The following is a 1,153,433-nucleotide window of genomic DNA, read 5'->3' on the forward strand; positions in this document are numbered from 1 at the left end:
ATGGTGTTCCAGACAGGTAGGAACTGTAATAATCTTCCCCCGACCGGAGTAGAATGGTCCGGGGGAGTGAAGGGAAGTCCTTGTTTTGAGGTGGAGGCAGTTCAAGTATTGGTTGTTTTACCTCTACCTTTGTTGTTATTGCCCCTGTAGCCTCCTCTGTAATAACCTCTGGTAGAGGTCTGTGTGGGACTCTTATAGGAGGTTTAGGTGTTATTAGTGGCAAAGCCTCTAGAGGCGCCCCTGTAAGAGGAGCGACAAAAGGAACTACTGAGAGTTTGCGGCTGCAAAGCTCCCATTGATTTGGCGGTATCTGTATCTTTTTTCATTTTTTCTAATGATGAATCTACACTAGGCCCAAATAAATGTTCCTGGTCAAAGGGCTGGTTTAGTATGGTAGTATGAACCTCGGGCTTGAACCCTGAAATACATAGCCAGGCATGTCTGCGTAAAAGAACACTGGTATAAATAGCTCGGGAGGCTGTGTCTGCAGCATCCAGAACACATCGAATGGAGGTATTGGGTATAAGTTTCCCTTCCTGGATGAGATCATTGGCCTTTGTTTTATATTGATCTGGAAGGTGTTGTTGTAGGGTCTCTAGTTCGTCATAGTGCGCCCTATCGTACCTAGCCAGCAAAGCCTGTGTGTTGGCAATTCTCCGTATGTTAGCTGCTTGGGGCGCTGATCTTTTACCAGATACGTCCAACAGTTTTGATTCCTTATTAGGGGGTGGAGCATATTCTGAGGTCTGAGAATTAGCCCTTTTCCTGACTACCAAGGAATGTAAGGGAAGCTGCCCTTTAATGTAAACAGGGTCAGCTGATGAAGACTTGTTTTTCTTTTCCACTCTGGGGTTAATGACTCCAGCCCTCACAGGATCTTTAAAGACTTCAGGTGCGTGTTTGATTACCCCTTTTAACAATGGGAGAACGGAAGTGGACCTTTGAGATGGTGCAAAAGTGTTCATGAGGAAATCTTCTTCTATAGGGTCTGTTTGTAAATGTACACCGTGGTACTCTGCATCTCCGTGTATACGCTGAGTGAATCCTATAGTGTCCTCTAGAGAGGATGGTCTAGATGGGTAGATATCCTCTTATGGTATATTAGGAACATCTGGAATGCCAAAATTTCCCCATGGGTCATTTGGGATACAAGGATGACTAGGTTCACCTAAAGTGTCATCATCCCCTTCCTCCCCAGAGGTGTCCTCATCATCCTGAGGTGGAGGAGATTGTGAGGGTACTGGAGATGGGATAGGAGCGATGTGATGTGGAGAAGGAATCCTTAAAGAAGAAGTAGCAATGTCTATTTTCGTTAAAGGGAGTGAAGAAGGTGCAGGTTTGTCCATTTTCCTTTTATTGGAAGGACTCATTATGAGGTGACCTGTTTCTGGATCTATTTCTAGAGTTTTTTGGGTTGGATCAGGTCGAAAAAGCTCCTCATCTGGAGTGTGTTGCTTCGGTGCCGATTTTTTCGGGTCCGGCTGCTTGTGTGGCACAACTTTTGGAGTTGTTTTATGCTCCCTAGGTTTCGAATCAGGAGTTTTCCTGGGTTCCGAAGGTTTAGCTGGGGTCTTTGGAATTGGTTGTTTGCTTGTGTTGGAACTGGGGTCACCAGTCCCCTAGGGTAGCATGGCACGAGCGGGTAGGCATCAGAAAGCATATGTGTTAAGCAACCATGCAGCACACGCAACCACTGAGTCAGAAACATGGGCACGCAATTAGGGACACCACTCCAGTGAGCTTATGTAAAAACTCAAGTTAACTTTATTAAGATAGAGCAGGATCAGGGTATTAGGAATTCATCATAAAATTAGCTTATTAGCTTTCCACTAAAATACATGTGTGAGAACACTTGGCAATAAATACTGGATGAATAAATAATAAATATTAAATATTAAATAACCACAGGCCCGACCTTGGCCTGGTTTCTCATCATCACCTGTAAGAAATACATTATAAGGTCATGAATACAACACTGCGTTAAGTAATGAGAAAACGTTTCACTAAAGGTGTAACATCCTATTAACCTCAGCATTAGACTCCTCCTCCCCTATTAGGGGTAAAACTTATGAATGCATAAAGGATGTATCATAAATAACTTTAGGCTTCGACAAATATAACACTCAAGAGGCAAAACATTTCATTATAAATAAATGACCTCTTGTGTAGGTTAAACCATCTCCCTATTTGGGAATACAAACACCTCACTGGGGAAAACCAGCATTTCATTTAGGCATTTCAACATAGTATACATAAAACATTCCCTTAAAGGCAGAGCATTTCTCTATGTAACATTCTTTGTTAGAAGTTAGGCCCTTCCACCTTACATGAGTGATAATCAGCTGCTCAATAAAGACTCAGGAATAACCTTCCGGTTTACCCCCTTGGAGGTAAGTAATCAACTTTTACTTGCAAAACACACTCCTGCAGGAATAACGTTTTCTTAGATAGCTGAAAGGCATCGCACTAGGCAGAGTTAGACATTTAACTACCCAGTACCAAATATTCCTATAGGGCTTTCCATCTTAATATGCAACAGTGCATTTCATCTATTAGCAGTGCACCCCTCATTATTCAGGTCTAAACATTCCATTAATTAGGAATATGCATTTCATGCAACAAGGATGGCATCCCTTTAAGTAAACACCTCATTATGTAGACATCCCATTAGTTCTAACTAAACATGGCATTAGGCAGGAATGTAGAACACTTCCTAACAGATCAAGCCACATCACATTTATCAGAAAGTCAATAAAGGCACTTTCAAAGTATCAATTTACCACACTAAACAGTATTAGTAGTACATCTCATTAGCTCTGTAGTGCAATTATCATACTTTGCTTACTCAAATGCATCCCCCATCACAACATTACTTTAACTATTGGCAAGCTCAGCCCTTATTTTAGCTCAGGTAACCAGTGTCCTTTGAATGAACAACTTTGCAATTCTTCTACTTATCTTATCAAAGGTGACATTGGTAAATAGCACTTAATTCCGCTTCCCATAAAACCTGGCCAGGGATTCCTCATGGACGTTGTACTCAAGGGGGCCAGAATCTCAATTTATGGCACCAATTTATGGAGTAGAAGTCACTCCCCCATGTCTCTCCCTCCTTACTTGTTACTGGAAGTTGGGATCGTCCTGCTTCAGGCTCACCAGGGGAACAGCCAACGAAGGGGGTCAGGGATTTACCACTGAAGAGGCCCTCAGAGCTCGGGCCGGCTCCTCAGTAGGGCTCCCAAGCGGAGGCCAACCGGGGCAAATTGCTCAATGCTTCACCAGCCCCTCTCGGGCCTCCCAACACTCCCTCCCTGCTCGCGCCAGATCCGCAGTGTGGCGCTCGAGCAGGAGGGAATAGCAGATCACTCGGCGCTCCCTGGAGACCTGTGGCGCCTTTCCTCAGCGTCGGACTTCCAGAACGCTTCCTCTGCGGGCATGCGCAGTAGCGCTAGGCTGGCGCCGCCTCAGTCTGCGCTCGTTCGTAGAGCAGACACTCTACTCCTGGGCCTGCTCACTCCTCTGCCCCTCCTTCCGGGGAAAAACAGCCACAACCAGGCATGCGCGAAGGCGCCAATTAGAAGTGTCTCACCGGCTTTCCTCAGACCACCGGTTGTCCCTCGGCCATACACGGAAGCGCGGAAAGCGCCCCCGGGGTCCCGCTCACGAGAGGAAGCCTCGCAAGGTTCCTCAGCCTCAGTGGATCCCGGGGTGGACTAGACTAATGCGCGAATGGTGCCCCAGGGGTCCCAGTCACAATCCGGCGCCAATCTCTCCTGGCCACAGCTCACAGCAGATGAGAGGTAACTCTCGACGGGGGTAATTGGGTGAAGGGACAGTCAATAAAAACCAGGGCAGTAATCCTGGGCACAGAAGCGCTTCGCTGATGTAGTGCTGGTACCTAATGTCAGCTACCAGATGTACAGCGCCTCACAACTTCACAGCGCTTCGCAGGGGCATACAAGATAGCGCTTAGAGGCACTAATACAGAGCTTCTCCAGATGAGGGAAACAATACAGTGCTTACTATAGGCAGTCAATAGCGCTTACACTAATAGACTATAGCGCTTTCAGGGCACAGCAGATGACAGCCTTAGCGCTGGGGCCAAATTCAGGCAGTTCTGGAGGCTAGCGCTTCAGCAGTAGTTGCTTAAAAATAGAGACAGCTCACAGGACAAGCCACACAGCAGTGGCAGGTTAGCGCAGGAACCCCAGGTGGCGTCAGGGGGCACAGGGAGCGACACAGCGCCAATACCTGTTGGGTTCCTCAAAAGTCCTGTGGTGATTTGGTTTTCTTCTTGGCGGGATGTTTCTTGCGCCCTTAGTTTCTTGGTTACTGGTTCCTTAATTTCTTCTTGGCGCAGCTGTTTCTCGCGCCCTTGTAAATAGCAGTTGGTTTCTTGTTTCCTTGAAGGGGGTTAAGTTGGTGGCTGGTGTTGGATCTCCTCACCCAATCCCCTCAAGTGGTCCCTGGGGGTTCCCTGCCGCGGGGCTAGGTCAGTGGGGGGGGGGGAGAACAGGATACCTCAACACTTGTAAAGCAGCACACTAGGCCCTGTCACTCCAGCACCATAAGACCCTGCCCTGACCCCCACTGCCTATCCTCCTGCGTAGGTACTTCCCCAGGTCTTCCCCTCAGCTTCTCTCCTTCTTCTTCTCAGGAAAATTCCCTCCCTTTCCTTTTATAGTGCCAGTTGACAGTTGGTAGTGTCAGTTGGTGTCACCTCACCTCTCCCAGAAGGTTCCAGAGGCTTCCGGAGGTTCCACCATTCTACCTGTGGACAGGCTGGCAGGCTAAGATGGATACATTGCCTGAGGGTTCCAGCCAGCCCCTGGCTACTAGAATGCGCCCACTAAACCACGCTGCTGCAGCAGTGGTCTGTGGCGGCCATGTTAGGGGTAGGAAGTACCTGTACTTTAACACTAGTTTTACACTACACAGGCCCTTCTCCACCACACAAGGCCTACACACTGTTGTTTCAATAGGGGCATTCTAAATTAACAGGGGATAAAAAGCGAAACATTTTGGGGAAAGGGCCAAGTCTCACAGCTTGGTTCCGATGTTTTTTTCGGATCTGAAGGTTCAGTGCCAGTGGTCTTCGGAACCGGTTGTTTCCTTGGTTCCGATGATTTTTTTCTGATCCAAAGGTTTAGTGTCAGTGGATTTCGGTGCTGAGTGCACCGATGTGGAACCAGGCTTCGTTGCGGATGAAGACAAGGGTTTCTCTTGGGTTTGTCTTTTGTTTTCGGTGATGAGGATGGGGTTTTGGAACAGACGGCAGGCTGGCTCAATCCAGAGTAGCTTGAAAGCTTATGTGTTGACTTCTTTGCTGGGCCAGAAGGCGGGGGGTGGGAAGTTTTGTCCCGTTGTGCATCTAGGCCCGAAGGTGAAGGTGTTACCAAAGTCTTTTTAGGAATGGGTTGGGGGGGAGGGGTCAAGGTCAATACTTACGACCCGCTGCTCTGGAGTGATGACTTCGACTTCAGAGTCGTCAGCCTCGGAGGTGCTGATGTTGCCCTCTTCGATCTGCTCCTGCTCCACTACATTGATGCCTTCTTGGAAGATATGGTCCGGTATCGATGTTGATGATCGAGCCATGCTTCTACAAGCCTGACGATCCCGTATGGTTTTCTTGGAGTGGAAAGAGGCACAAGCTGGACAGTCTTTGGCCTCGTGTTCGGGTGAAAGGCAGATGTTACGCATCTCATGAAGATCGGCGTGTGGAAACTTGGATCCACATTAAGGACACTTTTCAAAAGGAGTTCTTTCCACGAGCCAAAAGGACTGATGGCGCAGATAGGCCCGAAAGCCTGCGTCGATGACCGGAACAGAAGAATTCAAGTTTGTAGAGATGCGCGTCGAATGGAAAACGCGATCGAACACAATACCGAAGAAAGGGTGAAGGATTGCACGCTGAAAAGTAGAACGGTAACGACACCAAACTGGAACGCGCCGAACACATCCAAGACCGATGTCTGAAAAAATCAATCTGAAGATGGAGTTGATGTCCATGCGCACTATTGTCCAAAGGAGGAGTCACCTATCTCGTGACTTCCAAAGACTTGTTTCAAGACAATAACAAACTGCAAACATCCGGGCCCAACACCAGATGGCGGTCTATGCATAGTGTGTTATCAGCAGCTCATATGCCTCGAACAGAGGTTATTATGTAGGAGGCAAGAACTGTTCAAGTGTTGTCATCCCAAACACATTGGGTTGTAATGGATTACATTTTAGACTTTAAACTATGAACTCAGTTGTGGACTGCAAAAGAAATAGTAAAAAAGACTATGATACACCTGAGAGATTATTGGTTTCTTTGATTTTAGCTGTTCAAATCGACATTAGTATACTATTTCAATATAGTTTTCAAAGAGGTAACTGATCGGGAGGACCCCTCATGCACATAAAGGACGAGAAGGAGCCACCTTGGATCCAAGAACGGATATACCTGGTGATATCATTTTCTGCTTCCCCCCCCCCTTTTTTTTTCTTAAATTCTCTTATTTCTTGTTTCGCAGAACCAATTGGGGTTTCTTTCTGAAAAGGGTTTTTTTTGTTATCACTGTGGCGCTGATCCTTACCTGTGGAGGCTTATAGTTGGAACCACAGGTGGGTTATTCTGAGAGTCGGGCCTTGTATGTTGCAAAGGCCATACAATCTCCCTTCTCTTTCTAAAATTAGCCTTTACGACATACTGGTTGTTTTCTTTCCCCCTTGTGTATACTGGACATCCGGATAATTATGTTTCGGTCTGTTTTCTAACCACCTTTAGAGCATGGGACCAGTGTGACACCACATGCAGCCTATTCACAGTTATCACTAGCGCGATGGAACGGAACTTGATATTTTAATTTTACAGGTTCATCTGAGATAATGCTGTCCATACACAGACATGTTATCTCTCTCGCTGTTTGGTCACTTTGCTGCTCATTTTTCTCTTTTTTTAACTTTCCCCTTTCTCTTTGTGCCCTTATGCTATACCAATCATGACCTTTTGGATGACGACAGGCTTTATTATTACACATCGTTCCGTCTATAATTGATATAGTGACATCATCTTCCATACTTACTGTTTTGGGAACTACGTACTGACCGATTGCTATCTTTCGCGGTAAGCAGTCATGCCATGACATTTATGGGTTGGGGGTATATAGATCTTCCTGCATCTGGTCCGGCCCATGGGTGGAATAAGAGGAACACCCCTTTTTTATATATAAAAAAACATTCTATAGTAGTCTCTTCTGTTATTTGTTATCATTCTTATTTCCTCTTCTTGGCCCCTCTTTTGAACTTTCGCTTTTTTCCTCTGTGCTTATTTTTCTTATGACCTTTCTCCCTGCTAGTGTGTTCTTTTTGCCCCCCTTTCTTTAAAACACTGGCAGGGGCTTGGAGTCTTGAGAGATGCCAATATTCTTTAAAATGTTCGTTGACAAAATGGGTCCTAAGTGTCCTCGTTAGAATTCAACTGCCACCCAATGGGCCCTTTGTTGCTTTTTTTGAAGTTGTGGCTAATGTCTAAAAATGTGTGTGCGTTGTGTTCTCTGTTTTCACAAGCGAACATCTAACACACTGTTCGCTTGTGTCAGTATTTGAATATATTGTGATGATTTTTTTCTTGTTCGTTGTGCTTTGTGCCATTCTTTTGTTTATGCACTTTGTCTATGTGCGTTTGCGATGTTTTTATACATGTTACTTATACATTTTTATGTTTTATCTTTGGTTTCAGCCCTGAGGTAGCTCTCAGTGTGGGAGCGAAACGCGTTGGCTGATACTGTGATCTGATTGATTTTATAAGCAAAACAATTGTTCCAATAAAGAAGTGACTTTTCCACATTACTTTGGTCTACTGGACTGAGTTGTGCACCCCCAAAGTAGTCTAAAGAACGGATAGAGTTGAACTTGTACCAGCCTGGCGTACAAGTATTCACAAAAAGCGGGTAAGCAACTTATGTATTATATAGTATTGATGTTTTTTGTCTGTAAATATATTGCTCCCACTGTCGTTTTTCTAGACCCAGGTTACACCTATTAGGTAATCATCTGAAGATAGACTGCTGGTCTGAAATGGATCGAGAAAGGAAAAACTATGTAAATATGGTGGAAACTATGAATTACATTGGTGGGTCACATATGAATCTCAATGTGTTATGTATAAATGATTTGTACAAGAATTACGAAAAGTATTCTTAACAGATTTGAAAAAAAATAGGAAATAAAATGATAAAGAATAATGGAACAATCAAAGAATCATAATGAGTAACATGGCTCCCAAGCATTTGGGAGCATATTAATAGCACTGAGAAACACATGAAACGTAGGAATTAAGCAACGACGTTTAAGAAAAGGAAAAAAAAATCAATAAAATTTGGACATTTTCTGCAAGTATCTATTTGATATTTTAATAAACAAGTTAAAATAACTGCATTGGAAAGGAACCACTTCACACCATGTGTAGGCTACTGGGTAAACGGTCCCATTTTTGCAAAGGAGATACTGGATGTTCTCAAATAATTCTGTGATGGGTGCAGAGACCGCTACAGGCTCGGATCTTGTTGTGGCAAAATGCAGGTTCTTTGGTAAGAAGAATCATGGCTGAATATGTACAGATAAGTAAAGCTTTTTACTGGGTGTCCTGTTCAATCATATTAATGGAATAATCTGAAACTGTAAATCTACATGCTTCTAGATCTTGATCTTCGATATGTACAAACTAAATAGCTAACTAAGATAGCTCATCTTCCCCTCAACCCCACTCACACACAAAAGGCGATTACCTGAAAACTTTGAAGGATCTGCAATAATATATGTATTCTAGAGAAATGTTCCTTCTGTGGTCATAAGTATCAAGTAAGCAATATACATCCAATAATTGAGAATGGTGACAGAATTGAATAACAGTGTTTACTTCATCATAGTTTTTATTTTCATTTAATGTATTTTTTCATTTCACCTTTTTTTATATAAAAAGACATGATTCATCATAAGTACATTTAACAGACTTATATTTTTTACTTTCAAGAACACACATAATTATAAAGCATCAGTGATAGAAAAATTCATACAAGATTATAATACACAATTAATTTTGAAACAGCCACCTGATATTAAAAACTCAACTCAATTCACTAACATACACACATACATACCACAACCATACTACCAAAAGATTACACCATTGAGGGCATCATCAGTCATTAAAAGTTTTTAAGTGACTCCCTGGAGAACTATCTCTGAACAGGTTGAAGTAATCGCGCCCTGTCCCGCAAAGAAAACTGGTGCCTCTTACAAGTATCCGGTACTAAAAAACATAGAAACTGAATAGCAAAGGAACATAAATCTGTCTGTCCTTTACCGTCCCCTGATATTTCTTGTTCCACAAGAGAAAAAAAGGTCCTGAGGAAGGTGGTTCACCCACCGAAACGCGCGTCGACCTATCATGTGCGGGGGTCTCGAATTCTCCAGAGACCCTAGAATTTGACAACTTGTATACTTGTCAATCAACATCTAGTCCCTCCTTTTTTCCCCTTTTGGTAGTATGGTTGTGGTATGTATGTGTGTATGTTAGTGAATTGAGTTGAGTTTTTAATATCAGGTGGCTGTTTCAAAATTAATTGTGTATTATAATCTTGTATGAATTTTTCTATCACTGATGCTTTATAATTATGTGTGTTCTTGAAAGTAACAAATATAAGTCTGTTAAATGTACTTATGATGAATCATGTCTTTTTATATAAAAAAAAAGGTGAAATGAAAAAATACATTAAATGAAAATAAAAACTATGATGAAGTAAACACTGTTATTCAATTCTGTCACCATTCTCAATTATTGGATGTATATTGCTTACTTGATACTTATGACCACAGAAGGAACATTTCTCTAGAATAAATTTCCTGTTTCCCCTCTGTTCCTTGGTCGCAACTAATCTTTTTGAGGGGGTCCCATTCTCCATGCTGTCTGCAATAATATATGGCCAGAGCACTGGACTTAAATGTTTTTGTGGTCACATTGCCCTGATACTGGGAAAATAGCACACAAATCCCCAACTTGGAACAGAAAAACACACAACACTAAGAACCCGACCAAATAAGCAGCAATGAAAAAATGAAAACAAACAGAACGGTGGACTGAAAAATAATTTGATTTTTACTAAGGCTCACAGCTTTCTGTTTTAACCGATTTAAAAACCAATACAAACAAAAAACAATGAGCTTCAAACCTGAATTTATTATACGAGAAATTAAGAAAGTAACTCTTCCTCATAAATGCCAATAAAGTTGATTATCAAAAATAAAAGAAAGTAACTCTTCCTCTGAGTGACTCTGCATGCTGTCAATTATGACTTTGCGGCCAATAACTGTTTATAATAACAGCATTAGAAGATAAAAAGTGATGACACTTCTTTAAGGAGCTGCATATGTGCAAGCACATGTACTCTAGAGTTGAATGTTTTCACAACAGTATATTGTGTTATACTTATCTGTGTATTGTCCTCAAACCCAAAATGCCGCTTATTGGGTCAAAATACACTGGTTGCAACATAATTCTTTCAAAGAACACTAAATAAAAATGGATAAAAAATGAAAAGAAATTTGGATAAATACAGTTATTTGCCTATTTATTGTTTATAGAAAATCACAGAAAATTAAACACCACATTATGATCAGAAGCAACAAAGTGTTATACATTGACTTAAAGACTGGCTACTCAACATACATAGCGAAGAGGAGGGATATAAAATAAAATGGAAAGAAAAAAAGGGGGGAGAGAATCGAATACCTTTTTTTAAAACTTCGCATAGATTTTATATTATAAAGTGCAGATGAGCTAAAGTGCTATTGAGAGAAGTGGCAAAAATAAATACACTCATAAGTGAAAGTGCAATGGAATTTAACTAGCTATCCCTCCCTACCTCCCCCTTCACTTCTCTTTGCCTTTTACCCCTTGCTAAGTTATTTAGTTCGATGGACTTAAGCATCGGTCATCTTCCTAATATAATGAGGACCTAGCGAGGGCCTAGGGAAACAAAAAAGTGCAGTACTTATCTACTGAATACAATTATTGAGACCTCGTTTACTAGTCTATTGCTAGTGCTGGAAACCCTTTATTGAAAACATAATTTACCCCTACAAACTGTTGTGTTAATCTGGGGCGACGAGCCTCCCAAAAATAGTTGCTCACATCCTTCCCTGCTTAGTGTCAATGTTGCCAGATGTTGTTAAATGTATTCAAAGTCCCTACACGTTTAGCATAAGCCTCTTCGAAATTTATGATGCAGGATATTTTATTCCTCCATTGAGCTAACAAAAAAAATCTTTCCAGATTTCCAATTCTGAAGAATAAGGGAGCGGGCAATGGATAGAGCTATTGAAACAAAAGATTGCTGGGCTTTTGTTAAGGATTGGCTTGCTTTAGAAGCACCCAAAAAAAACTAATGTTGCTTCAGGCTGAATAGGATGGTTAATAGCATTACTAATAGCTGTAAATAATTTACTCCATAAATTTGTTAAGTGCGCACAATTAAAAAACTTATGAAGCCAACCACCTTAGCCTGCATGATGGCAGCGAAAGCAATTATTTGGTAACATGGGATTCATCTTATGGAGATGTTCGGGTGTATAACACGATAGCCATCTTGAAAGGAATGCCATTCTTTTATAGTTGGCCGCCCGAATGGATTTATTTCCGATGTAAATGTAAATGTAAATGTAATGTAAATGTATTGGCATTTATATAGCGCACTGCTTACCCGTAGGGTCCCAAGGCGCTTCGACCGCTGCGAAACCCTTCCTGGCTTCCCTGAGAGATGGTCCCTTAATGGGTATCTCCAGGGTGAGACCAGGCATCCCCGGCGGTCTGGTGGGGCCGTTAGTGAAGATGAGGCAAGCTAATGCCCAGAGTTGCCGAGTGTGATTGCTGATCAGAGTGGGCACCGAGGCGAGAGAATTATCGAGTCCGCTGACCCTGGTCCAGAAACCTGCCGCGCCGGGAATCGAACCCTGGTCCCGGGCCGTCCTCTGCTCTCGGGTCTGCCGCCTCTAACCAGTGAGCCACACTACTTCATCTCTGAAATTACTTGCTAGTCGCTTTCTGAGACACTGCATTGGGTTTTTTCAAATACCCTAGGGGGCAAACTCATATCTTTACTCACCTGAAGCTGGACGAGGGAAGCATTAAAAGGAGTTTCACTTACTTTCCCCAGTGCATTCATTCGGCCACCAATATCTCAAAGAACTTGTACCAGTTTTTTTTGGTCGTTTTGCTGTTTATATAAAAACTGGTAAACTCTGCTTCTTGCATCATTCCCTCTAAAAAGAACTTGTCTACCGGATTGGCCCGATTTAAATAGGATGACAGTACAATGAGTAATGCTGCCTGATAGTAAATACAAATATTGGGACATGCCAATCCACCTTCCGATTTATCAAGTTGTAAAATCGATATCCTTAGACTTGCCGATTTTTTTATTCCAATTAAAGCCCTTCACTACTGAATCTAGTGCCTGAAAAAAACTATTAGGAACTTTTATCGGAACATTAGAAAAACGTATAACAGTAGAATTGACATTTTAAGCATTGATATACGTCCTGTTATACTCAAGGGGAGGAGAGCCTATTTATCTAGCAAACCCTTGATTTTATATAACATATGAGTGTAATTTAACTGGAAAAGGTTAGGGGAGTCCTTTGTAACAAATATACCAAGATATCTGATTGGGAGCCGAGCCTTAGCGCAGGACTATAATGATGGCGGGAGAGCATCTAATGCAACGTTAAAAAGCAAAATTTCCGTTTGGTCTGATTGATTTTATACCCTCCAATCAGTAAAATCTGCAATAATCTGAAAGGTGCATTCTATATTATCTTTTTCGGGATCAAGATAGAGAATCATATCATCTGCCAATAGTTTTAATTTTGCCATCCCCATCAATGGCGAATTTAAATTTGCCCTTCTACGAATTTGTATTGTAGGTGGCTCAATAAAAAAAGGTAAATAAAAGTGGGGAAAGGAGATACCCCTGACGTGTGCCTCTTTTGATCTTAATTAGACCTGCTACCCTGGAATTAACCACCAGCTTTGCTTGGGCGCCGTTATATAAGTTGCTTAGCATTGAAATCACATGTGGGGGAAAACCAAAGTTTCCTAAACAGAAAAATAAGCGTCCCAATTTACTAGATCGAATGCCTTCTCGGCATCGATCATCATCACTAGGGCTTTTACTTGATTTACTGAAAAATAATCTATGGCCTGAATCAAAAAATGGGTATTGGAAGTCATTGAACGCCTTGCAACAAACCTGATCTGATCTTTATGTATTAATTGTTGTGTTGCTGGAGTGACACGGATCGCCCAAAGCTTCATTAGTATTTTTTAGTCTGAATTAAGCAGGCTAAATCGGCCTGTAAGAGAGCAGAGCTTTTGGGTTTTTATCCTTTATAAGAAATTAAATTATTATTGCTTCTGAAAAGGTTGAGGGGATCTTGCCCCCACTTTTAATAAAAATAAATAAATCAACTAGAAATGGAAGAAGTTCATTTGAAAATGTTTTGAAAAATTCTGTATGTAACCCATCATTACGGCAAGCTTTTGCGTTGGGCATTAACATTAAAGCTTTTTGAATCTCCACGATAGTTACTGGCCTCAACATCGCCTGATAATTCAATTCAGATAGAATAGGCAAAGTCAATGAAGTGTAGTACTGGATGATAAGGCTCTCTAGTACCATATATTGACTCTGGTAAATTTGAGAATAATGTTGAAAAAAAGTTTTTGAATTTCTTCCTGGTCAGTGACCTTCTGGCCTGTGATTGAATGTTCTCTTTCTTTAGTCTAGTTGACCAGGCATGAAACTTGCCGATGTGTTGATACTCCTCATATTTTTTGTGGGTACATGCAAGATTTTTTTATTTCTTCAAGCGTAAAGAAGTCCTTAAGATTTTGTTTTGCAGGGGCTATTGAACCTGGCTCTAGCTCGTACCCATTGTGTTGTTCCCCGATTCTAATAGCATTTTCTAGAGTGGCCTGTAGGTTTGCTATCTGTTTGATATGTTGCTTATGTTTTCTTGCTTTTAATGCTCTGTTCCTTTACCCTTAAGGTCGCTTTGAATGCCTGTGATGTTGAAGCTGTTGTGACTTGGTTTGGCACTTAGGTTGACACATTCACTGTGACCGCCATAACTTGATTTGCAGCCACAAAAAAAAGCTGTTTTACTCATCCTCATCCCAACCCAGGGCCCCCCTGATTGCAGTCTCAGTTTTTGTTGGAGGATCTCTTTCGCCTCTTGCATAAAAGTACTGGACTCATCACCTTTTATGTGTTGACAGGCACCAGATACCCCTAATGTCAGACACATTTTTAACCAGAATTCCTTTATTTGCCATGCTTGATATAAACTAACTGTATACACAAAACAGCATCAGGTGGTTGTAAGATTTAAAAACATCGTTACTTCTGCATGAGGTAAATTTTACTCAATAATCATGACCTCAAATTTGGTTTAGTAATGATTTAACAAAAAAGTTTAACTTTCATATTTGGTGCGATAAAAGAAAGGACAATCCACATTCAACTTGATGGATAGACCGTGAAAAATATTTGAAAAACGTATGAAATATGGAAAGATAAATCAAATATACATTGGGATGGTAGATTAGCGATAGTACCAAACATAGCACCCGCAGTATGGGAAGCCCACTTTGGAACCGTGTATGCAATTTCGGCCAATGATGAATTAGCACCTTCAACTTTAGGCCTCCCTCATGAGTATCGATTGGGGGGGTACAGGAGATCACTATCGTTGAAGTTGAATCTGCTATCGCCAAATTATTACCCAACAAGGCGCCCGGTCTTGATAAGCTTCCAGGGGACCTATTTTGGTCAGAACCAAAAATATGGGCCCCATATCTCTGTGTCTTGTTTAATTCCATCTTAATGGGAACGGACCCGCCAGACACCTGGCGAGGTGCAGAGATAGTTCTTATTCATAAAAAAGGTTGCCCCCTACTACAGTCCAATTACAGGCCTATCAGCCTGATAGACATTACCCAGAAGCTGATGGGATGAACAAAGAGTTCAGACCTGCGTTGAGGAAAACAAGATCTTGAGTACCCTGCAGGCCGGCTTTAGGAAGAGCACGTCAACTATTGACCAGATATTCTGACTTCAGGTCCTATAGTGGAAAACGGGGAGTGTGGAGGGAGGCAGCCTCTACCTCATTTTTGTGGACCGGAGGTCTGCATTTAATCTGGTCCCTAGGGAAAAACTTTGGAGTGTACTTTTAGATCTTGGCATCCCAATATACCTCCTGGATGTGTTAATAAGACTCCATACAGAAACCTATGCCCAAGTCAGATGCGGGAAGCATGGTGAACTGTCCGCCCGCTTCCCGGTCAAAAAGGGGGTGCCCCAGGGGTGTGTTCTGGCCCCTACCCTTTTTAGTTTATACATAAACGGGCTTATAGATCACCTATTAGGAATAAAGGACATTGATGCCCCAAGGCTAGCTTCAGGTCGGGTACCCGCATTGATGTTTGCGGACGACACTTTGTTGTTGTCCAAAACATCAATGGGTATCCAACGTACCTTGGATGGATTCGCCGATTTCTGTGCATTAAGAGGCCTGGAGATAAATCTATCCAAAACTAAATGTAGGATTTTCAACCCACCCAGGCAGACCCGCCCAAATCCAGTATTAGACGGCATACCTTTGGAATGAATAAAAACCTTTGAGTATCTGGGCATCGTCCCTGTGGAACATCTGGAATGGGATGCCAAGTAGCAAAGGCTGCCCTAAAGTTGACTCAAATGGTGGGTGGGATATCTATGTACATGCCTGCTGCTCCAGTTATAGAAATCTACAAAGTACAAGCAAGAGCGGCATCTATGTACGGGGCGGAGCTCTGGGGGCACTATAGGTCCACTAGCCTTACAAGGGTTGAACACTCATTTATGAGGAATTTGTTGGGACTGCCAGTTAGCACCCCGTTAGTACCTCTCCGGCTGGACCTAGGGCTACTCCCCATTGAGGAGGAAATGGCCTTAAGACCACTTACCTACTAGAGAAGACTATGGTCAGTTCCTGAACTGGCTCCTTTCAGGAGCAAGTTCAGGGATGTGTGGGCTGAAATCAGAACTAAGAAAATCCTGTAATTAATTTATATCAAGGAACTCTGTAGTAGGATTGGCTTACGCGATTTATGGGATATACCGGAAGTAGCGTGCCCGGCAATATCTAGGGCAGATCTGGTATACCATTATAGGCACCACAATTTATTGTCCCTTCACGTGAGCTCCACAGTTGGTAGACTGACATCTCAGTTCCTCCAAGTAAAAGAGGATTACAAAAAGGAAGACTTCCGTGACCTGATTTTTCCAGCCTCGTCAAGGAAACTGTACATGCAATTTAGGATGGGTAGTCTTCCGCTTATGTCATTTACTAGTAAATGGGACTCGAATAAAAATACTGAGTGCCCAGAGTGCAAATACCATCTTGAAAATGAGATTCACGTCCTTTTCTTTTGTCCCAAATACCAGACTGTACGCAATCGCTGGGTGAAACCTATCTGTAGGAACCTTGGCTTCAGAGAATGTTATAAGGCCTTCAGAGTACTAAAATATGATACGCACCCTCCTATCGTTTTTGCCGGCTCTCGCTTTTTAAACGGGATGTGGCTTAAACGTAGGAATTTCTTAATGAAATAATTTGTTGATTTATATATTTGCAGGAAATTCTAATGTACATTCCCGATAACTAACTTCAATGGTTTAAATAGATTTTAATATGTATCAGTTTTAAAATTGTAATTTCGGTGTATATATATATGACTGTGATTGTCCTTGTTTGTATCATGTTATTTATTCTCTGTTATATAATGTTTGTGTGCATTTTACTCTGTACTTTTATGGTGCGTTGTGACCGAAATAAATTTATCGAAGAAGAATATACATTGTGATAACGCAAAATGTATACATGAACTAGGCTAAAATTGCATCTTCACCAAACCAAGATTTTACAAGACCAGAGCATTACATTCACAGAAAGTGCTCTTAGTACTGGAACGTTTAAAGGGTCCAAAGGTATCTAATATGGGCTTCCAACACTTTCTTTAGACAAATTAATTTATATGTCCATATTGACACTGGTTGAACTAGGATCCCGGTCTACTTGTTTCGAACCCACACTTTCTTTGGGGTTCTCTTCAGGACAAGGGTTTGGTGAATTCTTAGGGGGCACGACAAAACGTTTTGATTCAGACTTATCAGTTGGCAAGGTTATTAGGGATTTGTATTCGTGTACCAAATCAAAGGAAGCGGAGAGGCTTTTCTGGATTGTTCATGTTGTTCTGTGACTCTGTAATTTTTATTTGTTTAGGCGTGGATTTTGGGGCCCAGGGCGATTCCTTTACAAAAGCTCGTTAGGACTCCGTCTGGATCACATCGTTCTCCTGCCACATGGATATGTGACAGGAGGTCATGATTATGGAGTAAAATGTAGCTCATGCATAAGTAAAGATGTAGTTAAATCTGACAACCACCTGGTGTTGCTTTGTGTATAAAATTGTCTAAGCCCCAAGGCGGTTGCAGGTAAGGGCCACACCCCCCAATTCACACTAATATAAACTAACGGCAGAAAGTACAGCTATACTAAAGGCACCAACGTTCCCATATTGATACCTCATGGCCTCCTAATCACCATGAAAACATTACGCTGAATGTTGGCGTTTTGGTTCTTCAACATTTGTCCCTGTACCTGGAACTATACTTCCATTTCTAAGCAGATACATTAATACGCGGGAACATTTATATACTTAGCCACAATAAACATGTGTATATCAGACCATGTAAATATTGCTGTTTCAGTCCAAATAGGGGCTTATGCCTGGGACTAAAATGTGACTGTGTCATGTGTATATATGTTTGCATGCATATCACTATATATTTAGATGTGTTGGTATTCATCTATACATGCATATGTTAATTCCACTAATTTGTTACAAAATACAAAAAAAACTATTCCCTACAACCTTTGTCCCATACCTCCTCCCCCTTCTGACTCAACCCAAAACTTCGACTAATATGAACTTCCAAACATCCTATTCATATTTCACCTTATCATTCCTTTTTAGCCAATTTACAAAACTAAATGGTACACATGTCCACTACTCGAACTAACACTCAAATTCCCTTTTCTAATCCAGTCAGTCAAACCACTTTATTCGGCTAACAAAAGCCATAAAAGTACACCACAAATAACAATTATCATACAAAGAATACATACAGTCATTTAAGTACATTTTGGGTTCAGTAGAATATGCCAAATACAAACAATAAAAAATACTGATTAAAAAGTGTCTTATAAATCATTGATCAGGCAATAAAAACAGTCATATCAATATACAAAATCAGACAACATTTCAAGGTTTCAAGCACCCTTTCTTCCTATCTCGAACTGCTGCAACCAAGAAATTTGCCACATTAAAAATCTCCCAGGAGTTATGTAACAACTGCAAATATAATAATGCAGGTCTAACTTGCACAAAACCCCTCCCCTTTAAAATAGGACTTAAAAACGTTCTCCTCATGGAGCTTAAATGCTCGCAAAACATATAAAATGAATGGTGTCCTGTGTTGAAAAATTGTCACATGTACCGGGGCCTAAGTCATTTACCCTACTCCACCCCTGTACATCTGTGAAAAGACAGTGAATCTGCTTAAAGCACAGTGAATAAGATTAAAACTAAACCTGGTTAAAAGAAATCGGTGAAAAGGCTTTGTAACAATTGTCAGGTACAATTCTATACATGGGACTGTTTTTAACATGAAATGAGCTTTCACTGTAGGTTTCACAATCTCCAGCGCCTCTCTCTCCGCAGATCTCATGTTAAAAAATTGTACTTTAACCCATACCAGGTCCTCCTTCACTATCTTTTCTGGGGTGGAAAAAAGTTCAGTTCATCCCAATTTACCTAACACTGACTTGACATATTGTATCCATTGTATTTTATTTACATTGTCCAGCGCTACACAGTCCCTGACAATTTCTCTGTTCAGTGTCAGTTCTGTATTAATCCATGTCTTGAGACAACAAATCACAGGACCCAACCAAATTAGGTCTTTGACAAAACCACTACCCAACTCTTGATGAATAGCATAGGTAGGGGTAGATTGGGGAACTGCCAGAAGATATCTCATTAATTTATTTTCAACTAGCCGAAGTTCTACTACTGATTTATATCCCCAAATCGCAGACCCATACCTTGCTATAGCAATACTTTTAGATCTACAGATTTTGGGCAGAGCTTCAAGGGGCTTTGCACCTAGTCGAGATATAAAACCTTGTATAGCAGCTATGGACCTAGACATTGCGTGTTTTTTTGCTCTTAATTTTGGATTCCAGGAGCCTCTCCTATCGAATAAAACTCCCAAATAAGAGAAAGCGGACACCCTTGACAACTCAGCCCCTTCACAAAAAAAAGGATTTGAATCTTTTCGGCTTTTGCCCCATTATCATTGAGTGCGATTTGGTTTTTATTAACAATAAGGTCCAAACATTGCATAAAGGACCCAAACAGATCCAAAAGTCTCTGCAATCCAACTGCAGTGCGGGCCAAAAGAACTGCATCATCCGCATACAAGAGAGCAGGAATAACCCTGCCTCCTATATGTGGACTATCTAAAGTGGCAGTGCTAAGGAAAGTAATTAAATTATTTATATATAATCTAAAAAGAAAAGGGGCTAAAATACACCCCTGTCGTACACCTTTATTAAGTTTAAAGTGCTTAGTGCAGTTACCATCTTGGGTAACTCTAACCCTAACATAAAGATCCTTATGAAGCTCTGCTAAGAAATAGACTAAGCAACAGTTCATCCGCATACCTATCAATATTGTCCATAACTTTGAACTATTTACCAGATCAACAGCTGAGGATAGATCCATGAAAGCCGGCTGTAACGTACCTTGTTTTGCCACTGTGCATTCCTCAGCCAAAAGGTGCAAATTTAGACACTGATCTACAGTGCTTCTACCTTTTCTGAAACCATATTTACAATCTGATAAAATTCCAGTATCGTCCAACCAGTCAGAAAGTTTATTTAAAATGACTCTACCAAAAGCCTTAACCACAGAATCAATCAGGGAGATAGGTCTACAACACCCTGGATCACATCTCTGCCCCTTTTTAAAAACTGGAATAATGGTAGAGAGAGACCAAGATAACGGCTGTATTTAAGAGTTTGGTTATCATTTATTTTTTTGTAAAACAATTTTTATTATTTTCCAGAGTAACAAACATACACGTTGACATTCAATACGACCACAGTACTATGCAAATTTAGATACACAGGTGCATATGCACGAAGTTCCAAATTACATTACCATGCGTGATATATCGCTGTTCATTTTACCGGGGTCATTAGCCCCTCAATTCCTATCTTATTCCCCATCTTCTTCATCGTCCGTGCTTGTGACGTCATCCTCCGGCAACGGGTCACATATTTCCCCTCTAAATACATTCCAAGAAGTCCATACTTTGTTCCATTTGCGAGGGCAGGCCCTAGTTACATACACCGCCCGTTCTGTCAACATTAGTATGTCCATGTTCCTGCTCCACTGTTCTAAGGTGAGTAATTCTGATGCGCCCCATTTTTGTGATATATCTCTCTTTGCCACCATGATGGCCAACGTGCCCCATATTTGCCCATATCTGGATAAGTCATTCGGATCCCAAATATTCAAAATACATTTACGTGGCTCTGGTGTCAGGGAGGCCTTAAGTGTTTGTGAAATAGTGCGCATCACTTGTCGCCAGTATGCAGTTATGAATGGGCAGTCCCAGAGGGTATGGAATAGTGTACCTTCTTCACCTTAGCCACGAAGACAATAGGGATGCGGTGCTCTTTGCAGTTTGTGTAGCGTGGTTCTAGTATAATATATCCGATGTAGGATTTTAAGCTGTACTAATCTGAACTTGGCCGAAATTCCCACCTCCCTAGGGGACGCCAGTGCCGCATTCCTTTCCGTATCATCCATGTCACCCAGCTCCTCTACCCACCTCTCTCGAAATTTCAGTGTAGGATCCGACAGGTTATTGATCAGCTCACGGTAGGTAAGCGAGGTTGCACTACGCTGCATGTAGTCAGTGAGTAATCTATCTTCTAACTGTGAGGATTCCGGGACATCGGTGTCTATTGGTAGTGCCTGCAATAAAGCGTGTCTGATCTGCACGTATCTGTAGGTTTAATTCAGTCCCAGGTCATATTGCTGTTGGAGCAGGGTGAACGGGATCACGGTCCCTTTATCCCATAAGTCTCCCACTGTGGATATTCCGATGCTATCCCATTGTGTAAACCCCTTACTCCGTCTCAGTTGCCCCAGTGCCTTAGTGTCCCAGAGTGGGGTGAGCTTAGTGATCGTTCCTTTCCACCCCAATTTCGCCTGCGCCGTGTGCCATATCGCGGCCATGTTTCGTGGGTCCTACCAATTTTGCCGCCTGGCTTCTGTTGTAGAGCACTTATAGCATGCTGTCTGTGCCTAATTGTGCCCTGTCGGTCCTGTAGGCCGGGTCATCTCGAGGTGTATGAATCCATTGGTTCACAATTTTGAGTTGTGCAGCCCAATAGTTCATTTGCAGGTTCGGCAGCGCAATCCCCCCGTACCAACTTCTGTTTAGTTTGATATGGGCAATGCGTGCCGGATGGTTACTCCACAACAGATTGGAAACCAGTGCGGTTACCTGCTGAAAGTATCGTGGCAAGACCGGGTATGGGGTGTTTTCTAGGGCATACAGAAACCTTGGAAGAGCCATCATTTTGTAGAGCGCTGCTCCACCAAGGAGAGTTAGTGGCAATGACGCCCAGTGTTTCACCTCATTCCGCAGACGTTCCAGGGGAGGTTTCAGATTTTTTTCAAAGAACTCCGTCGAGCTGTCGAAGATATATATTCCAAGGTATTTGAAGGAGCCCGAGGCCAGCATCAGTGGGCATTTCGCAGCTAGTGAGGGCTCAGGCCCCCTCAGAACGTATATTACGGATTTTGACCAATTTAGTGTGTAGCCCGATGTTTTCCCGTGGGCATCACAGAGTGCGAGGAGTGCTGGAATGCTCCTGTCCGGATCCATTAAATACACCAACATAGTCGGCGTAGAGCGATACACGATCCTCCCACCCCTCCTTCCAGCTAATCCCTTTCAGCAATGGCGTTGCTCTAATCAGTGTCGCCAGCGGTTCTAAGACCAGGGCCAATAGTAAGGGTGATAGGGGACAGCCCCGACGGGTCCCCCTTGCCAGCTAGATTGTGTGCGAGATGTGGTCGTTAGCAGTAATCTGAGCGACTGGATTGGTGTATAGGAGGCGTATCCAAGCCATGTACTTAGGGCCAAGTCCTATATGGGACAGGACAGCCAGTAGGTGACCCGCTCTACCATCTCGAACGCCATTCTGGCATCCAAGGAAAGAATCACCACCGGTTCTAATAACGACGGAGCTCGTGCCAGGACCCCATGCACACGCCCGAGATTGAGAGCTGTGCTCCTATTAGGCATGAAGCCTGATTGATCTGGGTGTATCAACAGCGGGAGATGGGTCATTAGCCTACTGGCCAACAATTTCGTGAGAATTTTCGCTTCTGCATTGAGGAGGGATATCGGACGGTAAGATGAGCAGTCTACCGGTGGTTTACCGGCCTTCGGGATTGCTCCTATAGTAGCGGTACGCTGATCCAGCGGGAGTTCCGCGTTCGCCAAACTCTCCGTGTACATTGCCAGCAGTGGCGGGCTAAGCGTGTCAGACATGAGCTTGTACCATTCTATGGGGATCCCGTTTGGGCCTAGGGCTTTCCTGGATTGTATCGCATGTATCGCCAGCTGTATTTCATCGACCGTGAGATCTGCTTCTAGGTCTTGGGATGCTGCCGGTGGAAGTGGCCTGACTACTATGTGGCTAAGGGATTCTAATGCTTCACTTTCTGTGACTTCTCTCTCTGGGGTATAAACTGTTTGGAAGTGATCTGCCAGTGTGTGCACAATCTCGTCTGGGTGTGTCTGTAGTATTTCCTCTCTTGTGTGTAACTGCTGTTTGCCTCTGTTGCCTCCCCCCTCTTGTCCAACCAGGCTAGCATTTTCCCGGCTTTGTCCCCCACATCGTAAACTCTGTGGGCTTTAGCCGAGATATTGTCGACTACCTGTAGCCTAAGATGTTCCCTGTATTGCTGCTGGCGTAACTGCAGAGTGTGTGCAGAATCTGCCGTGGGATCCGTCATATGGGCCACGTTCGCCGTGTGTAATGATAGTTTTAACTCCGAAAGCTCCTGTTAGTGTGACTTTTTGTGCCCAGTAATTGAAGCTATTGCTTGTCCTCAAAGGACCGTCTTGTATGCCTCCCACAGAACCGAGGGAGAGGATACCGACATTTCGTTTTCATCAAAGTAGTACTTAGTTGCTTTTTTTAGGTCTTTTTTAATTTTGGGGACCTTCAGATAAGTAGGGTATATGGGGTATATCCTTTTACGAGTCTTTTCCCAGCTGGAGAGAAAAATACCATCGGAGAATGGTCCGATATTCCCCTGGGCAGTATATCTATGGTATCTACGTCGCTCATTCCATTGCCAAGCAGCAAGAAATAGTCTAAATGGGATAAACTGTTGTGTACCGGCGAGTGATAGGTGTATTGCTTCATAGTGGGGTGTTTGTGCCTCCAAATATCTGCCATGCCCATTGCTGCTAGGAATCCCTGGAAATTGAAAGAATCTGACGTATGTGCCCGTATCGGGAACTTGTCTAATACTGGGTCTACCACTGAGTTAAAGTCCCCCCCAATGATGGTATCTCCAGTTGGGAGATTCAGTAGAAATTCTCCCAGTGCCGGCAATGCTACCGTTTGAAGGGCTGGTGGTATATAGACTGACACTACGTTTAGCAGCCGGCCCTCCCACTGTCCATGGACCGCCGCAAAATGTCCTTGATCATCCACCCTGTGCTGTAAAGGAATGAACGGCGAGGTCTTCTTTACCAGGATGCCTGTCCCCCTTGAGCCCGAGATAAACTGAGTGTGCAGCCATTCTGTAGCCCCGCCTGTCTAGCGCCTGGCATGCCCTCCCTGTGAGATGCGTTTCTTGTAATAGAACCAATGCTGGGCCTTGACGCTTGATAGCTTGCAGTACTAGTCCCCTCTTGATTTTGTCCCCCAGTCCTCTCACGTTCCAAGTTCGTAGGGGTGTAACCACGGTTTGCTGCATTATGCCACTATGGGCGGCAGATTGTGAGTGTTGTGACATAGTGAGGTGCTTTGAATGCCCCCATCCAGTTCTCCATCGTCAGTGCGATATATCTGCTGTCCTGTTGAGTGGTGTGTGTGTGTGCTTATCGTCGTAACTTGCAGCAACGTGTGTAAACCGAACAACAATAATTGAACCCCCCCCAACCCACCTCCCTGCCTCCCTGCTCCACGGACCGCCCGCCTCCCCAACTTACCAGAGGGCTTTTCCCAGTCCCAAACCATTGAACTTGCTTGCGGGGGTAAGGAGTCTCATGGTGGCAGCGGCCCCATCCGCCCTCCTTAGCTTGCCCCGTCTAGAGTCCAAGGGCAGTACGTCCGTCATAGAAGATGACAGCCGGTATGTCTAACAGCCGGCTCCTCAGGAGCCCGGCCGCTGTTCGCCGTCTTCGGAACCCAGTTCCGACAGGTTCTCCAGATTGTCCCGTCCCGACGTCTGTCTCCTCGAGGACTTCGATCTGCTGGTTCCGTTGGCCTCTGTTGGTGCGGCGAGGTGCTCCTACTTGTCGCCAACCCTCCAACCAGTCCTGTGTGGCCTCAGGCGCGTCAAAAAACCATGTCTTGTTGTTATCAACTACTCTTAGTCTTGCCGGGAACAGCATCGAGTAAGGCAGTTCTTTTGCTCTCAATGCTTTCTTGACCTCTGTGAAGGTTTTCCGACGACGGGCCACTTCCGCCGTGTAGTCCGGGAAAAAGGCCAGTGTTGAGTTTTGAATCTTGATTGGCGGTGAAACCCTTGCTGCTTGGAGTATTGCATCCCTATTTCTGAGATTGAACAATCTGGCCAGCACCGGTCGTGGCGCAGCACCCGGCTTCGGTGCTCTGCCGGGCACTCTATGTGCTCTTTCTACTGAGAAGAAATGCGACAGTCCTTTGGGCTGCAACTTGGTCTTAATTAGTTCCTCGACATAGAGGTCCATCGCTCGTTTGCCTTCTGATTCCGGCACTCCTAAAATTCATACGTTATTCCGTCTTGAGCGCCCCATCTGATTATCCAGTTTCTCTTGAAGTTGTTTGTTCACGGCTTCCATACGTTCCATCGCCAACTGCAGCTCCGAGGTGTCTTCCACCAGGGACTTCGCGACCACTTCCACTTGTGCAACCCGTTCCTCCATTTTGTGAAAGTCTGCTCGCAATAGGTTCACATCCGTGGAGATCGACCCCACCATCGTCTGTACTTTGGACAGTGCTCTCATTATGTCCTCCAACGTTACTTTCTTGGCCCCCTATCCCTCCAGGCTTTTCCCCGTGGGGGTGCGTCCCTCTGTCTATGGCAGGTTGTTTTTATCATAGGCGTATTTGTCCAGCTTGGATTGCGTCGCAGTATTTCTAGGCCCCCTGCCCGCCATGGTGTTCGTCCTCACGGAGTCGCAGGGCGTGGGCCACTCCTCACCAGCACTCGTACTGTTCTCAGCTCTCCGTGCTCCGAGTCGCTGTGACTATCACTGTGCAGGGGGGCCCTTCAATGAGGTGCTTTTACCTCCGTATATAGCACACTGCTACTGTATTTCGGGTCTCCAGAGACTTGCCAGCCCGTCGTCTTCAGTGGTTGCTGGTATGTGTTTGTCGTAGGGAGGCACTCTCCCTTTATCGTCTCTTTCACTGGAAATATTATGCCTACTGTGCCTGATTCAGCATATATGCCACGTTTTACCCTGGACCTCATGCACTGTCTCGTCTCCATCTTCCTAAGAGCCCACAATGTCAATGTTGTCCCCGAGCCCCTCTGTTGACCTCTTCGAACTGCCGCACGAGCCGTCGCCCCACCCGGGCTCCTCGTACCTTTCCTGCGGCCTGGCTGTGGAGTGCAGGCCTGGATCGCCCGGAGCTATCAGCCAGATGGGTATTCCTTCAACTCTGCGAGGCCCCTGCGCCCACCGGGCCTCCTGCGTGCTTCCAGTCAGCGGCAGCGCTGCGTCTGCTTACCGGCTGTTTTTCGAGGGGGGGGGAGGGACCGATATGTGCGGCGGTTGTCTCACAACGAGGGATCAATTGCGGTGCCGCTCCCCACTGTGCGGTCCGACAGTCTAAATTGCGACGGCGGGGTGTGCTCTATGCCTCCGTCGCCTCCCGATGGTCCAGCGTCAGTTGGATGTCTCGGTCTCTTCCTGCGCCCTCTGTGCTGATATCGTGCCCCTGTTGCCACTCCGTTCGACTCGTACCTCCTAGAACATCTTCCTCGCCACCGGAGTCCGGGCTGGCTGCCGGTCGCTACCCCCGTCCTTCCTTCACTTCTGCTCGGGCAGACGGTTACCTGGGACCGGTGCTGCTGGATTGCGGGTAGGCCTCTACCGGATACTGTACGTCTTCTCTGGTTCCCGTCAACGGATTTTCACCAGTGTTGCGCCGGACGGTGCCGCTCTGTCTCCGACCTCGGGATCTGCCTCCAGAGGCTAACTTGTGCCGGATTAATGTGCGGATTAATGGGATGGGGCCGCTTTGCTTACAGAGCTCCTCCGCTACACGGCCACCATGTTTGGCTGCTAGCCACGCCCCCCCCCCTGGTTATAATTTTTGCCCAGAGATGCGGTGTTTGTTTATATAGATCAACCGGAACACAATCAGGACCACGGGTCTTATTACTAGTTGTTTGAGTAATAGCCTTCTCCACTTCAGTTTCTGTAAAATTCAATGAAGTGTTGCCCCAATTTCGACCCGTAGCACAGGAGGGCTCCTTCCTACCTGAAATATTCCATAAATAGTATTAAAATGGGGAGGGGGGGGGTTGGCGTGGGTTGGACGCCGGAGGAAATGGCGGCTTAGAGCTTCACCTCCTCCCGTGGGGACCAGTTCCTTATGCATTTGGAACGCCTAAACTGAAGCAACGTTATTAATGGTGACGGATTCAGTGGTCGGAAGGTTTTGACTCACTCGTGGTTGATTTTGACAGCGCTACGGGGTTCCGGCGCGGAGAACTTTGAGAGCCCCGGCACCGGGAGGAACACTGCCAGCAATGAGAGACCTGCGGGGCTCCCGCAGCTGCTGAGCCCGAGGTAGCTGAACGCCTACGTGCATCTACAGGCACCCGCTACGTAGAGGAGCCCCCAAACAACAACAAAGTCAGTAAGTGGGGATCTGAGAAGTGCGCTGTTCACTGCTTTCCACCGCTCGTTATACTTAACGAGACCAGACATTAACCGTGCTCACTGCGATCGCTCCACACAAAATGGCGGACGTGCCTAAAACTTATGTAAACAATGGGGCCTCACAGTGTGTGTTAAGGACCTATAAGCCGCCACACAACCGATCGCTTAGTCTGAGCTAATGATCAGATACCCGCGCTGCCACCTGGCTCCACACTGAGGCTTTCCCTGTGTCCCCGGTGCTGTTTCACAGACACGTTTGCGGAGGACCTCGTGAACCTAAAAACGGCGGGCGCGCTAACAGTCTACAAGCGGCTCCACCGAGGTAATAATGGCGATTGAAAGTAGCACTTGAAGGGGGCATTCGCGATTTTCCCACACTAAGACGCAACATCTTATGAAACACGAGCACAAAAGCCCAAATTACTGAACTTGCCGAACATGTTTCATGCCGATAGGGCATGAAACATGTTGACCAGACTATGGGCGAGGGTCGAACGAGGCCAAACTACATTGTTTTTTTTTAATCCTGGTACCCCTCCCTTCACCATTTTAACAAGGCAGTTAGCTACATGAATAAAGTTGTCTTAGTGGACTATACTAACCTTTTTTAAAACACTCCTTCACGCTCACTACTTCACCCCTTAGGCCCCTCACACGCACTCAACCAACGGCCAGGAACAAAAGAACTCCACAAAAGTGTAGCACTTAGTGCTACCCGTCAGGCATTGCAGCGCCGGCTTGACGTTGGAGCAGGAAGCCGATGATGAGACAAGACAACCATCTGGCAGGATGACATTAGTCATCAAGCTAATTAGTTGTGTGAGGCATCCTAAGTTCCGACAAGGGATCCCCTTGATTCCCTGACGATTTTTCACACATCCATTCAGAGAGAGAGAGAGAGACTACTCAGCCATACAAACATTATTCCTTGGGGAACTTTGTACATCACTTGGTTACAGGTTCATAGGACACGTACACTGGACCCCCATAAATATTGTCCTTTTTAGGTCCCTCTTTGTTGTTTACTTTCTTTCTTGGAGTCATGGTTATCGCAAGCAACTAACCTCACTTTACACCAGCCGCTTGAATTCGACAGGGCGCACAGAGTTCCCAGCAGAATCATTCAGAATCAAAAAGGTCCCAGGCCAATCGTCTGCAAACCCCTAAGATATCAACATGTGGAACAAATTTTATCTTTTGTACGTAAAAATAACCACATGCTGTGGAAATCCAGCAAGCATTTCACAGGATTAAAGCAAGGAGACTGTTGATGTGAGAAAGGTCTTTCTTGCTATTCGTCCGAAGCTGTGTTCGTTGGGCCACCAATTTGGATTCATAGGTCCAGCAAAGTTTTGTGTGGTCATTCAAGGTGCTACTCAGATCTTTACTGATCCACAGAGACTCAAAAGACTCCTGGACGGCCCAGATGATCTCCATATGGACACAACGACGCCGGAGCCCGCTGCCGCTTCTAAATGTGTATCCTTTTCATTATATGGGTTCCTAATCTCATGTGTTAAAAAGAGTTTATCTACACTCCAGCCGCCTGTTGTCTACGATATATTTCATATGCCTATTCCACATGATTACTATGAACACTACTCTGTTATTAAGTCAATCTGTCACTGACATAGGTTCACGGGTTTGTGATTAATGATGGCGTGGGTGGAGGATGCCCTGCCTCACTTGTTCCATGTTATTTCCGTCAGAATACACTAGCCTATGATCACACCTTAATCTGCACTAAATGTTAATGGTATAGCCTATCCAGATAGCTATGACATAGCTTGTTGTTATTATAATCACTAGTCTATGTTCAGAGTAAAGTAATAGAAGATCGTATTAGAGAACACAAGCTATTGCATGTGTGCCACGAACTGCTGTGCTCGCCCCATACCTTACTTGTACCATGTTACTCTTGTTAGAATGCATTAGCTTTTGATCACACCTTCATCTGGACTAAATGTAAATGGCATAGCTTATTGTCATTATACTTATAGCCCATGGGTCTGAGTTCAGAGATGAAATTATAGAAGAATGTAGTAGAGAAAACACACTGTCTCAAGTATGCCACGAATTGCCGTGCTTACAGCACGAGTGAATCTCTTTAAAGTGTAATGGTTTATGATTGCGCTATTTCAAGCACCGAATGTTTTACAATGTTTTACTTGTTGGTTCAGTTTCCAATTTTCACTATGGTTTCTGTTCATTCCCATGGGAGGGACGCTGTTTTCCCTCGTCACCATGCCTACTACTTTCATTCGGGGTGGGATTCGGGGTGGGATGGTTGGGGAGGGGGGTTGAGGGAAGGGTGGGGCGGGGTAAGAGTTTGAATTTTCTTTTGTTTCTTCTGTATGTCACCATTATTTGCTGCCTACCAAGGTCCGACTGTCCATATTGTCAAAACTCAAGAGACGCTTCTTATTGCTCCACAAGTAATATTTATCTCATGCCTTTTGATCTTCTGCTTTTGCAGGTCCATGTGTTGTTATTAGCACTATACAAACACTTCTACATATTGCTCTGTATTTACCGCAGGTCCTCTGGTCACTCCAATTATCCCTCGCCATTGGAAGGGTCCATAGTTGTAATCCACTGGGTTTCCTGTCTCTCAATTGTCCTACCATTTCCCAGGACACGTATTATTATTATTATGTCCGATATGACAGGCAAGTTCTTGTATATGATTGATCTTCCATTGTTTCCCTATGTCACACCCCACAATTAACACATCGCTTTGCATAGCCAAGGTGGACAACTTAAAAATACTTTCACTTAATGTCAAAGGTCTTAATCAACCAGTTATTCGTCAGAAGATCCTAGATTTCCTCAGTAGACAAAGAGGAGATATTGTCCTACTACAGGAATCTAAAATCGATGCTAAACAATGTAATACACTTAGGAACAAATTCTACGTTGAAGTGGCACGGTCTGTGGCAATTGGCAAGAAAAATGGCGTTTTAACACTGATAGCAAAAAAAACAAATGTTGATTTGCTCTCCTTTATGGCTGATACTAATGGGAGGTGGGTCACAACTAAGTTGCTCAAAGATGACACAGAATTTTATGTTACGAATGTTTATGCTCCTAATACCTGTGAATTAAGTTTCTGGACAGACCTCACTAAACAAATTGAACCTATTCATGACTCAGCTGTGCATATCCTCGCAGGTGATTTTAATTTACCCCTTGTTCCAAATCTTGATAGGGATTCCTGATGTACCTTCCGCAGCAATAAGTCTCGCAAAGCATTTACTAACCTCTATACTCGTTTTAACTTAGTGGACTCATGGCGGTTGCAAAACCCTGATGGGAGTGACTACACATTTTACTCACCTCCACACGATTCGTATTCCCGTATCGATTATCTGCTCATCACAAAAAATGGCATTCCCAGAATAGAGGAGACAACAATAGAGCCAAGGGTTTTATCTGACAACTCATGCATCTCATTGTCCATCTCTAACGTGAAACCATCTACCCGTCAATCTATTTGGCGGTTGAATGAGGAGGTACTTGAGAAGGAGCAACATCGTCTGCCATTGAATCAGCCATCAAAATGTACCTGGAACATAATAAGAGGGGGGACACTACTGACCTGACCCGCTGGGAAACCTTGAAAAGTACTGTCAAAGGGGTTATCATCAAAATCAGATCAGCCATAAACAGGGATAACAATAAGGCCCTAGAGGAATTAGAAAGAGATGTATCTGCCCTAGAGAACAGTCACCTGTTTCATAGGAGCGAGGCTACACTGAATACGTTGGCCAACAAGAAATACGAATACAATAAAATTGTAAGTGAAAGAGCAGGGGTCTGGCTAGATAGGAGGAAACAATTTAAACTCTGTGAATCGAACAAGGCGGGCAAGAGCCTGGCTGCATACCTAAAATTTAAGGTGCAGAAAAACACGATTAACTCCATTAAAGATCAAACTGGAGTGGCCCACTCGGATCCTGACAAGATCGCAGACATATTTAAAAACTTTTATGAACGTCTTTATGCAAAGAACAAAGAGGTGGAAGAATCCAAAATCCAGGATTACTAAGGGCAATGCGACCTGCCGTCTCTCTCCCTTGACGACCAAGCTGACCTTAATAGTCCAATCTCGATCTTGGAGATAGAAAAAGCTATCAAATCATTAAAATGCGGAAAGGCCCCCGGCCCTGAGGGGATTAGTGCTAAATTCTATAAGTGCTTCTCTTCTATCTGATCACATCCACTCCTACACCTGTTCCAGGAACTCAACGACACGGGGGAAGTAAAGGGCACACTATCTGAAGCTATCATTGCAGTCCTGCCTAAGGGTGGGAAAGACCCAACACTCCCTAAAAATTATAGGCCTATCTCCCTTATCAACCTCGATTGTAAGCTTTTAGCCATGATCCTGGCCAACCGTCTACAGAAAGTTCTACCCAAACTTATCTACCCCTCTCAAGCAGGTTTTTTGAAACATAGGCTATCAAGTGACAATACCAGGACATTAGCACATGTACTCGAAAAAGCGAAGCTCATTACCACCCCCACAGCAGCAATTACGCTTGATGCCGAAAAGGCTATCGATAAAGTAGATTGGAAATATCTGGAGGAAGTGCTAAATAAATTTATTCTGGGAACGTCCTTTACAAGGATGGTAATGTCCCTTTATTCCTGCCCCTCGGCTAGAGTTAGAGCGGGGGGCTTGTTCTCCACATCATTCCGACTACAGCAAGGAGCCAGACAAGGATGACTCTTCTCCCCTTCATTATTCCTACTAGCAATCAAACCATTCCTTCATCACATACAGAATAATGATGGTATTTCGGGAATCCTCTTTAATGACTGTACGATAAAGCTAACTGCCTATGCCTATGCGGATGACGTTCTGGTTGTTTCGGAAAAAGCTGAGGAGGCTATACCTGCCCTCATGTCTACATTTAGCGAGTTCTCACGGGTATCGGGGTATAAATTAAACAAAGATAAAACAGAAGTTAAACTGTTAAATAATCTGGGCAATAAGGATGTATTGGGGAACTCCAGCCTAACTTGGCAGCCGAACTGCTTCAGGTATCTGGAGTTGGACTTGGACAAGGACTTAATCTCTATGTTACACATTAACGAAAATCTGACACAAAAAAATATCCACACTGCTAGATGGGTGGTCTCCTAAATACCTCTCATGGTGGGGTAGGGCCGAAACCCTGAAAATGATGGTGACTCCACTGGTAAATTACCTGGCAAGTATGCTACCGATTACTTTTTCGGAAGACTTTTTAAACCGGGTCGACAAACTTTTTGGTACTTTCCTGTGGCAGGGGAAGAAACCCAGGATATCAATGACGAAGCTAAAGAAAAAGGCGGCCTGGGTCTCCCCAGCTTCAGAAATTATCAAACAGCGTTCCTATGTAAACAGGGCGGACACTGGCTGATTGAAGACTCGGCATACATCCCGCTGTGGTTGGACATTGAGAAATCGCTCATCGATAATGTTCCCCTTCCTGCCCTACTCACTATGGATCTCTCCCACCTTTCTCACTCTAAATACATTCTATTAAACACAAGACGTGCTCTCTTAAGGCTAGACCAGTCCCACAAATCAGACTGAAAAATTAAAAAATCTACCTTGGAGCCTTGTGGCGGAACCCCTCCCTTAAGATTGAGGGGGACCCCCTCGACTGGAAATATTGGTCCAAGAAAGGCGTCAATTTAGTGAGTGACCTATATGATGGGACACACCCCCTACCGTTCTCCTCGCTCCAGTCTCTACATAATCTCGCACCAATAGATTTTTATGACTTCTTGAAACTGAAAGTCCACCTCTCGACGCGCCCCCTTAAACCCTATAACCCCTGGCTTAAGACTCATATACCACGCATCATGGCGATTGGACACTTTGTCTCGAAGGTGTATAAACTCCTCCTCCCTCTACCTAGGAAGGCCCATAGGCAGAATGAACTTAAATGGGAGTCAGAACCCAACTCTACGGGCTTGGCGTTTGACTGGGAAGCAATTCATAACACTGCTTTGTCGAACAAAATCTCTCCAATCCTGTCCCAAACCAAGTACATGCTACTTAACAGAACATACTGGACACCGGATAGGCTTTTTAAACTCAATCTGAGAGATAGCCCTAAGTGCTGGAACTGGAACTCAGTTGTAGGGGATTTGGCCCATATGCTTTTTAACTGTCCCTCCCTAAAACTATACTGGGAGAAAATCTTTGACTGCATAGAACATATTTTTAGTTTCAAACCTGCAAGGGAAATCACTTATGCCCTACTGGGTGTCCTGGATCCGAACCTAGTTAACGCATACAACCGCCAATTGCTTGACCTATTGCTCACTTTGGCCTGTAAAGTAGTTTTATGTAAATGGAAGAGCGCCTCGGAGGGGTCCTTTAAAATCTGGCAAGAATGGTTATCCTTTTTAAGGGGAGCTGACAATCCTGCGTTGCATTCCTCCCCATGGCGCACATCCCATAAGAAGCTTTGGAAATCTCTTGATGCATCCTCATTTTCATTTGATCCTCCGTGATGTGATATGGTTATGTGCACTATTTTGTGGTAAAGTGGATTTTATGTATTTTGTATTGTAAATTGGCATGGTAAATGGGGGAACCCCCCCCCCCCCCCCCCCCCAATGAAACTCACTGTTGCATGTTTACACAGATTGTTGGACCTAATTGAAGATTGGAGATCCAAAGACCTGGACAAGGACATTGTATATGTAGCATTCACTTTATATTTTTATATTCGGACCTAATGTTATGCGTCTATATGTAACGCCACAAGACTGTATTACTCTGCCTTAATTATTTTTTTTATTATGATTTTGTTATGATCTTGTATGTAACTCCTTTCATGTATTAGGTGATTTTGTGTCTATTACTTTGTATTTTTCTTCCTTTCTTATTTTTCAATAAAAATGATTTGAATTCACAAATAGTATTACAATGGGAGCACCACTGATCCTCCGTAATATGACATTCAAATGGCGTATTCTTTAGTCCTGTGAAAAAAGGTTTATCTATAGACCAAAATCTAGCACTATCCCTATGATCCTCAACCGAAAGCAGCTCGTTCCAGGCCTCATCTTTGATTTCCTATTTACAGTGATTGATCGTACATTTATAGGACTACCTCAGTTGGCGCTGCGAGGCCTCCGGGCAGTTATGCGCTATATAAGTGGAATTTTTTCATTTTTTTTTTTCATTGGTTATAAGAACTCGATCTCTTGGGACCCGCTTCAGAGCAGAAATAAGCTTTTGGTGAGCTTTCGAGTAATCCTTATCAAACCATTTCTCACCAACTTTAGTATAGCTTCTACTAGGAGTTGTTAAACCAGACGCCACCTGTGCACAAATCTCTTCAAATGCCAATAAAACCTGTACTCCATCATTTGCAGAACTAAGACATATGTTAAAACTCTTATCAGCTTTATGCATTAAATCTTGAAGGAAAAGCTCTGGAATTACACTAGTCCACTTTAACCTTCGTCCCTGATCTGTGGTCTTTAAACATATACAGGTGGGATGTCGTCTCTGGCTCTCTTTGAGGCCGATTGCCCTGCTTAACTCAAGAGTAACAGGATTATGATCACTAAATACGGACCATATGGCACCATAATTGATCACTTAAGAAAGTGATAACTGAGAGATAAAAATATAATCAATTGTAGATTCCAGCCCTCTTGCCTTAAAAGTAGGGATCCTCTTCCCCACAATTTTAGTATTGGGCTGGCATAGATCAGCTACAGCCAGGAGGTCCTCCGGCATTCTCCTTGAAGGCTGTGCTCAAAGTGACAATTAAGGGAATCCTCTGGGCCTAGATAATCTACAACATGGCAATCCTTCATACACAAATGAACATTAAAAGCTCTCAAAATGATAATGAAATAAGAGGTGGTTTACTTAAGTCTATAATCATTTAAAAAACCTTTTAAAATACATAAATGATCATTTGGGGATTTAAATTTAGGTGAATTATAGAAATTTACAATTAACAGTTTCATAGAAGTGACGTTGGTAATTTCTATAGCTAAACAATTGGTAGAGCCTGTATTCACAGTGCAGTGTTTTCCCAACAATTTTAAAGATATTAAAATTAAAAAGTCCCCCCTTTGCTCTCCCTGCGGCCGAGGGCCGTGCCGGCTCAAAATTTGCCTTATAGCCATCCAACCAGAAATTTTCTGCTCTATCCCACATCTCTTGTAATCCCACTACATTATGGGTTTTAAGGAAGTTAATCCATCGGAGTTCCACACTTTTTGTTCTAAGCCCTGCTATATTCTAGCTTAAGATCTTATAATTCAAGTTATTCTCCACCTTTTCCATAAGGACCCCTTCTCCCCCCTCCTCTCCCACTAAAACAGGGGACTTCAGTCAGTCATTTTCATCCAAACGGCTTAATGGTAAAAACCTGTTAGAACACACGAAACGGCTCCCCATTGCCTCCTCCCCAGGGGGTTTAAACAACGATTTCATGAGAAATGGGCCTGAATTTTGGGTCAAACTACCAAACCGGGCCTTCCTAGGGCCTAGCCTCAGCGATTGATCTGCCTTCGTTTTTACAAGTGAGGAATTCCCCCACGAGCTCCTACACAGAAACTGTCCACCCTCTTTGGGTGGATAAAATAAATCCCAATGGTAGGGCCCTAATGCCCCCTGGGCCTGAAGTGGGACCTCCCTGGAAGAGCCTTCCCGCTATCCCTATTTGATCAAAATTGATGACAATACAGTTGCCTTCTTCTTTGGCCCTCGGTCCTACCCAACCAAATCGTCTGGCCATTTTGATATGGACTGGGGTCCGCGCCCCATTTGCTGAGTGTTGTTTACACCAAAACGTGGTTTTACGTAGGAGATCCTCAGTGGATTCCACTCCATTCGTTTTAAGTTGGGGTACTCCCGTAAGGACTGCAACAAGGGGGGTGGCCTCAGGTGGAAGATTGAGTCTACAACTAGTATATCTATTACGATCCCCTCTGGTCTCATGACACTCACTTAAGTCTTTAGGATGTTTATTCACAGGCGGGGTATAGTCATGTTGCCTACCCCCATCACCCTCCCTTGAATTCTGGGTGAAAGTTGCCCCGGATGGTATACCACCCCACCCCCCGAAATGGGATCAGAGTGTGAGATTACATTACTGCCCCTTGAATTGTCCACCACAACATCCGCACATTTTTGCTTTTCCCGAAGCAAAGAAAAATTCCTGTCTATTAATTTTCTAATCCATTTTCATTATTTTATCTCTAATCACAACACTACGAACCACATGAGAACTCCAGAGCACAAACTTTAACAAACCTACCACAACTAATCTACAAGGTAAAAAGGAAGGATATATTACTTATCTACTAACTATTTAACGCTAATGTTGGGTTCTGGAGTAGAGTACTACTCGCCTCAAAGAGCTTCAACACCTTGTCAGGGCTAGTAGGCACTATACCAGTACAATTTACAATTACGTTAGAGCAGGGTTCTTCAAACTGTGGGGCGCGCCCCCCTGGGGGGGGCGCGTGCTCCACTCCGATCTTCCCTTTGTGCCCGTTCCTTTGTCTGGGTGATTCTCCCAGGAGGGGGCCAATTCATGGAGTCGACAGCTTCGGCTGCAGTGCAGGCAAGGAGTCTTCTCTGCTAAAAACGAAAGCAAACAAACAGACACGCTTTCAGCTTTAGCAGAGGAGACCCCTTACCTCCCACTGCAGCTGAAGCTGTCGACTCCATGAATTGGCCCCCTCCTGGGAGAGTTAGCTCTTCCCAGAAGGGAGAGAAGGTTTTCGGAGAGGGTTTGAGGCACGGGCGGGGTGGGCTCTGGCCCAGGGCCCCAGCCATTCAAGGCGGGTGGGAGTGAGGGGGAGGGGGAGGGGGCGGGGCGGGAGTCCTTCAGTTATTTTGGGAAAGGAGGGAGAGGTTGTAATCCGGGTTTGGGCCATGAATCGGGACGGTGGGCTCTGGTCTGCGGTCATCAACTCATGAGGATCTTTGTGTGGGGCACCTAAGTGTCTGTGTTCAGGGATGTTGGTCTGCAGATTCGAATTTGAATCATCAAATGTGTGAGGGATGTCGGGTGGTGCCGGCCACCAGACGTCCGTTATGTTGCCATGTGGGTGAATAGATGTATGGGTGGAGTGGTGGATGTATGGGTGGAGTGGTGGATGTATGGGTGGAATGGTGGATGTGTGGGTGACATGGTGGATGTATGGGTGGGGGGTGGATGGATGAGTGAGGGGATGGATGGATGGATGGGTAAAGGGATGGATGGATGGGTAAAGGGGTGGATGGATGGTGGGAGAGAGGATGGATGCATGAGTGGAGGGATGGATGGGAGTGAATGGATGTGTGTATGGTTGGAAAGGTAGATGGATGGGTGGAGGGATGGATGGATCAGTGAAATGGTGGATGGATCGATGGGGGGGTGGATGGTGGACGAGTCGGTGGGTGGATGGATGAGAGGTGATGGATGGATTGATGTATTGATGGGTGAAGGGATGAATGAATGAATGGATGGATGAGTGAAATGGTGGATGTGGGGATGGATGGGTGATTTAGGAGGGTGGATGGACGGGGGATGGATGGAGGAGTGAAGGGGTGGATGAGAGGTCAATGGATGGATTCATGAGTGGATGGATGAGTGAGTGGATGGATGAGTGGGTGGATGGGTGAAGGGTGGATGGAGGGATGGGTGGCTAGGTGAGGGGGGAATAGAGAGAGAGGGGGAGGATGGATGGATGGATGGATGAGTGAGGGCATGGATGAATGATTGGCAGAGTGGATGGGCAGGTGTGTGCATGGATGGGTGAGGAGAGGAGCATGGAGATGGATGGGTCAGAGAGTGCATGCATGAGTGGGGGGAGGGTGGAGAGCGGGAGGGATGGGTGGGTGGATGGATGAGTGGGGGGTTGAGTGGGTGGACGGATGAGTGACTGGGTGGATGGATGAGTGGGTGGGGGGATGGCTGGATGAGTGAGTGAATGGATAGGTGGAGGAGTGGATGGGTGGAAGAGTGGGTGGATGAATGGAGGAGTGGATGGATGAGTGGGAGGATAGCTTGGGTGAAAGGGTGAGTGGTTAAATGGATGAGTGGGTGGATGGATGGGTGGAAGAGTGGATGGATTGGTGAGGGGATGGATTGGGTGAAGGGGTGGATGGATGGGTGAGGGGGTGGATGGATGGGTGAGATGATGGATGGAGGGATGGATGGTGGATGGGTTTGCAAGTGGTTTGGATGTGGATGGGGCACAGATGGAGGGACGGAATGAATGGTGGGGGAGTTGGTGGATGACAAGGTGTACATGATGGATGGGGAGGGTTGTGAGGACTTCCTTTTTACTTGGAGGATTGTGTTTTGAGCTGTGTGGTACGCCTCTGTCATTTCGCCACACCCACTCACAGGCCTGCAGTTTGCTAGGCACTCTTGTTGTGTTGAGCATTGTTTGCCCGATATGGCTCATGGTGTGCGCGTTGCAGTCGATCATGTGGTTTGCCGGATTCCCGAGGTTTCGGTCGGGTGGTGGGGGGGGCCCAACATCTGGGGGAATTCAGCTGGGGGGGGGGCTCAACCTGGAAAAGTTTGAATACCTCTGCATTAGAGATACAATGATTTGCTCACTGAGTACTTGTTTAAATCTTACTGTCAATTTGTATGTGTCTTCTTTTTTATTTTTAGTAGTGTTGCTTCTATAACTTATTTTCAAGTACGTCTCTTGCTTGTTATTATCATTGTTAGTGTTAATAAACCTCATTGAAAGGTTTCAACAAACAAATTAAAACACCAACGTTTGATTGATACATCTGCCTGTGGATTCCTCATCTTTTGAATTGCCCTTGTGCCAGCATTCCACGGAAACTTTTCTTTAGCTCTCCCACGTCGATGAGGACATCACAATAGCGGGACTCCGTATGACGTCATCATAGCCATAATAAGACCTCGTCGGCGGGTTGACATCAGTTTCATTTTTTCCGTGCCGTCAGCGCGGATTGTTTTTTTCTAGGTTTCTCCATTTCTTTGTAGTCATACTTTGTTGCAGTTATTCAGAAACTGTTTCTTTGATAATGGCTGCTCAGAAGAAGCCAGGCTTTAAACCCTGTATGGAATGTAGGGGGGGCCATATGTCGGTTACAGACCCCCACGAAGGCTGCGTTTGGTGTTGGACCACTGTGTCGGAGAGTGTTCTTCGTTGCGTCGGATGAATCCGAAGGCACTTAAGGAAAGGCAGGCGAAGTTGTTCATGGCCCGAGAGAAGAAGGAGAAGAGGGGTCAAAAAAAGGACGAAGTCGAGGTCAAAGTCGCCGACTCAAAAACTTCTCCAAAATACTTTATATGTCACATGCAATAAGTCTACAATATACAGAAAGCCATGAATCAGAGCAGCCCAGATTTTTTCTGTCATTTATTCATCTAGTACAAAATTATATATTTATAATTTATAGTACAAAAAGATTGTGTTTGTTAAATAATAGACAGCAAAATAAGGTAGAAGTGGAATAGCTGTTTATTATCTCAAGCACCAGCTGTCAACTCACTGTCACCTACATTCCAGGGTGAGCTTCACACACAACATTCTATTGCCGGGGAAACCATGATACAGGATAAGGGCGGGGGGAACGGAAGGTACCAACTATATGTACTGCTACATGTGAAAACATAAGATTACAACAGTTTTTATGTAAATCATTTTTTATAAAGACACAGAAAATTATTCATACAATAATGTAGTTGTGAGCTCCCACAAGTACGAACAATCAATCTGTATTAAAAATATAATACTGCACAAGCATGAAGAATAAACACAATCACAATACAATAATAACAGAAACAACAATTATCAAAAGAAACTATACAAAACACTAGACTAAAACAATAATTACCTCACAAACAATGAGAAAAGTCACAATAAATCGGAACTGTTACTCAGTGTGTAAATATTAATAACATTGTGAATGTTTGCAGGCTCTCCTAATGCACACACAACACTCCACCCAACAGCTGCGAGAAAAGTGGGTGACGGATCGGGGGAGGGTATGGACGGACAAAGAGCGGGCAATGATACTGACTGGCCCAGTTAATGTCCCTCGCAACTCCCGCTTCAAAACTATACAATTTTATATATTACACCGCGCATACCTGTCGCCGGATAAAATCAATCAATACTTCTCGATCACCACCACAGCATGCCCACGATGCTCCCTGGTCGATGCGAAAATACTACACATGCTCTGGGCCTGCCCCAACATAGACATGTACTGGATTACAGTGACTGCCCTACTACGACAGAGCGCTGGCGAAGACCTGCCGCACACATGGGAGGCTTGCATCTTGGGACTCTATAAGAGGACGAAGCTCAATAGGGTGCCGGCTAGATTCTGGGACTTGGGCCTTGTCATAGCCAAACGCTTACTCACCAAACGCTGGAAGAAGAGCGAGCCCCCGCTAGCGAAACACTGGTATACCTCTTTTGACAACTGGGCAAGAGCGGAGAGTGCCGTACTGCACAGGGAGGAGACGACGGGGCACAGGAGACTCCCCATTGCGCAACTCTTGGACGATACTCTGAAATCCTTCCAAAAGGCGAGTTTAGATCAGGGAATCACTTAGTTTATTCCTCCCCTCAGGGCGGCCGTGGCCGGTAGCTGGGACAGACAACCTCATGCCCCCATCGACACCCCGCCATATTAGATGAGTGAATGTCATAACCGATACCCACGCTAAGAGGCACCGCTGCAGTGACGCAACATCACCGCCGCCCAAGACCCCTGCCCCTACAGCACTGCTATTTAGATACCTGCTGGGCACCTTTGGGCCGCTCTCCCCCTCCTTACCCCCCCCTCCTCCGAGAAAGGCCCGCGCTCCACTAGACCCCACATGTCACATGTTCCTGCCACGGATCCGGTGGCGCACCTCCACGGACACACATTGACACTCCTATAGATCTATTAGCCCTTTACCCACGCCCCCCCACTTCAAGTTATCTCCTTACTTTTTAATTTTTCTTCCCGCACCTCACAATGTTGGTGAACCTTTTCCTCTTACTTTGCCCCGACAACAACTTCCCTTCTGGTTCAGTTTGGATGTCAAGGCAGTTTTACCTGTGACATGCCTGTTATACAGTTATGAATATTATATTAGTTGCTGATACCCAATTCCCCCGCAACTTTCTTGATATGATCATATAACGGGGACACATTGCATATTGGCTGACGGGAGTGACCTGGGGGCGGCGCGCAACTGCAAGAACATGCCGCCCCACACCACATCTCATCCCCACACCCCGAGTTACACTGCTAATAGCACCATACGACATTGCATTCTTTGGCAAGCACCTTCTTTCTCATATGCCCGGTCAGTTTTGCAACAAGAACTGTGATATGTGTTTAATGACTCAACATGTATAGTCGCTGCACTGTATTGTCGTTATGGTGTTATGCAAGTTATATGTACCATTACCTTGTACAAAATGCATACTCGTGTAATGTAAACAAATACTGCAAAACTAATAAAAGATATTCAAACAAAAAAAAAGATTGTGAATGTTGGATCGAAGTGACAGAAAAACGCCGAGGCACGTTTCGTAAGTTAGCTGTTGATGATATCAACTTTCATCAGGGCGCTGTCTGTACATATAACTACTGTGGCAGGGAGCCGTCCATACTAATTAGAATCATAGAGAGCTGTGCACAAGGCAAGGGGCTCACAATCTTCACAACCACTAGTTGTGAAATCAATATCCAGTAGATAAAAATAGGAGAGCATTGTGCCACAAATGCAAGATTCGTGTGGGAGGGTAAGTAGCTTGATCCCACCGGAACCATGGAACTATATCTTCGATGGGATAGAGTGGAGCAAACAAGGCTCTGGGGGCAAGACCCAATGAACATTCGGAATAATGGTCCCACAGAAAGAACGAATACTTCAGACTGAGGAGTCTTGAAAAGTAGACTATAGATGGGGGCAGCATCTCCTCCAGGCCTGACAACAGCTTTTCAAGACTCTTCAGTCTGAACAATTTCGTTCTTTCTGTGGGACTAGTACCAAATCACAGTACACCCCTCACCCTGCATTAAAAAGTTCTGAGCATCCCCTGCAGCTTACAAAGTCAAGTCAAGTCAAGTCAGAGAATTTATATAGCGCACTACCTACCCAGAGGGTCTCAAGGCGCTTAGAAAGGGGAGGAGGATTACTTGTCAAATATCCATGTTTTAAGTTGCTTTCTGAATGCTAGGTGGTTCTGGGTGAGGCGAAGGTACGCGCGGAGTGAGTTCCATGTTTTAGCAGCCAGGTAAGAGAAGGATCTGCCACCCATGGTGGTCTTGTTGATGCGAGGTACAGTGGCGAGGGCTTGGCTGGAAGAACGTAGTTGGCGGGAGGGGGTGTAGAAGGACAGTCGTGAGTTGAGGCATTCTGGTCCGATGTCGTAGAGTGATTTGTGTGCGTGGGTTAGCAGTCGGAAAGTGATTCTCTTATTGACGGGTAGCCAGTGGAGGTCTTTCAGGTGACCAGAGATGTGTTCGTTGCGCGGGATGTCTAATAGGATCCTGGCTGAGGCGTTTTGGATTCGTTGGAGTTTCTTCTGGAGTTTAGCGGTAGTACCTGCGTAGAGGGTGTTTCCGTAGTCCAGTCGGCTCGTGACTAGAGCATGGGTGACTGTTTTCCTTGTTTCGGTGGGGATCCAGCGAAATGTTTTCCTGAGCATGCGAAGAATGTTGAAGCAGGATGAGGATACGGCGCTGACTTGTCTGTTCATTGAAAGTGAAGAATCCAGGATCACGCCTAGGTTCCGTGCATGGTCTGTCGGGATGGGTGCTTTTCCAAGGGCTTCCGGCCACCAAGAGTCGTCCCATGCAGAGGGGGATGTACCTAATATGAGGACTTCTGTTTTGTCTGAGTTCAGTTTCAGACGGCTTTGTTTCATCCAATCGGCAACTTCTTTCATTCCTTCGTGTAGGTTAGTTTTGGCGGTGCTGGGGTCATTGGTGAGAGAAAGGATTAGTTGAGTGTCGTCCGCGTAAGAGATGATGTTGAGGTTGTGTTGGCGGGCGATGGCCGCGAGGGGGCTCATTTATACGTTGAAGAGGGTGGGGCTGAGTGAGGATTCTTGTGGTACGCCACAGATGACTTCAGTGGCCTCGGACTTGAATGGTGGGAGGCGGACTCTCTGGGTTCTTCCGGTGAGGAACGAGGTGATCCATTCAAGTGCTTTTCCTTGTATTCCGATGTTATTGAGGCGTTGTAACAGGGTGCTGTGGCAGACTGTGTCGAATGCTGCAGAGAGGTCGAGGAGGATGAGGGCGACTGTGTCTCCGTTGTCCAGTAGAGTTCGAATGTCGTCTGTTGCTGCGATGAGGGCGGTCTCAGTGCTGTGTTTTGCTCGGAAGCCAGATTGTGAGGAGTCGAGGGATTTGTTGGCTTCGAGGAAAGCGGCGAGCTGGTTGTTGACGGCTTTCTCGATGACTTTGGCCGGGAATGGAAGGAGCGAAATGGGGCGGTAATTTTTGAGTTCGGTGGGGTCCGCTGTGGGTTTTTTCAGAAGGGCGGTGAGTTCAGCGTGTTTCCAGTCTTCCGGGAAGGTGGCGGAGTTGAAGGAGCAGTTGATGACGTCTCGGAGGTGCGGTGCTATAACGGAGTCTGCTTTGTTGAAGATGTGGTGAGGACATGGATCTGTGGGGGATCCTGAGTGGATGGAGTTCATCAGGCGGATGGTGTCCTCAGTGGAGATTGGGTTCCAGTTGTTAAGGGTGTTCACGGGGGGAGAGTGTTCAGCAGATGGTTGGGTGGGTTGGTCTCCGGGTTGGTTGTCGAAGCTGTTGTGGATGTCTGCAATCTTGTTGTGGAAAAATGAGGCTAGGGAGTCGCAGAGGGCTTGGGAGGGGGTGATGTCGTTGGAGTTGGCCGAGGGGTTGGAAAATTCCTTGACGATGTTGAAAAGTTCCTTGCTGTTGTGGGCGTTGTTGTCAAGTCGATCCTTGAATGCTGTTTTCTTGGCCTTTCGGATTAGTTGGTGGTGAGTGCGGGTGGCGTTTTTAAAGGCGTCCTTGGTGCTAGAGGTTGGGTCTTTTTTCCAGGCCTTTTCAAGGGAGCGGCAGAGTTTCTTGGACTTCTTAAGATCATCGTTGAACCATGAGGCCTTCTTGTTGCCAGGTTTGCTTTGACGTTTTTTCAGTGGTGCTAAGGTGTCGGCGGTGTTGGATAACCATAGGGTGAGGTTAGCGGCGGCTTGGTTTGGGTTAGAAGAGTGGGCTGGGGTGTTTAGAAGGAGCGATGCGGAGATCTGGTCGGTGGTGATTTTGTTCCAGTTTCTTTGCAGAGTTGGTTGGAGGTGGTTGGTGGGTTTTGGCTTGTTGTAGGTGAAGTGAACGCAGCTGTGGTCAGTCCAGAGGAGGTCCGTAGTGTGGCTGAAGGAGACATGATTGCTGGAGGTGAAGATGGGGTCAAGTGTGTGACCTGCGATGTGGGTGGGGGAAGTGACTAGTTGTTTAAGTCCGAGGTTGGCGAGGTTGTCCAAGAGGGTGGAGGTGTTGCGGTCGTTGATCTTTTCAAGGTGAAAGTTGAGGTCTCCCAGAAGGATGTAGTCTTTGGAGGGGAGCGCGTGTGGAGTGATGAAGTCCGTGATGTCATCACTGAATTTTGCGCGGGGTCCTGGTGGTCTGTAGAGGAGGGTGCCTCTGAGTGTGGTCTTGGGGTCGATGTGTATTTGGAAGTGAAGGTGTTCGGAGTTGGCGAGGTTGGCGTCAGAGCTGGTTGAGATGCGGATAGATTTCTTATGTACGATAGCGATTCCTCCTCCTGTGTGGCCGATACGGTCCTTGCGTGTGATCTTATAGTCTTCAGGGATGGCAATGGTGATGTCTGGGGCGGAGGAAGCGTTCATCCATGTTTCTGTTAGGAAGGCGACGTCTGGAGAGATGGTGTCTAGAAGATTCCATAGGTCAATGGCATGTCTGTGGACCGAGCGGGTGTTGAGAAGGATGCATTGTAGGTGGTTGGGGTCGTGAATCTGTGGTGTGGTCGTAGCGGAGATGCAGTTGGTGCCGCTGAATTTGCAGGAGTAGCAGGAGAAAGGTCCATGGGTGTGTCCAGGAGCGGCTTGGACGCAGTTGGGGGCGCGACCGGGGTTAAGGGCTAGGAGGGTGGCGGCATCGTAGGTAATGCGGGAGGGCTGGGCAGCGCGAGGGGCAGGGGGTCTGGCGCTGGGCGTGGTCCAGGCGCGGACGGGCGTAGACGGGCTTACCTTTGGCACACCTTCGGCGCGGGTTGGGCGCGGTCGCTGCGCGTAAACGCTGCGCGCGGGACCTACTGTCATATATGGAGAGTGGAGGGGGAGGGGCGAGGGCTGCTCAGCTGGGAGGCGGGGCGGGTGTCCTCCGACCACAACAAACAACAAAATGGCAGCGGAGCGCTGGTGGATACGCGCGAGCACAGCCAAAGTTACAAATAAAGCAGATCAAAAGCGGCAATGCAAGTAATTACAAAGCATCAAGCGCTAACTGAGGCAGAATGCAGGAAAAGGCAATGAGGCAGTGTGCAACGATACCAGGTGTCGTCAAGACGCTGGGGAGCGACCACTCGGCTCGGGAGAGTAGAGTGAGTCACAGGGAAGCGAGGGAGCGGAGCGCTGTAAATGCAATGTGGGAGGGCTGCTCAGCTGGGAGGCGGGGCGGGTGTCCTCCGACCACAACAAACAACAAAATGGCAGCGGAACGCTGGTGGATACGCGCGAGCACAGCCAAAGTTACAAATAAAGCAGATCAAAAGCGGCAATGCAAGTAATTACAAAGCATCAAGCGCTAACTGAGGCAGAATGCAGGAAAAGGCAATGAGGCAGTGTGCAACGATACCAGGTGTCGTCAAGACGCTGGGGAGCGACCACTCGGCTCGGGAGAGTAGAGTGAGTCACAAGGAAGCGAGGGAGCGGAGCGCTGTAAATGCAATGTGGGAGGGCTGCTCAGCTGGGAGGCGGGGCGGGTGTCCTCCGACCAAAACAAACAACAAAATGGCAGCGGAGCGCTGGTGGATACGCGCGAGCACAGCCAAAGTTACAAATAAAGCAGATCAAAAGCGGCAATGCAAGTAATTACAAAGCATCAAGCGCTAACTGAGGCAGAATGCAGGAAAAGGCAATGAGGCAGTGTGCAACGATACCAGGTGTCGTCAAGACGCTGGGGAGCGACCACTCGGCTCGGGAGAGTAGAGTGAGTCACAAGGAAGCGAGGGAGCGGAGCGCTGTAAATGCAATGTGGGAGGGCTGCTCAGCTGGGAGGCGGGGCGGGTGTCCTCCGACCACAACAAACAACAAAATGGCAGCGGAGCGCTGGTGGATACGCGCGAGCACAGCCAAAGTTACAAATAAAGCAGATCAAAAGCGGCAATGCAAGTAATTACAAAGCATCAAGCGCTAACTGAGGCAGAATGCAGGAAAAGGCAATGAGGCAGTGTGCAACGATACCAGGTGTCGTCAAGACGCTGGGGAGCGACCACTCGGCTCGGGAGAGTAGAGTGAGTCAAAGAGGCACCTGCAATGCACCTACATGCACTTGCATCAAATGCAATGCGCCAAAAGGCCTTAACCATTCCCTGTCCTAGACAGAAAAACATTGAGCATCACCTGATCTGCACTGACATTTCCCGAGTATACCCTACACCAAGTGACTACTAGCATCACAGAGGCCAAAAATACCACCTGCTTTCACTTAGGGGTCGGCCCTAAGCATCATAAGCTCAGATGCCTGAAAAACCCCGACCCCACACGAAGATGCCCAGAGCATTCCTGGCCTCTCTCAGAGAAGCATTAGAAAGTCCTGTCCTGCATCAAAGGTCTGTAGCCCAGAGCATGCCCAGTCCTGTATTAACTACCTCAACACTGCTTGCCTTAAGACACAGACACTGAGCGTCCGATACGATACACCTACAGACAGTACAGGACATGAGAGGGATTCCACCAGATTCCAGTTCCGGCAGCCACTTCTGAGCCATAGCAGGATCCGGCCGACCGAAGGAAACATGCTGAATTTGTCCAGGTATAATTATCCTACATTAGGACACAAGCGCCCACACGTCGTCTGTTTTTTGTTAGGACCAGCAACCTGCAGGCAACAAGAGGGCTTTCTATGTTTAACATCCATCTGGGCTCAAAACAAGAGCCTAATTTAAAGGGCATCAGCCCATCATTTTTTCAAGCATCATCCTGGCAGTGAGCTATTTGGCTATCTGAAGCCAAACACATACATGTCAATTACACCAATAATTTAAATGGCACAAATGTATTTTTTATTTAATTCTTTTATAGCCTATACAGGATATCAGGAGCTTTACACCACAGAGAGAGAGAGACAATAAATCATACAATCTTGTACAGTAATATATAGGAAGTGCTACATAAGACAATGAAGGTTATAAGGTGTATGAGTCCCATATCGTCCATGCTTGTAGACATTATATGTTAAGAGTGCATGGTCCGAAGAAAAAGAAAGTCAGAACGTGGTGAATAGGGCTGTTTGTACTAATAATCCTTTATTACTAACCAAAGGAACCCTCTGTGGAATTATAGAATAATAACTGATTGAAAAAAAACAACAGGGATCTAAACTTATGACTTGCAGTTTGCACGCAGCTCCTTTATGTCGGTTCATCATAGCTCACTGCACTATATGAGAAAGAATGTAATTTATTAACTGGAAGCAATAAAAAATGTGTCAAAATCAGTAACTCGCTTAGCTATCGACATGTAATTAAATCAGCGATCTGTATGCTACAAGGAGTGCTTTGCAGCATGCATATTAAACCCTCTATGCTACTTTAGGCGTCAAAACGGAGACTAGAGGAAACACATCTCTCTCCAGCAAGTGCATTAACCACTAGTTCTCTCTACCTAAGAGGTCTTGCCCCCCTCCAACCCTGTAATAGCACTTAGCATTATTTGTCCTGCATTGAGACCATGGTCGTCACTTTCCATGTACCATAGGCAAGTATTCCTGCCTTGCACAGAAACCCACCCAGAGCAAGGACTGGCCCGAGATGGCCGAATCCCCTGCCGCCCAATCGATAGACGCTGGCCACGCTCTGCCCCGAGGGCATTCACTAACATACTCTATTTACACTAGACGCTCGCCGACTCCAGACTAGAGGCTCCCAGAGTAACCACTAAAAGAAGAGGCCCTGCCGGACATCGCCTCGCCATGAGGCCTGAACATCACTGCCCTGAGCCCTCTACTCGGAGACATCGCGTCCGATTGCCATGAGAGGCCCAGGGTGCTCCGATGGAGGCGGTGAGGCCCACGGGACATTAATTGGAGTTTGTTCTGTTAAGTAGCGAAGAGAGGGGCTGAGCCGCCCAGACCTTGAAAGTGCAGACTGGCTTTGGAGGGGTGCTGCGGAGCCAGCGCTGTTTATTTATAAAACATACCCAGGGGCAGGGCACATCCCAGCACGGGAAGGGGCCGCAGAAGGACTCAAATTTAGTCTGAGGACATAAGACGTTTATTAAGAAATACTGTGCTGAAGAGAAAGCATGGCTGCAAGCTTAAAAGGACAAAGAGGAAGTCTGTGGCTTTGTGCGGGGAAAATAGTAGGACAGCATGCGACCAGAAGAGGGGAGGGGAGGACTGGACTGACCCAAATTGGGCATGGACGGTGAGCTAACTTAAAAGAGGGCAGTTTGGAGTGAAGCAGCAAGTGGCACAGGGAGCGAGTAAGGGACGCTCTGCCGTAAGTGGGCAGAGGGAAGGGTCCGCTGGTGGCCCCAATGCAGGGCAGTGTGAATAAAAGAGGAGTATTTAGCTTGATTACCCCAATGCAGGGCAGTGTGGATAAAAGAGGTGTTTTCAGCTGGTTTAAGTGTGTCCGAGAGGCGCAGAGCTGGAACTTGCAGTGCAATATGGATCAGGCAGCAAAACAACACCCACATGAGTCTCTTGCCAACGTGAAAGGGATATGAACCAATGAGTGGTTCTACCTGATGTGGTATGGGGAGGGGAGGTTTCATTCTGGCTCACTCTTCCTGTAGCGGCAGCCCTTCTTGACACAACAGGCACTTTGGAACACTGCGAAGGCTGAACCATTGAGAACATGGTAAAAGTGAAGCACTGCCATAGAATAAAGAAGTGCTGTATCCTTAAAAATCCAGAAGCTGTGAAATGAAAGAGAAAAACAGTCATGAGATCTGGGTGTACACCCATAACATCCCCATCACACACCCAAGTAGTCAGTACGTCCTCTTCCCAAGTCCACCCTGGTCAGCCACTATCTCACTCTGGAAAGATGTTTTATAAATCACTCACCAGCTGCGGTAGCACCTTCTCCAGATGTTCAATGTCAACAATTGGCACCTCCTCTGCTTCAGCCTGTCTTGCTGCCCGAGCGGCTGCCTCTAGAGAAGGAGTAAAGATTGAAAAAAACAGCATCAGGCGTTGTATCTCCACGGAGGAGAAGAAGGCCTGGATAAAAAGGGTATGGATACTGTGCATTCAGAGAGCAAGTAAGGACCAAAGAGGACGCAGTTAGACTGCATCTCCACAGGTCAAGAAAGGAGCAAAACAGAAAAGGTATCCAATCTATAGAGCATGGAAGGACAGAAGAGAAAAAGGCTAGACTCTACAGAGCATGGAGGGACCAGACAGAATTGGTTAGGGCTGTTACCTCTTGAGCAATGGAGGGCCACAGAAAATGGGGTTAGACTGGAAGCCTCCAGAGAACAAGGGAGGATAGAGAAAGAGGGTTACACTCTTTGCCTCTATAGAGCAAAGAGGGACCAAAGAGAATAGTGTTCCATTTATAGTGCAAGGAAGGACAGGAGAGTATTGTATGACTCTGCCTTTGCAGAACAAAAGAGGACCAGAGAATGGGTAAAACATGGAGCAAGAAAGGATGAAAGAGAATATATTTAGTCAATGCTTCTCTATAGGACATGAAGTGGTGAAGCACGAAAGACACCACGGTTAGACTCTACAGAGAGAATAGGTTAGGATTGTGTTCTCTCTTGAGAAAAGGAGGACAATCGAGGGAGGGATGATAGCTGGCGTTAGGATCAGGACAAAGTTCAGGCAATTCTCGGCAGATGCCTAGAGCAACACCAGCAATATGGCAGCAGAGTACCCCTGAAGTACTAGCTTTGGTTTTATTGTCAGAGAAGATGAAGACATTAGTTTACTTCTAAGGTGATAAAAATACTGCACCTCTGAAAACTGATCAGAAAAAAACCAAACGTAACCAGGAACGGGAATACAGTTTTTGAAACATACCACAATTTACCACATCACGCACAGAATAGACCAAAAGAACCGCTTCTTTCCAGGCCATTGTTCAGCTTTTGGGGGATACAGGTACTCTCATAGTTTGGTTTGGTTATTAGTGTTATCCCATCACTGGAGCAGGCTCATGATTGTATAGTACTCGAATAATGGTAAAATGGGGCCAGCATTTGGGAACTGGGCCTTTTTAGGTTTTGACTAGCGATGCATGCGTACGAAGTACTTATGTGCTAGGAAAAATCCTAATGAGTACGGTATGGGGGCTGGGAATCCGCCCCCGTCTTTCATTGGCTAGCTCCATAAATGGAGGCTAGCCATTGAAAGACTTCTCTGTCCGTCAATCCCGGACCAGATTCGGGGGCGTTCCCGAGAATTTTTGGCTTTTGGCGACGTCAGCCGAAAGCCTGTTCTCGGGAACGCCCCCGAATCTGGGCCGGCATTGGAAACACCAGTCCAAAATGATACTCGAGAAACAAAGATGCGGAGGGAAAGGAAATACCGTGACTATAATATATATGAAAATACATCCATAATAACAATTGAGTGGAATCTAATTTGAGAAGTCCACACAACATGAATCCGTCGGTTTCTTCGAGTCTGTATAGTAACAATGCCTTGCGGAAGGGGGTGGGGGTGACAAGTCGGGAGACAGGAGCGCGGGAGATAATGCTCAGAGTGGGGCAGGGGACCCCTGTGTGAGAAGGAGGGGAGGGACGGGACGGGCGAGGGGTGGCGGAGTGCAGGCTGGAGTGTGGAAAAAATAAATGAGAGAGACACGAGGGAGAGTAAAGTACACTTAGACGGACTGGAGCGGCGTAAGAGAGAACGAAGAGAGCCAACGGTACAAGAAGGGAGAGAGGGTCGAGGGAGAGGCGGGGCGAACAAAGAGAGGGAAAGAGAGTGAGACACGCTACAGAGAGAAGGGTGGGAGGGAGGCTGGCTGGAGAGACATCATTAAAGCCGCGCAGATTCCACAGTGCATCTCTAGCTGTCCGCTGGCTGCCCGTCTCTCTCACGCTCAGCAGCAGGGACCAGCACCAGGCTCTGGGGTCTGCTGTGTGGAGCTGAGCTGCTGTGAGCTGCTAGCCCCGCGCTGCCCTGCCAGTCTCAGCACCGCCCGGCAGCAGGAGGAAAGGAGGGGGCAGCAGCCCCTGGCATCACCCGGAGGGAGCAGCCCCAGTGCCCTGCTGGTTGGGGGGGGGGGGCTGGGGCGGAGAGGGGTGACTACCACTAGAGCATCCTAGCAGCAGGCAGCCTTTGACGGCCGCAGGACAGCCTGCCTGCCTCCGCGGGAGCCCCGGGGCTGAGATGTGATGCCGCCAGCTCTCTCCCGCTCCCGGCCATCAGCACCATGAGTGGCCGCACTCCCCTGGATGTGACAGCACACCGTGGCCGACTCCTGTTCTGCCGTCCCTCAAACTGCACGAAGAGCCCTCGCTCCAGGCGCCGACCTGCAGCATGTAGGGGGCGGCTAACGCTTGTTTGGTGAACGCGGAGCTCGCCCGTTGCCTGCTCCCGTCCACCCTGGATCCAGAGCACCATCGCCAGCGCATGGGCTTTAAGGGGGATACATACCAAAGGGGTCTTAACGTGTCAAAAAACAATATTTACTTGCAAGTGTGACCCAGAAGAGTGTATGGCACAGCTTAGGAAACGTATGTAACTAAGGGTCCTTTACAGGTGTAGCCTATGTACCACCGTAGTCACATGGTTTTACTTGAAATGTCCTAATTAAATAAAACTTTTTTGTATAGGTTATACCTTAATGATAAAAGCAAACTAAAGCCATTTGTCAAGATATATGGAGAATGCCTTGATTGATATAAGAAGCCCATGGCAGCTAACAAGGCAACCATCACTCCATACTTCTGGGTCACTCACTCTACCAACATCACATTAGGGCAACAAATCACAACCATCATTTGCTAGATGTGTAGCGACCATACAAAGTTGTAAAGAAGTGCCTCTCATCTGACACTAAAGGACTCGTCCTACTTGAAAATTCCAATAAAATATAATAAACTAACAAAAAATGTTTGGCAAGTAACAGAAACAAAATACTCACTTTTTATTAAAATGCATCAAATCTCTGGTGAAACCCACCATTTTGTACTCAGTTTCTTCAAAAGTTGTCTGCTTTTCAGATGTGATCCTGGAACTAAACCCTTCTTCTGAAACTAATCCTTTGGCCTAAGAATGCCAGTGTCTGTCAGCTGCTTGGGGTACCTTCCAAAAGAGGCCCCTCCAGGGAGATATACTGGGCAGACTGATTTGAATTAAAGTCGGACGGGTGACTTAGTCACTTGGTAGGTTGAGATCCCTCTACTAGCCCGTCCCCAAAATTCGCCTTCTCCTCTACCTTGACCTTTCCCTTTCCAGGGCTAGGTTGAGGTTGAGATTTTTATGAGGTGGGTCTGGTGGTTTGGAACTTGGTAGGTTTACCATATTTATTTTTAAAAAAAATTAAAACATTTTAGGCCCCATCCCTGTGAAAAAGTGGCACACCCCTTTCCATCTGTCTTTCACAACACACGCTAGATAAAGACATAACTGTACGCACACATACATTTGTGCTTGTTTTGTGCATGTCACACTGTACAACACTGTTGCTGTTTTGTAGTACTGTGGCTAACAGAGTAGTACTGTGATGAATAGGTGTAGGTATTATCCAGCTCAATAGAACTCGCAAAGGATGAACGACCCAGTCGAACACAATAATATTTGAAGCTAGTGCCGTGAGAAAGCTGCAGGGCGCAGGAACCCTGAGTAAACACGAGTCGGCGGGACATGGTAGAAATTAATTCATGTGATAAGGTGCAGAATTCAATATTGTTCAAATGCAAGCTAAGACTGAACTTTTTTTTGTGCAAACTTACAGCTGCCCTGTTGTCTAATCCTTAACCAGTTGAAAATAAAGTCCAGTTAAGAGGGTAAGATCCAGCCAAAACCATGCACCTGAAACAAATTAAGAATGGTTGACCCGTGGGTAGTTCTACTGTCCAGACGCCTACTTCTTTTTAGGTTTTGCCTAGCCAATGCGTACGAAGTACGCATGTGCTAGGAAAAAGCTAATGAGTATAGTATGGGGGCTGGGAATCCGCCCCCGTCTTTCATTGGCTAGCTCCATAAATGGAGGCTAGCCATTGGAAGACACGTTTGTCCGTCAATGCAGGACCAGATTCGGGGGCGTTCCCGAGAATTTTTGGCTTTTGGCGACGTCAGCCGAAAGCCTGTTCTCGGGAACGCCCCCGAATCTGGGCAGGCATTGGAAACACCGGAAGAAGATGTCCGGCCCGTATTCTGCTGGTCATGCCAGCTCGACTTGCATGTTTCTGTTGTAAAGAAACAAACCCCAAAATAAGTGGTTTGTGTTGAAAAATAGGATAGCAATGGTCGAGACACAATGGAAACTTTTGACAGGAATTTGGGGTAATTGTAAATTTTTCCTACTTTGACTGCCCTTCCTTAAACAAAAGTGTGGTGGGCAGAACAACCGTCGATGGTTGACGGATTGAGGAGTGCAGAATACACTGACCCCCTGCTTCTTGGTCTAACTCAGTCATTGCCCTATTTTCATGTTGATCCCCAGTGTGTGTGGGGGGTCTCGCAGTGTGTGGGGGGTCTCGCAGTGTGTGGGGGGGGCTCGCAGTGTGTGGGGGGGCTCGCAGTGTGTGTGGGGGGCTCTGTGTGGGTGTGTGTGGGGGGCTCTGTGTGGGTGTGTGTGGGGGGGCTCTGTGAGGGGGGCTCTGTGTGGCTGTGTGTGTGTGGGTCTGTGTGTGTGTGTGTGGGGGCTCCGTGTGGGTGTATGCCAGGAAGCATAAATAGTAGTGATTCCCCAAAATTACCCTGAAGGGAGGTATCAAAGTGCTGGGCCTAAATGGGGTCCCTATTGACTTATTCAAAGACAATAGATTGGTGAGCCCCACTATTATTCAACGTATTGAGGAGTGCAGAATACACTGACCCCCTGCTTCTTGGTCTAACTCAGTCATTGCCCTATTTTCATGTTGATCCCCAGTGTGTGTGGGGGGTCTCGCAGTGTGTGGGGGGGGCTCGCAGTGGGTGGGGCTCGCAGTGTGTGGGGAGGGCTTGCAGTGTGTGGGGGGGCTCTGTGTGGGTGTGTGGGGGGGCTCTGTGTGAAGGAGGCTCTATGTGGCTGTGTGTGTGTGAGGCTCTGTGTGTGTGTGGGGGGCTCTGTTTGGGTGTGTGTGTGGGGGGGCTCTGTGTGTGTGTGTGGGGGGGGCTCTCTGTGGGTGTTTGTGTGTGGCATTTGCGAGAGATTAAGCTATTGACATTGTAAATGACAATGCCATTTATTTATGTTAGAAAAAAACATAAATAAAAATAATGTCAAGAGCAATGCCAATAGCTCTAACTTTAACAAAGGCAAAACCATTGCATTGTAAATGCTTGTTGCAATATGAAGCTGCACACTGATCTCCGTTATTTAATTGTTTAGTGCTGTCACTAACACAGACTCATGCTGGTGAACCTGGCAGTCCTAAACTCAGTAGCACACCTACAAAATACCCAAAATAACACCACCTCCATCCTCCATCTCCTGACGATTTGTAGCCATTGCATCTGGAGAACAGCAATTACAGCAAAATCCAACCCCCACAACACTCTCAAATACTTGGCACACATCCTATGATCCTAGAAGATAGACTTTAGAAATAACGAACCCCTCACACTTGAAATCCCCAAGTTGAAAAAACCACACTTCGACAATTGTTTACATGCGCAGCTCCGAAATATTGAATGCTAATGCCACCAGAAATTGCACAATCAAAATCGATACCAGACATTAAAAAAGTACACAAACGAACAAAAGAAACTACTGTTATCCCAAAAACACTTAGGGACACTAATTAAATCATCCCACAAACATGCTCAAAACAGAATGACTTCCACCATTAACCTGTTTACTGATGGTAAAGTCAGATATTAGAGGAAACGTTCATATTTGTAGAATATGTCATGACATGCTCAGTTGGTATAAGAAAGGACGTTCTTTGCAACAGCACACATGCTATTACAAACAAAAGGAAATCCATACAATGGTAAAATAGTTATAAGAAATGTGAACAAACAGCAGCAATAAGACTCCTTATGTGTAAAACAAGGCATGGCAATGTCAGTTAATAGAATTGTACCCAGGTCTCCTAGGTTTGGCTTCCCTACCTACTGATGCCTGGACTGAGTTCAGTGCACTGTCGCTTGAGCCAGGTTATTTTAGCCCCACACAATCCCCTGAGCATACCTGCTGGTGTGGTGTCTGTGCTTTCTGTGTCACGAACAGTCTTGTAAAGGGTTTAGGGGCGCAGTGGTAATTCAAAACCAACAGGTTTGTGTTGGGTTCCTCTGAGTGCAAGAAGCAGATACAGTAGGCTCCAGTAGCCTCTAGTAATAAATTACGTTTATTTGCATAGAATACAGGACAACACAAAGACAATGTTCTCCAGCAGCTCCAGGAGTTCGCTCCCAACTGAATGCCCTGGAACCTTGAAAAAAAAATCATCAGTGTCCACATTTCGAAATTCTGAAGTTGTACAATAAAGCGGCACACAACAAAACCTAATTTCGGACTTTAGAATGGCACTCTCAAGCACTGCACTAAAAAAGACACTATATAGGTTTTGAAGTGTTTCATTTCAACTCTCAACCTTTTGCCTGCATACGAGTAATAACCACACATAATATAATTTAAACAGTACTTATGCATGTTGCTAGCAGCGAGAATAAAATGAACAGTTCCAACATGATTAGAATGTCCCTAGCAGCCTACCACCCTACAACTACTTCTGTGTGCTGCACTACGAGAGCATGGAGTAGCTAAATTGCCTATAAAGCTTCTTGGTGCACAGCATACTGCATACCTGCTCACAAAGGATCAGCAGTGGTTATTAGACTTCAGCCGGGAGAGGACATTCCCTCGGAAGGAAAACACATGATCAGTTGGGCTCAGCTCCTCTCATCTCTCTTTCGAATCTTGGCATAAGAGAGGATACAACGACAGCCTAGCAGGACATCTTGTGATAACCTGGTGCAAAGGCCTCTTGAATTCAGTGGTCTGTTCATGGGGTTCATATAGGGTTGACCACTGACTTTTATGCTACATTGGTGGTGAAAGTGTCTTGACTGGTGGTTCGAGGGACATGAGCGGAGCAAGTCAATCCTCTGGAAGCTCTTCAAAGGGCAACGCCGGTTTATCATAGTGAGCGAGCACTGTGCAGCATGGGCAGGTGCATTGCTTGATAATACATCTGGTGGGCTGCAATGGTTGTAGGAGCATTTCCACGTCTAGGAAAGCCACTGGGGCTGCTCCAGATGTGGTTCCAAGATGATTTCAGTTGTGCAAATTACACACCAAAAGACTGGTCTCACATATAGAGCATTCATTTCGCAAAAGCACAAGATCAAGCTCTCACTTAGTTCAGAAAGCCATTTATGCCTCAGACATGCTCAGCACTTTTACTCCGCTGGTTATGTGTACTCCATGTTGTTGAGGAGTTTGAAACCGTTGTTTGATCAAGAGTTAGATGACAACACCATCGACAATTATTAGAAGGATGGTGTAGAACCCCCCAAAAAGACTTAGGGAAGAAAAAATGAAGGAATCAGTACAGATATGAATCCACCCACCAGACCAGATATGAAGTTCTTCTAAAAAGTATACATTACCAGTTGTCGAAAATTGTTTGGTCCTCAAAAAGAATGTGCTATTGTGATTGTAACAACCTCTGTATTTCAGAAGCAGTTCTGGTTGGTCACAAATCATAGGTCTAAGCCGCAAGGAAAATTCTTTTATAGTAAAACTACACCAAGATTACAAATTTCGTCAAAACACAAGTCCGTTTTAGTTCTAAGCCAAGGGACACCTTTGATTACATGCTGAGGTGAGGTGTTGGGGAGGGAGGGGTTACAAGGTTATATCTTAACACTGTATTGTTCTGGAAACTGTAATCACATACGGTTGGCAGGGCTCTATCCCACAACAGGGGATATTGATTACATTAAATACAAACTATAATTTAAAAATGTGCAGTGCATTGGGCTGGATGAAACAAAAGTTTCTGATAACATACAGCTTAACCCTGGCTCAAAGGATTACACATTCCATGTAAATAAAGGGAATTGCACTGCAGTGAGTAAAGTAGAGGGTTTCTGCAGTTGGAAACACTAATAAACAAAGGGTTATCTTCATTTTAGCATGTGGAATAAAGGCAATTTCCACAAATTAAATAAATGTGAATTTTGAATTTTCTCATGCCAGTGAAATGATTTAGATCTCTGGCCCTCATGAAAGTTGCAATTGGAAGGGAACGGACTACCTCCATCAGCCATGTAACAGGTGGATTTTCCATAAAAGAAAATGAGGTTCCTTATACTTGTTCAAAACTCAACAAGGCAGAGATGTACTCTTCCTTCTTAACCATTGTGTCTGTGTTAATGTAGTTTTAAGGTACAAAGATGTCTGTCTCGTTTAAGAGTTGCCAAGGCACATAACCTGATCAAATAGTTTGTAAACCCCAATGTAACTGTATTAAGGCTCTTCTTATCCGAGTCTAGCCATGTTGTAAAAGACCTAAGTCTCCTTTGAGGTGATCTAATGCGGAGGACAAAGTTATTCAATAAGTACACCATTATGGAGAGTGCGTGCATGCCATTGTTGATAATCTTTAAAAACACTTCCATATTTTCTTTATCTGTTTGTCGAATTCTTTCTGGAGCCTCTCTTTCTGAATATTTGTGCAATTTATTATAAATTGAATATATACTTGTTGCTATGTTGTTTAGTTCTAGCAGGGCGTGGTCCTAGCTTGAAATCTGACAAATTAACGTTTGCTTTAATAAGGGACGATGGTCCTACACAGCCAGAAAACTGGAACGTGCTAACCAGCACTGGTACATCTTACCCACACTATACACAGAAACGACTACAGGTATTTGTCTCTTATATTGGGGATCATGGTGATTCGTTTAGAACCAGGAGTTTTGGTAACAAAACAGTACATGCAGGTCTTAGAATCATATGGCATAATGGTAAACTTTCAGGAGACAAATGTGAGGGATTAAAAATTCCATACCGGGCCATGGTATATATTTCAGAACCTGAAATGGTCATTTGCCAATTGGTGAGGCGTTGAAGTGCTGAATCAAACCTTGGTACAGAGGGCTTTCTAAGCTCTTTCAAAGTCCCAGATCCCAAACATGTAGTCTACAGGATTGTTTCATTCAGAAAAATCACTTTGGGTAGAATGCATGCTCAGTAGAAGGCTTTGTTACCTTGCCAGTATTCGCTACCCCAAATTCTTTTCGAATCAATATTTCCTTTTTAGTAATCATATCCTGGTATAGCCAAATACAGATTGAACGCCTCTGAACAGATCAGCTTGCTGGTGGTAATTGTTTCAGGAATTGCTCTGGATGTTGCAAAAAATGTAAAGCTGAAGGATGGGACATGTCCTCCCTCAGGAAATAGAAGAATTTTTTTTCAAAACTGGATGTCTGTTGGGGCGGAACCTCACAATGCTCCCATTGTGGGTACTTATATATTTATCAGGGATAGCTAGTTCAATGTAATAGTGTGTGCAGTGATGAAAATAATACATTACTTGTAGTTAAATGCATTCAAAGAAGGATTTTCCTTAACAAGAGTTGTGTTTGCCTGTAATTCAGACAATGGCTTTTAGAGCTTCAGTCATAAAAAAATAAAACAAGAAATAATCACATTATTCTTTGAAACTTTCAAAACATATGGAAATTGTTATGTTTCAGTGAATCAAATAACCTGATAATTAACTCTTTCCAAACTGTGCCTTTAAAAACAGGATAAGCTGTAATGTTTGCAGCATAGCGATCTCACCAAGCTTTGTGGAAAGAAAGATGCGGTTATGGTTGTCAACCACAGGTTGTGGTACTATTCTTTGAGGGGCATAATTTCGGTTCAGGAGTAGCAGCTTTATAAGCCACATGATAAAAAGAAACACTCATGTACCAACCCAAACATAGGACCTAAGTGGTACCTGTCACGAAACCAATAATAAGCAAAAAGAAAATTGATGGCATAGAGTGACCAGGGAGTCTGCTGAAAAGTAATCTGTGCAAAACTCAGATTCATCCTCACAAAGCATTGTTTTTTTGAAAAGGCACAATTTACATCAATGTTGACTCATGCAGGATTTCATAGTAAACCACGGTGTTGATTGAAACATTCACAACTATATCAATTCATCCATGGAATCTGTTGTTTGGTGTAAAGCTGGAGACAGTAGGCTAGAAAATTCCCAACTGGGGGCCCAAGCTAATGACGTCACTGTACTCTTCAATGGGTATTTCAGTCAGAGTAAGGATAGGCTACAAGGCTGTACTCTGAATATTTTCTTGATGACCTGGAGGGTCTGCTACACAGAATTGGCCACATAGTGCTTCTTAACGTGGTCAATGAACACCTGTCGGTTTTTCTTTGAACCAGACAACAGAGGCAGGATTGCAGTTTGTGTGCCTTTTACCCCAATAACTGGAAAACGTGGTCTGTAAGATGGCCCAAACACTTCTTTATCAGGTATCTTTTCTTGACCTAGATCACCTACTTCCGGGACCTGCCGGTCTGCAGCTGGTGATAATTATTCTTTGCCAATGGCAGCTTCCTAATGATCATAATTAGATAACTTGTCTCTGACCTCCGGGACATTCGGCAAGATAGTTAAACTTAAGTCCAGGTCAAATTCTTTTAATTCCACTACCTTCCCAGGACTATCTAGAGCAAGAACATACATAGGCACTCTGAAGAGTACTTTGTATGGAGTGCGGCCTCATGAGCTGCTTTGATTGGGTCTAATCTAGACAGCTTTTTAGGAACTGTCTATTCTCTTACTTTGTGTATGGAAACCACAGAAGTGTTATCCAAATTGAGGCTGTAGGAGTATTTAAGAGGACAACTGGAGGCTTTAAACTCTTTACTGTTGCTTTTATCGCTGCTACTACATATGTGTCGATCTTCATCTGAGATTTGGTTAGGACTGCTAGGTAAGTCTACACTGGGGCCATTACAGCTAGGTCGGCTGCACAGGTCCCTTTGGCATAAATCCGGTCACGCTGATAGTCTAAAGTGTGCGTCAAAAGGACCAGTGGTAGCCTGTATTGTAAGGCAGTTACCTTTCCCCATAGATGTTTTTCTTAATTAGTATCCCTTTTAATCCTGTTCAGGTGCCAATGTTTCAAATCCACAGGGTATCCTTGCACGCAGGACACATACAACTCATTGAATGTGGGACCAGTTCAGCCATCTGTAAAGCAAGTACCAAGAACTGTATTTCTGAATGCTTTGCGATGCGGTCACCTAGAATTCTGGTGTGGGTGTGCTGCAGGTGGAATTCACCATCCTTAACTACACCCTACTCTGCTGCACAGGCTATGAAATGCGTTTGTTTAGTACCAACTGCAGGTTGTGCGAAGCATTATGTATAAAACACACTACGATACGACTCAATGGAAAAGGCTTGCTGAGTCGGAGGTATATTTTGCTCATATTGGAGAAATCATGTGTCCGAAGAGTCAGCTCATATTCAAAATTTACATTAACTGTACCTAATAAAGAGAGCTATTAACTTCACCCATCTCGATGTAGAGCACAAGCATTGGGAATGCTACCTTAGTGCCAGTTTCTAGAGTAGTAATGAGAGAAACCACAATCATTAGTTTTCCCTGCCCCAACGGACGCTCTTTCAAAATGACTAGCTGAACAGCTGCAAGGATATTCTCTGTGCAAGCAAAATGTGCTTAAGCTGGAGAATACAAGTGTGATTTTTATGCTGTGGGATCTCTCTCCCTCATTATAGATTACATATGTGTAATTGGAGCTGCTTGGTAAATTCTTAATACATGGTTCGTCTTATTATCCCTAGTCTAAAAATATTTCTTCTTCAACATGGTTATCTGTCAATTGTTTTGAAGAACACATGGGAGGAATGAAATCGTACAACAGGTTCACATGCTCAGCATACTGTGGCAAGTAAGCCCATCCGAAGTTAAGAAATTCCAATAGGGATCGTAATGTCTTGTGTTGGAAGGCTGCAAGGTAGCATTTCTGAAGGAAATCTGGTGCCAGTCTCATGCTCTCACTGAAAAATTCATATTCAAGGAAAGTCACAGTGAGGTACGCAATGTTAGATCTCTTGAAATTAATTTTGCAACCTTTTGATGTTAGAATTGTCACTATCTGGTCCACCGTCGTCAGGTCTGTGTTCAAGTGATCATCTGTGAGATAAAGGTCATCAATGTACCATATTTTCTTGGGATCCACTTGTAAGAGCTCTAAAATACATGCTGTAACTAAGCCAGGGTTATTCTTATACCGTACATCTTTTGAAGGAATATTGAATTCCATTGAAGACAGTTAAAAGCTCGACTGCAGGCCTTATGTTTGGACTAAAAACCCCACTGGAAATGTCCAGGGTTGTTTTTGTTTTTTTCCATGTACGAAAATTCAGATTTCTATAATCTCAAACTTTTCTACATTATCTATCTGTTTTTTACATGTGAAAAACAGGAACGTTCATTGATCAATTACAAGGTGCTATAATGCCCTGAAATTTTAGTTGATTTAGCATTGCTTGGATATCGCACTTTGCTTCTGGCTTAATGGAATAATGAACCTTGTCTTGAGGCTCACTACGTAACGGAAGGACATGTGGAATAGAGGGTTTGTCCCACCCCGCTTGATTTCTGTACAGAGTTGGGGCTTGTTTAGCACCCCACTGTTATGCAAAAATGTCCCTAATGTCTTCTGGTACTATGGAGGAAAAGGCTACTCGAATCACATCCTCTCCATGGACTTCTTCTCTAATGAAGACGGGGAGTCGGTCATCTTCTGCTAGAATTATGTCATACTTTTCAGATAAATGCGGCCAGAAGACTGCTTTATTTGAGCGCAGTATATCCTGCTTAATTTGCATATTCAAATTATGAACCCTATCTGGAGGATTTAAATGTTTTACTGAAGTCTCAATCTGTATGAAATTGTCAGCTGGACTCGCCACCAGAAACACCTGGAGAATCTGATGCACTATTGTTACTTCTGTTGCACAGTCTAGAAGCGCTCTCACCCAAGTCCCACTCCGCGGAAGTATTCGTAACTGGTATGGCATGTTTGTTTAGAAAGCCCTGCCACTTTCTTGTTTTTAAATTGGGTTTTAAAGGTACGAACCGTATTCCTCTCTCTTTATACTCAGTCTTTCATTCATTTTGTTTACTGTGGGAATCCTGACAAGAACGATTCTGGATTTCTAATGTTATCATGCCTCCTCAAATTATAACCACCCTGCCTGGATACCAGGGTTTCTTGAGATACAGTCCATCTTCTTTTCTCTCTCCCCCCTCAGTTTCCTTTTTACTTCCAGTTACAGGTTTTGTACCAGTGTAACCCTAAATGTCGTTCTTTAGTTTGAGATTTACTTTAACGTCTTGTGTACCTAAAGTATCACTGCCAGCGAGGTATGAACCGCAGATACTATTTTTGGTAGTTCTCATTCATGATCCTGAACACCACATAGGAGAGCACCTTGTTTTTATGTTTGATATTACCTGGTCTTTTGAAATAATAATTGGTTTAAAAAATAAAATAAATACCTTAAATGTATAAACCTTGCTTGTAAGAAGTGTTCCTTAAAGAAACTATTGTCGTGAAAGTCGAGGGCTACACTTACCCTACAGGGACTATTTGTGTTATTAATTATTGTTCTACACAGGTTCTTGCATTTCTGAGTTGCCTCCCTTTTTCTAAACCCATACAGCCAGAGCTGAAACTTCTCCTCGAATGTTGCTTATTATGATTGAGGAAACTGTAGAAAAAAAATCCATTAATTTCATGTCAAAGTCCAGAGCTGGTGCAGCCATGTGCTCATTTTGTACCTGTTTTATTACCTCTGGGGGGAACTGCTAGTTAAGGTATGCCATGTGTGTTAGTGTAGATGCATAAAAATATACTTCTGCCAGGTGTTGCACTCTTCTTCACGTGGCACTATTCCAATGGAAAGACACATAGTGACCATTCTATGCTTGTCTTGGAGTGTTGTAGGAGGTAAACCACTTCCAGCTGGTTGGTCTTGCAGGCAATCCAGAATCCAATGTCATCATGCTTTCAGTGCATCTTTTCAATGTTAGCATTTATGGTCTGTAGGCTGATTACCTGTACAGCAACCTGTCCCTGCACTCCTGGTCCTGCTAGAGATGGTCCAGCATTTGTAGCACATATTGTGTATGTTTTCTGTATAAGGAGACTGCATAATTTAGGACCCCTACAATGTCAGCAATTGGTAGGTTATTGGGATGTGGAAATGGTGTATATCCAGCGAATACAGGCCACCATGCGCCATAGTTACTCAGGAAGACCAATCTAAAATTCCTGTGTGTGTTTGTGGTAACTCACCAGCAAACCAATTCTGGAGTTCTTGGTAAGTTAAAGGGATTTCCATGTACTGGTATTCCATATAATGTGAAGGCGGTGCTGTCGGGTTATAAGCATGAAACTTGCCAGTTTGAGGCAGCATTTATAGTCTCAAACTCCACACATGGAGAAAATGTTTCAAAGCATACATTGCATGTGCATCTAATACACATATAAATGACCCACCCCGGCATCAAGGACACCTCTGCCTCGTTAATTTACTCCTATCACGACAGTTGAAACTGCCATTTTAATCAAACAGATTCAATAAAACATTAGATTCAAAAACAAAAAGAGTCAACTTGACTAAACTACAGTAAATAGGTGCTTCCTTATTTTGTCTAAATTAGGTAACCATGATTACTATGGATATCACAGTGTACTTGTAATTATGGTTATTCTGCGTGTGCATATTCATAGATTACTCAAATGTCCACAAATCAGAGGCCTCACGTTGGGCATCATGTTGCGTATAAGGGGACTCTGGCCCACGTCTACAAGGTTTGGCTTCCCTACCCACAGGTACCTGGACTGACTTCAATCAATCAATCATATCATTTATAAAGTGCACTACTTAACCGTGAGGGTCTCAAGGCGCTGGGTGGTGTTGCTACTGCTCGAAGAGCCAGGTCTTGAGGAGTCTTCTGAAGGTCAGTAGGTCTTGGGTCTGCTGTAGGTGGGTGGGGAGGGTGTTCCAGGTTTTAGCGGCAAGGTGGGAGAAAGATCTGCCGCCGGAAGTCGCTCTTCGAATGCGGGGGACTGCGGCGAGTGTGAGGCCGGCGGAGCGGAGCTGGCGGGTGGGGGTGTAGAAGCTGAGTTCAGTGCATCGTCGCTTCAGCAGTGGAGTCCAGGTTATTGTAGCCCTACACAACCCACTGAGCATAACTGCAGGGGTAGTGCCAGTGCTCTCTGAGTTACTAACGTCCTGTAAAGGTTTCAGGGACACAGTGGTAGTTCAAACCCAATTTAGTTTTTTTTAAAATAGAACACTCAGACACTGCACTAGGAAAAGACACTATGGGACTTATTTATGAGGCTTTGCGACAGTTTTGCGCATCCGTTTCATCACTTTTTGTGACGCATCAGCGGCGTAAAACATGCCCCCTGCTGCACCATATTTACAAAGTGACGCATCTAAGCAGATGCGTCACTTTGTAAACCCCTGCGCTACATTATACCTGCGTCAGGTATAATGTAGGCAGGGTGGGCGTTCCCACGTAAGTATGCCTTGTAGAAGTGACGCAGTAAAATCTATGAGATTTCACTACACCACCTCCAGAGTGCAAATGCGTCAATATCTTACGCCTACCTCACAGCAGGCATAAGACTGAAGCAGGCCCTTTCATATGGGGCTTGCCCCATGTGAAAGGACACATTGCTGGAGTTGCGTCCCTTTTGTGACGCACTCCAGCAATGAGTCACTTTTGCGCCTACAGATACGTCAGAAATACTGACGTATCTGTAACTCCTTGCGACATGATGCATCATACAGTAAATATGACGCATCCATCATGTCGCTAGGAGGGTGCACTGAGTAGTGGCGCATCGCTGTTTTCACGCAGCGATGCGTCACTTCTTATAAATGAGGCTCTATGTATGTTTAAAAGGGTTTAAGTTAGTCTCATCCTGTTGCTTAGTACAAGAGGAACAGCCACACAGAATATAATTATAACAGCACTTGTGCATGTTGCCAGCAGCAAGAATAAAATGAAATGAATAGTTCTAACATACTAAGAATGCTCCTAGCAGCCTACCACTACTTCTATGTACTACACTATGAAAGCATGGAGTAGCTAACTTGCCTCCAGAATTTCTTCGGGACAACCACATGGCATTTCTTTTCAGAGCGGGTAAGCTCTGGTGATCAGACTTCAGCTGGGAGAGAGAATTCCCTCTGAAGGAAAACACAATCAGTAAGTGTTAGAAATGGGGGTCTCTAGTTGGCAATCGTTTTCACTTTTGTCCAAATAGGGACCCTTCCTAGTCAGGATATGGGGGATACCCTTCTAAAATAACCCCCTGCTCACCCCCTTGGTAGCTTGCCACCAGCAGTCAGGCTCATCTCAGAGGCAATATGTAAAGCATTTGCACATAACACACAGTAACAGTGAAAACACCAAAACAGGACGCAACACCAGTTTTAGAAAAATAACCAATATTTATCTGTGCAAAACAAGACCAAAACGATAAATGTCCAACATAAAATGATCAGAATAGGGCCAGAACTATAGATAAATGGAGGAAAGCCCTTATAGAATGGGTGAGGGCAGAGGCGGAACACATGAGAAAACTAGACGGGACGAGAAGCTACCAGAGGTGCTACTAGCCTGGGGGATGATGATCCAAGAGGTAGTAGGGATGACCTCATCCACACAAGATCCAAATGAGGGGGAATGACGGGAAATGGAGGATATCCAAAGATGAGAAGCGCAAACTAGTAATAATCATTAACACCTAAAAAAAATAACAAAAAATTGAATGAAGGAAGCTGGTAGAATGACAGGGGGGGTTGGGTGTTTTGAATTTATGGTCCCCAAAGTTATAGAGTACAGGATGAAAAATGGATTTAATTATGTAGTAAACAGACAGTTAATCTGTAACAGAAGACGTAATACACTGACTAGCCTGTATATGACTAAGTGAATTCTGTTTATCTACTGAAAACAATAAAGACATTTAAAAAAAAAAATCAATTATCAGAATCTGTACCCTGCAAGAATAACCATAAAAATGCAGTTCCTTGAAGGCGGTAGCTCTGTCTGGTGCTACTGCAGTACTGAAAACAACCAAATCATCCAGGGTTGGTCGACCGCGTCAGTGCAGACCGGCGTCAGTGTCAGACTTGTAAACAGTACCTTTTTGTTCCGGTCGACCGTGGCGGTGTGCTCTCATGGCAGCAGTCGTCAAGGCGCAAGTGTGAAGCGGAGCGGTGTGAAGTGCTGTGTCCACAGGTTGTGGTGCAAGCAGTGGCTCCATGGCGGTCGTCGGTGAGATCATGGTTGCGGTACGAAGTGCGGCGGTGCCCTCTGCAGTGCTGACGGTCATGGTGCAAGTGTCGGCATCCGCCGTGGATCGGTGGTCGATGAGGCAGACGTTGGTGGGCTGCGGCTGCAGTGTTGGACAGGGTGCTGCTGCGGGTAGCCTACGAGCGGTACCCCCAGACCACAGTGGCAATGTTAGCAGGTAAAGGCATAGTTGATGATATCAGGGTGGTGGAGTGAAGCGGCTAGGTTGCGGCAGCGGCCATCGTCAGTGAGACAAGGGTTGCGGTGCAAAGTGCGGCTGTGCCCTCTGCGGTGCCTTCAGGTCTAGTTGGCTGAGTCCGGTTGCTGTCTCCCTCTGTGGAAATTGGGACATGCGGTCCCAGAGGCGGTACCCAGAGGAAAGAGAAGACTTTGCTTTCCCTGCAACTTAGTGAACAGGAGGCAAGCTCTATCTCAAGCCCTTGGAGATACTCAGAAACAAGTGAAGAAAGTTCAGTCCAGTCCTTTCACTGCCTAAGGCAGAGGCAGCTGCTGCAGGCCAACAATGCAAAGCAACAAAACAGCAAAGAGGCAGTACTCGTCCTTGCAGCTCTTCCTGCTCCTCTTCTTGGCAGGTTCCTTGATCCCAGTGACTTCTAAAGTTCTGGGGTCTAGGCCCCAATTATTATACTCCGTTTCTCTTTGTTCTCGAGGACAGAGAGTTTCTGTGCTCAGTCCAAACCAGTTTGGTCCTCTCTGGCCCAGCTTCCCAGCAGGAGAAGGAGATGGCATTGAAAAGGCAGACCAGGCCCATTCAGGAATTGTCCTCCCACTACTCTAAATGCAGCTCAGGTCGGTCTATTCATCCCAGCCCTGACTCATCGGGGAAAGGCAGGACACACCTCAACCCCCCAGTGGCTGTCTGACAGAAAATGCACATCTCCAGCCCCTGTCACTCCAAAGCCAGACACACAATCCACAACCCAGCAGAGGCCCACAGGATGGCTAAGCAAAAAAATACCAACTTTCTAAAAGTGATATTTTCAAACACAGATCATAAAAATCATCTGTACTAAAAGATACATTTCTACATTCTGAGTTCAGGCATTCTAAACTTCATTTCTCTATCTTGTCCCAAAAGGAAGATATACTTATCAAGTCCAGGACCTGTCTCACACACACCAGTACATGTCCTACCTATCACATACACTGCACCCTGCCCATAGGGACCTTGGGCCTACCTCAGGGGTGACTTACATGGAATAAAAGAGAAAGTTAGGGCTTGGCAAGTGGGCGCACTTGCCAAGTCGACATGGCAGTCAAACACTGTGCACAGACATTGCAGTGGCAGGTCCGAGATACCTTTACAGGGCTCCTTCTGTGGATGGCACAATCAGTGGTGCAGGCCCACTAGTAGTATTTCATTTCCAAGCCCTGGCACTCCCAATGCACTTTACTAGGGACTTACCAGTAAATCAAACATGCTAATCATGGAAACACCTATCCATAATACAATTTACAATAGGAGCACTTGCACTTTAGCAATGGAAAGCTGTGAGAAAGTGCGCAGAGACACTAAGCCAGCAAAAACAGTTCAAAACCAGGAGGTCAGAAAGCAAAAAGACAGGGGAAACACGCCAAAAGATGCTAGGTAACAGTAGGGCTCAGTTCCTCTCATCTCAGTATCAACTCTTGTCATAAGAGTGAATACTACTGCAGCCTGGCAGGAACTTTTGTGATATCCTGGTGCAAAGGTCTTTTTTATTCAGTGGTCAAATCATGGGGTTTGTATAGGGTGACCACAGACTTTTAGCCTACATGGGGGTCTTTTCATTAATCTAAAAATCCTACACGTCTACTTGAAACATAGGTCTTTTGTAGCTTGTACCAGACTTGTGTTGCCTTATGTGATAGCAAAGTCATTGTTTGGATGAACTGACACAAGTTCTGTAAAAGATAACAACATATTGAGTGTGGAAAAAATGCAGACAGGCTATTTTAATGTGCTCATAATGGAGTTTACAACAGTACAAAATGTTTTAATTATGATAAGACTAGACGCATGCCATGTAAATTAAGGCATGGCATGCTGCTCCAATTTAATACATCTTTAGATTAAATATACCTAAGTAATATATTCCAAGCCATGTAATTCGCAGGTGAAGACGATGCAACCCTTTGTAACCATTCAGTAAATTCATGCAGTTATGTAAAACACTCTTGACCTTTAATGCGGGAGTCAATGCTATAAAAACCAAGGAGCAATGTGCTCTCCTACATGGCTACAAGATAATACCAGAAGGAAAGAATGTTAGGTATTTTTCTTTTAAACTGTGGTTTTCTGAAATATCTACGCAAAGAAGGGCCACAATGTAAGGAGGTTGATGGGTCAGTGTTTTTAATGAGAGCAGGGACTGAGGCCATGATTTCCCCGAGGCAGGAACTGAATCAGTATATTCTACAGATATCCCTCCAACCTCACCATTACTTTTGAGATGATACCACTTCTCACTGCTCACACTGGTGAAAAAAACAGGATGCAAGTTAAGTTCCACCGATCCCTGGGGGCTAGGAATTTAGATTTTACTGTGTAATTTCCATTCTTTTCTCCTGCGTAAGGATTGCGACAGGAACCTTTGCCTTAATTTGGTTCTGGAACTCACTCTCATAGATCATTCTCTGCTGGGCATAGGAATGATGGGGCGTGCTTGCACCATTTCAGCATTCCTGTCAAAGGCAGGGATCGTGAATGCTTCATGGGGGTCCGACCCAGGAAACATGCTATTGGCAGTGAACAAAAAGATTTTCTAAGAACCTTCTTGAGTACTGGTTGAAATGGAGGGATCTGTCTGCCATTCTCACAGATCTAATGCACTTTCAGGAAATCATTTGAAATCTTCACGTTCACATCAGCCATGTCATATGTAAACATGCAGGAATGTATGCTCCCCTGAACCTGTTGGCTCAACAGATTGTAGGAAGGGCAGAGGTTCATCTGCTATCTCTAAAGGCTATTCACATGAAGGTAATGTCAAATTTAACAGGAGATCAACTCAGTAGGGCTTTTTCTTTTATCTCAATAACTCTCTCGATATCCACGGGTGATCTGCCTAATTTGACAAAAGTATGGGGATTCTGTGTTAGACCCAATTGCTTTCCAAGAAGACACTCAAATACCAAAGTTTTCCTCACGCTCTCCTGCACCAGGAACTATGGGAGTGGATATTCTAGCTCTACCATGGTCTCCTCAACTCCTCTACGCTTTCACACTTATCCTTCTTTTTCTGCTTCTGAAAACTGAAAGGGAAGCAGCAGAGGTGATTATAGTGCTTCCTTTTTGGCCTCACCATTCCTGGTTTCCTCTCCTCGCATTAAGGGCGATAGTAGCCTATTGAAGAATCCCACTTTCTCCTTTTCCTCTGCACACTCCAAAAGGTCATTTTCTAGCAAGACTTTCTATTGATATGAAATATGAGAGAGTGGCAATGCAAAACAAAGAGATTTCTTAACTTTTATCTCAAACTTTACAGTTCCTGACGCCCTGTTATGGACTGAATCCTTATCTTTCCCCTATTTATGGAGACATTTCATTTACTCTCCAATTTGTATAGGAAGATTTCAAAATAAATTTAGCAGTATGTACTTTAAGATCTCAATGGTCTGCTTTCCAGGGTTTCTGGGAACCCTGGGGAAGTTGTGGGAAAGATGACCTCTTGGTATTAAGATTATTGAAGAGGTTTTCTAAATCTAGAGCTTTGGTTCCCACATGTGATCTTCCTTTTATTTTAAATGTTTTGTAAGGGTCCCCTTTGAACCTTTGTCCTTGGTTGAAATTAAATATTTAACAATAAAGTTAGCCTTTTTATTGCCAATTACTTCTGCTAGAAGGACAGGACAATTGGGTGCTATTTTATATAATCCTCTTTTTCTTTCTATTTTGAAAGACTGCGATTTTAAGACCCAATCTTGCCTTTCTTTCTTGGATGTGTTCCAATTTTCTTAAAGAACAATACATTTTCTTGCCAACTTTCTTTTCTTCTCCAGAGTCAGTAAAAAACTACATCTGTTGAGTGCTAGACATTCTCTTTCTTATCTGGACAGTTCTAAGACTCAGGAAATCTGATAACTTTTTTGTGACACTTGGAAAATCAAATCAAGGAGTTAAAGCTTCTAATACAGGAATCTTAAACCTTTTCCGTAATAAGAGCTACTTACTTTCAATGAACATCATCCTGAGCTACTTATCACATTAGTGTTGCAATAAGGACCACATTAGACTAGCTTACATTAGAGCCCACCTTACTATAGGTACCAGTAGTGATCACCTTGGTGCATCAGGCAGGGTTGTGAGTAATAATGTAAAAGAAAAAAAAAAGCTTTGAAAATTTAGAATGCCTTTACATGGGTAATACATAGCAGCTAGCACCAAGGTAATATTAGTAATACATCTCCCAAAGGCCACATGATTTATCACTCTAATGTCAGCTTCAACTACATTTTGGAAATTGAACGATTTTTCTACAAACATCAGTTCATAAGTTCTGAAAATACACACATTTTCATTTGAAGGACACACAATTCGATTTGGGAATTTATATTTAAACTTAGACAAGCACAATGTCTGTTTAGTAGGCTGGGCTGCACACAGGAGAGCTCCAGAAAAGTAGTGGGAGAGGTACCAATAGCTCACGAGCTACTCCCTCCAAATGCCTATCCTAATATGACGAAACGGGTGGATTCCAACTACTATTTATATGGCTTACTCGCTTCCCTATCCCTGAGGGTATTCAGGGAAGCTCTATCCTGGGTGTCGCTACTTCCTAGGCTTAGTCTGAAGGAGTTCCTCTCACTTCGATATGTGGAACTGCAAATTGGACATATTGGGCACGTTGGTTAAACATCACAGGATACATAGTGTGAAACCTGAAAGACTTAATTTTGGTGAAGGGAGTTTGAATTTTGTTGCATCTTCACAAGCATGATTTCCTATTACACTGATTAAAAGGTGTAACATTAATTAGTGTGGGTATTTCTTCATAATTTAGTGGAGGCCAACTGGCTTTGTTATATTCAAAAGTAATCACTGGGACGAGGATGGCAGGGGCATAGTGATACCTCATGCATACTTACCAGTAATCTTCATTATGTTTAGTCCTGAAATTCCCTGTCAAAGTCATTACAAGCCACCCACTCCTTCATGAGACTGACCTTTATTTAGGCTTGGAATTTTCAGGGAATTACATAGGGTAAGCTAGCCTTATAGCACTGTGAAGAAACGATCCGCAAACCCCTACCGGGGGGCCGCCCTCCCCCTCGCGTGCCTTGTCCGGCACCCCCGGGACTGAGTTTATCTCACCGAAACACCACAACAGAGACAGGACGCCGAGCAACCTCCATCACCAACGAAACCCCGCCCTTCTCTCTCCCACAGGAGCCAACCCGAGCGACAGGATGGGAGGAACCATACCCAGCTGACCCCGGAAGTCCCGCCCCACTGGCAGAGTCAGCACAGGATAAAAACAGGGATTCAGCACATCAAGTCGTCGGAGTTTCGTGGCAGGACCCTCTGGCTGGAGACGGAGAAGGTGAACAGACGTGCGAGGAAGAAGTGTGGACAGAGGAGTGGTGGAGTCCCTTGGAGGTGGCTGGAGAGCGGCCGTAACTCACTGGAGAGTTACGGCGGACCGCGTGAGTGCCTTTTGCCTCCTTTATCCCTACTCACTAGGAGTTCGTGTTAAAGTCCCTGTATATATACCCTCTCTACATAGTCGCACTACCCTTGCACTGTATTATACGTGTACAGCACCTCACTATAAAACCCCTTTCGTTACTCTCACGCCCCACCCTAGCACCCTCTCTTTTACCCCGACCTGTATTCCGTACTCCCGGTACCTTCCTTCCCGCACTGTCATTTTCCGACCCCTCTTGCACTACCCTGGTGAAGATGTACAGTTGAGTCTCGCTACTGACTCGATAAGACTAACGGTCCCTTGTTTTTTCCTCTCTTCCGGTCCTCCTGGGAGCCTCCCCGTCATCGGAATCTACCCGGACCATCGGCGGACGCCGAGAAGGGAAGAAGCAGCGACCCCGTGTCCATCGCCTGGAGCCACACCTTCGGCCTGTTGGAACTATCTGTACTGTACATCCGTAATAAAAACCAAATATTGCCCACTACATACGGCCTCCTCGCCTGCTTTTCCAGCCCGCTACACTCACTCCACGACAAGCACCCAAAGATGTTTCTCGCTCTCCTGAAAGGTGGGATCACCTCAAAAATAATGACCGCGACAAAGACTTTGCGGACTAAGGATAATGAAGATTACCAGTTAGCAACTAGGCATGAGCTTTCCTTTGGAGGACTGGTGGCCTGAGACCACATGTTCCACTGGTGTGGTGTGGCTCACTGGTTAGAGGCGGCAGACCCGGAAGCAGAGAACGGCCCGGGACCAGGGTTCAATTCCCCACACGGCAGGGTCGTGGACCAGGGTCAGCGGACTCGATAATTCTTGCCTCAGTGCCTACTCTAACCAGGGATCACACTCGGCAACTCTGGGCATTAGCTTGCCTCATCTGTACAACGGACCCCCACATTCGCCGGGGATGCCTGGTTTCACCTTGGAGATACCCAGTAGGGACCATCTCACAGGGATAGCCAGGACAAGTTCCCCAGCGGTCTACAGCGCCACGACGCCTCAGGGCAGCAGTGTGCTTTACAAGACACATTACATTACATTACTTCGGTAGATTCTGAGCACTCGATGTCACGGGGGAGGGGTACGGGGGGAGGGGGAGGGGGGAACAGGATCGGATGACTTGCTTTTCATTGTGGTAAGGCCAGAGCCCTTGCTATCCTCTGTGGAAGAACCAGAGCCACTCTTTCCCATGGGGATAGGGCCAAAAACACTGCTTTCCATTAAACCGGGCCTGAGCTTTCTATAGAAAATGGTCCGAGACCAGGCTGTACATGTGGAGGGAAGGATTCCAACCCTTGCTTCCAATGGGGAAAGAGAAAAGCCCATTATTTACATGGTGGCAAGGTTCAAGGCCAAGTTTTAGAATAAAACAACTCCTTTCGCAACACTAAATTACCACTTGAACTATTCCACTCTTGACTCGTCAGACATGTCCAATTGCCGATTGTAGGCCTAGAGACCTTGGGGCTAGATGTACAACGCCTTTTTGTGGTTCCCGATTCTCAGAATCAGACAGTTTGCAAATGCAAAAAGGCATTTTCAAATGTACTAAGCCCTAAATGTGATTTGGTAACCTGTTACCGAATCGCAATTTAGGTTTGCAAATCGGTATTTGGAAGGGGATTGTTTAGGGTGCCCCTTCCAAATACCGATTCGCATTGGTATGTGTGAATTTTTTGCAACAGAAATGGGGTCGAAAACATTTGCACTTTACTTTCCCCCAACTCAAAGTTGGTGGTAACCTATTTGCAAATAGGAAGGGGTCCCAAAGTGACCCTTCCCTTTTGAGAATGTTTGAAGAAATATTTTCAAAAGCTTTTTAAATGCATAAAACGGGCTACTTTAAAAAAAAATTGCTTTGTTTAAAAGCAATAACAGGCCACCATCTCTGTGATGGCAGCAAATCGTAGGGGGTCACAAATTGCGACCTGCCTTATTAATATTCATGAGGTAGGTCTACTTGCGACCAACGACGAAACGCTATTTTTGGAGTAGGGGCTGTATAACCCATTTGTACATTATTGATAGCGATAACCAAATAGTGAAATTCACTATTTCATTTGCTTGAACATCTAGCCCTAGATCCTTAATCGGGAAACATCCTTTACAACGCAACTTTTACCACGCAGTGCCTTTACATCGCAACTTTTACAACGCAAACTATTACAACGCATTGCGCTGGGGGACGCTCTAGGATAGGGAATAGATTTAATTTACTATCCAACACCTTCCCTACTATCCAAGGGGACTGGAGTTGGAATAGTAAATTAAACTATTCACTATCCAGCACCCCTCAACACTATGCGTTGTAAAGGCATGCGTTTTTAAAACTTGCGATGTAAAAGCATGCGTGGTAAAAGTTGTAATGTCATACATCCTCCTTAATCACATTCCATTTCTATATGAGGCATTAACATCATCTCTCAACATTAATTTGATGCAGAATCTTTGTTACTCTGCTGTTTCAACCCTTTTTCTGTGACAAGTCGTATTCGCACAATTGCCTGAAAATCTAAAGTGCAGTTCGTTTTCTTTTGCATTTGAGTATGTCTAAGTTGTGTCAAGGGGTTCTCCTTCTTTCTTCGCTCTAATGTAAAGCGCTCTAGCGTTGTGGTCCGCGCCCGCGCAATAGAAAACCTTAACAACTAAACTGTCCGAGCAGGGTTCACGTGCTGTGGGTCCAAGACTCCCTTCTTTTTAGCGTGTTGTAACCAAAGGCTGTTCAGAGCCACAAGGTGACCTCATCCCTTCAGGTCTACAAAATCCCCAGTGTTTGAGGTTCCAGCTCAGACGTTCGCCGCCCCTTCACCGCCACTCCACACACCCTCTTAAGCTGGATTTGCGGTGATCAATCCTTCAACACTTTCTTTTCATGTTGGACAGGGAAGTTATTTACTTAGTTTGGACTTGAAAGTAGAACATCCGACGGACAGGAAAGGGGCGATTCTTGCGCAGCTCTCTACTCTTTAGGCAGCCTGCTGGCGCCACCTCGTGTCCAGCACTGGAAGCAATCTCAACCTCCTGAGCACGAGAGGAGTGGCGAGGAAATGAGAACAAGGAGGTTATTTACTTAGTTTCGACTTGAAAGTAGAACATCGGACGGACTGGGAAGGGGCGATGCTTGCGCGGCTCTCTACTCTTTAGGCAGCCTGCTGGCGCCACCTCGTGTCCCGCACTGGAAGCAATCTCAACCTCCTGAGCACGAGAGGAATGGCGAGGAAATGAAAACAAGGAGGTGGTAGGTAGAGTATGTTTAGGAGCGTAGCTTGGTCAGTAAAATTGGGAGGATGTGAACTTCAGATTTTCCAACAATATAATGTTTGAATTTATTATACGACAACCAGTGCACATGAGAGGGGCTTAAGAGGCAGTGAAAAGGGAGAGGAACGTGGATTAATGAAAGAAATCACAATAATCACAATATTTTGTTAAATAACAAACATTTATGAAAACTTTCAAAACCGAGAGAGAAGAACACGTTTGTTTTTGTTTGTGTGTATGTAAATAGTCCTGTTGAAATCCGACACATCACCATCCCGACTGAAAGCACCCATACCAAACTATTTACCAGAAAATACATTTATTGGGGGCGGGGTGTTACACCCCAAACCACCGCCCCAGCCCAGAAACTATGCCCCTGGTTATGTTAAAGCTGTACTCAAAGGGGCTGGGGCTATACATCCAGTACAGGCCATTTTGAGATATTGGGCTGTTGGCTGAAGGAGAAGCAGGGCCTAGTAATACATCCCCAAGGTACGATATGGCGCATCAGTGAAAAACCAGGTAAAACAAAAGTGAGTACTCAAGACAGGTACAACGTACAAGTTACCGCTCGGATCCAAGGAAACAGTCGCAGTATCGGCCAAAGTTTCAAAAGGGTACTCGATCAGAGAGCAGGCTGATACAAATGCTGTATTAGAGGGGCACGGAGACACAACAGGTGTGGTGTGCCAGAGAGTAACTGGAACTAGAGATACTGTAAGGTAGTGCCAGAGGAGGGTCTGTGACCTAGAGAACCACCAACCCCAGGGTAATAAATGGGTAATAAATGGGCAGGGCCACTGGAATTATGCGATTGGGCGGCCACTGCGAATTTCGCATAATTCGGGGTTTGCTGCAATCATCTGCCGCATAATCTGCAGATGAAAACAAAAAAGAATGTCTAGCTCAAATGGTTCAAAATATAGTAAAAACAGAGCGAAACATGTTGCCGCGCAGTGGAACGTCTTTGGAAAGATCACCTTTCTGTAGCTTATTGCTATATTTGATTGTTAAACTGGTACTAATGTTGTGCAACTAATGCCCAGATAGTGCTAACAAGTGTAACAAGCATTGGCATAGCCAATAGATGTCGCCTTTGGGACATTATAAGTGTTTAGCCATGCAACAGTTCATGCTGCACCAAGGATATTGTGCTGCATAATTAAATACTTTTAAGGTCCGAGACCTATTGGCTATGCCAATACTTGTTTGAATTGCCTGAACTCTTTTTCTTAACTAGCCAGTTTCAAGAGACCCACATCTCGAAGAAAGGGCAGCACTCATTTTTTTCTATTCATTTTATTTAAAAGCATACTTTCGCTGCAGTAAAATCAACTCAAGCGCTTTTGTTCTTTGCATAGTGTATTAACTGCGAAAGCATCCATTTCACATATAATATGCAACATAACCTCAATTCATTTTAATTTTCCAACCTAGTAAAACTACTTGCATTAGTGAAAGTTTGTTACAGGCAAATGTTTCAAAACTGTGCCGAAGAAGCACAGCCACAAACTTGTGCAAAATGAGTCACTTTCACTAGTTTACTCTGCATAGCATAAACATTACAGATCTTAGAATATTTTCTTACCTGACACTTCAAGTCTGGGTCCCAACGCAGAAACGCCAGCTAGCACAGGCTGCTCAGAGATCTTGAAGGACCTGTCCCAAGCGGAACTTAAACTCCCAGGTCCTCCTTGCCACATGACCTGCATGTCTAATGCAGCCCTGACAATTAAAACACAAGCATTTGCAATGCAATAGGTCTCACATTTACAGGAGTTTGAGCTATTGGCATTGTAAGTGACAATGTCTTATTTATCGGTTTGTTTTTGAAACATAAATAAAAGGCATTGTCATTTGCAATGCTAATAGCTTAAACTCTAACAAATGTTAGACCTATTGCATTGCAAATGCTTGTGTTATTAAAGGTGCACTTCTGTAGCTTGAAGGTTTAGGACTAAACAATATTTTCAAAAGGTTGACTGACTAAACCATGCTCTGCAATATCAATAATAATCACGTTGAAAAATGAAGAGCTTTGATTTGTTCTTTTCATAAAATATTATTTTAACTCGTTTAATTATTGCAATCACTACAACACACAAAACCCTGTGTGAATTTCTACAACTGTCCTGCAAAGAAAATAATTTGTGTGTTCAGTGCTGTTCAAATGATACTAGAAGGTGTAATAAAGTGAGTCGGGCAGGAGGGGCCTCCTGATCCCAGGATCTTTGACTGGGTCGTGGTGTTATGCATTATGTTAAACAGCATATCTGTCCAAAAGGAGAGGCTAGCATACTGGCCTGTTGCATTTGGTTAAAAGAAGGAAAACATGTCAATAAAAATAAAGCAAAAATAGCCTGTAGAGTGATTAGGCTGAGTGTAAGGAATGTATGTTGATACCATGCATACCAGGACAACGCAGTATTTTACATCACGGTTTTGACAATGCAAGTCGTTACATCGACTTGCGTTGGAGGGCGCTGGATTTAGGAATAGTGTGAATTACTATTCCAACTCCAGTCTACGTACAGTAGGGAAGGTGTTGAAATAGTAATTCACACTATTCCTTAGTCTGGAGTACCCTCCAGTGCAAGTCGACGTAATGACTTGCGTTGTTAAAACCACAATGTAACCATTACGTGCTGTAATGGTTGCACACAAAAAGGATGTTTCCCAGTATAAGGCACAGTGGGTTGAGTTTGCGCTGTACGAGCCTGCAGAGTGAGCTGCAGCGCTCGTAATGTGTGCCGAGATGGTTAAAGGCGCTACAATAGCCTGTAGAGTGATTAGGTTGAGTGTAAGGCACAGTAATACCTTTGGGTTGAGTTTGTAGGGAGCAAGTAGTGCTCCAAATGTGTAGCAGGACAGTCACAAGCACTGCAACACCTTCGGGTTGAGTCAGCACAGGAAGAGAGGAAAAGTGGGAAGAGGAGGAAAGGGGAGGAAGCTGAGGGGAGGGTGGAGGCGAAGAAGGTGTTAAAGAAGGGAGTAGAGCTGGGATGACGGCAGACCTAGCCCTGCAGCTGCGTCTGGTTACATGCTGCCACTAGGAAGATCCTGCTCTCGCAGCCTGGGGAGCGAGCCCCCTCACCCCCGCAGAGCACTCAATAGTGTCCAGGAATTGGCTGCGCATAACATGCAGCAAGAGGCCGACTTGCACATTTTATCCAGCTTGCCATAATGTCAGATTGTAAAACGCATTCTTTCGGATAATCTCGAATTTCTTGAAAGGCAGGCTTATTTCTCATTTTCTCTTTGTGACAAAATGCACCTCTAATGCAGTCTGAAAGCTGCCAGGGCCTACATGCAAATTACGTGTTTCGCAGAGATTCCTCGCCGCTGGTGGCGTGCTCTGCTTTATAACATTAAAACGGTGGGAGAGGGATGCACAGTGCCTGCCTGTGCAGTGCAGTGCGCGCGCCCTGCAAAGAGCTAGATGAAAAGAAACAAAAAGCCCGCGAGTGCTGCACGCACGCAACGAATGCAAAGAATTTAAGGAATGCAGCAGGCACAGTGCGGGGCTGCTGCTCGCTCCCCAGGCCAGGGGAGAGAGAAGGCGGGACATGCACCCGCTTTTGGCAAGTTGTGTGCTGTCTTTCTTAGAAAGACGCACGCAAAGGCCAATAGGGTGTGAGCAAAAAAAAACAAACAAAAAAAAGCACGCACAAGCGTGTGGTCCGAGTTGGAAGTCCTTACTAAAAGCCTCGGAGAGCAGCGCATTGGAGCTCGCTCAGGCAAGACCTAAACATGACAAAATAATGAAGTAATACAATCACAAAATGAGCTGCATAATTTACTCAACCCTGTCGCATATTTTTGCCTTCTTCTGCTACATAATTCCAGTGGCTGTGCATATGGAGAACAGGCGGAGCGAAAGAAGCGGCACACCAACAAGCAGCCAGGCCAAGCACAGAGGCAGCAGAATCCCCGGTCCCATGGGCCCTTTCTGAGAAAATACGTCTACAGCAGTAGATCAAAGAGTAGCCAAATTGGTGAAAAAATTGTTTATTAGTTACAGGATAGAGGCATCCGGGACTTAGTATATTTCATTCAATGTCAGGCAGTTGATCGCCAACCAGAGTGAAAACAAAACTTACCTCGGACGAAAACTTTCAGCATCTCAGACATCAGAATCAGAGCGTCATTACTGACTAGAAAGAAAGGAGACAGAGATAGTAACTCAGAGCGCAACATCTCTTATGTCGAAAGAACATGCCTGAACAAGTAAGTTAATTAACAGGTTTATTCTCGTTCAGCATTTTATTCTCGTTCAGCGTAATGGACACCCAGCTGCCCCAGCCTCCTTCCACAGCGAACTCTCCATAACGATCGTTCCTCCCTTCTCTCGAACCCCAACACCTCCTACAGTTCCACCCTAAGATTCCATGTCTCAAGATACATATAACACATCGTTTCCCCTGAATGACAAAATATGCCATATCAAAGCATAGTAACAAGAAAAACAAGAAAATAAATTTAAACAAGCAACTATTTTATTTAGAAAGTTTTATAGAGCGCGAACAAGACCATTGCCGATATCAGAGCGCTTTACGATCAGTGATGAAAAATTATACAACAAAATAGAAACAGGTAGATCAAGTATACATAACATATTGTGCAAAGTAAAACAAAACAAAAAGGTGTGAAACAGGAAAGCAACTGTGGAGTCTGGATTGTCTGTTTGAACCCGTGTCATAAAAGAACTACTGGTGGAGGAACTAGTGAACTCATAGTTTCCCTAGATAATGATCATGTGAAACCATACAAATATCTAAGTGACACTTACAATACTTTCACTTTTTGGCATGTCACAAACACTGACAGATGATTTCCCTAACAAATAGCATGTGAAGGGTACTTGGTCAAACACATTTTCATCAACCCTCCCTCAACCACAGTGCAGTGGGAATTCCCAGACACTATATGGTGGAAAGATGGAACCATGGGCACCACACTCACACGCAACTACATCAGTAAATCATTTTGCCATGAGGATCTCCTCCTGAACTCCCTTAGAGGTCTACCAGAGCCTGGACAGCCATTTCTCATTGCACCATCCAAATCAGACACACGCTTTTTGGCAAACAATCTCCTATTAGGATTGACAGGGGTACTCACTTCACAACGTCTCACAAGTCTAGGCATATTCAACACATCACCAGAATCTGGGACATCATATTCTTCATAACTTCACTAATCAGAAAGGGAACCAACGATTTTGATGTTCCTTTCCTATTATATCCTGGCCCGCTACCAACTCGTTGTCACCTACAGACCATTTGTTAGACTCCAAGGCATTCTTAGGATCATATCTGGACTTATACTTCTGTTGACAGGACTGCCTTCTGACAAAGATTACCGTGGTAAAATGTAGTAGTGTTCCCTCTCATCCTACCTAACTTTAAGCATGCAGGATTAAGTTTAGAGGATGATCGCCTGCCTTTATAGAAGAAAGGGGACTCTCCAGTAACACAATTGGGAGAGTTATGAGGCGCCCATGACGACTTTCTGTCCACTGCCCTTTGAACACAAATTTTCACCAACCTGTTAATTTGTTCCACCAGTCTATTGGCTTGTGGAGAATACAACACCATCTTAAGATGTTTTACTGACAATCCTGATAAAAACTCACCCATCTCTTGAGAAGTATACTGTACCCTATCATCAGTTAGCAGTTCACACGAAAATTCATCTCTCAAAAACTCTATGACCACACTTGCATCTACCCGGGGCACACATCTAGTCAACACCCACTTTGATGTGTGATCTACCAACAAGAGTACAAACCGCTCGTGATGGGCTAACAAATCAAATGGTTCTGCAATATCAAGACCCATTTTCATCCAAGTCTGGGACGGAATCGCCACAGGCATCAAAGGAGCATATCGTACCACTCTATTCTTGTCATTTTGCGCACACAACATTCTTTGGCAACAGATTCAACATTGTGATCCATTCTTGGCCACCAATGCCTCTCACCATGGCCACCATGTGCTAGAATGGCCAATTTGCTCCTTAAAAACAACCACCCTATCACCTCTACGGACCTTGTTCCAAATAACATCCATCATCCAAAGTACTCTCACTCTTAACAGGCAATCTAGACAGTCAGCAGCGTAATTCTTTAGCCCAGGAAAATATTGTACAACAAAATTGAAATCTGTTATGTCCTCTGTCCATCTTCTTAGTCTTGGTGACATAAAATCGGAAGACCTGCAAGTGAAAGCTTAGGTCAGAGGGCGATAATCAGACCTCACAATGAAGGGTATTCCCCATAGGTAAAGCTTGAAGAGCAATACTGCACAATAAATTGTGAGAAGTTAGCCTGGCATATGATGCCCACTAGTTCTAGTGGGCACCTTGCACCAGTCTAATCGACCCTTATTGATGGTGGTGTAAAGTCAACCTTATAGAAAGCTATCCTGGTGGTAGCATGAACCAGCAGTGTTCAGGCTAAGACTTAAGTAGGCGAGTTAAGCAAGTTGTTTTACCATATATAATCCCTTGAATACCGAATGAAAGGACACCACACAAGGTATATATCAAATATATATGTATTTAATCTAAACACAACCCCTCTGCACTCTTTATGAGGTCAGAGGTCAAAATACAATACAATTCACACAGTTAATACACGATAAGTTGCACAGTATACGTTATGCCCTAGGGGCCTCACAAACCATATACTAAGAAAATGGTATAAGTACCACGTGAGAGTTAGAAAGCAGGCCTGGGGCCTGTGGAATCGCTAGGGCTACATTAATCAACCAAAGGTTAGGAAGTAGGAGGCCCACGGGAGACGCGTGCAGTGTCTAAACACAGACGTGGGTTACCATTGAGTTTCTATGGGAAACGAAGAAGTTACAAATATGCAATTCAAGGACACTTCCGGATGGACTAGGATGGAACCCTTTTAAACTAGGACACTTCGAGAGTCAAGACCCATGGGAGCACCAGAGTACTCATGTTACCTCACCCAGGGAAGCCGGGTGCATAGGTGTCTATTCGTGTCTGGTTTCGTCGTCGTTTTCTATGGAGAGCTGCAAAGAAGTGCTGCAGGCGACCAGAGGAAAAGTGTCCGGGTGGATCGGTGATGTGAAGAACCTGAAAGCAGAGGGGACAGAGTCTGGGTCACTAGCCAGTGACCAGGAAGGTAGCAGGCGATGTTGAGTGCTTGATGGTGAAGAAGGTGAGTTTGTCTCTTCAGCCACGTGGTCCAGGAGGCATCGGCGATGACCAGGCGCTTGATTCGAACTGTCCCATGATGGATCTAGATGACTGCGGTGTCGGTATACGGATTGGACCCAACAAGCCTTGGCAACCGCAAGCCACGCAGGATGTCGAGATTGGCTCTGTTGCAGACCAACAAGGTCTGTGGCACTTCTCCTTTTCAGGGAAGCTGGAGCAAGCTTGGAGAAACCATGAAAGCAAAGTAAATTCAAGATGGCGTCTTCAGGGGGCTCACTAGCAAACGGGCAAGGAACCAGGAAGACTCGTCGAGCTCAAATGCAAAGGCGGCCCCACGGGCCTGGGCTTCGGTGCAAATGGTGCTCGGGGCTGGGGCTTCTCGTACCCCAATGCACAACTTACTGAGGCTTCAGGAAAGGAGTGCAGGTAGCGAAATGCAGGATGTCCAAGATGTCCGGTCCCACGTCTCTCGTGTCCGCCACGGGTCTCAGCTTTGCTGTGGATGTGGATCGGGGTCAGAGAAGTCTGGAAGTCCAGTTCTTGAGTTGCAGAGTCTTCAGGTTCCGACGGGAGCCTTGAAACTGCAGACCGGCGAAATTGCTGTTGGTGCCCGTTTGCAAAGGGTGGTCACTTCTTGATCACAAGGAAGACGTCTTCCGTCTTCCAGTCAGAATGGAATGTGGAAGGTCCAAGATATGTCTTTCGATTCGTCCAGGTTAATCTAAAGTCCCAGGGACACAGCTCCTCTACTTATACTAAGAAAGGGGGCTGGATTACCTGACTAGGTCCCTCCTATGGGTGGACCTGAGAAGGGGGTGGTTACACCCCTTTCCCTTTGTCCAGTTTCGCGCCAGAGCTGGGGCGAAACTGGACAAAGGGAAAGGGGTGTAACCACCCCCTTCTCAGGTCCACCCATAGGAGGGACCTGTTGAACTGGTTTGAACCGGGCTATGCATGGAGCACCTTGTGTGCCCCAGGCAGTGTCTAGATGCATTCAATGAATGCTGCCCTCCCTGCTCCAATACACAAAACCCCTGTCTGGGGAGGTGCTGGCACCTCCCTGGACGGGAAACCTATTGTCCAGACCTCCCCTGCCGGAGTTTCCCCCAGCAACAGGAGGTCAGACTCGTGTCTGTGGCAGCAGCATCCATTTTGTGATGCTGAGGCTCTGTTTAACTTTAACCGAGTAAAGCAGTAACTTACATTTCTTTTCCCTCCAGAAGAGTGGAATGCTACCCCGCCCGCCAGAATTGGTGGGGGAGGGGGTAGTATTCCAAAGTGTTTGATACCTTACACAACATGTTTTGATAAAGTCAAACCAAGTTAGCATTAACCGCGAGGATTATAGTGGACTTAAGAGTATATGGTATGGCTATATCAGAACAGCTATAAGGAGATGGTTCCGAAAGCTGCAGAGGGGCTCAGCTCATGCTAGGGCAGCCTCTCACATTAACCAAGCACTCTGCCTCCAGGATTGCCGAGGCCTACCATAGGAGTGGCTTATAGGTGTATATGTGTCTATATATAAAGGCAGATATAGGTATACTATATCTAAGTAAGGGGTGATTACACCACCTTACCCAGGCTGTGTGAACAGACCTGTGGTGTCAGTTTGGAAGGCAAACCAGTTGTGGCACAATACATGCTGCAGCCCCTGGTAGGCCTAGGGTACACCTATGCCCTGGGTACCTATGGTACACTATACAGGGGCTCACAAGAGTGCCCCAGTAACCAATCTGGTATGTACCTAAAGTACATTGTATCAATTTAAAGAGAGAACAGCTGGGCTGTGGGTCTGATTAGCAGGCCCACAGACACACTAAAGTCAAAAAACCAGAGAATCATAGTAAAAAGTGGGGGTGACCATAGGAAGCAGACCCTACTCTCCTACATAAACCACCAGTGCCTAACTCTCAATAAATGAATAGCACACCTTCGCCCCCATCAGTGAGAGTGAAGCAAAGGCTACTACTGCTCTTCTCCATCCACATGTTGAGTCAATACTGCACGCCAATACGCACAAACTGGCATCAGTTCAAAGGACAGTTTTCATGCAAGGGTCAAAATGGCCCCATGTTGGAAAAGTTCTAATTTTGTTTTTAAAACATTTAAACACTGATTCACATTTATTAGTGCAGTCAAATTTAATTCTAATTTTGTGGTACTGTATCAGTGTTGTTGCATGCAGGCGTTGATTGATCTCCCTCCTTATCAAATACTCTGACTGTTTGAGTTGTGAAGTGACAGGGCTTTGCGTAGTGCCAAATGTGCATACTTCTTTAATGAGACCATAAATATCCTGTGCTTCTGAGGCACTAGAAACTTTGGTGGTTGCTTTGTTATCTGTCATATGTACAATATCGTCAAAGGACATGTTTTGTGGTGTAATGGTAGTTGTGTTGGGCTGAAAAAACGGATCTAGTAGGTAAAGACAGCTAGGCGTGCACTCAATTAAACAAGAACGTTTACCACATGATAGATAGAATCCTCTAAGTGTATCTGTTTGGTGCGCACTTGGATAGGGCCTACAGCCCAGCCCCTACTGAAAAAGTGAAATTGAGCTCAGTCTGTACAGTCGGCAGCGGTTCGTGTTTGATTGTTAAACAACGGGTTTGTGAAGTCTCCTCGGATGCGCGATGCAGGTGCGGCGTTTGCTGTTATAATGGGCTACTTCACTGGCCGCTTCCTTGGGTTCAGAGATAGTGGGTCGGTGGCAGCGGGACGCTATCCATTTCGCCAAAGACAGTATGGTAGTAAGGCTGATGTTTAACTTCAGTCCAACTTCGGTTCACACTCAGCATTTGAACCGATCCAATTAAATGTGCGCTTGATATTGATTTCTGCCGCCGGCGTAGGCTGGTTCTCAACTGCAGTTTATCTTCAGTTTTCAGTTTAGACTTAGCTCGTGAGACTATTCAGTCATTATTCGCATGTTACCCAGTGTACGTCTTTATTTCTTAATTTCCCCCAGCACAGGCTCATTCGCACACTTTTGTGAGCCTCTGCAGCGGGTCATGTATCTTCAGTCCCGGCGTTTTGACAGGACATTCTATATGCTGGTGAACATTCATTGTTTCTTGCGTTTTTTGTGTTCAGGGTGTTCTGCCAGATTTTCATGTTTAGGTTTATACTATATGTTTTGTTTCAGATATTTTTGACAGCATAGTCCTAGTACGGTCGCTTGTTGGCCCTGGTCACACCACCGCCCAGTTCATTTAGGCTATAGTTCTTGAAAAACTCAACGTCTCCAATTGTTACTTGTCGCGCCGTTTGCTGACGGCGTTCTTTTGACCTTGTTTCTTTACCTGAGCTTCTGAGGTATGGTTAAATTTTCTATTGTTGTTTTGCACAAGCACCAATTTATGGGATGGTTGCCAGAAGACACTTCTTACATTTACATTTCTCTCGCACACATGACGGACTCTGTACTGGTGCTGGCTATTTGCATTTCTAGTTTCTTTTTTGTACTGTCAATCTTACTGTTGTTGTTGTTTACTCCTTTTATCTTTATATGATATTTCTCATTCAATGTTTTCAATCTCTCTTATGGGGTCCTTGCGTACTTCCTCCACTCGTACTGGCATTCCTAGTCTTTATATAACTACATTACAATTAATACAGTCATTTATGCTGATTTGCATTGTAGATTTCCCCTGACGAAGGCAGAGCAAATCACCTGAAATGCATTGAGAACTGAGTATTGCAACAAAAAGCTCACATCTGAAATTTTGTAATCCATGTTCTGAAATTTCCTAAATTTGGATAGACTGAAAATCAGCTCAATAAAAAGATTTTTTGGGGGGCAAACAACCATTGTATACGTTTTTGCACACCATGTTTTAATGTTATTTGATTTAGTATGTTGTAATGTTCATGATTAGATTTGTATGAACAGATTATTTGGATAACATTTTGCACACATTTTTGAGTGCCACAGTGTAGTGCACTAGGAGGCAAAGTATTCACAGACTGAGCTCAATTTCACTTTTATGTACGGGGTGGGCTGTACCCTCTCTCCAAGTGCACATCAAACAGATACACTTAGACGATTTTATCTATCATTTGGTAAAAGTTCTTGTTTAATTGAGTTCATGCCTAGCTGTCTGTACCTGCACTTTCTAAAAGTGGCATTTTCATACACACGATATAAAAATCTTATTTACTGAAAGATATATATTTAAATTCTGAGTTCAGGGAGCCAAAACTCAATTTCTCCACCATGTCCCAATGGAAAGTTACGCTTGTAAAATGTTACAGTGCAGCTCCCATGATAGCTTATGGGCAAGACAGCCTTTCAATAGAAAAAACAAAATACACAGTCAGGACATCTAGAACACACCATGTCCTACCTTTCACATACACTGCACTCTGCCAAAGGTGGTGCATTGTCCCTACCTTAGGGGTGTCTTACATGTAAGAAAAGGGAAGGTTAAGGCCTGGCAAGTATGTGCACTTGCCAGGTAGACATGGCAGTAAAACCTGAGCGCAGACACTGCTTTGGCAGGTCTGAGACACAATTGAAAGGCTACTTGTGTGGGTGGCACAACAGTGCTGCAAGTCCACTAGTAGCATTTGATTTACAGACCCTGGACAAACACAGTGCACTGTACTAGGGACTTACTTGTAAATCAAATATCCCAATCATTACACAATTTACAGTAGGACCACTTGCACTTTAGCACTGAATAGTAGTGAAAAAGTGCGCAAAGACACTAAACCAGCTAAAACGAAGTCCAGCATACCATCAAAACCAGGAGGTCAGAATGCAAAAAGACAGGGAAACACGTCAAAAGATGCCAGGTCTAACACAGTATCATTGTAAAAGAACTGCACAATATCACACATTTGAGAACTGCACTGCCTGCCCTTTTTTGATTCAATTTACATGTCGAACCATACCTGCTGTTGGCGAATAAATGATGATTAGTATTAAGAGTTTGAGCCTTACTGACCATAAACTAAGAGTCCCACTGAACCATTTTTTTCCCTATAAATCACAGCCTTAGCATCTCATGCACAGCTCCAAGCCACATCTTGTCATACACTACTAAGTGATGGCATCTCATGATTTTTTCACAATCACAGCCTTAGAGGCATAGCTTACAGCCGTAATATCTCATGAATAATGGACCGCAACAGCAATTGTTAAACAAGCATTTACAATGCAATAGGTCTCGCAATGACATTATTTTGAGCTATTGGCATTGTAAAGTACATTTTTTTTTCAGTTTGGCTAAGATTGGGGTGGAGATTTCAGTAGAAACCCCTGGTCTCAAATTCTGTTGGAGACCTCTTCATGCTATATTTTCACTGCAGCCCCTTGACTTGAGGCTTCAACAGAGTGCGCCTTTGCCTAATGGTAGGATAGAGTCGTTTTACTTACATTTGGGTAGAACCACCCCTTGACTATTATTTCAATAGAGAATTATTTGCCGTGGATTCCAGTGTAGGTCTTAGATTTGAGTGAAAATCGACGGAAATCCCTGAGCTTTAAGTTTTGGTGAAGTCCCATTTGCCTATGATTCCGATGGAGGCCTCTGTGTTTAGGTTTCAGTGGAAACCTGTTGGTCTAAGATTCTGATGAGGACCGCTTTGCCTTAGATTCCATAGGAGACCTGTTTGCCGAAAATTCCATTGTAGATCTGTTAGTCTTAAATCCAGACGAGGACCCCATGGCCTTAGATTCCAGTGGAGGCTCCTTTGCCTAAGATTCCATAGGAGAACCCTTTGCCTAAGATCCCATAAGAGTCCCCTTTGCGTAAAATCCCATAGGAGAACCCTTTGCCTAAGATCTCATAGTCTGTGCATCATGGCCACCCTTCCAACGTTACGCCAGGCGCACGGCTGCCATAAGTAGGGCATGCATTATCCGGCCACATTTAATCTCAAAATTGGCTGGTAGTCATTACCTAAGAATAGACGCAGGCCGCGCGCATGGAAAGCTGCCCTCCCAGACTTCCTGGAAACGGCGAGGGACATTGAACAGGCAGGGCAGGGCACATGGCACAGGCTGGAACACAATAATTAATCAAACAATAGCGCCAACAGATTGCCTCTTTTCACTGCTTTCAAGGCAATGATGTCTTTTTTGGCTCAGGAAAATGGGCCTTCGCAGCGCTTCAGGTGAGCAATTAGAAGGTATAGTGCATTGAGAGGGCATCTGCCACCCTCCCTGGCTTTCATCGAGGGAAGCGGTAAAGGAGTACGTGGAGGGAGGGGCGGGGGCAGGCGTGAGCTAAGTGATGGATTGAAAGAGTGAAGAACGGATGGAGGGACGGAGGTATAAAGGACAGAAGAAAAGACAAAAGGAAAGAAAAGGGAAGAAAGGAGAGGGAGGTGCGCAAAGGGAAGAAAGGAAAGAGTGTAGAATGAAAGGAGGGAAGAAAGGAAGAAAGGGAGTGGGGAAGGGAGAAAAAAGAACACTAAACATGAAAGGAAAGTGCATAGGAAGGGGAGTGCAGATGAGCAAGGGAGCGGAGGAAGGAATAAGAAAAGGAACAAAAGGAGGGTTAATAGGGCAGGAAGAAGAAAGCAAGGATGGCATAGAGGGGGAAGATGCAATAGGTGTGAGGAATGGCAATGGCCGATGGCGCAATAAATACAACAGTAGAAACGAAGGAAGTGAACGAAGGAATACAATATCTAAAAGAGAAAATAAGGGGAAGAAGGAAGTACGGCTGAAAGGAATGGAAGCAGATAGAAGGAGTAGAAAAATGGAGATGGAATAGATAAGGAAAATAGAAATGAAGCAAATGAGCAACTAAGGAAGAGAGGAAGTAGGAAGAGAATGATGAAATGTAGACAGAAATGAAGGGGGAAGAGCTGAAAGTATGGCAAAATGGTATAAACAAATGAAATGAAATGAAATAGGGATTTATAAAGCACATGACTGCCCTTGAGCGTCCCAGCGCTGATAACAAAGGTAGTGGCAGAGGAGGAAAGATCAGGGAAAGAGCCAAGTTTTCAGACCCTTGCGGAACGTTAGATGGTTGGGTTCCGCTCGCAGGGTAAGGGGGAGAGTTCCACAGTTTGGGAGCGATAAAAGAGAAAAGACGACCTCCTGAGCGGGCCGTTTTGATCCTAGGTACATGTGCCAGATGGAGATGAGCGGAGCGCAGGTTTCTTTTAGTAAAATGGTGTCCGATAAGATGTTTGAGAATGGGTGGGCCGTTGTTGTGAAGGATTTTATAAGTTGACCCGCTCCTGCACCGGGAGCCAGTGGAGAAGCCTTAGGGCTGGTTTTGCCGAGCTCCTACGGGTGGTGCCTGTTAGCAGCCTAGCTGCCGAGTTCTGTACGCCCTGAAGTTTGGCAATTACTTTCTTTGGGCCGCCAAGATAAAGGGCATTACCGTAGTCGAGTCTGGATATTAAAAGACTCTGGATGATGAGTTTCCTAGTGTCTTGAGGAAGCAAAGGCAGGATTTTTGCGAGTAGTTCTGAGGATACCGTAGCATGCTCCGGCAGATTTCCTAGCTTGGGTTGTGAACGAGAGGTCCTGGTCTAACCATAAGCCTAGACTTTTAATAGAAGGTTTAGGGGTCGGGGCTGGACCCATACAGGAAGGCCACAGAGAGTTTAGATTAAAGTAGGCTGGGTTACCTAGTACCATGATCTCCGTTTTCTCGGCGTTGAGCCGAAGGTGGGATCGGTCCATCCAGCGAGAGATGTCGCACAGGCATGAGTAGAGATTGTCGGGGGAACGGTCAGGTTGGTTGAGAGATACTACAAGCTGCGTGTCGTTCGCAAACGTCACTAGCTTGAGTCCATGAGGGGACACAATTTCCTGGAGAGGTGACATGTAGGCATTAAAAAGGGTAGGGCTCAAAGAAGAGCACTGGGGAACACCACAGGGTAAGGGAGTGGAGTGAGATTTAGAGGATCCCTCCCAAATTTGGAAGGATCGGTTGTGGAGAAAGGATTCCAACCAGGCTAGGGCCGGCCCTGAGATACCTAATGCCCTTAGCCTATGGATCAGGATATGATGGTTCACGGTGTCGAACGCCGCGCTTAGATCCAGGAGGATCACTGCCACTGATCCTCCTGAGGCCAAGATTTTGCGCGTTTCTTCGACGACAGCCATTATGGCTGTTTCCGTGCCCTGACCTGGGCGAAAGCCCGTTTGGGAAGGGTGAAGGAGGTTGTTGTTTTCAAGATAGATTGCGAGCTGCTGCTTGTTGACAAATTTTTCAGCCGTTTTACTCACTATGGGCAAAAGGGAGATGGGGCGGTAATTACTCAGATCTATTGGGTCGAGATGTGGCTTCTTCAAAAGGGGCTTTACAATAGACTTTTTCCAGCCTAGGGGCACAATGCCTTGAGTAAGGGAAGTGTTTATGAGTTGGACCAAAGGTGGAAGAATAGTTGGTGTGACTGATTTAAGGATATGGGGGGTGGGGGGGTCACGTGGGGAACCACTTTTGATGGATGAAAAAATAGGGAGAAGGTGCTCTTCTGTGGCGGGAGAGAAGGCGTTCAGACCGGAGCCGGGTTGCAACTGGGAGAGGGGCAAAGGATCGGGGGAAGTGTTGTCTGTGAGGGAAGGAAGAGATTTTAATATATTTTGAATTTTTACGTTGAAGAATTGAGCGAATTCATTACAACGGTCTTTAAACGGGTCGTCAGGTGGGGGATGGACTGGTGTCCCTCCCCCACCTGACCCAATTTGGCTGGGTTGGAGGAAGTTCTAATTTTTTCCTCGAAGAAGGCTGCTTGAGCGGATTTAAGAGCTTTTTTATAGATAAGGATTGCGCATCTACAGTCTTTTTTTTTTTAGGGGTGGGTACTTTCCTCCAAGCTCTTTCATGTTTTTTGCATAGTTTTTTTTGTAAGCGGAGCTCCTGGTTGAACCATGGGAATCGCGGCTTACCCCTAGCGATGCGGACTGGGGTCTTGGGAAGGGTTAAGTCGAGGGCATTTTCAATACAAGCAGAGAACTTGGTGTCTGCTGCGTGGATGAGGGAATCGTAAGGTGGCTTAGAGCGTTCCAAGAGGTGCCTCCATTCCTCTGTATCCAATTTCGACCAGCGACGCTCGAGGCAGGAGGAGGGTAATTTTGGTCGGTATGAAGCTGGCAAGTGCCAACTGAAGCAGATTAAAAAATGGTCTGTCCAAGGTAGAGGTGTCGGGTTTTGAATCTTTAAATTGGGAATGTTCGAGAATAGGGGGTCTAAGAGATGACCCATTTTATGAGTGGGTTGGTCACTAAGGAGGTGGAGTAGGTAAACTGCGAGAGCAAGTAGTAATTCTGAAGCTCCTTTATCATTGGGGTTGTCGAAATGAAGGTTTAGATCACCCAGGATGATAAAGTTGGAAGAAGTGCTGGCTAATGTCAGAGCGGCTTCCAAAAGAGAGCTTGAAAAGCGCCCTTGGGGGTCCGGGGGTCTATATACCTGGAGGCCTGAGTGGGAATGCCCAGGGGACAATTGGATCGAGAACAGAGCATTTTCGCAATCCAAGATGGGGGTGTCGGTGATACGACAGGAGAGGTGGTCTTGATATATCAAGGCCATTCCACCACCCTTCCCTGATGGTCTGTCGAGGCTCTGTATCGAATAACCCAGGGGCAGAGCTTGCGCAATATCTGGGTTACAATCAGCTGTTAGCCATGTCTCTGTAAGAAACAAGACCTCTAGGCGGAGTTCTTGTACCAGCATATTTATTTCTAAAGCGTGTTTGGGCAGCGAACGGCAGTTAAGTAGGGCCATGTTGACTGGGGCCCATGTGGGAAGATGGTAGTCGGGCCCCTGAAGTTGGAAGGGACAGGATGGACAATGTGTGGACGAATTCAACACTGTGAGTGTATGGGAGCAGCTCAGCTGGGGGGTCTGTCTAAGTCAGACTAGAACATCCCTTGCATATGTAGCTGGGTGTGCGGCACTGGAGGAGATAGTGCTGGGTCCTGGGATCAATCTGGCGCGGACGGGTTTGCCTCTGGCGTGCCATCGGCGCGCCCGCTGCGCTCATCCGCTGCGCGTTCGGAAGGGGTGTTGCATTTTATAGGTTGGGTTAAGTGGGCTGGCGAGAGACTAGCACGCCGACCTCCCTCACCCAAAATGGCGCCCGCGGTAAAATCTCGCGTCCAGGAGCCCCAAATCGGCAGCCTGGATGAGCCTGTCCCTCCAAGAATAGGAGCAGTGAGTAGTATTAAAATAATGGATCGTTTTTAAAAAATTACGTTTTTTTAAAAGAATTACGTTTTTAGGGGCTAGTAGTGCAGACACATAAATGTAATTCTTTATAGCAGCACAAAGGACAGTAGAGATAAAATAATAGCCTAAGTCCCCGGCTTTCCGCCTCAGGGACTACTACCTTAGTCGACGAGCGAGGCAGTCTAGGTGCTTTTGTAGGTTGGGTTGAGTGGGCTGGCGAGAGACTAGTACGCCGACCTCCCTCACCCAAAATGGCACCCGCGGTAAAACAAACAAATGAAAACAAACAAATTAAAAGAGTGAAGAAAGAAAGAAGTGAGAAAGAAAGGAGTAAGGTAGAAAGTGGACAGGTATAAAGTAAGGTGAAGAAAGGAGGAAAGGGTAAGTAAATTACGAAGGAAGCAAAAAAGGGAGGAAGAGAAGATAAAAGAAATACAGGTAAGGAGAGGAAAGAATGAGGAGAAAAGACATGAAAGGAAGGAAGACGAAGAAACAGGGGAGAGTTGAATAATGTACTATAAAATGAAAGGAACGAACAAATGAAAAGGAGTGAAGAAAAAAATGTAAAAGAAACTTCGCGTGGAGGGTAAAATGGAGGCCTATCTCGGACAGTTGTCTCCAGCGCTGCCCAAAGCGGCTTGAATTCCCCTGATGAGTCCACGGATAAGCCTCCCCTCCCCCCGGTCTGGAAGGGCTTGGTGAGCAGTGGTGTCAGATGAAGAAACGAACCCGCTCCTAATGTAGGGATGTGGATTTAGGAATTAGATAACGGTCGATGTTTATGTTTTTAATTATGTAAGGCTGAGAGTTTGGCAGCCATTATTTTGGAGTTTAAGTTTTTGTGAGACATGTTGTTATGTTTTATGCTTCCACGTGGGCCCGTCCCAGACGTGCACATAAGCTGGCATCTGTTCTCAGTTCGCCCTGATGACACGGGCATCAAAAGAGGGGCCTCACTCTTACCACCAGAACTGTCGAGGGCCTCTGAGAGCAAGGCTGCATAACCCTGTCGGTCTTTGGTGAGATGGGTGGTCTGTGACCTGCCGAGGAGCCCAGTGTCAGCTACCGAAGACGCTGATGGCCGCTGACACATAGCGCCTAGTTACGCCGCGGCAGAGGGATGCAGGGAACGCCTCTCTCTTGTGTAAATCGCACCTGGATGCTTCCTCCGTCCTGAAGAGGGTGCGAGTGTATTTGGTGAAACATGACTTCAAATTGGTTTTTTTGTGCCAGGGCTAGTAAAGCTGTGTCTGAGGCCTCGCCCAGAGCAATAAAACATCTCCTGGCCCTACTGCTCGGTGCATGCCGGGAGTGAAGAGGACATGTGCTGAACAACCGGGCAGTGGAGGGTGCTGTGCACAAGGGTCGAAGACCATGAACTGGATGCAAGCTCCGTGCGCTTTTATTGCATTAATTTCCCAAACTTCTTCTGAGGCCACTCTGCCCTTGGGCGTACCCTCCTGCCTGTGCATTCCTGCTGTAAAGAGAGTTTAATTTATGGGAGTGTTCTATAGTGCTTCCCAGGATACTGTGTTTTTCACTGCACTAGTGTAGGTTACATGTGTTTACCGCTCATGAGAAAGGTGTCAATTTTGTCTTCTACTTTCTTATGCATCCACGTCTGCAGAATTTTGTTTAGACATTAAAATTCCATTTTATCAATTTATGTATTTGTATTTTGTATAGTGCTCGGTGCTGAGAAGCCGCTTCCAAGCCCTGCAGCACAAACAGAGTGTCTCTGTGAGGCAGAGGGTTGAGAATGAAGACAGAGAAAAACAAGAATTGCCACAGCTCCCGATTTCATGACCATGTTAAATTAAAATGGGCGTGACTTTTAAAGATCCTATGTTGCAGGCTGTTCGCACTGGTTATTCTGGTGCTTTTTTACCAAGAAACTAGGCATTCGTGCTGGTGAAGTTGTCTGTCCATTAACAGTTGACATTGGAGTTTTTCTGCAATGCTCAAGTTTGGTGTGCACTTATTAATGTTTAAAAGAACGCTTTCTGCTACTTTGCTTAAACAAGTTGTCACCGTTGCGCCCCACACAGCACTGGTGGGAGGGGGAGGAACAGCAGAGAGAGTGGGGTGGTTGGCAGAGTTGCGAGGGGAGGGAGGAAACAGAAGAGCGTGACGGCCCATCAGATAAGAGAAAAGTGAAGTGCTCGAAACAGGTGCCCTTGGAATGCCTGTGCGCCGTGGCTCGTCTGCTTCGTGAACATTTTTCTTACCTGCTTGCAGAGAGGAGTCGCCATTCGCGTGCACATCGTCTGTCCGTGCGCGCACATGGTTTGTCTCCCTTCGCTAAGAAAAGCCACAACAATAGACTTGCCAAGGCGAAGCAACGCATGCGCTGCGTTTGCTAGGCGAGACCTAACAAGGCGAAGCAGCGCATGCACTGCATTCGCTAGGCGAGACCTAAAAACTCACAGAAACCACTCCATCTCATCTAAGAGTTCCAGACAACACCCCACCATCACAGTCTTAGCTTGCACCCCCACATTTGTATACATAAATCTATAATTTCTTTCAATCTTTACCTGTGAGATAGGGATGATGCTGGTGCTCTGTCCAAGTAAATCAAAGGGTCATTAAGTGACAGTTAAGAGAGTTCTACAAAAATCCCTCTGAAATAAACTTGGGTAGAAGAGTTCCCATCACTAAAGGATTCTCCCAAACGGCCAAGAAACCTTACAGAGCAAGCCTTAAGCTACCCCCCTCTCCAAAAAATACACTTAGCCCCCTCCCAAAAAAATACAGTTGACTACTTAGATTAAATTTGAAAAATCTTACATATATTGGAGGGTATCGGGGGCAATATTTATAAACAACATTTAATGTTGTTGGGCCTCACATTGGCTAAAAGAGATATTGCACGGAAATCGAAAGCAGTGGTCCTGCCTTCTCTGTCAGCATGGAAAAATGGCCTGGTTTTCTGTATGGGGTTAGAGATTCCAATATTTAAGGCTAGGGGCTGCCCGCAAAAATATCCAAAGAACCGGAGGCGATGGGCAAACTATTGAGGGCTATACCTTGAGCCGATCTCTTTGGATGCCTCGATTCCGGGTTGATTGTTCAAGGTGGTGGAGTGAGGGACCAACGATTCAGTGATCATTACATTTGGTAAAGTGGGTGTTGGAGTGGTGTTTAAGATGCAGAGCAGCAAAAGTGCAATGAGTGGGAGGGGGGAGTTATATTGTTTATATATATTCTATTGCTTTTATTTATTTGTGGACATGTATATTCTAAATGTCAATGCAATTATTCTGCATTTTAAACTATGGTAGAAGGCTTCTGGGTTACAGAGCTCTGCATTGTTTTTGACGCGGGACACAAAATCTGTTTATAAAAACTTTTTTTTTTAATTGCAAAATCAAATCTTAGTATTCATATAAAATATGAGCAAGAGAGTTATTTGAAAGAACGTGCTACACGTGCATTCAGAGACATTGCTTTGGTCATCTGAACAAGATCCAAATTATTCTTACCTCGAATTTTATCATCTTTGAAATTGAGCTGTAGTAGCTTATTCACTGTCTCCTGTGTGAATAATAAATACATATATACATTAAAAAAGGCCAATGTCACACAAACATAGGAGTAACAGATTATTTTTTGTGGGATCCTAACTCTGAAACAACCCAATATGACCTGCATCTTTAAAAGCCTCAACACCAACCCATCCCGGACAATAGAACTACATTAAATCAATACCATCCATGAATCACACCTTATCTGAAAAAGGCGCTTGGAAATCTCCAGCTTTCAGCTATGAATAAGAACAAAATAAAACAAATACAGCAAAATGAAATACATATACCATGCTTTTTAAAGTAAGCTAATAGAAATACAAACTTAACAATGGATAGAAATGTCGGGCCCTGTCTGCGCTGTGTGTCAGGGGGTGCAGGGAGGAAGGGACCTTCATACACATACTGTGGGAATGTCCTGAGGTGTCCACATTCAGGAGGAAAGTCACGGAAGTCATGTCAGAGGTTGTGGGAGAGCCTGTACCATTAGAACCAAAATGGCTTTTATGAATAATTTGTGGCGATGCAGACTCGTCCAGATACATGGGTCTATGGCTGGCTTTGTCGGCTGGGTGGCAAACCGCAATATTTGCAGAAGCTGGGGGGCACCTACACCCCCGCAGGTGGAGGAGTGGAAACACGATCTCAATTGTTGGCAGAGGGTCGGGGAGACAGTGTACAAAAGTAGGGTGTGTGTTAAAAAACGGGAAAAGTTGTGGATGCCGTGGAGAAGGTAGAGGGCTAGGGGTGGCAGAAAAGCGGGACGTCAGGGGGTACATGCGTGCCTGCTCTATCCAAGAATATGAGGACACTGATTCTCTGATTATGGCAACTGATGTTTTTTTATGATATGGTCTCTCGAGCTTTGTTAATAAAAAGATTCAAAGAAACAAAAATCAATGGATAGATATGTGTAAGAAAACAGTTTGATAGACGTTTACTTCTTTAATCCTATTGTGACATCAGATAGACAGACTGGATTTCTGTTCAATAAGTGGACCTTCATTCTATGCTGCCAAGACTCTTTCATTGCAGACCTTGAAATTCAGTCATCTCAAACTGGTAGGAAGTACTGGATGTATGTGCGTGCACATTGTGGGTGAAAGTGTGCATCTTCTGTCGTGGGAAGTAACCTGTGGGCGCTGAGATCAGTGGCACACTAAAGTTAGTTCAGACATATGCATGCAGACAAGTGAGGGTGACACTGCCTGAGTAGCCGTATACAAGAGGTGAAGAGTTACACCATATATGTATGGAAGTGGTGGAACAACAGAGCCAAGAAGTAGACAGCTTGAGGGCAACCCAGGAATTAGCGGTGAAGTTAAATGTGTGCAGATAGGGTTGGTGGGAGAGGAAGACTGGTAGAAGGGGAACAATATGGTCTTGAGGTCCTTTCTGAACAGCAGCAGAGATGGGAGTAGCAGTGTACCACAGGATAAGCAAGGAGTAGGAAGATCTCACTCCTTACTTTGGGCGTCTGCATTATCAGCTGGTTAATTTTGCAGGTGGTGCATGTGACCAGAAAAAGCATACTTTTTTTTACCAAATGAACAAGTTACTTACCTTCGGTAACGCTTTTTCTGGTAGATACAATATCTGCCTGTGGATTCCTCACCTTGTGAATATCCCCCTTGCGTCAGCAACATTTGGAAATTCTTTCGTAGCTTCGCGCCGACGTGGGCGACGTCATAGAGGCACGGCATCGCGCGCGACTCTGCTGACGTCACCGACACCATATTAGGCCCATGCCGGCGTGATGACATCAGTTCCGCCCTTTTTTCCGTGCCTTCGAGGCACACGGACGGACCGATGACAGAAGATATATATACAGTATACAATGTCATGATAAAACACACACATAGTGTGAAGCCAATGCAGGAAAACATTTAGAATAAAACATTTCCCTTGAAAATATTATATATATATATATATATATATATATATATATATATATATATTATATATATATATATATATATATATATATATATATATAATATTTTCAAGGGAAATGTTTTATTCTAAATGTTTTCCTGCATTGGCTTCACACTATGTGTGTGTTTTATCATGACATTGTATACTGTATATATATATATAAACAAGTTGGTGTCTTGAATGACGAGGCAGGACCCATAGATAGTGCAGGTTTTTCAATTTATTGTGCGACCCAACACCAGTCCGAATATATATATATATATATATATATATATATATATATATATATATATATATATATCTATCAAATTCAAACACAGGAAGCCCCTTTGAAGCACAGCCATACGAAGTTCAATTTAGCACGTTTATTTTGGATCCATTTCACAGCTCGCTCCTTGGATGCTTTCAGAGTAATCTTCAAACATGTAAAGCCTGACGCGTTTCAGGAATCAGTCCTTTCTTCAGAGGCATTATTCGTGAAGGGCTGGAGGAGCAGATTTCAGGCAGCGTCTGCTCCTATAATCAATGTCACCTGCCTCAGTGGACGTGGCTACACCGCAAAGCATTCTGTGCTTTGTAATACGCTGACCTTCTTCCCCCAGTGGGGCCACTCACCAGTCCTTACAAATGGAATCAAGGGTTCACCAAGTGGAGTAGAGAGTGCGCTGGAAGCTCTCCAATTGCGTTTTTGCAGCCGTAAAAATCGTGCGCAAGGCAGCACCACCTGTATTGGAGCTGTTCTTGCCTTCGTTCCGTTGTTTGCAAGCACCAGCTCGGAGCCTGCACGGACCCCATCAAGGTGGGCCCCGCTTCTCGACTGGGCAACAGCCGATATACATCAAATTCAAACACAGGAAGCCCCATTGAAGCACAGCCAGACGAAGTTCAATTCAGCACGTTTATTTTGGATCCATTTCACAGCTCGCTCCTTGGATGCTTTCAGAGCAATCTTCAAACATGTAAAGCCTGACGCGTTTCAGGAATCAGTCCTTTCGTCAGAGGCATTATTCGTGAAGGGCTGGAGGAGCAGATTTCAGGCAGCGTCTGCTCTTATAATCAATGTCACCTGCCTCAGTGGGTGTGGCTACACCGCAAAGCATTCTGTGCTTTGTAGTACGCTGACCTTCTTCCCCCAATGGGGCCACTCACCAGTCCTTACAAATGGAATCAAGTGTTCACCAAGTGGAGTAGAGAGTGCGCTGGAAGCTCTCCAATTGCGTTTTTGCAGCCGTGAAATCGTGCGCAAGGCAGCACCACCTGTATTGGAGCTGTTCTTGCCTTCATTCCCTTGTTTGCAAGCCCCAGCTCATAGCCTGCACGGACCCTATCAATGTGAACCTCGCTTCTCAACTGGGCAACAGCCGATATACATCAAATTCAAACACAGGAAGCCCCATTGAAGCACAGCCACACGAAGTTCAATTCAGCACGTTTATTTTGGATCCATTTCACAGCTCGCTCCTTGGATGCTTTCAGAGTAATCTTCAAACATGTAAAGCCTGACGCGTTTCAGGAATCAGTCCTTTCTTCAGAGGCATTATTCGTGAAGGGCTGGAGGAGCAGATTTCAGGCAGCGTCTGCTCTTATAATCAATGTCACCTGCCTCAGTGGGCGTGGCTACACCGCAAAGCATTCTGTGCTTTGTAGTACGCTGACCTTCTTCCCCCAGTGGGGCCACTCACCGTGTCGCACTACAGGTCCCAGAAGGCTGTTATGGCCACGCCCACTGGAGCAGGGCCCGTGAAGATAAAACAGTGCGAGGCAGCATTACGAACTTGATGCAGGTTCAAAGCCATTGAGAAAGGGAACCGAAGTTCCCGAAACGCGTCTGGCAAGAGACACTTTGAAGCTTTTTGTTCACGTTGAACTTTGCTGGCAAGTCGAGCCTCAATAAAATGGATTTATTGCAACTGCCTGAGGCTTCCTTTCATCGGGGCTACCCTTTGTGTTGTTGATATATATATATATATATATATATATATATACACACACACACACACATATACACAATACATTACACTTGCTCTGGTATAGAAGAGTGGACAACGGGGAGGCGGGTGGGTCAGTGAGGAATCCAAAGGCAGATATTGTATCTACTAGAAAAAGCGTTACCGAAGGTAAGTAACTTGTTCTTCTGATAGATACATCTGCCAGTGGATTCCTCACCTTGTGAATAGATTCCCACAGCAGTCCCCACTCCCGGAGGAGGGTGTCCACTCCGCTATACCAAGAAATCTTGGAGGACAGAGCGTGCAAAGCGGCCGTCCCCCCTCACTTCGGAATCCAAGCAGTAATGCTTCGCGAAAGTGTGGAGGGAGGCCCAAGTCGCGGCTCTGCAAATGTCCTCTACAAGCACACCTCTAGCCAAAGCAGATGCTGCAGACTTAGCTCTAGTGGAATGACCCTCTGGAGGTTCCTTACCCGCCAGAGAGTAGCAGATCTTGATGCATAAAATTATCCATCTTGATAGCGTGCGCTTGTGCACAGCCTTCCCCTTCCTGCAGCCAGCAAATTCGACAAACAGCTGGTCATCTGACCTGAACTCACTCGTCCTGTCCAGGTAAAAGCTCATCGCCCTCTTAGGGTCCAGGCGGTGAAGTCTCTTCTCCTCCTTGGAAGGGTGAGGATAAAAGGTAGGGAGGGAAACTTCTCCCCACACCAAACAATGAACTTCGTCCATCTAAAGGAATAAATGGACTTAGTGGAGTCACGCCTGGCTGACAAAATGACATCCACCACATCGTGTGGGAGAGAAAAGGAACTCAGGTTGTTCAATCTCCAGGCTGAAGGGGTAAGGTTTGGAGGTGGGGGCGTAGAACCTGCCCCTCCATCTGGGAGAGAAGATCTGCCCTGTGAGGGAGACGGAGCGGCAAGCACGAGGAGAGGTGGAGAAGATCTGTGTACCACACCCTTCTTGGCCAATCCGGAGCGATCAATATAACTTGGGCCCGGTCTTGGCGAACCTTCCTCAGAACCCGAGGAATCAAGGGTGCGGGGGGGGGGGGGGGGGGGGGGGGGGGACCGCGTAAAGGAGCCGTGAGTCCCAACTCAACTGAAACGCGTCCCCCAAGGCTCCCTGCATCGGAAACTGGAGGCTGCAGAATGACGGGCAGTGAGCATTCTCGTAAGTGGCAAATAGATCCACCAGAGGAGTTCTCCTAGTCCGAACTTCCTCTGGATGGAGTCTCCACTCGTGGTCGGCGGAGAACTGCCGACAGAGTGTCTGCACGTACGTTCAGAACTTCGGCCAGATGACTTGCCATCAGACAAATCTGATGGTCCTGAACCCACGACCAGAGACGCAGAGCCTCTCTGCAGAGACACTGCGACCCCACTCCTCCCTGCTTGTTGACATACCACATCGCGGTTGTGTTGTCCGTCAGAACTTGAACTGACTGACCGGGAAGGGAGGAAGGCCTTGAGTGCCGAACGTATTGCCCGCAACTCTAGAAGGTTGATGTGAAGCATTGTGCCGTTTGTGCGGAGGGTCGCAGCACTGAACACCACTTCCTGCCCTTCTCCCTACTTCCGCCCTGCCTCTCCAGCGCGCAGGTCAGCGGTCTAGCGGCTGCTTTTCAGTTTCTATATCTAGCACGCCAGCCACCTTACAACTTGACTAACGCGGCGATTGAGGCTGCGGGCGTGAGATTGCGCTGCTGCTGACTTTTTAATACTTTAGAGCTGATTACAGGCTTATTTTAAATATTGTTATTTCGGCGCTTACCTGCATTTGCTTACAGCATTTTATCGGGCACTGGGCTCGGGTTTGTTGCACTCTCATTCTTCGCTCTAGACCCCGTTCCGCCCCGGCATTGTGCCGTTTGTGCGGAGGGTCGCAGCACTGAGCACCACTTCCTCCCCTTCTCCCTACTTCCGCCCTGCCTCTCCAGCGCGCAGGTCAGCGTTCTAGCGGCTCACTTCACTCTGGGCATATTATGGTCACATGGCGGAAGTGCAGCGGGAGCGCCGAAGTCGCGCTCAAGTCAAGCCCGTCTGCGCCCGTCCGCGGCCGATCGTGGCCCGCGGCCGCTCATTATGCCCATCTCATTACATACACCTCCTCGGATCTCTTGCTGCTTCGTGGCGCTTTCTCCTTACCAGCCCTCGCCAAACAGGCTGCGTCGGACTGTGGTATCCTAATCTCTCCACTCACTCTCAACCCTGTCACTTCGCCTCCCTGCCCTGTGTCGACATCCCCCCATTTCCACCCGCCATCGCTGGAGGTTACACCACTGTCCGTGGTATATCTTAATACGCGGTCACTGGTGAAACACCAGTTGGAAATTTTCCAACGTTTGGACGATGGCTCTGTAGATATCCTTCTTCTGTCAGAGACTTGGCTGACTGAGGATTCTGTCCCTGATATCCTTGCTGCCATCCCTGCCGGCTGTTATATCCTGCAAGCTAATCGTTTAGCGGGGCAAGTCGGTGAGGGGGGGGGGGGGAGGGGGGAGATGGGTTGTGGCTGCTATTATCCGCTCCCAGTATGTCTTTACTACCTTAGCCTGTGCAGCGATTCCTAGGACTGAATGTCTCACTGTTAAATTTACGTCTCCTAGGCTCTCTTTTGTTGTTGTTCTTATTTACCGACCCCCTAATCCCATGCCCTCCTTTCCCCGTCAGTTTGCTGATTATATCTCTCAGTTGACTATCAACAATGCCAAGGTCATGATTATTGGTGATCTTAACTATTGGCCCTCTGATCCCCGAGAAAGCCACCTCTCAGGGGAATTCTCTGACCTTTTATCAGGCCTGAACTATTATCAACATATCACCAATCCTACCCATTGCAAAGGCCACATCTTAGATCAGGTGTGGACAACCAATCTAGATATCTCCTCTCCCATTGTGACCCCATGCTCTTGGTCAGACCACTACTTTATTTCTTTTGTTCTTAACTTGTTCACTTCTAACCATCCTCCCCATTCGACCAACTTCCATGCTCGGAACTGGAAGAAAGCCAATCTAGTGGAACTTCATTCCATTTTATCCTCTTCAATCCCTCCTACCTCGACTTTGGTGTCTCACCAGGCCTCCCTCCTTGATCAATGGCTATTATCTGCTTGCAATTCCATCGCCCCTTTAAAAAATATAAAAACCAGGCACCCTCATGACGCCCAGCGTTGGTTCACGGACCAACTGAAGGCAGATAAACTGGCCTACGTCAGGCGGAGCGCCGCTGGAGGCGTAATTATGACCATCAGATGAAAACTGATTTTGTGGACCGTCTGAGAACCTATAAAAAATCCATTCTATCGGCCAAAACTATCTACTTTTATCAAAAAATCATGGAGTCCGCCTCTAAGACAAAGGATATTTTTTCCATTGTGAATGAGCTCTCCCTTCCAGATCGAGTCACCCTTCAACCTCAATCTTCCCAATCCTTGTGTGACTCACTTAATGTTTTCTTTACTGATAAAATTATCAATATTAAGAACAACATTCCTTTGCCCTCATCCCCTCACCCCCCTCCCTTGCCTCCTAGAAACCCCTGCCGCTTGGATGCTTTTCCTACGATCTCCCTTTCAGAGTTCTGTTCACTCCTGCACAAAGTGAGCTCTGGCTCCCCTATCGACTGCTGTCCTCCCCAGGTTCTTAGGGACATCTTCTTGGCCTGCCCTGATCCTCCCCTGGCCTTACTCAACAACTCTCTGGCGTCAGGTGTGGTTCCGCATTCCTTTAAACAGGCAGTGGTGACACCAATCCTAAAAAAGATCAATGCCGACCCCACGGTCTTAAGTAACTATAGACCCATTTTCCTTCTCCCCTATCTGGCAAAAATTCTAGAGACTTATGTCACCCGGTGCCTGAGCGCCTTCATTGAGACTTCATCTTTCCTGGAGGCCCAACAAGCCGGATTCCGCCCCCTCCATTCCACCGAGGCGGTTATTGTGGCTGTCATGGACACCCTCAGGAAGGGCGCCGATAATAACATCCCTCAAGCCCTGGTCCTTTTGGATCTATCGACGGTTTTTGACACGGTCGATCACGCAATACTGATCGACCGTGTCAGGAACGCCGGTATTCAGGGCATGGCTCTTGAGTGGGTCAGGTCTTTTCTGGATAATCGCTCTCAGGCAGTGCATTAGTCTACCTTTTCGGCTTCCTACTCTCCCTTGTCCTGCGGTGTCCCTCAGGGCTCCGCTTCATCCCCTTTATTATTTAATTTATACATGCAACCTCTGATTTTTTCCCTTCGCAAGTCCGCCGCTACCATCTTCAATTACGCGGATGATTTGCAGTTAATTTTTCCCACTGATACCTCCCTTTCCTCAAGTACTACCTTTCAATCCACCATGCTTAAGATCTCTGAGTGGATGTACCATAGTCAAATCAAATTAAATCCCACTAAGACTGAGCTTCTTTTGGTGGGAGGAGCAGCCAATCCATGGAATGACAGCTTTTGGCCTCCCTCACTAGGGCTCCCCCCCTGTTCTGTCAACTCAGAGAAGAGCCTTGGCGTGGTCATCTCTAGTGACTTATCCATGGGGCCCCAGATCAGTGCGGTGACGTCATCCTGCTTTTACCAACTACGCAGGATACGAAAAATCTGTAGATTTCTTACCCGAGACGCACTGATCCTTGTCATCATGGCCCTGGTCACGTCAAGAATTGACTACGCCAACACCTTGTATGCCGGTATTCCTGCATACCTCCTTCACAAGTTGCAACTTGTGCAAAATCAGGCTGCTCGCCTGATCTATCACCAACCCCGACATCAACATGTCTCGCCGCTACTGCGGAGCCTTCATTTTCATTAGAAAACCTTTTCGCCTTTAGGAAAGCTATGAAAACTTATCTTTTTCCCCTGCCCTATTAGCTTCCTTTTTGATTTCTGCTGTTAGTTATGTTCTTTTCAGATATAGAGCCAGGACGCCCCTTCGCTGGGGCAGCTGTGCGCTCAAAAATACACTTAACATAACATAACATTGGCTCCCTGTAGCCAAGCGTTGCATTTTCAAACTGGGCTGCACGATTTTTAAAGCCCTAGCTGATCTTGCTCCTATTTTTAGCTCTTCTAAATTGAAATGTTATGTCCCTTCTAGAAACCTCCGCTCCTCTGGCCACAATTTGCTAGTCATTCCAAAAACCAAACGGAAAAAACATGGTGGCTCCTGTTTTTCTGCGCCCCCAAAATCTGGAATGCTTTCCCGCCTGCCATCCGTCACTGTTCCACCTATGGCTCTTTTCGTAAACTGTTAAAAACTTATCTTTTTCAGTCTGCTGTTGAGTAAAACACACGTCTCTGCCTCCCCGCATTTGTCATGAGCGCCATGAAACCGTACGGTATCCGAGCGCGGTATAAAACATTTTACCATACCATACCATACCAAGCAACCTTTCCTCTGGAGACCAAAGGCCTTTTATCTCCAGATCCCCCAGATGAGCACCCCACCCTAGAGTGGATGCATCAGTTATCACTGTGGACACAGATGGAGGTAGATGAAAAGGCTTTCCTTGAGACAGATTGCCTTCCACACTCCACCAAGTCAGATCTGCTGCAGTTTCTCTGGAGATCCTCACTGACTCCCTGAGATCTTCATTGTGTTGATACCACTGCCTGCGGAGGCACCACTGGAGTGCCTTCATGTGCCAGCATGCATGGTTGACCAACAGAATGTAAGAAGCCATCAGACAGAGCAAGCGAAGGACCTTCAGGACTGGAACGACCGCTCCATTGAAAAACAAAAGAATCATTTCCTGTATGTCGCGAATCCTTTGAGGAGGAGAGAATGCACGACATACAGTAGTGTCCAGTACCGCACCTATGAACAGCTTGCGCTGGGAGGGCACCAGGTGAGATTTGGGTACATTTATCGAAAAACCCAACCTGTGCAGCAACTGAGTTGTCTCCTGCAGGTGATGGAGCACCTTCTCCGGCGACTCTGCTTTGATCAGCCAGTCATCCAGATACGGGAATACAGGTATCCCCGACCTCCTGAGACGGGCTGCCACCACTGACATCACCTTGGAAAAGACTCGAGGCGCAGTAGTAAGGCCAAACGGAAGAGCCGCAAACTGGTAGGGTTGAGACCCAACCGTGCAACGGAGATACTTTCTGTGCGACTTCAAGATGGGAATATGAAAATACGCATCTTGTAAGTAGATTGACACCATCCAGGCTTCTTCCATCAGCGCCTGAAGAACCTGAGCAAGGGTGAGCATCTTGAACTTCTCCTGCTTCAGATAAAAGTTCAAGATCCTGAGATCCAGGATTGGCCGAAGCCTGCCATCCTTCTTGGGAATCAGAAAATACCGGGAGTATCACCCCTGACTCCTTTCCTGCTCTGGAACCACCTCTATCGCACCTTTTCTGAACAGAGCCAGGACTTCTTTCTGCAAGAGAAGCAGGTGGTCCTCCGAACAATAACCCTGGCAAAGAGGGTAATTTGGGGGAAACTCCCGAAAAGGAAGAGCATACCCATTCCCCACAAGATTGAGAACCCAAAGATCCGATGTATTCAATTCCCTATCTCGTAGGAAATGGGTAAGCTGGCCCCCCCCCCCCCACTGGGCCTGCATGATCCGGAATGGCAGATCTAGGGCTGCTTTGCTGCGTTGACAGAGGGCTGGGAAGGGGAAGAGGAAGAAGAGGAGGAGGCGACTTGACGACCCCTGGGACGTGCTCTCTGTCTGCCTCTGTACGCCTTGTACAGTGTGTTTTGCTGCAACAGCATACGTTTGGGACCCCCTCTAATGTTAATTTATGACCAGGGAAAAGAGAGGACAACATCTACAAAAACATAATAAAGTTCCCCGTGGCCTTATCATACTTTCTCATATGGCATAGCTCATATATTTAATTAGTGGGACTTCAGATTAAACCAGGTACACAGAGATTTTTTATCTAGTTTTTGGTATTTTATTCATTTTTTCAGTAGTATATCAAAAAAGACTTTTTCATTTTTACTATTTTTCCATATGTGTTTATCTAATCATCAATAATACTTATAATCATTTAGACATTAAAATTCAATAAACAGTTCCTTTATCTCTACAAATTAAATATATACATAAAAAGGAATCTTTACAATAGAAAGTAAGCACCCTGTCTAACACACACTTATCAACACTCACACCTGCTCATTCACACAATTGCACACACTTCTTTTTACACCACGAAACAATTTCTATGGTTAAGGTAACACAGATATTAATCGGGAATCTCCACGCCAGGTCCACGCGCATTTCGGTGGGCTCGAACCACCTTCCTCAGGACCAACAAAGAAAAAGTTTTTCTCTTCAGCGTGTGTGTACAGGGTACCCTTAATGTAGATATGACCAAATGTATAGTATAGAGTTCTATTCGTTCACTTGAACAATTTGATCATGTAGTTTTATACCTTTCAGGTGGATGCAGATGAGTCGAATCAATAGATTTAGTGACTATACTTGTCGGCTTTCTTCATGTTAAGAATGGAGAGAAGAATTTTTTTGGAAATGCAGCTCCGTTTTTATTCTTATTGTCCGTTGTTGACTTGATCTCTACAGCTTATGATCTTCAATTTTGTCAGACATCTCTATATGTTCGTTTATTCGCACACCCATTTCTCAGTCACGATAATCTTTCTACTCGTGTATGAAGTCATCTAGCCAGCACACTCCGTATGTTCCAGTCGGAAAACACAGTATTTTTGCAGTGTGTTTTGCTGCTGCTGGGGTTGCTGCTGAGTTGACTTGTAGGAAGGAAAAGAAGATCTGACAAACCCTCTAAAGCGTCTTCCAAAGGAGCCCCTGGTCCGAAGGCCCAACGACTTAGCCGTCGCCCTGCTGTCTCTAAAACGTTCTAAAGCAGCATCTGCCTTTTTGCCAAACAGACCAGATCCGTGGAATGGTAGATCCATTAATGCAGACTGGACATCTGTTGAAAACTCAGAAGATTTTAGCCATGCAGCTCTCCTCGTAGCCACCGAAGAGCCCATGACCCTCGCCACAGAATCCGCAGTGTCCAAACCACTCTGGATTACCTGCCTTGCTGCAACCTGAGTGTCCGAGATTACCTCCTGGAAGTCTTTTCTATCATCCTCCGTTATCTTTGGCACCAATTGTTTTACAGTGCTGGCAGAGGAGAAAACCTTCTTAGCTGCCTGATCCTGTTTTCTCGACTCCTTTTCTGCAGGTACCTGTGGAAAAGCTCCCGTTAACCTCTTGGAACAAGCAGCCTGCACCACCAACCTCTCAGGCAGAGGGTGAGTGGACAAAAATTCCGGGTCATCTGGAGCAACTCTGTATCTCCTGGCAACAGACCTAGATACTGCAGGAGCTGACAAAGGTTTCTTCCAAACATCTAAAATTGGCTCTGCCAGTGCATCATTAAACGGCAGTGTTGGCTCAACCACTGAAGAATGGTGAGTGAAGGACCTCTGTGAGAAGGTTCGACTTCAATAAACTTGCCGCCTTCCTTATCACGACAAGGTAAGGAGCCACATCTTTAAAGTGTGCATCCGGCACTGAAGCTAAATCCCACTCAGGGGACAGTTCAAGGCCACTAGCCACAGTCAGATCTTCAAATGGGTCCTCAGACTTCTGTAGCTCACCCTCCTCCAAATTTTCTTCTCAAAACCTTTCTTCCACCAAAAGCCTCTGGGCTTCACGCCTCGACCTGTGCTTCAAATACGAGGCCGACGGATCCACTGTCGACTCTGACTGAGCCGATACCGACGTCGGACGAGGCATCTTCATACGAGGTCCATCAGGGTTCGGCATCGGAGCTGATTGAATCGGCGTCGATGGATTCGGTGTCGACGGCTTCGGAGTTGAAAGCCTCGCCGGCGTCGGAAAATGCCAAAGGGCGCAGGAGCATAGGTCTGGGAACACCCAAACCAAACGCCATCGGACCCGTGGGACCAGCAGGAGCCCCAGTGGGGTACATAGCCCTGGGATATATACCAAACATCGCATTCAGGAACTGCGTCGGATCCTGACCTGGAGCCGGGAAGGCCGGGTACGAACCCCCGGGCTCCTCTTGAGGGCGCTGAGTCGATACGACGTCGACCTTCTCTTGGGGGCTGGTGCACCTGAGTCGAGGGACACTCGGGCAACGGAGCCTCTCCCTCACCAACCACCTCCTCCTCACCTTCATCCTCCTGACCTGAAGGATGGGACGGATCCGGAGATGGATTTGCTACCTGCCTCGGCGAACCTGGTGAATTTGCATGCGACACTTCACCCTCGGCGTCCTGCTCTTCCGAAGCCGAAGACACCACGACCTTCTCAACCAGCTTCACCTGCGACTTCGGTTACGAACCAGAGTCCTTCCTCAAGTAATGCCGGGACTCATGGGTTCTCTTCTTAGGTTTCTTCTTTGAAGATCGTGAAGCATGGGCTGAGGACGAGTCAGAGCGCGACCTCGATCGAGACCTTGACCTCGAACGCCGAGTTCACGACCTCGAACTTTTCTTCTCTTTTCTGCCTTTAAGTTTAGCCACGAGAAGCTTGGTTTCTCTCTCCCGGAGGGCCTTAGGTGTCATCTTCTTACAAGACTGGCAGTCTTCCACATCATGGTCGGAGATTAGACACCATACGCAGCATTCATGTGGATCCGTAATGGACATAGTTTTCCCACATTCGCCACAAGCTTTACACCCGGTCTTCTTCGAAGACATGTCGAGAGACAAGACAATGAAGCACAATTATATCAAAGTAACAAAGTTACAGCAATTGCTTTGGACGATCCCTAGAAAACCGTTAGCGTCGACGACGCGGAAAAAAGGGAACTGATGTCATCACGCCGGCGTGGGCCTAATATGGTGTCGGTGGCGTCAGCGGAGTTGCGCGCGATGCCGTGCCTCTATGACGTCTCCCACGTCGGCGCGAAGCTACGAAAGAATTTCCGAATGTTGCTGACACAAGGGGGATATTCACAAGGTGAGGAATCCACTGGCAGATGTATCTATCAGAATGATATTGTGTTGATAAGGATGTTCAGGTATATTACTCAGAAAAGACTGAAGAGACCGGGTGAAGAAGGGGAAAATGAAATTCTTCTAAACAAATGTGGCGATAGAGTAAATCAATTAGTAACCAGGCAAGCAGCGTCATAAAGGATGGCCTTGAGTGAGATAATGGCAGAGACTGGGAGTCCAATCAGCAGGGAATTACCCAGGTCAATTAGCAAGAGGATTCACGCTTGTACAGTTTTGCAAACGTGGGCTGAGGGGTAGAGTTTTATCCTGCAGAGAAGGAATTCCAGTACCAAGTCATCTTTTTTACATGATAGACAATAGCCAAGCATGAATTGAGAGAATTAATTGGTGGCAAAGGGGGCAGGGATCAACCTGGTAACTACAAGGAGTCTAGCCAATTTTTTTTATTTAGCATTGACATTTTCTTCAATGATGAGAACAAACTCAGTTATGACTGCATTTAGCTACCTCAATAGCTTTTATTCAAGAGCGAATGTGGTCTTGGATCAGTTTTAATTCCAAGAATGCCACCAATTAGGCCTGGAGATACAATGAGACCTCGAGGTACAATTCTGGGTCTCTGACAGATTGATTGCATTACTGTTAGACCCCATTTGGAGGGCCACAGAGGCTTAGGATTGGCTGCCTCGGATGTCAAGGGGGCCCGTCCTACTATGACTCTGCAAACTGGGCAAAGTACAACCTCTCCAGGACTTGGCTGATAGCGATATTCAGGGATGTAGCATGGGGGCGGTCAAGCTCAGAGGTCAACAATCACCCAGCAACCTAATAATAGATTGTCCAAACCGGTGTTTTATTTTATTAAAAAAAAAGAATCTGCTGTTACACAAGTACTGGTGAACAGGCACAATTTAGTGAACTGAGTGCTGGGACTACTGCACCTCAACATGCCACTAGTCCTCTATCTCCTTATCAAAACTTGATTTTTAGTATTCTTTAGTAAAGTTTTAGTAAACTTTACGTTTAGCATGTTCAGCTTATCAAAGATTTCATTATTCAATGTGGGACTCCGAAGTGCAGTGCCGAGGACTGCTGCCAACCAGCGACAGCATGCTGTTTCCCTCCCACTTCTGGTAGGTAGTCCACTTCTTAACCAGGCGCTGCCTCCTTCAGCGCCAGTAAGGTTGCTGCGAGGGGCAGCAGACGGAGCTGATGTCAGAGACTTCCTGACCAGGAATTTCAGGTTACCTGGAGCTCTGGCGACCCTCTGGGGTGGGTCTGGTCATGGTTGCCCTCCAGCCCGCTTCCAGGTGTTGGTTGTGGTGTGAAGGTGTAAGTGGACTGCTGCAGTCACTGAGCCGCTGTCATACTTTTTGGTCAGAGCAGCCAGGATGAGCTGAAGTCGCAATATTTGGTCACAGTGGCATGAACAGCTTGGATTCCACAAATTTCGACTGGATGCGCCACTTGGAGAGTCTGACGCCTGCTAAAACCTGGGACACGCAGATTGCTCTCCTCAATCTTCCTTCCTCTGGCAAACCCAACCAGAACTGTTATCTTTCTGCTTCTCACTCTTCCTTGACCAAAACACTTGCTTTTGAGTTGGCAAGCTCCTTCCCTCTCTCAGCAGGCAGCCTTGCTACTAGGCATCTCCGGTACGATGTGTAGCTTCTTCCAGCAAGGCACGACTTTAGGTGATGTGCCGGCACCCTTGGAAATCTTTTTGTCAGGCAAACACCAGGGAAGGTGGCAAAGCAGTCCTCCAAGTACCCTGAAAAGCACCCCTTTCCCATTTCATGGAGAGCTTCAAACTGGATAAACAAGTGGGTCAATGGGCCCACTTTTATACGGCTAAAGCAGGCAGGTTATACTTAACTACTTCGTAAAATGATACCTTACAAACAAGACAAGGCCAGATATGAAAGCCCAGGTCCTCTCACTCTTGAACAGTGTAAAACTCTACTGTCCAACATCCTGGACTCACGTAACCCAACTGAAGAGTTATCCATGCAGTAGCCATTTTGTACCAAGGGACTGAAGAAGCACGGCAACATCACAATTTATGTAAAAGAACTTAATTTTCTCCCTTTCAGCCTGTATCTCCTTTAAAACTTGGTGTATGCTCTACAGTGCAGTAAACTTCAACCTGCCATCCCATATGGCAGAAAGAAAAAAAAATCATCCCTTTAGCTAGTCAGTGCAACACACGCAGCTTTTGTTGTGCCACTCAAGAAGGAAAAGAACAGAAAAAAAGCTTTTAACCTAAGCCCTCAGGATCTGGTATAATATTGCAAAGTACATATGGCTAGCTCCAATGTTCCTTCACTGTGGAAAAGAGTTGCAAACCTAACTCTTTATTGAGCACAACATCCATTTCCGATGGAACACCCTGAAGCCTCACCCGTGAACAACATCTGAAGAGAACTGTACAGCACACCACCGTCTTCTAACTAGATATACTATAACATTCACAATTGGTGGCAGAAGTGGGAACTAGAGCCAATAGCTGGATGGGTTTACAAGCAAACTGTTACCTGGTAAGTCAACGATGCCATCCTCGAGGAGGTAATTCCATCCCCTGAGAACATAAATCTAGATTGCTCTATTTCACCCCCTTTGGTCTATCTGAACTTAATATCCATCAGCTGTGATTCAGTAATATTGCATACACACACCCGACTGGCCCTCCCAATGATCTATGTTTGCAAATCTGTTGAAGCATCTCTGTTCCTATCTGAAAATGATCTCCTGCTCTTCCTGAGCAGCCCCCTCCCCCAGGCTACAGTCCTGGAACACTGGAAATCAGCAGTTGAAAAGCCTCTGTTTAAAAAATCCTTGCTCATCCTGGAGAACACTAGCAATATTTGACCTATTTCTCTTTTACCATATCTAGATAAACCTCGAAAATGACTTGACTTCCCTTAATTACAGATCGTTTCTGAAAATACTACGCTGATCTAGGCAGTTTGTTTACTAAAACTCAGAATGTAAACTGTGGTGCTTTCAGTTTTAGATGATCTGCAAAGATTGGTCAACAGCGGTGGTATTGGTGCGTTGCTACTTTTGGATCTGTAGCTGCATTTGATACCAGTGTTCACTCCATATTCATCAAAACACTTAACGAGCAGCCAAGTCCTTAAGTGTATTCAATGTTTTGTGGCTGACAGGGTGCTATCTTTATCACCCATTTCCTTTACTTCAAAAGTAAGACCTTTGAATTCGGTGTTCAAAGTACATACAGTTTACTCTCTCATTGTTACTATTTCACTTACTCATGCATCCCTGGCAAAACTATTCCATCAACACAACAGTGGGCCCAATTCTACAAGTACATTATCGTCACCATCTCCTGTTACCAAAAACCAGTCTATTTCGAACCATCAAGTTAAACTGAATAACTGTCTGCTATCACATGATGGTGGATGTCTGCCAACGTTTTGAAATTAAACCACTCTAAACAGATGTACTGCTCAACCCCTGAGGAACGGATCTGTTGAATAAGATTAAATGGCATGCCATCACCCTTGCTCATGTTGTAAGAAGCATATGGATTTACTTGATGCTTCTCTCTTTCTAGATTTCCACGCCACTAAGGAAGCAAGGTGTTTTCCCAGCTTAAAACCCTGAAAAGAATCCTTCTGTTCCTGGATGATTCTCATTTTCAGCTGCCTCTGGTCAATGCACAACTCCTTGCTACTAGGCATCTCCGGTACGATGTGTAGCTTCTTCCAGCAAGGCACGACTTTAGGTGATGTGCCGGCACCCTTGGAAATCTTTTTGTCAGGCAAACACCAGGGAAGGTGGCAAAGCAGTCCTCCAAGTACCCTGAAAAGCACCCCTTTCCCATTTCATGGAGAGCTTCAAACTGGATAAACAAGTGGGTCAATGGGCCCACTTTTATACGGCTAAAGCAGGCAGGTTATACTTAACTACTTCGTAAAATGATTCCTTACAAACAAGACAAGGCCAGATATGAAAGCCCAGGTCCTCTCACTCTTGAACAGTGTAAAACTCTACTGTCCAACATCCTGGACTCACGTAACCCAACTGAAGAGTTATCCATGCAGTAGCCATTTTGTACCAAGGGACTGAAGAAGCACGGCAACATCACAATTTATGTAAAAGAACTTAATTTTCTCCCTTTCAGCCTGTATCTCCTTTAAAACTTGGTGTATGCTCTACAGTGCAGTAAACTTCAACCTGCCATCCCATATGGCAGAAAGAAAAAAAAATCATCCCTTTAGCTAGTCAGTGCAACACACGCAGCTTTTGTTGTGCCACTCAAGAAGGAAAAGAACAGAAAAAAAGCTTTTAACCTAAGCCCTCAGGATCTGGTATAATATTGCAAAGTACATATGGCTAGCTCCAATGTTCCTTCACTGTGGAAAAGAGTTGCAAACCTAACTCTTTATTGAGCACAACATCCATTTCCGATGGAACACCCTGAAGCCTCACCCGTGAACAACATCTGAAGAGAACTGTACAGCACACCACCGTCTTCTAACTAGATATACTATAACATTCACAATTGGTGGCAGAAGTGGGAACTAGAGCCAATTGCTGGATGGGTTTACAAGCAAACTGTTACCTGGTAAGTCAACGATGCCATCCTCGAGGAGGTAATTCCATCCCCTGAGAACATAAATCTAGATTGCTCTATTTCACCCCCTTTGGTCTATCTGAACTTAATATCCATCAGCTGTGATTTAGTAATATTGCATACACACACCCGACTGGCCCTCCCAATGATCTATGTTTGCAAATCTGTTGAAGCATCTCTGTTCCTATCTGAAAATGATCTCCTGCTCTTCCTGAGCAGCCCCCTCCCCCAGGCTACAGTCCTGGAACACTGGAAATCAGCAGTTGAAAAGCCTCTGTTTAAAAAATCCTTGCTCATCCTGGAGAACACTAGCAATATTTGACCTATTTCTCTTTTACCATATCTAGATAAACCTCGAAAATGACTTGACTTCCCTTAATTACAGATCGTTTCTGAAAATACTACGCTGATCTAGGCAGTTTGTTTACTAAAACTCAGAATGTAAACTGTGGTGCTTTCAGTTTTAGATGATCTGCAAAGATTGGTCAACAGCGGTGGTATTGGTGCGTTGCTACTTTTGGATCTGTAGCTGCATTTGATACCAGTGTTCACTCCATATTCATCAAAACACTTAACGAGCAGCCAAGTCCTTAAGTGTATTCAATGTTTTGTGGCTGACAGGGTGCTATCTTTATCACCCATTTCCTTTACTTCAAAAGTAAGACCTTTGAATTCGGTGTTCAAAGTACATACAGTTTACTCTCTCATTGTTACTATTTCACTTACTCATGCATCCCTGGCAAAACTATTCCATCAACACAACAGTGGGCCCAATTCTACAAGTACATTATCGTCACCATCTCCTGTTACCAAAAACCAGTCTATTTCGAACCATCAAGTTAAACTGAATAACTGTCTGCTATCACATGATGGTGGATGTCTGCCAACGTTTTGAAATTAAACCACTCTAAACAGATGTACTGCTCAACCCCTGAGGAACGGATCTGTTGAATAAGATTAAATGGCATGCCATCACCCTTGCTCATGTTGTAAGAAGCATATGGATTTACTTGATGCTTCTCTCTTTCTAGATTTCCACGCCACTAAGGAAGCAAGGTGTTTTCCCAGCTTAAAACCCTGAAAAGAATCCTTCTGTTCCTGGATGATTCTCATTTTCAGCTGCCTCTGGTCAATGCACAACTCCTTGCTACTAGGCATCTCCGGTACGATGTGTAGCTTCTTCCAGCAAGGCACGACTTTAGGTGATGTGCCGGCACCCTTGGAAATCTTTTTGTCAGGCAAACACCAGGGAAGGTGGCAAAGCAGTCCTCCAAGTACCCTGAAAAGCACCCCTTTCCCATTTCATGGAGAGCTTCAAACTGGATAAACAAGTGGGTCAATGGGCCCACTTTTATACGGCTAAAGCAGGCAGGTTATACTTAACTACTTCGTAAAATGATACCTTACAAACAAGACAAGGCCAGATATGAAAGCCCAGGTCCTCTCACTCTTGAACAGTGTAAAACTCTACTGTCCAACATCCTGGACTCACGTAACCCAACTGAAGAGTTATCCATGCAGTAGCCATTTTGTACCAAGGGACTGAAGAAGCACGGCAACATCACAATTTATGTAAAAGAACTTAATTTTCTCCCTTTCAGCCTGTATCTCCTTTAAAACTTGGTGTATGCTCTACAGTGCAGTAAACTTCAACCTGCCATCCCATATGGCAGAAAGAAAAAAAAATCATCCCTTTAGCTAGTCAGTGCAACACACGCAGCTTTTGTTGTGCCACTCAAGAAGGAAAAGAACAGAAAAAAAGCTTTTAACCTAAGCCCTCAGGATCTGGTATAATATTGCAAAGTACATATGGCTAGCTCCAATGTTCCTTCACTGTGGAAAAGAGTTGCAAACCTAACTCTTTATTGAGCACAACATCCATTTCCGATGGAACACCCTGAAGCCTCACCCGTGAACAACATCTGAAGAGAACTGTACAGCACACCACCGTCTTCTAACTAGATATACTATAACATTCACAATTGGTGGCAGAAGTGGGAACTAGAGCCAATTGCTGGATGGGTTTACAAGCAAACTGTTACCTGGTAAGTCAACGATGCCATCCTCGAGGAGGTAATTCCATCCCCTGAGAACATAAATCTAGATTGCTCTATTTCACCCCCTTTGGTCTATCTGAACTTAATATCCATCAGCTGTGATTTAGTAATATTGCATACACACACCCGACTGGCCCTCCCAATGATCTATGTTTGCAAATCTGTTGAAGCATCTCTGTTCCTATCTGAAAATGATCTCCTGCTCTTCCTGAGCAGCCCCCTCCCCCAGGCTACAGTCCTGGAACACTGGAAATCAGCAGTTGAAAAGCCTCTGTTTAAAAAATCCTTGCTCATCCTGGAGAACACTAGCAATATTTGACCTATTTCTCTTTTACCATATCTAGATAAACCTCGAAAATGACTTGACTTCCCTTAATTACAGATCGTTTCTGAAAATACTACGCTGATCTAGGCAGTTTGTTTACTAAAACTCAGAATGTAAACTGTGGTGCTTTCAGTTTTAGATGATCTGCAAAGATTGGTCAACAGCGGTGGTATTGGTGCGTTGCTACTTTTGGATCTGTAGCTGCATTTGATACCAGTGTTCACTCCATATTCATCAAAACACTTAACGAGCAGCCAAGTCCTTAAGTGTATTCAATGTTTTGTGGCTGACAGGGTGCTATCTTTATCACCCATTTCCTTTACTTCAAAAGTAAGACCTTTGAATTCGGTGTTCAAAGTACATACAGTTTACTCTCCCATTGTTACTATTTCACTTACTCATGCATCCCTGGCAAAACTATTCCATCAACACAACAGTGGGCCCAATTCTACAAGTACATTATCGTCACCATCTCCTGTTACCAAAAACCAGTCTATTTCGAACCATCAAGTTAAACTGAATAACTGTCTGCTATCACATGATGGTGGATGTCTGCCAACGTTTTGAAATTAAACCACTCTAAACAGATGTACTGCTCAAACCCTGAGGAACGGATCTGTTGAATAAGATTAAATGGCATGCCATCACCCTTGCTCATGTTGTAAGAAGCATATGGATTTACTTGATGCTTCTCTCTTTCTAGATTTCCAAGCCACTAAGGAAGCAAGGTGTTTTCCCAGCTTAAAACCCTGAAAAGAATCCTTCTGTTCCTGGATGATTCTCATTTTCAGCTGCCTCTGGTCAATGCACAACTCCAGTCCACACTGGACTATGCAAATTGCATCTACCTTGACTCTACGGGCACATTTCCACGTCCTCCAGTTATTACAAAACAATGCATCTAGTTGTGTTGCAGGCTGTTCCAGACATGACCATATCACCCCTGTTCTGAGGCATCTCCATTGCTTGCCTGTCTATAAGAGAGTCATCTTTAAAGCTATGTTCTTAGTACATAAAGCTGTCTATCAAAAGAGTCCTGCTTTTGTGGACTTAAACTTTACTCGGTACAACAGAAGTTCTATCCATTTATAAAACAAAGCAGATTTCCTAAGTCTATACAGCATTTTCCATTGCCGCTCTGGAACTCTGAACTGTAACATATACACACTGAATCTCACCAGCCCTTTGTTTTGAGGAAACCTTTGGAAACATGACATTCTAATCAATATTTGTGAGCAGTGCTCAGAGCCTTTTCAAGTTATGGCGTGTTGATTCCACAGCACAACATAACATTCAAATTAAGGATGTGATGGCCCCCATCTAGTCCATGTGACAATCTGAATTTGGTGGGTTAAGGTGTTGTTGAAATAAACACTTGGAAAGCAATATGCAGATACTGCAGCTAAAACAATGGCTCAAGTACCATCTCCCACTGCCGGGCATACACTTGAGCTTCTGTTTTCCAACATAGAATCCACTAATGTCTCTGAGGTTACACCCGTGTCCTGGACTGACCACTCTCTAATCTCCTTTTCTTTTAATCTGCAAACCAATCTAACCTGCCTGACAACACCATCATCAGTGGCAAAAAGGGCATGGAATCGTATCACCCCTGACTTGTTCGCTCCCCACTTCTCTCTAAGTGACCCAAGTACTGCAAGGGCACTCTCTGTTCAGACAGAGGCTAAAGTTTTACATTCTGAGATCATCAACACATTGGACCAGTGCACCCTCAGGTTAGGAGGCAAACCAAATAGGAAAACACCATCGGAAAAAAGGTATTCGTTAGAACTTAGACTATTAGAAAAAAAATGCAAATCATTGGAACGCAAGTGGATATTGTCTAAAGAAAGCAGTGACAGATTGCTCTACAAAGGGGAGCTGAAGATTTACCACAATGCCCACAAAAGTGCTAAGAAACACTATGCAAAACAAATAGATGACAACATTAATTCACTTAAAGAGCTATACAAAATAGTGAAGGAAGTCTGCAAACCTACAAGCACATCCCATACTATGACTCCTTCAACAGACAACTGCGAGATAATCAGCAACTTCTCAATTGACAAAATCTCTCAAATCTACTGTTCTTTCAAAAGCCAACCCACCTCTGACTAATCAGACTGGGAAACCCTGGCTCTGCACCCTGAAGCACACGGTCACTTGAGCAACCTGGTCCCTTTCTCAGAAGAGCAGGTTGCAAAAAGCTATGATCGAGATAAAGTCAGGATCCCTGCTTGACCCATGTCCTCACTTTATCTTCTCTCAGCTCACATCGGTCCTATGCCCGTATGTTAACCACATTTTCAATAAATCCCTTGAATCTGCAGTATTACCGGATATATGGAAGGAAACTATTGTATTCCCATTATTTAAAAAAGCTGTCATGGAAATCTACCATCCTGCAAACTACTGACCAATCTCCCAACTTCCATATTTGTCTAAGATACTGGCCAGACTGGTCAATAAACAAATAGTCAACTTCTTAGAAACCAATGAGCTCATGGATCCATTTCAGACTAGTTTTAGAGCTTCTAACAGCACAGAAGCCAACCTACTTGCGGTATTGGACATCAGATCCTTGGTGGATCAGGCCAAAGCTGCCGCCTTGATACTCTTTGACTTGACGGCAGCATTCAATACCATATCTCACGACCTCCTGATGAGCATTTTGCACAAAAAGGGACTACACTCAAATGCCCTTCAGTGGTCCAGCTCCTTCTTACGTAAGGAACACATAGAATTCAAATGGACCCCATTTCCACTAGTTCAAAAACTATCAAATATGGGGTCCCGCAGAGAGCCTCCCTTAGCCCCAACCTTTTCAATACCTATGTCTCCTCTTTGGTTAAAATTGGCAGAAAATAGGGATTCAATATCCGCTCCTACACAGATGATACACAGCTACTAATTGCCTTAGAAGAAAAGCATGAGGATACCAGAGACAACTTAAACAACTGTCTCCCAGAAACGGCAACTTGGATGACAGAACACTGTCTGAAACTGAACGTTGAGAAGTCAGAGATCCTGCTTTTCGGAGGGGCTCACCTAGTCTAGGGCAATACCTGGTGGCCCCGGTCGCTATGAACTGTCCAGTAACCCAAACAGGTTGCAAAAATCCAGGACATACTCATCGACACTGCATTAACCATGCAAGACCAAGTCAGAGTGCTGTGCGGAAAAAGCTTTGCCACGTTAAAGTTACTAAGAAGAATCTTCTCAGGAATCCCCTTAAACTGCAGAAAGACTAATACCCAGGCATTACTGTCTAGTAAACTAGATTATGGGAATGCGCTCTGTGTGGGCATGTCAGAGTATCTTTTTTCCCGACTGACGGTGATCCAGAACGCTGCTGCCAAGGTTGTCTGCAATGAAAGCAAATACAGCTCGGCATCTGAATGTCTGAGGGAGCTCCATTGGCTGCCTGTGCACCAAAGAGCCACGTTTAATCTCCTGTGTTATGCACACAGAGCGCTTCCCAAGTGTTGCCCCTTAATTCTGCTTGACAATATTTTATTTTACACCCCTATACGAAAACTGAAGTCTTGCTATCACGCTTTAGCCAAAATCAAACACACTAATCTGGAGGCCGTTCATTGGAATTCATTTCCCTTAGACCATAGCCTTATGGACGATTATATGCCATTTAGGAAGAAGCTGAAAACATTGCTGTTCCCTAGGATGTAATTGCTGACACTTGCAACCTTTTAGTCTAGGTCCCCCTGTTCTCAGATGTTTGGATATTCTCCACTCTCATTTCAGGATACAGCTTTCCTAGCATCGTGATATCCCTCGGGAGAATTGTCGCGCTTAATTCAAATAACACATACAACAAGCAAATTTCCAGTTGCTGCATCATTACACCGCACCGGCCTTACACTTATTTTGCAAAAGGGGCGCAAAATCCCTGGGGTCTGACTGTCATCAAATCCTCATTGCCACAAAGTACTCTGTCCAATATAGGTAAAGCTGCTTCAAAGCTCAATAGTATTCCACCCCGTTTGAGCAGCGGTCCAACAAAAATAATTCTGTTGTGATGGTCAGAAAATATTCCACAATAAGTTTATTGAAATGTGCAAGATATCTAAGCCAGTGAAATGTGTAGTTTCTTTAATCTTTCCTCCTCCTTAAATTTCCAAACTGTGAAAGTATTAAAAAAAACACATCGAAGGCCCTGCCAATGTGTTATGTCTCTGTCATGGGACTTCATCAGGGTAATCATTAATACTAAAAAGTTCGGCGATTAAAAAATATTCCAAAGATTCATACGTTGTTCACGCAATTCAACCATTATTGTCGGTTAACAAATTAAACTGAGGTGGCCCAGTCTCTTCTGGCCACTGAAGGGTGCAGAAGGGCATGCTCTTTAACAAGAAACAGCCTAGGTCCGTTCTGCTCCCTCCTTTCCTTTTAAGTTATGGTGTGTTGATTCGACAGTGCAAGAGGATTTTTGCATACATGCACTAATAAATTAGTAAAATTATGATAAAGTAGACTCGTTTTTACACTGCTTCATGAAAACAGTCTTATTTATGGAGGGTCTGGTGAAAGAATAACCATTTGTTTTATGCAGCAATGCTGCAACAGCAATTGAAAGAAGGTTCTACCATCTGATGAAGGAACCGTTGTGCTGGATGGAGTGGATGTATCTTAGTTGAAAAAGAAGAGACAACTTAGATGGTAAGCCAGACAATGTGTATGTCCTCAAAACAGGAGACATCCTCTTGGGATCCAGATAAATGTCAAATTAAGGACGTGATGCCCCCATCTAGTCCCTGTGACAATCTGAATTTTGTGGCTTTGGGTGTTGTTGGAAATAGGGACAACAAACAAGGACATTATCAGGTGAAAGAGCACTGATCAGATCAGATCAAACACACCCGGAGAAAGGACGTGCTGACATCTGCTGGCACCGGAAAAAACAGGGTGTATGCTGCAGCTGAGAAAAGCCAACTCATGAACAAAGCAGGGGCAGTGATACAAGTGATCATGCACTCTATAAACTGGTCCAGCTCCACAGGCCCGTAGAGCTGCATCTCAATTAAAGCCAACAGGGGAACATGCACTGCTGCCACCAGGCTCCATTTCAGTTGTGAAAAAGTAAAAGTTGGCAGATTTCAGATGGGAATGGCGTTCCTCTATTTTTTATTAGGATTAAATGAGGCCGCCTGCATGGACACCTGGGAGAGGCAATGTATCCACATTACTGTGTTGAATCTAATTAACAGTGTGTAAGACAACACATACTATACTATGCGCTTATACTTTATTGTGAATCTTGGACGTTGTCTTCTCTGCTGGGTCACCCCCAAAGTTTTGAATTCACCCCATATGTTTTCTAAACTTGTGTTGGCTTTTAGGGCTCTGTGAGATTCACCACTGCCTACCCGTGCTAAAGCTCTTGTGCTCACTCCTTAAAACATAGTAAAATTGGCTTACACCCAATTGACACATTACATTTACTTATATGTCCCTAGTACAGTGGTACTATATGTACCTAGGGCCTATAAATTAACAACTATTGTGTCGCCCATTTACGTAGCCCTTTGCAACATGTCTCAGGTTTGCTATTGCAGTCTGCGTGCAGTTTTAAACTGCCAATTACATCAGACAAAAAATAAACCTTTTGCCAGGACTAAACCTCCCTTTTAATACATATAAATCACCCCTAAAGTAGGCCACTAGAAGGGCCATAGGGCAGGGTGCGAGGTATTTAAAACGTTGGACATGTACCTTTAAGGTGTACATGTCCTGGTAGTGCAAAACTCCTAAATTCGTTGTTTTACTACTGTGAGGCCCAGCCTTCCCGTAGGATAACATTGGGTTACCATATTACTTTTGAGAAGTAATGCAATGCTTAGACTCAATTGAATTGCTTACATTTTTGAAAATGCCACTTTTATAAAGTATTCACACAATAGGGCAACCCAATTTTCCCCAAGAAACTGGGTAGGACAATTAACTTATACAAAATATACCTTGAGGAGTTATTTCTAAACAGATTATTTCCACATTTTATCACTGTCACATACGTGATCAGAGTGATTAATCACACACCAGATACTTACAGTCACAAATGTATTCCAAGGTTTGAATATTTCTTCTTCATTTATATTCAATCTGTTGCATTTATACAATACACATCATTAGCATAATTCATATTATATATACAGACAGTATGTACATTTAATTAATAACAACACTTGCACTACTAAAGAATCCCTCCGATTTTCTAGACTGTATCAAGTAAGGGGACTGATGGAAGTGCAGTCAACAGGGACCGTATATATTATTCGGACATTTTAGCCAGGACTATAAAGAGGACGATCCTAATTACCTTTGGAGTCTCTATGCAATAGACATAATTGTTGCCACCGGTTTTGAAATCGAATTGAATTGAGAAGGAAGCAAGTATTCACAGGATTAAATTTTTCTGCAACACTGAGTCCACATTGTTAATAACTTGAATCATTTTTAACTTGTTAGGTCGAGCCTAGCGCAGCGCGCATCCGCTGCTTTAGGGGGAGGCCTCTTGGAATCACTCTAGACTCTTGAAACTTGTCAGTGTGGTTTTTCAACTTCCACGCATTCTATTGGCCATTGCGTGTGGGTTTCAAAAATGGAAGCAAGCAGTTGGCCAAAGGCGGGTGCATGTCCCACCTTTTCTGTAAATGTTCACTCCCACAGCATCCAGCTGTCAGGAGGTAGCAGCGGTGCGCAGGGTGCGAGCTGCATTCCTCGTCGTGGATCATTAAACACAACGCGGTTGCTTTCAGTATAGCGGCAGCACTTGTTTTTTCCACTCTCCACCTCACTCCCACGGCATCCAGCTGTCGGGAGCGAGCAGTGGCGCGCAGGGTGTCAGCTGCATTCCTCGTCGTGGATCATAAAACACAGCGCGGTTGCTTTCAGTTTAGCATCCACGCTTGATTTTCTCATGCCCCACTTCTCCTCTCTGACCAAGCCTCCCTCCTCTCCTTCCACCCTGAAGCCTTTTGACCTTCTCCAGCAGTTTTACATCCGTATTCTATCACTTTCACCTCTTTTCTCCTTTGATTTCCCTTTACATCTTCAATTAATGCCCCCATACGCCTTCCCCTCACCCTCATTCCCCCTGATATTAACTCAGTCTTTACTTTTGCTCACAAATTCCTACCTCGGCTCTGCTTTGCCCCCCTTTGCTTCCTTCTATCCCCCTAAGTCCTCTCTCAACCCCATAGCCGTAAATGCTTTCCTCGCCCACTTCACAACCCCTAACTTCCCCTCCCCCATTGCTTCTACGAACACACCCCATACTACCCTTTTACCCCTCACCCTGTAAATGTATTCTAACTCCCTTTCGCTGCCCTCCCGTACTCATTTGCGCCCAACACTTAAATTCTTTGCTTGAGTCCTATCTTGCCTCTACAACCCTCACTAGGTCCCCATCTCACTTCCACGCCCCTCCCCTTGTGCATTTACCCCCTCCTTTTACTACCCGGACCTTCCTCACCGCCCTACTTCGCCTCCCTCATTCCTCATCTCCTCCTTTACCACCTCCCTACATCCTTCATAGCCATGCCCATTCCTTCACCCTCTTTACTCTCCATTCCCTGTTCCACTAGCCATCAATCACCCTTTCTTGCCCTCATTCATTCCCAGCTCTCTTCCTCCCTTGTTCTGTGGTCTCTGTGCTGTACATCTACCGCCCTTTACCAGTGTTTTACATGCACCCTTTCTACCCTGCGCTTTGAGTACCCTAAGCTAAGTATGTATCGCCACAACAGGGCCCTACTGTGCATATATTTTAAAACATATTGCCATGTGCTCCATGTGTGGTGTATATTTTGTGTTCTACACTTCCTCTGTGCTATACACACATGCACTGTGCTCAACTTACACCATGTTGCCCGGGTTTTACATATATTTTTGCTCACTGCAGGGGACTGTGTTCGACCTCATGTTCACAGGTCCAAATCACAGCAAATTCACTCAGCCTTTCATCTTTTCTGAGGTCGAGAAAATTAGTAATATTGAGTTGGGTAACCAATAGACGTCTGTTATTCACGCCAAGATGCCCCTTTGCGGCTGACAGTGCGCTTTACAAATACACGTTGTTAATATGATGAACTGACCCCACCTAACAATAAAAACTATAACAAAAAAGCATTACAACAGGCAGGGAAAAATTATCAGCATTGCATAAACAAAAATACTAGAACACATTTTTGGTGTTAATTCTGGTTTTTATTAGGGTACTTCAGTTGTATATAATGTTTTCTAGGTTATATATAAGGTGACAAAAATGGTTATAACACTTTTTTTTATTATAATACAATGCTCTATAACACATATCAGCGATGGGACGCCCCTTTGCTGGGGCAGCCGTGCGCTTTACAAGTCGTTATAACATAACATATTAAAAACTTTAACAAAGCCAATAACTCTGTCGAAACACTTATAAGGCCCCAAAGGCGAGACTTATTGGCTATGCCAATACTTGTTTTTGTTATGTCCCAGTTATGCGAGTATCTGTATGATTGAATCATTGGGACTAATGATGATTTTTGCATTGTTTTGGTTAAAGGGAGTGACTGCACTTCCATCAGTACCCTTACTTGAGAGTCTAGAAAATTGGAGGGATTTGGACTACCAAACACTACAAAGGCAGCCAGGAGGATCCATGGGCTGATTCACACATTTGTCAGTTCTCTCTAGATGATGCACTGCACCAGCTTGGGTCAAATAATGCCTGCAGCATTAGAATTGCTTGATCCACACAAACCCAAGAAAACCCATGACTCTACATACTCTGTGTTAAGTCCTTCTCTGGGTAATGGACTTGCTACCACCATAGGATGGCACGCTCACAAGAGGCAAGCTACAACTACAGTCACATTTGCTCCACAAACTAAATTATTTTCAGCAAATTCATGAGCAAATGCATATCAGTCAATATTCTACTTTTGAACTTTTCATTAGAGAATATATTGTTGCTACAGATGGTTGACACTTTGTCATGCCTGCCGAACCTGTACCGACGCGGTTGGCAAAGACATGGTTGGCAAGTGCTGCTAATATCCGATGAGCGCATGGGCAAGGACTAGCGCATGCGTGAACAGACTATTTAGTCCTTCCTTGTTGTTGTTACGACGCTTTGCGTTCGTTTCGGGATTTGCGCATTGCTTCCGGGTTGGGTGGCGTCCGGACCGCGTCGGGGATTGAATTCTGTTTCGAGTCGTCTTCCTGATTGCACCCTTCGCGTTTCAAGATAAGTACTAGCGGTTCTTGGAGCTGCAGTATCTGGTGATTAGGATTACGTCCAGGGCAGGTTAGCGCTGGAAAGTTTGTTTTTGGATCATTGTTTTATGGTGTTGGTATCCGTGTTAGTCATACCGACAGGGGTGATTTATGTTGTTGTCAGGAGTGACTCAGATGTTTTAGCGCTCCAGGACATCTTTATGAACGTTGGCCATATACACTAAACAGGTACTACTGTTTCCTTAAGGGGCTTCTAGTTGCACGTGAAGGTCTAGAGAGAAACTAAAACGTTTTCATTGTGTTTTAGGGAATCATTAGTAGAGGACCAGCTGACTTCTTGTGGAGAAACAGGGAGACATTCTTCTTAAGGCACACCATGTATCTGGTACATTTGTATGCATTATTCATACTATACAGTTACATTTAGGGTATGCACTTAGACCTAATATTTATTCCTTATTTACAGGAGTGTTCTTTGCACTGCATATTACTACCGACTTTTTCTGTGAAGATAACAGAATCCAGTCACGTCTAGGTAGATGCATTGCTCACAGCGTCCAGGTATACCATATTGCTGTTTAATGAGATAAATATAAAGAGAGCCACTTAAACGTCTCTAGTAATCAGTCCTCTTAATTACAGGAGAAGATCCTGAAGACCATAGAGTGGGTTGTCCAGTTCTCTACGCATCCTGGATTCCTGATTCCTGTGTCTCCCCCCGCCTTTCCTTGTTTTGTTTCCCTGCTTTCCCTGCATTGGCATCATCTCTGTTCACCAGTGTATATATATTCCTTGGTGTAGAGTGAACCGGTGTAGGGGAGTTGTGGATAGAGCTTCAACTCCGTGGTGTTTCCGAGGCATCCGACTACAGGACACGACAGAACGCAAAGCCTTATCTTATTTGCCGCCCAAACACCATGGAAGTGACGCTAACTGATTTAGCCAACATGATGGGAAATCTCCAGTTAGAAACCCAGGCATTGGCAACTAGACTGGATAGAATGGACAGGGATGGAGCTGGGGCAGCCTCTGGCACACAGGCACCAGTTATACAAGTAGTTACTCCCGCTCCCCCTTTACCTCTTGCTCCCCCAGAACGCTTTTCTGGCGATCCTGCAAGATGTGCAGCTTTCATCAGTCAATGTCAATTGCACTTTATGTGTAAACCCACTTATTTCCCTACAGACCAATCTAAAGTAGCTTTTATGATCTCTTATTTCGGGGGCTCCGCTTCCAATTGGGCAATCCCTTTAATAGAACGAGATGATCCTTTATTGTTAGATTACGACAGATTCAAGGGCGAACTCCGTAAATTATTTGACAAACATACTTTCACCCATGCGGCTGATACGGAGTTGCTTCACTTGAAACAGGGGAACAGAGACTTGTCTACTTATATAGCAACTTTCAATCGTCTAGTAGTAGAAGCAGGCTGGCCACAGGACAAACGTAGAGCTTTATTTTATAAAGGGCTACGTGATGAGTTAAAAGATGCTTTGGCTCACGTGGTAGATCCCCCAGATTCTTGCCCTGAATTGATTGATTTAGTGGTGAAATTAGACCACAGATTAGGGGAACGTAGAAAGGATAAAAGGAAATATGAATACAGCAAGACATTCTATAGAGAAAGAAAGACAGAACCTGAATCTAGTGTGGTACAGGCATCAGAAGGAGTAGAACCGATGCAAATAGGGAGCGTGAAGGGTCCAATTAGTGAAGCAGAAAGACAAAGGAGACGAGATCATAAATTATGTCTATACTGTGGTAAGGCAGGTCACTTTCTCCGTGAATGCCCTATTAAACCAAAACAAGGTAGGAGGTCGGAAAACTAGAAGACCCGAGGCCGAAAGAGACTGAGGCATCGGGTCATTCCGGATCTATAGTCTCCTCAAACAATCATATGCAGAGTCACTTCTTTGTGCCTTCTTTATTGCAGTGGCAACATTCTCAAACACAAATACCCATTATGATTGACTCCGGAGCCTCCGGTAATTTTATGGATCAAGGATGGGCTCAGCAACATAGCATTCCTATAACACAGAAGGTCAGCATAGAAGAAGTGTGTACCATTGACGGTAGCACTCTCAAATCAGGGCCCATAACACAATCTTCTGAACCCATCCTAGTGACATTAGTTGGGGTACATACAGAAAGCATGTTCTTTAATTTGATATTGTCACCACAATTTCCTATAGTTTTGGGCTTACCATGGTTAAGAGCCCATAACCCTGCAATAAACTGGCAAAAGGGTTTTATTGAGTTTGATTCCGAATTATGTAAAGAACATATTAAACATTCCGAGTTACACAATGAAACGGGGGTAGGAGAAGAAGACCACTCCCGAGCTTATGAACCAGATGAGACCACTAGGAGTTGCAACGCTATCTCCATTACAGAATTACCAGTTGATGAACCAGACACTTCCTTACCGGAGGTTTACCTTCCTTTTTTGTCAATATTCGATGCCAAAGAGGCTACTAGTTTACCCCCGCATCGGGTATATGACTGCAGGATTGATTTGCAAGCAGGAGCGCGTATTCCCACTAGCAGAGTGTACGCCTTAACCGAAAAGGAGAATGTATATTTGAGGGAATATCTCGATAAGATGTTGGAACTAGGTTTCATAAGGGTATCCAGATCTCCTGCATCATCAGCTCTTTTTTTTATACCTAAGAGCGAAGGGGGTCTGCGGTGTTTTATTGACTATCGTTCCCTCAATTCAGTCACTATTAAGAATCGCTATCCACTCCCTCTCATTTCCTCGTTGTTGGATCAGGTGAAAACAGCTAAATTCTTTACGAAACTGGATCTACGAGGGGCCTACCACCTCGTAAGAGTAAGGGATGGAGATGAATGGAAAACGGCTTTTTGCACAAAATTCGGTCTATTCGAATATTTAGTCATGCCGTTTGGCCTATGCAACGCCCCCTCTGCTTTCCAATATTTCATTAATGACATTTTGAGAGACGTTTTGGATCAATACGTCATAGCCTATATTGATGATTTACTGATATATTCTGGTACATTGCAAGAACATATACACCATGTTCAAACCGTTCTACAAAGATTGAGAGACAATAATCTGTTCTGTAAAATGGATAAATGTTTTTTCCATAGGTCACGAGTAGCCTTTCTAGGCTATATCATTTCTGCTCAGGGGTTGGAAATGGATCCTCATAAGGTGCAAGCCGTAGTGCAATGGGCCGCCCCTACTTCGGTTAAGGAGGTGCAACAGTTCATTGACTTTGCCAATTTCTATAGACACTTCATTAACCGCTTCTCGGACATAGTGACACCCATTACCAGGCTCCTCAAAAAGGGAATCCCCTTCATTTGGACTGTTGAAGCTGATACAGCGTTTAAGGAACTAAAGAAAGCCTTCACTAGCGCTCCTGTTTTGAGACATCCTGATCAGTGTAGTCCCTTTGTAGTGGAGGTGGATGCTTCACAGGTCGCTGTGGGAGGGGTGTTGTCACAAGTCCATCCTGAAACAGGAGAATTACATCCTGTGGCGTTCTATTCACACAAACTGACACCACCTGAAGTGAATTATGCGGTAGGGGAAAGAGAATTGCTGGCAATAAAGAAGGTACTGGAGGAATGGAGATCCTATCTCCTAGGAACTAGATACACGGTGACTATCATCACGGACCATAGAAATCTCCAATACCTTAAGACAACCAAAGCCCTTTCTATGCGACAACTACGATGGACCCAGTTTTTCAATGGGTATGATTTTGAGATTCACTTTCGCGCTGGGCGAAAGAATGGGAAAGCAGATGCCCTGTCACGGTTAGGGTTCGATCCTTTACCTTCAGGAGAGGTTCCACCTTCTATCCTAGATACCAAGAGAATCATAGGTGTTGTAAGCAAGGAAGAGAGGTTTCTGAGGGAGATATACGAGGCACAGCAAACCCCCCAAGCTCTGGAGTATCTGAAGATTCAAGAAACCATTTGGAAAGATGGATTGGGATATGTGATGGGTGGTCTATATATCCCAACAGTGCCATTGAGACACAAAATTTTACAATGGTGTCATACACAGGGATTGGCGGGTCATCCAGGATGCAAGAGAACTGTGGAAATGGTGAAACGTTATTGTTGGTGGCCCAGTATGTCACAAGATATACAAGATTTTGTGAAAACCTGTCATGTCTGTGCTCAGGGTAAATCCTCTCACATCAAACCAGTAGGATTGTTAAACCCCATCCCGACCCCTCCAGGTCCTTGGCATACAGTGTCAATGGATTTTATAGTCGAATTACCTCACACAAGTACAGGGAACACTACAGTATTAGTTGTAGTAGATCATTTTACTAAAACTGCCCATTTCATTCCCTTACCTGGTTTGCCTTCTTCATTGAAACTAGCTCAAATATTTTTAAGACATGTAGTTCGGTTGCATGGCATACCTTTTGTTTTGATCACGGATAGAGGCACCCAATTTGTCTCAAGATTTTGGAGACAATTATGCGGGCTATTACAAGTGGAAGTAAGTTTGTCCTCCAGCCATCACCCCCAAACAGATGGACAAACGGAGAGAGTTAACCAGAGTTTAGAACAGCTGATTAGATGTCAATGTCTTCAGTCTACGAAAGAGTGGGATGAAGTCATCTGGTTAGCGGAATTGCCATATAACAACAGTCATCACTTTTCCCCTTTGTTCACTCCTTTTTATGGTTCACATGGGTTCCATCCCAGAGTATTACCTATCCCTCTTTCCTCTACCTGCAACACTTACTCAGTATCTGCCTTAGTACAACATTTGCAAATGGTACACAATGCCGTTATGGAAAATTTAGACAATGCCAAGACTCAATACAAGAAGGGGGCAGATGCACATAGAACACCAGAACCTGTATATACGGAGGGTGATAAGGTGTGGCTGTCATCTAAATACATTGCCTTGAAGGGGGCTTGTAAATTTCAACCCAAATACATTGGCCCTTTTGCAATCTCTAAAATCATTAATCCAGTAGCCATGAAGCTTGATCTCCCTGTGTCCATGAGAATTCACCCCGTATTTCATGTCTCGCTCCTTAAGCCAGTTGCACCTGGTACACGTTTGCCAGTGGGTACACCACCAGTTGTTGTGGATTCTGAAGAAGAATACGAAGTGGAGAGTATTGTCGACTCCCGGAGAAGTAGGGGTAGATTACAATATTTAATACACTGGAAAGGATATGGAATCGAAGAACGCAGTTGGGAGCCTGCAAGTCAGGTTCATGCCCCTAGACTGATACGTTTGTTTCATAGACGCCATCCTGGTAAACCCAAACCTGTTGGGGGCATTTTGGGAGGGGCGTACTGTCATGCCTGCCGAACCTGTACCGACGCGGTTGGCAAAGACATGGTTGGCAAGTGCCGCTAATATCCGATGAGCGCATGCGCAAGGACTAGCACATGCGTGAACAGACTATTTAGTCCTTCCTTGTTGTTATTACGACGCTTTGCGTTCGTTTCGGGATTTGCGCATTGCTTCCGGGTTTGGTGGTGTCCGGACCGCGTCGGGGATCGAATGCTGTTTCGAGTCGTCTTCCCGATTGCACCCTTCGGGTTTCAAGATAAGTACTAGCGGTTCTTGGAGCTGCAGTATCTGGTGATTAGGATTACGTCCAGGGAAGACATAGGGACCGAAACGGACAATCGGATCGCACAGAGAGTATAAAACAAGTAGCTGCTATCACAAAGAGATAACTGAGCCTTTCTTGTTCTTGTTCTTTTTTGAGTAAATGGGATTATACTCTCAAAAGGTTGTAGCATGGGGAGTGGCTGGGGGAAACTCCCCTGGGAGGGCGCGGCTGTCACATATAGGTCAGGATTGACCTATTTGCCAGTAAGGGAAAGGGGTGGGAGGGGGGGGAAAGAGAAGGGGGAGCGGGGAGGGAAGTACAGGGGGAACAGGGCACGGCACGACAAATAATAGAGAGAATGAGCTTAAAAAAGACATTTTCTAGTCAAAGGGAACAGGTGGGGTTGAGAAAAAGTAAAGGACGCAACACAAGAAACATCGTTAAACTAGTGATAATGACATATTGGTTCACTACATGGATATTTCACAGAAGAGAGTGTAGGAGGGAAAGGAGGCTTGAGAACGAGGATGATGGGGGTTAGAGTTGTAACTTGGAATGTTTGTGGGCTAAATGATCCCCAAAAAAGAGCGAAAATAGCATTAATGTTGAAACAAATGAATCTGGACTTCGCATACATTCAGGAAACTCATATTATGATATCACAAGCTTACGCTCTGTCGCAGTTAGGATTCAAGGTGCTAGTTCACTCAAGTCAAGGGGTTAAAAAAAGAGGCGTAGCTATTCTAGCTAGGAATAATAATATCCTAATCAGAAAGAAAGCACAAGACAAATGGGGAAGATGGGCTATGGTTGAGTGCTTTATTGATGGAGAGTGGATAACATTGGTAAATGTATACGGTTCAACAGAGGACGACCCTGATATTTTTCAATTCCTAGATGTTGAGTTAGCAACATGGGCACCAAAAATTATACTGGGAGGCGACTTCAATATTAATGGAGCAGACGGATTAGGACTGGGTTCTTTTGGAAAGTATAACGGCAGGAAAAAAAAAGTATTTCAGGCACTACACAGCTTGGTGTTAAACAACGCTCTCTCAGATGTATGGGGGAAAAAGAGAATGGACAATAAAGGTTTCACATATTATTCTGCCCCGCATCAAACATGTGCAAGATTGGATTATTTTTTTATTTCAAGTACTAATATCTCTAACTCAAAGATCGAAAGGCTGCCACGGATCCTTAGCGATCATAACCCTCTAGTACTCACTATAATAACAAAAGCAAACACTAGACAGCATACAAATTGGACCTTTGAAAGAGAGTTATTGAAAGATGAAAAGTATATAGAACACATGAATAAATGGATTATTGATTTTTTTTCCTTTAATAGAGATACCGCAGACATGGGAGTGGTTTGGGATACCTTTAAAGCTGGAATACGAGGGGAAACAAAGAGTTACAATTCTTATAAAAGGAAACAAACCCAGCTGAGGAACTCTGAATTAGCTCTGAAGGTCCTGATGGCAGAAGAAAGTTTAGAAAACAGCGTGGTGTCGGGGCGGGATTTGGAAAAAGCTTGGGTAGAGTTAGTCAAAGCTAAAGGGGAGGCAGAGGGTGAAATTGCTAGTAAAGCAGCGAAAATTTATAATACTAAAAGAGAGAAGTGCTATGAGCTGAGCGAGTCAGTAGGCAGAATATTGGCTACTCGAACAAGGCAACAAGAAGCTGTAGGCATAGTCAGGGAAATCAGGGATACTTCGGGCACGGTTCATTCAGAGTCGAATAAAATAAGAGAAGTTTTTAGGATATTTTACGAGAAGTTATACGACGATGAATTACACGGTCGTGATCCTCTAAAAGACAAGGAAGAAATGATGGAGTATCTCCGAGAGACTCCTATAGACCTAATAGAGGAAGAGGAAGCAGATGGGTTAGAGGGGGAGCTGCAGTTAGAAGAAATTAAGGAGGCAATATGGAACCTGCCTTCTGATAAAGCAGCAGGCCCTGATCAGATACCTATAGAATTCTACAAAGTATTTTGGGATTGTTTGAGAGAAGAAATGATAAAGGTGATGCAAGGGGCACAGTTGGGTAAAACAACACCTAAATCATGGGGGGGCGCAGAGGTGGTTGTAATATTAAAAAAAGGTAAAAATCCGGAAGAACCAGGTTCGTATAGGCCTATAACTCTACTAAATGCGGACGCAAAAGTCTTCTCTAAAGCATTGGCATCAAGGTTGGCAAAAGTTATAGATAATATTGTCAGTAGTTGCCAACATGGTTTCATACCAAGGAGAGGAACCACCCACCATATACGGAAAGCAATAACGTTATTTGATGTAGCGTCAGTCACAGGAGACCCGATTGCAGTGATGTTACTTGATGCAGAAAAAGCATTCGATCGGGTCTCCTGGGGCTACCTTTGGTATGCTTTAGCTAGAACAGGAATTAAACAGGGCTTTATTAAAGCTTTACAAACTCTCTACTTGGAACCAGTAGCGACTCTACGAGTGAATGGTGGAAACACAGGTCAATTCCATATAAAAAGAGGGACTAGACAGGGGTGCCCTTGCTCACCTTTACTGTTCGCTATATATATGGACCCACTTATACGCAGAATAGAGGCATCTGAGTTGATAACTCCGGTAACAACAGTCATTGGGCAGTGTAAAATCTTAGCCTACGCAGATGACATTGCTGTTATCTCTCCAAATCCATCTGAAACCATAGAACATCTTGAACTTGAGGCGCTGAAATTTGGAAAGATATCGGGATATAAACTAAATACATCAAAAACACAGATAATAAAAAATTCGTATACCCCATGTCTAGACAACCGAGTGGTGCAAGAAGGCATGTATCTAGGGGTTATCATAATGTCAGATCTGGATATCTTAGTGGAAAGGAATATTACCCCTTTAATCAAGAAAGTGGAGAAAGACTTGGACAGATGGGATAACTTGCACTTGTCAATAGTGGGAAGGTCTAACATAGTAAAAATGATCATTCTTCCAAAATTTTTATATTTATTTAGGGCAATACCGCTATTCTTTGATGGCAAAATATTTAAAAAAACTCGAGAGTATACTAAATAGATTCATATGGGCAAAGGGTAAAACGAGAAGGGCCCTCAGATATATGACATTGCCGAGAGAAAGGGGAGGCTGGGGAGTCCCAGATTTAAAATCTTATTATTGGGCGGCGGCTTTACAGAATATGACCGGTTTAATGGGAGGTGAACAGTGCTGAGGAGAGGAGTGGAGTAAATTCGGATCATTAGCAATCTATGGATTAGCTTTGGGAATGGAAGCGAAGGATGTTCTCCTGAAATTTACAGAGGCTAGTTATTATAAGAGGACAAAGTTTAAGACAATAATAGCAGCATTTGAAATTTGGAAAAGTTTTGCTAAAAAAATCGGCCTAGGAAAATATAATTCATATACAAGACTTTTACACAATCCAACCCTCCCACAAGATATCTTTTCGGGACCTATAATTGCAGAGTGGGAAACCAGGGGAATCAGAACTATTGGAGATATAAAGGGGGATCAGGGTGTTCTACAATTTAAAGATCTACAAGACAGATTCAACCTAGAAACTAGGCAATTTTTCAAATATCTACAAATTAGGAGTTTTCTCCTGCACAAAAAAGGTGGCGTTCTGGGATTTAGGAGTAACGTTATTATGGAAATTATCCAAAGGGGGCAGGACTGCACAATCAAAAGATTATATACTGAATTGATTAAAGTAAAACAAGATGATCACCAAAAATGGAGCGAAAAATGGAAGGATAATCTTAAAATCAGCTCTGAAAGTTTTGGTATCTCCTTAGAAAAGGGGAATTCATTACTATGCTCAGCATCATTACAGGCTCAACACTACAAAACACTTTATCATTTGTATTATACACCGGCTAAAATAGCACAATGGGGAGGTTTAGCGGGCATTACGTGCTATAGGTGTGGAAGTTCGGATGCTGATTTGCAACATGTATTTGCTCTATGCCCCCGTTTAGATTTACTAAAAAAAGAAATTGAATGTTTTATAAACAAAATCTTAGAAACTGAAATTGTATTAACCCCTGGAACGATTCTGCTAGGAGTCAATGTTGAGGATGCACGGCCTTTTTGTGGGAGGGAATTTTTGTTTGTCGCTATGTCTATCATGAGATTATGTATAGCCTCTGCATGGATAGATCCCGTATCACCTACTTTTCACAAATGGTTGGCTAAGCTACTAATAATACACAAAGTGGAGAAAGAGATATATGCAAGGAAGGGAAAAAGAGGAAGGAACTTAGGTAAGATAATATGGGATCCCATAACACGATGGAAGGAGGAATAACTGTATGAAACGATAAGGAAATAATAACTCGGTGTAATTACAATATTGATGTCATATAACAGGAAAGCATACTATGCCACAATTTATCCTATTTTTGCGTTCTAAATTGTTTGCTGTTACATCTACCTCGCCTGTTGATGACTTATTGATTGGTCTATGAATGTTTTGTATATACTTTTTTTCTTCGCTCTTTATGTATTAATGATGCCGTGCCTTGTATATAATTGCAAAATACTTTAATAAAAAAATGTAAAAAAAAAAAAAAAAAGAAGGATTACGTCCAGGGCAGGTTAGCGCTGGAAAGTTTGTTTTTGGATCATTGTTTTACGGTGTTGGTATCCGTGTTAGTCATACCGACGGGGGTGATTTATGTTGTTGTCAGGAGTGACTCAGATGTTGTTTTAGCGCTCCAGGACATCTTTATGAACGTTGGCCATATACACTAAACAGGTACTACTGTTTCCTTAGGGGCTTCTAGTTGCACGTGAAGGTCTAGAGAGAAACTAAAACGTTTTCATTGTGTTTTAGGGAATCATTAGTAGAGGACCAGCTGACTTCTTGTGGAGAAACAGGGAGACATTCTTCTTAAGGCACACCACGTATCTGGTACATTTGTATGCATTATTCATACTATACAGTTACATTTAGGGTATGCACTTAGACCTCATATTTATTCCTTATTTACAGGAGTGTTCTTTCCACTGCATATTACTACCGACTTTTTCTGTGAAGATAACAGAATCCAGTCACGTCTAGGTAGATGCATTGCTCACAGCGTCCAGGTATCCCATATTGCTGTTTAATGAGATACATATAAAGAGAGCCACTTAAACGTCTCTAGTAATCAGTCCTCTTAATTACAGGAGAAGATCCTGAAGACCATAGAGTGGGTTCTCCAGTTCTCTACGCATCCTGGATTCCTGATTCCTCTGTCTCCCCCCGCCTTTCCTTGTTTTGTTTCCCTGCATTGGCATCATCTCTGTTCACCAGTGTATATATATTCCTTGGTGTAGAGTGAACCGGTGTAGGGGAGTTGTGGATAGAGCTTCAACTCCGTGGTGTTTCCGAGGCATCCTACTACAGGACACAACACACTTTCCTCGATAAGAGCTGTGGGTCTGTGTACTAAACTTTAAATCATTAGGCTCCACCATTCATGACAACAGACCATCTGGGGAAGATGCCACCCAGGTCTTCTTCATGCGTGACACATTTCCTTTTTTGTGGAGACCAGCTAGGTTTGGCATTAATGAAACAGTGAACAAATATATGCAGGAAATAAAGGTCTGTGGTAGTTGGGGTACTCTTAGAAGCGTACTGACTAATTCTGATCTTCCTTTATGATATTACCGCTTTGTCAAGGTGCTGTGGCCAGAACTGTAGGTGATTTACGAGCTTTCCATGTATTGTTGCAAAGGTGTACCAAGGATCAGACACCACATCCAATCACGCCACAAGGGAAAGCAGCCTGTCCACACCTTTAGGATGCAAGCTCAGGGGTATACACCAAGGTGCTGCAAAAGTGAAGCAGGCCATTAAAAAGAATGTAGGAGAAAACAATAGATCCTGTGTATACATAAAGCAAAGGAGAAGGTCCATGGCAGTGGCGATGCAAGGCGATGCATACTGATAAAGGAAAACAATTATGATTTTCTAACAAGTTCCAAACTTGAAGTAGCTGACAAGTCCCAATGCCCACTGTTTAGAATACTGAAATACCTTAGGAATTATGTGGTAACGGAGGACTGGCAGAATAAAGTAAGATGCGTCTAGAAATTATGGGAATTTGTAAAGGAAAACTGCAATACCGAGAACACAGATTTTGTACATTTAGAATATTTTTTGCATGCAATCTTTTCTATCTCTATCCAAATTTCCTGACAGTTATTAAACATAGATCAGAAACACAACAGCACTGCTGGGGTAGTCATGAATGTTAATAGCAGTTCAGCTGGGCTGCAAACTGGCTTGAGCAGTGGGTAAATCTTTGTAGGGAAGCTGCCCAGCTCTAATCATACAGACACCCAGTAACTGCTATTCACTGCAGACAGAGCGAAAGATAGAGATTTTGCTATCAGAAAAGAGATGTGTGCAAGCAGCATAGAGACCCTGCCTAACTTACTCTGTTTATTCTCTAAACATTCAGGATTGGTAAAAATATTTATAGTAAGTTCATTTTGATGTACTTTTCTCAAAGTTGGCACTGGTCTAAAATACATTATCATGAATGTTTACTATAATTTCCATAGATTTAACATAATTTTCTGCAGAAAGATTAACACATTTCCATATAGTTTCTCTTATTTTCTACAAATGTGGACTGCATCTAGTTACAGGACTCCAAGAACGGTCGTAAATCTTTACCTAGAAAGGACATTCCTTTCTTTTGCAACGCAACCTCTACCACACTCAGCTGCAAATGTGACTTATTTTTGTCAGTATCGTTTTTAAAATGGTATTTGCAATTCGGAGTTCGGAAGAATTAATAAAGAAATCTTAGAACTCAATTCAAGTCCCTTCCTGCACTCCACTGTGTTCTAGCACCCTATTACGAAGATGGAACAAAATGATGAACTATGGCAGAGCCTTCAGGTCCCCCATTGGCAGGTTTAATGCTGCTGAAAATGATGATGCGCTTGCTGCCCAATTTGGAAAAAACAAAGGTTAAAACTAAGTTAAAGTTAAATGTAAGCACCACATTTAAATTACTATAATTTTGATCCTTCTTTCTATACAAATCAAACTTAAAAAACAAAAAAATTTACATTTACAAGTTACAGTTATACCTTAAATTTATCATTTATGTACCACGTTCACTTTATTGCAACTAGCCCGCCTCCAAAACCGCACACTAATACCTATAACTTGCCACTCTACCATGTACTATGCCTTGTATTATTCAGTAGTTACAAAACTTAGATAAAGGACATCATGATACTGACCTTTTTAGGTCTCGCGCCTAGCGTTGCAGTGCGCAGCATTGCTCGAGCAGCGAGACTTCATATAGGGGCTTCTGAAAGCTGACCACACGTTTGTGCGTGTGCTTTTATTTTCATAGGCTGCAATTGGCTTTTGCGTGCGTCTTTTTAAAAAAGATAGCACACAGTTAGTGAAAGGCGGGAGCATGTCTTAGCTTCCTTTAGAAATGTAACCGCCCATGGCCTATTGGGGTCTGTTACGAGCAGCAGCGGATTAAATATGTGAGTCCGTAATTAGGGCAAGGAGAGGGCACAAGTTATAGTTCGCTAACTATAACTGGTGAATTTGTGATTTATGTTTTTTTTTGTTGAAAACTTTAATGTTGTCACTGACATTCGTCTTTTAGGATTTGTTTTTTTAAAATAATGTCTAGTTGTCTAGTTGGCTAATATATACTGTGATGATGTTTTTGCCCATTTGAATTGGTGTTTTTTTCCAAGAGAGCACGCAATAGGCCAAAGACGGGTGCATTGCTCCGCCCATGGCCTATTAGTGTCTATTACGCGCACCAGCCGTCATATGGATACAATTATCGTTCCCTGACACGGGCACGATAATTGAAACCACATGGCTCGCACAGCACAGCAAGTGCCGAAGGAAGCCGACCCTCTAGCTGACGCACGGATCGAGAAGCTGTCCTTTCTCTCGCTGAGAATCCAGCTCCAGTGTTTCCAAGCTCCCCTCGCAGGGTGTTGTGAAATCGAGTCCCAAGACGGATACCAGTCCTCCTTCATTTTAAAACCAAGGTACGGACCTGATTAGACCCTAAGAGAAATCTTGGTTAGATTCTTGGCAAACAAAAACTAAACCTATGCTACACCTCCCTTACTTCTTCCCTCGTACTAGACTTAGGTTAGGTACATTGGGGTAGGCGCATTTTAGAAGCACCAGTTGAGTACGTTTTTAGCCTTTGTTATTTATGTATGTATTTATCTATGGCAGAGGTCTTCAAACTTTTTTATGCCGAGACTCCCTTGTAAAACCTTTTTAGGCGTAAGGACCCCCTTTCGACAAAAGTTTCTAGAAACTGGTACTCCTCATCATCAACAACCATAAATGCGCCTGTTAGACCTCATCCCATCCATCCATCCTTCATCCATCCACCCTTTTATCCTTACATTCATACATCCATCCTCCCTTTCATCCTTCCATACATCCATCCATCCTTTACCCATCCACCCTTCCATCCATCAATCATTCATCCACCCATCTTTTCACACATCCATCCATCCATCATTCCTCCATGCAACCTTTTATCCATCCATACATCCATCCATCCACCCTTTCATCCTTCCATCCATACATACATACATCCTTCATCCATCCATTCACCCTTTCATCCATCCATTAATCCTTCATCCATCCATCCATCTACCCATCCACTTATCATTCATCCACCCACCTTTTCACACATCCATCCTTCATCCATCCACCCTTTCATCCTTACATCCATCCGCCCTTTCATCCTTCCTTCCATCCATCCATCCACCCTTTCATCCTTACATAGAACAGAAAGGGAAGCGCCACTTACGAATTGCGACAAGGGTGGTGCGCAGGAACCAGCACCGGCGACGTTTCCCAAAGAGCAGGGCAGTACAATCAGGACAATGTAGTGTGTGACGCACAGCAGGAGGCAACAATCGATAGTATAGTCAGATGGGTCTGGCGCTATCGTAGACAAGGAGCGCCATAGCGCATTAACAGCAAGCACTATCCATCATGGCAGGCTCCGCCATGCAGCAACCGCCGCGGTGAAAATGGCGCCAAATGGTGTCCAGGCGGCTTCTTAGCAGTGCGGCCAGCAATCCTCTATAGTAACTGCCTTTTCCACTGCTCCCCACCGCCGCACGTATCAGCCAGTGCCCAGGCGGACAAGGAGGCACCACAGACGGGGGCACGAGCAGGCGCGGGCGCCCCGACACTCCCGCCTGCGCAATGGCTGCCACCCAAAGCAGAGGGAAGATCGGCGTCCCCGTTGCAGCTCCTCCGCCGCAGCCCAGTGCGATACCTGCTCCAGCGCTACATACAAGGCTCCACAGGATACGAGCCCCAGGCACAGCCGCCGGCCGCGGCCGAGTGTACAGCCGCGAGGAGTCCCTGAGGGGGAGGGGATCGGGCCTCCACCCCACGTGTGGAGCAGCGGTCTAGAGTGAGCAGGGCCGCCGGACCGCGGAGCACCTGTCCTCCAGCGCGTCCGGCGGGGAATCTTCCGGGACCTCCATCTCCGGCCAGCAAGCTCCGATCGGAGCAGGAGTTGGGTTGAGTGCGGTCAGCAGCTAACCCAGTTAGAATCCAGGGTCAGAGTAGGGACTGGTGACGATTGACAGGATAAATGGACGGATGAAAGCTCCGGGCTGCAGGAGCCTCACTGCAGTGCGCCCTCTAGCGCCCCCATCCATTAAACAAAGAGTTAAACATAAGGAAGGGATATAAATTCAGGAGGGTATCGAAGAGCATTTTCATCAGTTCCGTTGGTCACAACATGCTCAGTCATCCACCGGTTGTGTCGGCATATATGCAGTGTACGGGCCCCACACATCCTGGGGCCTAGATGCCCTCAGCATTTCCTCTGTGTAGCAAGCTAGTTGATCATGAAAATACGCAAGGTCCCGTAGCCATTGCTTCAACTTTGGCGCCGGTCTACCATCCATCCCAACATATAGCAAGTTCAAGTTCAAGTTCAAGTTCGGGCATTTGTATAGCGCACTACTCACCCAGAGGGTCTCAAGGCGCTAGGGGAGGGGTTCATTATTTGTCGAATAGCCAGGTTTTAAGTTCTTTTCTGAAGGAGATGTGGTTCTGAGTAAGGCGGAGGTGGGTGGGGAGTGAGTTCCAGGTCTTGGCAGCCAGGAAGGAGAAGGATCTGCCACCCATGGTGGATTTTCGGATGCGCGGGACTGCGGCGAGGGCTTGATTGGACGATCTTAGATGGCGGGTGGGTTTGTAGAAGGACAGCCGAGTGTTGAAGCATTCGGGTCCTAGATTGTAGAGGGCCTTGTGTGCGTGCGTGAGAAGACGGAAAGTAATTCTTTTGTTGACGGAAGCCAGTGGAGGTCTTTTAGATGTCCGGTGATGTGATCTTGGCGAGGGATGTCTAATATGAGTCTCGCTGACGCGTTTTGGATGCGCGGGAGTTTTTTCTGTAATTTTGCTGTGATTCCGGCGTATAGTGTGTTACCATAATCCAGTCGACTCGTGACCAGTGCATGGGTGACTGTCCTTCTAGTCTCGAGGGGGATCCAGCGGAAGATCTTTTTGAGAATGCGAAGTACGTTGAAGCAGGAGGACGAGACTGCGTTGACTTGTCTGGACATCGAGAGAGAGGAGTCTAGGATGAATCCAAGGTTACGTGCATGGTCTGTGGGTGTGGGTGCTGTGCCCAGAGCGGAAGGCCACCAAGAGTCGTCCCAAGCTGAGGGCGAAGATCCTAGGATGAGCACCTCCGTTTTGTCTGAGTTGAGTTTTAGGCGGCTATGTTTCATCCATTCGGCTACTTCTTTCATGCCTTCGTGAAGATTGGTTTTGGCGGTGTTGGGGTCTTTGGTGAGGGAAAGGATTAACTGGGTGTCGTCGGCGTAAGAGATGATGTTGAGGTTGTGTTGACGCGCGATGGAAGCGAGAGGACTCATGTAGACGTTGAAGAGGGTGGGACTGAGTGAGGATCATTGAGGTACGCCGCAGATGACTTCAGTGGCCTCTGAGCAGAATGGGGGAAGTCGGACTCTTTGAGTTCTCCCAGCGAGGAATGAGATGATCCAGTCCAAGGCTTTTCCTTGTATGCCAATGTTGCTGAGGCGATGTATAAGGGTGCTGTGGCAGACTGTGTCGAAAGCGGTGGATAGGTCGAGTAGGATGAGGGCCACTGTTTCTCCGTTGTCCAGGATTGTTCGGATGTCGTCGGTCGCTGCAATGAGGGCGGTTTCGGTGCTGTGTTTGGCTCGAAACCCGGATTGAGATGGATCAAGGGAGTTGTTGGATTCAAGGAAGGCGGCGAGCTGGCTGTTGACAGCTTTCTCGATGACTTTGGCCGGGAATGGGAGGAGGGATATGGGTCGGTAGTTTTTAAGTTCAGAGGGGTCTGCTGTGGGTTTCTTCAGAAGGGCGCTGAGTTCGGCGTGTTTCCAGCTTTCTGGAAAGGTGGCAGAGTTGAACGAGCAGTTGATGACATCACGGAGATGGGGTGCGATGATGGAGTTAGCTTTGTTGAAGATGTGGTGGGGGCAGGGGTCGGTAGGCGAGCCAGAGTGGATTGAGTTCATAAGGCGAATGGTGTCTTCAGTGGTGATTGGGTTCCAGGCGCTGAGGTTCTTAGTTGGCGGAGTAGGATCTGAGCGGGGTGGGGGGGCTGGGGGGGTTGATCGTTGGGAGTATTCTCGAAGCTGTTGTGGATGTCGGCAATTTTGTTGTAGAAGAAGGAGGATAACGCGTCGCAGAGGTCATGGGAGAGAGTGATGTCGTTAGATGCTGCGGTGGGGTTGGTGAATTCTTTGACGGTGTTGAAGAGTTCCTTGCTGTTGTGAGTGTTGATGTCGAGACGATCCTTGAATGCTGATTTCTTGGCGGATCGAAACAGTTGGTGGTGTTTGCGGGTGGCTGTCTTGAGGGAGGCCATGTTGTCGGAGGTTGGGTTTTTTCTCCATATCTTCTCCAGGGTGCGGCATAGCTTCTTGGATTTTTTAAGTTCATCATTGAACCAGGGAGCCTTTTTGCTGGCTGATTTCATCTGGTGCTTTTTCAGGGGTGCTAATTCGTCAGCACTGTGGGTAATCCATTGCCTGAGATTGGTGGCCGCTTGGTTTGGGTCCATTGAGAGGGTGGGAGGGTTTTGGTTGAGTGATGTGAGGAGTTGGTCGGAGGGGATTTTGTTCCAGTTTCTCCGAGGAATAGGTTGTGGACGGTTGTGGGTCAGGGTGGTTTTGTAGCTGAAGTGAACACAACTGTGATCCGTCCAGTGGAGAGCTGTGGTACGATCGAAGGAGATGTGCTTGCTGGAGGTGAAGATAGGGTCGAGCGTGTGTCCGGCTGTGTGGGTGGAGGTGTCAACAAGTTGTTTGAGTCCGAGATTGGCCAGGTTGTCCAGAAGGGTGGTGGTGTTGCTGTCGTGTTTGTTTTCAAGGTGGTAGTTGAGGTCTCCTAAAAGAATGTAGTTCTCGAGGCGAGGGCGTGTGGGCTGACGAAGTCCGTGATGTCATCGCTGAATTGAGTGCGGGTACTTGGAGGCCTGTAGATGAGGGTGCCTCTAAGTGTGGTCCTGGGGTCGGTGTGGATCTGAAAGTGGAGATGTTCGGCGGTTGCAAGATTGTCGTCGGAGCTGGTCGTGATTTTGATGGTGTTCCTGTGAATGATGGCGATGCCTCCTCCTGTTTGATTGGTGTGGTCTTTTCGGATAATCTTGTAAGCGTCCGGTATGGCTATGGCGATGTCGGGTGCTGATGATGTGTTCATCCATGTTTCAGTAAGGAAGGCGAGGTCAGGTGACGCAGTGTCGAGTAGGTCCCAGAGTTCTGTTGCGTGTCTGTGGACCGAGCGGGTTTTGAGCAGGATGCACTTTAGGCGGTTAGAGTCGGAGCTGTGTGTGGAGGACGTGGATTTGGTGAGGGTCCTGAAGCAGTTGAACTTGCAGGGGAGGCAGGCGAATGGGCCGTGAGTACGTCCTCGAGTAGCTTCGCAGCATAATGGTGTACGTCCGGGGTTGAGGGCGAGGAGAGTAGCGGTATCATATGTGATTCTAGAGGGTTCGGAGCGGCGGGGACCAGGGGGACAGGCGCTGGGCGCGGTCCAGGCGCGGACGGGCGTAGACGGGCTTACCTTTGGCGCACCTTCGGCGCGCAAGGGGCCCGACCGCTGCGCGTGAACGCTGCACGCAGTCATCTGTCATAAACGGATAGTGGAGGGGGAGGGGCGAGGGAGGGTCAGCTGGGAAGGCGGGAGCGGGGTGGATACCAGGGCAGGGCGACACAACAACAACAACAACAACAACAAAATGGCCGGCGGCCTTACACGGAGCAAGCAGATGCCCTTCTAGCGGCAAAATAAATCGTTAAAAGCAGTAACACACAGCGCAATACGGCAATAGTAATACAATGCAAGGCAGCAATGTTAATCGTCAATTTCTCTCTGAGCAAGCAGCGGAGATGCGCTACGATACCAAGCAGAGGCGAGGCAGGTCAGGGAGCAGCGTGGGGGAGCGACCTCGTCTGCAGAGAGCAGGGACGGTCACAGCGCGATATGGTCAGAGCTGCGCAGGTAGTATTCGTGGGAGGGAGGGTCAGCTGGGAAGGCGGGAGCGGGGTGGATACCAGGGCAGGGCGACACAACAACAACAACAACAATATGGCCGGCGGCCTTACACGGAGCAAGCAGATGCCATTCTAGAAGCAAAATAAATCGTTAGAAGCAGTAACACACAGCGCAATACGGCAATAGTAATACAATGCAAGGCAGCAATATTAATCGTCAATTTCTCTCTGAGCAAGCAGCGGAGATGCGCTACGATACCAAGCAGAGGCGAGGCAGGTCAGGGAGCAGCGTGGGGGAGCGACCTCGTCTGCAGAGAGCAGGGACGGTCACAGCGCGATATGGTCAGAGCTGCGCAGGTAGTATTCGTGGGAGGGAGGGTCCGCTGGGAAGGCGGGAGCGGGGTGGATACCAGGGCAGGGCGACACAACAACAACAACAAAATGGCCGGCGGCCTTACACGGAGCAAGCAGATGCCCTTCTAGCAGCAAAATAAATCGTTAAAAGCAGTAACACACAGCGCAATACGGCAATAGTAATACAATGCAAGGCAGCAATATTAATCGTCAATTTCTCTCTGAGCAAGCAGCGGAGATGCGCTACGATACCAAGCAGAGGCGAGGCAGGTCAGGGAGCAGCGTGGGGGAGCGACCTCGTCTGCAGAGAGCAGGGAAACCCTGCGTTTAGCCAATTGCAGAGAAAAGACTACCAATTTCCGGTTTCCAGCCGGGATTGTAGACACAACACCCAGTAAACACACCTTCACATGTCTTGGTATTTGAGCCTCCGTCATTTCAGTTAACACTGTTGTCACTGCCACCCAGAAGGCTAGTACTTTCGGACATACCCATGCCAGATGAATAAACTCAGCATTATCCACGCCGCACCTCTTACAACAATGCAAGTCTCCCAGACCATATTTGTAGAATTGTGCAGGGGTGTAGTACATTTGGTGTATATACTTATAATGTAGGAGTTTAAAATTACCATTAACCGCAAAACTCCCTGTCATTCGGCAGCTCTCTTCCCATTCCTCATCCGTCAGCGGCTGTTGTAAGCATTATTCCCATTGAACCCGGGAGTTACTCGGGCCGCACCCTCATCCATTTGCGAAGCATAATAGAGCTGCAAAACTAATTTAATTTAGTCTTATCCTGTGCCCTATAGAGCAACTGCAGAGCCCCCAGCATGGAACGTTCTTCAGGGAAGCCCGAGTACAGACTGCGCATGGCTGCCCTAAGTCTAGTGTATATGAATGTGGAAATAACCTCCTTCACGTCGTTCTTTAAGAAATCCTGCAATGACATAAACTTCCCTCCTACAAAGGCCTCTCCCATGGTATGCAACCCAGCGGTATGAAGTACCTTAAGTGCCCCAGCCTCTCCCGATACGGATATAGCATCATGATATAACAAAGGCGTAGCCGGTGCATACAGTGGTAAACGTTGCGCCTGCCTCCCTAGCTCTTCCCATGACCCGAGTCCTACATTTAACTGTGTCCACCTCTCCACGTTCAAAGACCGTATGCGCATTCACTATCATTGCCTTCAAGGGCAAGGGGTGAACCGCACTTGCCTCAACTGCCACATGCTGCGTGAACGACGGCGCACTGTGCCAGTAATAGGCAAACTGCGCTTGAGCACAGAGATAATATAAGCGCATATCTGGCACCAAAAATCCACCCATGTCATATGGCCTTGTTAGAGTCTCCCAACCGACATGGGATTTCATGCCCCCCCCACGCAAGAGTGATTAGCAATGAACGTAATTTACCAAAAAATTGCTGTGTAAGAATGAATGGCACATTAACAAACAAATATAACGATTTTGGGAGCACCACCATTTTAATTAACCCCTTGGGCGCTGCCGCGATTCTGCGCCTGTGCGGCACATTCCGATCGCGGGTGCGGTCATGGCGGCTGGGAGCCGTCATCAGCACACGAGCACTGTGTGCCATGACAGCTCTCGGCCGTCATCAGCATGGAAGGGGTTAAAGCAATCCGATCTGCAAATGTCAATGGCAAACTAAACCACCGAACCACCCGAGCCACAAGCTTTGAGATTGCCAACCCATAATTGGCTCTAATAACCTCCTGCGGATCTCTATGAATCCATATACCGAGATACCGCACTGGATCAGTATCCCACTCCAAGAGATAGTTCAAAACAAACGGCACTGTGCACTGCGTGAGCGAGAATATTATAGATTTACTCCAATTAATAGCCAATCCCGAATACCATTCAAAACTAATATATTCCCCAATAACCTGCTCCAAATATTGTGCTGGTCCCCTCACATACAGGACCATGTCATCTGCATACATGGAGACTGCTAATGGCCTTTGATAAAATCTAAGCGCTGAGTCAGCATGTCTCTGTCGCAGCACGCACGCAAGTGGTTCTAACACAAGCGCAAATATCAAGGGCGACAGCCCTGTTGGTGCCCAGCTTAATTGTAAACATCTCTGAAATGTGCCCATTGACACGTACCCTAGCCACCGGATATATATAAAGTTGTTTTATCCAACTAGTAATGAAATAAGGCACCCCCCCTCCGATGCAGTACAGTAAACATATAGGTCCATGCAATCGAATCGAACGCCTTTGCGCTGTCTAACAGAACCGCAGCAGCCCGCAGGTCAGGTTTTAACAGATGCAGGACCGCAAACAGTGCCCTCAGATTATGCGCCGTGGATCGAGTTGCGACAAATCCTGACTGATCCGGAAGTACTATGACATTTAACAGCAGTCGTAACCACGTCGCCAACACTTTCCCCAATATTTTTAAGTCAGTATTCATAAGTGACAATGGCCTATACGACTCACACCGGTCTGGTGGTTTGCCCGGCTTCAGTAACGCAACGATCAATGCTTCTCTAAGGGAATCAGGCAGAATCTGTTGCTCGAACGCCTCAGCATACATAGCCGTTAAATGAGGAAGTAGCATATCTGCATATTCCATATAGAATTCAGACGGAAGTCCGTCAGTCCCCGCTGCCTTCCCACTAGGTAATGCAGAAATGGCATCCGGAAGTTCCTCAGCGGTCAGTGAATGCATCAGAAAATCTTGTTGTCCTTTAGACAACCAGACCAACGCCACATTGTCTAAATACTTTGCAATTTCTTCCTCACCAGCCGGCCGCCTACTGCCATACATTTCCTTATAATGATTGACAAATTGCTCCAGTATGCCAGCAGCATCCGATATGAACTCAACCCCTTCTGTAATGCCCTGCACATTACAATATTTGGCCCACAGTTCCGCTATCCTCTCAGCTAGCACACTGCCCGGTCTACCCCCCTCACCATAGTACCGAGCTTTACAGCGCCGTGCTAGGTGCCGCAATTCCTGATCCGCCAAGTCATTGTACTCAGTCACCCGCGACCGTATGGCAGATAGGGTGGCCGCATCATGCGCCTCCTCATATTGCCTCCCTAAGCCTACCAATTCACGTTCTAATTTTGCCATGGAGTTCTGTAAAGATTTGAGCACTCCTGCCTGTAAGCCTACACAAGCCCCCTCGAATGGTCACCTTAAATGCCTCCCAGATAGTACCCATACTTTGTACCGATCGAATATTGTCAGCAATATAATTCTCAATAGCCACCCGTACTACTTCCTTAAAAACGGGGTCTAATAATGCTGATGGTTGTAATTTCCATCGAAACGGTGCCGGAGCGTAAGTAGGTAGTTACCTTTCAAGCAGGATAGGCGCATGGTCCAATAAGGTACGGGGCAAATGTGATACCCGAGACACCCAGGCATTGACATCACTAGCCAAAAATCCAGCCGGGACCAAGTGTTATGTGTGTATGAATAACACGTCCCCTCCCTTAACCCAGGATGGCACAATCTCCAACCATCATTAAGGCCCAAATCACACATACCATCCTGTACTGCCTGCGCAGCCTTGTTAACAGTAGCGCTTCTTGTCGAATGTCTATCCATGTCGCGATCCAGCACCATGTTAAAATCCCCCCCACACAGGACAGCAGACGCCGGCAGCTTACAAACTTTGTTCCATAGTTTTTTATAATTCTAGGTCATCTACTTTCGGACCATAGACATTCACTACCGTGATTAAGGTGCCACACAGCCTCCCTTGCACTATAATATACCTGCCATCCCTATCAATCTCCTCATGTGCAACTACAAATGGGATATTCTTTTTAATTAACACCATCACAACCCCTTGCGTACGACGAATCTGAAGTGGCAAAACGAACCCCAGCCCATTTTTTTTGCCACAGAAGTTGCTGTGCGTTCAGTAAGATGGGTCTCCTGCAGGAGCGCCACTTGAACATTATGACGGTCCAAGTACGCCAGTACCTCGCAATTTTTTTTCGGGTTATAAAGCCCCAGAGGGAACAATATACGGCATAGTAGAAGTCCATCACCTGTAGGAAGAAAAGTTATCTCTTAGCAACGATAAACAACATAGGCCTACATCAAAATAAACTAATGCCCCCATACTCATTCACAGCACCTTAATCTGTAAATATCTAGCAGTGTCGCTATCAACGTCAGTCCTCAGTCTCAGAGGTCGCTTGGGATACTCGCCGTCTCTTCTTCAATTGCTTAGCGTGTTCCATTGCTGCCTTAGGGGTGGTGAAGATCTTGTAGGCATTATCCGAACCTATCCTCAGACTGGCAGGGTATTGCACTGCATACGGGACCCCCTCGGATTGTAAGAACTTCTTTACTGCGCCAAACTCTCTGCGCGCCACCTGCAAAGCTACAGTGAAATCTGGGGAAAATGTGAGGGTGTTTCCTTGATGCTCAATAGTCCCTTTCTCCCTTGCCATGCGCATGATAGAGTCTCGGTCCCTGTAATTGAGTACCCGAGCAATTACTGGATGTGGTGGAGCACCTGGGACCGATTTATGAGCAAGAGAGCGATGAGCGCGCTCAATAATAAACATAGGCGACAGGTGAGTAGTCCTAAAAATGTCAGTGATCAGTTGTTTAATGAATTACTCCATTTTCCCCACATTTGTAGATTCCAGCAGCCCAATAAGGCGAATATTGTTCCACCGAGAACGGGCCTCCAACTCTCCATTCTTCGCCTGAATGAGGGAGAGGACCTTCTCCATATTCAAAGTCTTCCCCCCAACGTCACTCAGTCCATCCTCAGCAGCCCACACCTGCTGCTCAACCTCTCCCATGCGGGCATTTTGTTCTTCTAGTTAAGAGGAAATGTGGTCTAGGCCGCCATTGTGCCTTCTATAGACTGTAGGCTCTGTTGCATGATGGCGAGGAGTGTGGTCTCCAAAGTGGATTTCTCCGTCCCCGGGGCATCAGCCTCTGTATCTAAGACCACTCCTTGAGAGGGCTTAGGAGTCTTGCGCGTCTCAAACGTGAGACGTGACTGTGATTTCTCAGTCTGGCCCATGATGTCGCCTATGAGGGTCTCTCTCCCGCCCAAGAAGGGACTGCACCACTATGGACAGCGCAGGGAGACCAGCCAAGCCAAGTCCACTGTAGTTACGCTATCCAGGCCTCTACACCACACCCAGCAGCAGGGAAATACACTATCTCCGCATAGTGCAGACATGCCAGCCAATACATAAAGTCAATCCACCACTCCCCACAGCGGCTGCAATCAGGAGCGTAAGCACAGACACCAGCAACACAGTAATTTGAGTTGTATTCGGGCAAGGCGCTCACCAGCAATGACAGGCTCCCAAACGCTCACCTGCACCGTCCACTCCCCCAGGCAAGATTACTGCACAGTTGAGGAAGCCAAAAAACTTGAGATCAGAGCTCAGATCAAGAGCCTTCCCACTTCGTTATATGCCCCACGTTATGTTGCTGGCCACTATCTGGGGGCAGTCACACCATGGCAGACAGCATCTCAAGGGCAGCGCTATTTGGATGGGCGGCGGGCTAGTAGTACGTATAGGCCGCAGGGCTGGAGCACCAGTCCGCGGCCTGGCCTAAACCCACCTCCGCAGCAACCCGCGAGCCCCAGCAGCGGAGCCCAAGCCGCGGAGCGCACCTGGACCGCCCCCGCATCCACAGATGCAGGCCTAGCACACACCGCGCCCCCACTCACCGCCACCAGCACCAGGGCCCAGAGCACCGCCGTTCACCTGGGTCCGCCTCACACCTCCGATAATGGCTGCACAGCGCCGAAGCTCAGGGGCTGCCCACAGTCCGCTTCCGCACCCACGGAGCAGCAGCCAACAGCAACCAAGACAAGGGCAACAGCAAAGTCGCAGGCACCGATCGTGCCGCCGCCGACTTAGTTCAGGATCAGGAGGCCTCCAGTATCACAGCCTCGCAGGCGCCGACATTTCGGCATGAAACGTTGCTGGCAATTTTTCACCTCCATGGGGAAGGAGCGACACGGTGGGCCCAGCAATCTAGTCGGGGTGCTTTCCTCTGTCAGTTACAGCCCCCCGGGGCTTCAGATGGCAAGGATTAGTGGCGGATAACTGAAGGATTTGAGCTCAGCCGGGCAGAGCCTCAAATGGGTGCGGCCATCTTGCTGTGCGCCCGCTAGCCCCCCTAAATCACCACCTTTGACTAGAAATACAAGGCATTGGATATATGCTTTACAGTCTTATGCAATTGTCGAACTCTCCCATTAGCAGCTGAACGGCATAAACATATATGTAATAGTCATAGGTATACACCTGATCAGCTATACCCTCAGTTTCGTAAGCAACATAAACTTATATGTGTACTTGCCCAAGGTGTTTACGATGCAAGAAATCCCTCCTACATCAAAAGCGAAAGAAACATATATACAGGCTTTTCAGAGGTGTCCCATTTCCCCTCTAAAACGCTTTAGCATAGAACACGACATTCACAATATCGCATACCCTTTATAGTTGTAATTGTTAAGAAATAACAGGTTTTGACGCCTCATGAGCCAGCCACTCAAACTACACCAGCCAATGATACACTTGGCACCCGCTAGCGACACTTTGATTAGATTGTCGGGACCAATTAAAGTGGAAGGAAACAGTTACCTGGTTTTGTTCCTCCTGATTAGGACTTCAGGCACCCAGCGGCAACTTCACAAGAGCGGGATTACTATCCCCCTGTGAGCAAAAGCCTGACACAGAAGCTGGTGCCCTTCCAAATTGGAGAAACGCTTCCCCTCAGGCAGAGGTGCAAGCTGCATTTGCTTCAGGCAGCCAGCCGTGAGTACACACAAGGCTGAACGAGACCCCTCGGGTCCAGTCAAGATATTCTCCACAACAGAATATCCTGTGACGTGGGACCGGGGAGAGGGAGCCGGCAACCTCGCACAGAGGCCGCGATGCCAGGCACCATCATCCTCCTGATCTGGAGGTCATTGACAGTCTAGGCTAACAGCTCAGGTCCCTTGGACTCAGCAAACTTCCCCCAACCCCCTGACACCACACCCTATGGAGAGTGAGCTAGCGCCAGTTTCCGGGTGCAAGCACAAGTCCCTCATACTCATCAAACTTCCCAGACACTCCTCATTTTCCAGCACCCCACATGGGCCTCTGATCTTTACAAGCACACTCCTCTGCACAGTGTGATTATGGCGTACATCAGGACAGTCCTTGTCCCAACCAACAATCACTTCCACTAGTTTCTGCTGCAACCTGTGAGGTCATTACGATCGCGTGGAAAGGGGGAGATCTTTTCTGTCCTTGGGATCTCAGACAGGAAGCCAGCCAACCTGCCCTTGGCCATGACAGCTGGCAATTAGCTGCAGGCCAGCAACATCCAGGCAAAATCCACCAAGGGATAGTTCCCTTCCTGGAGCACGACAAGCCCCAGGCCACCATATTTCTGCGGATAATCCAGTTGCAGTCCCTCCTGCCCCAATGGTTCCCCTTATCGATGTCCCAGCGTCAACCAGTGTAGTATGGTTCCAATCTCAAAAGCGTCTTTAACTCCTGAGGGCAGAGCCCCAATAGTTATAGCCACAATGGCCTTTGAAGATGAGATCAGTTCAAAAGGCCACCTTCGACATGTAAAAGCCTGCTCTAAATGTTGTCCTATCTGCCAACGTACCCTGTGAGGCTTAATCAATATCTTTAGTGGGGCCAAGAGCCTGCTCCTTGGAATGCAGGTGGCAATTCCACCCCTGTGTATCTGTCCCAGGAAGGACCCTCAGAGTCAGGGGTCTACAGTTTCCCTTGAGCCCCTAGTTTATGGCCTATCAGGAATGCACAGATGTAGCTGTCCCATTTGCATCCAGATGTGGAATGGAGACAGGCTGTCAGGCACACAGAACCACGAGCACAGATGCTCATTTTCCTAAAGTGGCATTTCCACATAAGCAATGTCGAATCCACTTGCACGACTGGAGAGGAATTGCCATTGTAACTCATCGATATCAAACACTATACTGTTACTCTTCCGCACATAAGAAGTACTGCTCAATAGCCTTTCCACTGGTCCCCCATGTTAATCAATGTGAGAAGCAGGCCCAACTGTACAGAATACACCATCCGGTGCCATTCACTACCAGTGTATGTAACGCATACATGCATACAGCCTCCCTCTTCCTGACACTGCACTCTGCCCCCAGGGAGTACTCCAATGTAGCGAGAGACATGCAGAACTGTGGCAAGTATTTTTAAAAATGCCAAACATGTAGCATGTTTGAAGAGCCACATCTGTGGGTGGCACAACCACTGCTGCAGGCCCATGGAGGAGCTTTTGAGTTATATGTCCTATGTATATGTCTTACTCCTGGGCAAGGGACTTATAGCTAGCTCAAATTAGCCAATCATGTCTACACCAATCACCAGTATATATATGTCAAGCACAGTACTTTGGCACTGAATTGTAGTGTCAGAAGTTCGAAAAGTCCTAAGGCTTGCAAACAGATCAGTGGAAATCCAGGAGGGACAAAAGCAAACAATCGAGGGAAAGCACCATAAAAAGGGCCAGTTCCAACAGCCAGGTTAATTGCAAGCTGTGCGGACAGGTGACTGCAAACATGGTTCATGTCCTGTGTTTGTGCAATCCCACTTTGGAGGATCAGCAATCACTTCTTCACAGAAAATTCAACTAACAAAGTTTAAGGACTTGCAGAGAGTTGGCTGTAGCTAGCTTTAATCCAAACGATCCTCGGCTGAACTGTTTGGTGGTAAAATACCTACAGAAGATAAAAAAAGAAGGTGTCGAAGTTCCAACAGAAGTTAAAGCTAAGCTATAAGATGAACTTAAATAAGCCAAATAAATCCATCAATGTGAAGAGCTTGAAAACCGCAACATAAGATCTGTTAACAGTTCTGATTGAAAGGATTAATTAAACGACTAGCATGAGTTACCTTACAAACAGCTTATTGACTTGAGAAAGGCAGTGGCTGTGCATGTATTGTATGGTTTTTCTAAGCATAAGTCACTTTAAATATAAGATCAGCATGCCGCAGTCAATGAACTAACCGCATGATTTGCGATTGGTTGATGGTAATGGACTAAAGCAATTTTCAGCTTAGGGTTTTTTGATTTGCTTACACTGGAAGGTTATTGTTAGCATCAAGAAGGAGGCAGACAAACCAACTATGTCATTTGGAAAGAAATTGGCATACTATAGTATTTACAGATTTATTGCTGTAATAGGGACTTGTGTACATCTTATTTTAACCACTTGTATTTTTGGGAGATATTTCTTTTAAAGCTTTTTGCAGTGATCATTGTGGGGCAACTACGGTTTTTATATGTTTTGTAATGGTTTCTATTAAGCAAATACATAATGTGCTTACTATTTACTTAAGTATTTTTAAATTCTTAGGTCTGAAAACTAATTAGCATATTATGCCTGCATCACATGAAGTGATGTCACACATCTGACAGCAATGGAAACGTTAGAAGCGAAATCTGTATACAGGGGTCTCCAAACCGGTCCTGGAGGACCGGATCATATTTTAAATAAATATAAAACACCTGGTGAGGAGCCGAAATCACCGTAAACAGTGTATTTTCAGCTTGTTCTCGGAGGCTGTAAGCAGCTGATGTCCATTTAGAGGTATAAAAACACCCCAGGGTAATATCGACGACAGCCTCAATGACCCTTTGTTTCTATTTTTGTGGGAGAGGGCTTGTTGAGGGACCGCTTAGATAGCTCACGGCACGAGGCCACGCCCCCTCCTCGCAAGGTGGCATCAATTTGTAAGTTGGCAGGGATGCATTTAGTTTGTTTGTTGTGAGGGAAAGCTCAACCAAACCATATATATTAGGCTCTCTCGCAAGGAGTCAGGCTCGAGGTCATACTTTTCCATCACAACGTACAGCACGCTGCTCTCTGTGACCTGTACAGTTGTTTCTATATGTAGAAAATAACATAACTGCGGTGTATGTAGCTTCGTTTTGCCATTTTAACTAGAAAGTATAACAGTTCTGCATAGTACTCACTCCCATTTTCCCTTCACCTTTTTGAACTTGGGCCCCTCTTCGTTTTCGCGCTCCATCTCCGGTTTCGCTAGTCTCTGCTCCTCCTCACGCACCAAATTTTCTTGCCCACAAATTAATGTTATTGTTCCTATATCCACAACCGGAAAGGTCTTCGAGACTACTATACTGACTCCCTGCCAATTGGACGTTTAAGTCACCGAACGAAGGCGGGTTATTTCAATATTAAACTGACTTCTGAATAGTCTGCCCTCCTTTTCACCTGCTGTTTTGCTGTCTTCTATGTCTTTACCCGTCAGTTGTTGTGGCGCTGATACCACGCATGCGCAGAACGCTGCCCTATTCTTCCTGGTTACCAGAGGAAGCCGAGTCCGAGGATACGGCAAAGCAACGGGATACAGGAGAGAGGCGTCAATCGGTGAGTGGAGATAGGTGAGTGGCAAACGGAGGGCATGGAAAGGGAGAGAAGGCATGGCTAGCTATGCACCTTTCCACTCTACTTAGTTAGCATATTCTCTTTTTGTAAATATTAATGATACTGCTGTTAACATTTTTTTTATTACAAAATTGCATATCCGGTTTAACGAAGTGCTTGAACGGACGAATTCAGTTCTAGCTTTTCCTTCTGCACAGCTTTCCTCAGTCTAAAGCTTGATGGGCAATGACTTTTAAAGTTTGTGCTCAGCGCATCACTTTAGTGCACAGACATTCCCGGCAAGTATCTGATTTTACGTATGATCCCCCAAAATAACTAAAATGTAGCTGACGTAGCAATTAATTTTAACTTTGAATTTACACCACCTTCTGATTTTATGCCACATATGTGCATTGTTCTGTTAGTGCTGTGCAGAAAAACGAGAATTGTAAATTTCTTCAAGACCAACGAGAGATCTCATTGTCTCTCACCGCTCCGCATCCTCAAATTTGAGCAAGGAATATTTGTTGCTTGAACGACTGCGGACAGATGGAGCAAGCCAGTCAGTCCTGACTGCCTCGTCAGGAGTCGTTAGCGCTATATAAATACATTTACAATTTACAGTTGACTCTGACATAACCATTGAAAGGATAACGTAAAAATGGCAAACATTTCAATTGTGATCAAACGCTACTAACGGCGATAACATGTCTGTAGTTCATGCAGTGTCACACGTTTACAACCTATAGTAATTCAAAATGAAAGACCAGATTTAATTGAAGTACTTGAATTGATCAGAGAACCTGAGGGCTGCCATTTGATCTTGCCTACATTTAACAGACTAGGTGATCTGTTGTTAATCCAATGGTACTGGTTTATATTTCCAATGTCGTAAGGCCAGCTTTTTTCCAACTATTGTATTTGTTTTTTTTTTTTTGGTGTAAGATTTTTATTGACAGTTATCATCAAAATAACAATAGTACATTTAGGCAGTAATCATGTCGTATGGTAATGCAGTACTTTTGTACTTTTACACAGCTATTCAGCCGACAACCCTCCGGTCCGGCAGCGAATGTTGAAGATGATATGGTATGCCATCAGGATGAAGTATTCGGAGCTATGAAATCTTACGTTTTCAAGTCCATTTTTTCATTTTTGTAAAAGAAAAACCAAACCAAACTCAATGGCTCATCCGTGTCGTATAGTCACCAAGCGTTACGAAAAATGCTGTCAATAAAGTATGCCGATCCCAACCACCCAGGTAAATACCCCTCCCCCCTCGAGCATCATGCTAAATCGAGATCCCCATCAGCAAAGTCACCTTTCCGATCCCTCCCCAGGGCATACATTCAGTTCAATCAATCATTTCCTCCTCATCGTCCGAATCCTCGTCATCATCCTCCGGCAGCGGTTCACACAGGTCCCCTCTGTATCTATTCCACGCCTCCCATACCTTGTTCCATTTCTTCGGGTTCGCTCTCATTTTATATACAGTTCTTTCAGTTAGCATCAATTTGTCCATAGTTCTGCACCACAACGCCAAAGTAGGTACTTCCGCCACCCCCCATCTTTGCGCCATATCGCGCTTGGCCACCATTATACCAATAGTAAGCCACTGCTGTTGTCTAAGATTAAGGTCAGTACCCTCCCAGATATTCAAGAGACAGAGGCGTGGCTCCGGCGTAAGGGAGGTATCAAGGGCCTGGGATATTGTGCGCATGACCTGTTGCCAATATCTAACAATGAGTGGGCAGTCCCACAGCGTATGTAATGACGTGCCATCCTCCCCGCATCCCCTGAGACAGTGAGGGGTTTCAGCCCTATGTATTCTATGTAGGGTGGTTCTCGTGTAATATACTCTGTGCAGTATTTTTAACTGTATAAGCCGAAACCTGGCCGATATCCCTGCCTCCCTTGGAGACGCCATAGCAGCATTCCAGTCCGTCTCATCCATAGCTCCTAATTCAGTTTCCCACTTTTCTCGCAATTTCTGCAGGGGATCCGGGAGGTTATTCAGCAGTTTGCGATATGTGAGTGAGGTGGCACGTGTCTGTAAAAAATCTGTAAGAAGCCGATCTTCTAGGGGTGAGGACTCCGGGACGGTGGTCCCTGGTTCCAACACCGCCAGCAGCGCGTGCCTAATTTGGATGTATCTATATGTTTCAGTGGGGCCTAGGGCATACTGTTGTTGTAGTTGCGAAAAGGGAATCACTCCTGAGGACGTCCAAAGATCCCCCACCGTTGAAATGCCTATATTGTCCCACTGGGTGAATCCCTTGCTGGACCTGAGGCAGCCCAGTTTTTTGGTGTCCCAAAGCGGGGTGAGTTTCGTGATGACCCCCTTCCACTTCAGCCGAGTGAGCGCTCTGTACCATAAGGCAACTGTATGTTTAGTAGGGCCAATCAGTCCTTTGAGGAGACTCTGGTTATATAAAGGGGCTAACAGACTTTGCGTTCCCAGTTGGGCCCTATCGGCCAGATATGCCGGGTCATCGTGTGTTGCGTGGAGCCATTGGTTGAGTACCTTAAGTTGAGATGCCCAGTAGTAAAGTTGTACATTTGGTAGCGCTATTCCCCCATCGTACCAACCACGGTTAAGTTTGAAGTGAGCAATTCTCGGAGGATGCTCACCCCACAGCAGGGTAGTCACAACTGCGGTGACATTATGGAAATAGGAGGGCGGAATTACATCTGGGGTATTTTCCAGAACATACAGGAGGTGCGGAAGTGCCATCATTTTAAATAAGGCAGCGCGCCCCAGGAGCGTGAGTGGCAGGGTTGACCAATTTCGGGCGTCCGCCTTCAGACGAAGGAGGGGGGGCGCCAGGTTCCGATCGTAGAACATGGCCGTGTCGTTGGTGACATGGATGCCCAAGTATTTAAAGGAGACATCGGTCAACACTAGAGGACAGTGTTCAGGGAGGACTGGCATAGGGCTCTTCAGGACATAAAGGACCGACTTCGTCCAGTTAATAGTATAGCCGGAGGCCGAACCATGCTTATCGCAGAGCGCCAGTAATATCGGAACATTCGATTCGGGGGCAGATAAGTAGACCAACATATCATCAGCATACAGTGATACTCTGTCTTCCCAGGCCTCCGTCCATTTAATACCTTTCAATAGTGGCGTCTTTCTAATAACAATAGCGAGTGGTTCAAGGACCAGCGCAAAAAGTAGCGGGGATAGGGGGCAGCCCTGACGAGTCCCACGCGCCAAAGGAATCGCTCGTGAGATGTGGCCATTGGCTGCCACGTGGGCTACCGGGTCCGTGAAGAGAAGTCGAACCCACGATAAAAATTTCGGTCCGAAGCCCATCCGGGTCAGAACTGCAAACAGGTAGTGCCACTCTACCATATCAAAAGCCATTCTGGCATCTAACGACAAAATGGCCGCCGGCTCTTTCAGTGAATGTGCTCGAGCCAGTGCGCCGTGCGCTACCCTGCGGAGATTCAGTGCCGTGCTCCTATGCGGCATGAAGCCCGATTGGTCCGGGTGGATCAATTGGGAGAGATGCGGAGTCAGCCTAATAGCAATCAGTTTCGCCAAGATCTTTGCTTCTGCGTTAATGAGCGAGATCGGGCGATAAGACGTACAGTCCTCAGGAGGCTTGCCGGGTTTTGGGATAGCCACTATCGTCGCCAAGCGCTGGTCTAAAGGCAACGTTCCGGTCCCTCGGCAGTCTTCAAACATGGCCAATAGTGGTGGGCCCAGTGCATCCGACATCGTTTGAAGCCATTCGATTGGTATCCCGTTGGGGCCCAACGCTCTACCTGTATGCAGCGCGCCTATCGCCATACGGAGCTCCTCCACCGTGAGGTCTGCTTCCAGCTCAGTCACCGCCTCCGGCGACAGCGTTTCTACTTCTACATCCTGGAGAGCTAGCTCCGCCGCCTCTGCCGTGACTACCAACTCTGGGGTATACACCTTCTGGAAGTGGTCCGCTAAGAGGTCAACAATTTTGGGAGGGTGTGTGTGACACGTCCCTTCTCGGTCCCGCAATTGCAGAATGTGCCTGCCACCGTCCTGTTTCTTGTCTAACCAGGCCAGTAATTTATTGGCCTTATCGCCCACATCATACACCCTGCTCGCAGTCGACTCTATATGCTCTAACGTCCGCCGACGAAGAAGGTCGTCATGCCTCTGCTGGCAGAGATGCAATGCGTGTCGAGTGTCGTCCGATGGTACATTCATATGAGCTACGTTAGCCTGTTCTAATTGCAGTTCCAACTCCACCAGTTCCTGTTTTTGCTTACGTTTATGGTCGGTTATAGCCGCGATCGCCTGGCCTTTAAACACAGTCTTATACGCCTACCTTAGTATCGTCGGGGAGGACACCGAGCCGGAATTCTCCTGGAAGTAATGCTTGGTGGTTGTTTTAAGGGATTTTCGAACTGGGGGAAGTTTAAGATAACCAGGGTAAATAGGATAGAGCCGTCTGCGAGCCGTGGTTGTGCAGGACAATGTAGCAGTCAAGGGGGAATGATCCGACACACCCCGGGGCTTAATCTGCACGTCAGCAAATGTGAGTCTGCCACCCCCCAGTGTGAGAAAGTAGTCAATGCGAGACAGGCAGTCATGAGTGGATGAATAGTAGGAATATTGGCGATCAGTAGGGTGGAGCTGCCTCCAGATATCAACCAGACCCTGCGCCTCTAGAAAGTCTCCGAATTTCGTTGGGCCAGCGGGGAGGGTGCGGACCGGAAACCGATCCATACCAGTATTGGCTAGTGCATTGAAGTCTCCGCCCACCAGCAGGTCCCCTTCCGGAAGTTCCAGAAGAAATTTGCCCAGGTCCGGAAATGCCGATGAATGTAGCGCTGGCGGGATATACGCAGACACCACATTAATGGGCACACCTTCCCATTGTCCACACACTGCCGCGAAGCGGCCATGTTTGTCTGCTTTTGTGGAGTGTTGTATAAAGCGCAATGTTTTTTTCACCCAAACACCCGTCCCCCGGGACCCTGAAGTGAAGTCCGAATGTACCGCCATGTGATAACCTCTCCTATCCAGAGCTTTAGTAGCCGCCCCCACCAAATGTGTTTCTCGAAGAAGGGCGATGTCGCAGTTCAATCGCCTAATACATTGCAAAACCAGTCCCCTCTTCACTTTGTCCCCAAACCCCCGGACATTCCACGACATTATCTGCAACGGTGGCACAGGCCCCACCCCAGTGTCAGTTGTTACGGTATTAGGTCGTGGGAGGTCCGCCATTGTGTAAACGCGCGTGTAAGTTGGTGTTCCATGGGGTAAGACAGTGCTATGGTGGCTGAAGAAATTCCCTGCCCTGTGCAACTATTCGCATGTCGGTGCTTTCGTAGTGCTAGAAGATCAGAGGTGGCACACCCGGTGCAAGGAATGCGGCCATGTGTGACTATTAACAATTCCCAGATAATGAATAGAGCCAAACAATTCAAACAAGCAAACCAACGAAACCCCCCCCGTTCCCAAAACCCCCGCCCGCCCTGCTTCCCTGCTACACGGACTCCAAACTGCCCGCCACCCCAATTTAGCAGAGTGCTTTGACCCATCCCAAAGAAAACACACAGTTACTTGCTCGTTGGGGGTGAGGAGTACTCCGGAATTAGCGACCCCTCATACCCTCTGCGGAGGCCCTTGGCCCAGTGTCCATGGCGGTTCCAGCCGCGTTCCCAAACAACAATGTCTCGTACCTATCGAGTGATTATGAGTTCACCTCCTGATTCAGGTCATCAGTGTCTCTTACTGGCGAGCTTCTGCCACTGTTCGTACCGGCCTCTCCAGCGTCGTCTCGGTCAGTTTGATGTGAGCCATTCTTAGTCCGTACCGGGCGGCGAGTGTGGGAGGCAGGACGCCAGCCGTCCAACCAGTCTCGTGCAGTCTCAGGGTTATCGAAAAACCAGGTCTTGTTCTCCGCCACCACCCGGAGCCTGGCCGGGAAAATCATGGTGTAAGGGAGTTCTCGTTTCCTAAGTTCCTTTTTAACGTCCAGGAAGGTCTTCCGCCGCCTAGCCACCTCCGCCGTATAATCCGGGAAGAACGCCACTGTTGAGTTAAGGATTTTCACCGGCGGTGAAACTCGCGCCGCCTGAAGGATGACATCCCGGTCGCGGTAGTTAAACATTCTTGCTAGGATCGGCCTGGGCGAGGCCCCTGGCTTAGGTTGACCCCCCGGAACTCTATGTGCCCGCTCGACCGAAAAGAAGGCCGACAGTCCCTTAGGTTGAAGGTGTGTTTTAATGAGGTCCTCCACATACAAATCCATCGCTCTTGTGCCCTCCGACTCGGGAACACCAAGAATACGTACATTGTTCCGTCTGGAACGGCCTTCCTGGTTGTCCAGCTTATCCTTCAGGAGTTTGTTTTCCGTCATGACCGCTTACATGGCCGTCTGCAGTTCCGAGACATCTTCTACCAGCGATTTCGTGACCAGTTCCAATGAACCTACTTTTTCGGCCATCTTGTGGAGATCCGCTCGGATAAGGGTGATTTCGGTCGAGATGGAGCCCACCGTCGTTTGGACCTGCGTGAGAGCCTTCATAACATCATCCAACGTCGCCTTCTTCGTCCCCGCAGGTTCGCCTGGCTTTACGGAGGAATGTTTCCCATCCGCCGGAGGGGAAGCGGTTCTGTCGTTCGTGAATCGGTCGATACGAGTCTGGGTCGTACCGCCTTTAACACCTTTCCCGGCCATAGTTCGATCACGGAGAGAATACAGTTCGCCGGCACAATGGGGCACCAGAAGGAACCACCGTCACAGCGCAGCCCTCAGTTTAGTTCAAAGAGGGGCTTCCGCAGCAATGAGGGAAACGCCCTGATGGGCTTTACGGAGCAGATGGCAGGACAGTATTCTGATGGTCGTCCTGAAAATCCTCGGGCACCTCCTTCGATTAACCTCCGTCAGTTATGGCAAATAGTCTGTCCCTGGTCAGGGAGCTCGCCCGCCGGCTTTCACTCGGGGTGGCCCTCCAGCATCGATCACTTCCTGTCTGCAGTAGCTGAACAGGCTACACTTCCGGTTGGCTTCAGTCGCCACTAGAGGTCCCAGAGGTAGGCCTGTACTTCGATCGGATCAGCACTCGACGATAACTCCGTCATCCAACCCTCGATTTCTGTCCGGGCACTTGCTGCCAGTTCTGCCCGGTCTCGGGCGTTCGGTGCCGCCATCTGAGGTAAGATTTAGCCACGGATTATCGTGCGGATAGATGGAGATCGCCTTTCTAACATTGGTGGCAGGCGGTGCGATCCGAGCCGACGCAATCGTACAGAGAGTGACTCACCCGCTACTGACAGAAACACACTACGACCATGACTACCAAGGAAACCAGACCAACCGCGGAGTTCCAGAAGGAACAGTTGGAAGATTATAACCACAAAGAATTGAAACAATTCTGCAAGGACCTGGGCATCGCTACGACCGGACTAAGCACCAAGGACGATTTCAAGCAGGCCCTGCAAACGTGGGTGGAGACAGGAGCGACGCCACCCCAGAACGAAGATATCACGATTCCAGATATGCACCCGGTATCCATCACAACCCAAGCAGAGGAAAGAAATACCAATGTAAACACGGGCCCCTCCCACGAAGACGCCCGAGAGCGAGAAAAGAATTGGAACTGGCCCGACTCCGTCTGGATGGAGCACTACAGCTGGCCGAGAAAAAGATAGCCCTTGAGCAACTACGGCTGCAAGGGGACCTGGAGGAGAAACGAAGGCAGAGGGACTTAGAGGAGAAAAAACTCACGTACGAGCACAAGCGTGGTTTAAAAGAATTTGAGATCAAGGCTAAAAACGGGGAGGCCAGCGCCTCCGGGAACCGGAGCCCACCTCCTCCTGTGGACACAAAGGTCCACATCCCCAAAGATGTCGTCCGAGAATACTATAAAAACGACGACATCCAACAATGGTTTAAGGCCTACAAGGTAGCCATGACCTCGCACCGGGTGCCGCAAAAAGACTGGGATGCCGGCTTGTGGGGAAAGTTCGTTACCGAGGGGAGAGACGCCCTGCTACAGCTCCCAGACGCCGAGATGACCTCTTACTAACACATGAAAGCCGCCCTCCTTACCCGCTATGGACTCACCCCCGAGATGTACCGGCAGCGATTCCGAGACTGTAAGAGAATCCCCGGTACTACATGGGTGGAGTATGTGAACTTCTATAGTAGAGCCCTAGAGGGGTGGATCAAAGGCAGCCAAGTCACTACCTACGAGCAGCTGTTCAACCTCATTGTATGGGAGCACCTCTCCAGCAACTGTTTTGTCGAACTCAGGCAGCACCTCCTCGACAGCAAACTGACCGAGCCACGTAAACTCGCCGCCGAAGCCGATCGATGGGAGAGCACCCGGGTCCCCCAGAACTCGATGGGAGACCACGGCCGAGCTCTCCAGGGGCCCACCGTCCGCAAGGCGGCGGAGGAGGCCAGAACAGGAACCGGGACGCCCCTGCGGTGCCTCCCCCGACCAACACTTCGCCCTCTCTGGCCAGAAGAGGGGCCCCCCCAGCATGGCCGGGGCCCCGCTCAAACGTTATCTGCTACAAATGCCAGCGACCCGGGCACTATGCCAATGACCCTAACTGCCCAATGAACCAGCGTTCCAGCACCACCGGTCCGCCAAACCGCCAGATCGCCGCTGCCTCCCTGGGAGAGGAGAGGGGCGAAGAAGAGGACTATGACCAAGACCAGACCAAGTGGGAGCCCGCCGCCATGTCCCTGGTATGTCTGAGCGAAAGAGACATGGTTCCCCGGGCCCCACTCCCAGCCAACACTCAGAAGTACAGCCAGTGAGTCACCATTAATGGACACCGGGCCGAAGCCCTCCGCGACACAGGAGCCAGCGTGACGGCCGTTCATTGCCACCTGGTGACCCCTGACCAAATCCTGCCCAATGTACTGTGCCCAGTGCGGTCCGCGGACAATTCATAGAGCCTGTGCCAGATGACCCGAATCCCCTTTGAGTGGGGGGGGAGTGTCGGGCATGCTGAAAGTGACCGTCCGGGATGATGCCCCCGTAGACTGACTCCTCAGGAACGACCTGGAAAGTTCCCCCTGGGCCGACGTCGAGCGGAGAGAGCATCTGGGGATGCTAGGCCTCCCCTAGTGGGTCTGTGCGACCACCCGATCCATGGCTGCCCGAGCCACCACCCCAAACGAAGAACCAGAGTGGCCCGAGCCTCCGCCGCCCGCCGTCTCCGAAGACTCCGACCCTGAGCCCGGTCCACTGGGGCCCAGCTGAGAAGAAATTGCCCCGCTCAGCGACCTCCCGGAACTGGCCCAATGGCGCCAAGAAAGTGGCCCCACACGAGAGCAGTTCCGTCAAGAACAGAAAACGTGTCCCTCCTTCGAGGGGATCCAACAGCAAGCCGCCGATCAAACCGCCGGAGACCCCTCGGGGTCCCACTGGGTCTATTGGGATAACAAACTCCTCTACAGTGAACAAAAGATTGCCGAGCTGGGGGCCAGCCGGGTGCTGGTGGTCCTCCTCCGGTTCAGAGACTTCCTCCTGAATCTGGCACACGACGTGCCCCTCGCCGGGCACCTGGGGCAGGACAAGACATATAGCCGCCTGGTGACCCCTTTCTACTGGCCCAAGATGAAGAACGATGTAAACAATCACTGCCGGACTTGCCCCACCTGCCAAGCCAGCGGGAAGAGCGGCGGGAAGCACAAGGTCCCCCTGCAACCCTTCCCAGTCGTCCACACTCCCTTCGAGAGGGTGGGGATCGACATCGTGGGACCCCTGGAGCCCCGAACATCCCAAGGTCACCGTTTTATTCTCGTCCTGGTGGACCATGCCACCCGTTATCCCGAAGCCATCCCTCTCCGAACCCTTACGGCTCCCGTGGTGGGCCGGGCGCTGATGGGGATCTTCTCCCGGGTGGGCTTCCCCCGAGAAGTCGTCAGTGACCGGGGTACGAACTTCATTTCACCCTACATGAAGTCCCTGTGGCAACAATGTGGGGTCACGTACAAATTTACGACCCCCTACCATCCCCAAGGGAACGGACTGGTAGGACGCTTCAATCGAACCCTCAAGGGGATGATCATGGGCCTGGAAGAGCCCTTACGACGTCAGTGGGACGTGTTGCTGCCCTGCCTCCTCTTCGCCTATCGGGAGGTCCCTCAGAAGTTCCTGGGGTTCAGCCCCCTCGAACTATTGTACGGGCACCCCGTCCGTGGTCCCCTGAGCCTGGTCAAGGAAGGCTGGGAGGTGGCCGCCCAAGACACTCCACCCAACGTATATCGGTACCTCCTGACCCTCCGAAACCAGACTCGGCGGTTCCGGGAACTTGCCAAAAACAACCTCGAGGCCAGCCAAGAAGAGATGAAACGCTGGTATGATCAAAACGCCTCTTCCATTGAGTTAGAGCCGGGCCAACAGGTCTGGATCATGTCCCCGGTCGAACCATGTGCCCTCCAGGACAAGTGGACTGGGCCCTTCAAAGTGGTGGAGCGCAAGAGCCCTGTCACATACATGGAGTCCCCCAAGAACCCCCTCCGGGTCCTCCACGCCAAAAGACTCAAACCTCACTTTGTCCGGACGGAACTTAGCCTCCTGATGGCCACTGACAGCGGGGCCGAAGATGACTCCGAGCCCCTACAAGACCTCCTAAACGCCTCAGAGAAAGACGGCTCCGTGGAGGGAGTCAACCTCTCCTTTGCTCTGACCCCAGAACAACGCCGAGACTGCCAAAAGCTGTTGGGACAATTTGCAGACTTGTTTTCTCTCGCCCCCGGAGTCACCCCGTGGTGCATTCACGATGTCGACACCGGGGACAGCACACCTGTGCAACACCGGGCCTACCGAGTTCCCGATCGAGTTCGGACCTGCATTCAATCAGAAGTCTCCAAGATGCTGGCTCTGGGGGTGGTCGAACCCTCTGACAGTCCATGGGCCAGCCATGTCGTCCTGGTCCCTAAAGCCGCCGCCCCTGGCGTTTCTCCCGAACGTAGGTTTTGTGTCGACTACCGGGGATTGAACGCCGTCACCCGGACCGACGCCCACCCCATTCCCCGGGCTGATGAACTGATCGACCGCCTGGGGGCGGCCCGCTACCTGAGTACATTCGACCTAACCTCGACCTAACCTCCGGCTACTGGCAGATCGGACTCACACCGGGCGCCCAAGAGCGCTCCGCTTTCTCAACCCCGATGGTCACTACCACTTCAGGGTGATGCCACTCGGGATGAAAAACGCCCCCGCAACGTTCCAGAGACTGGTGAATAAGGTGCTGGCGGGGCTCGAAGAGTTCAGCGCCGCATATCTGGACGATATGGGCTGAACATCTCCACCACCTTCAAGAGGTCTTGGCGGCCCTCCGCCGGGCCGGATTGACCATAAAAGCAAGCAAATGCCAGATCGGCCAAGGCTCCGTGACCTATCTGGGGCACCAAGTGGGGAGGGCCAGGTGGCCCCCCTCCAACCCAAGATCGACGCCATCTTGGCCTGGGAGCCCCCGGTCACCCAGACAGCGGTCCAAGCCTTCCTGGCGCTCACTGGGTATTACCAGCGCTTTGTGAAGAATTATGGCAGCATTGTGGGCCCCCTCACAGAACTCACTTCCAAGAAGCAGCCACAGAAGGTACACTGGACACCCGAGTGCCAGGCCGCCTTTGAGACCCTAAAGACAGCGATGTGTACCGCCCCAATGCTCCAAGCTCCCGATTACAGCCGGGAATTCGTAGTCCAAACAGGTGCCTCCGAGCACGGTGTTGGGGCAGTCCTGTCCCAAATCAACGCCAAAGGAATTGATCAGCCGGTGGCCTTCATCAGCCGACGTCTGCTGGCCCGAGAGAAGCACTGGAGCACCATTGAACGAGAGGCCTTCGCTGTGGTGTGGGCCCTCAAGAAACTCCGACCCTATCTCTTCGGCACCCATTTCCGGGTGCAAACTGACCACCGGCCCCTGCGGTGGTTGATGCAGATGCGGGGGAGAACCCGAAGTTGCTACGTTGGTCTATCTCCCTACAAGGGATGGACTTCACTGTGGAACACCGCCCCGGCGTCCACGCCAACGCTGACGGCCTGTCCCGCTTCTTCCACCTCATCGAGGAGAACCCCCAAGAAGATGGGTGACTCTCCCTGCCTTCAGCTGGGGGGGGACGTATGTTGGAACCAGCCTCGTGGCGTGGTCCCACTCCGCCCGCACGGCGGGCCCTGGACGACATCGACCCCTGTCCTTCGGCCTGAAGATACCCCCTTCAACCTTCACGAGAGCCGCCACTCACGGCGACCCCCGGCTCTCCCTCACCAGAACATGGCGACCCCTACTCGCCCCACGCTGCTGGTCCGACCCCTATCCCGGGCCACCCTCTCAGGCCCGACTCCATCTTGGGCCTCCCTCGTCCGAGCCCTGTGGCCTCGACCCGACCTTGGCCGCGGCCCCAACAAAGCACCGACATCGAGGCACCAAGGTCCGACCAGGTGGTAAAGTGGCCACTTGACGGATCAAGGAGGAGGGGAGTTTCGATGGCCCTCCAGCCGTCCCCGGGCGCCTGGTTTCGATCGCCCTCCGGCCTCCCGGGGTGCTGGCTCCACCCTCCTGCTGGGTGTCTGGACGCTCTCCTTCCGGCCCCTCTGACCCCCAGGTGCGAGGGTCTGGACATCAAAGGACTCCAGACCTATATCTGGGGCAGCTCTGGGATGGGTCAGCAGTTGTATCCTGGAGTCGAGAGACCCTGAGAAGAACTCGCCTACGTCGAACCCTGAAACCATCTTTGGAGCCCTGCTGGCGCTGCCGCGGCCCAACCTCGCTGAAACCATCTACGGAGCCCTGCTGGCGCTGCCGCGGCCCGACCTCGCTGAAATCATCTTGGGAGCCCTGCTGGCGCTGCCGCGGCCCAACCTCGATGAGACCATCTCCGGAGCCCTGCTGGCGCTGCCCGACCTCGCTGAACCTTCTTCGGAGCCCTGCTGGCGCTGCCGCGGCCCGACCCCGAGGAACCCCCCAGCTCGAGGATTGAGAGCTGAGCGCAGGGTATCCCCGTACCAGGCTGGTACCAAGACTGTCCCGCTACCCCCTTCCCACCGCTACTAAGATCTTAAGGATCCCTCGATCTGTTTGTACAGATATTGCTGAGATAACCTGCCTTGATTACTGATAAAGACGTTAAGAATCTATCCTTGTGTGGTGTCCATCTGTAGTGGTGTGATTACTCGCCTGTACGATCCTAGAAGAGGAACCTCGCCAGGAGGCCTCTCGACCGCGCTCGGCCAGTTCTAGAAGGAGAGGTGGGTCTCGGGGTGGTCGGCCAGAAAGCCTGCCTCCCCCCCTGAGATCGCCTTTCTAACATTGTCTCTCTGTGCGTGTAACTCTCTGTGTGTGTGGCTCTCTGTGTGTGTGTGGCTCTCTGTTGGTGTGTGTGGCTCTCATCGTTTTTTCTTGCCTCGGTTCTCTGCTTGTCATCGTTTTTCTTGCCTCTGTTCTCTGCTTTGTCATAGTTTTTTCTTGCCTCTGTTCTCTGCTTGTCATTGTTTTTTCTTGTCTCTGTTCTCTGCTTGTCATCGTTTAGTTTTTTCTTGCCTCTGTTCTCTGCTTATCATCTTTTTTTCTTGCCTTGGTTCTCTGCTTGTCATAGTTTTTCTTGCCTCTGTTCTCTGCTTTGTCATCGTTTTTTCTTGCCTCTGTTCTCTGCTTTGTCATCGTTTTTTCTTGCCTCTGTTCTCTGCTTGTCATTGTGTCGCTTTTTCTTGCCTCTGTTCTCTGCTTGTCATCGTTTAGTTTTTTCTTGCCTCTGTTCCCTGCTTGTCATCGTTTTTTTCTTGCCTCTGTTCTCTGCTGGTCATCGTTTTGTTTTTTCTTGCCTCTGTTCTCTGCTTGTGATCGGCTTTTCTTGCCTCTGTTCCCTGCTTGTGATTGTTTTTTCTTGCCTCTGTTCCCTGCTTGCGATCGTTTTTTCTTGCCTCTGTTCCCTGGAGCGTTACTGGGCAGAGAGCTCTGTGTGTGTGTGTGTGTGTGTGTGTGTGATTGTTGGGCTCTGTGTGTGGCTCCTTGTGTCTGGCTCTTTGTGTGTGTGTGACTGTGTGGCTCTGTGTGTGTGGCTCTGTGTGTGTGTGTGTGTGTGTGGCTCTGTGTGTGTGTGTGTGTGTGTGTGTGTGTGGCTCTGTTAGTGTGTGTGTGGCTCTTTGTGTGTGTGGCTCTGTGTGTGTGGGTGTGTGTGTGTTACACTGTGTGTGTGTGTGTGGCTCTGTGTGTGTGTGTGGCTCTGTGTGTGTGGCTCTCTGTGTGTGTGTGTCTCTCTCTCTCTCTCTGTGTGGCTCTCTGTGTGTGTGTGTGGCTCTCTGTGTGTGTGTGTGGCACTCTGTGTATGTGTGTGGCTCTGTGTATGTGTGTGTGGCTCTCTGCGGCTGTGTGTGTGTGTGGCTCTCTGGCTGTGTGTGTGTGGCTCTGTGTGTGTGGCTCTGTGTGTGTGGCTCTGTGTGTGTGGCTCTGTGTGTGTGGCTCTGTGTGAAGCTCTCTATGTGTGTGGCTCTGTGTGTGTGGCTCTGTGTGTGTGTGTGGCTGTGTGTGTGTGTGTGTGGCTCTGTGTGTGGCTCTGTGTGTGTGTGTGTGGCTCTCTGCGGCTGTGTGTGTGTGTGGCTCTCTGGCTGTGTGTGTGTGTGGCTCTGTGTGTGTGGCTCTGTGTGTGTGGCTCTGTGTGCGTGGCTCTGTGTGAAGCTCTCTATGTGTGTGGCTCTGTGTGTGTGGCTCTCTCTGTGTGTGTGTGTGTGTGTGGCTCTGTGGGTGTGTGTGGCTCTGTGTCTGTGTGTGGCTCTGTGTCTGTGTGTGGCTCTGTGTGTGTGTGTGGCTCTGTGTGTGTGTGTGGCTCTGTGTCTGTGTGTGGCTCTGTGTGTGTGGCTCTGTGTGTGTGTGTGTGGCTCTGTGTGTCTGGCTCTTTGTGTGTGTGACTGTGTGGCTCTGTGTGTGTGGCTCTGTGTGTGTGGCTCTGTGTGTGTGGCTCTCTGTGTGTGTGGCTCTGTGTGTGTGTGTGTGGCTCTCTGTGTGTGTGTGTGTGTGGCTCTGTGTGTGTGTGTGGCTCTCTGTGTGTGTGTGGCTCTGTGTGTGTGTGTGTGTGGCTCTGTGTGTGTGTGTGTGGCTCTCTGTGTGTGTGTGTGGCTCTCTGTGTGTGTGTGGCTCTCTGTGTGTGTGTGTGGGTGTGTGTGTTACACTGTGTGTGTGTGTGGCTCTGTGTGTGTGGGTGGCTCTGTGTGTGTGGCTCTGTGTGTGTGTGTCTCTCTCTCTGTGTGTGTGGCTCTCTGTGTGTGTGTGTGTGTGGCTCTGTGTGGCTCTCTGGCTGTGTGTGTGTGGCTCTCTGTGGCTGTGTGTGTGTGGCTCTGTGTGTGTGTCTCTGTGTGTGTGTCTCTGTGTGTGTGGCTCTGTGTGTGTGGCTCTGTGTGTGTGTTGGGCTCTGTGTGTGTGTTGTGTGTGTGTGTTGGGCTCTCTGTGTGTGTGGGTTGGGCTCTGTGTGTGGGTGTGTTGGGCTGTGTGTGTGTGTGTGTGTGTGTGTGTTAGGCTCTTTGTGTGTGTGTGTTGTGCTCTGTGTGTGTGTTGTGCTCTGTGTGTGTGTTGTGCTCTGTGTGTGTGTTGTGCTCTGTGTGTGTGTGTGTTGGGCTCTGTGTGTGTCTCTGTGTGGGTCTGTGTGTGTGTAGCTCTGTGTGTGTGGCGCTTTGTGTGGCTCTGTGTGTGTGTGTGTGGCTCTCTGTGTGTGTGCGTGTGTGGCTGTGTCTCTGTGTGTGTGTGTGTGTGTGTGTGTGGCTCTCTGTGTGTGTGGCTCTCTGTGTGTGTGGCTCTCTGTGTGTGTGGCTCTGTGGGCTCTGTGTGTGTGTGGCTCTGTGTGTGTGTGTGGCTCTGTGTGTGTGTGTGGGCGTCTCTGTGTGGCTGTGTGTGTGGCTCTGTGTGCGTCTCTGTGTGTGTGGCTCTGTGTGTGTGTCTCTGTGTGTGTGGCTCTGTGTGTGTCGCTGTGTGTGGCTCTGTGTGTGTGGCTCTGTGTGTGTGGCTCTGTGTGTGTGGCTCTGTGTGTGTGTGTGGCTCTGTGTTTGTGTGTGGCTCTGTGTTTGTGTGTGGCTCTGTGTTTGTGTGTGGTTCTGTGTGTGTGTGTGTGTGGCTCTGTGTGTGGCTCTGTGTGTGGCTCTGTGTGTGTGGCTCTGTGTGTGTGTGTGGCTCTGTGTGTGTGGCTCTGTGTGTGTGTTGGGCTCTGTGTGTGTGTGGGTTGGGCTCTGTGTGTGTGTGTTGGGCTCTGTGTGTGTGTGTTGGGCTCTGTGTGTGTGTGTTGGGCTCTGTGTGTGTGTTGTGCTCTGTGTGTGTGTGTTGTGCTCTGTGTGTGTGTTGTGCTCTGTGTGTGTGTGTGTTGGGCTCTGTGTGTGTCTCTGTGTGGGTCTGTGTGTGTGTAGCTCTGTGTGTGTGGCGCTTTGTGTGTGACTCTTTGTGGCTCTGTGTGTGTGTGTGTGGCTCTCTGTGTGTGTGCGTGTGTGGCTGTGTCTGTGTGTGTGTGTGTGTGTGTGTGTGGCTCTCTGTGTGGCTCTCAGTGTGGGTGTGTGTGGCTCTCAGTGTGGGGGTGTGTGGCTCTCTGTTGGTGTGTGTGGCTCTGTGTGTGTGGCTCTGTGTGTGTGGCTCTGTGTGTGTGGCTCTGTGTGTGTGTGGCTCTGTGTGTGTGTGGCTCTGTGTGTGTGTGTGTGTGGCTCTCTGTGTGTGTGGCTCTCTGTGTGTGTGTGTCTCTCTGTGTGTGTGGCTCTCTGTGTGTGTGGCTCTCTGTGTGTGTGGCTCTGTGTGTGTGTGGCTCTGTGTGTGTGGGTGTGGGTGTGTTACACTGTGTGTGTGTGTGTGTGTGTGGCTCTGTGTGTGGCTCTGTGTGTGTGGCTCTCTGTGTGTGTGTGTCTCTCTCTCTCTGTGTGTGTGGCTCTCTGTGTGTGTGTGTGTGGCACTCTGTGTATGTGTGTGGCTCTGTGTATGTGTGTGTGGCTCTCTGCGGCTGTGTGTGTGTGTGGCTCTCTGGCTGTGTGTGTGTGTGGCTCTGTGTGTGTGGCTCTGTGTGTGTGGCTCTGTGTGAAGCTCTCTATGTGTGTGGCTCTGTGTGTGTGGCTCTGTGTGTGTGTGTGGCTCTGTGTGTGTGTGTGTGTGGCTCTGTGTGTGGCTCTGTGTGTGTGTGTGTGTGTGGCTCTCTGCGGCTGTGTGTCTGTGTGGCTCTCTGGCTGTGTGTGTGTGTGTGGCTCTGTGTGTGTGGCTCTGTGTGTGTGGCTCTGTGTGTGTGGCTCTGTGTGCGTGGCTCTGTGTGAAGCTCTCTATGTGTGTGGCTCTGTGTGTGTGGCTCTCTGTGTGTGTGTGTGTGGCTCCGTGGGTGTGTGTGGCTCTGTGTCTGTGTGTGGCTCTGTGTCTGTGTGTGGCTCTGTGTGTGTGTGTGGCTCTGTGTCTGTGTGTGGCTCTGTGTCTGTGTGTGGCTCTGTGTGTGTGTGGCTCTGTGTGTGTGTGGCTCTGTGTGTGTGGCTCTGTGTGTGTGTGTGTGTGGCTCTGTGTGTCTGGCTCTTTGTGTGTGTGACTCTGTGTGGCTCTGTGTGTGTGGCTCTGTGTGTGTGGCTCTGTGTGTGTGGCTCTGTGTGTGTGGCTCTGTGTGTGTGGCTCTGTGTGTGTGGCTCTGTGTGTGTGGCTCTGTGTGTGTGGCTCTCTGTGTGTGTGGCTCTCTGTGTGTGTGTGTGTGGCTCTCTGTGTGTGTGTGTGTGGCTCTGTGTGTGTGTGTGGCTCTCTGTGTGTGTGTGTGTGGCTCTCTGTGTGTGTGTGTGTGTGGCTCTCTGTGTGTGTGTGTGTGGCTCTGTGTGTGTGTGTGGCTCTCTGTGTGTGTGTGGCTCTCTGTGTGTGTGTGTGTGTGTTACACTGTGTGTGTGTGTGTGTGGCTCTGTGTGTGTGGGTGGCTCTGTGTGTGTGGCTCTCTGTGTGTGTGTGTGTGTGTGTGTGTGTGTCTCTCTGTGTGTGTGGCTCTCTGTGTGTGTGTGTGGCTCTGTGTGGCTCTCTGGCTGTGTGTGTGGCTCTCTGTGGCTGTGTGTGTGTGGCTCTGTGTGTGTGGCTCTGTGTGTGTGGCTCTGTGTGTGTGTGGCTCTGTGTGTGTGGCTCTGTGTGTGTGTTGGGCTCTGTGTGTGTGTTGTGTGTGTTGGGCTCTCTGTGTGTGTGGGTTGGGCTCTGTGTGTGGGTGTGTTGGGCTGTGTGTGTGTGTGTGTGTTAGGCTCTTTGTGTGTGTGTGTTGTGCTCTGTGTGTGTGTTGTGCTCTGTGTGTGTGTTGTGCTCTGTGTGTGTGTGTGTTGGGCTCTGTGTGTGTCTCTGTGTGGGTCTGTGTGTGTGTAGCTCTGTGTGTGTGGCGCTTTGTGTGTGACTCTGTGTGGCTCTGTGTGTGTGTGTGTGGCTCTCTGTGTGTGTGCGTGTGTGGCTGTGTCTCTGTGTGTGTGTGTGTGTGGCTCTCTGTGTGTGTGGCTCTCTGTGTGTGTGGCTCTGTGGGCTCTGTGTGTGTGTGGCTCTGTGTGTGTGTGTGGCTCTGTGTGTGTGTGTGGGCGTCTCTGTGTGGCTGTGTGTGTGGCTCTGTGTGCGTCTCTGTGTGTGTGTCTCTGTGTGTGTGTCTCTATATGTGTGGCTCTGTGTGTGTGGCTCTGTGTGTGTGGCTCTGTGTGTGTCGCTGTGTGTGGCTCTGTGTGTGTGGCTCTGTGTGTGTGGCTCTGTGTGTGTGGCTCTGTGTGTGTGGCTCTGTGTTTGTGTGTGGCTCTGTGTTTGTGTGTGGTTCTGTGTGTGTGTGGCTCTGTGTGTGGCTCTGTGTGTGTGGCTCTGTGTGTGTGTGGCTCTGTGTGTGTGGCTCTGTGTGTGTGTTGGGCTCTGTGTGTGTGTGGGTTGGGCTCTGTGTGTGTGTGTTGGGCTCTGTGTGTGTGTGTGTGTGTGTGTGTGTGTGTTGGGCTCTTTGTGTGTGTGTTGGGCTCTTTGTGTGTGTGTTGTGCTCTGTGTGTGTGTTGTGCTCTGTGTGTGTGTTGTGCTCTGTGTGTGTGTGTGTTGGGCTCTGTGTGTGGCTCTGTGTGTGTGGCGCTTTGTGTGGCTCTGTGTGTGTGTGTGTGGCTCTCTGTGTGTGTGCGTGTGTGGCTGTGTCTCTGTGTGTGTGTGTGTGTGTGTGTGGCTCTCTGTGTGTGTGGCTCTCTGTGTGTGTGGCTCTCTGTGTGTGTGGCTCTGTGGGCTCTGTGTGTGTGTGGCTCTGTGTGTGTGTGTGGCTCTGTGTGTGTGTGTGTGGGCGTCTCTGTGTGGCTGTGTGTGTGGCTCTGTGTGCGTCTCTGTGTGTGTGGCTCTGTGTGTGTGTCTCTGTGTGTGTGGCTCTGTGTGTGTCGCTGTGTGTGGCTCTGTGTGTGTGGCTCTGTGTGTGTGGCTCTGTGTGTGTGGCTCTGTGTGTGTGGCTCTGTGTGTGTGGCTCTGTGTGTGTGTGTGGCTCTGTGTTTGTGTGTGGCTCTGTGTTTGTGTGTGGCTCTGTGTTTGTGTGTGGTTCTGTGTGTGTGTGTGTGTGGCTCTGTGTGTGGCTCTGTGTGTGTGGCTCTGTGTGTGTGGCTCTGTGTGTGTGTGTGGCTCTGTGTGTGTGGCTCTGTGTGTGTGTTGGGCTCTGTGTGTGTGTGGGTTCGGCTCTGTGTGTGTGTGTTGGGCTCTGTGTGTGTGTGTTGGGCTCTGTGTGTGTGTGTTGGGCTCTGTGTGTGTGTTGTGCTCTGTGTGTGTGTGTTGTGCTCTGTGTGTGTGTTGTGCTCTGTGTGTGTGTGTGTTGGGCTCTGTGTGTGTCTCTGTGTGGGTCTGTGTGTGTGTAGCTCTGTGTGTGTGGCGCTTTGTGTGTGACTCTTTGTGGCTCTGTGTGTGTGTGTGTGGCTCTCTGTGTGTGTGCGTGTGTGGCTGTGTCTCTGTGTGTGTGTGTGTGTGTGTGGCTCTCTGTGTGGCTCTCAGTGTGGGTGTGTGTGGCTCTCAGTGTGGGGGTGTGTGGCTCTCTGTTGGTGTGTGTGGCTCTGTGTGTGTGGCTCTGTGTGTGTGGCTCTGTGTGTGTGGCTCTGTGTGTGTGGCTCTGTGTGTGTGTGGCTCTGTGTGTGTGTGGCTCTGTGTGTGTGTGTGTGGCTCTCTGTGTGTGTGGCTCTCTGTGTGTGTGTGTCTCTCTGTGTGTGTGGCTCTCTGTGTGTGTGGCTCTGTGTGTGTGTGGCTCTGTGTGTGGGTGTGGGTGTGTTACACTGTGTGTGTGTGTGTGTGTGTGGCTCTGTGTGTGTGTGTGGCTCTGTGTGTGTGGCTCTCTGTGTGTGTGTGTCTCTCTCTCTCTGTGTGTGTGGCTCTCTGTGTGTGTGTGTGTGGCACTCTGTGTATGTGTGTGGCTCTGTGTATGTGTGTGTGGCTCTCTGCGGCTGTGTGTGTGTGTGGCTCTCTGGCTGTGTGTGTGTGTGGCTCTGTGTGTGTGGCTCTGTGTGTGTGGCTCTGTGTGAAGCTCTCTATGTGTGTGGCTCTGTGTGTGTGGCTCTGTGTGTGTGTGTGGCTCTGTGTGTGTGTGTGTGGCTCTGTGTGTGGCTCTGTGTGTGTGTGTGTGGCTCTCTGCGGCTGTGTGTCTGTGTGGCTCTCTGGCTGTGTGTGTGTGTGGCTCTGTGTGTGTGGCTCTGTGTGTGTGGCTCTGTGTGCGTGGCTCTGTGTGAAGCTCTCTATGTGTGTGGCTCTGTGTGTGTGGCTCTCTGTGTGTGTGTGTGTGGCTCCGTGGGTGTGTGTGGCTCTGTGTCTGTGTGTGGCTCTGTGTCTGTGTGTGGCTCTGTGTGTGTGTGTGGCTCTGTGTCTGTGTGTGGCTCTGTGTCTGTGTGTGGCTCTGTGTGTGTGTGGCTCTGTGTGTGTGTGGCTCTGTGTGTGTGGCTCTGTGTGTGTGTGTGTGGCTCTGTGTGTCTGGCTCTTTGTGTGTGTGACTCTGTGTGGCTCTGTGTGTGTGGCTCTGTGTGTGTGGCTCTGTGTGTGTGGCTCTGTGTGTGTGGCTCTGTGTGTGTGGCTCTGTGTGTGTGGCTCTCTGTGTGTGTGGCTCTCTGTGTGTGTGGCTCTGTGTGTGTGTGTGGCTCTCTGTGTGTGTGTGTGTGGCTCTGTGTGTGTGTGTGGCTCTGTGTGTGTGTGTGTGTGGCTCTCTGTGTGTGTGTGTGTGTGGCTCTGTGTGTGTGTGGCTCTGTGTGTGTGTGTGTGTGGCTCTCTGTGTGTGTGTGTGTGTGGCTCTCTGTGTGTGTGTGTGTGTGGCTCTGTGTGTGTGTGGCTCTGTGTGTGTGTGTGGCTCTCTGTGTGTGTGTGGCTCTCTGTGTGGGTGTGTGTGTTACACTGTGTGTGTGTGTGTGTGTGGCTCTGTGTGTGTGGGTGGCTCTGTGTGTGTGGCTCTCTGTGTGTGTGTGTGTGTGTGTGTCTCTCTGTGTGTGTGGCTCTCTGTGTGTGTGTGTGGCTCTGTGTGGCTCTCTGGCTGTGTGTGTGGCTCTCTGTGGCTGTGTGTGTGTGGCTCTGTGTGTGTGGCTCTGTGTGTGTGTCTCTGTGTGTGTGTGGCTCTGTGTGTGTGGCTCTGTGTGTGTGTTGGGCTCTGTGTGTGTGTTGTGTGTGTTGGGCTCTCTGTGTGTGTGGGTTGGGCTCTGTGTGTGGGTGTGTTGGGCTGTGTGTGTGTGTGTGTGTTAGGCTCTTTGTGTGTGTGTGTTGTGCTCTGTGTGTGTGTTGTGCTCTGTGTGTGTGTTGTGCTCTGTGTGTGTGTGTGTTGGGCTCTGTGTGTGTCTCTGTGTGGGTCTGTGTGTGTGTAGCTCTGTGTGTGTGGCGCTTTGTGTGTGACTCTGTGTGGCTCTGTGTGTGTGTGTGGCTCTCTGTGTGTGTGCGTGTGTGGCTGTGTCTCTGTGTGTGTGTGTGTGTGTGTGGCTCTCTGTGTGTGTGGCTCTCTGTGTGTGTGGCTCTGTGGGCTCTGTGTGTGTGTGGCTCTGTGTGTGTGTGTGGCTCTGTGTGTGTGTGTGGGCGTCTCTGTGTGGCTGTGTGTGTGGCTCTGTGTGCGTCTCTGTGTGTGTGTCTCTGTGTGTGTGTCTCTATATGTGTGGCTCTGTGTGTGTGGCTCTGTGTGTGTGGCTCTGTGTGTGTCGCTGTGTGTGGCTCTGTGTGTGTGGCTCTGTGTGTGTGGCTCTGTGTGTGTGGCTCTGTGTGTGTGGCTCTGTGTGTGTGGCTCTGTGTTTGTGTGTGGCTCTGTGTTTGTGTGTGGTTCTGTGTGTGGCTCTGTGTGTGTGGCTCTGTGTGTGTGGCTCTGTGTGTGTGGCTCTGTGTGTGTGTGGCTCTGTGTGTGTGGCTCTGTGTGTGTGTTGGGCTCTGTGTGTGTGTGGGTTGGGCTCTGTGTGTGTGTGTTGGGCTCTGTGTGTGTGTGTGTGTGTGTGTGTGTGTGTGTGTGTGTTGGGCTCTTTGTGTGTGTGTTGGGCTCTTTGTGTGTGTGTTGTGCTCTGTGTGTGTGTTGTGCTCTGTGTGTGTGTTGTGCTCTGTGTGTGTGTGTGTTGGGCTCTGTGTGTGTCTCTGTGTGGGTCTGTGTGTGTGTAGCTCTGTGTGTGTGCGTGTGTGGCTGTGTCTCTGTGTGTGTGTGTGTGTGTGTGTGGCTCTCTGTGTGGCTCTCAGTGTGGGTGTGTGTGGCTCTCAGTGTGGGGGTGTGTGGCTCTCTGTTGGTGTGTGTGGCTCTGTGTGTGTGGCTCTGTGTGTGTGGCTCTGTGTGTGTGTGGCTCTGTGTGTGTGTGGCTCTGTGTGTGTGTGTGGCTCTCTGTGTGTGTGGCTCTCTGTGTGTGTGTCTCTCTGTGTGTGTGGCTCTCTGTGTGTGTAGCTCTGTGTGTGTGTGGCTCTCTGTTGGTGTGTGTGGCTCTGTGTGTGTGTGGCTCTGTGTGTGTGTGTGGCTCTGTGTGTGTGTGGCTCTCTGTTGGTGTGTGTGGCTCTGTGTGTGTGTGTGTGTGTGTAGCTCTCTTGTGTGTGTGTGTGTGTGGCTCTCTTGGGTGTGCGTGTGTGGCTCTGTGTGTGGCTGTGTGTGTGTGTGTGTGTGTGTGTGTGGCTCTGTGTGTGTGTGTGGCTCTGTGTGTGTGTGTGTGGCTCTGTGTGTGTGTGTGTGGCTCTGTGTGTGTGTGTTTGGCTCTGTGTGTGTGTGTTTGGCTCTGTGTGTGTGTTGGGCTCTGTGTGTGTGTTGGGCTCTGTGTGTTTGTTGGGCTCTGTGTGTGTGTGTTGGGCTGTGTGTGTGTGTGTTGGGCTCTTTGTGTGTGTGTGTGTGTTGGGCTCTTTGTGTGTGTGTTGGGCTCTGTGTGTGTGTTGGACTCTGTGTGTGTGTTGGACTCTGTGTGCGTGTGTGTGTGTGTGTGTGTGTGTTGGGCTCTGTGTGTGTTGGGCTCTGTGTGTGTGGCTCTGTGTGTGTGGCTCTGTGTGTCTGTGTGGCTGTGGCTCTGTTTGTGTGGCTCTGTGTGTGTGGCTGTGGCTTTGTGTGTGTGGTTGGGTGAGTGTGGCTCTGTGTGTGGCTCTGTGTAGGTGTGTGGGTGCAAATGCAATAGGTCTTGCATTTGCGAGAGATTAAGCTATTGGCATTGTAAATGACAATGCCATTTATTTATATTTTTTAAAAACAAAATAATGTCATGAGCAATGCCAATAGTTCTAACTTTAACAAAGACGAGACCATTGCATTGTAAATGCTTGTTTAGTATAAGTGGTCAGCCATCGAAACTTGTCGTCCCAAGATGGCCGCTGGGTTGGAGCTCAGAAATGTGGCTCCGGGGCTGGGGATCACTTTTTTGTGAATATCCCCGTTTGTGCCCGCACGTCCACTCATTTGCTCGACCCCACAGCAGAGAGAATTGTTGCCGCATTGATGTGGTCTGCCTCACGGCCCCGAAGGGAAGAGTTGGCCGTGGTTACAGCAGTTTTCTCTGGCAATCTGCCTGGTTGCGACTGCGACGACGTGGCTCCCACTGAGCTGCTGCGGACCAGGGAGCAGATCTCCACAGCGTCACGGGTAGGATCAGGACGTACTTGCAGCCACTCTCCCTGAGGCTGACCCAAATTCTCGTCGAAGATGCTGATGATCCCCTGGGACTGTGTCTGTCCCATGAGTGGATGGGAGCGGTAGGAGTCCCGACGCATGGATGATGGTGAGTCCCGCGGATGCATTGAGGCAGTCTAGGTTCACTAAGACTGGTTGCATCCGGGACAACGGCACCATGCCCCTGCTGGCGGTCCTCGGATAGGTCGTGCTTTGGTTCCCCCTATGGAACAGGAGCTGTGCTGTGCCCTCATGGTCCCGACCCCGCAGCCGCTGGGTGAGTCAGTTTCCCTCGCAGCACACCCTCGGCTCTGATTGCTCCGGAGGCTGATCACTCACCTCCGCTGCCTGACCCCAGACGGGGGACTGTGCGTGAAGGTTCGGGCCACCTCCGAAGCGTGACCTATTGTTGTGGCTGATCTCAGGGTGACGCGGAATCTCCCCATCCCCCCCCCCCCCCCCCACCCATACCCCCCTCAGCCTCCCTGATCCTGGATGTGGGGACGTGCGTGAAGAACTGAACTGAGCCACCTATGAAGCGCAGAGTGCCGCCTTGGCTTGAGTTTGAAAAATTTTATGTATCCCCTAGTCAAATAGGAAGATCATCCTGGAGTGATTCTGCTGTCATCCGATGACTTCAGCCAGCCATTCCTGGGGACGTCATCCCAGGCCATCCTGAAATCTGCCCACATGGCCGATTATTTAAATGGGATGGCTCTTACTGTAATCACAAAAACTACGCTAGGATGGTGTTCTGATGACTTCCACTGGCAGGGAGTGATTACCTTTTACAACTCCACGAATACTAATTGACAGCATCAGGATGAGTGATAATGACTCCAGGATGGGCTCTAGACAATTTAAGGATGACTGTCAATTATTCCAGGATGATCCTATAACCGCTCCAGGATGGAAGTGGATTACTGTGGAATGATCCCATGACAATTTCTGGATGAGTGTGGATGATCCTATGACAGCTTCAGGATGGATATTGATTACATCAGAATGGCCCCATTATATTTTCAGTGTTGATTACGCTAGGATGATTTAATGCAAAAATGAGCATGGATAACTTTAAATACTCTTGGATTATTTTAAACCAACTGAAGGCTAAGAGTGGATTACTCCCAGATGATCTAATTAATAATTTAGAATCATTAATAAATTATTACAGTTGTATTACAGCTTGACAATTCCATGTTAGGAGCATGTTACCCGACTGCCAGTATTCCCTACTAGTTTAGGACTATGGATTTGCTGGTAAGAAAAACATTTAGCAGACCACCTGTTAGATGTACTTTCCTGTCAAAAACAGGCCACTTTGATGTAATATGCCTTTTTTACACAATACTAAGAATAGTTTGAAATGCCACACGTTATAAAGTAAGGCACAGATGTATAAAACTGTCACTGAACGCAGTGCAGCACCCTAATTGGCTGTATTGCATAACAGGGAGAGAGCAGGGAAGTGGCATGTCTATCCCTCTCTCTAACACCACTACACTAGAATGCAATGTTGTCTGAGAGTCTAGCCTGAGTTTTGTACTGAAGGCTACCGTTCGTGGAACCTTTCCCATTTTTGATGAGTGTTGTACCAAATACCTATTTGTTTCGATTTGTAAATCCTGAAAAGGATTTTGATTCAGGTCTGCATTATAAAACAAGCAAACCATACACAAAACTTCTCTAAACCTGGTCCTAATTGACAGATTAATTTTCTCCTGCTTTGGAAAGATTACTTTTTAATTCTACAGTGAGAGGTAGATACCTGTTTAAAATAAATCTGAAAAATGCAATTTTAGCTAGGTTTCTGCTGCAGAAATACCACAAGCACCTTCATACAAAAGTAGTGGTCTGAAAGAATGTTATACTTTGCATTCAGATAAGCGTAACAAAAAGTAGCGGCTTGCATAGGGCGTGCAACAGGGCGGTGGCACGGGCGGAGAAGGGCAGGGTTGCAAACATGGACATACAACAGAACGAAGGAAAGTAATTACATTCCTCCGTTCCGCGTGTTTGCTACCCTTCCCCTCCCCACAGCACGCCCTATACGAGCCACTACTGTTTATGCGTGCTGCTACTCCCATACTCCTGACTCACTGGGACTTGCCTTATTTTGAGGTACAGAGCATTATTTGAAGCGGTTTGACATGGTGACCAGTGGCAAAAGACTAAACCAAACAGTGGTGAAATGAGAAAATGTTCAAAAGGTATGCGTCAACATGTAATTTTATTGATCGCAAGCACATATTTAGCCCCATGGGGGCCATGATACCGAACAAGAGGAAAAATCCAGAAAAAAGTCCAGGAAAAAAAAAAGGAGGGAAAAAGGGCCAGGCTACTGCAACCAGAACAAAGTGCAATCCTGAGACTGCAGACAGTGACTGCAATGCAGAGCTCAGCGCACGCGCTGTAACACCTGACGCGATGTACTGGACAGGGCTGGTGTTACTCACACTTTGCAATCCTGAGACTACAGAGTGACTGCAATGCAGAGCTCAGCGCAGGCGCTGTAACACCTGACGCGTTGTACTGGACAGGGCTGGTGTTACTCACACCTTGCAATCCTGAGACTGCAGACAGTGACTGTAATACAGAGCTCCGCGCAGGCGCTCTAACACCTGACGCGTTGTACTGGACAGGGCTGGTGTTACTCACACCTTGCAATCCTGAGACTGCAAACAGTGGCTGCAGTGCAGAGCTCGGCGCAGCACTGTAACATCTGACACGTTGTGCTGGACAGGGCTGGTGTTACTCACACTTTGCAATCCTGAGACTACAGAGTGACTGCAATGCAGAGCTCAGCGCAGGCGCTGTAACACCTGACGCGTTGTACTGGACAGGGCTGGTGTTACTCACACCTTGCAATCCTGAGACTGCAGACAGTGACTGTAATACAGAGCTCCGCGCAGGCGCTCTAACACCTGACGCGTTGTACTGGACAGGGCTGGTGTTACTCACACCTTGCAATCCTGAGACTGCAAACAGTGGCTGCAGTGCAGAGCTCGGCGCAGCACTGTAACATCTGACACGTTGTGCTGGACAGGGCTGGTGTTACTCACACTTTGCAATCCTGAGCCTGCAGACTGACTGCAATGCAGAGCTGAGCGCATGTGCTGTAACACCTGACGCGTTGTACTGGACAGGGCTGGTGTTACTCACACCTTGCAATCCTGAGACTGCAGACAGTGACTGCAATGCAGAGCTCAGCACAGGCGCTGTAACACCGTATGCGTTGTACTGGACAGGGCTGGTGTTACTCACACCTTGCAATCCTGAGACTGCAGACAGTGACTGCAATGCAGGGCTCAGCGCAGGCGCTGTAACACCTGACGCGTTGTACTGGACAGGGCTGGCTTTACTCAGACCTTGCAATCCTGAGACAGGCAGACTGTGACTGCAATGCAGAGCTCAGCGCAGGTGCTGTAACACCGGACACGTTGTACTGGACAGGGCTGGTGTTACTCACACTTTGCAATCCTGAGACTACAGAGTGACTGCAATGCAGAGCTCAGCGCAGGCGCTGTAACACCTGACGCGTTGTACTGGACAGTGCTGATGTTACTCACAGCTTGCAATCCTGAGACTGCAGACAGTGACTGCAATACAGAGCTCAGCGCAGGCGCTGTAACACCTGACGCGTTGTACTGGACAGGGCTGGTGTTACTCACACCATGCAATCCTGAGACTGCAGACAGTGACTGCAATGCAGAGCTCAGCACAGCACTGTAACACCTGACACGTTGTACTGGACAGGGCTGGTGTTACTCACACTTTGCAATCCTGAGACTGCAGACTGACTGCAATGCAGAGCTCAGCGCAGGCGCTGTAACACCTGACGCGTTGAACTGGACAGGGCTGGTGTTCCTCACACCTTGCAATCCTGAGACTGCAGACAGTGACTGCAATGCAGAGCTCAGCACAGGCGCTATAACACCGTATGCATTGTACTGGACAGGGCTGGTGTTGCTCACACCTTGCAATCCTGAGACTGCAGACAGTGACTGCAATGCAAGGCTCAGCGCAGGCGCTGTAACACATGACGCGTTGTACTGGACAGGGCTGGCTTTACTCAGACCTTGCAATCCTGAGACAGGTAGACTGTGACTGCAATGCAGAGCTCAGCGCAGGTGCTGTAACACCGGACGCGTTGTACTGGACAAGGCTGGTGTTACTCACAAATTGCAATCCTGAGACTGCAGACAGTGATTGCAATGCAGAGCTCAGCGCAGGCGCTGTAAAACCTGACGACACGTTGTACTGGACAGGGCTGGCTTTACTCAGACCTTGCAATCCTGAGACTGTGTGCTTTCTCTTGTGCTGCTTTATCCTTGAGTTTCTCTGGCCGCTTCCTGTATTTTCCGTTGCGTGCACTTGCTCGGCAGTTATTAACGCCTTCACTGCCAAGGCTTCTAGGCTACCATATAGATATATCATGGCATATATACATCTTAAGGGCAGTGAGAAAACACAATTAGGACATCTTTCGGTGCCCACTTTCTGGTTTGTAACGAGTTCAAATCCTGTTAAACTAACAGGAACGATGGAAAGAAACTACTATTTGACTGTTGCTTGCAAGTAGAAGTTAATTTGCTCTTAAAATGCTGGGGTCTAATTTAATCGGGCGGAGTATATTGAATCATCGAAGAATCTGTACTCAAACATATTTACATGTTATAAAATTACAAAGTACGTTTAACTTTTGATTTCTCTCTTCCTTGTGTATTTGTCAGTTTTCATGTGTAAGGCCCAAATAATTGCAAGCAGTGATAAAGTCAATTGGTCTGACGTTTGATTAGTAAAGTGCTTTGTAATTGGTGGGTGAGAAGGTGAATAGTTATTTATACACTGGGATGCACTTTGTATTCATCTCTCTATGTGATGAAAATAGAGGCAGGTGAATATGCACCCTTCACCCACAAAGTCTGGAAACTTCACCATCTATGAAGATGCTGACGCTTCCCAGGATCACCAAGGTAAAGTTTTAGCCCCTTACCGTGAAATGTGTACATTGGACTTTTTTCTAGCCTCAGTGTGTTCCAGCCTTTGGTTTTCCAAGGTAGGACAGTTGACATGAAAAGGTGGAGACTTGGGTGACGCTCCAGCTCTGGAAGCAATGTCTATAAGGGTGTAGGACCAAGTGACTTAGCTCGGTAGCAGGAGATGGTGCATAATGTTAGACCACAGCCACCCACCGAAAGTCGCCACATTAGGTTTGTCACTACTGCAAAATTCTGCTGAAACAGCTATTTTGTTTAATTACTTTGCAGTATCGCACTTTGCACAATTAAAAAAATGATGTAAAGTTCCATGTTGCTCGAGCCTGTAACCCCTTTTAAAAAATGTAAAGTAGCTAAATTTAGCAATTTCACAGAACGTGCTGTATAATTTGCATTCTTTGAATTTATGCTTTGTTTTACCCAGTTGCATGGTTTAAACAATACTGCCCAATAATTTTGTACTCCATTGCTGCCTAATTCCATTGACTCTACCTACAATTGATTAAGTGGACTCAAAATGAACATGTTTTGAACATTTGTTAATAAGGATTATTATAAATAAAAAGGATGTAAAAAAACAACAACAAAAAACAACATATTTACCTGTGACTTTTTTACATAGTCTTGTGAAGCACTCTGTATGCTAATTTGCATTTAAGGAACACTGATTTAATACCTAAATAGTGTTCACTGAGTAGTAATTAGGAGATAATTCAGAAATCACTCAGCATGTTGGACCTTTCTGACAAAAAATTAAAGCAGAATAGTGTGTATATTCTTGAGGTAATTGGAAATCATTCTTAAAACACCAGGAACAATGTCATCATGTTAAAAAGAAATTATGCTTGTGGCGTTTTGGATGTTTAGTTTCAAATTATCCTCACATCATCAAGAACAACAGGACTATATGAAGTAATCAGATACTCATTCTTAAATCCACCTGAAGTCATCAAGAATAGTCACACCTTGTGTAGTCATCGGATACTCATTTTGAAATCCTCCTGAAATCATCAGGAATAGTCACACCTTTCAAAGTCATCAGATACTCATTTTTAAATCCTCCTGAAGTCATCAGGAATAGTCACACCTTGTGAAGTCATCAGATACTAATTTTCAAGTCATTCGCCAATCATCAGGCTCAAGTTTCTAAGCTCTGCTGATGACGTCAAGAGCTTGATGATGTCTGATGATGTGAAAATGACATCTACAGTAGTTGAATGATCATCCAATGACTCTGAGATGGCTTCTAAAGTAATCCTGTTTGACCTGGGTCACTACCACATTTGAATGAAAACTGCAGAGGGTTGCAGGGCTACTGATGTTCAATGCGAGCAGCACTCAGGCTCTTACTTTTCATGCAGAGCTCTTACTTTTCATGCAGAGAAAGCGTGAAACCATTACAGATCAAGCAGTTAGAACATGACATCACATCAGGGTCTCCACTGCGCAAAAGACTTGAAATGGGAGTGTTTTTTTTACACCTACGTCAGCCTCACTCATACTGAGTGAATTGCTGGGGGCCACAGCTGAGTGCCCTACAACCCCAGTCCTACACACTCTATATACCCGACCTTGAGATGGCTGTCCTGGCCTGCCCCCTGGAAGTATTGATAACGAATGCATATCAACCCTACAGTAAGTCTTGGCCTCCCAGTAACACCGGGATGGGGGCTACCAATTTAATCAATGATGATGCTCCCCGGACTGAAACCTTGAGCATTGTACACACCACAGAGCCTGATCAACATGGCCCATGCCTGGTGAAACTTTCTATGGACTTTTGACGATGCCCCCTGGGCTGATACTAAAACTGTTAGTACTTACCTCGGTGCACGAGCAATGCTGGCCGATGCCAGGTGGAGCTGTCATATGTAGCTATAGAGAAGTCTGGCCCTTGTTTCACCCCCTCGGCCATCACGTACCCAGCCGGTCATCTCAAATTGTTTTCCTCGTTCTCCTGTTGTTTCCTTCCCTCCCCTCCCACTGTGATTCTTTGATTTAATTGATGTAACCCGTAACTCGCTGATCCTCATGTAAAGCGCTCTGATATCTCTGGGTCTAGGCAGCTCTATATAAAACTTTTAAAATAAACAAAACTGAAAATGAAAGAGGGTGGTGGGGTTAATTAGACCTCACTGTGAACTAGAGTGACGATTTGTTCGTAATTGGTCAGCAGCTTATTTCTAACACCTATTACTCCAACACTTCAGAATTCATTTGTTCTGAAAAAAAGTAATCCCCAACTCACTTATCTCACCCTAGGCTCTTGAGGTTTTTTTTGTCTAAACCTCGTAACAAATTATTGTTTTTTGTCTATTTTGCACCTTTGTTATTGGTGCTTGTAAAATACCGCACCCACCAGTTGGCTGGCACAGTCTCAACTTGTTTATCAGGAACGTGCTCCATGTGCCAACAAACCAGAGTATTCTGGTGCATTAGTCCACTTTGTTTAGTGCAAGTGAACTAAAACTGCTGTTCCCAACATCCATGTGGTAATAGAAAGCAACATAATGGAACAGCCAGGATGAGTGATGAGCTGGAATATTTGAATTTTTGGGGACGGGCAAGCAAATTTAAGGAACATCGGGGGAGACACAACAAAACCCTGCGCAACATGTAACATGAAAGTCATAAAAGTGTATTGCATGAAGAATGCTCAGTGGTTTACTGCTTTTGACGTTGATATATTTTTGTTGCAGTTCGTGCATTATAATCCTTCTGAGACTGACTGACTGAGGTGCAGGCAAACTGCAAGGTATAGGTTTATAACTTTTTTCCTCCTACTTTTGTTATTCTAAGGTTGCTAAAAAGGATTCCTTTGGGTAGTGATACATTCTTATTACTATAGATAGCCCCAACCACTGATTTACTTGTTAGATCCAGAGTTTGTGTTTGTGTTTATTCAGATGAAGCACTCATAAAATATACTGCCTAGCAGTAGGTATGGCATATGGTATCTACACCTTGTATCCCTCATTGTCTAATATAATATTTCCTATACATTGATTTTACACACTTGTATGAGACACTGTCTCTGCATGAAATTTGTGTAATGTTAAGCACTCAGACAGCCAACATTGCGATGAGAGTGGTGCTATAAGTAAAATAAATGTGAAAGATAGGCTATGGAAAGATGAGGGGCTCTGTTTGGTGGCAATGAGGGAATCGGTGGAGGAGATTCTAGGGGTGCCAACAAAGGCTGTCGCACTGGGCGCCACGAAAGCCAGCCCTGAGAGTGGACGTGTTTTGCAACTCTCCCACGTGTTTTGCCTGCCCACCTCACTATATCTGCACTGTGTTGCTCCCCACCCCTCCCAACTTGTCTGTAAAAGGATCGCAACAGGGATATTTTTGCTTGGGTATGCTGAAAGCAGCCTTTAGCAGTTGTCTTTTTGTTTTATCTCATGCATTACACATATAGCATAAAAGCACATGGTTTGACATTCAAAGGCTTTTATGGCGCTTGAAAAAGGCCCGCTGATTCTTTTGTAGATGGTGTCTGATGCAAATGTACCTATATTTTCACAAGAACAAGGGAACCCAAAAGGTATATCATAGGGACCTTGGGCAGTATCAATTTACAAAAGACAATAGTCCCTATATGTGGACAGAATAGAAAAAAATAATAATCATACACCTAATAAGTAGTATGTTTCTTTGTCCAGCCGGACAAGAATTTTTTTTTAAATGATCAAGTTCATAGAGGGAGTTTTAAGACCAAGATAACAAGTGGGCACAGCCGTGACCCACAACATTTAAGACAAAACAACAAAGAAATGACCAAAAAGGCAAAGCGAAAATCTGTCTGTATACTATTGTTCAGTGCTACAGACTCAATCTCTTAAACATAACCATACCATTGCATCAAACAATATAGCATTCATCATATTGCATATGGGGTTTTTTGTCGACGACGTTTCGATGCCTTTTTAAAAATATATATATATACAATTTCTTTGTCACCCATGTTTTTTAAATTGTTCCTTACATGCTGATACTTATATACAATTTCTGTTTTTCCTTCCCCCTTGCCTCCCATTTCCTTCATGTAAAGTAATGCGATAATAGGTATTGTGTTAATAATTGTTGAACAAAACAATAATGCTGATAATTCTTGTCCTGATGATGATGTCATAATTTAAAAAGGCATCGTACACAATACTTTGCAATACAAACAGGTAAGTAGCACAAATACACAGGGGTCGCCGGGGGGGACCAAACCATATACATAAAATAGTGGTATGCGAACCACACTCGAGTCAAGACTATACCCAGAAGACATAGAAGTGCCGGGGACCCAAGGAACTACCAGAGGTGAGTATCTAGGAACCCCACGAAGGCCGTGTGCATTGTGGGAACACAACTGCATACTCTATACAAGTCAACAGGTAAGTTGCAGTTGCAATATTAAAGAAGGACCCATCCTATTGGACCCTGAAGAAACGCCATGGAAGACAACAGTTTGGAGAGACACCCTACCTGTGGATCGCCTAGGAACCAGGATACTTACACCAGGGAGGCTGGGTGCATAGCTCTGAAGAGGCGTCAGAAACTACAGTCAAACTCAATGGAGGACATCGGAAGATGCAGCTGCTGGAGAACGTGAAAGTGTACGGTGGAGCCCAAAGGTCGATTCAAGATGAGAAGTACCTGCAAGTGTTTGGGACAGAGTCCATGCCACTCAGGGGTGACGAGGCACGGAAGACAAATGCCCACTGATGCCAAGTGTTGCAGGAGAATTGACGGTGACCTTGGAGCTGCAGCTGTATGGACCAGGCGATGCTGTGGAAGACCAGGAGCCGTTCACAAGCTGTCTGTCAAGACTTACTTCAGACTTGCAGAAGAACCAGGATCCACGGTAGCGAAGATGTACCCCAACTCTCCCCTAAGGTATTGTCACACCGAGCAGGAATATTCACTAAGGAAATGAATAATACCTCCTGGGAGAGAAGAGACAAAAGAAAGGACCACCAGGGGAAGACAATCAGCCGATCAGGTTTTAGAGGCAGTAACATTTCTATGCCTTTGCCCAAGTACTGCATAAACAAAAAAAACAAAGAAGGAAAGAGAGAATAACAGACGTTATTTCGAATATTCCAAGGAATCCCTTCAATAGCTAGTGGTAATTATCTAGGCAAATATACAATACTTTGGTTGTGTTACCATCACATACTCACACTTAGAAGTGAAGGTTGAGCCCAACAAAAGAAGTCTCTTATGGAAATGTGAAAGTAAAAAATATCTTGTCCACTCTGTACAAGATGAAGGGCTAAAGATTCTCCTTTATATTATTCGAATTCTTTCAGAGGCATACGTCTGCCTTCCGTAAAGTCTGAGAACTTGAGTTCATAGGAGCAAATATTTGAAACTCTAATTGTTATTAGAGAGCCTGTGATTTCCGATCCAGTTGCTTTGTTGTCAATCCTGGAAATAACTTTTTATTATTTTAAAAAAAACAACAACAAAAAAGCAGGCAGCTTTTGAGCTCAGCGTGCCTCTATGCTGCGGTCGGAAAACATTTTTACCTTCGGCTCAGAGGGATAATAAACAAGCATTTGCAATGCAATAGGTCTCGCATTAGGAAAGTTTGAGCTATTGATATTGTAAATGACAAATATTTTATTTCTGTTGGTTTTGAAAACAGTGAAATTAATAGCTTTGTCATTTACAATGCCAATGGGTATAACTTTTGCAAATGTGACACCGATAGCATTAGTAATGCAATATGTGCTGTACTTGCGAGACTTAGATGTATTGATATTACAAATAACAATGGCTTTTATTTATTTTTTTATAATTCATACTTAAATAAAAGTTAATGTAATTTATAATGGCAATAGCTTAAACTTTTGTAAATAACTTTTGTGAAGATTATGTTCAGTGTATTTTATTGTGACGAAAATCCAAGAACAGAAGTGAAATATTAACATCTTTTTGTGACATTTGTAATAAAGCTTGAAACATTGAGAGAACATATTTGAACCAGTTGTTGTTGAATGGTTGCACAGATTGTTGCTGTGGTGGCACAGATTGTTGCTGTGGTGCCCCTGAGTGATGCTGTGGTGCCCCTGAGTAATGCTGTGGTGCCCCTGAGTGATGCTGTGGTGCCCCTGAGTGATGCTGTGGTGCCCCTGAGTGATGCTGTGGTGCCCCGAGTGATGCTGTGGTGATGCTGAGTGATGCTGTGGTGATGCGATAGACAGAGTGAGGGCGATAAGAGTGAGGGCGATAGATAGACAGAGTGAGGGCGATGAGAGTGAGGGCGATAGATAGACAGAGTGAGGGCGATAGATAGACAGAGTGAGGGCGATAGATAGACAGAGTGAGGGCGCTAGATAGACAGAGTGAGGGTGACAGACAGAGTGAGGGCGACAGACAGAGTGAGGGCGACAGACAGAGTGAGGGCGACAGACAGAGTGAGGGCGACAGAGTGAGGGCGACAGACAGAGTGAGGGCGACAGACAGAGTGAGGGCGACAGACAGAGTGAGGGCGACAGACAGAGTGAGGGCGACAGAAAGAGTGAGGGCGACAGACAGACAGAGTGAGGGCGACAGACAGACAGAGTGAGGGCGACAGACAGACAGAGTGAGGGCGACAGACAAACAGAGTGAGGGCGACAGACAAACAGAGTGAGGGCGACAGACAAACAGAGTGAGGGCGACAGACAGACAGAGTGAGGGCGACAGAGTGAGGGCGACAGACAGAGTGAGGGCGACAGACAGACAGAGTGAGGGCGACAGACAAACAGAGTGAGGGCGACAGACAGACAGAGTGAGGGCGACAGACAGACAGAGTGAGGGCGACAGACAGACAGACAGAGTGAGGGCGACAGACAGACAGAGTGAGGGCGACAGACAGACAGAGTGAGGGCGACAGACAGACAGAGTGAGGGCGACAGACAGACAGAGTGAGGGCGACAGACAGACAGAGTGAGGGCGACAGACAGACAGAGTGAGGGCGACAGACAGATAGAGTAAGGGCGACAGACAGACAGACAGAGTAAGGGCGACAGACAGACAGACAGAGTAAGGGCGACAGACAGACAGAGTGAGGGCGACAGACAGACAGAGTGAGGGCGACAGACAGACAGAGTGAGGGCGACAGACAGAGTGAGGGCGACAGTCAGACAGAGTGAGGGCGAAAGAGGGAGGGCGATAGATAGACAGAGTGAGGGTGATAAGAGGGAGGGTGATAGATAGAGTGAGGGCGATAGAGTGAGGGCAATAGATAGACAGAGTGAGGGCGACAGACAGAGTGAGGGCGACAGACAGACAGACAGATAGGGGGTTGTGTGTGGGTTTGTGTGTGTGTGGTTGTGTGTGTGTGGTTGTGTGTGGAGTTGTGTGTGTGGGGGGGTTGTGTGTGTGTGGGGGGGGGTTGTGTGTGTGGGGGGTTGTGTGTGTGGGAGGTTGTGTGTAGGGGTGTTGCTTTGGGGGGGTTGTGTTGGGGATTGAGTGTGTGTGGGGGTGTGTGGGGGGGGTGTGTGGGGGCGTGTGAGTGGGGGTTGTGTGTGTGGGGGGTTGTGTGTGGGGGGTTGTGTGTGTGGGGTTGTGTGCGTGTGTGGGGTTGTGTGTGTGTGTGGGGTTGTGTGTGTGTGGGGTTGTGTGTGTGTGGGGTTGTGTGTGTGGGGTTGTGTGGGGGGGTCTGTGTGTGTGGGGGGGTTGTGTGTGTATGTGTGTAGGGTTGTGTGTGGGGGGACTGGGTGTGTGTGGGGGGGTGTGTGGGGTTGTGTGTGTGTGGTTGTGTGTGGGGTTGTGTGCGTAGGGTTGTGTGTGTGTGGTTGTGTGTATGTGGGGTTGTGTGGAGTTGTGTGTTTGTGGAGTTGTGTGGGTGTGTGGAGTTGTGTGTGTGGGGTTGGCTCAGCTAAACCTAAAAAGGACTAAAATGCAAAATTAGAAAAAAAAATGTAATAACGACTAACATTTTTACACAGATAATAAAAACAAAAACAAATCTTATACCAAAAAGACATACATCACACAAATACATGCATCACACACATACAAAATGAATACAAACATATTTACATTAATACAAAGTTATTTGGTAAAGGATATTATTTATGGCGGTTGGGAGTGGGATTTATAAATAAATAAATAAAATATGCATAGAGTTGAAACATATAGGTGTCTTTCTCCGTCAGGCAGAGTGAGTGACAGCATTCCACCTCTTTATTTCTGCATGCCTCTAAGGGAGCTTCAAGCCCAGAGACATAGAGACCCTTCTCTCTGTGCCTGCTGTGACCCCCTTAAGAGAGCTCCAAATGATCATAGAAATCCCCCTTACCGTGGGCAGGCCCGAAATACCTTTGACCAGCCTAAAATGACAGGAGCCCAACAGCAAACAGTTGAAGAGGAGGTGGCATAATGAAAAGAGCTGTCAACTCGGGAACTGGGGGGCCCAGGTTGGCGTCGCAGCGTAGGCCTAAATTTGTTAATCTACCCGTGACTACACAAAAACAAGCGCTGTATAGGCGCAACCTTATAAAAATTACTTTCTTAGACAAATAGAGTTATGAAGATTTGATTGTGTACTAAATGCCTACCTAAATATCATGGTAAAAGTTTTATTCCATGATGAGGACTATGCCCAAATAGGGTTCGAAGTACTTCAACATCCAAAAATTACATTTGAAAACGTTTGCATTGGTAACATCCATTAAATTAGTAACATATGTTTAAAAACACACACTAGAACCAACAAGGCTTTACACTGCCGCTGAGATGCAGAGGGTCACAGGGTGCCAGGGTCGTCAGCACAGCTGGTACAGTTCAGTTAAGAATCTGTTAAGGTCGGCTTGTGGGAAATGATGCAGGAAGCAGCGGGGAGAGGTGGGAGGGAATTCCTTCTTCCGACCCCAAGCATGGATGCGTGTGTGCTTGGAGCTTGCGGAGCAGGATACTGAGCCGTGGCAGTGTTGCCAGTCTCCGGGAGCACGGGCGCTGTATAAGGCCACACACTGCCTATATGAAAGGCTGGCACAGCTGAGAGCACCGACCCGACCTGTTAAGAACCCTTCAGTTCACTCCTCGCTAGTAATAGCACAAAAGACACGCATGTTTTACATGGGTTGCCAAGTAAGCGCCAAGAAAACCACTTCTGGTACATTGTCTAGCTCAGAGTTTGCAAGTGCCAACGGGTGCATAGCGCCTAGAGCTCTGCAGCGCTTCCGCTCCGGAACATCGGTTAGTGGCGGGCTAGGAATCTGTTACGGTCGGCTTGTGGGAAATGATGCAGGAAGCAGCGGGGGAGAGGTGGGAGGGAATTCCTCTCTGCGGCCCCAAGCATGGATGCGGTGTTTAGGTGCTGTGGGAGGGAAAGCGGTGCCTGAGTGCATAAATGTACAAAACAAGCATTGGCCGCGTGGCCGGGCCGGGAAAAATGAATTTTAAGAAAAAACAAGAATGAGTGTAATACCTAATGGTCATGCTGCTACAAGGCTACTGTGCCTCCTGAACCGACCACCTTGAAGTAAAACATACACAAATGTGCCACTGTCCTTCTCAGACCATTGCTATTACAACAAGTTGCCGCCGGGCCGCCGCGCTGCCTGCGACGACCCGGAAGCGGTTGGGCAGCCGGCCAATCGCAGCGCGGCCCCAACCGGAAGTCCCGCCCCCATCGCGGCGCGAGAGAGAAGAGACTGTCCGAGGAGCCCCGAGGGCTCCTGATCGAGTCCCGGTCCCGAGATGGGGGACCGGGTGAAGAGCGGACGGGCGCATGAAGAAGGCGGGGCTCTCATGTGGTGAGAGTGCCCCGCAAAGCGCAACCGCCGCCCGAGAGGCACGCCGAGCACCGCCAGAACAGGTGAGTGTGTTGCGGAGGAGGAGGGGTGAGTGAGGGTGGGATGTGCGCGTGTGTCTGTTGTAGTGTGTCTGTGCGTGCGTGTGTCTGTCTGCGCGTGTGTCTGTTAAAGGGGGGTGCGTGTGTGTGTATGCAGTGTGTGTATGTGCGCATGCGTGCGGGAGCCTTTGTGTGAATGCGAATAGCAGGCAGGGCGACGCGACGTGCGCGCTCACGAGCTGCAATCTCCAGGAGGACAGGCTCGTCACAGTCTGATGTCCACACCATTCCCAGAAAAGTGGCAACATAAGGTGTCTCGCATAGACAGCAAAAGCTTCGCTTTTGCTTTCGTCTAGGCGAGACCTAAAAAAACAATGAGAGGCAGGGAGCCTCGGAGTTCAGTGTGTCCGCACGCTAGGGAAAAAGTAAACTGACGACCTGTGCTCCGTGATATGTACAGATTCGGACAGTAGTGCGCTAAGAAAACACGCAGTTCAAACAGCTCCAGGTGATATTTTCATACCGGTATAGAAACGGCAGTCCAGCGCAACGTTAAATGAGACTCTCAACGAAAGCACTTGATTAATCCTCTTGAAATCGATCGGGAATTCCACAGACGCTGCGCTTATTCCAAAAGACTTTCACTGGGGAATCAGAAAGTCAAAACGAGAGAACCCAGGTCAGGGGGCATGGTCCAACACAACAGAAGGAGTAAGCCAAGCATTGTGGGAAGCCCTCCTTTATACCAAGTCAGTCACCTGACAATAAGATACAGGTTGTTTCTGTGATAGTACACAAGCAAGGCTACTAGACTCTAAAGAGGGTGCTTTGTGGGAGTTGTAGTGGGGGTTATTTTTATCCAAGCAAGGGCACAGGATGCTTGACGTGTAACACTGTCCCACGTCGGATGTTGAGTGTTGAGGGGTCGGTGTACATCGGGAGCCCCAACAAGCCTTGGCAACTGCAAACAATTTTGAAAGCGAAGAAGGTGCAATATCAGGACCAGCAAGGTCCAGGTGACTCGCAACAAGCAGGGGAGTCAGGGCAGGCCCTAGGAATCAGGGGAGCCCACAAAAAGAAGCCCCTCAAGGGGACCCACAGGAATGAGGCACTGGAGTCTCAAGAGGACCTCCAGCAGCTCACCAAAGATACAGGCCCACGGTGCAAGTGATGTGGTGAGGATGAAGAGCTTGGTCAAAGGGGATACTTGAGGTTGAGGCTACTGTGAGCCCGAAGATCTTGGAGGAAGAAAGCCAACAGGTCTTAACAACTGTAAGCCAACCGGGTGCACAGGGGTTCGGTTCCTACGGCTCTGACGAGGGATACTTGCATCAAACTTGGATAGAGGACAGGGCAGGCCTCGAGGAATGTGAAGAACCACCACCTGTGTTGCTGAGCCTTTCTTAGGCTGTGGGAGCACGGGATCAGCAGACGGGTCCGCTTCATTGCAGTGCCTGCAGATGCAGGGCAGTGACTCCTTCACTTCAAGGGAGATTCCTTTGGGTGTCTTGGATGTTCATAGGCCTTGGATGGTTCCTGTATGGATGTTGCAGCAGACGAGCAGGGCGACAAGGCCAGAAGCATCAGGAGTCTTCCCAGTTGCAGTCTTGATACCCAGAGCGAAGTCTAGTGAAGCCCAGAGTACCCAGACGGTCGAAGAAGAAGTGGTGTCTTGAAATAAATCTTGTACCACGACGAATCTAGAGACCCACCTACAGGTAAGCCCTTAAGTACCCTAAGGAAAGGGTTGGAACGATTCAGGTTTCCTCCCAGGGAAGGGGTCGGACAGTGGGGAGGATACTCCCATATCCTTTGTCCAGTTTTTGTGCCAGAGTGGGAGCCAAAGGCTCCCTGAGCTGGTTTGAACTGGATTATGCAAGGAGGGCACCAAGTGTGCCCCTCAAGCAAACTGAATGGAGCTGGCAAATGCTCCCAACCCTGTCTGGGAGATGGTCGCACCTCCCTGTGACAGGATACCTATTGTTCTGCTTACCCCTGCTCGAGCTTGGCGCAGCAGCCATCTTGTGCTGTCTGGGTCTTGGTACCAGGAGCACTGAGGGTCTCCCGGAGGAGCTTTACAGTGCATGTAATCAAACCTCCCACACGGTTTATCGTGTGGGGGTATGAGTTTGATATAAAAAATGACAAGGTTCTTTACAGCCAGTTTAGAGATGTCATCGCCTAATGACGCATGGCCACTCTATGTATCTTAATGGCGAATGCACTTACAACTCGGGAGAATGGACTCCGAAAGTTGTGGGTGTGTCCTGCTCCTGCAGGAGCACCCTCACACTTAGAACCAAGCCACCTGCCTTCAGGATTGAAAAGTGTTGGACCTGGCCTCGTGGCGTGGTTCCCCCCACTAATCAGCTCCCTATTAGCCCAGCTCTGTACTTAGACACCCCTAGCTACCCTGCCCATGTCAGACCAACCGCCCACAGCCCGCATCGGCCTGTCCCCGGCCATCTTCCCAGCCCGCGCGCCCCAAACCCACCAGGCCCCATAGGCCCACCGGCAGCCATTTTCCCTTCCCAAGATCGATGACTCCGTGGGCCTAGCATGACTCCAGCCCCAGCGCAGCTTAGGCTCCAGACGCGCCAGCCCCCGTTGGGAGGGTGAGGGCTACCCTAGTGAGAAGAGACGAGGAGTTTCAATGGCACCTCCGGCCTCCCCTGAGAGACTTGTTTCTATCACAACTCTGGTCTTCCCCTGGGGGCCAGTTTCAATACACCTCTGGCCTCCCCGAGTGCTGGCTCCAGACCTGCTGGGCGTCTGGGAATTCCCGGACGCATCCTCAAAGGGATCAAAGGACCAACCGCCGGACCTCGCCCACGGGCCGCCCCCAAAACCTCGGACCTCCGCCTGTGAGGGTTCGGACATCAAAGGGCCACTGGACTATATCAAGGCCCGCCCCAGAACTAGCCGGCAGTTGTGTCTTGGACAAGAAAGCCCTGCTGATCTGATCGCGGCTGAACTGAACTTGGCAAACTCTTCGAGCCCTGCTGATGCTGTCGCGGCTCATCCCTGGAACCGGAACATCGGAGCCCTGCTGACCTCGTTGCGGCTCAAGCTTGAAACCCTGAAGATCTTCATCGAACATTCTGAGCCCTGCTGATGTGGTCGCGGCTCCTCACGAACTAAACCTCTGGATCGAGCCCTGCTGACTTCGTCGCGGCTCGAGGAGTACTCTAGTCCGGCTGGACTATCGACACTACCAACACGAATTGAGTCATCCTCAAGTGAGTAAGACCTCCAGTACTACCATCTTCCGTAACCCCCCGGCTCAAGGATTGAGAGCTGTGCGCAGGGTACGCTACGTACTGTCCAAAGAGATTAAGACTGTCCCGCTACCCCTTCCCTGAAACCTTGGGACTTTGGCGATCCCTTGATCGTGTGTACATAAGAGTGCAAATTCTTTTATCTGATTATAAAGAAGTTGATATCGAAAACCCAGGGTGTGGTGTCTGTTCATAAGTGTGGTGTGGTCCTCGTGTGTACGATTCAATACTTGAGGTCTCCCCCGGCAGGGATGTCTCGTTAAGGCTCTGCATTATTGGCGGGAGAGGCGGGTCACGGAGGAGCCGGGTAGACATAACCTGGCCTCTGGGATAACCCTTCCAACAAAAAGCCTGCCTAAGGGGTGACTTATAGATAGGCTTTCCTGTTTTCAGTTTCTATTTTTGGTAAATTCTGGTGGTGTTTTCTCAGTGTTTTCCAGTGATTTCAATACCTTGAAAAAACAGTGCTTTTCAGTGGTTACTCATTTTCGCGCCATAAAAAACAACTGAAATGGTGTTTTACCGGTGTTTATGGTACGCTTTGCTTTTATTATTGCTTGCTTTCTTAATTGGTGCATGGTATATAGCCAGTCTATGTACAGTGTATATGAGGTCCAAATAAACTTTTACAAGTCAAATTTATTGTAGTACACCATACAATATTTCTTCAGTGAATCTTTGGTCATTTGCGCTCTCTCTTTCCTTCCCATGTACACTTTTATTTGTGAAAAGGCCCTCAAGACATTGGCACTTGAGACTGGCAACGCCAAAACAGACAGCACACAATTTGCCAACTCTGGCCACCAAGACTCTTTCAGAAAGTGCATACATGACATCCTCTACGTTCTCACGCCCATTAACAAATTGCACTGAAACCAGGTCACCCTAGGCCTACTATCTCTCGTCAACCTACATGATACATCCAACCAGTGTACGGGCAAAGGATTGAAGTGCTTTACAACCTTCAATAAAATTCTTACATCATTGCAAGTTTTAACTGTGCAAAACTGACTCTGTCCGGTGGCACTAAGCTCCCCACTCTAAGAAGGGGTGAAAAACAAGATAGCCTTGTTAAGTAAAATGGTCGTATACAGACCTGCGAAGTACTTAAGTGCGGCTGCAGTTAGACAGACGCCAGAACACAATAGCTCCTCTACCCCCCCTCGCCCCCCCCACACGTGAGCCAGGCAGGGGGCCAGGTGTTGCTCTGGCCCTTTGGCCTTTCACACCTCGGCTCCCCATTCTCTTGTCTGTCTTCGCCCCCTGCACTCTGTGTTGCACTAAACAATGCCAGAACCTTCTTTAATGGCCAGTGAGGTAAACAACGACAATGCTCGACCACTTCAGTGATTCTGAAAAATGTGGACGGATGGTAAATTGTTAGTTACATGCAAGGCAGGAGCCTGATATCCGACTGACTCGGTCTCACACCAATAGGTCTTTAATTCAATCTTAACGTTTCCCTAAACGATATACTTTTGATTTATGTATGGACTTTGCATTAAGCACTCGCTGTATATGAACAAGGTCAAGACACTTTGCAGTCGTAAATAACCTTACTTAACTGCAGAAACTAGGCACTCTCTGCAAAGAACATAGGAAAGATTCTCTGGATCAGCAGAATAGGTCATCAAGAGCTCGTATCTTTTAGAAAGTAGGCCTCAGAGGCAGGTAAAAGCCAGATGTAACAACAAAAATTGCATGTTTAAAAGTGGCAAACTTGGCACAGATGAATTCCCAATGTGCAATACACTAAATTCAAATTGTAATTTGCAAAACGAACGATGGAACAATTTCCGACATCTTTCACTGTATGAGGGCCAGCTGATTAAGATGGGGTGAGGGCGTGACACACAAATTCCATGGATGGCTGGCGACTTCTAGCTTGCAATGTTGGTGCAAGTCAAAAACTAATGGAGAAGTTTATTGTCCAGCCTCCATCCCTTCAATCACTTGCACTGGGTCAAATCCTGTCTCAGGAATATGAATGACCCGGACCATCTGTAACTCCATTGTGTATGGATCTAATGCACTGTGAACCAGTTGTTTCCGATAGCTGACCCCAATAATTTGCCTCAAGAATGTACCTTGTAGAGGAGGAGCCTAGCCCGCAACCATGATGGCCGCCTGACTCCTCGGCTCCGCCGACCCGCCCGCTTTCCTTCCGAAACGCCGCTCATCCTGCTTTCAATCCTGAAAAAACGTCGGCGTTTCGGACCCGGGTGGCGATCCTGATTCCGATGGTGTGCTTCCCGCTGAATATCCTGCGGTGGAACTATCGATTCGTCCCTACCCTCGTTCCAGCGCTGCCCGCTGGAGACCGGGTCTTTGTTCCCGGAGACTGCTGTTCTAGAACTCGATGACTGCGGATGCTTGCAGCGGAGGAACGGGCGACTGGCGTGCAACTGTAGCAACTCTTTTCTGGCTACATTGTATCACCCGGCCCTGCGCGCCACTACGCTTGCTACATTGCAATTGTTGCCGAAGCCTTCTTGTACCTCCAAATTGCCCTGTGGCTGACACTGGGAGCCATATTGTCCTTCAGCGCTTCATTGGGTGCCTTCTTCACCGGGCGCCCGATAATTGTAACGGCCGACCCCGGAGGACTGATCGGATACCTCATCGAGGCGCATGCAACATTGTAGCCGGGTCTTGGTGTTCAGAGACAGATTCGCTGTTGTTTGATCTCGTGGCTGCGTTGCTTCGTGGATCTACCTCTGGCGCTTTGTAATGGCGATGGGCACCGGTGGACATTTTCGAAGACGACAATATGGCGGCGCCCTCCGGGTGCATGAAACTGATGTAGGTGACCCGCCTGGGATTGTTGCTGTCCTGGGCGCTCTGAACAACCTGCGATCGTCTATGCGCTTCCAAGCCCAGGACCTAGAGGGCCGACTAGATACAATACTGCTCGGCGGTGCTGCTCATCAAGCTCTGTGCGCCTTGCCCTATCCTGAGCCCGACGGAGGCGGCCAATCCACCCAGATGTATGTCACGACACTGGATGCCCAGGAACTAGTGGCCGCTGCGCTATCCGTTCAAGATGTGGAGAATTTGCGGACTCTCGACCCTATTTATCGGCAGGAGGCATCTTTTTGGTCGCCACGTATAGGGTTTACTCTATGGCCCCTCAGTGGATCCCTTTGTCTCATCATGGGGTTGCTGCTATGGCCCTGGTCGGTCAACTTTGGGATATGGCTGCCGTGTTTCTACCGTTACTGGGTAGCTCTGCTCAGTTTGGCTTCGCGTTGGACAGACCACTGTGGATGGTGTCATGCCCGGTCATGGTTTTTACAGTTGCGACTCTCATCCAAGATGGCTGTTGCTCGACTAGACGTTATTGACTTGCTGGAACGCCAGGGACAAGGCTGAAGCTGTTTTCTCTTTCTCTCCCGGTTCTGCTGTGGACAAGGCTGGTGTTTGCATCGGACAGCTGGGGAGGTGAACGTTGGTGCGGGGTCCTGGTGGGGCCAGGGGAGGGGCGGCCGAGGTGCGAATTCATTGATAGCTTATTTGTTTTTCTCTGGCCCTCCTCCGGTTTTCATTCTTCTCCGGGGGTTGTCTTCCCCCCATCTTTCCCTTATGTGGGTACTCTTGGGGCGACAGGCACGTTAGTAGGGGGGGGTGGGCCATAGCCTCTTCGACGTGCAGGGTGGGGGGGTGGGGCTTTATTCTTTTCTCTTTTCGTTTCTATGGCCTTCTTTTTATCTTTATTCTTATTTCTCCTTTTCTTCCTATGTATCTTGGGTCAGACGGGAGGTTGGGTTTGGTTCTTTAGGAAACGTCTATTCTCTCTGTGTTTTGCGTCCACGTCCTTAACATTTGGTTCATTGATACTATGATATAGATACTGATTTTCATGCATAGTCATTGAATGATTACAGAACTTGCTCTTCCTTCCCTTTTTTCCACTATCGATTGAGGGCGCATATCCTGTCACGAATCTTGACATGTAATGACTGCCTTTTTTATACGTCATTGGATCCTTTATTTCTGCTATATGATGGTCCCTTTTATATCCTTTCTTACCGTAGGCAAGCTAGATGTAATTCCTGATTTATACATTGAATGGGCGGGCGCTATTTGGGGCGACATCTACCTCTGTGATTGTATATCCTTACTGTGAATGATTTACGCCAGTATTTTCATAGAGATGAATCACTGTTGAACATCCTTCATGTGGTTCGCCCACTCAGCTACCCTGTCTGACTTTAGGACGATCCGTCAAAATTATAAAATGAAACCCTCGTTATCCTTTTCCTTGGGCTCCTTGCAAATCCTTCGTTGTGTTCTTGTTTATATCTGCTGCAATGCAAGGTACCTCGGGATGATTGTATATTGTCATAGCGGCCGGCCCGCAGTGGTTGTAGGCTGACGCTGTGTACTATGTTTACGGAAAATAAAGGTTTTCAAAAAAAAAAAAAAAAAAAAAGAATGTACCTTGTACAACTCCACCCAAAGGAAGAGGGGGAACCAGAGGTGGAGCGAAAGGAGGTCCCTTGCTCTGTAGATCATAGGAACACACTTAATGTGGCACAAGATCGAGCACACTTGCAATAAAGTAAAACACCCCATCGAAAGACCTGGTCAAATACAAACAGTAAGCAAACGCTTAAAAATAGGATGTTTTGTTATTCAAAGGTCTATTAAAACACAAGCGGAACACTGATCCCTAATTTGTCACTATCTCTAAAAGTGGCAGCCAGGAAGATCTATTTCACTCAGTGGGCTGAGAAGAATGTTGTTGCTCTATCCATCTCTGTAATGCATGTGGACAGACAGAAGGGCAACACCTAGCCATACAGTGAGAACTCCCACTGAAGGTAAACACCTTGCCATGTAACTCAAAAAGAAGATGACCACACACTGCCTCAGGGATATTAAAAAGCAAGACAGAACTGATGTACGTTTTCGATCCCCCACAGACCTTCTCTTCCTGCGGCACAGACCATTCACAGACAAGATATTACAATAACAAAATCAGGAAGAAACAGGTCTTAGAGAGGCTTCAGGAACGACATTCCACTGTAGGGCAGCTTCGGACAGAGGAATCACTTGTGAGTTGTATCTCTGGTCAAAGAAAACTCAGTGGGTTAATGCGCTCGCTGCAGAATTCCTCTGTTTAATGCTAGAATTGTGGAGCTGCAGCTGATACACCCATGCCTTGCTCTTTGTTATTCTCAGCACTGTCCCATAAGCAGCGTAAGTCAGCACTTAAAACATGCGTGTATGAGAAGGCAACAAAGGCAGAGGCTGTTTGTCATTCTCTTGTTTGTCTTCACCCCCTGCACTATGGTGCTCATGTAAAGCACTCTGATAATATGTAAATGGTCTTTTCAAAGACCTGTGAAGTACTCGGGTGCAGCTCTGTCTGTGCCCGGGAGGTTTTCTAAGCAGGGGCTGGGGGGAGGGTTTAGACTGCAGCCCTTTGAGCTCCATCGGCGTTGTGGGTCTGCCTGCCAGCATCTTGACCTTCCGACACAGCCTCCTTACTGCTCACTGACTAACTCCGTTAATTTTATTATTGATAATAATAACGCAAAGGCAGGTCAATTAATGCACCACTGAACGATGCCCTGCCACCTTTCCTGTGAAACAGTTCCCTCGCAGTATTTATCTGCTGAGTCTTGGAGCACCAGCAGTCGTCTTCTCCTCTTGATATTCAATGCGGGCAGAGATGTTTGGGGACAAATAATCCTGACATCAATTAAAATACGATTTGTATTGTAACACATGTGTGCCTGTGATTTTTTTTTTTTTTAGAGGGAGTGACTCTGTTATTGTTCGAGGTGAGTGCCGGATTGAGCTCCCTGGAAGCTGGTTACCTCCCACACTGCCCTCCCACCCCCATCCATGTATTTCATCTTTGCTCTTGGTAGGTAAGCTGGAAAGCAATCAAATCATTATGCGCCCACCCTAATTAGAGAGTTTAGCAACTTTAACACTGAATACATTACCCGCAGAGCACTCCACTGTGGAACACCAGAAAACCTAGTGCAAATAAAACTGACACTTACAGGGGTTGCTCAGTACGCAGTTGCCAACCAATTGGGTGCCCCTAATTTAATGGAGGGGACTCATTGTTTCCCGCTGTTTGCTTCCATAAAGCAAGTTCCAGGATAGTCCGTATCCCTTTATGAGCTGTGAAAGCTCCTTTTGTTGGTGGCGCCCCTCGGGCTGTTCTCAGACCGAGGCGCGACAGGAGACACTCTGCTGCCTTTGTCCAGCGAATGCAGGGTGTGGGCTTCTCTCTGCTGTCCCGCGACCCCGCTGGCTTAAATCCGCAGCAGTGGGAGGACGTTCCTCAAGGATAGTTCTTTTTTGTGCTCCTTTGGCTCCCTCAAGTGGCCAATCGGAGCAACGAATATGTAAAAAAAAATCAGTGACACTCGAAATATGTAAAAAATCAGTGACACTCGGTTTAAACCAGGTCATCTTATTTTCAATCGGTAGGGTACTATCGTTTACATTCGGTTTAAACCGAATTCCGGACAGCATACTTATAGGTTTTAAGTGCAGTGACCTCAGATATAGGGAAACCTCTATCTGTTGTAAGTGATGCTAGCACCAGTGTACACAGACTGCAATGGCAGGCCTGTTGTCACAATTTAAGTGGGCTGTCATGGGTGACATATTTCATGCTGCAGCCCATAGGAGACCCTTGGTGTATCTTTGCCCTGTTTACCTCAGCATCGTATACTAGGGATTTCTAAGGGTACGCCAGTAGACAATCTGAGATGTACCTGAGTACTCCTTCATAACCAATTTAGGGGAGAAAGCACTCATACTGGGTTCCTGATTAGCAGAATCCCAGTCGGAACAGTCAGAAACAGCATAGCACTAGGTAAACAGTGGGGGTAACCATAAAAGCAGATCCGGTTTTCCTACAGTTGGTGAGCACTGAATCCGGTGTGAGAGTGTGTTGAATTGATGCTGTTTGTCAAGATGCATGAAATGTGCGTTTGTAGTTTGGCTGTATGTGCATGGTGGTGTAAGTGTTATCTTTCAGATTCTGAACATCATTGTATCCCTCACCCACTTCCAGGATGTTTCCATTTGTGCTGCTTAATTTGCTCTTTTTCTATTACTGTTGGGAAATCCCAAAAAGGCTTTCCATATTCAAGCCCGACCTTTGAGTCATATGGCCTGTACTGCATACAAGTGAGCATGGCTGTTGTTGTACGGATAGTGTGCTTGTGGGATGTTATTTTACAAATGGTCTTGCTGGCTGAAGGTGCTTTGTTTCTTTCCTTCCAGGGACTCGCAAGAATCCTTCATCCCCATTCCCGATTGCAAATTCTCAAGGAATGCTTGTGGAGATGGAGGAGTTTCGGAGGTCTTTTGTGCGCTTGTGCAAAGAAGGCAGCATTGAGCCACAAGAGACTGTCCTAAAGCAGCTGAATGAGCTGCGGGAAGATTCCAGTGGTCGTTGCTGCTTGGACCTTACTGCCCAGAACTTGTCTGTAGACTCTTGCGATGTGCTGGGAAAGCTGCTAAGCAATGATGTTCACTTCACAGAAATCTTACTCAGTGACTGCATGCTGAGCGAAGAGGGTGAGTTTGATGTGGTGAGAGGATGGCTAGTGTATTTGGAAAGTAGGCAAATAGCATATGTGATGCGGAGCATTGAGAAGTGGTGGCTCTCTGAGGAATGTACTTTTCTTGATCAGCCACTTATGAGGTGCATGTGTGTGAATTATGGGCAACTCTAGCAAAAGAAACTCGGAGGAACCAAAACAGCAGGAACGCTTATTTACTTGCAGAAATGCTGCGGTGCTAAGGAAAGGACATTCCTCTCGCAAGGACTGAGAGGACAAAACGAGTTCACCTCACTAGTCAGAGCAGAAAGATTCAAGTTCACCTCACTCAAAGACTGAGATGTTTCTTTAAAATAATGACTTTTTTCCACAGGAATCAGAGAGAGAAGGCATTCAATTTATTCACAGAGGTCTTGGTGAGCTAGACAGTTCATAGGGAGCAGTGGTGTGGAGGAAAGTCCCACTTCGCAGTCTAGATAATAAAACTGTCCATTCTGATTCCCCCTAGGTACCAATAATTTTTTGTCTACATTCTAAACCCAGAGGGTCCGAACTCTTTGCACTAACTACTATTGAAGAGTATTCTTTTGTTTTTTATTTTAGGTGTGAAGCTCCTGGTGCATGGCCTGTGTTCCAACTCTGTAGTGAAACGTTTAGACCTAAAGGTAAGTGTGAGGCATCATATTGAAGCATGCATGTGGAATTAGCTGCTGAAGAGACAGGGCTGAACTGGAGATGGCCTTTTGAATTAGTAATACAGCCTGCTCAACCCATTATTCTCTCTCAATCTGATTTCAAACACTTAATGTTTTCCACCTTAGCCAAGCTTGTCTTTTTCTTTGTGTCACCCAGTCCAGTTCCTCATTCACATCATAGGCAACAAAATAAAGCTGCTTCCTTGAGCTTAAAGAATACCTAAGCCATGCTTTTTCATAGGGTGATCTCAACCTCCTTTTCAGTGTGTGCTTTTCACACTCCCATGGGGTGGTAAGATGCTTGTTTCCAGAGCTAGGAACTCCAGAAGTGAAGAAAAGATAAGTTTCCTTTTCCTTATATAGATGAGAAAAGCAAGCTTCCTTTTTAGGTCGAAGCCTCCATTGCAGGGCATGGCCCTGCTCGAGGCAAAGACTTATTGTGAACAGGAGAATTTCAGTCCTGCATGAAACCACGCCCCCTTTTTCCATTGGCAGGCCTCTCGAAACGGAGGCCTGCCATTGGAAAAAGCTCCTGTTTAGCAGATTTGTCTGCTCTGGATCCCACCTCTCGAGGACTCCATGACCTGCCTTACGGTAGCACGACAATATTTTCAGAAATATTGCCTTGGCAACCATGAGGCAGGTCAGGGAGTCCTGGAGGGGCGGGATTCAGTGTTATGTTTCCGCCCTTTTTTTTTTTGGTTTCGTTTGTGCCGTCATTCCTGTGAGTTCCTGGGCGGTGGAGGAGGTAGGGGAGAGGCGGTGCTGGTTATGTTTGTTGCAGTTTTTTAATGCAGATGATCCTTTCACGGCCGTGCAGCTTTACTGCTGCGCGGCCACTGCTTGTGTAACATTTGGGTTCTGTGAAATGGATGGGTGCTCAGGACTGAGGAAATCTTTGGGCAGATACAAGCACGCTGTAGGAATCGAGCATACTTTCTCGTGTTGGTGGTTCAGTGGATTATATGAGGCCTGGTGGTCGGAGCTGGAGTGAGGCATGGAGGTGTGCAAGAGTTCGATGCAGGTCCCTTGTTTTTAAACTCAGAATTATTCAGTTTCATTATTTGTATAGACTGCCAGTAATTTCCCTGACTTACCCAGAGCCAAAATTTCCTGTAAATCAGGCCGGGCGCTTAGAGGACGTAGCGAAGCCGGGCGGGCGGGGCCGGGCTGTGCTGGGTCCAGGGAGCGCTGGGTCCCAGTCAGTCAGCGATCACAGGAAGTGCAGAGTCCCTGTTGGATGGGGGACAGGCTGTGCTGGGTCCCTGTCGAACAGGCTGTCCAGGTGCAGGCTGCGCTCGGTCGGAGCAGTGCAGAGAACAAGCTGAGCCCCTGCCTGCCTGGTGCTCTATCCCTGTGTCTCCAGGTCTGTCCTGCGTGAGCTCTGACTCTGCTTGGCGTCTGCGCCCCCGGGAGGGGCCCTGCCCTCTCCTGTGCGGTATGCCCTGCATTTCATGCTCGCGATTGTCATGCCTTCGCGGCTCGTGGATATATTTCGGGGACCCTGACCGTGGCCCTGACCTGCTTCTTATGCTTTTTGAGTGGATTGCTGCCATGGTGAAGGATCCTTGCCAGCTTAGCAGTGGTGATTCTCCGCCGTGCCCAGGTCATCGCGCCAATGTGCCAGGGCACGGGGGCTTCCACTAGGTCCAAGATACGTTTCTGGCTCAAGTTCTCATCTGCCCCTGCCTCCGCCCCCGTGAGCCCCCGCCCCGTGTGCCCCAGTGTGCACCCGCCCCCGTGTGCCCCCGTGTGCCCCTGACCCCATATGACTCTGCGTGCCCCTGACCCCTTGTGTACCCGTCCCCCCCCCCCCCCACTTCCTGCCACTGGGTACAAAGCCGGTGTCTGTTCAAGAAGTGAATGGAGCGGTGATCTCCGTGCCCATCCGCCTCAGGGCCTCTCTGGTAGGGAGAAGAGGTGACGGTGCCACCCGTCAGTGAATGTCACTCGTTGGGGCCCCCTCCTCAGCTCTGAGCCCCCTGTCGCTGCTCCCGTGGCTAGAACACAGTATAGAATACAATGTCTGCACGCTGGTGAAGCGCCGACCGTGTGTAAACATTATTGCATTGCCGTTTGTGTAGCGCTTCCCTGCCCTCTGCTTGGCCCAAAGCGCTGTCTTCGTTGCGCAATTATTAGCTGTCTCCCATGAATTATGTATCGAGCGCTTCAGTACCCTGACTAAGTCATGCAGCGCTGCGATTGGCATCGGTTGTATGGTGAGTCCTGTGTGCAGGCAGGCGTGTTCTTGTGTGTGTGTGTGTGTGTGTATTTACAAATGTCTGTGTGCAGGTGTGAATGTATGTGAGAGACTGTGTACAGGTGTGTGCTCGTATTTATAAGTGTGTGTGTGAAGTTATGGATACAGTGTATTTGGTTCAACCTTTAAATAATATAATAATAATATTAAAATATTTTTTTATTATATGGATTTTCTTGTTTTAGTTTTGGGGCACCTCGCTGTTTCTTTGCAGTGTCTGGTAGTTTATGATACAATCGCCATAAAGCTCGATACAGGAATGCAGAGCAATTGGTCTGCCACTGGCTGTCTGTAAACAGTAACAGTAAGAGACTTATTCAGCTGACCCGTGAACTACCTGGGCTGCAATGCAGTCTTCAACATTCTGTGTCTGAGTATCTTTACAGGCTACTTGCACAGACAGTATAGGGTAGTATACTAAACCGTGAGTGCTATTGATTGAGTATGTACCCTTTGACTCTCTGACTTTTTAACAGTACACGTCTATCGTCCTCTGTGGACCGCCTTTCGCACAGAACACTTAACACACGCATGTACATTTCCTCCTTTAAATGTGAACCGATACCACAGTGGGCCGTAATTTTATTTTCTGCCATTCCCTGTGATTCTTTAATGCGACATGTGAAAAAGACACGTTTTTTGCCAGGCAGCAGGTAGGTAGTTTATGACACAAAACTTGACGGCAGACTGGGAAAGTGAATTACGGTCTCATTTCGAAAAAAATCGACGTCTTGTTTTGGATGACATTACCCGCAAGACAGCAAAACAGAGCAATGTCTCCTAAAAATCAAAGTGAATAAAAACTAATATGAACGTCGCTCCCCATTCCTAACGGTGTATATGTTGGAAAACATGCAACTCTCACCAACAGATTCTTTAAAGTTAGGGGAAATGAAGTATTCACCACAAGGCATCGATTGGCAATCATGGTATGTTCTGCAACAGAAAACACACTTGGCAAAACATCATATGAATCCATGGCTATAAGGAGTAGCAGTAGTTAATAGCGTCTTATCCCACGTGCATAGACTGTATTTCCTATAACACATTTGCCAAACTATCACATACTAACATTATAATAAACCTTGTATATATTTATTGCTTTTAAAACAAAACAGATAAAAAAAATGCCATTTACAATACTAACAACTTTAAACTTTGCTACTGCGAGACCTATTGCATTGCAAATGCTTGTTATTTCATATAGGAGGTAAATGTAATAGTCCTAGGCTTCACCTCTCCCCATGAAGCACATTTATCACCATCTAATGCAGGCCTGTTTTTTTCCCTATCATTAGCATGAACTTCACTTATCACATTCCAGTACTTAAAGAAAGAACCTAAAGCAGACCAGGGCAGTCTCAAGCTGGAGTCATGTGGCTGCAGCTTTCAATGCTATTCTATTCTAGAACCTGAATGTGGGGAGCGCAGCATTCACACTCCACACCCTGATGCACTGCGTTTTATTTTGAGGATACAAGATCCACCATATTTTTGTCCGTTTGTCCTTGTACATGTTTAAACAAGTTTAAGCCTAAAAAGATTGTCAAGTTACTTTTATTATTTCTGTTTGTTCCACATATTCACCAGATTGCGTTTTTTTGGGAACTTAACGTATCGACATGTGCCCATCCAAGCCTCCTTGTAAATACGATCCGTACGCAAAAAGTAGTTCTCAGCAGCATTCCTTTATTAATGACCCAATGCATTTCGAGCACTTATATGCTCTTCGTCAGGGGTAGCTGAAATTTAACATAACGACATTTGCATTAATCCTAAAGAAACCACACTTATATCTAAATTCAATTTTGTATACATTTCATAATTAAAACATGTCCATTAGATAATCTAATTACGAATATACGTACTCTTAAAATAACCACGCATTGTGTTTCAGAGGTAGCTAATGAAAACCTGAAGATTAAAAAGGCCAAGATATTTTACCATCAAGCTTTCTGATTTTTACTCGTGCATATTTCCTCCTTTCTATGCATATCAGTTCAGTGCGTTCCAGCTTATCTATCCTTCGCGCCCATCTGTGGCTTATACTGTTCAAATGCATGAATTTCAAACTGTTTTATGTATTACCAAAGCTTTCTAATTCCGCCAGCGTGCTATGCGTACCTGCTTTCCTATTCTCCCAATTACAGGTCCGGGTTCTTCACGAACTCTAGATAGTTTCATCACTCTCAGCTCGATTTGTAAACTAATTCGGCCCCTCCCCCTCACGTGCATGCACTCAAAACTGATGATTACACCAAAATGTGCCTTACATACTCCAATACCCATAGTGCATCTTTAGCCCTCAGTAAACTGTGTGTGTACAAAACGTAAATCAATCGTTTTTTATGTGCTTTCAATAATAAATGCTTTAGGAATTAATGTCTTTATCAGTTCCAAATGCCTCCTTTGACGCTGACGAGAACTCGCTGTTCTTATAATATGTGGTCTGTTTCAAACGTAAATTTCTTTCTTTGTCTTTTCATCTCGGGTGCATCACCAACATGTGGCAGTTTAGTATTAATCATGAAAGGGGTGGTGTGCACACCATGCTTTCCAGAATAATCAATTACAGTCCATGTTTCTTACTTGACCACTTGCTTGCAACTTGGGTTTCGCATTGCCATCGCGCAATTCAAATCCTGAATGTGGGGAGCGCAACATTCACACTATTCTAGAAGGCATTTTGTGTACAGCAATCTAACACCCTGAAGATTGTCTTGTGGTTCTGTTTCAAAGCATGATGATAACCACACAAGAATGAGAGAATGCATGAAAAAAGATAAGTTCCATTGATCAAAGAGCTTAGTTTTAATTGTAGGCCTCAATTTTAGAAGACTGTGCTCCAGTTGATGTTGTGGAAAAGAGTACCTTTGTAGTCTAAACTACATTCTGAAAGGTCTGCCACCCCAATTGTCTTTATTGAATCTAAAATTGGCAAATGGATAGTACTTTCTTGCTGTGGAAAAAAAAGGCTGACCAATACATAGAAAATGATTTACAAAACGAGGTCTAGGATTTCATACTGCACTTATTTATGTTTCGGGAAATTAGTTAACAACAGGTGGGGCAAAGATCAAAGGAAACAAGACCCCATAGTTTCCTAAAAATGTGAAAGATTTCCACATCAAACTTTTGCAATGAAGATTTGATCAGCACACATAAAAGGAAAATAAACTGTCCCAACAAGTAAGATCGTTGCAAATTTCTTTTATTCTATACATTTTTCTATTCTTCGCTGGTAGCCAACGCGTTTCGTCCTGTTTAAGGACTTTTTCAGGGCTACAAGACAAACAACATGATTTTTTTCAAACCTATTCTATACAGTAATGTATATATAACATAAAAAACAGTTCATACAAAAGCCATGCCTGTTCTATATACATATTTACATTTTTATTCGACGAACAGTAAGGTCACAGAGGGGCCATGATCCCCAAGAAAAAACTAAAGCTTAATTAAGTGAACAACTAATCACACTTATATTGCCATTACATATTCTTCAAAGTCCAAATAATTATGTTTCTTATGGGAAAACTCACTTTAAAGGTCCTAATATACATTATTCATGTATCCATTCAAATAAGCTGAGGAAGACTAAGTATACAGATCAAACGATAAAGTTTATTAAATTAATCAGATTTAACAACATCATCGGGATAACAGCGGGCTATAGTATATGTCGATGACTGTGTAGTCCATTCGTATGTGCCATAGTGCGCAGAGCCTATGCAGCATCATTCTATAATCCACATACATGTATGTAAGACATTTCATCCAATTGACCCAGTCACTGATGCAACAATATTGGGCCAAACTCTACACAATGTTTTTTGGCATTCGGCTATAATCAATGACAATGACTGTACAGGCTAGTCTCTTATACACCAGTGCACAGTACCTGTGCACCAGCATTCCACAATTGACATGCCGTTATTTATGTAACAATGTGAGCCCCACATTGAGCCAAACAATGTACACAGATGTTTAGCATTCAGTGGTTACCTCATCAAATGTTCTATTGTACGAATGATCCCTCCTCTCAGATCGAGCAGACCTTACAAAAGTCCTATTCAAGAAATATACAGAGAAACATCTGTGTGCATTGTTTGGCTCAATATTGGGCTCACATTATTACATAAATGACCGAGTGAATTTGCTAAAAAGCTCTATATGTATGCATGTCAATTGTGGAATGCTGGTGCACAGGTACTGTGCACTGGTGTATAAGAGACTAGACTGTACAGTCATTGTCATTGATTATAGCCGAATGCCAAAAATCATTGTGTAGAGTTTGGCCCAATTGTCGCATCATTGACTGGGTCAATTGGATGAAATGTCTTACATACATGTATGTGGATTATGGAATGATGATGCATAGGCTCTGCTCACTATGGCACATAAGATTGGACTACACAGTCATTGACATACACTATAGCCAGCTGTTCTCCTGATGATGTTGTTAAATCTGATTAATTTCATAAACTTTTCTCATTTGATCTGTATACTTAGGTTTTCTCTCCCTCATCTTATTTGAAAGGATACATGAAGCATGTATATTATGACTTTTAAAGTTAGTTTTCCCATAAAAAACATAATTATTTGGACTTTGAAGAATATGGAATGGCAAAATAAGTGTGATTAGTTGTTCACTTAATTAACGAATAGTTTTTTCATGGGGATCATGGCCCCCTGTGACCTTACTGTTCGTCGAATAATAATGTAAATATGATATAGAACAGGAATGGCTTTTGTATGAATGTTTTTTTATGTTGTATATATTCCTGTATAAAATATGTTTAAAAAAAATTCATGTTGTCTGTATTGTAGCCCTGGAGAAGTCCTTAAACAGGACAAAACCCTGCCACACTTATGGCGGCCAAAAGCGGTACAAAAGGGGGTGGTGATGGACGGAGCATCTGAACCAATCAAACACTCACACCCAGTCAAAAGATCTGGGTTTGATCCATCACCGTTCTTTAGCCCACTCTGCCACCCCAGTTCAGACAAGGCTATATGCAAATCAGTCTGACCCTGTGCCTCATGGGAACAGTCCAGCCAGAACTGCCAAGCCATGCCTTCCCTGGACCGGAAACAAGCTTCCGAGGACCGGTTTCTGGCATTCCAGCCGTCTTCAGCCCGGCTTGCTTGAATCCAGTGGCAAAGTGAGCAAGTGATTCACGTCTGAGCATACCCTGCCACACTTATGGCGGCCAAAAGCGGTACAAAAGGGGGTGGTGATGGACGGAGCATCTGAACCAATCAAACACTCACACCCAGTCAAAAGATCTGGGTTTGATCCATCACCGTTCTTTAGCCCACTCTGCCACCCCAGTTCAGACATGGCTATATGCAAATCAGTCTGACCCTGTGTCTCATGGGAACAGACTAGCCCGAACTGCCAAGCCATGCCTTTCCTGGACCGGAAACAAGCTTCCGAGGACCGGTTTCTGGCATTCCAGCCGTCTTCAGCTCGGCTTGCTTGAATCCAGTGGCAAAGTGAGCAAGGGACTCGCGTCTGAGTATACCCTGCCACACTTATGGCGGCCAAAAGCGGTACAAAAGGGGGTGGTGATGGACGGAGCATCTGAACCAATCAAACACTCACACCCAGTCAAAAGATCTGGGTTTGATCCATCACCGTTCTTTAGGCCACTCTGCCACCCCAGTTCAGACATGGCTATATGCAAATCAGTCTAACCCTGTGCCTCATGGGAACAGTCCAGCCCGAACTGGATTCAAGCAAGCCGGGCTGAAGACGGCTGGAATGACAGAAACCGGTGACTGATTTGCGTATAGCCATGTCTCAACTGGTGTGGCAGAGTGGGCTAAAGAACGGTGATGGATTAAACCCAGATCTTTTGACTGGGTGTGAGTGTTTGATTGATTCAGATGCTCCGTCCATCACCACCCCCTTTTGTACTGCAATAGTCCATACTGGCATGGGTAAAAGTTTTCCCAACCAGAAATTTGTGTGAGAAACATAGAAGTGGAAGAACTTTTGTGATTAATTTTAATTTAAAGAAACTTGTTTTTACCACTGCAGTAATTTGGGGTTTAAAGAGTGTACATTTAAAAGGAGCCCCAGACTTTTGGCTACTTTAGCAGTAGTAGGACAAAACCCCACAGAAGGTTCCCATAGATTACTGTCCCAAACATTAGGAGAGCTCTGAGCAACACCTCTGTCTTAGAATCATTTAATTTAAGGGGATCATTTACCGTCCTATTGCCACCACGTACTTTATGAGTCGCTGAGCAGTATTTCTATCACCACTCCTCAAGTCCAGCTGAATCTAAGTATCCTCTTTTTGGACAGCCTGTAGGTTTAAGATTATCCTTTTCTGAGGGAAGCACCTCTAGAATGTGTTTGGTTCTGTCCATCCTCAGTTTGATCTCCAGTTCATCAAGAGAAAGAGCAATTTTTCAACCATCATTCAGGCAGTCTCATTTTTGATGTCCTTCACTTTGACGTGCTCAGATCCTTGGATGGCTCTAGGGCATTTTTTGTGGTCATAGAGTTTGTGCTGGGTTGTATTGTTTTGAAACACTCCTTGACTGAGCTTTTCCCCTTAAGTAATCTTCGATGAAAAGAATAGTTTCTTCATTTATAGATCATGTGGTTACGTTTGAGCATCTGGTACTTCTTTATTCATAGCATGTTCAAACCTTGGGATCTTTGTACCTATTTGTTTTTATGGAATGTATTATGGCACTTCGGTCTCATCCTCCTACGGATTCTTCACCTCAAGAATATTCCCACAGGTATCTTAGTGGTGAAAAGCTTTTCTCCAGAAATACCTCTATTGCACTGGTTGTTGGCGTCGTACGGTAGTAACTGCAACTCTGCCATCCAGACATATTGTCACCAAAGTATTGCCTTGGGCTCCTTGTACCTATTTGTATTTATGGAGTGTATTTTAGCATTTCAGTCTCATTGATACATCCTCCTTTAGATTTGTCACCTTAAGAATATTCCAACAGGTGTCTGCGTGGTCCTGAAAAGCTCTTTAGCACTGGCTGGTGGCATCACACAGCCTTAACCGCAACTCTTCCCACCTGGGACGACAACAATAAGGACATATCTCCTTTAAAAGTTTAAAGATCCAAACAATACTAAAAGTGCAACAAGCACTCTTTCGATCTTCATGACATCCACATGCAGTGTCCTATATGGAAACTTTTCCTTCCTGAAGAGGACGCAAACTCAAACGGTCTTGTCCTTTCATCGATTCAGCACAGGAGCCTTGCACTTTCAACTGTCCCTGGATACATGAATGAACAGTTTCCATATAGGATGATCACATGACCTTACTATTCTCTAAATATCTACTACTACAGATTATTAGATTGACTTGCAAAGCACTGATGAAGTCCACACCAGTTGGACAAATCGCGTTGGCTGTTTGGCTGTCATTTCATTGCATTCGAAGAATAAAGAAACTGTTTATATAAAATCAACAATGGATGGAAATAATCCTTCTTCGTGCTGGTGGTGCATCCACATTTATGTGAATTTGGACATTAGTCTTGGACACTGCTCCTTGGAAACAGCGGGAGCGGTGGATATGCACATCGTTTGAGCAAAACGGCTCATCATTTTTTACTCTTTTGGGTGATTGTTGTGTGGGGTGGTGCGTCACAATTATACAGTGGTATAATTGTCTTGGCTTGCTGTTTCAAGTATGATAGAGCTGTTTGCAGTCTGACTTGCCTTGAAGGCATTCCTCCCTTCATTTTCTACAGCAAAGTGTTACTGGCAGCACCCACTGTTTCGGGCACTCTCAGCATGAACGTGGAAGCTGTCCGCCTCCTCTTGCTTGACAACTGCAAGTAGGAAGAACACCCCCAAATGACAGAGGTGAATTCTCTGGATTGGGGTGCCTATCTGTGGACCTGTTCCCTCATGGTTCTGAAAAGGAACTGTCCTCTAGTTTATGCCTTAGACTTCACTCTAGGGGATTCCCAGGGGGAAACCTTCAGATTCAGCTTGTCTTGGGGCCTCCTGTATCATTTCCAATGAGTCTGATGTAGGCCCTGTGGAACGTGCAGGAAAATAAAGTACAGCTGATCGGATTGGCTCTTACAGGTTGGTCAGATCTCCAATCCCTGAATGTTGCTGCTGCATGTGTGCAGAGTGAGAAGCACTAGCTAGCTTGCTCGTTACTCCCCCATTAAATTACAGACATCATCTTGGCTACCAGAAAACCCACTGCAAAATATATCTATGCGGGTCGCTGGAACAAATCTGTGCAGTGGTGTGGGTCAGAGGGCTAGATTCCTTTGTTACGCCTTTTTGGTATCTTACATTTCATAATGTCTCTAGCACAACAAGGGATGGCAGTGGATAAAAAAGGTTAATTGACTTCCCTGTCCTCTTTCATGTGTCTCCCTGATCAGCTATGGCTGTGTAGGTCACCTTTAGTGGCATGTTTTCTGAAAGGTTTGCTTTACCTGTTTCCTCCAGTCGTACTCCATTCCTAGTTCTTCAGTGGAATATGAATCTTCTGTTGACTTTTTATGATTTACAGGTGTCCAGTTTAGTGTCTTACTTTGAAGACCGTATTCTTAGTTGCAATAGTGTTGGACAGCTTTAGGCCCTCTCAAATTATCCACCATTCGAAGTTTGTTTTGTCCAAGTTGGTCTTGCATACCTGCCAAGCCTTCTTGCCTATGGTTTTGACCTTACATATGGCCAGTCTATTACTCCTCCAAATTTCTTTCCTTCTCATCAACCTACCAAGTTGAAGCAGAGACTGCATGGATAAGATTCAAGATGCTCTAGTGGCTGACATCTGCTGGGTGGCCAAATTGTCGTCCCTGCATATTTTTACTAAACATTATTATCTCTCACCCCAAGCACGCAGTGATGGATTCTTTGCTAGGGCAGTGCTACATTACTTCCTTGGTTAATCAGCACTACTCACTCCCATGTCCGGAGGATATTGCTGTGAGGCTCATTCATCAGGTGAGGAATCTACAGCAACCTGTACCAATTAAAAGTATAAATTAACTCTGGTAACAATATTTCTTATGGATGCTTCTAACCACCAATTCACACCTTGTGAATACCCCAAGCACCGGTCTGGATCTTGAGATTCTTCATTGCTTTGCTCCCACTCACTGGTAGGTGACATTGGATATAAGTGCCACCTCTGCTGCTGTTCCTTTCTCTGTTCCTTTCTTTCCACACCTTCAGACACAAACCCGAAGCTTACTTCCTAACATTTTTCTTGTTCTTGTCTTTAACAAGTTTTCTAACAAAATATTTTTCTCTACAGTTTACAAAGGAAAATGTTCCCAACGAAAAGTACAGGGTTTAAGCCTTGTAAAGACTGCCACACACAGATGTCTGTGACCGACCCCAACCAGGTATGTCTTTGGTGCCATGGGTTCTTTGACATACACAATACCAATGAACCCCCGAGGCGATCTGGGACTGTGAAGCAAAGCGGTGTATCACCAAACACTGTTAGAAGTCACGTACTAGCCGAACCAAGTCGAGAACACAGACCCGTTCCCATTCTTGAAGTTATCTTGAAAGAACCTCATCGCATTTCAAATTTTCATATAAGTCCAAATCTAAAAAGAAGCACAACAAGTCGATGGAGAGTGCAAAAGACTTGCAGTGGTGGCTGCCTGACTGCAATTGGTCTGACAACAGACCCTCTCCCTAGCCCACCCACAGCTGGCAGTGGTGACGCTATTGGGTTGGAGAGGTCATCTGGGAGAGGTGGTGATCCGAAGACTCTGTCCCCTGGCAGAGACTTACCTCTACATCAGTCTGTTTGAGATGCGGAACATTCACTGTCCATTGAAGGCCTTCCTACCGTTGATCAAAGGGAGGCTGGTCCAGGTCCTCACAGACAACACAGCAGTGAGAAGTGAGGTCCTGTGCCAAGACGCACTGCACCTCTGGAGCTGGCAAAATCAGCAGGGCATTTCTCTAGTTGTGAACCATCTGGAAGGATCTTTAAATGCCAGGGCAGACTAGCTCAGCCAGCAATGCCTAGCAGATCATGATGCAGGGAAGTCTTCCAACAATAAAGTTAACCTTGGATCGATATCTCTCGCACACCACCAAGAACATGCAGTGTGAACACTTTTGTGCATTGGAATTTCCAAGAAGGTCTGTCTTGGAGGCTCATTCCATTTAGAGGAGTGTAGCATGGGATTTCTGTACTCCTTTCTGACGCTGGCCTGAGTTCTGAAGAAGATGATAAACAACCGGTTCCAAGTCATCCTAGTGGCTCCGAGTTGGGGCACGAGAGTGTGGTGCCTGGGACTTCTGGGCATGAGCATTGTCCACCGAAGCGGATGCCGCTATGGGAAGATCTTCTGTTGCAGCAGTAGGGCAGGGTCCTGACCCGAGCCTGCCCTCTACAACTTCATGCGTGGAGATCAATTGGCAACAGTTGACTGCCTTCAACCTACCGAAGTAGTGGATGTCTTTCTAGCAGCCGAGCGTTTATCTACAAAAACTATTTAACCCCTTAAAGCGCTGCCGTCGGCCAACGGTCGTCGCGAGCACTACCTTGCCAGTGCTGCGCACGACCGTTGGCCGACGGGCCAGCGCTCGTTATTCGAACGTTCAGCACTGGGTGCTGAACGTTCGACGCAGATATGAGGTTAAGCCAGACGTTGTGAAAAGTTTGTGGCCTGATGTAATCCCTGCCATGCAGACTTAATTTACTGCAAACCTCTCAAATGTTCTGCTTTTTGGGCTGTCTTTAACCCAGCAGGGATCTGCTGTGGACACAGTGGCAAATGTTAAGGTAAACGCAAAAAGGCAATGTACCAACAAATAACCTGTAACTGTGTCCACAGCAGATCCCTGCTGGGTTAAAGACAGCCCAAAAAGCAGAACATTTGAGAAGTTTGCAGTAAATTAAGTCTGCATGGCAGGGATTACATCAGGCCACAAACTTTTCACAACGTCTTGCTTAACCTCATATCTGCGTCAGACGTTCAGCACCCAGTGCTGAACGTTCGAATAACGAGCGGTGGCCCGTCGGCCAATGGTCGTGCGCAGCACTGGCAAGGTAGTGCTCGCGACGACCGTTGGCCGACGGGCCAGCGCTCGTTATTCGAACGTTCAGCACTGGGTGCTGAACGTTCAACGCAGATATGAGGTTAAGCCAGACGTTGTGAAAAGTTTGTGGCCTGATGTAATCCCTGCCATGCAGACTTAATTTACTGCAAACTTCTCAAATGTTCTGCTTTTTGGGCTGTCTTTAACCCAGCAGGGATCTGCTGTGGACACAGTTACAGGTTATTTGTTGGTACATTGCCTTTTTGCGTTTACCTTAACATTTGCCATTGTTTAAATCGCCTGTTGAGATGCATTTTCTTAAAGGTCTGGTGCATGCGTTTCCACCCATTTTCTTAAAGGTCTGGTGAATATTTTATCACCCAAGTCTTTTCTTATGCCGTAGTGGAATCTTTATATGGTTCTCACTTTTCTTACGTATTCCACATTTGAGCCCATGCACAGCTGTCCTTTGCAACTTTTCACTCTCAAAACAGTCTTTCCTATAGCAATTACTTCAGCTTGTTGCATTAGTGAGCTACAAGCTTTGTCTCTTCATCCACTGTAAACCACCTTTTCCGTGGACAAACTAGTGTTGCCGTGTAGTGCGTTATTCTTGCCAAAGGTTGAAATACCTTTTCACTCAGACAATTCATCCCCCTTCTGGCATTCTTTGCTCTGCTTCAGCCCTCAAAAGAGGAGGAAAAGCTCCAGTGTTCAGACCCCACAAGAGCTTTGAGCTTTCACATAGATCTTACCAAGGACCACTGGGTGGACGATCGGATCTATCTGGGTTTCACTAGGGCAAAGAAGGACCATATTGAGGTGAATGGTCTTCTGTATTTCAGTTTGCTAAGCATTGGATAAGAGGCAGCCTTTTAGAAGGTCTGAGTGCTTAATAAAAGAAAGCCAAGGCTGCTACCACTGCGTTGACACAGGAAGTGCCTGTTCTCGACATCTGTCAGACTGTGACATCAGCGTCAATCCTTTTGTTCACAAAAAAATACTGCCTTGATAGCTAGGTCCGACAAGAAGGGCACTTTGCCAGTTATGTCCTGCAGGACATTTGATGTGAGCAATTCAAAAGACCCACCACTTCGGGGGAGCGTACTACTTCGGTTTCTATTCACAAGGGGAGGGAATCTGCAGTTAGAAGTATGCGTCAGTGGAACAAGTTATTTTGACTTCGGTAAAGCTCTTCTTGGTGGATAATCTCGAACTGCAAATTCCTCACCGCCCTCCCACTTCGCCAGTGCGGTCAAATGGACTCCATCTATAAAATGGGTCCCAATTCGGAGATCTGCACACTGTTGTGTATATGATCACTTATCAAGCTTAGCATAAAATGGCATGGACAGAATCAAGAAAGAACTGACGTGAGTGCTCCGAAGTGGTGCTTATATGCTGCACCGATGTAATTTCTGGGGCTGGACGAAGCCAGTGCGGAGCGTCACAATGCCACCTCCCAGCCTGCCGGAATAATGCTTTGAAAAATCTCTAGTTCCAGTGTGGTGCCTGGAGGTATTCTTGAGGTGAGGATATTGTATGCATCTACAAGAGCATTACAGAAGTTGAGTAACTTGTTCTTCTGGTGAATACAGAATCTTGCTTCGATTTCTCATAATCTATCTCTTCCTGTGATGAGTTGGTACCATATAATAGATCCCAAGGTGTGGCTTTGTCACCCGCGTCCCGCCAGAGCCCAACGCCTGAACTGCTGACAGGCTGGTCCGCTGCGAGACGATGGCGGGGAGCACAGGCGACTCACCAGCAGGCCTCCTGGCCATTTGCCAGAATTGACTGTGTAGGCAGTCAGCTTGCCGGTGCAGTAGTCTCTTTCTGTGCCTTCGGGAGGGCTGCTCTTGTAGGATGTCATTGGCGCATCAATTTTCCGCAGGTTTTCTCCTTCCTAGATTTCCCCCTGGGGAATTCTGGACTTAAAACAAAGCCCAATCCAAGATGACCGCCTTTGACATAGCCAATTATTATCTCTCTCTCAATCCAAGATGGCTTCCCCACCTTTAAAAAAAAAAAATGTCATTTTATAACAACAAGCTTTAGGAAGTCTCGCATTTTAGGAGCATACAATGTCAAATTTGACCAATCTGGTATATATATAATGCGCAATAACGCTGACAGAGTTCTAGAGCAGGAAGCAGGTTCTCCAGTGAACTGCGGTGTTAGGCCGATTGGTCAATTACCTGGGTTTTAGGTTTTAGAGCAGGTACATTATATGAATTGTCCCATAACAGTATGGTAGCCGCAGGGGGAGTGGGGGGGGGGGGAGGGGGTTACAGAGCACCGCAATGAAAAGTACATTTCAACTTCTCAATCGGGCATATCAGAGTCTAGGCTCAGTAGCTAGTCAGAGTGTTTGCAAGATTTCTTTGGTTCAGAATGTGGAAGGTTGTAATGTACCATAGACTTCAATGGTCGTGTCACAGTAGACCATGTCTTTCAGCCAGGCAGTTTCTGTGGGATAACTTTTGCTGTCCCAGTGTAGTGCTTCACAAGTAGGAGCGCAATGGCGATGAACCTACGCAAGGCCTTTGGGATCTGTTTGACATTCCCCAGGAGAGCCAGCCAGGTGCTAGGTGTAAGTGCAATCTCAGTAATAGTGGATATTAGGGAGAACATTTTAGTTCAGTATCCCTATATGTGTGGGCAAGTCCAGGTGAAATGTATGTAGTCGGCCTCTTCTACGTGGCAGTCAAGGTATTGGGACGACTACTTGGGGTCAAACCTCTAACTAGGTCATGGGGTGTGGTATAGGCATTGTGAAGTAACTTGTAGTGGAATAGTTTATGCCTATGATGAGGGGAGATGAACTTTGTTTGGGTGCAGCAAAAGCGCCAGGTCATGTCCGTTAGCGAACACCACATGTCCTGCTTCCATGCCGCTCTGATCCTCCCATCCTGTACTCGTTTTATGGGAACACATGCCTGGTATAGTCTGGAGACCAGTCTCTCCCCTCCTGTATCGGTAATGACAAACTTCAATAGTGGGAAGTCATTGGGGAACTAGTGGGTAAGAGGGTATTCAAGTGCCCACTGTGTTTTGCAGATGTTGAAGTATATAATGATCCCTATTGTAGCATCCCCTAAATGAGTAGTGTCCGCATGTGTGATGCATGATTATCTGGGAAGAGGTCTCCTATGTCCGCATGTGTGATGACGTGGTCATCTGGGAAGAGGTCCCCTATCGTATGCAAGTTATGATTTGATCATTTACACAGAACTAGTTTCTTCTGTGTGAGGGGGAGCCAGTGATTATGTGTTCATGGGAGAGCAGTTGAGTTAAGTATACCCCCACTGAGCCTGCAACAGAATGTCCTCTATGCCCAGCTTGTAGTGAACAGTGTCTTTATATCAGAGGGGCCTGTAGGTATGCCTTTTAGGAGTATAGAGGGCAGTGGGATGTGTCCCTCTTGGTTTTTTTACGGTCTGGCATAAGGGAGATGAGCATCCTTGTGATACCAATAGAATGAAAATTTGCATTGCGGTGCTAGGTAGTATAGGTGCAAGTCATGCATACCAAACCCTCTCTGCTCATAGGGAAGCACCAGGGTCTCACACTAAATCCGGGGCCCATGGCCCGCCCAGACAAGCCTCAAAAGACAGCTCATTATAGTAGCAAGGAAGTTATTGGTTAGAGGGATTGATACATTCAGGGATAAATACAGAAAACGAGGGAGGACTACCATTTTGATAATGGCGATGCGGCTTGCCATTGACGGAGAGTTAGATTCATCTTTTGATCTGTGTGGTCAACGTGTCGAAGGTAGGCCCATAGTTTAGGCAACTGACTTGCTCTTTCTCTCAGTGTATCATAACTCTTAGGTATATGGTGGATTCCTCACACCAGGTTAAGAGATATACCAGCGTCGTGGTGTCAGTGAGAGGGAATAGTTGCAATTTGACCCAGTTAATAGTAAGGCCAGAGAGGCTGTTGCTAAATCTAATAATTTCCCATATAAGGGGAGTGAGTTTGTCTGCAGGGTGTATTACAAAAAGCAGGATGTTGTCTGCATACATAGATACCAACAAGGGACCAGGGCAGGTTGCCTTCTTGACAATTTCCTTTTTGGGGGCCTATATAAGGAAGTCTATTTAGTCCTTTCTTTGCATTACAACACTTGTGCCTTTGCCCTAGTGTTCATCACTCCTACTGCTTCTGGCATTCCGCCTTCAGCTTTCCAGTCTCCTTCCTGAATCTAGTTGCTTCTGTATCTTTTCCCAGAACCCCCGAATTCCTGTTCAGTCTTCTGTAACTGTAATTTCTATGCCTTCTGGAGGTTTTTTGCCCTCAGGCTTTCTTCCTCTATCAGGATTCCATCTACAGGGCTCTTTCCTGCTCTGCTTTGACATTGGTTAGCAACAATTTATGCATTTTGGTGTGAATTACAAATACTACTAATTGCGAATTGGACTGAGTCATTAAACAGCTTTTGCAGTTCACAAACATGTTCACATTTTCAAGTCCGACAGGCATAGTTAATTGGAAGCCAAGGTACTGAGCCTCTAATCCTAAAGGTAGCTGACCAGCCGTTGGTGCTGCGGTCGACTTCAAAGTGAAGCAAGACCACTACTTGCAGGACAGTGAACATCCTGATACTAGATAGAAGAGATTCTCTAGCGACCCTGTTAGAGGTCACATTGTCAATTTGCCTCTTCCACTACACTGCCTTCACGCAAAAAACAGACTTACTTTTCTGTGTGTATCCAGCCTATCCCTAAAAGAAAGAGAGTAGATGCTGCTCCATCACCACCCCAAAATGCACACATGTTCCCATCACACTGCTTGCATTCCGATTTGGACTAGGACCTACATGCAGAACGTCTGCTCTGTAACAAGACATGGGGCTAACCAACCAGCAAGATGAAGTTTGGCATCACAGCTCTCCTTTGCAGCTATGTGCTCTTCAGGCTTTTTCTAATTGAGACTTTCTCCAAGACTGAGCACACTATGCTTAAGATCATGCTAAAGTGTTTCACAGAGACCTGTAGAAAACACAGTTACAACTATTCTGCTTCGAAAAAGTGGAATATATTTAAACCTGCACCTCAGACCCTTTGTTCAAATGCAGTCATTTACAACCTGACTCTCTCCATGCACCCAGCTCATAAAAGCGCCATCGTGCATTGGATAGGTTATTCCCGCAGCCATACAAGGAGAACGAAAAGATCTGCAGGGAAGATTGTAGCACTGGACCTGCAACAAAATGGTATATTGCCACCTCAATAGCCCTGTTTGGAGTGTGCGATGGACATCAATGAGAGGAGAATTTGTACTTAATTTATTGAATAAATAAAATAATTTGTTAAAAAAAAAAAAGCTGTTTGCCCCAACTTATTCTAACAAGCATTTACAATGCAACGGTCTCGCCTTTGCAAAAGTTAGAGCTATTGGCATTGTAAATGACAACATTTTTATTTATGTGTTGGTTTTGAAAACAGATAAATAAATGGCATTGTCATTTACAATGCCAATATCTTAATCTCTTGCTAATGCGAGACCTATTGCATTGTTAATGCAATAGGTTGCGTATTTACGCGAGTTTCAGCTATTGACATTGCGAATAACAATGCGCACACAGAGAGCCAAACACATACACACACACAGACAGAGCCACACACTAGGTCTCGTCTTTAGTAAATGTAAGCAATTCTGTTTGTAATTAGGTGGGTTTTTAGTTTTGCTTTTATTAGTGTTTTTTAAAGTTCAATGTACATAACATGCAAATGTGTGCATCTATGAATATGCAAGCATGCATTAATATTATTATTCATATAGATATGCAGATGTTTATATGTTTTAGATATGTATTTATATATATATATATATATATATATATATATATATATATATATATATATATATATATATATACACATATGTATATACGCATATATATGCATGTTATGTCCAATAAAGCTAAAGCTAAAAAGCCACCTGATTACAAACAGAATTGCTTTATGTGTAATAAAGATGGGACTTATGGCATTTTTTTCACTAGTGACTTTAGGCAAAGAGTAAAGGGTTGGAGTAAGGTCAGGCTGTTTTTGTAGATAAAGTAGTATATAGTGAGTAGTAGAGAGTGATTAGAGAGTGAGTAGTACAGAGTGAGTAGAGAGTACTAGATAGTAATAAAGAGTGAGTACTAGTAAGTTAGTAGTGTGATTATTACTGTGAGTAGTAGAGAGTGAGCAGTAGAGAGTAGTAGTAGTAGTGAGTAGTAGTAGAGAGTGAGAAGTAGACTAATAGAGAGTAGAGTAGTAGAGGGTAGAGTAGTAGTGAGTTGTAGGCAGTAATAGAGAGTGCGTAGTAGAGAGTATTATAGAGTGAGTAGGAGATAGTAAGTAGTAGAGATTAATGAAGAGTACTAGATAGTAGCAGAGGATAGTAGAGAGTGAGTATTAGATAGTAGAGTGAGTAGTAGATATTAGATTTAGTAGAGCGAGTAGTAGAGGATGAGTAGTTTAGATTGAGTAGAGATTAGAGAGCAGTAGTTAGTGAGTACTAGAGTGTAGTAGATAGTAGAGTAGTAGAGAGTGAGTAGTAGATAGTGGAGAGAGTAATAGAGTTGTGAGTAGAGTGATTATTAGATAGTAGAGAGTAAGAGTGTGTAGTAGAGAGTGAGTAGTAGAGAGTGAATAGAAAGTACTAGAGAGTAGTAAAGAGTGAATAATAGAGAGTATTAGAGTGGGTAGTACTAATTGAGTAGTAGAGTAGTATAGAGTGAGTAGTAAAGAGTTGAAGTAGAGTTAGTAGTAGATAAAGAGTGAGTAGTATAGTGATTTGAGAGTAGAGTGAGTAGTAGAGAGTAGTAGAGAGTGAGTAGTAGAGAGTAAGTAGTAGAGAGTGAGTAGTAGAGGGTAGTAGAGAATAGTAGAGAGTGAGTAGTGGAGAGTGGGTAGTAGAGAGTAGTAGAGAGTGAGTAGTAGAGAGTGAGTAGTAGAGGGTTAGTAGAGTGAGTAGAGAGTGAGTAGTAAGTGAGTAGTAGAGAGTAAGTAGTAGAGAGTGAGTAGAGAGCTAGGGCGCTCGACCTCGGACCTGGGGATCTGGGTTCAAGTCTCGGTAACGACGCCAAACACCCTGTGATTCTGGGCAAATCACTTAATCTCCCCGTGCCTAACAAAAATGAATGCATGTCCTCATGTAACGTAACTGGTGCTATGTAAAGCACTCTGATACCCGATTCGGTCCGGGTCAAGTTCACACTATATAAAACTCTGCAAAAAAAAAAAAAGAAGAGAATAGTAGAGTGTAGTAGAGAGTGAGTAGTAGACAATGAGTAGTAGAGAGTAGTAGAGAATGAGTTGAAGAGTAGTAGAGAGTGAGTAGTAGAGAGTGAGGAGAGTGAGTAGAGTATCTCACACATACAGTGTGTCCCACACACCGTGTCTCACACACTGTGTGTGTGAGGCACTTTGCGTGAGACACTGTGTGTGAGTGAGAGACACTGTATGTGTGTGTGTGGCACTTTGTGTGAGACACTCAGTGTCTCACACACACACACAGTGTCTCACATACACTGTCTCACTCAGTGTTTCAAACACAGTGTCTCACACACACACAGTGCCACACACACACAGTGTCTCACACACAGAGAGTGTCAGACACACACAGTGTCACACATAGCGTCTCACAGTGTCTCACCCACACCCACAGCTTCACCCACACACACAGCCTCAAACACACATACAGTGTCTCACACACACAGTGTCTCACACACACAGTCTCACACACACACTGTCTTACACACACACTGTCTCACACAGTGTCTCACACCAACACACAGTGTCACACACACAGTGTCTCACTCGCACAATGTCTCACACACGACTCTCCGCTCTTGTCCCCCACCCCTATACCTTTTGTTCCTACCCTGCCCCTGCCCGGTCTCCAGCCTTCCCCCTCCTCGGCTCTCTCGCTGCCTGGTGCCAGCCTGCTCCGCCTTCCTTCACTGCCAGCCCTCCTCCCTCCCCCGCAGCACTGCCAGGCAGCCCTCGGTGCGAGCAACGGGGGGCCGCAGACCAGACTGCGCATGTGCGCAAACGACACCATCTCCACCTTAAAAGGAAGCAGCCCACCCGCAAATGAATGCGCTTCACAGAATGTAATATTCCGGCCGCAATTTAGATCAAGGGGCAGGCATGACATCCTACTATTGTAGGTACCAGGATTAGGCCCACATGATTGGCTATGGGGGCGTTTGCGTGGCACCTACCTAGAAGTCTGTCCAGAGTGAGGCTCCAGGGGTGCGGAGGGGTTGTCCGCCCCCTGAAGGTTGGATCTTCTCATTTTGCTCTGTGGGTGAGTGATGATAGCACCCCAGCAAAGGTGGCCCCCGCTTTACCTCTTTCATGCTGTGTGTGACAAGTTGTCCCACAGGAACTGACTGGCTGCGTGTCTTGGGTGACTCAGTCTTAAGAAACTCACCACTTCACAGTAAAACCCTGCGGCTTTACCTGAAACACTCCTTTGAAACGTGTAAAGGGGATGTGTGGTCGTGTTTTGCGCACAGGAAACCGTTTAAAATGACACACAAGGTTTTACCATTTTCATGACCTGAATTGTTAACATTTCAGAATTCAAATGATCCGGGGTCTGACGGCGGAACATACTTTACGTACCCTATGCTTTGTTGCGCTGTTTATTTATCTGGAAGTATTGTAAGGCGCTATGTGTCTCCTTGGCATGGTACAGCTTGTTAGAAGCGCGTGTATAGCGCTTATTCGCTCTTCTTCCCACTATCTGTAGAAAAGAACCGGCACCCGCCCATGCCACGCCTCTCTAGCCAGCACTTAGAAACACTGTCAGAAGCTGCAAGCGCAACCTGCGGAAGGGGCCTGTTGCACAGCGCCACTGTTTGCATTGTAAAATATTCCTTCGTACAGCAGCGAATGTCTCTTCCCGGCAGCCTTTGCGGGGGGGGGGCTGCATAGCCTCCCTCCTGGTCAGGGTAAGGAGGGGGTCACTTTCAGCACTTACGCGGTCATCATACTCCCCTTCGAGCCTCCTAAGCACACGCCGCCCCTCGTCCTTCTGGAGGCTTATGAGTCATTAGCTATGCATAACAAGTGTGACGTAAAGCGCTCAATACACTACAATGGGATGCGTATCACTATAAAATAAATTAAATACATGTCAGAGAGGGTCTGTAGAGAGCTGATCGGCACAGGTGGTAGCGAGAGAATACTTGGAGAAAGAGGACTTTGAGGGTGTGAAATCTGCAGCCATCAAATACTGTTGCAACAAGGAGGAGTTAACAACTGAAGAGGGAGAGGCTGAAAGTGGGAGGGCGGGTGAGAGAAGAGGCAGCCAGCTTGTTTATAAGCGCCGCGTCCTAGTGAACAGCGCCGCGCGCCCCTCTGCAGACTCACCCTGCATTCCAGAGAGGCGCGCGACGCGATCCGGTCTGCCCTGCAATGCTGTGGAGACAAGACCTGGCCGCGCGCACAATGTTATCCTATGGGGAAACGCTCCGCGCGGCCAGGTCTTGTCTCACTTTGGTGTTCTCAGACTGCTGAGAGGCCGACAATAGTTCTCTGGCGAGAACGCGCTTTCAGCGCGTTACTAGCCGAGACATAAAAAGGTCATTGCCCACTTCACCAATGGCAATTCTTCCCTTTCTGCCTCTTTCAAAGAGGACCAGATCAGATGGAGCTTTCCAAGTATCCCTCAGTGAAGTGTTCAGATTTTGATTCAAGTGCGTCCCCTCATCCACATTCACCCACCCTCTATAGCTACCTGCTTCCCTGGGAAACAGCACCTGCTGTGGGTATGTGAATTTCTGCAGTTTCAGAAAATGGAGATGAAATTCATGTGCAGGAGGACCGTGCTTACTTCAGTTTATAGTTCCAGTAAAATTTAAAACCGGGGTTTGAAGTGAAGATTTTTTCAAGACCGAAAAAATTCTGAATCCATCTATGCAACTGTTGATAGGCTCCACTTATCTAGCACAGGATTGTGCTAGGCGTGACCTGCATCACACACTGCTAGTAGTGGATGCCAACACTGTTCTTCCGTATAATTCCTGCAGCTGTTCCATTATGCCAGTCCAATTCACTTTCACCTGCAGCCAGAGATGTATCTGCAAACAAATAACAGCTGTAAACAAATGAATGGGTTGGTCTTCTCATGTTAAGGCAGTGCATTTAAGCTTGCGTTTGCTAATGCCAGAGTCTGTATAATCAGTTATCGTTTCATCTACTAGCATGATGCAAGTGTCTACAGAGTCTAGCTGGCACACACTGGCTATCATGTACATACAGAGCCATGGAACGTACCATGTTTTGTTTCCTGGTTGAATAGTGCGCAGCTGTCACCAGACTTCTTGACTCTGAATCACAGTAGGGTAACACACTATACATATATAGACAAAATCAAGTCGCCCAAATAGATATTATTAGCAATGTGTGTGTTTGAGTTGCAAGATGTAACTGATGTAACCAAGCTCTTGTGTAGCGTGGATGTTGCAGCTCCCGGCACTCTTCACTCACTAAAGACAGACCTTTTACCACTCTTTTCAGTACTATGGCTGCAGTTGAAAACCTCTTCTTTTGGGAATTACAAGTATCTAGTGTTGGTGGAGCTCAGTGTTCAGCACAAACTGCAATTGTATAACAAGAGCAACTTGTTATAGGGTAGGTCATTTGATGGCCCACAGCAGCAGATGATCTTTATAACATACTTCTCTGTCATAGGCTGTGGAGTTTATATGGGCATCCTCACAATCCATCTCCAGTGGTTCCTGCAGAAGCCTGCCACACATCACATCATTGTGCTGGAACTCCATGACTGTACAGTTAGCTCTTCGATCCTTCAAACACTAATTCCCAATAAGATTGGTCTCGTCACAACAGCCAAAATGACCATCATATACTACATAAAAATAGAAGGGCGCACATTTGTTAAAATTATCCCCACTAAATGACATAATGGTGCATTGGGCAATTTGCCACCAGGTATCTATCCTTCCTGCTATAATACCAACCATGAGGAGACAGTGACTTTACGGATGTCCTCAACAGGATCCTTCAACAGACGTGCAAATGAGAGACTCTCAGGTGCTCAAGCAGTACTTCCAACATTGAGGCACTCCAACAGTCAACCTGTTTGCTACCCATAAAATTTCAAAATTTCAAAGGTTTGCCAGTAGCTTCCTGAGGAATGCATACTCCTACTAAAGAGGCTAAATGCCCTACTACACAAGCATGTTATGTAGCTAAATGGTACTAATATGTGCAGTACTGTAACACTGTTCAGATACTGCCCTTAGTCACAGTTCCACTTGTTACACCTTACAGAAATCAATGTTTGCCTATTCCTCAATTGGGGTGCAATTAGCTGCAATAGCCCCATCCCTCAAAAACAAGGAATACAAGTCTATATTTAAAATGTCTATTGTTAAAGCCTGTAAGGAAGGTCTTAAAAGAATCATCCCTCCTTGACTGACGCCAGTCCTTATTGTACTTGTTATCACTAGGATTATGGGGGGGGGCCCTTGAACCCTTTTGTTTGTGTCCTCTGCTATTCCTCTCCTGGAATGTGGGTTTCCTTATGCGTTTCACCTCTCTCTGGAGTACATAATCTTCAAGCTAAGTTAGTTGAAGAAACCCTTCATGGTCTTGCACAAAGACAGAGTTGCACTTGGAACTCACTCTTTTCTTGCTAAAAGCCCTCTTGCCTTTTCAAGCCAACCAATTAATTGACTTGCCTTCACTCTTCCCGCTACCACAGTCAATGGTGGAAAGTGCACTATGTACCATAGATGTTGGAACAATTATGTATGATGTTGATCATACTTAGTCCAGTTAAGAAACCAAGCAACAGTTAGTTTGTTTTGCACAGCTATACATAGGTAACACTCTTTCAAAGGCTGGCCTTGCTAGACGGTTAGTGAAATGTATTCAGATTCACTATGCCAAAGCCAAAGTCGTGCTACTCTTCGTACACATTCTATTTCTCCTTAAAAAAAGTGCGCTTCAACAGCATATGTAATCCGACTCTTCTTAAGTAACACTCACAGAATTAGGAGGCCACCTCCATAGCGGCTTGTTTTGATTTTTATTTTTTTATTAGCAGAGGTGAACGGAGGGCATTGGAGCACTTCAGAACCAGATTTTACACTTTTTTGTTTTAGTTACAAGGAGGCTAAGTAATTTGCCCCGAATCACAATATGTTGTGCCAAGACAGGAACTTAAATCCAGTTTTCAAATTTCATGGTCAGCCACTCTAGCCTCTAGGCCACATTTCCTCCTGTGTTGACAGGATGAAAAGAAGTGCAACCATTGCACTCATGAGAATACAGAACAGGTAATAGGCTGATGAGCCCACAACCACCCTAGCCCCTCCTCTCCACATCAGAAATAAATTGCAGCCTCTGGGATTTTACATGCCCTTTAAGGTGATAGATAATATTGGAGCCTGCTGTTACCTTGTTTGGTTTCTCCGTGTTGCTAGTTGCAGAGATGCCTCGCTGTTTTTGGATGTTGAGCACAATCATTTCTCTCTGCATTTTAAAGGGTTCTGCCTGTGAACGAGGTTTGGTATTAGTGCTTCATCCACGTCTCCTCTCCGGTTGGTTATCTAATTGCGCTGGCTAGCACCTCACATGCTACAAACACTAGCACTTGGGGAATTCTAGTAAATGATGGTGTAAAAAAGCACCCGGGAGGTAGAAGTTACAAGAATACTTGTCTCGGTTGTGTTGTGGCTTGCAAGTCCAAGAGGACCTCGAGTTGAGTCGGAGCCCGGCATCTGGCTCAAACCTTTAGTGACTCGCCTGCCTCTGCCTAAAACAGTCAGTTTACAGTTTGTAGAGCTGTAGATTCTCATATTCCATACCCACCTTCACGACATGTGAGCGCACTGCAAGATGTATGACAACATTACTAAAGCTTACTTTATCAATACAGCTTCCTTCTCTAGTTCACAGACCTCATAATACTTTGTTTCTTCACATATAATTTATCCATAGGGGAAAAACGCAATTAGGAGTCTGTATCAAGGTGAATTGTGGGCTTTAATGGAGGTACCACAATTTCCCTCAAAACTGGAACTCCATCCTTGAAAACAAAAACTTCCAATGTTCTGAACCCAACATGAGATTTCAGGAGTGTGCTCAGCAAGTGAATCTACAGCACTACAAGCTGCAAACCTGTTATTAAAGGTAAATAATATTTTCCATATTATTCCATCTTTACCCAGCTCTCTCATGCTTTCATAAACTCTCCTCCACCCAATGGGATGTTCTTATTCACTTTATTACAAGATCCCTTACAGTGACAGGCCCTATGTTTAAAGTTCTGAGTCCCAGAACTTTTTAATGACACCCTCAGAGACAATCACATCCTTGTAACTGACAAGGCAGCAAAAAGGGTTTACAACCCAAGTTCACAAGGTCTCAGCAGGAAACGTCAACATTTTAGGTTAGCAGTGGAATTTAAAGCCACGCTCCGGTGGATTAGAAAAGGCTGTCTCTATATGTGGCCATTAAGTAAATACCATTCAGCTTATGTGAAAAGATATGAGGTACCAGTGCTAGAATTGGCTAAACAAAACACTGCATTAATTAGCACATTCTGTGGTACAAGAGGATTCCCCAGGCAAATAAATTAGGGAAGAAAATGTATATTTTCCTTTGCGATTGCCAAGGAAATTCTGAATTCTATGAGGGACAGGAAAGCAAGCATTATGTTTTAACTCTTTTAATTTCATCACTATTCCCATCAACTGCAACTGAAGAAGGTGCTCAGTGCTCATTAAGTAAGAGTTTCCAAAAACATTCCTCAGTAGATACTGATCCTCGGGAGAAGGACCATAAAATTATTCAAGAGCTTCCAAAAAACTGGTAACTAGGCCTGTTGTCAATAAAGAGGGTGATCAGCACCATATATATTGCCTCCATCCGAGGGAATTGTAGCGTCCTCCGAAGCCTGGACGCATGCTAATGAATACACTACACACTGAGCTCTGGATTGTACATCTTTATCTCTCCGCATACAATCTCACTCCGTTCTCTGATTACGTCATAACCTTTATTAACCACACCTTAACACCTCCCAGCAAGTTATGTACTTCTTCTATTGAGTCCGCCCAGAACCGCAATGGTCCTGGCACACGCAGTCTCATGGCACTACAGGAATCGTTAGAAACCAATTGAACATAACTATTTCAAGCATTTCATACTTGCAGAAAGATGTCTGTCACAGTGGCCTCTAGGGGTAGCACACAAAACGATCCCTGCAACAACCCCAACCCTGCCCCTTGCCATCAGTGACTAAAAGGTGTTATGGGTTAGGTCCAATTGCTTCCATCTATATTGGACATATCTAGAACTCCAGTCTCAATCAACATTCCGCATACCCATGGAATGCTACACTTTGAAGGACATGTGTCCATATGCCTTGGGATATGACATTCAGATTTGAGGTAGAGATCTACTAATCTTTCATTAAGGGAAACTTCGAGAAATGCCTCTTTATCCACTACTAGATGCTGTTTACGGAGTGTCTCTTTGAAGTCTCCAAAGCACTTTACACCAGCATTAAAGAGCGTAGCTAATTTAAATCAACCATGGGCTAGTATACACAATCATCACTTAAAAAGGTTATTACATGTTGGAAGTGGCCTGGCAACATGGCTGACAGGATGTGAGCTCCCGAGCTTTCGCCCAACTGGGAAACTTTTTCCCCTGTATCCTGCATAATCCTGCCCAAAGTGTTGTAATTGACTATGATATATACACAGCAAATATCACTGAGCTATTCCTCGCCCCAGTTCCTAGACAATAGAGGCGAATCTGAGATATTCTCTGACTGCGGCCTAGTTGGGCCTGTGGTCTCCTGGAGGTGCAGTCAGAAGGTGCCTGCCTGGGACTTTGGGTTGGAGTCCAAGTGGTTCCCGACCCTAACTGGGCTTGTACTGCTGGCGGAAACAGTCCGGATGTGTCTAATCCCCCCTCCCCTCCAGGGGTAGCGGTGAGAACCAGTGGCGCAGTTAAAGGAAGCACTGCAACCGACCTGTGGACGTCTGGCGTCGAGCCCTCGCTGTGGAAGACAGAGGGAGTGCTTGAGCAGCAACAGGACCGAAGGGGAAGTGAAGGCGGCTGACCCAGAGGGGCTGACATACCTTGACTGGGGCCTTGGTGCCCTGGTGACCAGGGGCTGCACGTGTGGGGGAGCTAGTCCTTCCTTGAGGGTCGCCTTTGGTGTGAAGTTTCTCTGGGATCGGTGAGTGTGCCTGCCCCAACAGTGCTGGCAGGCGCCTTGCAGTCCCTAGCCTTCTGAGGGGGGCTGGTATGCAGACGCTGGAGGGACGTGAAGCAGAAGTTGGCTGGCCTCCTCCCTTGCAGGGTGTGGCATCCCCCCTCCTCATCACAATTCAGCATGCGGTCCCAGTGGCCCCTTAATTTCTCCTACATAATACTAATCCTTACATTTGGAGGGCAACACGATCGTCCCCCTGAATCCCTACAGGGAAGCAGGGAAGGTTAATGAAAGAGTGGGGTGTGGGGAGCTATGAACAACCGAAACACAGAATGTCCTTCAAAGATTGCAATGAGTACGTTGGGCACAGACTGTCCTTGAAGTACAAGTCTTCTTTAATGGGGGGCTGCGCAGATATGTGGAACTTAGGCATTTGGAAGCACCCTCCCTACAGAGTGGTGAGACTGGTACAAGAGCCTCTAATGTGGGGCTGACTGTCTGGTTGTGCTGTGCATTGAAACGTGAGCACCTGAAGTGTTTGGGATCCCCCTGCTGTCTTGACTATTGCTGTCCGTCAATACCTGGGGGCCCGTGGTGCACCTTGGTTGATGCAATGCTCCCCCATGCCTTTTTGAGGGTCATTATTACTTGGGCCCTGTGGACTAGCGGGAAGATGGATAGAACTGTGGTGCTCAATTAGCTGGTGAGGGGCTCAGAAGATAAGGCATAGCGACTTGGAGGTATCTGGGCAAGCACTCCAGACCATGCTTTACAGCTAGCCACCAAGCAGCTGTTGCCCTAGGCCATAAGACAAGGCAGTGCATGGTCGGGTTTGGTCACCCCTCCTGACTTCTGAGTGTCAACACTGCATTGTATGGTGTTAATAACGTCGTCACAACCATTATAGGTAAAGACAACCCTGCATGATCACAGGTGACAAACACTATTACGCAGTATACCACCCTGCGAAAGCCTAGCCATAGGTTAACAAGGCAGTCCGGTGCACCTTGAAGGCGGACCCCTGGTGGCTATCCAGGGATCACGTATGGCATTAGAACACCAAAAAGAGGCGTGTTGATCAATGTTAATCTGCTGAGAGATGATTTACGAAAAGGCTCTGATAAGGTAACCCATGCTGAAACTAACATTGAGACCCTGCAGGAAGAGGTGGCTTCCTTGAAGCGTCAGATGGCCACAATGACCACCACGGTTGAGGAACTGGGCAGGGAAGAGGAAGACCTGGAGGGTTGCTCCTGCCACAGCAACATTCGGGTGTTGGGTTTTTGTGAGATAGCGGAGGGCTCGTCCATGGAGCATTTCTTGGAGGATTGGATTAGATCATCCCTGAACCCAAAGGGCCTTTCAGGCATCTTTGTAATTGAACAGGCCCACAATGCCTTGGTCCCACCACTGCGCGCCAGTGCCCCCTCATGGGCCATCATTGCTAAGGTACTCAATTATCGAGAGAGGGATTGCATCTTCAGAGCAGGAACAAGAAGTCCCTAGATTTGAGAACTGTAACATGGTTATCTTTGCGGATTACACAAAACTGGTTCAGGAACAGCGCTAGTCTTTCATGGCCTCCAAACAGAAACTTAGGACAAAGGGCCTGAGATACATGTTATTATATCCAGCGGAATTGAAAGTCCTGCACAATGATAAAGCCCGATGTTTTGGAGAGGCTAGAGTTTGGGGGTGCTGCTACAACATCGACTGGCGGTACTAACCATCGCCGGAAATAGGGAACACGCCTACTTGCCAACCCTGAGATGACCCGCACCAACATGGACAATCTGAACTTGTCTCCCTTGGGCTCTGACAGAATAGGTATAAGAGAGGATGGAGCAATACATTTGACAATCCCAGCATCCTTGGGTGGGGTTAAAAATACCACAGGGTACCATAAGAACGGTTTTATTATAGGGTTAAAAATTATCCTTACCAGGGGAACCCTAGAATAAAACCGGGTTTTGGGCACCCTTGAGGTATATTTAACCCACTATTTCACTTGTCCCATATACCTGCACTCATCATCACTACTTTTTTACGTAAAATATCTCTGCCAAAAAAGCCCTCTCGTGGGGCACATGGGGTATTGCAGGGACGACCCCACGAGGAGCAAAAGCCTGATGATGAAGCATGACACCCTAACAGGTGTGTGAGAGCACTACTTCCTAAAAAGGAAGATCCTCCCCCTAGTATCTACTGTCCACCTGTTCACACACACTTTTAGGAACAACGATCCTATTGTTTTATTACATACTTGTTCTTGGGAGAAAGGGTACTGGACCTCTCTATGGCTCCCTGTCCCTCTCATTGGGTATTTTTGTATTTCAGCTGACACCCCGTCTTCATGCCCTACCCTACACGAGGAGGTGGCACGGAAGGGCACTGTTTCCCACCGATATTGATATGGCCACGATTGCAGTCATCCCAAAACCTCAACCCCATCATCCCACTGTTCTGATTTTCATCTGATCTCCCCCATCAACACCAAAGTAAAGATCTATGCTATCCACCCTGACCAATGCAGCTTTATGTCCCATACTAGTACGCGGCACTGCCTTTGATGTCTTCATGTCGCAGTAGCCCATCGCCACCTCATGCTACTCCATTTGGCCTCACTACTAGATTTTGAAAAGGCCTTCGGCACAGTGGATTGGGGATACTTGTAGGGGTGCTGACCTCGTCTGGCTCTTGCCCACTGTCAACGTGCTCCCTACGACGGGGGCTTGGGAATGACCAAGCTTTTTTACTACTATCTTTTGACCCAACTCCTGGTAATTAATGACTGGTTCTCTGGGGGGTGGACATACCTGGCATACCAGTTATAGCTCACATTCCTAGGGTTTCCCGGATTATTCTGATGCTAGATGATTCCCTGATTCCTAATGCCATTCCATTGGTGACCCAAGCAGTTTTCCTTGCGTGGAGGTCTGCGCTCCGACAAACACACTGGTTCACTAAACTTACTCATCAGACCCCTTGTGGCACAGCATTTGGTTGAGAGAATAGGCCACACTGGAGGGCTTTGAGAGAAGGGATCTTATTAGATAACACAATTGGGCGATCTCTAGTCTGGGACTCACATGCTGTTCAAGAGTACTGGAACGCTTATTCTATTAACTCCACACAATTGCATAAATATTTATAACTTAGGCATGCACTCACCTCACCGCCCACATCCCAAATGTCACTTACATCTCAAAGTTCAGCCCGCTGGAAGCCAAACTCCTGATAGATTTATTAGGAAAAGGAGGCATATCTCAGATTAACCGAACTCTTATTATTAATGCACCTAACACACTAGATCACCTTAGGACACAGTGGGACAATGGCTGGGCCCCTTTGAGGATGGTGATTGGCACAATGCCATTATGACCACTCTGGTCATAACCATCTTATCTAGTTTGAGATTAATCCAGACTTACTTCCTATATTGCGCTTACCCTACTTCAGTCAGATTGTGTCAGGCTGGTTTCCTTCTAGGAAACCAGCCTCACTGCTCAGAAGCCCCAGCAAACATTTACCATTTGGTATGTTCATGTACATCTATATGCAAATACTGGACAGACATAGTGACTGAACTTAGTGTTGTGCTGGGTTGGGACGGCTCCTATGGTAGCAAAGCAAGATATGGCAGCTAAATTGAAAAGTCCCACACCTCCCACCATGGCACAGCGGAGCAAGTGACTGGATTGGTGTTCGGTGCTGGGGAAACCTGTATATGAAGTGAGAGGTTGCCCGACCAAACACAAATGAGTATGGGGTAAATAGCTGGGTCAACTGGGTTAATGGACGTGGCACAATGATTTTTATGCCTCCCTATTTTCGCATTTTCAACTGTAACTATCACCGAATTATAATTGAGGCAGTTTACTTGTCACATGCCATATCTGATTTTGTGATGTACCCTATCATTTGAGTTGTTATACCACTATTAATAAAATCAATAAAGTTGGTTACCCAAAAAAAGCTTGCAAAAATTGGAGGGGGCAGACCTATTACACTACTTATTTGTCGTTCTCTAGCGGGGTGCTGGATTGGATATCCCCCGGGGTGCTGTTCACCTTTAACATGTATGGAGGCTGATGTGTAGGGCCGATACATACACGTTCAGGGTTCATTTGATGGCTTGGAAATAGTGGTCATTAATTCATATAGTCCCAATACTGATGATGGCTCCTTTCACCCTACAATGACGGATGTAATTTCGGCTACAACTGAGATTGATATGTTCTGGGTGTGAGATTTTAATTGTGTGGCAAATGGGGATTTGGAATGCTCCCTACCTAAATGCGTGAAGGTACCATTGCAATGACCTTGAAACCCAGTGCAGTTGCATCTTATCCGTTCTCCTATCGTCTAGTCACAATGATAAATATTGACATGAAGAACCTTTGTAAAGTTCTCACATTGCGATTGAGCCCCGAAATTGTCAGGCTGGTCCACCCGGATCAGTGTTGGTTCATACCGGGGCAGAGTACTACCATGAATATTCAGCGGTTAATGCATGTCATGCTTGAAGTAGACGACAGGGAGGGAGAACTAGCCTTGGTATACATTGACACTGCCCAGGCTTTTGACACTGTGAACTAGCGGTCCTGGAGGCTATAGGGTTTGACCCGCGATTTAGAAACTGTGTGAGTTTGCTATACACTAGATTAGACAGAGTTGATAGACCAGGAGGTGGCATTGCCTGCATCCATTAGAATAGCCTCTCTGTGAACCGTTGTCACTCACCCGTATTATCCTCATGTGAATACCTCTGTATTGATATCATAAGTAACAACAGACCAGTCTACACCCTGCACACATTCTACCACCCTCCAGGTAATAACCTCACCTTCATGTTTATGGATATTGTGACTACAAACACAGGACAACAAAGCATCCAAATCTTCCTTGGAGATCTTAATCTACACTGTAACAACCCACATGACTCTGCTATAATCAGCTTCAAAGCATTCCTTACAGACCTCCACCTTTCTCAAATCTGCAACAGCCCAGACATGATGAGGGTTCGATCGTAGATCTGGTCAGTTTCAAAAACAGATTCCAATCAACTTAAAACGATCCTCCCTTGTGATTGGTCGGAACACCACTCCAATATTATCATCATTAATGAAGTTGTAAAACTAAACTCAACCCAGCCTACGAAACCTAAACTATGGAAAAGGAACCTAAATAATGCGAACATCAATCTACTAACATCCCCTGGTGTCAACCTCTTGCTTTCCCCTGAGGACTTATCTGCTGTACAAGGTCTTACAAACCACTACTTCAATTCCATGACTACGGTACTAGACTCTGTTGCACCGCCACAACTAAAAAGACTCTCCACAAAATACTCCAAACTATGGTATGATGGCAGCCTCAATTCGGAGAGATGTACATTAAGACTAATTGAACCTCGATGAAGAGCATCCCTGTCCCTTGACCACCTTAAGCTTCAAAGTGTTACCAGAAATTCCTACTACAAAAATATTAGATGGTCTAAAGCTAACTTTTCTAGGAATCCGCTAGACCAAGCCAAAAATCGACCCAAAAAACTATTTGAATTAGTCAAAGCACAATCCAATTTCCCCACAATAGATCCCAAAGAGTCAAGGTCAATCAGTCTCTATCAAAGTCCATCCCAGTCACATTAGGAGTCCCACAGGGCTCCGCCCTTTTACCCACTCTCTTTAACCTGTTCATGGAACCTCTTACCGAAACTCTTAGCTCCTCCAACATTCATTATCCCATGTACGCGGACGATACAAAACTGTACCTAAAGGTCTCTTCTCCAGAGGACATCAGATCTTTTAATGTAACTCTACAAAAAACACAGCTTTGGCTTACTGAAAACCACCTGAAACTAACCACCCTCAAGAATGAAATCCTCCTAATCGCTCCCCCAAACAGCCTTCATAGAGGAATGGCTTAAACAACTTACAGCTCTCAACTGCCAGCCTCAAGTTATTAACTCAGTAAGGTTGCTGGAAATAACACTTGACAGGAATCTAAACATGCATAAACATATACGTGCCACAACAAAAGGAGCAAACATGGAAATGAACGTTCTGAGAAAATTAAAACCCTTCCTTCCCGCTAATGACTTCAAATTGGCAGTACAAGCTCTAGTAACCCCCAGACTAGACTATGGAAGTGCAATTCTCTGTGGACTTTCCAGGTCTCCCCTTTCCCACCCCCTATGTCAGACACTCCCAGTAGGGTTTGTTTCCTTTACCCTATTAAGAGGGTTTTGTATTGTCATCAATGCTATAAGGCACAGCCACAAGTCCATGCATTTTTTCTGCCACACTTAATAGTTGTGAATTTAATACAATTCACCCCAAGATGGCTGCCACTGTTTACATTATAGCATTCTGACGTTAATGTGTCGTAAATAGCTGCCCACGCCACCACACCTCACGGGAACCAGAGGTGGGGTAGGATAACTGCTAGTTGCCACACCGCCTTCCGTGAGTATGCAATCTCTGATCACTCTGCCCAGTACAATCAAGAGCTCCCGGTAAGTCTAAACAACCAAATGTTATAGATTGCCTGCCTTCCATATACCCTTAATCCATTGCAGGTTGTAAGCAACGACGTACTGTGTTGAAAGGCTCCCGTCAGCTTAGACCTACTAATTAAGGGGTGTCAACGAGCAGTCCGCTTCGGACACCGCAGAGTACACACTCACTTTATTTTAATCATCCTCTGCCCACCACTAGTGATAATTTTCTGACAAAAAAAACACTACATGCGTGTGTGTGAATATGGGTGCACTTGTTTGATACAGGAACTATGGGGTAGGTGGCTTGTTGTGTTCTATCTAGGACCCCGATCAATATTGTGACCTTATGCCCCTATACGGCTATAATCAATACATATCCCTATAATGGCATAAACGATCAGAGCCATATTTCAGTAACTCGTCTCTGCAGCTCATTACAGTACATGACACAGCAGAAGCTACTTCCTTAGATTCCTAGATAACACACTGAGTTCTTTCGACAGCTCAAACCCCCAGCAACCTGGGAAAGCCCTGCTTGCTTTGTTTTCATTACTAATAGAACTCCTGCGAGCACTGTAAGAACGACCAGTTCTTAGTGACATCTTTATTGACGTCTTATGTCTAAAAACTTACGTCAAACTCGGCACCTTTCAGGTATAAATAATACCGACGTTGCCTTAAGCAAACACTACGGTGGTGGTGAATACTGGAGCAGAACAACTGTCCCTTGCAGAGAGCCCAGCAGATGCGAGAAGCCCACGTACGCTGCCCCTCCTCCTTGACGCGCTGAGAAAGACGCTGTCTTTTCTCCTGCCGAGAAAATCCAGCTCCGGCGTTTCCAGCCTACCCTTGCGGGTGACTGGAATATCGAGTCCTGAGAGGAGATACCAGACCTCCTACATTCTAATCCAGAGGTACGGTGCTGACTAAACCCTTAGAGAGAATTCTTGAAGCAAACCCTTGGCAAAACCAACTTAACTTAAACTGCTACTTACTTACTCCCTCCCACGTATTAGGCTTAGGTCAGGTACACCGGGGTAGACGTAGTTAGAAGCACCAGTTGAGGACGTTAGCCAAATGTATATATGAATGTATATATTTTATTCATTTTAACTATCGTATGGCTAAGAAACCATATCAATGCTTTTACAGTATTATTTCGTAATACTTCTTTTACTGTACGCACTTTTCATAATAACAAGTTTTGCCATTGTGGCAATTCATTTCTTTTGCATGAGAAGGAAGACTGTTCAATAAATAATACCTTTTATTGAAAACGCCCGTCTCTCTATTCTCTGCATACTGGTGAAAGTAATTCTGCACAACTGACTGAGTGAAATAGCTGTCTATTGTTTCACACAACTCTAGAGATTGACTCTTATTCTGAGGAGCAAAGTTGTCATGTTTATGCGGTTGTCAGAAGCTGAATCCCTTCTTGTCTGAGCCAGGGAAGCTGATCACTTCCTATTCAGTCAAGAAAGTTTCCAGTGTCCTCTGAGCTAGCTGGCGCAAACCTAAATTAAGTCTAACATAGTCAGTAGAGACCTGGAAGACCGCAGTCCTACGTCTATACTGCTGTTTATGTTATTCCAATGCGCAGGGCCTATAGGGAAAATAGGAACTACACTACAGGCTATCCCCATTTTTTGCAGATAAAGAAGTTCGAACATATGCTGCAACAGCCCTGTTGCACTTACCCACTGTCTGTGTTTGTGTGTCTCTTTTGTACCTTTATATTTGGCTCCTTAGTGAATTTATTATTGGAGTGGATCTCGTACTGTCCAGAGGCATGGATAACAGTAGTATTGGCAGCAATTATCACTACGGGCTGCAAAGGTTTAATTATTCATACTGACATTGATTTTTTTTTTCTATCTTCACGCCAACAGCGCTAGATCACACGGGAATTTTCCAGGCATTATGTACCCCAGAGCACACTAAGGCACCGCACAGGAGATAGGAATGAATTCCCCATATGTTTAATGAGTGTTTCACTACTGCCTGATCCACACTGGGTTCATTTTGACAACCGAGCGCTGCGGGGTTTCTGCCTCACATTTTCTAAAAAAAATTATCACTTTCTTTCAGGTCACAGAATACTAGGTGAATCGGACCTGGTGTTCACATGCAAAGCTGGTAACTACAATATCTCGCCATTTTTAGAACAATATTTGCGGTAGTGTTAGAGTTGAGATACTTCCTCTAATAACTTTTAGTCCTGACGAGTTGCCACAAGACCCGTTAGGGGCTACAACTGGCAAGAAACATGTCAACCTTTTACACCACACATGCCCTTTAGGACCATTGTATCCAGTTAGGGCCTCCTGACTTTAGTTGGGTTAGTGCACACTAGGAATAAAATATGGTTGCCCTAGACCTGTTTACCTGTTTTAAGACACCACTCTGCACTCATCTCACTACCTAGTCCACACACCCACATGCATCTAACCGCTTCATAAAAAAAAAATCTCCTCTAAAGAGCCCTTTTGCAGGTGCCCTTCGGGCATGGCATCGCCGGCCCTACTATGAGCAGGCCCAATGATGAAGTAGGACATCCTTCAGGGTGTGTGAGGGCACTTTTTCACAGACCTGAAATTTCCCACTCAAATTTAGGAACTGCACAGAAGTCAGTTATACCACATTTCAGGATTGCCATAATAATACGAATAATTCTTTGATATTTCCACTGGGCCGGCAGGCAACACAAGACCACACCACATTGCTGGATTTGCCATTGCGCTGGGAAACTGACTGCTTCCGCTATTTGGAGATAATGGTAGCCCACACAGTCCAGAAGCGTAACCAATATAATATTGCTCGCGTGACAGAGGGCTTAAATAAGTCGGTCCAGTTCTGGAACACACTCCCCCTGTCCCTTATGGGATGTGAATTTGTGGCGAAAATGATGTTTTTGCCACTCTGCCTACATACTCTTCAGCACTCTTTCGACACACCGCCTAGGACAGTCTTTAAGCGTCTACACTCCCTTTTAACAACATTAATGTGGGCAGGAGGTCGGGCTAGGCTGACCCATGAGACTAATTTTTTACCTTTGGAGGATGGGGATTAGCACTACCCAATATGGAAATGTACTATGTAGCATCTCCGCTGCAACATGCTGTACACTAGTTGTCCGATGCGGACAACTGGGAAAAGCATTTTCTCATGGATGACTTGCGGTTGAGGGCGCTGCCACCATTGCTTCACGGAGGTGGGAAAGGTGACCCTGCGGTGCCATTCTAATCAAACACACATCACTGTGGGAGCGTGCAGTGAAAGTGGTGCTTTGACGTGCCCCTTTCGCACTAGAGTTTATTTTCTGGGATCTAAAGCCCCCTTTGTAGTTGTCAGGCTCACTCACTCCACTTGGTGTGCACTGTATGGGGACTGGTCTGAAAACATTTGCCAGGGCTGCTTTGGGTTTCCACTTTGGCCCTGGCAGGAGCAGGAGCCTTGTACTGCGAAATAAAACTAACCATTTAAAATGTAATCATCGAGATGCAGCACCAACCTTCCCATTAAAATGTTCTGTTTTTTGCAAACTCTTTCAATATAAAATACTAAAATCCTTAGTAATTCGAGTATTTGTTTTGTGTGCATGTGTGTTTATTTTTTTCAAATTACTCTTTTAATGTTTGAAAATTAAATCATACAAATTGCTGGGGGTCCCCGGCTTCAAGTGGTGAGTCAATGGGGGTCTTCAGGAGTCAAAAGTTTGTAAACCACTGGTTTAAGACGTTACTGGAATTTGGCAGAGGTAGACACTTAGTTTCCCACTTATGTAGGACCATTACTGCAGATAAGCCTAGGACCACATTTCGGGCTAGGGCGGCATGGGAATAAAAACTGGGTACACCACTAGAAGACCCACAATGGAAAAGTTTTTTTTTGCACTGGTTAAGTAGGGGACGAACAATGCGCAGTTCAAGTTAGTATATTTTAATTATGTACACTACACATATGTCACCCCAGTGTTCCTACACCGAATAGACCCTGCCGAAACAGATGGATGCCACCACTATCCGGGCAGATCTGCTATCTTCCTTCACTTAGCCAGGCACCGCCCTCCAGTGCATGCTTATTGGGACTTAGTGGTCCAGAGATTGGAGTGTATGTAGGGTATAGCAGTGGAATTGGACCTAGCCATCTGTCTTTGTGGTACAGTCAGGGAATGCAAGGGTAGAAAAATGGAATGGAAATTTATGCAACTGGTCCTGCTACTAGCGCAATGGCGGGTTGCCATCTCACGGATGAACCCGTTAAGACTCAGGGAAAAAGGGATTGATTAAAGATTCTATGGAATGGGCTGTAGCCAAAGAGATCCGGCTTCATCAGTGTAGGAGGCAATACCACGCAGAGGAGGGTTGCCATCTCACGGATGAACCCGTTAAGACTCAGGGAAAAAGGGATTGATTAAAGATTCTATGGAATGGGCTGTAGCCAAAGAGATCCGGCTTCATCAGTGTAGGAGGCAATACCACGCAGAGGAGGATTTGCAAACATGGAAGGAGATCCTCACAAGGTTTGAGGAGGTCGAAGAGGTCTCTGCAGATGATGGGCAGGAATCAGAGGGTTAGATTATACTGGCAGCCAAGGGAAGTGGTGCACATATTTTTGGGGAGGAGTAACAGGTGTTTTTTTCTACTGTAATGTTCTGCACACAGTGGTCCCTTTGTATGTGGAATTACTGCTGTTTTACATGTCTGGAATGATGCCTAAAATGTTTCAATGTATTAATGGTACAGTGTTTGTAATGTATTGAATAATATAATCAAATAAATTCTTGGGGGAAAAAAAGTTATTACATGTTGGATAACATTTGCCTTTAGCTCACCAATGCAGTCAGACCATATTTTGACCCAGTAAATTAGCGCACACCAGTACTACTCCATAATTGGCATCACTCTGCACTTAAAGAAGCTCAATACATATGGAATCTAAGACATGGAGCAGTTACTGCAACATTTTTACAGAAAAATCAAAGGCTGTATCTAGTTATTGGCCCTTCATTGGATTTATGAGCATGGGGTAGTGGAATCATTACTCTTACCTTGTATTACTTAAAAAAAAAATGAAACCATGCATGAACATATTAGCCACATCATGTTTACCTCTTCCACTTGGCTTTCATAGCCAAACTCAAATTAGAAAACTCAACTCTTCTATATTATACCTTGATTATTTTCTTTTATTGATGAAGGGAATTGTTCTATATATAGAGCACAGTGGCACTTTCTCTTTCTCTCAACTCAAGTGCACAACAACCCCCTATGGTGCATTTCACTTCACTTTCTTTCTCTCGCTCTCTCTCTCTCTCTCTCTCTCTCTCTCTCTCTCATATGTGTGTTTCTCTCTCCTATTTATATCTATCTATTTATATATATATATATATATATATATATATATATATATATATATATATATATATATATATATATTTCATTCAGGTGCCCCAGAACATGAAGACAACACTCCACGGAGGATTGTTCACAGAACCTTTTATTTGCGAACAGCGAAGAGCAGCCCATTAATTGCTGTCCCTGACGCGTTTCGGTGTAACAAACACCTTAATCATAGGGGGAGGGGGAGTTTGGCAAAATCCGGTGAGTACTTCAACCTCTTCATCCAAATTGCAGTCACTTTCCAGTAAGCGGCATGCTGGGTGTTGAAGTCACAATTATACCTTCCAGTAGGGTCCGTTTTTCTGCCAAAAGTTTTTACACCCCAAATTTCATCAAAGTTTATCACAGCCCTCCAGTGGGATACAGGGCTGCTTTTCCTGTTCAAATGAAGCATCCCTCGTGCTGGCAGGCGATGAATTTTCACAGCCTCGCAGACCATTTATTTTCCGGCGGTGCATCTCCCGCGGCTTGGAGCCTGCCGCGTAGAACATTTCATTCAGGTGCCCCAGAACATGAAGACGACACTCCACGGAGGATTGTTCACAGAACCTTTTATTTGCGAACAGCGAAGAGCAGCCCATTAATTGCTGTCCCTGACGCGTTTCGGTGTAACAAACACCTTAATCATAGGGGGAGGGGGAGTTTGGCAAATTCCGGTGAGTACTTCAACCTCTTCATCCAAATTGCAGTCACTTTCCAGTAAGCGGCATGCTGGGTATTGAAGTCACAATTATACCTTCCAGTAGGGTCCGTTTTTCTGCCAAAAGTTTTTACACCCCAAATTTCATCAAAGTTTATCACAGCCCTCCAGTGGGCTACAGGGCTGCTTTTCCTGTTCAAATGAAGCATCCCTCGTGCTGGCAGGCGATGAATTTTCACAGCCTCGCAGACCATTTATTTTCCGGCGGTGCATCTCCCGCGGCTTGGAGCCTGCCGCGTAGAACATTTTATTCAGGTGCCCCAGAACATGAAGACGACACTCCACGGAGGATTGTTCACAGAACCTTTTATTTGCGAACAGCGAAGAGCAGCCCATTAATTGCTGTCCCTGACGCGTTTCGGTGTAACAAACACCTTAATCATAGGGGGAGGGGGAGTTTGGCAAAATCCGGTGAGTACTTCAACCTCTTCATCCAAATTGCAGTCACTTTCCAGTAAGCGGCATGCTGGGTGTTGAAGTCACAATTATACCTTCCAGTAGGGTCCGTTTTTCTGCCAAAAGTTTTTACACCCCAAATTTCATCAAAGTTTATCACAGCCCTCCAGTGGGCTACAGGGCTGCTTTTCCTGTTCAAATGAAGCATCCCTCGTGCTGGCAGGCGATGAATTTTCACAGCCTCGCAGACCATTTATTTTCCGGCGGTGCATCTCCCGCGGCTTGGAGCCTGCCGCGTAGAACATTTCATTCAGGTGCCCCAGAACATGAAGACGACACTCCACGGAGGATTGTTCACAGAACCTTTTATTTGCGAACAGCGAAGAGCAGCCCATTAATTGCTGTCCCTGACGCGTTTCGGTGTAACAAACACCTTAATCATAGGGGGAGGGGGAGTTTGGCAAATTCCGGTGAGTACTTCAACCTCTTCATCCAAATTGCAGTCACTTTCCAGTAAGCGGCATGCTGGGTGTTGAAGTCACAATTATACCTTCCAGTAGGGTCCGTTTTTCTGCCAAAAGTTTTTACACCCCAAATTTCATCAAAGTTTATCACAGCCCTCCAGTGGGCTACAGGGCTGCTTTTCCTGTTCAAATGAAGCATCCCTCGTGCTGGCAGGCGCGGATTTTGCCAAACTCCCCCTCCCCCTATGATTAAGGTGTTTGTTACACCGAAACGCGTCAGGGACAGCAATTAATGGGCTGCTCTTCGCTGTTCGCAAATAAAAGGTTCTGTGAACAATCCTCCGTGGAGTGTCGTCTTCATGTTCTGGGGCACCTGAATGAAATGTTCTACGCGGCAGGCTCCAAGCCGCGGGAGATGCACCGCCGGAAAATAAATGGTCTGCGAGGCTGTGAAAATTCATCGCCTGCCAGCACGAGGGATGCTTCATTTGAACAGGAAAAGCAGCCCTGTAGCCCACTGGAGGGCTGTGATAAACTTTGATGAAATTTGGGGTGTAAAAACTTTTGGCAGAAAAACTGACCCTACTGGAAGGTATAATTGTGACTTCAACACCCAGCATGCCGCTTACTGGAAAGTGACTGCAAATTGGATGAAGAGGTTGAAGTACTCACCGGATTTTGCCAAACTCCCCCTCCCCCTATGATTAAGGTGTTTGTTACACCGAAACGCGTCAGGGACAGCAATTAATGGGCTGCTCTTCGCTGTTCGCAAATAAAAGGTTCTGTGAACAATCCTCCGTGGAGTGTCGTCTTCATGTTCTGGGGCACCTGAATGAAATGTTCTACGCGGCAGGCTCCAAGCCGCGGGAGATGCACCGCCGGAAAATAAATGGTCTGCGAGGCTGTGAAAATTCATCGCCTGCCAGCACGAGGGATGCTTCATTTGAACAGGAAAAGCAGCCCTGTAGCCCACTGGAGGGCTGTGATAAACTTTGATGAAATTTGGGGTGTAAAAACTTTTGGCAGAAAAACGGACCCTACTGGAAGGTATAATTGTGACTTCAACACCCACCATGCCGCTTACTGGAAAGTGACTGCAAATTGGATGAAGAGGTTGAAGTACTCACCGGATTTTGCCAAACTCCCCCTCCCCCTATGATTAAGGTGTTTGTTACACCGAAACGCGTCAGGGACAGCAATTAATGGGCTGCTCTTCGCTGTTCGCAAATAAAAGGTTCTGTGAACAATCCTCCGTGGAGTGTCGTCTTCATGTTCTGGGGCACCTGAATGAAATATATATATATATATATATATATATATATATATATATATATATATATATATATATATATATATATATATATATATATATATACCCACACATATGTCTGTGTGTGTGTATGTAAATATATGTTCTATGACTTTTTTCAATTTGGTGCTTTTATGAGTTATGAGGCAGGTTTGCCCAGAAACTGTTTTACTATGTACGTGACGATTGTAGGGTTTAGAATTCATTCCGCTTTATGTAAAGGAAAACAACTACAGCTCCGACTTATTAGTGGCATCACTGTCGAAATGACAACACTTGCTTCTTCACATTAGTTTTTTTTGTCATTGCGTGCCACACGTCAACCCCTGCATATTGTTGAGCTTTACTTGTTTTGTTTTTTGCAAGTTTATATTGTAACTTGCTACAACATTTAACAGTTGTGCAGGCCTGAGAAAATAATAACAATCACAGTAGATTGCAGACACTCAACAACAAAAGCAAGGATGTACAACATAATGCTTTTATGAGATACATTTAGAAAGCAGAATTGATATGATCCAACAAATTCTCGAAACCCCTGAAGTTACTTGCCATGTGTCCATGAACAGTGTAATAATGCCAAACGACAATATTCTTTCCAACCCACATTCTCATTTCCATTTCCCTTCATCCGCTAGAACTTTCAAGTATGTTAAAGCTGGCTTAAAGCACTATTCAAAGAGGCAACATGAAATAACCCCTGAAGTTACTTGCCATGTGTCAATGAACAGTGTAATAATCTAATGACTTCACACTCTATACCCCCATCTGCAGCAAACCTGGACATCGCATTTCACCACATATCCCATGTAACACCGCCCACACCAGATCAGGCATAATGCTTTCCATATTTTCTTTCTTTGCAGGGAAACAACCTGCGAGCAGTTGGAGCTGAAGCTTTAGGGAAACTCCTGCGTCAAAACAAATCCATTCAGAGGTAAACATTCTGTTATTAGTAGAAGGTATCAAGTGGTGGTAGGGGGGTTAGATCGGGAGCGTGTTATCAGAACGAAGCGTTTCACTAAAAATGGCCCAGCTCACTCATATCATGACATGCCATTGTTTTGTTCATATGGTTGTCAACTAATTGTATCCCATTAAGAACTGAATGACAGATAGCCAGTCATGTCTTATTAAGGAAAACATTTATGTGGTGACTTTCAATCATGCATCTTTGAAAGAGCACAGTGTGTTTCAAGGAAGCCAATGATATCTCATTCTCATAAAGAACCAAGCATGTGTGAAGAAAAGAACATTTAGTTTAGCTTTTGTTCACTGTTCCGTAGGCGAGCTTGCTAAGTGCCTACATTTAACGTGTGTATGCCTTTGTGTGCAGTGTGTGTTTTGAGTGTGCTAGGTGCCATATTAATTGATTTCAAAACTCTCTGTACAGTGTTTTGAATGTTACACACTCTGCTAGGTTCCCTTGTCTATTTCATGCGTTAAGTGTGTCTCCCTGTTGTGTGTGTTATAAGTCAGTGAGAAGAACAACCTGCTGAGTGCTCCAGTCGAACAAGATAGCTTTTTTCGGTAATGCTTTTTCTGGTGGATATTATTGCAAAACAACAAGAGCGAGTGAGGGTGTTTTACAGGAATGTAAGGTAGGAACTCCTGGTCCCCTTCTTGAGAATTTAACACAACAAATGGATGAGTACCCCCTAAAGGCGTGACAGAGAGAGTCTCTGTGCCTAAAGCTTAAGGCTTAGTCTAGCACTATGTGCCCAACCTTTACGGAGGACAAAGCATGTCCTTTTAGAAGACCCCTCACTCACTAACCTACTTGGGGACATGCTTCATCATTGGGGTCCAACCCCGAAGGCCGAGTGCCAACAGGGTGTGCTTCGACACCTGATTACAGTGGAGCGGGTATTTTTTCTTTTTTATATGTGCAGAGATATTAAAAGTGATACGTGGTTTAAAAAGGGGCCAGTACTACTCACTACAAGACTTTATTCCTGGGTGACTGGACACCCTAATAAAAGAACTGTGACACCTATGTCTAGTTAGGTAGACTCTGGTGTTCAAGACGTTTAGTGTTATAAAATAGCGACGTGTGCTATGTGATTTAAAATACAGGTCTACATGTTTCAACCATCTTGCGATTGTGGGTTTTCGTCAGGACCAGTGAAATGACCTGGGTGTTACGCCCTACCCTTGATCAATAAAAAGATGGAAACACAAAATTGTGTTCCTTTACAAAATGTTGCCTTCTCCCCAGTCTGGAAGAAAAACCTGCAAAGAAAGATTCAAGGAAAAGGGTGGTTGGGATCACATTACAAAAAACAAACAATTGTTGTACATATAATACATAAATAGAGAGTGTCCCTGGGGGTAGTTGGCAGACATACTAAGTCACTGTCATCAGTGCTAGCTGCCACACTATGGGTGTTCCCGGCCACAGAAGTTAATGCGTGGCCCCAATGCCGGTGCTGCTCTCAACAGATAGTGCAATAGTGAATATAGCCCTCAGATATTGAAAAAGAGGCCTGGCTTTAAGAACTGAGGATTTTTTTAGGAAAAAACAGGAGATTGTATGAGTGGTGAGAATTATGCATATCGCGGTAGAAATGACACTACGGGAAGTGAATATGTCTCACAATCACCCAGGAAAAGCTACATCTAATCGTCCCAAACTAAGGATTTTACAGTTCTGTAAATGTAGCCCAGTGACACCTGGATAACTGTAAAACATTCGGCTTATTCAAAAGCGGTGTAAATCCGCTTCATGGGCGTCCGGGTTCCAAGGGCGATGCTCGCGTTACCTGGAGAGTGAAAGCAAAAACGGGCGTAAAACGCAGTGAGTGACGGAACGTCATCTCGAGCGTACTGACAAAATCCAAAGGGATCCTGTGTAATGCGACTTACTTGCGGCTTCTGCTCCTCAAACTGGTAACCTACTTGGTTCCATAGACGGTACGCCCCGTGGAAATCCCTGGAACCCCTTGTGGCATTGAAGTTATACTCGAGCGCCTAACTTCCTGGAAGGGGCGTGGTCAGGCGGGTCACGTGGATTGGGGCCAATCCACGGACCGCTGTGCCAAAGTGAGGCTTGGAACTTAGTTACCCCGGTTACACTGCTCACTCAGAGTGTTCGCCATGAAATAAGATTTTGTGTTTATACAAAGATAAACAAAAAAAGGTCCGTAGTTAACTGGTGCCCGAACGGACAATAGTACTTATCGGCTCAGTGTGCTCCACCCCAGTACTGCCAGTAGGTCCAGGATAACATCCGGAGCGGGACGTGAGGGGGGAGGCAGTAGACAAACAGAGCTTGCTGATGAGTGAAAGAAAAAAAAAATTGTCGATGCAATATACATTGCTGTCTAAGCCCTGAACTGGGAGTGCCAATGGGTATAAGATGAGTGACGATGGGCTGAGTATAGTTATTCTCATTGAACTGATGTAGAGTTCACCCCATGACTGAATTCCAAGGAATGTTGTAATTCAAACCAGTCCTGTGAGTGGACAGCCTGTACACCCATCTTTGTTCCTTCTCGAAGAGGCGTTGAATCAAGTTGTTCTCCAGAATTATTTGTTCAATGATTGTCCATTGTAGGTCGTCAGGTGTGTGTCCAACAGACAGATAGTGTTCTGTTAATCTAGTCATGGACTTCTTGCACCTGCTGGTACTTCTGTGTTCCCCTATTCGTAGTTTTACTTTTCTGTTGGTCATACCAATGTAGTGCAAATTGCAAGGGCACGTTATTCTGTAAACCACATTCTCGCTGTTGCAGTTTGTATGACTTCGGATTGTCCAAATCTTCCCTGGTTCAAGATGTAGGGTTTTAGTGTTTGTCGTTAGTGGGCAGACACTACAATTGCCACATTTGTAATGGCCCGTGACCTTTGGTAGTCCTCATGCGTTAAGCACTGTTTCGCTCTCTAATGCTCTTCTTATAGGTCTGGTGTTCACCACTGCATCCTTAATACTTCTCGCTTTTTTAAAAGAGAAAAGGAGTTTTTCCCATTGCATTTTGCCGGAGTTCAGAATTGACCAATGTTTGTTTATTACCCTGGTCACATCATTGGAAATTGTGTAATATGTCGTGACACAAGTAAGGGGAGTTTCCTCAGTTGGTTTTTCTATGTTTTCCAAGAGTGCTTCCCGGCTGGTTGCGTGCACGTTTTTGACTTTTTTGCAGGATTTTGTTTGGATACCCTCGGTCTCTCAGTTTTTGGGTGAGATCACTGGCTTGTTCCTTGTAATCTTCTAATTTACTGCAGTTTCTGCGGATTCGCAAAAATTGTCGGTATGGAAGGTTCTCCCGTAGGGGCCTGGGATGGAAACTTTCAAATCGTAGTAGATTATTTTTCGCCGTAGGTTTGTAGTGTGTCAATATTTCAAAACTACCATTCTCTTTTTTGAATACAAGGTCAAGGAACACCAGTGTGCTGTGGTCCTTGACGTAGGTGAATTTCAGATGGTCATCGCAGTTATTCATCCAATTAAAAAAGGAAACCAGTGAGTCTTCGGGTCCACTCCAGATTGCCAGCACATCATCGATGTACCGTTTCCATAATAGGATATTTGAGCTATAGGGGTTCATGTCATTGAGTATGTGTTTCTCCTCGAAGTCATGGACGTAGAGCCCTGCCACGCTGGGGGCAAATGTACTCCCCATCGAAGTTCCACCCGTTTGGAGGTATAGTGTTCCCTCAAACTCAAAATAGTTCTTTTTTAGGGCCAACCCCGAGCACTCTAGTATGAAATGTCTTGGGGTTCTGGAAGTCCATTCCTCATTTGCTAGAGCTTTTTCCAGGACCTCCAACGTTGCATCCTGGGGAATGCTTGTATATAAACTCTCGATATCGAAACTCACCAGGATGGTGTTGTCGTCCACAGTGAGATCGTAGAGTAGTTGTAACAAGCTCTTGGTGTCCTGAAGGTATGTACTTGTGTTCTGCACCCACCAGTTTCTTGAAGAAGACGTCGCAGAAGCGGGACAGGGGTTCCAGCAGTGACCCCAGGCCGGAAACTATCGGTCTTCCGGGCGGCGGGAATTTGTTCTTGTGCATCTTCGGAAGTGTGTAAAAGTATGGTGTTCTTCCTTCGCTATTGCACAAAAAATCAGCCTCTTGTTTAGAGATATATCCTTCTGCTTCCCCATGTTCTACTAGGGATTTTATCTCGCTGCGTAGATCCTCTGTAGGGTCACTTGGTAGTCTTCGGTAGTTCGTCTCATCTGACAGCAGCCTTTGGCATTCAGTTTGATATGCTGACTTGTCTAGTACCACCACTCCGCCGCCTTTATCCGCGGGTTTAACCACGATGGTATCACAGTTCCTGAGGTTCTCCAAGGCGATTCTCTCACGCCTGGTCAAATTTGTGAACGTTTTGTCTCGGTGTCAGCGTCTCAACATTGTTGAAGACAGCTTGCTCAAAAGTGGTTACCTCCACCAGATTCGTGTGTAGTGGTGGCATAAAGGTTGACTTGGTTCGTAGACCGGTCTCGTTCTGGTCGTTGTTGGTAGTCATCTCATCCCTCTTTTCAAAAAACGCTTTCAATTTTAGTTTCTTAAAAAAGGACGAAAGCTCACACTGGAGTTTGAATTTATCCAGGTTGGCCGTCGGGACAAACCCGAGCCTTTATGCAGTACTTGTTCCTCATCCTTGGAACTCGGTCTGGTGGCTGGATTAGTGACTAGGTTCTCCGGCCGCCGGGCCCTGCCTGTGGAGTCTTGCTCCGTGGTTGATTTGTGTCCGGCTCCTCCGTTCCCCAGTGCACTTGGTTGCCTTGGTTGCCCGTTCTTCTTCTTCCCCTTCCCCTTCCACCCCTGGCTAAAAAAGGCGGTCTGTAGGCTCGAGATGACGTTCCGTCACTCACTGCGTTTTGCCCCCGTTTTTGCTTTCACTCTCCAGGTAACGCGAGCATCGCCCTTGGAACCCGGACGCCCATGAAGCGGATTTATACCGCTCTTTGAGTAAGCCGAATGTTTTACAGTTATCCAGGTGTCACTGGGCTACATTTACAGAACTGTAAAATCCTTAGTCTGGGATGATTAGATGTAGCTTTTCCTGGGTGATTGTGAGACATATTCACTTTCCGTAGTGTCATTTCTACCGCGATATGCATAATTCTCACCGCTCATACAATCTCCTGTGTTTTGTCCTAAAAAAAAAACCTAAGTTCTTAAAGCCAGGCCTCTTTTACAATTCCTGAGGGCTATATTCACTATCGCACAATCTGTTGAGAGCAGCACCAGCATTGGGGCCACGCATTAACTTCCGTGACCGGGTACACCCATAGTGTGGCAGCTAGCACTGATGACAGTGACTTAGTATGTCTGCCAACTACCCCCAGGGGCACTCTCTATTTGTGTTATATGTACAACAATTGTTTGTCTTTTGCAATGTGATCCCAACCACCCTTTTCCTCGAATCTTTCTTTGCAGGTTTTTCTTCCAGACTAGGGAGAAGACAACATTTTGTAAAGGAAAACAATTTTGTCTTTCCATCTTTTTATTGATCGAGGGTAGAGCGTACCTTAGCGTGTGTGTACCACCCAGGTCATTTCACTGGTCCTGACGAAAACCCAAAATCGCAAGATGGTTAAAACATGTAGACCTGTATTTTAAATCACATAGCACACGTCGCTATTTTATAACACTACAAGTCTTGAACACCGGAGTCTACCTAACTAGACATAGGTGTCACAGTTCTTTTATTAGGATGTCCAGTCAGTCAGGAATAAAGTCTTGTAGTGAGTAGTACTGGCCCCTTTTTAAACCACTTTTCTGGTGGATACTCTATCCAGCCGCAGATTCCATATACTAAAATATTCTCCCAGGCGTCAGACTGGATCACGAAAACTCAGAAGCAGTACTCCTGCATGTTGGTAGATGGCATTTGGTGGCTCAGCACCTATTTTCCTCCGCTGCAGACTGTATATAAGTGCCAATCAGGCATGCTGATGTCAGTTGCGCCCTTAGATGTAGAACCCATTGGCAAATTGGCTTGACCAGTGTGTAGATCTCTAGATTGCGACCTTTCTAAATGGAAAATAGTCCATTCCAAAGAATGGGGAGATGGGAAATCTGGGATTAAAAAAGAGTATCAGAAAAAGCATTACCCTAAATAAGTCACTTGCTTTTCTGATTGATACTGTTAACTGCAGATTCCTTACCTTGTGAATAGAAAGCAATACCTCCCCAAGGTGAACAATCTGTGGATTGGCTCGGACTAAAAAGTCCTGCAGAACCGAATGGGCAAAATGCCTATCCCTACGGATCCGACTTTCTAATAGAGATTACTAGCTGCAGATTCCTCGCCTTTTGAATATTCACTAGGCGTCAGACTGGATCTTGAAACTTTTCACCAATACCTCTCAATGCTTTTAGATGGTGCCAGTCAGCTATGCATTGATGCCATTTCACTCCATAAATGGCATGCAGAATCCATATAAGCAATACTCCTGTGCTCTGGTACAGGTCCTTTCTTTCCTTACCACCAGATGCAGATCCGGAGCTGTCTTTCATCTCTTTGAGACCTACCTCAATCAAACATTTCTTTTTCTGCGTGCAAGGGACCTGGCACCTTCCAAAACAACAGATTTTAAGCCCTGTTAGGATTATCGCAAACAAATGTTTTTGACAGATCCTCATGTGATTTGCCTGTGCTGCCTGGGGTCTAGCTGCGACTCTAAGGCCGGCATTGACTGTGTGTTGATAAACCTGAAACCGTGAGGTGAGGCTCTACATCGCTGCGTACCAGATGACTCCATGACTGGTCCAAGTCAAAAGTTCTTTTCTGGTACCATTTAAGATCCAGGTCTTGCAGAAGTCGTTCCTAGGGGTAGTCTTCGTCTCAAAGTTGTTGGGTAAGTCAAATTAAAAACCCAAGAAATCTAAGCTGAATTTGTCCCTTACTGCCATTCACACTCCCCTCAGAAGGCACGGGGTGGGGCCACAAATCTTAATCTCGCTCACAAAGTGGTTTGACTTTGGAGCCAGTCCCTCAACTTGTTCTGGCACTGCTTGAGTTTCCAGGGCCGTCTGCCACTCCTAATCCGAACAAAGAGTTCCGTGAGGCCATGTTCTGACTCTTTGGATTCTTGCTGCTATCCTCTGGTGTGCCTGCGGGCCCCATGTAGCTGAGAGGTTCTCCACCTGGATTACTGCCGGCTGATCGGCCCTCAGCATGAGCTGGACTCTCAGATCCCAAAACGGGTGCCACCATAGGTTCCAGTATCGACCCCCACCTCCGGCATCCCGGCCCATCCCGGTCCCTGGTTCTTCGACGCTGAAGCAGACTTCATCAGCCACCATAGAGCCCTCAGTTCCTCCACTTGATGCACCTTTTAAAAAACCCACACACATCCTGCATTCCTTGTTCGGCACGCATTTGGACAATGACAAATATGCGCATGATGAGACGGTTACCTTGATATCTACCCTGAGTTTGATTTCTTCTCAACCCCCTGGTCCTGCCACTGAGGAGCAAGCTTCTTCCGCCATGGTGATGCATAAGACAGACAAAGTCCTTGAACCTAAGCTACCCAACTAGGAGTTCAATTGCAATGTTATTATGGAAGCCCTTCAGCCTAGGCAAACATCCGCTGAGCCCCTCCTACCTTTTAACAAGGTCTTTACAAATACTTTGCTAGGGACATCGACCAAACTTTGCTCTGGCCCCCTGGTCAATCGACAGATTGCACAAATTTGCTGCGTTGCCTCGGGTAAACCTGGCATTTTATTCCAGCACCCCTCTGCTGAAAGGTGTCTGCAAGCAAGACTAACCCTAACACATTAACAATTACCCCCCCCCCCCCAATAGGGAGTCAAAGTGAGTGGAAATATTTGGGAAAAGAGTCCTTTCATCCAACTGCCTGGAGCTTCGATCTGTAAATGCCTGCTGCCTCCTAGGGCACTATTGCCACACCTTTTGGGATTCAGCAACTCAATTCTTTCCACGTATCCCTGACTTGCATCCTTTCAATGCTGTCCCCTGGAATGCCCAAGTCTGGTCTTCCCTCGACCTTGGAGACTGGTAGTGGTGTTGAACCTGCAGGACGCTTATTTCCATATACCTATCCTGCTGGCCCATCAATGCTACCTGTGGTTCTTGGTGGGACAGGAATATTTCCTGTTGGCTATGCTTCCCTTTGATCTCACCAATGCCCCTCAGATGCTCATGAAAGTGATTGCGGTGGTGGAAGCACACCTTCTGAGATCAGGGATGACAGTCTTGTCCTACCAAGACGATTGGCTGTTGAAGATGGGCTCGCCACAGGCATTTACCAACCACCTCCAGACTTTGTGTACCTCCTGTCATCTTTGGGGTTCTCTGTCAACTTGGCAAATTCACACCTTACTATTTCTCACACACTCCCCTTCATGTAAGCCATTCTGGACACAGCTTGGTTTTGTGCCTTTGCCTCAGGAAGAGAGTCCAGGATATTCAGACTATAATACCAATCTTTCAGTGGTGACTGATGTATCGCCTCTGTATTGGAGTGGCAATCTGTAAGAGGTGGAGATCAGAGATCTGGTGTAATGATTTGAGAGACCAGTGGACTGGACACCTCCCCAGATACTGGCTTGGTCACTCCTCCTGCTACCATGGCTATGGAGGAGGGACCTTCAAGTGTCCTTCATGGCTGTCACAACTAAAGTCTTGATGGAGGTGCTTCAGACCGGAGTCACCCCTCCCAAACTGTTTCTCCCATTTGATGAAGTCCTCACAGCATCCTACTCACCCCTGATCCAAGCCATGAACAGGGGCACTGAAGAGGACAATTGTCTGCCGCTATCGCCCACCCCTGGAGACCCCAACTTCCTCAACAAACACACCACCCTGGAGAGCTTGGTGGTCCAAACCTCCACTTCCAGAATAAATCCTGGTGCATTCCCTGCCACTCCACCTGACGGGGAGTCCAGGAGGCTGGATAACCTGAGCAAGAAGATTTCCCAGCTCCTGTGTGGCCGAGAATGCGGTACCCACAGACCTCAAGGGTCCGGTAGCCAGAGGTCAGACCAGTCCACCACCCCCCCGCAGCTGCAGCCTCTAAGCTGCTTTAATTTGCCCTCCGACAAGCATGGGCATCCAGTGAGAGGCATGATACTCTATCACCTGCACCACTGGAGGTTGATAACATCTGACTGCTGGGATCTCCAGATTGTCCGAAGGGTCTACTCCCTTCCCTTTATGACTACCCCATCTGTCATGACTCCCACTTGAGAGAGGGTGATGGAGGACCATATCTCCTTACTCCACCAGGAAGTGGCGGCTCTCTTAGACAAGGGAGCTATATACAGGGTGCCGGCATCAGAAGTAGGTTGTGGTTGAAATTCCCACTACTTTCTGGTGCCCTAGAAGGACGGAGGCCTTCATCCTATTCTAGACCTGCGCCCACTCAATGTCTTCCTGAAAAGGGAGAAATTCAAAAAGCTCACTCCCGCTCAAGTCGTGTTTGCCCTGGGCCTGCAAGACTGGATGGTAGCATTGGACTTGCAGGATGCACATCCCAGTCCCGCCTGCCCACAAATATTACATGCAGTTCACAGTAGGCCACAAGCACTTTCAGTTCACTGTGCTTCCCTTTGGCCTTACCAGTGCCCCTCGGGTATTCACCAAGGTGATGCCTGTGGTTGTAGCCCATCTGCAGAGATCAGGGGTGCCAGTCTTCCCCTATCTTCTGAAGCTGCTGAAGGTGGGCTCGCCCCAGGCTGTCATCTCTGACTTCCAGACTACGGCGGACCTCCTGAATTCTCTCGAGTTCACCATTAACATGCCAAAGTCACACCTGACCCCTTCTCAGACGCTCCCTTTCATCAGAGATGTTCTGGACACAGTGCATTTTCAGACTTTTGCTCTCGAACGGAGACTTCAGGATGTTTAGGCTATGAACCTCTATCCTGGGTTTGGGGAGACTGACTGAGGCTGCTGGGGTTCATGGCTTCCCTCATCCTGATTGTGACACATTTCCGTTGGCATATGCAGGTTCTGCAGTGGGACCCGAAGTTCCAGTGGGCGCAGCATCAGGGAAATCTCTCCAACATGGTCAAGATCTCAGAGGGCACACCTGAAATGGTGGTTAACAAATTGGGTCACTGCAACAGTCCTGAAATGGTGGTTAACAAATTGGGTCAGCGACAGACCCCTCTCCTTTTCCCAACCAGATCCGATAGCAGCCGTGATCCGCGCAGCTAAGCGTGGTCGGGCGGGAGTCGACAGACGATGGAATTGGATTTATTTATTTAATTAATTTCCCCATACCGTTGTCTGGCGACTCCTGTCCCGCCCTGCTCCACCCCACTTACCTGCACGGACTTCCACTGTCTGATAGTAGTGACCGACGTATAACTCCTGGGTTAGGACAGGCATCTGGGAGAGGTTGAGATCAGAGGCCTCTGGTCTACGGTGGAATCTGGGCTCCACGTAAATCTGTCGAAGCTCCGAGCGATACGACTGGCATTGAAAACCTTTCTATGCTCCATCAAGGGAATTGTAGTGCAGGTTTTCCCTGACAATACCACAACCCTGTGGTACTGCAACAAACAGGCCGGCGTGGGGTCGTGGACCCTTTGTCAAGAAGACCTACTTCTCTGCCCATGGCTGGAATGTCAGAGCATTTCCCTGGTGGTTCAACTCCTGGCAGGATCTCTAAATGCCAGAGCACACAAACTTAGCCGAAAATGCCTAGCGGATCACAAAAGGCATCTCCATCCGGAGGTGGTGTAAGCTCTCTTTCAGCAGTGGGAAGAGCTTTGGTTAGATATGTTCACCACTGCAAAAAATGCGCAATGTCAGCAGTTTTGCGAGCTGACGTTTTCAAGGCGTCTCTTGCTTGGCGGCACTTTTCGTCTCGAGTGGAGCTTCAGCCTCCTGCATGCCTTTCTGCCCACATTACTCTTGCCCAGAGTTCTCAACAAGATCAGGAAAGAACTAGTCCAAGTCATCCTTGTGGCACTCAACTGGGCTCAGCGAGTCTGGTTTCCTCAGCTATTGAGCATAGGCATCAGTATTCCAATCAGGCTTCCCTTTCGGTAGGATCTTCTGTCGTAGTAGCAGGGGATGCTTCTCCACCCAAGCCTGTCAACGCTCCGATGATTGAGCGGTGACAGTTGACAGCTTCCGACCTTCCTTCCGAAGTCTGTAATATTATCTTGGCAGCACAGCATCCTTCCACCAAGACTGAATTCTCTGGCCGTTGGAGCATGTTTGTGGCATGGTGTTTAGCCAACCAGGTTGACCCTTTAACCGCAGCCCTTTACCAAGTTCTTTTGTTTATCCTTCTCCTCACCCAGCTGGTTTCTGCATGCACACTGAAGGGTATTTATTAATCTGCCATCTCTGCCTTCTTGCAGCTGCCACGTGAACAATCTCTCTTCAAATCCCTGTGAGAAATTGCCCTCTTTCTGCATGATTGCCCCCACGTTTTGCCGGACTGCTGTGCTTTGACTGAGTGTGCCCTAGGCTCCTACCATTCGGGTATCCAGGGCCTATGTTCTTTCCCTAAAACTGAATTGGAAAATAAAATGGCATCTCTGACCACAGGTCAGCCCCTTGTAAATGGTACCACGGGTACCCAGGGCACTGTGACCAGGGAAGGCCTCTAAGGGCTGCTGCACTTATTGTGCCACCCTTAGAGGATCTGTACCTTTGCACTCACACACTGCCTATGCAGGCTTTGTGTCTTGGTGCAGAACAAAGTAAAGAGTCGACATGACACTCATCCCTGTGTGCCATGCATGCAATCCACTGCCTAGATCAGTCACCCCTCTAGCTGGTTGCCTATACCAGTGGTGAGGGTACAGGTGCATGAGCCCTGTACCCCTACAGTGTCTAAGTCCATTCTTAGACATTGTAAGTGCAGTGCTGCCATTAAGAGTATATGGTGCTGGGAGTTGTCATTATGAACTTCACAGCACCATAATGGCTACACTGAAAACTGAGGAGTTTGGTATCAAAATTCTCAGCACATGAAACCCACACTGATGTCAGTGTGGGATTTAATGAAAAATGCACACAGAGGGAATCTTAGAGATGCCCCCTGAAAAACAACCTACCACTAGTGTCCCTGCTGAGTGGCTGCTTTCAGCTGCCACCACCATACATGTTTCTAGAACCCTGGGTGGAGAGCCTGCTGCTCTCCGGTGTCTGAGACAATGCACATCCTGGGACGAGGTGCAAAGCCTCATACCCAAGGATGGGCAGGGTCCACGAAGCGGAAGCTCCCAAGGCTTGCCACCTTTGTGAGCTTCCCCAGGCCACTTGCTGATTTCAGCATCTGGTCCCCACTGGTTCTGACCACCACTTTGGGCAGGAGAACAAGTGGTAAAAACACGTGCGGAAGAGAGGTGTGCCCACCTCTGCCAACTCCACCCCTCGAGTGGGGGAGGCTAGATGAAGCACAACTCTCAGTCCCCGCCATCTTGCAGATGGGGGAACCCAGCCAACCAGGGAGATGCTTATGCCCCCTTCCACTGGAGGGTGGCACAATAGGGGGTGTACCACACCCCCCAGGGAAGGGAACCATTGGTCCCAACCTTTTACCTACCTGTAACGCCCCTAAATCAAGTATTTAGGGGCACCCCTGGACCTTGCTTCCTCAGACAAGAAACCAGAAGAAGAAAAGAAGAAGGAGGACCGAACAGTCGTGCCGAAGCTAAAAAGAGGAGGACGCCCACTGACTTGGCCCCAGGCCTATCGGCCTGTCCCTTCCTCGAACCTGCTCCTGCAAAATCCCAGTGTGTCCTGCAGCCAGCAATCTCGAGAAACCCATAGGGCCTGCCTTCCTTTCATCCCAAAGACTCTGTCTCCAGTGAACACCGGATTTGTTAATCAACAGACTCCAGCTCCGTAAGGACCTGCAGGTCTGCACCAGACGCCCACGGCCCGAGTTTGAGTGGCCCAACACCAAGAGGAGGTCTCCCCGGCGATCCTGACCCCAGATCCGGTGATCCCTGACCTGCCTCAAGCCAGCACCTGCAGCTGGTAAGAAGATCCGACCCTAAAAGGCACCCCTGCACCAGACGCCCCATAGCCTTGGGTGGCCCAACCAACAGTGCCTAACCAAATCCCAGCATCCCAACTTACCTCTCCAAGTGGTGGTCACACCCAAAAGACCTTCGTCCCTGAACCTGTAGTCTATTTGCAAACCAGAGACTCCAAGTTTTTAAGTGTTGAGTTAATGTATGAAAACCTTTTAAACCCCCTGATACTAACGCTTCCCTAAATACTAGACACGGCTGCACTAACTCTCCCCTCCCCCCCTCCCCCTAGGCGGGAACCCCAGCCCCACACGTTGGACATGGCCAACATCTTTGCCGTGGCCTAATGGAACTCTCCCTGCGATTACACATCGGCACTCCTCACGCCTCATTAGCATTAGCACTAGCACTCACACCTCACTCTAATTATTTCTTCTCCATCTTTTCTTCCCTGAATTATCCCATCTCCCTGTTCATACAATGGTTACATTTAAAAAAACCAGGGTACTTTCACCACTGGTAAGACTCTTCGAAATTTGCATATGTGATATTGGTAGTTACACTTCATTTGGCACTCAGTACTTCCCCTTAAGCTAACATGATGCACGATATGCCGCGCATTGACTGCAGGGTATGGCCAGGGAACACGTTGTCCTGGGGAGAACATGCAGCCCCACACCACAGCTCATCATTACATTCTCCCCAGAACTATCGCCAGTACCGGACGACACCACACATACAGAGACAGACGACACACCGTATGCGACCTCAACAGTCTTTTTGCAAAACCACCACTGTACACGAACGGTTTCTAATTTTTTTGTGCATATCACTTTTGAATAATGTAGTCGCTATAATGGTGTAAAAAGATTACAAATGCTGTATAATTTTTTTTTACTCTTCAACTGCTCATTGTCGTCATATGTACTGAACATAACTGCCAATGATTTAGAAATGCTAATGAAATATATTCAAACAAAAAAAAGGAAAACCTTTTAAAATTGTACTACGTAACAAAAACATGTTTACTCACCTGTTTACAGGAAATGTCCCAGTGCAGTATCCAGGTATACTGTACTGTGTAAGAAAAGTAATCTGCAAAGTAATCTACTGGTCATTTTTACTAAAGAGCCTATACAAAGTATATGTACTGTATTTCCAAAGCATTGTATTTTCAGTAACAATACTGTAACCAAAACAAAGTTCATATACAATGCAATCCAAACTGTGATACAACTGCATTACTACTGTAAATTATTTATTACTTACCCATGCCAGGCTAGCTTGGTTCTAGAAAATAAAATAACTAAAAGAATATTTTTTTATACAAAAACAATTGGTCTGAAGTACAGTCTTTGAGTTTGTGAATTCATTTGCTGAATTTGATTGATAAGTGGGTACAACAAATGCTTAACACTGTCCTCTGATAAAGACTTCCTGCTCAACCACACTACCACAAATAGAGATTGAGGTGCTATTTACTTTACCTTTGCCTTCCGTTTGGGTTCTACTGGACTCTGTGCGCACTACACCTCACTTTGGTACAGTATATACAGAGCCAGCTTCCTACCTATTGTAAATAGGTTCTTTAAACATTTGCAACAGTTATTTCCTGCCGATCCCTACTTTATACCTCAATGAGACCTTAACTTGGTTCTTACTTTTGTAATGTGTGCTTCCTTTGAGCCACTTCCTATCTGGCTTCTTGGTCTTCTCATTATCAAGACAGCATTTTTGCTGGCCATTACATCTGCCTGGAGGGTCAGTGAACTGCAGGTGCTGTCAACCCAGCCTCTGTACTTCTCTTTCGTCACAGACAATTTGGTTCTTCGGACCCTAGCATCCTTCTTGCCAAAGGTTCCATTCCATGTAGGCCAGTCCATCACTATGCCTACCTTCTGCCCTCTGATCATCCCTCTAAGAAAGAGGAGAGACTCCACCAACTGGACCCAAAAAGAGTGTTGTCATCATACCTTGACCACACAAAACCGTTCCAGGTGGAAGATCAACTTTTTGTGGGATTTGTCAGAGCCAAAAAACAGAAGGCCTTGCAGAAACTAACCATCCCCCAATGGATTGTACTTTGCATTAAGATCTGTTATGCATCGGCCAAGTAGAATCCCCCAGAGGGTTTGCATGCTCATTCCACCAGAGCAGACTGCAACCATTGATTTAGCATGCAGAGTCCCGGTCCTGGACATCTGCCAGGCAGCAACCTGGGCCTCACTGCATATGCTTACCAAGCACTTTTGCCTGGACTGTAAGGTCTGTCGGGACGGGCACTTTGCCCATTCGGTCCTGTAGGACTCCCTAGTCTAAATCAAGCTTGCTGACCCACCTCCAGAGAGGTATTGCTTGGGTATCTATGAAAAGGTAAGGAGTCTGCTGCTAGAAGTCTCTTATCAGATGAACAAGTTTCTTCCCTTCGATAACGCTTTGGTAGAGACTCAATCTAGCCACAGATTCCTTACCGACCCACCCATCCATCCTGCTCTGCAAACCGATTTATAGGTACAGGGTTAAATCCCTTTTTAGGGCCCGAGTTCCACACACCAGAGGTCAGTGTTCTCCGTGGCTCCACCCTTCTGTCTTGGAAAGACACGAAAAGAAACTGACGCCCGTGCATTGGAGTGGCGCCTATATAGGCACTCCCCCGTCACTTCAGGTGCGGACAATACCAAAGATGCCACTCGGAGCTGAACAATGCCAACTACTACACGCAGGAGTACTGCTCATGAAAAAATTTCCAGATCCATTCTGACACCTGGGTATAATTCTAAAGTATGGAATCTGTGGTTATATATAGTCTACCAGACATGGCGTTACTGGCAAGTAACTAGTTCTATCACTCACTTGGGCAGATTTACTAACTTTTCAGGCAACGCAGCACAGCAGGCAAAGTTGCTACACTGTGTTGCATTAAAGGCAGTGGAGAACAGCACTGTATTTACAAATAAATGGTGTGGTTTTACCCTTTCCTTGTGCTGGCGCACTTTAGGCTGCCTTGCACCATGCATACATCCTTGCACCATAGTTCAGTGGTGTATGATTGATGGTCGGCATAGGGTTGTACGCAAATAGGATTATTCCAGTGCAAAAAATATTCTTTAATACTTTTCCCACCTTGTGTGTGTGTGTGTGTGTGTTTTGTACAGTACAGCTCATATGCAAAGTTGGAAAATTTGGTAACTTTTTAAAGTTGCTCCACTCCTACGCCTGCCTCAAGGAGACATACGTTTTTGGGCACAAAGCCAGTTTACCAGTTGTAGTAATTATACATTTGAGACACAACCAATGGCTGGTTGCATCTGAACTCTCATGTACCACCCATAGTATGCCCCCTTGATTCAGAGTAGTGCATTGTGCTACTTTGTGTTACTTTAGGCAGTTTTCCAACACAAATCGTAATTCGCTTTGGAAAGTAAATCTGGAAATCATTTGTTGAGTTTGAATCCCTTTTGTTGCGCACATCTGGCTCAAAGTGCCAGTAAATCTTGGCCTAAATCTCTTTGTATATTTTGTGGCAGCCTATATTATACTGTCTATAATACAACTTTTACATAATGACTTGCATATTCACAGTGCTTTTAGTCACAAGATTGGACCTCGTAGCACTAAAAATACTTGTCACTATGCTCAAGTTCACCAACCAGAATTCAGTTCTGGGATAAGTTGCACACACAGACATCTGCAGTGATCACATTAATTAATACTGAGCTTTCATAACATAAAATAATACAGTTCCCACTAATTAGTTTAACACAGTTCCCATACTTTTTTATGCATTTTAACCAGTGGCTGAACTGCAAAGTATTTTGTAAGGGCTGTCAGTGAGGCCTATCTCCAGCCCAGTCCAGTACACATCAGCTGAAGAATTTTGTGTGTCTTGAAAGCCGTATCAGCCTAGACTAAAACACATAATGGATTGGAGGGTGTCGAGGCTGAACCCCATTTAGCCAAGTATTTATATTTTTTTATTTTATTTTAGGAGTTTTATATAGCGCTAGCAGGACCCGATGGTGTCAGAGCACTTTACAACAACTACATTATGTGCAAATAGGCAGTACTGAGTGTGGTCAAACTTGTGGATCAAACCAAGTAAAGGACGGACAAAGGTGTGTGTGGGTAGGGGGCCATGACTCATGAGAGGCATGTGTGTTAAAAGCCCGGTTCAGTGAATTTAGTAATGTGCAATGTTACATTTGGTGTGTGCTGTGCAGTATGTGATAGGTGCCCGGTGTGGTGAGTGACGCATAGGCACTTTGTGTTGCGTGTGTACGGTAGGTGTTATGTGCAGTGTTTCCTTATAACACTGAGCAAGGTGACTGTTTAGTGAGGAACAAGGGTGTTCTCAGTTTTATGATAGAGGCCCAACATAGTGGGCTATCTTATAAACTCTTATGCCTATGTCCTCTTTGTCTCATAGCCTTACCCTGGAGTGGAATAACTTAGGAATGTGGGAGGATGGCTTTTCCCTCTTCTGTGAGGGGCTTGGATCCAATCACTTCCTGAAGCAGTTGGACCTCCGCAATAATCAAATCAACCACCAAGGGGCTGGAGAGCTTGCTGTAGCCCTAAACCGCAATTCAAGCCTGCAGGAGCTGGGTAAGGAATGGGAGAGAAACCCCCAGACAGTCACTTTCAGTGTTGTTTTGATCCTCTGCACACATGTGGGAGCTGGTTTGGAAAAGGTACAAGTGTCGAAGTGGTGGCACATTATCTTTGATACTAAGGTTGATATGCAAACACCACTATTTGCATATGTATGCCAAATATGTGAATGGGGTGATTTTCAGTGCAAATCGTGTATGTTGGAGCTTGGTAAGAACAGGGAATGGGCTGTGGTTGATGTTCAATCAGCTAGTGATGCAAGTCTGCAACAGCTGAGTATGATAGTGGGCAAGGCTGGGCATGCTGAGATAGTTCATCAGAGACTGATTTGATTACCAGTGGAGTGCATGCCTTATGCTCCTAGGTTAGAGAGGGAAAGGGGCTGATGAGCGAGCACAGTGTATCTGGTGTTGAACAGAAATATGGATTTGCTATTAAGTCACCCCAAAAGATTACACAGTATGTGGGTGAAATATTGGACCACTAAAGATCTTCAGCCAAGCTGAAGGCCAGGAAATATACTATTCACAAGACTTCACCTCCGGGTCCATCAAACTACAGTACCTAGGAAAAACACTGTTAAATTACAGGAATACAATGTTCGAGGCATGTGTGTTGTAGATACACATGCTTTGCATACTCGTGCCATCTAGTGTTGGGTCCAGATGTTTGCAAGTTGTTTTTCTTCGAAAAAGGTTTCGAGTCACGAGGTAAAGTGACTCCTCCTTTTGGTGATTGTGCGCATGGGCATCAACTCTATTGTTAGATTGTTTTCTTCGGCCATTGGGTTTGGACGTGTATTGCTGCGCTCCGGTTTGAAACCGTTCTTTGGGTTCCCCTCGGTGCGCAATCCACTCTACCTTCGATGATATTGTTTCGTACGTGTTACCAACATCTCCGCGTATTGCTTCGGTCAATGAATCCTTCCTTTTTGATCTAAAACTACATGGAGGGCCTTCGGGTCTGACCGCGCCGGTCCAGTCTTCGGGGGAAACAGCATTGTAATCGCATGCGCTACAACACATGCGATTACAATGCAGTTGTTACAATGACCGCGTTGTTACAACGCAACCCATTACATTGCAAGTTGTTTCTACGACTTGCTGTAGGGGGCACCCTAAACTAAGGAATAGTATAATTTACTATTCCAACACCTTCCCTACTGTTGCACACGCTGGAATTCGAATGGTAAATTATACTATTCCGAAGTCCAGCGTGCGCCCTACAGCAAGTCGTAGAAATGAATTGCGATGGAATGGCTTGCGTTGTAAAAATGCGGTCGTTGTAACCACAACGTTGTAATCACATGCGTTTTAGCACTTGCAATGGAACATTGCATATTCAGTCTTCTGTCGATGGAATGGACTCCATTTAAGTTCTGCCCTGGGTGCCACGCTTAGTACCCACTCACCTACTCACATAAAGTGTGTAACTTGTGCTTGTCTCCGGAGCACAAAGAAGATGATTGCGACGCTTGCAAATCGTTTCAGTCCAAAAAGACTCTTCGGGATCGACTGGCTTGATGTCATGAAATGCAACGTCAGAATATTCAACTCACTCTGGATATCTTCAGGTGAAGTATCCAAGCATGAAGACGTTGAAGCATCAGTGGCAGAAGACAAAGAAGAGGCCATCTCGGTTCCAGAGTTATATTCGGAACTAGAGATAGACTTGGAGTCTGAAGAGGTACCTCCGGGACATGATGCAGTGAGTACAGATGACCCTTTGCCCTTTAAGCCCATACCCAAAACTCCTAAGGCTTCGGCACCACCTCTTCCTTCTGGCCAAGGTCGGGACTGAGATCATTTTTCCGACACCCCGGCTTCCGGCTTGGCACTGAAACACTTAGTCAAGCCTGTCAGCTCGGGACCGAGTCGACTGAAATCCTCTTCGAATCCGAAACCACCCAGTTCGAATCCGAAATCTGGTTTGGAGCCGAAACCATGCCATGCCAAAACCAAAGCATGTTTCGGAGCTGTAATCTTTAGCTCCTAAAATCAGGTCCATTCCGGCATCGAAACTTTCGGTGCCGACATTAAAAGACAGCAATTTTGAACCTTCTGAATGTAATTTGGTCTTTGTTCATCCCAGACAAAAGAAGATTTATATCCATCCTGATACAGGACACATTCATGCTAAATCTCCTGTTAAACACAGAATTCCTTCTGAGGACTCTCACTATAAGATTCATTTAAAGAAAAAGAAAGATGTAGCTACCAGGCCTGTTTATCCTGCTCCACCATCCTCTCTATTACCACCCTCTTCTCCACATTTATATCCTTTACACATTTTACCTCAGAGTGTCTCCACTTTCACAGCCTGAAGAGGGAGATTTTGACTATGGAGATATTCATTCGCCTGTAGACCCATGGAAGGATTACACCATTGATCCTCCATTAGACAATGACCGAGACCTTTACCCTGCAAAGCCTTCCCCACCTGATGATATTGTTGCCTACCATGAACTCATTGCTAGGGCAGCAGAGTACCTCGGAGTGGAGTTACATAAAGAGTCTTTAGAAGAGGAATTTTTATTTGAGACACACAGGTCAAGTCAAACACTTCCTATGCTGAAGGGCCTGATGAGGCATGTAAATGAAATTTTCAAAGATCCAGTGCGAGCACGAATTTTGACTTCTAGAGTCGATAAACACGATTCTTCACCATCTGATCCTACCTTTATTAAAGGTCAGCTGCCTCTTGACTCCCTTGTAGAATCCAACGCTCGCAGTAAAGCTAATTCACAAACTTCTGGCGAGGCTCCTCCCCCAGATAAAGAATCTAGGCTCAAAGATGCTTCAGGAAAATGCATAGCGGCTCAAGCTGCTAATCACTGGCTCATCCCAAACACACAAGGCCTGCTAGCTAGGTACGACAGAGCACACTGGGATGAGATGGAGCAAGTGCTCCAATATCTCCCAGAAGAACACAAATACAAGGCAAAAGAGTTTGTTCAAGAGGGCAAACTTATTTCCCCAAGGATCAGTGCTCTCCCCACAACCTTTTAACATTTACATGGAGCCACTCACAACCTTACTCAGAAAAGCTAACATCCCCTTCCACCTTTATGCCGATGACACACAGATCTATCTGGAAACGACATACATTGACGACATTCAGATACTCAATGACACGCTCAGAGAAGTCCAACACTGGCTATCGAGGAACCACCTAAAACTCAATCAGGACAAGACTGAAATACTCCTCATCTCAAACAAAGAAAAGAACCCTCAAATTACAGAATGGCTATCTGCTATCGATGCACTCGATGGAGAGATCACCCTGGCAGATTCTGTAAAATCATTAGGCATCACTTTAGACCTGAAACCTAATATGACCAAACACATTAAGATCTCTGCGAAGAGCGCCTTCCTGAACTTAAAGCTATTGAACAAAATAAAACCTTTCATCCCAGCTAAAGACCTTAAACAAGTTACCCAATCACTGGTGTTATCCAGATTGGACTATGGGATCGCAACACTGTCAGGCTCAGTAAAGGCGCACCTGGCCCCCCTTAAAACAACACTAAACGCAGCAGCTAAAATGGTCACAGGAGTGAAGAAATTTGACCATATCTCACCCCCCACTCAGAGAACTAAAATGGCTCCCAGTTGAAATGCGTGCCAGTTTCAGAACAGCCTGCCTCACCCACAAAGCCCTTCACGCAGGCAAACCCGAATACTTGGCTTCTAAACTCAAAAAAGCTGGACAAACCAGATCCCTCCGGAGCTCAAACACGCTACTACTCATCCCAATGAATGCACGCAAACAAAAAATCGCAGCCCGATCCTTCGCAGGAAACGCGCCCAAAATCTGGGGCGCTATCCCTCCTCATATAAGAACTATGTCCTCCTTCGCAAAATTCAAAGAGCCACTTAATTTTTTTTTATCTGGATCGGTCGCTAGCAAAGGGGCATGAGATGCAGAAGAACTATTGACAATACCCACCGATGGGGGTGGGATACCCAGATTACGGTCATCCTGATACGGTACTACGAGTACGTATTGACACTGGTGACTTATCCCTCTAATACGCACAGTGTATACCCAATATTGTCTCTCGACTCTTGACACTTGTGCAGATATCTGCACTGTACTTACTGTGAATGTTTGTTTGGTCTATGCATTTGAACAGTTGTGAAGCGCTCCGATACCCCTGGGTCTGGTTAGCGCTATATAAAACTTCATAATAAAATAAATGATAATAAATAAATAATAAATAACTATTCTATTACATGTGCTCTAGATGCTGCTGATACCGCTGCTAGGAAGATAAATACTAGCATTCTCCTCAGAAGACATACATGTTTATGTTTATGGGATTTGTAAAGCGCGGGACTACCCTTGGGCATCTCAGCGCTGAGTGATTCAGAGGTAAAAGGCAGTGAGCACTTAGTCTTGTGGTTTAGGATTTCATGTTTTAAACCCGACATACAACAATTCATTTTAAACACCCCATTTGACAAGGAATGACTGTTTGGTCCTGTAGTCGACCAATCCCTAGAAAAAATAAAAAAAGATACTGAAGTGGCAGAGTCCATGGAAGCACTCCAGTCCCCATCAAATAGAGGCTTCTTTCGTCACTCTTTGTACAGAGAAGGGTTGAAAACCACATCCTCAGCCCTGAATGTTTCTACTTACAAAAGCAGTACCCAATCCTCTCCCTCTAGAGGTTTTTTTATAGGGGAGGGTATAGAGGAAATAATTCCAAAGGTAAGGGTAGAGGTGCTTCAGCTCGCAACCCCCCTTCCTCTAACAAGCAGTGACTTGCCCACACTTTCCCCGATCACTTAATACCTGTTGACCTGTTGGGGGAAGACTTCAACAGTTTATCCCCATTTGGCAATCCATAACAACCGACAAATGGGTGATCAATATTATCAGTCATGTTTATTGCCTGGAGCCAATCCTTCAAACATTCTACCTCGCACTTACAAACTGTCATCAGACCATTTACAGTTACTCATTCAAGAGGTGCAATCCCTCTTACAGAAGAGAGCCATAGAACCAGTTCCGTTACACTACCAAGGTTCAGGGATTTATTCTCTATATTGCCTAATTCCCAAAAAGGACGGATCCTTAAGACCCATTCAGGATCTCAGATTGTTAAACCAGTACATACTCTCAGAACATTTTCATATGGTAACACTTCAACAGGTGCTTCAGCTTCTACAGCAAGGCGACTTTATGTTCACACTGGACTTAAAGAGCGCATACTTTCACATTCCCATACACCCAGCTCATCGCAAATTCCTTCGATTTGTGATAGTAGGCAAACGCTATCAGTTCAAAGAACTTCCATTCGGAGTAACTACTACTTCAGGAGTGTTCACCAAATGTCTAGCAGTAGTGGCAGCTCTTCTCAGGAAACAACAGATCCACGCTTCCTGTACCTAAACGACTGGCTCATGAAAGCCAGCACGCACCAAAAGTGTCTACAACACACTCGGGTCACGCTAGACTTATTCCAACGGTTGGGCTTCACGGTAAATGCATCAAAGTCTCACCTGCAGCCTTCACAGTCACAATCTTATCTGGTAGCCACTCTCGACACTCAAAAAGCTCTAGCCTCTCCAATAAAGCCAGAATTTGCAGCATTCAAGCTCTGTTACTTCCGTTTCAGACCAACCAAAAATTACCAGCCAGAACCTTCATGCAATTGTTTGGGATTACGGCGTCCTGCATAGCAATAGTGCCTCATGTAAGACTACATATACGTCCTCTACAAGAATTCTTAACACGTCTGTGGAATCAATCACAGCGTCAATTGCCAGATCTAGTGTTGGTAGACATCTGATTCAGCACTCTCTGCAGTGGTGGAATCCACAAAATTCATCTATAGGGTAGCCCTTCATTGACCCTATTCCACAGATCATGCTAACAGCAGACGCATCTCTATCAGGTTGGGGTGCCCATCTCCAAGATTACACAATCCAGGGCCTCAGGGACTCCAAGCACAAACATCTACACATCAACTGTCTAGGGCTTCTAGCAGTATTTCTTGCACTTAAAGCCTTTCAGTCTCACCTCATAGGCAAAGTTGTCTTAGTCCACACGGACAACATGACAGCTATGTACTATATACAAAAACGGGGGAGGGGCACACTCTCTCCAACTGTCAAGCCTCTTTCAGACCATTTGGAGCTGGGCAATCCATCACAGAATTCATCTACTGAGAGAACACCTTCCAGGGGTGGATAATTAGATTTCTGACCTCCTCAGTAGAAGGAGACAGCAAATACACGAGTGGGAACTTCATCCCCAAATTATCCTTCCATACTTTCAAGAATGGGGATCCCCAGAAATAGATCTATTCATCTTGGCGGACAACGCAAAATGCCCAAAATTCGCCTCCAGGTTCCCACACCCTCCTTCCATAGGCAATGCCCTATGGATCACTTGGTCAGGGATATTTGCCTACGCTTTTCCGCCTCTCCCACTCCTTCAGTTTCTGGTTCGGAAACTCTGGAAAACATCACTCACACTGATTCTAAAAGCCCCTAAGTGGGCTTGTCAACCTTGGTTTACCACACTGTTAGAACTATCAGTGGTTCCACATAAAAAGCTGCATCTCAACTACAGCCTTCTCACACAGAGCCATGGAGAAATTGGGCATCCAAACCCAAAGGAACTCAATTTAGCGATTTGGCTCCTGAAATCATGGAGATTGGATGAGAAGCAAGAAAACCTACCACCAGAGCTTGTTATGCAGCAAAATGGAAATGTTTTGTTATCAATTGTGATAACAACATTAATCATTTAGATGCATCCATTCAAAACATTATTTGTTACCTTCTGCATCTACAACATTGTAAGTCTAGCTTATACATCTATTAGATTGCACCTTGCAGCAGTCGCTGTGTATTTGTAAAACAGACCACATTTATCTTTATTCAAAGTTCCTGAGATTAAAGCCTTTATGGAAGGCTTAAAAAGGGTCATTTCACCCAGAACACCTCCGGCACCGGTGTGGAATCTTAACATTGTACTTACAAGAAGCGATTTATTCATGTCCTCGTGCTATTCCTCTTGTGATGCGTTATATAATCGTGTAACCAGATTTTGGCAGGTAGGTGCCGTTAGTAAAACCTGTAATGTGTGCAGTTGTGGTGGTTCTTCTGGAAATTATGCATATAATTCCTTTCATGCCACGCGCAGTCTCAAATATGCAAACCTCTTCAGTGGTGTGCGATGCGCGCTTAGTGATGGTGCGTTCCATGAGACAAACCTATTACGTGGGAACAGAGCTCCCATAGTAGTCCGCTTCATCTCTTCTAACAATAGAATAATTTTTTTCTCCTGCGTAACTGATACACGTGGGTGGTGAGCTATGTGAAGTGATGATGCATATATAGGAAGCTTTTGCACACGATGTGCGAGTGTATGCCACGCTTTAGAAGTGCAAAATACAGTCTGAATTGTGTTGTGTGGAATGAAGGACTTTGGATCTGATATGTAAGCCGTCAGTGGGGTCAGCAGGACTCTATCCCTTTCAACTGCTATGTGTAGTATATACTCGTTTGGGCATAGCCAGTAATGAGCGTGTTGTGCTTGAGTATAATAATACTATAATTGTAGATCTGGTGCTCCAAAACCCCCTTTATGATATGGTTTCGTTAGCGTTTGCCATCCCACTTTGGCCTGCTTTCCAGCCCATGTCAATCTTTGCATTGCCTACCTTAGTTTCGAAAATAGTATCTGCGTGAGCCATATGGGGATGTTTATAAATAAGTATAAAAATACTATCATCTTTTGCAATGCAATTATGTCAGCTAAGGAGAGAGGCATCTTTATCCATCGATCTATCTGTTCCTCAAGTTTGGATAATGCCCTACCATAATTTTCCCTTATCACCCTGTCAGTATCACAGTGTATCCATACGCCAAGATATTTACCCGGGTCAGTTTGCCATGTCAATGAATATTCTAAATTGGGTTGTGTCGTAATTTGAGTAAGAGGTATGATGACTGGTTTATCCCAGTTGATGGGATATCCTGAATATCGTTAAATTCGAATATATTCCCTTATAAACTCATTTAAGTGGGTGTCAGGGTTGCGGGTAAAAAGCACCATATCATCAGCATGTAGTGATATGGCAATAGGTCGAAGGTGTAATTGTAAAGTAGCCTCGGGTGTTTTGACAAATTTTACAGGCTAGTGGTTCAAGGATTAACATAAGCAGAATGGGCGATAGCGGGCAGCCCTGCCATGTCCCTCTGCTTATACTAATTGGATTGGATGTGTTCCCGTTTATTCTAATCTGTGCAGTAGGTTCTGTGTAGAGATGCTCAATCCATCACAGGAATGGCTCTGGAAAGCCCATCCTACGAAGCACAGTAAACATGAATACCCACTCCATGGAGTCAAAAGCTTTCGCCGCATCTAGCAATGCAGCGGCTGCCGGTAAGTCTTGATCTAAGTGATAATACATTGCAAAAATGGTGAGTATGTTCTGTGTGGTGAAGCGCATCGGAACAAAGCCAGCCTGGTCCGGTAGAACTAAATTTCCCAGTAGAGGCTGGATTCGCGCTGCTATAATTTTTGCTAGGATTTAAACATCTATATTCATTAAAGATAGTGGACGGTATGACTCCCATTTAGTTACGTGCTTGTCAGGTTTAGGGAGCACTATTAAAATTGCCTCTCGCAGTGAAGCCGGGAGTATACCGTTTTCATAGGCTTCTTCATACATCTCAGCTAGATATGGTATCAGCAGGTCGCGATATTCCTTATAAAATTCACCAGGTAGTCCGTCAAGACCAGGTGCCTTGTTATTTGGTAAGGAATTAATTGCCCTTATCATTTTGTCTTTCGTGATGTGGTGACAGAAGTATTCGCGCTGTGGATCAGATAGCCAGGCTAGGGCAACGTCATCGAAGTAGTGTCTAATGTAATTCGGGTTCGCAGTCGAGCGCGTGGTGTAAAGTTGTAAGAAGTATTCCTTAAAGCAGTCTAGAATTGACATAGTGCTATATTGGTTTGATCTCGCGTGTCAGCTATCTGTGTTATAAAAGTTGCTGACCCTGCAGGTCTAATTTTCTGTGATAGTGTGCATCCCGGTCTACCACCCTCACCATAGCTCCATGCTGTTTGTCTACGTGACTTGTATTTTATCTCGTCAGCTGCGTATTCCTCTTCACACACTTGATGTCAGAAGTGTGCTATTGTATTATATTGATAGGACAAAACCTTTTTGTAAAACAAAACAACTTTTTGTTGCATTTGCTCCACCTCACAAAGGCAATCCTGTCTTTAAATCACGATGGATCGTCAAACATGCTATGCTATGCTATAGCTAAAATAACTGTTCGAGGCATATGGGCTGCAGATGGTACATTATGAATAGATCGCCATCTGGTGTTGGGCTCGGATGATTGCACTTTGTTTTTCTCTTGGAGAGTCTTTTGTATCTTGGTGACTCCTCCCTTAGTTGGTAGTGCGCATGGGCATCGGCTCCATCCTTAGATTGTTTTTTTCCGCCATCGGGTTCGGATGAAGATCGAGACGCTCCAGATCAACTTCTGAAGAAAGTGATTTTTCGGCGCGTATTCCCTTTCCAATTCGACGGTATTGTTAGCGAACGCGTTCTTTTCCATTCCGACGCGTTACAAATTCAAAATAGAAGAGAAAAACTTGGATCTACGTCGAGGAACAAGAGACCTTTCTCGGCGCAGTCAAGCCCGGAGTCCATGGAAAGGACTCCATTCAAAAAATGTCCATCGTGTGGTGCTAAGTTCCCACACAAGGACCTACACGAGGTGTGCAACCTCTGCCTATCGCCTGAACACGAATCCAGGGACTGCGAAGCCTGCGCAGCATTCTCCTCCAAGCTAACGATCAGAAATCGTCGAGCTCGAAGGCACGAGGCTTCCAGAATGCAGGCGGAGGCGATCCCGGAGCTGTTCGGAGACGAACAAATCGAGGAAGAAGAGGACCAGTCGGGGTCGGAAGGGGACCAGTCGGAGGTTGAAGAACTCTTCGAGCAACAAACCGTGAGTGACGACGTCCCCTTACCGAAAAACCGACCCCGTGCGGTAACGACCCCGCCCTCGGGCCCGGTCAAATCGCTGAAAAAAGTTTCCGACGCCCCGCCTTCGGGCCCGGCAACGAAACCGAAACTGAAACCGAAACACTCGGAATCCCGCCACGTCGGATCCGAGAAAAGGGCGTCATCGACTTCGACACCGAGGCGGCATATAAAGGAGAGCTCGGTATCGAAACATTCCATGTCGAAAAAGAAATATGATGTATCGCCCAAAAGACACTCGATACCCAAAAAGTCGGAATCGAGCAGACATTCGGTGTCGAAACCAGAAAGATCTGAGGATCGAAAACAAAAACAGCTCTCGGAACCAGGACCCTCGGTACCGATTCAAGAGCAACAAACAGATCCCAAGCAAAAGATCTTGTTTATTGACCCACAAACTGGGAAAGGGGTCACGAAGAAGAGAAAGAGTGAACAGTCAGAAGATAAACCTCTTCCTCCAAAAAAGAGAACAATGGGGACGAACATAACTCCTCCTGCTTCTCCTCGTCCTAAAGACACACCCTCTTCTCCTATTCCTCACAATAGGCCACATATTCCTACACCCTCCACACCAAGACCAGCTACACCTCAGTCAGATGTAGACAGTGATATAGGGGAGGGAGAACCTCAAGGGGATGACGAATCTATCCAGGATGAGGAAGATCCATGGGAAAATTACGATGTAGGGTCAGATGAGGACAACGACCCAGAGCTATACCCCTCAAAGCCTTCACCACCTGATGATAACACAGGTTTTGTGCAGCTCATTAATAGGGCAGCAAAATATCACAAACTAGATATGCACACAGAACCTCAGATAGAGGATTTCTTGTTAGAGACTCTACCTAGTGCACAGAGAACATCAGGTACTCTTCCTATGCTAAAGGGTCTTCTTACTCACACAGAAGAAATATTCGAAAACCCAGTGAGAGCCAGGGTGTTAAACCCAAGAATCGATAAAAAATATAAAGCGGCTCCAAAGGACCCAATATTTATTAGAGGGCATGTACCTCTAGACTCGCTGGTGGTCTCAACTGCTCGTAAGAGGGCAAACTCATTATCTACAGGAGAGGCTCCTCCACCAGATAAAGAGTCGAAGTTAATAGATGCATCAGGCAAGAGAGTAGCATCACAGGCAGCAAATAGCTGGCGTATAGCTAATACACAAGCTCTACTCGCACGTTACGACAGGGCACATTACGATGAGTTAGAAAAACTTCTCACACATCTTCCAAAAGAACATCAAAAGAAGGCAGACCAATTAATTCAGGAAGGTAAAATAATAACTAATACTTCCATTAAGTGTGCGTTAGACGCAGCAGACACTGCAGCAAGGTCTATTAACACTAGTGTCATGCTAAGAAGGCACGCATGGCTCAGAATCTCAGGATTCAAACAAGAAGTTCAAACAGCCCTACTGAACAGACCATTTGATCAGAAGACATTGTTCGGTTCAAGTACAGACGAGACATTAGAAAAGATGAAAAAGGATACAGAAACGGCTAAGTCAATGGGAGCATTGCAACAGCCAACGCACAGAGGTTCCTTTCGTAGATCCACCTATAGAGGGGGCTCAAAAAACACAGGAACAAATCAGCAATCCACATCTTTCACACCAACATCACCCAGAGGTAATTCAAGAGGTAATTACAGAGGTAACAACAATAAGGGTAGAGGCCGCGGAAATAATAACAACCGCAACGCCTCAACACCAAAACAGTGACTTCATAGATCTCCCCCCAGACCACATAACACCGGTCGGGGGACGTCTATCACAGTTCCTACCTGTCTGGGAAGACATCACGTCAGACAAGTGGGTGAGACAAATTATCCAACATGGTTATTGCCTAGAACTCACAGCTACCCCGCCAAACATCCCCCCCAAACAGCGCCCAATGAGTCAGGATCATTTGACATTGTTAAGAGAAGAAGTGCTAGCACTTCTACAAAAACATGCAATAGAGAAGGTCCCAAAGGATCAACAAGGAACTGGAGTATACTCTCTATACTTCCTGATCCCCAAAAAGGACGGGTCCCTACGACCAATATTAGACCTCAGACCTCTCAATGCTTACATAAATTCGGAACACTTCCACATGGTCACGCTCCAACAAGTACTCCCTTTACTGAAGCAAGGGGACTTTCTTTCTACACTGGATCTAAAAGACGCTTACTTTCATATCCCAATTCACAAAGCCCACAGAAAATACCTAAGGTTTGTGTTAGAAGGACAACACTACCAGTTCAAGGTCCTTCCGTTCGGTGTCACAACAGCACCGAGAGTTTTCACAAAATGCCTAGCTGTGGTGGCAGCACACCTGAGAAGACAACAAATACATGTCTTCCCATACTTGGACGATTGGCTAATAAAGGCCAAATCCAAGGAAGAATGTCTTCACAACACACAGAAGACAATTCAACTGCTGCACCACCTAGGGTTTACGGTGAACTACAAAAAATCACACCTGCAACCAAACCAGATCCAGCAATACCTGGGGGCTACAGTAGACACAGAAAAGGCAATAGCATACCCCAACCCAATCAGAGTACAGACAATGGTCGGGTTAATACAAAAATTTCAACCACAACACTCACTACCAGCACGAGTGTTTATGCAACTATTAGGCATGATGTCCTCTTGCATACTGCTAATACCACATGCCAGACTACAAATGCGCCCACTACAAGAGTGTCTAGCGACACAGTGGAATCAGGCTCAAGGTCAGATTACAGATCTGGTGTTGGTAAACGACCGGACGTATCGCTCTCTGAAGTGGTGGAACACAGAAAACATTTCCAAAGGACGGTCGTTCCTAGAGCCAGTTCCACAAGTAATAATAACAGCGGACGCATCGCTCTCCGGATGGGGAGCGCATATGGACAAATACACAGTACAGGGGAAGTGGAGTGCGCAGCAAAAGAAGCTGCACATCAACTACCTAGAACTGTTAGCAATATTTCTAGCACTAAAAGCTTTCCAAATGCAAATAACAAACAAGGCAGTCCTGATCAGAACAGACAACATGACTGCAATGTATTATATTCAAAAACAGGGGGGGACACACTCTCTCCAACTGTCCAAACTAGCACAGGACATATGGAGATGGGCCATTCCTCAAAAAATCTACCTGTTAGCGGAACACCTACCAGGAATTCAAAATCAAATAGCAGACATCCTAAGCAGACAGTCAGAACAAGTTCACGAATGGGAACTGCACGACCAAATACTACAGCCATTCTTCCAAAAATGGGGGCAACCAGAGATAGATCTGTTTGCAAATCATCAAAACGCAAAATGCAAACAATTCGCATCCAGGTACCCACACCAAAGGTCCCAGGGCAATGCACTGTGGATAAATTGGTCCAACAAATTTGCTTACGCGTTCCCTCCTCTACCACTAATTCCACTACTGGTGAGGAAACTGCAGCAGCACTCAATGACAATGATACTAGTGGCACCCACGTGGGCAAGACAGCCGTGGTTCACCACGCTGCTACAACTCTCACAAGTACCACATCAAAAGCTAAGATTATTACCCATGCATCTTACACAGAACCATGGAGAAATAATGCACCCAGATCCCAAACAACTGAACCTAGCGATCTGGCTCCTGAGGTCATAGAGTTTGGGTATTTAGATTTACCACCAGAATGCATGGAAATCATTAAACAGGCAAGACGTCCTACCACCAGAGCATGCTATGCAGCAAAATGGAAGAGGTTTGCTATACACTGTAACAGTAAGCACATCAACCCTCTGGACGCATCCACTAAACAAATCATTTGCTACTTATTACACTTACAACAATGTAATCTAGCATATACATCTATTAGGGTTCATCTAGCAGCCATAGCGGCGTACCTACAAAACAGACAACACCTGTCATTGTTTAAAGTACCAGCAATTAAAGCTTTCATGGAAGGACTCAAAAGAGTCATTCCACCAAGAAGACCACCTTCCCCAGTCTGGAATCTCAACATAGTGCTTACCAGACTAATGGGGCCACCCTTTGAACCTATGCATAGGTGTGAAATACAATTCCTCACATGGAAGGTGGCCTTCCTCATAGCTATCACGTCACTTAGAAGAGTAAGTGAACTGCAGGCTTTTACGATTCAGGAACCATTTATGCAGCTACACCAAAATAAAGTGGTTCTTAGAACAAACCCAAAATTCTTACCAAAGGTTATTTCAGCATTCCACATCAATCAGTCAGTGGAATTACCGGTTTTCTTTCCAAAACCACAAACAGTAGCGGAAAGAGCCCTACATACACTGGATGTTAGGAGGGCCATATTGTACTATATAGAGAGAACACAAACTTTCAGAAAGACAAAACAGCTATTTGTTGCGTTTTCTCCCACACATAAAGGCAATCCCATCTCCAAAGCGGGCATTGCCAGGTGGATTATAAAATGCATTCAAATATGCTACTTAAAAGCAAAGAGAACATTAACTGTTCCTCCTAGAGCTCACTCTACACGTAAACTAGGAGCATCTATGGCATTTCTGGGAAACATTCCACTAGATGACATATGCAAAGCGGCTACCTGGGTTACACCGCACACTTTCACAAAACACTATTGTGTAGATGTGCACACAACACAACAAGCTAGAGTGGGACAAGCAGTATTAAAAACATTGTTTCAGACAGTTGCAACAGACACGGGCGACCACCGCTAGGGAGAGAACTGCTGTATAGTCTATTCATAATGTACCATCTGCAGCCCATATGCCTCGAACGGAATATGCTACTTACCAGTATGCATCTGTTCTTGGCATAGAGGGCTGCAGAGTGGTACATGCCCTCCCAGCCTCCCCGGAAACCTGTGTCTGTTCCAACACTATCTTATTTAGATACACTTACATGGGCACTCTTATCTGTATTCTACTATACTACTCCATCTAACCCTACTATGGCAAAACAATCTAAGGATGGAGCCGATGCCCATGCGCACTACCAACTAAGGGAGGAGTCACCAAGATACAAAAGACTCTCCAAGAGAAAAACAAAGTGCAATCATCCGAGCCCAACACCAGATGGCGATCTATTCATAATGTACCACTCTGCAGCCCTCTATGCCAAGAACAGATGCATACTGGTAAGTAGCATATTCCTTATCTATATCCCCTAAAGCGCATTCCATTCGCAAAATAGGGGCATCTATGGCCTATATAGTTAACATTCCTAATGCTGACACTATTGTGTGGACGGGTTAGCAATTATAATAATGTGTGCTGTCTTCCAGTTCATACACCTGTAATGTCCTCTTTTCCCTTCTCTTACATACTAGAAGTTTTGCAAAGTAAGTGGAGATAGCGGACATCCTTGCTTTGTGCTTTCAGATAACAGGGTAATTTTAAACTTTTTTTCATACTGGGTGATCTATCATGGGAACAAACAATTTATTTTGAAGGCCAAATTAATACAATGAAATACTTTTGCATGCAGCGCAACATTTTATTCATTGTCAAGTGAGTAGAAGCATTTTTGGGGTTAACAGCTTGAATCACATTGGTCACCTTCTGAATGTTGTAAAACTTATTCTTCCCTTTTATTGTTTCTGACTGGTTAACTAGATGACTTAACTGTGTTGCAAAGATCTTGATATATATCTCACATCTGTGTTCATGAGGGTAGCAGTGTGATACCACTAGAACATTAAAGAACCTATTTGTGTTTCAGTAAAAGGGTTTGTGATGTCTTGGTTATAGAGAAATAAGGATGTGTTTATATTTGGTTAGAGTATGAACTAGGAGAGGTCAATGTCATAGTCCTGGATTCCATAGTATAGTACAACAAATTACAATGATTCAGTTATATTGGCCAAAATGTATCCTTTTATTCTCGGAGTATGTAGCTTATTCTCCAGATGTTGTTGGAGTCTGTTTACTTATGTTTTGATTCCTTCAATAGGCCGTATGGAGTTTCTGATGTACAGACTTTACATCTTGCAGATTTAACATTCTAACCAAACATGTACAGATTGTGTTATTGGCAGACTGGAAAGAGGTCATACAAAGAGTATAATCAGATTGTATCATAAAAGGAGACACTCCAAAAGGCATTTGCAGAGGTAACTGGGAATAGGAACCCTTCTAATCTTTCCATAAACACTTTGTTACTGAACTAGTCTGATGGAATGAGTTTAGACCATATGTAGTGTCTATGATCATTTTATTTCTTCACAAATGCCCTTTTAAGGGGTGTGTTCACAAAAGAACGTAGTCACAGTGTTTTGTTTTTTGTTAACACTACAAGGGATTTTTAGACCTCTTGTAGATACCTTCTATTAAAATTTTAGGCTCTCAACTCCACCTTCTCATTCTTTCGGATTCAGAGGAGATCCTAGTTGCTTGCATACATGGTCCTCTTGATGTTCTCCACTTGGCCACCATGAACTGTACTCTTTCTTGTAAAATTCATTTTAAGCACGGACTATTACCCCGTTCCTGCACTAGCAATCCACAAGGCTAGCTATTTAGTTTTGGTGTAAATATGTGGTGCTGTGTAGACCCTAATTAATGTAATAATAGCAGTCTGTCGTGATGCCTTTTTCAAAGTACAGTTGTATCTGGCCTAACAGTACTAGTTCGGTCCTGCCTATTTAAATCACTGAATGTAATTTGTTTTATGAACATTTTGGCCAAGCTCACAGATTTCTCCCTGATTGCAACACTTCAGATACAATTTTGAACCAAATTACATCATTCTCATGTATTTTGAAGTATGCAGTCATGTTTTGTAAAGAACCCTGTGTTAATCAAAACATTTTAATTTTACAAAAAAAGTGTGTGCGTGTGTCCTCACTGCCAATAACTGCATTTTACACTTTCACAACGAGAACATCTGCACACAAAGTAGTGCCTTTCAGTGTCAGGCTATTTTGGTGCGATGTGCTTTTTGTGACCAATTTGTTTTCTAATATTGGTAAACGCCTCGCACCTCATCCAGCAAAAACAAAAATCATAACCTAACAAAACAATCATTAACAAAGCTAAGAGGCTGGTAGACAGTTCAGACCTGTTGACTTTTCAACGTATCTACTAATTCAGATGGGGCTGTTACCCAGTTAATTGACCACTCTCAAAAGAGGGTCCAAGTGCCATAGACTTAAGCACCACCCATAGGCGTTCCATAAATATCCAGCTCTTCTATTTTTTCAACTCTTATGGAGACAAAAGTCCTCGGCAAGACTCCTTTCTCTCTGGAATGTGCTCCACGTAGTACTTTGATATTGCCTTCTGGGTGAGGAACCACCTATGTAGGAGGATCGGACATATATTTTAAAAGGTCCACACTTACAGTTTTGCTTCCACACAACAAAACTCTGCTTGGATGTCAGTGAAACTGTGAGGTCCTTCCAGTGCTGTGCTGTTTGAATATTTATTACCAACCCTGGATCTGGCCTCGGGAGTAAGTCCTTTCAGTTCAGGAAGATTGATTTCAACTCTGTTATTGTGAACGGATGTCTCTGATGTGTCTCAAGCATAGTGACATGTCTCTTTAATGGCTGGCTATTGAAACCACAGTAAGAGTAGGTGGAGACACCCCAAATGTTTGGAGTCTGATTGCTTTCACCTCAGAGTTGACATTGGAGATTAGGAGATAGGGTACCAGTACAGGTGTTGAATGGTTGTCCACACAGTTATTCCTGTGCTCCGTTAGATGAAGCTACTTGGTTGCAGCAGTTGGCAGGGGCATTTAGAACTGAAATCTAAAAAAAACTCTGGAACCCCCAGGAGGCATGTGACTGCACTCTGTCTTGATGGATGTCACTTTACCTGGGGAGTGAAATGCTATTGTCATATTTTTGTCCAGAAAGGCCCCAGTGAACTGAGTGGTTGTTAGTGGTATTGGGGAGCATTTGTATGAGTTTGCAGTGTACCCAAAATCAATGAAGCTCTATAGAAGTAGGGACATATTAAATGCAGCAAGTTCACTTCATGATGCTACTAAAAGGGAGCAGGTAACAATAGCCCTTTTGTGACCACAGAATGGATTTTGTGGATGTGAAAATGCAGCATACTGTACTGATGAACCTGGTACCCATCAAGTCAATCAGAAGTGCATCGGAAAGCTCGGGCCGCAACCCGGAAGACGCCAGAGAAACCACTGGCACTAGTGATTAAGAAAAATAACCGAGATAGAAAACGGACTCCAAGGTGCATCAGACCGCCCGGGAGAGAGAAAATAAGTGCAACAAACATAGGACTGAACAGCAGCATATACGCAAAACAAAGTATAATACATAAAGTTTAACAACCACAGCCAGGAAAAAAAGAAGAAAACGAACAAATATAGAAAAGCAGAGGATGAATGAAAAAAGGAGGAGTAGATAATACTTAACGAAAAAATGGAGAATAAAGGTGAAAAACACCAAGAAAACAAAAACACAGATACAATTAAAACAAGTTAAAACGGAATAAGGACCAAATCTGAAAGTACTATAAGCGTACGCAAAATCAATCCAACACAGTTAAGGACACAGGTTAAAGAGAGATCACATGTCAAAAATAGGTTACCACAATTAAAGATGACAACTAAGTTCAACTCTATCGTAAAGCCCCTTAAGTTGAAGGGCTTGTAAAGATCACATGTCAGAAATAAATTACAACAATTAAAGATGACAACTAAGTTCAACTCTATCATTAAGCCCCTTAGGTTGAAGGGCTTGTAAATGGTAGATCCAATAAAGTTCACGTTGCAACAAGTGTTTACTGTTGTCTCTGTGAGGAAGTTTATCAACCACCTCCAAAATAAGAAACCGGATCTGACTGGGGTTGTGAGAGTGCGAAACAAAGTGAGCTGCTATACATGACTTCAAGTTCTTAGTCCGGATACTGCTGCGATGCTCGTTGAGTCTGATTTTAATTTTTCTTTCTGTTTTACCCACGTATGGGAGCCCACATGGGCATTTTAGCATATATATAACGTTTGTGGAGTCACAAGTAGCAGTAACTTTAAGATGGATGGGAGTTCCTTTAGAAGGGTGACACAGTATGTTTCCAGGTATAATGCTGTTACAATGTCCACAATTATAACAAGGAAGGGTACCCTTATGTGTCACTGTATTTTGCGGAGAAGGATATTTGAGAAGAGATTGTATGTTTTTAGATCGTTGGTATGCAAAGATCGGTGGTTTCTCAAAGATATTGTTGAAGTCTTTCTCTAAGTTGAGCATTGGCCAGTGCTTGCGAATCACTCCTTTGATTTTTTTGGATTGGGTTGAAAATTTCGATACAAAAACTACACGATTCTCATCTTCAAGATTGGCTTGTTTGTGTTTCAGCAGATCATCCCTGTTACGACACATAGCTCTTTCTTCTGCAGGTTTAGTAAGTTGAGTAGGATAACCTCTTTGTTGAAATTTTGAAATGATTTTGTGACTGTCCTGTATATATATTTCATTGGTGGAGGCAATTCTTTTGGCACGTAGAAGCTGGGAGTAGGGTAGATGACGTTTCAGGCTGGGTTGATGAAAGCTACGGTAGTGTAGATAATTATTTCGATCAGTTTCTTTGGTGTGTATGGATGTGACAAAGCAGTTGTTGACCAGTTTGATGTTGACATCAAGGAATGATATTTCGGATTTGCTATGAGTGTGGGTGAACTGTATCCGGTCATTGATATTATTAAGTGAAGATATGGCATTGGTGATTTGAGTTTCACTACCTTTCCAAACTAGAAAAATGTCATCAATATAACAGTAGTAAGAAAGCAAAAATGGTTCCCAGTTCTTGTCTTTCAGAATGTGTTGGCTTTCGAAATAGTACATGAACAAATTCGCGTATGCTGGAGCAGCACAGTTGCCCATAGCAACTCCAGACAGTTGCAAGTAGTACTGATTATCAGAGGATTTAAAATAGCTGTGATGGAGAGTGAATTGCATGAGTTCCAAAATGAAAACTTGTAGGGCGATGGGTTTCTTGGTTTGTAAAAGAATGTTTTCTAATGCCTCAAGTCCCAGATTATGGGGGATGGATGTATAGAGAGAACTCACGTCGATGGTTGTCAGAATGATTGATTGATCAGAGGTAATGATGATTTGATTGAGTTTTCTCAAGAAATCTGTGGTATCCTGTAGGAATGTAGACATGGTTTTGACGCAGGGTTGCAAGTGTTTGTCAATGTATAGTCCAATGGGTTCGTGGATCGAGCCACGGGTACTGACAATCGGTCTGAATGGCGGTTTTGTTGGGTGTTTATGTACTTTTGGAAGTAGATAGATATATGGCGTCTGTGGAAAGGCTTTGATCAGAAATTTCTTGTCTTTTTCAGTAATTGTGTCAGCCAGAACTGCATTGTTCACTATCGTGACCAGGATGACTTTGAACTCATTAGTGGGATCTGAGTTTAACTTCATGTATAATTCTTGATTGTTCAGATGAGAATCCAAGTTTTCAGAAAAGTAGCTGTTGTCAAGGGCTACTATCGCGCCACCTTTATCCGCTTTGGTAATTTTCAGGTCTGTGTTGGTAGCTAGCTGTTTCAGAGCTTGTCTTTCATTCTTAGAGAGATTAGATTTTACGGGAGTGGTAGATGAAAAAATCCCATGTAATTCACGTTGTACCACAATTTCAAAATTATCCAGAACTTTATGGCTGATAGGAGGATAAAAAGTACTTTTCGGGCGCAAACCCATGAGAGTATTATCTTCACCAGTGTTGGTAAGTACACATATATTGGTAAAAAAATATCTCAATCGTAGTGTCCTCATGAACTTGAAGAACGAAATGGTGGTACTCAATTCATCAGTTTGATGTGTGGGTACAAAGTTTAGGCCCTTTTGTAAGACTTGTTGTTGAGGCATCGTCAAAGGAGTCTTAGATATATTTATGATTAAATTCTGTGGCTCCTGGTTGATTTGGCTGGAGGTAGCAAAGTGGTGTTACCTGCGAGACCTCCTGGGTCTACGGACGGTGAATGACCTACCCCTAAAAAAGGATCGGTAACACTAGAGGTTTGAGAATTATTAGTGGAGTCTCCACTTGGTCTCGATGTCGATGGTTGCTCAGATGGTTTTGTACTTATCCAATTGGACATTAACTTCCTCCAACGATTTAGATAATTCCTCAGGTGTTAACTTGGTACTTAATTCGTGTTTTAATTGTTTGACTTCATTTTCTAATTCCTCTAGTAATTTCGACAATTCTTCTACAATCAAGAGTATTAGATCCAAGGAACATTTATTTAATATTCCATACCACTTTTCGGTGCGGTGAGGAATTATCTAAATCGTTGGAGGAAGTTAATGTCCAATTGGATAAATACGTGAAAGAAATTAATGAAAGTAAACTGAGGAAATTCAAGTGCGAAACCGTCGACTATAAGTTAGGCGAAGTTTATAATTGGGCCGAGATTTATGCAGCCAGGAAGCAAAACCGTACTCAGGCAAACAGATCAACAGACGGCGAATCTACATCATCCGAAGAACCATCACGAACAGGTCAATTTCGAGGAAAACCACGACAACAAGGTTTCCAACAAAGTACAAAACCATCTGGCAACCATCGACATCGAGACCAAGTGGTGTTACCGATCCTTTTTTAGGGGTAGGTCATTCACCGTCCGTAGACCCAGGAGGTCTCGCAGGAAACACCACTTCGCTACCTCCAGCCAAATCAACCAGGAGCCACAGAATTTAATCATAAATATATCTAAGACTCCTTTGACGATGCCTCAACAACAAGTCTTACAAAAGGTCCTAAACTTTGTACCCACACATCAAACTGATGAATTGAGTACCACCATTTTGTTCTTCAAGTTCATGAGGACACTACGATTGAGACATTTTTTTACCAATATATGTGTACCTACCAACACTGGTGAAGATAATACTCTCATGGGTTTGCGCCCGAAAAGTACTTTTATTCCTCCTATCAGCCATAAAGTTCTGGATAATTTTGAAATTGTGGTACAACGTGAATTACATGGGATTTTTTCATCTACCACTCCCGTAAAATCTAATCTCTCTAAGAATGAAAGACAAGCTCTGAAACAGCTAGCTACCAACACAGACCTGAAAATTACCAAAGCGGATAAAGGTGGCGCGATAGTAGCCCTTGACAACAGCTACTATTCTGAAAACTTGAATTCTCATCTGAACAATCAAGAATTATACATGAAGTTAAACTCAGATCCCACTAATGAGTTCAAAGTCATCCTGGTCACCATAGTGAACAATGCAGTTCTGGCTGACACAATTACTGAAAAAGACAAGAAATTTCTGATCAAAGACTTTACACAGACGCCATATATCTATCTACTTCCAAAAGTACATAAACACGCAACAAAACCGCCATTCAGACCGATTGTCAGTACCCGTGGCTCGATCCACGAACCCATTGGACTATACATTGACAAACACTTGCAACCCTGCGTCAAAACCATGTCTACATTCCTACAGGATACCACAGATTTCTTGAGAAAACTCAATCAAATCATCATTCCCTCTGATCAATCAATCATTCTGACAACCATCGACGTGAGTTCTCTCTATACATCCATCCCCCATAATCTGGGACTTGAGGCATTAGAAGACATTCTTTTACAAACCAAGAAACCCATCGCCCTACAAGTTTTCATTTTGGAACTCATGCAATTCACTCTCCATCACAGCTATTTTAAATCCTCCGATAATCAGTACTACTTGCAACTGTCTGGAGTTGCTATGGGCAACTGTGCTGCTCCAGCATACGCAAATTTGTTCATGTACTATTTCGAAAGCCAACATATTCTGAAAGACAAGAACTGGGAACTATTTTTGCTTTCTTACTACCGTTATATTGATGACATTTTTCTAGTTTGGAAAGGTAGTGAAACTCAACTCACCAATGCCATATCTTCACTTAATAATATCAATGACCGGATACAGTTCACCCACACTCATAGCAAATCCGAAATATTATTCCTTGACGTCAACATCAAACTGGTCAACAACTGCTTTGTCACATCCATACACACCAAAGAAACTGATCGAAATAATTATCTACACTACCGTAGCTTTCATCAACCCAGCCTGAAACGTCATCTACCCTACTCCCAGCTTCTAAGTGCCAAAAGAATTGCCTCCACCAATGAAATATATATACAGGACAGTCACAAAATCATTTCAAAATTTCAACAAAGAGGTTATCCTACTAAACTTACTAAACCTGCAGAAGAAAGAGCTATGTGTCGTAACAGGGATGATCTGCTGTAACCCAAACAAGCCAATCTTGAAGATGAGAATCGTGTAGTTTTTGTATCGAAATTTTCAACCCAATCCAAAAAAATCAAAGGAGTGATTCGCAAGCACTGGCCAATGCTCAACTTAGAGAAAGACTTCAACAATATCTTTGAGAAACCACCGATCTTTGCATACCCATCCATCTTAAAGTTACTGCTACTTGTGACTCCACAAACGTTATATATATGCTAAAATGCCCATGTGGTCTCCCATACGTGGGTAAAACAGAAAGAAAAATTAAAATCAGACTCAACGAGCATCGCAGCAGTATCCGGACTAAGAACTTGAAGTCATGTATAGCAGCTCACTTTGTTTCACACTCTCACAACCCCAGTCAGATCCGGTTTCTTATTTTGGAGGTGGTTGATAAACTTCCTCACAGAGACAACAGTAAACACTTGTTGCAACGTGAACTTTATTGGATCTACCATTTACAAGCACTTCAACCTAAGGGGCTTAATGATAGAGTTGAACTTAGTTGTCATCTTTAATTGTTGTAATTTATTTCTGACATGTGATCTTTACAAGCCCTTCAACTTAAGGGGCTTTACGATAGAGTTGAACTTAGTTGTTATTTTTAATTGTGGTAACCTATTTTTGACATGTGATCTCTCTTTAACCTGTGTCCTTAACTGTGTTGGATTGATTTTGCGTACGCTTATGGTACTTTCAGATTTGGTCCTCATTCCGTTTTAACTTGTTTTAATTGTATCTGTGTTTTTGTTTTCTTGGTGTTTTTCACCTTTATTCTCCATTTTTTCGTTAAGTATTATCTACTCCTTCTTTTTTCATTCATCCTCTGCTTTTCTATATTTGTTCGTTTTCTTCTTTTTTTCCTGGCTGTGGTTGTTAAACTTTATGTATTATACTTTGTTTTGCGTATATGCTGCTGTTCAGTCCTATGTTTGTTGCACTTATTTTCTCTCTCCCGGGCGGTCTGACGCACCTTGGAGTCCGTTTTCTATCTCGGTTATTTTTCTATATCACTAGTGCCAGTGGTCTCTCTGGCGTCTTCCGGGTTGCGGCCCGAGCTTACCGATGCAATTCCCTTTACGCGCCCGTTTTTTTGGTGATGGGTAAGTTTCATTTATAAGTTGCCCCGGTTGAGGTGGCGGACTTCTCATGGTATCGTTTTTTAGCACTGTCTCCATATTTTCACATTGGGTGTATTTTGATACTCGCGCACACTTCTGTTCGTTCATTTCTCACGGCGATTTTTGTTTACACCTGGGAACTTTCTTGACATTGGCTCTTTTTTATCACTTCGGTCATTCTTTATGAGCACTATGTTCCAATCTGTGGGCATTGCACGTTGTGTACCTTTGGCACCGGTTTGTCCCGTAAGGTTTTTTACCTCGAGGCTTTTTACTTTTTCACCTAGTCTGTGCTGTACATATATCTCTTGCGTCATCTTGTTCCTGTTTTTCAGCGACCTACAATATGTTCCATTTCTTCTTTTTTCCTAGAAATATGTCCCCCTGAAGAAGTGCTATACTAGCACGAAATGCATTGGGGTTATCCATTCTACCTTGTGTTAAAAATGCTCCATGAAATTACAATGGATTCATTTTGAAATGGATATGTAAAACCACACAATCAGACTTTTGTTTCAATGGACATCTTTTGGATCTATCAAAGGAATAAAAATATCTACAAAGCTTTTTGATTCCTAAGTGATTTATGCTTGGTTTATTCATAATTACGCACTTCCAGTGCTCGAAGAGTGCTCAGGACAGTTTCTTACTCGCTGTAAGTCTTCTCTTTTCATTATTTGTGCCACACCTTAAGGAACCGGAAGGTGTTTTCCTGAGCGCCTAAAAAACAAATTACTACGTATTACCTGACTACTGTTTTTACTACTTCTTGGAGTGCAGCGGGTTCTCTTCTCTTTGTACATTTGTACTGTACCTGCAAACGTTTTGGAATAGGGCATTGCTTGCTCCCTTCTTATAAATGATCATTTACTTAATTATTTTATTTCTTCCAAATCTTTTTATTGACCATTTAACCCCTTGCATGCTGATGACAGAACGGTTCCGTCATCAGCATCGGTTGAGCTGTGCTGATGACGGAACCGTTCCGTCATGACTCCGCCCGCGCAAGGCGGAGTCAGCACAGGCGGAAAATACGCCCAGCACGCAAGGGGTTAAATAAAGAAATACAATATAAAACAGTGCACTGTTAAATATCCTGACATATTCAAGGATACCTTAAATCCTCCCGTCTCTTCCCCCCCCCTTTCATCCTTTAATGCAATTCCACAGCATTGCTAAATGGTTCTGTTTAGACGTCCATTGCTCACCTAGGTGACAGAGGCTACAACACGGCAGATGTTACCTCTATAGTCTTTCCTCCGTCCCTAAATTTTTAGCCATTTTTGGGGGCAACCCCGGCCTTCATAGACAGCCCTCTCAGCCAATATACACAGGTTCATGTCTCATTTCCAGTCCTCGAACTGTAGCATCTGGTTCACCCCCCACATTTAAGCAACATTTTATTTGGCTTCGGCCAACCCCAGGGTTAACCATATACGTTCCATGTGGAGCAAATCTGTTTCCTCCCAGACATTTGGGAGACACCACTTTGCCACTGGGGTGAGCGATAACCTGTACACCTCACTCAATCAGTCGACCACCTCCACCCAGAAGCTTTGCAGAATTGAGCAATCCCAAACCATGTGATAAAAGATGCCATGTGCAGTTGACATTTGGCTCCCTACCCGTCTTAAACAGTGTGGTCTGGGAGTAATAGGCACGGCGAACGATTTTTAATTGTACTAGTTGGGTACCTGAACGTATAGACACCTCTTTAGGGGATTCCATGGTTTCCTTCCATTCGTCATCCTCGAGGCCCCCCAAGTCCTGTATCTAGCGTTCTCTTAATTGTGTGTTGGGGCATCAGGTGTAAAGTGGAGTCACTTTTTGTGCACCAGGGACATGGCTTTTCGTGTCATGTAGCAGTCTGTCCTCTGGGGTGAATACTCCAGTAGCACCGCACCCTTGGGCTGAGCCGCCTTCAGCGCGCAATGGACTTGTAGGTACCAATATGTTTCGGTATGCGCTCATTGTTCATCATGTGGCACGTCTTTAAAGGGAGCCTAGTGCCTTAAGTCTCTCACCTGGGAGAGACCAATTAGGTCCCATATGTCAAAGCCTGGGAACCGTTTAAGTGTTCACAGTGCTGTTGTGTCCCAGAGGGAAGTGGCCTGTGTGATCCTCCCTTTCCTGCCCAGGGCTTGTGTGGCTGTATGCCAGAGGTCACCTACTGTCACTGTTGGTCAATGAATTCTCGGATGTTTGGGAGAACAATAGAGGTGTCGTCTTCCCCAGCTGCTTCACTAGCCTGTAAGTTGGTTCATCTGGGGCACAGAAGACCCAAGCATTGATGGTAGTCAGTTGCACCACCCAATAATAATTTTGAATATCTGATAGGGCCACCCCACCATCCTACCACCCCCTCATCAGTTTGTTTTGTGATATTTGCACCTGGCCTCCATCCCAGAGCAGCGCTTTCATGTTTCCCTCTGTGTTCTTGAAATACGATTGTGTACAGGGTATGGTGTGTTTTGCAAGACATAGACCTCATCTGAAAAAGGGCAGCTCTGCATAAAAGCCACAATGGGCAGGATCTCCTGTGCTGGACATTTTGTTTCAACATTTCTAGAGGGGGCTACAGGTTGTTATAGTAGAATATATATATCACACTTGACCCAATCCTTGATGGGTCAGAGGGAGTGGGAGCAAGTTATTGCCCTCTAAGAGCCAAGGGGCCATTGTCCGTACTCTCCCTTTATAAAAACGTTTCCACCATAAAACAAACAGACACTTCAATCACCAAGTCTACTTCTTGTGGCTTCATAACCACCTTACTATGTAGGTGTACCTTCGTCGAGGGATTGCTCAGGCTGCTGCTCAATTCCAATATTTTGGATCAGCACCAGAGAGTGCTAAAAAAACATGCAGGATGGCCTCACACACCTCCCAGGTGTCAGGCTTCATCAGCGGCCATGCAGCGTGGTATACACCTGTTACAACGCAACTTTTACAACTACCTACCATTACAACGCAACTTTTACAACGCATACCATTACAACGCATTGCGCTGGGGGGCGCTCTAGGATAGGGAATAAGTTTAATTTACTATCCAACACCTTCCCTAGTGTCCACGGGGACTGGAGTTGGAATAGTAAATTATACTTACCACTATCCAGCACCTATAAGCGCTATGCGTTGTAATGGTATGCGTTGTAATGGTCGCGTTGTAATGGTAGGTAGTTGTAATGGTATGCATTGTAATGTCATACATCCATGCAGCGTTCACCAAAGAATCCTCTAATGGCGAACGAGCCCATATTATGGGTTGTAGTACATATATTAGTTGAAAACTAAGGCGAAAAAGAGAAAAAGGAAACGGGGGTGGGGGTGGGGGTTCCAAGTAAAAATCCTTACCATCTGCCAGTTATTTCTACAATGTTTATTCGTTGGTGATGGAGGGATGATTAAAAGCACGAGATATAGGACAATTCTAGCCCTGTTATGGTGCTAATTGTCCACTGAACACTAGTGCACGCTCCTGCATATTGGGAGCCCTGATCAGCACATTACGAAAGTGCCTTAGATTAAGGGTGGTGCTGCGATAGAACATAAAGCTTGATTGATCAAGATGGGCCAGGCATGTTGGTGAGGTGGGAGGCCAGGACTTAGGCCATCATTTTAGCCTCCGCATTGAGGAGAGATATTGGTCTGTAGGAGGCGCAATCCTCAGGTGGTTTCCCCTCTTTAGAGATTACCACTATTGTTGCCAATCTCTGATCTCTGGGCAGTGCTCCTTTCCGACTGCTCTCCTTCAACAACTCCATCCGATGTAGGGCCGGTTTCTGGCCCAGTAGATTGTAAAACTCGATTCCTGCCTTAATTTTTGAGAAATCTGGCCACGTTATCCATATTGGAGAAGGGAGAACAAAGATTTGATCTTCTAGTAGACCATTCTCAACAATAAGGCTTGAGGAGGGGATGCCCCTAGAGAAACACACGGTGATCCTTGGGAGCGCTGCATTTATTGTCTAGAGACTCAGAAATAGAAGCATATATCTGTAGCAAAATGGCCCACTATAGCCCAGCTCCCTTGTTTTTGAGAAATCCTTGTCCATGTATGTGACCTTCCTCAGCCCCAATATGTACCTACGTTTGTTGAACCAATCCTGGACCTGTGGGATGTTTGGGGTACCACATTTAGAAATTCAACCCCGTTTAGGCAACAAAAGTAATAAATTGATATGGGAAAAGGCTTGTCACATATTTTCCCACAACAGTCCAGCATCCACTCATAGGAGTATTTTGTCTGGAGTCTAAATTAGTTGTATTCCTTTTTGCTTTTTAATAAATATTTTTGTTTTTGTTTACAGTGCTTACAGTTCCGGTGAATACTTCGCAGTTAAAGATTGAATTTACCTTGAGATTCCAAGGGGACAGACCGTTCTCACCAGCACAATGTTGTGCCATCAACGGTAGTTCGGTCACACCAACATGTTACTTTTACCCATCCCCCAGACCTGAGCCTGTGGGCGTCCCCATAAGTTATATAGCAATGTACCCCTTTGGTCTCATCCCAGCAGGAACAAATCTGTGGAAGTTTGACCATTTTAATAGAACCTAGTTCTCATAAAAAAGCTCTATGGACCATTTTAAGTTAAAACAAGGCAGTTCCTGACCCGAATGACTACCTCTCGTGGGTATCTGCAAGCCATCCCCTGTGCTTCATCTTCCAGTTTGCCCAGGTCTTGTTCTCACATACCCCTTAACGCATCCAGCAGTAGAATGCTGCTGGTAAGCAATGTGGTGTGGATTTCTGAGACTGCACAGTTAAGCATGGGATCTGCCAAAATCCTGCAATCCAGGAGAGTTTCCTTGGAAGCTTCTTGCAACTGGCCCTTGTATGATGGGTTTTATCTGTAGGTATCCGACATGTTGATTCCCAATTATTTTGTATTGTTTTTGCAGTTTGGGGAATGGTAGCATTTTGCTATCCCTCCAAATATCACCCAACCTGGAAATGCCCAGTAGGTCCCTTTTCTTGTGTCCCTTCACCACCCAAAGACCTCCGAAGGACTGTGCCTCCCATAGAGAGGTATCCAGTGGTAATTTAGCTTTCCAACGCATTGACTGCATTGCCCTTTTCAGCATCTGATTTTCCCAACTGGATAACTGAGTAACATAGCCCCCCCTGTCCATAGCCCATCTATTTGGTAGCATGGAGGGCTCCTACTGGGTTGCAAAGACCCACCCATTAACAAACTGTAGCTGGGCCCGAGCTGTACTTTCAGCAAAGCTATACCACCTTCCAACAGCTTTCTGGTCATCCTGGAGAGAGTGATCCTGGTATCTCCATCCAATAATAACAATCGGGTAACCTTATCCTCCATACAAAATAAATGATCAGCAACCTCAAAAGCTGGTATTTTGCTAAACTTAAGGAATTTGGGTAAGTAAATCTTTTTATAGAGGGCTGCCCTAACCAGCAGAGGCAGTCTTTCCCTATGACCGACGTTCCTCCCTGTATTCATCCATCAACCTGAAATACAAGGAGTTGTATTCCTGAGCATATCCCTGATTGCCATCAGCATCCCTTTCCAAAATGAACTTAGCAGAGGGCAGACATGCAACCAATGGGTAATGTTAGCCTTCTCCAGCAGGAGAAGGTCTTTTTTTCTCTATTTTATGTAAAGGTTGCAGTGTCATAGGCCATTGCAGGAGTACCTTTCTTGCTGATTCCCTCCCTTGGGCTTTTAAAATACCACTGCGACTAAAGCCAGGGGTAAGCTCAGAGTTCCACAATATCGAGATATAGAGCGAAGAGAAGCTGGGGAGGCCGCACCTCACAATCTTATGATTCCGAACCTCGAGAGAAGATCATGTCAAGGGGGATCTTCACATTTTGTCCTACCTTGCCCTGTGTCAACTTGGGCACTTCCCGGAGTGGCCTGCCAAAAGGAATATGATCTAAGAAGCACCAGTGTTTCTCAGTTTCTTTGTTTGACCATGCTAGCAGGTATCGTAGGTGTGTAACAGAATAGTATTGGATTGGATTCCCACACTACCTTTCTTGATGGGCTTTTGTCTAACCCCTGCCATGATTCTAGGCTTTCTCCCACCTTCTACAAAATTTGAGAATACACTTTGGTGTTGCAAGATACATTTGTAGTCTAGATGAAGGGGTATGCTCTGGAATGCAAAGAGGATGCTAAGCTGGACTGTCATCTTACAACGGCTTTCGGCGAACCAGTAGAGTGAGCACATAAGCTGCACTGCAGGTCCACGCAAATGCTGTACAGCAGGGATGGGTAATCGGTCCTGACAACATCTGATATTGATGTTGTACTGCAGATCCCCAAATATCTGATTGTGGTGCTGCTCCAGGAAAAAGGGGAACCAAATATAAGCCAAACCTTCACCTCCCCGGTCAAGTTCTCCCTGAGCTCTTCTGATAATACAGGTTGGCTTTAAAGACCTGTAATTCTCTAATCCGGTTCCCAGGGAGTCAGTTAGGTCTTTGAGGGAAACTAAGACGTCATTGGCGTATAGTATCACTTTAAATTCATCAGTCCATGTTGTTCACTTAAATATTTGCATCAGGTCATTTTAACCCACAAAGAGTATGCTGCGATAGTAGGGGCCAAAACCTCAAGCTAGCAGCCCCTATAAGTGAGAAAGTATCTGCCATGCCAAAAGCTGTGTCCTCATCTAATGACCGTAACACAGTACTTTTCCTTTGTTGACCTCATCTAGTCAATGCACTACTTTCTTGGTGTTATCCCCTACCTGTACCTGGGGACAAAACCCTGCTTGATAATAACTAAGGGATATTTACATTGAGAAGAAAAATGGGGTGGCACGAGTTGCATTTCTTCTGATATGTTCCTTGTTTAAGTGTCAGCACACACTGGCTTCCATCATTGAGGCAGTCTCTCCCTAGAGTCAGTAAAGCAAATCAGTTATGCAAATTAACCCTGACGCTTAACAGTAGAAGTCAAAAAGATTTGCCTGCCACAGGGTTGCCATGGCACAGTGGCAGAAGCCCTGCCTTATTTTTTCTTTCCCAGAACCCCCATACGAGGCATGGCAGCCCCTGGGAGGAAAATGTAAAAATGTCTCTTAGATAGGCAAATCTCCCTGCACCTCGGGTATGTTTTTCTTTTGCTCTTCATCAACACGCCCCTGCTTTGGGGGTTTGTTGCTGGAAAGCAAAAGATAATACCAAGTGTGCAAAAAGCCATGTAGACCCAGTCAGCAGTTAATAGTAATGAAAGTGCCTAAGCTACTGTGGTGGGAAATCCTGCCGAAGCTAATACTCCAAACTATTCGTAGAGCCTTTCTAGAAAGCGGTGTTCACCCAACAACATACCGATGATCTATCCTTATTATTCTTTTGAGTACAATACTAGTTTCAAAACCTAGCTCCTCCAACCATCAAACTTAAGAAAATAAAAAGGATTCACCTATTGGTTCAGCTCATGTTTCAATGATCAAAGTGAAGACTTAAGGGCTACTGAAAGGCACCGTTGCTTGGGAGAAAAAATTCCAATTCTACAATAATAAAGCTGTCTCTTCCAAAAATACACTCTATCTTTCCCCTAACCGACCAAAATAATATGTCACTATTTTGAAGGCTCAATAAGCCCAGCTCCATCCAGTCAATTAATCAAGAAGTGATGAATTTGCCGGCTAAATGTTAGAGAAGACCCTCGCCGTTTCTCCCTGACAAGTAAATCTATTTCACTTTTTTGTGTTTTCATATGCCTTCTTTGTTCCTACTGTAACCTCAGAGTTTGCTTCTTGATGAGAGGTCTCCTGCCCTGTTTGGAAGAAGCAGAGATGACTGCGTTTTGGTGATAGATCTGTTTGCAAATCATCAGAACGCAAAATGCAAACAATTCGCATCCAGGTACCCACACCAAAGGTCCCAAGGCAATGCACTGTGGATAAATTGGTCCAACAGATTTGCTTACGCGTTCCCTCCTCTACCACTAATTCCATTACTGGTTCGGAAACTGCAGCAACATTCAATGACAATGATACTAGTGGCACCCACGTGGGCAAGACAGCCGTGGTTCACCACGCTGCTACAACTCTCACAAGTACCACATCAAAAGCTAAGGTTATTACCCATGCATCTTACACAGAACCATGGAGAAATAATGCACCCAGATCCCAAACAACTGAACCTAGCGATCTGGCTCCTGAGGTCATAGAATTTGGGTATTTAGATTTACCACCAGAATGCATGGAAATCATTAAACAAGCAAGACGTCCTACCACCAGAGCATGCTATGCAGCAAAATGGAAGAGGTTTGCTATACACTGTAACAGTAAACACATCAACCCTCTGGACGCATCCACTAAACAAATCATTTGCTATTTGTTACACTTACAGCAATGTAACCTAGCATATACCTCTATCAGAGTGCATCTAGCAGCCATAGCGGCATACCTACAAAACAGACAACATCTGTCACTGTTCAAAGTACCAGCAATTAAAGCTTTCATGGAAGGACTCAAAAGAGTCATTCCACCAAGAAGGCCACCTTCCCCAGTCTGGAATCTCAACATAGTGCTTACCAGACTAATGGGGCCACCATTTGAACCTATGCATAGGTGTGAAATACAATTCCTCACATGGAAGGTAGCCTTCCTCATAGCTATCACGTCACTTAGAAGAGTAAGTGAACTACAGGCTTTTACGATTCAAGAACCATTTATGCAGCTACACCAAAATAAAGTGGTTCTTAGAACAAACCCAAAATTCTTACCGAAGGTTATTTCAGCATTCCACATCAATCAGTCAGTGGAATTACCGGTTTTCTTTCCAAAACCACAAACAGTAGCTGAAAGAGCCCTACATACACTGGATGTTAAAAGGGCCATATTGTATTATATAGAAAGAACACAAACTTTCAGAAAGACAAAACAGCTATTGGTTGCGTTTTCTCCCACACATAAAGGCAATCCCATCTCCAAAGCGGGCATTGCCAGATGGATTGTAAAATGCATTCAGATATGCTACCTAAAGGCAAAGAGAACATTAACTGTTCCTCCTAGAGCTCACTCTACACGTAAACTAGGAGCATCTATGGCATTTCTAGGAAACATTCCACTAGATGACATATGCAAAGCGGCTACCTGGGTTACACCGCACACCTTCACAAAACACTATTGTGTAGATGTGCACACAACACAACAAGCTAGAGTGGGACAGGCAGTATTAAAAACATTGTTTCAGACAGTTGCAACAGACACGGGCGACCACCGCTAGGGAGAGAACTGCTATATAGTCTATTCATAATGTACCATCTGCAGCCCATATGCCTCGAACGGAATATGCTACTTACCAGTATGCATCTGTTCTTGGCATAGAGGGCTGCAGAGTGGTACATGCCCTCCCAGCCTCCCCGGAAACCTGTGTCTGTTCCAACATTATCTTATTTAGATACACTTACATGGGCACTCTTATCTGTATTCTACTATACTACTCCATCTAACCCTACTATGGCAAAACAATCTAAGGATGGAGCCGATGCCCATGCGCACTACCAACCAAGGGAGGAGTCACCAAGAGACAAAAGACTCTCCAAGAGAAAAACAAAGTGCAATCATCCGAGCCCAACACCAGATGGCGATCTATTCATAATGTACCACTCTGCAGCCCTCTATGCCAAGAACAGATGCATACTGGTAAGTAGCATATTCCTTATTGCCTTTTACATGTATCTCACTCAGCACAATATCGACTTTGCAAATTATCATTTTGCAAGTTTAGCTTATCCCATACCCCTCATCTCCTTTACATGTCAATTGCTCTATCATTATTATTTTCTCTAGTGCTGTAGAGCATTCACACGCCCCGTATGCATTCAGTAGCCCCCCTCCCTTCTTCCCCCCCTAAAACTTAAACTCAACTACTCCCACCCTCCCCCCGGCACTGCTGTCTCCTATAGTTACAGGAAGCGCCCTTGTGATCACATCTAGTATCTCTCGTTGTATGCGGCTCTGTCATTCGGTCGCTATCGTCCAACTCTATCCCCTCTCAGTTCATAGGCTTGTAAGGGTCCTCATTTCCTGGCACTGGCTCCCTTCTCCTCTCCTGATTCTGCCTCCAGGGACTTCCCTGTCGTGACGGTCTCTCAGGGGTGGTGGCTTCAGACCCAGGGTCCTTGTCCCTCAGTTCATCTATCAGCACCTCCCATGCCCGTGCCCCTCCAGCTTTCCCAGGCCCCTTCTCGCATTTCTGAGAAAGATTCAGCCCTCGTATTCTGCCCATTTTTCCAATTCTCTCTTCCCTCTATGTATGCTAGGGCGAGTCCACGCCTTCCATCTACTAGTAATCTCCTGCTTTGCTAATATGAAGGAGAAGTCCTGGAACTTATCAGTGACCTTTAGTTTGAGCTGTATGGGGTAACAGATTGAGTAGGACATGTTCTAGTTTTCACGGGACTATACGTTCTGTTATCCTAGCCGTCTCCCTTGTTACTTCCTGCCAATATTGTGTCAGGGCCTGGCAGCTACACACCATATTGATATAGTTTGCCCCTCGCTCTCTACACCTCGGGCATTCAGCATCCTCTATGTGAAAGATCTGGTTGATGCGTTCCAGTGTTATGTACGCTCGATGCAGCATGTAAAAACTAATTAGGCTGAAGCGAGTGTTTCTGTACACATTAGTTGTGCGTGATAGAATGTTCTCCTAGTCTTTGTTTTCCAGTGGTCTGCCTAGGTCTTCCACCCACTGATTCCTCAACCTGTCTAGCGGCTGTACAGAGTCCCGCCCTATAGCCCTGTGTAGACATGTGACAGCTTTTATGGCCCCCCCACCACGCCTATATACTCGCAGGTGGCATGTCGTGGTGGTTCATTCGTGCCCGTGCCCCAGTGCTGCCACATTTCCCTCGTAACTGCCCCATAGAGTAGAAAGTGACCCTACAGGATGTCCCAATATGTACTGAACTCTTCGAATGGGAGTAGCTCCCGTCCCGGTATAAGTCTCCCACCTTCGAGTTTCCGACCTGCTCCCAATCTTCTATCCCCCTCCAGTGTCCCCAATGTGGGAGTTACCCCAGAAGTGCTAGTAGTAATTCTGGTGAATATGGGCGGCGTATCCTAGTCTTTTATAGGCACCTACCCCAGCATTGACTTATCACTTTGTGCTCATTACTTTGGACCTGTGGTGTCTTCAAAGTCCCCATCAGGGTGCGGAACACATTCAAACCTATCTGGGGTGAAGGGTGGGAGGGTATCCCTGTCCAGTGTTAGACTCCCTGCCACTCACTGCGTGAATCTTTGCAACTGTCCAGCCAAGTAATATGCCTACAATTCAGGCACCGCGAGGCCCCCTTCTGACTGTGTCCTTATTAACGTAGTTAGGATACTCTCCTTCTGCCCCTCCCCCATATAAATGCAGAGGTGCAGGAGTCCAGTTCTCAGAACCATGCCCCTGGTGTCCATATCTGTAGTGTGGTAAAGAAGTATAATTACTTGGGGAGGGGCACCATTTTTGGTAGGGAAATCCGGCCCGCCACCGAGAGGGAAGCATTTCCCAGAATGCCATATTATCTTGAGCGACCGCAGTGACCCCACCTACATATCCTTCTTGCACATCTGCCATGAAGTGAGAAACCTTCACCCTCAGGTACCCCAAGCATTGGGGTTCCCAGTGCAGCTCACCCAGGTCCTCTGGCGGTGGAGTGCCCGCTTCCATTGGGAATAGCCGAGACTTCTGCCAATTAACCCGGATACCCGATAATGCAACACACTTTTCCATCATATTCTTTGCCCCTCACAGCTCCCCCTCCACAATCCTTTTTTTTTTTTTTTGAAAACCTTTTTTACAAGAAAAGTAATACAAATACAGACCTACAACCACAGGGGCCGGTCAGTAGCAATAAATATCATAATCAAAAATAGTACACAGCTCATCAGCCGACAACCCGTGGGTCCGGCAGCGATATTATATGCCAATGCGATGATCTTATGATGGTAGGAGGATAAATGAAAGGTTTCACATTTTACATTTTTAAAACAAACATACCAACAAAAAATTCGAGGTAATAACTGTAGTATAAGTGGCTGTCTCAGGTAGCAGGGGGAGCGACCCAGTCAAAGAAGCTGGTTTGAGAAAGGATAAAGAATCTCGGGGAGGGAATGGGGGGTCTAGAGTAGGCAAGCAAACTGTGTACAATAGGAGACGGATGTATGGAATGCACGGTCACGGGGACAGAGGAATATTAGTGGTTTCTACGAAAGGGGGGGTGCAGACCTCTCCACGATACGAATTCCATTGACCCCATATCCTCCCCCATTTCTTGGGCCTCCCACGGGCGATGTATACAGTTTTTTCTCTAAACATGCACCAGTCCATGTTTTCCTTCCATGTTGAAACCAGAGGTGCCCTTTGAGACCCCCACAGCTGGGCTATGTCCCTTTTCGCTATCATGTTGCTGAGGGTGGCCCATTGAGTCTGTGCAACGCTATAATAATTCGGCTCCCAAACGTTCAATAGGCACCTTCTGGACTCAGGCAATAATGAAACACCCGTCACCTCTTCCATAATAGCATGCACACGTCTCCAGTATACCACAACATCCGGACATTCCCATAAAATATGGAGAAAAGTAGCAAGCATACCGCAGCCGCGTCTACACAACCCATCCAAGGAATAACCCATACTCATCAGGCGTGGACCCGTGACATATACGCGGTGTAAAATCTTCAGGTGCACCAGCCGGAGACGTGCCGGAATCGCGACTTCCTTAGGGGAGGATATCGCGGCCTGCCAATCCTCATCATCCAACTCCAGCCCATCACAGGTCCAGGCCCCACGAAGCTGTACAAGAAGATCCGAGCGGTCATTAATAAGCTTTTTATAAATGAGAGAGATGGTATTATCAGGGACATACCCGTCAATCACTCTATCTTCCAGGGGAGAGGACTCTGAATATAGCGGAAGTGCTCCCTATCGCTCAGTTTATATTCTCGTTGGAGTTCAGCGAAGGTTTTGATCCTATCCTTGACCCAGAGGTCTCCAACCCGACTGATACCAATAAGATCCCATTTGTCGAACCCCTTCGTCGTACAAAGATTGCCCAGCCTCTCCGCCGCGTAAAGCGGGGTTGCTCTAGTCAGCTTGTCCGTCCATCCCGTGGCAGCCGTCGCGCTACTCCACACTCGTACCGCAACCCCGTTGGGTCCAGTAAGATTCTTCCTAGACGATCTAGAGTAGAGCGCCCTGTTGTAATCGCCTCCCGGTAGCTACCATTTATCTATCCCGAATGCGGGATTCGGTACCGGACCATACATTGCATGATTGACTGCACTCAGTTGAGATGCCCAGTAGTATCGTTTTATATCGGGCAGCGCTATGCCCCCGTCATACCAGGGCAAAGTCAATTTCGCCAGTGCAATGCGAGGCCGTCCGTCCCACACCAGCTTCCTCTGGAGGCCCTCGATCTCGCGGAAATAACTGGCAGGCACCAAATCAAGCGTATTTTGGAGGGCGCACAGGAATCGGGGGAGAGACATCATCTTAAACAGGGCCTCTCTCCCTACCGGGGACAGCGGCAAACCACACCAAGCCGTGACGTCCGATCGAAGCCGGCGGAGCGGCGGAAGCAAATTCCTCTCATACCGTACGGCTGAGTCCAAGGAGATGTAAATCCCCAAATACTTAAAGCCGTCGCGCGATACAGGTATCGGACAGACGCGGGGCAACAGGGGCAGTTCTCCAGTAAGCGGATAGATGCAGGACTTGGTCCAATTGATAGTCAAGCCAGAGTTCCTCCCGAAGGAGCTTAACACGTCGAACAACACTCCTAATGATTCACGAAGGGAAGTGATGTATAACAAAATATCGTCTGCGTACAACGATATACGATCCTCAAAGTCAGAGGACCAACTGATGCCTTTAAGCGATGGCTCCCACCGAAGCCACGCGGCAAGGGGTTCAAGGGCGAGCGCGAAGAGCAGCGGTGACAATGGGCAGCCCTGCCGTGTGCCTCTTCCGAGAACAAAAGGTTCCGAGGCCCTACCATTGACCACCACTTGGGCCAGTGGCTGTTCATAAAGGAGTCTGACCCACCCGATGAAATTTGGGCCAAAACCAAATTTTGCGAGGGCCGCCCACAAATACGGCCATTCTATTGTGTCGAAGGCCATCGAGGCATCCAAAGAAACCAAGATGGCCAGCTGACGAAGTGACCCTGCCCTTGCCAGTACGCCATGAAGGCGGCGAAGGTTGAGCGCAGTATTGCGATGAGGAATTAACCCAGACTGATCTGGGTGTATCAAATCACTGATCACTGTAACCAGACGATTTGCCAAAAGTTTTGCCAAAATTTTGGGTTCAACGTTCAAAAGCGAGATAGGCCTGTATGACGAACATTGGTCACGGGGCTTTCCATCTTTGTGGATGACTGCAATGGACGCCAGTCTCTGATCCCGGGGAAGGGTTCCAAGATCTCGCGATTCCAGAAACATTCGGCGAAGGTGCGGCGCCATCTTGTCTGGACACAATTTGTACAGCTCTATCGGGATACCATTCGGGCCGGAGGCCTTCCCCAAGCGAAGGGAGCGGATAGCGAGCGCTATTTCATCAGCAGAAAAATCTGCCTCCATAAGCTCCCTGTCGGACTCCGACAGGCTAGGCAACGCGATATCCCTAATTAGCAAATGTGAGTCCTCCTCCGGTCAGTTCGAGACCGGCGCGTAGACTTTCTGAAAGTGCTGGGCAAAGACCGCGACTATCTCAACCGGGTCCACAACCCGCGTACCGTCTTCTTTTTCCACAACAGGCACCACCCAATTCAACCGTTCTCTCTTATCCAGCCACGCAATCAACTTTCCTGCCTTGTCACCAACATCATACAAACGCCCCTGTTGCTCACGACTCATCATCCTGGCCGCATCCGTCACCAACGCTCTGTAGTCGGCCTGTTTAAGGGCCAAAACATGCAACCCCTCAGATGTAACCACAGATTCCAACTCTTCTTCCAAAGCTGTGATTTCATTCTCCAAACATACCACGTCCTCATTCTTGCTTTTCTTCACGCTAGCAATCAAGGACAGGGTTTGACCCCGGATCACTGTCTTATAGGCCTCCCACAAGGAGATGGAGGAGAACACTGACCCCACGTTCTCAGCAAAGTAGTAATCCATACATTTAACCACCTCAGCTCTAGTTTTCGGATTACGTAGATGCCAGGGGTTAATCGGAGCAACCCGGCCCTCAGTCCCCAACTGCACATCAATTGTAAGCCAAAGTGGGGAGTGATCTGAGATCCCCCTAGCTAGGTGTCGAATTTCCCTCACAGAGACCATCAGCACCGCTGGCATTAGGATATAATCAAGCCTTGAGAGACTCCCATGTGCTCCCGAATAAAAGGTATATTGTGCCTGTCCAGGGTGCAGTTGTCTCCAGCAGTCTACTAAACCCAGCGTATCCAGGAAGTTGCCCAACCATGACTGTGATCTCAAGAGAGTCCTGTGGGGCTACGGTCCTCACTGCCATGAACCGAGTTAAAGTCCCCACCCACAACCAACATGCCCTCAGGGAAGCTCAAACCCACCCTACCCAAATCAGAAAACGTGGTGGACTGTAAACCCGGTGGGACATACACGGAGAGTATGGAGATCGTCTTCCCCTCCCAGCGGCCCGTAATGGCTGCATACCGGCCTCTATCATCCAGCACAGTGTCATCTATCTCCAAGGGGAGGGAACTCCAAACTAGGACGCCCGCCCGCCCCCCTCGACCCAGTAGTAAATCCTGAATGTGCCGCAAGACAATATCCCCTGCTTGATCCTATCACCCAGACCATTCACATTCTAACTCAGCACCCTCAGCCCCCTACCCCCATTCCAGAAATGTGAACTGTGTTCCCCCCACAAAGAAACAGGCACAATAGACAAAGTATGCAGCAAAATTAAGCCTCGGAATGAACAAAGAAACAAAGACCCACCCCCAGGAAAGCCCCTAAAACACACCCCCCACCCTGCACCCCTGCGTTAGACCAGCGAGCCACCCCAACCTGTCGCCCCAATAAACTAATCTACGAAAAGAGAGAAAGAACCCCCTAGAGGAGGAAGAATCCCAAGCCCTCCCACCCCTGGGTAATCAACGATTCATGTACATAGGAATAATCAAACCACTGCCGTAAGTCCATATAGCTGGCACACCGGTAAGGACTCACTCCACCTGTTCCTCCAGGCCACCTTCAGCGCCTTTTGATTGTTCCGGTCGGTTGCAGTGTGTCGGCAGAGTATCAAGCCAGTCACTGACAACCTCCGGGCGATCAAAGAAGAGTGCACGCTCCTCGTATTCGACCCTCAAGCGGGCCGGGAAAAGCATGGCGTACTTTAGTCCCATGTCTCTAAGGCGTTGTTTCACCCCCGTGAAGCCCATGCGCTGTTTTTGCACCGCTTGCGTAAAGTCTGGATAAAAACTGATCGACACTTTGTCAAATTTTGTGGGTCCATTGGTGCGTGAAGCTTGGAGGATAGCGTCTCTGTCCCGAAAATTAAAAATCCTGGCTATGATAGGCCTTGGTGCGGCGCCCAGTTTAGGCCTCCCGCCTGGAACTCTGTGGGCGCGCTCCACGGTGAAGAAGTTGCTGAGGCCCTTAGGCGCTAGATGATGCAGCACAAGGTCCTCCACCAAAAGATCTGTGGATAATTCCGTGGAGTTTTCCGGAACACCAATAATGCGAACGTTGTTGCGCCTGGGCCGGCTCTCGAAGTCATCCAGCCGACGGGCAAACAAGTCATTGGATGTCCGGAGATTACGGACTTCAGCCTGAAGGTCCGAGACATCGGTAGTAAGACTTGCAGTCTTAATGTCCAGCGATTTGACCCGCTCGTTGGTCTTTGCGAGATCCGTCCTGATGAGGTTGACTTCAATCGCCACAGTGTCTATCTTTGAAGCCAGTGTCTCATACTGCTGACCCATAGAGGTCTTCACACTGGCAATGGCGCCCATGACGTCTCGCAGTGTCAAGTCTTCCGTTGCAGGAGAGCCATCTCCGGTCTCATCCGGGGTTTTACCCACCCCACCAGGGGATCCCTTCGGGCGGGCGCAGCGATCTATAGTATTGGTTTGGGCGACACCCCCTCGGAATGTGCCCCTGGTGGCCCGCTTCTCACTCTCCGACTTGCTCGCCATGTTGGGTAGCGAGTCCTGTCGGGCCTTTTTGAGATCTGGCGAGAATGGCTCTCCGCAGAACCGACTTGTGGAGCCAGGGATGAGGGCGAGAGACAGGAGATAAGCCTGGAGCCAGCAGCAAGGCACAGGCCAGCAGTGTCAACAGGCAGCAAGTCGCAGTAGATAGTGACCAAAACCGAAACCGAAAGTACCACAGGGGCTGCGGTCGGATCTCATTGACCGTTGTTGTTCAATTGCCACCTTGGTACTTCGAAGACTCGAGTCCGTGGATAATCGTCGATGTAGGCCGCAAAGTTTCGAGATGCAGTGAGTCTGGTTCCCGACGGCCCAAAAAATTGATTTTTGAAAGAAGGTATCGTGTCAGCAGGGCATCAGCTAGTAGAACCCGTCATCAAAATCAGGATATGTGGCAGGATGAATGCGGGAGGCGGAAAGGGTCTCGGGAGCCCTGTGCTCACGCGTCCATCTTGGATCCCCTCCCCTCCCCCTCCCCATTCTTGAGGAAGTGTAGGAAGTCGTCAGCATACAGCGCTATGTGGTGCCTTTGCCCTTCCAATTGTAGGCCTCCATACTCTTCTCCGGATCATGCCCTACACGCTAGTGGTTCCACTGCTAGTGCAAACAGCAATGGAGAGATGGGACACCCCTGTCATGTGCCTCTCTCCACCCGGTGCTGGTTGGATATTGACCATCTGTAAGCAGTGTTCACCGGACTCCAATGGACACCGCCATACATTGTACCCTGATTACTGCCTTGAAGGCCTCCAATTGCGTTAACCTGGAGTCAGTGAAGTGTGCATTGTCCGCAAAGTATGATGTAATATGACCCCTGATTTTGTGTAAGAACTCTTGGTCGTCCAGCGCCTCGGGCTTTAGGCGCCATGTAGGGATGGGTTGTTGTTGCATCCCCCAGTGCAGTCTAGTCAATATCGGGTTGTGGTCTGACACAGTACATGTTAGGTATTCCATGCCCTGAAGTAGTGCATGTTTGTCAGGTGAACATAGAAAAGTATCCAGCGGCACATGTAAGTTGTGAACATGTGAGAGGTGGGAGTACTCCCTTTCTAGCGGATAGGTGCGTCACCACGTATCCACGAGCCCCCATCCGGTCTGCCAGTCCCTAAAAGCCCTCATGTAGGGTGCCAGAGTCCCAGACATCTGCTCTAGAAAGGCCCCCTGGTCTACATTCGGTCCGTATATGTTTATTAGCGTTATGTTCTGCCCATCTAGCCTCCCTGTCACTATTACGTAGCGACCCTCTGGATCTACTTTGTGTCCCGTATGCTGGAATGGGACCCCCGCCTGTATCCAGATCAATACCACTCTTGCAAATCCAGAGAATGAGGTGTAGTATGCCTGTCCCCTCCATCGCCGATGTAATGCCGCCCCTTCAGGTACCAAAGTGTGAGTTTCCTGCAGCATTGCTATGTGAATCCCTCGCCTATTTAAGTGGGCGAAGATTTTGTAGCGCATGTGCATAGAGTGCATGCCCCGGACATTCCATGATAGGAGGTTATATGTCGTCTGCTTTGGCATTACAACTTATCTCTCCTTCCTCTATCTGATCTCCCCCTACATGGCCAGCTTCCAGCGACTTACTCTGAGTGATGTGATCCTTGTTACTACAGTTCATGGTTCCTCTTGGTAGGCAGCAGTGCCCCCAACTTATAACTAAGTAAACACCCCAACGCCCCCACCCCCCCAAGACCAGGGAAAATCTCTCCCTCATCCAAACTATGCAACGGTGTGTAATTAGAACAAGTGTCCAAAGTTCAGGTAGTGACGAGGCTTGCACTCACCGGCAGGAGAGACCCCCCCCACCCCTGCCGGGTCCCACCCCAGTGCATAATGCATATGACCATCAGGTCCGGCGCCCTCCTTCTGCTCATATGAGCCCGTGTTCGGGTCATCCCAGATCCCCCTGCTCAAGATTCCTGGTTGCTACTTGCATGTCTTATGTCCCTCAAGTGATGTTATCTGCTGTTCTGTGAGTCATCTCTGGAAGGACCGGGCTGGCCTCCTCCATCGTGCTCGAACTGGTATCGGAGTCTGATTCACTTGGGTCCTCTCCTGACAATGGAGAGGTGCCTCGTCTCCCATGAGCTCTCAGCGATGCTATTGCCTCCCTGTCTCGCTGAGTTTGGCTTTTGGGTTTCCCCCCTTTTCCTGGGGGTCTTGTTAAACCTCGCTCCGGCTCCCCGCCTCTCCGTTCTTGTGGGCCTTGCTCCTCAAGTCAGTCCCACACCTCCTGTGGTGTGCCGAAGAACTTGGTTTCCCCGTTTCAGATTATCCGTAGCTTGGCCGAGGAAACCATAGAATAAGGTATCCCCATTTGTCTAAATTTTCGCTTACCTGAGTTATAGGATACTCTCTGTCTCTGCACATCTCTGGAGAAATCGGGAAAGATCCTAACGGTGCTGTTGTGTATTTTGAGGTGTCCTTTATCCGTGCCTGGCTCAGCACGTGATCTCGGTCTTTGTAGAAGAGTAGCCGCATTACCACTGGTCTCTGTGTCCTTCCGGGTGAGGGCGCCCTTGCAGGGAATCTATGAGCCCGCTCCAAGGCATAGTAAGGGGACAGGCCTTCTTCTGCCACCTCGGTGTGGATCCAGTTTTCCAGGTAGGCAACCATATTGTTCCCTTCAACCTTTTGCGGCAGGCCCAAGACTCGTATATTATTGTGCCGTGCCCTATTTTCTGCATCCTCTGCTCTCAGCTCTAACACGTGATACCTTTTCTCAATGTCTGTAAGTTTGTGGGTAACCGAGCTCACCTGTGGCTTTAGGTCTCTGACATCTCCTTCTGCTGTTGTGACCCGGTCTGCTAGCTTCCTATGATCCGCCCTCAGCAGGCCCAGGTTTCCCGGAGCCTATCAATCTTTGATTCGCCAGCTGATCTGGATGTTTCTATAGCCTGTAGGATGTCGTAGAGAGATTGGTCATTGTGGGCTTCTTTCCTCTCGCTACCGGTCCCTGTCCGCAGCCTTGAATCAACAACGTACTCTCTAGTCTATTCCTGTTGCTCTTTATCACGCCTTTTGGATGCTTTCCCCATGTTCGCAGTTGTCCACTGGTAGGGGTTTTCTCTCTCCCCTAATGCCTCCATCTAGGCCTCCCCCAGGTGTTCACCCACCTTCAATGTTTTCCGTAGGTGTTTTCCCGTGCTACCGTCCTTGGTCAGTGGTCTTGTGGTTCTCTCCACACCCTTCTCGCTAAGATCCAGGTGTCCTCCGTCCGGGTCTCTTCTGGTGTTCTATAGTTCATGTATGCTAGGTTGCTCAGTCACTCAGCCACCTGCCTTCCAATATCCTTCACGTAAAGTGCTCCTCCGTCACTGTCCCCACCGTCCATAGGTTGCTGGGACGCCCGTCCGCCACGTAGTCCTCACTTTCGGCGCGTCAGGGCCTCACTTAGCGCATGTCCTGTGGTGCGGTTTCTGTGGCTCCAAATACAGATCCCTCCCCACTATGGTCGGTAATTCGATTCTCTCGCCGTCCCTTTTGCTTCGTTGTGCGTATGCAACCTCTTCTTTGTTGCAGACCACTCAGCCCCAGTGCTTCATGTGGCACGACCAGTCACCACGTGCACTCGTTAGACCCTTTATCTCATTCCGCAGATTGTCTGTGGTAGTGTGTGCCCATTACTAGCAGTGCTTGTTTCTCTTCTGCTCCGTGTTCAATCTTTTTGTGATATCACCCCGTCAAAATTCTACTTGCCCTTGCTTCTAGCAGTGCTTGTTTCCCTTCTGCTCAGCGCAATGCATCCTTTATCTTATTTTTTCCTCAACTTCCTTCTTGCAATTCTTCTTCCCTTAGATGCCCATACAAAGGAATCTATCCTACTATGGAGTTGTTGAAACCATATATTCCTAAAGTGTAGAGGTATCATATTAAAAAGAAATGTGAATTTGGGGAGGATTAACATTTTGACTAAGTTGGCCCTCCCAAGCATTGTTAACAGGAGATGTGACCACCCAGCTATTAGCTTGTTCGTTTCCGCCATAGTTTTCTTAAAGCTTAATTCCACCAGTTTCCCTAATGAGTTGCCTACTTTTATTCCCAGATATTTTATCTCCTCTTTTATCAGATTATGCCTTTCCTCCATGTTCCAAACCACTACCTCTGTTTTAGTTGGGGTTGCTTCATATCCTGCAATCTTCCCAAACTCTACCACCACTAGATCTAAGCTGTCCACAGTTAACGTAGATTTTGTGTATAGTCCATAACGTCATTGGCGTATCAAGCGATTTGTTTCTGCCAAATGTAAGGATTTGTTGTTCCAACCTATTTTTTTCTGCAAAAGGTTCAATATATAAATTGCATGGGAGCGGAAAGAGGGGCAGACCTGTCTTGTCCCCATTGTTATTTTAAAACTTTGATTTAAATTCCCATTCAACATAATCTTTGCAACAGAAGCATTATATATCCCTTGTACAGCCCTACAGAATGTGTCACCCATATTACAATGATTCAGTATAGAATACAGTAATTGCCAGTTCACCCTATCAAAGGCTTTGGTAGCATCAAGTTTGATGATAGCAAGGGTTTTTTTTATGCTCCACAGCCAGATCAATTGTGCCTATAAGCTCATGACTTAAATGATGCATATATGTACCTTTCATGAACCCCTTCTGATCTTCTGCTATTACATTCCCAATTACTTTACTAATGTATTGACAAGGATGGTAGCATATAATTTATAATTGCAATTTAGAAGGGATATTGGTCTATTGGCCTCACAGGACTTTGGATCCTTCCCCTGTTTTTAAATTAGGGTCACTACAGTTTCCTCCCAGGACTTTGGTAAGGGTGCTCGATCTTCCCAGATATCTGCAAGAGTTCAGTCAATACTGGCCATAAGGTATCTCTGAGTTCTAAATAAAATTAATTTGGAAGCCCATCTGGACCCAGTGCTTTATTCTTTTACCCTTTTTTCCCTTTTTTAATCGCTGCGTAGAGCTCATTCTGCTTTATTTCTTTTTCTAGACATTCTTTTTCCTCCCTTGAGAATTTTTCCACAGTCTGACCCTCTAGCCAACTGTTAACCTGAGCTTCCGAATTACACAGATCATCTGTATATAGGTCCCCATATAAGAAGTCCACAAAGACTTGCTTGATCACCTGTCCCTCCCTTAAGGTATTCCCGGTACATTTGATCTTGTTTATATAATTTTTGATAGTTTCTATTTTCATTTTCCAAGCCAGGAGTTTCCCGGCGCTTTTGCGATACATAAAATGCACCAATTTACTAGCTTCCCATCGTGCGCGAACTCTACCATCTAGCTTAGTGGTTAGAGCACGTTTATACCCAGATCTTTCCTCCTGCCACTTCTCAATAGGGTCTACCTCCCCTGAAGGCTCTCTACACAGCTCAAGTGCTATTATCCTTTGTTCCAATTATTCTTTCTTATTGCTATATTCCTTTCTCTTTTGTCCTGAAATACTGATCATTACCCCCGTTATAAATAACAGGTATGTATCCCAAACAACATTTTTGGATGCAGATGTATTATTAAACATGAAAAAATTGATTGTCTTTTCCTTTAACATATCTATTATAGCCTGATCATTTTCTCAGCATACATCCTTGTTGTATCACAAGCGCATTGTGACTTCTGCTCCATGGTGATTAAATGTCCGTGGGTATCAGATGATACTTCACTGCTTTGGTGTAAAGAGATTTGGAGGAGAAACTATTGTTAAACCCCTCTGCCTCTATCCTTAAACAGATTCCTTGTGCCTTGAGCCAAAGTTCTTACTACTGTCCTCACAGTATTGATGATTGGAGATGTTTTTGTGATTTCTTCAACTAACTTTGTTTATTCTATTGTCTCATAGACTTGCGCTGGAATAACATTGGACTCTTGGGAGGCAGAAGTCTACTGAACTGTCTTCACAATAATAAGACTCTAGGAAAATTGGACCTGTCAGGGAACAATATCCCCAGTGACATCCTGAAGGCCATTGGTGAGTATGGGCGTGCAGTGGATATAACACTGTTTTATAGCTAAAGCAGTTTCTGGAGGATTCCCTTTCTGTCATCTTCTGTCTGTCATCCCAAACTGCTCTCTCCTTGTCTCCACCTATGGCATAGGTAGGATTATTGGGGGGGTGTAAAGTGCTTGAGTAGCTTTGATTAAGAAGTCAAGCAGTCTGCTTGAAATTTAAAGCTTTCCATTTTCTCACTAGAACAAGCCATTACACACAATCACGAGCGCCAGAGCACACTGAAGGAGAACAGGAGCCGATCTCTGATCCTTAGCAAGGAGGTTTGCAGCCTGAAGGAAGAGAAGAAGAAGCAGGTCATTGACTCTCTCCCCAATACCCTGATTTGAGGAGTGCACCAGAGGAATAATGTGAATAATGTGTGTCAGCTGACTGTTTGAACCTGGAGCAGTAGATGGTTGTGAGTGAGATGTGTGCCAGGAAATGAAAGTTAATGAAACATGAAATGGAGGCATGTGTATGATTCCAAAGGGTGCTTTATGTGAATGCAGCACATATATCTTCCAAGCCAGAGTTCCCAGTTGTTTGTGTTTTAGGTTGCTCTTGTTGCTAACTTCATGCTTTTGTTACAGTTGAGCTAAAACAGACTGATCACGTTACTGGTCTGCTGGTAAAAGTTGCTGATGTTACTGGCCTTCTGCTTCAGGCTATTATAGTGACTACAGCCCTGCTTGCTCATGCTGTTGTTTTTCTTCCTAGTTCTTGGATCTCATGGAAACCATTGACAGGCAGAGGGAGGATTTACACCGAAGCAGCAGGTGAGTAATGGTTGCTCTTGCGTTGGTGTGGCCACCAAGCCCTTGTAGTTTTGCCGCACCAATCATTTGATTGCCTTTGACCCCTTATTTTTGTTCCATATCCTCTTTCGCTTTATTTTCTGTTTAATATTTTTATGGCAGGACATCTGCAGTGCGAGTTGGACAGTTGCAGGAAGTGCTGGATGAGCGGAAGTCTGCTGTGAATTCCCTGAGGGCCAAGTAAGCAAAACAATGATGTTTCCTAAGATGTATACCATTCTAGTCTGGATCAGAACATGTATTGTCAATGTTGGGTCTTTGCTTTGAGCAGTCTGATTATACAGCAGAATGTTGTGTCTGTGTGAGAAATTGGGGTTCTGTTGCAGTAACCCCCCATGTTTTGCCTGCTTTTGATCCAACTTTGAGTGAATAGTACTGGGTCCCTGCTGTCCAGGTTCCCAGGACCTGTGTTCTTTCCCTAAAAACATGTCCACAGTTGGTACTTCTGCCCCCTTGTAACTCCCTAGTAAGTGTTCCCCTAGGTACCTAGGGGCTGGAGGCTGAACAGGGTCCCCTGGGACCCCCTCACTAGGACCATGCCACTGCCCCTATAGCTGGCATGCCCCTGTGAGGTGAAAAAATGACTGCATTGACATGGAACACTACGTGTGTGCCATGCCAGAAAGCACTGCCTAAGATATAGGTGTCACCCCTCTAGCAGGCCTTACAGCCCTAAGGCAGGGTGCACTATATCCCAGATGTAGGCATATCTGCATGAGCAGATATGCCCCTACAGTATAATGGTCTATTCCCTAATATTTTAAGTGCTAGGGAAACCATAGAGAGTACATGGGCTGGAAACATGCCAACTAGAGTTCCACAGCACTATGAAGGCTTCAATGAACCCAGGAGTGTTTGGTACCAAACAGCTCCTTGTAATAAATCCACACTGATGCCAGTATGAGATTTATTAAACCATGTACTCCGAGGGCAGCTCAGAGGTGCCCCCCTGAAAACCTTCCGAACCTGTTGTGAGCACTGACTGGCTTTAGGAAGCCTGCCACACACAGACATGTTTTTGGACCCTTGGTTGGCGAGCCTCTACTCTCTGGGACCAGAAACAATGCACATGCTGAGCAGAGGTGTCAATTTTTATGAGAACAACAGTGGTCCCATGCACACGAGAAATAAGAGCACAGAATAAATATAGACACAATGGAAGCTATATTAAGTATTGACTTGTCCAGCCGGACAGAGGTCCAATTTTTACTTTAAACAACGTATGTTTTGAAAGGATACCTTCAACAATTCCATAGAGAGGGGCACAAGCCTGTACCCAAACATATACAAATTGGCATAGTGAGGAAAGTAGTCAGAGAATATAATAGAGTTTTTAGGCAAAAGCTGTAGTTTTCTGTAAATATTACAATAACAGAATTTTTTTTTAACACCAATACTAGCCTAACATAGCAGTTTGCACATTTCACAGTATATGGTGTTTTAAAAAGTCGACGGCGTTTCGATCCCATTTAAAGAATCACAGGGATCATCATCAGGACAGAATAATGCCTAAATATTGCAAGCCATGAAAGCCAAGGGAATCAGCCTGACCACAGTGGGTACCGGCCAGGTAGAAAACGGCGTGTTATTAGATCCAAGGAACGGAACGATCAAGGTACTGAGTTCCGTGTATTACCGGGTGAACGGGGATCAGTCTCTCGATGTTCGGGAGATAGTACTCAAGGCGCGCCAGCGGTTTGCTCGGTCGCGTGGGGGGAAGGAGCCTTATCAATGGGCTGCGATAGCTTCCCTGGCCATGGGATGATGATGATCCCTGTGATTCTTTAAATGGGATCGAAACGCCATCGACTTTTTAAAACACCATTGTTAGACCTGTCTGCGTCTGAGGGTCCCCTCACAATTATGATTTATTTTGTCCCCTTTTGCCTCTGAGTGTTATTATTCTTTTTTTATGTTCACCCAGACTTTTGGTTGTCAGCATTGACTAAGGGGGCTAGGTGTTCCTTGAGTAGGACGTTTCGCCTTTCCCTTGAGGCCTAGACAACCTTATGAAAATTTAGTGAGATCCAGGAAACCTAAAATGGAGTCCACCAACTGTCATAACGGTCATCTCAACCAAGCTGACCCATTGAGTTGCATGGAGAAGGTTCTGGAACCCTCTAGCAGGTTCCAACGGACTAGGGTCAGCTTATATAAAGGCCAGTACTCAGGTGGCCATTTTGCGTAGAGAAACCTGTGACCAGAGAAGGAGAGAGGCAATATCGTGAGGAGGACAGTGCTTTACTAGGGAACGATCGACTTGTGGGCCGGCAATCACCTGTTCTGACGCTGCCCCTCGGGTGTTGACCAAACCCTGATCTGGCAGAACCATCAATAATTCTCGTGCCCAAGCTATTCATTTGCATCACAAAACTTGTGAAGAGAAAATCAACCCCAAAGCCTGGCAGTCGGAATGAGTACATACGTCAAGGACTGCCCGACATTTCAGTAACTCTAGAACTCCACCTGACCCTGTCTGTGGAGCCTGCACCCCGCTACAGAACCGGCTTTGCAGGCGAGACGCCGAACTTACTGAGCGGAGAGAGAGCGGAGACTCCGGCGTCGGCGGCAAGAGGAGCAGCGGTCGTACCCCTGAGGAGATCGGGAGAAGCTGTCCCGCAGCATCGTCGAGGAGTCAGGCGGATCAACTTCAGTGTGGGCGGAGAGGAGGAAGAGCTTCCGGAGGTGCCCTGGCGTCAGCAGAGAGGGAGGAGCCGCAGCTGCATCCGGAAGGGGATCGTGAGGAGCGGACCGGCAGCACCTTGACAGCGCAGCGGAAAGAAGGTACAGCTAGCGGTTCTGGACCGCTTTGGAGGAGCGCCGCACGGCCACCTTCAGACCCCCGTGGTGAGGCCGCCCCCTGAGACTGACTCGCACAAGCGACAGGACACCAGCGGAGACCAAAGTAAGCTGGGGCATCCATTGGGCTTAGAGAGGAGTCAGTTCTAGGAGGAGAGGTGCCTAAAAGGGTGTCGAGTGATTCCCGCAGGAAATAGAAACCGGCCAGAGTAATTTTCCTGAACGATTCTGCCACAATACGAGCAAGATATAAGAGAACTAAACCTGAGGAACACGAGGACTGCCAAGCGAGTAGGGGGAGGAGATTGAGAGGAAAGAGTGGAACTCGTGGGGGGAAGTTTAGATCAAAGAAATAAGGAATTAAGGAGAGAAGGGCTGAATCCCAAACACAGGGGGAAAGTGTAGGTGCAGTCACACGGTTAGAGGAAACAGTGTATTGAGATCCTCCCAAGCTATATTTATGACAGCAGGGGAAATGTCACTGGAGGCAAAGTGAAATGTGATGTTAACCTACCTATTCTTTCCTAGTGATACAGCCGTGCCAACCATTGTGAAGTATTGTGGTACAGTGAATGTTAGAGCGTTTTGATCCTGCAGTCGTGGGGGTGAAGTATACTCGGGTTCCCTCTAGGGAATTATCTAACTCAATAATCTTTCTGTGTGTAACTGTAGTCTATTGATTCCCTAAGAAAAAGGAGGGTCATGTAAATTGATACTGAAACATGTTATGAAATGTATTAAGTGATATAAACGGCATTAATTTGAAAGGTGATGTACTAATGTAACAAATGAGCTATCAAACCAAAGAGAACAGAGACTATTTTTATAAAGTACGAACCTTATTTTCCTAACAAGGTGTAGTGTCATTTTTGGAATAGATGGGCGCTGAGTTGCTGAGAGGTTTTACGCAAGCTTCACACATTGAGCCTTTGGAATTAGTCTTCCCCTCTGTGCCATGCTATCCACGTGTTGGCTAGGAAACCCCTAGGTCTAACAACCATATACTGTGAAATGTGCAAACTGCTATGTTAGGCTAGTAATGGTGTTAAAAGGAATTTCTGGTATTGTAATATTTACAGAAAACTACAGCTTTTGCCTAAAAACTCTATTCTATTCTCAGACTACTTTCCTCACTATGCCAATTTGTATATGTTTGGGTACAGGTTTGTGCCCCTCTCTATGGAATTGTTGAAGGTATCCTTTCAAAACATACGTTGTTTAAAGTAAAAATTGGACCTCTGTCCGGCTGGACAAGTCAATACTTAATATAGCTTCCATTGTGTCTATATTTATTCTGTGCTCTTATTTCTCGTGTGCATGGGACCACTGTTATTCTCTTAAATATGTTCCCCGAGGTCCTGTGCTGACTGGAATGGGTGCCCTTGTTGTTTTGTATGAGCAGAGGTGTCAAAGCATCTCCACCAAGATGGGCCAGTGCTCGAAGGGAAGCTTCAAAGGCCTGCCACCTTTGCAATGCGACTCCCACCCTCTGCTGCTAGCAGCAGATGGTAGCAACCCGGTTTATGCCCCCACTTTGGGCCAGAAAACGTAGAAAGGCTAGAGGTGTACCCACCTTTGCCAACTCCACCAGTCTGGTGGAGGAGGCGAAGTAAGCACACTTTTCAGTCCCCTCTATCTTTAAGATGAGGGGACCCTCCAATCAGGGCTGCACAAGGGTGGCACAATAGTGAGTGTTGTATCTCAGGTAAGGTGCCCATTGGCCCTACTCCTCCCCTTAAACGTCCCCTAAACTTAGTAATAAGGAGGCTCCCCCAGACCTAGAAAAGAGATCTTTGGCGGCTTAAGAAGAAAGAATGCACCGTGCAGCAGGAGACAACTGCTTTGGCCCCAGCCCTACTGGCCTGTATCCTGCTTCAACGACCCTGCGATCTATCTTGCAACAGCAACCTCTAAAACCTCTGGGAGGACTTGTTGGCTTCGAAAAAGTCTCCAACTCTCCTGTGGACAGTGAATCTGTCCAAGAAGAAACCAGCTCCAAGGTCCCCGGATCCATGAGGATCCATGTCTCCTGCCCACTCTGCACCGGACACTGATGGCCCAAGTGGCTCACCTTTGCAGTGAAATCTCCCCGGTGATCCTGACCTCGTGGCCAGCAATTTGGAAAAAGCCGGCAGCAGGGAGATGGGCCTGTAATTTGCTGGTATTTTTGGGTCAGCCGAAGGCTTCTTAAAATCGTAAAATGGCTGGATCTGAGGGCTTGGGTTGCAATCACTTCATTTAAGGAGTTGAGAAAGGAGCCTACTGGACCCGGAGGCCTATAAATCAGGGCTCCTGCAAGAGATTGCTGTGCAGATAGGGAGCAGTGAAATCCAAGGCATTCTGCACCAATCTGCTCACCCAGGGAAATAGGATTGTATACATATTCTTCTTCATAAATAATAGCTACACCCCCTCCTTTGCCGACCAGGCGGTCCAACCAGAGGACCTTATAGCTGGGGGGAATGGCTGCTGCGAATGTGGGGTTTAAAAATTGTGTAAGCTAAGTCTCCGTAAGAAACATTGAATCAGGAAGATAGTCTTGCATAGATCAAAGATTTGGGATTCATGTTTCTGTAGGGAATGTGTGTTACGTAACAGAGCCTTAAAATAACCTCCGGAGCAGGCCTTGGCACAACTCCCACTAATATGAGCTGATTTTGTGGTTGATATCTTATCACCATGGTGCAGGCTTGGAGCTTTCCCCTTACTCACCGGAAGCCCTGAAGAGCTGTCCTGTAAGTCGCTGCTAACTACTTAGAATATCATTACCGATCCAGAAAGAAATGTGTCGAATTTTGGAACTGAAAATTCATAACTCGAAAAGTACTTATCCGATTCTGATGATCTTGGTATCTAAATTTATATAACAGTATTTGTTGATTTTATAAATTGGTTTTGGATTTTTTTATTGAGTGTGTATCTCATTTACTGACTTTGTGTATGCAATAAATGCTTAGCACTACCCTCTGATATTCCTAACTGCTCACCTACACTACCACAAAGCGGCATTTAGGGTGTCATTTGTGCCTCTGTAACTCCTTTGGGGTTTCCCTGGACACGTTACACAGTGCACCTCTTTTGGGTCCACAATATAAAGATCCAGGTTCCTACACTAGGGATTCATAGGGGTGCTTAAGGTCCTGCCAATTGGGGAACAATTGCACAGTGATCTTGTTTTATGGAAAGAGCAATGGTTAGCAGGAACCCAGTGCACATCAGTCAGAATTACATCAAATATTAGGCAAAACGTGGGAATATCTATGGTCTCAGCTTCCTTAGTGACGAAACCACAGCAAAGGCTTCCTTATCAATGGCACTCCAACGCTGCTCTCTGGGGATTAACCTCCTTCTAATGAAAGCAACAGGCTGGTCATGGCCCTCGTCATTGGTCTGGGATAGGACTGCTCCTATCCTATGTTCAGAGGCATCAGTCTGCACTATCAACTGCTTAGAATAATCCGGAGCTTTAAGAAAGGGTGCTAGAGACCTTGATTCTTTCAGGGTGTCAAAAGCCTTTTGACAGCTCACTGTCCAGTTTACCTTCTTTTGTTGCTTTTTAGAGGTCAACTCTGTGAGGGGTACCAGAATGGTACCATACCCCTTCACAAACCTCCTGTAGTACCCAGTCAAGCCAAGGAGTTCCCTGACTTGACTCTGGGTTGTTGGAGCACCCAGTCCACAATTGTTTGGATCTTCGGTTGTAAGGGTTAAATTTGGCCTCCATCTACAAGATGGCCCAAGTATACAACAGAGCCCTGCCCTATCTGGCACTTGCTTGCCTTGATAGTGAGACCTACACTCTGGAAGTCTCAAGGATCTTGCCAAGGTGAATCCGGTGACCCTGCCAAGTGAAGCAATAGACAACAATATCATCAGGATATGCTGCACTGAAAGATTCTAACCCAGAAAGGACAATATTCACCAACCTTTGGAAGGTGGTAGGGGCATTCTTTAATCCAAATGGCATTACAGTGAACTGGTAATGTCCATCTGGGGTTGAGAAGGCTAATTTCCCTTTTGCTCCTGAAGTTGGACCAATCTGCCAGTACCCTGATGTCAAATCAAAGGTACTGCGAAATGTTGCTGCCCCCTACCTGTCAATTAATTCATCAGCTCTTGGGAAAGGGTGTGCATCTGTCTTCGTGACAGTATTGGGACCTCTTTAGTCCACACAAAACCTCCTCTCTGGTTTACCACCCTTGGAATGAGGCTTGGGACTAAGACCACTGGACTAGCCCAGGCGTTTTCAGAAGGCTCAGTCACCCCTAACTTTAGCATCTTGCTGACTTCAGCTCTGATGCTTTCCTTAATTTGGTCAGACTGTCTGTATATTTTGTTTTTGACATGTGGGCTGTCTCCTGTGTCCACATGATTGGTACACCAGGTTGTCTGACCAGGGGTTAGGGAAAAGAGCCAAGCATACTGGCTCAGAACTTGTCTGAAGTCAGCTTGCTGTTGGGCAGAGAGGGTGTCTGGGAGGACAACTCCTTCAACAGACCCATCTTTAGGACTGTGTTAAAGGAGGCCAGGGAGTGGTTCACTCTCTTCTTCCTGAGCCCTATCAGTGAACATCAGCATAGCCACATGAGCCCTGTCAAAGAAAGGTTTCATGTGGGTTACATGGATGACCCTGTGAGGGTTCCTACAGGTTCCTAGGTCAAGCATGTAGGTGACCTCACATTTCCTCTCAAATAGGGTGGGGACCACTCCATTTGTCTTGGAGGATACTTGATGGGACAGAATCCAACACTCATACCCATGCCCTAGTTGGAACTCCATCAGTGCAGCCTTTTAGTCATACCAGAGCTTCTGGAGTACTTGGCTTGCCACAAGGTTTTACTTGTTTGGCCCACATATTCAGCCATCCTTGAATGTAGGCCAAGCATACAATCCACAATGTCTTGCTTATGCTCTTTAAGAAAATTCTCCCAGCCTTCGTTCACTAGAGAGAGCGGCCCTCTCACAGGCTGACCAAACAGAAGTTCAAAGGGACTAAAGCCCATGCCCTTCTCTGACACTTCTCTGTAGGCGAAAAACAGGCATGGCAAAAGGGCATCCCATCTCCTTCTGAGTTTTGCATGGAGTCCCATGATCATACCTTTCATGGTCTTGTTGACTCTCTCAACCAGACCTATGGTTTGTGGGTGATATAGGGTGGCAAACTTGTGTGTTTCCCCACACTTGACCTACATGGCTTTTAGGTAGCCAGACATGAAGTTTGTACCTCTGTCTGTGCTCTGGTTTTAACCCACACCCACTCAAGTATTCCCCACATGACTTCATGGATTTGTGGCTCTTCCTCAGCTCATGCTAAGGTCTCCAGATCATTCAGCAGATATTAAACAGGAATTGCAGAGGACACAACCACCTACTTTTAGACAGTAAGCCCTCCCCACTCTAAAGACAGCATAGCCTTAGGATGAACCTTAGTTTATCTATCAGCATTGGTGACTGGATAAGTTTGTACAGCCAAATACTGCTCTGGGAATGCCAGTTTTTCAGTCACCATGGTGACACTTGCACCTGAATCCACTGGTGCTTCCACCCTGACCCCATTCATATGTGGCTGTTGTCTGTATTTCTCCAGGTTACTAATACAGACAGCTGAGGCAGCTACATCCACCCTACTCTCTTAGATTAGAGTAGCTTCAGTGTGCTCTCTAACCTGCTTAGGGCACCCCAAGGATCCCATCTGGAGACTCCCCACCCCAGTGGTAACTTGGGGTACACTAGAGTAAGCTTTTGTGGGATGGGATGTGTCCCCAGTCTGGCATCCATTGGCTTTACAATTAAAACACCACACCTTTTTAGGGTCACAGTTCTTACCCTGGTACACACCTTTGGTTTGGAAATGTCTCTGCCCTACCCTCCTGGACAGGTTTTGGGGGCCTTTGGAAGACTCTTTACGTTTTTCCTTATACTGTCCCACATCTTTCCCTTGGGGGGATTAGCAATCTCTTTCTTTTGGTTACCCCCTCCATGAGACTTTTTGGACACCATAGTCGACCCAGAGGTCAGCATTCTTCCCCAACTCCTGGGGAGAAATCAAACATAGGTCCACCAAGTATTGATGCCATTTTTCAGAAGTACAGTTAACAGATGCTGGTTCATAAGTAGATTATAAAGCCCATCATAGCCTTGTACCCTACACCCTTTTAACCACCACCCAGTGTTTTGACTGAAAAGTCTACAAAATCAACTTTGGACTTACTCGAGTTTTTGTGCGTCTCCCTGAACTTAATTCTGTACTCCACAGTGGTGAGTCCAAGCCCTCAATCATGGTATCCTTTATGTTTATGAGGTCGTAGGGCTCAGCATCTTTTGCATTAAGTGTCCGATTATCCCTGTACTTGACTGATAAAAACTTTTTGTTGAGTTTTCTCATTTTACAAGCCCTCTCAAATACTGTAAACCGTTATGTGATATCATCACCTCAATATATTTGGGGACGGTCTCTTTGGGTAATTTGAGATCACACGTTTCCTTCCTATCTCTGTTTACCTTGTTGTTTCCACCATTCATAAGTTCTTGACCCATATTAGCCCTATCTTTCTCTATGGTCGGGATTTTGGCCTCCAGGGCTTTTCTTCTGGCTAGTCTCTCCAGTTCATGGTCTGGATCCTGCATTTCTTCTAGGGGCCTGGAGTGGGGCTGGCCTAACAGTAGGTAAATATTTAGGTAAGAGGTTTCTATAGTTATCCTCTTCCTCTGTGCTGTAGAAAGGGAAGCTATCCCCTGATTACCATTACTAGTCTGATCTTCACTGATAGGGTCTTCTTCGATAGTGTCAACGTTTTCTTCTCTTGCCTGAGCCTTATCAAACTCAGCAAGCAACTCCAGAAGTTGTGCTTTGGTTTGTTTGGGTCCAGTTGGAGTCCTTTAAGCCATGCAGGGGTCCTTAAGTTGCTTCAAGCTAAATGCAGGTAAGGGGTTAGGTTGAGGTCCTCAACTCTATTCTCTGAGGTTTTACTGAAGTTATGACTTTTTTTGAAGATTAAAAAAAAATCTTAACTATTTTAAGGCTTAACTACTAGTATACTTTTTAACCTTCTAATAACATAGACTGGCGGACTTCACATAAGGACCTAACAGTCCAGATTCGAAAATTTAGAAAAATCAAAAAATAATTTCTTACTAAATTCAATTGTGGGTTTATTCGTGGAATCTCCAATTGACCAAGTGGTATCAGCAAATGATAAAGTCTAATATCCCACCACTGCCACCAAAATAGGAAGCTGGCTATTTATGTGGTGTACTAAAAAGCGGTACGGTATGTAGAAAGTCCAGACAACCCTTATTGGCTGGCAGGGTTTAAATTAATAATCCCAAATGCTCTCTGTTGTGATAGTGTGGACGAGCAGTTTAGGCTTATCAGAGGGCAGTGTTAATCCAGTGTAGGTGAGCAGTTTAGGCTTATCAAAGGGTAGTGTTATTAAATTTGTTGAACACACACACAGAGTCAATAAATCAGGCCTACTCAAGAAGCAGCTCAAGACCAATTTAGATAAGTAACACATTTCATGTATTTTTTAACACCAAGAACTTCAATCTTAGTTTGGTACTTTTTGACACAATGATTTTACAAGCGATAGAAAATGTACTGTATTTGCAGAGTAACAAAGTAATGTAATCATATGGAGAAAACATATACTGCGTACAGTCACTTGCCAATGACTTACAGGACTGATCTTCTGGACTTAAGGTAGATGGGGGTCAAGGTCCTACTCAGCACCAACAGGTCACCTTGGTTGGCTCTGGGACATTCGGGAGCAGAGGTGCTTTTTGGTTTCAGGAGCTCCATCGAAATCAATGGGGAACAGTACATGTAAAAAGAAGCTACAAGTTGGGACTGGGAGACCAGTCTGGTCCAACCAATATTGGGGGCTGAGTTCTTTAGGGTCTATGGAGCTGGGATGCACCGTCTTTCGAACTGGACTCGAGCTGTGGGGCTTGTGCACAGTGGTCTTTGGTCTGGCGAGTCGCAGCGGTTCAAGGCACTCTGTTTCAAAGGGTTTGCAGATAGAAGCTACAGACGGGCACTGGGGGGATCAGTCAGTTGGAACTCACAGGTGAGCTTGGTCTTGGGGAGGTCTCTGGATGCTAGAGACACATTCGGTCTGGCTGAACTCCGACTGTGGGCTCCGGTGCAGTGGTCTTTTGTCTGGTGGGTTGTGGCTGTCCGAGGCCTTTGCTTTGGATGATGACCACAGGACAACTAGGCCACACTCATCGCTGGCTTCTCCAGTGCTGATGCCCCTCGCGGCTGGTCGTTCACTGTAGAGTCTGTGTCCTGATTGGACCACCAACATGTCTTGGCTGGTGCAAGAGGTCCTGTACCCCGGGTATTGGTGCTGGAGGGCTCCTGGAGGATCTAGTGTTTTATTACTTGCTGAGGAAACTGGGTTGACCTCTGGGAGCACGGAACACTTCCTATTGGGTGGCTGCTGCATCAGTGAGTCTGGGGGCTCAGCAGTTCGGTAAACCGGAGCTTGCCATTGGTGCCTGCAGGATGTAGGAGAGTAGCTCCTCTACTTCAAGAGAGATGCTGACTTGATTTATGAAGTGCTGGCAGCTCTCTGAGGGTTTTGGAGGCTGCACAGCTGCAGGAAGAGTCGTTGTCTCACAGTTATCTGGACAGCAGGCAAGCAGGCAGGGTTTGGCGCCAAGTTTGGTTCTGGTCCACAGTTCTTGCCTCTACTGATCTTCTTGGTCTGGTAATGCACCACACCTCCCTGCATATTAAGTCCTCACTTGTCCTGGTGCCAAATGGGTCTCAGGGCTGGGCCCTTAACCCCGGTCGACTTCCCACCTGCGCCCAAGCCGCCCCCGGACACACCCATGGGCCCTTCACATGCAACTCCTGCAAGTTCGACGGCACCAAGACCAACTCCTCATCCACTAACACCAAACAGAGACCTGACACCAACCACCTAAAATGCATCCTACTCAACACCCGCTCGGTCCACAGACACGCCATCGACCTCTGGAATCTACTAGACACCATCTCTCCGGACGTCGCCTTCCTAACTGAAACATGGATGAACGCCTCCTCAGCCCCAGACATCACCATTGCCATCCCGGAAGGCTACAAGATCATCCGAAAAGACCGCACCAAGCAAACAGGAGGAGGCATCGCTATCGTCCATAAGAACTCCATCCGCATCTCAACCAGCTCAGACGTCAACCTCGCTAGCGCCGAACACCTTCACTTCCAGATCCACACCGACCCCAAGACCACACTCAGAGGCACCCTCCTCTACAGGCCACCAGGACCCCGTGCACAATTCAGTGAAGACATCACTGACTTTATCACCCCACACACCCTCCCCTCCGAGGACTACATTCTATTGGGAGACCTCAATTTTCACCTGGAAAAAAACGACTGCAACACCACCACCCTTCTGGACAATCTCGCCAACCTCGGACTCAAACAACTTGTCAATACCCCCACTCACTACGCAGGTCACACACTCGACCCTATCTTCACCTCCAGCAAACATATCTCCTTCAGTCACACCACACCTCTCCATTGGACGGACCACAGCTGCGTTCACTTTATCTACAAAAAGACCACAACCCACAACCATCCTCAACCTACTCTGCAAAGAAACTGGAACAGAATCACCATCGACCAGATCTCCTCATCGCTTCTTCAAAACCCCCCTGCCCACTCTTTGAACCCCAACCAAGCAGCCATTAACCTCACTCAATGGCTAACCAACAGCGCCAACAATCTAGCACCCCTGAAAAAAGTCATATAAAACTAGGCAACAAAAACGCCCCCTGGTTCAACGATGATCTTAAAAAATCCAAGAAACTCTGTCGCTCCCTTAAGAAAGCATGGAAAAAAGACCCAAACACCAGCACCAAGGACGCCTTCAAAAACGCCACCCGCATACACCACCAACTGATCCGGACTGCCAAGAAAGCCGCTTTCAAAGACCGACTTGACAACAACGCCCACAACAGCAAGGAATTATTCAACATCGTCAAAGAGTTTACCAACCCCGCTGCCAACTCCAACGACATCACTCCCTCTCAAGCCCTTTGCGACTCCCTAGCTTCGTTCTTCCACGACAAAATCGCAGACATCCACAACAGCTTCGACAACCAACCCGGAGACCAACCCACCCAACCTTCTGCCGTACCTTCACCCCCCTTGAACATCCTCAACGACTGGAACCCAATCTCCACTGAGGACACCATCCGCCTGATGAACTCCATCCACTCAGGATCCCCCACAGACCCATGCCCTCACCACATCTTCAACAAAGCAGATTCCATCATAGCACCACACCTCCGAAACGTCATCAACTGCTCCCTCAACTCCGCCACCTTCCCGGAAAGCTGGAAACACGCCGAACTCAGCGCCCTTCTGAAAAAACCCACAGCTGACCCCACCGAACTCAAAAACTACCGCCCCATCTCGCTCCTCCCATTCCCGGCCAAAGTCATTGAGAAAGCTGTCAACAACCAGCTCGCTGCCTTCCTCGAAACCAACAAATCCCTCGACTCCTCACAGTCCGGCTTCCGAGCCAAACACAGCACTGAGACCGCACTCATCGCAGCAACAGACGACATTCAAACTCTACTGGACAATGGAGACACAGTCGCCCTCATCCTCCTCGACCTCTCCGCAGCCTTTGACACTGTCTGTCATAGCACCCTGTTACAACGCCTCAGAAACATCGGAATCCAAGGAAAAGCACTGGAATGGATCACCTCGTTCCTCGCCGGAAGAACCCAGAGAGTCCGCCTCCCACCATTTAAGTCAGAGGCCACTGAAGTCATTTGCGGCGTGCCACAAGGTTCTTCACTCAGCCCCACCCTCTTCAACGTATACATGAGCCCCCTCGCAACCATCGCACGCCAACACAACCTCAACATCATCTCCTACGCTGACGACACTCAACTGATCCTCTCACTCACCAAAGACCCTAACACCGCCAAAAACAACCTACATGAAGGAATGAAAGAAGTAGCCGAGTGGATGAAGCACAGCAGTCTGAAACTGAATTCCGACAAAACAGAAGTCCTTATCTTAGGTACCTCCCCCTCTGCCTGGGACGACTCCTGGTGGCCAGAGTCCCTTGGAAAAGCACCCACCCCGACAGACCAAGCACGGAACCTGGGCGTCATCCTGGACTCCTCACTCTCGATGACCAGACAAGTCATCGCCGTTTCATCATCGTGCTTCAACATTCTTCGCATGCTCAAGAAAACTTTTCGCTGGATCCCCACCGAAACTAGAAAAACGGTCACCCACGCACTGGTTACAAGCCACCTGGACTACGGAAACACCCTATATGCCGGTACCACCGCAAAACTTCAGAAAAAACTCCAACGCATCCAGAACGCATCAGCCAGACTCATACTAGACATCCCGCGTAACGACCACATCTCTGGTCACCTGAAAAACCTCCACTGGCTCCCCGTCAACAAGAGGATAACATTCCGCCTCCTAACCCACGCACACAAAGCACTCTGCGAACTTGGACCCGAATGCCTCAACACACGACTTTCATTCTACACCCCCCCCCCCCCCCCCCCCCCGCCAGCTACGCTCCTCCAACCTAGCCCTTGCTGCGGTACCTCGCATCAACAAAACCACCATGGGAGGAAGATCCTTCTCCTACCTGGCGGCTAAGACCTGGAACTCACTTCCCATCCACCTTCGCCTCACTCAGAACCACCTAGCATTCAGAAAGCAACTTAAAACGTGGATATTCGACAAGTAATTCCCCACACTTCTCCAAGCGCCTTGAGACCCTCTGGGTATGTAGCGCGCTATATAAATTAATTGAATTGAATTGAATTGAATCATGTCTGGGGAAACCCGGGCTTGCACATCAAAGGCAGCAGGAACTTTGAAGTCCCTGGCCCTGATAGGCTAAATCACTAGCAATCCTGCTGGAGGAGGTGCGAACACATTCCTTTGGAGCAGGTATTGTTTCTGACCTCAGAGAGTGTGGGCTCTCACCTGCAAGGGTTCTGAAATCTGTCTCGACTACACCAGTCTGACTGACCACCATGCTGACTGACTAGACTACACCAGTCAGCACACTAGAGACTGGTAGGGTTTTAGGGAGCACCTAGAAGGTGCCTTCTGGGTGCATGTCTTAATAAATCCACAACTTGCACCAGTATGGATTTATTAAGACAAGGTGTTTGATACCAAACACTATAGGTTTCAGTGAAGCCATCATGTTGCTGCGAAACTCGTAATGACCAGTACCCAGTACATATACTTAAGATGGCTTCTCTGTTCACTTGTACTATCTCGTAATTGAACTAGAAAGCTCATGGGCATATCTGCTCATGCAGATATATCCACATATGTAATTAAATTCATCCTGTCTTAGTGCTGTAAAGCCTGCTGTAGGGGTTACTTACATATATTGCATGCAGTGTCTGTGAGCATGGCACATAGGGTGTATGCCACGTTGTGTTTACACTTTTGTCTGCACATTTCACGCAGCCTGCAATGGCAGTCTGCATGAGTGCGGTGGTGGCTCTCTTAGGGTGGCATAATAGATGCTGCAGCCCCTATGCTGCAGTCTTTAGTACCCTTGCCCTAGGTATCAGGGGTACCATTTACTAGAAACTTACAGGGATACTTAAGGTCTTGGCAGTTGGGGAACAATTGCGCAGTTATCTTGCTTTATGGAAAGAGCACTGTCACCGGGGACCAGGTTAGCAGGAACCCAATGCACTTCAGTTAAAATTGCATCAAATACCGAGCAAAAAGTGGGGGTGACCATGTCAAAAAGGGGCACTTTCCTACATTTAGTATTGCAAAGCCTTTGCTGCAGATTTGAAAATGTATACATTTTTGTTGCCCATGGTAGTAATTGAAGCAATGAGGCAAACGACTGTACAGACACCCTGGAGTTTAAGTTGTATCTTTAAGACAGTCCCAACTTGAAATAAATGGTAGCTGTAATAAAAAGAGACTTCTTTTCTAGCATATGTGATTTTATAACAATAGAAATGTGGTTTTTGATTGCAACACAACTTCTAAATGCATTACTGCTTCCACTAATTATGTTGTTAACAAATAACATGAAGAAATATCTTATGTGCGTACAAGGTAATATGAAGGAGAAAATCCATATGGCGAAGGGACTAAAAGCAAGTGGGAGTAACGTTTAGGGCCATAATTTTCTCAAGGAATGTGTCAATTTATTGTTATGCAGAGTTCACACTTGCCTGACCCATTCATATCAAATATCACTTGCAGGTGCCCGCTTTACTACCCTTTACTACTCTTTTTCACCATTATGATCTTGTTTGCATCGTAGTGTCCATGGTCAGTACATGAGGAATGTCTGTAATAGGATGTTTTTCTTTCCACTATTTAGACTTCAGTTGACGGAAGCTTCATTAGCTTTGTCTGAACAGAAGGTTCAGGACCTGGGAGAACTCTTAAGTCAAGCGAAGCTGGAAAATGTCAATGTAAAAGAACGGCATGCGAAGGAACTGAGACAGGAGAAGGAGGTGGGTAGTCAAATGAAGCATACGTTTGGTCTAGATGTCAGAATGAGGGTTTATCCACATTACTTAGTGAGATCAAAAAGAGTACTCCTAGGAGAGCTCATTTCTTGCTTAGGAAAATGGTTGGGGCTTATTCATAGTGCCTTAAAACCAAGCATTCCTCTTGTTGCCCAGAGTGAATAAATGACACCAACACTTTCTTGATATATTGCCGTGATTTACCATCTTGACTGAGATTGTTAATAAATACCCAGCATATCTTTGCCCTATATAACATGTTTTTACAACCTGATCGCATGTGGAACTACCAGCAACAAAGTCGCTCAGCATTTGAATGACTCACACACAAGGACATATACAAGGATTAACTGAAATACAATCCAATTTTTCCCTAGATCATTTCAGACTCACTTTACTCACCCATTGACTACTTCTTCTTTTAAACATAAAATTTTAAAGCAGATTATTACTTTGTTTAATTTTGACACTCAAGCTTGCTTTCTACAACTCTTTTTCCTTCGGCAAAAGGGTATCTGCCTATAGGGCAACCCTCTAAAGTTTGTTAACTTTATTTATCACAAACACAGACTGTAATTAAAAAAACACCCTATGCGCCAGAATTAGATATTTGGAATGTACCGCAGTTTGTCCAGATAGCACAGACCATGTCAGAGGGGGAATGGAAAGAAGGGGTTTGTTTAATGCTGTCGGATTTATACACTGAGGGTAGGTTTCTCACGCTAGGGGAAGGACAATTCCTGCAGTATGCAATACTCACTGCTACAACGTGACAACTTCGGCCAACATTCCCGGAGGCCCCAGAACTTACGCAAACACTAGTCACAATGATTAAAATTGCGGGGGCGCAAGTTTGTAACCCATCTTTACAGATCGCTAAGGGCAGATAGACAAGGTAAACCACTTAAGGTAGAGGAGAAATGGCAGATGGCAAGTGAGGAGCCTCTGACTCCTGTAGACTGGGCCCGCACACATGGAGAAGTTGGTAAAGTATCAGTATGTGCTCGGTTCAAACATATACAATACAACATTATACACATGACACTCCTATCTTCTAGCCATAAATCCAACACGAGACTTGCAGTGCCCCAGATGGCAATACCCAGAGGCAGAGGCAGACTTTGTGCGTATGGTCTTGTATTTAAGCATGGGCGGAAAATCCGTTCCGCTCGTGGATTTTGCGGCTTTTCGATAAATTCGCAATCCGCGAGATCACGAATTTCCCGCAAAATCCGCGAGCGGAACGGATTGGGTCAAAAGTTCAAGCTGACTTTTGTAACTCTTTTAGAATGGCGCCGGCAAGCTGCCGGAGCCATTCTAAAATAGTTACAAAAGTCAGCTTCAACAGGAAGCTCTAATAGATAAAGTAAAGCAGGTGCTCAAGTTGAAGGTCAAATTCAGTTGCACAATCATTAATTACCCCAAACTTGGGGTGATTAATGATTTTCTAACTTAATTTGACCTTCAACCCGAGCACCTGCTTTACTTGATCTATTAGAGCTTCCTGTTGAAGCTCTTTGTAGCTATTTCAGAATGGCGCTGGCAGCTTGCCGGTGCCATTCTAAGTGGGGCTGAGGGCAGAAGGGCACAGAAACAAGTGGGACAGAGGGCAGAAGGGCATACAAAATGAGAGGGTGGCAGTGATTAACCAGGCAAAAAAAAAACCCGCAAATACGCAAAGCGCCCCGCGAACACGCAAAGTGCCCCGCGAACACCCGCGAACACGCAAAAATAAAAAAATCCGCAAATTCGCACAAAATCGCGAATTTTGCGGATTGCGAATTCGCAGATCGCGAATTCGCAAAATTCGCCCATGCTTACTTGTATTGCCCCATGATAAAGTAATACTGGACAGATTGGATGGATCAACTTAACCGAGGAACGGTATGGAAGGTCCTATTAGGGATCACGAGCTGTCTCTTGGGACTGCTGACCAGAGACCCAAAGCAGACGTTTTTTGATATTGGGACTAATAGTGGCTAAAAGACGGCTACCAAAACACTGGCTAGCTCTAAGAGGCCCTACCAGGGACAAATGGGAGCTGACCTTAAAGAATGGCAACAGTAGAAGATGAACATAGAAAAACAAGGGGAGATGAGAAACTGCCAGAGGTGCTTTTAGCCTGGGGAACGATGATACAGGAATTTATCGGACCGGCCCAAAATATAGCAAGATCCTGATATGTGAGAGGGGCAGGAAACAGAGGATGACTGAACATACTAGTAACACTCAGAATAATAATGGATGAAGGGAATGTAATCCATATTGGACTAGAATAATACTACCCAGAACCGACATCCAATGTAACGCATGGAACAACTGAAAATTAGAAGCTAGTTAAGGGTGGGGGGGAGTTAAGAGTTTAAGTTCACTCTATTTGGTGTATACGAAATATTACACGAGAATGCTGAAGGAAAAGTAAATTACTGCTGGTGAGAAGCTTTTAAAATGTAATCGACAACTTCACTGTATATCCCTTTTATGTATGTGAACACTGGCTGTCAAATGAAAACCAATAAAGAAATGTTTATAAAAAAAAACTTTATATACCACAAATCCCAAAAATATCGGTGAAAACATATTCCTATCCTTTTCATGTGTTGTCCTCTTGATTTAGTTTTTCCAGGTTTTTCTGTATTTAATTGTGGCCTTACTTTCTCTAGGTTAGTGCTCTGATAAATCAAGAGAATAACCATCTTCCCTCTCCTAGCATAGTCTTAAATGAGGCATTTTCTTTGTCTTCTTTCTTTCTATCATTTTTCTCTTTGGAAACCTTCTACCTGTACGTTTGGAAGGAGATCAGGCCCCTCCCCACCCCCTCCCCCATCAAAAGTCTTCTCTTATTTGGCTGTATTCTGCACATTTCCTTATTTATCCAGCATGCGTAACTCCCACGCGCAACCTATGCTAATATCTTGTAGGGTCATTGCATAGACTTCAAAATTTAAACTGTGTAAAGAACACAGAGGTAGGGTTCCCCTTTGGCTTGACGGTGATGTTGCCAATGAAGTAAGATGGATATTCATTTTCCAGCTTATTTCACTGGGTGTAAGCATGTGATCTGCTGCAGGTCTCACTCTAGGTGCTAACAACCTACGTACTACATAAGTTGGTGTATGTGTCTACTAAGATATATGCAGATCTGGCTGCATGGTATGTTGGTGTGTTGTTTAGGGCTTCAGGAAAATTTCAAAAGTGTGTGCCAAATGCTGAGTTTATGTTGAAGGTTAGTAAGTGTGATTATGTAAACCATAGTCTCTTTGATCTCAAACTGTTACTGGTTAGGCATTGATTCACCCGTCTTACATGTTTGATGTTTTCATTAACTTGAAGGGAACTGCTAATATCGAAGCAAAGCTTCTCAGGGAACTGTCCAATGCTAATGAAAAGAATCTCACTCTCCAGAGCAAGGTAAGTAGTACAGAACCTAACAAAATTGCTTTTTATTTCTGTTAAGAGTATCTTCAGTATCTTATATTATGTTCTTGATCATACATTGCCATTTACTGTTTTGTGAGACTTGTGGTCCAAAATATTACTCACACTTTGCTTAGAGTGCATCTATTTATGCATCACCTTGAAGATTTGATACGTTTCAGTAACAAGCAGTAGGGGAAAATTAGCCCATTACAACTCGTGTCAGATTGCCTTCTCCATTGTGTATAATTTTTGGTATTCATAAATTCAGACTATTTTGTCTCCATCTGTGTTTAGAAGTACAGATTTTTTAAAAGAGACATTCCTCGTTCCAAACATTTTTGTTCTCACCTTTGCTGCTTTATTAATGTTTATCTAAATAGCTAGCTATTTTTCTATTATCAAAATTATTTTTCCAGCTTGGAGTCTTCAGTATTAGTCCTATCCATGAACAAGAATCATAGCAATTTTAAAAGGGCTAAGCCCCTGCAAAAACCATGTGTTTGTGCATGTTTATACGCATTTGTCTGCTTTTTGGTACAAGGTCATGATTTTGCTCTCTACGATACCATATTGGATTTTATCACATTCATACCACCAACACAACAACTTACAGTTCATGCAGCTCTGAGTATTGTTGTGGCTTGAAGTTCATGAAGAGACTTATGTGCAATGCACAGACTTGAAATAGAGCTAAGGGTTGCAGGAAACTGGAGAGTGGATGGAGACTTAATAGACTGGGTGTGTCAGAGGTAAAGGCCTTTATTGGATCCCGTAGGTGGCGTAGGGGTGAGGCAGAAAGGCAACATACAGTGATTTCAGTGAGTGTCCTTGGAAGGAGGAGGAATGCAATGGCTTGGCCATGACTTCAACAACTGGGTGAGCAACCAGTCCAAGAAGCCTGCAAAGACCCAGCCTGCAGCTTGGGGGCAAGAGTGTAGCAGCGATATTGTGAACTGTGAGTCCACGTTCCTGTGGCATTTCGCTCACTGAGAACCACACAATTTGAGGTGTTGGGGAAAGTAGGAGTAACTGTGTGGCCCTAATACACAGTTGTGCTGTCCCAGCGCAAGTGATTATCTAAAATACTATTGAGCTGGAAACATTGTATGAAATAATTCTCTGCTGGACCATTTTTCTTTTTTGGGGAGTTTTTATATAGCGCAAACTAGACCAGAGACATCGGGTATCAAAGCGCTTTACTTGAGCACCAGTTTTCTTACAGAAGGACACATTAATTTTTGTTGGGCACGGAAAGATTAAGTGATTTGCCCAGAATCACAGGATGTTGAGCGTTGTTGCCGAGACTCGAACCCGGTTCCCTAGCTTCGAGGTTGACCGCTCTAGCCGTAAGGCTACATCATCTCCTCATTACAGCAGTGTTTTGCTTATCCGAATCTGTCAAAATGCTTGGTTCCCACAAAGCACATTCCATCTCACTAGAACCTTCCTGCTACTACTCTGCCCATCCACATGTGGTGACCATACATCTGACCAAAAAATGAAATCTGAGGCCATGATGGTTTCTTTGTCAAGGGTGGTCAAAAAGAGTACTGAAGCCATGCCCAAACCCATGCATTCTTTATTTGCACTTTTGCTCAAGACCCACATAGAGCAGTGTTGCGGCCTCTCTTTATTCCATCCTCTTTGGCATACACAGAACTTTCTAGCTCAGACGAGACCCCAGACCAAAGTTTCTGTCCACTAAATATGGGGCTGGGATGGGGCGCTTTTTGCTGTGCAATATACCATATATATTTAGAAGTTTATATGCAATGATACTATGGCAAGTGACTTCATTTCACACATATGCAATTTATGTAGAAAATTGAAGCCACTTACTATCTTTGTATATACATTTCTAAAATGCAGTGAATGGTCTTGTCCACTTCTTTGTTTGTGTGCTATTTTGTAATGTCCAAAGTGGAATGTATTTTGCCTTTTATGTTCTAGTTAAAGAGTTTATGTTAAAGGATGGCCTTCAAATTACCCCTGACGCCTCACTACAATTCTGGTAAGGTATATTATATTACAGTGGGCATTTTTAGACGGAAAGGTCTGCCCACAACATGGTGGCAATAATATATTTGAATGAACTTTGAAAGGAATAACTAGACAAATGTTCATTGTTAGAAATATTAAATCTATTTATAGTTGCCACGTGCAATACCTTCTGCAAGACCTCATGTTTTGTCCATCAGTTTTGAGACATCTAGCTTTGAGTTTTAACATTGTAATTATTAACTCAAAATCTCAACAGCCAATACTTGATGAATATGTTGGACATAACAACTACCAGCCTGGTGCAATAATTTAATACATAAAAGACAAGTGTGAATATTAATTGTTTTCGCCATTCATTGGACACCCTCTGAAGCCCCTCACCCATTTTGGCTCTTTAATTAAAAATATATTATTTTTATACATTTATTGTATAAAAAAAAAGCAACACCTTACATTGCTCCTGGATTTTAATAATTTTTTTACAAGGCCCCTGTACCCAGCAAGTCCACGTGACATGTTTTACTTGTTTAGTTTGTTTCACTGTGCATTTGTTTTTGTGGTCAATTGAAAATCACTGCTGCATATCACTTCTGTATATATTTGTTAGATGGTGTGCTCTCATGTCACTGATGTTACCTAGTTTGTTTGCAGTATTTAGCAATTTATGAAATAAATGTGAGAAAATAGGTTTGTCATTTTTGGGGGGCCCTAATAAAATTATTTTCTGCGAGCGTGCATGGCATTAAAAAGTTTGAAGACCAGTGATTTGGGAGAATGTTGTAACCAGTGATTCAAATGGACGTAATATATTTTCTCACATTCCATAAGCATGAGAGGGATGATTAAGAGTTTATTAAAAATGTGTGCCTAACATCTGAAAGAAACCGTTAGTTAGAGATTCCTTTTTTTTTTCCTCATTCTGCAAGAGTGTATTAGGAGTTATCAGGGACCGCAACTTTACTTTCCAGTCCCTCCCAACATCTGGAGTCGGGGAAATTCGTTATGTTTCTTTACCTAGACGGGTCCCCTCACGTCCATGACACTTTCAATATTTTTTCTACGGAGTAGGGGAGCTGGTCGCCATGGCCACTCACACAAGCATCATGCCTGTAGAAGTTTTGCCATTGCATAATCATTGGAAATGAATAGGGCTTAGCATGTCAGTATTATAAGTCTCCCAATTAGTTAACAAATTGCGAATCTTCCCAAACCTCCCAGTGATTGTATTTCCTACTAGGTTTCCCTTTCCTATCCCACTTATTTACTCAGTTCACGGAGGCCACCCATTCTAAATGTGTGGGGGGACTGTTCTTATCCACTTAATACAAATTTCCCTTTGTGCCAGCAAGATTAACATAAACAGCAAATTCTCTTCTTTTTTTGTGAAGGCTGTTACCCCATCCTGATGACAGACCCCAAAAATAACAAGATCCATACTTACTATGAGTGGTCTTCTCAGTACTGCTTCTAAGATTTTACTCACTTCCTCCCAAAAGCCGTCAAGCTGGGGACACTGTCAGAACATGTGCACATCGTCGGCCCTTGGCGTGTATTTAGCAAGGACCCCCTGAAGGTACGGATACAATAGTTCCTAGGTCAGGGAAATTAAAGTTTATGACAGAAATCAACCTAGGCAACTTATATTACACAATGTAGTATACATAAGGACAATTGGCTACAAATTATTGGAAATATATATGTTTTATTATAGATTTTATAAAAACACGACATATGGCATAAATAAAAGGAGAACAATGGACACAGATAAAGTCATATGTCACACAATGTTAATAAAAAAATTCATACATTTAAAACATTTAATATCAACACATATTAGATAAGTTAAAAAACTGAAAGTGGCAAAATTGGGTCTCTACGCGCGTTTCGGCGAACCAGCGCCTTCTTCTGGAGTAGCCACACAAGCTAAGTAATATTAAAAATTACACCACAAGTTGATAAGGCGTTTGGTTGATATCCGGGTATGTTCTAAATAGAAGACGTATTGTAGATGCTTATACGATGTAGCATATCAGGGTACTTCCCGCCGGCCGGAGGAATTTCATAAGTGAGTCTAATTTGGTAACGTTTAGTTTTGTTGATCTGAGTTTTCTCAGATGTTCCAAGAATCGTTGATATATGATGGTATGTTTAAAAGATCTCCCTGCCCGAGATATTCGGCAGAGCTCTTTATGTAGAAGGATTAAAAGATCTCCCTGTCTTAGGATTCCGAGGAGATGTTCAAAGATTCGTTAGTGATAGATGTTCCAAGGTTCGTTAAAGGTAGACATATGGTAATTTGGGTAAAAGATCTCCCTGCCTGCCTGGTTTTGCTGGGTCCCACAACCGAGACGCCATCCGTCGCTGTCGAGCCCCCATCCTTCGTTTCCATCCCGCCACCGGACATTTGGAGCCCTGCTGAATATCTTCGGGCAGGGAGATCTTTTAAACTTTTTATACAAAGAGCTCTGCCAAATATCTTAGGCAGGGAGATCTTTTACCCAAATTACCATATGTCTACCTTCATTTATACCTTGGCCCCTAGACTTTACAACTCCTGCATGTATTGACCTAATTCCCATTGCCTATCTGGAGTGGCTTTGAGATATCAGACCGGATCCTAAATGTCCAATCATCTTTACTATGTGGGCCACTTTTTAACGCCTTACTCAGGATTCTCTCTTTAATGGTATAGGTTTTGAAGTATATCAAGATTTTCCTTGGGTTCTTTTTTTCTGTATTCCTACCGAAGGGGTCTCGGTGTACTCTTTGAATGTCTTCATCTAATCCGGTCTCCCTTGTCCATGGAAAGTGTTCCTCGAGCAACTGTACTATAAACTTCTTTACGTCACTCCCCTCTTTACCTTCTGGGATATTCAGTATTCTCAAATTGTTTTTTCTAGCCTGGTTTTCTAAAGATTCCAGTTTTTCATTGGTACTTCTACCACTTTCTTTGAGAACCCTTATATCTTTTTCATTTCTTTCCACTTTTTTTGAGAGGCCATCCAGTACTGACTCTACAACGGTGACCCGGTCACTTAGAGCAATCATCTTATTGTCTAGTGCTTCACATACTAACCGGATTTTACTCTGATTTGTTTCCGACACTGCAAATTTTGCCCTCATTTCCTCTAACATTTTCTCCAAAATCAATTCTGTTGAGGTTAGTTCAGGGACTTGGGTTTGAGATTGCTCTCCCCCTGACCAGTCTTCTTTATGCAGTCGACTCGGTTGGTCTACTGGTAAGTGAGGGTGTATGGTATCTGGTCCTTCCAGCCCGTCAGTTGTTAGGTCTTCCTGCCCTTGTATTGTGGTAGTCGTCAACTTTTCTTGCGTGGGACCCCCACTTCTCCCTTCTATTATAGATGGGGAGGGTATGTGGTCTTGTAGGGCGGACATACCTGGTATTGGGTTCGTATTTAAGGACCCAGCCATAAGTGGGCAATAATTGGGAAGTGAGGAAGGAGCGATTCTTTCTGATAGATTAACCTCTTGAACCCCTTTGATGGGAAGTGCTTGGCTCTGGTCCTGGACCTGGACTCTGAAGAAGGATCTGAGAGAGGGAGTGACTCGAAGAGGTGGGTCTAGAGAACCTCCGATCCTACCTGTCTCTTTAGGGGTTTTCCTCTTAGTATAGAAGTTATTGGGGTCTGACTTAGGAATTTTCTTAGACTTTCTTTTGGTGCTACGGGGGGCAACAGCTTGTTTAGCTATAGTTGGAGTCGTATATTTAAGGAATTGTCTATTTCTCAAGCAAAAACTTGATATGCCTTTCTCCTGAATTGTACTGACTCTTGTCACCTCTGTGAGTACCTCCTCCACAAGAGCTGGTACTGCTGCCCCTCTACCCTCCTCTATTATACCACTGCTAGCCTCCGTCCTTGCTTCTGTGCAGTCCACCTCAACTTCCACTCTTAGTTTGTGTACTTGCTCTAGATCTGAGTTGTCTGAATTATTTGTGTTCTTGTCTCTCCCCTCCACAACGTTTCCATCCCTAAGTCTCCCTGCGTCTCTAGAGTTGTCAGGATTGCTCATCCGCTGCTGTTTCTGTTGCACACGGGGGGTTTCCTCTGCTTGCCTTACTCCAGAGTAGGTGTATTAAGTATATTTAGAGTACTTGTGCCTCTCCCACCCTCTCTCCCACCTTGTACAGGCACTGAATTAGATATTTTCCTCCCTTGGTCCCCTAAGGATTCCTTATTTTTAACATTCAATACGGCTTTTTCAAAGACAACCTCTTCTAAGCTGCTTGCCACCCCCTTGATTTTAAACCATTGTATAGAGTCACTCGCCTGCCGTTTTGTCTGTCCTCTTGGGCTGTCCTTGGTTTCAGATCGGCGCCTCACTCCTCCCTCGCCAACCTCGCTCCCTCTAAACAAAAAGGAGACTCTGCCTGCAGCCCTCCAGCAAGTTCCGCGAGCCTCCCGCTCTGCACTCCACAGTCCTGCGTACGGCAGCGTCACCATTCCCCACCTTCCCCGGCGATCTGCGCAGCGATCCGGTAGTGCTGCAGGGGGCAAGCTCGTCTGATCGGGTGCCGGCATGCGAACACCTCCTCCTCCTCCTCTCCCCCGGCTAATCTCAGACAAGTGGCGTGGCGTGTTACAACTCCGGAGGAAGAAAGCTCTCGAGGGTTAGTGCTTTTCCTATCAAGACAGAATTACCAAATGTTTTTACCGAGTGTTGCTCATTTTGTTTGGGCTGTGGACTTTTATCAACGTTTTTAGAGTGTTTTAGAAGGTTAAAGAGTTAACGAAAGTCTTACTAGTAAATATTCAGCGGGGAGAGAGTAGTTTGGCAGCACTTCTCCACGTTTTTCTCTGGTTTTACTGGGCAATCATTCCGGAGCTCCCGACCTAGCGTTCTAGCCGGCCGCCATCTTCCTCCTCTGGTTCATCTTCCCTAGTTAGAGATTCCTTACCTTCGAATTACCCCCAGGCGTCAGACTGGATCCGGAAAGTTTTTCGTCAGCAGTACCCCTGCGTGTCGAAAGGTGCCGTCCGTCGGCTCCGTGTTCTGCTTCGTGGTCACTGGTCGCGCGCTAACTTCAGTTCTTTCTTTTTCCGCATCAGCAAGCGCAGATCCGGAGAGAGCGATACCTCCAATCACTTTTTGACTGACTTTTTCTCGACTTTTGTTGACTTCGTTTTTTTAGTCCATCGACTCCTGGTGCACAAGGGATGCCCGGCTTCAAGGCCTGTGGTTCCTGTAGCTGACTGATTTCAGTGACGGATCCGCACCGCGTGTGCCTCTACTGCCAGGAGCGAGTCCATGACCCCAAGTCGTGCTCCGACCGCTGAACCATGGCCCGAAGTCTTGCGGGAGAGGTATCGAAAGCTATTCTAAGCCCGGCAGTCGGCTCTGCATCGCTCGAGGTCCCAGTCACGTGGGAGGTCGAGAGACAAAAGTCAAAGCATAAGAAGAAGTCTAAGAAGCATTGTCGCTCTTCGACTTCCCCTCGTTCATCGGTTGACGCGATGAAGGGTGCTGGTGGTGCCACTCCTGCTGCTCCGCGTGCAGAGCCCACATGGTCGACTCCAGCCTTTCCTCCCTTCCCGGGACCACGAGCGGCCCCTGCCCATCTTTGTCAGTTCTATGAAGCAATGCATGCCATCTTTGGGCAGCCTGACTCCACCGGCGCACCTTTGGGCCTCACAGACTCGGCTGGGGGCCCAGGCCTTCGACGCCGCGGCTTAAGCCTCGGCACTGCAGGGCCCCTTAGATCCAGGCCTGGATCTGGATCGGCGCTGGTCAACCTCGTTATACCTCTACCGGTATTGGTGATTCCACTGGCACCACGTCTGCAGCCGGCGCCGGCTGGACCCGAGCCGTCGTTGACCCCGGCTTCCGCCCCGATGTGGACACGGAGCCGGACGGCTGAGGCACTCCACCTTGAGCTACCTACTGTGGCAGTCAGGACTAACCTCCTGACAGAGGTGCTTCAGCCGGCAGCAAGCTCTTCGGAGCCCCTGCTGCCTTTCAATGAAGCCCTAACAGAAATCCTTTTGGGCACCTGGTCTAGGCCCAACACAGGGGCTCCTGTGGCTAGGATGTTCACCCGACGCCACCACCCAGCCCCGGGCGACACCACTTTCCTCTCCCAACACCCCACCCTTTGAGAGCTTGGTGGTCCAAGCCTCGACATCCAAAGGTTCATTCCCTAACGCTCCACCTGTTATGTTATGTTAATAACTTTTATACGGCGCACAGCTGCCCCAGCGAAGGGGCGTCCTGGCGCCAGATCAAGTACCACAACACAACAGGTCAGAGCTGAAAAGAAAGGAAATCAGTTAGCAGAGGCAAACAGGTGGGTTTTAATAGCGCGTCTAAAAAGAGTCAGGCTATTTAGGGCACGGATATGTACAGGAAGAGAATTCCATAGTCCAACCTCCAGAACACGAAAAGAGCGTCCTCCCATCCTACTCAGTCTGAACCTAGGCTTAATCGCCAGATGGTGAGATTCAGACCTGAGAGACCGCGTGGGGACATAAGGAGAGATAAGACCCGCGAGGGCAGGAGGAGAGGAAAGCTTCAAGATCTTAAATGTCAGACAGAGAGCCTTAAATTTGATTCTCTGTCTGACCGGAAGCCAGTGAAGGGAGGTCAGAACAGTAGAGACAGAACACCGTCTCGGAAGGCCAACAATGGCCCGAGCAGCAGCGTTCTGCACCCTCTGAAGCCTAGTAGCCTCAGCCTGATTAACTCCAAGCAGCAAAGCACTCCCGTAGTCCAGCCGGGAAAGGATAGAGGCCTGAACCACCAGTTGCCGAGTGGGAGGGTCGAAGAATTTGAGGACAGGTCTCAGTTCACGCAGAATACCAAAGCAGGTAGCTGCTGTCTTCTTTGTGTGGCTGGTATAAGAGAGGCTAGGATCCAGCCAAACCCCCAGATTTTTAACTTCGGCCGCTGGGATGGGGGACACCCCCAATTCGGGAGGCCACCACTGATCTCCCCATAGTTCCGCCTGCTTCCCTAAAATCAGGACCTCGGTTTTCTTAGCATTAAGCTGTAAGCAGTTACTGCGCATCCAGTTTGCCACAGCTATAAGTCCTGCACGGAATCTGGGCGCAGTCACCTCAGGGTCCCCACTGAGTGTCACCGCCAGCTGCGTGTCGTCGGCGTACGATGTCATGGTAAGGCCACACTGCCTGACGACAGCAGCCAGCGGTTTCACATACAGGTTGAACAGTGTGGGGCTCAAAGCAGAGCCCTGAGGGACTCCCAGTCCCAGAGTGTGGAAAGAGGACTGGCCAGGTGGAATGGCTACTTTGAAAAACCGGTCCGAAAGGAAAGAGCGGAACCATTGAAGAGCCTTCCCCTCAATACCCACTTCCTCCAAGCGCCGCAACAAAATGTCATGAGACACCGTGTCGAACGCGGCGCTCAGGTCTAACAATAGGAGCGCCGCTGTCTGCCCCGCGTCCAGCACAGAACGCAAATGCTTGGTCATAAAGAGCAAAGCTGTTTCAGTGCTGTGTTGTGCGCGAAACCCATTTTGACTCTCGTCAAGGATATTATTACGAGAGAGGTGGGCAGACAAGATGGAGTTCACGTGTGCCTCAGTGACCTTGGCGGTCCAAGGCAGGAGGGAGATGGGCCGATAATTCTCGGGGAGCAAGGGGTCTAAGTTGGGTTTCTTCAAAATAGGGCTGACCACAGCTTGCTTCCAGGAGGAAGGAACCACGCCCTCACTGAGGCAGAGATTAATCAAGTCCAGTATGGGCTCACGACAGAGGGGCGGGAGAAGAGTAAAGAACTCCGGCTTCAGCGGGTCTAAGGGAGAGCCAGATTTAATTTTGCGGCTCAGAGTGTCAAATGCCTCATTAGACATGGCAGGCAAGGAAGGCAGAGTTTCGGAAACCGAAGCCTTCACATCACTAGGAGCATCCCCGGGAGTAGATGGTATAAATCCTCGGTAGATTGCCTGCACCTTCTCCACGAAAAAGGATGCCAAACTTTCGCAGTGAGAGTCCGTGCAGATTTCTAGCGAGGTGGCCCGTTTCCCCATCAGGTCTTTGAGTACCTTGAAGATTAATTTGGAAGGGTTAGGGCTGTTGGAAAACTCAGCTGCATAATAAGCAGCCCGGGTTTGGCAGATAGCTCTGTGGTAGATCTTAAGCTGGGCAAAGTACAGCGATTTTAACGTAGGGTCAAAGGATTTCCTCCAGGCCCTCTCAGCTTGCCGGCAGGTTCTCTTGAGCTCGGCAAGAGTCTCATTATACCAAGGGCTGCGGTTTTTAGCGTGACATTTTGACCAGCGCAAAGGTATAAGAGCATCGAGGGCAGTAATGACCCAGTTGCAAAACTGTTCATATCCCAGTTCCACATTCTGCGGTTTGCCTAGGGGCTGTGCCTCCAAGATCTTGGCAAACTCCTCCAGCTTGAGTTTACGCCAATTTCTCTTTAGGATCTGTTTATCCACAGGTTTGAGTTGTGGGTTATCTAAGGGACATGACACTTTAACCAGCAAATGGTCAGTCCATCCCACCACCATCGGGTCAGATGTTCTAGCCCGAACTAAGGTGGTAAAGAAGGGGTCAAGTATATGTCCTCCTATATGGGTGGGGGAGGTGACCAGTTGGTTAAGTTGCATCGCTTCAAGGTCCGCTAACAGGGAGCTGATGGGTAGAGATGACGTCTGATCAAGATGTATATTGAGATCACCTACTATATTAAAGTTAGCACATCTAGGAGCCAACGTGCTAACCACATCAGCAAGGGCGGCCTTGAAAGCAGTGTCGTTCCCAGGTGGACGATAGATAAGCAAGCCACTAAAGGTAAATTGGTGACTAACAGTCACCTTGAAAGAGGCGCTTTCACACTTTGGAAGGTCCAGAGCTTTCCACTCAGCCGGAAAGCAAGAAATTTGTCGCCATGGCTATGCCACCTCCCCTAGACGAGCGGTTCAAAGTAAACACCGTATAGGTAGAGGGGAAAGCCAGATTGATTATGGCAGTATCGGCGTCCTGCAGCCAAGTTTCGGTAAGAAAAATGATATCAGGAGAGTCCATATCTATCATGTCCCGAAGGGACTGATGGTGCTTGACCAAGGATCTGACATTCAAGCTCCATATACTGAGTGCTCGCTCGGTGCAGTCCATATGAGTGCCTCGGGCAGTCCCTTCAGCAGGGCGCACCCCAATAGGGGAAGCCAGGGAAAAACAGCCACAAGCACAATCATAAGGTCCCGAAAGAGGATGTAAAGGGACATGGTTGCACACCAGAAGACTGTCTCTTATGGAAAAGAGATCAGCGCGATCGTACCTGAGCGTCGCTGTGGTACACATGATGGTATAAAGGCTGGGGGCCAGAGTCCATAGCCCGCACCCGCTACCTCGACGCGGACGAGCGCAGACGGGCAGGACTCTGGCCCGACTCCGGCTAAGCGACGGCGTCCCACTGCGCGTTCCCGCTGCGCGGGAGAGGACGACTTTAAATAGGCGTCTCCCTGAGCAACTCGAGCGTCGGGACGCTCCAAAATGGCGCCCGCGCTAGATCACACTCACCCCAAACTAAGATGGCGCCCACAGGAATCCAGCCCCGGGACCCGGACCCGCCGACCTGACAGGGAATCCAAAAAGCTGGACCAACTTGGGAAGAAGATGTTTTCTTCCTCTAGCTTGGGACTGCGGTCGGTAAACACTGCGTGTCTGTTAGGCCGTTCGTCCCACTCTATGTGGGATACGATGGCACTGGTGCTGCCCCAGTGCCCGGAGGAGGCCCGGGGCAATGCCCTCCCATGCAGCTTACCATCCGCTGTGGACTGGACACCGCCGACTCGATGGGTAGGACGATTTCAACGTTGGTAGCCCTTTGACGCTACGCCTGGCTGAGGTCGACTGGCTTTTCTGGGGCTTTCCAGAACACCCTGATGGGCATGCCCTTTAATGGCGGTCACATGTCAGGTGACAAAGCAGACAGTGTGCTAGAGCGCTTCAAGGACTCTCATGCTACGGCCATCTCCTTGGGCCTCTCCACCAAATGCCCTGCGCTATCTGCTTTTTGTCCCTTTTGTGGCTTTGGAAGGGGTGCCCCACCACGTTCCTTCCAGGGCCACAGGCCGGCGCAAGCTTTTCAGCCCCAGCGTGGCGGGGATCTGGGAACCACTGCCGTGGTTCAGGGGGCCAGCGGGCAGGCCAGTCCACCACACCCCCCTCTGCAGCAGCCTCCAAACCCTCCTAGTCCGACCTTTCACGCCCATCACATGCCAGTGGGTGGCAGGATTCGCCATCATCTCCCCCACTGGCATACCATCACGTTGGACAGGTGGGTTTTGCACATAGTCCGAAAGGGCTACTCCCTCCCCTTTGAGACTACCCCCGCCCCCCCCAGCCATGCCACCTCTGCACCATCATATGTCGGGCCATCATCTGGCCCTTCTCCAACAGAAAGTTACTGCTCTCTTGGCCAAGGGAGCCATTGAACGAGTTCCTTCCCCAGAAGTAGGTTGTGGTTGTTATTCCCACTACTTTCTGGTGCCCAAGAAGGAAAAGGGCCTGCGCCCTATCTTGGATCTCAGGAACGTTAACCGCTTCCTCCAGGAGGAGAAGTTCAAAATGTTGACCCTGGCTCAGGTCCTGTCTGTCCTAGATCCTGGAGACTAGATAGTAGCGATGGACTTGCAGGGCGGTTATTTTCACATCCCCGTCCTGCCGGCCCACCGGCGTTACCTGCGGTTTATGGTAGGCCATGATCACTTTCAGTTTACCATGCTCTCCTTTGGCCTTACCAGTGCCCCTCGGGTGTTCACAAAGGTGAAGTTGGTGGTCGAAGCTCATCTGTGCAGATCAGGGGTTCCAATCTTCCCCTATCTTGACAACTGGTTGTTGAAGGCGGGCTAACCCCAGGCAGTCGTCTCCCACCGCCAGACTACGCACGACCTTCTGCATTCACTGGGGTTCTCCATCAATGTGCCTAAGTCACACCTGTCTCCCTCTCAGAAGCTCCTTTTCATCGGAGTGGTCCAGGACACGATGCAGTTTCGGGTCTATCCTCCTGAACAGCGAGTCCGGGATATTCGGGCTATGATTCCGATCTTTTAGCCTCTATCCCGGGTTTCAGTCAGGATGACCCTCCAGCTACTGGGCCTGATGGCCTCCTGCATCCTGCTGGTGGATCATTCCAGATTGCATATGCGGGCTCTGCAATGGGACCTGAAGTTTCAGTGGGCACATCATCAGGGTAACCTTTCCGATTCCATCCAGATCTCTGAGGGCACTGCACACCAACTGCAGTGGTGGCTCACGAACCAGGATTGGGTGAACGGCAGATCCCTTTCCCTTCCTCAACGAGAGTTCAGTGGTGACCGATTCATCACTTATAGATTCCTTACCGCGCCACCCATCCTCCCAATTCTTCGAACTGATTTCTTGGGTTAAGGACTTTCTTTCAGGGCCTTAGTTTTGTGCTCCAGTGGTCAGTGTCTTGCATGCCTCTGCGCTACTAGTGTGGAAAGTCGTGTACAGAACTGATGTCAGTGTGCGAGGATGGCGTCTAAATAGCTGCTGCAACGTCATCCCAGTGACCACGAAGCTGAAAACGAACGCAGAGCCGACCGACGCCACCTTTCGACACGCAGGAGTACTGCTGATGAAAAACTTTCCGGATCCAGTCTGATGCCTGGGGGTAATTCTGAGGTAAGGAATCTATAACTAAGCTATGTTTCTTACGGATATATCGTTACCGAAGGTAACGATATATCCGTAAGAAACATTTTCTCTTTAAAACAAAAACACTACACTTTCTAAACCTGTATTTTCTGGTGCGTAACTAAATGAGGCAAAAACTCCATCTAAATTCTAATGCAGCCATGATGTGTGTTTCCATTTGTCTTCTCATCACACGTAACAAAATGTGCACTTATGAAATGCTCTATATTTTCATGCTGTTCTCGAATAACTCCGGAGGAAGCCCTTTACTACATTCAAGGCTCTTCTTGCCTGTTCTACTGTGGGTCTTTTAATTATGTGAGGCTGTCATTGTTTTGAGCGTAACTAGATTTGTACTGATATGTCTGATGACATTAGGTCAAAAGGGTTGATTTTAATATTCATCTAGGGGATGGAAATTGTGATGGCATTAAACAATGCTGCTTAACATTTTGTATTCTGATTTGTCAATCTGTAAATTGTTTGATCACTTATCCGGAGAAATCGATTTTCACTATGTATTTTGCTATCCGACCTTGAATTTGGAGTTCTTTTTTACATATAACTTTATTGGCAAGTCCCGACTCTTTGAGAGCAGAAATACATCATTCTGTCTCTTAAAGAGGACTTAAAATAGTTTTGCTCGGAGACTTGACTATGCTTTTTTGACTGACTTTTATATTTTTGCTTTCTGTATTGCACTTTAAGAATTTAATAAACCTTTATGGTTTCAAAACTTTTAGAAATCTGAAATGCTGATTTATTTGCTGTCAAACTGTTATCTGTAGGGCTACATTGCCTCAGATGTTCTTGAGGTTAACACAGTCTCCAATCATGCATATGCGTTTTATCTTCGATTATCTGAGGTGTCAGCAAGCGCAATGCCCTATTTGCACTTAATAAAGGATTTTTGATGTTCCCCAATTTAAACACAAGTCAAAGAGGCCTGTACACTCCCTGTTGCCATTTCTTCAATGCATCCTTGTTAGCTGCTGGGGTGAACTGCTCATTAAAATGAAGGGAGCATGGCAACATCCAGTGTTGGCAAATGCCCTATCCCTGGTGTCAAGAACCATGCGTGTGATCTCGCTTATTTGTGTATTTTTGGGCATTGAAGTTTTATAAAAGGTCAGGGAAGCTGCGCCTTCAGCAGTGCAGAGGCCCTTCTTTGAAGGAATTTAATCTCCATCATGTCTTTAACTTGTATCCGCAGGGCGATGTTTCCCCTCTTGTTTCAGCAATGTGGGAGAAAAGTTCCATAAAGAAAAAAAAGTTTAATTTTGACCAGGAATTCATAAATGTCATACTTTGGACAGCTTGTGTTCCCTTAGATGTGCTATCAATCTCTTCAAGTGATTGTGTGTTCTGCATATATCTGAAATATATCTATAAAACAAAAAAAACATCCTAATACCATTTCATAAGAAAAAAAACGAAATCCCTTTTTACAGAATTACTAAAAGGACTAAAAACCAGATTGACTAAAAAAGTTCTGTTTAAAAAAAATTAAGAAAAGTTAAAAGAAAATTGGGGGAAGGGGCACAGAGGTAAACGAATAAAAGCTACGTGTCCAAGGAGGCAGGGAACCTAAGTCATCGAACATAAGGAGCAAGAAGAAAGGAGCAACACCAACCTCCTCATAAAAAAACATGAGGAATGGTACAACCAATAAAAAGAAAGTGTGATGGAAGAGAGTATGATGGCTGGTAGAAAAAGAAATAGTAGCAGGCTGCTGACAAACAGACCTGAAAAAAGTTTTTCCAAAAAGGGCTTTCACCAGTTTGGATTAGTCAGCTGGGTGAATGTCATTAAATATGGCAAGTGTTAGTAAAGTTTGTTTTTCACTTAAAACCCATAGAGCCATATCAGAAGGGGAATACCTGAATTTGCAGTTCTCCAGGTTTCACTCTATAAGCAAGGTCAACCACCAATTGTGGTTTTCGCTTGAAAGCATTGCATCTTTTTCAGATTTACTAGTAGGTCCGTCTTAACATTCCGAATCGTAGTGGGTTGCAGTCTGACCTACCTCATGAATATTAATGAGGCCATCACTGGAAAGGAAACGTGGCTGCATTTAAAAAGAATTATATTGAGCGAGAGAGCGAGAGATAGATATTAAAAGTTTGAGAGTTGGGAGGAGGAGCTACGCTAGCAACCAAGATGGCCACGTAGGCTCCCGGCTCCGCCGGCCTCCGCCGGCCTCCGCCGGCCTCCGCCAGTAGCTCATAAATCCTGATATTGATCCTGAATTCGCGCCAGACTCCCGTGTGGCTGAAGTGTTGCTGAGCTTAAAGGTGTAATCCCGAGATCTCCATCTTCTCAAATGATGAAGCTACGCCGTGTTTTCATTCTCGGCCTAACCCAGCGTGGAAGCCGGGGCCTCAATTTCGAACCCATCTGGGTTGGAGTTCAACATCGGCCGCGGGACGTGGGCGACGTCCAGTCCCACGAAGTGGAGAATATATTGACCGGTTTGGATGGTGGTACTGTGGTCAGGTTGATTCCGAGGATACGGCGACAAGACGCACCGGTTGCTGTGAACGGGGATCCGTTGCCCGATGACCCTGCTGAGCCCCCGGGGTCGACGTGCCTGGATCCTCACTGGCGGCGACGGTGTTTAGACTGCGAGAATGACGGGTGCCCATCGTTAACGTCGGCCGCGCTTGTGCCTGTTACCCCGGAGTAGTGGACCTCCGGGGTCAAAGATCTGATCTGTCGCTTCGCGAGAAGATATGGAGCGGGTGGAACGTACGCCGTCGTTGCACACCGTAAATGCCGCCATCGGGGCGCTTCACTCGCAGGTCACCGCCATCATCCATAAATTGGTCGTAATAGCTGAAAATGTGTGTCTGGGACAGGACTATGACCCTTCGATAGATTTGAAACACGTTGTGTTACCCGTAAGTATGGGCGAATTTTGCGAATCTCGCGTTCGCAAATTTTGCGGATTTGCGAACTCGCAATCCGCAAAATCCGCGAATTCCCGCGAATTTGCGGATTTTTTTGTGTGTGTTCGCAAGTGTTTCTGCCAGTTCGCGAGGATTTGGTAGTAGTTCGCAATTGCGAACTTACTTATCGGCTCGCAACGGTCGCGACTATGTTGTTTCTACGTCTGGTTCATCATCACAGCCTCCCAGCACCCTCTGTTTCACCACTGCCACCCTCTCTTTGACCCATGCCACCCTCTGTTACATCAATGCCACCCTCTGTTACATCATCACTGTAGAAGATGGGGGGGAAAAGCAAGCACACCTGCCCTGCTTCAACTGACATGAATTAATTTGGGGTTAGTTTATTAACAACACCTGCCCTGCCCCAACTGACAATAATGAATTAGGGGCTAATTAATGTGTCACTGAATTAGTCCAGCCTGGCACCTGCTTGTCTGCTCCCTTAGCTGTAAATCAGGAGTCAGGACCTTTGTGGCATACAGTTAAGGTCATAGCAGGGTCACACAATTGTTGCAAGCAGGCAACCGAATTCTGGAGGGCCCCCTCAGGAAGCACAACAGGGAATCGTTACAAATCATGAGATTGACCTTTTGCACCTGCTCATTTGTTTTGCTTTTGCAAAAATCGTTCTTCGGTAATTTCGCGCTATTTGCGAGGCTCGGCGTCGCGCGAAACCGACCGCGGAAGCCGCCAATTCGTGCGAATGAGCTTTATATTTTTTTTGCAGCGTGTTATTTCGCGAGTTTTTTTGCAGTATTCGCGAGCCGCTTGCAGCGCAACACGCAAATTTACCCCAAGGTCGAGTACGGGCGCGGCCATTTTGATTGCGTGACGTATTTCCGTTTCCGCCCGCTACGTATAATCTCGCGAGGTAAGCGCATTGCGAGTACAAGTTCGCACGAGATCGCGAGGAAAATTGCGTGCGAACTTACTTTCGCGCTCGTGAACGGGCGGCCATCTTGTTTTTCATTCATTTCCTGTGTCTGGGCATGGTGTTTATCCTCTTGCTATCTTTGCCATCCTTTGCTTGTTTTCAGTTTTTTTTCAAACGATTTTGCTTCTTATCTATCCCTCTCTTTTCCTAGCTGTATATTTTTGTCTTTTCTGCTATTTTTGTTTACTTTTAAACTACTTTTTAAACTCTTTTCTTTTCTTCTTCCCTATCCTATTCCTTCTTAATTTTCTACTTCCTACCTTACCTGCCCAGACCATGGTGAAGCCAGGCGCCGTGAAGCTGCCCAGGCACTTGAGGGACGCAGCGGCGGCGGGGAGGAGGAGTCCTGGACCCCGTGCCAGGACAGCATGCGGGCGATTGAGGGGGGAGCAGGTGACCCGACGGGAGATCTTCAGCCCGGAGGAAGTGGGCGCGCTGGTCTACTTCGTCCATCGCCGCCTGCCCAGGACCATCGCGGGAGGCGGCAGGATCGCGGCCGGCTACAACACCCGAGAGCGCCGGAAGCGGTGGGAGAAGGTGTGCTGGGCCATGTCCCAACTCTCCGGGGTGCAGCGCACCTACAGCCAGGTCACCCACCGCTGGACGGACGTCCTGGACAGGGAGCGCGACCTGCTGGACCAGCTCGGCTTGGAGATCCCCGGGCTTGGTGAGTAGTAGTAGCTATTTCATCACTCACTACTATGTTTTCTACTGCTCTGTGTTGTTGTATTGCAAATATTTGTTTTTTACATGGAGCAAGCCAATAATGCTGCTGACGATTACATTGTAGTTAAATTATATTTCAAAATCTTCTGTGCATTTCAGGTGCACTGCTCTCCTTCTCAGTAGCGTTGCTACTATGCTTATTTGTTTTCTATTTTGTGGTCTGATTGGCCTGAGTAACAATTATGTATGAGTGTACTTTACAGAACTGCGTAATGCTAGACACTAGGGGGCAGATTACATTTACAAGCCCCTTGCGCCACGTTTACGTTGCCTTGCGTGATGCAACAGCGGCGTAAACGTGGCGCATCCCTGCGAGTCATTTACAGCGTGACGCATCTAGGGAGATGCGTCACGTTATAAAGCCATGGGCCTGCGCCACAATGGGTGCGTTCCTAGTATTCAGAGTGGGCGGTCCTGCGGCTGTGCGCCTCGCAAAAGTGCCTGCGTGAAATCTACAAGATTTAACGCAGGCACTTCTGCGACGCTGCTACGTCAATTCAATTCCTTATGCCTGCTTGAAGCAGGCGTAAGGACTGACACAGCATGTTAAGTATTGGGTGGCCCTGAGCATTACTGGAGTTGCATTGCGTTGGCGACGTGACTCCAGCGATGCGCCGCTCTTACGTGACGAGATGCGTCACGCAAGTGCCTACCCTTGCGCCAGGGCGCGCCGCATTGTAAATGAGGCGCATCTGCCGTGTCGCAAGGGTAGTTTTGCATGACGCATTTGATCTGGCGCATCTCTGGAGATGCGCCAGAACGCGTAAGTAAGTATGCCCCTAAGGGGCAGAATTGCAATTACCGTCGCATCCCTGCAAAGTAGCAGGGATGCGCCAGTAATTGTGCGGCCCGCTACCACCACCAAACATGGTGCGCCGTATTTGCAATGCGGCGCACCATGGGCCCAAAACGTCACCAAAGCTTTACTGCTGGAGTTGCGTCGCAACGATGGCGCAGCTCCAGCAATGCTCTGGGGTACCCTATCTCCCCAATGCTGGGTCAAGCCGTACGTCTGCTTCAAGCAGGTGCAGGGTTTGTGTGACGCATCATTGTCCTAAAGGTGACTGATTGAAATTTTGTAGATTTCCCTCAGCCACTTTTAGGATGTGTTCCAGCGCAGGAATGCCCTCCCTTGCGCCGGAACGCCCCCTGATGGCGCAGGGCTTTATAACGGGATGCATCTCCCAAATGCGTCACGTTGTTATAATATTATACGCCGCACCATGGCGCCTCTTTTGTTTAGCTGCTGCGTCACAAAAGTCACGCAAGAACGGAGCAAAAGAGCCGCAAGGGGCTTAAATCTGCCCCTTCCTTTGTACCCCTGACAATAAGAAAAATAGTGGCGGTGGATTGATAGTTTGACTATTTAAATGACTGGTTATGTAGCAGGCAACTGTTAGTGTTGTCACTGATCTGACTGAAATCACAATGGAGTTTGTCTGTCACTTTGCGTCTTGCCTGCGGACTGCTGCCTGCCAGTCTTAGGTGAACCTTTCAGTACTTTGTTTAGTGAGTTACGTGACTTTCGAAGTCGCAGGTCCGCAGATCAATGAAAACTAACCCTAATCAATATAATTTCACAGAAATATTTTGTTATTGTTGTTTTGAAATGTTTGATTTGGTTGACATTGACAAGCAACAATCATCCATGTTTTCTGTTCTTTCTTTCATGTTGTACGTCGGCTCCCCCCAGGGGCAAGGGGACACAGGAGCAGCAGGCGGCGGATGCTGTTGAACAGGGCCAGGATCGGGCAGGCGAGGGCTCCTTTGCTGGCCCCAGTAAGTTTTCATTTTAGACTACTACCTATTTTTCCTAGCGTTCCTCATTTGATTTTTTCAAAATCGTCTTTGATCTTCTTGTAGACTGTATCTAAATTCTTATCCTGCCTCTACTATGACTCCTGTGGTATTACTAGATTATTCTTATTAGTCTGTCTGTGTAGCTAACTAAGATTGCACGGTTGGCGAAACTCCCATTCTAGTCAGCAATAGCTCTATCAACTTAGTGCAGTGCAGTCCTCTGGGATTGTCCATAATGTCTTTTGAAGTGTTCTATCTGCTTTGAAAATTCCCAACTATAAAATGTGAATGACCACCAAGAAAGTATAAGATACTACCTTTTGGTTTGGATAGGAGGACAATCCATACCACTACTGTTGAGGGGACAATTCTTCTGCAGAAACAACTATGGACAATAAATAGTGCATTGCTTATCAATTATAATAGGCGCTGTTAGAGTTTCCACATACCTCTGTGATAACAGACTTTGAACCCCCAATGTCCTTACTGAGTGACTACATAGTGTGGCACAGTCATTTACCTCCCGAATTCATCCATGATTGATCCCCAATGATGATTATCCAACGTAGCTCAAGAGTACGGAGTCAGAGTCAAGAAGTGTCAGAGGCACGGACTCATGCTTGCAAAAATTGCAAAACCTTTCGCTCAGTCACTCTAGTCTGGACCAAAAATCACAGTCTATTTAAGTTTAAAAGCTTTATTAAAAGTAAACACATTTATTAAAATGAAGTCATAATAAACAAACTAAACGTTTAACTGAGACTGGAAAAGTGGTTAGTGCTGACGATTAATTGAAGACATTTCTTGTGGTCGAGCCGAGCTCTCACCTTGTTTCAACTTGATCTTGTTGTTAGAAGTCCATCTTCTGTCTGTGTGGAGAAAAATGGTGCGTGTTAAAAAGCCAGCCTTCATCAGTTGTGCCAAAAAGTGCAGCAAGACAACACCCTTCCCTGGAAAAAGGGACATTTTTTTTTACTTTAGAGTACACAGTCACAAATTACATTGTTTTCACATGTCTTCATTCCTAGACCAAATACTAGTGAGTGGTTTATTCTAACATTCTTAAATGTACTTTGTAGGTGGAACATCTGGTGGCGGGGCCAACGCGGAGGTGGTGGTGCTCGACACAGAGGCGGAGGGCAATTCCTATGGGGAGGATGCGGCGGTTCCAGTGCCGGCTGTGAGAGTTCAGACGGTGGTGGTGGCGGGCAGAGGTAAACTCTTATATATTCCTTACTTATTGAGATTGAAGACGTGGCTGGGAAGGAAAGAATATGAGATGCATGGCTGGGTGAATGATGAAGCAATGATTGGTGGAACTGAAGGACAACAGCCTGGGTGGGTGACACAGAAACTGTATGTGTCCATAATATACCTGGATCATGCTACTATCTGACTCTTAGATAGCATATGTGTATCTAGAGCAGGGGTACTCATAGTACGGGCCGGTGGCGGCCCGGCAAGCCTTCCTTGGCGGTGCGCAGACCTTGCAGACAATCACTGCTCCCCCGGCCCCCACAGAGCAGAGGCTTTGTTGTATTTCACCTGTTAGCGCCCCTGCATCTCCACTCTGACAATCACTGCTCCCCCGGCCCCCACAGAGCAGAGTGGATTTGCAGGGCCACAAAGAGGTGAAATAGAACAAAGCCTCTGCTCTGTGGGGCCGGGCAAGCAGTGATTGTCAGGGTGGAGATGCAGGGGCGCTACAACAAACAAAGCCTCAATAATATGTTAATGGTCTTTTAAAGACCTGTTAAGTACTTTGGTGTGGCTGTCTGTGTGTGCGCGCTGAGGAAGCTGTCTCAGCCCGGGCTGAAGGCTGACACAGACAGACACACACACAGTGAGATGACAGAGGGGGAGGGAGAGGGAGGGCAGGAGGGAGAGAGAGATGGAGAGGGAGGGCAGGAGGGAGAGCAGGAGTGAGAGAGATGTATGTAAATGCTCGGTCTGGTGGCTCAGTGGATGAAGGCATCTGCTGCAGGGACCTGTGTGCAACCTCATGGTCACAAGTATTCGTTTTGCTTTAGCCCCGCCCCCTCTGACTCCGCCCCCACCAGTGCGGCCCTCGGCCACAAACTACACTGTAAATTTAGCCCCTGAGAGAAAGGTTGTGAGTACCCATGATCTAGAGAGAGTAGACGGTCAGTGGATGAACTAAGTGTAACTTTGAAGAGCATGTAACACAGCACCCGCACGTCCGTTCCAGTGTAGGAAAGGCAAGGAAAAGAAGTTGTAATTTTGTCCAAATACTACCATCAATAGTAGCAGTAGTTTGTATTGCAAGCACAGCATAGATCCGGTTATTACAGTGCCACTCCCTACCTCTCTTAATAAGTTTAGTAGTACTCAATCATTCATGTGTGGATGTATCACTGGTCACTCAATAAAAAGCAAAGCACCTAAAGTCATCCCATATGTAAGCAAAAACATCCCATGTGAAGTGATAGATAATCAGATTATTTATCTTCTTCATTTTTCCATTTCTAGTACTCATTTGCACTGTAGGGTGAAAGTTAAATTAATTAAGCAGTAGCCCTTGTAACAGAGTATTCTCAGTGCCACCCGTAATAGAAAAGTAAGAGCTTCACCACCTGCATGTACTGGACCGGTACAGTAACGCAAGTCTAGGTCACTCATCATGGCGTGCGTCTCTTTTTCTCGGGTGCAAGTTCACTGCGCTGGCATTATGCCGGCTTGCAGAAGATAACGTACCAATTTTCCTAAACAAGAGACAAGAAGAAGAATAAGACTGGTGTACTTTCATAGTCGACTCCAATGGAAGTCCATAGTGCTCGTAGAATTTGTTCCTTAAACTCCCACTAATGTTAGAGCAAGGATGAAGAAGTGGGAGGTTAGATAGATACTGGCCTCAATAGTTATGTAATGCGCTTGCAAGTTGCTAGTTGTACTGCAACACAAATTTCTGCTGAATGATTGAGTTAATCTTAAAGAGCATTGGTTACAGACTATGTCTTTCTTTCTTCATATAGATGCTCCTTCCAAACAAACAAGGAGGAAGGAGCTGGCTAGAGCGGCCCGGCAACGGAGGATCGCTGCCACTGTTGCAGAATATCGGCGGCTGGTGGCCCTGGAGGACGACGAAAGTGTGCAGTCGACCACCACAACAACAATGTCGTCTGCATCGGCCTCCGTGCCCCCACGGGCTGCCACCCACCACAGTGCTCCAGCCAGACTGAGCCGGGCTGCCAAAGCCAAACGCCACCGCCGAGCAGCAAGGACAACAGCTGCCTCTCACAGCCATTGTAACTGCAAGGCACGCCTGCGCCGCAGTACCCTGAGGGTGTCCCGCCTTCAGCAGGAGCTCCACCACTTCACAAACGTGTTGGAGAGGCTCCGCGTAGAGCACGCCTTGCTCCGCCAGGAGTATGATGCCCTGGCCCAAAAAGTAAACAGCATCCACCCATAGTGTCCCTTGCCCCTTTTTTAGAGACTTTTGGGGGGTGGGAATCGGGAGTTGGGTTTGGGACTTTTAAAGGACAACCGTTGGGGTTAGGGAGGGTCTTGCGGGAGATTATTTTGTTAGGGATATAAATATACTTTTTCAAACTTTATCTGAGCATACCCGTTTTTTACTGCTTGCCTGGTGGGTGGGGGTTTAACAGTAACTTTGTTTCCTGAAAGTTTAGTTCCATTTTCTTCCTTTAAGTGTAAATGCCCAAATGTTTTCAACACTAAGTGCCTCTCAAGAAGTAAGTGAAGTGAATTCAAGAGTCCTAGGACTTTAGTAGTACTACCGTCAGTCTCTCGTCTCTCCTAATACTCCATTGTACTCCCTCCCACCAAACGCTTATCTTACCTGTAATTTGTGTTTTAAAGTAGGGCTAGACCCAGGGCTGGCTCCAGGGGAAACAGCGAATAAGGTTGGCGATCCTGGGCGGATAAAATTTCCTCATAGCGGTGGTACTAGTGGTGTGACACAGTGGCAGTTGCATGCCTATGAAAAAAAAGAAAATGAAATATGGTTTGCCCTCCTGAGCAATACAACGGTACAATAGAGAATATAGCAGGTGACAGTACACTAGAACAGTGCCACATTGTAGCCTAACAAATGGTAAAGTATAACTACTAATTCGGTTCAAGTTCTTTGACATTAGCCATGGGTCTTTGTCAAGCAGAGTAAGAATATATCCTCGGATTTCTTCACCAGCCTGTTGCTATCACCTTATCCTCCCCAGCAAGTGTGTGGATTTATTGCTGTAATTTAGTCACACATCAATCAAAACCACACAGCCCGGGGGAAGAGGGTTAGGGTTTGAAAAATGGATGGGTACGGGGGTTTTTGGGAAAGGTTTTGGGAGACCAGAAAAAATAGCACAGCATGGACAAACAATTGTGAACATAAACAAATCTTTGGGTACAAACCTATCCATCAATCTTTGAAAGTGCATGCACTACTGCATGCATGTCAGTGAAAAGTAAGTAGTACTTTCGACAACTGTGGGAGAAAGAATGCGACAGTACAGGGCGTGTGTGGAATTATTGATAACTATATTCAACATAAGGTCTCTGTTGCCAGATACCTGAGAGCCTTGCTGGTCACTATAAATCCATTCACAACACTCAATGGGGTTGGTCTGGAAGGTGTAGTAGATAGAAAAGGAGAAATTGCTCTTTTTCTAGGTGTCCCCTCACTCACCAGGGTTGCCCCTTGGTGACATGCTTCATCATTGGGGCCATCCCAGTCCTCTACGGGCTGGGGCGTGCTGCGACTTGCGAATTACGTAGGAGCACTTACAAATGACTATGTGTGGTGCAGATGTGATAGTGGAGTGGACTAAGTGATGTGTTAAAGGATCAATTTAGAAGCAGAGAGAGATCCAAGAAATGCAGTCACAGTCCTAGAAAAACACAATGGATACTGTATCTGTATGTTGTTGTAGTTGTCCTGTTGAATTTGGTAAGTAAGTTGCATGCAGAAAAAAAATCCTCTTATTAGCGGCACTCCTCCATTCCATCTGACGCTTCGTCCATCAATGTTGGTGACCAGAAGACACCCTGTCCACTCCCTGCCTGGCGGATGCTGAATTGCGGCTCGCTAATGTGAAGCCTGACTCCATCCTTTTTTCCCCATTGCACAGACTGAAACCCGGCCTGTAATTATTCAACGAAAAACAGGAAGTGATATAATATTACAACACCACTGATAAATAAATATAAGGTATGTAGGCTGTGGAGTGCAAAAACTCACACTTTGATTTTCCTAGTAGACAGTACAATATTTTTGACAGTGCGTACTCTGTCTGAGTCACCTTTTGAAGGATAAATAAGTATGGGCAAATTAATGTAGCGGATCTTTCCCCTCAAGCTAGGTGTACTGTAAACTGTGTTTTAGAACAAAATTAGATCTTCCCAGCAGTGCTCCCACCCAGACCCTTACTAAAGCCAGTCGCAAAAATGTAGAAGACCCCCAATCAAATCGCAAAAAACGAGGCCTAGCAGAAAACTGGTGAAAAAACGTACTTTGAAAGTAAAAGTAGGCCCAAATACCTCCTTACCCACCGTGGATTGCATTCAAACCACTTGCAAGCAACCAAGCAAAAGTATCCATAGCCAGCATCGCTCCAAGACTTGAAAACCCCCCCACCCAAACACATGCAATCGAAATGAAATACTGCTAACCCTAACGAACCCTAAGTTAAGAATAGTGGCAAAGGCTTTCTTTAACTATGCCAAATCCCCCCTTTCCCACCATGGATTTTCTTCAAATGACTTGCAACCAAAATTACACATTCTCACGAGTGCTCTAAGACCCCAGAACTCAGTTGCAAAAATGTAGAACACCCCGAAATACATGCAATCCTGCTGCTAGGGCTAACGAACCCTAAGTTACAAAAAGTGCCAAAAGGCTTTTCGGCGTGGATTTTGTCCCAACCACTTCCACCCGGTATTAGCACTTCCCAGGAATGGCCCAAGACCCGCCAACCCACCCGCCAAAAAGCATAACACCCCCAAACAGGCCAAAAGCAACATCTCCTACTTACAATATTTCTCGGCCTTCGGTCCAAACGCGCTGCGTAGCTAGGCCATAAGTCCGGTTTGCCACCACGGATTTCCTGAAAAGCAAATGCAATCAAGATTAGAGTGTCCCAGCAGTGCTCACGGACCCCGAAACTCACCCACAAACAGACAGAACCCCCCCTAAGAGCACCTCAAAGGCAAGCAAGTCATCAAAAACACAAAAAAAATTCCGCCTGGGATTTGGTCCAAACCACTTTTATCCGGTATTAGAGCTTCCCAGCAATGGCCCCAGAGCCGTCAACCCAGGAGAAAACGAGTAGAAGACCCCCAAACAGCCAAAGAGCAAAAGTACAAAAATGGGGACTTAGTCATTTTTTTCCAAATTTCCCAAATCACTCCGCGCGCGCTCTGCAGCTAGGCCCTAACTCCCCTCTGCCACCATGGATTTGCTTCAAACCTCTTGCAAAGTAAAGTATCCATAGCCAGCAGTGCTCCCAGACCCCGAAACCCACCCACAAACACCAGGAAGCCCCCCAAACAGGCCCCCGAAAACGCTACATTGAGCAAAATGTCAGAAATAGCAAAAAAAATATTGGCGTGGATTTTGTCCCAACCACTTCTACCCGGTATTAGACCTTCCCAGGAATGGCCCAAGACCAGCCAACCCACCCGCCAAAAAGCATAACACCCCCAAACAGGCCAAAAGCAACATCTCCTACTTACAATATTTCTCGGCCTTCGGTCCAAACGCGCTGCGTAGCTAGGCCATAAGTCCGGTTTGCCACCACGGATTTCCTGAAAAGCAAATGCAATCAAGATTAGAGTGTCCCAGCAGTGCTCACGGACCCCGAAACTCACCCACAAACAGACAGAACCCCCCCTAAGAGCACCTCAAAGGCAAGCAAGTCATCAAAAACACAAAAAAAATTCCGCCTGGGATTTGGTCCAAACCACTTTTATCCGGTATTAGAGCTTCCCAGCAATGGCCCCAGCGCCGTCAACTCACCTGCAAAGAGGTAGAACAACACCCCCACAAGTGCTGAGTCTTTCTTCATTGGGCGTAAACCAGCCCTCTGCTTTGATGGAAATAGGAGTCTGGAGGAGGACGATAGAGGAGCATGTTCTTCTGAACTTGTGAACCTGAGGAATGCAGACTGCGGCACCTTCAAATCAATTGGCAAACAAGTGAAGACAGTTCTGCTGATGGGCTTGTTTTTGTGATTATCTGATTAAAGTTTGAATTATATTAACTGTGCACAACAAAGAAAGACAGACACACAGGAATAAAAGTGAATAAGGACGAAAAAGAAAGTTAGTGATTCGTTGTCTCATTTTCAGGGCTCGGTATCACGGTCCGTGAATAAGAATAAAGCTTAGTCATCATACTCTGCGAATTCAGGCAGGGTGAAGCCAGTGTCACCTGACAGAGTAGAAATTCCCTCATCTATGTTGCTGTCCACCTCGTCTTCATCCGGCGCGCTTTCTCGTACTCTGAAATCTGGTGGTATGAGGTGCTGATTCATCTTGATCATTGTTAACCTCTCCACATTTTTGGGCGAGAGGCGGCTCCGTTTGGAAGTTACAATGCCACCAGCAGCACTGAAAACACGTTCAGAAGACACGCTTGCGAGTGGGCAAGACAAGTAGTTTAAAGCCAGGTTGGTGAGCTGTGGCCACAATTCTTTTTTCCCATGCCAATACGCCAATGGGTCAGCATTAACATAGACCTCTGTTGAGTCATTCAGATAGTCCTTGACCATCGAATCAAGGTTCTCCTCCAAGGTTCCTCCTCTTTGCTTAGCTGTTGCTGTGACCTTTTGAGAACCAAACCCAAGCCGAGCTAGCCAATCCTCTTCAGCCTCCAATGTTACTGTTGCGTCTGGTGGTGCAGATGATCCGGTTGCCGGTCTCTTTAATGGCTGAGAGGTCACTTGTGCCGCAGCCACAGGTGCAGAAGAGGGTTGTTGTGACTGGGGATGGCCTGCTGATGCTGATGTACTGCCTTCTCCTTCAATTTGCTGCCGTTCTCTTTCAAACCTCTTGGCTGAGGAGGCTATCCACCGTTTGTAACTTGTAACATCTTCATCAGCAAAAGGAAAGAATGCTTGGCCTGCCAGCGCCTTTTTGTAGCGTGGATCCAGAATAGTAGCACAAATATAATGCTGGTCTGAGTGGATCATTTTAAGACGTTCATCACCTTGTAGGTGCTCTAATAATTTCTCAGCCAGAACAAAAGAGTCTTGTTTTTTTTCATCTTTTTCAAACACAGAACACACCTCCTTCAGTTGGTGCTCCAGCATGTACAACAATGGGATAGCTTTTCCCAAATTACAGTCCTCCTTGCTGACTGCACGCGTGAAGAACTCAAAAGGACGAAGGATGCGTGTCAGGCTTTTAACTATGTTCCATTGCGCCGCACCCATCCTCAGGTCCTCCTTCTGAGCTGTACCCTGTGTTAAGAAATAGTGATCGAGTACCGTATACTGCTCATACAGACGCTCAAGCATGTAGAAGGTTGAGTTCCAACGTGTTACCACCTCCTGGATGAGTGCTTTCACTGGCATTTGACGTTGATATAGCAGGCTCCTCAGCTGCTTCCGGGCCTTAAAAGAATGGCTGAAATGGTTGCACATTTTTCGGCAGGTGTCCAATACTCTGTACGCTGCACTGTCTTTATTACCCAAGAATTTTTGGACAACCAGGTTTATACAGTGCGCCAAACACGGCACTCTGAAATAGTCACCTAGCTTTATGGCCTTAACTATATTGGCGCCATTGTCCGTGGAAACATAACCAACCTGGCGTTTTTTTGGGGACAGCCAGTTAAGGACCTTTGTGTTAAAGACATCCAAAATGTTTTCTGCTGTGTGACGTTTCTCCAAACCAAACATGGCTAGTGTTGCATGTTTCCGAGCAGCTTTAAAAACAATGTCCGGGTCAACACCTGTGTTTAGCTTTGCTTTAGCCCCTGAAAAAGAGACCCAGTGTGCAGTGATGCACATGTAATCGGCGCCTGCGCCACTGGTCCACATGTCTGTTGTCAGATGTATAGTGTGAACAGCACTCTTCTGCAAAGCTGCCCCAATCACCTTCAGAACATCTTCATGTAGTGCTGGAACCGCAACTCGGGCAAAATAGAACCGGCTAGGAACCTTCCATTTAGAGCAGAGCGCTGCCACTAATTCTAGAAAACCAACCCCTTCTACAAAAGAAAAAGGGAGAAGGTCCAGAGCTAGCATTTTAGCCAGCTTAGTGTTATACAGACGCGTCAGTGGGTGGTTGCGTTCATATTGCGCTTCTGTAAACAACATCTTTTTAATGTTGCCCTGGACCAAGGATTTACGGGATGATGATGATATCTTCGACCCAGTTACGCTCGTTGATGAACTTTTTCGCATTGATGTCTCACTCTCTCCCACACTCTTAGTGTGGCTCACATGGGGTGTGCTGCTGACAGGGGTACTGGGTGTAAGTGAAGTGTTTGAATCGTCTTCTTCCTCCTCGTCATCATCAGATGAAAAATCAACGTTTTCATTACGTGCAATTCGGGCTTCCTTGACCGCATCTAGGTGCGCAAGCCATTGGACAGCGTGCGTTCTCTTAAGATGACCTCTCTGGCCTCCGGTACCATAGTTGGTACCAAACTTACCACGACTAACTCGAAGCTTACAAATGCTACAAATGGCTACGTTTTCCATTTTTGGGCAAACACTAAAGAAGTCCCAAACTGGAGACTTGAAATGTCTTTGGGGGCCGGAGGAGGCGGCGATACTGGTGGTGGTGGTCCTGCTGCTAATGCCAGATGAAGTGGAGGATGTGGATTGCCGAACTTCAGTACGTTTTGCACTTTCACCACCACTAATTGAGGTCGAGGTGGATGGAGGTCCCTTCTTGCGAGAAAGAAATATGGAAGCGGTAGGTGTTGGTGTACTAGTTAACTCCAAATCTAATGATTGTTGTGTTTCCATTTCCATTGCCTCCTCGTCGACATCATCATCACGCTCAGCAGCTTCCCGGGATAGGGTCAAAATGTCTCTTTGCTGCATGCCCGCTGGGGCTTCAGTGACCTTTATGATGACTGCCTCATCGTCGTCATCATGAGAGGCTTCACCAGCAGCAGTATCCGTCACTTCTTGTTGAGCCTCATCACACTCCATAGCTATGAGTTTTTCGACGACCTTCCTTTTACGCTTAGGTACCTTTGTCAGATCATGGTGTGCCTCACTCTCAGACTGCCGTGATGATGGTTCCCAATCTTCATCCAGAATGGGATCATCAGAAGGAGGTGGGCTTGAAGAAGATGTAGACACCAACCTTGATCTTTTCCTTGCTAGGGATGTGGAAGACAATGAATGATCATCAGGAGGAGTGGCTTCCAATGATACCTCGGCTTGATTGTCGATTTCCTGATGTGCCCCTACTTCGGGAGGAACAACTATTGTGGGCACTTGTGACCCTCCATGCACCTCTGCTTGCGCATCTCCTTGCGCTGCCTCTCCTTCCACATGTACTTGGGCTTGTACTTGCACATGGTGTTGTTGTTGCGGCTGTGGTTGTTCAACACTTGTCAGATGAGTTACAACAACCTGTGTTGATTCAGGGACATTGCTGCTACTTTCTTGCGATGAGCCAACATCACTGGTCGATGGTGATTGGAGAAGTACACTGACTGCCTCTGTAGCACTCAAGGGCTTTGACTTAAGTTGGCGTGGTGGTGGAGGCACTGAACCCAATGGAGCGGGGGTGCTGCTCCCAGCTTGGTCCCCAGCAGATCCTGCTGCTACTGCAGGCGTACTTTTTTTTTTGCTCCCAAAAAACGCGGCGGCCGGCACACCAGCCTCCTTGGTAACTTGCTTCTTCTGCTCCTTACTAGCAACTTTCTTGCTAGAGGAGCTACGGAGACCTTTTTTTGGGGCCATCTTCTTCAGAGCAGGTCAGACAGCAGGCCGCAGTTGCACGAATTGTAGAGTTGTCTGAGGCCAGACGTGACGACGTGTGACGTTATGCTGCACACACACACCGCTGCAGGACTTCTTCCTGGCACTGGTGGTTCTCTTGAGTCTTGTGCACCTAAAAACAATGGAAGACAGAGGAACATCAGTTCAGTTATACACCCCAAAAAAATCGGAAAAAAACAGAAAAATCAGCACAATCCCATGCCCTCCATGATGCTTAAATTCAAGACACCCCACAGAAAGACGAGGCACATGCAACACTCACTAGTCACTACCCCTGGTGAAAAGGCCACTACAACAGGCCAAAAAACGAAAATCACAGAAAAATCAGCACAATCCCATGCCATGATGTTTAAATTCAAGACAACCCACAGAAAGACTAGGCACATGCACCACTCACTACCCCTGGGCATATTGGATGAAAGCTAGGCAAAATGGGTGCAGGCCTGAGAACACTCACTGCTTTCAAAATGGCCCCCTCCATCACAGCACATGGCCAGGGCCTGTAGCAGCACTCAAAATGGCCCCCAACCACATGGCCTGTCCATCCACAACAGACCCAAAAAACGAAAATCACTGAAAAATCACCACAATCCCATGCCATGATGTTTATATTCAAGACAACCCACAGAAAGACTAGGCAAATGCACCACTCACTACCCCTGGGCCCTGGGCATAATGGATGAAAGCTAGGCAAAATGGGTGCAGGCCTGGGAACACTCCCTGCATTCAAAATGGCCCCCTCCATCACAGCACATGGCCAGGGCCTGTAGCAGCACTCAAAATGGCCCCCACCCACATAGCCTGTCCATCCACAACAGGCCCAAAAAACGAAAATCACAGAAAAATCAGCACAATCCCATGCCATGATCCAGCCCCTCCATGATGTTTAAATTCAAGACAACCCACAGAAAGACTAGGCACATGCACCACTCACTACCCCGGGTGAAAAGGCCACAACAGGCCAAAAAAACGAAAATCACAGAAAAATCAGCACAATCCCAAGCCACCCAGCCCCTCCATGATGTTTAAATTCAAAACACCCCACAGAAAGACTCAGTGCACCCACCACTGAGTACCCCTGGGCAAAAGGCCCCAAAACAGCCCAAAAATCGAAAATTCCAAAATTGTACTTGCAGCAACTGTAATGCCCCAAACAAACTTACTTGTGAAATTTCTAATCCAAAAGTGATCCAAAAGTCAAAAAGGCCTCAAATCCAAATATCCAAATATCCAGCAGCATCCACAAAAAGTAATCCTTCCAGCTCCAGATCCAAATGAAAAGTGACCAGGAGATGGACAAAGCACTGGGAGGAGCCTGCTGGACAGGAACAGGAAGTTGAAGACTGTGGGGCACTTCCTTCCGATCCACCCCCCCACCCCCTCCCCAAAATGGACTCCTCGCAAAAAAAGTGCAGGCAAATGTCAACCTAAGGAGTTATTCAGATAAAAAATAGCATTTCAAGAAGGTTTATGCTGCTTGCTGGTGGATTTCTTGTGCAGAATTGCAAATTTTATATTTTCGCGTGTGCGAGATTGTTGCTGCTCGCCGCATCTCAAGTACCGCGATACGTGATCACGGCGTACTCGCGTTGACAAACGCTCGCTGTAAAAGTTGGCAAGCCGCGATTACGTAATCGCGCTTGCCAAATTCCCGCGGGATCCCGCAGCAAGATCCAAAATGGCGCAGCACTCGCAAAATATCAAGAAAAGTAACTCGGCAAACGATGATAAACGCCGCACGCCGCAAAATTGTATCACCAGGAAAAAAAATCCGCTGCGTGCGAATTTGCGGATTTTGCGGGAAATTCGCAAATCTCGCGGATTGCGAATTTACCGAAAATCCGCAAAATCCGCGAGCGTAACGGATTTTCCGCCCATACTTAGTTACCCGCGAAGCAGGGCATGCCTGAGACAGAGGGCCCCTTGCGGAAACCAGATCTGGTGTTTTTTGTCAGCTCCCGAACAAGAGCTAGCGAGCCTGGAACTACCAAAAACTCGTCGTACTCAATGCTGATACCGCCCAAGATGGACACAGCCGATCTTATACTCCGGGACAATTTCCTCAGTGACTATTGGATTGATTTATCATTCTTTTCCTCCCAGTTGGTTCAACTATGTTCTCGCAACTTACTGTTTGTGGACAAATATCACCGTTTGACTTGTGGACTTCGAGTACTAATACTTTGGATTCGATCCTACCGTACTGACTTTGACTTTCTTGAACGTTTTGATTCTCCAGTCGAGATGGCGGTTCGAGCTGAGAGAGCTCGCATGAAAAATCGGAGTGGCCAGGGTTGAGTTTGATTGTCTGGGTTTGATAAAAAGGCTTCATTAGATACGGGACTTGTAGCCTATAATGATGCAGGAGTCGGGCGGTTTTCACAAACTCCCCCGGTTGGTTTGTAATTGCTGCTTCACAATGTTTTGACTATAATTAGGGGTGGTTTGCTTCTGGCGGGGAGTGGGAGGGACCGGAAGCCTGTATGACATCTCCTCCTCCACTCTTTTCCTTCTTTCAGGTCTTAGTTGTTGGGCGACAGGCACGCTGCTAGTGGGGTTAGGCCGTAGCCATTGCAGGGGCGCAGGGTGGGGAGAATGGGGGGGGTTATTTTGTCTTTGTTTAGTACTATGGCCTTTTTCTTTCCTTTCCCCTTATTATGAGAGGTGGGTTGCTTATCCTGAGTCGATCTTTTTCACATATCTTGGGGTCTACTCTGGTCTTAATTATCCTGAATCGTGGACGGACGGACCTTGCTGGCATCAGCTTAACGGGGTTGCGGATCGTACTGTTTCTCCTTGTTCATATACCTGTTCATGTTGACGTCCCACACTCCTGTGCACTGATTTTACCACATCGGCTTATTCGCCTGCTCACCGTTGCAATGTATTCTATTGTATGACACCTGATATGTGTAATATTTCCTCTTGTTTTTCTTCTTTCAATAAAAATATATATAAAAAATAAAGTTTGAGAGTTGGCAGATGTTTCTGGGACTACTGCCTATTTCTAAACAAACTTTTTTATTTACATTTAGAAAGGGGGCCCTTCCCAGGTGTCTAAGAAATGTCAGTGTTTTTTCAGAAGATTTCTATCACAACATTTTGATACACATTCAAAATGGTTTGCATAGCCCACAAAGCTCTTTACACTGAAAAACCTTTCTACCTCGCACACAGACTTTCAAAAGCTGGCCGAAAGAGGCCTTTGTGAAGCTCAACCAATCTACTCCTAGTTCCTCCCAAATGTGAGAAAAAAAATAACTCACCTGTACGTTCTCGGGGAATGCACCCAGAATTTGGAATACTCTGCCACAGGATCTATGTAATACGCAATCATTCCTAAACTTCAGAAAAAATCTCAACCTACTGCTCTTCAACAAATACCTTAACACTACCTTCTAAAACAATCAATCTCTCTGGATACGTGGAGAAGTGTGGCTCACGGTGTAGAGCAGGCAGACGCGGAAGCTGAGGTCAGACCAGGGACCAGGGTTCAATTCCAGACGCGGCAGGGTCTTGAGCTCAAATGTCCACGGACTCGATAATTCTCGCTTCGGTGCCTGCTCTAATCATGGGTTCTCACTCTGCAACTCTGGGCATTAAGCTTGCTTAATCTCCACAACGGCCCCCTGCGGCGGGATGCCTGGCTTTCACCTTGGGGATGCCCTGTAGGGGCTATCTCACAGGGAAAAGCAAGGACGGGTTCCCAAGGCAAGCGCCGGGAAACCTCCGGGTAGCTGTGCGCTCAATAAATGCAATAATAATAATAATAATACACTTCCCACTCAAGCTTCAAAGAGCCTGAACATCTCTACCTCTGCTAATAACTGTTCATCTACTCCTGCCTCGCACCAACCTACCATCACTACCTTTGAACTCTTTTTGTCCACCTACTGCATCATCTATTGTAAATTTTTACCCTGTACTTTTTCCTTTGTATTCCTTGTATATGTGTATTGTGCATACTCTGCAAAGTACTTTGATACCTTCGGCTCAAGTTCGCATTATATAAAACTTGAAAAATAATAAAAATAAATGAAAACATTAAATAAAATACCAATTGGGTAGGAACATCTTCAACACACTACCGGATCAGTATCAATTGGAATCCCATTTTAAACTTGACAAACACCAAATTGGTGTGCTTGCAACTATTTAAATGCTTCATACATCTGGTCATTGATTTCAGGCTTAGTTGTTTTCTAACAGACTGTGTATCCAGATTTGGATAGGTGATGGAAAACGTTTTCCTTTTGTAGCCAGCAACATCAATGGCTATGGTAGGAGATTCTTGACACCCTGAAACAACCAACACCCTTGAGCAATTAAGCAGCTTCTCTTCTCCTTAAGATATATGTAATTTATAACTGTTTTTCTCCTTGAATCCCCAACCCCTTTGTTTAGCTGTTATCTTGTCTGGCAAGTTGTGTGACTTTCAAACATCCTATTTTTCAACCAGCAAAGTTCCTTTCAGTGCAATATAGAATTTATCCTAATTTATTGTCTCCAGCATAGAGATCATTTTGCGCTCTCAGGATAAAAGCAGACTTTCAGATCATTCTAGATAGATTAAAACAGCCAAAATATTTGCACTTTTCTGTAGTGCTATAATTGAAAGGTTCGTGGCATACATTCTTTTCATGAGCTTATACTTTGGCTTTAGGAGGGTTATGGTTTAGATTAAAAAAGTCCTAGCCTACGTAGTTTTTTAAGTCCTTGCAGCTGCAGGTAAAACCGCTTTTGCCAAACTCTTCAGTAAGGCTCCCATTAACATGCATTGCAGAGTGGCCACAAGTTGACAATTCTCTCTATGCCAGACAATGTTCAAAGACACAAATGGGTGAGCTGTTACTACGGGACTTGCACAGCTCAATCTTTGTGCAGTTCTTTCATTGTTACTTCTTAAATGTGGATATTGTTTTGGCTGGCTCCACTGCCAAGTGGCGGGAAGGAGCTTGTTTACAACAGCATTATAAAGTGATGGCACGGGCACTTGCACATAGGTATTGACCTGTCGGAAGGGCCCTCATGCTCACCCCTGGGCATTCTCACCCATCCTCAGTCTACCTACCGGGGAGTGACTTCTCAGTCAACTGAAAATGCCCACTTGTAAATCAGACCACTGTGGAATAACACATAACTACTTGGTATTTGCCTCTAACTACTGGTAAAAATTAAAAGCTAGAAGCTGAGATGAGCCTCATCACTGACACAACCCATGTTAGTATGCCTTATTTATGTAACACTATTCTAATGTTAAGGTGCATAACATGTCATTGATATCTATTGTAAAGTAGGGTGAAATAACTGAAGAAGGACTTTTTGTCACAGATCCTCATTTTTCTCCTTTAGTCACTCTTGTCAAAGAATTTTTATGATGTTTGGTTTTCTACATGTTTCTATAAATGAGAACAAAGATCATTACTGGAAGCGAAACCAATATGTATAATGAGATATTAGGCACAGATTTAATGTAACAGTAACAATTAAAATCATACAAAAAAGAAATTACGAACTAGAAACATGCATTTATTCAGAGTGGCAAGTATGTTTTATTTTTAGACCGGCTTTGGGACATAATTTGAGCAACTTTAGAAAATCTTTTCAAGTTTGCCATTGGTACATTCATCTAAATATGTGTGAATCTCTTTTTTGTTAGCTTTATTGTTCTTAATGAAACTTTTGAAGGTCCTATTAAAATAGCAGTGTCCAGCAAGGGTGAAAGAATTCCAGTAGTAGTAATAGGATGAAGAGCTGAACTCAGACAAGACGGAAGTCCTCATCCTGGGCTCCTCGCCCTCCGCCTGGGACGACTCCTGGTGGCCCCCCGCTCTGGGCACCGCACCCAAACCGACAGACCACGCACGCAACCTGGGCTTCATCCTGGACTCCTCCCTCTCCATGACCAGACAAGTCAACGCTGTCTCCTCGTCGTGCTTCAACATCCTGCGCATGCTACGGAAGATCTTCCGGTGGATCCCCACCGAGACCAGGAAGACGGTCACCCAGGCCCTCGTCACCAGCCGACTGGACTACGGCAACGCCCTCTACGCCGGAACCACCGCCAAGCTACAGAAGAGACTCCAGCGGATCCAGAACACCTCAGCCAGACTCATCCTCGACATCCCACGACACAGCCACATCTCCGGACATCTGAGAGACCTGCATTGGCTCCCCGTCAACAAAAGAATCACCATCCGTCTCCTCACCCACGCACACAAAGCCCTACACGATCAAGGCCCGAGCTACCTCAACAACCGCATCAACTTCTACGCTCCCAAACGCCACCTCCGATCAGCCAGTCACGCCCTCGCCGCCGTCCCTCGCATCCGAAGAACGACTACAGGAGGAAGGTCCTTCTCCTACCTGGCCGCCAAGACCTGGAACTCCCTCCCGACCGACCTGCGCCTGACCCAAGACCACCTCTCCTTCAGGAAGAAGCTCAAGACCTGGCTGTTCGAGCAGTAGCAGCACCCCCCCCCCCTCCCCAAGCGCCTTGAGACCCTCCGGGTAACTCACTCCTCCACTCACTGCTAAACAGAACCATCAAAGCTTTGCAACCTCTTATTTAGAGTTCCATGAACTTGTGCCCATGAGAACTACCCAGCATGTTAAATCATTGAAGAGCGTTATGAAGAGTTAATATTAAGGGGGGAGGGCATTCAAAGCATACCCAACCTTTACCCTCCTAGAAGAGATTAGAATCAACTAGTGATATTAGGGTCCAGTAAACCTTAAGACCTGACACTACAGTACACTGTGGCTAGGGCTTGGGCTGTATCCATCCCACATTATGTCCAGCAACCTTCTACACAACAATGTGTGTGCATTATGAAACAACAAAATAAGAACCAGAGTCTTTGATTTCCCAATATTGCAAAATTTACTTACACTTAAATTTCCAAAACAGTATTGTCTTAGGAGTCGCTTTCCTACAATAGCGATGCTCAAAAAGCGATTTGTTTACTTTCGCAAAATGCAAATGGCACCCAGACTCACCCTGATCACAGGACAATCAGGAAATATATTGTAGAACTGCCATTCAGAAGCACACACAGGAGCTTGCAGTAAGGACCTGTTTGAACACAAAGATAGAGCTTTAAGGTGCAACGAAAAGTCAGGAATGGCAGGCAGAGGACTGCTAGAAAGCAGGAGTTCTCAGATGATTAAATTTTGTTATACTAGTGAAGGAGTCTGTAGCAAATAATGATCAACATTTTAACATGGCTTCCAAAACCATCCCAGAAGCCTTCAAAAAGAGAATATGGATTTGTATTCAGGAGCAAATTAATGCTGTGGGGGTAACAACCCTCTGTGTTGCGTAAATCTGTAAATTGTGGCTGGACCATAGCTCAAGAACGAAGCCAAAGCTGGCAAGTAGGAGGAAGGAAGCTACTAGCATTGGGGCGGGACCGTCTACGCAGCCACTAACTACAGCAGTGAATGAGGCAATTAAAGGCACCCTGACTAATTAGGCAAGATCTGGCGTTACAAATATTGACATGTCTGAACCTCCTCAGCAAAACCCAAGTTAGTGTAATTATTTTTTTAATTAGTACAACGCTACTTTAAAAGCTTTAAAGATCTTTATTATAAATGTCATGTCATTGTGTGTAAACATATTACATTTGACTGTCAATGCATTTACATTTCTTAAGTTCAATAAATGCATTATGGGATTTGTAGTCCTATAGAAGTAATGCAGCTTCCATAGTGAAATGGAATGTACAGACGTCAATTGTATAAGGAGAATAATATTGAAGAGAATTACTTTTTCAATGAAAATATTAAATATGCTTTCACTTGTACGAATGTTATGTCAAATAAAAAAAGTAATTCAATATATTTCTCAATTTCAATAGAAGAATATATTACAGACGGCCATGATTATCATGGTGTAGATGATGTAGAGGATCAAGAATATACCAACAATGATTACACTTATACTGTGTAAAACAACCGTGCCTCCAGGAACACAACCCCTTTAGGAGTCACTGTGAACCCGGTGATGAAGCATAGAGTGTGTGAGGGTTATTAAACAAAAATGAATTGCTTCCATTTTAGCAATTAAATCAGCAATACATCTGTAATAGTGAATAGTGCCCAACATATAGTGTAAGGAGGTGGGATACCTTTTTTGAGTGCTACTATGATTAATAGCCATGACAGTGTAAATAAAACTAAGAAGGTATTACATGGCTCTATTGTTGAGGGGACACACCAACATAACAAAATACATCAACATATTGTTGTTAAAATGCAAAATATGGCTAAAAGTATAGAAACATTGGCAACTGCTTTAGGGATTCTCAGTTGGAGAAACATACATATTTAGCAAGAAATGACACACTGCAGCAAAGATGTTGCAAATAGTTTGTCATTTTACATCATATGTAGCGTTTTTGCAAACAATGTAAACACGTTCTAGTGGTCAGGCTATCTCTGCTCTAGAAAGTGAGGAAGCTTGAAGCCAGAGTAGTATGTCTATGTTGGAAGTCATAATTTGTAGCAGTACACTGAGTCAGGCTGCTGATGTAGAAGTAGATAAGTTACATACTAATATAGTGGCTCACTCACATGAAAGAAAGGCCCATTGAAAATGTCTTGTGAACTCCAAAAGTAATATTTATTCTGTTAAATTAGTGAGCATTTTAAAATGTTAAGACAAAAAGGTTACACAATCCCATTCAACTGTGTCTTCACATTTTCTTGTCAAATAAACGTGGAAATAAAAATTACTTTCCTGCATTTCAACTGACTACTTAATTTAACATTGCATGTATTGTTTTTAATAGACTTGCCTTAAAGTTGTAGGTTATGTATCTAAGTCTCTCCCTTACATCTGCTGCTCTGGTGCTATCATGGGATGAGTTTGGGGGTGGGAGGTGTTCCTCTTCTTCAGAGCTGTCATGGTTTGGCTGGATTGGAAGTTCCTTCCTTGTTGTTCTATTGTGTAGCATAACACATACTGCCACTAACTAGCATGCCATTGGAGAGGAATATAATGGAGTGCTCTCCCATTCTTGTGAAGGCAGCGGAACCTTGCCTTAAACAGACCAAAAATCTGTCTTGTAACAGCTTTTGTTCACCTGTGCCCAATATTCTACTGCAGTGCTTCCCTTTTAGTTAAGACTGATGTCTGAGGTCATTATTCAAGTGTGTAGTACATAAGTGTGTAAACATATTACATTTGACTGTCAATGCATTTACATTTCTTAAGTTCAATAAATGCATTATGGGATTTGTAGTCCTATAGAAGTAATGCAGCTTCCATAGTGAAATGGAATGTACAGACGTCAATTGTATAAGGAGAATAATATTGAAGAGAATTACTTTTTCAATGAAAATATTAAATATGCTTTCACTTGTACGAATGTTATGTCAAATAAAAAAAGTAATTCAATATATTTCTCAATTTCAATAGAAGAATATATTACAGACGGCCATGATTATCATGGTGTAGATGATGTAGAGGATCAAGAATATACCAACAATGATTACACTTATACTGTGTAAAACAACCGTGCCTCCAGGAACACAACCCCTTTAGGAGTCACTGTGAACCCGGTGATGAAGCATAGAGTGTGTGAGGGTTATTAAACAAAAATGAATTGCTTCCATTTTAGCAATTAAATCAGCAATACATCTGTAATAGTGAATAGTGCCCAACATATAGTGTAAGGAGGTGGGATACCTTTTTTGAGTGCTACTATGATTAATAGCCATGACAGTGTAAATAAAACTAAGAAGGTATTACATGGCTCTATTGTTGAGGGGACACACCAACATAACAAAATACATCAACATATTGTTGTTAAAATGCAAAATATGGCTAAAAGTATAGAAACATTGGCAACTGCTTTAGGGATTCTCAGTTGGAGAAACATACATATTTAGCAAGAAATGACACACTGCAGCAAAGATGTTGCAAATAGTTTGTCATTTTACATCATATGTAGCGTTTTTGCAAACAATGTAAACACGTTCTAGTGGCCAGGCTATCTCTGCTCTAGAAAGTGAGGAAGCTTGAAGCCAGAGTAGTATGTCTATGTTGGAAGTCATAATTTGTAGCAGTACACTGAGTCAGGCTGCTGATGTAGAAGTAGATAAGTTACATACTAATATAGTGGCTCACTCACATGAAAGAAAGGCCCATTGAAAATGTCTTGTGAACTCCAAAAGTAATATTTATTCTGTTAAATTAGTGAGCATTTTAAAATGTTAAGACAAAAAGGTTACACAATCCCATTCAACTGTGTCTTCACATTTTCTTGTCAAATAAACGTGGAAATAAAAATTACTTTCCTGCATTTCAACTGACTACTTAATTTAACATTGCATGTATTGTTTTTAATAGACTTGCCTTAAAGTTGTAGGTTATGTATCTAAGTCTCTCCCTTACATCTGCTGCTCTGGTGCTATCATGGGATGAGTTTGGGGGTGGGAGGTGTTCCTCTTCTTCAGAGCTGTCATGGTTTGGCTGGATTGGAAGTTCCTTCCTTGTTGTTCTATTGTGTAGCATAACACATACTGCCACTAACTAGCATGCCATTGGAGAGGAATATAATGGAGTGCTCTCCCATTCTTGTGAAGGCAGCGGAACCTTGCCTTAAACAGACCAAAAATCTGTCTTGTAACAGCTTTTGTTCACCTGTGCCCAATATTCTACTGCAGTGCTTCCCTTTTAGTTAAGACTGATGTCTGAGGTCATTATTCAAGTGTGTAGTACATAAGCACTGTCTCATAACACAAATAGAATTTACAGACAAAAATATACATTATGTATAATTAACTAAAAGTTAATGTAGATTAGTATAAATACCGAAAAGAAAGTCATCCCTAAACTCTCCTCTTGCAAGCCGGGTGTATTTGGCACAGTGCCAGAAAATAATAGGATTCAGAAAAGGGGGTGGTGATGAACAGAGTGTCTGAATTAAGCAGACCACTCTTACCCAGTCCAAAGATCAGGGCTTGATCCATCACCGTTATTTATCTCACTGCACCATCCCAGCTCAGAACCTGGCTATATGCAAATCAGTCTGTCCCTGGCCCAGTGCATCATGGGAACAGGGCAGACTAAACTACCAAGCCAATTCTTCACCAGAAAGGAGACAAGCTACCGGGGACCGGTTTCTGGCATTTCAGCCATCTTCGGCCCGGCTTGCTTGAATCCTGATGGTGCAGTGAGAAAGGGACTCATGTCTGAGTATACCCTGCCACACCTATAGTGGCCAAAAACGATTCAGAAAAGGGGGTGGTGTTGAACAGAGTGTCTGAATTAAGCAGACCACTCTTACCCAGTCCAAAGATCAGGGCTTGATCCATCACCGTTATTTATCTCACTGCACCATCCCAGCTCAGAACCTGGCTATATGCAAATCAGTCTGTCCCTGGCCCAGTGCATCATGGGAACAGGGCAGACTAAACTACCAAGCCAATTCTTCACCAGAAAGGAGACAAGCTACCGGGGACCGGTTTCTGGCATTTCAGCCGTCTTCGGCCCGGCTTGCTTGAATCCTGATGGTGCAGTGAGAAAGGGACTCATGTCTGAGTATACCCTGCCACACCTATAGTGGCCAAAAACGATTTAGAAAAGGGGGTGGTGATGAACAGAGTGTCTGAATTAAGCAGACCACTCTTACCCAGTCCAAAGATCAGGGCTTGATCCATCACCGTTATTTATCTCACTGCACCATCCCAGCTCAGAACCTGGCTATATGCAAATCAGTCTGTCCCTGGCCCAGTGCATCATGGGAACAGGGCAGACTAAACTACCAAGCCAATTCTTCACCAGAAAGGAGACACTACCCCCTTTTCTGAATCGTTTTGTCCACCATAAGCGTGGAAGGGTATACTCAGATGTGAGTCCCTTGCTCATTGCACCATCAGGATTCAAGCAAGCCGGGCCGAAGACGGCTGTAATGCCAGAAACCGGTCCCCGGAAGCTTGTTTCCTTCCCAGTGAAAGAATTGGCTTGGTAGTTTGGTTTGCCCTGTTCCCATGATGCACTGGGACAGGGACAGACTAATTTGCATGTAGCCAGGTTCTGAGCTGGGATGGTGCAGTGAGCTAAAAAACGGTGATGGATCAAGCCCTGATCTGTTGACTGGGTAGGAGTATTCTGCTTAATTCAGAAACTCGGTCCATCACCACCCCCTTTTCTGAATAGAAAATAATAGGAATCATGAGTGGAACCAGGAAATGTAGTCATAAGATCGTTATTACTGACCCAGCTTGGCAAACTGTATGTTTTAAGGAGTGCTGTGTCTTTCTACTCCTATATAAAAAATCTGTAGCGCTTGGAGGGCAAATTAATGCAAGTGTGCCATCAGCACAGCCATTATCCTGTGGAAAAAATGCCAAACTAAAAAAATCCAATGCAGTTTGCTGCAACTTTTGTTGAATTCTTGGAAACAAAATACATCTGTGACTATTCAGCAGACCTGCTTCCAAAAATTGTGAAAAAAGACAGAATAGGAGCTGATGCATATAACTTTTCTTACATGTATGAGTTTCCTTGTAGGTTGAGGAATTGGAGAGAAAGTGCAAGTCTCAACATGATCGGCTTTTTGAGCTGAAGCAGGAACTGACCAACACTAATGCTGAACTGAAGCTGAGAGCGGTGCAGGCAGAAGGTGAGATCTTGATGACAAGGCTTCATGCAAGCATAAGGAACCCTTAGATCAGATGCAGTCCCAGGTGAGATACTTTAAGCATCAGAAAGCCCTAGGTAAGATGCAGTTCAATATGTAGTTCGATTAATTTAGCGAAACTTTACAGCCGGATGGCATGCAGACAGCTTACCAAAGCCTAAAATTGTATGCGTTCCCAAGTAAAATGATTTGAGTCTACCAGAGCCCTAGAAGGCTTACAGTCTAGGGGTGATGTGCTTTCAGTGCAGGAAAGTCTTAAGCATGTTACATCTTCTATGAATTGCTCTGGGGTTTAGAAAGCCTAAGCTTGTGTATAGTATCCGGTTGTGAGTCTTCCAAAGCCTTAGTGAAGACTTAAGTCATATAAGCATTGGGCTTTATTCTCTGAATGTGGGGCAACCTTAGAAAGGTTAGGGGTTTCACTGACATTTGATTGTATCAAGTTCTTAAAGGATATAGTCTCAAAGGAGGGTTGTGAGCTTAAGGATGCTCCCAGAAAATAAGATTTCACATGATGTGTTATGAGCCTAGAGAGCCGGATACATTCTTCGGTGACATACTGAAAACTACTGATTCCTTCCATAGCATAAAGCATCAGGTGACACACTGTGAGGCTAGGGAAACCTTATTTAGAATAAAGTCTCAGATAACATGCTGTGGATGTATGGAAGCCTTACTAAAGAAGCCTCTTATGATGTGTGTGAGCTTACTGTCTGGATTGCCATGATGTGAATTTGTTGCAGTTTTAATAATCTGTAGTTTCTGATTATGTTCTCTGAACATAGTTAAGTGCTGGGGTGTAAAGTCTCAGGTGGAATGCCGAGAATTTAAATATGACTTTGTGCTCCCTGGCCTCGGCAGAGGCAGGAAATGTAAATGTACTGAATTCAGTTTGGAGGCAGGGGGTACAGTGAGGAGAATATCAGGTCATCTCTTCGAGACGTATGCATAAGATAAGGCATTGTTTAGGGTATGATGCAGGTGAGTTTTTGTGAGCTGTGTGACTGAAATGATGTGCAAGGTATAATGGTGGAGGATTGGAAGAGGTAAGAGTCAGGTAAACTAGTGTGTGAGGAAGGTGACTTATTGGTGAGGTGTAATGGAGATGAGATATTGGAGAGATGGCATGGGGGAGTGTAAGGAATGGGTCAGTGTGCATACCTGGGGTAGGTGTAAGGATGTGTATATAGAAGCACATTTGGTCTTCCATACAAGAGCATTGCAGGATTCCAGGTGCAGACCCTCTTTGTGTTATGTAGTTACCAAGCCTTTCAGAATAACTAGGCAGGCTGGGAGGGGGTTAAAACGTGGCTTTTGATACTGGAGACTGAGCAGAGAAGTCGAAGCTCTATCTTGCAAAATCCCATGGATGTGGACATTTAAAAGCATGTTTTGGTTTTGTGACTGTGTATATAAGGAGATGTGATTTCACTGTAAAATATTGCATATATATTCAGATTGTCAGGTCACACTGGGAACTAGCCACTAAACAGGCTTTATTCTGATTATAGGTAGCTTTGTCACTAACCCTAAAATTGAGGACAGAAAGTATTCATTGACTCTCTGTGGGGAAGGTAACAATCATTATGTGAGAATTGGGTACCTGACCTGTTTTGGTATACGTGGTATGACATATGTGCCCAACTTCACAACATTTATAAGTGAAGATTGAACATTCAGGAACTTTACAAACATATCACTTAAATATTAAATTGCCTGTTGCAAAATATATTGGATGATGGCATCTCCACAAATGTATATCGCTGCGCCATTGCGGATTTTTCTACAAGATATATATATATAATGTCAATTTGAAAGATTTGGATATCCAGGAAAAGTCTAGTGCCTCTCCAGTTGATCCAAACAGCAGAAGTAAGGAGCCCAAGAGTATTGCATATTAATAATAAAGCCAGGCAACAGTTTTTAAAATATCTGTCCCTTGGAACCGGATCCCCAACAACTATTATGCACATCATCCTCCCTCTCACCACCCCTCCAGCAGATACTTAAAGAACCTAAATACAAATCAAATCTTGCAGTTTACAGCTTGTTTGGTATATGGGAGTTTTTTCAAAGCATTTTGACATATACCTATATTTCTGCAGAGGGGTAATGATGTATGGGTGTTATTCTCCCCAGTGGCCATAGATAGCATCTTGGATTACTTTAAGCGCCTTCAGAAGTTGAGGCATAAAGATGTGTTTCTTTTCAAGGTACATATTGATTCTGTTTTGTCCTATGACCTGCCCTGTTTGTTCTGATGGATACATCTACCTGCAGATTGCTCGCCTTTTGATTCCTCACCTTTTGAATATCCCCATGCTCCAGCTTAGACCTGAAACTTTTCAATAGTTCAATAGTTCTCTCACGTTGACAGGGGGTGTCGGTAAATACATGGCTCCACCCACAGCACCGCATGATGTCACTGGAGCCATAAGAGGCCACAATCAACTTGGTGACATCAGTTCCCTTTTTTCTGCGTCCTCAATGCATAACTGTGCAAACTCTCCATTGAGAATTGTAGAGGTTTCATGGAGTGTGGGGAATGGGTCAGTGTACATACCAGGGATGGCTGTAAAGATGAGCATATAGAAGCACATTTTATTCTTCCAAACAGGCGTCTAGCAGCATGCCAGGTGTAGAACCTCTTTTTGGTATGTAATTAAAAAGCCTTTCAGAATAACCGGTCAAGCTGAGAGGGGGGTTAAAAATGCAACGTCAATAGGGCGATGAGTCCATCTGGTGCTGCTGCGGACCCTGTGGGTCCCTTGGCTTATTCTCTGGAAGTATTTCCGATGCCTTACCAGCAGGCACCTTTTATGCCATTAATGCCAATGGCCCAAGTTTTCTGGACAAATCCGGTAGACATTCCTGGAAAAGACCCCATCTCCTTTGATCCTTTGATCCTTTGACCTGTAGAGGTATTGGCTGCGCACAAGTGACTCCTCTGACTACTTTCGTACCAACATCAGAAGCTTCAACTTCAGTGCATCTTCTTGCATATCTGACGTCATTGCCAACACTGCACATAGGTCGAGAAGAGAGGGCCAACGGCTCATAGAAGAGGGACAATATTTCTTTATAGAGAAAGAACCCCAAGAAGAGAAATAGGGTGAAATAGTGGAGCAGCCCTTATTGGACCCAGACTTTGAAGGGTTGTGTCAGGCAAGTGATTTGGATACATCTCCAGAATGGGAATTGTCTCCAAAGGGCATTCTGCCTCCAGAGGTCACTTCATACCATTCGATTATAAGGAAAGCGGCAGAAAATGTTGAGTTGCCTCTTTTCACTACGAAGCTGAAATCAAACATACTGACTAAGGTACTATATTCTTCATTATCAGACAGTCCCCTCTTTTTGTTCTCTCATCCTTCGTCTGAGAGTTTGGTTGTTCAGGCCTCATGTTCCTTAAAGTTGACTCCTGGATCTTTTCCTGCTTCACATGTAGATAGAGAATCCTAAAATATGGAAACAGTCTATAAAAAAGGTTTTCTCATCGGGCACCATGGCACTAAAATCTGCCTGCTGGGTTGTCGCTCCATCTGTACACCTCGGCCTTCTACCAGGTGTGTTGTTCCAAAATTGCCTGATGATGTTCAGGGATGTTTTTCTGAATTTTTGAATGATGGCAAAGCTGCAACCCGTCGGATACCGCTGGATACTATGGCTAGAGCTATGAGCACATTGTTTTCTGCCAGAAGGTAGGCATGGTTGAGCAGTTCTGAGTTTTTTCAAGATGTGCAGAATGTTTTGATGGATTTGCCCTTTGATGGTTCTCATTTGTGTGCGCTAAATCAGATCATGCTCTTGAACATTTTAAAGAAAGCAATGTAACACCTCATTCTTTGGGTCTTCAATCTGAACTCAACATCTACAGGCAATTTAAAAGATTCTGATGTTTTGCCAGAAGCTTTTCTTTTTGTGGGCGAGAGCAGCAGTCTTCCAGCCCCTTTAACACAAATTACAGGGGGTGTGGGAGGGGTAGACAATGAGCTGTTCCGCTTCACCCATATTCTTCCTCATCCTCTTCCTCCTCAGCCAACACTGCAGGAAAGCTGCCCTAGTTTTACCATCTTAAAGCATTCTTTACTGGTGAGAGAACGTGTGTCCCAGATTCTACATCAGTGGAGTTCCATAATATCGGACCTTTGGGTATTAAATATTGTGGAAAGGGGGTATGCTCTACTCGTCCAGTAATTTTCCTCACCCTTTCCGCCCTTATGAATTTACATTCCACTGACCATTATCAGCTACCTATACAAGAGCTCCAATCCTTACTTCAGAAGGGTGCCGTGGAGTTGGTTCCAGAGAAGGAACCGGGTCAGGGATGCTACTCATGTTATTTACTGATTCTCAAGAAGGACGGTCACTTGCAACCGATTTTAGACCTCAGGATTTTGACTGATTTCTCAAGCAGGAAAAGTTCAAGATGCTGACCCTAGCTCAGGTGCTTCTTGTGCTGGAGAAAGAAGACTGGCTGGTTTTAATTGTCTTGCAGGATGCTTACTTTTTTCATCCCTATTCTGCAGTCGTACAGCAAGTACCTCTGCTTCAGGATGGCGCCTTAACATTATAAGTTTGAGATCCACCTGTTTGCCTTACTTCGGCCGCCTTGAGTCTTCAAGAAGGTGATGGCAGTGGTTGCAGCTCATCTCACCCTAACCTAGACCATTAACTCATCAAAGCCAAGTCTCTGGAGTTGGTGTTGCATCACTTGCAGGTGATGACTCCTGGGCATTTCCATCAACAGGGAACCCTGTTTATAGGGACAGTACTGGACACTACGGTGAGTTGAGCCCGTCCTCCTCCTCAGAGGATTCTGGACATTCAGGCTATGATTTTGAAGTTGCAGATTGGAGCAATGGTTCCAGTCCTGAAGGTCTTGCCCCTGTTGGGTCTACTTGCTTCCTGTATTCTGTTGGTAACCCGTACACGCTGGCTCATGAGGGCCCTGCAGTGGTGTCTCCGCAGGCTGTGGTTTCAGCATAGTGAGGACCTTCAGGCTTCTGTCAAGATCTCCAGAGACACTGCAATGGCTCTGCAATAGTGCATTGTATCCGGCAATCTATCTCAAGGAGAGTCGTTTCACCCTCCTATTCTGGTGGCCACAGTCATAACAGATGCCTCCACCTTAGGTTGGGAAGCTCATTTGGAGGATCTGGGGATCAGAAGACTTTGCTGTCCAGAAGAACAGTTGTTTCATATCAATCTGTTAGAACTGTGGGTTTTTCGTCTGGCTTTCAAGGCCTTTTCCCTTCCATTCGCAGTCAGCCAGTGCAAGCTTTGACAGACAACACCACTGCGATGTGGGACATCAACAAGAAAGGAGGAGTAGGGTTGTCTCTTACCTGCAGAGGTACTCTTTGACTCTGGTTTAGGGCTCAGGATCATCAGATTTGTGTGATAGCACATCACTTGGATGGAGTTCTCAACGTGTGTGCGGACACTCTCAGCCGGCTTTTTTCAGTCGACCACAAGTGACGACTCCATCCAGAAGTGGTTCTTCATATTTTCTAGTTATGGTGGGGGCTCCTCAGATAGACCTCTTTGTCCCTCGGGAGACCGTACACTGCAAGTTGTTGTGCATCCTCCAGTATCTGGTGCAGGGACCATTAGGGGACGCATTCCAATTAAGCTGGAGTTCCCAGCTGCTTTATGTTCACTCCCATACCCTTGATTCTTTGGGTGCTGAGGAAGATTTGCCTCACCCAGGCTCAAGTAATGTTATTAGTCCCCGGCTGGCCACGAAGGTTGTGGTATGCAGACCTCATTCACATCTCCCTGTGCCCATATCAGGGCAGACTTCCTCTGGCAGTGGCAGGGGTAGGGTTTACATCCCCACCTCCAGAGCCTGCACCTATATGCCTGGAGATTGAATGGGGTTACCAGAGTTCCTTTTCATTTCCCCCTACTGTGGTGGATCTATTTTTTCATCCAGAAGTCATTCCAGCAAATTGGTTATGCTGGCAGATGGCTTAGATGGACGACATTTGTTACCTGGTGTGCAGTTAATTCATTAGATCCTTTAAAGGCCAATTTGTGTGATATTTTGCCAATTTGTCTGATATTTTGCTCTCTTTTTGGCTCAGCAAGGCTTTGCAGTTCCCATGGTTAAGGGTTATTTGTCTGCCCTTTCAGCATTTCCCAGTTTACCAGATCAACCTTCTCTGTTTAAGTCTCCTATAGTTTGAAGGTTCAATAGTTTGAAGGTTCATTAGGGGACTTGCAAATAAATACCCTCCCACTCATTTAATTATGCCTCAGTATGATCTTATTTTGGTTCTTACATATTTGACGTGTTATTTTGAACCTCTTCATAGTTGTCCCTTGAGACTTCTAACATTTAAGAATATTTTTCTCATTGCTGTGACTTCTGCAAGGTGAGTTAGTGAGCTACAAGACTTTAATTGTTAAACCTCCTTTTACAACTTTCTTTCCTGATAAGTTGGTATTGAGAACCAGGACTGCATTCCTGCTGAAAGTGGTCACTCCCTTCTATTTGGGTCAGTCCATTACCCTTTCATCTTTCTATGCTACTCCCTATCCTTCTGTAAGTGGAGGAAAGACTTAATCGATTGGACCTCGAAAGGGCTGTCAGTTTTTATGTGGACAGGACACGTGAATTCAGGGTGGATGACCATCATTTTGTGGGATACATTGGAAAAATGAAAGGAAAGGCAAAACTCTGTCCAGAGGGATCATCCTTTGTAATAAAATCTGCTCTGCAATGGCTCACAAAGATGACATTGGAGGTATTTGTGATCATTCTACTATAGAGAGCTACATCTTCTGCTTCTGCTTTAGCTAGAGGAATAAGTTCCTGTAGTAGATATATTTAAAACAAAGACTTGGTCCTCCCTTCACACTTCTGGGAAACACTATTTAGATTTAAAATTGAGGAGGGATGGTCACTTCGCTCGTTCTGTTTTGTAAGTTTTTTTGGTATAGAAGAGATGCACTCATCTACGAGAGTGGGACTGCTTGGGTACTTGATTCAAAAGGTGAAGAATCGGCAGGTAGATTTATCCATCAGAAGAAGAAGTTATTTACCTTCAGTAACACTTTTTCTGGTGGATTCAGTATCTACCTGCGGGTTCCTTACTGATTCACTCTTCTCCCCGTTGCTTGTCTGTATATACCAAAGGAATCTATTTATGTATTTTTAGTATTTATAAGTATTTTTTGTTATATAAAAAATCTTTGATATTGAGTTAGAAACGATACTTGCAATTTTGATGTTCATTCCATCTGCTTGCCTCGCAAGGCACGTAAAAAAACAATGCGTGGAAACTGATGTCGCAATGTCCACGCAGGCTTCTTATGGCTTCAGTGACATCACGTGGTGCTGTGTGTGGAGCTATGTATTCACCTACGCCTCCTGTCGTCTTGCGAGAGCTACCAAAACATTTCCAGTCCAGTCTTGCGAATGGGAATATTTATTTATCCCGAACAAATTTTATAGTGTTTTGGCCAACAACGTGACCTAGCCTGGCCACGGACATATACATTACGCTACATGATCGACTGTATAACATCATATCCAACAAGGAGATCAGCAAAGGAGGAGAAAAATAGAGAGAAGAAAAGAGTCTCAGAGAACATAAACAAGTGCACATCCGACCACCAGTACCCCTGGCCCACCCCGACCCAGCGTCCAAAGACTCATACGAACTTATGGTATAAACTCCAAGGATCATCTCATGCGTTCTGACTGTATCATTGAATTTTGGCATCCAACTGCAACTCAGCAGTTTGTGTGGGTTCTAAAATCAAACCCTGATAGTCTGTTCACCTCTGCCAGGTTTTAGGATGTTTTTGGGGGCATCCCCATGTCTGAAATACTGTGACCTCAAGTCCCATGCAAACCTCCATGCCATGATTCCAAACACTCAGAAGTGGCATTTCAGCAGCCTTCCATTGTTGTGCAATATCTCTCTTGGCCAGGGTAAGGGCGAGAAATAATAGATGATGCTTATAACTGTTGCCACATATAACTTCTGTACTATGCAAAAGGATCAGTTTCAGGGTAGGTGGGATATCCCATGCAAGCACCTTGGCCAAGCAGGACACAAAACCCTGCTAAAAGCAGTCTATCACCCTACAACCCTAGACTGTTTGTAAAAAGGTACCTTCCTCAGTCACGCACAGCAGGCATAGAGGAGAGCTAATAAGTCCCATACGCCACAACAGGTATCTAGTAAAGTAGGCTGTATGGAGATATTTAAACTAAATTATATGTAGGCGAGAAGCTATCACCGCCCACAAGGAGATTCCAAGCCTTCCACCCAATCATCATCATCTATATCACTGATATCATTTTGCCATGCCGTCCTAAGTGCACCCAATGTGTAATGGAGCTGTTTGTAGCTAAGGTCTGGTAAATATAGGATGCTTACCTTCAATCAGATTGAAATCTGGGAGGAAAAAGGGCATGACGCAACTGCAGATATTTATAGATTTGGCTGTGGGACATTGAAAATTCGGATTGGAGCTCTTGGAACGACATGAGTATGTGGCCCGCATAACATCACCCAATGTCGATATACCTATGTGGTCCCATTCTTGGAAGCCCCTCAGCCCTGTCACGTGTGGAGTAAGAGCCCCCTACCACAATAGTGTCTCTCGTGTTGGGTGCCCCCACTACCCAATTCTTCGAAGGGAACGTTACCACACCTGTATCGCCACCCTAGTTGCGGATGAGGGCACCACTATTCGATTCACTGTATAGTAGGTTAGGTACAGATTTCTCTCCCATAACCCGCCTCTTCACGGCGTAGCCTGGATCGTCATGCGAGCTCTACCACCGCTCATTGATAATCTCAGGTGAGAGGCAGCATTGTTGTATATTATGACGTGAGGCATAAAGCCTGCTTTGTCCGGATGGACAAGATCTTGCATGTGTGGCATCAGTCTATTGTCTAAGGTCTTTGCAAGGAGTTTGACTTCAATGTTTAATAGAGATATCGGACGATAAGCAGAATGAACCTCTGGCTGATGTCAGTGTTTGGGAAGCACTGCTATTTTGGTGTGTCTCCAATCTAGGGGCATATGCATTTCTTTGAGCACAGGCTGGATCACACCTATCAAATGGGCTCAGGCCTAAGGCATAAAGGCTCTGAAGAATTTGCTAGGGAACCCATTGGGACCAGGGACCTTCCCGTGCTGAAGATCCGCAAGGACGCCACTCAGTTCTTCCACTGTGAGAAGCGCTTCACGTGGTGCCCTAGCTGTTGAGGACAGTGGTTGCGGAGGTAATGCATTTATGAATTTATCTATTTGAACGGCTATCACAACATCTCTTTTGCGTATAGGGTCTCATAATATCTAGCAAAACTACTAGGTTCGAGGCATGTGGGCTGCTGAATTCATATCTGTGCATAGATCGCCGCCTAGTGTTGGGTCCGGATGATTGCACATTGTTGTCCTGGAAGAGTCTTCGAAGTATCACAAGATAGGTGGCTCCTCCCCCGGACTACAGTGCGCATGGGCATCCTCTCCATCCTCAGATTGTTTTTTTCCGCCATTGGGTTCGGATGTACTTTTCTTTACTCAAGTTCGGAAACTTTTCTAAAGGCCAAAAGGCCTTCGGGGTCGTCGGTATTGTTTTTTCGAGTACTTTGTTCCAGTTCTTTCAAGCAGGACGTTGAAGAGAGCCTCGGGCCTTTTCGACACCAGAGGCCCGATCGTCGATGGAACGGAGCCCGTTCAAACGATATCCTCTTTGTAACTCTAAGTACCCACACATCGATGTACACCCGGTCTGCAACAAGTGCTTATCACCGGAGCACAATGATGCCAACTGTCTAGCTTGTGCTCAATTCAGGTCTAAGAAGACGCTTAGGCTTCGACGTGCAGCGAGGCAGTCTATGACGAAGCCAGCGCCCGACCCTGTGAATATCTTCGATGAAGAAGACGATGAGGTCGTCGAGACTGAGGATCCAGAACAGCAGTCAGATCCCGGTTCCTACCATGACTCCACCTATTATGAAGACGACGAAGAGAATGTCGAGGGTGAAAACGTCGTCGAGGTAAGGGACGACGCATCCCCCATCGGAGCCGTCGTTGACGACTCGAGCGATGGACCTGGCCCAATAGTCAGTACGGGGCCCGGAACAGACACTGAAAGACTTCCAAGGGCTCAGGTCGAGGCATCGCCGGAAGGCCTTAGCCAAGAGCATGCGAACATTCTATAGCCCCGCGTCTCGGCCCGGCTAAGAATATATCACACGAGCCATCGGTCGAACTACTTAAATCGAAACCAAAAGCCATCGAGTCGAAAACGAAACCGAAACTGCTGAAGACAGTCTTCGGATCGAAGAGTTCGAACCCATCGGATTCGACCAAGAAAAAAAGTGTCGACGACCCTTCGGGGTCACAAAGAAAGGGTGTCGAGCCGAAGATCGGTGCGCTAAAGTCCATCACTAAAGTCAAGCACGTCGAACCGACGAGGTCGACGTCGACGGACGGCGACACAAATAAGGGACTCTAGTCTTAGAAGGTTCTCGATCCGAAGCACCGAGTCAACAGGCCACAGCGCGTAAAAGGCCTCGAGCCGAAATCCAAAAGCAGCTCGAAGGAGCACGTCGAGTCGAGGCAGAAGAGTGCCCCTCCAACGCAACAAGCGCCTAAGTCGTCGCAAGGCCAAAAACATATTGGCGAAAAGGCAAAGTCGGCCGAGCCAATATCGACGCCGGCCCCGAAGAAGGTCAGTCTGTCGACAAAAAATATGCCACCGATAAAATTCGGACTACCCCCGACTGCACGCCCTAAGGCGCTCGAGCCGAAAACCGGGATCGAAACACCCAAGAAGGTGTCGATGGGAAAGAGGAGTCACTCTCTTGAAGAGGACATTGTGTACCAAGAGCCCTCCTATGATGAGCAGTCGAAGCTACATATCTACTCCGGCAGACTAACTATTTATCAAAGGAAAATCAGGTCGGAAAATCATCTGGAATCATATAAAATTCCACTCAAAAAGAAAAGGGATTCTTCAACATCGCCTGTCCTTTTTGAGACTGTAAGGTACCATGGCCAGGACACTTCTGCATACTCACCCACACGCTCTAATGAGGATATGGGGTATGACTACGATGAACAATATAATTATCCTGCGGACACGGATCAGGATGACCAGACTCAAGCCTGGACAGACCCTGTTGACCCGGGGGAGTCACAGCCTATTCCTGACACTCCTTCTTATCCTGTTAAGACTTCGCCAACAGAGGATACATTTGCGTTTAACGCATTAATAGAAAGGGCAGCACTGAATCATGATGTGGAAATGCATGCTGACCCAATTGAAGAGGACTTCCTGTTTGACACTTTCTCCACTTCAGAGAAATCAGTCAAGACATTGCCAATGTTGAAAGGTGTCCTTAAACACGCAGGAGACATTTTCAAGGAAACCACTAGAGCAAGAGTTGTTAACCCCAGAATCGAAAGAAAATACAGACCGGCGCCTGTGGACCCTACATATATTAAGGGACAGCTGCCATTGGACTCTTTGGTGGTATCAAATGCTCGTAAGCGTGCCAACTCACAGACCACTGGTGATGCTCCTCCTCCAGACAAGGAGTCTAAGATATTAGAAGCTTCGGGAAAAAGAGTAGCTGCTCAAGCAGCTAATATCTGGAGAATTTCTAATACACAAGCCCTATTAGCCAGTTACGAGAGGGCGCATTATGACACACTAGAGCAACTGCTACAACATTTGCCTGATGTCTACAAGGAGGGAGCAGAAACACTGATACAGGAGGGGAAACTCCTATCCAACGCATCCATTAAATGTGCGCTAGACGCAGCAGACACAGCAGCCAGGGCCATCAACACAAGTGTCATGCTCAGGAGACATGCTTGGTTATGCATCTCTGGGTTCAAACCTGAGATTCAAACCACATTATTAAATCAGCCTGCGAACCCTGATTATTTATTTGGTCCTGATTTGGACACAATATTAGAGAAGATTAAAAAAGACACAGAGACAGCCAAGTCTATGGGTGCCTTGCAGTCACAACAATTCAGAGGAGGCTCCTTTAGTCGCTCTGGTAACAGAGGAGCTGCACGAGGCCAGGCATCCCAGCAGACTCCATACAATAAAGGGAGCACGCAGACCTAAACAGTGACGCCCTGTCACTGCCCCCACACCATGTACACCGGTCGGGGGACGATTACAACAGTTCCTGCCAGTCTGGGAAAGCATTACCACAGACAGGTGGGTTAGACAACTTATTCAGTACGGCTATTGTCTAGAGCTAACCTCCACTCCACCCAACATACCCCCAAGACACCGTCCTATGTCCGCAGAGCACATACACTTATTGCAGCAAGAAGTCATCAGCATGCTGCAAAAAGGGGCCATAGAACTCGTCCCTATACAACAACAGGGTACAGGGGTATACTCGCTGTACTTCTTAATCCCCAAAAAGGACGGGTCTCTCAGACCAATACTAGACCTCAGGCCCCTAAACCAATACATTTTGTCAGAACATTTTCACATGCTCACTTTACAGCAGGTTCTACCGTTGCTCAGTCAGGGAGATTTGCTCGCAACACTAGACCTAAAAGATGCATATTACCACATACCGATACATCCAGCACACAGGAAGTATCTCAGGTTTACCATACAGAATCAGCACTACCAGTTCAAGGTCCTGCCTTTCGGGGTGACAACAGCCCACTGGCTTATCCAAGCTAAGTCAGCCAAGCAATGTGCCAGCCACGTGTCCCGCACTATTCACCTCCTACACAGCCTCAGATTCTCATTAAACTACACAAAGTCTCATCTCCAACCCGCCCACGTACAAAAGTACCTAGGAGCAACAGTAGACACTCTGGCAGCAAAGGCACAGCCAAACTCAGCAAGGATCAACAGCATTCAATTACTGATTCAGAAATTCAGACCCCAACACTCGCTCCCAGCACGGGTGTTTATGCAGTTGATAGGCATGATGGCCTCCTGCATCTTCATAGTCCCTCACGCGAGACTACACATGCGTCCGCTTCAGGAGTACTTAGCACAGCAGTGGAACCAGGCTCAAGGACAACTAAAAGACCTAGTGTTGGTGACCGGTCGCGCATACAACTCTCTGCATTGGTGGAACCCAAAAAACCTTTGCAGGGGATGACCGTTCCAAGAGCCTGTACCACAAATAGTGCTTACAAAGGACACATCTCTCCTGGGATGGGGAGCGCATGTCCTCCATTACACAGTGCAGGGACTATGGACGACACAGCAAAGGAAGATGCACATCAACCTGCTGGAACTGATGGCAATCTTCATGGCAATGAAGGCGTTCAAAGTACGTTTGTGCAACAAAGTCGTGTTGATCCGGACGGACAACATGACTGCCATGTACTACATACAGAAGCAGGGAGGGACACACTCTCCACAGTTGTCACATCTAGCGCAAAGCATGTGGAAGTGGGCCATTCAGAGAAACATCTTCCTCATGGCGGAACACCTCCCAGGCAGGGACAACCAGATGGTGGATCTGCTCAGCAGACACAGCCACCAGATGCACAAGTGGGAGATACATCCCTCAGTGCTACAACTGTACTTCCAGCAGTGGAGTCACCCAGAGATAGACCTGTTCGCCACAAGGGAAAACGCAAAATGCCAAAACTTCGCCCCCAGGTTTCCATATCCGCAGTCTCAGGGCAATGCGATATGGATGAACTGGTCAGGCAGGTTTGCGTACGCTTTTCCCCCAGCCCCGCTCATACCACTAGTGGCATGCAAACTGCGACAACACTCAATGACACTCATCCTAGTTGCTCCAACGTGGGCGAAGCACCACGTTCCTAGAACTTTCCGTGGTGCCTCATCAAAGGCTGCGATTAACACCCAGTCTTTTAACGCAGAGCCATGGAGACATTCAGCACCCAGATCCCCAACAGTTGAACCTTGCGATCTGGCTCCTGAAGTCATAGAGTTTGGTTACCTGAACTTGCCTCCTGACTGTATGAATATTATCAAAGAGGCAAGGAGACCTACAACCAGAGCATGCTATGCGGCAAAGTGGAAACGATTTGTCATCTATTGTAACAATAATGACATAAATCCGCTAGATGCATCAACTCAAAACATCATATGTTATCTGTTACATTTACACAGATGCAATCTAGCCTACAGTTCCATACGTATCCATTTAGCTGCGGTGGCACCTTATCTTCAGAATAGGCAGCACCTTTCACTCTACAGAGTACCTGCTATTAAAGCTTTCATGGAGGGACTCAAACGAGTGATTCCTTCAAGACACCCACCTTCACCTGTCTGTAACCTGAACGTGGTTCTAACCAGACTGATGGGACCACCTTTTGAACCTCTACACTCGTGTGAAATACAATTCCTAACGTGGAAAGTGGCTTTTTTAGTGGCGATTACATCACTTAGAAGAGTTAGTGAGCTGCAAGCTCTAACTATTCAGGAGCCATTCATCCAAATTCATGCAAATAGGGTAGTGCTACGTACAAACCCAAAATATATGCCTACGGTGGTATCCCAGTTTCACATCAATCAAGCTATAGAACTGCCAGTGTTCTTCCCAAATCCAGATTCAGTGGCAGAAAGAGCTCTACATACCCTAGATGTTAAAAGAGCTCTCCTGTACTACATAGACAGAACAAAACATTTCAGGAAAACTAAGCAACTGTTTGTTGCCTTTTCACCACAGCACAAAGGCAACCCCATTTGCCCCAGTATTGGAACTTTCATAGATTCCCATGCTTTGTATCATTCCCCGTCGTCGGAATGGGAGCCTCTGTAAATAGAAAATACCTTAGTAGTAAGCACAAAGTGAAAAAATAAGCCTAGGCCTCATCTCATTTTGTAGCTTATCCACCTCTTTTTGCAAAAGAGACCAAATTCTTGCAGTAGCCAATCAGAGCAGCCTCACCCCATAGAACCTTCCTGAGAGAGCCTCAGATTTTCTACCGCACGTTGTGCAAGGGAGTCTCCATTGAGCCCTGCTCACTTTTCTTCACTTCTTAGTATTTTTCTTCAACTTGTGCCTATTTTTTTTCGTCATGTCTGACAAAGAGAAGAAAGCACTTTCCAGAGCATGTGCTACTTGCTCAAAAAAAAGGTTGTTTGTTGAGGACAAACATGAAGACTGCATATACTGCTTATATCCGGATCATAAGGCCACGGACTGCAAGATTTGCAGAACCTTCTCCACCAAGACCTTGAGGGACAGAGAGGGACGTCTCCTCACTTGGCTCTCTCCTCACTTGGCTACAGAAAATGAAAGACCGCAAGGAACTTATGTCTTTTGACAGTGAGGGCTCCTCTTCGATGGTGTCATCAAGAAGGTCGAAAAGGAGGGGTAGGTCTCCCCCTACTACATCTGATGAGCCCCATGTCAAGGCCTTGTCTGGGACCTCAGATAGGTCTGATAGGCCTGCTTCTCAAAAATATCCTCACCACGATGAAAAGGAGAGGCAGGGAAAGCTTGAGGAGTCGAAGACTTCAAAAAAGGCTAAGAAGATCGTCCCGTTGACTTCACCACCCTCTGACAAGGATAGAGGGGTGAAAAAGCCTTCTACCTCGACTCAGGAGGTCGTTTCAGACAAGAAACAGCGTTCGTCGACGGTGAAAACCACAGGTACGCCGACGATTTCTGTCAAGAAAGACTTGTCTGTAAAATTAGCCTCGTCGACGGGCTCGTCGGCGACGGCTACGACGACGGCACCTGCGCCGTCGACGATGTTTAAGACGCCTGATGCCTGTTCGTCGTCTACGAAAATGACTTTCTCCACGTCGACGACTATGACGACGAGAGTCGCTTCGACGACGAGGACAACGTTGACGACGACCACGTCGACGACACCTGTCACCTTGCTGTTGACGACGAGTTCGTCGACGGTCCCATCGACGATCCAACCATCGTCGACGATGACAATCTCTCCGTCGACGACTCAATCCTCGACGACGAGCGCAGTTTCTTCGTCGGCGCCTCCGTCGACGAAACAGTCACTGAAGATACAACCGTCGTCGACAATTCCGCGACGACGTAGTCTACGACTGGAAAAATTGTTTTTTCACACAGAAAGAGACAAATAACACCGGAAATGACATCTCCACGGCAAGTCCAGCGGTTTCCTCCTACCCTATTGCTGGATGAGGATTTTGAAGAAGAGGCTTATAGCGATTTTGGCCAGGCTTTTAGCCCTTCTGACTTACAAGTAAAAATACAAGACATCAGTTCTGAGGAAGGGGAAATGGAGCAACGACAATATGTTCCACAGGATTATTATGAACAACAGGAAATGCCAAGCATGCAGGTTCCTTTGCAGAAACCTCCACGTCAATCTCAGCAGGAGATGGTGGCGATGCCATCCAATCTCATCTCTGATCTACAACTAATGTTGCAGGACCATCGGAGGCGATTTCCTACTCCTCAGGAGGTTCAACAGGTACGCCCTCCTACACCTCCGCCTCAGTTATCACAGCCTGTGGCAGGACACTCTTTGCCTTCAAGAGGGCGTGACACAGAGCCCGTAGAACATCCACAAGAGGTGGTGCCCATTCGGGATGATACAGATGATGATAATGCCTCATCGGATGTAGATCAGCAAGTGGACCCTGACCAAGACCAGAACGTAGACTGGAATCAGGATGACCTTCGAGATCCAGACGTCACAGGGCCTGATACCGCAATCTCTCCTGCAGCAGATATCGGAGGCTTTCACAACTTGATGGAACGAGCTTTCCAGGAGATTTGGTCTTCCGGTTACCACAGTTCAGTCCGAATGTTTTTTGTACGATTTCAAAGAACCATTCCGGAAATCCGTACGTTCAATCCCCATCATTGAACATGTTTGGTCTGAAGACCTAAAAGCTATGCAGAATCCGGCCACGGTCCTCCCGGTGCTCCCCTGACTGAAGAAAAAATATAAGGCGCCAGAGGGCAGCCCGGCATGCCTACTAGGTCAACCAAAACCGGACTCGGTCATTTCCCAGGCCGCATAGAGTAAATCTAAAAACTGATCCATGCCGCTAACGACGCCACCGGATAAAGAGGGCAGGCGTTTGGACAATGTTGGAAAAAGATTCTCCACAATGGCCAGCCTCCTCGTTAGGGCGGCTTATGATTTGGCGATTCTGGGGACATACGATCGCCAGATGTGGTGTGACCTCTCCCCGTTCGTGGAAGAACTTCAGGATGCATTAAAGTATGAGGTAAAAAAGATCTTACTGGAAGGAGAGCGAGCCTCTTCTGAGGTAATCGACTGCGCTATGGATATAGCAACTACGGCCTTGCGAGCGCTAGCCAGCGCTAGCCGGCTCAGCAGTTCTAAGACGCCAGGTTTGGTTGAGAGCCACGTGGTTCAGACAGGAGGTACAAAATAAAATTCTAGATCTGCCTTACGATGGGGAGGTGTTATTTGGCAAACACGTGGATGACGCCCTACAGGACATAAAGAAAGATACGGATACGGCCAAGTCCTTAGGAACTTTACAATACCGCAAAGTGCCCTTCAAAGGACCAAGAGGAAGAGGATTCTCCTCCTATAGAGGCGGCAATCAGCACCGCTACTCTTCCAGCTCCCAACCTGGCCAAACATACACACCCCAGTATTCTCAGAGGGGTTCTTTCTCTCGCCAGCCGCCGAGAGGACGACAAGGGCAGCAGAGGAGAGATAATACCAAGAGACAATAGCGGCCAGGTGGCTCTTTCTACTGTTCCTGTGCCCTCATTAATTCCAGTGGGGGGCAGGAGTGCCCATTGCCTCAACAACTGGATGGTCATAACAACAGACCAGTGGGTCCTAAACATCATCAAGAAAGGACACCTGTTGGAGTTCCAAGATCTTCCTCCAACGAGAGCTCCAGACGCCTTTACACCCAAACATCCGAAACTCCTTCATCTCAAAGCCCACCAACTCTTCACCAAGGGGGCAATAGAACCTCTACCTTTCTCCCAAAAGGGGAAAGGGTTCTATTCCAGGTTCTTCCTGGTTCGGAAGACGAAGGACAAGTGGCGTCCGATCTTAGATCTACGGCAGCGCAACACTTATCTCATCCTTCAGGATGATCACTCTTCAGGACATCCTCCGCCTTCTCAATCCAGTAGACTACATGGCGACCCTAGATTTGGAAGACGCTTACTTCCATGTACCCATTCATCCAGCTCAAAGGCAGTACCTTCTATTTACAGTATTTACAACAAGGGGTGGTGAGGGACAGAGTCTCTGAATAAAGCAGAAAACTCTCACCCAGTCAAGAGATCAGGGCTAGATCCAACACCGTTTTTTAGCTCACTGCACCATCCCAGTTTCAGAACCTGGCTGTATGCAAATTAGTCTGTTCCTGTCCCAGTGCATGATGGGAACAGGGCAAACCAAACTACAAAAGCCAATTCTTACACTGGGAAGGAAACAAGCTCCCGGGGACCGGTTTCTGGCATTACAGCCGTCTTCGGCCCGGTTTGCTTGAATCCTGATGGTGCAATGAGCAAGGGACTCATGTCTGAGTATACCCTTCCACGCTTAGGGTGGACAAAAATATTTACAACAAGGGGTGGTGAGGGACAGAGTCTCTGAATAAAGCAGAAAACTCTCACCCAGTCAAGAGATCAGGGCTAGATCCAACACCGTTTTTTAGCTCACTGCACCATCCCAGTTTCAGAACCTGGCTGTATGCAAAGTAGTCTGTTCCTGTCCCAGTGCATGATGGGAACAGGGCAAACCAAACTACAAAAGCCAATTCTTACACTGGGAAGGAAACAAGCTCCCGGGGACCGGTTTCTGGCATTACAGCCGTCTTCGGCCCGGTTTGCTTGAATCCTGATGGTGCAATGAGCAAGGGACTCATGTCTGAGTATACCCTTCCACGCTTAGGGTGGACAAAAATATTTACAACAAGGGGTGGTGAGGGACAGAGTCTCTGAATAAAGCAGACAACTCTCACCCAGTCAAGAGATCAGGGCTAGATCCAACACCGTTTTTAGCTCACTGCACCATCCCAGTTTCAGAACCTGGCTGTATGCAAATTAGTCTGTTCCTGTCCCAGTGCATGATGGGAACAGGGCAAACCAAACTACAAAAGCCAATTCTTACACTGGGAAGGAAACAAGCTCCCGGGGACCGGTTTCTGGCATTACAGCCGTCTTCGGCCCGGTTTGCTTGAATCCTGATGGTGCAATGAGCAAGGGACTCATGTCTGAGTATACCCTTCCACGCTTAGGGTGGACAAAAATATTTACAACAAGGGGTGGTGAGGGACAGAGTCTCTGAATAAAGCAGAAAACTCTCACCCAGTCAAGAGATCAGGGCTAGATCCAACACCGTTTTTTAGCTCACTGCACCATCCCAGTTTCAGAACCTGGCTGTATGCAAATTAGTCTGTTCCTGTCCCAGTGCATGATGGGAACAGGGCAAACCAAACTACAAAAGCCAATTCTTACACTGGGAAGGAAACAAGCTCCCGGGGACCGGTTTCTGGCATTACAGCCGTCTTCGGCCCGGTTTGCTTGAATCCTGATGGTGCAATGAGCAAGGGACTCATGTCTGAGTATACCCTTCCACGCTTAGGGTGGACAAAAATATTTACAACAAGGGGTGGTGAGGGACAGAGTCTCTGAATAAAGCAGAAAACTCTCACCCAGTCAAGAGATCAGGGCTAGATCCAACACCGTTTTTTAGCTCACTGCACCATCCCAGTTTCAGAACCTGCCTGTATGCAAATTAGTCTGTTCCTGTCCCAGTGCATGATGGGAACAGGGCAAACCAAACTACAAAAGCCAATTCTTACACTGGGAAGGAAACAAGCTCCCGGGGACCGGTTTCTGGCATTACAGCCGTCATGATGCACTGGGCCAGGGTCAGACTAATTTGCATATAGCCAAGTTCTGAGCTGGGATGGTGCAGTGAGCTAAAAAACGGTGATGGATCAAGCCCTGATCTTTGGACTGGGTAAGAGTGGTCTGCTTAATTCAGACACTCTGTTCATCACCACCCCCCTTTTCTGAATCATGTTTGTCCACCATAAGCGTGGAAGGGTATACTCAGATGTGAGTCCCTTGCTCATTGCACCATCAGGATTCAAGCAAGCCGGGCCGAAGACGGCTGAAATGCCAGAAACCGGTCCCCGGTAGCTTGTTTCCTTCCCAGTATAAGAATTGGCTTGGTAGTTTGGTCTGCCCTGTTCCCATGATGCACTGGGCCAGGGTCAGACTAATTTGCATATAGCCAAGTTCTGAGCTGGGATGGTGCAATGAGCTAAAAAACGGTGATGGATCAAGCCCTGATCTTTGGACTGGGTAAGAGTGGTCTGCTTAATTCAGACACTCTGTTCATCACCACCCCCCTTTTCTGAATAATTTTTGTCCACCATAAGCGTGGAAGGGTATACTCAGATGTGAGTCCCTTGCTCATTGCACCATCAGGATTCAAGCAAGCCGGGCCGAAGACGGCTGAAATGCCAGAAACCGGTCCCCGGTAGCTTGTTTCCTTCCCAGTATAAGAATTGGCTTGGTAGTTTGGTCTGCCCTGTTCCCATGATGCACTGGGCCAGGGTCAGACTAATTTGCATATAGCCAAGTTCTGAGCTGGGATGGTGCAGTGAGCTAAAAAACGGTGATGGATCAAGCCCTGATCTTTGGACTGGGTAAGAGTGGTCTGCTTAATTCAGACACTCTGTTCATCACCACCCCCTTTTTCTGAATCATTCTATTTACAGTAGGCAAGAGCCATTTTCAATTCAAAGTACTGCCTTTTGGTCTCCGGTCCGGTCCGCTCCGCGGATCTTTACAAAGGTACTGGCTCCGGTGGCAGCCTTTCTCAGAAAGCAGTCTTTCGAAGTCTTCCCATTTCTAGACGATTGGCTGCTAAAGGCTCCTTCTTTCCAAGAGGCGTCCAGGGCAGTCACGAGCTGCAGACAGCTGTTCGAGCAACTGGGCCTTTGGCTCAACAGAGAAAAATCGATTTTGCGCCCCTCCAAAACAGCGAAGTTTATGGGTGCTGCCTGGCTTTTCCTTCGGAAGAGCGCCAAACCAAGCTAATTCTTTCAGCTCGCCTTCTACAGACACGGAAGTTTCTGTCAGTTCGCAAATACAAACCGCTTCTCGGATCGATATCATCCTGCATACCATTGGTACCACACTGCAGGCTGCGAATGCGTCCACTGCAGGAACAGTTGGACAAACAATGGCGTCAGGTGACAGGCTCCTTCGACGACAAGATTGTCATCACTCCGGAAATGCGGAAAGCAAGCAGCTGGTGGTTGCTAAAAGATAATCTTTCAGTAGGTTTACCATTCCAACTTCCACCATCTCCCATGGTATTGACAACAGATGCTTCCATGGAGGGATGGCAGCGGTCCTCCAAGAACTAAAGGTCAGTGGTCATTGGAGCCCAGTTCAAGTCAAGTTCTACATCAATCTACTGGAACTTATGGCCATTCGTCTAGCCTTACAGGCTTTCCTTCCAAAGATCCGCAACCGTTCAGTGCTGGTTCGTACAGACAACACCACAGCCATGCACTACATAAACAAGCAAGGCGGAACGAGATCTTGCACCCTTTCGAAGGAAGCACAGAGGCTTTGGAATTGGGTGATCCAACACAACATCACCCTTTCAGCGGAACATCTGGCGGGAACACTCAATGCCACAGCGGACGCTTTGAGTCGTTAAAAGACTATCAGCCACGAATGGGAACTGGATCGGACCATTCTAGAGGAACTGTTTGCACGTTGGGGGATCCCAACCATCGATCTGTTTGCAACTCCCCGAAACGCCAAATGCCAGTCCTACGCAAGCAGGGTTCACCATCGAGAATCCTTGGGGAATGCGCTTTTGATTGCCTGGTACGGCGCATTTGTTTACGCCTTTCCTCCTATTCCGCTGATCCCGAGACTGATCCGCAAGCTCAAGGCGGAACCGTGCAGAATGATTCTGATCGCACCAGCATGGCCCAGGCAGTTTTGGTACACAGAACTTCTTCTCCTCTCCCAAGATCAACCAATTCTCCTGCGTCCTGTTCCGTCACTGTTAACAATGGCTCACGGACAGGTTCTGCATCCAGACCTGAAGTCACTACGATTGACTGCGTGGCTCCTGAGTTCAGAGAGTTCCAGGGTTTAAATCTTTCAGGAGAATGTAAAGACATTTTGGCCCAGGCCCGAGCGCCTAATACGAATAAAACCTATCGGGCTAAGTGGAAGAGATACTGCATTTGGTATCGGAGAGAAGGTCTACATCCATATACTTCTGCACCGCACCAACCCTTGCCTTACATCCTTTCTCTTGCGAAATCTGGATTGGCTCCTTCTTCTGTGAAGGTACATCTAGCGGCCATTTCTAGATTTAGACGATCATCATCAGGTCCTTCCCTTTGGTCTGCAAGGATCATTAAACAATTCCTGAAGGGTTTATTCAGGGTTTTCCCACCAGTCCGGCCTCCTCCACCAGCCTGGCATCTTAATTTGGTCCTGTCACATTTAATGAAGGCCCCATTTGAACCTATTCATAGGGCTGACCTGAAGTTTCTCTCATGGAAACTGGCTCTTCTCTTGGCCCTGACATCGGCTAGAAGAGTTAATGAGCTCCAGGCTTTCACAATTGAGAAACCTTTTCTACAATTCAAAAATATTTTCTCATCCTAAGGACAAATCCTAAATTTATTCCGAAGGTACCCTCAGAATTTCATCTGAATGAGCCGGTGGTCTTAAAATCCTTCTTTCCGCGGCCCTCCGCGCCAGCTGAAAGGGCTTTGCACTCTTTGGACATTCACAGATGTCTCAAGTTCTACTTGGAGCGAACAAGACTATTCAGAAAATCTTCCCAGCTTTTTGTTTCATTCAGTGCTCCACAGAAGGGGTGTCCAGTTTCTAAACCCTGCATTTCCCGCTGGATATCCAGTGCAATACACTTTTGCCATCAAGCAGCGAGGAAACCACTTCAACGAGCGGTTCGTGCTCATTCTACGAGATCAAAGGCTTCATTGGTGGCTCTATTCTCAGGTGTCCCGATCAAGGACCTATGTAGAGCGGCGACATGGAGCAGTGTCCACACCTTCACTCGCCACTACTGCTTGGATTCTTCTGTGAAAGAGGATGCAGCAGTGGGCCAGGCGGTTTTGAGGAACCTTTTCCAATAAGTCGGTGAGCTTTCCTTACTATCCTGCCTTCCTGTTTGCATATTTTGTATTACTTGTTATTATTTTGCTTTGTGATGCAAATGTGTATCTGTTTTTCTTATCAGGATTATGTATGGCATTTACAGGTACACATATTACAAAATATGCTTTTCTCTTTACTGCTAGCTATTCTGATACAAAGCATGGGAATCTATGAAGTTTCAATACTGGGGCAAGAAAACAAGTTACTTACCTGTAACTTTGGTTCCCCGGTATTGGTAACTTTCATAGATTCCCATGCGCCCACCCTCCTCCCGTGGGAAAGCTCAGCCTTATTGTCCTATGATGTGGCTGTTCACAACGGCTACGAAAATCTGAGGCTCTGAGGCTCTCTCAGGAAGGTTCTATGGGGTGAGGCTGCTCTGATTGGCTACTGCAAGAATTTGGTCTCTTTTACAAAAAGAGGTGGACAAGCTACAAAATGAGATGAGGCCTAGGCCTATTTTTTCACTTTGTGCTTACTACTAAGGTATTTTCTATTTACCGAGGCTCCCATTCCGTCGACGGGGAATGATACAAAGCATGGGAATCTATGAAAGTTACCAATACTGGGGGCGCAAAGTTACAGGTAAGTAACTTGTTTCCTTCCAAATCAGGTATAGCCAGATGGATTGTTAAGTGCATACAGATTTGTTATCAGAAAGCTAAACGCACATTAACAGTTCCCCCAGGAGCTCATTCAACACGCAAGTTAGGGGCATCCATGGCTTTCCTAGGAAGCATTCCTCTAGAAGACATATGTAAAGCAGCCACATGGACTACCATACATACATTTACCAAACACTGCTGTGTAGATGTACACTCCAAACAGCAAGCAGCTGGAGGACAGGCTGTACTCAAGACTCTTTTTCAGACTGCTCAGCTGACATGGGCAACCACCGCTAAGGGGGAGACTGCTATACATTCTATGCACAGATATGAATTCAGCAGCCCACATGCCTCGAACGGCATATGCTACTTACCAGTATGCATCTGTTCTTGGCATGTAGGGCTGCTGACATTCATATCGCCCATCCTTCTCCCCGGTGCCTGTCGCAGCGGTAGCACTCAGAATTAATCTCTAGCATGGACATCACTTACTGTATCATACTCCATCTCTGCCACAATGGCGAAAAACAATCTGAGGATGGAGAGGATGCCCATGCGCACTGTAGTCCGGGGGAGGAGCCACCTATCTCGTGATACTTCGAAGACTCTTCCAGGACAACAATGTGCAATCATCCGGACCCAACACTAGGCGGCGATCTATGCACAGATATGAATGTCAGCAGCCCTACATGCCAAGAACAGATGCATACTGGTAAGTAGCATATTCCTTACCGCTTCCGGGCTGGACCATAAGGGTCCCCGATCATCGCAAAGAGCGGGAACCTGGGCCATCCTAAGGGATGCCTGGCAGAGCCTATGGAGCATTTTACTGGATTTGTCGCCCCACTGATATATACATGCAACTCTAGGAGACCCGACATGCATGCATTCTTGGCCTCCTCCTAAAGCACCCTCTGATACTGTCGCTCGACCAAGCCCAGTTGCCGTCGCACCATTCCACCACCTTCTCCACGACCACGTGTCTCCAGATCCAACATCTAGGCATCCATCTGAGATGGCTCATAAAGCCATTGCCTGAGTTCTGCGGCACAGAAACTAATATCTACTCCTCTAAGAGTGTGTTTCATCGCTTTCCATAACAGGATTTTGGATGAGGCTGTCTCGGAGTTAAGGGAGAAATATTCTGCCACTGCGCAGTACATGTGTGTTTTATATACCGGGTATCTCAGGTGCCATGGTGAAAGTCTCCTTCTAAGGGGGGACATCAGAGACCCACATGAAGCCACAGCGCCACCGGGGAATGGCCCGACAACCCTCTAGGCAATATATCTATGACGGATACTCTATGGAGGTGGCTAGCCGACACCAACAAGTAATCCAGCCGAGAGGAAGAACTATGGACTGTAGAATTATATGTAAGGTATGTCTCGCCAGGGTGATAGGACTGCCAAGCATCCACCCATCCCATGGCCTCTGCCATGGATCGCTGCCGGGAGGCCTGCGCATCCCCAGCCCTCCCCTGTGCCCGCCACCAGTCACACTCTGGAACATAACATTTTTCCACTCTCCAGCAATAAAAGTCAATCCACCCGGCAGGGTTCCCCTGAGACCCTTGATGCGATCAACAAAGGATTATCCGAGGTGGGGGGCATAGACCCATCCCAACACCAGAGACTCCCCATAGAGTGTGCTAGTCACAAAAATGCATCTCCCCTGCATGTCCATACAGGTTTTCAGTGGCTGAAAGGTGATTCTGCAATGAATAAGGAGAGCCACATCCTGCAATTTTCCCCCTCACAAAACAAGAGTGGTATGTTAGTGTGAACCCAAATCGGGCCAGACATGGGACTTTAGACCCAAGAGAATGGGCCAGTAGAATCTGCTTTAGATATTTGGCCCAGAATGCGAATTGACTTGGTTATCCATGGACGGGGTTGCAGCCATATGGGCACTAGACCTGTGCAGGACAAGTAATAACAGAACTGTATAACGGAACCCCCCACCCAAATACCTCAGTAACAATCAAGATATCTGACGCCGACGGAGCCCAGAGCCAACCCCAACAGGGCCATGAGCCGGGCTCGTCCAATGAATCCCCATGTCCCTGCAACAACCAGTTGTCTCTCCAGAGAGCCTAAGGCTGAGGCAAGCCAGAGATGCAGCCAGGAATAGTAGGCCATCATCGCAAGCAGGTGTGAAGTGCAATGACCCCAGCGTCTAAGGCAGTGGCAGCCGCAGGAGCCACAGCAGGCAAAACTTCAAGCCCCTAGGCCGTACACATCTTTCAGTGTTCATCGGTTTAGAGCACCAGGAAGAGCAGAACCAGTGATGACTCTTCTTCTTTGGTTTCGTTTGTTGAGAGAGACGATCGCTGGAGGACGAATCTGAGTTCAGGCACTGTGGAGTATGTGGTTTAACTTAAACACTCATTTGTCCATGCAAATATTTCCTCAGGGTGTCAAACAACAAAGTTCAGGAATTGTATACCATTCGCATATGCGCAGGAAAAAGAAGCAGGCATGGGTGTTAAGTTCGCAAAGGCGTCTTTTCACTGCAACAAATGATTGGCGCTGTTGTTGGACCATCTTAGTGTAGTCCAGAAATATGATGATGCGGTGGGACTCAAAAAGCAACCCTTCTTGCTTTCGTGCAAATATAAGGATAATGTCCCTTTCGTGAAAATTGATAATTTTTGTTATGACAGGCTGTGCTCCGGGAGTGGGTGGGTTGCGGGGCAGACGGCTAGCCCGGTGTTAGTAATGTAGTGATCCATTGGGCAAGAAACTGGGCCATACTCTCTCCCTCTGAACCCTAAAGGTAGCCAATAAAACAGAGGTTGTTAGGGTGGGCGTGCCCTTTCGCATCTTCCACCCGAGCCTCCAACTCTTAGGTCACCGCCGTAAGTGTGTCCACTTTTTGTTGCAGTGAAGTCACGGTGTCTTCAACATTGGAAACTCTAGTCTCAGCCTCTGTGATGCGCTCTACCGTCTTCCAGAGGTCTTGTCACAGCAAATTTACATCAGCACCAACTACTCCAATCTTCGCTTCCAACATGGATTGGGTGATAGCAGCCAAAAGTGCTACATAGTGTGGTATAGACTTCTTCCCCCTCCTCCCTGGGTCGTTCGCTGCAGACCCGACTCCTGTGAACCTATCCATAATGCTCTGTTTCCCATTAGAGCTGGAAGGATTATCTTTCATCATCCTGGGTCCACTGCAGGCACTCAATAAATGAACATCCGTCTGTGGTGCTCGAAGGGCCACTCAGGCTCCAAACCGCTCCACTACACAAGTCTTGGGGATGGTCCGGGTATTCGGATCAAGTGCAGGGCCACGCCACCCTGGAAGAGTCAACACACACAATCAATCATAAGGGGGTTCGGTGGCAGCCTTCCAAAATTGCCAGTGATGACTAGGGAAGACAGTCCCAGACCACAATCCTCACCGAGGCTTAGCCTGGCCGCCTCTGCTGCCTAGAGCCTGCCCACACCTCTGCCTCCTAATGAGGGTCCTCCCCTGGGCGTGGACGTGTCCGCTGCTCCCTCATGGCTATGTCTCAGCTATGTGGGGCTGGATGCTGGCATCCCTTCATTAATATGTGCCGCGACCATCAGTGCTGGCGGGGTGGCCCTAGGGCCCCAGCAGGCACGGCGGTGCCACATGGGCAACGCCGCCCTAACGATACAGGAGGTCAGGCTCACAACACCTCATGCAGCCCTCTGTACATCGCAGCAACTCCGGCCCGCTCTCCTCAGGCGGGCTCCATTCACTGTGCTGCATCCCAGGGCGAGCGCCGCCCGACAGGCCCCACCAGAGCACTGTGTCATTCCGTAGGCACAGGCCAGGCCCCTTCACGATGGCGTTCCGGCCTACCGCGCCACAAAATAAGCCGCTATGGCTCTAGCCCTCGGCCAGAGCCGCAACGGGGTATCGATACGAAATTATGGTGGGAGGGTCCACGCACACCACCGTGGCACTGCCGCCGACTTCGCTATGGCCGACCGAGCAGTCTCTGGCATCTGCCACAGGGTCAGCTTGCCAGCCAAATCACTCCTCCATGGTCCGGGGCTTCTGCCTCACTGTCTCTCGTCCCCTCCGACTGCCGGGGTGCATTCAGGAATATTTTGCTGCATGTCAGGTAGGATGATGAAGGATTTGGATATGGGCTGCTGGAGCCTGCCTAAAGTGCATCTACCATGTTGGACCGCTAGGCTACAACCCCGCAAATGGGAATAATTTAAAGGTGAATAATCTGAAACTGGATACTGTATCCTCCAGAAAAGGTGTTACCGAAGGAACTGTAACTTTTTCATCACAGTTAAGCCAATTAATTATTGGCATATATAGAAAGCTCATTGTAAGTTGAAATGGTACATTGCATTCTTCAAAGAGTTGATATGCACTGTAATCTTCTAGCTTCCTTCTGGCTATGAGGTAAGGAACTCCGTAGATTTAACTACTGATTTGTTAGTTTGACACCTGTCTATAACAGGATTAAATACTTTGGCCAGTTCACCCGACAGGTCACACTATTTTTAATACATAAAATAAGGCCAGAAAGTCATTGGTCCTGGGCTTTTTTCATAAGTGATCATCTTCCAAGCACTGGCAATTTCCAATCCAGTGATGGGGCACAAACTGCTTCGCTATAATGTGGTTAATTCATAGGAGCTTAAGCTATGGTTAATTTGGTGAACGTTTTAGCTGTTTCTCAGCATTTAGAGATTCATAATTCTTCGAAAAATTACTGCACCACGAATAGAGGCCACGGCTCCTGTGTTGTTCTTTCCGAGACTGAAGGGAGGAATACGCCGGTGGAGTGTGCATAGTAGAAAGGGGGTGGCTACCCCTGCCGTGAGCCCGCCGATACAGAGGCAGGGGATCAGCTAAATCTTGTGTGTATATATATATATATATATATATATATATATATATATATATATATATATATATATATATATATATATATATATATATATATATATATATATATACATATATACATATATATATACATATATACATATATACATATATATATATATATAAAATTGGTCCTCCCGAGTATCTCCCTTTTTTGGGCTGTTGTTTCTAGTGTACCTAACCTAAGTGTCTGCAAGTGGACCACTGTTCTCCTGCCCTCTCTCATTCGCAATTGATTGTAAATGCATAATGTTGCTTCGAAGGAGTGCATTTCAAATCTGCACAGGCCATGTGTTGCAGCAAGGTGTTGAAAAGGAATGCAGTAAGTTCCTTTTTGAGAACTATGGTAGACTGAGCTAAGGTAACCGGCTAAATTGGCCAAAATTTCATAAAATCGGTAAATCAAGGAGACATGAAGCAGAGAAATGTAAAGCTGTTATTTCTTTGAAATCTTAATTTTGTATCTGGTTCCATAGTGCTGTGGTACTTCTGGTGCCCAAAAAAGCATTGAATCCCCAAACACAGAAACCTCAGTCTGTGCCAAACAAATGCTAAGCACGCAGAGTTTGGGGGGCATTTCATAGGTCTGAGGTCAATTCTCCTCTGTCCTGTACTCTTCTTTGTTTGAATGTTGCTCTGTAGCAGAGCGAGAGAGTTCCCCAGAAAAGATACTTGAAAAAAACCCTAAGTATTGCAATTTCAATCCTCTCTGTCCCTCGTAGTCGAAACGACTTCTCTGACACTGACCAGTGATTGCAAGGTACTGAAACGTACAGCTGAAACAGACCTAAGCATGCCATAGTAGTAAGATATGAACCGCCAAATCACAATTTTCTTTTTTTGATTTGAGGTCTAAGGAGCAGATATGATATAATGAAACTATGCTTCTAAGAAATGTGTTCAAACAGGATACTACTCTGTAAAACCTTCCAGACAAATCGAGCTGTCAGGGCTTACTGTATGAAGTAATAAGTTCAGAAAATCAGACACTGTATGACATAGTAAACGACACTCAATATCCGTATCATGACACCAACAAATATTTTATCCTTATCAGTGCATCTGCCTCGGTCTGATGTACAGTCTTCTGGGTACTCAGACATATAATTTACTGGATGAAACGGGCCACTATTTATCCTAATCAAAGTTCTTATTTTGTTTAAAATGTAAGACTTTCTCGCAATTGGATTTTATGCCTTTGTACTTGGCACGCGGGTGCAGGTAACTTCAGTTTAAATCACTTGTAGCTTGTCAATGTGTGCTTGTTTATTGGCTCCAGGCTCGGCCACTCAGAAGGTCACTGTTGTTAAGCGACATTGAGCAAACAGAAAAAAGTGAAGGAGAAGTTTCACTGAGGCTGGAGATACTTACTGTAAATAGAGGAAGAGATGTTAGTTTTTCAGCCCAACCAGGTCGTAAGGTAATTTATTCTTCGCAGAGGAGGCCCTGAGCACGGGGCTTTCAGAATATTATTGCCCAAAGGACACACTGCAGAGAGACCGCTGTCTTGTCCAGCCATGCACACTGTATCATAAACTCTCTCCAACAAATCTGACACACATACAAACCGATATATGTGTGTGTGTATGTAAATCACCACCCATCACCACCCCCCGCTCCCCCCCATATCTCAGAGCATTAATAGGGAGATCCAGTAACTTTTCTCCCCGCAGGGGAAGGTAAAGAGGTGACAAGGCTTGTACACTTTGGCTCTGAATTCCATTACCAGCCTGTCAAAACATAGCCTGGGAAGATTGAGCAATAGCCATTCTCATTCAGGTTAGCTGGACATTATAGCTCTGTACCCACATTATCTGGGGCTATCTGTGCTGATGAACAACAGTGTTAAATATTTGAGAGTCTCCATGTTGCTGAATTCACTGGTGGGAAAACAGACATAGCTAAAAGCATTTACAGGACAGGATAGTTCAGCACAGCATTTCCCTTTCAGGCAGGCTTTTATCCCAACACTGATGACTGAACTTATGGTTTGAATCTTTTATTGGCATTTTCAAAAGTATCAAGCAAATACAGCCGCAGGTTTTAGTCTTCGGGGGCATTAAACCACTGAGAGGCGAAATGGAAGTTAATGCCTTGCTGCAATTGGCACGTAAACAAAACAAAGAAGCAGCAAAAGAAAAGCCTCCACAAGAGACCCATCTCCCCTCTCCCATCCCCTCTCACCCACTTGCGGTATCTGAACTATTGTGTGTATGTAGATGCGGTCATTCCTCCATGTGTTCCTCCGGCTTGTGGACCTCTAGAAAACACACGAGTCTGAGATACTTGGGACACGTCATCTCATGGAATTCCTGTGACAATAGCGACACATAAGGGTCCCATACCTCCTGAAATTCAGCCCCCTTCCCTGCCAGCGACATGGAGATCTTCTGCATTCCCAAAATGTGCCATATCCTGTGCAGCCAGTTTGTATGTTTGGGGATAGTCGCAGTGCCCCAGTGGGCCAGGATGGCCTGGGCTGCCACCACTAGCGCCATTCTGGTCTGTCGGCCCTGGTAGTTCTTAAAGGGTATGTTAATGGTTTTGGGAGGCCCAGCAACACATAGGTTGGAAATCGTGGGAGCTGTGTATCGAGATATCTATCTATGTCGTCGATGACCTGTGTCCAGTATTGCTGAATCCGTGGGCAATCCCACAGAATATGTGTCAGGGACCACTTGCCTCCGCAACTTCGCCAGCAATTGTCACAATGCGAAGAATTAATTTAATTAATCCTGACAGGTGTGTAATACCAGTGCAATGTGATCTTAGTTAGTGCGTCTGTAAGGGCCATACTTTGTGCAGTGTGGCGGGCCCTATAAGCTATGCCTTCCCAATCTTTTGCACTCAGAGACCGACCCAGTTCCTCCTTTCACCGTGCCTGTCCAGTGTGAAATGTATGAACCTGAGTTTGAAGTAAGATGGGGTATAACTCTGAGATCATGCCCTTATCAGGCGATTTGGCCAAGAGCCACCTTTCATACTGAGTTAATTGGCGCTGCGCATAAGTGCTGTTAGCAGGTGTGTGATCCAATGTCTTAGTTGTAGATAATGAAATCGTTCCGATTCTGGGAGCCCAAAGTCTACATGTAGCTGAGGGAGAGAGTAAGCACTCCGAATCGAAGAAGTGGCCCATAGAGTGACATTCCGATACTTACCAGGTTGCAAATCCCGTCGCACTAGCTCCCGGGGTAAAGTCCGGGTTCTCGAAAAGGTGAGTCAGTGGAGATGAATAAGTAGTCAGTCCCATTTTAATCCTAGTACGATCCCAAGCTGTTAACGTTGTTCGGGTTATTGAGGACAGATGCATGCTCCTTGTCCTATGAGCTTTGGAGAGGAATGGAATCTTCCAGAGGCCTGTACCCGTGACCGCTTTGTCCTGAAAGAGCCAGTGCTTCTCAGATTCTGGGCGACTCCATTGCACCAGATATTGCAACTGCGTTGCCTTAAAAGAGAACTATAAATCCAGGATTCCCAGCCCACCGGCCTCGGGGGGAGAAAACTCAGGGAGCGCTTCATGAACAGCTTCCGTCCCTGCCAGATGAACTGCGCAGGTTTTGACTGAAGTTTAGCGATCATGCCCCGTGGAGGAGAGAGGGGCAAGGTCTGGAAGAGGTATAATATCTTGGGAAGGGCCGTCATCGTGTAGGCTGCTATCCGTCCCAGCCAAGAAATTCGAAGGTATTTCCACATCCCCAGGTCACCTTGTATACGTCGCCCTGTAGTTGCTATCTATTGTTGCTTGAATCATGGGGGCTAGGTTAATCCCCAGATACGGAATAGTCTCTGAGGTTCACAGCACCCGGAACCGGGACACAAGAAGATCTACTGTACCTTGAGGTACCGAGAGGTTAAGTGCTTGAGATTTGTTTGTTTATTTGGAACCCCGAAACTGCTCCAAAAGCCTTCAGTTTCCCCATAAAGGCCGGTAAAGAAATAATCGGGTGCGGCAGGGATTCCAGGAAGTCGTCGGCATAAAGACTAATGGAAGGTCTATCTCCCCCAAGTGGGACACCGATGACGTTCGGATAGTCTTGTATCCTCTGGGCCATATATAGAGCAAATAATAACCGCAAAAGCGGTCAGCCCTGACGGGTGCCTCTGTGTATGGAGAAGGGGGTTGAAGTGAAGCCATTAACCTGTACTGTCGCAGTAGGGGCTCGGTAGCAATTTAGGATGTGAGTCCTACATCTGTCCCTGAACCCAAAATGCGCTAACACTGGTCGAGGTACATCCAGTGGACCAGGTCAAAAGCCTTCTCTGCGTCGACCGCTAAAAGCAGATATTCCCCCCTGGAAGCTGTTCGCTTATCAATGATGTGCAGCGCTCTCGTAGTATAATCACTGGCCTGCCTATGAGGAACAAAGCCTTCTTGATCCGGGTCCTCTAAGAAAGGGAGATATGTGTTGATCCTGTGGGCAGTAATACTTGTGTATAATTTAAGATCAGTGTTCAAAAGGGAAATAGGCCGGTAAGAGCTGCATCGTTGTTTGTCTTTCCCCAACTTGGGTAAAACTATTATAGAGGCTTTAAGCATTTCAGGCGGGATGTGGCAAGAGAACTGGGAATTTAAGGAAAGATCTGCACTACTGTTGAAATACCATACGCTATATAAGAATAGAAGGTGCTAGGTCCAGACACGTGATCCCCACACGGGCCTTAAGGAAGATAGGCAACCTACCACCCAAGAAACTGATTTTGGAAATTGGACAGCCCCCTTCAAAAATTATGCACCATTGCAAAACAGTTGTTAGAAACGAACATACAGATAAACAAAGTATTAGTTTTCCCAAATGTTCACAAAAGACACACAAAGTTGTGACTTTGATTTTCTTTCTTTTATTCAGTTTTTATTCTTTTCTTTTTTTGATAGTTGCGAATAGCCGACGCGTTTCGTCCGTTGCCGGACTTCTTCAGGGCTTAAAATAATCTTTCTGATTTCGCTTTTCACATCCGTCTTGGTCAGGCTTTCAAGGAGTTTCTTTTATTAATTGAAAGATCGTAAGCAAGATCACAGATCCTCGTAACAGTCGGTGTCGACAAAAGCAGGTCCACAGTAAGGTCAAGGGGCTGGAACATACAGGAGTATCGCGTTGTGGCCTTCTGGTTCAGAAGACGGATGTGAAAAGCGTAATCAGAAAGAATATTTCAGGCGGGACCGACCCATTATCTGAAAAGGAATTGTAAAGTTTTGTAAGGATAGGGGCTAGGGACGACTTGTAAAAGGCTGCTGAAAACCCACCTGGGCCCGGCGACTTTGCAAGTTTAAGGCACGCTATTGCCTATATGACCTCCTCGATACAAATTTCCTTGTCTTGGGACTCCGCCTGAGCCGGGGTAAGGGTCGAGGTCTTAGCCCCCTTCAGATATTGAGATCTGTCCTCTGCGTCCAGATGTTGGTAGTTGTACAGGAGCGTGTAAAAGCCTTCGTCTGGACCTTCAGTAACCAGTTCCCCTGCTGTGGTATAGATCTCAGAAACACCCTGTTCTGGTCTTTTAGCCCAGAGGGTATTAGACAGGTGCCGGCCATACATGTCTCCCCCAATTTAATATGAGTGCCGTAAGCAGAGTGCAGAGTACTGTGCCCTGTCTGTGTCAAACGCTGCCGGTTGAGCGGATAGTTGGCGCCAGACCCTGGGGGCTCCCATGCGCTAATGTATGTGTTCAAGTTCCTTGGTTCGCCCACTGATGTCCTCTCTCTTTGCCCTATATGCAACTTATTGTCTACTGAAGGTATGCCAATGAATTCCCCTCTAGTGACAGCTTTGAGTGCCCCCCACAGTGTCACGGGTGATGTCTCGTGGGTATCGTGTGTGAGATAGCCTTCAAGTGAATGCTGGATGTGTTTCATAACTTTTTTGTGGTGTAACATGGAGTCCCGTAACCGCCAGGACCTAGGGGGGAGAGCAGTCAAGGGGGAAGGGGGGGGGGGGTGGGAGGGGGGAGACAACGAGTGTGTGACCGCCCCATGGTCGGACAGCGCAGCTGTATGTGTTTCTACGCCTTGTGTGAGTGTAAGGATTTCCCGGGTGCCCAAAAATAGTCTAGCCTGGCATATGTTTTATGTGCATTAGAGTAGTATGAGAATGCTTTGGACTGCAGGTGTTTAGACCTCCATAAATCCACCATCCCCAGTCGCGCCAGACCCTCCGTGGACAACGCACCCGACTGGCCGTACCTCTGTGCCGATCTGCCCAGCGAGTTGTCGAAAACCAAATTAAAGTCTCCTCCTAGTAGTACTAATTTATCCCCAGATCCCCGTGCCCTCTCCAGTTCCTCATGTAGTAACCCCTCTTGTTTCTCATTGGGAGCATAGATTGTACCTATCGCAAGTGACCTCCCTGCAATGTAGTGCCTATATTTTAACAGGCGACCCCTGATTTCTTCTACTTTCTGCTCGATCACCCCTCAAAAGGATTTGCCCACCAATATAGCTACTCCCGCTGATTTAGAAGGGGCAGACAAAAAGAATTGCTGTGGGTAGGCCCTTCATTTCAGTCTGTGACAATACCCAAAGAGGTGAGTTTCCTGTAATAGGTATATATCTGCCTTAGAAGACTCAAGGTGATTAAGTATTGTTCGCCTTTTAATTGGGTTATTGAGCCCACACACATTGAGTGTTAAAATTTAGAGAATGCTTTCTGTCATGTGGGCAGCAACCGGTTTCCGCTCTGACCAACCGAACCCCCCCCCTCTTCTCTCCCGGGAACTCGGAAAGTTATGCAATGCATGGTGTCAGTACAGAGTATAAAAATAAAGCAGCCCATTGTAGGTGAGTGCAGGCCCCAATAAATGCCCTCTCAAAATTCAACAGAGGGAAAAAGTAAAAATACTGTCTTACGTATAGTCCTGTGGTACAATGAAACCACATGGTGGATCCAATGGGGGAAGTAATGTGGTCTGTGACTCGATTTCCCTCGCACGCTAACCCTCCCTTATCCATACATCATGCAATAGCTGGACCCAGGCTCAAGAAGCAACAATTTTAGCCAATGTAGAAGGGACCGCTTCCAGAGCCGCCTGCCCGACCCTTTGCGATCTTCTCCGGGCCTGGTTTGGCTACGGCACGGTGCCGTTCTACTCTCTGCCAGCCGTTTTCTTAGCTCTTTGGAAAGAAATCTGAATTTAGAATGAAATCCTTATTTGCTGATAGCAGGGAAGAGTTTTAGAGTAGAAGTAGTAAAGACAGGCAGAGAGGCCTATACATTCAACATTCCCAATGTTATTTATTAGTCAAGCACAACTTACACCCACAGGCTTTTGGGCACATAAATCCTTCCAGCTTTCATTCTGCTGCTAATATTGAAACAGAACAACATTCATTTTCTGGGGTATTTATTGACTGATAAAAGCACCAGGTCTTCTAATTCATGCCAGCAACAGATGTGAGACAGACGCCTAAGGATCTATACACGTGCTGTTAAAGGATTTGACCATAGCATTATTGTTAATGGGAGCTGTATCTGGGCTTCTCTGCTCCTCACTGACCATCAAAGCCTATAGCGGGCACTAGAACCATTTTCCATCTGATCAGCAGTGCATTCCTAGATGACATTCCAATATTAAGGCGCAACACTAATGAGGGATCTAAGATCACACTTGTGCCTCTGGTCCAATGTATCTACAACTCCACTGCTTCCTGAATACCGCAGACCAGCTGCCTGCCAACACATGATCAGAATAGTCCCCATGCCGGACTTTCTTGCTGAAGGTCATGAGGGGCCAGACAAGGGAGGAGTTTAGAAATTCATCCCAAGCAAGGAACTACTGTGGTTGGCTCTGAACCTATTTGGTTGTCCCTGTAACAGGACTGATATGCAGTAGAGATGCCATCCAAGTTTTTAAACTTCATAGAATACCTTTGGAATTTCCACATGTGTAAAACTGCATGCTCAACCTTTTCATAGCAATGCCTCTGGCACACTGACAGATGGTGCCATCAGGCTCTATTAGGAACTTGCTCAGCCTTTGGACGTGACTGCTCAGTGACCTATATAGGTGCCATCCCAGTGCGATTACTTCAGTTTCTTCTTTTGTTTGCTTCAGTTGCTGCAGATCCGGATCCCCGCTCCCAAATTTGTCACTTTGTTAAAGCCAAATTGTATTTTTCTATATAATGATGGTGTGGAACAAAAATGTTCCCTAAAAAAACAAAGGCTTCTAGCCATGCCGCAATTATAGGAAGCAGATGTCAGTCACGGATCCATGCAATATTTGTTTGTAGAGTATAGGGTCTGGGCATTAATCAAAGTCATGGGACACAAACTACCAGGTGCACCCTAAGGTAATCAAAAAGGGGGAAGCAAAGCAATTTGTCACTAAACTCAAAAAGAGAGTTAGGTTACGATCCGCGCAGTTTACCAACTCCAGCTTAAAATTGCAGGCCCAATCCAAGGCTTGGTTCAGTTCAAGGTCACTCTCTTCCAGGAAGATGAAGACGAAGGCAAGGGACAAGTCAATGCCAGAAGCACTAGAAGTCTAAGTGGGACATGCCCCTGTCCCACCACTCCCACTCTGGAGCAAAGTCACACCATCAGCAATCCAAAAACCTGATTCCACTGCCATCATCTGACTCTAAACTTGTTCCAAGGCTGGTCCCATTGCCCCCTACGTTCACCAGACCACTGTTAAGTCCCAGAAGCAGATTAAGACCTTAAGGGATTGCCATGCTGCAACTTTTCAAGTAGATGCAGGCTCCATCTTGTGCACCTTCAGGTCCCACCGATCATAAGGGGTCCTCTACCACGGGTCCTCCGGCAGAATCCAGCTGATGGGCTTGATTCCAGCACTTGATTCCAGGCCATTTGGGCTACTGCTTGCTTTCTGCTAGGGCTGGGCCTTGGCTCCATTTCTGAGTCAGAGACCTCGTTGGGTCTGACTGCCCTGGCACCCGCTCCGACTCCACCGGTGCCTACTCTGGATCTGACTCAGGTGTCCATTTCTGTTCTGGAACTGTCGGCCCATACTATGCATTTGTTTTAACATGAGATTGACATAGTGCAGCCCTCAGCTATGATTGATCATCAATGTCTCCTCTTACACCGATATTATTGTAAGCTAGAAGTATTGTTCGGTTTAGATTCTGATGCTTTTCAAGGGCTCCAAAATTTTCTGCATGACAAAGATGACAATGAGGCAAAAAATTGATTCCCCCTCATTACATTGATGCTGGTCTACACTTGTGTCTGCAAATACCAGTGGCCTAGATACTTCACCAAAGACAGAGTTGGACTCTCCATCGGGCCCTCATTGCCTCTTTCGTGATAGCAGTCTGTAGACCACTAGTAATGATGAACATACAACTACCTATTATAGAACCTAAGATGACACACTTACTGTGAGAAATCATGCAGCCTGGGACTCTTAGTAAGGCCCTGACATAAACTTTAATTGTGCGTTGGTCTAAGCTATGCTCAACTCTACAGTAAGTAGCCCACAAACTGGATGTCATGGGCCTGAGCCTCCAGGCTTTTTGAGTCACCACCTGACTTTGAGTGCTTTGTGGAATGGACTAATTCCAACATGTTACATTCTAATGCATTGCCTACTGTGCCTCAGGATAGAAAGTTGAAGCGCATGATGAGTTCATCAAAAAAGTCTTTGCCTCTGCCAGTTTGACACTGAGGTCACTGAACGCCATCTGCCTTCTGTAACGCCATCTGCCTTCTGTAACGCATTCATACTTAGTGGGAAATGGCCCATGAGATCTTATCGACCAACTCTGAATTCAGTAAATCCATCACTCAGACAATCCAAGATGGACAGGACACAGCACAATGTCTGAGGATGACCTGGACAAAACGTATTGTGTGGGCTGTGCCATAGACACCAGAATCATGATCCGGCATCATACCTGGATCCACACCACATGATTTTCAGTCATCCCTTATGGATATGATGTTCAATGGCACCAGGCTCTTTGGTAAGTTAGCAGATTCTGCACTGAAATGATTTAAAGCAACCCTTGTAAATTATGCAATAGCCCATGATGCTTGATTTTATAGGCTATGGACGTCATTAGGGACAGCAGTCCTCTTCATCCTTCTCCCTTGTCACAGCTAGCTCCAAGCCACTTTAATTCCCCCTCACATGGCAATGTACAACCAGTTGTGGGTGGGTTGGGTCCTTTTCTCACTTTCCCATCTGATATGCTATAACCTCAGACCATTTGGTGCTGCCAATTGTTCAACAAGACTACACCCTCATAATTCTCATCCACTCCCACTCATATGACACCTGTTTTTGTACAGAATGTTTCTGATCATTCCTCTATCCTTCTGTAGGGGGTTTGGTTGCTACAAGGTGGTTAAGGGTTCTAGAGGTGGAGAAGGGCTTGGGTTGGAACTCTTATTATGGTTTTTGTGTTCTAAAAAAAGATGGAGGACTCATATTGATTTCGGACCTTTGCCTTCTGGGTTCAAGAGGTTGACTTTAACGCAGGTTCTTTATACCCTGGATCCTGGGGACAGGATGGCATTCTTGGACATGTAGGACACATACTGTCCATCCTACAGTCCCACAGTTTGTGGTGATGTTTGAGCATTTCCTGTATTCCCTTCTACATCTGCCTTAACTCTGCCACTTGGGTCTTTACTAAGGTGATGGTAGTGGTTAGGGATACATATCTTGCTGTACCTCAACAACTGGCTGTTGAAGACTGACTTGCAGTCATTTGTGAACCACCCTCAGACAACTGTCATCCTCTCATTTTCCTCCAACAAGCTGAAATCACACCAACAAGCTGAAATCACACCTGGAGCCTATGTAGAGCATTCCCTTCATAGGGCCCATGCCGGACAGAGGGGGAGTTAAAGGCCTTTCCACCCTAGCAGTGAGTCAGAGACATTAAGATTATATTCCCACTGTTTCAGGCTCTCCCCTATGTTATGGCAGGGACTGGTCCGATTCTTCTTGGTCTCTTGCATTCTGCTGGTTCCACATTGCCCTTGGCACAGTGGAACGTCAATCTCCAGTGGGCACAGCACTGGGGCAGCCTTTTAGACAGCATCTGTTTTTCAGAAGATGCCCAGGGCCTACAGTGGTGGGTATCAGACACAAATCTGACCTGCATCAGGCTGTTCTTCCTACCCCCTTCTGAAGCTCACTGTAGTAACAGCTCTATCGTCTCTGGGTAGGGGTCGTTCTCTGCAAGAGATAGATATCAGAGTCTTTGGTTTCCAATGGGAAACAGGCACCACATCAACTTGCTATGGCTTCACACCATCCAGTTGGCTCTGAATGCCTTCTTGACATCCATAAAGGGGAAGTGTTAGAAATGGGATTTCGGGTTGTCTAAGGTTTGCACCAAAGCCAGGCCAGCACCACCACTCTAGTCAGGATAAGGGAGTTACACTCCTAAAATAACCCCTGCTCAGCCCCTTGGTAGCTTGGCACGAGCAGTCGGGCTTATCTTAGAGGCAGTGTTTAAAGCATTTGCACATAACCAACAGTAACACAGTGTAAGCACTACAAACGGACACCACACGAGTTTAGAAAAAAATCCAATATTTTTATATACTCAAACAAGACCAATTACGATAAGAATCCACAGTAAAGTACTTTTAAAAATAGTTGCATTCCAAGATGTCTTGAAACCCCAGTAGTTCTTTGATGTTGATAGCTCCGTCTGGGCTATCGCGGTGTTGTGAAGAAGCAAGTCCAAACAGTTCTGGCTAGCCACGGCGTCGTGGGTCAGCTGCGGTGTTGGGAAGACCCGCCAACAGTACCTTTCAGAGATACAGGTCGTCAATGACCTTTCGTTGTCACGCCTGTTGCAGGTCCATCTCCTCTCTGATGGAATCAGGAGCGCTGGCAGGCGTCGGGTGCTGCGGTGCAAAGTGCAGCGATGCGGCGTGCGGTGCCTTCAGGTCGCGTGGCGAGCAGCGGCTCGGTGGCGGCGTCAGATGGTGTTGTCGGTGAGACCAGGGTCGCGGTGTGAGATGAAGGCGGTGCTCATTACGGTGCTGGCCAGTCACGGTGCAGCAGCGGCGTTGCTGTCGCTGAAGCGATGTCGTCGGCTGCCAACTGGAGTCGATGATAACGGCGTCTGTAGGCCATGGCTGCGGTGTGGAATTAGGGTGGTGCATCGTATAGTGTTACGAGCGGTGCCCCGAACCATGGTGCAAGCAGTGACGTTGATTCCGGCGTGGAGCGTCGTCGTCGGGGATACCAAGGCGTCGTCCTGAAGCGAGGCAGTGCGGTGCCCACAGGTCAAGGTGCGAGCAGCGGCTCGGTGGCGGCGTCAGCAGGCGTCGTCGGTGAGACCAGGGTTGCGGTGCGGTGTTGCGGCGGTGCTCTCTGCGGTGCTTTCAGGAAACATGGTTGGCGACGTAGACGGCATCAGGCTTGAAGTCTTTGCTGTTCCTGAGACTTCGTGAACAGGGGGCAAGCTCTACCTCAAGCCCTTGGGGATACTCCGCACAAGTAGAGAAAGTTCAGTCCAGTCCTTTCACTGCCCAAGGCAGAAGCAGCAACTGCAGGCCAACCCAACAAAGCAGTAACTCAGCAAAGGGGCAGTACTCCTCCTGGCAGGTCTTCCAGCTCTTCTTCTTGGCAGGTTCCTTGATTCAAGCGAGTTCTAAAGTCTTGGGGTCTGGGCCCCAATATTTATACCAGCAAATCCTTTGTCCTCTGAAGGCAGAGGGGCCTGGACCAAGCTCAAGCCAGTTCGGGGTGCATTCTGCCAGGGTGCACCTTCTTCCTTTTCCTGTGTGGGCCATGGTCCTGTGACACACCACAGGAGGTGGAGCCAGCTTTGTGGAAGGTGAGCTCAGCCCTATTCAGACGTAGGCGCTACTCCTCTCACCCATCTAGGTGTTGATGTGCCTATTCAGCCCGGCTGAACCACCCTGTCTCTCCCAGCTCCTGTCACTCACAAACCAGACAGACAATACACACGCTAGCAGAGGCAGGCTGGAGGGTTTGGTCATAAAATGCAGACTTTCTAAAAGTGCCATTTTCAGACACAGAATGTTAAAACCAACTTTACTAAAAGATGCATTTTATCATTCTGAGTTCAGGCATACTAAACTAGAATTTCTACCATGTTCTCTGAGTCAGTTAGGATCATAGAATGTAATGACCGAACTGCCCATTCTGGCCTATGGAGAACAGGTAGCCTTGCAATAGTGAAAAACCAAGTAGGCTGTAATTCACTATCAGGACATGCCACACACACCAGGGCATGTCCTACCTCTGACATACAATGCACCCTGCCCATGGGGGTACCTTGGGCCTACCTTAGGGGCGACTCACATTTAGCAAAGGGAAGTTTTAGGGACTTGCGAGTGTGTGCACTCGCCAAGTCGGCACAGCAGCCCTAGGATGCGCACAGGCTCTGCGATGGCAGGCCAGAGTTACACTTTACGGGATGTTTACGTGGGTGGTACAATCCAGTGCTGCAGCCCACCAACCGCATTCGATTTATAGGCCCCGGCACACGCAGTGCACTTTACTGGGGACTGACACATAAATCAAATATACCAATCATGGAAACACCAATTCATAACACATTTTATACAGGAGCACTTGCACTTTAGCACTGGACCGCAGTGAGGAAAGTGCGCAGAATCATTACACCAGCAAAAACGGAGTCAAAACCGGGAGGTCAGAAAGCAAAAAGTCAGGGGAAACTCACCAAAAGATGCCAAGTCTAACACATGTCCCCTCCAGCTGAAAGTAGGGAGAACTACCCACCCTTCTGGGAGTTCTCTTCACTGAGGCGGAAGAACCTATACAGACCATCATGCGTTGGCGTGTTTGGTACCAGGGCGGTGTTTCACGGTAAAGTCCATCCCCTGTAGGGAAATGGACCACCTCAGCAGTTTTGGATTCTCGCCCCTCATTTGCATTAACCATCTGAGGGGCCTGTGGTCGGTCTGAACCCTGAAGTAAGTCCCAAACAAGTATGATCTCAGCTTCTTCAGCACCCATACCACAGCAAAAGCTTCTCTTTCTATGGCCCTCCACCTCTGCTCTCTTGGGAGTAGTCTCCGGCTAAGGAAGACTACAGGCTGAAGACTACAGGCTGATCTAGGCCCTCTTTCAGTTGTGACAGCACCGCTCCCACACCATGCTCTGAAGTGTCAGTCTGCACAACGAATTCCTTGGAGAAGTCAGGTGCCTTGAGCACGGGCGCCGTGCACATGGCTGCCTTCAGGGCATCGAACACTTTCTGGCACAACTCTGTCCAGATCACCTTCCATGGCTGCTTCTTGGAAGTCAGCTCTGTTAAGGGGGCAACGATAGTGCCGTAGCCCTTAACAAATCTCCTATAGTAACCGGTGAGGCCTAAATAGGCCCTCACCTCTGTTTGGGTCTTGGGGGACTCCCAAGCCAGAATGGTGTCAATCTTGGGCTGTAGGAGTGCCACCTGGCCTCATCCTACCTGATGTCCCAAGTATACCACCGAACTCTGCCCGATCTGGCATTTACTAGCCTTGACCGTGAGGTCTGCACCTTGCAGAGCCCTCAACACTTTCTCAAGGTGTTGTAAATGTTCTTCCCAGCTGGAACTGAACACATCAATGTCATCCAGGTAGGCGGCACTGAAATCCTCTAGTCCAGCCAACACCTGATTGACCAACCTCTGAAAGGTGGCGGGGCATTCTTCAACCCAAAGGGCATCACCCGAAACTGGAAATGATCTTCTGGGGTTGAGAACACTGAACTCTCCTTGGCCCCATCAGTTAATGCAATCTGCCAGTACCCAGACGTCAAATCAAACGTGCTGAGGAACCGGGCAGCTCCCAACCGATCAATGAGCTCATCAGCTCTGGGGATGGGGTGCGCGTCAGTCCTGGTGACAGCATTGAGCCCACGGTAGTCCACCCAAAACCGCAGTTCTGGAGTGGCACCGGGTGCAGCAGCCTTCGGGACCAAGACCACTGGGCTGGCCCAAGGACTGTGCGAGGGCTCGATCACCCCTAATGCCAACATCTTAGAGACCTCCTCCTTGATGGTGGCCCTGACCCGATCAGTCAACCGGTAAATCTTGTGCTTTACCGGAAGGCTGCCACCAGTGTCCACATCATGGGTACACCAGGGCTGGGAACCTTTACCCTGGGTACTAGTTTGGGGCCCTTTAGAGAACTCCTGACTTTTACCCTTGTCCCCCTACTCTTCTGCTGGGGACCCTGACCACCTTTGGCTGAGTCTCCCCCAAATGCTTTTTTGTGAACCCTGGTACTCACCCAGCGGTCCGCTTACATAGCAAGCTTCCTGGGGTCAGTTAGCTTACTGTCCACAAGGTGCTGGCGCAGATCTGCAAAACATGGACTAGACAAGTGCTCCCATGCAATCAAATTGTAGAGCCCCTGAAAATCATTTACATTACTGCCCTTAACCCAGCCATCCAGCGATCTACAGAACATATCTACACATTCCAAATAAGTGTTGGTCTTAGACTTTATACTGGACCTACACTGATCTCTGTACTTTTCAGGAGTGAGCCCATACCTGGTAAGGAGAGCGTCTTTCATGTCAGCATAGGTGAGGTCCTGCCCCTTACCCAAAGCTATCAGAGTTACCCTAGCTTCCTCAGGAAAGATAGACCACAACCCCGCTCCCCTGTTCCTCTCAGGGACCCCATTCATATGAATAGACGACTTGTACCCTTGAATGTCATCACCCTTCTTGTACTCTTTACCTACGTTCTTGGGGATGTGTACAATCCTGTCTTTGTGTGCTGAAGAGTTGTGCCACCATCTGAGCCGTTTCTACTCTTTAGCTCCAGCTCCTTGATCATTCTCTCATGATCCAGTATCATCTTCCTTTCCTCCATGGCTATTCTTTTCTCTTCCCTCTCACTTTCTATTCTGAGTTTCTCCAATTCAAACTTTCTTGCTTCACGCCTCTCCTCCAGCTCCTCTGGGGACAAGCTACTACTCCCCGGCCTGGAGGTTTCCCCCTCCTCCCAAAAGCACATCTCCCCTCTGGCCAAGCTCATCCACCTCTCCACTGAGATTACCATATTGCCCACTGGCATGTCTGGCTGGCCTCAGAGCCTTTTGTAGCTCATCCTTCCTGGTGAGGCCTCTGACCTGGATTTTCAGGTTTTTGCAAATCGATTTAAACTCTTTCACATTGTAGACTTCCAATCGATCTTCCTCAAAGTCAATTTCTACTGATGCAACAGATGATGCGTTGGATTCCGGCATGTTGAAGTAGCAAGTTCAAACTGGCAACATCAAAAATAGGCCAAAAAGAAAAAGAACCTGTATGTGGTGCGTAATGGTCGGAGATATGGTAGTAGTGCACACCAATCACTGTAAGTCAAGTGCAAACACAAGTCCTATCCTCACCGCTGACAACCAATGTTAGAAATGGAATTTTGAGTTGGCTAAGGTTTGCTGCGAAGCCAGGCTGGAACCACCACTCTAGTCAGGATAAGGGAGTTACACTCCTAAAATTACCCCTGCTCACCCCCTTGGTAGCTTGGCACGAGCAGTCAGGCTTATCTTAGAGGCAGTGTGTAAAGCATTTGTACATAACCAATAGTAACACAGTGTAAGCACTACAAACGGACACCCCACGAGTTTAGAAAAATATCCAATATTTGTATATACTCAAACAAGACAAATTACAATAAGAATCCACAGTACAGTACTTTTAAAAATAGTTGCATTGCAAGATGTCTTGAAACCACAGTTCTTTAATGTCGTTATCTCCGTCCAGGTTATCACGGTGCAAGTCCAAACAGTTCTGGCTGGTAGCGGGTCAGCTGCGGTGTCAGGAAGACCCGTCAACAGTACCTTTCAGAGATGCAGGTCGTCAATGACCTCTCGTTGTCAACCCTGTTGCAGGTCGATCTCCTCTCTGATGGAATCAGGAGCACTGGTGTTGGCAGGCGTCATGTGCTGCGGTGCAAAGTGCAGCGGTGCAGCGTGCGGTGCCTTCAGGTCGCGGTGCGAGCAGCGGCTCTGTGGTTGCGTCAGATGGCGTTGTCGGTGAGACCAGGGTCGCAGTGTGAGATGAAGGCGGTGCTTGTCACGGTGCTGGCCGGTTACGGTGCAGCAGCAGCGGCGCTGTCGCTGAAGCGCCGTTGTCGGGTGACAACTGGAGTCGATGATACTGGTGTCGGTAGGCCAGGGCTGCGGTGCGGAATGAGGACGGTGCGTTGTATAGCGTTACGAGCAGTGCCCCTGAACCACGGTGCTAGCAGCGGCGTCGATTCCGGCGTGGAGCGGCGGCGTCGGGGATACCAAGGCGTTGTCGTGAAGCGAGGCGGTGCGGAGTGCGGTGCCCGGTGCCCACAGGTCGCGGTGCGAGCTGCGACTCGGTGGCGCATCAGCTGGCGTCGTCGGTGATACCAGGATCGCGTTGCAACGGTGCTCTCTGCGGTGCCCTCAGGACACAGTGTCGGCAGCGGCGTCATAGACGGCGTCGGGCTTGAAGACTTTGCTGTTCCTGAGACTTCGTGAACAGGGGGCAAGCTCTACCTCAAGCCCTTGGAGATACTCAGCACAAGTAGAGAAAGTTCAGTCCAGTCCTTTCACTGCCCAAGGCAGAAGCAGCAACTGCAGGCCAACCCAACAAAGCAACAACTCAGCAAAGGGGCAGTACTTCTCCTGGCAGCTCTTCCAGCTCTTTTTCTTGGCAGGTTCCTTGATTCAAGCGAGTTCTAAAGTCTTGGGGTCTGGGCCCCAATATTTATACCAGCAAATCCTTTGTCCTCTGAAGGCAGAGGGGCCTGTACCTAGTTCAAACCAGTTTGGGGTGCATTCTGCCACGGTGCACCTTCTTCCTTTGTCAGTGTGGGCCAGGGTCCTCAGACGAACCACTGGAGGTTGAGCCAGCATTGTGGAAGGTGAGCTCAGCCCTATTCACACCTAGGCGCTACTCCTCCCACCCATCTAGGTGTAGATGTGCCTATGCAGCCCGGCTGAACCACCGTGTCTCTCCCAGCTCCTGTCACTCACAAACCAGACGGACAATACACACGTTAGCAGAGGCAGGCTGGATGGTTAGGTCATAAAATGCACACGCTAGCAGAGGCAGGCTGGATGGTTAGGTCATAAAATGCAGACTTTCTAAAAGTGGCATTTTTAAACACAGAATGTTAAAACCAACTGCACTAAAAGAAGCATTTTATCATTCTGAGTTCAGGCATACTAAACTCGAATTTCTACCATGTTCTCTGAGTCAGTTAGGATCATAGAATGTAATGACCGAACTGCCCATTCTGGCCTATGGAGAACAGATAGCCTAGCAATAGTGAAAAACCAAGTAGGCTGTAATTCACTACCAGGGCATGTCCTACCTTTGACATACAATGCACCCTGCCCATGGGGGTACCTTGGGCCTACCTTATGTAGCAAAGGGAAGTTTTAGGGACTTTCGAGTGTGTGCACTTGCCAAGTCGGCAAGGCAGCCCTAGGCTGCGCACAAGCTCTGCGATGGCAGGCCAGAGTTACACTTTACGGTCTGTTTACGTGGGTGGAACAATCCAGTGCTGCAGCCCACCAACAGCATTCGATTTATAGGCCCCGGCACACGCAGTGCACTTTACTGGGGACTGACACATAAATCAAATATACCAATCATGGAAACACCAATTCATAACACATTTTATACAGGAGCACTTGCACTTTACCACTGGACCACAGTGAGGAAAATGCGCAGAATCAATTCACCAGCAAAAACAGAGTCAAAACCAGGAGGTCAGAAAGCAAAAAGTCAGGGTAAACACGACCAAAAGATGCCAAGTCTAACAGGAAGTAGTTTCAGGTCTAAGGGGTCAAAATGAACGCCATGTGGTATTGCAACAAGCAGAGCTGTGTGAGATCACAGATCCTGTGCCATGAGGCCCAGCATCTCTGGCATTAGCTTAACCTTCAAGGAATAACCTTAGCAGCAAGCTGTTTGACAGGCTTACTAAATGCCACAGCAGACAAGCTAAACAGATGCTAGATGGCCGTCCACGAATGTCATCTTCATCCTAGCACGGCACCTTGGTCGGGCAGATATACTTTGTTTGATCTTTTATCCAATCACACAGTTTTATGATTATTGCACACTAGAGTTTCCACCAAGAGATTCCCAGGAGATAGATTTCACCTGCAGTGGGATGCAGGCCTCCTGTATGTCTTCCCATCACTTCAAAAACACCAGTTGATGGACAGAATTCAGAACAATGTTATACATTCACCCCAGTACAGAGATCTGGGCCTAAATCCATTGTTTTTTTGCACTCCACACCACCCCAGTTCAGACATGGTCATATGCAAATCAGCCTTGACCCTGTGCCTCATGGGAACAGTCCAGCCCGAACTGCCAAGCCAGGTCTTTCCTGGACCGGAATCAAGCATCCTAGGACCGGTTTCTGGCTATCAGCCGTCTTCAGCCAGGATAGCTTGACTCCAGTGGTGTGGAGAGCATGGGACTCCCGTCTCAGCATACCCATCCCACTCGGGGTGACAAATGCAAAAACAACAGTTTATGGACAGAATGCAGAACAGTGTCATACATTCACCCCAGTACAGAGATCTGGGCCTAAATCCATAGTTTATTTGCACTCCACACCACCCCAGTTCACACAAGGCCATATGCAAACCATCCTTGACCCTGTGCCTCATGGGAACAGTCCAGCCCGAACTGCCAAGCCATGTCTTTCCTGGACCGGAATCAGCATCCTAGGACCGGTTTATGGCTATCCGCCGTCTTCAGCCAGGATAGCTTGACTCCAGTGGTGTGGAGAGCATGGGACTCACGTCTGAGCATACCCATCCCACTCGGGGTGACAAATGCAAAAACAACAGTTGATGGACAGAATGCAGAACAATGTGATACATTCACCCCAGTACAGAGATCTGGGCCTAAATCCATCGTTTTTTTGCAATCCACACCACCCCAGTTCAGACATGGCCATATGCAAATTAGCCTTGACCCAGTGCCTCATGGGAACAGTCCAGCCCGAACTGCCAAGCCATGTCTTTCCTGAACCGGAATCAAGCATCCTAGGACCGGTTTCTGGCTATCAGCCGTCTTCAGCCAGGATAGCTTGACTCCAGTGGTGTGTAGAGCATGGGACTCACGTCTGAGCATACCCATCCCACTTGGGGTGACAAATGCAAAAACAACAGTTGATGGACAGAATGCAGAACAATGTGATACATTCACCCCAGTATAAAGATCTGGGCCTAAAACCATCGATTTTTTGCACTCCACACCAACTCAGTTTAGACATGGCCATATGCAGACCAGCCTTGACCCTGTGCCTCATGGGAACAGTCCAGCCCGAACTGCCAAGCCATGTCTTTCCTGGACCGGAATCAAGCATCCTAGGACCGGTTTCTGGCTATCAACAGTCTTCAGCCAGGAAAGCTTGACTCCAGTGGTGTGGAGAGCACGGGACTCATGTCTGAGCATACCCGTCCCACTCGGGGTGACAAATGCAAAAACAGCAAGCCCCGTGCTCTCCACACCACTGGAGTCAAGCAATACTGGCTGAAGACGGCTGATACCCAGACCCCGGTCCTAGGATGCTTGATTCCGGTCCAGGAATGACATGGGTTGGCAGTTCGGGCTGGACTGTTCCCACGAGGCACAGGGTCAAGGCTGATTTGCATATGGCCATGTCTGAACTGGGGTGGTGTGGAGTGCAAAAAAACGATGGATTTAGGCCCAGATCTCTGTACTGGGGTGAATGTATGACATTGTTCTGCATTCTGTCCATCAATTGTTGTTTTTGCATTTGTAACCCCGAGTGGGACGGGTATGCTCAGACGTGAGTCCCGTGCTCTCCACACCACTGGAGTCAAGCTATCCTTGCTGAAAATGGCTGATAGCCAGAAACCGGTCCTAGGATGCTTGATTCCGGTCCAGGAAAGACATGGCTTGGCAGTTCGGGCTGGACTGTTCCCATGAGGCACAGGGTCAAGGCTGATATGCATATGGCCATGTCTGAACTGAGGTGGTGTGGAGTGTAAAAAAACGATATATTTAGGCCCAGATCTCTGTACTGGGGTGAATGTATGACATTGTTCTGCATCCTGTCCATCAATTGTGTTTTTGCATTTGTCACCCCGAGTGGGACGGGTATGCTCAGACGTGACTCCCGGGCTCTCCACACCACTGGAGTCAAGCGTTCCTGGCTGAAGACGGTTGATAGCCAGAAACCGGTCCTGGGATGCTTGATTCCCGTCCAGGAAAGACATGGCTTGGTAGTTCGGGCTGGACTGTTCCCATGAGGCATAAGGTCAAGGCTGATTTGCATATGGCCATGTCTGAACTGGGGTGGTGTGGAGTGCAAAAAAACGATGGATTTAGGCCCAGATCTCTGTACTGGGGTGAATGTATGACATTGTTCTGCATTCTGTCCATCAATTGTTGTTTTTGCATTGGTCAGCCCGAGTGGTACGGGTATGCTCAGGCGTGAGTCCCGTGCTCTCCACACCAGTGGAGTCAAGCTATCCTGGCTGAAGATGGCCAGAAACCGGTCCTAGGATGCTTGATTCCCGTCCAGGAAAGACATGGCTTGGCAGTTCGGGCTGGACTGTTCCCATGAGGCACAGGGTCAAGGCTGATTTGCATATGGCCATGTCTGAACTGGGGTGGTGTGGAGTGCAAAAAAACGATGGATTTAGGCCCAGATCTCTGTACTGGGGTGAATGTATGACATTGTTCTGCATTCTGTCCATCAATTGTTGTTTTTCCAGTTCCCATCACTTCAAGTTCTGAAGGAGGAGATCAGAACATTATAGGCTCTGATCATCCTGATGGGTCTGGACTGGGCGAGGAGAGTGTGGTACCATGATCTGTTGACCTTCAGGTCTGGCCTCGATCCAGCGACCTCTACGGGAGGACCTCCTGTCTCAATAACAGGGCAGAGTCCTGCACCTTAATCGTAATAACCTATACTTTCATCCGTGGAAACTGATTGGCCTGCTGAAGTAGTGGATACTATCCTTGTGGCTATATATGCGAACCGTGTCTAGGTAGGTCATCTTATGCATAAAAAATGCAGTGCCCTGGCCCAAAAAAATAAGCCTACTCAGGGTCTTTGGGAGCATTCCACCAGAGGCAAAAGCACCACAACAGCACTGGCAAAAAGTGTTCTGGTGTAGGACATCTGACAGGCCACTACATGGGCATACATACACACCTTCACCAATCATTATTGTTGGGACAATCACATCTTCGGGAGTGCTGTTTCAACCGATTGGTCCGGCACAACTTCCTGGTGTAAGTCCACTCTTAAGATCTTGCACCTTTTGTGAAAAGAACAATTTATGTACCTTTAGTAATGCTCTTTGTGGTGTACTTTCTATTAAATCACATATTTCATTTTGCTGTCCCTCTACTCTGTTCTTTTTGCCTTTAATGTTCGAAAAAGGTCCCAGATTAGACTTTGTACACTGTTCTTTCAGTTGGCCATGGGTGATCAGAGTCTGAGGGAACATAAGAGTTCAAAGGTAAACCGATGTAACTGCGCTAGTGTGGTGCACATATATGACTCCACACCGTCACTCCAGGAGACAGATCAGGATCACGTCGTAGTCAGATGGGGCCACCTGCCAGCATGCTGAGGTAATTTCTATGAAAACGTTCCGGATCCAGTCTGGTGCCTGGGTAAATTCAAATGGTAAGGATTCTCTGGTTAAATAGAGTATCCACTACAATGAGCATTACCAAAGATAAGTAACTTGTTCCTCAGGGAAGGGTTATGAAAGCCATCTGTCCTGCCTAATCCATGTCTCCCCCTGTAAGTCCAAAATGATGTAACTATTTGGGATTTGTTCGTGCCTCCCCCTCAAGCCACAGTCTAGTAGACGTTAGTGTCTTTACTACTCATCTTTGCTAAGGGTTGGCAGATAGAAGGATGATCCTACTTTTCCCATTGGTACATACTACTCAGTACCCTTGTACATTTGTCGGGTAACAGGTTCTGTTTTCAAGCGGTGTTTCCCAAATTACAAATAAAATTCTGTTGTTACTCGGGCATGTCCTGTTTGTTGTGCTGTTATGCTTTAGAATCTTGAATGGTAAATTACACAGACACCATCTGCACTGAAAAGATAGACTTCTTATGGCACTATGAGGATCATTGATGTGGTTTTAAGTTTAAGTCTTGCGTGTGCACCCTCTGACAGTACAAAAAACAGCACATACAGCTGTGGCCGGGGAGAGGTATTGAGTCACCTGGTTAAAGTGACAGGAGGATTTATGGAGTTTTGTTCCTAGGGATGGTAAAAAATTAGAAAGTTATTTTCACATAGTGAGGTATGTTGTGAGATTGAAGTATGATTTTGGGAGGTATTAAGAGAGTTGTAACAAATGTGAAATATTGTGGGAGAGCTGATAAAAGGAAGGTGTTGCAGCAGATGTGAATTTACAAAAGTGATTATGAATGGTATAATGGAGCTCAAGTACCATTGAAGGTGTAATGAAAGTGATGTATGGTGAGGTTTGCCTTAGTTGGATTTGAAAAAGATGCAGGCAGGTGCACTGATGCAGTGAAATATAATGTTTTCTCGGTCAAACCATTATATATATCTCTCACTCCTCTTGGTATGTATTTAGAGCGCCTGGAAACTGAAAAGAAAAGATTCAAGCAAACTCTTGAAGACACAGTGATCATGCGGCAGAAGGAGGTAAGGAAGTAAAGGATAAAGACTGGATACTCTGAGTATATAAAAGGACAGAGATACCTTCCCACTTGGTGATATTATAGTACTGGTCTCCCCTGCAATTAGAAATAATGTTAATAAATGTGTCAGATTTCACAGTGCTTCTCCTTTACCTTGAAATCCTACTCGTTTACTACTTCTTACCTCTTTGCACCGGAACTGCATTAAATGCTTCTGTTATGCTCTTACCAGAGTAAGAGGGGCTATAAAGGAGATTACTTTGACCCTTTATAGTATTTGTATATCTCAGCTGCATTTTAACAATTTGTTATATGCCCGCTTGACTGATAGCTTAAAATAACCAGCATAAACTACCTGTCTTTACACTCCAAATATGGATCCAGTCCAGTGCTTAACTTGTGAAAGAATAAGTGCTGCCCCAAAATTTGCTTAGAAACCCTCGGCCGGCACTACTGAATGTCTGGAATACCAAATAACAAGGCTGTGATTCTTTATTCCTCATCATGCCTTTTTCACCAATGTACACTCCATGTCTGCTTATTTCATTCTTGCAGGTTCTTTTTCGTCCCTGCTTTCTCTTTTTGTCACTGTTCTTCCATCTACCTCTTGCTCCTTCTTGCTTCCTTTTATATTTTTCCCCTCTCTTGTTCTGGGACAGTCTGATTGTGGGAAAGGACCTATTTTGCATGGTTAAAAGCAAAAGGAACAATGGTGAAGAGGGTCAAGACTAATTTGCATATGACTGGGTTTATGGGTTTAAACTGGAATGGCATGGAGAGCAAAAAAACGATGGATTTAGACCCAGATATCTTTACTGGGTTGAATGTTTGACATTGTTCAACATTCTGTCCATCAATTGGTATTTTTGCATTGATCACCCCAAGTGGGATGGGTATGCCCAGACTGTGGGTCCCATGCTCTCCATGCCACTGGAGTCCAGCTAACCTAGCTGATGAGGGGTGATGCCCTGAAACCGGTCTTAGGATGCTTGTTTTCTAGTCCAGGAGGAATCTGGCCTGTCAGTTCAGGTTGGAATGTTCCCATGGGGAAGTGTGGCTCACTGGTTAGAGCAGGCAGACCCTGAAGCAGAGGTCAGACCCGGGACCAGGGTTCAGTTCCCGACACGGCAGGGTCTTGAGCTCAAATGCCCACGGACTCGATAATTCTCGCTTCGGTGCCTGACCTAATCATGGGTTCACACTCTGCAACTCTGGGCATTAAGCTTGCTTAATCTCCACAACGGCCCCCCGCGGCGGGATGCCTGGCTTTCACCTTGGGGATGCCCTGTAGGGGCTATCTCACAGGGAAAAGCCAGGACGGGTTCCCAAGGCAAGCACTTAGAGACCCCTGGGTGATAAGCGCTATATAAATCCAACATACAATACAATACAATACAAGACTGATTTGCATATGGCTGGGTTTAAACTGGAATGCCATGGGGAGCAAAAACACGATTGATTTAGGCCCAGATCTCAGTACTGTGGTGAATGTTTGACATGGTTCAACATTCTGTCCATCAATTGTTATTTTTTCATTTGTTTCTTTTGCCTGCTTTTGATGTGGTTTTAAATGTGTTGCATATAATCCCTGCCATCTAGATCCCCTGTCCCAGTGCCTTTTCCCTAAAAAAAAACCTCCACACAATTTGGTACTTCTGCCTCCTGTAAGTGCCTAGTAAATGGTACTATGGGTACCTTGGGCCTGGAAGCTGAAAAGGCTCCCTTGGGACCAACCTCACTGGGACCATGCCACTGCCCTTGCGCCTGCATGCCCCTATGAGGGAGAAAACAACAAAGTTGACATGGCATCCTGCCTGGGTGCCATACCAACAAGCACTGCCTGACCGTATAGGTAAGTCACCCCTCTGGCAGGCCTCACAGCCCAAGGCAAGGTGCCCTATTCTCCAGGTGAGGGCAAATCTGCATGAGCAGATGTGCCCCTACAAATTGGGCACCATTTCCCAATAGTATAAGTGCCAGTGAAGCCATAGGGGTCTCCAACGAGTAGCTCACAGAGGTGTAGCCAAGCATCTCATTCAGAGAGTCTGTGCATATTAAAGATGGCTGTAATGCTAATCTCAAGACCCTTAGAGTGACAGCCAGGCAAACCAATGACACGCCTCATGATAATCAGATACACACTCTGCCGGCCTATCGGGTCTGCAAAATCATCATCTGACTCCAGTATCAATCTACCTAAGTACCAAGGAGATTGGACATCGGTCAGGTAAGCCGCTGTTGTACCCTTCCATCGGTACATCCATTGCGAGGCCCGTACCATTGCCCCTGTAATGGGTGGGCTCTTGACTCTCCGAGTCCTCTCCCAAGGACTACTTCTCCGGTGACCCGCCGTATTACAGACTTTCCTTCCTCCTTGCGGATCCTGAACCTGAATGTCAGGTCTGCGCTGAAACACTATCAGAACATCTTTGACCTCATTGAGGAGGAAGCTCCAGACATCTTTGCCATGACTGAAACATGGCTACAGGATGCGGATACCGCTATTACAAATCTATCCTGCCCACCCGGTTATTCTATGTACACCTTGAACAGGTTGTCTAGAGGTGGGGGTATAGCTTTAGTGGTAAGGTCCTCCTATTCCTGTGTCTGGAGTGCCCTAAACATCTCTGGGTGTGAAAGTGCCTTGTTCAAGGTCTCTGTCAGCCCTGAGTTTACGCTGTCCGGGATGGTCGTTTATCGCCCGCCCGGCAGCGATGTGGCGTTTAGAAATGCTTTTCCCGACATTGTTGGCCCTTTGGTCGCAGACTGTGCCAACTTTTCCATCATGGGTGATTTGAACCTGCATTTCGACACCCTCTCAGGCCTGACAGTGCGCTCCATCTCCTCTGACCTAGAGGCCTTTCAACTTCCCCAGATGGTCTCCCAGCCTACCCATTCGGGGGGGCATATTCTGGATCCCCTGTTTACCAATCTGCCGGGGATTACAATCACCTCTATCTCGCCGGTGGAATGGACTGACCACTTTTTGGTGTCCATCCTATGCCCGGTCTTAGCCACCCCTTCCATCTCCTCGGCTAGACGGGTTCAGAAGAGGGCCTGGAAGAAGCTTAGGTTAGAAGACTTCCATCGTCTTCTATTAGAGGAGCCGCTGGGCCCGTTGACGGAGGTAGAAAAGGGGTATGACCTCTTCTGTTCCTGGATTACTAGGGCCTTGGACTCTCTGATACCTATTGTATCTACTAAAATCAACTCCAGAGAGTCGAGCCCCTGGTACGATAGTGCCCTTCGGGCCCTAAAGGGTGCCTGTAGACGGGCTGAGAGGGCCTGGAGGAAAACCTATGGAGCTGATCTAAAAGCTGCATACGCCAGGTCCGTCAAGCTCTACCATCGGGCTATCTGTCGAGCTCGAGCGGCTTTTTATGCTGCGGAATTCCGGAACAGTACTAATCCGTCGAAAGCCATCTTTAAGGCCGTAAAAGATCTTATGTCAAAGCGGACTACCTCTACGACCGTAAGCTCTCTTTCCCACTGTGAATCCCTTGCTTCCTATTTTCTGGGGAAAGTCCAAGCTATTTATCGGACATTCCCTAGCATAGGGTCCGGTCGGGAAAGTATCAATGGGACCCACCATCAGTCTACTCTGCTTGTCTTCCCCCCCCTTACCTTGGACGGGTTTGATAAACTTGCGTTGCAAGTCAAATCTGGATCTCCATCCGATCCAGTAAGGCCTGCTCTCTTTCGAGATCAGGCTTTTATGGGACGTGCAGCTGTATGTTCCCTCGTCAACCTTTCCTTGGAAACGGGAGTAGTTCCAGCTAAGTGGAAGCAAGCTGTGGTGTCCCCAATTATCAAAAAGCCCTCCCTGGACCCGGCCAAGCCTGAAAGCTATCGCCCCATTTCGTTGCTACCTTGGCCAGCCAAGATCACTGAGGCCCATGTCAACTTGGCCCTGTCTGAACATCTTGTACGGACCAATGCCCTCGACCCCACACAAAACGGATTCCGTGCCGGCCACAGCACGGAAACCGCGTTACTTGTGATGGTGGAACATCTCCGTGCAAGGTTGGATGCTGGTCAAACGGCGGCGCTTATATTGTTAGACCTTAGCGCCGCCTTTGACACGGTAGACCACAGCATCCTCCTGCATCGGCTTGAGGAGACCGGCATTGGCGGTCAGGTGTTGCAATGGTTCCACTCCTTTCTAGATAACCGCTCCTTCTATGTTGCCATCCCTCCCTTCAAGTCCAATTTCCAACCGCTGGCCATGGGGGTTCCGCAAGGGTCCTCGCTGAGTCCCACGTTGTTCAATCTTTACGTGAGACCGCTGGCTGATGTCGCTAGGCAGTGGGGCCTAACTTTGGTCTCATATGCCGACGACACACAGCTGGCGGTTACTCTCAGCGGGGATGCGGAGACTGAGGCCCCCAGGTTTCAGTCTGGACTGAAGGCGGTGGCTAGCTGGTTGACAGGCAACTGCCTTCAGCTAAATGCCACAAAAACGGAGGTGATGGTTGTCGGTAAGGGAGTGGAGCTGTGGGGTGACCAATGGTGGCCCTCTGAGCTGGGACCCACTCCGACCCCGGTATCGGAGATGAAAAACCTGGGGGTCTGGCTGGATGCGGGCCTCTCCTTTGTAGGGCATACTAAAAAAACTGCGGCCTGTTGTTTCGGTCTCCTAAGGGGCTTGAGACCTGTTCTCAAGTTCTTTGACGCCCCGACCAGGCAGCTGGTGATCCAGGCAACTATCATCTCCCGCCTGGATTATGCCAGCTCTCTTCTGGCTGGGGCTAACCAGGCCGAGCTAACCCGTCTGCAGCGGGTTCAGAATGCTGCGGCGAGGGCGATTGTCGGCCTGCCCAGATTCAGCTCGGTGGCAACTGTCCTTCGTACCCTACATTGGCTCCCTGTCAGGAAGCGCATCCTTTTTAAGGTCTTGTGTCTCGCTTTTAAGATTCTGAGAGGTATTGGCCCGGAAATCCTATCCAGCTGTCTTTCCTTTTATGTTCCCACCCGCACCCTCCGTTCCCAGGGTTTGGCCCTTGCGGTGGTCCCCAGATTTAGGCTTAGTCGCATGGGTGGCCGCTCGTTTAGTGTAAAGGCCGCTTCAGCATGGAACTCCCTTCCTGTTGAAATTCGTCTGATGGAGGACCTCTTGACTTTCCGGAGGGCTTTAAAAACTTTCCTGTTTTAGCTGCTTTCATGTTTTTAGTTTCCTGTTGTGTTATGTTCTACCTTGTCTCTGCGCCGGGACGCCCCTTGGCTGGGGTATCTGTGCGCATAATAAATCAATATAACATAACATAACATAACATGTTGTAGGCCCCGCTTTACCAGTTACACACTGTGTGTGAATAATGGGCCATGAAGGAAGAGTGACAAAAGTAGCCTGAGCAGTAACCAGTGACAAAGGCAATAGAGAAACTCTCCCTTGTAGAAGACATTGCTTCCTTTGCCCGAAGGAGTCATGCCTGGATGACAATGAAGGGTTACAAATCACTAAGCATTCAGGTATATTTCAAAATGGGGTACTCTAGGGAGACAAAATAATTTTTTTCTAATTCAGGCTAGGAATACTGCCAGCTACGCCGCACTTCCTCCATGGCAGAGGGGGCAATTTGTTAACACATGTCGACAATGCGGCAATGGTATTGAGTACATGGCACATTCAATTTGCTCCTTCCCCAACTTAAAGGATGAAAGGGTACGTTTACTCAAACCGCATTTTAGCCTTTGAGGGATCTGCACCTGGAGACAGGCTGTAATCATATGCTTCAACTCCAAAGACCCGCAGCTAAACAGGAAATGAGGAAAATTCCTGACACTAGTAGAAGCTAAGCAGGAAAGAGTTGCACACATTTCAATGGCAAAAAAATAGCATAAATGAGTTTTAACTCCCACAATCGAAAATTTTATGCCCAGCCACAGGACTATTTTTGGAATCTGTTCCAGCTTTGCAGATGAACAAATAAAAATGAAACAAACTGAGCAAATTGTTGCAAAACTTTGAGACTTTTACGACTTTTAGAAATCTACTTTTAATATACTTCCTTTTCTTCCACTTGCCTTCCGTTCTTAAAAGGCATGCATTTTAAAGTGTATCTTTTTTGTAATAGTTTTAATTAATCAAATACATATAAATTAATAACAACTTACTCTGACCATTTTGGGCATTCTTAGTCTAGCTGTGGCATTCTGGAAGCCATCATTGACCATTTAAGAGCATGACTGCCCAACTTGTAGCCATCCCCGGCAATAGTGGCAGCCCCTTGCATAACCATGGCAATGCCTGATAGTTGATAGTATGTTGAAAGATAATTCAAGCTGATTTGCGGCAACCTATTGCTGTGGTTATGTCTTTTGTGCTAGGTGCTTTGGCTGTAATTTCATTAATAAGGGAGAGGCATTTAATACTTAAACATTTATCCTGGTGTTTCATGTGGTAACCTCAACTGTATTCCTTGGGTGGTCACTACTGATAATCTTGCTTAGGTTGTGTCATATCTGGTTTACAGTGATAAAATATGCTAGAAGCTTGTAAGGAGCTTCTGTGAGCAGAAGTAGTTCTCACTGCAGAAAAGGTAGTTGCCAGTCCTGTCACCTGCCAAGCTAGTGGCAAGGAAGGAGGCCACCGAAAAGCCCCCTAATTCCACTTCCAGTGGTTGGGGGTACCCTTTAAAAGGGTAAGGGTTGGCATTGTTGCCCCCCTGGACCCTCCAACAGCCTCTGCAAATAAATATATTCTGATGGTAGTGGATCGTGCTACCAGGTACCCTGAAGCTGTTCCCCCAAGGGCCACCACTTCTCCAGTGGTGGCAAAAGCCCACCTGGTTTCCCAAAGGAGGTAGTGTCAGACCGAGGTACAAACTTTGTCTCCTTACCTAAAACACATGTGGGAGGAGTTCACCACACGCTATCATTCTCAAACCAATGGCCTGGTGGAGAGATTAAACCAGACATTAAAAGGAATGATTGGTGGGCTCCTTGAAAAACTCAAGTGGAGATGGGATGTCCTACTTCCATGCCTACTTTTTGCCGACAGGGAAGTGCCAAGGAAGGGAGTGGGATTTTCGCCCTTTGATCTTTTGTTTGGGCACCCTGTATAGAGATCTTCTAAGTCTGGTCAGAGAAGGTCAAAATATACCTCTCGAGGGGGGGGCGTGGCGGGGCAAGATGGCCGTGCAGACGTAACCTGCATCGGCTCCCGGTTTGCACGCTGTCTGGCGGGAGTTATTGGCGGCTTTTCCCGACAGAATCATCCCCACTGCACACCCACCAGTGGCGAATGATGTGAGGCGCCGGCGACAGGTGTCTTGGCGGCTCTCCGTGGTCCCAGGGGGTCCCCACACACTAGTCTTGGCTGCCGGAGGGGGGACCCCGAGGACAAGATGGCGGCTTGCGATCGGCGGTGAGTGGCACCGAGCAAATGCCGTTCCGCGGAAGCTGCGGCAAATTCAGAGGGCTGCTGGAGGCATCGGAGCAACGAAGGCAATGGCGGTGAGCTCCCGTATGAGGGCGAAAGAATAGAGCCTCGGCAGGCACTTCGAGGCGGCAGGCTCTACCCTTGCCTGACTTCAAAATTGCGGCCACAGGGATTCCTCGAGGTGCTGCGGGACCCTGAAGGCCTTTTCTACGTTCCCCCCCTACCTAAAGGTGGTGAATTGATTGCGCTGAAAGTGGGGTTGGGAAGATCTACCCCCTGGGACCCTGCAACTGCTACGACCTACGGATGAAGGTGATGCGAGCGGAGAGGTCCCTCCCAGTATAGCCTGTACCACGAGTGGCCCCCTGGGGGGACACACCAGCAGACGGGTGGTCTCGGGGCTTTCACTATTGATTCCGGGGCGCCACCCCTTGCTGCGGCTCTGCATTGGAGGGCCTATATCGCTCTTGGCCACATGTGGTCTGTGGCTGTAGTTTTCTTGGTGGTGCCCTCTACCCAGCGCAGGGTGCCTAGCCCCTAAACAGACGCCCGCCCGGACGACCTGTTCCCCGGCGGATATTGAGGTGGCCTCCGCTGGATCCTAAGATGTGCCGGGCGTTGGAGTAAGCTTTCGATCTATCTCCCCCTGTGGCTACGACAAGTCCTGGAGGGGTGACTTTGCGAGGCCCGGGGCTGCTGGTCCGTGTGGGGCCCCCTCCTTATGCCGCCGAAGAAGGGCACGAATAAGGGGACCAGCAAGGTGTCGGATTTCTTAACCACCGCTGACAAACGCCCAGCTCTCAGGGGGGATACCGACAAGGCGACCATGGCCCTCTGGAAAGCCGATGTAATGTCCCTGCACAAAGATTTCAAGTCCGAGCTCCGCACTGAACTCTGTCACGACATCAAGTACTTTATAGATCAACTACGAGCAGATATGTCGGAGCGGTTGACCTCTCTCCAACAGGATGTGGACTCAGTGGGCCCCAGAGTCCTGGACTTGGAGACGCAACACCAGGAACACAAGCAACTCGCTGGGGAGTGCCGGGACGATATCCAAACCCTTAAGGAACAACTGCAGCAGATGCAACTTAAGGCCGAAGACCTTGAAAATCGTGCACGAAGGGAGAACATTCGGATCAGAGACCTGGAAGAAGGCGCAGAAGGGCCGGACATAGAAGCTTTTTTAGAGGCACTATTCGCGAAAATCCTGAGCCCCCAGTAACTCAAGATAAAACTGGCAGAGTGCATAGAGTGGGTCCCCCGCAGAATGGCGATCGGAGACGGGCCGCAATGTGTTGGCAAAGTTCCACTCCTATATAGTCAAAGAAGCGGTGCTGCAGGTGGCCAGAGCGAAGGATTCTATCTCCTTTCAGAATTTTTCTTGTGCTATCTATCAGGATGTCGCCCCCTCCACGTTGGCGCGCAGGCAGACGCTGCAACCTATCACTACCAAGCTACAGGCGGATGGCATCGGGTACCGCTGGACGTACCCTTTTGGGCTTAGTTTTGAATACCGCAACAAGCGGCGACATATCACCGATTTGAAGGACGGTCTGAATCTTCTAGGCCTCCCATCGGATGAGGGGGGTCCCTCTCCCGAGGCATCTGGAGACTCCTCCCAGGGTGCATCATCCACTTCGACCTGGGTACCGAGCTCGAGAAGAGGAAGACGCTGATAACGACCAAGAGGGGGTTCCGCAGGTGTAAGTCTACTTGGTCCCACGGAGGGGCTCTGCTTTGCCCTGAGCCATCGCACCCATGGTAAGGAGGTTCCAAGGGTTTCGGGGCTTCGGCGAAGGTGAGACTGTGTACTTCCCCTGTCAGTTGCAACGCTCCCTCAGACTGGCTCTTTTTGGTTCCTATATGAGGGGGAAGGAACCTCTGCTGAGACTCCGGGGCTGCTAGTCGCTATGTGAACTCTGTAGGAGCCTTATGCTTTGTCTTTGCCTCTGTTGGGGGTGATGGGATAGCCTATACTTCAGGATGGACAGATTGCTAGAGGTTATAGGCTCAATGAATGCTGATCTGCATTTCGGCGGAGACATCCAGGGTGCATTCGGGCTGCCTTATTGCCACGATGATTCTTCCATGAGATCTCGCCGAAATGGGGCGCGGACTGGGTCCCAGGACCCGTTGTCCCGCTGGTCCATGTGGGGGTGTATTCGCCCTGCAATGAGACCGAGCACTGGTTTTTGTTTAATGTTCAGGTTCGTTCTTGTTAGTGTTTTTGTAGTGTTTTGGGGGTGTGTTTGGGTTTGGGGGGGGAAGTGGTGGCGGCATTTCTTTGTTTTTTTGCAAAGTGCTTTTGTTTTGGTGGTCTGTCCCTCTGGTGAAGATGCAAGTGGGGAGTGGGAGGGGTAGTGGGGGCTATTTTTCACTGTGGGGGAGGGAGGAGATATATGGGTGAGCTCAGGGTCGGGCAGGACACTCAGGGAGGGATGGTGCCATTGTAGGTAGCTCCACACTAGCCACCAGAGATGGGGGTGAGTCTGGGCTTTTCAGGGTGCAGCGACTTAGTCTTCAGCTCTGATGCCGATTACTATTGGGACGTGGAACATTAAAGGGCTTAATTCCCCCCAGAAGCACCAAAAGCTATGGACGTATGTTATAGACCACAGCTGGACATAATTGCCCTCCAAGAGAACCACTTAGTCAAGTCGGCGGACACAGGCCTCAAACACAAACAGTTTCCACTCATTTATCGGTCCTCAGCCTCCACGAAACAAAAGGGGGAAGCCCTTATGTTTCGTTCCGCCTTACAATTTCAACCTTTGGGGGTCCAGAGTGACAAAGACGGGCGCTGGGTCATGGTTAAGTACAAAAGGAAGGGGTCCCAGACAAAGAACAAATAATTCAAAATGTGACTTAATAGAAAATATAATGGTTGCACAAAGCAAAATTGTTTGGTGCAAAAAAGTTTAATTCAGATTTGCACATATTACCTTACATTGGTTAGAACACATCACAAATATTTCTCTCAATAGCAAGCTTTTTTATATATATATGTGCCCACATACACAACGGGGAGGGTGGTGAAGTGAGGGAGAGTGTCAAGGATGGGGTAGGATGAAAGGATAACCTGAATCACTCTGTGACATGTATTATTCACAATTCAGAGATTAAGTACATGTGGTTCCTTTAGCCAAAGGCCACAGCATAAGGCTCGCAAGGGGTCCCTAAACAGTTGATGCAGACAACCAAACTCCACTTCAGCCGCTAAAGTCTTGCTTGGGGGAGGAGTTGGTGATTGTTGTATGGTCTACGTTTCGACCCAAAAAGCGTGTAGGAAAGTGGTCCTTACAAAACGGGTCTTCTTCAGGACAAAAGCAGTTGTGGGTGGGCGACCTCCTGGGGGCAGTTAAAAGAAATTAATTAGCACACACCTCCTGTTAGTTAATACTAGGAAGGCGGGTTTGAGAAGATTATCAGTTAAAAACGTGTTGTCAAAATACAGAGGACATTGCAAACATAGTTCCATTATTGCATATACAAGATCAAGTACTAGCTCACCTATCGTGGAGGAACAGAGTCTCCAAAGGGTATCTCCCAGATCACGTTATTGAATCCTAACTGCAAGTTTATAAGAAAAGACATTGTCATCTCCTCATCTGCTGAGAGTCAAACCAAATTCTGTTTTATATGGATAATTCAGACACACCTAAGGACATCTTATCACTTAGTTTGAGATCGGATATATATAAAGGCTACACTAACCATCATTTTAGCAAGATAACTACCAAACTGTGGGTTCGAAAACACAGGGCGAAGGTCCCAAACAATTATTCAATGGATATGGGAGACCACCTGATTCGAGGTGGGGATGGTTATGTTTTTTTACATATTCGACCAAACCAGGCTTATAGGGGTGTCTATCCCTGCAAGGTCAAAATGACATACCTCACATGCGCTTATGAATTGCCAGGAAGCGCGTAACATGTTGATTTTTTAATTTATCCACCTGAAAATAACGTATTTCAAAAATATAGGTCATGCCGTAAAACACTTAGTAGGATCGTATATTCGACTCGTGGTGGTCGAAAATAAGTCTATTCATGGAAAACAGAACAGGAAAACAGTACTGTCGGTAAATATGCATTAGGACAGTTCTAAATAGCTCATTGTAGGCAGGATTAAAGACATAACTCAGAACACTAAGGGGTCCTAGGGGCGTCTCACCGAAAAACATTTATAGTTCCATCTCATGCAGTAAAGAGGGCATTTAATAAAAAAGGCCGTATTTCTAGGTGTTGGATTTGACCTGCACGATTTTAAACATGCGGCTTACCTCTAGGGCTCGAATCGGGCGACAGATTTAATCTTGTTAAACCGGCACACTTCTCTGTGAAAACGAGGGAACTGTCGGTAAACATGCATTAGCACAGTTCTAAGTAACTCATGTTCAACAGAATTAGAGGCATACCTCAAAACTCAGGGGGGTCCTGGAGGCATCTCGCCAAAAAACATTTATAGTTCCATCTTTCCAGTACCTTCAAATAAGGAGGAGAGCATTTTGTATGAAAGCCGTATTACTAGGTATTGGAATCACCCTGCACGGTTTTTGACATGCAGCTTACCTCTAGGGCTCTAATCGGGCGACCGAGTTATTCTTGTCCAACCGGCACACCTCTCTGTGAAAAAGAGATCATAGTTGGGTTGTATTATTGAAAAACTACGTGCCACGTTGCCAACTAGGCACCTCTTAAGGTCCGGGAAGGGAATGTTGTATCCGCGCTTACCTCCAGCGCTCCGATTAGAAATGGGATGTGATCCCGCAACACGACGTACACAGGGCTCAGCCGAACAGCCGGGGCCTCGTAAACTTCCTGGTTGGGGGCAGGGGGTGGAGCCTATCACCGAAGCCGCTAAGGAGGTAGTAGAAAGACTACTTATCCTCGGCTTTTTTATTAGTTATATTCGCCGAGCCGATGCACGATGTTTTGTAATTTCTTTATTTTGGACTTGCCAATGGTTGTAGGCTATATTGATTGTTGGTTATAAAAATAATATTATACATGGATATTAAAAGGTTATTCAAATGAACTCTGCCTAAACCCTCATTAATAAGGGAGAGGCATTTAATACTTAAACATTTATCCTGGTGTTTCATGTGGTAACCTCAACTGTATTCCTTGGGTGGTCACTACCGATAATCTTGCTTAGGTTGTGTCATATCTGGTTTACAGTGATAAAATATGCTAGAAGCTTGTAAGGAGCTTCTGTGAGCAGAAGTAGTTCTCACTACAGAAAAGGTAGTTGCCAGTCCTGTCACCTGCCAAGCTAGTGGCAAGGAAGGAGGCCACCGAAAAGCCCCCTAATTCCACTTCCAGTGGTTGGGGGTACCCTTTAAAAGGGCAAGGGTTGGCATTGTTGCCCCCCTGGACCCTCCAACAGCCTCTGCAAACAAATATATTCTGATGGTAGTGGATCGTGCTACCAGGTACCCTGAAGCTATTCCCCCAAGGGCCACCACTTCTCCAGTGGTGGCAAAAGCCCACCTGGTTTCCCAAAGGAGGTAGTGTCAGACCGAGGTACAAACTTTGTCTCCTTACCTAAAACACATGTGGGAGGAGTTCACCACACGCTATCATCCTCAAACCAATGGCCTGGTGGAGAGATTAAACCAGACATTAAAAGGAATGATTGGTGGGCTCCTTGAAAAACTCAAGTGGAGATGGGATGTCCTACTTCCATGCCTACTTTTTGCCGACAGGGAAGTGCCAAGGAAGGGAGTGGGATTTTCGCCCTTTGATCTTTTGTTTGGGCACCCTGTATAGAGATCTTCTAAGTCTGGTCAGAGAAGTGAAGGACTGGGTTCTGTAAGACCCAGCGGTGCCAGGGCACAACACCTGAAACCTTCGTGGGTAACCTGCTCCGGCGTACAAGTCACAGAGACACGGGACACTTCCTTGGGCGTCAAAGATTCAAGGTTTATTTGCTGCAGGGAACACAGAGATCACGACAAGTACACAGCGTGCAACTTGGGGAGACTGCTTCAAATTGGTTCTGTAGATCGCTCCTTTTATACAGTTTTTACCCATAGGATAACATTGAACACAAAAGTTTACAACCCGGTTCCCACAATTATCCCTCAGAGGGGTCGCTTTGGTCACTTTGAAACACATGAGGTCCGGACCATAAGTGCGGAAACATTTGGCGGTTCCCAACTGTAATAACCCATCTTCCCACCATTAGCAAATTCCAATCAGCAGTAAAACAGATCGAAATTGGAACAAGGACAGGTGTAGAGGAAGACGGAGACAGTGGGGAGATCGGAAAGGGTGTAAAAGGGGAGGTAACGGGAAACACGAGATGCAGGCATCAAAGGGACGTGCCTAATGAGATGCACGGCTGAGACAATAAGCCCGTGCGGCAAGATGAGCCTCATGCGGCGTCATCTGCCTTACAGTAGCATCCCCCTCGTCATAAAGACATTTACAAAGAACATGTGTCTTCCGCAAATATCTTGGGAGTCCCAGGGTCGCGAAGCGGACAACGTCCGTTCGCTGGCTACTTGAGGGCAAGAGACAAAATGGATGCCGTATCTAAGATGGAACCCGTGGGTACAGATGAAAAACCCACATAACAAATGAACGGTTTAAGCTAGCACAGCGAAACTGCGCACACTTACTAAACTCGTCATTTGCGGTTCATAGATACCAGACTCGACCATATTCGTACGAGTCGAGAGCACCACTTACAATTGTCACGGAACCTCAGACGCTCCTTTTGCCCTCATGTAGGCAAGCACTAGTCGGAATCATATTCGATATTCATCAGACCATCGAGATGTTGCTGTAGCATAGCTCTGTCCAACTGAGTCCCCTTGGTAACAGATGGTTGTCTCATACACGTTGTAGCACAAAGACCACATAAGGCAGGACCACACTGCACACAAAGGCAACACGTGAACAGGAACACTACCACAACTCCGATGATCATCAGAATTTTCCAACCCCAAGTCGACATCAGGCCCCAAAACCATCCTAGCAGCGTCCAATCCCCTACATCCACGTGTATGGATTCGGAGATCTTATGCAACCTCGAGATGGCTTGATAGACAGTTGGAGCATTATCTGGAATGAAAATGCAGCAGCTCGAATGGATCACCTTACACACCCCACCGCGATCTGCTAAGATGACATCTAAAACCATACGGTTTTGTAACGTCATAAGTCTCTCCGCCTGAAGTTCTGTGGTAATATTACCAAGGGCACTGGCAGTAATATTAGCTGTCGATTCTACCACTCGAGTCAACTGTCTCAGGTTCCTACTGTTAACCATAGGTCCCCAAAACGGGAGGAAACCCTTGAAAAAGTCTCCTGCCTCTTGACCGGCAGTATCCTCTTCGCTAATTACGCCTCGCACAACTCTAGTCTTGTGATAATCGGCATCTACAGTGAACGTCGGAGGCAACAGATTTGCAATGAAGCATGAGCCCATGAAGTCAGCGGGCAACCATGCATATGCGCGATCATAACAGATAAAGTATGTACCCTTGGCAGCCAGAAACACGGGGGACGAGGACATCGGCAGAATGTAATTTTCAGTGCAAGCACTTGCTCCAAGTCGGGCTTGCGATCTTCGACCACGACCCATAAGACAGAAATTACCAGTGTGGGGTACGACCCATATTGGAGGCGAGCTTTTAAGCTGCTTTTCGCTAGTGAACACACTATATTCACCTCTACTTAGGACCCTATAGGCTCGTACCTCTTCTTCAGGGATAAGCGAAGGATCATAGATATCGCTATCTAAATCCTCTATGGCTATCGACAAAGGCTTCTGATACGAGGTAGGACCAGAGTAGGGGGAACGTGGTTCTCGAATGGGGTGGAAACCCAGTGCGCTTCGAAACATTGTTTGGAATGCTCGAGCTGACCCTTGGGAACTATACGGTAACACCAGATATGGAATTCCCTTATCCGTAGTATGTGGCATCAACCCACACACCCAACAATTAGTAGTGTTAACCACTAACTGATGCTGATGGAGGAGCTGAATAAAGGAATTGTTGCGGAATTCTACACGTCTAGCCTGCTCGTGTTCCGGTAACATGTGAAAGGAATGGGGAGAAGCAGTAGAGGTGAGATTAGGGTAAGGGGTAGGAGTAGGTGTAGCAGGTAAGAAGTAAGACATCGTATAGTACACCCCACCCGCCAATAATGCAGAAGCAGTCAAGAATAACACAAACAATTGGAATATAAAACATTTGGTACGACTGAGTTGCTGCAGCTTGAGTCGGTGCGCTTTAGCTCCCTCCAAATCATTCAGCTTCGAGAATGCCATTCCCTACGACCGTCCGCAACGTTTCTTGACGCACTTCGTTCTGTGTAGCAATAGTCAATCCCTAGGAGTTCCCAGGAACCGACGGCCTTTAACCTAGCGTCAAGACCTACTATCCAGAAGGAAGTACGCGCGCGGCCCTACGGTCTTCAATACACAATATGTATATACAAACACAAAGTCTCTCGGCTGTGGAAGTAAAAAGATACAGGGAGGAAGCTCAATATATAGATATATACAAAAAATTACAGTGATACGAATGTTCAAAACTGATCACGGGAAACGGGGATAATGCAGTCGTTAATTCAGCAAAACAAAATTTTTTATTTGTCCTTAGTGCGAGATCGCAAAGAATATCGGTGTTTCCCGGGACGTGTCTGCTCGTCGAACAAAGGATCCGTTGAAGAGACAGCGTCCTGCTGATCAGTCGATTGTTCTGGTCTTGAGTCTTTTACTGACAATTGTTCAACAGTGTCTTTCTGCTGCGCTGAGGATTCTCCAACAGGCTGCGCGTCGCTGAAAGGTACAAACGCCGGCAATGTTTCTGTTTCTGTTGACGCAATGCCTTTCCTTACCCACGGGTCTGCCGGCAAAGGGATAGGGACTCGCTTCGTATGGGTGGCATGCACCCAATTTTTACGCCCCTCAAGACGAACGGCAGTCCTCGTGGCCAGGAGCACCTGGTAGGGTCCGGTAAACCTTGGGTCCAGATTGTTCTTTCGTGAAAAGTTGCGTGTCACCACCCAGTCTCCAGGCTGGAGCTGGTGGCCTGGACCCTCCGTCTGCGTCGGCAATGCGTCGTAAACCTGTTGGTGAATTAACCTCAGTTTAGCAGTCAAGTCATGTAAATAGTCAATCAACATTGGATACTCAAGATCAGAAAACATTCCTGGCCTAGGAACCCCCCACACATTCGCAGGACGGCCGAACACTATTTCGTAGGGACTAAGCCCTATTCGGGAGTGTACAGTCGCCCTAGTTGACAGTAATGCTAAGGGCAAAGCGTCAGGCCACGAAAGACCAGTCGTAGCCTGAATCTTCGCTAGCTTTAGTTTAAGGGTGCCGTTGTACCCTTCAACCAATCCAGCTGACTGGGGATGATTGGCGCTGTGGAATTTTTGATTTATTCCAAGGCCCTTACACACACTCTTCATCACACTTCCAACAAACTCACTTCCGTTATCTGACCACACGACTCTAGGCATTCCGTACCGAGGAAAATATTCCTTCAGTAAGATTTTCGCAGTAGACAAAGCAGTATTGTCTTTGAGAGGATAGGCCTCGATCCATCGGGAGAATGCGCAAACCACAACCAAAACGTATTTCAGATTATTGCATCGCTCCATATGGATGAAGTCCAATTGAATCACCTCAAAGGGATACGAAGGGGGAGCAAAACTGCCAGGAGGAGTTGGGGTTCCTTTGCCAGGATTGTACATCATACACACCATACAATTCTTCACCAATCGTTCAGCACATTTCGTAATTCCATCATTCTTCCACACAGGCGACAACAATTTACAAATGCCTTTCACGCTAATATGTGCTAACCCATGTGCCATTGTCACAACGGCCAGTACATACGCGTCAGGCAACAACCATCTTTTCTGATCTGACAAATCAATCCAACAACCACTCGCATCTAACTTTCCCGTACTTTCTTTCCACTTCGCCTTTTCAGTCTCGGTGGCCTCATTCTGAATTTCTTTCACACTTTCAATGGTGTCTTCACACATACTCGATTCCGTAGGCCACCTAACCGAACTCGTCACATACATCCGAGTACTAAGGTTCCGGGCAGTCTCCTTAGCAATCTCATCTGCAAACGCGTTACCACGACCAACATCATCCGTTACTTTACGATGCGCACTACATTTAACAATCGCAACTTGCGTAGGCAAAGTCAATGCATCCAAAAGATCATTCACAAGCTGGCCATGCTGAATCTTCGTACCGTGCGACGTCAAGAAACCTCTCTCTCGCCACAATCGTCCAAAACTATGCGCTACACCAAAAGCGTATTGGCTGTCGGTGTACACATTCACACGTTTACCTTTTGCTAACACACATGCTCTAGTGAGAGCAATCAATTCCGCAGCTTGGGCAGAATTCTGATTCAATCTTGCAGTCTCAACAACAGTATTTAATGTTACAACTGCATAAGCCGTAGTCACATCACCATTCGGCAACTTAAAACATGACCCATCCACATACAGAGTGCCATCCGGATCTTCCAATGGGGTGTTTTTAAGGTCCACTCGACCTTTTGTTTCCTCTTCAGTCCTCAGGTAGCAGTCGTGTTCTGCTACTTCATCTGACTCTGCACTAATTGGTAACAAAGTTGCCGGATTTAAGACATTACAACGTTTTATCTGAATATGGCTTGCCAACAACGTCAACTCGTACCCAGACAACCTCGCACTCGTCAAGTGCTGAGTTTTCGTACGATTTAAAAGAGTATCGACTGCATGCGGAACCATTACCGTAAGCATATTATCCATGACCAATCCTGCTGATTGTCGGATGGAGACCGCAGCTGCCGCTGTTGCTCGTAAACAACTCGGCAATGCTCTAGCTACTGGGTCCAAGGTCGAGGAAAAATATGCACATGGACGCTGCTTACCACCAAAAGGTTGCGTTAAGACACTCAAAGCACAACCTTCCCTCTCGTGAACATATAATGTAAACGGCTTACTGTAGTCAGGGGTACCTAACACAGGTGCCGAACACAATGAATCACGTAGTTCAGAAAAACTTTTCTGACATTCTTCCGTCCATGGTAAAGGAGTTGGAACATCCTTGCACGTAAGAGCCACCAATGGTTTCGCTAGCAATGAAAAATTAGGAATCCATTGCCTGCAGTACGACGTGATACCTAGAAAGGCACGCACATCTCTTTGGGTTTTTGGCACAGCCATTCGCGCAATCGCTGCAATCCTCTCTGGGGTCAATCTCCTTCCCTCCTTTGACAATAAGTGACCTAGATAGGTTACTTCTTGACAACAATATTGGAGTTTAGAAGGGGACACCTTATGATTTAGCTCACAGAGATGTTGCAGTAACGATACCGTAGCAAGTTTACAAATGTCCTGAGTATCGGCAGCCACCAATAAGTCATCAACGTATTGGATCAAAGCCGCACCAACCGGCAACCGAAACGCATCCAGTTGACCCTTCAAGGCTTGACTGTAAATCGATGGACTTTCACAGTAGCCTTGAGGAGCGCGTTTGAACCGGAAGCTTCGTCCACCGAGAGAGAAACCGAAAAGGTCCCTGCTCTCTTCGGCAATCGGGATGCTGAAAAACGCATTTTTCAAATCAATCACCGAAAACCATGATGCAGTAGCTGGAATCAGAGTCAGGAGCGCCGTGATGTCAGGCACAACAGGGAATTGAGGAACCACAATTTTATTCACCTCCCGTAAATCGATAACAAAACGATAAACAGGCGGTTTTGTAGGATCCGTGCGTTTAAGAATAGGCAGTACAGGGCTATTACACACGTTTCCCCGAGTCTCTTCAATAACATCTTTCTCGATCAAATCATAGATGATCGCCAACAGCGCTCGTTCACCATCAAGGGAGATACGATACTGGGGAATACGTGGCAATCGCACATTAGATTTCAACTGAACAACATAAGGGGAGATATCAAGTAGGCCCACGTCATTTGGACCCGTCGCCCACAAAGACGCAGGAAGAGAACTCAATTCCGGTGGAAGCTTGTCGAGAGACAAGTACATGGGAGAGACAACCCTCTCCCCTAACGTAAGCTTTACACCCGCAGGAGAACAATACAAAGTTGCGTACAAACGTTTAAGCAAATCCAGGCCCAAGAGATTCTCGCCACAACCCGTGGTTAAAATCAACGGAGCTTCTAGCTCACGTTGCCCAATTTGAAGGGGCAAAGGGCGCGAAACTGGATTGCTAACGGGGGCGCCAGAAAATCCAACGGAAACATTTGTTAAGCCAGACAAAGGTGCGCCAGGGAGTTTTGAATGCATGATAGAACTTTTCGCTGCACCAGTGTCCAACAGAAAAGGCTCAACGACGCCCGATGTAGCAACTGCGACGTAAGGCCCTCTCTGATCAACCGGAACTGATACCACTCCCTCTCCTTGTCCTTGGCTGTCCTAGTAATTACTGTCGTCAGTTCCCTGATCGACGTAATATTCGTCTACATTGTACTGCGCAGATCGTCCTTGCGATGATCCACGTTGATCAAAACAGTTATTAGAATTAGATGAGTTCTCTGAGCGATCATTCTGAGCACCACGACCTCTACCACGTGACGCCTGTTGCGAACCACCACGACCTCCTTTAGACGAATTACCACTATTACGTTCGTTTAAAACAGGGCAGTTAAATTTAATGTGTCCCTCCTGTCTACAATAAGCACATTGATTGTACCCTAACGATGATCTTTGGGAGGAGGAATCATTACGCGACTGTGATCGATTCGATTGCGACTGCGATCGATTCTGTTGTGAATTGTTCTGATTTGACCGCGGAGGATACGCTTGTTGCAACAACACTTTAGTTTTCAGCTCTTTCGTCTTTTTGTCAGCACGGTCATTCTCTTCTTTCTCTCTATTCTCATAATATTGTGCCGTAGCCAATATCTGAGCTGAGGTGGAAACGGCCCATGCACTCTCCGAATTTCTCAATTTATTGCTCAAGTCGGGCAATAAATTTGAAACAAATTTATCCACAAACAACCTTTGACCACCCTCAGTACCCATATCCTGACCACTATGGTCAATGAATGCTTCCTCAAACCTCGTAAAGAAGTCGGAAACATTCTCATCTTTCTTTTGCTTACAGGCTGACAATTTGTCCCAATTTACCTTCATAGCTGGCATAAGAGTTTTCATTAACGTAATAATTCTTTGGGGAAGGGCAGCAATCAACTGCTCAGGTTTAGCTCCACCAGTTTGTAAAGCATCTGCCGCCAAGATGGCCGCCCAATCACCACCTAATTCATTCGCGTGATCTTGCTGGCGAATCTTAGCCCATACCGGTTGTGGTACAACATTGCCAAACAACATGTCGATATCGGCAAGATTCATTATCGTAGCATCTACGAGCTGCGATAATTCTTTGTAATACCCTGCAGGATTTTTGCGAGGGTCAGGCAAAGATTGCTTCACCTGCAATACTTCCGATCGTTTCCATGGGAGGTGTATCCACACTCTCTGGAAGTACGGCGGGACCGGAGGGGCAGCTTGAGGGTTACCTGGCATCCAAACCGGTGGAACTTCTCGCATGGGATATTGGCCAGATTCATCTGGTTGTTTCTCAATATCCTCAACAAATAATGCATAAGGTATCGGAGCGGGACGAAAAGATAGTAACCGCTCGATAGCACGTCGGACATTGGTATCTACTATCAGTCCAGTTGCGAACTGAAGCCGAAGCTCAGACAGGGCGGTCAGCACCTCGTCAGGCGCATCGGCCGCTATCTGATCATGAAGGAACTTACACATTTCATCAAACACGTATCTCTGGGTTGGTATATTGAATTGACAAAACGTTTCGAGGACAACACGTGGTGGATTTCTCTGTGGATTTACCATCCAACCCATCGCCATATTATATAGCGCAACGCGTTCTCTGTTTCCAGGAAGCTGACTTCGTCTCTGGGGACCATCGGAACCAGCGGACCCATGAACAGGTCCGAGCGAATGAAAGAAGCTAGCCGCAAGAGGAGAATTGCGACTACGGGTAGAGGGAGAAGAATAAGACACAGGGCTAACAAGAGAAGGAGTAGAAACCGTGGCGACAACAGGGGTTAACAAAACAGGAGCAGTAGCGGGAGCAGGAGTATGAGGAAGCGGAGGAGCAGTAGGAATAGAAACAGACAAAGGAGCAGGAACAGTCGGAAGAACGGGTGCAGGTTGAGGAACAGGAGGAGGAGGAATAGGTGGAAGAACAGGTACGGCAGGGACCACAGGAGCTGCGGTACCCTGTACGTACGGAGGTGGCGACTTCATAAGATAGGACATTAAAGGATCCTCAACTACCTCTTCCTTCTTGTCCGACTCCGTAGACAAAGCAGGATAACATTTATCTATGGTCATACGCTGTAGTCTCTCAAACACTTCCTTATCCTTATCCTCCTTATCACGCTGGAACTGCTCAGCTTTCTTCACTATGGTAGCAACATTATCTCGCTGACTACGTTTATTCTGTCTGATTGCTTTCTGTCGGGCTTCTTTGCGCCACAACCGAAAGGCATCAAACATGGCCGGCCTTGATTTTCGTTCGAACAACTTCATTTCTAGATTATCTAAGATTGACGCCTCGAAGCTACCGTGAGGTGGCCAACGAAGGTCGCCGTCCTTCTTTGTATATTTAATCCAATAATCGTTAAAGGTAATTGGGCCTAGCCCATGTTTGCTATATAGATCATAAGTAGGAGTTCCAACCGGAGGTATCGGACACGAGTCCTCCAGTCGGAAATCCGCACCACAAGGTCTGAAACAACTAAACAAAGCACTACGACCAGGCATCTCGCACACTAGCCGAGTTTCACAAACTTCAAGGGTTACGGGATTTACCAAGTCCCAGCAAAGAACAAAACCCTCGGTCTTTGGCGGCTGCAGTCGTCAAACAACACAACAAAGTACGCTAGCAAAGTGTCACCGACAAAAACACTCACACAGCGTGTACAACAAAAACACTCGCTAAAGTGTCAACAACCAAGAGCTATGGGAGCGACCCACAAATACTTAACTCAAAAATCGATGGCGTCACCAGGAAGGCCCGTCAATCGTCTCGCTATACCAAGGTCTACGCCAGGCGCCAAAACAGGTCTACAGTCAGGGCAGCAGTCCGTCGCAGCCGTCCGGAGGCGGGAATCTTCGCGGGAAAAGTCTTCGGGCCACTTATTTCGACAACAGGATCGATGAAGCGGAGTGCACCTTCCCTCGGAGATTTCACACGAAGTTCCTCACGATCGTCGGGCTTGGACCGGTACCACTGACGAGCCCCACGTTGGGCGCCAACTGAAGGACTGGGTTCTGTAAGACCCAGCGGTGCCAGGGCACAACACCTGAAACCTTCGTGGGTAACCTGCTTCGGCGTACAAGTCACAGAGACACGGGACACTTCCTTGGGCGTCAAAGATTCAAGGTTTATTTGCTGCAGGGAACACAGAGATCACGACAAGTACACAGCGTGCAACTTGGGGAGACTGCTTCAAATTGGTTCTGTAGATCGCTCCTTTTATACAGTTTTTACCCATAGGATAACATTGAACACAAAAGTTTACAACCCGGTTCCCACAATTATCCCTCAGAGGGGTCGCTTTGGTCACTTTGAAACACATGAGGTCCGGACCATAAGTGCGGAAACATTTGGCGGTTCCCAACTGTAATAACCCATCTTCCCACCATTAGCAAATTCCAATCAGCAGTAAAACAGATCGAAATTGGAACAAGGACAGGTGTAGAGGAAGACGGAGACAGTGGGGAGATCGGAAAGGGTGTAAAAGGGGAGGTAACGGGAAACACGAGATGCAGGCATCAAAGGGACGTGCCTAATGAGATGCACGGCTGAGACAATAAGCCCGTGCGGCAAGATGAGCCTCATGCGGCGTCATCTGCCTTACAGTAGCATCCCCCTCGTCATAAAGACATTTACAAAGAACATGTGTCTTCCGCAAATATCTTGGGAGTCCCAGGGTCGCGAAGCGGACAACGTCCGTTCGCTGGCTACTTGAGGGCAAGAGACAAAATGGATGCCGTATCTAAGATGGAACCCGTGGGTACAGATGAAAAACCCACATAACAAATGAACGGTTTAAGCTAGCACAGCGAAACTGCGCACACTTACTAAACTCGTCATTTGCGGTTCATAGATACCAGACTCGACCATATTCGTACGAGTCGAGAGCACCACTTACAATTGTCACGGAACCTCAGAAGGTCAAAATATACCTCTCGAGGGGGGGGCGTGGCGGGGCAAGATGGCCGTGCAGACGTAACCTGCATCGGCTCCCGGTTTGCACGCTGTCTGGCGGCAGTTATTGGCGGCTTTTCCCGACAGAATCATCCCCACTGCACACCCACGGGTGGCGAATGATGTGAGGCGCCGGCGACAGGTGTCTTGGCGGCTCTCCGTGGTCCCAGGGGGTCCCCACACGCTAGTCTTGGCTGCCGGAGGGGGGACCCCAAGGACAAGATGGCGGCTGGCGATCGGCGGTGAGTGGCACCGAGCAAATGCCGTTCCGTGGAAGCTGCGGCAAATTCAGAGGGCTGCTGGAGGCATCGGAGCAACGAAGGCAATGGCGGTGAGCTCCCGTATGAGGGCGAAAGAATAGAGCCTCGGCAGGCACTTCGAGGCGGCAGGCTCTACCCTTGCCTGACTTCAAAATTGCGGCCACAGGGATTCCTCGAGGTGCTGCGGGACCCTGAAGGCCTTTTCTACGTTCCCCCCCTACCTGAAGGTGGTGAATTGATTGCGCTGAAAGTGGGGTTGGGAAGATCTACCCCCTGGGACCCTGCCACTGCTACGACCTACGGATGAAGGTGATGCGAGCAGAGAGGTCCCTCCCAGTATAGCCTGTACCACGAGTGGCCCCCTGGGGGGGGGGACACACCAGCAGACGGGTGGTCTCGGGGCTTTCACTATTGATCCCGGGGCGCCACCCCTTGCTGCGGCTCTGCATTGGAGGGCCTTTATCGCTCTTGGCCACATGTGGTCTGTGGCTGTAGTTTTCTTGGTGGTGCCCTCTACCCAGCGCAGGGTGCCTAGCCCCTAAACAGACGCCCGCCCGGACGACCTGTTCCCCGGCGGATATTGAGGTGGCCTCCGCTGGATCCTAAGATGTGCCGGGCGTTGGAGTAAGCTTTCGATCTATCTCCCCCTGTGGCTACGACAAGTCCTGGAGGGGTGACTTTGCGAGGCCCGGGGCTGCTGGGCCGTGTGGGGCCCAACTCCTTATGCCGCCGAAGAAGGGCACGAATAAGGGGACCAGCAAGGTGTCAGATTTCTTAACCACCGCTGACAAACGCCCAGCTCTCAGGGGGATACCGACAAGGCGACCATGGCCCTCTGGAAAGCCGATGTAATGTCCATGCTCAAAGAATTCAAGTCCGAGCTCCGCACTGAACTCTGTCACGACATCAAGTACTTTATAGATCAACTACGAGCAGATATGTTGGAGCGGTTGACCTCTCTCCAACAGGATGTGGACTCAGTGGGCCCCAGAGTCCTGGACTTGGAGACGCAACACCAGGAACACAAGCAACTCGCTGGGGAGTGCCGGGACGATATCCAAACCCTTAAGGAACAACTGCAGCAGATGCAACTTAAGGCCGAAGACCTTGAAAATCGTGCACGAAGGGAGAACATTCGGATCAGAGACCTGGAAGAAGGCGCAGAAGGGCCGGACATAGAAGCTTTTGTAGAGGCACTATTCGCGAAAATCCTGAGCCCCCAGTAACTCAAGATAAAACTGGCAGAGTGCATAGAGTGGGTCCCCCGCAGAATGGCGATCGGAGACGGGCCGCAATGTGTTGGCAAAGTTCCACTCCTATATAGTCAAAGAAGCGGTGCAGAACACTAAGGGGTCCTAGGGGCGTCTCACCGAAAAACATTTATAGTTCCATCTTATGCAGTAAAGAGGGCATTTAATAAAAAAAGGCCGTATTTCTAGGTGTTCGATTTGACCTGCACGATTTTAAACATGCGGCTTACCTCTAGGGCTCGAATCGGGCGACAGATTTAATCTTGTTAAACCGGCACACTTCTCTGTGAAAACGAGGGAACTGTCGGTAAACATGCATTAGCACAGTTCTAAGTGACTCATGTTCAACAGAATTAGAGGCATACCTCAGAACTCAGGGGGGTCCTGGAGGCATCTCGCCAAAAAACATTTATAGTTCCATCTTTCCAGTACCTTCAAATAAGGAGGAGAGCATTTTGTATGAAAGCCGTATTACTAGGTATTGGAATCACCCTGCACGGTTTTTGACATGCAGCTTACCTCTAGGGCTCTAATCGGGCGACCGAGTTATTCTTGTCCAACCGGCACACCTCTCTGTGAAAAAGAGATCATAGTTGGGTTGTATTATTGAAAAACTACGTGCCACGTTGCCAACTAGGCACCTCTTAAGGTCCGGGAAGGGAATGTTGTATCCGCGCTTACCTCCAGCGCTCCGATTAGAAATGGGATGTGATCCCGCAACATGACGTACACAGGGCTCAGCCGAACAGCCGGGGCCTCGTAAACTTCCTGGTTGGGGGCAGGGGGTGGAGCCTATCACCGAAGCCGCTAAGGAGGTAGTAGAAAGACTACTTCTCCTCTGCTTTTTTATTAGTTATATTCGCCGAGCCGATGCACGATGCTTTGTAATTTCTTTATTTTGGACTTGCCAATGGTTGTAGGCTATATTGATTGTTGGTTATAAAAATAATATTATACATGGATATTAAAAGGTTATTCAAATGAACTCTGCCTAAACCCTCAAAAAGATGTATACAGAATCCTACCAACTTATTATAGGCACATGCACCGCGCCCCCTCTTAGTGTATAAATATTCAGACACACATTTTGCGTAATTACACTTCCATGTAGTGGATGATTACATAGGAGCCATGAAATATATCATATTATTCATTCCAACATCAAAACTATGGCTTGCCTGCCATGCAATTATTGGAATGTACATGTGATATATGTAAGGGCAGTGAACTCTGCCTAAAACCTCAAAAAGGTGTATACAGAATCCTACCAACTTATTATAGGCACATGAAGTTCACAAGCCAACAGGCGCACCGCGCCCCCTCTTAGTGTATAAATATTCAGACACACATTTTGCGTAATTACACTTCCATGTAGTGGATGATTGCATAGGAGCCATGAAATACATCATATTATTCATTATAACATCAAATCTATGGCTTGCCTGCCATGCAATTATTGGAATGTACATGTGATATATGAAAGGGCAGTGTGCACTTATCACACAGGATAGTGAAGACCATACCCTTTGTCCGGTGGTTAGGAGATTGTACAGATGTTATATATAAGAGGGCAGTGTGCACGTATCTCACAGGATAGTGTAAACAATACCCTTCTTATTGATTTAATCAACACGCATGGAAAACCGTAAGCAGTGTAATTGTCTCATAGGGTAGTGTAGGCTGTAACCTCGTAGGGTAGTGTAAACTGTTCAACATATTACCCTGTATACAGAATCAGAGATTCGCCAACTGAACAAAACTACTTTCGGATTCGTTAAGGCCCTCAGCTACAGAATTGAAAATATGAATCCATTTCAGCTCTCTAATATTGAGGATACTGGATAGATCACCTCCCCTTGGGCCTATTGTCACCTGTTCCAAAACCACCCATTTCAATGTTTCAGGCAAGTGGTTTTCTTTTTCGCAGTGTTCTACTAGGGGTGCCCCGGGTACTTTGCATCTAATGCGGCTACAATGTGCAAGGAATCTAGCTTTTAACACGCTGCGGAGTCTGACCTATATATATACGGTCACACGGACAGATTATGCCATAAATCACATTCCTGGTGTTACAATTAGTGTGGCTCTTATGTGTGTGTCGTTGGTTTTTAAAAATAAAGTCCTTTGATTGGATAGTAGAAGGGCAAGCCTTGCAGTTACCACACCTAAAATGTCCCACTACAGGGGGTTGTTTCCAGCATGAAGCCAAGGTGGGTGCAGCCGGGCATTCCAAAAAGGATGATACCACGTAATCTTTTACATTCCTCGCTTTTTTGAAAGCGTGCAGTGGTACATTTGTAATTTCTACATCATCTGCAATTAAGCCCCAGTGTTTGTTAATTGTCTTTCTGATTGCATGGCTTTTAGTTGAAAAAGTAGTAACGCAAATCATGCGTTCTTCTTTTTGGCAAATGCGTAGGGTAGGTTCCAAGAGTATGACGAAAATACTTTTGTCACCAGTGACCGCAACCCATTCCGGCATCAAATACGACTGTGGATGAGGTATATTGATGACGTTCTGATGATATGGAAAGGGAGTGATAGTGAACTTGGACGTTTTCACTCTTGGCTAAATCTGCAGTCTCAAGACATCCAATTTACAATGCAAGCTAGCAACAGCAGAATCGATTTTCTGGATATCACGATAGTGGCGGAAGGAGGCACACTGTATACTACACTTTTCAGAAATCCGGCGGAACGAAACTCGTTGCTACAGTATTCAAGTCACCACCCACGGAGTCTTTGGGATAACTTACCTTATGGCCAGTTCCTTCGGGTCCGGAGGAACTGCAGCAAAAAGGAAGATTACATGACGCAATCTGAGATACTGATGACACGATTGATAGAAAGAGGTTACCCCAAATGGTTAATCAAGCGCTCCAGGAAGAGGGCATGGTTTAGTCATCGTGAAACACTCTTGGAACCTACCCTACGCATTTGTCAAAAAGAAGAACGCATGATTTGCGTTACTACTTTTTCAACTAAAAGCCATGCAATCAGAAAGACAATTAACAAACACTGGGGCTTAATTGCAGATGATGTAGAAATTACAAATGTACCCATGCACGCTTTCAAAAAAGCGAGGAATGTAAAAGATTACGTGGTATCATCCTTTTTGGAATGCCCGGCTGCACCCACCTTGGCTTCATGCTGGAAACAACCCCCTGTAGTGGGACATTTTAGGTGTGGTAACTGCAAGGCTTGCCCTTCTGCTATGCAATCAAAGGCATTTTTTTTTAAAAACCAACGACACACACATAAGAGCCACACTAATTGTAACACCAGGAATGTGATTTAATGCATAATCTGTCCGTGCAACCTTATATATATAGGTCAGACTCAGCAGCGTGTTAAAGCTAGATTCCTTGCACATTGTAGCCGCATTAGATGCAAAGTACCCGGGGCACCCCTAGTAGAACACTGCGAAAAAGAAAACCACTTGCCTGAAACATTGAAATGGGTGGTTTTGGAACAGGTGACAATAGGCCCAAGGGGAGGTGATCTATCCAGTATCCTCAATATTAGAGAGCTGAAATGGATTCATATTTTCAATTCTGTAGCTGAGGGCCTTAACGAATCAGAAAGTAGTCTTGTTCAGTTGGCGAATCTCTGATTCTGTATACAGGGTAATATGTTGAACAGTTTACACTACCCTACGAGGTTACAGCCTACACTACCCTATAAGACAATTACACTGCTTACGGTTTTCCATGTGTGTTGATTAAATCAATAAGAAGGGTATTGTTTACACTATCCTGTGAGATAAGTGCACACTGCCCTCTTATTTATAACATCTGTACAATCTCCTAACCACCGGAAAAAGGGTATGGTCTTCACTATGCTGTGTGAGAAGTGCACACTGCCCTTTCATATATCACATGTACATTCCAATAATTGCATGGCAGGCAAGCCATAGTTTTGATGTTGGAATGAATAATATGATATATTTCATGGCTCCTATGTAATCATCCACTACATGGAAGTGTAATTACGCAAAATGTGTGTCTGAATGTTTATACACTAAGAGGGGGCGCGGTGCGCCTGTTGGCTTGTGAACGTCATGTGCCTATAATAAGTTGGTAGGATTCTGTATGCATCTTTTTGAGGGTTTAGGCAGAGTTCATTTGAATAACCTTTTAATATCCATGTATAATATTATTTTTATAACCAACAATCAATATAGCCTACAACCATAGGCAAGTCCAAAATAAAGAAATTACAAAACATGGTGCATCGGCTCGGCGAATATAACTAATAAAAAAGCCGAGGAGAAGTAGTCTTTCTACTACCTCCTTAGCGACTTCGGTGATAGGCTCCACCCCCTGCCCCCAACCAGGAAGTTTACGAGGCCCCGGCTGTTCGGCTGAGACCTGTGTACGTCGTGTTGCGGGATCACATCCCATTTCTAATCGGAGCGCTGGAGGTAAGCGTGGATACAACATTCCCTTCCCGGACCTTAAGAGGTGCCTAGTTGGCAACGTGGCACGTAGTTTTTCAACAATACAACCCAACTATGATCTCTTTTTCACAGAGAGGTGTGCCGGTTGGACAAGAATAACTCGGTCGCCCGATTAGAGCCCTAGAGGTAAGCTGCATGCCAAAAAACGTGCAGGGTGATTCCAATACCTAGTAATGCGGCTTTCATACAAAATGCTCTCCTCCTTATTTGAAGGTACTGGAAAGATGGAACTATAAATGTTTTTTGGCGAGATGCCTCGAGGACCCCCCTGAGTTCTGAGGTATGCCTCTAATTCTGTTGAACATGAGTTACTTAGAACTGTGCTAATGCATGTTTACCGACAGTTCCCTCGTTTTCACAGAGAAGTGTGCCGGTTTAACAAGATTAAATCTGTCGCCCGATTCGAGCCCTAGAGGTAAGCCGCATGTTTAAAATCGTGCAGGTCAAATCCAACACCTAGAAATACGGCCTTTTTTATTAAATGCCCTCTTTACTGCCTAAGATGGAACTATAAATGTTTTTCGCTGAGAAGCCCCTAGGACCCCTTAGTGTTCTTAGTTATGTCTTTAATCCTGCCTACAATGAGCTATTTAGAACTGTCCTACTGCATATTTACCGACAGTACTGTTTTCCTCTTCTGTTTTCCATGAATAGACTTATTTTCGACCACCACGAGTCGAATATACGATCCTACTAAGTGTTTTAAGGCATGACCTATATTTTTGAAATACGTTATTTTCAGGTGGATAAATTAAAAAATCGACATGCTACGCGCTTCCTGGCAATTCATAAGCGCATGTGAGGTATGTCATTTTGACCTTGCAGGGATAGACACCACTATAAGCCTGGTTTGGTCGAATATGTAAAAAAACATAACCATCCCCACCTCGAATCAGGTGGTCTCCCATATCCATTTAATAATTGTTTGGGACCTTCGCCCTGTGTTTTCAAACCCCCAGTTTGGTAGTTATCTTGCTAAAATGATGGTTAGTGTAGCCTTTATATATATCCGATCTCAAAGTGATAAGACGTCCTTAGGTGTGTCTGAATTATCCATATAAAACAGAATTTGGTTTGACTCTCAGCAGATGAGGAGATGACAATGTCTTTTCTTATAAACTTGCAGTTAGGATTCAATAACGTGATCCGGGAGATACCCTTTGGAGACTCTGTTCCTCCACGATAGGTGAGCTAGTACTTGATCTTGTATATGCAATAATGGAACTATGTGTGCAATGTCCTCTGTATTTTGACAACACGTTTTTAACTGATAATCTTCTCAAACCCGCCTTCCTAGTATTAACTAACAGGAGGTGTGTGCTAATTAATTTCTTTTAAGTGCCCCCAGGAGGTCGCCCACCCACAACTGCTTTTGTCCTGAAGAAGACCCGTTTTGTAAGGATCACTTTCCTACACGCTTTTTGGGTCGACACGTAGACAATACAACAATCACCAACTCCTACCCCAAGCAAGACTTTAGCGGCTGAAGTGGAGTTTGGTTGTCTGCATCAACTGTTTAGGGACTCCTTGCGAGCCTTATGCTGTGGCCTTTGGCTAAAGGAACCACATGTACTTAATCTCTGAATTGTGAATAATACATGTCACAGAGTGATTCAGGTTATCCTTTCATCCTACCCCATCCTTGACACTCTCCCTCACTTCACCCCCTCCCCGTTGTGTATGTGGGCACATATATATATAAAAAAGCTTGCTATTGAGAGAAATATTTGTGATGTGTTCTAACCAATGTAAGGTAATATGTGCAAATCTGAATTAAACTTTTTTGCACCAAACAATTTTGCTTTGTGAAACCATTAGATTTTCTATCAAGTCACATTTTGAATTATTTGTTCTTTGTCTGGGACCCCTTCCTTTTGTACTATAGTTACCCAGGTCCTTTTGACTCTAGTGGGTTTAACCCTGTTCTCTGTAACGGGTCATGGTTAAGGGCCGACTGCGGGGGAAAATGTGTACCTTCATAGTGGTGTATGCTCCCAATACTGGTCAGACCAGGTTCCTCCACGCTCTCCTGGGGAAGGTTAAAGACTGCTGAGGGGCCGGTCTTTCTCATGGGTGACTTTAACCTGGTGTGGCAGAAGGACCTTGACAGCACCCATCCACAACGATCTGACATGGGCTCATTTTCCCCGGACACACAACAGAGGATGCGAGACCTGGGCCTTTTAGATACTTGGTGAACTTTGTATCCCCAATCCCGGGACTACACATTCTTCTCCCACGTTCACCGGTCCTATTCACGCTTAAACGACATTTTTTTTGTCAAAGGTGTTTTTATTGATCATTTAGTAGAAGAGAAAGAAAACCAGAAGAAAAGAAATGTGACAATCCCGCAATTCTGCCCACGCAGGGGTAGCTAAACAAGCGTCCAAGGGGGACACACAGAGTTGTGGTGGGCCGTCTGCGTTTAAGTCTTTGTAATCGGCCTAGCGCCCAGGGAGGTGCCATTCTCCCAACCTATGGGATAGTTGCCAGTAAGCCCTTAGGGTGGAGGCGCTGAAAAGTCATAGGTGCACTGGAGTCCCCCAACGCGAAAACCTCAGTTAGTCCTCCATTAGATTGGCACAATCGGTTCATAACAGTGCTAGAGGATCCTGCTGAGGGCATAGGGCTCTGTACGCCATAATGTGATGGAGCACTAGGCGGGATCCCATAACAAACAAAGAGAACACATTTAATAATCCCCCCTCCCTCCCCCCTCCCCAGTGGTGGTAGCAACTAGCGTAGGCAATGAACCCAATGGGTAGCAACAAGGATTTAGACCTGAAACAGATGTAGCCTGCGGGTGCTAGGTGGGCAGACTGCGGAAGGCAGACCTTTGGAGAGGAACGCTACCAGCGGGCCCCAGCGAAATTCAAAGTTTTTAAAGTCGTCTACAAATATATCCGCCATCCTCTCCATACTAAGCAACCTCCACAACCTTGAATGCCAGAGAGATATGGCCGAGCCTCCTTCTTCTTCTTCCAGGCTGCCGCCAGAGTAATTTTGGCTGCACCAATGCTGAGCCACAAGATCCTCTTATCTGCCCTGGTCTGGTGTTCGAGATCAGGATCCCGGAGGCCCAACAGGGTGACAGCCATCGAGGTGGGGATAGGGTATCCCAGGATATCCTTAATTTGGGCCAGGATCTCTTCCCAGAATGGGCGGATAATGGGGCAGTCCCACCAGATGTGTTGGAAGTCTCCTAGGAACCCACACCCCCTCCAACACCTATCAGCAGTACCTGGGAAGACCAGCTTCAATTTGGCAGGATGTAAGTACCAATCCATCATGATTTTCATATGTGCCTCCCTAAGCTCCACCGAGTGATTAAACTTGGCAATATCGGACCAAAGGTGAGACCACTCGGCGTCAGAGATGCCACGTTGGAGGATCCCTTCCCACATATGCATATACCTGGGTCTAGGGGAAGTAGCAGTGGTGAGGAGGTACCCATAGATGAAAGTGATTGCCCCCTTCATGGATGCAGTCTTTGTCAGAAAGGCCTCGAATGGCGTGAGGGGTCGGGTGGCCACCTCGCGCACCTGGGGCAAGAGCGCCCAGTGTAGTAGTTGAGCGTGATGGTATCGCTCGGTCTCTAATACCCCGTAATCCCTCTTCCAATTCTCAAAGGTGAGTGGGTCATAATTGTGGAACAGATGCATGAGAGCTAGACACCCTCCGTCCTTCCAAGCTCTGAAGGGTCCCTCAAGGAATGCCGGGGGGAAGGCAGGATTGAAGTGTATGGGCGTGAAGGGGGAAGGAAAGGTGGTCCATCTCTCATCTTTAGAAACAGAGTCCCAGACCTTCAGGACAGTGCTAGTGGGGGTGCTGAGGTAAACATTCTTTGGTCGGTCACATTTGGGTCGCCACGCCAAATCCCAGATCGACCTCCCCGCCTTGCTTCTATCCATATGCAGCCAGTGGTTTTCTGATTCCCGCTGTGACCACTCGACCAGCATGCGGAGTTGCGCCGCTTTATAGTACATATGCATGTCTGGCAGTCCCACACCTCCCTCCCTCCACGGTTTGCGCAGGACGGTGAAAGAGAAGCGCACGCGGCCCCCTTGCCAAATGAAGCGCAGCATCATTCACTGCACCCTCCGAAAGAATTCTGCGTCAAGGTCTATAGGAAGGGCCTGGAACAGGTATAAGAGCTTTGGAAGGAGGGTCATTTTGATCGCATGGATCCTCCCAAGCCAGGAGATGAACATGGGTTTCCATCTGGCCAGATCTGACTGGATCTTAGCAAGGAGCGGGGGGAAGTTAGCAGAGTACAGTTTCCCCAATGTGGGGGTCAAGTGGATGCCCAAATATTGAATGGAGGAGTTTGTCCACGGCAAGGGGGTGAGAGACCCAAGATGGGGGATGTCCGATTGGGGGATCGTAAGGTTGAGGACATAGGATTTGTCGTAGTTGACCTTGTAACCGGCTACTGCTTCAAAGCGCGTTAAAGCCGCCTGAACATGAGGGAGAGAGTGAGCCGGGTCTGATAGGGATAGGAGAACATCATCTGCAAAGAGAGTGATCTTGTGGGATTCCCCAGTGAAGGGTATCCCACAGATGTCGGGGTTAGCTCTCATCGACACTGCCAGAGGTTAGATGCTAAGGGCGAATAGCGGCAGTGACAGGGGGCACCCCTGCCTAGTGCCTCTGGAATGGTCAAAGAATGTTCGCTCGTATCATTGTTATGAATTTGGAGGAGAAGCCGAATGCAGCCAGGGTGCTGAACAGGAACCCCCAGTCCACCCTGTCAAATGCTTTCTCGGCGTCGAGGCCCACCCGGACCGCTGGGATTCTAAATTTAGTTGCTTTCTCAATAAGGTGTACCACCCTCCTTGTATTATCATGGGTCTGGCGCCCTTTAATAAACCCCGAGTGATCCGGGTCTATAAGAGCCGGCATAAGATCATTGAGCCGTTGGGCGATGATGGAGGAATAGAGCTTTTCGTTCAGATTCAGAAGGGCAATCGGCCTATAAGACGCGCATTGACTAGGGTTTTTACCGGTCTTAGGGATAACGGAAATAAGTGCTTCCACCATGGTACGAGAGGTTCCGCCCTCTTCAGCCATATGATTAAATAGTTGTACCAGATGCGGGCATAATTCAGAGGCAAAAGTTTTATAGAAGATGGCCGTGTACCCATCCGCTCCCGGTGCCTTGTGGGGCTTTAAGGCCTTAATGACTGCCAGCACGTCGTCCCTGGAGAAAGGGGCGGTCAGTGCTTCATTCCATTCCGCCGATACCTGAGGCAACGTCAGCCCCTGCAGGTATTCGGCTTGGGCAGTAGCCTCCAGGCGCTCCCCTGTATAAAGGGATTTGTAGAAGGCCCCAAAGAGCTCCGCCTTCGTCTCATCCTGATGTGTCACCTCACCCTGTGCAGTCTGAATGCCCCCAATGTACTCACGTTCCCTTTTATCCCGCAGCTGTCTGGCCAGGTGCCTCCCTACTTTATTGCCCTGGGAGTAAGAGAGCCGCCGCAGTTTCAGCAGGGTGTATTCAGCTCTGTTGTCATAGTGGGCTCGGAGTTTACCCCTGACGGCCGTTAGTTGCCTGAGTCCCAACCTGAAGGGATTCTCCTTGTGCGCCTGTTCTAAGGATGAGAGTTCTGCCTCTAGGAGTTCCCGCTCCCGACCGCGCTGCCGATTAAGTGCGGCATTCAGTGCAATGCAATAGCCACGAAGATATGCCTTGAAGGCATCCCACGTGGTGTATATTGACGTGTCCCCTGGAGCAATGAGTGTGAAGAATTCGGTAATGAGTCCCCGTAGGGAGGTGCATGAGGGTTTGTCCCGAACCAGGGAAGCTGGGAAGTACCATTTGGAGCTACCGTTATTCCGCACACCCCACTGGAGTCCTATCGCAAGTAAGCTGTGGTCAAAGACCGAAAGTGGGTAAATCTTGGCCTCCCTCAGATATTCCCACTGAGACTGGCTCACTAAGAAGTGATCGATCTGGGAATAGGTGCGGTGGACGTGGGAGAAGAAGGTGAAATCTCTGCACTGGGGGTACAGGAAGCGCCAGGCGTCAACAAGACCCAGGTCAGAAATCCGTTGCAGCGTGTCGGGGGAGAACACGCCCGTAGCTGATCTTTGGGAGTGTGAGCTATCTAAGTCCGGTTGCCATACCATGTTAAAGTCTCCCATAGCAATCAACGGCCCCTCTACAAAATCAACAACGTCCTTCAGCAGTGCATGTAGAAAGGCGTTTTGTCCTGTGTTAGGTGCGTACAGGACAAGAAACGTGCAGAGTCTACTTCTCAAGAGGCCTTTAACCATGACCCAGCGCCCTTCTTTATCACTCTGTACCCCGGTAGGTTGGAAGTGTAGGGTTGAACGAAACATAAGGGCCACTCCCCTGTGTTTTGTGGCGGCGGAGGATCTGTAGATCAATGGGAACATCTTGTGTTTAAGGCGGGAATCCTCCTTTTTGGGCAGGTGGGTCTCTTGGAGGCCCACTATATCGAGATGATGATCAATGATATACTTCCAGACCTTCAGGCGTTTTTGGGGGGAGTTAAGCCCTTTCACATTCCATGTTCCTAAGGTTAAAGGTGACATTGGAATGTCTTACGAGATAGCCCTACAAAGGTCGGTAGTCCCCGCCTACCATGATGGGGAGCCAGATGAACAGTCCCCCCCTCCCAATTCCTCCCCAGTGCAGCATGCAACCCCCCGCCCACTACAAGATCACACCACCCTGCAGGTCTCCCCCATCCCAAACCATCCCCGCCCTTGTCCAACCCGCCCCGCCAGCATAGTCCACCAAACACGCGCTACGGGCCTACCCACGCTACCACCACTGTCCCCCCAACCCACCCCGCCCAACCCCCAACATCCCCAGAGAAAGAACACAATGCACTGAGCAAATTAAAGATAGTAACACATTCCCCAACAATATGACTGAACACCCCCGCAAAACAGGCAAAAGGAGGGAAGTCTCAAAAAAGAACAATACCAAAATGAGGAATAGACTGTAGTCCGTCCAACAGGCCCCAAAGGCAGGGGGAAACGACACCCACCAACCTGATACCCTCATCCTGATGCAGGACTTTCCTCCCAGCGAAGACACTCACAGATGTCTCACAGATGACTCAGATGGTCCCTATCCGGACCCCTCCGGCGCCAAGCAGAGTCCCCAAAGTGGCCCACCAGTGTTATGGGAGCTTCAGGGGACCCCGGGTGCATCTGTCACTAAGGCCACCGAGGCAACTGCATCCCCCCTTTCTTTCAGGCTTAATGAATGGTCCAGTTTTAATGCTGGCGCCCGTCCACCCACCGTCTGCCATTCCACAGAACGCCGCCTGCTTCTTGTAGGGGAGCTGCCAGTTTCCGACGGGGTGGCAGGGCTTTCCAAACCCAGGATGGCACGAGCTGCTTCCAAGGAACGAACCTGAACCAATTTAGTCTTCCACTTGAAAATGAGCCTTAACGGATGACCCCAAGAATAGGGGACTCCCTGCTCCCTCAGATAGCTAGTGACGGGCTTAAAGTCTCTCCACTTGAGTAAAGTGGAGGCCGCCAAGTCTTGGTATAATACCGGCCGATGGTCCCGGAATTGAAGGGATCCGAGCTCGCGTGCTCATCTCAGGATTCTCTCCTTGAGCTGAAAGTCGTGGACACACACAAGAATGTCCGGAGGGGGCGACTTGGCACTCCTCGGTAGCCCCTCTCTGTGCACGCAATCCATTTTAATCTCCTGTAGGCTCTCCTCATTCAGAACATGCTTAAGAGAGCCTCCACATACTCTTTCATATCCGAGACCAGTTGGGCGCTTAGTTCAATGATATCGTCCTTAATATCCTTGAACAGCTCCAGCATGAATGCTTTGGTTGCCGGTGCATTGGTGTCATCCTGGCCTGGAGATTTCACAGTGGTCGGCGAGGCTGCCTGCAGAGGGGGCTTCTGCGTATTGTCCTTTGGCAGCCTGTCCTTTTTGAGCCTGGCCGCCGCCATTGCAACTCCGACAGTGACCCACTACTTCGGCAGCTTGCTCTTTTACTACGCAGTTGAGCACTTTGAGCACTTTGGGGGTGTCCCACGGCTTCAGCTATCGGCTCCTATCCCGTAGTCTGCTCCACGCCCTATTGCTCTGCTGCAGCCAAGTCCACCACACATTGTCGAGGGGGCCGCAACCTCCAAGAACCAAGAACCTGCCCCACCGCCTCCAGTCCATGACCTCCGGTGGGGCCACCAAGCAGGTTCACTCGCTCAACGGCAGTCAGGTGCAGTCACGGCACCACTTCCCAACACCAGCCAGGCCCAGGCGCAAGGGAGCAAACACAGGCCTCGGTAGCGCGTTTCCCGCCGAAATGCGAGCCGAGTAACAGCTCACGCTTAGGCAATTGTGGGGGCAGGGACGTCAAAAGCGTTGTCAGCAAGCAGAGCCCCGGTACTGCCAATGGTCACCCCCACTCGAGGCCAGGAAATTCACACACCGCGATCCCCGACCTCCACTTAGCCGTGCACTCCTCCAAGTCTCCCCGTCCGCCGAAACGCGGACCGAGCTACCGCTATCCCTCGGGGGCCCCAACGCACCTCTCACCTTCTCCACCGTCAGCTGTAGGACACCACTGGGAGGGAGCACTCACCTGCAGAGCAGGGATCTCGGCCACCGCACTCGCCCTGAAGCACCTCCAGAACCACCGTCTAGGCCCCGGCCTGCACTGCTGCCACCGCACTCCAGGGGGCCGTTATATCGGACCACTTCTCTCGCCCCCGGCCGGCACCAGGATACTGCCACCTGATCTCAAGCCTCTCTCCTCTTCTGCACGGTCGCGGCAGCCCGGATAGTCCTCCGGTCCGCGCCCGCGATCGCCCGCACTGCACGGGACTCCCAGCGGCCTCAGTGCTCCCTCTGATCCCGGATGGTGCAATCTGCAGCGGGCGCCAGTAAAACTCACAGCCCGCGGCGGTCCGTCGCCAGCCCCAGGAACCTTCTTGATAGTTCGGGCTCCTGTACTCGCTCGTTCGTGTTGTAAGGCGCCCGGCTGTAGTTCTCAGTGCCTCCGCTGACACCGTCTCGCCGCCTCAGGGCTTCTCGTACCCCTCCTCCGCTCCAACGGTCCGCGGGATTTCTCAGGCCGGCTCCCGCCTGGGCCGCGTCTCGCCGCTCTTCCCCCCGTCGGTCTCTCGGGGCACCAAATGCACTGTTCGCCGCCTCACAGCACCCGGGAGCCCCCAGGCACAATTACAAGCGGGTGTGGGCGCAGTATCAGGGGCTGAACAAAGCTGAAAAGTTTAAGGCGCCGGAGGGACCGAAGAAACGTCCTACTCTGCCGCCATCTTGGCCACGCCCCCAAACTACATTTTTTTTAGCCAGTCACTTCAGGGTGATTTACGAGAGGCCAAGATCTTTCCACTGTCTGTCTCAGATCATAGTCTATTCCCGATCTGTCTTAACTGGGGTGTGGGTGGCCAGGCCGCCCCCAGGTGGTACTTCCCGGCATCATTAGTTCGTGACAAAACCTCTTGTGATAAACTGAGGGGAGCCATCACTGACTTCTTTCCCCTTAACAACCCGGAGGACACATCAGTATACAACACAAGGGGCGCCTTTAAGGCATTTTTTAGAGCACAGTGCGTAGCCCTCAATGCTGCTCTCAATAAACAGCATGGCCGGGAGAGGGAGCAACTGGAGGAGGAGCTGTCCACTCTGGAGAAATCCACAAAGCGAACCCCACTAGACCGATACAACGTAACCTGACGGTGATTAGGGGTAAACTTCGGGCGCTCTACAATAATAGGGCGGAATACACCCTACTGAAATTGAGGCATCTATCCTACTCGCAGGGCAATACGGTGGGTAAACATCTTGCCAGGCAGCTGTGGGACAAAAGAGAGCGGGTATATCTAGGGGGGATCCATGATCCTTCGGGGGAAGTCACCCACAGGGACGAGGTCAAGGCCGAGCTCTTCGGAGCATTTTACAAGGACCTGTATTCAGGGGACTCTCTGGATCCGGCCCCAGCAATGTGAGTACTTGCGGGCCCTGCCTCTACCCCAGGTTTCTGCAGGATAGAACGAGACACTCTCGGCTCCTATCACTAGAGAGGAAGTGGTCTCTGCTATTAAGGCTCTGAAGCCTCATAAAGCACCTGGAACGGACGGTTATACAGCTATATTCTCCAAGACATTCTTCTCTGACCTCAGCCCATATTTAGTGCGCTTATTTAATCGAATGGCCGACGATGGTGAGACCTCTGGTACTATGGCGGAGGCCATGATTTCGGTCATACCCAAACCGGGGAAGGACCCTAGTAGATGTGCCTCCTACAGGCCTATTGCCCTACTCAATCTGAATGTGAAGCTGTACTCCTCCATAATCGCGGAAAGGCTTAACGATCTAATGCCAGCTCTTATCCATCCAGACCAGTCTGGATTTATTAAGGGACGCCAGACCCACGACAACACTTGGAGTATAGTACATCTGATTGAGAAGGCCAATAAGTTTAAAATCCCGGGGGTACTAGTGGGGCTCGATGCCGAAAAGGCATGTGACAGGGTGGACTGGGTCTTTCTATTCCAGACGCTGACAGCGTTTGGCTTTACTACTAAATTTTTATCAATGATTCGTGCTAACTAACTATCCCCTCGGTCCAGAGTCGCGGTGAATGGGTGCCAATCCTCTTTTTTTAATCAATTGAGGGGCACTAGGCAGGGGTGCCCCCTTTCGCCTCTACTTTTTGCCTTAAGCATAGAACCCTTGGCGCTGGCGATCAGAGCTAATTCTGATATTTGAGGTCTGCCCTTTACGGGAGAGTCCCACAAAATCACCCTAGTCGCGGACGATGTCCTTTTATTCCTCTCTGAGCCGGCCCACTCCCTCCCGTCTGTGCAGTCAGAGCTGGAGCGATTTGAAGCAGTAGCGGGCTTTAAAATCAACTTAGACAAGCCGTACACACTCAACCTCACTCTTCCCCAATCCAAAGTACTTAGGCTTCAGGCACTCACGCCTCTTCCATGGGCAGGTGCCTCTATTCAATATCTGGGGGTACATCTGACGCCTACACTAGGGAAATTGTACTCAGCCAACTTCCCCCCTATACTGACTCAGATCCAGGCTGATCTTGCCCGGTGGAAGCCTTTGTTCATATCCTGGATGGGTCGAATCCATGCTATTAAGATGTCCCTTCTCCCTATGCTGCTGTACCTGTTCCAAGCCCTTCCCATTGAACTAGACTGGGATGGGGGGCGCTAGAGGGCACACGGCAAGATGTCCGCACTTACGTGAGGCTCTGCCAGACCGAGCCACCATCCGTAGAAAATCCGCAACATCCATGGGCTAATTTCTTCTACATTGATGGCAGACTCTGTCCTGTAGCCTGCAATGCTGTATTGAGCTTGTGGGGACCGAGGACTTTGTAGATCCGAGGCTAGGGACCTAGCTTACGCGCCGCGAGGCCCCGACAATATGGCGGACTGCACTGATCTGGCTGCATAGACTCCCCTGGCTGCTAACGGATGGGGTATTAGTGAGGCTGCACTCTATCAACGGTACAGGAGCAGTAGCGGAGGTGAGGTGGTGCAGCGTGGACCCCACTGAGACCCCGACGGTGTGCGGTGGCGATTGGACTGGCTGGGCCGGGCACGGCCGCGAGTGAGCAGACGAAGGACCGGAGGCGCGCCTGTCAGTAGCCGCTGGATGGGACGGTGAACCTGACCTCGCCTGCTGCTGTGGGCTCGTCCCCGTCCCGAGCTGGCTGGGGCTGCAGAGGCGGCGTGTGGCCGGTGCCGGGTCTCACCTCGGCGAGCTGCGTTTGGCGGGGAGGGGGCGCGGTCGGCGGCGGCATTGCGGGCGGCGGCTGAGGGGATCGTGGCTGCTTGCAGGGCCGCGGAGCTGTGCGGTGTGATCCGTCTAAGGAGGCACTGGTGCGGGGCTCCGGGAGGTGAGCCGCAAATCCCCGGCCTCAATTAGCGGCGTACTCTGAGCCACTCTGAACTTCCTGTCCTCACCGCGGCGGGCCCAAAGAAGTGCGACCTTCCATGAAGCATGTTGGACTCTGGTGGCTGCTCCTTAGTAACAGCGGGCATTATTTGTGGCGAATTTGGATGGGCAGCTCAGCACTATCCCCAAATATAAGCGGTACAGCTCTGCGTGTGCTAACCCTGGGGTCCTGGTGATATAGCAAAATAAGTGGGTAGCAGTGCCCTGCATTTCAACGTTTGCTGCACTGATCTGGATTTTATATCGTTGAGAGGTTTCCAGGCTGGCATAGGAGGACTACACTACATTTATATCACATACTAAGGGCGCCCTGCTCACATCTGCTTTTGATTGGCGCTGTACCTCACAACATGGGCCGGATGGGCAGGAGTCAGCCTAAACTAACGTTTGAAGGGCGTAAGCAACTTATGTCCACGCCACAAATCGCGTCGGACTCTGAGACTGCAGGGGTGGCAGGGAGCTCTGCGAATCTGGAGGCCACGCTAGTAGCTATGCAGAGGACGTAGCACTCCATCGACGGCACTATGGCGGCGGTTAACCATGGACTTGACCATATGTCCACGCAATTAGAGAGACAGAATGTGGGTATGGGAGAGGTGGAGCAGAGGGTGTCCGCCACGGAGGATGGTCTCAAGATCGTCTCCGATAAAGCGCTTAATATGGAACGGGTCCTCTCACTCATCCAGGCAAAGAATGAGGATTTGGAGGCGTGGTCCTGGCACAATAACATTCGCGTCACGGGCTACCGGAGTCCACAAATGTGGGTAAAATGGAGGAATTAATGGAGCGCCTAATTGTGGATATTTTTGGGGATGACCAACTGTCTCACTTGTTTATTGTGGAGCGCGCTCATCGCTCCCTAGCAGTGCGGCCGGTGCCGGGTGCGCCTCTGCGCCCCATCATAGCTCGCATCCTGAATTATAGGGATAGGGATGTCATTTTGAGGTTGGCATGTGAGAAAGGGACTATTGACTATCAAGGGAACAAACTGGCATTCTTTCCGGACTTTACTGTAGCAGTTCAGGCTGCGCGGAGGGAATTTGGCAATGTGAAACAATTTCTACGTAAAGAGGATGTACTGTACGCTATGTTGTACCCGGCCCGGCTACGTATTGGAGCAGCTACAGATAATAAGATCTTCACATCTCCAAAAACTGCAATGGAGTATACTAAAAAACTGAAACGGCAGAAACGTGATTCGGCTGGCGCACAGGAGAGAGAGGGCCTGAGGGATGAGGACAGTTGAATATTGCACTCAGGCCGATAGGGACATTACGGATTGATTAGTTGGTAAAATGATCTGTCATGCATTGTGATTATATCGTGCCCTGCTGGTTAGGATTGGGTGACGCGATTGAGCCGATATATACAGTTGGGGCTCCGATTTAGATTGCCTGGGTCGCCCTCCTTTAAAATGTACTACTAAGGGCAACAATGGTTATGTTGTAGTGTTCATTTGTGCTTCTTTGACCACTTGATTATCTTGGAACGGGGGTGATCTACGATTCCTCTATATGTGGCAGTCAAGGGCTGATTTAATTGCTACAGGATGCAGGTCTCATGTTGATGCAATGGATGTTATTTTTTGTTGCTTGGTCACCTCCTCTTCTGTGGGAGGCTTCTGCATCTACGCCCCTTCACATGGGTATACCCCAAATTGGTCGAGGGTGGGGGGGGTTGGAGAGGGTTGGGGACGGCTTTGGCAGGTTGGGGGTGCTGAAGTGGGTGGCGGGTTGGTGGGGATGGGTACTGGGATTGGGGTCTGTTTATTGCCACTTTGTTGGGGGCAGGGGTGGTAGTATGTGTGCGGCTATATAAATTGTGTGTGTAAGTTTTGCTATTGGTCTCTGAAGGTGTGTTACTCAAATATCTATCACAGGTTACGATTGAGTTATCTACATACATATCACATGTTGCAAATCTGTGAGTCTTATGGATAAAGGAGGCAAGATTACTTGGCTTATGTTGAACGTACGGGGGTTGAATAGGCCACAAAAGACCAGACAGGTACTAGCCTACTTAAATAGGCATAACGTTCAGGTGGTGTTTTTGCAAGAAACGCATCTCAAGGGGCATGCTGCGGAAACTGTGGCTAAACAGTGGGCGGGGGTACGGCGTGCGTCTGCATACTCGTCATATGCTCGGGGAGTCATGGTGTCGATCAAGAAGAATGTTCCATTTATGAGCATGTACGAGGAAATCGATAAAGAGGGTAGATACATTATTTTGCATGGTAAACTATGTGGCACACTGATCACAATGGTCAATGTCACTCTATGGAACAAGGTTTATACATTACCACCATCTGCCATTGTCTGTGGGGGAGATTTAAATGTAACTTTGGAGCGTGAAATAAATCGGAAGGCCGATCGACTGCATCCGGACAAAAAGGCGGTGAAGGCAGTATGAGATGGTATGCTTGAGCTTGGTTTAGTGGATGTATGGCAACTGGGGCACCCTGGCGAGAAAGATGGGGCCTGTTACACCTAGGCACATGATACCTGGTCCCGCCTGGACTATTGGTTGTTGACGAAGGATGTTAGTGGATGGGTGTTGAGGGTGGCACATCTGCCTCGCACATTGTCTGATCATGCGCCTGTAGTGATGGAGATGGTGTTGCCGACGCATGTGCCTGCGCCGTTTTTGTGGAAATTACAGCCTGCGGCGCTGTTAGATCAGGTGTTTTGTGAAGGCTTGCGTGAAGTGATTGAGAATTACTGTGAGACGAACGTTGGCTCCGTAGATGACATGGGCACAGTTTGGGAGGCGTTCAAAGTCACCGTACGCGGGGCGTATATAGGTCTGCAAGCGAGAGTGCTTAAATCATTGAGGGACTCTGTGGATAGATTAGAGCATGAATTAATGGGGCTGGAACGTCAATATGAAAGGCAGCCAGCGGGGTCCACTTTGGCCAATATCCGTCTTAAAGTGAATGAATACAACGAGCTAGCGGAACAGGAGGTGAAACATTTGGCTAAACGAACTAGGGCCCGATACTATGGTGAATGGGGACGGCCGGGGCGTGGTCTGGCAGACAGAATCAGGGAACCATGGGCTAAACACTGGAGTGCAGGAAATTAAGGATGGTGATAGATCCGTGACTGATGCTGAAGGTATTTTGGATCACTTCGTTCAATTTTATACACAAATGTATGAAAATCGGGTGACAGCTGATGAAGATGAGATAGCACAATATCTGGACGATATGGCCTTGGTCTGGTTGTCGAAGGGGCAACAAGACTTTTTGATGCATCATATAACAGAGGGGGAACTTCGGGAGGCAATCGCTGCACTACCAAACGGGAAGGTGGCGATCAGGGACAACTACCGGCAACGTTACAAGAGGCCCTTATCGACCACTTTCATTGATGAACACTGACGTTAAAATACTCGCCACGGTTCTGGCAACACGCTTGCGCCTGTCTTACCGGACCAATCGGGGTTTGTTCCTACGCGCTCCACGGCGCACAATCTGCGGGCACTTTTTGCAGTACTACATTTGCTCAAACCTGATCTAGCGGCGGCAGCAGTGCTACTAGATGCTGCCAAAGCATTTGATTCCATAGCTTGGCGCTACATGATTGCAGTGATTCATCGAATGGGAGTACCTTTACTTTTTACGGCCTGGATCAAACTGCTTTATACAGACCCAGTGGTCCCACGTGCGGGTTAATGGGCGGGTGTCGGTCGCCTTTCCAATCCGGAGAGGCACACAGCAGGGGTGCCCACTCTCGCCCCTGCTATTTGCCCTTACCTTGGAACCGTTGGCGTGTATACTGAGGCAGCGACATGCTGCCTCGGCACTACGATTTCATCACAGACCACTTGCAGTGTCCATGTACGCTGATGATATGGTTCTGTACGTCAGGGAGCCAGACAGATATCTGGAAGGGGTGATCAGGGAGTATGTCTGATTCCAAAGTTTTTCAGGCCTAGCTATTAATTGAGACAAATCTGTAATCCTACCTCTAACGGACACTACGAACTTCTTTGAGCTGGAGTTCCCATTGGCTTGGGCCACAGAACCTGTTCGGTACTTGGGGGTCTGGGTGCACAGGGGCTCACAAGAAGTAATTCGGGCTAACTATGGGGTGGCAATATCTAAGCTTGAGGACCAAGTGGTCCGTTGAATGCGCTTACCCTTATCGTTCGCAGACCGGGTTGCTCTGATTAAGATGGGGGTGTTGCCTAAGTTTTTATATTTATTTGTTAACATTCCCATCGCTCTGACGACGCATTTTTTCAGCTCACTTCGGTCTTTGCTGATCACGCTGGCCTGGGGGGCAAGACACCGCGGGTAGGATGGGACTCATTGACCGAGCCTTACGAAATGGGCGGGTTTTCGGTTCCAGACATGCGTCTGTATTATCTTTGTGCCTGTTAGAATTGGGGGTCTCTGGTTGGCGCAAGTATTCACTTGTGACAAGCAGGGACCCTCTCCTCTAAATCGGGGCGAAGGATGACCCCTTAGAATTACCGTTGCTCACCCTCTAGGTGCGTGGCGTGAGCAGCAAAGGCTATTCTCCAGGCGTTTCTGAGTTAACATTTGCAGTCACACACACAGTAAATACACCAACCCCCCCACAAATGGACCCCAGGCTGTACTTATGTAAAAATACGGTTCCTTTATGTTAATATATATATATGCAGGTAAGACTTATCACAAGACAAATATAACAATTTTTAAGTAAGCCACAAGATTGTAAATAGGCAAGTTCTCTTTGTTGCAGTTCCAAAACTGGTTCTTCTTAGTTTCTTTTACTTTGAGTCTGCTTAAACTGTTCTTAGTTCCTTGAAACCCTTTTGGGGCGTACTGGCCGCTTCGTAGCGCTTCTGTGTGCTTCCCCCTGTGAAAACGGGCGACACCCTACTGCGTCTCACGCATCTGGCGTGAGCACGGGTATGACGCGTACCGCTGCCAGCTAATGAAAACAATGGTGCGAGCCGTACCCAGCTAGTGCAGCTCGTACTGGGGGTGGGGGGGGAGCATTTCACAGCGCGCTGGCGAACTCTACGGCGCACACAGCTCCCAGTTCTCAGCGCATTCAGGCACTACGGGTCGTACTTGTCAAAGCGTATGGTTTCTTTGCTGGGCAGTGCGACTCGGTTCTTGGTGTTGATCCCAGCGAAGGCAGATGTGATGCACACAGCGGCTCCCGGTCAGAGCGAGGCGGGCACCCGGGCTTCGGTGGGTCTGTTCTCTGGGTCTTTAGGGTCCGCTGGGGATTTCAGGCGGGAGGTGTCGGGCTGAGTCATCAGTCGCTCCCCAGGGGGCAGAGCCAGCATTGTGGTGGCAGAGCACAGCCCTACTCAGAGTCCAGGGGCACTCCCACCTCCCACCAAGGTGTAATCCTTGCATTCACCACCTGTCATCTCCCAGCCCTGTCACTCACACAACCCAGACAGCAGATACACATCCTAGCAGAGGTGGGCTGAAATGGTTAGGCAAGCAAATGCTAACTTTCTAAAAGTAGCATTTGCAAGCACAGGATATTAAAATAAACTTTACTAAAAGATGTATTTTATTATTCTGAGTTCAGGTATACTAAACTTGACTTTCTACCATGTTCCCTGAGCCTGCTGGGATTATAGGGTGTAATAATTCCAGCAGCTCACCTTGGCCTAAGAGAACAGGTAGCCTTACAATAGTGAAAAACAAATTTGGCTGTAATTCGCTATTAGGACATGCCACACACATCAGGGCTTGTCTTACCTTACACTTACAATGCACCCTGCCCTAGGGCCTACCATAGGGGTGACTAACATGAAGTAAAGGGAAGGTTTTGAGGCTGGCAAATTCAATGTGTGCACTTGCCCAGCCAGCATGACAGTACCAGACTGCACGCAGGTTCTGCAGTGGCAGACCCTAGACACATTTTGAAGGGCTGCTTCTGTGGTTGACGAATCCAGCGCTGCAGGCTCACTAGAAGTATTGGCATTTACAAGCCCTGGCACTCCTGGTTCACTTTACTGGGGACTGACAGTAAATCCAATGAGCCAGTCATGGAAATCAATCACATATATACTTTACATTGGGAGAGCATATGCACTTTAGCACTGGACAGCAGTGGTAAAGTGCCCAGAGTCATCAAACCAACAAAAACAGGTCAGAGAAAATATTGGAGGAAGGCAAAAAGTTCAGGGATGACCCTGCCAAGAGGGCCAAGTCCAACAGTGCCCAAGTGCATTTTGCCTCCTACTGGATCTCGGCGCCGCCATATACACCGCATGTGGCGGTTGAGGCAGGTGTAGTTCATCCGTTGCCTCTTAAAGCCATGATTGTAAACCCCCACTCCGTATATGAGAAGGGTGAGGTGGACACAGTGCAATGTACTGCTAGAGCTTGGTATGAACTAGGGAGACGTGCGGGACGGCTGCCGCTGTATGCGCCTGCCATGCCTCCACTGCATCATGCTGAAATCTCGGTGTCGAGCGAAGTGGGGGCGCTTCAAATATTGCACACTGCTGGGCTACAGGTTATGGGGGATATATTTCCAGCAGGCACTTTCCTCACACTACAAGGCTTCTTAGATCCCGGGGGGAATGTCACTATGGCTATTTTTACTTATGCCAGGCTGCGAGCTGCGGTGCGCAGTCTCTATCTGACGTTTCCTGAGGAACCAGTCGCACTGGGGGCACTGCAACTGCTGTACTCGTACGAAACTGGTCTCCCGGTTGTACCATGCCTCGCAGATGGATGAAGGGGATGCGAGTGTGACCTCTAGAGGTAAATGGGATGTCTGTCTTCCGGAGCCTTTGACGGATGACGAATGGACTGAATGCTGGCAGTTTCGCTATTAACTGCAATTTCCGGCTTATACACTATAAGTTCCTTCATCAGTGGTACTACACCCCTGCGCAATTGCATAAATATGGGCTGCGCGACTCTGCTAGCTGTGTGAGATGCGGATGGATGATGCCGATTTTGTGCATTTAACTTGGGCTTGCAATCGTGTATCTGCGTTTTGGGTGGGAGTGACTGCAGAGTTGTCCGAAATGACGACTGTTCCCATTGCTTGTGACCCATAAGTGTGTTTACTTGGGATTGCGTCAGGCGTACCGGCAGGGGTGCGCAGATTGGTGGTCTTGTCCTTGCAACTGGCCAAGCGTAGGGTGGCTATGTGTTGGGGCGGGAGAAGAGCGCCTGAAGTTAAGCTTTGGTTGCAGGACCTAGCATACTGCCGCGATCAGTTGACATGTTATCATGAGGGACTGCCTTCGTCCTCGAGGCCGCAAGACAGTTGGGGCTCTTACACTGCCTATATGCTGGCCAAGTTAGCTGATGACTGATTTAGAATGTTAATGTCTACACCTATGTATTTAATTTGACTTACGCTGCTACCACTGCTGGTGCTGTATTCAACATTTGTTATCACTGTAGTATTCCATATGTGGCTATGCCTGTACGTACTTGGCAATGTCATTTGCCTTGGATCACTGATGAAGTATCTTCTCCCTTTATGTAACTGTGATGCATTATCTGATTTTTGTACCATTTCTATATGTATTGTAGCGCACACATCCCGGCTGCACTCGGGAATTTGGATTGAATGCTTTTTTTTGTTTGTGTTCTGAAAATGATAAATAAATAATAATAAAAAATAAAAAACTAGACAGGGACTTTTTTGGGCGAGTGAAGACCATGATTCTTCGCTTTATCTGGCCAGGAGGGCGGGCGCGTTTTTCCTTTTCTATTCTGCTCCGCCCAAGGAAGGAGGGGGGGCGGGGGTGGGGCTCCCGGACATCCACCTATATTATAAGGCAGCACAACTTCGGGTGTTGTTGGAGTGGACGCAGTTAGAGTCGGAAAAACATTGGCTGCATATGGATCGTAGTGTTGCAGGGAGGACCATCTGGGATCTAGTCTGGAGACCCAAGTGTGACAGGCCTAGGAATGTGTATATCAGCACACCCACCCGCACAACTTTGAGAGTATGGGACTCGGTGTCCAGGGACGACAGGTGGAGAACCTTTCCCTCCCCATTTACACCACTTCACTTAATCCCCGCTTTTCCCCCAGCGTTACGGGAGGGCCCCTTTGCAGCGTTGAGAGAGGGAGGATGCCTCGCGTTAACACATCTTTTCCATAATTTCAACCCACTCTCTTTTGATAACTGTAAGCGAGACTATGGGGTAGGGGATACAGAGAGGTACCACCATGCACAGCTACTCCACTGGGCACTCACCCCTCAGGTGTGGGATGCGGCTACACACCCCATCACGAAATTCGAGGCCTTTCTTACTAGGACCTCTCGGATTAAGGGAGTCATCTCATTCATATATTGGTTCTTGCTCTCCACGGCAATTACACCCCGGCCAAGATACTTGTCCATGTGGGAGGGGATTCTTCAGAAAGATATCACTGACAAAGAGTGGTTGCACTTATGGTCGGACAATTCAAAATGTAACCACTCCTTAGAACTTAGAGAGGCCCACATGAAGACCATGATGGGCTGGTACCTACACCCGTCCAAGCTTCAACAGATTTTTCCCGGTGCCTCAGATAGGAGGGGGTGTGGGTTCTTAGGGGACTTTCAGCATATTTGGTGTGACTGCCCCATTTTCCGCCCCTTCTGGGAAGAGATTTTAGCTCACATTAAGGAGATGCTGAGTTACCCCATCCCCACTTATATGGCTACTACCCTTTTGGGCCTACGAGACCCGGCCTTGGCACATCAGACTAAAGCGGATAAAAAGATCCTATGGCTCAGTATTGGGGCGGCCAAGATCACCTTGGAGGCGGCTTGGAAGAAGAGAGAGGCTCCGGCCATCTCGATCTGGCACTCCCGCTTATGGAAACTGTTGAGTCTTGAAACGTATGGCTGATATTTTTAGGGGTGACTTTAAGAATTTTGAGTTTCGATGGGGACCCCTGGTATCCTTCCTTTCAAGAGGCCTCCCATCAGCAGTCTGCCCTACACGTGTTAGAGCACTCCATCTCTTCCAGCTTTGAGACCACAGGGTTGTAAGAGTTTGATTTTCAGACCAATACATTGCGGCCACCACTGGGGGGGGGGGGGGGGAGGGGGGCGTTGAGGGGTTTGGGAAGGGGGGGTTTGTTTTTGTTCTTTTTTCTTTTATTTTCTTCTTTCTCTCTCTTTTACGACAATGCCCGTAGGTAGCATTACACAGGGAGGCACTTCGACTCGCGCTTTAGACTGCGACGGATGTCACCTTCTGATTGAGAGGCGCAGGGCATTCTAACTGATGACCAGAGTCTGGATGCCACGAGGTATTGATACTTACCTTCTTCATGTGAAAGGCTGCATTGCAAACCCCGTTCTTGTTAGAAGCTGAAACCCTTAGTGAGCTGCTCTGCAAGCCAGGGGTCTTTGTTCAGATAGGTTTCTTGGTCTGTCCCAGCCTATTGTGCTATGGCTTTGCTATGTCTGCTCCCCCCTGCGTGGGAAGATGTGCGGGATTGTCGCATGTTTCTTGTTAAACCAATAAACATATCTTTGAAAAAAGAAATATATATATATATATATATATATATATATATATATATATATACCTCTCAAAGAACCAAAATAAGACATAGTGGACTATGGGCCAGATGTACTTTTTGCACAAGGTCGATTTTAAAATTTTGCTGTTCTTTTGTGTTTTACTAACGAATAATCTCTACAAAAGACCTAGCACTTTACTCTACATTCTGCACACATTTTAATATCTATACAAACTACTCAGCACCTTATTCTGTTTTTTTGCACATGTTTAAAGCATTGGGACATGGATGATCTCTCAGAGGGGTGGTTGACTGTTTTCTTAAACAATTACTTTTTATATGAAGGATTGAACTTTTGACTTATAGGCGCATGTCATGAAAAGTTATACTATGATTTTACTGGTCGGAAACTTGTAATGATTTTAATTAATCTCACAATAGCGTATTCATTCACTTAAACATTTAGAAAAGCTTCTAAAAAAAATAAATAATGGATTTAACTTTTATTTAGAATTGAGTTGCTTTGGCCACTGCGTTTGGAAACATGCTTGATTTTCAGCAAAATGTCTTAATCATGATTCAAAGACATCATAATTAAAGATTTGTGAAAAGGGTTTGATATGGATAATAATTAGACATAATTAGGCTAGACAGAGTTCTGAAGTTGGGTGGTGACCTAGCCTGTATTCACAGAAACACACTCTCAATATCTTACTTGGAGTCCTCTAAGCCTTCCTCCTGTGAATACCTCTGTGTTCGTCTCAAGTATGAACCTACCGGTTTGTAAACTTGACACCTTCTACCACCCCTCGGGAGATAATCTGCTCTTCATCGAGCAACTAATGGAAATCATTTCTGTCAGTGTTGATTTCAACCGTGTCCTAAATCTTCCTTGGTGATTTCAACCTTCACTGGTCTAACCCCAACGACCTCACTGTTTCTTGTCTTAAATCATTCTTAAATGATCAAGAACTGACTCAACACTGTGACCAGCCAACTCCTATTAAAGGAGAAACTCTAGATCTTATCATCTCGAAAGGGCAGACCATCTCCTTGGACTCCATTACCCCGAGTGACTGGTCCGACCACCACTGCATCTTCTTTTATATTAACAGGGAGGTGTCAATGAGGAAGGCTCAACCAATGAAATCAAACATATGGAAAAGGGATGTCAGATCAATAAACTCTGATGAACTTGCTGCCCAATGTAAATCGGCCCTCACCTCCCAAGCTTACTTGGTTGAGGTGTAGTCACTCACCAACTCCTACAATTCAACCATCTTCAACATCATGGATACCATTGCTCCAATCCAACAAAAAAATGCCTCCACAAAAACATCCAAACCTTGGTATAATGACAACTTAAACACGGAACGCTGCAGCCTTAGGGCAAAAACACAAGAGCGGTTGTAATGTATAGCAGATCGCACCTCAGATAATATATAATCGGACTGGGTAGTCAAAATGATTTTCTCAATTTCCTTATTCACAAAGGACAAAAAAGCAATTAGTTGTGGTGCCACTTGGGATAAAGATGCACCCTACTACCTTAAGTGCATGAAAACACAGATCCTGCAAACAGTCACTGTGTGGAACAATATAATATACAGATATCCCGGCACTCAAAAGTGAAACCCTATTTGTTACTATATGTGACCATTAGGAACAAACCACATGAAAATAGTGTCAATATATCACTGGCGAGAAACAAAGTTGGATTCATATAAAAAATGCGCAACAGCCAACACGTGTTTCGTCACATCAAGTGACTTTCTCAAGCTTTCGAAAATGATTGGTTTCTGTAACTATAAGTATTCATTGCTCCAGAATGATTTTCCAGACATAGTCTGATTGCGACCCGCGATTTTCCTGATTTGTGAGTGATGTCCACCTATCTCATAGGTTGAGATACCGGAGATCTACCTAACAGGTAGTTCCGAGAATAAAAACCGAAGGTTCCCTCTATCGTATGTCAGATTTTATATGTATTATACATTTTTTATGTCTCTCACGCGTACCGTCAAGCCCACGCCTTTGGATTGCTGTATTGAGCACGCGGGGCCTATGACAGCCCGTGGGGAATCTAATACATGGCTGTCTCACACAAGAGACTTTAAAGGTTACTTACATCTATGAAAATTGAATTGTGGAATGAAGAGATTCCAACGGGGACAAGTATACTTTGGATCTTGTCCTTTGGGCTTAATAAATGTATAATACATATAAAATCTGACTTACAATACAGGGAACCTTCGGTTTTTATTCTCGAAACTACCTGCGGTATCTCAACCTATGAGATAGGTGGACATCGCTCACAAATCAGGAAAATCTCGGTTGCAATCAAACTTTGTCTGGCAAATCATTCTGGAGCAATGAATACTTATAGTTACAGAAACCAAAAATGTTTGAAAGCCTTAAGGAAGCCCCTTGATGTGACGAAACAGGTGTCGGCTGTTGCGCACTTTGGATCAAGAATACAAAACTACAAATACCATTTATGAACAATCTCTTCAGTGCTATGCTTGTTTAGGGATAATGGGTCTTTATGGTCTTATCTGAAAACTGTGATGTCATATATAATGTCTGTGTAAATTAAAAGGATTTTTTTAAAAATGAATCCAACTTTGTTTCTCGCCAGTGATATATTGACACTATTTTCATGTGGTTTGTTCGTAATGGTCACATAAAAGAACAAATAGGGTTTTACTTTTGAGTGCCGGGATATCTGTATATTATATTGCAACCTTAGGGCAGTTAAACGTTCCTGGCGATCCAATCCCTCCTGGGACCAACTAAAACTCCTTAGTGAGGCTAGGAGCCTCTACAACAAACAAATTAGGATCACTAAAGCTGACTACTTCAAATACCAACTGGATCAAGCGGCAAACCGCCCCAAGAAACTGTTCGAATTGGTCAAACAGCAATCAATTGCAGGTCCAAACCACTCCGACCCAGGTGGCAGCCTACCCTCTTGCGACGAGCTTGCTGCTTTCTTCACCGAGAAAGCTAGACTCATCTCCATAGACTTCTTCTCTAAGAAGGCCCTTCTACCTTCCCCCAGGGTCGTATCACCTCCTGACCTCTTAGATAAGCTCAGATCTATCAGACTGATCACCAAGAACAATGCGTCATGGGGCACCTTCACCCCATTCAATGAAAAAGACATCAACAAGGTCCTTCAGAATATCAACGGGTCACTTCAGTGACCCGTTGTCCCCGGCCAATTTAAAAAAAAAATCAAGAATGTACTCATCCCCTCCTGGACAAGGATTGTAAATACTTCTCTTTCACAAGGCACAATCCCTATTTGCCTAAAAGCAGCCCAGGTCTCCCCTATTCTAAAAAAACCAAATGCAGACAAAGCTGATCTCAATAACTTCCGCCCTACCTCCAACATCCCCACCCTAGCGAAACTCATAGAAAAATGCGTACAATCTCAACTTTGTGCTCACATAGAGAATTACCAACTACTTGACCAGCATAAATCCAGATTTTGAAAAGGGCACAGCACAGAATCGGCGCTCACTAACGTCATGGATGACATCTTAAAAATGCTTGACCAAAACGAATCCTGCCTCCTGATCATTCTCGACCTTTCCTCCGCATTCGACACGGTTAATCATGACAACTTTCTTGACATTTTGAAAAATATGATGGGCTTCTTTGGTAAGGTGCTACAATGGTTCTCGTCCTTCCTTCACCACAGATCTCAAAGAGTCCAGGCATATCACTCTCTCTCCCAGCCCTCTCCAATTCTCATGGGGCTTCACAAGGGTCGGCCCTATCTTCTATCCTCTTCAACCTGTTCTTGAAACCTTTAGCTTACGCATTGTTTATTTATTTTTCTATTTATAAAGTTTTATATAGCGCGAACTTGACCCAAAAGGGTATCAGAGCGCTTTACATTTAGGATTGTTGCGTTACAAGTTATATCAGATACAAGAGCATAGTAAGGTACAGTGCACATAAACAATGTTTCAATAATTCGTAGGAGGGAGGGGAGGAAGGAGTAATAGCGGGGAGACGAGGAGGAACTATGCCCAATGTCCGGCTGGGTAGGTGACGGGTAGGTGACGGTCAAGGGGGAAACCAGGGCCAATCTCCTCATTAGCTGTCATGCAGCTAATTCCTGCTCATCTCCCCTCCCAACCACATCCCCAAGATAAACATGTTGTTGAGTCACCTCACTGCCTTCAACTGCACCCCTCTCATCATAGACTCAGCCAAATCGCTTCGAGTCACCATGGACAAGCACCTAAATATGAAAAATCATATCAGCAAGGTGTGTAAGGAAGCAAACCACTTGATAAGGACACTCAGAAATATCAAACCTTTCCTTCCGCAAAATGATTTCAAGCAGGTGGTCCAATCCCTTGTCTTGCCGAGGCTTGACTATGGCAGCGCTACCCTCTATATCCTTCCCAAATACACCCTGGTTCCACTAAGGGAATCATTGAACACAGCGGTTAGACTGGTTACAGGCACCAAACGAAATGAGCACATATCCCCAGTCCTAAAATCTCTTAAGTGGTTGCCCTACGAAGCTAAAGATTGCGGTTCTGGGGGACAAAGCCCTTCACTTCAATACTCCCAGGTACCTTGCGCAAAAACTTGAATTATCCTGTGGTGGGAGAGCCTCAAAAAGGGCCAATACTTTCCTCTTGAAACCACTCATCCTCAGCAAAAAGAGAACTTGTCTCAGAGCCTTCTCCGGCGCTGCCCCAAAGATATGGAACTCTCTTCCATCAGAAGTTCACAGAATCTCCTCAACAACGTCGTTCAAATTGGAAGCCAAAAGATTCCTTATGAATAACTTCTTACCCTAATTGGGCTAAGCTCATCTGCTCGAAGACACTGTTTCCTACGTCCATTGTACCATCATTTGTTACTGTTCTTCTTTACTGCAGACTGTGACCCCCTTCATTGCCTGTTTATTCCTATTTTTTTGTATTTCCCCCCCATGGTGCAATTGTCCTGGAATCTACGATTAATATTGTTTTTTTTCTTCTTTTCTTTTACCCTTACTTGTTGACAATTGTGTATTAATGTCCTTCCTTCCGTCCTATTGTAAAGAGCTCTGATATCCCTCTGGATCTTGTTTGTGCTATATAAAACTTTATAAATACATTTTTTTTAAATGTACGACGCTTGCAGGTTCTCAGACACTGATTCCCAATGGGGTCGCAAATTGCATGCCTCATCAATATTTATGAGGCAAGCGCAATTTGCTACCACATCGGGAATGGTCAGCGCTCACAGGGATGGTGCCCTGCTGGAGTCCGCAGACCACCATGTCTGTGACTGATTTTACAATAAAGCAGTTTTTTTTTAATGCAGCCCGTTTCCCCTGTGGACCCCTTCCCGTTTGCAAGTGGCTTACCACCCGTTTGAAAAGGGTGGTAAACTATGAGTGTTTTGCAACCGCAAATGCGGTCACAAACAATCATACATAGGTGTGAGACTCACTATTAGGAGGGGACGCCCTTGGCACGCCCCTTCCTAATAGTGAGTCGCAAAGCATATTTGCGAGTCGCAAAATATAGTTTGCACATGAGGCTGACCTATTTTGCGGTCGCAAATGGGGCAAATTCCCATTTGCAACCCCAAAAACCAGTCATACATCTGCCCCTATGTGCTTGGCTTTCGTTCCAGGATGGCTGAGTACATGGAGAAAGCAAGCTAAAACCTTCAGGCCAGCCAAGAAATGCAAAAGCAATGGTATGACCTGAAAGCTGCTCTGGTAAAATTGAAACCAGGGCAGAAGGTATGGGTATTGGAGCCTGTGGCCCCTAGGGCCCTCCAAGACAAGTGGAGTGGGCCCTACCCTATCCTTGAAAGAAAAGGGATCGTCACTATCTGGTGGACCTTGGCAGTTACAAACACCCCAAAGGGTAATACATTTCAACCACCGGAAGCCCTATTATGGCAGAGTTGATATGACCATGCTTAGGGTCACAGATGAGGGACAGGAAAATGAAAGTGAACCTCTCCCTGATCTCCTCTCCAGCAATCCCCAAGATGGGTCTGTTGATGGAGTGGTCTATTCAGGGACCCCAACTGACCAACAGCAGGCTGACTGCAGGCTAGTCCTAAGTCAGCATGCTGAGCTCATTTCTCTGACCCCTGTTGAGACTAGCTGGTGTACCCATTACGTGGTAAGTGGTGACAGTCTACCTATCAAAAACAAACTTTGCAAGCAGTTTGATAATGTCAGAGAGAGCATCCAAGCTGAAGTCAGCAAGATGCTTGAATTGGGTGTCATTGAACCCTCTGAGAGCCCCTGGGCCAGCCCGGTTTTCTTGGTCCCCAAACTTCACACCAAGGGTGAAAAGAAAGACATGAGGTTTTGAGTGGACTATAGGGGCCTAAATGCTGTGACAAAAGCTGATGCAAACCCAAAACCCAGAGCAGATGAACAAAATGACAGGTTAGGGACAGCAATATCTCAGTACCTTTGATCTCACATCTGGGTACTGGCAGAGAGGTCTGACCCCTGAAGCAAAAGAAAAATCAGCATTCTCCACTCCAAACGAGCACTTCCAGTTTACTATGATGCCCTTTAGTGAAGCTTATCTTGATGATATTTCTGTCTACAGCTCCACCTGGCAGGTCCACCTGATCCACCTTAGCAAGGCCCTGGAGGCTCTGAGAAATGCAGGCTTACTATTAAGGCAAGCAGATGCCCGATAGGACAGGGAAAGGTTGTGTAGTTGGGTCACCTGGTAGGTGAAGACCTAGTTCAGCCACTCCAACCCAAGATCCAGACAGTTCAGCACTGGGTAGCACCAACAACCCAGACCCAAGTCACGGCATTCCTTGGCTTGATTGGGTATGATAGGAGGTTTGTGAAGGACTATGGGTCCATAGTGTCTCACCTCACAGAACATACCTGCAAAGTATGCCCAAGAAATTTAACTGGGCAGTGGGCTGTCAGAAGACTTTTGACACTTTGAAGGATGCAATGGGCTCTACCCCAGTTCTGAAATCTCCAGACTATACCAAGGAGTTCATTGTGCAGGCAGATGCCTCTGAGGATAGGGGCAGTCCTAGCCCAAACAAAAGATGAAGGACATGACTAACTTGTTGCTTCTATAAACAGAAGACTACCCGCTAGAGAATAGCGTTGGAGTGTCATAGAGACGGAAGCCTTTTCTGTGGTCTGGGCCATGAAGAAGTTGGGCCATACGTGTTTGGTACCCACTTCCTAGTTCAGAACACAGGCTTCTCAGGCGGTTACAACAGATGAAATGTGAGAACCCCAAAGTGCTAAGGTGGTCCTTATCCCTACAGGAAATGGACTTCACAGTGGAACACAGACCTGGGACTGCCAATGCCAAATCAGATGGCCTTTCCATGTTCCTTCACTGAGAAGATGAAGAGTCTCCAGGAGAAGTTTAGTTTCATCCTCTTTCGTTGGGGGGGGGGGGGATATCATGTGAGAAAATCCCTCTTTTGCATGGTTAGCCACCACTTTTGCCTGGCTTTGATGTGGTTTCACATGTGGTGCACAGAGTCCCTGCCATCCAGATCCTCTGTGCCAGTGCTCCTTCCCTAAAACAAACCCCCAATTGATACTTCTGTCTCCTATAAGTCCCTAGTAAATGGTACCCTGGGTATATAGGGCCTGGAAGCTGAAGAGGGCCATTTGGGACCACTCCCCCCTTACTGGGGCCATGCTATTGCCCTTGCAGCCTGCATGACCCTTTGAGGGAGAAAACAACAAAGTCGATATGGCACCCTGGTGCCACACCAACTAGCACTGCCTGACAGTATGGGTAAGTCACCCCTCTAGAAGACCTCTAGCCCTAAGGCAGGGTGAACTATACTCCAGTTGAGGGCAGATCTGCATAAGCAGATGCACCCTTACAATATTGGGCACCATTTCCCAATATTGTAAGTACCAGTAAAGCCATCAAGAGTACATGGGCTGAGAACTTGAGGTCCACAGCACAATGATGGCTTTACTGAATGTAGGAGTGTTTGGTACCAAACTACTCCTCTCAATAAATCCACACTGATGCCAGTGTGGGATTTATTGTACCATGTACCCAGAGGGCACGTCCGAGGTGCCCCCTGACCCCTCCCATCCCTTATGTGGTCTCTGACCGACTGTATTCAGCCACCACCAGACATGTTTCTGGACCCCTGGGTAGAAAGCCCCTGCTCTCTGTAACCTGAACTATGCACATCCTGAGCAGAGGTGTCATGCCCCCTCCCCAGGATGGGTCAGTGCTCGAAGAGGGAAGCTTCAAAGACCTGCTGCCTTTGTAACGTGACCCTCAGCCTCTGGTTTACACACCCACTTTGGGCTGGAAAATTCCAAAAGGTAGAAGGTGTGCCCATCTCTGCCAACCCCCATCACTAAGGTGGGGGAAAGCAAGGTGAAACACAACTTTCAGTCCCCGTCATGTTGAAGATGGGAGAATCCCTCCAATCAGGGCTAGGTCTATGGCCCCTCCCATATGAGTGTGGCATAATAGAGGGTGTAGTTACCCCAGGTAAGGTGCACGTTGGCCCTACCTGCTACTGCCCTAACAGGCCTGTTAAGTGTAGTATTTAGGGGGCTCCCCCAGATCTGTGACTACCTAAGAAGAAAGAAGACACCCTGGGGCAGAAGCCAGAAGACGACAACTGTCATGGCCCCAGCCCTACTGGCCTGTTTCCAGCTTCAACGACCCTTCGAGCTGTCTTGCAACAACGACCTCCAAAACCCCTGGGAGGACTGTTGCCTTCAATAAAGACTCAAATCTCCCGAGGACAGTGGACCTGTCCAGAAGAAACTGACTTTAAAAACTCCGGACCCAGGCTGGTCCGCGTCCCCAGCCCACTCTGCACCAGACACTCATGGCCCGAGCTGAAGGGCTCACCTGTGTAGTGAAGTCTTCCCGGCGATCCTAACCTCATGTGCAGCATTGGCTGACCTCTCCTGCCCTCCAAAACAGCACCTGCTGTGTGAATCCAGAGGCTTCCCCAACCGCAACCGGCTCTGATAAGAAGACTCTGACGGCCATAGGCACCCCTGCACCCAAAGCCCCTGGACCTTGATGAGCTGAACCAATGGTGCTCCTGCAACCCCCATCATCCCAACTTATCTCTGCTGTCTCTGGTCTTCCTCCCGCATCTCCATTGTCACACCTGTAGCCTCTTTACTGTCAAGAAGATCCTCATTGAAAAGCATTGGGCCCGACGTTGAATTTGCACCCTGCACCCGACTGCCCCTGTGCCGCTGGTGGAGTATGTTTGGTGATGCTTTGGGGACCCCCTGTGCTTAACCTAACCTCCAAACCTTGGCCCCTGAAACCGATCTACTTACATGCAAGCAGTGTGGCTGTAGGCACCCCCTGTCTCCATTAGAAAGCATTGGTGTCGAACTCCGATTTTGAACACTGCACCCAGCCAAATATGGCATATTACGACGCAATGTTCTACATCGTGTGCCATTACAATGCGATTGTTACAACGACGTGTTTGTACGCAATGTATTACGTCGCAAGTCTTTACAACGATTTCCACTAGGGGGCGTGCTGGACTTAGGAATAGTATCATTTACTATTCCTACTCCAGTTTGTGCAACAGTAGGGAAGGTGTTGGAAATGTATTTCCAATACCTCAACGCCCCCTAGTGAAATTCGTTGTAAAGACTTGCAATTACATCGCGTACTAACAACGCAGTTGGTACAGGTATCGCGGTGTACTGACCGCGTTGTAAAGGTCGTTTACCCACCCGGCCGCGCCTTTGCGGCTGGTGGTGCAATTTTGGTACTCACATGGCCCTTGCTGATTTTTGGCTCCAAAAACTGAATCTGTAAGTTCGATAACCACCTGTTTAATTTCACTATTGTTTTCCCCATAGGATAACATTGGACAATTTGAAAAAGTTTCTAAGTGTCGATTTATGAGCGCAAAATGTTTTTTTTAATTAAAAACATACTTACCTTATTACGAAGACCTGGGTCTTATTGTACAAAAAAAGTATCATTTTATAAAATTGTTCTGATCTCCTTCTTGAGTTGTGTGTCTATTATTGATCATGTGTGTACAATAAATGTCTTACACTTTTCTGTGTTAGGCCTATAGCTGCTCTCCCACAGTAAAACTAATAGAGCACCTTTGCATTGAGCCCTGTACACTTTTGGGGAACCCCTGGACTCAATGCACAGTATTAGCACCTAGTGATAATATCTTACAGAGCCAGCTTCCTACACTGATGCAGTGCCGTGACACAGGCCCCTGCAGCCCCCAAGCTCCGTGGGGTCCCCTCAGTACAGTACTCTAGCCTGTTGGTTGTCCTTATTTCATCCCCACTTTGTCATCTTTTCATACCATGATCTCCAGCTTTACTTTACCCTTTCATTCTTTATTCTGTTGTTATGTCTGCCATTTCGGGTCATTCTTAATTAATTGTTTTGTGTTGTGCACGACTTGTGATGGCGCCAGCTCCAAGCGTTCCCTTCCAGTGTAAAAATATAATGTTCTTCTAGCTTTTTTTTTATACACTAAACTGTTTTATCAACGTCATAATTTATCAATAACTAATGGATATACATCTTAAGAAACTGGTGAAGAACAACTCTGTCATCAAACAATACTCCTCAAACTGTCACTGGGATCTATTATGTTAGGATTGTATTACATCAGTATCAAGGTAGTTAGCTGTCATGATGCAACAGTGGTTATCAATGTGGTTATTACCGGTTGATCAAATGTATGCTACTATTATCTTGTGGGTGTTAGACTGTATTTTGTGTATTTTGCTGTTTTCAAGACAGTGACATTATAGGTCAGTAACGTAGGCAGTATAGGCTTGACCTCACTTCTAAGAAGATACATTTTAGAGAAAACTAGTTACTCTGCCAATAAAAACAATGATATCAAGGAGCATAGAGATCTCAAAAGTTCATTTGTAAAGTACAGTTAGAATCTTTCAATTCTTATAATTCCAAAAACATATGAAGACGGGAGACTTGAAAGTTCTTTTATTCAGTTATTTTGTTTTATTTTCACAGTCTGATGTAACAATACATTCATCAGCCCAGCCAACGCTTTTCGTCCTATAAGGACTTCATCAGGGTTGGGATTATAGTAGTTACAATCTCAATTGGGGCGAACCTCCTAATGCAGCATATAAGTCATAAGTGCTGTGAGTCCGCCATAGCATCCTATCAGTAGCAAGGGATAAATGCATAGAATCTCCAGTTAGAATATTCGGTGTTTCAATATCAATGAAGCAATCCTTCTTAATTTTAGTATAACCATTGGGAATCCCCGTAGGATACAGAATTTTTATCTGCTGAGAACAGTGCCTCAGTTCTCTTGCCGCTCTTCTATACGTGATGAATTCCTTTTTGGACGAAACAATTAACCACCACGTCCTAAGTCACAACACCTCAAAAGTCATTGTTAAGAGTAAACGGGTGTTCACTGAACGCTATTTTGGATAATAAGACGGATGCTTTAAAAAAGTCCCCCAAATGTTGTCTTGAGTCTTTTATTAGTTAATTGTTGTAAATATGTATGTAACACTGTGACACTGTACGTTATATTTGTCCTTGTTAAGTTATGTGGTTGTCCTGTGATAGGACTGTGATTTAACTGTGTGACAGCATTATATACCATGAAACACTCAATGGTTATATAAAATATAACATATTAATTATGTTCTTTTGTTGTTTTTTTGTGTTTGGACTTATTTCTTCATCCCTAATGATTAATTGATTTACTTTGATCCGTTCTCTTGAAAACTAAGCAATTGCTTGATCCGACAGAACACATTGTAGCAACTATTTCAAATAGGATGTAAGCTGATTGTAAACAATAAGTTCACCATTGGAGCAAAACAAAAACAAGTGACGCGAAAGCACACATAAAAAGTCATTCCTATTTTAGTCCCATCAGTCCAAAAATGTATTTGGTGAGTTGATCCAAACAATGACCTGGATCTGTCTTGTAAATGTCATGTACAACAACTGTCAGCCGACACGTGTTTAATCAAAGCTCGACTTTATTCAAATAGGATGTAAGCTGATTGTAAACAATAAGTTCACCATTGGAGCAAAACAAAAACAAGTGACGCGAAAGCACACATAAAAAGTCATTCCTATTTTAGTCCCATCAGTCCAAAAATGTATTTGGTGAGTTGATCCAAACAATGACCTGGATCTGTCTTGTAAATGTCATGTACAACAACTGTCAGCCGACACGTGTTTAATCAAAGCTCGACTTTATCAAGGCTCAGTCAAGTAGTACAGTTGTCAAAGTATCCCACAGAGTTTGAGGTTCAATTCATGGATAACGGTCCATCCGGGGTAGTAAATAAGGAATTTGGATAGTAGAGAATTGTCTTTAGAGCACAGAAACCTTCAGTCGAAGCGCGTGTGCCAATTCGACACAGTGCCAAAATGTAAGCCAACAATTCTCCCGGTATGGCCCAAAATAAGGACCAAGGAATCACAACAACCAACCTCTCCTGTTTTTAGCTGAGATATGAGCCAGAACTATCAAAAATCTGATTTTCATGTTAAAAAATAAATTCCAGTTGCGTGTCATCAGGAATTTACGAATTTCCCAGAAGCTCGTAGGGAGTGGACATTATGCAGGGCACTCGTCAGGGACACAGTCCTATCTTCAGGATACTTAAGTAGTGACCCACAAAGCAGGATTGTTCCAGCAGGAATATCTATTTACCTGCCAGGGATGGTGGTAAAGGGTTTAATAAACAGACCCGAGTGATCAAGGGATGATCATAGCTCCCTTCCTGGAGTGCTGCAGACAGGTGCTATGGAATATGTTTTTTCACAAAACTGCACTGGATAGAATGTCTTGCCTCCCAGTCAAATCAAGTACCTTCTCCCACCAGCTGCTCTGACCATTACAGTTCTGATGTGGCTAAACGTTAATAACCATCATAGGGTCTGCACATAACTCTTCAGACATTCACAAGAGAAGTGACATTTCTTCAGTGACCTAGGGGGGTCAGTGGCCCAGAAAACGGGGGCTGTATACTACCACTGGTCAGCATTAACAGTTAAAATAGGTGAATAGTTACAAAACCACAAAAATAAATATGGGAAGGCTTAGGGGCTTCATATTTAAGGCAGAGACACCATAACACAAAAACCTACAAAGCATCAGGCAATCAAGATTTACAAAATGTAACAAAGACACATGCAGGTTGGAACACAGAAAGTTTCAAAACCATGGAGAAGGTCCCGCCCAACTGAAATAGGTGGCCTGCCCATTCAAAGAAGCAGAATAAATTGAGTAGATGCTAGCGAACAAATAAAGACGCCAGAAGGAGGACCTGTGAACATGGGAGAAATATGTTGAATTGGATTTGAACCCGAACTCCTTGTAAAAGTGCTTTATGTGTCTTGTTTGAGATGATAATAACTGGTTGTGGATTTTACTAATGGTGCGTCAATTATGGAGTTAACATTTTCTGAATGCAGCAGTTCACCGTCCATGCAGTTGTATATAATTGGTAGTATCTTTGTGATAAATGCTTTCTGGCCCTCATTAGGAGCATATGTTGCCATTAATTGAATCTCTCTAATTACATTTTATTGTCATGTCTATTGTGCTGCCAATCAGAAAATTCATCACCTCTGATCTCGGGTGAATGTGAAGAATGAAACAGTAAAGGGTGTCTTACTTTTTTCAACATTTCCACCCTTTGAAGTCTACCATTGGAGACCCCAGCCCTCTTCTGTTTCATCACTTTAAAAGCTTCTTTGCTTTTTATGCATGACCTTACCTGTGGCTTCATTGAAGCAAATAAAATACATCCTAGACCACTTTTATAGGTATTTTAAATCACTACTCTCCTCTTGTAATATTTCCGTGGTGGATACTTCTATCATCTGTAGTTTTGTGCAGCTTAAGCACCAGGTTTTCTGTATGGCACAAAAAAGCAGTAGATTAAAAATGGTTCAAGTTATGCACCACATATTTTTCCAAATGAATTTATCCAGCAATTACCCAAGTTACTTCCTGGACAATTTTCCAGTCTGACTACTATCCCAAAGTTGTTCAGTTTGCATTCTTGATTTAAACATACATGGTATTTATAAGCCTTAGTACATCAATTTCAATGTTCATACTTTTTGTAATCCCACTGTGAAAATCTAAAGACAGATTCTGGTAGCAGATCATTGCCCTCTGTGTCACTTGCTGTTTAGACAACAGTGCACATCTTCTGTATGAGCATGGTTTGAGTGGAACATCTATTATTTTGGCCTCTGTATCATGGGTTGAAGAGACCACAAGCATGCTACCTCTGGGGCTTTTCTGGAGATTTTTCCCTGGTTAAGGCCACATGGGGATCACTAACACAGCTTCATTATTCATGAAGTATTACAGAGCTCCAACGTGAAGCTTCTCTGGGCTGATGAGTGATGATGGCAATCTCAACACAACACTTGGTCGCTAAGATGAAAGACTGTAGAGACCGTCTGTAAGAGGTAATTCTTCCATCTGATCCATAGAGCATACCAAAAGCAACCTCAGAAATCCCAGCACAGCTGTCTGTATCATGTAAATTGCAGGAACTTGCCAGGTAGGCTTGGATTAGACATTGCAGCATTGTATCAACAGGAATCCTAGCTTTCCTGTCTGTTCACCCAAATATTGGATAGACTGCTACAGAGACCCTTAAAAGACATTGTACCCTCTAGCTGTGTCTTCTCTCCCACGCAGAGTCAGGGAGTAGACTGGTGAGCATGGAGAAGACCACTGTTGATGAGATGAGACTGGTGCTCACCGCATTCTTTTTTTTTTTTTTGCAGATGGATCACATGACTCGTCATTTGGAAGAGAGTGAACGCACCATGCAGGAGCGGATCCAGAGGCTCGAGGCAACACGCATTGCACTGGAAGAGGTAAATGATCGCATTATATAAAAAAAGTATGGTGGAATGCTTTTGTAATACCATGGCCCACATTCCTGTCCATATTTTGTTTTGCTTGGTATGCACTCCAGACAGACCCCAGCAATTTGCAAATCAGTATTGGTCCTGATCCTTAAAGGGACAGCCCAACCTAAACTGTCAGGCCAGGTCTGTGCTGGATGGGAACATGAACAACTCAAGACCAGTTTCTGTATTCTTGGGCCTCATCACTGCGGTACAGCAAGCATGGGACCCTAGTATCAGCCATCATAATCACATTTAGGGTGTCTCGTTTAGGAAAATAAAAAAGTGATAGGTGGAATGCTAAAATTGATCTCAGTCACTGCTCATTACTAGAGCCGCATTTCAGGCCATAGTATTGTTTTGCCCAGAGACAGATACAAAAGAACTGCCTCTGAAATAATTTTTTTGCCTTTGTGTTGGCAGGAGCTGAGCCGGGTCAAAGCTGCTTGTGTTGCGGAACGTTCTCGGGCAGATGAAGAGCTCATGAAAGCCAAGAGCATGGCCCAACTCGAAGAAGTAAGGAAGACGTGTAGGGAGCATGTAACAATTTTGAGGTTGAGATTTGGAGTTTAAAAGGTCAAACTCCTAAAAGTTGAAATTGGTCTCCAGGTTTAGGGTTAATTGCAAAAGTGATGCTTTGGGGAGATGAATTTGTGGGATGGAATGATTATACAAATGTCAGCTATTGGGAGTGGGGCGCTGAGAGAATGGGAGCTTGAATGATTGTCTGATAAGGGCAATGTATTCGAATAGTAGATCATTAGTTTGTGGCTTCTAATGTATTAAAAATTGTCCTGGTCTTGGTATTTACGCACTTTATCAAACATAATGTGGATTTGGGGGTAAAGATTGTGAAGACTGTTGAATGGTGGTGGACAGATATAGTGGTATGGTCCATGAACAGAGTGCTATGTGAAGTAAATTCCTAGACAATCGAATACAAACTAAAAATTTATGTCCAAATAAATAATGTAAGCCAAGTTTTACTCAAGTACAACGAAGCACAATCCAGAAAAACAATTAATTAAAAAAGATATAAAATTATTGTATTAATCAAATAATTCAATTCATTAAAAAGATTTTTCAGATAAATAATACATGTTGTTATTTTACATACATGTATAAAAAGAACATATAAATCATCAAAGTTCAATATTGTCACAAAACATGAGAGAAGATAATGCTGTGGCAGAGCTGTATAATTTTTCAACTTTTCGACGCGCGTTTCGGCGTCAGTGACGCCTTCATCAGAAAAAAGCCACAATTCATGTACTTACGGTGCAAGTAGCCCGGAGAGAATGGATGCAGGATGTCTTAGGAGCAGATATCTGTAGGATGATGTGGGTTCAGTTTCCCAAGCATTCCAAACAGTGTTGTAGAGTGGTTAAGTCTCAGGGAGTTAAAAACGATAATCCAATCTTAATGATGAATACAGAAGGTGTTCCACAGAACATTAAGAACTCGAAAATTCATCTTGCATGTATGGCAGACTAGGGTTATAGATGGAGCATATGTGTAAGTAGGATGGATGATCCTGAAATGATAAAAGAAGCTCTCCTGGAACCTGCTCGCGTGGAGGCACGTGTCTCTTCCAGCGGTGTAAGAACAGAGTGCAACAGCAAGATTCCAGAACACTTGCAAGATGAAATAGTATTGAAAACAATTTCCACTTTTTTATTTTTTTTATTTAGATCAACGGTTGAGTTATTTGTCATTTTGATGATCTGAATCCTTCATTAAAATAATTAGTTCATGAGCCACACCAATGGAGAGGGGGCGTGGCCAAGAGCCGATCATGGCGGACGTGTAGTTGAAGAGCTCCGTCCTTAGCCCTCAAAACAAGCAAATTATCCTGCCTGCCTGACGTGCGACCCACCTAGATATTGTGCCCGGAGCCTCAGGAGGTGAGCGGCGAGCAGCGACGGAGAGCCGCCCCCCTCGGACGCCACCGGAGACACTGGGAGACTGCGGCGACTGCGGGGGCCTGCTGCATCGTGGTGAGCCCCGGCCTCGATTAGCCAAGTGACCGAGCTGCCGCCAGGTGTCGGCGCACTGTGGGGGGGACCCAGGACGGAGACAGGATACGGAGGCGGCCCATGGTCGGTGGCGGGCGCCTGCTCCGGCTATCACCACACTACCTCCCCCCCTGCGCTGAAAACCCCAGACGGACCCGTCCTGACCGGGCTGCCCCGCCCGCAGCTGCAGGAGACACCGGGACCGGCCCAGCGCCCACCTGCAAGGCGCGGAGGCGCTCACGCTCACCTGAGAGCCGGTGAGGAGAGTGGGGCCGGGGGAGCGAGAGGAAAATCACTGGCACCCGGGGACCCGGGACCACTGCCTGAGCCACGCATCGACAGCGCGGTCCGACCCGGTGCCGCGGCGGTGCCGCAGTCGCCATCTTGACTTCCCCCTTGGGCCCCGGATTCCCCGAGTGACTAGTGCGGCACCCTACCCTGCCTGGAACACGCTGCGCCAACCAGGGAACAGAGGCGCTGAGGACACGCTGCGACACCGACACGGCCCCTGCACTTGTTACCAGGGTGGGGACCCCCGAGCACCTTCACGGGGTTCAACCACACGGCGGCCCGCGGGCGGACCACTGACCACGAGATCCCTGCTGCTGGATCGGGCGAGTGGCGCTTCCCTTCCTTCCGGCCCCTGCGGTGGCCCCCCCGCCCGCGGCCTGTGGCCCTCCCTTATCACCTCGCCGAGGTCAAGACTGTCGCTGTGCGCAGGCCCCTTCGCAGGGCGCCACCACATCCACCTGAGGCGCTACCATAACCACAGCACCATTGACTCTGTTTGATCTGGGAACTTGCCCAACACTTGCCTCCTTCACGTTGGCTCAAGGGGCTGCTTAAACGCCCTGCGGCACTGTGTGTGGACAACTGTACAGGTCGGGAACGGTGAGTGCACTTTCTACAACGCCACCCTGCATACTAGATCGATGGGCAGGCACAGGGGCAGGGCCCAAGACCACGGCGCACCGACGGACATGCAATCCACTGGCTCGGAGGACCCACTAGCCTCCTCAAATGTGGACATTATCCCACCAACAGGGAAAGGATCGCAGGACGCCAAACTGGATCTGATCCTCAACGAAATACGTGCCACACGTGAGGCATTGGAATCACGCATAGACAGCATGGCGACGGGCCTCTCCTTGCTCCGAGCTGATCATAACAAACTGGCAGAGCGAGTCTCGGAGGAAAAAATAGCGCTGAACGATCTCATACCCAAGCAGACGGAACACTCTGCGAAGCTGGAAGGCATGGAGAAACAACTCAAACAGCTGTGGGAAAAGGTGGATGATGCGGAGCGACGTGCCCGGCGCAACAACGTCCGCATCCTAGGCATTCCGGAACGAAGCGAGGGGAGAAACCCTACCCAATTTGTGGAAGATTGGCTAAGGAAAATGGTGGGCCCGGAAGATCTTACCGCCCTGTACAGTGTGGAGCGGGCGCATAGGATGCCGTCGAGACCTCCACAACCGGGAGCGCCCCCTCGTCCCTTGATTGCGCGCCTTCTTCACTACAAGGACCGTGACACTGTGCTGAGGGTGGCCCGAGAGAAAGCGCCAATACGCTATGAGGACAAGAATGTCTCCGTATATCCTGACTTCATGCCCACAGTACAACGAGCCAGGTCCACCTTCATGGGGGTGAAGCGCAAATTGCGAGAGAGAGCCTTAAAATATGCACTCCTGTTCCCCGCACGCCTCAAGATCCTGCATGGTAACAAATCTCACTTCTTCGACTCGCCAGAGGAGGCGGAGGAATGGATGGAGGTAACACTAACACCACCGGCCTCGCAGGACCCATTTGCCGACGCCAGGAGCGACAGACATCGGAGTCCGCCAGACCGGAGGGACACCGCTTCCAACACCAGACGAACCCCCTCGACGGGGACATCGCCGATGGCACAGACTACAGGGGACCGGCTAGCAGATCAATCATCAGTGGTGCAGCTGACAGAGGAGGCGCTCGCCGCTCACGACGCGGGAACAGCCAGGGACCAGACCATCACCTCTGACACACACACCGAAGTGTCAGGATCGGCGGACAGCCTGCAATTGTTCCCTAAGATCACGGCTCAGATGGCAGCAGAATTTTGAGCAGCAACACGTTGAACGCTCTCCGGGTGGTAATGTATGAACGATCTCACTCTCTGCACAAGGTGGGTTGCCAGAGGGCCTAGTTTATGGAGGGCTACCATGCCATCGCAGGCCAATAAAAGACAGGCACGAGTGGTCTACTCCCCCCACCACATGCACATGGAACTGGTTGACTTATGCCCACGTTGGGCATCTTGGTTCGGCTCCCGAGCCCGTTGGCCTGGGGACCTTAATGTTAAAGGGTTAACTGTTTGCATGACACTCCTCTCCTGTAGTACGACGTATTTGGCATGGACACCCAAGAGCTCAACATTACTGCATTGCACGGTCAGTCATGTGGCCACTTAATGTTTACCACTTGTGCACCTGGAATGTGCGGGCATGGGCTTGGTTCACAAACGGCACAGGATACTGGCCCAACTCAACCGTAGGGGGATCATGATAGCTTGCCTGTAGGAGACACACTTGAACAGCTCCGAAAACATGAAACTGCGCAAGAAATGGAGAGGGCAACTCTTCGCTACATCCTATTCAGCGTTCTCTAGGGGGGCAGCTATTTGGCTTCGTAATTCTGTTCCCTTTAAACTGATAGAGCAGAGAATCGACAAAGAGGGCAGATATGTGTTTGTAAGGGGTTTATCGGATGGGGATGCAGTCGTGATTGGTTGTGTGTATTCACCGAATTCAGGTCAATCGGAGATTTTGGTAAATGTCAACGGGGTCCTTGCGGATTGGGCGGATCATCACTGGGTGATTGGGGGGGATTTCAACGCTGTGTTAGATGTTGCTCTGGACAGGTCACACCCCCCACTGCATGCCACCGACAGCAGGAGACAGGCGGACGCACTGGCACAATGGGCGGAGGGTTGGGATTTGGCGGATGCATGGCGCAGCACACATCTACTGGACTAGGAGTATACCTTTTTCTCCCCACCGCACCAACTACACACCAGAATAGACCATATATTCTGCTCCCGTTCCCTGTTGGGGTCGATTGTCCAGGCTCAGCACATGGGAAAGACCCTTTCGGATCTTAACCCTGTCGAGCTTACTTGGCAATGGGGCCGACTACTGGCTCCCATCCCGACTTGGAGATTGCCCACGGAATTGCTTGAAGACACGGTCTTCAGGTCGTCCTTGTCAGGCGCCATTGAATCCTACTTCGACACGAACGCAAATACCGCCAGCACCCGACAAATAGAGTGGGACACCTTCAAAGTCTTCCTCAGAGGAGAGGCGATGACCACCCGAGTGGGCAGGAGACGGGAGGTGATCAATAATTTAAAAGAGGTGGAGGGTAAATTGGCGACCCTAGAGAGTGAAGCTGCGGGCACGAATGAACACTTCACACCACTGCAGGACGCATATATAAAACACGCCGAGCTACTAGAAGACCTGAGATTATTCGATTACATGGAATACACTAATAGACAGCACACGCAGGCGGATAGATCTGGCCCCCTGCTGGCCCGTATTATACGAGAATCTCCAGTGTACCATCCGATTTTGGAAATATTTGACCAGGCAGGGATACTGACTTCGACTCAAGTAGGAATCAACACTGCATTCAAAGACTACTACACTACACTCTATGGCCCCCACCAACACCTCTCAGAGGCTGCACTTGAGGGATTTATGGGGGATTTAGAACTACCCCAACTCACCGACAGGCAACGCAAGGACTTGAAGCGTAACATTACGATCGCGGAGATTAGGCAAGCGATACACGCTCTTCCGAGGAGCAAGGCCCCTGGGAAGGACGGCCTCCCGGCCAAGTTCTATGCAACGTTCGTAGATCTCCTAGCCCCGCACTTACACACTATTTATCTGGAAGCGTTGCGGACTACCTCCTTGCCGCAGTCATCCCTACAAGCATTAATAACCTCCCTCTTAAAACCGGGTAAAGATGGGATGCACCTGGCTAACTACAGACCTTTATCTCTCCTCAACACCGATTATAAGATACTGAGCAAGGTACTAGCGACACGATTGGCACAATTCATTACGCAACTGATCCATCCCGACCAGTGTGGTTTTGTACCGGGAAGGAGCACGGCTATGAATCTTAGAAGGCTTGCCCAGCTGATGCTACGAGACCCGGCGGACTTGGGCACCGAGGGCTGCATCTCATTGGATTTGAAACAAGCCTTTGATTCCCTCAGATGGGATTACATGTTCGCTACGCTCGCGAAATTCGGGATTCCACCCGAATATATCGCCTGGGTCAAACTGCTATACACTTGCCCCACGGCTCGGGTGCGCACATCCAAACACATTTCAGGACCAATAGCCATAGCGAGAGGCACCAGGCAGGGTTGCCCACTCTCCCCGCTCCTATTCATCCTGGCCCTCGAACCACTGCTCTGTAAGCTCCGGACGGCGGCCCCCCTCTGTGGCATTCGGAGGCACGGGACGACACACATAGTGTCCGCCTACGCCGACGATATTATCTTATATGTCCATGATCTACGGGGCAACCTGGATCCCATACCTCAAATATTTGAGGACTTCAGGTCGCTGTCAGGCCTCACAATAAGCGAACCCAAGTCCTACGGGTTCACCTTTGCGGACGCTGGCTCGTCCGCTCCTTTACCCTTCGCGCCACACACATTCCAAATGGCAGACACCACCTTCCGATATCTTGGGATACACATTTACAGAGATGCCGAAGTAATGATTGATGGCAACCTCGGAAGGGCCATAAGAGCACTGAAGACACAAATCCAATTTTGGCTGTCATTGCCCCTATCGGTGGCCGGCAGAGTGGCCATCTCCAAAATGGTAATGCTTCCCCGCCTCATTTACTACTTCACCAACCTGCCATTCCTGATCCCTGCGGCGACATTTAAAACACTAGACACACTCCTCACGGAACTCGTATGGGGACCAGGGCGCAGGCGCATAGGCCTTGCTAAACTACAGCTCACCTCTGGATCCGGTGGCATGGTAGTACCAGACTTCAGGGCCTACAACTACGCATGCCAACTGCAATGGCTGGCCTATTGGCTAGCGGGTCGGTACCTCCACAAGATTAACATGACCGAGGAAGATCACGCTAAAGGGAAAATTCATGCGTTGCTCTTACCCCGCTCGGATCTACCGAGAGACACCCCACCGCTCCTCCGACTTGCAGTACTATACTGGCGGAAGGCATTGAAATACACGTCCCCGATGACGTCCTATGCCCCCACAATCTCACTTTTGGGTATCCCTCTAGAGTCAGGACCGCTCACAACACACAAACTTACGTCCTGGCACGACGCTGGGGTGACACATATAGGAGACCTTTTTACCGAAGGACAACTGCTGTCCTTTGAAGACTTCAGGGCCACACATGGTATCCCCGGGGGCTCGTTCCTCCTGCATGCTGGCCTTCGCCATTTTGTAACAAGTAGGTGGGCACACGAGGGAAGGGAACCACTCACAAACCCCTTGCCAACGATGCAGTACCTCATGGGGACAGGTAGCCACCTAACTAAGTGGCTCACCGCTAGCATCAGAACAGGGAGAGCGGTCACACTGTCGCCTCTCAGAACGAAATGGGAAGGAGATATAGGGAGGCCACTAAGGGACAAGGAATGGGAATGTATCATCCAATTTCCCAAGAAGGTAGCCAGAAACCCCAAGTTCAAGTTCATCCAGCTGATGTTACTACATAGAGCCTACTTAACACCACACCGCATACACATAATGTTCCCTAATGCTGTTGACACATGCCCCAGATGCGCCACGGATGACGCATCGCTAGTACACATGTTGTGGCACTGCCCCAAACTAGGTTATTATTGGAACTCTATTAATGAACTGCTCAAAGGAGCAGGCGCTTTGACACAAACACTCACCCTAGAATATGCACTCCTGGGGCTGGGACCAACGGCACGTACAAGGAGCGTGGCAACACGTTTTACTGATATGGCCTTATTGCTAGCGAAACGAGCAATCACGATGAGGTGGAAATCACCAAGGCCACCTGATCCTGATTTATGGAAAGCAGAAGTGACGCGTTGGGGCAAGGGGGAGGGTGAAGCACTGCAACGAGAGGAACGTAGAGGCCTTAGGAAAACACCGATTTCACTGGACTGGTTTTCCATACTGGGAATGTTTGAAACAGGGGACGATGGGGATTCTAATGATTCGTTACACATGCATTAAATGCGTCCTGCTATTCCTGAGATTCCATGTACCGTTTCAAAATGTGGTGCACTAGACGATAGTACGGGAGAGATCCCGTGTTGTTCATGATTATGCCCCTGACTGACTGTGTGGATTGACACTGATGGGGTAAAACTGTAATATGGGTGTAGCCAATGTACAACCTGATATTTATGCGCATACAGTAGGAGTGTCAGGAGGGACTTCTGAGGGTGGAGGGAGGGTTTATTTCGGTTTTTATGGGATTGATACACTCATTCAGAGAGGAAAATGAACAAAAACACAATGTACTATGTAACTATTCCTACTGTGCAAACGGGAGCATGTCCCATTCTGATTCATTAATACGATAATGACACTGTATTTTTGCTCTGATCACTATGCTAATAAACAGATTTTCAAAAAAAAATGAGCCACACCAATGGAGTTCATGAGCTCTGCCAACTATGTGCTGTGAAATTTTTCAAGGCATTCCAAATGTCTCTGGTTAGACATGTTTTCGCATGTTATTCATGAGCAAAGAAAATATTTAAGATTGATGGAGGAAGCTAGCTCTGTATATTGGATGCTCAATAAGTGGTTATACCTGTAGAGGGCTCAATCTAAAACAAAAAGTGCTTGATTAGTGGTAGTGTGGGCGAGCAGCCTTAAACCTAACACAGAGGAGTGCAAGACATTTATTGCACAATATGGACCAATAATGGACACACAACTCCAAAAAGGAGATCCTCACAAATTTTAGAAAAATAAGTTTTGTTTATACTTTATTATAAGACCAAGAACTTCTCATTAAGGTAAGTACATTTTTAAATAAAAATACTTTTCACTTTCCAAAGTCAACACTTAAAATATTTTTGAATCATTTCAATGTTATCCTGCGGGGAAAACAATAATGCAGTTTAACAGGTAAGTACCACACCTACAAATCCAGTCTTTGGGCCCAAAGGTCAGGCAAGGTTCAGGAGAGCACCAAAACTGCACCACCAGCAGCACAGGTCGGCTGGGTGCAGAGGTCAAAGTTGCAGTTCGGCCCAAGGCTTTTCAGTGGAGACTGAGGGAGTCTGGATCCACACTGCTTTCAGTTAAGTGGAACGACAGCAGAGGTGACTAGAGATGTAGGGGGTCGCAGGGGCACAGTCGGTACAGCTCACCAAGGCTCATGGGCTTCGGGTGCAGGGGTGTCTTCTGACATCAGAGTCTTCTTACCATAACAGGTCCCAGTCAGGAAGAGCCTCTGGATTCAGGCTGCAGGCATTGTCATGAAGGTCAGGAGCGGTCAGCCCAGGCTGGATTCAAGTTCAGGATTGCTGGGGAGACTTCACTGGGTTGGTGGGCTACTCCGACTCTGGCTGGGGGTGTCGGGTGCAGAGTCGGCAGGTATCGAGGTTACAGCTGGATCCAGAGCCCTTGGAGTCAATTTCTTCTGGACAGGTCCGCTGTCCACGGGAGATTGGAATCTTTTTTGAAGGCAGCAGTCCTCCCATGGTTTTCAGAGGTCACAGGCTGCAAGACTGGTCGCTGGTTCTCAGAAGCTGGAAACAGGCCGGTAGGGCTGGGGCCAAGGCAGTCGTTCTCTTCAATCTTCTCTGCTGGGATGTCTTCTTTCTTCTTACCTCATCGCAGATCTAGTTTCCAGGTGTGGGGGAGTAACCTAAATAGTAAATGTAGGGGCGTTTTAGGGGAGTAGCAGGTAGGGCCACTGGGCACCTACACTAAGGGTGGGCGTAGTTCGCGAAGTAGCGCTACGCGAAGTGCACTTCGCACTACACGAACTTCATGTAGCACTACGCGAGCTGCGTAGTAGCATGTTCGCACTGTGCAAGATGCGTTTTCAATGATTGCACAGTGCGGACAAGCATCCGGCACTGTGCAATCATTGAAAACGGCATCTTGCACAGTGCGAGCCGTAGTTTTCTGCTGCTCGAGTAGATTTTTACTCGAGCCCCAGCTTTCTCAACGCGGACTGGTAGTTTCTCATTGCGAGGGGTCGCGAGCATGCGCAACCACTCGCAATGAAAAACCTGACCTCCCCGCGTTGAGAATCTCGCCCGGATGTAATTTTTGCTTGCTTGCGGACGCGAACAGGACGTTGAGGACCGCGAGTAAGCAAAAAATGACCGCTGCGCTACCCGTGTTTGCACTGTGCTACATGCAGCTCGCGTAGTGCGAAGTTGCGCAAACTTCGCAAACTACGCAAGCGTAGCGTAGTGCTTCGCCCAGGGTTAACCTACACCCACAATTATGCTACCCTCCTGTGGGAGTGGGCATAGACCTAGCCCTGATTGGAGGGGTCCCCTCATCTCCAAGAATCAGGGGATTGAAAAGTTTGCTTAACCACATCGCTGCTGTGGTTATTTTTCCCCTGTGCTGGAAATTGCCATTTTGCTGCTGTCATGACGAGCTCATCTCGTCATCAGCACAGCTCAACTGTGCCTCATGACGATCTGAGCTCGTCATGAGCATGGAAGGGGTTAACTTTGCCTCCTCCGCCAGAGGGGTGGAGTTGGCAAAGGTGGGCACACCTCCTAGTCTTTCTAAATTTTCCTACCGGTTTTCCCGCCCAAAGTGGGGGTTTATACGGGGGCTGCCATCTGCTGCTGGCAGCAGAGGCTGGAGGTTGCATTACAAAGGCAGCAGGCCTTTGTAGCTTCCCATTCAAGCACTGGCCCATCCTGGGGGAGGAGGTGTGCCACCTCTGTCCAGGATGTGCATTGTTTCAGATCCCAGAGGGCAGAGGCAATCTACCCAGGGGTCCGGAAACATGTCTGTTTGTGGCAGACTGCCTTAAGCCAGTTAGTGCCCACGCCACAGTCGGTAGACTATTCAGGGAACACCTATGAGGTGCCATCTGAGTACATGGATTAATAAATCTCACACTGGCATCAGTGTGGATTTATTAACTGGAGCATTTTGGTACCAAACACTCCTGGGTTCAGAGAAACCATCACTGTGCTGAAGAAGTTGAGTTGTCAAGTTCCCAGTCCATGTACTCTTAATGGCTTCCTTGGCACTCACAATATTAAGGAATAGACACTAATAATGTAGGGGCATATCTGCTCTTGCTGCTATGCCCACACCTGGGATATAATGCACCCTGCCTTGGGGCTGGTACGGCCTGCTAGAGGGGTGACTTACCTATATCTTAGGCAGTGCTTGCTGCATGGCACACAGTGTGCCTTGTTGACTTGGTCATTTTTTTTCCTCACAGGGGCTTGTAAGTTGCAGGGTCAGTGGCATGGTCCTAGTGAGGGGGTCTCAGGGGGCCCTCTTCAGGTCCAGGCCATAGGTACCCAGGGTACCACTTAATAGAGACTTACAGGGGGCAGGAGTACCAATTGTGGATATTGTTTTTCGAGGTAAGGACACTGGTACTGGGAACCTGGACAGCTGGGGTCCAGTACTCTACAGTCAAAGTTGCATCAAAAGCCAGGCAAAAAGTGTGGGGGGAGGGGTACTGGACCAGAACTCCATTTTCTCAAAATTAATAAAGCAGAAAGCATTTGCAGTATTAAATATTGCTATGCAACTTCAAATGTTCTCTATACGTGTCTCGTTGACTGGTTTCTGAAGCTTACTCCCAAGAGAAAATTATCTAGATTGCCAACACCAGTGACAATCACACAGTTTATGGGCCAGTGTCATCTGTACAAAAGGTTCTCTGCGTGGAAGCTGTGATAAGCAATCGTTAAAAAAAATTGTTCTTTGGAGGTAAAACAGTGCTCTAAACTGAGAAATTGTCAATTTCTACCATTAAGTCTCATCTAACGGTTTGACAAATGTCCTCTCTTACAGTTTATAACTTTTTGCATTTTCATAATTTCCAACTTGAAACTTTGTATGGGACACCTTTAGGCATGCTAGAAAGTCATTGGAGTCTGAAGAATTTTAGATGCTTTACTAATGAAGTGTAAAGCACTTCCTCCAAGCTACTTATTTAGGGCATGTGGTTTCAACATTATTCCTATTCTCTCATAACTTTCTGGAATATAGAATGGTACACCTTAACTTAAAATCCCTTCATCTGATACAAAAAACAAAACATTGATACAAATAGACAACAAGAATTTTTTTTATACCTGAAGAAACATGGAGCAGCAAGACCTAATGGGAGTACAAAATGACCAGAGTCCTCTCAAAAATCCACATTCCAGACAAAAGCAGCTAGTGTAAGGGTTAAACTCTGCTAGACTTGCTTTTAACGCCTGGAAATGTACAATAAATATGCTTTGTGTCCAGGTGACAGAAACCATGATCTAAGGGATACAAGTTTAGTGGACTGGTCAGATACATCTTTCTATATGTTTACACCAGTCCCCCAGATCTCAAAAGCTCTCATAAAATGGAAGCAGATCAGCACCAGAATGATCACCAGAAAGATTGTAATTGCAGCAGAGTAGCATTGCCAGCCTGTTTCTCTTCGCTGCACAATTATGCAATTGATTGTCCTCAAACCAGACTTGTTGTTATGAGTTCAGGGCAGGGTCATGCACCACAACTCAAGTGGTTGAGATTAAAGGTCCAGTTCCTGAATTCCTACAATAGAGACATTTAAATATGATGCCAGACATTGTAGGAAAAGATTGCATCTTGTGTGTGGAGACATCCTCCATCCATGACATATCTAAAAGAGATAGAACCCTCTTACCTCTATTGTTTGGTAATATTCCGTTTTGGTTTTTTAAATTTTATTTTGTTTTGAAAATAAAACAAAACATCAAACAAAGCATGAATCCACAATACACAATGAATGTAAATCCAACGTGTTTTTGTGGGGCAGTTGGAAGGGTACAAGGACTTTTAAACGTGAGACCATAGCAGGGTTCGAGCAACTTGGGCGCACATGGATACAGGGTCACACTTATATTGCTCGTGGTTACCAACATTAGGGTCAAACATCACATCTTTCAAGGCTTCTTCCCCGATCTTACTGGCAGCAGTCCCCTTTCCTCTGCCCCCCCCCCCCCACTTCTAAACTATAGTATTCGATCCATGGTGCCCATATCTTTAGAAATTTCCGAGGTCAACCTCCAGCCTTTTAAGTAACTTGTTCCGCCGCCATATACAGATCAAGACTTGCCCTCCATTCCTTAAGTGTAGGTATTTACAGGCCACCCAGTTTTTAGCTATATCCCGTTTGGCAACCACCAACCCCAGGTTGGCTAATACGAGTTTGCGTCGCAGGATGTCCACATCCGTAGGGATTCCCAGGAGGAGAAACTTTGGTTCCATCTCCATCTCCAGTTGGACTTTCAATATATTATTGAGCTCTCCCACAATCTTTCCCCAGTATGTTTGGATTTTGTTACATTCCCAAAGGAACGCATGAATTGCCTGTAGTATCGTAGCCGTATCCGGTAGGGGGCTGGACCTCCCTCTGCTTCCCCAGGTGCAGGAAGTACCTTGGTAAATCGGTCCAACTTCCCCTGCTTCAATGTTTTAGGCTCCTTATCCCTCGCCATCATAGGCAGGCTGTTGGTAGGCACCAGCCATCTACCTCTCCCAGTTCTTGCGGTCACTGCTGCCACTAGTGATGGGTTCCCTGCGTCGCTCCCCCTAGGCTGTAAGGGGGCTATCGGTACAACAGTGTCTGTGTCGACCAGGCCTCGGAAGGTCTCCTAGGTATACCCTTCCAGTTCTTACAAAGTTGGCTGGCAAAGAGGCAGTTCGGTTTTCCCTTCCCCTGTGGCCCTTCTTCCAAGTTTCTGGCCCATAAACCGGTATTGCCCTCTCAGACTGGAAGAACTGTTAGCGCGCTTCAGCCCACCGGGATCTCTGCAGGGCTAATCCCGGGCCGACACGCACAGGCACTGCGTCAGTAAGGCCCACGTCACTCCCAGCCACTCTTCTCTGCCACCAATGCAGTCTTTTTCTTGGGCAGTGTCAGCCAACCCAGTGCGGGTGACAACTTCACGACTCGCAGTGGTGGGCACCGGGTGGTGTATAGGACTACTGCTACCAGCCTGCAGCCTAGCACAATGTGCCCAGGGGTCGTGACAGCCCTCTCGAGTCCCGCCAGGAGAACTGCAAATGTGGAGATGTGTGTCGCCGGAGAATCAAGAGCGGGAGCCCCCTCTGGAGTCCTCACAGCTATGGGGCAGGCCCACTACAGGTGCCCACCTCCAGCCCAGGAGCTCAGTGCAGCCACCGGTGCTCTCCCTCCGAAGGGGCTCCAATTTCACTCAGCCCTAAGCAAGCTGCAGCTCCCGACCCACTGCGTGGCAGCCCTGATCTACCAGGGGTGAGAGAGTTGGATCGCTGACCGCCCCTTCGCCGAGTCTCCTACTCGTCTCCACTTGATGGGCGCGAGCTTTGGTCGGGTCCGCTCTGGCAGCAGGAATCTCTCCGTCTTCGGCAGGGGCCCTTCTCCTCGCGAACTCCTTATTTTGATTCCTGCATCACCGCGCCAATGCTGGTGTCTCTCGAGGTGGGTTGTGGGCCTCCGTCTCCGCCGCTACAGTGGAGGGTAGGGTCATGTTGAGGGACCGTACAGAGCCGCCTCAGCTCTCACACCACCGCCGCTCCGGGTGAGAGTATATCCAGGCCGGCCTTCACCCCCTGGTTACTCCTGGCTGGCCGCCATCTTGTGAATTCGCATGCCGGGTGCCGCACTGAAAGGTCTCAAATCTTGGCAAAAAGTACCCCGTAACTCCACTAATTCAACTCGCCTTCCGATTACTGTTGTGCTGTTTTTGAGGCGTCGAGTGTCAGGATTCCGGCAGGATTTAGCTCGGACCAGCAGAGCTTGCGAAGAACGCAGTGAAAAAAGGGAGGCTAAATGCCCTTTGGGTGTGGTCCCCTGTGGTCACAAACTACCGACGCAGCTCATCACTGAGAAGCAAGGAAGAAAGATATAAGATGACAAAGAATCAAGTTGAAGTGGCACTTTTATTCGTTAAGTCACAAACATATCAACAAATGCATATAATTTTCATTAACTAAGCAAAAAAAATTAAGAAACCAGGCTTCACTCCGTCAGGTATGAAACAAGTTCATTCTCATAATGCTCAGAGGTCTAGAAAGCAGGCAGGAATACAAATGTGTTAAAAAGGCATACTTAAATCAGTTACAGATTCAAAGATACATAACACTTCTTATGAAATTCTAGGGCTTAGAGGGCAACTTTTCTAAAGAGAACTAGCCATGCAAGGTTAACATTTCAAGAGACCCTAAATGCAAGGAATTGGGTGTAGATGAAAAGTACCGAGAATAATCAAAGATTAAAAAGGCAAAAAAGGTTATCTAGATTGGGAGGTACCACCTGAGAGAAGAGGCTTTGAAATCCCAAATCAGTTGAACGGCCGTCCGGAGAACCCACGCATGTGTTGGACACAGCAGCAGAGCTCTGACTTCTAATTGAGGTGTTGGGCCTATTATACCTGTAAAATGCAGAACTATGACACTGCTCTGAAGTACTTTCTGGTGCAGGTGGCTTGACCGCATGTCCTAGGACACGGAAATGGTCAGGTGGCTGAGCGGGTGGTTGGCCATGCTTGACCGCAAAATATAAACAAAGAACATCTTGTCACGTACATATCTCTAAAAATATATATGAGAGCTGAACTTAAGACAGGTGCTGCTATCGCAAGAGGCTGTGGTTTTCATTTCAGCAAGCTTGAAATCTTCCAAAACAATAATGAAGCAACGGTCCAAGATGTACCAACTTGTAACAGCTGGTCCTGTGTACGTGTGTGTGTGTTGATCTTGCAACTGTGGAAAATTACCGTACTTTGGGGTTTGCCCAAGCTACTGCGTCGTGTTCAACGCAACAGAAATGCATGTTTGAAGTCATCAGGGCCTAGTGGATTTTAATACCAAAAACTGGTAACATGAGGCGGTGGCCTTTGGCTTAGGCCTATATGCAGTGGGTTCAGGGAATGAGTGGGCTGTTACTTACTGACTGTAAATGGTGAAATAAAAATGGGCAATTTATCATATTTTCAGATTTTCTCATATGAGACCTTCATTCTTTTAAGGTTGACCAAAATGCTATATTGGGGACTCAGATGGTAACACGTGATCCTGCGTCATTTCCCTCCTCTAGTTCATTGATGAACACACTTTTTATGGAATATCTTGGTTATCCTTCCGCTTGTTGGGGGATCCAGGGCATGTCGTTAACATAACACTTAAAGCTCCCCTGGGGTTGCTGTATCTTTTTGGCTTTTTCTCCATCTGGCCTTACGAGTATTTCAACATATTCTGCACATGATTCATTAAGCAGACATTCATATCGAACAGCTGCAGGGCTCTTTCTCAGGGTGTCTCTACCTGGGGGAAGTGGAGGAGCTGTGGGTATGTTATTGTGAATGCCTGGTGCTGATAACTCGCTCATTTCTAATTGTACTCCAGTCCCATCCCCAGGAACCCGATCCATGTCCTCATACTTTGTTACCTGGTAAATCCCTGTGCTAGCGTAGATCATCCCTACTACCTTGGTGCTAAACCTTTTGATACAGTGGCTTCCTAACTGAAAGACGCAACACAGAAGTAACATAACTCCAACTATGGGTATCACTAATTTCAGGATTGCTGTCAGCTATGAGGGCATCCAACCTAAGTCAAACCAGTCCGTTGGAATAATGCCCACAGGGGTACCTCCTTCCTTGGTCATTTCTTTTCCCAAGTTGGTCAACTCCTCAATGGCTCTTGCTATTGATCCGTTATCCTCATCGTTTTCTGGAATGAATGTGCAGCAGGATTTTCCGATCCTATGGCACAAACCACTGTCTTTGGCAGTCAGCATGTCGTGACACTCGTAGCGGGTCACTTCCAGCCAGCTGGCATTTTCATTAGTTTGGAAGACTGGAACTACCCCTCCAAAGAAGAGCTGGGCCTCATTGAAGAGGCGGAACTCCTGAGGAACGTTACCAAGGGCATCGGTCGCAAAGTACTCAGCTGTTGGCCGGTGGCAGTGGAGGAATGTAACATCACCTATCATTGGGTGTGACAGGATACGGGAGGCATTTGATGCTGGCACAACCAGGTGTACTTCATGCAGAGTCACAAGGGAGCACAGTCCGAGCTACTGAGGAGGTAGCTGGAGATAGAGGCGTTCTCCGCAAGCCCAGTAGTAGTCCATCAGTGTGGAGATGCCGAACTGCTGTGTTACGCCCAACAGGTACAGAGCCATTACCTATGAAACAAAGAAGAGGATTTTTTTGTTTAAATGCTTTCTTAGTTTTGGAAATTCCCTCTCCACCCCAGGTATACCTGCCACTTTCCTGAGCCCAAATCTGTTCACAGTTCTCAACATCCCAGTCAATGTCTCCTTCCCAGTCTGTTTCTCCATCCCAAGGGGGGGGGGCGGGCCTAAGGAAGCTGCTCTACACATTAGACCATCAACAGGGGTCCATTTGCCATTTGCGTTAACCTGTGCTAGTAGGCTCAGCACGGTCCTATTGCGGCATGAACATAAGTGTTCATCGTGTGGTATGGACAGATCGCATACTGCTGAGGGTACTGACACTGAGATATATGCCTGTTCCATAATGTTTGGTCCATGATAGTCCATGTTCGGGTATCCTACTTAACGCATGTTCCCTATCTCTTCCTTCAGGGCGGCTGCCTCGGTGAGAACCTTATATAAAATGGGGGTATCGTCCCATGTTGTGATATTCACAACCACAGTGATTGTTTCAACCCTGCTGACCTGGGTCTGTCCCTGCATGCGGCAAAGGTATAAGTGCAGAAGGCACATAGGAATGTGCGGTGGGACTTCTTCAGGAAAAATTTGTCTGTCAGCACCTACTGCATGGGGAATGTAGGAACATACATAGCAAGAATCATTTGTTATCGGTTTCCCTACTGCATGTCCCTGTACCATGAGTTTTCTACTAGGGAGGAGTGGACCGAATGATCTCTTACTGACTGCTGTTGACCTAGTATTTGCTCTATGCCCTTCTTTATTTCTACAAGGTGTTTGAACTTCTTGTACCTTGTCCTCTGCCCCGTAGCCTTGTTGGGGACAAGGGGCTTTGTCCTACGTGGGGAAATTGCAAATGGGCGGACTCTGGTGGCGGGAAGGGCGTTGGCGGAACGTCGGGTGTTCTGTGTCATTAGCAGTCCCATCCCATGTATAGTTTCTGTCACCCGGGATGGAAGTTGGGAGTTCGCAATGAGTGATGGTGTGTGTAGCGCTAGAGCTGTTGTCAAAGAGTTCTGGACCTAGTGTGCTGTTTTTTGTGTCCCTCTGGGTATGGGTGACTGCTGGTATAGTGGATGGAACAGTGGATACTAAGGCATCTTTGCTACCTATATCGTGATAACTCTTCACAGCAAGGAAAAAGAAATACCAATTAAATTTTGCTAGTGCCACTATGATACATAACATTAATATAGTGAGTATACATAACTTGTTGCAGGGATTCCGTGCTCAGACAGAACTGTGCATAGAGGCTTGGAACCTCAGTGAATTAGGGTGTGGCAAAACTCACCTTAGTATCCAAAAATCCCCTACCAGACTAGCAATCAGTGTCTCATTGGTCATCATAAACTCCCATTGCTTAGACAAACCAGAACATGAACTTAGTACACCTCAGGTAACGTGGAACACATGAACACTCTTTCGTTATACAATCATTTCAATCCAGAACAAGGAGTAAAAGAGGACACGTGCATATTTGAAATGTTTATTCACTAATGCAGTGCTCTCAAGCGCAGTATCTTAGCTAATACAAGCAAACATATTATAAGAAACAAAGTAATCAGCATAGTCACTAGTCCATAGAACACAAACTGTGCAAGCATAGTATTATGCTAAAATGAATAGGGTTCAACAAAACCTAATTCTCACCCTCCCTAGCTTGTATATTATATTATATCTAAGAAGGTCTCTTTTGGGTTTTAGCAGGGCGGCCCCATACGTCAAGATCCTAGTGGTAAGTGATCAAATCATCAGCAACCAGCTCTCTGCATGCAAAGCACCATTAAACCATTAAACACAAAACGGAGATCTACGACTTACTGGCAAATAAAGATCTGGACGCCATGTTTCTTACCGAGACATGGCTAGAAGAGACGTCCTCTCCTGACATTCTTGACGCAATCCCCCCCAGCTATAGCCTATTGAGACTTGATAGACAAAAACAACGAGGAGGAGGGCTAGCATTAATCTACAAATCAGAACTAGAATGCACTCTACTTAAATCCACCCTACCCAACAGTGAATGTGGCTTATTTACCATAAAAATTGACCCTACAAATGCGATCACTAGTATATTGATATATTGCCCTCCAGGAGCTGCGGCACTCTTTGGCAGCCAACTCATTGAGTCGGCTACCCAGCTAGCAGTCAGATATAAAAAACGTATTATTCTAGGCGACCTAAACCTTCATTTTGAAGACATAAACTCCAGGGAGGCACAAATGGTAGCTGCCGCACTAAACTCTGTGGATATAAAACTTCTCTCTACAGCCCCCACACACCAGCAGGGTCACCTTCTGGACCCCATTTTTGCGAATTGGGAAGGCATTAAGACCCTACCCCCGATCCCATTGATCTGGTCAGACCACAGCATTGTTCCATTTGAGATACAAAAGGAACCCATAGGAACCATACCCATAAAGCATCCCCCTCAGAAACGTCGCAATTGGAAAAAATTCACTCCTGAACTCTTTACTAGCATTTTAGCAGAGCATCCCCCGACACTAGGTAATACCTTACAGGAGGTTTGGGACAGCTATGAATCATGGATGTCGAAAGCACTAGACAAGAATGCCCCCTGGACATCCAAACCACCGGTAAGACAATCCAGAGCTGCTCCATGGTTTTCGGAAAAACTTAGAATAGCTAAAGCTCAATGTAAAACCATAGAACGGAGATGGAGAAAGAGCTACGCACCTGAACTTAAATTGTGTTATAAAACTGAGCTAAAAAAGTATCAGAAACTGGTCAGATCGGAGAAAAGTATCCATTTTAAAAACAGAATTGAGCAAGCAGGCAATCCCACGAGAGAACTGTTTAGTATCTACAAAGAACTCACAATTCCTTCAAGACTCGATACTCAAGACACATACTCAGCTGAGACATGTGATTTGATTGCTGACTTCTTTGTAGATAAGGTGGATAAAATCCATGCCACCTTTGTAGACAATAAAATTCTCTTAAATATCAACGCAGATACTAGGCCCACCTTAACACACAAATCCCCTCTAACTAGTTTTAAAACCCCTGATAAACATGAACTGTTGAGTATTATTAATGGCATACAGTCCGGCTCCCCCACTGACGCCTGCCCACCGGACCGGTGTAAGGAAGTTATGGAAAGTACATTAATTGACCACATTAGTCACATGATCTCTCTATCTTTCCAGGAATGTTATGTTCCGGAGGTATGGAAAACTGCCCAAGTTATGCCATTAAAGAAAAAGCCCAACATTCACATTTCCCAGCTCCAAAATCTCAGCCCCATCTCCCTTCTCCATTCTGTGCTAAAATAATAGAAAAAATCACGAACAAACAACTCATGGAGTACTTGGAGGGAGAAGCGCTCCTTCACCCCTCTCAGTCCGGCTTTAGAACAGGCTACTCTACTGAGTCGGCAGTCCTATACTCGACTGAGCGTCTTCGGCAGATAGTGGACGAAGGCGAGACAGCAGCATTGGTCCTGTTGGACCTTAGTGCAGCATTTGACACCGTGCTGCACTCAACGCTGCTGTCTCATCTCTCGGACATGGGAGTAATGGGCCCAGCACTCGCTTGGCTGCGCTCCTTTTTGGCCGACAGAAGCTTCCAGCTACACTGCCCACCCTTTAGATCATCTCCTCGGAAGGTGAGCCATGGGGTTCCACAGGGCTCAAGCTTAAGCCCTACGTTATTTAACATCTATATGGAACCCCTGGCACACATTGTAGAGGACTTCGGGGTGGGCATTGTCAGCTATGCTGACGACACCCAGCTGGTGTTTAAGCTAACTCCTGACCGAAGAGAAGATGCCACCAATTTCTCGGACTGCATGTCTGCAGTAGCGGCCTGGATGAATAACAACTGTCTTCTTCTGAATGGCGAAAAGACCGAACTACTGGTGGTCGGGAGAGCAACTTCTGCGTGGTCTCGTTCATGGTGGCCTAGCGAACTGGGTAACCTGCCTACCCCTGTGGAGGCGGTTAGAAACCTAGGCGTTATGCTGGACTCAGACCTCTCTGGCAAGACCCATGTCAGCAGGGTTACAGGAAGGTGCTTTGGCATACTAAAGGTTCTGCGAAAGGTATTGGATCTCCTTCCTACCGAAGCCAGAAAAACCATAGTCCACGCATTGGTGACCCCCCATTTGGACTATGGGAATGCCCTCCTGATTGGGCTCAGTCAGAAGGGCCTACATCAACTGCAATGCGTGCAGAACGCTGCCGCACGCCTGGTGCTCGGACTCCCACGAAGAACTTCCGCAAAAGCTGCCCTGATCAAACTCCACTGGCTTCCGGTTAGGGAGAGGATTAAGTTTAAGACTCTTTGCTATGCTCACCGCATCGCTCAGGACAAAGGTCCTGAATACTTAAAAAATCTCCTCACTATACACCGCCCGACCCGGAACCTAAGATCATCTGGCACGATGCTATTATAACTCCCCCGAATCATCAGGGCCAAAATGGGAGGAAGATCCTTTAAGTATTTAGCCTCTAAATACTGGAATGTGCTCCCGCTCCACTTGCGGATGGAGCCATCTGAACTGAGATTTCGGGCAAAATTGAAAACCTATTTGTTCCCCAATATGTAAACGTCCCCCGAGCTTCTCTTTTTCTACAGCTCCTCTGGATCTCTGTATTGTATTAGCAGTTAGCGCGGGGACACACAGTTCTGTGTAGCCAGGCGCTTTATAAATGATTTATTATTATTATTATTATTATTAAGTGTGTTGGTATGCTCTTGTGCAAAGCAATATAAAACGCGCCTAAAGCCAGAACTTGGCTGCAGCTGCATGTATGTTATGTCTAGGAACGTGCGAAGATCAGTGCTCATAACAACTACTGTGTTGAGATATCCTTGAAGGTTTCAGCACTCACTGTACAGACACAGCTCGCCAAGCAAGGCTGATATCAGTGCAACAACATATTATTCTCGTATGAATCGAAAACATTTTACTAGGCTCAAAGCTGAAGCAGCAGATATGTGTTGTGTGCAAAAAGCAGCAGAAAGGTAAAATGGCTTTAAACTCCTAAAAAGCTCATGCTAACTTAACACAGTATTCAGGCTACATATATCTATATATCACCCTCCCTTGATCCGAGCACGTATCAGATAAGATAAGATAAGAAAAGGGACTCAATTGTCGAAAGCAGAGTTCAATAAAACGTTCAGTTCGAAATCGAGTAGGTGAGGGGAAAAAAATTGTCCGCCTAAAAATCCAAAATCGCACCAGCATGACATTGTAATGTCCACTGTTAGTAAAGCCAATAGGTCTGATTAAAAAATGTCCATCATAATTCGGAAAAATTTCGAGAGAAGAAAAATCGCTGCAAATGCCATAATCCCTCCGTCAGAACAAAGAAATTCATGAGCAACTAATGGACTCATGAGATGATCATAATCCCCTTCAGGAGACACCAAATTGCAGAGACACAAATCCAGGGCCCACATGAAATCACAGCTCAGGCAATGAAATACAGGCTGGACACAGGTGAAATAGGAAAATCGAAACGATAATCCATATGATGCACTCAAAGTGGCAAGTGGCAGCACACCATAGTACTCAAGCATCCTGTTGCGAAACAGTGTTAACTGCTCCCGCTCATTTGCGAACACAGGACGGGCATCCATTTTGAATTAAACAAAATAGCAACAAAAAACCAGCAGCCAGCGCCAGCAAAACAGGAAGTCCACCAAATAGGCTGGAGAATATTGAGTGGAAGAAGGCAGGAATGACTCTAAATATTTTTTGGAAAGAAGTCCCTAGACCACCGCTCACTACTTTAAAAAAATGAGCCAGCCCCGAAGTGGAGGATGCGTTAAAGATTGTGTGAATCAGCTCACCAAAATGTAAAGGAAGGTCAGTATTCAATAAGGCATGCACTTCTGTGCGGGTGTTAGCTACGTGAAGGACAAATGTTTCGCGAGCAGATGTCAGGGCAACTTCTTTTTGTGACAATAAAGCTCTTATTCTGCTCATCTTATTGAACTCTGACTTAAAGGCAGGAATTTTCGGCCAGATGGAAACAACCAGGTTCCCATGCGCGGGTGGATACAGCACATTCTTACAGCAAACCACACGCTCACTGACTGTTATAACATAAGCTATGCCTTTCAATAACCCACAACAATCCTCATTATTTAAAAGTAAATAACTCCTGTTAACTAATAAGGTAAAAGTCGGGACTATAGCAGGCACCGGTGTACCCTTCAAAACACATGCTAAATTAGGGCGGTCCTGGTTACAGGAACCATGCAATTAGATGTGCCTACACATCAATGAGTGAGATGGTGTTTCTGTACACTCATCTCTATTCAGATATACCTCTTTCCCGTCCCTAAGGCATCTATAAGTGAAAGGGAGTGACCAGGCTTCATGTAAGTAGGAGGTACCGAGCCGCTCGTATCTGCCAATGGTAAAATACTTCATGCAATTTATAAACTGGAAAAGCGCGAAAGGTAAAGTTATCAACCCGTGGATTAGCCACGTTGCAGCCGTGGCCTCTGCCACTGAAAAGGGCAAAGACTCTAAGCGTTCAATGTGTAACATCGAAAAAGAAGCATCTCTCATGGAAAGCAAACGTTGTTTTTCAGTCAAATTAAAAGGTGCAAACAGAGACGTGACATTAACATAGGTCCAAGGCACTTTTCCATGTTTCAGCTTCTGCAAGGTCCACGCAAACTGCATAACAGAACGCAATTGATTTTGACCATGGTACAAAACAGACATTTCATACTGTACAATTTCAACAACAGATGAAACAATATTATCCAATGTGTAAATTCGGGAAGAAAGGGTATTAATGCTGTTGTCCACAACTGCAAGCACTTTTTCTAAATTAGCTGGGTCGATAGCCCTAAGGCGGGTAGCCGCTTCAATCTGTGATGTTTTCCAGAGTTCATTATAAATAGCATAGATCCATCTTTTAGATCTACCGTTAGCCGGGATCTTTATGAAATCATTCAAGTCATCCTGGTCGGTCAGTTTATATAAATGCAATTTAACTGACGCCAATGTAGAGTGCTTGAGCCAATTCTGACATAATTTGCCTACAGAATAAGTGGTAACAGAATGGTCATTCTCAAAACGGGGATCTACTCTGACTTGTGTAAAACCCTCAGCCAGGCCCAAAAAACGAAGCTGGCACGAATCTGCACTTCGGTGCCACATTAACCAACCCTTGGGATCCAAACTGGAAATGTTAAAGGATGAATTTAGCAAATGGGATTGCAATTCCCTAATTGAAAATTTAGTTGAATTTTCCCAACTCGAATATTCTTCCAAATCTGGGAAGGAAGGAGAATTAAATTTTTTAGAAGTAGGCAATCCAAAGCATGTTGTCTGTGAGATAGTAGAATCCAAAAACAACATATGATTTGGGATGAGACATGCACGGTGCAGAGCCTCAGTGCCTTGTACCTGCCAACTTTTAGAACCCCAAACCGGCCTCTTGGTCAATAGTTTCCTTCCACAACTCGTAGCCACCTACAGCTAGCTGGTCTAGAAAGGACTTCGAATACAGTAACTTAGTATCGGTTAGTCTAACTTTGGAATTGGACTTGTCTGTCATTTTAAAATAAAATGAAGTAGGATTGGACTGATTAAAATCAGTAAAATATGTATACTTTTTCAAAAATGTGTTTGAGCTGCCTCTTAAAGGAGCTGATTCAGAAAAGGGGGTGGTGATGAACAGAGTGTCTGAATTAAGCAGACCACTCTTACCCAGTCCAAAGATCAGGGCTTGATCCATCACCGTTATTTATCTCACTGCACCATCCCAGCTCAGAACCTGGCTATATGCAAATCAGTCTGTCCCTGGCCCAGTGCATCATGGGAACAGGGCAGACTAAACTACCAAGCCAATTCTTCACCAGAAAGGAGACAAGCTACCGGGGACCGGTTTCTGGCATTTCAGCCGTCTTCGGCCCGGCATGCTTGAATCCTGATCATGCACTGGGACAGGAACAGACTAATTTGCATATAGCCAAGTTCTGAGCTGGGATGGTGCAGTGAGCTAAAAAACGGTGTTGGATCTAGCCCTGATCTCTTGACTGGGTGAGAGTATTCTGCTTAATTCAGAAACTCTGTCCATCACCACCCCTTGTTGTTTAATTATCTTAAAGGAGCTGGGCAATGTTCCCACTGGGTATAATTCACAGTACTCCTCCTAGAATTAGTTTTGTGTAAGTAGTGATTCCCAAAATGCTGGTAACAAAACAAATCACCATAATTAGCAGATTCTAAATATAAATCTTCAGCATCAAAGGCAGCATAATATTTCAAATCAGCAAACAAAGCCTCTACGGCCTGAACTTCCCAATCATCAGAACGTATGTTTTGTTGAACCACATCCCCCATATTAACTCCAAGCACAATAGGAACATTAACAACTTCAGTCGGGCCATGGATCTGAAATTTAACTGCATCCCAGACTATTCCATCCAGGACAGGCCACGCGGTGATGTTAACAAAGGCCAGGTCTCTCTTCAATCTGTGTGCTGAATGTGATGAGGAGTGGGGAGCTAAAGTTTCATTCAGATGTCTAATGCATGTCCTCTCCTCGACATATTGTCCATTGACAAATCGGAAAAAATAAAACACAAAACCAAATGACATAAAAAGATAGAGAGCAAAAAGCCCCAGCCAAATGTAAGTCCAAGGGGGCATTAAAAAATGTTTTTTAAACAAAGTCGCATAGGCTCTCAGCCTTGTGGGCTTCTCTGATGTACGTGAAACAGTGTCAAAAGAAAATCTAGATTCTGTGGCTAAAGGAGTTTGCAAATCAGGCATCGCATCGATAAGTCAGTTGGGTAGGTGTAATCTGTATCATAAAGCTGAGTACCAGGCAAAGCACTCAATAAAGGACTGGAAACTGCAGGCATCTCGAGGACCACCTCCGGTACACAATCCGAAGTAGTGGCCAAAACAGAATTTCTCACTATCGAAGGACATGAGACTACCGGTGTCATGCTAAGAAGAATCAGCCACTCTGTGTATTTTGACATTGTCAATGGAGATATACCTGTTCTCTTTACGACCTGGAAGTGGTGGTAAAATGACTGTTCTTGTGCCCTTCACTCCAAGCACGGGAACCGGAGCACGGTATGAGGGACCAAATTCCTTTTTGTTATCGATCTTCTCCCGAACCAGTTCTCCAACTTGGGGTAGCCAGCCAACTACCGGGATCTGCAACGCATCATCCGAGGCGGAGGGCAAATGTTCCTTTGCAAGACTGTCTCTGGTCTCTTGTAGAGTCTGTAAAACATTGCAATATTCATCTACGTCGAAGGAGGCACCCAAACTGACCGCGTCTAGACGGTCAAGGTCCGGGACATACATCTTGATACCAAAGAGCATTTCGTATGGGGTCCGCCCACCCAGAGACCTTCTAGGGAGATTATTAAGAGCACGCTGCACGCCATTGAGATGGGCCAGCCAGTGTCAGCCAGTGCCTGTAACTCGAGCTGTCAGTTATTGCTTCAAGTCATGGTTCATTCATTCCACAACACTTTTACCCTCAGGTCGGTATGGAGACGAAAACTTGACTTGGACCCCCATCGAACTCATGGCATCCCTATACGCCTTAGAGGCGAAAGCAGGACCCTGATCCGAATGGAAGGTACCACAGGCAAAAATCCCTACAAAGACATCCAAATCCCTGATGACAGTCTGTGAATCAGCGCTGCGATGAGGCCAGACCCAAACAAAGCGTGTGCATGAATCAACTGCTACTAAGATGAACTTATACGCAGTATCAGAAGAAAAAGGACCGCAGTGATCTAAATAAACACAACCAAACGGTTTATTAGAAATGAACAACTGTGTTTGGGGTGGACGCGTAGCAGTTGAAGGCTTAATCTGCTGGCAAATGTCACATTGAAGGACATAGTCACGCGTCTGTTTGTACAGTCCACGCCACCAAAAACGTTGTTGCAACTGAGACACAGTAGCTGAAACGCCCACATGCGCAGACGCAACCCCTTCATGGGCCGCTGTGATCAGTGAATGTCTGCGATCAGAGTTGGGAATCAACCTCTCCCCAACTTCCGGAATTTTCACATAAGGTACCTTATCGGGACTTAAGTGGTATGTGTACTACGAAGGGAACCCTGTAGGATGTTTATCTCCCTTCTCAGTGGCAGCAACAGCCGCCAAGATATCATTACCAATCTTACTTTTGGACCGTGTGACTGCTGCAACTAAATATGTCGATACCGCTGATTTTGCCGCTTCATCAGCAAGCGAGTTGCCAACAGCGTGGACTCCCACGCGCTGTGGCCGAGAGTATGAATTACAAACACTAGTGGCAAATGCTTTTTAAGCTCAGCCACTCGGACCCAGATCATTTTATGTTTTATTGTGCTACCCTTGGAATCACGAAAATCATTCTGATTCCAAAAGAACAAGTTTTCATTGTAAGACTGGACACAGTAGTAAGAATCACTTACGATTAATGTTGTTTCACTAGGATCAGCGTACTCTAATGCAAGCATCAGAGCACGAAGCTCTGCCAATTGTGCGGTGCAGTCCCCTAGAGTCTGTGTATGCACGACCCTGGACTTGAACTCATCGTTCACCATGGCACCTACTACAATGGCGCAAGCGGAAATGTAGGCGTGTTTAGAACCATGGGCAGCCTGCGCCGAACCATTGGTGTATATGATGCAATGGAAATCCTCCAAAGGCCGCATAGCCAAAGGAGCAGGATGAACAAACTCATATTGCAAAAACTCCTGCGACCGTAAGGAGGCATCAAAAATGAATGTGACATCCGGAGACGTCAATGATGCAGCCCACTGTATCCACCGAGGGTGCAAAGCTTTAGAATTAGGTACACTGGCTTTCTTAACTGCTTCCAAAGCAGGACACGGGGTAACAACCAACATGCGTTTTCCCTGTGACAGAGCGCGTTCCTTAAGAATCGCCATCTGCACAGCCGTCAAAACTTTCTCCACAGTGGAAAATCGCATTTCAGCCAAAGTGTACAAGTGTGACTTGTAAGCAAGAAGGTACTGTATCTTCATCGTTAAAAGTAAGGTACGTGAAACCCACCGTCCCAGGGATGATTCTTATCACCAGGTTGGTGTGATTATCACGAGTCAATAAGTATTTAGAAGCAAGCAGATCAGCCTGCAAAGATTGCAGTATAGCCGACCGCTCAGGCAGCCAGTTCGATTTTGTAAAATTTGGTTGTATCAAAGCATACAAAGGCTTGATACGCTGGGCATAATCGGGAATGTATGTCTTCCCGAAATTCAAAAATCCCAGCAAAGACTAATTTTTTCAGAGTTGTCGGAGCGCGCAATTGTGCGCATTTCTCCAAGAAGTGAGGAGCCAATCCTCGACCTTCATTGTTGAGCTCGTAGCCTAGGAACAACACTGTGTACTCTGCAATGTGGGATTTAGAAAAGTTGAATTTGTAACCGAAGTCCGCAAAGCTTCAAATTAAGCGGTCAACTCGACACTGATGCTCCCACAGTTCATCATCCGTGAGATAAATGTCATCCACATATGAACAAGCATCTGGGTCAACTCTCTCTAAGAGAGAGACTATGCGGGCAGCAAACACTCCAGGACTTTTTTTGTAGCCCATTGGTAAACGTTTGAAATGTTTTGGACACCGCCGCAAGTAAAGGAGGTCCATTGGGAACTAAGACTATCCAAATGGTGGGCATAAAAACCGTTGGAAATGTCAAGCGTGGTTTTAAACCGCTTACGCACAAGACTATCCACTAAAGCAGAGCCGTGAGTATTCTGTACTGCACAGGTATGGCAATGCGAGTTTAAATGCCGGTAATCCAATACCAAGCGATATGAACTGTCAGGCTTGGTTACAATAAAAAGAGGGTTATTCATTGGTGACACGCAAGTTTCAATAACACCCTGATATTCCAATTGTTCAAGGATTTCCGCAACGGAAGCCTTCGCTTCATGCTTCAAGGGATATTGAGGTTGAGGCTGAGGCATAGACCGTAAGGGAATCTCGTGGTGAGGGGAAAATTGATCGCATCCACAGTGAGTACGGTACAGTGCTGGCGCAAGGGCCTTAGCCCAGTCTTCTGCAAAATTCAGCGCATGCTCCTTCGAGACTGTGTGCGCGAAACTAGGGAGGATTACCTCCTCCCCTCTCGGAGCTGCGAGCACAAAAGGTGGGGGCCAGTCAGCCTCCGCTAACAAAATGTCATATGTAGTCGTAAGATTCTCCCACAATACCCCTTCTATAGTGCGTTGTATGTCACCCTCAATTAATAAGACAATTTCATAGATCCTGTCAGGGGGAGCTACTCTAGTGTCAGCTGTCTCCACAACAACATAACAGTCAGTCGCTGTCACCTTCAGTAGTGGACACATGGCCTCTCGCACTATGGTAATCTTTGCTGCGCTGTCCAGCAAGGTCAGAGCCCATGTCAGATTCCGAAGCTGGGTTCTCACTATCTGTGGCAAATCTGTGTGCTGTTAAAGCAGCGACTTTCTTTTTCTGAAACTGGGGTCTCTTCGGTGTAGAATCGTCCTGCTTGCCTTTGCTGTCTTCGGGCAGGGCTGGTCGCGTCCTTGCTGGCCGCCCCGACCCCTGCCGCCTCCTCCACCACCGGACGAAAAGGCCGATGACTCCTGAAAAGAACGAGGAGAGCGTTGATCAGAAACCTGAAAACGATCAGGTGATTTTATCATCGCGCGATCTCGCAAGTCATAAACACGTTCCTTGGGCGCAGGCAATGGAGACGCAGGACTAGACTCCTGTTTCTGTTTTTGCTGTTGTTTTCCCTGTTTCTGTTTTTTAGGCCAATTTTGTTTTTTGGACTTGAGCTGTTCGTCGCTTTCCGACTTCTGCCCTTGGGGTTGTTTTTTCTCTTTAGTAGAAAAAGGCTTGAGACCACTACTATTGCGGCCCACGGTTTTATAAGCCGCCACAGTAATTTTCGCCAACTGTCGGGGTTTATCGGCATTGGGAACCGCCTGCAAAGCATAGGCAACCTGAAAGTTTACTGCATCCCCCTTGACATTCGCAAGTATGAGTTCGGAAACCACAGCAAAGGAGCCACAGAGACGCATACCCAATTCAACCGCAGCCTCCGGTCCGTGGTCATCCTGAACACATTTAAGGACCGTCGGCAGGACAGTCATAGACGGAGTGCCGTAACACCTCGCGTAGACTGCTGCAAATATCTTTCCTCAGGTCTCATAGTCACCGATTTTGGGGGTCAAGTCCTTCGGTAAGCTAATTGTCAGAATCCTGTGTTTTTCACCAGGAGACGTGTTAGGAAATACAGCTTTCAGCTGATCAAAATTCTCGGCAAGCCAGAAAGGAAAGTCATCCTGTTCTTGGGGACGCTTGCCCATCACAGCATTGACCATAACGGGACTGAGCTTCATTCCGCCCTGTCCGGCAGGAAGCGCCGCACCACCTGGGGCCCCGCCCGGGAGATTGCAGGTTATGTATTGCACTAACGATCTAATCACGCTAATTGCGACTAGATGTAGTCGTCTGCTTTCAGCCACGGCACATGCTCCGTGCTGAGGACGAGGCGTAAATCCAGCCAAGACAGGCCAAGTTGTGCCTGGAATGGACAAAGGACCTAACCTCAAAGCTGATAATGAATGGAGTAGGGCGCCATTAAACCAAACGCGGTGCTGCCAAGTATCAATAGGAATTTCCTGTGCCCTATACGGAGTATACTCATTTGGCACAGCAGTGGGAGTGTACGTATGGAACACATCTGAAGTACCATCCACAGCTGGGAAGGTCACCCACGAATAAAATATTTCGTATGGGTAAGCCACCTCTGCACTCACCACCAATATTACTGCCATGCCATCCACTGGAACATTATAATTTTGCAAATGATTGCGCACCGCAATGCAACTATGCTGCGGAATGTCCACCGCGGCCATAGTGACACAAAAAGAAAAAGGAACAAAGTCAACCCTGTAGCACAACTAGGTAGTAATTCAAGGAAACCGTTTAGAAAGATTCAAGCTTGAAAAGGTTTGTCTGACACCACTGTTAACCGGAAACAATAGTGAAGGTGTTAAGGACTGAATGATGTACTACTCAAGTATCACGCTATAAGACCACCAACGATTGGGCGCCATGTCGCAGGGATTCCATGCTCAGACAGAACTGTGCATAGAGGCTTGGAACCTCAGTGAATTAGGGTGTGCCAAAACTCACCTTAGTATCCAAAAATCCCCTACCAGACTAGCAATCAGTGTCTCATTGGTCATCATAAACTCCCAATGCTTAGACAAACCAGAACATGAATTTAGTACACCTCAGGTAACGTGGAACACATGAACACTCTTTCGTTATACAATCATTTCAATCCAGAACAAGGAGTAAAAGAGGACACGTGCATATTTGAAATGTTTATTCACTAATGCAGTGCTCTCAAGCGCAGTATCTTAGCTAATACAAGCAAACATATTATTAGAAGCAAAATCATCAGCATAGTCACTAGTCCATAGAACACAAATGGTGCAAGCATAGTATTATGCTAAAATGAATAGGGTTCAACAAAACCTAATTCTCACCCTCCCTAGCTAGTATATTATATTATATCTAAGAAGGTCTCTTTTGGGTTTTAGCAGGGCGGCCCCATACCTCAAGATCCTAGTGGTAAGTGATCACAGCAACCAGCTCTCTGCATGCAACGCACCATCAAGTGTGTTGGTATGCTCTTGTGCAAAGCAATATAAAACACGCCTAAAACCAGAACTTGGCGGCAGCTGCATGTATGTTATGTCTAGGAACGTGCGAAGATCAGTGTTCATAACAACTACTGTGTTGAGATATCCTTGAAGGTTTCAGCACTCACTGTACAGACACAGCTTGCCAAGCAAGGCTTGTATCAGTGCAACAACATATTATTCTCCTATGAATCGAAAACATTTTACTAGGCTCAAAGCTAAAGCAGCAGATATAAGTTGTGTGCAAAAAGCAGCAGAAAGGTAAAATGGCGTTTAAACTCCTAAAAAGCTCATGCTAACTTAACACCGTATTCAGGCTACATATATCTATATATCAAACTTAGCATCCCAACTGCTGTATTCATGGAGCAGCATGTGAGTGTCTTCTTCATCTTCGTCAACAGTGGAAGGGAAGCCGCTGTCCTCATTCAGGGGGACCATGGGCATATCGGTTTCCTCTTTTAGTCCATTGTCTGATGCGGAGGCTCAGGGTTGAGTCGGACGTCCTTCCTGTGGATCCATGCTTTCTTTTCCTCTATCCGCTGCTTCAGAAATGGCAATTAAGCCCTGTTGCTTCTGTCGCAAACAAATGTTTGTGACAGATCCTCATCAGGTGTGCTTGTGGTGCCTGGGGTTGAGTCACGACTTTACAGCCTGTAGCGACTGCGCGCCGATGAATCCAAAGGCCATCTGTGAAATTCTACATCACCAAGCATAAGAGGACCCAGTGACAGGACTGGTGCAAGTCGAAGGTTCCGTCCCAGTCCTCTGCTTTCTGCAGAAGTCTATGGAGCAGTTCCAGAGGTCTGTATTTGTTGAGATCTAACTTGTCTCGTACGACTAAAAAGAAACATAAGAAATCAAAGCAGGACTCTCCCCCCCATCGCCACTTGCATTCAAATGAGAAGGTGTGGGGGTGGCAACATGGTACTCTATCCCGGTGTCCGTCGACTTTAGAGCTGATTATGTAATTGGTTGAGACACAGCTTGAGTTTCTAGGACCATCTTCCACTCCTAACCAGATCTAAGAGTTCCGCAAGGCCATGCTTTGCGCCTTACTGACCCCCTCTGGCGTGTTTTCAGGTCCCAAGGAATTTGAATTTTGAATTTGAATGAGGATTTATAAAGCGCGTAGCTACCCTGGGGCGTCCCAGCGCTGTAAATCGACCTATAGTTCCAGAGGGGGGTCAGAGGAGGTGAGGTATTATGGGAAGAGCCATGTTTTTAGTTGCCTACGAAAGGCCAGAAGGTTGTGTTCTCTCCGGATGGAAAGTGGAAGGGCGTTCCATAGTTTTGGGGCATTGTAAGAGAACAATCGCCATCCGAAACGGGCCTTTTTTATTCTAGGAACGCTGGCCAGGGAGAGGGAGTCGGATCTGAGTTGTCTGTTAGAGTGAAGGGGTTTGACGAGGGATCTCAGGATCGGAGGGCCTCTGCCTTGCATTATTTTGTGTGAAATGCATAGGGTCTTAAAGGTGACCTTTTCTTTAACCGCATGCGTGCGGGCGGAATTCCGCTCGTACGCTGAGTTTTTTAAAACCGCATGTTACGTGACGAGCTGGGCTCGTCATCAGCGTGCGAGCGGGCTACGCCATGATGAGCCCAGCTCGTCATCAGCGTAGAAGGGGTTAATCGGGAGCCAGTTTGCTGGTTGGTTTCGCAGAGCATCTCGATTTGGTCCCGGTTAAGAGTCTGGCGGCGGCGTTCTGAGCTTATTGCAGTCTGTTAATGACTGATGCGGGGGCCCCTAGATAAAGGGCGTTTCCGTAGTCCAGTCTGGAGTTCACCAACCCCTGCATCAGCAGTTTCCTTGACCCCCTTCAAATCCCTTGATTTGAAGGGGATCAGGTGGAGGATTTTTCGCGCTGTTCGAATGAGGCCGAGGCAGATGCCAGTGGTTTTTCTGGCCTGGGTTTTGAAGTTGAGGTCTTGGTCCAGCCAGATGCCAAGGCTTTTGACTTCGGGTTTGGGGGTGGGAGGTGAGCCCATGCAGGGTGGCCATGAGAAGGATGGAGGGAGTTTGCGTGGGTTTCCCAAGAGGAGGATCTCAGATTTTTCTCCGTTTAATTTCAGGCGTGATTCGCACATCCAGTGGAAGATGTTCTCGAGACATATTGCCAGGTTGTCCAGGCTTTTGCTCGACTGGTTTATGGAGACCACCAGTTGGGTGTCATCGGCATACATGACTGTTTTATGCCGAATGGGGTTATGATGCCCTCTAGAGGGGACATGTAGACGTTAAAAAGTGTGGGGCTAAGGGAGGAGCCCTGGGGGAACCCACACTGTAACGGCAGAGCTTTGGACATGACTGTGCCATCGGACACTTGGAAGGTTCTTCCTTCGAGGAAGGATTTGATCCAGGACAGGGCGGTCCCGGAGACTCCTACCAAGCTAAGCCGGTGGATGAGGATGGCATGGTCCACCGTGTCGAAGGCGGCACTCAGGTCGAGGAGGATCCCTGCCACTGATCCTCCTGAGTCTATGACGGTTCTTGCCTCTTCGACCACGGCTAGAAGTGCGGTGTCTGTTCCCTGTCCAGGTCTAAACCCTGTCTGGGATTGGCGCTGAGAAGTCTTCCATTTGGAGTACTGCCAGTGAGTTTGCCATCGATACCAGTTAGGCCATCCGAGCCCATCACAACTCCTCCGAATACAGCCCCACCTCCTGCACCTAGGTCCATGCTGGTTTCTGGAACGTGGACCCCAGTACAGAATCCATCGACTTTGGACAAGGAAATACCTTTTCTACTCTCTGAGTAGACACCGATCTGACCTCAATCGTGGATGCGTCCAACCACTGTTCATGTGCTGCTTCCCACACTTGATTAGCCAACTCCACAATTGAAATCACACATGCTATACTCCTTTTTCGGCACGGACCCGTACCATCAACAATGGTCCAGATGATGATTTTGCTCAGCCCTATACTGAAGACAATTGATACGATGACGTGCAGGAGGCCAGCAGTCTTGATACATGGGCCAAGCCCTGCTCTGGCACCCGAGTCAACAGACAAATAGTTAGACTCCATCATCCTTCCCCGGGCGACCCTGTGTTCCTTTCTCAATACCCTTTCCCAGAAAGTTTGATTGTGCATGTGGCCACAAACAGGTCTAACCCAATACTTTCCCATCTTCTCCCAGCGATAGGGAATCCAAGCAAATAGAAAAGTTTGGGAAGCAAATTTTTTTAACAACTAGTCTGACCCTTGGCTTGGTGAATGCCAGCTGTCTCCTGGGCCGCTTATCCCAGGCCCTTTGGTACTTGGTGGCTCACGTCCTCCCTGGTTTTCCAGAAGACCTCTGACCTGTCCTTGCACAGGCTGTCCGTGATGGTTGAGATGCAGCCAAGTTCATAATTATTTGTCGCTTGGACACAACTGATTCCATCAGGCGATCTATTGGCACCTGTGTTGCTATTCGCAGCCACCCTCGGTATGAACTCCAATTGTCCATCATGGACATGCCGTTTGATGGGGATCATCTGTTTGGATTCTCAGCAGAATCCATCGTCGAGCAGTTCAAAGAGAGCCGGGCCACAGCTTGCTCTCTGGGCCTTTCTGTCCCAACCCACCAACTTCACCTGACCTATCACTACTGTCACAGCTTCCACAGAGGTGCTCCACACTGCCAGCTAATCTAACGACAGCATGGTGCCCAGCAGTTCTGCTGTAACAGCCATGGTGCCAATCACCCCGTGGCAAAGTGCAACAGGCTGCTTGGTCCCAAGCCCCCTTGCAGTCCCACCTGTCAAACCCCTTTAGTGTTCACTTTGCGAAGCATTGACCTCAGGCAGGTGGTCCTGCAAAGTGTTTGTAAGGGCTATACCCTACACTGCCTTTCAGCACCACCACATTTTCCACCATCTTCCCAACAGCTGATGGAGGATCATCTTTCTATCTTGAGGCAGGAAGTGCACGGCCATTTGACCGAAGGGGCTATTGAGAGGGTGCCTGCGTAATCTCACTAATTCCTGGTGCCCAAGAAGGATGGAGGCCTTTGTCCAATTTTAGACCTGTGCCCTTTCAACATGTATCTCCTGAAGGAAAAATTCAAGATGTTCACACTGGCCCAGGTCTTGTCTTCCTTCGTCTCGGGAGACTGAATGGTAGCATTGGGCCTGCAGAACGCCTACTTCCCTATACCCATATTGTGGCTCATTGGCGCTGCCTCCGTTTCATGGTGGGACACAAGCATTTTCAGTTTGCTGTGCTCCCCTTTGGTCTCACCACTGCCCCTAATGAGTTCACAGAAGTGATGGTGGTAGCAGCATATCTTCAGAGGTCAGGTGCCCCAGCCTTTCCCTACCTTGATGACTGCTTGCCCCCAGGCAGTCATGAACCACCTCCAGACTATGGCAAACCTTCTGTCATCTTTTGGGTCCACTATCCGCATGCAAAGTTACGCTGGAGTCATTCTCAGATTCTCTCCTTCGTCAGGGCCATTCTGAACATAGTTCGATTTTGTGCCTTATTCACAGGAAGAGAGTCCAAGACAATCAGGCTAAGGTCCTGATCTTTCAGCCTCTGTCCTAGATTTCAGTGAGGTCAACTCTGAGGCTGCTGGCCTCCTGCATCCTTCTGGTCGAGAACACTGGATGGCACATGAGGGCTGAGTACTGGAACCTGAAGTCTCTGTGGGCCCAACATCAAGGGGCCTTCTACGACTATGTCCAGAGACCACGTCCAGATCTCATAGGAGACTGCAAAAGACCTGCAATTCCTGGACCGCGATTGGATCAATGACAGACACAAAGCCCTACCTCTCCTAGAGCTGACAGTGGAAACTGATGCATCACTTCTGGGTTTGGGCTGCTAACTGAGAGAGATGAAGGTCAGAGGCATCTAGTCTCCAGATGAGTCCGGCTCTGTTTCAACTTTCAGGAGCTGAGGGCCATCCGCTTGCAGCTGAAAGCCTCCCTTCCATCCATTAAGGGGAGGCTGATAGAGGTGCTCACGGACTACAGAACTGATATGTGGTACTACAACAAATAGGGTGGGGTGGAGTCATGGATCTTATGCTAGGAGGTTTTGTGTTTCTGGAAGTGGCAGGACCTCCAAAGAATTTTCCTGGTGGGGAAGCGCCTGGCAGTTTCGTTAAACACCTGAGCAGACGAGCTCACAAATGACAGTTACACCCAGAGGTGGTGCAAGGTCTCTTTCGCAAATGTTATGTTATGTTAATTATAGCTTATATAGCGTATGATCACCTACAGGTCTCCTAGCCCTTGTAGGGAAATCTCAGGTACCTTCTACCATGCCCGATGAGCACCCAAACAAATGTATTAGACTATGGCCGGGGCTTCCCTAAACAGATAAGTCTTGAGACGCTTCCTGAAAGGGAGGAGGGTGGGTTCCTTACGGAGGTTCTCTGGCAATTCATTCCAGAGTTGGGGAATTAAAACAGAGAAAGCTCTGCCACCTTTAGATGTCAATTTGTCTCGTGAGGGGACCAAGTGGTCGATCGAAGTATGCATCCCGGTGCATATTTCATCGGGCGCTCCTTAATATAACCAGGAGCCTGGCCATAGATGGCTTTGTGGGCAATGCAAAGGCCCTTGAACTTGGCGCTCTGTTTGACCGGGAGCCAATGCAACTTAAGCTGCAGCGGTGTGGCGTGAGCCCTTCTAGGGAGCCCAAAAATTAGCCTAGCTGTGTCGTTCATGATCCCCCGCAGCTTGCTGGTTAATTTCTCAGGAATGCTCCTCAATCCCTGAATGTTTTTCCCCCGATCTCCTTAGATACTTTCCGTTCATTACTCTCGGCTGTGGGGTCAGGCTCCCCCAAGGACTGTTGCCCTCCCCAAATCCTTATAGACGCCTTTATGGCTTGTCCCGGCCCTCCTCTGGACCTCCTAAACCGTTCACTCTCCATAGGCTCTGTCCCCAACGCTTTCAAAAGCGCTGTGGTGGTACCTATTCTGAAAAAACCCGGTTCCGACCCTGCGGTACTGGGCAACTACCGACCTATCTCCCTTCTCCCATACCTGGGGAAGGTTTTGGAAACCTACGTCACCCGTTGCCTGAGCACCTTCATTGAGGAAACTCATTTCCTCGATGATCAACAGGCCGGATTCAGACCCTCCCATTCCACGGAGGCAGTGGTGATAGCGGTTATGGACACGCTGAGACAGGGCGCCGATAAGAACATGGCCCAGGCCCTAGTGCTACTTGATCTCTCGGCCGCTTTCGACACGGTCGACCATGACATCCTGGTCGACCGTGTCAGAAATGCTGGGATCTCTGGCCTGGCCCTGTCTTGGATTGTGTCCTTCCTCCAACTCCGGACCCAATCTGTACACTTATCTTCTTTTTCTGCCCCCTGCACTTCACTTTCCTGCGGTGTCCCCCAGGGTTCTGCTCTATCTCCCCTTCTGTTTAATCTTTATATGCAGCCTCTCCTGGTCTCTCTCCGCCACTCTTCTGTTACCACTTTTAATTATGCAGATGATCTGCAACTTATCTTTCCTATTGACTCTTCTCCTCTCTCTTGCTCTAATTTCCAAACCACCATGCTCTCCATCTATGAGTGGATGAACTTCAGCCAGCTGAAGCTCAATCCTAGCAAGACAGAGCTGGTCTTGATCGGCGGGCCCTCACACCCTTGGACTCCCAACTTCTGGCCCCCTGCCCTCGGCCCCCCCCCCTGCCCAGTTGACTCTGTGAAGAGCCTAGGCGTTATCATCTCCAGTGACCTCTCGATGCGGCCGCACATTAATGCTGTTACCTCGGCCTGCTTCTTCCATCTTCGCAGGATCGGGAAGATCCGAAGGTACCTATCTCCAGAGGCTCTTATTCTTGTCATCTTGGCCCTGGTTACTTCACGTTTAGACTATGCCAACTGTCTATACGTGGGGATTCCAGCATACCATCTTCAACGGCTTCAACTGGTGCAAAACCAGGCAGCCAGACTAATTTTCCAGCAACCCAAACATCAACATGTCACCCCGTTGTTAAAAACCCTGCACTGGCTCCCGGTTGCGCAACGATGCATCTTCAAACTTGGTTGCACTATTTTCAAATCTCTTTTTGTCTCTGCTCCCGCTTTTATTTCTTGTTGCCTACACCTTTATGTTCCCCCCCCGACACCTTAGATCCTCTGCCCACAACCTGTTGGTCATTCCCAGGTTCAGACGCAAGAAGCACGGTGGTGCTGGCTTCTCTTTCCTTGCCCCATCCACTTGGAACTCCCTTCCCCTCCCAATTCGGCTCACTCCTGATTACCCCACTTTCCGTAAATCTCTGAAAACCCACTTGTTCCGTCTTGCTCACGGATAGTCGCCTACACTCCCTGTGTCCTATTCCATGGTCCTGAGCGCCAAGAAACCAATTGGTGTATGTGCGCGGTATTAAAAAGTTTTAACATAACATAACATAACATAACAATGCTTATATAAAGGGCATTGCCATAGTCCAACCTGGACATGATCGTGGCTGACACGATCGTCTGTAGAGTAGTAGGCAAATGCAGGGAAGCAAGTTTTCGCAGCTGTTGCATTATGCCCTGGCAAGTGCCAACCACTGATGCCACTTCATTGGTCAGGGAAAGGTTGGCGTCAATATTAATGCCCAGGTTTTTAATGACAGGTACTGGCGTAGGGGCAGTGCTGAGCTCTTGTGGCCAAAAATGGTCATTCCAGGGGTTACCTTTAGAAGAGATTACAAGGACCTCTGTTTTATTCTGATTGACTTTTAATGAATTGTCTGTCATCCAATTTACAGTCTATCTAAGGATGTTCTACATGCAAGTCTAGGCTTACGGGGAATTATTAATCTGCATAATAAATTGGGTGTTGTCTGCATAATTAAATACTTGACAGTCCAGAGCGACTAGGGCTGCCACTAATGGCTGGAGATACATATTGAAAAGGAGAGGAGATAGAGTACCACTGTTTGATGTTTGTTTACCCAGTTGGATCCTTTGGAACCGCCCTAGCAGTAAGGACTCAATCCACTGGTGGGCCAACCCGCAGTTGCCCAGATTGGCAATCCGAAACAGGAGTTACGCATGATTGACTGTATCGAACGCCGCTGACCGATCTAACAAAATCAGGGCGCTCGCATCTTTGTTATCGGCTCTAACTCTGAACTCGTCAAGCACAGGCTACATCACTAATTAAGTACCATGCTGAGCCCTGAAGCCGGCCTGCCTCACTTGGAGTAGTTGGTGTTCCTCTATAAAAGATTAAAGTATTTTGAGGACATGTTGCTCCATCACCTTTACTAAAAAAGGAAGCTGGGAAATGGGCCTATAGTTTTTAAGATTGGCTGCATCAGCCCCTGGCTTCTTCAACAGTGGGGTGACCCTGGTTTCCTTCATGCTAATGGGCAGGTGGCCTGTCTCCAAGGAGTGATTAAGTAGAGAGAGGATCTCTCTTTCTAGCCCCGGAAGGGTTATACAAAAGATCTTTGTAGGACAGGGATCTGCATGGTGACCAGATTCAATGCGATTCATCACGCATGATAAGCAAGCTAAGTGTCATTTTGGAAAGACTGTGAGCTTCTCACCTGTGGCGCGGGGAGTCTGGTCCAGGGCCATCTGATTTGTTTCAATGTTATCTCAGTGAGAACCTCGGCTCGATCTGTTCCCCACTGCTGAGAATGCGCCATAACAGGACTTCTGCACTTTGGAGTTTCGAAGGCGTCTCTTATTCGGAGATTCGTTCCGACTCAAAATTATACCGGAACTACAGTATGCCTTTCCGCTGATATTACTCCTACCCTTAATTCTCAAGAAGATCAGGACCAATCGAGCCAGTCATCCTGGTGGATTCAGATTGGGCATGGAGAGTATGGTATCCAGAAATCCTGGGCCATCTGTCTTCCGTCCAGGTTGCCCCTCGGGAGGATCTGCTGTCGCAGCAGCAGGGCAGAATTCTGCACCTTCATGTCTGGTTACTGAGTGGTGACAGCTGAACTCCTTCATCCTTTCTCCAATGGTAACTGATGTCACCTCGACAGCCAAGTGTCCCTCAGCAAAGCTGTATACGTCTGGAACGTGTTTGTGCTTTGGTGTGGCAGATGCCAGATTGACTCCCTCCAGGTCACACTGTCTGATGTTTTGTTATTTGTTTTGTCCTTAGCTGCATGAGAGGCAGGTCATCATTGACAAGCTGCAAACAAGTGGCCCAGCTGACGAAGAATTAACCCTCCAATGCCAGAAATTGAGCCTGAAAATTAGTTCTGAATTCCTCACAGCCAGACACTCTGGCCTGCAGTGTGCTGTAAGCAGATGATGCATGGCCATGGGGTGAGCAGGGGGGCCAGTTTAGATTTGTTCACACTGCCCTTTGGACCAGGGATGGGTAGAGGGAGTACTCCAACAGGTTGACTGAAGGATGGGAGTGGGCGGAACCTAAAATAGTTGTTGCTAACCGTGCCTTTAGTTGGGGGGCTAGGGGAGAGTTCCTTTATTTCATGCTAGTTGGGGATCTCATCGGGAGCCCCTCCTAGAGCCGATGCATAAAACCTGAACCTCTTGTGCCTATCCGCAAAACATGGAACCACACGGCCATCTACTCATTGACCCTCAATACCATAAAATGTATCTGAGCTGTCCTCCTTTAGGTAACCATGGTTAAAATCCTGAACTTTAATGGGAAGGGGTATACTTGCAGCAGATAAGCTCCTGATGCTTCTCAATATGATTATGGACTATGAGAGTGATATATGTATCTTACAGGAAACCAACCTGATCAAGTGTATCTGGAGCTGCTTGAAATTTAAATGGTTCCTCAAACAGTTCTCCTATGTACTAACAAAAAAGCAGGGGAGACCTTCCTACCCCCTCGAAGTCACTGTGATTGATGCCCCCAATGAAAACAAAGAAAACATATTTTTAGAGAGGCCCTCACCAAAGTTTTAGTGTCACCTGACCAAGAGACACCAATAAGGGGGTGACCTAAATTTAGCCTTTGATGTGCATATGGAAGGTCGGCAGGCCACACCGGAGCTCTGTCCAGGGTCTGCCAACAGTGACAGAAGGATCTGGGGCTGATTGATCTGTGGCACACCGAAAACCCATAAAAATTACATTTTTTACTCTGCCTTCAGATTAACCTACACTAGACAGGATCATGTCATAGACACACTCCTCAAATTGTTTAGGATGGAACAAGTAGAGATTGTAATCTCTGCCCTCCTCGACCACGTCCTGTTGGATTATAAGGTGCAAAACACTTGTCATTGCTGGAGACTAAATGATTGGCTACTAGTGAGGGAATCCACACAACAAGCTGTGGAAATTGATAAAGAGCTTCCTTCAGATTAATGACCCATCTGAATCACACATAACCACACTATAGGACACTCTCACAGTGGTAGTGAGGGGCAACATTATTGCCATCTCCGCAAACCTTAACAGGGAGGAGGATATCAAGCAGGTTGAGTTGAAGAGGAAAGTTGAGCCCTTTAAACAGAACACAAACGCACAGGTTCCAGCAAGACCAGCTAGTCCTTCTCGGACAGCAACGTAAAGCCCTAGGTTAGCACAGACCAGCGTATGCTCTGATTCGGACTAGCCACCAGTATTAAAAGATGAGGAATAAAGCAGATAAACTATTGGCATGCAAATTAAGGGCTAAGATGCACTGTGAGAGGGTTTTGGAGATGGTCACACCCAAGTCAAGATCCTTCATTCAGATCAGATATCGCACTGCCTTTCAGGCTATTATAGAGCCTTATAAACGGCAGGGGATACCATGGAGATGGCTGTAGCATCCTACCTGGACGCCCTTACATAATCCTTGCTGACTCTGACCTAAGCAGAGTCTTTAGAAAAAGATATCACCCTTGTGGAAGTGATATGTGGAATCTCTAAGCTCCAGCCCTCTTAACCCCTTGCTCTAACTGCTTCACAGCTGCGTTTTACAAAACCTTCTATTCCACGCTTTGTCTAATTTTGACATGCCCTTACAATCACAGTGGTGTCATTCAGCATCCTATGGGAAGCTGTCATAAGAGTGATGCAGCAGGTCAGAAAGGACCTATCATTATGCACTTAATATCTGCCCTTTCCCTCCTCAATGTTGAAGCCAAGATCTTCACAGGTATTTTGGCATGGTGTTCATGGAGGGTATGTTAGACCCGGATCAGTTTGGATTTATTCCTGAGAGAAGGTATAGCGATAATCCAAAACAAATCTTACACAGTCCTGTCACTATTTGACACACCAGGAAACTGGCCCGCTCGTTATTTATAGACGCTGAGAAGGCATTCAATAGTATTTTTTATGAACCATTCTGTGCAACGCAGAGCTAGGCCCCAAATTCAGAAACTGGGTCCTGAGCAGCTGTCCACAGCCCTTGCCCAAGGTTATGATCAGTTGTGTGCTGTCAGACCTCTTTGTGGGGCACAGGGTTACACGACATGGCTGCACATTGCACCCCTTTTTATTTGTACTTTACATGGAATCTTTAGCTGAAAAAATCTGAACAAATCCGGAGATTGCAGGGATCACTGTTGACTGACATAAACACAAGCTGATGTTATACGCTGATGATATCCTGGTTAAGCTGACTGGACCAGTGCGGTCAATTCCAGTTTTTTTGGCAGAGCTCATCCTCTTTGGGGAGGTAGGGGTCAGATTTCCAGGTTAATCTACAGAAACCCAGCTATTGAATTCATCTACACCAAAAGACACTGGATACACACACTGCTGGTCCTGGGCGAAGCAACATTCAGTTCCTGGGGATTAAAATGTGCTCCTCCTTAAACAAAACAACAGCCTTTAATTAACATGAACTGCTCACCCAGACTCTAAAGGACCTGCAATCATTGCGAATGTCATGTCTGTCCAGGTTGAGTAGAATTGCAACAATCAATATGACTCATCTGCCTAGTATTCTGTATGTGTTTGAGACTTCCACTGCAACCTCCTCCGAAAAACCTAAATAAGATGCAGAAACTGATGAAGAGCTTAATTTGGGAGGGCAAGTTGCCTCCCTGTTGAGGACACTTGCCTACCTGCTCTAGTAAATGGAAGCCCTTGGAATCCCTAATCTCAATAACTATTACCTTGCGGCTCATTTTAGATATACAGTGAAATGGAACAGAAGCAAATCTGAGAAACACTGGTGCTTTACAGACTAGCAGATCACAGGAACCTACATATGGAAGGTGTCATGACAGACAAAATTACATTCTGTGAGGGACTTGTTACTAGATTCAAGATATATGCCTGGGATAGAGTGGCTAGTATGAGGGGACTCACATCTTTCTATCACCATTGACCCCATTATAGGGAACCCGGATTTCACGGCTACGGCATCTGGGGCTGCTTAGATTAAATGGCAGATAGCAAACTGTAAAATATTGTAGATTTGCATAACACAGAGGGGTACCATCTTTTGAACAAATTAGGGTAAACTTTGGTGACCCGGAAAAGGCAAGGCTGGCGTATTGGCACATAAGAGACAGAGTTCTATAGCCTTCAATTAAACCCCGCAAAAGTAGTCCCCCCACCCCATTTGAAAAATGGGACATAACCAAAAGGAATGACCAGCCCCTACTATCTGACATTTACCGGTTCCTTGGGGGTAGTCCTTCTGCAGGGAAGTCCTCCACACAGGGAAACTGGAATTCGATCACTCCCTTTCGGAGTAGGAATGGCCCAGTATTTACCGCAGAGCATGTGTACCTCTGTGGAGAGTACAGTTAGTTGGTAGGCACATGAAACAGAAATACAACTGAAAGAATGTCAATATTTTGCTAAAGGAAAGTCTAGGATTGGTGCAATGGTTCTGGCAATCTTATTTTTCAATCATAATGGTGGGGTACACCTTGTTTAGGCCTCCTTCACAAGTTCCTCGAATTTATCATATTGGTATTCCCACTCCCGAAATCACCACTGACATGCCTATCTGTATTTTGAAGATGCAGTTATACTGCAGTATTTGAGTTAGCCCAGTAGATCCCCTCACAAATGGGGAAATTACTGCAGGAACTGTAAACACCATTGTTGGACTTGGCCCTTTTCCCCAAAATTTTTCTTTTTTTCACCCCCTAGTAGAGGATATCTCCCCCCATGGGAGAGAAATGTCTAGGTCATGTGTGGTGTAAGATGTCATGTCAAATGTGACGCAATGGTGTACGCACCTGTATTCCCCCCATTGTAAGAATGCACCCTGGTCAAATGTCACTTTTAAAATGGATGCCATGGCTGTGTCTGGTGCCACCTGACTGTGGTGGGTTAGCAGTCTAGTTATTGTTTCCCAGCCACCCCAGCTTTTGGAGGGAAGCCTAGCACCCAGGGTGCTCTACTCCTCCCCCTGAGCCAGTTAGAACCAGTTTCTCCAGATGCTTCTAGAAGCCTCTGGCACTGCCTGGTAGGTGGGGTGAGGGGCGTATTAAAAAAGGGGGCTGTGCCACTATGTGCTCAGTCAGAGCGTGGACGTGCAGGTGAGGGGACCTGCTGCCAGGGGGTACACATGGGCCTGTGTGCTGGCCACTGAGCCCATCTGAACCCCTCCACTGTCCACAGAGCCAGTGAGAGCCCGCTGCTAGAGTTCATATTTACAACAAGGGGTGGTGAGGGACAGAGTCTCTGAATTAAACAGAATACTCTCACCCAGTCAAGAGATCAGGGCTAGATCCAACACCGTTTTTTAGCTCACTGCACCATCCCAGTTTCAGAACCTGGCTGTATGCAAATTAGTCTGTTCCTGTCCCAGTGCATGATGGGAACAGGGCAAACCAAACTACAAAAGCCAATTCTTACACTGGGAAGGAAACAAGCTACCGGGGACCGGTTTCTGGCATTTCAGCCGTCTTCGGCCCGGCTTGCTTGAATCCTGATGGTGCAATGAGCAAGGGACTCACATCTGAGTATACCCTTCCACGCTTAGGGTGGACAAAAATATTTACAACAAGGGGTGGTGAGGGACAGAGTCTCTGAATTAAACAGAATACTCTCACCCAGTCAAGAGATCAGGGCTAGATCCAACACCGGCTGCCGTACCAGGAGGAGTGCCACGCTACAGGGGATGATGGTTCCTAGGAGCTGCTGTCCATTACTGATGAGTACCCACTGACCGCTGACCTGGCCTAGCACAGCCTGCCTGTTCTCCTGCCTTAGCGCTACCACTGTGCCTGCTGCTCTGCTGACCAGCGCCTGAGGAAGAAGAGCGCTATAAGGGGCTGGACTGTACACCCAGGAGGTGAGGAGCGCTGCCTTTGGTCCCTGAGGTTGCTGTGCTGGTGGGAACATGCGCTTCGTGAGCGCTGCATCAGAAGTGCCCAGGGGAGAGGAGTCTCTGTCCTCCGCAGCGCTGGGCTGTGCAAGTGCTATATTCCTATGGACTGTGCCCTGAATAATAAGCGCGGTGCCCGCCAAGCACTATACTGAAGGAACCTGCTACCTGCTGCCAGCGCTGTCCCACAAGAATCTACTGCTGTAGGGGGGGGTGGGGGGGGGGGGGGCGCTGCCGGTTGCCCAGGCCCTATTTGAGTCCTACGATATTGAGCTCTGTGACAAGGAGAAGCACTAGCGTGGGGGACTCACCGCCGCTGGCCAGGTCTCCACGTGCAAACACCTTGAAGCTGAGGAGCGCTGTGGCCGAAAATCACTGCAGCAGCCCGGGAGCTGACCAGGAGGAAGACAGCGTGACCGCGCCCTGGTGCTGATTTAAATGGAGGCGGGTGCCCACCCCGCGTGAGGACGCTCTGCGGCCTGAAAACACGGCGGGCGTATACCCCGCACTTACCGCCTGTCGCGGGTCCCCACCCCGCACTGGCTCCTGAGAAAAGGATCACCGCTGCAGCTACGAGTCGGAGAGGGAGCCGTGCGGAGACCAGGCGTTGCCCAGCAAGCGAGCCTCCCTGGGCCGCATCATCATTGGAGGCGGGGCCTGCCAGTAGGAAGGAGGAAGCCAGGCATGAGCCGACCCCACACTGGCCAACGTCCCCACATCACCGGAGACTTCGCTCCGGAAGTGTGTGGGGGCTCTGCGTGAGTGGAGGAGAGCCCAGAGAAGAAGCAGGATCGTCCTGGAAGCCCCAGGTCCCAGGAGGGGGCCCGGGTGAATTGCGGCGAGGTACTGGCGTAGGCGGGGCTCCCATGTGGGAGAGGGAAGCCTGCGCCTGCCAACAGGAAGACAGCGCCGAGACCGGAGGAAGCCGCAGAAGAACGTCCCAGAAGGTACTGCTGGCGGGGCTCCCGTGCTGGAGGGGAGAGCCTCGCCTGAGCAAAACAGCGACTTGGCAGCCCCGAGACCCGGGTGGGTGGGGCTCAGCTTTTACCTGGTGAGGGGGGGTGGGCGGGGGGGCACATTGCCGGTGCCCGCCTCCCTGTGGCTGCGTGGAGTGATGTGACTTGCACGGTGCTTAAGGCCCAGGAAGCATTTTGGCTAGGTGAGAGCCCCGGGTGAGGGGCTTCAACTTCGTCAGCATTGACTGGACTTCACGTCACTGCCCCACTGGGCAGTGGCCACGGTTGGGGGCCACTATGCACGCCTTACTGGGAATGTTTTAGGCCCCATGCCCAAAGGACTCTGCCTAATGTGACCTATGTCAGCATGATACCTAATGCGCTTATATGCCCTAAGGTTTATGCCCCCTGGGATACCTCATCTAAGGTTGTCTAAAAGTAATTGGGTGCATGCCTGACGTTGACGCCCCGGGTACTACATGAGGTGATTTATGCGTGTGACCATGCCTGATGCCATGCACCATGTGTCTGATGCCCCCAATGGTGCCTAAGGTGCAGGGCCAGACTGGGAACCAAAACCGGCCCTGGCAGAGTGCTCGTCCGCCCCCCCCCCCGCCCCACCCCCGGGGAGTCTTGTAACAAAAACGGCCCCCAGGGGCCCAAAACTGGCCCCCACCCGTGCGGCTCACCGGGGGATTGCCCGGTGCCTGCTATGGCCAGTCCGGCCCTGCTAAGGTGATGTTGCCCACCGGTATTCTCAGGATGTTTTAGGGTGATGCCCACTGTTGATGTTGCTTATGCTAATGCAAGGCCTATTAGGATGTTTTAGGTTAGGCCTGATGCTCTTGTGCCTAGATATCATTCTTGTTTGATGCATCTATGTCGTTTGGGATGCCACATGCGTAAGAAAAGGCTTACTGAGAGCACGTACTATGATTATGCCCCAGGTGCCTTCTGCTAATGTTATGCCTCATGCGAATGTTCATCCGACTGTTTTCTCCTTACAGCTTTCCTACCTCAGGGGCTATTCATGTGGTTTATGCATATTGAGAGGCCTAACAGGATGCTTTAGATTACACCTGCTCCCAGGGGTTACTGCTTTTACACTGATGGAGATGCCCTGATGTTTCCATTGCAGGTGTTCCGGCCTAATGCCTAGTTTCGCGCCCTGATGTTTTTATTGCAGGTTTTAGACTGATGGACCTACCCTTTTTTTCCCTTTGTCCTTTGCAATGGTTCTGGCAGCGTCCCGTTTGGCCCTGCCATGTATATAATCCCCTTGTAAATATTGCCTTGTCGTCAGTTGGCACAGTATAGAGATTATTGTGATTACTATTGTATGTTTGACACAATACAAAAGTTATTCTTTTCACCTAATCTGGTATGGTCTCTTTTTGCGGTGTGCCTTGTGTGTCACCTGTGTGTACTGCGTGGATGCTTTGTACATGTCCTCTGGAGTTTGGCCCACCCGCTCTGCACCATGCTACTCCATTTCTAACAGCCATACCCAATTACAGCAGTAATTACTCATAGTTGGTCCATTTGCACCTAAAAAGTTCATCTGCTTTTAGCTGGTGACATGGAAGGAGGGGAGGGGAAGACAGCGGGGGATATTGTACTGACCGTGTTACACGATGAATTGGAAAATGCGCCTCTTGGTACCGGGATGAGGAAGAGTAATGAAGATAACCAATAAGTGATCAGAGCATTACTGCATTACTGCCTGATTTTGTGCTCTTTGAAGTCTGGTAATGAGGTTTGTAGGGATGCCAATAGAGAATAAGGGTCTCATTTAGCAATTGGCAGGTGGCCTGCTGCTGCTAGGTAGCGGAGGTCATTTACTCCAGCTCTCCGGCATACTACTGCTCACTACATTTAGAGATCTCTGGAGGTCTGCTGGAGATCACTGTACCTTTGAAGGAGCCACAGCCATGGTCACTGCTTTAAAGGCACTATAAGCTTTCTGGAGTGGCGCAACATTTTATTTTGTTTCAACAAAAAGAAAATGCTAAAGTGGAAGTTTGTTTTTGTAAAACAAAATACTAATGACCCTGATACCTTGGATGTTTTCTCCCACGGTGCGGAGTAAGTTTTTCTTTTTTTCTGTTCAGAACTACCAACAGAAAAAAGTACATCAGACCATCCACTTTACATAGACTGAACGATCTGCAGAGCCAGCAGGGGCACCACTGCGAAAACATTACGGTCTGCATCTCTCTAAATGGAGCAGGGGTTTAATCCAACACATTTGTGGCACAGTAACCTCTCAGCCAAACTTTAAACGAGGCCCTAAGTTGCAGCAATTCATTTGAACTATGTCCAAGGCTCTAGTTTTCTCAATTCGCTTATCAGTGTGGATCATTGGGAGGATTTTGGAGAGAGGTGAACGTTAGTTTCCTTGACTACTGTGTTGCTTTCTTGGGCAACATTTTACTTAAAAACAAAAATTTGCCACTCATTCTCCTGAACCAGTCTGCATCTACGATACCTTTGACAACATTGTACTTGTCCATAGTCTCTCAAATGGACTGTCCGATACTACATTAAAACGCATCCTTCTCTATTACACATCTATAGGCACCCGCTGGCTCAGCAGTTAGACCAGTACATGGCGAACCTCTAAATGTATGCTGATAGCTTTTAAAATTCACTTCTAGGTGTAAAAGGGCCAGCGATACAGGATAGCATTGCAACATACCTGAACCACGTATTCCACAGGATGAACGGCCACTCAATTTTCATGAGCAGACCCGGCCCTTTCAAAGTAGACAGACTTGGTTGAAGGGTCCATGGCCAAGTATGTATCACTGAATACCTGGAAACCCAAAAGATTTAATGACCGTTTGTCAGTTTTCCTTTTGATTGAATGCCGGAGGCTGGTGCCAAAGGCAACAGCTGCATTCCATAAGCAAGGTGTAAAACTGAGTGGTATTGCTTGGGGTGGATTTGCCAAGAAAGGTCCTCTTCTGCAAGAAAACTGCTGCCAGAGGTTTATGCCTCCAAACAGAGCACGGGAGTAGAGAGAAATCCAGAGAATTAAGTAACCAGATGATCACACTTAATGACCAATAACAGGCTGTCTATTACTCTTCAGAGTTGTCTAGTTTCCCCAACTTCGGGGTATGGCACAACGCTTTGAACAAATATCAGAGATGTAGTTATGTGCTGTACTGAGAAACCTAGGCTCTGCAATCACTTGATAAGACACAGCCAGGACACCATTAGACTGCAGACTAAGAAGTGTAAAAAAGAAAAAACAAGACAGCAGGCCTTTTCTAGTTATGTAGACGGGATCCATAACAACATCCCTGTATTCATAATGACTGTACCATTGCTGCTCCAGTTTAGGCAAGAGTTAAAGACGTACCTCTTTGAAGAACACTACACCACAACGCATTAATCTTCGAAAACCCATTTCCCTCTCCTATCATTTGTATAAAGCAATGTTTTTCAATTTATTTTAAACATATGTGCTCCAAATACAGTAGGGCTAATTCCTTATTAAGAAAATATGCAACTTAATATTGAAATAAGTATTCAGTTACCTAAAGTGCAGTTGACCTTTTTATCCTACTTTTTACTTTTTTAAATATTTGTTCTTCATACACATTGTTAGAGTCATACGTGACCATCCCTCCTTCTCGATTTGGTCATAGGAATCGAACTGAGACTAAGGATGTTGCATCCTGTGCCCTTCAGTAAACCGTCAAAGTTAACTGAGACGTTATTACTGTTGTATGTGCTGGGAATAAGGGGGCCATTGTTGGCCCTCTTAAAATGTTAGTACAGATATTCCTTTATGGGAGACAAAATGCCTTTGAAAGCAGTTTCCTTTATTTTTTCTCTTGTAAATAGTTTGGACAACAAACACGATGTACTTTAAACACATATTTAATTTTCTAACTTTTATAAACATATGTATTGTATAAATGTTTACGAATAGATAACAAATGAAAATAAAAGTTGCATTTTCATAGGCAGTTTGATTTGCATTATTTTAAGTTTCATTCCACATGTGAGCAGATATATTCCATGTTTTTAAAGTGAATTGTGATACCCATGATAAGAGAGTTGGTATTGCAGGTAGGTAACTTCGTTTCTTACTCAGAAATTTTAATTTTATATACATATTACAGGCTCAATTAGTGAACTGTTTTCCAGTGAGTAACTCTGCCTCGTGCCTGGAAATTTAGGAAAGTGAGACACATGATCATAGAAAAATCTTTGTAGAACAGGCCCAGCATGTTAAAAGTTGACATAGTTTTTGACCATACTGTTTCTGGAACATATTAAACTAGTGTTATCATTTTATAGGACAAGAGATGTATCATTCCAGACAATAGCTTATTTTGGCCCCAAACTTTAATTTTCATTTTTAGCTGCTCCATCATTTTGGTGTGATTAGAAATTTTGAGTGATATTGGAAGTCTTCAGTTGGTATTTATAGTAAGAAGCAAAACCATTTGGTGTTCTGTTTGTCGGTGGTCTGAACAAATGGCCAGCAGTGTTGCACATTAACAAGTTTATGTGATCCAGCTTTACTCCCCGATCTTCTGACAGATTAAAATGGACAGGGATGCTTGACATAGAAAAACCACCAAACACATACGTTCACTAATCCCTACTGACATCTGTTATTTTCTTTTTTTTCTTTTGATATTTGTACTGTTTTCTGTTAACAATGCAAATGCACAGAAAAGAAAGCTAAATTGTTTAAAAACCCTAACTTTCCAGGTGTAAAACAAGTAAAGCAAAAACAAACCTGCAGTTCTTTATGTATAGTGCATCCTCTGTACATCTGTATAGAATCAATTGGAGGGTAGGTTCTGTTGGTCACTAAAATGAGACCATGGAGGAAGCCAAACCTTGATCTCTTTGGTACAAGTATGATGTATGTAGGGTGGCCTAGTTACTTACTTTAACAGATAAGACATATTGGAATGCTTACTAAGTTCGAAATGTTCACATTTTTTGGCCATAGTTAATTGCCATTGTAGCATGTTTATGTCACCATTTTATCTAATGTTTCCTATCACAGCCCCGAATATTAACATGCAAATTGAGGATAGAATGTGAAACTTTGCACCTGAGTGGGTGATGAAAGTAACTTAGCTTGCAGGTTTCCAGAATGTAGTTTGTGGCACACCTTACTAAGGCTCTCTCCCTTGATTCTCTTTTCTTGGTTTGCAGAAGCAAAAGGTATCTCACTTGGAGGAGAAACTGCGTCAGACCATCCAGTCTCGTGATGAGGCTCAGAATTATGGCCTTATTCAGAAACAGGAGCTGGGGGATGCACAGGCCAAGAACCACCAATTGAGTCTTGAGATTGAGGGGCTGAAGCATCGACTCCAAGATCTTGAGAAGGTAAGGTCAGACTTGGGGCCTTATTTAAAATTTGGCGGACAGCATACTCTGTCATAAAATGACTGATATTCCGTCTTCCAGATTACGAGTGTCATAAACCGTAATGCACTTGTAATAAGCCAGATGGAACATCTGCCACATTTTTTAGAGTGTATAGTCCACCAAACTATAGAAAAGTCCCAATGTCATTATGTTTGTGTGAATTGCAAGTACGCATTATATTTCGGTTACAGTGTTTTTTTGTTTTTTTTGCTTGTGTTTTTTGAATGCTTCTCCTACTCCTTTTTGAGTGTGAGAAGTGGGATACAATCAAATAAATGGTTGTAAAGATATTGTGGGAAGGTGAGAGGAACTGCAGGAACAGTGTGTTGCATGAGAAGAGGCCCCATGAGCCTTTTGATAAAGTTGAAGTTTCAATTAAACCTGTTGGTTTGTCTAGCTACTATATTTTCATTCACTCTTCTGATGTGAAGGTATCCCTACTCTATAGACATGAGTGTAACATTTCCTTTTTCCGTGACAAAAAGTTTAAATTCTATTAATAACACTGAGGTGATGATTAAGCTTCACTTTATTCAATTTATTCATTAATGCAGCTTTCGAACCAACATTTAGGACTATCTTTACCATTAATCAGAGGGAAAAGAAAATAGAAAAAACTGAAACCAATCACAGTCCACAATATCCTTCATAAACCATCCTTCCGCTTTTTGTTCCTCTTTCTTTGTGCGACACTAGCCATTGCCCAGAGACAGCCCATTCTTGTTTATAGGTGTTATTCTCTGCAAAATAGAAACAGCTTTTTAATTAATGTGTCCCAACGAAACTTATGTATATAACATACCATTACCACATAGTCTATTCCCAACCTCGTCTCACATGATTTATGCATGTATCAAACGCTTGTACATGAACAACAAACAATCAGTACTTACACCTCACACAGGGTATCTGCTAAGAGCCCATCCGGTCACGCCATCCACCTTTGACCAGGATGTGTATAAAAGTGTTTTATCGTGAGGAGTGAAATAATCTTCGCCTCCGTGTCCTTGATAGAATTGAAACTTTCTGTCACAGAAGCTAGGAAATTTTACTTTCTATGTTAGGACAGAGGCAAGGATTATGCTCATTCAAAGCAAAGATGCCGTATCAAGACTGGTTTAGCATAAAATCTCTGAAACATGGACTCATAAGACCAGTCTGTGGCATAAATGAGGTCTTTTGGTCTTGCACCTAGAGTAAAAGATTTTGAGACAATTGCTCCTCTGGTAGAGTGTCCCGCAAAAATACCGGCCTGCTGCATAATCCAGCTCACCCACCTGGCTATAGTCCGCATCACTGGAGTTATGCGGCAGGAGAGGGCCAAATTATGCGCCAGGGTTGAGTAAATTATGCAGCAACAAATGGCAATTTATGTGGCATAATGTGACACATTTTGTAATAGTATTACCTTATTATTTCGTCATTTTTAGGTTTCGCTAGAGCCAGTGCATGCGCTGCTCTGGCGAGAAATTTAGTAGCTGGGTTTTAAAAGTGCTACCCACAGGCTTCTGCCGGCCACCAGCTTGCTGTTATGCACACAAGCGCGCGAGACGTACAAAGCTGCCATCGGGCTTTCTGTAATGGCTCATTAAGCCTTACAGCGTGCGCGTGAATCCCCTCCCCTACCCCTCCCTTCTCCCACTCCCTCCTGGTCAGCTTAATTTTTTCTTTTCACTTTCGCGCCGCGCGGCCGTGTCACTTTCACGGCTGCGCGGCCCTTGCTTGTTTTTATATAACTAATGGTTCCTTACCCTGATCCTAGGAAATTCTATAATGCATTAAAAATAATACCACATATGGTGCGTGCTTTTACTATGCACGTCTTTTGAAAACATCCAGTGCTTCATGACGAGCGCAAGGGAAAGTGGGCACGCACCCACACACACACAACACGCGTGACATTGTATTGAGTAAAGGCCCCTCTGACATTTCCTCCAAGAAGCTCTTTCCGTGGTTACCTCCCGATCCATGCTAGACGCCATGGAAACCTCTCAAACCCCCCGAGACTGTGCGTGTGACTGCCGCACCCGCCATCTTGTTGTTTATTTTGACAATGCTTTACAGAACCCCAATGCTATACAGCACTGCCAAAAGTCATTGGCAAAGCCCATAGGTCTCAACTGCAAGACTTATTGGCTTTCCCAATGCTTGTTTTCATGGTGCTTCACAGCACAGTTTAACGCATCGCTAAATGCTGTAAATAACAGAGGTTGCTTCTGCCTGAGTGAATGGTTCTCAGTTTAGCGACTTGGGAAAGCTGAGCTGGCTTGGAAACTCGTGTCGGGAGTGAAACTCGCGACCTGGCAGTCAGAGTATAGGCGGCAGTAGTGAGCCTTGAACTCACCGCTCTATCTTGGCAGATTGCTGGGGCTGCATACCCACAACCCTCTACTGCTCTGCCAGGTAGGTTTTAGAAGTCTACAGTCTGGAGAGCCTCTGTTCCAAGCACGCACCTGGCAGGCACTCAGAATGAGGGGCGGTCCTTTGTTTATTTCCAGACTTTCTGATCACTCACAGCATGGCAGTCCACTGACCGCAGTCCCTGTGGTGTCCAGCGGCAGGCTGGAGGTACGTCCTGTCATGAGGTAAATGCAGCTGGCACTTAAATAAATGCTCAGGCCAGGGGTTGGTGGATGGCTATGCCTGGACTGCGGGCCAGTAGAGAGCATTGCCGCCTTGTCATTAGTTTCAAGGATGAGACAGACAGCCTCCAGCCCTAAAGTCAACCTCTGACCCTCCAGTGTACTGGGGATCCCATTGGCCCCAGCTGGACAGTCCAGCACCTCCCTAAAGCACGCACCAGCAGATACTGCATCACTCTCCCTATCCAGCTGTACCTCTTCTCCCCTTGGTCCCTTTTACCTGTCCGTTCTGCCTTCCTCAGGCTCTTGCTCAGCCCACCTGTCTGCTGATCTACTTCTTGAATGAACTATAGCTGCCTCCACCCAAGATTTCTACTTTGTGGCCCTGTGTCGCTCTCTCAGACGCAATCTCCCTCTCCGTTTCATTTTCAATTTTGTATTGTGCTTCTGTCGTCACATTACGGACCCACCGTCTCTTAAAAGATATATCTGTCCCCTCCTTCCTTCCCTGCCTGGAAGCCCCTCAATAACTGAAGATAATGGAAGGTGCGCGGACAGGAGCGTGTTCACCTGTCACTGTGATGTCTGACAACAGTTTTCGCTGCTCTGTGGAGCGCCTGCACCCTGGTGTCACCCCTGCTTCACGGGGGATGGGGGGAGGGATAAACAACTGTCACCTCTGAACAGTACGGGCGGGCACATGCCCTGTCACCTCTGTTGAGAATCCCAGCTCCGATTTCGTCTCTGAAGTCACCAGAAGTCCATGAGAGAAATGCCCTGTTCGCTGCTGGGAGCCTTCAGCTTTTCATTTTTCCGTCCTTGTTCTTTTCCTTTTCCTTTCATGCTACGTTACTTATTTCTCTCCCCTCCTCCGCTTTCCTTGGGAAGAGACGGGTCATTGGCCTATACCCGGCTCCTGCTGACCAATCCCCTTTTGGGTTTTTTAATCTATCCGAGCTCATTGACTTATTCGACCTTTCTCTGCAACTTGAACCAATATAATGAATAATCTGTTTCATTAGTACACCCACTCACGCAATGCTGTTGTGCAAACCAGAGCCAATCATAACATTAGAGACAATAAGAGGCCAGTTGGTATTCCAATTAGGGCATAGCTGATCTACACAAGGGATCGTTAAACTTGCTTCTAAATTCAGGGTGACATTAACACATCCTGATCCGTGGGATTGCACTGAGAATCCACAGGTTTCCATTTACACACGTGCACATCAAGGGTTTATAAAAATTGAATACAGCTTCATGATACAAATGAATTACATATTTACAACAAGCATTTGCAATGCAATAGGCCTCGCATTTACGCAATTTTAAGCTATTGGCATTGTAAATGACAATGCCTTTTATTTTATATTTTAAAAACCAAAACATAAATAAAAGGTATTGTCATTTACAATCTGAATAGCTCAAACTCACATAAATGCGAGACCTATTGCATTGCAAATGCTTGTTAAACTTGGTTACACTGTCTGGGCATTAGTTGCTCCTCATTAGTATCACTTTAACACCCAAATATAGCAATAAGCAACAAAAAGCTGACCAGTCAAGTTTTGAAAAGGACCTTCCACCACGCTGGAACACATGTCTCTGCATTTTAATAACTTTTGAACCGTTTGAGCTAGAAACTATTTTCTTTGGTTAAAATCTGCAGATTATGCGGTAGATGATGGATTACGTAGCAAATGCGGCAAAACTAGACTTATGCGAAAATCACCGCACAATTGCATAATTCCAGTGGCCTTGGCTATAGTGGGGGAAGAAACCACTTTGGAAGCTTTGCATATGGAAATCAGGAGTTGCTGCTCCCCCGGGGACCTTAACTCCTCAGTCATACTCTTGTAAGCCTTTAAGCATCTTATCACGCATAATTTGGGTGATTTATCGAAAACTGAATGGAAAACCGTTGTAAAATTACATTTGGTTCTCCTTAATATGTGAAAGGTAACCACATCTGAGGTAAAATCCTACCTGTAATGTCCAAGGCATGCCCATCTGACACTTGCATTCAGGAAATAAGACATAACATAGCCAGCTGACCTGATAACTCTTTCATAGAGCGGTATTCATTGCTTAGCCACTAAAGGTTTTGGTTAAGGACTTTGTTCACATCCCACAAAATGAAAATCAAGGCTTGGGGGAAAGGACAATCGAATTCCCTTCATCAATTTATATACCAAAGGATGTTTCCCCTCAAGAGAGGGAAGATATCCCACTGAGCCGGCAGATCAGAACTTATGTACTGACCTGTAAGCCATGACATGCAAAGCCAAAGAGGCCAAGAAATGTAGAATGTGGACTACGTTGGATCCCACGGGGTCCTCACCCCTTGGCATACACCAATGTATCCATTGTGTCCCAGGCAGATATATAATGCTTAATTGTTCCCTCTGTCCAATGTGCCAAGAATCGCTCAGCTGCTTGCGAAGTCCTGGGACCTTCCATCGTTCATGGTAATCCTCCAGGCCATGAGTTGTAAACTCCGTGCCATCACCAGGTGATAGGGGATTATCTGATGGAACCTAGAGGGGTTCTGTAAATTGGGTAGACTGATTGGTAAACCCCAAGAAAGTTCAATCAGAACTGGGAACCAAACTTGTGATCTCCAAATCGGTGTTATGGCCACTAAGGTTGCCTTCTGCTGTTGCACCTGCGCTGATGGCCGCATGATCATTGCAAATTAAGGGAACGTGTATCCCTGCTCCTATATCTAATCCTGGAGAAAAGCATTGATTTCCACTGCTTAGGAATCTGGCTATTTGTCCAACTGGTGATTTCAAATGGACTCTTGAGGGCGACTTAATTAGGAATATTTTTGCAATGTAAGCATGACGGTCACACTAATAAAATTTCATAAAATGTGTTTTTGTATTGGAGCATGTGTCCTAGCACATTAAATAGTAAGCAGGCTAAGCTCAGATGTTTGTGACTGCTTAGCTCCTTTTACTTTACACAATGCAGAACGAACATGAGTTCTCCTCTTTAAAAAAAAAAAAGTGTGTGAGCAGGTTGTATTAGTAACTTCTCTTTCATGTATTATTTCAATTTCCATCTCCATATGGCTCCTTCATATTCTGCTCATTTATTCTTTTAGCGAAAGGATCTCAGAATTAGGCCTTTTCAAGCAAACCCTTTCTAAATCCTGAACTTCTTACTTAGAACATAAAATGTTTGGGTAACAAAAAAAATAAAAGTTCCAAGAATCTCATGTGGTCTGGACACTTAATTTTGTTCAGACTGCATGAGATCTAGTGCTAATGAGACCGTGTTTGATTAAATTGCTCCCGCTCTTATCTGTAACGCACATCTGTGGCAAGTGCATACGTCAACAAGAACTCCTTCTTGTAACTTTTTTTTACAGCTTTAAATATACAAATATGGGGCTAACCCTATTAAGGAGTGAGAGTTTCCTGACACTAAGTAGCCAATTTGTAGCTGAAGTTGCTGTATCTCGCCAATACTAAGACCAATATCCAATGCAGCAGACCTTGATCAAAACCTTCCAGGACGTAATGAACCACTGTTTTGATTATTACAATCAAATGATTGGAATTTAGGAATCCTAAGAGCCTTGGAAAAATCCCTAGGCCTGTGCCCCGTGACAGGGTGAAACACGTGTAGGCTGAAGTACAAACACGTTGTGTAAATGAATTTATATCTTGCTGACTTAAAAATATAGGATTAATACTATTATTGTGATGTTTTTGCTGTTGCAAATCCATCTGAAATTAGCATATCTTATATAAGAAAATGTAGTGTCCAGCATTGTTTTGGTATGTTCAATTTCTTTTTTCTTTCATTTTTTACGAAATTTTACATAGCGCGAACTTGACCCGAAGGTATCGGGTATCAGAGCGTTTTACATAGCACCAGTTGCGTTACATGAGAACACATTAAATTTTTTTATTAGGCACAGGGAAATCAAGTGATTTGCCCAGAATCACAGGATGTTCAGCGTCATTGCCAAGACTCTGACCCAGTTCCCCGGATTCGAGGTCGACCGCCCTTGCCGTTAGGACATCTCCTCACATCTTCCACATGTAAATTTAACCTTTGTGAATAAGGCCCATATGCGGTCTGTCCACTGTATTGTATTACTCAAACTTTGGTAAGTCTTGTGGATAATGAAAAAGTTTCAACTCCTCACAGAGGCTCAGCACATCAAGCTGATCACAGGGAATCCTCAGAGCTTTCTGAAAGCTGTTTTTGCTTCATTATTTTGTAGTTAGTCTTCTTCCTGGGACTATCCTTATTCCCCAGCTGCAGCAGTTACACAGTTTCTGCCCCATTTGTGTCTAAGCTGCTGAGCCCTTGATTCTTCTTATGACTGACACACCTTTCAGAACTTGTGCCTTATGTAGGTCAGGTAAAGAAAGCGTATTTGTTCTTTCCTGATGTCTACCTAGGGAACACTTACATCTGACTTTTGACTGACTGTCTGACTTAATATTTCTAAAGCGCACCTATGCCGAGGTGTCTTGGCGCTGGGGTAAGTGCAGGCTGGTGCAGCGTGACATGTTAGCATTGAGAGAAAAGCCATGTTTTTATTTGCTTCCTGAAGTGTCCTACTGGATTGAAGTCGGAGTGGTATCGGAAGTGAATTCCACAATTTAGCTGCTTGGTGCGGAAAGCGCTTTCCCCCACCTTACTCTGTTTATCTTGGGGCAGAGTACCAATCAAGTGTTTGAGGATCTGAGACAGCGTGATGGTACTTAGCAAGGGAAGAGGGCTTGTAAATTATAAACCCGTCCTCCATAGATGGCTTTGTGGACTACACAAAAGGTCTTAAAGTCCACCCGTTGTTTTACTGGAAGCCAGTGTAATAGCTTTACGCCGGCAGATGTGGAATGGTGCTTTGAAAGATTGAGCAATACTCGTACGGCCGCGTTTTGAAGAGATTGGAGTTTGGAAAGCTAGGCTACTCTAGCTCGCAAGTATAGAGCATTGCAATAGTCCAACCTCAACAGCACTAAAGCTTCGACAACCGTTTTCCTCAGTGAAAAAGGGATAAAAGGTAGGATCTTCCGAAGGACCTTCAGAGTGAAAAAGCAGGCTGAGGACACCTGGTTTATCTGTGGGGCAAGAGTGAGGTCTTTGTCTATCAGGACACCTAAGTTTCTAGCTTTAGATGCCGGCACCGGGCAGATTCCGGCCTCAGGGGGCCACCATAGTTGACTCCAAACTCTACAACCTCAGTTTTACCTGTATTTAATTTTAGAAAATTGTGGTTCATCCAGGTCATCAGATCTGTGATGCAGTTTCGGAATCGTTCCACAGTTGCGTCTATGCTATGAGTCACCGACACCACTAACTGGGTGTTGTCAGCGTAGGACACAAGCGAGAAACAGTGGCTCTTTATTAACCTAGCTAAGGGAGTGACATAGTTGCTAAACATAGTGGGGGACAAGGCCGAGCTCTGGGGGACTCCACCAGGAAGTGTGAACAGGTGTGACTGGAGTCCATTCCAGTAGATTAATTGTTCCCTGGCTGACAGGAATGAGGATAGTAGGGCCGACCTCCTGTAGCCTTTGTATCAGTACTTCGTGATACTTCGTAGTACTTTTCCTTCATTAAGCCTAAAATGTCTGGTTGAAAGGGAAATATTCTCTTTTTCTCACGCATATTTTTCCCTTTGGTTTACTTTTTGCATGTTTCACTTAATAATACCCGTCAAAAATTGAGAGGATAGCAGGTTGCCGCACTTGAAGCCACAAGAAAACAAAAAGTGGAGATTGCATCTGTGACGATCTTGCCCTGCTTTGCTTTCAAACGCTCTGCGCCTGCATAAAAATGCAGATATTGGTGTGCCAACTAGAGTGATGCTTTCATTTCTGGCTTAAAATGGCTGTTCTAAGGAACTATGGGCAAAGACTTTTTTGAGAGTAATGTTGCCCTTGTTGGCTCTGAACCTCTGCACATGCCTTTAAGGCAAAGACTTTGGTTTATTGCAAAAATACTGTTTCTCTGTCATTATCCATGTGAGATCTCGCCCTTGAGGAACCATCTTGTCCAAGAGTTAAGCTTTGTGTAGGCGAGAAGCATCATCTATAAGAGTAATGTCTACTAGATGAGCCTGGTTTAGGAAGAAACTACATCTACGGATTGGGTCCTTCTAGGGAGAGTACTCATCAAAGTACAGATCCTCGACGATTAAGAGAGACCTTTTTGATGGTGACATGCCTCGTCTACAGAGAGAGGCCTCCTTTAAGATGAGGATCTGTCTATGGTTAGAACTCTTATATACTGACAGATGTACCTTGTCTTGGAAGATTCTCATCTCCAGTACACTTTGTATATGTAATGTTGTCATCTATGGACAGATTCATTTATGAATTACTTTCTCTTTAGGGAGATTAGTCTATGGAACAATGGAGTGTCCTCATAAATAGAGAGAGGTATCTTTTCATTTGTTCCTCGCCTGTCTGGATGTCTCATCCAAGTTGATCATGGTCTAAGGGAGGCTTTTCTTTCTTGAAAGCATCATATGTCTGAGCATCACATTCCTGATTGACCACTTTGTTTATCCATAAAGGTTGTTCCTATTCTCTGTTTTACATTCCGTAGACCTAAAATCCATACTAGACAACAGCCACTCTGGCCTTCACAGACCTAAATAAGGCATGATGTGCCTGCACTTGTGGCAAGTTGCTGGACAACTACTAGAACCACGCCAAGGTGGGCCTCAGGGAAAGAAAGTTATTTTTTTCCACTATTGTTACATCTCCATTGATGCCATCCTGTTCAGCACACATGGTCAGTGACGGCTACCGCCCCTCTCCCTGTATACCCACATCAACCCAGAACACAACGAAACGGAACATGATTTGTCTTTGGAAGGCGGGGGGTCGCAAAACCCCCCGGCCGTATTTATTAAAATACAAAATAATAAAATTGTTAAACAAAATATACAATTTTTATGCAAAAATATTCAGAAACATTTAGATACATTCATATCGACAATTGTGATCGGCTAGCCTTAACAAGATTCTAATACAGCTTGTTTCCTAACCGAATCTAACTTCCTCATCTGAAAATTTTTGCATACTAACATTTATGGCGATATGACAAGGTCGCTAACCGGTGTCAGGTCTTACAAGCTGCGCCCTTACGCAGGTGCGCATGCGCAGCCGTGCCCGTTAATTACCCGGTCCACCCCTGCAGCCGAGCCCGTTAATTACTCGGTCCACCCTTGCAGCCGAGCCCGGTAATTACTCGGTCCACCCATGCAGCCGAGCCCGTTAATTACTCGGCCCACCCATGCAGCCGAGCCCGTTAATTACTCGGTCCACCCCGTGAACTTCATTTAACCAGTGAAGGAGGGCCCTAACTTGCGTTACCAGCTGCACCTGAAGTTCTAGGAGGGGCCAGTGACCCCTCCTCCCCCTGGGCGGACACCTCCAAAGGATGATGCCGCCCCCTAAGACCTTAAAATAGCTGCTCACCGGTCATGACCTTACCGCATGTCCAATACCCTAATAAATACGGCGACCTGTGGAAAAAAGGAACTAAAGGACAGCTACACTATCTACAACACATGTCATGACATACCATCATAAAGCTACTATGGGAAAAAAGGCCTAAACAAAACAGAAAACATTAAAAAATTACATTTTAACATTTCTCCCCAAAAACGGGAAGCCAATACCTAATACACGAGAGATATACACAAATCCAGTCTACATCAAACAGTCTACTGACGTTTCTGCTTCAATTATACAAAAAGGGAAACAACTTAATCAATAACAAAACAGGTATACATAATGCACAACACAGCTTTGTTCCAGGGATGGTGGGTGGGGAAAATTAGGAGGCCCCGAGCGCGGGGCACGACCAGTGTGGGGGAGCGTCAGGCGACAAGAAGGGCCAACTGAACGCTCCCCCCTCCTTTATTCCCAGGGGTGTGGGGAGAGGGCGGGCCGCCCCTCCCCTCACCCCTCAACGCCTGCCCCTTTGACCCGGAATACTGCACCACGCCTCCGGGTCAGGGATTGGGCGTCGGCCGACCGGTGGTGTAGCGCACACCTCCCGCGTAACCATTGGGCGCCGGGAGATCACGCCCACACACCACCGGGAGGCAAGGGGAGAGGGGATCGCCGCACCGCCATGCGGGCGGGGGGCCAAGGGCCCCCCTTTCCATTCACCAAGCCTCCTTACAGGTATCGCGGGCAATGGCTGCTCTATTGGCTGTAATTTAAACCAGAAGAGTAGGAGAAATCCAAGCTTTATCAAATCATCCTCCCTACCTCAGGTTTTAAAAATACAGAATGAATCTCTCTACAAACCCTTGTTTCATGATGAAGGCCTCCCCATGGTGGTGATCACGCTTTTATTCACAGAAGTGCTGATCGCAGTCCTCTATAATGCAAATACATGGAAATCCATCCATACTTAAAGTGTTACTGCCTCGATGTCTAGATGAAAGCAATGTAGCATACAATGGTTGGAAAGGAAGTAGGGGGAGCAGGCTAGGTGAAAGATGTGAATTAGTAGAAAATGCTGCAGAACACCTAGCAGCATTTAATGACTTAACAAGCCTTAAACTCCAGAAAAGAAAATTGTGAAACTACCTGGACCATAAATCTTTTGTACGCCGTGGTGATCTACACAGCAGTGAACCAGTGATCCCTCTTTCATGCTTAGTTAGAAGTATCACAAATGCAAAGATATGAAGATTGTGTGTGGATTTGTGTGCCGAAGGACATTGCAATTTTTTGGTTCCACAGTTGTCCTTTGCTCAGCTACTGTGGTTGTTAACTTTGAGCTGCTTCTGCTAATGTATGGTTGTTGTAGGGCTATGTGTAATTGCTAAGGATGTACTACTGAGATAGCATCGCTTAACCAACTGCTTGACTTGGATCCATATTGTATGTATGATGGTGCTATGAGTTGTCTAATACATACTGATGTAGTAGGGTGAAGTGCAATTATGGCTTGATGTGCTATTGAGCTTTCAAACACTGAGCCAGCTGGAGGGCTTGTAGCTGATTTCTGTCCATGATGGAAAGGGTCGGACTGGGACAGAAAATAGGCTCAGCACGAAATAAAATGGGGGCTCGCATTGATGAATTAGAAAGCTAAAAAAAGTGGTCCATTTGTAGAAATTGGTCAGTTTTGACCTTCTAAACGCACACTGTATAAGTGTTTTGCAAGGTATGGCAGACCGCATGGATTTGTGCTTGCTGCTGTCTATTTTTGGTTTAATATTGGGTAAATCAAAAGTGAAAACCAGCTCAGCAGACCATAAACAAGCCCACAAACAGCCGGAAAAACAGGCCTTTGAGACCAGACCATTGTGCACTTCGGAATGCCCTATAGGACAGTCCGATCCTGATGATAGCCCCAGGAGTTTTAGCTTATCACCAACTTCTGATGAAGCTAGCAAGTGACAGAACACTTTGATGTGATAATCATAGGAGCTGGGCAGTTTGAACTCATCTGAGGCAGGAAAGGAGACAAAGCGTTCAAGTTAACACTCCTGTACAACACTTGATAAAGGGTCCATAGGTGGACACAAAAGGAAAGGAGTAAGTGGAGGCAAATGTTACAAAAGGATATCTGTATCAAAAGCATTAACACACTGAGCTATCGTACATAAAATGTGGCAATTGTAGGATCTAACATTACATGCAGTGCTGTTGTACAGGCATAGTGACCAACTCAGCTAGTTCATGAGGGTTGAAACAGGGATCACAGACCGATCTAGCCAAGCTCTATAAATCAGGAAAAACATGACAATACAGTATTTCCTTTTGAATTATAAACTTAAAGCTGCAATCACAAGATTAAAATATGCCAAAATTATTTTAGAGCTATTTAGTATTTAATTAATAAACTTCTGGCCTTTCCATTACCTCAAAATACAGATAAATGTTCAGTATTTTTCGCTGAGAAAGGAGGCATCCCTTTCTGCAGGTTTTCAAAGAAGATGACAACATCCAGGGGAGGCTCGCAACCAAGGCTAAAAACCATAGCCAGATGCGCCCCACGGCACCAACTGTAGCAGGGATTCCGTGCTCATACAGAACTGTGCATAGAGACTTGGAACCTCAGTGAATTAGGGTGTGCCAAAACTCACCTTAGTACCCAAAATCACCTACCAGACTAGCTACAGTGTCTCATTGGTTATCACAAACTCCCAATGCTTAGACAAACCAGGACATGGACTTAGTACACCTCGGGTAACGTGGAACACATGAAAACTCTTTTGTTATACAATCATTTCAATCCAGAACAAGGAGTAAAAGAGGACACGTGCATATTTGAAATGTTTATTCACTAATTTAGAGTTCTCAAACGCAGTATCTTAGCTAATACAAGCAAACATATTATAAGAAACAAAGTAATCACTAGAGTCACTAGTCCATAGAACACAAACAGTGAAAGCATGGTATTATACTAAAAACGAATAGGGTTTAGTAACACCTAATTCTCACCCTCCCTAGCTAATATATTATATTATATCTAAGAAGGTCTCTTTGGGTTTTAGCAGGGCGGCCCCATACCTCAGGATCCTACTGGTGAGGGATCACATCATCTTCCACCAGCTCTCTGCATGTGCAGCACCATCAAGTGTGTTTCTATGCTCTTGTGCAAAGCAATATAAAACGTGCCTAAAGCCAGAACTTGACCGCAGCTGCATGTATGTTATGTCTAGGAAGGTGCGAAGATCAGACCTCACAACAACCACTGCGTTGAGATCTCCTTGAAGGTTTCTGCACTCACTGTACAGACACAGCTCACCAAGCAAGGCTGATATCAGAGTAACAACATAATATTCTCGCATGAATCAAAACATTCTAATAGGCTCAAAGCTAAAGCAACAGCTATGTGTCATGTGCAGAAGCAGCAGAAAGGTAAAATGGCGTTTAAACTCCTAATAAGCTCATGCTCACTTAACACAGCATATAGGCACTGTATATCTATATGACACCCTCCCTTGATCCGAGCACGGATAAGATAAGATAAGGGACTCAAATTTGAAATGCAGAGTTCAATAAAGTAGTCAGTTCAAATCAGAGTAGGTGAGGAAAAATATCTTAGTCCGCCAAAAAATCCAAAATCTCACAAACATGACAATTTAGTGTTCATTATCATTAAAGCCAAAAGGTCCGATACAAAAATTGTCCATCATAATTTTCAAAAAAGGTGGGAAAAAAAGTACATGACATCAAAGGCCTCGATAGGAGTCAGCCTAACACTGAGTATGCAAAATAAGCAGCAACTGCTTCCAAAAGGAAGTCACTGTTATCATCTGAAAACAACTCAGCCATCCAATTCATTAGTGAGAAAGAACATACATGCTCTTCAATTACCGGAGCCTCTAGTACCATCAGAGGACAACTCGGCGGGTTTTCAATGAAGCTGTGCACCAAGAAATCTTGCGCTGCTGCGAATATATTCCATCGACCCAGTACTCCATGCATCGCTGCAAAGGCCATAATCCCTCCATCAGAACAAAGCAATTCATGAGTAACTAAGGGACTCATAAGATTATTAAAATCCACTTCAGGAGACACCATATTGCAGAGACACAAATCCAGGGCCCAGTCGAAATCGCAGCTCAGGCAATGAAAGACAGGCTGGACAGAGGTGAAATAGGAAAATCGAAACAATAATCCATATGCTGCACTTAAGGTGGCGAGTGGCAGCGTGCCATAGTATTCAAGCATCCTGTTGCGAAACAGTGCCAACCTCGACTGCTCGTCTTGGAACACAGGACGGGCATCCATTTTGAATAAAACAAAATAGCACAAGAAAGCCAGCAGCCAGTGCCAGTAAAACGGGAAATCCACCAAATAGGCTGGGAAAGATCGATTGGAAGAAAGCAGGAATGATTCCAAATATTTTTTGAAAAGAAGTCACAAGACCACTGCTCACTACTTTAAAAAAGTGCGCCAGCGCTGAAGTGGAGGACGCGTTAAAGATCGTATGAATCAGCTCACCGAAATGTAAAGGCAGGTCAGTATTTAATAAAGCATGCACTTTTGTGCGGGTGTTAGCTACGTGAAGGACAAATGTTTCACGAGCAGATGTCAGGGCAACTTCTTTTTGTGACAATAAGGCTCTTATTCGACTCATCTTATTGAACTCTGCATTCAAGGTCGGAATCCTCGGCCAGATGGAAACATCCAAGTTCCCATGCGTGGGTGGATACAACACATTTTTACAGCAAACCACCCGCTCACTGACTGTAACTACATAAGCTATGCCTTTTAATAACCCACAGCATTCTTCATTATTTAAAAGTAAATAACTGCTGTTTGCTAATAAAGTAAAAGTCGGGACAATAACGGGCACGGGGGTACCTTTTAAAACACACGCTAAATTAGGCCGTTCCTGATTACAAGAGCCATGCAATTGTATGTGTCTACACATTAATGAGTGATCTTGTGTTTCTGTGCCCTCCTCACCTTTCAAATAAACCTCTTTTCCATCCCTAAGGCATCTGTAAGTGAAAGGGAGGGACCAGGCTTCATGTAAATAGGAGCTACCAAGAAACTCGTACCTACCAATGGCAAAATATTTCATGCAATTTGTAAACTGGAAAAGTGCAAATGGTAAAGTTATTAAACCGTGGATTAGCCACGTAGCAGTAGTGGCCTCTGCCACTGAAAATGGTAAAGACTCCAATCGTTCAATGTGTAACATGGAAAAAGACGCATCTCTCATTGAAAGCAAACATTGTTTCTCAGTCAAATTAAAAGGGGCAAATAGAGATGAGACATTAATGTAATTCCAAGGCACTTTTCCGGCCTTCAGCGTCTGCAGGGTCCATGCAAACTGCATAATAGAACGCAATTGATTTTGACCATGGTACAAAACAGACACATCATCCTGTACAATTTCAACGACAGATGACACAATATTATCCAATGTGTAAATGCGGGAGGAGTTATCCACTACTGCAAGCACTTTCTCTAAATTAGCTTGATCAATAGCCCTAAGGCGGGTAGCCACTTCAATCTGTGATGTTTTCCAGAGTTCATTATAAACGGCATATATCCATCTTCTAGACCTACCTCTAGCCGGGCCTTTTATGAAATCATTCAAATCAACCTCGTTAGTCAGTTTAGACAAATGCAGTTTGACTGACGCCAATGTAGAGTGTTTGAGCCAATTCTGAAATTTGCCTACTGAATAAGTGGTTACCGAATGGTCACTCTCAAAACAGGGATCTACCCTGACTTGTGTAAAACCATCAGCCAGACCCAAAAAACGATGCTGGCACGAATCTGCACTTATGTGCCACATCAACCAACCCTTGGGATCCAAACTGGATATGTTAAAGGATGAATTTAGCAATAGAGTTTGCAGCTCTTTAATCGAGAATTTTGTTGAATTATCCCAACCTGAATATTCTTCCAAATCAGGGAAGGAAGGAGTATTTAGTTTTTTAGAAGTAGCCAATCCAAAGCATGTTGTCTGTGAGATGGTAGAATTCAAAAACAACATATGATTTGGGATGAGACATGCACGGTGCAAAGCCTCAGTGTCTTGTACCTGCCAATTTTTGGAACCCCAAACTGATTTAAGGTCAATGCTTTCCTTCCACAACTCGTAGCCTCCAACAGCTAGCTGGTCTAGAAAGGACTTCGAGTACAATAACTTAGTATCGGTAAGTCTAACTTTGGACATGGATATTTCTGTCATTCTAAAATAAAATGAAGCGGGATTGGACTGATTAAAATCAGTAAAATAAGAATACTTTTTCAAAAATGTGCTTGAGCTGCCTCCTAAAGGAGCTGGGCAATGCTCCCACTGTGTATAGTTTACAGTACTCCTCCTGGAATTAGTTTTATGTAGGTAGTGATTGCCAAAATGTTGGAAGCAAAACAAATCCCCATAATTAGCAGATTCTAAATATACATCTTCAGCATCAAAGGCAGCATAATATTATAAATCAGCAAACAAAGACTCTACGGCCTGAACATCCCAATCATCAGAACGTATGTTATGTTGAACCACATCCCCCATGTTAACTCTAAGTACATTAGGAATATTAATAACTTCAGTCGGGCCATGGATTTGAAACTTAACAGCATCCCAGACGATCCCATCCAGGACAAGCCAAGCAGTGATGTTAACAAAAGTCTCTTTTCAATCTGTGGGCAGAATGTGACGAGGAATGGGGAGCCAATGTTCCATTCAGATGTCGAATGCATGTTCTTTCTTCGACATAGTGTCCATTGATGAATCGGAAAAAATAAAACACAAAACCAATTGACATAAAAAGGTAAAGCGAAAAAAGCCCCAACCAGAGGGGGAATCAAAAAAAGTTTTTTAAACAATTTTGCATAGGCCCCAAGCCTTGTGGGCTTTTCTGAAGTATGTGAAACAGTGTCAAATGAAAACCTCCATTCTGTTGCTAAACGAGTTTGCAAATCAGGGATCGATAAGTCAGTGGGTAGGTGTAGTCCGTTTCATCAGGTTGAGTACCAGGCAATGCACTCAGTAAAGGACTAGAAACTGCAGGCATCTCAAGGGCCACCTCCGGCACATGATCCGAAACAGTGGCCAATACAGAATTTCTCACCATCGAAGGACATGAGACTGCCGGTGTCATGCTAAGAAGAATCGGCCACTCTGTATCTTGACATTGTCAATGGAGATATACCTGTTTTCTTTACGACCTGGAAGTGGTGGTAAAATGACTGTTCTTGTGTCCTTCACACCAAGCACGGGAACTGGAGCACGGTATGAGGGACCAAATTCCTTCTTGTTATCGATCTTTTCCCGAACCAGTTCTCCAACTTGGGGTAGGTAGCCAACTACCAGGATCTGCAACGCATCATCCGAAGTGGAGGGCAAATGTTCCCTTACAAGACTGTCTCTTGTCTCTTGAAGACTCTGTAAACCATTGCAATGTTCATCTACGTCAAAGGAGGCAGCCAAACCAACCGAGTCTAGACAGTCAAAGTCCGGGACATACATCTTGATATCAAAGAGCATTTCGTATGGGGTCCGCCCACCCAGAGACCTTCTAGGGAGATTATTAAGAGCGCGCTGCACGTCATTGAGATGGGCCAGCCAGTTTCTGCCAGTGCCTATAACTCGAGCTGTCAGTGATTGCTTTAAGTCACGGTTCATTCGTTCCACAGCACTATTACCCCCAGGTCGGTATGCAGACGAAAACTTGACTTGGACCCCCATCGAAGCCATGGCATCCCTATACGCCTTAGAGGCGAAAGCAGGACCCTGATCCGAATGGAAGGTACCACAGGCAAAAATCTCTACGAAGACACGCAAATCCCTTATGACAGTCCGTGAATCAGCGCTGCGATGAGGCCACACCCATACAAAGCGTGTGCATGAATCAACTGCTTCTAAGATGTACTTATACGCAGTATCAGAAGAAAAAGGACCGCAGTGATCTAAATAAACACAACCTAATGGTTTATTAGAAATGAACAACTGCGTTTGAGGCGGACGCGTAGCAGTTGAAGGCTTAATCTGCTGGCAAATATCACATTGAAGGACATAGTCACGCGTATGTTTGTACAGTCCCTGCCACCAAAAACGTTGTTGTAACTGAGATACAGTTGCTGAAACGCCCACATGCGCAGATGCAACACCTTCATGGGCCGCTTTAATCAGTGCATTTCTGAGATCTGAGTTGGGAATCAACCTCTCCCCAACTTCAGGAATTTTCACATAAGGAACCTTATCGGGACTTAAGTGGTATGTGTACTTCGAAGGGAACCCTGTAGGATATTTACCTCCCTTCTCAGTGGCAGCAACTGCCGCCAAGATATCATCATCAATCTTACTTTTGGACCGTGTACTGCTGCAACTAAATATGTTGATACTGCTGATTTCGCTGCTTCATCAGCAAGCGAGTTGCCAACAGCGTGAACTCCTATGCGCTGATGACCAAGAGTATGAATTACAAACACGAGTGGCAACTGCTCTTTAAGCTCAGCCACTCGGACCCAGATCATTTTATGTTTTATTGTGCTACCCTTGGAATCACGAAGATCATTCTGAATCCAAAAGAACAAGTTTTCATTGTAAGACTGGACACAGTAGTAAGAATCATTTACGATCAATGTCGTCACACTAGGATCAGCGTACTGTAATGCAAGCATCAGAGCACGAAGCTCTGCCAATTGTGCGGTGCAGTCCCCTAGAGTCTGCGTGTGCACAACTCTGGACTTGAACTCATCGTTCACCATGGCACCTACCACAATGGCGCGTGCGGAAATGTAGGCGTGTTTAGAACCATGCGCAACCTGCGCCGAACCATCAGTGTATATGATGCAATGGAAGTCCTCCAAAGCCCATATAGCCAAAGGTGCAGGATGAACAAACTCATATTGCAAAAACTCCTGCGACCGTAAGGAGGCATCAAAAATAAACGTGACATCCGGAGACATCAATGATGCTGTCCATTGTATCCACTGGGGGTGCAAAGTTTTAGAATTAGGTACACTGGCCTTCGTAACTGCTTCCAAAGCAGGACACGGGATAACAACCAACATGCGTTTTCCCTGTGACAGAGCGCGTTCCTTCAGAATCGCCATCTGTACAGCCGTCAAAACTTTCTCCACAGTGGAAAATCGCATTTTAGCCGAAGTGTACAAGTGTGATTTGTAAGCAATAGGTACTGTGTCTCCTTCGTTAAAAGTAAGGTATGTGAATCCCACCGTCCCAGGGATGATTCTTATCACCAGGTTGGTGTGGTTATCACGAGTCAATAAGTATTTAGAAGCGAGCAGATCAGCCTGCAAAGATTGCAGTATAGCCGAGTGCTCAGGCAGCCAGTTAGATTTGGTAAAAGTTGGTTGTATGAAAGCATACAAAGGCTTGATACGCTGGGCATTTTCAGGAATGTATGTCCTCCCGAAATTCAAAAATCCCAGCAAAGACTGTAATTTTTTTCAGAGTTGTCGGAGCGCGCAATTGTGCACATTTCTCCAAGAAGTGAGGAGCTAATCCTCGACCTTCATTGTTGAGCTCGTAGCCCAGAAACAACACTGTGTACTCCGCAATGTGCGATTTTGCAAAGTTGAATTTGTAACCGAAGTCTGCAAAGCTACAAATTAAGCGGTCAACTCGACACAGATGCTCCCACAGTTCGTCATCTTTGAGATAAATGTCATCCACATACGAACAAGCATCTGGGTCAACTCTCTCTAAGAGAGAGACTATACGGGCAGGAAACACTCCAGGACTGTTTTTGTTGTAGCCCATCGGTAAACGTTTGAAATGTTCTGGACACTACCGCAAGTAAAGGAGGTCCATTGGGAACTCAGACCATCCAAATGGTGGGCATAAAAACCGTTGGAAATGTCGAGCGTGGTTTTAAACCGCTTACGCACAAGACTATTCACTAAAGTGGAGCCATGAGTATTCTGTACTGCACAGGTACGGCAATGCGAGTTTAAATGCCGATAATCCAATACTAAACGATATGAACCGTCAGGCTTGGACACAGTAAAAAGAGGGTTATTCATTGGTGACCCACAAGTTTCAATCACTCCTTGAAATTCCAATTGTTCAAGGATTTCCGCAACGGAAGCCTTAGCTTCGCACTTTATAGGATATTGAGGTTGAGGCTGAGGCATAGACCGCAAAGGTATTTCGTGGTGTGGGGAAAACTTATCCCATCCACAATGTACAACGCCGGCGCAAGGGCCTTAGCCCACTCTTCTGCAAAATTCAGCGCATGCTCCTTCGAGACAGTGTGCGCGAAACTAGGGAGGATTACCTCCTCCCCTCTTGGAGCCGCGAGCACAAAAGGTGGGGGCCAGTCAGCCTCCGCTAACAAAATGTCATAGGTAGTCGTAAGATTCTCCCAAAATACCCCCTCTATGGTACGTTGAATGTCACCTTCAATGAATAGGACTATTTCATAGAGTCTGTCAGGGGGAGCTACTCTAGTGTCAGCCGTCTCCACAACAACATAACGGTCAGTCGCTGTCACCTTCAGCAGTGGACGCAGGGCCTCTCGCACTATGGTAATCTCCGCTGCGCTGTCCAGCAAGGTCAGAGCCCATATCTGAATCCGAAGCTGTGTTCTCACTATCTGTGGCATATCTGTGTGCTGTTAAAGCAGGGACTTTTTTTTCTGAAACTGGGGTCTCTTCGGTGTAGAATTGTCCTGCTTGCCTTTACCATCTTTCGGGCGGGGCTGGTCACGTCCTTGCTGACCACCCCGACCCCTGCCGCCTCCTCCACCACCGGTCGAAAAGGCCGATGACTCCTGAAAAGAACGAGGAGAGCATTGGTCAGAAACCTGAAAACGATCAGGTGATTTTATCATCGCGCGATCGCACAAGTCATAAACACGTTCTGTGGGCGCAGGCAATGGAGACGCAGGACGAGACTCCTGTTTCTGTTGTTGTTGTTGTTGCTTTCCCTGTTTTTGTTTTTTCGGCCAATTTTGTTTTTTGGTCTTGGGCCGGTCGTCCGGCTCCTACTTCTGCCCATGGGGTTGTTTTTTCTCTTTAGTAGAAAAAGGCTTGAGACCCCTACTATTTCGGCCCACGGTCATATAAGCCGCCACAATAATCCTCGCCAACTGCCGGGGTTTGTCGGCATCGGGAATCGCCTGCAAAGCATTGGCTACCTGAAAGTTCACCGCATCCCCCTTGACATTCCCAAGTATGAGATCGGAAACCACATCAAAGGTGCCACAGAGGCGCATACCCAATTCAACCGCAGCCTCAGGTCCGTGCTCATCCTGAACTTGTTTAAGGACCGTCGGCAGGACAGTCATAGACGGAGTGCCGTAACACCTCGTGTAGACCGCCGCAAACGTCTTACCCCAGGTCTCACAGTCACCGATTTCAGCGGTCAAGTTTTTAGGAAAGCTAATTGTCAGAATCCTGTGTTTTTCACCATGAGACGTGTTCGGAAATACAGCTTCAAGCTGGTCAAACTTCTCGGTAAGCCAGCAAGGAAAATCATCCTTTTCTTGGGGGTGCTTGCCCATTACAGCGTTGACCATAACGGGACTGAGTTTCATTCCGCCCTGTCCGGCAGGAAGCGCCACGCCACCCGGGGGCCCGCCCGGGAGATTACGGATTATGTATTGGACTAACAACCTAATCACGCTAATTGCGACTACATGTAGTCGTCTTAAATCAACCACGGCACATGTCCCGTGTTGAGGGTGAGGTGTAAATCCAGCCAGAACAGGCCAATTTGCACCCGGAATGGACAAAGGACCTAACCTCGGAGCTGCTAAAGTATGAGGTAGGGCGCCATTAAACCAAACTCGATGCTGCCAAGTATCTATAGGAATCTCCTGTGCCCTATATGGGGCATATTCCTGTGGCACAGCCGTGGGAGTGTATGTGTCGAACACACGAGTATCCGCGTTCAGTGCTGGGAAGGTCACCCATGAGTAGAAAATCTCATATGGGTAAGCCACCTCTGCACTCACTACCATGATCACGGCCATGCCATCCTCGGGGACATTATAATTCTGCAAATGATTGCGCACCGCAATGCGGCTATGTTGCGCAATGTCCACTGCGGCCATAGTGACACAGAAAGTAAGAAGTACAAAGCAAACCTTGTAACTCAACTGGGTAGTAATTCAAGGAAACCGTGTAGAAAGATTCAAGCTTGAAAAGACCTATGTAAATATAGGTAGGTTTGTCCGACACTACCGTTAACCGGAAACAATAGTGAAGGGGTTAAGGACTGAATGATGTACTACTCAAGTATCATGTAATAAGACCACCAACGATTGGGCGCCATGTTGCAGGGATTCCGTGCTCATACAGAACTGTGCATAGAGACTTGGAACCTCAGTGAATTAGGGTGTGCCAAAACTCACCTTAGTACCCAAAATCCCCTACCAGACTAGCTACAGTGTCTCATTGGTTATCATAAACTCCCACTGCTTAGACAAACAAGAACATGGACTTAGTACACCTCAGGTAACGTGGAACACATGAACACTTTTTCGTTATACAATCATTTCAATCCAGAACAAGGAGTAAAAGAGGACACATGCATATTTGAAATGTTTATTCACTAATGCAGTGTTCTCAAACCGGTATCTTAGCTAATACAAGCAAACATATTATAAGAAACAAAGTAATCAGCATAGTCACTAGTCCATAGAACACAAACGGTGAAAGCATGGTATTATGCTAAAAACGAATAGGGTTTAGTAACACCTAATTCTCACCCTCCCTAGCTAATATATTATATTATATCTAAGACGGTCTCTTTGGGTTTTAGCAGGGCGGCCCCATACCTCAAGATCCTAGTGGTAAGGGATCACATCATCTTCCACCAGCTCTCTGCATGCGAAGCACCATCAAGTGTGTTTCTATGCTCTTGTGCAAAGCAATATAAAACACGCCTAAAGCCAGAACTTGGCCGCAGCTGCATGTATGTTATGTCTAGAAACGTGCGAAGATCAGACCTCACAACAACCACTGTGTTGAGATATCCTTGAAGGTTTCTGCACTCACTGTACAGACACAGCTCACCAAGCAAGGCTGATATCAGAGTAACAACATATTATTCTCGCATGAATCAAAACATTCTACTAGGCTCAAAGCTAAAGCAACAGCTATGTGTCGTGTGCAGAAACAGGAGAAAGGTAAAATGGCGTTTAAACTCCTAATAAGCTCATGCTAACTTAACACAGCATATAGGCACTGTATATCTATATGACACAACAAACTGGTATACAGCAGTGGGCTTGATTAACGCTCCTGAGACATAGAAGGGGCAGCTACAGCGTAAATTGTCCTCGATTATAGAATCGGTACAGCACACTATAGGCACACTATAAGCACTGCAAGTGTCACTCAGTACTGGCACAACAAGGCCTTAGTAGTGCAAGTTTCCCTATTTCATAAAGTAGCTATGCCATGTGTATCATTTGACAAGCTTCCCTCTTCACACAACAGGTACACCACAGCAGCTGCAGTGCAAGCTTTCCTCTCTCTCCAAACAGATACAGCACACACCAGCATTGCAAGCATCCCTCACAGAACAGGTACACCACATTAAATAGCAGTGAAATCCTCTCCCCCACAAAACAACACACTATCAGTGCAAGCATCCCTCATGCATCAAGTCCAGCTGGGCACCTGCAGTGCAGGATTCCAGTCATCACAGAACAGGTGTAGCATAGGCAGATGTTCGAGCTCTCTCCCTCACAGAAACAGGTACAGCAAGATTACAGCATCAGATGCTCCCCTCCCTGATTGAATATAACAGTACAACAGCAGTAAAAGCTTCCTCTGTCGCAGAACAAGTAAAGCTCGGGAAGTATCAATGAGGCTTCCTCTCCCACATAATAAGTACACATAATAGGTACAGCATCATCTGCGGCAGCAGGGCAAGCACCCAACCTATCTGAGTTATACGTTTCAGTATGATTGTCTGGATTGTTAAGATTATGGCTGGTTGATTGAGTATGGTATGTTATGCTAAGAGTACATTTAAAGTGCACATCTGAGGGTACTCTGGCCCTATTGAGTAAGGGGGATGCTGCCTTTGCTGTGCCCTATGTGAAGAGCCACATTTTCAGTTTCTTCTTGAATTCAGGGACTGAGCTAGTGGCCCTTATGTGAAGTGAAGTTCGCTTCAGGAGCCAGGTACAAGAATGTGCGGCCGCCAGGTCTGGCTCTTTGGATGTGTGGACAGCGGCTGTCCGAAAGTTGGTTGACAGGAGTCGTCTGGTGAGGGTGTGGAAACTGATGTGCTTGTTACGTTAAGTCGGGGCTAGACTGCAGTGCTTTGTGTGTGTGTTTATGAGTAGTTTGAACAATGTTCACTTATTTATGGGACCCACTGAAGGTCTTTGAAGTGAGTGGAAATGTGGATGCGAGGTTGACTGCACATCTGTCTGCTGCATTCTGAATGATCTGGAGCCGCTTAGTGGGTTGAACAGAGATTCCAACGTAGAATGCTTTTCTGTAGTCTAGCTTGTTGGTGATGAGTGCCTGGGTCATTGTTCGGCAAGAATATTTTTCTAAGGGTGTGGAAGCAGGAAGAGGTAATCAAGTTGACGTGGTTGGACATCAGTAGTTTGTCATCGACCATGATATCCAAGTTCCTGAGTTGGCTGAATCGGGCAGGTCCTAGTTTGGGCGGCCACTAGGCCAAGGACTAGAAGGATGAGTCCTTCCCAAAAAGTACTACCTCCATAAACAGTTAAACATGGATGAGTATAAACATCTGTTAATTCAGCATCCAGATGCCCCAAGGGGTGCACATGTGCTTTACAAGTAAACATGTGATGTAATGAGTGAAGCGGTGAATGACTGTGTTAAGGAGGAGGAGTGGATGGCTAGATGGTAGTATGAGTTGGTGGAAAGTTAGGCGAGTGGGAGTCTGGATGGCTCATGAATTTGTTTTGATGAATGCAACATTTGTGCAGATATATGGATGAGTTGATGAATGGAGAAAATTGGTGGATGGAAAATGCATGAGGAAGGATGTCTGTGGATCGATGGGTAATTTAGCAGGGATGTGTGATGACCAGTTTCTGTGTATGGATGGATCACATTTGGGTGTATGAGCACGCAGATATATTCATATGTGGATAGATGTGTGTAAATGACCTCAATGCTGCTTTACTTGGAGCTGCTCTCTTTGTGCACATGCTGATCTGTAAAAAATGGGTTAGTGACTTTGCAGAGAAATGAAGCAGGCTAAATATCTGTGATGAGTCAGCCCCGTTATTGAAGCTCATCAAGAATGCCGATATTGCACTGCAATCAGGGAATATCTTGCATGCGCGTAGGTGTCGTACCCAAATAACAGAAGATTCTAAAATGCCAAATATTATTTTTTTGATATGAGACTTACTGGGCCCACTCCTGGCAAAAAAAAATGTTCATAACAGATACATTAGCAATGTGCTAGCTCCGAATAACCATGTTCTGACACCTGTTTTTTCCAGGTGCACGACTAGGGAGATGCCCTGATGACTCCTCCCGTTCCAGAGGCTCAAAGCCTCCTGGCATAGGACCCACGATTCCGCTTCACCCTTCTTGTTGGAGTACCACATGGATGTGGTGGTATCAGTGAGAACCTGCACCCTTTCTCCCTTGATGGACCGGAGGAAGGTTATCAATGGGAAATGAATCATTTGCAACTCCCAACAAGTTTATGTGAAGCGGATTTGTGTCAGAGACCAGAGTCCTTTGATCTCCTCCTCTTGCAGATGGCCTCCAAACCCAGCAATAATGCATTTGTCACAACCGTTCTGGGTGTACTAGTGGCAGGGGTCTGCCACTGGTCGAATTGTGGTCCAGGAACCACCACTTCAGATCTTTCACAGTCTCCTCAGACACCTGGGTAGACTCTGAAAGGTTCCCTGGGTGCTGAGTCCACCGAAACCTCAGATCTCACTGCAGAGCTCACCTGTGCCAACTTCTCTTGGCAGGAGGCCAAATATCTGGGAAGCCTCAGACTTGGCCCAACTCGGGGGTTGAAATATCTTGATCATAGCATGAAAATCCTTGCCTGGTTGAGGTGAAGGGAAGACTTGAAACAGCACTGTGTCCAGGATGGCTCCAGAGAAAGCGAGCCTCTGCAAAGGAGCCAGGTGTAACTTCTGCATATTGTTGGAGAACCACTGCAATCTTAAGAGATTGACCGGCGTCGAAGGTGGCACATGACTGAGACAAGCCTGCTTTCAGTTACCAGTTGTCAACGTATGCGAAGACTGGTATTCCCAACCTCCAAAGATGGGCAGTGACCACCACCATAATCACTTTCGTGAACACTCGAGGGGTGCTGTTAAGGGCAAAATGGAGCAAATGGAGCACTAAGTACTGAAAGTGCTCGAGGCCTACTGAGAACCACAGATAGCGATTGAGGGCAAACTAAAAGGGTTTTGAAGTGGCAAGTGCGGGGGATTGGGTAGTTTATTGCCACTTGGGGTCTAAATGTTGTCAAGGGGATCCTCAAACTCTGCCTCAAAAGGATTGGCAGGCCTGTCCTGGTCGCTACTGTAAGTTCCTTCTAAAGCCTCGAAAGGGATGATACTGCTGGGAAATTGCCATGTGGACGGTGCCAGGCTGAGGGTATGCGCTGTTGCCTAGATTTTTTTGAAGTGCTCAAACAGTGTGTCCACCTTGTATCCAAAGAGACAGGTGCTGTGAAAGGGCATATCTGAAAAAAACACATAGTGATAGATTCCTTACCTTAGAATTACTCCCAGGTGTCAGACTGGATCTGGAAAGTTTTCATTAGCAGTACCCCTGCGTGTCGAAAGGTGGTGTTGTGCGGCTCCGTATCCGTCGTTGGCGTCGTGGTCGCCGACATGACGTCGCGGCAGCTACTAGACGCCACCCTCGCACGCTGACGTCAGTTCTTTCTTTTTCTGTGCCAGCAAGCGTAGGTCTGGAGAGTGGTACCAAAAGTAATTTTTTAACTGAATTTTTTTAGGCTTTTTGTCTCTGTTTTTTTCGAGTCGATTGACTCCTGGATGCCCGGTTTCAAGACTTGCGTGGACTGTCATCGGATGATGTCGGTGGCAGACCCGCATGACGTGTGTCTCTACTGACTGGGGCATGACCACAACCCCAAGTCGTGCCTCGACTGCCGGGCTATGGCGCCAAAGACTTTGCGGGAGCAGTCCCGAAAGTTGCTAGAACTCCGGCAGTCATCTCTGCGCCGCTCAAGGTCCCGGTTCCGTGGGAGGTCGAGGGACCGGTCGCGGAGCCATCACCATCGTTCGTCAGGATTGAAGTCTTCACACTTGGGGTCAGGTAAGACAAAGCACAAGAAGTCTAAGAAGTGTCATCGCTTGATGACTTCCCTTCGCGTGACACAGCTGAGGGTGCGGGTGGTGCCTCTCCCGTGGCTCCGGCGGAGCCTACGGTGTCGCCGTTGGCCTACCCGCCCTTCCCGGGTCCTTCAGCGACTCCAGCCCAGTTGCAGGAATTTCTGTCAGCCATGGCCCGCCTCTTTGGGCCATCGGGTCCCGCCGGCGCGCCTTCGGCCCCGCCGGCTAGGCTGGGGACTCTTGCCCTTCACTGTCGGAGGCTCCGGCATCGCTGTCGGCTCTGGCCCCGGCACCGCAGGGCTCCCAAGGATCCAGGCCGGGATCCCTGTTGATGCCGGTTTACCTCGTTACACCTCCGCCGACATCGACTACTACAAACCTGCACTACCACCAACGATGTTGCCCCCGGTCTCAGCCCCGACATTGACATGGACTGGAAAGGCGCACCTCACCGCCGATTCCGACTCCAATGGGGCCTTTCTACCCCTATGTCCAACCTCCTTATTTTTGGCCTGGCCTTCGGTGGACGGGGAGGACTGGGAGGGGTCTGAAGACCCTCTCAAAGCTCAGTGTGAGTATGAACCGGACTGGGTAGAGGAACATTGGGATGCCAGTGATCTGGACGCCTCTCCTGACCTTGGCATGCTCACTCCTCCTACCGTGGCTACGGAGGAGGGTGTAAGATACACAGTGGTGTTGCGTAGGGTGGCGGAGGTCCTCCACCTCCAACTGCCTACGGTGGCCGTCAGGACCACCCTCCTGAAAAAAGTGCTTCAGCCGACGGCTACCTCTACAGTGCCACTGCTACCCTTTAATGAGGCACTTTCTGACATTCTTTTGGGCACCTGGTCCAGTCCCAACACAGGGGCTCCTGTGGATAGGAAAGTGGCTCGACGCCATCGTTCGGCCCCGGGAGACCCCATTTTCCACTCCCAACACCCTGCCCCTGAGAGCTTGGTTGTCCAAGCCTCAACGTCCCAGAGTGCATTCCCAGACGGGGAATCCAAGAGACTGGAACAATTTGGGAAGAAGATTTTTTCTTCTGCCAGTTCAGGGCTGCGGTCGGTAAACACCGCATGCCTCTTGTTTATTTATTTATTTATTTATTACATTTGTATGGCGCACAGCTACCCAACAAGGGTTTCCCGGCGCCGATGACACACCGAAGAGCCGAAAAGAAGGTGGCAAGGGACAGGGTGGTTATTTCTGGAAAAGCCAGGTCTTCAGGTTCTTTCTAAAACTGGCATAGTTGTCTTCTTTGCGAATATGGAGAGGGAGTTTGTTCCAAAGAGTGGGCCCTAGGACAGAGAAGGATCTCCCTCCCATTCTCGCAAGTTTGACCCTTGGGGTCGTGAAATTTGCAGAGGTCTGGGAGAGCAGTTCTCTTGCCGGGATGTAGGGGGTTGCAAGGGATTGAAGATACTTTGGTGCGGTGCCGGATTTGATCATAAACATATAGCTCAGGGCTTTGAACCTGATGCAGTTTTCTACCCTGAGCCAATGTAGGTCGTTCAGATGTTTCTACACACTGGATGTTTTTGGAATGTTGCAAAGTAGTCTTGCAGCCGAGTTCTGGACCAGTTGTAGACGTTTAATGACGGCTTGGTTTGAGCCCAGGTAAAGAATATTGCCGTAGTCAATATTCTTGGGCCGTTATTCCCACTCTGTGTGGGATACGGTGGCGCTAGTGCTACCTCAGTGTCTGGAGGAGGCACTGACAGTGCTCTGTCAGGCTATTGCTGAGGGGAGAGATGTAGCCAAGTTCTCAATACGATGTGGCCTTGACACCGCTGACTCGCTGAGCAGAGCGATTTCCAGGCTGAGGTCTAATGGCTTCTTTGGGGATTTCCAGAACACCCTGATGGACATGCCCTTTGATGGCATTCGCCTTTTTGGCAACAAGGCAGTCAGTGCGTTGGAGCGTTTTAAATACTCGCGGGCTATGGCCAAGTCCTTGGGCCTTTTGACCACTCGCCCTCCTCCGCCTTCTGCTTTCCGCTACTTTTGTGGCCATGGAAGGGGGTACCCCAACACTTTCGCTTCAGAGCCACAGGCCGCAGCAGCAGCAGTCTCAGCACGGACGTGGGACACTCAGAGTTAGGGGGCCAGCAGGCAGGTCAGTCTACTTCCACCCCAGCCACCACTGCCCCAAAACAATCCTAGTCCGGTCTTTCAGGCCCATCAAACGCCAGTGGGCGGCAGGATTCGCCATCACCTCCTCCACTGGCGCACCATCACTTCGGACAGGTGGGTTTTTCAAATAGTCCAAAGGGGCTACTCCCTCCCCTTCTACCCCTCCAGCCATGCTACCCTAGTACCACCGCATGTCGGGGGATCATTTAGCACTTCTTCAACAAGAAGTTGCGGCTCTCTTGGCCAAGGGGGTCATCAAGCACGTTCCTGCGTCAGAAGTAGGACGTGGTTGTTATTGCCACTACTTTCTGGTGCCCAAGAAGGACAAGGGCCTGCGTCCTATCTTGGACATCAGGGACATCAAACGCTTCATCCGGAAGGAGAAGTTCAAGATGCTAACTCTGGCTCAGGTCTTGTCTGCTCTCGACCCTGGGGACTAGATGGTAGGTTGGACTTGCATGACGCATAGTTTCACATTCCCGTCCTGCGGGCCCAACGGTGTTACCTGCGGTTCACGGTAGGCCACGAGCACTTTCAGTTTACCGTGCTCCCCTTTGGTCTTACCAGCGCCCCTCTGGTGTTCACGAAAGTGATGGCAGTGGTCGCAGCTCATCTGCGCATATCAGGGTTTCTAGTCTTCCCCCATCTCAACAACTGTCTGTTGAAGGCATGCTCGCCCCAGCTAGTAGTTTTCCACCTTCAGACTACGGCTGACCTCCTGCATTTGCTGGGGTTCTCCATCAATGTGCTGAAGTCACGCCTGATTCCCTCTCAGAAGCTCCTCTTCCTCGGAGCGTTTCTGGATACTCAATCAATCAATCAATCAATCAATCAGCCAATTTGTAGAGCGCGCTACTCACCCGCTAGGGTCTCAAGGCGCTGGGGGAAGAGGGAGTCGCTACTGCTCGAACAGCCAGGTCTTGAGTTGGTTCCTGAAGGAGAGATGATCCTGGGTCAGCCGTAGGTGGGTGAGGAGGGAGTTCCATGTCTTGGCCGCCAGGTAGGAGAAGGATCTTCCTCCGGTGGTGGATCTGCGAATTCGTGGGACGGTGGCGAGGGCGAGACTGGAGGATCGGAGCTGGCTAGTGGGTGTGTAGAATGCGAGGCGGCTGTTGAGGTATTTGGGGCCCATGTCGTGGAGAGCCTTGTGTGCGTGGGTGAGGAGTCTGAACGTGATCCTCTGGTTGACGGGGAGCCAGTGCAGGTCCTTCAGATGGGCAGAGATGTGGCTGTGACGAGGGATGTCCAGGAGGAGTCATGCCGAAGCGTTCTGTATGCGCTGGAGTCTTTTCTTGAGTTCGGCTGTGGTTCCAGCGTAGAGGGTGTCCCCGTAGTCCAGTCGGCTGGTGACGAGGGCCTGGGTGACCGTCTTCCTGGCTTCGGTGGGGATCTACCAGAAGATCTTTTGGAGCATGCGCAGGGTGTTAAAGCAGGATGACGAGACGGCGTTGACTTGCTTGGACATCGTGAGGGAGGAGTCCAGGATGAAGCCCAGGTTGCTAGTATGGTCCGTCGGCTTAGGGGCGGTGCCCAGGGCAGGGGGCCACCAGGAGTTGTCCCAAGCCGAGGGAGATGGTCCCAGGATGAGGACTTCCGTCTTGTCAGAGTTCAGTTTCAGACGGCTGAGTTTCATCCACTCCGCGACGGCCTTCATTCCTTCCTGGAGGCTGGCTCTGGCAGTGTGGTTGGTGAGGGAGAGGATCAGCTGGGTGTCGTCGACGTAGGAGATGATGTTTAGGTTGTGTTGGCGTGCGATGGCTGCAAGGGGGCTCATGTAGACGTTGAAGAGGGTGGGGCTGAGCGAGGATCCTTGTGGAACGCCGCAGATGACTTCGGTGGCTGCGGATCGGAACGGGGGAAGGCGGACTCTCTGTGTTCTCCCGGCGAGGAACGAGACGATCCACTCTAAGGCCGTTCCTTGGATTCCGGTGTTGCTGAGGCGTTGTATCAGGGTGCGGTGACATACGGTGTCGAAGGCTGCTGAGTGGTCCAGGAGGATGAGTGCAGCTGTTTCCCCGTTGTCTAGCAGGGACCTGATGTCGTCGGTAGATGCGATGAGGGCGGTCTTAGTGCTGTAGTTTGCTCGGAAGCCGGACTGCGAGGAGTCGAGGGATCCGTTTGTCTCGAGGATGGCGGAGAGTTGTTTGTTGATGGTCTTCTCGATGACTTTGGCAGGAAAATTGAGGAGCGAGATGGGGCGGAAGTTCTTGAGGTCCGTGGGGTCCGCGGTGGGTTTCTTCAGGAGGGCGCTGAGCTCGGCATGTTTCCAGCTCTCCGGGAAGGTGGCGGATGCGAAGGAGCTGTTAATGATGTCCCGGAGTTGGGGTGCGATGATGGTGTCGGCTTTGTTGAAGATGTGGTGTGGACAGGGGTCGGTGGGGGAGCCGGAGTGGATGGTGTTCATTGTGCGGGTGGTGTCTTCGGTGCTGATCGGGGTCCAGTTGCAGAGGGTGGTGGTGGGGTGCGCTGGTTCGGTGGTTGGGTGCGTGGTCTGTGCACCGAAGCTGTTGTGTATGTCGGCGATCTTGCGGTGAAAGAACGAGGCGAGTGAGTCGCAGAGGTCTTGCGAGGGTGTGATGTCGTTGTTGCAGGCCCTGGGGTTGGAGAGCTCTTTAACGATGTTGAAGAGTTCCTTACTGTTGTGGGTGTTGTTGTCCAGACGTACTTTGAATGTTGTCCTTTTGGAGGTGCGGATCAGCTGGTGGTGTTTGCGGATGGCGTTCTTGAGGGCTGTCATGTTCTCCGATGTCTGGTCATGGCGCCAGGCTTTCTCGAGGGTGCGGCAGGTTTTCTTGGAGTTTTTGAGGTCGTTGGTCAACCACAAAGCTTTCTTGCTGCCGGGTCTGTTGGGAGGGTTCTTCAATGGCGCAAGGTCATCGACGCAGTTGGTGAGCCACTGTGTGAGGTTGCGGGCTGCTTCGTTGGGGGTCCCTCATGTTGGTGGGAGGTTTCTGGCTGAGGGAGGTGGTGAGTTGGTTGGCAGTGATCTTGCTCCAGCTTCTGCGGGGAACCTGTTGCGGGTGGTGGTGGGTCGTGGTTCTCCTGAAGTTGAAGTGGAGAACTGTGTTCTGTCCAGTGTAGTCCGGTGGAGTGGCTGAAGGAGATCTGCTTGCTGGAGGAGAAGATGGGGTCTAGCGTGTGACTGGTGTAGTGGGTGGGGGTGTTCACCAGTTGCTTGAGTCCGAGGTTGGCGAGGTTGTCCAGGAGGGCGGCGGTGTTGCTGTCATTGTTGTTCTTCAGGTGGAAGTTGAGGTCTCCTAGGAGGATGTAGTCTGAGGAGTTAAGGGCGTGCTGGCTGATGAAGTCTGCGATGGCTTCGTTGAATTGTGTGCGTGGTCCCGGGGGTCTGTAGATGAGGGTGCCTCTGAGGGTGGTCTTGGGGTCGGTGTGTATCTGAAAGTGGAGGTGCTCGGCGGCAGTGAGGGTGCCGTCGGAATTGGTAGTGATTCGGATGGTGTTTTTGTGGACGATGGCGATGCCTGCCCGGTTTGGTTGACGCGGTCCCTCCGGGTGATCCTGTAGTCCTCCGGGATGGCTATGGCGATGTCGGGGCTGAGGAGGCGTTCATCCAGGTTTCTGTGAGGAAGGCGATGTCTGGTGAGGTTGTGTCGAGGAGGTTCCAGAGTTCGACGGCCTGTCTGTGGACGGAGCGGGTGTTAAGCAGGATGCACTTGAGGTGGGTGCTGTTGGTCCCTGGCTTGGCGGGTGCAGTGCTGTTTCGGAGGCAGGAGAATTTGCAGGCTTGGCAGGTGAAGGGTGCGTTTCGGGTTGGCCCGGTAGCAGGCTGGGGCCGGCTGTCGTTGAGTGCGTTGAGGGTGGCGGCGCGTAGGTTTGTCGCGTGGGCTGGCGTCGGGGGGCAGGGGTCCTGGCGCTGGGCACGGTCCACGCGCGGACGGGCGTGGACGGGCTTGCCTTTGGCGCGCCAGCTGCGCGTACGCGCGGTCCCCGCCATGTATGGGGAAGTGGGAGGGAGGAGCAGCTGTGAGGCGGGAGCGGGGTGGCGAATGGGGAACGGGAAGAAGGAAGGGGGCGGGGCCGCAGGGGAGCAGCGGCGGGGAGCGGGGGGACTAGGGCGGGAAAAGTCACGGGGGAAGCGGCGGCAAGGGGGCAAGCCTGAGGGCGGTAGGCCAAGAGCAGCAACAGCACACAGGGGAGAAGGCAGCAGGAGTGGCGGCGAAAAGAGGCAGCAGCGGTGACCGGGGCACACGGGGGCCGTGCGGTGAGTGGAGTGACCGGGTCAAGGGTCACTCCACTCACTACGACGCAGTTTCAGGCCTATCACCCGTACGGCGAGTCCTGGATATTCAAGCAATGATTCCGATCTTTCGGCCTCTATCCTGGGTTTCGGTCAGGATGACCTTGAGGCTGCTGGGCCTCATGGCCTCCTGTATCCTGCTGGTCACTCATGCCAGATGGCATATGCGGGCTCTGCAGTGGGACCTGAAGTTCCAGTGGGTGCAGCATCAGAGGAACCTGTCCGATTACATCCAGATCTCGGTGGGCACAGCACAGCAGCTACAGTGGTGGCTCATGAACCAACATTGGTTCCAGGGCAGATCCCTCTCTCTTCTCCAACCGGAGCACCCACTGGTGACGGACGCGTCCCTCCTGGGATGGGGGGGGCACATGGGAGAGGCGGAGATCAGAGGACTCTGGTCTCCGGCAGAATCCAGGCTCCATATCATCCTTCTGGAGCTTCGGGCGATCTGACTTGCATGAAGGCATTTCTTCCCTCTGTCAAAGGGAAAGTGGTGCAGGTGTTCACAGACAATACCACCGCCATGAGGTACTGAAACAAACAGGGCGGGGTGGGATGGTGGACCCTATGTCAGGCGGCTCTGTGCCTCTGGACATGCCTGGAACAGCAGGGTATTTCCCTGGTGGTTCAACACCTGGCAGGTGAACTGAACGCCAGGGCGGACAAACTCAGTCGCAGGTGCATGATGTATCACGAATGGCGTCTTCACTCAGACGTGGCGCAAGGTCTCTTTCGACAGTGGGGAGAGCCTTTATTAGATCTATTCGCCACCGAAGAGAAAGCGCAATGTCAGCAATTCTGCGCGTTGGAATTTCCAAGGCGGCACTCACTAGGTGACGCTTTTCGTTGTGAGTGGAGTTGCGGTCTGTTGTATTCCTTTCCGCCTATACCACTTCTGCCCAGAGTGCTGAAGATCAGGCACGACCGGGCCCAAGTCATTCTTGTGGCGCCAGACTGGGCTCAAAGAGTTTGGTATCCCGAGCTTCTCAGTATGACGATTGATTCCCCAATCCGACCGCCTCTTCGGGGGGGATCTTCTGTCGCAGCAGCAGGGGACGGTACTCCACTCAAACCTATCCAGTCTCCACCTCTTTGCATCGAGATTTCGCGGCGGCAGCTGATTTGATTCCTTTTGACTTGCCTCCTGAAGTCTGTGATATAATTCTGGCAGCCAGGCTTCCCTCCACTAAGTTGGTATACGCCTGCAGTTGGAACAAATTTGTGGCATGGTGCACAGCAAAGGCTGTGGATCCCCTTTCTGCCCCTCTTTCAGAAGTTCTTCTGTTCCTTCTTTCTTTGGCCCAGCAGAGCTCTGCTCTGGGCACTATCAAGGGCTATCTTTCTGCTATTACAGACTTTCTCAGGCTCCCTGATCTGCCCTCTCTTTTCAAGTCCCCTGTTGTAAATAGATTTCTCAAAGGCATAACTCATCTTTTCCCTCCTATTCCTTTCACAATGCCACAGTGGGACTTGAAACTGGTTCTTACATATTCAATGTGTGCTCCCTTTGAGCCTCTTCACAACTGTCCTATTTGTCTGCTGACTTTGAAGACTGTTTTCCTGGTTGCCATCGCCTCTGCCAGGAAAGTGAGTGAGCTCCAGGCTCTTTCTTGTAAACCTCCTTTTCTATCTGTCCATCCAGATAAGGTTGTGCTCAGAAAATGTCCATCCTTTCTGCCAAAGGTTGTCACTGCCTTTCACATCGGGCAGACCATCACTTTGCCCACCTTCTTTCCGCCTCCTCATCCTTCTAGAGAGGAAGAGAGGCTCCACCGTCTGGACCCAAAACGTGCGCTCTCATTTTACTTGAAACACACACAACCAGCTCTTTGTTTTCTACGTTGGCGCCAAGAAAGGTTGGGCCGTACATAAGCGGACTATCTCCAGATAGGTCGTCTTGTGTATTAAAGCCTGTTATTCTCTGGCTAAAAGGAAGCTCCGTTGGGGCTGCGCGCCCATTCCACCAGGGCGACGGCTGCCACTACGGCATTGGGACGTGGTGTCCCCTTACAAGACATTTGTCAGGCAGCTACGTGGGCCTCGCTGCACACTTTCACTAAGCACTATTGCCTGGACATTCAAGTCCGGAGAGACGGCTTCTTTGGCCATTCTGTTCTCCGGGACTTCCTGGTGTGACCTTGGTTCGCAGACCCACCACTGGGGTTGGGATTGCTGTTGTATCTATTCTAAGGTAAGGAATTTATCACTATGTGTTTCTTTCAAATGAACAAGTTACTTACCTTCGGTAACGATATATCTGTAAGAAACATTAGTGGTGATCAATGTTCCCTCTAATTTTTTTCCTCTGTGTGCGGCAGTGGAGGGTCTCTGTGCGCTGCAACCATGGCTATGTGCGCCAGGAACCAAACCGCGCGTGTCTGCGGTGCCAAATGGCACTCAAAACGTTTACTTTAAAAAGTGAAAAGATGGTGCATTTTCACAGATACAGAGCCACAATATGGGTCTTAAGGGCAGTTTGCAAATTTATTGTATTGCCTGTATTTTCATTGTTGTGTCTCTGACTGCTGTTGTCTGTCTTCCCCGCTGCCTGTACGTGGTCCGTGCCCCTTTTTCTTCCTCTGTTCCCCTCGCAGTCTCCGTCCTCTCTGCCTCGTCTTTCCTTCTGTACCCCTTGCTGCCCGTGTCTCTGCCCAGTTTTCCCTTCTGTTCCCCTCGCTGCCCCCGTGCCTCTTTGCCCGTTCTGCCTTCTGTTCTTAGCTGCCCCTATATTTCTGTATTCTGTATTTTGCCTCTGTGCCATTAGTTTTTGTGCCCGTCTGCCCTCTGTTCCACTTGTTTTTTGTGCCTTTCTGCCCTCTGTGCCACTCGTTTTCCCCTCATTTTTTGTGCCTTTCTGCCCTCTGTTTCACTCATTTTTCCCTCATTTTTTGTGCCCTTCTGCCCTCTGTTCCACTCGTTTTTTGTGCCTTTCTGCCCTCTGTGCCACTCGTTTTTCCCTTGTTTTTTTGTGCGTTTCTGCCCTCTGTTCCACTCGTTTTTCCCTTGTTTTTGGTGCCCTTCTGCCCTCTGTCCCACTCGTTTTTGGTGCCCTTCTGCCCTCTGTCCCACTCATTTTTGGTGCACTTCTGCCCTCTGTCCCACTAGTTTTGTGCATTTCTGTCCTGTGTTCCACCTGTTTTTCCCTTGTTTTTGGTGCCCTTCTACCCTCTGTCGCAATCGTTTTTTGTGCCCTTCTGCCCTCTGTCCCACTCGTTTTTCCCATGTTTTTGGTGCCCTTCTGCCCTCTGTCCCACTAGTTTGTGGTGCCCCTCTGCCTTTTATGGTGCCCTTCTGCCCTCTGTCCCACTCGTTTTTGGTGCCCTTCTGCCCTCTGTCCCACTCGTTTTGTGCCTTTCTGTCCTGTGTTCCACTCGTTTTTCCCTTGTTTTTGGTGCCCTTCTGCCCTCTGTCACAATCGTTTTTTGTGCCCTTCTGCCCTCTGTCCCACTCGTTTTTGGTGCCCTCTGTCCCACTCATTTTTCCCTTGTTTTTGGTGCCCTTCTGCCCTCTGTCCCACTCGTTTTTGGTGCCCTTCTGCCCTCTGTCCCACTCGTTTTTCCCTTGTTTTTGGTGCCCTTCTGCCCTCTGTCCCAGTCGTTTTGGTGCCCTTCTGCCATCTGTCCCACTTGTTTTTTGTGCCTTTCTGCCCTCTGTCTTTGTCCCACTCATTTTTTTGCCTTTCTGTCCTCTGTCCCACTCATTTTTGGTGCTTTTCTGCCCTCTGTCCCACTCATTTTTGGTGCCCTTCGGCCCTCTGTCCCACTCGTTTTTGGTGCCCTTCTGCCCTCTGTCCCACTCGTTTTTCCCTTGTTTTTTGGTGCCCTTCTGCCCTCTGTCCCACTCGTTTTTGGTGCCCTTCTGCCCTCGTCCCACTCGTTTTTGGTGCCCTTCTGCCCTCTGTCCCATTTGTTTTGTGCCTTTCTGTCCTGTGTCCCACTCGTTTTTCCCTTGTTTTTGGTGCCCCTCTGCCCTCTGTCCCACTTGTTTTTGGTGCCCTTCTGCCCCACTCGTTTTTTGTGCCCTTCTGCTTTCTGTCCCACTCGTTTTTGGTGCCCTTTTGCCCTCTGTCCCACTCGTTTTTGGTGCCTTTCTGCCCTCTGTCCCACTCATTTTTGGTGCCCCTCTGCCCTCTGACCCACTTGTTTTTGGTGCCCTTCTGCCCCACTCGTTTTTTGTGCCCTTCTGCCCTCTGTCCCACTCGTTTTTGGTGCCCTTTTGCCCTCTGTCCCACTCGTTTTTCCCTTGTTTTTGGTGCCCTTCTGCTGTCTGTCCCACTCGTTTTTGGTGCCCTTCTGCCCTCTGTCCCACTCGTTTTTTGTGGCTTTCTGCCCTCTGTCCCACTAGTTTTTGGTGCCCTTCTGCTCTCTGTCCCACTCCTTTTTGGTGCCCTTCTGCCCTCTGTCCCACTCATTTTTGGTGCCTTTCTGCCCTCTGTCCCACTAATTTTTTTCTGCCTTTCTGCTCCTTTTCCCTTCTGTTCCGCTCGTTCCCCAGCCGCTGTGGCCTTTTGTTTATGTATTGCTGTTAATCAGAGCCCCTTCACGGGCTCCGATTAACAGCAATACTTAAACAAAAGGCCACAGTCTTGCCCGAAAAACGTAGTCAGTTTCCAAACACAGCGTGTGCTAAAGTACGTGCTGTGTTTGGAAACTGACTACGGTTTCGTTAGTAAACGTGGGGCAGACTGTGGCCTTTTGTTTAAGTATTGCTGTTAATCAGAGCCCGTGAAGGGGCTCTGATTAACAGCAATACTTAAACAAAAGGCCACAGTCTGCCCCGCGCTCACTCATAACCACAAGCCCCCCCAGCCACCCGGCTCCTTACCTGCACTCGGCCGCCACCGCATTCAAAAGTGCCTGATGTTCGCACAGCTCGCCTCTCTCGCGGGACGTCCTGTGTGCGTGCTCCACGCGAGGCGGTGCGCGGTGACGTCAGGGAAGGTGCACGCGCACCCTAGAGGGAACGTAGGTGGTGATAGATTCCTTACCACACCGCCCATCCTCCCCGTTCTGCAAACTGATTCCTAGGGTTAAGGTCATCCATTTCAGGGCCCTAGTTTCAAGGCACAAGTGGTCAGTATCTTGCATGGCTCTGCGTTTCTGGCACGGAAAGTAGTGTACAGAACTGACGTCAGCACGCTAGGGTGGCGTCTAAGTAGCTGCCACAACGTCATCTCGGTTGCTGATCCCGGGGGCTGTTGCGTACTACAAACATGGCCGCCACACGTGGGGCACTCATGAGCGGTGGCTGACCAAACAGGCCAAAGCGCAGCCACCCCGAGCAGTGATGCTTCGTTTTCTAGCTGCGGGAGAGTGCAACTTGCCTTCCGGTTCTTTGTAGTAGTTCCGGGACGTCGGGTTTCCTCATCGCGTCCAGCTTAGTAGCAGTGTTACTCTTCTACCCGGACCTCCACGTCCTCTCCTCAGTGTTCCTGTTCCGCGTTCGGCTACGTTGGCTCCAAGAAAGGCCGGGCTGTACATAAGCGGACTATCTCCGATGGGTCGTCTTGTGCATTAAAGCCTGTTCTTCTCTGGCTAAAAGGAATCTCCGTTGGAGCTGCGCGTCATTCCACCAGGGCGACGGCTGCCACTACGGCATTGGGACATGGTGTCCCCTTACAAGACATCTGTCAGGCAGCTACATGGGCCTCGCTGCACACTTTCAGTAAGCACTATTGCCTGGACAGCCAAATCCGGAGAGACGGCTTCTTTGGCCGGTCTGTTCTCCGGGACTTCCTGGTGTGATTTTGGTTAGCATACCCACATCCGTGGTTGGGATTGCTGGGGTATCCATTCTAAGGTAAGGAATCTATCACTATGTGTTTCTTTCAGATGAACAAGTTACTTACCTTCAGTCTCGATACATCAGTAAGAAACATTAGTGGTGATAGATTCTTTACCGCCCCGCCCATCCTCCCCGTTCTGCGAACTGATTCCTAGGGTTAAGGTCATCCATTTCAGGGCCCTAGTTTCAAGGCACCAGTGTTCAGTATCTTGCATGGCTCTACGTTTCTGGCGCGGAAAGTCGTGTTCAGAACTAACGTCAGCGCGCGAGGGTGGCGTCTAAGTAGCTGCAGCGATGCCATCTCGGTTGCCGTTGCCGATCCCGCGGGCTGTTGCGGACTACAAACATGGCCGCCTCACGGGGACACTCATGCGTGGAGTCTGACAATACAGGCCAAAGCGCAGCCAACCCCCAGCAGTGACGCTTCGTTTTCTAGCTGCGAGAGAGTGCAACTTACCTTCCGGTGCTTCGTAGTACTTCCGGGGCGTCAGGTTTCCTCAACACGTCCTGCTTAGTAGCAGTGTTATTCTTTTACGCGGACCTCCACCTCCTCTCCTCGGTGTTCCTGTTCCGCGTTTCTCCTCTGTTCGGTGGACTCAGTTTTTCTTGACTACTTGGTGCCTGCAAAATAATAGAAAACAAGCAAGGCTGCATTTCTGTGCTAACGGTAACAGCGCTTTGCGCTGACATTCGTTTTAAGATTCTGTGCCCCTATGTATACTTATCTGATCCAGTGTTCCTGACGCTGTGGTCATCCGATCTTTCTGTCTGAACGGCAACTATTACAAAGCAGAAAAAGGGACATTAGTTATTTACACCTGAAGATAAGGGGACACCTTTTGGTTTGACCATTAGGAAACGTTTTATTTTGGAATTACATTACTCATACAGAAGATTTGTAGCAAGGTGGGTTCATTAGCATAGGTATTTCTACTGTTTCATCCATGTACATTAGTCTCCCTCTTACTCCCTCTTACTAAGTCATTTTTTGTTTCTTCCTTTAGAACCAGACATATGCCTGTTAATCTTCTTCTCTCTATGTCTACAGCTTTCAGGCACTGTCCCTGCCTGGTTTTGTTGCAGCTTGGGGTTCGACGTGGGACCCTTATCTCTCCTTGTTTTGTTTCCCTTCTTCTCCGGGTTACCATTGTCACTTTGACCTTTGTTGGGTGCAATAGATGATTTAGGGAAGTTGTGGATCTTTCTTCATTTCCTTCACTACTCATGTTTCTTACAGATATATTGTTACCGAAGGTAAGTAATTTGTTCTTCATGAGTGATTTTTGGATGTCACTCCCCAATACTATGGCGCATATCCAGGTGTGCCACCGACGCCCCATGCTGGCACCAACTACTCTATCCAGAAAGACAGTGGTGTCCAGGCTCAGGCTGATTATGTATGTTTCTCAGTTCTATTCATCCTGAATGATGTGTTGGGTGTTGGGCTGAAAATCAACCGAGCCTGCTGGGAAGATATCTGCCACCATGTGCAAAAGCATGCAAATAACGCTCCTGGAGGCAAATTAAGTTTACAGATCTTTGGACAAGACTAACAGACAAGAACATGTGTTTCAACTCTATCTTGGATGGTGGGATTCATACTGGGAGACAGTCAGCTGGTGGAGTTGTTGTTTAAGTGTTTGGTGTCTTAACCTTCATTGTCTTGTGGCTTTGGGTGAGAAGTCTACAGTTCAGTGGAATTGTGTCTAAATTAGATTCAGATTGTCGGAGGGACCGAGGTGGACGTGACTTCAGATGAGGTCGGATATGATTTTCTTAGTTTTCTGAAAAGACTATGGGCTCTTCCTCCAGCGTCGTAGTCTTCGATGCACAGGGCCTCAGGCAGGTCTCTGTACCATAGAAGTCTAAGTAGGCTCTGGTCCCAGAGTCTGGGTGGACCCTGGAACAGGGTCAAAAGACACTGTTAACGTCGGGGATGGATGCATCGGAGGTAACCCCACTGGAGACCTACTCGGATCCATGGGGCCCAGAGGCGCACCAAAGGGATCCAGTGGCATAACAAAGATATACAGCATTGCCCCCTTGAAGGCCTGGATCTGTTGTGGGATCGCAAATGAACCTTGAAATTCATGCTGGATAGAGTCTAGGGCTGGAATCGATTCCAAAGTAGGAGACTGATACCATAATCTTGACGTACCATGACGTCCGCATGACTACTTCTGGTGAGAGTGGCAAGAGGCTGGGGAGTCATGTATGCTCTTCTTGTGCTTCTTTTTCTTCAGCGCACTTGAGAACTTGGAATGTGATGACCCCCTCTCTTGAAAACGACCTTGGACCATCCTTCCGAATCTTCCTACAGTCCTTGGCGACCTAGAGTTTGGCCTCAATGTCTTGGATAGCCTTCCCATTCATTTGAGCACAGTCACTGCATGACTTCAAGCCATGCGAGAAGCCCAGTCACCAGAGACAGACCATGTCTGGGTACGTCACTTACATCTGTTTGTGGCAATCCTTGCAGGTTTTAAAATCTGTACATTTTAGGGAGAGATATGTCCCTTGCTCACTGGAAAAGTTTGAAAGAATTTGTGAAAAATTAAGTGTGTTAGGTGACCGAGATCGAAGGAGCAAGCTACGGAGCCATGTCAGAACGGAGAGGCGGTGAATATATTGGGGCTCCAATGTCATTTCCTGAACGCAGACCAGATGTGTAGCCACACGACGTCACCAGGGCCGGACTGGGAACCAGAACCAGCCCTGGCAAAGTGCTCACCCACCACCCCGGGGGGTAAGGGTTGTGGCCGAGCTGCTTGCCAGGGCTGGTTTCGGCTGATTTTGTTACAGGGGCCGATATTGCAGCTATGCTGCAAAAACAGCCCTTTAACAAATGCGGGCCCCAAGGGCCCAAAATCCTCCCCCACCCTGGCGGCCCACCGGGGAAATGCCTTGTGCCTGCTACGACCAGTCCGGCCTTGGACATTAGCTATGGGCGCACAAGGGTATTCTTGAGAAAACTCTCCAGCTCCAGTCTGGCACCTAGGGGTATTCACAAAGGGGAATCTGCAGTTAGAAGTATCTATCAGAAATGTAACAGAATAGAAATTTACCCTATCTTCGTGACAGATGACGGTTACACTACAAGTATGCTCATTTTGGTGCAATAGAATACAATCAGGACTGTGTTTAATCTTTTCCATTTTCTGTCTTCTACTTGTTCAATATAAATGCCAATGACCTGGACACACTGCTGCTCTGAAGTCTTGCTTGGTGAGTTGGTGGCAGGTGCATCTCTGGCAATCCTAAGCCAGCCCTGCCTTCTTGCCATTTTACCCACCTCCCTTTAGCAGTGTTTATTATCTAGATTGAGGCTTTCCTGACTTTTTCACACTTACCAAAAGGTCCTAAATGCCACTTAAAGAAGCACAATTGTTCTGAGGGTAACAGACAGTCCTACAATGTCTTAAGCCTCTTCCATCACAATGCCTGCCAGCGTTAAGCTCTGGTTAATAGACATAGTGCTCTTTTTACTACCCTTAACAGGACTTGGCTGGAAAAGAGCGGCAAACAGTAGCCCAAGTGAACAAGGTGAGGGTGGAATTGGAGGAGCAGATTGGACACCTGCAGGCAGAACGGACCGCACAAGAAGGCTTAAAGGAAATGATTGCTGCTCTTCAGAGGCAGCTGAAAGGTAAGAAGGAGCAGTGACATGGAGTGCAGTTTGTGTGAGGAACTGTCCTTTAGGGTGTATTGGGCCTACAATGAAGTGAGGGGAAGTTAAGATTATTGAACTGAGATCATAATATAGCAGGACAGGGTAATGTAATGTAAGGTGGATTTACAGAGCACTATTTGTCACCCATGAGGGTGTCCAGGAGCTGAGCAGGTGTGTGGTGAGGCTGGACCTGTGTACAGGTTGTCTCGAATGGCCCCATAAGAAGACTAATTGGAAAGCCAGGTCTTCCGCTTCATGCCGAATTCAAGAAGTGAGGAGGAGGCCCTGAGGTGTTGGACGAGGTCGTTCCAGGATTTTGCAGCTTGTTAGGAGAATGATCAACATCCAAATCTGCTTCTGTGGGTAAAGGGTGCTGTGTAAGTGAAAGTGGTCCTGAGCAGAGTTTTCTGGTGGGTTGGTAGAAATGAAGCTGGTGATTGAGGCATGCAGATGCTGTGTTGTGTGGTGGCTTGAATGCATGTGTGAAAAGTTTGAACTGGCAATGTTTCTGGATTTGGAGTCAGTGGAGTTCTCTGAGGAGTGGTGGTGTGTCGGTTTGATGCAAGAGGTCGAGGACTAGTCTGGTGGCTGCGTTTTGGATGATTTGAAGTCTGTGAAGAAGGTTGGTTAGGATGCAGGTGTGCAGTGTGTTGCCCTAGGAGTCATGTACATGTTGGAATTGTGGGGCTGAGTGATGATCTCTGTTGGACTCTGCAGATGAGGTCCTTCGGTTCTGATGTGAACGACATGAGTCTAACTCTTTGTGTTCTTCCTGAGAGGAAGGAGGCTATTGATTCGAATGCTGGTCCTTGTATACCTACTATGTGTAGTCTGGTGCGGAGTGTGTGGCAAGAGATGGTGCAGAAGCGGTGAATAGCTCACAGAAAATGAGGGTGACGGTCTGTCCGTGGTCGAGGATGGTGCGCATGTCATCTGTGGCTGCGATGATGGCTAGTTCCTGCTGTGGTTGTTTCAGAATCGTGATTGCAATTTGTTCAGGAGTTTGTGGCGGTGTAGGTGGACAGAGAGTTGTGTATTGATGGTCTTCGCAGCGACTGTGGCTGGGAAGGGGAGCAGCGAAATGGGTCGGTATTTACTGAGTACTTTGGGGGTTGGCTGAAGGTGACGGTGACTTTGGCATGTTTCCAGCTATCTGGGAAGGTGGCTAATTTGAGGGAGGTGTTGATGATGGAAGTGAGTGCAGCTCTGATAGTTGCTCTTCCCAGGTTGTTGTTCTGGTGGGGGCAGGGGTCTGTGGGGGCGGCACTCCTGAGTGGACTGTCTTCATTATTGCTGCTGTGTTCTCAATTGGTAAAGGGTTCCATGCTGTCAGTTCGTAGTCTTTGATTAACGAGGTTAGCAGGCTTTAACACCTTGGCTGCTAGGCGTTTTCCCCCTCCTGTGCTGGGAATTGCCATTTTGCTGGTGTCATGACGAGCTGAGCTCGTCATCAGCACACGACACCCGTGGGTGATGACGAGCTGAGCTCGTCATCAGCATCGAAAGGGTTAAAGGTTGATGCGGGTGGCTGGGGTTCGAAGTAGCTGTAGATCTTGGTGATTATTTCATGGAAGAAGTCTGAGAGGTTGTTGCAGAGTTCTTGTGCAGGGGTTATAGTTGAGGCTGTTGGGTCGGTGAATTCCTTGACGGCGGTGAAAAGTTCCTTGCAGTTGTTGGACTTAGATTAGATGCTCGGGTCAGGGCCTTTTTCTTGGTCTTTCACTTGATGGTGACTAGGGCGGCCTAGTAGGTGTTTCTTGCAGTGCTTCCTCTGGTGGTTCTCCATTTCTAATCGAGTTTTTTGCAAACTCTCTTGGATTTTCTGAGATCAGCGTTGTACAAGCTAGCTTGTTTATTGGCTCTTTTGGGTTTGGTGTCTTTCAGGGGAGCCAGGGTATTGGTGCAGGAGGTGATCCAGTTGTTGAAGTTGTTTGTCATCGGTGAGGTCTGAGTAATCAGTTAGAGGGCATTGAGCCTTTCAGTTTCCGTATTTTTCTTCCAGCAGCAGCTTAGGATGTTGCTAGACTCCGTAGGGGTGTTTGCTGTCCCTGTTATATGAAAATGAATGATGGAGTTGTCCATCCATGTGAGTGGAGTGAGGTGGCTAACTTTAACCTTGTCGCTGGATGAGAAATGGGGTTCACGGTCTGTATGGCGATGCAGATAGGGCTTTGTAGGAGCTGGGTTGTGAAATGTTCCATAGACTTTCGAGCAAGTCTGTGGGGTCGTCATGATGAAAGTTGATATCCCCTAGGTGTATGAAGTCCCATTCTAGACCTCTTAGAATAAGAGACATGAACAATCACTTGTTTTTAACTAAAAACGTAAAAACACGGTTATTTCAATTGAAGTTCTAACCTCCCCTGTTCTTTGGCTGATTCTACCCAGGCGCTGGAATGCATCATGTAGCTGAGCACTCTATAAATGTAATATAAGTACATTTAAACTGTTAATTTTTGTATTTTATTGGAAAAGTTTTATAAAGCAAGAACATGACCCGAGACGGGTATCGGAGCGCTGTACATCAGAAAAGAGAGGATACGGTTAGTCCCTAAGCAAGTAAACATCCTAAACATTTGTAGAGCAACCAACCCACATACAATGGGAGCGAAAACAAACAAGAGAACATAAGTTGCATCCCGAAAATGTCTCAAACAAAGGAGATAACCATGATTTCTCTAAGGCATGGGTACTCATAGTACGACCAGCGGGCCGCCAGCGGCCCGGCAAGCCTTCCTTGGCGGCCCGTGGACCTTGCAGACATCGTACCTGTGTTCTTTTTTTATTGTTTAAAGAGTGTCCGCAAACACAGACTCTGCTCTGTGGGGGCCAGGTAATTCCAGTGATAGTCAGAGTGGAGATCAGGGGCGCTAATAAGAGGTGAAATACAACAAAGCCTCATTATCAAGTAAATGGTCTTTTAAAGACCTGTGAAGTACTGGGGTGTGGCTGTGTGTTTCCAGGAAGCTGTCTCAGCCCAGGCTGCCACACGCACTGGGTGAAGTGACAGAGGACAGAAGAGTGTGAGAGCCGGGTGTGGTGACGGAGGGCATCAGGGAGTGAGAGCTGGGACAGGGGCAGACAGATGAGGCAGAGACAGACACAGACGGAGAGGGAGACGGAGGGAGACAGAGACAGGGACAGACAGATAGAGGCAGAGACAGAGAGATGGAGAGGGAGACGAAGGGAGACAGAAGGAGAGAGAGGTAGGCAAACGGAGGGAGGGAGACAGAGGCAGGAAGGCAGAGGGAGGGAGTCAGGGGGAGACAGAGGGAGGGAGAGGGAGACAGACAGAGGGAAACAGATAGAGGGAATTAGAAAGAGGGAAGGAGATAGAGGAAGGGAGACAGAGGGAGGGAGACAGAGACAGAGAGAGGGAGACGGAGAGAGAGGGAGTCAGAGGGAGGGAGGGAGACAGAGACAGGGATAGACAGTGACGGAGAGGGAGACAGAGACAGGGATAGACAGAGACAGGGACAGACAGATAGAGGCAGAGGCAGAGAGATGGAGATGGAGAGGGAGACGGACGGAGAGAGAGGTAGACAAAAGTAGGGAGAGGGAGCGAGACAGGGAGACAGTGGGAGGGAGACAGAGGGAGGGAGGCAGAGGGAGACTGAGGGAGGAAGTCAGGGGGAGACAGGGAGGCAGAGGGAGACTGAGGGAGGGAGTCAGGGGGAGACAGAGGGAGGGAGAGGGAGACAGACCCAGACAGACAGAGGGAGACAGACAGCTGGAGATAGAGGGAAGGAGAGGGAGGGAGACAGACAGAGAGAGAGAGGGAGAGAGAGGGGATTCAGAGAGGCAGAGAGATGGAAAGGGAGACAGAGGTAGGCAAACAGAGGGAGAGGGAGGGAGGGAGGGAGGGAGCCAGAGAGAGAGGGAGGGAGATAGAGGGAAGCAGGCAGAGGGAGACTGAGGGAGGGAGAGGGAGACAGACAGAGACAGCCAGAGGGATACAGGCAGAAGGAGATAGAGGGAAGGAGATAGAGTGAGGGAGACAGAGGGAGGGAGACAGAGAAACAGAGAGAGGGAGGGAGACCGACACAGACGGAGAGAGGGAGACGGAGAGAGAGGGAGGCAGAGAGATGGAGAGGGAGACAGAGGTAGGCAAAGGGAGGGAGGGAGGGAGACAGAGGGAGAGAGACAGACAGAGGAAGACAGACAGAGGGAGGGAGACAGAGGGAGGGACACAGCGAGAGAGGGAGGAGACAGAGGGAGGGAGACAGAGAGACGGAGACAGTGGGAGGGAGACAGAGACAGACCGAGGAAGACAGACAGAGGGAGGAGACAGAGACAGAGTGAGAGGGAGACAGAGAGAGAGGGAGAGAGTGAGATAGACAGAGGTAGTTAGACAGAGGGACGGAGACAGAGGGAGGGAGATAGAGGGCGACAGACAGAGGGAGAGAGAAAGAGAGAGGGAGAAAGTGAGTGAGGTAGACAGAGGGAGGGAGACAGAGGGACGGAGACAGAGGGAGGGAGAGTGACAGACAGAGTGAGGGACACAGAGAGAGGGAGAGGGAGAGAGATAGATAGATATAGAGAGGGAGGGAGGGAGACAGAGAGAGGGAGGGAGACCGGGAGGGAGGGAGGTGCCGGCTGCAGGGGCCTGTGTTCAACCTCATGGTCACAGTTTTCTTTTTTTGCTATGGGCCCACCTCCACTGACCCCACCCCCACCGACCCCACCCCCACCGGTACGGCCCTCTGCCACAAACCACACTGTAAATTTGGCCCCCTAGAGAAAGTTTGTGAGTACCCATGCTCTAGGGTATAAAAAGATTATTTATGACTTCTGGAGGATCCAGCTGGTTATTCAAGAGAAGTTCTTTGACTTGAATTTTGGAAGAGGGGGTCAAAGGGTTCGAACAGATATCAGGAGGAAGAGCGTTCCAAATTCTTGGGGCCAGATTTGAGAAGGCGCGGTTGTATGTTCTTTTCTTTTTTAGTTTGGGTGGTTTCAGAAGGAGAGTGCTGGAGCTTCTTAGGGACCAAGACAAACCAGAGAGTTCGAACTTATTTGCAAAGTAAGAGGGAGAATTATGGAGGAGCGCTTTGTGTGTCAAGCAAGCAATCTTGAACCTAATCCAATCAATGAGCAATAGCCAGTTGAGCTAAATTAAGTCCGGTGTGATGTGATCATGTTTATGCGAGCCGTGACAAGTCTGCCAGCAGAGTTTAGAGTGACCCTTAGAGGGGTCAGACTAGCTTTGGGCATCCCAGCCATGGTCACAATTCCGGGTAGTTGCGCGCTGTACAAATCGCAAAAATAAATAAATAAATATTCAACACGGAATATCACTAGGGACTGGACTGCAAGTTGCAGGTCCAAAGGAGGTAGGAACGGCTTGATTTTCCTAAGCGTGTTGAGATGGTAGTTGGCTCCCCTAGTTGTTGCGCTGATATGTTCTTGCATATTGAGGTGTTTGTCCAGCGTGATGCCTAAGGAAAAGTAGACAGGGCACATTTTGGTCTCGTAGACTCAAGACGTCATCAACAATGTGGGTTAGAGCTGTTTCAGTAGTATGCCCCCCCATCTAAAACCAGATTGGTATTGGTCAAGCCACTGAAACTCTTAGATGTGATTGCAGAGTTGTAGGTGTAAGCATTTCTCAAGACGTTTAGCTGCAGTCATGATGTTGGGAATTAGGTGGAAATTGTTTGGATCAGATAGGTCTACATTGGGCTTTTTTGGAATGGGAGTGACTTGACCTATCTTTATATGCAATCAGGAATCCTACCCTGTACGAGCGATTCATGTATAATCACGGACCAGAGAGGGAGGATGGCGGACATAAAATCTTTGAAGAGTTTAGCCGGCAAGGGATCATGGAAATGATTAGAGGGTTTTAGTGACATAACGATCCTGATTCTTTGAAGCTCAGCATCGTCAGGCAATCTGAAATTGTTCCATGATGTGTTATTTTTTGGAGTAAGGCCTCTTCCACTGTAGGACAGAGCCCTCTCTAAGGGCTCTGTCCTACAGAATAATGGACTGAGCCCAATGAAGTCTATTATGTGATGCATGTTGGAGTTCTAATCTATCTTTCTAGAATTTTGTTAAATGAAAAACCTCCATTTACTATTTGCAAAGGACCAGCCAGGTTAAGCTGGCATTTTCAAACGAAAGTACACATCATAACTTTGGCAAGCCAAGAGCTATGTGAGAAGAAGCATCTTACAGCGGGTTCCTAGTCGCTCCCATAACAGGCATTATGACAAAAGAACAAGGCATAATGGTACTCGTGATGACTACAGGCAATAAGGGACAAGACTGATCCGTTGAAATGACAACTATCAAGGGACTGCAACCACTTTGTCAGTCAGAAGTGGAGAGTTAAAAAAAAATAGTTATAGCACAGTTTCCAAACTATACATTGTGCAGTAGGAAGTAATTTAAATTAGACTGCCTCCATGGAGACTGGCAGTGTTACTTGAAAATCAGCGACCTACACTTAATCTACTCTCCATCTGAAACACGCTATCATTAAATGCTAAGTGAGGCCAGGGTAGATATGTACACAGGGGTGTACAACGTGATCATACGTGATGTAGCATGCTCTAGGGACACTGTTGTATATTAAGAAGTATCATAGTTCCAGATAATTCTATAGGCTGGTCTGGAAGATCGACTTAAATGTAGACTGTATGTCCCCGATACTTCTGCAAACCATCCCTGGAAGTCTACTTAAATGTGGACTAAGACTGGCCTCTACTAAAATGTCCATGACAAAATGTCTGGCACACAAATTCTTGGGACCAAAGAGGTACCGGAAGAGTAGAGTGGTCCTCAGCCATGAGGTTTAGAAAGGACACGTCCTCCCCAATTCATATACTCATAACCAATACAGGTCTCCATTTAAAAAAAGTACTGTTTAATCCTCCACGGGTAGAGGGAAAACGGGGGTGGGGGGTTCCTGAGTATGCGGTGGTAAGCCTCTCACGTAGGGATTGTAGAGAGAGTCTGATATGTGACCAACCCGTTGTTACGGGTGGGAAGGGAAAGAGACCCTTTTCTTTCTATAGCCCTCACTCACTCTTGTAGTGACATGCTTCATCATTGGGCTCACCCCAACTCCTAAAGGTTGAGGCGGGCTCAACCATCTTTCAGGGAGCACTTTAAGATAAGGTGTATGGGGCGTACCATTAAAGATAAAATTCCTCCCCACTCCTAAAGAATGGGAGGGAAGGTTAAAAAGGTACTCTAATCGGGTATCCTGATGTGATGGTCCTATGACCCTAGAATAAGCACCAACATGTTTCAGCCCTCCTTAAATGGCCTAAATAAGTCCTGGGCTTTCGTTAGGGTGGCACGTAAGGAGGTTATTTCCCCGAGAGACGCGAGTTCTCACACACTACTTGCCTAGGGCACTTCTAAGTGAAAAAATAGGAACAAGCCTAATACTTGCCACCTGTTTCGGATGAGGAATTACCTAAGTACAGACATGGAGACATAATTCATAGTTGTCATTATATACATTTAGACCAAATGCTATTGGCATTAAATTACCATCTTCACGCGGTTCCCCCTTGGAGCCATTGTTGTGACGGGGTCGTCGTTCTTTTTCACCCCACCAATGTTTCAAAGCATGCTGCTATGGTGTAGTCATACGTGGTTTATGCTTTCCATACCATGTACACTTCTGTGGCTTTCACAAGTGCTATGGGTTGTGCATGCATGCATTACTTAATTCACAATAAACTTGCAAAATTACCATTGATTCACCTTCTCACACTCACTCATACCCAGACCATAGTTTTTAAGGTTTTTAGGTTTTCTGGCACTCGCCCCATGTAATCAGGGCTTTTGATTCCCAGATTCCCAGAGGAGCGCAGGAGGGAGGCCTTGTAGTCACACACTGTAGGTAACAAAGTTGTGACCATATCGTTGTTAGGATTGTTTAAAGTTATAGAGAAACGAAAAAACGAAGAAAAACGATCAAGCGCCTTAGCCTCCCACAGGCATCTCGAGCGGCGTCTCGTTTGAATGAGACTGGTATCACTTACTTTGTCAAAGGTCCTATGCTGCTGTAACCTACTTGCTGTTGAGCTCCCCTGCTTGTCCAGACGCTTTGTGCCAGTGCTGTCGTTAAATGTCAGAGTTCCTGCGCCCCGCGGAGAAGCTGGTCACGCCCACTTTTTAGGGGTCCAGCAGGTGATTGGTTCCTGTTGGGAGTTCATCCAGCGTTGTAGCAGCAGTGCCGTGGGAATTCATCATGATATGTGTGCCCCTCCCTTCATTTGACAGGTCGCCGGCGGCTGCACGTACGCTAATAACCACATATGGCAGGCGCCTGAGGCGATGTCTGTGTAAAAGTATTTCTACCTATCATGCAACTAAGTGCAGATAGCTGTTCGCCTCACTATTGACGCAGCGTCCTAATGGCCATTATCAGTACCCAGTTAATCAAAGTTGTTATTCCGAGATTTGTCTCTCGGGTGTGTGACCGAGTTAACTAATCCCATAATTGCACCTCTACGAAGGGAACACGGGATTAACGCTGAAACAGGGAAGCCTCCAATGCTTTTGGTTGAGTGTATTGTTTCCCAGCCCTGGTAGATCGTACACTGTGTTAGGTTCCTAATCTATTAGGTAGTCAATTTTAGTGTTCGGATGGATATTCTCGGTATTGATATTGTTATGACTGGAAGATGGTAGGTCATATCTCGGTCAATTCCTTTCAGTGTCAAGTGATTTGTTCAATGTTTTCCATGTGATTCCCAATCGTATTTTATGGTTGTCAATTCTCATATTATTACGATGACATTTTAGATTTGGAAACTAGTGGGGTCTGTAGTGGCAGAATAGGGGACTTCTTGCCATGGTATACCAGCTCGCTTTGTATCATCTACTCAGATTATTGAGCTGGTTCCATGGTATCTCGTCATTGAGGCCCAGTATATGGGTCTTAACATGTTGTACCCATCTCTGCTCTCTCAATAGCAGTATTCCTCTAGGAAGTGTGATGTCAATTTAGTTGTTACACATCTGCATCTTCTGTGTTTGTTAATGCGGATTCTGATCTTACGGGTGGTCATCCCGATGAATTTAAGACCACAGTAACATGTACATGTAAATGTACATGTATTTATAAAGAGCAAATCACCAACCCGGTATCTAAGCGCTTGCTTAGGGAACCCGTAATGGTATTCCCCTGTGAGATAACCCCGGCACGGTATCCACAAGGTGAAAGCCAGGCGTCCCACCGTGAGGGGCCGTTGTGGAGATTAAGCAAGCTATTGCCCAGAGTCGCAGAGTGTGAACCCATGAATCGAGTAGGCACCAGAGCGAGAATTGTCGAGTCCGTGGACATTTTCGGACTCAAGACCCGCAGAGCCGGGAATTGAACCCTGGTCCCAGGCTGACCTCTGCTTCCAGGTCTGCCTCCTCTAACCAGTGATGTAACATATATCACATTGGTACTATTACAATTTGTGTGGGATTTCTGCTCCCATGAAGTTCTCATTCCTGGGTCAACTGTGTTTGTGTAGGATATAAAGGGCATACAGAGCAACTCCTGCACGGAAAATGGCCCTGGACTGGGGGTAAATTCTACATTGTATTTTGTCTCTTTGCTGTTTTACTGCTTGTATCGCTGTGAACCAGTTATCCTGGATGCTCCGTTTTTTTCTAAACAAAAACATGGGTTTCTCAAAATTCGGTTTTTGAGGTGAGAATGCGCCAATGTTTATTGATAGTTTGTTTTACAAAAGTAGATCCTGTATTATTAGTTGTAACACAGATGAGATTGGTGTTCTCTGGTCTATTGGTTTTCTCTAAGGGGGAATCTCTTGGGATGTTACGTTCTTTTTTGGGCCTTGTTTACAATATGGATAGGGTACCGTCGTTATTGTAGTTTGTTAGTCAATATGTCTGCTTCTCTTTTATAATCGTCCAGTTTAGAGCAGTTACGACGTATGCGCATGAATTCTCCCACTTGAAGATTTTCCCGGAGTGCTCTTGGATGGGCACTCTCGAAGTGTAATAGACTGTTTCGATCTGTAGGTTTTGTGAACAGGGACGTGCAGAGTTTGCCTTCTTCTACCATAATGTTTACATCTAGCAATGATACTTGCTGTTGTTGTGAGTCATAGTAAACTTGAGGTAATGGTTTCTTCCATTTATCCAGTTGTTAAAGGATTAGGGAGAGGTACTAGAGTTGTTCCATATGACCAGGATGTCATCAACGTACCTAATCCATAACCGTATCTGATTGGTAAATTGATTATTGTTCCAGATGTTGTGGTCCTCAAACCATCCCATGTACAGGCTTGCCACGCTTGGGGCAAAAGTGCTGCCCATGGAAGTACCGTGGCATTGCACATAGATCTTGTCTTCAAAACTGAAAAAGTTTTCAGTCCAAGCTAATTTGGCTAGTTGCATGATCCACTCTACTGGTTTGTTCCATTTCCACGCTTCAGATAGTAGAATATTGTGGATGACATGAAGGCTTTCTTCTTGGGGTATACTTGTGTAGAGCGACTCCATGTCCAAGCATGTCATTGTTTGATATTCAGGATTTAAGGTTTTGTCTTTTAGTATGGTCAGTAGATGAGTGGTGTCTTTCACATAAGATTTTGCTTTTGTGATTATAGTTCTCAGGTACCAGTCCACAAACTGTGACAGAGGTTCCAAAAAGGAGCCAATGCCGGAGACTATTGGTCTCCCTGGTGGTGGAGTGCATCCCTTGTGTATCTTTGGTACGGTGTAAAATCGTGGGACTCTGTGTTCCTTTGTTGTCAAGAACTCCTTCTCCTTACGGTTGATCCACCCTCTTTCATGTGGTGTCCCGGAGTAGGTTGCTTTTTTGTTGGATATCGCCCGTCGGGTCATTGCGAAGGATAGTATACTTCCTATCCTCTTGTAGCAGTGACATGCATGCCGCCCTATAGTCCTTGTTATCCTGGACCATGATGGCACCTCCCTTGTCTACAGGTTTTATCACAATATTCTCTCTCGCACTCAGTGTTTTCAGAGCGGTTGATTCCTTTTTTGCTAGATTGTTAAACCCGTTGGGCTTGGGTTGGAAGGTCTCTATGTCCTTTATGACTGCTTCCTCAAAAGCCACAATTTCAGGGGGTATTGTGGAAGGTGGTGGACTAAAGGTAGATTTCTTCTTCAGGTTTTTGTAGCCTTCTTCTTTAGGTTGCTTCGGTTGGTTCATGATTAGTTATGCCAATAAAGCAATCTTATCTAATGTCTTCAAGGACTGAAAACTGCTACAAATGAGGTCGATCGACCATACAAACGTCAAAAGATGACCAACCTGCTAAAAAATTATAGCGCAATAAATGCATCAAGAAAAAACTGGATCAAGTTAATTTGCAAAAAAACGAGCTTAAAATTTCTTATACATTGGTTTTACAAAAAGGCTAACTTTGCAATCCAAAAGGCTTTTAAAACAGCTGTTTTGCAACGTTAACCTTTCTTGTGATTCAATTATTAACAGATAGATTGTAGTTTTCAAAAAACAAGACAATGTCACGATTATGAGAGGTAGCATCTTACACAAAACACGCTTTTTGTGTTTTTAAAATATACAAAACAAAAATTAGTGGGTAGTGGTACAGGAGCGACTACTGCGTACCTTCATTAATTTATGGGAGTTGTTGCCGGCTCTGGTAGACATTATTGAAAGTCTATAAATAGCTGCTTGTAATGTTTAACTGGGTCATGTGCCTGCTTATAGGCCATGCAGGATGCCTGCAAGGAAACTGGGCAGTCAGGCTCCTTTCTGACGAGACGTCTCAAGGGTGGTGGGCAAGCGATCAATTAAAAAAGTTAGAAGACAGCGAAAAACAGCATGGCGTTTAGAAATAAGGAAATTCGGAAGAAGAACAGTAATATGCAAGCAAAGGGATAAAATAAATTGATCTTATTTTAATTAAAGATGGGTCTGCGCTATCCGTATTTCCTCTCCAAAAAGTACACTACACAGCAGCACACCATTCTACACTCAGTCATTACAAACAGCAGCGCCTTATTCGAGATATTATTATTTTTATAGCACGTCGTGCTATTAGTGCGGGTTCATATTGCTGGTGACCGGTAACTTCATGCCATTCCAAAGACCGAGTTTAAGGAGTGTTGCCTGCATGTAGCCGATTATCTGTGACTGATCTACCATTGTGTTTGATAGATCAGCAGCAACTAAACCACTGGTCTGGTGGGGTCAGAAAGAACGAGGCCTGAGTGATTGTCTGACTGCACGACTCAGAGACGTAGCATACCGGCCACTGAACCTAAAACCCATGAGTATTTATGATTTACATCTTCTTAGAGGCGACTTCCTGCTTTCTGTAGGGGTCCCATCATATTACGTTGTGCCACTGGCTCACAAAGGGAAACGGCCTCTACAACGAAGCCGTTTCCACGAAATCCTTTACCACGCATGCTTTACAACGCATGCGTAGTTACAACGAGAGGCTTTACCACGCATACCTTTACTACAAAATACGTAGTAAAGGCATGTGTGGTAAATGAAAAAAAAAAGGGGGGGTTTGGGGGGTCTCCCCCATAAAAAAATAAAGCGTTGGGATAAAAAGAGGGGCTGGGGGGGGCTCCCCCCCCCAAAAAAAACTTACCTGAAAAGCCGAAGTGAAGACGAAGCTGAAGCAATCGACGTCGTTAGAGAGGAAACGGAAAGTAACTTCCGCTTCCGACGTACGACCGACGTAACCAAAGGAGAGAAGGCGAGTTAAAAGGTAAGGGGCATTTTAGTAAAATAAATATATATATATATTAAGGGTTAAGGGCAGGGGTAAAAATAAGGAGTGGAGGCAGGGGGCATTTAAGGGGAGAGTTATAACCTTTATCAAGAGTATGCCCTCACCATGCATACATTTACAACGAAAAACGTTGTAAATGTATGCGTGGTAAAGGTATATTCGAGGTAAAGGTTAAGCGTGGAAAACGAATTCCGTTGTAACGCATGCGTGGTAAAGGCATGCGTTGCAACGGAATTCGTTGTAACGTCATACATTCGCTCACAAAAGTCTTTGGTCAGACATACGGCTGCAGCATTGTAGTTCGTAATTTTGTTTCCATTGTTTAATTTTCTGAACAAATAAACATGTCTGACAGTGTGCAGACTGGGAACCGGGTTGAAGTCTTAGCGTGGGTTCTCCCCGTGCCCACATCGCATGTACCGGGAAACCCACAGTTGCGCTTTTGCTTGGATGGTGAGGGGAGGGCTCCTACCGAGGCGGTAGGGGAAAAGCTAAAAGTATAAAGAGCAGCAATGGAAGCCAAGGGCAATATAAGGCGGCAGTAATACAAATGCCTTAAATAGCGTCCAAAACATGAAGTGCGGCGTCCATGAAGCGGATGCCGTGCTGAGACACAAGTGCAGGGAAAGGAAAACAAAAGAGAGTGCAGCAGGAAAGAACATTCATTAAAAATAGTACACGTACTGTGTAACAAACAAGCAAAGTGGCCAGCAGCCATGGCAGGTTCCAAATGAAGACAAGGCTGTACTAAGGAGGGACTAACAAGCCGATTAACAAATTTGAATACAGCATTTACGAAAGACAATGACACAAACCAATTTAAAATATCGGCGGACAGTGGGCACAGCTTCTCTCCCATACGCTACTACAGCAGGCTTGCAGAGCGAGCAGTGAAAGCGCGCTTACGCTAGGCTCAACCTAAAAATGAATGGCATGTTCAAAGGCAACCAATAATGATAGAGCGCAATGTTTAAGCCAAAACTTCTGAATACTGGGAATTCCTCTGTGGATTTGTATTCCTTAATTTTAAGCACATCTGTGCCATTGCAGAATGCAGCAAATCTAATGCAAATTAGTCTTGGGTCCATAATATAAGGAGTAGTCCAGTTCTAACTTCTAGGTTATATACAGTCTGCTCATATACATACACATTATATGTTTTTGATGAATACTTCTATGCGCAGATTCTTCACCTTTTAAATATCTCCAGGTGCCAAAATGGATCTGGAAATTTTCATAGCAGTTGCTCTTACTCCACAGTATGGGACATCGCTGGACTCTGCAACAACCTTGCAACCTTTGCAGGAAGTCACAGTGCAGTCACATACAGGTGCCACCCTTGAAAACTGAGTTTCTTTCTTTCTGGACACTTCAACATGGATTTGGAGCTTGTTCTGTGCTTTCTCTATAGAAAGGAGATTTTGAGGTCTGTAAAAATCTGCCAGTGTGCCAGGGAAAATGTCCCCCACCCCAAACAAAAGGCTTCAAACAATAGTACAGTTGCAGGAAGCAGATGCCAGTCACAGGTCCACACAATGTATGCCTGTCGTATCTAGGCATGACTCAAACTTGTATCTGATGACCATCAAATAGAGAGAGAGGGAAAAGTATGTCACGGAGCATCAAAAATGAGGTGAGTCTCTATCCAAGAATCTGACCAACTCCTGCTTCAAATTAAGGCCTTGCTTCGAGGCTCGCTCCAAGTCACCATTTTGGCACAAGTTGAATACTAAGTCCATGGACAAATCGCACAGCAAGCGCAAGAAATCAAAGCCGGACTCATTGCAATCTTGCCCCTCCCACACCAGGGATGTGCCATGCAGCAAGCATACCAAGGATCTGTGACTCAAGTACCACCCTCCGACTCCGAGCCTCTTCTGAGGCTTGTCCTTACGTGCCCAAGTCCCCTAGACCATCATCGACCCCACAGCAGATAGAGGCTTTCATGGAGCCCAGGCCGCAACTGTTTTGGATGGTTTTGACACCCTCTGGAGTGCTTTAGGGCCCGAGCCACAGCAGTCACCATTTGGGCTTGCGCCGACAGCTTTGACTCTGGCACCGATTGACCCAGTGATGCATTCTTCCTGTTCGTTGCTGATGCAGGCCCATGCCTCCACTCCAGCCTCAAAGGCTGAAAAAGTCCTAACTGGCTCTGAGTGCAGTGTGGCAAAGGCCACATCCTGTTTCTTTCTGCCACACCATGTGCCCAGTACCCTTCCTCAAGTTGACACAGGGCACCTGGTATAGCCTTTGGCAACAACCAGCATGCAGTCTTCCATAAGAGACAAACATGTGGAAATACTTTCTTTATGGAGAGCTTCTTTTATGTTAGGAAAGAGTCTTTCTCTCTGGAAAAATTATTACAGGATACCACACATACATGGATATTTATGAAGGAAGAAGAACGACTGTTTGCATATAACCAACGTTACCTTCCAAGCCCTAAAACTCTTCCTTCAGGTGGCGCAACAGATGGGTACCAGGGTTTGATCTACATCGAATTCACTGAATTGTTGTGTAGCAGTAAAAAAGGGATCTGGCAAAATTATCAAGTTTAGCATCACCCTTCCAACTTACATGCACTACCGCCAGATCAAACAGCATCACTGACAAGGACTGGAACACAGCTCACAACACCCACCGACTGGAACACAGCAGTGGCCTCCCTAAAGTCATTAAGAATATCAACAATTGAATCCTCTCCTGCGCCTACTCCCTGGCCCCCTTCAAACAGAGCAATATACCTAGATCCAGACCCCAAGCCAGTTTGTACATGGAGAAACTCAGACTGATAAAATTCCACTGCAACCAACTGGAGCGCAAATGGAGAGTGAGCCAGGAGCATGTTCAAATCTGCACTAAGACACTACCAAATGACCCGTACCACCAACTTCACAGATCGCATTGATAATAGCACCAACAGAAGCAAAGAAATCTTTGATATTGTGAAAGTTTCCACCTCACCATCGGCCGCCTCCAACTTGATTTTAATTTTTGTAATGCGCCATCAAATACTTTGAGGCGTCTTGGGGCTAGGTAACAAGGCTGGAAGTGCGCCCACAGCTATTCTTGCCAGAAAAGCCATGTTTTTAAGAACTTTTGAAATCTAATAAGAGATGGAGCTGTTTTTATTTTAAGAGGGAGCAAATTCCAATTCAATGTGGCACTAACCACAAAGCTCCTACCTCTCCAAGATGAAAGTTTAGAGGCGGGAGCTAACAGATTACTGGCCAAGCTTGAGTGAAGAGTCCTCTCTGGGACATACCTTCTGAGTTGGACCACAAGTGTTTTGTATGTGATGCACAGGGCCTTGAAAACTATATACTTCTGTACAGGTATCCAATGTAAACTATTGATGGCCTGTGAAGCAGACTGAAATCTAGGGATTTTCATTAGCATCCTAGCGGCTGAGAACTGAAGAATCCGAAGTTTGTTCAAAGGGACGTTTGGGAGCATTTATTATAGGCCATTGAAATAGTCCACTCTAGGTATTACAAGGGCCAAGTCAACTGTTTTCAATAACTCAAATCTTAGGAACTGCACTATTTTCCTAATAATGCTAAGCAGATAGAAGGAGATAGAGATCGACTTATGGACTTGTTCCTTGTAGGTAAGCCTGTCCTCAATCAGTATCCCCAGATTTTTTACTCTTTTGACTAGCGATGGGAGTGAGCCTAATTCGCTCTCTGGCCATGATGAACGGGACCAGAAAGAGGTGTTTTTGACGAATAGGATAACTTTTTCTTTGAGGAGTTTAACTTGAGACAGTTGTTATCCATCCATAGGCTCGATGCCCTCATATAATTCCAAATAGTGGCATTCAAGTCTGAGCACTTGCTGGAGAGTTAAATCACAATTTGGGTGCCGTCAGCATATGATACTAACGACAACCCAAAGGATTTCACTAAAGATGCTATGGATGTAACCAATATTAAAAATGGTAGGGCTTAACGACGAACCCAGTGGAACCCCACAGGGTAAAGAGAAAGGTTCTGGTCAAAGTCATCCAGGGTCACAGATAGCACTTGAAAAACTGCAATAACGATAGAGCAATAACTTCTATCCCCAAGCCTTCTAACCGGTCAATCAATAGATCATGATTGATCGTGTTGAAAGCTGCAGACAGGTCAAGGAGGATTAGGGCTGCGTAGCCCCCCCTATCTACTGTGTCCCTGATTGTCTCAGTGGCCACAATAAGAGCCGACTCCGTAGAATTGCCTTTGTGATCCAGCAGATGGTTATGGTCTAGGAAAGCAGTTAGCTGGGAATTCGTCCCTTCTCAATCAGCATCGCCAGAAACGGAAGGCTCAATACAGGTCAATAGCTATTTGGCTGAAGGGCGTTCAGATTTAGTTTCTTTAGCAGCGGAAGAATCACTGCAGATTTCCACAGTTTGGGGTAAAAGACCTGTCCGAAACATAGCATTATAGATTTTCATTAGGTGAGGAGTGAGTAAGTCAGGCACAAGTTAAACAGTCATGGGGGGAGGAGGGCAAGGAGTCTGACATATTAGCAACAATAGTTTGTTTAACTTGCTCCTCAGAAAGACTTAAATTCCGTTAAAAAGATGTTCTATTTATCCTTAGGGTGGATGCCCTTTTGTGACTGCGTTAGAGGAACATCTGTTCAAGATGATCTCAACTTTGTTCTGAAAGAACTGTGCTAATGCGTCACAGAAGTCCAGATTATATCCTGCTGAATTCTTAATGGCAGGAGAGTAGAGCTTGGTGACAGCTTGAAACAAGGCTTCGTTGGAGCAGCAAGCCATTCAGTAGATTTAATATAGAAGACATATTTTTGAGTTAGAATACATTTTTGGGGGCGTGGCCGAGCGGTCCAACATGGCCGACGGACTCTAGCGGAGCTCCAGAGGCCTGACACAATATCCTCTTAATTTCCTACCCCATCAGCATCTTCAATATGCTGAATCCCCCAAGGTGTTTCTGCCCGTCCCGGGCGTACAGCAGTGATCTTTGGCCACAGTTTCATTGCAGCAGAGGCCGACTGACAGGGCTCCTCCCAAGCCGCAATCCTCTTAATTTCCTACCCCATCAGCATTTTCAATACCCTGAATCCCCCAAGGTGTTTCTGCCCGTCCTGGACGTACAGCGGTGATCTTTGGCGACAGTTTCATTGCAGCGGAGGCCGACTGATGGGGCTACTCCCAAGCCGCGGCCTGCTGCCGTACTCGCGCCACGCCTGCCTCCACCTCCCCAGGCCCTTGCGGCTGGAGAGTGCAAGCGGGCCGCCATAGGGCGCGTGGGAGCCCAGGAGGACATATCGAGAAGACCGGTATATCATTTTGGCGGTAGGGATGAGCTGCGGTGACTGCATCACCCGACGGGCCTGGTGCGGAGCTGAGAGCCCACGTCTGGGTTTTCCCTGCGGGGAGATAGTTTGGCCTCGCAGTCTGAGCGCCTCAGGGGCGGCGGTACTATAGACCCGCTCCCATTGGGCTGTGGCCGACTCCCCGGTGGTGCTGTTGCTGACTCCGGCGGTACAGCGTGAGTGCGCCACCCCGATACCCGCTTGCGGGCGCCATTGCTGAGGGCCGTGGCACTTTGAATATCGGGCCTACGATCTGCAGACCGCTGTGACATGGGCCCATGTGGTGTGGAGATCCATTTTTGCCGCTGGACTACCTTCAGGTTGCTGTGTGGCCCCCTCTTGCTGTTCAGACCTTCATCTATGGGGCCCCTGGTTGGCTTCCTATCAATATCCTGGTTCTCCCAGGGCCTGCCGATTCCAGCGTCCCCAGGTCTTGTTGGAGCCCCCTTGAGGACCTCCCCCGCATATCTGCTTGGCCGGTGCGGTGGTGGTGAGTCTCGGTCCTGGTGGATTGCTTCGGGTGCTGTGATAGCTGCCCGGCCTGCCTTGCTGTTGGAGGCCTGTCTTCCTGCCTGCATCCTATTCTGAAGACTGGTGAATCTCCTTGGTGCCCCCCTCTCATCGCACTGTGGGGTGTTTGGGGTTGCAGAGTGGACTGCCTGACCTACATTGGGCCGTGCAGGTGGCTACTGCCCTGCTTGGTTCCTGCGGAAGACCTGCCCCCCCTCACTACATTGGGTGGGGTGCAGGTATAGTTTGTGACGTGCCGGGGCATCGCAGATCTCCACTGCTGCTGTTGCGAAACACTTCAATCATCGTGCTGCATTGCATTCATGACATGGGACTTGCAAGTGGCACCCATTAGGGGGGTGAGTAGTTGCTTGCGTGCTGAGGCGGGCGGGCCAGGTACCGGCGCAACCTTTGTGTGAGTTGGCTCCTCACCTGCTATTTTGCCAGCCTGCTTCTGGTTGCTGTGTGGAGGAGCTCTCTTCACCTCCCGCCTCTTCTGTGCAGCTGCTGTGCTGCAGCCTGGATCCATCTTTAATCAACTTCTGCGGAATTCCGCCGGCTGGTGCTAGACTATCTGTTGCCCCTCAACATGACTCGAGATAAGATGCCAAGTGCTAAACAAAGCACACTTAATCGATTTGCGGCTACTTGGGCGCAGCCGGCGGATCCCGCATCCCAGAATTCTCCAGGCCCCGATAATGCTGCATTTATGGCGGCCATAACCCAATCCTGTGATGCGCTTAAGGCCAAGATTGGGGTGCTGGGATCAGACGTCCTGCTGATCCGTCAGGATTTACTTAGGACAATTGACAGAATCACAGAGGCAATGAGCAGGATCTCTACCATGGAGGATACAGTGGCCTCCCTTCAGAAGAAGGTGTCTTCCCTCAAATCCAATACCAAGGGACTTGTGCTCAATGCAGAGTATGCCGAAGGCAGGGCACGACAGAACAAACTTTGTTTTGTTGGTTTTCTGGATGGATGTGAGGATAATAACATGGAAAAATTCCTTACCACTTAGATTCAGAGTTGGATCCCTCCGTCATCTTTATCATCCTGCTTCATCATAAAGCGCGCCTATCGTGCATTGATGCAGGAGCCTCTGCCAGGGGCCAGGCCTCGACCAGTTATAGCCCGCTTCCTCAACTTTCACGACCATGATGCGAACCTCGGACAGGCTCGATTGCTCGCACAGGCTCGATTGTTTGCACAGGCTCGATTGGCAGGTAAACTCTATCATGACTCACACCAAATTCTTATCTTTCTGGACTATACCCGATTGATGCAACAATGGCAGCAATCGTTCATGGCTGCCATAGCCCGCCTGCGGGACCTAAAACTTCAGTATGCATTGCTCTTTCCGGCTCCACTGAGGGTGATCTATGAATCACGCACCCTCTTCCTTGATAGTCCCGAGGTCTTCGCCTGGCAGATGAACAACGGAAGCCCAAGCCTCACACCCTGCCACGTTTTGACTCTGAGTTGTCCTCCGGTGAGGCCGCGCAGAGGCTTCCTAAAATCAAGGGAAAAAAAACTAACTGATAACGCTTGAGGTGTTGCTCGAAATCTCAAGGTGCCTCCAGCTCCAGAGGCGATGGGGGCTTGCGTGACTCGACGCCGGCACACTGTGAGCACTGAGACCTGTGGGACACGCCTATATGCGGACCGGACTGACTAGTGAAATCTATTTCTTTGGCTTTGTTGCTTTTTATTTCTCGACCTTTCTCTCTTGTATATGCAACACCAGTATGGGGATCTGAAAATTCTGCAATGTTTATCTATCATGCTGATGGTATTGAACATGGGCCTATGCAAGGTCTTCTCTCCACCCCCTCCCCTTCTTTCAGTTGAGAACTAAACATTTCTTTGGGGCTAGTTCTATGGGTAACCGTTGGTATGGGACCATGCCCTGTCCCCGTTGGGGTGGTGGTATGATGCTCACCGCGACAGATACTTCTACTGTTTTTGAGGTATTGGGTGGGATGGTTGGGGGAAGGGTGTTTTTTTTTTCTTTTGATTATTGTTGTTTGTTATTGCTACTATGTATCTCTCTATTTACACTTTTAAATTGCCACTATCATTTGCTGTATTAGCTGCTATATTGTTTGGTGCCAGTATCTATGTCACAGGTTGTAGTCGGGGTCGGGAGTAGAGAGCTCCGAGTTCTCAGCTGGAATGTTAATGGTTTGCTGGATAAAATTAAGCGAGTTGCTGTTTTGCATCAGGCCAAGCGACACGGGCGGGTGTGCTCTTCTTGCAGGAGACCCATCTGGCAGGCACGAAGACTCCTTGCTTTGGACGATTTGGTTTTGCACACGCCTATCGGTCTGGTTTCACTAGAGGTTCTCAGGGGGTGGCCATACTCATCCATCGCAGTATCCCTTTCGTTCACAGCCACACATGGAGCGATCCACTGGGCATGTTTATCATGATTTATTGGTTGCTTTATGAGGAACTGATTGTTCTGGATAGTGTCTATGCCCCCCCCCACTCTCGTGGTCCCTTGTAGAGAAATTGACCACGCTGTGGACTGACCCTCCATCCGTATTGACGGTAGTCGGAGGTGACTGGAATTATATCATATCCATAACACGAGACAGATGGCGTGCCACGGCCTGAGTTGTAAAGGCACCGGATTTTAAATCATCCCCCCTGGTCCAGAGCTTGGGTTGGGAAGATACATGGAGGACTTTACCCCCGGACACAAACGCCTACACCTATTTCTCTAGGGCTCGTGACTCCTTCTCTTGTCTGGACTATATCTTCCTCACGGCGGCACATACCCACTGACTGTCGGAGGCTGCAATTCTTCCCCGGGGGCTGTTCGATCATTCGCCGATGTCTATCCTCCTCTTTCTTGACCCCAGGCGTTCCTGATTCCGATTGCGTCTGTCGCTGTGGCTGTTACTTGACGAGAAGTATAGGGCACACATGCATACCTCTCTAACGCATTATTTATCACTCAACACGGGTACGGTGGCGTCGCTGGCCACCTTATGGGAGGCTATGAAGCCTACTCTCTGGGAGGCGGCTATTGCCTTCTGTGCTGCTCTTCGCAGACAGTGACGTGCTAAGCTGCTCGAGGCTCAACTTCTGGAATTGGAATGTGTCAGTAGAGGTGCGGTAGACCAGGCTACATGCAGACAACTGCTGGCATTGCAGCAGTCGTACGCTAGCAAGCTCCTTAATGAAGCAGACTCCACCGTAGTCGTATTTATCAATGGGGGATAAATCTAGTGCTCTACTGCACCGTTTGTGTCAACAGACATTACGACCCCATGTACTCCCAGGTGTAAGTGGCCCGGATAGGACTGTACTTACGGACCCGTTCGCTAATGCCGATAGCTTCGCCTCATTCTTTGCGGACCTTTATGCCCCTTATGAAGTCCTACCTGCCGACCTTATACAGGAGTTTATCGTTGACTTTCCTCCCCACGCAATGTCTGACAGTGCGACAGTCGCTCGACTCTCCCATATCGATAGACGAACTTCTGCATGCATTGTTGGAAATGCGCATAGGCAAGGCACCCGGCCTGAACGGCTACCCCAGTGAATATCTTCAAAAATACCACCTGCTACTATTAAAACCCTATCTTGCGGCTTTGGAGGCCTCCTGTGAATCTGTCCGTCTCCCGCCCGATTGGTGGCATGCCGAGATTATTGTCTTCCTGGAGCCAGGTCGTCCTCCGGCACACTTCTCGTCCTTTCGCTCGACCTCCCTACTGAACGTAAAGACCAAGCTTTTGGCTAAAGTGATAGCCAACCGTTCAGTTCCGCATATTACAGACTTGATCCATCCGGATCAAGCAGGATTCATGCCAACCGCGCTACACAGCACAATATTAGGCATGTGCATAATGCCATTGCGGAAGTTGACAAGCTCAACACCCCTGCCACGCTTCTTTTGGCAGACATGAATAAGGCCTTCGACTCTCTAAGCTGGACTTATCTCTTTGCCCTGCTTACTCGCCTCAAAATCGCCCCCCGATTGCTCCGTTTTATTCGCCTGTTATATACAGATATAAAATGAGTCCGCGTGGCTTCTAAAAGTATTCCTGTTGGGTGGGGGACACGTCAAGGCTACCCGCTCTCCCCCTATCTTTTTGCTCTAGCCATGGAACCGCTTGCGGCCTGGGTGAGGGTAGACGCGCAGCTGCGTGGCTTTGAGTGGGCACCTGATCTTTCCGACCGTATAGCACTCTATGCAGATGATGTTCTCTTTTTCCTCACTGATCTTAACCAGACCAGTCTGCATCTTCTTCGTATTATGCAGATCTTTGGGGAAACCTCTGATCTATATATGAATCGAGGCAAATCCTTTCTGTTGCCGTTGCAGGGTGGAGATGTACTTTGTGATTGGTCGCGGAAGGTAGTTGTGGTTCCAGATGGTTTTAAGTACCTGGGAATGCATCTCTCCTCATCTCTGGCTTTTTCGTGGATTAGAAACCTTGCCTTCTCATATACTTGTCCTCAATGACTGGTGGTACGGTAATCGTGGGAATCCGGCCTATGCGGTGGAGCGCTGGGTGACAATGCTCTCCACAGGGTTCTTTATTCCGCGACATCGCTTCACGATCTACCACCCGCCACGGCTACGATTTTCAAACTTTGGAAGACGGCACTTTGACAGATGGGTTGGTGGTGGAGACTTACCAGGGAGACTCCACTGTGGATCAATGGGCAATTACCACAGCTGATGCACCTGCCTAGCTTTTCAAATTAAGTGGACGGCAAGAGACGTAGAGTAGAGTCGCCAGTTGATTAAATCAAGTCTTTATTCTGGTATTGGAGCAAAACTTCCGTCCGATGTACAATTGAAAGGACTCTCCTCTACGTCTCTTGCCGTCCACTTAATTTGAAAATATCCCTTTCTGAAATTTCAGGGAGTCTCTTACAGCAATTAAATGTTCTGTCCTGATGATGGTCTACATGACGACTACATATTAGACCGAAACGTCGACACTTCCATCATCTCCTAAGGCGTTGCGTTGTCACCAACATACGACCATTGTTTATTAATTATTCTTCGGTTGTTTGTTATACTTACCAGGAGTTGATGTGTTAGCTGTAAACTGAAAGGTCACTGTTATCCATACCTCTGTTCTCAGTTTCTGCTTTAATTCATTTCTGTGTATTCATCTCCCAAGATGTAAATTGATTGTTTCATTATTTAATATAAAAACAAATTCAGAAAGATAATTTACTTTCTCCGTGTGTTTTCTCCTCCTTCCTTTGATTGATTCTAGTCGATGATAAAGTGTGATATTTTATTGATACACTCGAGTGTGTTACATATGTACAACTCATAACTAAGATTCATTTGTTTCGTAAATAAGTCCCTTGTAGCAGATTGTGACTTTAAATATTCAGTGCCCAAGCCTACAAGGGTTGATTGGGTTTCCCCTGCCTCTTACACGTAAATCTATAGAGGGCACTTTTCTGCATTCTGTATGGGCCTGCCCAGTGCTGACCAGATTCTGGAAGGGGGTTTTTGCCTTCCTGTCTGAGGTCATGAGGTGGATTATTACCTCCTCACCGAGGTTGGCTCTCCTACACATTACGGAAGATATTGGAGGAAACCGATACAAACGCCATCACCTATTCGTGGGCCTAACACTAGCTAAGAGAGACATTGTTCAGGCTTGGAAAGCTGAAGCATCACCAGCGCTTAAAGTATGGAAGAAGGGTCTTGATTTTTGTATGGGTTTGGAGCTCCCAGTCTTCCAGGCAAGGGGAGGCCCCCGGAAACATTACAAAATCTGGAAAAGGTGGGCGGACTATAGGGGAATATATCTGGAGCCTCCTACCCCCCAATAGATGTTAGTGAATCACTATCATGATGCTGGCTAGTTGGTAAATTCATAGTACTTATAATTGCTATGAACGTGGATGGCAGCATAAATTCCTGAACTTAGGTTTCGTATGTCAGTCAAGGAGAACTATTGTGGCACAGTTGGTTTTTGCTTTTTCCTTTTTTTTTTATGTGCTTCATTTATATTACAATGTTTTTTTTTCTTTTTGTGTGGAATTCATTCGTCATAATTCCTGGATATGTTGATCTATATATTTGTTACTCTATTTGTTGGAAATGGGTGGCTTATGTGGCCCATGTCTTCTATTGGATGTCAACAATAAAAATGTGTTTTGAAAAAATAATACATTTTTGTATTGTGCGATTGCAGCTTTGTACTTGTCTTTTTCTATTGGGTCATAGGTTTTCCTCCAGTTGCGTTCCTCTCTGCGACACCGCTGAGCACCTCCTAACAGGACCTCTACAACAATCTTTCAATTCTTCAGCAACAACATCATCACCATTTACAGCAACTTCAACCTGAACCAGAAGACCTCACCAAACGCATTCTGATCTTATTCAAGGAACCAATACTAAACACATGGCCTGTTATCACCCTAGAAGAAACAGCTGCCACCATGAAGTCATCAACTTCTGGGGCTACCATCAGCCCCCGGCCCCTACCATACCTACTCCAGAGGACTGTAACTCATCAGCGCCATGCTCACACACATTCTGAATGCTTCCACCTCTCCCCGGACTCCCCAAATGCTTGAAAGCACGCAACTGTACTCCCATTGCTGAAGAAACCCTCTGCGGACTCTTCAATGCTTGCCAACTACAGACCGATCTCCCTGCTACCATTTTTGGCTGAGGTCTTAGAGAAAATCATCAACAGACACCTCACCAAAAACATCAACTACCACCAACTCCTTGACACTACTCAGTCTGGTTTCAGACCCAGCCACAGCACAGAAACTGCCCTCATCGCTGCCATGGATGAAAACTGCATGGCTCTGGACAGTGGAGACACAGTGGTACCTCATACACCTGGACTTCTTTGCAACGTTTGACACATTGGCTCACCCCATCGTAATCCCAACCCTACACCACATATGAATCCAAGGACATGCACTCTGATGGATCTGCTCTTTCCTGATTGGAAGGACCCAGTCAGTTAGCAGGGCATTGCACACCTCAGACACCTGCAATCTCATCTGAGGGGTTCCACAAGGATCCTACCTGAGCCTGACCCTCTTTAACGCATATATGATCTCTCTAGCCAGCATCATCCGCTCTCACAACATCAACGCGCTCTCTTATGCCAATGACACACAACTCATTCGATTCCCTCATGGACTAGATGCCCATTACCCGGATCAAGTTCAACGCCTGCATGACTGAAATCGCCCACTGGGTGAACACCGACAAGACGGACATTGTGATCTTTGGGAAGAGCTAGGACTGGCACCCGCCATTTATCCGAGAATCTCGGTATGATTATCAACAGCAAACTCAACATGATTGACCCAGTCAATCACATCACAGCCTCATGCTTCCATACCTTGAAGATGCTGAGGAAGATTTTCATATGGCTCCCAATCAGCACCCAGAAAACCATCATTCACATTCTGGTTACAAGCAAGCTGAACTACTTGAACATCGTCTATGCAGAGATTAACAAAAAGCTCACCAAAAAGCTGCGGACCATTCAGAACTCGGAAGCCAGAATCACTCTTAACCTCCCATGACACACACACATTACACAATTCGTGAAGGAGCTCCACTGGCTCCCCATTCACAAATTAGCACAATTCATACTCCTCACTTACACTTTTACAGCACTACATAACACTGGCCCAGCATACCTCAGCAATCGTATCTGCTTTCGCAAACCTTCCAGAGACCTCAGCTCACCCAGACCCCTACTTGCATAAATTCCACACATACAGAAAAAGAGATCTGGCAATCGAGCAGTCTACTACATTACTCCTAACGCATGAAATAACCTGCTGTTACACATATGAGCCGCCTCCTTACTTCTTGAATTCCGCAAGGAGATGAAGACATAGCTTTTTGAGTAGTCCCACTAGTCCCTAGGTGTGACTGTAACTAGACACACCTGCTCAGAACTAGGATACGCTCTTGGATGATAGTATGCTCAACAAATCAGCATAACAACATGTAGCAACAGACGTTTTGCCTATTTGTCTAGCCTTTTGGCTAGGTTCTGCACTACAGAAATACCATATATATATATCAAATTTTTACATTCGCCAAAAAATATGACAACCTGAAAACCAAGCAAAAACCTACAGTCAGTGTAAGTGCACACGCGAGACTGCCGGGTGAAGTACAAACAGATGCATCGTCAATCTCGGGTGAGAGTTCTGCAATTGACAGGGAACCAGACAGCGAGCAGAAAGAGGCCAAAGGTTGGGGTTTCGCAGGCTTACTCCGGCACAGGAGTTAGAAGTGGTACAACAAGACAGAAAACAAACACTTCGCTCCAGTACCCGGGGTGTAAATGCCGGCGCAGGCAAAGCAACAACGGCAAGCGCGCAGAAAGGAGAAAATCTTGCAAAGCCAAACGCCGGAAAGAAACAAAGGAAGAAACGCGGCGCATGGCAACACAATCAGGCAAACAAATAAATGACATGAACACAGTGGTTAACCTCACGGACATAGCGCTTACCCCCAGTGAAACAGCGACCCTCTCCCTGGGACTGTCTTATAGTGCACGAGGGAATTTCGATTATGCCAGCACCAAAATCGATCTCTTTAAATATGTCCGAAAAATCAAACTAACGAAGTATCACTGTTTACATAAAACCTCGGATCCAACTGTGACTCACAATGTAACTAATCCTGATATTGAAGTGGGGGGGGCCCTCACGCAGGAACTATTTGACCTACAACGGGAGGAAATGTTAGCACAACCGGTTCCCGGCGGGGAACTGGCAACAGCCCTGGCCCCCAGTGTATTCAAGCCAAAATCCAAGTTTTGTCTCCTTATGATAAAGGACAACCTCGATTTATTCCACGATAAGGTTGCATCTGAATTAAAATCATTACACCTAAAAGTTTCAAATGCTGCAAAACGTCAAAACTATGAAGACATGGAGTACCACAAATTGATTAAGAAAATAAGAACCAATATAAACATTGTAGTCAGACAATCCGACAAGGGCGGAAACGTGGTCCTGTGGCCGCGTAAAATGTACATGGAGGTGGCCCTTGGACAATTGAACGACCGTGATTGTTATAAAAGGACAAACATAAATGAGGTTCAAATGGCACATAATGACATTTATTCTAAGCTGATGGCCTGGAGGAGTAAAGGGTTACTAAGCATGGATGAATACACGTTTTTGAAGAATGACAAACCAACCATGCCTGTCATTTACTTTATTCCTAAAGTTCACAAAAATAAAACGCAACCACCTGGCAGGCCTATCATCTCTGCAAGAAATAGCATCCTGGAGAATGTCAGTAAATATGTTGACTATTACCTACAAGAGCATGTGAAAAGTTTATCTTCTTTTATATTAGATACTGGAGACTTGCTCAAAAAACTATCAACTTTTAAATGGGAACCAGGATACTTATTGGTCTCTATGGATGTAACATACCTGATACTCGTATCTTCCACAGGGATGGCACAAGAGCAATCCAACACTATCTGAACAAGAGACCAACGCCACTATTTTAACACTCAAAGATGATTATTGATATGATCAATTTATGTTTGAACAACAATGTCTTTCTGTTTTCTAATCAGCATTTTCAACAAACCAGGGGTGTAGCGATGGGGGCCTGTTTCTCCCGTAGTTATGCCTGCTTACATATGGGGTATTGGGAGGAGCAGGTCCTGGCCATTGACTTTAGTCCCATTATCAACACCAAAATAAAGAGGTGGTTAAGATATATTGACGACCTCCTCTTTATTTGGGACGGGTCCACTAGCGAGGTTGCTGAATTTATTGAAAAACTCAATGTAAACAACTTGAAGTTTACTAGCAGCATCAGCGCAGAGTCAGTAAGTTTCCTGGATGTTGAGATAGCTGTGGTCGATGATAGATTGGAATACGGAGCATACCCTATGGGGAGATGCTCCGTATTAGGAGAATATGTAGCAGTGACACGGAATGCCACAAGGCTCAAATAGAATGCCAGACCAGGTTCCTTAGCAGAGGTTACAACATTGACACTCTGACTAGAGCTATGAACAGAGCTAACTCCAAAGACAGACAGCAACTGTTATTTCCTACAGTGGACAATGTTCCAATTTCAGTATCTGACAATGAGACACGAATCATCTTTGGCTTCAGTACCCAACACAAGGCCATTCACAGGATTGTGAAAAACAACTGGTCACTCGTAACTAGTGATCCGGTTGTTGGCCATCTAGTGAAGGGCACTCCGAGTATTACCTTCAGGAAAGCCAGATCCATGCAGGATAGTCTTGTTTCCAGTAGCCCGGAAATTAGAACCAATATATCCTGGCTAGATAGCAGTAGGGGCTTTCTGAAATGCTTTGCTTGCAAAGCCTGTAAAAATGGTATAAGCAAGAAAGAATATACAACCCCTTTCAGTGCAGACCCCGTCCAAATTCGACACAAATTGAATTGCAGAACCGAATATGCCGTATACATTCTGGAATGTCCCTGTGGCCTAAGGTATGTGGGAAGTACCAGGCCTCAGGTGTACAAACGGATTCTGCAACACCTCAGGGCCATTACGAATGCCGACTCAGCGTACCCTGTGGCACGGCATTTTGAGGAGTGTCATGCTAAGAATGCAAGTGGGCTCAAATACTTTGTAATTGACACAGTACCACCTCAGAGAAGGGGTGGGGACCGTGAAGCCCAACTGCGCAAACTTGAAACAAGACATATCATCCTGCTTGACACTAAAATACCTAATGGTCTCAATGCCAGTGAAGACTGTTACACTTACCTATGAAATTGGAAACATAACGGAGAAATTTTGTATTTAACTTTATAATCTAATGGTACATGCCATGAAACAATGAAACAGATGCCTTCCATAGCAAATTTTAGAGCACAATTTAGAATGTTATCACTTTTTCTGTTATCTCACTGGTAGCATTATTATTTTCATATATACATATGTATTTTATTTTATTTATATACCATTGCTAGTAGACATATTCATGCATTAGATATGACTTGCGTTGTTTTGCACATAACTTATGGTTAGCCCACTTGGGCTTAATGAACCTCCCGGTCACTCTTTAATACAGTGACGGAATTGGTTTTAGCCTCCCTGTAAATATGTGTTATAATTGGTTAGATAAGTTGATATTTTATCATAACTGACCTGGCATTTTGCACACATTTTACCATGGTTTTAGGGAAGCCAAGTCTTTTATCATTGCAATGAATTAGAATATTTATATTTTAAAACATTGTAGAGAATTATTTATTGTGTTTTACTATTATTCATAATTGCAAATGATAACTAATATTAACCATGTACACTTTAAAATAGTGCAATAGTTAATGGCAAGAAAATGTGATTATAACAATTGCCATGTACGTTATTCTAACGTAACGTAAAGAAAACATGCTTGCAGTATTTTGTCTATGTCTATGCATAACAATGGCACAGTTCACTTTAAATTGGTCAGTCCGCCTTCGTGACGTTGTCATGTGATCAAGGCCTCGCCAGGCCGAAACGCGTCATGGCAGAGTGGTGTTGGGCTGGAAATAAATAACACGCACTAGATACTGGGTTTGCCTCGTCTTTTTACCGAGTTATTGGCTGCTGAGACGACATCGTACCTAATATATATATATATATATATATACGCATGTGTGTATACACGTACATTTGGGAGGTTTTCACAACGAGATCCGTTTTGAAAATTTGGAATAAAAGCAGTATTCCACACGTGCATATACCTCTGACTGACAATCACAGTTTTGGACAGTCATTGTTACGCACATCACAAACCCTACTGGATGTTGGTTTGCCATTGAGAAGTGAACCCATGGATGAAACATGCCACTGCTGGTGGTGAGAGCGCATAGTTCTTTCAAGATAATTTTGTGCATCTCAGGGGTTTGCAAGTAACCATGTTGTGAGGATTTGTTTAGGATGGTTTTCATTGGAGCAAAGTGAGAGAGCTGTTTTAGGGAAGGAAAGACAAATTGCTGTCCTTTCACAGCTAGTGTAGAAAATGAATGATTTCCTTTACAAGTTCTTCTAATCTTGTGGGTAATTGACAAATGGGAGGAAGATCATAGGGTTCTGCTGCTCATGTACCTTTTCAGCCTATGCCTGATGAAGGAAGGGCCTCTGTTAAAGAACGTACAATGGCAGAGTCCCCTTCTTGTTTTGCTACAGGTAGCCAAGAAGTCAGGCCAAGTGTGCAGAAATGCGGATCCATCACCTGCAGACCAGGATACCTCAAGTCTGGAAAGGAGTTGCTTGGGTAAACCCAGGAATAAGAAGTTACAATAATGAAAACGAAACAGAATAATTGCCCTTGTCATTGTTTTTTTTTGCAAATAGTAGGAGGAAGAACTATGCTCAGTAGTTTAGGAATGATTTGACTTTGTTGCTGTGACAAACGAGAATGAGCTTGTCACCACAATCGATGGCAAGGTTGCAAACACATTTAGGTGATGTATGGAAGGGGAGAGTGCCAACTCAGTAGGCCACCACAGTCCTGACCAAAGAAGAGCACCTCTATCTTACCAGAGTCAAAATGAAAGGAGGTGCCTCACATCCTGGTGGCAAGAGCAGAAAGACAATTCTTGAATTCGAGTTTTCAATGTTACTGACTCCCTTCATGCAAATGATCATTCCAAACATAAATAGGAAAATCCAAAGTAATGGTAGAGTCCACAAGGTTTGCAACATAAGTGAGTAACAGTGTCGGCCTTGAGGCAGACTCTTGGGCACGCCACAGATCAAGTATTTGAAGGAAGACTTGAATGGGTTAGCGAAGACTTCTCGAGTCCCATCATTGAAGAAGGAAAATTCACAAAACCAGGATTTACCTTGCTTTCCAAAACCACTGAAGCAATGGCTGCTAACATTGAAGGAAGTTAGACATTACATCTTTCTGCTTCATAACTTATTGTGAGTTGGACACGCTTCATCGCCATTATGACAAAGGTCATCCTCATCTGTCTACCATTATGTCTGATACTGATGTTGTGCAGGATGCAACCGAGCATCACAACATAGCACAGTTTCTTAGTAGCATATATCATTATTTCACAACATAAGTGCAAACTGCAAATTACAGACTTTGCAAGTCTAAAGGCACGTTCAGTGGTATGTCTCACGTGACACATCTAAATGTAATTGGTTCATCATGTGCATCTGCCATATCTTGTCCTCAATGTAAGATCTGTAGGACCTAAGTGAATGTCTGAAATCTGACTTGCATATCTAGTACCAAGCCAGGTCCTCTGGACACGGTGCAACCACATGATATATGTGATCTTGCTGTTGCTGAGGAACATTGCATCTTGCATAGAGCCAGGAAATTAGTTTGACATTGGGGCAGTTATATCAGTGTTGCAGGTCATTTTTACAGTGATTGATTAGGACATTTTCTTATTTTGGTACCCTTCTCCAATATCCTTGGATGGCGAGAGTGCATTTGAGTGCATCAACATCTGTGAATGTAGCAATGGCGTAAATATTGCATTGATGAGATTTGTCAGTATGTCTGTAGATAAACATTTTTGCCTCTGCATGAAATCTCATTTTCCTCTTTGGACCCTATTTTTGCTGGTATCAGAACTGTGTGTGCTGTGACATTTGTATTCAGTGCTGTAAAACTGGTGTCACCCAACTGGTGTAATCAACTTTCTGGTAAGCCTATTGTAAGGTAGTGCAGAAAATGCACCTGTCACATGAAAGTTAAATATCGTCTTGGGTTTCAGTGTGCATGCCCACCACCCCCCTAAATGACAAAAAAAAATATATTTGCCAGGAGCACCACAATGCTCTAGCTGGGAGCTGCAGGTGAAAAGAACTGCAATGATAAACGGCAAGAAGAAGTGTCCTTACCATGTAGGAAAACCTACTTTTTTATATTAAATAAGACACCCTTAAAATATGCCTTGTAAGCCCACATGCTGGGTTCTTAATATATAAAGCATTGCATACAGTATATTGGGAATAGCGCACCCTCAATGTGAATAAGTACTCAAATGCTTTTTTTCAGTGGGCAAGGGTGGCCGGATTTTCATTTTCCATGAACAGATCTAGGTGTAAAAAAAAAGATCCTTATTGTGAGGAAAGTGGTGTACTATATGGCATAGTTGTGCGACTTCTCTGTGTAATACACTCACAGTACTGTCTTGGGTCCAGTCAGGCCCGTATAGAAAAACCATTAGCTCAACCCTGGGTAGTCAGGCTTAAACAAAGGAACAAGTACAAAGAATTTAGAGGCATCAAAACAACAGAGTAAGAAAGTCACAGAACGCGACAGAAACCCAATACCAGGTTATAAAACTAGCTCCCATTTTTATGAGTTTTTCGACACCAAAATTAAGAAAATGCACCTGAGTTTTCTGGAGGCATACATTTTTATGTAAATTGTAAATCACAGCAAAATTCCAACAAGCATTGGTAACCACAAATCTTGGAAACTTTGTAAAACTTTTGAAAAATTGTGTCCAGCTACTCTGGCAACCGTTGGGCAATCAACTCTGACAGGGGGAAGGTCATAGGGGCCCAATAAGGAGTCGTTGTCACCAAAGCGGTTTCAAGCCCAGTTTCAGGCTCTATGGGCGAACCACCATAGACTTTAACCAGAATAGTCCTGATACAAAGGATGCTGATCGATCGACCAGGGGAATCCTGGGGCTACTCCTTAGTCCACAACTTGTCAGTCCACAACTTGGTGGGGTGACTTTGGCCACAGAGGTCGATGTGCCTCAAAGTACTCTTCAGTCCAGTTACCACTGGTCTCTGGGCACAAAAAAAACAGTGGTTCCTTTTGATCGAAGGCTAATGTCCATCTTGGGTGACTAAGCTGCACTCTCTCTTTCAGGTCTAACAGACTCGGGTGCAAGTTTTGAGCGTCTGGACTCAGCCTCCTAGGCTGCCAGACCGCGTCAGTGGAGGTTGAGCGGTTTAGGCTACTGACTGGCCAGAATAGAGTGCGGTCCACTGTTTGGTGCAGCCCCTATTGCCAGTTCCAGGGAGCAGCAGATTAGCCCTTCTTCAGCCCTTGCTCCAGTCCAGATGTGATCGGAGGTCTGGATGCCATATTTATGCCCAGAAAGTGTGACAGCTATTAGCAATGGGCTACCAGGACCCCATGATAACTCTCTGCAAAGCGTGGCATCTACCTATCCCAGAGTCCACTAATCTGCCAACTCCCAAGATCAGAGAACCCCGATCTCAGTTTGTGGAGCGTGGTAGCCCACCCTATCGGTGTGGCTACCTGGGGGCTCCATGGCCACAGAAAGACGGTTTGGCAACTAATCTCCCCCGACACCAATCAGTCTACCTAAACAAAAGAGCAGCCTGCCACGTGTGAGTCCTCCATTTGCCCTTCAGAGGCGGCTTCTCCATCAGAGCTTGTTTTTTGGGCTCACATACAGTGTGACTTCATTTGAATTTGAATTTGAATTTAAAATTATTTATATAGCGCACGTTCACCAGCGGTTTCATGGCGCTGCAACTGACAGATATCTGGGAGGGAATGACAGGAGTTGAATAAAAAGGAAGACAAGACAGTTAGTGGACTAATTAAAAGATTTAGCAAACAAGTGAGCTTTAAGCTGTTTCCGGAATTGCGGATAGAGAGTTAGGGCTCTGAGCTCTAAAGGCAGGGAATTCCAATAGAGTGGAGCAAGGGTTGCAAATTTCGATCCTCCCCATTTCTTCCTCCGGAACCGGGGGACTGTGAGGAGGGATTGAGTGGATGAGCGCAGTTCCCTAGTAGGAACATAGGGAATGATCTCAGATGAGATGAAAGCCGGTGCCGTGCCCAGTCGTGCTTGAACGGTGATAGAGGCAAGCTTAAACTGGACACGTTCACAGACAGGGAGCCAATGTAAAGACTTAAGGAGGGGAGTAACGTGGTGGAATTTTGGGAGTTTGAACACCAGGCGCGCCACCTGGTTCTGGATCTGCTGCAAACGCCTTATGCTATATGCAGGTATACTTGCATATAGAGCGTTGCCGTAATCCAGGCGGGAGATGACCATTGCCAGGGTGATCAGTTTCAGAGCGTCAAAAGAAAAGAAACGGGACACCTTGCGTATAGTGCGTAGTGAGAGAAAGGAAGAGGACACCACAGAACTAACCTGGGAGTGAAGGGTGAGCTGGGAATTAAGTTTAATCCCTAATGTTTTTACTGAGGTAGAAGGGACAGGTGGAGAGCCTAGGGATGGGGGCCATAACAAAGAAGACCAGGGACTGGATGAACCACCCGTCAACACCAGCTCAGTCTTGTCTGGGTTGAGTTTCAGATGGTTGTGGTTCATCCAATCCCGGATATGAATCATAATAGATTGGAAATTAAGAACAGAAGCAGGGGAAGAAGACAGATTAAAGACAAGTTGGAGGTCATCCGCATAATTATATACGGTGACCTCCATTTGCTGCAGTGAAAAAATAAGAGGGGCGATGTAAAGATTAAACAGAAGAGGTGAAAGGGAGGAGCCTTGGGGGACCCCGCACTGAACTTTCCGGAAGTCCGCAGAAAAATCACCCAGGCGAACCGCCTGGGTGCGGTCCCTCAGGAAGGAGGATAACCATACCAGGGCGGTACCCCCGATCCCCGCCGCCTTGACACGGGAAAGCAAGATGGTGTGATCAACCGTGTCAAAGGCGGCTGAGAGATCGAGGAGAACCAAAGCCTGGGTCTGGTTGGTGTCCATTCCCTCCCTGAGGTTGTCAAGGACCGAAAGTACTACGGACTCCGTAGAGTGTGCAGGGCGGAAACCGGCCTGGCGGGGGGCCAGAACCCCGTACTCCTCCACAAAAGAGCTCAAAGCGCAGGTGACATGGCGCTCGAGCACTTTAGCCAAAAATGGCAGGAGGGAGATGGGGCGAAAATTGGCGGGGACTGAGGGGTCTGCGCCTGGCTTCTTCAGGATGGGAACAATAACTGCTGTTTTAAGTGGGGTGGCTACGACACCCTGAGAGAGAGAGCTATTGAGGAGGTGGAGGGGGGGGGGGGTCTGGGCAAGTAGTAAAAATGTGACGGAGTATGTGGGCAGGGCAAGGGTCTAAGGGGGAGCCAGATTTGACAACGGGGATTATCGAAGTCTGGGATTCCTTAGTCAAAGGGGGGAGGGCGACGAGTTGCCCCTTGGGAGGAGGACACTGAGGATCAACAAAAGTAGGGGAAGGAGGAGGAATGTTGGCTTTGATGATGGCGATTTTCTGAATGAAGAAATTGTTTAAGGAGTGACAGAGTTCCTGGGAGGGTGTGGGCTTCAAAGTTGTTCTGTCAGAGAATGCCAGGTTATGCACAATCGAGAAAATTTCCCTCGATTGGTTCTCAGCTGCGAGAATGTTTGAGGAAAAATAGGCTGTTTTAACCGCCAAGATAGCCTTTTTATATTGAGCCAAGATGTTAATGCACTCCGATCGAAGTAGGGGGCAATAGTTTCTCCTCCAGGCACGCTCCGCTCGGCGTACCGCTCATGCCAGGGAGAGGTGACATCCGTTCAAAAGCCAGGCCTCTATTGGGCTCACTCCTGGGAGTCGTTCACATCTCTTCCCTAGGAGGGCAGAACGCTGGTTTGTGGCCAGTCACTACGAATGGCCACTGGAAGACTTGGGCAACAGAGTGGGAGCTTTCTAAAGTTGCCTTATACTTAAAAGTTACATTCAATTTGACTACGGCATTTAGCCGGGTTTAATGTAATAATTATTTTGATACCTTGAAGTACTAACTTTAGTACTCCCATTCAAGAGTTAGCACAGCTGCGTTGTCCATGTTTAACCCTGTACTTGCCAATGGGACATATAAAATTACATATCCTACTTTTAAATATATAGCAACCTGCCTTAGCACTCAATAGGCCTGCTATAGCAGTGACTTTTAAACATTAAAAAGGGGAGTTTGGGCTTTGCCATTAAGTTAAATGCCAAAGTCGAAGTAGCCGTTTAAAACTGCTCTGCCAGTCTGAAATGGCAGGCTGGAAGTCATGTTTTCACATTTCACATCCAGGGAGGCACAACAAATGCTGCAGCCCTGATGGGATACTTTAAATTACAGGCCCTTGGTACCATATTCTATGGATTTGCACGTAAATCAATTTATGCCAATGAGATATATGTCAATCAAACATATATTGTTTTAGGATCAAAGCACTTGCAACTGAGGTCTGGTTAGCAGGCCTCAGAGCACCCTGAATCAAAACACCAGCAGCATCAGCCCACAACTGAGGGGTTGACAATGCAAAAAGAGGCATTCCCTTACAATTATTTTATATATATGCTTTAGGAAATGGTAGCATAATGATTCACAGTCATTTTCCACTTAATTCCAGAAGACCAATTCAGTGACGAGAGTAGATTTTATGAAAACCACAGTGGAAAAATAACTTTTATAAAGTGTACTTTGTGCTGAAAGAAAACTGGTTCAGAACCACTCTGTGTCTCACTCCCACTCCAGAGGTCCTATACAGATTCCTGGTTTAAGAATTAACAAAACTGATGCCATAGGACAGTGGCTTCGCATCTGGGCTCAGGAAGTCAGGGGTGTTGTCAACAACTGGTCACATACCTTGGATTAACCACCTGGGAACAGACAGGAACAACTGTCACAACAAAAGGCAACTTTACCACTTCTTTTGCTGTGGTGATACCAAATCTGTCTGGCATGATCTGCTCCCATTCTTTGCCAAGGCCTCCACAGATTTCCTGGCTCCAACTCCAGACAGACGAAAAAACAGCTTTTCACCCTGATAGAGGGAAGAACACCCCATTTCTACAACAGAGCCAGAACTCCTCTGATGGAAAAATGGGAATGTTAAAATGTGGGGGCTTTTGGGGAATTTCAAAGAGAAAGTGCTTAAACATTTGGTGGCATTAGGTGGGAGAATTGTCAGAATTGGGTGAAGTAGCTCTTCCAATCACTGGCTAGTGCAAAGGATAAGACTTGCACCTCACCATCCCCTCCGTAGAATATTTGTGGACTTGGAAAGACATCATCTCGGGAACGAAGACCCTGGTGGTAGAAAAAGTTTCCAGCGACTCCTGCTGGCATCCAATAACTGGTGCAAGTGCTCTCCAATTGTCAAGTGACTGACCTCCAGTTTGCTTGCTCCAGGGACATATTCCAGACTCCAAGAGGGCTCTGTATTTGGGGGGAGGACTGGTTATGAGAACATGTTAGAAGGTGTCAGTGGCACAGAAATGTAGGGCTGGTGGGAGCTATAAGTGGTGGTATTACCATCCTTCTATTTATATTGGTTTCTAGATCCTTTTATTTGAGTGCCAGTATAGTCATGATAGTGTCTGTTTCAAATTAGTAAGCGTGAAAGTGTGTGCTGCACCAATTCTGTTTGGGTTGATGCTTGTGCAGCATATCCTCCCAGCCTTAATCGTTCTGCACCTATTGGCATGTGCCAGTCGTTGTAGCTCTTACAATTCCTGCTGCCTTCCATGATAAGGAACTGCTGGGCGTTTCCTGCACTGTAACAAAGTGTGCTGCAGAAGTGTCTGTGGTGAGTGCCTTCTGCTAAGTTTTTGTACCATGAACAGTACTACGAGGGTATGAGCACTTGTTTAAACTAGCATCAATTGATTTACTACCTGTTTTTGGTGGTGGCAATTTTCCATTTCGCTGTTCACTGTCAATGTTTTATAGTAGATTCTATGGTCAGAGTGTGCTTCTTATTTATCACATTTTTTATTCGTGTGTTATTTTCACAGCGGGTTGTTCTTCAAGAACAGGCTATTCATTCATGGTGGTATAAATGTGTACAGTATTTGTGTTATTTCTGCTGTGCTGCATTTCCAACTTTCTCTAAATGAGGGCTTTTGCTATTAATGCAGGCTCTAGAATAGATTCTCAATTTCGTCAATCTTTGATCAAGAATTTATTTTTCTGGGCTATTCCCCTAGCTGGACAATTTATCTTTCTGCTTTCCATTAGTAATTCATGCTTAGTACTTTTCTCCAGTTAAGGATGTAAGCCCACACCAAAGTTATTTACTATAGTAATTGCTTCAGCCCATTTAAAGAGCTTCCCAACGCTCCACATCCGACCTGACTCTATTCTAGTTTTCAATCACAGGCAAAAATAACAAGCGTTTGCAATGCAATAGGTCTCGCATTAGGAAAGTTTGAGCTATTGGTCTTGTAAATGACATTTTTTATTTATGTGTTGGTTTTGAAAATAGCGAAATTAATAGCTTTGTCATTTACAATGCCAATACTTTTATCTTTTGCAAATGTGACACCTATAGCATTTGTAATGCAACATGTTTTGTATTTACGTGACTTAGATGTATTGATATTACAAATAACAATGGCTTTTAATTTTTTTAAATAATTAATACTTAAATAAAAGTTATTGTAATTTATAATGGCAATAGCTTACCTTTTTGTAAATAACTTTTGTGAAGATTATGTTCAGTGTATTTTATTGTGACGAAAATCCAAGAACAGAAGTTAAATATTACCATCTTTTTGTGACATTTGTAATAAAGCTTGAAACATTGAGAGAACATATTTGAACCAGTTGTTGTTGAATGATTGCACAGATTGATACTGTGGTGGCGCTGAGTGATGTTGTGGTGGCGACGAGTGGTGCTGTGGCGTTCAGTGATGTTGTGGTAGCGCATAGTGATGTTGTGACCCTGAGTGATGCTGTGGTGGTGCCATAGATAGAGTGAGAGCGAGAGATAGATATATAGATTGAGGGCGATAGATAGATAGATAGAGTGAGGCCGATAGATAAAGGGAGGCCGATAGAGTGAGGCCGATACATAGAGTGAGGCCGATAGATAGAGTGAGTGCGATAGATAGAGTGAGGGCGATAGATAGAGTGAGGGCGATAGATAGAGTGAGGGCGATAGATAGATAGAGTGAGGGAGATAGATAGATGCGTGTGGTTGTGTGTGTGTGTGTGGTTGTATGTGTGTGTGGTTGGGTGTGACTGTGTGTGTGGTTGGGTTTGGCTGTGTGTGGTTGGGTGTGGCTGTGTTTGTGACTTTGTGTGTGGTTGTGTGTGTGGTGTGTATGGTTGGGTGTGGTTGGGTGTGTAGTTGTGTGCGGTTGTGTGTGTGTGTATGGTTGTGTGTGTGAGGTTATATGTGTGGTTGTCTGTGTGTGTGGTTGGGTGTGGTTGTGTAATTTTGCAATGTTAAGGGATAAATCGAAGTACTGCTGAGTTAGTTAGGATGTGCAAGAACGTCTGTCTAAGGGTACAGTAAAGAAACTGAAAAGCATGTCAATTAGGTAGTTAGGTAGGAGGCAGCATCTTTTTGAATTGCAAAATAAAAAGCGAAAGATTAGTATGTAAGTGGGTATGGGCAGTAGTGTGGTGTTCTGCAGAATTGAATAGACTGAGTATGCAGAGTTAGTAGGATGTAAGTATGGAAGGTGAGCAGAGGTGCAGTATGTAAAGTGAGCAGTGTTAAAGTATGCATAGTAATGATTATGGAAGTATGCAGACAGTTTAATTTGTAGGTGCTTAAAGTAGCAGTGTGTAAGTGCATTTGGTAAGTAGAGTGAGTATGTCGGATAAATAGAATGAGTGTATGCATGCAGAAGATTTTTTCTAGTGTAGGATGATCAATATGTAACTATGCATGGTGAACAGTATGTGGGTGTTTTGGGGTATTAGTGTACTAGTATGGAGAGTAAGCACAATGTGAGTACATATAGTGATAACAGTGTTAGTATGTAGAGTAGGCCGTATTTATTATGCAACTCAATGAGTATGTGACTATGTAAAGCGACCAGTATGTGAGTATGCAAAGTGATTAGCATGTGAGTATGCAGAAGTAGAAGTATGTAGCTGTGTATAGCTAACAGTGTATGAGTATGTACAGTGATTGTTTTTTTAGTATGCAAGGCAATAAAAATGTGGCAATGCAAAATAAGCAGTACAGGCATGTTTAGAGGTAGCAAGTTATTAGTATGCATAGTGAGCAAAGTGTAATATATAATGGGGTAGAATTGCTATGGTGGTAATAGCAATAGGAGGAGGTGGACGACTACTAGGCTGTTAAGTGCAAATTGTGTTATAGGCAAGTACTTGGAAGGAGTTCAGTGTAGGCGCTTAAAAACAATTTTATGTGGCAAATTGTTGAGGGCTTAGGGGAGTATTGCAGATGCAAAGGGTGTAGTTTGGTCTGATATCGGAGGGAGTTGTTTAAAGGTGGGTAGGTAGTAATTTATATGCATAGCGTTTGACGAGACTGTGGTAGATGCTGGTATGCTGCATGGACAATTGTCCTCCAGAATAAAGAAAAGAATGTAAGGGTACAGAGACATGGTGAGCATGAATGACTAATAGTAGTGGGTGGGTTGTTCTATATTGCTGTTTGCGTTGCATGCATGCTAGAGTTGGGACTAAAGGACATGAGGGAACTAGAGGTGACAGGTGATGTTGTGAAAGCGGATGCACATTTATAGTTTATGTTCTGCATGCTGGATACGAAGAGAGAGAAGATTGCAAGCTATGTGTAGATAGGTGCGCATTTGTATGACAGTGTTGTAGACTGTGTTGTTGAAGAATACAGAAGGAATGGGTGGGGAGAGGGGCGTTGTGTATGCAGCAGCGTAAGAAAGTGACGGCAAGAGGAAGGTGTACTTTTAGACGAACAGTGCTTTTTAAAAGTATTTAAATGGATATGCAGGAGATGCACGATACGCGTAATGTATGTTTTTTTGTGTGGTGTTCTATAGCACAGCTTTTATCTGAAGGTCTCTTAGTGCTTTATAATAGGAACATAAAATGACAAGTGAACAAATCACAAAAGCAAACTAAAAGTGACATGATGTTAAAGTGATATTTGCGAGTAAAAAAATATATTAGGTAGCAAACATTGCATCGCAGGAACAAAAAGTGAGAAGTATGCAGGTTACAGGGGAAAACAAAGTACAATATTGCGAATATACGGCAATATATGCTAGATAAAAGACACAAGAAGTCTGTCACAACCTTTTAGTTTATATAAGTTGTTAGCACGATTGTCGCGCAGGCAGTTGCTTTTAACAAGTCTGAGAGGGAAATAAGGAAATGCACGAAGGAATAGCGGCTAGTGAGATAACGATTAGAAGGTATGGTTTTGTATGAGGCGTGTTGTGGTTTGTATGCACTTTGAGTTGGTAAGTGAAAGAGATGAAAATGAGCAGAGGGCAATGCGAGCTAGGTGTAAATGTTTTCGAGCGACGTTAGGCTTGCTGGACATGGAAGGAAACAGTATTGGTAGAGTTTTTTTTAGACTTGCGCGCCCAATAATTTGGCAGTATAGTATGGGTAAAGTTGTTTGGGGAGGTGTAGGTGTTAACATATGTGCAGAGCCGTTGACGCCAGGATGATAGGTGGTGGTGCGCAGCATGGACAATTGCTCTGTATAATGCAGGGAAGAAAGTAAGAGTACAGAAAGATGATGACATGGGGGGGCTAGAAGTAGAATTTAGGCTGTGACATAGAGCTAGTTGTACTTAGAAATGCGCAACATGTATACTAATGAATAGAACTAGCTAATGAGTAAAAATGCATGAAGCGTAACATAAGTTTAATACATTCCTTTTTTTGTGAATACGGGATGCGAACGTTTATTTATGAGCGTTTTTTTGCGATCGAAGCATGTAATATTAAAACAGCACTGTAAATAGGCTAATGTTAAATATATTGGCATAACCCCTAACGTTAGTTTAGACACCGAGGGAGAGATAATTGCAGATGATGTGTAGATAAATGGGCATGTACATAAGAGTGTTGTAGACTTTGCGGGGGTGAAGAGCAAAAACGTAATGTAAGGCCTGACATGGCAATGATGCCTCGACACAGAAGTGGTCCGTGGGTGCTGTGTGCTGATGAAAATGTGGGAAGCACTCTGCCCTGGGAGCTAACAGGCATGCGGAGACACAGGAGGCTGGAAAGCAGGCTGGTCGTGAATATCGCCGCCAACCTGTAAATGGCACACTGGGGGTGCTGATACGTGGGAGGTCAGATCAAGGGGTGTTGGTACTTGAAAAGTGACTATGAGAACACTGTGTGGGGCAGTGTATGGAAAAAGGGCTGTGGGGCAGTGTGTGAGCAGTGCATGTATACAAATAATGGCTGTAGGAAGCCCGGAGGAGCAGTGTATCACTTGGTATAAGTGCAGTGAGCCGCAACGTGCTTCCTAAAAGCCACCTGGGGAAGGTGGAGTGCGGGCTGAAAGGAGAAGAAATACTAAAAATATATAAACACCCGGGGTCTATGTCAGCAAAGCTGCGCCAAGGTGCTAACCTACAATCTCGATCTCGGCGTGTCGGCTATCCGTGCAACACGGCCCAAGTGAACCGGGGAAGCTGTATATAAGGAGGAAGTGAAGTCAGTGAAAATGTTAACTAGCAAGCATGCCAGAAGACAGACTACAGTGTCCTCCAGCCGATAAGTGTCTATCTGGTGCTACTCATGGTCATGCGTGTTGAAGCCTCAATGATTCACTGCAAGAATAAAAGATCAATGACACAGTTCAATAAACAATTCGCTCTCAGCATGTCTGAGTATGCAAGATTTATTGGGAACCCAATTAGAAAGTAATCACAATGCAAGATACGTGCACACGGAGACCTCAGCAAAAGCTCACTGAGTGCCCAATTGGTATGACAGTGCAGAGACATTTTATAGGTATATGCCCCCACAGGATGGGCATCATAGCATACGTAATCTGGATGAGGGTATGACCTGCTAGACCAATCAGTGAAGTGCACATATGGTGTGATACCCTTTTAAGGCTCGAAAGTGTGCCTACATTACCCACGTGTCATCTACAAGAACAGAATTGGGTTTTTCCATAAAGGTGAAATCGGCGTTTCTAGTGTACGTGGGTTCTGCACGTATTTGACCAGCAAGGGCAGGTCATGTCATGTCGACATCTTTTACTGAAAGATATGAGGTTTGGCAATAGCAAGCTAAAAGCTGGAAGCTGGCATGTCATTTCTCGGAAGCCTTGCGTTCGCTCTGCACGTTGCAGCTGACTGACACACAGAGTAGAGCGTGCGACCACTCTGTGGATTTCTGCTGGTGTCTTTCTTTCGTAGTTCAAAGAAGACTATAGGCCTGAAAACATATGTATTTGGTATCATATAAATGTCTGCTTCGTCATCCCCAAATCTGATACTAAATCATATGTTAATCAGAAGTCATTCATCTTTATCATCTCCTGTTCCTCATCCTCATCCTCATCCTTGTGAGTGTGGTGTTGTGAACCACCTTTCCTGAATATGCAGTTAGCGCAGGACCTAAAAATTGCTGCACAACAAGATGGGCATATTCTTATCAGGAGGCACAGTGTCAAAATAGCTGCTATCACTATTATAACTGCCTCAAGTATCCATGATCCCCAGCCGGTGAACCACTTAATCACCTCTTCCCATAGACTACCTGTGTGTATCCCGTGGGCTTCATCTCTTATATCTTTAATTTTTTTAATAGCTTTTATTATATTCCCACTGTTGTCCGGAATGAATACACAGCATTGGCTCGGAGCCAGGGGAGATGCTTGGGAAGATGCCTCATGGAGGACGGAACAGACTCCTCCCTCCTTTGCCAGAATCATATCGAGAGCAATCCGGTTCTGAATTACGACAGCCCTCATGGAGGTGAGCTCTTCTGTTATGTTCCCTAAGGCGTCAGTGGTAGAGTCCGCTAGATCTTCAATCATCCTGGACAACTGGTGTATCCGTTCTGAAGTATAGATATTGCCTAGTATTGGAACCATTGCCCCAACACCTGTTAACACGTGGTCTACCCAAGCGGGCGTTCTCTTGGCTCTCGCCAGTGTCATCTTTGGTTTTTCTGCTGGCACTAATTTTGTGAAGTGGGTCATTTTTGGGATGATGGAGGCTAAGTAGCAACTTCCATACCATCCTGGGGGCAGGTAGAAGTATGCCCATGGACCACAAACAAAGAAAAGGCCTTTGTAACCTACCAGACCTGGTGACGGCTCGTCACGACTCCTAACTCGAGTTAGTCTGGTTGTGTGGTTACAGCTGCTCATTCCCATGTAAATCTGGGGAACTGTCTTTATGGGTGGTATGCCTTTTATCCTGTTTATCCTGTCCTCGCAATCAAATAGGCCCTGTTCTCCTTGAGCGACCTCCTCGAAGGTACATCCAAATGAGATGCACTCCTTCCAATTGTCTTTGGACAGCAGTTCTGAAAGGGTGCATGTTCTGGTAGCCCCCTTTGGAAGAACCGGCACTCTCTTGGGTGTTACTACTTCTTCCTTGAGGATGCAGGAGGGGGCTGGGACTTCCCCTACCCTGAACCTTGGTATTTTCAAGTGGCCTGTTTCTATGTCATCCCAACCTGCTCTGCCATTCCATTCCTTGTTTCTGGACGCCCTGTCAAATCCCTTTAGCATCTCTAAGTCTCCCTTGGTTGGCTGCATATTCATACAAGGGATCCTCTTAGGTCTGTGAGGGGGGTCTGTTGTCTTCCTGCTATAGCTATAGCCCTTGCTGCCGCGGGGATCAACAGTCAGTATTTCAGAAGAGGGTGTGCCTATGGATACTGACGCAGACATGCCGTGTTGACTTTGGAACATGTCTCGCAAGAGGACACAGCCTACATATTTGGATAATGGCAGGACGTTGTACTTTAAACTATGTGTGGTGTCTGTGGGCAGGTGTGTGCAAACATAGCAGTCAGATATATTCAAAATTGTCACATACAGTTTCAACATTTCCACATATTGGTTCCCTTCGTAGGTATCCCACAATCCTTCTTTGTCCCCTTTATTCATATCCACCCCCACACCAGTAATGTTCATTGTTATATTTTGTTCATAGTCTCTTGGCATTTTTGTTGGCTCCGTTCCATCACTACCATCCCCCACCCTTCCATTTAGGTGTGGTATTTCAAGCTCATTAGAATATGTTATTATAATTGCCGTCACTATCACCGCTGGAATTGGTAACAATATTGCAAGAATCACTGCTCTCCAATTACATGTATGTCTCTCAGTGGACTGCATGACTCTGTACAAATCTCTCCCTTTCCTATGCTATGCAATCTTCTTGTGAATAGGCCCTAAGTTGGTCCACTTGGCGCTATGCTGGCTTGCCCTTAGAGTCAAGCATTTACCCACTGCTCTTCTCTCAGTTTTCAATGTCTCGAACAGGTCTATGACCAGTGATCTCTGTTGCAAAAGCGGCACAATGGATGGTGTTCAAGGTTTTGAATAATGCTAGAACCAGAACTCTGTATCGCAAAAATAGAACTATTGAGAATGTCAAAACGTAGGTCTGTTAACTCTTGCTCAGGAATTTGCTCTTGGCTCGCTGGAAAGGAAATATCATTGAAAATCAAATGTATCAGCTCACTGAGCAATAGAGGCCTCGGTACCAGGAGGGTCAGAGTTGCAGTTATGTTTTTTCCTGGACATAAAATAGTTAATTGTATCCTGGACCGTTGTCCGCAGGCTTGTATTGACACAGATCGAAGTCTATTTGTCAGGAGCATTGCATTTAGCCAGCAGCCCGTTGATCATTAACTCCCTTGGTCATGTTTCTGTTTGCTGTGGGAGCGAAGGTTGTATCCCTGGCTGGGCCCGGTGGCTGCCACCTGAACCGGTTGCGTCTTTTCTCCGCCCGTTACTTTCTTTGTGTGTGAGGCATGAATCCACGACGCTACGCCTTCACACTTCACAGCTGTGGCCGTCGTGAGGATGACCTGCCTTGGCCCCTTCCACCTCGGCTGCAAGCAGTTTCTCCGTGTGTGGGCTTTGATCCAAACCCAATCACCAGCCTTTAGATCATGGGGTGGCGGTGTCACTGCATCTGGAAGGGACGTCAGCACCTGGCAGTGGAGGTAACGTAAGACATGCGTTAACTCTTTACAGTAACATAGCAATAAGTCGTCCATTACTGACAGGGGGGCTGTTGACATATGCCCTGGTATTTTCATGGGGCGGCCGAATATGATCTCATGGGGGCTTAACTTTGTTATTCTGTCTGGCGTACATCTCATTGCTAAAAGTGCGAGAGGCAACGCGTCTACCCATGAAAGGTCAGTTGACGCACAGATCTTTGCAATTTTACTTTTCAAAATTCCATTTCTGCGCTCGACAGCCCCTGCCGCCGGCGGGTGATAGGCGCAGTGTAGCCTTTGCTTTATTGCCAATCCCTTGCAAAGCCCTTTTATGACATTGGAAATGAATGCAGGACCATTGTCGGATGCCAGGACGGAAGGTACCCCAAATCTGGGTAGTAGCTCTTTAAGTAGACACTTTGCCACACTCTGGGCGTCACAATTTTTGGTGGGATAGGCCTCTACCCATTTGCTAAACATGCAAACAATTACCAAAACGAACCTATATGACTGGGTGGGGGGCATGTCTATAAAATCAAGCTGAAGGCTTTCAAATGGTCCATGGGGGGGTGGAAAGTGGCCAGGCGCAGTTGGGATACCTTTTCCAGTGTTGTACTGCGCACAGACAGCACACTGCTTGCACAGCCTCTCTGCTGTCTGGCGGAATTTCGTGTTGTACCAACACTGGGAGAATAACCTGACCATGCCATCCCGCCCCACGTGTGAGGGTCCATGGAACAATCTACTCATTGAAGGGAGCATGGTTGAAGGCAAGCATATCCTGCCATTAGGTCCTACCCATAGCCCCTCTTCAGTTTGTTTGCATCCCTGTTGGTTCCACTCCTCTCTTTCACTGTCAGCTGCCTCCCTCTGAATACGTATTGGATCAAAATGCAGTGAACCCTTATCCTCTTCCGTGTCTGTCTTGTTGCCTACTAGTTGTACCATAGCTTGCTCGCAACCTGTAAGCGCTATCCTCTTTGCTTCTTGGTCAATGAAGGCATTGCCTCTGGAGATGGGGTCTTTTGATGAAGTGTGGGCGGCACATTTTATTATGGCCACCTTGCAAGGTAATAGCAGTGCTTGGAGGAGGTCACAAATCAATTGTGCATGCTGTATTTGCTGGCCTGCTGATGTAAGGAACCCCCTCATTGACCATAACTGGCCAAAATCGTGGACCACCCCAAATGCGTACTGACTGTCTGTGTATATATTTACTTTCTTCCCTTTAGCCCATGCACATGCTCTGGTGAGTGCCACAAGTTCAGCTGCTTGTGCACTTTTTGCTGCTGTCAGTCTCCCTCCTTCCAACAATTTAGTTGCTGTGCCCACTGCATAGGATGCTTGTAGTACTCCTGTGTCATCCCTTAAACATGACCCATCTACAAATAGATCCCCTTGAGCATCTGGGAGCGGTGTGTCTTTAAGGTCCGGTCGTATCTTAGTGTGCCTGTCTATTGCCAATGCGCAATCATGGAAGGAATCATCTGAGTCAAAGTCTTCCAGCTCATGCTGCGTGGGTAACAAGCATGCAGGGTTCAAAGTGGTGCACCTCTTGATGATAATGTGTGGTGTCAGGAGTACCAACTCATACCTGGTGAGGCGTGCATTTGTGAGGTGCTGTGTCTTAGTGGATGTCAGAAGTGTGTCCACGGCGTGGGGCACGTGCAGCACTAGTGTGTGTCCTAGCACTAAGTTGTCTGATTGTTCCACGGCGAGTGCTGCAGCAGCTACTGCTTTCAGACACGGTGGGAGCCCTGCAGCCACTGGGTCTAGAGTGGCAGAATAGTATGCCACGGGGCGGTAGAAAGCTCCATGTTTCTGAGCCAAGACCCCCGTCGAGCACCCCCCCCTCTCGTGGCAAAACAAATGAAAGTTTTTCCCATAGTCTGGTATGCCTAATGCTGGTGCTCCTTTTAATTCCCTTTTTAGCGCATTGAAGGCTGCCTCGCATTCTTGTGACCAGGGTACAGTGTCAGGTATGCCTTTGTGTGTCAGTGCCTGCAGAGGTTTCGCAATGAGAGAGAAGTTTGGTATCCAATGGCGACAGTATCCTGCAACTCCTAAGAAAGCTCTAACTTCCTTCTGAGTGCGGGGTCTGGGAAAATGTGTTATTGTCGAGATTCTGTCTGGCAACAGCTTCCTTGTTCCTTCTGTTAACTCGTGGCCTAAGTATTTCACAGAGGTGAGGCAAAACTGTAACTTCTTTGGGGAGACTTTATATCCCTTTAATGCTAAGTGGCATAGGACAGCGATGGTGTCCTTCACACAAGCCTCCTTTGAAGGTGAGGCCAATAGCAAATCGTCAATGTACTGGATAAGTGTGGATCCCTCCTTCAGTACCAGGGAGTCTAAATCTGTTTTTAGGGCATGTGTGAAAATGGATGGTGACTCTGTATAGCCCTGAACGAGCCGTGTCCAACAAAATCTTTTTTGTCGGAAGCAGAAGGCGAAGAAGTGTTGGCTATCAGGGTGCAAGGGGATTGTGAAGAAGGCGGAGCTAAGATCCATCACAGTGAAAGTCTTAGCCCACACAGGTATATTAGATAATATTGTCGCTGGGTTTGGGACCACTGGGAAAGATGGTAAGACTATTTTGTTCAATTCTCGGAGGTCCTGAGTAAATCGATAGACAGGGGCCCCGTTCGGGCCCTTGGATCCTTTTTTCACAGGAAGTATCGGGGTGTTACATTGACTGTATTGAATCTCCCTTAAAATTCCTTGCTTCAGGAGGTCTTGTATCACTGGTGCGATGCCCTCCTCCCCTTCTTTTGATATTTTGTATTGTGGCACTCTTGGGAGAACTGCCCCTGGCTTCAGTTTTATCTGTACCGGTGGGTAGTTCAATACCCGCCCTACGTCATTGGCACTTGTTGCCCAGACCTCTGGCGGCACACAATGTCGTAATTCTGGCGGTATTTGGAGGTCGGGGCATGTCATGAATGCTTGTACCATTAAACCATTTGCCTTGCTCTCTAAAAAGACCCCTGTTGGTGAGCAGTGTATGGTGCATTGTAATTTGCATAACAGATCTCTCCCCAGCAAATTCACGGGGCAGAACCTGCTAAGGATGAATTGGTGGTGCACTGTTATCGTGCCTACTACAAACTGTAGTGGCTCAGTAAGGTATTCTGTAATCGGTTGGCCAGTCATGCCTACTGCGGTTATCGTAGTCCTAGAAAGTGGAGCTTCAGGCGTTGTTAGTGCCTTCAGCATTGATCTTTGAGCCCCTGTGTCAATTAGAAATGGAACAACCCTGCCCAATACCTCTCCCTCTACATATGGTCCGGATTGATCTACTAATATTGCTGGTGCTGTTATTATCACGCAGTTTCCCACTTTCAGGCATCCCTAGAATGGTGGTGGGGGTGGGGGTGGGGGCCAGTCATTCGTTACTGGGGTCCATCCTTCCCCTCCTGCCCATTGCTGCTGGGACTCATTTTCATGTGGCGTGTTGTCTCTGTACTCTGTGTGCTGAGTGTAGTTGGCGTGCTGGTGTCTGCCCTGTTGCCCGCATTCTCCACCAAATGTTGAAGCCTCAATGATTCACTGCAAGAATAAAAGATCAATGACACAGTTCAATAAACAATTCGCTCTCAGCATGTCTGAGTATGCAAGATTTATTGGGAACCCAATTAGAAAGTAATCACAATGCAAGATACGTGCACACGGAGACCTCAGCAAAAGCTCACTGAGTGCCCAATTGGTATGACAGTGCAGAGACATTTTATAGGTATATGCCCCCACAGGATGGGCATCATAGCATACGTAATCTGGATGAGGGTATGACCTGCTAGACCAATCAGTGAAGTGCACATATGGTGTGATACCCTTTTAAGGCTCGAAAGTGTGCCTACATTACCCACGTGTCATCTACAAGAACAGAATTGGGTTTTTCCATAAAGGTGAAATCGGCGTTTCTAGTGTACGTGGGTTCTGCACGTATTTGACCAGCAAGGGCAGGTCATGTCATGTCGACATCTTTTACTGAAAGATATGAGGTTTGGCAATAGCAAGCTAAAAGCTGGAAGCTGGCATGTCATTTCTCGGAAGCCTTGCGTTCGCTCTGCACGTTGCAGCTGACTGACACACAGAGTAGAGCGTGCGACCACTCTGTGGATTTCTGCTGGTGTCTTTCTTTCGTAGTTCAAAGAAGACTATAGGCCTGAAAACATATGTATTTGGTATCATATAAATGTCTGCTTCGTCAGTATAAGTGCAGTGAGCCGCAACGTGCTTCCTAAAAGCCACCTGGGGAAGGTGGAGTGCGGGCTGAAAGGAGAAGAAATACTAAAAATATATAAACACCCGGGGTCTATGTCAGCAAAGCTGCGCCAAGGTGCTAACCTACAATCTCGATCTCGGCGTGTCGGCTATCCGTGCAACACGGCCCAAGTGAACCGGGGAAGCTGTATATAAGGAGGAAGTGAAGTCAGTGAAAATGTTAACTAGCAAGCATGCCAGAAGACAGACTACAGTGTCCTCCAGCCGATAAGTGTCTATCTGGTGCTACTCATGGTCATGCGTGTCAGTGATGACATGACCCCTGGTCAAAAAGACGGAGTCTCCCGTTGATGTTGTTAGGCAACCAGGATGTGTGCTTGATAAGGCAGAAAGGAAGAAAGACTGTGAGATGAACAGAGCAGAAGGGATAAACTGGAATGGACAGTGGGAATCGGAAACAAGCATTAGCAAAGCAACCAATCAAGTGGAAAACGAAAGCCGTGGAAAACTAGATGTGCCGGCAGGCCAGCAGTGAATAATTAGGGGAGAGAGAGGGGAGGTGCTGGGGAACAGATGGCCGTGAAGCAGGGGGCGGGGCAGCGGAACCCTTTGAAGTCACGGCCTGCGGCCGTGAATAAGTGACGGCGGGGGTCGGGGCAGCGGAAGCCTTTGATGTGGCAAATGCTGCTGGCAGGGGGAAGCTCGTGCACGAGGAGCTTGTCACGTGATTCGCTTCTCGTGAACTATTGAAAATCCGGATCGTAAAAAAGTGGATGGACGGCAATAGGTTCGAGTAAACTCGACCTAAAAACCTTGGTAACAGGAGTTAGGAGGGGGAGAAGGGGCAGGAACCACCTAACTCAGCTTCATACAGCTTTTTAGGGCTCGCACTGCGACGCAATCGCGAAGCCATTGTCGCTGTGGAGCCCTATTGTAATCAGTTTGGCTTTCAAGGACTAACAAGACTTGGAGACAAGAGACTGGCACACGCACGCACCCTGCCGGAATCGGATCAGGTCGCGCGTGTGAACATGCGCTCCCATTACGGCAGGCTCTTCAGTCACCATGGATCACGATCACGCACGCGCACACACTCAGCCACACATATATACACATGCCCGACACCACCCACCCCCACCCACTCACCGTGCTCTACACACAGACACATGCACACACACACGCGCACACACACGCGCACACACCCCCCCACTCACCGATCTCTTTCTGCGTGTTCCGTGTCTCTCTCTCCCTTAGCAGCCAGTGGGTCAGTCTCGGCATGGGAGGTCCGCACTGGTATCCGCTGGTCTTCACCCGGGCCCCTTCCTGGAACCCGGGACTTCAGCTGCCACTTCGTTTTCGCTCCGGGGCTCGCTCCTAAAAACGAAACTTTGGAATGACGCGCATGCGCAGGCAGCCCCCGCCCTCAGTTACAGCCCAGTACTGAGCTGCTTTCGGTTTGGTTTCCTAGTCTTCCGTGTTCGCTGCGGTGGCTGCTGCTGTTTGTACTTGTTGGGGCAGCGTTGGACTTTTAATTTGCATTATATCGGAGTACTCTGCGAAGGGCTTTTGAAACGTTTGGCAGCGTGGTTGGTAAGTTTATTTTTTGTAACTTTGGGCTTTTTAAAATGAAAGGGTATGTTGTGGGCTTGATATGAAATTTTAGCGCTAAGGATTTACACATAGATTAGATGGTATGTGTAGCGCATGATGTTTAATTATTTTTAGTTATTGAAAATGAAATCCAACGTATATTTTTTAGCGGTTGCGAAAGTTTAAATGTGTGTAAAACCATTTTTCGAAGACTCTTAAGAACACGCTTTCAGCCGCTGCCGATTGTGTGCCTGCTGACGCTTCACTCTTAAGATGGCAAAGATAGTGCCCCATGGGCTCGATGAGAGAGGCAGGCTCGCTCCGTTGTGCCCAGAGACAAGCTCGCCCCGTTGACCCCAGAGACAGTCTTGCTGCACAGCACTCGGCTCAAGGGCAGACAATGAAAGAACCGAGGCTCATCCGTGCCGCTGGGAAGGAGTTCAAATGTTCAACAGACAGTGACCTCAGCGACCACCCACCACCGATGGGCTTCATCCTGCTCATGTACCACAGATGAAGGGTCCAGGGCCCCGGGAGGGCCGGGGTCTGTCTACAGGTAGCAGGCGCCTACAGGCCACTCAAAACCAAACCTGTGGACACTAGCAGGGTAACCCCAGAATGCACAAAGTGTAACATCTGCAAAAAGACACACAGCTCAGATGCTGTGTGTGCGTCCTCTGCGCCATGCATCAGAGTCAAGGAAATAAACATCTCAAACCTGGCGGGCGGCTTCAAGGCACTGTGGCGGCTCCAGAGGGCACTTTCTAGGTCGTGCACCAGCCTGTGATCTTGGGGCTATATATGGAAAAGCAGGGTTATGGAGAAGAGTACTTGCGCGTTCCTGGCATTTAAACAGGGCCTCCTCCGCCCCCCACTTCACCTGGTAAAGCAGCGTGCAGGAGGGTGTGGCTCGCCGACAACAAACATTACATGTCTACAGAGGCTGCCAGAGCCGGAAGCTGAGATTCACAGCCTGCGCCCGGCGTCCTCAGAAGGACGTGCAGATACCCGTCCCCCTCCTCCTCTAGCGCCTCGAGGCTCGTCACTCGGCCATGCAATACACTAACTCTCTCATCTGATGCAAGCCTGCGCCCCTTAACCCAGGAAATAATGGAACCTTTCACCCCAATGTAGGTGTTTGACGTTCACTTCTCTGCACGTCCACCGAGTTGCCTCCTAGGTTTGACTTGGATGATGCTTTGTAAAGCACCTGGAAGTCCTTCCTGTCGATCTAGCTCGCGCTATATCAAGAAACAAGAGGACTAGCAGCGCTGTCACGGGTGAAAGCCTCTCACCAGGACCCCAAAGGAAATAGGACCAGTAATCAGCACAACGCCCAACCCCGGTCAAAGGCCAAGAAACCAGTAGCGATACTAATGAGAGGGCCTAAGGGAAGATGAGGTCCACTCTTTACCCGGTGGTAATGATGGAATCCGAGGAGGAGGTGGGGGAAGGGGGACGCGGGGTTGTCAAAAAAGTTTGTCGCACCGGGCAGCACTACTGCTAAAGCTGGCCCTGTTTCTAGCTCAAGCGGCACTGACACCCGTAGTCTAAAGATAATATCTCTGCCTCAAGTGAAGTACTCTGGTACCCAAGGATGACTAGCAAACAATATTATTCACAACATTGCTTACTATTCAGCAACATTTCACAGTTTGCAAATCATCTTTATACACCAATTCACAGTTTGCTAACAAATTAATGCAACACATTGTCATATACAATGCCAATAGCTCAAACTTTAATGCTGCGAGGCCTATTGCATTGTAAATGCTTGTTTTTCTAAGCTGTTAAAGTTCTAAAGCCTCCGCTATCTGGTACAATCCTACTGAAGAATGTCTCATTTCTATGGCTGAAGAACTTATCCAGGTGGTTCCATTGTATCGGTGGTACTATTGTGATTTATCTTTGCTTTTTATTTAACAGTTGTTTCAGTTTCCTTGTATTGTTCGAAGCTCCGCTTTCCCTAAGACCATAAATCATTTTACTTTGCCTTAAGCTTGAAGTCTTCCAGGCAGGGGCGTCTTGATGGCTTTGTATAGAATGTGAAATCGGGCATGAATAGTCACAGATTAGTTGAAGGAAGACACTGAGTGTTGGCTTGAGGTGAAAATGAAAGGTATGGTATTGTGGAAATGGTGGCGCAGGAGTGGGTGATCGTATAAAAGGGATGGGAATGAAAGGCATGGGAAGGATTACTTAATGTGCTGCATACTACGTGCTGCCTATTACAGGCAGCACTTTAGCAGCTACTGAAGGCTGTTTTTAGCTAGGGCATATGCATGTTGCATGATATCCACTCTGCAGCCCCGTTTAGCAGTCAAAGATAGCAATGGATAGTTTGAGCCAGTATGTAATGTATGTGCTTTTGGTTATTCCCTTTCTACAGCACAATCCAGCAGTCAACGTGAGATGCTCCTGGATAAGGAGAGTGAGATAGCCTCCCTGCTCGAGAAGCTCAGATTGAAGGATGCAGACATGCAGCGAATGCGTGAAGAAGAAGCACAGCGTGCAGGTTTCCTACAGAATGCTATCTTGTCCTATGTGCAGAGCTCACCTCTTGGTGCCTCCAGTCCAAGGAAATGAAGTGTCGGAAATAAAGTGTTGCAGGAGAAGTCTCCACACCGTCGGGGTTTCTGACAGTACCTGAGCACCTGTGAGGGAAGAGTGGATCACAGCTATTTACAGCCTATTGAATGCAGGGGGAAATACGCTAGGCAGACTCATGCTTATCTGGAAGCGGCCATTTTAATGGACCTGTAGTTTGCATGCCTCGGGATGGCTGGCAGACTTTCATATGGTGCCTAGCAGCTTGCTATGCCTTGTAATATGGCAATAGAAAGGGGAAATATGGATTTGAAATCTTGCTACAGACAGGAGGGTTGTCTGGGTCTCACATGTTATGTTAACCAGGGTTTTATAAAGCTCACAGCTACTCTACTGAGTGTCCCGGCACTGGGTGAGTGTGACTGAACTAGACAGAAAAGGAATATGTGCAGAGCGCAAAGTCTTACGTTATTGCTGAAACAGCCATGTTTTTGGGGCTTTTCTGAAGGGAAGCAGATCCTGAAGAAGTCTCACAGCTAGTGGCAGATCATTCCATAGTTTTGCCACTCTCAGCCGGAAGGAGCGGCCTCCAATTCGAGAGTATTTCACCACTGGAGTGCAGACTAGCGCCAATGAGGCGGAGCGAAGAGATGCCCTTCAGACATGGGCAATGGTGAAGGGCATATCCAGCCATAAGGCAGGCCATATAAGTTATTACTGTTCAATATCCAGACTTTCCAAACGTATACCATATCCAAGAGCATCATACTTGAAACGAGGACTTCTAAGCCAGTATCATTAATGTATAATATGCAGACTGCATCAATAGTGTCTCTTTACTTTTCTTACTGCATTTCATGACATCCCACTCCACTTTTCGAATAGAATGCCATGGGATTGTTGGACGCTGAAGTCATCCTTGACATACAGTCTCGGTGTCAAAATAAAGCTCTGTGCAGACTATAGCAGCACAGGCTCTGGCGTGTACACACTATTTTAATACTTTAAAATTACAATTTATGGATAGAGGTCGCACTCATTGTCGGAAATTCACTTTGTGTCCTATTCCAGTTTACCACAGGGATTTTTTTTTTGTGGAAGGGAGGAGGGTGGTCTGCTCTAGTTGATCCTGGTCATCAGTTCAGAGCACCTCTTCTGAAACAAAGGAGTGTCAAGAATAAAAGGCGAAAGAACAACTTGGTTAAACATACTGAGCCTCTACAAGACATTACACACCTTTGAAATTAAGATTGAAAAACGAGGTCGACTCCCTGCCAGGATGACAGGTTTCTCAAGGCCATTTCACACTAAATGCCCTACAACATTGTCACAAAATTATGAAAATGTTACATAATCCGTTGCTCCAGAAGAACCTTTGTGTGCCAGCATATTTCTCAGAGTACAGGATAAAATAACTTTAAGTCCTAAGGGACAGGAGACCAAGGACAATTTCCATCAGACGAGATACTGTTATCCACTAGAAATGCTGACATTTCAGTCCACTTTAAACGAAAAATCAAGAAAGTGCACATTTCCTGGGCACGATGATATTTTCATAGCTCATGATGCGAGTCTCTCCAAGAACGACAGGAAGACTGAAAGTGCCAGAGTATTGGAGACTATAAACTGACATTAGCCTTTTGTCAGTCTTATCCACGTTGATGCAAAAAGGAGAACAGTCGACATTTTTTGAGAATAAATGACTGACTCCCACAGTAGTCGGGAATGTCTTATTGGCTAGTAAGAGAATTCCTATTGTGTGAATGTCAATCAAATGTGTATATATAATCCACGGCAGAGAAGAGATGCATTGTCAACATGTTGGAACTGAGGGCTGTGCACATGGCATTTCATTTCTTTCTTCACCCCATAAAGATGAGTTCTGTTTGGATCCAGCATGCATTACTTCAAAAAGAAACGATGCTCAACATCCAGGATCCTCAAGCAATCTACAACTGTTTGTGAGCACAACTATTTATTTACTAGATGTGGAAAGTGTATACAAAAAAATACACTGTGGATAGCGTGTTTTCAATAGATATTAAATGGGTCGTTAAAATCAAATGGCCATATTATCAAGAAAGGGCGACACATTATCGCCGCTTTTATCGGCAGGAAACTGCTGATAAAGCGGCGATCATGGGCTTGATAATAGGCCCTTGTGAATTCCCATAGAAGCCCAGGTTAACACCAGAACCTGGACTTCTATTGGAATTCACAAGGGCCTATTATCAAGCCCATAAAAGCGGCGATAATGTATCACCCTTTCTTGATAATATGCCCCAAAGTTCTCAAGGAAATTTAAATTTGGTGGGGGTTTCCACAGCTAGATGTCTTTGCACAACCAATAAAACACAGGGGCTTATTCACAAGCCCAATGCGTCACTTTTAATATGGGAAAAAGTTATGTACCATCGGCGCGAGGGGCTTCTGAATAGCCCCACAGAATGTAGTGACTACGCATCTAGGTATCTTGAGCCCAACTCTGAGCTGGGCAAGAATTTTTCTACACGCTCTTACCTCTCTACCTTTCCTGTACAAGTCAAAGGAAGGATCTTTTGCATAGCCAGCAAGTAATGAGCCTAGGACCTTCTACTGCAAGTCTTACTGAATGATGCCATGAAGACTAGTTCTCCTGTCCAAGACAAAAAGTAGCATGCAATACCACAGTCTTCCAAAAAGTAATTTAACAGCTTGGGTCCCGACTACTAGCAGTATGACCATTTGAGTCTGTTTTTCGAACTACATGAACAGCCTCAAGTTCAAAGACCTTCATTAATACCTTCCTTATGCTTTCAATATTAGAGATACTGCTTATGTTACTTGACATTGGTTCTAGAACAAGCAGAGCAGAGAAAGTACAAATTATTTTTATTAAGCTTAAGCTGAGCTCTTCTACAATATCCAGTTCTTCATGGAAGGTTTACCTAGTCCTTTACACATTGGTACGCTCTCCTTCGGAACCTAGGAAAGTATTATTCTTGATGGTCTTTGCATTACAGTGGGTGGCTAGAGAGCTTCATGGCCTGGTATTAACCAGTTCTTATACAATATCAGCATCTCTCTTAGGACTGCCCCCTCAAAATTATATCTGCTGTTTTATCATCTGGTGTTCACAGCCATTATATCTCACTGGGTGGAAATGTCCTTACAAAACTGCAGACTGGGTTATGTTAATTAAATTAGACAGATTTCTCTTTAGATAAAGGTAAGGAAGTACAATTTGGATAATATTAAATGAATTAGGTTAGAAAATAAATCCACAGCACTGTTTCTAAACTTTGGCTCTGCACCTATGGGATTTCTACCTAATAAGTAGACAAGTGCGAGGTTATTAATTTTCCAAGTAAGCCTCAAGCTTATTCTATGTGTAAAATAGCCTTTCATCTCAGAAATATTCCCTATACTGTATTGTTGCCTTGCCCGTCATGCCCTTAGTTCAATGAAGTGAGTCCTGTTTACCCAGTTTGTGCTTGCTAATTTTTTCCAAGATCCACAAAACCTTCTACCATAATAGGCCACTCCCCTAACTTTGGTCAGTCCATAAAAGGAAAGCGCATTTGCCGTTCTTCATGCTTTTGTGAATGTCTTAGGCGCCAGTGACTCTGGGCATGGTATTGTGATAACTTGGTGCAGGGACCAGCTAGGTAGCCAAGCCTTACTGGGCTTGGTTTGCCTGTGGAGGTTGGGCTTTATTGTTATGACCTGTGGTCAAACCAGGAATTGGGACCAGGTGAACAACACCCTGTGTGGAGGTCAGTAGCCAGCTTTAGGGTCTCATCCAGGGCTTAGAGTCAGGTGGCCTGATAACCAATAAAGATGAAACTAAAATCTCAACACTTTGTGAAGCATAGATAGGAACATTGGGGCGCTTGCCTTGTGGCTGATCCTAATGATGCCACATTCAGCTTTAATCCCCGAATGGTATCCGGCATATGAGGAAAAAAAGGTGTGATGCTCAATTTGTGTTGTACATTTTGGTTGGGTTGCCCAGCACTCCGAGCTCTCAGATGTCCAGCAAGAGACAGCACATTTATTCCATGTTTCTTGGCGCATGTCAATGGCAGAGAAGCCAACTGTTTCAATCTGGACAAAGAGAAGCCAGAAACAGTGATATTCCGCAATAAACCCCACCATGGGACTCCAACTGGTGGCCAGGTCTCATGCCAGGAATCTCAGAATACATCAACAGCAAACTGGACATGACTGCACAAGCCAACAACATCACTGGATCCTGCCACCACACCCTGAAGTTGCTGAAGAAGATCCTCAAGTTGTTCCCAAGCAAAACTAGAAAAACTGTCCCTCACACCCTAGTTACCAGCAAGTTGAACTGCTGGGATTACCAAGCAACTCACTAGAAGGCTACAGTCCATCTAGAACTCTCACTAATCCAAACCTCGGTGAACTACACTGGATTTCAATACACAACCATGCTAATTCAAACCCCTCACCCTTATTACAGTTCCACAGCCCAAACAAAAGGAACACACCATGCCCGGTTCCTGCATTTCCATGAACCACACCTTTAAATCCAGATTTTTTTCTGCCTTAGGAGTTGACCCAGAAACATCATTTCAAGGTCCTCCCACTCTTCTGCAGTGGGATGTTATGAATTCAAGGTACTTCACAACTCGGTCATCACCTACCTGAACAGTGGCATCTCGTTCCACCAACCATCCAAACACCTCCACGCCACAGTACTCCATCTCAGGATGACAAACTTTCTTGCATTGCTCCTAAATCTTGGACGACCACTCTCTCCACATCAGATCCCCCTCTCTTAAATTTCGCAAGAAGCCCTGGCTTTTCCATTAACCAACCTACCATAGGTACGGTTAAGCGCGCACACACCTGCTCAGCACCAGGCTACCCTTCTGAGTGATAGTGTGCTTTACAAGTACATATAACAGAAGATGGGCGCTATCTCCCAGTAGATTGGTCTAGAGAGCAAACTGGAGACTGCAGCCCGAGAAAAGAGCAGCAGGTAAATGATGATGCAGGATTGCACATCAATGGACTTTCATAACCAATGTAAATGATAGGATTGTGAAAGCTGCATAACAGAATACCAGCACTTTGCACATCCAGCACCAGTTCTTCAATAGTCTTCCAAGTCTCAGGATAGTGACTTGTAATGTAATGTATGTATACTTGTAAAGCGCACTGTTACCTCGTTACGTGGCGTCCTGGCACTGTATACCGCTGGGGAACTTGGTAGCTCACCAGGTTACCTTAGGCCATCAACAGTGTAGGCAGAACTCTTAGCATTCCAGAGAGATCCATTTTAAAATCATGGTTGCCCACTGATCCTAAAATTCAGTTCCTGCCCCCTACTAGTTGAGCCTGTGGATCCAACAGTTTCTCTTGGACATGTGTGTACCCCCCAAAATCATGACCTCAAACTGTCCAATTCTCAAATTCTGTGCTGGTGGAGTTTAGTGCCCCCAGGAGACCAAGTTGTAAGTAGAAACCCAGTCCCCAAGCTGAGGTTAGAGATTTGCCAAATACCAACCTGGTCTATCTTCATCACTGCCTGTGCCCAGTAAACTGAAACCCCCAAACATAGGTCCCCAAGCATCCCTGTTCGCCATGATACTGAAACTATTTTGTGAACCTGCCTATGGCGCCTTGGATTTCTTTTGATGAGGTGTAACCCACACTGCAGGTTTGGGTGAGGGGGATGTCCTGACTTTGGCTGCATTTGACACTCAACCACAGCAGCTCCGAACTACAGAACTGTTCTTCCTCACACCCAGGATTGCCAAGTAAGTGGAGCAGCTGACTAGCATATGATGGCAAACATTCCTCCATTATTGTATTTTATGGCACCTTTGCCCAGTTAAGTGACTTGGGAGTAAATAAACTTAATTAAACCTGAGGTCCTATTAAGGATGCAAAGAATACAAATATCTTCTCGGCATGATAACATTAGTCACAGGAATCCATGTTGTAACCATCTATCAAGTTGGATAGAGACCAATGGGACTAATATGCTCTGATTTAGGTAGGCGGCTGAGAAAGGACAGTCCCATTTACACCACTAACAATTACATCCCACTGCTGGAGAGTGGGAGGACCTTGAAATGTCATCTCTGGGTAGACTCTTAAGGCAGTCAGAAAGACCTAAATTTAAAAGTGTAGTTCATGGAATTGCAGGATCCTGGCAAGGTGTGTTTCTTTTGCAATCCGAACAATAAATTTGCAAAGCAGCCAAGTAGAAGTCCGCCCACCCTTTTGCCTAAAACTGCTGTCCTTATTCCTATCCTAGAGCAGACATCAGAGTGAGCCAAAAGTTCTCCTGATAGCATATATTAATTGGGGGTGGGAGAGGCAAGCAAGACTATTCTATTCAGTGCTTGTGAATGTTGAAGGTCTCATGATGGAGAACAAAGAGTTATAGATATCTGTCAAAATGAACTATCATTGCAATTTATTTTGGTTTTTGTGATTTCTGGTGTACTTTAAAGTGCCTTAGCAGCATGTTCCCTTGGTTCTTCTGTTTCTCCTGTTTCTCCTTTGAACTTAGACGTTCGAGAAATAAAGGAAACTGTGCTTGTGTATCATTATGGTCATATTAAAAAACATTTCTCTTTATGAAATACTATTCAGCGATCTCACATTTCAATTATATTAACTCTGTTAAAATGCCCATGATGAAGGCCAAGTTGTATTTCTTTTTTAGCTTCAGAGGTTGTACATAAAGCTACTAATAATATCATGATATTGCGTTTGTGTCACTTAAATTAAACTTTGTCAGACATGCAGTGACAGCTTTGAGAAGCATGATGCATATAAATAACAGATCAATTGCACGTTTTTTTACCTTTGTATATTGCTGTGTTATATGTGTTCAATTTGATGTAGTAGACAACTTTTTTTATTTCATTATTTGTATCATACTAAATATAAAATTATTTTGCTGCAGAACTTTTTGTAAGTTTTTAAATAAATCATTTTTGCCAAGTTGTGAGCAGATCTCATTCTCTCGATCCGTTTTGGCACCCTTTCTAGGAACCGCTCTCACCAACTGTGCTAATTAAGGCTGAGTTTCCTGGAAGAAGTAAATTCACTTGGGTTATTAAGAAAAAAAACACAGATCTGAAAGTCTGTCTAGCAATGTTACAAAGACACCTCGCAGCAAATATGAGGGCTCCAGTAAGGGATGATTCTTGTTCTCTGGTCCCGTGGCAGTCCGCTTGGTATTTTAAGTTGCAAGGAATCCTCCATCAACTGGCAGGGTCACACCATGGATCATTGCACTTTTGTCGCTCAGTAGGAAAAGAATTGTGTTCACCACGTCTTCCACCTCTAAAAGAAAACAGAGTGGTCAGTTCTGTCATCTACAGATGATCTGGGCAGCTTCTAAGATGCCTCCGCTTACTAACAGCACAGATTAATGTTGGAGTTAAAAAAACACACATTTCTATCAGTCACATCCTAGCAGCAAAGTCGGGCAAATGTGAATTACTGTATATTATGTGTACATTGAGGGGGAGATTTATAAAATCTCCATGCAACGCAGCCCCCCACGAGGCTGCGCGACAGGGAGGGAGCAGGAGAGCGCCATAGTTCAAAAGATATGGCTCTCTTCGCCCCTTACCTGTGCATCTGCACGGATTGCAGTTGCTGTGCACCACGCACCACCTTAGCGCAACAGGGCTAGGGTGTGCATGTGTGAGTCTAGCTTAGGTTTTGTACAGGAAGGGTACCCTTCGGGCACAAAATACAATGCCTAGACAGGAGTAAAAGCTTTTCCCACTTTCTATGCGTGCTGCATAGAGCAGCACACATGCAAAGTTAAAAAAGGAAGGAGAAATAAAAGCATTTCTCCTTCCTTTTGCACCTACTTCAAAATGGCGCAGTTTTCTCAAGCGAAATCCAATCAACTGTATTTAGTATATTGGGTTTAGAGTGAGAAACCTTGGGTGGTTGCATGGGAACCCCCATTTAACACCCTTGGCACGCCCCAATGGCGCAAAGTAATGGCGCTGCTTTGCATTACTTTTCTGTTATTTCCAGCACAAAACAAGTTTAACGCTGGAAAGTAAATTAGGAAAAAAGATTTTGCGCCGTTTGCATCACTTTTGTGACACAAACACAGCACATAATCTTAGTAAATCTCCCCCCCAAGTGTGTAACATCGATCCAGACTCAAAAGGCAACTCATTGGGAGGCACTTTGCAGTACAGAGGACAAAGGTTAATAACACCTGTAAAGTCGTTTACATTAGCAGTGAGTGATTCTTACCCTTTTGCTCGAAGGGTAGCACCACAGTTCAACTCAGAGTCATTAACATCTGATTAACATACAAGATGGATGTATGATGAAACATCGCTAACCGTAACAACACATGCAATTACCACGCTGTTTTTAAATCATCAAAGGCATTACATCGCACGCATTTACTGCGCATGCTGTTGCCACACAATTGTAGTGTCTCTGCTGCTTTGGGGCATTACAATGCAGGTCAACAAATCGCCTGCTGTTACATTGTTCTTTGCACTGAGTTTATGAAGTCTCTAATATACAAGAGAGTGCAGAAGATAGCGTAGGCAGGTTGCATGGACCGGCTCACACTAGGAATGGTGGCGGGGTGCCCAGTGCGACAAGCTGCAAGCGGAGTAGCTGCGGTAGTGTGAGCGTGCTTACACCCGTGGCCGAGGGCAGCTCAGTGCGCAATTAAGGTATGTAGCAGGGGCCCTCGAGAGCCAGGAGAACGGCCCCTGTGGCAAGAAGAATAGGGCACTGAGCAGGGCACCAAGCATCGCCCCACGCTTCAGCTTATGGTAGGGAGGGGAGGGCATGCACGCGGTACAAATGCTGGCTGCAGGCAAAGAGAACGTCAAGGTAGAGTCCGCATATGAAGAGCAAAGCTGTAAGTGAACGTTTTTGTGCATTCAAAGTTTCAGTTGGACACACATTACCCCCTCATGGGTCCTCCCCGTCCCAGTCCTAACAACGTGAGGCAGTCCTGCCTCCACCCAGCCAATCACAACGCCAGTATTTCAATAATACATAAGCCCCGCCCACCTACCGCCATGCCTGTTTTTTTTCTGCTCCGACGGCTGTCGGAACGCTGGTGCTCCCGGTTCCGGTCCCTGGATCCAGTTTCCTTTGGTGGCGGTTCCGTGAGTTTTTTCTTGTGTGTTTTATTTAAAACTGTTGTATTTCTTGTAATGCACGGCTCGGCCGGTACGGTTTTCCGGTCGGCCGTGCTCCTGTTCTGGGGTCAGGTGTGCTCCCCGCTCATGTGCTGGGCTGGGGCGGGGAGTTTTAATGGTATCCTGGCCTCGGGTCGTTCCAGCGCTGCTGCACTATCGCAGCGTCTGGCCCCCGCGGCCATTCTCTTTTTGACCTGTGGCTGTGGGTGGAGACATCAGGGCTGCCCTCCTTTTATTACATACTCCTACACACCTTTGTGTGATTGGTTGATTGGGGGCAGTATTTATTGGAGGTTGCTGGGCACTTCCTGTGTTGCAGTGATTTCCTGTTTGGTAACTTCTGGGTTTTGTCACCATGAGTGAGGGTCCTTCTTCTCCTGTGCCGGCTAAGGCTGTTTCCAAGCAGCATAATATTCAGGATCTGCTGGAGGACGACGTCTTGCAGATTTCTAGGGCTGATTTAAGGGACTTGATTGATTCTGCGGTCCAGTCTGCGCTGCTGGAGCCTGCGGCTAAGCGGGCTAAGGATGATGAGGAAGACCTGGACAATTCCCCTAAGGGAAAGTACATCCAGGGCAAGGTTTTTTCGGACATGCTGGTGCATATTCGAGAGGTGCTTGGGTTTGACCCTAAATCCCTGTCTGAAGATGGATTTTACGCTCAGTATAGTTCCTCTGTGGTGGATGACCTCCCCTTCCATGATGTCCTGAAGGATATCCTCACTAAGGAGTGGCTGGAGGTGGATAAGCAGGGTATTCCGCGATTCCTGGGGAAGCGATATCGCCTGGCGGACTTTGATTCCCAGTTTCCTGCGATTCCGAAGGTTAATTCTCTTTTGTCTTCTATGGCTTCCTCCTCTTCCTCTTTGTCTTCGGAGGAGGCTTCCCTGTCTGATCCGGTGGAGCGTAAGGTGGAATCTGCTCTCAAGCGTTCTTACGCCGCTTCTCACTTTGGGGTGCGTGCTAGCACTTATGCGGCCTATGCGTCTCAGGTCCTGCTCAAGGATTTCGAGAGGCTGTTTGACTGTCTTCAGGATCATGGGGACCCTACTCCTGTGTTGGCTCAAATGGAGGTTTTGGCGCAATTCCTGTCGGATGTCACTTTTGATTCCTTGTGGGCTTTCTCCTCGGCTGCTGGGGCGGCGGTGGCTGGGAGGAGGTCTCTGTGGACAAAGCCATGGCGTCTTGATGCTGCTCAGAAGTCTTTGGTCCATAAACTGCCTTTTGAGGGTCCTCGTCTCTTTGGGGATGCCTTGAATTCGATGGTGCAGCGCTCTGCGGAGGAGAAGAAGTTGTTGAAGCCTTTTCAGCCTGCTCCTAAGAAAAAGTCTTTTTTCCAGAAGCAGGGGTTTCAAGGGGTTTTGTCCTCTCAGCCCTTTCGTGGTCGGGCCCGTGGTCGGGGGGCCGCGTTCCAGTATAAATCCCGGCCTCAGCAGCAACAGCAGCAGCAGCTGCCACAGCCTCCCTCTGGTGCTGGACAAAAGTGACTATGCTTCTGTGGGGGCTCGTCTCCATTTGTTTCTGGACCGTTGGTCAGCTCTGATCTCCGATCAATGGGTCTTGGATATCATCAGGTGGGGTTACCGGATTCCCTTCCGAGGCCCTCCCCCTCTGGATTGTCTTCTGGTTACCCCGTTGTCAAGAGACCCCGTGCGGCGGTCTGCCATGTTGTCCGGCGTCGCCATGCTGTTCCGAAAAGGGGCGGTGGTGCCGGTTCCGGTGGAGGAAGTGGGCCTGGGGTTCTATTCCCATCTGTTTCTGGTTCCGAAACCCGATGGTTCCTTCCGCCCCATATTGAATCTCCGTTCCCTGAACAAGTTGGTGCGGTTGGATCATTTTCGGATGGTCACGTTGCAGTCCGTCATTCCCCTCATCCAGGAGGGAGATTTTTTGGCTTCCCTGGACTTGGAGGACGCCTATTTTCACGTTCCGGTCCATCCTGCCAGTCAGCGGTTCCTGAGGTTTGTGGTCCAGGGGATGCATTTCCAGTTTCGGGTTCTGCCATTCGGCCTCTCCACTGCTCCCAGGACTTTTACCAAGGTATTGGCTCCTGCTGTGGGGGTTTTGCAACATCGGGGTTTCTCCGTGTTTCCCTATATTGATGATTGTTTGGTCTCTGCTTCCTCCTTCCCTCAGGCTCTTCTGGCGGTGGAGGCTACATTGTCCCTGTTCAAGGAGCTGGGGTTCAAGGTGAATTTGGCCAAGTCTCATCTGGTTCCTGTTCAGAGACTTCAGTTCATCGGGGGTCTGTTCGACACCTCTCTAGGGGCGGTGTTTCTCCCTCCTGTTCGGATCCTTTCCTTACAGACTCTGCTGCTGGATCTGTTGAGTCGTCCCTCTGCCCCGGCTCGTGTTTGGTTGCGGGTCCAGGGGTTGATGGCTGCGACCACTGCTGTGGTTCCTTGGGCTCGCCTCCATCTCAAGCCCTTGGTGACTCATCTGTTGGCTCGGTGGGACCCCTCCCGGGCGGATTACGAGACTCTGATTCCTCTCTCTCCTTCTCTGATTCTGGACTTGGACTGGTGGCTTTGCACTCCCAACCTGGAGAAGGGGGTGCGGTTTTGTCTTCCTCCTCCCCTTTTGTTGACGACGGATGCCAGTCTTTGGGGTTGGGGGGCCACTTTGGGGTCCTTGGAAGCCAAGGGTCGGTGGTCTCAGGGTACCTGCACCCGTTCCTCGAACTGGTGGGAGTTGGCGGCAGTCTGGGAGGCGGTGCAGTTCTTTCAGGTTCATCTCCTGGGGGCGAATCTGTTGGTTCGTACCGACAACCAGGTGGCACGTTGTTACTTGAACCGCCAGGGGGGGACCAGGTGCGCGTCTCTGAACATGTTGGCCTCCATGATTTGTGCTTGGGCGGAATCTCATCTGTTGGCCTTGAGGGCGGTGTACATTCCGGGACGGTTGAATTTTCATGCGGACGCTTTGAGCCGCGACCTTCCATCTTCTGTTCTGTACCATCTCTCTCTTCCTCTGTTCCTGTCCCTTTGCCTTCGGTTCGGGACTCCTTGGATCGATCTTTTTGCGTCCCCTCACAACTCTCTCCTGCCCCGGTTTTGTTCGGAGGTGCTGTGTCCTCAGGCTTGGGCGGTGGATGCTCTTTCGATTCCCTGGCCTTCGGGCCTTCTGTATGCTTTCCCTCCCATTCCCCTCCTCCCGAGGGTGCTGCAGAAGATTCGGAGGGAGAAGGTTTCGGTCCTGTTGATTGCTCCTTTCTGGCCTCGCCGCATTTGGTTTCCTCTCCTGCTGAAGCTGGCGGAGGGTCGGTTTGTCCGGCTTCCTTTGTGTCCATCTCCTCTTCAGTTTCCACTCCTGTCTCTGCCTTGTCTTCGTCGTTTGCAGCTGACGGCTTGGCTCTTGAGCGGTTGACTTTAGAGTCTTTGGGTTGTTCGTCGGTGGTGGCTCGTGACATCCAGTTGTCTCGGCGCCCTTCGACCCTTAAGTGCTATGGCCGCCATTGGGGTTCTTTTGTGTCTTGGTGTTCTTCTCATGGGGTGGATCCTGTACTGGGGGTTCCTACTTCTGTGTTGGAGTTTCTCCGGGATGGTTTTTTGAAAGGCCTTTCCCCTTCCACGTTGTCTGCTCAATGGGCGGCGGTTCGTGCTTGTCGGGGTCCTGGGGACTCCTTGGAAGGTGTTGCTCCTTTGGTTAGTCGGCTTCTTCGGAGCTTTCGGCTTCGTCGGCCGGTTTCTCCTGTTCTCATTCCTTCTTGGGATTTGCCTACTGTATTGCGTGGTCTGCAGTTGCCCCCTTTTGAGCCTTTGATGGAGGCGGATTTGTTGTGGCTGTCCGCTAAGGTGGCTTTCCTGTTGGCCATTACCTCTGCTCGCAGGTTGGGTGAGTTGGGTGCCTTGCTTGTTTTGTTTCCCTATTTGCAGTTCCTCCCGGATCGGGTTGTTTTGCGGCTTGATCCGGCTTTTCTGCCTAAGGTCTCTTCGAGTTTTCATTTGCAGCAGGAGGTGATTCTTCCTGATTTGCCTGCTGATGGGGATTCCCTTGTTCCCCCTTCTTTGGATGTTCGCAGGGCTCTCCAGATTTACGTCCAACGTTCCCTGGGGTTCCGGAGTTCTCCTGCCCTGTTTGTCTCCTGTGGGGGTGTGGCTAAAGGGAAGAAGGTTTCCACTTCCACGATCAGTCGGTGGGTCCGTTTGGCGGTCTGTCAATCTTACAAGTCTTTGGATTTGCCTCCTCCGTCTCATGTACAGGGTCGGTCGACGCGTTCTGTGTCTGCTTCCTGGGCTGAGGCGGCGGGGGTCTCTATCCAGGAGATTTGTAGGGCGGCCACCTGGCAGTCTCATCACACGTTTGTGCGACATTATCGGCTTGATGTTTTACATGCCTCTGCTGACAGTTTTTCTGTTGGCGTCTTGAACGCTGTTGTTCATTAATCTTTTATTGATTAAAGTTTTGTACTCTGCATGGATCCCTGGTGTCCTGCGTGTTTTCTTTATTGGTTCTCTGCTTGTGAGTTCCTCACGTTGTTAGGACTGGGACGGGGAGGACCCATGGGGGGGTAATGTCTTATTACTTACCGGTAATCTTCATTACCCCGATTAGGGTCCTCCCCGTCCCAGTCCTCTTCCCTCCCACCCTCCCGCTGTGTTTGTGTCGGAGTCTTGTTGATAACAGGCATGGCGGTAGGTGGGCGGGGCTTATGTATTATTGAAATACTGGCGTTGTGATTGGCTGGGTGGAGGCAGGACTGCCTCACGTTGTTAGGACTGGGACGGGGAGGACCCTAATCGGGGTAATGAAGATTACCGGTAAGTAATAAGACATTTCTGTTGAGACACTTCCAGACTTAAGTGATCACAAGCTGATTTGGGGATAAGTAAGACTGAATTTGTTTTCCACGGACTCTACTGCTTTCACAGCATAAACAGCAATTTAGAAAAAGACTGTCTCTATAAAAGTGCATAAAATACTATGGTAAGTTCAGGTTAGGGAGAAACCTGCTTTAAAAACTGCTTATATACCCTATTTATGTCCAAACATGTCAAAGGTAGACTAATAGAAGAGTACCCACACTCACTTGAAAGGAGTTTGGCATTTTCTGCACCATATTTGTTTGAAATTCATATGACTTTAGTCAAGTGGCACAACTGACCAGCAGCCATTTCTGAAAATCATTCCAGTACCACTGCTCCCAGAACTTAAACGCGCCCCTTTACACTTGCCAAGAGTTAGAAATGATCTTAGAATATTACATTTTGCACGTAGGCCGAGAAAATTCCATTATCTTCTGGAAACAATAAAATATATGAATATTAATCAGTTCATTTTATGCAGCTCAGAAGCAAAAGACGGGGTCAAACCGCCGAGTTTTGTCCCCAAGTAAATGAAGTGTATTGTTTGATTAATTACAAATGTACACAAATTAAGACATTGTGCAAATACTCGGGCAGATTGCACATGTGTTTGGCATGTTAAAACGCTCTTAAAGCTACGAATTAAGCTAGTAAATTAAAACAACTGCTCTGCTGCAGTCATGAACAAATCTGCATATCAACTGAAGATGCTCTCTGTGAAGCATGCAATTAGAGTTTGTTGACAGGATATGTGTGATGATAAAAGAAATGCGACTTCTGCTAAGGGCAGCATCCCTTTCCAGCATTCTCACAAATAAAATGCACAACGTTTCCGGGTAGAATGAGAATAGCTGGACTCAATTATTTAAAACGGTCACATCCAAGCAAGCACTGGTAAAGGCAATGGGTCAGGCAATGTCTGGCAGCCTTTTCGCATTGTCAGTACTTATTTTGTTTTGTCATGCTTTTTGAAAAACTTTTTTTTACTATCGAAGAGCATACCATGTCAAGGTAGTCCCTGGCACCGAAGGGAACTACTGTGTGTGTGGACCGTTCCATGCAGGAGCTAACAATTTGATCGCTGAAAAATTGGTGGAGCAAATAACCATTAACATCTCCATAAAACGGGGCGCCCTACCCAGGGATAAACTGAAGTGCATTATTGGTGCAAATTGCAGTGGAAAAACAACACCCGGCCATTCATCCCAGGGTTCGTGCCGGCCTGATTTAGAACGTGGAAGTGCATCAAGTACAAATTGATCATCTATACCAGCACTTGTCCTTAACGAGAATTAGCCCGCTGGCAGCTAGGCTGACCCGACCTGCTAGTAATTATACCACTGCAAACACCAAGGCCCCGCGAAAGCAGCAAGAAGTAAATGCGCAATGATATAGATGTGGGGAAAGCTCCATTGTTTTCAAAGAAAACATTGTTACGCTGTTGACCCTTCGGCTTTGACCCATTGATTGCTTTGGACATACCCTATCAGCAAAAACGTTGCAGTCTAAATATTAAGAGGCAGATATACAATAAATGGTGCATCCCTGCATATCAGCAGGGATGCGCCAGTTATTGTGCGTCACGGCTCTGCCACCGTGGATGCGCCGCAATTACGATGCAGCGAACCACGCGGCAATAAGTGGACAGATGCGTGACGCATGTGCTGCCGTAAAGGCGGCGCATTGCTGGAGTTGTGTCGCAAGTGCGACGCAGCTTCAGCAAGGCTTGGGGGTGCCCTATCCTGTAAATGCTGCATCAATCCTTACGCCTGCTTTAAAAGTGACTGAGATAAATCTTGTATATTTCACTCAGCCACTTTTAGCCGGCATTCCTGCGCCGGAATGCCCCCCCTCGCCCCGCCCCCCCCCCGGGGCAGGAACGCCTACATGTAGCGCAGGGCTTTACAACGGGACGCATCTCCCAGATGCGTCACGTTGTAAATACCCCGCACCATGGCACTGGATTTGCAGTGCCGCTGCGTCACAAAAGTGGCGCAACGGCGGCGTAAACGAGGCGGAAGGGGCTTGTAAATCTGCCCCTAAGTGGCTTGACACGCATTCTGAACACTAAAGAGATCTGCCGTTTTTAAACAAAGCACTACAGCCAAATGCGTGCTGTCGAACAGGTACCTCATTACCACAAAGGAATAGGCACCCAGACCATAAAAACACATATAATTAAAAGCTAGAGTGTGTTAATTCTATATTTAACCTTAGCTAGAGTCTGTACACACATAAAAACGCATGTGCGGCAACATAGCTAGAATAGCTAAACGTTGTGCACTTGCACCGCATCTGTCATGTCATTTGCACTTGCTAGCCATGTGATCGCTAGCGATGTAGTCAACACGCAGTTGTAGCATGCGTTTTGAAAGCATGCGTTGTAAAGCGGCCTGCGATGTGAAAGCTGCGTTGCAATGGCACAACTTGAAAACACCGTAGTCGTAATGGGTGTTTCCCATCCAAGATGGTCAATAACCATGTTCTCTGTGTCCATCTAGAAAATGGTGTACGGTTTGTGGGAGGAGCACTGAGAGTGTCAGCTATCCGCCCAGGAATAGCCCCCCCCCCCCCCCCCATCCCCCTGCAAGCACCAGTGGGTGGCCCAACCTCCGATCTCCAGAGGCACACCTGGTCACATACAGTGAAAGAGCAGTGGCTTTAAACCACTACTCAACTTTTCACTCAACCTCTCTCCATCAATGTGCTGTAGAAAGTACAATTGTTCTACTCTATTGCATGGTTCTGGTCTGCACCTTGCCGCAGCTTGTCTGATATGGCCCCTGGCGTCCCTTTATAGCATCAGACATCTTGCTGTGACAACGACCAGAGACGATTTTTTAAGCAGCTCAGAGCCACCTTCTCCAATAGGACTATTCCATCACACGATTACTTCCAGATATTGCTGTTGCAGGTATAAACAAAGCCTTTTTTCTTCGAGATAAATGCTGGTATTTTGTCCTAGCAGCATTCCTTTCAATTTCCCACTCCTAGAGGAACAGTTCTCACAATGGCGCAAGTTTTTTTAACAAGTCTTTTTATTAAACATGTAACATTTGCAGTATACAGTACAATATTACGGACAGCTGATGATATAAACATCAAAGCGACCATTTTTGTAGTATTGTGGTCCATTGACTCGTCAGACATATCAGACCTTACAGTTTTGACATCTGTATCGTAATGGCACATTCACTAATCTGGTATCATTCCCGCTGTGCTCCCTCCCGTCCCTTCCCTTCCCCACCCTACCTTACAGACCCCTATATGTCTCCCATTGGTGCCATATTTTCTCCCATTTCTTAGGGGAACCCCTACTCTCATATACAACTTTCTCAGCGGCACAACACCAATCTAGGTCAGCCTTCCACGGATCCACCTTCGGTGGGAGGGTGGCTTCCCACGCCCTGGCAAAATTTCTCTTAGCCACCATTAACCAAATTTTCTGGTATTTCGGCCATATCTGTTCCCCTGTTACACACAGTATGTGCCACCTGGCGTCTATAGGAATTTCCTGCCCCAGGACTGCTGACATCACACGTATTACCTTCCCCCAATATTGTTGTATAACTGGACACTCCCAAATAATGTGGAAGAAGGTACCCCTGCGGTCGCAACCCCTCATTGCAGCTATTCGTGGGGATACACCCAAGATTGTGCACAAGTGTACTCGTAGAGTAAGATCTGTGGAGATTTCTTAACTGTACTAATCGGAATCTCGCTCTGACAGCAACTTCCCTTGGACTTTGTATGGCCTCAGTCCAATCATCATCTTCCAATAGGCCTATATCAATCTCCCAGGCTTCCCAGTGCCCCCCAGTGGATCATGTGAGTTGTTAATCTTCCTATATGTAAGGGATAGTACCTTTTCTGGGATCAGATCTAGTAAGAGTCGGTCTTCCAAGGGGCTATATTCCGGAATGCGTTCTGCCTCTCTGATATGCCTGCGGAGTGCATGCCCCAATTGCATATATGTACGAGTTACTTACCTTCGGTAACGATGTATCTGGTAGAGACGATTCTAGCCGCAGATGCCTTCACGTAGAATTATTCCTAGGCGTGAGACTGGATCCGGAAACTTTTTTGCCACAGCATCCCTGCACGCCGGGGGCAGGACGACATCACGTGACTCCGCACAGGCATCGTCGGCGGACGTGACATCCGCTAGGTCACATAAGACCCACCCCGGCGCACCTACGTCATTTTCTTCTGAGAATTTGTCCACACCACAATGCGGAACCACCAGATAAAAAAACTGTGGAAGCATGGAAACAGTGTGCGAAAAGCAGAAAATATGGAAAGAAATGGTGACTAACAACACCACCCACAGTAGTGTCACACCGCAGAACCCAAGGCAGGGAAAGAAGAAGAGACGAGCAGAGCCCTGCTCAACCACCCTGCCAGCACGTAGACAGCCTCCCACCTCTGTGCCCGGATGCAAGGAACATGCGCAAGTAAGGTCATGGTACACGTAGGACGCCCACCACCCCCTTCCTGAGCAAGGAAGGGAACCAGTCCCAACACAGTCAGGGACAACATACCTCCAAGCCACCCCAGCATAAAGGGAAACCACCCACAAATGACAAGGGCAAGACAAGGCCAGATGACCCCTAAATAGAGAATAGCAATGGAGGATGAGAGGGGAGGTAGGACAGGAGTAGAAAGCAACGTCCCCCCCAAACCGGGAGTAACCAGAGCAGCAGGGCACCGAAACACTGGGCCCCATCCTCCAAAGTACCAAAGGAGGAATGAACCGCCCCCAGACGGAGCTACCCGCCAAGAACAAAGAAGGCACTCACAGGAGATACAGCCCTCCAACCAGAGCCCTGGTGGAGGACGTCCAATAGATGGTCTGCCGGAAAGTGAGCCAACGGGTCACCCATTCGCAGGATGCCCACAGCCGTGGACACCGCATGAGCAAAGGCCGTACCCGCCTCCGTAGGGCCCCGGGGTGGGGCAAGCAGCTCCTCCATGGGCAACGGCTCCAAACTAAGGCGGCCGTCCCTGTGGCCAAGAGATATGGGTAAGGGCCAAACATGGAAGTCAGAAGGAGCCAAAGAATGAGGGACCTTCCGCTCTTTCGACGAACACCTCTGCCACAGGAAGGACAGGGAGCCGCCCTTCGACGCTGGTGAAAAAGACACCACACAGCGACCAGTCTCCGGGGAGGACGACACCAATATACAGCCTGCCTCCGGAGAAGGAGTGTCCGAAGACAAATCCGTGATACGACCCCTGCGCGGAGCCGTAGAGCCGGCTGCCTGAGGCAGGTTGTTGGCACCATCCGGCATCGCCGGACAAGATTTCTCCAAGTCACCCCGCCCAGGAGACCGGAGCGGAGACTGGAGCGGAGCTTGAGTCAAACCGGCCCCGGGGCGGCGCCGGAACGGCACCGACCTGACCCCGGTCAAGGTAGCCACCTGCACAGAGGAACGAATTGGGCCTGGGGAGTGACACGAAGCCCTCCGCTAGCCGCGGCCCAGAATGAGGTGGAGATCGCTCGGCAACCCACGTGGCAGTGCCAGGGAAGATCCAACCTCTGACTCGCCCTCCGTCGAGGCAGCCGCCTGTGGGGAGGGACAAGAGGGGCCCGGAGAGGGACGAGAGGTCATCACCCGGCCTCGACCCAGAGGGGGACGAGGAGGGTTTACCGACCCCTGGAGCTCCGCACGGTCCAGCTGACAGGACCACCTTGTCAAAGGACCGAGAGGGGCTCGGGGATGCGACCCGAGCCCCGGCGACCTCCTGCGACACCACAGGGATTCCTGCAGGAGTTTGCGGCGAGGCAGAGATGCCGTGCCTGAAGGAGGTGCCCCAGAGGAGCCGCACCCCAACACCACATCCTCCAAGCCTGGATCCGAACCAGTCGGCGCCGGAGCCGCCGGAGGGCCCTGCGCGAGACTAGGTGTCCGCCGACTCCCCAGGAGGGGAAGGAGGAGGAAACGCCAGCGAGGCCTGTAAAGCCGCTGCGTATGTCTCCATTTGGACTCCCGACGTCCCAACACCAGGAAACGGTGGATAGGACGACACGCGGGGCCGCATCACCCGCGAAGACTCCACGCCCCCAGCAGGCCTGAAACCAGCCCCCGGGGACTAACTGCAACACTTACCCACCGGGGACATTGGAGAAAGGCGAGGACGACGACCACGGCCGTACCTGAAGCCGTCCGCGGAAGCGGAGGACGTTGACCTGGAGAGACGCACCAAGAGAAGTTTCATGCGGCGCTCCCGCCGCATCTTCGGCTTCAACTGTTGACAGGTCTCACAGTCAGTGGCGCCGTGATCCCCCAAACACCACATACAAATGAGGTGCGGGTCCGTCGCCGACATAAGACGCCCACAAAACGTACAAGTTTTGAAGCCCGAAGGCATTCGCACACTGTTCCACCAAAAGAAATGGAGAAAAAAGGGCCAGAAACAGGCCCGTAGCAAGGACCAAATCCGCGTTCCACGCGGAAAAGGAAAAAACGGACGTAGGCGGGCTGGGGTGGGTCTTATGTTACCTCGCTGACCTCATATGCGCGGACAACGCCTGGGCGGAGTCGGGTGATGTCGTCCCGCCCCTGGCGTGCAGGGATGCTGTGGCAAAAAAGTTTCTGGATCCAGTCTCATGCCTGGGAATAATTCTAGGTGAAGGACTCTGCGGCTAGTAGTCTCTATCAGACCTATATCTTTGTGTTTCCGCTAGCTGAAACTTCTTCTGTAAATCTTTGAACAAGATTATCGCTGTGCCCCTCCATACGTCTCCTAGATGGGCTATATGGAAAATGCTACTTACCCAGTATGCATCTGTTCTTGGCATGTAGAGCTGTAAATGTAAGAAAGTGGCACTGTATATACTGGACCAAAGTAAGGTACAGTGCACAGAGTCCACAGTCTCCAGAGGTTTGGCAGAGGCTTAATTTAGATATAACTGTACTCTCTAAAGTGGTAGCTTGGTCAAGCAGTAAGGCAGTATCAGAGTACAGTGTAAAGCATTTGTTGTACACACTCAGTCAGCAAATGGTCTTGTCATGTTCTTATCTAGGACCCTAATTCGATATTCCCGATTTATGCCCTTGTGAGGTTATAATCAATAATGTCCTGACAACGGCATAAGAATCAGATTCATATTCAGTAATAGCCCATGCAATCCAAAGCACAGCACGGCTACTCCCATTGACTCCTAGAAAGCACAACGCGTTCTTTAAACAAACCAAGCCTTCAGCAGCCCGGGAAAACCCCCCCTGCTTTTGTTTTGATTTGAACAAGAACTCCTGAAGTCCTGCAAGAACTGTTAGTTCTTGGCGACGTCTTATGTCCAACCTTACGTCAAACCTAGCACCTTTCAGGTATAAAATACCAACAGTTGCCTTAAGCAAACACACAGTGGTTTGAAGCAGAGCGGCCATCTACTTGCCAGAGAGCCTGCGGAAGCCGCCCCTCCTGTTTGACGCACTGAGAGAGACGCTGTCTTTTTCTCCAGCCGAGAAAATCCAGCTCCGGTGTTTCTAGCATACCCTTGCGGGTTGCTGGAATATCGAGTCCTGAGGAAAGAGATACCAGACCTCCCACATTCTAGTACCAAGGAACGGAGCTAACTAAACCCTTAGGAGAATTCTTGATGCAGATTCTTGGCAAAACTATCTTAACCAACTTAACTTAACATTGCTACTTACTTGTCCCTTCCCGAGTATTAGGCTTAGGTCAGGTACACCGTGGTAGGCTTAGTTAGAAGCACCAGTTGAGTATTTTATTCAATGTATTTGTGTATGTATATATTTTATCCATTTTAAAGTATCATATGGCTAAGAAACCGTATCAATGCTTTTACAGTATTATTTCATAATACTACTTTTACTGTACGCACTTTACTATACTCTAAGTATTGCAATTGTGGCAATTCACTTCTCTTGTATGAGAAAGAAGACTGCTCAATAAATAACACCTTTTTATTGAAAACGCCCGTCTCTCTATTTCTCTGCACTCTGATGAAACTAAGTATGCACTGCTCACTGAGTGAAATATCTGTCTATTGTTTTAACACGACTCTAGAGATATTACTCTTATTCTGAGGGAGCAAAGTTGTCATGTTTATGCAGTTGTCAGAAACTGAATCCCTTCTTGTCTGAGCCAGGGAAGGTTATCCATCCCTCTTCATTCAAGAAAGTTTCCAGTGACCTCTGAGCTAGCTGGCGCAAACCTAAATTAAGTTTAGCATAGTCAATAGAGACCTAGATGACCTCAGTCCTACGTCTACACTGCTGTTTCTGTTATTCCAATGCGCAGAGCCTATTGGGAAAATAGGAACTACACTACAGTCTCACACACTCAAGAACTGAACTCTAGGCCAATTGTTTTGTATCAAAATATATAGTTGTATTATTTTTAGAACTAACAAGGTATCAAAATATACTTTCTCAGAATGAGTTACTTTAGTTAAATACTTTTCAAATAGGCAATAGACTTTTGAATTTCATTAGTTACAGTTGTTGCAATAGGCAATACATTTCAAACACAAGGCAACATTGAGCTCATTGGGAATTTCTAGTTAAATGCAAATAGTTACTTTGTAGATTACTTTTCTAACTATAGGACTGGATCCTAGATTCAGTCCTGGGACATTTCCTGTAAACAGTTAAGTTTTGGTTACAGTAGTGATTTTTAAGGAATATTATTGTATTTTAAAAGTTGACAGAAACCTTTTCACATAGAATCACCAATGTTATCCTATGGGAGGAAATTCCCTTAGCAGGTAAGTAGTGTTATAGTTACTTTTTCTTACTCAGTGTTGGATCCTGGATCCAGCACTGGTGCATCTCCTGTAAACACTTGAAAGAATGCGTTTAAGTCATACAGGCGATTTTTAAGGAATATTTGTAGTTTGTGAAAATTGACACTTAGGAATCCATTGTCTGTTTTTCACCAGAAAAGTTTCTATGGAAGGAAATTCAAGTTACTGTTAAGTACGATTAAAATTACTTTTCAGCGGGGGACGAGCTACACGCCTGACAGATGGCCGTGTAGACCCCCGGCTCCGCCGAGTCAGTCTGCCGGCCCCACTATCCGTCGATCCATCCTGTCCCCCAAACCCTGCAGTCAAGACCGGAGCACTCTAAGCCTGCTCCGAAGTCCCGGGGACGCGGTGGACTGGAGTTGTGCCTGCTTCGAGTTTGAGCCTGCTGGTGAGCCGGAGCCGGGGGCTGGTGTAGACAACCCAGAGTCGAACAACAGCGGCGGCCCGATCCGGAAGTCGCCAGCCGGGTCCGCCTGTGGGGGAGCTTTGGAGGCGGTGGCTGTGCAAAGCGCCGCAGTGACTGCTGGACCCTCCCCCCCCCCTCCCAACGCAGGGCGAGGTGAGTGGCTGAAGGGCCCCGGATCTGGCGGGGCTCCGGTGATCTTCGGAGGCGGGCGGACATTATCCTTGCTGCAACGGGGGTACATCGTGTACCCCCCCCCGGACTTCTCATCAGTGCCTTGTTCCTGTTAGCAACAGGGAGAGACCCGGCGCACTGAGGGGCCGGCCTGGTGAATTCGGAGATTCCAGCCCCCCGCCCATGAGTCGGAGCAGACGCCGCTCTCAACGGGCAAGCAGGAGGAGAGAGTGGCCCGGCTGGGGGGCGGCTGGGGAAGTGGTGGCTTATCCAGCGCAGTGACACAACAGGCCCTGAGGAGCGCTGGTGGTTAGGGGTGTATCGGTGCTGGAGGCAATTGACTGCAACTGGGCTGCGGAGTGTGCGGAGGGCCCCCGCCCCCTGGTGAGAGACTTACTTGACATATCCTTCTGAGGTGGGGATTGCGCCTAAGGCTCTGGAGTATCGTGCTTTCTGACGTGGAGAGACCTGACTGAATACTAGACTGTCCAGTGCATAACATATGCAATGGCGTCCAAGCAGGATGGGGAGAAGCACTCCTCCAGGGTATCGAGAGCACCAAAGCCGGAACAATCGAACAAGCTGGACAGTTATACTTTGCGGAATGGTTCGCCGGCCGGCCCGGGGTCTTCCACTGTCGCAGCCGGGGGGCCCCTGGATAGAGGGGGGGAGGGAACGGGTGGAGTCACGCTGCATGGCATCATGGCTGCCATAGATGGCGTAAAATCCTCCCTGGGACAGCAGATGGGGACATTAGTCGCCAAGCTGTATACAGTTTCTATGGAAGTTAACCTCATAAGAGCAGACCTCACTAAAGCCAATGAGAAGGTTAAATCGCTTGATGTTAAGACTTCCAGCCTGGTAGATGATGCGGCCCAGCTGCAACAGTATGTACGTGTGCTTAAATCCTCCCATGAACTGGCAGAATGCAAACTGGATGATTACGAAAGTAGGGCCCGGCGAAACAACGTTCGTGTTTTGGGGTGCCCGAGAGGTTGGAGGGCCCGCCCCAGATTTATTTGTGCAGGACCTGGTCCTAAAACATCTCCAACCTGAAGGCCTAAGCAAATTTTTCACCATCGAGCGGGCCCACTGGTTTCCAGGAGGGAGGCTGAGACCTGGAGCCCGCCGCGCCCCATCATCACCAGGGTCCTTAACTTCAGGGATAGAGATGCTATCCTGCAAGCTGCAAGGTGCAGGGACCCCATCTGGTATGAGAATGCTACCCTTTCCTTTTTTCCGGATTTTACGCAGGTGGTACAGAAACAGCGACGTAACTTTTTGGCTGTCAAGAAGAAGTTGAGAGATAAGGGGTTGAAATATGTCATGATGCTACCAGCACGCCTAAGGGTGGAGTCAATGGTAGGGTTTGGTTTTTTGATAACCCAGAGACTGTGGCAGACTGGGTAGACACTCTCCCTCGAGACAGAGCTGGAACACCAGACCGGTCAGAAGAGCAAGAGACAGTGGAACGGCAATAACACTGTCTTTTATTTCGCTGTGTAACTTGAATCTGTCAGGTATCAGTGACTGTATGGCCTTTGAACTGCCGCATGACTCTCTGGGAGTTTGGTTTGTTGTTGGGATTCGGGGCCTGGTGGGGATTTACTAGTTCAGAAGGGGTTTGGGGCGGGGGCGGTGAGGCCGAACCCTCCCCTCTTTTTCTTTCTTTGAATTGTTAAGAGCGACAGGCACTCTTTATTTTTCAATGGGCAGTATGAAGCCCAGGGGGCAGGGCAGCGGTGTGGGGGTTTTTGGGGGGTGGGGAGGTTTCGTTTTTATGTTGGTTTGTTTGTCTCATCAGCACAGAATTCTGTTTCAATAGATGAAATGTGGGGGCGCAGTGGCAGTACCGGTTGGGCGATGGGGGGTAAAGAAATAAAAGTATTGAGTTGGAATGTTAACGGGTTGGGGGATAACATTAAACTGAGTGTAGTTCTTCAATTCCTTAAAAGGCAGGCACCGGATGTGGTCCTGCTTCAAGAGACACATCTCATTGGAAACTCATGCAATGCCTTGCACAGAATGGGGTACAAATTAATCGCACACTCTGGGTTCAAGTCAGGTTCCAGGGGTGTGGGTATCTTGATTCGTAAAACATTTCCACTGGCAGTGACCTCCACATGGGAGGATGAGAGGGGCAGATATATCGGAGCCACGGGCATGTGGGAGGGACAGCATGTAACCTTCCTGTCTGTTTATGTTCCACTGGGGTTACAAGGCACAACGCTAGCAGATTTGGGTACGGTCCTACTTTTGCTCCCTGAGGGACTTTTACTTTTAGGGGGTGACTTTAATGCAGTGGTCTCTGGTATGATGGGCAGGTATTCCCCACGAGAAACGGGGAGGGCAATGCAGTGGCTACCAGACTTTATGAACGCAATGGGCCTAGTCGATAGTTGGAGGTTACTCCACCCAGGTCAAAAATACTACACTTTTCACTCTGGAGCACACAATAGTCTCTCACGCCTAGATTACAGTTTGGTCCCTGCTGCACAAGCTTCATACATAGTAGAGGTTACTTACTTAGCCAGGGGCATATCAGACCAATGTCCACTTTGGATCCACATAGCTATAACCCAAGGCACGGCAGGAAGGGTGGCTCCAATGAATCCGTGGTATTTGCGTAATCCCAAGACCCGCAAAGACCTCCTTGCTAAGTTAGATGAATACTTTGCCAAAATGTGGGTTCCGTGTCTTCGCCTGGGTCCTTAGGGGAGGTTTTTAAGGCAGTTTTCGGAGCCACGCCCTGTCTGCAATAGCGGGTGCTAAAAAGGAGGAGCAGAGGGAAGTGGTGGAGTTTGAAACTGAAATCAGCAGACTGGAAGGGGAATTGGAACAGGGAGTGACGCAGGCGAAACTTCACCAGCTGAGCCTGAAGCAGCATGATTACAAGGCATTGGTCACAGATAAGGCTAAGGCTCTTGGTAGGGAGCAACAGGGTAGACTGTTTGAGCTGGGGGACAAGGCAGGGAAGCTTATTGCATGGCTGGATAAGAGAGACTGGGCTTGCCAGCTGGTCCCTGAGCTCCTGACGAGGGAGGGGACACGATTCACTGAACCGCAGGACATAGTAAATAAATTTGCTGATCACTTCCAGGCGGTTTATACATCAGTCTTTTCCTGCCCGGAAGCTGATTCCCATCTACTGCTCCGTGACATACAGCTCCCGTGTCTTTCCCTCGATGACCGACAGTTTATGGATAGTGTGTGGACAGAAGACGAAATTGCCCTGGCCATCCGCTCATTAAACTCCAGTAAGGCACTGGGCCCCAACGGGCTCCCCATTGAACTTTATAAACTTAAACCGTATAAACTCGCGCCTTACTTGAAGGAAATGTTCATGGAATCCAGAGACGCAGGGATTCTCCCCAGAGATCAGAGAATTGCTTTGGGCAAGCTCAAAACAAACTGTGCCTCCTATAGGTCCATTTCACTCCTAAACGCCGAGCCGAAGATTTTGGCCAAGCTACTGGCAAATAGATTGGTAAAAGTCATCAGTGATCTGGTACACCCCGACCAGTCGGGCTTTATCCCCTTAGGAACACAGCCCTAAATTTGTGCAGACTGCATGGGGTGTTAGCCAGAGCCCATACCCTACAGGAGCCAGCTATAATTGTGTCTCTCGACGCAACAATGGCACTGGACATGATTGAATGTCCTTACTTGTGGGCAGTTTTGGAAAAGTTTGGTTTTGGCCACAGCTTTATTGGATGGGTACGTCTGTTATACTCGGACTCACTAGCTCAAGTTGTAGTAAATAATAGAGCTTCGGCTCCCTTCTTGCTGGGACGGGGTACCCGTCAGGGCTGCCCGTTGTCCCCCCTTCTTTTCTCTTTGGCTTTGGAACCTCTGGCTGCTTGGATACGCTGGGAGCCTTCGATTAGGGGTCTGCGATGGACCCCGGAATGGAAGACCGCATATCATTGTATGCAGATGATATACTGCTCTATGTGACCTCTCCGAGTAAGTCCCTTATTGTGATCTTTGATGTCCTGGTTTCCTTCGGGAGGAACTCAGGGCTTTCCATTAACTGGGAGAAATCCTTGTTGTTTGTATTGAAGGGAGACCACCCTGTCCCTCAGCATAACTGTCCAGTCTATACAGTTTAGTTCAGAGGGATTCAAATATTTGGGAGTTTTTGTCTCACTGGACCCCTCGCTTAGGTATACTCAAAACCTTCTTCGCCCTCTCCAAAGACTCAAGAGTGATGTTTCCGGTTGGAAGAAACTTCCTCTTTCATTGTTGGGTAGGTCAGCCCTCTTCAAAATGATGGCCCTCCCTCGTTTTCTCTATGCCCTGCAAAACACCTTGGATGTGGTACCATCTAGATACTTCAGTGAGATCGAGAGATTACACGGGAGTCTGTTGTAGGAGGGTAGGCCCCACATTGCTTTACATAAATTAACACTTTCCTGGTATGACGGAGGCATATCCCTCCCAGATATGAAGAGATATTACTGCGCATCCCAGCTGGCCGCAATCAACCATGGCACATATGGCCGGGCTGATGACCCTGGATATGCTATGGATAAATGGCTTCTCCCAGGGGGTAGGTATAGCAGAGCCCTATATTCTCGACCTAATAGACTGGCATTGACAGGCATACTAAGCACTCGGTCAAGGTTTGGCATGTGGCCACAGTTCACAGGGCTGGAAAAATAAGCTGACCATGGCCATCCCGCGATGGGATTATGAGCAGTTTGGCACGCTCTGGAAGACCAAACGCTTCGACAAATGGGATCTCATAGGAATCTCCACAATCAAGGATATCTGGGGGAAGGAGAGTATTAAATCATTTGAGGCCATGCAGGTAGAATATAAACTGGCGAAGTCTGAATATTTCCGCTATGGACAGATTCGTCACTCCCTTCTCTCTGCACTTCCAGAGCGGACTGAGCCCCCAGAGCTTGCCCCCTGGAAGATAGGATACTGGACGGGCACCTACCTGACAAAACATTCTCCTTGATACATAAAAAACTGATCAACCACAGACCTGACCCTCTTGAGGTGCTAAGAGACAAATGGATGCAGGACAAAATAGAGCTAGATGAGGAAGATTGCCAGACAGCAGTGTCCTCCCCTAGGGAGGTTACCATTCCTGCCCGCCTGCGACTAGTTCAGCTAAAAATTCACCACAGAATTTACATCACAGGACCTCGGTTGGTGCATTTTTGACTTTCAGAGAGGGGGCTATGCAAGCGACAATGTGGTCACGTGGGTACCTTCATAAACATTATCTGGGAATGTGAACACATCACTACATACTGGTGGCACATACATGATACCATACATAGAGTTCTTGGGGTCTCCCTTTCACTGGAGGCGAGGAGGTGCTTACTTAACATCTGGAAGCCTACAGATGTGAATACCTCACAGACACAATGGGCTACTTTGGGGTTCATGATCGCTAAACTAAATATAGCCCAACTGTGGGGTATTGTATTGTATGGCATATTTATATAGCGTGAAAACTGTCACCCAAAGGGTATCCTGGCGCTTTGACTTTGACCAGCCATACGCGATGTTATACTGCCTCAATCATTACGCTGTCCTAGGGAAGAGGTATGTTTTTAATCCTTTTTTAAAGGAGGAAAGATCCTCCTTACTTCTCAAGGGCAAGGGTAAAGCATTCCACAGTTTAGCTGCGGCGAATCTGAAGGAGAGTCCGCCCATCCGAGTCCTCACAATTGTAGGGATTACCACCAAGCAGGCTGACGAAGAGCGAAGGGATCTGGTAGGAGTATACCAGGAAAACATTGCCTGCAGCGAAGACGGCCCCTGACCATGAAGGGCCCTAAAAACTAGACATAATGCTTTAAAATCAATACCCTGGGTGATTGGCAACCAGTGAAGGTCCATAAGCGCCAAGGAAGAGGAATCAAGACGCCGTCTAGAAAGAGCCAGCTTAGCAGCCATATTCTGCGCTCCCTGCAATTTACCCACTAGGATAGCTGGTGCACCCAGAAGTAGCGCGTTGCAGTAATCAAGCCATCTTAAGATGATACTACGCACTACCTCTGGGCGGGCATGAACCGGGAGCAAAGAGAGAATCTTCCGCAATGTTCGGAGCAGCATCATACACGTGACCACAGTTTTGTTGACAAACGCGTCTAGTTGTAAGTTAGATTCGAACATCACACCCAGATTCCGAGTTGAGTCTGCCGCTAGCCCAGTGCCCTGGGAGGAAGAAAGCCAAAAATCCGGTGGCAAAGGCCGGGGGATACGATCCATTGAGCAGTGCAGTACCTCAGTTTTTAAGCTATTAAATTGCAAGGAATTTTGACTCAGCCAGCCCGTGGTAGCGGTCATGCAGCGATGGAAAGTCTACTGCGACACAGCATCCCTACCCTCGAAGGAGAAGATAAGTTGCGTGTCATCGGCATAATTGATGACCGCAATGCCGAAGGACTTAATCAGCCTGACCAGGGGGCGGAGGTATAGATTAAATAGAACAGGGCAAATGGCCGATCCTTGGAGTACGCCCTGCCCCACTTTCAGTGGTGATCCCTGTTGGAGTAGAGACGATCGAGGACCCTCCGTACGGACCCGAACTACTATATCCGGGTTATTACTTTGTATAAATGACCTTCCGACTATCAAAAATTATGTCTTAACCAGATGAAGAAACGACAAAGGGTCACCAAATAGAATACCTACCCCCTTTTTTTGAAATACCTTATCACCACTAACAATTCAAAAGAAACTGTTAACAAAGAATTGATAAAGAATTTGTCAACAAGAATTGACCATATTTACTGTTCAAGCCCTGAAGAAGTCCCTGGTTGGGACGAAACGCGTTGGCGGTTCCAAAAGTGATGCTGTCAAAAGTTTTTAAAGATTGAAAAATAAAGAACATTTGAAACTGAAAACATCGGCTTACTCGTGAAATCAAACCTTCTTTGACTTATTGATTGTAATAGATTGTGCTTAAAGTGTGCTGGGCTATATTGTTTTGCAGCACTGGGTTCTTTCCTGATAACAGGTGAGTAAATCGGAATTCGTTGTTCAGTTGATTTTAGGTGAATATTTTAAAGTTCCTAAACGCCACACTTCGAAGAATTTCCAAGTGAAACCAGTCAATGTTATCCTACGGAAGAAAAGTGAGTTATCAGCTTTTGGGTAAGTACTCGACTGGCAGAGTAAAGGTTCTGGGCATAGACTCAGGGTCAGGTAGGTACAGTTGGTACACCCTCAGCGGCACAGGAGCAGCCGGGTGCAGAGGTAATTAGGCCCAATGTTATCCAATGAGAGGCAGGGGCCTTCGGTTGGTGGCTGCTGGCAAGCAGACCACGCGGCTGTGGGAGCTGGGCTCCTGGTCACTTGTTCAGGGCAAATGGGGAAGTAGATTAGGACAAAGGTTGCACTGCCAGGGGCACTCGGGCGGCTGGGTGCAGGGTGCTTTTGAGCCTTTGGGTGCTCAATGTTATTCAATGGAGATCTTGGAAAGTGAACAAAGGCTTCAGGCTCGGGGACGGAGATTCTTCAGGAGCGATCAACACTTCGAGGGGTAAGTTGGGATCTTGGAGGATAGGTAGGTACCCCGGAGTTGGGCACAGGGGGCGTCGGGTGCAGGAGTGTCTTTTGACGTCGGAAAATCTTAATCTCTATGGTCGCAGTTGGAGGGGTCCCTTGTTCTGAGGCTGCAGGTGTCGTCTGGGTCCTCGAGGAGGGTCCTTGGGCACTGGATTCCAGGTCAGAATCGCCGGGGGGACGTCCTCAGCGTCTTTGCACATGCTGAGCCCGGCCTGTTCCTGAGTGGACAGAGTGTGCTGGATTCGCGGTTCCTGGCTGGCACCAGGGGTATTGCTGTTTGAGCAAAACCACTGCTCATGGGAGTCCCAGTCTTTAAGGGTACAAGGCAGGCAGTTCCTCCAGAGTTTAAGGTTGCTGTCCGCACCAGTCGCCGGGATTTAGCAGGAGCAGGTTCAAGGGTCAACAAGTCAGTTGGTGTCATCCTCTTGTTAGCAGCTGCACGGCAGGTCTTCTTGATCTTCTTTTTAAATCGGGATCTGAGAAAGGAAGGTTCAGGGTGCCCCTAAATACTAAGTTTAGGGGCGTTACAGGTAAGGTGAGGGCAGGGACCAATGGGTCCCTGCCCTGGGGTGAGTACACCCACTATCCTGCTCCTCTCCTGTGGGAGGGGGGGCAGTAGCCTATCCCTGATTGGGCAGGGCTCCCCATCCTCAAGATGGCCGGAGCACAGAGTTGTGCTTCACCTCGCCTCTCCCACCTGAGGGGTGGAGTTGGCACAGGCTGACACACCCCCTTTCCTCACTGAGGGCTTCCCGCCAGAGTGGGGGTCAGAACTGGTGGGGTCAGTTGCTGAATACAGCAAGTGGCCTGAAGAAGCTCACAAAGGCGGCATGCCTTTGAAGCTTCCCCTGCCAATCCTGGGGGAGGAGACCTAGCACCTCGCCCAGGACGTGCATTGTTGCAGGCCCAGGAGAGCAGATGGCTCTCTACCCAGGGGTCCAGCAACATGTCTGCAGCCTAGACAGCCCCTCAGAAAAGACTTGGATTGTAGGTTAGGTTTCAGGGGGCATCTCTAAGATGCCCTCAGTAGTGCATTTTACATAAAATCCCACACTGGCATCATTGTGGGTTTAATGTGCTGAGAAGCTGGATATCAAACTCGTCAGTCTTCAGTGTAGCCATTATGATGCTGTGGAGTTCGTAATGACAACCTCCCAGCACCATATACTCTTAATGGCATCACTGCACTTACAGTGGCCAGGAATGGCCCTGGGCACTGTAGGGGCACAGGGCTCACGCACCTGTGCCCACACCACTGGCGTAGGGCACCCAATTAGAGGGGTGACTGATATATGCCTGGGCAGTTAGTTTGTGGGCATGGGGGGGGGGGGGGGGGGGGGGGGGGGGGGGGGGGGGGGGGGGGGGGGTGTGTGTGTGTGTGTGTGTGTGTGTGTGTGTGTGTGTGTGTGTGTGTGTGTGTGTGTGTGTGTGTGTGTGTGTGTGTGTGTGTGTGTGTGTGTGTGTGTGTGTGTGTGTGTGTGTGTGTGTGTGTGTGTGTGTGTGTGTGTGTGTGTGTGTGTGTGTGTGTGTGTGTGTGTGTGTGTGTGTGTGTGTGTGTGTGTGTGTGTGTGTGTGTGTGTGTGTGTGTGTGTGTGTGTGTGTGTGTGTGTGTGTGTGTGTGTGTGTGTGTGTGTGTGTGTGTGTGTGTGTGTGTGTGTGTGTGTGTGTGTGTGTGTGTGTGTGTGTGTGTGTGTGTGTGTGTGTGTGTGTGTGTGTGTGTGTGTGTGTGTGTGTGTGTGTGTGTGTGTGTGTGTGTGTGTGTGTGTGTGTGTGTGTGTGTGTGTGTGTGTGTGTGTGTGTGTGTGTGTGTGTGTGTGTGTGTGTGTGTGTGTGTGTGTGTGTGTGTGTGTGTGTGTGTGTGTGTGTGTGTGTGTGTGTGTGTGTGTGTGTGTGTGTGTGTGTGTGTGTGTGTGTGTGTGTGTGTGTGTGTGTGTGTGTGTGTGTGTGTGTGTGTGTGTGTGTGTGTGTGTGTGTGTGTGTGTGTGTGTGTGTGTGTGTGTGTGTGTGTGTGTGTGTGTGTGTGTGTGTGTGTGTGTGTGTGTGTGTGTGTGTGTGTGTGTGTGTGTGTGTGTGTGTGTGTGTGTGTGTGTGTGTGTGTGTGTGTGTGTGTGTGTGTGTGTGTGTGTGTGTGTGTGTGTGTGTGTGTGTGTGTGTGTGTGTGTGTGTGTGTGTGTGTGTGTGTGTGTGTGTGTGTGTGTGTGTGTGTGTGTGTGTGTGTGTGTGTGTGTGTGTGTGTGTGTGTGTGTGTGTGTGTGTGTGTGTGTGTGTGTGTGTGTGTGTGTGTGTGTGTGTGTGTGTGTGTGTGTGTGTGTGTGTGTGTGTGTGTGTGTGTGTGTGTGTGTGTGTGTGTGTGTGTGTGTGTGTGTGTGTGTGTGTGTGTGTGTGTGTGTGTGTGTGTGTGTGTGTGTGTGTGTGTGTGTGTGTGTGTGTGTGTGTGTGTGTGTGTGTGTGTGTGTGTGTGTGTGTGTGTGTGTGTGTGTGTGTGTGTGTGTGTGTGTGTGTGTGTGTGTGTGTGTGTGTGTGTGTGTGTGTGTGTGTGTGTGTGTGTGTGTGTGTGACACTATCCTTGTGGGGACTTGGGTGTGATAACACACTCACGCTGTGGGGACTTGAGTGCACTGTGGGGACTTGAACCCAAGTCCCCACAAGGCAATGTCTTCTAAATGATAAAAAATGGCTTAAGTAACATCTGTGTCAATTTTTACAACTTTTAAAAAAACTGCCTTGTGGGGACCTGTGTTACATCAAGTGTGTTTATATTTGTGCTCAGCTCTGCCCCCGTAGACCGGTGATGGTATTGCAGTCTTAAACACACTTTGCATTTTAAACACACTTGCTCACCAGAATCTCATTCTAGCAGCACAAGGGACAGACGTTTCAAAGGGAAAGCTGCACAGTCCTGTAATTATTCAAATATTTTCATGAAAATTAACCTTTCTATTTATTAACATTATTTTTCTATTTGCATGAAGCTATTTTAATTTAGACTTTTTGTGTCTGAAAATAGTTTGTGGTATTATAAATAAAGCTAAAAGCAATTAGGTTAAATTTCTAAGCCCAAAATACTTCACAATTGCCTTTTGATCTGAAGCTGCAATTAAATAATGATGGTGCATTGCACTGCAATAGGATATAAACTGATGTCATCGTTTTTTGCCCATAACCTTGCGGCATTAATGCCTATTGTTGCATTTCAATGCTTGTATCAGGAATTCAGAGTTTTTATGTTGCTTTGCCTTTGTTCACATACTAATATGCACTATGGAATATGTTCTTTTAGATAATGGCTGGAGGTGTGTGAGTGAATAGTTATATTGCGCTATGGGCTACGTTCTTGCATACAGTGAACGGAAGCAATGTCATGCCCGCAGCATGGGGAAGAATATATATTAACAGACAAGGGATGTCTTATAAAATTAGTGACTTATTAAAAGATATATTCGAATATCACAATAATATTTATTTTAAGTGATTTAAAGAGCAGAACAATATGCAGAGAATAGAGCAAGCACCAGAAATTTGTGACAAGAAAGTGTGGGATGCGCGAATTACCATTGTGCCAAGTTCTTTGATACCTTTGCAGTAGGTCAGAGCACCCGACCATCTTTTTTAGGACTACAGAGTTAAGCAGAATTTTTGAATTTCTGCCTTTACAAGTATTATGTTAGAATTGTAACAATTATGGAATTCTTTTGTAGGAACTGATTTGATTACATGATGTTGATTGGCAGAGTATGCCACATGTATGTTGAGCCAGACTTAAAAAATGCACTGCTTTGTCATGATGACATTTTCATACAAAGACACCAAGCCATAGTCATAGCCACACTTTCCACTTAAATACACTTTGCTCAACAGAAACACATATTAGCAGCATAAAAACAGACTTTTCAAAGTAAAAGCTGCATAGCACTATGTTTATCAAAGTATTTTTCATTCAAATGAACCTTTTCTCTATTTATAAAAATAAACCTTTATTGACATGAAGCTTTTGAATTTTGACATTTTGGGTCTATATGTTGTTGGTGGTTTGATAACATTGCTCAAAGCAATTGTGGTCAGTTTTGAAACCCAGAATAGTTCACTGTTGACATTGTATCCTTATTTGCAAATAAAAAATGATGGTTCAATAGAATGCTATACAAATAAACTGATTTGATTGTTTTTGGAAAGAAAAATTAGAGGCTTCAATGCCTATTGTTACATTTTAATGCTAGTACTTACCAGCAAAACAAAGTCTTTCTATTGCTTTGCCTTTGTTTAAATATTAATAAGCAATGTGGAATACATGTTTTATTATGGCTAGATGAGTGAGAGACTAGCAGTATTTTGCGGTAATGGCTACATTCTCACAGGTAGCGAACTGAAGTAACGTTATGCTCACAGCATGGGGAAGTATATTTTTAAACGAAAAGGAAAGTTCTTATATTAATAGTAAACTGCTTAGAAGATATATTCGTATATCGCCATTATATGTAATTATCATTTTAAAGACATTTGAACGGCTTAATGTAAAAACAGTTCCAAAGGTTTTCCAAGTTTACACAGTTTGTTGACATTCCCAAGTGTGGATGAAGAGCAATCGTAGCAAGAATTGAAGTGGAGAAGTGTGGCTCACTGGTTAGAGGAGGCAGACCTGGAAGCAGAGGTCAGCCCGGGACCAGGGTTCAATTCCCCGCTCGGCGGTGTCTTGAGTCCTAAAATGTCCATGGACTCGACAATTCTCGCTCCGGTGCCTACTCGATTCACGGGTTCACACTCTGCGACTCTGGGCAATAGCTTGCTTAATCTCCACAACGGCCCCTCGCGGCAGGATGCCTGGCTTTCACCTCGCGGATACCCTGCCGGGGTTATCTCACAGGGGAATACCAGGACGGGTTCCCTAAGCAAGCGCTTAGAGACCGGTCGGTGATTTGCGCTATATAAATTCCTGTACATTTACATTTACATTGACAAAGGCATAAGGTCTCACCTATGCAATAGTTATTGGCTCTGCCAATGTGTGTTTAGTCATTTTCTACACCAGCATACTCCAAAGTAGAGTAAAGTGTGGAAGAATGAAGAGGCATAGAGTGACGTGGCATGAAGTAGCATAGAGTGACGTGGAGTGGTGTAGAGTGGTGCGGAGGGTTTTGAAATGGTATAGAGAGGAGTTAGATAGAGTGGTGTGTCATGGAGTTGAGTGGAGTGTTGTGGAATGTCACGGAGTGTTGTAGAGTAGAGTGCAGTAGAGTGGAGTGGTGGGGAGGGGAGGAGAGTGGAGTGGAGGATTGGGAAGTAACAGAGAGGGAGATGAGTGTTGTGGGATTTTGTGGAGTGTTGTAGAGTGTCGTGGAATAGAGCGGTGTAGAATGGAGGAGTATAGACTGGAGAGTTCTGGAGTGGCATAGAGGAGAGTGGAGTATTGTGAAGTGTCGTAGAGTGGAGTGTTTTGGAGTAGAGTGGAGTGGAGCGGAGAGGCGCAGAGTGGAGTGAAGTGTTGTAGAGAGGAGTAGAATGGAGTATAGTGTTCTAAAGTATAGCACAACGGAGTAAAGTGTAGTAGAATGCTAGAGTGGAGTAAAGTGTTGTAGAGTGGAGTAAATTGTTGTAGAGTAGAGTAGAATGTCATAAAGTGGAGTAGAGTGGAGCAGATGGAGCAGAGTGGAGTAAAGTGTTGTATAGAGGAGTAGAATGGAGTATAGTGTTGTAAAGTGGAGCAAAGTGTCATGTAGAGGTGTAAAGTGTCAGAGTGGACAGAGTAGAGAAATGTGAAGTAAAGTATTGTACAGTGGCGTAGAGTGGAGCTAAGTGGCATAGCGTGGAGTAAAGTGTCATAGCGTGGAGTAAAGTGTCATAGCGTGGAGTAAAGTGTCATAGTGTGGAGTAAAGTGTCATAGCAATGAGTAAAGTGTAATAGCAATGAGTAAAGTGTAATAGCGTGGAGTAAAGTGCCATAGAGTGGAGCAAAGTGTTGTAGAGTGGAGTAAAGTGTTGTAGAGTGGAGTAAAATGTCATAAAGTTTAGTAGAGTGGAGCAGAGTGGAGTAAAGTGTTGTATCGAGGAGTAGAATGGGGTATAGTGTTGTTAAGTGGAGCAGAGTGGAGCAAAGTGTTGCAGAGAGGAATAAAGTGTCAGAGTGGAGAAGAGTGAAGCAATGTAAAGTAATGAGGACTAAAGTGGTGCGGAGTGGAATGAAGCATCGTAGAGAGGTGTAAAGTGTCATAGAGAGGAACAATTAAAGCATGAAGGTGTAATACAATGCAATACAATATAAACTGATTTTCTTGCTTTTGGCAAGTAACCTAGGGGCATCAAAGGCAATTGTTAGTTTAATGCTTATACCAAAAATGCAGGCCCTTTATATTGCTTTGCCCTTGTTTAAATATTACTATGCAACAAGGAATAAGTTCTTTGAGATGATGGCTAGATGAGGGAGAGAATAGTGTTGTTTTGTGGTAAAGGCTACATTCTTTCAGGCAGCTAACTGAAGCAATGTTATTCCCACCTTGCAGTAGCCTCAAAGCACTTTGGATGAGATACATAGGGGGAGACAATTAGTGATGTCGTGAACCACCGCTTTAGCAACTAAAGCAGGTTTGGGGTTCTTTTTTGGCCTCCTATGTATGCAACTCTGCAGACAAAAGTTCATAATTAACTCGAAAGAGGAATATAAGGTTAATAGAAGAGCAAGCAGGAGGACTGAAGAACGAAAAGTGCACAAATAGAAAAGAGAAAGATGGAAGAAATATTGAATGAAAGGAAGGGTGGAAGGATGGATGAATGAGTGGGTGAGTAGATGAGTGGGTGGGTAGCTAGATGAGTGGGTGAAAGGATGAGAAAAGGGATAGGTGGATGGGCAGGATGGCAGAATAAAAGGTTGGGTGGATGAATGGATGGATGGGTGAGTAAATGAATAGGTTGATGGATAGGTGAAAGGATAGCAGAGTTAATGGGTTGGATGGATGGATAGTTTGATGGACAGGTAAACAATGGGAAAGTAAAGTGATGGTAGGGTGTGTTAAAAGATGAAAGAATAGATGGCCGATTAGCTTGATGTGTGAATGGATGGCAGAATGGAGGGGTGGATGGCAGACTGTATTAATGGCAGAGTGAATGGAGGGATTATAATGGATGGATGGCAGAGTGGATGGATGGATGTAGATTAAATGATAGACGAAAGAATGAATGGATGACTGAATGCAAAGTTGAAATGGTGGATATCAGTGGGTGAATGGAAGGGTGAAAATGTGATATAAATGGATCGGTTGAATGGAAAAGTGCAGTTCATGCACACTGTTGTCTCCTGCACATTATTGTGTCTAAACTAATTTAATGCATGCATTGGATTCATGCACATAATGCCTTTATGCACATGTTCGCTGAGGCACACACTGCTTTCTTTCATCGGTGCGCTCTGCCGTAAGCGCACTTTTTTTTATAGGCCTCTGTTTTCTCCCACAAATGTAATTTATGTACACTTTATTCAGGCGCACAATTGTTTCATGGGAGCACATGTTTTGTGCTCACACTGTTCATGCACAAGCACTTCATAATAACAAATGTTTTTCCTAGTCTAAGTGAGTTTTGGAACAAGCGCAACTTTCATTTACAAGCTGCTTTCATATCTATGCACCTTTCGTGCACTCACCGGGAGCTGTACTTAAAAACTAGTGGATGCCCTGGGAAAATAAACGTGGATCCCATCGTAAAAATCTGCTTTAAGTATTTGGAAAAGCCTTTGTGTGGCCTGCGTCAGTTGATATTTCAGAAATGAAAGCATTATTAACAATGGTTTCAACAGTTTACTCCTGAGTCCTGAATACAGAATATTTTATGAACACCTGCCTTCCTAATTGTAAACTTTACATCTAGGACAGAGATCTACTTCCTCGTACAAACGCACTGAGCAAACTGGACTTTTAGGAGTGAGAATGCAAGAAGAAAGGGGCTAATTAATGAGAGGAAGCCCCGGAGGCTCAAAGAATGCGTGCACACTAAAAATAAAGGCACAAAACAAGTATCCTCACGGACAGCTTGAGAAATCAGACTGCTGGGGAAGGCTCTCAGCTCTGCAAACCCTGGGGTGTGGGCTGAAAGAGGCCTGACGGAGCCGGCAAAGTCAATGTCTTTGTCATGCAGCGCTGAAGGAAGCTCCCCTTCACACCTCTTTCCCAGCCAAGAGCATGACAATAGAGGCCCTCTTGCGCTGCAGGGTCCACACCCAGCACACCTTCAGGGGGGAAGGGCTGCCAAGGAGAACGGGCAGTGAAGGGGCTCTTCACGAAGGAGGAAGGGAAAAAAATCTGCAAAGGCAAAGAACACATTGCTAACGCCAATGACACAAACTATCTTGTTAGGAGTGAAAAGGTGAACGGAACTCACATTGTCTTACCTTTAAACATTGTCATTTTTGCACCTTTAAGCGTGGCTGGAAATTCATTCTGAAATAACTCATCGTCAACTATATGCCAATTTAAGTAAACTGTTAAGTGTCCATGACTGGAGCAACCCAATATTTCTAATTTGAAATGTATAATTAGTTTTCGGTGCTGGTGCTTTAGAGAGGGAGTACTTTGAAAAGCACAGACAGTGAAATGTTTTGTATTCGCTTGTGCGTTTTCCCTTATTTCAATTCAGTAGGTGAGTAGGGAAAATGTCTGACTTTGCAAATTTTCAATTGTAAACTGCGTGGCTTCTTGGCACTAAGGTCTCATAAGCCACTCCTTGATGTTAGCACATAAACACTGCACTCTTAAAGAATAATTCATTAAATTCGACTTTTATCCTTTTCATTCTAGAACTTTTTGTATCAATATACATGGGAACAAAAAAATCTCAGGATGCATGAAAAATAATAAAAGGTCCAATATTCATGGCAACCAAATTTTGAAAATCAAAAACCCTAGTGTTCCCTGAACATAGACGTAGAAAATTATGCATGGACTCAGGGCCACTGCATACCTTACATATCTTAAATGCAGGCATTCTCCAATACTGTCCACGTTACAGTAAGAGAAATTCAATGCAACCTTTACACAGTATAATCTGTGTTAACGAAATTTCTTTTGGTTTGGGGGAGCTAGCTAACACTGCACTAGAACACATGAACTTGCTTTCCTCTGTCTCCAGCTGCCCATTACTTAAAACCGGAAACATGCTAAATCTGTTGAAGTTTTCAGGGTACAGATGGTGAAAAAAGAAGACGACAGACTCAGCAAATCCATGCTCCCTAGTAACATAATCAATATGGGATAACATTATCTGCGAAAAAAGCATTGTCGTTTGACTAATTAATTGACTCTCAGTTTAGAAGTTTAGAAAGCATGGCAAAAGTAAAGCTCCGTTTGGTAAAATGAGCTTTTTGTGACTGGGAATGTGCTCAAAATAATTCCTGAAGTTCTCTCTGGTTAGGTTGGCATATCCAGTCCAGTACACTCCATTCAGGGGCGCTGGAATTATGCAGCAGGGGGACCCCAAATTATGTGACAGGTTTGACTAAATTATGTGTCAAGAAAAGGCAAGTTATGCAGCATAATACAGCACATTTTGTGATAGTATTACCTCATTTTTTTGGGCAAAAGTTTAACATCGTTAGTATCTGTTTAACACCCAAATACAGCAATATGCAACAAAAAGGTGATCACTCAACCTTTGCGAAGGGCCTTTCACCGTGCAACAACACGTGTTGCTGTGTTTTACAAACTTTTTATTCATTTGCGATAGCAATAATTTTTGTGTTAAAATCTGCAGATTATGAATGATGCAGATGATAGATTATGTAGGAAAGGGGGCAAAACTATAATTATGCAGAAAACACCATGACACCATGACTGCAAATTTGCATAATTCTAGTGACCCTGACTATAATGTATAAGTGACTAGTCTTTGCACTCCTGCTGATCTAAGAAAGCATCACACATTTTCAAAAAGTGTTTAACTGAATTTTGTTTTCGGTGTGCACAGACAGGAGAAGGCCACATTTCTGCAGTCTGACTTTTGCTGTATGAAGGAAAATAGCTGGCTGCCTGGTTCTCCTACAAAGCAAAAACAATGACATGATGGCCGGAGCTCTGAAACTTTTCAGATTCACACCCCAAGTCACAGATCTGGGTTGAATCCATAATTGTTCTTTAGCTCACTTCACCATCCCCGATCAGATCCAGCTTTATGCAAATCAGTCTTGGCCCTGTGCCTCATGGGAATAATTTATCCCTAACTGCCAGGCCAGGTCTTCCCTTGACCGTAAACAAGCATCCTGGTAACACCCCTCAACAGCCAGGTTAGTTTGAATCCAGAGGCAAAGTGAGCAAGGGACCCATGACTGGGCACTCCCTTCCAATTTAGGGCAAAGAAAGCAAACACAAGGAGATGATAGACGGAGTGCTGAAACTTTTCAGACACTCACCACCAATCACAGATCTGAGTTAAATCCATCATCGTTCTCCAGCCACCACCCCAGTTCAGACCCAGCCATATGCGAATCAATCTTGACCCTGTTCCTCATGAGAACAGTCCAGCCCGAAGTGCAGAACCAGGTCTTCCCTAAACCGGAAACAAGCATACTGGGATCGGTTTTGTGGTAACACCCCCTCATCAGAAAAGCTAGCTTGAATCCAGTGGCAAAGTGAGCAAGAGACCCACGTTTGGGCATACCCTGTCAACTTAGGGTGAACAAAGCAAACACAAGAAGCTGATGGACAAAGCACTGACATTTTTCAGATACTCCCCCCAGTCACAGATCTGGGTTGAAGCCATCATCATTCATTAGCTCACTTCATCACCCCAATTTAGACACAGGCATATGGAAATCAGCATTAAGCCTGTTTCTCATTGGAACAGTCCCGTCAAGTCAGGTGTTCCCCAGACCAGAAACAAGCATCCTAGCACTGGTTTCGGGGTAACACCCCAAATCAGCCAGGCTAGCTGGAATCCAGTGGCAAAGTGAGCAAGAGATACACGCCTGGGCCTACCCTGCAAACTTAGGGCGAACAAAGCAAAAACAAGGAGATGATGGACGGAGCGCTGAAACTTTTCAGACACTCACCCCCCAGTTACAGATCTGGGTCGAATCCATCATAGTTCTTTAGCTCACTTTGCCACCCCAGTTCAGACTCAGGCATGTACAAATCAGTCTTGACCCTGTTCCTCATGGGAACAGTCTAACCTGAATGGAAACAAGCATCCTGGGACTGGTTTCAGAGTAATGCCACTAATCAGCTTTCTGTGACTTGAGGTGAGTGTCTGAAAAGTTTCAGCACTTCGTACATCATCTCCTTGTGTTTGCTTTGTTCACCCTATGCCCAGACGTGGGTCACTTGCTCACTTTGCCACTGGATTAAAGCTAGCCTGGTTGATGAGTTATGTTACCCAGCAACTGGTCCCAGGATGCTTGTTTCCAGTCCAAGGAAGACGTGTCTTGGCAGTTCGGTCTGGACTGTTCCCATGAGGCACAAGGTCAAGACTGTTTTGCATATAGCTGGGTCTGAACTGGGGTGCTGAAAAGACCTGAAGAACAATGATGGATTCAACCCAGATATGTGACTGGGAATGGATGTCTGAATAGTTTCAATACTCCTTCCATCATCACCTTGTGTTTACTTTTAGAAAGTTGGCATTGTCCTGACTTAGCCATTTAGTGGCTGCAGCCTGTCTCTGAGTCACATGACTTGGTGTAGTTGACAGTCGAGCTTTGTGTAGTCCACCTTCTCCTTGTTTTTGCCTCATTTGGTACAGACGGCCAGGAATTACACATAGATTCTAACAAAGTGTAGCATGCCAGTTTTATAGGGCACCCTTGTTTCTGAGTGGGCTGTGTCACTGCTTCCCATTCCAGTCTAATACGTTAATTAAAGTGTGAGTCTAGGGCAGTGTCTCATGTGTGAGAAACAGATGACTAGTTTTGGACTTTGCCCTGTCTGCAGGGTGATTCCGAAGGTTTGAGTGTGTTTTATGGTCTTGGGAGATGGCACTTTCCTATCGCTTCTCTCAGTACTCTTCTCTCTAGACTGGCTCATTTTGAATTTTCGTCCAGTCTCTCTTGAGTGGGAGGAAGGCGTATTTAGGCTTTAATTATCAGTTGTGAGACGTGAAAATCTTCGCAGGAATATATTTCCTAAATTGATACGCCTATTATATCTCAGAAATTTCTCAATTGTTTCACGTCCCCCATAATTTCTCCATTCCACTTTGGAAAGTTTGGCAAATTGTCACAGATGCTGTGGGATGGGGGTGAGTGAATACACTTGTTGTGTGAAGGGGTGAGATATGTATGCTTCCTCATTACAGACCCCATGAAGAAGAGGCGGAAGGGCCTCAAAACCCGTCGGAACATGGTTGAATGCTGGCACGATGGGTAGCAGAGCTGCAAGAGGCCAACAAGCTGGATGGCTGGATTGTCGAGTGTGCCCTTCGGAAGCACAAGTCAATTTGTTTATTTAATACATATATAAACATATATATATACACACATATAGTTAGCTGGAAATTTTACTGACATAACCATTGAAATTCCCACGTTATAGTTAGTTGGACTCACTATAACTTGCGCGCCTGCAATGCACTGCTGATGACGTCACATATTACATCACTCATGACATGGTCAGTGACATCACTCATGACATCACTGATGACACCATCCAGTGAATGTGAGTCTTTCTGAAAAATAAATATGTTTTATATATGTATATGTAAAGGTCGATGGAAGATTACATGTTTAAATAAGTGTCTTAATGGATGTTTTAAAAAAAAAAGATATATATATATATTTTTTTTGATTGGGGACAATCTTTCATGGGGGGCGGGGTTACGAGGAACATGGCGGCCGCTAGCTGAACGGCCGTGGTCACCTCCCCCTACCTATGGAGTAGCTAGTTTTCCTGCGTAGAAAATTTATTTTTTATATAGATCCATATAATTATATCCTGCACTCTGTATAACTTCTTAATATATCCCTGCACTGTAATTAAATTGAACTCCACTGAACTTTACCGTAGCTGCGGCTGGCTGGCCGAGAATGCCCCCGAATCTTGGTTTTCGCCAGTCAGGCAAGGGTGAGAGGTGGGAGATCAGCGAAGACAAGCGCAGTTGGGGCAGTGACCGCGAACTGCTTGAGAGTGGTAACGACGTCTCTGGGAACGACGTCTCTGGGAACTGACACTGGCGGTGGGAGGAGGTGGCCAGGCTGAGGAGGAGGCATGATTCTGCACTGCTGGTGTTCCGGATCAGCGGCGGCAGAGCCAGCTGGAGTGTCTGCGGAGCTGAGGCGGCGAGGAAAGCAGAATTAAAAACCGCAAGTAGCGGGTTGACACGGGGCAAAGCAGTGCTGGCTGTGCAATACGTGAGGCAGAGAGCAGCCGAGGGAGAGAAGGGGGTGAGAGTGATATATGTGCCAGCGCTCTCCAAGGATTAAACCTTCACCAATTCAGTGGTAATAACGTCACAAGTGATTTGGTAAGGTGTATGGATGTAGAGGGAGGCTGTGACAAGGGCAAAGACGCCAAAGAGAGCGTAACTGGGGCCAGTAACATCGAGGAAAGCCAGTCTCCCGAGAGAAAGAACAGATACACACTAAGAGCCAGGACAGCGTTTAATACATCCAAGGGAAAACCTATTTATCCACCACGCATTTCACCCCCTATTTTGGTAGTGAAGGAACGGGCAAGAAGGGGGAAAACCAAGCTAAACACCCCTGAAGAGTATTTAAGCCCCAAAACCATCAAAAGCAGGGGGAAAAATAAAGGGGCAAAAGTAGCAGAAGTAAATATAAAAGTTAGCCCCTTACTTAAATCTTATTATAAAGTAATGTCTAGTACCATTACTACAACCTCTGCCTCCAGCTGCGCCCCCCCGGAAGCCCGATCAGTCCAGCAAACATCTAACATTCAGTCTGTACAGAACAGTAAGGGCACCCAGCCCTCTCAGTACTCTCAGTCCACCTCAGCTATCTCAGAGATAAACCCAGAGATAAACTCCTTAAAGGGCCCGATACAGGGAGGTATCAATGGGAACAGCATTGATAACTGTTCTGCCCCAGTAGACGTAGAGGTAATAGTACATGCGGACATCGGTTTAAACAATCGATATTCGGCTCTAGAGGAGGAAGGCCCAAAGGACACGCTGTGCGCCATAATATCGGCCAGAAGGACAGATATGTCGAATATAGCACAAGATGTTTCTGAAAATCGGTTTGACCCTTCTGATAGTTCAGGTACGGGTGTTGTGTACCATACAGATAAACTAGATGCAAATGCAGGTTCGCTGGCCAATATCCTATTGGCCATGAAGGAAGAAATCACTAGTAGGTTTAAAGTATCTGAAACCAATCAAGCCGAGATGGCCAACAGATTTACAGTCTCTGAGGCCAACCAAGCAGCAATAAAGGCTTTGTGTGAAGAACTGACCAAGAGTGTAGATGAAGTTACTCTCAGGACTGAGGTAATGGAGTTGGAGCTTCCTAAGATTAAGGAGTCGATGAGGACTACCGAGGCAGAGGTCACTAAGCTGTCTGCACAGAACAAAGAGCTTAAGGAAGACATTGAACGCTTGGAAAATTATTCGCGTCGGAACAATTTGAGAATCCTGAATGTGCCAGAGTCTTTGGAGGGGGGATATCAAGGGGTTTGTCATAGCTCTATTGAATGGGACAGTTTTAAAAGATATGCCAGAGGTGGACCTGTTGCATGACATACAGAGAGTGCATCGTGACCCTTTCAAGAGAAATCTTACAAAGCAGAAACCCAGAAAAAGTCTGGTTAATTTTTTGACATACTCCATAAAAGAACAGATTCTCTCTAATGCATTAAAAGTAGGCTCCATACACTTCAACAGTTCCAACCCCTTTACTTTTCATATAAGATCTGACATTTCACATATCACTGCAGCAGGGCAGTGGGAGTTGGGGAAAAGACTAGAGGAGTTAAATAGCTTAGGAGCTCAGGCACAGTTGAAGTTTCCGGCACAGTTGAGAGTAATGTGGAACAACCACATGCACCAGATCAGGTCAGGGGAGGAAGCTGACGCTCTTATAGCCAAGATTAGAGACAGAAAAGAGGGACAGGGAGCGAAATAGACTAAGATAGATTAAGCGGGTCTTTAACTAAAATGATGTGCAACTAGCAGGAATTTTTATAAATAATAACTGTGATTATACAGTTGCTCCATGGAGGGGATCGATGGCTAAATAGGCTTTCGCCTATTAGTAGGGAGGGTTCCTCATGGGCAGAGGGGGCACGGGGTTAGGGGGGGGCTGGGTAGGAGGGGGGGGCACGTGGTGGGGGAGCAGTGGGAAAAAAGGAAAACAAATTCAACCTCATCTAAACCATTTGTATAACTGTGTTAAGTCTTGCCTCAAAAAGGGTCGATGCTCACGGGTAGGAAAAGAGGACAATGGCAGCTGTGACTTCAAGGAATAGTGGGGCAATATTTATCTCGTGGAACGTCAATGGCTTAAGATGCCCTCGGAGGCAGAGGCTTATTCTTAAACATTTAGAATTGTCAACTGCACAAATATGTCTGTTACAGGAGACACATCTGAGCTATGAAGAAAGCATCGCAATCTTCTCAAAGGTTACTTGGGTAAAGAGCTTTGGTGCTTCAAAACAAACAGCCCAAAATAGAGGGGTCACCATATTAATTAGAAAAGGGACGCCCTATGATATAAAAAAAGCACAGTCAGACTCCTCTGGTAGATGGTTGATCGTTACACTAGCATTTGAAAATCGTGATATGGTCCAAATTCGGACGATCCAGATTATATCCATAAATTACAATCGGTATTGATGCTGGAGCCGCCACCATACGTGATAGGGGGAGATTTTAATGTCCTGAGCGGCCCCCTTAAGGATAGGTCTAATTTAAGTCATTATAAAGGAGCAGTGAAGGTACGTCGGGCATGAGTTAACATGATCCACGATATGGACCTAGTTGATCTATGGAGGGAAATAAAAGGAAACGAGAAGGGTTTTACCTTTTATAGCAAAAAGTACTGTCATTCCTCCAGGATTGACTATATTCTTTTAGATAGAGGTTCATTAGCTAACATAGGGGAGATTTCAGTGCTCCCGAGTCATTTGTCTGACCATGCACCTTTACATATTGTATATCAGATCAAGGAGGTGCAGCGGCGGTCGCTAAGGTGGACCCTTAACAGGACCAAGCTGCAGGACCCCAATGTGATTGCCGCGGTACAAGCCTCGACCTTGGAGTTCTTCATGTTGAACTCCGACTCAACAACACCCGATGTAGTCTGGGACGCCTATAAAGCCTGGCTCAGGGGGAAACTCCACGGAGTCATCTGTTATAAGAACAAGATTGAAGCGGGGGTACTAAAGGGTATCGAAGAGAGGATTAATGGCTTGGAGAGAGAAAGAGACGGAGCTAGCAAATGGGGACCGGGAGCAACTCACTCAAATCTTGGGGAAGTCAGAATATAGAGGGAGACTAGAAGCCAAATGCAGGGCACAGTGGGATACTAGTAAGATGCAGAATTATGAATTTGGAGAAAAGGCTGGTGCTTTATTAGCATGGAAAGCCAGAACATACCGAGCTAGGAATGACATAAAAGAACTTAAAATAAACGCCAGCGGGGAAATTTCAAATAAGACCGAAGATATACAGACCTGTCTTCTCTCTATGTTCTCAGAACTGTACAGGGAAGACTTGGCTCCCCCTCCAAGTTTGATTCAGTCATTTCTTAGCAATAAACAACTCCCAGTACTCTCGGAAGAAAGCAAAAACAACTTAGATGCCCCCATTACGTCAGAGGAGATCGTAGCTCAGATAAATAAATCCAAGAACAAAAAAGCTGCAGGATCAGATGCACTCCCGAGTGAAATATACAAACTTCTTAAAGAGGAGCTCCTATAACCAATGGAAGATACCTTTAATTCAATCTATGGTTTGGCTGGAAAGGTCCCTAACACTTGGAAAGAGGCAACAATAGTTCTGATACTGAAACCAGGCAAGGATCCAAAAAAGGCAGACTCTTACCGCCCAATCTCCCTGCTGAATGCCGACTTTAAGATCTTTATGGGCATTTTAGCAGGGAGATTGGCCAAGCTGATACCTAAGTTAATACATCCAGATCAGAAAGGGTTTGTCGCAGGTAGACATATCCAGGAACAAATACAGCTTCTTATAGGTAACATTGACCTGGCTATCCAGAGGACAGAACCCTTGGCCGTTGTCGCTGTGGACGCGGCTAAGGCGTTTGACAGAGTTTGCTGGGTATATCTATGGGAGGTCCTGAAGGTTATGGGTTTGGTCCTATTTTTATACAGACCTTGCAGAATTGTTATCAGGGTGCCTCTGCCCGAATATTTTTGAATGGGTCCCTCACTGCGAGTTTTAATATTCATAGAGGAACGAGGCAGGGGTGTCCGATTTCACCTCTTTTGTTCAATTTATATGTGGAACCGTTGGCCCAGATGCTTAGATTGGATGAGCCAATTTAACCATTTAGATCAGAACAATACGGCTCAAAAATAGCTCTGTATGCTGACGACTTGATACTGTATACAAGCGACCCAGATACAGCTATCACAAGGGTGGAAGAGCGTATGTGCGAGTTTGGATTGCTTTCTGGGTTTCTTGTTAATAGAAGCAAGACGGAGGTGATGTGTTGGAATTTGGAGTGGTCAGGGACAGAAAGCGAAGAGATGAGATACCTGGGGATCTATGTAGTGAAGGAAATTGAAAAGATTCCCGAGTTAAATCTAAAGAGGGTGGTGAAGGAAATCGACAGCCTATTCAGTAGATGGAGGTTTAGGGTGGGTGTTGGTATTTGGGTGGAAATTGATTTTTTTAGTATTTAGGGTGGGCCTATAATTACAAACTATGTATGTACAGGTTTGAAGATGCCTATAATCCCAGTTTGAATGTGAACATCCTTACCATCACACACTATCTGTGTAGGGACATGAAGATTATATTTAAACACTATCACTGTAAGGCAGAGGTGTTCAATCTGTGGGGCGCGACCCCCAGGAGGGTCGTGGAGTCCTGGGAAGGGGGTCGCAGATTCTGTCAGAGTGCAGTTCCTGTGCCTTAGTGGTGTCGGGCTGATTGAGGGTGCTCAGGGCGGAGGCCTAATTCACTCTGAGGGGTGAAAAACATCAAAGCCTCATTAACAAGTAAAAGGTCTTTTAAGGGGAGGGGAGGGGGGCTGGGGGAGGAGGCTGTACCACTTTGAGTTCAATGGCATGCCTGGAGCTGTTGGTCCCGCCAGTTTTTTATTTATGCATTTTTATATAGCGCAGACTTTACCCAAAGGTGTCAGAGCGCTTCACAATAGGAACAGAACTGATCCATGAGAACATTACCAGTGAACAAATTACAAAAGCAAACATTACATTACATGAGGCAAAAGTGACAATCGTGAGCAAACAAAATACAAGCATACAACGCATTACAGGAGGAAAAAGTGACAAGTGTGCAGGTTACAAAAAGCGTACCAAGTACAAGTAGAGGTATAATACTGCAATAAATAGGGGACACTCAAACACAAGAACAAACGTTACATAGGCAATGGTGGCACTTGTTAAGTAAAGTACAGTAAAGCACATTAAAGGTCCTCTTCCCACCCCCCTCTGACACGCCCCATAAATCATTGGTTGAAGTCCCAGGAGCCCTCATATCTGTTCTTCGCTGTGAGATGTTGTTACAGCACAGAGATGCCCTCCCATGAGAGAGGAAGAAGACGCAGAGAGATACTGATGAATGCTGGTTGGATGGATGGATGAAAAGGTGGATGGATGATGGATGAAAGGGTGGATGGATGTATGGATGGAAGGATGAAAGGGTGGACGGATGAAGGATGGATGGATAGATGGAAGGATGAAAGGGTGGATGGATGAAGGATGGATGGATGGATGGTTGTGTGAAACGGTGGGTGGATGAATGATGAGTGGATAGATGGATGGATGGATGGATGGGTGAAAGGGTGGATGGATAGATGAAAGGGAGGATGTATGGATGGATGGAAGGATGAAAGGGTAGATGGATGAAGGATGGATGTATGGATGGATAAAAGGTTGCATGGATGAATGATGGATGGATAGATGTGTGAAAAGGTGGGTGGATGAATGATGGGTGAATGGATGGATGAAAGGGTGGATGGATGAAGAATGGATGTATGGATGGAAGGATGAAAGGGTGGATGGATGAAGGATGGATGTATGGATGGATAAAAGGTGCATGGATGAATGATGCATGGATGGATGTGTGAAAAGGTGGGCGGATGAATGATGGGTGGATGGATGTAAGGGTGGGTGGATGAAGGATGGATGTATGGATGAAAGGGTGGATGGATGTATGGATGGAAGGAATGATGAAACGGTGGATGGATGAAGGATGGATGTATGGATGGATAAAAGGTTGCATGGATGAATGATGGATGGATGTGTGAAATGGTGGGTGGGTGAATGATGGGTGGATGGATGAAAGGGTGGATGGATGAAGGATGGATGTATGGATGAAAGGATGAAAGGTTGGATGGATGAAAGATGGATGTATGGATGGAAGGCTGAAAGGGTGGATGGATGAAGGATGGATGGATAGATAAAAGGCTACATGGATGAATGATGCATGGATGGATGTGTGAAAAGGGGGACGGATGAAGGATGGTTGATGGAAGGATGAAAAGGTGGATGGATGAAGGATGGATGTATGGATGGATAAAAGGTGCATGGATGAATGATGCATGGATGGATGTGTGAAAAGGTGGGCGGATGAATGATGGGTGGATGGATGTAAGGGTGGGTGGATGAAGGATGGATGTATGGATGAAAGGGTGGATGGATGTATGGATGGAAGGAATGATGAAAGGGTGGATGGATGTATGGATGGATAAAAGGTTGCATGGATGAATGATGGATGGATGTGTGAAATGGTGGGTGGGTGAATGGATGAAAGGGTGGATGGATGAAGGATGGATGTATGGATGAAAGGATGAAAGGTTGGATGGATGAAAGATGGATGTATGGATGGAAGGCTGAAAGGGTGGATGGATGAAGGATGGATGGATAGATAAAAGGCTACATGGATGAATGATGCATGGATGGATGTGTGAAAAGGTGGGGGGATGAATGATGGATGGATTGATGGATGAAAGGGTGTATGGATGAAGGATGGATGTATGGATGAAAGGATGGATGGATGAAGGAAGGATGGATGGATAAAAGGTTGCATGGATGAATGATGGATGGAAGTGTGAAAAGGTGGGTGGATGAATGATGGGTGGATGGATGGATGGAAGGAAGGGAGGATGGGTAAAGGATGGATGTATGGATGGAAGGATGCAAGGTTGGATGGGTAAAGGATGGATGTATGGATGGAAGGATGAAAGGGTGGATGGATGAAGGATGGATGTATGGATGGAAGGATGAAAGGTTGGAATGATGAAGGATGGATGGATGTGTGAAAGTGTGGGTGGATGAATGATGGATGGATGGATGTGATGAAGTCTAACAGGCGCATTTATGGTTGTCAAAAGTTGATGATAAGGAGTACCAGTTTCTAGAAACGTTTGTCGGAAGGGGGACCTTACGCCTAAAAAGGTTTTACAAGGGGGTCTCGCAGCAAAAAGTTTGAAGACCTCTGCTGTAGGGACTTGAACTCTACTAACCTTGCATGCTATCTCTATGGAGACTTGAACATCATAATAAACACACAATATCTTTGTGGCATTTTGAACATCCCAATAATCACACATTATCTCTGTGGTGACTTAAACAGTCATGTAACCACACAGTATCTTTGTGGGGACTTGAAAATAACAGTCACTTCCTTATTTCATGTACTTGAAAAATGAAGAAAACTGTTTACAATTGTTGTCTGATATGGTCGAAAGGGTGACTTCATAGTGATATTCACAGATATGCACCTAACGAAGAAGCAGACAAAGAGCAGAAGAAAGCACATGAAAATCCTGATACAGAGGGACAATATTTTGTTTTATGCGTCCTTGAAAGTACCCGAGGGCTCCTTTCTCAGTGCCACACTGTTCAACCTCTGCATGTCGCCATTAGCACCCATCATTCGCAACCTCGATCTCAACATTATCTCATACACCGACACCCAACCCATACTCTCCAGCGCCAGTGACACAGACACCACTAGAGCGAGCTTCCAGAATACCATGACTGACGCTGTCGAATAGATGAGAACCAACTGCCTCAAACTCAACACTGAAAAGACCAAAGATCTCTTTGGAGGACCCCCTCACCATCGGATGACATCTGGTGGCCCTCCACCCTTGGACTAGCAACACCCCTAACCTTGGCATCACTCCTCGACAATGGGCTCTCCTTGAGACGGTTGCTGCCACATGCTATAACACCCTCAGAGTGCTCCGTAAAATCTGCAGCTGGATTATAACAGACACCAGTAGAATCGTCACACAATCCCTCATCACTACTCGACTTAACTATGGGAACACCCTCTATGCCAGAACCACCACCCTCCTCAAGCACCCCAAACTATCCAGAATGCAAAAATCATCCTCAAAGTGCCAAGGTGAGTCCACTACACCTCCCACATCTGCAACCTGCACTGACTCTCCTCTTCAAACTGCTCATGCATGTCTGCAAAGCCCTCCACAACATGGGACCCGAATATTTGAACAGCCGCCTGACCTTTCACCACCCTACCAGCCACCTGTGGTCTGCCTCCCTGGCCCTCGCTTAAGTCCCCCGAATCCATTGTACTCGAACCGAAAGACCTGCCTTTTCCCACCTCTGTGCCAAGGCCTGAACTTTCTTTATTTACAAATATTATGCTATAAAGCATAACAGAAACTGGGAACCTAATTTTATAATAACGTTAATCATAGGATGCAGCATGGCTGAAACTCATTCTCCAAGTCAATATGTCTAATAAGCGAGACATATTGGCTTTGTCAATGCTTGTTTTTTTATTTGCAGCCAATTATCATCTGCTTCCAATGAAATAGGAAGTAACACGCTCAAACAGGTTTTGACATTCACTTTGCATATAATATTATTGCTTACTCCCTCCTAAATAGAATAAACAGACAACTCAGTAAAACCTGGGGGTACTTTCCAGTGCTAATGGAGGAGCGATCTAAATTTGAACTAATCAGTGGTATTGCTTAAACGGCACAATTTGTATTTGCGGTCATTTTTGCAGTAGTGCATAGGTCAAAATATCCCAGGAGGGTGTTTTGTCATCCCGCTCACGTTTGAAGAAATCTGTTAAATTATATTCTTTAATCATGATTAGATGTTTAACTGTGTTAAAAACGTGCAAGGACAGGGACAATGCACTAACATGTAAAACTGTTTCTTTGTCTGTTACGTACTTCAGACTTCTTGGTACTTATGGGATATATTCTGAAAGCAATATTTGGTTTCTAAACTATAATTACAAAAAGAAATGGTTTAATAAAAAATGAAAAGGTGAACAAGGACCGCCAGATGACTTAGCTGCATTGGACCTCATAAACCATTTTATGCATTGCCTTATAGGTTAGAATTTAATGAACACCTAACACAATTAAATAACAGGCCTTATCTATTTCGTGGATTCTCACAGGTGCATGAGTCAAAAGTAAGTAACTTAACTAGTTCGTTTGCAATGTCCCTGCTTGCATTACACTGATGCTCGCTTTCAGCTCTTTGGCTGTCTAAATGTTGAAACTGCAGCCCATAGCGTGTTTCTGAGGGCTGGGGGAAGGGAGAGGTGTTCTTTTAGTGCAGGGCTCAACCTTTGACTTTGACCTGCGTTTCCAGCCTCAGAAAGGCCAAACAAAAGCCGTGATTTGCATTCGTTAACACCTCTTCAGGTAGGAGCCCTGGAAAACATTGTGTTGTTAATCCAGTGCTGTCTGCGCTGCTGTTCAGGGAAGGGTGGAGGTCTTCGTTCTTACATTGTGAGAAGAACTGCTTTGCAGGGTCTCGTCCTAACTCTGCGTGAAAATGCAAAGTCTGGTTTCCCCTCCTTGTTTTAATGGTGATGAGGGGGAAACTAAGAAACTGAATGCATTTTCTTTTATTTTCGGTTCGTTACTTGAAAGAGAAGGTGGAAACGCCTTTCTTTCTCTTATTTCCAAAGGGAAATCGATAAAATACCAGTTATCTCTTAAATTGTGTAGTAAGACCTAACAGCAAACAATCACTCTCTGACCAATATATTTTGTTTAGTACACAGACAGGGGCATGATAGACTGGGCCCTTTTTATGGACTCAGCTTTGTCAAATTTTAAGTACTTCAAAAAGACCACTATTCACTGCTGCAATAGTGGAACATGTTTTAATGTGCTATTGAAATGATTTGTGAAGAATGTGATTGTCACATTCATGAAACACTGGTTAACCTTTTAAGTAAGAGATTCATTTTAAAAGATCTACAAAAAATTGTAGATATTTGGTGATAAGACTTTAAATGGAACAGCAGCACTTCAATGCCTCAAAAAGCACATATTGGTAACTAAGGAAGATGAAATATAGGTATTTTTTTAACTTTATAGCACACATGAATACTAAAGGCTAATTTGCAATTAAAGGATTTCATGCTAAACGAAGGTTGCATTTCCCTGCACGGCAGGCAGAGTGGCACAATAGGTAAATGCGCTTCCCTGAGACCTGCTGTGACTGTCCGGGCTTTTCATCTTTCTGAGATCAATGGTGGATAGTGTAATGATTGCACCTATCACAACTCTTGAATGATTTATTATGTGCAGTATATACTTATATTAAATATTATAATTAAAACTCCCCTTCGCTCCTGGAGCATAGTGGATATTCCATTTTCTGAAAGGCAAGTTGCCATAAAGGTGCATTTATACCTCACACATGTGCTTTGTGACAATACACACAAGGCACCGTCTTACAGTGTCAACTTTTCTTTCTTACAGCTTATATAGTACAATTATGAACCAACCAAATGGCCTTGAAGTTTATATAATGAAACCGTTTTCCCTAACTTCTACAACACACATCGAACAGGTACACCATTGCAGCAGTAGTGGAAGAGTCACTCGGATATGCAACAGGTACAATACAGACAATAATAGTACCAACTTCCTTTCACACATAGGCCATGTATAGCATGGCCATACATAGTGAAACCTTGAATGTACACAATATAGACACAAGAACTAGGACATTTTTCCTCAAGCGCAAGGAGTACACACTTCCCTAATACACGCAGATCAGGCACGGAGCATGCAGCAGCTCTTTAAGCATCTCACACCCACACACAGAATTTACAGTGTGGTAAGTAGAAATGCAAGCTTTCCTAACCCACATTCAGATTAAGAACAAACAGCAGAAAAACATGTTTTCCTCAGACAAAAACATGTGCAGCTCATGTTGCAGCAGTTCAAGCTGATTACCTACTCAACAGAAGCACATTGGAGGAGTAAGACGGTACAGCCCAAACATTTCAGAACCACAGCCCAATTTTCAGAATGACACACTTTTGAGACTGTCCTAACTTCAGCAGCGAAGTTTCCATCACATTAACCCTTTCGATGCTGATGACGAGCTCAGCTCGTCATCACCCACGGGTGTCGTGTGCTGATGACAAGCTGAGCTCGTCATGACAGCAGCAAAATGGCAATTTGCAGCACAGCGCAAAAATCCCCGCAGCAGCCATGTGGTTAAACAAGTGACTGACAATAGATGCACACTATAGCCAACTATTGTGGCAGCATCTCTTATACCTAGTTCTGTAGTGGCATACATAGAAAGACTCATTGTGATAGGCTCACAGGGAAGCAACCATACCCTGTAGTTACCCGTGGAGGAAAGCAGTGGTGGTACTTTTAAGGTACAAGGTGGGCTTTGGCTATTGAGTGGTGCTACATTTTTTAGGGTTCCGGGTAAATGTAGATTTTTGGGTGGTAAGGGATTTTTTAGGGTTTAAGGAGGGTATGTGTGTTTGGTTGGCAAGGGAATTTTTAGAATTTAGGATGAGTATGGTTTTTTGGGTGATTGGGGATTGTTTAGGTTTTATGGTGTATGGGTTTTGAGTTGCAAGGGAACCTAGTGTTTAGGGTGTGTATGGGTTTTAGGGTGGTAAGAGATTTTTTTAAGGTTTAGGGAGGGTATGGGTTTTTGGGTGGTAAGGGAATTCTTGGGGTTTTGGGTGGTGTGGGTTTTAGGTTGGAAGGGGATTTTTAAGGCTTAGGGTTGGTATAGGGTTTTGGGTGGTAAGGTATTTTTTAGGGCTTAGGGTGTGCATGAGTATTTCCATGGTAAGGTTTTTTTTAAAGGTTTAGGGTGGACATGGGTTTTGTGTGGGCATGGGTTTTTGGATGGTGATTAATCTTTTAGGGTTTAGGGTTTGTATGGGATTTTGGGTGGCAAGGGATTTTCTAGGGTGGGTGTGGATTTTTGGGTGGGAAGGGAATTTTTAGGGTGTGGAGTGGGTATGCGTTTTTGGTTGGCAAGTGAATTTTTGGACTTTAAGATGGGTGTAGATTTTTAAGTGGTACAGAATTGTTTAGGTTGGGTGTGGGGTTTTGGGTGTTAATGAATTACTTAGGGTTTATTGTTTGTATTGTTTTTTTGGGTGGCGAGGGATTTTTTAGGGTGGGTATGGTTTTTTAGGTGGCAAGGGATTATTTAGGGTTTAGGGTGGGTATAGGTTTTTGGTTGGTAAGGGATTTATTTAGGGTTTACGGTGGGTATGGATTTTTGGTTGGCAATGGAATTTTCAGCATTTAGGATGAGTGTGGGCTTTTGGGTGGCAAGGGCGTTTTTAAGGTTTAATGTGGGCTTGAGTTTTTGGGTGATAAGGAATTTTTAGGGTTTAGGGTGATGATGGGTTTTTTGGTTGTAAGGTTTGCCTTAGTGTGTGGGGTAGATATAGTTTTTTGGGTGACAAGGGAATTTTTAGGGTTTAGGGTAGGTATGGATTTTTGGCTGGTAAGGTATTTTTTAGGTTTTAGCGTGAGTATAGCTTTTTAGGCAAAAAGTGTTTTTTTAAGGCTTACTGTGGGTATGGATTTTTGGGGGCAAGGGAAATGTTATCGTTTCAGGTAGGTATGGGTGTTCGGGGAATTTTTAGCATTTAGGGTGGGGATCGATTTTTAGGTGGGAAGGGATGTTTTCGGGTTTAGGCTGGGTATGGGTTTTTGGGTGGCAAGGGAATTTTTTATTGTTTAGGGTGGGTGTAAGATTTTTGGTGCAAAGGATTTTGTAGATTTTACTGGGTGTATGGGTTTTTGGGTCGCAAGGGAATTTTTAAGGTTTAGGTCTGGTGTCAGTTTTTGGGTGCAAAGGGATTTTTTAGGGTTTAGGGTGGGCATGGGTTTTGGGTGGCAAGGGAACATATAGAGTTTAGGGCTGATATGGGTTTTTTGGGTGGTAAAAAATTATTTAGGGTTTAGTGTTTGCATGGGTTTTGGGGGCAAGGGATTTTTGATGGTGGGTATGGGGTTTTGGGTGGCAAGTTACATTTTTGGGTTTAAGGTAGGGGTAGGTTTTTGAGAGGAAAGGGATTTTTAGAGTTTCGGGTAGGTATGGGTTTTATGGGTTTGAAGGGAATTTTTAAGGTTTAGGGTGGCTGTGGGTTTATGAGGGCAAGGGAAATGTTATGGTTTAGGATGGGTATGGTTTTTGGGTGATAATTAATCTTTAGGGTTTAGGGTGGGTATGAGTTTTTGGGCGATAATTAATCTTTAGGGTTGAGGTGGTTATGGGTTTTTGGGTGCCAAGAGAATATTGAGGGTTTAGGGTGGGCGTGGGATTTTGGTTGGCAAGGTATTTTTTTATGGTTCATGGTGAGTATATGTTTTTAGGAGGTAAGGGCTTTTTTTAGTGTTTAGGGTGGGTATGGGTTTTTGGGCTGCAAGGGAATTTTTAGGGTTTAGGATGGGTATGGGCTTTTGGGTTGTAAGGGATTTCTTAGGGTTTAGGGTGGGAATGGGTTTTTTGGGTGGCAAGGGCATTTTTAGGGTTTTGGGCAGGAAATGGTTTTTAGGTGGCAAGGGAATTTTGCAGAGTTAAGGGTGGGTATAGATTTTTGGGTGGCAAATTCATTTTTGGGGTTTTGGATGGGTATGGATTTTTGGGTGGTAGGGGATTTTTTAAGGTTTAGAGTGGGTATGGGTTTTTGGTAGGTAATGAATCATCTAGGGTTTAGTGTTTGTATGGGTTTTGCTAGCGTTTAGGGTGGGTGTGGGATTTTTGGTGGCAAGGGATTTTTTAGGGCTCAGGGTGGGTGTGTCCTTGTGGGTTTTTGGTTGGTAGGGGATTGTTTAGTTTTTAGGGTGGGTAGGGGTTTTGGGTGGCAAGGGAACCTTTAGGCTTTAGTGTGTGTTTTTTTTTGGGTTGTAATGATTTTTTTTAGGGTTTATAGTTTGTATGAGTTTTTTGGTGGGTATGAGTTTTTGGGTGGCAAGCGCATTTTAAGGGTTTAGGGTGGGTGTGGGTATATTTGTGTGGTAAGGTTCTTTTTAGGGTAGTTATGGGTTTTTAGGTGGCAAGGGAACATTTTGTGTTTAGGGTGAGTATGGGGTTGTTGGGTGGCAAGGGAATTTTTGGGGATTACAGTCAGTGTAGGTTTTCGGTTGGGAAGGGATTTATTTAGGGTTTAAGGTGGGTATGGGTTTTTGGGTGGCAATGGAATTTTTAGCATTTAGGATGGGTGTGGGTTTTTGGGTGGCACGGGCATTTTTAAGGTTAGGGTGGGCATGAGTTTTTGAGTGATAAGCAATTTTTAGGGCGATTCTGGGTTTTTTGGTTGTAAGGTTTGCCTTAGGGTAGATATGGGTTTTGGGGTGATAAGAGCTGTTTTAAGGTTTAGGGTGGTCTGGATTTTTGGGGGGCAAGGGAAATGTTATGGTTTCTGGTGGGTATGGGTGTTTGGGTGATAGGGGAATTTTTAGCGTTTAGGGTGGGTATGGATTTTTGAGTGGTAAGGCTTTTTTAGGGTTTACGCTGGGCTTGGGTTTTGGGTGGCAAGGGAACATCTAGGGGTAAGGGCTAAAATGGGTTTTTTGGGTGGTAATGAATAATTTAGGTTTTAGTGTTTGGATGGGTTTTTGGGACTCAAGGGATTTTTTATGGTGGGAATGGGTATTTGGGTGGCAAGTGAATTATTGGTGGTTAGGGTGGGTGTCGTTTTTGAGTGGTAAGGGATTGTTAGCGTTATGGGTGGGTATGGGTTTTGTGGGTTTGATGGGGATTTGTAGCGTTTAGGACAGGTTTAAGATTTTGGTGGCAAGGGATTTTGTAGGGTTTAAGTTAAGTATGGGTTTTTGTGTCACAAGGGAATTTTTAAGGTTTTTAAGGTTTATTGTGGGTGTGGGATTTTGGGGGCAAGGGAAATGTTATGGTTTAGGGTGGGTATGAGTTTTTGGGTGATAATGGATTTTTTGGGTTTAGGGCGGTTATGGGTTTTTGGATTCTAAGCTGTGCCTTAGGGTTGATGATGGGTTTTGGGTTTTTTGGGCCAAGGGAATTTTGGTGGTTTAGGATGGGTATGGGATTTTAGGTGGCAAGGTATTTTTTTATGGTTTAGGGCGAGTATAGGTTTTTGGGTAGCAAGGTATATTTTATGGTTTATAGTGAATATAGGTTTTTGCGTGACAAGGGATTTTTCAGGGTTAGGGTGGGTATGAGTTTTTGGATCGTAAGGGATTTCTTAGGGCTTAGGGTGGGTATGGGTTTTTTGCGTGGCAAGGGAATATTAAGGGGCTCATTATGATAATGGGTGGATCGCCACTGCCCATATGGCGGTGGCGATCCACCCGCAAAAAACCACCGCCCGCCTCTAACTTCCCCCGCCACATTACCATGGCGGGGGGGACCCCAGCGAACGGGAATACTGTACGCCGGTTTTCCACAGGTAGGTAATCCACCCGATTGCCTACAGGGTGGAAAAGCAGTTTATATGGTGGCGGTGTCTGGTAGACACCGTCATCCATATTTGTATGCAGGCTGGGATGTGCCTTTCCGTGGCGGCAACGCCACCACGGAAAGGCAGGCAGTTTTTAACATTGGGGGCCCATAGCGGGCAGGCATGCTAGTGATACATCCTGCTTATTGGTGAAAACAGAGTTAGAAAAACCACTTTTAGAAGTGGGTATTTCTGTGTGCTTATGAGGTTTTGCGCCTGCCTGATGTGTATTGACCGTTTGGTTTTGACTGACAGAGAAGGGATGTGCATTCACTCTAGTCCCTGGGGTAGTTGAGGTGTGTCCTGCCTTGCGTGGGTGACTCATTGCTAGGCTGGATAGACCTTTCCTGAATTTAGAGTGGCAGGGGGAGTTTTCCTTGCACCTGAATAGGCCTGGTCTTCATTTGGTGTGGTGGGAGGAGTTGCACATGCACCTGAATAGGTCTGTGCCTACCTTCCAAAATAATGGCTCCACCCCCTGTGGTGTGTCTGGTGCCAAGGCTTTCAATATGAACAGCAGTGTTGTGCACTTCTAATATGTGGTTGAAGTTCCCTCAGAACAAAGACTTTGGCACTATAAATACAGGGGCTATGACCCCATGAAAATAAAAAGACACTATGTGGGGCACGTACCCAATGACTGCTGTGTGCCAGGAGGAACCGCCGTTTGTGTATACCTTCACGTGAAATTAACCTGCTGCCTGCTTGGTGGCTGAAGTGACTGCCTTTCTGCTAAGGGACCTTCCGTGCTAGCCAGCCTGTGCCCTGTTCTCTGCCCCAGTGTCTCCAGGGACGAGGTAGTGCTTGCCTCCCTGTTTGCTAATAGCGCGTGGTAAGCGTTTTCAATTCTGTTGCCAAAGGAGTTGGCTCAATTTGTGCTAACCCCTTACAGGAGCGCTTTTACCCTGCAGCATGGGCAGCAGAGCTCCCTCATCTAGGGGCTGAACATTGAGAAGGAGGAGGTGAACGGAACAAAACGCTCTCCCTCTCGTATTGCTTGCCTTTGTTTATATGAGCCAACAGCCGGGGCTCTGCTACATGGCTGCGAGGCCATGCCCAAGCAGCAAGGAATATCGGCCTGGGAGTTCCCTTGGCTGTCAGAAGATGTGGCCCAGCCGCACCCGGAAGTGACCAAAGCCTCACGTGTCCATTCAGATGCTTCCACACGGAGCCGTGTTAGACCCTAGGTGGCCGACGTGAGCCCCTGGGTGCGGGCATTGCTAAGGAAGGCAAGGGCCTCCCAGCTGCACCAGGCCGCTTGCAGCGAAACATGAAGAGATTCATACCCATGCCACACTACGGAGCTGTACCGGAGGCATTTGGCTCCCCTTGGCTTCTGGCCCCGTTGTTGTGAATAGTGGGGGCAGGTGGACCCATCACGCTAGATAGTGCAAGCACCCAGGGATAGTGTGCTCGCACCAACAAACAGACCTCCCACTGGGCTGATCTCCAGGAGTAAGATCCTTTGGTGTTTCCTTAACCCGCAGATCACCCCGGTACTTCCGTCATTCCCCTGCTTCCATGGAAACCGGTAGTGTTTCCTTGCAGAGAGTGCAGGCCAGTGGCCCTATCACGCTGGTGAGCACAATCACCCTTAGACTGTGTTCTCTCCCCGTTGTGCAGGCAGGAGATCTTTTGGCGTTTTCTTGCCCCGTAGGCCGTCTCTGTAATTCCTGGCATTTTCCCTGTTTCTACGGGAACCAGTGGAGCATTTTCATGTAGAAGGAGGCAGGGGATGTAGAGGGGATGTAGTTGGGTGTTAACAAAGCTAGAAGCAACTATCTTAAAAGATTACCCTGTCAGACTGGTGACACCGGCTCAAGCGGAAACATGTTCAACTAATCGTTATTGTCTTTATTGCACTAACTGTAATGTTAGGCCTTATGTTTTCAGTGTGGTGTTCACTTATAAGTATTTACTAAAGTTCACTAACATTGTTAATTATGACAATTATCCAATTGGCAAAAGTGGTGTATGACTTAATGTGATGTCATGACAAAGTGCCTAGTGGCACAGTGATTTATGTGATTGTGGTCTAACTTTTAAAAAATAAATAATACAAAAGATATTTTTATGTAACCTTGTGTGGAGTCGCTTTTTATGGTGTGCCTAAAGTGTCAATGTTGTGTGAGTGCGTTGTGCAAACGCTTTAGACATTGCCTCTGGGATAAGCCTGACTGCTCTGCCAGGGGTTGTCTTTGATGTGTTACTATCTTACCCTTACTAGACTGATGGGTTCTGCCCTACCATACCTGCATACCCTAGCCAACCAGAAACACCATGTCAACTGTAATACTAAAAATAAAATGATAATACGGTCCATTATTATCATTTCCTTTTTTCCATTGCCCTGCTTTAAAGCAGTGGGGCGACGCTCTTTTACCTTAGTGGAGCAGCTGCCACTGTTGAAGTGGCTACATTAGTTTGCTAAACCACTAGATTATGACTATCTGTTTAAGTCTTCATAAAACCTATAATCACAGACATCACTGTGGAGACATACTATCTCTGTGGAGACTTGAACAAGTCTATAATCACACACTATCTCAGTGGGGTCATGGATATCGATATAATCAATCAAACACTACCTTTGTGGGGAATTGACCAAGACTGTCATCACACACTATTTCTGCGGGGACTGTGGTAACGCTATAATCACACAGCAACTCTGTGAGGACCTGGATATTTCTATAATTACACACTATCACTGTGGGGAGCTTGACATCTCTATAATTATAGACTATCTCTGTGGGGACCTAGCACCCCTATAATCACACACTATCTCTGTGGGGACCTGCCATCCCCATAAACACACACTATCTCTCTGGGGACCTGGGCATCAATATAACCAATCAAACGCTATCTTTGAGTAATTGAACATAACTATCATCACACATATCTTTATGGGGATCTGCCATCCCTATTAACACACAGTATTTCTATGGGGACCTGCCATCCCCATAAACAGACACTATCTCTGTGGGGACCTGCCATCCATATAAACACACACTATCTCTGTGGGGACCCAGTTTCCCTGTAGTCACACACTATCTCTGTGAGGACCTTGGCATCCCTATAATCACACACAATCTCTGTGGGGACCTGGGCATCCTTATAATCACACACTATCTCTGTGGGGACCTGGACATCACTATAATCACACACTATATCTGTGGGGACCTGGGCATCAATATAATCAATCAAGCGCTATCTTGTAGTAATTGACCATGAATTTCATCACACATATCTCTATGGGGACCTGGCATGTCTATAATTACTCTCTATCTCTGTGGGGACGTGGGTTCAATATACTTTAACTTTGTGGGACTTGAATATGACTGTTATCACATACCAACTCTTCAGGGACATCAACATGTATATCATAACAGACTGTCTTTAGAGGGACTGGAACTTTACATGTATCACACACTTTCTCTATAGGTCAAAAATCACCATCTTAGTGGGCCTCCCTAATCATGCACTATCGCTTTGGGGACCTAAGCTTCAGTATAATCACAACATATCTCAACATCACTTGAACATGACTGTAACTACACACTACCTGAGCAGGCACCTAGGCATTATTATAATCACATACTACCTCTGCAGGAGCCTCGGCATGACTGTTATAACAGCAAGCACCTCAGCATCATTGTTATAACACTCTCTATGTGGGGCCCTGAACATGACTGTAATCACATACTATCTCTGCGGAGATGTAACATAACAATAATCACACACTATCTCTGAGGGGACTTGAACTTGAATATAATCACACATTTTGTCAACGGGGTCTTGAGAGTGACTATAATTAAGCGCTATACAAATTCTGAATGAATGTCAGAATGACTCATCGTACACTTTCTCTACAACACTTGAACAACACTATCATAATACTCTCTATGTGGGACTTTAATATGGTTATAATCACACACTATCTCTGTGGGGGTCCGGGCATTCCTATAGTAACACACTATCTCAGTGGGGACTGGAACATGACTATTATCACACACTATCTCTGTGGGGACTTGAACATTACTATGACCACACACTATCTCTGTGGGGACTTGAACATTACTATGATCACACACTATCTCTGTGGGGACTTGAACATTACTATGATCACACACTATCTCTGTGGGGACTTGAACATTACTATGATCACACACTATATCTGCGGGGACTTGAACATTACTATGATCACACACTATCTCTGTGGGGACTTGAACGTGAATATGATCACACTATCTCTGTGGGGACTTGAACATTACTATGATCACACACTATCTCTGTGGGGACTTGAACGTGAATATGATCACACACTATCTCTGTGGGGACTTGAACATGGCTATAATACCACACTATCTCTGTGGAGACCTGGGCATTCCTATAATCACAAACTATCTCTGTGGTACCCGTGCATTACTGTAATAGTGTTATTTCTGCATGAACTGCAGCATGACTATCATCGTACACCAAAACCACAATATCTGTAGGGACTTGGGCATCAATCTAATCATGCAATATCTCTGTGGGGGCTTGAAAATTATCATCATCATACACTTACTCTGACAGCTCTAGAATATTATTATAATATCATGCCATCTCTTTGGGGACTATTAATGCACAGCCATTCGTAGATGGTGCCAATTGGTGAGGTTGATGAAAAACAACTAGGTGGTCAGATGGCAACTTGGTTTTGCCATCTGACCCCATTGCAGGATCTTAAGCCTCTAAATTAATTTAACTATGTGTTGTTTTCATATTCCTTAATGTTTGTGTGCACTCAGTAATAGGCTAAACATCCGTGAATCCCTGTCAATGCACTTTATATATATATATATAGCATCATTTTCTACTGTAAAATGCATTATTAGACAAATCTCTGTTCTAGGTGCACCTAGGACATAGTGACCTATTCAAATTTGACTAAAGTATCATGTTATGTATGTATGGCACTGAAAAATAGCATTTATCTATTAGATAATGAGTGTATTCAATCAGAAATGAGAATTATTGAGTAGGTCCCCACAAGGATGGTAACACATGTCCAAGTCCCCACAATGATGGTTCTGTGCGCGTGACTAAATAACAACATATATGAAAAATTGAAGCAGGATCCTGTATTATGAATTTTTTCTTAACATTTTTCTGTTATTGGTATATTTTTAAAACATTGGGAAGGGTTAGTCCCCACAAGGCTGGTGAAAACACATAGTCCCCACAAGGATGGTAACACGTGTATGGGTGTATGGGTGTATGGGTGTATGGGTGTATGGGTGTATGGGTGTATGGGTGTATGGGTGTATGTGTGTGTGTGTGTGTGTGTGTGTGTGTGTGTGTGTGTGTGTGTGTGTGTGTGTGTGTGTGTGTGTGTGTGTGTGTGTGTGTGTGTGTGTGTGTGTGTGTGTGTGTGTGTGTGTGTGTGTGTGTGTGTGTGTGTGTGTGTGTGTGTGTGTGTGTGTGTGTGTGTGTGTGTGTGTGTGTGTGTGTGTGTGTGTGTGTGTGTGTGTGTGTGTGTGGGTTTGTGTTACTATCCTTGTGGGGACTTGGGTGTGATAACACACTCACGCTGTGGGGACTTGATTGCACTGTGGGGACCTGAACCCAGGTCCCCACAAGGTAATGTCCTTTAAATGATAAAAAATGGCTTCAGGAACATCTGTGTCAATTTTTACAACTTTTAAAAAAATTGTCTTGTGGGGACCTGTGTTTCAGAAAGTGTGTTTATATTTTTGCTCCCTCTGCCCCCATAGACAGGAGGCGGTACTGCAGTCTTAAACACACTTTGCATTTAAACACACTTTGTTCACCAGGAACACAAGTTAGCAGCAGAAAGCACAGATATTTCAAAGGAAAAGCTGCAAAACCCGGGGTTAAAACATTTTTTTCATGCAAAGTAACATTTTCCCCATTTAATAAAGTAAAACTTTATTTACATGAAAGTTTTGCATTCAGACTATTTGAGTTTAAAAATATTGTTACAAGCAATTTGGATACGATTTGAATCCCAGATTACATCACTATTGTGGTATGATCCTCAGCTGCAATTAAAGAATGATGGTACATTAAAACATGATACAATATAAACTGATCTGATCGTTTATTACAAATTTGATTACATATTAATATGCACTTTGGAATACGTTCTTAAGATGATGGCTAGATGAGTGAGTGCCTAGAGTTGCATTGTGCTAACAGCTATGCTCTCTCAGATGCCGAACTGCAGTAATGTCATGCCCACAGCAATGGGAAGTTGAATTTTAACCGAAAAAGCATGTTCTTAGAACATTAGTGACATTCCTAAAAAATATATTCAAATATTGCCATAAGTTGAAATTACATTTAATTGAATTGCTTAATATTCAAACTGTTCCTATTGCTTTACAAATTAAATCAGCTTCATTCCCATAGAGGGGTGAAGAACAGTCATATAACAAGCATTGGCAAAGCCAACAGGTATCACCTACGAGACAGCTACTGGCTTTGACAGGGTTTTTTTGCCCTGCTGTACAGCAGCATGCCTGCTCTGCCTCATGGATGAAATGTAAATAAAAACATTTTTTAAAGCAATGTGATGCAACCAAAACAGACCACATAATGACATTTATTTTTATTGCTGGCAGTAGGGTGGGGGCGTGTGAGGGGTCAACACTATCAACGGAGGGGGGGGGAAGAAAAATCATATACGCTGCCACTAGTGACCACAGTATATTAAGAAGTTTTCAGAGCCTCCTTGGCCTTATTCAATTATAAAATGCAGACTCTTATATATATTAACCATAGTGAAGTAGGTGCAGAGGCACAGAGTCCTAGTTCACCCTAATTAGTGGGTATGTTTTAAAAGCCAAAAAAGGGGAGGTGTATAGGAGACCAAATCCCTAGCTTGCGTTTGGGCTCACTGTGCCCTTTCTACTGCATTGGCACCCACACGTATTACTGTTGGACATAGTGCTTCAGCTAAGGTGCAAAGTTCTGCTGTAAAATGGGCACCCTCATGTTGATGTCCACTTCAATTTGCCCTTCCTGTGCATTTAAATATAGTTTACCTTCCAAGATGATACTAGTATAACTACAACATACTGCTGTAGCATAGGCTGTGCTCAACCACCTGCCTTATGAGTGAGAAGGTCTTCAAGTCGGAAGGGTGGAGAGGATGTGGCGTTATGCTAGAGCTGCAAACTTCAAACTCATTTCTTGACGTTAGCTTGACATCCTGTGATTCTAGTCAAATCACTTAATTTCCCTGTGCCTAAAGAAATAGTACATGACTTAACTGGTGCTCATGTAAAGTGCTTCAAAGTGGAGTGACACAAGCACAGCACTAGTGATGAATGAGGCATTAGCAGAAGTATGTGAGAAGTGGCATCTGTTGCTTCACCATTTATTTATAAAGTTGTATATTTATTTATTTAAGCAATGTGTAGAGCGCGCAAATACCCGTGGGTGTCTTGGCGCTGTAGACGGGAGAGGCAGTAGTGAAGTGGTGTGCTGCTCATTGCTATTTATTAGCTTCCTGAAAGCTGGCAGCGATGGACAGGATTTAATTTGCTGAGGGAGGGTGTTCCACAGTCTGGCCGTGGCAACAGTCAATCGTTTTGTCTCCCCAGGAGACCTTGTTTGTGCGTGGGATCATGATGAGATGGCGGTTGAGGATGGTAGGTTTCTGCTAGGTAAGTGAGCGCAAAAGGCTTTCTTTAGAAAGTCCGGACCTGTGTTAAGAATGGCCTTGAAGACCATGCATAGGGCCTTGAATTTTATGCGACTTGTGATTGGAAGCCAGTGCAAGTTTTGCACCACCAAGGAGATGGATTTGTACTTGGGGCACCTGTAATTAACCTCGCAGCGGCATTCTGTACCATCTGTAGTTAGTTAGTTAGTGATCTTTTTCTGGACATTCAGGAGCAGGCCATTGCAATAATCAATTTTGGACATAACAAGGGTGCTAATCAGGGTTTTTCCTGAGCTTGGTGGAAGGAAGGGTAGCAGTTTCTCGATCATTCTAAGAGTGTAGAAGGAGGACGAGACAATTGCATTGGCATGAGCTGAGAAAGTTAGTTTATCATCAAACATGACGCCCAAGTTTCTTACTTTCGGTACAGGAGAGGGGGAGGGGTGGAGGGCCCAGGGCAGAAGGCCACCAAGTGGGGGACCATGTTGGCTGTAGATTGCCAAAGATCATAATCTACGTTTTTTCTGAGTTTACCTTTAGGCAGTTTTTGGCCATCCAGGAACTGATGACGAGGATACCAAATTGAAAACTGGCCGCCATTGCTCCTCCATCGTTAATTCCGAGCACCAGCTGTTTGTCATCAGCGTAAGATGGCAACCCCATCCCATGGGATTTGAAGACCTTGGCCAGGTCCGACACATAGATATTAAACAGTGGCGAACTCAAGGATGAACCTTGTGGCACACCACATGGGAGCGTAAAAGATGGAAAGTTATATTCGCCGAGACTCACTAGCTGAGTGCATTTGGCCAAGAACGACTCCAGTAAATCTTTGGCTTTGAGTTTAATGCCCATATTTGAGACACAGTCATTCAGGGTGACGTGATCAACCGTGTCGAGAGCTGCTGACAAATTCAGCAATTTCAGAACCTTGGTCTCGGGTGGCTCTAATCTCGTCTGCAGCTTTGATAAGGGCGGTTTCTGTGCCGTGGCCTTTCCTGAAGCCAAACTGTGTTTCATCCAGGAGATTGTTTATTATTTTTTCAAAAGTTTTTGCTTGAAAGGGGAGGCTTGTGATGGGTCTGTAATTTTTTGTGTCTGGTGGGTCGAGATGCTGTTTCTTCAGCAGAGGTTTGATGGTTGCCTTTTTCCAGGTAGCTGGGTAGATACCAGTGTTGAACATGGCATTACAGATGTCTGTGAGTTTAGGGGATAGTTAGTCGGGAAAAAAGTTTTGATACCGAGGCTGGGCAAGGATCTGTAGGGGAACCTGATTTGATGGTGAGAATGAAGTCTTAGATTTCTGTGGATGAAACTTGTTTGAATTGCGAAAGGTATGGAGACTTGCTGCAGTTGTCAGTTGGGGTTGGCAAATCATTTTTTGGTTGTGAAACCTGCAGTCCAACAGTGCCTGAACAGCCATGTAGGTATCCTGGAGAGCCTTGGGCCATTGAAAAGAAGCAGAAGAGGCAGTGCTTTTGGAAGGCATAGCTTGAGCAGCCTTCAGCCCTAGAAAGCAAAGTATGAAAGAAAAGCAAGTTGGGTCTAATTGGCCCATTAAAAATACATACCAAGACTGCCAATTAACTGCAAGGGCTGGGATCAGCAGTCTCTAAGCAGACTGATGGAAAGAGCAAATCCTAGCTGGTCACATGACTACCTTCTCCTGCCACTAAATGTTTTTGCCTAGAAAGGTCTGCAACCAGCACCCTTCTCCAGTGCCATAGACATATAGAGTCCATTGATCACCTATATGTACAACTACCATATCTGAATACTATATCTTTGATTATGAAATACTCGCCAGAACAGCTGCACCATTTTATTATTACAGCTTCACCAGCCCTGAAATCATTATAATCTCCCTAAAAAAAAATCAAGGGATTCCTAACTCTCACCATTTCTCTACTAAATGTGCGCGAAACTTATAGAATGTACAGTATTGCCCTATTAATGCTAGAAATATCACCAGACATTCCTAGAACTTCACCAACTCAACTTGATTATCAGCCTGGCTTTAGACTATCCCATTGCCACTCAAACCTGAGTCACTACCTTCTCCCTTCCAACATTTTACCACATTAGCCCACAGAATTACTCCCTCAAACTCACCAACAGAACTAAAGGTAGAGTGCATGTCTCACTCGCTATCCATAAGAGTAATATTCAAATTCTCAAGCTTACTATCTGTGACAAACTCTTTTGAACCCTTGGAAAGACCTTCCCAACCTTTCCATCAAAATACGAACTTGCTCTTACCCACCTAGTCCTGCACAATACTTATTTGAAGACTTCTCTCTTAATCAACTTATTCCTCACTTCCAGTCACCTGCTATCCATAGAGGATTCAACTTCAGGCCACAGACCAAATGATCCCATCCTTCAAAGAGTTATTTGGCAAATGCCATCTCAATAGCCTAGAAATAGCAATCACTGCATTGCTTTAAACCAAAGGCCATTGTTTGACATCATAGTTCACCATGTACATAATATCACCCCTGCCATTTGGTATGACCATCGCACTATCTTTGACAACTATTTTCTTCAATATAGTCCTCCATGTACCAGCACAATCACTAATAAACAACCCACCTCCTATTTCTGCTCCAAGAAAGAAATCAAGTCAGATTGATTCAAATACATTCTGGAGAAAAGTTTCTCGCCAGTCATCGCCACTAATTCCCTTCAATTCATCAAGAACCCCATAGACTACACAATTTCCCTTACTGCTGATTCATGTTCCGCCGCCTAAAGGAATCTAAAAGTAATATACACAATATGTGGTACTCAAAAGTGCTGGAACTGCTAAAAAAGAAAATCCATTAACGGGAATCCGTCTGTTTTCCTGCACTTCCCTCAAACATGCCAGAACCACTTATATAACCAGCTTCAAAACCAAACATGAATTTTATTTGGGCAAATCTAAAATGCATCGACCTGTCCCTGAGAGATGTCGTTAAAATGTTTAAGGAAGTGTCCTTACCTTCAAATGTAAAAATGGTTTGGCTGCCTTTCATCAGCAGCTCATAATGCAAAAGTATGCCCCAGCCAGGCCCTTGCATTTCATCAACTTCAACCTCCTCCATACTCCCAAATCCAATTGCAGTTTACAGGAGACAGTTGCTTCTCAGTTGTAATGCCCCTCCTGTGGAATAGCCTTCTCAATTATGGATGGCAATCAGGCAATGCCGCCCTATGGACTTGCCTGACAATTTGGTATATGAGCCTGTTTTATGGCAAGCTGGGCTCGTTTTTACTGTTGATTTCCCTGATATCACAGCAAGCATTGGCTGCAGCAAACACAAATGCATGCAGTCTCCCATATTTCGCCAAATACCCAAACAGCATGTCTTTGCAAGTTCAGACTGGCCTGATTTGCAAGTGTGGGGGTTATCTGGTTCACTGATAGGGGACACTTGTATTTTTGTACCCAGACCAATTTTTCGTTCCGGTCCAACCCTGGCTCAAGACCACAAAGTCTACAAACCCTGCATTATTTAAATTGTTTCCCACCAATCAGACTCTGCAAAAGTCTGCTAACAAAGCCATAGCTCTCCATTAGGCTTAGAGCCACATTCCTAGCAAACAGCATCTTTTGACCTGGTTCCAGTAAATTGGACAGAGCAAGGCATTGCTTTAAAGTGCTCCCTGGTTTGTTCTCTACCGGGGATCATGGTAGGCCCTAGGTCCAAATCCTCTTCTTCTACCTGAACAGCAGCAAGCACCTGCAGGGTAATGGTGCCTCTTGTCAAGCTACAGTTTGAACATATCTCTTGGGCCATTAAAACCTAAGCCCTCAGTTTACCACATTAAGACCCTTCTTGAAGACTTCACTACAAAACTATGCAGACATCCATGGACGAATGAATGCACATACGTATGTAACCAAATCATAAACACCCTGGTACTCCATGTAGATCGACATCAATCAGCATTTATTAACAAGAAAAATTGGTTGAAAATCTGGCCTTTCAATTAACTCACTCTGCTAAAATCCACACATTCGCATCAATAGTAATAAATATGCAGCAAACAAAAGTAGAATGCTCTTCAAGGCAATTAACCATTTCACCAAACCCCGACCAGGCAGATAAATACCACATTCAATAGACAAGTGCAATGCTATCATCCTCTTTTTCACTGAGAAATGTGTAAATATTTGACAGCACGTGGATTATACTTCAACAAAATGCTTTTGGAAAGTCCCTTTGCCTCCCTATGCAAAGCAGCCCGCCCTAAAATCATACTAACATTTCGGCCCTTACTGTGTCTGTGACCTTTCATATTTGACCCTGTTCCCTCTGGCACGATTTGTGCTACATATATACAAACATACAGACATACATACATACAAGTATACATACATGGATACATGCATACCAACAAATGCATACATACATACATCCATATAAACAAACATACGTGCATATAGTTATCAAGTAATTCTACATTCAGCTCTCATCTCATCTGCTTTTGTCACTGTGATGTCATAATACTATATCTGTCAGGGTAAAAATAAAACTACAAGTTTCAGAATGTGAAAAATAAAACAATACAATGCTGAGAAACGATGCCAGCACCACATAAACAATATTCACAAACTTCTAGCTATAAAATTTTAAATGGGGGTAAAAGCTCACACATATACAGACTAGTTCAAGTTTCAAAAATTCTTTCTCACTAATCGGATAGACAAAATATTATTCTAAATGCGATTCGAAATTACACTTATTGCATTTACTAGGAATGTGAATATAATTTAGCGATTTGATTTTTAATTTTATTCTTAAATGTACCTTAGATTAACAAATGGATTTTCACAATAGATTCCAAAGTAAAAATATCAAGGCTCAAATGCACGCTTTCAAGAACCGGGAAATGAAAGTTCCTGTGCCCCTGTCCCGGTCATTTCTGCCAACTAGAGAACATGCAGAGAATGTGTGAATCATTCATGACTGAGGACGAGAGGCGCGTCCTTCTTCTGAAGGGCCCCATCCTTCGTGGTAGCCCTCCCCCACAGGCAGGTTGATATAGAGGCCAGAGCCTCCTCTTCCTCTGCCTTTGTCCTGACTACGGCCGTGGATCAGGTGTGAATGGGCGCGCTCCCAGGTTCAGCATAACAAAGGGCTGAGAGCTGGAGGCTCTCAGCTGCATTCCGACCTGGCCAGTTCACACCCTGAGCCAGGGCGTGCACAGCAGCCGCAAGACATCCCGGGGCAACCCTGCATCCCAGACTGTAGTCTGGAGGAGTGGATTCAATGGGCAAACCATAAAAGCTGACGCTGAAAAACGAACATTTGAAACGCATCACTTTAACTTCCCAATTTTGCATTATGTGAAAGTATACTTCGGAGATCAACACAAGGATATCAAGTGCATCTTTTTATAAGACTATGGCAAGACTGTCTCATGACAAGAAATATCTTTCTCAGGTTAGGACCTTTTTGGCTTCTTGTAAAATGCTGCTAGCATCATTTTTATTTTACACTAGCTAATTTAAAATTGAAAAATAATTGGGGACCCTAATAAATTGTGACAGGAAAGTTTAGATTGCTAACACTTTTGCTCCTGAAAACATGGGTTCTATTCGTGCATTCAGCACAAGACAACAATATTTTGCGCAGTCTCTTTATCTCCCTTCCTGACTGTTCTACTCTCCAAGTCCCTATCACATAAAATCATTCTTTAAACACCTTAACACTATTTCTGGAATTATATGTCCGAGCTTCAGCAAATGCAAAATAATTATGTGGCAACATGATAAGGGGAGAGGAAAGTATAAGGAGATTGGCGGTGGTGTTATTATTAGCAAATCTACTGACTTTGGAGCTGGGAAACCATGTTAGAGGTCTCTTGGTATCGGCTCAGCTTCTTATGATTCTGGGCAAATAACCTAACCTCCCTGTGCGAACGTGACTTTGTGTAATAGAATTGGTGCTCAAACAAAGCATTTAAATGCTTTTGGGTAGAGTTTGCGCTATATGCAACTACAAATTTAAAAAAAGCAACAGAACTTTTTTCTGATTAGTTGCATTCAAACCCTGGAAAAAACATGAGGAGTCCCGAGAAGGAGATAAGGGAAGGTTGACATGGAAAGACATATGTGGGAAAAGTAAGACAGCACAAACCAAGCATTAGCAAAGCCAATAGGAATTACCTATGCAAGAGTGATTGGATTTGCCTATGTATTTTAACCATGTTGTACACAAGCGTGGCTGCTGTTTATCATGGCTAAAAGTTAGTGATATAGAAAGAGTGGACTGAAGGGTCGTAGAGTGGAATGGTTAACATTGGAGTAGAGGGTTGTGGCATAGTGTCATGAATTGGAGCAGCAGAGTGGAGTCACAGAGTGGTGTACACTAGAGGCGTAGCGTAGAGTGAGGTGGTCTGGAATGCATAGGTATAGAATGTTGCAGGGTATATTGGCATAGAGTGCAGAGGCATGGTTTTCAGTAGAGTGTTGAACAGTAGAATGCAGTGGTGCATGGTGGAGTGGTGCAGGGTGGAGTGTTGCAGAGTACAATATAGGGCTGTAGAGTGCAGTGGCATAGAGTGCAGTAGCGTAGAGTCGAGTGTTGCAGAGTGCAGTGGCATAGAGTGGAGTAAAATGGAGTGACCGTGTCTGACTGATGCGTCTACTGTAGGGGCTTGTGTTTGACCACATGGTCACAGGTTCAAATCCTTGCAGGTCTATTCAGACTTTCATCCTTAGGTCGATAAAATGAGTACCATTGAGTTGGGTAACAATAAACATCTGTTATTCAGCACCAAGAGGCCCTTCTGGGTGAATGGGCGCTTTACAAATATACATTACGTTATGTTAGAATTGAGTGGTGTATAGTGCATTGGCCTAAAATGCAGTAGTGTAGAATAGAGGCATAGAGTTCAGTGGAGTAGAGTGCGGTGGTGTAGAATGGTGGAGAATGCAGTGGCAAAGAATGTTGAGTAGAGTGGTGAATAGTGCAGTGGCATTGAGCACAGTGGCGCATAGCCGAGTGGTGCAGAGGAGTGTGGAGGGGCCTCGAATGCAGTGACATATAGTGCAGTGGTGTAGACTTCACCAGTTTATAATTTAGTGGCATACAATGTAGTGTCATGCAATGCAGTGGCATAGATTAGACTGATGCATAGAAGCATCTATTGGTGCATGGAGGAGTGGACCAATGTGGCATGGAGTGCAATGGCATAGAGTGCAGTGGTGTAGATTAGAGTGACATAGATTAGAGTGGCAGAAAGTGCTGTGCAGTGTAGTGATGCAGAGTTCAGTGGTGCAGAATTCAGGGATGCAGAGAAGAGAAATGTAGAGTGCATTGGCAGTTGTGCAGTAGTGCAGAGTAGATTGTAGTTGAGTTTAGTGGCAGAGAGTGCAGTGTTGCAGAGTAGACTGCCGTAGAGTGCAATGGTGTAGAGTGTCTCAGAGTGCATTTGCATAGAGTGCAGTGACATAGAGTAGAGTGGCATAGAGTACAGTGGGGCAGAGTAGAGTGCAGTGGTTTAGTCTACAGTGATGTAGAGTTCATTGGCATAGAATATAGTAGCATAGAGTTCAATGGTTTAGAGTAGAATGGCATAATGTGCAGTGGCAGAGTGGCAATGAGTGGAGTAAAGTGGCATAGCTTGCAGTGGTATAGAGTTCAGTGGCATAGAGTAGTTTTTTTGAGTAAAGTGAAGTGGCATAGAGTATAGTGGTGCAGAGTGGAGTAAAGTGGCATAGATTGCAGTGGCATATAGTCCAGTGGCGTAGAGTAGTCTGTTTCAGAATAGAGTGAAGTGACATTGAGTGAAGTGGTGCAGTGGCAGAGTGGCACTGAGTGGAGTAAAGAGGCATAGATTGCAGTGGTATAGAGTTCAGTGGCATAGAGTAGATTTATTTAGTAAAGTGAAGTGGCATAGAGTATAGTGGTGCAGAGTGGAGTTAAGTGGCATAGATTGCAGTGGCATAGAGTAGATTGTTTCAGAATAGAGTGAAGTGACATTGAGTGGAGTGGTGCAGGGTAGAAAGTCGTAGAGTGCAGTGGTGTAGAGTGGCATATAGTGCAGTGGCATAGAGTAGAATGGCATAGAGTACAATGGGGTAGAATATAGTGCAGTGGTTTAGACTGCAGTGACATAGAGTGCATTGGCATAGAGTGCAGTGGGAAAGAGTGGAGTAGGGTGATGTAAAGTGCAGTGGCATAGAGTAAAGTGATGTCGACTAGATTGTTTCAGAGTAAAGTGAAGTGCCATAGAGTGTAGAGGCACAGAGTGAAGTTGAGTGGCGTATAGTGCAGTGGCATATCGGGCAGCGGGGTAGAGCAGATTGAAGATATATAGAGTGGAGTTGTGTAGGGTACGGTGCAGTGGCATAGAGTGCAGCAGCATAGAATTTACTGGAGTGCAATGCAACATCATACAATGCAGTAGCGTACATTAGAGTGGTGCATAGTAGAGTGCAGTGGTGCAGAGCAGAGTGTAATGTAGTGGTGAAGAGTAGAGTAGAGTGGCAGAGAGTGCAGTTGCATAGAGTGGTGCAAAGTGCAGTGGCGTAGAGTGCAGTGGCATAAATTCCTGACATGCAAAGTAAAGTGCCATAGAGTTCATTGGCATAGAGTGCCGTAGTGCAGAGTAGTGTCATAGAGTGCAGTGGTGTAGAGTGGCGTACAGTGCATTGGCATAGAGTACAGTGGTGCAGCATGGAGTACATTGGCAAAGAGTGCAGTGGTGTAGAGTGCAATGGCTTTGAGTAGAGTGGCATAGTGTAGTGGCCTGGAGTAGAGTACTAGAGTGCAGTGGCATAGAATAGATTATTTCAGAGTAAAGTTGCGTAGAGTGAAGTGGTGCAGGGTAAAGTGCAGCAGCGTAAAGTGTAGTGGACTGGTGTAGAGTGCATAGAGCGTTGAGTTGAGTGTTACAGAGTAAAGTGCATTGGCATGAATTATATTAGCATTATGTGCAGTGGCACAGTGCATTATAGCAGAGTGGTGTGGAGTGGAGTGGCATAGAGTGGAGCTGTGAAGAGTAGATTGGAGTGAGCTAGACTGGAGTGGTGTAGAGGGCAGTGGTGAAGACTGCAGTGGTGTTGAGCAGAGTGGCGTTGAGTGCATCTGTATAGAGAACAGTTATGCATAATAGTGTAGAGAGGCGTAGAGTGAAGTGGCATTGAGTGCAGTGGCATAAAGTGAAGGGGTGCAAAGTGGAGTAGAGTGCAGTGGCACAGAGTGCAGAGGCATGGAGTTGTGTAAAGTGGAGTGGTGCACAGTAAAGTGCATTGACATGGAGTGGTAAAGAACAGAATGGCGACTGCATGGTATGGTAGCGCCCTGTCATTACAGACAACAAAATTTCTATTGAAATGTCCATTACATTTTCACAGACATTTTACAAATAGAGCTAGGCAGTGCACAAACAATGTTGTTTGGAAATGCCATCACCTAGTGCATGGGTACTCACAAACTTTCTCTCAGGGGCTAATTCGCAGTGTGGTTTGTGGCTGAGGGCTGCACCGGTGGGGGCGGGGTCAGTGAGAGAGGGGGCAGGGCTAGAGCCCAAAAAAAACCTGTTACCATGAGGTTGAACAAAGGCCCCTGCAGCGGACGTCTTTGTCCACTGACCCACCAGATCCAGCATACACACATATCTCTCTCTCCCTCTCCCTCTCTCTCTCTCTCTCTCTCTCTCTCTCTCTTCCTCTCTCTTCCTCTCCCTCCCTCCCTATCTTTCCCTCCCTCCCCCTCTCTCCCTCTCTCTGTCTCCCTCCCTCTGTCTCCCTCCCTCTCTCTGTCTTCCTCCCTCTGTCTGTCTCCCTCCCTCTCTCTGTCTTCCTCCCTCTGTCTGTCTCCCTCCCTCTCTCTGTCTCCCTCCCTCTCTCTGTCTCCCCCCACTCTCTGTCTCCCCCCACTCTCTGTCTCCCCCCACTCTCTGTCTCCCTCTCTCTGTCTCCCTCTCTGTCTCTCTCCCTCCCTCTCTCTCTCTGTCTCCCTCCCTCTCTCTGTCTGTCTCCCTCCCTCTCTGTCTCCCTCCCTCCCTTACTCTGTGTCTCCCTCCCTCTCTCTGTCTCCCTCCCTCTCTGCCTTCCCCCTCTCTGTCTCCCTCCCTCTGTCTCCCTCCCTCTCTCTGTCTCCCTCCCTCTCTCTGTCTCCCTCCCTCTCTCTGTCTCCCTCCCTCTGTCTCACTCCCTCCCTCCCTCTGTCTCCCTCCCTCTCTCTGTCTCCCTCCCTCTCTCTGTCTCCCTCTCTCTGTCTCCCTCCCCCTCTCCCTCCCCCCTCTCCCTCCCTCCCTCTCCCTCCCTCTGTCTCCCTCCCTCTCTCTGTCTCCCTCCCTCTCTCTGTTTCCCTCCCTCTCTCTGTCTCCCTCCCTCCCTCTCTGTCTCCCTCCCTCCCCGTCTCCCTCCCTCTCTGTCTCCCTCCCTGTCTCCCTCCCCGTCTCCCTCCCTCCATACCTCCCTCCCTCCATACCTCCCTCCATACCTCCCTCCCTGTCTCCCTCCCTCTGTTTCCCTCCCTCCCTGTTTCCCTCCCTCCCTGTTTCCCTCCCTCTCTGTTTCCCTCCCTCTCTGTTTCCCTCCCTCCCTCTCTGATTCCCTCCCTCTCTGATTCCCTCCCTCTCCGATTCCCTCCCTCTCCGTCTCCCTCCCTCTCTGTTTCCCTCCCTCTCTGTTTCCCTCCCTCTCTGTCTCCCTCCCTCTCTGTCTCCCTCCCTCTCTCTGTCTCCCTCCCTCTCTCTGTCTCCCTCCCTCTCTCTGTCTCCCTCCCTCTCTCTCTTTCTCTTCCTCCCTCCCTAGGGCACCCTCCCGCCCTCTGTTGCCCTCCCTCCCTCTGTCGCCCTTCCTCTCCCTCTGTCTCCCTCCCATGACACTCCCTCTCTCTCCCTCCCCTGACTCTCCCTCTCTCTCCCTCCATCACCTTCCCCTGACACTCCCTCTCTCCCTCCCCTGACACACTCTCTCCCTCCCCTGACACTCCCTCTCTCTCCCTCCCCTGACACTCCCTCTCTCTCCCTCCCCTGACACTCCCTCTCCGCCTCCATCGCCCTCCCCTGACTATCCCTCTCTCCCTCCCCTGACTCTCCCTCTCTCTCCCTCCATCGCCCTCCCCTGACACCCCCTCTCTCCCTCCATCGCCCTCCCCTGACACTCCCTCTCTCTCCCTCCCCTGACACTCCCTCTGTCTCTCCCTCTCTCTCCCTCCCCTGACACTCCCTCTCTCTCCCTCCCCTGAAACTCCCTCTCTCTCCCTACATCGCCCTCCCCTGACTGTCCCTCTCTCTCCCTCCCCTGACTCTCCCTCTCTCTCCCTCCATCGCCCTCCCCTGACACTCCCTCTCTCTCCCTCCATCGCCCTCCCCTGACACTCCCTCTCTCTCCCTCCCCGGACTTTCCCTCCCTCTTCCTCCCCTTTGCACACTGTTAAAAGTAGGTTGTGAAGGACAGCCCTGCCATCAGCCAGGGGCAAGCAAGCTTATTTATGTGACCACCAGAAACCTGCGTGCCAGGTCAAAGCCCTGAAGGAAATATATGTGTCACATACAGGCGTGCAACACCCATTGAGTTTAAAATCGCCCCCACCCCCTTGTCAGCCTGTGATGAGACAGCTTGCCTGGCGCGCGCACAGCCGCGCCGGAGCATTTCACAGGTCTTTAAAGACCATTAACTTTTTAATGAGGCTTTGTTCTGTTTCACCTCTTCTGAGGCCCCTGCAGCTCCACTCTATGGCTGGAATCTCTCGGCCCCCAGAGAGCAGAGCCTCTCCGAGTCCAGGCTGCTGCAGCCGGTGGTGTTTACTGACACTCGAGATTTTTTTTTTTTAAACTGGTACATGTCTGTAAGGTCCGCGGGCCTCCAAGGAAGGCTTGCCGGGCCGCGGGCGGCCCGCGGGCCGTACTATGAGTACCCCTGACCTAGTGTATTGATTTGTTTTGGTCATATTAAAGTATTTGTTTCCAAAACACTTTAGAATTAACATAAAATGTCCTTCATTTGTATGTAGTTAATTCTGCAATAGTCAGTAATACTTGCAACTTTAGTTTAAATGTTGTTGTGTGCTAGAAAAAAACTTTCTTACATCTAGTATCCAGCATGATTGTCACATAAATCCTACGACTTTTATGTCAGAAAAAGAAAAGTAAACACCAAGCTCCCTCGTTAGACAGAGAATGAAATTTGACCTCTGTCTTTGAATGCAGCGCAAATGTGACAAGATAAGACTAGATCTGCTGTAAGTTTGCCTAGACATTCTCTGATGGCATGTTTTTCAGAAGATGTTCATTAGCAATTGTTTGATTTGCCGTATGATGGCCAAAGATTGTTCAGCAAGTTTGGACTTGCATCTACCATCTTTGTGGGACCTGGATATCCCTTTAATCAGATCGCTGTCTCTGTGGGGGCCTGGCATCCCTATAATCACACACTCTCTCTGTGGGGACCTGCCATCCCCATAAACACACACTATCTCTGTGGGGACCTGGGCATCAATATAACCAATCAAACGCTATCTTTGAGTAATTGAACATAACTATCATCAAACATATCTTTATGGGGATATGCCATCCCTATAAACACACAGTATTTCTATGGGGACCTGTCATCCCCATAAACAGACACTATCTCTGTGGGGACCTGCCATCCATATAAACACACACTATCTCTGTGGGGACCCGGTTTCCCTGTAGTCACACACTATCTCTGTGAGGACCTGGGCATCCCTATAATCACACACTATCTCTGTGGGGACCTGGACATCACTATAATCACACACTATATCTGTGGGGACCTGGGCATCAATATAATCAATCAAGCGCTATCTTTTAGTAATTGAACATGAATTTCATCACACATATCTCTATGGGGACCTGGCATGTCTATAATTACACTCTACCTCTGTGGGGACGTGGGTTCAATATACTTTAACTTTGTGGGACTTGAATATGACTGTCATCACATACTATCTCTTCAGGGACATCAACATGTATACATAACAGACTGTCTTTAGAGGGACTGGAACTTTACATGTATCACACACTTTCTCTATAGGTCAATAATCACCATCTTAGTGGGCCTCCCTAATAATGCACTATCGCTTTGGGGACCTAAGCTTCAGTATAATCACAACATATCTCAACATCACTTGAACATGACTGTAACTACACACTACCTGAGCAGGCACCTAGGCATCATTATAATCACATACTACCTCTGCAGGAGCCTCGGCATGACAGTTATAACAGCAAGCACCTCAGCATCATTGTTATAACACTCTCTATGTGGGGCCCTGAACATGACTGTAATCACATACTATCTCTGCGGAGATGTACCATAACAATAATCATACACTATCTCTGAGGGGACTTGAACATGAATATAATCACACATTTTGTCAACGGGGTCTTGAGAGTGACTATAATTAAGCGCTATACGAATTCTGAATGAATATCAGAATGACTCATCGTACACTTTCTCTACAACACTTGAACAACACTATCATAATACTCTCTATGTGGGACTTTAATATGGTTATAATCACACACTATCTCTGTGGGGGTCCGGGCATTCCTTTAGTAACACACTATCTCAGTGGGGACTGGAACATGACTATTATCACACACTATCTCTGTGGGGACTGGAACATGACTATTATCACACACTATCTCTGTGGGGACTTGAACATTACTATGACCACACACTATCTCTGTGGGGACTTGAACATTACTATGATCACACACTATCTCTGCGGGGACTTGAACATTACTATGATCACACACTATCTCTGTGGGGACTTGAACATTACTATGATCACACACTATCTCTGTGGGGACTTGAACATTACTATGATCACACACTATCTCTGCGGGGACTTGAACATTACTATGATCACACACTATCTCTGTGGGGACTTGAACATTACTATGATCACACACTATCTCTGTGGGGACTTGAACATTACTATGATCACACACTATCTCTGTGGATCACACACTATCTCTGTGGGGACTTGAACTTGAATATGATCACACAATATCTCTGTGGGGACTTGAACATGGCTATAATACCACACTATCTCTGTGGAGACCTGGGCATTCCTATAATCACAAACTATCTCTGTGGTACCTGTGCATTACTGTAATGGTGTTATTTCTGCATGAACTGCAGCATGACTATCATCGTACACCAAAACCACAATATCTGTAGGGACTTGGGCATCAATCTAATCATGCAATATCTCTGTGGGGGCTTGAAAATTATCATCATCATGCACTTACTCTGTCAGCTCTAGAATATTATTATAATATCATGCCATCTCTTTGGGGACTATTAATGCACAGCCATACGTACATGGTGCCAATTGGTGAGGTTGATGAAAAACAACTAGGTGGTCAGATGGCAACTTGGTTTTGCCATCTGACCCCATTGCAGGATCTTAAGCCTCTAGATTAATTTAACTATGTGTAGTTTTCATATTCCTTAATGTTTGTGTGCCCTCAGTAATAGGCTAAACATCCGTGAATCCCTGTCAATGCACTTTATATATATGATCATTTTCTACTGTAAAATGCATTATTAGACAAATCTCTGTTCTAGGTGCACCTAAGACATAGTGACCTATTCAAATTTGACTAAAGTATCATGTTATGTATGTATGGCACTGAAAAATAGCATTTATCTATTAGATAATGAGTGTATTCAATCAGAAATGAGAATTATGGAGTAGGTCCCCACAAGGATGGTAACACATGTCCAAGTCCCCACAATGATGGTTCTGTGCGCGTGACTAAATAACAACATATTTGTAAAATTGAAGCAGGATCCTGTAATATGAATTTTTTCTTAACATTTTTCTGTTATTGGTATATTTTTAAAACATTGGGAAGGGTTAGTCCCCACAAGGCTGGTGAAAACACATAGTCCCCACAAGGATGGTAACATGTGTGTGTGTGTGTGTGTGTGTGTGTGTGTGTGTGTGTGTGTGTGTGTGTGTGTGTGTGTGTGTGTGTGTGTGTGTGTGTGTGTGTGTGTGTGTGTGTGTGTGTGTGTGTGTGTGTGTGTGTGTGTGTGTGTGTGTGTGTGTGTGTGTGTGTGTGTGTGTGTGTGTGTGTGTGTGTGTGTGTGTGTGTGTGTGTGTGTGTGTGTGTGTGTGTGTGTGTGTGTGTGTGTGTGTGTGTGTGTGTGTGTGTGTGTGTGTGTGTGTGTGTGTGTGTGTGTGTGTGTGTGTGTGTGTGTGTGTGTGTGTGTGTGTGTGTGTGTGTGTGTGTGTGTGTGTGTGTGTGTGTGTGTGTGTGTGTGTGTGTGTGTGTGTGTGTGTGTGTGTGTGTGTGTGTGTGTGTGTGTGTGTGTGTGTGTGTGTGTGTGTGTGTGTGTGTGTGTGTGTGTGTGTGTGTGTGTGTGTGTGTGTGTGTGTGTGTGTGTGTGTGTGTGTGTGTGTGTGTGTGTGTGTGTGTGTGTGTGTGTGTGTGTGTGTGTGTGTGTGTGTGTGTGTGTGTGTGTGTGTGTGTGTGTGTGTGTGTGTGTGTGTGTGTGTGTGTGTGTGTGTGTGTGTGTGTGTGTGTGTGTGTGTGTGTGTGTGTGTGTGTGTGTGTGTGTGTGTGTGTGTGTGTGTGTGTGTGTGTGTGTGTGTGTGTGTGTGTGTGTGTGTGTGTGTGTGTGTGTGTGTGTGTGTGTGTGTGTGTGTGTGTGTGTGTGTGTGTGTGTGTGTGTGTGTGTGTGTGTGTGTGTGTGTTACTATCCTTGTGTGTTACTATCCTTGTGGGGACTTGGGCATGATAACACACTCACGCTGTGGGGACTTGATTGCACTGTGGGGACCTGAACCCAGGTCCCCACAAGGTAATGTCTTCTAAATGATAAAAAATGACTTCAGGAACATCTGTGTCAATTTTTACAACTTTTGAAAAAATTGCCTTGTGGGGACCTGTGTTTCCTAAAGTGTGTTTATATTTTTGCTCGCTCTGTCCCCGTAGGCAGGAGGTGGTACTGCAGTCCTAAACACACTTTGCATTTTAAACACACATTGCTCACCAGAAACAAATACTAGCAGCAGAAAGGATGCATATTTCGAAGGGAAAGCTCCATATCCCTTTATTTATCCAAATATTTAGAATGTAAATTAACCTTTTCTCTACATAAAAACTTATTTACATGATGCTGCTATTGAATTTAGTCTTTTTGTGTCTGAAAAGTGTGGTTTTATGAGCATTTTTCAAATCTATTTGAGTTGTAACACTTCACTATTGCCATGTGATCTTTATCTTCAATTAAAGAATGATGGTGCACTGGACTGTGATATAAAGTAAATGATTCTGATCATGTTTTGTAAATAACTTAGGGGACTATTCAGGCCCAGTGTTCAGAGCCCTTGTCTTTTTTCGCTATTGCAAAGTCAATTCACTCCAAGACTCTTGCCATCCTTTGGTGGACTAGCCAGCCAGAGTCGACTTCAGTGCTGGTGGTGCCTGGTGCAACAGTCTTTTTTGGCGATTTCTTGATATTCCTTAGTTGCGAATTTGCAAATTGCGAATTCGCAAATAAGAAATACTTTCCCATTCACCAGGAGTCCCATAGCAAGAAATGGGAAGTTATTCTCAATTTGCGATTCGCAATTTGCAAATCGCAATTTGAGAATAATTTGAAGGGTGCAGGGGTGTCCAAAGGACACCCTGCTGCACCCCTGAAATTTACATGTGTGTGCATATGGCGCACATACATGCCCTGTATGTGCGCCACATGGCACCTTTACAAATGCCAAATAAAATAATTTGCGATTTCTTAATTGGAATTCGCACAACTTGAGTGCTTCATACATAGCATTTAAGGAATCACAATTTGCGATTCCTTAAATGCTGACTCAAAATTAAGGAATCGCAAATTTTGAGATTCCTTAATTTTGCGATGCGATTTCCATGATACATCTAATTTTCCTTATTTTTTCTCGCAAACGCTGTTTTTTTGCGAATCGCAGCGTTTGCGAGAAAAAAAACGGATGATACATCTGCCCCAAAATTTATGTTTACCTCTTTACTACACAAACACAAAATCTGCACCATTTGCCAGCAAGTTTCGTGACACATTTTTCCTGATGAAAATTCCGTCTGTAAAAATTCTTGGGGTGAGAAATGTGCCCTCCACCTGTAATCCAATACATCGTTTGCGTTAAAAAAAAGGATTAGAGTTTACATTGGTTTGAAGGAATAAAGAAAAGGACAGAACTTGTTATAATTTATCATTCGCATTTACAATTAAATACAAACCTGTGATAAAAGGTGTTTCTTTTTTACTTAGCGCATATCAGGTACTCTTCAAAACTTGCACTGAGTTTAAATTGCAGTGGTATTATTACCTGTTTTAAAGCTTTCTCAACCCGTACGAGCGAGATTTCAGGCACAGTTAATAACGAGTTATTAGATATTAGCCTGCATAATGTTCTGAACTTTCAGCGCTTACTTGAAATGCGTTCTTTATGAAAGCAGAGTCCGTGAAAAAATGGTTTGGAAAAAATACCTGTGAAGTTGGTGCGCAAGGATGTAAGCAAAACACTTTTACAAGTCTGCTCACTGAAGAATCACTTTACCCAGTTTGAATAGCATTTCCTCTGCCCCTCGGAATGATAATCCTGGCGGCCTAAAAGCAAACCAAACCTGTAAGGTTTCAGGTTGGCTGGGCCCAGATATGCAGATTCACCTTCGCACATAACAAAAGGGACATTAGCCCTCAAGAGGCCAGCGCGCTGGAATCACCTGAGCAGGAAACTCTACCAGACTGGGGGATGGGCCCTGCTGAAAAGACGGCACCTTTGCAGGGAAAGGCAACATGAGATGTGACTGACTGGGACACTGAGAGCAGAACGAGGTTTAAGCACCCAGAGACTGAACCCAGTCTAACTCTTAGCGAGTTTGTAAACATTAATAAAGCAATTTGTGTAATTTAGAAATGCAGGCATGAAGTCATCCAGAGGTTTATTTGTCACTAAAATTAATTGGGAGAGTATGTGGCATGTCAGCTCAACATTCTGTGATTCTGGGCAATTCACATACTCTCCCAGTGCCTACAAAACAAGCATTGTCATAGCCAATACGTCCTGCCTTTGTCACCTGATAAGTGTTTACTGATGCAGCACGTTATCCTGGGTGTTCCAACATCTACTGTGATTTCATGTGCCAATGAGGATGTAGGGAGGCTATGTACAACAAGAATGTGTGTATATTGAATGCTGGAAACAAAGGGAACAATTAACACCAATCTGTCTTTTATTAAATAAAGATGCCTACAATATTGTGAGGCCAGTGTTGTGCGCTGTTAACAGAGATTACATAGAAAGCAGGTTTTCTTATTAGAGGTCTGTTTTATAGTTAACTGTCACCTCATGGCCACTTCTAGACATTTTACTGGAAAGAATGCATATCGGTGTAGCTGCCTCTTTTGACCATACATGGAGTCAAGGGGGAGGATCAGTATGCATATGGTATGACTGTCAGTTTAGTCAGTCCAGCTTCCATCTTGTTTGAGGATTACATCACTTTTCTTTGGCCAGGAGTACATAGTGCTGGGACCTGGGCAAATGAGTAGTGGCAACTAAACCCCACCACTGTGGTGTTAAAAATCTCTGCACAAAATGCGATTTTTGATAAAACTTCAAAAGTCAACAGGAGGGGTGCGTGAATGCCAGCTTAAAAACATTTGGGATTTATTAAGTCATTGGAACCAATCTATGTTGCCCTTCATAATAGAAGTTTAACAACAACAACTATTGCATCACATCCAATTTCTAAACCGTGCACACCATTAAAAATTACCCATAATAAGCAGTAACAGTAGCCAATCACAAAGGCATTTGTGGTGTAAACACAATTTACTTTTCTTCTCGTTGTCTTATTAATTAATTTAGTGAACACGTCTTTACTTTGGTAAGTTTACTGCAGCACTTAAAATTGTGTTGCTCTTCATGTGTGGTTTAAAGGTCTAACACGCAACACCTGTGGCTCAACGGAATAGAGTATTGAGAGTGGAGCATAAATAACAAGGGGAGTATGATGAATATAGAGCTCAAGGTAAAAGGAGAGAGAGTGTCAGACAGAGCGGAAAGTAAACTGTGAAATAGAGAAAGTGAAATACAAGAGAATGAGAGAAAGTAAAATGAAAGGAGGAGGACAAATGAAACATCAAAAAAGAAAAGGACAACAAGCACGAGTGAAGAAAGAAATATAGGGATCAAAATAGAAAATGTGAGACGGGAAGAGGGGAGAAAGGAGAAATAGAGGTAGTGGAATATAAAGGGAAGAGGGTGGAGTGATTTCCAAAAAGAGAAAGGAGGAGGAGAAAGATGCAAAGACAAAGAAGGAGAAAGAAATGGGAGGTCTCGAGAGAGGATAGGAGTGAGCGAGGAAGAAAATGAGACCGGGATTTAAAGTTAAAGAGACTGACAGAAGGAGTGGACAAGAAAGAGAGCAAGAGAATGAGAGGAAAGGGAGTGCGCCTTACAATTGGAACAGTTGCAGAAGTCTGACTATAGGGCTAACTAGTAATGTGTGACAACGTCAGTCTGGCGTTTACCCAGCAGCAAATTGTGTTGTGTGACTTGCAGTTTCACTTTTAACATATGCAGTTCGCTAAAATAATAAATGTCTGACTGAAAGTGCCATATACAGCTTTTCAGCTATCAGCAGACCAAACGCGCTCCTGAATGAAAGGGCGCACGCCTTTAATTCTAAACGCATCTTTAGCGCCTGGATACCCTTGAGGTTGATTAGCCGCTGTATAAGTCCCAATTGATTAATTGTAAATAGATTCTCTTTAATCTCTCCTCCTGAAGCTATGTTTATGACTTGATGGGTAGAGTAAACAATAACTGTTCACTAATGTAAATGGTCAGCTAGTCCGTTCTGGAGTCCTTATTGTCTGCTTTTTATTTATATAGCACTTACGAACCCCTCATGAGGCAATACATATGGAAACTAAATGTTGTGGCCCATAGATGTGAATTATGTCTCCATATTTCCACAACATATGGCTTAGGCAGAGTAAACCTCACAGCATGGCTTAGAACCTCATTAAAAATGCGAATGCTCACAAACTAGAAAGATAGCTCAGTGGGCGAATGTGCCAGTGGCGTAGAGCTGAATGCCACCTTCAGCCACGCTTAAAACCAGGTGAGGCATTCAGCAGATCAAGAACTAATGGGCCAGCATGGTTGCAGAGGCTATCCAAGCTTACCGACTGGACCAATTCTTTCCCGCGCTTCCCCGCGCTCTCACGGGACCACCCAGATCCCTACTATACAGAAGCCTTAAAAACAAACATTTGTAATCCTGCTCCAGTTTTGTTTTCTGTAACTCAAGCGGATACAAGCCACTTTCTCCAAATGCAATAGTTGCTATCCTTCGTCTTCTTCACAAATCCATATAAGTATCGCAAGGCCATATCGTACCAAGGGGCATAATATAATTTTATACTTTTGAAAACTGGTCTAACCTCTAAGTTGAACAGCACAAAAAGTGATACATGGGATGCTTGAGTGAATCTCATTCACTCGTAATTACAATGGTCACATTCCAATGCACCCTTTTTTAACTTACCTCTTCATTTACAGTCAGGGAATAATCATATAAGTAGTTTTTCAGATTGAGAAAACGTCCCAACATACATCCCTATATGGCAGTAGGCAGTGCTTTAAATGGGAAAAAATAAGTGCAGGTACTCATTAAAATGAACTAGAGGTGTAGTGAGGGGGCGGGATTAGGGGTGGGGCTAAAGGCAAGACCTGATGATACTTCATGACTTCTATTATTAGTTGCAGGACACATCAAAACACATGATAAATGTGTTTCTGTAAACAAAGCAAGTTAACTCATTGCACAAAAATTAAAGAGAAATGCTATAATATGTTAACATTTCCTTTTTTTGCAATGGATGCACCTTCTTCAATACCATACTGTTAATTGCTGTTTGGCACAAAACCATATATTTTTTAAGCACATGAGTAGGAAGAAACTGAAAATACTCCCACGTCGCACCAAAGCTCTTATGGCACCAAGCAAATGAAGCAAATCATCATGACCCTCCTCAGAAGATATCTCTTGTCTCTTCCATAGATCTATCCATTCATCCTTTCATCCTACCATTTACCTGCTGATGTCTACCATTTAACCTTTACATTCTGTCTTCTATTCTGTCTTTCATCGATAATTCAGTTTTTCACCATTCTGTCTGTCCACCCTTCATATAAACACCTATCCATCCATCCAACTCAAAACCTATCCATTCATCCTTTCCCTCATCCATCTCTTTATTCACCCTTTCGCTCATTCATCAATCCTTTCGCTCATCTGTTCATCAACCCTTTCACTCCTTTATTCCATCCACCCTTTCATTTCATCACCCTTTCATTCAATCCCTCCTTTCACTCATCCATCCTCCATCCCTTTCATTCATCCTCCCTCCCTTTCATTCATCCATCCAATCTTTCACTTATCCACCCATCATCCGCCCTTTTATCCAATCATCCATCCTCTTTCACCCAGCAATTCATGCTTTCACTCATCCATCCATCTATGCATCCACCTGACTATAGCTGACCATACAATGATTGTTCCTCTTCTGGTACACAGTGGATTCATTAGAGTTTATATTGTTTCTGGTTAAAAAATAGCCATTCTGATGGGTAGCTCTTTTAATAGTCATGTGCGAAGGCAAGAGTATTTACTATAGTTAATCCATGATTGACCCCCACCACAGCTCCCTCGCATTTTAGCTTCTTTCACATCTGGACACCTCCAATGGCAATATTCAGTGTTCTTTAAACTGTTTGATAGTCAAATCCAAATGGTAGATGTCCACTAGGCCTGAGAAAAATTTAAATTACCCTTGCATAGTTTGAGTAATTTGGGGAATTTCGTGTTGCACTTGTTATGTAAAATCCCTGAAAGTATGCCATTATGACACGTCACCTAATTATGTGGCATTTGCTACAAACATTTATGTTGAACACTCAGGAGGAATGCGGACAAACAGAACATGAGCAGGTATTGCTCATGCCAATTGTCTTGTTTGAGCTACAATATGCGGCAGAATGTGTGCTTGTGTCAAAAAATGAATTATTGGTTATTTTGTGCTAAAATATAGCACTAAAAGCCAGATTCACATTTTGCATAATTGTCATTTCGTATAATTTTCCTAAAATGTTGTGTAAGTGCGTAAAAGCAAATCACATGAATTTCTCAAACTCCTACAGTCCACATGCATGAACAGCAACATCTTTTCTAACACTTTTCCTACCTACCTAGGCATATACACAGCTGTACTGCTGCTGTGACAAATTTTGCAAAGCCGCTGTCATATACACTGAAAGAAACACCTCACAAATGGGCCAGATTGAACCGACTCACTTTTCCCCCATCCATAGACTTGACACTAAGGTTTAAGCACACAATCTCACACTACTTTTTGCTTTATCTTGATCCTATTTGAGCCCTAAGAATTACTGCACCAAGAAACACTGACCCACATCCTGCAGTTCTAATCTTGGCCTGAACTGCACTTTGCACTTGCAAGTGCACATGTCATATCTGACCCTCACTGTTGTGTTTGCTGTGGAAACTCAAGCCCAATTTTTAAACCAATGTTAAAATAGATTTCTGTTACTTACTGCTAGAACATGTGAGTGGGGGCTGGACTCATTTGGGCAGTATCTTTACTGGAACCATAAGGATGATACCTGCAGTGGCTAACTGACTCACCTGTGACCATCCACACTCTACCAAATGACTCCAGGAAGAGGCAGCAATGAGCAGTGATGCCTGACGGGTGCACAGGGTAGCATCAGCTCTTGATACAAATCACTGCACAGGTTGAAGGTAACGCGTCTTTTGTGTAAGCAGGGGTTCAAGACCTAACATTGCCAGAGACCATCTTGTGAAATTAAAGTATGGTACATTTATAGAGGCTAATTTAAAAGCAACATATTCAATAAACTGGACGTGCCGGAAACAGCCAAATAAACAAGGGCGGAGCTACTATTAGTGCAGCACATGCTATGTATGGTACCGGGGCCTGGTGGTTTGAAATATTTACTGTTTGTCCACTATGGCAAGGGCCACTAAAATGATGCAATTCCTCAGCTGTTGCTTTTTTTCGGCATAATTAAGGATTAGCTGCATTTGCCACACAATTTATCATTAGCTGCATATTGTGCAGATTTTAACAAACCAATTTGTTTCTAGCTCAGACGGATCAAAAGTTACTATTTGCACATCTTGCAAAACCCTTCACAAAAATTAATTGGTCATCTTTCAGTTTCTTATTAATGTATTTGGTTGTTAAACTGGTACTAATATGGTCAAATCTTTGCCCAACAGCATTACAATGTGTAAAAATTACAAAATAATGAAGTAGTGCTAGAAAAAAGGTGGCACTTTACCACATACTTTTGCCTTTTCTGGCAGCATAATGTAACCACCCCTGCTGCATTATTTGGTGCTCCCTGCCACACAATTCCAGTGTCTCTGATTATGGCTGATTTCCTACCCAACCATTGTTAAGTGGAGTATGTGTTTCTTGCCTGCATCAGGGCTCATGACAACTTTGCTAAGCCATAGCAAATAAATAAATTAATACCCCATCAAAATTCTATAAGAATGAGCCTGCTAAAAGTGCACTGGACTACCATTTGTTTTTATATTTAGAGAGTAGACCATGAGCTGAAAACAAAGCAAATAAAAAATAAGTGATGTCCTTTTTAGACATATGTAAATATAGGTATTTTAGAATAGCAAACGTCTTTCAATCAAACCCTACAACATTACATTTTTACAGTGGTGGGTTTGTAGTGTTGTGCTATGTTTCTACTAGGATTGACAAATGCACGCACTCTCAATACATTTCTGTGATATAACTCTCCCATGTGTTTTTATTTTAATTTTTTTTAATGCACCTTAACCATTCTTGTGTGAATCTACTGTAATCTATGCTGCATTAAAAAGAAGGTAACCAACATGATTGTAAATGCACACAGCGCTTCAACGCCTCGTCAGGGGTAGTAAGAGCCACATAAATACAATTACAATACAATACAGTACATGCGCATCCTAGATATGTAACCTTGCCATCAATATCAATCAGTGTATGGGTTTCCGAGAGTATATACCGTAGGGCCTCTGGAAACACCTCCATCTTTTCGAAACAACCATGTAGAACCTTATTGCACACTTTACATCTATGCGCGTTTGATATCAATGCGAGTCTCATTAAAAACATTTTAAAATTCACACCGGTCATTAAAAGGAGATGCATGATGTTCAGGATTCTTTCAAACTTGACATCGTTGCTTTGTAAATCGAGCCTGTTAATAGCTACTCCTTCGAAAACAATGCAGGTGGTGTAAGTGTGAACACGGCTCTGCAAAAACGAAAAAACAATTCCATGACAGGAAAGGAATAGTCTCTTTTTCACCTCGCCCTTTCCTCTGTGTCTGGAGAGGGGATAGGTATACTAGCTTGCCTGCAAACAAACTCAAGGCAAGGCTTCAGGATGGGCGGCCACAGACTTGCAAATGCGCAATTGCGCATAACAAAAGGCGCATTAGCAGGACAAGAGACCTGTGCGCTGACGGCTGTTGAAGTTCATTCCTCTTCCAGACTGGGGGATGGGTCCCCTCATCAAAGAGCACACCTTTCTGCAGAGGAGCAGGCTGAGTCGGCTGAGGCATCCAAGCACGGGCTTTCTCTGATCCAAAGCTTCTAGTCAGAGTTATTTTTCTTTGAAAACAATATATCTGTTTAGAAGTGCAAGTAGCAAACGGTTCTGAAGACGTTATTGCTGTAGCAGAAGTTATTTTGGAATTAAAGAATATGTCCTGTACCAGCTGCATCCATATCAGGAGGTTGCAAGCAGCGAGGATACATACGTCTGATGTCTTTCTGAGCCAGTTGGAAGCTAATTTTGAGCTATTACATCCAAAACATTACTATCACAATAACTCCTGAAACAATCCGTGAATGGACTTAACCATTAGGTCCTTTTTCCTGTTTCGATCTTTCATCCTGGTTATGTACTGTTTACCTGATGAGTTAATTCTTTCAATTAACAGCATTTAACTAAAAAAAAAAAGTTCCACACCAATGATAACAGGTTAAGTGGCCTATTTTGTTCTTAGTGCTTCGGTTTGAATTATTAGAGGCCCTTTCTTTTAAAATGCAGGCTTATAGTTTTCTTCAACGCAGATAGAATTTCAAGGGAGTGTAAGCGCTCCATATAAAATTGGACTGACTGCATTCTGTAAACAGACGTATCTAGGTCCTCTGAATGTTCTGTAAGGTGGCACTACTTAACAAGCATTGGCAAAGTCAATAGGTCTCACATTTGTAACCTATTGACTTTTCCAGTGATTTTTAGCTGCACTGCATAGCATGTGCGATGCACTATGCATGCACTAGCCTATAAAATGATTCCAACAATTTTTTGTCTTTTTACTTACCAATCCAAGTTGGTTTGGTAACTGTATAGAAAATAAAACATGTACAAGTATTTTATTTAAAGCAGGCAGGCAGGATGAACAGAAGCAACACTGGGGAGGGTGGGGGATGGCAAAGCAACACGGTGGAGGGGAATGGCGTCACAAGTGGGATAGTTGGGGATGATTTGTGTATGGGTTCTGTCCTATATTATCAACAATATATGCTGAGTGTTTGCTTACCTTCCAGGTGCCTGCTGTAAAAAATGGTAGGTTTGGCCATTATTGCTACGTTCGATGTCGTGGATGGCTTCGAGGAATAGAATTGAAGACAGTCTCTGTACTTCTTCCTCTTTTGGTCTGCCTCAGAGTTAATTTGAAAAGCATGTCACTAGAAAATAAGCTAATCTTATGTTCACACTTGAAAGAAATGCCTACTATATCTGCATTCTGTTTTATTGTAGATGCTAGAGGCTCTATTCATAAAACAAAAGAAGAATGGAGACGGGGCATCCATGTTGCGTCCCCCAAATGGGTTTCTTCTAGGAATTTTATGTCTATATTGTGTTTCCTAATTAGTGCCAAACGTTTTGGTTTGTGGTTAGTGAGTTGACCCCCCTGATCAAATTCAGTCATTTGCCACTGCCTACCTATAAGTGTCACAAACATAGTGATCTTCCTTATGTTTTCGGTCCCATACACTCCCTACCAAATGAAAAATTGCTGAAGTCTTCATGGCAAGCAAATTGCAAAAGCAAAAATTAAATAACTCAATCAATCAATCAATCATGGGCATTTGTATAGCGCGCTGCTCACCCGGGAGGGTCTCATGGCGCTGGGGGGGGGGGGAGGTGTCCGTTACTGCTCGAAGAGCCAAGTCTTGAGGAGCTTCCTGAAGGAGAGATGATCCTGGGTCAGCCGGAGGTGGATCGGGAGGGAGTTCCATGTCTTGGCTGCCAGGTAGGAGAAGGATCTTCCCCCGGCAGTGGCTTTGCGGATGCGTGGTGCGGCGGCGAGGGCAAGTTTGGACGATCGTAGCTGGCGGGTGGCGCGTAGAAGGTCAGGTAGTTGTTGAGGTACTTGGGGCCCAAGTCATGGAGGGCCTTGTGTGCGTGGGTGAGGAGTCTGAACGTGATCCTCTTGCTGACGATGGAGCCAGTGTAGGTCTCTCAGGTGGCCGGAGATGTGGCTGTGTCGGGGGATGTCCAGGACGCATCGTGCGGAGGCGTTCTGGATGCGCTGGAGTCTTTTCTGAAGTTTGGCTGTGGTTCCGGCGTAGAGGGTGTTTCTGTAGTCCAGCCGGCTGATGACGAGTGCCTGGGTGAACGTCTTCCTGGTTTCGGTGGGGATCCAACTAAAGATCTTACGGAGCATGCGCAGGGTGTTGAAGCATGATGATGAGACGGCGTTGACTTGTCTGGTCATCGAGAGGGAGGAGTCCTGGATGAAGCCCAGGTTGCATGCGTGGTCCATTGGTTTGGGAGTGGTACCCAGGGCAGGGGGCCACCAGGAGTCGTCCCAGGCGGAGGTCGATGATCCCAGGATGAGGATTTCCGTCTTGTCTGAGTTCAGTTTCAGGCGTTTCATCCATTCTGCGACGTCTTTCATCCCTTCGTGTAGGCTGGTTCTGGCTGTGGCAGGGTCGTTGGTGAGGGAGAGGATCAGCTGGGTGTCGTCGGCGTAGGAGATGATGTTGAGGTTGTGTTTGCGTGCGATGGTTGCGAGAGGGCTCATGTAGACGTTGAAGAGGGTTGGGCTGAGTGATGATCCTTGTGGTACGCCGCAGATGACTTTGGTGGTCTTCGATCTGAACGGGGGAGGCGGACTCTATGGGTTCTTCCGGCGAGGAACGAGATGATCAACTCCAGTGCCTTCTCTTGGATTCCGATGTTGAGGCACTGTACTAGGGTGCGGTGGCAGACAGTGTCTAAAGCTGCAGAGAGGTCCAGGAGGATGAGGGCCGCTGTTTCCCCGTTGTCGAGCAGGGATCTGATGTCGTTAGTGGCTGAGATGAGGGCGGTCTCGGTGCTTTGTTTGGCTCGGAAACTGGACTGCGAGGGGTCGAGGGATCCGTTCATCTCGAGGAAGGCGGCAAGCTGTCTGTTGACGGTCTTCTCAATGACTTTGGCAGGAAAAGGGAGGGGCGAGATGGGGCGGTAGTTCTTGAGGTCGGTGGGGTCCGCTGTTGTTTTCTTCAGGAGGGCGCTGAGCTCGGCGTGCTTCCAGATCTCCGGGAATGTGGCGGTGTTGAAGGAGGTGTTGATGATGTCCCGGAGTTGGGGAGCAATGATGGAGTCGGCCTTGTGGAAGACGTGGTGGGGGCAGGGGTCGGTTGGTGATCCGGAGTGGATGGTGTTCATCGTGCAGGTGGTGTCTTCGGTGCTGACCGGGGTTCAGGCGCAGATTTTGGTGGTGGGGGGCGTTGGTTCGGTGGTTGGGTGCGTGGTTGGTGCGCCAAAGCTGTTGTGTATGTCGGCGATCTGGTGGTGGAAGAACGAGGCGAGTGAGTCTCAGAGGTCTTGCGAGGGAGTGATGCCGTTGTTTCGGGCCCTGGGGTTGGAGAACTCTTTGACGATGCTGAAGAGTTCCTTGCTGTTGTGGGCGTTGTTGTCCAGTCGTTCTTTGAGTGCTGTCTTCTTGGTGGTGCGGATCAGCTGGTGGTGTTTGCGGGTGGCGTGCTTGAGGGCCGTCATGTTGTCTGTGGTCTGGTCGTGGCGCCAGGCTTTCTCAAGGGTGCGGCAGTTCTTCTTGGAGATCTTGAGTTCGTCGGTGAACCAGGGGGCTTTCTTGCTGCCGGGTCTGCTGGGAGGGTTCTTCAGTGGTGCGAGGTCATCTGCGCAGTTGGTGAGCCACTGTGTGAGGTTGTTGGCTGCTTCATTGGGTTCCGTTGTGCTGGCGGGAGGGTTCTGGCGGAGGGAGTTGGCGAGCTGCTCAGCCGTGATCTTGCTCCAGCTCCTGCGAGGAATCTGTTGCAGGTGGTGGTGGGTTGTGGTTCTTCTGAAGCTGAAGTGGATGCATCTGTGGTCAGTCCAATGGAGTCCGGTGGAGTGGCTGAAGGAGTTGTGTTTGCTGGAGGAGAAGATGGGGTCAAGCGTGTGGCCGGCGTAGTGGGTGGGGGTGTTCACCAGTTGCTTGAGTCCGAAGTTCGCGAGGTTGTCCAGCAGGGTGGTGGAGTTGCTGTCCTTCTTGTTCTCCAGGTGGAAGTTGAGGTCCCCTAGGAGGATGTAGTGGGCGGAGGGGAGGGCGTGCCGGCTGATGAAGTCGGCGATGTCTTCGCTGAATTGGGTGCTTGGTCCCGGGGGTCTGTAGATGAGGGTGCCTCTGAGGGTGGTCTTGGGGTCGGTGTATATCTGGAAGTGGAGGTGCACGGCGGCAGTGAAGGTGTCGTCGGGGTTGGTCGTGATGCGGATGGTGTTCTTGTGTACGATGGCGATGCCTCCTCCAGTCTGGTTGACGCGGTCCTTCCGGGTGATCTTGTATCCGTCCGGGATGGCTATGGCGATGTCAGGCGCTGAGGAGGCGTTCATCCAGGTTTCTGTGAGGAAGGCGACGTCTGGTGATGTTGTGTCGAGCAGGTTCCAGAGTTCGACGGCGTGTCTGTGGACGGAGCGGGTGTTGAGCAGGATGCACTGGAGGTGGGTGCTGCTGGTGCTTGGCTTGTCGGGTGTGGTGCAGGTCCGGAGGCAGGTGAATTTGCAGGCTTGGCAGGTGAAGGGTCTGTGGGTGCGTTTCGGGGTGGCTCGGTGGCAGGCGGGGGTTCGGCAAGCATTGAGTGCGTTGAGGGTGGCGGCATCGTAGGTCCGTCGGATGGGCTGGCAACGGCGGGGGTCAGGGGTTCTGGGGCTGGGCGCGGTCCAGGCGCGGACGGGCACAGACGGGCTTGCCTTTGGTGCAACTTTGGCGCACAATCGGCGCGCCGGCTGTGCGTGAACGCTGCGCGTTCGCCGGGCGGCCTCCATATGAGGGGCTCAGGGAGGGAGGAGCAGCTGGGAGGCGGGAGCGGGATGGTGAATGGGAGCGGCAGGGGGGGCGGGCCGCAGGGAGCAGCAGCGGGGAATCACAGGGCGAGGGGAAGCGGGGGGCACAGCGGCAAAAGGGGGAGCGAGGGGGGGTCACAATACAATATGGATACAGAAGGCAAAAAGGGGGGAAACAAAAACAAACCTAACACAGTCACAGAAGGCATGGGGACCTGGGGATTGTTCCCCATTTCAAGCCAATGTTTCATATGTCCTGGCTAGCTTTCAGACTTTCCTGGGCAAGTTTCCAGACACGGTCTATTGTGTTGCAAAGGGCCAGCATGTAGCACATCCTGGAGGGGCTCTCCCAGGAGCTTGCTCCTAGCCCTCATTTACCCAGTGTGCCAATACAGATGTTTAAAGGGGTTGAAGCCAACCCTTTTCTGCAGTTCCTCTCTGTATGCAAACAAAAGGCATGGCGGGAGGGCATCCCACTTACCTCCCCATGGGTTTTTGTACAAACAAAATCTTACTTTTTAGGATTCAGTTTAAACTCTCAAAAAAACCCTTAGCGGTTGCCGACCATGCAAATTGCAAGGTTTGCAACCCCTAAAAGGATTTGTACATCAATCCATTAGGTTCTTATAGAAGTGTTTTGGTGAAAGTACGCCTCTAGGTGCAATTTTACAAAGATATGATGGAAGATGAAAGGAAAAGACTCTGCAGGTTAGCTCTTGTTACATTGTTCTATGAAGTGTATGTTGAGCATACAAATCATTGCAAAAGAGATAAATATGAACAGATGTGGGGTCCTTCAAGACTGCAATGATAGCAGAAAGTGTTAGCCTTACTGAGGCAACAATAGGGAACAAATAAATGAGGAATGAGAAATATGTCCCTTTAGATGCATCCACCCCAACTAGGCCCATAATTTGTAAGTTTGGTTTTGCAGAGCAGTGGTTAGTAGAAAAAGCCAAAATTAGTTTTTGGGTGATAATTAATCTTTAGGGTTTAGGGTGGGTATGAGTTGTTGGGCGATAATGAATCTTTAGGGTTGAGGGTGGTTATGGGTTTTTGGGTGCCAAGAGAATATTGAGGGTTTAGGGTGGGCGTGGGATTTGGTTGGCAAGGTATTTTTTTATGGTTCATGGTGAGTATATGTTTTTAGGAGGTAAGGGCTTTTTTAGTGTTTAGGGTGGGTATGGGTTTTTGGGCTGCAAGGGAATTTTTAGGGTTAGGGTGGGTATGGGTTTTTGGGTTGTAAGGGATTTCCTAGGGTTTAGGGTGGGACTGTTTTTTTTGGGTGGCAATGGCATTTTTAGGATTTTGGGCAGGAAAGGGTTTTTAGGTGGCAAGGGAATTTTGCAGAGTTTAGGGTGGGTATAGATTTTTGGGTGGCAAATTCATTTTTGGGGTTTTGGATGGGTATGGATTTTTGGGTGGTTGGGGATTTTTTAAGGTTTAGAGTGGGTATGGATTTTTGGTTGGTAATGAATCATATAGGGTTTAGTGTTTGTATGGGTTTTTGGGTGGCAAGGGATTTGCTAGTGTTTAGGGTGGGTGTGGGATTTTTGGTGGTAAGGGATTTTCTAGGGCTAAGGGTGGGTGTGTCTTTGTGGGTTTTAGGTTGGTAAGGGATTTTTTAGTTTTTAGGGTGGGTAGGGGTTTTGGGTGGCAAGGGAACCTTTAGGCTTTAGTTTGTGTTTTTTTTGGGTTGTAATGATTTTTTTAGGGTTTATAGTTTGTATGGGGTTTTCGGTGGGTATGAGTTTTTGGGTGGCAAGGGAATTTTTAGGGTTTAGGGTGGGTGTGGGTATATTTGCGTGGTAAGTTTGTTTTTAGGGTAGTTATGGGTTTTTAGGTGGCAAGGGAACATTTTGTGTTTAGGGTGAGTATGGGGTTGTTGGGTGGCAAGGGAATTTTTAGGGATTACAGTCAGTGTAGGTTTTCGGTTGGTAAGGGATTTATTTAGGGTTTAAGGTGGGTATGGGTTTTTGAGTGGCAATGGAATTTTTAGCATTTAGGATGGGTGTGGGTTTTTGGGGGCAAGGGAATTTTTAGCATTTAGGGTGGGCATGAGTTTTTGGGTGATAAGAGCTGTTTTAAGGTTTAGGGGGGGGCTGGATTTTTGGGGGGCAAGGGAAATGTTATGGTTTCTGGTGGGTATGGGTGTTTGGGTGATAGGGGAATTTTTAGCGTTTATGGTGGGTATGGATTTTTGAGTGGTAAGGCTTTTGTAGGGTTTACGCTGGGCTTGGGTTTTGGGTGGCAAGGGAACATCTAGGGTTTAGAGCTGAAATGGGTTTTTTGGGTGGTAATGAATAATTAAGGTTTTAGTGTTTGGATGGGTTTTTGGGACTCAAGGGATTTTTTATGGTGGGTATGGGTTTTTGGGTGGCAAGTGAATTATTGGTGGTTAGGGTGGGTGTAGTTTTTGAGTGGTAAGGGATTGTTAGCGTTATGGGTGGGTATGGGTTTTGTGGGTTTGATGGGGATTTTTAGCGTTTAGGATGGGTTTAAGATTTTGGTGGCAAGGTATTTTGTAGGGTTTAAGTTAAGTATGGGTTTTTGTGTCACAAGGGAATTTTTAAGGTTTATTGTGGGTGTGGGATTTTGGGGGCAAGGGAAATTTTATGGTTTAGGGTGGGTATGAGTTTTTGGGTGATAATGGATTTTTTGGGTTTAGGGCGGTTATGGGTTTTTGGATTCTAAGTTGTGCCTTAGGGTTGATGATGGGTTTGGGGTTTTTTGGTGCCAAGGGAATATTGGGGGTTTAGGATGGGTATGGGATTTTAGGTGGCAAGGTATTTTTTTATGGTTTAGGGTGAGTATAGGTTTTTGTGTAGCAAGGTATATTTTATGGTTTATAGTGAATATAGGTTTTTGTGTGACAAAGGATTTTTCAGGGTTAGGGTGGGTATGAGTTTTTGGATCGTAAGGGATTTCTTAGGGCTTAGGGTGGGTATGGGTTTTTTGCGTGGCAAGGGAATATTAAGGGGCTCATTATGATAACGGGCGGATCGCCACTGCCCGTATGGCAGTGGCGATATACCCGCCAAAAACCACCGCCCGCCTCTAACTTCCCCCGCCACATTACCATGGCAGGGGGTACCCCAGCGAACAGGAATACTGTCCGCCGGTTTTCCACAGGTAGGCAATCCACCCGATTGCCTACAGGGTGGAAAAGCAGTTTATATGGTGGCAGTGTCTGGTAGACACCGTCATCCATATTTGTATGCAGGCTGGGATGTGCCTTTCCATGGCGGCAACGCCACCACGTAAAGGCAGGCAGTTTTTAACATTGGGGGCCCGTAGCGGGCAGGCAAGCTAGTGATACATCCTGCTTATTGGTGAAAACAGAGTTAGAAAAAACACTTTTAGAAGTGGGTATTTCTGTGTGCTTATGAGTTTTTGCGCCTGCCTGATGTGTATTGACCATTTGGTTTTGACTGACAGAGAAGGGATGTGCATTCACTCTAGTCCCTGGGGTAGTTAAGGTGTGTCCTGCCCTGCGTGGCTCAGTCCTAGGCTAAATAGACCTTTCCTGAATTTAGAGTGGCAGGGAGAGTTTTCCTTGCACCTGAATAGGCCTGGTCTTCATTTGGTGTGGTGGGAGGAGTTGCACATGCACCTGAATAGGTCTGTGCCTACCTTCCACAATATTGGCTCCACCCCCTGTGGTGTGTCTGGGGCCAATGCTTTCAATATGAACGGCAGTGTTGTGCACTTCTAATATGTGGTTGAAGTTCCCTCAGAACAAAGACTTTGGCACTATAAATACAGGGGCTATGACCCCATGAAAATAAAAAGACACTATGTGGGCCACGTACCCAATGACTGCTGTGTGTCAGGAGGAACCGCCGTTTGTGAATACCTTCTTGTGAAACTAACCTGCTGCCTGCTGGGTGGCTGAAGTGACTGCCTCTCTGCTAAGGGACCTTCGGTGCTAGCCAGCCTTTGCCCTGTTCTCTGCCCCAGTGTCTCCAGGGACAAGGTAGTGCTTGCCTCCCTGTTTGCTAATAGCGCGTGGTAAGCGTTTTCAATTCTGTTGCCCAAGGAGTTGGCTGTGCTAACCCCATACAGGAGCGCTTTTACCCTGCAGCATGGGCAGCACAGCTCCCTCATCTAGGGCCTGAACATTGAGAAGGAGGAGGTGAACAGAACAAAACGCTCTCCCTCTCGTATTGCTTGCCTTTGTTTATGTGGGCCAGCAGCCGGGGCTCTGCTACATGGCTGCGAGGCCATGCCCAAGCAGCAAGGAATATCAGCCCGGGAGTTCCCTTGGATGTCAGAAGATGTGGCCCAGCCGCACCCGGAAGTGACCAGAGCCTCACCTGTCCATTCAGATGCTTCCACACGCAGCCGATGTGAGACCCTAGGTGGCCGACGTGAGCCCCTGGGTGCGGGCATTGCTAAGGAAGGCAAGAGCCTCCCAGCTGCAGCAGGCCGCTTGCAGCGAAACATGAAGAGATTCGTACCCATGCCATACTACGGAGCTGTACTGGAGGCATTTGGCTCCCCTTGGCTTCTGGCCCCGTTGTTGTGAATTGTGGGGGCAGGTGGACCCATCACACTAGATAGTGCGAGCACCCAGGGATAGTGTGCTCGCACCAACAAACAGACCTCCCACTGGGCTGATCTCCAGGAGTAAGATCCTTTGGTGTTTCCTTACCCCGCAGATCACCACTGTACTTCCGTCATTCCCCTGCTTCCATGGAAACCGGTAGTGTTTCCTTGCAGAGAGTGCAGGCCAGTGGCCCTATCACACTGGTGAGCACAAGCACCCATAGACCGTGTTCTCTCCCCGTCGTGCAGGCAGGCAGATCTTTTGGCGTTTTCTATCCCCGTAGGGCGTCTCTGTAATTCCTGGCATTTTCTCTGTTTCTAGGGGAACCAGTGGAGCATTTTCATGTAGAAGGAGGCAGGGGGATGTAGCGGGGATGTAGTTGGGTGTTAACAAAGCTGGAAGCAACTATCTTAAAAGATTGCCCTGTTAGACTGGTGACACCGGCTCAAGCGGAAACATGTTCAACTAATCGTTATTGTCTTGATTGCACTAACTGTAATGTTAGGCCTTATGTTTTCAGTGTGGTGTTCACTTATAAGTATTTACTAAAGTTCACTTACATTGTTAATTATGACAATTATCCAATTGGCAAAAGTGCTGTATGACTTTATGTGATGTCATGACAAAGTGCCTAGTGGCACAGTGATTTATGTGATTGTGGTCTAACTTTTTAAAAATAAATATTACAAAAGATATTTTTATGTAACCTTGTGTGGAGTCGCTTTTTATGGTGTGCCTAAAGTGTCACTGTTGTGTGAGTGCGTTGTGCAAACGCTTTAGACATTGCCTCTGGGATAAGCCTGACTGCTCTGCCAGGGGTTGTCTTTGATGTGTTACTATCTTACCCTTACTAGACTGATGGGTTCTGCCCTACCATACCTGCATACCCTAGCCAACCAGAAACACCATGTCAAACAACTGGAATACTAAAAATAAAATGATAATACGGTCCATTATCATCATTTCCTTTTTTCCATTGCCCTGCTTTAAAGCAGTGGGGCGACGCTCTTCCACCTTAGTGGAGCAGATGCCACTGTTGAAGTGGCTACATTAGTTTGCTAAACCACTAGATTATTACTATCTGTTTAAGTCTTCATAAAACCTATAATCACAGACATCACTGTGGAGACATACTATCTCTGTGGGGACTTGAACAAGTCCATAATCACACACTATCTCCGTGGGATCATGAATATCGATATAATCAATCAAACACTACCTTTGTGGGGAATTGAACCAGACTGTCATCACACACTATTTCTGCGGGGACTGTGGTAACGCTATAATCACACACCAACTCTGTGAGAACCTGGATATTTCTATAATTACACACTATCACTGTGGGGAGCTTGACATTTCTATAATTATAGACAATCTCTGTGGGGACCTAGCACCCCTATAGTCACACACTATCTCTGTGGGGACCTGCCATGCCCATAAACACACACTATCTCTGTGGGGACCTGGGCATCAATATAACCAATCAAACGCTATCTTTGAGTAATTGAACATAACTATCATCACACATATCCTTATGGGGATCTGCCATCCCTATAAACACACAGTATTTCTATGGGGACCTGCCATCCCCATAAACAGACACTATCTCTGTGGGGACCTGCCATCCATATAAACACACACTATCTCTGTGGGGACCCGGTTTCCCTGTAGTCACACACTATCTCTGTGAGGACCTGGGCATCCCTATAATCACACACTATCTCTGTGGGGACCTGGGCATCCTTATAATCACACACTATCTCTGTGGGGACCTGGACATCACTATAATCACACACTATATCTGTGGGGACCTGGGCATCAATATAATCAATCAAGTGCTATCTTTTAGTAATTGAACATGAATTTCATCACACATATCTCTATGGGGACCTGGCATGTCTATAATTACACTCTATCTCTGTGGGGACGGGGGTTCATATACTTTAACTTTGTGGGACTTGAATATGACTGTCATCACATACTATCTCTTCAGGGACATCAACATGTATATCATAACAGACTGTCTTTAAAGGGACTGAAACTTTACATGCATGACACACTTTCTCTATAGGTCCATAATCACCATCTTAGTGGGCCTCCCTAATCATGCACTATCGCTTTGGGGACCTAAGCTTCAGTATAATCACAACATATCTCAACATCACTTGAACATGACTGTAACTACACACTACCTGAGCAGGCACCTAGGCATCATTATAATCACATACTACCTCTGCAGGAGCCTCGGCATGACTGTTATAACAGCAAGCACCTCAGCATCATTGTTATAACACTCTCTATGTGGGGCCCTGAACATGACTGTAATCACATACTATCTCTGCGGAGATGTAACATAACAATAATCACACACTATCTCTGAGGGGACTTGAACATGAATATAATCACACATTTTGTCAACGGGGTCTTGAGAGTGACTATAATTAAGAGCTATACGAATTCTGAATGAATGTCAGAATGACTCATCGTACACTTTCTCTACAACACCTGAATAACACTATCATAATACTCTCTATGTGGGACTTTAATATGGGTATAATCACACACTATCTCTGTGGGGGTCCGGGCATTCCTATAGTAACACACTATCTCAGTGGGGACTGGAATATGACTATTATCACACACTATCTCTGTGGGGACTTGAACATTGCTATGACCACACACTATCTCTGTGGGGACTTGAACATTGCTATGACCACACACTATCTCTATGGGGACTTGAACATTACTATGATCACACACTATCTCTGTGGGGACTTGAACATTACTATGATCACACACTATCTCTGTGGGGACTTGAACCTGAATATGATCACACTATCTCTGTGGGGAGTTGAACATTACTATGATCACACACTATCTCTGTGGGGACTTGAACGTGAATACGATCACACACTATCTCTGTGGGGACTTGAACATTACTATGATCACACACTATCTCTGTGGGGACTTGAACGTGAATATGATCACACACTATCTCTGTGGGGACTTGAACATGGCTATAATACCACACTATCTCTGTGGAGACCTGGGCATTCCTATAATCACAAACTATCTCTGTGGGACGTGTGCATTACTGTAATAGTATTATTTCTGCATGAACTGCAGCAGGACTATCATCGTACACCAAAACCACACTATCTGTAGGGACTTGGGCATCAATCTAATCATGCAATATCTCTGTGGGGGCTTGAAAATTATCATCATCATACACTTACTCGGTCAGCTCTAGAATATTATTATAATATCATGCCATATCTATGGGGACTATTAATGCACAGCCATACGTAGATGGTGCCAATTGGTGAGGTTGATGAAAAACAATTAGATGGTCAAACGGCAACTTGGTTTTGCCATCTGACCCCATTGCAGGATCTTAAGCCTCTAAATTAATTTAACTATGTGTTGTTTTCATATTCCTTAATGTTTGTGTGCACTCAGTAATAGGCTAACATTCGTGAATCCCTGTCCATGCACTTTATATATAAGATCATTTTCTACTGTAAAATGCATTATTAGACAAATCCCTGTTCTAGGTGCACCTAGGACATAATGACCTATTCAAATTTGACTAAAGTATCATGTTGTGTATGTATGGCACTGAAAAATAGCATTTATCTATTAGATAATGAGTGTATTCAATCAGAAATGAGAATTATTGAGTAGGTCCCCACAAGGATGGTAACACATGTCCAAGTCCCCACAATGATGGTTCTGTGCGCGTGACTAAATAACAACATATTTGTAAAATTGAAGCAGGATCCTGTATTATGAATTTTTTCTTAACATTTTTCTGTTATTGGTATATTTTTAAAACAGTGGGAAAGGTTAGTCCCCACAAGGCAGGTGAAAACACATAGTCCCCACAAGGATATATTGGGGGTGGTGGTTGTGTGTGTCTCTGTGTCTGTCTGTCTGTCTGTCTGTCTGTCTGTCTGTCTGTCTGTCTGTCTGTCTGTCTGTCTGTCTGTCTGTCTGTCTGTCTGTCTGTCTGTCTGTCTGTCTGTCTGTCTGTCTGTCTGTCTGTCTGTCTGTCTGTGTGTGTGTGTGTGTGTGTGTGTGTGTGTGTGTGTGTGTGTGTGTGTGTGTGTGTGTGTGTGTGTGTGTGTGTGTGTGTGTGTGTGTGTGTGTGTGTGTGTGTGTGTGTGTGTGTGTGTGTGTGTGTGTGTGTGTGTGTGTGTGTGTGTGTGTGTGTGTGTGTGTGTGTGTGTGTGTGTGTGTGTGTGTGTGTGTGTGTGTGTGTGTGTGTGTGTGTGTGTGTCCGTCCCCCCCCCCCCCCCCCCCCCCCCCCCCCCCTGAGGGTGGCACAATAAGTGCTGCAGCCCTTGGGGGTCTTCTCTGATCACAATGCCCTGGGTACCTAGGGTACCATTTACCAGGGGCTGACATGTGTCCAGAGATGCCAATTGGGTTTTAGTTTCAACACAGTTTTAGGGAAGGAACATTGGCCCTGGGCACCTGATTGGCAGGAGCCCAGGGCACACTCAGTCAAGCACATCAGCAATTCCGCAAAAAGTGGAGGCATACCATGAAAGAAAGATGGCACGTTCTCACAGTAGTGTCATATGCTTAAGCATAGATCGCCATCTAGTGTTGGGTCTGGATGTTTGCACTTTGTTTTTGTTCGAAGAAATCTTTCCAGTCACAAGGTAGGTGACTCCTCCTTTCGGTGATAGTGCGCATGGGCATCGACTCCATCCTTTGATTGTTTTGCCGTAAATGGTGATGATAGAGTTAGTAAGAGTATAAAAATTAGATGTCCATGTATAAAGTATCTAATTAATATAGTACTGCAACTGGTAACGGTACCCGGGGAGGAGGTGGGTGCATATGACTCTACAGCTCTTGTAGTGAAGACAGGGTTCTGTTTCCACACATTGCTATGTTAGCATAAGCGAATTAGAAGTTTAAACACAATTTTGACACTTTGCAGCTTTTGCACACAACACTTCATGTAACGGTTGTTGTAAGTTAGACTGCTTGCTTTTTCTTCGCATGAGAACGGTCTGTTTTTCATTACCCTAGAATTACATTGCAACCTTAGTCTGTACACTGTGTGCAGAAGTCTTCAAGGTCATAATAACAATGTATACTGTTGATTCGGTTTGATCGGCCCACACGCTAGACACAACACACACACAGCTGCAACCAACAGAAATTCTGATGCCTTTAATATTGCATTGCATGCATGATTCGGGCACTTGGGGAAAAAACCTTTCCAGAGATAGAGCGCTTTGCTGATCCTGAGATGTGATTTACCTCTGCTGATCTTGGAGGTATGGGGTTCCCCGTTCAAGCCCAAGAGACCTATTATTATAAAACCTAGCTCCCAGGGGAGGGTGGTTCACAAGGTGATATAAGACCTGTTTCCGCTATCATTGCAACATGATTTCTCCCTTTATGTTTTATGGAATTGTAACAATGCCGATTGTTTTATTTCTAATCATATGCCTGCTTATGTTAGCCAAAATACTGCATCTTAGAGCACGTAGTTAAAAATAAACATTTTAAACTTTTTCGTGTCTCAAAAGAGTGTTCTTGATTTCCACCATTCCTGAGAGTACCCTAAGTCTAATCATTGGTAGCTTTGCTGTAGTACGGAGAGCTAATGAGACACTAATGCTAGTAGTAGGATAGGGGTTCTGGGTACTGAGGTGAGTTTTTTGGTACACCACAATTCACTGAGGTCCTGGTTTCCTGTGTATAGTTCTGTGCATGATCAGAATCCCCGCAATAACACTATTTGCCAAGAACAGATGCATACTGGGTAAATAGCATTTTCCGTTCAAGGCATATGAGCTGTCGATCATGTGCTTAAGCATAGACTACAATACAGTTATCTCCAAAAGCGGTGGCTGACCTGTAGCTGTTACATTCGTTTGAAATAGTGTATGTAAAACTGCCTGGCCCACACTAGCTTGCTGTCTTGCTAACATATCTACACAATAGTGTTTTGTGAATGTGTGTGGTGTAGATCATGCTCCAGCTTTGCGGATGCCATCTATGAGTATATTTCCTAAGAATGCCATAGAAGCCCCCAGTTTGCATATAGAATGCGCTCTAGGGAGAACTGTTAATGTGCGTTTAGCTTTAATGTAGCATATTTGATTGCACTTAACTATCCACCTTGCAGTACCTGATTTTGACATTGGATTGCCTTTGTGTGGTGGAGAAAAAGCAACAAAAAGTTGTTTGGTTTTTCTGAAAGGTTTTGTCCTTTCTATGGAGTATAGTAATGCTCTTTTGACATCTGAAGTGTGAAGAGCACGTACTGCCACTGAATCTGGTTGAGGGAAGAACACAGGCAACTCAATAGCTGGGTTGATATAAAAGGCAGAAATGACTTTAGTTAAAAATGTGGGGTTAGTTCTTAAAACCACTTTGTTTTGGTGCATTTGCAAGAATGGTTCTTCTATGGTTAGTGCCTGAATCTCACCTACTCTTCTCAGAGATGTGATGGCTATAAGGAAGGCTACCTTCCAAGGGAGAAATTGTAGTTCACATTTGTTTAATGGCTCAAAAGGTGGACCCATAAGTCTTGTAAGGACTACGTTGAGATTCCACACTCGAGCAGGTGGAAGTCTGGGTCGAAAGATCATTTTATGTCCTTCCATAAATGCTTTAATAGCAGGCACTCACTCCGTTTTGTAGATATGTAGCAAGATGTAAGCGGATAGATGTGTATGCTAAATTGGAATGCAGTAGATGATGTAGGTAGCAAATTATGTTTCGAATTGAAGCATTTAGCGGATTGATGTTATTGATGTTACAGTAAATGGCAAACCGCTTCTACTTTGCTGCATAGCATGCTCTTGTGGTAGGGCATCTAGCCTCTTTGATAATATTCATGCAGTCTGACGCAAGATTAAGGTAACCAAACTCTAGGATTTCAGGTGCCAGATCGCAAGTTGAGATGACTGGGATCTGGATGCCTTATCTCTCCATGGTTCTGATTGGGAGTAAGGTGTCCTTTTTGGCGAGGAACTATCGATAGATCTAATATGGTTGTGAACCATGGTTGACGGGTCCATGTGGGAGCAACTAGGATTAGTGTCAGGGACTGCTGTCAGAGCTTCAGATCCACAAACGGAATAAGTGGGAGAGGTGGAAAAGCGTAACCAATCATCCATAGCGCATTGCCTTTGGACAATGGGTGGGGTTACCCGGATGCAAAGTTTGGGCATTTTGCATTTAGGTGAGTGGCGAACAGATCCATCGCTGGGAAGCCCCACATTTGGAATAATGGGAGCAGAACTTGAGGGTGGAGTTCCCATTCGTGGATCTGCTGTCGTAGACGACTGAGCAGATCTGCAATCTGGTTGTCTACTCCTGGGAGGTGTTCTGCAAGGAGATATATTTTTTGAGGTATGGCCCATCTTCAGATCCTCTGGGCTAGCTGTGAGAGCTGGAGAGAGTGTGTCCCTCCTTGTTTATGTATGTTGTACATTGCTATCATGTTGAGTGTGCGAATCAGGTCAACTTTGTTTACTAGATGAATTTGAAAGGCTTTCAATGTTAGAAAAATTGCCAGCAGTTCTAGATGGTTTATGTGAAGTTGTTTCTGTTGCATAGTCCACATGCCTTTAATGGTATGTGTGTGGAGATGAGCTCCCCAACCAGTGAGCAATACACCTGCTGTTAGCATTTTCTGTGGAACCGGGTCGACGAATGGCCGCCCCTTGGAAAAGTTCTATATGTTCCACCACTGCAGAGAGCGGTAAGTATGGCCATCCACCAACACTAGATCTGATAACTGACCTTGAGCCTGGTTCCACTAATGTGCTAAATATTCTTGTAGGGGACGCATTTGGAGTCTTGCGTAAGGAACAATTAAAATGCAAGATGCCATCATTCCTATCAATTGCATAAACACTCTAGCTGGTAATGAGTGTTGAGGTTGAAACTGTGTTATTAGAGTCAGCCTCTTGCAGATCCTGACTAGGTTGGGATACGCTAGAGCTTTTTGCGTGTTTATTGTGGCTCCTAGATACACTTGTGTGTTGGATGGTTGGAGATGAGGCTTGGTGAGGTTTACAGTGAACCCGAGGTTGTCAAGAAGTTGGACTGTTTTTTAGTATGACGTAGGCAGCTTTGTTGCGATCTGGCTTTTATTAGCCAGTCGTCTAAATAGAAGTTGTGAATGTACGGTCTTCTTAGAAGAGCCGCGACTACTGCCAGACCCTTTAACACCCTGGGTGCTGTAGTTACTCCGAATGGGAGAACTTTGAATTGATAATGTTGGCCGTCTACCACCAACCTGAAATATTTGCGGTGAGCGGGGTGAATGGGAATATGGAAATAGGCGTCCTTTAGATCCAGAATGGATAGAAAGCCGCCTTGCTGAAGGAGGGGTAGAACCTGTTGAATTGTGACCATGTGAAAGTTGTCTGATTGGATGTAGCGATTTAGTTGTCGGAGGTCCATTATAGGTCTTAAAGAGACATCCTTCTTGGGAATTAAGAAGTACAGGGAGTATACCCCGGTCCCTTGGTATTGTAATGGCACTGGTTCTATAGCTTGTTTTTCCAGGAGGGAGAGAACCTCTTGCTTTAAGGGTGAGAGGTATTCCAGTGACATTATATGTGGTCTTGGAAGGATATTTGGGGAATTGGCTGCAAGTTCCAGGCAGTAACCATATTGGATAATTTGCAGTACCCATTTGTCTGAAGTGATGGAGTTCCAGACAGGGAGAAATTGGGAGAGACGTCCCCCCAACAGCCCCCACATTGACCACTAACTTTCTCCCTCTTCATTCATTTATCCCTGTGATCCTAGGAACAAGCAGGACCCCGTCCTCCCCTGCATCACCCAGACCTCCGCAACAACTTACCACTATCCACTCCTGTTCCCCTACCAAAACGACTGACCCCAAACCCCTCAACTGCATGCTGATCAACTGTTGATCTGCTTCCTGCCGTGCTACGGAAATCGCTGAGACCATCTTCAGTGAAAGCATTGACATCGCATTTCTGACGGAAACATGGCTCAATGACCACTTCACATCTATCCTGGACCTGCTCGCACCCCCAGGTTACACCATCCTCCAGAAAAGACAGGCTTATTAAAAATAGTGGGGGCCTTGTCCTAATTTATAAAGATTAACTTCTACTCACACCTGTCCCTCACCCGGACTGGACTACTTTCGAATATCCTTTGTCGAAGAATTATCTGATCTTCTTATCCAATCAGCGGCCTCCTACTCTAGGAACCTTTTCCTGGGAGACTTCAACCTCCACTGGAACAAAACCGATGACCCCGCGATCAACCTTATTAATGACCTACTTTGACATCAGCAACTTGAAGCAACTTGCAATTCTCCAACCCACGACAAAGGTGCCACCCTTGATGCTGTCATCACCAGCAAGGACCTGGCAGTTCTCTCCAACATTATCCCCATCGACTGGTCCGATCACCACCTCATCCTCTTCACGATCAACAGCTCCATGCCCCCCCCTCCTCTAATACAACTAAACAAATTAAACTAACCCGAAACCTCCACCTTATCCCCCCCCCCTGGGCGAGCTGGAGACTAAAATTATAGCCCTCCTATGTCCTACTCCTCTCCCCCACAACACTAATGACCTTACGGAACATTACAACAAGTCCATTGCTGAGGTCCTTGACCAAATCGCCCCAGCCAAACTTAAACCACTAAAAAGTAAACCATCCAAATCTTGGTTCAAGGCCGACCTTAACAAGGAGAGGCGAGCCCTCAGACAGACCGAAAGCACTTGGAGGCAACAGCCCTCCCCCTCTAATCTCACCCTCCTTAGAGTTGCTAGGGCCAGCTATAAAAAAAATATCTTTAATGAAAAAGCATCCTTCTTCCGTTCACACTTGACCGGGGAAAAAAAACGACCGAGAGATCTATTTAACATTGTTAAAAACCAAACTACTTCAGCCCCCCCTAACCTTCCGGCTTCAGTTGAAAGATGTGGGTAAATCGCTAGCTTTTTCTTAGACAAAATCACCAAAATTGACCTATCCTTCGCCGTTCCATCCCCACCAGCCAACCTACCCCCCTCCCTGACTCTCTCCCCATTTATCATACCACTCCTTCCGCCCTCTCAGTCTCTGTTCTACTCGCCACCACTGTCTCCCCCAAGGTATCCGATCACAATGTCCCCCAGCGAATAAACAATGCCTCCTGGATTAACTTTTGTCCTGCCTCGGAAAGTGATATCCTTAGCATCATCTCTAAGTTGAAACCATCCTCACATACCAGAGATCCGATCCCAGCCCATATAGTTCAAGACCTTAAAAACATCATCGCCCCCTACTGGACCTCCATCATCAACTCCTCCCTTACCACCGGCCGTGTTCCTTCATCCCTCCAACTTGGCCAAATTACCCCCATCATGAAAATCGCTTCAGCTGACCCAAATAACTTAAATAACCTATGCCCTATCTCCAACCTCTTTTTCTTAGCTAAGGCACTTGAAAAATGCGCTCTGCACCAGCTGGACAATCACATTAACTCATTCAACCTTTTAGATGCTTCCCAATCTAGTTTCCGAAAGGGATGCAGCACTGAAACAATCATGCTCAACATCACGGACGACATCCATCGCTCCCTTGACAAAGGTGAAGCCTCCCTTCTCATTCTTCTTGGCCTCTCCGCTGCCTTTAATACTGTTAACCATGCTGCCCTACTGGCTTAGACGGAACTGTGGCTCACTTCCATCCTCCAGCATAGAACACAACAAATTAAAATCAGCAATTGCCTTTACCTGTCACCATGGTCGTCCCTCAGGACTCCATTCTCTCTCCCACACTATTCAACCTCTTCATGGAACCCCTCACCCTCATCCAAGCGAAAATCGGTTATCACCTCTATGCCGACGACACCCAACTTTACTATAGGATCAAATCCCATGCTGACATCCTTCATCTCAACGATACCTTGACTAAGATCCAACTATGGTTCCATCAAAATCACCTCAAACTCAACCCAAAAAAACCTGAAATCATTCTATTCTTCCCAAAACAACCTGCTCCCCATTCATCACTGGATCTCAGACAGCAAAGCCCTCAACTGCATTCTCTCTTTCTCCAACTCTGTCAAATCCTACAGCATCATCATTGATCAGAACCTCAGTCTCACCCCCACATAAAAAACTCGACCAAAGGTGCTCTCTTCATACTACAGCACCTTAAACAAATCAAACCCTTCATACCAACCGATGACTTTAAATCGGTAGTGCAATCATTGATCAAGAATGGACTACGGTAATGCCACTCTCGCTGGACCGCCTAAAGTCCACCTTGCCACCATCAAATCCCTTCTCAACCTGGTTGCCAGGCTTATCACTGGCTGCAAACGATTTTACCACATCTCCCCCGTCTTCAAGGATCTCAAATGGCTCCCGATTGAAGACAGAACAACCTATAAAACTGCTTGCATCACCCACAAAGTCCTCCACCAAAACACCCCATCCTACCTTACCAAAAAACTCCACAAAGCGGGCTGCACCAGATCACTGAGGAGCACTAACGCTCTAATCCTGGTCACTCTTCTACTAATAAAGAAAACTACACAAGCTCGCTCTTGCTCCGATAATGCACCCTCTATCTGGGATGCTCTCCCTAAAGAGCTACACTGCAACCCCTCCTACCCCTGCTTCAAAAAAGAGCTCAAACTACTCCTTCTAAACAAATACTGGGGCTCTTAACTACTTGAACACTGACTTTAACTACCTCTCTGCCGTACACAGTTCCATCCCACCCTATACACTCCGACTCTATTATCTTCGAACTGTTGTTTAACCTTGTTCTTCCATGCTTTGCTCCATCCTATTTATGCTACACTTGTGTATATTGTTTATATTATGATTTCAAATGTACCTATGCTATATTTCTACTGATTTTGTTATATGACTTGTAAAGTGCTCTGATACCCCTGGGTCCAGCCAGCGCTATATAAAACCTTTAAAATAAATAAATAAACTGTTTGTTGCCGGTAAGGGAGGAGCGTGTGGAGTTGCCTCTGCTTCTTCCCTTACCATTGTTTCCTCTAAAACCTCCTCTGAAATAACCTCTTGGTGAGGGGGATTGATTATTACCTTTGTAAAATGAGGTAATCTCGGTGGATATGTTTATTGAACCACCCCTATAAAAGGAACGGCGAAAAGTACCCCTATTGGTGGGGTAACTGCAAAGCCCCCATGGGCTTTGCTACCTTGCATCTTTTTTCATTTTCTCGAGCGAGGTTTCTATTGCTGGTCCAAAGAGATGTTCCTTAACAAAGGGTTGGTTGAGGATGGAGGTTTGCACTTCAGGTTTCAAACCTAAAATTCTCAACCAAGCATGCCTTCATAATAGTACACTGGTGTTAATTGTCCGGGCTGCTGTGTCTGCAACATCAAAGGCACACCTGATAGATGTGTCTGTAATGAGCTTACCCTCCTGAATAAGGTTGTTAGCCTTGGTCTTATGTTAGTCTGGTAAGAATTGCATGAGTTTCTCCAACTCATCATAGTGAGCCCTGTCATAACAAGCTAGCAAAGCTTGGGTATTGACAATTCGCCAATGGTTAGCTGCTTGTGAGGCTACTCTTTTTCCTGAGGCGTCGATGAGCTTGGACTCCTTATCTAGAGGAGGAGCTTCACCTGACGTTTGGGGATTGGCTCTCTTGCGAGCATTAGAGACTACAAGAGAGTCTAAAGGTAATTGCCCTTGATGTATGTAGGGTCGGTGGGTGCGGGCTTATTTTTCTCCACCCTAGGAGTAATAATTCTAGCCCTGACAGGGTCTTTGGAAATGTCCTCAGTGTGTTTTCACATGCCTTTGAGCATAAGTAATGTATTAGTTCTTCTGTGAGAGGAGATAAGGGTCTCAAAAAGGAAATCCTGCTCTAATGTAACTCCACCCTGTGATATTGAGCAGCCCTATTAACAGCATCTGTGCTACAGCATATTCCCGTGGTGCGCTGCAATTTTCAAAATCCCATTGTTTGTGACAAGGTCAACTCGTCATAAGCACAGCGCAGGTAACACCCATGACGAGTTGACCTTGTCACAAGCATTGAAGGGGTTAAGGAGATCAACGTACCCAATGTTATCATCTAGTGGGGAAGGTCTGGAGGGACACAAATCTAGATCATTATCTTGATCTGGATCAGTGCGATAGTCCTGCCAAGGATCAGTGTCTTGTGGGGGATCTTGATTGTCATCCCCATCTCCGTCATCTTGTGGGTTAGGTGAAGTTGGTGGTGAATTTTCTGGTGAAATAATTAAGTTAGGATTAATAGGAGAAGTATGTGTAATGTAAGGAAGAGAAGGGTTAGTACCCACACTTTTCTTCTTAAGAGGAATGTGGTAGTCCTTTGGTAGGTCTAATTTCCTCTTTTTGGGTGTAGTTGCCTGAATATGCCCTGTATCAGGGAATCACCAACTTTTTGTGTTATAGATCCACAATGGAGTGATCGGACCGAAGTTCTTTCGACTGAGTCCCTTTATCATTGGTTGTCTGTTTTAGCGCCGGTGCTATTGGCTTGGACTTGTGCTTCGGTGCCGAAGGTGTTGGGGTGGCACCAAGATGGGGTCGGCTCAAGCACAAACCGGAAGGCTTTTCTTTATGTTTCAGAGCAGAGCCCGAAGGCGGGGCATCAGAAACCTTTTTTCGGCCCGACCTTGGCCCGAAGGCAGAGGAGGGACTGGAGCCTTTATTTTAGGTTGTTGGAGGGGGGAGGGGGGTGGGCAAGGGGTTGTCTTTTCTCATGGTAGGCTGGGCCGGAGTAACTTGCTCCTGATCTTCGATGTCTGAGTCATCCTCGAACATGGAGAAATGTTCTTCCTCTTTTTCGGCTCCTTGGGCATGATGTTCGGGGTCTGATTCTTTGCCGAAGATATCCGGTGCTGAGCTGCTTTGCTGTTGCATCTCGTGACGTCGAGCCAGACGATCACAAGAGTCTTTTTCAGTCAGAATGATCGGCACGCAGTGCAGTCCTTCTCGTCGTGTTCCGGGGATAGACAGAGGTTGCTCACTTCGTGCAAGTTGGTGCGAGGAAATTTAGCACGACACCCGGTACATAACTTGAATGGAGTCCGTTCCATCGACTGCTAGAGCGGTCGGTGCAGGTAGGCCCGACGGCTTTCCACGAGTTTTCCGATCAAAGATTTTACAGTTGAGACGATATGCGAAGAATGGGAAATAGCGGTCGATAACAATACCGTTGAGGGTATGGATTGCGCGTCGAAGGGGTCCGAGAAACGGTGCCAAACTGGAGCACAGCAATACATATCCGAACCCGATGGCGGAAAAAACAATCCAAGGATGAAGTCGATGCCCATGCGCACGATCACCGAAAGGAGGAGTCACCTACCTCGGGCTGGAAAGACTTCTTCAAACAAAAACAAAGGGCAAACATCCGGACCCTATACTAGATGCTTAAGCATATGATCTACAGCTCATTTGCCTCGAACCTAGCGGTTTCCATTTACTGAAACCCTGTCATTTGCCAACCTCCTTCAGCATATCACTATCCCATAGTGGGGTACGTTCTGTCAGTTTATTATCCCAACCGAGAAACTTATTGGCCTCACACCATGCGTCCAGTACAATCTTTGTGTGCGAGGGCATTTGTTTCACAGCTTGCTGGTGATACAATGCACCCGGATAGCCTCTAGGGTCCATCATGAAGTGGACTACTCAGTATGCCGGGTCATTTCTGTCTCCAAATATTCAGTCGTTAATAGTTATCAGCTGTGATGCCCAATAGTATTTCCTACGGTCTGGTACAGCCAGACCACCCTCATAAACACCTTGCTAGAGTTTAACCAATGTTATTCTTACAACTCCCCCATCCCACAGTAATTTCCAAAACTCACTATCCACTTCCCTGAAGAATCTGTCAGATATCTTGTATGGGGTGTTCTGGAGGAAATAAACCAGATGGGGCAGTGACCTCATTTTGAGCAAAACCGCTCTCCCCATCAAGGAGATTGGCAACGTCCTCCAATGCGCCACATCTCTTCTAAGGCGTTCCAGTTGGGGGCAGCAAATTACATTCTATAAATACTGTTTCCGTTTTATTGACAGTAATAACCAGATATTTGTCCTTCAATTGGAACTTAATCTACCCGGGACGAGCGGGCAAATCGGAGAGCATGAACATGAGGGACTTATCCCGATTAATTTTATAACGTGAATATCCCCCAAATAGATGAAAAATGTGTAAGAGTCTGCTAATTGTAAAGCAAGGTCTAGTTGCTTATAGAAGGGCATCGTCAGCATATAAAGATATTTTCTCTTCCCACTGTTCGCCGCCTACGATCCCAGAGGCCACCGGGTCTTCTCTCACCCATGCTGCGAGTGGCTCCAGGCGAACAACACAGGGGATAGCGGACTACCTTGTCTCGTCCCCCTGTGCAAAGCAAAGGGGCGGGAGACGGATCCATTCACCAAAACTCTAACTAATGGGTTTTTATAGAGTAGCCTAATCCAGGACTGGAATCGGGGTCCCAACCCAAATCTATCCAAGACCGCAAACAGGTAGTGCCATTCGATACTGTTGAATGCCATATGTGCGTCCAATGACAACACTCGGGTGAGATTTAGTTAGATGCATCACGTCTTATAAATGAAGTAGGTTTAATCTGATACTCCGGTGTGGCATAAATCTGGACTGGTTGGGGTGTATCGGGGATACAATCAGTACCGAAAGGCGGTTCACCAGGACCATGGCCAGGATTTTAACCTCCATGGTTAAGAAGGATATTGGCCTGTAAGAACTAAATTGGTCCATTGGCTTGCCTGTCTTAGGTATAACCACTAGGGTGGCACGCAACCCACATCTCTAGCCTCCTCAAACATGTTCAGAATATGTGGTGCCACAATGCTCGTCATGCACTTGTATAGCTCCGCCGGCAGGCCATTTGGCCCCGGGCCTTCCATGCCTGCAAGTCCTGGATAGCCCCCTCAATCTCTTTGACTGTAATGTCTTTTTCCATGGCCTCCATATCTGCATTAGACAGCGTGGGTAGCCGAACATCAACTAGCAGTTTCCGACATTCTACTTCTGTTCGGACGCGGGTGGAAGCAACAAGTTATCAGTATTGCTCAGGAAATACAGCAAAGCTCTGTTGTGCGTGTTCAGTTTATTATCGCGTTTGGCAACATAATACATGCCAATTGGAAGGTTTACAAAAAAAAGAATCGGAAGAATACATTTCCCTTTTTGAAGGAGAGGCAATTTCAGGCGGGAGACAGCCAAAATAAAGCCTTATTTGGATTTCAAATAATAGGTGGTCTCCCGCCTGGGTCTTGTCTATTTTCATGTATGCATCCTGTACCACTGCTTGAATATAAAACACAGTATAATAGATATCAACAATTAAGTGAGCCATTGGATTTACACCCTTCAGAGAATGGGAGTAAAATTATGAAAAAGCACTGAAAACATTACAGTAGGCAGTTAAAGCAGATAATGGCAATTCAAAGTGGTAAAGCAAATATAAACAAGAAATAGGCAGGAAAAAGTTATCAGGCATTGACAAAACCAATACCTAGTATGCGAACGCACGAGCATGCATGTCCAGCAATTTTGTAATAGGTTTTCCATAAAAGAAAACCCATTCCAAGATAGGAACCGCTTCGTGTGAATGCACGCATCTCAATCCATGCGCATGTTTGCATATCAATACATGGTGGCCATTTTTTAGTTTACTGATCTAACATAGCTGTGGACAGTGTTCTACCAGTGAAAAAACAAGTAAAAAAAATAGCACACTCAAGCACAAGAACGGAGTTGCCCAGCAGCACTTTGCAGCTGCTTGGCTCTTGCATAAAAATGTTAATAAGTGAACACAAATTTAAAGCGCAAGAGGAGTGGGGCGGGAAGCACTGGCAAGCAAGGAAGGGAATAAAAATAGGATGCAGGGAAAAAGAAACTTGAAGGAACATTCACACAAGCTCAAATAGGGAAATGAGTTGCACCTTAAGACTTTGCAGCTGCCAGGACCTCCGATTAAGTGGGATAAGGACTGGGCAAGGGGAGCAAAAATAGAGTGTGGACGGGGCACACAGAAAAAAGTGTGTAAGAGAGCAAGAAAACCCCTGCACTCATTGGGAGTGCTTAATGCAAAATTAAAACAAGCATTTGCAATGCAATCAGTCTTGCAGTTACACAAGTTTAAGCTATTGGCACTGTAAATGACTACCTTTTATTTATGTTTTAAAAACGAAAATAAAAATAAAAGGCATTGGTATTTGCAATGTCAATAGCTGAAACTCGAGTAAATGCAAGACCTATTGCATTGCAAATGCCACTGTAAGTTCTTGACAACACAGTAGGTCTTTTGCAACAAGACAGATTGTGGAGTCTGGTTTTTTTTTTAAAGCGTGTGTGTGTCTTGAATATTACAAAACATGAGTTGTGAGTTCAAGGTGAAAACTATACAGAATCTAATAACAGTAGTTAAGGTAGCTATGCACCCTCAACTCCATCCCAACAATGTCAGTAATTTTTCTTTTCCAGGCGTCTTTTGGTGATTGTTAGTGGAAGGGAGACATTCACAAGCTGCATCAGCATATGTTTGCAGCTTCATTAATCTTGGTTTATAAATGGTGAAGTCGTATGAAAAATATATAGAAAGATAGATTCTTGAACAGTTATCTACAGAGTTGACTTCACTTTATTATTTACCTTTAATGGGGACGCGCTTGCTGTGTTTGTTGGACTCATGTTGCCCCTTTTTGCACTCTTGCTGCCCTGTTGTTGCCCGGGGACAAACTTTTCTGCCGAGCCAATCACCTTGCTGCCCTCGCGGATCGCCGACTGCCGGGGCACTACATCCCCCAGGAGGTAGTGCGGTCTCGCGAGAAAAGCCGCAAGAGGTCTACCGCCAGCCTATAATATCATCTGGGAGCCCCCGCGGCGTGGGACGCACACGGGCTCGCCTGGGCCAAGGGCAGGCCCGTCCTTGCCCATCTGTGACCGTTTGAGGCCGGGCAGGGCCTATTCTCTTAGCCCTTGTATCCTGAAAACAGACAGAACTGCCCAGTAAGGACATACTTATGCTGGTCAATTACCTGTGTTACTGGGACCTCTATTTCTTGTTTGTACTGGCCCTGGATCGGACTGTAGCAATTGGTGAAGTAACTATAAGTGTACACTAATTAGAGAGTGTCTGTAGAGCTCTATCCACATAGGGGGGGGCAGGCTTTTAAGCTTAAGTAAAATCTAAATCTATTACTCTTACCCAGTCCTTGTGGTAAATTTGGATATCATTGGCAAAAGGAAACTGCCCAGCCCAAAGCCTAGTCTAGGTGAGAAAACCCAAATTGAGTCCCAACAAACCCTATTAACTTACCTTACTGGAGCTATGGGGGCCTTAGATTCATCAACTGAGCTAATCTGTTTATCTCTCGAAGTAGGTACCTCACGGTCAAACACTGAATTGGAACATTCTGAGGTCCCAGATAGTTAGAGACAAACTACTATGATAAAAAATGCTCCAAATGGCTGTATCAAGCATATTGCGGATGGAATTATCTTAAGTGATTCAGATTCCAATCCAATCCAATCCAAAAATTCTTTATTTCGGCCGTTTAGGCCATAAAAGATACATAAAAAACATACATAGAAAACATTTTTGATAAAACATTAGATTAAGACATACTTTGAAAGGGTATATAAAAGGAACAACCACTTCCCGTATAATAATTAGAAAATACAATGGCAATGAGGTTAAATTGGCAATACTATCCTATGATAGTCAGAATTTGAGTAGTTTACTCCTGATGTGCCACATGGCCATTAAAAATTTAGCAACTGCGAATACAATATGAGGGGAGGAATCGGTTTTCAGTATTCTGTACGAAATCACATAACTCCTTACTCCCAAGTTCCTACACAGAGGCACTAGCCAGTGTTTCCTAGGTCTCTCGTAGGCCGGGCAGAAGAACAGAACATGGGTTTCCTCCTCATCACAGTGGCTGCAGCCGGGGCATGTTTTATCCCCCCCATTGGCCCATTTGCACGTAAAGGATTTAATAGGTAAAGTGCCAAGCCTCCATTGGATAAATAGCTTTCTTGCCAGAATCGGGAAGATGACATCCATAAAACTTTCAAAGTAATAAGAATTTTTGGAGTCCAGGAAACGTTCAGTTAAAATCCCAATGCGGGGTGGCACAAGGGAAGCAAGACTTTTTTCCTTATGAACTTCTACAAGTCTTTTCCGGGAAACCCTTTGGCAGCCTAACTCAGGGGACTCCCACAGCTCATGGAGACTCAAACGATACAATTCTTGCTTTACAAAGGATAACCATGGAATTTTATCGCTGTGGTTTAAGTTCATAACATGAATGAGATTTTGCCTATAATGTTTAAGCTCATTGGTAGTCCAAAGCCTATGCCAGAATCTTAACGGTTTTAATTCAAGATCCTCGCCTATAGAAGGTAGACTCAAGTCTAGTCGTAAAGGAAGCAGGGGTGTACCACGCGGAAGGGCCAAAAGATGTCTCAGAAAATTATTTTCAACACTCGTCAACTCTTTTCCAGCTTTATACCCCCACAACTCGCTGCCATATAATGCAGCCGACTTGGCTTGTGTTTTGTACATTTCAACTGCAGGGGCTATAGGTTTGTAGGTAGAAGTGTTCGTAACCTTCAAGATTGCCCCGGACAGTTGTGACAGCCTTATTCGTGAGCATGATATCTGTGGTTCCCAAGCTAAATTCTCATGCAATGGTACGCCCAAATACCGGAATCTTTTTACCCTCTCCAAAGTTACTGAGCTCAGTGAAGGGTTTGGTCTTGTCTTAGGGGAGTGGTTGAATATCATGAATTTGGTCTTCCCTGTATTGATCTCTAGACCATACTGTCTACAGAAAAGACCAAATCCGTCCAGGATCCGCTGTATTCCCATTGGGGATTTGGAGAGCAGGAGGGTGTCGTCGGCGAACATAATAGCCGGCACCCTCCTGCCCGCCAAAAATGGGGCACCATTGTCCCTGACGTTACTTAGATGGGTTAGGACATTGTTAACGTAAAGGCAAAACAGTGTTGGCGCCAAGACGCAACCCTGCCTTACCCCCCTTAGGACAGGGAACCTCTTTGACAAAACTCCACCTCTCCCACACCGAACCTGAGAAAAATTGCCCTCATGGAGTCTAATTATAGCCTGTAAGAGATCGGTGGGAACTCCCATCTCGTTTAAAACCTCCCAAAGTTTTTTCCGGGGTGCCAGGTCAAATGCTGACTTCAGGTCCACGAACACCATGTACAACCTCCCACCCTCAATCCTCACAGATTTCCAGTAGAGGAGTACAAGGCGGACGTGTTTTTCCTGAAGCCAGCCTGAAGGGGGCTTAGAATGTCTTTATCCTCCATCCAGTCCAGGAGATGGTCCAGTATGATGGTCCAGTATGAGGCGGGAAAAAAGTTTTTGAGGCACATCTATGAGGCTGATCGGCCTATAATTGGCTGGGAGGAGAGGACAGCCCTTCTTGAAGAAGGGAACTATCTCTGCCCCAGCCAAGTACAGGGGATCGCCATGCCTCGTGCAATTGAATTGAAAAGAATGTGAAGGTATGGGGCCCAGATCTCGGGATGGGACCTAAATAGGTCACCAGGCAGTTTGTCAAGGCCCGGTGCTTTACCCAGCGCAAGTCTATCTATAGCACTGACCACCTCCCCGAGACTAAACTCCAATCCGTCGCCAGAAAGGGATAGAAGAGCGGCGGCCACATCATTGGTATCATCAGAGCTGTCTTCATAAAGTTTACCAAAGTGGGCTTCCCACATGGAAGCTGCAATATTTGGCTCTAATGCAGCTTTAGGTTCTCCTGAGCCAAGATTGACTAATGACCAGAATCTCCTAGAGTCCTTAGTTCCAAGGGCAGAAGAGAGGTCCTGCCATCTGTCCCAATCCCAGTCTGACATAGCTTGGGCCATTACACCCTTATACTGACGCCTAAGCTCGGCCACCCTAGTCCTATCTATACCTGCTTTTACTGCTGCAATTAATTCAGACTTAGCCTTTTTACAGTCTGAGTTGTACCAGGAGGAAGTTCGGGTCTTTTGCTTGTGTTTCGCTACCTCTGGGTAGAGGACCTCACCCAGAACTCCCACTAGCTCTTCGTGAATTAGAGCTAAACTCTTATTAAAAGTCTTGAGGTCTGGGTTGGTTGATTAGATTGTCCAGATCCTCAAATTTGGGCAGTACTAGCTCATACATTTTCCTGGTGCTTTCTTTCGAGTTTGACAGTTTCTCCCATCTTACCCTACGCCTGTTAGACGTAAGTACCAGATTGCCTGAATCATCCCTAGTCTCAGAAGGCTGAGGGCCAGGTACTAATGCAGAATGCACCAGATGAAGTAAAAGTGCATTGTGGTCGCTATCTGTACGCGCGACTACTTTGAAATCCTCGACTTTAGGCCACAAACTAATATCTACAAAAATGTAGTCTAATCGCGACTCATGGTCCTTCCTATTGAAAGTGCATTGTGAGGGGGTATCTGAGATTGTTCGTCCATTGCATGCCCTTAACGCAAAATTGAGGGTCAGGGACATGATTTGAACCACGAGTGGGGACCAAGATTTGGGGTGGGGCGATTGACACACCGGAACGCCCCAAAAGTCATCTTCGGCAGTGAGTGCCCCTTCCCTTAACCCCTCCAATGATTCAAAATGACAATTGAAGTCTCCACCCATCACTATCTTGTAGTCATCCGGTAACTGGCCCAAGAAGGACGAAAGATCTTCAAGTGTAGATGACTCCATGGTTGGGCCAACAGGGCGGGAATAGACATTTATGATTGCTAGCTTGGGAACGTTAGGCCACTTCAGTATAACACACTGTATGTCCTGGGAGAACGTGGGTATATTCTCCGCAGTGCATCCAATGTGGCTAGCTACCCACACCGCCAAACCACCCGAGGGCCTCCCCTTGCCACTCCAACTAGCCTTAATTTCAAACATTGCGTATCCCGATCTTGACAGGGATTCCCTAGCCCAAGTCTCTTTGAAGAGACAGACATCGCTATTAGATACTAAGGAGTCCCAGTCATCTGTGTATAGTTTGTTGGCTATACCTGCAACATTCCATGATATGACCTTCAAGGTTACAGGAGGAGCTTTGGATTTAAGGCCCGGTGTCCCAACTTTAACGTAATCATTTCCCACATGCGGAGCAGGGGACCCGAGTATAAGTAGTGGATCCTGGATAGGTGGGACTACGAGAGTTGAGGTCATATCAAGCAGATCATGGAGAGTCTGTGCATGGAGATATGCACTGTCGGGGAGGATATTATCTTGAGCCCGCATGCTACACAGAATTGGATAATCTATCTGTAGCATGTTATTTTCGCCAATGGTACTAACTGCATTACCTCCCACATTCCCTTTATCTTCCTGCATATTAATAATTGGACAGGTCTGTTTGCAACAACTAAGCTGCATATTGTTGGTAATGCCCCTCGGAGAAGGCAGAGGGTTACAGCAAGTACCCAACCGTCAGTCGCAAAAATCCAGTCCTGAAAAAGCTTCAAATCTATTTTTAACTTCTAGAGGAGTAAAGGGGAGCAGATGTTCCATCCCCCTTGTTTCAAATGTATGCTCCAGCCTCCCAGAGTTACTACCATAGCCCCTTTGGGGAACAGTTTCCCACCCAAATACGTTCTTTGGGGCCATGGAACCAGGCAACGAGGGCAAGTATTGATTGTTAAATTTAGAGCCTGGATTACTCAACTGGGCAGGGAGTGGCCAGGGACATGACATGGGAGCCACTAGAGCTCTTGGATAAAAGTAAGTGAGGTCACAGGGCATGATTGATTTGCCTAAGTTCCCAGGCATCCAACTCAGGATATGCCTAACCGCTTCAGGATCTCTAAAGTTAACCAGAATTCCTATTTACAACCACCTCAAAAGAAACACAAAAATCCTACTCTTGATGAGAATATAGCCGCTGATAGTAACATAATTAATAGAGGTAAAAATACCAGTTAAGAAACTACACCTATAAAAGAAAAAAACACCCACCATGGTAGAAAAAAGCTAGGATCAAGAAAACGTTCCCTAAAGGTCAGAGATGAAAATAGTAAAAATTCCGCGGTGCACAGTGACGATATAAAGAATTTAATGACCTTGGTGGAAAGGCTAGATCTCTATTTGAGAGTCAGGCTGGATCAAATGAGCTCCAGACTAACGCTCATAGAAGAATGTATATCTAATAGTAATAAACAAACTGGTGACAACTCTAAATCCCTTTCATTCCAACAAGGATTGGCAAATACGGGTATGAATATGAAAAAAGGAAATATAACATTTCAGGTCAAAGACCCCTCTTGCTCCAAGGATAACGAACCCCAACCAACAGCTGCCACTATGTGTAACCATTTGACTAATAATCCAACAAGAGACCGGTCGCGGCAGACTGATAAAACTAATGTAATAAAAAACACAATTGGAGGATCTGGGGGTTCAAAGAGGGCTACTGAAATTCTGGGTTCAACCACTTTATCCCTCTCAGGTCCGCCACTATCCAACATTAAATAATTTGGGTTCAAATTGGGTTAATTTGGGCACCGACCAACATCTTGATTTACTACCTGCTGTTACTCCATATATAATTGTCCTGGCAAATATCCCAAAAAAGAAAACCTCAGCAGTAGAAGGTTGGGAAACACTCAGAAACAAATCCCTTCACTGGCTGGGTAAGAAAACAGGTTTAACTGAACACTTGTTCAGAGAATTCAAGATGGCAGGTGGGCAGTCGCGGGAAAACCTTTTTGGGAGATTGCATTGTTCTGACCTTTAGATCCCCCTTCCTGGTTAATAAAATTTTGCAAGAGAATGGCAATTATTCTATAGAAATTGGTGAGATCAATATATTGCCACTTGGTTTTTTTTGTCCCCCGCCAAATGGGTCCCAGTTGGTATCTGGGTTTGGTAGTAGTGCATTAAGTCAGGATTATGTTTATGATATATCAACTCACAATAGATTCAATCTGCTGTTAGGACTGGAAGAAATTGATTGACTTGTTCTGTGAAACCCAGATCTTTCTGGGAAACACGAACTTCCGATCCTGCCAAATCAGAATCAGATAGTACACATGGTTTCTCCCAATCGGTCTATAACCGTGACCACCTCTGTTCCTGAACTGAATTCTCTTTCTGAACATTCTCAACATTCATTAGGAAACTCGGGTTTAGTTGCCAGCAATAGACGAGAAGTATTGGATAGTATGAATCATTTCAACTCACAAGCTGAGACTATTAGTTTAGGCCCTGTTCTTCCTGGATCTTGGGATAAACCCTCTCTTAGTATACTTTACTTGAATATTGCAGGTCTGCGTTCAAAAGTGGCCAATGATGTAAGTTTTACAACGAACCAAGAAAACGCTGGCTAATCCAGATTTTAAAAACTTTGGGTTTTCGAAGGTGCCGTCCTGCATTTCTCTCTCCAATTTTTGGATGAAGAGTGTATAACAGAAGTCATAGCTAAATTTCTGAAGTTTGTCGTTAGACATAGGCCAAACTTGGACTAAGGTTGCGAAAATTGCACTTTAAGATTGTATCTACTTTTATACCCTGTATAGCTTACTATGTTTTAGATTGTTTTTAAATGATTGTATTTTTGCACATTATATCATGTCAAAACTGTATATCAATTTTTACATGTATCCTATTAGAAAACATTTTAAAATATTTTTCTTGTGTAAACTTTCAAATGTACTTTTATTGTTTTCCTAATAATTGAAAACCGAATAAAGGATTATTTGATTTGATTTATTTACCTTTAATCCGATGGCAGCAACTCAAAGACGGTTATGTACTCAAGATGTTTCCTCCACTGAGTCGAAGAGTAAGGATAGCACTTGTGAAGAATAGCGCTGTGTAAAAGAAAACACAGCCTTTAAACACTGTACAGTGTTTAACATTTATATGTGTTCTCCATTTATTCAGATTCCATGAAGCCTCTCTTCAGGGAATCAATATAAAGATAAAAATGTCTCACGACTAGCTACCTTTACGCACATTTTTTTTTTATGTCGTCCTCCTAAATTAATTGTTCTTATTCTTGGGCGATACAAAGCAGATTGCACTCAGTAGCCGATATCTCCTCATCTAGTAAGGCAGCCAGCATTAGCGGGTGCTTCTGAGCACTAACTGCTGTCGATTTATTCTTAAGTAATTGGGAAGATATTTGGCAGCTGAAGATCTTGCTGTGTATGGACTTGAACGCTCTTCATCACGAGTACAAAGCACAGAGGAGAATGTCATCTCATTGCACTGATGCACTGGAAGATCTTGGGCAGATGGTGAAAAGTTTGCCTCGTCCTGATACATACAAAGCTTCTTTGGCGCTCAGTGTATTCCGGTCGCTGAGCAGGCAACGTAGACTCATGAAAGAGGTCGGGTAGCCAACAATCTTTTCGGCGTCTGACACCACTTTACTCCAGTGGGAAGCGGAGCCCTGGGATCCGGAGAAAAAGCTGAGGCTGCAGCGCCCTGGGAATAGCCCAGGCCGGAGCAGGAAAAGCCGAGACATGGCTATAACGACCAAAGCTGCAGCTGAGAGAATGTTACCACTCTTCTCCTCCGATCAGTGTTGTGCTGCCGCTGTGGATATTGGTGTCTTTGGAAAGTGAAAGTTGGCTAATGGCTCCGATGCAGATTCGATCTCGCTTTTGTCTGCTCCCAGCTGACTTTCTCTGTTGGAGAGGGTGCTTATTCCTCCTGTTCGGGATGGCCCTGTTTAATTTCACAGACTGGGCAAGGAACACAACAGGGTTACTGCTCCAAATCCTAGAGATGCATATCAGAGGAAACTCAGGTGCCTGCCATGGGAGCCGCCATCTTGTGAGAAGCGAAATACGGCAGTGTCGCAAAACAAAGAGAGCAGCCGAAAAGAAACTGACAGGTCTCTGCAAACGTAGCGGAAATCGTTTGTTTCAAGTCATTCTGGGTCACACGCTTTATCGTCCCACTCACTCTTGGTTTTACTCTCATCAGTTTTGCGCTGCTCTCTGTCCTTTGCATGTTCTAGTATGGATTGGGCTGTAGTGTAGTTCCTATATTCCCAATAGGCTCTGCGCAGTGGAAAAATATATCCTGTAGCTTAGACGTAGGACTGAGGTCGACTAGGTCTCTACCGAATATATTAGACTTAATTGTGAGTGCCAGCTAGCTCAGAGGTCACTAGAAACTTTCTCGAATTCAAAGAAAGGGATTCGTTTCTGACAACCGCATAAACATGACAACTTTGTTTCCCAAGAATAAGAAACATATCTCTAGAGTCGTGGAAACAATAGATAGTTATTTCACTCAGTCAATCGTGCGTGCTTCGTTTCACCAGAGGTGCAGAGAAATAGAGAGACAGGCGTTTTCAATAAAAGTATTTATTGAACAGTCTTCTGTCTCATGCAGGAGAAATGAACTGCTACCATCGTAATACTGGTTGCAAAGTACAATGCGTACAGTACGAAGAGTATTATAAAATAATACTGTAAAAGCATGATATGGTTTCTAAGCCATGAAATATAACATAAAATACATACATTAATGTGAGCGGGTGCGAGGAACCAGAGGACTCAGGAGGTTTGGTTAAGTAGGGTTTTATTTGTTTTAACAATTTCTTCTTGCGGGGGCTAGCACGATAATAAGGGAGGCAGGTCTTTTTCTCGCTCTCTGGGGATTCACTCCCTTTCACTCCTTGGCGTCGCCTCTCCAGGGCTTCACAGACTCAAAGGTGGTATGGCCCAGCAGCAGACAAAGGAAAGTAAAGGACACAAAAAGGAGCCTGTTTTAGATTGAATATCTCATATTCACAGATCAGGGAAGGGGGTGAGGAGTCATTCGGTGCTTTGCCACGCTAGGGGTCAGTGTCGAGGGTGCTCAGGAAGGGGGTGCACAGAGGACACGGTGAGGCAGTCGTGGATTTTATTTACAGTTTCTTTCCAGCCCAACCCGCCAACCTAGCACGCACCTGTGATAGCCATACTTCTCCTGAAGTATGGCTGGGCGGAGCATGGGGTCGTTGGCCTCCTGGCTCGTCCTGATCCCGGTTTGGCGTTTCCTCGGGTCTCCCAATCCGGTCCTCGTTCGGCGACCTCTCCTCTCATTCTTCTCCTTGCGACGCTCTTTTCTCCCCTTCGAATCCACGCGCCTCTTCCACTGACAAGAACTCCTCCTTTTCAGTTCCGGGAGGTGTGTCCACGTCATACGAGACGTCGGAGAACGGGGCGGGGACTCCAGAAAATTCAGCCCAATTAAAGTAACAGGGCTCCGTTATGCTTTCCTTGTGGTACACAGGGGGCTGTATCGACTGCTGCGGGGAAAGAGATGAGGAGGCACTATGGATGGTGATACTTGGCAAGATGCCCCCCCCCCTTATCCTCCTGGCGGCCCTCTCTTTCACAATTAATAAATAATGACTAAAAGTACTCAACTGGTGCTTCTAAAATGCGCCTACCCCGGTGTACCTAACCTAGGTCTAGTATCAGGGAAGAAGTAAGTGAGGTGTAGCTTAAGTTTAGTATTCTTTGCCAAGAATCTCTCCAAGAATTCTCTACGGGTCTAATCAGCTCCGTACCTTGGTTTTTAGAATGAAGGAGGTCTTGTATCTATCTCTCAGAACTCGATTTCCCAGCAACCCGTAAAGGCAGCCTGGAAACACTGGAGCTGGATTTCTCGGCAAGAGAAAGGACAGAGTCTCTCAGTGCGTCTGCTGGAGGGGTCGGCTTCCTTCGGCACTTGCTGCGGCGACCTGTGTCGTGTAGGTAGATAGTCGAACAGCTCCAAACCACCATGTGTGTGCCTGGGCAAGTGTGGGCATATTTATACCTTGAAGGTACCGATGTTGACTTTAGGTTGGACATAATAACGTCATCAAAGACTCAGTTCTTTGAAAACTCCATGATTTCTTGGATAAATTAATATTCAAGCAAGGGGAAGTTCCTGACTGCTGAAGACGGGTTTTTCAAAGAAATCGTTGTGGATTTTCAGAACTAGTGGATTTTCAGAACTAGTGGAAGTAGCCATGCCGTATTTGGACTGCATGGGCTAAGTCTAAATATGGTTATGATTTCTATGCCTATATAAGGATAGGGTGATTTATACCTATATATGGGCATGAATTGGGAAAATTACACTAGGGTCCTAAATTCAAATACAACACCCACTCCACTTTATTAAGCTCAACATTACTAAATTATAAGTACTGAAACATATCTAAAGCATATGTTTACAGTCCCACCCAATATACAAAATTTGCATTTGAAAAGGCTGTACATGAAATGAGCATTTGAGAAAAGTGTTTACATATATGATATATAGCATGAAATGATTAATGCTAACCTAATGAATCACGAAAATACATTTATGAAATGGCTCTTAAGTACAGAAAAAAGGTCGAGACCATCTCATAGCATGATATATAAACTGTTTTGGTTTTGAGGACAAGGCCAAACAAATATTGTCTCTAGGACGTGCTTAAAAGAATTCTTGTTCTCGAAGAATAGTTCTACTTTAAACAGATTATTCTGTGCCCAAAAAAAAAAATCTATTTTGGATAAAGTTCAAATTGAATCATAGAAAATTAGAGGTCCCAATTGAGAATGTTTGTTTTGAAAAAGCGAAAGTCGGATTTCAGAGTTCATGGAACGCTGTGTTCAAGATTCAAAAGTTATTCTCGGTGTCAGGAGAAAACATCAGATCGTCTAGGCTGGCAAAGAAACCGTCTACCATAGTAGGCGAAAGTGGAACTACTTCAGTTAGTAGATCAAATGTGCACAGATGAGAAGCAGCGTCTTCAGCGTTAGTCGTATTAGCAATGTTCGCAGTAGGTGGTACCTGTGTGTCTGTTGTTCCAAGTATCTCACCCTCAGTTAGACTAGCTGGTGAGACCTCAATGAATGCAGTCATCAGGATTGGTGGCCGTTGGGGGCAACACGATGCATGAGTCGTTACTGGACCTAGCAAGGCGTCAACATCCGATGGCAGTACTGATGGAAGTGTAAGACAAATGTCCAACACGCATTCTTCTACGCAAAGCAGGCATCGTAGAACAGGTAAGATGCAATCTTGCCAGATTGGTCTGAATGAAAGGAGCCAGGTGGTATTCAGATCTCTTAAACGAGCCAAGCCAAGAATCTGTGTAATTCTGTCACGGTACCGCATGGCTAGAAGAACGTCTTCCAAGGTAGTCAGGGTATTGTTGTTGACTGGACTTGCCATATCGGAGCAGAAGGAATAAAAATAGAATTCCTGCTACGAGTCCCGAAATGAGAGGCAGGCCGCCGAACACAGAGTGCACGAAATTTGGAAAAATGACGAGGACTGCTTCAAAGGGTGCTAACAGTCCCGAAAAATAGTCTTAAATACATGTGCAATACCACTCTTATCAGACATGTTTAAGATACGACCAAACATTTCTGCAAAATGTATTGGGCAGTTTGTTGATAATAGGGCATGTATCTCTGCAGAAGTCCTTGCGACTTGCAGATCATACGTTTCTCTGGACGAGGTCAGTGGCACAGTTCTTTGCGAAAGAATGGCTTTCATTCTGCTTAAAGTATCAATTCGTATAGAAGAGATATTCAGTGAAGGCCATAACGCCGACTCCCTGTCTGTCTTGCCTTTTGGAAACAATACTTGCATACTACAAGTGACCCTGGCTGACACACTAACTAGATAGGCTTTTCCTGGCAACATGCCACAACAGCTGTGATCATTCAACATTATGTAGCTACCATTGGATAGCTGCCTAAAGACTGGATCTATCACTGCTGCTGGTGAACCGTGCAGGTGGCCAGAAAGGTTTTTTGAAGAACCCTCGCAGGCTCCGTGTAAATTAATACCTCGACAAAAAAGTGTAACGCTTAGTGAGTTCTTACAATTTTTACCACCAAGAGATACTTCCTTCCCCCACTCCAACATTTGTGTGTGTATGGTAAATTCCAGGTTGACTTAATGTACCCTTTACCCAACCTTTCATACAGGCCTGCTGGTACGTGTTTTAAGCAATACTGAAACTGGAAAATCGTCACTGGTATCATGATGGTGCCATGTATTATCCAATCTACGAATGGTTTCTCAGAAACAGTTAATGGTAATCTTTCCAGTTTTTCTATGCTCAGCACCTTTCAGTCTGCTCCTTTTTGTGCCAACGAGATTTGTTTATCTGTAAGGTTAAATACAGAAAACAATGAGGTGGTGTTGATTAGACGCCATGGCACGTAGCCTGAACAGAGATTTTGTAACGTCCAGCCCAACAGCATTATACAACGTAATTGAGACTGGCCATGTTGTAACATTAGCAAGTCCTGCTCTATTATGTCAATGGATACAATGCTGTCCAAAGAATACATTCTGGAGGACAGAGTTGTTAACCGATTGTCCACTACAGGGAGCTTTCTCTAAATTAATATGATCAATTTCTCGTATTCTTTCTGCAGTTTCCATTTTCGTGACTTTCCATGCTTCATTGTAAGCAGCGTATATGAAACGTTTTTGACGCGGTTTACGAGGTCCAAGTAAGAAGTCTCGTAAATCAACGCCTTCCTTAAGTAAAGTTAAGTGTTGTTTAATTTCTGGAAGTGTGGATTTCTGTAGCCACTCAAGGCATAGTTTTTCTACACTGTATGTTGTTACTATCTCCGGATGTTGTCTATGGGAATATCTTGGATCTGGCCTATTCACTTTGAACCCTTGTGTTTTGTTCATGAATCTATCTTGACAGTTATTCGTGTCTGTGGGCCAGATTAACCATTTTTTCCAATCAAGATTAGTTCTGTTCTGTTGTAAAATCTGTTTTACCTCTACCTCCTCATCTGCAGTGTCATTACTGTCAGGTGTGGCTTTAGGTATGGAAGGTTTGTTTAAATCTTTTATCTTAGCTAAGCCAAGACAAGATGTTTGTTGAACAGTGTCATTTAAAAACATTATTTGTACTGGGATAATGCAGGCTCTGAATAAGGCTTCTAAACTTTGCACCTGCCAGTCTTTTGTGCCCCAGACAGTTTTTGTCTCAATGTGGTCTTTCCAAAAGTTAAAACCTAATGTAGACAACTGAGCATAAAAGTTTGCAGAATAAATTTGTTTAGTATTGGTCAACATGTTTTTCATTCCTGTCTTATTCATATTTTTTAAATAAAACGTTTCTGGATTTGTAACATTAAAACCTGAGAAGTATGGAAACTTTTCATAAAATGTTTTCGAGCTGCCCTTTGGCGGCGTTGGACAATGTTCCCATAGATTGTAAGTAAAAACATTTCTAGGGTTTGCAGATTTGTGTAAATAATGGTGACCATAATGATTAAAACAATACATTTGTTCATAATCTGATGAACCTTCTAAGTATTCATGTTCTGCGAATTTAGCTGACATTCCCAAATCTGTCATCCAATTTTTAACAGTTTCAAAGTCCCAATCATCAGAAAATGTGCTGGGTGAGACAAAGTCACTCAAAGAAACCTTAAATTGGTGTGGAATCTTCAACAGTTGCACCGGGCCATAAATGTCATAATCAGTTGTATCCCATGCTATACCACCAGGTATAGGAATGGCTGTGATGTTCACTGAGGACAGGTCTCTTCGTTCACGATGAGATGATTTGTGAGGTTTCATGAGCAAGTTGATATTCTTACTTGCTGCGTCCATTGTACTGTATTTTCCATCTATCATTTGTCCCAAACAAAAAACAAGAATGAGCCAAAGTAGGAGGAAAAGTACACCTAATACAATCCAAATTTCAACCCATGGTGAATAGATAAGTATTTTCAATATGATGAAAGAGTTCTGTTATTTTTTCTTTGAAAGTTTTATTTGCTGGCGTAGTTTCAGGTTCACTGGGATCCTCAGAAAATGTATCAAAGTTGATAAAATAGCCAGAGGCAGTTCTGTCAATTGTTGGAATAGCATCAGGATTGTTTGGAATCGTTGGAGCTGCTTCTTCCTTTGCCATATTTGTATAGTCAGAGGCTACATCATTGCAGACAGGAGTCTCTTGACGAACTGGTTTTTGGGTCTCAAGAAGCACAAGTTCCATGAATTTGTTGCTTAGTCCTTCTCTCACTGCAGGTTTATCAAAGGTGATAAGTCTTTCCGTTTGAACCTCTTGGATTGTAGCAAGATTTGGTCGTCTGCTACATCTTGGGAGTCTACTAGGCCTACTACTTATTATCGGCCACATAATGCAGTTTTACCAGGTCGATGGACACGACTCTGTTCTCCTTTTTACCAGCAAGGGGCGGTAGTACCACTGATCTTGTTCCGTGGATAGCTAAGACAGGTACTGCTTTTCTGTAAGAAGGCCCAAATTCCTTCTTCACCGCGATCTTTTCCCTGACTAGATCTCCAATTTTTGGAATCCAGACAGGTCTTGCTGGGATAGGTGGTTTTTGTTCAGTGGTTGTTTGCTTCTGTATTGTGTTATTCAGACTTCTTGTTTCATTTAAGTCCTGTAAAACAGCTAAATGATCTTGGATATCAAATGGTTTTTGTTCCACCACTGAAGTTTGACAATCTAGGTCTTCGATTATCATTCTAGTACCAAACAGTAATTCATATGGATTGATTCCACCCAGAGAATTTCTTGGCAGATTGTTAAGACTACGTTGGACACTTATTAGATGTTTGACCCATCCATCACCCGAACCTAATACCCTAGCTGTTATAGATTGCTTTATGTCACGGTTTTTTCTTTCCACTACCGCATTTCTCTCAGGATGGAATGGACTTGAGTACCGCAATTTAACGCCCAAGCTGGTCATGGCCTCCTTGTAAGCTCGAAAGCTAAACGCAGGACCCTGGTCAGAATGTAGCGTGCCAATTGCGTATGTGCAGATAAAGACTCGCAAATCTTTTATAACAGTTCGGGCGTCAGCCGAGCGCTGAGGCCACATCTAAATAAATCTTGTCCTAATAGTTGTGGGACCGCATTCGTCCATTGTGACGTTTGCGTGTAGAAAGTCTAATGCTGTCTGACAATGGTGTCTGTACTGGGCTGCCTTTACTGTAGTCAGGTACCTGGTGGCTTTTAAAGCTATGATCTCTGTAACAGGTATCACAGTTCATTCCGAATTCGTAAACTTGGACGCTCATTCACAGCCACCAGTACATCTCTTCTAACTCTATTACAGATTTTAAGATCCCCTGATGTGTCACACCCTCTCCCATATGTGCTTCGGGAATCAAAGCACCTCTCCGGTTCCTGATGGAATTACTCTGTCCCCCACTCTAGGGATTCGAGCTACAGGAACGAAGTTTGCATCAATTATATATGTATACGTGAGTGGATAGTTTAGAGGTAATGCTGCATAGCTACCTTTCATTGAGGCTTTTACTGCTAGTAATGTTTCACCGTCTATTACTCTTTTCGAACGAGTGATTGTAGCTACGGAAGCCGTTTGCACAGCTGCCTTCCCGGCTTCATCAGCCAATTAATTCCCCGCAACGTGAACGCCATCACGTTGATGACTCGTGTATGGATCACAGGAGTCTTTTGTAGTTCTTTCTGTAATAGAACTACTTGTTCCCAAAGCATTTTATGCTTGATTGTGCCACCTTTTGTATTCTTGAAACCATTTTGAATCCAGCTCTGCAAGTGTTCATTGTATGATAGGTTCAGAAATATGAATCGCACACTATAAGTGTGGGGAATTCGCGTTCGGCATTTTCAAGTGCCATCTTGAAAGCTTGGAGTTCAGCTCGCTGAGCTGTACAGTCTCCGAGTGATTGAGTTTTAGTGACCATAGGTCTGAATTTACCTTCGTGCCAGCGACCTTGAACAATTGCGCACGCAGCACTATGAGCTTGTTTACCCCCAATTGCGGGCTGTGCTGATCCGTCTGTATAGATTATACATCCATAATGTTCTAGAGGCAGAATCTCGGTCAGCAGAGGACATTCGTGTTCGTATTGTAGAAATTCTTGTGTTTTCAAGTAGGGGTCAAAGACGTATTCAACGTCCGTTGCAGCAAGAGAATTAACCCATTGTATTAATCTCAGATGTAAACCCATAGCATTTGGAATGCTCGCTTTTGTCACTGCCTCTAAGGCAGGTACAGGAGTAACGATCATTATGTGTTTTCCCTGTGTAAGGGTTCTTTCTTTTGCTACTGCAGTTTGAACCGCTGTCAGAATCTTTTCTGTAGAAGTGAGTTTCATTTGAGCTTGTGTGTACAAGTGTGATTTGTATGCTATTGGTACCTTTTCATCTTCATTAAAGGTTAGGTATGTGAATCCGGAGCTCCCTGGGATGATTCGGATCACAAGGTTGCGCACGTTGTCGCGTGTTTGTAATTGTGTTTTTGCTAACATGTCTGTTTGCACTGAACGCAAAATTTCTGTATGTTTTTGAGTCCAATTGGTTGGTTTGAAATCAGGTTGGATTCGTTCGTAGAGAGGTTGAACCCTTTCTGCGTAATTCAGAACGTAAGTTCTTCTAAAATTCAGGAAATCTAGAATTGACTAACTTTTTCAGCGTCTTTGGAAGTTGGAGCAGCGCACATTTCTCTAGAAAGTTTGCTGCCAGGCTTTTGCCTTCACTTGATAACTCATAGGACGTTGAGGTGGGCGAATTGGGATTTCTTAAAGTTAAATTTGTACCCAAGTATTATGGTGTTCACTCTTTTCAAGTGCACTTCCAAATCATTGTCCGTAAGACAGATGTCATCGACATAAGATAATGCCTCATCATCCAACGTCTGTAGTAACTCTGTTACTGTGGCTGAAAATAACCCTGGACTATTCTTGAATCCTTGCGGGAGACGGCAAAATTGCCGCTGTGTCCCCATAATTGAACAAGTGGTCAAATACCTGCTTTCTGGTGCAATGTTTTGACAGAAGAAACCATTTGAAATATCTAATGTCGTTTTGTATTTTTTGCGCACGATGTTATTCAGGAGACATAGCATTTTTTCACACACGACATGAGAACGCCAAAGCGGGGAGGGGGAACCTGCCAACAACAGTTAGAGTATAAGCGTAATTAATTAGGTGCATGTGACCATATGAGTAATGTATGCTTAGAGATATTATTATTTGACTTTCACAGATTGTTTCCCTGATGAAGGCGGTTTAACCGCCGAAATGCATTGGATGAAGTATATACTTTTCTGGAAAGAAATGAAATAACCGTGTGAACTCAACACGAAAACGCAAATTAAATGTAATAAATGCTAAATATGAAATAAACGAGGAGTAAAGAATTATTTCATAAGAGAAAGGCTGGAGGTTCCAGCAACCGTCTTGTGTCTTGGTTGACAGTGGTATATCTCATAGGACTGCAACTTACCTATATAATTATTTCTTTGCCATGTGGGCACTACCTGACAAATTCAGGTGGCCAGTCTTGTTCAGCTAGAAGAATGTCATAACCCTTAGATAGCTTCTCCCAAAAGAGTGCCTTCATTTTTCTAGGTATGTCCCCCTCCATCCGGGTCGTTACTTCATATAAAACTTATGGGGTACACTAACCCTGGTGTCTGCAGTTTCAACTTGAATGCTTTCATTCAAGTCCACTGTCTCCAGATGATCTTTCAGGATCTTGCGAGCTATGGTGACTTCTGCTGCGCTGTCTAGCATTGTCTGGACCCACTCCCCGTTCCGGAGTTGTGTCTTCAAGATCCTCGGCATGTCTGATCTTTACACTTGCTACCTTCTTTGTGAATTGAGTTTTCCTATTTTTAGGAACATGCTATACGTCTTTGGACTTCACATGTTCTTCCTTTTGTTCTGATAGTCTTCTTTCGGATTTCTGCGAGGAAGTCTGAAAGGTACGAGAGGAACGTGTATCAGTATCTTGATATCTATCAGGTTTTCTCAAATTATCCCTATTCCTGAGGTTATACCTCTTTTCAGAGGGCTCCTGTTGAGGAGACCTCCCTCTGGACTGAGAACGCTTCTCTTTAGGAAGTGTCTGTTTAGTGTTCTCCCACTTCTTTTTGGGAATAGTGAGATTATTTTTTAAATAAAAACTTTTTCAGGATTTTCAGTTTGTTGGGGTTTTACTGGTTTCCCACCTAAACTATCTCTACCTAGTTCTTCATAGGATTTTTTAATAATTCTTGCAAGTTCATATGGCTGCTTTGTTATATCTGTTTCTTTTAGTTTTTGGCGGATTGCCACGGACGCTGCTTCACCTTTAATGTTAGCTAATAGTATAGCAGAGACTTGTTTGAAATCTTTTAGTAACTTCATACCCAGATTTAAGGCAGGTTCTGGTCCGTATTTATTTTTAATCTGTCTTAGGACGTCTGGTATTACCGCCATAGACGGAACACCATGTGTTTTTGTGTAGATTGAAGCAAAGACTGTACCCCAAGTGTCACAGCCCTCCACATGTGATGCTATCCCCATTGGTAAACAGATTGTCAGAATTCTGTGTTTCTCATGAGGTGTACTATCAGGAAATACTGCCTCAATTGGAGTAATTTTTTGAGCTAACCAGAACGAAATTTGTTCCCTTTTTGCGGGTAATTAACTGATTGTATAGTCTGTTGTGTAATTTTGTTTGTGTTCCCCTGGTGAGGGGTGTGCTGTGGAATCCTTACAGCAGGTTGGACTGTTAAAGCCCGCATTACATATTGAACCAACTGTCTATGTATTTTAATTAGCTGTTTTAGCTGAGCTAACAGTTCTGGACCTGTCATTTGTTCAATAACAGGATGTGGTCTTTAGCTGGCTAGTACCAGCCATGTTGCTCCTGGTCTACCTAGTGGACCGAGTCTGTAATGGGATTTTGATGTTGTAAGGCGCTGATGCTCTTAATAAGTTAGTGGAATTTCAACTTCCTCGAAAGGAACGTATTCCGCTGGAGGTTCCTCTACTTTGTAGTAGTGGAACTCGTGTGTTACTGGATTTGCTGCAGGAAACAGAATACATGAATAGAATACCTGTATCTGCCGATATTCATGTGCTTCTATAACAAATATTACTTTACCACCTCTCGATTATGCTCCATTTTCTATAAGTTTTATAGTGATTGTTTTCCTTATATTTACCGGGATGAGTATAGCATCCGGGTTATTTTGTTAGAGACTTGTGTCGTCTAAAACTGCTTGAGTAGCTCTAGCTAATTCTTCGTCACTATTCATTATTTTGTTGACTGAAAGTTTGCAGAACAAGTTTCAAGGAGACTAAGATTAGGTGCACAATATTTTGGAACACTGTATTCTTGAACGTTGAACAAACGAAAAACTAATACATAGGATTTTTTGGCGGATATTATCCTTTCACCCACTCCAGACTGAGTTACTCTAGTATCTAGCGTTAAATTATCGCCTTACCAAACGTTGGGCGCCATGTAGTGTAGTTCCTATATTCCCAATAGGCTCTGCGCATTGGAATAATATATCCAGTAGCTTAGACGTAGGACTGAGGTCGACTAGGTCTCTACCGCATATATTAGACTTAATTGTGAGTGCCAGCTAGCTGAGAGGTCACCGTTGAGGTCAACGTTGAGGAATACAGTGTTCCAAAATATTGTGCACCTAATCGTAGTCTCCTTGAAACTTGTTCTGCAAACTGAAAATTTTTACCCAGGTCTCAACAATAACATTATCTAATATTAAAGAAGCAGCAGCATCACTGGCAATTCATCAGAAATTGAGGGAATTTGAAGTAACAAAACAACCAAAAGAACTAGCCAGAATAATTGATAAATCCTATCAAGAATTAGGCAGAGACAGTTTGGGTGGGAAACCAGTTAAACCACAACTGTCTGAAAGTCCTGAAAAGGTCTTTACTAAAACACTTCTACGTCTTCTAAAAAGAAGTGGGAAAATAATAAACATTCAAAAGAGAAAGATTCTCAATCCTGGAGGTAGGTCTCCTCAAACGGAGCCCTCTGAAAGGAGGTATAACCTCAGGAATAGGGATCATTTGAGAAAACCGGACAGGTATTAAGATACTGATACACGTTCCTCTCGTACCTTTCAGATATCGTCACAGACATCGGAAAGAAGAGGAAGGTCAGAAAACAAAGAAGAACGCGTAAAGTTCAAAGACGATCAACACGTTCAGAAAAGCAAACCAAAATCTCGATTCACCAAAATGAAGGTAGCAGGTCTAAAAATCAGACATGCTGAGGATCTTGAGGACACAACTCAAGAACGGAGAATGGGCTCAGACAATGTTGGACAGCGCAGCAGAAGTTTCAATAACTCGCCAGAACCTGAAGGAACTTCTGGAGACAGTGGACTTGAATGAGGACATTGAAATTGAAACTGCAGATACTAGGGTTAGTTCTCCACATAGGTTATATGAAATAACACTCCGGATGGAGGGAAACATACCAAGAAAAGTGAGAGCACTCTTTTGGGAGCAACTTTCAAAGGGTTATGATATACTTCTAGCAGAACAAGACTGGCCACCAGAATTCGGCAGGGAGTGCCCACATGGCGAAGACATAATTAGGCCAGCCTTCTCCAACCATATTCCAGTACATTTAAAAAATACTTATGGCAGGAAATGGGCAGTTGCCCAAGCATTATACAAAAGTCATGTAGGATGGGATGAGGACCCACCTCACCACAAAATCCAGTTACAAAAAAAAAATCAAACAAAGGCAGTACCCAATTAAACAAGAAGCTAAAGAACAGGTCAGGGAGATATTAGATCAACTTGAATACCAAGGGGTGATTGAAACATGCACCTCATCAATGAACAATCCTTTGTTTCCCGTTTCCAAACCAGACAGTACATATCGTCTAGTTTTGGATTACAGACACCTAAACTCTTGTTGCAAAATACTTGCAGTGCAAAATGCACACAGTACAGCATCAATGAATAACACTGTGCCTAAAAAATATAAAACCACATTAGACATTTCAAATGGTTTCTTTTGTCAAAACCTTGCACCTGAAAGCAGGTATTTGACCGCTTTCTCAATAATGGGGACACAGCATCACTTCTGTTGTCTCCTTCAAGGATTCAAGAATAGTCCGAGGTTATTCTCAGCGAGGGTAACAGTTACTATAAACTTATGATGACGAGGCATTGTCATATGTCGATATCTATCTGACAGACATGGGTGAACACCATTATACTGGGCTTCGCATCAGAAGGGTATAAATTCAATTTTAAGGAATCAAGAATTGCCCATCTCAATGTCCTTTTTCTAGGATATGAACTTTCAAGTGAAGGCAAAAGCCTGGCAGTCAACTTTTTAGAAAAGTGTGCGCTGCTCCAACCTCCGAATACGCTGAAAAACGTAGTCGATTCTAGGTTTCCTGAATTTTGGAAGAACTTACATTCTAAACTACGCAGAGAGGGATAAACCTCTCTACGAATTAATCAAACCTGATTTTAAAACAATACATTGGACAAAAGAACACAGAAATGTTGCGTTTATTACTGACATGTTCACAACAAAATGTTTACAAACATGCGTACACGTACGCAACTTAGTGATCCGAATCATTCCGGGTCAATGCGGATTCACCGACTTAACTTTTAACGAAGGCGAAAAAGTATCAATTGCATACAAATCACATTTGTACACACAAGCAGAAATGAAATTCACTTCTGCAGAAAAAATTCTGACAGCAGTTCAAACCGCTGTAGCAAAAGAAAGAGCCCAAGCACATGGGAAAGGCATTATGGTCTTAACTCCTGGGCCAGCCTTAGAGGCAGTTACAAAAGCGAGCATTCCGAATGCAAAAGCTTTACAACCAACATGAATACAATGGGTTAATTCTCTTGCTGCAACTGATGTTGAATACGTTTTTGATCCTTATTTGAAAACATAAGCATTCTTGCAATACGAACACAAATGTCCTCTGCCTGATGAAATTCTACCTCTAGATCAATATGAATGTAGATCAGTATGAATGTATAATTTATACTGACGGATCAGCAAAACCAGCTACAGGGGTGTAAACACACTTATAGTGCTGCATGCGCGATCGTTACAGGTCGTATGCGTGATGGCAAATTCAGACCTATGGTCAGGAAAACGCAATCTCTAGGAGATTGTACAGCTCAGCGAGCTGAACTACAAGCATTCATAATGGCACTTGAAAATACAGATCACCAATTCCTTTTACTGTGTTCAATCTTACAATGAATATTTACAGAATTGGCTTCAAAATGGTTTCAAAGATGCAAAAGGTGGCACAATTAAGCATAAATGCTTTGGGAATAAGTAGTTCAGTTGCGAAATGGACTGCAAAACACTCACGTGATACACACGCTGAGTCATCAACGTGATGGCGTTCACGTTGAAGGGAATTCATTGGCTGATGAAGCCGCGAATGGGGCTGTGCAAACGGCTTCCGTAGCTGCAATCACTCGTTCAAAATCGAAAATAGTCAGTGAAATAATACTGGCTGTCAATGCTGCAAGCAAAGACAGCGGTGCAGCGTTATCTAAAAAGTTTCCACTCAAATCCTTATATATAATTGATGCGAACAGCGTTCCGTATGCTTGAATCCCTGGAGTGGGGGATAGGGTAATTCCAAACATGGAACGGAGGTCAGCTTTGATTTACGAAGCAAACCTGGGTGAGGATCTGATACATCACAGGATCTCTAAAACAATATTAGAACTAAAAGAGATGGCTGGGGGCCAGGTATGAATGCACATATTCACATCTTCGTGATTAACTGCATAAACTGCAATAGAGATTGCAGTACAGAACCCCCCCAAATACCAGGCTACAGCGTAGCCAGCCAGTACAGACACCATTTTTAGACCGCATTAGACTATCTACGTGTAGGCGTCCCTCTGGACGAATGCAGTCCCACAAACACTAATTCAAGGTTCATTTGGATGTGACCTCAGCGCTCGGCTGACTCTCGAACTGTTAGAAAATATTTGCGAGTCTTTATCGGCAAATACACAATAGGCACACTACACCCTGACCAGGGCCCTGCGTTTAGCTCTTGAGCTTACAAAGAAGCCATGGCCAGTTTGGGTGTTGAATTGCAGTATTCTTCTCCATTCCATCCTGAAGGAAATTCTGCTGTGGAAGGAAAAAACCGGGACATCAAGCAGGTTATAACAGCTAGGGTATTAGGTTTGGGTGATGGGTGGGTCCAACATCTTTATGGGATCCAACGTAGTCTAAATAATTTGCCAAGAAGTTCTCTAGGGGGTATCACTCCATATGAGGTCCTATTTGGGACAAGAATGTTTGTTCCGGACCTCGATTGTCATGGAACAGTGGTGGAAAATAAGAAATTTGATATCAAATATCATTTGGCTGTTTTACAGGACTTAAATGAACTAAGAGCGAAACAAAGCAACTTGTTCCTGAAGCCAACCACCACTGCAGAAAAACCAACCGTCCCAGCAAGGCCTGTCTGGATCCCAAAGTTTGGTGATCTAGTCAGAAAAAAGATAGCAGACAAGAAGGAATTTGGGCCTTCTTACAGACAACCATTACTTGTCCTAGCAATCCACAGATCAAGAACAGTACTACTACCGCCCCTTGCTGGTAAAAAGGAGAGACTATTTGTGTCTATTGAACTGATCAAACCACACTATGTGGCCGATACTAAGCAGTAAACCAAGTGGACTCCGACAATGTAGCAGACGCACTCCTCTAGCTACAATCCAAGAGTTTCAAACTGAGAGACTCATCACCTTTGAAGATCATACAGTTAGAAATGAAGGACTAAGCAATAAAGCTATGGAACTCGTTCCTCTTGAGACCCAAATAACAGTTCGTCCTGATTCACCCGTGTACAACGAAGTAACAAGTGATCAAGTAGTTCCAGTAATTTCAACAAATCTGGATACAATTCCAACCACTGACAGAACAGCCTCTGGCTATTTCATTAACTGCGATACGTTTTCTGAGGATCTCAGCGAACCTGAAACAACGCCAGCAAAAAGAACTTTCAAATAAAAGGCAACAGACTTTTCTCATCACCTGAAAAAGACTTATCTGGTTGCACCATGGATTGTTTTGGGAATATTCTTCTTTTTACTTTGGTTAGCTCTGGTAATAACTCTGGGCATGCTAATAAGTGGAAGATATGTTCAAATGGACACAGCAAATAAAAGAGTGAACTTACTTCTCCAGCCACACAAATCATCCCATTGTGAACAAAGAGACGTGTCAGCAGTGAACATCACAGCTGTACCTATACCTGATGGTATAGTGTGGGACAGAACTGAATATGACATTTTTGGCCCGTCGGAGCTGTTGAAGATTCCACACTTATTTAAGTTTCATTAAGTGACTTTATTACCTCTAGTACCTTTTTCTGATGATTGGGACTTCGACACTGTTAATAATATGATGGCAGATTTAGAAATGTCTGCAGTATTCACAAATCATGAATATTTAGAGGGTTCATCAGACTATGAACAAATGTATTGTTTTAACAGTTATGGTCATCATTTCTTGCACAAATCTTCAATGCCTGGAAATGTATATATGTATAACCAATGGGAACATTGTCCTACACCTCCTAAGGGGAGCTCAAAAACTTTTGCAACAAAATTTCCATATTTTTCAGGGTTCAATTTACCAAATACAGAATAATTTTACTTTAAAATTGTGAACAAGACGGGAACTAAAAATATGTTGACAAATCCGAAACAGATTTATTCTGCAGACTTTATTACCCAACTGTCTAGACAGGGTTTCGATTTTTGGAAAGACAACATTGAGACAAAAATTGTCAGGGGTACAAAAGATTGGCAAGTGCAGGGGTTAGAAGCTATGTTTAGAGCCTGTATCATCCCTGAGCAAATTATGTTTTTGAATGACACTGTCCAACAAAAAGTCTTGCCTTGGGTTAGCCAAGATCACAGATCTGAATAAACAGACCATACCTGTACCTTTAAGCAATAGCACTACACGGGGGAAGGTCAACGTACATAATATTTTGCATCACAACAGATCAAATCCTGAATGGAAAAAATGGCTGCTCTGGCCCACAGACACAAACAACTGTTGAGATTGATTCCTGAACAAAACACAGGGTTTCACTATCAATAGGCCAGACCCAAGATATGTTCAAAGACAGCATCCTGGGATAGTAACAACATACAGTGTAAGGAAACTATGCCTTGATTGGATACAGAAATCTACACTCGAGGATGTAAAACATCACTTATGTTTACTTAAAGATGGCGCAGACCTTATGGAATTCTTGCTAGGACCAAGAAAACCGTGTCAAAAACGTTTCAGATAAACCGGTATATATGCTGCTTACAATGAAATTTGGAAGATTACCCAAGCAGAGACTGCAGAACGAATAGAGAAATTAATCGTATTAATTTAGAGAAATCTCTCTCTATAGTAGACAATGGGTTAACGACTGTCGTCCAGGATATATTCATTGGCCAGCATTGTGTCTTCTGCCATAGACATCATGGAACAAGACTTGGTCATGTTAGAACATGGTCAGTCTCAGTTACGTTCTATCATGCTATTAGGCTGGATGCTACAAAACTAGCGCGCTGGCTGTGTGCCTTGGAGTTTAATCAATACTATGTCACTGTTTTCAGAATTCAATCTCACTGATAAACAGATCAAACTGGCACAAAGGGGAGCAGACTGTACGGTGCTGAGCACTGAAAAATTGGAAAAATTACCATTCACAGTGGCAGAAAAACCAGCTACTGAGTGGATAATACATTGTAAAATCACTCTGCCTGTTACAATTTTCTATTTTCAGTATTGCCTAAAACACATACCATACCAGCAGGCAAATATGAAAGGTTGGGTAAAGAATACATCAAAACATCCTGGAATTTACCATACACACACAGATGTTGGAGTGAGGTACGTGAAGTGTTTCTTAGCGGTTCTAACTGTGAAAAAGCACAAGCGGTTCTTTCCTTTGTTAGGGTATTAATCTACAAGGGGCCTGCGATTGTTCCACTACAAACTTATCCTGTCACCTGCAAGGTTCTCCGGCTGCAGTGATTAATCCAATTTTGGACTACTTTCTAACGGGAGTTACCTAATGTTGAATGATCACAGCTGCTGTGGCATGTTGACAGGGATTCCATATCTAGTAACTGTGTCATCCAGGGTCACTTGCTGCATGCAAGTATTGTTTCCACAAACCAAGACAGCCAGGGAGTCGCCTCTATGGCCTTCACTGAACATCTCTTCTATACGAATTAATACTCTAAGCAGAATGAAAGCCATTCTTTTGCAAAAAACTGTGCCACTGAGGGGAGTCTGTTCCTTGATCAAGTTAGAAGCAATATGGAAACCATTGGCTTTGGATGGAATAATTTAATCACTGATAGTGTTGTATTAATTAATTTTGTGATTCCTCTTAGTTTTCCTTTTCTGTTTTTCGTTCTTGTGTTTTTGCCGGATGTTTAAATCCAAAACTTCCAGTTTAATTTGATGTATATTATTGCCCTTTTTGATGACAATCAAAAATAATAAAAGAAATAAAAAAACAGAGGATATTGAAATTCCACTCACATACCAGGCGCATGAGCTCTGGTTTAAAGGCACCCTAAAACATTTAAATCACATTACCAGGCTCGGTCCACTAGGCAGACCAGGAGAAACATGGCCAGTTTTAGCAGGTTACACACCTCATCCTGCAATCTAAGACATGACAGATGTAGAATTACTTACTCAACTCAGAGTTAATCAAAATCTACAGACAACTGGTCCAATGTGTCATGCGGACTCTCAAAGTCCAACCTCCATTAGTGATTCCACAACAAACCCCTCACCAGGGGAATACACAAAAAATTACACCACAGACTTTACACGCAGTCATGGGTAAACTACCCAAAAAACGTGAACAAATTCCGTTCTGGATAGTCAAAATTATTCAAATCGAAGCAGTATTTCCCAATACCGGTCCCTATGACAAACATAGAATTCTAACTATCTGGGATCACAGCACATCTGGAAGACTGCACCACTTGGGGCACAGTCTTCGCTGCTATCTACACTAAAACACATGGTCTTCCGTCTATGGCGGTAATACCTGACGTTCTGAAACAGATTCAAAACGAATACGGGGCAGAGCCTGCTCTGAATTTAGGTATGAAGTTACTGAAAATTTTTACCCAGGTCTCAACAATAAAATTATCTAATATTAAAGAAGAAGCAGCATCACTGGCAATCCACCGGAAATTAAGGGAATTTGAAGTAACCGAACAACCAAAAGAACTACCCAGAATAACTGAAAAATCCTATGAAGAATTAGGCAGAGACAGTCTGAAAGCCCTGAAAAGGTCTTTACTAAAACACTTCTACCTCTTCTAAAAAGAAGTGGGAAAATAATAAACATTCAAAAGAGAAAGATTCTCAATCCTGAGGTAGGTCTCCTCAAACGGAGCCCTCTGAAAGGAGGTATAACCTCAGGAATAGGGATCATTTGAGAAAACCGGACAGGTATTGAGATACTGATACACGTTCCTCTCGTACCTTTCAGATATCGTCACAGACATCCGAAAGAAGAGGAAGGTCAGAAAACAAAGAAGAACTCGTAAAGTTCAAAGACGATCAACACATTCAGAAAAGCAAACCAAAATCTCAATTCACCAAAATGAAGGTAGCAGGTCTAAAAGTCAGACATGCTGAGGATCTTGAGGACACAACTCAAGAACGGAGAATGGGCTCAGACAATGTTGGACAGCGCAGCAGAAGTTTCAATAACTCGCCAGAACCTGAAGGAACTTCTGGAGACAGTGGACTTGAATGAGGACATTGAAGTTGAAACTGCAGATACTAGGGTTAGTTCTCCACATAGGTTATATGAAATAACACTCCGGATGGAGGGAAACATACCAAGAAAAGTGAGAGCACTCTTTTGGGAGCGACTTTCAAAGGGTTATGATATACTTCTACCAGAACAAGACTGCACCAGAAGACCAGAATTCAGCAGGGAGTGCCCACATGGCGAAGACATTATGCCAGCCTTCTCCAACCATATTCCAGTACATTTAAAAAATACTTATGGCAGGAAATGGGCAGTTGCCCAAGCATTATACAAAAGTCATGTAAGATGGGATGAGGACTCACCACCACAAAATCCAGTTAAAAAAAAAAAAATCAAACAACTGCACAAAGGCAGTACCCAATTAAGCAAGAAGCTAAAGAACAGGTCAGGGAGATATTAGATCAACTTGAATACCGAGGGGTGATTGGAACATGCACCTCATCAATGAACAATCCTTTGTTTCCTGTTTCCAAACCAGACAGTACATATCGTCTTGTTTTGGATTACAGACACCTAAACTCTTGTTGCAAAATACTTGCAGTGCAAAATCCACACAGTACAGCATCAATGAATAACACGGTGCCTAAAAAATATAAAACCACATTAGACATTTCAAATGGTTTCTTTTGTCAAAACCTTGCACCTGAAAGCAGGTATTGGACCGCTTTCTCAATAATGGGGACACAGCGTCACTTCTGTTGTCTCCTTCAAGGATTCAAGAATAGTCCGAGGTTATTCTCAGCGAGGGTAACAGAGTTACTATAAACTTATGATGACGAGACCTTGTCATATGTCGATGATATCTATCTGACAGACGATGACCTAAACAGGCACTTGAACAGGGTGAACACCATTATACTGGGCTTCGCCTCAGAAGGGTATAAATTCAATTTTAAGAAATCAAGAATTGCCATCTCAATGTCCTTTTTCTAGGATATGAACTATCAAGTGAAGGCAAAAGCCTGGCAGTCTTTTAGAAAAGTGTGCGCTGCTCCAACCTCCAAATACGCTGAACACGTACGCAACTTAGTGATCCGAATCATTCCGGGTCAATGCAGATTCACCTACTTACCTTTTAACGAAGGCGAAAAAGTATCAATTGCATACAAATCCCATTTGTACACACAAATGGGATTGTGTACAAAGAATACAAACTGCCCTATGCATTTCTCAGAAATGTTGGAACGTATCTTAAACATGTCTGATACGAGCGGTATTGTACATCTATTTAATAACGTATGTTCAGGACTGTTAGCACTTTTTCAAGCAGTCCTCGGAATACTTCCCAACTTCGTGCACTCGGTGTTTGGCGGACTGCCACTACTTTTTGGACTCGTTGCAGGGATCCTAATTTTGCTCCTACTGCTATGATATGGCAAGCCAAATCACCAACACCACTCCAAGCACCATAGAGAGAGCTCTATTGGAGATGAAGTGTCGTGAGCGCATCGTTTAAATTATAGGTTTACCTCATTTAAGAGAATTAAATACCACGTGGTTTCTGTCATTCAGACCAATCTGGCAAGATTGCATTTTACCTGTTCTACGCTGCTTGCTTTGCGGTGAAGAATGCGTGCTAGACATCTTTCTAACACTCCCATCAGTCATGCCTACGGATATCTATACTCTGCTGGACCCGGTAGTGGCCCATGCTCTGTGTTTTCCCCAGCGGCTACCAATCATGATGACAGCATTCATTGAGATCTCACAGACGTGAAAAGCAACTGCTGAGGTACGAGAGGAAACAGGCGCGCAGGTAACATCAGATACGAACATTGCTGATGAGACCAATGCTGAAGGCGATGCTTCTTATCTATGTGCGGTTAATCTTCTCAACTAGGTAATCGAACTTTCACCTACAATGGTAGACAACTTCTTGTCTACAGACATAGAAGATTTAATGTTTTCTCCCAGCCCTAACACCGACTTTTGATTTTGGCACACAGTGTTCTGAGAGACTTTGAATTTGACCTTCATTTTTCAAAACAAGGCACTAACTTTGTAACTTTTTCCTAGGATTAATTTTTTTTTCTCCAAATTTGCATTTTTCATTTTTTGGCACAAGCAATCTGCTTATAGTAAAACTATCCATAGAGAACAAGAACAACAAATGATTATGTAATCTGTAATGAAATGGTTTCGGCCTTTTTTCTTCTGTATTTACGAGCCATTTCATAAATGTATATTTACATGATTCCTTCATTTTGCATTTCAAATGTCAACATATGCTTAGAATGAAACATTGCTTTAATATGTACAGCACCAAGGCATTTTTTATGCTTACAACCCGTTCTAATGCATTTTACAATCTGTTTTGGACATGTTTTTAGCACTTCGTGATATATTTTAGATAAGTTTAACATGTTTAGGATCTTGTAACGTCTTACATACGAAAGTGGAGTAGGTGTTGTGTATCGCTTTAGATTACGTATGACTTTCCCAATTCATGCCCTTATATAGGTACAATTCACATTGACCTTATTTAGGCATAGAAATCCAGCCCTTATTTAGGCATTGTCCATGCTAACCAAATACGGGCATGGCTACTTACATCCGTTCATCTACGTCACCACGAGTTCTAGAAAAACCAGACTCTTAATCCTTTAAGACTTCCCCTTGCTTGAATATTGATTTCTCCAAGAACTCATTTATTATGCATGACCATCTATTCCTTAGGGCTTCATTCATGATGTTCTTATGCCTGACTTCTACGTCATTACTGGCATTCCTAAACACCTTCAAGGTATAAATATACCTTCACTTGCTACGGCAAGGAACGTGCGGTTCGGCTACCTACTTGCACGACGCGGCTCACCACAGCAAGTCCCGAAGAAAGGCAAGTCTCCAACTAACGCACTGACCAGACGCTGTCATTCTCCTCGCAGAGAATCCAGCTCCTGTGTTTCGGACTCCCCTTGCAGGATGTTAGAGATCAAGTCCGGGAAAGAGATACCAACCTCTCTCATTCTAAGGTATGGAGCGGATTAGAGCCTAGAGAAACTTTTGGCAACTCTTGGCACAACTAAACCAAACTAAAATAGCACCTGCTTCTTCCCTCGTACTAGACTTAGGTTAGGTACACTGGGGTAGGATTATTTTAGAAGCACCAGATGCGTATTTTAGCCTGTGTTATTTATGTATGTATTTTAATGAATATATGTCATAGCTACAAGACATGCTATTACAGTTTTATTTCATCTTACTGCTAATGCTGTACATTTTATACTTCACATTCTATCTTACGATTGTAGCAGTTCATATCTCTTGCATGAAAAATAAGACTGTTCAATAAACCCTTTTTATTGAAACGCCCGTCTATCTATTTCTGTGCAACTCTGCAGAAACGAAGCATGCACGATTGACTGAGCGAAACGGTTATCTATTGTTTCCACGACTCTAAGATTATTCCAACTCTAAGGGAAACAAAGTTGTCATGTTTATGCGGTTGTCAGAAAGTAATCCCTTCTTGTTCATTCGAGAAAGTTTCTAGTGACCTCTGAGTTAGCTGGCACATACACAATTGAGTTTAAAATACTTGATAGAGACATACTGACCTCCGTCCAATGTCAAAACTATAGTGTATATTATTCCAATGCGCAGACCCTATCAGGGATATAGGAACTACACTACACTGCGTGTGCGCAGAATGGGAGAGAGGGAGCGACCGAGCAGAGTGGTACACGTGCACATCACCTGTCCCCCGTACGCGCACATCTGCTGTCTCTTCTGCTAAGTCGTCAGACGTACGCATGCACATGTCCAGTCTTCCATACGTGTGCACATGTCCTGTCCCCCTTCGGCCTAGAAATCGACAATAGATCTTGCCAAGGCGAGCAGCGCATGTGCTGCGTCGCTAGGCAAGACCTAAAAAGAGTCATCCTTATCCAATCGGAATACTGAGACAGAAATTTTCCTGCGCAGGACAAAGACAAGAATAAAGTGAAAATCCATCAAAACCTAAGACAGCCAACAAAGCCATCCACTCACGAGCAACAGATTGACTCAAATGCCCACTTAAGTATATTGTATGTATTTAAAGTAAGAGCTCTTAGCAGTACAGACTTAACAAGTAACACATCAAAAGAATATTTAACTCCTGTTGGCTACAGTACAATGGACAAAGAAAATGACTAGCACGGTTTAAAACGGTATCGGTCAGCGAAGGGAAGTTGACAAACCTAAAATGAACAGTTAAGTAGTTAGGCTGTAGTACAAAGGAACACACATGTATTGAGTGAAAGAAAATACAAGTCTACTGCATAGAGTGGGACATTACAAATTCACCCTCACTGAATCTTTCCCTGCTAACAGGCTGGGAACCCCCAGTAATTATTAACTGAGCACTACACAATGATAATTTAAACTTTGGAGGAAACACTGCCTAATCCCCCTCATAAATTATTTTATAAGCCTTTCAGAATACAAGGATTCTTTATTTCAAAGTTTTGATATGTCAATATTGATTACTGTGGGTTCAGAGCATGACACCAGAGAATAATTCAAGCATGTGAACATATAAACATGCTAGTGCTTGAGAACCTCAGTTACAATTAAGCAACTTTTATTTCCTTCTGTAGAAGGTGCATCGAAAGTAGCATTAGTAAATGGTAAGCACTGTAATAGACCAATGCCAGAAAGGGGAGTTGTAGATTTACTTAGATTTTATTACTGTGCAAAGGACTATGCTAGATCAGAAGGATGGATCACTCAGTCGATCCAGGATTTTTGGTCTGTTAATATTTAAAACTATGATAAAACTTTCAGTGTTGACCAAAACATTACACTGCCTGTCCGGTCAAAAGCCAAAACACAGTTATGGGCAAAAGCAGCGTGCCATGTGTCAGATTCAGAAAATGGTGTTCTATAAACAATACATGCAGAGTAGGAATTCTGAATGCACAAGTGTGAATACAGGATGGGTCAATCAGACCTAGGAATTCTGAAATGTCAATGTTTAAGGAAATGCCTATTTTTGTATGGTCACACCGAGTTTTTTTTTAAACTAATGCTGTTTCTTTTCGAAATCGGAGAATGTACGGAGGTCTGTTAACCAGACCTCAATGCATATGGCCTTGCCCTTAAACGCCGAATTGGCTTTTATTCAATTGGCAGATCTAGCTGACCTGTAAGTCCCTAGTCCATGATACCCTGGGTTCCAGGAACGGCAGCAGGGGGTACACAACAATGGGGGTTGGAGGCACTACTCTGGGAGTTAGTGCCAGTAGTTGGTAGGAATAGACTGCTTACACTTGAGAATGAGGTAGCAGAATCCTACCCACAAATGAAGGCAGCACTTGTTGAGTTGTTTGGTCTCACTCCTGATGAGTATAGAAGGAAAGTCTGGGGGAAAACAAACATAGGTTGACTTTGTTGACACTTCAGTTAAGGCATTGGATGGTTGGATTAAAGGCAACAAAGTAGACACATTTGAAGGGCTCTGCAATTTGATTGTTAAGGAGCATATCTTGACACTCACAGAAGTTGCACCATCATCTGGCGGACTCTAAGCTGTCTAGCCCCCGGGAATTGAGCAAGACAGCTGATGAGTGGGTTGGTACCAGGGTCCCTGGGAGGTAATCAGAAAGGTAGTCAGGCCCCTCTTCAGGGGAAAGAGGGGATATGGAACAAAGAAAGACAACCTTAAAGAGCCCCAAAAGATGCCAGAAGGGGTGCCCTGAGCCACATCCCACTCAAAGGGGGAGGGGGTACCAGGAAAATAAGTGTGACCTCCTTGAATGCTGGGGCGTGTTTTGACTGCCGTGTGATGTAGTGTACACCAAAAAGGCACCCAAATGTGACCAGTCCAAGGGTTTGGCCAGTGCAGGGTTTGGTTGGGAGACTGCCCCTAGAGTTCCCAAAGGGTACACGGAGGTCAGAGTGTCACTGGGTGGGAAGAACTTCGAACCTTTGGCTCACTGGCCTCCAAGTATAGAAAAAAAACAACCACAGTGGCCAAAAGACCAACAGGGCGGAGGTAAAGGCTCCTAGGGATATGGGTGCCAATGTGACCATGGTTATGGCTAACCTGGTTTCTCCAGGCCGGATCCAACCAGAAGAGGTGCACAAGATAGTCAACGCGGACAATGTCACATCCTAGGGCTGTGGTTGACTTAGTAGGGAGGAGTTACTGGCCCAAAGAAGGTATTGGTGCCCCCTGCCAATCCTGTAGAGTACTTACTGGGGAATGACCTGGAAACCTCTGCTTGGGCAGAAGTAGAGAGGAGGACCCATGCGGTCTCTACCTGAATGGGTGTGTGTTACAAGAGCACAGAAGCCCCTGAAGGAGAGTCAAAGGATCCTGGAGCCTGAAACTACGGACCAGGCCTCCAGGGCCAAGTGGAGGGGTAGGAAGGCTGGCCACCCAGTCTGCAAAGGTCCACAGGCCCAGAAGGAGGACAACCCTCAGGGGGAAGGCCTCATGACAGCAGAAGAGACTGCTCCTGGAGACATACCAGCCCTGGCAGAACTCCATGGAGCAGGGGTTCCCTCTAGGACGGACTTGAGTAATGGACACATTGCCTACCCCATTCTAGAGGACCTGCAAGAGTTAACTGTCAAACAGGAACAAGGGGACACCAGTGGTGCCCATAAGGTATACTGGGAGGAAGGGCTCCTGTACAGTGAGCCAAATGGCCAACCAAGGGAATCCAGGAGACTGGTGGTCCCTCAGAAGTACTAAATTTGCCATGATTACCTGGGGCAGACCAGGACCTGGGAGAGGTTGGTCAATCATGTTCACTGGTCCCAGATTTCGGAGAAGATAAAGGAGTTTTGTCTCTCTTGGCCCACGAGCCAAGACAGTGGCAAGGCAGGAGGAAACTAAAGGCTCCCCGGATACCAGTACCTGTGGTGGGGACTCCCTTTGAGAGGGTAGGGATTGACAATATTGCTCTCCTCGATCCCTGAACAGCCTCAGGGAATAGATTTATTGTGATGGTAGTGGGCCATGCCACCAGAATCATGTTAACTGACCACATGCCTCTTGAATGGCTGATGCAGATGAGAGGGGAGAACCCCAAGCTGTTGAGGTGATCCATTTCACTACAGCATGAGCCTTTTGATCTCTCTTCAGCTCCGGTAAGGGTGCCCGTTCAGACAATCCCTTTAGCCTCAGCAGAGTTCTAAGTCGTTTAGTGGCCAAGGCCATGGAACAAACTGACCCTGTGGTCCGGGATAGCGCCAGTCAGTACATTCACCAAATGGTCCTCTCCCGCAACCCCACCTCCCAAAAGACCCACCTGCCACACCCCTTTAACGTGCCCTTAGTAGACCACAGCTATCTAGTTGGAGGCAGGACCCAATTAATTTTGCTGGGCTGGCAGGCCATAACATTGGGCAGGTGGGTTCTGCAAACTGTCCAGAAGCGATATGTTCTACCCTTTCTGGCTGGTCTGCTGCTCCTTCCATCTTCGGAAAGCCAGACTGAGGACCATCAGAATGCCTTACAGCAAAAACTGCAAGCCGTTTTTTTTTTATAAAATCAAAGGGGATATTGTGAGGGTGCCAGCATCAGAATCAGAAGTTGGATGTGGTTGTTCCTCGCGCTACTTCCCAGTGCCAAAGGAGGACAGAGACCTTCGTCCTATTTCAGACATGTGCCCTCTTAAACACTGTACTCCGAAAGGACACATTTGGGACTCTCGCCCTGCTCCAGGTCTTGTCTGACCTTTATCCTGGGGACTGGATGGTACCGTAGGACCTGTAGCATGCTTATTTTCACATTCCATCTCTGCAGGAACACAGGCACTCTCTTCATGTTGAGAAAGGAGCATTTTCTGTTCACTGTGTTTCCCTTTGTTCTCACAGATGTCCCTCCGACGTTCACACAAAGGGATAGCTGTAGCTGCAGCACACTTTCACAGCTGAGGGAGCCAATCCCAGTCGACTGGCTGCTGAAGGCAGGATAGCCCCAGGCAGTTGTCACCCACCTCTAGACTAAAGGCATCTTTGGGGTTCACTATCAACATGCAGAAATTACACCAGACTCCTTCTCAAACCGTCCTTTTGATCAGAGCCATTCTGGACACACTTCAATTTTTCGCCTTTCCCCCAGAAAGTAGAGTCCAGGATATTCAGGATTGTGATATTTCAGCCTCTGTCCTCAATTTTAGCGAAGCCAACAAGGGGCTGCTGGACTGATAGCCTCCTGCATCCTGCTGGTGAAGTATGCCAGGTGGAATATGTGGACTCTGCAGTACGATCTGAAGTCCCAGTGGGTCCAATATCAAGAAGACCGCTCTGATCATGCCCAGATCTCAAAGGAAACTGCAAAATACCTGCAATGGTGGTTGCTCGACTGAGTCAGGTACAGACACATTTCCTTACTCAGCTCTTACCCTTAAACTGATATGTTGAATTGGCTTCTACCAATTTGCTGAGCTAGCTTAGCTTTAAGTCCCTAGTAAATGGTACCCGAGCATGTAAGCTAGAGAGACCCCCCCCAGGGATTGCAGCACTGGTTGTAACACAATGGGTGTGACACTAGTAAAATGAGACTCCCAGCCCGCCATTTGCAGGCTGGAAAAGCAGTTTAACCGCTGGCCCGGCTTTGCCATTTAACGCAACAGCAAAGCCAGACTACCTACTCGTATATGTATAAGTCACCCTTATGGCAGGCCTAGCAAGTTCTAAGACAGGTTGCAACCTATCTCATGGGCAGAACAGGTATTTTACATGTTCTGGTATTAAAAATCGGTAAACAGTTATTGTTACTATGGAAAAGCTTGTTCACCAAATTGGCGAGTGCAGAGTTACACGCTGACTCCTCAACTGTGCTAACTGGAACGGTGTGACCAAAGTGGATCATCCAAGGTATCAAACAACTTGTTACATTAAGCCTTACCTGGTTCCCAGTTCGAAATTACTGTAACAAGCTGCAGTATGCAACTTTAGCAAAGTTGCCACTTTGTTGCCTTCAGTCCGCTGCCCTAAAGTGGTTGTACATTGGGTCCTGTGTCTGAGACAGCTTCCTGCCCTCATGGAGAGATATGCCAACGACTCCCAAGAAAGGATACAATAGGAGCCTGCTCCGAAAGGAGGGGTCACCTTCCTCCTGCAGGAAGCCACATGGGTGTTGGCCCAAAAGGCAGGCTTCAAATGTGAAGCTGCTTTTGAAGAGCAAATGGGTAACACTTGGGAGAGGGGCAGCTCCATTGTTTCAGGTAGACAGGCTGGCACTTGGGACAGGAAACGGGAAACCAGTTGCCAAACCGGTTTTCCAGGGGCATGTAGCCATACCTCTGGGTTGGGCTAGGGAGATCCACACGTCGGGTGAAGGGTCATGCCACATTGGGCAGAATTGTGCATCCTGGGATGTCATCATGTGGTAGGGAGTCTGGTAGTTTTGTAGTCAAGTAACAAAACTTGAACGCAGTGTGCACAAAAAAAAAAACAATATATCACAAACTTTTGATATCCTCATAAAAATTATAAATCTAGACAAATCTCTTATCACATTTATTTTTTCATGATTAGAAATGTTAACACTCACATAAATGGGTTCAACTGACTGCGAACAGACTTCAGAAATTACAAAAATACGAAAGAGTAGTATAAGACAATGTTTATCTTTATGCCCAATGAATTTCGGGACCTAGTCCCTTCAACAGGGGCCAATCTGTAAAAGAACAAATTAACAGTGTACAATATCCCATATCACACACTAATAAAGATTAACAATTGTGTGTTGTGCAACCTCTGGTGTGATAATCACCACTCACAAATGACCAAACTCATTTCTCAAAAGTGCCCAACAGCTCTACAGATAAAACGTTTTAAAAAAAGGGGAAAAAAGTATTTAGGTGCCTAACTTTCACCACTAATCAAACCAAAACAACTAAAACGAACAACATCATGCAAAAATGGCCCATGCAACAAAACCAACAGCCTCCCGTTTAAACCATCTACTTACTCAATACCCAATGTGGGTCCCATGCTCCATTTGAAAATAGTATCTCGATTCATCAAACTGTAAAATACGCAGAAAAACCTGAGGATCAGGACTGCCCATTGGCTACCCACCGCATCCTGCCCTGAGGGCATTTTCTGTGTATAAGTAGGGCACCCCTGGCTCAGCAAACTCATATCACAACTGGACTGGAAGAGCACAAAAGAAGGACTGCACTGTGTAGTACTCAGGGCTTACAGCGTGCACAATGTCATGATGTGAGGTGTTATTAGAATGTTGTTGGTGCGGGATTCTACCAGATTCCGTTATTCTGTGGCTGGCGAGAGAGAATCACGCTACGTTTTATGTACTAAAATAAAGGTTTTCTTTGTCTTGAATACCATCATGGAGGTGTCACTCCAACACACTCTGCTGCACCATGGAACCAGCAAAGAGTGGCTGCACTGGCGTGGACTGCACCTGTTGAACCTGATGACTAGCATAGCAGAGGGACTGTGCCTGGTATGTCCAGCTCGAGGAGAAGTTGTCTCCAGAGCCCAGCCAAGAGAGTCCAAGGGTCAGTGAACTGGCCACCAGTTCACTGCATAGAAACACAACAGCTGAGAAGCCTCTTGGGCAAGTTGGTAGCCCAAAGCCTTCAACCCGCCACCAACCACCTTCGTGCAGCACCAGAGACCAGGACCGATGCACACAGTTACACCGGAGTTCACTGAGCCCGGGAATGCCGTCGGAGTGCAGCTGGGATCCGCAGACGACGAGCTATTGACTCCGGAAGGATTGGCCTGTGACAGCAATACAGTGCAACTGGTAGTCCAGTGGCGACTAGACTTCTGCAAGCACTAAGAGGACTTCAAGGGACATCGCCCCTTTGACTCGGACCACCATACCCCCTTTGTGGGCTGAGGAGTAGTCGCAGCAAGACACCCGTTGTCGGCATCGCATCCACAGTATCCTTTGAGCATCTTCAGCATTCTTCATCCCTTACATCAGAACCACTTCCACAGGAAAGCCCGAAAAAGGATAAAAGTGCCTGGAACTGAATGAAGAGTGTTCACCTGCTGAGGTAACTTTCTGAGGACCTTGCTGGTTCGACTGACTGACTTCCTGCTAAAGTTGGTTGTCTAAAGTGACTCTCTAAGTGACTGCATTCCAACTAGCCAAACTTTTTCGGGAAAAAGATTGTGTCAAATTGGTGGATTTTTCCAGTGCTTGTTCGCGATGGAGTTTAATCATCTTATTAACTATACCTTGTAAATTCTATACCGCCAAAACCTCTCTGATCATGCCCAGATCTCAGAGGAGACCTGGGAGTTAAGGGCTCATTCCACCAGAACCAAGGCTGCTACCATTCCTCTGGCACGCAGAGTTCCTGTCGTGGACATTTGTCAGGCAGCGATGTAGGCATCTCTCCATACATTCACAAAGCAATACTGTCTGGACAGTCAGGTTTGCCAAGAAGGGCATCTCGTTCGTTGGTCCTACAGGAGTTTTTGATTTGAATCAGTTCACAGACCTACCTGTGAATAGTTATTGCTTTAGTATATAATCAAAAGGGGAGTCATCTACAGTTAGAAGTCTCTATCAGAGGAACAAGTTACTTACCTTCATTAATGCTCTTTCTGGTAGAGTCTTTCTAACTGCAAATACTTCACCGATCCTCCAATCCTACCATCCTCCACATTCTATAAATTGAGGTCTGCCATTTACAAAGATCCCAAGTCTAGGAATCTGCACACTGGTCTAAGCCAATTGGCTGGCTGCTGGGGTGCTTTGTCTGGGGAGGGGGCGGAAGGGGGGGCGCAGGGCAACCTTGAAAGCAAGTGACATCAGCGTGCAGGAGTGGCACCTAAATTGACTCTACATGTCATTTCCCGAGCAGAACAGCATCAGTGTGGAGTTGCGTGGCACCAGCTGGCAGCACGCAGCGGTACTCCTGAAAAGTTTCAGTATCCCATCGATACCTGGGGAAGTATTCAAAAGGTGAGGAATCTGCAGTTAGATACTCTTTACCAGAATAGTCTTTACCAAAGGTAAGTACCTTTTTTCTTCATTACTCAATTAATTGAAATCACTGAAATTACACAATTACAGCTATTAAAAACATAAAACTGAACCATTGTACCAATAGCCGGGTTTAGTTATGAATTCAAGCAGCAAGTTTGGTCTGCCGTTCCTATTCATACGATGGATAGAGATTCTCTATACAGCGCCGATGGCGAGGGTGAAAGTCAACAATTGTCACTCTAAACCTTTTAAAATGCATAAAGGGACCAGGCAGGGATGTCCACTCTGCCCTATCCTAGTTGCCATTGTGATGGAGCCTCTGGCCTGTGTTGTGCGACAGAGATACGCGAGAGCGGCCATACAGTTCAGTCAACGCCCCCTGATAATCTCCATGTATGCGGAGGACATGGTTTTGTAGATCCGAAACCCGGAGGAGAACTTGCATTCGTTTATCTGGGAATAACTTAAATACAAACACTTATCGGGCTAAGAATTAACTGGGGTAAATCTTCTGCCTTTCCACTCACATCTAGTTCCAGTTGCAGATCCAAATGTAATACTCACTGAATGGTCGACAGAGCCTGTCAAGTACCTGGGGGTGTGGGTGCACTCTGATACAGAGATAGCGTTGAGAGAAAACTTTGGCAGTGCTCTGACCTCCACAGAAGAACAGGTGAATAGATGGAATGGCCTGCCTCTCTCCCTAAGATAGAATAGCACTAATAAAATGGTCATTCTTCCTTGGTTTCTGTACATCTTTACTTATGTCCCCATCAAATTAATGAGAGTAGAATTTAGGACTCCTGAGGCGAAAAGCCGGGAGTCAGGGCTCTCATTTAAAAAAAAAATAAACTGTCGATCTTTCACGCTGTTAGTGCTGCTCTGTTTTAATCACGCATTTGTGCTTTATGTTATTTTAATCTCGCTCCACTTGTCTTGCCTTATCCATCCTCGTGGCTCCCCTCCTGGGACTCCTTGACTTCAGGGAGCCGATTTCGGGCTCCTGCTGCTGAATACCGGCCTCAATTCCTCCCGGCTCAGATTTGGGCACCACCTTGGGGGAGGACGAGGTCAGCGTGCTAGTGCTCCGCCGATTTGGGACGATGCACTATAGAATGACCAGCATTTCCCGTCCGCGCAGCGGGCGCGCCGATGGCGCGCCAGAGGCAAGCCAGTCTGTGCCCGTCCGTGCCGGACCGGGCCTAGGGCCAGAAACTTTGCCCATGTTTCCTGAGCATCGCATTACTTTCTCTCGCGAAAAGCTCTTGCAATTGAAACCTAGGAATAATCCTTCGGACTTACAGGAAACTGGGTCTGACACCCCGTGTCCGGGAGGTCATAGAAGAAAACAAGTTACTTACCTGTAACTTTGGTTCCCCAGTATTGGTAACTTTCATAGATTCCCATGCTTTGTATCATTCCCTGTCGTCGGAATGGGAGCCTCGGTAATTAGAAAATACCATAGTAGTAAGCACAAAGTGAAAAAATAGGCCTAGGCCTCATCTCATCTTGCAGCTTATCCACCTCTTTTTGTAAAAGAGACCAAAATTCTGCAGTAGCCAATCAGAGCAGCCTCACCCCATAGAACCTTCCTGAGAGAAGCTCAGCGCCTCAGATTTTCGTAGCCGTTGTGAACAGCTATCCACCAAGACCAGAAGACTGAGCTTTCCCAGGGGAGGTGGGTGGGCGCATGGGAATCTATGAAAGTTACCAATACTGGGGAACCAAAGTTACAGGTAAGTAACTTGTTTTCTTGCCCCAGTATTGGAACTTTCATAGATTCCCATGCTTTGTATCAGAGTAACCAGCAGTAAACAGAAAAAGCATATTTTGCCACATATGAACCTGAAAATGTGAAACATCTCTGATCAGAAAAGCAGAAACACATTAGGATCATAAAATACGACAAGAACACAGCAATACAAAATATGCAAATAGGAAGGCGGGATAGAAAGGAAAGCTCACCGACTTATTGGAACAGATTCCTCAGAACTGCTTGGCCCACTGCCGCATCCTCCTTCACCGAAGAATCCAAACAGTAGTGGCGGGTGAAGGTGTGGACACTGCTCCGCGTCGCTGCCCTGCAAATGTCCTTGATAGGGACTCCTGCGAATAGAGCCGCAGAAGAAGCCATTGATCTGGTGGAGTGAGCACGAACTGCTCGCTGCAGAGGTTTCCCAGCCGCCTGGTGGCAAAATTGTATAGCACTGGAAATCCAACGGGAAATACAAGCTTTAGAAACTGGACAACCCTTGCGTGGAGCACTGAAGGAAACAAAGAGCTGTGAAGATTTTCTGAAATGCTTCGTTCGTTCCAGGTAGAATTTCAGGCATCTGTGAATGTCCAGAGAGTGCAAAGTTCTTTCCGCAGGTGTAGAAGGCTGTGGAAAGAATGGTTTCAAGACTACCGGCTCATTTAGGTGGAATTCCGAAGGTACCTTCGGGATAAACTTAGGATTTGTCCGTAGAATCAGAACATTATTCTTAAACTGGAGAAATGGTTCCTCAATCGTGAAAGCTTGGAGCTCACTTACTCTTCGAGCCGATGTCAGGGCCAAGAGAAGAGCCAGTTTCCAGGAAAGAAACTTAAGGTCAGACTTATGAACAGGCTCAAAAGGGGCTTTCATGAGAGATGACAAAACTAGATTCAAATGCCAGGCCGGTGGTGGCGGCCGGACTGGAGGAAAGACCCTGAATAAACCCTTCAGGAACTGTTTGATAATCCTCGCTGACCATAGGGAAGGACCTGAAGATGAACGTCTGAATCTAGAGATGGCTGCCAGATGGACTTTTACAGAAGATGGAGCCAATCCAGATTTCGCCAATGAAAGTATGTAAGGCAAGAGTTTGTGCGGAGAAGAAGTATATGGGTGTAAACCTTCCTTCCGGCACCAAACACAGAATCTCTTCCATTTAGCACGATAGGTCTTGTTGGTACTAGGGGCTCGAGCTTGAGCCAGAATGTCTCTACATTCCCCTGAGAGATCTAAACCTTGGAACTCTCTGAACTCAGGAGCCACGCTGTCAATCGCAGTGACTTCAAGTCCGGATGTAGAACCTGTCCGTGAGACATTGTTAGTAAAGTTGGAACAGGATGCAGGAGAACTGGCTGGTCCTGGGAGAGGAGAAGAAGTTCCGAGTACCAAAATTGTCTGGGCCATGCTGGAGCGATCAGAATCATCCTGCACGGTTCCACCTTGAGTTTGCTGATCAATCTCGGAATCAGTGGAATGGGAGGAAAGGCGTAAACAAAGGCGCCTGACCAGGCAATCAAAAGCGCATTCCCCAAGGATTCCCGATGGTGAACCCTGCTTGCGAAGGACAGGCATTTGGCGTTCTGGGGAGTCGCAAACAGGTCGATGGATGGTGTCCCCCATCGTGCAAAGAGTTCCTCCAGAACGGTTTGGTCCAGTTCCCACTCGTGAGAGACTGTTCTCTGGCGACTCAAAGCGTCTGCTTTGACATTGAGTGTCCCCGCTAGATGTTCCGCTGAGAGGGATACATTGTTCTGGATTAACCAATTCCACAGCGTCTGGGCTTCCTTGGAGAGGGTGGAGGATCTTGAACCACCCTGTTTGTTTATGTAGTGCATGGCTGTGGTGTTGTCCGTACGAACCAGCACTGCACGGTTGCGAATCCTCGGAAGAAAAGCTTGCAGAGCCAAACGGATAGCGAGAAGTTTCTGGAGGTTGATATGGAACTTGCTCTGTACTGGACTCCAATGACCGCTGATCTTTAGCTCTTGGAGGACCGCTCCCCATCCTTCCATGGAAGCATCCGTTGTTAAAATAAGGGGAGATGGTGGAAGTCGGAACGACAATCCCTTGGAAAGATTGTCTTTCAGCAACCACCAGCTGCCTGCTTTCCTCATTTCCTGGGTAACGACAATCCTGTCGTCGAAGGATCCTGTGACCTGCTGCCACTGTCTGTCCAATTGCTCTTGTAGTGGACGCATCCTGAGCCTGCAGTGCGGAACTAAAAGGTATGCAAGATGAAATCGATCCGAGAAGCGATTTGTACCTGCGGACTGTCAGTGTCTTTCGAGATTGGAGAAGACGAGCTGAACACATTAGTTTGTTCTGGCGTTCCTCCGATGGGAGGGCTAAGCAACTGTCTGTGTTCAGGATGGCCCCTAGGAACCTTGCTGACTTGGATGGGCATAGAACCGATTTTTCCCTGTTGAGTCGAAGACCTAGTCGCTCGAACAGATCTTTGCATGTCCGTACTGCATTGGACGCTTCTAGAACAGATGGAGCTTTTAGCAGCCAATCGTCCAGGTATGGAAATACTTGAATTGCTTGCTTCCTGAGAAAAGCTGCCACCGGAGCCAGAATCTTTGTGAAGATCCGCGGGGCGGACCGGAGACCAAATGGCAGTACTTTGAATTGAAAGTGGCTCTTGCCCACTGTAAATCGAAGGTATTGCCTGTGAGCTGGATGAATTGGAACGTGGAAGTAGGCGTCTTCCAAATCTAGGGTCGCCATATAATCCCCTGGATTGAGCAGACGGAGGATGTCTTGAAGAGTGACCATCCTGAAGGACAACTTCATGAGATAAGTGTTGAGCTGCCGTAGATCTAAAATTGGACGCCACTTGTCCTTTGTCTTCCGAACCAGGAAGAACCTGGAATAGAACCCTTTCCCCTTCTGCGAAAGGGGTACAGGCTCTACCGCCCCCTTGGTGAAAAGTTGGTGGGCTTCGAGATGAAGGAGCCTGAGATGTTTGGGAGGGAAGGCATCCGGCGCTCTCGTTGGAGGAAGGTCTTGAAACTCCAATGTGTGTCCTTCTCTGACAATCTGAAGGACCCACTGATCCGATGTAATAATCATCCAGTTGTTTAGGCAATGGGCAATCCTGCCCCCCACTGATGTGAATGAGGGAACAGGAACAGTGGAAAGAGCCACCTGGCCGCTATTGTTTCCTGGTGTTGTCTCTCCTTTGCTGCCCCTGACGTCCTTTAGGCTGCTGGCGAGAGAAAGAACCTCTTTGAGAGTATTGAGGCTTATACGTCTGGCTGGACTGTGATCCAGAAGAGTAGCGATTTTGATTTCCTCCACGATAAGAAGAAAAACCTCTACCTCTAGCCCCTCTGAAAGGCACTTTACGATACTGCAATGTACCCAAGGACTTAGCTGTATCCGTGTCCTTTTTGATGCCTTGCAGGGCCTCATCGACGTGCTTGCCAAACAGCATCTCACCGTCGTATGGTAGATCCAAGATCTTATTCTGCACCTCTTGCCTGAACCATGTGGCCTTTAACCACCCTTGGCGTTGCAGAACCGCGGAGCCGGCAAGTGCTCGGAATGCGGTGGTCGCTATATCCATTGCCACATCAATGACCTCCGAAGAGGCTCGTTCCCCTTCGAGCAAAATCTTCACCTCCTCTTTAGAAGAATCCTGCAGTTCCTCTACAAATGGAGCAAGGTCGCACCACATTTGCCGATCATAGCATCCCAGAATCGCTAAAGCATTGGCTGCTCTAACCAGGAGACTGGCCATAGCTGAAAATCTTTTGCCTACATTGTCTAGGCGCCTGCCCTCCTTATCCGGCGGTGTAGTCATCGGCGTAGAAGGATTCTTGGATTTGCTCTGGGCGGCCTGAGAAATGACCGAATCCGGTTTCGGTTGGCCAAGCAAACATGCCGGACTGCCATCAGGTGCCTTGTACTTCTTTTCCAGTCTCGGTAGCACCGGGAGGACTGTGGCCGGATTATGCATAGCCTTCAAGCCCTCAGACCAGACATGCTCAATGATCGGTATGGACCTCACTGATTTTCTGAATGGTTCTTTAAAGTCATATAAGAAGCAATCCGATTGAACCGTGGTCACTGGGAGACCAAATCTTTTGGATGCCCTGTCCATTAGGTTGTGAAAACCTCCAACGTCCGCTGGAGGCGAAGTATTGTTATCTGGATCTGTGTTGTCCGGATCTATAGGGTCAGTAGTATTCCACGGCGCCTGTTGATCTTGATCAGGATCCGCTTGCTGGTCTGCATCTGAAGAAGCAGCGTCATCATCAGTATCTTGCACCTGTACCACCTCTTGTGGGCGCACTTCCGGCGCAGTGGCACGCTCTCTTGGAGGCAAAGAATGGTCTGCCACAGGTTGTAATGTCTGAGGCGGAGGTGTTGGGGGACGCACTTGTTGGGTTTCTGGAGGAGCAGGGAAACGTTGTCGGTAGTCCTGCAACATAAGTTGTAAATCCGCCACTAAAGTGGATGGTATTGCCACCATCCCTTCAGGTACCTGACGCATAGGCTGCTGTGGAGGCATGTGCCTGGTAGTAGTGCGCTCCTCCGCATAATAATGTTCTGGAACATAGTGCTGTCGTTCCATCTGCTCTTCCTCAGAGCTAACCTCCTGAACCTTAACCTGGAGGTCAGAAGGGCTATAGGCTTGCCCAAATTCACTAAAAGTCTCTTCATCAGAGTCCTCTTCTAACAGTAGGCTAGGTGGTAATCTCTGAACCTAGCGAGGAGACGTCATCTCTGGCGTTATTTGCTTCCTTTTACGCGAAAAAACCTGTTTTTCAGAAAATTCCGTCGTCGGCGAGGTCGTCGTCGACGAGGTCGTCGTCGACGAGGCCGTCGTCGACGGCAAGCTCTTATGGGTCTGCGTCGACGGTGGAAGTGCAGACGTAGACACTGTCCTCGTCGTCTGGGATTGCGTCGTCGACGAGGTGAAACTCATCGTCGACGATGGTGGTATCGTCGACGGGATCGTCGACGAGCTCGTCGTCAGCAACATGGTAACCGGCGTCGTCGAAATCTTCGTCGAAGTCGTCCTCGTCGTCGACACCGCCGTCGACGCCAGCTTTGCCGTCATTGTCGTCGACGTGGAGATGGTCACTCTCGTCGACGACGAACAGGAATCTGGAGCCTTGAAAACCGTTGACGATGTAGGCGTCGTCGACACAGCCGTCGTCGACGAGCCCGTCGACGAGGCAACCTTGGCAGAGTTGTCCTTTTTAACACTCGTCGACGACGTACCTGACAGTTTAATCGTCGACGACTTCTGCCTCTTGTCCGAAGCGACCTCCTGAACAGGAGTTGAAGGCTTCTTGACCCCTCGATCCTTCTCCGAGGGAGGTGAAGAGATTGTTGAAGACTTTTTCACCTTCTTTGAGGACTGTTCCTCAGGCTTACCCTGCCTCTCCTTTTCACCGCGGTGAGGAGATTTTTGGGCAGCAGGCCTGTGAGACCTATCAGAGGTCCCTGGTAAGGCCTTGTGACGGGACTCGTCTGAAGTAGAAAGGGGGGACCTACCCCTCTTCAGAGACTTCCTGGATGACACCATCGACGAGGAGCCCTCACTGTCCGAAGAGATAATATCCTTCCTGTCCTTCATCTTTTGGAGCCATGTGAGGAGACGTCCTTCCCTGTCCCTCAAGGTCTTTGCTGAGAAGGATCTGCAAATCGGACAGCCTGTTGGTTTATGGTCCGGATACAAACAGTAGATACAATCCTCGTGTTTGTCCTCAACAAACAACCTCTTTTTAGAGCAGGTGGCACAGGCTCTAAAGAGGGCTTTCTTCTCCGACATGATGAAAAAATATCCAAGTAGTTGAAGAAATAACAAGAAAAACTGAGCAGAGCTCAATGGAGACTCCTTTGCACAACGTGCGGTAGAAAATCTGAGGATCTGAGCTTCTCTCAGGAAGGTTCTATGGGGTGAGGCTGCTCTGATTGGCTACTGCAGAATTTTGGTCTCTTTTACAAAAAGAGGTGGATAAGCTACAAGATGAGATGAGGCCTAGGCCTATTTTTTCACTTTGTGCTTACTACTATGGTATTTTCTAATTACCGAGGCTCCCATTCCGACGACGGGGAATGATACAAAGCATGGGAATCTATGAAAGTTCCAATACTGGGGCAAGCCCTGTGCCCATGCAGATAAAAAGAATCGCTGTAAAGGGCACGTCTCCTCTCAGTATGGCATTACTAAACTGTAGGTCCTTACCGAAACATGCGGTAGAAATCAACCTACTGACCCAGGACTCTAAACTGTACATTTTGTTTCTAACAGACTGACGTCAAATTCAGAGGCCGACATAGTCACTGCACTACCACAGGGTTTTAGTATGCAGTGCCAACACAGGGCCCGCGGTAAAGGGGGTGGACTAGCTATAGTGCATAGAGACAAGTTTGTTTGTAGGATATCAGAGGGTGGGATCATGGATTGCGAGAATATTCACTTCAGCTTGCAAATCACCCCGAATAAGTCACTATCAGGCTTGCTGATTTATCTATCCCCCAGGCAATATAGGTCAATTTGTTGGATCCCTCTTGGAAGCTACTATTGCCCTAGCCTCAGCTGCACCTAATTTCATTCTTCTAGAGGATTTAAATTTCTATTTTAACAATCCATGCGACAAGGGGGCAACAGATCTTAAGCTCGAATTAAAATCCTTGGAGCTGGATCTAAAAAATAAAGATGCCACTCGCACAAAAGGGCAACTTCTTGACCCCATATTTACAAACATTGGACACCTGGAATCAAGTCCCCCCCCTTCCCACTTCCCTGGTCTGACCATTTTTTGGTCCCATTTAAGTGGCAAACTAATACAGATTGCCCGCAGGTACAAGCTCCACGCACTGTAGAGAGAGCTTGGTCTAGGCTCTCCTTTGAGAGCTGGACTCACAAATTGGAGCAGACAAGTCCACTCTCCGACCCTGACCCCTTAGAGGCGGATAAAAAATTCTCGAACTGGCTAAATAACTCCATGAACGCCGTTCTGCCTAAGAAATCAATGGAATAGAAGAGCAGGGTTTTTAAAACACCATGGTATACTCCAGAACTTCGAGAATTAAGGAAGATTTGTAAGAAATTAGAACGTATTTGGAGGAAAGACTGGGCCTCCCATAGTAAAGCCGAATATAGAGCAGCCATTAAGACCTATAAATCATCCCGGAAACTAGCGCAGGCCGTATACTTTGAGGAGAGAATTAGAACTGCCTCTAACTCTTTTAGAGAGACATTCAAGATTGTGAAAGATCTCCTCAAAGTACCAAGTCCGCCGATAATGCAGGAGGTGTCGGAAAACAGATGCAATCAATTTGCAGCTTTTTTCGGAAGTAAAATTCAAACTATATTAAAAACTTTAGACCAAAATGATCTAGCCCCTGATCTGGTCAAACAGACTGCCCATACCACTGGCCCCCGACTAGAGGCGTTTGTTCCAATTACAATAGACGAATGCCAAAAAGTCCTATCCACTAAGAAGAGTGGTTCCCCTAGTGACCCTACTCCCATGTATATTCTGAAACGGGTAATAACCACCATTGCTCCATTAACTACTGATCTTCTCAATGCTTCCTTTGCACAGGGAACTGTCCCCCCTGGTTGGAAGCAGGCCACGATTAAGGCGCTCCTAAAAAAAACAGAGCTCGACCCCACGGAGTTGGCTAATTTTCGGCCAATCACGCTGCTACCTGGCATCGGCAAGGTGGCGGAAAAAATAGCCAACCAGCAGCTCTCCGTTTTTCTGGAAAGTAATAGGTTGCTCCATAATTCCCAAACGGGCTTTCGCCCAGGTCAGGGAACAGAGTCCGCCCTGTTAGCAGTGGTTGAAGAGGCAAGGTGTATCTTGGATTCGGGAGGATCAACGGCTGTGATCCTCCTGGATCTAAGTGCAGCCTTTGATACGGTGGATCATAAGATCTTAATCCACCATCTCAGTTCTCTGGGAGTATCAGGCACAGCGCTGCAATGGCTTCCTTCCTTCCTGGAGAATCGAACCTTTCAGGTCTGGGAAGGTGCAGCACACTCCAAAGTGACCACCCTCCAGTGTGGGGTCCCACAGGGCTCATCGTGGAGCCCTACCTTATTCAATGTCTATATGGCCCCTCTGGAGGATGTGATGATTCCCTTTGGGATCAAAGTAGTCACCCACGCTGACGACACCCAACTAGTCCTCTCAATCTCCCATGAGAAACATTGTGTGGAAAATTTTCACTCATGCCTCTCGGAAATCCACTCCTGGATGAATAGGTCTCGACTCAAATTGAACGGAGCAAAAACAGAACTCATGCTGTTAGGCCATCACATAACATAACATCGCTACCGAATTCCATCTGGCCTGCATGCTTGGGGACTGCTCCCACTCCAAAGAAGGAATTTAAAAGCTTGGGGGTTTGGTTTGAGCAGGATCTGTCTTTCAAAACCCAAGCAAAAAAGACAGCGGGCATATGCATAGGGCTACTTCGCTCTACCCGGAAAATCTTACCGCTGCTGCCAGAGCAATTGAGAAAGCTACTCATCCAAGGTCTAGACTATTGTAATACCTTATATCTGGCCGCCCCGGAAACTACCATCAATATTCAACGTGTCCAGAACTCGGCCGCGAGGCTGCTGACGGGCACATCGCGCAGAGCTTCAGCTAGACGGCACTCAGAGCCCTTCACTGGCTACCAATTCGCGAACTAATCAAATTTAAATCCTTATGTTTTGCCCATAAGTCCCTACAGGGGAAGGGACCCCCTATTTTAGGGAATCTGGTCCGCCCCTATAAAGCCTCCAGATCCCTCCGCTCGGACCATGGCAATTTGGCAATCGTCCAGAGAATCAAGAGGGCCCGTGCAGGGGGTCACCGATTCTCAGTGAATGCGGCAACACTGTAGAATGCTCTCCCTGTGAGGATTCGTCTTGAACCAAGCTATACTAGGTTCCGAAAACTTCTTAAAACTTTTCTGTTTCCCCAGGACTCTTAAATTCTTGTGCTTTCCTCAGTATTCCTTGTTCTACAGCGCTGGGACGCTCTCGGGCAGCCATGCGCTTTATAAATCTATTTTCATTTCATTAGAGGGTTTTCTTCTCATGGCTGCGTTCGATATTAATACGCCTGGTCTGGGCAAGCAATAAATCTGGGTATAGCTGGGGTACTCTTACAAGGCCGTATGCGCCGGGGAGCGGTTTGCGGCACCTGATCTGTATTTGTACTATTAATGTGCGCAGGCCCAATTTGCACACTACTGGTTCTCCCCCCCCCTTTATTTATTTATTTGTGTATTTTGTAAAGCGCAACAGCTGCACCAACGGGGCGTCCCGGCGCTGATAAATCATGGAACTTAGAGGCTAGGCACCAATGGGGCATTATATGGGGAAGAGATGTGTTTTCAGGGACTTTCGGAATGCTAATTCGGTTTGGCAGGCTCGTAATGCAACCGGGAGGTTATTCCAACACCGAGTGGCACAGACCTCGAATGTTTTCCCTCCGGTGCGAGTACGTTTAAATCTAGGGGTTTCCAGCAGAAGTAGGGAATTTGAGCGTAATGTCCTGGAGTTGACATACGGTCTCAGAGTGCTTTTCAGATGGGCCGAGCCTTTGCCCTTGGAGGCCCGGAAAGCCAGGGTCATGGCCTTAAAAATACATCTCTTGGAAATGGGGAGCCAGTGGAGTTTACGGAGGTGTGGGGAGAGGTGATGTCTGGCAGGAATTCTCTCCACCAGCCGAGCAGCAGCATTCTGGACAGTCTGTAGCTTGTGGCATAGGCCTGCTGTGATGCCAAGGTATAGTGCGTTGGCGTAGTCCAGGTGAGATATTATCAGGGCTTGTACCACAGTCTTACGGCAGTCCATCGGTAGGTAGTTGATGAGCCGTCTAATTGTCTTGATCTTAGCAAAACAGGATGCTGCTATTGTTTGAACCTGGGCGTTAAAACTGAGATGATTATCCCAGCGCACTCCCAGGTTTCTCACCGAGTCTTTAGGCGTGGGGGCATGGCTGAGATCATCCGGCCACCATAAATTAGAATCAAGAGGGGATGATGAGTTAAAAAACAGAATCTCTGTCTTTCCAGCGTTGAGTCGGAGGGAATTGGAGTCCATCCAGCTAGAGATGTCTCTTAGACAGTTTTTCAATGGGTCGAAGGCAGAGGCAGTGGGGGTATCAAAAGTGAAGAGTAACTGAATGTCATCAGCGTAGGAGGTGGATTTAATCCCAGTTTGCGCAATCAGTTTAGCCAAGGGGGAGAAGTAAACATTGAACAAGAGCGGGCTCAGGGAGGAGCCCTGTGGAACTCCCCATTTTAGTGGTCTAGCGGTGGAGGTGTAGGGAGGGGTGTATACCTGCTGAGTACGGTCACCCAGGTAGGAAGAGAGCCATCTCAACACTACCGCCGATACCCAGGTCTCCCAGCCTTCTCAGCAGGATCTTATGAGAGACGGTGTCAAATGCTGCTGAGAGATCCAGCAGCACTAACACCGCCCTCGACCCTCGATCCAGCGTCCATCTCACCGAGTCAGCCATTTCGACACGGGCCGACTCCGTGCTGTGGCCCGATCGAAAGCCGTGCTGAGAGTCATGCAGGAGCCCATGGGATTCGATGTAGTTGGCAAGCTGGGCGTGCACCAGTTTTTCCAGGATCTTAGCTGGGGCAGGCAGGAGAGAGATGGGCCTGTAGTTACTAGGGTTATCTGGGTCAAGATCAGGCTTCTTAAGGATGGGGACTAGGGACGCATGCTTCCATTTTGCGGGAAAAATGCCCGTTCTCATGGATTCGTTCCAGATATGGTTAAGGAATGGATTGAGCAGGGGTGCCAGTTTTTTATATTGTTTGACTGGCAAAGGGTCCTTGGGGGAGCCAGATTTACAGTTGAGTAATTCTACCAGTGTGTCAGCCTCAGAGATATCTGCAAATTCTAGCAATGATGGTGACTGTAGCGGGTACGTAGTAGATTCCTCAACCGACCCTTCACTACTGGTGATGGGAAAGGAGGAGTAAATAGCCTGGATTTTTTCCTCAAAGAATTGTGAAAGTTTATCACACAGAGACTGGGAGGCTGGTTGAGTTCGAGTCAGAGCGCTGGGGTCCGTGAAGGATCTGACTATGTTGAAAATCTCCCTGGCGCCGTTACTGGCATGTTTAATTCTGGAAGCCAGGAAGTCCCTTTTATGATCCTCAATCATCTTTATTCCACACGTGGCAGTGGAAACGGACGATATGGCTCCTAATCATTTAGTGGCATTAATTTCCAAGGCAAACTACCTATCCGTTCAGAGACATGTGCACTGCGGACTGTACGGCAAAGGCATGGCATGCCATGGCGAAACATGCAGGCAGACAAATTGTATATGCCCCGGCGCTTCCGATAGCACACCATCCTAACCTATCGGTGACCCAGGACAAAAGGGCTTTGGAAATACTGGCGCATATGGGTATAGCTACAATGGGCGATGTTTACCCAGAGGGCCTCTTCATCTTGACGGAGGAGATACTTGACCAACATCACTGTGCGCTAATCAGTTTTCACGTATTACAGGCTGCGGGAGGCGTTCAAGGCTTTTAATGAAGGACACCCCACTGAACCAGTCACCCTGAGGCCCTTACATATAATTGGCAGGACCATTGCGGGGTAAGTTGGTCACCCGACTGTACAACATCATGCAATCTAACACTGTGCCAGTTCTCAGCCAGGCACGAGAGCGATGGGAACAGGCACTAGGTAACGCTCTTAGCGAGGCGGATTGGGAGATCAGCTACTCCATGACCAGATGTCTGACAGCTAATTGTAATTTACGCATAATTTGTTTAAATACTTACAGCAGATATATTACACTCCCCTCCAATTGCATAGGTATGGCCTGAGAGAGACGGCTAGATGAAAACGATGTGGGACACAGAAGGCTGATTTTAATCATCTCACATGGGATTGTCTCAGGGTTAATGAATTCTGGGTGTTGATTACACAAGCCTGAACAGTCATGGCGTTGGTGAAAGTGGACTGCTCCCCACAGATTTGCTTGCTGGGGCTGGTGAAGCGCTTAAAACTAGAGAATAGGCAATTGGTGCCGATCGCAATACTACTGGCCAGGAGAAAAGTAGCACAAACATGGGACAGTACAAAGGCACCGAACTTTAAAAACTGTATACACGACTTGGTGTTTTACAGAGATCAACTGGCATACTATGCTGAAGAACTTCCAGCGCCTTCTAGGCCTAAAGAGGTTTGGTCCCCACTAACAACCTATTTACTGTCTAGCCCTCAGGATGTCACAGGTGACATGGGTTCACCCTAGAAGCCTTGTGGTGTGGTGTATGACGGTGTGGGTTAATGTAATGAATCTGGTTGTACGATGATCTACTGTAAAATCAATGCATCCTACTGTCACACGGGTGGGTCACTCTTGTGTGCAATACACATAAGTTGTATGTTTTGGAAATTAAAAAATAATATTTTTTAAAAAAGCAGCAAGCTTGTTATCAAGTTTAAAATTATGTCCGTACATAATAAGTACTTTATTTTATAAAATGACCAGGTAGTTGTGAGTCACCTCACTTAAGCAAGATTTCACTGCATATTTATGGTTCAAATCAATCTCTTTATTAATTTAGGTCAATACATGCAATGTGAATGCAACACCATTTGCAACACTTAATACCAATCTACAAATCTAGTCTTTGATTATTAATAAACAGAAACATGCCCCACCCTGTCTCCGTCCCCCCTCCGCTCCCAAAACACTTCGCTTGCTTCCATAAAGGCGCACCAACCGCAGCACCAAGTTCATTTCATGAGCCGGGTGGTGGGGGTTCGCTCAGGTAGCCGCAGGATGCAGAGGTTTTTAAGGCATGTCAGATCTCAGAAGTCCGGCGAGTGGAGACAGGTATGGATGCCAAAGGTCTCAAAAAGATGCCCCATGATTGGTGATGGAGAGTGTAATCTTTTCCATACCAAGGACATGCCACATGCAGTGGAGCCATCCCAAGTGTGAGGATATATGTGTTGTCTCCCAATCTGTAGTATACTTTGGATCACTGCACCTAAAGCTAAATCAATCTGCCGCCCTTACTGGCTTTTAGGGGGCTAAGTGAGAGAGTTGAGTAAGCCTAACAACATGTAATTGGGAAATTGGGTGTTTGTCAATGTTGTCGAGTAAGTCCAAGATGATTGAATCCGATGATTGAATCCGTGGACACTCCCATAAGAGATGCAGCAGGGTCCCCATTGTTCCACACACCCTCCAGCAGTCCGCGCTTTTGTTCGTGTCAATACTATGCAGCCGTTCTTGAGTCAAATGGCAATATGTAGCTATTTTAGTAAGCATTTGGGAAAGGGCTGTGTAGCAGGCGGTGTGACAGGCCCTATAATCAATATCTTTCTACTCCTTGGTGGTCAACTGTCTCCAAAGCTCTCTCCCCCAGCTGGTTTGATAAGGATTATAGAAGTGTTAAGTGGGCTGGAGTAGGAGGGCATGTAGCTCAGATCAGCTGTTTATCAGACGTTTTAGTGATTAGCCATTTCTTATAGGGAGTGATGGGTCTTTGAGTGGCAGTCTTGTTGTCAGGATGGAGAAGCCAGTGGTGGAGTTGTCAGTAATGTAAACGTTCCCTCTCGGGAAGTGCGAAGTCTGCGCATAATGTGTGAAGGGAATTGCCCCCCGTCATCTATTACATGTCCCGCTGAGCAGTACTTGGTCTGGCGCCACTTAGTAAATGCCCGGCTCGATAAACATGCAAAATCAACGGTTGATGCCTAGATGTGAGTCCCGTGCTCCCCACACCACTGGAGTCAAGCTATTCTGGCTGATGACGGCTGATAGCCAGAAACCGGTCCTAGGATGCTTGATTCCGGTCCACGGAAGACATGGCTTGGCAGTTCGGGCTGGACTGTTCCCATGAGGCACAGGGTCAAGGCTGATTTGCATATGGCCATGTCTGAACTGGGGTGGTGTGGAGTGCAAAACAACGATGGATTTAGGCCCAGATCTATGTACTGGGGTGAATGTATGACATTGTTCTGCATTCTGTCCATCAACTGTTGTTTTTGCACGGGTCGATATACAGGCAGGAAATCAGAGTTGTCGAGCAGGGGTGTCAGTGGGGAAGAAAAGGTCAAGAGTCCACATCAAATCTAATCTGGTCCCAGGCGTCCATAGTCGCTTTGGAGAGGGAGGTATAGACTCTGAGGTCTATGTGATTTCTTAAGAAAGGGGATTACTCGATCCTGGAAGAGCCAATGTTGCTAAGATTTTTCTTTGTTCCACTCAACCAAGTACCATAGCTGGGCCGTATGGCAATATAGTCGGAAATTAGGGATACCGAGGGCCCCAGCGTTCGGAGAGAGATGGCTAATTTTTCTCCTCCATCAAGGTCTCTTCCCAGCTCATACGAATTGGTGAAATCCAGCTTGAAGCTTGGGTATCATCCCTTTCTGAGGTGTCAAGGGCAGTGTTTGGAACAGATAGAAAATCTTAAGCAAGATAGTCATCTTATGGGTCGCAACTCTTCCCAGCCAAGAGATCGGGTGGTGTCTCCAATGAGCGAGCCCAAGTTTGATGTGACTTGTAATTAATTGCGGAGGTAGTCTGTATAGAGGAAGCCAGTCGGATTCCCCGGTGAGGGATCACAGTCTTCGTCCAGTTCAGAATAGGAATAGGTTCAGGGACTGGGATTTAGCAACATTAACTCAGAAGCCCACGGCAAGGCCAAACGCCTCCAACGCAGACAAGAAAGCTGGCAATGCTGAGGTCGGTGTGTCCAAAGTGACCAGAACGTCATTGGCGTAAAGGCTGATCGTCTGTTGCCCTCACAACCCCCCCTGGATATTATAGTAATCCCTCACAACCCCCCCCGGTGGTTATGGTAATCCCGGGGTTATCTCAGACTCTGAGCCCAGGGCTCCATATAAAGCAGAGGTGACAGTAGGCGCCACTGTCAAGTACCCTTGCTGATGGAGAAGGGAGCAGATACACAGCCATTTACCCTGACTGATTATGCGGGGAAGTGGTAGCAATTTAACACCAGGGGTATAAATCTCCCTACTATTCCAAAATGGGCCAGAACTTCTAAAAAGAGCCAATACACCCTGTCAAAGGTCTTTTTGGCATCAATTGCTAAAAGCATAAACTCACCCCACGTGCATGAGGTCTTTTCTATGATGTGCAAGGCGCGTTTAGTGTTGTCACTGGTCTGGTGTTAGGGAATAAAGTCTGCTTGATCCGGGTCTACAATAGATGGCATGATGCTAGTGAACAGCTGGAGGTCCACATTTAAGAGATATATTGGGCGATATGAGCTACGCTGTAGTCTGTCTTTGCCGGGCTTAGGAATAACTGTCACCAAAGCGGTGAGCATCGAGGGTGGAATGGCTCCCTGGGGCAGAGGAGTTAAATATCCAAGTTAAGATCAGAGTGAGCATATGATAAAATGTTTTATAGAAGACATGAACAGATGAGAATCTGCCTGGCCCCGGGGATTTCAAGGTCTTTTGTCGGGAAATCGCTGAGATGACCTCCTCCATCCAAATATCATGTTCTAGAACGTCTGCTTGGTCTGGAGATAGCGGTGATATGTGAGCTTTGCCGAGATGCAAAGCGATATCTGCAGAGTCTAACTGCTGGCTAGTATATAACCACCTAAAAGTTTCTAAACAAGTCAGGAATAGAATCGTCATCTATGATTCGCGTCATGGAGTGAGTGCACTCACATGTTTTGCTGCTGAATGAGCAGTTTGTTAGCCAAGAGACGGCCATCCTTATCTACCCCTACATAAAAAACATGGCACAGACAAAGTGCTACATACTCTGCTCTGTCTAGGTCAAGTCTTGCTAAATGCACACGTGCTGCTGTCAACTGACGCCAAATCATCAGCTCTCCCATGCGCTGGTGTATGCCCTTCAGCTATTTCACTTGTCTGGATAGATTGTCCCTCTTCCTTGTGTATTTTATAGCTTGCTACCAAAATGGCAATGAGTTCCCCATGGATGACTGCCTTAAGGCCCTCCTAGAGTGTGGCAATCAATATTTCAGGGGTGTCATTCAGAGCAGGGTAGTCAGTAATAGCTTGGCCAACCTGTGTTACCACTTCAGGACACTGTAACAATGTGCCTGTCAGTCGTCAGGTCTGTGTTGAGCAGTGTATGGGGGAAGTGTCATTGTGAAAGAAATCTCTGCATGGTCCGACAGTGCAGCCGGAAGGATCTCTGAATCTGAGGGGAGTATGAGGATATCCTTCGCGCCCAGAAAGTGATCCAACAGTGTGTAGGAATTGTGTGCATGGGAAAAATAGGAATATTCGGGGGCATGGGGGTGAAGTGTTCTCCAGATATTTTGGAACCCCATATACTTGGGCTATCTGTGCCCCTCTCTCGTAAGTGCACCAGTTTGGCCATGTCTATGTAGTGACCTGTCAAGATCACTATCTAAAACCAGGTTAAGTTCCCCTCCAACTAGAACCAGTCTTTCCTGTGTGGACAAGATCTCTGTAGGCGCCGAGTGCAGAAACTCCTCTTGATCCTTGTTCGGAGCATAGAGGGAGGCCACCACTAATGACCAGCCATTGAGGGTGAAGTGAAAAGCGAGGAGACGGTCCTTGACCTCTGCCACTTTGGGGCCTATTATCCCCTTAAAGGTATGTGCTACGAGGAGAGCTGTCTTGGTGTGTGCAGGGGAAAAGAACTGGTGGCAAAAGATGTGGGATCGAAGCCTGTGACAATCTTGTTGGAGGAGGTGTGTCTCCTGGACTAGGCATAAGTCTGCCCCTGTATTCTCCAGGTAGGATAATACCGCCCTATGTTTAACTGGGTTATTAAGGCCCTTCACATTGAGGGTAAGGACCCTAAGTGGGTTGTCTCTAATTATGTATCCAGAAAAAGCTGAAGGCTACCCCAAGTGAGTATGTGTATGGTCCGGGAGCTAGCATGGCATCCTCTGGACCTCGCTTTATTGTGGCGGCTGTGAGCATGAATGCATCTCCAACCAAAACAAAATACCCTTTAGAAAAACAAACAAAAATGCGAACAGGAGTACTCAATTAAGAGTGTCAGATGTAGGGGGTCGATTCCGTGGCCACACCTCCCCATCGTCTTCTCTCACCCCGCCACCCAACTACCAGCAGTGCAGTCCACAAAGGTACTTGCCCATCTGTTTTAGGAGGAGTCAGTCTTAGCCAGCGACCCAGGAACGGACGCCAAAGATGCCTCCTGCCCCTTTGCGATAATGTCTGTTTACCGGGTTCGCCAGAGAGGACGACCATTTTTTAGCAGAACGGGGATGCCCGAGGTGTAGAGCCATCCACTGCCAAGTCGATACAGTGCCCTGCATGTTTCTTCCAGTGATTCGAGCTGGAAAAGCTTCAGATCTAGACGGAATATAAGGCTTAATGGATGCCCCCATGATTAGGGCACCCACATGGTCTGAAGGTGAGAAGTTGCTGGCCTAAAGGCACACCTCTATTGCAGGGTAGACACTGCCACATCTTGGTTTAGAGTGGGTGTTTGATACCTGAAGATGAGATGTTTCTCTCGGGCCTTATGCAGGATGTCCTCCTTCACATTTGAACTTGTGAATACAGAGCAATATGTCTGCCGGAGGGGAAGTCTCTTCCAGAGGGTGGTCGACTGTGTGTGCAGGGTCCATCTTTATCTCCAGAGTTTGGAGGGGGGTGGGGGGGCATCCAGGATTGGTCAAAAGAGATTTGTGATAAAGCCCCCGAGATCTTTGCCTTCTGCTTTGGACGATACGCAGGTCACAGGCTCTTCCGGTCCATCCTCGTCCTGTGTGCAAGGCATAAAAGACGTTCGGGAGCGATCCCTCAGAGGCAACTCCGGCCAGCCTAGAGAGAATTTCCTCCAAGTTGGTCTTTTTTTAATTGGACTGTAGCCATCACAGACTGACTATGCATGCTTACCTCAAAGCTGTAGTGCGTGCAGGCTTCCGGCGCTCTTATAGCAAGGCAGGTTCAAGGTCGCAAGGGTCTAGCTGTTCACGAGGGTGTAGCCCCCCAAGGGGTGCCGGAGCTGTAGCTACTCCCGCCCTTCCTTGCAGGGGGTATTGCACAGAGAGTTGTGGTCAGGCAGGTCCAAAGCAGATGCCCCTGCCAAGGGTACCAGCCCCGTTCAAAGTAGCCTCTCTGAGGTCAAATTTGGTCTCCACACACAGCAGGGGCATCCACATGAAAGTTAAGATCTATTGAGGCAGGGATCACTGATTCAATGTCAATGTATGGCCATATTGCGGTGGGGCGTTCATTTCAGCCACAAAGAGTGGGCAGTGTCTGGCCAATTTGCGCTACCCCCACTCAAGGCAGGCAAACCCCCAAAACCTCAGCGATAGCCCTGGGGGGTTTCAGTCCACCACCACCCAATGATTCCCAAGGTACGTAGTGCAGAGGCCCAGGGCCCAGTTGTAGCTAAGTGTAGGTGCTCAAGAGTCGAATCACCCAGATTGCTCCAGCCTCGACTGCCCACACTGATTGCAGCCCACAACAAGGAGCCCCTCTCCGCTCAGTCCAGGTTCACCTCTGGGATACATGTGTTTTCCTCCAGGCTTTGTCTACTGCCCGTTCAGGCCTCGGCTCATGTCGCAGCTCCAGCAGGGGGGCATCAGGTGTTCCCAGAGCTCACCTCCTGGCAGTCTGCTCTCAGGTGGCCCTCCACATGAAGGCAAGCCCCAGGGGATATCAAGTGGGACCCCCAGCAACAAAGATCTCAGGCCCTCCCCAGGCTGGGTATCTCCTTCGCCAGGGTATGCGGCTGTTCAGGGACTCCCGGATGGGCTGTCCAGGCGACCTCTGTAGAGGACCTGAACAGATGCAGCAATCCGGGCCTCAAGCTGCGCCGCTGGGCAGCACATCCATGGCAGAGCGCAGCTACAACGTGCAGGTCCCTTCTGGGGGGTTGGAGCTCTCCATCACGGCACCAACTCCCGGTCTCAGACTGATAACACAGCCAGTGAAGCAGACTCTGCGCCCGTCCGTAAATATTTCAAGGGCAAAAGCCCAGCACGTCGGTCCCTGATCCTCAGCAACTCCGGGGAAAGCTGTAAAAGGGCAGTTGTGCAGTGTGTGGTGGTAAGAAACGGTGGCGGCACCGGAGAGACAGAGAACATCTCACTCAGTCGCCATCTTAGCCATGCCCCCCTCCCTGCATATTTAAAAGTAGATATGCATCTTAAAATCTGTTGCCTTAGAGCCATTGGTTTGGTGCAAATAGATGTGTGTTATGGACTACTAATCTGATGTGCCTACATTTGGTGTCTGTTCAGGCAACAGTCATGGAAACTTCTATTGAGAAGCTAGTAAAACTTTAGTCTAGATTGAATGGTAAGTCTAAATATTTTTGATCTGCACTATTTTCAAATGTTCTGAGATCTATCATTGTGCCCTTTCTAAGTTCCAAGTCAGTGTTGGCTAAAAAGAGCGAAAACATTAGACTACATGGTGTTATACTGCAGGCTCTCTAGCGAGTCCTCCAAACACGTGCCTCAAAGGTTTGTGCTTGGGGGATTTTTTATTTCTGGTTTAATATTTTGTGTAAAGAACATTAGAGAGTTCAGCTCCCTTCTATACACACATCAAAACACACTGATGATACATAGACAATACTCCTGTAAGAAACTATGTACCTTCGTATTAGAAATTGGGACACTATTTGGCAGAGGTTTGGACCCAGTCCAAGTAGGGACAACAACCTTAGTCAAGGTACGCTAGATATACACCTAAAGATAACCTGTGCTCACCTTCTGGTAACTTGGCACAGAGCAGGCAGGCTTAAGCGGCAATGTGCTACGTATTTATGCAACACACACAGTAACACAAAGAGACTCTACACAGGTTTATAAAAATAGATAATATTTATCCGAGTAAAATACAACCAAAACAACAACAAAATTCAATAAGTAGAACTGAAGTTATGAATTTGTAAAAAATAAACCAAAAATAGGGGTTGGTAGCCATTAGCGCTAAACATTGCATGAGGTCACGCTAGACCCGGGTAAAGTTCAGACCGACTGCGAAGGAGGTCAGGCCAGCTACAGGACTCAAACCGGTCCCATTGAGCAAAGTGTCAACGTATTTGGGTTGACGCGCCGAAGTTAAGCCTTGCAGTCGGATCCTGCGTTGTCGTCAAATCTCACTGGTAGACTTATGATCGGCGCAGTGTCGGACCTTATCGTTGTCAAGCCGCACAAGGATTTCTTCAGATCTGCACTGCATAGACGTCGAAGGGCACTGCATCAGTTCCGATCGGTGCAAAGGTGACGATGCGTCTGCTTTGGAGCACGACAGTGGCATAACCCACTTCTGATGCCCAGGACTGGAGGGGCACCTCAGGCAGGGTAGGACTCACAGATGGCAGAGTCCAGCGGCAGCAGTAGAGTTGCAAGAATTATTTGATGGCACAAGACTTCAGAAATAGAAGGCCAGCAAGCCCTCGTAGTCACTCTGGTTTCAAGGGAGACGGGTCCAGTCCTTGTCCTCAGCATGGTAGAGATCAGCAGGCAGCAGGGCAGCTCAGCACAGCAGATAAACAATTACTTAAAAAGGGTCAGTCAAGCAGAGTGGCAATCCTTGTAGCACAGCAGTCCTTACTCCTGGCCGAGTTCTTCACAGGTCAAGTAGTGTATGGTCTTCATAGTGTCTGTGCAACAGTACTTATACCTAAATGTGCCTTTGGTGTGGGGGTGACTTCAAAGCAGGCACTTGAGGTGTACAGGCCCCCTTTCATCTCAGCCCTGTCTGCTAGGCTATCTGTGGGGGGTAATCAGCCCTTGGGTGGGACACAGGACACTGCCTTTTGAGATGTAAGTATCACCTCCCTCTTCCTCATCCTGCCCAGGAAGAGCTATCAGAATGCAGATGAGTTCTCGGTCACTTCCACCCTTCCTGTGTTTGTGGTAGTCTAGCAGGAATGCACAAAGGGCAGTTGTCACCCACCCCAGACGTGTATTGGCTACAGGCACACGCAGCTAAGCTAAGAGCAGAGAAATGTCCACTTTAAAAAAGTGGCATTTCTTAAATAGTAATTTTTTTTTAAACCTTTATTTGTTATCATTTTCATAATAATAAAACAGTCATACAGGGGTATTACAGCGTGTGGTCCATACAAGGTCATGAAAAGCACATATCAAAAGGTAGTACAGCTTCAAGAAGGCAGGCAACAGGGGTCAAGATAAGGACAAAAACACATGTACCTATATCAGAGCAGACATGAATGCATATATCACGGGTCAGGACATAACACATACAATGATATCCCTCGAAGTTTAGCGTGGCGAATTAACACAGAAATAGCAGATGCAGAGAATTAACCATGGATGTATATAATGTAGAGACAAGGCTGCATCATAATATCAAATAACAGGTATCATGCTCTAGTAGTGCAGTTAAGCTTCCGCATCCCCACCACCAGTGCTATGTATCTCCTCGCAAGCTGAGTCCCCATCCTTCTCACCTCGAGAGATAAGGTAGGTGGTCAATGGTCCCCATATGACCTTAGGCCTGCTGGATATTGGCTGTGTTTCAGCTAAGATTGCAGACTGTTCTTGACAATAAACAACATGTGTAAGTCAATTCTTAAATTTCGGGGCTCTTCCCCGCCCCCATCGACATGCCACCCTCCTCTTCGCTAGCAAAAGGGCGATATCAAGGAATTTTCTATAAGACTTAGGTAGAGGCAATGAATACCCAACCAACATTAATAGGGGGTTAGCATCTAGAGTCTCTCCCACCATGGCTTCCAGGGCCTCATGTACTTGCTGCCAATAATCCATAACACCAGGGCATTCCCAAGACAAGTGAAGAAAACCAGCACCTTCTGCATGACAGCGCTCACATCTATCGTCATCAGATAAGTAAAACCTATTTTTTTTTTCACTGGTGTGTACAATCGCTGTAAAAACCTGTAATGGATAATCTTGAGTCTGCAACTAGCTGAGATTCTAGCCGTAATGTTACAACGGTAAAACCACTGTCCCTCCCAGTGTGACCGGGCAGACCCTTCAAATCCCTGTCGCGACGCCCTAACAGGTCCATATACGCCCGATACAAGGTGCCAGCCATCCTGTGAGCCTAGCGTAAAATGCAGTGGGGCCAGGTTATCAGATTCCTGGGGGTATTCCGGGAAAATCTCCTTCAACCCCTGACGTAGCCTTATGTAATAAAAAATAAAGGGGAGTGGGTCGGTGAGTTTTAAAAAACAGATCCTTAGCGTTAAATTGTCAATCAGTAAACCGGTCACCCCACGTGTTCACTTCAAGTTGTTGGCACAGCAATTGAAAACCCTTCTCCTGAAGCAGCGCCAAATTTAGGATGATAAGTCAAGGGCATTCGTGCTGAATAGAGTAAGGTACAGCACAATATTTAAGCTATGCACCGCCACGCATCGATCGTACACGTGACAGTAAATGGCGTCTCTATGGCCGCCACAGGGCCTTGTATAAGGCCACTCAGGGGAAGAGGATTCGCCACTTAGTCTTCCACTGCCAGCTGAGACATAAAGGGCTTGGGTATCATCCAGTGATAAGCGTAATGAGCTTGGCACTCATATAGTAAACTTCGAAATCAGGAAGGTCAAACCCCCCTTTATCATATAGTTGTGCCAGTACCGACCATCGAAGCCTCGGTTTTTTACCCCCACCCAGAACAAAACGACTCAGTTCAGTTCTCAATGTTTTGAAGAAAAAAAGCACCCGGATAATAGGGAATATAAAAAAAAAAGATATAAAAAGCAGGGTAGCGCCACCATTTTAATGAGGGAAGCTCTGCCCGCCATAGATCAGGGGAGGGAGAGCCAGCGATCGACAGAAGTGGTCAATTTGGTGATAGCAACACCATAATTAAGCCGGAGCGTCTCCTCTCTATCTCTGGAAACCTGTATCCCCAAATATCGGAGATCTGAGTGGCACCACTCCAATGGAAAGTCCAGAGAGAACTCGGACACTGCATTAGTGAGGGGATAGAATTGAGATTTGTTCCAGTTAACTGTACCCCATATAATCTGCCACAGATAACGAATTCCTGCAGCAAGGGATTTAAGTTCCGAATTGGATCTGTGACAAATATTTAATCAATCAACAAAATTTGTATAGCGTGCTACTCACCCGCAAGGGTGTCAAGGCGCTGAGGGGGGGTCGCTACTGCTCGAACAGCCAGGTCTTGAGTGGTTTCCTGAAGGAGAGATGGTCCAGGGTCAGCCGTAGGCGAGTGGGGAGGGAGTTACATGTCTTGGCTGCCAGGTAGGAGATGGATCTTCCTCCGACGGTGGACTTCCGAAAGCGTGGGACGGAGGAGAGGGCAAGGCTGGCGGATCGGAGCTGGCGGGTGGGTGTGTAGAATGTGAGGCGGCTGTTGAGGTACTTCGGGCCCGTGTCGTGGAGAGCCTGGTGTACGTGTGTGAGGAGTCTAAACGTTATCCTCTTGTTGACAGGGAGCCAGTGCATTTCTTTCAGGTGGGCAGAGATGTGGCTGAGGCGAGGGATGTCCAGGATGAGTCGTGCTGAGGCGTTCAGAATGCTCTGGAGTCTATTCTGGAGTTTGGCTGTGGTTCCAGCATAGAGGGTGTTCCCGTAGTCCAGACGGCTGGTGACGAGGGCCTGGGTGACCGTCTTCCTGGTTTCGGTGGGGATCCATCGGAAGATCTTTCGGAGCATGCGCAGGGTGTTGAAGCAGGATGACGAGACGGCGTTCACTTGCTTGGTCATCGTGAGGGAGGAGTCCAGGATGAAGCCTAGGTTGCGGGCGTGGTCTGTTGCTTTGGGTGCGATGCCCAGGGCAGGGGGCCACCAGGAGTCATCCCAGGCAGAGGGAGATGGGCCAAGGATGAGGACCTCCGTCTTGTCTGAGTTCAGTTTCAGACGGCTGATCTTCATCCATTCTGCGACGTCTTTCAATTCTTCCTGGAGGTTGGCTTTGGCGGTGGCGGGGTCGTTGGTGAGGGATCAGCTGGGTGTCGTCGGCGTAGGAGATGTTGAGGTTGTGTTGGCGAGCGATGTCTGCGAGAGGGCTCATGTAGACGTTGAAGAGGGTGGGGCTGAGGGAGGATCCTCGCGGAACGCCTCAGATGAATTCGGTGGCCGCGGATCGGAACGGGGGGGGGGGGAGGAGGCGGACTCTCTGGATTCTTCCGGCGAGAAACGAGATGATCCGCTCCAGTGCCGCTCCTTGGATACTGGTGTTGCTGAGGCGCTGTGTCAGGGTGCGGAGGCATACGGTGTCGAAGGCTGCGGAGAGGTCCAGGAGGATGAGGGCAGCAGTTTCCCTGTTGTCGAGCAGGGACCTGATGTCGTTGGTGGCTGCGATGAAGGCGGTCTCGGTGTTGTGGTTTGCTCGGAAACCGGACTGTGAGGGGTCGAGGGATCCGTTGGTCTCGAGGAAGGCGGAGAGTTGTCTGTTGATGGTCTTCGATGACTTTGGCTGGAAAGGGGAGGAGCGAGATGGGGTAGAAGTTCTTGAGGTCCGTGGGGTCCGCGGTGGGTTTCATCAGGAGGGCGCTCAGCTCGGCATGTTTCCAGCTCTCTGGGAAGGTGGCGGATGCGAAGGAGCTGTTGATGATGTTCCGGAGCTGGGGTGCGATCATGGAGTTGGCTTTGTTGAAGATGTGGTGTGGGCAGGGGTCAGTAGGGGAGCCCGAATGGATGGTGTTCATCAGGCGGGTAGTGGCTTCGGTGATGACAAATAATGTCATGTCATCAGCGTACAGCGATACAGCAATCTGACGCTGGAAGCAGCGAAATGCCCCAACTGGATGTAGCTGACGGAGACGACAGGAAAGCGGTTCTATGGCTATAGCGAATAGGAGGGGGGAGAGTGGACACCTCTGCCTAGTACCTCGTGTAATAGCAATCAAGGGGGACAAATGACTGTTAATGAGTATTTTCGCAGATGGCTGTGTGTATAGCAGCTGAACCCAGGAGATGAACAGCCTAGGGAATCCCATGCGTTGCAACACGGCAAATAGGTAATTCCATTAAACCTAGTCAAAAGTCTTGGAAGCGTCGATGAAAATCGCTGCCACGGGGAAATCGGGAGCCACTGTCCGAATCAATGAGAACAAGGTCCGAAGATTGTGGGTAGTGGAACGTCCAGGGACAAATCCAGATTGATCTGGCAATAAGATTTTGGTCATCAAGAGGGACAAGCGAGTGGCTAGCACCTTGGCTAGGATTTTCGCATCACAATTTATCAGCGAAAGTGGGCGATATGCATCACAAGAGCTGGAATTTTACCTGGTTTTAAGAGGGACGTGATCATGACCTCCCACATCGAGCGGGGCAGAACCCCCTCACCCAGGGATTCCTCGAATACTTCACGAAGAACGGGGGCCATTATATCAATATATGTCTGGTAGAACTCCGCTGGGAGTCCATCCAACCCTGGAGCCTTACCATTTTTTTGTGACATTATGGCTTCCCTTATTTCGTCTAATTCGAATGGCGCACTCCAGAAGGTCCTATGGACATCGCTAAGCCAACATAGGGCAAAATCACCAAGGAAGTCGTCAAACCGCACATCCCCCGAATTGCTAGTGGTATATAATGTACTATAATGCGAGACAAAAACATTTAGTATTCCCTCAGTGTCCCTAAAGACCTTTCCCTCCGAGTCAGTGATTTCAAGAACAGTGTTAGTAAAGTGTGGGTTGAGAGTTAGGACTGCGAGCGCCTTGCCAGGTCTGTCACCCTCACAGTACTTTCTCGCCCACCAATGCCTACCCCTGAACTTGGCTTCTCTCGCAGCTTCTTCACATTGCGTCAGCTTAGCTCTAAACTCAGCATGTGCCTGTGTCCTCTCACCTCCCACCATCTGGTTCTCTAGCTCCTTCATTTCACGGTCAAGTGTACGTATCGTTCTTTTTATATCACGCAGAACGCCAAAGCTCTTCGATATGCAGTAGCCTTGGATCGTTACTTTGAAGGCCTCCCAGATGACCTCGACACTGTCGACTGTGCCCTTATTTTGAGGGAAAAAAAATCAGCAATTTCCTCCCCAAGTTCCGTCCTAAAGACCTCATCCAGCAAGGCCGTGGGCTGCAGCCGTCATTGTGGTCTGGGGCTATCCCACCACTGCACATGTAAATGAATCATAACCGAGCTGTGGTCAGAGTATGTTCTGGGCAAATGTGCTGCTCGTTCCAACCCCGCAATGAGACCCCTGGTTAACAAGAAATAATCCAGTCGTGCCTATGTGCCTGTCGACGATGTAAAGGGAGTACCTTCCTGACGAAGTGGATAGAGATATCGCCAGCCGTCCGTCAGGTCACCTTCCTCCACTATCCCCATCAAAGCCTCCCTAGATCTAGTCTTGTATAGTGCGACCCCATCTGCCCTATCTTGTGTAGGTATCAGTGCAACATTGAAGTCCCCATATGACGTGTCGGGAGCCTATATCTACGATCTTGCCCCATAGCGTCGTGAAAAAGGTAGGTGTATCGACATTGGGGGCGTAACAGTTTACTAGGGTAACGGTGTCCCTCCCAAGGCGACCCCATACAATGACATACCGACCAGCAGTATCAAGGATCTCCCCCAGAGCCACAAATGGCACCGTTCGCTTAATCAGGATAGCAGTACCCCTAGCATAAGTGGAGTAGGAAGAGAAGAGTTGAGTAGTCACCCATTTACTAGCAAATTGTGTGCATGGATGTGGAGCCAGGTGCGTCTCCTGTAACATAGCGATATGAACCTGATGACGCTCCAAATATGCATTAACATTCCGGCCCTTCCGAGCATCATTAAGACCTCTAATATTCCAGGATATAAATCTCAACTGAGCGTCCTTCCCTGTCCCTGCCATACCTCGAAATATGGTGTGTAATTGTCGTGTGCCGTATATTTGTTGTTATTGCAACCTCTCAATCGATTAAGCAGACCCCTATATGGAACACACATCTGCCCCGCCCCCCCTGTGAAAAGAAAACATCCTTTGTAATTGCGCCTTCCACTGCTGCATCCCAATCATGCCAGCATCGAACCCTCCCTCCCAGTCTCCCCCCATAACCAGAATAGACCAAAGATCAAAAGGGGTATTCCCATTGGGGTAGCCATTTAGATGGCACACGGCAACCCTGCTGGTACCGAGGAAATCCTCAGGTTGTAACGATTCCCAATGTCAGCAGGGGTGTCCGGCATACCAGAATAACATCAACCTCAAACCCCGCACTTAGTCAATCCTTTGTGTGGAAGCATACAACTGGCAAAAACTATCAATCAGCATAACAAATATACGTCACAGTCTTGGAGCTTCCAGGATTCTCTCAGCCTTCACCGCAGCGGTGGGGTCCCAGAAGCATAGAGAGAGAAGTGACCTGTGGCAGCCCGTCCGACCGCTCTCACTCCACTCCACACAGCGTCTCCTCATCAATCTCGTCAGCATCAGCCTGGAAATTTTTACATTTCTTTAGTGTTTTTAGGAACTTGTCAACCGACTGCGGCGTGGTATGGAAGGTTTGTGTTCCTTTATGTGTGATGCGCAACCGTACCGGGTATAAGAGAGCGTAATCCACCTGTTCCTGGCGTAGCTTCTGCTTAATGATAGTAAATTTGCGACGCTCCTCCTGCACCATAGCAGTAAAGTCTGGGAAAATGGTAAATGAGACGCCTCATAGTTGAGCTGCCTCTTCTCCTTATGCCACTCGAAGGACCACATCGCGGTCTCGATAGTTAGGCAGCCGCGCTATAATGGGTCTTGGAGTCATCCCAGGCCGTGGTCTCGGGCCCAGTGATCGATGCGCTCGTTCAACTATAAATCGGGCTGAGAGGGCTCCTTCATCGGTAATCGCCGTCAGCAGTCTCTCGACATATTGTTCTAGGCGCCCCGTGTTGGTACTTTCCGGGATACCTAAGATTCAAACGTTATTTCTTCTGCTGCGTGCTTCGATGTCCTCATTCTTGGCATCTATTATGCGCATCAGTTTGTCCATTTGGGTGACTGCTTTCTTTAGCTGCTCATTGACGTCCTCAGAGTCAGATATGTGCTGTTCCGCCTCCTTGAGGCGCCCCTCATGCGTATCCAGCCTATGCGCTATATTGTCCATACAGGTCTTAAGTGTGTCTACCTTGTCCGCTATGGTTGCGAAGCCTTGTCGCATTTCAGTAAGGATGGTGCGCAAGTCGGAATCCGGGGATGGAGATGATGCACCTGCCGTCTCCTCGGGTTGCTCCTCCCCGACCTCAGGTGATTTCTTGGCAGATTTTGTTGTCGAAGGTGATGCGCGGCTGCCTGGGGTCTGGTCTACCCATTTTGCCTTGTGTGATTAGGCCCCATCAATGCCAAGTCCATGCGCGTACACCGCACCCACCAGGAACAGCAAGTCTTATGGACGCGAGTAAACAGGGAAGATGTGATTGATGTCAAAGGGGTCCTGTTGTGTGTAGGCAGCACAAGCCCGTGCAGGAGGGCCTCAGGGAGTCACCGCCAGTACCTCAGGGGGATGAGCAGCAAGAATATAGGGAGTAAAAATAGAGCTCCAGACTCCGGCTCGAATGGGCAGAACCCAGCGCCAAAGGCCCAACACTTATGAGTCACAGGAATGGATATTCTCACGCCTCTAGCTTAGAAAGCAAAAATCAGCAATTTGAAAAATCCACTTCACCTCGGCGTAGCCAGCATTGACATCAGCCAGCTCAGGGCAGAAGCGCAAGCAAGTTGTAGTGAGCAATTTCAAGTCTCTCCAGGTCTCCGGGACAGCAGACCACGCTACCTGCTCAAGCCATCTCGGCATCCGCCGCCATTTTGCGATATCCTCAGTAGTAATGGCTGTCCACCACAGCCCACTTCAATAAGATCTCAGCTGTTAGCAGTGCCCCTAATTCTCCACTATCGAGTGATATTTCCCAGAGGTAGGATTCACTACACTGGAACCACCCGGTGGCATCCAGGAGGCAAGCGCGTAGAAGGTCACAGCAGAAACGCGGCATATAAAGCACCTGACCAGCAATGGAGCGTGGCGGTATTGTTCATCAGTGCAAATAATGGCACTAGTCAGCGAAGGCATGTAGCGCGTGCGGGGCCCCCGTAAATTCCACCGCAGGGGCAATATGATCGTTTTCCGACAATTTATAACCTCACAGCCCCGGAAGTCTCCGCCATTTTGTCGCCGCGGCCCACCTCGAGTCAGCAACTCCTTACTTGTGTGCCGATTTCAGGTAGACAGCATGCGTCCAGGGCCATCGGATTGTGCAGCTTCTTCCCGCAGCTGTTGCAGTCAATTATTGGGCATGCCCATCCAGTCTTTCAGGCCGTTTTGGGTGCGCGGCACGTACACCACATGGAAGCCTCGGTGCTCGCGTTGACGCAGTTGCCGCTCTCAGGCTCCACCGCCTCTGCAAGCCCAATCCGTGCCACTTATCGAGCGGATAAAATGAAGCTCGTTTCTCGCTTATCTCGCCAAAACTTCAGCGCGATGACAGCTCCAAGCCTTTAGCCAGCAAAATCCCTTCGGTTCGGGTGTCTATAGGGTTATTCAGCCCAGGATAAATTCAGGATCAGTAGCCGGACAGCAGGAGCCTCAGAGAACCGCAGCCATTCCGCTCGTGCGCCCCCTAGCGCCCCCTTAAATAGTAATGTTAAATCCAACTTTACCACTAAAGAGGATTTCTCATTACCAGTCCAAAGATATAAAACATGATTTACCTACTCTCATCTATTCAGTAATTATAGGTTAAATGTATTCAAGGAATTCCCAATGCAAGCCTAGAAGAGGAGTAGGCCTCACGGTAGTGAAAAACCAATTTAGTGCTTTGTCACTACCAGGACATGTAAAACATAAAAGTGCATGTCCTACCTTTAGGTTACATAGCACCCTGCCCTTAGGGATACCTAGGGCCTACCTTAGGGGTGACATATTTGTAATAAAAAGGGAGTGTAAGGCGTGGCAAGTGGTCAAAGTAGCAGTAAACTGCACACACAAGTCCTACAATGGCAGGCTCGAAACAGGTTTGAAAGGCTACTTGTGTGGGTGGCACAACCGGATCTGCCTTTGCCCTAGTAGAATTTAGGTTACAGGCCCTGGGTACCTACTATACCACTGCACAGGGGACTGATAAGTACACTAAATATGCAAGTCATGTATACATGAATGTCACCATGTTTAGAGGAGAAGCACATTCACTTTAGCACTCGACAGCAGTGGTAAAAGTGCTAAGAGTCCTATAGCTCAACAAAAAAAATAAAGCAAAAAATGGAGGTAAGCAGAAAAAAGAATTTGGGGGATGACAGGTCTAACACCTGGTTATGCCCACAAGGTGGGGAGGGCTAGGGGAGAGGTTGTTGAGTAGCATTTGAGTATGATGATTTGTGTTTAAATCCTTCTGATTCTCTGGTGTCCCACAAATTAAGTGCTCAAAATAAGGTATTCAAGTATCAAGCATTGTCATTCGATATGAGCAAGAATTTGCATGGCCTTTTTATGGCAAAAGGAAAATGCTACTTACCAGTATGTATCTGTTCTTGGCATGTAGAGCTGCAGAGTCGTACACTATGCATTAGATCGCCACCTGGTGTTGGGCTCGGATGATTGCAGGTTGTTGTCTTCTTGGAGAAGTCTTTGTAGTCACGATATAGGTGACTCCTCCCTTGGACAATACTGCGCATGAGCATCGGCTCCATCCTTAGATTGCTTTTCGCCATGATGGGAAATGATGGAGTTAGTACAGATACAGTAAGCAAAAAGATGTCCATGTGTGTGCATCTAAGTAAGATGAGAACTGGAATGGATACAAGTCCGGGGAGGCGGGAGGGCGTGTACGACTCTGCAGCTCTACATGCCAAGAAGAGATGCATATTGGTAAGTAGCATTTTCCGTTCGAGGCATATGAGCTGCAGATCGTACACTATGCATCAATTGTGCAGCAGTGTCTCCCCTAGCGGTGGTCGCTTGTATCCATTGCAGTAGTCTGAAATAGTGTTCTAAGGACAGCCTGGCCTACTGCAGCTTGCTGCTTGGCTTGCACGTCAACACAATAGTGTTTAGTGAAGGTGTGTGGTGTAGTCCATGTTGCTGCGTTACATATGTCCTCCAGTGGTATAATTCCTAAGAAAGCAATAGAGGCTCCTAGTTTGCAAGTGGAGTGTGCTCTAGGAGGAACGGTTAGTGTGCGTTTAGCTTTTTGATAGCATATTTGTATACACTTCACAACCCACCTGGCAATCCCACCTTTAGAGATAGGGTTGCCTTTGTGTGGAGGAGAGAAAGATACAAACAATTGTTTTCTCTTTCTAAAGGATTTAGTTCTATCTATGTAGTATAGTAGAGCTCTTTTAACATTTAACGTATGTAAGGCCCTTTCTGTACAGAGTCTGGGTTTTGGAAAAACATAGGTAAGTCTACAGATTGGTTTAGGTGAAAAGGTGAGATAACCTTTGGTAAAAAAATTTGGATTAGATCTGAGAACCACTTTATTGGGATGTATTTGAAAAAATGGTTCTTGTATAGTGAACGCTTGTATTTCACTTACTCTTCTGAGAGAGGTGATGGCAAGAAGGAAAGCAGTTTTCCATGTGAGAAATTGCAGTTCACATTTATGCAGAGGCTCAAAAGGGGGTCCCATGAGTCTCGTAAGGACAAGATTTAGGTTCCATACTGGAGAAGGTGGCAGTCTGGGAGGGATTATTCTCTTTAATCCTTCCGTGAATGCTTTGATTGCAGGTACCCTAAAAAGAGACAGGTGTTGCCTGTTTTATAAATAGGCTGCAATTGCTGCAAGATGTAGGCGTATGGAAGAGTATGCCAAATTAGACCTTTGTAGATGTAAAAGGTACCAAATGAAATTTTGGATGGAGGCATCCAGTGGATCAATGTGATAAGGTTTGCAATAAATTGCAAATCTTTTCCATTTAGCTGCATAAAACGCTCTGGTAGTAGGTCTCCTGGCCTCTTTAATGATGTTCATGCAGTCTAGTGGTAGATTGAGATAACCAAACTTTAAGACTTCAGGAGCCAGATCGCCAAATTCAGTTGGTTTGGGTCTGGGTGTCTGATTCCTCCATGGTTCTGTGTAACAGCGAGGGTGTGAGCTGTAACTTTTGATGTGGAACCAGGGAGTGGTCTGGTAGTGTGGTGAACCATGGCTGGTGTGCCCACATGGGTGCTACTAGTATGAGCTTGAGAGACTGTTGTTTGAGCTTGCGCACCACTAGTGGAATGAGGGGGAGAGGCGGAAAAGCGTACGCAAATCTGCCTGACCAGTTTATCCATATTGCATTGGCCTTGGACCGTGGGTGTGGGAACCTGGTGGCGAAGGTTGGGCATTTTGCACTTTCGTGGGTAGCAAACAGGTCTATGTGTGGGTGCCCCCACTGCTGGAAGAATGGCTGAAGAACGTGTGGATGTAGCTCCCATTCGTGAATCTGTTGTGACTGCCGGCTTAACAGATCCGCTATCTGATTATGAACCCCTGAAAGGTGTTCCGCTAACCGATAAATGTTTTGAGAATGGCCCATCTCCAAATGTTCTGTGCGAGCTGGGACAGTTGCAGAGAGTGTCCCCCCCCCTGTTTTTGTATATAGTACATCGCTGCCATATTGTCCGTCCGGATTAAGACAGCTTTGTTCTGTACTTGAAATTGAAAGGTTTTGAGTGCTAAGAATATCGCTAGCAACTCTAGATGGATGGTATGGAACAGCTTTTGTTGGTTGTTCCATCAACCTTGAGTAGTATGGTGTAAGAGATGGGCTCCCCATCCTGTGATGGATGCGTCTGTTGTGAGCACTATCAGTGGAACAGGCTTGAGGAACAGCCGTCCTCTTGTCAAGTTTTTGGTGTCCCACCATTGCAAAGAGCGATGTGTACGGCTGTCTACCAACACCAGGTCTGTGAGCTGGCCTTGAGCCTGATTCCACTGTTGTGCCAGACATTCCTGTAATGGACACATTTGCAGTCTTGCATGTGGTACTATGAAGATGCAGGATGCCATCATGCCTATTAACCTCATGAACACTTTTGCCTGGAGAGACTGCTGGTGTTGGAAAGTGGAGACTAAGGCTTGAATGCTCTGTATCCTGGCTGGACTGGGATACGTTAGAGCTGTAGACGTGTTTATGGTAGCTCCTAGATACTGATGCACGTGCAAAGGCTCTAGGTGAGACTTTGTGTAGTTGATCGTAAACCCTAAGTTGTGCAACAGTTGAATTGTCTGCTGAGTGTGTTGTACACATTGGTGGAATGACTTGGATTTTATGAGCCAATCGTCCAGATAAGGGAAGACGTGTATTTGTTGTCTTTTGAGATGTGCTGCTACTACTGCTAAGCACTTTGTGAACACCTGTGGTGCTGCTATGACACCAAACGGAAGGACTTTGAACTGATAGTGTTGTCCTTGTATTACAAACCGTAGGTACTTCCTGTGAGCAGGATGTATTGGGATGTGAAAATAGGCGTCCTTCAGGTCTAGTGTTGAAAGGAAATCGCCTTGTTGCAGTAGTGGGAGCACTTGTTGCAGAGTGATCATATGAAAATGATGTGATTGTATGTAATGGTTGAGGGGCCTGAGGTCGAGAATTGGTCTCAATGGCCCGTCCTTATTGGGAATTAGAAAATACAGCGAGTAAACCCCTGATCCTTGTTCCTCTAATGGGACTAGTTGAATAGCATCTTTTTGTAGAAGTGCTAGAACTTCTTGTTGAAGCAGAGTCAGGTGATCTGTGGACATAGGATGCTGCCTGGGTGGTATATTTGGGGGAGTTGCAGTAAGTTCTAGGCAGTAGCCATGTTGGATAATCGGTCTCACCCACCTGTCCGTTGTGATGGAGCTCGACAGGCAGGAACTGTGTTAATCTGCCCCCCACAGGAGTGGAATGCTGTTGGGGGAGCAGAGGGAAGTCACTGTTTAGTTGTGGAGGAGGAGCGATTGCTGTGGTTACCGTGCCCTCTTCCCTTGTTATTATTGTCCCTGTATCCTCCTCTAAAATACCCTTTGTTAGAGGAAGTTTGAGTCTGCGTCTTGGAAGATGTTGTATCTGCTCCAGTTTGTTTGGAGCCACCTCTAAAAAAAGAGTGCCGAAAAGAACCTCTAGTCTGTGTGGACTGTAGAGCTCCCATTGACTTTGCAGTGTCAGTTTCTTTCTTCATTTTCTTCAGTGTAGTGTCTACTTCTGGGCCAAATAATTGGTTTTGGTTGAAAGGCTGGTTCAAGATTGTGGTTTGCACCTCTTGTTTGAACCCTGAAATGCGCAACCATGCATGTCTTCTGAGTATGACACTAGTATTTAAGGCTCTAGCAGCTGTGTCTGCGACATCTAGGGAACATTTTATTGAGGCACTTAAGATTAATTTGCCTTCTTGTATGAGCTCTGTTGCCTGATCTTTATATTGATGTGGAAGGTGTTGTAGTAGTGTCTGTAATTGGTCGTAATGAGCCCCGTCATAACGTGATAGAAGGGCTTACGTATTGGCAATGCGCCATATATTTGTAGCTTGTGCCCCTATTCTTTTACCTGACGCATCAATAACTTTAGATTCCTTGTCAGGTGGGGGCGTTTCACCAGAAGTCTGAATTCGCTCGTTTTCTTTCATTGGACACTACTAAAGAGTCTAATGGAGGGTGTCCTTTAATATAGGTTGGATCAGCGGGTGCAGGCCTATATTTCTTTTCTATTCTTGGATTTAGTACCCTAGTGCGTACAGGATCTTTGAATATTTCTTGAGCATGCTTAATGACTCCCTTGATCATGGGAAGAATTTGAGTAGATCTGTGTGATGGCTCAAATGTGTCTAACAGAAAATCTTCAATGGCATCAGTATGCATTGTGACATTGTGGTAAAGAGCAGCTCTGTGTAAGAGGTGGTTAAAACCAATGTGGTCTTCTGGTGGAGAAGCCTTTGATGGGTATAACTGTGGATCAGGGATATCAGGCACATTATGTGATGGAAAAGTGTAGACATTTTCATCTAAAGGATATGTATTTGGGTCTATATGTGGATCCTCACCACCACCTAAGTCATACTCCTCATCAGTCTGTGGTGCATGTGATGATGCAGGAGAGGGGACAGGAGAGATTTGAGGTGATATGTAAGGAGGGACAGGAGAGGAAGGAGATACAGGAGAGGGAGGGTGCATAGGAGAAGTTGCACAGTCCTTCTGCTCAGAAACCACATATGGAGGTAGTGTTTCTGCTGGTCTCTTTTTATGAGGTATAGCACCTACATGTCCAGTCTTTGGGTTTATGTAGATCTTCTTTTGTTTAGGATCTGGTCTAAACAGTTCATCTTACTCTACAACCTTCTTGGGCATCAACTTTTTCGGTTCCGACAGAGGTTGTTTTTGGCGTTTTGAGGTGTTACAGCGTCCTGTGGCAAGGTTTTCGGTGCCGAAGGTGTTGTTTTCGGCTTGGTAGGTGTGTCCGAGGACTTGGGAACCTCGGAATCAGGCTTTGGGTGTTGGCACCGGAGCGGGAGTCTTCGGAGTGGAAGCTGGCCTCGTCGGCTTTGTGGCGTTGGGCGCTGGCTTTCCCTCTTTAGGTTTGGAAGCGGACAGCTTCGGAGCTGGAGCTTCTTTCGGTGCCTGTAACTCTTTAGGCTTCGGTGTCGAAGGATCTTTTACATTCGGTGCCGAAGGGTCTTTGTGTTTCGGTGCCGATGGAGGTGGTGGAATCGGCACATGTGGCTTGCTCGGTGCCGAAGCACCTGAAGGCGTAGTTGTTTTCCTCGGAGCCGAGCTCGAAGGCTGGGCTTTAGGAGAAAGTACTTTGTCTCGACTGGGCCCCTTGGGCGGAGTGCTGACCTTCGCCTTTGGCTTGGGCAGTGCATGTGGTGCAGGGGCAGAAGTACTCACAGTTTGACGTGATGGAATTGAGTCGTCCGAGTCCTCTGCCTCGGATTTGATCTGGAGATCAGGCGAATCCTCTTCCGGAATGAGCGGAACCTCGTCGTCGAAGATATCTTTCGGTTCTGGGGCTGATCTCCTCATTTCGTGTCAACGGGCCCTCCGATCCCGGATGGTCTTTTTCGATCGGAAGGATGCACAAGCTGTGCAAGTCGACTTGTCGTGATCCGGCGATAGAGGTTGCAAACTTCCTGGTGATCGCTATGTGGAAATTTTGCTTGGCATACCGGGCATTTCTTGAACTGAGTTTTTTCCATGTGGTGTAGGCCGCACGGCTTCGAAGTTGCAGAAAAAGTTTTTCTAGCCGAAGCGGAGAAACTTTCATCCGAACCCAGTGGCGATGCCCATGCGCAGTATTGTCCAAGGGAGGAGTCACCTATATCGTGACTACAAAGACTTCTCCGAGAAGACAACAACCTGCAATCATCCGAGCCCAACACCAGGTGGCGATCTGATGCATAGTGTACGATCTGCAGCTCATATGCCTCGAACACAATGTTAAGCTTCAGCAGGGCAAAGAGTACAGGAAGTACATAGGCTTCCAGAGTGCAAGCAACATACACACACCCTCCTCCCCTGGCACCAAGTGGAAACTGCAGGACGGGGCTTAGCACTAGAAGTTCTCTTTTTATACGGAATAGTTGTAGCATATCAAAAAATTTCAATGACAAATCATTCATTCAAAATACTCTGCACATGGATGCAGGTTTGGTCCATTCTGCTCAAACGGGGCATGGCTAGCCCCAAAGTGTGAATTTATATTGATAGTAGTGTAGGGTAGCTGGTTGGGACGAGCAAAGCAACTGACCTGACAATAGATAAGGGTCTTCGCTACCCTACTAGTGAAACTAGCCTTTCAATCTGCATTTTAAGGTCACCCAAATAAGAAGTGATGGGTAGAGGCCAAAGAGAGGCACTCCTTGTACTAAGTTTCTATTTGTGTTTTGGGTCATTACAAGTCCTCTAAGGTGGCGTAGGTCAGGTGAAGGTAACACCTGGATTCCCTGAATATACTCCAAGGAGCAGCTTAAATACCAATGGTGGGTAGAGGTTGGAAGAGTGGGACACCTTTGACCAGCATGCACGGTTTCCTACTCAATTTCCATTTTCTTACTAGACAAAAAGGATCCCTAGGTTCCAGAGGGATTAATGGCCCCATGAGTGAAGCAAATCAGTGGATAATATAGTTGATGAGTTCATCCAGGGCACCTGAAATGTCCTCTAGCAGCATTTAAGGCCCCCACTCCATGTTGATTGTTCTGTGCTCAAAACATGATCAATGATGTCCAAGGGACATTTTAAATCCCAAGCAGAAAGGCTTATCAGGGAAAACACCCACAGTTGCCTCAACCTTTTCAATAGTAATCTTCCAGAGATAATGTTGTACTCTGGGAATGAGCACATCCACAAATAAGCAGGAAACACTTCAGATGAGCATTGGTGCCCCTCTAGAAAAACACCCGTTGGGCATACCCTTCCTGCCAGAACCCTTGAACTGGAATCTTTTTGGGAGTGCCACCGAGGAAAGTGGAGTCTACCCTTTCCAACCTTCTGTCTCTAGTCTCCATGCAGTTATGGTAAGCCACTGGCCCCATTCATAGGTGAAGAAATGTGTCCAATATATTAAGCTGCCTAGTCACTTCTCTGCTCCAAATGGGCTGAAGTTAAGAGTAACTGGACAGCAACAGCATAAGAGTCCTCCACTTGGCAAGGGAAACACTACTTTGTGGGTGTGTTCAGCAAGGCCCTCTGTCGAGAAGGTAGGTGGTGGTGGTGTTGGTCCTCTCACTGAAGATCCCTGGTTCCAAAGAATAACATTGAAGGTAAGGGACTGCAATTGGGCCACAAATCATTTGTTCTAGTCACAAGGGGTTTCCAAAGAGGGTAGTTCCCTTGTCCCAAACATCCACTACACTTCAGCCTTATAACCAGAAACTACATTTGCACTAAACTGTGTGGGCAGCAGTTGTATAGTGGGATTTAACACTTTCTCTGTGATGTTGTAGGGCTCTTTTCTCTCACTATTTTGCCACCTTTGTGGGCAAAAGAAAGGACACCGTTCTCAAAAGAATTCCTGCTCCGGTGGACAGTTATTACAGTGATCCTCGAGCCGGAGTCCTTTGAGGGAGGCGTTTGTACCCTTCCTGAAATGACTACTGCTCTGGATTATGGTCCTCCCATAGCCTAAAGGAGGAATCCTTTTGGGAGGGCTACAATTGAAAAAGAGAGAGAGGGGCTGCAATGGAAACCTTCTGCCCCATACGGAGGGTCCCAAAGAGAGGATGGCGGTAGGGATCCACATCTAAGGCTCTATGCCCACAAAATGTATACAGGTGGGATGGGGCCTTTGCCATTCCTGCACATTACTCATCCCTTATAGCCTCTCTTTAGGCAATTCAGCCCTCTAGAACTTAACTAGTGACCCCTAGATCCCATCGATGGCAACTGCATTTGTGCAAGCCTGAGTTCTCCACTTTGAGCCGGCTGTTAAAATGGCACCTAGTTTGCCATCACAGATCGTCTACTGGCTCAAGGACCCTCTCATAACCTCAGCCAGCCCTAAGAGCACACTATCTGGGCATTACAGAGCCTCAGTTAGTCCTTAATAATACTCTTCAAACGCTGAAGGATAACCCTTATCTAGTCCACAGTCACTCTCAAAGGCCACGTGGCACCCAGAGGTATTACCTGTAGGCTTTCAGATCACCAATTACCGATCAGAAATCATAAGATGGCAGTGAGATCCTGCACTAAGCAATGCTCAGTTGACCCTGACACAATATGCTAGCAGTCGGGATCACAGTGCCAGTGCTCAATCTCTCTAAGGTCCTCTCATCTTAGCCTCAGCCTTCCCACAGGCATTGTTAGCATGCCTTCAGATCACTAGAAGTCATGGTCTGCTTGTCGAAAGGAACCTAAGAGGCACATAACCAGGTGCCCCTTGTGTACCCGCAGCCTGCCCGCAAAGATATTTAGCTGGCCCTCATAAAGCATCAACTCACCACTCAAAGCCCCGGAGACATCTACTGAGTCTTGCAGCAGATCACTCAGCCCTGGCGAGCAGCATAACTGACTCATACGGCTAATGCTCAGACATCATAACAAGCACATCTGCTAGCTCCCAGTCCCTCTCTTTGAGCTGTAAGAGGCTCTCAGTCTCTCCTCTAAAGCCGGATAAGCCCTTTAGAAACGCTCCAAAAGCACCTAGAACCTCTTTCGCGGCTTTCACAATGCACAAGACCATTGCCAGCCAGACATAAGCTCTCCAGGCATGTGCTGTGCACCTAGGCGCAGCACTAACTTGCTGTTTCTAGGGTTCCACCATAGTTACAAGCATAATAATGTAAGTTGTGCCCTGCCCATGAATACAAGGCAGTCATGCAAGATTGTTTTTTCCTGAATGAGGGTGTAAAATGCGTGGAGCACCAATTTGATTGCTAGGAGAAGACGTGGCAGCCATGTTCTTCCAGCGTCCAGGATAGTCTTACTCACAGGATAGACTTAACCACAGTCTTACAGTTTAATAGCACTATTAATGTGCATTGTTTACATGTAACCTGTAAGTCACAGGTTTAAATCCTAGTAACATAGTTTAGCGGGTTTTTATGGCTTTGAGCAACCTTCAGCTCATCAGTTCTGATCCTGAGAAAGAGTTCAGTGGGAAATGCACAACAGGGTTTCCAGGTCCTGTATTTGTTGTATCTCGCCAGACAGACAGGGCACTGGATTCCCCCATCTTACTAGGATATCAGGCCGCAGGTTAGCCCAACAGTGCTTTCAGAACACAGCATAACCCACACAAATAACAGGTCAGATATGCCTTAAATGGCTATCATGAGGGCCCCACAGCACTCAACCCCGACATAACCTCCAATACAACGCATTCAATCAGTGGCGTCACTAGCGTTTGTGTCACCCGGTGCAGGTAACTCATGGTAACCCCCTCACGACTTACCGCAAGGACCTCCTCCGCTCCGAGTCAGCCAAGTGGACACAGTTGGCAAATAACAGGACCATACAGAATCCTTCGTAATGTTTGTAAATTTAGGTCCTATATTTACAAACTGGTATATGTGTTCAATGTTCAATTTACTGTTTAAGACCAGGAGAGCACTTGTATGTATCTTTAAGCAATACCCTGGCACCCACTGACTAAACAAAAAAAAACTGTGCACCACCCGAAAACTCAACCAGTGCAACCGTTTCTTCCATTCCAATTCTGGCCACAGCTAAGAGCGGTTAGGTTAACTATGAATGAAAACTGGTCTTCAAACAATCAGATGTACCCAGAGTCTTACATTTGGATAAACAATGGAATTAGAGTATGGCTTTAGAGGAATACAACGCCACTTTGAGGCTGCCTGAGATACAAAGAGATTCCCACCTTTTATTACAAAGGGCAAAGGTTTTGCAGATAATAGAAAGGCGAATGAGAGCAGGATGAAAGGCGAGGCGCACAGAGGTGCCTAGAGGCCAGCTATCAGATGATCTGACGCTACTTCCACCTGGCCTGTTTGGCTTCCCAAACAAATCTCAGCCTCGTTAGCAGAGAAAGAAAATAAGTGGCGTTGGGTGGCAAACTGTCCTGTGCTTTCAGCATGTGCTGTTTTGTTCCATATGGGAGATCAGCCCACCAGTAAAAATACGTGTTTCTGGACATTTGCAGATAGGAAAGAGGGCGCCAATCCACGACCCATGTCAGACTGGGAATAAACGCAGCCCTTGCGAATGTGTTAATGCCAGCCCCTTGCTTCACTGGACTAGGGCAGTAAAACAGTGAGTTTAGCCAGTCTGTTCCTCTCCAAAAGAGTTGGGGCGTCCCAGTCATTACTTTTATTTTTTCAAAAGCGGAAGCAACGTTTTTTATTTACTGCACACTTTCTCAAACATATTGGGGGAAACATACATTCCAAAGGCAGCTCTGTAGGAGAAGGCTTTAATTTTCACGTGCGTCGAGCCTAGACAACAACCTGAAGCATTAAGGGCCCTTATGAGAAACAAATGTTAATGCTTGAAATAAATTGGGTCCTGCTACCTCGGAGCGTAGGTCCTGGCTTAGACCCCCCCCCCCCCAAACCCACTGCCCTTTGCTCCATGCAATGTGTGCCCCTGCCCAGCCTCATTGAAATCGAGGCAAACAAATTTAGCGACGTTCAGAGCAGATGGAGAAACCTTGTGGGGAAAAAAAAAATCCAGTCTCCATCATGTCTCTCGCTGCTCAACAAGCTGATGTTTCTTGGAAGCCAGTGCGGACTCCCCGCCGGGTCATCTTCCTCGGTCAATCAATGGAGTCCACAGGGACGGAATATCCTTCTCTGAGTGACACTAAACTGTGCGTTTCCAAAACTACAGATTATTGCAGTGTTGTGTACCTTTCCATGTGTAGAGTGTGCATGGGCTGTCTTAATTCTTTTACAGGAACGGAGGCTTCGGATTATGCTTCTCTTTCTTTTATTTGCTACTCACAGCAGCCAATGAAAAACTTTTTGTATGTATGCAAATAAAACTACATTTCCCATGATGCTTGTCCATACATCACATCCTGTATAGCCCTATAAGAGCCACTGTATCCTGTTTCTCCTCCTCTTTCTTTGCTGCTCACGCAGAAAGTTAAGTGCTCATGAACTATACCATGCTTATTTTCTCATAATGACTGTTTAATTGATTTATAACCCTTATTGTGGGTAGTGCTTGCGCTTTTATCGTGCTGGGATATTGTTTAATGTTTTACTGTTTTAATGTTTAACTGTTTGGCATTATAGGTGCGATATCGCACTGTGTTCTGTCAGTGCTTGGAGCTCGTTTACAGAGTGCTCGGACACCAGCGCTCATATTTCGCTGTGTCTTCAGAGCCTCCGGCTGTGTTGTAAGGCTCCTGCTAGGAGCTGTCTGAAATGTATGGTGCGCTCCCCGCCGGGAGCATATGAGCGCGATATCGCGCGGTGTACTGCACGTGCTTGATGCTGGTTGTGGAGTGCTCTCGCACCAGCGCAGTGTTTACCGAGCCTCAGGCAATGTTGAAACGCTTCCCGCTGGGAGCGGTATGGACATTGGTGCTCTCCCTGCTGGGAGCGGCGAATCTCTCACGCGGGCGGCCCTATCGGGCTTCAATTAAATCCCGCTAGCCTCAGAGTGCCGCGCTGAATATGACAGCATTTTTTTTTCATGTTCAATATTTTCTATACACCCTCGCAGACCAAGGTTCGAATCCCGCCAATACCGTGAAAGTATCCCAAGGTAGTGGAGAAGCGTGGCTCAATGGTTAGAGCGGCAGACCCTGATGCAGAGGTCTGGCCCGGGACCAGGGTTCAATTCCCGCCTCGGCGGCTCTTGGACTCAATTTCCCCGGACCTGATAATTCTCGCCTCGGTGCCTAGTCTAATCATGGGTCCCACTATGTGACTCTGGGCAATAGCTTGCTTAATCTCCACAACGGCCCCATCAGCGCTGTGGATGCCTGGCTTCACCTTGGGGGTGCCCAGGAGTGGACATTTCACAGGAAAGCCAGGATGGGTTTCACAGCGGTATGAATACAGCGCTACGAGGCCTCGGGGTAGAAGTGCGCTACATAAATACTCTACATTTACATTTCGATAACGTGCTGTCTAGGTAATGAGGATTAATGTGGTATAGGGGTTAAGGTCTCTGCCCCGGTTCCAAAGGTTCACGGTTCGAATCCGGGATTTACCCGTTTGTATTTCAAAGTAAAATTGTCCATACATTTACCTTAAATTTGAAATAAAGTCGAATTTTAGGCCTGATATTTCTATGATGAATGTTGTCACTATTCAATGCTACACTTGCTGGTGTGGGCGCGTTGGTGCTAATTAGTTTGGCCCACTCGGTCCTAGAATAAGGTCACTCCTGGGGGAACAGAGATGACGCGCTACCACTTGCTTGCTGCGTAACTACTTGGGCATGAGCGATCAGAATAAAAGACGGCCAGGCTGAGCACAGAATCAAAGCGCTCACTCAAGAGCGGAGATACCGTGGTCGTTTGCAGCATTAATAGAGTCGCTGTGGAATTGTGGTTAAGGTCTAGATTATTACTCAGAAGGTTAGGTTCAAAAAATGGGGTTTCAAGGACTATGGTTTTTTTCTGCATTACTTCCGTCACTTCCATAGGGTTGTTCTGTAACTGCGCAGTCTCGCGCTTCCCTGCAACAGGCTGTCCCTAATAGCCGAGTGCGGTTATGGAGTCATAATGCTCCGGTGTGCGTAGCCCAATTGGGCAGTTTTGGCCTAACCACGTCGCACGCGTCCCCTGTTTGCTTCGAGATTCATGGTGCCTTGTGCTTTACATGGAGCAGTTTTTTCCTGGTACACCTTCCCGGCTGTAATAATAGCCTGGCCCTTGGAGTGCGCACACGCTCCTGGTATTTCACTATGACTCAAGCCCTTAGGGCTGGAATAACTTGACTAAGGCTTTGCTGAGGAGCCGATACATTATTAATTTTCAATCTTCGTGTGCACAGGGTTGGTTCCCCCTCTACTCCTTCGCTGTGCTTTGCACTGCAATATGGTCTACGGATATCCCTTGACGATGCATGGTTGGGATATATGAGGAGGATGTCACCTATTCGAAAGGAGCGCACAAGTCTCCTAAAATAACTCTGTTGACGCTCGAGTTCTCCACGTCCTTGAGTAGGTCAACCGGGCCCCAGATATGACAGTCCCTAGCTCAGGGTAGCAAGGCTCGATTGATGCCCATCATTTTTAAGTCACAAATCTATGCTCGGCGCGCACAGAAGGGTACCACGGGTTCCCCTTGCCATCCCTGCCAGGAATGATCTTCAGGCAGGAGCAGGGGATAACAGCTGAGTGACTTTACAGGCACTGCCACTGCGTACATCGGCACTGCCAGGTCATGCGTCCAAGGATGGAAACAGCCGTACAGAAGAATTCTAGTTAATAGCCTACCACGTTTACTTTGAGTCACGGTGAAGATTTTGAGATGCAGTTTGAGTGGCAATGGGGTGGCCCCCACGCAAGAAGAAAAACTCACCTCCTACCTCTGGTTTTAGATACAGACAGCCTCCTAACTCTGGTTTTAGATACAGACAGCCATAAATGACGTGTAATGGGTCCCTTAACCCCTTCGCCACAGTACCTGCTGAGGACATCTGCAAAGACTCTCGCACAGCGGGGCCGCGAGACTCCGAGCGTGGGAACAGGGCCTCATGGTGCTGAAGAGACAGTTCGCTGCCTTGCTGCCGCGGCACTGGACGTCAAGAGACTTGACGTCCAGACGGGACGAGAGGGGTGACGAGGCGCTGGCGCACGTAAGCGTGCAGCACTTTTGTTTTGATCGGATATGTAGAGTTATTTCAGGCCTGCACCGAGGGCTGCCGCAGTAAGAATGAGTAGGCAAATACCTGGTCGGCGTGCTTGACCTGCACGTAAGGCCGTCCGCCTTGATGGCTCCAGAGTCCTTGTAGTTTGTAGACACTCATCCTCCTGAGAAGTCTTTTGTAGTCACGAGGCTGGTGACTCCTCCCTTGGGTGATAGTGCGCATGGGAATCGGCTCCATCCTTAGATTGTTTTGCCATAGTAGGGTTAGATGGAGTAGTATGATCGAATACAGAAAGAGATGCCCATGCAAGTGTATCTAAATAAGATAATGTTGGAACATACACAGGTTTCCGGGGAGGCAGGGAGGGCATGTACCACTATGCAGCCCTCTATGCCAAGAACAGATGCATACTGGTAAGTAGCATATTCCGTTCGAGGCATATGGGCTGCAGATGCTACATTATGAATAAATTACACAGCAGTTACCTCCCTAGCGGTGGTCACCAGTGTCTGTTGCAACAGTTTGAAATAAAGCTTTTAATACAGCCTGGCCCACATTTGCTTGTTGTCTTGCCTGCACGTCAACACAGTAGTGTTTCGTGAGGGTATGTGGTGTAGACCAAGTTGCTGCTTTGCATAGGTCATCTAGGGGAATGTTCCCTAAGAATGCCATAGATGCCCCTAGTTTGCGTGTAGAATGAGCTCTAGGGGGAACAGTTAGTGTTCTTTTTGCCTTCATGTAACATATGTATACATTTTACAATCCACCTGGCAATACCTGCTTTAGAGATAGGGTTGCCTTTATGTGTTGGGGAAAACGCTACAAATAGTTGTTTGGTTTTTCTGAAAGTTTGTGTTCTTTCTATGTAATATAATATTGCCCTTTTGAGATCTAGTGTATGTAGGGCCCTCTCTGCCGTTTGCGGCTTTGGAAAAAAGACTGGTAGTTCCACTGGCTGATTGATGTGGAATGCTGAAATTACTTTAGGCAAGAACTTTGGGTTTGTTCTAAGAGCCACTTTATTCTGGTGTAACTGTAGAAATGGTTCTTGTATTGTCAATGCCTGTAACTCACTCACTCACTCTCCTGAGGGAGGTAATGGCTATAAGGAAGGCCTCCTTCCATGTAAGAAATTGTATTTCACACCTATGCATAGGTTCAAAAGGTGGCCCCATTAGTCTGGTGAGTACTATGTTGAGGTTCCAGACTGGAGAAGGTGGTAGTCTTGGTGGAATAAATCTTTTGAGGCCTTCCATGAAAGCCTTAATTGCGGGTACCCTAAATCGGGATAGATGTTGCCTGTTTTGCAGGTATGCTGCTATAGCTGCAAGATGTACTCTAATGGAGGTGTAAGCAAGGTTACATTGCTGTAAGTGTAGTAAGTAACAAATAATATTTTGTGTAGATGCGTCCAGAGGGTTGATGTTGTTACTGTTACAGTATACAGCAAACCTTTTCCACTTTGCTGCATAGCAGGCTCTGGTGGTGGGACGTCTTGCTTGCTTAATAATGTCCATACAGTTTGGAGGTAAATTTAAGTATCCAAATTCTAAGACCTCATGAGCCAGATCGCTAGGTTCAGGTGTTTGGGATCTGGGTGCATTATTTCTCCATGGTTCTGTATAAGGTGCATGGGTGAGATTCTTAGTTTTTGGTGTGGCACCTGTGAGAGTTGTAGGAGTGTGGTGAACCACGGCTGCCGTGCCCACGTGGGTGCTACCAGTATCATGGTCATTGAATGCTATTGCAGTTTTCAAACCACTAATGGAATTAGTGGGAGAGGGGAAAAAGCGTATGCAAATTTGTTGGACCAATTTATCCATAATACATTGCCCTGCGACAGGTGGTGTGGGTACCTGGATGCGAAGCTTTAGCATTTTGCGTTCTGATGAGTGGCAAAGATATCTATCAACCGGTTGTCCCCATCTTTGGAAGAATGGCTGCAGTATTTGGTTGTGCAGTTCCCATTAGTATAATTGTTCTGACTCTCTGCTTAAGATGTCTGCTATCTGATTTTGAACTCCTGGAAGGTGTTCGGCTAACAGATAGATGTTTTGAGGAATGGCCCATCTCCAAATTTCCTGCGCTAGTCTGGATAGTTGGAGAGAGTGTGTGCCCCCCTGTTTTTTAATATAATACATCGCTGTCATGTTGTCGGTTCTGACCAGGACTGCTTTGTTGAGAATATGCATTTGAAAAGCTTTTAATGCTCGAAACACTGCTAGTAGTGCTAGATGGTTTATGCGCAGTCGTTTGTGCTGTACACTCCATCTTCCCTTGTACGGTGTATCTCTCCATATGAGCACCCCATCCGGTGAGCGATGCATCCGCTGTTAGTACCACTTGTGGAATTGGTTCTAGGAACGGCCGCCCTTTGGAAAGGTTTGTTGTATTCCACCACTTCAGAGAGCGAAGCATGCAGTCGTCTACCAACACCAGATCTGTAATCTGACCTTGAGCCTGATTCCACACTGTTGCTAGATATTCTTGAAGCGGACGCATTTGTAGTCTGGCATATGGGATTAACAGTATGCAAGAGGACATCATCCCTAATAACTGCATGAACACTCGAGCTTTTAATGTGTTGCGGTTGAAATCTTTGAATTAGGGTGAGCATTGTCTGAATCCGGACTGGATTAGGGTATACTATGGCTTTTTCTGTATTTATAGTAGCCCCATGATATTGTTGAACCTTGTTTGGTTGCAGGTGGGATTTTGAGTAGTTCACCGTAAACCCTAGCTGGTGCAGCAGTTGAATTGTCTTTTGTGTGTTTTGAAGACATTCCTCTTGTGACATGGCCTTTATTAGCCAGTCGTCCAAGTAAGGGAAGACATGTATTTGCTGTCTTCTTAGGTGTGCTGCAACCACTGCTAGGTATTTTGTGAACACCCTTGGTGCTGTTGTGACTCCGAACGGAAGGACCTTGAACTGATAATGTCGTCCTTCTATTACAAACCTGAGGTATTTTCTGTGAGCTTTGTGAATTGGGATATGAAAGTAGGCGTCTATTAGATCCAGTGTAGAAAGAAAGTCCCCTTTCTTCAGTAAAGGAAGTACCTGTTGGAGCGTGATCATGTGGAAATGTTCTGAATTTATGTATGCATTGAGATGTCTGATGTCTAGTATAGGTCTTAGAGATCCGTCTTTTTTGGGAATTAGAAAGTATAGAGAGTATACTCCTGTTCCTTTTTGATGTTGTGAAACCTCCTCTATCGCATGCTTTGGTACAGTGATAGTACTTCCTGTTTTAATAATGTCAGATCTTGATTCATTGGACGCTGTCTGGGGGGGATGTTTGGTGGGGTAGCAGTGAGTTGTAGGCAATAACCATGTTGGATAATTTGTCTCACCCACCTGTCGGATGTGATGTTTACCCAGACAGGTAGGGACTGTGATAGGCGTCCCCCGACCGGTGTTGCATGGTCTGGGGGGAGCTGTATGAAGTCACTGTTTTGGGGAAGGAGAGTTGCGGTTGTTGTTTCCGCGACCTCTACCCTTATTGTTGTTACCTCTGTAACTGCCTCTAGAATTACCTTTAGGTGATGTTGGTGTAAAAGAGGTTGATTGCTGGCTTGTGCCTGTATTCTTTGATCCGCCTCTATAGGTGGACCTACGAAAGGAACCTCTCTGAGATGGCTGTTGCAATGCTCCCATTGACTTAGCCGTTTCTGTGTTCTTTTTCATTTTCTCCAACGCCTCATCTGTGCTTGAGCCGAAGAGTGTTTTCCCATCAAAAGGCTGGTTCCATAAAGAAGTTTGTACCTCCTGTTTGAACCCTGAGACCCTAAGCCATGCATGTCTTCTTAACATGATACTGGTGTTTATAGATCTTGCCGCAGTGTCTGCTGCGTCTAAAGCACACTTAATGGAAGTGTTGGTTATTATCTTCCCTTCTTGTATCAGCTGATCTGCCCTTTGTTGATGTTCCTTAGGGAGATGTGTAATGAGTTTCTCTAACTCATCATAATGAGCTCTATCATAGTGTGCAAGTAGCGCTTGAGTATTTGCTATGCACCAGCTGTTTGCTGCTTGGGATGCTACTCTCTTGCCAGAGGCATCTATTAACTTGGACTCCTTGTCAGGAGGAGGAGCTTCTCCGGTTGTTAGTGAGTTCGCCCTCTTACGAGCATTTGAGACTTCTAACGAGTCCATTTGGCCCTTAATAAATACTGGGTCTTTTGGGGCTGCCTTATACTTTGTCAATTCTTGGGTTTAACACCCTAGCCCTCACAGGATCTTTAAATATGTGTGAGTGAGGAGACCCTTAAGCATTGGTAGGGTCCCTGAAGATTTTTGTGCAGCAGGTAGTGTTTTTAAAAGGAAATCTTCTATCTGAGGTTCCGCATGCAAATCTACCTTGTGGTATTTTGCTGCCCTATTAATCAATTGTGGAAAACCCGAATTATCCTCAGTGGGAGAGGGTTTTGAGGGATACAGGTCAGGGTCATTATCATTATCTGGCACTGCATCATAATCTTCCCATGGGTCTGTGTCTTCAGGGATAGTATTGTTATCATCCCCAGGAAGGTCCCCATCCCCTGTGTCACTTTCTACATCTGTTTGAGGTGTAGATGGGCGTGGTGTAAAAGGTCGAGGGATAGCTGGCAGTGTATGAGGAAGAGGAGAAGAGGGTGTGTCCATAGGCTGTGGAGAAAGGGGAGGAGTTGCATTTGTCCCCATTGTTCTCTTAGGAGGAGGAGCTTTCCCCTCCAATGTTTGAGTCTTCCTCTTTTTAGGTGGTTTTGTCCCCACCTTGCCAGTTTGTGGATCAATGAACAAAATCTTTTGTTTTGGATCTGTCTCTTGCTCCTGTGTCAGTATCGAAGCCTTTGGGTCCGATTTTTGCTTCTGTGTCTCGGTGTTATGTGTTTTCGGCACCGAGAGTTTGCTCGAGTCTGATTTTTTCGGTATCGAGGGAGTCTTCGACGTCGAAGCATGTTTCGGTTTCGACATGGAATGTTTCGACTTCAAGCTCTCTTTGGTATGGAGCTTCGGTGTCGATGTCGACAGTTTATCAGATCTGACATGGTGGGAGACAGAGTGTTTCGGTTTCGGTTTCGTTGCTGAGCCAGAAGGTGGGGCGTCGGAAACTTTTTTCAGTTGTCTGACCGGGCTCGAAGGCGGGGTCGACACCAATCGGGGGTCGGTATTTTGGCAAAGTGACGTCGTCACTCACGGTTTGATGAACGTCGACTTCTTCGACATCAGACTTGTCCACTTCTGACCCCGACCCGTCCTCATCTTCTGCCTCCTCGGAGTGTTCGACCTCGAACAGTTCTGGGATTGCATCCGACTCCATCCTCGACATCTCGTGTCTTCGGGCTCGACGGTTTCTAATCGTCGACTTGGAGGAGAAAGCCGCGCAGGCTTTACAATCCCTGGATTCGTGGTCAGGTGACAAACAGAGGTTGCACACCTCGTGTAGGTCCTTGTGTGGGAATTTAGCACCACACGTTGGACATTTCTTGAATGGAGACCTTTCCATGGACTCCGGGCTGGACTATGTCGAAATAGGCCTCCCGGTCCCGTCGACGTAGAGTTGGTAATCTTCGTCGTTGACGTTGAAGCGCGTCGAAATGGGAATGAACTCACGCTCAATAAATAATACCGTCGAATTGGAAAGGGAATACACGCTGAAATGTAACTCTCGAAGTCGATCCGTAGCGCTTCGATCCTCAGCCGAACCAGATGGCGGAAAAAAAACAATCTAAGGATGGAGCCGATGCCCATGCGCACTATCACCCAAGGGAGGAGTCACCAGCCTTGTGACTACAAAAGACTTCTCCAAGAGAAAAACAAGTGCAATCATCCGAGCCCAACACCAGATGGCGATCTATTCATAATGTACCATCTGCAGCCCATATGCCTCGAACATACATTTACCATAACCACTATGGTTAAAGGCACAGGCAATCAGAGGTTCTTCTCGAATGACAAATGTAAAAGGCGCAGAATCCAGCTCTTCACAACATAGATAAATCAGAAGTAAAAGGTACAAATGCACAGAGGACAATCCACAGACCTTTTACTGCTCAGCAGGCAAGTGTCGACACATTCCTGCATGACCAAACCCATCAACTCCTCCAGGATAAAATAAACAAAGGCCCTCATACTGACCTGCAAACTGGCCAAGGGGGATTCGGCTCTTCATGGGAGCAGCCTTCTGGGGGTCACTCCAGCCTATGCGCCCCATGTCTGTCATTACCACAGTGGGATTCACAGCATTCACACGTATCTAAAACCAGAACAGAAATAAATAACTTCACATTGTATATGCAGATTTGTCAAATGCTGGGGAAGATATTGCCTCCAAGGCATTAAGGTGTGCAAAGAGCAGTTCACCTATTGAGATTGGGAGTGAACACATCTCAGGACCTGATGAACCTATTCAGGAAAAGTAGCAAGCCCCTGGCAGAGTTAGGACTAACTACCCAGACACTTAGCCAACCATCAAACCTTGCCCGCACACACTCTACATGAGGCAGTATGTACCCATTAATCTACAGAGCTGGTCACAAGAAAAGTTGGCATCAAGAGACTGTTGCCATTGTGGGTTGGCAGTCTGTGTAGCAAAATGCTCCAGGGAACACCGAAAAATGTGCAAGGCGCTGGAAGCTGCGGGCACATAAGCTCTGCCTTTGTGCCGTCACCCAGTCAGTACATATGAAACTAATAAATATCCGAGACGGGTCTATAAAAAGGCACAGTCACAGAAGAGCAGTGTCTCATTCACATTCTCAGTATGAGTTTCGAATTGCTAAGACTTCTCCTGTTGACCGGCCCTGCATCTGCTTTCCTGCCTTGACTGCTTAGGTGTTTACACTTTGCACTGGATTTGTCCTAGTGCCTGGATAACTCTCCTTACTTCAGTAAGAGAGTTAGCTTAGTTATTATTTCTACCTGTTTTTTTAACTCTCTCCCAACTCTTCCAATGTTGACTCATTTCGCTACTAATCATGTGAAGTTGTCCTTTGGGGTCCCATGACTGACCCCACTCATCCCTACTTGCATCAGATTCCTATCATTCTCTAAAGGGATTTATTACCATCTCTCTGAAGTTGCTACTGGGGATTCAGAATATCCACTGCTCTGCATTCTGGGTTAGGAAGCTCACTTGGGAAGTCGGGTGGAGCATACACTTACATGGTACTAGGAGGACATGTTATAGATTATTGGTGCGGTCTTATTTCAGTCACATGGTACCATTGTGGTTTTCCCACCCCTGGAAGGGACGTCATGATAGCCTGTATGATGTACTGGTAAGCAGTGGGTAAGGTGAGGCTCTTTGGATCCACTTCTGAGGTACACCGGTCTCCCACTGTCAGAAATAGACATGTGGGACAATACAGGAATTAACTGATCTCATTTAGATTTATTGAAAATGAACAAAAAGCACTTTTAGAACACTTGGAAGAGCTCAGAGTAGCAAGAACTGTGTCTGTGATGTTGTCATTTCTAACACCTTGGGTGCTTGAAATATTTTCCTCCTGTGCTGCATTCCCTTCATTCCCATTGTTCATGACGAGCTCAGCTGGTCATGAGCACAGCTCAACCGTGCCTCATGACGAGCTGAGCTCGTCATGACCATCGAAGGGGTTAAAATGTGTTTTCCAGAGGTCATTCAGTGTAATACCATTCTCAAATGACAGGTCTTTGTTACACAAAATGTTAAACGCCTTGGGTGACTGTACCTTTTGCTTCGCTGATTGAGGAATTTGCCCGTTATTAGGAAGACTCAGTGGACTGAACATTTCATGGATTTCTCCACCATATCTTACCTTCTTTGGTCCAAGTTCTAAGGCCATGACTTTGGTCAACATGTCCAGAGCTCCCTTTGTAGCACCTACGAGGAAAGCAGAGATAGTGGATCGTAAGCTGAAGATACACTCTCTACTGCTCATCCATGGTGTATAAGGAACATGTTACACACCATTAAGCATCAGTTTGCAGCTTGATTTGTTCAAATTCTCTGCAGATTAAAAAAAAACAGCATAGGGGCTTGAAAAGCTGTGTTTTGGCTTGAAGCATGACTCAGACGACATACATCACCCAGATGCCCGCAAAGCATTAGGACACACACTTCACCTTTGATTACTTTTTTCCCCCAATATATGATGTCACAGTTCTCCCATAAAACATCTATAAATTGAATATGTTAACTTCTTATTGCATTGACCAAGGAAGGTCTCATATGAATCAACAAGAGAACAAGCCACAAACTAATGGTAAGTAACAATTTCCATTTGGAGCATGCATCTATTGTAGACACTGTATATCCTGCAAAGCAAGATGTGCACATTCCCAAAAAAGCATTTGCAATGCAATAGGTCTCGCAACTGCGAGATTTGCAGCTACTGGCATTGTAAATGCAAATGCCATTAAAAGGCATTGTTATTTACAATACCAAAAACACCTATTGCATTGCAATGCACAAGGGGCCATTTCGTATGCAAAAGTACACTGAATTGTCACATAAGTGATTAGTTATCTCAAAGATCATTGGTATATAGAGAGCAGTTTGTTTTGTTTTTACTGCAGCAGGCCTTTAGAATATTAGAGCCAGCACTCAAAATACAAGGCAGATTTGCTTTGCCAATGGTAGTTTCCATTTTTTAACCTGAGTGTCATTGGTGAACACAGTAAAATGGTGCAGTAAATAACATATCAGCGTGACCTTGGTTCTATTGACAAATGCAGTTCTCTGAATTTGCTTCTGTGGTTTTCTTGGGTGTAGCGCCGGAATGTGCCCAGGGCTAGTGCAGGGCAGCCCTCGTGGTTAAAGCACAGAGGGCTGAGAGGTTCTCTGTGTCCGGGGGTGGCGGCAGCGTCAGGGGGTGCTGGGGGTCTGTGGTGAGGCGTGAAGGTTGGAAGCAGACACTGCAGCACTGAACCATGTGTCACAGTTGTGTGCACACACAGATGACATTACTCACTCTGACTCATAAGCGCCCCAAACAAAAACCAAGCCACCGCTCGAAGCCGTCTTCTGGCGAGCAATGAAAGGATTCGGGACACATGCCAACATTTGGGCTCAGATAAGAGAAAGATTGAGAACAAACAGCGTGCATTGAATTTACAGATTAACTTGCATTGAAGCAGACGAAATGTTAAGTAGGAGGAAGACAAAGCAATGCTCGGTTTACAGAAATCTGGAATCTCCTGCCTACACCGGGAGTGCTTGAATGTGTTAGTTCATGACGCAGTATCACCCTCCTCATTTGACTGGCACTTTGAATATTCAGGACTAAACACAACCATCGCCCAGCTCTGGCTGGTAAGCCCACCCGGCTTTAATGTCAAGTATCCGGGCACCCTCTGACAGAGCGCGTGATCTCTTGCAGCCATGTGGCGTTCATGTGAGGGGATTGCCTAATCCTGTGGTGGGAGAGGCTGCGCGACAGAAGCAGTGATTAAAACCGGTTTGGTTTAGGTACAGTGCTCTGAAGTGCTCACATTGGAAGAGTGTACTGCGAAGGGAGAGCCCCTGAAAGTCATGGGACAGTCACTCTTATCTGCTCCCTATCAGGTCGGGTGTAGGCGCTAGCGAGCAGCTGCACTCAGCTACAGTGCATAAGAAGACGGGTGCATGGAGAACCACCCACGACCTCTGACCCTGTAAAAAATTTTAACAGAATACTTAAATCCAGAGCAGGCAATCATTCAGTCCTAGGGACCAGGTGACCTCCCCATGCTAGCCACAGAGCGCCCTGCTGTGCTACCCCAAACCCCCCCACGCCCCCCGGAGCAGTGAGTTTATTTAGGGGGAAGCGCACATGTGCTCACACAGCAGATGCACACTGAGGGCAAGCAAAGCACAGCACAGGCCCAGCGTTATTGTTGGCAAATTGTTTTACTATTTTTTTATTTGCTCTTGGATTTTCATTTTTAAATTATGCATTGTGTTGTTTATTTAACAAGCTTGATAATATAAGCAATAATATACTGTGCTCCAAAAAGGGTTTGGTATAATAGCAATTGTTCAGCAGCTAAACACACCCAGCCTGAGGGAAAGTAAAAGCACGCCATGGGTGCGCTGTGTTCACGCGGGGACAGGAGATGTGCACGCGTACAGAGTGCACATCTCCTGTCCGTACGCGTGCCATCTCGTGTCCCCCTTCCGAGGAGACGCCATGCGCGTGCACATCGCCTGTCCGTGCGCGCACATGATTTGTCTCCCTTCGGGCACCAAACCGACAACAATAGTCTCTCCAAGGCAAAGCAGCGCATGCGCTGCGTTCGCTTGGCGAGACATAAAACAGTGTTTAACGCGCTACCGCCAGCCAGCGCATCCTCTGCCCCTGCCAGCTACTCTAGTATCCATGAAAGCGCATCCCATGGTGCCTGCGGTAGCTTTGCCTGTGCCTCACTCTCCCATGCCAGTGCCAACCCTCGCCTACTCCTTCTGTCCCCCTTCCCGCCCTCCCGGTTCTCGCCCAAACTTTCCTGTAGTCGTACCAGTCCCTCCTGTCTTTATGACTGACAATATCGGCGCAACACCCCCACCCACCTTTCCTCTTCCAGTGTCGGCTGTGCTCCTAACGCCTCGCGGCCACCATCCTCTGGCAAATGTCAACCTTCCCGCAGGCATAGACTCGCCTCCTACGCGTTTGCTCGCACTCCTCCTGGGCGCTTGCCATCCCTTATAATCAAAGTGCCAACCTTCGGCAGCTCCCTCCGTCACCCTGCAATACCCCCCCACATGAACTCATGTCACCCCCTCGCGCGTCTGTCACCCTCTCCTTTGGTTGGACGCTCCGCCTCGTGCATTCGTCACTCCATTTCAAAAGGTCTCTAGTCCATCCTGTGTCACTTCAGGTAGGTGGCGCTTGTGTAGGCACCACTTGTGCCACAGAGTCCAGTGTTTGTGCCAGCCCCTCCTATGTTGCTGCTAGTTTCAGAAACCTTTCCTTCTGTGGGTGTGCCAGTTTGTGGAACCCTTCTCCTACCTGTGCCTCTGACAGGCAGCCGTGTGCCCACCGCCAGCCCTTCCTGTGCGCCATACTGTTCTATGTGGAAATAAAGTGCATACAATGTATATACAAAACATAGTAAAATATATCTAACCAATTCCTAACTTGTAACTGTAGAAAATATGGTAATAAAACATAATGCAAAGTTCTACAAATAACGCAATACAAGTAAAATATAACATCGAGAAAACATATAGAAAGATACCTAATTAGGAGGGGGGAGGCTAGGGCGTCTGACATAAGCTGATATTGCGTGTGTGTGGCTGTGTGTGTGTGTGTGTGTTGGGCTCCGTCGCTCTGTGTGTAGCTTTTCTGGTAGGTGGCTCTGTGTGTGTGGCTCTGTCTGTCTGTGTGGGTCTAGCTTTTTTGGTGGGTGGCTCTGTGTGTGGGTGGCTCTGTGTGTGGGTGGCTCTGTGTGTGGGTGGCTCTGTGTGTGGGTGGCTCTGTGTGTGGGTGGCTCTGTGTGTGGGTGGCTCTGTATGTGTGTGGCTTTGTATATGTGGCTCTGTGTGGGTGCAAATGCAATAGGTCTCGCATTTGCAAGCGATTAAGCTATTGGCATTATAAATGACAATGCCATTTATTTATGATTTAAAAAGAAAAAAAAATAAATTGTCATGAGCAATGCCAATAGCTCTACCTTTAATAATGCCGAGACCATTGCATTGTAAATGCTTGTTACTTCATCCTATCAAGATAAATGTAAACGCGACATAATTGGCGCAGGACATGCAATTGATGCATTAGCACTTTGTTGATTGCACGAATATTGAATTGTGTAACTGCTGCATTGTGCGTTATATGGTGAAAGTATTATACCTTTAATATGGCGTCCGCCATATGGCGTGACGCAATACCCCTCATTTATTTTGATGAATTGCCGGTCTTAAAAATGTCGCAGCGTGATGCGTGTGTGTTCAGACACTGAGGAAGGGAGTTTTCCCGAAACAAGTCTGAGTTGTAAATAAAGTTTGTGAAACTGGAGTGTCCCGGGAGTGCTGCCTTTCTTTTCCAAGGATTTGGGGAGAATCTGGAGCGTGGATCTATATCGCGGCACACCATCGCGTGGCAGCACCCGCCGACTGAGTGCCTCACTATTTGGTGTATCAGTAGCTGGAATATATATATATATCACCTCGCAAATTGCCTCGTCGCAGGGGGAGCACTCAGGAGCAGGTGCCATCGTCGCGATCAAGGCAGTATCCCGTCAAATAACACAACGCAAAGTTCCATAAAAATGATGGCACTCCACTCGGAGAAGTTTAAAGGGTTTTATTCCATCAACTGTGATCGCATAAAACCCTTTAAACTTTCCGAGTGGAGTGCCATCCTTTTTATGGAACTTTGCGTTGTGATTGGAGATTGGTTATATATATATATATATATATATATATATATATATATATATATAACCAAACAGCAGTTTTCCGATTCCGGAGCCCCCAACCCTTCAGGGCGGCCTCTAGCAATGGGCTCGGAACAGCCCATCAAAGCACCTCCAGATGCACACAAACAATAGAGGCCCATTACTGGAAATGTGGCTTTATTTCGAAAACCAGCAGCACAGCATGCTTCCAGTTCCTAACGTTTCGGCACCATTAGCCTCGATCACAGGTGGAAGGCAAGCAGTTTACTTGTTAGTGCATGCTTTTAAAGTAATTAATCACGTGACTGAAAGTGAAAAAATATAAGTCCCACATATCTATATATGTATATATATTCTTGCTCCCAAACTCCTCTCCCCATCCGGAAAAGAGAATAGCACTCACGGAGTTGGATTAATTCAATCTCTTTATTCTCAGCACTGAGAACAAAGAGATTGAAGTGATCCAACTACGCGAGTGCTATTCTCTTTTCCGGATGGGCAGAGGAGTTTGGGTGCGAGAATATTAGGCCGGGGCACCACCTCGTATGAAGCACCCACCCCAAGAGTGATCTGCTTTAAAGGTGCAGAGGAGCAAGGATATATATATTTTTTCTTTTTAGACTCGAGTACAGCAACACTTGAAACTCTGGACTTTGTACAATACGTATAGGAAATGTATATATTATTCTATGCTTAACATGTTTAAATCACTGCATAGTTTACATATACAATATTTGATTAAATGCTTAAGGGTTCCTGTTTTTATTCATCTATCACAATATGTAAATAATATTATAACTATTTTACCAACAAGTGTTTCACTATTGAAATATTGAGGAAAGGATAAAAATTTGTTTTAAACATGTAAAACAATGTAGTCTCCAGTACAGCTACACTTGAAAGTCTGAGTTTGTAGAATTCAACTTTAAAACTCCATATTTAAATTGTGCCTATGCGTGTATATTCTATGTTATCCATACTAATATAATAAAGAGAGAGCCCAAACCTTTGAGGCGGGTAATCTCAGGAACCACAGCACCAATCACAACACCCAATACAGCGTTGGGAAGGGCAGTTGCAGCAGAAGGACATAGGCTATGCAGACGCCCACCATATACATTTAAAAGGTAAAAGAACCGTGCCAGCAAAGTAGTCCCTTTTGGCCGTGTCTGCGTTGTGCTGTGGGAGTGTGCTGGGGGCGTGTGGTACGTTCCGCCCTTCATGCCATGTCTCATATCGTGGGCTAATCCCACCTTGCTCCCTTTAAATACCCCTTCACCCCATAATCCTATCCCACCCTTACTCCTTAAAATACCCCAACACCCTTAAACACTAACCCATCTTAACCCTATAAATATACCCTGTACCCCAAAACCCAAACCTAGCCCTGAACCATGAAAATACCACTGTACCCCAAAACCCAAACCTACCCCCTGAACCCTAAAATACCCCTGTACCCCAAAACCCAAACCTAGCCCTGAACCCTTAATATACCCCTGTACCCCAAAACCCAAACCTACCACTGAACCCTAAAAATACCCTTGTACCCCAAACCTAGCCCTGAACCATAAAAATACCACTGTACCCCAAAACCCAAACCTACCCCCTGAACCCTAAAATACCCCTGTACCCCAAAACCCAAACCTAGCCCTGAACCCTTAATATACCCCTGTACCCCAAAACCCAAACCTACCACTGAACCCTAAAAATACCCTTGTACCCCAAACCTACCCCTGAACCCTAAAATACCCCGGTTCCCCAAAACCCAAACCTAGCCCTGAACCCTAAAAATAACCCTGTGCCCCAAAACCCAAACTTAGCCCTGAACCCTTAAAATACCCCTGTACCCCAAAACCCAAACCTACGCCTGAACCCTAAAAATACCCCTATACCCCAAAACCCATACCTATCCCTAAATCCTAAAACTTCCCCTGTACCCCATAACCCAAAACTATATCTGAACCCTTAACATACCTAAACACCCCAAAAAATATACCTAAGTACCCCAAAACATATACCCCTATACCCATACTTACCTTATCCAAACATTAAAAAAAAAAACATGTGTTTACCATTCATGCATTTATAACGAATTTCATTGTAAATGTATGCGTGGTAAAGCATATAAAATGTGTTGCCATGCGTTATAATGGCATTGCGCAGTCATGATACTTTTGTAATGAAAGTAAGCGGAGTGATGGTATGCGGAAAGAAAGTTGCGGAATAATGGGTGTTTACCCTCCCCCGGTAAGTACATTGGTGGAACGTCGGCCCACATCTCCAACTATTTGAAAAATGCACAGGTCTCTCTCATTGATGGCCAGCACCGACATACACTTTTAGACACACCTTCCGCCACAAGTTCTAGAATTGCGAACTTTAGAGCTGGGGAGCTACGTTCGAATCTCGGCATCAGCTCAACATCCTGTGATTCCAGGCAAATCGCTTTGTCTCCCCATGCCTACCACAAATGAATGTGTTCTTCTGTAATGTAAATTGTGCTCATGCCATGTTGTAGAGTTCGCGCTATATAATATTGCAAGGAAACAAAGTAGGGAGTTCACACACTATTGAACGCGCACTCTTAAGTGCATCAGCAGTGAACTGTGAATCGGAGCGTTTCACAGGCCTGTCAGATAAGAAATGCTATCAAAACGAAATCCTACAAAACAATATACTACTTGCCGGCAGCAATTCATACCCGGACAACATCGGGACGGGCTGCTAGTGCATCTATATATTTATTACTTTGCTCCTACTGCAGAAGAAAAAAATAGATGTATACCTTTCCAGGTAGTTATGTATCTATAAATGGATTACTTTACTCCTACTTTAGAACATGATCTCCCAAATAACACTTTGAAGACTCTTCCCTCTTCTATCCCACCATTATCTTATTCAATCCAACTAACAGGCTCACATGTCCACCACTCACATTAACACATTTCCTAATACTTACCCACCACTAATTCTCTTTGGGTTCCAGAGCAGCGAGCTACTCAAAAAAACAATTCAACGCCTCATCAGGGGTAGTAAGTGCTATCTAAATTCAGTTGCAATTATACCCAGGACCTTGCAGTATACTATGTGATACAGAATACATCTGCATTCTTTGTGTGATTTGGTATCAGGTTTATGGTGGACTTCTGGTAGTAGTGGAGCCTCTTTCTCTTGTGGTACATTCAGTTCTCTCAAGCCACCTAACATTTCCATGAGCCTAAAATGTATAGGGGTGTGACTTGAATCATGGGAACTGACACTTGGCACACTCTCTGGACTATATCTGGTAGGAGGATTCCCATGGGGATATTTGTGCTTCGAACAAGTACAATGCACTAGGCCATTACCTAATATGTGCATATCCTCTATCGCTAGCAGAGACTTTGACTTCTGGTAAAGGGTTATCATCTTTAGATAGGACTATCTAATAAATAGTGAGTTACGGGTTTGTTTGACACTTGTGAGTAAAGGGTTGTGCTTTAGCCTTCTATCTATCATTGGGATTACATAGTACAAATGATGTCTTTTCTGACCATGAAATCCATGTATCCTTGCTCATAAACAAGGCAACTCGCTCAAAGTGGCATGATAAATGAAGGAATGTGTTTTATTGATTTTCCCGGAAAGTGAGGGCATGGTTGTTGGTCGAACTCAATTCAATCTCCTTCTCTGGTTAATTATAATGCCCAGCCATCTGAGGTTCTTTCTTCCCATCAGTGAGGGAAAACAACATGTTTGGCAGTGAGTATTGCCAAGAAATCTGCTCCCAGGCACGGAGTGTTATTGTCACTGCTGTTGTGTGGATTTCTATTGGCCCCGTCTCCCATGTAGCATACAAAGAATAAGGATGATACCCCTGTAGTGCCGCTCAACTCTGTCTTGGTGTCCTTCTTGATCATCTGAATAACCTCATCTACCATGAGGCCAAACAATTGTCCACTGTCAAAAGGCAGCCAGATTTACGAGGTGAATGTATACCTCAGGAAGGGACCCTCAAGACTCTGAGCCAAGATTGAAGGTGTATGATGATGATGGTATCAAGTTCACAGAAGGCATCGGATTCTCAAATCCTGCAGGTCCACTAGAGCTTTTGTCCCCCAACCCCTTCTATCAGAGCTGGAAATACTTGGGAATTATATACCGCTTTTCCCCAGAAAAACATCCTATGCGAGTACATTGGATCCATCTACATAGACTCTATAAAATAAAAATCCATTCTGGCTTTTTTCGACCTACTGGTCTTCTTAGTAGACCGCCACTGATCCAAAATTATATTGATTTGCAATTTAAACCTAACCATGGCCTGCCTGACCTTGATTTTTTTTCTAAACAGCATAGGCACACTCACATGCACAAAGCAGGGGCAGAAAATGCCCCTGTTGAGCACTCTTTAGTCATACCGATCATATGACCACACCTCTCTCAATTTGAACCAACCACAGAACGCAGCACATAATCCATACCTCAATAGCCACTTTCACTCCACTCTCCTATAGTTTAAGAGTACAGAAAGATTGGATTACAGAGCCACCTTGAGCCATTTTCGTCTACAGTAAAGGTACTTGAATCCCTCGAACCACCGTATGCAAAACCCCTTCTCAATCCCACAGCACAACAAGTATTACTGTGGAGCTACAATCCATGAAACAGCCGAACCATAGACAGGACATGGCGAAAATCAGACCTAATCTCCTTTAAGCAGAATATCAAACTGGGTTGACAGTGTATGAAAAAGCCATCCTAGAGAGTAAGCATCCTGTTGGGAATCTGCAATAGCTAGATCACCATGTTTTAACAGTATTTCTAAAGTCCAATCATCCACCCATGGGTATCTTGGCAATAAAGCTCAAGTGAACACCAGTCAATGTAAAATCACCCCCAACAAAAAGTCTACACAAACAGCATGGTTTTTTAACGTGTCTAAATTTTAGTAAGGATTATCCTGCTCCAATGTACAAAGGAAGCCATTCCGTCGTTTAGCAGCTTTTAACATCCGGAGAACATCTCATACTATTTTGTTTCACTTCCCAGCCTTCAGAGAAAGCTACAATTTTGGGACTACTTACCTCCTTGTTTAGCTTCCTTATCCCCGTCCATACAGATATGAACCGAGTCCTCACCCCAAGACAGATAACCCTAAATGCTATAATTAATGGGAAATGTTTTTCCCCTTTCCCACACAGTGAATAGCCTTTCTTCTTTCCCTTCCTATACAGAGGTCCCATCCCTCGTGCCAATAACACGGCTACCAGTCCCAGGCACTACCTGCTTTTATCCATCTCCACCTGGAGACAATGACAGTACTCATTCATGTTTGATTCGACCTGTTCTTTGTTTAACAAACTGTCGTATGTCTTTTATATGTGGTGACGTATTTCACTGCATGGACCATGGTCTGCTCAGTCAGGTGCTAAAGCCGGGGCAAAGTGGGTGGTGCTGTGAGCCCATGGGCATGAGGTTGCATTGCCCAGCAAGCTGCACCCTAGTTTGCTGCTTCCTCCTTTTCCATGGGAAAGCTTGCATCGCATTGCCAGTCCTGGTCAATGGTCTACATTCTTTAGCGGGCCACAGTTACCTTTGTCCTGGCAATGTGTTCCGTAGTAGTTCATTCGCAGAAGGCTGGACTTTGAAGTCCCTGGCTTTGATCGGCTAAATCACTAGCCATCATGCTGGACTACGTGTGAACACCCTTCTCCAGAGCAGGCATGGTTTCTGGTCTCAGAGAGAGTGGGCTCTCACCTACAGGGAGTCAAAACCTGTCTGTGGTGGCAGACTGGAAAATACCAGTCATCCTGCACACTAGGACTAGTAAGTTTCAGGAGGCACCTTTATAGTGCTCTCTGGGTGCAGGTCATAATAAATCCAATACTGGAATCAGTATGGATATATTAAGACAAGGTGTCTGACACCAAACATCATCATGTGGAGAGGTGTGGTGCAGCGGCCAGGGCAGCGGACTTCGGAGCATAGGGTTCACAGTTTGATCCCAGTCTCCGGCTGCAGCTCAGCACCATGTGACTCTGGGCAATAGCTCACTTAATTTCCACGACGGCCCCCAGCGTCTTGAGATCCATAAGGGGATTAGTTTGCGCTTTACAAATACAGATTTATTATTATAATATGTAGCTGGGAAACTCGTAATGACCAGTGCCCAGTACATATACTTAAGATGGCTTCTCTGTTCACTTGTACCATCTAGTAATTGAACTAGACAGCACAGGGGCATATCTGTTTATGCATAAATGCCCACACATGTACTATAATGCACCCTGCCTTGGGGGCATAAGGCTGCTGTAGGGGTGACTTAAATATACTACATGCAGTGACTTTGGCACTGCAAAAAGGGAGCATTTAATGTCCTGTTTTCAATCATGGTTTGCACAGTGACACGCAGTGTGCAATGGCAAGCTGCATGCAATTTGTATGAGGGAGTTCCTTAGGGTGGCATGTGTGCTGCAGCCCTTAGGGACCCTCTTTAGTACCCATGCCCTAGGTATGGGGGTATCACTTACTAGGGACTTACAGGGGTGCTAAAGTATGTGCCAATTGTAGGATAACTAGACCGTTTTACCTTGTTTTAGGGAAAAAGCAGTGGCACTGGGCAGGGACCCAGATCACATCAGTCTGAAAACATCGGTACCAGTGTCAAAAAGTGGGGGCGACCATGACAAAATTAGACACTTTCCTATAAGTTGCAACTGTCAAGCTACATTTCTATCTCTGATAGCTGGACTCTGAGATGATGTTCCTGGGTTTTAGCCTGCTTCCTCCTATTTTTGCCTGGTGCTTTTGTCGTCTGGCTCTCTCTCTGGTGGACTGAGAGATCGAGTTTGCTGTCACTTTCATCCAACGCCAGTTTGTTCCTTTGCATGGTCTTGATTCATTGACTGCAACACCTTTATTGACTGCAACACCACTACAGCAGCAGGCTGCTGCTGTAGTGGTGTTCAAATGTCTGGTATCTGTTCATCTCCGACATCTCTTGTGCTTGGATCCAGGATAGAGATCTGTGGACTCATACTTGTGGCCTAGCCGCTTAGCATCCATCTATGAAAGAAGCACCTTGAGGCCTGCTGGGCTTTTCTGTTTTCACTTTTCGATTTCTGTTGCTGTGTGTGGCATGATCCAATGTACTGTGGATTGGCTCCTTTACTGGTTTTCCCTTACCACACATTCCCATTTTACTTCAATCAAGACCTTTTCTGTGGATTCTGGTCATTTGGGCTTGACTTGTTTTCCGCAGCATTCGCTTTTCTTGTGTATACCTTTGCTCTAAAATGCATTGTTTTGGTCTGGCCTCTGCTTCCTTGGCTATCACAGGATCATATTTGTCCAGGAGGTTTGGGGTGGTTCCTTGTCGGGCAGCCATTGTGCTTCTATTGTACTTTCTCTACTTGGTTGGTTGTACCCAGGACCATCTGCTCCACTTGGGGTTCTTGGCTGTAATGTGGTCTTGAGTGCTTCTCTCTAGGGAAGGGGTTAGCAACAGTTTTACAAGGGTTTAGAGGCCCTAAGTGGGAGCTGGGCTGGGTTGGGGGCCGAGGGCTTGTGAGAGACTGGTCTCTCTGGCCAATTTAAAGGTAATACCATTGGCTATAAGTGTACCTTTTTGAGCTAGACAGCTGGACATTTGGTTGGACAGCCATAGGGCTAATTTAATTATTTTGTTTGTTATTATTCTATGAATGAGTGGCATTCCTGCAACTAACCTTGAGGTTAGCAGGTGTAATCTCTACATATTCTGAAGTAAGGGTATGCGTGCAGTTAGTAGATTTGGTTTTTTATATGGACAAACAATTTAATGATGGCAAGGTTTGTTTCATTTTGATGCTTGTTAGTAATGTACTGGTGATGGTTCACTATTGGGTGATGGGGTTATTAGGATACAGTTGAAGGCTTGTAAATATCTTGGGAATGTTGGGAGTCAATACAGATATGGTTTATGTTGTTTTGATTATTCTACCATATATTAAAGTGTACTTTGGAGTCTTCAGTTTCTTTCATGTGTTCAATTTGGTCCTTTGTAGGTAACATTCCCTTCTCCGAGTCCCTCCTGCCTGATTCAAATTGGAGACTATTATAGCTGTGCTCTGAAGAAGGTGTACGAGGTTTGTCGGGTTACACCGAAACATGTGCCAGCACAACATTAGAGTTTTAAAGGACATTTCAACAGGAGATAGAAGGTCCAACGAGCACTAACATGCATATGTGAAGGAGGCCAAAATGTGGGGAACAACAATGTTGAAATGGAACATATAACAAGACCGAAAAATAAGCATTGGATATATATGTATATTTATAGTGTGCATACCACAGAGGAAGCCCTTTTCACTTTATGTAAACAACTGTGTACAGGATTATTGGACCTAGTTGATGTATGGAGTTGTTATGGTGGCATGTGTATTGGTCTATGTGAGGAAAGAATGAGGATGTGTGTTTTATAAGGGGGTGTCTGTTTGTTGATATGAGGGGAGTGATGGACATACATTTTGTGATTAGATTTCATGTCTATAGAATAAATATGCTCTAAACGAATTATGTACAAACAGATGTTATCTTTGATATTGGACATAAAGTGGTCTTTTTTACTAATTAGTGTACTTTATATGAATTGTTTTCCATTAATATACTATCTGCTGAAATGTGTGTGATTTTTATAGCAAATGGTAATTAGTAGGGGTATGCTGTTTTTCCTATTTAGTCTCTCTCTGAGGCTTGGTGCAGAGTTAGACTGGGAGCTAAAACAGCCTTGGTGAAGGAGTTAAGCTCAGCTCCTTTGTGTACTGAGCAAGTGAAGCAAATAAATCCAACTATCTCCTGGAGAAGTTTGCGGGGCATATTATACACATCTGCAAGAAAATGGAGTGTGCCCTCAAAAGACTTTCACTATGCTAGATATACAATGAATATTCCATCCATCCACCCTAAAAGACAGACCAGGCCCTTAGCCTATCAGAGGCTTTCCTTGTGACTTATAATTTAAGTCCGGACGGTCTCGTTTTCAGTCGACAGGTTAATGCCGGCCATCATGGTTCAGATTCTGCCACTTGTGTCTCAATTCAGGCATCTCCTTTGAACTGGTTCCACTGTGAAATAAGCAGTGACTAACACTGGCAGTTTTTTTGTTTGGTGACCCTGTTTGGTGTGCTGTCTTTTGCGAGTCTAGACGTAGTTGGTTTTATGGCGACACTTCAGCTATGTGAACCATGGGCTTCCAACAGGGTGTTCACTTCTATTCTCTTGCAGGTGTGGGTTCCTCATGGCTTTCTTCCTTTTTCTGGATCAGACAGACTTTATTTGTCATTGTTCAGACAATTGCGCTGTGTTCTTTTTCTTTCTCATGTCCTTTTATGGAGCGGTTTCCTGTTTTATAGGTTTTGTGCCAGGCCCCTCTTCAGCTGGGGGTAATGGTGATATTTTTGATGTGGATACCTTTTTTTGGGGACCACAATTCAGGGGTGTGGTGTGCAGCTGCCTGTATTCATTAAAAAAAAAGCCTGTCCAATGCAATGGGTCTCACATTAGTTAAATGCAGAGCTATTGGCTTTGTAAATGTAATATGGTGGACAAACAACTTTTTCTATTGATTGACTTTTGTAACAATGGCAGCACGCCGCCATTACTAAAAAAAAAGTCAGTAAATAACGTTTTTTTAAAGTGGTTTACGCACCATATTACTTTTCCATTTGCAAAGTCAATAGCTTTGCATTTAACTAATACAAGTCATATTGCATTGCAAATGCATGTTTGAAAAGGGCCTACCTGCTAGGAAGCAACTGTACTGTTAAAACTAGACAACTCATTTTTTTTATTTCAAACATATGGACACCACATGTAAATGGCAGCAAGTTTATTTTTTTTCCTTTCTATTTTTGTGGAATATGCTTGCAATAAAAACAATAAAAAAATACAACAGCTTGCCCAGGCTGGGTCTATTGGCTTTGTCATTGCTTGTATGTAAGTCCTAAATGCTTAATTAGAACAAGGCCCTCCTGGCCCATAAGATGCAACATTACTACTACGCAGAAGCCAAACTCGATTCATGAAGCATGATGCAAGCATGTCTCTCTCCTACTCCCTGCACCGATCCACATCTTATCCTTTCTTCGCCAAAAGAAACATCATGAAGATAAACTGAACAAGGTCTGTGATCTCACATAAATGAAAGGTCCTGTCTCTCAGAACATATGTAGATTACTGCCCAAAAAAAAAAAAGACTTTAAGGGAGACGAATAGAAAACAGAGTTCTAGTTGCTGAGATCTGAAATAATGATGTGTTTTAGGGCGTCTGCAAACACTTGAGTAATGCAACCAAGATCCTTCACAAGTAGCACTAAATCACTCGGCACTTCAGAAACAACATATCGCGGTTTAATGAGTATCCGAATCCAATGAATCGAGAGGTGCTGGTTACTAGGCGATGTGTTGGTGCACATCAAACATTGAGAACAGGAGTTATGAAATATACCATCACTTGGGCTTCTCGAATCTCTGTCCACATTTGTTGGCTGGAAGCAGAAACGCAGCACACCGCAGCTGGTCAATAAAGGGTTCCAAAAACATCTTCAATATATTTACGCTACCCACGGCAATAGAAATGTGCAAAAACCAGTGTTCATTAGAGGTTGACAAACGGTAAGATAAATGTGTGTCAAAGCTAAAAGCTGATTATTTAACGTTATGGGTAGTGTCCCCCACCTCCCCTGCACAGCAGCTACTTAAGACGTTGACTCCGTTCGGCTGTCTGCAAGAGATGCAAGAGTCACAGTGCCGATATAGGCAACCCTCCGCACTCATAATGAACATAGCATGCACTGCCATAAATACCCACACAAAACCAGGTTTGTTGGAAAACAGTTTGCTGCAGATTTAATTTATACAAGAAGTAAGCCAACGTGGTTGGTTACCTTACGGGTGATCCAAGAGCAGGCAGCGGCGACTGACCTAAGCTTCCCCACCTGCCTGATAAGACAAACTGCACCTTGGCCAACCCAATAGGTGCTACCATCTACCTGGGGGATTTTGCCCCGTTTATTACCGTGGACCCTCAGTCCATGGCTTGGGGGGGGGGGCAGCCGACCGGAGGGAGGTCCCCCCCCCCGGGCTGTTTGGGAGGGGCATGTGGGGGGGGGGGTTTAGAGAGCAGGCTCACTTTGGGCTTCTTTTGGGCTGGTTTTGGGCTCTCCTATTTTCTACTGAGGGAGCCCAACTATAAATTCTGTTGGCTCCTCCTCCCGGCCACCATTTTAGGCTAGGTGACCTGGTGGCCGGGAGCTCAATTAGCTTAATAAAATTTTTTCCTTTGAGAGTGTAGGTTTAGTGTTCTTTTGCGATATGTCGGGTGAAGACTATCGTGTGCTAGAGGCAATTCGCATTTTGAGCGAGGCGGGACGCCTGGATCTTGTTTTGGGGGATGCCGCTGGGCCGCCGCGTCCTCAGCGGCAGGCCTCAGCTCGTGTTGCCGCAGTGGTTGCGGCTTGTCTGTCCCCGAAGAGGTCTTGCCGTGAGGCGGTAAGTGATAGGGGCCGCCCGCGCTCTAGGAGAGTGGTCCCTGGCACTGTGGTACCGTTGCCAGCAGGAGCGGTTTTATCTAGTCAGGCGGGGGTGAGGGAGGGGGGGGCATCTGCTTCTCTTGTCCCCGTGGTGCCGCCGGTGCGTTCCCTATCGGTTCCCGCTGCGAGGGGTAAGCGGGCCGGTAAGCGGGGAGGTAGGAAGCGCTCTGCCTCTGCCTCATTTCTCCCAACCGTTGAGCAGGCGGGAAACGCGCCGGCGGTTGGCGCGCATGCGCAGGTTGATCTTTTGACGCCTCACGCGCATGAGGTCTTGATGTTACCGGCTAAAGGGCCGGTTGGGCAATTTGCTGACCAGTCGACATTGGGGTCACACAGTGTTGGTCAGGAGGTCGAATTTTTGCCTTCACGTGATGGGGTTGAGGGAGTCCGTTTTTCTACGCCAGCTCGTGTTTCTAGTGTGCCTCTGTTTGGGGGCGGTAGCATTCATGATACGGTGGCAGTTTCTGAGGGCGACTTGGCGCCCGTTAGCCCCCTGTTGTTTTCCCCTCCTGTGTCGACTCGTGGTGAGGTTTTTTCTGTTCTCAGTGGTTCTGTGGGGGAGGGGGAGGGGGCACAGGTTGAAAGGAGGGCGAGGGATGTTTCACGTGGATTGGAGGCCGATATTGGCGTGTTGGGTGCTACTGCGTATAATCCTGGGTCAGGTGAGACAGGGCTTGGGCCTGTTCTTGGAGGTGATGTTTTTGGGTCTTTGCAGGGGAGTGGCAGTCAACAGGTAGGTGCCAGGTCCTGGGGGGGTCTGGATGTTTTTCCTTCCTGGGCAGAAGGAATTCGGGATGCGGGCAGAGTTCCACCTACTCAAGGTACTGACATGTTGAGTGGCTTTGGAGGCACTTTGAAGTTTCCGGGCCTGCCTGTGGGGGGTAGGCCTTCTGGGAGGGTGGAGAGGTCCATGTCGGATACGCAGCAGGGGGGGCATAGCGGGCAGTTTTTGGGTCCCGTGTCGAAGTTAGTTCAGGAACTTTTGGATTGGAGTAGCGATGGTGACGACGTGGAGCCGTCTCCTCCTCAGCAAGTTTTGTCCGGTCGGCCTAAGGGGTCTGTTTCTGGGCAGGCTGGTCGCGCGCAATTCCAGGAGTCTGGGTCTTGTGTAGCTAGTGGTATTGATATGTTTGGAAGTTTTCGTAATAAGGGCCCCGGCACATCAGTCCAGCCTTTTTCTTCACAGGTTGGGGAGAATCGTGGACCGGCAGACTTGGTAGGGCGGAGTGCGGCCCAGTTGCACCGAGGAGAAGGGAGGGTGGAGCCTGGCGCGGCATACCCCGTACCGGCGAGGATTCCCGGCGCGGTCAACATACGCAGGTCCGGAGCGACTTCGTTGGCCCCAACATCTTTGGCTCAGGATTTCGGCACGGTCAGCAGGAGCAGGTCAGACACGACCTCGCTGGCCGCGACTTCTTTTTCACAGGATTTCAGCGGGGCCGGCAGAAGCAGACCCGGCGCGTCCTTGCTGGCCCCAACGTCTTTTTCTCCAGTTCTCGGCGGGGTTGGCAGCAGCAGGACAGGCGCGTCCTCGCTGGCCCCAACGTCTTTATGTCACTCTAAAAGAGATTTGTCATTGGACAAGGTGTCCAAAAGTGGTCAACGTTTGGGGGAGTACAGACAGGTTCAGTCGGCTCCCCCGCCTCGTGTTTCAGACAGGGCGGGTAAGGCCCTTGGTGGTTTTCAAAATACGTCAGTGGTGGTTGCCCCTCCTAGAGTGGAGGAATCTATGGTGTTGGATTATGGTGAGGACAGCCCTGAGGAGGGCGAGTTACGTGCTGAGGGCACGAGGGGGGGGGGGGGGCATTTTCACGTTTCTGATACTGTTTTACAGGCGCCAGTGGTGGTGCGTCCGAAAACTGCAGTTTCCAGACCTACTCAAGAGAGCGGCCCCTCGGTGAGGGTTCCTCGGACGGTCGACGATGTGGAGCATCTGGCCTGGAGAGTGCGGCCGGCTCAAGTTCCTTTACTAACACCAGGTGAGCGTTCTGTGCCACGGGCCAAACCTACTATGGTGTCTGTGGGGACAGGTGGTTAACCGGTTTCTGAAGGTCTGGACCTTAAACTACGCAAGGGTCGTTATGTCAAAGATCAAGGGGTGGGTACGAGTGATGGGGGTCTGGGTTACAAGGTGGATTCTGGCACTGGTACTGAGCCCATGGAGGTAGGTAAAGATCCCCCGCATAGTAAGGAGCTTAAGATAAAGAAATTACCTTACATGGGCGTTACGAAACCTTTGGGCGCTCATTTAATGTTAGCAACTAAGGAAAGGATTTGGAAGGGGGAGTACGTTGAACTACTGAAGCTCTTACATAGGGAAGTTCGCTCCAAGGAGGGGTCTAAGGAAGAGGAATACGAGCTGGCTAAGCGCCCAAAGGTTCCTTTGACGATAGAAAACTGGACAGCGGCATTTCTGATCTATGCTAGCATGTACTGTGAAAAATTCCCTGAGCGCTGTGTTGCCATTTTTAAGTATATGGATGTGATCAGAAAGGCGCAGATTACTGGCAGTGGTTATGCCTGGTCACAGTATGATGAGGAATTCCGAGCACGGATGGCTTGGGATCCTGAGGCAAAATGGGGGGAGTTGGACAATGACTTGTGGCAACACACTATGGGTGCATCGGCTGGTGGGAAGACGATTTTTACAGCTAGCGGCTATCCGTTACTTTACCGGCCCTTTCAGGGGAAGCCCACCCGGGGAGGGGTGAGTGCAGCAGCGTCAGTGCAACCTGCCAATGGGACCTGTTGGGATTTTAACAGAGGTCACTGCCCAGGGAATATTGTAAGTTCAGGCACGAATGTTCCCAATGTGGAAGAACGCATCCATTGGCCAGGTGTTGAGGGCCTCGCGTTACAGGGGGTCGACAATGGTCACAGCAGCCTGCCAATGCCCCTGGTCCTGCACAGCCGCCTCAGCCTAACAGGGGGGGGGGGGGGGGGGGGAAAGCACTCCAGGAGCTGGGCCCAAAGGCTCGTACTCCGGTTAAAATTTTTCAGCTAGCAGTGGCTCTGAGGGGTTATGGGAATGCCGAGGCTGGTAAGTTACTGCTGGATGGTTTTCAGGAAGGTTTTCGGCTTGGTTATACAGGGCCGCAGTTGCGGCGGTGGTCTAAAAATCTATTGTCAGCCGATGAACATCCTGCTGTAGTGCAAGACAAATTGGATAAAGAAGTGCGTGAGGGAAGGATGGCAGGTCCTTTTGATGATTGGCCCTTGGAGAATCTCATTGTTTCCCCCATTGGTGTAGTCCCTAAGAAGGAGTCTGGGCAATTTCGTCTAATTCAACACTTGTCATGGCCGGAGGGCTCTTCGGTTAATGACTTCATTGACGAGGAAGCTGCTTCAGTATCGTATTCCTCTGTGGATGTGGCCATGGCCCTGGTTGTGTCTGCTGGCTCTGATGCGGAAATGGCTAAATGCGATATAAAATCTGCATTTCGTTTGCTACCAGTACATCCCGGGGATTGGGACCTTTTGGGGATTCAATTTCATGGGAAATGGTATGTAGATCATGCTTTACCAATGGGTTGCTCCATCTCCTGCGCACTATTTGAGACTTTCAGCACTTTTCTCCAATGCTTTCTCACTAATTGTTCAGGTCACCAGTTAGTAACACATTACTTGGATGATTTCTTTTTTGTGGGTGCTCCCAATTCCCCGGCATGTCAGAATGCTTTGCGGACATTTCAGACTTTGATGGATTTCTTAGGTGTGCCTTTATCACCGGAAAAGACAATGGGCCCCTGCGCGACCATGTCTTTTTTGGGTATTGAGATAGATTCTCATGTTATGGAAGCACGTTTACCTGTGGAGAAAAAGGCTAAAATGTTGGAACTCTTACATTCCATGCTGGTCAAGTCAAAAGTAACAGTCAAAGAGATTCAGGTGCTGTTGGGCCATCTCAATTTTGCCTGCAGAGTGGTCAGGGCGGGTAGAACTTTCTGTAGGCGTCTGGGTAGGGCTCTATCAGGGCACTATTTACCTCACCATCACGTTCGCTTATCAGCAGGGGTTAAGGAGGATTTGCGGATGTGGGTAGCCTTTTTACATTCCTTCAATGGCATTCCTCTGTACAGGGAAGAAGATTGGGTTTGGGATGTCCACATTTTTTCTGACGCTGCAGGAAGTGATGGTTTCGGTCTTTATTGGCAGGGCAGGTGGTGTGCGGAACAGTGGCCGGCTCAGTGGAGGAACGGAGGCAGGAGCATTGCATTTCTTGAGCTGTTCCCGGTGGTTGTTGCTTTGACTCTGTGGGGTCATGAGCTGGCTCACAAAAAAGTCCTGTTTCGTATTGATAATAAGGCTGTGGTGGACATTATCAATAGACAGTCGGCTAGGGATGCCCAGATTTTGAAGCTCTTGAGGGTTTTTGTTTTGGGGTGCTTGAAGTACGACATCAGTTTTAAGGCCTTGCACATTCCTGGTGTGGACAATGACATTGCGGATGCTTTGTCTCGTTCACAGTGGGAGAGATTCCATGGGCTAGCCTCGGAGGCGGACAGGACGCCGACCCCCATGCCAGATCATCTTTGGACGGTAGGCGAGACAGGGTCTTACAGTTGGTGGTAGGTTCCCTGGCAGTTTCTACTAGGACAGCATATGAATTAGCCTGGAAGGAGTTTTTGGAGTCTGGAGCTTGCTGGCGCGTGCCCGGTTGGAGACGTTCTGAGGATGTGGTGCAGTTTATTCTTCACTTGATGGACAAAGGTCTGACCCGTGTTACAATTGCAGGAAAATTGGCTGGTATTGCGTTCATGGGCAAGTTATTTTGGGGCTATTCTCCTTTGGCAGGGGAGGTTGGTAAGCGCATGATGGAGGGTTGGTCCAGGGAGCTAGGAAGGGAGCGGATGGTCCGGCAACCTTTGTCATGGCAGACTTTGGCCCGAGTTTTGCAAGTATTGCCCTCTGTTTGTTTAGATGAGTTTGAGGTTTGTCTTTTTTCGACTCATGGTGTGGATGTTTTTCGGTGCTTTTAGGGTGTCGGAATTGTTAGGATCTAAAGTTACTTTTGGGGTGGGGTGGGGGGGGGATGTTCAATTTTCTGAGACAGGATTGCATATTTGTCTGGCTCGCGCGAAAACTGATCAGAGAGGGAAGGGTATTTGGCTGGAGGCGTCTTCTCCTCCGGAGACGTGCCCTTTGCGGTGGGCTAGGCGTTTGAAGGCTTGTTCGGGGGCGGCTGCTGAGTTTTCTGTTTTTCAACATTTGGATGGTTCCAGGGTGACTGATTACCAGGTGCGCATGGTGCTGCGTAAAGCTCTGCGTTTTCTTGGTTTGGATGAAAGTCGTTATGGTACTCATTCTTTCAGGATTGGGGCTGCAACGGAGGCTTATAATAGGGGTTGGTCGCAGCAGGATATTATGTCTTTAGGGCGCTGGTCTTCCGACTGCTTTCGGCGCTATGTGCGGAATGATCCTGGTGCTGCGCTTGCGACTGATGTCTCTCCTTAAAATTTTATGCTGCTTTTCTTTTTTCAGGTTCGGTGGCCGGCCCCCGTTCAGCTGTTATGACGATTAGGATTGTGGGGCATTCCTTCATAAGGCGTGCGGAAGATCAAGCTCAGAAGAGTTATTTTGGTCCTAAGCTTGGTTTTAATGACCGTTTGTTTAATGTTGTGTGGAAGGGTAAAGGGGGTATGATTTGGAGGGAACTTATTCCTGCTTTGAATTCATGGTTGGTAGGAGGTATTTGTCCGGATGTTTTGCTTTTACACCTCGGTGAAAATGATCTTTGTGGGGTCAAAGGGGTGGTCCTTCTACGGACTATGAAGAAGGATCTCTCCCTCATAAAACAACAGTGGTCAGGATGCCATGTTTTGTGGACTGAATTGGTCCCCCGTAGAACTTGGAGGGGTGCGATTAAGCCTAGGTCAGTGGATAAAGGGCGCAGGAAGTTAAATTTAGAGGTTTCTCGTTTTTGCAGGGACTTAGGTTTTGGGCGGGTGTCTCATAAGGACATTCGCTATGATGCTTTGGAGTTTTCGCAGTGATGGAGTTCATTTGTCTCGAATTGGGATGGACTTGTATCTTTTGGAACTGAGGGAGGTACTTTCCAGGTGCTTGAAAATTCAGAATTTTCTTGATTAGATCTTCGATGGTCACTTGTTTGGTCCTTGGGGGGCAGAAAGAGAGGGGTGTGATTATTTCCCCCCCCCCTCTTTTCTGGGTGGCGGAATTTGGGTTTTTTTTGCCAGCAGGAACATGAAGGTTGTTGGGTTTTGTTAAAATGGGGCTATGGCTGGAGAAGTTGAAATAGATGTTTCGTGGGGTGGTTACACTGTTTTGGTTAACGTAAGTTCTTGGTGGGCAATTTGGGAATGTGATGTTATGCTTTTGGGTTGGGATGATGTTTAAATGATTATGCAGGTTTTGTATTGGTTTGTATTGTAATTATGTTGTACAGGGTGGGGGCGGGGATTGTGACGTATTAGGGGAGGGCCTGACGTTTGGGGTTTGTAGTTAATAATAATTAGTGAGGTGTAGTTTTGTAAGGCGTTGGCCAGGGTTGTATTGTTGTAAATATGCACCTGTTTCAATAAAGCGGCCTTTTTCACACTCTCAATTTGTCTGGTGGTCTGCTCACCCCCCACCCCTCCCTCCCAAGGGGGGGCTTGGGGGGGGCAGCCGACCGGAGGGAGGTCCCCCCCCCCCGGGCTGTTTGGGAGGGGCATGTGGGGGGGGGGGGTTTAGAGAGCAGGATCCCTTTGGGCTTCTTTTGGGCTGGTTTTGGGCTCTCCTATTTTCTACTGAGGGAGCCCAACTATAAATTCTGTTGGCTCCTCCTCCCGGCCACCATTTTCGGCTAGGTGACCTGGTGGCCGGGAGCTCAATTAGCTTAATAAAAATTCCCCCCCCCTCCCTCCCTCCCTTCTCTTTCGATCTCCTTTCTAGTGTTAATTTATTTATTTTCCTCTTTGGGGTTTTATATTTATTTATATTGGTCGTTTGTCGGAACAGGTGGATATGGGTTTTATGTTGTACATTGTCGCTTGGAACAGGTGCCGTGCGGAATTTGGGGGTTTTTTGCCAGCAGGAACATGAAGGTTGTTGGGTTTTGTTAAAATGGGGCTATGGCTGGAGAAGTTGAAATAGATGTTTCGTGGGGTGGTTACACTGTTTTGGTTAACGTAAGTTCTTGGTGGGCAATTTGGGAATGTGATGTTATGCTTTTGGGTTGGGATGATGTTTAAATGATTATGCAGGTTTTGTATTGGTTTGTATTGTAATTATGTTGTACAGGGTGGGGGCAGGGATTGTGACGTATTAGGGGAGGGCCTGACATTTGGGGTTTGTAGTTAATTATTTAATTAGTGAGGTGTAGTTTTGTAAGGCGTTGGCCAGGGTTGTATTGTTGTAAATATGCACCTGCTTCAATAAAGCGGCCTTTTTCACACTCTCAATATGTCTGGTGGTCTGCTCAACCCCCCCCACCCCTCCCTCCCAATACTCACACAGTTTTAGGGGTGGATCTTTGCAAGGCAGGCCCCCGGTTTCTCAGGGTTACAACGGCCCTAAGGACTAGCAAGGCACCCATGTTTTCATTCAGGGTCCTGCCGTAAAGACTCCTGCCGCATGAAACAACAAATTAGCATGTTAACATGTTCCCCACCTAGCTGCACGCTCCTGCCAGCATGCCGAGTACGCAGGGAGGGAGACGGTGTGATTAGGACACACAAAGAGGAAGGCAAGTGGGCGAGTGCAAGTATAAGATCTTTCCGACCGTCTGTGCGTAGGAAGTGATGCAGTCTCGGCGCAGGACTGCGACTCTGCGAGGGACTTCCCGGGGTCCCCACTACTAGAGCATGGTGATGTGCTGAATGCGGCACTAAGGTGGCAGCCTTTTTAGGTGGGCACACTGCATGTACGCTGGCAACCTCAGTTGCAAGCCTGCAGTCCCGTTCTACTCTGGAAAGAGTTTCATTTTAGGCGCCACGCTCTTTGAGACCAGTGCTATGCTTGTGCCACAAGTATCTATTAATATATATCCGATATAAGTTATCTGGAAGGCATAGTCTGCCTACAACAAAGCAAGGCACAAGAGCATGGCCCGCAGCAGACCAGAGAACAGCTGCTGCTAAAGTTACGTGCCTCAGTGCTGAACAAGTGTGCCCCAAGCAAGCAGTAGTTGGAAAGAAACTTCGGACGTTACATGAAGCATGAGAAGAGTCTACATTGAACATCATTCAACCAGAACTGACAAGCGGGGATTGTGTCATCATGCTCTGCCTTGTGCTTATGAGGAACGGGGAACGTTTTCATCACAATGTTACTAATTTTCAACACAATACATACAAGCATTTGCAATCCAATATGTTTTGCCTTACTGATAGCTTGAGCTATTGGCGTTGCATTATTATTTGCAAAGCCAATAAGTCAAACTTTCAGTAATGCTGGATCTTACCTCTGGATCCCATGACGATTATCAGCAGGGCAGTGGCCTGTAGAAAAGGACCTAAATATTGCCCCTACAGATAACGGCATGGCTGGACGCTGCATTTGCATGTATGGGGAGGAGGGTATGCAAGCGAGGAGTTAAGAGACGCCCAGAGCTGGCCAACCAAAAGAATCAATTGGTGATGTCTGCTAGGTGGGAACAAAGAACAATATTAACCTAACAGAGTAAAAGAATATTGACAAGCATTGGCATAGCCAATTAGTCTCGCCTTCTGGACCTTATAATTGTGGAACCATGCACCACATTATCCTGGGTTCTGTTCCGCCTATGATTGAAAGGGCTGCTCCATGGGAGGAAACAAATAACAAGGAAGCAAGTCCATCATTATTCTATGGCTCAGTATAGGAAATTTGCCTCTGTAAATGTATTTAAGTGCACAACAAGTTTAACTTAAATGTATAAGCTGCTTTACAAATTGGGTTCTACATTTCACAATCAGTGTTAACATAATGTATATAGATACTGCACAAACGTCTGACACATTAAAGAATGGGTGTCTGCCAACTGATAATATCTTAACAACAACAAATCTCCATTCCTAACAATAGGTTCAAAGGAGAAAAGCAACACAGAGCCAACAATAATCACAAACTGCACCCTATGAACCGACATTCCTGAAAAACAACAATGTGAAGATAAGGAACAAGTCCAAGTACCTACTCCACTTGCTAAACACAAAAAAGAACTGTTTCCTAAGTTTGGGCCTTCTCCCACGATTATTACAGAGACAATACTTTTTAGGAGTCCGTGGAGTGAATTAGATGCACTCCAGCTTCTTGGAAATACTGCTGTGAAGAACAGAATGCTTTGGAATATTTAGACACGTGGGAGTTACAATGCACACTGTCTACCGACTGCCAATCAGTTCTTGAACTACATCGCTGTATTAGCACATCTGGAACAAGGCAACAAGGCAATGCACACAAGGAAGTGTTCACAACCAGTCCACAATTTGACAGATTCACCAGAAGAGTAATAAAATATGCACTCAAAAGCAAATGTGGGCACAATCCAGAGTCATTGTTTCATGGTGAACGTCCAAGACCTGTCAAAATTAAATTCACCCTCAAGCCACACTCTTTACATTGCGTCATAAAATGCTAAAGTAAACAAATAACGTGGTTTTGTTTTGAAGCACTAATGCACAAATTGCCAATAGAGAAATGCCTTCATTTTATCTTCTGTCCCAACTGCAGGCTGGGACTGCATCTCTCCTGATTTCTGTAAAGCGGATACTTCCCTGCTATCAGTCCAGATAGGAGAGAAAAACCACAGCTGGTGTACTTTGCCCTCAAACTAATATAATTCAACAAATCGGGGCGGTAAGGGCCCTTCCAATGACATAGGGGATGAAGAAACCCCAAGCAATGCAGAAAGAAAGGGGCTGCTCTCATACAGTGCGTCTGAGGCCGCCTGTGATGGCAGAGTGGGGACCTTGCTGCACATTACATCAATGGAAACGATACAGGAGGAAACGGATGTTGTATGTGTCATCACACACATAAGAGTACAAACAGGGGCCCCATAAGCCGTAACCACCAAGTTGCTGACCCCATATTAAATGCCCCTGTGGCACCTCCACTACAGCAAAAACTGTGTAAAGTACCTTACTGCCATCAAACTAAATACAACTCATCAATGCTTCTATTACAGTAACGGATTTTTACAATACAAATTAAGAGCAAAGATAATTACAGCCTTCCCAGACTTTAAAAGATTTCAAAACGACAGTATAGAAATTGTATGGGGGCTGTATATGGGGAGGCAGGTTAGTAATGCTTATTACAGTGGGGTTTAATGAAGAGGCGCCTTAAGTCTCCATATCAAACTCAATAAAAGTGCCGTAATTACAAAAATCATGTTCAGCCAGCCTCTGGAAGGACCTCCTTGTTATGTCACCCTGTTTCACCCATCATTCAGCCACAGCATGTACATGCCACAAACATGAAAAAGCATCAGCGATTCCAGACATGACCTGACCATCTGGAAGTCCTATTGTTAACAGTGGGGACGGAGTGTTTTGCCAGTGAAGTGCGACCGCTTCGTATTTCACGTTTTCCGTTCCTATTTATTTACTTGTCAAATCTTGCTGCCTAAATCAACATCTCTTCCCAGAACTCCGCCGAGCCTCTTATTAATGCCCTGACGTAAGAGTGGGGACATCCAAATTGTGTGCTTACTCCACTGAAGTGGCGGCAACAGATATATTTGGAACTCTTTGGGGAAGTGCAGACCTTGTAGAATGCAACAGAGGGCCGGACAAGCATCTCTTTCATCAAGGTCTTGTTCACGACAGTCAGCCCTCCTGCAGCTCGAATTGGAGGCCGCCTGCTTTTCCACAAGTCAGTGGGGAAAGTGCTTTAAAACAAGCTTCATGTGTGATTGCAGCAACTCCGATCAGAGCACAACAGCTGGTCTTTTCCAGCTACGGGCCCATGAGGAAGTTAAAAGCGAAGTGGAGGATGAGAGTTGTTAAAGGGGCAGGCTCCGCAGCAAAGCGAGATGGTTTTGGGGACATGAAAAATCTTTTCACTTTGGAGTTTTAGAAAGAAAATTACCTTAAAAACGAAAGTAGGGTCTGACAGATGATCTCGGTTTTTGAATGGACAGCAAATGTGAAGAGATTACAATTACAGTCTGTAGTATTAATGATGAATCAGAGACGTATGAAGCTTCTTGTGTTCAAGTTTATTCGGCTCAAGAGCAGCACAGCGACAGGCTAAAAGTACAGCATCCAACTGACAAAACTGTCAGCATTCCACTCCGGCCTCGGAACTCACAGAACTCAGGGTTCCAACTACCAGTGCCCTAAGGGCACAAACACAGAATACTACATTATCCTCATTTCTGCAAACAAAAAGGAAGAAAAGAAAAGAGCCAAGAGATAGACTGAAAGAAACAGGGAACTAAAGGAAAAGCGAGAAGGGAGGAAAAAGGAAGTACAAGAGAAGAAAGGAAACCAGACAAAACACGAAACGGGGAAAGCACCTCACATGGCAGGATGAGGAAAAACAGAACTATCTGAACCTGACAGGAATCCTGGGTACTCTCAAACTCCTGCGAAGTGTGGGCGACAAATCTTCATTACAACATTTGTTGCCAGAATTGGTGGATTCAGGGGAGGCAATTTTAACTTTGACAACCTTACAGACATTCCACCAATGGTTGTTGTTAACTTGCACAGCATTGCCACAAACCTTGTTGACAACAAACGGTTCAGAGAATTTACTCCTGCCTTTGGTGACATGAGCAGGATTCTTAATGCGAACAACATCACCAACACAAAAACCATGAGACACCACTTTTTTCCTCTCATCAAAATGGCTTTTCTGCCTAGCCTGTGCTTTGTTAACATTTTCTCTCACAAGACCATCAATGCCATCTATGACATTCATCTTGACCCACTTGGACATCCAACCAGGACAAATCTTAGTCGACGGTTTCCTCCCCCTTAGAAGTTCAAAAGGGGAGAAACCAGTGGAAGAATGTGCGGTCGTACGGTAAAACCATAGCATGGAGCGAACAGCGTTTTCCAACACACACTTACTGGCAAAGGCCCATTGCACACAGTTATTCAACACACGGTTCATTCTCTCGACAAGGCCATTGGACTGGGGATGGTACAAAGAACTCTTCTTGTGAGAGACACCACTCTGGGTAAGAAAAGACTCGAAATCAGAACTAACGAACTGTACCCCATTGTCGGTCATGATACACGAAGGAAATCCCTCTCTAAGAAAGATATCTTTCAGGAACAAAATGACATTAGCGGAGGAGGGCTCATTGATGAACCGAACCTCAGGCCACTTGGAATAATAATCAATGGCCACGATAGCATATCGTGAGGTGGGAGGTAAGAGGTTAAAGGGTCCAACCAGGTCAACTCCAATCTTTTCCCAAGCTCTTTCTGGAAGTTGAACCGGCACCAGGGGGGGCGTCCTCACTTTTAGACATTTGTCTGAATTGTTGCATATAACACAACCATCAATCATTGAATCAACACACGCATCCATTTGTGGCCACCAAAAAACATCTCGCAACCTGCGTTTGGTGAAAGTTTTCCCTAAGTGACCTTCATGTGCACCATCCATAAGACGTTCCCTCAAACTCTCCGGAGGGACAAGTCTACCACATCGCAAAAGAATACCATCCTCTACGGTGAGTTCTTCAGCAACCTTAACATACGTCTGAAAAGGTCCAGAGACATACTTCTCCCTCGGCCAACCAGACTTCAAAAATTCAATGACACGAGCAAGGATGACATCCTTTGCCAATTCTCCCCTCCACTCAGTTTCATTCACAGCACACATGCCTTCTAAGTCTAATGCCGCAACAAAACAATCCTCCTGATCATCTTCCCTCTCAACCTCGGAGTCATCACCAGAGATAGGAAAACGTGAGAAATAGTCTGCCCTGACATTTTTTGCTCCAGGCAAATAGGTTATGTCAAAATCATACTGTAGAAGCTTGGTCGACAACCTTGCAATTCTAGGGGTGTGCTCTTTAATTTTTTCACCAGACAAGATTGAGACCAAAGGACTGTGATCTGTGCGTATAGTGAAATGACTGCCCCAGAGAAAGGAATTGAATTTTCTGACTGCCCACCAGCAGGCCAATAACTTTCTCGATGACCGAGAAATTCATCTCTGCACCACGCAAAACTCTTGACGCATAAGCTATGGTGTTATCAACCTGACCATTCTTCTGGGTGAGCACAGCCCCAAGACCAAACCCGCTAGCATCAACAGTCACCACACATTCCTTATTTGGGTCAAAAGCTCTGAGAACACTGTCACTCACAAGCTGAGACTTGATCCAGCGAAAAATTTCATCACAATTCTCATTCCACACAAAAGGTACATTTTTCTTGAGCATGTTGGTTAAAGGTTGAATTTTTGACGCGTAACCCTTGATGAATCTAGAGTAGAATTCACTCAACCCTATAAAGGATTTCAAACCAGGTTTATCCAGGGGAGGAGAGGCATCGACAATGGCTTTTACTAACCCTGGACGTGGTTCAACCCCCTTGTGAGAGACTACATGCCCAAGAAATTCCATTTTCTCTTTGAGGAAAACACATTTCTCCCTTTTTAGAACAACGCCTTTACTTTGCATAATGCCTAACACCTGACTCAAAGAAACATCATGTTCCGCTTTGCTCTGCCCAAAAATGAAGACATCGTCTTGAAAAACGATCACTCCGGGAGTGTCCTTGAACATCTGGCTCATTAACCTCTGGAAAACTGCTGCCGCAGAGGCAAGACCAAAGGGCATTCTACAGTACTGGAAGCTGCCAAAAGGTGAAACGAAAGCAGTTAAGTGCCTAGAAGACTCACTCAACACCACCTGGTGGTAAGCTGATGCTAGATCCAACTTTGTGAACCACCTAGCGCCCCTGGTTAGAGACAATAAATCGGTGATCTTAGGCAAGGGGTGCGAGTCGACCCAGATGTTTCTGTTAAGGCTGCGTAAGTCGACAGACGCGTAAATCTCCATTCCTTTTCCTTGCGACAACAAGGGGAGACAACCACAACGATGACTCGATGGGTTCGATAATGCCCTTTTTACACAAATCCATGAGCTCCTCTTCAAGACTATCCCTGACACTAAAAGGGACACCCCTTACCTTATGCTTGACTGGAATGGCCCCTTCCTTAACTCTGATTTCGTGTTCGAAACCTCTAATCGTTCCTAGACCTTTGCTGAAAACAGAAGGAAACTTAATGGCCAAACCCACCACATAGTCATCAGTTTCTACAACTGCCAAACTCTCTGAAATTAAAACATCCTCTTCCATCCCAACCTGTTCACTTGCTCCGGGTCTTAATATTAACCGAAACAAACCACCATGGAACCAACCCAAAATGTTAAGACCCTTGCAAGCCACGTATACTTTACCAAAAATTTTCCTCCCCCTGAACTGAATGATATCCTCAAAATACCCATCCAAAGCTATTCTGCGCCCCTCAAAGGACAGAGGAGCTCTGTCTGGAGGTTCTAGTTTTCTTCCTGGCCAAGTCTCATTAAACAGTTCTTGGGTGATCATGGTGACCTTAGCTCCTGAGTCTACTAATAAAGAAATGATTTTATCACCCACACCAAAATTTTCATATGGATCAACACAATCCGCAGGGTCACCAACAATGACTCCATCATCACGCACAGCTATGACCATGTCTTTGTCGACTTTGGTAGGCACATCAACAGAATTCTCCCCCTCACGAACCACAACAACCATATCTCTAAGATCATCCTGAATGGTACTAATGTGATCTTCCCCCCTGCTGGTGTAATCATTGCATTCTGCAACACATCCTACCCCAGTAGTATTAACCTGACTCTGAGACTTATTGCTTAAACTCATATTTCCCTGCTTAGGATTTTGGCAAATTTTGGCAAAATGACCAAATTTCCCACAAGTGCGGCAAGTAGCACTCCTAGCCGGACAGAACTTATTGTCCTTGTTGTGAGAGGGATTCCCACATCTATAACAAATGTCGCGTCTAGAAAACAGATTCCTATCGTTGCGTTGTGGATAAGAAGAAAAGTTCCTCTCAAAAGGTTGCTGACTTGGACCAGTTCTGGTTTCTCTGTTCTCCTTGGACCTCACAATGGAGACTGTCTCTTCGTTTTTTTTTTCAAGCTCTTTAACCTCTTTCTTAGATAGTTCTATACTCTTGGCTGTGCGGATTATTTCTTCCAGAGTAGGATTCCCTAACGTGAGCAACTTCTGTTGAATCGACTTGTCAGTGCACTTGCAGATGTACTGATCCCTTATCAATTGTTCTCTGAATCCTTCAAACTCGCACTCTGCACTCAATTGTCTCAGAATGGAAACATAGGTTTCCACATCTTCGCCTGGGAGTTGGTCCCTTTTGAAAAACTTATGTCTGATCACAACGAGACTTGGTTTCACGTCAAACCTCAACTCCAATTTCATTCTTGTCTCGACATACTCATCGATGTCATCTTCGTTGTTTCTTGGAATAGGGGGTAAGTGTTTAAAGATTTCCCTGCCCTCGAAACCCAAAGAATGCAAAAGGAGACACTTCTTCCTTTCTGCGCGGTATCTAGACGCGCCTATTGCACCTAGATAGGTTTCGAAGGCGTCGAACCACTTCCTCCAAATTATTGGTGGATTCCCTGGTGTCTCCAGGAAAGGTGGTGGAGGCGAAACTGACTGCATTGCAAGAAAAAGTAGACTGAAAGAAAATAAGAGAAGACAACAGGTCCTGTGATGTCGCTGTGCCAATTGAGGAATAGGGTATTCCTTAGAACGTGCTGGAAACTGACTAGAAAGATTGCATAACCGAGTGCAGAAGTAAATGGTAAACACTCGTGTGACTTTTTTTTTTTTTTTTTTTAACCAACTCACTGTTCAAGTGACATTAGAGCGTTATGAAGGAGAGCGCTTTTACTTTCCTTGTCCTTTGAAAGTTCCTTGCCCCACAGCGTGTAGCACACAACAGTAGATGCCTTTAAACTAGTCTACCGTTTTAAGAAATGTACCTTGCCCACAGCGTATAGCGCACAACAGCGTAGAACAGTATTGAGAGTCTCTTCGTGAATTGCCAACCACGTAAGTTTTTTTGATCAAAAATGGCCGCTGCGTGCGTGGGACCGCGTTGCCAACCACGGACGTCACAGCCAAAATGGCCGACGGATGGAAATCAGCGTGCCTAACGCTGCCAACCACACGCTCCACCCAGCGCCAACCACGACAGTTGCGCAGCCGCTCTCCGACCCCAACTGGACGTGCAGTGACAAAGAAAACGGCACACTTATCTTGGATTGATCTTCGTCGTGCGCTCCACTCAGGTTCCTTCTCCTTCTGTGGGATATGTGCTACTCGCAAAACGCGACTCCTCCTCCTCGCCGGCGCCGAGACACACCGACCTTCACTCTCGATTCAGCACATGCACGAGGTGAGACTGCAGGTTCGTTTTGTGCTCTTGGGCATCGTCGCCATCAATTCTGTAGTATTAATGATGAATCCGAGACGCATGAAGCTTCTTGTGTTCAAGTTTATTCGGCTCAAGAGCAGCACAGCGACAGGCTAAAAGTACAGCATCCAACTGACAAAACTGTCAGCATTCCACTCCGGCCTCGGAACTCACAGAACTCAGGGTTCCAACTACCAGTGCCCTAAGGGCACAAACACAGAATACTACACAGTCCCGTTTACACAAACGGAGCTCGGAGCAACTGAAAACATCCAGCACGGGTGTTAAAGGATCTTACCGAAAGGAAAAAGTAGTCCCTAAAGAGATGTTGGAAACTGGAAGCCTGCAAGTCCTGGTGGCCTACTCCGTGGGAGGGAATGACCAAAGAAAAGGAGGGTCTAATAGGAAAGATGAACCACTTAGAAGCCCACAAAGAATTATATACTAAAGTATATACAACAGGTCTCGAATGCTTGACGTAACAAATTAACCAACCAAAAGTGGTGGGTGTGTCCAAAGTTCTTGATAGCTCATATACCAAATACAGCATGCCTAGACTCAACAAAAAAATAAAACACACACACATTAACACTAAATGATTACCTGCAGTAATAGTATTGCAGCTTGAATTTTCTGGATTCACATACTGTGCATTATTAACCATCAAGTGGTTGGGTCTGAAATTATTTTAGTCCCTTCTCTCTCTGTTTTTTTAGTGGGTGTCAATGAGTCTATCCTTCCTTGCCACGTCCCTCTATGTAGAAAACCAGACGTACACCCTAGAAGCCCCGTGTTATGGTTGCCATCTTTTTACCTTTGGGCAGCCCTCTCATAAGTTTGGTTCTTCTCCATACTCTTACCTCTATCAGTTGCCAATACACCGAATTCTGGTGTGGCTGGAGTATCGGAGGTGAATCCCAAAAATTCTTCAGAAGCTATAAAACTAGGCCTATAGGGGAGTAATTTTATTTTGCAACATGAATCTTTTTGGGATTCACATGCTTTGCATTGATTGTGTAGCAATAGTCTCGTCCATTTGAAGGCTGGATTGAAATGCGTGTATTTGCAAACAAGTGTGTCTGCACCTTTTGTCCCAACTGTGCTGCCTTGCTAGCTTGGGTGCCCATGAAGTAACGTTTTTTGAAGGTGTGTATGGAGACCACGTTGCCACTGTGCAAGTCATTTATATATACACATTAGCAAAGAAAGTGAGTGTTGCTTCACTTTTCTTCATCAGATGGTCTCAAAAATCCATCTAGCAATAGTTCCTTTGGGTGAAGGAGAGAGACTGTTGATTGCTGGGGTAAAGAAAATTAAAAATTGGATACCTTTCCTGATTGTTTTGTATCCTGTAGAGGATACAGGACTTCCCTTCGGTCATTCAATGTGGGTATGAAAATGCCCATTCTACTTACGATTTAGATAATGGTTTGGTCGGTTACCATGGAAGTGCAAAATCAGCTTTGGAAGAAACTGCGGATTAGTTTACATTACCACTCTGTCTCTATCTATTTGATAGTATAGTTCTTGCATGGTCATAGCCTGCAGCTCACTAACTCTCTGTAGAGATGTGATAGCAATTAAGAAAGGGGTATTGAGTGTTAAGTACTTGAATCTCATGTTATGCATGGGTTCAAAGGGTGGATTCATAAGCTGTGTCAGCATAACGTTTAGCATCCACATTGGTGTGGGAGGGGGGAGTCTTACATCAGTGGGGTTATTCCCTTTGCACCCTCCGGCACTCATTTGCTGACTGGTGTTTAAACAAAACTCCTTCCTTTCACTGCCTTTGTGTACACCACTAAAACTGACAGGTGAAAGAGGGACCAGACAACAGTAGTGTCTTGCATCCAGCTTTTAACAAGCATTTGCAATGCAATAGGTCTCGCATTAGGAAAGTTTGAGCTATTGGTCTTGTAAATGACAATTTTTTTTATTTATGTGTTGGTTTTGAAAATAGTTAAATTAATCGCTTTGTCATTTACAATGCCAATAGTTTTAACTTTCGCAAATGTGACACCTATAGCATTTGTAATGCAACATGTTTTGTATTTACGTAATTTAGCTGTATGAATGAATTTGAATGAATGAATGAATGAATGAATGAATTTGGGTTTTATATAGCGCATGGCTGCCCGGAAGCGTCCCAGCGCTGAGATTGCAAGAAACAACTGAGGGAGAAATTACAAATTACAATGGCTTTTAATTTTTTTAAATAATTAATACTTAAATAAAAGTGATTTTAATTTATAATGGCAATAGCTTAAACTTTTGTAAAAAACGTTTGTGAAGATTATGTTCAGTGTATTTTTTGTGACGAAAATCCAAGAACAGAAGTGAAATATTAACATCTTTTTGTGACATTTGAAATAAAGTTTGAAACATTGAGAGAACATATTTGAACCAGTTGTTGTTGAATGGTTGCTCAGATTGATGCTGGGGTGGTGCTAAGTGGTGCTGGGGTGGTGCTGAGTGGTGCTGGGGTGGTGCTGAGTGGTGCTGTGGTGGTGCTGCGTTATACTGGGATGGTGCTGAGTGATGCAGGGGTGGTGATGCTGTGGTGGTGCTGAGTGATGCTGTGGTGGTGCCGAGTGATAATGTGGTGGTGCTGAGTGATAATGTGGTGGTGCTGAGTGATAATGTGGTGGCGCTGAGTGGTGCTGGTGTGGCGATGAGTGATGTTTGGGTGTTATTTATTTTGGTGTTGCGCTGCGTGATGCTGGTGTTGGGCTGATTGCTGCTGTGCTGTTTGAGTGGTAATGTGGTGGTGTGCAGTGATGCTGGTGTGTCCCTTAGTGATGCTGGTGTGCCCCTTATTGATGCTGGTGTGGTGCTGAGGTGGTGCTGAGTGGTGTTGTGGTGGTGCTGAGTGGTGTTGTGGTGGTGTTGTGTTGACTTATGCTGGGTTGGTGCTGAGTAATGTAGTCATTTTGTTGAGTGTTGCTGTGTTGGTGCATAGTTTTGTTTTTGTGGTGCTGAGTGGTGCTGTGTATTTGCTTTGGTGGTGCCGACTGATGTTTTGGTGGTGCTGAGTGGTGCTGTGGTGTTGCTGAGTGGTGCTGCTGAGTAGTGCTGTGGTGGTGCTCGAGACCTAAAAATACGTGGTGCTTTATAGAACCTTAACATAACACCATTGCACTCCACTGACAGACAAGAGACACAACATACATCGCCATCATGTTGGAATGGAAAAAAGATAGGAGCAAACCTGGGGTCGGTTCTATGGTGGTGACCGGGGCGCCCGAGAGACTGAGGGAAGAACAAAAAAAAAGAAAAAAAAAGAAAAACCATGCAAAGAAAACCCACCCTAGGTGGAAAATAATCTCCAAACAAAAGGGCTGTCAAATCAGAAACACAGTTAAGAACAGGCTAAAAATCACCTGAGAAGCCCTGACCTCAGGGACATACTGATTTTGCCTGCCTGCCATGTAAAACTGTTTGCAGATGTGCTTATTGCAGTTGGTGACTACAAATGGTTTGTTTTGGGTTTTTTCCTTTTTTTTCTAAAACGAAATGTAAGCCCAGGCACGTTCACCTCCTGAAGTCATGTGGTGCCTTTAAACTGCCGAATGAAGGCATAACCCACTGGAGTTTTAGTAAAGTCTGACAAACTCAAATGTCTTATGAAACGAAAGGTATAGTCTATTTTTTGTAAAGGTAGACTCTAACTGCACATTCAAAAACACATCTTTAATTAGGTCTTATTGTAAACGGCATCAATACAATTTTCAATTCGAGACGAAAAGGCAGCCAGCAATTCCTGTAGCTGAAAAATAGTCCCGTGAACGAGTACAGATTTACACCTGCAGGAAAAATACCAGATTTCTTTAAAGCCATATCACGGTTCGAGGTCTGAAAATGGCCATTCAGTCTTCCGCACCTAACTTGGCCGTAGGACAGGCAGTGACACTTCAGTTCTGCTATGAGCCCAACCTCCAAGGACAATGTGGCAAAAACAACAACGAAACACATGTAATGACTACACGGCATAACATTTGATGATAATACCATTTCGGTTTTTCAGCAATCAGGAAGTGCATGTAATATTTTTTAAAAATAACAACCCTTACTGAAAACAACAAACACTCAAACGTTCGTGGTAGATGTGGGCGAGTCAACAAACAGGGAGAGCCACACGGCTCTATGAACCCAGGCATGAAACGAGCGAGCCCCGAAAAATTGTTGCCATGTAAATAATACAACCATCATGTTCAAATATGAAAAATGTTCTTCAAAATAAAAATGTGTGTGTTCAACGTGTGGAAAGCGTTTCATCTTAGTACATACATCTGGTGGGAGAAGAGATCAAATATATTGGGGCAGAGACTGGGGAAAGCACCAGACACGTGAAATGTAATTATCGGCCGATTGCCGGTGTAATAAAAAGTTCATAGACCCGGTACCGGTACTTTTAAAAGTAAGCAGGTACTGTGGTATAGGGTCCTTGCACCTCTATTTTTCCATTTCAAACACTATCTCACACGTTTGTGGCTCTTGCTTTAGCGTACCAGCACTCTTGCTTTATATCTTCAGTTCTTATACCAGAAAAGTGTTCTACAAAACCTCACATCATATTAATTTCAACAGACGTTTCATGAAAACAATACTATGGCGAAATTTGAAAAATTGGGGATGACTAGAGACCGGTTCCACAATGATTTATACGGCCCACGTAAAGCACCCAATCCAGTCCTCCGGGTCAGATGTACCGATGCATGGCGTCTGTCGGTCTGTCTGTCTGGTCTCTGCGAGCAGGGGGCGTATGTTTTACCTGTGCAGGGGGCGCTCTCGTGTGAACCACCTGTGCGCCTCCCTCTCGTGTGTGTACCTGTGACCATGGTTAGCAACTTCCAAATCTCAGGTTACAGCAAAGCACCTTCGTTAGAAGGCAGCACAGCCCCACCCACCGACACCTTCCACAAGCAGAGCCCAGAGCAGCGCGCGCAGCGGCCCAGATCTGAATGGTGTGCAGTGATCAGTGTCACCGAGGCACAAGGAAGCCGGGTCCAGGACAAGCTACTCTACCCCATCCCAATTCACAGCGACCACGACAAAACGGAGGAAGAAGGCGGCTGAACCCTGAGACAAGAAAAACTTTTGAAACAATTGAGACAATGCGGTGCGTTTATGACACACAATGCTATTTTGCTTTCTTAAGTCATCTTCTTGTCTTGTTCTTACTTCAATAAAGACAAGTTTCAGATGGGCCAGGTGCGAGGAGGCGCAAAGCAGCTTTCATGATGGGGAGCAAGATACGAAAAAGATCAAACGCCGTATTTTAGAGTTCTGATACGTCGTGGATGGAGGAGAAACTGGTTAATTGATTTGAGATTTCTTTGAGGAAGATAGGGGACAGGTTTTTCCTGGCCATATCTCGGGCCTTTTTGCTTGACCTAGCTTTAAAGGTCAGACAGAGCAGTTTAAAAATTGCTTTTTTACCTAACAGGTAGCCAATGAAGGGTCCTGAGCCGGGGGACTGACGGTGTGCCCGATGACGGTTTATTAACCAGTTGGGCAGCAGTATTTTGCACCACCTGTAATTCAGATAGAAGGGATTTGTTGGATGCTGCTAGCAAGACATTTCTATAGTCTAGGCGACCGCTTATCAGCGCTATGGGCGAGGGCCTTCAGGAGGACACCTGAAGCCACTGAAATACCTTCTTGAGGAAGCGCATCACCCCCAAACCACGTGCTGCAAGTAGCCATCACCTGCTCTTTCATCAATAGTTTGTTATCTATCAAAATGCCTACATTTCTTCCAGTATTTGTAGGAAAGGGAGGAAGGAAGAGCTGGGTGGGCCACCAATCAATTGTCCAAAGGTACTGTGCCTTTCCAAACATTAAATTCTCAGTCATCCACGTAGCAATGTTTCTCATGCACGTAGTGAAAAGTATTTTGACATTCTCCATCTCTGGTCCAAGGGCGATGACCAGTTGTGTGTCGTCCACATAAGAAAATATTTAAAAGCTGAAGGACTTAACCAGCTGAGCCAAAGGGGAGACGTAAACATTAAAGAGCATGGGGCTCAGGGCCGAACCCCAAGGCACCCCCCTTCCTAGTGACAGATTCTAGGATTGGACTAAGCGTACATTTTTTGAGTTCAGCCCTTGAGAAAGTCAGTTAGCCAATTCAGTGCCATGCCATGAATTCCCATCTCATGCAGATGCTCAATCAGGATGGGATAAAGCATGGTCTCGAATACCGAAGACAGGTCGATAAGAACCAGCATCACAGGTGTGCCTGCATCTAAGGAAAGGCTGAGCAAGTCAACTACAGCTACAAGAGTGGTTTCTGTGCTATGAGAGGGACGAAATCCCAATTGAGAGGAGTCCAACAAGTGATAAGTCTCTAAATAAGAGGAAAGTTGACTTTTGACATGAGCTTCCAACAACTTGCTAATCGAAGACAGAAGGGAAATAGGACAGTAGCCTGCCACGTCCATGGGATTGTCAGATTTTTTTTTTAAACATAGGTGCAACAAAGGCAACTTATGGTTCCTTGGGCACCATGGCTGATGACAAAGATAGGTTGCGTAAAGATGTAACCATAGGTGCAAGAGAATTGGATAGCATGGCTGTGATATGTAGGTGGGCAAAGGTCTGCTGGAGAGCCAGATTTTGTTTTAACTAAGAGTTCCAATACTTGAATATAAGTGATCGATTCAAATCTTTCGAATATAGCCTGGGAGTTACTACCTGCAACACTATCGAGTTTGGGGTATATTGGTGCCAACTAGTTATGAAAATTATGATAAATATATTATCTATTTTTATTTCTAAGTGCAAAGCCAAGGAGTCACCGAGTGTTTGGGAAGCTATTGTAGCCGAACTGCAGGAAAGGGGTTTAGAATGCTCCTTTAAGACTTTAAAAATCTCTTCTGCAGAACTTTCTGCTTTTTCAATTCTGCCAATAGTAAAGAGTCTTCTGACTGATTTTATTTTGTCTGGTAAGACCCTAACACATTTCTGTATTGGTGTCTGTGGAGGGTGTCTTTCGAAGACCTCCATATATGTTCTAATTTCTTACCGTTTGATTTTTCAATTTTTAATTCTGCTGTGTAGCAAGAGGCATTGGGTCTGGACAATTAGTATGGGTTTTGTAGGGGGCGACTATGTCAAGAGCCCCGGAAAAGGACTATGATAATACACAGAACATCAATGCTGCCTGGGATACGTTCTTAAAGTCTGGGGTTCTAAACACAACTTGAAAGCTGGCTGCAGATAGCGGCTTCCAGCATCTTGTTCTAACCTTTATTCCTGTTTTAGATTTTGCAGGGGAATATTTAAAAGAGATATTACATTTGATTAAGAAGTGATCTGTCCAGGTGAGAGGTTCAGGTTCCACCACTCCACACCCCTCCTCAGGGAGCTCCCGACATGTATACACTGGGAAATGAAGAACAGTAAGTTTAAAGTGTGGCCAGCAGAGTGGATGGAGCCCGTTTTTAGGTCTCGTGGCGATTACCGCGCGAAAGCGCGGTCTTGCCAGAGACCTATAGTCGCCTGCTCAGCTTCCCAGGAGACAAGAGATGGCCACGCGCATCTTCAAGAATCGGAGCAGGCCGCGCGTGTGCACATCTCCTGTCTCCTGGGAAGCTCCAACACACACAGCCACACCTCCCCCTGCTTTCGCACACGCATGCCGCACACACACACACACACACACACACACGCGCACACACACAAGCGCACATACAGAGACACCCCGCCGCACACATACACACCCCCCCACCCGCTTTCGCTTTGGTTACACACAGGCACAGACGCACACACACGAGCGCACACATACAGAGACACACACCACATACACCCCCCCCCCCGCCGCTCCCGCCCACGCACCCGCCTGCAGTACAGTACTGGTTGTGAATGAATGTGAATGTACAGGAATTTATATAGCGCAAATGACCAACCGGTTTCTAAGCGCTTGCTTAGGGAACCCGTCCTGGTATTTCGAATTTCCAATTTAAAACATGTATAAAGCGCAACGTTCACCGTACGGTTTCTTGGCGCTAGTGAAGGGTCCGGCAACTGAGGCAAAATAAGCCTGTCGTAGGGCAAGAATAGGCCAGTTACACGGAGAAGGCCTGTTTGAAAAGGAACGTTTTTAGATCTTTGCGGAAAGAAACATAATGAGTGGCAGAGCGAAGGTGGTCGGGGAGGGAGTTCCAGAATATAGGAGCCAAGGTAGAGAAATTGGCTCCACCCCACTTTTTGCGCTTGAAACGTGGGATTTGAAGGAGAGACTTGGAAGAGGAACGAAGCTCTCTGGTGGGGACGTATTCGTTTATCAGCAAGGAAATGAAGGCGGGGGCAGTGCCTTGGCGGGCCTGGAAGACCATGCAGCCGGTTTTAAAAAGGGAGCGTTGCTTAACAGGAAGCCAATGGAGCTCCCTGAGGAGGGGTGTGGAGTGGTGGTATCGTGGGAGACCATAGACCAGCCGGGCCGCCTGGTTCTGGACCATCTGGAGCCTCCGCAGGCTGTATGCTGTGATGCCGTTGTATAGGGCATTGGCATAATCCAGCCGCGATATTACCAGAGCGGCCATAATCAACTTGAGTGCCTGGGGGGAAAAGAAGCGGGAGACAGTGCGGATGGTTCGGAGGGTGAGGAAGCAGGAGGAGACTACAGAGCTAATTTGTGAATGGAGGGTGAGATGGTTGTTCATTTTGACACCCAGTGTTTTGACCGTGGTTGAAGGAGTGGGGGCGGGACCAAGAGGAGGGCCAGAAGAGAGAGTTCCAGGGACTCGAAGAACCACCGGTGAGAACCAACTCGGTTTTATCCGGGTTCAATTTGAGATGGTTGTGGTTCATCCAGTCCCTGATGAAAATCATAGTGGACTGGAAGTTAGAGACATAGAGGGGAGAAGAGGATAGGTTGAAGATGAGCTGGAGGTCATCCGCATAATTAAACACGGTGACCTCCAGCTGCTGAAGAGCTAAAATGAGAGGAAAGATATAAAGGTTGAACAGTAGGGGGGAAAGAGAGGAACCCTGGGGAACACCACAGGTGACGGGGAGTGAGGTGGTCGTGAAGTCTCCTAGCCGGACCGCCTGGGTGCGGTCCCTCAGGAAGGAGGAAAGCCAGACCAGGGCTGATCCCTCGATTCCAGCCGCCTTGACACGGGACAGTAAGATGGTGTGGTCCACCGTGTCAAAGGCGGCGGAGAGATCGAGGAGCACCAGCGCCTGGTGTTTGTTGTGATCCATTCCCTTCCTGAGGTTGTCTAGGACCGATACCACAACTGATTCGGTCGAGTGCCTGGGGCGGAAACCGGCCTGGCGGGAAGCCAGACCCCCATTTGCCTCTACATGGGCACTGAGTACCGCGGTGACATGGCGCTCCAGCACCTTGCCCAAATAGGGCAGCAGGGAAATGGGAGGGTGTGAGAACCCCGGCAGGGTATCCGCAAGGTGAAAGCCAGGCATCCCGCCGCGAGGGGCCATTGTGGAGATTAAGCAAGCTATTGCCCAGAGTCGCAGAGTGTGAACCCGTGTATCGAGTCGGCACCAGAGCGAGAATTGTCGAGTCCATGGACATTTTAGGACTCAAGACCCCGCCGAGCCGGGAATTGAACTCTGGTCCCAGGCTGACCTCTGCTTTCAGGTCTGCCTCCTCTAACCAGTGAGCCACACTTCTTCACATTTCAGGACGTGTGCAACAAATCGCGGGTGCAAACTGCAAAATACTGATATTATTGGGCGCAGTAATTATGAGGGTCCAATTTACACCCGACTGCGACTTGCATAACGCCCACTTGCATCCCTGATGGGGAATTGTGTAAATGATTTCAACCGCTACATGGGGTCTGCAAGCGCCAGTTGCTTATGATTTGCACTGCAGTTTGCAGCGGGCAAACTTCTGTGTTGTGCTCAATTTGTGAACATTTTGTAGCTCTGTTTTGGGGACACTGGGATTTTGCACGCACATGAAAAGCGATTTATGACCAGTTGTAATTGCGAGCATTCTTTTTACACATGACAATCAGCACTGATTTTGGCACCGAGCAGAGCTGATTTTCAGGAATTCCTGGGTGGCTACACGAAGCAAGCAGTACATTTATTTAGACATGGATTTTTTTGCAGATATGCCACATTTCAGCAATTGTGATTATGCAGTAACATTGCCATGAATTAGCATTACGGAGGAACAATGTTTAAATATCTCAAATTTTCTCAAGAAAAAATGGCTAAATTTCTACCAGGCGCAGTTTTTCGGTGCAGGGTGTTTAGTAGCACGTAGCAAGTACCTACCAGTGCCGAGTGCCTCCCTCTTAACACAGTTCAGCTCATGCTTGTGTGTCTGGCCAAAGTGTTCATTCCCCTTGATGAGGCGAAAAACCGATGAGGGAACACTGCCGCAGACCTATCCCCCGCAGTACTTAGTGTCTGGAGTAAAGACACCCGCGGACAGGTTGCTTTTGCGAGTGTTGACGGAAGTAACTTTGAGCTGCGGAGTGAGTCACGTGTGGGAGTACCTCCCCTGAAATAGCTTCACCGTCCCCGAGGAGAGCAGAGGGTACGGGCCGGGGTCTGTGTACGCGGCCGCCTCTGGGCCGTAACTTTCACTTTCGAGAGCCTTTGCCGGAAAATGAAAACTTACGAAGGAGGCGGGAAGGTGGAGGACGCACCAATGGCTGTCACTACCGCATCTGTGCAGAGGGCAGGGCACCCGCCTCAGCGCCCCTCACTCTGTACGTGTCACGGCAAATGCGTGAAGTGTGCCATAGTATACCATATTTTTTGAGCATCCTACTTATGTGCTCAGTATTCTGGCATACAGTTCTGTCCATGTAATGCAAGCAATATATCATATATTTCATAAAGCTGCCACCCTGTAGCCTGGGCTACACCCAGCTGATGTCATTAAGGATGTCACCACGCTGGCTAGAGTACGTGTGATTTATGTAGACGGGGAAATCATCATGCAGCCTGTGCACAGCATGCTAAAGTTGGAACCAGACATTCTGAGTTAAATGTGCCTTCTTTTAGCGCGTCCACCTTCATGTGGTCTGGGTTAAATGCCATAATTTCACTCGAACATCCGGATGTGGTCTGGCCTAAGTGCTTTATGCGGACAAGAGCATCACCATGGAAATGTAGGTTAAAGGTAGCCGATTTGAACATGCTATCTCCATGTACTGCAGGACAGCTGTGTAGAGTCAGTTATCTTTATAAATGGTAAATATTAATATTGGTCCTAATATTTAATAGAATAAATAAAAATAAAATTTCCCCCTGCTAATGAGCCTGCATCCGTCTCCTGCCTGTGAGAATGGAGTCTATTATGTAGCGCACAAAACTAATTCTGTTGTCTCTAAGTCCTCCAGTGCTGCACAGAGATACATTTATTTAATGCCAAAGAAAAGGTTAGATGGAATAAGGGAGTGAAAACCACTGCGAAGTAAAACCAAAATGTAAGTGTCACCAGGATACAGGCCGCGTCCGTGCCGTGCACAGTTAGAGTCTAAATGACATCTGACCCCAAGGACAGCTCTGTTTTCAGTGACCCGAAGCAGACATCCAGCGGATGTGTGATTGGATGCAAGGTCGCTGGACAGGCGAACCTGTCCTGCAGACTTAAGAGAGCAGAGCCAATGTGAAGCACGCGTGGAGGAAGTTACCTTCCTTGGGAGAGAGGTGTGGCGCAGCGGCCAGAGCGGATGGCCGACTCCAGAGCACGGTCCGATCCCCAGTGCCGGCGGCAGCTCAGCACCATGCGACTCTGGGCAATAGCTCATTTAATTTCCCAGACTGCCCCCAGCGCCTTGAAAGCATAAGGGGTGATATCTTCGCGCTTTACAAATATGAATTATTTCTTGCAGATGTATAAAATTATATTTATTTATTCTAAAAGGTATGACATTTTCACCCACTCTGACTGGCATCCTGGCTGATCTCTCTACAGCTGCCGAACACAACAGAGATCACACATCACAGTCACTACATCACCTACTCAGCACCGAAAGTTACAGCTGCTTGTTTTGTCTTACGAGGAATAACGTTTGTTTTTACACTAGTAACCTTATGTTTTATAGCGTTCTTAAGCAGTTGGAGAGGTAGGTGTATTTATTGTGTTCACTACCACTCAACCAGAAGGGAGAAAAGAGAAGAAAACTTAATCTGATGGCTAAAATGCTGGTTTTGTAGGCCCAGTCGTTAGCATTTCTTTGGTACCATTTCTCACTTATCAGCACATGTGGCACTTAAAAAATCTCTTCCACCTTTAACAAGCCTTTGCAATGCAATAGGTCTCGCATTTACGCGAGTTTGAGCTATTGACATTGCAAATAATGCCTTTTATATTTGTTTTCGTTTTAAAAACTTAAATAAAAGGCAATGTCATTTCCAGTGCCAATAGCTTTAACTCGTTTTTTTTTACTGTTGATTTCGCCTACATTACTACAAAAAACCAGGAGTAAGGACAAATACATGTCTCCCATAACCTGCAAAACACTTATACAGGGTTTCTATTCATACAAGTGTGAAAATGCCCCGATTTGCAAATGTGGGCTTTTTTTAGGTATCTGAATCGTCAATGGGGGGGTGTGGGAGTCACTTTTTTCGTTCCTTGTCGAGTTCTTTCTGTGCCAGTCAGACCCTGAATGGGTCACGTTTGGGCAGCGCAGCAGTCTCCGAAGTGGCCTGCTGGTTTCAACTACCCCAGTGAATTCTGGTTAAAAAAAAACAATCAATCCATAAAATTCACATAGGTAACTTCTCAAAAAGTATGCCGTGTCAATTTTACAAAAAAAGTTATTTGAGAACATTAGCTCACTTTATGCTGCGGATGCGGTTTGTGTTCTCATTTAGAATGTATGCATCAATATAAACCAGATTCTCTCGAGGGGGGCATAGTAATAAACACAGAGCAATTCATTGCAGAAGAACAAGGTACAGAGCAGTCCTGATTAAGGGTCTGGCTCAGAGTGCACAATTGTATTTCGAGGTAGCTGCATTACAGCGGTGCATTTATTTTAGCGAAATGAAAAAAAAATAAAAAAACATTTGCAATGCAATAGGTCTCGCATTTACGCGAGTTAAGTGATTGGCATTGTAAATGGTAATGCCTCTGATTTAAGTTTTAAAAACCAAATCATAAAAAAGGCATTGTCATTTACAATGCCAATAGCTCAAAAATAAGTCCATGCGAGACCTATTGCATTGCAAATGCTTGTTATCAAATGGAGACCAAGCATTTTAAGGTTAGACAGTAAGTTAGAAATGTCTGGAACAGGATGCTTGCTAAACATGAAGGTTAACATCTCCAATTAGGAGGAAACAGGCGAGGATAACAGATAGGGAGCCATTAATTCTTTTAAATGAAAACAGAAGTCTTTCTTAGGACCCGGGGGACAATATACTATAGGACTGTTCCACATCCCCGGGGAGAAATTAATCTTTGAATATTGCCATGTCAGCTCACTCCGAGAGTACAAAGTCACTTAGCTGTAGTTTAAGAGTATCTTGGAAACTGAAGGCTTCACCACCCCCAGGTCTTACTGCCCTGTCCAGTCTGACCAATTTGTAGTTGTCAGGAAGGGCAATGGGGTTACAAGGGAGGGCTGAAGTGTGAAGCCAGGTTTCTGTAATGTAGCATATACCTGGGAGCTGATGAGTACATAAGTCCCAGATCTCTATGGTATGTTTTGGAATAGACCTGGCATTAAAATAGAGACAGTTTAGCGTAGAGAAATTGACTGGTGGTGTCTTAGAAGAATGACCACTGTCTATAGGTGGACTATTTGAAGACTCAGGCTGCATCATGGGGGCAGTACAATTACCATTTTTTCTAATAGAAATAGAAGTTAGATTGGGGGTACCTACAAATTTACATTTTGGGTAAGAGAAGAGTCCCTCTTAGTGATGGGGAGGTTGGGAAAACACACACCTGGTCTGAGGGCTTGAGGTGTTTCAAATCAGTATCTGTATAAAAAAACACAATGAGGAATGGTTACTTGTGAGTCAAGCGATACAAGGGTCGGCACCATGGTCTGCTTAAACATTCAGAAGCGGAAACAACTAGACCGCTGCCCGTCAAGATGGCTGACACGAGAGGGGTATAGGACTCTATGCTCCTCCCGTTCAAACTGAAATTAAAATGCTGCGGAGGACCAGGGAGCAAGGGATGAGCCACAAAGAGTGAGCGGTACACGTAGCAAATCTGATATTGCTAGAGTAAGTGCCCAAATCAAGAAAATATGTGCTTTAAAAAAAGCATCATAACGGATGCTAAAATATCTCACAATGCTTATAAATCAGAACCTGCTGAGCATGTCCTCTTCTGTGCCCTGCACCTATGGTGTATTGCCATTAGTATCCTCTTTCTCTAAAGGACTAATTTCTATTTGTCCTGTGCTGGACAGCTTATCTAACCTTGTCCCTTACTGTGTGTTGAGGTAGAACATGGTGGTCATATTGTTATGTTGTGTATTTATTTAGTGCATAACTTTCCTGGGAGCTGAAGCAGGAGCTGTATGAGCAGAGCACGGGGTTGGGGCTTCGTGAAAAGTCAGGTCTTGCAGAATGTAAGAATGGAGGTGGAGGCTCTGATGTGCAGGGGTTGGTCATTCTAGGCTTTAGGAGCGAGATTTGAGAAGGCACAACCACCGGATCTGGTCCTGCACACGCAGGAGTTGTGTGAGAGCAGGAGTCCGGAAGAGCAGAAGGGCCTGGTAGATCTATGGAAGTTCATGCAGTGCATTAATTCAGTTCAAAGAATGCACAGCCCAAATGTCAAAGAATACAGAGATTCAAAAGACCAACAAGAATCCTGTTTTATTTATCATCTAATACTTTGATTAAAATTAGCAGTAAACACTTTTGTTTCCTTTAACATCTGATGGAACTGCTTCAGAGTACAAATATCTTAAGTTCTTTGTTGTAAACTTCAAAGCTCATTCCATATTTTGATTTTTCAGTCCTTTTGGGAAATTGTCATGTGCATAAGCATATAGCAGTGCTCATAGCAGTGGAGTACCATAAGGATGAGCACCTAAGGATAAACTAACATATTGGATCAATCTGAAGTGTGCTGGCCCCTTGTCTTTGCCACTGCTTCTCATTTTCTGTACATCGTCAAAGTCTGTGGAGTTGCTGAGGTACATGAGGCCAATGTTGTGTAAGATTTTGCATGTGCGCGTGAGGAGTTTAAAGAGTGCTAATTTTCAGATTGGGAGCCAGTAGAGCTCTTTGGGATGCAGGTTATGAGAGTGCAGGGTGGGAAATTGAGGCTGAGCCTGGCCACTGAGTTTTGTATGGTTTGGAGTCTTCTGCTCAGTTTACCATGGATTCCAGCATAGAGTGCGCTGCTGTTATCCGGCTTGTTGGTGATGAGGGCTTGTGTGATGGCTCTGCAATTGTAGGTGGGGAGCCATGTGAAGATCATCTTGAGCATCTGGAGTGTGTGAAAGCAGTAGACATGCTTTACGTGGCCAGCCATGGTGAGTTGGATGTTGATTACTATTATGAGGTTCTTTGCAGGGGTTGCCAGGACGGGTAAGGGTCTAAATTAGGGGTGGGTGGCAAATTCCGTTCCACTTGCGAAATCTCTGCATTTTGCGTTGGGGGGGGGGGGGGGGGGGGGGGGGGGTCACGCGAAAATGTCAAAACATCCGCAATCCGCGGCGGAACGGAATTCGGGGGACATGAGTTATTTTTAAACCTCACCAGGAAGCACTTGCAGGAGCCCGAGTAGAAGCTCAAATTCAGTAACGCATTAATCAGCCCCAAAAAAACGTGCGCTCGGTCCAGGCTGGGCAGGCAGGGGTGGGGAATTCCTATCTCCCGACGCCCGAGACATCTAGATTTCTTAGGAGGGCAAGAGGTTTTAATTTGTATTTTGTCCAAAGGACAAGTAGACAGTTTTATGGTAATCCGATACACAGCTGTTTAACCCTGTAGGTCACAGCCAGTTAATAAGGTGATCTGAGCAGTTTATTGACAGTGAAAGGGTGAATGCAAAAGCTGGGGCCTGCACTTTAATTTCCCCAGAACAGAACAACAAAATGATAAAGCAGAGCTCGAAATTGGAAATAGCTCGTGCCTTATCTGCCTCTTGGCCCCTTGCTCTGACTTGAACTGTATGACCCCTGCCTTGTATTCTCTGTTCCACTCCTGGGCCTCATCTTTAACTCACTTTGCTTTCCCTTCTCATGCACCCCCTCCTTTGCACTTTGCCTTTCCTGTACACCTTATGTTACACCCGGTGCCTGAACCTGCTCACCCCACCGCACCCCCCTTAGCCGCCCTCTCTGACCCGCTCCCCTTGGCCTCTCATATCTTACACATCGAGGGCTTACATTAAAGCTCATTAGTTTCCCCATGGGCTTTCATGCAGGCCTAAGGCCACCCCCAATTCTGTCCTTGCACTAGGCCTCTCGTGTCACTTTGTGCCTGCACCAGGGGCATTGTGAACACACTGCTGTAGAAACTACAGCAGCTGTGAACTTTTTGATGGGCCTCTTCAGTCTGCTGGTCCGCAGACAAAGGCCCATAATGGACTTGAAAGGGTTGGTGGGTGAGTGAGTGAAAGGGTGGATGAATAGATGCATGTATGAATGAGTGAAAGGGTGGATATACAGATGCATGGATGAATATGTGCAAGAGTGGGTGATAGATGCCCAAATTAATGAGTGAAAGGGTGAAGGGATAGATGCATGTATGAATAACTGAAAGGGTGGATGTATAAATGCATGGATGAATACGTGCAAAAGTGGATGATAGATGCATACATTAATGAGTGAATGGGTGAATGGATAGATGCATGGATGAATGAGTGAAAGGGTGGATATACAGATGCATGGATGAATACGTGCAAGAGTGGATGATAGATGCATACGTGAATGGGTGAATGGATAGATGCATGGATGAATGAGTGAAAGGATGGATGGATGAATGAGTGGAGCGTAAGGATGGATTTTTAGATCCATAAATGGATGAATGAGTGAAAGGGTGGATGGATAGGTGCATGGATGAATGAGTGGATGGATAGGTGCATGTATGAATACGTGAAAGGGTAGATGTATAGATGCATGGATGAATACGTGCAAGAGTCGATGATAGATGCATACATTAATGAGTGAAAGGGTAAATCGATGGATGCATGGATGAATGAGTGAAAGGCTGGATGGATAGATGGATGAATGAGTGGATGGATGTAAGGATGGATGTGTGAGAATGGGGGGAAAAGAGTAAGGGTGAATGAAGGGATGGGTGAGTGGATGGATAGGTTGAAAGTGGATTGATGAGTGAAAGGATGGACGACTTACTGAAAGGGTGGATTAATGGGTGAGAGAGTAGATGAATAGATAGCTGACTGGGTGAGGGATGGATGGATGGGTGGGTGGCTGGGTGGAAGGGTTGACGGATGGCTTGGTGGGTGGAGAGTTGAGTGTAAAGGTGGATGGAGGGATTAGTGAAATGTTGGATGGATATATGAGCGAAACGGAAGAAGGATTGGTGAAAGGGTGGATGGATGAGCGAAAGTATAAATGGATGAAGTGAAAGGGTAGGTGGATAGATGAGTGAAAAGGAGGGTGGATGGATGGATGGATGAGCAAAAGGATGGATGAGTGAAAGGAAGGCGGGATGGATCAGTTGGATCGATAGGTTTGGAGATGGCAGGATAGGCTTTAGCAGCTACAGTAGAGGTGGTGGAGCTCTTGATGGGCCTCTTCTGTCTGCAGCTCGGCAGAGAAAGACTTGTAATTAATTTGAAAGGATTAATGGATGTGTGGGTGAAAGGAGCAGTGAGTAGAAGTGTGGCTGGCTAGATGGATGGATGAATGAGTCACCGGGATGGTGGATGGACAAAGGATGTTATAATGAAGGAAAGGGTGAATGAGTGGTTGGGTTACAGGGTGTAAGGATTAGAGAGCGAAAGGATGGATGAATGTAAAGGATAAATGGATAGATTGATGGATGGGTCGAAGGGTGGGTGGAAGGATGAGTGAAAGGGAGGGTGGATATATGAAGTGAATGGAAGGGTATATAGATGGAGTGAAAGGGAGGGTGTATGGATGAGCGAAAGGATGGATGGATGGTTGAAATGGATAGGTTTGGAGATGAATGGGTAGGTTTGGATATGGATGAGTGGATCGAGAGACAGATGAACAGATGGATGAACAGATGAGTGAAAGGTAATGGATAAAAGAATGAATGGGTGCCAATGTAAAGGTGAAATGCTAGATATCAGTGGGTGAAAGGATGAATGGATAGATGCTTAGATGGAAGAGGCAAGAGAGCTATTGTGGAGAGGATTCCAATTACTTTTTTTCGCTTGCTTGGTGTCATAAGAACTTTGAATCAACGTGGGGGGTATTTAAATGTTCTGGTTACTCACTTGGCCTACATTGTGCTCCTTTCTCTACCTTGGGATTATCAGGTAGGCGTGGTGCTTTTTGCCAGCGAGTTCTTACTAGACAGCTAGTATTTGGTCTCATAAACGCCACATTGCCATAGAAATTCCCGGCACTGAACAAAACTACTTTGTAAAAGAGCAGAATGCTGTCACACACAATGAAGCCAGCTCACAGATAGGAAGAGATAGCATTTCAATAAAAACAAAAGGTCTTGGTTAACTCAAATTTCATTAGGGGCTCAAATGTTAAAGTCAACAAAGTGCACCCATGATATATGTCCTTGTATTAAAGGAGATTTACGTTTTTCATGAATTCACATGAATTTCCTTTAGTAGGCCAGAAAACCGTAGTCCTAGGAAATATTTGTGAATTGCATCTTAGCATGAGCAAATATGAATATGCCCCAGCGGAAATCTGTTGAGTGTTTACAAGTTCACTTTTTCTCCAACCACATTTTTCCCAGCCCTGGAAGAAACTTTACTTCTGCCGTTGTCAGGGGTAAATTTCCGACCTTTCTCAGTATGGGAAAAGATTAGAGAAGAGCTGGTGAAAACCTCCAAAATTCAAATCCTTCTATAGTATTAGCCTGACATAACCAGAGAGGCTATTATCAGAGCTCTTCTACAAAGAGATTGCAGCCATTATTTGACGGTGCACTACATGGCACCAAAGGGACAAGTGGATTTTGTTACAGGACAAGTAGATTTATGAAGCTACTTGTCCCATGGACAAGTACAAATTTCAATAAATTCCACACCCCTGGGCAGGTGTGCTTTCTCCACATATCTACCATGATAGAGGTCTTTGTATCCATGAGTTTCTCAAGCGCAATCCCAGTGTAGGTCCTGTGACCAGGAGGCAGCTTTCTCCTCATCTGCTGCTCTGATCGGCCGCTGACCCTTTATAAACAAGAAGCATGGGAACTTGCATTGAAGGCAGCACCGCAACAAGCACACTAGCGGTATGCAATGTCTTACCGGCATTTCCCCACTATGATTAACAGGTCAATCAAGGGACCTAGGCACCTTTCGGTGCGGTGACAAAGTTACAGACACATGGTCACTGGAGACAACTCTTCTGTCCCTTTACGTAGCTGTAGTGTAGGAAAAGCACTATACATTCACCCAACAAGGTACCACTTACTGATTAGCCAGTAGATAGTACTCCAGCTGAGTAGAGGAATTGCACAAAACGTTGGCATCTTCTTGGATAAATTTGCAGGGCAGGATTCATTCTGGCTGGCACGATGCTAGTCTGCCCCTGAGAGTTATAACGGGCGCAGCAAAATCTCTGTGAGCACGTGAAAATTTGCGTACTCGCAGAGATTTCTTGCTGTTTCACGGAAATATGCGAAAGGCCACTTCGCAAATTCCGCCCACCCCTAGTCTAAATTCGGCATTCTACCTGGTGGAGTCCGAGAAAGAAGGGTCTTTGCCAAAGATTACTACTTCCATCTTGTCTGTCGTTGGATAAGGACGGGGTTGGAGATGGTGTCGAAGGCTGTTGTAAGATTCAGTAGAAGGAGGGCTGCAGTATCACCTCAGTCCATGATCATCCGGATTTCGTCCATGGCAGTGAGGAGGGTGGTCTCTGTACTGTGGTCGGGCCTGAATCCAGATTGAGTGTTGTTGAGGAGGTGGCTGTAAGTGATGTGGGAGGTTAGGTGTTTATCATATTTTCCACAACATTTGTCGGGTATAGTAGCAAGGAGATAGGCCGGTAGTTGGTGAGCCTTAGGCCGGCTTATAGTTCTTTGAGCCAAAGGAGTCCTGTGGAGAGTTCCCAGGCATCCAGGCAGCTGGCTGAGATGTTTTAGTCATTCAGAATCAGGGTGAGGGCTGCGCTGATGAAGACAGAATGAAGGCAGGGGCACAAGGGTGCTCTGGAGTGTTTGGACTGCATGATCATTACAGTTTGAGTGGTGCTAGTGGGTCAGGTGGTCAGGATGGTCCTCTCGGTGTTGATAGAATGACAAGAGGGCTGCAAAGGTGGAAGGATCCAATTGGGGCTCAAAGTTTTCGTAGATGCTGTTGATATTGTTGCTGAATAATAGGGACAGCTGAGTGCAGAGGTTCTGAAAGGGAGTTACACTGGTGAAGCTTTCTGCAGGAGGTGGAGTATTTCACTGTAGCAAATATTTCCTTGGCACTGTTGGTGCTGCTTTTGATGCAATCAGTGTGAACAGAGCATTTAGTGTCTCTAATTGGCTGATTGATAGTAGTGTCTGATGAAAGATTTTTAGGTGCTCGTTGGGCCATTCCAACTTTGTCTCCTTCTGCGTTCAAGTTTCTTGGAGAGGCGTTTGGGGAGCCGGAGCTCTCCCCTGTACCACCCCGCTTGAGGTCTTGTTTTTGTGGCTTTGAGAAGAGCCAGGGTATCTGCGCAGACAGCAGATACAGGCTTGCAAGATGGAGAAGTGGAGGTTGTTGTGTTGAAGTCGGTGGTGTAGGAAGTTGGAAAACCAGGACGCTTCTGAGGTCTTATTCCTGTCCTGTCCTGTCCTGTCCTGTCGTGAAGATTTACTGATATTATTTCTGTGGTGGTATGTGTGAAAAATTGTGCTGTTGGTTGAGGGGTCTGAGCCCTTCCCAAGTAACAGCTACAATCCTTGGAAGGGTGAACCACAAACAGTCACTAAATTAACCCGGTGCTTAAACCTATGGTAGCTTGGCACAAAACAGCCTGGCTTAACCTAGAATCAATCTGCAAAGTATTTATGCAGCATACAAACAGCAATTAAGTGGAACCATAACACAATAAAAATCCCACACCAATTTAAACACAGAGTAAAATGTAAGAAAAAATAGGTCACAAAAATCAAATCATTAGAAATTGAGATATGCAATTTTAAAGATTTAGAATAAAGTGGCGCCACAAGGCACAAAGTTCCAACTGAGGGTATCTGCTTTCCCTGGACCGGGACAAACTCACAAGTTCAGGCTGACCGTGATGAAGCACAGAAAAGGCACAGGGCTAAGTTTTGCCCACTAAGGACTGTACTTTATTTATTCATAAAGTTTTGTATAGCGCGAACAAGACCCCAATGGGCATCAGAGAGCTTCACAATTTGAAGTGTCGTAAATAAGAAAGGGATTCAAACCAATGTCATTTCAGAATGCATGCAAGTAAACAGAGACAAGGGAGTATCCAAGGACATCACATTTGCATAAAACAAAGGGTACTGGGAAAAGAACACACAACGCATGGGAATATAACCAATCAACTCTGGAATCATAAGTGATAGTCTAATATGTTAGTTAGTCCGAGGGCCGTGAGTGAGACAAATAAGCCATGTTCAATTAAGGCAAGAATTGGTTCATAAGGATTATTTTCACTTGAAGCGATTGACGAGATTCGGCGGACTTCCGGTGGGAGAGAGTTCCAGATCTTCGGGCCGCGCCAGAGATAGCTCTGTGACTCATTCTCTTTTTGCAAAAAATCTGTGGTTTCAAGAAGAAAGAGTTTGCACTTCTAGATGATCTACCCCCTCCTGATCGTTCTAGCTTTTGCGTAAAATAACAGGGGTATTGAAATGGAGGGCTTTGTGAGTCATGCAGGTGATCTTCAGTTGTATTCTTGCTTCAAGTGGCAACCAATTTAGGGATTTAAGGGATGGGGGAATGTGAGCGTTTCTCTTTGTACCCATAATCAACCTAGCTGCGCCATTCAGGGAAGCCCTTAGTGGGGCCAAGGTATATTTGGAGTGGCCACAGAGCGTAGCACTGCTATAGTCTAGCCTCGGCAAAACAAACACTTGAACCACCTGCTTGAAGTCATCTTGTGGGAGGAATGGTTTGAGATTCTGAAGTATCCTCATCTGGTGGTTTGCACCCTTGCAAGCCTTACTAATATGATTCTTCATGTTCAGGTGCATGTCCAGGGTGATTCCGAGAAATTTGGCTGAGTCAACAATGTGAGGAGAGCAGTTGAAGGCTGCGAGGAGGTTCATCCAGAGGGCTATCTTTGGGGTATGATTAGGCAGAGACATGAGAAGGAATTACGTCTTAGAGGTGTTGAGCAGGAAGTGATTCTCCCTTAGCCAGTTTTGAGTATTCGTCAGGGTGGAATTGAGTGCAGTGAAATCTTCAGAAGTAATGAAAATAGAAGCAGGAGTTGGAGAAGGCGCATCAGACTAGGACTGTGACAGAGAGTACTAAGACACAGATTGTCAAGTACTGGACAAAAACTAGTTTTATGATCTTGTACCTCCACCTATCTCGGAATTGGGACGAAAGATCCCTTAATGGGTTGGAAAAGATGTGCCTCAAAATACTTTTTTTTGGTTTCCCTTATGATTTCTTAAATAAAGTCAAGAACCTGAAAATCCACTTTAGGACCTCAAATGTTAGTATTTTCGTTCCCAAACAAGAATGAGGGTGGCAGCAACAATTTCATCTCAGGCTATGAAGTCACTGGCAGGGCAACAGCAACATCATAGTCCAGAGCTACTGTTTGCTAAACAGGGTGACCGCTAATGGTTGGGCAAATTGCAAGAACTTCTCCCGTCTTTTTGCGTGCTTGATGTACTGCTTTAAATGACAAGGTTATGCCCAGACGTGGGTACCGTACTCACTGTGCTACAGGAACCAAGCTACACCCAACTGACGAGACCCGATCAGGGTGAGACCAGTCTTAGGTTGCTTGCATTTCAGTACCGGGAAGACATGGTCTGCTGTTTCGGGCTGAACTTTTCCTATTAAAGCAGGGTCTGATTTGCAATGGGCTAGATCCACACACAGGTGGCATGATGGGTAAAAGAATAAATTGGTGAATAGCTACCCTGAGCAATAACCAGTGGTTAGACAAAATGTAGGCATTCCTCCGGTCACCTTTTGTGAATTTGATGTTTAACTCCTCCCCTGTGTGGTCTATCTGGATTTGAACTGCTGCCCCCCTACACCAACCCCTTTCTGGAAGGCTTTGAGGGATAGGATTCTGGTTCTTCACTTCTGAAGCGATTACCACGGATGGATATGAGAAGAAAATAAAACTCTTACTCCATTGCTTTAGTGTCTTCCTCTTCAAGCACTTCCTCGAATGCTTCTTTGGCTAAATGGGGGTTTGGAAGAATCCTCCATTGCTACCCTTACAGAATGAGGCAAGCACAGCTGCTTCTACAAGTGAATAGTTTTTACTTCCACCAAAATGCCTGCACTCAATGTCGCCATTATTCCCAACAAGCACAGGTTGCAGCCTGTATGCAAGTCCTTACAGGAATAGAGTAAATTACATTGAGAGGCAGATTAAAAATAGGTATTCTACATTATCTCACACTCCCCATTCTGGAGTAATTCTCATATGTACTGATTCCATAAGCATACGGTTGGAAATGTTGTAGATGCTTTCCCGGTTCGACTCAACATTGAAATACTTTTTCCATATCCTTGTTTTGTCTGCATATTTATTACAACTCCAGACCCGAATGGCATAAAAATAAAACTCTGAAGTGGCGTATGCAAGCGAACACTTTGTGGGCTTCAACGTGGCACAGGTTTTTTTTTCTCTGAATCACGTTTGAAACCCAAACAAAAGAATATAATCAAAACAACTTGTGTTTTTCTGGACTCAACACTAGATAGGAGGCATGTGTACAACATGGTGAATCCACAATAGTTACAGCTTGCAGACATTCAGTGTGATTATATGGAGATAGGATGGTGTGCAACTTACAGTAGACGGTATGATCCTGCAAAGCACACATAGAGGCTTGGCTGGAGATATTCACTATTGACCCTTGTGAACTACGCTTGATCATCTCCCGTGCAACAATCTGAAATACAAATGGAAACCAGTAAGCCATGGGGTCATTGTCGCCACGGGGACTTGCAAATCGAGGAAAACATTTTTTTTTTTTTAAACTTCTCGGCCTACCCATGTCAGCCTCTACTGAGTTTTTACATCACGAAGTAGGGATGGAATATCTGACAGATTTAATCGGGTTAAGACCTCTGATGGTATGGAGATCAATATGGCTGAAGGAAGAAACCGGTTTTACCAGAAGTATCATCAGTGACTGCCTTCGTCTGGACAAATGTTCATTGATCCCCTGGCTTAATTATGTGGTGACAACCTTTAGGGACATATTTAATGTGAACATCCAGGATAACCCGGATAGGGCATTTGACATCCCCAAGAAAGAGATTAAACGTATCTACCTGGGGAAAAAAGCCCAAGCACATAGAGACACTAATAGGCAGTCACCAATCTCCCAGTTTTATTACTCCAATGTGGTAAGTACTGGCTTCCAAAAATACCCAACTGTGGTCACAAGATCATCCCACCGGTTTGTCCTTACTAGACTAAGACTAGGTATTGTACATTATTTGGTGGCATTCCCCTGTATAAAAAAATACCCCTCTGCAGCATGTCCCTGTGATGGGGTCACGAAACAGAGCTCTCCACACTTTTTGCTAATTTGTGATTTATATCTGCATTATCGCATTGCTCATCTTAAACCGCTATTTTAAAAAAATTCTGTATCAACTAAAAAATCTGCAATGAGTTTGCTACTCTCGATAGAAGAGCCCGACATATGCTTTTTTACAGCTACTTATATCTTGAAATCAATGGCTGCTAGGAAAAGCATGGTCTTTTAAAATTTACTGTGGTTTGCTGCTATATTAACATGTGTTGAACCCGCTTTTTCCAAAGAATGTCCTTAACTTGCTCTTCTTTCTTTCTTTTTAACAATTGTGATACATTAAAGTAAACCTTCTTATGGATTGCTTATGTTAAATATTTTGCTATGTGCTTTTATGATTTTTTTTTTATAATAATCGAATAAAGATCTTGAACTGAACAGTAAGCCATAGTGTAGAGTCAGCAGTCTGCTGGGGAGCCGACCCTATGCATGCTACTCAAATATAAACACTGCTTGGACTAAATACCTCATTTAAAGGGACAAATTCACATTATGCTTGTTCCAACCTCTACCAGAGAAGGACAGTGTATTTTTAAGCTGCCTCCAACCTTGCCAACGATACTGCCTGACATAAAATATAGGATGGTGCAGTACACCGACCAGGAGTTTGTATCTCACCTGAGACACATGAGCCACTGCCTTCACGTTCACATCCAGGGACCTAGGAAGAAACAGGAGTCAGTTCTGGCTAGTCACCACCTGGAACACTTTTACTATAATGCAAATGAACCAAGGAAGGTAAATGTTTCCTATATTATAGGCTGAGGCCGGGGGTTTGGAAGGAAGCCTGGTTATCTCATACAATGCAAACTTACCGGTCCCAGGCATCTTGAGTGACCTCTAGGAAGGGCTGCAATACAGCCAAAGCAGCATTATTCACCAGCAGGTCCACAGCGCCTATGGCCTTCAGCGCCTCTTCTGTCTCATTCCAGCTAGCGAGGTCCACACAAATAGTCTCGATCCCTGGACACTGGAGAAAAGGTAGGGTATGTGAGATTATCAGAGGGTTTAGACTGAATAAAGAGGGAATTTGGACTGATTTTTTATTTAAATCTTTTTATTAAGGCTTTACAGGTCAAGACCCCTGAGGGGGGGGGGGGGGGGGGGGGTAATACCTCAAACATGTATCCATTGTGTCACACATTAAAGGGTTACATAAAATTTGCAATTAAAGTCATCTGCATCATGTAGGTGTCACCCCGCCCAGCATCAAATTGTACTCAATTGTCCACAGAATTGCAGGCTCAGGGAAATAATGATGTTGTGGTATGGCATTGTACGGTTTGTCCCTAGAGCTGCGTGCTGGCGGGGGTGGTGTGAATGTTATCCTGTACGTGTTTATGTGAACCTTTATCTAAGTGGCAGTTGCGGTAGGTGAAATGTGTCGGTGTCCAAACTACCGACTAAAACTAGGCGTGGAACTGCGGGGAAAACTGTTCCTAGATCCATGGGCGGTAGGAAAGTGCACGGCGGGCTGGCTAGGGCCAATGGACATGGCAGACAGAAGGTGCTGGGGTCTGCGGTCGAAGGGGTTCGGAGCGCGAGGACTCTCGGGATTGAATGGAGTATTCTGCAAGGGGTGGCGGGCCGTGGCTTCAAGAGGATCAATGCTCATTCCGTTCCGTCTGGCTGGTTTGGAGCTCTGGCGGCGGGCAATGGACTAGGGGGGTTGGGGTGCTGTGGGGAAGCTTGGGCGTGAGATGGGGATGGTACAGGTGCGTCGTCCGGGGAGGTCTCATGTCTAAATTGTATGAGCAGTTGTGCCCATTCCAGAGAAATGGGGTGTTTGCGTGTCCCTTTACCTTTCACTTCCTCTTCTCGCAGGATGTCCTCCTCTAAAGCCCCCCATTTACCGACCGCTCCTACCCAGGCTGCTTCTGGGGGCCAATGGGGCTCTCCAGTGCATAGCGATAGCCAGTTTCGCCAGTAACAGGGCGAGGAATGCAAAACGCCATTGCAATTTTTCGGACTTCTTCCTTCTGTATGTCCCTAGTGCACAGACTTCCCATGAATCAATGTGCGGCAAGCCGACCAGTGCGAGGAATGTTTGGTGTACCGTGGCCCAGTATCGTTGCAGGGATGGGCAGTCCCAAAACATGTGTCAGAAGTTCGCCTCCGGCAATGCACAACGTGGGCAGTTAAAGTGTGTGTCCGGGTAGTACCGGTGTAGCTTATCCGGCGTGAGGTAGGCCCGGTGGAGTATGTTAAATTGTATGTTTTTGAACCGTGCGTTCCTGGACGACACCTTCTTGGTATATTCAACAGCGCGCGTCCATTCCATATCATGGAACACCCTACCGACGTCGTCCTCCCAAGATTTGAGTAAATTAGCTAGGGAAGCATTTGTTAATTCCCTGATGGCCTTATAATGCCATGTAACTAGGTGTCTGCCAGCTCCTAGGCGGAGTATCATGTGGAGCACCGGGTGTGTGGGCGGTTCACCATCTCGCAGAGTCCAGAACCGTCGCATGCTATCTAGGAGTTGCCCGTACAAAAGGAATTGTCTTTGCGGGAGGTCATACCACTCAACCAGCTGCTCTTAGGTACGCAATTGCCCTTCGTGGAACAACGCTTCCATCTCCGTCACGTTGTGGTCGGTCCATATTTGTAGGGCTCTAGTAGTGTAATGTTTGTATCCGCGAGGGAGACCCACCAGGGGTAGCAGTGGGGAATAGAGTGGCCGGTCTTTGGACATTCGATGAATACGCATCATGCATTTGCGCGCAATGGAGACTTGAATCGGGTGGGTGCGGGACGGCTTGGTCCGGGGTAGGAGCATCCTTCTGATGGCCGGAAGAGGTACCCTACCGGTCTCCCATATCGTTTCCCCGACGCATCTCTCCGCCTTTCAGTGGGAGAGCCACTGAAGATGTGCGGCCAGGAAATAGGATTCGAAGGATGGGGCCCCCAAGCCTCCCGTCTGCGGTGGGCAAATATAGTGTGCGTAATGCCACTCTGTGCCGGCCGTTGCCCCATATGAGCGTTGTGAGTAGGGTTTCCAGTTCTCATAAAAATTACCGAGGTGGGATCACCGGGAGATTTGCAAAGTGGTAAAGCAGTCTGGGCACCATTATCATTTTTGCTATGGCTACCCGGCCGATGGGCGCCAAGGGCAGCGTCTTCCAGAAGGCTACCGCCGATCGCAGACCCGCTAACACCTTGCGGTGATTGCCTTCGTATAGATCCGTTGGAGAATTATATGATAGAGTCGCACTCCAAGGTATCTGGGGGAAACCCCACTCCAACGCAAGACCTGAGTGCCCAGCAACACCTCGTGGGGCACCAGGTGGGGGCCGAGCGGGTAAACGGTCGATTTCTCCCAGTTGACCCCGAGGTCTGAAATGGTTCCGAAGGCTTGCAGAGTATCCCATATTGATGTGAGATCTCCCGTTACGTCACAAACGTAGATAAGCAGATTGTCTGTGTATAAAGATACGCAGTGCGTCGTTTCCGCGATCGGAATCCCCCAGGCTTCCCCCTCCAAACGTAGCCGCGCGGCCAATGATTCAACTGTCCGTTCGAAGAGGAGGGGGGAGAGTGGGCACCCCTGCCTGGTCCCTCTCTCCACAGGGAATGGAGCGGAGATTAGTTTGCCGACTCTTACTCTGGAGGTCAGTCCCCCATACAAGAGTTGCGTGTATGCCATTAAGACCCGACCGATATTCAGTGTCCGGAGGACCGCAAATATATGGGGCCATAGTAAGGTGTCAAATGCCTTCTCTAAGTCAAAGATCAGACACGCAGCGTGGGGGAATCTGTCCCGCATACTGTCCTAGATATGGAAGAGCCGCCTCAGATTGTGGGATGTGTTGAGTCTAGGCACAAATCCACATTGGTCGGGGTGTATTAGGGCTGGCAGAATTTGGCTATGGCGGTCGGCCAAAATGTTCCCCAGGATTTTAGAATCGGTGTTTAGGAGTGTGATGGGTCTGTAGGAAGACGGGTGCGTGGGGTCTCTGGGATTTTAGAAAGGTCACCATCATGGATTCCCGGAATGACACGGGCAAAAGCCCTTTGGAGAGGGCTTCCTCGTATGTGGTCATTAGATGGGGCACTAGATGGGGTACTATCTGGGCCGCAAATGTGCTATAGTATTCTAACGGGAGCCCATCCATCCCCGGCGTTTTCTTCCGCGCAAGGGACCCAATGGCGCGCTTAATATCGGAGGATGTGATTTTACTGTCCAATTCTTTCTTGTCCGCTGGGGAGATTGTGGGAAGTGTGTGCCAATGTGTGAGGTGTCGCTGGCGCTGGGGTGCGGTACACGCCGTGTAGTAGGTGCGGAATATATTTAGGATGTCGAGTTGGGAAGTGTGGAGCCGTCCAGTCTTGTCAATCAGTTCTATGATGGGCTGTGAGGTCGTGTCCTGCTTGGCCATCCACGCTAGGAGTGCCCCTGCTCTGTTACCTTCCCTGTGTGTCCGTATAGCGTACATACGGAAGTTATATTTCCGTAGGTCCCGCAGTGTTTACGCATGTGTGAGCTTCACAGCCACAACCTGCTCTAAGGTGGCCCTTTCCTGGTCCGATGCACGGGACAGTCTCGCGAGCGCTGTCTCCGACACATGTAGTGCTTGCTCCAGTGTTTTTCGCACCCCCACCACTTGTTGAATGCAATGTCCGCGTGCGGTGATCTTATATGCATCCCATTCTGTAGCCCTGGAAGAGGCAGAGCCCGCATTATGCTGAAAGTGCTCCAGAATGAAGTCCCCTTGTGTTTGGCGGAAGGCTGGATCTGTGAGGCATTCCTGGGGAGCCTCCATGTGGGGACCGGGGCGGTCTCCAGCAGAGGGTCACCGTGTGTGCGTCATGATCCGAGACTATGCGCCCCAGATAGTCAGTGTGTTGTGTTTTCGGTAGGACGGCTGCGGAGAACAGAAATCGGTCGAGCCTCACTCGAAGGTTATGTGGGATAGAGTAAAAGGAATATAACTTGGCCGTCGGGTTCCGTGCTCTCCAGACATCCGCCAACGCCCAGTGTTCCACCCATCTGTGGAAGTGTTTGGTTTGTTTGTGTGCCGGGGAGTGCAGTGGGGGTGCGACCTGTCTAGGCGTAGATCTAGTACACAGTTATAATCCCCACCCAGGAGCCATGGCACCGTTGTGTGGCGGGCTAGTACTGTAGTCAACTTGTCCCAGTATTATTCCTTGTCTGTATTCGGGGCGTACAAACAGCCGATAAGTATCGGCTGGCCTTCTAACAGGCCACTGACAATTGCATATCTCCTGTCGTTGTCAATCAATCGGGACTGTTCTTTGAATGGTATGCCAGGTCTGATCCAGATTAACGTGCCCCTTGCAAAGGCGGTGTATTTCGTGGCACACACGATACCTCGCCATTTCTTATGAAGGCGGCTCACCTGTCAGGTGCGTCTCCTGTAAGAGGGCCACCTGGGCCTGCTGCCGCTAAATGTAGGCGTATAACGAGTACCTCTTCGTGGCCGTGTGCATACCCCTGACATTTAAAGTCACAACCTTGAGGTCCGTATTTGGTAATCTAGATGTCATGGGTCAGCTATGTGGTTTGTGGACCCCATATGATGACCCCCCCTCCTCCTCTCTGGACTCCCCAGCAGACCCTCCATCGCTCCCCCAGTCCGGGGATGTGTGCCATGGTCCTGTCTTTTTGAGCCCGCCCGCCTCATAGTGCCCAGGAAAGGAATAACAAAGAGGAGTAAACCATAACTCTGGGGAACATTCCCAACTGGGGGGACCTATCGCTCGAGGCAATACATCCAAACAATATTGCATATGAGTTCTTTAGTTCGTTGTTGAGAGTTGGTGGCAGACTGCCCTCCTCATCGCTGCCAGCTCCACGATCAAAGTAGGTTGGCTATGGAAGTGGTCCCTCTGGTATTGTGCAATAAGATTCTTTGGTGTAGATTCAGGGCAGCGTGGCGTGGCGCCGTGATCATCTGGAGGTCTATCAGCGGACCCACCTCGTTCAATAGTCGTCCGGGTCACCGAAGGTGCGCCGGGTGGTCCAGTGTGGGCTGGGCTGTGTCCCCAAGCGGCCTCTATGGTCATAGTACTGTCACATCAACAGATCCACAGTCTGGGGTGTCACTATCGGGGAGTCAGGGACCCCTCACGGGAGGCCGGAGCGTCACTGGCTTCATCTTCCGAGCTAAACAGGTGGGGCTCTCTGTCCACATCCTATCCCTCCTCCATCGGCCCAAGCGCGGACACCGCTTGGATCGCTCTCCTGCGCTCCGCAATGATCTGGGTAAGGTCTGGCTGGGGATCCGCTCCCCGTTGTAGTAGATCGGGCGCTGAGCTGTGTTAGAGTGACTTTGCGGCCTTGTCTCCGTGGCTGTCGCTTAGATTGACTGCTTTGTGTGCCCGGTGACGTCGGACGGCGAGAGACATGAAGCTCCACCCAGGTATACGCTTTTATCGGATTTCTGAAGAAGTGCGTGACTCCGTCGTGGATGATCTTAAGTTTGGCCGGGAACAAGAGGGCGTATTGGATGTTCTTCTGCCGTAGTGTTCGTTTTATCGTCTGGAAGGTGGCCCTTTGTTGCTGCACAGCCCGGGAATAATCAGGAAATAGCATCACTTGTTTATCTTCCACCTGAAGTCGCCCATGTGTTCTGGCCGCCTGGAGAATGGCGTCCCTGTCTCGGAAGTGGAGGAGTTTCAACAGGAACGGTCGCGGGGGCAGGCCCGGTTTAGGTTTGCACGTCGGGACTCGATGCGCTCGTTCAATGGAGAAGTAGGGAGTCAGGTCTGTGGCTGGTGTAAAGGTCCCGATCCAGTCTGGGATGAATTGTATGGGGTCGGCCCCCTCCGCTTCCTCGGGCAGATTCATGATGCAGATGTTGCTCCTTCGAGAGCGCCCCTCCAAATCGTCCGTCTTGTATTCCAGGGACTTGATCCGGGATTGAAGATCTGCAATGTCCTGGTGGTGTTGCTGTACTTGCGGGTTGAGCATCTGCATCGCCTTTTCTCCCTGGGTGACCTTGTCCGATAGCTTTCTATGATCATTGCGGAGAAGGGTGAGATCTGTGGCTAGAGTGTCGAATTTGTTCTCCATCGCCACCCTGGAATGTTCTATGGCTGCGAGTACCTGGTCCAACTTCCTGGACGTGGAATCTACGTTGTCTTGTCCATCACGTATTGTGGTGGGAGTTGGCGTCGGAGGCGGTATCTTCTGGTGGTCCGCGCCCTGTGTGGTTCCTGTTGTTCGGCGGCCCATTGTGGGGGCTAGGGATCTTCCGTGTGGGTCCACGTGCACGATGACTGGCGGGTATGGTCGCTTACAGCGCCGTCTGGGTCGGCGGGCGCATTCTCTGTTGATGCGACACTGTTGGGCACCGACTTGTCTCGCGTCTACGAGGGGGTTCTCCACACCGACTCATCAGTTCTACGGACCTTCGGGGTGTGCACCGTCCTCAGTTGGCCAGCCACCGCCCTCACGTGTCCCCCGACGTGTTCGTGGCCCGTGTGTGGTCAGCGGGTGGGAGATGGCCCAGCACCATGTCGCCGTTTTGGGATAAGCCGCCTCCTCACCTTGGGGCACGATGTGTGTGTGCGCCGCTGGGGACCTCTGGTCTCGCATCCCCCGGATCCGGCAGCGCCCGGGCGCCGTCGCTCTACCCGGCAGCCGCCATCTTGTCAGGCCGCACACGGGGAGCAATGGCGGAACGCCGCGGGCCACTCAGGGACCACGCCCGGGAGCCCCAGGCAGGTCAGGGCTGTCCCGGGTGGTTCCGATCATCGGCGCCGTCTCTACTACCCCTGTATCAGGTGCGGGGACGCCAGAAGGTGCCGTTGACGTGGGCCGGCAGCCGGAGCTCTAGGAAGATCGGTCCGCCATCTTAGGTGGCGGAGCCACGCCCCCGAGTGAATGTGGACTGATGATGAAACAATTGCATTCCTATGCCATCATCTTTAACTTTTCACCAGTTTATGGGGTTCACAGTTTTGTGTAACACGAATGTGGAGCGAGCAACAGTTATTTTCCAACAAACAGGAGATCTCAGCACCCATGCTCGTCTCCTCATACTGTTTCAGTGGTGGTGTTGGTGCTGGGGCATTCAGAGAGAGGAAAGCTCCTGGTGCCCGAGTAACCATTCTCTTGGATCCTGTAACAGAAGGTTCACAATTAGGCTTGAGCCTCTGTTTTTGGCAGAACACCAGGTATTGACAGTCCCCGCAGTTTGGAGATATCTGAAACAGCATTGGGACCGTGTTTTGACCCTCACAGCACCCAGAAGCAGAAGAGACATGGACAGGTGTTTGATTACTTGGTGTTTTTCCTGTTTGTAAACCCAAGAGAGAAAACAGATCGCAGAAGTTTGCTAACTCAGATAAGGTGTAAACACGGGAGCGGTGAAGCAAATGCCAAAAAAAGAATAAATCAATTACTAAGTCTACAATTAAAGTGACTGCTTCAATGCATGGATAGACATTTTCCATTTCAAGTGAGGAAAAGTGCTCTAACTTCAGGGTTGCATCATTCTACAACTTATTTTTTTTTAATAAAGTGCAGCTGCACTTTCAATAGGTGATATGAATTAAGTAGGAGTCCTGCACTCTAGAATACTAACACAACGTTTTTTTGATAGAAAATACATGTGAGCCACAAGCAACACTCTAAAGCAGAGTTCTTAGCTTAAATATGGCATGAAAGCAGTAACGTACCTGAGAGTGTTAACTGTACTGAGAAGCAGCCAAATCCCCAAGCCACATATGTCCATAACACCAAGAAGAAATATAGCTTGCAAACTTGAGTTGATACTACATCTTGCATATTTTGATTCTCAAATGTTTTAAAACATTTGGATACTAAGTCCTGAAACATCTTCCAATGCTTTCCAAAACACCAACGTTTTCCTCAAGTTTTTGATTTTAGCTTTTCTTTTCACATTTCTTCAGTACATTTGAGCTATGATTTACTTCAAGTATTAGACTTTGTTTCAGAAAACTAAAAGGGCCTAGTGTAAGCTTCATCTAGCTTGTATTGTGCTTGCTATTGTTGTACAATCCTTGCAATAGAGAGTAAGGCACCCCTACCACAACGATATCAATAAGTGTGTCCATAGTATGTGTCCAAAGCCAATTAATGAGGATGCAGGTCACTTCTGGATCTTAACCACATCTGGTAACCAGCCTACTGTTCATCAGGGTGGATGCAGGTACTGTCACTAGGAGTGTTCTGAAGGACCGACAGAACTGAGTTGTGTAGTGGAGTCTTGGGGTGTCACTCTCTAGCACATTTGAGGTTACACTAGACAATAATGGGATACCTTGGTTTGCCTTTGTGTTTGAATGCCAGTTTTTGGGGGTGTGCTCTCCTCACCTCGAGAGCCAGGCTGTCCAGGTCCGCCTGAGTCCTGCTGACTGCAATTACTTGAGCCCCTCCATTTTGAAGTGCCTTGACTGTTTCCCGTCCAATCCCTGCAAGATATCACAGAATATCAAAGGAGAATGGGCACTACCCTGCAAACTTATTTCGCCATCTGCAACGTCAACCAAATCTACAACCCTTACATGCAATTCGTATTACCTTTTTCCAATCTTCTGTATGACCCAGGAGCCCCCACACATGATCCTAATCAAAGACCCTCGGGACAACCTGAGAGCTTCTCCTGCACAATACATTTTGGCAGATTATTTCACTCCTAGTTTTGCCCTCTGAAACGCTCTCCCCATGTACCTCCAGCTTAAATCAGCCATCTAAAAGTATCTGGAAGATTTGAAGATCCGCTCACTAGTTGCCTCTGGATAATTAGTCATCTTGTTTTGATTTTGTGCCATCTCCGTCTACCCCCCCCCCGATATTCAATAGTGGATGCAGCCAAAAATGTGTACACTAAAAGAATTCACAGGAACCTCTTCAATACCATATCTGCCTTTATGATCAACAACATGCAAATCCATTATCCATGCAACCTACAAGATCTTGACCAATATTTCATGCAAACCTCATCTACATTCAGTCTTACCCATGATGCAATAACCCTCACAATCCATGTGACTCTTACCCAAAACCTGTCTGCCACAATACACTTGAACCTCTACCACACCACAAGTGATTACCATCCACCATGCACATTAGCTTCCCCTTAAAAACAAATTGACCCTCATTCCCCAATCAAGGTAGGATTGCAGCTAGTTCAGTATTTCAATGGTATAACATTTGCAAAATTAGCAAAACATATAACTGTGCCATTAAAACAAAAATGGGAATTACTTGAGAGCAGTCTAAAAAAAACCTTCCTACAGAATATGAACGCAACAAGAGGTGGGAATTCAGTGCTAAACTACCAAAAATGGGGGTTTGGCATTGATTATTTTATGTACTGCCACCTGGCCCATACAGAGTCTCAAAAGATGAACCAACGGATTGCACTGATGCCAGCCTAGTGTCACTCCTCGCATGTGACACTAACACGAACTGGTTTATTCCTGCAGAGTAGTGGTTTAGTCATCCATACTTTTTTGGGTGTTTATATAACCGATTTCGTTTTGGTAGGACTTACGTCAGCGCTGAAATGTACTTGAACCAACACATTTGCCAAACACGGCGTGTTTCTGCAGAAAAGAAATGTTCATCAGCTGCCCTTTCTGACAGTGATAAAGATGCGGACAATAGTCATCACTCACTCACCATTCACAGGATCTGCAGATGAAAAATGTATTATCCCTACATCCCTCAAGCCAGTCATTACGTTTGATGTAAGCTCACCTCAGACATGAGGAAGAAAAGGAAGTAAAAAGGTAGAAATCCACCCACCCAATGGGTATTATATATAAGCCTAAGCTTCCCACAGAACTTCCTGTTTTTTCATCTCTCTCGTGGCAAAGACTAGGATTGGCAGTATGGATTCTCCCTATTGTTAAGAGTGCAGGAAAAGTGTATGTGGCACCTGTTTATGCGCACCAAAATATAGTAAGTCATTCTCTGACCAGTATACAGGCACTGAGTCCAACAGTAGGAAGGACTCACATGCAATCAAATCCTGCCCCTTTGTCTCAGTGTGTATGCTTAAAGCTGGATCAGGCATGCATACTGGGCAGTAAGTTTCTGGCATGCACATGCTCCTAGGTGAACAGGCATTTTCTCAGATTTAAATTGATGGGTCCCAGAAGAGTTGGTTACATTGTTGCTGGACGCTTATAAGCTGGTGCCAGTCAAAGACCTGCTTTCTTTTGGTGGAGTGTAGAAATACACCAAGATTAGGCATTTTATTGAGGATCTCTACCTCCAGGTCATCATCACCGTCTAAAAAAGTTACGTATTAGGCAGGAGTCAGTTCAAGAGAATTTGTATTTAGCAATTAGGAGCATTGTATCATAGATGGTGGCTAATATACAGTCGACCACAAATCCTCAAGAATTCCAGGATATCTCTACCTCTGGCTCCGATTCTGATGGAAATGAGATGGATGTTCCCACTCCCGGCCAAAGGAGAAAGTATATAGACAAAGAACGTCTACCTGAAATATTATCAAGAATGCAGCAAAATATAGGGATTCTAGTGTAAAAACTTCAGATGGCCACATCAGAACATGTTGTGGGGCAATTCTGGAGTGTAATTCTCCTGACCTACCCAATCATTAACATATTATGGATGTCATAAGGGCAGAATGGAAGGACCCAGATACAAAGGCTACAATGTTCCCAGGATCATGTCCAGGTTGTACCTACTAGAAGACATGGATAAAAACATTACTGATTCTGTGGCTATAGATTCATTGCTCACGGTATTGTGTGACCCACTTTCATTGCTAAGTAAAGTATTTTTAAGGACCAGATTGATGAGAAGATAGATTCTGCTATTAAGAAGAGTTAGTGCGGGGGCGCTAGAGGGCGCCGAGCAAGATGGCCGCACGTATGTGAGGCTCTGCCGGGACCGTCTATAATTTGCAATAAAATCCTGCATATTCCGCTGCCTTCTTCCCCCGACTCGACGGCAAAGCACACCTACAACACCTGGGGCACGATTGGTGAGCTCTTTCTCGGCTGGAAGGACTGCGCGGCTGAGATATCGGTCTAACCGTCGGCTGGCGGTTGGACGTCCGGAGATTCGCGGGCTGGTGGCGCTGCCTGCTCACCGGCTGGGTCCTTACGATCTGCTCCTGTTTTCCTGCCTAATCGTCTGACCCTGAGCGGCCTTGAGCCTGGGTGCGGAATCGACAGCTGCTTGACGGCGACCTGGTGCCGGGAGCTAGAAAGGTGGAGTCCTTGCCCAGTGGGCGGCGGTGAGTGGGGAGCTAACCTACGCGAGGTCGGGGCTGCGGAGGTGGCGCTAGGCTTCGCGGGGTCCTTCCGCACGCTGCGCTCGGCTGGGTAGCGAGGAGGAGGCGTGACACAGCGGCTGCTGGCTGGATGTGCACACCGTATTGGCGACTTTTGAAGGCTTCTCCCACTGCAGCCCTATTGCTCTTGGTACCTTGCTGGACCAGCGGCGACAGTTCGAGTGGGCCTACTACCACGTGGGCGATAGCCCCTACACCCGGAGGGCCATTATTGCTGCATCATGGGCAGACCGGAACGTAACCAGCCCAAGATCAACTTCGAGGCGAAGAAAACGGCGACCTCCTCATCGCAATCGTCGCCGGACAATGGGGCCGCGGGGGCCGTTGGTGGTGCACCGAGCCTGGAAAACACTTTGGTTGCAATGCAGAAAACACTGCAATCCATAGAATGTACCATGGAGGCGGTCAACCACAGGCTCGACCATTTGGCAACGCAGTTCGACCGACAAAATGAGCGGATGGGCGAGGTGGAGCAGAGGGTGTCGGCGACGGAGGACGGTCTGGCCACTATGACCACTAAGGTGTTCAACATGGAGAGGGTGCTGGCGGTCATCCAGGCTAAAAACGAGGACTTGGAAGGGAGGTCCAGGCGCAATAACATCCGCGTCACGGGCCTTCCGGAGTCCATAAATGTGGGCCGCATGGAAGACTTCATGGAGAGAATGCTGGTGGACATTTTTGGCGCGGAGAAATTCTCGAAGGTTTTCATAGTGGAGCGAGCACACAGATCTTTGGCTAAGCGGCCTGCGCCTGGCGCCAACCCACGTCCTATTATCGCTCGACTCCTCAACTACAGGGACCGGGACCTTATACTACGCCTGGCCAGGGAGAGGGGCACCATTGACTACCAGGGCAGCCGACTGGAGTTCTTCCCAGACTTTACTATGGCGGTACAAACCGCGCGCAAAGAATTCGCTCCAGTGAAACAACTACTGAGGGACGAGAACATTCCATACGCCATGTTGTATCCAGCGCGCCTTCGGATAGGGCTTCCATCGGATAACAGAATTTTTGCTACCCCCAAGGCGGCCATGGACTATGCGAAGAAACAAAAGAAACGCAAGAGGGACGCTAATGTGCAGCAGGGAGGGGAGGAGGACATCATGGAGGATGTCGAATAGCTGTGTGTTGGCCGAGGAGGTCTGCTATGCCGTTTGGATGCATCTTGGTACAATGCTCCTTACGGTTTTGAACGTCCCTGCCTTTATGTCTGTTCTGGATGGGCGGGGGGGCCACTTGTGTTATACTGCTACAAACTACTGCTGAGACGTTGGGCTCTGCTCTTATAGTCGACTGTTTTCACATACATTGTATTGCATTGTGTTGGGGCTTAGCGTGGGGCATTGCAGTCCTTTTGTGGGCCCCTCGAGGGATTGATCGTAGATATGGGACGAAGTTCTGTCTGCTTCCATATAGTGTTGCTGGGAGGGACAGTTGCATGACTGGTGCCACTGGGTGGACATATTTGGCAGGAATGATAGATGCTTTGATGTTCGGGGGAGGGGGGCCGGAATGTCGTTCATCGCTTGAACGGTCCGCTCTCTCGTCAGATTTCTGGCGGGAGAAGTGCGCCGCTACGTCCCTGAGAATGGGAGATCCCCACACAGTTTTGAACTCACAGTTGGGGTTGTTGGGGGACAGGGGAGGGGGTCGGCTTTGGCAGGTTGGGGACGCTGAAGTGGGAGGCGGGGGAATGGGGGGGGGATGTTTTTATCCTGGAATCGGTCACGGTGTTGCGTTCAGAGTGCTGGGAGGTATGTGTGGGATAGGCCATGGTGGGTGGTGGACTGGGCCTGGTATCTTTTGAGGGGGTATGCTGTTCTTACTACACTGTTGAGATCTGTACGAGGTGCTTGCTTTACTTCTGAGGGGTGGACTGTTATCTTTAGGAATATGTTATTGCGGTGGCTAAATGGCTGGGGGGGGTAAAATTGTTTGTGTTACATGGAATGTCAGGGGGTTGAATCGCCCTCAAAAATCTAGACAGGTGTTGGCGTTTCTAAACAGACATGGAGCTCATGTCGCGTTTTTGCAGGAGACGCATCTGTGGGGCACGGCGGCAGAAACTGTGGGTAAGAAATGGGCGGGAGTTCGACTAGCATCCAGTTACTCCTCGTATGCACGCGGGGTAATGATCCTGGTTAAAAAATCTGTGCCTTTTCTTGTGAAACATGAAGAAGTGGATAAAGATGGGCGCTATATAATTGTGCATGGTACCTTATGCGGCTCACCAGTTACGCTCGTAAATGTGTATGGACCTAATGTTGATGACCCCGATTTCTATGTTGCGCTCTGGAATAAGTTACACATATTGCCTCAATCGGCTGTGATTTGTGGGGGGGATTTCAATGTGATTTTGGATGGGGAGCTGGACAGGAAGCAAGACAGACCATGGGTGAGAAAGAGGGCGACTGCTGAGATTCAGGGGGGTATGCATGAATTGGGACTGGTTGACGTGTGGCGTATGAGACACCCTGGAAGAAAAGAGGGTACTTGCTATACTTCTGCCCATGACACTTGGTCGCGTTTGGATTATTGGCTGGTGACTCGGGATGTGAGTGGGTGGGTGCTGGATGTTGCTCATCTGCCGCGTACGCTGTCTGATCACGCACCGGTACACATGCTACTGCAAATGCCTATGTGCACGCCTGCTCCGTTCACCTGGCGATTATCGCCGGGTACTCTGACTGATCTGGTGCTCCGTGAGAGGCTCAGGACGATTGTCGCGGAGTTCTTTGAAAAGAATGTTGGCTCGGTTGACAATGCATGTACGGTGTGGGAGGCCTTCAAGGTGACTATTCGAGGGGCGTGTATAGGCCTGCACTCTGGTGTCCTTACGTCTCTGCGTGACTCCATGTCCCGGTTGGAAAGGGAGTTGACGGGATTGGAAAGGCGCTTGGAGGAAAGTCCTGGGGATACCCTTCTGGCCGATATACGGTCAAAAGTAACTGAATATAACGAGCTGGCTGATCAAGAGGTGAAGTTCTTGTCTAAGCACACCAGGGCGCGCTACTATGGTGAGGGGGGCAGACCGGGTAGGGGGCTGGCGGACCGCATAAGGCAGCCGTGGGCCAAGCATTGCTCTGTTCAGGAGATTGTGGAAGATGGGGTGGTCGTCACTGATACTCCTGGCATCTTAAACTGCTTTACCAGATACTATGGAGACATGTATGGGTATACTGAGACGGCGTCGGAGGCAGAAATCGCTGACTACTTTGCTGATATAGCTTTGGTATGGCTCTCGAGGGGGCAGCAGGAATTCTTGATGCACCACATCACCGAGGAGGAGTTGCGGGAGGCAATTGCGGCTCTCCCTAACGGGAAGGCTGCTGGCACAGACGGCTTACCGGCTGAATTCTACAAAGAATACGTTGATATTCTTCTCCCGCATTTAGCGATGGTACTTGAGGAATCTGGATAGGGGCCGGTTCCCGACCACAATGAGGGAGGCCTTGCTGGTTGCGTTACCGAAACCTGGGAAACCTCCGGACCGATGTGAGTCCTATCGCCCCCTCTCGCTCATGAATACCGACGTTAAAATTATAGCTAAGGTGCTGGCCACCCGGCTGCGGCTGCTGCTCCCGGTGATGGTGTTACCGGACCAGTCGGGGTTCATACCGCTTCGATCAACCACCCACAACCTCAGGGCCCTTTTCGCTGTGTTGCATCTCCTCAAACCAGACCTGGCTGCCGTGGCGGTGTTGTTAGATGCTGCTAAGGCATTTGACTCGGTGGCATGGCGGTATATGACAGCTATCTTACATCGTATGGGTGTTCCCTTCTTTTTTACATCGCTGGTAACTCTTCTCTATACCGACCCTATGGCACGGGTGCGGGTTAACGGCCATGTCTCAAACTCGTTCCCAGTGAGGAGGGGTACTCGACAGGGCTTCCCTCTCTCCCCTCTACTGTTTGCTCTGGTAATGGAGCCATTGGCTTGTGTCTTGAGGCAGAGGTATGCCGCTGCGGCCTTGAAGTTCCCCCTTCGCTCGCTAGCTGTATCTATGTATGCTGACGACATGGTACTTTATGTACGTGAGCCCGCCTTCCATCTAGAGCCTGTCCTTCGGGAATTCATTCGGTTTGGGCGCCATTCTGGATTGACTATTAACTGGGATAAATCTGTCTTGCTGCCCCTCACGGATATAACTGTGCTTTTCCCCCTGGAATTCCCTCTGGAATGGGCCGAAGATTCGGTACGGTATCTTGGGATCCAGGTCCACCGGGATAGTCAGGAGGTTATCAGAGCCAACTATGGGGTGGCTATTTCCAAGCTGGAGGACCAAGTGGCCCGCTGGATCAAGCTTCCTCTCACCCTGGCGGATCGTGTGTCTTTAATCAAAATGGTTGTCCTCCCGAAATTTCTGTATCTTTTTGTTAACATTCCAATTCGACTGACTTCTCACTTCTTTGCACAATTGCGCTCTTTGCTGATCTCCCTGGTCTGGGCGGGTAAGAAGCCTAGGGTGACGTGGGAGGTGCTTACTAAGCCTTATGCTCTTGGCGGTTACGCTGTGCCGGATATGAAGTTGTACTACCTCTGTGCACAGGCGCATTTTGCCGCTTATTGGATATCTGCCCCCCAGTATACCCCCCATGTGGCGCTTGAGGCCAGTGCCGTCTTGCCATTTCCGTTGAGAGCCATGATGGGTAATACACACTCTGTGTTCGAGAAAGGGGAGGTGGATACAGTCCGGTCCACGGCGACAGCCTGGCATGAACTTGGCAGGAGAGCTGGCAGGTTGCCGCTCTATGCTCCCGCTATGCCGTTGTTGTACCATTCCGATATTTCGGTGTCGAGTGAAATTGGTGGTCTACAGGTTCTCCAGGGAGCTGGACTCCACACTATGGGGACTCTCTTCCCGGGGGCAAAGTTCCTTCCACTACAAACAATGACGGACCAATCCACCAATGCGGTCATGGCTACTTTCCTTTACGTTAGGCTCCGTGCGGCCGTACGCTGCTTGTACCCTACCTTCCCAGAAGAACCCCCGACACTGAACGCTTTGCAGCTACTCTACACCACGACGGACAGGGTCAAGTTGCTCTCCAGATTGTACCGAGCTGCTCAGGAAGACGAAGGGGGAGGGGCGCTGCTAGCCAGGGCCAGATGGGATAGAGACTTACCTGAGCCTCTGTCGGACGAGGAGTGGACCGAATCTTGCTCCATGACCGGGGGTTATGTGGCCAACGGCAATTTTCGCTTGCTTCATTTTAAATTTCTACATCAGTGGTATTACACTCCCAAACAATTGGTTCGGTACGGCCTTAGGGATACTGCGAGATGTGTTCGGTGCGGAGCAGACGATGCGGATTTTGTGCATTTAGCGTGGGGTTGTCCTAAGGTGTATGAGTTTTGGCTGGCTGTGACGGACGCCCTCACTAAGATGGCGGCCACGGAGGTGCCGATGGATATACGTCTGTGTTTACTAGGGATTGCGTCAGGAGTACCGAGTAAGGAGCGGAAATTGATTGTGCTGGCATTGCAGCTTGCTAAGCGGAGAGTGGCTGTGGGGTGGGGTGGTAGGAGGGCGCCTGATGTGCAGTTGTGGTTGAAGGACATGGCCTATTGTAGGGATCAGTTGACATGTTATGCGGAAGCTCTGCCGGAGACGTCACGGCCACGGGATATTTGGACCTCGTACACTACCTACATGCTTGGGTTGGAAGATACTGATAGTTCTGACGATGGGGATGGGGGACGCTTGCCTGTTGACGGTGTGCCTGAGGGTTAGTCTGAGTGATTGATTGATTGGTGAATGTCGCAGTGGGATGTCTTGGGTTGCTGTGAATGTAGCTCCTGGAGGGTGGTCTGGGTTTTGACTTTTCATGGTCCTGCGCAACGATTAGTGGCATGTGTTGCCTTGTGACTTTGAGATGATACCACATATCTGCTTGCTGGCAGACCCTTGCGTACCTTTTGCACTATTTTTTATCTTCTGCACTACTACTAAGCACTTTCCTATGACCTGAGACCGGGATTGTTGGGTTGGGGGTGGGGGGGTTTGTTACTGTTCTAGAAAAACAATGCAAAATAAGACCTATAGGTGTTAAGCGGGGAACACTTGTGGAGGCTGATTCCTATCTGGACTGTGGACACTTCTTGCCCTCTACAGACTTGGCTTGTCCCTGCCTGTTATCCTCAATGTATGCTTGCAGATCCACACTGTTGAAATATTGGCAGCCGGCTCTATACAGGGTTGTAGGCATATTGCTGTGTATGTGAGCGTATTTCCAATAAAGGTCTTGCAAAAAAAAAAAAAAAAAAAAAAAAAAAAAAAAGAAGAGTTAGTGCACATTTTCAAATGAAAGCGAGAATCTTTGGCGTCTACTGAACACAATTTCAAATTTCTGAAGATAAGGAGTTATTTAAAGTAGTTCAGGAAGGAGATTGATGTTTGGTCTGTTGGAGGTGATTGAGAAACAAGAGGAATTCCTTTCAGACATTTCGTTCAATGTAGTACATGCATCTGCATTGACTGAAGGGGCTAATATTGAGGCAAAACTGAATCTGTTCTCGAAGGAAAAGCATACTGACTCCTCACAAACATCTGCAGCACTGCATATGCCTTTGACGGCAGTGTTGCTGCTACGATCAGAATTGGAGGAGAAGCTGCATCCACTTTTTAAGGTGAAGAAGAACTCTTCCTCTTTTAGACAATCAGCAAGATCCTCAACTTCAACATCACTATCATCATGGAAAGCCATCAAAAAGGATCTCAGCAGCAACCATCTGGATATTTCGGAAAGCACAAATAGAGTTACAAAAATCACTCTGATCAAAATTTTAAAGTTTCTTCACTTGTCAAAAAACAATTATTATGACTATACAAGGAGGTGTCTCTTCCCACTGGGGTAGATTAAAGCAGGTCAATACAGAATAGGAAAAGTCTTCTTAATATGCATAGGTATTGAAAATATTCAGGAAAGATACCACTTCGATTTTTTATCAATTCCTACAGAGACTGGGCCCATAATTACTTCTTGTCCCACAAATCCAGTCAAGAAACAAGCAATGATACTGTCTGTTCATACATTGCAGTTGAAGTAGGCAATTGTTCCAGTGCCCAAGAAAGAGAGGGGGAAGAGGATGCTATTCAATAATGTTTCTGATTTCCAAGCCTTCAGGAGAATTGAGATCAATTCTAGACTTCTGGAAAGGGAACAAGTCGATTAAGAAGATATATTTTCAAGACTGAGTCTCTACAAGCCATAATTCTCTTTATTCCGGAGGAGGCTTAAAAAGATTTTATCTTTGGAGCGACATTTCCTATTTCAGGCGTTACTCTTGGGCATAAAGTACGAGCCAAAAGTTTTTCACCAACATTGAGTCCCTACTGGTTGCCCTACCTACTACATCTCAAGGGTCGGAACATATATTCATATCAGGACAATTGGCTGCTCTATGCCTAGACAACGCACAAAACACTGCTGGGATGGAAAAGTTTTCGGGATTGTCTTCAGAAACGTGGTCTGTTGATCAATCTTAAAAAATGCGCAAAACAGAACCGATGCAGGACAGGACATTTATCACAGCTCATTTTAGAACAGACCTAGGAATGGTCACTCTTACAGTAGAAAGAGAGAAGAGACTAAGACTGACAACCCTACAATTTTACTGGAACATCTCAAACTGTGCATGTCTGTGGTTGGAAAACAAGGACAAAGTCCTCCTGCATGTTCCTTGTTACCTTGGTTTTAGAATACCGTAAGCCCTCATTCATCACTCTAGAGGTTAATTCATATCACCTTCTAAATCAAAGCTGCTCTCCAATGGCAGCTGAAACCCATTTCGCAGGACAGAGCAAGTGTCGAACGGGAGGGAGTTATGTGCAGTTCATTATGTATGACTACATTTCGCGGATCAAAATATTCATCAAGACCAGACAGTGAGAACAGACAATATGGTGGCTATGTTGTATAAAAAACAGACAAGAAGGGAACAAGTTAATGGCTTTAAATTTGACTGCAAAGAAGATTGGTTCTAAGGCAGAGCATTATCTTCTATCTTTGAAAGCATAATTAATTGACTGCTCCTAAAGATTCAGCAAGAAGAAGCAGAGGTGTCAGCATTGATATCCATTTGCAGGTCATGGCTCTCGCTGGTGAAATCTATGGCCCTGGGTCCTCACTGAAAAATGTCCTCTTCAAGCACCTGGGTGTTGTCCTGTTTTTCAGCTGCCATTGTCAATCTGGAAATTGAGAGGATATGTAAGGCTATTCATGCACATTTAGCAGAATTGATTTAGAGGCCTCAATATTCTTCTAATTTGAATCCTATTCAAAGCGTTAGATTTTAAAAACACCAGTGCTTGAAATTCTTCTCTCTCCCCAGTGAATGTGGTATTTACTGAGTTAGAAAAGAGCAGTTTTTGTTCCATAAAAATAAGTTCTGATTTTCTAAGAAAAACAGGATAATTTGTGATGCTGGTCTTAATAGACAAGGAAACAAGGCATCTAATATTTGTATTAGCAGATGGATTTCCTCTGCTATACTTCTAGCGTAATCTTTATCTAACATACCTGTTCAGGATGGAATTCAGGGGAGCTCAAGAAGGAGTATTTCTGCATCATGAGCAGAGAATCAGTGGGTCTTCTTAAATGAGATTTGTACGGCTGCTATTTGGTTCTCTGAATACACCTTTGATAAACACTACAAAATTGAGGATGTTGGTTTTGTGAAAGACCTTTTGTTCACAAAGGACCACATTTAGTCCTAGAAAATGACGGTGTTAAGAATTAAACGCTTCTGCTTGGTGAGCATTAACCCTTGCTTATGTTCGTCTCTTCTCGGTCTCATGAAAGTCAGTAACTTTTTTATGTCGCAAAGGCTCCCTGTTCTTTCTCGTGTGTGGTGACTTCCCCTCCAAAGTAATGATTTTGACGACTAGGGGTAAGGATATTGAAAACTACTGGTAAGTAATTAGGGCCCTAACCTACATCTTTATAAGTACAAACAGGTTAAATTTTAAAAGGATCAATGATTTAACCAAAATGTGAATCAATTTAATGAAGGATATTGTGACTAAATGGCTGGTCTTTAAAAGTGCAACAATAATTATTAGATGATAGTCCTTGAAAACTCAACTATAAAATAAAAATGCCCTGAAAACTGAGGTGTTCCCCGTTTCCAGAAATACAAGTGCCTGCAAAAAATGCCCCATGTCACGTGAGAGTAGTTCATATTGTCGTCTCTTTTTCCCTTACGTTCTTTGTACTTTATATTTCCATTATAAACACTCAACTACATATTCCTGAATGCAAACAAGAAAAAAAATGAAGTAGATATAAAGAAGGGGTGAGAACTTCAGGGCCTAGGTCTCTTGTAGGGCAGTATTTTTTGGCAGCGCGGCACTAACCCTATGAGTGGGTCACTACTAAGCCCACAAAACAACTATATACCAGTGTAAACAAGGTAATGCAATCCCTTCAATAATTATTTCACTTACTACAGTAATTACTGCGTTGACTACCCTATAGTTTCTTCACACTAAGAAAAAATGATGACCGCAACATTGCACACATTTTCCATTTGCAATAAAGTGTCACACGTGAAGCGCTTCACATGTGTCACTTTATTAAGGTGCGAGTATTGTATTGTGCCAGTGTTTGACGTTTGCACGCGCGTGCAAACGTCAAACACTGGCCCAATACAATACTCGCACCTTAATCCTAAATCATCATGTTAAAGCCATTCCTGGTTTTTAAACAAACGATTAAGCATTTGGCAGAAATTGTTTTACATTGCAAATGTATGCTCAAAAGCTACAGTATGTTTACTGCTGACGGCTAAACGATCTAACTTGCCGTGGGACACATTCATCATGGGGCCAGCCCAGACAGTTGACAGCTATTAATAATTAACATCCTGCAGTGACGATCACAAGCCACGGCGACCCTATACTCTCAGGCCCGCCAGGCACCTCCCAGCCTAATCAAGGTACCCTCACTTCTAAAGAAATATGACCGGAAACATGTAACAGTACAATACCATGATTTTCGGTAGGTAGTCACGTGACCACATTTTAGTATCACGTGCTTATGTTCTTACTGAATCCTGTAACGTAAAACTCAACCATCCACGTGACTGTGACCCAAGCACAACACCCAGCAATTCATACGTCTCTCCAGTCCTCACCCCCACCCAAAAATGAGTTCCTGTGTTCGAAGGTGGCGCCCCGCCCAACCTTTTCCAGCCCCCGTCACCAAGGCTCTGCGGCCGCTGAAGTTGATCTCCATGGGCGCGTCGCGCGCGTCGCAGTCCTGTATCCCAGAGCAGAGGACTGGCGCGCAAGGAAAGCGGCTGCAAACTTATTGAAATGGTCTGAGGCGGAGCTACACGAAAGGGTGGGGCTACGAGCACGAGACAGAGGTGGGCTCAGTAGATAGTAAAGGTCAGGAACTGGCCGTCAGCGGTGCGCCTCTTAATTTATTTTATTTATTTATTTTATTTATGCGATTTTATATAGCGCGAACTTTACCCGAAGGTGTCAGAGCGCTTTACATAAGAACCAGTTGAAAAACATAAGGATTTAGGATTACATGCGTTACAAAGAGGAAACAAACACAAAAAATTGCAAATGTACAAATGTAAAGTCACACAAGGAGGAGATACAAAGGAATATACTCTTAAGAGTCACATAGGAATGGTAGATAGCAGGGGCGCAACTAGATCTTAATTTCGGGGGGGGGGGGCTAACATGGCAGATGAAGGGGCGTGGCTAATGTAAATCAATGGGGCGGAGCTAAAATGGCAGATAATCAGGATCGGTTAATGCTCAGGTCAAGCTGAGAAAAAAATGTGGTGAATTCTGCATTTGAAACTGGACAACAATTAAAGCACACATTTTTGTTAGCTTGATGCATTGCCCCCCAAAACCCATACTCACCCTGAATCTTAAAATTACCCCTGGCACACCAAAACACATACCCACGCTGAACCCTAAAATTAACCCCCTCACACCCAAAACCCATACCCGCCCTGAAATCTATAATTACCCCTGGCACCCCAAAACCCATACCCATCCTATCCCTAAAATTATCCCTCCCCGGCACCCCAAAACCCATACCCACCCCACACCCTAAAATTACCCCCTGGCACCCCAAAACCCAATACCCCCTGAACCCTAAAATCACCCCCCTGGAGCCCCAAAACCCATACCCGCCCGGAACCTTAAATTACCCCTGGCACCCCAGAAACCATACCCATGCTGAACCATAAATTCCCCCTTGCCCCCCAAAACCCAAACCCACCCTGAACCTTAAAATTACCCCAGGCACCCCAAAACCCATAGCCATACCCATGCTGAACCATAAATTCCCATCTGGCACCCCATAACCAATACCCACCATGAACCCTAAAATAGCCCCCTGACATCCCAAACCCACACCTGCCCTAAACCCTAAAATTACCCCTGGCACTATAAAACACATACCCACGCTGAACCCTAAAATTAATCCCATGGCACCCCAAAACCCACACCTACCGTGTACCTTAAAATTACCCCTGGCACCCCAAACCCCATACCCATGCTAAACCATAAATTCCCCCCCGGCACCCCATAACCCATACCCACCCTGAACCATAAATTCCCCGCTGGCACCCCATAACCCATACCCACCCTGAACCCTAAAATTGCCCCCTGACACCCCAAAACCCACACCTGCCCTGAAACCTAAAATTACCCCTGGCACACCAAAACACATACCCATGCTGAACCCTAAAATGTCCCCTGGCACCCCATACCCACCCTGAACCCTAAAATAGCCCCCTGACATCCGAAAACCCACACCTGCCCTAAACCCTAAAATTACCCCTGGCACCCCAAAACCCATACCCATGCTGAACCATAAATTCCCCTGGCACCCCATAACCCATACCCACCCTGAACCATTAATTCCCCCCGGCACCCCATCACCCAGACCCACCCTGAACCCTAAAATTGCCCCCTGACACCCCAAAACCCACACCTGCCCTGAACCCTAAAATTAACCCTGGCACACCAAAACACATACCCACGCTGAATCCTAAAATGTCCCCTGGCACCCCAAAACCCATGCCTACCCTGAACCCTAAAATTGCCCCCTGGAATCCCAAAACCCATACCTGCTCAGAACCCTAAAATTACCCCCTGGCACCCCAATCCGTAACCCACCCTGAACCATAAAATTAATCACTGGCACCCTAAAACCCACACCCACCCTGAACTCTAAAATTTCCCACTAGCACCCAAAAAAAAAATAAACACTACAAACTTACACTACATTTGCATATTTGGAGGGGACTGTCCTCTTTGACGTTTCTATGTATGTAAGTCAAGAACAACATTCACAGTAACCTAGATATGCAGGCAGTAGGTAATGCTGTGCTGAAAAATGCATTAAAGTTACTGGAACTTACACAAAAAAACTGCTGCCTGCTCTTCTGATACTATACTGTGGAGTCTGGCTGATCAGCAGCACTGTGTCCTGGCATCCAGCCCCTCCCGAAGGTCTCACTGTGTAGATCAATGTGGGTCAAATGCACAGACAGCAGGGGGAAAGGGATGGCCAGTGCAGGTGAAGCTTTTCCTTTGTAAATTAATTCCTGCTGGCGCCATAGCCCAGGGTTTGCGGTCTGTGCACTTGTATGGAATACACATCTATACAAGTGCACAGACAGCACACCCTGTGCTAAGATGCCAGCAGAAATTCCTTTACAAAGGAAAAGCATCACCTTAACTGGCCATGCCTTCCCCCTGCTGTGCACATCTTCACACCCCATGCTCACAACCCATCAAGTGCTTAGGTGAAATCCCTGCCTTCAGGCAAGGATTTCACCTCTGCGCCACTCTGAAGGAAACACAAGTGGTCAGGGCAGGGGGGTCGGTTCACTCGCTGAAACTTTTCAGAGGCTCGCTGTCTGGCTCGGGCTGCTGGGCCTCTCAGAAATCTTTAAAACAATCACATTCTCGGATCGGATGTGCAGCCTTCCTGCACCATTTCAGTGCGTGTCATCTTAGCCCGGGCAGAGGAGGCGACGGGGGGGGCTGAAGCCCGGTGAGCCCAATGGGTGTTGCGCGCCTGGTAGATAGTACAAAGGTCTACTGCATATGCTAGTGATTAGAGTTCTCTATATACATAGGGAAGGGATACACATGGATATACTCTAAGAGTCACATAGGAATGGTAGAGAGCACAGCGGACTACTGCATATACTAGTGATTACACACATGGATATACTCTAAGAGTCACATAGGAATGGTAGAGAGCACAGCGGGCTACTGCATATTCTAGTGATTAGAGTTATCTCTATATACATGGGAAGGGGATATGACTGGATATACTCTAAGAGTCACATAGGAATGGTAGATAGTACAAAGGTCTGCTACATAAACTAGTGATTAGAGTTCTCTATATACATAGGGAAGGGATACACATCAATATACTCTAAGTCACATAGGAATGGTGGAGAGCACAACAGTCTACAGCATATACTAGTGACTAGAGTTATCTCTATATACATAGGGAAGGGATACACATGGATATACTCTAAGAGTCACATAGGAATGGTAGAGAGCACAGCGGACTACTGCATATACTAGTGGTTAGAGTTCTCTATATACATAGGGAAGGGATACACATGGATATACTCTAAGAGTCACATAGGAATGGTAGAGAGCACAGCGGACTACTGCATATACTAGTGGTTAGAGTTCTCTATATACATAGGGAAGGGATACACATGGATATACTCTAAGAGTCACATAGGAATGGTAGAGAGCACAGCGGACTACTGCATATACTAGTGATTAGAGTTATCTCTATATACATAGGAAGGGATATGACTAGATATACTCTAAGAGTCACATAGGAATGGTAGAGAGCACAGCGGGCTACTGCATATACTAGTGATTAGAGTTATCTCTATAAACATAGGAAGGGATATGACTAGATATACTCTAAGAGTCACATAGGAATGGTAGAGAGCACAGCGGACTACTGCATATACTAGTGGTTAGAGTTATCTCTATATACATAGGGAAGGGATACACATGGATATACTCTAAGAGTCACATAGGAATGGTAGAGAGCACAGCGGACTACTGCATATATTAGTGTCAGTCAGTCAAAATACACTTTATTCGATTTTTGTTAAAATCATAAAAGGCAAAGGTAATACATACATTTAAAATATTTTGAAAGCACCCACAATACATTTATTTACACATCTTAAAAAAGTCAAATATTAAGACGCCATAAAATATTTAAAATTAGGTTAAAATTAATATGTTAGTGCAATTTTAGTTTAAAGCAGTACAGTTCTAGGGATTCTTTTGTTTCTTCCTCTATAAGCGGCTGTAAGGAAACTTGCAACACAGAAAGTGACATGTGCATTTGGTAACAGTTGAAGGAAAAGTAAAGCTGGTCTCACTTGTATAAAGCCCATGGTTTTCAAAAGAGGTATTAGATATTTTCCCATCTCCGTATTATATAACCCACAAAAAAACATAAAATGAAGGGTGTCCTGGTTGGAGAACTGGTCACACTCCCACGGTAGTGCATGTTCTGGTTTTTCCCACACAGGAAAACGACCTAGTGAATAGTGGATCAGGTTCATTCTGAGTCTGGTTAATAAAAATCTGTGCAAGGGTTTAGTGACAAATTGCAAATATGGTTCCATAGAGGGTGAAGAGGATAGGACCAAATGTGCTCTTACTGATGGATTGTTAACTTCAAGCTCCTCTCTCTCTAGACGGGCCCTTCCCTGGAATTCCTGCTTGATCCATACAATGTCTGCCCTCCTGATATTTGAAGGTGTTGTGTATAGATCGGGTCTCCCAAGGGCAGTGAATGATGACTTTATGTATTTCAGCCATAGTATTTTCATTGCCCCCTCCCTTGCAATCACATCTTTGAGAATACTATGATTTAAAGACAACTCTGTATTTAACCAGGTATTAGCCCAGAAAAGTAAAGGAGACATTTTCAGTCCATCTATAATGTAGGGTAGGCCTACTTCCTCGTGTATAGAGTAGGTGGGTGTGGAATTTGGGACCGATAGAATTCGTCTGATAAGCTTGTTTTCTACCCTCTGGAGACTATCCAAATTAACATACCCCCAAAGAGCTGAACCATATGAAGCAATGGAAACACTTGCTTTTGTAGACTTTCGACACAGCTTCCATTGGTTTGGCCCCTAGTTTTTTCGTGAAGGCCATCAGGGCTGCTGTGGACCGTGCTAGAGAGATGTTCTTGGCCTTGATTTGCGGGGCCCAGGTGCCTTTCTCATCAAACAGGATCCCTAGATATGGGAAAACAGGGACCCTGGAGAGAACCTCGCCCTTACAAGTAAAGGTTTTTGTATGTGATTTACTTTTCTGTGGGCCCACAATCATTGTGTGTGATTTAGTTACGTTAATCTTTATGTCTAAGTTTCCCATACAAGAACCAAATAGCTCCAAAAGGGTCTGTAGTCCAATGCCCGTACGGGCGATGAGAACGGCGTCATCCACATATAGGAGAGCCGGGACCTGCTTCCCACCTACCCGAGGGACGTCTGCGTTACCTGCTACCAGGGACTTCCCTAAGCCATTGATATAGATAGTAAATAGGAGGGGGGCCAAGATGCAACCTTGGCGCACCCCTTTCTTTGACCTGAAGCTGTCTGAGCATCGCCCCTCCCTAGAAACCCGGACCTTCGCAGAGAGCCCCTGGTGTAAGCTTGCTATGAGTGCCACCAAAGAATCCTCAATACCAAGCTCACAGAGTAGGGACCAAAGCTTGGACCTATTTACCAGGTCGAAGGCCGAGGAGAGGTCCATAAAAGCCAGATAAACTGACCCCTCCCCGGCCACCGTGTACTTGGAGATTAGGAGGTGTAAGTTTGAGCATTGCTCCAGGGTGCCCCGTTTCTCCCTAAAGCCATATTGTATCTCTGCAAGGCCCCCACAGAGCTCCAGGTTTGCTCTCAGTTTAGTTAATGGTACTCTGCCCAAGATCTTAAAGGCAGAGTCTATTAGAGAGATTAGTCGGTAGCACCCCGGATCCTCCCCATCTCCTTTTTTGAAAATGGGCACTATAACAGATGTTGCCCATGTGTCTGGAAAACATCCATCGTTTGTTGCCCTGAACACATTGGTGAGGACTTTAGACCAGGTAGTTGGGGCATATCTAAAAAAGTCCACCGGGACTCCGTCTGGTCCCGGAGCCTTGTTTTTGGTGGAATCCATTATAGCTTTATACACCTCCTCCTCGTTAAACTCTACTGCAGGTAACCCCAGACCTAGCCCTATGCCATTTTCTTCCACAGTGTCATTGCTGTCATATATATTTTTAAAATGGTTAACCCATTTCTCATCAGTAATGATACAATCGGACATTGTGTTAACCTCCCCCGAGAAGAATTGATTATTTATGATGTCCCAGAATCTGCTACTATTACGTAGAACATCCACGTCAAGTAAGTCATTCCAGGCGTTATTTTTAATTATATTTTTTCTTGTCTTAATAGCCAGTTTATAATCCCGTCTTAATTTGGAGATTAGTATGTTATCCCTCGGCTTTGTTTTTAATGCATTTTTCAGGTCTCTGTGGGCCCTTGAGCAGTTTGTGTCAAACCATTTGTGGGGCTTAAATGGCAATCGGGATTGGGGAACTGTGAGCTCTTTAGCAGTTTGTGAGCAAATAGAGTCAAAGGCTAAAATAATTTGGCTGTAAGTGGGGTGTGAAGTGATAGGTAGTCTTCACACTCTCCTTTTTTATAGTTAAGTGTTTTACTGTTTGCAACAAAGAAAGGAACAGAAGTAAAGTTTAATGTCCTAGTTGCACAGTATCTTATATGTTTAAATGTTTAATGTTGTTAGTCTTTGTTACATATAAGTTGTGTTCACTGCACCACGCACTGTCTTTACACTTTGGGTTTGAGACACGTTTCCGTTAAAGCTTGATGGCACCAATGATGATAACAGGGCCATCCTGGTGAGTACCAACCAGGGGTCCCATTGGTGGTGCGCCCGTGAGGTGCCATCTCGCTATTCACACATTTTTTGTCCGTTCAAAGTGTATGTGAGTCTTGTGTTGTCTTGTACTGTCGAGATCGGAGCGAGGCTGCTTTTTATTCAAGCAATAGATTGAGAGATCATGAGTATCCCTAGATTAAGGAACTCCCTGGTGTGATCTACAAGCAACCAGCGATTTCTATATATCATTAAAAAATATTGCAGTGAGAACTAGGACTTGTTTTGTTTGATGGCATTTTGATCTAGACAGATGCACATGGGTTCCTCTATCTTAGGGAGCAATGATGCCATAAAGGTTTCCTGGACCACCTTACCCCACTTGAGCCGTCTGCCCCGGTCACTGGGCACCGTCAATGTGCAAACCCTGGGAAGACCCAGGTGTTTGCTCCATAAGTCACTCCAGTGCAACTCAGCAGACACTGGGTTGTGGTCGCTATGTGGTGAGGCAATTACCTCATATTTTCTCACCTTAGGGGTTAGTCCCTGAGAGATAAAAATATAATCCATCACAGACCCGCTTTCTGAGCCTTTGTAAGTAGGCAACATTTCGCAACTTCTTGTGCTGTGGGGTTCAAACATGTTAAGGCTAGCAAGAAAAAATTCAAGTGCCTCCCCCGCTTTAGTGTGCGCAAAATGTAAATTTCCAGTATCAGTCTGACCCTCGTATTTGCCTAAGTTACATTTTAAAATGCATTTATGGATGTTAAAATCACGTAATATAATAAGCTCGAAATAAGTACGTGTATTTTGGCTGTAATTATTAAGGACCTTTTCCAGGAGGTCCACGTGAACTGTGTCTGTTGATCTGACCAATGAGTTATAGAAGTTTATTACCACAAGGATACAACCTGGTGAAATAGTCCACTCTATAATTAAAATGTTTGGGGAACCAGACTCTAGTTGCCTAAAGGTCCCTGCCAGATTAAGAGAAAAAAGCAGAGCTAAACCGCCTTTCGCTCTTCCTGCACTGCTTGGTAATGCTGGTATAGTGAAACTCGAAAAGCCATCCAACCAGAAATTTGGTGAAGTGTCCCATGTTTCTTGGAGGGCTATCACATGTTTACTGGATAGAAAATCTATCCAGGTAGGGTCTAACCTTTTAGCTCTAGTGCCCGCCACATTCCAACTAGGGAACTGACACAAAGGAGGTGTCCCTTCCCCTAGTGATACTGGTGACAATGGCTGAGTAGGTGTTGATTGTCAGTCATTTAAGTCTAAGTCGACTAAGGGAGTAAAACTATTTGCCAGAACCAGATTGGGGTACGGACTTTCGGTGACACGTCTATCCTGCTGTCGTCTAAAGGGTATCATTTGCCACGATTACCTGTCTTCTGGAATGAATGTAAATGTGTACTTGGGGGAGAGTTCCCTTTGTGGGGTGGGTAGAAGAAACCTAGTGGGACTGGTCTGATAGTGTCATATTCACGAATTTTTGATCCATCCCAAAAGAGTCTGTCTGCGCATATTATGTTATCAAAATTTACCACCACACAGTCACCCCTCACAGATTTTGGTCGGCGGCCCACCCACCCCACCCTTCTTGCAAAGTTGACACTATTTGAAATGTTTATACCCCCACAGCTATAGTTTTCACACAATTCTTTTGCTAATTTAATTAGCCTATTGGTAGGTTCTGCTTCCCCCTCTGATAAGGGTGGTACCCCTCAACACACGAGAGATACCATAGGTCTCTTTATGGTCCTATTGCAATGCAGAGCCTATACAGTGTTCTACAAAGATAGCTGAGAAATGAAACGTCACTCAAGTTCAGGAGAGACACACAGAATAGTGAGTATTGAGATGCTGTTCAGAGTAGGAACCCTTAAAAAGTACCCATCAGCCCACTCAATAGTGGAACTTCGTCATCTGGGATTTCATGTTTGAAAAGTGGTGTCCAAACAGCCCTTCCTCAAGGAGTACTTGAGGCTAGCTACGGAACCACTGGTTGAACCCTCAACCAGATGAGATGACAGAGTTTGAGGCTGATAGGGCTTAGTTGCAGTGCTAGAAAAAAGTGTTCAAGAATATATGAAACAGAAAGGAAATTGATCCAAGTGATTAAAAATACCTATCTTGATGGCAAATAAGGAAACTTTATTAGGTCTGCCCATCAAGATGGTATAGTTAAAAGCAGAGTGATAATAGCGAAAAAAGAATAACTTGCTATTTACCATAGATGTTATGTGGTCAACATGTTTCAGCCTTTGTAGGCTTTCGTCAGGACCTATGAATCACTACTGCCTGGCGACGGCTCAGGGTAAAGGAGGCCACGCACTCTCCGTCGTTGCCTCGTGCTATATTAAACCTCCCCCTCGGCTTAGTATAGCACGAGGCAACGACGGAGAGTGTGTGGCCTCCTTTACCCTGAGCCGTCGCCAGGTGAGGTGAGGTTTCTCATCCCTAAAATTGGGGAGAGGATACACCACTTTGGAAATGTCTGTAGTTTGTCTCTCACAGCACAAACAGTAAGTGTTGCAGTAGTGATTCATAGGTCCTGACGAAAGCCTACAAAGGCTGAAACATGTTGACCACATAACATCTATGGTAAATAGCAAGTTATTCTTTTTTCGCTATTATCACTCTGCTTTTAACTATACCATCTTGATGGGCAGACCTAATAAAGTTTCCTTATTTGCCATCAAGATAGGTATTTTTAATCACTTGGATCAATTTCCTTTCTGTTTCATATATTCTTGAACACTTTTTTCTAGCACTGCAACTAAGCCCTATTAGCCTCAAACTCTGTCATCTCATCTGGTTGAGGGTTCAACCAGTGGTTCCGTAGCTAGCCTCAAGTACTCCTTGAGGAAGGGCTGTTTGGACACCACTTTTCAAACATGAAATCCCAGATGACGAAGTTCCACTATTGAGTGGGCTGATGGGTACTTTTTAAGGGTTCCTACTCTGAACAGCATCTCAATACTCACTATTCTGTGTGTCTCTCCTGAACTTGAGTGACTTTTCATTTCTCAGCTATCTTTGTAGAACACTGTATAGGCTCTGCATTGCAATAGGATCATAAAGAGACCTATGGTATCTCTCGTGTGTTGAATTGTATAGTTGGGGGACAAGATATCCATAGGTCTATAAATATTCTCTTCCCCTTGGGCCCTTCTCCACCTCTTTTGTTCTATGGAAGGGTGGTACCCCTACAAAAACCGCCACAAAAGGTACTACAGCTGGGGGGAGATGTAGATGTGCCTTAGAATCTACTGTTGTTTTTGACTCTGCAGCTGTATTGGGCCTAACTAGGGAGGGTTGTGCGGTGCCTACTTTGCAGATCTTATCGCCCATACTCCTCCCTGTACCTGGCACAGTCATAGGTCTATTTGTAGGGATAGTCAGCAAGGGCTTAGAAGCAGATTGAGTACCACCCTAGGGTACCACGGTTGCCGATAGCTGTTGTGGAGAAGGTGTCTCAAGTTTCTTAACTAGGTTATCAATTTGTACACATTTCTTTAGTAACCCTTCAAGACATGTATTCATGATATCAACAATATCCTTTGCAATCCCCACTAAGAGGGGTTCAATCCGTTCCTCAAAAAGGGTTTCAAGATGTTCTTTAAGTCCGACCTCTGAAATGTATTTAGTCGTGGAGACCCCATCTCCTTTCTTCCTCTTTCTAGATGTTGGTTTGGCTTGGATGGCAGGATTAGGGAGCAGGGTAGGTGAGGTAGGTGTGTTCGCTGGTGTACTGCTAACTTGAGGGTCTGTTTTGCCTGGTATTGACGATGGTTTTAATATAATTATCTCAGGTTCCAAAGGGGTGCTTTGATGAGGGTTAGGTTCTAGAGATAATGGAGCAGTCACTTGTAAACCCAGTTCCTGTTGGGCGGTTTCTATCTCTTTAGATAGGGCCCCCACTGCAGATGATAAATAGGAAATGATGTTTTCCGAATGTCTAGCCACCTTCGGTTTTTTACCCCCAGCATCTGTACAGGTAGTGTTTTTTCGCTTACCCATGGTCAAGTCGGATGCAAGGGGGGTGGCCCCGCCCTGCCTCTTCCTGCCGATGACTGACAAAGACTGACCCGCCCTTGTCCCGGGCTTCTCCCGGCGGCGCCCGCGTGCGTCCCGTGTGGCGGGATACGCTCCGTTGCTTTGAAGCGCCTCCGTGCGCTGATGGTGACGTCACAGGTGCGACGCCGGGGCATCTGGGTGTTGGAGTCCGCTGGCTGTTGCCCTCACGGCACGGTGGCGGACACGGGAGCAAAGTGGCAAGGCGCTGGTGTGCTCGCGGTCCCTGGAAGCCGTTGCCCTCACGGCTGTGTCTCTTGCAGGTAGGTACCCCCGCTGTGACCCCCGAAGGGATATGACTAGATATACTCTAAGAGTCACATAGGAATGGTAGAGAGCACAGCGGGCTACTGCATATTCTAGTGATTAGAGTTATCTCAATATACATGGGGAGGGGATATGATTGGATATACTCTAAGAGTCACATAGGAATGGTAGATAGTACAAAGGTCTACTGCATATTCTAGTGATTAGAGTTATCTCTATATACATGGGGAGGGGATATGACTGGATATACTCTAAGAGTCACATAGGAATGGTAGATAGTACAAAGGTCTGCTACATAAACTAGTGATTAGAGTTATCTCTATATACATAGGGAAGGGATACATTTCAATATACTCTAAGAGTCACATAGGAATGGTGGAGAGCACAACAGTCTACAGCATATACTAGTGATTAGAGTTGTCTCTATATACAGAAAAGCAGAGTTCCATTAAGTGGGGTTGGAGGGGGAATGCAATCGGAGGGGGATGTAGTCACAGCACCAGGGGAGGGACAGAGAAGGGCAGGAAAGTGAGACAAACAAGAGAGGGAAGCAGATAGTAACGATTAAGACAGCGAGGAGTGTGTCAGAGGCAACAGGAGAGACAATAGAAAGGTCTCTAGGACAGAGAGGGGAGAGGTCAGAGGTCGCTAAAATGGCGGAGGAGAAAGGTTGAAGAATAAGCGAGTCATAAAAAGAAAAGAAAATGTCAGGGAGTGCAGAGGTCCAAGTCCGAAAGTCCAGGAGGAGTGCTGCCACAGCCAGCAAGTCCGGGGGGGGGGAGAAAGGCAGTCCGCAGCAAAGTCACAGCCTCATCGTCCATGAGGAGCTGGGGCAGAGGAGTTTGATCCGGAGACCAGGGGTCGGGGAAGAAAGACCACGGGCGCCAAGACAGCGGTTCGCAGAACGGGAGGCAGTCCCGGGAGCAGGGGAGAACACGCCACAAAGCTGTCCCACATCATCTGGGGCCAAATGGAAGAGCCTCAGCAACGCTGAAGCTGGATGGGCACAGGAGGAGGCACAGGAGGAGGGCACAGTAGGAGAGCTCAGCAGGCTATGCTTTGGCAGCAGCCGATCGCGAGCTTGAAAGTCTGCCCGGGGAGTCATTTGCACCGATGTCCATAAGGCGCCGCCAATTTGGGGTCAGGCAAGCCCCGGGGCAGAGCAGACTGGAGCGCTTCTCTGAGGAGAGCAGCGTTAGTTGCGGTGGCGCCCGGCTCACCTCTAGTGCTGGTGTAAAATTGGAGGCCAAGGTCTTCAGGTGGCAACCTCCGCTGGCACCACAGGATCCGGTGAACAAAGCCGCCATTTTAATCAGGAGTTCCTCCGTGGGTGAGAGGCTGAGCCAGCAGGTAGGAGAGAGGAGCAAGTGGTACAGGAGGTCTGCTGGAAAACAGGGTGTATGAGGTGTCGGAGGTGCGGGGTTAACCCCAGGACAGGCCAGTGGTTTCTTCAGCTCAGCTGCAGCATAGGCAGAGGGGCAGCAGCTCGTGGTAACAGATGCAGATGGGCACAGGAGACGCAGATTCAGTATATGTTGTGGGAGAGGCAGTAAGCGCAGGGCCCAGGTCATCAATTAGAGGCGCCGATCGGCATTTACGGGTCACCTCCGGGCGCCATTTTAAAGTCAGGCAGGCAAGGGAGAACCGATTGCGGCGGGGTCGTCTCCGGTGTAAAGCCGTTACCGAGGCCCCCGAGGTACTGTTCCACTAGTGGCAGTTGCTGTGTCCCTCGGAATGCGCACTTTGGACATACCTCCTGCAGAGGGATGCAGCCATCGGCGCTCTCGGCAGGGCCCCGGTCGCCATTTTGGCCGCCGCTGTCGTCTCTCCGCACCTCAAATCTACGCCGCTCCAGTGGCACCAGCAGCAATCTGAGCAGCCCCGCAGGTGCCCCCTACCTTCCGCTTCAGGTAGGGAGCGTCAGCATCGCGGAGGGCTTCCTTCAGATGCTGGGATCCAGGACGGAGCAGCGCGTGGACCGGGAGCCGAGACGGTCCACGTCCCGTCCGTCTCGGCTCCTCCCTCCCTCTACTGAGAAAAGAAGTTACAAACTAAAATCAGAGCAACTCATTGGGCATTTGACTCCCAGCAAATTTTGACCGGTGACTAGGGGCGGAATCCTTGTGACCAGACGGGCTTACTCTTTTCCTCTGAGCTTTAAGTTTTATCCCTGTGTACACTCTGCTTGGGCTGTTTTTGCCTGTCCTCTCTATCCTAGGCTCCCTTTCTGTCTTCTTTCCGTCTTCTCTGCCCCGAGCGTGCAGAGTCTGTCTCACAACTCTCAACTTCTTTCATGGAGGTTGGTAGGCTTCTCTTAACCTTCCAATAACAAGCATTGTCGGAGCCAACAGATCTTGCCTTTAACAGGCGAGTGCTGGGTTCTTGGCTTTGTTATTGCTTTTTATTTTACTGCTCTAAAACAGCAGTTAGCATTTGTGGAATTATAGAATAAAAAAGCATTGTCAAAGGGAGTGGGTGTGGCTTAACGGCCAGAGTGGCCGAATTTGAAGCCGAGGAACCAGGTTAGAGTCTGGCGGGAGGCTCAATCATCCTGTAATTCTGATCGAATCACTTAATCTCCCCGTGCCTAAAAAAAAGGAATGTGTTGGTCTGTACTGCAACTGGTACTCCTGTAAAGCGCTCTGATAGCGTTTGCCCCTATATAAAACATCCAGTCAGCCTTTTGGCTTTGGCAATTCTTATTTCTGTCTGTCATGTTGCGAAATGATATTGTTGGGGTGCTGGACCCTCAGCCAGGGCACAAGTCCTAAACAAGCATTGGCATAGCCAAATAGGTCTCGCTTTTGGGACCTTATAAGTATTTAGTTACGCAGCACAATATCCTTGGTGCAACAACATTAACTGTTGCATGGCTTAACACTTATAAGGTCCCAAAGGCGAGACCTATTGGGTATGCCAATGCTTGTTTTTAATCTTCTCATGGCCAGCTATCCTCACCCCAAGTTACTTTGGCTTTTCATATTTTACTGTTTCTGGAACAGTCCCTCTTTTGAAATCTTATTGGTACTCTTTCTTTTTTTTTAAATGTGTTTATTGAGTCCAGTCAACATCAAGAGTACAACTTCCAACATATAGTATCACATTTTTGAACAGCATAGTATTGCATCATATAGTATACACTCATTTTTCACATATTATTTTTCCCATCTTTCACTATCAAAGGGGATCATAATCTAAACAGTACTACACAAGTTACATCAATACTCTGTGTTGTTAAAAGAGGCATTCTGACATTACAATTCTCGCCTTACCTTCTTAGCTTTATCCATACATTGTTTTTTTTTTATTACCTCTGGTCATCTCATCGTAGAGTACCTGACAAAATCGTCATATATTCATCTATTGTTCTGTGTACCCTTATGTTCCCTCTTCTGCATGCACATTTTGGAGATATTGCAGTAGGGGTTCCCAGTAATCTCTTGGTCTGGATGCTTGTGGTAGCTCTTCCGAATAGATCTCTAAGGTGTCCCTACAATAGGTCATGTCTTTGAGCCAGTCCTTGAATCTAGGGGGGCGCTTACTTCCCCATCTGATGGCAACACAGCGATTTGCTAGTAGGGGTGCTACAGCCAAGAATTTCCTTCTTTTTACTGGTGTTATCTTATACATACCCAGTAGGCATACTCGTGGTGCATTAGGTATCATCTCTGACAACATAATAGTTAGTGCCCCTGTTACTTCCTCCCAGTATTTGTGTATCTGTGGGCAGGCCCACGCCGTGTGTAGGAAGTCAGCCCTTAAAACTACACACCTGTAGCATTTGTCATTTTGGGTGAGGACCGTATTTATGTAATTGGGTCGGAGTATAGTAGAATTGGTGTGGAATTTAAAATGTACTATATGTAGAGATCACAGTTTGGTGTCATCAGTTTCAGTTGCATGCAGCTATAATCCCAATCTTGTTTCCCAGCGTATATTCCCATTTACTAAGTAATTTATCTGCTGGCCCTATTTGTTCTGATTGTGACATGTTGTATAAACGGGTAACCAGTTTTCGGCAGCTAGGTGCAGTTACCAGTGCTTGTAGAGCTTGCAGTGTAGGTGGTTCTACCGGGTACGAGACATATAAGTCCTTCATCGCCATCTGTAAATGCATGTGGGCAAACAGCTTCATTTGTGGGCTGTGTGTACTTAGCGATGGATCCTCCCTCCGAATGAAACTGCCGTGTGGGAATACATCTGCCATAGAGTTTAATTTCATCTCAACCAGTAGCTGTAGCATCCTTTTTTCTTGTGTGACTGATAGTTTCGGATGATACCCAATTGGGAGAGCTGGTGCATAGACGGGGGTTTTCTTGGCCCTACTCGCTAGCATGTACCGGGCTCTCGAGGTGAATTGTACTATTTCAATCCTGTCACTGTGGGTAAAAGATATAGGGTCCGATACATAAGCTGGAGGTAGGTAGATAGGTGTCTCCCAAATAAAAGACCCTCATACACGTGTTTTTAGAAGATCTCGTAGCGGTATATGATGTGTCCCCGCTCCTTGTTACACGTGTGTGCGTAATCCTTGGGTCAATTTTTGTATGCACCCTCCGCCAGGAGGTTTTACCTTTGGTTAAAACAGTAGTGATCGTGGATTGTGGGTGGTGAAAAAGTGAAAAGGGGGGGAGGATATTAAAATACCCGGACAGCCAGGGATTCAACTTTAATAGGTCTGGATTCGCATAGTACCTCTAGTTTTCCGAAGCATTGCTTCTTCAGGGAGTACGGCAAATGGGGGGAGGCTTCACTCTAGCCTTCTCCGCCCTTCGTGCAGCATGTGCTGTCTCTGCCCGTAGTCACCCGGAATATTCCGGGTGACTACGGGCAGAGACAGCTCCCTGAAGAAGCAATGCTTCGGAAAACTAGAGGTACAATGCGACCTCCAATTGTCAGAAGAATCCGGTTATAAATGTACCTATTCTTTCACCTTTATTCACTTTATCACTAAATGGTCCTGAAGAAAGCCTACTGACCACATGGCAACCAAGGCTGAAACATGTCGACCGTATTTTAATTTCACTAATTGAGTGCGCTCGAATTCATAGACAATTCCACTGCTGCACAAACATAACTTTTTTGCCCGAATCCAGACCTATTAAAGTTGAATCCCTGGCTGTCCGGGTATTTTAATATCCTCCCCCCTTTTTCACTTTTTCACCACCCACAATCCACGATCACTACTGTTTTAACCAAAGGTAAAACCTCCTGGCGGAGGATGCATACAAAAATTGACCCAAGGATTACGCACACACGTGTAACAAGGACCCGGGACACATCATATACCGCTACGAGATCTTCTAAAAACACGTGTATGAGGGCCTTTTATTTGGGAGACACCTATCTACCTACCTGCAGACCTTGGTTATGCAGGACTAGTGATCCTTTCCCCATTGATTTTGAATAACTAAACGGAGACTGAAAGGATCCGCACTCTCTCCCTCCTCCAATTGATCATACCCGATGCATAAGCTGTCAAAGGTGTTGGATATACACTGTCCCTCTCCACCGCCACATGTGGGATATAAGCGTGCTGCTGCAGCCAATAGTAAGCATGTTGTGCCTGCACGCAATAATAGTATAATTATAGATCTGGTGCCCCGAAAACCCCTTTGTGGTATTGTTTTGTCAAAATATCCCAGCGTATTCTGGCTTGTGTCCCCACCCATGTGAGCTTCTGCATTGCTAACCTCAATTTTGTGAACTGTGCCTGTGTCAACCAGATAGGGATATTACTAAATAGATATAAAAATTTGGGCAGTACAATCATCTTTTGTAAAGCTATACGGTCGGCTAAGGAGAGGGGCATCCATGTCCATTTATCTATGTGTTCTTCCAACTTGGACATGGCACTGCCATAATTTTCCCTCACCACCAGTTCCAGGTCTCTATGTACCCATATGCCCAAGTATTTTACCGGGTCCGTGTGCCACTTAAGGGGATAGTCCAAATTTGGTTGTGTTGTAACCGATGTGAATGGTATGACAACAGACTTATCCCAGTTAGTTCTTAGGCCGGAGAAGTGCCCAAAATGAACATATTCCTTAATGAGTGCATTTAAGTGCGTGTCCGGATGCCGAGTATAGAGCACCATATTGTTAGCATAGAGAGAGATGCTGAGTGGGAGGAGATGGAATTGTAGTGCTGCTTCTGAGTGCAACTGACAAATCTTGCATGCTGATGGTTCTACTATCAGCGTAAAGAGGATAGGGGAGAGCGGGCATCCCCGTCTTGTTCCACGACTTATACTTATTTGTCTGATGTGTGCCCGTTTATTCTGACTCTGGCGCTTGGGTCGGTGTATAATATCTCTATCCATTTCAGAAATGACTCTGGAAAGCCCATTCTTCGTAGCACTGTTAGCATGTACACCTATTCAACAGAGTCAAAGGCTTTCACCACATCCAGTAGTGCCGCCGCTGCTGGGGTATCAGGGTCTAAGTGATGATATAATGCAAAGTTGGTGCGAAGGTTATGAGTAGTGGATCTGTTGGGCACAAATCCTGTCCGATCTGGCAATACCAGTTTCTCCTGCAGGAGCTGTATTCTGGTTGCAATTAATTTGGCTAAAATCTTGGCATCTATGTTTATTAAAGATAACGGTCGGTACGAATCACATTTTGTTGAGTCTTTGTCCGGTTTGGGGAGTGCTACTAAGAGGGCTTCTCTCAAGGAAGCGGGTACATTGCCTCCTCAAACATTTCGGCCAAGTGCGATATCAACAGATCGCTATATGCTTTGTAAATTTCACCAGGTAGCCCATCCAGGCCAGGTGCTTTGTTGTTTGGGAGGGAGTTTATTGCGTCAACTATTTAGTCTTTTGTGATATGGTGACTGAGAAATTTGCGGTGGGTGTCCGACAGCTATGCTGTAGCTATACCCTGCAAGTGTTGATCTATTTCTGCCGAGCCAGCAGTTATTTTGGTACTGTAAAGGTGACTAAAGTAGTCTTTAAAGCAATCTAAAATAGACAGGGTATCGTAGTATATGTGTTCTTCATCATCTATCAGTCGTGTTATGTATGATTGTGTGGGTGCCAGTTTTATTTTGCTTGACAAGGCTCGTCCCGGTCTACCTCCTTCCCATACCTAACCGCTTTCTATCTACGTGATTTGTTTTATTTCATCTACTGCATATTGTTGATAATCATCCAACCTTTCCCTTATTTGTTTCAGCAGTGCCAGGTTTTGGGTTTGTGTATGTTCTTCCTCAAGGTGTGCAAAGTTCCCTTCAATCACATTCAATTGCTGCTGTATACCTTTTAGGATACCAGCATGTTTGCTGATACAATGCCCGCTGATTGTAATTTTAAACGCTTCCCATAACGAGCCCGCACTTTCCACTGACCCTGTGTTAAAATCAAAATAGTCCGTTATGGGTTGATGTCATTCACTACGAAACACTGGGTCTAAAAGAGTTTCGCCCCGTAGCTTCCATGTAAATTGTCTAGGCACATAAGTAGGGACTTTTAGCATGAGACGGACTGGGGAGTGGTCAGATAATGTTTTAGGTAAATGTTCTATAGTCTTCGTCCACATGCATGCGTCTTGGGTGATAAGCCAGTAGTCAATTCTTGACCAAGTGTTATGAGTCGTGGATGTGCAAGTACCCTCTCTACGTCTGTTGTGTCGCATACTCCAGATATCAGTCATGTCCCATGCGTCCATGCCCTCCCGCTGTACTTTAGCTGAATGTTTGCCAGAGCGCTCATTACCTGTTGACCTATCCAGGGTTGGGTCAAGGCACGTGTTGAAATCCCCTCCCCATAGGATTGTCGAGCTGGGCAATTCTTTGAGTTTGGACCATATGCCTGCGTAGAAACAGGGGTCGTCATTATTTGGGCCATAGGACGTCCCTACTGTCAGTATTGTACCCCCAAAATCTCCATGCACTATCACATACTGGCCCTGATCATCTTTGAATGTAGTTAGTGGTTGAAAGGGAGTGCCCCGCCTGACCAGTATCATCACGCCCCTAGCATACATGAAGAATGAGGAAGCAATACAATCTGTCGCTTATCTTGCGCCCACTCTAGCTTCCGTGTGTGAGGTGAGGTGTGTTTCTTTCATGCAGGCGACGTCTACGCCGTGCCGGTCTATGTATGCCATACTGTTCGTATTTTCTGTGGATTTTGAAGCCCGCGAATATTCCACAACAGAAACGTCAATTTGTGGGTAGATGTGCCCGTGTTAGCCATTTCTATCACCTTTCCAGTGTACATCCTCCAACCATTGAATACCATGTGTGATTTAAAAGCAATACATATGTGTTTACTTAATGTTGACCGGACAGTTTTTTGTAAAGTCCCAACCCCCACCCTCCACCCATTCCGCATGTTCCCATATAGCGGAGCCAATCCCAGAACACCATTCTGTTGAACCCTCCAACCCCCCCTGCCCGCCCCAGCAACAACAAAAGAAAATGAATGAGAAAACAAAAGAAAGAACCATGAATAAACTGTTGTGGTTCACACTGAGGGGTTGGGTTAGAGCTGCCACCCCGTTTCTTGTGGAACTAATCCACATGGGTAACGCCTAGTAACTTGCATATCAGATGCTAAACATATCACTATACATTTTACCAATATAGTCCAGTGAGTCAGCGGCTCAGAGTGAGCTAAATATCCATAAACCAAGGAGACCCAGAAAGTAGCTGCATAGATATACATAAAAAAAGTGTTTTCAATTTAGGATATCAATCAGAAAGAAAGGTACTCTTTCTTTACTTATATTGTTTCCATGGTCAGATGTGGGTGTAAGTAGGGGAAGTACTAAACGGAGGCCAAAGTCTCATGAAATAAAAAGTAGTAGAACTCTGCCTAGCAGTGTGGATTTTGCAGGAATAAATCTAGGAAGGGGGAAGAGAGGTTTGTTTACAATAATTTTTGGAAATAATAATTAAAATAGTTTCAAAAAAATGTTTTAAGTAGTGTAAGTATATATCAGTGAAAAGAAATGTAGTGGATGTCACTTCCCGTTAGGTTTCGCTCACTATGAATTCTGGAACACAGGACATACAGATGTAAACATTAGTGAACAAACTAATCTGATTGGCTTCACCAATATGTCTTCACATACTCCAGCTTTCCATGCAACTGAGGCACAGCGCAGTTCATAGTAATATTTTGCCAATCTTTGCATAAGTATCATTTTTTGTTGTGACTATGATTTCCTCTGTGCTTTACTAAAGTTAGTTCTCTGTCTGCGTGAAAAGGCAATTTAGAATACACTTTGAAAACAAACCAGGAGATGCTGTTAATCAGGATGTTCCCTTTCCTCAATCATAGTTATGTGCTGCAGCGGGGACATTGGATAAAAAAAGAAACAATTATTTTAATAGTCGAAACAAAAAATGATGGGTTTGCTATATGTTGTGGTATCGGCAGTGATTCTTTATTGTACTTATTAGTACTAGCATTTTTACAGCACATTTGACATACGTAGCATTGTGGATACATAGGAGATATGTTGGGATAAGGGATACAATTATTTGGTATTGTGTACACTAGTAAGGGGGGGTTCTTGTTGATGGGCCAGTGGCCGAAGATACTTAAGGGGAGGGGGGCTTATACATTTGATGAGATTAATCCATATTGACCTTCTGGGGTTTGTTTTAAATTCGATTTATAGCAAACATGATGCTTGGAGGTAGAAGAAGCACCACAAAGCACATCTGGTCCGTAACATGTTAAGTAATGCACAAGTTTGAATTAAATGTTTTCTCTTTTACACCTTTCTACCCCTTCTAGACTCATCACCCCATCTCTGGCATATTAGGAGAAAAGGCACGTTTTCCGTCCGATTTAAGATTTCAGAAACGACTAGAATTCTGGTGCAGCACCGCCTTAGACAATGTGTGCTGCTTAGACATAGCACAGACGTTTGGTTTGATCAAAACAGTCAGGATTTGTTGTCTATGTAACTGGTGATGGCAAATGGATCCCTGTAAAATGTATTCTTTATTTAGTCGTCTCTGCAGAGACACGCAGAGCAATCACTCTTCAAAATCTGCGCTTCCAAGACCTAACGTGGACTAAAAGCAAAGTTGTGTACGAGCAGGAAACGGAGGCCAGCGCGTGAGGGGTGATAAAGGGCGGGAAATCTGAGGCCCTGTTAGGCAGAGAGAGGGGGCAGGTGTGGTGGAACGTTCATACCTGTTAGAATAGCGGCAGCTTTGACAGGGTCACAGAGGGCAACATCCATCATGCTCTCCAAAATATCAAAATTAGAAGATTGTAACGGACAACAGATTTGATTTCAATCACGGTTGGTCTCAGTTGCTGCATTTCTACAGTGCATTCACCAGCCTGGGACAGATATAAGTGCATGTGTTAATGCCGTGCAATTGATCGTGCTCTGTGGTGTGGGAGGTGCCTCCGCACTTAACAGCAAGCTTTAGGCCACAAGCAAAAGCTTGTGGTCGGATTTCTGAAGCCCACTCACTAAATGTCTTGCCAGGTCAGCGCATGCGCTGGCTCAGGCGAGACCTAAAAAAGAAGTGGGGGGATCAACCTAGTAATGCAGTATGCAAATGACATCATGGTGTGCAACATTACGGCGTACATCACGGCTCATGGCATCACAGAAAGTGGCATCAAAAGCCACGACTTTACAGGAAGTGGCATCACAAGAAGGGACATCAGATCTAAAGTCCTCACATATATGTTTAGCAGGTCTATCGTGTGTACGTTTGAGCTTATTGTGAGGATAATAGTACAGTGAGCTATGGAAGATGATATATAATAATAATGAGTTTTATAAAGCGCCTGGTTACGCTCAAATGGCGTGTCCCCGCGCTAAAAATATGTGGCTTCTACACCTTGCAATCCCCCAGTTTTATGTAACACATCCTCTACATTCATTTACAAACTTATATAATTTATTGTATATGTAATATGCATGTGTTGATGTAAAGAGCTCTGACACCATGCATTGTGTAGAGTAAGGCTATACAAGAACAAGCATTGGCATAGCCAATAGATCTCGCCTTTGGGGCATTATAAGTGTTTAGACAGAGCTATTGTCTTTGTTAACGTTTTTAATATGTATTGTAGAGCATTCTGAATGCTGTGCAGCATGTTGAAAATGTATAAGTTATTAAAAAAAGTGTTATAACCATTTCTGATACCTTATATTGCTGTCTTACAAGTTGCTGGAAATAGGATGCCATGTTTAGTGTAAAACTTGTCCAATCATAGAGTGAAGAAGTGAGAGTGAAGAAGTGAGTGAAATTCACAAAGTAGAACATTTCTCTAATTGGTGGTGTGTGTTATTGGGGGAAACTATATATTTTTTAACATCCCGGAGTTTCCAGAATTCAGGAAGTGCAAAATTTGAGTAAACACATGCAGTGCACTAATGAAGTTAATATAAAAGTACGCTGCATGCCTCTGCTTGTGTTTTCTACTGTGGCAGACTAATCAATAGTCGTTATGGAAGTTGCATGCATCCCACAAAGCTGCGGGTTTCACATATTCTGCAAAGGATTATTACCAGGCCATTGGCAGGAGAGGCCCACATTATGCGGCAGGATTATGCAGCAGGGAAGGAGCAAATTATGCGATGGGGAGGGCCAATTTATGCTGCAAGTGCAAATTATGCGACCTAATGCAGCATCATTTCTGATAGTATTGTTTTTATAATTTTGTCATTTTCTCCACATGTTCTAACTGTCTGGGTAAAGGTCTCACCTCATTACCCGTTTAACATCCAAATGCAGTCATAAGCATCTGAAAGATGACCAGTCCACCGGAACATAGGGCATTCCACTGCACGGCAAATAGAGAACCCGTGATTTTAATAACGTTTGTTCCATTTGAATTGGAAACATTTTTGTTGTTGTTAAAATCTGTGAATTGTATAGCAGATGACGAATTATGTGGAAAATTCCCACAAATCCATAAGTATGCAGAAAACACGGCGGCCACAGATCCACATCATTCCGGTGGCCCCGACTGTAACAGAAAGAAGTAGATGAAAGTATTGCAGCATGGGGAGGGGCAGGATGGGGGTTAGGGCAATGGAGGGGGCACTTGGAGGGGGATGAGGAAAGAAACACATCTTCAGCAATTGTGATGCAGCCAGAGCCCTCCAGGGCAGCCCACTCTGTCACAATCTGAGCTGTCACCGGGCCCAGCGCTTCTACAAGATTGTTGTGCTGTAAACTGGCCGCAGTGATTGTTTGTGGAAGGGGGAGAGAAAACAGGTACGGTAATTCATGTCTCTCTGAGGGTTACTGTCATGCGAAGACATCTCTGCATACAGAGTAATCTGTGCATCCCCTGGCAGATCATTAAGCAGCGGCTTGTCGTGCAGTGCCAACACCCATGCTGGCTTTATGCCAGGCCCTGCTAAGTGTTCTAATGCGAAGTGCCCTTAATATGGCTGACCTGAGATAGAGGGTTATTTTTCACTCATCCGTGATAGAAGACTCACTTGAGCACAATCAACACAAACAAATACATTGTTATTAGGCCAACATGTTATAGTACATTTAACCCTTGCCCCAATTTTGCCATTTGAATGAAAAGTTGCATAAATCATACGTGGTACATCGTCAAAAATGCCACTTCTCAATGAGGGGCGATCCTTTATTATGGACGTGTAAATCAGATATGTTGTACCCTGCACATAGAGACACTGGAAACCATGATGTATATTTTAAGTCTTCTTTATTGGTTCCAGTTTAGGGTAGTATCAATCTCTGTCCAGCCAGCTCTAGTCAGGTACTAGCCATGTACCAGCTCCTACATCTCCTACACCATCTCCATCAGGAGCAGCCTGCCTAGCTGCTCAGCCCATCTCCAACTGTCACCCCCTCATCCACACAGGCACCCAGGCATTCCATTCATCACAGTCACACCAACATTCCGTCACCATCTCTCACTCTGTCTGAGCAGCTAGGAGGACCTAAGCTGATTACATATCAATGTAATACTTAAGATATAACAAGATCTATTCAGGGGACCCCTATTAAATCTAAATAACCTAAACATGTGTCTAGGGCATGGGTACTCACAAACTTTATCTCGGGGGCCAAATTTACAGTGTGGTTTGTGTCCGAGGGCTGCACCAGTGGGGGGGGGGGGGGATGGGTCAGTAGGGAAGGGGGCGGGGCTATAGCAAAAAAAAAACTGACCATGAGGTTGATCACAGGTTCCTCGGGGGGTGGCGGGGGTGGGGGGATATGGATCAGTGGGGAAGGGGGCGGGGCTATAGCAAAAAAAAACTGTGACCATGAGGTTGATCACAGGTCCCTGGGTGGGGGGGGGGGATCTGGGGGGGGATGGGTCAGTGGGGAAGGGGGCGGGGCTATAGCAAAAAAAAACTGTGACCATGAGGTTGATCACAGGTCCCTGCAGCGGACGCCTTCATCCACTGAGCCACCAGACCCGTCTCACTCACTCACTCCCTCTCTCCATCTCTCCCTCGGTCTCATTCACTGACTGTCTCACTCCCTCTCTTCCTCTGTCTCACTCACCCTGACTGTCTCACTCTCTCTCTCCGACTGTCTCCCTCTCTCTCTCTGTTTCCTTCTCCCTCCATCTATTTCCCTCTCCCTCACTCTATTTCCCTCTTCCTCAATCTATTTCCCTCTCTCTCCTTCCCTCTCCCTCCTTCCTTCTGTCGCCCTCTCTCTCCTACCCTCTCCCTCATTCCCTGTCTCCCTCTCTCTCTCTGTTTCCTTTTCCCTCACTCTATTTCCCTCTCCCTCGCTTTATTTCCCTAACTTGTATTTCCCTCTCTCTCCTTCCCTCTCCCTCGGTCTCCCTCTTTCTCCTTCCCTCTCCCTCATTCCCTCTGCCTCCCTCTCTCTCCTTCCCTCTCCCTCACTTTGAGGTCTCCCTCACTCTGAGTTCTCCCTCTCTCTCCTGAGGTCTCCCTCACTCTAAGTTCTCTCTCTCTCTCCCCTTCCCTCCCCCTCACTCTGAGCTCTCGCTCTCTCTCCTTCCCTCTCCCTCACTCTGAGGTCTCCCTCCCTCTGTCTCCCTCACTCTGAGGTCTCCCTCTCTCTCCTTCCCTCTCCCTCACTCTGAGGACTCCCTCCCTCTGTCTCCCTCACTCTGAGGTCTCCCTCTCTCTCCTTCTGTCTCTCTCCCTCGCTCTGTCTCCCTCGCTCGGTCTCCCTCCCTTGCTCTACCTCCCTTGCTCTCCCTCCCTCGCTCTCCCTCCCTCTCCCTCACTCCCCTTCCCTCCCTCGCTCTCCCTCCCTCTCTCTCTCTCTCTGTCTCCCTCTATCTCACTCACTCTGACTCTCTCACTCCCTCTCTCCATCTCTCCCTCGGTCTCATTCATTGACTGTCTCACTCCCTCTCTTCCTCTGTCTCACTCACCCTGACTGTCTCACTCTCTCTCTCTCTCTCTGTCTCCCTCTCTCTCTGGTTCCTTCTCCCTCCCTCTATTTCCTTCTCCCTCACTCTATTTCCCTCTTCCTCACTCTATTTCCCTCTCTCTCCTTCCCTCTCCCTCCTTCCTTCTGTCGCCCTCTCTCTCCTTCCCTCTCCCTCATTCCCTCTGTCTCCCTCTCTCTCTGGTTCCTTCTCCCTCCCTCTATTTCCTTTTCCCTCACTCTATTTCCCTCTCCCTCGCTTTATTTCCCTAACTTGTATTTCCCTCTTTCTCCTTCCCTCTCCCTCATTCCCTCTGCCTCCCCCTCTCTCACTTTGAGGTCTCTCTCACTTTGAGGTCTCCCTCACTCTGAGTTCTCCCTCTCTCTCTCCTGAGGTCTCCCTCACTCTAAGTTCTCTCTCTCTCTCTCCCCTTCCCTCCCCCTCACTCTGAGCTCTCCCTCTCTCTGAGGTCTCCCTCTCTCTCCTTCCCTCTCCCTTACTCTGAGGTCTCCCTCCCTTTGTCTCCCCCACTCTGAGGTCTCCCTCTCTCTCCTTCCCTCTCCCTCACTCTGAGATCTCCCTCTCTCTCATTCACTCCCCCTCCCTCTGAGGTCTCCCTCTCTCTTCTCCCTCTCTCTCCTTCTGTCTCTCTCCTTCTGTTTCTCTCCTTCTGTCTCTCTCCTTCTGTCTCTCTCCCTCGCTCTGTCTCCCTCCCTTGCTCTACCTCCCTCGTTCTCCCTCCCTCGCTCTCCCTCCCTCGCTCTGCCTCCCTCGCTCTGCCTCCCTCGCTCTGCCTCCCTCGCTCTGCCTCCCTTGCTCTGCCTCCCTCCCTCACTCTCCCTCCCTCTCGCTCTCCCTCCCTCCCTCCCTCGCTCTCCCTCCCTCTCTGTCCCTCGCTTGCTCTCCCTCCCTCGCTCTCCCTCCCTCGCTCTCCCTCCCTCGCTCTCCCTCCCTCGCTCTCCCTCCCTCGCTCTTGCTCTCCCTTGCTTGATCTCCCTCGCTCGATCTCCTCCCTCGCTCTCCATCCCTCGCTCTCCCTCGCTTGCTCGCCCTCCCTCCCTTGCTCTCCCTCCCTTGCTCTCCCTCCCTCGCTCTCCCTCCCTCACTCTCCCTCCCTCCCTCCCTCTCCCTCCCTCACTCGTGCTCCCTCTCCCTCCCTCGCTCTCCCTTGCTCCCTCTCTTGCTCTCCCTCCCCCTCGCTCTCCCTCCCTCACGCTCCATCTCTCTCCCTCCCTCGCTTTCCCTCTCCCTCCCTCCCTTGCTCTCCATCACTCTCCCTCCCTCCCTCGCTCTCCCTCCCTCCCTCTCCCTCCCTCGCGCTCCCTCTCCCCCCTCGCTCCCTCTCTTGCTCTCCCTCACTCTCCCTCTCTCGCTCTCCTTCCCTCACTCTTCCTCTCTCACTCTCCCTCCCTCACTCTCCCTCCCTCACTCTCCCTCCCTCTCCCTCGTTCTTCCTCGCTCGTTCTCCCTCGCTTGCTCTCCCTCGCTCTCCCTCCCTCCCTTGCTCCCTCGCTCTCTCCCTCGTGCTCCCCCTCGTTCACGCTCCCTCTCCCTCGCTCTCTCTCGCTCTCTCCCTCGTGCTCCCCCTCGCTCACGCTCCCTCTCCCTCGCTCTCTCTCGCTCTCCCTTGCTCTCTCTCGCTCTCCCTCCCTCTCCCTCGCTCCCTCTCTCGCTCTCCCTCCCTCCCTCTCCCTCGCTCTCCCTGCCTCGTGCTCCCTCCCCCTCCCTCTCCCTCCCTTGATCTCCCTCGCTCTCCCTCGCTTGCTCTCCCTCGCTCTCCCTCCCTCCCTCACTTGCTCTTCCTCCCTCGCTCTCCCTCGCTTGCTCTCCCTCCCCCTCGCTTGCTCTCCCTCCCTCATTCTCCCTCCCTCCCTCCCTCTCTCTCCCTCCCTCGCTCACCCTCGCTTGATCTCCCTCCCTCCTTCTCCCTCCCTCACGCTCCCTCCCTCCCTCACGCTCCCTCCCTCTCCCTCGCTTGCTTTCCCTCGCTCTCCCTCCTCACCCTGCCTGTGTGTGCTCGGGCTGTGACAGCTTCGAGGCGCACACACACTGCCGCACCCAAGCTCTTCACAGGTCTTTAAAAGACCATTTGTATGTTAATGAGGCTTTGTTCACCTCTCAGCACCCCTGCAGCCCCACTCTGATTATGGCGGGAATCACTCGGCCCCCACAGAGCAGCAGAGCCTGAGTCACGCTCTGGCTGCAGACATCTTTAAAACATTTTTTTTAAACTCGGGTACAATGTCTGCAAGGTCCGCGGGCCGCCAGGGAAGGCTTGCCGGGCCGCCACCGGCCCGCGGGCCGTACTATGAGTACCCCTGGTCTAGGGGGTGAGATGGCAACTGCCTCTCCTATAAAGAGAATTTTATAAAGTTTAGAAGGGACATTAGAGGCAACACAAAAAAAGAGACAATAAAGTTACTGCTCGATTGTGAATTGTCTGCAAAACACGTGGCACTATTGTTATCATACCTTTTTTTTGGGGAGTGGGAGGGTCCTCCGTTACGACTATCTTTTCACTACTGGTAACTGTTACTAGAAGGCCTTGACTAAAGCGCAACACTTCATTAATCTCCATTTACATGAGGTAACATATTCATGAATCGGTATAGCTACAGAAGGTTCTTATAATGGCTTAATGAGTAAAATCTATAAAAACTAAAAGCACAAGCTCAGAATCTCAGATTTGGAATGAGGCAGGGCTGTTTGCATTGAGGCGCTCCCCCAACTGCGTTACAACACATGGATTCAATAAAGAGGCAGAACAAACAGCAACCCTGTGTTCCCTATAGCATTATAGGGGAAATTTCAAAAACATGATCATTCGTCTGCTATATACTCGCAGCAGCGATGTTAATCGCCACAGCCACATCACAGCCCACCTGCACTGGCTCCCAGTCAACAAGAGGATCACACTCAAGCTTCCCACTCATGCTCACAAAGCACTCCACATCGCCTGACCTGCATACCTCAACAAACGACTCACCTTCTACACCCTGAACCGCCAGCTTTGCTGACCTCGCCCTCATCACCGTCCCACTCATCCACAGAATGACCACTGGCATCAGATCATTCTCCCACCTCGCCACCAAGACATGTAACACACTCCCCATCCACCTGCGACAGACCCAGGACCTGCTGACCTTCAGGAGACTTCTCAAGACCTGGCTGTTTGAGCAGTAGCAGCACCCCCACCCACACCTCCCCGCTTAGCGCCTTGAGACCATTACGGGTGAGTAGTGCACTCTACAAATGATTGATTGATTAATTTTGTTTAATGCTTCTTTATTCTTTCAATGTATAGCATTGCGGGCTCTGTACTTGTTGCTGCGGAAACATTGAATATGGTTTGCAGCACAACTACACAACACCGCCGATACCTCACAGAACACTAATCTTCAAACCTGTGCATGCACCAGCAGTGCTAACCCGCTGCTGATCCAGGCTGAGTCATGATTTGTGCAATCCCAGAGCTTGCAGCCTCTGGCTCTGCATTGCTACGGATTTGAAATCCCTGCAATAAAAGCTAAAATCATTGCGCCTAAAATACCGAAGACCCCACTGACCATGGTGAGGAAGTAATGCAAAAACAACAGTTGATGGACAGAATGCAGAACAATGTCATACATTCACCACAGTACAGAGATCTGGGCCAAAATCCATCATTTTTTTGCACTCCACACCACCCCAGTTCAGGCATGGCCATATGCAAATCAGTCTTGACCCTGTGCCTCATGGGAACAGTCCAGCCCGAACTGCCAAGCCATGTCTTCCCTGGACCGGAATCAAGTATCCTAGGAGCGGTTTCTGGCTATCAGCCGTCATCAGCCACGATAGCTTGACTCCAGTGGTGTGGAGAGCACGGGACTCACGTCTGAGCATACCCGTCCCACTCGGGGTGACAAATGCAAAAACAACAGTTGATGGACAGAATGCAGAACAATGTCATACATTAACCCCAGTACAGAGATCTGGGCCTAAATCCATCGTTTTTTTGCACTCCACACCACCCCAGTTCAGACATGGCCATATGCAAATCAGCCTTGACCCTGTTTCTGGCTATCAGCCGTCATCAGCCAGGATAGCTTGACTCCAGTGGTGAGCCTACCCGTCCCACTCGGGGTGACAAACAGAAACAACAGTTGATGGACAGAATGCAGAACAATGTCATACATTCACCCCAGTACTGGCTGAAGACGGCTGATAGCCAGAAACTGGTCCTAGGATGCTTGCTTCCGGTCCAGGGTAGACATGGCTTGGCAGTTCGGGCTAGACTGTTCCCATGAGGCACAGGGTCGAGATTGATTTGCATATGGCCATGTCTGAATGGGGTGGCTTGGTGAGCAAAATAAAGATGGAGTAAACCCAGATCTGTGACTGGGGGTGTATGTTTTGCCATTGTGCAACATTCCGTCCATCATCTTGTGTGTTTTGCTGTTCACCCTATGTGGGAAGGGTATGCCCAGACGTGAGTCCCGTGCTCACTACGCCACTGTAGTTAAGCTATTCTGGCTGAAGACGGCTGATAGCCAGAAACCGGTCCTAGGATGCTTGATTCCGGTCCAGGGAAGACATGGCTTGGCAGTTCGGGCTGGACTGTTCCCATGAGGCACAGGGTCAAGACTGATTTGCATATGGCCATGTCTGAACTGGGGTGGCTTGGTGAGCAAAATAACGATGGATTAAACCCAGATCTGTGAATGGGGTGAATGTTTTGCCATTGTGCAACATTCCGGCCATCATCTTGTGTGTTTTTCATGGTGAGGAAGTAGTCACGGAGCAGGCGAGAAGTCTAGTCACTCGCCGTATTTCCTGTAGTACGTGCTTTATTTTCAAAATAAAAAAATACAAGGCGGGGGAGGGAATTCATGGAACAGGCGCCTTCTGAACTCATCTAATAAACAAAGAAATACAAATGTGTACGTGTTGTTACATCTAAAGCCATCGCGGGAGGGGGAAGTGCCGGAGATGGGCACCCTCGGAATGCGTCTGATGAGCAGGAAACGTGTGTTAGCTCAAAAGCGAAAGTCAACAAAAACAAGTTGTCCGGTTCCAGCTGCATTTGACCGCGCTGTGTTTCATGATCCACAAAGGAATACAGCTGGCACCCTGCGCAACACTGCTCGCTCCCGACAGCTGGAGGCAGTGGGATTGAACATTTTCAGAAAAGGTGAGACATGCACCCACCTTTGGCCAATTGCATTATTTCATTTTTTAAAGCCACACGCAAAGGCCATTAAAATGTGACAATTACACGCACCAGCTTTCAGAATGTCTGGAGTGATTCCAAGAGGCATGTGCGCGGCTCGACCTAAAAAATAGTGGTACGTAAATTATTTAAACGCCTCCTCAGGTGTAGTAAGATCTATATAAATGCAATTTATTTTGTGTAAATACTGGAAAAGACCAACACAGTGCATGCATATCTCCTACACAGGGACTGAACAAAGTGAAAAGATGCCTCTCTTAAGTATAAGTGAAGTGCTAACAATGTGTGAGCCTTTGTTTCCCCTCTGTTTTAGTTGCATCAGGTGTGAGGCTCCTGACTGCTCCCAGCCAAGAGACTCGAACAAAAGGAGGCCAGATTACCCCTCAAGTTCGACCTTTGTTATGGTCTCAGCAGGAATCCTAAATAAGAAAGCCCCGTCCTTGGTGTTGCTTGTTGCAGATGGAAAGCAGACAACGTGCAAACAAAGCTGAAAGTGTCCCGGTGTTTGGAAATTACACCAGGACGAGTTCAACACATTATTCAGTGGGGTCCAAATTCTTGGTAGGGTGAACGGCATTCACCCTGTGAAAATAGTGGGTGGACGCTGTCCACCCTCGTGTACCCCCGACTTGTGCTTTGCCCTCAACAATAAAAATAAAAAACACTGGCTAAAGGCATAAATGTTTTATTGATCTACAAAAAACAGCACACAATACCTAGGGTGACCAGAATACTGGAATTTTAAAGCCAAAAAACTGGACATTTCACAAAAATAGAAGGACTACAAATATACTTCAAACAAGGGGACAGAATGACATTGCTCATCAGCGTAGAATTATAGAAGAGGCAGTAAACATAAACAAAAAGACAGTTTTATGCCGGATAATTAAAATACTAGGTTATAACAGCAAACTATCTCTGGTTTGTAAAACATACAAAAGGTACCTCTGACCGTTTTCAGTCAACCCTCTCTAAAAACCGGTACATGAGCTAAATTTTGTGAATTCTGCTGGGATAGCTGGTAAAAAAATGGGACATCTGGTTACCCTACATATTACAATAGAAGTCCCTGGCACCAAAGGGAACTACTTGTTGAGTGGGTTGATCGTTATGGGCAAAACTCAACACCCTAAGCAGGACCACCCCAAATGGATCAGAAACATAGCCCAGATTCCTCAAGCTGACCTTGAAGAACAAATCAGCTCGCTCCTCCCTAACCCCACTGATCACCTCTCAACCACTGATCTCACCTGTCTTCATCACTCAAATCTATCACTCACCCTGGATCACCTTGCCCCATTGAAACTAAAAAAAACAGGGTTACTCCTTCCAGATCTTGGTTCACTTCCGACTTCAATGAAGAATGAAGACTTCTAAGAACTGCAAAAAGAACCTGGAGGTACAATCCCTCCATCCTCCATCGTGATCAACTCCTAGAAGCCCGCAGATCTTACAAAAAACACATTACAAACAAAAAGACAGCTTTCTTCCACTCTAGACAACGCAAAGAAATCGACCGAAAGAGCTTTTCAATATCATCAGGAACCAAACCTCAAAACCTATGACATCCTCAACACTAGCATCCAAAGAACGCTGCGACAACTTCACCAACTTTTTCAATGAGAAAATTGCCAAAATAGATCTCTCGCTTGGCTCAAAGCTCTCCCCCTCCATCGTGAACTTAGCATCTAATAACCATGAGAGCGAAGCCTTGATGCCCACAAAATACTGGTCCTCCTTCATCCGCATCCAGGAAGAAGAGATAGTTAAATTAATCTCCAATGCTAAACCCTCATCACACACCCTCGATCAGCCTTCCACGCACCTGGTCAAAGACCTGAAGCTTGTCCTAGCCCCAATATGGTGCAAGATCATTAATAGCTCTCTGAGCTCTGGAAGCATTCCGGACTGCCTCAAAGTAGGCCAAGTCACTCCTCTGTTGAAAAAACAGGGGCTCGACACCAAGGACCTGAACAACTTCAGACCCGTCTCAAATCTACCCCTCCTTTCCAAAATCCTGGAAAGATGTGTACTCCCTCAGCTGACCCAACACCTCGACAATATCAATCTCCTTGACCCTCATCAATCAGGCTTCAGAAAAGGCTGCCGTACCGAAACCGCAATCCTAAATGTCATAGATGACATCCTCAAATCACTGGACTTGGATCACTGCTGTCTTCTCATCCTTCTAAACCTATCAGCCGCGTTCGATACAGTTGACCACAAATTGCTCATCAAGCCTCTACAAGAAACTGAGTTAGAGGTGGAAATCAGAAGAGTTGAATTTGAATTCATAAGAGACAATCGAACTGACCCCAATCTTCACAAGATCACTACCGCCAGATATGAATACAACAAAATTACGAGCGAGAGAGCTGGTTCAACAGATGCAGGGCACTGAACCTCTGCGAAGCTAATAAAGCAGGGAAACTTCTGGCCTCATATCTGAAATACCAAAACAATGAGAGAAAGTCACATCGATCACTGACAGCAAAACATACACCAAAAACAAAGACATTCTCAGAGTCTTCAGGCAATTCTACTCAAACCTTTACAAAAACGAAAAACAACTAGATAAAGATGTGTGCAAAAAGTACATAGAAAGATTAGGACTACCAAAACTAGATGGTGCGGACTGCACGAAATTAGGTCCTGTTGGGAGATAAGTTAAATTATTTGTCAGATTCAATTGTTTACAATACTTTCGGTGTATTTCACAATATTATTTTGGAAATACTTTTTGAAATTTGTACAAAAGGAAAGAAACACGTTTTTTGGAAGGAAAAGGAAAAAAGACACACACACCAAGCTTTTGCCTTTTACAAGAATTTTCTTATTTTGAAAATCAGGCATGAATTAATCATAAGTAAAATCAGAAAGCGGCTGTCCAAAACATAAGTAGCGTAGGTATATCAAACACAGATAAGTGCTCAGGTGAGTAATAGTGACAAGTGATGATCTGACTGCGTGATGACACAATAACATATAAAGACAATAATATATCAGTCCATAATTCAAAAATCGATCGTTTCAACAAATACATATATTTTTCTCTTTTTCGGTTGAAACTTGGTATGGACTGATTCGTAACATAACGTCGACGTTTCGACCCTATTAAGAGGTGCTGACTTTTTCGCAACCGTATCGGGTCTTCATCAGGACTAACAAAAGAAGGGGGGACAACCTGTGAAGGAATGAGGGTTGATTTTAGTTCTTGGTGTGTGGAACATAGTATAAAACTGTGAGACAATGTCAAGCCTAGTTTTGAAGATTTTCCTGCTTCTACAACTGTCTGAGCTGGTAGGGTGTCAGCCGACACCCTAAGCGAACGAAGAATCGATGATAGTATCTAAGGGTAAAGCGAACAATCACTACCCTTATATTCACATGGAAGTATCAAAAACTCACTATTCCACTATGGACGTATTCCTATATGTACATACCTTCTGTAATCTATGCTGCGAATTTCTCCACCGGCCGGTGGAGAAATGGGGAGGGTGAGGGTTAAGTTCCGCGAAAGCGATCACCTGCGGGGATAAAGAATGTCTCAGGTAGCTCATAATGCACTAGGGATTGATGATGCACTGTTAAAACATAGGGTGCAATCTATTTGTGGTATTACTCATAATAATATTGTCAAATACACCGAAAGTATTGTAAACAATTGAATCTGACAAAGAAATTGACTTATCTCCCAACAGAACCATTGTTTTTGTACAATACTTAGAACCCAGGTTCTGAGGGTCACTGGGCCACCCCATTATAATTAATGGTTATTTAGAGCAGGTGCATACCTGCGAGAGTGCTTTTACGCATTCATTGTGCTACTAACAACAATATACTATGTCAAACAAGGAAACATTATCCGATACAGAGGAGTATATTTGCAAATTAATCCAGGAACAAGCAGAATTTGATTACCTTGGTACTGGGGTGACACCTACAGATACTACCTTGAATGACAAACTATCACAATTAGAAAGATTGGAGAAAAAATTAATACGCACAAGATTGCATGGCCATCTCCTTACCAAGTACCTGCAGGCAAATATAATCCAGAAAGGTTTACAAGTCCGCAAGGAACCCGGAATTTTCATAGAAATTCACAAATTCCGCGAGGGGTTTAGCTTCGTAGCCAACAACTGCTCCTGACACTGGATGTTGTTGGGAGCAGAAACAGCTGTTGAATAAGTGAAAAAATTGATCCAACAGATCGCAGAACTAAAGAAAGAAATCCTTGATGACAACGCCTTAACAAATGCCACAGAAGCACTCGAACGTGCAGAAAAGGCCACATCAGAGTTTAACACCATTACTCTGAACAAAAAACTAGAAAAATTGGCCAAAGATATTAAAGCCTACGATAAAAAACTTACCTACCCTTACGTCAGTGGCGAATACTACGCTGCAAGACACTCAAGGCTATTACACAATCCAAAATCGACTAACACCTAGGTGTGTTGCAACTTTTTCAAACTCCTCTTTTGGAAGTGGAACCGGCAGTGAGTCAGACAGTACCAATCAGAACACAACACCACTAGGATACCAACAAGGGACCTCATACCAACAACTGGATCACCCCTTTCCACTGAACGCACCTTATCCAATAGGAGCCCAATACCAGGATTAATTTGGCCCTTCATCTGCTTTTTTAGGGGATCCTACATTGACCAACAGAGACCCCAATTGGAGACGACCCCCAAGATGGAACCATGGGAGGGGCAACAGCAGGCCCAACACCAGAGTGCGCTTCCAACCCCAACCTCAGCGTCAGCAGAGCCATGGAGCGATCAGCACCAGACGCCAAACTTACAGGTGGTAACAGAAACGAGCCATGTGAATAATACCATTACAGATGAAAATTACACCATGCCTAATCCTCCAATTAATCAGGACAAAAAAGATCCAATAGTCAACATCTCAAACCATACCTTAACCAGGGATGAACACAATATCCTGGCTAAAGGTCTATCATTAATACCAACCGCACCACCGAATACCTTTACCACAAAATTGGAGCTTCAACAATTCTTTAGAAAAATTAGATTAAAATATTTCTTTGCTCACAGGGATGAGTACACAAGAAAACCGGCAGCAACCACTTTCCAACCTTGTTCCACTTTCACCCCAGCAAATCATGTAGTGAACGACAGGGTCTTGGCTTACGAAAAAGTAGTCATGACTGAAGTGATGAATCTACTTAATGACACTAAATATATCAAACACAACATTTCCAAGGGAGAAAGACAAGCACTCTATGACTTGAAAGCCAACTAGTCAATTGTTATAAAAGCAGCAGACAAAGGGGGTGCGGTCGTAGTGCTGAACAGAGATGACTATATAACTGAGATCCAACAACAACAACTCAATTGTGTGAATAGTTACACCAAAATACCAGGAGACCCAACAAAAGAAATTGCTAGACTAATAAGGACCCTGACGGCGAAGGGCTTGGAAGAGGGATATCTCTCAGAACCAGAGTCAAATTCCTCAATAAAACAGACCCAAGGATCCCGACAATTTATACCATCCCAAAGATTCACAAAAATATGAACAAACCACTGGGAAGACCCATAGTCTCCGGCTGTGGGTCCATTCTGGAACCAGTAAACCAATATATGGATGACTTCCTTCAACCCTTTGTTCTAAATACTAAATCATACCTCTGCGATACGATGCATACAATCCAGATCTTTGAAAAACACCCCTTCAACAATCAACAGCAATTATTTGTCACCTTGGATGTATGCTCGCTCTATACGAACATACCGCAAAACGAAGCGATAGAAGTGATTAACAATACACTTAATGCTCGTCCATCGCCACATTGGGTACCAACAGAATTCCTTGTACAACTACTACAAATTGCAATGTCAAAAAACTTTTTCATGTTCCAGAATGATTTCTACTATCAATGCAGAGGAGTAGCGATGGGAGCCAGTTTCGCTCCTAGTCTGGCGAATATATTTATGGATGATTTTGAGTCCAAATACCTCTATTCCAACCAAAATCCCCATGGAGATTGTATCACGAAGTGGAACAGATATATAGACAATGTCGTTATGATCTGGACAGGCTCAGAAGACAGTTTGAAGAACTTCCTGTCCTGGTTAAACAACTGTTCTACAGACATCCAATTCACCATGTCATACAACAGGGATTCTCTACCCTTCCTGGATTTGACCTTTGAAGTAGAGGATGAAATACTTATAATGAACCTATATAAGAAACCGAAGGACCGCAACACCTTACTCCAGTACAATTCACATCACCCCAGAAACCTGCGAGACAATCTGCCATATGGACAATTTTTGCGTCTGCGCAGAAACTGCACCAGACGGACCAACTATTTCAAAGAAATAGACCTACTCATCATTAAGCTGCGAGAAAGAGGGTACCCCAAAGGCCTCGTCAACAGGGCGCGCAAACGAGCATGGTACCGACCGCGTGAGACATTACTGGAAGTACAAGAGAAATCAGAAGAACTAGATAAACTGATCTGTGTTACCACATTTAACACAAGAAGCCATGAAATTACCAAAATAGTGAAAAAATATTGGAACTTAGTAGGCCCGGAAATAGGATTACCAGAGGCCCCTATGTGTTCTTTTAAGAGGGCCAAAAATGTGAAAGACTATGTGGTATCTTTTCCTAGAAACACCTAAGGCCAATGATATAAGGACACAATTGGGACTCCCACCGATCATAGGCCACCAGAGATGTGGAAATTGTAAAGTGTGCAAATACACCAAAACAGGAAACTCTTTCACATACAGGTCAAAGCAACATGCACTTACAAAATTCACCAACTGTAACAGCCAAAACGTAATTTATGCAATCAAATGCCCATGTCAACTGGTATACGTAGGACAGAATACACAACGAGTAAAAAACAGGATTATGCACCATCAAAGCAGAGTCTGTTGTAAAGTGCAAGGGGCGCCACTTGTGGAACATTACAACACCCTTGGTCACACCCATGAAGAATTGGAATGGTGGGTGATTGAAAAAGTGGAATTGCACCAAAGAGGAGGAAATATGGCATCTACCCTCAACTACAAAGAGTGCCGTTGGATCCATACCCTCGACTCAGTTTCACTGGGACTGAATGAACATGAGGAAACATATCTGCAAATGAACAGGCTATGATCTATGCAGAACAATAATGACACTATATAGGGGCATCCGTATCTTCGTGTAGATACATAGAAAAGGCACATGGGAAGGTACGCTACAATAGACCAGGACAAGTGCAAAGCCTCGATAAATCAAGAGACCTTTTTATCTTTTTAATTTCAGCATGTGGGATTCCAACTATTCAATATGTAACACGTCTTAATGATAAGTATTTGCTTAAAAAGGAATTGGTTTAAAATATAAAAATGATCCGACATTAGTTCATGTTAACTTTGTATGTGGTCATCGATTCTTTAGGATGTTAAAGTTCCCAAACTGTTCTCCTGCTTGCAATTGACAATGTACATAACATGTACTGTATTGCGCAAAACACATCCTGCTGACAAATTAGTTAATCCCTAAGCTATAACACGCAATTCTCTGGCCTCGGAAGTAATTTTGTATTTTCCGGGCTACAAGTTAATTTCAACAGGTATGCTCGAGAAAACCTCCAGTTCCAGGTTTTAAACTCAGCGCCATACACAAGTTAGAACGTGCATGCTAGCACGTTGGCCACGCCACGCAGTATTTAAACAGGACCTCACACGCGGCACTTCACGCATCACCAGCCACATCAAGAGGGAGATAGACCCTTGCAGCTCTGCTCGAAAGTAAGTCTGCCCCACTTTTGCTCTCGCTAGACGGCAGAAATCACCATTTTAAACAAGACACCTTACCGGCACAAGTCCACGAAAGACCCGTATTAACCGCTCACAGTTTGTTTAACTGATTGCACCCAATGTTTATGAGGATAACAATTACCGTTGGTCCTCTCTTTAGACACTTCCTGAATCACGCTAGGTAAAAAGAACTCGCGCCTACTATAATGACGCTTATTCTGCATGTTTATTGTTTCAACGAGTGGCACATATGGCCGACCAACTGGTCTGCCACTCACACATCCACTAAGTTCCTTTGCCCACAATACCTTTCACTTGACTTGACTCGGCTGTCCATGACATATCGAATTTGCGTAAAATTGTGAAGAGGTCGAATGGTTTAAAATTGAGTTGGATATGGCATCCTCATAAGCAGTGCACCTGGGAGTGGAGCGTGTTACCACGCGCTCCCCATATGTCTTTACTTAGTATTGGTGCATTTGGGCTTGCACAACCCAGGGACGCACGCAACTGGTTAAAAATGTTTTCAGATTAAATAAAAGGTAAATAATAGGAGTAATGGAGTGCAGACCACCTACACAATGTTCATGACATATCGGGCAGAGACATTAATTACCGTTCACTCTCGCAAAATCCCATGTGTCAAAGGCACTTGACCCCCTAGCTGCACAAGTGGGTTTTAACATCCTCATTTAAACACCTCTTAGAGTACCACCACAAATAGATTGCCCCCTATGTTTTAACAGTGCATGATCAATCCCTAGTGCATTATGAGCTACCTGAGACATTCTGATGTTAGGTTTTCCTATTCTTTATCCCCGCAGGTAATCGCTTTCGCTGCACTTAACCCCCACCCTCCCCATTTCTCCACCGGCCGGTGGAGAAATTTGCACCATAGATTACAGAAGGTACGTACATATAGGAATACGTCCATAGTGGAATAGTGAGTTTTTGATACTTCCATGTGAATATAAGGGTAGTGATTGTTCGCTTTACCCTTAGATACTATCATTGATTCTTCGTTCGCACCTGTCATGGTTCCTAGATTTTCCCCCCCCCTGTCTTCTCCCCGCTTGCCTGTTGTCCGTGTGCTTGTTGTGACGCTTGTATTGGTACAGGAATCCTCACTTTTGGTTTCGGCTGGTAGCGGTTCAGTCGACGGCTGGAAACGCAACCACATCACCAGAGCTTCCGGGGAAGGCCGCTTATCAGGCGCGACTCCCCGGAGCTCGGCGCTTTGTGTACGTTCCACGGCGTGTTCCCGTTGCAGAACACAGTTTCCTGTATCCGGATCCAACCGCACTAGGAGCGCTTGCCTTTCCGTGTAGGTAGAGCAGGAGCGCATTTGCATTTCCTTTCCGACCGCGCTAGAAGCGCTTGACATTGAACCTTGTTGCAGCGCTAGGAGTTAATATTGGTTTCAGCGCAGGTGCGCTTGCTATTTCCTTTAGTTGCAGCGCTAGGAGCGCTGGACATTTCCCCAGTAGCAGCGCAGGAGCGCTTGGCAGGTACTTTGGTTACAGCGCAGGAGCGCTTGGTTTTTCCTTTGTTACAGCGCTAGGAGCGCTTGGTATTTCCTTGGTTGCAGCGCAGGAGCGCTTGACATTTCATTATGTCCACTTCCTGGAGTGCTTGTGGATTCCTTTCCTTTCTTTTTCCAAGATGGCAGCAGGGTAGAAGTAAATATGAGGAGGTAAGTTGTGTCCCATATGAGTATTGTGGATTGTGATTGCACGCCAGAGTACGGTGGTTAATCAGTGTTCCCTTGTCTCCCGTTCAGTTGGTGCTCTGGGACTACTCACGAGAGGGACTTCCGCCACCACCTACATTCCCAGCATTCCTGCCCAGACCTTTTGGCTGCCATCCTCACTCGCATCCTGTCCCTGGTCTTGTTACCTACCCAGAGCACGGAAGGGTGTGTGTGGGGGTGGTAGTTCGTGTCGTCTCTGCGAGGACCCACCACAAGAAGCAGGTACTTGTGGGGAGCCCAAGCACACACCCTGCCAGCTCAGACAGTTGTAGAAGCAGGAAAATCTTCAAAACCATCAGGTGAGCGGGCCAGACTTGGCATTGTCTCACAGTTTTATACTATGTTCCACACACCAAGAACTAAAATCAACCCTCGTTCCTTCACAGGTTGTCCCCCCTTCTTTTGTTAGTCCTGATGAAGACCCGATACGGTTGCGAAAAAGTCAGCACCTCTTAATAGGGTCGAAACGTCGGCATTGTGTTACGAATCAGTCCATACCAAGTTTCAACCGAAAAAGAGAAAAGTATATGTATTTGTTGAAACAATCGATTTTTGAATTATGGACTGATATATTATTGTCTTTATATGTTATTGTGTCATCACACAGTCAGATCATCACTTGTCACTATTACTCACCTGAGCACTTATCTGTGATTGATATATCTACGCTACTTATGATTTGGACAACCGCTTTCTGATTTTATTTATGATTAATTCATGCCTGATTTTCAAAATAAGAAAATTCTTGTGAAAGGCAAAAGCTTGGTGTGTGTGTCTTTTTTCCTTTTCCTTCCAAAAAACGTGTTTCTTTCCTTTTGTACAAATTTCAAAAAGTATTTCCAAAATAATATTGTGAAATACACCGAAAGTATTGTAAACAATTGAATCTGACAAAGAAATTGACTTATCTCCCAACAGAACCATTGTTTTTGTATAATACTTAGAACCCAGGTTCTGAGGGTCACTGGGCCACCCCATCATAATTAATGCACAAAATTAGGGGCAAAATTTACCACAACAGAGATGGAAACGGCAGTCAGGTCCCTAAGAAAGAACAAAGCCCCCGGCCCGGACGGTTTCACAGGAGACTTCTTCAAGTCCTTCCTACCACAACTCGCACCACTCATGAAAAAAGTTTTCAACCACACTGCACACACAGGGAGTTTACCAGCAACCATGACAGGAGCGACCATTACAGTTATACCTAAAGAGAACAAAGATCATCATCTACCGAAAAACTACAGACCAATCTCCCTCATCAACGTAGACTGCAAAATCTACGCAATGATGCTAGCGACAAGACTAAACAAGATACTGCCCAAACTAATAAGGAACTCCCAGGTGGGCTACATGAAAGGTAGAATGTCAAGTGACAACACACGCCTTCTATGCCATGTTTTAGAACTGGCCTCAAAGAGCCCCTCCCAAGCCGTTGCCATAGCGCTTGACACGGAGAAAGCTTTTGATAATGTCTCATGGGCTTTCCTAGAGCAATGCATGGAAAACTTCAACCTAGGGGAGGACTACATAAAGAAAACAAAGGCCCTGTACCATACACCCACTGCATGCATCACCATAAACGGGGGCCTATCAGAACCACTGACCCTTCAACAAGGCACGAGACAGGGCTGTCCGCTATCACCCACCCTCTTCCTACTAGCCCTAGAACCTCTAATCCAAAGCATCAAACAAAACGGAGAAATTCGAGGGATATGCATCGGCGACACTTCTGTAAAAGTAGCTGCCTGCGCCGATGATATACTGATAATGACAGAACAGCCAAAGACCTCGATAGAAGCCCTCATGACCTCAATTAGCTAATACGCTTCCCTTTCAGGATACAAACTTAACAACAATAAGTCAGAATGCATACCGCCAAACATCCACTGCAATAAAGGGGTGCTGGGTGCATCAGGAATCAAGTGGCAGCCGGGACACGTCAGATACCTGGGTATCCACTTTAGTACTGACCTATTTTCCACCCTGAGACACAACGAGAAGCTAGTGTTAGAAAAGATAAGGAAGCAACTTGAAGCATGGTGTCCAAAATTCTTGTCCTGGTGGGGGCGAATCAAGACAATAAAAATGATGATCACCCCGCTGGTGAACTACCTCTCAAGCATTCTCCCAATATTCCTTTCAGAAGATTTTCACCAAAGACTTGATAAAATGTGCTCCAGATTTCTGTGGCGGGATAACAAGGCCAGAATAAGCATGAAGAAACTAAGAAGACCCAAACACCAAGGGGGAGGGCGAACCTGGCAGACTTTAAGTCATTCCAACTAGCTTTCCTAGCCAAGCAGGGAACACACTGGATAGAGCAAGCGAAAGACTACACACCAGTCTGGGTACAGCTTGAAAGGGCAATACTAAAAAACCTCAACCCACTGGCACTACTCACAGCCACCACTCACCCACTAGCAGGAAACCCAATAATGAAAAACACCAAGATAGCTCTGCTAAAACTAGACAACAAACTGGAGGGGAGCATTAAGGGCTCCAAGGCTGAATCCCTATGGTCTAACAGCGCCATAAAATACAGGGGCTAAAAACTCAATTTTGACAACTGGATAAGGAAGGGCATCTCACACCCATACCAACTTGAAGGGAGCTCCGCACCACTAACCTTTGCCAACCTAAAATCCTCCCTCCAACTAGAGGACTCAGACCTATACAAGTTCCTAAAGATCAAAACAGCCTTGACAAAGTCCAAAATATCAAACTCTAAGCCCTCCATATTCCACAACATTGCAAATATTAATAGACTAGGACTCCAGGTCTCACACATATATAAAACCCTCACCGCACAGAAAAACAACATCGATGAAAAGACAGAGGAATACTGGAACTCTCACATACACCCACCATTAGACGACAGAGAGTGGGACAAACTATGGGCATCAGCCACACGGGCCAAGATTACCCCAGTACTTGCGCAGACCAAACTGTGGCTCTTACAAAAAATTTTCTGGACCCCAGAACGCCTACACAAGCTGGGCCTCAGAGATCATAACACATGCTGGAACTGCAACAGGGCCAAGGGGGGCCTGGAATACCTAATCTTCCTGTGCCCGACTCTCACGGAATTCTGGGAGAGGGTTTTTGATTTTATAGACAGGACGTTCAAATGTAGGATGTCAAGGAACTTCCCCTCTAACATCATAGCCTCTATCCGAACCGACCTCCCCACAGAGGAAGAGAGAGAACTCCTGGACCTTCTCCTAAATGCTGCAACCAAACTAGTCCTCACAAACTGGAAAAATACAGCAAAAGTGACGTATGCTGGATGGCTCTCCTGGATCACCTACCTAAGGGGAGCCGACGCACTGGCAAAAAGATATTCACCATGGAAAATCCACCTCCAGAGACTTATGGTGTAGGAGAGTAGGGTCTGCTATCCTATGGTCACCCCAATTTTTGCTTTTTGCTTCACTGGTTTTCGACTTACTGAGGCTGTGGGCCTGCTAATCAGACCCCCCGCCTGCTGTTCTCTCTCTAAATTTATAATACATGTGCTATAGGTACATACCACAATTGGAAATGGACTCCTTGTCAGCCCCTGTACCATGCACTATAGGTGCTCAGGGCATAGGTGCCACCAAGGCCTACCAGGGGCTGAAGCATAGCTTTTGCCACCCCTGGCTGGTTCTTAAATTGACACAACTGGCTGATCACTCAGCTGGGGCAAGTGGGTGTAATCACCCCTTGCTTAGATATAGTATACCTATATCTAAACCTATATCTGGACACATATATAACCTGTGAGCCACTCCTATGGAAGGCCTCATCAATCCTGGAGGCAGAGTGCGTGGTTTTATGTGAGATGGAGCTCTGGCATGAGCTGAGCCTGTCTGCAGCTGTCGGGAACAACTCCCTAAGCTGATCCGGGATAATGCCATACCATATACTCTTAAGCGCCTTATAATCCTCGCGGTTATATAGCAACTTTGGTTTGGCTTTATCAAAACATGTCGTGTAAGGTGTCATACGAATTGGAATACTACCCCCTCGCCAGTTCTGGCGACGGGGGTAGCATTCCACCCTTCTAGAGGGAGAAGACATGTTACTTTACTGAAACGCGGTTGATTTAAAATGAGCCTCAGATCCACAAAATGGATGCCCCTGCCACAGACACGGGTCTGGCCTCCTGCTGCTGACCGAAACCCGGCAGAGGAGGCCTGGACAAAGAGTTTCCTGTCACAGGGCGGTGTCAAACCACCCCAGACAGGAGATAGTGGATTGGAGTAGGGAGGTTTCAAAGAAACCAGACACTGCCTGGGGAGCACAAGGCTGCCCCTTGCAGGATCCGGCCAAACCGGTTCTGGGGCCTCCCAGCCCCTGTCCCAGCGCGGCCAGGATCAAAGGAGAGGGGTGTAACCACCCCCTTCCTGGGTCCCACCCATAGGAGGGGACCTAGCAGGATGTCCAACCCCCTAGATTCGAATAAGAGGGGGAGCAGTCCCAACGGACTTCAGATCATCCTGAAGAAACATAAGAAACGAAATCTGGACCCTTCGACTTTCTACACGACGTGAGAAGACTGAAGAATCTCCCTTGTGGTCAAGGAGTGACCACCCTGTGCAAACAGGCACCATCCAGCCCTCGACCCTTGCTTTGTTGCAGTTCCCGCCGGAACTCGAGCGACAGAGATCGACGAGATCAAGCTTGCCTGCCTTCTACCTGCCCGATCCACAGTCCCTGCAGAGCTGAGACCCGTGGAGGCGACCGGAAGCGTGGGGCACGCCATCTTGAAAAGGCCACGAGACGCTGACCGTGCAGCCCACGAGTGACCCTCGAAGCTGTACACCGGGGTTTGAGAAGCCCCAGCCCCGAGCTCCACTTGCACCAAAGCTCACCCCTCCACACTCGACGAGTGCTGCGTGGGGCCCTTCTGCCTGTGTGTGCTCGACGCGTTGGCCCGGTCACTTGCCAGCTGGCTTGTGGCCCCTGTGCCGACGAAACTTGAAAACCGACTTGCTTTTCTGGTTGCTCCAGATCTGCACCAGCTCCTGTGAAAAGGAGCACCCACTCTGACCCTCCTGGTTCGAGTGATAAGCAATCTCCCGGTTCCGCGTGGATTGCTTTTGCCAAGTGCTGTTTGCTACAATCTTCAAGCCGACGGTGCTGACGGCGAGAGCCTACGTGGGACAGATCGTGACCTGCTCCTGGACGTCGCAGATGCCCCAGAGCCCACGTGACAGCGGAGAGAAGCCTATCGACAACCGCCTGATTGCGCCCGACATTGCCTGGTTCCGTCCTGGTTCCACCCTGGTCACTGCTGAGTGACCCAGACTCTGTCCCCTCTGCTTTCAGGTACTTTTCTACTTCGATCCACCCTTGGATCGCACCGGACACTTCTGCTTCACAGCGCCTGCAGCTGCAGCAGCTCCAAGCACCAAGAACCTGCGTGACAGAACCCGACGCCACTTCGACCCTGTGCACCCACGGCCTGTGGGTGAGGTAACTTTGCAACGCCGGTGTCCTTACACTGGCACACACCTCTAGGGTCTGTGTCTGAAGTTTTGTGTTTCTAGGTTCAGCGGAAGTATCATTTAATTCACTTTAACTAACTTTTACGCACCATTGACTTTACATTGGTGCGCGCCGCACTTTCCGTGCTGCACCCGTATCCTGTGGGCTACTCCCGACTTCTTCATTGCTTGTCCTGACTGCTCCCAGCGAATCTCTAGGCCCTAGGCCTAACCATTGCTCGATAAGTGTTACTTATACCATTTTTTTAGTATATGGTCTGAGTGGCCCCCCGCCCTCAGCCATAATTGTGCCAACTTTATATGTTTAACAGTGCTTTTGATTTAACGCTTGTGCCCCTTTCCTCATAAAGAGTACTGGGGAGTAATTTAGAAATAAATACATATATTTTTACAATATATACTTGTGTGGTGTCCTTTCATTTGATTACAGGATTGTATGTGGTAAAACAGCTCGCTTAACACGACCTCTTAAGTTTAGCCTTTAGGCTGCTTAGTCCATGCTACCACTAGGATAGCTTGTCTAACAAGGTTGACTTACAACCAGACATCTTTGGGGTTTGTTTGGACTGATACCCAGTGGTTCCAGAATTGGAAACACTACATATCAGGCCAACTTCTCACATTGGTGTGCAGCGGTGCGGATTTGAGCTTGCTGTTTGTTTTACCATTGCAATCTTTATCAAATTGAAAGATCACATCAAGTACCTCTAGGTACATATAAATCAAAAGCTTAGCATATTAAGTTCTACTGAACTTAGTAGTTGTAGATTAAAGGGATTAGCACACCCTGACTACAACTCACTAGCAAGGTACAGTAGGAAACCACTTAGTGTAGGTAAGTGCACCACTTACACCTCACTAGCAGTCATGTCTGATACAGGTAGAGCCTCAGGCTCTGCTCCTGTAGAAGTTGATCCTATAGGGACAACATCCAGATATGACAACCTTAGCCACAAAGACCTGAGTGCCTTGTGCACAGCCAGGGGGCTAAAAAAGGGCAGAGGCCCTACCATTCCTTCCCTAATAGCTCTCCTAGAAAAGGATGACCTAGATAAGGTGAGTCAGGCTCCCTTAGAATCAGGTGAAGGGATAAACTCCCCTGAGAATGAGGATCTTCCAGATGATGATGCAGTAGAGGAGGAAGAGGAAGAGGAAGGCTCTGATTTAGAAGAGCCTGAAGATCAGGATCAGCAGGGAAACCAGGTACAGGTTGCCAGCCTTAACCAGGCCAACTTGGACCTACATGGGAATGGGGGGGGCCAGCACCACCCCAGATCTCATAACCTAATTCTCCCAGGTAATAGGAGGGAGAGGTCTCTATCAGGGGACTCTCACCTTTCTAGTGCCTCAAGAGAATCTCAAAGAGGGATGACTTCCTCCCAGAGAAAAGAGCATAGGGCCAGAATGAGGGCTGTCCAACTCCAGATAGAGAGGGAAGAGGTAGCCCTGGCTCAAGCTAAGCTTACCTTGGAACAAGCTAAACTTACCTTGGCAAGGGAGAAAAAAATAAGTGGCTTAGATGCCACTGGTGGCAGCAAAATTCCTAAAGAAAAAGACAGGGCCTATGACAATAGAAACCTGACAAAAATTGTGCCCCCCTACAAGGAAGGGGATGATATCCACAAATGGATGACTGCTCTTGAGAGGGCCTGCATGGTACAGCAGGTCCCTGAGGATCAGTGGGCAGCAATTTTATGGTACTCCTTTTCTGAGAAAGGGAGGGACAGGCTCCTCACTGTTAGACCTGAGGATGCCAAAAACTACTCTGTTCTGAAGAGTGCTCTTATTGAAGGGTTTGGCCTAACCACTGAGCAATACAGGTTGTTGTTCAGAGACACCCAAAAAGCACAGACTCAGGACTGGACTGATTTTGTAGATTGTGCCACTAAGGCTCTGGAGGGTTGGCTGCAGGGAAGTAAAGTTTCAGACTATACAGGATTGTACAATCTTATGATGAGAGAACAGATCCTTAATAACTGTCAGAACCAGCTGTTGCATCAATACCTTGTTGACTCTGATTTGACCTCTCCCCAAGAATTGGGAAAGAAGGCAGACAAATGGGTCAGAACAAGGATTAAGCAGAAAAACCAGAACCAAGGTGACCAGAAGAAAACAGACCAGAAGGGTGGGAATCAGAAAGATAAAGAAAAGGACCAGAAGTCTTCAGGCCCCCAAACTAGCAATAAGGAGGGGGGTTCCCAAAATGGAAACAAGAAAAAGAAGAATGATGGCCCAAAGAAACCTTGGTGTAATACCTGCAAATCAGTTTCACACTGGGGCAGTGAATGCACTAAGAAAAATCCAGTCCCCACCACTGCAGCTCCTAAAGCAACTGCACCCCCTAGTACAGTCAGCAGTGGTGGTACACAGCCAAAGGGTTTAGTAGGGTTGACCCTGGGTACTGAGGTGGAATCTGGCCTAGTCAGAATCCCCACACAGGCAGTTCTCCTATATGATGTGGACATATCTTTGCCCACTGCAGTAAGCCCCAGTAACCTGGGCAAATATAGGCAGACTCCCTTAATTAACGAGAAACTGGCTCAGGCCTACAGGGACACTTGTGCCAGTGTCACAATGGTGACACCTGGCTTTGTGGACCCTGGACAGATTGTACTAGGTGAAAGTTACCTAGTGACCAATGCAAGCAACTCCACTACTTCCCATAGTGTGGCTGTTGTGAACTTCTCCTGGGGAGGGGTAGATGGCCTAAAGAAAGTTGTTGTGAGTGCAGACCTCCCAGTAGACTGTCTGTTAGGCAATGATCTTGAAAGCTCAGTTTGGTCAGAAGTGGAGTACAGGACTCATGCAGAAATGCTAGGGATTTCAGCTCATGTCCTTGCAGTGACAAGGTCTCAGGCTAAGAAGTGCCTTCCTGAACCAGTGGTGGATCTTGAAACAATAGACCAACCACAACCCAAGAGGAGGAGCAAGAGGGTTAAGGCTGTGCCTTCCCACTTGCCCCAGGTTGAGGATCAAGTTTCACAGGAAACTGATTCTGCAGTCCAAGAGGAGACTGTCTCAGATGAGCTTGAACCTGAACAGGTTGAGTTTCTGGGGACAGGGGGACCCTCAAGGGCAGACCTGGGGCAGGCCCAATTAGATTGCCCTTCACTTGAACCCCTCAGACAGCAAGCTGCTGCTGAGGCTGCAGGGAATGCTCAAGGTACCCATAAGGTGTATTGGGATGAAGGGCTCCTTTATTCAGAGGCTAGAGACCCCAAGCCTGGCACCACCAGGAGGTTGGTTATACCTTTGAAGTTTAGGGGCTTCCTTCTTACCTTGGCCCATGATATTCCCCTTGCAGGACACTTAGGCCAGAATAAGACTTGGGACAGGCTTGTTCCACACTTTCACTGGCCTCACATGTCAGAAAATGTCAAGGAGTTTTGTCGCTCCTGTGTCACTTGCCAAGCCAGTGGTAAGTCAGGTGGCACAACAAAGGCCCCCCTGATACCACTACCTGTGGTGGGGGTACCCTTTGAAAGAGTTGGAATAGACATTGTGGGTCCCATGGATCCTCAAACAGCATCTGGGCACAGATTTATACTGGTGGTAGTGGATCATGCCACCAGGTACCCAGAGGCAATTCCCCTGAGGACCACCACAGCTCCTGTGGTGGCAAAAGCCCTCATTGCAGTTTTCTCAAGAGTGGGCTTTCCAAAGGAGGTTCTTTCAGACAGAGGTACTAACTTTATGTCTGGATACTTAAAAGCAATGTGGAAAGAGTGTGGAGTAAACTATAAGTTTACCACACCCTACCATCCACAGTGCAATGGGCTTGTGGAAAGGTTCAACAAGACCCTAAAGGGAATGATAAAAGGGTTACCAGAGAAGCTTAGGCGGAAATGGGACATCCTTTTACCCTGCTTGCTCTTTGCTTACAGAGAGGTCCCACAGAAGGGGGTTGGCTACAGCCCTTTTGAACTTTTGTTTGGCCACCCTGTAAGAGGTCCATTGAGTTTGGTGAAGGAAGGATGGGAGTTACCTCTCAAAAAGCCTAAACTAGACATTGTGGACTATGTACTTGGTCTCCGCTCCAGGATGGCTGAATACATGGAGAGAGCATCCAAAAACCTTGAGGCAAGTCAGGAATTACAGAAAGCCTGGCATGACCAAAAGGCTGTTATGGTTGAGTTCCAGCCAGGACAGAAGGTGTGGGTGTTGGACCCAGTGGGGCCAGCAGCTCTCCAGGACAAATGGACTGGACCCTACCCTATCATTGAAAAGAAGGGAGAAGTCACCTACTTGGTTGACTTTGGTACCCCTAGGAGCCCCCACAGGGTGCTCCATGTGAACAGATTGAAAGCATTTGTTGACAGGGAGGACATGAGTCTCCTCATGGCCACAGATGGGGAACAGGAGGAAGAGAGTGACCCTCTCCCAGACCTGCTTTCCCAGAACCCTGATGATGGTTCAGTTGATGGAGTAGCCTTGGCAGGCAGCCTCACTGAGCAGCAACAGGTGGACTGCAGACAGGTGTTGCAGGCCCACAGACAATTGTTTTCACTCACACCCAGTCAGACTAACTGGTGCACCCATGAGGTGGACACTGGTGACAATCTGCCTGTGAAGAATAAGATCTACAGGCAACCTGACCATGTCAGGGATTGTATAAAGGCTGAGGTGCAAAAGATGTTGGAGCTTGGAGTGATTGAGCCATCAGAGAGCCCATGGGCTAGCCCAGTGGTCCTTGTGCCAAAACCTCATACCAAAGATGGGAAGAGAGAAATGAGGTTTTGTGTGGACTACAGAGGTCTCAATGCTGTCACTAGGACAGATGCTCATCCCATTCCAAGAGCAGATGAGCTCATTGATAAATTGGCTTCTGCCAAGTTTCTGAGCACATTTGATTTGACAGCTGGCTACTGGCAAATCAGACTAGCTGAGGAGTCAAAAGCCAAAACAGCATTTTCGACCCCTAGTGGACATTATCAATTTGTGGTAATGCCCTTTGGCTTGAAGAATGCACCTGCCACTTTCCAAAGGTTGGTGAACCAAGTCCTTGCTGGGTTGGATGACTTTTGTGCAGCATATCTAGATGATATTGCTGTCTTTAGCTCCACCTGGGAGGATCACCTGATCCACCTGAAGAAGGTTCTGGAGGCCCTGCAAAAGGCAGGCCTGACTATCAAGGCTACTAAGTGCCAGATAGGGCAGAGCAAGGTTGTGTACTTGGGCCACCTAGTAGGTGGGGGTCAAGTTCAACCACTGGAGAGCAAGATCCAGACCATACAGGACTGGGCTCCTCCAACTACCCAGACACAAGTCAGAGCCTTCTTGGGCCTGACTGGGTATTACAGAAAATTTGTAAAGAACTATGGGTCCATTGTGACACCATTGAATGACTTGACATCCAAGAAGATGCCCAAAAAGGTTCAGTGGACAGTTAGCTGTCAAAAGGCATTTGATGACCTGAAGAAGGCCATGTGCTCTGCACCTATCCTGAAGAGTCCTGACTACTCCAAACAGTTCATTGTACAGACAGATGCTTCTGAGTTGGGGGTGGGAGCTGTGCTTTCACAACTTAATCAAGATGGTCAAGACCAGCCCATTGCTTTTATTAGCAGAAGGCTGACCCCCAGGGAGAAACGTTGGTCAGCTATTGAGAGGGAGGCCTTTGCTGTGGTTTGGGCCCTGAAGAAGTTGAGGCCATACTTGTTTGGTACTCACTTCCTAATTCAGACAGACCATAAGCCCCTCTTGTGGCTAAATCAGATGAAGGGTGAAAATCCCAAACTGCTCAGGTGGTCCATTTCCCTACAGGGGATGGACTTTACAGTGGAGCACCGCCCAGGGACTGACCATGGTAATGCAGATGGTCTCTCCAGGTACTTCCACTTAGAACATGAAGACTTATCTGGTCAAGGTTAAGTTTAATGTCCCTGCGTTTGGGGGGGGGTTATGTAGGAGAGTAGGGTCTGCTATCCTATGGTCACCCCAATTTTTGCTTTTTGCTTCACTGGTTTTCGACTTACTGAGGCTGTGGGCCTGCTAATCAGACCCCCCGCCTGCTGTTCTCTCTCTAAATTTATAATACATGTGCTATAGGTACATACCACAATTGGAAATGGACTCCTTGTCAGCCCCTGTACCATGCACTATAGGTGCTCAGGGCATAGGTGCCACCAAGGCCTACCAGGGGCTGAAGCATAGCTTTTGCCACCCCTGGCTGGTTCTTAAATTGACACAACTGGCTGATCACTCAGCTGGGGCAAGTGGGTGTAATCACCCCTTGCTTAGATATAGTATACCTATATCTAAACCTATATCTGGACACATATATAACCTGTGAGCCACTCCTATGGAAGGCCTCATCAATCCTGGAGGCAGAGTGCGTGGTTTTATGTGAGATGGAGCTCTGGCATGAGCTGAGCCTGTCTGCAGCTGTCGGGAACAACTCCCTAAGCTGATCCGGGATAATGCCATACCATATACTCTTAAGCGCCTTATAATCCTCGCGGTTATATAGCAACTTTGGTTTGGCTTTATCAAAACATGTCGTGTAAGGTGTCATACGAATTGGAATACTACCCCCTCGCCAGTTCTGGCGACGGGGGTAGCATTCCACCCTTCTAGAGGGAGAAGACATGTTACTTTACTGAAACGCGGTTGATTTAAAATGAGCCTCAGATCCACAAAATGGATGCCCCTGCCACAGACACGGGTCTGGCCTCCTGCTGCTGACCGAAACCCGGCAGAGGAGGCCTGGACAAAGAGTTTCCTGTCACAGGGCGGTGTCAAACCACCCCAGACAGGAGATAGTGGATTGGAGTAGGGAGGTTTCAAAGAAACCAGACACTGCCTGGGGAGCACAAGGCTGCCCCTTGCAGGATCCGGCCAAACCGGTTCTGGGGCCTCCCAGCCCCTGTCCCAGCGCGGCCAGGATCAAAGGAGAGGGGTGTAACCACCCCCTTCCTGGGTCCCACCCATAGGAGGGGACCTAGCAGGATGTCCAACCCCCTAGATTCGAATAAGAGGGGGAGCAGTCCCAACGGACTTCAGATCATCCTGAAGAAACATAAGAAACGAAATCTGGACCCTTCGACTTTCTACACGACGTGAGAAGACTGAAGAATCTCCCTTGTGGTCAAGGAGTGACCACCCTGTGCAAACAGGCACCATCCAGCCCTCGACCCTTGCTTTGTTGCAGTTCCCGCCGGAACTCGAGCGACAGAGATCGACGAGATCAAGCTTGCCTGCCTTCTACCTGCCCGATCCACAGTCCCTGCAGAGCTGAGACCCGTGGAGGCGACCGGAAGCGTGGGGCACGCCATCTTGAAAAGGCCACGAGACGCTGACCGTGCAGCCCACGAGTGACCCTCGAAGCTGTACACCGGGGTTTGAGAAGCCCCAGCCCCGAGCTCCACTTGCACCAAAGCTCACCCCTCCACACTCGACGAGTGCTGCGTGGGGCCCTTCTGCCTGTGTGTGCTCGACGCGTTGGCCCGGTCACTTGCCAGCTGGCTTGTGGCCCCTGTGCCGACGAAACTTGAAAACCGACTTGCTTTTCTGGTTGCTCCAGATCTGCACCAGCTCCTGTGAAAAGGAGCACCCACTCTGACCCTCCTGGTTCGAGTGATAAGCAATCTCCCGGTTCCGCGTGGATTGCTTTTGCCAAGTGCTGTTTGCTACAATCTTCAAGCCGACGGTGCTGACGGCGAGAGCCTACGTGGGACAGATCGTGACCTGCTCCTGGACGTCGCAGATGCCCCAGAGCCCACGTGACAGCGGAGAGAAGCCTATCGACAACCGCCTGATTGCGCCCGACATTGCCTGGTTCCGTCCTGGTTCCACCCTGGTCACTGCTGAGTGACCCAGACTCTGTCCCCTCTGCTTTCAGGTACTTTTCTACTTCGATCCACCCTTGGATCGCACCGGACACTTCTGCTTCACAGCGCCTGCAGCTGCAGCAGCTCCAAGCACCAAGAACCTGCGTGACAGAACCCGACGCCACTTCGACCCTGTGCACCCACGGCCTGTGGGTGAGGTAACTTTGCAACGCCGGTGTCCTTACACTGGCACACACCTCTAGGGTCTGTGTCTGAAGTTTTGTGTTTCTAGGTTCAGCGGAAGTATCATTTAATTCACTTTAACTAACTTTTACGCACCATTGACTTTACATTGGTGCGCGCCGCACTTTCCGTGCTGCACCCGTATCCTGTGGGCTACTCCCGACTTCTTCATTGCTTGTCCTGACTGCTCCCAGCGAATCTCTAGGCCCTGGGCCTAACCATTGCTCGATAAGTGTTACTTATACCATTTTTTTAGTATATGGTCTGAGTGGCCCCCCGCCCTCAGCCATAATTGTGCCAACTTTATATGTTTAACAGTGCTTTTGATTTAACGCTTGTGCCCCTTTCCTCATAAAGAGTACTGGGGAGTAATTTAGAAATAAATACATATATTTTTACAATATATACTTGTGTGGTGTCCTTTCATTTGATTACAGGATTGTATGTGGTAAAACAGCTCGCTTAACACGACCTCTTAAGTTTAGCCTTTAGGCTGCTTAGTCCATGCTACCACTAGGATAGCTTGTCTAACAAGGTTGACTTACAACCAGACATCTTTGGGGTTTGTTTGGACTGATACCCAGTGGTTCCAGAATTGGAAACACTACATATCAGGCCAACTTCTCACATATGGAAATCATTGGACAAGGCCCTACCAACTTACGACCCACCATAAGATATGAACAATCCAAGTTTTGACCCCTAGCCAGCAGAAGTTTTTAGGCCTTGCTAATACCTGACCTAAGCTACATTCTCCTTTCTCCATATACTTATTCACACTTCTTTCTCTTTCCTTCTCCCTACATTAATCCAAAGTAATACAAAAAGGGGGCCCGTCATAAACCCACTGTGTATGATCTACCTATGTTTCTAGCAGGTGGACTCCCCGTAGCGATGCCACCCTGGTTAACTGTATGTATATGCATAAATACCATAAATATAAAAATAAATAAAAAAACATTTACATGGAACCCCTCACCTCTCTACTCAGGAAATCCAACATCCCTTTTCACTTATATGCTGATGACACGCAACTTTATCTGGAAACCACTTCCATTGATGACATCCAAAGACTTAACAACACGCTCAAGGAGGTGCAACTTTGGCTCACAAACAATCACTTGAAACTCAACCAAGAGAAAATGGAAGTGCTCCTCATCTCCAACAAAAACGACAACCCCCAAATTGAAGAATGTCTCAAAGCCATCGACGCCCTCAACGGCAACCTCGCCCTGGCGGATTAAGTAAAATCTCTTGGCATCACCCTAGACCCGAAACTGGACATGAAACATCACATTTCAAGATCGGCCAAAAGTGCCTTTCTCAACCTGAAACTACTTTACAAAATCAAACCCTTCCTCCCCCCCCAAGGACCTTCAACAAGCCACTCAAGCACTGGTACTCTCCAGAATTGACTATGGGATTGCAACCCTAACAGGGACAGCAGGATCACACTTCACCCCTCTGAAGACAACTTTCAACGCAGCAGTGAGGATGGTCACGGGAACCAGGAAATTCGAACACATCACGCCCGCCATCAGAGAACTTAAATGGCTCCCAATTGAGATGCGAGCCAGCTTCAGAACAGCTTGCCTCACACACAAAGCCCTGCACACAGGCAAACCTGAATACTTAGCCGCCAAACTCAAAAGGGCCGGCCATTCTAGAAGCCTCAGGAGCTCCAACACCATGCGACTCATCCCGCTGAAAACACGTAAGAAAAAAACCCCAGCCAAAACATTTGCTGGAAACGCCCTTAAAATCTGGAACTCCATTGCTCCCCACATCAGGACGACCCCATTGTTTCCAAAATTAAAGATCCTACTCAAAGCCCTCTTCCTCGAACGATCACAAGGGAACAGATAGCAGACGACACCGCCCAGAAACAAGAAACCCTTTTGAACATTGAATCCGCTCAGAGACTCGTTTGATTTGTTCTACACCCTCCCCCCTTCCCTCTTCCCCTTCCCTTATATGTGCGTTCGTTACCCAGCCACAGCCCTCATGTTATATCAATTATCTGTACCTCTTCTTGCTCTTAAATGTACATGTTGTGAAGCGCTCTGATACCCTCGGGTCCAGCTTGCGCTATATAAAACTCCTAAAATAAATAAAGAGCAGCATGGGGCAACTCACAGAGAAGTCAGCCAATGGCTAAAGTAGGCTGGTCCATTGCCCTATCATGCTTTGTGGAGTGAGTGGAAGAAAATGTGAATCACACAACAATAGACTAATGGACGAAGTCTGTCTCAAAACCCTTATAACTAACAAGGGTATTGGCATAATTTTTAGTAAAATCAAAAGGTCTGGGCCAACACCAAACATACAAAAGTCAATTGATCTGATAGCTGCCTGCCTCTTGCCTTGCTGATGCTTTTTCTGTTGTTGTAATGTGAATCTTTATTGCAATTAGATACAGAGGGTTGAAAGATAAATAGAGAGGCAAGCAAAGCCAGATTGAAAGGGTTGTATAGATAGATGACAGATGGATGGTTGCATAGATGGAGATGGTTACATAGACAGATAAAGTTGCATACATAAAAAGGGTTGGTTAGATAGACAAAGTTAGATATATTTCCAAAGATAGGCATACATGGGGTTGCGTTGCAAATATTGATAGAATTACATAGAACAGCATAGATGGATTAGTTAGATAGACTAGGTTGCAAAGATTGACGGCTAGACAGACATGTTGATAGATTGACAAACAGGTAAATAGTAAGACAGCTAGGTAGGTGGGTAGATAGAAAGGTAGTTAGGTATACAGACAGATAGAATGAGTTGCAAAGATAGATAATGAAATTGGAATAAACAGCACAGCTTCAGTTATTAACATAATAGTTAAATGTCTATATACGCATGTCCTGCAAGAGCACTGAAAGCAAACTAGAAAGCTATACAATTGGGGCATACAGACTAAATTGGTTTACATGTATAACAGTAGTTATATAAAACACTTATCAGCATGACAGACATGTGTTAAATTATAAATGCACTTCATTATATTTGTACTAAAAAGACGATAACTCTATAAACAACTGTTTCAAATAGACATAATCTGCTGTAAAATAGCAGTAAACACTTGATCTGAATTTAACTATCTTATGTGCGGACATGCTCCTTATAAAAGAGCAAAATTCAGTCACTCAAAATGAAGTCAGCCAATAGCTGAAGTGGGCTGGCAGTTTGCCCCATCCTGTAGTGGGTGGAAGCAAAATGTGAATTAAACAACAGACCAATGAAAGAAGACAGCTGTCAGGAAGCTTCTTTAAGTAAGCATATTAAACATATCATTTTAGAAAAATCAAAAGGTATTGACTAAACACCAGACCCAAAAAGCCAAAATAACTGTTTCGGAGTCACGACACATGCACACCTATGAGACAACACAGTGGCACTATTTGAACTACTTAATTCCAACGTGGCAGCATATGTTGGATTGTATTGTGATGCATCTGCATAACCTGTTTCTAGACGGACTAGCGAGCATTTCTTTCACATTTTTACTGTTCTGTTTCTGCTGACAGTCTCTGTTGAACGGTGAAAGAAAACTTCAAAATTACATTGTGGGGAAGCACCAAAATGTGAATGAATGGGCAGGTAGCAATTCCCAGCTGGCAGGCCATCACAAAGAAAAAACAAGCATTTGCAATGCAATAGGTATCCTATTTACACGAGTTTAAGCTATTGGCATTGTAAATGACAATGCCTTGTATTTATGTTTTAGAAATTAAAACAAAAATAAAAAGGCATCAATGTAACCAGACTGGCACATTCACACACAATCTCTGGGACTGCCCCCACATACAACAATATTGGAAAGACGTCACGCGACAACTGGCCTGGGCTTGTGACAAACCCATACAACCATCTCCCACACTTTGTCTCCTTAATATCTGGGAGGCTACTGACCTCTCGCAGGCGGAGCAGTCATGGGCTACGATGGACTGGATTATAGCAAAACGAAATATCGCCCAGAAGTGGCGGGTGGACACTACACCGACTGGGCAAAAGACATGGATTACACCACGATTGCCCAAAAAAACTGTGTATAAAGGGAGGGCCCACAAAAATGGGATCATAAGTGGTGAAAATGGAAAAAATATAGGGGTGAGATCTGCATGTCCCCTACTGTGGAATTGTGGAGGGAGAGACAATCATGTGTAGTGTAGTTCCTATTTTCCCTATAGGCCCTGCGCATTGGAATAACATAAACAGTAGTATAGACGTAGAAGTGCGGTCTTCCAGGTCTCTACTGACTATGCTAAACTTAATTGGGTTTGTTACCAACTAGCTCAGAGGTCACTGGAAACTTTCCTGACTGAATAGGAAGTGATCAGCTTCCCTGGTACAGACAAGAAGGGATTCAGTTTTCCCAACAACTGCATAAACATGACAACTTTGCTCCTTAGAATAAGAGTCAATCTCTAGAGTCGTGTGAAACAATAGACAGTTATTTTACTCAGTCAGTTTTGTGCAGATTACTTTCACCAAGATGCAGAGAATAGAGAGATGGGCGTTTTCAATAAAAGGTATTATTTATTGAACAGTCTTTCTTCTCATGCAAGAGAAATGAATTGCCACAATTGCAAGACTTGTCAATATAAAAAGTGCGTACAGTAAAATGAGGATTGCGAAATAATACTGTAAAAGCATTGATATGATTTCTTAGCCATACAATGGTTTAAATGAATAAAATATATACATTCATATATACATTAGGCTAACATACTCAACTGGTGCTTCTAGCTACGCCTACCCCTGTGTACCTGACCTAAGCCTAACACGTGGATGGGAGTAAGTAGCAAGTTAAGTTAAGTTGGTTTTGCCAAGGTTTGCTTCAAGAATTCTCTCTAAGGGTTTAGTCAACACCATACCTCTGGAATAGAATGTTGGAGGTCTTGTATCTCCTTCCAGGACTCGATATCCCAGTCACTCGCAAGAGTAGGCTGGAAATGCCGGAGCTGGATTTTCTCGGCAGGAGAAAAGACAGCGTCTCTCTCAGCGCGTCGAGGAGGAGGAGGGGCAGCGTCCGTGGGCAGCTTGCATTTGCTGGGCTCTGCAAGGGACAGCTGTTCTGCTCCTGTGTTCACCACACCATCGCTATCGTCGATGTCGTTGAGGCAGCCTTTGCTTAAGGCAATGTTGGTAATATTTATACCTGAAAGGTGCCTTGTTTGACGTAAGTTTTTGGACATAAGACGTCAATAAAGAGGTCACTAGGAAGTGATCGTCTCTCAGTGCTCATTAGAGTTCTATTACTAATCAAAACATAGCAAGCGGGGATTTCCCAGGTTGCTGAGTTTTATCTTGTTGAAGAACTCGGAGTGTTAATCTAGGAATCTAAGATAGTGGCCTCTGCCATGTCATCTGCAGTAATGAGCTGCAGAGGAAGAGATTCTGAAATGTGGCTCTGAGCGTGTGAGGCCAGAGACGAGTTTCTGAATATTGCTCTTGATCGTTTATGCCAATATAGGGGTATGAATGGATTATAGCCGTATAGGGGCATAAGGTCATAGTATTGATCGGGGTCCTAGATTAGAATACGACACCCACTCCACGAATTTAGGTCCATCAAATTACTAAAAACTAGAGAAATAAGATGCATGTGTAACATTGCCCACCCCAAAATACATTTTCGCATTTGAAATGGTGCATTTTGAAAATACATGAAATATCGGTACTGTACGTCTTTAAGCATAGGAATCATTCAAAAATTATAGCATATGTAATCAGTGAACGATTTTGCGAAAAAATTACACATGAAATATCTCTTAATACAGAAAAGAAGGGCGAGATAATTTCATCACATATAAATGCATTATGCTGTAAAATGTGCTAGAGGCTGATGTAGAGTAATTCTGTCTCTAGACTAAAAATAGGAGTTCTGTTCTTTATGAATAGGTCTAATTTAAGCAAAGAATTTCGTGCCAGAAGAAGGGTAAATATTTTGAAAAAGTTCAATCCAAAAAATGTTTTCCATGGTGAACGGGGGAATAGAGTTCCAGTAGTTTTGTTGATCAAAACCGAAGGCCGAATTCAGAGTTCATGGGAACGCTATGTGTCGGAATGCTTTTCAAAAGTTATTGTTTCTGTTCAGGGGAGAACATCATATCAGACAGGCTCACAAAAAATTGGTCTACAAAATCAGGTGACAGTTCGACCAAGTTTGATAACGCTGTAACTTGGCAGGTGTGAGAATGATTGCTATCATCAAACTTCGGATCAGCAATGCTCACAGATGGTCGTACCTGGGTGATGTTGCTTTCATTTCTCGCTCCACTGATACCACCTACACGTAGCACAGGAGTCTCAATGAATGCCGTCATCAGGATTGGTAGCCGCTGGGGACAACACAATGCGTGAGCCGTTACAGGACTTAGCAAAGCATCGATATCCATTGGTACTGCTGATGGAAGTGCAAGACAGGTGTCTAACACGCATTCATCTCCGCATAGCATACATCGAAGCACAGGTAAGATGCAGGATTGCCATATAGGTCTGAATGAAAGGAACCAGGTCATGTTTAGATCTCTCAGCCTGGCCAATCCAAGGACTCTAGTTATCCTGTCCCGGTAGCGTATCGCTAGGATTGTTTCTTCCATTCCTGCCGGAGTCATGTCTGTGTCTTGGCTTGCCATATCGGAGCAGGAGGGTCAAAAATAAAATGCCTGCTACTGTAGCAGGGTTTCCGTTCTCCCACAGAACTGTGCACAGAGATCTAGAACCTGGGTGAGTTAGGATGATCCAAAACTCACCTTTGTTTCAGAAATCCCCTTACCAAGCTAGCTACAGTGTCTCATCGGTAGTAATAACTTACCAATGACTTAGACAATCCAGAACATGAACTTAGGGTACCTCAGGTATCGTGGAACACATGAACACTCTTTCATTATATAATCATTCCAAACCGAAACTGGGAGGCAAAGAATACACGTGCAAGTTTGAAATGTTTATTTTTCAATGCAGCATTCTCAAACGCAGTATCTTGTATAATATCAACATACATATTATAAAAATCAGAGTCAGCAGCATAGTCACTAATCCATAGTAAGCAAAAGGTGATAGCATGTTATGATGCAAAAATCTATAGAATTCTGTATCACCTATATTTCGCGCACCCTAATTAGCATATTATATTATATCTAAGAAGGTCTCATCTGGGTTTTAGCAGGGCGGACCCATACCTCTAATTCTCAGTAGGAGGAGATCACATCAACAGCTACCAGCTCTCTGCATGCGAAGCATCAAGTGTGTTGATTCATTCCCTGTAACTGTATCTTAAACCCGCGTAGAGCCCAATGTTGGCAGCAACATTATTTGTGTTATGTCTAACGTGTGCGAGGATCAGGCCTTCAGCACCCTTGTGTTAGGTTATTCTTAGAGTGTGCAGTTCTCGGTGTACAGACAGTTGTACCAAGTGTACCAAGCACGACTGATACTAGAGCAATAACATATTATTCTCAAATAAATCACATCTTTTGTCTAGGTTGAAAGCTACAATAACAATTAGGTGTCGTGTGCAAACTCAAGCTGGAAGAAAATATTGCGTTTAAACATTTAATAAGCTCATGCTAACTTAACACAATATATAGAAACGTAGTAACCATATGACACCCCCCCAATGATCCGAGGACGGTTTAAAAAGGAGAAAACACAAGCTAATACCATATGAAAGGTAAAACATGAAAGCAGAGTTCAATGATATTGAGCCAAGCTAAATGTATGCAAATGTATGTAAAATTTAAAAACAAAAATATGTATGAATGCCTATAGTGGCCACACAAAATATAAAAGTCGAACTTAAGGCCTACTCTCAGTTCATAGGCCCAGAACATATGAAAATCGAATGTTCATATTGAAAAAGGCACCATTCAGAATTACTAAAAAGTCACGTGCCATAATAATGAAAGTCTTCAAAGTCACTCATGGGTTGAATGAATATGCAAAATAGGTAGCTACAGCTTCCAACATGAAATCACTGTCATCATCCGAAAACAGTTCAGCCATCCAATTAAGCAATGGGAAAGAACATATGTGCTCCTCCAACACCGATTACTCTAGCAACATCACAGGACAACTCAGTGGGTTCTCGAGAACACTATGTGCCAGAAAGTCATGCGCCGCTGCGAATATGTCCCACTGACCCATTAGTCCATGCATCGCTGCCACAGCCATAACCCTTTCGCCAGAACAGACCAACTCGTGAGCCACTACGGGGTTCATCAGCTGATCAAAATCGACGTCAGGAGAAGTCGGTAAACAGAGACACAAATCAATGGCCCAGTCGAAATCACAGCTCAGGCAATGAAACACGGGCTGGACACATGTGAAATAGGAAAATCTGAACGATAATCCAAAAGCCGTGCTTAAAGTCGCAAGCGGCAAGGAGCCATAGTAATCAAGCATCCGGTTGCGAAACTGCATCAGTAGGGGCTGAGCGTTTCCTTGCGCAGGATGGGCATCCATGTTTTATAAAGTAAAATATCACCAGAACGCCTGCAGCCAAAGCCAGCAAAACAGGAAATCCGCCGAACAGGCTTGCGAATATAGAATGAAAGAACGCAGGGATAATACCAAATACTTTTTCAAATGTAGTCACAAGACCACTGCTAACCAATTTAAAAAAATGAGCCAGGCCTACTGTGGAGGAGGCATTGAAGATTTGATGAACCAGCTCGGAGAAATGAAACGGCAAATCAGTACTTAAAAGTGCCTGCACCTCTGTGCGTGTGTTTGCTATGTGAAGGACATAAGTTTCGCAGGCAGAGCTCAGGGCCACCTGCTTTTGAGACAATAGGGCTCTTATACGGCTTAAACCATTGAACTCGGCTTTCAAGGCTGGTATTCGTGGCCAAATTGAAACATCTGAATTCCCATGCGTGGGCGGATATAACACATTCTTGCAACAAACCACCCTCTCTGAAACGGTTACCACATAAGCGATACCGGCCTGTAACCCACAACATAGTTCGTTATTCAAAAGTAAATAACTACCGTTGGACAATAAAGTGAACGTGGGAACTATTGCAGGAACCGGTGTCCCTTTCAAAACACAGGCCAAATTAGGTTTGTCCTGATTACAAGAACCATGCAACTGGATGTGTCTGCATATTAGTGAGCGGTCAGGCGACTGTGTACATTCTTCACCATTCAGATTCACTTCATTTCCCTCTTTTAGGCATCTGTAAGTGTATGGTAAAGACCATGTCTCATGGAGGAAAACACTGCCTAATGGTTCATATCGCCCTATAGCCATATATTTCATACAATTTGTAAATTTATACAGAGCAAAAGGTAAGGTAATAACACCATGGATAAGCCATGTAGCAGCAGTCACCTCAGCCACCGAAAAGGGCAAGGATTCTCATTTTTCAATGTGTAACATAGAAAATGATGCATCTCTCATTGACAGCATACGCTGTTTTTCAGTCAAATTAAATGGGGCAAATAGTGATGAGACGTTCATAAAATTCCATGGCACTCGACCAGACTTCAAAGTCTGTAGTGTCCATGCAAACTGCATCACAGAACGCAATTGATTTTGACCATGATAAAACACGGACACTTCATCATGTACAATGTCAACTACAGAAGACACAATATTGTTCAACGTGTAAATTCGGGAAGAAAGCGTGTTAATACTGTTATCGACAACTGCAAGCACCTTTTCTAAATTTGCTTGATCAATAGCTCTCAGTCGTTTAGCAGCTTCAATTTGGGAAACTTTCCAAATTTCATTGTAAATCGCATACAGCCATCTTTTAGATCTACCTTTAGCTGGGCCTTTTATAAAATCGTTCAAATCCACATTATCATTTAATTGAGACAGATTTAGTTTGACTGCAGCTAATGTGGAATGTTGCAACCAATTCTGACACAGTTTTCCCACAGAATAAGTCGTGACAGTATAATCAGTTTCAAAACGGGGATCAGGTCTGACATGTGTGAACCCTTCAGCCAAACCCAGAAAACGACGTTGGCAAGAATCAGCACTTCTATGCCACATCAGCCAACCCTTGGAGTCCAAACTGGAAACGTTAAAGGATGAATTGTGCAAAAGAGCTTGCAACTCATGAATGGACAAATCAGTAAAATTACCCCAACCTGAATATTCCTCTAAATCAGGGATGGTCGGTGTATTTAATTTTTTAGAAGTAGCCAATCCAAAGCATGTTGTTTGGAAAATGGATGAATTTAAAAACAACATGTGATTCGGGATGAGACATGCACGGTGCAAAGCCTCAGTGCCTTGTACCTGCCAATCTTTGGTACCCCAAACCGATTTAAGGTCAATTGTTCCTTTCCAAAATTCGTAGCCATCTACAGCCAACCTGTCTAGAAAGGTCTTCGAATACAGCAATTTTGTATCGGTAAGTCTAACTTTGGACATGGACTTTTGTGTCATTTTAAAATAAAATGACTTGGGATTAGATTGATTAAAGTCTGTAAAATAAGTGTATTTTTTCAGAAACGTATTGGAGCTGCCACCTAATGGAGCAGGGCAATGTTCCCATGGTGTATAATTTACAGCAACCCTCCTGGAATTTGTCTTAAGTAAAAAATGATTACCATAGTGTTGAAAACAAAACAAATCACCATAATTAGTAGAATCTGAATACAGATCCTCAGCATCGAAGGCAGCATAATACTTCAAATCAGAGAATAATGCTTCTACGGCCTGAATATCCCAATCATCAGAACGTATATTTTGTTTAATCACATCTCCCATGTTTACTCTAAGCACATTTGGAACATTAATCACTTCAGTGGGCCCATGTATCTGAAACCTAACCGCATCCCACACAATCCCATCAAGGACAGGCCAAGCAGTAATGTTGACTGTATTTAAGTTTCGTTTCAGTCTGTGCGCTGAATGTGAAGAGGAAAGAGGGGCCAATGTTCCATTTAGGTACCGAATTCCTGTTCTTTCTTTAACGTAGTGACCATCGATCAGGCGGAAAAAATAAAACACAAAACCAATTGACATAAAAAGGTAAAATGAAAATAGGATCAACCAAATGTATGTCCATGGGGGAATCAAAAAATGTTTTTTAAATAACTTGGCATAATTTGAAATATTTGAGGGTTTTTTGAAAGTTCCGAAACAGAGTCAAAAGAGAATCTGGATTGGTCTGCCAAACGGGTCTGTAAATCAGGCATCGATAAATCAGCAGGATAAGTGTAGTTCAGCTCATCAATGTTAGTAACAGGAATAGTATTTAATAAAGGACTGGATATGGCAGGCATCTCGAGGGACACCTCCTGTTCTGCACCAGATGTTATTGCTAGCACAGAGTGCCTCACCATGGAAGGACAGGATACAGCCGGTGTCATGCTATGAAGAATCGGCCACCCTGTGTGTCTTGACATTGTCAATAGAAATAAATCTGTTTTCCTTACGACCTGGAAGTGGTGGTAAAATGACTGTTCTTGTGCCCTTCACTCCAAGAACTCGAACCGGTGCTCGATATGAGGGACCAAACTCTTTCTTGTTATCGATCTTCTCTCGAACCAGTTCTCCAACTTGGGGTAGCCAGCCAACTACCGGGATCTGCAGCGCATCATCCGATGTGGAGGGCAAATGTTCCTTTGCAAGACTGTCTCTGGTCTTTTGTAGGTTCTGTAAAACATTGCAATGTTCATCTACGTCAAAGGCCGTGGCCTGGGCCTTGCAGTCTAGCCCATCGAGGTCAGGGACATACATCTTGATACCAAAGAGCATTTCGTACGGGGTCCGCCCACCCAGAGACCTTCTAGGGAGATTATTAAGCGCACGCTGCACGCCCATGAGGTGGGCTAACCAGTTTCTGCCAGTGCCTATAACTCGAGCTGTCAAAGATTGCTTTAAGTCGCGGTTCATTCGTTCAACTACACTGTTACCCTCAGGTCTGTAGGGACTCGAAAACTTGACTTGGACCCCCATCGAAACCATAGCATCCTTATACGCCTTAGAGGCGAAAGACGGACCCTGATCCGAATGAAGGTACCACAGGCAAAAATTCCCACAAAGACTCGCAAATCCTTAATGACAGTACGTGAATCAGCGCTCCGATGTGCCCATACCCACACAAAGCGTGTGCATGAATCAACTGCTACTAAGATGTACTTGTATGCAGTATCAGAAGAAAATGGACCGCAGTGATCCAAATAAACGCATCCAAGCGGTTTATTCGAGATGTACAACTGTGTCTGAGGCGGACGCGCAGCAGTTGAAGGCTTAATCTGCTGGCAAATGTCACATTGAAGAACATAATCGCGCGTCTGTTTGTACAGTCCTCGCCACCAGAACCTTTGTTGTAGCTGAGTTACAGTGGCTGAAACGCCTGCATGCGCAGACGCCACACCTTCATGCGCCGCTGTAATCAAAGCAGCTCTGCGATCCGAGTTAGGAACTAGACGTTCGCCAACTTCAGGGATTTTCACATAAGGAACCTTATCGGGACTTAAGTGGTATGTGTATTTAGAAGGGAACCCCGCAGGATATTTACTTCCCTTCTCCGTTGCAGCAACTGCTGCCAAGATGTCATCATCTATTTTGCTTTTGGACCTCGTGACTGCTGCAACTAAGTATTTTGATACCGCTGACTTCGCTGCTTCATCAGCAAGCGAATTGCCAACAGCGTGGACCCCCACGCGCTGATGACCGAGAGTATGAATCACAGACACGAGTGGCAGCTTCTCTTTCAGTTCCGCCACTCGGACCCAGATCATTTTATGTTTTATTGTCCTACCTTTGGAGTCACGAAATTCATTTTGAATCCAAAAGAACAAGTTCTCATTGTAAGACTGGACACAGTAGTAAGAATCACTTACGATCAAAGTCGTCACACCAGGATCTGCGTACTCCAATGCAAGCATCAGTGCACGAAGCTCCGCCAATTGTGCGGTGCAGTCCCCAAGCGTCTGCGTGTGCACGACACTGGACTTGAACTCATCGTTCACCATGGCACCGACCACAATGGCGCAAGCGGAAACGTAGGCATGTTTAGAGCCATGCGCAACCTGCGCCGAACCATCAGTGTAAATGATGCAATGGAAATCCTCCAACGGCCGCATTGCTAATGGAGCAGGATGAACAAATTCATACTGTAAATACTCCTGCGACCGCAAAGTGGCGTCAAAAATAAACGGGACATCCTGGGACGTCAAGGACGCAGCCCATTGAATCCACCGAGGGTGCAAAGCTTTGGAATTAGGTACACTGGCTTTCGTAACCGCCTCCAAGGCAGGACACAGGGTAACAACCAACATGCGTTTTCCTTGTGCCAGGGCACGTTCCTTAAGAATTGCCATCTGCACAGCCGTCAAAACTTTTTCCACAGTGGAAAATCGCAGTTCAGCCGAAGTGTACAAGTGTGACTTGTAAGCAATAGGTACTGTATCTCCTCCATTGAAAGTCAAGTACGTGAAACCCACCGCCCCAGGGATGATTCTTATCACTTGGTTGGTCTGGTTATCACGAGTCTGTAAGTATTCAGAAGCGAGCAAATCAGCGTGCAAAGACTGCAGAATAGCTGAATGCTCAGGCAGCCAGCATGATTTGGAAAAAGATGGTTGTATCAAAGCATACAAAGGCTTGATACGCTGGGCAAATTCCGGTATGTATGCCCTTCCGAAATTCAAAAAGCCCAGTAGAGATTGTAATTTTTTCAGTGTTGTCGGAGAACGCAACTGTGCGCACTTCTCCAGGAAGTGGGGCGCTAAACCCTTCCCTTCGTTGTTAAGCTCGTAACCTAGAAACAACACTGTGTACTCTGCAATGTGCGATTTTGCAAAGATAAACTTGTAACCTATGCCAGCAAAGTTACAAATTATGCTATTTACCCGTCACAGATGCTCCCAAACATCCTCGAATGTGAGATAAAAGTCATCCACATACGAACAAGCAACTGGGTCGATGCCCTCCACAAGAGAGACAATGCGGGCGGAGAATACTCCAGGACTGTTCTCATAGCCCATTGGGAGACGCCGAAACATTTTTTGCACACCGCCGCATGTAAAACTGGTCCATTGGGAACTTAGACCGTCTAATCTATGGGCATAAAAACCATTGGAAATGTCAAGCGTGGTTTTTGAACCGTTTACGCTGAAGACTATTTACTAACGCAGAGCCATGAGTATTCTGTACTGCGCAGTTACGGCAATGAGAGTTCAAATGCCTATAATCCAAAACCAAACGATATGAGCCGTCCGGCTTGTTCACAGTAAAAAGGGGGGTTATTCATCGGTGACACACACGTTTCAATTACACCTTGATATTCTAATTGTTCAAGGATAGCCGCGACTGAAGCTTTGGCTTCACGCCGTATGGGATATTGAGGTTGAGGCTGCGGCTGAGACCGTAAAGGAATCTCGTGGCATGGTGACAATTTATCCCAGCCACACTGATTATGGTACACAGCCGGCGCAAGCGCTAGAGCCCACTTTTCTGCAAAATGCAGCGCTTCCACTCTCGGCACAGTGTGCGCGAAACTGGGTAGGATTACCTCCTCCCCTCGCGGAGCTGCGAGAACAAAAGGTGGGGGCCAGTCAGCCTCCGAAAGCAAAATGTCATATGTAGACGAGAGATTTTCCCAAAATACCCCTTTTACAGTTCGCTGCATGTCACCTTCAATTAACAGGACAATTTCAAAAAGACGTTCAGGGGGAGCAACATGCGTATCAGCAGTTTCAATCACAACATAAGTATCAGTCGCTGTCACCTTCAACAGTGGACGGAGGGCCTCTCTCACTATGGTAATCTCTGCTGCGCTGTCCAGCAAGGTCAGAGCCCACGTCAGATTCCGAAGCCGCGTTCTCACTATCTGGGGCAAATCATAAACACGATCCGACTGCGCAGGCAACGGAGACGCAGGAGCAGAAACCTGTGTTTGTTGTTGTTGTTGCTTACCCTGATTCTGCTTTTTAGGCCAATTTTGTTTCTTGGACTTTCGTTGACCACTAGTTTCCGATGTCTGACTCTGGGGCTGCTTTTTCTTTTTATCAGGAAAAGCTTTAACCCCCATGGCATTGCGGCCAACCGTTTTATAAGCAGCCACAATTATCCTTGCCAACCGTCGGGGTCGTTCGGCCTCGGGAACCAACGCCAATGCGTTAGCAACCTGAAAGTTCACTGCATCTCCCTTGACATTCGCAAGGATCAGATCGCAAACTACATCAAAGGAGCCACGCAGGCGCATACCCAATTCCACAGCCGACTCCGGTCCGTGTTCGTCTTGAACACGTTTAAGGACTCCACCTAGATTGGTCACAGACGGGGTGCCATAACACCTCGAATAGACCGCTGCAAAAGTCTTGCCCCAGGTCTCACAGTCAACAAGTTCAGGTGCCAAATCCTTCTGTAAACTTAGTGTAAGAATCCGGTGCTTATCACCCGGACTCGTGTTGGGAAACACAGCCTCCAGCTGGCCGAATGTCTCAGCAAGCCAGAACGGAAAATCATCCTTGTCCTGGGGCTTTTTACCCATCACGGAATTCACCATGACTGGATTGATTTTCAGACCTGCATGTTCTGCACGAAGCTGCGCACCCCTAGGGGCCGCGTCCTGAACATTACGGCTTGTGTAATGAACAAGCGCTCTAATCACTGCCACCGCGACTTCATGAAGCCGCCACAGATCAGCCACGTTACAAGTGGCGCGTAGAGGGTGAGGAGTGAATCCAGCCAAAGCGGGCCAAGGTGTGCCCGGAATGGACAAAGGACCTAACCTCGAAGCGGATAAAGAGTGTGGTAGGGCGCCACCAAACCAAACTCCATGCTGCCAAGCATCAATAGGAACCTCCAGTGCTCTGTACGGAGCATACGCAACCGGTACAGCTGAAGCAGTGTATGAATGGAACACTCCAGAATTAGCGTCCACTGGCGGAAATGTCACCCACGAATAAAATAGTTCGTACTGGTAAGCATGTTCCGCACTCACTACCAGAACGACAGCCAAGCCATCCACAGGAACATCATAAGTCCGCAAATGGTCACTCACCGCAATGCGACTATGCTGCGGGATGTCCACGGCTTGTGCCATGTCAGCACAGGAAAGAGAGAACACAAAGATTACTTTGTAGCACAACTGGGTAGTAATTCAAAGAAACCGTTTACAGATAGATTCAAGCTTGAAAAAGACCTATTTCAAAAATAGGTAGGTTTTTCCGACACTGCCGTTTTCCGGAAACGGGAATGAAGGCGTTAAGGTTTGAATGATATACTACTCGAGTGTCATGATATAAGGCCAATCAACGTATGGGCGCCATGTAGCAGGGTTTCCGTTCTCCCACAGAACTGTGCACAGAGATCTAGAACCTGGGTGAGTTAGGATGATCCAAAACTCACCTTTGTTTCAGAAATCCCCTTACCAAGCTAGCTAAAGTGTCTCATCGGTAGTAATAACTTACCAATGACTTAGACAATCCAGAACATGAACTTAGGGTACCTCAGGTATCGTGGAACACATGAACACTCTTTCGTTATATAATCATTCCAAACCGAAACTGGGAGGCAAAGAATACACGTGCAAGTTTGAAATGTTTATTTTTCAATGCAGCATTCTCAAACGCAGTATCTTGTATAATATCAACATACATATTATAAAAATCAGAGTCAGCAGCATAGTCACTAATCCATAGTAAGCAAAAGGTGATAGCATGTTATGATGCAAAAATCTATAGAATTCTGGATCACCTATATTTCGCGCACCCTAATTAGCATATTATATTATATTATATCTAAGAAGGTCTCATCTGGGTTTTAGCAGGGCGGACCCATACCTCTAATTCTCAGTAGAAGGAGATCACATCAACAGCTACCAGCTCTCTGCATGCGAAGCATCAAGTGTGTTGATTCATTCCCTGTAACTGTATCTTAAACCCGCGTAGAGCCCAATGTTGGCAGCAACATTATTTGTGTTATGTCTAACGTGGTGCGAGGATCAGGCCTTCAGCAACCTTGTGTTAGGTTATTCTTAGAGTGTGCAGTTCTCGGTGTACAGACAGTTGTACCAAGTGTACCAAGCACGACTGATACTAGAGCAATAACATATTATTCTCAAATAAATCACATCTTTCGTTTAGGTTGAAAGCTACAATAACAATTAGGTGTCGTGTGCAAACTCAAGCTGGAAGAAAATATTGCGTTTAAACATTTAATAAGCTCATGCTAACTTAACACAATATATAGAAACGTAGTAACCATATGACACTACAAGTCCCAAAATAAGGGGGATGCCACCAAAGACTGAATGGACAAATTGGGAATGATTCCCAGAATTGCTTTGAATGGTGTTAAGAGACCCGTAAAAATCGTCTTAAATACGCCTGGGATGCCTGTGGCACTAGACATGTTAAGAATTTGGCTAAGCATTTCTGTGAAATGCACAGGGCAATTTGTTGATAAAAGGTCATGTATCTCCGTAGCCGTCCTTGCAACTAGGAGATCATACGTCTCTTTTGATGACGTGATGGGCACTGTTGTCTGTAAAAGCACAGACTTCATTCTGCTTAAAGTATCAATTTGTATAGAAGAGAAATTCAGACAAGGCCATAAGGGAGTCTCGGAGTCTCCAGGGCCGTTTGGAAACAATGCTTGCATACAACAAGTGACCATGGAAGTTACGTGTACGAGATATGCTTTCCCTGGCAAAAGGCCACAACAGCTGTGATCTGTTATTAGAATGTAACTCCCATTCGAGAGTTGCTTAAAGAAAGGCTCTGTGTTGCAGGTGTGACATGCTGGTGGCATGAAAGGTTGTTTGAATTTCCTTCACAGGCCCTGTGTAAATTAATACCCTGGCACAAAAGTATACCGCTTAGTGAATGTTTACAATTTTCACCACTAAGAAATACATTTTTGTTGCTGTCACTGTAGCATGTGTGTGTATATGGTAATTTCCATGTTGACTTAATGTACCCTTTACCCAAACATTCATACTGGCCAGTCGGTATATATTCAAGGCACTTTCTAAATCGATACAGCAATGTTGGTGGTAGCGTTTCTCAATGAGAGAAAACGTCCGCACCTTCTGTTTGTGACTATTTCCTCTGGGCAGGTCGTGTGTGAAATATCAAGAGAAGAGGTGCACTGAGAACCTGGTAAAACACCCACCACCCGGGGTGTTACACAAAGCAACTTAATGCTCGTATCAATACTCAGGAGAAGACCAAGTTACAATAAGCACCCTCTTGGAAGTCCAATGTCAAGGAACAAAAATTCTTTTTTGTTTCCTAATACAATATTAATATTATAGTTCTTTTTCACCAGTTTCAACAATCAGTTCATAAGTAATAGGGAAGCTTCAAAGCATGGATCCAAAACCGTATGTAGTTCTTTCAAGATCTTTATTTCAAACACATTAAAAAATTTCCAGCTTTGCACTGCCGACACGTGTTTCGCCCTCTGGGGGCTTTTTCAAGGCTGGAAGCAATAAAAATTACAGTAAATACATGGGCTAAATATAATCTAAATATATACAATTTCCCTTAATATATACAATGTGCCTAGTAGATTTAGGCTACTAAGCTCTTGCTTGTTGCGCAGCGATTGTAAAAACATAGGTACTGAGAAAAACCACAAAACACCAAGAAAACATTCCAAATTATATACAATTTTACAATTAATATGCTGAAAATACCAGACATTTCATATAGGCCAAGAATCACAATTTTGAATTTATGTGCTCTAATTATCTACAAAAAGGTTTGCAACATCAACATAGTCTTATAATTTCAAGGCTCTGTCTTCATTTCCAAAAAAGAAAATTTTGAGAGTTTAGAGAGATTGGTGGTATGGGGATTAAAATCTTTGTCCTTATTCCTGACCCCTATCCTCTAATTAAGGGGGGATGTCTGAAGTATTCCATCCCAATGCGTTATGTAGTTGTTCGCTCTATGAACTAGGACCTACCAATCTCGATGTGGATGGGCAGGTCTTGTTTTCGAAAGGTTCTTGTCAAATGGGTGAAGCAGGTATGATGTGGCAATATTAACAATCCTAATGCAATAAAAAGACGGATGGAAAAAGAACATATTTTCAGACATGACAATCCCAAATGTCCACAAAAGATAAGGTTTAGAAGAAATTCCACTGCCCCTACCTATTAGTTGAGATGCTGACAGTTACGCTGATATCGATGTAAGTTCCAATTTGATAGCTGCAAAGGATATGAATACCAGTTATTGCACTATAATGTACAAGTCTAAGTGCATGGAGACTGAGTCAACAACAGAAAAAAACGGGGCGTCCTACTGTGATCCCAATCACAATAGCAAGAAAAGCTGTAAAATTGACAGATTACTCACTCAAAAGGGTCGCGTGAGTCACTTTGTGGAGATCAGTTCTTTATGTTCATGTAGTTTGGAGTCCCGTAGACCTTGATAAGTCTGGAGGGGAATATAAAAACTCCTGTAGTGCATAGTGTATTGTTCAATTGAGTCTCGAAGATATTATTAAACTATATATTCTTAACATAGGGTGTAGCTGTATAATAAGCATGGTGTGCACAGTAGTCCAAATTAAAATATATGGCTGCATGGAATGCGTTGTAGTTGCTTTCCCAATATAATGGGTCTCAGCGCAAATAGAGTAAAACCGTCTTCCGTGGCAGGAATAAAGGCTTAGTACATTGACCAAACACACAGAATACGTGACGCCTGCTTTACAAATGTTATGGGTCTAAGCGCACATAACGTATGAACCAACTTCAGTGACCTAAACGTATTTAAACCATGATGCAAGATATAGACAATGGTCCACTGCACGGAATACGTGGTGGTTGCTTTCCAAGTGTAATAGGTATCAGGGCAAGTAATACAAAAGCCGTCTTCCGAAACGAACAATAAAGTTTTTACACAAAATCCCCAGTAAAAACGTATAGCAGGGAGGACGTATAACCAGACAACCCCTGACGTAGGGAGAGTTACCCGCCGGGTATGGGGTGAGTACTTGAGACAACGAGGCTATCAATGCAATCATTTTTGGTTTCCCGCAAAGCGTGGATATTCCCAGTCCGGGGTCCCCACCTTACCTTGTTCGTTGAGCTTGTATGGCACAGATCTCCACTGCTGGGCGCTACCAGAATGGAGGTCCCGCCGAATATTTAAATATGCGCGCACAGGAAACGAGCGCGGGAAATTGCGTCATGGGATTCCCTCTAACCTCCACTGAAAATTCGATACTACTGTGGCGGCCATCTTATAGTGTACCGGAAACTTAACACAGTAGGAGCCCCGGTTTATGAGGCTATGAATCGCCTGAAAGAAGTGCGAGGCAGAAATAATGATACACAAAGCATATCCGAGCCGGATTACAAAAGGGTTCACAGTTACAATACATGAGTACAGTCATGATAAAAGAAAAGAAACAGGCATCAGGTGTGTAATGTGACATATCCGATAGCTAAAATTTCGTCTACCTGTTGTTGATATATGTTGCTGTCATAGTGTATGTAATTACAACATAGGGTTATGTTTCCCTTGTTTAGAGGCAAGGTTCACATGGTAATTTTGTGTCCACCCATTACTAGTGAGAACACAGTCCTGGTGAATTCTAGACCGGTTTCATGTCTAAATGGATGTAAATTTGTGTAAGATTTAGCATGGGACATGGATTGTTAATCCACAGGCTATCCACATGTATAACCGCAAACAATATTCAGACCTTACCAGGAGGAGAAGATGACTGTGAGAAGAAAAGGCAATACATACAATGGTTACACAGTTGTCATTACATCAAAACGATTTGAATGTAGAGCCAATTTACAGAATATCCTGATATCCTCCCTGGAGTTAGTACACAAATAGTAATTGAGAACCCCTTGTTACAGGAGAAACAGATTAATCTTTCAGAAACACATGTAGTTCCCTATCGACATTGAGACCTAGATCAACTGCACGCAGTTTGATTAACCATTGGGATTCCAATTTACGTAGTGCCAGAGTGTTATTTCCTCCTCTAGGATCAGGTTTGATTATATCAATACCATGAAAACGGATGCCCAATAGCTCCAGTTCCAAATGTTCTTTATTATAATGTGCCGCTAGTGGATATCTGGTGTCATTATTGCGGATGGCTCTAATGTGCTCTTGTAGTCTTTCCTTTATGGGGCGGATAGTACTCCCTATATAAATTAATCCACAATGACATAATGCAATACACCACCAGCTTGGAATTACAATTGATAAAGTGTCTGATATGGTGTGTTTGTTTAGTGTTGTATGAAAAAGTTTTCTTCTTGTCTAGGGCAAATTGACAAATATTGCACATAGTGCATTTGTAAAAACCACAGGGTTTGATAGGCATCCACTTATTAGTGCTAGTTAACACATGATTGGTGGTTACAGGGTTCCTTAAGATCGAGGGGCTAAGCCAATTTCTTAGTGTTTTGCCCTTCTTGTAATCAACACGGGGTTTTTTGCCCACATATTTCTCCAAGTCTTTGTCCAGTTGTAATAGATGCCAGTGTTTTTTAAATACATTGAAGATTTTGGAGCTGTTAGCATTATATTGCGTTATTATGGCCGGTTTATTTCTAATGCCGTGATCTGATCTTTTTGGTTTACGTTTTAAAGTCGACTCCCTGGAGATTTTATCAATTCTTTCATGCGCTTTATTGAGCACTAGACTGTCATATCCTCTTATCAGAAACCTTTTTTTGAGGATTTCAATCTCCGCAGCAAATATGTCATCTGTGCTACAATTGCGTCACAGTCTGGTCATTTCGCCATATGGGATGGCGCCAATCTGCGAAGCAGGATGAGCACTGCTGGCGTGAAGGACAGAATTACAGGAGGTGTTTTTCCTATATAATTTAGATTCAACTCTGTTGTTGGAAATAAACAAGGTGACATCTAAGAAAGAGATGCTATTGTAGTCAGATTCGTGAGTAAACTTGAGATTGTATTCATTGTCATTGAGGTAAGTTATGAATTCATTTAGTAAGTCATCCCCTCCTCTCCATATCATGAACACATCGTCGATGAAACGTCCCCAATAGACGATGTGATCAGTCAGAGTCGGGGGGCCTTTTTTCCAGAGATGGTGTTCCTCATAGAACCCCATATATATATTTGCAAATGATGGTGAGAATTTTGCTCCCATGGCTACCCCAGAGTGTTGTTGGTACCAGTCATCTAGATGTTTAAAAAAGTTATTATTGAGAGCAAATCTCGTTAAGTCTAGGACCATGGTAGTGTGTTCATACAGTGTGGCATCTCTTTTTGATAGAAAATATGTGAGAGCAGCCATGCCTTTTTCCAGTGGTATGCTCGTATACAGTGCACACACATCTAGTGTAACCAATTTAAATGATTGGCTCCATTCCAGATCTTCCAATTTACATAAAAGGTCCTTAGTGTCCTCTATAAATGAGGGAATGTTTCTTACAATTGGTTGCAGGGTTATGTCAATATACTCCGATATTTTTTCTATAGGTCCTCCGATGCCCGAAATAATGGGTCTTCCAGAGGGAGAGGTGAGGCTCTTATGAATTTTTGGTAACACGTATATATAGGAGGCTTTGGGATCAGAAACAGTAAGGTATTTAAATTCCAAGTCTGATAAGAGACCGGCACTATGCCAGTATCTCAAGATTTTATTTAGATTATCTGATGTGGAGTTCATGGGATTAGTTGTTAATTTGATATAGGATCCAGTGTCAGCCAATTGTCGGTTGATCTCCTCAATATAGTCATCTCTGTCGAGCATAACAATATTCCCCCCCTTGTCAGCTTCCTTAATTACTAGATTTGTTCTATCTTTAAGTTGTTTAAGGGCCTTTCTCTCATTATTGTTAAGATTGTCTCTCTTGCCCAACGGCTGATCTCGTATTTTATCTTCCAATTTATACAGTTCACTCGTAACCGTTTTGTAGAAACAATCTATTAGGGTGTCTGCTGTGGTAGTGGGGGAGAAGGTAGATTTATTTCTGAGTCCACTGTCCGTGTATATATTACTCTCAATTCCCAAATCCCACATAATTGAGCTAACAGTAGGAGTTTCTATTAGATCATCCATTTCTAGGAGCATCTGTACCTCCATGATGTCTTGTATACTTCTCCCACTCTCACATACGTCAAACACTTTGATTTCTTTGGGTTTTTTATTTTGATCAAAGAATTTTTTTAATTTTAATTTCCTTACAAATTTATAGAGGTCTATATGTACAGACATGAAGTCAGTTTTACTCATAGGACAGAAGCTCAATCCTTTTCTTAACAGACCAAGTTCACTCTCACCCAATTCAGTTTGAGACAGATTAATTACTGATACATCATTCCCCACAGTTGTAGAATTCATTACACTGTCACAAGAAGTAGTGTTACATGACATGATTACATTATTTTCTGTGATGTCCAATGCATTTACTTCCTCTGTTGTCTTGACACTGACCTGGTCACTCTTTGGGTGGGGTCTTCTTCTATTCTTCCTACCCCCCCCCTCCTTGTTCTTTTCCGTGTTGTGGCTTGCGATTGAAGCCCGCCTGTATTCCCTTTCGGTATCTCTCTAGCTCGTTTAAAAAAGATGAACCTGGGATGGGGCTCTTAGGTGCACCTGCCAGTAGGGAAGAATCACTGCGTCTATCGCTGATCTCTGTGTACTCGCTATTGATGCTTGATCTCCCAGACTCACTCACTGTGGTGATGTTATCTGCTCTGGGTTCAGCTAGTGTAGACGATCCCAACCTGGGTTTGGTTTCGTCAAACTTCTTGGCAAACGTGAAGACGCGACCATTTTTATAGTCGAGTTCGTCACGTTTCAGTTTTCTAATCTTCTTATCCCTTATGTAATTTTGGTGGGAACTAAGAACATCCTTTAGTACTTTATAGTTGTGTTCTGCCATATCGCCTAGGTTAAGAGCACTTATGTCTCCTTCCACTTTCTCTATCTCTTTAAGAAGTTTTTCTCTTTTTCGTTCCGCATGGCGGATTAATATATCCATCATTCCAAATGAGGATCCAGCAATCAGAATCTCCCATTCCTTGAGCAGGTCGGGGTCAAGATCCTCAAAGGTTGGAAAAATAATAACCCTCAACCCTCTAGGGATTTGTTTGAGCTCAATATACTTTTTGAGCGTTGTTAGGTCCCACCAGCGGGAGAGTTCTGCCTTGCGTAGGCGTTCAAGCTTGAGAAACAGTTGTTTAATATTCTGTGGTTTTTCTTCTACCGAGACCTTAGGTATGTTTTGGATCCCCTGTGATTGAAAAATTTCATTGAACATTTTATCACGGTCGTCTTCAAACGTTGCCATGATAGAGGGTAAGACAAAAGTTTACTAAACTAGTGGACTGTACCAGCCAGTTACACGTCAACAGAGAAAATATTACAGAAGTGCAAGGACTCACTTGTCAAAGTAATACAGCAATGTTGGTGGTAGCGTTTCTCAATGAGAGAAAACGTCCGCACCTTCTGTTTGTGACTATTTCCTCTGGGCAGGTCGTGTGTGAAATATCAAGAGAAGAGGTGCACTGAGAACCTGGTAAAACACCCACCACCCGGGGTGTTACACAAAGCAACTTAATGCTCGTATCAATACTCAGGAGAAGACCAAGTTACAATAAGCACCCTCTTGGAAGTCCAATGTCAAGGAACAAAAATTCTTTTTTGTTTCCTAATACAATATTAATATTATAGTTCTTTTTCACCAGTTTCAACAATCAGTTCATAAGTAATAGGGAAGCTTCAAAGCATGGATCCAAAACCGTATGTAGTTCTTTCAAGATCTTTATTTCAAACACATTAAAAATTTTCCAGCTTTGCACTGCCGACACGTGTTTCGCCCTCTGGGGGCTTTTTCAAGGCTGGAAGCAATAAAAATTACAGTAAATACATGGGCTAAATATAATCTAAATATATACAATTTCCCTTAATATATACACTGTGCCTAGTAGATTTAGGCTACTAAGCTCTTGCTTGTTGCGCAGCGATTGTAAAAACATAGGTACTGAGAAAAACCACAAAACACCAAGAAAACATTCCAAATTATATACAATTTTACAATTAATATGCTGAAAATACCAGACATTTCATATAGGCCAAGAATCACAATTTTGAATTTATGTGCTCTAATTATCTACAAAAAGGTTTGCAACATCAACATAGTCTTATAATTTCAAGGCTCTGTCTTCATTTCCAAAAAAGAAAATTTTGAGAGTTTAGAGAGATTGGTGGTATGGGGATTAAAATCTTTGTCCTTATTCCTGACCCCTATCCTCTAATTAAGGGGGGATGTCTGAAGTATTCCATCCCAATGCGTTATGTAGTTGTTCGGTCTATGAACTAGGACCTACCAATCTCGATGTGGATGGGCAGGTCTTGTTTTCGAAAGGTTCTTGTCAAATGGGTGAAGCAGGTATGATGTGGCAATATTAACAATCCTAATGCAATAAAAAGACGGATGGAAAAAGAACATATTTTCAGACATGACAATCCCAAATGTCCACAAAAGATAAGGTTTAGAAGAAATTCCACTGCCCCTACCTATTAGTTGAGATGCTGACAGTTACGCTGATATCGATGTAAGTTCCAATTTGATAGCTGCAAAGGATATGAATACCAGTTATTGCACTATAATGTACAAGTCTAAGTGCATGGAGACTGAGTCAACAACAGAAAAAAACGGGGCGTCCTACTGTGATCCCAATCACAATAGCAAGAAAAGCTGTAAAATTGACAGATTACTCACTCAAAAGGGTCGCGTGAGTCACTTTGTGGAGATCAGTTCTTTATGTTCATGTAGTTTGGAGTCCCGTAGACCTTGATAAGTCTGGAGGGGAATATAAAAACTCCTGTAGTGCATAGTGTATTGTTCAATTGAGTCTCGAAGATATTATTAAACTATATATTCTTAACATAGGGTGTAGCTGTATAATAAGCATGGTGTGCACAGTAGTCCAAATTAAAATATATGGCTGCATGGAATGCGTTGTAGTTGCTTTCCCAATATAATGGGTCTCAGCGCAAATAGAGTAAAACCGTCTTCCGTGGCAGGAATAAAGGCTTAGTACATTGACCAAACACACAGAATACGTGACGCCTGCTTTACAAATGTTATGGGTCTAAGCGCACATAACGTATGAACCAACTTCAGTGACCTAAACGTATTTAAACCATGATGCAAGATATAGACAATGGTCCACTGCACGGAATACGTGGTGGTTGCTTTCCAAGTGTAATAGGTATCAGGGCAAGTAATACAAAAGCCGTCTTCCGAAACGAACAATAAAGTTTTTACACAAAATCCCCAGTAAAAACGTATAGCAGGGAGGACGTATAACCAGACAACCCCTGACGTAGGGAGAGTTACCCGCCGGGTATGGGGTGAGTACTTGAGACAACGAGGCTATCAATGCAATCATTTTTGGTTTCCCGCAAAGCGTGGATATTCCCAGTCCGGGGTCCCCACCTTACCTTGTTCGTTGAGCTTGTATGGCACAGATCTCCACTGCTGGGCGCTACCAGAATGGAGGTCCCGCCGAATATTTAAATATGCGCGCACAGGAAACGAGCGCGGGAAATTGCGTCATGGGATTCCCTCTAACCTCCACTGAAAATTCGATACTACTGTGGCGGCCATCTTATAGTGTACCGGAAACTTAACACAGTAGGAGCCCCGGTTTATGAGGCTATGAATCGCCTGAAAGAAGTGCGAGGCAGAAATAATGATACACAAAGCATATCCGAGCCGGATTACAAAAGGGTTCACAGTTACAATACATGAGTACAGTCATGATAAAAGAAAAGAAACAGGCATCAGGTGTGTAATGTGACATATCCGATAGCTAAAATTTCGTCTACCTGTTGTTGATATATGTTGCTGTCATAGTGTATGTAATTACAACATAGGGTTATGTTTCCCTTGTTTAGAGGCAAGGTTCACATGGTAATTTTGTGTCCACCCATTACTAGTGAGAACACAGTCCTGGTGAATTCTAGACCGGTTTCATGTCTAAATGGATGTAAATTTGTGTAAGATTTAGCATGGGACATGGATTGTTAATCCACAGGCTATCCACATGTATAACCGCAAACAATATTCAGACCTTACCAGGAGGAGAAGATGACTGTGAGAAGAAAAGGCAATACATACAATGGTTACACAGTTGTCATTACATCAAAACGATTTGAATGTAGAGCCAATTTACAGAATATCCTGATATCCTCCCTGGAGTTAATACACAAATAGTAATTGAGAACCCCTTGTTACAGGAGAAACAGATTAATCTTTCAGAAACACATGTAGTTCCCTATCGACATTGAGACCTAGATCAACTGCACGCAGTTTGATTAACCATTGGGATTCCAATTTACGTAGTGCCAGAGTGTTATTTCCTCCTCTAGGATCAGGTTTGATTATATCAATACCATGAAAACGGATGCCCAATAGCTCCAGTTCCAAATGTTCTTTATTATAATGTGCCGCTAGTGGATATCTGGTGTCATTATTGCGGATGGCTCTAATGTGCTCTTGTAGTCTTTCCTTTATGGGGCGGATAGTACTCCCTATATAAATTAATCCACAATGACATAATGCAATACACCACCAGCTTGGAATTACAATTGATAAAGTGTCTGATATGGTGTGTTTGTTTAGTGTTGTATGAAAAAGTTTTCTTCTTGTCTAGGGCAAATTGACAAATATTGCACATAGTGCATTTGTAAAAACCACAGGGTTTGATAGGCATCCACTTATTAGTGCTAGTTAACACATGATTGGTGGTTACAGGGTTCCTTAAGATCGAGGGGCTAAGCCAATTTCTTAGTGTTTTGCCCTTCTTGTAATCAACACGGGGTTTTTTGCCCACATATTTCTCCAAGTCTTTGTCCAGTTGTAATAGATGCCAGTGTTTTTTTAAATACATTGAAGATTTTGGAGCTGTTAGCATTATATTGCGTTATTATGGCTGGTTTATTTCTAATGCCGTGATCTGATCTTTTTGGTTTACGTTTTAAAGTCGACTCCCTGGAGATTTTATCAATTCTTTCATGCACTTTATTGAGCACTAGACTGTCATATCCTCTTATCAGAAACCTTTTTTTGAGGATTTCAATCTCCGCAGCAAATATGTCATCTGTGCTACAATTGCGTCGCAGTCTGGTCATTTCGCCATATGGGATGGCGCCAATCTGCGAAGCAGGATGAGCACTGCTGGCGTGAAGGACAGAATTACAGGAGGTGTTTTTCCTATATAATTTAGATTCAACTCTGTTGTTGGAAATAAACAAGGTGACATCTAAGAAAGAGATGCTATTGTAGTCGGATTCGTGAGTAAACTTGAGATTGTATTCATTGTCATTGAGGTAAGTTATGAATTCATTTAGTAAGTCATCCCCTCCTCTCCATATCATGAACACATCGTCGATGAAACGTCCCCAATAGACGATGTGATCAGTCAGAGTCGGGGGGCCTTTTTTCCAGAGATGGTGTTCCTCATAGAACCCCATATATATATTTGCAAATGATGGTGAGAATTTTGCTCCCATGGCTACCCCAGAGTGTTGTTGGTACCAGTCATCTAGATGTTTAAAAAAGTTATTATTGAGAGCAAATCTCGTTAAGTCTAGGACCATGGTAGTGTGTTCATACAGTGTGGCATCTCTTTTTGATAGAAAATATGTGAGAGCAGCCATGCCTTTTTCCAGTGGTATGCTCGTATACAGTGCACACACATCTAGTGTAACCAATTTAAATGATTGGCTCCATTTCAGATCTTCCAATTTACATAAAAGGTCCTTAGTGTCCTCTATAAATGAGGGAATGTTTCTTACAATTGGTTGCAGGGTTATGTCAATATACTCCGATATTTTTTCTATAGGTCCTCCGATGCCCGAAATAATGGGTCTTCCAGGGGGAGAGGTGAGGCTCTTATGAATTTTTGGTAACACATATATATAGGAGGCTTTGGGATCAGAAACAGTAAGGTATTTAAATTCCAAGTCTGATAAGAGACCGGCACTATGCCAGTATCTCAAGATTTTATTTAGATTATCTGATGTGGAGTTCATGGGATTAGTTGTTAATTTGATATAGGATCCAGTGTCAGCCAATTGTCGGTTGATCTCCTCAATATAGTCATCTCTGTCGAGCATAACAATATTCCCCCCCTTGTCAGCTTCCTTAATTACTAGATTTGTTCTATCTTTAAGTTGTTTAAGGGCCTTTCTCTCATTATTGTTAAGATTGTCTCTCTTGCCCAACGGCTGATCTCGTATTTTATCTTCCAATTTATACAGTTCACTCGTAACCGTTTTGTAGAAACAATCTATTAGGGTGTCTGCTGTGGTAGTGGGGGAGAAGGTAGATTTATTTCTGAGTCCACTGTCCGTGTATATATTACTCTCAATTCCCAAATCCCACATAATTGAGCTAACAGTAGGAGTTTCTATTAGATCATCATCCATTTCTAGGAGCATCTGTACCTCCATGATGTCTTGTATACTTCTCCCACTCTCACATACGTCAAACACTTTGATTTCTTTGGGTTTTTTATTTTGATCAAAGAATTTTTTTAATTTTAATTTCCTTACAAATTTATAGAGGTCTATATGTACAGACATGAAGTCAGTTTTACTCATAGGACAGAAGCTCAATCCTTTTCTTAACAGACCAAGTTCACTCTCACCCAATTCAGTTTGAGACAGATTAATTACTGATACATCATTCCCCACAGTTGTAGAATTCATTACACTGTCACAAGAAGTAGTGTTACATGACATGATTACATTATTTTCTGTGATGTCCAATGCATTTACTTCCTCTGTTGTCTTGACACTGACCTGGTCACTCTTTGGGTGGGGTCTTCTTCTATTCTTCCTACCCCCCCCCTCCTTGTTCTTTTCCGTGTTGTGGCTTGCGATTGAAGCCCGCCTGTATTCCCTTTCGGTATCTCTCTAGCTCGTTTAAAAAAGATGAACCTGGGATGGGGCTCTTAGGTGCACCTGCCAGTAGGGAAGAATCACTGCGTCTATCGCTGATCTCTGTGTACTCGCTATTGATGCTTGATCTCCCAGACTCACTCACTGTGGTGATGTTATCTGCTCTGGGTTCAGCTAGTGTAGACGATCCCAACCTGGGTTTGGTTTCGTCAAACTTCTTGGCAAACGTGAAGACGCGACCATTTTTATAGTCGAGTTCGTCACGTTTCAGTTTTCTAATCTTCTTATCCCTTATGTAATTTTGGTGGGAACTAAGAACATCCTTTAGTACTTTATAGTTGTGTTCTGCCATATCGCCTAGGTTAAGAGCACTTATGTCTCCTTCCACTTTCTCTATCTCTTTAAGAAGTTTTTCTCTTTTTCGTTCCGCATGGCGGATTAATATATCCATCATTCCAAATGAGGATCCAGCAATCAGAATCTCCCATTCCTTGAGCAGGTCGGGGTCAAGATCCTCAAAGGTTGGAAAAATAATAACCCTCAACCCTCTAGGGATTTGTTTGAGCTCAATATACTTTTTGAGCGTTGTTAGGTCCCACCAGCGGGAGAGTTCTGCCTTGCGTAGGCGTTCAAGCTTGAGAAACAGTTGTTTAATATTCTGTGGTTTTTCTTCTACCGAGACCTTAGGTATGTTTTGGATCCCCTGTGATTGAAAAATTTCATTGAACATTTTATCACGGTCGTCTTCAAACGTTGCCATGATAGAGGGTAAGACAAAAGTTTACTAAACTAGTGGACTGTACCAGCCAGTTACACGTCAACAGAGAAAATATTACAGAAGTGCAAGGACTCACTTGTCAAAGTAATACAGCAATGTTGGTGGTAGCGTTTCTCAATGAGAGAAAACGTCCGCACCTTCTGTTTGTGACTATTTCCTCTGGGCAGGTCGTGTGTGAAATATCAAGAGAAGAGGTGCACTGAGAACCTGGTAAAACACCCACCACCCGGGGTGTTACACAAAGCAACTTAATGCTCGTATCAATACTCAGGAGAAGACCAAGTTACAATAAGCACCCTCTTGGAAGTCCAATGTCAAGGAACAAAAATTATTTTTTGTTTCCTAATACAATATTAATATTATAGTTCTTTTTCACCAGTTTCAACAATCAGTTTATAAGTAATAGGGAAGCTTCAAAGCATGGATCCAAAACCGTATGTAGTTCTTTCAAGATCTTTATTTCAAACACATTAAAAATTTTCCAGCTTTGCATTGCCGACACGTGTTTCGCCCTCTGGGGGCTTTTTCAAGGCTGGAAGCAATAAAAATTACAGTAAATACATGGGCTAAATATAATCTAAATATATACAATTTCCCTTAATATATACACTGTGCCTAGTAGATTTAGGCTACTAAGCTCTTGCTTGTTGCGCAGCGATTGTAAAAAACATAGGTACTGAGAAAAACCACAAAACACCAAGAAAACATTCCAAATTATATACAATTTTACAATTAATATGCTGAAAATACCAGACATTTCATATAGGCCAAGAATCACAATTTTGAATTTATGTGCTCTAATTATCTACAAAAAGGTTTGCAACATCAACATAGTCTTATAATTTCAAGGCTCTGTCTTCATTTCCAAAAAAGAAAATTTTGAGAGTTTTGAGAGAGTGGTGGTATGGGGATTAAAATCTTTGTCCTTATTCCTGACCCCTATCCTCTAATTAAGGGGGGATGTCTGAAGTATTCCATCTCAATGCGTTATGTAGTTGTACGCTCTATGAACTAGGACCTACCAATCTCGATGTGGATGGGCAGGTCTTGTTTTCGAAAGGTTCTTGTCAAATGGGTGAAGCAGGTATGATGTGGCAATATTAACAATCCTAATGCAATAAAAAGACGGATGGAAAAACAACATATTTTCAGACATGACAATCCCAAATGTCCACAAAAGATAAGGTTTAGAAGAAATTCCACTGCCCCTACCTATTAGTTGAGATGCTGACAGTTACGCTGATATCGATGTAAGTTCCAATTTGATAGCTGCAAAGGATATGAATACCAGTTATTGCACTATAATGTACAAGTCTAAGTGCATGGAGACTGAGTCAACAACAGAAAAAAACGGGGCGTCCTACTGTGATCCCAATCACAATAGCAAGAAAAGCTGTAAAATTGACAGATTACTCACTCAAAAGGGTCGCGTGAGTCACTTTGTGGAGATCAGTTCTTTATGTTCATGTAGTTTGGAGTCCCGTAGACCTTGATAAGTCTGGAGGGGAATATAAAAACTCCTGTAGTGCATAGTGTATTGTTCAATTGAGTCTCGAAGATATTATTAAACTATATATTCTTAACATAGGGTGTAGCTGTATAATAAGCATCGGAAAGTTGTTATCGGAATTGTGATAATCCTGTGTATTATCCATTCAATGACAGGACTTTCTGACATTGTCAATGGTAATCTCTCAAGTTTTTCGATGCTCAGGATTGTATAGTCTGCTCCTTTTTGTGCCAAGCTGATTTGTTTATCAGTAAGGTTAAAGATGGAAACCAATGACGTTGTGTTGATTAAACGCCAAGGCACATAGCCTGAACGAAGATTTTGTAGCGTCCAGCCTAACTGTACAATAGAACGTAATTGTGACTGGCCATGCTGTAACATTAGCAAGTATTTGTCTATTATATCTATGGCAGATGATACAATACTGTCAAGTGAATATATTCTGGAGGACAGAGTCATTAACCCATTGTCTACTACAGAAAGTGATTTTTCCAAATGAATACGATCAATTTCTCGTATTTTTTCTGCTGTTTCAATTTGTGTTACTTTTCAAGCCTCGTTGTATGCCGCATATACACTTGCCGCTATGAAACGTTTTTGACGCTGTTTGCGTGGTCCCAGAATGAAATCGCGCAAACCAGCACCATCTTTAAGTAAAGATAAGTGTTGCTTAATTTCTGCCAGTGTGGATGTTTCTAGCCATTCAAGGCACAGCTTCCCTACACTGTATGTTGTTACTATCCCTGGATGTTGTCTCTGGGAGTATCTAGGGTCTAGTCTGGTCATTTTTAACCCCTGTGTTTTATTCAGGAATCTATCTTGACAGTTATTCGTGTCAGTAGGCCAGATTAACCACTTTTTCCAATCAGGATGTGTTCTGTTTAAATGTAAAATTTGTGATACGTCTAATTCAATATCTGTGGTTGCATTATCAGGTATTGGCTTTGGAATAGACGGTTTGTTAAGGTCTTTAATCTTAGCTAGGCCAAGACAAGTTGTTTGTTGAATTGTGTCATTTAAGAACAATATTTGTTCTGGGATCATGCAGGCTCGAAATAATGCTTCTAGGCCTTGTACCTGCCAATCTTTTGTACCCCAGATTGTTTTCGTTTCAATATTATTTTTCCAAAAATCAAAACCAAATGTCATCATTTTTTCATAAAATGCTTCTGAATATATCAATTTAGTATTTGTCAACATTGTTTTCGTCCCTATTTTATCCAACAGTTTATAATAAAACGTTTCTGCATCACTTGTGTTAAACCCTGAGAAGTACTTGAATTTCTCATAGAATGTTTTAGAACTGCTTTTAGGTGGTGTAGCACAATGTTCCCATTGGTTATACTTAAAAACATTTCTAGGTTGTGCAGATTTATGCAAGTAATGATCTCCATAATGTGAGAAGCAATACATGTGTTCATAATTAGATGAACCTTGTAAATAATCATGTATGTAAATCTCGCTGACATTACTAAATCTGACATCATGTTATTAATACTTTCAAAATCCTAATCATCAGAAAATGTACTTGGTTTTACAAAGTCACTTAATGAAACCTTGAATTGATGAGGATACTTCAGGATCTCGACCGGGCCATATATTTCATAGTCAGTCTTGTCCCATACTACCCCGCCGGGTATTGGAATGGCTGTGACATTCACCGATGACAGTTCTCTTTTCTTCACGTGAGATTTGTGTGGTTTCAGGACTAAGTTGATGTTCTGACTTGCTGTGTCCATTGAATTGTATTTCCCCTCAATGAATTTTCCCAAACAAAGTACCATGATGAGCCAAAGCAGGAGGAAAAATATACCTAAACCAAACCAAAACTCTTATTCAGGAATATCAGTAAGCGTGATATTTTGGGCTATCCAGGCATGTCGTAGTTGAACATATTTGAAATGCTGCGTATTATTTAACCCGAACTCTGCTTGGAGGACTCGGAACGACTTCAACTCCCCCCTGGCTATTACATCGCCTATGGTGGAGATGCCAATGTCGTCCCATCTCCGGAATCCTCGCAGTTTATGTAGCTCATGCAACCATTGGCAGTGCCATTGCGGTGTCTGCCGTGTGGGTTTCTTTTCCCAGCCCATGCGTCGTGTAGCTCTCGTCCATGCCCTAAGCGTTATAGATGTGGCAGGGAGAGGGTGGGCCCCCCTAGCGCTCCCATAGAGATATCGCAGTAGGTTATTGGGTGCCAGTTTAGTTCTTTCTAACGCGTATGTCGGGTGCTCCGCCGGTGCGTGGAGCCAGTCATTAATCGGAGTCAGATGTTCCGCCCAATAGTAAGCCTCCAAATTGGGGAGTGAGATTCCTCCACTATATTGGTGCCTCTGTAACGTGGACAGGGCCACCCTAGCCTGCTTACCCAGCCAAAGGAAGGATCTCAAATCTGCGTGGATCCTGGTGAAGACCGCCACTGGTAGTGGGTAATATTCATTTTGTAGGGCGTATAGGAATTTCGGTAGAATGATCATTTTGTACATGGCCGCCCTGCCCATAAGTGTCAATGGGAGCTGTCTCCAGTGGTCCATATCCGTCATTGCGTTAGTGATGATTCGTTCCAGGTTTCTTTGGAACGAAAGGGTTGCATCCGTCGTTATATAAACCCTGAGGTATTGGAAGCCCTCGGCTGTTGTCATCAGTTCCTCTGGCAGTCTTCCCCACTGATTGCATCCCCTCGGGTCATAGAGTACTGACTTGTGCCAATTTATATTGTGGCCCGCCATCCCTCCGTATCGCTCTAGTTCTTGGAAGAGCTCCGGCACAGTGGTCTCCGGCTTGGTAATGTAGAGCAAGACATCTTCTGCGTAAAGCGAGACCTTTTCAGGGTTCAGTGCCGTATCACCAGTGGTGATGCCATGAATGTCTTTATTGTGCCGGATTCTGGACGCGAGCACCTCAATGACGAGTGTGAAGAGAAGAGGGGTGTCAGGTCCGGGTGTCCTCAGGATCGTACGATGCTCAATGGGTTCCACCACTAGACAGCCCCTAGGTCTGAATTACCACAGACACAAAGGAGTGGTCAAGTGAGGGACAAAAGGGAAGGGTAGGATGGGGACAGCGGGGAGAGAGAGCTGTAACGAGAACAAGGCACTATAAGTCAAGCACATACACTGCGGCCACCTTAAACATAGGTCACAAGTGCTACATACTAATTTACTGTACATAAACACATAAGCAGCAATACCTGTAAAGGAAAATAAGTGTGCTTTGCCTGGCAATCTGGATGTGCAGAGAACGTCACAATTCTAAAATGCAAAGAACTACAGGTTATAGTATATCAACAGATCAGTGTCATCACCACAAAAGGCACTGCAAACACGTACCAAATGATAAATGGAATCGGCTTCAACAGGGGGCTATGGAAAACAGCCTGCCAGGTGAAGCTCAATAACCCCTGTTGCAAGGAAACAAAAGATTACGCAATGAATAATTCAATAATCCAACTCTAATGATAGCGCTCCGGGTTAATATCACCCTGAAGTATGCAACATGACATTTTTATCCAATGATCCTCTTCAGAGAAAAATAACACAGCACTGTTTATAATGTGGACACAAAAGTCATTGTGTGCTGCACTTGCTTTCAGCAAAAGAAAAAAAAAACGAACTACTAATTCAGCATGAAGTTCTAACTTGGTGTAGGTAACAAAGCACAATTGCCAAGATCCAAAAACAAAGTCATTAGTAACACTTGAAGCGTTCCAACTCCAGTATGCGTCATAAACAGTCTGGAATTAATGGTAGAGAATGGGAGCCAGAAGAATAAATCCCTTAACCAAAAGGACTTGAAATGGCAACAGAGCCCGGAGGCGGGCACAGTACAACAAGAACAAGAATACTCTCTAAATGCAGAGAATTACTCCACAGTTACCTCAAAAGGGCCCGAAGGCGGGCACAGTACGAAAAAGTCATGAATACTCTCTTGCTGCAGAGAGTCACACCATAGGCACACGGAATGAACTCCCCCCAATGCGTGATGACCGGAGCTTCTTTCACCAGTAATACGAGTTTCAAACACAATCATCAGGAGAACGAACCCCTAGAGCCAATAGACTCGAAAACGGAACCAATCAGGAACAGGAACTAGAAAAGCAACTGAATGGCCCCCAGGACATGGACACACAAGAACTGGTGCGAACACCCCTACCGTGATCTTCAAGGTAAATGCAGAATCAACGGCGGTGCTCCGCTGTTCCCGGCTTCGTCTTGATACCTTGCGCGATGACGTCACCTGCCTCTTCCGCCGCGCGCTTCCCCCTAGGAGCATGGGAATCGTAGTTTGCCTGCAAAACAATGTCTCAAGGCAGTGTTCGAGCCCGCACTCCGCCATGGGACACAACAAGGGGATAGGGGACAGCCCTGTTTAGTGCCTCTTTGGATTTGGAACTCACGTGAGAGCATCCCGTTGACCCTCACCCTGGCCCTCGGGCCAGTATAGAGTAATCGGATCCATGTAATAAACTTTGCCCGAAACCAAACCTCTGAAGCACTGCAAACAGAAAGGGCCAATGAACCGCGTCGAACGCCTTTTTGGCGTCCAGGGAGAGGAACCAGTGTGGATCACGTCTCTCCTTCACCTCTTGGAGCCAGTTGTGGGCTCTCCCGAGATTCAGCGTTGTTGCTCTATCGGGCAAGAAGCCCGATTGGTCCATATGCACAAGGCCCGTGATGACCGCCCTCAAGCGGACAGCCAAGATGGTTGCCAACAATTTCACTTCCGTATTGAGTAGGGATATCGGCCGGTAGGAGGCACAATTCTTCCGCTGTTTGCCCTCCTTATATAGCGGAATTATTGTGGCCATAGTGAGATCCGGTGGGAGCTCTCCTTCCTCAAAGGCACTAGTGAAGAGGCCCTTAAGATGGCGGGTCAGTAGGTCCGCCGTGCGCTTAAAAAGCTCTGCGGGGAAACCATTCGGGCCTGGGGTTTTGCCCGGTCGAAGCCTGGCTATGGCACTCGCGATGTCGTCAGACGTTATGTCCGCTTCCAGAACCTCCATGTCTTCCGGGGGGAGGACCGGTAAGGTGGTATCATCTAGGTATTGGAGGGCCACTTCGTGCGTCGCTAGGTCTCGAGCTGCATAGAAGGTTTCATAATGGGTAGCAAAGGCCTCTGCTATCTCTGCGTCGGTGCTAACCGCAGTACCCTCAGCCGTATCAATACTGTCTATCCACCTCTCAGCTCTCTCTTTTTTGCTGAGCCATGCCAACAGTTTCCCTGACTTGTCCCCCACGTCATATAGTCTATGAAGGGTGGCTAAGGATTGGGTCCTGGCCTCGTTGGTTACCAGTTCCCTATATTGTTTCTGGGCGTCAAGTAACCGTCGTAGGGTGTCTTCGGTCTTATGGGTTAAGTATTCTCCCTCCCATTTCAGAATAGCCTGTTCCAGGGCCGCTACCTCAGCCTGAAGTCTCCGCCTGTCCTCGCCTAATCTAGATCTAATCCTATCACGTAGGACCGGTTTCAGGGCCTCCCATAGAGTGATATGCAAGTCCACCGAGCCTTCATTTTCAGCAAAATATACCTTTAGGCCTGTCCTCACGTCTCTCATGATTGCTGTGTTTTGAAGATCCCAGGCCGCGAGGCGCCAGGACCCCGCGTCTCTAGCTCTGTCATGCCCCACTCTCACGTACAATGGTGAGTGGTCAGATATGCCTCTGGCCCTGTAGTCCGCGGTATCCCCTATTCTCAAATATTGTCGGGACATAAAAACATAGTCAAGGCGCGAGAACGTCTTGTGCGCCCCAGAGTAGTATGAGTAGGTGCGCTGTGTCGGGTGGAGCCATCGCCATACGTCAGTCAGTCCTAAGGTGTTCCTCCCCAACTGTGTTACCGGATCTATCAAGGTTTACATTCATCACGCCGTTAAAGTCTCCCCCTATCACTTGTACGGTGTCTGCTGTGTCTAAGAGTATTTTTGCAAGCGCTGTATTCGTGCGTGACTGTAATTTGGGTGGTGCGTAGATTGAAATCAGGGTATATGTGCGTCTGTGCCAGTAACCCTGCACTCCAGCGTATGTTCCCTGCGGGTCAATCCACGTGCGAGTAATAGAGAAGGGTGCGGATTTTTTAACTATGACTGCCACTCCCCTAGAGTCAGATGTGTATCCCGCATGAACCAATACCCTGTACCGGCCTCTAGCGATGAAGGCACACTGGGTACCCCTGAGGTGAGTTTCCTGTAGGAAAATAATGTCAGGGTCGATCTTCTTAATATAGGCGTTCACTAGGCCTCTCTTGATCTTAGAGCGTAGTCCATTGACATTCCACGTCAGGATATTCAACCTCCTGCCTCTCTTGTGATGTGTCTACGGTACCTGCCATTGGAGGATGCTGTGACTATGTGTGACCCAACCCCTGCATTTAGAGGTGAAGCGGAGGTGCGGCATGCTCAACTGACCCCTTACCTGAGCTTTCCTTGTCCCCCACCAATTCCCGCCCAGTCCCCTACCCCAACAAACTTGAAAACCCCCTTTCCCCACTCCACCTCCCTCCCCTTCCAGATGTGTCCCAAAACAGGACATGGCTTTCCGTAGGAGTAGGCCTGTCGCCCACCCACCAAACCCTCCCTATTAAACACCAAAAAACCTTACAAGCGTGTCAAACAAAACAAAAGGGGGGGTGTCAACTTGCGTGCTTCCCTGTACCGGGCTGCCACTCCAGTTCTTCAAGTCCATCAATTTTCAGAGCCTCCGTCTACATTTCCATGCTCTGCGTTTCGGGCCCTCTATTAGGATTTGGAGTCTTGAGTCTCAGATTCGGGCGCACTGTGTTGTCCTGACAAGCCCTGTTCCAACACACGGATCTCTCGTACCAGCGGGTGATCAGAGTGTCTCTCTTCCTCCTCCCCACCTGACGTGTGGCTCTCGAGAGCCTCCTCCTCCTCGCCTTCCGATCGTGCCGAGGTGCGCAGTACTGCAAATCTCGACCCCGTTGCGGCTGCACCTCTTGGAGAGGCGGAACGTCCTTTTCGCGTCATCCCAGTGCCTCGGCCTCTGTATGGCGTCGCTGGGGTTTGCCTCTTAGATCTCCTGGATTTCAGTCTCTGAGCCTTCGGAAATTCCCAATGAGTCGCGTTCTTCAGGAATCTATCTAGCAGATCACGTCTGGCGATCTCTCTGCTGTTGAGGATCGGACGCTCCTCCAGCCATTGCCAGGTGTCCTCCGGGTGCGTGAAAAAGAGTGTCTGATCATTGAATATCACCTTGAGTTTCGCCGGGAACAGTAGCATGTATGGAAATTTCAAGTCTCTAAGTTTAGCCTTCACCGCATCAAAGGATCGCCTCTGCTTTTGCACCTCCTGACTGTAGTCTGGGAATATCATGATGTGTGAGTTTTCCAGCCGGATCTCGCCCATCTTCCTCGCCTCTTTCAGTATCAAGTCTCTGTCCGCAAAGTTCAAAAAGCGTGCAATAACCCGACGCGGTCTTGCCCCCTCTGGCGGTTTCGCGAGGAGAGCCCTGTGCGCCCTCTCTATTATGAAACATGGTGAGAACTGTGCCGTTGGGAATGTTTCCATTAGCCACGCGTGTAGAAAGGACACAATATCAGTCTTCTCAATCCCTTCTCTAAAACCGACAAAGCGCAGGTTGTTGCGCCGGGCCCTGTTTTCGGCGTCGTCCACTTTCCAGAGGAGCTGGCGATGGGAGGCCTGAAGCTCCGCCATGTCTTTTCGTAGGGTCATGATCGAATCCTTGGCCTCACCCATCCGTGTCTCTGCGGAGGTGACCCTGTCGGACAAATTTCGAAAATCCTGTCGTAGGAGTGTCACTTCCGATCCCACCTCGCCAATTTTGACCTCCAGGGCCGCCCTGGACTCCTGAATATCAGCACGTGAAGCCTGGATGGCCGCCATCAGTAGATCGGTGTCTGAACGCGTGCCCGGGGCCGCGGGAAGGCCCTCCGCCACCTGTTGTCCATTGGGCCCTGTTTGGGTCCTGTCGGTGGTATCTCCTTTTTCCCCATGGTCCGTAGGGTGGTCGCGACCTGATTGCTCCGTTGGCAGATCGCCTCCTTCCACCCGGACGCTGGATGTGATCTCAGGGCGCTCTCTCGCTTCTCAGGGCCTCCGCAGTCCAGGTCTCCTGTGGCTACCAGGCAGGTCTCCGTCGGGTAGGGCCCAGGAGGACCATCCGCCTCCCCTCTCGTCGTCTCTTCCCAGGCGCCGGGGTCCCGGACTCCCCCACTTCACCCAGCGGTGGCTGTGGCCTCGCCCGCGTCTCCAAGCAGCTCAGGGGTCTCTCCGGCCTACCTTGAGTGTCGGGCAGGGCTGCGGGTTAACAAACCCGGCCAGGAACGTCTTCTGGTCAACTGCCGACTGGACGTGGATATTCCGGGTCTCTCGCCCTCCCCAGACCGTTCACCTCTAGCTGTTGCTTTCGCGCCTTTGCCTCTCTGCTCCCTTGTATAGTCACTGTGCGGTGACACGTACTGGCAATCCCCTGCGATGCTCCGGTGTGCGGCGGCGTTATGCGTAGTTGGTTGTGCACAGTTATGTCTCAGTTGCCCCCAGCCGTGGTCGCTGTAGCCATCGGAGGACAGGCCAACTCAAGTCAACTCAGCCGGAAAAAGACCGCAGAACCCTGCGCCATGTTGTAGCCACCGGTGTGCGCCCATCCCCTGATGGCACTAGTCCGCTTCTTGCGCACCACCGTATCCTCCCCACACTGACACTCTCGGGGGTGTGTTGGATGGGATGCCGCGTGGTCTGTGGAGGTCCCGGGGCCCCGCCAGTCACCCCCTCCGTCCCCACGATCCCGTCCCAGGCGGGCGTTGCCTGCCGTTTCTGCTCGCCTACCGTCATTCCCCACTGGGGTCAAACCTGCGTCGGGACCCGGCAGGGGGTCGCTGCCGTCTCTCAGCCCGGTGCACAATGATCCGGGCGGGTTCGGGTCTGCGTCTCCCGGGCGCTCTGCCATCAGTGGAGGAGTGACTGGCCGCCGTTCCAGCGCCCAGAGCAGCGCTCCGCCAGATCCACCGCCACCGTCGGTCTCCTTGCGCCAGCCAGTCGGGGACCAGGTTCGTGCCTCTCAGGGCCGCCGGCGCACCATCCCAACTCCGGGCGCCATCTTGGTGCAGGTCCCCCTGTGGTGATCGTGCTCCGTAGGGAGGGGGGGGGGCTGATTCAGGGGTCTGCTCGGGGTATGCTTGGTCACAGTGTAATCACCCACCTTCGGTAACCTCGATCAGTGGGGCGAGGTACTAGAGTTCATGGCGCTCGGTACGCCCAGGTGCTGACGGCCGCCATCTTAGTGTAGTCGGGCACACGAGCAGGCGGATCCGGAGCGTTTTTTCCATCCGTAGCGCGAAATTTCTCCCGTAGCTTGCCCCTATCTGGTGCAGGACACCTTCAGCCGCATTGTCGTCGTTTTTGGGAAGGTAGAAGCTGGTTTTTCGTCGGATCTTGAGGCAGCTCTTCAGGAGCTCGCTTTGGCACGTCCTAACCGGCCATGCTGTTGGCCACGCCCCTTGGTTATGTTTCTTGATGTTTGCACACACCACACAGACACTCATAAATAGCAATGTTCCTGGCACAGGTCGACCTATGTAAATCCGTTATACCAATTGCATGCTCAAACAGTCATGGCAACGCATGATCCTCAGACAGCTGCTCGAGAGCAACCCCGTAGTATGCAGGTAGCCCCCCCTGTCATTAGTTACGTAGAATGTACACGGCTCAGGCGACAAAATTAAAAGAGGTCTGGACCTGCAGTGTCCTAAAAAATGTTCCCCTGCAGTGGCGCTACTGCAGGAGACTCATCTTACTGGCAATGCATGTAAGACACTAGATCGATGGGGATTTAAGATGGTGCCCCATTCGGAGTTCCCCTCGGGTTCCAGGGGTGTAGGTATCCTAGTTCGCAAAACAATCGCCGCTTATAATACTTAAAACGAAGACGGACATGAGTGGCCATTTCACGGCTATTGTGGGTCAATGGGAAGGGCATCCCATCAATATAGTATCGGTTTACATTCCCCCAGCCCTACATGCATTCGCACTCCCAGCCCTCAGTGACTTCCTCCTTGATCTCCCGGAAGGGGAACTGCTGATCGGAGGCGACTTTAATGCCACAGTTGAGTGAAACATTGGACCGCCACCCTGCAAGGGAACAGACCGGGGTCGTCACGCTTGGGGAGCTTTCTGGACGCTTTGGGGCTCACTGGCATATGGGGGCACCTACACCCCTTTGAGCGACAATTCACTTTTCATTCCGGGGTCCATAATAATTTATCCAGAATCGACTATTTCCTTGCATCTCCGGATAGTCTGAGACATGTTGAAAAGATAGAGATCAGACCCAGGTGCATTTCTGACCACTCTCCAGTGCTATTAACCTACACATATCCTCATAGGGTGCGACAACGACTGTTTCCCATATTTCCTGGTTATTTGCGGGTTCCCAAGATTATGAAAGCCATGGTCACCACAACACAACACTACTTCCAAGAAAACGCTTAGTCTGTCCACTCCCCTGCCACCCTTTGGGAGGCCTATAAGACCGTTCTGAGGGGGCATGCAATCGCTTCCATTACGGGTCATAGGCGAGAAAAGCAGCAGGAGCTCAATACCATAGAATCAGAGCTGCAAAGCAACGAAACCCGGCACTCCCATAACCCAACTCCTGACACTGCCCACGTTTTGTGCCTTAAAGAACTACAACATAGGGAATATCTCAGGGAGATGACAAAGCTAAAACTCTGGGCTACGCGACATAAGATTTACGAGTCCGGCGATAAAGCCGGGAAACTTCTGGCGTGGCTTGATAAAAAGGAGCGTGACAAGAAATGGATAACTCAGCTCAGAACAGGGGATGACCTGATGGTGACTGACCCACGCGCAATAGTAAGCATGTTGGTGCAACACTTACATCAGCTTTACGCCTCGCTAGCGGAGATGTTCGTGGAAGAAGCGTTGACCTCTCTAAAAGATATAACAATGCCCAAACTCACACCGGAGATGTCCCTTGAGCTGGAGGCAGATCTTACGGTCGACGAGCTTCAGACGGCGATCGGGTCCTTACAGTCCGGGAAGGCGGTAGGTCCTAATGGTATACCCATAGAACTTTATAAAAGGATGGCGGGACAGTCGTTTCGCACCTGCACAACATGTTTACAAACAGGTGAGCTCCCGCTGGATCAGCGACTGGCCACTGTGGTGACGATCCTAAATAAGGGAAACCCCCGGTGGAGAGTGCCTCATATCGCCCCATATCTTTAATTAATGCTGAGGCCAACATTTTAGGTACAGAAAAGGGGGGTCCCAGGCTAGTTGCAATTCGTATAGTAGAAAATTAGAAAAAATATAGAAACAATAAACTAAAGTAGGAAGTACATATGCTGACGACACTCAGCTCCTCTTCACCTGTCGTAAGGGTGAAGAGTTTGATGGTGAAGGGATCCGCGAGTGCCTTGGGGCTGTTTTTAGCTGGTTTTCACAAAACAGCCTCAAGTGCAACTCGGATAAGTCCGAAATACTATTCTTCGGATGCCCCTCTGAACCAGACTGGCAAGGCTGGTGGCCTGCTGACAAGTTCCCTCCCACACAGTCATCTAAGTGGGCCAAGAACCTGGGAGTCAAAATCGATAATGAGCTGTCGCTCAAATCCCAGGTTTCTACCCTTACGGGAACCTGTTTTGGCATCCTCAGAATGTTGCGCAAGTTTTTCCCCTTACTTTCGGAGCAACATCGGAGGATCACTGTTCAGGCCCTTATAGGGTCCAGATTGGACTATGCCAATGCTCTATATCTGGGCCTGCCTGAATACCTCCTCCAACGCCTGCAGATCACTCAGAACGCTGCTGCGCGTGCCATCTTTGGCCTTCATCGTCGGACTAGTGCCTCTAATCTTCTTGCATCCCTCCACTGGCTCCCGGTGCGGAAGAGGATACTGTTTAAGACCATGACTCTCGCCCACAAGGCCTTATATGGCACTGGGGCCAAGTATCTTCAGAGGAGGCTTGATTTTTACCGACCGGCACGCTCCCTTAGGTCAGAAACCTTGGCCTTGGCTCGGGTCCCACGTATCAAAAAGGCTCGGCTAGGCGGCCGGTCCTTTAGCTTTCTTGCTCCTAAGTTTTGGAACTCGTTGCCGTTGTCCCTGCGGAGCACTTCTAATCTGCTTGTCTTCAGGAAAAACTTGAAAACTTGGCTGTTTGCCGGATAATTCTCCCCTCTGTGGCCCTTTTCTCTGTTATTGTTATGTTTCCTGTCCCACTTTTGGTTTGGAGCTCAAAGCGCCGGGACACTCCTTTGGAGTAGCCGTTGCGCTATACAAGTCCCAATTTAACATAACATAACATAACATTTGTTGTTTAATCACAAAGTACCGCATGTGAAATCATCACACATAGCATGAATGCATAGATCAACATGTCATTGTGCCCAAGGTGGGAGGGGAAGGGGGGAGGCAAGGTGAGGGTAAACGTGGTGAACAATAGTGCACAAATAAAATATAAACAGTGTAAGTCACAAATACTCGTTTGTAAAATATTTACAGGCTGGCTAAGATTTGCGCCAGGCACATGAAAAGCGCATATATGACACTGTATTAATGCACACATGCTTCCTAATGAGGAGAGCCAGTTTATATATGGCTAGGGCAGGAAACTGGTGAGGGATCCAGTTGTTGACGTAAGTACATAAATACATAAGTAGGAACAAGTTGGCCCTTACAGGAGGGTCTTCATCAGGACACGTGGGGTGGGGTGGGGTGAGGGGTGTTGGGGGGCAGTAGATCTAAAGTAAACATTTATATAATAATGATTAGGAAAAAAGGGGCCCCAGCCGGGGTCAACTACAGTGGAGGAAGTAAAAGGTGGAGGGAGATGGAAAGACTTTGTACCGTAAATTGTATTGATGAGTCTCCCGGTGGTTCTAGTCAAGGGTTCCTGAATGTGGATCTTTCTGGAAAAGACAGTAAATGTGCGCGCTTTAATAAATAAACATGTCATGTGGGGTATAATTAAAAGCAGTAGGCTCGGTACTCACAAAGGGAGTAGAACAGTGAAAGTGCAAGCGTCGCTTCACCGGTAAATGGTGCCAAACAGCTAACCACGGATAACTAGCAGAAGACAAAAGAACCGTTTACCATTAATGAGGACACAGCCGGGTAGCCAAGGAAATAAAAATGCTCGAATTGTCAAGAAGTCTATGCGGGGGGCAGAGGAAAGTCACATACCTTTGATTCAGCCGAGCTAGCGTTCCGATGAATGAGGGCGCCGCACCCGGGGGGAGCTCGCTTTAAATGGAAGCTCAGACGTGCAGGGTGTGCGCGTGCACGCCGGTATCACGCCGAAGGCGTGCAACGTCAATGAGGAAAGACTACCGTTGAAACAGATACGGCGAGGAATTCTAAAGAGTGTTCTAAAATACAATGGTCAGCAAAGCGAATATTCTTAATTGTAAAAATGTGTATGAAAGTATGATTAATAACAAGTGTCTGTTCTGTACAAAATGCTGATGTGGGCTGAAACGACGGGCCCAATGGCAGGTACCTGCCTCACAGGGCGGTCAAAAATGCTGTATGGTCCGCATCAGCCAGGCAAAAATTTCTTTACATATGGATGATGCCAAATGGGGAAACATGTTGGTTTGTTGGTCACAATACAATTAGTTTGGGGGGAAGGAGGCATGTACCTGCCTCGCAGGGTAGTATACATGCCGGCGGAGTAATGCATACATGAATTGTAAACATCCTGCAATTAGTACATATATCCCACAAACGGCAATCCAAGTGCCATAACGTTTGAGCCACCATGGCAACTTATCTGAGACACGTAGCAGATATACAATAGCTTTTGAGGTTGAACATTATACAGTAGAATATGATATTGGAGACACATTAAAGGCATGTACCTGCCTCACAGGGTGGTACACATGCCACACGGGTATTATATACATGTACCTTAATATCTATGCATTCCTGCTATGTGCGCTGATTTCAAATGCGGTACTTTGTGATTAAACAACAAATGTACTTCCTACTTTAGTTTATTGTTTCTATATTTTTTCTAATTTTCTACTATATGAATTGCAACTATCCTGGGACCCCCTTTTCTGTACCTCTAGGTACCCAGGTCCCAGTGACTTTTCGGGTTACACCCATTTACTATAACAAGGCCAAAATGTTGGCAAAACTGCTAGCGATCAGACTAACCCCGCACCTCACAGCCCTGATACACCCGGACCAGTCTGGGTTCATGCCAAACAGAAATACAGCACTGAACCTGAGGCTTCTACACGGAGTGATGGCCCGTATACCATATCTTCAAGAGCCAGCGGTTCTCCTGTTGTTGGACGCCCGCATGGCGTTTGATGTGGTTGAATGGCCTATCTTGTTCGCAGTACTCAAGCACTTGGGCTTCGGCCCCAAGTTCTGTGCATGGGTACGTCTCTTATACACTAAACCACTGGCGCATGTGACAGCTAACGGTCATATCTCCCATGACTTCCCATTGACTCGGGGCACGCGTCAAGGCTGCCGCTATCGCCTCTGCTTTTTGCCCTACTTTTAGAGCTGTTAGCAGCATGGATGAGATGAGAACCAATGATTCGGGGCATTAAGTGGACAGAAGGGTGGGAAGACCGCATCTCACTGTACACGGACAATGTGCTATTATACCTGGCCTCCCCTAGATGATCCATTCTGGTACTCCTAAATATTTTGGACCTCTTTGGTCAGGCGTTGGAATACACCATAAATTGGTCCAAGTCAATACTATTTGTGCTCTGTGGTCCACCACCACACCTTCCACTGGACTGTCCGCTACAGATTTCGGCTGAGGCTTTCAAATACCTGGGCATTTTTATCACCACAGATCCTGGCAAATTTATTAAAAGAAATCTCATGCCCCCCCTGGAGAGTCTGAAAAGCGATACGAATCATTGGAGCGCACTGCCATTAACGCTGCAGGGGAAGGCAGCGCTTTTCAAAATGATGGTGCTCCCTAGATTCTTGTATGCACTTGAAAATACTCCATTCCCAGTGCTGCCTGCCTACTTCCGGAAGATAGCGGCTCAGGTCTTCGGGCTGTTTTGGGGAAATAAACCTGGACTCATAGCACAGCGTAAATTGGTAATGGGGTGGTACGATGGCGGTATAGCACTCATACGGCTATACTACTGGGCGGCCCAGTTGAAGGTAATCAACCAATGGATACATGCTCCGCAGACAGACCTCTTGTTCAAGGTACGGACTGGGAATTGAGGGCATGATGTCTGCACTTTATAACAAAAAAACGAGCCCCAGCTATTATTGGGCCCACAAGACAGACGGTCGACATATGGCATGAGGCACACACTAAATTAGGCTGGAGGGGGGAAATAACCCAACTTACCCCACTGTGGGACACACAGCGACTGGACAATCTTATGAATTACAAGGGGTTCGCTCAGTAGGACGTAATTGGTATCTCTACAGTGGGGGACATGTGGCATAAAGGGGAGGTGATTACATTTGAACGTCTCCAAATGCAGTATGACATGGCGCCCTCGGAAATCTTTAGATATATGCAGATAAAGCATGCGCTGCAGGCGGTCCTACCATCCGGCACAGAGGTCCCGGAGGCTACCCCCCCTAGAGAATAGGCTGCTGACAGACTGCATGCATAAGCGGGTGACTTTCCTTACCTATCGAAAATTGGTAAATAATCTACCTAACCCACACGTGACACTCAGAGACAGGTGGTCTCAGGACATGGGCGAATTCGAGGATTCAGAGTGGCAGGATGCGCTGGCGTCCCCATGGGCAGTGGGAATACCCTTGAGACTCTAGCTTGTACAGCTCAAAATTCTACACAGAAAAAACTATACTAGGCACTACCCTCCATGAAATAGGGAAGATATTGCACCCATACTGCCTGAGATGATGTGGAGAGGAGGGCCCGTTCTATCACACTGTGTGGCAATGTCCAAAGATCATGGAATACTGGGTAAAAGTCATGAGGACCATGTCACAAGCGGTTGAGGTGTCGTTAACACCAGAGCCCAAGAGATGCTTACTAAATGTGTGGGAGCCGAATGATCTCACTCGCCAGGCACAGGTGTGGGTCACACTAGGGATAATGGTAGCGAAGCACGATATTGCACAAAAATGGGGAGCGGAAGAACCATCAACACTCACAGCATGGTGTGGAGATCTGGATACTGCTATGGTAACTGAGAAGACGATGTTTATTAACCGGGGATGTCCTCAAAAGTGGGGCAGGATCTGGGAGGCATGGAATAGGTTCATGGGCTATATCTGTGAACCTCCACAGGTATGATGGAGAGGGATTCGAATGATGGAAGCGATGGGGAACTGTGAATTTAATTGCTGGAATACTGCCACATGGAATGAGCTATACAATATCAGTATGCCGATTGCCAAGAACCTACTGTTGTCCGGTTATATAAGCTTGTATTCATTGTCTGATTGTCTTGTGCCTTCCTTTTATTTACAATAAAAAATAATTTACAAAAAAAAACTATAGCAGAAACCCATTCTGCCGAATCAGTTTGTTCTATGACATCTTCTTCAACCAATTTGTTGAGAACATTTTGCAAGTAATTTCTGACAGACCTTATGTTTTACAGGAATTAAATTTTTCTTCAACTTGATGGAATGCTCAAAACCATTGACACATCCAATACGGTCTTCAAACAGTGAATCATATCATTATTTTTTTTTTTTTTTGGTTGTAAGATGTTTATTGCACATTTCACAGAGGTATAAAGACATATTTGCGCCTACAACCTGATTAGGACGGCTATACATTTGTGCAATTTATATATGATTTTGATTTCTGTACACAGCCCATCAGCCGACATCGTTAGGACCGGCGGCGCAATATGTAAAAGCATTCGCATTTTCAAACAGTGCTGTATACGCTGCAAAGCATGTTCATGTTCTTACAATATTACACTCTTTTTTTTCTAAAAAAAAACTGTTCAAAAACCTTTAACTACAGTTAAACAACCTAAGTTTCATTATCTACAGTCACCGTGTCACAGCATTCTTCCTCTCCATTAAGAATTGTATACGATTTATCCCTTTGTACTATGTCGCAGGTCATCTACGAGCTCTCTATACTGCGTGTTCTGATGTGTGCTTCATTAAGTAGTCACGTAGGTACATCCAATAGTCCTTGGGGCGTGAACCTAACGGCAGTTCCTCTTCATAAGCGGCTAGTGTATCCCGGCAGTATGTCAGATCTTCCAGCCAGTTTTTCATTTTCGGCCCTATCTTACTGTTCCAGTGTAATGAAACCCATCTTTTCGCCATTAAAAGTGCTACCACGCAGAACCTACGCCGCATCGCCCTTAGCTGCGGGACAATACCCAACAAACATATCTTGGCCTTGCATTCCAGAGTTATTCCCAGCATGTCACCTATGGCCTTTGTCACCTGCTCCCAGTATTTCGCCACAGGGCAACAATGCCAAGCTAAATGCATGAAGTCTGCATCTTCCTGCCCGCATCTCACACACCTGGAGTCTTCCCTCAACCCGTATCTATGAAGCCTCTGAGGCGTGTAGTACATTTGGTGCACATATTTATAATGGATGATCCTCAGGTTACCATTTGCCGTTAACATGCCAGTGAGTAGGCATGCAGTCGCCCAGTCCTCCTCTGATAGTGCATCATCCAAGCTCTCACTCCATTTGCTTCTCATCCCCTCTGTGTGTCTGCCAATGTCATTTTGCATGTTTGTGTAAAGTTTCGACACCAGGTGGGAGGCGGTGGGCGTGGTGAGAACTAGTTGCAAGGAAGTCAGGGTCTGAGGCTCTTCAGGGAATGTAGGAAAGTGCTCTTTGACCGCCCTCTGTAACCTATAATAGTTAAAGCTGAATAGTAGTGTCGGATTGCTAATGTAGTCTAATTTGTTTAGGGATTGAAAGACCCCATCTTTATACAGGTCTCCCATCCTATCAATACCCGCTCGTCTCAGCAATTCCATCCCAATCTGCTCTTGTGTAACCGAAAGCGCAGGGTGGTGTGCTAGTGGGAGCGCTGGTGCATATAGCGGGAGGCGATTAGTCACCTTGCCCATCAGCCTCCACGCTTCCACGGTGGTGTTTACTGGATTGATGTCACGCTCGTGTAGTCTAGCACGTGTATGTGGCAGTATACTGGACAACGGGATTGGGTCGGCATCGCTAGCTTCCACCGCCACATGTGTCAGGAAAGGAATCTCGTGGTACCAGTAATGCGCAAATTGCGCTTGTGCGCATAAATAATACAGATATAGATCTGGCACTTTGAAACCCCCCGCAGCATATGGTAGTGTCATGGTTTGTAACTCCAATCTGGCTTGTTTTCCAGCCCAAATCAGATTCAGTACCAATTTTTTTATATTTCGGAATACCTCCGCAGGGGGCTTAATTGGGATGTTATTAAACAAGTATAAGAACTTGGGCAGTAGCACCATCTTCACAATTGCCACCCTGTCCGCCAGTGACAATGGCAGCTTATTCCATCTTTTAACCTTCTCATCTAATGCTGAGATTACTCTCCCATAGTTGGTTCGGATGACCAGTTCCGGGTCCCTGTGAAACCATACTCCCAGGTATCTGGTCGGCTCATCCTGCCATTTCAGTGGATAATCCATGGCCGTTTGGTGTGTGCCGTCCGTTAACGCCAGGACTAGGGATTTAGCCCAGTTGATCTGGAGACCTGAGTGCTGGCCAAATTTAATGTATTCGCGCAGTAGTGGGTTAATATGCTGTTCCGGGTTCTTTACGTAAAGCACCATATCGTCCGCATACAGGGAGATGTGTATCGGACGTGTTGGCAGTTGTATGGCCGAGTAGTGGTGGTGTTGTCGAATTTTACAAGCCAGGGGCTCTAATACCAAGGCAAAAAGCATCGGGGAGAGTGGGCACCCCTGCCTTGTGCCACGACATATAGCAATAGGTTCCGAGATATGTCTATTCACCCTAATGCGTGCTATCAAATTTGTGTAGAGCATCGTGATCCATCCTATGAAGATTGGAGGAAACCCCATACGTACCAGGACTGCGTGCAGGAATGGCCAATCTATTGTGTCAAACGCTTTGGCCGCGTCTAACAGAACCGCCACTGCCTTCACTTCCGGGGCCAGATAGTGTGCTAGTGCAAATAGGGTGCGTGTGTTATGTGTCGTTGACCTGTCTGGTATGAAGCCAGATTGGTCAGGTCTTATCAGTAGGGGCATGAGTGGCTTTAGTCTGTCTGCCAATAAACTAGCCATAATTTTGGTGTCCACGTTTATGAGGGATAGTGGGCGGTATGAGTCGCATTGTTCCCCATCCTTGCCTGGTTTTAGTAAGGCTATTAGCAAGGCCTCCCTCATAGATGTCGGAAGCTCTTGTGCCTCGTGCGCCACACCATAGAGCCTCACTAAGTGTGGGGCGAGCAGGTCCGCAAATGTTTTATAAAATTCTATCGTGAAGCCGTCTGGTCCTGGTGCTTTGCCATTTTGGAGGCGTTTGATGGTGTCTACTACCTCTTCTACCGTGATAGGGCGAGCCAGGTATTTTCTGTGCCCGTCAGCCAGCCACGCTATTTCTACATCCGCCAAGTACTCCAGTAGTTCCTCTTGCGGTAGCGAGGGGCGTGCCTCATATAGTGTGCCGTATGTGTCAATGAATGCACCCAGGATCCCTTTTACATCATGTGTCGTGGTTCCCTCTTTGGTTTTGATAGCCGTAATGTTTTGTGGTTGTCGCCTGGTGCATATTTTCTCAGCCAGTGCTCTTCCTGGTCTACCCCCTCACCATACCTCCTAGCCGTTTTTCGTTTGGAGATATACTTAAGCTCATCGTCTGCAAATTGTCGATGTTCTGTTAGTAGGACCTGTATTTCCCCTAAGAGTGCCGTGTCTTTCGTTTGTGTATATCTTTGTTCCAGTGCGTGTATGGCGCTTTCGCATGTTTTTAGTTGTTGCCTAATATCTTTCAATATGCCCGTGGTCGTGCTAATGCACACCCCCTGTAGTGTAGCCTTAAAGGCTTCCCATAGTAGGCAAGGGTCTTCTGTCGTGGGGCAGTTTAATTCAAAGTAGTCTAGTATTGCTTTATGTATAGTGTCAACGTATAATGAGTCTCGCAAGGCTGTAGCATTAAATCGCCATGTATAGGGTGGGGGCACATACCGCGGTATGTCTATCTCCAGCAGTACCGGACTGTGATCTGAAAGTGTTCGCGGGAGATGTTTTATGTGGACAGCCCATGACATCACTTCCTGTGTTCCTAGCCAGTAGTCTATTCTGGACCAACTGTTATGTGCAGCATTGATGTGCGTTGCCGCTAGCTCTCCAGGGTGTTGGCCTCTCCATATGTTCCCCATTTGTAGATCTTGTAGAATGTTCTGGAGTGTCGCCCTCGCCTGCACGTGTGGCTCTATCGTGTTTGGCGATCTGTCAAGCCCCTCCTTTAACGCTATGTTGAGATCACCTCCCCACAGAATATGTTCGACCTGGATATCTGCCAATGTGTTCCACACTTGTTCAAAGAAACCCGGGTCATCTATGTTCGGGCCATATGTGTTCACCAATGCCACCCTGTGTTGTCTCACAATGCCCACCACAACCACACTCCTTCCCCCGGTCCCTGTGTGTGTCCGAAATATCGAAATGTACCCCCTTTCTGATTAAAATGCTAACCCCTCTTGAGTAGGTCGAGTAGTTGGAGCTGGTGACCGATTCTGCCCATCTGGCTCCCAATGTTGATGCGTTGGTGGCCGCTATGTGTGTTTCCTGTAGGAAGGCTACATCTACCCTTAATCTATCAAAATATGCAAACATCTGCCTAATTTTCTTGCGGATTTCCCAGGCCCCTGAAATTCCACGTGATAAATTTCAACGTGGTGGCGTGCGTCATGTCAGCAATTGTGGATTCCGCTGGCTATTGTTAGAGCCCCCCTCCCCACACCGTATGGTAGTTCTGCTCTCCATCCTGCATGCGAGTGTACCTTCTCTGGCATCAAGTATAACGTTAATTACAGTGCATTCAGTAAATAATACAGAGGTCGCAATGCTTCTCAGACTCAGTGAATTAATTCGAATGACTCCCAATTCCCCCCTCCTCCCCCCTCCCACTTTAGCACCCCAACTTTGCCAAAGCCATCCCCATTCGGTAACAAAACTATTAGCAAAACTTGAATTGGGGCGCACCCGCTTGGGGGTGTCGCCAGGTGCACACATCTCCATCCACATAGTGGACGTGGACGGGTGAGTTCGCTTATGTCATAATACTCGACTTTGTTTACACCTCTCCTCCCCCTTCACATTCAGTTAGTAATCTAATGCATCACAACTACAAGTGTACAGGGACTCATTTTGTAATATATGTCCGGAATCAGATATGATAACTGAGGACACCGCCGTTCCCCCCCCACTGATTTCATAACAGCCCTCACCTTCTCAGTTGCGCAGGTTGTGCCCAATGTTCGCCAGCCAGCATGTACGGTGTCGCAACCTTATGCCACCCCCATGCGGCTTCGCGCACATGGTCCCGAGCCATGTCACCTTACTTGTCTCGCAGCCTGTTCGGGCAGTCTGATTACTCACTTATGCAGAACCCTGGCTCACAACCAAAATGGCGACTGGTCTTTGTCGGACACCTTCCTCCGTCTCGCAGGTGCCGCTATCTCACTCTTTAGATGACGTCTGTAGGTCTCTAAGGGCCTCAATGTAGATCCGCAAAAGTTCAATGCGGTCTGAGTTCGGAGGCATCCCCTTCATCATGCAGTCCTTCCTGCGGCGGTGTTATATGTCCCTCCTTCGGTTTAATCATTATCACTGGTCCGGTCATCTCTATTCTGTGTCTTGTGCCGTTTGCCCATCTTCTTGATGTATTCCTGCGCTGCTTGTACCGTCGGAAGAATCACGGGCTTTCCTGCATTCGTGATTTTGAGCTTCGCTGGATATAACATTGCATATTCAACCCCTAGCTCTCGCAGCTTCTTTTTAACTGGTGCGAATTCCTTGCGTGCCATTTGCACCGCCATTGTATGGTCCGGGTAGAATTCCAGGGTATTGCCCTGATATGCGATTTTACCCTTTTCTCTGGCTAATCTGAGGACTGTGTCCCTGTCTCGGTAGTTGAGCAGGCGGGCAATTATCAAGTGTGGCGTTGCGCCTGGTTTTGGAGTTGGCGCCAACGAGGAACACTGAAGATAGGTTTTCAGCTCCGAATAGTTCTGTCAGCAATGTCTCTATGTAGCTTTCCATTCTTCCAGTGTTTGTTGATTCCGGCAGGCCTGATATGCGGACGTTATTTCATCTCGATCTCGCTTCTTGGTCCTCCACCTTGGCTTTGAGGACCTCCAACGTTTTTTCCATGCCGTCGCACACCTTCGTTGTGGTTCTGGAGTCGTCCTCTACTCTAGAGATCCTTTGTTCCGCCTCCTCAATCCGCTCATCGTGCTTTTCTATTTTCGCCTCCATACTGTCTACCCGTTGCACCACATTGTCGAGCTTGTTATTCATTTCCTGTAGACTTTGTTGAATCGCCCTTAGAACTGCCTCCATGCTGGACCCTTCATTGGCGTCTTGTTCCCCTTCTGCATCTGAGGCGGTTGCATTGGTCTTGTTTTTCTTCCTGGCCTCAAAGGGCAGTTTAGTTTGCTGCTTGTCTGGTTTTCCCATGGTAGTGTTGCGCTGTAGGGGGCTATGTCGCGACGTCCCTGGGCTCACCGGTGTCGCTGCTCGCGTTGTAGCGTGAGTGCGTCTTTGGGATGCGTTCGCTGCGATGTAGAGTTATGCATCTGCCAATCCGTTCATCTGCATGGCCGCCTTATCATTGTGCTATATTACTTCAGCGGCTGAGATGGTAGCTGTACAGTCCCCTTCGTGCTGTTCAACGCTGCATTGTGTCGGTTTCAGTTATGACCGCTGCGCCTTGTGGAAGAGTCTTTGCCCAGGAGCGTTATTATTATGTTTAATGCCTGTCTGTCCCACCACCTACAGCGCACATCCACAGTCTTCCGATGTCGCGCACACAGTCCCCCTGTGCAGCACCCACCTCGCTAGGAGCCTGTGGGGTTCTGTCGTGCAGTCTGCCTCATCCTCGTGTTCTTCCCCGTGTCTGGCGTGTGGGCGTGTGGGCCTTTGCTGGGTACTCACAGTTCCCTCAGGCAGACAAACCGCTGGGTCGTGCTTTCGGCTCCTTCACTGCGCGATAGGCGCCATTTTTCAACTCCCTCCCGAGTCCGCTGTCTGGCAGCTCGTTCTCCTATCTTGCAGGAGTTTTGTACGAGTGTGCAGTGGTTCCCCTCGTCTGGCCGCTTCAGTCGCTCTCCAGGTCGGGTCTCCAGGAGTCTTCCTGCCTTCATGCGTCCCCGCAGCAGTTCATCATCCCCGATTGCGGTGTGCGTTCCATTTACGCCTCCATTTTGCCTGCCGTGGAATGCAACTCCTGCAGTGTCTCTGCTTGCATGCCCCGCGATGCTGCACATTACCGTTTCGGCATTATTCGGTCTGATTACTGTGGGGCCGCTATTCAATCGGCACTGCACACCTTCCCGCTTACGGTGGCAGACTTATGTCGGCCATCTTAGTTTGTCCCTCGCCTCCACTCCGTGTTTACATCTATTCCATCGATCACAAACTTCAGGCAGGAATTTGGACACTGCTAGCGTATGCGTGTCATGTTCCGATTTCCGACATTATCCTTATCTTTGCTCCAGGGGAAGTTTTAGAGGTGCAAATCCGCTGTTGTTTACACCCGTCCGGCGGAGCTGACTGATTAGCCAACCATCCCGCAGTGCGCCCTCTAGCGCCCCCAACAGTGAATCATATTTACAAAGTACAGATTCTACATTATCAAGAGAAGAATAAGAAACAGAAGAATGGACAGAAGCAACAACGACATCACCCAGAACAATAGGATCATCAGCACCCGGCTTTAGAATAATACCTAAACGATCTAGATCCTTCCAACCTACAATGTTTCTTCCACGTTCAGCAACATATACTTTAGTTGAGATGGACCTCCCTTTAATATTTAACTGATCCTGAACATAGCCCAACATATTAATGTTAAAATCTCCAAACGTCTTTGGGTTGACATCTTGAAGCAAGTAAATCAATATGTGACCAGTGTTCTTCATATTTTTTGTCAAATACAATAGTAATAGGCTGTGAGGAAACCCCCGCACATGTACTCCCCAATATTGAAATGCCTACATTACCTGCCCCCTGGATACCTTACCGCTCGCCAGTGGATGAGGACTATGTACGCAATCAGACTTCTTCCTTAACCCAGGGTCTTTCTTCTAAACTACAGATCCGTGAATCCAAACCGGAAGAAGTCCAACCCCAGCCGGATAGAGAAGGAAGTCAGGGCATCCAATCGGGAGAGACTAAGGATTCGCCGGAGTGGCTGAAAAAGGAAGGCGGAGACATACCGCCTCTGTCAGCTGACCGGAGGACGCGAGGAAGCGAGAGAAGCATTGCAGAGCCGGAAGAAGACACCGAGGATCCCGAGAGTCGTTGGGAGAACCGAGACTACAACGGAGAAGACAAGGACCAGGAGACCCCAGACGAGTGGACAGTGGACTGGTGGTTCCCTGAGGAAGCTGATGAGCGGACGCAATCCAGGAGGGTTGCGGCGGAGTGCGGTACGTGATTTGGGAAGAGGATGGGGCGGGATAAGGGAGTAGTTGTTACGTCCCGTCCCCCTACCTGACCGTAAAACCTCTCTAATCTTTACACGCCCAGCCATTCACTTTATGCACCGTTCATTTTTTTTCCTCCCCCTCTCGAGCTAGCATCCGGCACCGTTTCCAATTCTGCTAAGACCCTCACTCGGTGTGGTGGAGGCCATAAAATTATTGCATACTAGGTACTGACCGCCATCCTCCTTTCTTGTTTGTTTTGAGTGTCCCTCTGTACTACGGGAACCCGACCAGCGGCGAAGAACACAGGAACTCCTGACCCAGACCCAGAAGACACCTCACTGGAACTATCACCACAACCATCCCTGACCACTTTTCTGTGCGGATTCAACAGACTTTGTTTTCTTTCATTCTCCTTGCTTTCCCCTTATAAAATACTTGTTGAACACTCACAAATAAACTCACAATATAGAGCACCTACGGCCTCTCTGCTTCTGTTTCCGACCCACACTCCGACATAGGCAAACCAGAATCTGCCATAATATTCAATTCAACCTTACCTATATATGCAACTCGAAGAGGACCTGGCTTTAACAGAACTGCATGGATCGTCAATTGTCAAAACAATATTGGAGCACATATCTTCCTCAAAATCTTTCACATTGCTAACTTTCTCAAAGCTATGTGGTTTAAAATTCTTACAAACACCTGCAAAATGCCCTACCTTGAACATAAAAATGTTTTAAATGGAATTTGCTTATGAATAAGAATCGCCGTGCCCCTGGCATAGCGGCTGTAATTGACAAAGTACCTGTGAGGCCCCTAATTCAAGGCGAAGCGCGTTATGTCAGATTTGGGAAGGTGTGTCTCCTGTAGGAGTGCAATGTCAACCATATGACGTTGAAGATAATTAAGGACATGTTTACATTTCCGGGAATCATTAAGTCCTCTAACATTCCAAGATATCATATTGAGGCCTGAGGGGCCATTAACATCCCCTATTCGGGCCATAACGAAACACCATGCAGCCTTATGCAGTGTTTCAGTTTTAAGGAAAAGATAAATAAGACAGTGAGCATCATGACACTTAGATAAACTGCAAGCATTCTACTTTCTGATCCCCCCACTCACCTCCAATCCTCGCTTCCCCTAATGCGAGGGCCGAACCCCATTGAACCTTTTACCCAGACATCATGTTTCCAAACAATCAAACTGACATCCAAATAACAACAGTACATCAACAACTACAAATCTCGCTGGCTTACACCTGGGGGAGCAGCAACGCTACGCCAGAATGCCGACAACCTGAAAAGAAAAGTAACTAATGAATCTAAGTAATAACCCCTACATGTGCACTACAGCAATAGAGTCAGTAAGACCTGGTACTGTGCAAATTCTTTATTGTATAGTTAATTAAAACCGTTACAATATACCAATGAATAAAAATACTTTCCTTTGCGTACTATTATACAGAAAAATACAAATTTTAAAACAACCATTAATTAAAAAGATAAAAGCACAAGTATTCTCTGTGTCATAGTGGTTTCGGAAACAGATTCTAAATCGGCCAGTGCAAATTCAAAGTTCAAAAGTTCAGGCTTGTGTTAGCTTTTCAGTACGTTTTTCAAAATTGCTTACATATTTAATTATTCGAAAAATGAATTGTGGATCCGCTGATGTACAACGCATTTAATATTGCTGAGCGGCATGTACGAATTCCTATTTCATTGAACTTTACCCTAAGTAAACTCCGGCGATCACGCTCCAGTACTGGACAAATACAGATCAGGTGGATGATGTCTTGTACTGCAGCACCACATAGATTACAATCCTTCGGGCCCGGTATCCTCCAGCCAGGTTGGTCAGCGTTTGTTGGCAGTTTTCCCACGCGTAACTTTAGGTACTTTAGTTTTAGATGCGATGGAAAAGCAAGGCCAAAATACGCAGCTGGTGCTGGCCTTTTGTAGGATTGTATTATCATCCAAGCATGTGCGCGGCGTCTTAGAGTTGTTTTGTCTTCGATCAACGAGTGCATGTTGACAGCCTTTTTTATGGTCTGCTTAAATGATAATACTGGTAACTTCCTTTGCCACACTGACGCCATCTCAGTAATTTTCAGGGAGGAGTTCAGGTACTTCACGTACTGGGATTTGGAGTTGCTTTGCAGAGCTTCCCAAATAGCAGAGTTAAGTTGTATCTCGCGATTGACCCAGATATTATACCAAAATGTAATTGTCTCATATCTTTTATGCAAAATTTGGGACTGCAATCCAAATTCGAGGCGTACCTGTGCTGGTGAAGCATCGCATGGTAAACAAAATACGCGTTTATACACTCTTATTTGGATTTTGTCTAATAGCGGTGCACTTCTTCCACTATGGGCCACACTGCCGTAAGCTATCGTAGGAAGTAGCTTAGCTTTGATAACTGTGAGGAGGGGGGTTAACAAAGGGCCTTTTAGCTGCTTGGATAGGCTGTAAAATGCATGCAGTAAGTCTGTTCCTTTCTTTTCGATAGCGTCAAAGTGCGTAGAGAAGGTAAACCGTCTATCCAGATGTATCCCTAGATATTTGTAGCTTTCCACTACTTCCAGAGACTTGTTTTCATTTGTAAAGTTCAACTGTTTAGAGCGACGATGCGTTATAATCATGACCTTGTTTTTTTTACTGTTTAATTCCATTAGATTCTGTTTGGTATATTCGGCCAGTTCATGCATAAGACGTTGCAGTCCTATTTTCGTTCGACTGAGGAGGACCAAATTGTCTGCGTAGGATAGATACGTGAGGGGCAAAGTTCCTAGCCGTGGAGGGTGTGCATTGATCCCATCTAGCCTTGGTGTCAAATCAGCCATGAATAAATTAAACAGATGAGGAGCCAAGACGCAGCCTTGTTTTAATCCTTCACTAGTTGTGATCTTCCGTGTTAGCCTTCGGCCATTATCAAACTTAACCTGCATCCAGGTGTTAGTGTAGAGGTCCATTCTTGGGTTTAAAATCGTGTCTGGCAGGCCCTGTTGCTTTAGTTTGGCCCATAATGTTTGTCGGCTGACACGATCAAAGGCCGCCTTGAAGTCCACGAAACATAAATGTAATGCTTGACGCTCTTGTAGGCTTTTTTCAGCTATCAGGCTTATAGCTATGACATTTGCCATTGTACCTATGCCACGCCGAAACCCTGACTGATTTACAGGGATTTTATTGTTACCATCGGACCATTTGCAAGGTCGATTAGCACCAGTGAGGCGTAATATTTAGCCTCTGTGTCGATCAGCGCGATCAGGCGGTAATTTGCTGGATCTTTAGGTCCCCGCCCTTGTATATTGGGTTGAGGATCGCGCCTCTCCAGCTTTCCGGAATTCAACTGGTGACATTGATCGTCCGGAACAGATTGTTAAAGTTGCTGGCCCAGTAATGTGGATCTTGCTTGTAGATTGCCTGGGGGACACCGTTCGGTCCTGGTGCACTATCTTGCCGTTTTTCCTTTGTGACTTAAGATGTATTTTGCTCCAGCGATGTTCCTAGATAGAATTTTTATGGAGGCTTGATCGGTTTTACCACCCTGGTTATAATTTCATTCCTCTCTGGTTCCGCAGTTTGATCTGTATTGATGTTCAGATTTTGAGTTTTCCGCTCCCTTGGCACCTTGCAGTACTGATTATATGGTGCTTTTTTCTGCTGAAATGTTTTCTCTTGAGACGCCAGTCATTAGGAAAGTGGACGGGTAACCTGGTGTTGCCTCTTCTTTGAGGGTGATTCCCCACTCATCAAATTTGTAGTTTCTTATAGTATGTCATTGACAATTTCTGCATTCCTCCAAGTCGCTAGGGTGCCTTCCTTTATGGTGTTGTTTCCGGAGTTTACGAATTCTATTGCCAATAGGTCAGCAGATGTTATGTGTTGTAGACTTGGGATTTCAGCCATTAGGCGTAGGATGTTTCCTCTATTCAGGTAGTCTTGTGGGCCTTGCGATTGATAATTTGGAAAGAGTAGTATCCTTCATTTTGTGATCAATGTTTTGTCATGTACTTGCGCAGAGGAAGTCAATACCTGCTCATTTGTCCGGCGTCTCATTACGGCTTTTTTGTCTTTAACATTTGTGTCGTTGGATAGGTTTTTTGCGTTATTCTTATTATGATCCTTCCCAGAATGCTCTTGAGACTCATTTACTTTTGCGAGTACTTTCAAATTATCTCTCTTCAGACTACTGGACCTAAGGATTGTGGCATGTTCATCAGTGGTCGTCAGGTAGACTGGACACAACCTTGTTTCTTTTTCCGTGCCACCAATAATCTTGGGCCGGCATGTTCCATGATTATGTTGACTAATAGCTGATCTTGCGGGCTCTTCTCAACTTTCACTGTAACTTGCCTAGGGTTTTTAGTGTCCCGTTTGCTAAGAATTGCTCTGGGAATGACCGTTGCTGGGCGAGGGATACTTTTTCTTTTTTATTATTGGCTTTGTCTATCACCTCCATTGGGTGTCCTTGTTTACCCGTCCCTCTAGAACTGTTCTCTAAGTCCATTGTGGTCTGTCCATATTCTGGCTGTGTTGACCAAACTACTTGTTTTAATTTGTTCCTGATGTTTTTGGATTGGCCCGTTGGGCTCCCAGCTGTTCTATTTGTTCTCGGAAGTTCGTAGTCACCACTCTCAAGACTCCAGTTTGCACTACTCCTTTCTGGCGAGTGGGTCACGAGTTCGTCATCATTGCACTCCTCCATGCATACTGATGTAATTAATCTTGGCACGAGTGCTTTCCCACAGGATTGAACTTCCGTGGAGGTCGACTGATGTTCTTCCTCTTTAGTAATTTGGACTTAGGGTTTTCTTAGGTTCTTGGGAAGATTAAAAATTGGATAATTGACAAAGGCCTTCTTGTTAGCAGGTCTGCTATTTAATTGTTGATTTCTGGCTTTTCTAGCACGTTTTTTTTGTCGTTTGGTTAAGACTGACTGTTGGATGTTTATGATTTTTATCTGCCCCTGCCTTTGTTGATCTATTTCAGTGATCAACGGATGACTATATTTGATCAGATCTGGGGATTGGTCCTTTGGTAGTATTGGGACCGCAATTAATTCTCCAGATTTTATATTTGTTACCTTTTTTTGTAGAAGGTTTGAGTCTATTATTTGTTGTGACGTTTTTTGGGAAGTTTTTTCAATCCTCTTTTCTGTTTTAACTATTTCATCATTGAGCGTGACTCTTTGGTGCTCTGTGGTGATAATGTCTCTTGCTTCAGATGTGCTAATGGGCCCATGGTGTTCCGTAATAACCGACTCACGGTTTGCACATTTGCATTCCAGTAAGATGTTTTTAAGTATTATTGGTAGGTCCCTTAATTTTTCAAGTATAGGGCTACATGTGCAATTTGGGGGCTGGGCCCGAAGGTTAGTTTGGTCCTGGAAGTTTGCTAGTGAGTTTGTCATGGTAACTAGTTTTTTGTTTATATCTGAAATATGCTCAGCAATTAGACTCATAAGATTTATTTGAATATCGAGTTTATCGGACTGCATATTCAGCGTTTTGATGGATGTTTGTAATATTTTCCCCAGAGCACCATGTCATTTTATTATGGATTCCAAATTGTGATTGGGATCATGTTTTCCCTTGAGGGGTTTTTCAGCCTGCTGGCACCGGTTGGTGTTGTAATTTAGTATGTTCGTTGAACATTTTATGTTTTCCTCAGCGTTTTCCCTTGCCATGTCAACTCGATGTTCCAAATTTAGTTCAGTCGATTGACATGTTTTGTTAAATGCCTTGAGGATGCTAGATCAGCCAGTTCCGGCACGCTCGATATGTCTATTATTGTTTCCTGTCGTGCTTTTAGGCATATTTTATTAAGTGAATCTGTGGGTACTTGTACTACCTGTTCCAACCCACTTGATATCTCAATTATGTTTTCCTTTTCTGTTTCTAACATTGGTTGTTTGAATGTATGGTTGCCAGCTAGGGTTTTTTCTTGCACGTCGTTAGATAGAGTTATGAGCTTGTTGATTGCTTTGGTTTGCTTAGGGTCTGTTTCTCTTGTATTCTTAATTTGTTTATTGATAGTGGACGTTGTACTCAGTGCTTGTAGAATCTCCTTGTTGTCAAAGAATGTTTGAGACTCCATCCACGAGTCATACACCTCATCCATTTTATTGAAATTGACCTTTTCTTGATTTAATCGTGACTCTTGTCTAGGTGTCGAATGATTATTGGGTTTTTCTTTGTACACGGCGTCTGGTTTACTTATGTCATTGCATCCTCGGTCGTACCCTGAACCCGGGGGGCTCCCCGCCCCTAGTTGGTCCAGGTTAGTATCGCTGATTAGTAGTACTGGTAATGTAGTTGTCCTTATTACTCTAGTTTCACTTGTATGCATTGTGGGATTTTCCAATGGAATTTCCAAAGTGCTATCCATAACGCTTTCCATAAGACCATGCGATTTTTTGTGCTTTGCTTGCTCTTGCTCCTGGCCATGACCTCCCCATTCTATATGTACTTGTGCTTGCGTTTGAATTTTGTGCTTGTTGGTCCCCTGGCATGTTGGCCTGTGAGCCTTTTGAGCTTACTCGTGCCTAATTCTTCTGTTCCGATGGTGTGCACTGTGCTAGGCATTGGTGAGACGAGGAAGTTGATTTGTCGACCGTCTGTGTAATTACTTTGCACGGTGTCAGTGGGTTTTGGAGACCATTTGGCGTTGCTGGCATTGAGTAAATTGCTGCGACTGGATCTTTCAAAAACGAGAATTTACCAGTAGGATTCATTGAGCCAAATATCGAGTAAATTTGCGGTATTAATGGAATTGTTGGTAAATTGGCTGCACTACTCTGGGAGTTATTAATATCTGTTTTGGGTTTGGTTTTCCATTTCATAGGTTGTGGTGGGTTCTTGCGTGTCCTGCCCGACCTCATTATTCTGAACAGTATTGGCGTAAGCCACCCCTTGCTGCCAAAGGAACTGATGTGGTTATGTCTGGTCTGATTTTACCGCTGAGCCTATCCGCCTCCACCGTGAGGAGTACGCCTCCTTGCGTTACTCTGTGGCTCCAGCTGCTACCAACAGTATTTTTTTTTTTTTTAACCAGAAGGAGATTTACATGCGGCGGCGGCTGGCAGTTGGTAGTTGTTTATAATTAATTCCGGGGTTTGCGCAGACGCTTGCTCGCTGCTTTCAGTGACCTCCACTGGCCCTGCCCTTGTCCCTTGTCCCCCAGGGTGGAGGAAAGGCTGGGAGTCCCAGTTGGAGTGTCAGGACTGCAGGGGATTGCAGGGGGGCCCTCCTTGCGCTTCTACACTCAGCACACACTGATGCCCAATGTCTGCCGCTGTCTTTCTTCTCTCAGACCCTAGTGGCCCCTTCTTGCCCCAGAAGGTTATGGCAGGGAAGCACTTGGGGATGGCGAGCGACTCTCTTGTGGGGTGGAGCGGGGCGGAACTGATAGTGGCTGATGGAGTGGGTTCAGGGTTGGGGACGTAGTCAGTGAACTATGCCCCCTTTCTGACCTCCTTTCTGGCCTCCTTTCAGCCCACCGCAGGCCACAAGCCACACTGCCCCCCTACACCTCTCTTCCACGCTCCTATGGCATCCTATGGCGTCCTTCGGCGTTGACCGCACCACGCTTCAGGTCAGGGCTCACCTCACCTCACCTCACCTCTGGTACCTCTCTCACCACCCTCACCTGCAGGGCAGAGCTGGGCAGAGCTGGACAGGGCACCAGACAGGTGGTGCTTGCGGATGTCTAAGCGCCGATCATGCACCTGAATTTTGGCCACAAGAGTCTCGATTTGTTTCCCAAGAGCGTCAAGAGTTCCTTGAATGCCGCTTTCATTTCTTGACGGTACAAAAGGGGGTGGTGATGGACGGAGCATCTGAATCAATCAAACACTCACACCCAGTCAAAAGATCTGGGTTTAATCCATCACCGTTCTTTAGCCCACTCTGCCACCCCAGTTCAGACATGGCTATATGCAAATCAGTCTGACCCTGTGCCTCATGGGAACAGCCCAGCCCGAACTGCCAAGCCATGTCTTCTCTGGACCAGAAACAAGCTTCCGAGGACCGGTTTCTGGCATTCCAGCCGTCTTCGGCCCGGCTTGCTTGAATCCAGTGGCAAAGTGAGCAAGGGACTCACATCTGAGCATACCCTGCCACACTTATGGTGGCCAAAAGCGGTACAAAAGGGGGTGGTGATGGACGTAGCATCTGAATCAATCAAACACTCACACCCAGTCAAAAGATCTGGGTTTAATCCATCACCGTTCTTTAGCCCACTCTGCCACCCCAGTTCAGACATGGCTATATGCAAATCAGCCTGACCCTGTGCCTCATGGGAACAGCCCAGCCCGAACTGCCAAGCCATGTCTTCTCTGGACCGGAAACAAGCTTCAGAGGACCGGTTTCTGGCATTCCAGCCGTCTTCAGCCCGGCTTGCTTGAATCCAGTGGCAAAGTGAGCAAGGGACTCACGTCTGAGCATACCCTGCCACACTTATGGTGGCCAAAAGCGGTACAAAAGGGGGTGGTGATGGACGGAGCATCTGAATCAATCAAACACTCACACCCAGTCAAAAGATCTGGGTTTAATCCATCACCGTTCTTTAGCCCACTCTGCCACCCCAGTTCAGACATGGCTATATGCAAATCAGTCTGACCCTGTGCCTCATGGGAACAGCCCAGCCTGAACTGCCAAGCCATGTCTTCTCTGGACCGGAAACAAGCTTCCGAGGACCGGTTTCTGGCATTCCAGCCGTCTTCAGCCCGGCTTGCTTGAATCCAGTGGCAAAGTGAGCAAGAGACTCACGTCTGAGCATACCCTGCCACACTTATGGTGGCCAAAAGCGGTACAAAAGGGGGTGGTGATGGACGGAGCATCTGAATCAATCAAACACTCACACCCAGTCAAAAGATCTGGGTTTAATCCATCACCGTTCTTTAGCCCACTCTGCCACCCCAGTTCAGACATGGCTATATGCAAATCAGTCTGACCCTGTGCCTCATGGGAACAGCCCAGCCTGAACTGCCAAGCCATGTCTTCTCTGGACCGGAAACAAGCTTCCGAGGACCGGTTTCTGGCATTCCAGCCGTCTTCAGCCCGGCTTGCTTGAATCCAGTGGCAAAGTGAGCAAGAGACTCACGTCTGAGCATACCCTGCCACACTTATGGTGGCCAAAAGCGGTACAAAAGGGGGTGGTGATGGACGGAGCATCTGAATCAATCAAACACTCACACCCAGTCAAAAGATCTGGGTTTAATCCATCACCGTTCTTTAGCCCACTCTGCCACCCCAGTTCAGACATGGCTATATGCAAATCAGTCTGACCCTGTGCCTCATGGGAACAGCCCAGCCCGAACTGCCAAGCCATGTCTGCTCTGGACCGGAAACAAGCTTCCGAGGACCGGTTTCTGGCATTCCAGCCGTCTTCAGCCCGGCTTGCTTGAATCCAGTGGCACAGTGAGCAAGGGACGCACGTCTGAGCATACCCTGCCACACTTATGGTGGCCAAAAGCAAGGGGGTGGTGATGGACGGAGCATCTGAATCAATCAAACACTCACACCCAGTCAAAAGATCTGGGTTTAATCCATCACCGTTCTTTAGCCCACTCTGCCACCCCAGTTCAGACATGGCTATATGCAAATCAGTCTGACCCTGTGCCTCATGGGAACAGCCCAGCCCGAACTGCCAAGCCATGTCTTCTCTGGACTGGAAACAAGCTTCCGAGGACCGGTTTCTGCCATTCCAGCCGTCTTCAGGCCAGCTTTCTTGAATCCAGTGGCAAAGTGAGCAAGGGACTCACGTCTGAGCATACCCTGCCACACTTATGGTGGCCAAAAGCGGTACAAAAGGGGGTGGTGATGGACGGAGCATCTGAATCAATCAAACACTCACACCCAGTCAAAAGATCTGGGTTTAATCCATCACCGTTCTTTAGCCCACTCTGCCACCCCAGTTCAGACATGGCTATATGCAAATCAGTCTGACCCTGTGCCTCATGGGAGCAAAGATGTGGACATGGTCACAGCGTCATTGTTAATTTCTGGTTGTGGGCCCCCGTCCGCCATCGCTGGAGCGTCCTCCTGGTTCTTGTTCGCTAGTTTCTCGAATGGCAGGGTCCGTTGTCTGGGATCTTTGCGCCCCATGCCGCGCTGTGGACTGAGAGAAAGAATCAGTGCTACCTGCCCGTAGAGCTCATTATATTCACCTACAGACTGGGCAGACGTGGGTATCACCGTCTTGAGGACACGACATGAGGGGCAGGAATTTCTCATGGTCTGAGAGTGTGCTGCTCTAAGGATGTGTCTTGCAGGGCACTTGCGATGGGGGTAGCGCACACCACACTGCGCCCAGCAGTCCAAGGACTCCCACTATTTACTCCAGGGCCTTCCTCCCTGGAGCTGGGCGGTGGTGCCGTTATGGACCGGGCACTCCACTATAATGCTAGAGGCAGTAAGCCCCCCAGGCCAGCCAAACCAATGGAGAGGGGCAGAAATCAGACAGGACCAATGCAGCTGCATTCAGGCATCACCATGTACAGATGGGCCCGCCACTGAACACACCTTGGGCCAGACTTCAAAGTACCTCAGTCTCCAACACAGGCGGGGGCCCTCCTACGCAGATAATATCGCAGCAATACTTGGCAGGACTGTGAAGGGTGCCCTGGCAGCGCGACACACCCCACCTCTCCTCCCCCAGACAGCCCCCGTGACTGCCGGTCGGCCGCTCCCTAGGCCCGCCCGCAGGCCCTGTTCCCACGGAGCCTCCGGGATGCACACGGGGCTCTGCAGTGCAACCTTCAGACAGCACCATGCTCTATCCACTAAGATGGGGGGAGGGAGGGAACAAGGGCTGCATCGCACCCGGAACTCTCACCGGCTGCAGGGGGAGATCGATGGGGTACTGCTCTGCCAAATCTGGGGACGGCAGCGCATTTCTTCCCAAGTGCAGGACATCAGGAAAAATCCGCCTTATGATTTTTTGAACCACACCTAAATCAAACAAAATAATTAGAATCTTTAAAACTGTTTTGTTTGATTCTTTTGTCATTGCTACTATCAATTTTCTTTTTTTCATGCTTATAAAAAACATTGGCCTTTGGGTTTCTCTCAGCTGACAGTTCCTTTCTGCACGCCAACAGTCTTGTAGCATCCTCCACTCTCAGGCTTAGCTTTGGAGTGCACAGTGTGATGTCATAGAATCTATGTTGTAACCACAGTTACTAGAATGTATGTTTTGAAGCAGAGACTGTTACTGCTCTGCACTTGGATGGGATCTGGATGTGTCTCTCTTTCCTGGAATAAACCTGAGCTTCTTTACAGCTTCAATGCTGTGTCAGCCTCATCCTTCTTTAAAACCTGAATCCTACATTGGCGTAGTCGGCAGCTGGGGAAAAGAAAAGGGTCAACAATCTCAACAATTTTCAAGGTACTGTTTTCACCTTCTTTCTGTGTTTGTGATTGCACCAGCGGCTGATAATTCAGACTTGCTTAGTCAAAATGGGAGTGCTTTGATCGCACCAGCGGCTGCATTATAAAATATTTCAACTATTTCTAAACTAAACCGATCGCACCAGCGACTGCATCTTAAGTTGGTACAACTGTATTCAAGTGGATGTGTCATCAGTTTTACTACACAACCGTCGAAATTATTTGAGTTAAATCACAGACTCTTTAAACTGTTGTAAGCACGGAAGCACAGAGGGCGCTAGAGAGCAGCCACAGTGAGCACAGTGAGCAGCAGTGAGCAGCAGGAGCGGGAGCGGTGGCAGAGGGAGGAAGAAGGAGAGCTGTGGAAAACGGAGAGCGCTGTGGTGTGCGGCGTGCGGCAAGTGGCGCGCGGCAGCAGGAGCCGCTTCCGCCCGGGACTAAGACTTGAAAAGGCCGATTTGAAAAGGCCGCAACCCGGGTGCCGGACTCCGGGCTTCAGGACCCTGACGCCACCCCAGTCATCGTCGCACAGCGGTGGCGAGGAGAACGTGAACGAGGAGAACGCAGGCAGTGGCGGAACGCAGAAATGCAGGGACGCACTCAGCGGTAAGCGGAGATCTGCACCCCCACCGCACTGCACTGCACCCGTCTGTTCCGCACCGCTAAACACCATGCCAACAGGCATATTCACCTATATATCACTCGCCCCCCCCCCCCTGGCGTCAAGTGAAGAGAGCTGCCACCAGCGTTGTGCGAGAGTGCGTCCACATCAGCACCCCCGCTACCTACAGAGCTGAAGACAGCCAGCTGCAGAGCAACTGCAAATAGTAGATAGCAGATAGTAGATAGCAAGTGCAGCAGCAGCAAGTAAGCGAGCAGCCAAGCAGTGAGCAGCCAACCAATCCACCAATCCACAACCCACCAGCTTAAAACGGTCAAGCAGCCAAGGAGTAATTCGGCGCTAGGTAAGGCGCGAGGACCCCTCTTGTAGCCGGCTGAAAAGTAAGAAGCAAGAAGCAAGAGGCGACGCCAAGAAGAGCAACGCAGCTCCCTCACCGCCAGCATCCTTCTGAGCAGACTTTGCCCAGGTCCTCGCCTTGGCCTCCTCCAATCGAGCACCAGCAATACAGGAGCCGGGAAATCACCGGCAAATCACCTAAGCCACTCAGGCCAGCCGCAAAATGAGGACCAGAAACTCAACTCTAATCCAACCTCAGGAGAAGCCTCGGCCACACAACTCCGCCAAGAGAAGGAAGGCGAAGCTATTTTATCCTCCAGTACTTGAGCTAGGGGGACTTTGCCAAGTCCCAGGGCCCTGGGATGAGGAACATGCAGGGAGAGCGGGAGCGACTGGAGCAACTCCAACCTTCCCAGGACAAGACTTCGATTCTATCATGGAACTGCCGGCTCCTTCCCTCCCAGCCCACCCCTCATCTGACTTCAGGGGGAAACCTCCCAGCACCCCGAGCCCAAACTCGCACAAGCCCAGGCTCAGCACTAAAGACCGCTCAAACTGCCCCGCTGGGAACAGAGACATAAGAAGTTTTTTGAATCCCAAAACATCGTCTACTCCCACTTGTTCTAGCGCTTCGGACAGCTTGTTCGCTATTAAAGCAACAGAGGAAGAAGAGTTGAACTTAACAATGGCAAGCCCTCGGGCAAACAGGATACCTCTCTCGCCAACAATACTTACTCTCCAGAGTGGCATGTGCCACAAACCTTCGACACCGAATAAGGTGGCTCTTGGGCCCACCCAACCAAACATTACAGCCCAGACTCTTCCCCCTTCAGCGCACTGTCCGCAGAGCAGTCCTCCTGCAGCTACAGCGAGCACACATGTCATTTCAGACAGCTCCCTTGCCGACAAGAGAGGAGGCACAACTCTCCCCACCACACCAATGCACACAGAACCGTCCCACGACCCCCCGGCCATTGAGGAGGGTGTAACCCGCCAATCACTCGACAGGACCCCAAAACACCTACTGATCTTACCTAGACCGGGCCTCCAAGAAGATGATAAAACGGCATCTTCCCTGACATCGGATAGCGGCCTTGTAAATACTGAACATCTATCATCAATCAGTGAAGCCCTTGTCTCAATGACCGGAGCAGCGATAATGCACGCAGACAAGCTTGATGTGCAGATCAACATTCTACAATTAGTGGCAAATCTGATATCGGGAATAGACTCAAAACTGGACAACTTGAACGCCCTGATACGCAGAGCGCAGGACAACACGCAATTCAAACAAGAGTCATGCAGTTGCAGCCCGATTCTGCAGAGCCTAGAAAAACTCCCAAATATTATGTCCACTCTAATAGAGGACCTCAAGGGTGAAGCAAATAAAAAAAACGGTTTGAAGAGTATGCCTTCATTCACACAGGGACCTGCTATGGCACACCCCACGGATAACAGCCCGTCCACCCCCTGCCCAAGTAGCTCGGAAATGCCAGCACCCTTGACCTCGGCCTCTGCTGGCAGTACAAGATTAACCCTAACGAAGGCTGAAAGTCAGGACCACCAACCAACATTCAAGCCGTCCAGCCCAGAGTTACAAAACCTGTCAAGGAAAAACAAGAAAAAACTCAACAAGGAGAAGAAAAATAACGCATACGCCACCAGCGTCATTCACAATTGGCTACGACCGAATAAGCAGCCTACCCCGGCAGCCCCCACGCACACAGAAGAAGCCACAGGATCATCGCCCGAAAACTTACACACCTTCACTTCAGTTCAGGTCCCAAGCTTGCTAGCGCCGCCCATGGCCTCTCAATCCGCGACAGCGCCAATAACACAAAAACATGTGCATGAATCACAGGCAACCATCCATGAGGAAGCCAAGCAAAACCTGCAGGAGCCTTGCCAAACCAGCTCTGAGAACCCAGCGCAAATCAAGCTCATAATGAGCGAAGCAATAGCCTCCGATAACTCAAAAACTATTAATGCCACCATCGGAGACTCTCAGAGCGCCCCCTATGGGCTAATATCCTTTAAACCAGAGCAAGCAGTTGACAGGCTACGGAATAAGAACTGCTCCCCTAGCACAACGCCCATGGAAGCACCCCAAGCGACAATAGGGCCAAACCAGCAGACAAACTCTCACCTGCCTGGCTTGAGGATGACACCCCTAATTAAAACCCAGGACAAAATCTGGCTTAAAGAGGCCATTCCAAGCCAAGCAAATGCAGAGGATCGGAAAATCCTGCTATATCCAGAATACACCTCGCAAGGAAAATGGGACATCCTGAATCGAAGCAATCTCTTCATACTCTTCGCAAACCTGCCGGGATTGGAAGGTACAAAAACCAAAGACATCGAAACCATCTCCTTCCTGCCCCCGACGCAGAAGAAAAAAATTAAACAACGGAACTAACCTTCACCAGACCAGACCTGGCGGAGGCACTGAGGAGTCAACAACCATTACTAGAAAGTTGGGGCATAAAGATAAAGGCAAAGCCGACCCAAAAATATCCCTTAATTTTAAAAGCATCAATCTTACACTCTAAGCCCGACAATCAGGCACAGGGCATGGTTGTCTCTACACTCACAAATGCTCCATCCACCCATCGGCGAAAAACTGAGTCTGTTCTCCAGGGGTGCAAAGGTTGCATAAACAACAGCCCAATCGACGGTACCCCAATTAAGATCACAACAAACCTTACCCAAGGAATACGATTGTGCGCAACCAGGGGACACCCCTGCAACGACTGGTCCTGGCTGTCATCTGCACTAAATCCCAGCTCCTAATACAGCCCGCCCCGCAAACTCAGCTCGAACACTTCAACACGCTGCTAGCGAGCGAGAAAAAAATCTGACGAAAAAAGAGAAATCCACCGAGAGTATAAAAATATTAACGTGGAATGTCTCAGGACTCAAAAAGCTGTTACTAAGCCCAGCTGCGGTGAAATTCCTGGAGAAAGCAGACATTATTTGCACACAGGAAACCTGGCTGACTCAACCACTCTCGCTAAGAGGATATGCAGAATACAGTTAAGCGGCTAAAAAGTCCAACATATTCGGAAGACCATCAGGGGGAAAGTGCGTCTACATAAAACATGCCTTGAACATAGAATTTTTGGAACTATACAATCTACCAGACACTTTACAGGCGGGTATTCTGAAATTCCCCAACCCCATCAACGGAACCCCACCAATACTACTGATCAATATCTATCACAACTCGCAGGAGAATACATCCAACTCGCTCAAACTCGCAAATCAATTAGAAACTTTACTGCTAGGCTATCCACTATTAGACTTCATTATCCTAGGCGACTTCAACATTCATAACATAGGGGTTTCAACCAAGCAAAAACAACACCGCGGGGGGACCGAAGCACTGAATGATTTCTTAAACTCTCACAAACTGGCGACGGCCCACACATTGCTCTTAAAGAACACCCCGGGAGCCTTGATCGGTCACACTTATAACAACCAAACGACGATCGATTACATCATCTTAAGCGATAACCTGCAAGACAAAATGATAAACTTCATGGTTCACCAACGTAATGATAGCGATCACGCTGCCCTAACTATAACCATGAACTTATCGGTGCACTCACGACATCAGCCGATATTCGTGGGGGCATCGGACGGCCAAGAATTAACAAAACTGCCAAGAAGAATAAAATGGGGGCAGGCAGCCACAGCAACCTTTAACAACTGGGCAAACACGTGGGCAGGCTGGCCCCCGTGCAAACACAACCAGGAGACAATAGCAACATGGGAAGGAATCACCTTGACCCTAGCGGCAGAACTTAGGGGAGGTGGAGACAAACCAAGGGCAATCCGCTTGCACCCTCCGACCAAACTCGGATTCAACGCAGAAATTAAAACTAGTGCAAAGGACTTAAACAAAAAACGTAAAGCTTACTGTAAGAAGCGCACAATCAAAAACAAAATCCAACTGCAAGAGGCCGCAAAGAGCTACTCCACAAAAGTGTGGGCCGCAAAGCGCAACCATTGCGAGGCACAGTGGCTGAAAATCTTCGATCTATTGAGCCCTGGAAAAACACAAGAGTTCTGGAGTTATATTAGTCACCTCGGTCGATGCACAAATCATAGAGAAAACTCCCTGGAGGCATCTGTCTGGGTCTGCCATGTAAAAGCACTTTACAAGGAAGAAGGATTAACCACCAAGCCTCACAACATGACATCACAAAAACTGGGCCCGACCTTAATCACTAACACAACATCCCCTCCCGGAAAAGCACTAGTGTCCAAAATATAAAAAAAAATTAGAGCAAACGGCGCACCGGCCCCAATGGCCTACCAGGCCACTTATTCAAATCAAACATCGAATTCTGGTCTAAAAACCTGACCCACCTATTCTCTGACTGTTGGCTGTCGGGGGCCGTGCCTGACTCATGGCGAGGGTCGCTCCTGCACCCAATTCATAAACAAGCATTTACAATGCAATGGTTTTGCCTTTGTTAAAGTTAGAGCTATTGGCATTGCTCTTGACATTATTTTTATTTATGTTTTTTTTAACATAAATAAATGGCATTGTCATTTACAATGCCACTAGCTTTATCTCTCGCAAATGACACACACAAACACACAGAGCCCCCCCCACACACACACAGACAGCTTCCCATATACTATCACTATAAATGCAACACTCGCCGCACACTTTCACAACAAATGCAACACTCTGCTAACAACTACCTCCTCAACCGGGTACTGTCCGAAAATACTCCTCAGCGCCCCACAACTACGTATAAAGGGCTCTATAAATACTTCAAAAGGACTAAATTAATAGCGGTTACTGTGCTACTCGCAAATACAAGCAGGGTGAATATCACCACAAGAACATGGTCGGAGAGTATGGCGAAGCCGAAGCATACTTGCTCTTGCAATGATGCAGTGCTGTTCTACATGACGCCGCGTATTAACACACATTACGTGCAGTAGCAGTGGGAAGGAGCGATTTAGGGAAAGTTCAGGGGCTGGCAGTGAACGACGGGTGTCACAGCGGGGCGGTATGGGGCACAACTAAGGGGGGCAGAGCCGAGGGTGCGCAGGGTGGTAAAGGGGGTACAACTAAGCGTGGTAAAGCCGGGTGTGCGCAGGGCGGTCGAGGAAGAGCTGCCGGGCGGTTCGGTATGCCATGCCTGAGGAGCTCGTACCTGCTGTCCGCAGCCCCTCCGGTCGGTCCCCGCCGGGCTGCCCGTCCAGCCCCACAGAAGCTCCCCGGCAGCTCTCTCGCATGCTTCCCGGGGCCGCGGCGGTGCAGTGACTCCAGAGGGACCTTCCCCGGTCCTGCGAGCCTCGGACCCTCTCCCTCGGAGCGACACTTGGCCTCTTTGTGCCGGAGTCCCCGTCGTCCCCCTCTCCTCGTGGTCACTGGTCGCTCCAGCCTCTTCCAGGACCGGCTCAGTCTTGTCATGAGGGAGCTGCGGGCGGCGTCGGGCAGAGGGCGCTACGCCCCCACGCCCCAATGGACGAACCGCGCCTGCCAGTATTAAGTGCTAACAAGTGCTGGAAAAGTATAGTATTCATCAATTTTAGCATAGATACAGGTGACTGTATTACCATCTATATTTCCCATCTCGACAAAACATTATAACGGTTGTTAAATAGGACCTGCTGGAAACAGTGGAGGGGCGCGTTCAGAGGACTTTTCACAAGAATCTAAACATACACAGTGATATAATAAAAAGCAAAAAAAGGAAGTGTGTGCAGACTTTACAAGCAACCAAAACACTCAATATGCTCTTTCTACCAGCAACATATAGTGCAAGGCTTAACAAACCAGGGGGTCCCATTCAGTCGTTATGGCCCTTAACGGAGTCTGTTTATGAGCATTCTTAATGTTTACAGATAAACTAACGGAATAAGGAGATTGTGAGGCCGAAGATGCGATTTAATTCCAATTCAACAATCAAGATACTTCCAGTGCACACTTAACTCACTAAAGGTAGCAATAGCAAGCAGAGCAGGCTTACCCAAGGGTGCGGTACATGGATAGCGACTAAAACACAGTCTAGCAAGGTATTGTTCAATCTGTGTCTCTTCCATAGACAAGGGGCACAATTTAGAGAGCAATATGGAATGGAATGAAATCCTCAAAATAACTCCATTCCATTTACATGCTTCGCTCCACCAACGCCCACCATACAGACCTCTCTCCCCTGACACCAACCCTGCTGGCATCAATGCGGCCCTAAGCCACATCATAGACCATATACTTTTGACCCCTGGGAAAATGTTTGCAAGTAGTAGAGAGTATATCACAACTAAACAAATAGTGGCACAGTCAATAGGCACAAAAGACGAGGCTTATTGGGTTTGACAATGCTCGTTTATATACCGGTTCGTATCACATATGATGTGTTTAAGCACTGCAAGTAACGACTAGCTATTACATCATACAATTGTAATTAGATGTAATGGTCACTCGATGTCATCGCTTCCAGCCCTGTGCTTTCGTGTGACAACCTAATGCATTCTGCGTATAGTAGTCTTGTTTGCTCCAATTGACCCAACTGCTTTAATGCAGTTGACGTTGCCACCCTGCTTACAGTGGCATGATTCACTGGACTTCCCCTTGATGAGTTGCCCTTGGCAACTTGCAATAGAAGTGGCTGTAGGGGCCCTGGCGAGGGGCTCCAGCGCACGTCAGAGCTTCTTAACACCACAGCTTCGCGAGCGGACTGTTCTTCCAGTGATGTCAGGCCTGTTCGGCAGGAAACTCCCTCCTCGGTTTACAGAGCTCGAGGGGGAGCCCGGAGTGCAGATGTGCACTGAGCAGGGAAGAGAAACCCAGCACTGAAATCGGAGACACACGCGCCGTCCCAGACACGATCCCTTCTGGGGCAGGCGCTCCCCATTGGGCCCCGGGAGGACACAGACGGCCGGCCATGAGGCCCCAAACTAGAGCAAAAGTGCAACTCCGGGGGATAGGACCGTAAAGTGGGACAGAGGGCATTCCCCACTGATTGCAGCGCTTAGAAAAACACTTCAAGGAGCAAGACGTTTTTCGCCAGAGATCGGAAAGTAGTACATTTAGAACCGTGTTGCGTGCTGGTTTAGAGCCTTGTTTCAGCACACATCTGCTATGCCGTAGTTATCTGTTAATTTCTCGTTCACAAAAAGTAAAAAACCTAAAAAGCGGGGTGGGGTGTATGTCCTTGCGGAATGCTTCTAAAAAGAAGCCAAACATAAAAATCATCGCTCGAAAGGAGAGGCTGACCAGAAAAGAGTGTCCTGTGTGGAGACAGGCTCTCCAGAGTAAAGCACAGCTGGCAGGCAGTGGAGGGACCCCCGGAGGCAAGCGGGGCTCCCCGACGAGACGTGGGCGGACCCCACAGCACAGACGGGAGGGGGGGGGGATGCACGCCAGAAGGAGTTTGGCCAGGGGCTCCCCGGGACGCGGCACAGCTGAGGCGATGACGCAAGCAGCACATCTGCTTAGGGGTGGACCTGCATCCACCCAGTACAGTAGTGTCACGGCCGGACACGCCACTGAGCAGCACATCTGGGCCAGGCGGGACTTCACTCACAGGCATATAGGGGAGCCGGCTAATAACGCGCGCAGAGGGGTGTTAAGCACAGCTGGGGGAGCACTATTAATGCGCACATCGGGGCGCCCATCACTCTTGTGAGAAGCGCATCTCGGAGGGGCAAGATCCCGAATGACAGCTGGGGTCGGGTGGAGGGGCCGAAGCACAGCTGGGGATGGGTGGAGGTGCTCCTGAGGGGAACACAGCTGGAGGGGGCGGTGCTGGTGATACGCACAGCTGGATATGGGTGGAGGTGCTCCGATGAGCAGTAAATGAATGTGTCCTCATGTATCGTAACTGGTGCTGGGTAAAGCGCTCTGATACCCGATTCGGGTCAAGTTCGCGCTATATAAAACTCTGCAAAAAAAAAATCAGAGGGTGGAGGTGGGCGAGAATCACGCTGGGGTTGATGGGGGCATAGCGGGGTGAGAGGTGGTGATGCTGCAAGCGAGGAGTGCTCAGTACACAAATCACCTCATGTGCTGCGATGTTTGTAGCCTCCGGGGTCAGTGGGAAAGAAAACACTACAGGCCGGCAGAAGCGCTGTCCTGGCGCAGAGCAGCAGCCACAAGTACTGGCACCGCCGAGACGATGCGGTTGGGGCGGGTAGAGTAGAGAGGGTGGTGCACTGCCAGGACTTTGTCCTAATATCTGAGTGCACGCACCTTTTATAATCCATAACATACGAGCTCGTCTATACTGAAGGTGTCCTGTCTAGACTACCAGGTGTAGTAAAAATGTGAACCCATGATTCACGTGATATTTTTCCCTACTTCGCACGTTTATCTGCAGCCTACTTTTGCAGTAAAACTTGGAAGATTTGAGATGTGCGAGACTGTTCTTAATCAGGTTCCAAAAAAGAATTGAATTACTAAACTTCAGTAACCAGCAACATACATCAAGCATTTCACACCAAGGTAACACTACATCTCTCATTTGTAATGCTCCGTGAAGACACCAATGGTACCAAAAACGCAGAATTGCCATCCGGATTTGCACACTTGGCTGTTGATATAGTTTTAACTTAACTTGCTTGCAAAGGCGTACGAAGTGCGGCTGCAGAGTTCAATATCATACTGACGGCTTCGTAGGCACTTCAATTATCAACAGGCATTACAACTGATAATTACTGAAACCGCAGGCGTAAATGCTGTAATGCAGCGGGAGGGGGGCGGGAACGGCCACACACTGACAGCGGAGGGGGGGGGGGAGCGGGAACAGACACACACGGACACACTGACAGCGGAGGGGGGGGGGGCAGTTTCATGTGGAATAAAAAATTAAAATTATAAGAATGTAAGTGTGTGCGCTTAAGCATAAAGACAAAGTCGGTGTAATTTTGGTAGCTCACAGGCCTCTTTACTAATAAATAAACTAGCATGAGGGTTGAAAATAGAAAAATCTCATCCGCACTCCCTACGGCTGGACACTATCTCCATATATGATACATAACTTACCAAAATAGAAATGTGCAGATATGCAGCAGATGGTCTAGAAAACAGGGGTGATGAGGATAACTGGCTCTGCAGAACACATCTAATGGTAATCGACGAGGCTCCAGCAAATAACGTAAAGGCTCAATATATAATAGCTGACAAAATGTTTGCTTTAACTGCGAATAAACTGCGGGGGCGGGGGTTTACAGGGCCGCTTTGAACCACTCTGGATTTTCTTTTCTCGCCTTTAGGGGTAGGATTTAAAGTGCACTGCCAGTGGTAGGCCTTCTGACTTGGCCTCCACTTCTGTCACAAACACTCAACAACCACAGCCGCCACCCCCCCCCCCCTTCCCCGCTGAGGCCGCCGCATCAGGGCAAGTCAGGGGGCAAGCAAGGCGCTGCACGTTAAGAGCATTAAGGAAACGGTGGGCTTTGGAGGGGTGGGCCTTTAATCTTGGCACGTCACAAACAGGACTCCCTATACCGCTGTTTCTCAGGTAACCAAGTCATCAATAGTAACCCATTAACAGGATCTTCAGAAGGAGCGGCCCAATAGCACACAACCCATTTAAACTGCGGGGGGCGGGGGTTTACAGGGCCGCTTCAAACCACTCTGGATTATCTTTTCTCGCCTTTAGGGGTAGGATTTAAAGTGTTTACAGGGCCGCTTCGAACCACTCTGGATTATCTTTTCTCGCCTTTAGGGGTAGGATTTAAAGTGCACTGCCAGTGGTAGGCCTTCTTACTTGGCCTCCACTTCTGTCACAAACACTCAACAACCACAGCGTAAAAACAGTCAACAGCAAAATAAATGGCAGCAGTAATAAAGGGAGGGGCGCTGGAAAAAAAAGTGCACTCAAGACCAATTTAACAGCACCAAAAAGGGCGGCTTACAGAGCGTCATCGCAAACTGAACTACTCTAGCATTTGTTGCACGAGGTTGGACGGGGGGAGGGGGGAGGGGGGGGAAGTGCGGTAAGGAACGGGAACACGGACATTATGGAGCTGGGGGGCCAGGGTCGAGTCTCGGCGTCGACAACATGAAAAGCATCGTACTTTCACCCGTGTCAGCGGGAGAGGGGGTGCGGGGGCGGGAACGGACACACGGAGCGGGAGGGGGGCGGGAACGGCCACACACTGACAGCGGAGGGGGGGGGGAGCGGGAACAGACACACACGGACATAAGGCACAAAACCTAAAATACAAAGCACTCACGCAAGCAGGAAGGCGGGTGCCGGCTCAATGCCGGACCAGATTCGGGGGCGTTCTCGACGTCGCGTGACGTCGGCAAAAGCCAAAGAATCTCGGGAACGCCCCCGTGTCTGGTCCGGCATTGACGGACAGGCCCCTCGTCCAATGGCTAGGCTCCATTTATGGAGCCAGCCAATGAATGACGAGGGCCGACCCAAACCCACACACAGTACTCATTAGGTTTTTGCCTGCGCAAAAAAGATGCGCAGAGCGCATCTTTTTGGCGAGGCAAAACCTAAAAAGGGCCCAAATCAGACCCAACAAACTACCGCATGATCGCCCTGTTGGATATCGAGGGTAAAGCTTACGCAAGTGCCATCCTGAAAGACCTTACAGACTGGGCAAGCGAAGAAAATCTCCTGCCATTCTGCCAAACCGGTTTCAGTCCTGGGTCCTCCACCGTGGATAATATCACAGCACTCTCTTACCTAATCAATCGAGCACGGCTGCGCAAAAGCCTCCCTTTATTTGCCTGTTTCATCGACTACTCCGCCGCGTTCGACAGGGTAGACCGTACTATCTTATGGAGAAAGCTGGTCCACTGGAACATTGACCCCTCCCTCTTAAGAGTGATACAATCCCTGTATGAAAACACCTGGGTAAGAATCAAACTTTCAAACGACTCCGCAACTGACAAGATAGCCACGAACCGCGGTTTAAAACAAGGGTGCGTGTTGGCGCCCCTACTGTTCAACTTATATACAGCAGACATGGAGACAGCCCTGCTGGGGGCCTCCTTAGTAACACCAAAGATCGGGGCAACCAAAATACATCTCATGCAGTATGCGGATGACCTCGTAATTCTGGACCACACAAAAACAGGACTCCAAAAAGCACTCACCGCTCTGGCTATATATAACAACAAAAACAGGCTGGTAGCAAACCCGACTAAATCAAAAATAGTCATTTTTGGGCACTACCCCAAAAAACAAAGAGCAAAATGGAGTCTCTGCCATTTAACCCTCAACAGCACACAGAAATACCTATACTTAGGGGTCTCCTTCCACGAATCAGGGTTGTGCGGCACCCACTTAAAGAAAATTCAGGGTAAAGGTAAATCCATCACCTTTGCCCTATGTAAACTACAAGCCCTTATACACAGCCCTTCAGCAACGGCCATTCAAAGAGTCCTCAAGGCCAAGTTAATGCCTGCCCTTAACTACGCACAACAGGCGTACCCAGGCAAATTAAATAAGGAGCTGGAAAAAATCCAATGTTGGGCATACAAGAGACTGTATCACCTGCCGAAATGCACAAGAAACACCCTAATCCGCCTGGAATTCGCCCTTAACCAACAAAACCTGGAAGAGATGGCAGCCCTAAGTAAATATTACTACCTCACAACAGCGGCAACCGATAACACACTAAAGGCCGTTCTGAAACACATTTTTACTGAACCAGGGAACCCCTGGTCAACTACCATCGAAGCTGCCACAACGCAATTGAACCTGGCGATCGAGTCGTGGAACCCAGATCTTGTCAACTACACGACCATCAAACACGTGATAAAGAGGCAAGTACGCGCATGCTCCCGGGAACTGGACTTGGAGTCCCTCAGGAAAAGAGCCTTCCATGAGTCTTTACGCTTGCCACACACCGTGCACAACCCCCGAAACCACCTCACGCAGGCCGTGGGCCTCCCAGCCCTCCACAAAATTCTCGCCTACAGATTGCATCCCTTGCCGCTCAATGAACTATATCACCCGGAAAATGCAGGCATAGGAGTTCGGTATTGCAGACTCTGCAATTACAAACGAGAGTCACTGGCCCACTTACTGTTTTGCTGCCCCGCTCTACGCGCTCCCCGCACCCTCTACCTTAGGCCCATTCTTAGGGACGCTGGGACACGCACAGCCAAGGAAGCAATTCATCACCTATATACCCTGAGCGTAGTAAAACAGATGGCCTCATTCGGAAAATGTATACATCAGACTCGGCTGGAGTTGATAGCCGCAAAGGCCACGCAGGAATAGAGACCTTGCCATAGGACCCCCGGTGGCCCTCAAAGGCATTTGACCGCGTGTGCCCGTATGAACTTTAGGAACTTCTTATAAACGCTTGTCATCAAAAATTCTGTGGTTTTTCGCCCTTATGAACTTTGGGAACTTTTTTAACAAACGCCTGCTTACAGAAATTTTGTGGCTTTTTTTTTTAACTTTCGTAATTTTATACCTGGTCTTAATGTAATGGTTTTAAGTAACCACACAATAAAGATTCATTCATTCAGACCTTTTATTTGCGGGGCTTGAAAGACTCTGATTGCTTATTTAAGCCATTTTTATGAAAATGCAGCAGATATGATTTCTTAAATACTCTTTGACTGTGTACTGCTTTTCTGTTTATAAATTCGATCGCATTGATAAGCTGAATCTTTTAATTTTCAACATAGAAGGCATCTTTCATGACGAGGATATAACATCTTTTTTTAAAAAATGTTTTAAACTACCTAACTCGCGCATCTCTCACTCTCGAGCTCGACCTCACGCTCCAGCCAGCTGATGTCATTGCGCTCTACGCTTCTATCACTGCTTTCGTCACTGCAGCGAAACACCTGATTGTCTATTTCCTACGCTGCGTTTCACCCGACAACAAAGCAGCTTCTGGATGTGTCTCTCTTTCCTGGAATAAACCTGAGCTTCTTTACAACTTCAATGCTGTGTCAGCCTCATCCTTCTTTAAAACCTGAATCCTACAAGTCTCTCCTGAATCTTTTTTTCGAAACAATGAAAAACAAACTGGTCCCGTATATATACATCTACCAAATTCACATTTGGTGGCTAGAACACGTAGACAAGCAATGTATTCTTGAAATTCTCCCGATGAGGTATGCTCCGAGCCCATACTGAGTGGGACTGGCTGGGGATCGCAGCGGGGAGCTGATGCAACTCGGTAGCACCCCAGGCATGCATCGTTGCGCGGAGATCCACAGCCCAGAGAAGCGGAGCGGCGCAGGTGGCAAAAGTAATGAAACTGATGCTGGAGGTAACAGCCGCTGCCGGGACCTCAGGCAGAGTGGTGAGGAAGCCGAGGATGAGCTGCGGATCTGTCCCTGAAAGTGCTGTCGGATGTGGCATGGTGCTTTGATGTGGCCGAGTCAGGGGTGAGCCGGCGCGATCTGCCGCACACCAGGGACCCCCGCCGTCTGCCGCTGTTAGTGGGCCCAAGACGAGCTGTGGAGGCGGGCCTGTGGCGGTGGCGGGACACGGGCAACAACGGCCGGATCTGAGCCCCCGGGACATCTGCGGCGGACGAGGGGCAGGCGTCTATGGCCTGAGGCACCGCTGAAGTCAGAGCGCCAGAGAGGAATTACGGGCAGAGTGTGCGGTGAGGCCCGGGAAGGGAAGGTGTGCCCTGGGTCTAGGACATTGTTGACTGCTCCTGCGGCCTGCCATTGTGAAGCCAGCCTGCTGGAGGAGAGTTGGGCTTGTGCCCTGAGTCGGACCTGACCTGCATCAACGCTTCTCAAAGCACCTGAGGACTGTGCTGGGCTGAGGGGCGGAGGGGTCGGTGCAGCCAGTGGGTTGTGCGGTGGAGAGTGTGCCTGCCCTGCGATACGGTGAGAAACACCGCGGCGGTCTCTGTTGGGGGCGGCAGCCTTGTGGAGAGCGGTCCGGTGCCCATAGGAAGCTGGATAATAGTGGCAGAGCGGGCGGTCACAGCATCCCAACCACCAAGTAAGTGGGGAACTCCCCGGCGCTGGGCAGGACACCCCAGGAGTGGCTACCTAGCATCAATGACGTTGAGAGCGGCTGTGCCTGGAACGCGCAGTAGAGCGAGGAACTGCGGCAAATGTGGCCGGGAACGCCTGCTGCCAGAGGCTAGGACGCTGCGACCTTGAGGCTTGGGGTGCGAGCGCCATTTTGGGAGCAGCGCCATTTTGTGCGAAGACCAGTGCGGTGCAATCTGGGCGTGGACGCACTGCACACTTTAGGGGATGCCTCAGCCGATAAGAGGTACCGCAGGGAGGTTGTGCCTACGGCCCCTGTGCCCTGAGAGCATCTGGAGAAGCAATGCGGAGCCTACGGGAGTGGTGCCGGCAGCGGTGCTGCGCCCTGGAAGAGTGAGGAGGTGCCAGGGCATTACCGTGCTGCACAGGGAAAGCGGACCGCATGGGAACAGCACCCGGTGCCGGCAGCAGGTGTGGAGAGGCTGGCCTCCCTGACAACAGGGACGGGGAGACGGTCTGCGTCGGATCGGACTGCGCTCCTTGGGTTGATGATCGTGGAGGAGGGCCCCCCTGCTGAAAGTTCTGACTACGGACTTGTGCGTCTGACTTCACGCCTGGAAGCGGGAAGAGTCCTGAGCTTTGGAGACATGCATCTAACCGTGTCCGCCTCCTCTGAGGACCGCCCGTGGATGCCAACAGCGCAACAGCTAGCGATGGGCCGGCTGCGGGACAAGTCGCAGCACAGACAATCGAAAGGGTAAACTCTTGACCCCTCACAGGGGCATCAGAGTGGAAAGACGGAGCCGCAGGCGGCGGCTCTTGCTGCAAAAATGGACACTGTGCTCGCTGTGGTGGAGAGGATCGGCACCACCTTGGAGCAAACAAAGGAGTCACTAGAGACACGGATAGACAAGGTCACGTCTGATTTCACACTACTCCACGCGGATCACCGTAAGTTAACAGAGAGGGTTGCAACGCATAGCCAAACGTTCCAGGAGCTACAACCTGTTGTTCAAAATCACACTATAGCGCTACAGGACATGATTGCCAGGGTCCACGCCCTTGAAGACCGAGGAGGGCAGAAACCCGGAGCAGTATGTAGAGCGCTGGCTACGTGATCTCCTCCCCCAAAGGTCACTGTCACAGCAGTTTGTTGTGGAAAGGGCGCACAGAGTGCCCACACAGAAGCCCAATCCGGGAGCCAGACTCCGTCTGTTCCTCTTCAAGCTCCTCAATTATAGGGACAGGGACGTGGTGCTGCGTGAAATCAGGAAATCAGGTGATCTGACTGTGGGAAACAGTCGGGTAATGTTCTTCCCGGATTATACTGCAGCGGTGCAGAGAAGGAGGAGCACCTATATGGCGGTGAAGAGTCAGCTCAGGGCACTGGAGTTGCCCTACTCTCTACTGTTCCCGTCACGCCTACGAGTGGTCATGAAGGAGGGAGCTCGCTTCTTCGACTACCCCCCGGAGGTATGGGACTGGCTGGAGGAGTCGGGGCAATGGTCGGGAACAAGGCCTCCAGGCTCAGAGGTAGGTGGCCAACCGGAGAGGAGGTCAAGGCGACGTAGAAGGCGGGGGACACCTCGCTCTGAGAGGCTGGGCCCAGTAGCGCCCAGTCTGGAGAAAATCAGGATGGAACTTCAGGATGCCCTTGAGGCGGTGGCAACACTCGGGGCAGGGCTCAGCAGCGACCAAATGGAGACTCACACATGCAGTGACCGGAGGGCCAGTGGTTCGTCGTCTCCGTCCACCGTGATCTCTGAAGACATGAACTTGACTGTGGTGACGCCATAGACTGCTGATCTGCTTATGTGATATTTTAATGTTAGGTTATATCTCTGCATGACTGCCTAATGTGTATGCGCTGAGAACTGTTTTGCCTTCCTGGGCCCGCGCTCATGTTATTACACCATGCAGCACATTCGGGTTGTGCTTGCAGGCCAGGGGGATGCCTGCACATAATCTGGGGTTAGCTCATTGTGCAGAGGCGAGATGCGCAGTGGGGGTATTACCCCTGCGGGATCCCTCCCGTCGTGGCTTGTGCTGGGCCTGCGCGTTAATCTAGATAATGGTACATTGCACACCTCCCGCATATACAGGGGGCATGAGCAAGGGGGTACAGTGCAGGTATGCCACTGACATCACACACACCCCAACCAGGCACTACGCTAGAATAGCTCACCACTATTCGTATTCTTTATTGTTTTTGAGGTTTGGACGAATGCCCCTTTGGGGATCTGCCCCATTGGTTACACTGTTTATGGTTGTTCTCTTGTTTGTAAGGCAGCACACTGACATGTTTCCCTCATGCCAAGATCCAAACCTCCCCTATTGTGCGGTCCCCTCGTCTTTTGATGCGATAACTCACCCGGACACATGATGGCACGCACTAACATAGTGACCTGGAACATACATGGTATGCACACGTCGTTGAAACGTTACTCCATTTTCTCCTACCTTCAGCGGCACTCTGTTGGGGTTACCCTCCTACAGGAAACCCACATGACCCAGTCAGGGCTTGACAAGCTTCACAGGCGTTGGAGGGGGCAAATCTATGGTACTGTCTTCTCGGCGCACGCGCGGGGGACGCTGATCTGGGTGAGGGCGGGCACTCCTTTTGTCTGCGAAGAAGTGAAGGTGGACAGTGAGGGCAGGTACACATTGATGCGGGGGAAACTGATTGGTCAGGAAATACCGCTGGGATCCTTGTATTCCCCTAACGTCGACCAACCGTCCTTTCTGGCTCTGCTCACCCAGGTCCTCCACCCTTATGTTGGGCTCCCTTGGTTACTCGGGGGAATTTTAACATGGTACTGGATGTTCAGCTAGTCAGGTCTTTCCCTCCCCTGCGTGCCGCAGCGGTGGCGTCCAATGCGCAAGCGCTTAGGGACCGGCTCTCGCACTGGGAGCTGCAGGACTTGTGGCGCATATTACACCAGCTGATAGAATTTATTCCTACTATTCTGCAGTTCACGACTTGCATGTCCGGCTGGACAGGATAGTGGGCTCCCAGTCTTTGCTCCTGCTACTTGCGCAATCAGAATACCTGGGGAGGACACACTCCGAACATAACCCCCTGTGGTTGCAGATTAGTTGGGAGGCGGGTTGTCCGCCTGTGCCCACGTGGTGCCTCCAGCCTAGTGCGCTAGAGGATTCAGAGTTCCGCTCGTCCCTGGGCATGGCTGTTCTCGCGTTTTTCGACATTAATGAAGGGATGGCGAGCAGTGCAATGCTAGAGTGGGATGTCCACAAAGTGGCAGTCCGTGGGCATTGCTTAGGAGCCACCTGGAACATACGCAGGACGCTCTTGGTCTCACTTGTGCACCTAGAAGCTGAGCTATTGCGATATGAGCGGGAAGGAGAGGAAGCGGGCAGGCACTCACACAAGCTAGGAGACCGTTGCGCCCAGCATGCGGAGCTTTTGGAGCAGCTGAGGTGCCACAACTATGCGGCGCATACGGCCAGAACACATGCCAAAGCAGACAGGGTGGGCCGCCTCCTGGCTTGGCTGATTCGACAGGAAGAGCGATGCACCCCGATAGGAGCGCTCTGCACGGAGGGCGGAACACTGGTCTATACGCAACGCGAAATCCATCCTGCCCTAACAGATCACTACAAACAACTATATATGGCAAAGGGAATTGGCCCGGGTTAACTCCTGGAGGAGTTTCTAGACTCCATCCATCTACCCATGGCCTCTGAGGAGCAGAAGGAGTCACTTAATGCGCCTCTTTCATTAGAGGAAATTGGGGAGGCGATCCAGTCAATGGCTTCTGGGAAAACCCCGGGGCCGGATGGCTTGCCCACCGAGTACTATAAGGCTTATTGGGAGCCCCTGGTGCCATTATTGCATAGGTTGTACAATGCAGCGGTGGACGAAGGGTCACTGCCCCCTTCCATGCTGGAGGCGTTTTTGTTCTCCCTGCCCAAGCCCGACAGAGACCCCACAGTACTAGGCTCATATAGACCTCTGGCAATGCTCAACGTGGCCTATAAGATCTTCACAAAAGTGCTGGCAGAGCGGTTGGCACCGGTGGTCGCCCACTTAGTCCATGCTGATCAGAATGGGTTTGTCCCTGCGATGTCCACTTCACTGAACCTCAGGAAGTACTTCAGGGAGGCAGCTGAGGCCTCCCGGGAATGGCCCAGGGTGGGGTGCCTCATACTAGACCTGGAGAAGGCGTTTGACTGCCTAGAGTGGGGCTACCTGTCGGCGGTGCTACTGCGCTATGGGCTGGACATGGGGTTCTTCCATATGGTACGGCTGGGCCCCTACATTTCCGAATCGGTGGCGGTGGGCCGGGGCACCTGGCAGGGGTGCCCCCTGTCCCCGTTGCTGTTTGCACTGGCAATTGAGCCTTTAGCCGTAGCTATACGGGAGACTCTTGGCGACGGCATACCAATGGGAGACGCAGTCCATCAAGTGTCACTCTACGCGGACGACTTGCTGGTATTTATGAGGGACATGGAGCATATCCCTGAGCGCCTGGCCCAGCTGCTACACGCCTTTGCCAATATTTCGGGGCTCCGAGAAAATGCGGGTAAATCCTGCCTGTACGCTTTCAGTGCAGGGAATGCGGATCCGGGATACTGCCTCGGGGGTACAAAGGTGCCGTGGAAAGAAGACACCTTCCGATACCTGGGTATACAGATCTACCGCTGCCGGATTTCATCCTGGCCCCCTTTTTTAACATGCTTCATAAGATGCTGCAGGACTTTATCTGGGGCACCTCTAGACACAGGCTGGCGTTGGCGAAGCTGTATCTGCCGACGGATCGGGGAGGCCTGGCTGCTCCTCGTTTTGAGTACTACTACCTAGCCGCCCAGCTGCAGTGGGTTGCTCGCTGGCTGGCAGATAGAGGTAGGGACGATACAGCCACAGAACTGCCGCCATACTCACTAGAGTGCATAACCAGACTCTTCCACCCCACTGCTGCGATTGCGCGCCCAACACCGCCCCTCCTGGCAGTGGCGCATAAGTGCTTCCGTAGGGCTCTATACCTCACCTGCAACACTATCCCTTATGTGCCGGCTATACCTCAGGAGGGCTCGCCCAGTGGTGAAGGGGTACTTACGGCTCCTATGCTAACAGAATGGTGGAAGGCTGACATCCACACGCTTGGAGACCTGTATCGGGATGGGGAGATCTTGCCTTATGAATTCTTAGTAGTAGAAGAGAGGCTTCCACCAGGGAGGTTTTTAGTGCACCGCTCACTAATAGCGAAATTGACTGCTCGGTGGGGGGATGTGACCGCGGAGCCTAGTCAGCATTTAACTATGCAGTACATGCACGTAATGGGGAGCGGGAAGCACCTGGTCCGCTGGTTTGCGTTGTCGCCAAGGGAACACACAGCTGTTAGCTTAGGTCCACTTAGGTGCAAATGGGAACTCGATCTGGGGCGGTCACTAGCAGAAAAAAAATGGGAAAAGGTCCTTAAAAGCCCCATGCGCATCCCTAGAAATATGCGATTCTGCCAAATCCAGCTCTTCACAGAGCTTACCTCACGCCTGAATTGATCAACAAGTACTTTCATCGTAATGATGCACTCTGGTGCTGCGAACTGGGGGCGGGGTTCTTGCACATGTTGTGGAGCTGTCCTGGGTTGATCGCTTATTGGCGCGCAATCAGTGGGCTGCTGCAGAGCTGCACAGGCCGAACCATACCCTTCGACTGTCCCGAGCACATACTGCATCACTTTAAAAGGTCCCCCAAAGATAAGGTGGCGTCCCGGTTCTTGGATCTGGGGCTAGTGGTGGCAAAGCGTCTTCTTACAAGAAGATAGAAAGCGCATGACCCGCCGTGCGCGCAGGCATGGACTTCCTCATTCCAGGCATGGGCTAGGGCAGAGTGGACTGTCATTCGCAGGGAGAAAACGCTGGGGTTGCGGCAGGAATCTATAGCGGCCCATTGGGAGCGGATGCTTGTTGCGCTCCAGCGGTCGGGCAATGAGGAGCACACGAGTCAGGCGGAGGGTGCGGGAGGCGATCGCATGGGCGGATGCACACCACAGGCTGCTCCACTGACGGGATGATCTGGTGGCATTCTGCCTCTGCTCTCCCAGGGCATGGAGGCAATCCCAGTAGCGCAGCTATAGATGAGGGGGGCCCAGCGCGACCGAGGGGGGGTGGAGGGTGGGGATACCGAAGAAACTGTGAGGGAGTTAACATGTGCATGTGGTTTCTGCTGCTATCGTTATTGTTTCTGGTTTAAATGTATACCATCTGTTTGCATGCCCAGGATGCAGGGTCAACATTGATCATGCAGGCAGCTAAGAAGTCGCCACACCGGCCCTCACTAGTGGCCTTAAAGACTACACCAGGACTGGCGAGAAGTAGAATAGTTCGCTCCTGGGTGGGCACTATTTGTTCCATTTACAGCTATGTTTGTACGCCTGTACAACATCATGGCCATGCGCTAGCGCGTTGTTGAATATCCTGTGCATAATTGTGAGCTACTATTTGTGATGTTTGCGCTGTCAAGTGTAATCTTTAAACAATAAAAACAGATTTGACAAAAAAAACAAGAAGTTCTGCACGAAATACCTTTGCTTTGCTGAAAAATAGCTGAAGTGCGGTAACTGACGAAATGAAAGGTTTAATATAACTTACATGAAAGTAGCTTGAATCCAAAATAGAGTCATTTACGTTACGTGCGTACGTGCGTGGACACAGGGAAGACCAAAATTACAGTTGCAGCTGATATAGACATCGTCATAATGACAGTTGCAGCTGAAAACCAGTATTGCCGTTAACGGATCATCCAACAGCCAACGGTATTTCCAAGTAAGCCAAGACAAATTAAATTAACACGCGAAGCGCGTTCAAAAGTTAGACATTTAGTTGCACCACAGGCAGACAAAACATGTAGTAACTTGCCTGAACGATTTCTTTTGAAGAAGTTGAATCACAACATCAAAATCGTCACACAGCTGGTAATTTCTTGTATGCTATAACAAAGCAGATTCACACAAAAAACGTGTTCCCACATTAGTAACCAATTAATCCGTAGGTAGACAAATTAAATAGTAACTCACCTGATTGATTGCTATAGAAGTCCTCGTTTCACACCCTTCAAGTAGAAATAGGGCGGAAGCGGGCCTTTTCTTTTTAATTTTATCTCATCCTCGTCGCCATTTGAAGTGATAGAATACTGAAATGATTCTGCAGAAGCACCGGTAGATAAAAATAAGTGTATTTATTTCATAAATAAGGCCCACAAGCAGCCAGGAGAAGGTGTGACAGCAAAGGTAGAAGCTGACTAAGGAATACATGAACATTCCATGACATGTGCTAAATACCTAGCGGGGAATCTAAATGACGTAACAATGGCTGGACAACAGTGGGGAGTGTGGTGAAGTCAAACTATGCAAGGACTAACCTTACTGACAAGATCAAGTACAACAGTCGTGTCCACATCCTGTGATTCTGTGCAAATCACTTAATCTCCCAGTGCCTACCAACATTTTTTTTTTTTAAATGAATGTGTCCTTGTGTAAATAACCGGTGTGCATGTAAAGCGCTCTAATACCTTCGGGTCGAGTCTGCGCTATATAAATCTAAAAAAAAACAAGTATTTGCAATGCAATAGGTCTCGCATTTGTTAGTTTAAGCAATTGACATTGCAAATGCCAATGCTTTTTATTGATCTGTTTTTATAATTAACAAATAAATAAAAGGCATTGTCGTTTACAATTCCAATAGCTCAAACTCTTGTAAATGCGAGACCTATTTCATTTTAAAAAAGCCGCAAACATTGTCCCGGGCTGCTAAGAAAGTGAAAGCGCGCATGGCACGGTGAATTTTGCAGGAAAGCATGTGGTGCCTGCAGAAGGAGAAACTCATTAAAGAAAAATTGTGCTTACAGACTAAATAAGACCTACGTGTCGGCTGCCTGTTATCAATATAAGCAGGAATCCAGCAAGTTGTCAGGACTCTAATAATACCTTGCTCTTGGCTTACCGATTCTTGCACAGGAACAGAGATGTTAGGTCCCAAATCCCTTTCAACAATGCTGGTGGGTCTTACACAGAACCCTCCATCATTACCTTAAGGGAAGGGGGAAATTGAATAAAAGAACAAACAGAGAAGAGACTGGTCCTGCGTAGGGTTCCTCAGTCAGCTGCCTTCTGTACTGCTATTCTCTTCTGAAGGAATCCTAAAATGACATCACATCATTACAATCCTACCCTGCAATTATCTAACTGAAAACTGCTCTATAATCTTCTCACACCCACCCTTATACTTCTGGACCTTAGCTCCTCTTCTGATAGTAGTTGTGAATTTATTCTCCTCTAGTTAGTTGAAACTAGTGAGAAAGAAGACACAATGTATTAATTCTTGCCCCTAAAGAATCTCTACTAGAATTATTTGAGTTTGTAGTAAGACATTTACTTCACTAATAGTGGAGTCTCTCTCTCTAATGGGGGTTCTGTTTGACTATGTAATCTGATTATTCTCTTCAGTGTTAACACTCTTTTTCCTTATAATGTCTTATTCCGGTTTTGCAGGTTTGCTGTTTCACAGTTTTTAGGTAAGTATGGATATGCACATAAATATATACAGGTTTACATCTTTCTGGCATCACACATTCTGTTCAAGTTTTAAACTCTTTTCTTTCCTTGTAATTTCACAGTTTGGCTGAGACACGGCTTCTTGTCAGCTAGGTAAGTACAAAGATAATCTCAATTGCTCAAGGTTGTTATTTCTTCACTTAGCTTTGCCTTCTTATGCCTCCGAAATCCAGCGCCTCAAAACTCCTTTCAGCCCTCCACTCGATAAACTCCTCCTCAGACGAGCAGCGCTATTTCATTGACGTTTCTCACTGGACTCAGGACTCGATACTCGCACTATACCTTGCGAGACGAGTTCCAAACTGGTTTGTTCTCCTCAGCCTGCCACTCGATAACTTCTCCTCAGACGAGTGGGAATTTTCCTCTGACGTACCTCACGGGGCTCGGAACTCGCGCTTGACTTAATGCGCCGAGTTCCGAACTAGATACAGTTCTCAAGGTGTTCTGCCTAGCGGTTCTACTAAAACTATGACAGCTTAACTCAGGATTCTTGGCAAATCTTCGAAGCGAACTTCACTGACGGATTCCTATTGGTGAAGTGTGCATTCCACAGGCTGCTCACGCTACACATCGAGTTCACAGCCGCTGTGAACCGAGAGACTAGAACGCCCACTGTCACCTCTTTTGGCAACGGCGGCGGCCATCTTGTATCTCCAGGTTCGCACTCTCTTCGCCCACATGTCGCCAGCAGCAGACCGTCCTGTCAGTGTCGCGGTTGGGCAGCAATAAATGGAACCCAGAGTCTGGGTCCTGACAGTACCCCCCAACAAAGCGGGTCCTCTCTTTCTTGGTTTGGTGGGGAATCGTTGATGAAAGGATCTGATTAATCTAGGTGCATGAACATCGTTCTCTTGCTCCCAGGATCGCTCTTCTGGGCCATAGCCTTTCCAGTCTATTAAATAGTACAACTTCCCTCTAGATTTCTTGCAGTCCAAAATTTCTTTTATTTCATATTCAGTACCTGTTTCTAATTGAACTGGCTTTGGGGGTGATTGTCTTCTCAGATTTGCAGGAGACTTTTTTAACAATGATACATGAAAAACTCGGTGTATCTTTAACTTGGGTGGCAGTCTTAGACGATAAGTAACCTGGTTGATTTGTTCTTCGATTGGATATGGAACGATAAATCGAGGTTGAAACTTTCTGTTTCCTTTTAACCTCAAATTCCTGGTACTCAACCAAACTTGATCTCCATTAGCCAAAGACGGCCCCTCACGTCTCTTCCGATCAGCATATCTTTTATACTTTTCTTTGGCTACTCGTAGATTGGCTACAGCTCTTTGCTGAATTTGAAGCAGGTGTGAGATGACCTCTCTTACTGCAGGTACTGCTGTCTCTATTTGTCAAATGGTAGCATTTGGGTGCCTGCCATAGTTCAGGAAAAAGGGGGAATACCCTGTCGAACTGTTTTTGGCATTATTGTGAGCGAATTCCGCTGTCCACAAATAATCAGACCAATTTCCTTCTTCTTTTAAGAGGAACAGCCGTAGATATTGTTCTAGTTCTTGGTTTACCCTTTCAGTCTGCCCATCTGTCTCTGGGTGGTAACTAGTGGAGAACCTAACTTCTGTTCCCAACCCTTCCATAAAGGCCCTCCAAAAGTGGGACAGAAATTGGGAACTCCTATCAGAGATGTCAATTTTAGGAATTCCATGTATTTTGACAATCTGGGAGCTAAAATAGGTGGCTAACTGTTTGGCTGAAGGAACCCCTTTTAGAGCTGTAAAGTGGGCCATCTTTGAGAAGGCATCCACTACCACTAGGATGGTGTCTACCCTTGACTAATTGGTAAATCTGTAATAAGGTCTAAGGTAACTGTGTGCCATGGATAGGGAGGTGTTGGTAGGGGCTGCAATAACCCCTTTGGTGCCTGCCGTTCTGACTTCCCCTGCGCGCAAATCTCACATGACTTAACATATCTCTCAATATCTGATTCCATCTTAGGCCACCAGTAATGTCTTTTAATTAACTCCTCGGTCTTGGCATCTCCCTTGTGACCAGCTAGTTTGTCATCGTGACATTCGTACATTACTTGTCGCTGTAACTAGGTTGTCGGAAGGTACAAGGCATTCTGGTGATAAGGCATTTGCCGCATGATTTTCCTGTTGGCATCCTCCTCTACCCAACTCTGCATGGCCTCTGGACTCATGGCGTCTGCAATCGACTCTTGTAACCCAATGGAGATTGTAGCTCCTATGATCTTGTCATTGGGAATGATTGGCTGTATGTCTGTAACTGTCTTCTGCGACTCAGTACCTATCCTGGATAGCGCGTCCGCCTTTCCATTTTGAGCTCCTGGGCGGAACGTGATCACAAAATCATAGTCCGCAAAATACAAAGACCATCTCAGTTGTCGTGGTGTAAGAGTTCTGGCTGTTTTTAGAAATTTTAAATTGCGATGATCAGTAAACACCATTACTTGGTGCCGGGCTCCCATCAAGTAGTGTCGCCACTCCTGAAAGGCGTCCTTAATAGCCAACAGCTCTTTCTCAGTGATAATATAATTTATCTCTGCTTGGGTCAACTTCCTTGATTGATAAGCGACCGGATGCAGTTGGCCGGTGGTCTTATGTCGCTGTGATAACACTCCTCCCACGGCTTGATCCGATGCATCTGTCTCTACATAAAAAGGCTCCAACGGATCAGCGTGCAACAGAACTGGCGCCGTGGTGAAATCCTCTTTTAAAGAATGAAAGGCCTCCTCTGACTCCTTTGACCACTCAAACTTGCTTCCACCTTGCGTTGATCCATCAGAATTCCAGAGGGCGACAGCACGAAACCCAAGAACACCACCTGGGATACATCAAATGCGCATTTTTCTAACTTCACAAACAACGTATTCTCCTGTAGCTTCCGCAATACACCTTTCACTTGCTCATGATGTTTTGTCACCTCGGAAGAATAAATTAGAATATCGTCAATGTACACTATCGCACACTGGTTAATGAATTCTTTCAGGATGTCGTTGATGAAGTGCTGGAAGGCTGCTGGGGCATTGCACAGTCCATAAGGCATCACCTGATATTCGAAGAGTCCAAATCTAGTCCGAAACGCCGTCTTCCACTCATCTCCTTCGCGCATTCGGACTAGGTGATAGGCTCATCTCAGGTCGAGCTTGGTGTAGATTTGAGTTCCTTTCACTTGGTCTAGGAGCACCGAAATCAATGGTAAGGGATACCGGTTTTTCTTGGTTATTTTGTTGATGGCTCTGTAGTCGATGCAAGTCCGCAAATCTCCTTCCTTCTTTGGCACGAAAAATAAGGGAGACGAGACAGGCGACTGGGACGGCCGGATGAACCCGTTGGCGAGATATTTATCTAGGTACTCCTTGAGGTGTTGGTGCTCCTTTTCGGTCAAGGCATAGACACGACTGCATGGCAGGTTAGATCCAGGCCCCAGTTCTATCTTGCTGTCATAAACTCGATGTGGTGGTAAATGTTCCGCTTCTACTTCATTAAACACATCCGCAAATTCTTTATATTCCTCGGGAATTTCCTCAATGTCGATCACACACACAGAGTGTCCAGTGGAACACAAGGACATGGCTGGGTTGTTCCTTGCTCGTCCAGTCTCTGGATTAAAACAATTCTCATGACAATAACTCAAATCCATTACTATCGTTCTGGAGCTCCAATCAATCGTAGGATTATGTTCCGTAAGCCACGGAAGGCCAAGAATTAGTTGGAACTGGGGAGCATCTATTAAGTTAAACTGGATTTTCTCCTGATGTCCGTCATTTGCCGTCAATTCGGTTATTTCTGTGTGGCTCACAATTGGTCCCGAAGATAGGTTCGTCCCATCAACTGCACGAACTGGCTCGCTCTTTACCTTTCGGATTGCCTGGATTCCAACCTTAGCGGCAAATCTTAAATCACAGAAATTCCCAGTGGCTCCCGAATCAATCATAACTGATACTTCCGTTAGGGTGGTCTGTCCGAATTTAACTTCCATGGTCAGAACTAAGTGCGGAGCCGCTGACTGTAGTGTATTCGCCACTTGATGTTCGTGCGGAGTTATTTTTTGAATTGCACCCACCTGCTCAACTCCTCCCGCAGGTGGTGCTGTTAGTTTTCCTTCGGCTTGAAGGTTCCCTTTGGTTTCTTTGGGCACTCTCGAACAAAATGACTTCCCGATCCACAATACATACATTGGTTATTCGCCCTTCTTTTCTCTTTCTCCTCTTTGGTTAAAGGGGCTCTTATTGCTCCAATCTGCATTGGTTCGGCTCCTGAGTTAGTCTCTGAAGTTCTAGCTCCATCTGACCGAACCCTGTCAAATCTTGGAGGAATCAACTTAAAGTCTTTCTTCTTTTCTCCTCGCCTTTCTCCTTGGCGGAAATCTATCTCCAACACTAGATCTATGAGTGCTGAAATCTCGGTAGGCCGATTAGGAATTTGGGCTAAGGTGTCTGTTAATTCATCTCTCAACCCACGATAGAACACCGCAGCCCTCTTACTTTCTGGCCAATCCGTCTCCACCACCAACTTATTGAACTGTGCCAGATATGCGATTAATTCTCGATTTCCTTGTCGTAAATCAAGCAGCTCATTATCCACCACTTGAGATATCCTCCGTCGGTCAAAGATCCGTAAGAATTCTCGTTTGAAATCTTCAAAACTTCTCAACAAGGGGTCATCTCATGAAACTAAGGGCATGGACCACGAGGCCGCATCCCCACTTAGATATGAGAGTATGAAAGCCACTCTAGATTGCGTGTCTGGGAAGATCGAAGGACGGCACATGAAGTGTAATGAGCATTGAGAGAGGAATATCTGGGCCTTCTGTGGATCCCCACTAAATCTCCCTGGGGCTGCTAATGGTATGACTGGGGAGAGCGAATGTATCACTTGTGTGGTAGATCTATTTGTAGTTTCTAAAACTGGATTCATGGCTTCCCTCTCCAAACTACTAGGTTGACGTAATCTTAACGCCAATTCAGCAGTTTCTTTTCGGGCGCTAACTACTTCTTGTCTCAAATTTTGATTTTCCTCCCTAACCGCTCCCAATTCCTTTTGTATTGCATCTAGAATTGTACCTAAGGATTGGATATCTATTCCTTCCGCCATCTCTGTTCGGGTGCGAAGGCAACTTGGGCACTTCACTCTGTCAGGACTCTAATAATACCTTGCTCTTGGCTTACCGATTCTTGCACAGGAACAGAGATGTTAGGTCCCAAATCCCTTTCAACAATGCTGGTGGGTCTTACACAGAACCCTCCATCATTACCTTAAGGGAAGGGGGAAATTGGATAAAATAACAAACAGAGAAGAGACTGGTCCTGTGTAGGGTTCCTCAGTCAGCTGCCTTCTGTGCTGCTATTCTCTTCTGAAGGAAACCTAAAATGACATCACATCATTACAATCCTACCCTACAATTATCTAACTGAAAACTGCTCTATAATCTTCTCACACCCACCCTTATACTGCTGGACCTTAGCTCCTCTTCTGATAGTAGTTGTGAATTTATTCTCCTCTAGTTAGTTGTCACTAGTCACTAGTGAGAAAGAAGACACAATGTATTAATTCTTGCCCCTAAAGAATCTCTACTAGAATTATTTTAGTTTGTAGTAAGACACTTACTTCACTAATAGTGGAGTCTCTCTCTCTAATAGGGGTTCTGTTTGACTATGTAATCTGATTATTTTCTTCAGTGTTGTTAACACTCTTTTTCCTTATAATGTCTTATTCCGGTTTTGCAGGTTTGCTGTTTCACAGTTTTTAGGTAAGTATGGATATGCACATAAATATATACAGGTTTACATCTTTCTGGCATCACACATTCTGTTCAAGTTTTAAACTCTTTTCTTTCCTTGTAATTTCACAGTTTGGCTGAGACACGGCTTCTTGCCAGCTAGGTAAGTACAAAGATAATCTCAATTGCTCAAGGTTGTTATTTCTTCACTTAGCTTTGCCTTCTTATGCCTCCGAAATCCAGCGCCTCAAAACTCCTTTCAGCCCTCCACTTGATAAACTCTTCCTCAGACGAGCAGCGCTATTTCATTGACGTTTCTCACTGGACTCGGGACTCGATACTCGCACTATACCTTGCGAGACGAGTTCCGAACTGGTTTGTTCTCCTCAGCCTGCCACTCGATAACTTCTCCTCAGACGAGTGGGAATTTTCCTCTGACATACCTCACGGGGCTCGGAACTCGCGCTTGACTTAATGCGCTGAGTTCCGAACTAGATACAGTTCTCAAGGTGTTCCGCCTAGCGGTTCTACTAAAACTATGACAGCTTAACTCAGGATTCTTGGCAAATCTTCGAAACGAACTTCACTGACGGATTCCTCTTGGTGAAGTGCGCATTCCACAGGCTGCTCGCGCTACACATCGAGTTCACAGCCGCTGTGAACCGAGAGACTAGAACGCCCACTTTCACCTCTTTTGGCAACGGCGGTGGCCATCTTGTATCTCCAGGTTCGCACTCTCTTCGCCCACATGTCACCAGCAGCTGACTGTCCTGTCAGTGTCACGGTTGGGCAGCAATAAATGGAACCCAGAGTCTGGGTCCTGACACAAGTACAATCTAAATAATGTAAAAAATACTGAAAGTCAAATTCAAATTTCAAAGCTTTATTCGATTAATTGAAAACAACAATCATAAAAGCACATGATATAGCAGATAATAAACATTCATATATCGCTAGTACAGATTCCACTCAACAAGTTAAAATTAAAGCTACATGATTCAGAGATGAGTTTAAAAAAGCATACTTTTCCTCGCAGAAATGGCTTTCAAGATAAAAATCACAGTACGAAAGCAAATTTCATAATCATACAGAGAGAAGAGCAGTCGCATAGCTGATTTGACAGTTGTTATTGCCCTTTTTTTAAACAATGGTTTTAGATAAAATACACGAAGATGCAAATAAAAATCACAGATTAATAAAAAGTGGACAGTGCTTTGTTTTGTAATCCCATCACATGGACACGGTACAGAAGGATGAATTTTTATAAGCGGAAATGCCACCAGGTTATGGGCAATACCCAGTCCTAGCCTGGTAAGGACATACCGGTGAGACGGCCGAGTGACCGTAGTTAGGTAGATCTGAAAACCAGTAGTCTCGATATTAGAATAATAGTACTGGGGAATTGTTAACAACATATTTGCCTCCCTACGTGCTTCCGCCTTTTTCCCTAAAAACAAAGATTTTAACTCCTTCTTAAGGATGTCGGAGAGACTGGCTGGGTCTGCCAAAATATCCATATTCAGTAAAGCTCCTACTGTGGTCACAACATAATTAATCCAAGGGATCGAGAGCCTCTTGTCTAAACGAAGACAATCATTAATAATGTCTCTCGTAAAGCTCGTTTCTTTTTTATACCAAATTGCTCTCCAAACCATCAGAGGTCTTAAACTAATTAAGTCGGACAAGTATTCTATCCCTAGCTCATTATGTATTATCGGTGTAGAAGCTGATTGGGGTAGGCACAATAGTCTTTTCAGAAAACAATTCTCTTCCGTTTGCAGGGCCTCATAGCGACTATGCCCCCAGACCCCTGACTCATATAAAGCTATAGGGGCGCATCTCAGTCGATAAATTTGCAACGTGTCGTATATACGACGTTGTCCAAGCTTTGTTGCAAACTTAAAGACACCATGTGCGCTGTTGGACATCTTAGCTTTGACGTTCAATATTTCTTGTGTCCACAGGCCATTATTACTAAAGGTTATACCTAAGTAACAAAATTTGTTGACAACTTCAATCCTTTGCCCATCGATAAAAAAGGAACTGGACTTCCTCGGCTTACTTCCACAAATCATAATATAAGTTTTCGTGGAATTAATATTAAGTTTGTGTTCTTTTATAAACCCCGCAAACCTATCCATTAATTTCTGCAAGCCTCGGGGGGTTCTAGATAAAAGTACTGAGTCATCGGCATAAAGCAGAACAGGAATGGCCTGCCCGTCTACTTGTGGTGCATCGGAGTTAACTAACCTAAGCTCAGCCTCAACGGCATTAATAACAAGAGAGAAAAGGAGGGGTGCCAAAACGCACCCCTGCCTTATGCCTAGGTTAACACCAATACTATCAGTACACTCCCCGCCCCGGCCGAATCTGATACGGGTCGATAAATTGGAATATAATCTAGCCAGGAAATAAATGACCTCTGAGGGAGGACCCAGTTGAAGTAATGTCGGCCATAATAGGGCATGATCAACTAGGTCAAACGCGCTGCTTAGATCAGCGAAACAGAGAAAGAGCGAGCCCTTCTTGGCGCGCGTATACTTCCCTATTACGAGGTCTAAGTTTATGCACTGTTCGATCGTCCCTAATCCTTTTCTAAACCCAAATTGGGAACGGGCTAAGATTCCATTACTCTCCGCCCATTCCTCTAACCTAGCCAGCAACACCCGGCTCATTGTCTTGAGGGAAGAATCTAGGAGAGAGATATGTCTGTAATTCTTTGGGTCTGACCTAACTTCCTTTTTATAAATAGGTATAATCACCGATTCCCCCCAAGAAAGTGGGGTGCTTTCGGTCACTGCAGCGTTAAAAACTTTAACCAGTACAGGCCCCCATAATTTCGGGTCGGACTTATACAGATCGATCGGTACCCCATCCGTACCGGGTGCCTTACCGCCCTTACTACACCTGATCGCCACCTCGACTTCTTGTACTGTAATATCCAGCGGGGTGACCGGCCAGGGTTCAGTGTTCCTAGGGATTGCCATTCCAGTTGAGTTGAATATACTTCCAAAGTGTGACATCCAACTTTCGTTACTGACCTGGGCAGTGAGTACCGGAATGTCCTCATTCTTAAAAAGAGGGCGATTAACCACGTCCCAAAAGAGTTTACTATCTGACATCTCAACTGCTCTAGTCAAACTATCCCAGGCTTCTTCCCGTAGTTCTCTCTTCCTACGCTTTAGCTGTTCATTATAAGATGCCCGTAAGTTAGAGACAATCGATCTATTCCTTGGTCTTCTAGATAATGCTGCCTTTAATTTCCTCAGGGACTCAGTACATGCGTGGTCGAACCAACCGATCTTAGGTTTATTATTACCATGCTTGGTGGCTGTCAGGAAGTTATTGATTACAATATTTATCCTATTAAAACTGGATAAGATTCCCTGAGTGGTGAAATTCTCATCCAGGCAATCTTGTAGATCCGGGAGACATGCCGATACTATTTTAACCAAGAGTTTTTCTGAATTGTCTCCCCTCCATTTTATTCTATAGCCGTTGGATCTACACGGCACTATGTCGTTGATGATACAAGTATTGGGCAAAGGCTTAAGGCCCCAAAAAGTGATCTCAAATGTAATACAGTTGTAGTCGCTTAAAGCTAAATCCCTTACAACTGGGGCATCACAAAAGGGGCTAATATCATTAGAGATCAACAGGTGGTCAATGACCGTGGCCGAGTTCCTCCCCGTAAAGGTAGGGACGGAGTTGCCCTTGCTGTCTTTAGCAGGCTGGAGTATAATTAAAACAAACATAGCCAGAACCAGGTTCAACGACTCTCCATATGCATTGTGAGAAAAGTGAATAATGCCATCCCCACTATCATCGTTATACCCACAAGCCATGGTCCCTGATAGTATACATGTAGTGATGTTAAAATCCCCGCCCCAGATGATTGAGAAGTTCACACAGTTATCCTTACACATCTTATCCAAAGCCTTCTCTAGTTCCTTTACCACCAGGCAGCGGTATGAATCAAACACATTATTGTAGTGGTTAATCAACAATATGTTACGTCCGTTCTTATGGGATAACCACAGAATTTGTGAACGACTACCAACATTTTCATGCAAAACATTCTTTACTGGGAGTTTAACAGAGAGTAGGATCACCAGGTAACCTTTGGCTCTACCCATATTCGAGGCCTGGGCTGGTAGATTATAAGATGCAAAACCATCATAAATAATGTCATTCACCCACCAAGTCTCTTGAAAATATAATATATCATGATTGGTCATAAAGTCTTTCCAGCCCAAGCTATCTCGTTTTTTTATTCCAGCCGGCAATGTTCCAATAGGCAATATTAGACCATTTACCACTTATTTCGGTACTGTGAACGGGGGCTTCATCAATGCTTTTTGAGAGGATCTCCTGTGGGCTTAATTGGTTTGTGTTGAACAAAATACCTCCATGTCCATCAATTATAGTAGTATCTACGCCCCGGATTGCGTTTCCATCACAGGGTGGGGCGCTATCATTCCCCGCCCCTCGTGCATAATCAATCAATGTGGGCTCCACTAGCTGTGGTAACTTTATATAATTAGGGGGTGAACCGGACGCCTTATACTGGGGACAATTGTTCACAAGCTCATGCTGGGACTTGGACAGTCAGTCTACGGCTTCTAAGCAATTAAATCGGCTATAGCTAGCGTAGGTGTCAATAGGATACAAAAGGGCCTTGTTACCCCAGGCCCCCCTATCATTTTTCCTCCTTACTACTCTAGTCCATTCATCTGGGCCTCTTATGGGTTCTCTCTCATAATTCAGTGGGTAGAAAAAGTTTAGGGGAAGTGGCTGGATGATTGTATCTGTCTTATGATTTTCCCATGCACAGATATGGGTGACTGCCCTCGGATCTCTAAAGGTTACAAGGATACAATCACTGTTAATTGATTTGGCCGTTCTTCCCACCCAGGGGGTCCTCTTGACCATAATAATCTCACTTGATGTAAAGGGGGGGAGTTTTATTCACACTAAGCCAGCTTACCACTTTGTTCTTTAATGAGGCAAAAGATTCATAAACTTCCTCTTTTAAAGCTGGGACACCCGTAAGAACTACTACCAAGGGCTTTGCTTCCGGCGGGAGATCCGGATATGAAACTTTCCCTACCTGGTTATTAGTCTCTCGATCATTTTCCTTAGGCGGATTTTCCTTTGCTTTCAAGGGTGCCTTAGCTATAGCTGGACCTCCCTCACAGCCCCCGCGGGATTCTAACTTGGAACTAGGCTTGGGGATAGTTACTTCTTTTCTCGCTGGCTGGGTATTAGTAACTACTATCTCCGGTTGTGTATCTGTGCTAATGCCGTTTTCTAAGGGCTCAGTTTATTTATTTATTTATTTATTTGTAGTGTTTTATATAGCGCGAACAAGACCCGTGGGTATCAGAGCGCTTAACATAGGGGGTAGGTTACAGATTGAAAATATCATAGCATTATACAGAGCAAACATATATGAGGTAGATATGTGGCTGAGAGGGGGTGATTACATCTATATATTCCTAACGCATGTGCAATTAGCATTAAGAGGTGAGTAAGGCTTAGTATATGTCAAGGACAATATAGACAAACAAATGTGAGGTAGGGGTTATATTGTATTGGCTGTGCGATGCCGTTATAAGATCACATAGACATGAGGTAGGGTTATATAGTTCTGGTTGTGAGATACATTTATAGGATCACATATACATGAGGTAGCTATTAGGGTACAGCCAAGGCTTGTACGTGGAGACAGTCATTTGTCAGTTAATGATCTTCAAAATCTTCGTAACGAGGACCATCGTTCTTCTGGCATAAATGTTTATACCAGCGATCAGTGGGCTTCCCTATGCGGGGTATTTACTCATCATGTGGGTCTTCAATTCCAGTTTGAATGTTACAATATTTTGGATCTTCCTTATGCTTGGAGGGAGTGAGTTCCAAACTCTGGGGGCGGCTCCAGAGAACGCTCGGTCATAGGTCTTTTTCTTTCGGAAAAAGGCTGGCCGCAATAGCAGCTCCTTGACGCTTCTAGTTGGTCTGTTACCTCCCGATAGCTTAATTTTCTTTGCTAGGTATCTTGGCGTGTTGAAGTGAACCGCTTTGTGGGTAATACATGCCATCTTCATTTGGATTCTGGCCTCGTAAGGTAGCCAGTTTAGTGCTTTCAGGTGAGGAGATATGTGATCAAATTTCTTCGATCCAGAGATGAGTCTTGCCGCTGTGTTGAGACAAGCTTTTAGTGGTGCTGTGGATGTTTTTGGTAGGCCAGCCAGCGTGGTGCAGCCGTATTCGATCCTCGCGATAACTAAGGATTGGATAGCCAGTTTTAGATCCGCCTCTGAGATGAATGGTTTTAGGTTTCTTAAGTAGTTCAAGTGGAAGCGGGCGCTCTTAGCCATTGAATTAATGTGGGCTTTCATGTCGAGGTTCTCATCTAACGTGATACCTAGTGATTTAGCTGAGTTGACTAGTGTTGGGGAGCAGTTTAGCGCAGTCACCAATTTGGTCCATTCTTTTACTTCGGACTGGTTCCTTGGAGGTGAAATTAGCAGGAATTCTGTTTTATGGGCATTTAGTTTCAGATGATTAGACGTTAACCATTGCAAGGCCCTCTTTAGTGTCTCGTTCATTAGATCAATGTCATCAAGGGAGGCGATCTTTATGTATATTTGTGTGTCGTCTGCATACATGTGATATGATATCTGTGATTTTCGAAGAATTTCCGTGAGAGGTTCTACATACAAGTTAAATAGATCTGGGGATAACGTTGAGCCTTGCGGGACCCCAATTGCGTTAGGGCAGGGAGCTGAGATTTCTTGATTGACCATGAATCGTTGGGTTCTGTTTTGTAGGAAAGAGTTGAACCATTTCAACACATTTCCGGACAATCCCATCCTGTCCTGTAGTCTGGACAATAGTGCTTCGTGATTTACCGTGTCAAATGCTGATGACAGGTCTATGAGAATCAGTAGGCATGCTTGATTTTGGTCTAGGGCTTGTAGTGCATCATCGACAATATGCAGGATCGCTGTAAGTGTAAGGGGATACAATTGTTTCCGTTCTAGTAACCATTTTTTCTAATGTGTTAGTATTAGCTGCCACTACCTTTTCGAGCTGATCCAGTTTATAATTAATGATCTGTGTTCGCTCCAATAGGGGCAGCATTAAAGATTTCATCAGAATTTCGATTTTTCCTAAAAGGTCACTATTGCCTGTATGTTCAGAAACCATATTAAAAGGGGCTGAAAGCCTCACAGATGTATTTAATAAACTGGGGGTGGGAGTTAGACAACTGTTTTTAGATATTTTAGCTGGTTTCCCCATTGGGGTGCTCCCTCCCCGTTTCCTTTTGGTAATTTTGTTTGCTACACTTTGAGTATTCGTTGGGGGTGGGACGAGGTTAGGACTGTCGTGGCCGTTATTAAACTAATCGATGATCCTGTGGAACCACTTATGGATGTACTATCTATAGTATTCTCTAGGGTAGATTCAATTGTGCCTGATTCTACCGGCTTCGGACCACAGACGAACGTATCCGTTCGTCTGTGGTCCGCCAACCCAGGTACGGGGGAGACAGATGCACCAATAGCGCCCAGCGAGGAGCGCCTACCCGTCACCAGGTCAAGGGACAAACGCTTTTCTGTCTCTGCTATTTCTTTCTCCAAAATTTTCGCAGCCCGGCTAATGAAACGATCCATGGTCCCAGTAACAGCCCCCCCGGGGTAGATATTGTAACCTTTCACCCCTTCCCTGATTGCAGCACCATACTAATAGGATAGACGCTACCATTAAATAAAAAGCTGGAGGAATCAAGTAATGTACCTCAAGGAAAGTGGGTCCAGCCCGGCCTCTGTCGGCCTCAAACGGCCCGCCCTTTGCCCGGGCTTAGCCCGGCGCACGCCCGCATGGGGAGGGCCAGTTGAAATAGGGTAGGAGGCAGGGCTGATTAGGGAAGAGGACCAGCTGGTGACTTCAGCTATGAATGCTGGTCCTCGCAGTCCCCCACAGACACGTCCGCCCCACAGTCCCGGTCCAACAGTCACACAGTGGTTCCAGCAGCGGCACAGGGACCCGTGAGAAACATAGGAAATAAAGTCAGTCGCTCCAGTGGCAGGGAAAGGGAGGCTTCAAGCAGCGAACGCCCAAAGCGTGGATTTGTACTGACATACAATCAGTCCTGCCGAAAAATTACGGTGTTCCAAAGTCGAGGGTTCTAATGTACAGGGGGACACAGCTCCAACTCCAACTCCAGACCTGTAGGGTCGGAAGAGACACGGTCCTCGGTCAGCCCCCCTTTCGCCCGCTCATGAAGGCTGGAGGAGCCGGGGGCTTTGAGTCCTAGGGCAAGAGCTAGGGCTTAAAGCAACCTCCTAATACAGAAACACGGGCAGTATTTAATTTACGCTTGCCCCCTGCTTCAAGCCACTCACCGGTAGCGCCTGGTGGAGCGTGATGGAGCCCCAGTCCGCAGTCACAACAGTTATACGTCCATGGATTGACCGCAGTCTGGACCACCAAACTGCCTCTTAACCAAAGGTCGCCGCTTGCCAGGTCCTTCAGGAGTGCGGTCGCTTTTTTGCTTGTTTGTCGCTCAACCCCCCGGAACCACTTGCTAACAGCAGGCCCGCAAAGGGAGCAGGGGGGAGCAAAAGGAGAGCACCAATCCGTAGCTGGCTCCCGGAATTTTCTGGCTCCCGGAATTCGTGGCAGACTGTCTGTCCACAAGTATGCTGGCAATCCGAATACAGGGCTCTATGCAGGCAATCCGTGTGTAGTTCGGTGCAGTCCGATAGCCTCAACAGAGGGGGACCGAGTGGAGGAACGGGAGAAGACCAGTCGCTCTCAGCGAGTCTTGACGGCCTCAGCCCCGAAGGTAGCAGCGGGTAGCAAAGGGTAACGGGTAACGGAGGCCCTCAGCTCCATCCCGAAATAACCCAGCGATGGTGTTTTCCACAGCGCTCCGCGCTCAACCGCCGCTCTGCTCCACTCTGCTCCCGCTTGCACACTGAAAGTCAATATGGTCTCCATCCCTCCCCAAAAACCTTTGGAAGACTCCTTATGTAGATTTAATAGCATTTTCTAGAATGCCCTGCAGAGTGTTTCTGAATAACCTGGAAAAGCCTGGAAAAGGAAATCGGCTGCTTTCTGATACCTGAAAATGTGACACCTTATTGAACCTTGTTGCTTTAAACAATATTTGTGTAAATGTACCCAATTCAAGGGTTAATCTGGCCTAATTAAATCGTCGGCCTTAATCTCTCAATAAAAAAGAAACACTAAACTAACATGCAACCTTTGTTTTGTTTACAAACTGATCTCACTATTAAAAACTAGGGCAGCACGGCGTGTTTACATACCCTGACTTCTCTCGGTGGACCGTGGATGGCTAGCAGTGCCTGCATAATATCTGATGTCCTTCTCCCGCCTGAAGCAGGCACAAAATCACAGGTATAGGTACACTGACGTATACAGATACACTGACATAAAACATGCATACAGGAACAGTGAAAACACACGCTTGAGGTGCATACGGAGGCACAGATTTAAAACATGCAACAGAGACACACAAACCAGACATGAGTGCAGAGGCACAAACATAGGCCATGCATACAAAACCATGAAATACATGCAGGCACAGACATAAGGCATGCACGGAGACACAAACACGAGATATATACAGAGGCATATAACAGACTACCATCAGGCCAGAAGCATGTCATGCACACAGAAGACACACAGGAACAAACAAAGGCAATATGTGGACACCGAAGAGCAAGCAACGCATGCAAAGAGATACAAAGACATAAAAGAAGCATACAGACACACCACAACAAAACATGCCGACGAATACACAAAACAATGTACCCACGGAGCATGTCGACACAAAGTATACACACAGACAGCACCAACACACGCAGATACACAATGTACACAGGCACAGAGACAACACTTACACACGAGAACGTGCAGTCACAGAGCACACAGAGACGAGTGGCAGGGAGTACTCGAGTCGAAGACACACGTTGCTCGCTGATTCAGCGCTCCTGAGCAGTCTCCATCAAGGCACAGCTCCGGAACGTGAGCCATCATTCTTGCTGATAACAGAAACCTGCACAGCACACCCGGAGACACCGATAGGAACACAATGTGACCAAAACACCAGATGCTCTTTGTACCACACACGCAGCAGGTCTGTTGGACGAGAGCACTTCCGGTGTGCACCACACACAAGCTGCGTGCTCAGAGCTGTGCTAATGAACAAGGTCACACCAACCTGGTGTGAGCCAACAGGAGATGTTTGGTGGTTTGTAATGTGTTTTAACCTCTATGCACCATGTCGATTGGAGTTGGCGCGGATTAAAGGACGGCAGTAGCATACTGTCAAAGTCTGAGTTTATCATTTACTAATGTTGGTGCACGTTTAATAACTACGCCACACGAGATTCCCCGTAGACCAGGCCCTACAGAACTACTAGCTTTCCCTGTGTAATGTAACTGGTGCTCATCTAAAGTGCTCCTATAGCTTCCGCTCGAGTTAGCGCAAAAAAAAAAGCAAAAATAAAACGCTCTTGCTCCTCTTGGAATGGAGTAGGGCGATCATTAGAAAAGTGCGATTTTTACTTATGGGAACTGTGGTGTCGGGAACACAGGGGCAATGAGGGCCTATGCCACGAAGTGGGGCCTAACTACTTTGGGCAATAACTGACGCCGACACTCTCTGCTGGTTAGGGCCAAAGACCCCGAGCGTTCTTGCGCCCGTTTATTTATACCCAGGGGCTACTCCGCCCCTGAGGTGTATGCGTGCATGTGTGCGTGTGTGAACGGGCCGGGTGGTTCCGTTACTACAGGAACTAAACCATACACAACATAAAGGCATCTTTCTTTCTAAATAACAAACACAATGAATTAAAGTTTTTATTTTACCTTTAACTGTTTTTTCCTTCTCCTGAAACAGGTCTCTGTTCTGCTCGATTATGGTGTAGCAACGTAAATAAAACTGAAACCGAGCGAGAGGTGGAGCATGCAGACCTCGGCACTAAAATCACAGCCAGCAAATGTTGACCTTTAGAAGGCAGCTTAGAATTATGCACTGTGTTCAGGATGAAAGCCTATACACCTACGGATCTGTCCATGATCGCCCACAAATTGAGACCACTCGCTTTCTCATAGCAGAAAAGGCCACTTTATTCAGGATATGAAATTCATAAATTTCCCAACAGATCATCAAGCATGTAAATTTGGCATTTGAACCGAAACCATTTCTTTATTTATTTATTTCCTTTCATTATAAATTTAGACTTTATACCGAAACCATCAAATAATCTCTTTTCTTGTATTGAACTCATCATAACTTCCCCAACATTTTCTTTCCATTTTTTCCCCTCCATTGTTCTGTATAATTCCCCCTATCTAACTAATAACTGGAGGAGCCGGCTCTAGACCCCTCCTCCCTAGGGATTTTACGCCACCCAGGAAAACCAAAGAGTTTTCCTGGCCCCACCCCAAGAAAAAACAGACCTCTTTTATAATTTTGAATTGCACCAAAGATTCACTTGGAGCTCTTGCGCTAGCATGTCTCTGATTTCAACCAAATAGTAGGCCATGCCTAACTGAGACAAATGAACTCCGTCATCTCGAAAAAGATGAGTCTCGCTACTCGAGATGTTCTCATGCTGTTAAACCCCAATCTTCATCACTTTACAAAACACCCTCATGGCTTTATTTAGTTTCCTCCTGGCCTTCTCGACTGCTGCATGTGACCTGGTCTGTCGCCAAGATTGTCTGTATATGAACTCAGTCCAAAACAAGCGAGTGGTCGACCAATTCAATACCCTGTCAACAAAATAGTGTCCTTGGAAAAACATCCCCAATAAATCAAAGTCAGTAGGGTGAATTGGCATTAACCGAAAAGCAGACTGAATATCGCATTTCACCATTTCAGCTCCTTTTCCCATCCCTGTAACTAGTTCCATTGCCTCATCCACTGTTGTGTAAGATACTGAAGTGTCCAATTCAGATATAAAATCATTTATAGATCCCCCTTCTGGCCAGGATAGATGCTAATTCATACGATATTCACTAGCATTTTTCTTGGGAATGACCCCAATAGGGGACACGATCAAGTTCGGCAAAGGACAATACATGAAAGGGCCCGCTATTCTACCTGCTCCAATTTCCATTTTCAGTTTTTTACTTACCACCTCCGGCATCTCTTTCGCCGAACGCAGATTGTCAGCCCACCTCTGTTGTCTAGGCCCTTGATACCCCAATTTGAAACCTTCCAGAAACCCCCAAAACAAACGGGATGCTGCCTCAGTATCGTGATATCTATTCAACCATGGCACCAAGCTAGTCAATCTAATGGGAGTAGGCGCCTTTTGGGAAAGGAGGGAAAGGGGCGCCTCTACCTCTCGCTGCCCAGCCACCTTGCTCTGGAAACCGCTGTTGATCACCAACTCTGTGCCCACTGAAACCCCCCGCTGGGGCATTACATTGCGTGAGTGGATGACGCCCCCCGCAATGGAAACAGTCGTGTTTAAAACGACACACTGGTCTGTTGCACATCCCTCTGTTATAATTCCAACAGGCCCCTGTACCTGATGAAACACCTCTTCCCCATGTACCCGCTCCAGATTGAGCGGGACGCCATAGAAAGGGCCGGTAGGGGACTGGCAAGCCGCTTGCTGTGTGTGTCGTAGCCGATGGATGTGATGTGGACATCCATTGAAGCCAAAGCTCCGAGTCTACGTCACCCCACGGCTTCTCTACGCAAATACTAATACGGGCTCGAAACTCCTCATCGTAATTAAGCCAGGAGTATCCCCCAAAGTGTAACTGAGCCTTCCTTACTATGTCCATGTATTTGTAAAGAGCAACGGACCTTTCGGGGTACCGTTCACAATAGATGCTCGCGTAGATCAAAAATGCGGAGGTCCAGTTCTCAATCGTACGAGGTACCCTGGGATGTCGCGCTAACTCCCATTCCTCCTCCTTGGAACCTTCCTTGGCCTGTATGTCTCGATGCAGCAATTTGAATATGTCCACAAACTCGTGATTCCATATCCGCTGCTTAGTTTTTTCTGACAAATGGGACCCCAGCGGCATCGCCAAGCCCATATAAGGCATCCGCTGCCTAACATTGAGAACCTGTTCTGATGCTGCCTCTCGAGCCTTCCCTCCTGTTATAACAGGCAACTCTTGAGGTAAAACTCCTGCATTTAATACATTCTTCGGAAGCAAAGTACCAGAAACTGCCAGAGCACCTGGCCCAACTGTCCTCCCGCCTTCCCTTCCCCCAACAACCTGCACCATAGGTAACTCTCGTACATTCCCCGTGTCATCTCTACCCTCCTCCCATACCATCCACCACTGATGCTTACCGCATGGTAGCTGTCCTGCCCTCTGTTGCAATTCAGTCTGAGACATCCGCTCTTGATAGTCTCTCGGGGCCACATTCGCCACAGAAGAGTCCGCACTTGACTTCTGAAACAACAAAGAAGAATTTGTTGCCCCCCCCAACCCTGACTTCTTTACCCACCATACCCACTACACTCTGTTTTGAAAGTATACTCTTTCTGCTCTTCTTTGCGCTTCCCACCTGACCCCCTACTGGCTGACAAAACTCACTCCTCACCTGACACCCTCCACTAGAACCTGGGCAAGCTCCATCCCCCACCCCTGTCAAAATTCGACCAAAACAGACCAGAGCTCCGCTCCTGAGACTCGTCTGCTCGCAAAAAATCCGCTCTAGATTCGCTGGCGTATACTTTACCAAGCTCCGCAGTGTACCGTGACACGGTAGGGGCAGCCGCCTGAACAGATGGCGCATTCCGAACACCAACCATCTGCGCCTCAGCCATGTCGCGTGGTATTCTTGAGGTATGAACAACCTCCATGGGAGCCTGAACTCTAGCTGGAATTTCAGTGCACATGGGGCGCTCAACCCAATGCGACTGACTGTCTCCACTTCCAAGTTGTATATTCCTCTTGTGTTGCGCCTCATACGGTGAAGGGCGGGCACGCGGAAACATATATTGAGTGTCCCACCGCCTGCTTTCCTGTTCTGCACGCAATGTTCCCTGTCCTTGCTCCTGTTCAAAATCGTCACCCGTCTCTGAACCCACAGAACACTCCTCCTCCACCTCAAAATGACTCACCTCCTGTGTCCCTTGTACCATTGCGTCATGTTTAAACACTGGAGGACCCACTACTAAAGCCATGGGAAACTTCGCAGCATTCTGAGGTGGCTGAATCTGAATCCTTTGACTATGGGGGGCATGCGAAAGTTGTGTATCGTAGACCACTTCATCATCCTCGCCTTCACTTGAATACGCCACTAACGACCCCGACCCCCCTCTCATGATGAACCTCTGAGTTACGCTATTCTGTCCATTATCAAACCCCGATGCCTCACTGACAGGAATACTATTCAAGGGGTGAGGAGATAATGCCAAACACTGCGCCCCCAAACCATCCTGCGTAAGGGCTACCTTCTTTACCGTCTTTTCTTTCCCTTTCCTCTTCAGGGAAACCTGCGCACCACTCGTGGCAGCTCTCGAAGGGGTTTCCTCCACCAGCATATTCACCTCATGTCCGCTTTGCCTGTTACCTAAAGCACTCACTTGCTTCTGGTGTGTGAGGGACGACGCTCTTCGTGCTGGCACAGTCTTACTCCCCTCACCATGACGCAAAGCATCCTCAGCCCCTGCACTCAACGAACGAACGCGCCCTTTTTGTTTCCTGACAGAAGCCGGTTGACAGGCTTCAATTGCATACCTCACTCCTTTTGCCGCTTGTCTCTGTGGTGGGCGTTTTGGAGGCATCATTTCGTCACGCGCTGCCTGTGTCAGCATGTCTTCCCTGCCCTCCTGCTGTATCACTCTCAGGGCTGCTATAAGTTGTTCACTCATTTCCATTTCAGGAAATACACGTACTTCTGACCAAATGTCGTCTTCTATTATAGCACTAAAAACGATTAAATTGCCTCTCTCCCCGATTCCGCTAAGAAAAACTAAACGCCCTCTCTAAAACTCCCTGCGCCTAATCTCCTCAGCAACTACGCTATGCTAACTGCCCTGACGCTCTCTCTAGCGCGCTCCTGGACCTTACCATTATGGGTGAAATCCGCAGGGGGAGACGTCTCGCGCCGCTCACCCCTGCGGGGCCAGTACCGCAGTGGAATGGACTTGCGCACACCAGGAGGTGAATACGGAAGTCTGGATGCAGGCTTCTCGGTCTGTGGATAGGTAAGAAAGTTCCCCTCGGACACAGATTAACCTGAAGAGCGGACGGAAACTGTAGTTAGACATTGCTGCTTTCGGAATAACCGGAAGTGAAGCATCGCCTCTACAGCCAACAATAAGCCCGATAAGAAAAGCTATGATAACGTTAAATGAATGGGAAGAGGCAGGAGAAATTAAGCGGCACTAGGCGGAGTGTCTCCTAATATACAACCTACGTAATGCCTCGTAGAGGCAGCTCATGCACTGCCCTATGCAAGACCTAAAAATGCTAGCATCCTATCGATCTCAGTTTCTTAAAGCATTCTTTGCTTTCGTTAATTTATATTGAATTGCATATCAGGTATACACATTGTTTATTATTTCTTTATGCAAATAAAGACGTTTACAAAAGCATGCAAAACATGACTGCTGTCATGCAAATGCCACTACGTGACCTTTGAAGTTGTGGCCTGTGTATCATATAAAACCTCTGTAGCATGAGATGAAAGTGTACTCTTCATTAATTAAATCATTTGCTTCTTTACATTCACAAACAAGCCGATTGGCATTTACGGTTTAGATATTAAAACATACTTTGAGTGCCAGGATTCAATTTATATACAGGCTTGTTTGTATCTTATCTTTAACTAAAATCTATGCAGGGGTAGACTATGGCTGCAAAGTCACTTCCTCTGACATCACTTTGTGCAATGTCACTCCATGAGTCGTCCATGTATGACATCTTGTAACTAGTCTCCTGCTTATTGTTTTGTTTGGAACGTGTGCCATGACAATGTGTGTGTGTATATGTATGTACACTTCAAGGACTAATATTCGTCAGTTATCTAATAGTTATTGATCACAAATGTGCACTATGCGTATAAAATTAAGTATCCCCAGAAAAGGATGAAGTCGCTTCAGTATTTAGCACTACAGTCAGTTGAGTCACGCATCTGCCACAGAATTCCGTTTGCAACCATACATGATTTTATTTCCAGTTAGACCATCTCAGCCGATCTCCTTTCTGAAGCTGAAAAATGAGTACCTTCGAGTCACATAAACATAACACATCATATTTATAGGTTTGTTGGACCAATGGTAACTGTTATTGTGTTGCATTTGTAATAAATGTCTTTGAAGTTAGCTTTCCTAGGTTTTTGCGTTTCAGAAAGTGAAATGCTGTAAATAATTAACTTCTAGTATGTGCTGCATCAGCAAAGTGTGGAGGCCTCGTGAATGGGTTGTTTACACACACTTGCTGAAGCCTGCACATGTGCTATCTAGCAAGCCACGAGAACAGGAAAGGCCTTGCCAGACATCAAGAGAATTTAATGCTGAAAATAAAACAACCTAATTCGGTGGTTGGGGGCATCGGATAGTAAATAAAGATAAAAAAGAGGGAGTAAGTCAAAGTTTTGGGCAGCAGAAAAAAGAAAGAGCATATGGGAAAATAAAAAGTCAGGTAAGAGAGTGAATTCACTGCTGATGTAGATTTGGAGACACCAATGGAACGTGCAGCAGAGATGGCCAGCAACAATTAGGGGCAACAAAAAGAGAGAAGCGAAGGTACACTGAGAAGTACACCCATACCGAGGGCCAGAAAGAAAGAGAAGTAAACGTTAGGAGACACAAGGAAACAGTGAGCGAGAAGAATGTAAAAACATGGAGGGATTGACAAAAAAGACGCGGAAAAAGCAAGGGTACGCTCAAGTTGGAGAGAAAGGGAAGCAAGAGTAAACAAAACAATTCCACTGTAAAAAGTGTAGCGGAGGGTTGTGTGGGACAAATGGGAGCTCGATACGTGTGGGGTGGAGAAGAGAAGGTCAAGACAGGCAAACAAAAACAAAAGAGGAAAGCTTCATGAGTGCAAGGATGCCTGCGTTGGCGCAGGGCAGCCAATTGGGCACCAGCGAAGGGGAGAGCACAGGGATCCCTCATATTGTTGTAAATATGACGCATCCCTGTGCTTTGAAAGTAACGTAGCACGGCAAAGCCAAATGGCTTGCAGCACAGCGCTGCGTTAGTTTCTTGTAAATAAGGCCTCGGTGTATTTGTGAAGGAGTATTTCGCAGCATCTTGGAATTAATAATATGAGCATGTTACCCAGCGTAGAGTACTCATTTTGTCCATCTTTGAAAGATAAAAGGCTGAGTGAGTGTAGTGGCAGGATGCAAACCTTTTACCAAGCACAGATCTCCCAGAGAATGAATTAGTCCAAAGAGGCACCAGGCAGGTAGAAGTACTTAACATGCCTCAGTACAGTATATTGACAGGTTTGATTACAGGGCAAGTCCGCAAAGTTGCTGGCAAGACTTGGGAAGCAGTGACTTTGTAGGATGCCCCCAGGCACATAGCCATGTTTGCTCACCTAAAGTAATGAGCAAAGTTAAAAACTAGAAGACTCCTTGATTTCATAATATCCTTAGTGCAACAACACCAACTGTTGCATGGCTAAACACTTATAAGGTCCCAAAGGCGAGACCTATTGGCTATGCCAATGTTTGTTTTACTTGCCTACCTTCAGTGGTGCAAAACACACTCGTACCAGCATGCTATGTGTATCTTTACTCCCAGTTCCCTCCTTTCAACCCCTATTGTGTGCATCTGTAATCCCAGTTGCCACCTTCAAACCCTGTTGTGTGTATCTTTGCTTCCAGCTTCCACCTTCCAACCCCAGGTGTGAATCTGTATTCCCAGTTGCCACCTTCCAACTCTTATGTGTAACTATACTCTCAATTTCCACCCTCCAGCCGCTCTTGTGGGTATCTGTACTCCCAGTTGCCACTTTTCAACTCCTTTTGTGTGAATCTGTACTCCTAGTTTCCACCTTCCAACCCGTTGTGTGCATTTGTGATCCAAATTGCCACCTTCCAACCCATCTTGCGTGTGCCTGATCTCAGTTGCCACCTTCCAACTACTGTTGTGTTTATCTGACACCTCCCAAAGTCTCCTTGTCTAGGGAAGAAGTAGTGTGACTGCATCTTGTTGGGATCCAGGCCTCCCAGGCTCTATGTAGCTGTTACTCAGTTCCCGCGTTGTGAGTCGGTAGCTCTCTTCTTGATGGAGTCAGGATTTCCGTGTCTCAGAGTCTCTCTCTGTCTGTTTCTTGGTCTCCATGTCCGTGTCTTCCGCCCAGTGTGCGTCCATGTCTCCCACTTCTGTTAGCGGGCTAATCTTCCTGTTTCTGTATTGGGTAGTCTAGGACTTGTACCACTAGATGTCGACAGTTACTACCAGGGGATTGGCTCTGTCCCTATGTCCATGGTTCACTGGCCCAGTGCCATTGGATGTGCCCTTCTTTCTTGTTGCCCCACTCTCCTCCTGTCCGAATTACATTTCCCAGTCTCTGATCCCGAGTACGTATCTTCCTGCCCCAGTACCATTCTCCCTGCCCCATGAAAGTGACTTCCCAGTCTTAGATGCTGTCTTCCTATCCCAATGTCAAAGGCTGTTTTCCTCCCCCAGGGTGTGGCTGCGAGTTTCAGGCTTGAGTGTAGCTCTGCCCAATTCCCCTTGTCTCTCCTAGTGTCACAATGTCTGTACACTGTCTACACCCCCCAGGATATTGCAGCATGGATCATTTTCCACATTTTGTGGGCAGTTTTGTAAAAATCAGTGCATTTAAACAAAAAAATGCCGATTTTGCAGTTTACTTTTTGCAAATTGTGAAATCCTAGAGGTCTGATTGGTATAGTGCACCCAGCTAGAGGGGTGGCTGATCAATTCCTGGGCAGTGGGTGGTAGGCATGGCCCACAGGGATGTGTAAAAAACACTCTATACACCTACGGTCTTGTTTTGGTTATTATTCCTGTATATGATTATTTCACTTACTCCCCTTATATCACTATGCTCCATCATATAGCCCACTCCTTGTTAACTCAGTTTTTTTTTAAAGAAATGAATTGTGTTTACTATTTGATTCAATGCCTATTATACTTCCCATGTTTGACTAATTTTTTGATTAGTTACCTTTCCCTAAAATTGTAAAGCGCTCTGATATCCTTCGGGATCAAGTTCGCGCTATATAAAACTTTATAAATAAATAAATAAATGCTGCACAGAAGATGAAACATTCTTTAGGGTGCAGGCCTTTTGCTGTTTCTTATTCACACACCATGCACTGTTTCAATGCACAAAAATGATTCACGCTTTCTTTCACACCCAGTACGTAGTAATTGTGTAGCTCTTCAAATCCTTGTGGCACAGCACCCAGGATAATGTGCTGCATTGCTAAACACTTCTAAAGTCCAAAAGGCGAGACCTATTGGCTATGCCAATGCTTGTTTATTAGATTTACCTGTTACCGGTCTGTGGCGCTTCAGAAGGAGGGACACTGACTCGGGAGCGTGGTAAAGAAGGTTTTATTTTTATAAAGGTCTTTTTTCGTCTCTGAGTGAGTCTTTCACGGGCTAGGGCTGCCGGATCCAAGGTGTCAGCTAGGGTGTTGGATCGTCCTGGACTTGCACGCCTGTGCTCTTGTTCTCTGGGGGCGCGGTCGTCGTCCCTTGCGGTGTTCCAGCGCCACATGCGGGGGAGAGAAAAGAGCACTCTCAGTAAGGCGTTCAGGAGAGGAGTGATACCCAAGCGGGGGAACCAGGGAAGTGAGGACACCGGTGCGCCTATTAACACTCTGTGCTCGGTGCGGTGAAGACACTAGGTAAGGGCAGGTCAGGTAGGCAGGAAGTAAGGTTCGGGGAGAGAGATGGTGGCGGGGAAAAGTAGGGACGGGTCAAGCATGCAGGGAAGAATGGGGGTCTTTGTACAAGTTTACACGGAGGCGCCCCGCCTCCCCAGCCACCCGGTCACGCACCTGGGAGAGCTTCACTCCTCCGTGAGCGTGGCTGGGCGCTGAGCGGAAACTTTGGCCTCCTGGCTCTGCTCCTCTGTTCGCCTCGCTTCCTTCGGGCTTCTCCACGTCGGTTCGCTCTCCCCTTTTCTCCACGTTGGCTCGCTCTCCACTCTTCTCCACGTTGGCTCGCTCTCAACTCTTCTCCGCCTCGGTGTCGATGCACACCGCTCTTCCTCCTTCCGGGCTTCTTAGCGGCCTCTTTGGTTGCACGTCATCCAGGGGCATGTCCGGTTCTCCTCCGCTGATTGGTAGGCACAGCATTGACGCTGCAGGGGGGCGTGTCTCTGCCTCGAAGCCGGCCCCGTAAAAGGTACATTCCTCTCCTTGCGGGCCGGGCTGCTCCCACCAGCTGACAGAGTCCGTCTCCCACGGTTCCTGAGACGATGAAAGAGAGGCAGGACGTGAGTTAGGGTTCCACCAGTCATGAACCGGAGTAGTGTTTGATTCCCGCCCGGCCTCCCTGCTACACGGCCTCAATAACACCCCAACCAGCACTTTTGTATTTTTTCTAGTACAAGCCTGTTTGTTAGAAATCTTTAGATGTTAGGAATTGCTGGGGAACTCCTAGACCGTTTTATGTCGCGCCTTGGCGCCACAATTGTATTGGCTAACAGCTTAGCACTTGCATTGCAATCTCTTATAAGGTCCCAAAGGTGAGGCCTATTGGCTATGCCAATTCTTGTTCCATGTGATGTTAAGTCAAAACAAACAACCTTGCACTTTACACGTTTCTGTAAATTCTATATGAACTTAGGGGAGCAGTTTTTTAAACCCCACTTAAGAATATTAGTGACGTTAGAGAGGCTTTTTTTTTTAGATTTAAGTAGTTTAGAGGATGTACATGTTTGCCGTGCAGTAACATCCTTTGTCCTAAAAGCATTGTCTGAAAGGAAGTGTCTTATTTACCTTGACAACTTGAATTAGGAATCTAATTTTAATTATTTAACATGGATGTAATAGTAAGTTATATTTTAGTTATGTGTGCCTGATTGTAGTAATGTATTTAACCGTTCTATTTATCATGAGAATCTGAATTACGAATTTATCAGTTCATTGATTTGGAATGATACCGTATTGTAAGAGTGTTTGTAGTAAAGTATTTACAAGGTTGTATTTATGACAATCTGAACTATGAACTCCATGCCAATCGACTTGGATTTGTATTGAAATGTTTATTGAACTATATTTGTATTGACGTACTTTGGTTTTTTGTGATTATAAACCAAATAAAGATTTTTGAATTAAATTGAATAAAATGAATGGGAGATGGGAGATGGAAGATGGAAGAAGGAACTAGGGGTTTCTCTTCTTAGTTAGCTCCATGAAGCAAAATAAGCTGGGCTGTTTATCAATGACCATTTACCTTGAACTGGCGAGTTTTCAGCACCTTTACAATGGAGGAATACTAAAGCGAGTTTGATCTGTGGTGGTTGGTGGGGGAGGAGGGGGGGGGGTACAGGGTGTGTCCTCTAACTCTTGATACGTAGCTTGAGAGAGCTTGTTTTATGGACGTTTGCTTTCTGTACTCCATACTTTTTTTTTTTTTGAGTTCAAAACTGCTTTATTGCACAAGATGAGACATAGTACACAGCTTATTGCGCCTACAACCCGGAGGCCAGCAGCGTAGTGCGGTAACCATAACACAGCCTCGAGGCCGGCATCCCTGAGGCCCGGCGGCGCAGCACATCTGTGAACGAGGATGGCGACACAGCCGGTGTTGTGGGGCATTGAAGGATGAGCAGCAGCAGAACAGTGTTTTGAATTTTTTGTACAGTTACATAACAGTAAAAAAAACTCCCCAACATTGAAGAAACTAAGAGGCAATCCACTCTCGCTCGGAAAGAAAAAGGTATCTAGCAGATGTGGTAACCCAGTCAGGCAAAGGCACGCATGTCACAGCAGTCGCATCCCACCAATCCCAACAGCCACCCATCAGTACCATAAAGAGCGACATGTGAGATGGCACGGAATGGTATGTGATAGATAAAATGAGAGTACGTGCCGGGAGGGGTTTCAGCGGATCCCTCAACAACAGGGGGGGGGAGGCGCCATCAGGAGGGAGGTCCACGATGCTGGGCATTGCGCGGAGCATGGAGGGCAGGCCGAATCGCCAAGTCTCAAGGATAATAGGTCCCTTCAAGGACCGTCCAGAATGAGAAAGGAACGTACGAGTAGGAATAATGGTTCGAGCTAAATGTCAAGTCATAACGTCAAACAGCAGCATGGTTTTCTTCAGGCACGTCTGCGTCATCTGAGCGCGCGAGCAAATAGCTCACCAGAGGACCCCAAATATCACTAGGTCGGCTTAAGATGGGCAGCAACTCGGTGAATGTAGTATGTTGGTCTTGACAATAGGTCAAGTCAGCTAGCCAGTCCTTAAATTTGGGCGCCCTACCTCGACCCCAACGGCTCGCCACCCACCTCTTTGCCAAGAGGAGCGCGGTATCAACGAGCTTCCGGCAAGATCTAGGGATCTGCAGAGTATACCCGAGAAGTGCCACCAAGGGGTCCAGGGGCACAGCCTCCCCCGTCATCTCCGCGAGGGCACCTGTCACCTGTTGCCAGTAGCGCGCTATCTGAGGGCATTCCCATGCCAAATGCAGAATATCCGCATGTTCGGCACGGCATCGCACACAGCGATCATCATCTGCCAGGCCAAATCTACGTTTTCTCACCGGCGTGTAGTACGTCTGCTGTAGGAATTTTTAATGTATGATTTTCAATCTGCTGCTGGCGGAAACGCGGGAGGTAAGGGCACAGCAGTAGTGCCATTGCTCGTCAGTAATGTTAGTAGCCAGTTCAGCAGTCCAGCGCGTCCGAGCACCAGATTCCGGCATCGGAGCTGCGCCTCTGAGCTGACGGTAAAGGCCGGAAACCAGATGGGCCCCATCCTGTGAGCATAAAAGGAAATGAAGCGGAGGCAGGACTTCAGGTTCGTCGGGGAAGTCAGGTAATATTTCTCTCATCCCTGCTCGTAAGCGTATGTAATAAAAGAGCTCAAGAGGGGTATGGCTATGTGTCGCAAAGAAGAGTTCCGCCGATTTAAACTGACCGTTAGCGAACAAGTCACCCCAGCAGGTGACATGGATCTTCGCACAAAGGTTGCGGAATCCCTGTTCCCGTAGTAGGGTGAGATCCGGATGATAAGCAAGTGGCAACTTAGGTGAGTATGGTAGGGGACAAGACAAGCTCTTGGCAATACGGCGCCACGCATCCAAGGTGCAAGAGACCGAAGGATTCGGCGTAGTGATGGATGATTCCGGGCAGTGAAGCAATCCATTGAGCGGAAGGGGATGCACTATCCTGTCTTCCACCACAATATGTGGCATAAAAGGCGTGGGAGCCAACCAGTGGTAGGCGAAATGTGCCTGCGCGCACTGATAATACGCCTCGAAGTCAGGCACATCGAAACCCCCCTTGTCATAGGGGAGGGTAAGCGTGGCCCACTTGAGTCGGGGGCTCTTGCCTCCCCAGAAAAGTCTGCGCAGCTCCGTTTTGAGGGTCTTAAAGAAAAAAGCGCCGGGGAAATAGGGAATGTTGAGGAAGAGGTAAAGAAAACGAGGGAGGATCACCATTTTTATGAGGGACGCCCTTCCGGCCATGGAGAGCGGTAGGGTGATCCATCGATCTACAGAGGCGGTCAGCTTGGTGATTGCCACTCCATAATTGGCTCGTAATGTCTCCTCCCTATCCCGGGAGATGCGGATCCCTAGGTAACGGAGGTCGGTCCGGCACCACTCTAGTGGATAGTCAAGGGGAAAGTCAGCTATCGCATCCGTTAAAGGGAAGAATTGCGACTTGGACCAATTGATATGCACACCTGACATCCCGCCAAACGTAACAAACTCCCTGAGTAAGGGATTGAGGTGCGTCTCAGGGTGCTTAACATACAGCGTGATGTCGTCCGCATAAAGGGACACATCTATTTGCCGCTGTAGGCATTGTACCGCTCCGTCCCGGTGTAGTTGACGCAGGCGACAGGCAAGAGGTTCAACAGCTATGGCGAACAACAGGGGAGAGAGTGGGCAGCCCTGGCGCGTGCCTCTGGTAATGTCGATGGGCTGTGACAGGCGACCATTGATCAACACTCTCGCCGTGGGCCGAGTATAAAGCAGACGAACCCAGGAAATGAACAATTTCGGGAACCCCATGCTAGCCAACACAGAGAACAAGTAAGGCCATTCGACGGAGTCGAATGCCTTGGATGCATCAAGGAAGACGGCTGCGACAGGTATGTTGGGATGAATTGTACGAAGCAAAGAGAACAGGGTGCGGAGGTTGTGTGAAGTAGACCGGCCCGCCAGAAAACCCAGACTGATCGGGTAACACAATTCTAGTCATCAGCAGCGACAGCCGGGTGGCCAGAACCTTGGCAAGTATTTTAACATCGCAGTTGAGGAGGGATAGCGGGCGGTAGGAGTTGCAGGAGCTAGGATCTTTGTCAGGCTTTAGGAGAGAAGTGATTACCACCTCGCGCATAGAGCAGGGAAGTGCACCGTCACACAGTGATTCCGAGTAGACCTCACGAAGGACAGGTGCCATGATATCGATGTATGCTTTGTAAAACTCAGCAGGAATGCCATCGAGGCCTGGGGCCTTGCCATTCTTGAGGGACATGATGGCCTCACGGACCTCGTCCAGCTCGAAAGGTGCCGCCAGGAACGCCCTGTCCCCATCGCTGAGCCAGCATAGCGCTACATCCTTCAGGTAGTCATCATAAGTCGTGTCAGACCCTGTGGTGGAAGTGTAAAGTGAGTGATAATGTGTCGTGAAAGCAGTGAGGATTTCATCCGAGTTCCTGATTGTGGTGCCACATGCATCTGTGAGTTCGAGTACGACATTGTGTTCTCGCGGAGTCTGTGTGAGCGTGGCGAGCACCTTCCCAGGCCGATCCCCCTCGCAGTATTTCCGGGCTTGCCAATATTTGCCACGGAACTTAGCCTCCCTAGCAGCCTCCTCCTCATACCTCGACAATGTCTCCCAGAAAGCAGCATGCGGTTTGGGGCCAGTCTCAGCCACCATACGGAGTTCCAAAGCACGCAGCTCCTTCTCCAGTGTGTTAATAGTGTGGAGGATGTCCCGTAAAACACCATGGCTCTTGGAGATGCAGTAGCCCCTGATGGTCACCTTGAATGCCTCCCAAATGTGCTCAACCAAGTCTACTGACCCCTTATTTCTGGGGAAAAAGTCAGCTATCTCCTCCCCTAGCTCAGTGCGAAACAGATTGTCTAACAAAATCTCAGGGCGGAGCCTCCAGTGCAGCCTAGGGCTATCCCACCCGGGTATGTGGAGGTGAAGCAGGACAGGACTGTGATCCGAGTATGTTCTCGGTAAGTGTACCACCCCTACTAACTCTGTGGCGATCCCTCTGGTGACCAGAAAGTAGTCCAAGCGTGCCCATGTACCCGTATGTGAGGTAAAATGTGTGCCCTCCCTCCTATGTGGGTGTGAGTATCTCCAGGCATCCAACAGCTCGCCCTCTGCGATCACTCCCTCCAGCGCCTCTCGCGCTCTAGGCTTATAGGAGCAGACTCCGTCGGCCCTATCCAGCTGGGGTACCAGTGCCAGATTGAAGTCCCCACCCCAAATGACATGTCGTGAGCCAGCGGACATGATCTTGCCCCACAGTGCAGTGAAAAAAGCAGGTGCATCCACATTCGGTGCATATGTGACGACAAATGTGTATGTGTCCCGGCCCAGCCTGCCCCACTACAATGCAAAGCGCCCCTCCTTATCGACAAGCTCTCCATACCTATGAAATGGTACATTACGGGCTATAAGGATAGAAACCCCCCTCGCATAGGTGGAGTATGAGGAGAAGGTGCGGTCCCCAGCCCATCTGCTCGCAAAGGTGGTCCTACCCTGTGGTGATAAGTGGGTTTCTTGCAACATGGCCACCTGAACGTGGTGCCTATCAAGATAGGCAATTACATTGCGACATTTTTTTGCATCATTCAAGCCCCGCACATTCCATGACAAGCAAGTCAATTGTGTGTTAGCATTCAAAGCGGCCATAAATAGGTCAACAACAAATGCAGTTGTGCCAGCCAACGTAATGAGACAGGGGTCTCTCCACCCCGCCAACATAGGTACACACACCATTGCAAAGTTTGCATATAGATTCCAAGCGATAAAGGCCTCTGCATAGAACAACCCAACCTCCCTCCCACCCCAGCATCCCAATCATGCCGGTAGCCATGGAGCCCCACCCAGCACTCCCCCCCCACCCTACCCCCCCAACCCCCGCAACAACAGCAAAAACAGTAGCAGTCTGAAGGGGAACACCCTGTAGGGGTATAGCATAGAGTACGCACAGCCACTTCCTGGCCCATAGCTCCAGTCCTGTACCGCCCTCGGTGGAGACTAGGGCCAAGAGAGTGGTCCTTGGTTTACGTTACCACAGGAACATGAAGGTCGTGCAGGTCCATCACGTGCAGTCCTCTCAGTGTCAGCGCCCAGAGCAAGGGGCACCATTCAAACAGTGCAGGTGAGGCATCCAGTGCAGGTGGTGCAAGCAGTCAGTGATCGTGTAGAGCTGGAGACAGATCCTCGTCTCCCAGTTCCTCTGCGGCATTGCGTTCCTCCCTGCGTGCCCTGCGGAGCGTCTTCAAGAAGTCCTCCACTTTTTGCGGGTTGGTGAAAAAACGTTGCTTTCCCTAATGCGTAATCCGCAGCTTTGCCGGGTATAGGAGAGCATAGTCCACTTGGGCGTCTCGCAGCTTCTTTTTCACCAGGAGTAATTTGCGTCTTTCCTCCTGCACCAATGGAGTGAAGTCCGGGTATATGGAGAAGGTGACACCATTGTACTGCAATGTCCTTTGAGTCCGGGCTGCCCGTAATGCAGTGTCACGATCACGATAGTTCAATAGCCTAGCAATATTCGGCCTAGGCGGCAATCCGGGCTTAGGCACAGGTGTCAAGGAACGGTGTGCTCTCTCCACAATGAATTGGGGAGAGAAAGCGTCCTCTCCGATTGATCCTTTAAGCAATTTTTCGATATAGAGTTCCATCCTGCCCGTGTCCGTGGACTCCGGCACATTCGTGACGCGTATATTGTTTCGGCAGCTGCGGGCTTCCAAGTCCTCATTTTTAGCCGCTATGTCTCTAAGCAGATTGTCCATCCTAGCTAGTTGTGTTGTGTGAGTCGATGTGACATCCGTGTTATCAGATACATGTTGTTCTGCAGCCGTTAGCCGCTCCTCGTGTCGATCTACCTTATGGACCAAGGCGTCCAATCGAGCAGTGACGCCGTCAACCTTTTCGACCACAGTCGCAAACCCTGTCGTATTCTAATCTAGGACCCCGATCATCCCTATGACCTTATGCCCCTATACGGCTATAATCCATTTATTTCCCTATAATGGCATAAACGTTCCAGTGTGATATTTCAGAAATTCGTCTCTGACCTCACCCGATCAGAGCCACATTCCTCCTGCAGCTTCCTCTGCAGCTCATTAGCAAATGACACAGTTGAAGCCACTATCTTAGATTCCTAGATTAACACTCCGAGTTCTTCAACAAGATAAAAACTCAGCAACCTGGGAAATCCCCGCTTGCTATGTTTTGATTAGTAATAGAACTCTAATGAGCACTGAGAGACGATCACTTCCTAGTGACATCTTTATTGACGTCTTATGTCCAAAAACTTACGTCAAACAAGGCACCTTTCAGGTATAAATATTACCAACGTTGCCTTAAGCAATTGCTAGCTGCTGATGCTATCGCTGTCGCTACCGCTGCTAACGAGCGAACGATGGTGTGGTGAACACAAGGAGCAGACCAGCTGTCCCCGGCAGAGCCCCGCTAAAGCAAGCTGCCCACAGATGCTGCCCCTCCTCCTCCTCCTCGACGTGCTGAGAGAGAGACGCTGTCTTTTCTCTTGCCGAGAAAATCCAGCTCCGGCGTTCCTGGCCTACTCTTGCGAGTGACTGGGATATCGAATCCTGGAAGAAGATACCAGACCTCCAACATTCTATTCCAAAGGTATGGTGTTGACTAAACCCTTAGAGAGAATTCTTGAAGCAAACCTTGGCAAAACCAACTTAACTTAAACTTGCTACTTACTCCCATCCACGTGTTAGGCTTAGGTCAGGTACACTGGGGTAGGCGTAGTTAGAAGCACCAGTTGAGTATGTTAGCCTAAATGTATATATGTTTTATTTATTTTAAACCATTGTATGGCTAAGAAACCATATCAATGCTTTTACAGTATTATTTCGCAATCCTCATTTTACTGTACGCACTTTTTATTATAACAAGTCTTGCAATTGTGGCAATTCATTTCTCTTGTATGAGAAGAAAGACTGTTCAATAAATAATACCTTTTTATTGAAAACGCCCGTCTCTCTATTCTCTACATAATGGTGAAAGTAATCTGCACTAAAACTGACTGAGTAAAATAACTGTCTATTGTTTCACACGACCCTGGAGATTGACTCTTATCTGAGGAGCAAAGTTGTCATGTTGCACGGTTGTTGGAAAACTGAATCCCTTCTTGTCTGTGCCAAGGAAGCTGATCACTTCCTATTCAGTCAAGAAAGTTTCCAGTGATCTCTGAGCTAGTTGGTAACAAACCCAATTAAGTTTAGCATAGTCAGTGGAGACCTGGAAGATCCGCACTTCTATGTCGATACTACTGTTTATGTTATTCTAATGCGCAGAGCCTATTGGGAAAATAGGAACTACACTACATGGCGCCCAAACGTTTGGTAAGGCGATAAACTAACGCAAGACAGAGTAACTCAGTCGTGCATTTTTCACTGACCCTTTCTCCCGTAAATACTCCAATAGACGTCTGGAGTGGGTGAAAGGTTAAAATCCGCCCAACCTTAGTAGGAAGAGATTCCTATGTAAAGCTCTGGTTTATTCAACGTTGAAGGATACAGTGTTCCAAAATATTGTGCACCTAATCTTTGTCTCCTTGGAGACCTGCTCTGTAAAACCTGCATTTATAAAATGTCAGACAGTGAAGAGGAAAGGGAAGCAGCTAGACTAGCGACCCTACTAATAGAGGAAGACACGAGTCTCCTACAGACAGACATGGATGCTATCGACATCCCGGTCAACTTAAGAAAATCTATAACTTTAAAACTTATAGAAAACGGACTGACACCACAGGGTGGTACAGTCATTTTCGTGATAGAGGCACACGAATATCGGCAGACAGAGGTATTCTATTCATGGATAAACTTTCCAGCGGCAAACGCTAGAACAAAAGAGTTTCACTATTACAGAATAGAGAAACCACCGGATGAGTACGCTCCTTTCGAGGAGATAGAAATCCCATTAAAATTCCAAGAGCATTTGCTCTGGTTTAAAGGCGCCCTAAAACACAATGATCATATTACCAGGCTCGGTCCACTAGGTAGACCAGGAGCAACGTGGCCGGTTCTAGCCAGCTACACACCACATCCGGACATTGAAAAAATGTGAAGAGAAGAGCTGTTAGCACAGCTAAAAACATAAATTAAAATACATAGACAATTAGTCCAATATGTAATGCGGACTGCAACAGTCCAACCAGCTGTTAACGTTCCACATCTGACCCCTCATCAGGGGAACACAAATAAAATGACACCACAGAACATACAATCATGTCTTGGTAAAACACCCGTAAAACGGGAACAAATTCCTTTCTGGTTAGCGCAGAAAATTACTCAAATAGAGGCAGTATTTCCGAATACTACCCCTGTTGAGAAACATAGGATTCTGACCATCTGCCTTCCAATGGGGGTCGCACCACACGTGGAGGACTGTGACACTTGGGGTACAGTCTTTGCTTCCATTTACACAAAAACACATGGTGTTCCGTCAATGGCGGTAATACCAGATGTGCTAAAACAGATTCAAAATGAATACGGTCCAGAACCTGCTTTAACTCTTGGTATGAAATTACTGAAAGACTTCGAGCAGGTCACGGCTATATTACTAGCCAATATAAAAGGAGAAGCAGCATCTGTGGCGATCCGCCAGAAGTTGAAGGAAACAGATATAACAGATCAGCCAATTGAGCTTGCCAGAATCATAGAGAAATGCTATGAAGAATTAGGTAGAGACAGCTTGGGTGGGAAACCAGTAAAGCCCCAACTGCTCAAAAATCCTGAAAAATTATTTATTAAAAATAATTCAAACACTCCTAAAAAGAGCTGGGATGGAAATAAACAATCCACTCCCAAGGAAAAAGTTTTCCAGTCCAGAGGGGAAGGTCTCCTCGACGGAGGGAAAGAACTCCGACTCGAGAACACCAATCTCCCCAAAGGGAGCCCTCTGAGAAAAGATATAACCTTAGAAATAGGGATAATTTGAAGAAGCCTGATAGATATCAAAGTATTGATACACGTCCCTCTCGATCTTTTTCGCAGAAAACAGAAAGAAGAGGACGGTCAGACCCAGGAGAGCACACCAAGTCCAAAGACAAGGAACCTGCTCAGAGTAAAAACTCACAATTTCCAAGAAAGAAGGTAGCCAGTATTAGAGTAATCGAACATGCCGAGAATACTGAGGACACAGTTGAAAAACGGGGAGTGGGCTCAGACAATGTTAGACAGCGCAGCAGAAATCAGCATAGCTCGCAAGATCCTGATGAGTCATCTGGAGACAGTGGACACGAATGAATACATTCAGGTAGAAACTGCCGACACCAGAGTTAGCGAACCTCATAAGATATACGAAATAACATTACGTATAGAGGGTGATAAGACTAGGAAAATAAGGGGTCTATTTTGAGATAACCTCTCAAAAGGCTATGACATCCTGTTAGCTGAAAAGGATTGGCCCCCAGAGTTTGTCAGGGAGTGCCCTTGTGGCGAAGAAATGATTATGCCTGCCTTCTCGAATCACATTCCGATTCACAAAAAATATACTTATGCAAGGAAATGGGCAGTTGCTCAAGCACCTGCGTTGTATAAGAACCATGTTGGATGGGATGAGGACTCTCCTCCTCACAAAATCCATTTGAAAAATCAACCTACTGCACAGAGGCAGTACCCAGTTAAGCAAGAAGCTAAAAAACAAGTCAGGGAGATTTTAGATCAACTTGAATATCAGGGGGTGATTGAAACATGCACCTCTCAAATGAACAATCCTTTGTTTCCTGTCTCCAAACCAGACAATTCATATCGTCTGGTGTTGGACTACAGACACCTTAATTCATGTTGCAAAACATTTGCAGTACAAAATTCGCATAGTGCTGCACTAATGAATAACATAGTTAGGAAAAAATATAAAACAACATTAGACATATCTAATGGTTTCTTTTGTCAAAATATTGCACCAGAAAGCAGATACCTGACCGCTTTCTCAATATTTGGGTCGCAGAAAAAATTCTGCCGACTCCCACAAGGGTTCAAGAACAGCCCAGGGCTATTCTCAGCTAGAGTAACAGAGTTACTACAAATGTATGATGATGAAGCATTATCTTATGTCGATGACATCTATCTAACAGATGACGACTTGGATACTCACTTGAAAAGAGTGAACACCATTATACTTGGGTTCGCAGCAGAGGGTTACAAATTCAACTTTAAAAAGTCTCGAATTGCCCATCTGACAGTACTATTTTTAGGATACAAATTATCAAGTGAAGGCAAAAGCCTAGCGGACAACTTCTTAGAGAAGTGCGCTGTACTCCAAGCACCTAAAACGCTGAAGAACTTACAATCGATTCTAGGCTTCCTGAATTTCGGAAGAACTTACATTCTAAATTACGCAGAAAGGGTTAAACCTCTCTACGAATTAATTAAACCTGATTTTAAACAAATCAACTTGACTCAAAAACACACAGAAATTTTGAGATCACTGCAAACAGACATGTTAGCAAAAACAAAATTAGATACACGTGATAACACACGCAATCTTGTAATCCGAGTCATCCCAGGAAGATGCGGATTCACGTACCTGACCTCTAATGAGGGAGAAAAGGTACCAATTTCATACAAATCACATTTGTACACAAAGGCTGAAATAAAATTCAGTTCAACGGAAAAAATTCTAACTGCGGTTCAGACGGCTGTAGCAAAAGAAAGGACCCTAGCACAAGGTAAACGAATAATAATCGTTACACCAATACCGGCTTTAGAAGCGGTAACTAAAGCTAGCATTCCTAATGCTAAAGCTTTACATCCGAGATGGATCCAGTGGGTTAATTCTCTTGCTGCAACGGACGTAGTTTATGAATTTGATCCTAACTTAAAGACACAGGAATTTTTACAATATGAATATGAATGTCCTCTGCCAATTGAAATACTGCCTCTAGAAGAGTACGGAAGTATTATATATACTGACGGATCAGCACAACCCGCAGTTGGGGGCAAACAAGCTTACAGTGCTGCGTGCGCGATTGTTAAAGGTCGTTGGCACAAAGGAAAATTTAGACCAATGGTCACTAAAACACAATCTCTAGGAGATTGCTCAGCTCAACAAGCTGAATTGGTAGCATTTAAGATGGCGCTAGAAAATACCGATCGCGAATTCCCCACACTAATAGTGTGCGATTCTTATTATTGCGTACAATCTTATAATGAATACTTGCAGAATTGGGTGGAAAATGGTTTCAAAGATGCAAAAGGTGGCACAATCAAGCATAAAATGCTTTGGGAACAAGTAGTTCTTTTACAGAAGGAACTACAAAAGACTCACGTGATACACACTCTGAGTCATCAACGTGATGGCGTTCACGTTACAGGGAATTCATTGGCTGATGAAGCCGCGAAGGCAGCTGTGCAAACGGCTTCCGTAGCTGCGATTACTCGGTCACAAACAAAAATAGACAGCGACATTCTACAAGCTGTCAGTGCGTCAGTAATTGATGATAAGAAAACACTCCCAAAAGGCTTTCCAGAAAAGTACTTATATTTAACAGATACGAATAATGTTCCTTTTGCTCGAATCCCTGGAGTGGGGGATAGAGTAATTCCAAACATGGAACACAGGTTAGGACTAGTCAAAGCGGCACACGAAGGGCTTGCTTCTGCACATGCTGGTGTTTCCGCAACAATATCACTATTAAAACAGAGATATTGGTGGCCTCGCATGAGAATACAAACTAAGAAGTATGTATTAGAATGTGAAATATGCCAAAGAATGAAAGTATCAACAGTGAAACGACCAGCGCAGACACCCCTTCTAATCTCGGATAAACCATTTGCATGTGTTTACCTGGACCACTGTGGTCCTCTACAGAGGGACGGCAACTATAAATATATCATGGTCGCAGTGGATTCCTGTACGAGATTCATATGGATGTGGCCCCAGCGCTCGGCTGACGCCAGAACGGTTATAAAAGATCTGCGAGTCTTTATCGGCACATATGCAATTGCCATGTTCCATTCTGACCAGGGTCCTGCTTTTAGCTCTCGAGCTTATAAGGAGGCCATGGCAAGCATGGGTATTGAATTGCGGTATTCTTGTCCGTCGCACCCCGAAGGGAACAGTGTGGTAGAAAGAAAAAACCGGGACATAAAGCAATCTATAACAGCGAAGGTATTAGGTACGGGTGCTGGGTGGGTCAAACATTTAATAAGTGTACAGATGAGTCTTAACAATTTGCCAAGAAATTCTCTACAAGGTTTCACCCCATACGAACTATTGTTCGGAACTAGAATGCGAATTCAGGACTTAGATAGTCAATTATCAGTGGTAGAAGAAAGGAAATCAGAATTTGAAATCAAAGATCGTTTGGCTGTTTTACAGGACTTGAATGAAACAAGAAAATCCTTAAGCAACATAAAAGTAAAGCAACAGCCAGCTACCACTGATGAGGCACCACAAGCACAAGCCCCAGCAAGGCCTGTCTGGATTCCAAAGATTGGGGATCTAGTCAGAGAAAAAATAGCGGTGAAGAAGGAATTTGGGCCTTCTTACAGAAAAGCAGTACCTGTCTTAGCAATCATCGGAACAAGATCAGTAGTACTACCGCCCCTTGCTGGTAAAAAGGAGAACAGAGTTGTATCAATCGACCTGGTAAAACCACAAGCATGTGGCCTATAATCAACAGTAGGCCCAGTGGACTCCCGAGAAACAACAGATTACCCAAATTTGCAACAATCCAAGAGGTTCAAACTGAAAGACTAATCACATTCGATAAGCCTGCAGTGCACAGAGAGGGACTATGCAATAATACCATGGAACTCGTGCCTCTTGAAACACAGAATGAAACAGTTCGTCATGAGACACCAATCTACAATGATGTGGCATCAGAAAGTGCCACCGAAAGACAAATTGAGAATACAATTCCAACAATTGACAGAACTGCCTCTGGCTACTTCATCAACTTCGATAACTTTTCTGAAGACACAAGCAATCCCGAAATAATGCCAGAACCAAAGACTTTTAAAAAAAAAGCAACAGAACTCTTTCATCAGCTGAAGGAAATCTACCTTATTTCTCCATGGTTAGAGTTTTGGTTTGGTTTAGGTGTATTCTTCCTCCTGCTTTGGCTCATCATGGTACTTTGTTTGGGAAAATTCATTGAGGGAAAATACAGTACAATGGACACAGCAAGTCCGAACATCAACTTAGTCCTCAAACCACACAGATCATCCCACGTGAAGAAAAGAGAACTGTCAACAGTGAATGTCACAGCCATTCCAATACCCGGGGGGGGTAGTATGGGACAAAACTGACTATGAAGTATATGGTCCGGTCGAGATCCTAAAGTATCCTCATCAATTTAAGGTTTTTAACAGTATGATGTCTGATTTAGTAATGTCAGCTAGATTCATAGATCATGATTATTTACAAGGTTCATCTAATTATGAGCAGATGTTCTGCTACACACACTATGGTGATCATTACTTGCATAAATCTGCACAACCTAGAAATGTTTTTAAATATAATCAATGGGAACATTGTGCTACACCACCGAAAAGCAGTTCTAAAACATTCTATGGGAAATTCAAGTACTTCTCAGGGTTTAACACCAGTACTGCAGAAACGTTTTATTATAAACTGTTAGACAAAACAGGATTGAAAACAATGCTGACAAATACTAAATTGATATATTCAGAAGCATTTTATGAAAAAATGATGACATTTGGTTTTGATTATTGGAAAAATAACATTGAAACAAAAACTATCTGGGGTACAAAAGATTGGCAGGTACAAGGCATAGAAGCATTATTTTGAGCCTGCATGATTCCAGAACAAATTATGTTTTTAAATGAAACAATTCATCAAACATCCTGTCTTGGCCTAGCTAAGATTAAAGACCTTAACAAACCGTCTATTCCAAAGCCAATACCTGATAATGCAACCACAGATATTGAGTTAGACGTATCACAAATTTTACATTTAAACAGAACACATCCTGATTGGAAAAAGTGGTTAATCTGGCCTACTGACACGAATAACTGTCAAGATAGATTCCTGAATAAAACACAGGGGTTAACAATGACCAGACAAGACCCTAGATACTCCCAGAGACAACATCCAGGGATAGTAACAACATACAGTGTAGGGAAGCTGTGTCTTGAATGGCTAGACACATCCACACTGGCTGAAATTAAGCAACACTTGTCTTTACTTAAAGATGGTGCTGAATTGCGCGATTTCATTCTGGGACCACGCAAACAGCGTCAAAAGCGTTTCATAGCAACCAGTGTATATGCGGCATACAACGAGGCTTGGAAAGTAACACAAATTGAAACAGCAGAAAAAATACGAGAGATTGATCGTATTAATTTAAAAAAATCACTTTCTGTAGTGGACAACGGGTTAATGACTCTGTCCTCCAGAATATATTCGCTGGACAATATTGTATCTTCTGCCTTTGATATAATAGACAAAGACTTGCTAATGTTACAGCATGGCCAGTCACATTTACGTTTCATTGTACAGTTAGGCTGGACGCTGCAAAATCTTCGTTCAGGCTATGTGCCTTGGCGTTTAATCAACACAACGTCATTGTTTTCCATCTTTAACCTTACTGATAAACAAATCAGCTTGCACAGAAAGGAGCAGACTATACAATACTGAGCATCGAAAAACTTGAGAGATTACCATTGACAATGTCAGAAAGTCCTGTCATTGAATGGATAATACACGGGATTATCACAATTCCGATAACAACTTTCCGATTTAAAAAATGCCTTGAATACATACCTACTGGCCAGTATGAACGATTGGGTAAAGGGTACATTAAGTCAACATGGAAATTACCATATACACACAATTGCTACAGTGACAACAACAAAAATGTATTTCTTAATGGTGAAAATTGTAAACATTCACTAAGCGGTATACTTTTGTGTCAGGGTATTAATTTACACGGAGCTTGTGCAGGAAATTCTAACAACCTTTCATGCCACCAGCATGTCACACCTGCAGCGCAGATAGAGCCTTTCTTTAAACAACTCTCGAATGGGAGTTATATTCTAATAACGGATCACAGCTGTTGTGGCCTTTTGCCAGGGAAAGCCTATCTCGTCCACGTAACTTCCATGGTCAAATGCTGTATGCAAGCATTGTTCCCAACCGGCCCTGGAGACACTGAGACTCCCTTATGGCCTCGTCTGAATTTCTCTTCTATACGAATTGATACTTTAAGCAGAATGAAGTCTGTGCTTTTACAGACAACAGTGTCCATAACGTCATCAAAAGAAACGTATGATCTCCTAGTTGCAAGGACGGCTACGGAGATACATGACCTTTTATCAACAAATTGCCCCGTGCATTTCACAGAAATGCCTAGCCAACTCCTTAACATGTCTAGTGCCACAGGCATCCCAGGCATATTTAAGACCATTTTTTCGGGTCTATTAACACCATTCAGAGCAATTCTGGGAATCATTCCCAATTTTGTCCATTCTGTTTTTGGCGGCATTCCCCTTATTTTGGGACTTGTGGCAGGTATTTTATTTTTGACCTTCCTGCTTCGGTATGGCAAGCCACAGCTCAGACATGACTCCGGCGGGAATGGAAGAAACAATCCTAGCAATTCACTACCGGGACAGAATAACTAGAGTCCTTGGATTGGCCAGGCTGAGAGATCTAAACATGACCTGGTTCCTTTCATTCAGACCTATATGGCAATCCTGCATCTTACCTGTGCTACGATGTATGCTGTGCGGAGATGAATGCGTGTTGGACACCTGTCTTGCACTTCCATCAGCAGTACCAATGGATATAGATACTTTGCTCAGTCCAGTAACGGCTCACGCATTGTGTTGTCCCCAGAGGCTACCAATCCTGATGACGGCATTCGTTGAGACTCCTGTACTACGACTAGGTGGTAACAGTGGAGCGAGTGACAAAAGCAGCATCACCCAGGTACGACCATCTGTGAGCGTTGCTGATCCAGACTTCGATGACAGCAATCACTCTCACACCTGCCAAGTTACAGCACTATCAAACTTGGTCGAACTGTCACCTGATTTTGTAGACCAATTTTTGGAGAGTCTGTCTGATATGATGTTCTCCCCTGAACAGAAACAATAACTTTTGAAAAGCATTCCGACACACAGTGTTCCCGTGAACTCTGAATTTGGCCTTCAGTTTTGATCAACAAAAAACTACTAAAAAGCGTTGGAACTATATTCCCCCCGTTCAACAAGAATTTTTTTTTTTTAATTGAACACTTTTTGAAAATATTTTCCTTTTTGGCGCAACATTCTCTGCTTAAAGTAGAACTATTCATAAAGAACAGAAGCTTCTATTTTTAGGTAGATCTAGAGACATAATAACTTTACACCAGCCTCTAGCTCATGTTACAACAAATGCATTTATATGTGATGAAATTATCTCGCTCTTCTTTCTGTATTAAGAGATATTTCATGTGTAATTCTTTCTCAAAATCGTTCATTAATTGCACATGCTATAGTTTTGAATGATTCCTATGCTTAAAGACGTACAGTACCGATATTTTCATGTATTTTTAAACATGCACCATTTCGAATGCAAATATGTATTTTGGGGTGGGCAATGTTACACATGCATCTTATTGCTCTAGTTTTAGTAATTTGATGGACATAAATTCGTGGAGTGGGTGTCGTATTCTAATCTAGGACCCCGATCATCCCTATGACCTTATGCCCCTATACGGCTATAATCCATTTATTTCCCTATAATGGCATAAACGTTCCAGTGTGATATTTCAGAAACTCGTCTCTGACCTCACCCGATCAGAGCCACATTCCTCCTGCAGCTTCCTCTGCAGCTCATTAGCAAATGACACAGTTGAAGCCACTATCTTAGATTCCTAGATTAACACTCCGAGTTCTTCAACAAGATAAAAACTCAACAACCTGGGAAATCCCCGCTTGCTATGTTTTGATTAGTAATAGAACTCTAATGAGCACTGATAGACGATCACTTCCTAGTGACATCTTTATTGACGTCTTATGTCCAAAAACCTACGTCAAACAAGGCACCTTTCAGGTATAAATATTACCAACGTTGCCTTAAGCAATTGCTAGCTGCTGATGCTATCGCTGTCGCTACCGCTGCTAACGAGCGAACGATGGTGAGGTGAACACAAGGAGCAGACCAGCTGTCCCTGGCAGAGCCCCGCTAAAGCAAGCTGCCCACAGACGCTGCCCCTCCTCCTCCTCCTCGACGCGCTGAGAGAGAGACGCTGTCTTTTCTCTTGCCGAGAAAATCCAGCTCCGGCGTTCCTGGCCTACTCTTGCGAGTGACTGGGATATCGAATCCTGGAAGGAGATACCAGACCTCCAACATTCTATTCCAGAGGTATGGTGTTGACTAAACCCTTAGAGAGAATTCTTGAAGCAAACCTTGGCAAAACCAACTTAACTTAAACTTGCTACTTACTCCCATCCACGTGTTAGGCTTAGGTCAGGTACACTGGGGTAGGCGTAGTTAGAAGCACCAGTTGAGTATGTTAGCCTAAATGTATATATGAATGTATATATGTTTTATTCATTTTAAACCATTGTATGGCTAAGAAACCATATCAATGCTTTTACAGTATTATTTCGCAATCCTCATTTTACTGTACGCACTTTTTATTATAACAAGTCTTGCAATTGTGGCAATTCATTTCTCTTGTATGAGAAGAAAGACTGTTCAATAAATAATACCTTTTTATTGAAAACGCCCGTCTCTCTATTCTCTACATAATGGTGAAAGTAATCTGCACTAAAACTGACTGAGTAAAATAACTGTCTATTGTTTCACACGACCCTGGAGATTGACTCTTATCTGAGGAGCAAAGTTGTCATGTTGCACGGTTGTTGGAAAACTGAATCCCTTCTTGTCTGTGCCAAGGAAGCTGATCACTTCCTATTCAGTCAAGAAAGTTTCCAGTGATCTCTGAGCTAGTTGGTAACAAACCCAATTAAGTTTAGCATAGTCAGTGGAGACCTGGAAGATCCGCACTTCTACGTCGATACTACTGTTTATGTTATTCCAATGCGCAGGGCCTATTGGGAAAATAGGAACTACACTACAACCCCTGCCTCATCTCCTGAAACAGACTATGGAGGTCTAGCTCTTTAGCGGGCGACGCAGTGGCTTGTGGAGTCGCCGCGCTGGGCCCAGGATCCGCAGGTACTGATTTCGCGCCTTTCTTGGCGCCGTCAAAGCTTAGCTTCGCCTGTCGATTATCAGGCCTCACCATGGCGGCAGTAGGCCGCTGCACCCAGTTGCCGCGGGACTCGCCGGCGCTATGGGTCCAGAGGTAGAACAGGTGGACACAACAGCAGAACAGCGAGCGTGGTATTCACAAGCAGATCTCAATCCAGCAGCCGCTGGGGAAGATGGCGCCGATGTGGGTCAGTTGTCGTCTGGGGAAGGCACAGGCCAACGGCACCCCACGCGCTCCCCAGGCACCCCAACGAGGACGAGCCGCGAGGCCCAGGCGGCAATGGTGGTATAGCGTCTGTCTCCTCGAGGAGGGAGCAGGCCGTGGGTGCAACCCCCTAGTGTGGCAGTAGGTGTAATGGCCGCCGGCACCAGGCGTAGGGGAGGGCAGTGTCTAGGATGTAGAGGGCGGCTTCAGAAAACCCACCGCGGGTATGCACAGTGTAAGGCTCATACGCGCAGCCCGTCAGCGGGAAGCAGAATAGTCCAGCCCGGTTGCAGGTCACGGCCCCGCTCCCAAGAAGCCCAGGGAGCTCACAAGCGGTCAGCAGCACCCTCGATGGCACGGGTAAGGCTCAGCCACCCCACAGTCATAGCCTATCGTGGCAACTCCTCTCGTAGTGGGATGTGGAGAAACGGCCGCCGCCGTCAGGTCTGGGTGCCTCTCCGGTCCGCGCCATCCCGCCGGGGGGCACCGACTCGGTGTGGGTCTTTCCAGGTGCCCGGGGGGGCGTCTCGGCACCCGGCGCTCCTCCAGGTATAAGAAACGGCCCACTCGTAGCTTGGGCGCCGAGGATCAGCAGCAGCGAGGGGGGAGGGGGGGCAGCTCACGTGTGGGGGGGACAGCGCCTCGCCCCAGCCTCAGGTCTCCACACAGGTTTCGTCCCGACCTCGGACGGCTACCCGAGCTCGTGGCCCACCCCCTCGTGGCCGTCCCCGGAGTCGCGTAGGCAGCAGCAGCCGGCCCTCTTCGAGCGCAGGCCCCGGGCCGATCTCCGGTGGCCTCTCAGGCGGCGATAACTCTGGCACCGAACCTCGTAGCGGCCCCAAACTTGGAACGAGTGTAGACAACAGCTACCTGCAGCAGATGAGGGGTAAATACGGCGACTCAGCACCCTGTGGCAGAGGATAAATTAAGGATGGCTTGCCAAGGAGCGGGAGCTACTTGCCTAAGCAGCCATTCCGCTTGTGCGCCCTCTAGCGCCCCCTTCTGTACTCCATACTTTAAGTTCTTGTAAGCCAATGGCTTTGGGTTCTGTGCTAGTCTTCTGCAACTGCCTGTATTAATTCCAGGTAGTTTGGGGGCATGGTTAACACTGCCGTGGTTTGTCGTGAAGATGACGGAGGTAGCAGGTGCAGCCCTTGCAGGACTCTTAGCGTGGAGCACATCTGATTGTGCTTCTGTTGCGCTCTGCATTGTGCCACCACCTGCACAACAACAGTCAGTGGAGGCGCAGGCCAGTAAGGGCGAGTAGGGTTGAGCCAGCAACCAGAAGGAAAAAGTCTTTCCCTTGACCAGTGATTCGAAAGTTTGATTTGGAAAAATATAGCTTTTTCTGTGCTGAAGTAGCTAATCACAGGCCTATTTATTAATGTTTGCTCATCCCGTTCATGGGCTACAGTTGCGGTACAGGTAGCTATCGATTCGATGATAAATCTATATAACATGCCTGGGAGGCTTGCAAGGAAATTTCGCTCCCCATAAAACAAATATTTGCAATATTTGTGCTCCGCACTTTCGAATGTTCGTTACATTTAATGGCGCCGGAGATACACTCACATATTTACTTTTGATCAAATATTCTTCGCAAATAAGATGGATAAATTAAAGTAGAACATGCAGACTATGATAAGGAATATGATTTGTCACACACTTCCACAAATCCCCTGTGCAACGATTACATTGCACCCTGCAGCAGCCATTGCTGTGTGGCTTTCTCTGAGCATAGACAAACTCGTGAAGGGAAAGGGAAGGGTGCTCGCGCTGCTACCCACTTAGCAGCATCTTTTTGCGTTGCTTTTTTGCACAACCTTTAATTACAAGCAATAGCCGTGCAGCCATGAAAGCGACAAGGCCGCGCGGCCACGAGAGCCCAGGCTCTCATTCCCTGGCTGAGCGCCGAACCAAGACGCTCAGACCAATCATAATGCTTCATTGCAGCATTGTGATTGGTCATGGGAGCCTGGATATGCTTCCTGTTCCTGGCTGGGAGAGACGTCCTACCCCCTGCCTCGGCCCCTGCCCACCATCTCCTATCCTTGCTGGCCGTAACGGCAAGTAGGGTGACCACATGGACTGAACAGCAGGTCTGTGGTCTTCTAATGTGCTCCTAACATACAACATTTTGGGATTATTGTTTTTTGAGGTAAAACATATAATTACACTGAGCAATGGATTATGGACATAAGGTTGAATTAACGGAAAGATATGAGGAGGTTGGCACCAGGCACAGCGACTTTCTGCAAAATGAGACCCATAGCCTAATTTCTCCCCAATATAGGAGAGGCTAGAGGTGTAGGCCGAAAGTCAGGCAGAAAGGATGCTTGTTTACTCTGTTAGTGTTTTTTGTGTCTGTTGGCAACACCAGTCTGTACTCATTTGGTTCTGTAATTAAGTGGTTTTGCTTATGTTGCGGTTAGCGCTTTTTCTTTGTGCAAATTCAGGGACAATAAAGAGTTTTTGGAAGGATTGAAGTTTACAACTGAGGCTGGTGAACAAGTTAAAGCATTCAATAAATTTGAAGCACGTTAGATTCCACAAAATAGACAAGGAGTATTTTAGTTTCAAACCATGAAAGTTTATTAAAGGTTAATAGTTTACAGAAGGCAAAAGTCAAATAGTATTGATTAAAAGTCAAAGTACGAATGCATCAAATAATAAAAAGTTCGAATCAAAGTCTTATAAATCAGACGACGATCTAACATGGGTCATCTCAAACGGAAGGACAAAGGAAAGTCAATTCTCTAACTCTAAATCTCCTACTCTGCTCTAATCTGCATCGAAACTTTGTGTCTCTCAACTCTAATCCACACATCATTAATTTAAAACACACAATTCTAATATTTGACACGCCTGTACATAGTTCTCAAGAGACTGTCCAATCAGGTTAAAGCAAGATGATACAATTAAATGCTTGCTACATTCTCAGGACATCTCACAATACACTCTTCTCTCAGTGTCCTTCAACCTTACACTACCTATAACAGAATGAGATACATGTGCCAGCATGTACCCTGCACGTGTCTTTTGAATGTGCTATTCATTAAACCATTCAATGCTCATCTCGAAGAAAAGAAAACATTTCTTGGGAAAGAAGGAAGGAGAACATAGACTCTAGCTTACTTAGAAATAAAATCTTTCCATGTCACAAAACAAGATGGCAGACAGCAGTAGCTATTTTAAAATGCAGGCATACATTAACTATACACGTAAATGGAAATGTTTTCTCTCTACAAACAGCGTTAGCTTGTCTATGCATTAATACCGTATTAATGCAAACATTTTAATATATGGAAAAAAACAATTCCATTGCTCAACAATCTTATAAATACATTTTAAAATAAATAGAAGCATCCCTTCAGCGCTGCATATAGAACAAACAAGGACCTCACATTTATGCATACCTGAAGATGTAATTTTGAGCTACATGAAATTTGCTTCTTCCTATTGTTACTAAAGCGATCCATAGTTCCTTCATACCCCCACTTCCAACAGTTCTCCTGATTGCCACTGATTGACTAAATCACAATTGTTGCCATTGAGGTTTAGCGAGCTGGAAACTGTTGAAAGGCCAACCCTGTTAAAGCCAATCTTTCTTATTCCTTGAATGCAGGAGTGTCCAATGTAAGCCCATGAGTGTGTATTCTTTGCCGGACTTCTAGAAGAACCATTGACAGTGAAAATCCAAACCAGTTAGACTAATGTGATCTTGTGAGATTGGCAGATTGTTCTTCAGGATTTGTTTTAGAATGTAAAAAAAGATGGGAATTCCTCATGTGTCCTGTTTGGCTTCTACCCGTCTTTGTGACTGAAATGGTAGGAAACTTCACATGGTATGCATAAATGCCATTTCTGATACGAAGAGTCATATACAGAATTGTCTTCCCCTCTGAGGGTTTTGGTAAACAGACCTAAAATATTCTAGAGGTTAATTTCCTAAGAAGGAAAGCAGCCACCTACTCTGATGTTTCCTCCTCTTTATTTTTCACAAATTCTTCTGTGAAGTTTAAGCATTCACTGCATAGCGCGACCTCCTTCAGGACTATTTACCCAAGTCTCCCAAAGGATGTAATCCGGTAAACCTATTCAACTAGGGGCTAAGGGTTGATAGACAGCGCGTCTAGATAAAGATCTGTATTCTCAGCGTTTACCATCTAGGAATAACTGTTGTCCCATATTCGTCAATTTCAACCCTGGCTGAACAGGAGTTGTATATAGTAGTTTGCATTGCACAGAATTTATTGACCAGTACCATGCATCAATTTTTTTAAATGCACATCAACCAAGAAGTAGAATGGTGTCTTGAACACTTGATTTCTAAACTGATTTCATGTAACCCTTAAGTAATGCTGTTGGATGGCCCTTTGCACCATTCACAGCATCCTAGGCACCTCCCGCTCCGCCTGGGATGACTCTTGGTGGCCAAAAGCCCTTGGAAAAGCACCCATCCCGACGGACCACGCACGGAACCTGGGCGTCATCTTGGACTCCTCACTCTCGATGACCAGACAAGTCAACGCCGTTTCATCATCTTGCTTCAACATTCTTCGCATGCTCAAAAAAACATTTCGCTGGATCCCACCGAAACTAGAAAAACGATCACCCACGCACTGGTTACGAGCCGCCTGGACTACGGAAACACACTATACGCCGGTACCACCGCAAAACTCCAGAAAAAACTCCAACGCATCCAGAACGCTTCAGCCAGGCTCATACTAGACATCCCGCGTAAAGAACACATCTCTGGTCACCTGAAAAACCTCCACTGGCTCCCCGTAAATAAGAGGATTACCTTCCGCCTCCTAACCCACGCACACAAAGCACTCTACGAACTTGGACCCGAATGCCTCAACACACGACTGTCATTCTACACCCCCTCCCGCCAGCTACGATCCTCCAACCAAGCCCTTGCCACTGTACCTCGCATCAACAAAACCACCATGGGAGGGAGATCCTTCTCCTACCTGGCAGCTAAAACCTGGAACTCACTTCCCACTCACCTTCGCCTTACTCAAAACCACCTAGCATTCAGAAAACAACTTAAAACTTGGATATTCGACAAGTAATTCCCCACCCCTTCTCTAGCGCCTTGAGACCCTATGGGTATGTAGCGCGCTATATAAATTTCTTGACTTGACTTGACTTGACTATCGTCAGTTGGGTCTGCATCCAAGTCTGCAGATCTAATAGTGCAAAAGCCGTCTTAAATAATAAATGAGCTAACATACTTTATAAAGGATCTACCCGACCAAACAAGAAATTTGATCAGAGGTTGTGGTTTTCTTGACCTCACAGTCCCACCGAATGTCAATCAATATCCAACAGAATGTATCCTTAATGGCTTTTGGAGGCCAGCATGTGTTAAAGCTTCTGAGCCTTCCTGAGGCATTTTGTCCCCTTATCAATGGGAAGATCTTTTGCCAGACCACAAACTGGCCAACTTTCACATATATAGATTGGCTTGAAGTACAACAATTTCTTTTACTGCATTTCATACCTACCAATAGTCATGTAAAAATGATTGTTGTAAAGACCAGGAAAAGTTTCTCTGAACAATACAGTTTTCATACACACGACTTCTGATGCATGCTTGGAGTGCCACCTCCTGAAAGGCATAGGAAAGTCACTCTTGGCTGTAAGGTTCCAATCACACTTAAATGCTATAAGTAGTGATCAGGGATTCACATGTTGAAGTTTTTGATATTCCCTAATATTCTCAATACATAGTTAAACACAACTGCTAGAGTTGTTAAATTAACTGGATTGTCTTTGCTTCAATATGGAGTGCTGGGTGGTACTCTAATTTACATTACAAAATAAAGCATGGTCTCTGGTCTTTCGGTACAAATTGCATTTTAAGAAATTTTGCCAGCAAAATGTTTTAAAATGTCCTGGATCCTAGCATCACACCATAAAGAAAATGTGTTGACCTCAGGATATCAAAAGGATGACATGTTTCGTATCGTCATTTGTCCATCCCAAACCTATGTTTTGTGACAGTGGGATGGGCTGTCGGAACAAAGTTCTCTACATTTGGTCTAAATCCTGCTTGAAGATTCTTTACTAATAGCGCACCTACACCTCCTCTTGTCAGGAAAGTCGGGGTGGCAGAAAGGGTATTCTGGCAAGAGAGCATTAACATGATTAATCCACTTCAGATCTGTGCAATAGATGCATTTCGATCCGGCCTACTGTGAAAAGATGCTATGATCTCAGAAACCGTGGTAAAAGTAATTGAACAGTGTGTTGTTGCATCCAGGAAAAAAAATCCAATCGTAGAGCAGTGACTAAAATCAATATTAGCCTTGTCATAATAGACTTACAAGGCAGCTGGTATTGTCCTGTAGAAACTCCAATAGCCAGTCCACGCGGTCAGGACAACTATTCTACATTATGTCCTTCCCATGGTTGTAAAAAGATGACTCTTGGTGTAAGCATCCCAAGAAGAGGTATTCAGTGCTAATAATAAAAAATTAAAAAACAGTTGGCAAAAATAAGACATCTCTTAATTTAAGCCCTAAATGGACTAAGTTAAGGTATTCTTTTATCTATTTCTTTACATGCTGATTTCTCAACTGGGTCACACCTTTGTTGTTAACATTGGATATTTCAAGGTATGAATGGGGCTACATTTTGAAGGGATCAGTCATGATCTGAGGCTAATCATGATCAGTGGTGGTCTTGGAATCTTTGAATTGAAGGCACTCTATCCAACCTCTTAATTTTGTCAACAGGAACACTTGATAATATATATAAAAAAAAAATATATATATATATATATATATAAGCAACAAGACTTGTTCTGCAAGATGCAATGGACGGGTAGCACTCGTGATCTTAGCTTCTGGTGGAATTTTGAAAACAGACCCACTTACAAAGTGTTCTGCGCTTTCATGAGACCTCAATGGGGAGGGTGACATTTTGTGTAGGATTCAGTCTGCCCACACCAGTGAGAGACCTTCTCCCCATCCCCTCCGACCCCACAAATGAATTTCTCAGGTGGGGTCATGTATCTAGTTACAGTCTAGTTCATTTCTTCCGGTCTCTTGGAAGTTTTCATAAAGGCAGGTTTTGACAGTCTGAGCAGGAATGACCAGTATTCTCATAAAAGACCAGCTATCAGGCCATAACTAGAAAGAGCAAAGCGTAAAGTCACAAATAATGGAAACAATATTCGCTGTTAATGTAACCTACAAATGATAAACTTTTCAGTAGCATCACCGGCCAAAAGGAACCAAATATGCCACAACATAAAGCATCAGCGCAAGGTGACAACCATCAACCCTTCTTTCAGTTTTTCATCCTCAGATTGTGTGCTATCTCAAAAAGCCTCCTCCCACTGTATTTCTCAAACCTTGCACAACAATTGACCTTCAATTATAGTTATTGCTTACTCTCTCTCCTTCCTTTCCCTAAAATGAGTCTCTCCTTACCCTCCATCCTCTGCATGCTTTATTGTACCCGAGTGCAACATCCTCTGTTGCATGCCTGTCTGCCTTACTCTGTACTATATTTCTGCTAACCTCATTTCTGATAGTTGACCATTCCTCTCCTCATAAATCAGACACCCTTCTGTGTAACCATCACTTGGAATCAAACAATATCCAACTCTCTTCTTCCGTTTGTTTAAGCTCACAATAATGATTAACCCTAACTCTTATGAACCTAATCTACGGAAAAGAAAATGGAGGTAATGCATGGAACAGTTTCCTGAGAGCAATATGCTACTCCCAATAACTAACAATAACTAGGCTAGCCACCAACTTTGGGCTAACGAGTATATATTTTTTTCTATAGTATTGGTGTCCCTACTGGATGGTGCTGTAGGACTGTCGCCCTACCAGTCGTAATGGAAATGCCAGACATGCATCAAAGCATACATGTGCTCATTGGCCCTGTAAATGTGTGCTTGGGCCTTGGGTTGCATTAGTGCGTCCAGCCCATCTTCTTCTAGTTGATGGTTCTTTCCTGGGATGCACCAGACTTCTTTTCAGCATTTGTTCTGATGGAGCGAGATTACCAGCTTGGGTTATTCTAAAACACCATACTCACCTGGGCCCATAAACACACATAAAGTAAGCTGATAATCACCGTTGGTGATCAGGACTTATTTTTACCTTATAGTGAATTTTTTACCTGTACACCAATTCTTACCAATACCTTATCACGTTAGTTCTCAATTTCCTCTGGTCGATAGATCAGGTTGTTAGCATAATAGATATAGTGACATCTACCTTTATTTCTTTAAATGACAACAGACTTGGGAGAGTTTTAAAAACTTTATCTATGCAATCATTTTGTGAGTCAAATACCAATACATGTCAAGCACCAACTTTAAAGGAGAAATAACTATGTAAGTGAAGACATAAAGACTTAATAAAATCTCATGACATTGGTCCCTGGGATGGGTAGAAAAGGAAAACGGTACAAGGACATACCACACAGAATTATATTTACCTAGAATGGTGTGAGGACCAACCCCTGGCCAAGGAGCTGGAAAAGTGACTCCAGAGTAATCAGGAGCCAACAGATCAGGACAGGTTCAGGACAGGACAGGTAACCTCTTCTAAGTGCAACACCAGTGCTACTATCCTCGATTCTTCCCCTTTTGGATGGACAGATTATTCTCCCTCAGCAATCTCTCCGACTCTTCTCTCTCCCCGTCTCTCCTTTCTCGATTCTTCTGTCAGAGGGCTCGAGCACCGTCTCTGACATCCGTGGCCTCCGCCGTCTTCTGCAGCAATGATTGGTCGGTGACAGGTCTGTGACAAGTTTGACAAACAAACTGACTGATCCTACCTTAGTTGTTCTATTCTTAGTGTATGTACCACCCCACCCCAAAAGTTTCATTATTCGTGAGTCCCCTACTTGTGATTGGACAATGGGATGAGGAGAGGTCATCACACCATACTTATGTAATGTCATTTTCTTAGGCTTATTGTTCTATGTTCCCGCCCCTTAATTTCACTTTCCCATGCTTTATTCCCAAACCACATTTCACATTAGGATTTATACATTGTATACAAATTTGGCTTTTTCTCCTTCCCCTCTCCGGGTCAAGAGGTGCTATTCCCAGGCGCGTCTTCTGGTCAACCGTACTTGGCAGAGTTTCAATGTCACAGCTCGAAGTTTGACAGTGTCCAATGCACTTGCGCGCACTAGGCAAGATGGAGATTTCAGTGACCATCCAGGCCCAAATACGAACTAATAACAAAGTTAAAAAAAACATGTTAGAATACGAAAATAAATGAATGCACTGTATACCACCCATTCCTACTCTAATTCCCTTAATTTATTTTAACTATTGCATTAGCAGTTTAATAAGACATGCAAGGTTTAGTTTAAGCATAGCTATGTGCATTAATATGTGAGGTTCAAAGCGGCCATTTTTAATACTACTGCACAGCTGCAAAGATTTCCCACTAAAGCGAAAGACCTCATACTACGTGGATGCAGTAGTCGCTTGCGCAGAAGATTCCCACGTTTTTGGCAGCCATATTAAGACACTCGGATTACTGGTTAGTAAAGCAAATTTAAAAGCTTCCCCTAGATGAAGTAAATGTAGTGTAGTGCAATTATTAGTTTACCACTGTTAGAACTGTCTATTTCTGGTAGGCTAAGGCTGACGCCAAAGCCAGACAGAAACCACCATTCTAGTCAGGGCAAGGAAGTCACACGCCAAGATAACCCCTGCTCACCCCCTTGGTAGCTTGGCACGAGCAGTAAGGCTAAACTCGGAGGCAATGTGTAAAGTATTTGCGCCAGCACACAACAGCAACAACATCCTAGGCACACCACAAAAGGAACTCCACACAAGGTTATTATTAAAATAACTTTTGTATTGTCAAAACACATCAGATAGGATCACACAATATATATGGTGCCAACTGGCACGGGCAATATTCACAAGGGATTATTTACAAGACAGGGCCCCATGGGCCACTGTCAGAATCAGCACTTAGTAGAAATGAAATACTGTCAGAAATTAGAATAAAAGAATATAAAATCACTGTAGCACAAAGTAACAGTTATAAATCACATCCAGTAACTACTGGGAACAGGTAAGTACACACTACGCAACCCTAAACACCTTAGGAGCATGTCACGCAGGGGACCAGGACCTCACTAGGACCACCTGTACTAAAAAGAACAACCACCTAAGTATCACACAGCATTAAGGGGTCTAGGAAAGAACACATTACCCATGATGCATAAATATACATTCAGAGGAGTAGTAAAGGGAAACACATGATGCATAAACCTACACATTCAGCGGTGTTAAGAATAAGGCACATGATGCATCACAAACACATTCAGAGGTGCAGCGCTAGGAGACACATGACGCCTGAAACATTCAGAGGTGCATCGCAGGAAAGAAAGACACATGATGCATAAAAACATTCAGAGGTGTAAGACAAGGGAAACACATGATGCATAAACCTACACATTCAGCGGTGTTCAGAACAGAGCACATGATGCAATAAAATACCTTCAGAGGTGCAGCGCAAGAAGACACATGATGCCTAAAACATTCAGAGGTGCAGCGCAGGGAAATGGAAGACACATGATGCCTAAAAACATTCAGAGGTGCCAGAACAATACAATAGCGCAAAAATCACATGAGGTCTAAAAACATTCAGAGGTGCAGGAATAAAACATGATGCAAGAAACTACATTCAGAGGTGCAATAACCATACAATTGCGCAAAACTTACATAAGCCACCACCTGTGGCAGTCCCTAGGCCAACTGGCCTTGTTGGGGCTAAGACCCCCTGTGTCCAAATGTCAGGGCGCGCTGCCATGCAGCGCCAGTCCAAGCACAAGCCTAAACGTAGCAGGTGCCCACTACTTGCTGGGCACCTGGGAGCATCCCAAGCGCCTAAATGGTGCAGCTGCCCACTAATTGCTGGGCAGCTGGGAATCATCAAAACTGCGCCAGGGCCCTCACTGACCCTTAGGCGCAAACTGCGCCACTGCTGGAGCCACACAGGCTCTGAACTGCGCATTTGGAGCCACACAGGCTCTTAAACAATTATAGGCCCCTGGAGCCCTCGAGGCTCTGACCCGATATGCCCCCTGAGCCTAGCAGGCTTTGAAACAACTGTGGGGGGGTCGTTGGAGCCCCCATCAGGGGCTCGACATCAAGGAAATGCCGCCACGAGCCTTCTCTCAAGCTCAAGAACCCAACATCTTGCAGGCAGGAGGGGGGCGGGCACCGACAATGTGCCCCGACGCCCCATTCTAGCTAAAAATGGCCCCCAGAGCCTTCTCAGGGCTCTACAACAAATATTGGTGCCTTCAGTGGAGCCCCCCCCTTGGGGGACTCGAAGAACAACTGCCCCCTGAGCCCTCGTAGGGCTCTAAACCAATATTGCGGGCATGGACCCTCTCAGGGCTCTTTACTAACAACTCTCGCCAGGTTGGAGCGGCCCGCTATCAAGTGGGGCCGCTCAGGGTGAAGGCACCGGCAAAGTGCCTCCTCACTCCCCATCTCCCCCCAGCCGGCTTCGACTCACCGGCTTCGGGGACTCCTCCGGCGATCCTTCACTGATGGAGGGGGCGGGCACCGGCAATGTGCCCCGCGCCCCCTCCGCCCTCTCCTTACTGCTGGCTGGTGCCTGCGGGGCTCTCCCTCAGCAATGGGAGCCCCGCACCGGCGGCACCGGCCGCCATCTGCTTCTCCGTACTTCGACGTGCGGTGGGGGCGGACACCGGCAATGTGCCCCGTGCCCCCTCCGCTACTCCTCAGCTCCTCCGGGGCTCCCTCAGCACAGGGGAGCCCCGCGACAGGCCGCACCGGCCGCCATCTCCCGGGCGCCTTCTTCTTATCTTTTCTCCTCGGCCGGCAGCGGGGGCGGGACTTCCGGCCGGCCGCGCTGCGATTGCCCGGCCGGCCAACCACTTCCGGGTCGCTGCGGGCAGCGCAGTGGCCCCGCTTAGGCAGGCAGGCGGGGGATCACTTCACCGAGGGGTGGGCTCCCTCGAGGTGAATTAAAAAGTTAAGATTAGCGGCATGGCCGTGGGGCAAATGCCGGGTGGGCACCGGCTTCAACAAATAAAGCGCTCCCCAGGCGCTAAAGGAAATTGAAAGCGGTCCATGCGCTAAAAATAGCAAATCCAGCGCTTCCAAGCGCTACAACAGCAAAATACAGTGCTCATAGCGCTAAAGGCAGAAATAAAGTGATAGGGGTAAAAGCAATTCAGAAAAGGGGGTGGTGATGAACAGAGTGTCTGAATTAAGCAGACCACTCTTACCCAGTCCAAAGATCAGGGTTTGATCCATCACCGTTATTTAGCTCACTGCCCCATCCCAGCTCAGAACCTGGCTGTATGCAAATTAGTCTGTCCCTGGCCCAGTGCATCATGGGAACAGGGCAGACCAAACTACCAAGCCAATTCTTCACCAGAAAGGAGACAAGCTTCCGGGGACCGGTTTCTGGCATTTCAGCCGTCGTCGGCCTGGCTTGCTTGAATCCTGATGGAGCAGTGAGCAAGGGACTCATGTCTGAGTATACCCTGCCACACCTATAGTGGCCAAAAACGATTCAGAAAAGGGGGTGGTGATGAACAGAGTGTCTGAATTAAGCAGACCATTCTTACCCAGTCCAAAGATCAGAGCTTGATCCATCACCGTTATTTAGCTCACTGCCCCATCCCAGCTCAGAACCTAGCTATATGCAAATTAGTCTGTCCCTGGCCCAGCGCATCATGGGAACAGGGCAGACCAAACTACCAAGCCAATTCTTCACCAGAAAGGACACAAGCTTCCGGGGACCGGTTTCTGGCATTTCAGCCGTCGTCGGCCCGGCTTGCTTGAATCCTGATTGAGCACTGAGCAAGGGACTCATGTCTGAGTATACCCTGCCACACCTATAGTGGCCAAAAACGATTCAGAAAAGGTGGTGGTGATGAACAGAGTGTCTGAATTAAGCAGACCACTCTTACCCAGTCCAAAGATCAGGGCTTGATCCATCACCGTTATTTAGCTCACTGCCCCATCCCAGCTCAGAACCTGGCTATATGCAAATTAGTCTGTCCCTGGCCCAGTGCATCATGGGAACAGGGCAGACCAAACTACCAAGCCAATTCTTCACCAGAAAGGAGACAAGCTTCCGGGGACCGGTTTCTGGCATTTCAGCCGTCGTCCGCCCGGCTTGCTTGAATCCTGATGGAGCAGTGAGCAAGGGACTCATGTCTGAGTATACCCTGCCACACCTATAGTGGCCAAGAACGATTCAGAAAAGGGGGTGGTGATGAACAGAGTGTCTGAATTAAGCAGACCACTCTTACCCAGTCCAAAGATCAGGGCTTGATCTATCACCGTTATTTAGCTCACTGCCCCATCCCAGCTCAGAACCTGGCTATATGCAAATTAGTCTGTCCCTGGCCCAGTGCATCATGGGAACAGGGCAGACCAAACTACCAAGCCAATTCTTCACCAGAAAGGAGACAAGCTTCCGGGGACCGGTTTCTGGCATTTCAGCCGTCGTCGACCCGGCTTGCTTGAATCCTGATGGAGCAGTGAGCAAGGGACTCATGTCTGAGTATACCCTGCCACACCTATAGTGGACAAAATGATTCAGAAAAGGGGGTGGTGATGAACAGAGTGTCTGAATTAAGCAGACCACTCTTACCCAGTCCAAAGATCGGGGCTTGATCCATCACCGTTTTTTAGCTCACTGCACCATCCCAGCTCAGAACCTGGCTACATGCAAATTAGTCTGTTCCTGTCCCAGCTGGGATGGTGCAGTGAGCTAAAAAAAGGTGATGGATCAAGCCCTGATCTTTGGACTGGGTAAGAGTGGTCTGCTTAATTCAGACACTCTGTTCATCACCACCCCCTTTTCTGAATCATTTTGTCCACCATAAGCGTGGAAGGGTATACTCAGATGTGAGTCCCTTGCTCATTGCACCATCAGGATTCAAGCAAGCCGGGCCGACGACGGCTGAAATGCCAGAAACCGGGCCCCGGAAGATTGTTTCCTTCCCAGTATAAGAATTGGCTTGGTAGTTTGGTTTGCCCTGTTCCCATCATGCACTGGGACAGGAACAGACTAATTTGCATGTAGCCAGGTTCTGAGCTGGGATGGTGCAGTGAGCTAAAAAACGGTGATGGATCAAGCCCTGATCTTTGGACTGGGTAAGAGTGGTCTGCTTAATTCAGACACTCTGTTCATCACCACCCCCTTTTCTGAATCATTTTGTCCACCATAAGCGTGGAAGGGTATACTCAGATGTGAGTCCCTTGCTCATTGCACCAGCAGGATTCAAGCAAGCCGGGCCGACGACGGCTGGAATTCCAGAAACCGGTCCCCGGAAGCTTGTTTCCTTCCCAGTATAAGAATTGGCTTGGTAGTTTGGTTTGCCCTGTTCCCATCATGCACTGGGACAGGAACAGACTAATTTGCATGTAGCTAGGTTCTGAGCTGGGATGGTGCAGTGAGCTAAAAAACGGTGATGGATCAAGCCCTGATCTTTGGACTGGGTAAGAGTGGTCTGCTTAATTCAGACACTCTGTTCATCACCACCCCCTTGTCTGAATCATTTTGTCCACCATAAGCGTAGAAGGGTAAACTCAGATGTGAGTCCCTTGCTCATTGCACCATCAGGATTCAAGCAAGCCGGGCCGACAACGGCTGAAATGCCAGAAACCAGTCCCCGGAAGCTTGTTTCCTTCCCAGTATAAGAATTGGCTTGATAGTTTGGTTTGCCCTGTTCCCATCATGCATTGGGACAGGAACAGACTAATTTGCATGTAGCCAGGTTCTGAGCTGGGATGGTGCAGTGAGCTAAAAAACGGTGATGGATCAAGCCCTGATCTTTGGACTGGGTAAGAGTGGTCTGCTTAATTCAGACACTCTGTTCATCACCACCCCCTTTTCTGAATCAGGGGTGAAAGCAAAGCACTCCCAGCGCTAGGGACAAGTAAAGGTCCATAAGTCCAGCAAAGTCCATCAGAAGTCCAGGGGCTGGGCAGGGCCCAGGGATTCCCCTGAGCCCAAGCAGCAGCACGCCCCTGGCAGATTCAAGTCCAAAAACAAGAACAAATTGGAAGGGGACACAGCCCCTTCTTATACAGGGAAAAGTCTTTGAAGTCTTTGTGCAGGCAGTGTGAGAACCAGCTAGAACTGGTTATAAGGAAGTCCCTTCAGTATCAGGGACAGAGGTGACAGTCGCCCAGCGGGGGGGTGGAGCCAGCATTGTGGTCAGGCAGGCACAGCCCTTCACTATCAGGTGCCATCTCCTCCCACTTCCCTGGCAGCAGATGCTGCCTTTCATCCACGGGCTGACTCAGACAACCTCCTGGGGCTCTGCAGCCCCTGTCACCCTCAAACCAGACAGTCAATCCACAGCAGGCCCAGGCACTCTGGGCCAGGCTCACCAGCCAATCACACGCCAGACACAATTTACACAAATATGCCAACTTCCAAAAGTGGCACTTCTAGACTAGACACACTCATGCTGCATATACCATTACGCAGCATTCAATCTCACGAGTTCGCACATATCAAACTCGCCCCTGCACTCCCCACACATCAGGAACTACCATGGGCATACATATTCCCCATTCATTCCTATGGGAGGGCAGGTCACTCACCACACATACACAGAGAGCTCACGCACTTTACACTGTACCACAGTGAAAAAGTGCGCAAAGGCCTAAAATCACCACCACCAGGTTCCAAAAACAGGCTAGGAAAAAGCAAAAAGTCTCGGGGTGAACCTGCCAAAAGGGCCGGGTCCAACAACCACGAAACATGTTGGTTAAATTATTGCATGTTATTTGAGAGGATTGAATCCGAGCAAGTTTCTTACGTACAAAACCTTGCTCCATCAGTTCTTCAGAGTCAACTGCTTGAACAACAAGGTAACAATTGGAGCAGGGTCCCAACCTAGTCATACCTGAACAAGCCAGTAGACTGCCAACACGACCAGGCTTGCCCCTCCCCACTCTTGGCGCAGCCGATTGACACCTGTTATATCCTGGCTTTGTAGTTATGCATGACATCTCTTGCTTTGCCAGTGGAATGTTCATCCTATGATGTAGTACAGAATGTTGGGAGCCAGAGAGGTCAGTTGAGAAGGACTGAGCACCATCCAGGCTGCTCCTGGTGGGGTCTATGGATGATCTTGTACTGGTCTTGTATTGGATTGAATTGGATGACTTGTAACCAACTACAAATAAACATCAAAAGATCCTCTACATGTCTGGACTAGGTCACTACAACACCCGAGGATAGAGCTGCCATCTTGCTGATGTGTGTGTCATCCAACCTCGACCCACTTGCTTATTACTGCGACTGCAACTTCTCCCGGAATAGTAACACCCTTTTTGCAATCACATCTTCTTCCATCTGACTGCATACCTGTTCATTTGTTATTAGGTTGCCTTTCTACAGGATGCCACAAAACGTGAGAGAATTATTTGATCTCTGCTACTGTGAGAATAGATGTCCCAGATGCCGACTTGCAATATCTAGGCATCTGAGTGCTTCCTGATGGCAGCTTATGGCCATTAGTTAGGCAAAGGCCGGATGAGAAAGGTGTGAGAGGCAACACTCTCCAATGTGTGTTCCAACATTTCTAAGCGTTTAGACTAATGCTCACTGTGAAGGGATACTCCTGCACATTATTCAATGCCAGCCCATGGTCCTCGGCACATCACATACCTCTCCGAATTTGCTTGATGGCTAGGTCAAGCTAAAAAATGCAAACTCGCTCATAGGAACATTACAGTATTTAGATGAGCCCTATGTGGATAATAGAGGTCAGATCAAGTCTTTCTGCATATAAAGTGCCTGCCGGACTAACAATTAAGAACACTGAACCAAGTGTAGGTTCTAGGTCCGGGGACATGTTGCAGCATGGAGTTGGACACCTTGCCCCACCTCCTTCCCTAAGGTCTAGACTGCAATAGAGGCCTTGATCCTAATCCAACCTAAATAAAAAAGAGTCTACTGTGCTGTGTTCCTTTCCCAGGAAGACTCTTACCCAATTTATCTGGCATACTACTCCAGTCACTCAACAGGATATACCCTCCCGAAAACACTGACCCCTAAACCCGGTTATTTGCATATAATACACATAAATCTGTTGTGGGAGGGATGGGCGGAAATAGAAGCTAGGAGGCTTTAGGTGTTTGTCAATTTTTCTGGTTTATATGTAATTTGGAGAGGAAATCAAGAGTTCTTCTTGAGCTAATGTCCTGGTGGATGGTCGGAGGGTCTCTTCTGATGTGTGTTGCTGCTTCCTGGTGATTCCTGATATCCCCTTCAGCTGTCCATGCCCCAGATGGCTTGAGAGGAAAAGAACAAAACAGGACGGTGAGATTCGGGTTCTTGGAAAATTCCTAGTTCAGGAGATGAGATAGTGTCCATCACCACACCACGTTGTGCATGAAGAGGGGATTATCGCCTATTTAACGTGGCCCAGGGCTTAACAGCCCCCCAACCAGGTAGGTAATTCAAGCCGATTCACTCAGGAGTTATAGGAGGAGAACCATCAGAGATGAGTATTAGCCCAAGACATTGGTAAACGGAAAAAGAAAAGTAAAGGCAGAAACCAAAGGAATATCCTCAAGAAAGAAAAAAAAACAATATGCGGCCTACTTTGGTGCAGTACAACCACCCCTTGTCTTTCTCCCCGAACCTCAATATGCCCTCCCCTTCTAGCTTGGTGCCCTCACTTCTCCTGAGCTGCAGCAGTGTTTTCGCACCCCCAGGGGGAGGGCATAATCCACCACTCCTCACTCCACTACTCTCCTTTGTCCTGGTTCTCGTTGCCGTTGTCATCCCGTTCTCTCTGCATCTCTTCCCGCTTCTCTCCTCCATTGTCCTGCTGCTTCACCTCGATGCACATTCTGGCCTCCTCCTCATCGGGTCCTGTTGCGTCTTCCGTCTCTGCCTTTTCCTCTTTGGTCGCCCTTCGTGATCGGTCCTTCTCCTTAAAGCCACCTCCTTCTTCCTGCAAGGCAGAGGTCGGGAGCAAGAGGTTAACCCTTGCCATCCCCAGGCTTTCCAAGGTCCGTGGTATCCCCGGTTTCCAGGACAGGTAACGGGATTCAGGGCCCTACTCTCGGGGTCCTCCTCACATCTGCCCCATCCCGACAAGGACTCAATTACTTTGTACTGCTACAAGGAAAGTTCCAAATCCATACACCACTGCACTTGAGAAATTTGGCCCCAACTCATGGAGCATAAAATATCCAAAAATGTATCTAATAATGCAAAAAAAAACAACCTTCAAAAGCAGTCTACTCAAACAACTTCTGGAAAAACCTATACCTACTACAGCGCGTGCAACAGAAATAAGAAAACAGACTTTATTTTCTACTCTTAGACGCCCTGCAAAATTGAGAAACATCTTCCTTCTCCACCTTCAAGTTACAAAAACAATCAAAATCCCCTATGGAACTAAACTCACCACTGCACCCTCCCAAAGCTTCAAAGGGGAAATCTTCATATCCATCTTCAGGACAGGGAACATAATAATTCAAGCAACAGATCACCAACTTACCACCTTTGACTGACAGTTCTCAAGTTTTTAACACAAGATGGCACCGTTCCCCAAACACCACCCTTCCTTTCACCTTGGGATGTCAACCAAGTACCTAGTCGCCTCCAGCACTCTACTGCCACACACTATGCACCACTGCCACCCAGACACACTCCCTAACCCATAAAGCACATATCTGACCTCCACTGCACCCACCCTAACTAACATCCACACCAAAACACCGCCACATGATACACACATTGGGCATGATAGCTCCAGCCCTGTTTCAACATCTTCAACCACTGAGCCCCCCGTAAACACATCCCTGACACCCAATGTCGATCCCACCAGTCCATACAAGCCCCCTTCATTTTCAACCCCGACTATACTGTTATGTTCCCTTCTATTGTTGATCACTCACCTTCGACTAACACCGGGCCTGACACCTATACACCAACATACAGTGCAAGAAGCCCCCCCAACATGTTTATCCTGTTCTTGAGATGAATAGAACAAAAACTTGATTTTCTAGCTAATGATGTTTCACACATAAAAAGAAACAGCTTGATCCAGGCTAAATGAACACATAATCTCAATCTGAGATTAGTGAAATAAACCCCCCCCATAAAGTACCGCTAGGTCTCAGACACCCAACCTGCGGGACCTCCATTCCCATAACCCGCAGGTCCCACAGACCCTAACAAGCCCACAACTCCACAACCCCCTATCTCCTGTGGAAGGGGGGTCATTCAGCAAATCTTACATTACAGTAACCCCTCAATTGGACCACACGCCTCCATCCAGAATCCCAGTAATTATGTGCACAAATCAGTGGCGGCCAACACAATAAAATACCTGGGGGTGCATGGAAGGGATGTAGGAGGCAGGAGGGAAGGGGGCCATCTGAAAGCACAGAGGGGGGCCAGCTAGAAGCTAGTAGGGGGAGTGCACGGTGGGGGGTCCACCGGTTTAATGATAAAAATAAACATCTGATGCTGCTGTCCGCCTCAAGTTCCTCTGCAGCAGTTCCTAGAGTCCCTGGGAAGGCATCAGACTCCCATCCAATCCCCACGCTGCTCTCATATGAGAGCAGCGTGTGGATTGACCTTAGTGGGCTGCGAAGACGGTCCCCTCAGGGAGTCTGTGGGGTTTCTCCAGCCCGGCTACTCAATGTAGCCGGGCTGGAGAAACCTAAGGGGGCATGTGTGTTTGACCAGCCTGAGACGGCCGGTCAAACACAAATGCACTCTCAAAAGTGCATGTAGCACTCCTCCTCCCCCTTCCCATGCTCTGGCCCGCTCCTCCCTGCACAATCTGGCTGAGAGCCTGTAAATGTAAAATAAAACAATTCAGTGAGGCTGTAGTGTAGTTCCTATATTCCCAATAGGCTCTGCGCATTGGAATACTATATCCTATAGATGTGACGTAGGACTTAAGTCGACTAGGTCTCTATCGAATATATTAGACTTAATTGTGAGTGCCAGCTAGCTGAGAGGTCACTAGAAAAGTTCTCAAATACAAAAGAAGGGATTAGTTTCTGACAACCGCATAAACATTACAACTTTGTTTCCCCAGGTATAAAACTGATCTTCAGAGTCGTGGAAACAATAGATAGATATTTCACTCAGTCAATCCTGCATGCTTCGTTTCACCAGAGGTGCAGAGAAATAGAGAGAAAGGCGTTTTCAATAAAAGTATTTATTGAACAGTCTTCTTTCTCATGCAGAAGAAATTAACTGCTACAATCGTAATACTGGCTGTAAAGTATAATGCGTAAAGCAAGAAGAGTATTATGAAATAATACTGTAAAAGCATGGTATGGTTTCTAAGCCATAAAATACATACATAAATAACAAAGACTAAAAGTACTCAACTGGTGCTTCTAAAATACGCCTACCGCAATGTACCTAACCTAAGTCTTGTACGAGGGAATAAGTAAGTATGTGTTTAGTTTCTTTGCCAAGAATCTATCCAAGATTTCTCTTAGGGTCCAATCAGCTCCGTACCTTGGTTTTGAATGAAGGAGGTCTGGTATCTCTGTCTCCGGACTTGATTTCCCAACACCCTGCAAGGGAAGCTTGGAAACACTGGAGCTGGATTCTCAGCGAAAGGCAGCCTCTGTCAGTGCGTCAGCTGGAGGGTCGGCTTCCTTCGGCACTTGCTGTAGCGAGATGCGTCGAGCAAGTAGATAGTCAAACTGCTCCAAACCACCGTGTGTTTGCTAGGGCAAGTGTAGGCATATTTATACCTTGAAGGTGCCTGGATTGACTTAAGGTCGGACATAATAACGTCACCAAAGAACGGTAGTTCTTTGAAAACACCATGATTTCTAGGATACATCAATATTCAAGAAAGGGGATGTCCCTGACTGCTGAAGCTGAGTTTTCCAAGAAATCGTTGTGGCTTTTTGGAATTAGTGGAAGTAGCTATGCCTGTATTAGGACCGCATGGGCTATGTCCAAACATGGGTATGATTTCTATTCCTATATAAGGGCATGAATCGGGAAAATTACACTAGGGTCCTAAAACGCTGTACAACAAGGCGACGCTCCTCCACCATTGCGATGGATCCACCCCTGGCACAAATAGGCTCCCCCAAGCGAACATATTACACGTCCACTCCCTCAATACACCATCATACACTCCACAAAAAATCATTATAACTCCCTAACCTGCATGCTCCTTAACTGCAAATCAACGGTTATACACACCGGTCTCAACAAACACTCAACCCCTATACTAGACTTTCTCACACCATGGCAAACCAGGCAGAATAGTTTGCGGGTTAGCAATCATTCACAGAGATGAAACACAACTTTACACCCTAGAGTCTGCAAACTACTCAGCCTTCGAATACTTCAGATCCGAACTCATCACTAAAGGCACCACTCCTACCAAACTCCACACCATCTACCACACCCCTGGTGATCGCATACTCTTCACAGAAGAATTAAATATAACATGATTCTCCCTAACTGA

General features: G+C 46.4%; 3 protein-coding genes across 5 annotated transcripts; 1 reads left to right on the top strand and 2 right to left on the bottom strand.

The window, feature by feature from the left end:
* Positions 1–47,570: 47,570 nt before the first annotated feature.
* CENPX (centromere protein X) lies at positions 47,571–156,574 on the bottom strand. 2 transcript variants are annotated; one of them, XM_086931192.1, is made up of 5 exons: positions 156,291–156,574; positions 96,763–96,814; positions 80,039–80,092; positions 49,603–49,691; positions 47,571–49,451 (listed from the first exon to the last, which is right to left on the bottom strand). In XM_086931192.1, exons 1-5 carry the CDS (start codon positions 156,327–156,329, stop codon positions 49,437–49,439), a joined length of 249 nt encoding a protein of 82 aa, XP_086787318.1. In that variant the 5' UTR covers positions 156,330–156,574; the 3' UTR covers positions 47,571–49,436. The 2 variants fall into 2 exon arrangements, with proteins under 2 accessions (XP_086787318.1, XP_086787319.1); XM_086931193.1 differs by having other exon boundaries at positions 156,274–156,554.
* Positions 156,575–156,633: 59 nt separating this feature from the next.
* Positions 156,634–650,337, top strand: LRRC45 (leucine rich repeat containing 45). 2 transcript variants are annotated; one of them, XM_086931189.1, is made up of 18 exons: positions 156,634–156,702; positions 205,983–206,279; positions 206,867–206,928; positions 251,100–251,170; positions 268,592–268,770; positions 316,071–316,199; positions 316,422–316,534; positions 316,938–316,996; positions 317,138–317,215; positions 333,196–333,331; positions 336,680–336,757; positions 380,287–380,398; positions 432,546–432,616; positions 498,386–498,478; positions 498,935–499,027; positions 550,919–551,092; positions 594,117–594,264; positions 648,849–650,337. In XM_086931189.1, the coding sequence occupies exons 2-18, from the start codon at positions 206,033–206,035 to the stop codon at positions 649,043–649,045; spliced, it is 2,040 nt and encodes a 679-aa protein (XP_086787315.1). In that variant the 5' UTR covers positions 156,634–156,702; positions 205,983–206,032; the 3' UTR covers positions 649,046–650,337. The 2 variants fall into 2 exon arrangements, with proteins under 2 accessions (XP_086787315.1, XP_086787316.1); XM_086931190.1 differs by lacking the exon at positions 156,634–156,702 and adding an exon at positions 157,724–157,774.
* A 627-nt stretch (positions 650,338–650,964) lies between these two features.
* Positions 650,965–941,352, bottom strand: DCXR (dicarbonyl and L-xylulose reductase). The gene is made up of 8 exons (XM_086931191.1): positions 941,203–941,352; positions 928,054–928,151; positions 919,565–919,719; positions 919,368–919,410; positions 917,999–918,098; positions 861,456–861,520; positions 859,795–859,912; positions 650,965–656,317 (listed from the first exon to the last, which is right to left on the bottom strand). Exons 1-8 carry the CDS (start codon positions 941,252–941,254, stop codon positions 656,214–656,216), a joined length of 735 nt encoding a protein of 244 aa, XP_086787317.1. The 5' UTR covers positions 941,255–941,352; the 3' UTR covers positions 650,965–656,213.
* Between the last annotated feature and the right edge of the window lie 212,081 nt (positions 941,353–1,153,433).

Source organism: Lissotriton vulgaris, chromosome 7 (assembly GCF_964263255.1).
Source record: "Lissotriton vulgaris chromosome 7, aLisVul1.2, whole genome shotgun sequence".
NCBI lineage: Eukaryota > Metazoa > Chordata > Amphibia > Caudata > Salamandridae > Lissotriton > Lissotriton vulgaris.

What these genes read in the sequence shown, in the direction of transcription:
- CENPX (XM_086931192.1), bottom strand. Translation starts at nt 156,329, where the DNA reads ATGGAGCGCGAAAACGAAGAGGGGCCCAAGTTCAAAAAG. An exon ending in CAAAGATGATAAAATTCGAG is followed by an intron (nt 80,093 to 96,762) that starts GTAAGAATAATT and finishes CTTTCTTTCTAG; the next exon opens with TCAGTAATGACGCTCTGATT. An exon ending in GCTGAAAGTTTTCGTCCGAG is followed by an intron (nt 49,692 to 80,038) that starts GTAAGTTTTGTT and finishes CTCCTTCTCTAG; the next exon opens with AGGCAGCCGCTCGGGCAGCA.
- LRRC45 (XM_086931189.1), top strand. Translation starts at nt 206,033, where the DNA reads ATGCTTGTGGAGATGGAGGAGTTTCGGAGGTCTTTTGTGCGCTTGTGC. An exon ending in TTCAAGCCTGCAGGAGCTGG is followed by an intron (nt 268,771 to 316,070) that starts GTAAGGAATGGG and finishes ATTGTCTCATAG; the next exon opens with ACTTGCGCTGGAATAACATT. An exon ending in CACGCATTGCACTGGAAGAG is followed by an intron (nt 498,479 to 498,934) that starts GTAAATGATCGC and finishes TTGTGTTGGCAG; the next exon opens with GAGCTGAGCCGGGTCAAAGC.
- DCXR (XM_086931191.1), bottom strand. Translation starts at nt 941,254, where the DNA reads ATGGAGATCAACTTCAGCGGCCGCAGAGCCTTGGTGACGGGGGCTGGA. An exon ending in CAGTGGCTCATGTGTCTCAG is followed by an intron (nt 918,099 to 919,367) that starts GTGAGATACAAA and finishes TTTGTATTTCAG; the next exon opens with ATTGTTGCACGGGAGATGAT. An exon ending in TAGAACTTGGACCAAAGAAG is followed by an intron (nt 859,913 to 861,455) that starts GTAAGATATGGT and finishes TTCTGGTTTTAG; the next exon opens with ATACGTGTGAATGCTGTGAA.